The sequence below is a fragment of the Myxocyprinus asiaticus genome, chromosome 42 (assembly GCF_019703515.2).
Source record: "Myxocyprinus asiaticus isolate MX2 ecotype Aquarium Trade chromosome 42, UBuf_Myxa_2, whole genome shotgun sequence".
Classification (NCBI taxonomy): Eukaryota; Metazoa; Chordata; class Actinopteri; order Cypriniformes; family Catostomidae; genus Myxocyprinus; species Myxocyprinus asiaticus.
This window is the reverse complement of record NC_059385.1, coordinates 29494919-30638983: the sequence shown is the minus strand read 5'-3', so window position 1 is coordinate 30638983 and position 1144065 is coordinate 29494919. Positions and strand designations below refer to the sequence as shown.

Here is a 1144065-nt window from a genome sequence, read left to right as displayed (position 1 = left end):
CGATATAAAAAGGAAGCCCCGCCTTAGTTAAAAGAGATAATCATCTTTTAGATACAGACATCACCTGTCAATCAACTCTAGAACGCTCATGCACATTAGCTGTACAAGACCGTAAAATTTTGTTTTTTAGCGTAATATGGAGGTAAAGACACAATTTATGATACCAGCATTGTCAGATTTTATTGCTGATTTAAAATATGTTCTTTGATCGTAATCTTGACCAACCGTTTTTGAGATTTTGGTCTTTCTTCATTCAAGTAGATAAGAAGCTGCACTGGCTTGACTGGAAATAGCCTCCCAAGAGTGTTCCAAAGATGGCCAACAGTGGATTGACTTGCTAGAAAGACTTTGATATTATGGTCGTGTGTAGCAAGTTAGCACATTAACGTCATGAATTCATCAGGACAAATTAAACATTTTCTACTGCATATATATTACTTTAAATCATCATCAAGTGGTTAAAACAGCTTTTACTGACCTCATGTGAATTCTACTCATGTACAGTTGAAGTCAGAAGTTTACATACACTTAGGTTGAAGTCATTAAAACTAATTTAACCACTCCACAGATTTCATATTAGCAAATAGTTCTGGAAAGTTGTTTAGGACATCTACATTGTGCTTACACTAGTAATTTTCCCAACAATTGTTTACAGACATATTGCTTCACTTTTAATTGACTATATCACAATTCCAGTGGGTCAGAATTTTATATAAACTAAGTTAATGTGCCTTTAAGCAGCTTGGAAAATTCCAGAAAATTATGTCAAGCCTTTAGACAATTAGCTTCTGATAGGTGTACTGAATTGGAGGTGTACCTGTGGATGTATTTTTAAGGCCTACCTTCAAACTCAGTGCCGCTTTGCTTGACATCATGGGAAAATCAAAAGAAATCAGCCAAGACCTCAGAAAACAAATTGTGGACCTCCACAAGTCTGGTTCATCCTTGAGAGCAATTTCCAAATGCCTGAAGGTACCATGTTCATCTGTACAAACAATACATTCAACAATTCTGTAACAAACTTCACAGCAGAAGGGAAGGAGAACACAGGGAAGCAAGTTTTTCCAGGCTCAGGTAAGACTTTTAATCGGCCACTTCAGTGCTTTTCAACTGCACAAACTCATCAGCTTCACAGGCACGTAGTCACTTAGACACATTAGCTTTTACAGGCAGTTAGTTACTTAAACACATCAGCTTAACAAATACAACAGAATGAACGTGGCATGGAGCAGGCTCAGGGGTGGCTGTGACGTGGCATGGAGCAGGCTCAGGCGTGGCTGTGACGTGGCATGGAGCAGGCTCAGGCGTGGCTGTGACGTGGCATGGAGCAGGCTGAGATGGAGCAGGCTGAGGCATTGCTGTGACGTGGCATGGAGCAGGCTGAGGCGTTGGGGCAAAAGATGGCGTTAGCTCAGCGAACATGACGAGGAACTCTGGCTCGGCAGCCATGACGTGGAACGCTGGCTCGGCATCCGCCACCCCCACAGTGAACGTAGAACCAGTGATCTGCAGGGCAAGGTCGATATACTGAGCGAGGCTGAGGGAACTACAGATAAGCTCATTTAGTCCAAATCGGAAACAGTCTTTGAGGGCAACCTCATTAAAGTCCACCTGGCAGGCCAGAATGCAAAAGTCCTCAACGTAATCCTCCAGGGGACAATTCCCCTGACGTAGGCAGAGGAGCTGGATTGCTGGGTTCATTGTCAGTGAAGTATTTCTGTAACGATGGCTGGCACTGACAATGACGATGAATTAAGAACCCAAGTGCAATTTATTTGACAAAAGTTAAATCAAAAACCCTAACTGTAAACATGAAACATGAACTTAACTATAAACTTGATTAACATAAACTTGACTTGGCATGAACAGACATAACAACGTTACCAAACATACAATACTTCACAAAGGACAATGGAAAACATGAGGGATTATATACATGGACATGGGAGAACAAACCAATGAACAAACAGAACTCTAAACAAGATAATTAAACAATAAACCAATGAAAACAAGACACATGAACATGGAGGGAAAACAGGAATCACATGACTAGGAACACATGACATGAAACAGGAACTAAACTTTTCAAAATAAAAGACATGAAATACATGAACACACACATTAAACATTACAATATCAGGCAATTATTATTTTTTTTTTATTTACCACAAGGGTCTTCAACAGGGGTCTGCACCCAGGAATAATTACTTGCACATGAGCAATAGTGAGGGGTGTGTATTTTGTTTATTTAAAGTCCCTCACACCTGCATGTAAAATCTTCCTCATTTTTGCACAGCACGTTTGATCTAGTTTTGAACTAAAAGGAAAGCCAAACAACAATAAAGTGTAAAGAAATGAGTGCAGCGCGGACAAACCATTTGCGGTACCACTGTTCATCACAGGCCGCTGATTGCGCAATGCAGTGTACATCAATACTGATAATTTTGATGGCTTTAAAAATAGTATGGAAATACATTAATGTTATTACCATACATGTGTTATTATAGGGCAGGCATAAACGCAACACTCAATTTTATACTATATGTAAAGGGGCTCCCTGCTTCATCTTTCTGCACTGAAAAAAAATAAATAAATTGGTTTAATTTAATTGTGGACATTGGTTCCACCCAATGAAAATTTGTTTCGTTAATATGAAATTAAAATGTAGGCTCTATTCAAATACTTTGTGTAGCAAAAACATAAATGAATTGAGTTAGCTTAACTTAAATTTGATCTGTTTAAAAATAACTCCAGTGAACCTTGCATCTAGGTTACAATAAGCACATTAATATATTGACATGTTGTACTGTATGACAAGAATGGTGCTGCTGAGAGATTACAGACCACAAGTCAGTCAATATAATGATTGATTTGGGATGATCCCCCAGGAATTGCTTAGTCAGAAAAGCAAAAAATACTGACATCAGTCACAGTTTACCCATTCTCGACCTAAACATTAGCTCCACTATTCTTCACATGGTAAATATATGACAGAAACTCCTCTAATCCCAACATAACAGTATATTAATTACTATCAAGTCTGCTACTTGTCTCATTTTGTGTAAAAATACAATAAAATAACACTTAATTAAAAAATTTACTCTCCCATTTTAGTACCATGGAAAGCATGCTGGGAAATGTAAATCCCCTGCTCGGTTTCAGTAATACATTGATGTTACAAATATTATTCACATAGTCCCAACATAATTTGATTAAAGAAACGTAGATGGATTGTCCACAATTAAATTAAGTTGAGAGCAAATGCTGAAGAATTGTGTTGCATCAGCTCATTTTAATTAAGTTAATAAAGCAAACAGTTTAAATCACATTGAGTGAACACCATCCATTAAAAGTCTGAATCCATTTGAACATTTCACAGCAATGTAATCGAATCAATTTTTGATGACTGTGTTGAATTTCACTTGGACTTAACACAATATAATTACATTCTCATCTCAAATATACATATTAAGTTGATTTTAAGTGTACTGGTTTAGTATTTTTAATAGAGCTGCATTCCTTTTTTCAGTGTACCCCACCAAGCAGTCCTTGACTTGAAAAAGGTTGAAGACCCCTGATTTACCATGATTTTTCATGCTTGGAAATGAAGAAAAATAATGGAAATGGAAAAGTGAAGGTGATTCTAAGATTAGTTTTAAAACAATATTCTGAAGTGTGGCTTTAGTGTGCAGATACATTTAGAGTCACTGTGTATTGTAGCCCCAAATCAAACAATGTTCTGAAAGGGTAATTAAATAAATTTTTTTAAATGTTAACTATTATAAACACATTTCACATCATTAAAAACAACAAAAGCATTCATTATGTTTAATGCTGTATAGAAAGTGATCATTTTGTTTTTTTGAGCCATTTTGTTCTTCCGGTAATAGAAAACAAAAGATGAAGCAACGTCACAAAATGTGAGGTACAGTATATGTGTAAAATCTGAGATGTGATTGATAAGAGTATGGGGGAATGCACTAAGAATTAATTACGGCCGGTAAAAGCACCGGGTCTGTATAGCATCACTGAATTCTGTGATCCAGACACCTGATCATCTCTTTAACATGGCTAAAGATACTTGACTGCAACGCACATCTATATATTTGCCAGGTTATAACGCTCTTCTACATCATTTGATGGATTACTGCTGATTTGATTGCTAAAAAATTTACACAGAGAGGTCACGTGACGCCATGTGAGGAGCAGACGTGTAAACGGCGAGCTCTGTGCACTTTGCTGGTTTTTAAAATATTTACGTGCCTAACGTTGATGAACAGGGCTTTTTTACTGATCTTGAAGGGATGTTGCAAGCCGCTGGCACCCCTCATGATATAATATTGGGAGGAGACTTTAATCTTTTGATGGACTCAGTCCTTGATCATAGTGAAGCAAAAGTGTGTAAGCCCCCTAGAGCAACATCGACGCTTCACAGGATGTGTAAAAATCTTAGTCTTGCAGATATTTGGCGACTTTTGAACCCATCTGGTAGGGACTATACATTTTTTTCATCAGTCCATAAGATTTATTCTAGAATAGATTTTTTTATATATATCTAAGTCCCTCATTTCATCTGTTGTGGATTGCTCAGTTGGAAACATCTTAGTCTCAGATCATGCCCTGGTGAGTTTAGAGATGTTGCCACATACAGAGAAAAATAAATCATATAGTTGGCGCTTTAATGTATCCCTTTTGCAAAATCCTGATTTCCAACAAATGTTAAAGACTGAAATCAATGTTTATATGGAGACCAACCGGTCCTCAGCAGAAAGTGGAGTTTTGGTTTTTCAGGGCAAGACAGTCATACTTTGAGTCGGGGGACAAAGCAAGGAAGATTTTGGCTAGATCTATAAAGCAGAGAGAGTCTTTTTCTACCATTCCCTCAGTGAAATCTGCTGGTGGTGAAATTTTTACCTCGGCCATTGATATTAATAATGCCTTTAAAGAGTTCTATCTTGATCTTTATAGTTCCACGTCTTCGTCTACTGATGAAGATATTAGAAATTTTGTGGAACCATTAGAACTCCCTAAATTGATGACTGAGCAAAAAAATTCTCTTGATTCTGAGATAAACTTGGAGGAGCTTGACCAGGTAATTAAGGCCTTACCTACAGGCAAGGCTCGGGGCCAGATGATTTTGCAGCTGAATTTTTTAGATCTTATGCTACAGAATTGGCTCCACTTTTGTTAGAAGTTTATACGTAATCATTAAGAATGGAAAGCTTCCCCCAACCATGACACAAGCCCGGATCAGTCTGATTCTTAAAAAGGACAAAGATCCAAGTGAGTGTAAAAGTTACCGTCCAATTTCCCTGATCCATCTAGATGTAAAAATGTTGTCAAAAATTTTGGCTAACCGATTAAGTAAAGTTATGACATCTCTTATACATATAGATCAGGTGGGGTTTATTCGGGGCCGTAGCTCTTCTGATAACATTAGGCGTTTCATCAATATCATGTGGTCAGTGGCAAATGATCAGTCTCCGGTCGCTGCATTCTCACTTGATGCCGAAAAGGCGTTTGATATGGTAGAATGGGATTATCTTTTTAAGATTTTGGAAATGTATTGGTTCGGGAGTACATTTAATGGTTGGATTAATTTACTTTATAGACACACTGTAGCAGCAGTACAAACAAATGGATTAATTTCAGATTATTTTACTCTGAATAGGGGCACTCAGCAGGGTTGCCCTCTTTCCCCATTAATGTTCTGTCTTGCCCTGGAAGCATTAGCAGCCGCGATAAGAAAGGAGGAGGATTTTCCAGGGGTGATGGCGGGAGGTGTGGTGCTTTACATAGATGCTATTTTGTTATTTGTCTCTGACCCTACTAGATCTATGCCTTGCCTCCACAGAATTATTAATTTCTTTTCCAATTTCTCAGGATACAAAGTCAATTGGTCTAAATCCGAAGCTTTGACTCTGACAGCGTACTGTCCAGTAACAGCCTTCCAGCCGGGTGCCTTCCAGTGGCCCAAACAGGGCATTAAGTATTTGGGTATTTTGTTCCCAGCAAATTTGCCTGATTTAGTTAAGAGTTAATTTTGACCCTTTAATAAAAATGTTTTTGAGCGATGTGGACAGGTGGGTTTCATTACATTTATCGATGATTGGGAAGGTTAATGTTATTAAAATGAACTATATTCCAAAATTCAACCACCTGCTACAGTCACTCCCTATAGATGTCCCCCTCTCTTATTTCAAGCAATTCGATAGCATAGCGAAGTCCTTCATTTGGAATGGTAAACGTCCCAATCTACATTTCAACAAATTACATAGGCCGATTGACAAAGGTGGGCTAGGCCTACCAAAGATTTTGTTTTATTATTATGCGTTCGGTCTCAGGCATTTGGCTCATTGGTCGCTTCCACCTGAAAAAGCCCCTCCCTGGTTTTCTATTGATCAGGAAGTCCTTGCCCCTATTTCACCATTGCAAAGCCTTTCTATCAAATTAACCGGAGTCACACCCCGTTATCTCACATTTGCACGTGATTTGGACAAGAGTGGCCAGAGTATTTAATTCAGACATTTATTTAAATGTTGCCTCAAGCATATGGCTGAACCCCAAATTATGTATCAACAAGTCCCCTTTCTGTTGGTCAGAGTGAATTGTGAGGGGGGTTACTACACTCGGCGACCTGTATGAGAGTGGAGAGTTGAGATCTTTTGAGAATTTGGGTCATCATTTTGGGATTCCCAGATCTCAGTTTTATAGGTATTTACAGCTATGCCACATGCTCATGTACTGTTTTTGGGAGTAGCACACACCCCCCTAAAGCGGCAGATACTTTGGGAGAGGTGATTACTGCTTTTGGAAAAGGTCATGAGGCATTATTTTATTACTCCCTACTAATTCAGAGTCTGGGGGATAGAGCTTTAACTTCTATCAAGAGATTATGTGAGAAAGATTTGTACTTGGTATTGGAGGAAGGAGTGTGGACTAGGATTCTAAAAAATGTCAAGTCTGCATCTAGAGATGCAAGGGTTCACCTTATGCAATTTAAGAATTTACATAGATTTTATTGGACCCCCTCTAGATTATATAGGCTCGGTCTTAAAGACACACTCACCTGCGGGCGATGCCAATCAGAAGTTGGAAACACAACCCATGTCTTTTGGGGATGTGTTAAGATCCACGATTTTTGGTTAAAGGTTCAGAATTATTTGTGTGATGTTTTGGGCACTCAAATTTGACTTTGCCCCAGACTTTGTATTTTGGGCGATGGGGCAGTTATAAATTTGGGGGACAAAGATATAAAAAAATTGGGTTCTGACTAGCATGATGATTGGCAGACAAATTATTTTAAGGGGTTGGAAGTCGGACGGAGTGTCACCATTTCCGGAGTGGTGTGCCGAGATGGGGAGGGTGGCGGCTTTTGATGAGATGACAGGTAGAAGACTGGGGTTGGGGGACTTGTTTTTCAGGAAGTGGGGTAGGTATTTGGCAGTTTTGGGGGACTCTCGGTGAAGGGATGAGGAGAGAGAAGTTTAGTTTAATTATGCATGTTTATTATATATATATATATATATATATATATATATATATATATATATATATATATATATTTTTATTTATTTTTTTATTTATTTTTTTTGTGTGTGTATGTGTATTATTTTATGTGACCACAGGGGTGTTCTTTGGGGTTGGGTGGGGCTGGTGTTTGGGGAGGGATATCAGTGAGGGTTAAAAGTTAAATGTTGATTCGATGTGTATGTGTTGTGTTTTTCTCTGTTGTGTTATTTTCTTTGAATCAATAAAAAATGTTAATTACAAAAAAAATTTTTACACAAATGTCTCTTTTATATTAAATTAATTTTTACCACCTGCTTTCATTTAGCAATAGGCTAATAGCGCAATGTAAATTGCACCGGGCATTTTTTGTGAATAAAGCGCAATCTATAATAAGCCTAATTTGCATTGGAGCATGTTTGCCTGAAAAGGAATGACTTCATTAAAATACTTAAAATGCAGCACAATTTCAGAGCTGATTGAGCCTGCTTGTATATATAAACTCAGCAAAAAAGAAACGTCCCTTTTTCAGGACACTATAATTTAAAGATAATTTAGTAAGAACCCAAATAACTTTACAGATCTTTATTGTAAAGGATTTTTTCCATGTTTTCCATGCTTGTTCAATGAACCATAAACAATTAATGAACATGCACATGTGGAACGGTCGTTAAGACAATAACAGCTTACAGACGGTAGGCAATTAAGGTCACTTTTCTACTGACTCTGAAAACATCAAAAGAAAGATGCCCAGGGTCCCTGCTCATCTGCGTGAACGTGCCTTAGGCATGCTGCATGGAGGCATGAGGACTGCAGATGTGGCCAGGGCAATAAATTGCAATGTCCATACTGTGAAACTAAGACAGTGCTACAGGAAGACAGGAAGGACAGCTGATCATCCTTGCAGTGGCAGACCACGTGTAACAACACCTGCACAGGATCGGTACATCCAAATATCACACCTGTGGGACAGGTACAGGATGGAAACAACAACTGCCTGAGTTACACCAGGAAAGTACAATCCTTCCATCAGTGCTCAGACTGTCCGCAATAGGCTGAGAGAGGCTGGACTGAGGGCTTGTAGGCCTGTTTTATGGCAGGTCCTTACCAGACATCACCGGCAACAACATCGCCTATGGGCACAAACCCACCTTCGCTGGACCAGACAGGACTGGCAAAAAGTGCTTTTCACTGACGAGTCGTGGTTTTGTCTCACCAGGGGTGATGGTCAGACTCGCATTTATCATGGAAGGAATGAGCATTACACCGAGGGCTGTACTCTGGAACGGGATCGATTTGGAGGTGGAGGGCCCGTCATGGTCTGGGCTGGTGTGTCTCAGCATCATCGGACTGAGCTTGTTGTCATTGCAGGCAATCTCAATGCTGTGCATTACAGGGAAGACATCCTCCTCCCTCATGTGGTACCCTTCCTGCAGGCTCATCCTGACATGACCCTCCAGCATGACAATGCCATCAGCCATACTGCTTGTTCCGTGCGTGATTTCCTGCAAGACAGGAACGTCAGTGTTCTGCCATGGCCAGCGAAGAGCCCGCATCTCAATCCCATTGAGCACGTCTGGGACCTGTTGGATCAGAGGGTGAGGGCTAGGGTCATTCCCCACAGAAATGTCCAGGAACTTGCAAGTGCCTTGGTGGAAGAGCGGGTTAACAGCTCACAGCAAGAACTGGCAAATCTGGTGCAGTCCATGAGGAGGAGATGCACTGCAGTACTTAATGCAGCTGGTGGCCACACCAGATACTGACCGTTACTTTTGATTTTGACCCCCCCTTTGTTCAGGGACACATTATTCCATTTCTGTTAGTCACATGTCTGTGAAACTTGTTCAGTTTATGTCTTAGTTGTTGAATCTTTTTATGTTCATATTATGTCAAATATTTACACGTTAAGTTCGCTGAAAATAAAAGCAGTTGAAATTGAGAGGATGTTTCTTTTTTTGCTGAGTTTGTGTGTATATATACACTATATTGCCAAAAGTATTCGCTCATCTGCCTTTAGATGTATATGAACTTAAGTGACATCCCATTCTTAATCCATAGGGTTTAATATGACGTCGGCCCACCCTTTGCAGCTATAACAGCTTCAACTCTTCTGGGAAGGCTTTCCACAAGGTTTAGGAGTGTGTTTATGGGAATCATGTTGGAACAGGAAGGGGCCATCCCCAAACTGTTCCCACAAAGTTGGGAGCATGGAATTGTCCAAAATTTCTTGGTATGCTGAAGCATTCAGAGTTCCTTTCACTGGAACTAAGGGGCCAAGCCCAGCTCCTGAAAAACAACCCCACACCATAATCCCCCCTCCACCAAACTTCACAGTTGGCACAATGCAGTCAGACAAGTACCGTTCTCCTGGCAACCGCCAAACCCAGACTCGTCCATCAGATTGCCAGATGGAGAAGCGTGATTCGTCACTCCAGAGAACACGTCTCCACTGCTCTAGAGTCCAGTGGCGGCGTGCTTTACACCACTGCATCCGACACTTTGCATTGCACTTGGTGATGTATGGCTTGGATGCAGCTGCTCGGCCATGGAAACCCATTCCATGAAGCTCTCTACGCACTGTTCTTGAGCTAATCTGAAGGCCACATGAACTTTGGAGGTCTGTAGCGATTGACTCTGCAGAAAGTTGGCGACCTCTGCACACTATGCGCCTCAGCATCCGCTGACCCCGCTCTGTCATTTTACGTGGCCTACCACTTCGTGGCTGAGTTGCTGTCATTCCCAATCGCTTCCACTTTGTTATAATACCACTGACAGTTGACTGTGGAATATTTAGTAGTGAGGAAATTTCACGACTGGACTTGTTGCACAGGTGGCATCCTATCACAGTACCACGCTGGAATTCACTGAGCTCCTGAGAGCGGCCCATTCTTTCACAAATGTTTGTAGAAGCAGTCTGCATGCCTAGGTGCTTCATTTTATACACCTGTGGCCATGGAAGTGATTGGAACACCTGAATTAAATTATTTGGATGGGTGAGCGAATACTTTTGGCAATATAGTGTATATATGTATTCAAGTCAGAAGTTTACATATATCTTATCCAAATATATTTAAACTCAGTTTTTCATGGGGCCGGGGTAGCTCAGCGAGTAAAGCCAATTTGGTTGCTTAGGAGACCTGGCTAGAGTCACTCAGCACGCCCTGGGATTTGAGCATGCTGAGTAACTCCAGCCAGGTCTCCTAAGTAACCAAATTGGCTTGGGAGTGTAGAGTCACATGGTAACCTCTTCGTGGTCACTATAATGTGGCTCGCTCTTGGTGGGGCGCATGGTGAGTTGTGCGTGGATGCCGCGGTGGATGGCGTGAAGCCTCCACACACGCTATGTCTCCGCTGTAACGCGCTCAAAAAGCCATGTGATAAGATGTGCGGGTTGATGGTCTCAGACGCAGAGGCAACTGAGATTCGTCCTCCGCCACCCGGATTGAGGCGAGCCACCACAAGGACTTAGAGTGCATTGGGAATTGGGCATTCCAAATTGGGAAGAAAAAGGTGAGAAAAAAATAAATAAAAAAATGTCACAATTCCTAACATTAATCATAGAAAAATGTCCCTGTCTTAGGTCAGTTAGGATCACTACTTATAGAATGTGAAATGTCAGAATAATTGAAGAGAGAATGATTTATTTCAGCTTTTATTTCTTTAATTACATTCCCAGTGGGTCAGAAGTTTACATCCAATTTGTTAGTATTTGGTAGCATTGCCTTTAAATTGGTTAACTTGGGTCAAACTTTTTGGGTAGCCTTTCACAATAAGTTGATGGAATTTTGGCCCATTCCTTCAGACAGAATTGTGTGGTGGTGGCGTAGTGGGCTAAAGCACATAGGTGGTAATCAGGTTGCTGGTTTGATCCCCACAGCCACCACCATTGTGTCTTTGAGCAAGGCACTTAACTCCAGGTTGCTCCGGGGAGATTGTCCCTGTAATAAGTGCACTGTAAGTCGCTTTGGATAAAAGTGTCTGCTTAATGCATAAATGTAAAGGAGTCAGGTTTGTAGGCCTCCTTGCTCGCACACATTTTTTCAGTTCTGCCCACAAATTTTTTTATTGGATTGAGGTCAGGGCTTTGTGATGGCCACTCCAATACCTTGACTTTATTCCCCTTAAGCCATTTTGCCGCAACTTTGGAGGTATGCTTGGGGTCATTGTCCATTTGGAAGACCCATTTGCAACCAAGCTTTAACTTCCTGGCTGATGTCTTGAGGTGTTGCGTCAATATATCCACATAATTTTCCTTCCTCATGATGCCATCTATTTTGAGAAGTGCACCAGTCCCTCCTGCAGCAAAGCACCCCCACAACATGATGCTGCCACCCCCATGCTTCACATTTGGGATGGTGTTCTTCAGCTTGCAAGCTTCACCCTTTTTCCTCCAAACATAACAATGGTCATTATGGCCAAACAGTTCACATTTTTGTTTCATTAGACCAGAGGACATTTCTCCAAAAAGTAAGATCTTTGTCCCCATGTGCACTTGCAAGCTGTAGTCTGGCTTTTTTATGGCAGTTTTGGAGCAAAGGCTTCTTCCTTGCTGAGCAGCCTTTCAGGTTATGTCGATATAGGACTCGTTTTACTGTGGATATAGATACTTGTCTACCTCTTTCCTCCAGTATCTTCAAAAGGTCCTTTGCTGTTGTTCTGGGATTGATTTGCACTTTTTGCACCAAACTACGCTCATCTCTAGGAGACAGAATGCATCTCCTTCCTGAGTGGGATGATGGCTGCATAGTCCCATGGTGTTTATACATATGTACTATTGTTTGTACAGATGAATGTGGTACCTTCAAGCATTTGGAAATTGCTCCCAAGGATGAACCAGACTTGTGGAGGTCCACAATTTTTTTTTTTTTTTCTGAGGTCTTGGCTGATTTCTTTTGATTTGCCCATTATGTCAAGCAAAGAGGCACAGAGTTTGAAGGTAGGCCTTAAAATACATCCACAGTACACCTCCTATCAGTAGCTAATTGGCTAATTGTCTAAAGGCTTGACATCATTTTCTGGAATTTTCCAAGCTGCTTAAAGGCACTGTTAACTTAGTGTATGTAAACTAAGGCAAGTCGTTTAGGACGAGTAATTTTTCCAACAATTGTTTACAGACAGATTGTTTCACATTTAATTGACCATATGAAACAATCTGTCTGTAAACAATTGTTGGAAAAATTACTCATCCTAAATGACTTGCCAAAACTATAGTTAGCTAAGTGTGGTTAAAAAATGTTTTTCAATTACTTCAGCCTAAGTGTATGTAAACTTCTGACTTCAACTGTATGCAAATATGTGTGTGTATATATATATATATATACACACACACACACACACACACACACACATATACATACACTGCCGTTCAAAAGTTTGGGGTCACTTGACTGAAATGTTTTACATGATCTTAAAAACCAAGTCATCAAACAAAGCCGAGCTGCTTGAATTTTTGCACCAGGAGTGGCATAAAGTCACCCAACAGCAATGTGAAAGACTGGTAGAGAGCATGCCAAGACACATGAAAGCTGAAAATCAGGGTTATTCCACCAAATATTGATTTCTGAACTCTTCCTAAGTTAAAACATTAGTACTGTGTTGTTTAAAAATGAATATGAACTAGTTTTCTTTGCATTATTCAAGGTCTGAAAACACTTGATCTTTTTTGTTATTTTGACTAGTTGTCATTTTCTGCAAATAAATACTCTAAATGACAATATTTTTATTGGAATTTGGAGAAATGTTGTCAGTACTTTATAGAAGAAAACAAAAATGTAAATTTTACTCAAACACATACCTATAAATAGTAAATCCAGATAAACTGATATTTGCAGTGGTATCTTAATTTTTTCCAGAGCTGTATGTATGTATGTATATATATATATACACACACAAATATTAAATTCATCAATAAATGTCCTTTGTATGCCATTTTAGCATTAGTTTTTGCATTCATGTTCATTTTAGCAATATTTTGAGTTGATTTTTCATTTAACCATAAGCTTTGTGTCTTCTTATATTCAGGATGATGGCTATAGGCACGTTACTCAACAACAGTGGGATTCATCTAACAAAGTAGGAAGTTCTCTACCATAATGACCTTCTCTCACAGAATCAACACCTAACCCAATGTTAAATTACATTTACATAATTTATTTCAGCCAATATTTCCCTTACATTCTCTATATTAGGTCAAATTAAGTGAATGTCAATGTTTTGGTTGACAACTTAATCTGCAAATCTCAGCAACCTTATTCAGACCTTATTCACGCTAGCGCCATCTTTGATTTTTAATGAGAATGACAACGAGGCTGTGAGGGATAGACTTACAGTCTCTTCTATGGCACAAACTGTATAAAGCTTTATAAAGCTGCTAGATCACATCTGAGTTTTTTGTATACTGAATGTTCTTGGACAGATATTTTATCGACGTTTTGTCCGCGGAATGATCAAAAACTGCAGTACAGTCCATTGAAGAGACTGTGTATCTATCCCTCACTGCCTCGTTGTCATTCCCATTTAAGAAGGTGCTAGCATTAATAAGGTCTATATCGGTGTGAAAAAAAAAAAAAAAAAGCACACCTAAACTCAAAAACCAGAAAGTCCAAAGAAATAGATTTTGAAAGATGACACGCTGATAACTGTAACCCTAAAAATGAAAAGGCATTAAGTTTTAGTATGACATTTATTGATTTAGTGATTTAATGACAATGTATTGAATCTGTAGTTTTAACCATTTCATTCTGCATTTAATAGTTTATTTAAATATTTATTTAATGGTTTAATTTTGAGTAATTTGGCCCTCCATAGCTGTGATCTTTCAGTGGAAATGTAATATGCATGAATATTGGGCATTAACATGCTATTTATTCAATATTGGAGATCTTTGTGGAATATAAAATGACAAAGTTAAGCAAAATAAAGAGTGTCAGTGACTGTAAATCCTTCAGGTCATGTCTTTGTCCTGGGTGAATCACAGTAAGGTACATTTTCTAGCAGTAGACTCTTCCGGGGCCGCAACACTACCAATGAAAATATATGCAACAATTATAAAAGCAGAGACACTAATCAGCTTTCATACTACACTGTATAATTCATTACACACACATCACTTACAAATTTTATTTTCCTCCACATGCTCTGCCTGTATTACACTTTCACGAAGGATAGTCTCAACTGCTCGGGCCATTTTAAGCATCTGAGGAGAGATTGTGAATTTCACAGTAAATATTATGATCTAGAACTCAGAGGGTATCCAAAAGTGGAAATTGTATTTCTAGTTAAATAATACGTAGTCTGATGACATCACTCACCTCTTTAATATTTTCTTCTGAAGTTTCATTCTTGTTTCTTTTAAATTCATCATTTATTTTTAACCTGGCAGCTTCATGTCCAACAAAAGCAAAACAAATAAATCATATATCATTCAACACACCGCAGTAAACACAAGTGTTTTTTTTATTATTATTTTTTTATTGTACAACATGAAAGATTCACACAAATGTAGTGGTGTCCAATAGGGCTGGGCGATATGTAAAAAATATTTTAACGATAATATCCTTATAAAATATTGCAATATCCGATTACATTGTCAACCCCCCCCAAAAAAAATTATCATATATAACCACCTTCCCAAATCTAAACATTTACCGTCTCAAACGGCTCCATTTGACATCACGCAAGCATCCATCAACAACAACAGATGGAAAATTACTAATAGCCAACAGATTAATAACTAAAGACAATTATAAATGTAAAGACAATAATAATCAAAATAAATAAGCCTAATAAATTCCCTTGTGTTCCCAAAATAATGCTGCCAAATGTGTTCTTATCGATTTTGTGTGGCATTTTGGTAACAGCCTACAGTTAAAGCTGCTTAAAGAAAAGAAAACAGAACTCAATTTTAGGTTCAAGGTGAACGTGTCTTGTATTACTTCATGATTTAATCACTTTCGTCTTTGTTTCTTTAATACAAAGATATATATTACTGAACCTGCAGAGTTGTGTTCACAATGCATGCCAACCGTTTGGAAATAAAGAGATCTAAACTCACAGCACCTCCCGAGATGATCGGAGATAATTTGCAGCATTCTCATAGATGACATTATTCTTGCAAACAGTTTTCAGATGAAACAGAGAGAGAGAAAAAAAAAGAAAAAAGAATGAAAACTCTTTACATGCACTTGTTTCAGTAGACAGGCTTGCGCTGCACGCCTACCTGCGCGTGTTCACATGACAGGCTCGGGCTGCACGTCTCTGAACAAACAGCGAATCAGACATGAGCGTTAAAAATATAACAAAGTATGTTTCTTCAAGCGCATGTCTTTGTGACTAACAGCACTTCTTGTCATTGCCTGTTGTGGGCAGATGAGCAAAATTATCCGTGCATTAAATACATTTGGATGAGGATCTTGTGAACTGGATTCAGCCTCGTCGAGTTTGGCGGGTGCTAGTTTCACACCCTGGCCACTGTTTAATATATTTGGTGACTTAACAGATCCATGGTTTTGCCATTTCCCGATATTGTCGATCATCGTTTGTTCACAATCGGCATCGGGATCTTTGTAAGACATAGTCGATATCCGATTACATCGTTCTATCGCCCAGCCCTAGTGTCCAAAAGTCTGAGACCACTTGTAGAAAGTGCAAGATTTTATTTATTTCTTCATAATAGTAATAATTACATTAAAAAATTGAAAAAAATGTATACATATACAAACATTACAAATTATATCATCAGCATAAGTATTTAAATGAGAAGCTGTACTAAAATATATATATATATATATATATATATATATATATATAAATATTATATGAATTTCAGAGTTTCTTAGTATTTGGTATGTCAATACAATGAAAGTAATGTAAGAAGAGGAAGAGCTTTAAATATTCTATGGATTGCTTTTATATTTTGGTTGATGCTAAATATCAAGTGTTGCATAATGTAAATAAAATGCATCACTTGTGTTTTCATATTGGTTGATGTTGGTTTACATCAGTGATACCTGTCAGAGCTCTGCCATCATCTTTAAATACATCTCTTCGTGTTTTGTGGAGATCTTTGAACACTCGAAGCACCTTTTGAATAAGAATATTAAGAAACCGCAAAGATGAATTATAAATCAGTTTTTATAATAAAATGATTCTTTGCTCTCATAAATCCATCCTTTACCAATTTAATAATACAAACTGCATTTATGTGAACACTGAACTTGTAAATCAGCATGCCAAACAGTTGTTAGCTAAATAAAACATTTAATAATGTCACGTGTCAAAACATAAATACAGAAGATTCGAACTGTTTCTCACCTTCAAGCGCGTCCCCATCATGTACAAGTCTTATTCGTCCCTATCATATACAAAGTCTTGTTCGTCTGATAGTGTTTGTCATACGAATGATCCACAGCGGCACCCGCTGCACTGGAGGATGCAGTGCACTTTGCAAAATACACTATGGAGGCTTTTATCGTTCTCATTTTGTGAATACTAAAATAGTTCAGAAACTTCTGATAATTTATTGAATTTCAAGACATAGATATCAGTTATACATTGATTATGAAACTTGGATGTCATATTCAATTCAAAGTCTTTCCAAAAATAGCCTACAGTATATCTTCAAATGAATAAAAAAAAGGTGTTCCTCATCTTCACTGTAAACCTAACTGATGAAGTTTTTTACCCTCTTTTAAATACAATGGAAGCAGGACTAAGGGTCTTCAAAAATGAATTATGCCCTATATTTCAAGTCCTTTAAAGCCTTATAATAGCTTTGTGCGAGGAACATTTTCCTTTCCTTTAAGTAAAACCCACCAAATAAGCAATCTTGGTTGCTTTCAATATTATCTATATTTAAGTGGACATACTCATATAATTTTTATTTGGCAATTCTTCTTCATATATCTATATACACGTTTAATTTATCATGTTTTAATAATTACTTTAGGTATCAGTTAAAAAGGTCTTTTTTCCCTGTCAGTTTTCATTTACTATTTGACCAAGTATAACACTGAGTGATAAAAAGGTACATTATTTAACAAATCAATAACAAGAATCATAGTCTAATCATTCATATAATAGATGCTTTGCTCTAATTTAGTGTCTGGAAGGATTTCAAAAGGTGCTTTAGATTTTCTCAAGGAAATGTGTTTATAAGTCATTATATAACAACGTAATTGTTTTAAATGAATATATAGCGTTTATAAGATGCAATAGCACAAATACAAAACATTAAATGGAATGTAAAGAATTGAAGTTGTTTTTGATGCTCTATTGTAATTCATTGTCATCAAAAAAGATCAGAAAATGAGTTTCTTTGGCTTTTCCCAAGGAAACTCCTCTCGTCCGAAGTGTCCATAACAGGCTGTTTTCTGGTAGATCGGTTTCTTCAGATCAAGCTCCCTGTAAAATGAAAAGAAATATAGGCCTAATACTAGAAAGATGAAAATTATTGAAAACCGTACAATAATTAGCCTTATGTTTTTTCTCAAGCAATACATTTTAAAAGTTCTCTTCTAGGCTTTGGGACTATAAACGTTTCCATTAAGTACCTCTAAATGTAACTTCCTTGACAATGACGTCAGGTCAGAATTGTTCTTTACAATCTCTAAAAGCTCATCTTCATCTCTTGTTGATGTTCCGTAATGAAATATGGACACAGACAAAGGGTGACTAATACCAATAGCATACGAAACCTGTAACAAAATCAATAATAACAAAACAGTCACAAACAAAGCCAGCAAATTATAGTATCACTAAGTCTGATTAAAACACTTTCATCTCTCTTAAATGCCAAAAGGTAATTTAAGATCTGCGATACCACTGGCCTTACGAACACCGTTTGGCTTTGATGAGTGATTTGGCAACCAAGCGGGCAGCGTAAGCTCCAGAGCGATCCACTTTAGAGTAATCTTTACCAGAGAACACTCCTCCACCATGACCACCCCAACCACCATGTGTCCACAATGATCTTCCTGCCAGTTAAACCAGCATCTCCCTGAAGAAGACAGCAGCATTCACTCTATAAAACCACAGATAATGCAGTCACGCACAAATGTGATCATGAAAAGCTCATAAACACACTAATAATTACTTGTACGTATGATCCTAGATTATTTCTAAGGCTGTCGATTTAATGCTTTAATTTAGTGTGACCACTTCTATAAAAAAATAATGTGATTAATCATGCCCTCTGACCATACATACATTCTGTAATAAGGAATTGTCATCCCGCTGGAGAAATTTCATGTTTTTGCATGTTAAAGCCAGCAGGGTGCAGTCAGCGCACCTCCAAGCTGTATAGGAAACAAACTGAAAGTGGTTTAATCTAATGCAGGTGTCCAGTCATGTTTTTCAACATTTCGAACTACATTTAACTTGACACAACATCCTAAAAACGCACTGTTTGTGGCCCAAGAAGCTGACAAACAATCAAAAGCTAAAGTGAGAAATCTTTATTTGGGGACCTTTCTTAGCAAAAATATATATATGCCGTTAATTGTGATTTAATTAGATGAATGATTAATTAATCAGCATATAAATGTAATTTGATTACAAATTTTCCGGCGAGATTCTGGAGTGTGCATCCACCATAATATCCCATATATACACTGATCAGCCACAACATTAAAGCCACTGACAGGTGAAGTGAATAACATCGATTATCTCGTTAAAATGGCACCTGTCAAGGGGTGGGATATAGAATATTAGGCAGCAAGTGAATGGTCAGTCCTTTAATTTCATTAGTTGGAAGCAAGAAAAATGGGCAAGCATAAGGATCTGAGCGAATTTGACAAGGGCCAAATTGTGATAGCTAGACAACTGGGTCAGAGCATCTCCAAAACGGCAGGTCTCGTGGGGTGTTCCCGGTATGCAGTGGTTAGTACCTACCAAAAGTGGTCCAAGGAAGGACAATCAGTGAATCGGCGACAGGGACATGGGCACCCATGCCTCACTCATGCACGTGGGGAGCGAAGGCCAGCCTGTCTGGTCCGGTCCCACAGAAGAGCTACTGTGGCACAAATTGCTGAAAAACATAATGCTGACCATGATAGAAAGGTGCCAGAACACACAGTGCATTGCAGCTTGCTGCATATGGGGCTGTGTAGCCTCAGACCTGTCAGAGTACCCATGCTGACTCCTGTCCACTGCCAAAAGCACCTACAATGGGCATGTGAGCATCAGAACTGGACCATGGAGCAATGGAAGAAGATGGCTTAGCCTTCATGTCAAATGGTATTCCCTGATGGCAGTGGCCTTACACTTTAGCAGCATAATGCACCCTGCCACACTGCAAAAATTGTTCAGGAATGGTTTGAGGAAAATGACAAAGAGTTCAAGGTGTTGACTCGGCCTCCAAATTCCCCAGATCTCAATCCGACTGAGCATCTATGGGATGTGCTGGACCAACAAGTCCGATCCATGGAGACCCCACCTCACAACTTACAGGACTTAAACAATCTGCTGCTAACGTCTTGGTGCCAGATACCACAGTATACCTTCGGAGGTCTTATGGAGTCCATGCCTTGTCAGGTCAGAGCTGTTCTGGCGGCACGAGGGGGACCTACACGATATTAGGCAGGTGGTAAATAAAATGGCAAAGAACTGAGTCAGGTGGCTCTTTTCAACAATATATATAAGTTATATATTATATACTGTATACAAGGTGTTCTGGGTGGTTGCTAGAAGGTTGCTTACAGGCCCATGTCAAAAAGGCTCACCCCTAATTCTCTATGAAATTTTGGTTCCCAGATATGGCTTGAGTCCCTCCTTCAATAGCTGCTTTTCCACTATCGGGCCAGTGTGATCCAGGGCTATCAACTGGTCAGCCAGGGCCTATAGCCTCGGACCTCTAGCCCAAAATCGATCTGCATTCCCACCATTGGGCCAAAAGTCCCACAGCGTTGCACTAAATCCCGCCCTTTATCCGCCACCCTAGTGCAAAAGTCACACACCCCGCCCATTTCACAAGTCAAACCAAATACTGTAAATATTGTATGTAAACGTTAGCTAGCTAGCAAGATAAGTTACCGTTGAAAAAACATTGACAAATATTCACTTTTATTAAATTATATTGATCAATGAGTCAAAGTTCCTACATTACAAGATATTAAAGCTTGTTTAACAAACATTTGCAGAGACAGGTGTACAAAGCACGGTAAATTAAACTCTTCTGATGATCATACACCTGTAGCACAAATGCCAGCATTGTTTATTAATTGGGTTGCTAGGAAACGTCTCTGGAGACAGTCAAAGCCCAACGGGAGCATTGCAGTTTTGTTTGTTTAAACGTCATCTTCCGAGCATCTGGCAATGGAATGCCTTTAATGTCGAAGATCAGAGATATAAAGCAGGAATATCCCACATCCGATTTGAATGGAACACAGCATGAATCACTCGCTAGAATCCACTTTTGACATTGTCCCCGCCTCAATCCCCAGTTGGCCTTCTTTGTCCCGAGGGTTATCGGCAAGCCAAAGACACTTGGCCATTAGCCCCAAGGAGGCACAATGAAGTCCCGAGAGTGACAGTGTGAATGCAACTAGCTCTGGCACGCACTAGCATGCCCTCATTTGGCCTGACAGTGGAAACGTGGCAAAAGTAACTCTTTTGGATTTTTCTGCCTGTTTTATCATCAAGTGGCAACCAATAGTACCTAATAAACCAAATAAATAAGTTAAAAGAATTGGTCGAGCCAATCATTGTTAGAACAGCAATAATGACATGCTGCATTGTGTGGCAAGTGGCAGGATGCTCATTCCAGGTTTTGAGAATGAGCTTGTCTTTGCAATGGAAGTTGTCATTTCGGCCCACTTGTGTTCTCTTGCCAGCTCTGTGCGCTGATGAGCGAGGCTTTAAAATACGGCAATGTCTTAAACTTGGTCCTTTTTTGAACATGATCACACGGGAAGTCGGCATGTTGTTTCCGAGAGTTCCACTATCCTAGGATCGGCCACATTATGCCGTTTGTTTCTCACACAAACATGAAACATATGTCTAAAGAAAGCTTAAAATGTCTCCTTTTAAATAAAACAATTCAAATTTAAAACAAATATTCTCCTGCAATGTAATCTGTATGAAACAAAGCGATGTACAGTGTCCCCTGGCTCAGCTCATTATCCCTAATGAGATCACACCCACCAGCAGAGCGCACTATTCATACGGTAATGTGCTGAGGTGATCAATGCAAATGGTAAACGGCCCCAACAATGCCTTAAAAAACATCAAATTCATCTTCCGATTCATTCACTTTCCTGTGCGTTTGGAAAATGGCACGCTACACAGGTGAGGAAGTTCTACAGATGATCCTGGATAGTCACGAAGAGTTCACGTTTTCCTCAGAAGAACAGCGGGACTCTGACGAGGAACGTTTGCATTTTGAAGAGCGACTTGATCCAGCAGAGGATACAATTTCGGATGAGTAAGTCTTTACTTACATTAGTTGACATGCTATTTTATATAAACATGTACATATTTTACTAGTTGGACTATTTCCAGACTTGCCAGCCAGGAATCAGAGTATTGAAATTTGAAATATGTCCCAATAGGCAAGTTTTAGTTACATTTAAATGTTGTTTCGGCTAAAGCAGGTATTTAAATTGTATGCTGTATGATATCAATATGATATGTAATATGATATAAAAATAATATGAATGTTTAGATTATATTTTAACTAGTGTTTATGCTGCCTCATTATCATCAACGATCTGTTCGGGTGTAAAGGTGTAAAATGTGCTGTAAATATGCCCATATTAGAAAATCAGCATATTAGAATGATTTCTGAAGGATCATGTGACACTGAATGCAGCATTGGTGAGCAGAAGAGACTTCTTTTAAAAACATTAAAAAACCTTACTGATCTAAAACTATTAAACGGTAGTGTAGGTCTAAAGTTTTTAAGTAAAGTCTTTATGTAAAGAAAATGTATATTCAGATAATAGATTCAATCATTAGATCTCCTCACATTCATTCTCTCTCAGGGGAGGGGTCTTTGTCTCCTCAGGTGTGAATCACATCAATATTCATGATCATCCACGCCTCCTCGCATATGGCCTTTCTAACACTAAAAGTGTCTTACAAAAGTTAAATGACTATATTGTTTTGTATGAATGAGTGATCAGGATGGTTTTCACATTATTTTATAGCAAAAACTCTAGGCTACAAGATCCAGTCCTCAAAAGTCTTGTGAACAAACGTTTAGTATGTGTTATATGGCCTTATTTCAGTGACTTAATTTTTGTTTTTTCAAAAACCACGCATAAACGTTATTTTCTCAAAAATGCATGTTGCTCACATATTATTGTAGCCCAGTTTGTGCTACATAGTGATAGTGTTATCAGACTTTAGCCATTAATATGTTTTTAAGCAACTGAAAAAAGCACAAATGTCAAGGCATGTCAAAACTTCTCCAGGGCCCAAAACACCCTCAGACCCCAGAGGGTTAAGAAAATATGCATTCCTCCACTGTATTACAGCCTGTACAGCTGAAAACAACTCGCTTTTGGAGCCCCTTCATGGACATTACACCCAGAAAATGGAACTCACATGTGCCTATATGCCCAACAGCACTTACCACTTTGGCCACTGGGGGCAGTGTTTCGAATTTTGGTAAGCACAGGCTGATTTTAGCTAAAGAAAAATCATCCTACTGTTTCTGATTTCACTGTGAGATCAGTCTGCTCATTTCCGCAACTTCCAACTCAAAATCTGCAATGGAAACTCCAGGCATGAACATCAGTTCTTGTGCAACCACTGCACACTTGTGTGGATGGGTTATGAATTTGAAGAGGGCAGAACCAGCACAAAATTCTCAAACGCGATCTGAAGGACATCAGGAGATCTGACTTGAAGGCTGCCAGCTGCATAAGATCAAAATGCTGAAACGGGGTCTATCGCTAAACATTTCTCTCTAAATCCTAGCAGTGTTTCAAAGTGCAGAAGATAACCAGCTTCAATGTCTTTGAAGAGCTCCAGCTTTGATTCAAATGCAAGCAAAGCCTGTTGTAGGGACAAGTCTGTGTTTATTATACCTTGCTTTTTAGTCTGTTTCCAGTGCCTTGCATTTTAACAGAGCTCCTTCAGATGAACAGTAATGTCCACAAGATAATGAAACTTCAGCAGCAACAGAATACCAGTGAGCTCGAAATGCACAATGCCTTTCATATCAGCGGCATGTACAAGTGCATAACGACTGAAACATATCCTCTCCTTATGTTGAGCCTTTAATGGGCAAAACAGCAAGACTCTCTTCATGCAAGGTGTCAACTGTTATACACCGCGCAACAATGCTGAGCTGTGCTATATTGCTAACATTGGTACACTCTTACAAAGGCAAGAGAAAAGTTGCTCTCTACCTGCATTGATGTCCTTGATTTGTCTCTCCTCTAATTGGTTTCCCAATACGAGAGCATGATCATAAACCATTCTTGCTGACAGTGACATGTCTTGTATTTTTCTGATTATCTTGTCTTTGTTTGGGATGTATACATTGCTTTTGCCACGTTTAGCATAAATCCTTTGTAATCTTCATCTGTAAATGGTTTTACGTTCTTTACAATCGCCCTAGCACCAGCAAAGCTAAGACAGTTGAACCCATCACCCTGGTTGGCCCATGCTCTTAGCAGCTGCTGGCCGGTCTGCATTCTCCGCTGGAGCTCGGAAGATTATTTTTTGCTGCAGTCACCTGGTGGATATTTCAAGGAAAATGCAGCATGGACGTGGCTTGTTAAGGTGAGCCTTATGTTTTTGTGATTAAGCACACAAAATGTGTATTTATACCCAGATTTAGATTTATCAGCAAATATATCGGTTATCGGCCAACATATCCATATCAGTGCATCCCTACTCCATATTGTCCAATGAAAACTATGCTTGTGATACAACAATTTTCATTGTCCAATGAAAATAGGTAATTTCCATGTCAAAATCTGAAATCGTGCATCGACTGTGAATGGTTTTATATTTTAAAATATATGATATGTAGATTTTTAATTGCTTTGATTATTGATTAAAAAAACTTTATGGTTTAATTTTTTTTTCCATCGTTGAGCCATAAATAAGCAATGAAACATTCATATCTGGCTGGCAAGCCATAGGATCTCGAGCCCTGGTTTTAATGATTAATTTACGAATTGGACTATTCATGTTCAACTCACTTAATGATCGCCACAGTTAACAGCTCATCAGTAAAATAATAACTTTCAACAGCTGAAAAGTGAATTTCAGTCTTTTATTCTCAAAAGACTAATGTATAGCTTCTTTTTTCCCCAAGAAGACTTGGATTATAGCGCACAATTCCACTTTTATGATACATTTATGGTGCTTTTTTTTTCTCTTCATTTTGGAGCTAGATACACCCAGTCCCCATTCACTTTCATTATATGGAAAAAAAAGTGGCAAGGATATTCTTTAAAAATTTACCTTTTGCTTCAAGCAAAAGAAAGTCATACAATGTGAGGGTGCGTACATGATAATAGAATTTTCATTTTTGGATGAATTTAACCTTTTAAGGTGCACTCAGTAATTTTTTTCCTCATTAAAAATGTTTTCCTCATGAAATTAATTGTAATTTGGAAACATATGTACAAAATCATGAGCACTCACATGAGATGAAGACTCCAGTCATATCAGTAACCTTATAAAAGCTGTTTTATTCTACATGGAGAGGGTCCCCTCATGGGGACCGCCATGTTCAGATCACATGACCAGCCGAATACTACTCACTTAATCTCAGTAACCGACCTGTTATTGGACACTTTCATTCAAGGATTAAATCATGTGAATAGTGTAATTCTGCATTGGCATCAGTAACTGAAAAGTACTTATTTTGAATGATGCTGCATCCAGGAAACTAGGGGTCAGTGCAAGTCCAAAACGACATGAACGAAAACTTACTGAGTGCATCTTTAACTGTGAGACAATCTAGTATTTCAATGGAGTGTTCAGCTTTCTTACTTGTAGTCCTGCAAAGAGGAACTTCCCACTAGGAAGCAGGTGATAAACCGTCTTGTCATCTAGGTATTTGGCGGGTATAACTGCCTTCACAACTTTCTCCATCAGATTCTGACGGATGTCCTCTAGCGTGATATCAGATGTGTGCTGAACGATGATGACCACGGTATGGATGCGCAGAGGCTCCATAGCACCCATATCATCTCGATATTCCACAGTCATCGGTGCAGGTGCAGTACACATGCAGTTAATAATTAAAAACTGCAACATTATCTACCATTTCCTGCCATTAGTTTCCATAGATAACACTGCTTCGGAGAATCAGCTTGGGTGATTAGATTTTTACTTCCTTGAACACCTGTAGTTTGAAAGAGACCTTTCACCTGTGTTTTTGAATCTGGGAGAATCCAAGGACAAACTCCAGTCTTTGAAAGTTCCTTCATCTTGGCGTTAAGTTTGTGAGCTAGTAGGAGGGTGAGAGACATGCACTCTTCCGTTTCATCAGTGGCGTAACCAAACATTAAAACCTGTTGGGAAATTATTGTAATGATAAATCACAGTTTGAGCAGTTTGTGGATACAAATGCAGTGCTTTAATAAAAAGAAAACGCAAAAGCACACAAATACAAAAAACAAGGAAAGTGAAGAACGCAACCTAAACTCAAAAGACAGCCAAACATGGACAAGATCTCACAACAATTCTCACATGGCAAACGAGGGTTTATATGCACAGATACTAATGAGGTTAATAAGACTAATGAGAAGACACCTGCGAACAATCAAGGGAGACAAGAACAAAGACACAGACTCGTTTGAGATGAGCAAGTTCAGCGCAGAACCGATCACCGGTGATCAGCAACAGGTGCATGCCAGTTAGAAATCTGTCCGACTTGCTGTGATGTCTGACGTATGCCCAAAAAAGTCTCGTTAGAGCATAGGCGTGCACAGTCATAAGAGCCAGGTGGCACAGCTGGATTATTCTAGCTGCACAAACTGCAAGCATGATGGGAAACGACTTGCTGATGACAAAGTTTAATGCTCATTGGCTTAAACGACCGTGAGGTTTCGTTCTCATCTAAAATGTTAGTTTGTTTTAATATCACGTTTAATGTGTATAAAATATATGTGAATATTCCCAACACTCTGACAGTGCAATCTCTGTATAGGATATGTGATTATCATGTTTCTGAAATATCTAAAATACGTGCCTTTATTAACTGGAGTTTTATAAACAAGGTTCAGGGGGAGCAAGGTAATTTAATCCGACCAATCACATCGCTAGAGTAAGCATATATAAACAGCCGCTTACCTCTACATGGCGTTACCTCTTCCGGCATTTGGCCGCACCCATTGTCCATGAACAGACCCATGCAGTGACTTGGATCATCGGACACAACTTTACTGCAAAGCATTTGCCTTCATCAGAACAGCTCTTCCATCCAAACAACCTCGTTATTCAACAGAAGCTGCCGCAGCAGCTCATCTGTTTTCGCAGTATTGACCACTACCACGTTAAAGTGTTATATTTTTTCTCTGTCTTTCTTTCTATGCTCCATTCCGAAGCAGTTTATAGCATGAAGTTGCTTCCACAAACTGGCTGCTTCGGCTCTGTATACATGTCAAATAGCATAAGCCTGCCTCCGTGAACGGGCGCTGCTCCGGCTTCTTTCCACCTGCGCCCTATTACAGCTTCATTTGAACGCAAGGGAAACAAAGATTAACTATTTAATTCAATCACCATTCCAACACTCCCCAGCGTTTCAATCTGGTTCTCCTGCACAGGTGATTCCTGTCAGCCTCATTACCTCGCCGCGCAGCTCGTTTAGGGCGTGATCTATTCAGCTATTCTGTTTGTCAAATTCTAGCATGAATATCATGATTATTCTCCCTTCAAAGTGCCCTTCAGAGCGTGATTTATTCCATTCAGAACACAGGGGCAATCATGCAACAGCAAACTCCTTCCAATCGACAAATACTCTAATTACAACTTCTTCTCAAACCAATGCAGACATTTTAGTGTGAGCTCGCTGCCATTCTGACCATTCCATAGCGCACTGCAGTTATACACAGCCTCATTCCAAACAGACACGAGCTGAATTCGGCTCCGCAAGAGGCGGATCACACGCCTCGTCCCAACTCATTCATAATCATTCCGCAAACTCGTCTCGCCTCTCAGCATTCGAGCTCATCTCACCACGCAGCCTCAATAACATGAATCAAGCACTGCTACAAACTTCCACTCATCCCTACACTATAACATGACTTTCCCTCCTCCCGTCAGGACAAACGCTTCATGCAGTTAAATCAATGTATCATTTTATTTTACAGACAGTCTTCTCTACTTTTGCCCAAATCATTGGATTACAAACTTTTATTTACAGGCTTGACCATACAACTTAATTTCTGCATAATTTTAAAAGCGTTCAATAATCTGTCATAATTTTACGCTCCACACAAGTTTAAAGTAACAGGTTTAATTCGATGCCGAATGACTCGGCTTGACATGTTGCTTTATGCTCCAATATTTCAGCTTTTCTGTAGAATTTACTAAAAGTGATCAATATAAACAAATCATTTTTATTCACCACACTACTCTAAACTGGGCTCTTATAGTATCTATTAAATCCAACTTTCAGGCACAAACCCTTACGATTTTATATGTCCTCATCAAACGAGACGAGTCACCCCGTGCCAATAATACAGAGTTATGAAATGACTCGCATTACATTGGAAAACAGTCAACAAAGCACCAAACCATATGCTTAAGTTAACAAACATCTAACTACAGTATTCATCTGGGCACTCAGTTTCAGGTGCCTTCCAATTTCATGACAAACCAACTCTAAATAACGTTGTTCGTATGGACACACAAGCAAGTTTCCTGAATTAGTTTCACATATGTTCCCGACATTTAATCTAGCAAACAATTACGTTCAGGCATCCACAGACACTACGTTTTCCACGTTACCATGTTTTCCATCGGCTCAACATATCCCTAAGCAGCACAAATGTGCTGTCCAAGTGCCGCAACTGCAGCATCTTTCTGGCTGTGCAATCAAACCTCCCACTACACCACAAACAGTGCAATGCACTGTCCAAGCGCTGCAGCTGTGGCGTATTTAGGGCCATACAACAAATTTGCACTACACGGCAAATAGCGCAAATGCGCTGTCCAAGCGGCGCAACCGTTCACGTGCCACAACCGTGGCACGTCTTTCAGACCATGAGTCTCAGCCTCCATGGCTCCATAACCCATATTATGTCACTCATACCAAACAAACCATCACCCACCTAGCAACTGACAACTATTGGGCAGTTTCAGGTCTTCCCTAAACAGTTCACCATAAGCCTGCATCTCCGCATCAATAAATTTAATTCGAAAATAGCCTACCATATGCTCTCACGTCAAATGCCGTGCTCAACCCATTCGTACCGCAAAGTGAGTTCTTGCTTATTCGCAACGTAAACTTTTCACACTAAAACATGGGGTCTTCCTGTTAAACACTGCGTGAGTTCGTGCTCGAGCATTCATCCAGTTCATCCTACCATCATATGCCGTGCGGGCCCATGCCTTTGGATCCAGCCACTCGCAGCTTCGAGCGAGCTCAGTAAAATTCAGCATAAACATTCTCACATGAACTGTATGCTCTCCTATTGAGCGCTCTGCAGTCCCGGGCCCGAGGATTCAGCCCGTTCATATCTCAAATGCCCATGAAAGCACGTATCTTGACATTGCCTCACATATGTTCCAGACGCATTAGTTTTTCCATGCAACCTATTCTCTCTGCCAACATCCATCCCTCTATCCCTTCCTACCCATGGGCCACTAGAGCGGATTCCTACGTGAAGCTGCCTCCGCTGGAGAACCCCACTCCAGAACCATTGCCTCTTCACTTTATCCCCCTCCCTTCTACCATTTTAACCTCTACTACTCCGGAACCGTTCCCTGCACGAGGCTGCCTCCGCAAGCAAACTTCGTCCCAAATCCCTCCTCAACTAACCATAATTACAGCAGAACACATTCCAGGCTGAAAAACCATATTGCTGACTCTTTCTCATTTTTTCTTTCAGAGATCCAGAGCCTTGGCCCTAGAAGCGAACCCGACACTGTTGTAGCTTCTGCCAACTCTGTGAAGCATCACTCTTGAAGTCTTGGGGTTTTGATGCCAGAAGATAGACTTTATTATCAGAGATAAAAAAGCAGAGTTGCTCCCAGCACAGCTCCCGAAAAATGGGTTTGACCCCGCTTAAATACATATGATCTACCAAGGAGTGGCTAATACGTTCCATATGTGTCACTGGACACTGCTGTGGAGAGACTTCATTATATTTCCTTTAGTGTTAACACAGGAGAATCAGTTTACCATATGCGAGGGGCCCCACATTCCACAGACACAGCAAGTCTTATGCTTGACCACCAGAAACAATTGTAGAATAAAATGGCTATATTAACATTGATTATATTTGATTAATTTGTACTCAACTTTATAAACATATTCGACAACACCAACCCACCGCACCAGTTCCTCCCTGTTCAGAACTCAAATTCCTAGAAATCACCCTCTCAGACTCCTTCTCCACAGCCCCCAGGACTCCATTCTTCAAGCCATTTTCCCCCCTAACCCTACAAACATATCGGACAGCTTGGAAATGCTTCAAAGATTTCCACCTAAATTACAATCTGCCATTTCCAGATTTTTCTCCTCCTTCGCCTCACACCCCAACATAACCAAAAAAACTACTTACTATCGATCTACTAACTTGTTGCCTAACCACTCTCCGTCAGGGCTTCATTTCTCTAAACACCTCAAAAACATTAGACGCCATGTTCATCCTTCCTCCTTGCTCCGAATTCACCACCACGACAAAATTCGAGCCAAGAATCCATCCCACCATTTCGGACCTCCACATCCTAGAAAACGACACATCAGATACTTCATCAAACAAAGCAAATCAGACCAAACCAAAAAAAAGGCACCCAATTTTCATTTTCAACCTTCCTACTCCCATCCAGCCCTTCCAATCAATAGCCCACTATCAACATTACAGAGGATCCCAAACCAACCCCCCCCCCCCCCAAAAAAAATAATCAAGCAGTATCCCGATTCAGATTCCAAAAACACCTCAAATCCGTCTTACTCAATTCCGGCAACTCAGATAAACTGTACTCAAGCCATTCCTTTTGCATCGCTGTCGCTACCACAGCAGCCTACAAAGGCCTTCCCGAACACCAAATACGATTACTGGGCCACTGGTTATCCGACACATATCTTGGCTACATCCGCACCAACCGTCTTCATATCAGGAAAGCACATCAAGCCCTAATCAACTTACCACAACATTCACATTCGGGGTCAGGGGGATGCTAGCTTCATCCTCGACTTTCCAATAGGCCGGCCCCACCGTTCGGACGCAGCAGAGGTCCACTCTGGCCAGTCCGGTAGCCCCCTGTCCCACAACATAGGACGGGCCTGCCTAAAGCACTTAAGGGCTCTCCCATTTGAGCTGCAGTGGGGGGTTCTCCCACTCGAATGCAGTGTGCGCTAACTCACGTTTATTTGTATCGTGGGCTCCCCAGTTCGAAGTGCAGCAACTGAGGACTGCCCACCTCTCACAGGGCTCAGCAAGTGCCTCCCTATCCCTCAAATTCATTTTATTGTGTTATGCTCATTTTTGGGGGTACAAGAGGCACCGTTAAATACTTCATCTCGTCTCAAATACAAGGCTCCGTAGACAACAGCTCACTATCCCATTTTCTGGCATCTTTTGAGGGGTATTCATGCTCGGGTCAAGCCTCAAGCCCTTCGCCCAGGACAGCGAGCCACAAACGTTTTACACTATCCTATAAGCAGGATTACATTAACTTGTGAACTACTGTAATGGAGTTTTATAATCAAGGTAATTTAATCCGACCAATCACATTGCTAGAGTAATCATATATAAACAGCCGCTTGCCTCTACATGGCGTCGAGTCTTCCGGCATCCCTCCACCTCCCCTTTCTCCTCCTATCTATTTACTAATAACTAATATAAGTCTGGGGGGTACTTGTGCTGGGTCAAGCCTCGAGCCCTTCGCCCATGTCAGCGAGCCACAAACATTTGACACTATCCTCTAAACAGGATTACATTAACTTGCGAACTATTGAAACAAAAAATGGATAGAAAGACATCTTATTGGCGAAATTAAATAACATGTACATTGACTGCCGTTACTTTTGAAAAGTGAGTATTTTAATGTTCAAAAACTGGCTCCATTGACTTCCATTGAAAGTGTCTCACTGTAACCTCGAATTTTGCTTTTTTTAAAGAAAAGGAGGGGCAAGTCAAAATAATTTTTGTGGTAATCAGTAATATGCCTCAAATGCTGTCGACTAAGCTTAACTTGTATTGAACCAGGAATATTCCTTTAAAAACAACTAGGTCATCCGTTCATTAATCAGACTACACTGGTCACGCTATTTATTTTTGCATGTAACCAGTGAAGGTTATACAATAGAAAGATGTGTTGTCTATTAAGCAGCAGTCACACTACACTTCGCACACTATTAAATTCCATTCATCATCATCATGCATCAAAACACTGGAGACCGGAAACGCAAGCTCAAGTTGAACTCTGGGTTCAACTCACACAGGATGTGTGACCAATAAAAGATTGAAATGTCAAACAGTTCTCAGGCTCAATACAAAGAAAACATATTTCTAAGCTACATGTTTGTATTGTTGCAGGAAATTGAGCTGACGGTATATTTTAACATTTTGAAAATAATATTATTTGGGGTTTTGTTTTGTGATTTGTTATTTATTAAAACTAGAAGCCATTGAGAGTGACATCATATCCTGTCCATTGCGGTGTTCGAAATTATTTATATAAATATATATATATCATGTTCATATGTTGACAGGGAGCAGCAAGGTAATCAGTCAGTACATTTACATGCACTTTAAAAGAGCAATTTCAGTCAGACTTAAACACTGATTCGTCTTTTTAAAATGTCATCTATAGTGTTATTCTCCTCAAAAAAATTATTGACAAAAAGGTTCCTTGACAAATCGTTTTTTTTATTTGAATGATAACAAAGACAAAAAAGATGCTTCATGTCAATTATCATATGGTTTTAATTAAACCATACTTATTAAAGGAATTTATTTAAATAATCCATTCATAGTATGTATTCATAGTATTTGGGGCAGACCCGCCAGTTTGGGGCCACCAAGATTATTCTCACCTTCTCCACCTTCATCCTACGAAGAGGAGGTTGGAGAAGGCTGAATGGGGGGAAAGCATATAGCTGGCCCTGAGGCCACTGGTGTGCCAAGGCATCTATCCCGAGGGGGGTTGTCCCTCTTTATGGAGAAGAATAGTGGATAGTGCATCAACTCCCTGGAGGCAAACAAGTCCGCCACTGCTGTCCCGAATCGGCGCCAGATCTCTGCGACCACCTCAGGGTGAAGCCTCCATTCCTCTGGGTTCAGGCCTCCCCAAGATTGCTGATTAACCTCTACATTCATAGACCCTGGCACATGTACAGCCCTTAGGGACAGGAACTGCACTTGAGCCCATATCAATAGTTTGTGTGCTAACCGACACAAGAGAGGAAAACCAAGGCCTCCCTGCCTGTTGATATAAGGTGAGGCTACTGTGCTGTCTGTTTGGGCCAACACATGATAACCCTGAGGCCGTGGAAGGAAATGTTGAAGTGCAAGATGTACTGCTCTCAACTCCAGCGCATTAATGTGCTGACCTGCCCATCGGCTGGTTCAGTGTCCTTTGATGCCCCAGCTTGCATGGACGGCTCCCCAGCCGATCAGAGGCATCTGTTGATACCAATTGCTCGCACCTGAGTTGACAGAGCTGCCTGAGGATGTAACCCTAGACAGAGGAGACATCGCTGAATCGGTCTTATGTGTAAAAGGGCCAGCTGACACTTACCCCAACTCGAAAGTGAGAGAGGCATGCCTTGATGGCCTCCTGTCTCACTGAGGTCAAAGTCACTATAGCCCGGTAGGAGTGAGAGCCCTTGGCTCCTACCACTGTCCTTCTTACTCTGCCGCTAAGTCTTTCACATTGCTGTTGGGAAGCAAGGATCGGTGATGACCTGGGGGTGCTTCAGCAAGGCTGGAATCGGACAGATTCATCTTTGTGAAGGACGCATGAATCAAGCCACGTACAAGGTTATCCTGGAATAAAACTTGCTTCTTTCTGCTCTGACAATGTTCCCTAACTCTGAGGATTGTTTTTTCCAGCAGGACACTGCCACACAGCCAGGTCAATCAAGGTGTGGATGGAGAACCACTGGATAAAGACCCTGTCATGGCCAGCCAAATCTCCAGACCTGAACTCCATTGAAAACCTCTGGAATGTGATCAAGAGAAAGATGGATGTCCACAAGCCATCAAATAAAGCCGAGCTGCTTGAAGTTTGCACCAGGAGTGGCATAAAGTCACCCAACAGCAATGTGAGACTGGTAGAGAACATGCCAAGATGCATGAAAGCTGTGACTGAAAATCAGGGTTATTCCACCAAATATTTATTTCTGAACACTTCCAAAGTTAAAACATTAGTATTGTGTTGTTTAAAAATGAATATGAACTTGTTTTCTATGCATTATTAGAGGTCTGAAAACACTGCATCTTTTTTGTTATTTTGACCAGTTGTCATTTTCTGCAAATAAATTCTCTACATAACAATATGTTGATTTGGAATTTTGGAGAAATGTTGTCAGTACTTTATAGAATAAAACAAAAATGTTAATTTTACTCAAACACATACCTATCAATAGTAAATCCAGAGAAACTGATAATTTTGCAGTGGTCTCTTAATTTTTTTAGAGCTGTATATATATATATATATATATTCTTTTTTTCCTTTTTTTTTCTTACTGCATAAGTGGAATTAAACTCCGGTCATTAAAACTCAACCCAGAGGCGATGCGCGTATGCCACCATGGAGTTGTGAATTAGTCAACACTAGTCACCGTATCTGGCTGGATTAGCCACTTTGCAGCACACCAGAGACATGGGACAAGTCTATGAGATGAGAGAAGTTCGCCCGGCTCTCCCTGTTTGAACAGTAAGAGCGCGAGGCTGCTCCTAAGCGCGTTAGCTATGCCACCACATGCAACACGCCTTACGGGGTACTTCATTAACCCTTCTTTGGGTGTTTTATAAGGCACTGATTAGGGCGTGACCGGCACAACCAATGTGTCTTTTGTGATTAACATTTTTATTGATTCACACAACAAACAAAGAAAAGCAAAACATATATATATACAGAATCAACGTTTAACCCCTACCACCACCCCTCCCAATCCCCAACCCCACCATGACCCTCAACAAACTCCCCTGTGGTCACACATGAGCACATACACACACACACACACACACAAAAAAAAAAAATATATATATATATATATATATATATATATATATATATATATATATATATATAAATAATCACACACATCAATAACTACACCTCTCTCTTCACTGCCCCACCCGAGAGCCCCATTTCCCAACAAACAAATCCAAATTCCCCAGTCTTCTAGATGACCCTTCTTCGAAAGCCACCACCTTTCCCATCTCCAAGCACCACTCCTGAAATGGGGGCGCTCCAGCCGACTTCCATCCCCTTAAAACAACTTGTCTGGTGATCATGACACTGGTTAGGACCCAATTTTTTATGTGTTTATTCCCTATACTGATGACCGCCCCATCTCCTTAAATACAGAGTCTGGGGCAAAATGAAATTTGAGTGCCCAATACGTCACAAATACAACTCTGAACCTTCAACCAAAATTCTTGGATCTTACACTATCAAAAAACATGGGTTGTGTCTCCAACTTCTGATTGGCCTCGCCAGCAGGTGGGTGTGTCTTTAAGACCAAGTCTATACAATCTAGAAGGGGTCCAATAGAATCGATGTAAAATCTTGAACTGCATAAGGCACACCCTTGCATCTCTAGATGCAGACTTGATGTTTTTTAGAATCCTAGCCCACACTCCCTCCTCCAATACCAAGTTTAAATCTTTCTCCCATAATCTCTTGATAGAAGTTAAAGCTCCGTCCCCCAGACTCTGAATTAGCAGGGAGTAATACACTGATGCCTCATGACCTTTTCCAAAAGCAGTCATCACCACTCCCATAGTATCTGCTGCTTTAGCTTTAGGAGGGTGTATACTACTCCCAAAAATAGTACAGAGCAGGTGGCGCAGCTGTAAATACCTAAAGGACTGAGATCTGGGAATCCCAAAATGTTGAACCAAATGTAACTTACTGAACTTATTTATTCATTTTAATAACATTAACCTTCCCAATCATAAGTAAATGTAATGAAACCCACCTGCCCACATCGCACGAAAACCTTTTTATTAAAGGGTCAAAATTAACTCTAACTAAATCACACAAATTTGCTGGGAATAAAATACCCAAATACTTAATGCCCTGTCTGGGCCACTGGAAGGTGCCCGGCTGAAAAACTGTTATCGGGCAGTAAACTGTCAGTACACTAAAATAATCTGAAATTATTTGAAATGACACCTAATGTTATCAGAAGAACTATGGCCCAGAATAAACCTCACCTGATCTATATGTATAAGAGATGTCATAACTTTACTTAATTGGTTAGCCAAAATTTCTGACAATATTTTAACGTCTAGCTGGATCAGGGAAATTGGACGTTAACTCTTACACTCGCTTGGATCTTTGTCCTTTTTAAGAATCAGACTGATCCGGGCTTGCGACATGGTTGAAGGAAGCTTTCCATTCTTTAATGATTCTGTATAAACTTCTAGCAAGAGTAGAGCCAGTTCTGTAGCATAAGATCTAAAAAACTCAGCGGCAAAGCCATCTGGCCCCAGAGCCTTGCCTGTGGGCAAGGCCTTAATTACCTCGCCAAGCTCCTCCAAAGTTATCTTAGAATCAAGAGAATTTTTTTGCTCAGCCATCAGTTTAGGAAGTTCTAATGGTTCCAAAAAGTTTCTAATATCCTCATCAGTAGACGAAGACATGGAACTATAATAATATCAATGGCTGAGGTAAATATTTCACCACCAGCAGATTTTACTGAGGGAATGGTAGAAAAAAACTCTCTCTATTTTATATATCTGGCCAGAAGTCTTCCTGCCTTGTCCCCTGACTCAAAGTATGACTGTCTTGCCCTGAATAGCCAAAACTCCACCTTCCGTGACAAAATAGTATTATATCTGCATTTCAATCGGGTCAATTCTCTGAGGCCATCAGATGACACTCGTCGCTTCAGCTCTATCTCGCACTTTTAATATTTTCTTCCAACTCCACGAGTTCTCGTGCTTTGGATTTTTTGGTGAATGAGGCATATTTTATGATCCGGCTCCTAAAAACCGCTTTAAGTGCCTCCCAAGCCACACCCACAGAGGATACTGGGGACCACAGGGTGTGATCTGAGATTAAAATGTTTCCAACTGAGCAATCAACAACAGATTAAATGAGGGATTTAGATATTAAAAAAAAAAAAAAAATCTATTCTACAATAAATCTTATGGACCGATGAAAAAAAGTATAGTCCCTACCAGATGGGTTCAAAAGTCTCCAAATATCTGTAAAACCAAGATTTTTACACATCCTGTGAAGTGTCAATGTTGCTCTAGGGGGCTTACACACTGTTGCTTCACTCCTCCCAATATTATATCATGAGGGGTGCCAGCGGCTTGCAACATCCCTTCAAGATCTATAAAAAAGCCCTGATCATCAATGTTAGGTGCGTAGATATTAGCCAAAATAAGATTTTGCCCCTGAATTTCTGCTAAAACAATAATGACTCTTCCTAATTTATCTTTAGTCTGTTTGAGACATTTGAATTGTAGATGCTTGCTTATCAGTGTAATGACTCCCCTGCTCTTATTTGAGCCAGCACTAAAGAAAATATGTGTACCCCATATCTTCCCAAATTTTTCAGCTTCCTGCAGGGAAAGATGCGTTTCTTGAGAAAACAATATCATATTTCTTACACTTATGAAGAGAAATAACCTTCCTTCATTTTATGGGGTGCCCCAACCCATTCACATTCCACATGGAGAGACAATCTACTCATATTAACATTTGACATTTTGACTTATGAGAAAAAATAGATTGTGTGTCAAAAATAAAAAATGTTATTTTTAAAACCCTGCGCACGACAGCGCCAACTGGTGTCCATCCCTCTGAACTCAAACAGTCCATGTACGCCTACGAGAGCCCCCGCGAAAACTTTGCCATCGGATTGCTCAAGTCTGGTGTTTTTATTCAAATTTTGTGAGACAGAATTACACAGGATGATCTTAGAAATTTGGCCAGAACTGATCGGGGCCTGTCTCCCTCAGCGGATCGCCAAGCCAAAACCCTGTGAGCTCGCTCGATTTCCAGCTTATGGCCTGTTATGTTGAGCAGACTCGGAAAGAGCCCGCCCAGGAATTTCACCATATCTTAACCCTCTTCGGCCTTAGGAATTCCAACAATTCGGATGTTATTCCACCGACTATGGTTCTCCAAGTCCTCCAACTTCTCCCAGATGCGCTCCAAATCCACCTTGGTTGCTAGCGGATCAGCAGATAATTCCCTCTCCGATGACTCCATATAATCGATCCGTTTCTCGACATCCCCCACTCTTGTAACCACCTCAGAGAATTTAATCTCCATGGCAGTGATCAATCGACGTATTACAGCAAGATCCTCCAAGTCAGCAATGACCTTCAACAGCATTGCCGACAAGTTCAAAAATTCTGTCCGAATTTCCCTCACTTCTCCGGCCAAATCAGCTCCCTGGCTCGAGGCCTCCGGGGGGTGTCAGCTTGAGCACGTAAGTGTCTTTTAATGTCTCCAGAGCCCGAGGATTTTGAATTCTTTGACATATTGTCTTCCTAGAACAATTATGGAACAGAGTGTATCGAATCTCACTGGTTTATGACATTAATAGTGTTAAAACTAGCAAAGTGTGCAGAGCTCGCCGTTCACACGTCCGAACCTCGCATGGCACCACGCGACTCTCACAGCTGACGTGTAGATTTGCACAGACAATGAAGTGAATGAACAGGTGAAGAACTTAGTTACACACTAGTTAGAATGCGTAACTTGTGTTGTGAATCCGCTGTTTCCTTAAAAACATGCTACACATAACACAATATCCTAAACTGTCTAAATGTGAGGAAATCAGTGACAAAACGATTTTGACTCCTATTCCAAATCCCGTTCATTACCATGTTTTTGTACATGTAATAAAAACCTTGTTAGCAACACAGTCAAACAGTTTTATTATACTAAAATATTTTCCATTTAGGTATTTTTCAAATTTTCCACGACTTTTCCATGACTGGAAAACTGTATTGCAAAATTCCAGGTTTTTCAGGACGTGTGGGAACCCTGAATAATATAATAAAAAAAACGTATTTCCATTGTGGTCCTTAGTTTTACATAGCATTGATTACATTGATGGCAATCAATATGGGTTTTACAATGGCAGAATGGCAGTAAACAGCTATGAGGTCACAGAGGTCCGGATCTCTGTAAATTTTTCAAATTTAAAAATAAACTGTGATGCTATATTCAACTAAAAGAATAAATCAGTGGTTGAAAACGTCTAATTTGAGTGTCTGCATGCATGTATAATTCAGTTTAGACAGTTAGCTGAATCATTTAGTGTCCGCAAATACTCCAAAGTGTGATGAAATGGTGCTACCGGAAGCCGCGCAGCGCACAGCAGACCGGGACTGGTCTCGTGAAACTGCTGTGCGCTTGCTGCATGCTGTCCAGAGTTACACACAGCGCGAGTCATGCGACCTGAAGCTGAATTCTCTGTTATAAACTCATCCAATTTGAGAACCTTAAAGGCTTCGTGCTGAAGCTAGTTGAAACAAGATTAAACAGCCCCGACATATTGAACTACAGTTACGAGGTAAACAGGAAAACATTGTTCTATTCACAATGGTAATTACAGGCTTTTCAAACCACAAATCAGCACCCTTATAGAAATTTACCTTGCAGTTACTGTATTAACATTAACTGCAGTATTTAATCTGGTATTTTTCCAGAAATAATGTATATATTTATAATAAATACAAATATTAAATATTGTATATTAGGGGAATAAAAGTCACTTTTATAGAGGTTGCTTTTATTATTTCTACATGTGTTTAGGATATTGTTTTTCATTAAAAAAATTTAGAAATCATAATTACATATAACCATGGTAATGTGGAGCATGGTTTTACCTGTGATTATCATGATCTTACTAATATCATAGTTAAACTCTGGATACTATGCACGAATAATGGTAAATTGCCATAAAGGCAACTACAAAGCAGAATTTAACAAAAGAGCTTTAAAGCCTGGACACCCATGAATTAAGGATTTTGACTTTTTCTCCTCTTTAAATATGTTCAGTTCTAATGAACTTCAATTGAAAGAAAAATAGAATTAAATAATTAAGAGCCTGGCGAAAGGAAAACAACTGATATGTTAAGGATAATATAGTAATGGAGTTAACATAGCCCTAGATAAATTAATTGGTCATTCAATTTTTACAGATTTTATTGTAGCTAATATGAGTAAATGTTGCTACCCAACTCAAAATGAATGCTTTACTGTCAAATGTGCATTTCTGTGTGATAAAAATGCAACATTAATATTGTTTACTGCATTTGCAATTAAATAATTATATCACTATTATTATGGTTTTCTGTTCTTTCATTTTTATATTTAAATTTTATGCATATAATTAGGTTGGGTTTGTAGGTGTAATTTTGGTCAAATTCTTGACCCCACCATGGACCTCAATTATTTTCAAACCTGGTTATGGCCCTGAATGGCAGATTCTTACATTTTTACATTTGGGTCCCCCCAATCTTGAATGTCTTGTTAAATTCTTGTATGAACAAATTAAAACATGAAAAATAATTTTAATGTTGGGCAAATTTTCCAAGGGCAGTTTTCTCTGACCTGATCCCCTGCACCGATATCCTCCATATCTCTGCCTTCAAACACACAGTCACTGATCTCAGCACACTGAGGCTGCAGAGACACCAGCACATAACACGTCTTATAGTCAAAACCTGGAGAGATGACATGAGAGAAACAGACTTTCAACTAGACAGGCAGACAGACAGATAGACAGATAGATAGATAGACAGATACCCTTCGATGAGTCGTCATATCCAATACTCTTGACAGTGTCTCTGACCACTTTCTGAAGATCCACAACAGCTTTTGATCTCACTTCACCACACAGAAGGATCATACCAGTCTTTGACACACACTCTGTTTCAGACATTATTAAGACATTACATAAAGAAGATGTTATAAAAATGAACATTAATTTAATTCTCTGGCAGCGGGGGCATGGTCAAGCGTCCGCCCGGAGAGAGAGAAAGCGGTGAGGGTGCATACACCTGAGCCAGATTATGATTAACACCTGTTTCTAGTTGCAGTGAGCTTGGGGAGAGCGGTATAAAAGGACCACACCACCGACAAGAAGGGGAGAGAGAGCCAGAGATCTAGAGTCCCGCTGAGTAACTGATGTGTTAATGTGAAGCTAAAGAGTTAATGTGAAGATAATGAGTTATTGTGAAGATAATGAGTTATTGTGAAGATAATGAGTTATTGTGAAACTGTAAGCTCAGAAGAGTTGACAATTAAAAATCCTTACCTGAGATTGAAGAAACCCGGTTCCCTATGTCCTCCTTCCCTCCCTGTGTGAAGTTTTGCTACACATTCATTGACAAATGAGGTTGTCCAAGGTGATAAAAATGAGAAATCTTTTAAAATTCTAGTTTGGAACATGTGTGTCAAGATTGTAGAAATGTTATCTTAGAGTCCATGTTGGTTAAATGTTTTTGTGAAACAGTAATACAGTTTTCTACAGTATATATTTATAATTTACTTTAAAAATGTCATGTGGTGTAACCATCAAGGTTTTATTTTTTTTACGAATATCAAGGAGTTTACTCAAGGTTACACCAAATGACCAGGGGCCGGCTGCATAAACACAGACATTAACTTAAGACTTCGTCTAACAATTAGTCTGGCTAGCTAAAGACGCCATAGAAAGCTGGTTGCATAAAACAAGCTCACAGTTGTCTTTAGTAAGACAGTCTAATTCGCATTGTATTGTGGGAAAAGCAAGACACTGAACAGCTTAAAAAAATGGCCAACAGTTGACGCTCAATCAAAGAGTGAATTCCAATCAAAACTGATCATCCCTATGCCCTACTCACTATGCAAGACAGTGCTCTTTATGTGGGCACTCTGAAGGGAACATGCATTACAGTTTAAATGTAGCCTTAACTAAAAGTCTTTTGAAAGGGCCCTTTATGAAAACATTTACTTTCTCACTTTTGTTTGGAACGACCTTTCGAGTGGCGTCCCCTTCGCAAAATTTTCTTCAAGGGTGCAAAAATGCATTTTAGAAAATGCCCAAAGTCTTTCTAGCAAGTCAGTCCACTGTCGGCCATCTTTGGAATGCTCTCGGGAGACTATTTCCAGTCATGCAGGTGCAGCTCCTGTCTACTTGAATGGGAGAACACAGAAATCTCAAAAACGGTTGGTCAAGATTATGATCAAAGAACATATTTCAAACCAGCAATAATATCTGATAATACTGGAATCATAAATTGTGATTCTTTACCTCATATTACGCTAAAACACGCAATTTCTCCGTCTTGTATAGCTAATGCGCATGCACATTAGCGAGTTGATTGACAGGCGATGTCTGTATCTAAAAGGTGATTGGTTCTTTTACCTGATAAGGCGGTCGCACACCGGACGAGAAGCGGCACAGTAGAGATGGGAAGATCGGATAATTTTACTGACTTGGATCTTTTAATCTCGTTCAGCAAAATGAATGAATCTTTATTCAAGTCATTTCATTAATTTGAGCAGAATTAAATTAAAATACTACATTTTCAATAGCCAAATCCCCCCAGCACGTCTACTTACGCAAACTTCGTTTGTCCCAATAAGAAAAAAATGATAATGCAGCCAAGGACAAATTATGAGAATTATATTTCCTGTGTGAGCAATGTGTAGCGTATACGGCTGTCACGTGACAAAAGAACGAACGACTCAGACCAAAAGAGTTGAAAGGTGAACTAATAATTTCTGTTTCCTGTACAGCGCCTATGTGGTTTTCACGTAACAAACGAAAAGAGGCTGCGCAATGCGCATGCAAAATGAACAAATCACTCTCTGAGACTACTCGTTCTTCTGAGTTACATAAAAGATTTGTTCAAAATTAATGAATCGTTCATGAACGACCCATCACTATGGCACAGACATGGCACAGGTATCAAACACGGGGCACGTCGATGCGGTTCAGGTTGCAGACAGTAGACACAAAAGTTACCAAGGTTTTTCCCGTGTTCAAGAATGAAGAATGCTAAAGTAAATAATCTATGCCCTCTGATAATGATTTGGGTTGAATTTAACGGAAAATATGTGCATGGCGTGGCAGAAATTTGAGTAGCCTCCGGATTCATTGCTGGGCGCCGCTGACAGATGCCGAGTGGCGGCGGCGGTGTGCGTACCTTCATTGAAAACAGTTGTTTCGAATTTTAGAACGCGCCATATATCCGCGAGACGCGTCCGGTGTGCGACCCCTTTAAGGCAGGACTTCTTTTCTACATCCGTTGACCGTTGGGCACTAGAGTTTCTTGTTTGGGCGTTCCAGTTTCTCCCATTCATTTTAATAGAAGTAGCCTGTTTCTGCCAAATAATCGCTGCGCTCAATACAGTTTTAATTTGCTGAAAATATTTGGTTTTTGGAGGAATACAATACTTAAAAACTGATTCTAATGAACAAATTTAGTGATTTTAACCCAAATAATAAAAACAAGGAATTTTTTGTTACCATCATAGAAGTCAAAGTCTTTTACGTAGTCTCTACTGAAGCCCTTTCAGCCCTCAACTGATGCCCCCACTGACTCAGCTGACAGTTATTTCCCATGGCAACATTGAATGTAAACAAAAGTTAGACTAGGGGTGTGCTGGCTTACATTTCGGTCTTAAATTAGAGCGAATTTGTTATGCAACTGACTTAAAAAGTTACGGAAAAAAATTTGGACGACTATTTAGTAAGACTACTGTATAAAAGTTTAATGCAATCGGCCCATGAACAAAATGAGTCGTTTCACAAAAATGTCAAAATAATAATATTTTATGATATAACACATTATAAAAGTTTTTTGGGGTTCACATGATAACAAATGGCTACCTACATGTTGGTTACACCAACTGACTTTGATTTGGTGGACAAAAGCTTTTAAAATAAAACTGTTTTGCTGCTTATTTCTTTAAGAAATAAAACTAAAAGATTATTCTATGCTACGCAAACCATTGAGGCTAACTTTTTTATTTATTTTTTTTTATTTTTTTATTTCAGCTTTTAATGAGACTTTGATTTTATTTATTTATTTATTTTTTTTACAGTGTCCAGACAGCTACACCACATCATATTTTTTACTTTAAAGGGATAGTTCACCCAAAAATGAAAATTCTGTCGTTATTTACTCACCCTCATGATATCCCAGTGGGTATGACTTTCTTTCTTCACCAGAACACATTTGAAGAAAAATAGAAAAATATCTCAGCTCAGTAGGTCCTTAAAATCGAATGGAGATTTCTCTTTTGAAGCTCCAAAAATCACAGATAGTCAGCATAAATGTCATCGATACTGACTCCAGCTGTTAAATTAATGTCTTCTAAAGCGATAAGATCACTTTTGGTGCGATAAAGATAAATATTTATGTACTTTTTAAACTCTAAATCATCCTTCCGTTCTGCAGCAGTAGGAGCGTGTGACGTAATCGCATTGGCATTTGAAACATGCGAGAACTATCGCACGTGCAACACAGCCAGAAGAGCAGCGCTGTTTACAAGTGAGAAGGAGGATCGTTATACAGAAGCTTCGTTGGTTTTGGTTTAGATCTGTATTTATCTGTTTCTTTACTCACAATTATGGCTGAAACGATTAGTCGACGTTATCGACAATGTCGACAATAAAACATTGTCGGAAAAAATTTTTGTTGTCGAATAGTCGTTTGATCTCATTTAACGTAACATGAGATCACATTAAACTCTAATGATGCATGAGAGCAGCACTGCAGTTCGCGCCTGACTGAGGAGAGGAAGAAAACAGCTCACAGTTCAGATGCACTCCAAACTTTTTAAACAGCTTCAGGTGATGTAGATTGCAAAGTATGAGGGAATTATAATGCAAAAATACAAAATAAGTAAATACTGATGTACTCTCGTTGTGGAATAAGCAGAGCCGGAGCTCTTTAAAGGAAACACCCTGGCATTACATCTTAAATGCAGTTATATTTAATGCGTTTTAGCTTTATTAAAGTTCAAATAATATGGAAGCAGTTCATGTAAATACGAACTCAGAAACTGGCATTTCTTTGTGCGGTCAGCACCTCTTCTATGAGTTGCGCAAATGTCCCGATCTAAGGGGAAGAGATTGAAACTGCACCCGGCTGATGCACACTGTCGCGGGGACGCTCATCCTTCGAGCGTGCGCACTTGCTGCAGCTAGATTATAATGTGATGGCTTGCGACTTATTGAATCATAATATATGTCACTGTGTGTTTTCTTATCATGAAGAAAATTGGCAATACACAGCTTTATTAATAAGAGAGAGTTTGTTTTTTGTGAGTTAAAGATGGATTGAAGTGAACACAAAGATGAGAGAGGGTAGTCTTCGCCACATTATACACTGAAACAAAATAAGTTTTTGATTTGTTTTTGTTTTGGCTTGTTTTCCAATATAAATATCTAAAACCCCTTTAAAACAATGTACATTTTCTTTAGCAGCTATACTGCAGAAGAAAAAATAGTTATCTGAGAATGTTGAATATAATATTAAAAATACAAATATTTTAAAATATCTAAAAATCCTTTAAAAAAAGATGCATTCACATAGAAGATACTTAGAATTGCTTTTAGAGAATAGATCATGAATATAAGTATATTTTGTCTTTACTGCACTCGCAGAAGTATAACCAAGTGAAAAGATACACTTATATACAAAATAAACTTATATTTAAAATACATTCTCTTAAAGAAAGTCTAAATATCTTATATGGTGCTTCTCAAGTAAATGTATCTTGTTTTAAGGATTTTTAGACAATTTTAAATGGAAAACAAGACAAAAACACTTGATAACAGGATTTGTTTGCAGTGAATTTCTTTACTGAATTAAACTTAATAAAAAGTTTTTTTTTTCCCCCTTTAATTCAGTGAATGTCATTTAGAGGTATTTTTAAAAGATGATTTTGTCCTCTTTATTGTTAGTGAGCACGTTTAATACAACCTGTTAAGTCGGGGCACAAGCTGAATAATCAGTTAAAAGCTAATGATTAATTGTTGCAATAATCACCAAATAGTCGAATAATCGTTCTTATAATCGATTAGATTAATCGATTATCAAAATAATTGTTAGTTGCAGCCCTACTCACAATGCGTTTGTGTGGTCATCCTGGATGTCTCAACCAAGTGGAGAATGTGAGATTATATCTGTATCCGTGGCAACGTGAATATGTCACACGAGAGACCGCTTGGACTCCACCCTCTCCTGAAGTGTTGGAATATAGTTAAAAAGTACTTAAATATTGATTGTGATGCTTTAGATTAATTTAACAGCTGGAGTTGTATCGATGACGTTTATGCTGACTTTATGTGATATTTGGAGCTTCAAAAGAGAAATCTACATTCACTTGCATTTTAAGGACCTACTGAGCTGAGATATTTTTCAGTTTTTCTTCAAATGTGTTCTGGTGAAGAAAGAAAGTCATATCACACCTGGGTGAGTAAATAACGAGAGAATTTTCATTTTGGGGTGAACTATCACTTTAAGACCCTGAAACAAAATATCAAAATGACTTTGAACTCAGAAATTCATGTTCATCATAAAAGAGGTGTATTCAGGTCATTATTTTGTGTGAATTGCATTTGAAATGCATTTTTGAATAATTTAATGGATCTAGACCAAAAACAATTGTCATGTACATATGAAATATCATTAATTATCATGTTATATCATACCACAGGCCACTTTGGAGTCCGGGTCCCGTGCCAGGTAAGCATCCAGAACAGCATCACTGATCTGATCACACATTTTATCTGTCATGAATAGGGCTCCATTATACAACATATGATGGTGTGATTAACTGATCTCAAATAACAATGACTGCAGGGGCCCTTTACAGACATGTATGCCAACACTGAGGGTGTTTATCACTAGATTACATGCATTTGCATAAATATTCGCATTAAAGACATTACATTGACACTCTTCTGTACACAACTACTGTACATTGAATGTATTTACTGACAGTGTAGTCTGCTCATGTCAACATGTATTCAGTGAAACTGAATTAGTACTCACCTGAATGTCCTTCTCCTACAGATTCAGATGTGAAAAGGAAAGTCTTTCCTGTTTTGTTATATCCAGATGGATTCATGATGAATGCGGACTGCACAAAATGACAACTTTACACGACAAATTCGGCATCTAGTGTGAGTTTAACTGTATGCAGGAACTTTAATGGGCGTGTTGTCAGTGCGAGTTTTCGCTTCAGCCAATCAGAAGCGACTCTTCTGTCAACCAGAGACAAACCGAAGTGACCCGAAAACAGCACAACCACTGCCGTATAAAACGCTCTCATGCTAACTGACAGTGAAATAATTAACTGTTTGACTTTTTTTAACGGGACGTTCATGTTGGACTGTTGCAGTTCTTACGGTGGCCGCTAGAGGTAAACACAACACTGATATTCCATTCTTGTGCTATCTCTCACAACACAGGCAAGAAGATGCCCTAACCCCGCCCCCAACAATAATCCTAAACATATATCCTTCTGTCGTGCTCTTTTTCGTGCGGAAATGGTCACGTATGTTGCGGGTTTAAATAGTATTGTAAAACTTCACTGCGTATTTCAAATTAATGGCCTATAAAGTTTGTCATTGTTTTTATTCATGTGTGAATTATCGCCTAGACCGCTGCTGAAGCGGCATGTAGTGGTGACTGATGGTCTCTGCAGAACAAAAATGGGCGTTATTAAACGGGGATGGGCGTTTTTAAACCGCTTTACTCGCGTTGCCTACTACATAGAGGCTCCCTTTTATTTGATAGTTGAAAAACGCCCATCTCGGTCTGAAAACGCCCACTGGTTGGGAAACGCCCATTTTTGTTCTACAGACGGTGTAATGTAAATTACTTTTCTCAGCGCTGGACAGGATGGCCCAATCAGTCGTTTGTGATTACAGCACAAGTTTCCCTGGAGGAAATTACTGTCAGAAAAAAACATTAGCAAACAACTTTTGCTGACCAATGGAATAATCGCTGTCGCATAAAAAGGAGGAGATTCAGCTAAAGGCCGAGCTCCAAAAGGGTGGGAGCGCTAAACCGCCAGCAAACAGTCTCTTCATATTTCACTGCCCCAATGGTCCCTGCCCAAACCTAACTAACCCTTTGGCGCCTAATACTAACCCAGGGCCGGAGTGGGATTCATATTCAGCCCGGGATGTCATTTCCAAGTCAGCCCACACCCAAAAGGGGGGTTGGAGGTGAAGATGATAACAATAAAACAAGATCACAGCAAAAATATGCAACATATGTAATTACTTGAAAATTATTTAAGCTCTCCATGTCATTATACCACATACGGCATTCACTAAGATTTTCACTTTGTCATAAGACATCATTGTATGTGTTGTAAAAATAAGCGAATGTTAAAGGGATATTTGATCATTTCCTCACCCTCATGCCATCCCAGATGTGTATGACTTTCTTTTGCAGAACATGAATGAAGATGTTTAGAAGAACTGTTGGTCCATTCAATGCAAGTAAATGAGAAGCAGTGAGAAACAGATCAATAATTAAGTCATTTTTTACTATAAATCTCCACTTTCACTTTCATAAGCACTGTTCTCTCTTAAGAGTCCTTCTTCTGTTTTTGGTGATTTACATAAGCATATCGCCCCCTATTGGGCAGGGAGGAGAATTTATAGTAAAAAAAAAAAAAAAAACTTAAATATTGATCTGTTTCTCACCCACACCTATCATATGGCTTCTGAAGACATAGATTAAACCACTGGAGTTGTATGGATTACTTTTATGCTGCATTTATGTGATTTTTGTACCTTCTGAGTTCTGATCACCATTCACTTGCATTGAAAGGACCAACAGAACTGAGAAATTCTTCTAAAAAGCTTCATTTGTGTTCAGCAGAAGACAGAAAGTCATACACATCTGGGATGGCATGAGGGTGAGTAAATGATGAGAGGAATTTAATTTTTGGGTAAACTAAGTTTATTTTAAAGACTATCTAGGCACATAATAACACTATAGAACTGTAAATGTTTATAACTCTTTCAAGATGTACAGGCTCACACTTTAAATGGTCAGTGCCCAAAAATTACAGTGAAATATGAAAAGTATTATTAAAAGTAACACAAATAAAGCAGTAAATACATTTCTTTTGAATTTCTTTTGAATTTCGTTCCATTTTAATTCTACTTAAATTCATATTCAAATTCTGCATCCTGTTTATTACATCAAGTCAAATTCAGGAACTGGCATTCTCAATTTTTTTTTTTTTTTTGAATGGTGCACAACCCTGGTGCGCTCTCTACTAATTTGCCATTGTATGTCCTCCAGGAAAGCCATCAATTGATGCAATTTACAATCTATGATCAATTTTAAGAAGGGGCCGTTCTCAGATGGCTCCATAATGAAACTACTGACCTCAAACTCATGACCCAAACAATATTTACTCATGAATTCCACCAAACCCAGCCACCTGACCCCACTTGAACAAAAACAAGTGCTTAACCATTTTTATTAGGAGTTTTATTTTTCATTTCATGCTTGCTCTAAGTTTGTTAACAACCCTGATCAGAAACACTGCTCTTTGGCTTGCCAGGTCTAGTCTACATAAGCAGAGCTCAGCCTTGCCTCAGGGTCTTGCAAAACAGGCAGTGGGCTGGGCCAGTGTGACAGGCTCCTGAGCAGCCAATCGGAAGTCTTGTGATGTCAGCCTGTGGTCAATGTGCAATCTTACTGGGAGGGGAAGCTTTGTTTGCAAATGAGTTCTGTAATATTTCATCCTGTTCTCTTGAAGTAGAGTTAAAGCTCACAGGAATGAGAAGTTGCCTCTACAAATCAAACCTCTAGAAGAAATGGTAACAATCTTGGGCTGAACTTTTGAAAAACACCAGCAATTACATCTAACTTTTTTGGATTTTAGGAAGTTTCTACAAAGTACAAGAATGGTAAGTACACCAGAGAGTTTGAGCTGTTTGTTAGTGAAATGTTTATTTAAATGGATATTTGTTCAAGGGTTAGTCCAACCTGTTGAGTTGATGTGAGTGTTTAAAGGTGTTGTGTTCCATGTACTGCAATGTTATATGAAATAAAGGTGTTGTGTTCCATGTACTGCAATGTTATATGAAATATGACACAACTAACACATTCAGTTCATTTTAAGTGTTTTATAGTATCATGATATCATCTTTTTTTTAACGTGTTATGGCTTCATCTAGATCTTTGGACTGGTAGTCAGGAAGTCCGTGGCCTGCATTTGAAGACAAATGGTGGCAAAATAGCACAAAAAAAGAAAAAAAGTTTTTTTTGTGTGGTTATTCTGTCTAACCAAAAATATTATCCTACCTTCTGTGGTTTAGTTTGATGAAATGTATTTGTGCCTTTTACAAATATGGACTTTCTGTCTGAACACTTTCAAATTGAATGTTGATAAAGCATCGATCATCAGTAAACGGTATGAGTCATGGGTGCTAGATAAATATTAAATATCTGCCCTCTTAATTATTATAATTCACATTTATTCTGTTTTGTGTTGCCACCAAACCTTCGATGAATAGTTCACCCCAAAATTACAATTCTGTCATCATTTACTAACCCTTAGTTATGTCATTCAAAGGCCTTCATGTTATCTGTATGACTTTCTTTCTACTCTGAATCTGTGAAACACAAAACGAGATGTTAGGCAGGATGTAGACTAAGGCTGTGTCGATGCAATCAAATATTGATATATCGCAATTCTATTTCTCACGATATTGTGTCGATACTTTAGATCCCTGTATCGATATTAACATTCAGCTATTTGTGTATTCATTTCATATAAACACACAACAAATTCGGCACACTGTTAACCCCAAATCAATTTAATGAACTCACCAAGAGTAATAAATGTGATGCTTTGAGCTACATGCTCTTCATCAGACATCAGTATATAACTGAAATATACCCAAATGAATTGGAACTGAAAGCTTGTGGATCACAATCGAATCAAATCATGGTATTGTTATGCATCACAATATATAGAATCGTGACGTGTATTGCAAAACATACATATCATGAGGTGCCTGGCAATACCCAGCCCAAATGTTGACTCTGTTCTTTTCCATACAGTGAAAGTAAATGGTGACCAGGGGCTGTAAATCCAACCCCCCCCAAAAAAAGAAAGAAAGAAAGAAAAGAAAAATTACCATTACAGTAGTCCGTAAGACTTTGTAAGTCTTCTGGAGCAATTTGTGCAAGAAACGGACAGAAAACTGATGTCGTTATTCATCTTTTTGGCCGAGTATCAGTACAGATTTCCCCATTCGATTCCGATTCACAAGCTCTGATTCCGATTTTGATTGGAATTTTCTGTTCCAATTAATTTGGATTAATTAATTTATTTCAGGCCACGTCCACATTTAATCATTTTTGTTTGAGAACGCAGTGACTTTGCTATACGTTTACTCCTCTCATCAACACTGGAACTGTGTCTTCCAACACCGAGAATTGTATTTTTCGAAAACGCTTTCCATAACCGCATACTTTGGAAAACAATGAGTTTAGGAAGCTGAAAACAGAGGTTTCAAACTTAAACTGATTAGTCCATTGAGCTTACATACTATGAACGCAATTTGACGGACGATTCTCGACACCAATTTCGATGCTGCAACAAAATACTATCTAAATAGAGTAAATGTTCTTTCAAGTTCTCTTGTAATTATTCAAGGCAAGTTAAAAGTTAATAAAATAAGAACAAAGAAACAAATTACAAACAATAGAACAAATAAAAATAACAGAACAAAGATACAAATTAAGAAAACAGGGCATATCAAGTATTCAAGAAAGCATTCAGAAATTGAAAAAGTAATGAAATGTAACAGTATTGGGTAAAAAAATGTAATCCACTACAGTTTACGTCTCTAAAATTGTAGTTAGATTACTTTACTGATCACTTGTAAAAATAATCACATTACTAATTACTTTAGTTTTAAGTTCCTTTCTAAAACACTTTTTCACATAACGAATTCAAAATAATGTCAATATTTCTGACTTGTTCATTGTCGCACATGCTACAACTGTCACAGAAACACAAACAGATGTACATATGAACATAATCCAAATGTACATTACATAAATAATATTATTTTAGAAATATGTGTAGCCCAACATACTTAAAACTCATTAAATTAATCGGAAGTCAGTAACAGTAATCTGATTGCAATAATTTAAAATGTAATGCATTTTGAATATAAAAAAGTAATTAGATAACAGTAACTTATTACTTTGTAATCAGACTGTACCCAACTCTGAACATACAACTACTTAAATTACTGGTCTTTACTGTATGATTGTAATACATTAATGCTTTTTAAAGCTACTAAAGTTAGCCAGCCAAGAGCAGTGAGTGGTTTCCTTGTTATTGTTGTTTGTTTAATATGAACAACATACTGTATAGACAGCGGCAGGTCTATTAGGCTGCATTTACAATTCAGTCGTTATTTTGATTCTTTGTCCCGCTGTTTACATTAACTTTAGACATAAATCTCTGTTTACATTAATACCTCATCAAGACGGCCATTTTCACTGAATTTTTAAGCGTGTTGTACCGCTCAGGCATTTATTTATTTATTTTTTCAGAATTTTTTTTTTTTTACCAAGCCCTATTCGTCTTTTCTGCAAAAATTATGTTGTGCTTCAACACACAGCAATTGTTTGTGCAACCTAGTCTCATAGAATGAACGTTACTATAACTACATTTTTGCAAAATGACTTTTCCATGCTGTTTTCTACATTTCGCCGCAGTTTCCTGGTGAAATGAACACTAGAGGCACTACAGCAACTGTGCGTTTTATTCACTTTCATACAAATAACGACTACAACGGCTGATTATGACTTTATAAATGCTTATTTTTCACTCTATTACTCACACACTACTATGTTATGATATCGAAACACTTTTACTATAGTGCATCATTTGAAAAACAATACATTTTAATGCTTGTATTACAGACCCACCTACATTTACACATTTGTAACAACATGATTAGATTCCAAGGTAGCTCACTTTATAGAGGGTTGGACTTGGGACTCAGAAGACCATGGTTCGAAACCAGTCAAGCACGCAAGCTGACACGGGAGATGGAGTATCATAGAGCAACACAAAAAGACATGGTTGCTTCAGAAAATGTGCTTTTCATTTCTCATTTTATTTTATTTCACTATTGGTTAGGTTTAGGTTAAAGTTTTAGATTAGGGAGCTACGTTTTACTCATTTAAACCTCCATCTAATATTTACCTTAAAACCTCGTCTAATTATGACAAAATTACACTCGCTTTTGGCGCCCCCCGCTGGACATTTCACTGGGAAACTGCAGCCAAATGTGTAATGAAGCACATACGTAACTTCGTTTTTGCACAAATGTTGCACGGTCACATAATGTTCACCAGACCAGGGACCTCATGTATAAAACACTGCATAGATTTCACCCTTAAAGTGTATGTAAGAACAAATGTCGGATTTGGCATGGAATAAAGAAACATTATTTTATAAGATATGTATTTGTTTTGAGAGAATATATCATTGTACATTCGGATAATTAGTTTTCTCGTTTTTGTCTTCAAAATAAAATAACCAGTAAACCGTTCAGTTAATCACATTTCGGTTATCTCTTTTTATCACATCAAAACAATTTATGTTGTATCTCCTTGTTTTTCAATTTAAAAAAAAAAAGCCAAACACAAGAAAAAAAATGTTTCATCCATGCATATAAACCATGATTATAACTTGAATATTTGTTTTGCACATGTGGTCGGGCCTGACACTCTTGTTTCCACTGATTGGTCAATGCGCACCATCATCTGTTTACTCAACCCCGTCTATAGAGTAAGAGTTCACCAGAGATAAAGTTTGTCGATTGTTTTTGCCAATAGATTCTAATCATTTTAATGAAGAACATTAATATTTCTTAGAAAAACTTCTGACTGCTGCATGTTTATTGCAATCTCATCAAGCAATAGACACCTGGATACGACAACCAACTCACCAACTCGCTTTTGTCACCGTGGGATGGGGTGGCAGTGCTTTTTTATTTTTAAAAGGACAATTATGAATTGGGATGCTGTGCACAGACCTAGCTGTAAACAGACTTCGTTATTTGGTCATTATTGTTGTTGTTGTTGTTATTATTAATGATAATTAAATCAAACCAATAATTGCAGGAGAAACATAAGGGGAAATATAAATGTTCATTGAATGTGAATAAGCCTCACAGGACATCGTCATGGTTTTGAGGAGTATAAAGGACACAGAGGAGTATAAAGGACCCATGTTTTTTTTTAGGGTTGGGGCTCAGCCCTCATTGTACTGTATTATTATTTATTTTATTCTCTCTTTCTATTTTTTTTCATTAGTTGTTACACCTTTTTCTTTCCAATCTTTATTCAGCAAGTGTCAAGGTCATTGTCGGGGCGCGAGCCACACGCATTTCTTCACTTACCGCCTACCTGAAGCCGGCTCGCCATTCCATTGAATTTATGAAATTAAATGCAACCAAACGCAGGGTTGGGAGGGTTACTTTTGAAATGTATTCCACTACAGATTACAGAATACATGCTGTAAAATGTCATTTGTAACGTATTCCATTAGATTACTCAAGGTCAGTAATGTATTCTAAATACTTTGGATTACTTCTTCAGCACTGGTCGATTTTTTCACTTGTTTTGACTATAAAAACTCTGCCAGTACAGTAAGACAAAATACACATTTTAAAAATACATTCTCTGAAAAACCTAAATATCTTATGCAGCGTTGTTTCTAAAACAAGATCAATCAAATTGATCTTGTTTTAAGGATTTTTCAATATTTTTTACAGGAAAACAATACAAAAATTATTATCAAGAATACGATTTTTGCCTTAATATCAAAGGTCTTACTAGAAAAAAAGAAATTATGATCTAATTTGAATTTTCTTGATAAAAAATATGATCGTGCCTGGTAACGTGTGCATGTAAAATGGCTAGAAATAGCATTTTAGCTTAGCGTAAAGCTGACAATTTACACAAGGTTTATTTCTATTTCTTCTGCTCCAAACTTACTTCAAACTTACTTCTCTGTCTGCTCGTATGAATGTAACACTTCATAAGAAAGTGTTTCACTGCTGTTCAAATGCACTTTGGATCGCATCATTTATATGTATAAATGTTTTCCATCTGAAAGGACTAAATATTAAATGAAACAAATGACAGTAAAATGCAAAGTAATCTCTTCAGTAATCAAAATACTTTTAGAATGTAACTGTATTCTAAATACCAATGATTGAAATTGTAACTGTAATGGAATATGGTTACTTATATTTTGTATTTTAAATAAGTATTCCCGTTACATGTATTCCATTACTCCCCAACACTGACCAAACGCGCCCTGTTCCTGATTTACTTTCGCTGACATGCAGATGCATTTTTCTTGGTTTATTTAAAAATAAATAAATATATAAATGGATGGATAGATAGATAATTATTAAGTCAGATATTTTTACAGCATACACACAGAACGGACAGCTAGCAGACTGTGAAGAGATATTGTAAGTGTATTGGATTAAAATGACTTACTCCACCTTTAAGTTTTTTACACAATCTTCACACAGCTTTTTTCCAAAACACATGGAAGATCAGATCATTGTGACCACAGCTGTCAAGCTCCGAAATGGAGCATAAAATTCAAACATAAAAGTAGACCATGCAGCTCTATTCCAAGTCTTCTGAAGTCATACAATAGCAGCCTCATGTTGGGTCTCATGTTGAAACATTGCATAAGTACAAAACTGTTGCGTACCCCTCTTCTCACGCTCATGATGGGATTTATAAAAAGTAAACTTGGCATGAAAATGTTTGCACCGCTACACAAGCTCTACCCCTTGCGTACGCACATTTTTCTGCTGTGTGTGAATCGGTGACTCCAAAACTGCATCGATTTATAATTGCAACAATAAAAATATTGCCAAGGGATACGGATCCGTGTACCTTCGGATAATTCGTTTTCTCGTTTTTGTCTTCAAAACGGAAAAACCAATAAACCGACCTGTGACGAGGAGGAGGGCGGGGCTGGGCCGTGACTACGCATTTATGGACAGCAAATGTGTTTAGTTAGTTAGTTAGTTAGTTAGTTAGGTAGGTAGGTCGGTAGGTCGGTCAGTCGGCATTTTAACCTGAAAACATCCCCCTCACAATCAAAGCATGAATCCCTAGTGTAATTAATTTATTGATCATCTGTTTTATTAAACTTTTTTGTATCAAAAAGGTAAATGTAATACACCAAAAGTGTATTAAAAGTGTTGCCCATTCATCCACACTGGTCTTAGAGAATCGCATTGCCGGTAGGCTACATTAAGCCACAAATCCAAGGCAAAACTACATGGAGTATAGGCCTAATATTAATAAGATCGGCTGTTATAATGGGGTAATAATATTAAAAACCATAATCAAATTGTGGCTAAAAGAGCCTTAATCATGTACAACAATTATATTACTTAATTTCCATTAAGTTTTAAACACATTTGCTGTCCATGAATAATATTTTATTGCATAATGGTTGAACACATATGTGTTAAAGAGAGACAACTGCATAATAGATAAGGGTTTCATTTTATTCAATCAGTTCATGGTTAGTTGTTGTATCCTAAAAATAAAATGAAAACTATTTGTAGCCATTAAAAATGTAAGGTTAATTCTGTTCTTAACACGTAGCCTACTGTATATGGACACAAATTTACTCCCCACCAACATTTCACATTTAAAAAAGGTATACGGATAGACATGTCGGGCAAAATAAAATGGGTACAGTCCTTTCTGACTGTACCCATGGCAACCTGCGCACCTGAAACTGTAACACGAGCACCGCATTGACTGTAAAAAAAAAAGCTGTCTTCAATGTAGGCTACGTGATAAACTTGAGGTGATTTTACTCTCGCAATGTCCCGTGTGAAAATGTTTTTATTCTGAAAAACAAAAAAGGAATGAGGAAGGACAGATGACATTGCAGGTTTTACCAATCAGTAGAAATGGGCATGTCACACCCATCCACTTGTGCAAATCAAATAATAATATTGCACACTTATTTTAAGCGCTTGAATGAAAAAATGAGAAATCGAGCTGAATTCCTGTTTTTCTATTTCTTATATGAAATTTAAAAAAAATTAAAAATAAAGTGTTTTCTTAATTTTGCTTATTTCTTTCTAGATGAAAAACGAGTAAACGGTTGTGTAACAAGGTTAAAATGGGAAAGGAGGAGGTGGGAACCAGCTGAACGGTCAAAATAATATTTAATGAAACAAAAAGACATACAACACAAATGCACACACGGCAGCTGCGTGTGGCTCTCTCTCTCCCGAACTGCCGCATCCCGCTGCACTTATCCCTCTCCTCGGCTGATAAGCCCAATTGGGGGCCGGGCGTGCGTAGTCACGGCCCAACCCCGCCCTCCTCCTCATCACAGGTCGGTTTATTGGTTTTTCCGTTTTGAAGACAAAAACGAGAAAACTAATTATCAAAAGGTACACGGACCCATATCCCATGGCAATATTTTTATTGTTGCAATCATAAATCGATGCAATTTTGGAGTCGCCGATTCACACACAGCAGAAAAATGTGCGTACGCAAAGGGTAGAGCTTGCGTAGCGGTGCGAACATTTTCACGTCAAGTTTACTTTTTATAAATCCCATCATGAGTGTGAGAAGAGGGGTACGCAACAGTTTTGTACTTATGCAATGTTTCAACATGAGACCCCAGGCTGCTATTGTATGACTTCAGAAGACTTGGAATAGAGCTGCATGGTCTACTTTTATGTTTTACTTTAATGCTCCATTTCAGAGCTTGACAGCTGTGGTCACAATGAACTGATCTTCCATGTGTTATGGAAAAAAGCTGTGTGAAGATTGTGTAAAAAAAAAAAAAAATGTTCTTTTTGTTACATAACTAATAGGTGGAGTAAGTCATTTTAATCCAATACACTTACAATATCTCTTCACGGTCTGCTAGCTGTCCGTTCTGTGTGTACGCTGAAAAAATATCTGGTGTTTGTACACAGCCCTGGCTCTGTAAATGGGAAAATATCCACACGACACTGTTGCGCTTGCATGAATTTGGGGGGTGGAGCTTCTGAAGGAACACTGAAGGGAGGGGTGTGTTTGTTTGGCTGTTGAGTTCAAATATCAACAGTCTTTCTCAGGAATCACTTACTCCACCTTTAAAGGATTTTTTCACCCAAAAGTGAAAATTCTCTTATCATTTACTCACCCTCATGCCATCCCAGATGTGTATGACATTCTTTCTTCTGCTGAACACAAATTAAGATTTATAGAAGAATATTTCTTGGGTGACAAAAATTTCAGATCTGTATTTCACCCACACCCATCATATCACCTCTGAAGATATGGATTTAACCACTGGAGTGACTTTATGCTGACTTTGTGCTTTTTGGAGCTTAACATTTTTGGCACCCATTCACTTGCATTGTATGAACCAACAGAGCTGAAATATTCTTCTAAAAATCATAATTTGTGTTCTGCAGAAGAAAGAAAGTCACAGACATCTGGGATGGCATGAGGGTGAGTAAATGATGAGAGAATTCTCATTTTTGGGTGAATTATCCTTTTAAGGGTTTGGAACGACATAATTTAATAATTATAATTATAATAATAATTTATAATTATATTTATTTATCACACATTATACATTTGCACATATACAGTGAAATTCTTTTTTTCACATATCCCAGCTAAGCTGGGGTCAGAGTGCAGGGTCAGCCATGATACAGCACCCATGGAGCAGATAGGGTCAAGGGCCTTGCTCAAGGGCCCAACAGTGGCAACTTGGCAGTGCTGGGGCTTGAACCCCCAACCTTCTGATCAGTAACCCAGAGCCTTAGCTGCTAAGCCACCACTGCCCCTAGTTTTTGCATAGGGGCAGTGGTCAGAGCGCAGGGTCAGCCGTGATACGGCGCCCCTGGAGCAGATGGGGTCAAGGGCCTTGCTCAAGGGCCCAACGGTGGCATCGTGGCGGTGTTGGGGCTTGAACCCCTGACCATCTAGTCATTAACCCAGAGCCTTAACCGCCAAGCCACCACTGCCCCTAAAGGAGGGGAGAAGTGGTGCATCGGTGAAGTTTTGTGGTTTCGCCGCCGCATGATGCACGTGCTCGAATAATACACGCGACGCCTTCGCAACTGTTAACGATGGCATCGATTAACATGTAAATAAGCTTTCGATAGCCGTTTCGTAATTTTGAAATATTGAAACTGCATGTTAGTGTTACATGTGGGTGCACTCTAAAAAACTAATTTTAAGATTTACACATTTCAATTTGATAATAAAATTCCATCAAATTGAATTGAGTAATCTTTAACAAAATAAAATTAAACTAAATGTTTTTAATGTTTCATTAATATATTTTTGTAAAAAAACAACAACAACAAAAAAACAATACACAGTTCAATTTTATGGAATTTTGTTATGAAATTGAAATGCGTAAATCCTAAAAATAGGCTAAAATATATTTCTGAGTGTTAGTAAATAATGACAGAATTTTCATTTCTGGATGAAGTATTCCTTGGACACAAAAACTTTTATGACTTTTTTATAACAATTTCACAGCTTAAATCTCAAAGACTTTACAATGTTACTTGCTTAACTTACTCTTGATAAGAATGTTATTATATTGTCCCAGACTCTTAACTCATCTGCTTATAAACTCATGTAGGCTAACTACAACACAGAAGCACAGGCGCCTACTAAACTCAGTCAAGTTCAGGATCAAGTCAATGATGTTAAAGTGATTCTCAAAGACAACATCAACAAAGTACTGGAGAGAGGAGAGAGGTTAGATGACCTGATCGGCAAAACTGATGACCTTCAGGCCACGGTAAGCCTTTGACACCCAAGAAGAGCTGACTTTCTTAAAAGCAACACCAACATATTTTCTTGCTGATATTTTATAATACCTAGTGAATCTAACATGATAATCAGTTGATCATGCCAGTGAAATAAAAAATTTTTTTTTTTGACAATAACAGCTGATTATTCTGTAATTATGTGCCCTCACCCAGGCTGACTCATTTCAAAAGACGTCCACACGTGTTGCCAGAAAGATGTGGTGGAAAAACATTAAGATGATGATTATAATTGGAGTGGTAGTGCTTGCCGTTGTTTTGTTAATCATTCTGTTAGCAACAGGTGTGATTCCCTCATAATATGAAACAATGTTATTGTACAAATGATCCCATTCAATAATATGAATGGTTCATTACATCTACATCCTTGTAAATGATAACTGAATGGCTTTTTAACATATAAAATAACTTTTGGTCTGGATAAATATATGTGTATAGTGCTATTCATTGGTGTTCTATACATTTAATAGGATATAAAATATAAATCTGTGAAGAGTATGTCAATAGAGGTTTTGTACATATGCTTGATCTGATATTTCTTGTACTGATTGGGCTGAAAAAATAGCACAATTAATTGTAATTATACTCAAATAAATGTTTCAGAATGTATTTTTAGCTTTTAGTTTGAGACTAACCACTGTGACTTGACGCTTTCATCCCAGGGGAATCAGAACTATTTTAGTCATTGTATTTAATAAAAAATATACTGTCAAGGCAACATATAGGGAATTGTAACATAGTTGCATACCTCCAGTAGGCCTTTGAGTCTTCGGTACGGCTGGAAGTTTGTAAATTTGATGAAAATGTCTCATGTGACTCCTGCAATGCAATTTCAAGCTTTAAACTACTGTAAAATCACTTTGTACTCATGTCACTGAATATAAACCTGACAAAGTCCATGCTCTGGGTTTATTGTGGAATGTTTTTGTTGATATCTGCTTTTAAAGTTTAAATTCATGCTCTTGAATGTAGCAATGTGTAGCACTGTTTTTGTCAAGATGATGTTTAACCTAAATAAATAATATGTTCTATTGTGGAAATACTGATTGGCCTGTAATTATATTGTAAATCAGATTGTAAATGAAGCATTTAGAGGAATGTTCTGGGTTCAGTACAAGTTCAGCTGAATCGATAGCATTCATGGAATAAGATTACCACAAAAATATCTTCAACTCTTACTTTGTTTACTTTTATTGAAAAATAAAAACAAAAATCTGTGTTACACTTACAATGGAAGTGGGGCCAGTCCATACATTAAAATACAGTTACAAAAGTACAGCCACAAGACGAAAATAATATGTGAACACGATTTTAGTATGATAAATCGCTCACTACCCTTATCAGTGTACAGTTAGATTCGATATTACAACTTCATCGTCATAACAACACAACAATGTTAAACCCGCAATTTTATCATACTAAAAGCATGTCAGAGCTCCTGTTGAACATTAGAATCCACACTAGAATCATGTTAACATGTATGTTTACATCTTATGGCTATACTTTTGAAACAGTATTTTAATGGACTTGGTTATGTCTTTTGTTAACGAGAAACAAATAGATTTCGCTACAAATGCTGATGATTGAGCTGAACTTGGATTGAACCTGGACCATTCCTTTAAAAGGATAGTACACACATAAAGTTAAATTGTCATAATTCACTCTTACTCACCTTCATGTTGTTTCAAACCCATGACTTTATTTCTTCTGTGGAACCAAAGGGAGATGTTTTTAAGAATAGTCTTGCTGCTCCAAAAATTATAAAAAGGCAAAAGTAGTCCATACGACTCGTCATCATTTGAACTTTTAGTCGTTATTCACTTAAAATCTTCCGCTTCGTTGTAGCTCTCAAATCAAACATGCCATAATATGATTTGCATCAGTTTTGATGCTAGTGACTTATTGAGAAAAAAACCTGATACAACTCAATAAACGGCATTTACTACTTTCAGCCTGATCTCATGAACATTATGTGACCGTGGCAACATTTTTACAAAGTGAGTGGCGCCAAAAGTGAGTGAAATGGTGTAGTAAACTGATGAGGTTTTTCAGGTGAATATTAGATGGAGGTTTTAATGAGTAAAATGTACCTCCCTAACCTAAAACTTTAACCTAAACCTGACCAAAACGGTCCTTAACGCAAATGAGAGGTAATCAAAACAGACATCCTTCCCTAAGCCAACACCTAAACCTAACCAATAGTATCCTAAAAGCAAATGTGACATGAAAAACTAATGTTTTTGAAGCAATCTAATTTTTTCGTGTCACTTCTACTTAATCTCATGTGTCAGCCTGTGTGCTTAGATCAAGATTCGAACCTCACTCTTCAGAGTACAAAGTCCAACACTCAATGGCCACGTTCACACAACAGAAGAATACAGTTGTCAGACCTGTTTTGAGTGCTTAATACAGTTCTGTTTATATAGAAAATGGTTATTTACGGGTGAGACTACCGCATTCTATAACTGAACTGACACCAGCAAATATTCGGGTCTCACAACCGCATTCTCGGCAAACCTGTGCTGTGTGAATGGAACCGTACTGGACAACTAGTTGTTAGTTACGTAATGTAGAGTGAGAGACATGCTGCACTGTACACACGTGTCTCGTGTGTTTCATGTGGGGTTTCATTAACTCACGGAGATGGAGAAATGAGCTGCATGCCATCCGAAGATTTAGCCACTGTCTGCCACCGGCTGCTCAAGGGTGAGATGGTGTTGGTATTCCTGGTCAAATATGACCAGCCTATAAAAATTGCTTATAAATCTCATTATGCTATATTATCACCAAATATTGGATTAGAATCTTTTTGCCAACTTGTTTTCTTTCAATAAGCACAGGTTTTTTAGGTTATTTCTTTTTGGAACTTATTGATTGTAGGCCTCATTGACTTACGCTTATGCACCTCCGTTTTTGAGTGAAATAAAAGCATTATTTTTGGATATGAAAACATTCTGTACTGTTTATCACACTAGTTTGTGTACTTTAATAATTAACCAGAAAGTTTGTTTTGAAATGCTTTTATTTTGTACAAAATGGCACAATGTCACACTTGTGGTGTTCCCGGTCAAAAATGACCGGCCATTGAAAATGAATGGGGGAGATTAAAAATAAGAGAAACATTGAATGTTCAGGAGCATGTTCATCATGTTCATGTTCACATATGTGCACATGTGCTTGCAAACATAAAGGCCTCAGACGTGTGCACGCCCACATACACACACACATGCACTAACACACACACACATGCTCACGTACACGTGCAAACTCTTTTGAGTATTACTTGCTTTCTTTTTCACAGAGATTAACTTTATCCTACCCTGAACCAGTTTTGGGTAAGTTACTCTAAAAAAGTAATAAATTACTAACTACTAATTGCATCTTCTACAGTGTAATTAGATTACTGTACTAATTACTCTGTCTGAAATGTAATTGCACTACTTATTACTAATTACTTTCTAAAACCCTTATCAACTTCGACCAGATGAAAAATACAAGGATAGACATGAAATTGTTCTTTTAATTCTTTCAAATAAATCATATGAACATATTCATGAACTAGCCAAAGAATTTAAGGGGGCTGCATTAAATTAGAAAACATTTTACATTTAACATTTTAACATTAGACGTTAAATTACGATTTTAAATTCACTATTGTTTTATATAAAATTGTTCTATAGTCTATACAGTATATAACACAATTACATCAGAAGTAACTATAATAAAATTACTGGAAAATTATTGAAAAAATAAGAGTAATCCCTTACTTTACCTTTTTCACTGAAAAAGTAATTTAATTACAGTAATTATTTACTTAGTAATGCATTACACCCAACACTGCCCTGAACTGCATCCAACATCCATCCATGCATCCAGCATTACCACACACACACACACATGCACGCACACACACACACACATGCACGCACACACCCATTCTCACACACAAACTCTTTTGAGTATTGCATGCTTTCTTACATGTTGGTTTTCACATATGTGCATGTGTGCTTGCAAACATAAAGGCCTCGGATCTGTTCACACACACATGCACACTAACACACACACACACACACACACACACTCACGTACACGCACAAACTCTGAGTATTACATGCTTTCTTACATGTTCATGTTCTCATATGTGCATGTGTGCTTTCAAACATAAAGGCCTTGGATCTGTGCACGTGCACATACATACATGTGCACGCACACATAAACACACACATGCTCATGTACACGCACAAAGTTTTTGAGTATTACATGCTTTCTTACATGTTCGTGTTCACATACACTACCGTTCAAAAGTTTAGGGTCACTTACCCATTCTTTATTTTATTTTTTTCACATTTTAGAATAATAGTAAAGTCATCACAACTATGGAATAATAGAAATGGAAATATGGGAATTATGTTGTGATCCAATCAAAAATAAATCAAAACTGTGTTATATTTTAGCGTCTTCAAAGTGGCCACACTTTGCCTGGATTTTGCAGAAATGTACTCTTGACATTTTCTCAACCAACTTCTTGAGGTATCACACTGGGATGCTTTTTAAACAGTATTGAAGGAGTTCCCATTTATATGAGTATTACCTTCTTTCTTTTACACAGAGATTAACTTTATCCTACCCTGAACTGCATCCAACATTACCACACCCACACACACCAGAACTGTCTTTGCCCCACAGTGACCCCTCTCCAATAAAATCAATAGGATTGTGGTGTTTCCGGTCAAAGATGACCACCCATTGAAAATAAATGGGGAAGATCACAAAAAAAACAGGACTTTTATTTTGAAATGCTTTCATTTTCTGAAAAGGGGCACAAAGTAACACTTGTGGTGTTCCCTGTCAAATCTGACTATTGGCAAAGAAAACTGGCCTAAGCCTAATTACACATTAACACTGTCATATAAAGAACATTTCATGGAACAAAAATACCAACACTGTTCAAATTTTATATTTAAATAGTTATATTTTCTAATAAAAAACCAGCCAAATCAACCAATACCTGGTGGTTTTGTGCACATGACTTAAAATAGCTTTTTGCATGTGCCTTGCAAATGTGTGCTCTGCATTTGAAACACACAATGCTTGATGAAAGAAAGATCATCAAAGTATGATTCTATTGGAGAGGGGCAAAGACAGCTCTAGTGTGTGTGGTAATGTTGGATAGATGAATGGATGTTGGATGCTGTTCAGGATAGGATAAAGTTCATCTCTGTGAAAAAGAAAGCATGCAATACTCAAAAGAGTTTGTGCGTGTATGTGAGCATGTGTGTATGTGCACATGTCCGAGGCATTTATGTTTGCAAGCACACATGCACATATGTGAACATGAACATGCTCCTGAACACTAAATTTTTCTCTTATTTTTGACCTCCCTCATTCATTTTCAGAGGTCGGTCATTTTTGACCAGGAACACCACAATTGCGACTTTGTGCAATTTTGTACAAAATAAAAGCATTTCAAAACAAACTTCCTGGTTACACATTAAAGCACACTAGTGTGATAAATAGTACAGAATGTTTTCATATTTTAATACTGCCAAAATTATCCACAAATAATGCTTTTTTCACTCAAAAACGAAGGTGTATAAGCTCAGGTCAATGATGCCTATGATCAATAAGTTCCAAAAAGAAATACAAAACCTGTGCTAATTGAAGGAAAACAAGCTGGCAAAAAGATCTAATCCAATATTTGGCGATAATATAGAATAATGAGAGATTTATAAGCAATTTTTATAGGCCGGTCATTTTTGACCGGGAACACCACAAGTGTGACTTTGTGCCATTTTGTACAAAATAAAAGCATTTCAAAATAAACTTCCTGGTTAAACATTAAAGCACACTAGTGTGAGAAATAGTACAGAATGAGAGAGTGAGTAAATAATGACACAATCATCAATTATTGGTTCACTATTCCTTTAATCAATGAAGAAATGACAGACTTGAAGTCCATACACTTTAATGCATCCATTGTATTTTTCAATGGTTTACACGAGTGTAGCAAAATACTGCAATATGAAATTAATATGAAATGGCCTACACTCTGTGTGCACTGTAAGCTATAAATTAATAACTCTGTATACAAATGAATTCTAAATGATTTGGGGTTTCTACTAATCATTTTACTCAACGCAGAAATGTATGAGAGCTACTCATTAGTGAATTACACAACTACACAAGCTCTAGAAAACCAAAAGGCAAACAAATTCAAAACACACACAAAAATTATTTCAGGAAAAGTTCATCATCCAACACTTGAATTATTCTTTAGGGTGCACACTTCAATGACATTTCTGGTTTTGCATAAAATGGTGAATTCACTGGCGACCAGACACAGCCTACAGCTGATAACTGGAAATGTGGTAAAATGTGTAGTAAAGTCTTGATCAACTCCATATTTAACCTGTCTCACCCTCTTGGTTTCTTTTCTTAGCTTGACTTTCTCCGTCATTCCATCTGTAAAACAAAAAAGAGAATATTAATCATTTTATAGAAAGACAAAATCTCATTAAATGTAAAGGAATCCCAATTCTTTAAAATTTCAATAAACAAACAAGAAATGACTTTCAAATAGAATCATAGTATGCAATAATTAAATTCCGTTAGCTAAAAAAACTTGAAAGTGAAATAGACAAGTTTATAAATTCATAACTCATAACATTAATGCAAAACCTTCAACTGAATGAAAATTAAAGCATAAAAGAAAAACATTACAAGCAACGTTCCCCATAGACCATATGTTCTTTCCAAGATTCCGAAAGGTTAAAAAAAATAATAAAAAAGAGAATTTGTTAGATGAAATTAACAATGTTTACAGGTGAAGCTTTTTCCACCGCTGTCAGTAGAAAAAAAATCACACAATACAAATTTTAAAAAAGCACTTCTCCAGCGCAGCTGCATCCAAGTACAAAACGGCTTTTAACTCATGGACTACAGGAAATTACACAAGCTACAAATAAGAAAAAGCAAGCATTACAGGTAAGATTAAAAGTGCATATATTAACACTGGAGAAAGTCCAGAGAAAGCCGTATCCTTCAGAAAGTGACCAGTTAATTTTATTTTTCCGGCTCTCGTCATATTTTACCATTACTTGAAGGTGCCTGAAAAAAATGGCATAACATTATAATATATTATTACATTAAACCAATCCCAAGAAGATTTCAGAGAAACAACAAAAGAACAGTATTCACCCCAAAAATGACAATTATGTCATCATTTACCCACCATCATGTCATTCCATAGCCGTATGACTCACTGTCTTCAGTAGAACAGAAAGAGAGAAATTCTGAACACACTGCTGGTCACTTGTTTTCACGCAATTACAATAAATGGGGACTCAAGCATTCAAGTTACAAAAAAGATGCAAAAAGACCATAAAAGTAGTCCATAGGAATTGTGCACTTTGTGTGAGAAAAAGAACAAAATTTAAGTCATTATTCACTGATAATCTTCCCCTCCACTGAGCTGCTGGAGTCAGTGAGCTGAACTCGAAAACCAAATCGGTCCAAATCCTAAACGAATTATTTAGACTAGGGCTGCGATTTAACACGTTAATTAAGTGCGTTTAATTATATAATAATTAATGCATTCAAAAATAAATGCAATTAATCATGCCCCCTGATCTGTACATAAATTCCATAATAAAAAATTAACTATTTTCCTACTATAGGAGCAATTTGAGCAGTGTTCGGTAAGTTGCTAAAAAACAAAAATAAAAATTCCTACTGTAAAATTGTGATCACTTTTTGATGTAGTCGGTAATTCATTTTAAGTTATTTTCTTAAACACTTTTCACAGAAAAGCTTTAGTTTTTCCACTCAATCAACCCTTCAGCTGTCACAAAACGCAACTAGATACTTATTAATGTAATTCATGTTTTAAATTATTTCATTATTATATATATATATATATATTAGTTTTTTTTTTTAAAATGTGTAACCCCAGTAATTAAAAGTAATTAACTTATTTGAAAGTCAGTAAATGTAATCTAATTACAAGATTTTGAAATGTTATGCGCTACATATACATATGCCAATTCGATTACAGAAATGATTTACTTTTTTAAATAGATGACACCCAACACGTGTTTTTAAGAGCCGCGTCAGCAGGAGGCAATCAGTACGCTCAGCAGCCACAGAATAAGAGCCGGTCACACAGAACGCGTTCTTGACAGCTGGACGAAGCACAACAGAATGCAGGGATCTCGAGGAAAAGAAGTTTAAACTACTGTTTATTTGTCACGGCATACTAAAAACATTTTTTATTGACGTTGAAAACTGTCTGTCTTGTATGTACGTAAACTGTCAATTAAAATTTGCGCAGACGGAACGTAAAAATTGACAAACTCAATTGCAAAATTAATTGCTTTCAACTGTAGGCTTATGTTCAATGATATGGGAATAAAACTAATTATATATTGACTTTGTATTGTGTAATCAATGCTTTATATGTCAAAAGTACCAGTACTTCGGTACAAACTTAGTACTAAAAAAAGTCTGGTCACAATACCAGTGGTTCTGCAGTACCGGTAGTACCGAGCACCGACTCATTTTGATACCCGCACACTGTCTGACTGACACACGACTGCTTTCAAATGCTCACACACAAATCAAATTAAAATCGTGACTCGTCCTAGTGTGATTATTAAACCGCAAAAGACTGCAATCTTAGGACGTACTCACACTAGGCCCTGTTGCCTTGTACCGTACCCAAGCACGATTGTCCCCCCTCCCCTGCTGGCCTGCACTCACATTGCACTTAATGTTACGGGCCTGAGCACGCTTACGTCATTACGATGCGACTTTGTTTTGAAGAAAACAGGAAGAAAAGCGCTCTCACAGAGCACAATGGAGTCCATCATTGTAATGTTACTTACTTTGTGGCTTATTTTGAGTCGTTTGGGGCACGGTGACACATGGCCCTCTCACGTGCCTAACTGTCCACAGCATTGTACCAGTTTATCACGTCATTGCTCAATGGTTCTTTGAAATCCGCGAGCACGAAGATAATCGCGAATTTGACCAAATATCTTGTAGTTCTTGTGTGTTGTATCCAGTTGTTCCTGTATACTCTCGTCTGCCCAAATTTCCAGTAAACACTGCACCTATGCTGTAGACCAAAGTAATCCCTTTACCCAGTCGCATCACTGACGCCATGTTTCGAGTTCCGTGCTCAGTCACGGTTAGCGATCACACTAGATGCGTACTGTGCCCGAGTCAACTGAACCGTGCCCGAGCCCACCTCTTCAAGCGGGCCAAGGCACGGTTCAGCGACCACTGAACAGGCACCGATTCGAGCGATCACACTTGTCAAACGAACAGGACTTTGGGGGTCAAACGTGCTCGGGCACGGTACAGATTGCCTAGTGTGAGGTACACCCTTAGTCTGCATTAGCTGCATGCTTTTAAGTGAATGTGTGAAGCAGACCGCTCATAACTCCAAACTCCACAGAATCATGAGTGCTCTGTGTACGAGATGTCAGAGCAGAGCAGTTATCCACTGTGCAGCACATGCAAACTATATATTATATAATTAAATCACAGCATTTGCGCTTGATCACACTGGGCCATGTAGCGAACTGTTTATCCCAAGGGCTTATCTGGACAGCATCCATCAAAATAAAAGCTCACATCCAAATAAAAGCTGTACACTTTAAATGACTGTAGTTATAATAATAATAATAACTTTCTTAACAAATATTGATATGTTACTAATTACAATTAATTAATCGGGATGTCATGTAATTAATTTGATTAACATTTTTTTATTGATTGACACCCCTAATTCAGACCTGTTTTATGAACCAGATCAACAAATTCATTAGAAGGATCTGACTTAAAAGAACGATTCATTCACAAATCAGATATTGCTGCTACTGATTCGCTGATGAATACAACATCTTCAATGAAAAACAGAATACATTTTGGTCTGCTCCTCACACACCGCTACTGTATGGCTTCAGAATACTTGGAATACAGCGCACGAGTCGTATGGACCATGTAATATACTTTTACATCCTTTTTAAAGCTTGAAATTTTGGAATTTCTCTTTTTATGTACAATGGAAGAAAGTCATACGTACATGTTTGGAATGACGTGTGAATGATGACAGAATTAAAATTTTTAGGTAAACTACCCCTTTAAAAATAAAAAGATAAAAGCTTGAAGTGTCCTTTTTATGTTTTTTTTTGTTGCTGTAGTTGTTGTGGTACAATTCGTATACAGGATGTTGGAAGACCATACCAAATGGGAGCATTCGAGAGCGTACGCCTCTCGTACCCTGTCCGCATTGAGCGGGCGTGAGACAATCGGGAAGTCAGCTCACGGCCTGCAAGGAAGTCCCCGCTGGCAGGTACAAACAAGGTATATGTCAGAGTTAGGAGACAACATTCTTCGGTTTTCTTTCGTTGTAAATCCATATTTTCTGGTACCCATTTAGCAGTACTGTACCTGTTAATTTTTACAGTTACAAAATGGCAAGAAACCGCCAAAAGCCAGCTGTTACATTATTGCCAAAAGACCAAAGTCTCTATGTTACCACTACTGTAAAGCACTTCAGGGTGCTGTGAAACTTTAAAGAAAAACAAAAATTAAGCAACGTACATTACAAAAAGATCAAATGGTGCTTTATAAACTACAAATGGCTTGCAGTGAGCAATGCAATGACGTACCTGCATGTTTCTGGTAGCGTTTAAACGTTAGTAAGGCTTGTAACTGTTTTGATGGCCACCACGGCGTGGGGATTTGCCGTAACCGCTCTGTTGATCTAGAGATGGGAACACAAAACAGACACAATGCAGACGTCGACGGTTAAAAATGTTGGCGTACAGTTGCTTGAGAATATGTCTGAGAAAGACGAATAAAAAGAACCCATGTATGATTACAGAAAATGTAAGAATACACCCTCAGAATGGAATTAATGAGCCAATTTCAAAAGATAAATCTCGGAGTTTGACGTGATACTTGTGAGATACTTACGTTAATTGTATTCAAACATTTTGCAAAATACTGTATTCTGAAAATATGGTGAGAGACAAACATCTGTGGAGTGAATGTTTGAAAATTGTTTTATTCTTTTTTTTAAATGGGCCACCGGCCAGTGGTCATTTTTGCATGGCCTACACATTTACATGTTCAGTTACTGTCCAATGGATTCAAAGGCACTTTGACAAATGTGTTTTCCAGACATCCCTTTCTATTTAGCACCAACGTTATTATAATACATATGTACAATATAGCTCTGTGCAAACAAGCCTTCCCTGTAAGACATAAGCAATTGCAGCAATAATCTAGAGGTTGGTCTCAAAGCGCAAGGCATATATAATACAAGCATGTGCATTCTGCTCTCATAATTTAGTGCACAACTGTCATTGTCCGGGTACAGTACCAACAATCCATGACACAATATATCCTTAGTTTTTTCATCTGCGTTCACAAACAGTATTACATACTGCTGTAGTCACCATATCCGTAGTAGTTGTTGTAACCCGAGTAATCATAGCCCCCGTATCCACCATAGCCTTGATTGTTGTAGCCATAGTTTCCGTAATTTCCATAACCTTGATTCCAGTAATTTCCGTATCCCTGGTTCCAATTCTGATTGGGACCTGAAAATAGATACAACATTTATTTTACAAAACTCAACAGCTGAGGTGATCACAAGTGAATATATAAAAGGATGTTTTATTTGTTTTGAGGTGGAATTTGCTGAAAAGTGCTGTTTAAAAATACAAATGTATAAAATTTGCCACAAAAATCTTCAATTTTGGTAATTGTCACATGTCAAATTCAAATAAACAACATTTAGAATCAGATACTTTTGTCATTGTTTTAGCTCCATATGTGCTATATGGGTTGAAATTCATAGTAGTCAGAGTTGTGCGCTATTCAAAACTGATTTGAGAGTCTCTTTAAAATTCCAATTCAATTCCTAAATTTTAATTGATGTACCGATTGAGATTCAAATTTGATGAAAAGCAGAACAGAATTTCAATAATCCTCTCATTAAGATTATTGTAATTCTCTTTTTTCTGGTTTACCCACCAAAGTGCTTCATCGCCTACAACTTGTTCAAAACTTTGCTGCTCGTGTTCTTACACAGCAAGAAATCAGCTCACATCACTCAGATCCGTCACCAATTGCACTGGCTCTCTTTTGCCTATCGCACACAGTTCAAAATACTGGTTTTGTTTTCAAGGCCTTTGATGGATTAAATCCTTTACGTATGACAGAATGAAACAATCCTTATGCTCCTGTCCACACTGTTAGGTCCAGTACTGCAAACTTGCTTGCTGTACCTAAATTTAGACCGACTACCTTTGGTGGTAGAGCTTTAAGCATTGCTGCAACAAAACTTTGGAACAAACTGCCTCAAAATCTATGTGAAATTAAATATCTAAAAATCTTTAAGACCCAATTAAAAATGTATTTGCAATCTGTTTTTTCAAATGAATGATTCATGCAACGCTGTTGTCTCTGTATTACACTTTTCTTTATTACATTTATTTCTACTTTTGTCCATGTTTTGTGAAGCATCCTTGGGTACTTGAAAGGCACTATATAAAATACAATTATTATTATTATTAAAATGATTGATTAATTTTTGATTTATTGATTATTGGAAATGAATGATGTAATTATTCATGTTTATCACAAAACTTGCATTGGACTAATGAAGTTCCTCTGTTGTGTGACTGTGTTACATTTCTTTGAATTGTAATTCATTAAATTCATTCTAGTCATTCCAATTCAACATGAAACATTGTCAATTCAATTCAAATTCCTCCTCATGAAATGAAAGAAAGCCGATTCTTAAATTCTGAACTCTGGCCAACCCAGATAATAGGGAACGATGTGCTATTAACTACTAGGTTATACCAAATTTTATTTTAGATTTGGATTATATATTGGGCTATATTTTTATTGAAATCGAGTATAATCGTCAAGTGGTACCTCCTCTCCCTCTGGATCTGAAGGAGTATCCTCCTCTCCCGCCCCACTGCTGCTGTAGTTGGTACTGCTCCTTTGACATGGCCACCTTGATCTCACACTGCATACATAACAAATACCAGTTACAAACCCATTACATACAGAGAAGCATTTTAGAGTGAATCTCATGAACCTGTCAAGACTATGTCCAGGTCATATGAATATGAAGCTGGAAAATATTTACTTTCTATTTAAGTTGACAGACTTTTTAGGCTACTAGAGTTATGTTAGATGTATGAAGCTCACATTTTCAATTAATTCACGCTTATCTATATAACACTTTTCAAAAAAGATAGTTCCAAAAAAGTTTTACCAAGAATATTGCCTTGAAATAAGAGTAATATTCAATGAGCAAGCTAAAGGTAACATATGCAAGGAGAACCACCCTAAAATTATTCACACTGGAAACTATTCTGGAAAGTATGTATGTTGCAAGAAAGGAGAGATGAACTCTTAGAAATGATTAGAGAAATATTGATTTCACAAAACTGTGTGCAGATTTGTTTTTATTTTTTACTGTCAAAGGGATAGTTCACCCAAAAATAAAAATTCTCTCGTTCTTCTGCAGAACACAAATTATGATTTTTTAGAAGAATATTTCAGCTCTGTAGGTCCATACAATGCAAGTGAATGGGTGCCAAAATGTTGACACTCGAAAAGTCACATAAAGGTATCATAAAGTAATCCATATGACTTCAGTGTTCTAATCCATATTTTCAGAAGTGGTATGATAGGTATGGGTGAGAAACAGATACAAATTTAAGCACATTTTTTGCTTGAAATTCTTCTCCCTGCCCAGTAGGGGGCAACATGCATGAAGAATGTGAATCACCAAAAACACAAGACGAAGAATGTGGAGAAAGTTAAAGTGGAGATTGACTGAGGAAGGAGGAGAATTTATAGTAAAATATTGATCTGTTTTTCATCCATACCCATTTTATCGCTTCAGAAGACATTGATTTAACCACTGGAGTCTTATGGAATACTTTTATACTGATATGTGTGATTTTTGGGGCTTCAAATTTGTGGCACCCATTCACTTGCATTGTGAGGACCAACAGAGCTGAGAAATTCTTCTAAAAATCTTTAATTTGTGTTCTGCTGAAGAAAGAAAGTCATACACATCTGGGATATCATGAGGGTGAGTAAATGATGAGAGAATTTTCATTTTTGGGTGAACTATCCCTTTAATAAGTACAATAGCAAAATCAAGTAAAATATGAAAATTAATCATCTCATAATATGTGAGCGGTCTTAAACAGTAATGTCAAAATTGTTAAACATTAACTTCTTTTATTTTTTCCTCATTTATTATACTTTTTTCCCCATCTGGCATTTTCCGTGAATCCCCTTGTAGCCTTCTGTGGGTCTCCGCACCCCAGTTTGAAAACCCCTGCTATAAAAGACCCTTACTGTTTTATTTTGCATTTTAGGGCCATTTACACGACAGTTTTCAACTAAAAACGCTCAACTTTTTATGCGTTTTGGCTGTTCGTTTGCACGACAACGGCGTTTTGGGGCCTAAAAATGCAAACTTTTGAAAACGGGTTTCAAAGTGCACATTTTTTAAAACGATGCCGTTATCGTCTCCGTGTAAACATACAAAAACGCGAATTTGTGAAAACGATGACGTCATGCGCACGTGTATTACATGTTCAGTCTATAAGCATGCGCACAAGTACTTCAAAACAACACGTGAGACATTCAAAACTACAATGGCGGACTACAGGACTGTGTTTGTGCTGCTCAAGATTTTACTGACGCTTCTCCAGCAAAGTAACTGTAGTAATAAAGCAAACTCATCGTCCGTCCAGACAAAACTGCTCGATCCTTTCGCCATCTTCATTGTTTGTATTCACCACTCTGTGGAAGAATGCTTATGTGTGCAGGCGCGTAGTGTTTCTATACAAAGTGACATCGCCAACTACTGGCCTGGCATGCATAATACAGCGTTTTTAGTCGTTTTCACGGATCCGTGTGAACGGGGATTGTTTTGACATCATTGTCGTGTAAATGTACCCTTACATACTATTGAAAAAATATGCTTATCATAAAGTTCCACAATCAAGATTCAAAACCCTTTTTTCCATGTGTTTACTTGACAGTTCTATACAATTACATATTTATCATGCTTCTCATTTCAGTCTAACCAGCAAATGGATGTCCTGTTCCATTTTGCGCTACACGTGCTAGTCCTGCCAACAATACAAATAAATGGTTTAGAATGTTTGCTTTGACACGTCCAGTGTAGATGGCCTCAAGCCGTTGCGTCGCGTCAATGGACGCACCCGGTGTAGAATTAGTTAAGAAAACTTGGCAACCATGAAAAGCCTACAGTTGGGAATGAATGATATTACTTGGTGGAAGAATTGTCTATTCTGATATATTTTACTCCACCTTACGTCATGACTAAAAACACCCCTTCCCATGGTACAAACCTGCCTCTTGTGGCATATTGCTTAGTAAATCAGTCCTTTAGGGATCTGACCATCCTGCATTAAGACTATTCTACTAATGTTAGCAGTGTCTTTGTCATTATGAGGTATTTTAAGTCTATAAATAAAAAAACATGTTGGAAAAGTTCCAATCCATCTCCATTATTGAGATTTTGCATAAAGTTATTATCGTTTTAACCTAATGAAGCTTTAACATTTATCATTAAACACATCGTAATGTCAAATGACCAGGTATTCTGCGCAAGACCCTACCTTGCTCAGACCGATGTTATGGTACTTCTTCTCCATAATTTTCTTCACTGGTTCCTCCTCTTTAAACGTAATGAAACAGAACCCTCGTCTTTTATTTGTCTTATTCTCCATTGGCAGTTCAATGGATTCCACCTGGGCAAAATCCACAGATGACATGCAAATTAAAAAAAAATAATTGTGTTATTTTATTAGATGTATAAAAATTGATCGAATATACTCTCTCAATACCTCTCCAAAAGCATCAAAGTACTCTCTGATCTTCTCTTCTGGAGTATCTGGGGAAAGGCCTCCAACAAATACCTTCCTCACAGGCTCTTTGGACTTCATGGCTTTTGCTTTCTTAGGGTCAATTACTTTTCCGTTAAGTTTGTGCTCCTTTTGGACGATCACCTTTGACAGGGAAGAAATGTATCAAGATTGAATCAGTCAATGGCTTTTGCATCTCTGGAGCAAGTCTATGATCACTGAAAATGCTGCCTATGCAGGGTGCTCACTGGGTTTCAGATCAGAGCTGATGTGTTGTGATATTTTGCATTATTGCTCTTTGGACAGACTGCACAGATACCTTTTCCACACTTTCAGCATCTTTAAACAGAACAAAGCCAAACCCTCTGGACCGACCCGTCAAAGGATCCAGTTTTAAAGTGCAATCGACCACCTCGCCATATTTGGAGAAGTAATCCTTCAGGTCTTTCTTGGTTGTGTCCCAACTTAACCCTCCGACGAACATTTTCCTGTAAATGAAGAGATGGACGTGAGAACGGATGCTAGCGGGTGATGTCGGTGTGATCACAGAACATCTCGTGTGGGGCGGCTCTTATCACAGGCTGGTTTATTTCATTTGCATAAAGTTTTTTGATTGTAAACAGATGTTTATTTCGAGTAGCACAACATTTCAACATCAATACAGAGAAACAAACCTCATCATGATTTGAAGAATTAAATGTAAAAAAAGGGACCTTTCGTAACACCTTAAATTGAGGCTTTTTTTTTAATCAACTGTACTGTTTTAAAGAGACCCTCGAAATAACCCTAGATATTAAAATGTACTTGCTGATAGACAGATTTATTAATGTCTCGACCCTCAAGACGCCACCTTGCCATTCAGATTTGCACTTATAATATCTGATTTTGAGTAGTTGACATGAAATACTTTTTGGCATGTGACATGTTATACAGTTGTGACCACCTACAGGACCTAAAATACAAATGTTCAAATAAACTTGAACCTGAATTCTTGACTCTGGGAATGTTATGAGGCAACAACACTTTTATATCATCTGCATTTATGATAGAAACTGTACCGCATAATTAACACATACATTGGACAGATAAACCCTTTAACTATTTTAATCCACAGGGAGCTGTCACGGACGTTCATGACATTTGACATACTTGTATTTGACAGGCAAATGTGTTTGGCAACTACAGAGCATCTGAGGTTGCGTGAATATTCATAAATCACTCATGAATATTAATTAATCAAGCCCTTCAATGCACCTTTAAAGATACATTTGCACGATTTGCATACAGTTAGTTTCATACTTAGCTTTAATATTGATTTATAATTACAAATGGAGATTTTATACAATTATTTAAAACAATGTCCCAGGTTCCGTGCCAGTTAAGTGCAATTGATAGTATTTGTGGCATAATGCTGATTAGTACTAAAATATTTGGACACGTCCCTATTTTATAAATAATATATATATATATTTTAATCGGTTAAAGTTAGAAACTTACAAAGTAAATTGGGCCAGTCCAAAAACATAAAAATGCAAAAGTTTCACAAGTATAGCCACAAGACGTTAACAGTATACAAGTTAACATGATTTTAGGGTGTTAAAATCACTAACTAAACCTTCATTACTAAAGTTTGAATAAAACATGTCACGTTACGAAGACTCTAGAGATGCCAAATGGGTCAAACATATATGATCAATATCAAACTAAACTACCAGTATAATGTCTGAAACAAATGGTATGTTTTGCGGTCACCATGTAAACAATGGAAGTGAATGGAACCAGTCCGTAGACATTGGAATACAAACCTTTCACAAGTATAGTGAAAATATGTCAGCATTATACGTGTATAACATGATTTTAGTCTGTTAAAATCGCTTATCTTATCTGTGTAAATGTATATGCTAATATTTCAAATTCGTTGTTATGATGCTGTAACGGCAGGAAACAATGTGCCTAATTTATCACACGAAAATCGTGCAGAATATGGATTTTAACACTAAAACCATGTCAAGATGTATAACGATTATGTTTTGTGGTTATACGTTTGAAACCGTATTTTAACGTGTCTAAACTGGCCCCATTCGCTTCCATTGTAAGTGGCTTGAAGGAAGTCTTTACGCTTGAATGAACCATGTTACTTAAACTTGAACACTAGAGATGCCAAACTGAGCAAATATTAAACTAATGATCAAATTACTCTACTAGTGTAAATACATTTAGTCTAAATCGTTTTCTTTATTGCAGTCACCATGTAAACACAGACGTAACTCACCCCTCATCTTCCTCATTTTTACTGGCATCTATCTTTGAGCCCTCCGTCTCTCCCTGCCCCTTATCATCAGAGCCACCGACCCCCGGGATCTGCTCTTCGCCCAGAGCCTCTCCGTCATCTTCCTCCATCTTCCTCATCAGCATCATCGCATCTTCGCCCAGAGTCTGCTCTTCCGACATATTTGAACAACCGGCAAAAAAAACCCAGCGAATATAGATGACTTCTTGCGATGGAAAATTTGTTCTGATTCAATTAATATGAAATGGGAATTAAATCAAGTCAATTTGTAAGAATCGCGCTCCTTTTCTTTTATTTAAAGGCTGCCGATATAGTGAAGGATTCCATTCACAAAATGGCGGTGGGGGCGGAAGTTTGACGCGATGATGTCATTAAGCGTATTGACGCTACTCGTGCGCTCATTGGCTGCATTTCAAAATCTTCTGCGCTGGCAACCCAGACAGCATTTTGGCCGCTTTTTAACCAACATTAAAAACCGTTACATATGTATATTAAAAAGATATATTATGTACCTTTATGTAATCTGTACGAATCCAATGATAAACAAATATGTATGATTATTTTATTTACACCCAAGGTAATGACAAAAAACACCTAAACAAAAGGTTAAGTTAGCACTTACTATTTGAAAGCAGACTAGGCCTATAACCATATCTTGTAGAAGTGAAAGAAAAACATGACCAACAATTTTTTCCTCATTTTTTTTAATCCTGTTATCCAAAAAAAAAACTGCAGGAAAATAACTAAAAATACAAAATAAAGGACACTTTACTAAACAAGACTTAAGAACACGTCAGCACAAAACCTACAGGTTCAATCTGAAAAAAAAAAAAAAAGCACGGAATAAAACAAACTTGGAAACAAAACACCACGCTATTTACAAGGTTAGACACGGAGTGTCACCAGATGACCAAATAACATTTTTAATAGTTGTTTAAGGACAGGATTCCACAAGCTGCATCCAAGGAACAATGTCAAACGCTCAAGCCAGCCTGCCAACCTACAAGAGAAGATACACAAGATGAATTACTATTTTTTATAGACGTTAAATAAATAATAATAAAAACAGCACGTCCAAGTTTGTTTAACTTCTTGAGCTGTCGATTTTAAACTAAGAAAACCACCATTAAAGATTAAAGATCATATGTTAAACTTAAGAATCACACAACAGCTAATAAGCCAACAAAAGCTACAGCTCCACATGGTCAGATGACAATCTCACCATTAAGGAGTGAACCCAAATGTGTTTTGTCCTGAAAATTTGGATGTCATTTACCCAATGCCAATACTCACAACCTGTCTAATCCAGATTTTCAACAGCTTTTAATGGCTTCATAAACCCGCTATGCATATGATCTTTAAAACCTATGTTTAGGGGAAAGACTTGAGGTGAACCCATTTGAAGTTCTCTAGGGGCTCTAAAGAAAAAGCAAGCATTATGAGTTTATGCAATTTACAATGGAGATGACTGTTTTAAAGAAGAAACCAAAGAACAAAATTCACTGAAGCTCCACAACTGAAATTCAAGAGCACTAAAATTGAAAGAGAATACAACAAAGCAGTTATCAATCACTTTTAGGTTACATTAATTAATACCTGTAAAAAACACATTTTAAACTTTTAAAGAAAACCGACAACTTAAGGAAAATGCGGGAAATCTCCTTTAGTCTTTTGCTTTGTTTGTTTTACGCTGGTACAGGAAGTTGGAAGAGACCATACCACAGGAGAGCGCTTTCTTGTGCATGCCATGCTCTCTGCCCGCTATGTGCGACGCCCAGAGAATGTCGTGCTTGGGTGACACACGGCCTGCAATGAAGTCCTCGCTGGCAGGTACAAACAAGGTACAATAATCAGAATTAGGGAAAGAAAGGAAAAATAAGGAGAGGCGCCCTTACTCTGTACCCACTTAGCAGTACTTTACCTGTTAGCATTGCTATCAAGTCTCTATGTTATTCCATTATGATCACCTGTTAAACGCAAGAGGAAAAGAAAAACCTACAGAAACCTACAAAAACCTACAGAAAAACACTTACGTTTTTCTGCCGTGCTAAAAAAGGCAAAATGGCTACACAAATATTTGCCATTAAAGATCTATAGACATTTCTTCAATTGAGGTACATCGATATTGTTAGTGTCTATTGATCTTTAACATTACGGTGTCGAACCAAAGGGTAGAAAAGATGTAATCTTACCCATTAATATGGAAATGTTTTGTCACTTCATCAATACGGCTGGTAGCTGTTTTGATGGTTTCCGCTCTCCCGTGAGGCCTTGCCATAGCTGCTCTGTTGACCTAAAAAATAGCGCAATGATAATCTCAAAATCACATTTTACTCGAGTGTTAGACCTGAAACATACTATACATAACTACGCAACCCAAATTGAGTCAGATAGCTTAACATAATGCAATCTAAGTACGGATTGTATTCTCAGCATTGCCACAAGGGGCGCTATATCGGCTTTTAAGTGCCGAAAGATACACTACGCAAGTACGGGAACGCAGACGCATCTTGCAACTAGGGCTGAAACAATTAGTCGACATTATCGACAATAAAAAATTGCCTACAAAATTTTGTTGTTGTCGAATAGTCATTTGATTTCGTTTAACATGAGATCATATGAAACTAACGATGACGCGTGAGAGCAGCACTGCAGCTCGCGCCTGATTGAGAAGAGGAAGAAAGCAGCTCACAGTCCAGACGTACTCCAAACTTTCCAAACAGCTTCAGGAGATGTAGATCGCCAAGTATGAGGGAATAATACAAAATAAGTAAATACAGAAGCACTCTGAAGCAAAACTTGCGTGTCGAGCATCTTTAAAGTAAACACCCCAGCGTTACATCTTTAATGCAGTTATATTTAATGTGTTATTTATTAATGTTCAAATAATAAGGAATTAAGTAATGTAAATAACTACAAACTCCGAAACTGTAATTTCTCTGTGTGGTCAGCACCTCTTCTACGAGTTGCGAAGTGTCCTGATCTAAGGGGGAAGAGATTGAAACTGCACCCGGCTGAGGCACACTCTGTCGCAGAGACGCTCGTCCCCCTCACGCATTTAAAACTATGTACAACTTTAGCAGCTAATTGTTATCCGAGAATGTTGAATATAATATTACAAATAAAATATTTTAATATCTAAATATCCTTAAAAAAAAAAAAAAAAAGATTCATTCACCTGAGAAACAGCATATAAGATATTTAGACTTGCTTTTAGAGAATAGATCTTGAATATAAGTGTTTTGTCTTTACTGCACTCGCAGAAGTATAACAAAGTGACAAAGTACACTTAGTTTTAGGATACTTTCTCTTAAAGCAAGTCTAAATATATGTTGCTTCTCAAGTAAATATATCTTGTTTTAAGGACTTTTAGACAATTTTAAATGGAAAACAAGACAAAAACACTTGATGATAACAGGATTTCTTGCAGTGAATTTTTTACTGAATTAAACTTAAAAGTATTTTTTCCCCTTTAATTCAGTGAATGTCATTTAGAGGTATTTTTAAAAGATGATTTTTGTCCTCTATTGTTAGCAAGCACGTTTAATACAACCTTTAAAATCGGGGCACAAGCTGAATAATCGGTTAAGAACTAATGATTAATCGTTGCAATAATCACAGAATAATCGTTCTAATAATCGTTAGCTGCAGCCCTACTTGCAACGCACGCTCGATTTCACGTTAATGTGTTCTGAAATGTGTCAGACTGCAATTCATAACTCAACGCAACGATGCGTTGCTTTCAAGCTATAGCAAAATCAGTGTGAACTGTCTGCTCTTATGGGGAGTTTATCCTATCCATTCAACTACTGTCGTGGCAGAGCAACAGTTTGAAGAAAATACTGCTGAGCAAGTAAATTCAATATATTTAAAGTGACTTGCCTAAATAAAAACACATCCAGTTTAATGGCACAGATGTTTGAAGGTAACTATCACCCCCTTGAGAACTGAGGTTTGTTCCCGCCACTTTATCGCAAGGCTCAACCGAACCATGCGTTGGTCAAGCGCTCGCATCTGCATTCACGTACTTGCGTAAAGTATGATTCGGTCTTAAGTTGTCTACAGTAAAGTTTTGCTTCTGGGTTAACAACTGTCATGGTGGCGCAACTTAATAAAAGGGATTTTTACTTTTTATTTTTCCCCTTTTTCTCCCAATTTGGAATGCCCAATTCCCAATGTGCTTTTAAGCCCTCATGGTAGCGTAGTGATTCGCCTCAGTCCCGGTGGCGGAGGACGAATCCCAGTTGCCTCCGCGTCTGAGATCGTCAACCCGCACATCTTATCACGTGGCTTGTTGAGTGCGTTGCCACGGAGACATAGCGTGTGTGGAGGCTTCACGCTTTAGATATTTAAAAACAGAGCTCACCACGCGCCCCACCGAGAACGAACCACATTATGGCGATCACGAGGAGGTTACCCCATGTGACTCTACCCTCCCTAGCAACCAGGCCAATTTGGTTGCTTAGAAGACCTGGCTGGAGTCACTCAGCACGCCCTGGGATTCGAACTAGCGAACTCCAGGGGTGATAGCCAGCGTCTTTACCACTGAGCTACCCAGGCCCCCAATAAAGGGATTCTTGATGAGCAAGTTAATCTTTAGTGAACAACATCATCTGTTTTACTGGCACAGATATTTAGTGTAACCAACACTTTGTTACTGCCAGAGTAACGTAAGAATGTGTGTTACTTACTTACAATTGGACTATCTGCATTTGTGCGTATTATGTTTCTGGTCTTACTTTTGCTGTTTTTTTATTGCAAATGTGCAACCCCAATTTTGATAAAGTTGGGAGAGTATTGGCCCGGAGAACATGACATGTTTTTTTTTTCCAAATTTTTTTTTAAATGTGGACCACAAAACACAATTCCTCTTTTCTACTTTCCATCTCAGATGAGAATGAGCCCAGAGAAGTCTGCAGAGCTTTTGGACAGTGTTGATGTATGGCTTGCTTTGCATAGCAAAGCCTTAACTTGCATCTGTGGATTCAGCGGCGAATGGTGTTGACTGACAAAGGTTTACCAAAGTATTCCCAAGCAATATCATGAAATCAATTACAGACAAATGACGGTTTTTAAGACAGTGACATCTGAGGGATAGGAGATCACACGCATTCAGAAGTGGCTTTCCAGCAGGACAACGCCAAACCACATACTGCCTGGATTACAAGTGCATGGCTGCATAAGAGTGCAGGTCCTAAACTGACCTGCCTGCAGTCCTGATCTGTCTCCAATTGAGAATGCGTGGCACATTAAGCGCACAATACAGCAACGAAGATCCTGTACAATTGCGCAGGTGAAGACTGTATAAATGGATGAATGTGAGGAAAATTCCACTTGCTAAACTCAAACTTGTGTCTTTAATGTCCAAACGCTTGTGTTTTTTGAATGTCTTGTAGTGCTTTTAAAATACGACTGGGTGAATAGAATTTACAAATCACTTTTTTATTTTTTATTTTATTTTTAATTAGCATTTTCCATACTATTCCAACTTTTTTGTTATTTGGATTTGTACATGTAGGTCATGAAAGTGTATCTAGACTTACCATTGTAATCATCATAGCCTTGTCCATATCCATAATTTGGATAGTTGTATCCTGTATAGTCATAGCCAGAGTATCCATTATAGCCCTGGTTGTATCCATTGCCGTAGCCTCCATAGTTCTGGCCATAGTAGTTGTCGTAGCCTTGATTATAGCCCTGACTCTGTCCTGCTTGGAAAGAGTTAAAAAACCTTTATTAGTTTCACATCAACTGGATATAGTAGCTTTCCAGTGTAAACATTAATCTAAAATTACCTCCTCTTCCACGGCCTCTGAATCCTCCTCTTCCTCCTCCAAAGCCCCGGTCGCCTCTGTTCTGCTGCTGTCTGTAAACTTCTTTAGGCTGGGCAACTTTGATTTCACACTGAAAACAGAGGCAAACAGCATTGCTTACATGAAGGAACAGTCAATATATAGAATATTCACAATGATTTTGCTGGTGATAAAATTAAAGGAGTAGTTCACCCAAAAATGAAACTTGCTGATAGTTTACTCACCCTCAGGCCATCCAAAATATATCAAGAGTTTCTTTCTTCATCAAAACAGAATTTAAGACTTTTAGGATTTCATTTCAGGCCTCCTCCTTTAAACAATACAAGTGAATGTACTCCATTTTTTGACGGTCCAAAATGCATATTTAGGGACTCCAGTCGACAAATAAAGGTCTTCTGAACCCAAACGGTTGATTATTTTTTGAAACAAAACAATAGGGATGATGCGCCTCCTGACTCCTCCTCCACGTGATGCGTGACCTTACCAACGAGTTTACATCATCCCTTTCATGAGCACACGTCACAGAGATGTACGGAAGCGAACATTTGTAGTTAAAAAGTATATAAGTATTGTTTTGTTTCTAAAAATAATCAATTGTTTGCAATCAGAAGAACTTTATTTGTCGACTCGTGTGGATTATTTTGATGCACCCTAAATAAGCATTTTGGATGGTCAAAAAATGGAGGACATTCACTTGCATTGTTTAAAGGAGGAGGCCTGAAATGAAATCCTAAAAGTCTTAAATTCTGTTTTTATGAAGAAAGAAACTCAGCTATATCTTGGGTGGCCTGAGGGCGAGTAAATTATCAGCAAATTTTCATTTTTGGGTGAACTATTCCTTTAAGTAACATGTGTAGGGCTCGACGGTAAAGATGTTCTCTGCTGGCCCAGTTTTTACTTGCCCTGCAAACATTTGCACTTTCTTAGCAATATATTTCTGAAATAATAAAAATAATAATCTGTAAATAACAAAGTGAGCTACATTTGTCTGTCAAACTATACTTATTTTGGCTTGAGGAAGAAAAGGTATTGTTATTCTGCAGACTTTGTTTAGGGTTTTCCCCAAAATCTCTAAACAAAGACCAACACTATCAATAGTAACTCATCCTTCAGCTTTCAAAGCTACATCCACTGAACTTGGCACAGACCTTCAGACTTTTCTGACTGGCATTGCTATATCTTTTCTAACTGATTAGAATAACCTTTGTTTGCACAGTGAATGAACAAAAATCCAAAAAACCCTACAAACTTACACTGACAGAATGTTTAAACAGGCCACCGGAATGCTTGTTAATTCAAACTTCAACTGCCAAAAAATTATCATGTAAACAAACACACACAAGGCCTGCTATATCATGGCTTTAGGTTACAACACAAAATCTATCCATCTTTTTGAAGGTTTTATCTGAAGGTCTTCTTGACTATCTATCTTTATAAAACTTTCAGACAAAGGCTTTGTCTAGCCAATATCAAAGTTTGGCTTGACAAACTTTACCTATCTAGTTAGATATTATGATAATGTCAACATACCTTCCCGGATCCAATTTGATGGTATCTGCTCTCTAGGAGTTTCTGAACTGGCTCTTCTGCAACGTATGTTATAAAGCAGAATCCCCGCCTCTCATTGGTTTTGGTGTCAATGGGAAGTTCAATGTTTTCAATCTTTGGAAAGGACAAAGACAAGCACACCAATCAGTTTATGTTAACTGGTTAGATTAGATTAAATAATAAAAAAGGACTCAAAGGACTTCATACATATCCAAAGCTAGATAAATTATTATCCAAGTTACTCACATCTCCATAAGCCCCAAAGTATTCCCGGACCTGTTCCTCAGAAATGTCTGGACTCAGACCACCAACAAAAACCTTCTTAGAGGGTTCCTTGCCCTGCATGGCTTTGGCTCTTTTGGGATCAATCAGTTTGCCATCCAGCTTGTGTTCCTTCAGCTCCAACACCTAAACACACAAAGAACATGCTTTAAATGTGTGGTCAAAGAAATGACTGCACTTTAATATAACTGTCAGGTAACATTTACCCTATCAACACTCTCAGCATCTCTGAAGAGCACAAATCCAAAGCCTCTGGAGCGTCCGGTCATGGGGTCTGTTTTGATAGTGCAGTCCAGGACTTCTCCGAACTTGGACAGGTAGTCCGTAAGGTCTTTCTTGCTGGTGTCCCAACTGAGTCCACCAATGAACATTTTCCTACAAAAAAAATAATAAAATAAATGCATTTAAATCACTGAATAATCAATATAAATGGTGATAATACGCATCTGCTATTGGTACCTGCTAAGTACAGTGACCTACAATGAACTTCACGCCATTAGATGCCAAGATGCTAACTTACAAACACTATGCAGGCGGGATTTTAACTGTTTAAAACTGTGTACAAGCGCTTTAAACTGAGTTGATCGGTTCTGGAGACCATTTAGAATACAAAGAGAAATACACCATAGGCTAATTGAGAACATATATTCGGGCCACTTGAAAGCAGATTTACATTGCTAATACTTCTTTAGCGCACTACTAGTATGAAATACTTGTATGGCCATTTTGTTTTAGCTTTTTGAAGCTCAACAGCTTCTCCCCATTCACTTTAATTGTATTATTGAGCACAAAAGATACTCTGCCTATTAAGACCTTGTTTTGTGTTTCACGGAAGAGCGAAAATAATAACGGGTTGGAACGACATGAGGGCGAGTTCATGATAACAAAACAATTATGTTGTAATACTCCAAATCAACGAAGCCGTGTGTAATGCAAACGCTCCATTGACTGTAATGGAAGTCTGTGATGGCCTCTGAACACTCACCCGTCATCTTGCTGATTTTTACTGGCGTTTATTTTGGATCCCTCTGGAATCTCGTCGGTGCTGAAGTCAGTCTGCTCTTCAGTCTGCATGTTGGAGAATATGGGGTTTGATCCGACTGCAAAGGGTTGAGAGGCTGTACAACAGAGGGTTTAAGAGGTCGAAGATTTCCTCCAGATAAAGTGCCGCGTTGGGTAAAATGGCGGATGGTGAGATCTGTGACGCAAGTTGTCTAGATGGGGAAGAGGGGCAGGGCTTATTCAAACAAATTATTTAAAGCTGCCATTTAAATATAGTCAAAACAATATCAGGAAAATGTTTAAATTCCTAAAATATATATACTGATGACAAACAAAAAACTACAATAGCACATATATCAATCAAACTACAGGTGTGTGCAACATAGACAAAAAATAACATAGTGTGCCATATTATGGAGGACCAAATGTGACAATATTAAAAATAAAAAACAAATAAATATATTTGCAAAGATAAAATGTAAAAAATGAATAAAGTGTACATAAAAATAAATAAATAAAATTGAAAATAGGACATAAATGAGTAATTGTACTTTTATTTCCTTATTTATGCATTATTGTATGAATTTATTTCCACATTCATTTATTTCCACATGTATTTATTTATACATTTATTTATTTCAACATGTATTTATTTATGCATTTATATATTCTCACATTTATGTATTTCAAATTTATTGATTTCCACATTTATGTATTTCTACATTTCTGTGTCTGCATGGTAATGAGGGGGCGTGCTTTCTACTTCAGGCATAACAATGGAGCTCAGAGTGCTCTAGAGTGAAGCTTGGCCTCGTTTGGAAGGATGCATCCTTCGGAGGTCAGGTCCTTTGATGGCTGCAGTATACCGAGTGTCCTCCTTTAAACAAATCTCATTTAAACAAGACGGCCTTTGTAGGACGGAAACGTAACATGGTTGCTATGACAGCACGCCACCCTTTAACAAGCGGGAGCGCTTTGAGTGAGAAGGGAACAAAGTCCCTCTGGAAGGGAATGCATGAGGTACATTTTAGGAGAGTTATAATGATGTAAAGAGAAAAGAAAATAGATTTTACAGGTACAGTTTTAGTCTAATACTTTATTTTACTTATATATTAATATAATTATACATATTATATACTCTGCACCCATCTACTGAGGTACTTCAACTTGGGAATTAACATTCCTTGCGTTTGAACATCATATTTACGGGCAAATTGGAGTTATTTTTTTAGACATTTCCGTTGAAGCAAAGAATTGTGGGCTGTGAGTGCCCTCGAAGGATACACCTCAGGCATCCTCCGAATTCCCGTGAAAGAAGTTCGCATTCAAAGGCTGCATTCGAAGTGTCCTACTCGCTTTTCTGAAATGAGACAGCCACGATGACATATGCGGCTGAGAAATGCGACCTCCGGAGAACGCAGCCTTCCAAACGAGACACAGCCCTTGTTGTTGAAAAAATTAAATACTTGAAATATAGCCACAGGTGGGTCTGGGCGTGCATTGAGAAACTGTCAAATGTACCTGTGACTAGAGCAGTTCGAATAGGAAATTAATTATCTCTTACATTGAATGAATGACTTAGAGGTGGGCAAACTGACCAAAATGTTTTATCACTGTTTAAGTAATTTTATATGTCTGTAACTCTGTGTACATAAAGTGACCATACCTGTACAAACTATTTTCCAAAATTTCTGGGACTCTACGGAAAATCTTGGCAGACAATCTGAACAGAAAATGCAACTTCAACAGATCTAAAAACAGACACCTTGACAAAAATGATTCACTTGAAATGATCCAGTATCAATTAATGGAAACACGGAGATGTTGGCGATAGGAGCTTGATTTATTCAGGACCGGCGCGTATAAATAGCCAAACAAGGTAGCTCAGGGAGGGTGGAAAAAAGGGTCGAGAGAGAGAGAGAGATGCACGGCTATTAATTTGGAATTATTACTGCCAGATCAACACGTCATTAACCTATTTCTAAACAAACTATTCTCCTTTGGTCTACCCGCCATCTCTCTCCACTCTACTTTGATCCAGTTTGATCTGGGATTTTGCATGGCATGCAGTTACAGAGAGTTTCCAATTCATTTTTAATTGGAGTAAGCGACAGGAGGCAAAACGAAGTGTGACAATTTAAATGCCTAAAATATAACACGTATTTGCATTTTCCAAGATACTCCTTTTGGATACTGAAGGATAGGCTGATAGTTATGACCACAGGAAGGTGGCTATTCAAGGTCACGTAAGTGAACATTTTCAATATCGCGAGATGATCGACTTTCAGACCCCGGAGGCATCTGTTCAGCGTTTACACTGAAGGGCCACCCCAAACCCAGTGTTAAATTTTAATGTCTAAAAACATCAAAACATTGATGCACTTTGAAAACATCTAGTGGTCACTGGCGTTAAAATGCAATAAAACTTGTGGTGGAAAAATCTGGCGGAAATTTAAAGAAGCCCAAATCTCAAATAATCTGTAAGAAAACAGGGTGTTTCAACCCCACAAACAAAGACAGGGATGAGTGAGGACTGTTTGAATGAGAGGCGCTCTTTAATAATTAGTAGCCTATCCTTCAGTATCCAAGAGGAGTATCTTGGAAAATACAAATATGTGTGATATTTTAGGCATTTCAGTTGTCACACTACGTTTTGCCTCCTGTCCCTTACTCCAATCCAAAATTAATTGGGAACTCTCTTTAATTGCATGACATGGAAAATCCCGCATCAAACTGGCGGATCTGAGTGGGCGCATTGTGTTACACACCTTCTGTCGGATGGCAATGTCACAGTGAAGTTTGTCTATTTGACAGAAATAAAAAGACGAAGAAAGTTGTGTTGCTGTTCATCAGTGGAGCTGCTCTTGTAATGGTGTCCAGTCCAGCGGCTCATTTTTAACCCCAAAAGTCACTGAACAGCACACCGTCTCCCCCTACTGTCCACTGAGGGAATCAAGTATTTTCAGTCCATAAATGAAATATGCTTTAGTCGCAACGCTGCATAAGATATTTAGGTTTTTCAGAGAATGTAGTTTTAATGTGTATTTTGTCTTACTGACAGAGTTTTTATAGTCAAAACAAGTGAAAAAATCTACCAGTGCTGAAGAAGTAATCCAAAGTATTTAGAATACGTTACTGACCTTGAGTAATCTAACGGAATACGTTACAAATTACATTTTACAGCATGTATTCTGTAATCTGTAGAGGAATACATTTCAAAAGTAACCCTCCCAACCCTGCCTATTGCCAACATCTGCGCGTTTGCATTCATTGATACTGAATCATTTCAAGTGAGCACACTGCTTTTTGTCAAAGTGTCTGTTATTAGATCTGTCATTTTGCCCACCTCTAAGTCAATAGAGATAATACATTTCCTATTAAAACTGCTCTACTCACAGGTACATTTGACCTGTGGCACCCACCTGTGGCATATTTCAAGTATTTAATTTTTTCAACAACAAGATGTCACTGTGGCTTCCAAGTTTCACTCTAGAGCACTCCGAGCTCGATTGTTGTGCCTGAAGTAAAAAGCACACCCCCCTCATTACCATGCAGGCACAGAAATGTAGAAATACATAAATGCGGAAATAAATAAATGTTGAAATTAATAAATTTGGAAATATATAAATGTGGAAATAGAAAAACATGGAAATATAAACATATACAAATAAATACATGTTGAAATAAATAAATGTATAAATAAATAAATGAGGAAATAAATACAAGTTGAAATAAATTAATGTGGAAATAAATAAATACAATGATACATAAATAAGGAAATAAAAGTGCAAATACTAATTTATGTCAGATTTTAAAAATGATTTATTTATATGTACACTTTATTCATTTTTTTAAAATTATTTTTATTTTTTTACATTTCTTTGCAAATATATTTACTTGTATATTTATTTTTCATATTCTCACATTTGGTCCTCCATACTATATTGCCTGCCTATAATATTATATATAATCAACCCCAAAATGATCCACAATTGGGATGCTGCGTACGCCAATAATTACAAATACATTAATTTACATTTAAATAAAACAAAATACTGATCCCAAAACAAGAAACTACAATGGCAAATCAAACTACAGTAAACATGTTGCAATGCATATGGACATGTTACTTTAGAGGGTTTTTTTTTTTTTTCTTGTTTGTTTTGATAATTCCTATTTAGATTATCAAAAAAACTGTAAAACAAAGATTTAAATACAGGACAACACATACTTACACGAACAGAATAGATACTTTACATTTTAAATCAAACATTTTTCGTATTACACTAATTATTATTATTATTATTATTATTATTATTATTATTATTATTATTTTTGCATTAATGTAATATAGAATTAAAGGGAGAAATGTTCTTAATCGTTAAGTGTTACAATACTACAACATAACACTAAATAATAATAATAATGGTCCTATAAATGGCTTCATTATCTTATGTTCTTCAGAGATTTCATGAGATTACACAAATACACAAAAATAATCAACATCGTCAAATGTTGTGACACTAAAATTGGTATGAATTAATGGATTTTTATTTATTTATTTTATTATTATTTTTTGTAGTGAATTAAACATATTTGCATCTTATATTTTGTTTATGGATGCAGCCTCACATTTACTTCCTCTCTTAACAGCCCTTCCCAGCCAGTGTTGCCAGATGTGAAAAAAGAAATCCCTTTTTGCACACAACCTTTTCTGTATTAAAGCTGAATTTTGTAACTTTTTCTGTGTTAAAATACATTCTCTTACCCCAGATATATATTCAGAGACAACTATAAATTAATCCAAATGTGTCAACAATGCAATACACATTGAAATGTAGTATTAATGTAATACAAATACAATCCATACTCAAATTATGACTGAGAAGGAGGGGCATTTGTATGAGTAGGATCTGGCAACCCCTTAACTGCCCCATGTGTTAGCTCGCTGCTAGCTATTATGGATTCATTTGTCAAAATCTAAGCTGCTCATCTGACACAATTAAATAGAACAAAGGATTTCAACAGACACGTATATCGTTTGCCATTGATACAATGGCAGCGATTGCGATACCAGAAAATTCTAAAGTCTTTCTGCTGGACATTGAAGGAACCACGACGCCCATCACGTTTGTCAAGGTAAGAGCCCATCACTGACATTCAAAATCTCATTCATGATTTATATGTGAATGAAAAGCAGTAGTAGAGTTTGTTTTGCTCTTGCACGTAGGAGATTTTGTTTCCATACATCACTGAGAATTTGGAGGAGTATTTGTCAGCTCATTGGGAAGAGGATGAGTGTAAAGAAGATGTACATCTGCTCAAAAAACAGGTCAGCATCTATCAAAACATGACATAATGGGCCTTACTTGTTGGAGCTAACTTAATTTCACTTATGTTGACATAACTATCCATTAATATATTTAAATATTAAATAAATATTGGGTGTGAGTGTAACAATGTTTTGATTTACAATAATATTTATGGTATACAGCTTTATCTCAAGACAGCAAAGGAAAGAATCTCTTTTATTTGTGGTAAGACATGAACAAAAATTACCAGGGTGTATATATATATATATATATATATATATATATATATATATATATATATATATATATATTGTCATTATACCATGATATATAGACATGTTATCTGCTAGTACCATGCTATTTTTAAGTGCCTTGGTGTGCCATCTAAGTACCATGGTATATGAATAACCAAACAATGCAGGTGACATGAAATACTTTTGAAAAGTTGACATGTCCTGATGTGACAAGCTGTACTTCATCTAAAACTGTTTTAAGCAGCATTTAGCCAATTCTTTTGTAATTATTGTGCATGCAGTTTTAATGAAGTCATATAAACACTAAATTGAAGATTTGTACTTAGTCACTTATCACAACACCGGAACTTTCAAAATAGAGGTCGACCGTTGGTGGATTTTGTCAATACGATAACTTAGCTGGTGGGAAAAGCAGATAACCGATTAATCAGCTGATAGTTTTTAAAATCAATTTATTTCATGTAAAAAAAAAAAAAAGTCTTAGTCTTTCCTTGTTGAGACACGGAGGCTACAAGAATCCAAAATGAATAAAATCCCCAGATGCAGTTTATTTTGCAATCAAAATCCCAATAATAACCATAAAATAATAATAATAAGATTTGGTCCACAACGTAGGACTTTCAAACTTTAAACAAGCCTTGAATTACACACTCTTATTTTGAAAAAGTCCATGCTCCCAGCCAGAGACGATTTAGCAGAGACGGGCCACTTCTTTGAAAATGGATGGGAGAAATTGGAACGCCCAACCAAGGAGCTCTAAGCACCCAACGGTCAACGGATGTAGAAAGGAAGTCCCACCTTAAAGATAAAATGGCCAATCACCTTTTAGATACAGACATCGCCTGCCAATCAACTCGAGAACACACATGCGTATTAGCTATACAAACCGGGAAAATATAGTTTTTTAACGTAATATGAGGTAAAGAAGCACAATTTATGATACCAGTGTTGTCAGATTTTATTGCTGATTTGTAATATGTTCTTTGATCGTAATCTTGACCAACCGTTTTAAAGATTTCAGTGTACCCCCCATTCAAGTAGATAAGAGCTGCACTGGCATGACTGGAAATAGTCTCCCGGGAGCATTCCAAAGATGACCAACATTTGACATACTTGCTAGAAAGACATTGTCCCAGCTCACACAAACACATAAGGAAAACAGAAAATGCACTCTTACAATGAACTTATCTACAATGAATTACAATATTAATACTGTTAAGTAAACAGTGTCATAGGCTAATATATAATACAGATCATCAGTGATCCAATAATAAAAACAGATTTTTTCCCTATTCTTTAGTGACACTGTCATTCAAAATCAACAGGAACATTAATATGAACTTATGATTAACTTATAACAACAAAACCTCTTCAAGGCGCTCATCTGCAGCTGTTGCCTTTGATCTTTGCCGATAACTGATATTTCCAAAAAGCAACTATCGGTACCGATAGCAGGATATATTGGTCAACCTCTAATTCAAAATTAACTAGTGAAAGCAAAAAGGTGATAAAAAATATGAAAAACTTTGAAGGACCTTGGATTATCATGCAGATACGATGGAATATGACTATGATAATCATTCTGTAATAATGTACTGTGTGCATCAATATACTGACGGTATTACCAGGGTTAGAAATTTACTGGATTTGATTTTCAGGGGCAATTCATACCCCAGGGGCCTTTTCTTTTCTTTTTCAAAACGAATAAAAAATAGGTGTCATCATTCTATGTAGGGTAGTATGATTGTGACAAAAATTATAATTGCGATTAATAGAATATACTTTAAATACTTATTTTGTGTAGGACAGTTGCATGCCATATTCTTTATGTAGGCTATGCAAAACAACTTGAAAACTGTATTCCTAAATTGCTTTAATATTTTAATTGCATGGCAAGCAAAAAGTGTTATTCACATTTTGGATAAATTGTACACAGTATTATTTAGTTAGTGTGCATCACTGGTATGCCAGTAGATTAAATTAAATGCGTCAGATTAGCCTTTGAATTCATAGCACCCAACATAGCACACGTATATCACCCAAACTTCTATTCGATGTGTGTGTTTACATCTGGAAGACGCCTTTTTAGTTTTTGCTCATCTGTAATGCATCTTAAGACGTTTCCTCTCGGATGTCAATAAGACATTCAGCAGATGTCTTTAAAATGTTTATGATTTAATGTTTGTAAATCTGATCTTTTTAAGATGTTTAGCAGATGTTAATAAGAATCCGACCCTAATAGAACATATACATCAACCAGACGTCTATTTGTATTCGATGTGTTTTTACACCTGAAAGACGTATTTTTTAGGTTGTTTGCTCATCTGCAACACATCTATAAGATGTTTGCTCTCGGATGTCAATAAGACATTCAGCAGATGTCTTTGAGATGTTTATGAATTAAAATGTTTGTAAATCTGATCTTTTTAGGATGTTTAGCCAATGTTAATAAGAATGCGACCCTAATAACAGACGTACATCACCCAGATGTCTATTTGATGTGTTTGTCTACATCTGAAAGACGTATTTGTTTGGTTGTTTGCTCATCTGCAAAACGTCTGCTAGACATTTCCTCTCGGATGTCAATAAGACATTCAGCAGATGCCTTTGAGACGTTTATATTTGTAAAGCTGATCTTTTTAAGATGTTTAGCAGGTGTTAATTGGATTGTGATGCTTTCCAGATAAAAAAGATCCAAAGCAGACATTTCGGAGCTGTATGTGTGAAATCTGGGGAAAGGAAATACACCTGCAGTGACTATATATATATGGAATCTTTCTTAAATTGGATGTAGATCGAATCTTCTCACTGAAAGAAGTGTCTATTTTCAGTCTGAAGAAGATCTGAGGCAAAATAAAGCATGTCCAGTTCATGAAGTTGATCAGACAGTGCACACAGATGAGGAGAAGGCGATTCGTGAGGTTGTGGAGAATGTGCTCTGGCAGATGGCTGCAGACCGGAAAACCACCGCACTCAAACAGCTGCAGGGTCACATGTGGAGAGCCGCCTATCTGACAGGCAGAATTAAAGGAGAGTAAGTAACCTCAACTATTCTAGCGCATACAGCCAAGCCCACTTGAAATCTTGGCAGTGGATTTAGGCTTTATAATTGGAGAATGACTGCTGATATTATGTGGTGTTAAATCATGCGGTTTGAGCATTAGTCAGTGGTTAGGTTATGACTGTGGTGTTGCTTTGGGGTTTTTTTTTTTCTTTCTGAAAGGGTGTACCAGGATGTGGTTCCAGCCATCAGAAGGTGGAGACATCATGGTCTGAAGGTCTACATCTATTCCTCAGGAAGTGTGGAGGCACAAAAACTGCTGTTTGGCTATTCTGTTGAAGGCGATCTTTTAGATGTAAATATAGTGTTTGCTTGATACAGATTTATAGCATTTATATGGGCTGATGGGCAAGTGTTGAACTTCTGTTTAAATGTCTCTCTCAGCTGTTTGATGGTCACTTTGATACCAACATTGGTGCCAAAGTAGAAAGTAAAAGCTATGAGAACATCGCAGAGAGGATTGGCTGCCAACCTGATGAAATCATGTTCTTAACCGATGTCACACGAGGTGGGTACACACTAATGCCTTAAATATGACGACAATTCCATGCCAATAATCCGCGCGCATTATTGACGCTCGCATGTGCGATAGGTTAAAGCCACACGAGGAAACGGGAAGAACCTGCGTGCTCGTTTTGAACCCTCACGCGCACAAAATCCCCCGGGCATGCAAAACAACCTTTCGTGCGTGAGGTAACCTGCCGTGCGAGTAAGGTCATTCTTCTGCCTTTGCTCGGGCAAACACCTTTTAATTTTGTCAGTCGTGGGGCAGGCTCTTGCTGTTTTGTTTGTAAACTCAATTATCATTGATTATTATATTTTTCCAGAAGTCAGTTGTGTTTGGCTCCCTGTTACTTAAAGAACCATAAACTCTCCTGTGCTTTGTAAGAGACATGGCTTCATCAAGGGACCCTCTGCATGTTAGTCATTATTACTTTATTTGTTGCTAATAACAGGGCTGATTTAATGTATGCAAGTACTGTGTATCTTTGGAAGACACTTTAAAAACAGGTAGGTTATTAGCTAGCTGTTGCATTGTTGTGATGTTACTATATACAGTAGAACTTAAAGAACTGCCATGTATTTATATATAATATATAATCTGACTTTTGTCATTGCAGTTGTAAGACACTTTATAATTAATTGAAAAGTTGTGAGCCCAGGAAAATAAATCATAGCTTTATTAACAAGATGATGCAAAGTGTCTGCGTCTACACTGAGGACTTTAAACCACTGATTTCAAAGTTGCTATTAGGGGACTGTCTATAATTTGCATAATATATGTCACGTTAGATAAAAAAGTAAATTACTTGTACATATAAATAAGCATGCAATATACACATTTTAGAGAGTTTTTTGTTTGTTCGTTATCAGCCTAGATATTGCGATCTTGTCATTATGCGTGGTTGATTGTGTTTTATATGCTTTCCATCCCTTGTACAAGGGTTCCAACCTACATGTCACCCACAGCTATGCTTTTAGGCCTGAATTGTGCCTAAACTGTAATTAATAGCTGTAGTATAATGCACCAAAATATTCAGTTTCACATTTTTATAATAATGTTTTTATTTTTAATCTTACAGTTTCTCCCATGAAAATAACATATAAAATATATTATTCCAAGGTCTGTGGCCTTCTCACAGTATGCCACTATGCTAGATAAAGATGGTGAAGTAATGCCAGAGCTTTATTCCAAGACACTTGACCTGAGTAATTGCAGATCTCTTTTGAACATTTTTGGAAGATATTTGGCTCACTCAGTGTTTTATGACCGGATCAAGCAGATGATCACACAAAACTAATAATGTTAAAATAAAATGTTAAATAACCGGCAGCCTATGTTCTCTGCACACACCTCCCCGTTGATCAGCCATCCTGCTGAATCGACTGTCTCGATTTGCCACTTACTGGAGTCTTATTACTGGAGTACTACATTTTATAAAAGATAAATTGTTCTATGTAGTTCTACCTAACATCTCAAGAATGCAACAGCTAGCTAGTAAACTGTTAGTAATCTTACTGTTTTTAAAGTGTCTGGCAAAAAATATTTAGACTATATAAGACATTATATAGTTTGAAATCAGCCCTATTAAATAAAAAAAATTAAAAAATAGCAACAAAAAAAGTAATAATGACTCACATGCAGAGGGTCCCTTGATGAAGCCATGTCTCTCAGGAAGAACAGGTGAGTTTGTTACGGTTCTTCATAGTAAAAGGGAGCCAATCACAACTAATTTAGGGGAAAGGGGAATAACCAATGAAATTTGAGGTTACACACAAAACACTAAGTGCCCACCCCACGACTGACAAAATTAAAAGATGTTCGCACGAGCAAAGGCAGAAGAATGGTCTTGCTCGTGCGGCAGAGGTTTCCTAGCGTGCGAGAGGTTATATTGCATGCACGGGAGATTTTGTGCACGCAAGAGTGTAAAACGAGCGCACGGGTTCTACCCGTTTCCTCACGTGGCTTCAATTTATCACGCGTGCGAGCATCAAAAATGCGCACAGATTATTGCCACTGATTTGCCGCCATACTTAAATATGATTGAAATTATTTACGTAGTAATAATTGGTGATGTGTGGTATTAATATAGGTAATGTATCCATTACAGAGGCAAAGGCAGCAGAGGATGCTGGAGTGAATGTGGCTGTTGTAGTAAGACCTGGTAATATGGAGTTAACTGAAGAGGAGAGGAACCATTATACAATCATCACATCTTTCAGCCAATTAGAACTGAGTGGAAGTGTTTGACTGCAAAGAACTGGGCTTATGACATTGGATGCAAAAGCTTGTTTTATGTGGAAAAACCCAATGGTTATGTGTTTCCATTCTACTGGACTGAAACTCCAAGGTTCCCAGGTGCTTGTTTTTTACACTGAAACCCATCTATGAATTATAACTCATGTACATTCTCTTTGAATGTTTTATATTCAGCGATAATGTGTAGCATATGACATACTAATGTCTGGAAACTTTGTCTTTATGCCTCTTATTACAGAACCCCTTAGAGGACAGAGAGAGAATTTATTTTCCCTTGCGATAGCTTTATCCACGCCTAGATAAAATCAATCTTGGTTTTACTACAGTAAGCATAGTTGAACTATGGTATTTGTAGTAAAACCATAACCACAAAATTTACCATGGTTTTTACCACAGTAACATTATTTTAAACACGATATTTGTGCAATAATACAGGAAAACCAAGACTATGGAAAAAATCATGATAATTCTGAAGAAAAACATGGCTATTATGCAACCTGGTCTATAGTTACACTATGGTTAATTTGCGTTACCAAGGTACTTATGACAAAAAAATGGTTACATAGTTACTGCAGGTTTACTATAGTAAAACCATGGTTTTAAAAAACATAATGCCACTAATTAACAATGGTGTCACTATAGTAAAACTGTAGCTACCAATGTTTTTTTTTTTTTTTTTTTTGTGCAGAGTATTATTTTTATTACCATAGTTTTAGTTTTCCTGTAATATTACTATGATTTTAATATGAATATCATGGGTAAAATATGGTTACTGTAGTAGAACTATGGTAAATGTTGTGGTTATCATTTTACTATAAATACCTTAGTTAAAAACTCGCTAATGTAGTAAAACTATTGTAAATTTTGTTTATTATGGTTTTACTACACATACCATTGTTGAACTATAGTTACTGTAATAATAATATAGTAAAATTTGTGGTTATGGTTTTACTGCAAATACCATAGTTGAACTATAGTTACTGTAATAAAACATCATAATTTTTTTTTTAATGGTTTTACTACAAATACCATGGTTAAAGTTACGGTTGTAAAATGATTGTAAATTGTTTACTTTGGTTTTACCACAAGTACCATAGTTGAACTATAGTTACTGTATTAAAACCATGGTATTTATTGTGAAGGTTTAAGTGTAAATACCAAAGCAAAATATAGTTACTACAGTAACATTATTGTACATATTGTTTACTATGGTTTTACTACAAATACCATAGTTAAACTGAAGTTACTGTAGTAAAACCATGGTCAGTTTTGTGGTTATGGTTTTACTACAGATACCTTATTTAGAATATAGTTACTGTAGTAAAATAATTGTACATTTTGTTTACTATGGTTTAAACACAAATACCATAGATGAACTATGGTTACCGTAGTAGAACCATGGTACATTTTGTGGTTATGGTTTTACTACAAGTCAAGTGGCTTTTATTGTCATTTCAACCATATACAGCTAGTACAGTACACAGTAAAACAAAACAAGCTTCCTCCAGGACCATGGTGCTACATAAAACAACATAAACACAGAAGTATGTGAGACTACACAGAACTAAATAAGACCTACACATTACTACATAAAGTGCAGGTGTGCAAACAGTGCAAGACGGTACAGTAATTGCTAAATGTGCAAATTGCAAAGGAAGTTGGATGGTGTTCAGTTGTGTATGTGTGTCAGTCCAGTCTCTTGAGTATTGAGGAGTCTGATGGCTCGGGAGAAGAAACTGTTGCACAGTCTGGCCGTTAGGGCCCGAATGCTTCTGTACCTTTTGCCAGATGGTAGGAGGGTGCAGAGTTTGTGTGAGGGGTGCGTGGGGTCATCCACAGTGCTCGTAGATTTGCGGATGGAGTGTGTGGTGGAAATGTCCATGATGGAGGGAAGAGAGACCCTGGTGATCTTCTCAGCTGTCCTCACTATCCTCTGCAGGGTCTGGCAATCCGAAGCGGTGCAATTTCCAAACCAGGCAGTGATGCAGCTGCTCAGGATGCTCTCGATAGTCCCTCTGTAGAATTTGGTGAGGATGGGCGGTGGGGGATGGGCTTTTCTCAGCCTTTGCAGAAAGTAATTGCAGATCTCTTTTGAATATTTTTGGAAGATATTTGGCCCACTCAGTGTTTTATGACCAGATCAAGCAGATGATCACACAAAACTAATAATGTTAAAATAAAATGTTAAATAACCAGCAGCCTATGTTCTCTGCACACACCTCCCCTGTTGATCAGCCATCCTGCTGAATCGACTGTCTCGATTTGCCACTTACTGGAGTCTTATTACTGGAGTACTACATTTTATAAAAGATAAATTGTTCTATGTAGTTCTACCTAACATCTCAAGAATGCAACAGCTAGCTAGTAAACTGTTAGTAATCTTACTGTTTTTAAAGTGTATGGCAAAGATAAACATTATATAGTATGAAATCAGCCCTATTAAATAATTAAAAAAAAAAGAAATAAAAAAATGGCAACAAAAAATGTAATAATGACTCACATGCAGAGGGTCCCTTGATGAAGCCATGTCTCTCAGGAAGAACAGGTGTGTTTGTTATGGTCCTTCATAGTAAAAGGATTGGGAGCCAATCACAACTAAATTAGGGGAAAAGGGAATAACCAATGAAATTTGAGGTTGCACACAAAACACTAATTGCCTGCCCCACGACTGACAAAATTAAAAGATGTTCGCACGAGCAAAGGCAGAAGAATGGTCTTGCTTGCGCGGCAGAGGTTTCCTAGCTTGCGAGAGGTTGTATTGCATGCACGGGAGATTTTGTGCACACAAGGGTGTGAAACGAGTGCATGGTTCTACCTGTTTCCTCGTGTGGCTTCAATTTATTGCACGTGCAAGAAATTATATTTAATTATACTTAAATATAATTGAAATTATTTACGTAGTAAATAATACTACTTTAGGGGCAGTGGTAGCTCAGCGGTTAAGGCTCTGGGTTACTGATCAGAAGGTCAGGGGTTCAAGCCCCAGCACTGCCAAGATGCCACTGTTGGGCCCTTGAGCAAGGCCCTTGACCCTACCTGCTCCAGGGGCGCCGTATCATGGCTGACCCTGCACATTGACCCCAGCCTAGCTGGGATATGTGAAAAAAAAGAAGAATTTCACTGTATATGTGCAAATGTATAATGTGTGATGAATAAAGAAAATTATTTATTTTTTTTTTTTAGTAATAATTGGTGATGTGTGGTATTAATATAGGTAATGTATCCATTACAGAGGCAAAGGCAGCAGAGGATGCTGGAGTGAATGTGGCTGTTGTAGTAAGTCCTGGTAATATGAAGTTAACTGAAGAGGAGAGGAACCATTATACAATCATCACACCTTTCAGCCAATTAGAATTGAGTGGAAGTGTTTGACTGCAAAGGCTTTTCTCAGCCTTCGCAGAAAGTAGAGGCGCTGCTGGGCTTTCTTGGTTATGGAGCTGATGTTGAGGAACCAGGTGAGGTTCTCCGCCAGGTGAACACCAAGGAATTTGGTGCTCTTGACGATCTCCACAGCGGAGCCGTTGATGTTCAGCAGAGAGTGGTCACTCTGTGTTCTCCTGAAGTCAACAACCATCTCTCTTGTTTTGCCTACATTCAGAGACAGGTTGTTGGCTATGCACCTCCTCTCTGTATGCTGACTCGTCATTCTTGCTGATGAGTACCACCACGGTCGTGTCATCAGCGAACTTGATGATGTGATTCGAGCCGTGCATTGCTGCACAGTCGTGAGTCAGCAGAGTGAACAGCAGTGGACTGAGCACACAGCCCTGGGGGGCCCAAGTGCTCAGTGTGGTGGTGGTGGAGATGCTGCTCCCGATCCGGACTGACTGAGTTCTCCCAGTCAGGAAGTCCAGGATCCAGTTGCAGAGGGAAGTATTCAGGCCCAGCAGGTTCAGCTTTCCAATCAGGTTCTGAGGAACTTTTGGAGGTATTATAAGAGGGGCACGGAAGACTGACCTGTCCTCAAGACTCTATCACTTTCACACATTCAACAGAAATAGTGACAATACACACAAGAACCAATGTGCGCAATTTATTTTCCCCTGCCTTTTCCCTGCCGTGTTTAAACTTTCGCCTGGAACTGCAGTGCGTCCTGCGCGCGCAGCTCTCGACAGCTCAAAGTGTTCATGGTGTCAGGTGTGCTCGCAGCGATTATGTAAACAAAGATGTACTCGTGTGCGCCATTTTCAAATGGGTGAAGAGGAGAATTAACACTGAAGTTTCGGTCTGTTCCTCACACAACACTATCATATGGCTTCAGAAGAATTTAAATCTAAGCACGAGTGTTATGGACAACTTTTTAAGGTGCTTTGATGTGTGATTTTGGAGCTTGGACAGCCACAAACACAATCCTCTCATCCCTCAATCTTGTGTTTCACGGATAAAAAAAGTCATACTGGATTTGAATGACGAGGGTGAGTAAATGATGGCAGAAAGGTCAGTGTTTTTGTTTCAGTGGTTATTAAAGTTTGTCAGTATCATTAATTAGGTGAACCGAAAAAATTTAGAATGACTGGTTTAGAGGTAGTCCGATATATCGGTTTTACAGATTAATCGGTACCGATAGTTGCTTTTTGGAACTATCGGTTATCAGAAAAAATATATGCCGATAGTTGCCGATATTTTATTTTCCCCACTGTTTTTTATTCCTTATCAGTAAACCTCATCTGGTGAAGTATATACATAAAAAAAACTCTTCATCTGGTGAATCTATAGGCTATAAAAAGCTTAATTTGGTAAATACTTACATATAGAGCATTGTAACGGAGCCAAATCTCTGTATTTTCAAAATACGAGTCCCCGGTGTATTTCGGGCTTGTTTAAAGTAAAAAGTCCTGCGTTATACACCAAATCTTAATTTCTCTGGTTATTATTGGGATTTTGGTGCATAATAAACTGCTTTGGGATTTTATTCATTTTGCAGACTCAATTTATGTGCCCTTTATAGTAAGGAAAGAATAAGATGTTTTTTTATTATTATATAGATAGATTTAAAAAACTATCGGCCGTTTAATCGGTTGTCGGCCTTTACCACCATCTTAGTTATCGGATCGGCAAAATCCACTATCGGTCGACCTCTACTATAGTTGAACTATAGTTACTGTAGTAAAGTCATGGTTAATTTTCATATGGGAAGGATATACAGTTGAAGTCAGAAGTTTACATACACTTAGGTTGAAGTCATTAAAACTCATTTTTTAACCACTCCACAGATTTCATATTAGCAAACTATAGTTTTGGCAAGTCGTTTAGGACATCTATTTTGTGCATGACAAGTAATTTTTCCAACAATTGTTTACAGACAGATTGTTTCACTTTTAATTGACTTTATCACAATTCAAAGACAAACTGTGCCTTTAAACAGCATGGAAAATTCTAGAAAATGATGTCAAGCCTTTAGGCAATTAGACATTTAGATTCTGATAGGCTATTTGGAGTCAATTAGAGGTGTGCCTGAGGATGTATTTTAAGGCCTACCTTCAAACTCAGTGCCTCTTTGCTTGACATCATAGGACAATCAAAAAAAAAAATTTGTGGACCTCCACAAGTCTGGTTCATCCTTGGGAGCAATTTCCAAATGCCTGAAGGTACCACGTTCATCTGTACAAACAATAGTATGTAAGTATAAACACCATGGGACCACGCAGCCATAATACCGCTCAGGAAGGAGACGCATTCTGTCTCCTAGAGATGAACGTAGTTTGGTGTGAAAAGTGCAAATCAATTCCAGAACAACAGCAACATCTTAAGACATCAGCCAGGAAGTTAAAGCTCTGTCGCAAATGAGCCTTCCAAATGGACAATGAACCCAGGCATACCTCCAAAGTTGTGCAAGGCAAACTTCTGACCCACTGGGAATGTGAATAAATAAATAAAAGCTGAAATAAATAATTCTCTCTACTATTATTCTGACATTTCACATTCTTAAAATAAAGTTGTAAGGCTGGCACCAGAATGTCTACGCCCAAAAGTCAAAGAACTCTGCGAGAACCAATGTCATAAAACTCTCACACAGAAGAGCATCTCCACCTGAGACAACACACACTACTGAGCAAGGACCATAAAACACAAATCTCATTCACATCTGCCCCCTCTCTCACCTCAGGTCACTTTCGGGTCACCAAAAACTAAGTTATGACTTATCCTGTTCTGTAATGTAAAAGGTTTTCTGATCATACATGTTTGATATCATTCAAGAGGTCTCAGTGCAACTGGTAAAACGGTCTCATTCCCTTTCAGCAAAGTCAAATCACAAGTAAGATTTAAGAACTTAGTAAAATACTGCATTCTATCAGGGACCAGATGCTGTATGCAGATTAGGTGCGTTCTTTGTAAACATCAAAACCTCCTAAGTTGTAAACCAAATCCTGAATAACATTAAACATACACATCTGAAATAACAATAGAATTGTTTTGGCAGAGGAGCTCGGGGAGTCTGTAGTCAGTTTTCTCTACCAGGAATCTGTAGTCAGATATCCCATGCTTATCACTGCATGTCACTTTCTATTGCCAGGTATGTTACTTTGACTTGTCTTTTATTTTTAGGAATGTTTGTTTATTCTGATCATATGTGAAATTGGGTTTGATTGAATTCTTGAAACAATGTTTTATATCCTACATGTCAAATAAATTGGTATTATTTGATTTATTCTGAATTCTAACGAAATCATTTGAGACCGGTAGATTGTGTTAAGTTACTGTTTGTTACCGCATGTATGAGACCAGGATAAGACCATTACTGAAGCTTAATGATTGGAGAATCCATGTAAGACTTCAGTCACTGCTTATTGTCCATCATAACAAGTTGTAAGTGTCTAAGCGATGGTATCATCTGATTATGAGAGAAGCCAAATCAGATGATATTTAGATTACCCTGCAACTTCTGACTATGAACTGAGCTGGCTATCTTGTGACGTGAGTCCACGTAATTGAAATAACGGCCGGCGTGAGACTCTAAGCAACATTCAAGTATTGATCGAAAGGACAAATGAAAATTAAGACGATTCAGAGTAATCAATATCTTAAAAAGATCAAATTAAAAGAATGATCACAAATTAATTAGAGCTGTAATCTAAATTAGAGGTCAACTTAAATCGGAGTCAGATTAATATAAATTGGAGTCAGATAAAATGAATAACGGAGTCAATTGATAAAGTGCAAATTAATAAGTGTTTTTGTTTCAGCGCTCAGAAAAGACAGAACAATGCAGAAACCTTCAGGGACCATTCTATTGGAATCCAACATCGGACAAATAGTTTGACTATACCCCTTTCCTTTTTACAAAGTAGTGATCCTAACTGACCTAAGACAGGGAATGTTTTCTACGATTAAATGCCAGGAATTGTGAAAAACTGAGTTTAAATGTATTTGGCTAAGGTGTATGTCAAATTTTGACTTCAACTGTAGCTACTGCGAGGGAATGTAGAACTATTTCAGAAAATACATTTTCTGCCTGTCCTATATGAGGCTCAGTACTTTTTAGTGCAGTGTTGTATTGCACAAAAGTAATTTTACCCGACCACCTAGACACAGATTTGTTGTCACTGTACCGCTTGTCAAGCATTAATATGTCTTGTAAAACTCAATATTAAAAGTTGTTGTAAAATTTTATTCCAAATGGATACGTCTAACATATAACATTTAGATACACCTGCACCCAAAAACAGTAAAATCGCTCTCATGGGATGTCTGTTTAGTAATAGAATACAGAATTAAGACCAATGCCAGATATGTATTACAATATGTGAAATCAAGCTGTTTGATCCAAGTATAAAATGCACCATACGCTACTTAAGGTTCTCAATTTGCAATATCAATATGAAAAAAAAAAAAAAAGCATGTGTACATGAAAACAGATTCCATCTCACTTTTAAGTTCTTTTTGACATTAAAGGAATAGTTCACCCAAAAGTCATTTCTGGATGAACTGTTCCTTTAATTGCAAATTGTAAAGATTATTGTAGTCTTCACACTAATTAAAAAAAGGCATAGTTTAAATCTAAACTGTCAACGTCTTTGAAGGATTATCTTGCCAAAAGTGATTCTGTATCTTCTCACACTGAAAGTGTCCTTGTTGCTTCACTTATTTGACACACATAAAATAGAACACATCACAGTAAATGTTTGTGCATTTCATGTGTTTGTTTGAAAAAAATTTTTTTTTAAAAAATAGACCTTTAAAGTCTATCTACACATTCAGAAAAAGAAGAACACACTGATCCAGAGAGCTTTCTAGAGAGATTAATTTCAGTAATACATGCATAACTGATAAGTTGTGAACACTGGAAGCACTGTGCTGAACAGAGGACTATAGCTGGTCAGATTGGTACTCTGAGACCTCCGAGAAGCTTTCAGACAGACTAAGAGGAGGGTCCTGGTCGTCACTACACACAATCTCGAAATGGTAATGGCGGAACTCCATGGCAAAGGTGCCCAGGTAAGTCAGGAAAAACATGACCAGGGCCCACTGAGCGCGGGCAGCGTGCATGTGCAGCCGTTGTGCCATTAGAGCAAAATCTGAGATGGAAAGTCAAGGCTGCAATTTAGAAAACTGGTTAACTCCTGTGAATGAAGCATGTTGAGTAATCATTAAAGTGTAGGGCTGGGTAATATACTGTATATTGCATATTCAAGATATATACGCAATGATTTTGCTGGGAGTGTAAAATAGGGCAACATTGCAAATAGGGAATAGTTCACCCAAACAATTCTAATTCCTCATCATTTACTCACCCTCATGCCATCCCAGATGTGTATGACTGTCTTTCTTCTGCTGAACACAAACGAAGATTTTTAGAAGAATATTTTAGCTCTGTTGGTCCTCACAATGCAAGAGAATAGGTACCAAAATTTTTAAGCTCAAAAAAGCCCAGAAAAGCAGCATTAATGTAATCCATAAGCAGGGGCGGTTCCAGGATTTTTTTTTACAGTGGGGGCAGATGCAGGGTCTGATTCTTTGGTGGCAGTGTTATCATCAGGGGGTATAACACTGCCACCACAGAATCAGACCCTGCATCTGCCCCCACTGTAAAAAAAAAAATCTAGAACAGCCCCTGTCCATAAGACTCCAGTGGTTAAAATCCATATCTTCAGGAGCAATATGATTGGTGTGGGTGAGAAACAAAACATCTGAGTCCTTTTTTTTAACTATAAATTCTCCCTACCTAGAAGTTGGTGATATGTATGAAAAAAAGCAAATTGCCAAACACAAAAGAAGAATGTGAAAGTAAAAGTTGAGATTTATAGTAAAAAAGGACTTAAATATTGATCTGTTTTTCTCCCACACCTATCATATCGCTTCTGAAGACATGGATTTTACCACTGGAGTCATATGGATTACTTTTAGTCTGCCTTTATGTGCTTTCTTTAGGTTTTTTTTATTTTTTTAATTTATTTTATTGTATTTTCTTTTAGCATTTTTCAGCTGGTCATGCTTGGAGACCAACTAAACCAGCTAGGACCATCCTTAAGCAGGTTGTTTTTCAGCTGGATTTAAATTTTGCAGTGAAGTTTACTAAAGACTGTGTCATTAGACTATTTTTACAATCCTTTCTTGTTTCACTACTTACAAGTATGTGAGTGTTAACATGTTTTATTTGCATCTGTGATATTAACTTCAGAAGCAAAGATGACATTAGAGTTTGTAGGTCTTGAATCAATTCAAAACTCGTGGCATGCTCCTAAAAAAAAATCATTGAAGTTTCCATGTAGCATATTTTAGTAAAAAAAGAAGGAATTATTGCTGTTTATTTTTATGTACTGGTATTATTGGCGGATGCTTATTCAACTTCGGGCACTTGCATGTTCCAGGGTTTGATTTGTATTAAAACAAACAGATTTAAAATTGTATTTATTTATTTATTTTATGTTATTTTTGGCTATATGAAGGTCTCATTAAAACTGAATTAGAAACTTTTAACCAGGTCTTTATAATTAATTTTTGTTACTTTTCAAATGCCTTTTATGTATTGATTTTACTGTATTAGCCCTGTACCAGAACCAGACTTTCAATATTAAACTATAAAAATCCATTATAAAAAATAAAAAAACAATGAAAAAATTACATATTTAAAATCTACAAAGAGTGAAATACACCATTCTAATATTTATTGTGTGAACATGATGAAGATAATGCCTGAGATTAAATATGAGACAAGTAATGTTTGAGGAAAACAGGAAAACAAAATTCAAGGTAAATATCACTTGTGAGCAGTTTTGTTTTATTGGGCATCATTTCCAGTTAAGATAGCATTTTGCCAAATTATACAAAAAGTGCAAAAATATTATTTAAATATGTGTATTTGGTATAAATAAAATTATAGCTACGAACTTTCAGAAAAATTACATAAATATCCTGCTATGCATTAGACAATGTCAATACACATATTCATTCAAATAGTGTGAAAAATGTTTTAACCAGACTTTACTTTCTAGAAATCCACAGCGCTAAACGTGCCCAAAGTTGAAGAAACACCAATAAACACCCAGGAAATAAAAGTTATTTCTTGTGTGAATGTGAAAAACATAGAAAACATGCCATTATTATTTTAAAATAGATTTTTACTATTATTATTTATTATATATATATACACAGGTGCATCTCAATAAATTAGAATGTCGTGGAAAAGTTCATTTATTTCAGTAATTCAACTCAAATTGTGAAACTCGTGTATTAAATAAATTCAGTGCACACAGACTGAAGTAGTTTAAGTCTTTGGTTCTTTTAATTGTGATGATTTTGGCTCACATTTAACAAAAACCCACCAATTCACTATCTCAAAAAATTAGAATACATCATAAGACCAATAAAAAAAACATTTTTAGTGAATTGTTGGCCTTCTGGAAAGTATGTTCATTTACTGTATATGTACTCAATACTTGGTAGGGGCTCCTTTTGCTTTAATTACTGCCTCAATTCGGCGTGGCATGGAGGTGATCAGTTTGTGGCACTGCTGAGGTGGCATGGAAGCCCAGGTTTCTTTGACAGTGGCCTTCAGCTCATCTGCATTTTTTGGTCTCTTGTTTCTCATTTTCCTCTTGACAATACCCCATAGATTCTCTATGGGGTTCAGGTCTGGTGAGTTTGCTGGCCAGTCAAGCACACCAACACCATGGTCATTTAACCAACTTTTGGTGCTTTTGGCAGTGTGGGCAGGTGCCAAATCCTGCTGGAAAATGAAATCAGCATCTTTAAAAAGCTGGTCAGCAGAAGGAAGCATGAAGTGCTCCAAAATTTCTTGGTAAACGGGTGCAGTGACTTTGGTTTTCAAAAAACACAATGGACCAACACCAGCAGATGACATTGCACCCCAAATCATCACAGACTGTGGAAACTTAACACTGGACTTCAAGCAACTTGGGCTATGAGCTTCTCCACCCTTCCTCCAGACTCTAGGACCTTGGTTTCCAAATGAAATACAAAACTTGCTCTCATCTGAAAAGAGGACTTTGGACCACTGGGCAACAGTCCAGTTCTTCTTCTCCTTAGCCCAGGTAAGACGCCTCTGACGTTGTCTGTGGTTCAGGAGTGGCTTAACAAGAGGAATATGACAACTGTAGCCAAATTCCTTGACACGTCTGTGTGTGGTGGCTCTTGATGCCTTGACCCCAGCCTCAGTCCATTCCTTGTGAAGTTCACCCAAATTCTTGAATCGATTTTGCTTGACAATCCTCATAAGGCTGCGGTTCTCTCGGTTGGTTGTGCATCTTTTTCTTCCACACTTTTCCCTTCCACTCAACTTTCTGTTAACATGCTTGGATACAGCACTCTGTGAACAGCCAGCTTCTTTGGCAATGAATGTTTGTGGCTTACCCTCCTTGTGAAGGGTGTCAATGATAGTCTTCTGGACAACTGTCAGATCAGCAGTCTTCCCCATGATTGTGTAGCCTTGTGAACCAAACTGAGAGACCATTTTGAAGGCTCAGGAAACCTTTGCAGGTGTTTTGAGTTGATTAGCTAATTGGCATGTCACCATATTCTAATTTTTTGAGATACTGAATTGGTGGGTTTTTGTTAAATGTGAGCCAAAATCATCACAATTAAAAGAACCAAAGACTTAAACTACTTCAGTCTGTGTGCATTGAATTTATTTAATACACGAGTTTCACAATTTGAGTTGAATTACTGAAATAAATGAACTTTTCCACGACATTCTAATTTATTGAGATGCACCTGTATATATATATATACATACAGTTGTGCTCAAAAGTTTGCATACCCTGGCAGAAATTGTGAAATTTTGGCATTGATTTTGAAAATATGACTGATCATGCAAAAAAACTTTTTTTTAAAGTTTTATTTAAGGATAGTGATCATATGAAGCCATTTATTATCACATAGTTGTTTGGCTCCTTTTTAAATCATAATGATAACAGAAATCACCTAAATGGCCCTCAAAAGTTTACTTACCCTTGAATGTTTGGCCTTGTTACAGACACACAAGGTGACACACACAGGTTTAAATGGCAATTAAAGGTTAATTTCCCACACCTGTGGCTTTTTAAATTGTATTAGTGTCTGTGTATAAATAGTCAATGAGTTTGTTAGCTCTCATGTGGATGCACTGAGCAGGCTAGATACTGAGCCATGGGGAGCAGAAAAGAACTGTCAAAAGACCTGCGTAACAAGGTAATGGAACTTTATAAAGATGGAAAAGGATATAAAAAGATATCCAAAGCCTTGAAAATGCCAGTCAGTACTGTTCAATCACTTATTAAGAAGTAGAAAATTCGGGGATCTCTTGATACCAAGCCAAGGTCAGGTAGACCAAGAAAGATTTCAGCCACAACTGCCAGAAGAATTGTTCGGGATACAAAGAAAAACCCACAGGTAACCTCAGGAGAAGTACAGGCTGCTCTGGAAAAAGACGGTGTGGTTGTTTCAAGGAGCACAATACGACGATACTTGAACAAAAATGAGCTGCATGGTTGAGTTGCCAGAAAGAAGCCTTTACTGCACCAATGCCACAAAAAAGCCCGGTTACAATATGCCCGACAACACCTTGACATGCCTCACAGCTTCTGGCACACTGTAATTTGGAGTGACGAGACCAAAATAGAGCTTTATGGTCACAACCATAAGCGCTATGTTTGGAGAGGGGTCAACAAGGCCTATAGTGAAAAGAATACCATCCCCACAGTGAAGCATGGTGGTGGCTCACTGATGTGTTGGGGGTGTGTGAGCTCTAAAGGCACGGGGAATCTTGTGAAAATTGATGGCAAGATGAATGCGGCATGTTATCAGAAAATACTGGCAGACCATTTGCATTCTTCTGCACGAAAGCTGCGCATGGGACGCTCTTGGACTTTCCAGCATGACAATGACCCTAAGCACAAGGCCAAGTTGACCCTCCAGTGGTTACAGCAGAAAAACGTGAAGGTTCTGGAGTGGCCATCACAGTCTCCTGACCTTAATATCATCGAGCCACTCTGGGGAGATCTCAAACGTGCGGTTCATGCAAGACGACCAAAGACTTTGCATGACCTGGAGGAATTTTGCCAAGACGAATGGGCAGCTATACCACTTGCAAGAATTTGGGGCCTCATAGACAACTATTACAAAAGACTGCACGCTGTCATTGATGCTAAAGGGGGCAATACACAGTATTAAGAACTAAGGGTATGCAGACATTTGAACAGGGGTCATTTCATTTTTTTCTTTGTTGCCATGTTTTGTTTTATGATTGTGCCATTTTGTTATAACCTACAGTTGAATATGAATCCCATAAGAAATAAAAGAAATGTGTTTTCCCTGTCTGTTTTCTTTAAAAATGGTACATATATTACCAATTCTCCAAGGGTATGCAAACTTTTGAGCACAACTGTATATATATATATATATATATATATATATATATATATATATATATATATATATATATATATACACTACCGGTCAAGAGTTTTGAAACACTTACTCATTCTTTATTATTATTTTTTTTTTTACATTTTAGAATAATAGTAAAGTCATCAAAACTATGGAATAACACAAATCGAACTATGGGAATTATGTTGTGACTAAACAAAATCCAAAATAAATCAAAACTGTCGTTATATTTTAGAATATTCAAAGTAGTCACCCTTTGCCTAGAATTTGCAGACATGTACTCTTGACATTTTCTCAACCAACTTCTTGAGGTATCACCCTGGGATGCTTTTTAAACAGTATTGAAGGAGTTCCCATCTATGTTGGGCACTTATTGGCTGCTTTTCTTTATTATTTGGTCCAAGTCATCAATTTCAAAAACTTTTTTATTTTAAATTAAATATTAGTTTTATAATGAAATAAATTAATATGGTGGCACAATTATATTTTTGTCTACAAAACTAATTTCAAACATTTAAGCATACGCCTTCAGATCAAAAGATTTTTAAGATCATGTGAAACATTAAGTGTTTCAAAACTTTTGACTGGTAGTGTGTGTGTATATATATATATATATATATATATATATATATATATATATATATATATATATATATATATATATATAATTGTATTTAATTATTCTTTTTTTTTGCCCAGCCCTACAATAGACTATTATTTACTTGCATTTGACTAGTTTGGCAATATGGTATGAAATGCTCACCTGTGTTGCTGTAGTTAAGTAAGTTATACACTGGAAGGAAGAAGGATACAAAGCAGCATGCAGGAAGTGACTGCCCCGGACAACAGGAAGCGGGGGATGCCTGCTCGCTTTCCTTCATTATACAAGTTGACCTTTAGTGTCATGAAGGACTGGACCCAGCAGAAGAGCGTGCCTAGGCCAAAGGTCATGGATGTGCCAATATTATGCAGTTCCTCATAATTTGACAGCTGTTTCAAAAAGAAAAATATAAGAATGCATGGAACTGTTAAGCAAAATCTGGTGTATGTAGCACATGGAAATGATTCATACCTGGAAATTCCCAACTAAGGTCATTCCGAAGCAGGTGAGAGACAAAGCCACTAGACTGCCGATGTTGAGCCAGGGTTTTTGAACCCTCGGTTTCAGCTGCAGATATCGGAGCACTCCGAGAATAAATCCTACAGCCCATGAGACCATGAGAGAATTAATTTCATTTTGACTGTAGCACAAAGTAAAAACTAAAGGATGTTCATATTGCAATATGATGCTGGAAGAAGGATGGACTATTTGGACACTGCATCAACTGCATTAGTCTACAATTTTAGTGCATATTAAATCAGTCGTTCCTAACTGGTTTCGCTTCAGGACCCAGATTTTACACTGGACATCAAGTGGCGACCCACATACTGTACATCCATCCATCCATCCATGTTCTATAGCCGCTTGTCCTATGCAGGGTCACGGGTAGTGCTGGAGCCTATCCCAGCTGTCTCGGGCCGAAGGCAGGGAAACACCCTGGACAGGTGGCCAGTCCATCACAGGACAACACACACAGACATACACATTCACACTCTCACTCACACCTACAGGCAATTTAGGGTCTCCACTTAACTTAACCTGCATGTCTTTTTGACCCACATACAGTGGTGTCAAAATGATGTCCTGTACAAAAGATATGGGAAGCGTTTTCTCTTTTCTTTTAAAAGTTGATAAGCCTATGTATTTTGCTATCCTTGCTATGCACAATTTTTTAGTTACTCGCATGTAATTATTTTGCGTTTAGCATTGTTTTGCCCTGCTATCCATTATCTGAGCAAATCAGACCCGTAAGTCACCACCCACATGTTAAAAACCACTGTACTGCAGAAAAATGGTTTCTTCTAAGAAAAACGACTCCTTTGACAGAATTTAAGCAGCATTCATACCTACAAAAGCCGCCATGTTCATGACTTGACTGAACACACAGCTGGCAGGAGGTGCATTACCTGCAATACTAAACGGTAAGGAAAGTTGTTAAGAAAATCCATCAGGCCTCTAAAAATGCAAAAGATGTAAATAGAAATAAAGTTTATAAAGATTCACCTGATATATGGAGGAGATTTTGATTCTGACCTCCTATAAACAGAAAATCAATTTGTAGTTCAAAAATGGTGTTTCTTCAACTTTGGGCAATTTTGTGTCCCAAGGCTTGATTTCTATAAAAACGTGTTTTATTTTATTTTTTATTTTTTTATGAAGGTCACAAAACGGATGCTTTACCATGCCTTCATAATTTATTTTTGGTACTTCAAATGCCTTTTATGTGCTGATTTGATTGTTTTAGCCATGTCCCAGACCCAGACTTTCAATATTAAATTATGGAAATCAATTATAATATATATATAACTATGATGGTCTAAACAAAGAGTCCATTTAAATATTTATTATGTGAAAATTATTTCTATAATTTTTTTATTTTATTTTATTACAACTGTCCCACAGTTCATTTCCACCACACCAAACAATTTAGCCTCTAATAAAGTTTTTTCTGAAGTTAGTGTACTGGATAAGTGTCAGTGAAGAGGATGCTTGAGATGAAATATGAGTGATGAAAAAGTGATGTTTGAAGAAAACAAAAAAATGTAAGTTAAATATCACTTGAGTGGAATATTTTTCTTGGGCGCCATCTCCAATCAAGCTTTCATTTTGCAAAATTATGTAAAAAGTGTAAAAATATTGTTTAAATATGTGTATTTAGTATACAAAAAATGTTAGCTATCAAAATAGTCTCAGCAAGACATAAGAGTTGGCTATTTTATTTCAAAAACATTAAAATGGCATTTCCATCAGTGTCATTTCCAGCACAGAATTCTGTTTAACACAAAACAGAATTTGTGATGTGCTGGAAATTACACTGTGGTGGGAATTTTCATGAAAAATAGTGAGTGTGAAGAATGTTTTAACGAGACTTAACTTTCAAGAAATCCACAGTGCTAAAGGTTGAAGAACCACCCAATTATTAGTTTAACTTCACTTACTTGTACTCCAAACTGAGGGGGGTGATTTTCTTATCCTCCACAGCAATGAAATACCTGTTTTAAATGTTAAAATAAATTAATTGTTTTGGACACCAGCCCCTTTGGACACTTTATTTCCCCTTTTCTGTGTTTTATTACTTTAAATCAACGCCCCTTCGAGGCCTGACGGCACACCCACTGTGTCTGTTTCTTGCTCATCCCACCACAGTAGCATTTCACTAAAATAGTTTCATTTAAGTCATTTTGACATGCTATGTTTTGTCGGGTTCAACTGATTTGGTTCCCTGTACTTGAAGTATTTAAGTTGATAATACATGATAATTTTAATTTAAGAAAACTCAAACATGTGGAACCACTGTCCAAGATCAACAAAATAAATAAACAAATAAATAAATAAATATGCACCTGTAGATAATATAAATTGTTTTTGGATGAAAAAGATAAAAAAAAAAAAAAAAAAAAAGACAGCATGCATTAGAGCTGTTTGTTATGAACAATTATAACATAGTGTCCAATTTTTTTAAAAACATTGACACTAGCCATGTGCTTATTATGCTATGATATCTTGTGCATGGTTTACAGATACTTAAGCTGCCATCAAACCAGTGTTAAAAATTAAATTAAAATATTGAAATGGATTAGGTTCAAGCAGATCATGCACTCACACGACCCACAGGCCAGCAGCTGTGAAGAGAGAAAACATAACGGGCAGAAACATCCATGGACTGCACTTCCTCATGACTCCTTCTGAACTGCCCCCTGAAACACAACAAACACCCCATTCTGAGAAACACAGTTGCCCCAAAATTAATTTGGACACTAAATAAAATAACTGACCAGTCTCGAAACGTCATGGAGAATTTCTGGTATGCTGAGTGGGCCAGTGAAAAAATAAACAAACCAAAACATTTTACTCATATACACCCTTGTGTTGCTGGTACATGCAGCCACCCTTAAATGCATACCTCAGGTCTTAGTGACACAGAACCTCATTCTACACCCTGTGCCTCATCCATTTTTTGGGAGTTGTTCCCCCACCTCTTTAGTATTCCTCAGTCTATCTCTTATAATTAGTGTAACACAAAAAATTGGCAAAATTGCAAATATATATAAATTATACTTTTTTTTATTATTTCATATCTATATAAGTTTACTATCACAGAATATCTATTTCTTTCTTTATTACAAGAGAAATTAGTACTATGTTCATACAAATAATTACTATCGGATATCACGTTAATTTTTATGTGCAACAATGAATTATCAACAATGGTGAATTATCAGTATTCTATATGCATATACACATACATAATATACAGTACAAGCAATTTCTTACTCAAGGTTGCGCTGATGTTTCAGTGACTTGATTTACATTTGACATTGATATTTGATGAAGAAACAACATAAATGTAAACTACAGCAAGTACAACACACGAGCAGTGTGATATGACTATTGTCTTTTGGGTTTACAATTGAAATGATGTAAGTTGTGCAATGTTGTCTATTTAGACTCAATATTTGCCTGATAAAATACATATGTGTGACATAAGTGTATCTTATGTGTAGAATACTGTATGTGTTATGTGTAGCTCAATGTGCGTCTCATGAAATTTCAGTGTGAAAGTCATGAATCCTGTTCTAGATTTGTCCTGATTTGCATTGTCTTTTCCGGACTGTCCCAAGGAGATCTGCGAGTCGCTGACTATGCGATTGAGTTTCGCACCCTGGCTGCTTCCTGCGAGTGGAATGACCATGCCATATGGGACCTATTCTTGCGTGGGCTTTCCGACGATGTCCAGGATGAGATTTATCCTTTGGATCTCCCCATCTGTATTGATGACTTGGTGGACCTGGCTATCCGAGTCGATCAACGCCTGACTCTACGCCGTAATCACCGTTGACACCACTCTTCACCCTCTCGAGCGGCTGACCATTCCCTTCGACCCACTACTTCGACCAGGTCACCTGAATCTTGCCCCAACACTGAGCCCATGCAAGTCGGGAGAACCCCGATGTCACATAAGGAGAAGCAGCGATGCCTTGTTAATGGACTTTGCTTAACTTGTGCCTGGCCGGGCCATTTTTCTTCTGCCTGCCCATTAAAAGACACCGCTCGTCAGTAGGAATGGGATTAATGGCGAGCGCAACACCCTTGAACAAAGCCCCCGGACATCGTACTCTTCTCCCGGCCTGGCTGCAGTATGTCTCTGTCAGTCACACAGTCTAGGCTCTGGTGGATTCCGGAGCCAAAAGATACTTCATTGACATCAACTTGGCCTCCAAATGGCGGCTTCCCAGGGTCCAGTTGGACAAGCCCATCACCGCCTAGACCCTCAGTGGCATGCCCCTGTCAGTCATCATCCAGTCTACCAAGCCAGTCACCCTTGTCTCTGGTAATCAATCAGAACAACAGTCCTTTTATCTTATCTGATCCCCATCGACCCCGGTAGTGTTGGGGCATCCATGGTTGGTAATGCACAACCCATACATAGATTGGACAGCCAACAATGTTCTTGCTTGGAGCTCTTATTGTTCATCACACTGTTAGAATTCAGAATTCTGCTGTCTCCCCTGTCCAGTCTTTGGCTTTGGGCGAGTGGCATCATTGTTTAGAGGATTCAGGGATACCTTTCGTGGTCTGGATTGACCATAAGGACCTATAGTACATCCATAACGTAAAATGCCTCAACTCTAGACAGGCTCGCTGGGCATTATTTTTCACTCAGTTTAATTTCACCCGCATCTTGTTGAGGGCTCTCTGGCGTATACGGTCAGGAGACTGATCGACGTTAGGTGGAGGGGCAGAGGGTACCAATACCTGGTTTACTGCGAGGGCTATGGACCTGAGGAGAGGTGTTGGGACATCCTGGACTGTGCCCTAATTGATCAGTTTCACCTCCAGCAAGTTAATTCTGCTGGGGATGCCAGGAGGTGTCCCTATGGGAGGGGTTTCTGTCACAGCTGCGGTGAGTTTGCCGGTTTATTTTGCTGTTTTTTTTCTCTCTCCCTCATGTCTTGCAGGTGGAGCCGGCACACATGATCAGTGTTTCCATGGGAACAGTGATCGTTCCCGGGGAAGCGCTGATCATGCCCCTGATTAATGTGCTAGCTACATCTGTTCCACTCTGATTGCACTCCCTACTTAATCCTTGTGTGTCCTCAGTGTCTTCACTAGATTATTGCTTGTGCTGTCAAGCGGCTAACCTTGCTCTCTTTGTCTGGTTGGTGCGGTATCATGTGTCTGTTGGTTGCCTGTCTCTGCCCATGTGTCGGGAAGTGTGGTTGCCTTCCAGTTTGCTGTACGCCTGTCCTCGCCGCCCACGAATTGCCAGTGGAGGATTCCTCATCTCTGCCCGTGTGTCGGGAATACGACTGACCTACTTCGTCTGGGCTCTGTTCTCTGCACCACACCACGCAACAATGGACTCTTCCTACGGATCTGCTCCTGACTTCCACAATGCATACACCTTTCTACAAACACACTCCTCCTTTGTCCGCTGTGCACCCACTACGTGCACACAGACTTGTTCCTCGCCTCCTGCTACTGCAGCCACTGCTGGGATTCTGATACTTCACCAGCACAGTTTATGTTGACATTTGTCGTTAATGAATCCTTGAATGAAAAAACTGTTCTTCTGCTATTGGGTCTCTGTCTCGCTCTCGCTCTGACACTGCATTATCTCTTTGATTAATGAAAAATAAAACATCAAAATGTATCAAAATATAATTTATATTCGGTTCAAAACAAGATAAGCTCAATCAACTGAATTTGTGGCATAATGTTAATTACCACAAAAATGTATTACCTCAAAAATTAATTCCGACTCGCCCCTCTTTTACTTTTAAAAAGCAAAAATCTGGCTTAGAGTGCAGCACCTTCAATAGAAGTTAATGGGGCCAATCCATAAACGTTTACATACATACTGTTTCAAAAGTATAGCCACAAGATGAAAACAATATCCATGTTAAGAAGATTTTAGTGTGGTAAAATTGCTTACTAACCTTTTCTGTGTAAAGTAATATACAATTCTGCAACTTTGTTGCCATTATGATTTAACGCTGTCACTGTAAAACAACGATATAAACAACTTTACAACTCAAATAATATACAAGTTTTAACAGAATAATTAATGTAAATGCTGTTGTAAAATTATAAGCTTCACATTTCTGCCTTTAAACCCTCCAAAAATTGGCCCCATTCACTTCCATTGTAAGTGCCTCACTGTCACCTCGATTTTTGCTTTTGTTAAAGAAAAGGAGGAACGAGTCAAAATAAATTTTTGTGGTAATCAGTATTATGCCACAAATGCTGTCGATTGAGCTTAACTTGTATTCAACCTGGAACATTCCTTTAACTCCAGCACGCATAAAGCTAACTTTACAGCATTTAGGTTCTTTATTTTTGTGCTCTTGAAGTGGACAGTTCCTGGTGCTGAAACTGGGTTTACTCTGTTGTTGAAAATCCGGCTCAATACGGTTGCAGAGCCGTAATATATAAGATGGAGACAACAGACCAGGAAATATGTTAACTTATAGCAGCTAAATATGATCTTGGTGAGAGGTACTTATTATTTCAATATGAAATCAATTTAAACGGTTTATGATTAGAGTTCTGAAATGTGCATTAAAAATGTATCCCTAGAGATGTATCTATGTTCTCTCACAGAAGACAAAAGCGAAACCAAACATGGCTATGCTCATTATGAAGCATTCGGAATCGAAACACACAGCCTCAACTGTCTGAAATATCATCAGCATTTAGCAGTGAGGATGTCAAAAGGCAAAGTTTTATTATGTAATAAAAAGGAAGAAAGGCAATGAGCATTAAATCGTACCTTGTAAACGGTACAATCTTCTATCGCGGATTAAGCCCGTGTCTTCTTCATTTCACGAGGACTCTAAGACAGGCATCGTTTGCATTCGGTTGTATGTGAGATGTCTAGAGAAGATAACATGAGGGACTTGTGCAATGTGAAGTCTTTACAGCTAGTATCGGGCCCTGACGGACTCGGTCTGAACAGAGCTTAATGGTGTTCAAACATTGCATGTCCGATTTGCGAAAGAGTTGTTCCTTTTAATATGTTCTCAATGATTCGTTCGAATCGATTCGCTAAGCGTTTGCGCATCACTCGTCAGTAAGAGAGTAAACGGTGAGGTGGGTAACATGTTTGCGCCATAAACAACACGCAACAGAGGTTATAACCTACTTGAAAACATAATCATAAACAGTAATATTTGACTAGAATGCATTTTACTACAAATAAATAAATAAATAAAAAAATAAAAAAAGGAAAAAAGTACGCTAAAATTCTGTGCGAAATCAAAGGTACTGCAATGGTTCTTTCTGCGAATAAACCTCTTATGAAGAGCCATTTGGGCAACTCAGGGTTCTTGAGTTGGCTATATATATATATATATATTGAGATTATAAAAGCTTTTGATGTTTCATTATAGGTTTTTCAGATCAGTATTTGTTTCTAAATTCTTTAGAGTAGCTACGTAGAAGGTGATGACTCAAAAGAATTGGTGAATCGTTTTTAAATCGGTTCATTGCAACGAACCGTCCGAATGAACCGATTCGCTGAATGAATAGGATATCCAATTGATGCATAGTGAATTTAAAGGAAGATTCAGGGTTCAATTCAAGTTAAGATTAACTGACAGCATTTGTTGCATAATGTTGATTACCACAGGAAAAAAAAAATAAAAATAAAATAAAAAAAAATATTTATTTGTAATTTTTGGAGGGTTTAAAGGCATAAATGTGAAGCTTATAATTTTATAAAAGCACTTACTTTAATTCTTCTGTTAAAACTCATGTATTATTTGAGCTGTAAAGTTGTTTAAAGTGTAATTTTTACAGTCGTTTTAGGATTTTAGAGTTGTAAAATTGGCTATACTGTAACTTTACACAGAAAAAGTTAAGCAATTTTCACAAAAATCATGTTAACATGCATATTGTTTATGTCTTGTGGCTATACTTTTGAGGCGAAAAAGTAGGGTACAATGGGGCTAAAGCACACCATAAGGAAATGTAGCTTTTTTTCTGGTTACAAAGTGTCTCAAGATTCAAGAAATACATTTATTTTATTGAAAATTGATAGAGCAACATAATGTGTTAAAAGAAATAACAGCAGAAAGTTGTTTTGAATAAAAATGTTTTTACCTTTTTCTTTTCTTTTTTCTTTTTAAGTTGGCAAGGGGGCCTTTTACCCCACTCTGGGGTTACCTCACTTGGGGTAAAAGGCCCCCAGGGGGATTATATTGATATAGTGCACATACTGCATAGACACAAATTAGTGAACTTGCAAATACTTTTAAGACAGCAAGATGCATTTTTGAGTAACAAATTAAGATAATGCTTAAAAAAAAAGAAGAAAAAAAAAAGAATGTGAAAGTGAAAATGGAGTTTTATAGTAAAAAGGACTTAAATATTGATCTGTTTCTCACCCACACCTATCATATCATGTCTGAACACATGGATTTAACCACTGGAGTCATTCAGATTACTTTTATGCTCCCTTTATGTGGATTTTGGAGCTTAAACATTTTTGCATTGTGAGGACCTACAGAGCTAAAATATTCTTCTAAAAATCTTAATTTGCGTTCTGCAGAAGAAAGACAGTCATACACATCTGGGATACCATGAGGATGAGTAAATGATGAGGAAAATTTGGGTGAGCGTGCTTTAAACATGCATTTTTGGATATTTCTATGACGGGAACCACTTGAACTGTGAAAGTCCCACAAGATTAACACTAGCTACCTCCAGTACTTACTTTTCATAATTTTTCATTTTGTGCTATAAAAACTAAATTAGCAAATGTTTCAATTTATTTCCCCTAATAATATGTTGGATGATGCATCATGATCTCTTACATGCTAAACTCATCTCTAAATGTTACAATTTAGATGTAAACGCACACTGTTTTTAAGGGGGGCATCTTCCCCCATCTTCCCATACAAGTCTTATTTTTTCAAACTGATTAACTGACCAGGATTAAAATGCCTTATTAATGAATAGTTTTATTGCATAATTTTTTCTATACAAATGACAAGTTGACACAGGCTAACATTTGGCCTAACATCTCCTTTTGTGTTCCATGGAAGTCAGTTCATACGGGTTAGGAACAACATGAGGGTAAGAGGAAACAATGACAAAATGTAAATTTCTGTGTAAACTATTCCTTTTATTATAAATAAATACAATTGATTATATATTACTGTGTTGTGGGCACTTAAAATAGCCCAGTATGTTTTGTTTGTACATTGATTTATTGATTTATTTTTTGCTGTGCCACCCCAGAGTGATTGCTGGCCCCTGTCTGGCCACCCTTGTATAACATTCCTGGCTTCACCACTTTGTCCAAAGATACATGCTGGGTATCATATTACTTACTATTCTTTAAGTAAATGTATGCAATCAGGTCCCATCAAGTTAACACAGGTGTCCTTGCAGAGTAACCACAGGTGTAGTTCACGACATATGTTCTACTCATGTTTGACAACCACAAAGCTCTCTGAACTTTCACTTGAAATGTGTGCTTGTTCTATCTTAAAAAAAAAAAAACTGTAAATATATAAATGCCACTTGCTTTGATATTTTGTTGTCTAATGCAATGAACGATGCTCATCATACATTTTTAATTGTGACTTGAGTGTCCAAACACTTCTTGAGCATTACAAAATGTACATTAAGTCATGTCATTATTGATTGATTGACTGATACAAGATGGCGCAGCAGATGCCCACCTCGGTGTGGAGCTCTCCAATTCTTTTTTGTTTTGTTTTTTCTGTGTTTAGTAAGTTTTTTCCAATCAATTTTACCAGGGACGAACTGCTGAACATTTGGCACCACATACCAGACAGTCTTTTCCTGGTTTTGGACTATTCGGAAGCGCAGCTGTGTTGTGTAAGCGCGCTATGAAATGCAGGAGAGAGAAGAGAGCCGGCACACTGGTCATGCTCCGACAGCATGGCTTTTGAACAGCACTGCTGAATATTCATCTAGCGAATCTCTGCTCTCTCCCTAACAAAATGGACGAATTACATCTCCTCACCCATACAAACAAGGACTTTTCAAACTCTGCTGCCTTGTGCCTCAAAGAAACCTGGCTGAGTGAAGCCATTCCGGATAGTACATTACATCTGCCGGGCTTTCAGCTGTTCAGAGCGGATCGTATTTCTGAGTTAACGAGGAAAACGAGAGGCAGTGGAACATGCATTTACATCAATGAAAGTTGGTGTACAGATGTAACAACGTTAAAGAAGTTGTGCTGTCCTGATTTGGAAGCACTCTTTATCAACTGTAAGCCTTTCTACTCGCCGCGGGGGTTTTCCTTATCCTGGTGAGTGTTTATATTCCTCCACACGCATGTGTGAATGCAGTGCTGCAACAGCTGGCTGATCAGATCACAGACACGGAACAACAATACCCGGACTCACTTATTATTATTCTGGGAGATTTTAATAAAGCTAACCTCACCCATGAACTGCCAAAATACAGACAGCACTTTACATGCTCCACCAGAGACAGAAATACATTGGATTATTGCTACACAACAATAAAGGATGCATATCGCTCTGTCCCATGTGCAGCTTTGGGACTCTTTGATCACTGTCTGGTTCATCTTCTTCCAACCTACAGGCAGAAAGTAAAATCAGCTAAACTTGTAGTAAAGACTGTAAATAGATGGACCAATGAAGCAGAGCTGGAACTACAAGCCTGCTTTGACTGCATTGATTGGAGTGTATTTGAGGCTGCAGACACCAATCTGGACGAGCTCACAGATACTGTAACATCATAAATCAGTTTCTGTGAGGATATGTGCATTCCTACTAGGACTTATTTAACATAGAACAATGACAAACCATGGTTTACAGCAAAACTCATGCAGCTTCATCAGGCCAAAGAGGATGCTTACAGAAGTGGGGATAAAATATTGTACAATCAGGCAAGGAACACACTGAATAAGGAAATTAGAGTGTCTAAAAGAAGCTACTTTGATAAGCAAGGAAAACAAAGTTTTCAGCTAATGACCCTGCATCAGTGTGGAGAGGCCTGAAAGACTTTCATAACTTCAAGACACCATCCCCCAACACTGTAGGGAACCAACAACTGGCTGATGACTTGAATGTGTTTTACTGTAGATGTGAAAAGTCCAGACCCCACACCTGCTCTGACCTTCACTTCACACAAGCATCAACACCTCCTGCAACCCCCCTCCTCCCCTCTCCTGCTACTCAACCTGCACTTAAGGTCTGTGATGAGGAGGTATGCCGTGTTTTCTGGAAAAAAAAGACAAGGAAAGCACAGGGCCCAGATGGTGTTTCACCCACTTGTCTAAAATCCTGTACTGACCAGCTGGCCCCCATCTTCACACAGATCTTCAATAGATCACTGGAGCAGTGTAAAGTTCCCTGCTGCTTCAAATGCTCCACCATCATCCCAAAGAAATCCAAAATCACAGGACTTAATGACTACAGACCCGTCGCTCTGACGTCTGTGGTCATGAAGTCATTTGAGAGACTGGTGTTGGCCCACCTGAAAGACTTCACTGGACCCTTTCTAGATCCCCTTCAATTTGCTTATTGACAGGTCTGTGGATGATGCAGTCAACATGGGATTGCATCATATCCTGCAACATCTGGACAGACCAGGGACATATGCAAGGATCCTTTTTGTGGACTTCAGTTCGGCTTTCAACACTATCATCCCGGCTATTTTCTGGACTAAATTACACCAACTCTCTGTTCCCAAGTCTGTCTGTCAGTGGATCTCCAGCTTTCTGATGGACAGGCAGCAGTTAGTGAGACAGGGGAAATTCACTTCCAGCACATGCCCCCCAGGGATTTGTGTTCTCCCCACTACTCTTCTCCCTGTATAACAATGACTGCACTACCAAGGACCTCTCTGTCAAACTCCTGAAACTTGTAGCCAACACTACTGTCATTGGCCTCATCCAAGTTGACGATGAGTCTGTATACAGAAGGGAGGTTGTCTGGTGCAGTCAAAACAACCTGGAGCTGAACACGCTCAAAACAGTGGAGATGATATTGGACTTTAGGAGGAACACCCCAGCACTGACCCCGCTCACCATTCTAAACAGCACTGTGGCAGCAGTGGAGTCATTCAAGTTCCTGGGCACTTCCATCTCACAGGACCTGAAGTGGGAGACCCACATTGACTCCATTGTGAAAAAGGCCCAGCAGAGGTTGTACTTCCTTCACCAGCAGAGGAAGTTCAACCTGCCACAGGCGCTGCTTATACAGTTCTACTCATCGAGTCTGTCCTCTGCACTTTAATAACTGTGTGGTTTGATTCAGCTATGAAATCAGACATCAGAAGACTACAAAGGGCAGTTTGGACTGTTGAGGGGATTATTGGTTGCCCCCTAGAAGAACTGTACACTTCCAGAGTGAGGAAAAGGGCTGGAAAAAAAAAAAAAAAAACCTCACTCACTACCTTTTTGAACAGTTGTCTTCTGGACGGCGCTACAGAGCACTGAGCGCCAGAACCGTCAGGCACAGGAACAGTTTTTTTCCCTTCAGGATATCCATCTCATGAACAGTTAAAACTGCCCCATTGAGCAATAATTACGTGCAATACACAGCTTAGTCTATTTATATTTATCCAACGTACCCTACCTTTTCTGCCATACATTCCCTTGCATCTGTATATAATAGATTTGTACATACACACACACATACAGTGCATCTGGAAAGTATTCACAGCGCTTCACTTTTTCCACATTTTGTTGTTACAGCCTTACTCCAAAATTGATTAAATTCATTATTTTCCTCAAGTCTACAAACAATACCCCATAATGACAACGTGAAAGAAGTGCATTTGAAATCTTTGCAAATTTATTAAAAGAAAAAAAAAAAAAAACCATGTACATAAGTATTCACAGCCTTTGCTCAATACTTTGTTGAAGCACCTTTGGCACCAATTACAGCCTCAAGTCTTTTTGAGTATGATGCTACAAGCTTGGCACACCTATTTTTGGGCAATTTCTCCCATTCTTCTTTGCAGGACCTCTCAAGCGCCATCAGGTTGGATGGGGAGTGTCAGTGCACAGCCATTTTCAGATCTCTCCAGAGATGTTCAATCGGGTTCAAATCTGGGCTCTGGCTGGGCCACTCAAGGACATTCACAGAGTTGTCCCAGAGCCACTCCTTTGTTATCTTGGCTGTGTGCTTAGGGTTATTGTCCTGTTGGAAGATGAACCTTCGCCCCAGTCTGAGGTCCAGAGCACTCTGGAGCAGGTTTTCATCAAGGATGTCTCTGTACATTGCTGCATTCATCTTTCCCTTCTCGATCCTGACTAGTCACCACCATGCTTCACTGTAGGGATGGTATTGGCCAGGTGATGAGCAGTGCCTAGTTTCCTCCAGACATGACGCTTGCCATTCAAGCCAAATAGTTCAATCTTTGTTTCATCAGACCAGAGAATTGTTTCTCATGGTCTGAGAGTCCTTCAGGTGCCTTTTGGCAAACTCCAGGCGGGCTGTCATATGCCTTTTACTGAGGAGTGGCTTCCGTCTGGCCACTCTACCATACAGGCCTGATTGGTGGAGTGCTGCAGAGATGGTTGTTCTTCTGGAAGGTTCTCCTCTCTCCACAGAGAAATGCTGGAGCTCTGTCAGAGTGACCATCAGGTTCTTGGTCACCTCCCTGACTAAGGCCCTTCTCCCCCGATCGCTCAGTTTGGCCAGGCAGCCAGCTCTAGGAAGAGTCCTGGTGGTTCCAAACTTCTTCCATTTACGGATGATGGAGGCCACTATGCGCATTGGGACCTTCAATGCTGCAGAAATATTTCCGTACCCTTCCCCAGATCTGTGCCTCGATACAATCCTGTCTCAGAGGTCTACAGACAATTCCTTGGACTTCATGGCTTGGTTTGTGCTCTGACATGCACTGTTAACTGTGGGACCTTATATAGACAGGTGTGTGCCTTTCCAAATCATGTCCAATCAACTGAATTTACCACAGGTGGACTCCAATCAAGTTGTAGAAACATCTCAAGGATGATCAGTAGAAACAGGATGCACCTGAGCTCAGTTTTGAGTGTCATGGCAAAGGCTGTGAATACTTATGTACATGTGATTTTTTTCATTTTTTATTTTTAATTAATTTGCAAAGATTTCAAACACACTTCTTTCACGTTGTCATTATGGCGTATTGTCTGTAGAATTTTGAGGAAAATAATGAATTTAATCCATTTTGGAATAAGGCTGTAACATAAAATGTGGAAAAAGTGAAGCGCTGTGAATACTTTCCGGATGCACTGTATATATACATACACATATACACTGGCTGCCAAAAGTTTGGAATAATGTACAGATTTTGCTCTTATGGAAAGAAATTGGTACTTTTATTCACCAAAGTGGCATTCAAATGATCACAATGTTTAGTCAGGATGATAATGTGAAAAATTTCTATTACAAATTGAAAAAAAATGTGCAGAAATTAAACTACTTCAATCCTCCACGTGCTGTAACGTTGGGGTCTAGGAGTGGAAGACAGGAGATGCAGGAGTGGAATCTTTAAATCCTTTAATTATAAACATTGGAGTGAACAAGCGCTGGAGTGGAACACAAACTACAGGGCTAACAAGCAAACAATTCAAAAACCATGACACTTCACTAGGTAGCGCTTCAAGGACTGACAAAAGACTTAACAAAACTAGAGGGTATTTATACACTGGAAAACTAATGAGGGAATAGAATTCAGGTGCAGATGATGATGAACTGAAGGAAGTGATTAGGGCAGTGAATCCTGGGAAATGGAGTCTGGGGGAAAACTTCAAAATAAGAGTCCTTGAAGAGACTAAGGGAGACAGACTGTGACAAATGCAGCAATGACATCTTTGCAGATCCTTAGCATTCTAGCTGTCAGTTTGTCCAGATACTCAGGTGACATTTCACCCCACACTTCCTGTAGCACTTGCCATAGGGCTTGTACCCGAGTCTTCTCTTTATTGTTATACATGAAACTGGTGTTGAGCGGGAAGAATTCAATGAAGCTGTCAGCTGAGGACATTTGACATGTCTATTTCTCAAACTAGAGACTCTGATGTACTTATCTTCTTGTTTAGTTGTACATCTGGCCTTCCACATCTCTTTCTGTCCATCTTAGAGCCAGTTGTCCTTTGTCTTTGAAGACTGTTTTGTACACCTTTGTATGAAATCTTCAGTTTTTCTTTTTTTGGCATTTCAAGCATTGGACTTCATTCCTCAAAACAATGATTGACTGATGAGTTTTTAGAGAAACCGGTGCTTTTTTTTTTTCTTTCTTTTTTTTTTTTTTTAACCTAATATTGACCTTAAGACATGCCAGTCTATTGCATACAGTGGCAACTCAAAAACAAACACAAAGACAATGTTAAACCTCATTTAATGAACCAAATAGCTTTCAACTGTGTTTGATATAATAGACGTGATTTTCTAGTACCAAATTAGCAATTTTGCATGATTACTCAAGGATAAGGTGTTGGAGTGGTGGCTGCTGGAAATTGGGCCTGTCTAGATTTAATCGAAAATTACTTTTTTCAAATAGTGACTGTGCTGTTTTTTACATCAGTAATGTCCTGACTATACTTTGTGATCAGCTGAATGCCACTTTGGTGAATTAAAATACCAATTTCCTTCTGAAACAGCAAAATCTGTACATTATTCCAAACTTTTGGATGCCAGTGTATATATAACATTTTTTGTCTTATTGTGTATTTCTATATATACTTATATATTCTATTCACTTTTTTTTTTTTTTGTTGAAATTATTATTATCCCTATCTTGTTGTATTATTTGTGCACTGGAATCTTCTGTCACCAAGACAAATTCCTTGTATGTGTAAGCATACTTAGCAATAAATATCATTCTGTTTCTGATTAATTAAGTTAATAGCCTCTAGATGGGAGTGTTGCGTTACATAGAATTGTGAAACACACCTGTAGTCAGAGACTGCTGGTAGTCTAGAGTAGCCAGATGTGTGGCATGAAGAGCTCTTTATAATGGCAATTTTGATGTTATATCTGATGTTTGTCATCTGAGAAGAATTTATCCTTTTTTGAGATCACAAGAGAAGTGGATACAGGCCATGGCCGGGTCTAAGGGGGGTCTAGGTGTGCATTACCCCCCTAGATTTGCCTCGCGCCTCCCCCCTCCAGAAACTTCTGATGCCCCTGCCCTGACTGACAGCGAAACGATCAAGGTGCACTCTGCTCCCCAGACAGACGCAAAACAAGTTTCTAATGTTGGCAACACCTTAATAAATGCTTAATATGTGTCCACTTTACATTGAAGTAAATGTTCATAGGTAACTAATGTTGAATAAGTGATCTTAAGCATTTATAACATGGGAGATAAAATGGCTCACTATTTGGCAAGTATTGCATGAAAGTATCCATTTTTAGTCATGTTGTTATAACTGCAAAGCAACAATTTCTGTAATCCATTTGTAAATTGCCTATTAGTCATTAATGAACACCTTTATAAACCATTAACAAATGGAACATTAATGTAAAGTGTTTCCAGTCTTTTTGTGTGAAAGAGTTTAATGAATGACACCATCAAATCAATACTTTGAAGAAAATATACTCCATTCACTTTTTTTTTTATTAACAAGCAATTGCAATGTCCCATGCACACAGTCCCTACCTAAATAATCTCTAGTAATAATATAATATTTTTCTAACATATCATAGATAATTGTTAGTGATAGTTCTGCAGTCTTCATTAAGGTCCTGTTGATCTGAATAATGCTGATAACAATGATTCAGGCATACCTAAGAAAGACAGAGAGAGAGAGAGAGATCACATTGCTTTAGCGGTTATTGGGCTATAACAGCTCTGAAAAAATTTACAATACAGCTTCATCTTAAATTTAAAGGTGATATGAGTAATTTTGTCTGTATTTTGTCAACTATATAGTATGTAAGCTATTCATAGGCTGATTTCACCGAAAAGTGTAAACACTGCCATTTTCCAAATTTGAGCATTTTGACCAGCCAAAATAGCAACAAAATATTGTTTCCCCAAGTAATTATTTTATTCCTCAAGTTTCAGATCTATCACAGAGTGAGCCTTGCTACACTGCCTACTTAAGCAGTTGCCATCTTAAGCAGCATCCTAATTGAAATGGAACCTCATAAGAAACCAGTCTGGAGTGTTCTCTATACAGGGAGCATCTCTCCGTATCATACAAACAGCACTCCTCACGAGAAATGCACCAGAGACTCGACATTCAATTGATTTCAATATAATTTGGCGTTAGCATGTTGCTAAGCTAAAAGTACGATACCAGAGACAATTTAGCAGGGACGGGTCACGTCTATTAGAATTAATTGGAGACATTGGAATGGCCAACAGATGTGGAAAGGAAGTCCCGCCCTAAAGATAAAAGAGCAATCACCTTTTAGATACAGGCATTGCCAGACAATCAATTCGAAAACGTGCAAGCACATTAGCTATACAAACCGGGAAAATTTCGTTTTTTAGCGTTACATGAGATAAAGAAGCACAATTTATGATACCAGTGCTGTCAGATTTTACTGCTAATTTGAAATATGTACTTTGATCGTAATCTTGACCAACCGTTTTGGAGATTTCGGTCTTTCCCCATTCAAGAAGATAGGAGCTGCATTGTCATGCCACTTGTTTACATAGAAAATAGCACCCTAGGAGCATTCCAAAGATGTCCGCCGAGTGATCTGACTTGCTAAAAAGACTTTGCCGTTACTCTAATTAGCATAGAAAAAATACATAGCACGAACAAAAATTGGGTTAAAACACATCTATAATATAGAACTGGATTGCTCATGACGTCACAACAGTGAAGCTACTGTGCCGCCATCTTTGTATTCCCTAACATTCTATACTCCCAATGGGTCTTAATGGGAAATCATCTGTTTTTGGTGAGTCATTTTTACCCATCCAGTCACTTTAAATTTTTTTTTTTGAAGTCTACATAGACAGCATCACAATGTAATCTTCCTATACATGTAATGAGTTATTTATTTGGACTCTCATTTTTTTTTTCCTGCTTATTGAAAGTGTGAGCGTGTTATGTTACCCTTTATCGCAGCAGCATTACCTTTAGTGGCGCACGTGTTACCTCAGTAGAAACAAGTTTAAGAAACTGAGGTAAGATATCAGTAGACATTTTCAAACATATGTTTTGCAGACTTTAAAGTGTTTATTCAGGCCTGGGTAACTCGGCGAGTATTGATGCTGACTACCACCCCTGGAGTCGCGAGTTCGAATCCAGGTTGTGCTGAGTGACTCCAGCCAGGTCTCCTAAGCAACCAAATTGGCCTCGGTTGCTAGGGAGGGTAGAGTCACATGGGGTAAACTCCTCGTGGTCACGATTGGTGGTTCTCGCTCTCAATGGGGCATGTGGTAAGCTGTGCGTAGATTGCGGAGAGTGGCATGAGCCTCCCGTGCTGTGAGACTCTGCGGTGTCATGCACGGTGAGCCACATGATAAGATGCGTGGATTGACTGTCTCAGAAGTGTTTATTCTGAATACATAATTATGCGGTGTAACTTTTGTTAATGGTGAACATTCATTGTGGTTATTTTCTTAGGCTAAATGAATATTAGCTATGTAGATAATGTTAGCTTAGGAAAATAACCACAATGAATAACAGAATAGCTCACCAAGTTAGCTTTTTTGGTCAAGTTGGATATCTACTTACAGATCAACACTGGTGATACAACTGCTGAATATAATGTGGGCTTACATTAATTCTCCGTGTGTGATATATACTTCTTGCAGTGCAGGCCTGAACATGGCTCGTGGGCATCATTTCTAAAGTGGTCATTGGAATTCCTGAGGAGCACATGGATATTGTAAAATAAGTTAAAAAAGGTAAGTTTGCAATTTGGATTTCAATAATCATCCCATTGAATGTTAGATAAAACCGGAATTGGTATGCAACAGGTGGAAAAATCTGTATGAGGAGACAATTGTCAGCCTGGCTTCACTGAAGAGCTATTTTAACAGGTAAGAGAATAGACAACAATAGCTGAGCAAAAAATATTATACTATCTGTTTTTATTTGCAATGTAGATACTTTTGCAACATGCAGTATAACAATAGTCTTGTAAAATTACAGTGTTCCAGATAGTTATAACTTTTAATGTTAATAGAAAAGTTGTAGAAAATGTAAAATATGTCATCATATACTTCACCTCATGTCCTTCCAAATCCATGTGACTTTCTTTTGCAGAACCCAAAAGAAGGTATTTTGTATTCCATATAAGTAAATGGTGAGCAAAACAGCTTGATTTGGTCATCATTGACTTTCATTATATGGACAAAAACATTCTTAAAATATCTTAATTTGTGTTCCACAGAAAAGTCATCTGAGTTTGGAACGGCATGAGAGTTAGTAAATGATGACAGAATTTTCAGTTGTGGGTCAACTATTACTTTAAGTAATTCTGTCTGTCTGTCTACCTTTTGCAGATGTGGAGGGAAATTGAAAACTGTTGGCACAGCATCTGGGCGAAGCCTGACTATTTGTCCTGTCCTATCAAAACACTGCAGTAAAGTGATCAGAGCAGAGGCAGGAGTAGGCAGATGGCCTGAAGTTTTGCCTCCTGAGCTTCACAAGCCATTCTCTCTGCCTGACTGGGTCTTTTGGAAATCTAAAGAGTTGAACACAATAAATAAAAAGCTACATAAAGTTAGTTAGTTTGTTTATTTATACATAAACAACAATGAACATGATTTGACAAAAGTGTTGTTGTAAGATTAACAGCACTTCTTGGAATCTGTTAAAATTAAATGCATGGGATAATTCCATTAAGTAAAGGTAAATTCATGTATATACTACATACTGCATATTAACTTGTGTGTATGCAATATACTATACTACATTTTTATATTTGGCTCTTCTGGATTTATTCTGAAGAGGTACTGTCTAGTTACAATATCAACACAAAGCTAGTCATTTTTATTAACAATCACTGATCTCAGTGATTATAACTTTTTTTAAACTCTGTGAAGGCAGAGAAATGTTGCATCCTGTAATAATATGCAGATGTCGCTACTGGATACCTTTGCTTTTAAAAAAGGGTAATTTATACACTTTGATGTTGTATTTTTACTGTTGATTGTTAAAGACTACATGGGGATAACGACTCATTTGTGCTTAATAGGTACATAGTCTGTATAAATTACAACCTGTGGGCACTTTTGCCACATCCTTTAGTGAACGTTGTTTCGCAGTTAAACACAGCACATCGGGTCATCTTGAGAGTTTCGTCCACTGGCGGTCGTTGTCCTCTGTTGGTAGGGATGGCTGCCACAGCACTTCCGGTGGCTTCACCTACTGCTGGCTGTTTAGAATTCTTTGAGCAATCCGGTTATATATATAGATCAGTGTGTTAAACAGTTTTTAATTTGATTGCACTACTTTTAATTGCCACTTTTTGATACTGAATAAAATTGAAGTATAATCTACATTCTCTTGCTTCGTCTGCCATATATTTTTTCATTGTGCTCATCGCAGTGCATGCTTGGATTGTTATAACGTATCCATGCAATGCTGACTTACAATTTGGCCCAAATGTGGTATCTTCAGGCCGATTTATACTTCTGTGTGGAACCTACCTGGTAGGGTATATGCGTAACTAAGGCGGTTACAGCATACCCTATGCTGTAGCCTGATGTGCACCTCTCCAAAAATATAACAACATGTTGCGTCGGTGCAGACCACAACAGCTACAATTGGTCTGCTTTGTAACCAGAGACCGTCCCCCAGCAATAAAAAATAAAGTTATCTGAGGTAGCATCGCATTTTCTCCAAGATTATTTGAAGATCTATGCATCACAGCACATAGTATTTGGGCTCGTTTTAATCAGGAGCATCTGTTTTTATCTTTTTATGTTTCATGTAGTTACAAGCGAACATGTGACAAAAAGACACATCTGTTTACAACTTATAAACTCTAAAAGCTTTTCTCAGGGCTTTTGTTCAATTATATATTTTTGTTTATTTATGAATGCATAATTATTTCAGAAATGAAGGTATTTTCTCTCAATACAATAACATTTTGACTGTGTATTCACAGAAAGACGCAGACACAACAATGCAGAACTATAAATGCAAACCACTGACCGTTTAGGTTACTACGGCTTAGGTTCGATGCAGAAGTATAAACCGGCCTTTAGAAGACAGCTTTTGCATCAGGAGTGTGCCTATGATGCCTTAAAATGATGCCTATGTAGGATCTGGACCAGAGCCATGTTCTCAGCAGCTACGTGGCATGCATAGATAGCTTCTTTTCAGCTAAAAAATGCTGCAACTTATGGCAGGTGTACTTTACCAAGCCTAGTCCAAGGATGTCTTGTTCCCAGAGTTTGTGGCTGTGACTACACTCTACTTTCAATTTCCTGTAACATCTGCAGCCAAGCAGGCACCCAACACACACACACAAAGCCAGAGGCCAGGAACACTTGCTTAAACAAGCAACAGCAAACTCTCTTATTTTCTCTAGACGCGCAGAAGATCCACATGAAAACGTGTTCAGGGTCTTCAAACAAACTGTATATATATATATATAGTTAGATATAGATATAAATATTAAATGCCTTGACATTTGTTCTTAACACTTATAACCAACAAATTACATCAATGTAAGACTGACTTTTCTTGTTTTATCTGTCTTAGACAGCCATGGACGATTTTAAACCTTTGCAGATTTACCTCTTGTTGGCTATTAGTTGGACATGTCCAGATAACATCTGTCCTGTTTCGGCAAACAGGGGCGTTTGCGGAAGACATCGCACCTGATACCAATGAGTCAGAAGTTCATTAGGGGCAGTAGACAGCCATACTGTCATTCTGTAAAAAAGGAGAGCATGAGCTGAATAAAACAACCGAATAACTAGCTTTGCATTTTATTAAGGGAATAAAAATGCAGAATCAGAGCTGTTTTGACGTTTTGCACAAAAATTAATACATAAACAGGAATTGTTTAGAGGGTTAAATCGATGCAGGTAAGAACAGGGCAAAAACAATTCTGTATGCAAATAAATGCAAGAAGAAAGACCAGTAGCAAAAAACCCCACAACATTCTGATTCCAGAAGAAAAATACCATTAATTTTGTCCTTAAGGGATTTTATATTTAACTATAAGTTATAAACCTTTAAAGACTTTAACTGACTGAGAGATCTGTGGTTGTTAATCAATGGAAAAAGCTTCTTTTTATGATGTTAAGTACACAGTCTTGTATCTTGGTCTTTTTGTCTGATTTTCAAATACTTTTTTGCTTCAAATCAAAGCTTGTAATCTTGTGATTCACCTCAGAACTGGTTGGTTTAGTTCATGGGTTAGAACTCTTTATGAAGACTTTTAAGAAATACCTATAGATAAAAAAGAATGGTAAAAAACACTTCCGGAACCAAGATGAGTGAAAAAGTGGAAGTGTTGTGCCTGTGTTAACTGTTAACTGTGTTGACTGAGCTGGGCTCAGGCCAGGCTGTGTTATTTATGGACTGATAGGAATGGCCTCTTCATTCCTTCCTCATAGTCCTTGTGTTTTGCGGGGAGGATAAGCCTCATGGCTTAGGATTACAGTTTTTGCACCATCCCCTCGCGGGGTGTCTTACAGAGTCCCCTGTACATATAGAATATGTAATGGAGTGGAGAGATAGTCTCAATACGATAGAGAACGTATGGTTATGATGTAACCTTTGTTCTCTGAGTGAAGAGACTATCTCTCCACCTTGAAGCCGCTCTGGGACACGTTCCGATCAACAAATAGCAATGATTTCATGCCGCTATGGGTGTTTTATAGGGCACTAATTTGGGCGTGACTGGCAAAGCCGGAGTGTCTTAAAGGGTATCCACATCACATCCAGTGGGTCAATTCCCCGTACATATAGAATATGTAATGGAGTGAAGAGATAGTCTCTTCACTCAAAGAACAAAGGTTACATATTAACCAAATGTTCAGCTCTTCCAGCTCAAGCAGGGAAATTCCCAACATACTATGAATGGATTATTTAAATAAACTATTTGAATATTTTTCTTTCTTAAAAATAAAGAGTGTGCATTGTTAATATGTTGCATTATTATTTTTTTCTCGTCGTATTTTCGTCAAAGGTATGGTTGAATTAAAACTGTATGATTATTTTCATGATGTGTCTTTTTTGTCTATTCTTTGTTACTGTTTAAATAAAAAACTCTTTTTTGAACATTTTTGTCAGTAATTTTACTGAGGAGAATAACACTATAGATGACAATTTAAAAAGATGAATCAGTGTTTTAGTCCGACTGAAATCGATTTTTTAAAGTGCATGCAAATGTACTGACTGACTACAGCCCTGTCAAGATGATAGAACTGTAAAATAAAGAAACATATCAGATACAGTTTAGCAGAGATGGACCACTGCTATTAAAATGACTGGGAGAAATTGGAACGGCCAACAGATGTAGAAAAGGGAGTCCCACCTTACAGATAAAGGAGCCAATCACCTTTTAAATACAGATCATGGGTAGTGTAGTTGTTCACCAGAACTTCCACTATTAAACACGATTCTTAAACAATGAAGTTGAAATAATATGGACTGATGGCTTCAACAGAAGCATATACCATCGATGAACAAGACCGGATCTCACGGTAGGGCTGTCTTTAAAGGTTCATAATTCTCATTATTAATCAATTGGTCTATGGAAATCAATTATTAAATGGAAACAATTATTCACATTAACCCCCCCCCCCCAACACAAACTACAATGGTCACCAACAACTAGATCTTCAAAATAAAATAAAATACAAAAAATAAATAAAAATAAAAAACAAGATGTACATTCAAACAACATCAATAAAACACATATCCAACTAAACTACAAATCCCTCTCCACAGCCCCTCCCTAAGAACCCTCCAAAAAAGCCAAATACCCCCCCCCCCCAGTTCCTAACAAACAAATCCCATTTCCCCAGCCTTTTAAAAAACATCTCCTCAAATGCCGCCACCTCACCCATCTCCCTGCACCACTCCCTAAATTAGGGTTCCCCTAGCTGACTTCCATCCCCTGAGGATGATTTTCCTACCAGTCATGACTCCGACTAGGACCCAACTTTTTAAAAATCTGTCCCCAATATTAACATCTGTCCCATCACCCAGGATACCGAGTCTGGGGCTAAATGAAAATTCAGTGTCCAATACCTCAGACATAAAGTTTTGAACCCCCAACAAAAATTCTTGAATCTTTACACATCCCCAAAATACATGTGTTGTGTCCCTGTCTTCTGACTGGCACCACCAGCAGGTGGGTGTTTCTTTAAGACCCAACCTATACAATCTAGAGGGGGTCCAGTAGAATCTATGCAAAATCTTAAATTGCATCAGATGGACCCTTGCATCTCTAGATGTAAACTTGATGCTTTTTAGAATCCTAGCCTACACTCCCACCTCCAGTACCAAGTTTAAATCTCTCTCCCATAATGTCTTGAGAGAAGACAAAGCTCCGTCCCCCAGCCTCTGAATTAACAGGGAGTAATATACTGATGCCTCATGACCTTTTCCAAAAGCAGTAATCACCACTTCCAGAGTATCTGCCGCTTTAGGGGGGTGTATACTACTCCCAAAAGTAGTACAGAGCAGGTGGTGCAGCTGTAAATACCTAAAGAACTGGGATCTAGGAATCGTAAAATATTGAACCAAATTTAAAAAAAGATCTCAACACTCCACTCTCATATAGGTCACCGAGTGTAGTAACCCCCTTCCCAATCCACTCTGACCAACAGAAAGGGGACTTATTAATATGCAATTTAGGGTTCAGCTACACTATATTGCCAAAAGTATTCGCTCACCCATCCAAATAATTGAATTCAGGTGTTCCAATCACTTCCATGGCCACAGGTGTATAAAATGAAGCACCTAGGCATGCAGACTGCTTCTACAAACATTTGTGAAAGAATGGGCTGCTCTCAGGAGCTCAGTGAATTCCAGCGTGGTACCGTGATAGGATGCCACCTGTGCAACAAGTCCAGTCGTGAAATTTTCTCGCTACTAAATATTCCACAGTCAACTGTCAGTGGTATTATAACAAAGTGGAAGCGATTGGGAATGACAGCAACTCAGCCACGAAGTGGTAGGCCACGTAAAATGACAGAGCGGGGTCAGCGGATGCTGAGGCGCATAGTGCGCAGAGGTCACCAACTTTCTGCAGAGTCAATCGCTACAGACCTCCAAAGTTCATGTGGCCTTCAGATTAGCTCAAGAACAGTGCATAGAGAGCTTCATGGAATGGGTTTCCAAGGCCGAGCAGCTGCATCCAAGCCATACATCACCAAGTGCAATGCAAAGCGTCGGATGCAGTGGTGTAAAGCACGCCGCCACTGGACTCTAGAGCAGTGGAGACGCGTTCTCTGGAGTGACGAATCACGCTTCTCCATCTGGCAATCTGATGGACGAGTCTGGGTTTGGCGGTTGCCAGGAGAACGGTACTTGTCTGACTGCATTGTGCCAACTGTGAAGTTTGTTGGAGGGGGGATTATGGTGTGGGGTTGTTTTTCAGGAGCTGGGCTTGGCCCCTTAGTTCCAGTGAAAGGAACTCTGAATGCTTCAGCATACCAAGAGATTTTGGACAATTCCATGCTCCCAACATTGTGGGAAAAGTTTGGGGATGGCCCCTTCCTGTTCCAACATGACTGCACACCAGTGCACAAAGTAAGGTCCATAAAGACATGGATGAGTGAGTTTGGTGTGGAAGAACTTGACTGGCCTGCACAGAGTCCTGACCTCAACCCGATAGAGCACCTTTGGGATGAATTAGAGTGAAGACTGCTAGCCAGGCCTTCTCGTCCAACATCAGTGTCTGACCTCACAAATGCGCTTCTGGAAGAATGGTCAAAAATTCCCATAAAAACACTCCTAAACCTTGTGGAAAGCCTTCCCAGAAGAGTTGAAGCTGTTATAGCTGCAAAGGGTGGGCCGACATCATATTAAACCCTATGGATTAAGAATGGGATGTCACTTAAGTTCATATGCATCTAAAGGCAGATGAGCGAATACTTTTGGCAATATAGTGTATATGCTTGAGGCAACATTTAAATAAATGTCTGAATTAAACATTCTGGACACTTTTGTCCAAATCATGAGCAAATGCAAGATAACGGGGTGTGACTTACCTTCTCCAGTTAGTTTGATAGAAAGGCTTTGCAATGATGAAATAGGGGAAAGGACTTCCTGTTCAATACAAAACCAAGGAGGGGCTCTCTGAGGTGGAAGCAACCAATGAGCCAAATGTCTGAGACTGAATACATAATTATAAAACAAAATCTTGTTTGGGCCACTGGAAGGTGCCCGGCTGAAAAGCCGTTACTGGGCAGTACGCTGTCAAGGCCAAAGCTATGGATTTAGACCAATTGACTCTGTAACCTGAGAACTTAGAGAAGGAACTAATAATTATGTGGAGGCAAGGCATTGATCTAATATGTCTGAGACGAATAATAAAATATCATCTGCGTAAAGCAAAAGCTTATGCGCCACACCTCCCGCAATCAGCCCTGGAAAATCATCCTCCTTTCTTATCATGGCTGCTAATAGTTCCAGGGCAAGATAGAACAATAATGGGGAAACAGGGCAACCCTGCCAGGTGCCCCTATCCAGAGTAAAATAATCTGAAATTAATCCATTTGTTTGTACCGCCGCTACCAGGTGTCTGTAAAGTAACTTAATCCATTCATTAAAAGTATTCCGAACCTGTATATTTCCAAAATCTTAAAAAGATAATCCCATTCTACCATATCAAACACCTTTTCGGCATCAAGTGAGATGGCAGCGACCAGAATCTGATTATTCGCCACTGACCACATGATATTGATGAAACGCATATTGTTATCAGAAGAGCCATGGCCCCGAATAAAACCCACCTGATCTATATGTATAAGAGATGTCATAACTTTACTTAATCGGTTAGCCAAGATTTTTGACAATAGTTTAACGTCTAGCTGGATCAGGGAAATTGGACGGTAACTCTTACATTCGCTTGGATCTTTGTCCTTTTTAAGAATCAGACTGACCCGTGCTTGTGTCATGGTTTGTGGAAGAATTCCATTCTTTAATGATTCCTTATACACTTCTAACAAAAGTGAAGCCAGTTCTGTAGCATAAGATCTCAAAAATTCAGTGGCAAAGCCATCCAGCCCCGGAGACTTGCCTGTAGGCAGGGCCTTAATTACCTCGTCAAGCTCCTCCAAGGTTATCTCAGAATCAAGAGAATTTTTATCATCAGTCATCAATTTAGGGAGTTTTAATGGTTCCACAAAGTTTCTAATATCTTCATCAGTAGACGAAGATGTGGAACTATAGAGATCAAGATAGAATTCTTTAAAAGCATTATATCAATGGCCGAGGTATATATTTTACCACCAGCAGATTTCACTGAGGGTATGGTAGAAAAAGACTCTCTCTGTTTATATATTCCCCCGACTCCAAGTATGACTGTCTTGCCCTGAATAGCCAAAACTCCACCTTGTGCGACAAAATAGTATTATATCTGTATATCAATCAGGTCAATTGTCCGAGGCCATCAGCTGACATTCAGCGCTTCAGCTCTGCCTCTGCACTTTTAATATTCCCTTCCAACTCCACGAGTTCTCGTGCTTTGAATTTTTTGATGAATGAGGCATACTGTATAATCCGACCCTTAAGAACTGCCTTAAGTGCCTCCCAAACCACGCCCATAAACACTGATTTCAGCCTTTAACATTTGTTGGAATTCAGGATTTTGCAAATGGGATACATAAAAGCATCAACTATATGATTTCTTTTTCTCCGTGTGTGGCAACACTTCTAAACTCACCAGGGTGTGATCTGAGTCTAAGATGTTTCCAACTGAGCAATCAACAACTGATGAAATTAGGGACTTCATATATATATATATATATATATATATATATATATATATATATATATATATATATATATATATATATAAATCTATTCTAGAATAAATCTAATGGACTGATGAAAAAAATTTATAGTCACTACCAGATGGGTTCAAAAGTCTCCCGTTATCTGTAAGACCAAGATGTTTACACACCCTGTGAAGCATCAATGTCGCTTTAGGGGGCTTACACACTTTTGCTTCAGTAAGATCAAGGATTGAGTCCATCAATAGATTAAAGTCTCCTCCCAATATCATATCATGAGGGGTACCAGCGGCTTGCAACATCCCTTCAAGATCTATAAAAAAGCCCTGATCATCAGCGTGAGGTGTGTAAATATTAGCCAAAACTAACCTTTGTCCCTGAATTTCTACTAAAACAATAATGACTCTTCCTAATTTATCTTTAGTCTGTTTGAGACATTTGAATTGTAGATACTTGCTTATCAGTGTAATGACTCCCCTGCTCTTATTAATTAATTAATTAATTTTATTTATTTATCACACATTATACGTTTGCACATATACAGTGAAATTCTTTTTTTTTCACATATCCCTGACTTGAGCCAGCACTAAAGAAAACATGTCCACCCCATATCTTCCCAAATTTTCAGCTTCCTGCAGAGAAAGATGCATTTCTATGTCATATTTTTAAGAAAACATGATTCGACCCTCAGTGAATATTGGAGAGCCAGCAGAATTCCAAGGGGTCTGAGAATACAAAAGTCCCCCACGATCAGTGGAGAAGATCCAGAGTTTTGTAAGAGATGGTGGGAGATCATGAACAAGGCTTCTCTTGATCTCACTCTACTGTGGTTTAATTTACACAAAAGGAATTGCAGAAGGTGAGAGTTGAGATTGCGGAAACTAAAGCTTCTATAATGAATTCTCATAGTGAAGCCAATTTCAGCAAAGAAATTGAGTTCTTGAATTCATCATTGACAAAATTTAATGTAGACATACAACAGAAAAAGATCCATAAATTTTACAGAGACACATTGGATTACAAGGAGAATAGAGTCTATCTTTAGCTTAATCGTAACAGCACCTCCTTTAGACCACCACGCAAGGTACACTTTGAAGATGAGATGTTGCGCATCTCAGCATCAAGTGTGAGAGCAAAACTAATTTTTTATCAGATCTGACAAGCGACATGGACAATTACTCGAGAACTGTTTGCCTAATTTTGTTGATTTTGTTCTTAGACCTTTAGTTACATCTCTTCTCAGCTATCTGAGAGACAACAGATTTTCTACAGTATCTCTCCACTATTAATAATGTAGAACATGATATGATACTAGCCACGATGGATGTAACATCCTTATATACTAGTACTACTCATAGTGAGGGTATATTGGCCCTTAAATATTTTCTTGACCGACGGATAGATGAGGACTATCTTCCAACCAAGTTCATCATTGATATGGCCAAATTGGTACTCACCAAGAACTACTTTTTATTTGAGAACAAATATTATTTGCAGATTGAGGGTAGAGCCATGGGTGCTACCATGGCTCCAGATCATGCTATTCTATATTTGGATATTTGGAGGACCATTATATCTTTAAGAACAACCCTTTTGCTGAAAATATTATTTTGTTTACAGATGACAACATTGTCAAAACGATCCCCGTTCACACGGATCCATGAAAATGACTAAAAATGCTGTATTATGCATGCCAGGCCAGTAGTTGGCGATGTCACTTTATAAAGAAACACTACGCACCTGCGCACATAAGCATTCTTCCACAGAGCGGTGAATACAAACAATGAAGATGGTGAAAGCAGAGCAATTTTGTCTGGACGGATGATGAGGTTGCTTCATTGCTACAAGTAACCCTGGACTATAAAGCACGCCACCTTTTTAAGGACTCCAACTGGTGATCTCATGTTGGTCTGTTCACCCTGGAGGTAAGGACAAAGTTCTCGAAGTTCATGCCTATAGATTGAACACGTAATACCTGTGTGCATTACGTCATCGTTTTCACATATTCGCATTTTTGTATGTTTACACAGAGATGATAATGGCATCGTTTTCAAAAACTTGCGCTTTGAAACCCGTTTTCAAAAGTTTGCGTTTTCAGGCCCCAAAACGCTGTTGTCGTGTAAACGAACCCTTAGGTAAATTTTTTGTCTATTTAGGTTCTATCCTTGTTAACTCATTAGGCCCAGCTGGTTGCAATTTTCAATTAAGACTTGTTAAAATGGGTGAATGTCTTTTACAACATGAGCATTGAAGAAAGCAATGTGCTGAAACGTCTGTTCCCTTTATTGGTCTGGCTTTTAACTCACTTTGTAAATTTTTTTAGGATGCAAATTTAATAAAGTTATATCTTTTTGCTAGACCTTTTTCAGTCTGTTTTGCAATTCAGTGTGCGGTTAGCAACTTTTGATTTTTGATTTTTTACATTTAAGAAAATAAATAACCTTCCTTCTTTTTATGGAGTACCCCAACCTATTCACATTCTATGTGGAGAGAGACAATCCACTCATATTAACATTTGACATTTTGACATATTAGAAAAAATAGATTGTGTGTCAAAAACAAAATTATAAAGACCACATTCCAACATTAGTGCAACAATCAAACCCCAAACTTCCCCCCATCAGGTGAAATGCTCTTCCGGTGCCATTCTCGATGCATATGTAACACGGTTCAAAAGGACAAGGAGGAGGTGGGAACCGGCTGGACAGTCAAAGTAATATTTAATGAACTAAAAGACACAAAACACACAAACGGCAGCTGCGTGTGGCTCTCTCTCTCCCGATCTGCCGCAACCAGTTTGGCCTTATCCCTCTCCTCGGTTGATTAGCCTGATTGGGGGCCAGCTATGCAGACTCACGGCCCGGCCCTCCTCCTCGTCACACTCCTCCTTCCTTTGCCTCAGGCCGGGGAACCCCTGACATGACGTACATTCCCCCACCCTTCTGGGATGTACCTTTCGAGACCTGAGAGGTAGACAAGGGGAGGGAAAAGGGGAGAGGGAAAGAGCAAGGCGGAGCGATAGTGAGAGAGAGAGAGAGAGAGAGAGAGAGAGAGAGAGAGACCCACGCAGCTGCCGTGTGCGTGTTTGTGTTTTGTTCATTAAATATTACTTTGACTGTTCAGCCGGTTCCCGCCTCCTCTTTGCCCTTTTGAACCGTGTTACATTGGTGCCAAAACCCAGGACAAGGAGGAGGCGGGAACCGGCTGAACAGTAAAAGTAATATTTAATGAAGCAAAAAGACACAAAACACAAACACACACACGGCAGCTGCGTGTGGCTTTCTCTCTCCTGAACTGCCACATCGGGCTCGGCCTTATCCCTCTCCTCGGCTGTTTAGCCTGATTGGGAGCCGGCCGTGCAGACTCACGGCCCGGCCCCGCCCTCCTCCTCTTCACAGCATGTTATAAAGTGAACCGAACAATCGAGCATCTACATCTGAGATGTTGTTGGTGTGGAGCACTTTCATATTGCACACCGTTCTGAGAGCTGAAAACAGCAGTGCATCATGATAGCTAGCACCGCATGCACACTATATTTTCTTATTAAACGCAGCATTTTGTAATTTACAAAGCTATAGTTTGTTTTCAAGAGACTTTGAATAAAATGCACGAGTCATATGGACTCTTTTAATGGTGCTTTTACTGTTGTTTTATGTCATTTTTGGAGCTTGACAGTAACGACCATGTCTAACACACATTATCGGATTTGGATCGGGCTCATCTGATCGATACCCAATCTGGTTAAAAACATCAGTACTGGAGAAGTGCATCCCTATATTAAATATAAAACAAGCCTTATAATCGGCATAGAATGAAAAAAACACTTAACCATATCACTGTCTTCGTCAAAGCCAAACGAAAATCAATGGTGATTTGTGATGTAGTCCTGAACTGACCTGTGGGTTTTAACCAGTGTTTGGCATGTAAATAGATCTCTAACATCCTCTCGTTCAGAAGCATGTAGCCCATGGGCTCTGAGACGATCATATCCACTTTCTCTGGGCAGGAAACCTCCTCAATGTTCCCTGACAGAACTGTGATTCTATCCGACATGTTATTGCTTTTCACAAGAATCTAGACAAGAAAACAACCGAGATAAGAATGGCACTGGCTACACCTCATAATCATCAAACCCTCAAATACACAATGAATTCTGTGACAGGGGCTGTGTCTCATTTGGAAGGCTGCATCCTCCGGAAGTCGCATTTCTCGGCCGCATATGTCATCGTGGCTTTAAAAAAAGGGAGTAGGACACTTCGATTGCAGCCTTCGAACGCGAACTTCTTTCACGGGAATTAGGAGGATGCATGAGGTGTATCCTTCGTGGGCACTCACAACCCACAATTCTTTGCTTCAATGGAAATGTCTAAAAAAATTACACCAATTTGCCTGTAAAGTAATGTTAATTCCCAAGTACCTCAGTAGATGGGTGCAGAGTATATAATATGTATAATTATATTAATATATAATTAAATAAAGTATTAGACTAAAAGTACACCTGTAAAATCTATTTATTTTCTCTGTACATCTTTATAACTCTCCTAAAATTTACCTCATACATTCCCTTCTAAAGGGACTTTGTTCCCTTCTCACTCAAAGCGATTGCACTTGTTAAAGAGTTGCATGCTGTCATAGCAACCATGTTACGTTCCGTTTCCATTTGTCCTACGAAGGCCATCTCATTTAAATGAGATTTGTTTAAAGGAGGATGCTCGGTATACTGCAGCCTTCAAAGGAGGCGTCCTACCTTGCACGCAGCCTTTGAAATGAAACACAGCCATTCTGTTGATTACCACAGGCAATAATTTTAACCTGTCCTTCACTATGTAAAAACAAAGAAACAAAATGTATTTTTAAAAGCAAATATTGGAGTTCATGCAATTAGGAAAAGTGGAGAAAATGACAAAAATTGCCAAATTTCGGAAGAACAGTCCTGTCAGAGGCAAAGTAATTTAATTGCTAAATTTGTTAGCAGAGTTACAAGGATTAGCGAAACAACATATTTCTCAGATTTAATTTCCATCCACCATTTTGAGTTTTCCGAAAACCTTTTTCAAAATCCTACTAAACTGTTGGTCCGATTGACAAATTTTTTTACATGTATCAACTAGGGAACCTCATGACAGAAATTATCGAAAGAATATTGATTCGTCAGATTGTTTAGAAGATGTTAGCCAATAAATTTTTTGGCTGTGGCTCAAATTCACATCCTCTGAATGATTTGGAACTTTTGGTGCTTTTGGCAGTGTGGGCAGGTGCCAATTCCTGCTGGAAAATGAAATCAGCATCTTTAAAAAGCTGGTCAGCAGAAGGAAGCATGAAGTGCTCCAAAATTTCTTGGTAAACGGGTGCAGTGACTTTGGTTTTCAAAAACCACAATGGACCAACACCAGCAGATGACATTGCACCCCAAATCATCACAGACTGTGGAAACTTAACACTGGACTTCAAGCAACTTGGGCTATGAGCTTCTCCACCCTTCCTCCAGACTCTAGGACCTTGGTTTCCAAATGAAATACAAAACTTGCTCTCATCTGAAAAGAGGACTTTGGACCACTGGGCAACAGTCCAGTTCTTCTTCTCCTTAGCCCAGGTAAGACGCCTCTGGCATTGTCTGTGGTTCAGGAGTGGCTTAACAAGAGGAATACGACAACTGTAGCCAAATTCCTTGACACGTCTGTGTGTGGTGGCTCTTGATGCCTTGACCCCAGCCTCAGTCCATTCCTTGTGAAGTTCACCCAAATTCTTGAATCGATTTTGCTTGACAATCCTCATAAGGCTGCGGTTCTCTTGGTTGGTTGTGCATCTTTTTCTTCCACACTTTTTCCTTCCACTCAACTTTCTGTTAACATGCTTGGATACAGCCAGCTTCTTTGGCAATGAATGTTTGTGGCTTACCCTCCTTGTGAAGGGTGTCAATGATAGTCTTCTGGACAACTGTCAGATCAGCAGTCTTCCCCATGATTGTGTAGCCTAGTGAACCAAACTGAGAGACCATTTTGAAGGCTCAGGAAACCTTTGCAGGTGTTTTGAGTTGATTAGCTGATTGGCATGTCACCATATTCTAATTTTTTGAGATAGTGAATTGGTGGGTTTTTGTTAAATGTATGCCAAAATCATCACAATTAAAAGAACCAAAGACTTAAACTACTTCAGTCTGTGTGCATTGAATTTATTTAATACACGAGTTTCACAATTTGAGTTGAATTACCGGAATAAATGAACTTTTCCACGACATTCTAATTTATTGAGATGCACCTGTACATGGACCAAAATCCACTCCCAGAAATTACATTGGTTACAGATAGCTGCAAGTTCATCCGCCTAGAAAAGTAGTCCCACTAAAAGGACGATTTAGACAAAAACACAGGCTTCACATTTCAGCTTTAAACCCTCCAGTACACTTAGACGTCCATTGTAAGCGCATTTTTGTTTTGTTTTTTGTAAACGGAGACAAGTCAAAATTATTTTCTGTGGTTATCGACAGCATTAACATATTTAATCCAGAACATTCCTTCCTCTCATTTCATCAAACATTGGTGACTGAAGGGACACATGGGTCTGATATCTTTGCAAAATAACACAATAGCTCCTTTGTAATCTCTTTTCAAAAAACAAAGGGTTTATGGTTAGACTCTTTGCTTGGCACATTGGTCGCATAAATCAAGTGTAGTAGTAGAAACACAAACACATATGTCAGCAGTCTAAAAAGTACAGTAGTATTTGTAATTAAAATGAGAAAAATCAAGGTATAAATACTAAGGCTGTCTGTTAAGTAGACATTTGTGATTCATGAAAATAAGTATCTTTGCCCTCTACGCAAGTTTCCGGGCCAAATCTGTTTATCTTTTTTTATCTTGTCGGGCCAAGTCATTGAGCAGCCAGAATGTCATACATTCCAGTCATGCAGGAAACAACCTTTTGAAAGACCTCTTGAAGGTGTTGCCCTGTGAAAATGTTCCTGAAAACCTGGGTATTTTTCCACAAAACCAATAGCCAGGAGCTTTAGGGCCAAATGAGTGTGACAACACAGATGGTGATAAGTGATTTATCATGCTAGTCCATCCAACAGTTGGCCAAGAAACACATGTGACCCCACAATGCACTGAAAGCTCTTTGTAATAGATTTACTGGAAATTTGTGATTTGTTTTGACTGCCACAATTTTCTTTTTTCCAACGATTATGCTTAATGGATTAATTCACCCCAAAATGAAAATTCTGCCAACATTTACTCACCCTCATTTCATTCCAAACACATATACTGTTATTTATTCCGCAGAACACATAAGGAGATGTTCTGAAGAATGTGCATGCTACCACTGTACATATAATAAAAGTCAATCAGATGTGGCAGCTGAGCTCGAAAAGAAAAGAAAAGAAAAAAACACCATATAGCATCATAATAGTATGACTTTTGCATTATTTTCCAAGTCTTTTCAAGTCATACAATGGCTTTGTTTTAGAAACAGGACCAAATGTAAGTGTTATTCACTGAAAATCTTCCCCATCACCTCAGCTCTCAAATTTCATTTGTATCTGTATTTATATTAAAGCTGTCAATTGAACATGTTATTTCAGTGCAATTACTATGTTAAAAAATTATCGTAATGAATCATGCCCCTTGAAGAAATTTTCCTATCAACAAATCAATTCAAGCTTAAAGTACCACCTTCATGTTTTTGCAACTTGCAGTCAGCAGGGGGCAGGAATCACAACTCCAGTTGTGCAGGCAACTAACAGCTCTAGCAGTTAAGGCAGCTGGACAGAGCAGAGTGCAGTGGTCCTGAGACATGTTTTTAAAGGTTACAATTACATTTTACTTGATACAATGTCCTAAGAATGCAGCATTTATGCGCAGTATGCTGAAAACTAGTGTAATGTGACGCAACCACAGTGAGACAAGCATCCATCTGACATATGTAAATAGACCAACAAATGTGGTGCATGCGGAATGCAAGAACACATCCTGTGAGAACAGCCCTTAAGTCTACCTTGGACAGACTGATGAACTCAATTACAAAATGACTGTAGGCTAGTGAAAGGCTTATGTCCAATGAAATGGAAATAAAAACAATATATTGATTTCTAAAGCCACTTTTTGTGTTTTAATCTATACTTTTTTGTTTCTAATCAATGTTTTACTTGTCTGCCACAACAATGCAATATATTCAAATTATCTGAGTCATTTTATATTACATTTATAATTATTTTGATTATTATATATTGAATTATTTTTATTTGGGGGTCTTCTTTGATATATGTGATTAATTTGATTAATTAATAGGCATGTCATGCAATTAATTTGAATAAAAATAATATATATAGTTTGACAGCCCTAATTTATATTTAAATATTGCATATATAGACCCGTCACGCCAAGATTCACATCAATGATGGCAAACGGCCTTGGTTGTCTCATGCAAAATGAAGTTCTAAAGTTATAGCGAAGAGGAAGATTATCAGTAAATAATGAATTAATGGCTTGAGAAGACTGAATAGTGCACAAGTTATGTTGACTACTTTTATGATACTTTAAAGATGCACTCAACACTGATTTATAATATCAGTGGCACTCACAGATTTTTTAAGTATGTCGAAGTATGGCTTACACTGACACAGTGGCCTGGATGCTGCATCATTCAAACACAGTGGTTTTTAGTTATTGATGCCATTGTAGAAATTCATTATGCACAGTAGGCCAGGATTAATTTAATCCATGAATGAAATTGTCCAATAACAGGGCAGTTACTGAGATTAAGCGAATTGTATTCAGATGGTCATGTGATTCTAACATGGCTGCCCCCATGAGGCGCCCCTGCCCCATGTAGAAAAAACAGCTTTTATAAGGTTACTGATATGACTGAACTCTTCATCTCACATGAATGGTCATAATTTTATACTTATTTTTATAAATACATTTAAAAATTTCTTTACAAGAAAAACTTTTTAAATGAGGAAGTAAATTATTGAGTGCACCTTTTAGGTGCTTATATGTCCTTTTTGTTGGATATATCACCATCCACTATTGTTATTTGGACAACAGAAGCTCAGAATTCCTGCTAAACTTCTCATTTTGTGTTCCACAGAAGAAGAAAAAGTCATACAGGTTTAGAATGACATGAGGGTGAGTAAATATATGAAAGATTTTTTTATTTTTGAGTGAACAATTCCTTTAAAGACAGAAATTCAAAGGTAGAATTAGATGAGGAATAGATTGTTTGTACTTCTGCATATTTGGCCACAGAACTAGCCTCCACCGCATACACTTTCCTAGCTCCTGCCTGAATGCAGGCCCAGTTCTAGATCAAAATCACTGAGGGTGCTTCTGAAAATAGTGGGGGTGCTCTGTATAAAGTGGAGATGTATCATAATTACAAATTTTTTAATAGATTAAATCATGTAAAAGTTTTTTTTTTTTTTTTTTTTTTAATGTACAAAACATTTATTGCTTCAGGGGTTTTTTTCCCCCATGATCTGTCTCTGAAAATGACAGCAAAATGCTGCGCCTGCAGATTAGGACATACTGATTTGCAAAATCGTACACGTGAACACCGCTACCTCTCTCCCGGATGAGCTAAATACTTTTTATGCACGGTTTGAGGGCAATAACACAGCCCTCGCAGAGGGAGCTCTCGCGGCTGAAACTACAGAGGTTAGTTCACTCTATGTCTCTGTAGCAGATGTAATCCGATCCTTCCAACGGGTGAATATCCGTAAAGCCGTGGGTCCAGATAGCATCCCGGGCCGCGTCATCAGAGCGTGCACGAACCAACTGGCTGGTGTTTTTACGGACATTTTCAACCTTTCCTCTTTGTCTGTAGTCCCCACATGCTTTAAAATGTCCACCATGGTGCCTGTACCAAAGCAATCCAAAATCACTTGCTTAAATGACTGGCGTCCTGTTGCTCTGACCCCCATCATCAGCAAATGCTTTGAGAGACTAATCAGAGATTACATCTGCTCTGTGCTGCCTCCATCACCGGACCCATTGCAGTTTGCTTACCGCAACAACCGCTCCACTGATGATGCCATTGCATCCACAATACACACTGCTCTCTCCCACCTGGAAAAAAGGAACACTTATGTGAGAATGCTGTTTGTAGACCACAGCTCAGCATTCAACACCATAGTGCCCTCCAAGCTTGATGAGAAACTCCGGGCTCTGGGCTTAAACAGCTCGCTGTGCAGCTGGATCCTGGACTTCCTGTCAAGCAGACACCAGGTGGTTAGAATGGGCAGTAACATCTCCTCATCACTGACCCTCAACACTGGAGCCCCGCAGAGCTGTGTTCTTAGCCCACTCCTGTATTCCCTGTACACACATGACTGTGTGGCAACACATAGCTCCAATGCCATCATTAAGTTTGCTGATGACACGACGTTGGTAGGTCTGATCACTGACAATGATGAAACAGCCTACAGAGAGGAGGTGCACACTCTGACATGCTGGTGTCAGGAGCACAACCTCTCCCTCAACGTCAGTAAGACAAAGGAGCTTGTGGTGGACTTCAGAAGAAGAGAAAGAGAACACAGCCCCATCACCATCAATGGAGCACCAGTGGAGAGAGTCAGCAGCTTCAAGTTCCTGGGTGTCCACATCACTGAGGAACTCACATGGTCCGTCCACACTGAGGCCGTTGTGAAGAAGGCTCATCAGCGCCTCTTCTTCCTGAGACAGCTGAGGAAGTTTGGAATGAACCGCCACATCCTCACACGGTTCTACACCTGCACTGTAGAGAGCATTCTGACTGGCTGCATCTCCGCCTGGTACGGAATAGCACCGCCCACAACCGTAAAGCCCTGCAAAGGGTGGTGCGAACTGCCAGACATATCATTGGAGGTGAGCTTCCCTCCCTCCAGGACATATATACCAGGCGGTGTGTGAAAAAAGCTCGAAGGATCATCAGAGACTCCAGCCACCCGAGCCATGGGCTACTCTCACTGCTACCATCAGGCAGGTGATATCGCAGCATCAGGACCCACACCAGCCGACTTCTTGTCAGCTTCTTCCCCCAAGCAATCAGACTTTTGAACTCTTGATCTCTCATAATCAATATACATCAGCACTGCACTTTATTAATCTTATTATCTCACACTGGACTGTCATCAATTATATTCTCTTAACAACACACTGGCAACTGACTATCAACCGACAGCCTGAATGTCAATACAGTACAATACAACCTACTGTACATTTTATATATACTATATATACTATTTTTTTTATTGTATAATGTGTATTCTATATTGTGTGTATTGTATACTGTACATTGTATGTTATTATTTGTATATTGTGTTGTGTGTAATTATGTGTATATTAGATATGTAAATTGTGCTGTGTAAATTTGATGTTTATTGTAAATTGGTATATGTCTCATCACTGTCATGACTGCTATGTTGCTCGGAACTGCACCCAAGAATTTCACACACTATTGCACTTATGTGTATATGGTTGTGTGACAATAAAAGTGATTTGATTTGATTTAATGCAATGACTGCTGTCAGAGATTTCAAACATTGGTCCAGTCGTCCAGAACCAAAGCATAAAATTTTCCTTAATTTCAGTGTCAAATATGATCATACCTGCACAATTTCAGAAGCTTGTGTCACCTCTCTGTCTACACTGTTGACTTGGTCACTGATCTGTTTCTTTTTCTAAAATGGATATACCACAAACCTCAACATTACCATGAATCTAAATTAAATATAATGGCCAAACAAAAAACATGGAAAAGTCAAAGAACAATAGTATTGTTTAGAGTGTCTTTCCCCTTCGGTTTTTTGGCTGGTGGTTGTGCATGAGACATTATTGGTCATTCAGTGTTTCAGTGAAAAAGACTAACAATAAAGAGGTTCGAGATTAAAAACTCTCTAAAACTCTTACCAAATGTAAAATATTTTCATCTGTTTAACAACATTAATTATTAACATAACAAAGATGACTTGTCTTTTTGTGCACGTCTTGTCTCAGGTTGATTCAATATTGTCAACCGCTCGTTGTCCTGCTAATGCCTGGGAAGCTGTTGGGCTCATTGATATTAACCAAGTTTTTGGCGTTCGCCCGAACTGATTTGCTGAATCAAAACGTGGACGGTGACGTGAACGCTAGCCAATGGGATTACATCCTGTGTGTTAGTCCCGCCCACTGCCGACCAACCAGCTGGCAGAGGCTTCTGCTTGGTCTTAAAGGCTTAGCTTTATGCAAACGGGTACATTTTGCCCCCTTGCACTATGATTAAGCAAAGTAAACATCTTAAAATGTAATTAATATTTCTAAAAAGGTGGGTGGGATGAATTGAGTTATTTCTAAAAGTGAGGGGGTATAATGGTTGCTACATCCCTGGTCACAATCGATCACATGTCATGCGACTGATGCGAGAGCCAATGGCATTTGACATTGACATCAAAGCTATCATAATGCAATATTGGAATATTTAAATGAGGAGAGTGGTGTTTGAGTGTTATGGTGGATGGGTATGCTGATCGTTGCATAAAGCCTTAAAGGTGCAATGTGTAATATATTTACTGTACTAAAGCATAAATTTATCATAATATGTTATCAGAGATTTTAGGAAACATTCTTAGTTGAAATACTGGCTTCTCTGAAAACAATGCTACAGCCAGTATATTCTACTTTGAAATGTTGTCTGTTGTGTCTGCCTGTGTATTCCCGCCCACTGCACATTTCCTAATAGTATTTCGACTCCCCGGATTACCAGATTTTAAACAAGTTAGCGGGAAAACACAGTGCGCTGCAGCCATGGAAGCCAGCAATACATCTAGCTAACATTGACAGAGTTATAAAAAATCTACATGAGCTGGTTTATAATTTTCAAACAATAAAAACATTGCAAACATATACATTAGCTTATCAACTTACAGTGTAAGGCTCATCGCTTGCCATTGTCAGTTTACTCGTTCCTGTTGCGTACCCTCAACCTGTCAACCTGTAAGAGCTTCGAGTCTGGGGAGGAGGGGGCGAGGGAGACAACTCTCCAATATTTTGAATTTGGACTGCAGTACCCATATTAAACGCTTGATTTCAATGTTACATATTGCTCCTTTAAAGTTGAATCTGTTCCTTACACAAAGCAATCATTTTTATGTTGCTTTTGTCATTTTTTTATTTTAATTTTTTTAGCTGCAACTAAGACAATCTGAAAACTCCCCTTTTCTTCCACTGCAAACAAAACAATGAGCAAATAAGTAATAAATAAATACATAAAGCAATGAGTAAGTGATTATGTCATTTTCATTTAATTTTATTTCAAAATGTAGACTTGGGTAAAGTATTGAATTCCTCCAAAATGAGTTGAATATGGCATCAGAGTGACTTTTAAAATATGGACAAAGGGTGGTGTTTGGGTGATAAAGGCAACGGACCAAGGAGGACGTTTTGGTGGTGCAGACAAAAAGTCACAATAGGGACATTTCATAATGAGAGTGTGTTAGATAGAAAAAAAGAAAAATCCACTTTTAACTAAAGTTTTTTTTTTTTTTTTTTTTAGATAATATTGTAGCCTAATTATTTGTTTCACCTTTAGTACAATGACAAATAAAAGCCAATTATTGTGATTCGGAAACAACATGTTGCCATAATAATATCATGCGTGCTATTTTTCTAACACTTACTGTATATAGCTGCCTACATATTTTAGAAAGGAGGCCCCTTACATGAAGACCATCATATTTGGGGGTCCTTGATATAAAAATGTTTGAAAACACCTGATTTCAAGACCCAATGAAATGGCTTGATGAGCGCAGTTTTCTTGTCTGTGTTGATGCATTTTCTGTTGAAATAGGAAGTTTGGACAGGACATGTCCAAGGGCTTGTTCCTTTTGAAAAAAAAAAAAAATTAAAAAAAAAAAAATCCCACTACTCTTTATACATCACAGTCATGAACATGACTTGCTATTGCCATTAGGCGGAAGGACAGTCTCATTCAAGGGGGCATTCGATTGGACATTGAGTGAGTGCAGTAGGAGTCATCAATATTTTTGCTCTTTATTCCCAGAACACCTACAAAAGCATATGAATATACAAGACATATAATTAGTGTTGACATGTTACAGTTCTGTGCTTCTCAAATTGTGGTACTGCCAGGTGGTGCCTGACATGACTCTAATATACCCTAGTATTAAAAATATAGATATTTTAAATTGGTATTTTCATTTCTTAATGTTTAGCCTATTTGTAAATTCTGTTCTATATACAATTTTAATACAGCTTCATGTGCCATCAATACACTGAAAGGGTCCATCTGAAATGGCATATATCAAAGCTCCATCTAAAGTGACATTTATTCCATGAAAAGGTGGAGACATGAAAAGACAGCATAGAGGCAACATAAATGCAATGACACAAATATTTTGCTAAAATAATCTTATGAAATTAATGGTTTAAATATGAAATGATAAATATAGAAACAAAAAATGATGAATGACAATTTGAAATTCTAAAAAAGAAAAAAGAAATTCAAAATAAAATAATAAAATATTGTTGTATGTTGTTCCATCCAGATGCAGTAAGTGCCAAATTTTAAGTTATATATCCCTGAAAACAAATAGTCATATACAGATGTGCTTGAGGAATTGGAAAACTTAAAGTCACGAGTCAGGACGTTAAATGTTTTTTGCAAAACTCTTATTACGGCACAATGCCATAAACCTCACAATCTTTGGCAAATCTATCAACAATCTTTTTTCATCACAAGCACCTACTTTAGTTTATTTACAGCCTGCTATCTTCTAATTGACATAATACGTATCGACAGAGGTCTGGGCTAAGCCCTGAATATCCACTGACCCTAGAACCGCCCCTGATTGATTTCAAAATAAGCCATTATTCTGGTACTTGCATAGTCCTTATCATTTTTAGTCCTCATTTGGCATGGCAATAACACCCTGTTATCTTCATGCAATCATGCGCTAAGTCTAGGCAAAAGTGGATTTGGTGAAATTGCGTGTGCAAAGCGCTAATAGGTTGGGTCAAGTGCAATTTAATTCAGAGGTTCTTTTCCGGTCGTTGCATCTTCTGCATCTCAGAATCAGCTTTATTGCCAAGTATGCTTACACATACAAGGAATTTGTCTTGGTGACAGGAGCTTCCAGTGTACAACAATACAAAAACAATACAAAAACAGCAGCAAGACATAGATAATAATACAAAATAAAAAAATAAAAGCTAATTATACAAATACGTACAGACACACACATACATACATACATACACACATACACATAGGTAGTGCAAATCTAATACAATCTGTTATCTGTTATGTACAGTGCAAATGTTTTTTTGTTTTTTTTTTTGGGGGGGGGGGGGTTTCCAGAGGAATGAAATGGCAGAAGAAGTTGTATGTGTTGGATAAATATAAAAAATACATATACAAATTCTGTGAGTAACTTTTTACCATGAGGGTCTGTAGATGATGTAGATCAAATTTTTTGTGAATCTGAGAGACTGTCTAGGAGGAGTTCGAAAATGTTTTTTAAAGAAACTGTAAAATGCTGGAAAAAATTTTATAGACTGAAATTAAATCGGCAATATGTAGGGCTTGATTCAAGGAATCAGAGGAAAATTGATTATAGCCCTTACAGTTCTGGAGTTATGTGCAAAAATTTAAATAGCCTTATTATAGTGCCACGTAGGTTTGGATGGGGGTGTGTTTATGCAGTAGGGGGATTTGAGACCATCCTTCCAACGTTGGCATCTCTAGGACTTAAGGATTTTGCTGCCCACACACTTTTAAGGCAAAAAAAGGGGAAGAACAATAATAATATGAAAATCTTAACAAATACAATAGGTCAGAGGGAGTAGAGGGACAGAATATGGTGAAATTCCTGGATAGGGCTCTTTCCGAGTCTGCTCAACATAGCAGGCCATAAGCTGGAAATCGAGCGAGCTCACAGGGTTCTGGCTCGGTGATCCGCTGAAGGAGACAGGCCTCAATCAATTCTGCCCACATTTCTGAGATTATCCGAAAAAGATCTTGTGTTACATGAGGCGAGGAGTAAAAGAAGGCTTTCTTGGAAGAACCACAGCATTTTCTTGTTCCCAGATCGATTCAAGGAATGCAAGAAACGTTTACATCAACAGAAGGTCGCTTTTGCACTGATGCACTCATGTAACTGTCGAATGGGCCGGCTCACTGAACATTCGTTTGACTGCCTGAGGAAACTGAACGGCTTTTTTTTGGTTTGGTTTTTGTGCTGGTTCCGCTAGCGGCTGCAACTTGTTTTGTGGAGGAACACACCTTCGGGACAGGTATGTGGATGAATCTACACGTTCTTTGTGTTTATCCCGCCTATTAGCTGGAGTTTGTTTTACAGATTTTCTTCTGTTATGTAATTCTGTCTCATAAAATTTGTATAGAAACACCGGACTTGAGCAATCCGACTGCAAAGTTGTCACGGGGGCTTTTGTAGGCGTACATGAACTGTTTGAGTTTAGAGGGATGGACGCCGGTTGGTGCTGTTGTGCATGGGGTTAATGTGCACATTTTCTTTTTTCTGTTTGTTTGGTTCTGGGGGAAGTTTGGGGTTTGATTGTTGCACTAATGTTGGAATGTTGTCTTCATAATTTTGTTTTTGACACACAATCTATTTTTTCTAATGTCAAAATGTAAAATGTTAGTATGAGTGGATTGTCTCTCTCCACGTGGAATGTGAATGGGTTGGGGCACCCCATAAAAAGAAGGAAGGTTATTTCTTTTCTTAAATGTAAGAAATATGATATAGTGTTTCTTCAAGAAACGCATCTTTCCCTGCAGGATGCTGAAAAATTTGGGAAGATATGAGGTGGGCATGTTTTCTTAGTGCTGGCTCAAGTAAGAGCAGGGGAGTCATTACATTGATAAGTAAACATCTACAATTCAAATGTCTCAAACAGAGTAAAGATAAATTAGGAAGAGTCATTATTGTTTTAGCAGAAATTCAGGGGCAAAGGTTGATTTTGAGATGAATATTTACGCATTTAACGCTGATGATCAGGGCTTTTTTTTAGATCTTGAAAGGATTTGCAAGCCGCTGGCACCCCTCATGATGTAATATTGGGAGGAGACTTTAATCTATTGATGGACTCAATCCTTGATCATAATGAAGCAAAAGTGTGTAAGCCCCCTAGAGCAACATTGATGCTTCACAGGATGTGTAAAAATCTTGGTCTTACAGATATTTGGAGACTTTTGAACCCATCTGGTAGGGACTATACATTCTTTTCATCAGTCCATGAGATTTATTCTAGAATAGATTTTATTTTTATATCTAAGTCCCTCATTTCATCTGTTGTTGATTGCTCAATTGGAAACATCTTAGTCTCAGATCACGCCCTGGTAAGTTTAGAGATGTTGCCACATATGGAGAAAAATAAATATATAAAGTTGGTGCTTTAATGTATCCCTTTTGCAAAATCCTGAATTCCAACAAATGTTAAAGGCTGAAATCAATGTTTATATGGAGACCAACTGGTCCTCAGTATCCTCTGTGGGTGTGGCTTGGGAGGCACTTAAGGCTTGTTCTTAGGGGTCAGATCATACAGTATGCATCATTCATCAAAAAATCCAAAGCACAAGAACTCGTCGAGTTGGAAGGGAATATTAAAAGTGCTTAGGCAGAGCTGAAGCACCGAATGTCGTCTGATGGATGCAGAGAATTGACCCGATTGAAATACAGATATAATACTATTTTGTCGGGGGAGGTGGTGTTTTGGCTATTCAGGGCAAGGCAGTCATATTTTGAGTCAGGGGACAAAGCAGGGAAGCTTTTTGCTAGATATAGAAAGCAGAGAGACTCTTTCTATACCATTCCCTCAGTGAAATCTGCTGGTGGTGAAATCTTTACCTCGGCCATTGATATTAATAATGCTTTTAAAGAATTCTATCTTGATCATTATAGTTCCACATCTTCGTCTACTGATGAAGATATTAGAAACTTTGTGGAACCATTTGAACTCCCTAAACTGACGACTGAGCAAAAAAATTATCTTGATTCTGAGATAACCTTGGAAGAGCTTGGCGAGGTAATTAAGGCCTTGTCTACAGGCAAGGCTCCGAGGGCCAGATGGCTTTGGCGCTGAATTTTTTAGATCTTATGCTACAAAACTGGCTCCACATTTGGTAGAAGTTTATATGGAATTTTAATGAATGAAAAGCTTCCGCCAACCATGACACAAGCCCTGACCAGTCTGATTCTTAAAAAGGACAAAGATCCAAGCGAGTGTAAGAGTTACTGTCCAATTTCCCTGATCCAGCTAGAAGTAAAAATATTGTCAAAAATTCTGGCTAACCGATTAAGTAAAGTTATGACATCTCTTATACATATAGATCAGGTGGGGTTTATTCGGGGCCGTAGCTCTTCTGATAACATTATGCGTTTCATCAATATCATGTGTTCAGTGGCGAATGATCAGACTCCAGTCGCTGCCATCTCACTTGACGCCGAAAAGGCATTTGATATGGTTGAATGGGATTATCTTTTTAAGATTTTGGAAATGTACGGGTTCGGGAATACTTTTATTGGATGGATTAAGTTACTTTATAGACACCCGGTGGCGGCGGTACAAAGAAATTGATTAATTTCAGAATATTTTACTCTGGATAGGGGCACCCAGCAGAGTTGCCCTCTTTCCCTATTATTGTTCTGTCTTGCCCTGGAACCATTAGCAGCCATGATAAGAAGGGAAGATGATTTTCCAGGGGTGGTGGCGGGCGGTATGGCGCATAAGCTTTTGCTTTACGCAGATGAATTTTATTATTTGTCTCTGACCCCATTAGTTCTGTGCCTTGCCTCCACAGAATTATAAAAAATGTTTTATAAGTTCTCAGGATACAGAGTCAATTGGTCTAAATCCGAAGCTTTGGCTTTGACAGCATACTGCCCAGTAATGGCTTTCCAGCTGGGCACCTTCCAGTGGCCCAAACAGGGCAGTAAGTATTTTGGCATTTTATTCCCAGCAGATTTGTGTGATTTAGTTAGAGTTAATTTTGACCCCTTAATAAAAAGGTTTTCGAGCGATGTGGGCAGGTGGGCTTCATTACATTTATCTATGATTGGGAAGGTTAATGTTATTAAAATGAATTGTATTCCAAAATTTAACTATCTGCAACAATCTCTCCCTGTAGATTTCCCTCTCTTTTATTTCAAGCAATTTGATAGCATAGCGAAGTTGATTACATTTTAATAAGTTACACAGGCCGATTGACAAAGGTGGGCCAGGCCTACCCAAGATTTTGTTTTATTATTATGCATTCGGTCACAGACATTTGGCTCATTGGTCGCTTCCACCTGTGAGAGCCCCTCCCTCGTTCTGTATTGAACAGGAAGTTCTTGCCCCTATTTCGCCATTGCAAAGCCTTTCTATCAAACTAACTGGAGAAGTTAAGTTACACCCCATTATCTCGCATTTGCAGTCAGTATGGACAAAAGTATCCAGATTGTTTAATTCGGACATTTATTTAAATGTTGCCTCATGCATATGGCTGAACCATAAATTATGTATTTATAAGTCCCCTTTCTGCTGGTTAGAGTGGATTGTGAGGGGGGTTGCTACACTCGGTGACCTATATAAGAGTGGAGTGTTGAGATCCTTTGAAAATTTGATTCAACGTTTTGGGATTCCCAGATCTCAGTTTTTTAGGTATTTACAGTATGACTTGTCATGAGATCGGGTTGCTATGAACAGGTTTTTTTTTATTTTTTATTAATTGACATTAACCAAGACTGTAGAGTATTATGTTCACTTTAGACACAACTGACTGTGTTTACATTACCTTGCCAACACTGGCATTTTGGGGGCCTGGGTAGCTCAGCGAATATTGACGCTGACTACCGCCCCTGGAGTCACGAGTTCAAATCCAGTGTGTGCTGAGTGACTCCAGCTAGGTCTCCTAAGCAACCAAATTGGCCCGGTTGCTAGGGAGGGTAGAGTCACATGGGATAACCTCCTCGTGGTCATGATTAGTGGTTCTCACTCTTAGTGGGGCACGTGGTAAGTTGTGAATTTACTAATTTTAACAAATAGAACCTTATTGTAAAGTGTTACTGATGGTTCTGATTTGATCAAATGTGTTATTTTGCCTGAAATGTTTGAGAACAATCGCTCTAATATAATGTCTTTCTTTGTTCCTCTATTATTGAATTTGAAAAAAAATTCAGTTTTTGTGACTGTTACTGAGCCAGGTACAGCTTGCACATTTTTGTAATTAAACTATAACATATAGCATTAATATTGTGAGGGCCGTGGTTCAGCCAATAACTTGGCAGCAAAACAGACTGTATCCTGCTATGTGAGGTAGAACATTACAGCAGAACGGTGCAGCTATCTGATTTTGTGCAGCAGGAGGCAGAAGGTACTGGCAGCCAGGGCCAGTGTACCATGTCTGAGGAAACAGAGTCCAGTGTAGGCGATGTTAGAACTCAAGAGCAGAACAACTTCACCACTCACAGAGCTTGCACAGCAGTGCAGTAAATTCAAGCTACCTGTCAGTGCGGCCAGACCACACAGTGAGAGCAGAGTAAATATGTGGCACACCTGAATAAAGTGTCTCCATAAACAGGACACTGACATGCAAAAAGCAATGGAAGGAATTGTTTAGTTGGACAAAGCATATAAAGTGTAAACAGTTGCATGTGGTTCTTTTCTGTAAATGGGAAGCATTTAAACTTCTCTGTCGGCAACATTTTCAGTCAAGAGCAGAACATTAAATCTGTGTGGTCCTGCATGATCAGGGTTGGGGAGTAACGGAATACATGTAGCGTGATTACTTATTTAAAATACAAAATATAAGTAACTGTATTCCACTACAGTTACAGTTTAAATCATTGGTAATTACAATACAGTTACATTCAAAAAGTATTTGATTACTGAAGAGATTACTTTGCATTTTATTGTCATTTGTTTCATTTAATATTTAGTTCTTTCAGATGGAAAACATTTATACATATAAATGATGCAATCCAAAGTGCATTTGAACAGCAGTGAAACACTTTCTTATGAAGTGTTCATTCATACGAGCAGACAGAGAAGTACGTTTGAAGTAAGTTTGGAGCAGAAGAAATAGAAATAAACCTTGTGTAAATTGTCAGCTTTACACTAAGCTAAAATGCTATTTCTAGCCATTTTACATGCACACGTTACCAGGCACGATCATATTTTTTTATCAGGAAAATTCCTGAATTTTCAGAATTTTCTAGTAAGACCTTTGATATTAGGGCAAAAATCTTATTCTTGATAATAATTTTTGTATTGTTTTCCTGTAAAAATATCTAAAAATCCTTAAAACAAGATCCATGTGTTTTATATTGTTTTAGAAACAACACTGCATAAGATATTTAGCTTTTTCAGAGAATGTATTTTTAACATTTTTTATAGTCAAAACAAGTGAAAAAGTCTACCAGTGCTGAAGAAGTAATCCAAAGTATTTAGAATACGTTACTGACCTTGAGTAATCTAATGGAATACGTTACAAATTACATTTTACAGCATGTATTCTGTAATCTGTAGTGGAATACATTTCAAAATTAACCCTCCCAACCCTGTGTATGATTGACAATGAAAAATATCTATTAAACATCTCAAATGTTAGCAATGATATTAAATTGAGATCAACTGCAATATTTGATAAGTTTTTCCTTCTAAGATGTTTCCCCACAGTAATCTCACATACAGTATGTCCCCTCTAGACTTTCATAATATATCTGAGCAATGTCTCAAACTGTGCTCATATTTGCCAAGATACCAAAGTCTGCAATCAAACATTTCTCATCAAATTCTACAAAGACCAAATTATCTGAGCCATGCAATTAACATTGATTTTAGACCCCTGTACTCTAATTTTAGGAGAATCATCTGAGACAAAGATCATTCCTAAAACAAAACTGAGCATTTGAAAACATCTTTTTACATTTATTTATGTCTTGATACGTTAATGGTCTACAATTTATATATTACACAAAGATCAGGAGACACATGAGAATATGTGAAAACGATATAGAAAACTTCATGAGCTTCAACATAAAGATGTAAAGTTACTTGTTAGTTACCATCATTAATGGTGATAGAGATGTCCTCCAACTCTCTGTGGACATTAAGGTTAAGCTCTTGATGTTGACTTTGTGTAGAAATCAGATCTTTATCATTCTCGTTCAGAAACATCAGAGTGATGAAGAAGCTGGTCTGATTATCGCCCATGATTGAATCAAGCTGTCATTGTCGGGTGGTGGAGCTCTCAGTCGTTCTTGTATGAACGTTTTGACAGAGGTTGTGAACAAGTTCAAATGAGAGAAGGTTCTTTAACAGACACAAGAGGGTGGAGTTAAACTGAAAGAATGTTTCAGATTTCACCATAACTTTTAATGGTACTGAAGCCCCACACAGGTATAACATTGGGTGAAAACTGAATACTACAGGGGAGATTGGGGTAAAATGAGCCACATGGTAAGATAAGACACCTCTGGTTTCTAGGCAACCATATACAAAAGGTTTGTGACAGCATTTTCAGGAAGACTTCAGAAATTTTTTGAATATTTTTTTTTTTTTTTTAATGTTGCATGTTATTCTTCCCTTTCTTTTTTTTTTTCTCCTTTGCAATTAAATAATATTTATGATGATGATTAGAGGAATAATGAAGTATATGAATGTTCAGATTCATTCTTACTGTGGTGTTTAATTTTGTGCTCTCAAAAATTATGATATGATTGAACTTTTTGTGACGGTGACTGAACCAGATACAGCTGGCACATTTTGTAATTAAACTATAACATTGACATTAATTTAGCCAGGGCTGTGGTTAAAAAAAATAAAAAATAAAAAATAATAAAAATAGCAAAACAAAATTAGCTAAACATAAAAATGAGCAAAATCTGTTTTGTGAATGATTTTCCCCCAAAATGTTGGGGGTGGGGTAAGATGACCCACCCTGGTATGATGAGCTAATGTTGGTAAAGGAAAATAGCATTAATGAAAACTTTCACATTTTTTTTTATTCTACTCTAGTAAGTGTGTTCTTAATGACTTATTAACATTTTAATTATTTTTACAACTTCTAAATTGGTGAAGGTCTATTAATGCATAAAAATGTAATGTGAATCTTATTATTATTATTATTTATTTATTTTTTTGTGATATTATGCATGTTTAAATATTTTAAAAACCAAGGAAATTACTTAACCTGACAGATTGTTATCCCCTCATTGGGTCATCTTACCCCAAGCTTGGGGTAAGATGTCCAGAAGTCCAGAAGACAAAAACTAGTCCAAAATACAGAGACAAAACCCAGAAAGGCAGTCAAGTCCAAAACAGCAAGCGAAAAATTACAAAAACCCAGAGAGACTCAAAACACCAAACACATGGAACAAAGCAGCAGGGGGGTCACTAGACTTCAGTGTCATCCGGGGCTTAGCCCACAGGCCATATTATAATATAAAAATAAGAAGAATCCTTCCTTCCGTGACTTAAAAAATGACCACCTTACTGTCAAATAATAATTATATTAAGCGCACAACACTGACACCGGTTCAGAACTTTATATAAGCAAACGTCAGGTGCACAATAAACAGATCAAACACGTTTTAATTTAAATTGCAGAGGATCAAAGTGAGAATTACAACTTGTCGGCTCAGAAATTAACACTATCAATAAAATCAATGTAATTTAACAATTTAAATTTGCAATTTTCATTTATCATATTTTTAGAATAAAGTAAAAAATAACTAGAAGAAAGTCAAAGCATTATGAAATTAAAGTCATAATAGTTTGAGAATAAATCGAAAGAAAAGTAACATCAAAGTGATGTGGTGGACAACAGCAAAGTGGAGGGTCTGGGTCATTACATACAACATCACTAACCAGGGAGATAACTTGGTTATGCAACCAAGCTAAATTTGTGGTAAGTTTTTGCAATCTCTCTGTTCATAAATGAGGTGTGAATTAGTACATGAGTTTTCAACATATGGGCGCCTGTCAAGGGAGGCGCGAGATATAGGCTCACACTCAAGTGAAACAAAAAATAATTGGAACTGCTGTGAATTATATAAGTCCTCTGTTTCCCCTGTTTCTCCTCTCCTCGTGTCCCCGTCTGATGTTTGTGAGTGTGGCTCATTAAGGACTCTCACTTCCTATATAAATACAGACTATTATCAGTGTACTGCTCATCATTTACTGTTCAACATCTTCTGATGGATACTCACCTGTTTGCTTAAACTGTGTGTTTAATAAATACCTGCCTTCAGGTTCAAACATCATCTTCGAGTCTGGGTCTCAGTTACAATGATCTAATTCTGTTAATGAGATAAAATTAGTCTAAACGTTATAACTAATTTATTGCTGTCATTACTGTTGTTACTCAAAACTCAAATCTGAGAGAGATTTATGAACTAGAGACTGAATCAAACTAAATGATCCGCACTGTAAAAAAGCAAAATAATATATACTGTATATATACAATACTGGTCAAAAGTTTTGAAACACTTGACTGAAATGTTTCTCATGATCTTAAAAATCTTTTGATCTGAAGGCGTATGCTTAAATGTTTGAAATTAGTTTTGTAGACAAAAATATAATTGTGCCACCATATTAATTTAATTATAAAACTAAAATTTAATAAAAATAAAAAAAAGTTTTTGAAATTGATGACTTGGTCCAAATAATAAATAAAAGCAGCCAATAAGTGCCCAACATAGATGGGAACTCCTTCAATACTGTTTAAAAAGCATCCCAGGGTGATACCTCAAGAAATTGGTTGAGAAAATGTCAAGAGTACATGTCTGCAAATTCTAGGCAAAGGGTGACTACTTTGAAGATGCTAAAATATAACACAGTTTTGATTTATTTTGGATTTTGTTTAGTCACAACATAATTCCCATAGTTCCATTTATGTTATTCCATAGTTTTGATGACTTTACTATTATTCTAAAATGTGAAAAAAAAAAAAAAAAAATATATATATATATATATATATATATATATATATATATATATATATATATATATATATATAAAATAAAGAATGAGTGTTTCAAAACTTTTGAGTTATGAACGAACACACACACACACAGTGACATGTGAGTCTGCATCTATAGAAAAAATAGTCAAATGGAGTTCAGTGGCATCAGTTTTTGTTGTTTTGTTCTCAGACAGTCATGTGATGTTATTGATTATTCAGTAATTTTCCACTGCTGCCACATGTTCGAAACCTGCATTACAGTTGTATTTCAATTAATAATACATACAAATGTAAGGTATTCAAAGTCCATCCAGCAAAATTTTATATATATATTTAATTTATAAAACCTGGATAGATTTTTCTTTTCCCAAGTCACTCTGTGGTTTGACTGCTTGTGTGCTTGTGTGCTTTTTGAAATTTTTATCTTAATAAGATTCTCAACAATTTGCAGTTTTGTTCCCAGTTTTTAAGCACTTGTAAGCAGGGCTGGAAATGGGGGGATGGGGTACTAAGGTCCAGTGAGTTAATTTCAAGGGGGGATGGCTTTCTGGTTCAAACTGGTTACATTTTTTAAGGGGAATGAAGAGTAATTCTATACATTATCCACTAGCCTACGAAAGCTATGCGAGTTCTGCACATACAGTGGTGTGAAAAAGTGTTTGCCCCCTTCCTGATTTCTTATTTTTTTGCATGTTTGTCACACTTAAATGTTTCAGATCATCAAACAAGTTTAAATATTAGTCAAAGATAACACAAGTGAAAACAAAATCCAAACCTACATGGCCCTGTGTGAAAAAGTGATTGCCCCCTAAACCTAATAACTGGTTGGGCCACCCTTAGCAGCAATAACTGCAATCAAGCGTTTGCGATAACTTGCAATGAGTCTTTTACAGCGCTGTGGAGGAATTTTGGCTCACTCATCTTTGCAGAATTGTTGTAATTCAGCCACAATGGAGGGTTTTCGAGCATGAACTGCCTTTTTAAGGTCATGCCACAGCATCTCAATAGGATTCAGGTCAGGACTTTGACTAGGCCACTCCAAAGTCTTCATTTTGTTTTTCTTCAGCCATTCAGAGGTGGACTTGGTGTGTTTTGGATCATTGTCCTGCTGCAGAACCCAAGTTTGCTTCAGCTTGAGGTCACGAACAGATGGCCGGACATTCTTCTTCAGGATTTTTTGGTAGACAGCAGAATGTCATGGTTCCATTTATCACAGCAAGTCTTCCAGGTCCTGAAGCAGCAAAACAGCCCCAGACCATCACACTACCACCACCATATTTTACTGCTGGTATGATGTTCTTTTTCTGAAATGCAGTGTTACTTTTACGCCAGATGTAATGGGACACACACCTTCCAAAAAGTTCAACTTTTGTCTCGTCAGTCCATAGAGTATTTTCCCAAAAGTCTTGGGGATCATCAAGATGTTTTCTGGCAAAAATGAGATGAGCCTTAATGTTCTTTTTGCTCAGCAGTGGTTTTCATCTTGGAACTCTGCCATGCAGGCCATTTTTGCCCAGTCTCTTTCTTATGGTGGAGTCATGAACACTGACCTTAACTGAGGCAAGTGAGGCCTGCAGTTCTTTGGATGTTGTTGTGGGGTCTTTTGTGACCTCTTGGATGAGTCGTCGCTGCGCTCTTGGGGTAATTTTGGTCGGCCGGCCACTCCTGGGAAGGTTCACCACTGTTCCATGTTTTCGCCATTTGTGGATAATGGCTCTCACTGTGGTTCTCTGGAGTCCCAAAGCTTTAGAAATGGCTTTTCCAGACTGATAGATCTCAATTACTTTCTTTCTCATTTGTTCCTGAATTTCTTTGGATCTCGGCATGATGTCTAGCTTTTGAAGATCTTTTGGTCTACTTCACTTTGTCAGGCAGGCCCTATTTAAGTGATTTCTTGATTGAGAACAGGTGTGGCAGTAATCAGGCCTGGGTGTGGCTAGAGAAATTGAACTCAGGTGTGATAAACCACAGTTAAGTTATGTTTTAACAGGTGGGGCAAACACTTTTTCACAAAGGGCCATGTAGGTTTGGATTTTGTTGTCCCTTAATAATAACAACCTTCATTTAAAAACTGCATTTTGTGTTTACTTGTGTTATCTTTGACTAATATTTAAACTTGTTTGATGATCTGAAACATTTAAGTGTGACAAACATGCAAAAAAATAAGAAATCAGGAAGGGGGCAAACACTTTTTCACACCACTGTAAATGTTGTGGGATCTTCTGGGTCTGTGGCTGCAGAGTGTTGACTAATGAATGCTGGAATACATGCAGCCAGTGGGAATGCATCTCTACCAGTGCGTGTCCTCACAGCACCTTAGTTAACTTACCTGCAGTAACTTCTCGGTCTAGAGAGAGAAACAACACAAAATAACGGAAATCTTAAAGATGGACTTTTTGTTTATGTAGTGAACCTACATACTATAGTTTACGCTGTGTCAGAGAGTGATTTCAGTTGGGATGGTGCTTTGGAAGTATGGAGAGAGAAAACACAAGGGTTTCTGGTAATGAAGCTCCATCATGCGCCCAAAAGTTGAAAACATTTCAACTTTTGCTACAATGCACTCTGGTAACCAATGGGAATCTCTGAGAGGTGGTTAATTCAATTTTGTATCCTAAAATATCAATGGATATCATAATACAGAAAAGAGATAATTTTTTTTTAACATTGAAATAAGCCAATGTGTTTTTTTTTTTTTTTTTAAAGAAACTTACACCGATCTCCATAACCTGGTACAATAGCTAGATAATTGGATACGCCTTGCTTTTATTAGCAATGGTTCTAATCTAAGAGCTGGTGTAGCTATTCTGATATTGGCAGAACTCCAGGGATCAGCTGCTAACATGTTTTAAATGATTCCTGGTTGAATGTACCAGTAGATATTATTCTGCAAGGTCTTTCTTTTTCTTTTAATTTTGTTTATGCCTTGAATGTAGGCTCTGTCTGGCTTTTTTATTTATTTATTTATAAATTTTTTAGAAAATTACTAGAAGCTATTTTGGATATTCCCCATAACAGATTCATTTTTAATCAGATTTTATATTTTGATTTCAAATAATTTTGATTTTAATTGTACCCTTGACTATAAAGTGAATAAGATTCACAATGAACCTCATCTTAACTCAGCAGAAGCTCTTAAGAAAGTAATAACATATTTTACACTCACTGGTATGTGGATGGAATGCTTTCCTAGAAATAAACCATAAACGTGGCTGAAAATGAACTCCAACATAATATCTGGAGCAAGACTACATAGAATTTATGTACAAAAGAGAAAAAAGGACAATTCTTCCCTAGCAGTATTACTCCTACACTACAATTTATATATGTAAGTTAAAACACTGAGAACTTATAAATATATTGCCATTTCAGCAACAGATTATTGCAAGATCAGACTCTCAGGATCTCTGGCTGTTCTGGCAGTGAGTCTGATCTGTTGTGTTGTGTCATGTTCTCCTTGTGTTTCTCTGTGTTTGTTTACAGGTGCCACGCTCTCGTGTTTTCCTCGTTGGGTTGGCGGGCTCACTAACCTGATCAGCGGCACTTGTCCCTCATTTCCCTTCCCCTATTTAACATCCTTGTGTTTGCTGTCTTGTGTCAGATTGTCTTGTAATTTCAATGAAGCAGTCAGCCATATTGAGCCAGACTCCGCTCATCTGCCAGCTCTCTCCCGGGGATTGCTGCTCTCCACTGGGCTTGGAAGTTTTTTCATCAGCCCCTCTCTAGCTGCACTCGTTCCATCATCCTGAGCTCCTGTTGTTTCTCCATTGCCCTGCTGCTTGCCTGTGCTTCTGATTATTTCATTAAAACTTGTGAATATTACTTTCCTCTTTTGGGTCCTCTTTGACTGGTTCCTGACATTACAATCTGCCTAGTATGGACCCCTCTGAACGTCCGGATCTGATGATCACTGTATCACAGCAGGGTGCCTTTCTTGTCCACCATGAGGAAAATCTGTCTTCCACCAACCACATGCTTGAAGCCATGGCGTTACAGCAGATGCCGCAGCTATGGAGTGTGGCCGAATCCAATCCTCCTACTGCACCCCTGCCAGCCCTCCATCTCTGCGGATTTCTGAACCGTGTCTCAATCCTCCAGCTCCATATGATGGCAATCCAAATGCTTGTAGACCCTTCCTTTCCTAGTGCTTATTGATCTTTTCGCTCCAGCCCTCCATGTTTCCCACTAATACAGTGAAGATTGTTTCCATCATTACTCTGCTCACTAGAGAGGCTTATGAGTGGAAATCCGCTGTATGGGAGGCTAAGGCAGCTTGTTGCACCAGCTATATGTAGTTTTCTTCAGAAATTAAGAAGGTTTTTGACCAGTCTCTGCAGGGAAGGGAAGCCAATCGTCAGTTGTGTGAGATTCACCAGGGGGAGCGTTCAATAATGGATTGCGGCATCAAATTCTGTACCCTTGCTGCAGCTGGAGACTGGAACAAGGGGGCACAGTGGGACCATTTCCTGCATGGGTTCGCTGATCATATCCAGAATGAGATCTATGCTTAAGACTTACATTTACGCTTTGATGATCTGGTGAGCCTTGCTAACCAGTCTGACCCTTCATCAGCAATGCCGGTTGCCCTGCACCGCTGGGGCTTGGGGTGGGACTTCATTCTCCAGTCTTCCACCTCACTTGCTGGATTCTTCAGACACGGCTTTCTGCGGCAAGCTGGGTCATTTCTCCAACATCTGTCCGGTAAAAGGCACCACTTATAGATGGGGGCTAATTGATAAGCGCTATGTTTGTAGATGTTGCACCTGTTCGTCGCACTCTCCTCTTGGCCACATTTCTTTGGAGGAAGAGGCAACACTAGTGCTCCGTTTTTATTGACTTTGAAGCTGAGGGGAATTTTATCAATTCCGCCTTGTCCGTCCAATGGGGTCTACTCATTCACAACCTTGAGTCTCCATGGATGGTGAGCGATCTCAGGGGAAGAGCACTGGAGAGTGTTACTCGAGTTACAGCTCCGGTGAGTCTTATCATTTCTGGTAAACATAAGGAGGAGATTGTGCTTCAGGTCGCCCTTTGCACCCAACGTCTTGGGGCATCCCTAGTTAGTAAGGCACAATCCTCAGATTTATTGGGCTAAGGGCTCCATTTCTTCTTGGAATCCCTTTTGCATTGAGCATTGTCTGGGAGCCGCACCCTCTCCTGTCTTGTCTCCTCCTGTGTTTCAGGTCACACCGGCAGATTTGATGGGGGTCCTGGCTATTTATCATAACCTGGGGGGAGTGTTCAGCAGGTCCCGAGCTGCATCTCTCCCACTTCATCGCCCGTATGACTGTACTGTAGATCTGCTGCCAAGAACTTCTCCGCCATGGGGCCGACTGTATTCCTTGTTGGGCCCTGAGGGGGAAGCCATGGACAAATACATCAAGGAATCTCTGGCAGCGGGGCTCATCCATCCATCCTCATCGCCGGCGGGTTCAGGTTTTTTTTTTTTGTGGAGAAGAAAGACGGGTTGCTTCACCCCGGTATTGACTATTGGGAGCTGAGTGACATAACTATTCAGAACAGGTATCCTTTACCACTTATGTCTTCAGTCTTCAAGTTGTTGCAGGAGGCGACTGTCACCTAACATCTACCACCTTGTGCAGATGAGGGAGGGGGATGAATAGAGATGGCTTTTAATCCCCCATCGGGGAATTTTGAATATTTAGTCATACCCTTCGTGTTGACCAATGCCCTGGCCGTCTTTCAGACTTTGGTGGACAACGTGCTGCGCGATATGGTTAATCGGTTCATTTTTGTGTACCTGGATGACATAATGATCTTCTCCCAGTCTCTCCAGAATCACACTCAGCACGTCCACCAGATCCTCCAGAGACTTCTCGAGAACCAGCTTTTTGTCAAGGCAAAGAAGTGTCAGTTCCACCCACAGTCAGTTTGTAGTCTCCTCTGAGGGGATTTGTGTGGATCCTGGGGAGGCTGTTTCCAGTTGGCCAATCTCTGATTCCTGCAAGGCCCTGCAGAGGTTTCTGGGATTCTCCAACTTTTATAGATGATTTATTAAGAACTACAGCCAAGCTGCTGCACCCCTGAAAGATCTCAATTACACCAAAAACCAGTTTCTGTGGTCAGCCCTATCCCAGGCTGCCTTTGACAAACGTAAAGCTTTATTTACATCTGTGCCCATTCTTATTTTTCCCGAACCGACTTGCCGTTTTGTGGTGGAGGTAGATGTGTAAGAGGCAGGCATCAGAGCAGTCCCTTCCCAACAATCCCCTCATGATGGTTAAACTCACCCCTGTGCTTATTTTTCTCACTGTCTCTGTCAGGCTGAACGGAACAATGACACTGGTAACCAGGAGTTGTTGGCAGTCAAGCTGGCATTGGATGAGTGGCACAACTGTCATATGTGATTTGGACCGACCAGAAGAACTTGGAATATATTTGTTCTGCCAAGAAGTTAAATTCTCGACAGGCTCGCTGGGCACTCTTCTTTGGGCGGTTTGATTTTAAGATCTCCTACTGTCCAAAAATGCCAAACCTGATGCACTCAATTAATTAATGCACTCAGTGATATTAGATATGGAAATAAAAATAATCCTATAACACATGAGGGTGTGTGTGTGTGAGAGCGAGTGTGTGTATGTGTGTGTGTGTGTGTAAGGAGGAACGCGCACAAAATGGCGGACGTGACTCTCGTAGAGAGTATGTCACGCGAGACTTCCGGCCAGAGAATATAGCCGCGAATGTGGGCGGAGAGAAACCAGTCAATGGTAGCTTAGGGACAAAGCTGAGCTTTATCACGAAGCTATCTACTAGCCAAAAATGTGTGCGAGAATGTCTGTGAGGGGTCGCGTATGTGTGTGTGTGGTTAGTACGAGAGAGAATTAAGTGACGGCCCCAAAGCCGGTTTCGCAATCGTGGGAGAGAAAGCAGCTGTTAGTTTATCACTCAAGAGACATGGTGGACGGCTCATAAACCGTCCCGCGGTCTTCGATTCTTTAATGGATAAACTCAGTGTGCCGGTCTCACCCGCGATGGTGGAAATGCACAACAGTCTAATGTGGTTGGACTACAATACAGCAAATCTCATTCGTGATAATCAATACCCTGAGTGTTAGCCGCAATGAGCGGACTCGGTGGTCCGTAAACTGTACAAGCAATAACCTTGATAAACAAGAATAACACACTATAATATTCTATCTCTGCCCAGATGGAAACCTCTTACTTGAATCACATGAGGACACAGGTAGAATGTGTGTTCATCTGTCCTTTAACTCCGACTCGGTTCCTTGAGGCTCGGGTGATGACGGGAGGCCATTTCCTTGCTCTGTCGGCAGGCGGTACGGCTGCTGATTCTCGACGGGCTGGCGGAGAAATCAGCGACGTCGACTTGATTGAAGATGGAAGAGAAATCTTTTCTCTCTTCGCTTCTGCAGGCAAACGGATGAAGATGCGGATTGCTTGGCGGTCTCCTTTGGATCCGTTAGAGTGTTCGGTGAAACACAGAGTAATCTCAACTCGTCCAGCGAGATGGAGGTTGTATGGCCACAGTTTCAAGTCGGACATTACTTCCTTGTGCCACGAGGCTACACCTGAGTGCAGCGATGAGCTGCGTCTACACACGGCGAGCAAAGTTGCTGGAAGTAAATCCCGGAACCATTTCTACTCCTGACGATGTCATGGTTGAGGTGCGTTCTGTCGTGTGCCTCATCCAGTAGGAGTTGAGAGTTCGATCATTTAGTGAGCAAGGCTTCATGGGATTCGTAGTCTGTTTTGGACTCCCTTTGTTTGATTTTGGTGCGATTTTTATCAGTAAAATTTATGACTTGGTATGTGGGCCTTAGTTAGGTTTTACGACCGTGTTAGGCCTGCCTTTGTCTTCTATCTGAATACATGAGGCCCAACAACACCAATGCTAGGATTACCTGCTAGTTCCTAGCCATGCAGGTTTTGACTTAAAGGTACTTTATAAATTATACCAATAACCCTTAAATTTGTCTTATGTTGTTAATCTTCTTTTGATAGTCATTGTGTAGTATGTGGTGATGTTTAATGTGGTTGTTCTGGTATATTTTGTGGGAATTACCTGCCTGTTTAGTTCTGATTAGGCACTTCTGGACATGCCCTTTAGACTGAATGCCCCAGCTGTCTTCCAATCCCAAGGTCTTGTCAACGACGTGCTAAGAGACATGATTAACAAATTTGTTTTTGTGTACCTGGATGATATTCTGATTTTCTCACTCTTTCTCTCTCCAGGTGCACATCTAGCACATCAGGGGGGTGATGCAGCAGCTGCTGGAGAACCAGTTTTTTGTCAAAATGGAGAAGTGTGCATTTCATGTGAGGCTGGTTCCATTCCTGGGATTTATCATCTCGGCAGAAGGGATCCAGGTAGACCCAGCTAAGGTGAGGGCCATTACCAAATTGCCAACCCCTGATTTGTTAAATTTTATTGCTGTTTTATGCAAAATTATAGTCAGATCGCTGCACCCTTGATGGCGCTCTCAAATCTTGCTTTTATTCTACCCTTATGCAGTTTATTGTGGAAGTGGATGCCTCGGAGTTCAGGATACATAGTGGTCCCTGAGGGATGGTAAGGTGCACCCCTGCACCTACTTCTACTACCGCCTGTCCCCAACCGAGCGGAACTATGATGTTGGGAACAAGGAACTGTTAGTTGTAAAGCTTGCCTTGGAGGAGTGGTGTCACTGGTTGTAGGGGGTCGTGGAACCATTCTTGGTCAGGGTGGACCATGAGAATCTTGAATATGTCCATTTCAGATAAAAGACTGAATTCTCGGCAGGTCCACTGGGCACTTTTCTTCACTTTATTCCCCTCCCTAAGCTTCCCTCTGCCAAGGAGATGCACTGGTGGTGGTTAACCATGTCTTCCAGAGCCATGAGGTGCTTCTCACTTCCTAAATTGTGCATGCTCATTTCCTCGCTCCTCTGTCCTTGAGCCCGTGACCCGCAAACCGATCAAAGTCTGCCATAATGAAGAATGTATCAATCCCCTAAATGCACCGCGAGGAGGCGAGTATCAAGGACAGAGGCCAATCAAGATCTGGAGTGGATGATCCACTGTCTGGCCTCCCATAACCTCTCTTCCTGGTGCCAACAGCTCATGTGGGCTGAATATGTGTCGGACTCAAGCACGTAGATATGTCTGTGGACAGAAGGTATGGCTCTCCACCAAGGACCTGCCCCTTAAAGTGCCGGCCAAGAAGGTGGCACAGCAGTGCATTTCAAGCCCCCACTCTCCCTCTGTCGTGTCTGTCCGTTTCATGTGTCCCGTATCAAGCCAGTGTTTCACAGCCCTATTAACCCTCCAATCTCTTCCTTTTTGCCTTTCCTGCATGTGTCTGTTTTTGTTTCATGTGCCATGTGCTGTTGCAGCCACAGGGTTTCCCTGCAAGGGCTTGTTTGGTGCAACAGCTCGTTATCACGATCAGCAGCACCTATTCCTTGTTTCCCCAGTCCGATATATTCCCCTTGTGTGTGCTGTCTTGTGCCAGATTGCTGTTTTGCCTTTGTGTGTGCAGCATCCAGCCCTTAACCTGTCTATTTTCTGTCTGTTTGTTTTCATCTGCTTCCCTGTTGACTCCCAAATTCTCTGCCTGGTTGACCACTCACTTAGTCTGCCCCAGCCTGGTTCTGTCTATGCCTTCTCCAGCCCTTGTTGGTTTGATCCTGCCTACCTTGGACTCTGAGTAACCCCACCCCAGTCTGGATAAGTCTGCCTAGTCTGCCTAACTTGCCCTCGAATATCTAGTCAGTCTTCTCCCAGTCAGTCTGTCTACCCAGGCTCCAGCTCTGCCAGCTCCCCAACCTCGCTCCTGCCTGCTTGGTCTGTCTGGCTGTTGACCACTGTCCACCTCTGACTACAAGCTGCCTGACTCTCATTAATTTCATGTCCACTCTGCCTATGCAACCCGAAGCCATCTCAAGAACCTTTCAGATGATGTTGCCACCACTGTATTGAAAAGGCCAAAGAATCGGAACACCCTGTACTCCTTGTACCTCTGCTTCTGGCAGCAAAAGGGTGGCAGTACGAGAGAGGTGAAAGGGTGACAATACAAGAGAAGAAAAAGGGGGAACTCTGAGCACACAGAACAACATTTGCATAAACACAAACAGCATTACAAAAAACTAACATTGTCAAACACGACTTGGTGCTGGTGTCCCACTTGAGAGACTGCATTTCTCTTCCAATTATCTCTACTCTTAAATAGTTTACCATGTGAGTCCTCACTTAAAATCAAAATAAAAACCTTGAATTATATAGCTCTTGTAAATATTGAACTTTCAAGCTACCCCAAGGACCAAGGAAAGAGACGGACCAATGCCAGGCACCGCATTTTTCCGTAGCTGCAGTCCAGCCCACCCTCCTAAAACTAAAGCACGCAGAGTTCACCCACATACTGTTTAAATGTTGCGTGCCACCTAAATTGCGCTCACCAGGTCAGATGGCAACCTGTATATCTTGATATAGCCACACATAAATTCATCATATATTAATAATGGGCACAACAAAAATAGCCCAGCCTGGCATGCTATACATGGGAATGACTACAGCACTACATCAGTCCCCATCCTATTGAACTAGCGACTCTAATCTGTTCTGTCATCATATTGGCAAGAATAACATAACATGACAGCCGCATTAAAAGGGCTGAACAACGTAATTGGTGCCTCTCCATGCCCTCTGCATTGTATTGGTATAGTCCATCTACCTGCCATGCTCAGTCAACTGCACTTGTTGCTGAACAGTCTAATCAAGACACTTTGCGATAATAACATAGTTCACAACTTAAAAACAGTTAGAAATATATTACCATGTCAATAACTAATGTAGTTTAACATGAAAAAATTTAAATAATCCATTCAGTTCTGAACTCCAAATGTGGGAGGCAATAGCAGATCGAGGAGAAGAAAAAAAGAAGTAAAAACAAATTCAATTATAAAAATAACTAAGTGGCACATTCAGTCCTGAATTCGGTACTGAACGTAACCAAAACAACTAGGCCTCCTCATTAGACCTTTATTGACCGGGTGGCTGCTGGTTGCCTGCCCATCACAACTCTTATGGACCATGCTCTTTAAAACGAAATCCTTAGCTCACTTTGAACAACAGTTTGTCCGAAACCAACTTAATCACATAACCAGTGGCAGCATCTCTTCATCATCTAATTTAACCCAGGCTGCATAAATATAAAACTGGCATTAACGTTAAAGTCATGACATTATCTTGGCCTGTACCTAAAGGCTATTGTTGATGTTGACTAAAGTTTAGCCTCAAAAAATCATTTACGATATAACATAGCCTGACCTTGATCCTTGAACTTTCCAGATGATGTCCCGATAGCAAGCGTTAGCTCGGTAGCCACTGGCCGCTAACATAAACATGACCGTCATTTCTCATTACGTGCCAAATTTTTCTAAATGTAATCTTAAGCCTGAAATGGGTCCTTGAAGCTCATCTCCTGACCGTCTTGTGTTGTAATCCTCAACACTGCAGGGTATCTCAGCCCGATGCGGACTCCCTCACAATTTTGGAATAGGCCCTTCACTTCGTTGCTTGCTCACTGCCTGGGTGAAATCGGGGAGGATATATATCCGCTCGCCATGGGTTGTTGTCACAAGCTTCCTTTCTATGGCTTTCTTTAGAATCTCCTCTTTTTCGGAAAAGTACTGGCATCTCACTACAAAGGCTCGTGGTGGTTCTTTGTCAACTGTTGGTCTGCTGTGGAGGGTGCAGAGGGCTCGGTCCAAGAGTGGGGTCTTCTCAAGGTTCAGGGCATCTTTCAGGAGGCCGGCCACGAATTCCGCCACTCGTTTGCCATGTTCTCGCCCCTCTTTCACTCCCCTCTTTCACTCCCCTCTTTCACTCCCGTGATATGAGTGTTAGAGTGGCGTGACCGCGCCTCCAGGTCCTCGCTTCATTCTTTCAATGCAGCCAGCTCTTTTTTCAGGCCTGTAATTTCCTTTTCAAGGGAAGTAATGGGGTCTGAGTTGCCTCCCATTGCAGACTCCAGCCCGGTCACCCACTCCTCCGCTGCTTCCATTCTGGCATTAACATGTTCCACAACTTTCCGTAATTCTGTAGATTGGGCAACAGCCTTTTCTTACATTTTTGCTAGCAAATCCTCTTTGAGTGAACTGATAGCTTGAAGCACCACATGTTGGTTACTAGCTGAAGTCGTGTCTTTCTTTGATGTCCCTTGGGATTCAGAGCTAGCATTAGCACTGTGGCTAGTAGTACCCTATGCATCTTTGCGGCAACTCTTGTTCATCTTGCTTCAAAAGCGATTCCAAACTTCATTTCAAAACGACAGAATTTCGACTGTTCAGCACTTAGTAGTCCATGGAGACAGCTTTTAGAATGCTAATACACTATATAAGAGCAACAAATCTTTGACTTTACATGGTGCCGCTCCAACCGGAAGTCTGTGCATGTTAATATCTGATCTTCCCTTCGATATTTTACAGTATTTAGCCTCAGAAAACCATGAAGCCCTGCACATGACTTAATGTACTGTATATCATGGCCATGGATTAAGAAATCGTTCCCACAATTTATTAATATGTAAGCACGTTTTATTAATTTATTCCCTCATTTTGGGGAATCATGGCCACGTTTTATTAATTCGTTCCCTCATTTTAGTTAAATTGTTGCCACGTTTTATTATTTTGTGCCCTCGTTTTAATTAAATATGACCAGTTAGTTTGTTCATTTATTTTCTCTTGCTCCCCCCTTGTGAAACATTTCCCAAAAGCATCGTTATCTAAGTAGTTCATAAAAACATTCATAAATTAATGAGAGCTTTGAATTGCTCTTAAGTCCATTAAGTGCAACTTAAACTTATCTTTCTGGCATCTTTCACAGATTATCAAAGACAATGGGACATTTAATAAATTGTATTAATATATTTTGATCATTGGAAAGCCATTATAAACTATTTCAGAGGATTAAAAAGTGTTGAAAATGTCATGCAGTCTGCGCATGCAACATGATAGGTCTAAATTTACAAGACATGCAATAAAGTACAATGTTATATTAGCCTTCTTTGATAAGCATAATTGTAATGGCAATAAAAAGATGATATGCTCTTCTTAAACAGATTATTTAAGAAGACGTATGTGAGTAATGTGTCCGCACAGTTTAAAACTTAAATAAATATGCCTAAATGAATGATTAAAACATGGTTAACAAAGGAGATTAGAGTGAGAGTGTGCAATGAGAGATTTCCTCTCTCTCTTCCTCCTCCTCTTCTTCCTTCCTCCAATGGCTGGTTCAAATCGGCTTACCTATATATATATATATATATATATATATATATATATATATATATATATATATATTTTTTTTTTTTTTTTTTTTTTACAAAGCAGGTCTTTTTACAACTCTAACCAGACAGTCTATTCATATTTAGATAGGTCTATGAGTAGGCCTAGTTCAATACTGATGGTCATAAGTTTAATCCTGTTCTGTGTGCATTTGTTCAGTTTCCAGCCAAAGTAACAAAACTTTAGGTTACGTGAGAGGCCCTTATGATTCACATCATGGACATTCACATTACATGCATTTATTGCATCACTTTCATTAATCTCTATGACTGAGCATAAATACATCTGAAACTAAAGCCATCATTATTTCTTTAATTAAATTCTGTAATGGTTAATACATTTCGGCGCCTGGACAAAGTTACAAACAAATTCCATGTATTGACAGTATTTCCACATTATTTTCATTTTGAGAAGACAAACTCCTGGACATATATTGGTGACTATATACCAGCCAAAGTGATCAGCACCTTTGGACTGGACAGATCCGTAATGAAGCACTTAAGTACTACTTTATAATGAGCGGTCTACGTGATGGAGACAGGTGTTACTCCATCGTAAAATAATGAACAACGTTAAATAAGATGATCGTAAAAGCTTAAGTTGCATCGGGAAACCCAGCCTCTGTCCATAACAGCAGCTATAGATGTCTCTTCACTACACAGTAAAATGACGATGAATTAATCAAACTGCAGGCATGAATTAATAAAACGTGGCCATGATTTAACTAAAATGAGGGAATTAATTAATAAAACATGACCACGATTTAACAAAGCAAGGGAATGAATTAGTAAAATGTGCTCACGTATTAATAGGTCGTGGGAACGATTTCTTAATTCATGGCAACGATATACAATTTTTTACGGGGCTCCGTAGAAAACACCTGAAAACAACTGTGGTTCAAATGTGGTTTCTACAAAACCAGCTGAATTATTGATTTTAAAGTTTTAAAGAAAGATTTTAAAGAAATTAACTTGATTAAAATTGTTATAGAAATCAAATCACTTTATTAGTGCAGTTCCACCAACATTGCATCTCATAGTTACAAGATAATATACAAGATATACAGATAAACACAACACTCACTGAACAATATGCATACATACCTTATTACACAATATTCATATTACATAATACACATTGTACACAATATACAGACAACAAAACACAATATACAGTACATAATATACACATTGCTTTTTAATGCATTACACCATTTAACATTTACTTTCACGAGGACACACACACATTCTTTTCATTTATTCAGTGTTCCTATACTGAACATTTCGCTGTCAAGTACAATTTAATTAATCAGGGCAAACCATTTATCATTTGAAATGTCTTAACCTCAAGCATCAGTAATAGACCACTGTTTTACAACTGAAATCAAATAGCTAAAAAAAAGTGCAAAATCAAGCTAGAGAAATATCATTCATGTTCATTTTCAGTCATCAATAGACAATCATCATTTATCATCCAGAAAACTCACATGTGTCTGGTCTAGAGATTAAGTTCCATATTCTTTCTCTTAAAGCAGCTGACAGAAGAACAGATATTTACTTTTATTTTAAGCCAACAAATAGACTTTAATTATTTTTCTATATCTTCAAGTGGTCTCAAGTATTTTATAAGCATAAAGGAGGTTAATATAAGAAATGCCAAACAACTGTAGCCTAAATTTGAAATGGAATGTGCCTGATGCAAGGGTCCTTCCTAGTGATGTACTGTATCTGTAACAGAAGCAGTTTCCTTTCCAAGTATGCATTCTATAGTGTGTTACTGAGTGCAATATCAGGCATTAATATTTATTTGTCAGGATGCTAGTCAGAGACTTGCATATATAAAGATTCAGATATAGACTAATAAAGGGTAACTGCTTGTGTGCTTGTGTTTGTTTGAATCTAGAACTCAAAACAATTTTGTAGAACATAGTCTGCATTATATCACAGTATAACATTTTCTGGAGCTCCAGGGCTTTCAAACGTGATGTCAAGGGATTCATTAATCCATGCAGAATAGCAAGATTCTAGTCTGATAAGGGGCAATGGATCTCTGGTACCACCACTCCATCCTCTGGGTTATCCGAATTTTGTCTGTGAAAAACTGTTAAATAAATAGGGAAAGACATTATAGTTAAAAAAAACTACAAACAGCTTAGAACAATTTTCTAAAACAATTTTCTAGAATGTGGATGTGGCTACTTTCAAAAATGGTTTTTGTTTATCCCCCAAAAACTGAGAATTATGTTATTAATCATAGCCTCATTTTATTTCAAGCCCATATATTTGACCTTTTTTCTTTCATGGAACACATGAGTTACAGGAAATATTACTAAAGTCTACAATATTACTATAGTAAAAGAGCATGCAAAACTATTTCAGAAAAAATCCCTCTCTGTCATCTAACAATAACTTTAATTTATTAGCTTGTCCTAATTACACTGACTTACCTCAGGCTGCCTCGAGGGTCCTGCTGATGACGATTAAGGCATCTGTCCATGGTGCTCCTCAAATTATCTCGACAAAATAGTAGTAGGACAAAATACTGATAGAATACAAAGCCAAAAGCCTAAATATATCACTATACACGAATTAATTATGAAGCTGCTAACAGATTCTCGCACTTTTACTCGCAAAACCTGAACCATAGCCCCTTCTAGGTCATCTCTACTTCCAGGTCAAAGACCCTGTCACTCACAATCTCACAAGCCAATGAGAACTCCTCTTTGTTAGCCCCGCCCACACATTCGCAGTTCTTTGTGTCAGAACTGCGAATGAAACTCCGGGGCTGGGTTGCACCAGCTGTGCGTAAGTTCTCACGTAAGTTAGGATGTAAAGTTCACACTAAGGGCTTAGTAACTACTAGTTAGTTTGTAACTACTAGTTTGGACTCAAGATGGCGCCGAGTATGGCTGCTGCATTGCGAGCTCCGACACAACATTGTAGTTTTTTGTTTGTTTTGTTTACAATTCTTATGTTTGAAGCAACAGAGGTTAGTTCACTCTCCGTCTCTGTAGCGGATGTAACCCGATCCTTCCGACGGGTGAATATCCGCAAAGCCGCGGGTCCAGACGGCATTCCGGGCCGTGTCATCAGAGCATGTGCGAACCAACTGGCTGGTGTTTTTACGGACATTTTCAACCTTTCCCTCTCCTTGTCTGTGGTCCCCACATGTTTTAAAACATCCACCATTGTGCCTGTTCCAAAGCAATCTAAAATCACTTGCTTAAATGACTGGCGTCCTGTTGCTCTGACCCCCATCATCAGCAAATGCTTTGAGAGACTAATCAGAGATTACATCTGCTCTGTGCTGCCTCCATCACTGGAACCACTGCACAACCGCTCCACTGATGATGCCATTGCATCCGCAATACACACTGCTCTCTCCCACCTGGAAAAAAGGAACACTTATGTGAGAATGTTGTTTGTAGACTACAGCTCAGCATTCAACACCATAGTGCCCTCCAAGCTTGATGAGAAACTCCGGGCTCTGGGCTTAAACAGCTCGCTGTGCGGCTGGATCCTGGACTTCCTGTCAAGCAGATGCCAGGTGGTTAGAATGGGCAGCAACATCTCCTCATCACTGACCCTCAACACTGGAGCCCCACAGGGCTGTGTTCTCAGCCCACTCCTGTATTCTCTGTACACACATGACTGTGTGGCAACACATAGCTCCAGTGCCATCATTAAGTTTGCTGATGATACGACGGTGGTAGGTCTGATCATTGACAATGATGAAACAGCCTACAGAGAGGAGGTGCACACTCTGACACGCTGGTGTCAGGAGCACAACCTCTCCCTCAACGTCAGTAAGACAAAGGAGCTTGTGGTGGACTTCAGAAGAAGAGAAAGAGAACACAGCCCCATCACCATCAATGGAGCACCAGTGGAGAAAGTTAGCAGCTTCAAGTTCCTGGGTGTCCACATCACTGAGGAACTCACATGCTCCGTCCACACTGAGGCCGTTGTGAAGAAGGTTCATCAGCGCCTCTTCTTCCCGAGACAGCTGAGGAAGTTTGGAATGAACCACCACATCCTCACACGGTTCTACACCTGCACTGTAGAGAGCATCCTGACTGGCTGCATCTCCACCTGGTACGGCAATAGCACAGCCCACAACCGCAAAGCCCTGCAAAGGGTGGTGCGAACTGCCAGACACATCATTGGAGGTGAGCTTCCCTCCCACCAGGACATATATACCAGGCGGTGTGTGAAAAAAGCTCGGAGGATCATCAGAGACTCCAGCCACCCGAGCCATGGGCTGCTCTCACTGCTACCATCAGGCAGGCGGTATCGCAGCATCAGGACCCGCACCAGCCGACTTCATGACAGCTTCTTCCCCCAAGCAATCAGACTTTTGAACTCTTGATCTCCCACGATCAAATACATCAGCACTGCACTTTATTACTCTTAAATCTTACACCGGACTGTCATAAATTATATTCTCTCTTAACAACGCACTGGCAACTTACTATCAACCGACAGCCTGAATGTCAATACAGTACAATACAACCTACTGTACATTTTATATATACTATATATACTATTTTTATTGTATGTGTATTCTATATTGTGTGTATTGTATACTGTACAGTGTTATTATTTGTATATTGTGTTGTGTGTAATTATGTGTATATTAGATTTTAAATTGTGTTGTGTAAATCTGATGTTTATTGTAAAGTGGTATATGTCTCATCACTGTCATGACTGCTATGTTGCTTGGAACTGCAAGAGTTTCACACACTATTGCACTTGTGTATATGGTTGTGTGACAATAAAAGTGATTTGATTTGATTTGACTAAGTCAGTGCTTAATTTGGTTGCACCACCTGTTCTTAACGCAAGACTTAACTAGTAGGTCGTAAGCTCTCCGTAAAGTCATGCGTAGTCGCATAATATGACGTTTACCTGTATTGATCTAATACTAAATTAAAGGCTTTAGTACTAATATTAAAGCCTGGGCTTTAAGGTTGCGCGATTCAGTTTGGCAATCCCACCGCTCGATAGAGCTCATTGATGTCACTAAATGAGTCTGCTTTTTTATTCCACCCCTTACTCCTGGTCGGAGGCTGCCGTAAATATTTAGTTTATACGTAGGGTTACGTCCTAAGTTTAATGGTGCAATGCTCAAATATTTAGTAGTGCGTAAATTGTGACTTAGTGCCCATTAACGCCACAACTAAGTTTTAATTTACGTATAGCTGGTGCAGCCCTCATCAGTGAACACAAGCAGAGAATTTAATTAACAAAGTATGCAGTTTATTTGAATACTAAGTGTACATTTTGCCTTTTGAGTTTATTTATTTATTTATTTATTTCAGTTTCCGTTTGCTTTTATTCATTCTCTGTTTATATTTGTATTTGTTTTTAGAAAAGTTACGTTCAAAATAATTGGCACAAAATTAATCCCATACTACTGGACAAACCCAGCAGAACTCAACACGAGGATCATCAATGTGTGTTGTTTTGTGTTCAAACAGTCATGTGATGTTATTGATTCTGCTGTAATTCTGCTTGATTCTGCTCGTCCTTGATTCTGCTCGTCCTGCTCATGGTTATTTATGGAGTGAAATATGATCTGCACATATAAGATTCACCTTTCAGTACTTGGCTGCTTTCTGTATGACAATAGCTTAGTTTCCATCCACTTTTCGAGTCTTCTGCCTGTTTCCATTTGAATGACCTTTTATCGATAAAAATGGTGTGCGTGATGACGTCATGCCTAATAAAAAAAACACTTTGACGCATAAGTTTTGGTTTATCGCAAAAGAAATCTGCCCTTCAGCTGTTTCCATACAGAAATGTGTTTATCGCTAATTCGCCTCCCAGATGTCCCTTATTTGTTTTCCTCCTGAAGTTTTGGTAAAATGGGGAGAGTACTGAGACAATTCATTGAAATTAGCCAGCTTACTGTCATTTTAATTTCACAAATAAATGCAATCAGAAGATGGAATTGCAATCAAAAGGGAGCAGTTGCCCTTCTGATAGGACTGTAATATTGGTCCTGATGTTGCACCTGTCACAGGTTGACACCGGTTCCGACCCGAAAGTGAATCGTCATGGCCCTGTTCTGGCAACCTGCACCAAGTAGTGGGGAAACTTTCGGTCTTAGTATAAGGACCATCCATCAATGTGTATGTACTGTGTGCACAGCTATTAAAGAAAAACTGATGCTGTGTAATATCAGGGTTTACATATATGATACATTTCTGATATTCAATAGGTTATTTTGAACAATCATCTAAACTAAAGCATTGCCATCACAGCTGCATAATGTCCCGTATATTTGTCCAGCAACTTTTAACGACCAATTGAACTTGATTTTCATCTCAAATTAATTTTAGTGTGATAATGCAATTTACATTTTCTGAAGAAGCTCAGCAAATGTGATCCGAGGAAAAGAGGTTTAGATTTAAAATATTTAAAAGTTTTAAAAGGTTCAAAAGCTCGTTTTCTGAAAGTGAGCTCTGCATTGGACAAATAGTTCTGAAGTGTAGAAATGTCATTCAGCTGACTTTATTAGTCTGCAGAACAGGGTAAGGCTAATTTAAGTTTGTGTAAAGAAAAGGCATATATAGGTCTAAAAATATAATTTTTTTCGTTTGGTAATTTATTTTTATTTAATGCGTTTTTCATTTGGCAATTTATTTAATTTAATATAGGGAATTTTGCCAGCATTTTTTCAAAAAGTATAAACAATCATTTAATAAAATTGGGCTATATGTTAGTGTTCCAAAAAAAATCACACTAAAGCTTTTCTTCTAGTACTGTGCATATATTTTTAATATAAAACATATGTACACAGAAATGATATGTTTTTTGTATTGTGGGCTAATTCCGTGACTGCCGTCTATTATTTTGAATGGTGTGTAAAAGCAATTTTAATAAATAAATGGATGTCTACCGCGATTAAATTAATCACAAACAATGGTGATTCATTTGTTCTCTGTGCATTTGTCAATGTGCGTGTCTTGATACGAGATATTTGTATTGGCACTCCTGGAAGTGTCATGTTTGCAGTGATCGGATCTTTAACCCGTTCAGATCAATCCATAATCATGTACAATAAATTGGTTTTCAAGGATCCTATACCTTGTCCATGATTAACACAGGCTAACGATTGGGGTAAATTCTGTCATGTGACACTATATTTTTGCATTAATGCCAATTTTCTCGACAAAAAGTGTTTCCAACCAGTTTTTCGCAACATTTGATGTATCGACATAGAGTTTATGCGCTAGAGTTTTTTCTAGAGTTAGAAAACTATTATGTCGACACTTGTGAAATTTTAGCCATAAATTGCGTTTCCATCAGCTTAATTTTAATCCACCTAGTGGACTTGCGTTTTGCACACGTCTCTCAAACGAGGAACCAGACAACTCTGTTCAACTGAAACTTAAGTCGGGCTGTTGAATGTGTCTACCATTTGTGTGCCTGCAGTGTAATGGAAGAATCACATTTTTTTGAGGACCAGTTCAGCTGTCCAGTGTCTCTGGATCTACTTAAGGATCCAGTGACTATTCCCTGTGGACACAGTTACTGTATGAGCTGTTTTACAAACTGCTGGGATCAGGATGATCAGAAGGAAGTCTACAGCTGCCCTCATTGCAGACAGACCTTCACTCCTAGACGTGCTTTAAATAAAAGTATTATGCTTGCTGAAGTGGTGGAAAAACTTAAGACAAAACTGCAAACTGCTCGTCCTGCTCATGGTTATGCTGGAGTTGGAGATGTGGAATGTGACGTCTGTATTGGAAGAAAACACAAACCTGTCAAGTCCTGTCTTGAGTGTCTGAACTCTTACTGTCAAAATCACATTGAACAACATGAGAATTTCTTTAAAGGCAATAGAAACCATTTGATTAATGCCACTGGAGAACTCCAGAAGATGATCTGCCAAAAACATAACCAGCTGGAAATCTACTGTTGTACTGACCAGCAGTACATGTGTTATCTGTGTACGATGGATGAACAAAAACCATGATACTGTATCAGCTGCAACAGAAAGGACAGATTAACAGGTATGAATTGGAATTAGACATTGAGATGCTAGTGCTAAATGCAAATCATAAGGCAAATAAGTATTATGGATAGTACAGTTCAGTCAGGACAACTTTTAGAAAGATTTTGCATGTTAATGTGATAAAGTATTGATAGGATATTGGTCTTGGCTGACTACATCTGCTACGCTGCTGCTGCTGCAGAGCAAGTATGAACACTTGCTATTGCTATAACATACACAGATATTCTGAGTAAAGCATGTGTGGACAGGCTGCTGCTGCACAGTTAGAAAAACTTGCTATTGCTATAACATACACAGACATGCTGCAACAAGCATGTATGACATGCTGCTGCACAATTAGACACAAATACAGTCCCCCAACAAAGCAGGGAAGCTGCACAAACACATAACACAAAACACAACTCCCCAAACAAGAAGATCTACCTCCAAGACGTGTGTACTGCTCCGAAGAGCCATGTACACCAAGTGTATGCTAGCTAGGTGTGCTGTGGCCTGCTTGGCCACAAGAATTAAACGGCATGTGACCTGACTCATAATGCATATCTGGACCAGAAAAGCCCAGAGCTTATTTAACTAGTGACTTAGCCTAGATATGTGTGGATTTATTTAAACTAATGACCTACGATATCGATGTGTGCTAGTGCCTGACTTGGCTATGACTTACCTTGATAAAGATACGCTTCTTTGTGTCATGACCAAAAGCAGACCTTACCGTGCAAGCTCATAGAAGAAAAAGCCCCAGAAACCACCCGAGCAAACAGCATGTTCAGAGAATGCTCTTGAATCGCATTGCAGTAAAACCAGCGTACTTGCACACTGAGCAAATTTAAGTGTAAGGCAAAGAGAGGGTACACACGTTGATTGGCTACCTGACTGCAAGTCAAGGGACCTATCATTTTACACCATGTGAGCCGCTATCTCAAATAGCGAACATATTCACACAACATGGAGAGATGATTAAGTACTATTCTATTCACATTTGGAAGGTGCTTTCCTCACAGAAAGTTCATTCCAAAGCCATTACTTTCTTTCTTCTGATGAACACAAAATATATAGAGAGAGATGTTTTAAAGAATGCCACGATCGCTGATTTCCATACCATGGAAGTTGATTGTGACTCAGTGTAAAGCTTGAAAAAGCACTCAAAAGTGTCATAAAGTAGTCATGCGACTTGTTTGTCATAGTCCAATCCTCTGTAAGCATGCAATAGGTTTAAATGAGAAACAAACTGAAAATGTAAATTATTTTACAGTGAAAATCTTGACTTCCTCTTCTGCAGCTCTCCTTTGCGCATTCCTGAGTGCATGAAAGAAAAGAAACTTGTTCACCATTCTATGTACCTTTCGCTAACAACCTGGAGGAAGGGCTCATTTTTGTTTCAAACCTAAGAGCCTAAGAGCATCCTTTAAGTGTGTGTGTGTGTGTGTGCACGTGTGCATGTGTCTGTGAGTATGTGTTTGTATGTTTATGTGTGTATGACTGAACATATTCAGTATATTGGTTCTTTTAAATAAAAATGCTGCATCAGAGCTGCTTTGCTGTTGTCTCAGTGTGTTTCTGTTGGCTGCACACAAGTAGTCTCTGTGTAGTTTAAAGGCAGATATATCTGCTTAAATAAGAAGTGTGCAAGGATGACAAGACACAATTCAGTATGGAAATAGATTTATGAAAGAAGACTAATTGCAGTAGAACGCAACACTCGGTTCTGGAGGTAAAAATTCCATTTACATTCTCCATGTGGGAATTGATTTTTATCTATAACTTATAAACCTTTAAAGACAGACCTACCATGAGCTCAGTGGTTGTTAATCAATGGTTTATGCCTTTGTTGAAGCCATCAGTCCACATTATTTCAACTTCATTGTATAATAACAGAATTCCAGGTGAGGAACTTCACTACCCATGATCCAGCTGAGAAAGAACCACCAATTAGAGAATCACAGCCAGCATAGTGTACCAAAAGACCTCTGCAGTGACCACCAATTCGCATGACACACTGTGAATGATGCAATCATTTTGTCTGTCTTCCTAGTCTCTCAAACTACTTTTATATTTACATATATATAAAAATATAAATATAAACATTTAAGATATAATTATAATTTATATTTTATATTACTTTTATATACTGTATATATTTGCAAAAATCTGAATATTTTGCAATAAAAATAAATTAAAAGATAAAATATATTGTTTATCAAGTGTAGCGTCAGTTCAGGCAGGTCACGTGAGTCACACTTGCAATCAGCTGACGCTCATCTGATTATGACGTCTACCAATACATTTCAGACGCTCATCAGAGTGGTTCTATTTAAGTCCTTTATTATATTCAATGCCTTAGCTGCCTTTGCATTGCATGGACGTAAGCTGCACTCTAACACCCTCCTCCATCCCCAGCTCTACCTCTTGCATGGCAGCTTTGTGTTTAGTTTTCTCTACATCTGCTTTGTTGTTCTGTGCTCTAAGACTACAATTGATTGCCAGTTAAAATTCCGGTCTTCAGTGTATTATTATTACGCCTTGATCTTGATTTATCAACTTGATATACAGTATTTAAAGTTAAGTGTCCATTTAATCTATTGTGCAATAAAGGATTGTACAATGTTGCACTGCTAATGTATATAAAACATTGTACAATATTGTTATATTTCTGCTGGATCTGTTCTGTTACCCCTTTATATATATATTTCGTCATTCACAATGCTTCATGGGATTGTAGTTTGTGCACTCATTATAGATGTTAAGTAAACAGTCGTGTACCTTTGTCTTTTTGTTAGATTTTTAAATATTTTTTGCTTCAAATCAAAGTTTGAAATATTATGATTCACCTCAAAGCTGGTTGGTTTGGTTTATGGCTTATAATACTTTTATGAAGGATTTTATGAATCCCTATGGAACACATTAATGGAAAAAATACATTTGGAACCCAGACGGCTGAAAGTGGGCGTGCACTGTTGCGCTCTATTCAGTATGTAACTATTACGATGAAATCACCACTGTCAGTAACATTTTGAATGCTGTACTTTCAATCAATGTAAGTCAATGGAAGATTTTCAAACTTTAATCATACATTTCTTAAAACGTATAAAGTTCACAAAAATAGATACACCTAAGTCTGTAAGTTAAGCAATTTGAGCTGAATTAATTGCAGAAGTACTTCATAATTTGAACAAACCCTGACTATAATGTTTGAGGAATATCAAACCATTAAATAAACTGTTTTCTAATCTACAGTTATTGATGTATGACTTAAATTTTTATTTGTGTTAAAATTGTTAATTTAATTATTAATCAAGGAGTCTACAGATCAAAATGACTTAATAATACAGTATGCACATCCTGACAAACTATTCTAAATGAAATAAAATTATGCTGTGTTTTATCTCAATTAGATTCCTATCACTTCACACTGGATCCGAATACAGTAAATGAGGAACTCTGTCTGTCTGAGGGGAACAGAGCGGTTACACGCACTGGCACGGTCCAGCAGTATCCTGATCATCTAGACAGATTTGATAGTAATCCTCAGGTGTTGTGTATAGTGAGAGTGTGTGGACGCTGTTACTGGGAGCTTGAGTGGTGTTAATGGTTTGGGTATATCAGTGTCATATAAGAGCATGAGTTGGTGGGAGGGAAATCTCAGTGTAGATTTGGATGTAATGATCAGTCTTGGTGTTTGGACTTCTCCGTCTTCGGTTGTTTATTCTGGCACAATAACATTATTATGGTACTCCCTGTATCTAATTCCTGTAAAATAGGAGTGTGTGTGGATCACATTGCAGGACCTCCATCCTTCTACAGCATCTCTGACACAATGACTCTCTTCCACGGTCCGAGTCCAGATATCATTCACTCAGCCTCTCCATGAAGATAGTGGATCTGTGAAACTTTGGGATGTAAAAATATAGTGAAATATTCTATTAATAATTTTGTCAAATTATCGCATTTAGCTACATGATAGTGTCATATATATAGTAGTATCAACAGGGTTGTGAGGGTTACTTTTGAAATGTATTCCACTACAGATTACAGAATACATGCTGTAAAATGCAATTTGTAACGTATTCCATTAGATTACTCAAGGTCAGTAACGTATTCTAAATACTTTGGATTACTTCTTCAGCACTGGTAGATTTTTTTCACTTGTTTTGACTATAAAAACTCTGCCAGTACAGTAAGACAAAATACACGTGTTAAAAATACATTCTCTGAAAAACCTAAACATCTTATGCAGTGTTGATTCTAAAACAAGATTAATCAAATTGATCTTATTTTAAGGATTTTTAGATATTTTCACAGGAAAACAATACAAAATGTATTGTCAAGAATATGATTTTTGCCTTAATATCAAAGGTCTTAATTGAAAAGAAGAAATTATGATCTAACGTGAATTTTGAAAATATGATCGTGCCTGGTAACGTGCATGTAAAATGGCTAGAAATAGCATTTTAGCTTAGCATAAAGCTGACAATTTACACAAGGTTTATTTCTATTTCTTCTGCTCCAAGCTTACTTCTCTGTCTGCTCGTATGAATGTAACACATCATAAGAAAGTGTTTCACCACTGTTCAAATGCACTTTGGATCGCATCATTTATATGTATAAATGTTTTCCATTTGAAAGGACTAAATATTAAATGAAACAAATGACAATAAAACGCAAAGTAATCTCTTCAGTAATCTAAATACTATTTGAATGTAACTGTATTCTAAATACCAATGATTTAAGTTGTAACTGTAGTGGAATACAGTTACTTATGTTTTGTATTTTAAATACGTATTCCCATTACATGTATTTCATTCCTCCCAAACCCTAAGTATCAAACAGTAATAGTGAGATGTTGTGTATCATTTTAATCTACAGGTATTTATTACACAGCTCTCTAGAATACATAATTTTGATTGGTCAATCGTGGCATTCAGTGATTATTTCTGATTTCTTTTTTTTTTTTAAACTGTGTAACAGAGATTGCATTTTCCTGTTGTGAAGTCTATTTAAACTTAAAAAGTTCTTTTAAGCCATTTTCACCTCTTTAAAGTAATAATAATAGCATGCTTATACATATACTCTAAAAATAAATTACAGCTTTCTTTCCTGTCTGAGCTCAGCTTCTTGAGTTTAATGCAACTTATCCAGCTTGACAATATAAAAAATGCAACTTAGTAGAAAACCATCTGCGTTAGATAGTTTGTTATTTAGGCCAGCAGGGTGCGCTCACCCTATGGTCTGTGTGGATCCTAATGCCCCAGGATAGTGATAGTGACACTTTGCTGTAAAAAGGCACCAAAACTGTACCTTTAGGGGTACAACAGCTTTGTCCTAAATGTGGCCCTAAGCTCTTGCCATCCTCCTTTGAGTCCTCACTTTTGTGATGTAATGCTGCAGAGACTGTCAGGCATTAGTCCCACATCAGTAAGCTCCACAGCTAGGCAAAAGTGTGCATCAAAGAGGTTATTTTTATTTTACTTTATTTATTCATTTTAGGTGACTGTGGTAGTGGAGGCGTGGTCGAGCGCCGGCTTGTTAATGGAGAGTGAGATTGGGAAATGAGAATGGTAAGGATCATAACCTGTCCATGATTGTCTTTAACAACTGTTTTTCATTGCAGTGAGAGTGAAGACAGAGTTAAAAGCAAGCCAGATGCCAGTAGAAGGGAGAGAGAGAGACCCGCACACACACCCGCTGAGCCTGTGTGGCATGAGAGTGTTTAAGGAAGAGAGTGTTTAAAGAAGAGAGTGTTTAAAAGTTTTCTGTTAAAAATAAAATAACTTTTTGTGTTGGAACTATAGGCATAAGCCTCGCGGTGTCTTAGACATCATGAGGGAAAATTGGGAGGAGGGACCTTCAAACAACAAAAATAAATTCAATACGTTCTTGACCTGAGAGAAAAACTCCACACATTGGGACAGCTATCACAGGAGAATTTGCTACAGGCTCAAGAATGTCAAAGCCGGCTGTATAACAGGGAAGCTCGGCTACGGAATTTACACAGGGAGATAAAGTCTTTCTATTACTATCCATATCAAGCTCTAAATTACTCACAAAGTGGCAAGGACCCTTTGAGGTCAAGCTGCGAGTCAGGGAAGTCATTTATGAGGTTAAACGAATGGATGGGGTGGAGCACAGCAAATTTACCACCTCAACCTCTTAAAACCATGGAGGGAGGCGGTCCCTGTTTCTTTGGTGACGGTGGTTCCGGAGAGGGAGGAGCTCGTGCTGGAGGTGAACGTAAAAGCTTATCGAGGTGCCCAATCACTTGTGGAGACCACCTCTCACCGTCACAAGTCATGGACGTGGCCCGGTTGCAAAGAGAATTCTCCGGTGTGTTCTCACCCCTTCCCGGTCTTACGAACATTTGGCACCAACAATCATGCCATGCTCCAAATCACTTGAGATCAATTTTTTTCCCCCATTCTGATGGTTGATGTGAACATTAACTGAAGCTCCTGACCTGTATCTGCATGATTTTATGCATTGAACTGCTGCCACACGATTGGCTGATTAGATAATCGCATGGATGATTGTTGGTGCCAGACGGACTGGTTTGAGTATTTCTGCAATTGATGATCTCTTGGGATTTTCACACTCAACAGTCTCTAGAATTTACTCCGAATTGTGCCAAAAACAAAAAATATCCAGTGAGGGGCAGTTCTGTGGATGGAAATGCCTTTTTGATGAGAGAGGTCAGCGAAGAATGGCCAGACTGGTTCAAACTGACAGAGTCTACGGTAACAGATAACCGCTCTGTACAATTGTGATGAGAAGAATAGCATCTCAGAATGCTATTCTGTTTTCGGTTGGCACTGTTTTGGTGGCATGAGGGGGACTTGCACAATATTAGGAGGTGTTTTTAATGTTGTGGCTGATCGGTGTATATGAATGTATAATAAAAGTATATATTTTAGGTCCACTAACTGCTCATCATTTAAGTTTTTTAACAATTAATTTATCTTTTGCCTTCATTAGTAAATTTCCAATTAAATTTTTTTTTTATCGATTCATATTTACACAACAAAGAAAACCCAACACATATACAACGAATCAACATTTAACATTTAACCCTCACTAATATCCCTCCCCAATCACCAACCCCACCCTGATGCCCAACGAACACCCCTGTGGTCACATATAATAATACACACACACAACAACAACAAATATTATATATAATAGACCTACATAAATAGACTAAACATCTCTCCACATCCCCTCCCCAAGAGTCCCCCAAAAACGCTTAATAATTGCCCCATTTCTTATCAAACAAGTTCCAAAACCCCAGCCTTCTACTTGCCACCTCTTCAAAAGCTGCTAACCTCCCCATCTCTGCACACCACTCCGGAAATGAGGGTGCTCCATCTGACTTCCATCCCCTTAAAATAATTTGCCTGCCAATTATGAGACTGGTCAGAACCCAATTTTTATGTGTTTATCCCCCAAATTTATGACCGTCCCATCACCCAAAATACAGAGTCTGGGGCAAAGTAAAATTTGAGTGCCCAAAATGTCACACATACAACTCTGAACCTTCAACAAAAATTCTTGGATCTTAACACACCCCCAAAAAACTTGGGTTGTGTCTCCATCTTCTGATTGGCATCGCCAGCAGGTGGGTGTCTTTAAGACCAAGCCTATATAATCTAGAGGGGGTCCAATAGAATCTATGTAAAATCTTGAATTGCATAAGGCGCACCCTTGCATATCTAGATGCAGACTTTTTTTTAGATTTTTTAGAATTCTAGCCCACACTTTCTTCTCTGCTTTATATATCTAGCCAAAAGCTTCCCTGCTTTGTCCCCCGACTCTTGCCCTGAATGGCCAAAACTCCACCTTCTGTGACAAAATAGTATTATATCTGTATTTCAATCTGGTCAATTCCCTGAGGCCATCAGATGACATTCGGCGCTTCAGCTCTATCTCGGCATTTTCAATATTCCCTTCAAAACTCCATGAGTTCTCGTGCTTTGGATTTTTTGATGAATGCAGCATACTGTATGATCTGACCCCTAAGAACTGTCTTAAGTGCCTCCCAAGCCACGTCCACAGAGGATACTGAGGACCAGTTGGTCTCCATATAGACATTGATTTCAGCCTTTAGCATTTGTTGGAATTCAGGATTTTGCAAAAGGGATACATTAAAGCGCTAACTATATGATTTCTTTTTCTTCATATATGGCAACACCTCTAAACTCGCCAGGGCGTGATCTGAGACTAAAATGTTTCCAACTGAACAATCAACAACAGATTAAATTAGGGACTTTGAATTGTAGATGCTTACTTATCAATGTAATGACTCCCCTGCTCTTACTTGAGCCAGCACTAAAGAAAACATGTCCACCCCATATCTTCCCAAATTTTTCAGCTTCCTGCAGGGAAAGATGCGTTTCTTGAAGAAACACTATATCATATTTCTTAAGTTTAAGAAAAGATATAACCTTTCTTCTTTTTATGGGGTGCCCCACCCCATTCACATTCCACGTGGAGAGAGACAATCCACTCATATTAACATTTGACATTTTGACATATTAGAAAAAATAGATTGTGTGTCAAAAGTAAAATTATAACGACCACATTCCAACATTACTGCAACAATTAAACCTCAAACATCCCCCCGAAAAAAAAAAAAAAACAGAAAAAAGAAAAACATCCGCATTAACCACGCGCATGACGGTGCCAACTGGTGTCCATTCCTCTAAACGCAAACAGTCCATGTACGCATACGAGAGATTGCTCAAGTCCGGTGTTTCTATACACATTTTGTGAGACAGAATTACACAACGGAAAATAATCTATAAAACAAACTCCAGCCAATAGGAGGCATAAGCACAAAGAATGTGCAGATTCATCCACGAACTGTCCCAAAGGTGTGTTATTCCACAAAACGAACTCCAGCCACTAGGCAGAACCAGCACAAAAAGAAACAAAAAAGGCGCTCAGTTCCTCGGACAGTCAAATGAATGTTCAGTGAGTAAGGCCCACTCGGCTGTTACCAGAGTGCAACAACTGACCTAATCACTCCAATGTCCTGCAAGAAATGTTCCACAAAACAAACTCCAACCAATAGGAGGCATAAGCATAAAGAATGTGTAGATTCATCCACAAATTGTCCCAAAGGAGTGTTATTCCACAAAACAAATTCCAGTTGCTAGGCGGAACCAGCACAAAGAGAAACAAAAAAGGCGCTCAGTTCCTTGAACAGTCAAGTGAATGTTCAGTGAGTCAGGCACACTCGGCTGCAACATGAGAACCACAAATAACTTACTCAGTCATTGACTTTATGAATGACATTGCATGCTGTGGGCATGTAAATATTTTGCGGCCATCCTTAGCATCTATTCTCAATTTGGCCTGGAACATCAGTGCAAAAGCGACCTTCTGTTGATGTAAGAGTTTCTTGCATTCCTTGAATCGATCACATTTCTCTCTTGATGAATTCGCAAAATCTGGGAACTAGAAAATGCTGTGGTTCTTCCAAGAAAGCCTTCCTTTACTCCTCGCCTCATGTAGCACAAGATTTTTATCAGATGATCTTAGAAATTTGGCCAGAATTGATCGGGGCCTTTCTCCCTCCACGGATCTCTGAGCCGGAACACTGTGAGCTCGCTCGATTTCCAGCTTATGGACTGTTATGTTGAGCAGACTCTGGAAGAGCTCGTCTAGGAATTTCACCATATCTCGGACTTCTTTGTCCTCAGGAATTCCAACAATTCATACGTTGTTTTGCCAGTTACGATTCTCAAGGTCTTCCAACTTTTCCCAAACGCGTTCCAAGTCCGCCTTGGTCACTAGCGGATTAGCAGCTAACTCCCTCTCCGATGACTCCAGATAATCTATCCGTTTTTCAACATCCGCCATTCTTTTAACTATCTCAGTGAATTTTGTCTCCATGCAGTGATCAATCGACGTATTACAGCAAGATCCTCCAAGTCAGCAACGACCTTCGTCAGCATCACTGACAGCTGAATCTCTTTCACCTCACTGGCCAAATTGAGTCCTGGGCTTTCGGCCTGCATCTCAGGGGCTTCAGCTTGAGCACGTGTCTTTTAATGTCTCCAGAGCCCGAGGATTTTGAATTCTTTGACATATTGTCTACGTAGAACAGTTAAGAATCGGAGTGTATCGAATCTCACCGGTTTATGAAAAGTATTAAAACTAGCAAAGTGCGCAGAGCTCGCCATTCACACGTCCGACCCTCGCATGGCACCAACGTGACTTACAATGCTGTTATTAATCAAGCCAGTTTTTGGATTCACCATTTTCTACGGAACACCTTCATTAGTACATTTTAAATAGTCCTGTGGTGTGACGAATGAATAACAAATATTCCATGTATTCTCTCAATTGCTGCATGTACTGTATAATAAATATAAAAAGAATGATCAAAATTCTGTTTAAAATAATTTAAGGAGTATATAGCATGTCACAATGCAGGACAGGTCAAGTTAGTATATCAACTGCCCAAATTGTCAATTGCTGGCAAAAAAAAAAAAAAAAAGCCTGCGTATTCCTCTTTCTGAGTGACTGTTGACCCAATTCCCTTGCAAATGCATGGACTAATGTCATTTGTGATAATACGTGTGTGTGTGTGTCGGCACTGCTGGGTCAGTCTGTCATGTGTTTATTATTTAACCTCAGGCAGAATGCAGCAAATAAAAGCGCACAAACGACATGCAAGAGATTATTATACCCTCCCGCCCCTTCTAATTGCTCTCTAGAACAGTATATTGCATACAAATGAAGAGACGGGTAAAGATAAGCAGTATCAGTCAGTCAAGATGAAAATGATCGGTACTGCAATGATGATCAGATTAAAGTATCATGTGGCATTGATTCTTGAGATATGGGACAAAAACATGTCCACAATATTAAATGCATTAGATTTTAAAATAACATTTCCACTTTGAAATTAGCACTTTTTTTAACTTTGGGAAAATACATTTAAATATATATATATATTTAAAATAAACATTTCTGCTATGAAATTAATATACCTCTTTTATATTTGGTTTCACAGCTTAATCACTACTTACTGTCAACACCATCACATGTCTTCACCCATATTTTACCTGTTATGAGGCCAACAAGGTCACACTTAGCTGGAAATACAGCATGTCAAAAATATTTATTTCAACAGAACACATTTGGTAATCTACCAGCTGACATAAAATGTAAAATAATGGGCACCACAATTGAGTTTTCACATCTGAAATTAACACAGTTGAGCGTGTTTCCCTGATGCTGAAATCCATTCATGATAAAAGGCAGAGAGTACATTTATTTTCATGTATTGCATGTTGACTGAAAACACTTTGGCCACACTTTATATCATATTGCAATAAAACAGTAATTACCAATCTATCAAATTGTGCTTCTGAAATATCTTCATCATCATAACATCACAGATCCGCTCTGATTTCTGCCAAAAATACCAAAAGATCCATTTCAGTCCAGTGCATATCATGTGTCAAATAAAAAGTGCCAAAATGGCAGAAGGTGAAAGGTGCGCTCAAACTAAACTTCACACTCTATTCACTTTCATTTATATGCATGTGAATGCAGGAGAGCAGAAACACAAGCTCATGCAAAGAAGTTTTGTTTTCCTTAAACCAAAGTTCACATTTGGCGAATTCGTAAAAGTTCCAAAGTTCAAGCTGGCGAGTCTTAAAACCCAGGAGAGAATTTGCATTTTCGAGCTATGGGTTATCTTTGGAATTTCCATTGAGTTTTTAGCGGTTTTCAATTTGAGTAAAAACGGCTACATGGCTAACATTATTTGAAAAGACTATCATGTTTTATTCTGCAACATAAATTATAAACAAACGTGAATCTTGAAGCATTGTGTTTTTTATTTAATTTTTATTTTTAATTTTATTTTTTTTTACTTAAGTTGCAAACAAGTTGTGAAATAAAGACCATTTGACTAAATAATACAAAACTAAATGTTGCATTGCTTACATTGTTGCAGTAAAAGGTGATATCTTTCAACAATTAGAATTTATTGTTATTAGTCATTGTGATTTACTCGTTTTATTTTGTCTGTTAAAAACAGCACCCCTAGAGTGTGACATCATATGCGGATAATTGTTGTCCACAGGAATTTTGCACTTACAAAGCCTAATGTGAGCACACCTTTAGACAGAGACACTGGTTAAAACATACAACCAAACACAACAATTGCAAAACAGGGCAAATAATTTAAAGGGATAGTTCAACCAAAAATGAAAATTGTCTTATTTCACCCTCATGCCATCCCAGATGTGTATGACTTTCTTTCTTCTGCAGAACACAAACAAAGTTTTTTGAAGAATATCTCAGCTCTGTAGGTCCATACAATCCAAGTGAATGGTGACCAGAATTTTGTAGCTCCAAAAATCACATAAAGAAACATAGAAGTAATCCGTACAGCTCCAGTGGTTAAATCCATATCTTCAGAAGCATTATAATAGGTGTGGGTGAGAAACAGATCAAAATTGAAATCCTTTTTTACTCAAAATCTCCACTTTCACTTTTACATCTGAAAGTCACATGTGGTGCCTGTTTAGTTTCATTTTCACATCTGAAAGTAAATGTGAAAGTGGAGATTTAGAGTAAAAATGACTTGGGACTTAATTTAAACACTGGAGTCATATGGATTACTTTTATGTTTCCTTTATGTAATTTTTGGACCTTTTGAGTTCTGGTCACCATTCATTTGCTTTGCTTGTACCTACAGAGCTGAGATATTTTTCTAAAAATCTTCATTTGTGTTCTGCAGAAGAAAGAAAGTCATACACATCTGGGATGGCATCAGGGTGAGAAAATGATGAGAGTATGTTCATTTTTTGGTGAACTATCCCTTTAAGGGTAGGTCATGACAAACACAGTGCAAGTATATGCAAACATAAAGCACTTAAAAACAGACAAATGTTTAAATGGGCCTAAGCACAAATACATTTAGCATTCTATCTTAAATCCTACATGGTAATTTACTTGCAGTTATCTCAAATACAAAAGTCATTATTTGAAGATTTTACATTTCTACATTTTGTTCTGGCTATTATTCACAATGACATTGCAGGCTCTGAATAGCACAATATACAGAACAACTAAAATGCTATTGCACTTTATAAAACATTGATCGTTTTGCTGTCAGTCTGGGGGCGGAGTGCTCCTTGATGCTGTCAGACAAGACAGGGGCATCAGAAGTTTCCCCCTTAAAGCTGGCCATGCTTTCTGGGGGAATGAAGACATTCAAAAACAACCACTGAACAAAGCTACAATAACTGTAGACAAGAGTGAGTGGAATGGCCCCAGGTTTAAGTACAAGACATATAGGGGCCTTGAAATAAATAAGGTAACATGACTGCCTATTTTTCATTTTCGTTATATGATACTTAATCAACATCTTAACAAGTTTTCACGAGTCTAGCCATCTTGAAACTGGACATTGTGTCCAATAGGTGGTGCTGTCGTGTGGCCTTGAGAGGAAGCAGCGCTCTACCTAATCAGACATGGTGGGATATTTTGATTAAATAGGTAATTAGGTTACTTAAATAACATGCCTTGTTACCTTATTTATTGAATGCCCACGTAATTGAAGATACATCAATAAAGAGCTTTTAGAACAACTAAACTAAATTGTCTTTTTTACACATTATCTTTACAGTATCTATAGCTTGAGTCTCTTTACATCAAGTTACGTACGAACATTGACACAGCAGTCATCACCACAAGAACAGAAAAAAACAAGGATTGCAATTGGAACATTGTAAACAGCAAGGTAACAATCACATTTCCTTAATAAAAAAATGGCATTCGTTGTGTCCGCATTAAATCAGAAAGTACTTCTTGTCATTTCATTGCACTGAGCAGTTTGGCACCCCATGTGCGTAGCTAGCCACTTCTATACAAACACTGTTGTCAGCTCCACACTGATTATTAAACTAAAATTACAAAGCAGTCTTTTCATGGCAAAATGAGGAAACAAAACAGAACCAAACCAAAATAATTGTTCCTACTGGTTCCAGACCCACATTTTTTGCGCAATGAAAGAGCAACTGTTGATGGCAAACAACAGAGGATGCAGTGAAACACACTTTGCACATCTAGTCCGGTGGGTATTGAGGGGCATGCGAGCATCTGTTATGGAGCAGTGTCAGACACAACATTGAAGTGCTGTGGGGTCCTGCTGTCTGACAGTCAGGACAACCTCTTTACCATTTGCAACTGTCCTGTTTTTTGAGGTGTGAAGTCTCCACTGAGGGCACATGGAGAGATGCTGGAGGGGTACCGGTGACATCACAGAACCTGAGAAACAAAAAAGTATTTGGACAGTAAAGCCACAGTTCTTATATTCTCTACAAGTTAGTTCCGGTCTGAGCCACGTTCCAAGAGTGCTGATATACAGTACAACAGCACTGGGACTCTTCACTATTTGTATAACTCCGCTTCAGCATGATCACACGGGAAGTCGGTATGATGTTTCCGAGAGTTCCAGTACCCTATGATCGGCCACAGTATGCCGACTAACCAACAAGCAATCTCCTATCAGACATTTTTACCTTCCCCTGTGGCGTGACCGAAAGCACATTGCTTCGGCAGCGTTGGAGACCTTGTGCGGATCCCGCATTGCAACCAGGAAGTGATTGCGTCACTCGCTTCATAACTCACATTTGGCGCCCCTCTGTGGACATTTAACTCGCAAAATGGAGCTCACACATGTCCATATGCCCAACAACACTTACCGCTCTGGCCACTGGGGGCAGTGTTTCGAATTTCGGTAAGCACAGGGCAATTTTAGCTAAAGAAAAGTCAACCTACTGTGTCCAGTTTAATTGTGAGATCAGTCTGTCTGCTTCTCTGTGCAGCTTTTCCAAACAGTGGTGGGGATTTTGATTCGGAATTCATTTTGATTTGTTTCATGATTTGTTCAATGACCATTTCTGTAATTTCATCTTCAGCCAGTAGATGGCGACAAATGAACGTATTTTATGTTACGAGTGAATTGTTCACAAACAAAACAGTAGAAGTGAACAAGAATAATTGATTCACTCAAAAATTCGTTCAAAAACACTGGTTCATTGACAAACAAAACGCTAACATTATAAATGCAGTACAGAAAGAAGACTTGTGCTTGTTGCTTTGGCTTTTGGCTAAAAATGCACAAATTAACTGGCCAATTTTTGTCTAAAGCATAAGATATTAAATATAATTTACTTGTTTGTTGAACTATGGTATAAAAGCAACATCACCCATGCAATCATGCTGTTGCTCTGTATACTGTATCTGCACAGCTGTGATTACCTGCGGTCGACTCACAGCCGTGCTGATATCCGGCACAACAAAACTCTTGCTCGTGTGATATCACTATTTTAGTATATGTTACAAGACAAAATGTAAATAATATATGGTACTATTTATAATGGGGTGCAAGCTTCTGCATATTTTTTGGTAACACTTTACAGTAAGATTCTATTTTTTAACATTAGAAACATTAATACATTAGGTATCATTAACTAACAATGAACAATATATTTTGTACAGCATTTATTAATCTTTGTTAATGTTAATTTATGAAAATACAATTGTTCTTTGTTCATGTTAGTTTATAATGCATTAATGTTAACATATTAATTTTAATATAATGTATTTTTTTAAATGTATTAATATATGTTGAAATTAACATTAACCAAGATCAATAATAAGTGCTGTAAAAGTATTTTTTTTAATTAATTTTTTTATAAATTTTTTCTCCCCTTTTTCTCCCCAATTTGGAATGCCCAGTCCCCAGTGCGCTCTAAGTCCTCGTGATGGCGTAGTGACTTGCCTCAATCTGGGTGGCGGAGGATGAATCTCAGTTGCCTCCGCGTCTGAGGCCGTCAATCCGTGCATCTTATCACGTGGCTTGTTGAGCGCGTTGCCGCGGAGACATAGCGTGTGTGGAGGTTTCACGCTATTCTCTGTGGCATCCACGCACAACTCACCACACACCCCACCGAGAGCGAGAACCACACGTTATAGCGACTATGAGGAGGTTAACCCATGTGACTCTACCCTCCCTAGCAACCGGGTCAATTTGGTTGCTTAGGAGACCTGGCTGGAGTCACTCAGCACGCCCTGGATTCAAACTTGTGACTCCAGGGGTGGTAGTCAGCCTCTTTACTCGTTGAAATACCCTGGCCCCCTTTTGTAAAAGTATTGTTCATTGTTAGTTCATGTTAAAGGTGAAGTGTGTAATTTCTGCGCTACTAGTGGCACCAAACGGAATTACAAAAAAAAAGTATGTTTTCAAACAACCTTTGCCAACACCCCTCATTCTCATCATGCCCTTTCGCACTCTCTGATTCCTTATGAACAAATAGGCCATACTAAATAAAAGTTGATAAACGTTTAGTGTCGTAATGAACAAGACCACTATAACATAAGCACATCGGGCTGAAAGCGTTGCAAAGGAATCGGCTTGTCCTATAACATTGCCGGATTGAACGGCAGCTGGGTGTGCGGTGCGCGGGATAAAGCAAATGAGGTAGGATAGTTCTGGTAACTAGTAAGCATAACAAAAGTGCAGTTTCTGACCATTTTGGCACCCTAGGCGAGATCGCTGTTGTTGAAGGGGGAGGCGGCGGTGTATTAGCGAATTGCGCTGCAATCTCGTTATTATTGCCACTCCCGTTTGCCAGAGCGATCTCATCACTGGTGGTGTGCGTGTGTGTTTATGTGTCCTCCGCATTGTAAATGCGACGCCAAATGTTCACTCTTGTTTTACTCCGCTCTCTGTCTCTGTGTCTTTTAGCAAGTCTTCAAATTTAGGCGTTAACATCTCTAGACGAAGCTAAATTTCCTCTATACAAGTCTGCCATGGACATTTATATTCTCCCGGCTGAACAGCTAGTTCAAGTAGCCACGCCCCAAACTCATGCTATAGGCTGAGCTAGAGAGGGATGGCTGAAGCGGAGCAGGCTGCTCAAAATATAAACATCAATGTTTATACTTTTGGGGGAGGAAATCCCACAAATGGCTTACTTAAAGTTGTCAATGAACAATAAACTGGGAAAGTAGAACGTATTTTGACATAAATTTACACACTTCACTTTTAACTTATGTTGTTAACTAATGTTGACAAGTGAAACATTATTGTAAGGTGTTACCAATAAAGTCACACAAGTTTGAGACAGCATTAGGGTGAGTAAATGAGGAGAAAATTATCATTTTCTGCAGTCCTGAGACAGTTTATAGTAAATATCACTTAACTCACCCCTTCCAAGAACAAATTATCCTGCTTTTGTATCCACCAACTGCATTTGTACATTAACAGGCATGGCCTCTCCTCCGTACCCGCCCTTTGACTGCATTTGATTCTGAATTGAGTTCACCTGGACACAGTTCACAGGATTAAAACAAAATCAGATCGACTACATGATTAAAGCCACTTCACACAGCTTCACACTGAAAATGAAACAAAAAATACAAAGCAGGTTATTCATAGAAAAATTAAGCAAAACAGAACAAAATCCATAAATTCATAACAGGATTTTACATTGAATATTAATCATTTTGTCATTTTTGGTTTAAGATGCATACACAGGTCAAAAGATTAAAGACACAGATACAATTTCAGTATACAGAACCCTCAATCACTGATTCGAAAACGAACAAAATCAAGTGGTGCCTGAAGATTCCCACCCCTGGGAATGATCTGATTCTGGACAAAACAATTCAGCATCTGCTGTACTTACAGAGTTCATGCCACTGAAGAGATCTCCAGACCCTACGTGCGCTGTGTGGACAAAATTGGTGGGCTCGCCGATCATACTCCGATCTATACGTCTCCGCCTCTTCTGCAGAGAAACACACAATCATAACTGAATACATATTGGAACAAGCACGATTATTAAAAACCTTTTCAACAATTTTTCAAAATGTCCTTTTCCTTTCTTATTTTCTTTTCCTGTGTGCATTAAAGTCAACATGAACCCATTTTGAGTGATTCTCATTAAGCCTGTCAAGAAATGTCCTGGTCATATTTAACCCCAAATCAATACGAAAAAAAACCAAAAAAACATACAATTACATTTTGAGTAAAGAAAAAAGAAGCATACATTTAGGAACATAAAGACTTTTTGCATTGCAAGATTCTTTTCAGGACAGATATGCACATTTTACCCCCCAATTCTCATTACCGTAACACGTCCGGATGTTTTAGTTTTACTATTCCCATTGTTTTCAATGATGATTCTCATTACCATAACACAGTCATTTTTTCACTGTATTTCAGAAGAAAAAGATTCTGTTGTACAATGATGTCCTTAATTAAAATTAAAGAAAATTAAAGGCAGTACCAAGGGAGAACTGCTATGATGTATAAATATGTTTTAAATAAAATATATATATATATATTTTTTTTGCATTGCATTGCGGTAATGAGACCACATGATCACGCAGGAAGCTGGCATGTTGTTTCAGAGAGTTCCGGTACCCTATGATCTGACACTATATGCCGACTCACTGACAAGTGCCATCTCCTGCCAGACATCAAACATGTTTACCTTCGCCTGTGATGCATCCGAAGTGCATTGCATCAGCAGTGGGGGAAACCTGGGTTCAGATCCAACGTTGAAACCAGGAAGTAATAATGTTCACATAATCAGTGACGAACATAATTTGGAAGTTGCATGTTTCCCACATTACATTTTTGGTCCATTGATGGTTAGGTTTAGGTTGGGGGGTACAGTTTATAAAATATGTATTCCTCTTTACTGAATTACAGCCTGTACAGCTGAAAACAACTCGCTTCACAACTCGCTTTTGGAGCTCCTACATGGACATTACACCCGGAAAATGGAACTCACACGTGCCCATATGCCCAACAACACTTTCTGCTTTGGCCACTGGGGGCAGTGTTAGGATTTCTGTAAGCACAGACCATTTTTAGCCAAAGAAAAGTCAACCTACTGTTTCTGATTTCACTGTGGGATCAGTCTGTAAAATTCACAAGGTCAATTTTGATTTCATGTTGACTTTCAATGAAGCAGTTCATAATATTAACAACAAATAAGCTAGCCATTAGCTATTTGTTAAATATAAGAAACGCAGTCTGCAAGTCAACACCTTTGAAAATAAAACGAATATTTGCATTAGTTTCAGGGGCATTTACTCTGTCGAATCAGATGTATTACCTTCACTAATTAATTAGCTTTGCACAACCAAGCATTTAAGGATTTAACATGACTGTGCGACATTTAAACATAGTCAAATCATAGGCCTGGCAAAGGGTAAATACCTGCTTGGCTTTGGGTCATTTGCTAAACAGATTCAAAGTCAATCTCTGCTCTCAATGAAAACTTCCCCCTTCTGTTACTGTGTATCAAGTCAGACATTACATACGGCAGTTGCTATGACAACTGGGCAGTTACAAAGGAGGTGGAATTTCACAGATCACAGCATCTGCAATGATGAAACCTGAAGAGTTTTAGCTGTACAAAACACGGTTCAGAGCAACAGTCTGTTGGAGCAAAGCATCAAGATTGCCATATTTTTATAGCATTTTGCTCTCTCACGCAAAATCTCAGCCTACAGAATGTACAAAGCTGAAAAAGTAGCTGCCTGCGGGGGTTGCCAAGATGGACGCCAAATGAACCGAATTGCCTCATAAGGACTTAATGTAATGAACTGGTAAATATATTCTCTAGCAAAAGCTTCCAGTTTTCTTTTCTATAAAGGCTGCATGTTCTGTAACATCAGAGTATTGCTTGAATTTAAGTGATGTTGATTTAGCAACTGATAAATCAAAGTAATGACCTCAGGCAGACCGTTCCAAACCATTGCAAGCCATTTTCTCAACCTCAGATTTTGTCCCACATTCAGCACAGGGTCTGTCTCTCTGCCTCACACATTACCAAAGTAACAAGGATTTACTACACTGACAAATCCCTGTTTTAGTCCACTCCATGAGGACTTAATGTCCTGGGGCCAGATTCACAAAAATGTTCTTAAGAAAAAAAAATAAGAAAGTTCTTAGGATAAATTATAAGAAGTTCATGAGAACGTTCCAAAGTGCAATTCTTGACAAATTCTTAAGAAGTTCTCAAATATTTTCTTAAGAACATAACTTTTTTCTTAAGAATAAAAAGACAGGCTTTGACATGCCTGCTAATGGAGTTGCCTTGTCTAATAGCCTACAACAAATTAAATATTTCAACACTGGTAAATCGTAACAAATCATGTATCTTTTAACTATCAAGCACCTTGCAATAATTTTTTTGAATGTAAAGTGCATGAGATGTGTTAGTTTAATGATATTAACCATCATAGGAGAATTTACTTGCTGCTAACCATTTGATAAATTTTAATTTGACATGGAGGAAAAGAAATAAAAAACTTTAGTAGACGAGGTTCTTGTTGAGGAAATTACTTTTTGAGGAAAAAGTTCTCCTTGGGAAGCTTGATAATTATATCACGTCAGAAAGTAAGAGGCGGGTAAATGGGAAAGGGTGGCGGGGGCTGTCTCCGCCCAACTCCGATAGGGATGTGGATGGGGGGCTGAAAAAGAAAGTCTCAGCTTTATGCAGCGCATTCTTTTGAATTAGCATGATTGGTCACCACATTAAGAAGCTTCAAAACAACATTTTTTTGTTCGAATTTACCATTTACAAGGTTTGAAAGCTGAAAATAAAAATATCATTAATCACAAAACAGTCAGAAATATGTTTTGGTCTAAAATCACATTTCTACATAAACAGCCCATTGTGACTTCAGACTAAACACTATAGAACGTATCACATTTAAAACAACCCAGTTAATTCATTAAACATCTTACCTTTTAGAATTTAAGACAACTGTGAAGTTATCCTAACATTAAGATGTTATTTACGACGAAAATTGTAGTTAAGAAGAACTGTCTTCTTAAGAACGTTTTGTGAATCCGGCCCTTGGAGTCCGGCTGAGTTGTGCTTAAAATAAAGTACCCACCCTCAACAAACCAATCACACTCTGAGGAGACACACTACTGTTGTACAAGGGTCAAAGGTGAAGCTATGCTTCAAATCAACAGTAAAACAGGCTTTGCCTTCTTTGGGAAATGTGTACATGTGAAGTGTACAGTGAAACATTGTTATGGTGTAAATGTTTCACAGAGAAGAGAACTGAGCATTTGCCAACTCAAGAATACTCATGTTCTGAGGGGACAACGACACATTATAACACCTGAAAATGGGCAGGGTAATGGGTAAATTAAAAACGTATTATGGTGTTTGGACACTTTGTTGATTTATTAAAGAGGGCTACAATTTTTGTCAAATGGTCTGTGAAAAGAGGTGCTTAAAGTTCAGAAAATATTGTTCATCCACCTCAGGAGTAATATTACATGAGTTATTTTATGTTCTATTTATTTAGTATGAGATTTGCCATTTTTGCAACCCTGTTACCAATATCGGGATGTCTGAAATACAGTTGAAAACCCAGATTTGTATTATTTTCTAGTAATAAACATAAAATAAAAATAAAATCTATAAAATTAAAAAGGAGACATATTGGCAACTAGGGATGTGCCTGAAGCCAAATACCTTATTCGGAAAGGAACAAATAATGACTTCAAGAAGATAACAGATTCATCCGAATAATATAAAAAATATCTGTATGACTGATAATCCAAAAAGCACAAGGATAAAGCGACATTTTAAATAAACATATCCAGATTTACAACAAATTTATGAATCTGTGCAGCCAATATTTCTAAAGTGTAAACCTTATGAATTTTAGATCGAATAGGCGCAGTCTCAACTCCGTTTGCGGTTTCTGTTAATTGTGCACGTCTGGAGCTTGCCAAGTGTATCATTAACTAAGATACGACATAATATAAACTTTCTACTTCTTGAAATGTCTATGTTTATGTATCACACGATTCACACGTGATTCTCATGTATTTATTTATAGCCTAAACATGAGCGTGATGTTAAATTCCTGACCTGAAGTGATTTAATGTCGGAGCTCGTCTTTCTTAAAGTTGACCACATTTATATCCACATCAGCGATTAAGGTAATTAACTTAATTTTATTTTAATTTATTTTATTGTTTGAATTTGTATTTATTATTCACTGCAAAATGTGTGCTTGACATTTCACATTTTGCTTGACACTTCTTGCCTCCAGAATAATGTTGTTATACATGCACAGACAAATTAAAATTCTGTTTCATGCAGATATTAATATCTGAAATATCAGGAGAAACCACAACTATTCCACAGTTAATGTAGCCTACAAATTCAGCTTCATCTGGTAAGAAAAAAGAATAATAATATTTATTTAAATAATAATTGTATAATATTAATAATAATAATAATTATTATTATTGTTATTAGGCTATTGTTATGAAAAGGCATATACAGGCATATTTTATTAACGGAAACTATAAATGTAAGAGTAACACTTAAAAATGGGCATTTCATTTAGTTTTGATGCACTTCTGGGTTAAGCCCCGCCCACACCCAGTTCTATCTGAATACAGAGACAGCTACAGATAATTTTGTCATATGAACAGATACAGATACAAATACAGATAATGGCTTCGATGCACACCCCTATAAGCAACCCTACGGACTCTATTTTTGTGAATGCACAAAGCAAAATGCTACGCGCAACGATCGTGAGTGCGCTAATTCTAAATGCAATTTTTGTGCCAGCGCAAGGCGCAAGTGGGCGTGGGTGGGAGTGATTGCACTAACTTTGGGTGTATTCTATGTTAATGAAGTGCCGCAGAGCGGAATTTGCTATTTTCCTGAGAAATAGGCAATTGAACTAAGACGTTTCAAAAGCAGGTCTGCTTTCCAAACTCAGTTCCTACATTTGCAGTTTGGAGATACCACCAGCAGATGGTAATAAAGTTCATGTCCAAACTAAAATATAGAGAATATTCCAGAATGTTCCAGTACCCTGACAAACTGGAGCTCACACGTGCCCATACTTTCAACAACAGTTCCAACTTCAGCCACTGGGCCAGTGCTTTGAATCGAAATTAGCAACTAATTTCAGCTGAAGAAATTTCAACCTACTGTCTCCGTACTGACAGTGCGATCATTCTGTTCCAACATTCTCAATCGTGCACCAAGGTTTTTAGAATACATTCTTTGAAATAAATAGTGTATATATATATATATATATATATATATATATATATATATATATATATATATAGATGCTGAATAGAAACCAGTGTGAAAGCAATGTTGTGGATGGTGTGTTTAGTGCTAGAAAGCAATAGCTTGATTGTCCACAACAATTCAAAATTGATGTAATGATATTGTGGAAATATATTTAAATGGTTGATGGCTGGAGTTTTGTCCTGGAATGGGACATGTGGTAATGTGGTAAATCTACTGCTATACTCTTGAGAAGACCATGTATGGTAATTGGATTCTATGTGGTATTTCTGTAAAACAGTCGCTCAATTTATGAGCTTGACTTTACAGACAAAACAGTAGGGTTGGAAACGGAAACAACGTGGTCTCTCAGGAAATCGGCATGTTGGTTCCAAATTCTTTTCACCTAAATTCAGACTCAATGTGTTACATTTTGGACAGCCACCACAATGCCTTGACTTTTCATTAGGCTGTTTTGGTCTTGATACTGTCAGAGTATTTAAGTCTGTGTTCCTTCTGCATAGATGGAAGGATTCAGATGTTCATGAAACCATTAATGGAATCAAATGAAATTTACAGTATTTACAATTTGGTTACAGTGTTGTTTTTTATGGAACCGGTTCTCCGTCAGACTGAGGTGATGTTAGAAAATCAGCGACAGGAGGTTGAAGTTTCTGTCTGCTAAATCGGCCTCTACTTTCTGAATTTCCGAACTGCCTCTCCCAGTGGTCAAAGCTGGACCTACAGTTGAACGCATGCGCACATCTTTACGCCATGCACTGCGCAAGTGCAAGACAGGAGCAAACATCCACATGAATACGAAATAATAGTAATTAAATATAAAGGTAATTCATATACTCCTAACCCTAACCCTAAACATAACCCTAACAGTAGTCATGTTTCCATCCAAGTTACAAGAACAATTTGCAAATAAAGCAGCGTTTCCATCCAATGTGTTAAGGAGAACAAAATAGTCACTTCTGGGGTAATTAATGCAAAATAGAAATGAAAATTTTATATATTCTATTAGTTGAAGCCACTGTGGCTCTTTTATTAAATTGCCAGAGTAACATTTGAAATGCTAGAGTATGCAGTGATATTGACATGTCTTATTGACGCAAAGTCATAGGACTTTTTTGATGCACATCTATTTTCCTATATAAATTCTAAGGGTTAAATTGGGCCAGTATGGTCCGGAACGGCATTCTGGCACCTTCGATTCCCCCCCAAAAAAAGAAGTCAGTCCATTCCATTTCTTGTATTCTCCGATGCAGTTTTTGTTTGATCCATTTGACATATTCCGTCTCTATTTAGCGAGTGTACTTGTTCAAAAATATTTAAAGTACATTATGCTTCGCTCTAGTCAGTTGTGGTCGCTGGTAGAGGCAGCATATATGAGAGCAGCAAGAGACAATGTGTCCCCACATATTGGCGCTGTGGTCTGATCTCTGATTCATAGAAATCGCGTAATATGGAATCATCTGCTCACCCGTTTCTTAGATCCATTGATATGCAGTAGTGATTTTGCTTAGTTTTGTTAAAAAGCTGTACGCACAAAGGGGTTTTGAATCCAGAATCACTTGCATCCAAAGTGACATCAGCATAGGTCAATATATCATACAACTTGAGATCCAAAGACCACTCAACCAACACACTATAAAAGGTTTCATGTTATTTGTATATTTATGTGTGTACTAATTTTTTGCTGATTCAGCATTTATTTTAATTTATTTATATATTTAATTTTAATTATTTATTTTTTAATTGTTTTTATTCTAGCAAATATACAGAGGGATTCACTAGTAAATGCTTCTTCATGCCACACAATTTTAAACTCGTGTATAATTTAATACATATGTTTTCATTACAAGTTAAAGTGTAATATAATTAGATTTAAGTTTAGCATGATCTATAGGTTGACCCCCAACCTAGAGCAAGAAGGTAACTTTTAACCCCTATAAATTCTGTAATAAAATATTCATAAATGTTTTTCCATTGTAGTTTATTCCACTGCTCGAAGTGGAATGATATTGGTGCGCCTACTATTTTGACTTGTTCCCCCTGAGCGTTTCTCCATCTGGATGACAGTGCCGCCACCACAGAAGAGTTGCCGGTATGCAAGAGATGCTGCTGGTAATGTGACGTAATTTTGTCATCATTGCCGGTATTGTGTAGCGGTATGTACTGGCTCAAATCTTTAAATTGCGTTACCCTTGGTTGCACCCAACAACAAACATAGAGAGTGATCGGTATAGTCCAATTCACGAATGTCTCTTATGAATCAGTTCTTTTTAATAAATCAATCAAAATGACTTTTTGTCTAGGTAACAGACTGTGTATTAAAGGCTTGTGATACTTAAATCAGGGCTCTTTTTCAAGTACTAAAAGAGTAACGGACTCATTAAGAAACTGGATCAGAGTTGGAAACAGAATTGTTAAATTCTTTACAATTCCTATCCCTATAGACTAGACCTAAGAAACTCTTTGCTTAAGCAATAAACCTTGCGTTGTTGTAGTTACTGTTCTAATGTTTTGTGTCGATCATGTCGGTTGGTGTCAGACCAGTGTGTGGCCCTCAGGTTTTGTCAGCAGGAATCAATGGACCAGACACAACCCCATTACTGCAATTTCACAGCACAGTTTTAAACAGCCAGTCAGCTGTGAGGAACTGCATGACAGGGAAAGGTCAGACTTTTAACCACTGGAGTCTCACACCCCATTTTATTTACACCTTTTCAGCGCAGGAATAAAGTGAAGATGAAACAATCCATATGAACATTACCGCTCTTTTCCGAAGCCTATTGAGCTGCCTATATGGTCAGCAATTAAATGCATCGTAGGCTCATTCCCGACGTGAAGGCAGTTAGGTGCATATATGATACCATTCAAATGGCATGCAAAGCTTGAGAAATGTTGATATACTATAAATATACTTGTAATTCATTCAATACTCAAATGTATTGAAAAAATAGTTAAATCTAATTAAAAAAGACTATTTTATCCTATATTAGCGGGGGCTGTGTTTTCGTACTCTTATTGCAGTATAATGTCATTAACTTACCTAAACTAACTCAAACTCTAAAAGTTGCTGCAAAAACTGAATTCTGTAGGAACCACTGGTGTACAGTAGTGGCTCAAACTCTATCCAAGTGATGACGTCTAGATTGGTCAGCAGGGTATATTCAAGGACAATCGCTTGTCCAGTCTTCACTGCAGTAATGACAAAGGCACACTGGACAGCACGCTCACATAACTGCAGCATCAACTGCACTGCCACAATTACATACTGTACCTGAATATTCAACCTAACAAGATAGTTATTATTATTTTAGTCTAATGATAAAAGCTACAATGATTACGATGACCACTAGGCAACAAAATAAAGTAACATAGGTTTGGCAGGAGCTTGTCAAGTTAGTCCTGTCAATCATAATGCAAGCACATAATGCAAGCACAAAGAGAGATCGTTGCCAAAAAATATTTTTTTTGAATTCTGCAAAGTTACAGAGTCTAATAATAAAATCAATTCGACTGGATTATCTTTATGATCAAGAATTTGCGTATGGCAGCGAACTGACTTTTACTGATGATGTTAACAGTATTAATTAATTAAATAAAAGGTGCATATTTTATGATTTATTAAGTAAAGAAACATACATTGAATTTGATAATTGTGCAAAACAGTGGGGATCAGTGCTACATATTCCCGCCAGTGAATTAAATTTAAAATCAATACGGCGAAATGTGAGGTACCCGTTCAGAACTGTAAATAATAAGTTACTGCAATTTAAGAGTCTAAATCATCTTGATTGAACACCAGCTAAATTGTTGAAGATGGCAAGACATGATAACAGTTTATATAATAAATGTCAGAAGGAGGAAGGTAATCTGCTGCACTTACTGTCAGCAGTGTGAGTTGGTGCAACAGTTTTGGAACACAACCCAGACTATACTCAGTTATTTAGAAATAAATCTGCCCTTAACAGTATTTACAGTATACTTGGTGATCTTTCAAATTATACATTTCCAGCACATCGTAAGTATTTATTTTTAATTACCTGCATAATCACTAAAAAAAGTTACAATAAAAAAGTGGGTAGACAAGGTTACTATAATGAGGAGGAGGGTGGGGCCAGGCCGGGCCGGGCCGGGCCGGAAGGACACACGCCTGGCCCTGAATTGGGCTAATCAGCCAGGAGGAGGATAAAGAAAAGCTGGAGGTGCCAGTTCGAGAGAGAGAGAGACACATGCGGCCGCTGTGTGTGTCTATGTGTTTGTGTTTGATTTGAGTTCATTTCTGTTATTAAAACTTACATTGACTGTTCAGCCGGTTCCCACCTCTTCCATGCCCACCTTACCCCGTTACATTGGTGCCGAAACCCGGGAAGGAGGAGGGGTCACTGCCGGCCACCGAGAGTTGGAGGAACCACTGTCGTCCGCTGAGAAAGAGGAGGAGCCATTCTGTACACCAGGGGTTGGAGGACTCGCTGCCGTCCACCAGGGGAGGAGAGAGCTGTCGTCAGCTAGAGGTCAGAGGAGTGGCTGAGGACCAGGCAAAGGCATGTCCGGGGACCGGTGAGCCAGTTTTCTCTCTCTCCTCTCTCTCTCTCTATCGCTCTGCCTCGCTCTTTGCCTCTCCCCTTTCCCTCCCCTCGTCTCTCCAGGAAGAGAGGGGAGTACATCATGCCGGGGGTTTCTCTGGCCTGAGTCGGGTGATGGAGGAGTGTGATGAGGAGGAGGGCAGAATCGGGCTAATCAGCCGGGAGGGGGATAAAGACGAGCCGGAGGTGTCAGTTCAAGAGAGAGAGAAAGAGCCACATGCTGCCGCTGTGTGTGTGTGTGTGTGTGTGTGTGTGTGTGTGTGTGTGTGTGTGTTTATGTTTGTTTAAGTTCATTTATGTAATTAAAGTTTCGTTGACTGCTCAGCTGGTTCCCGCCTTCCCCTTGCCCATCCTTTACCCTGTTATAGATATGCCTTCTTTTAAAGAATGGGTTACGGAAGCTGTTGATCATGTTAAAATGGAGAAAGTTGTATATAGTTTAGAGGGTAGACTAAATGAATATGGGATAATGTGGGGACTCTTAGAGAAGTATCTTAGTAAGTTTGGGTAAGAATGGCTAATTGGGTTGTTTTGATGTGTGTTTTATTTTTATTGTTCACTGCTAGTTGAAAGGACTGATTGATTTATGTATATACTGCATGTATATTTGTTGACTTTTTAAAAGAAATGTTATATGAAATATGAATATAGGAACACAAATGTCTACATGCAAGAATATACTGTATGTGTAGCTATGCACTTGAGATTTTTTTGAGAATGTGTAATGTGGTTCTAGCTTTTTGAACTTATTTATCTAAATCAGGGACAATAACGGGTGGGATAGTTGCTGGGGTGTATTCACATGGGATAAAAAAATTGGCTTCTTTGCAATTTGTTATGAAAATGTTTTATGTAATTTATCAATGGAAGCAATAAAATGCAAGCACATATAGGCATCTGCTTACGTTACTCCCATAACGATTCTTCCCGCATCCCTCCACCCCACCTACTTCTCCATAATTAATCTTAACTAACTTCAATTAAGTGGTCCGGAAGGGGGGAACTTAGAGCTTGAGCTGAGCCGCATGCTCAAGCCTCTCCTTTACGGACAGCAAGCCAAATATGTTTACTCTTGTAAGACTGGCACAAAATTGTCTGCATCACTTCCGGTAAAAGTCAAAGAACTCTGCGAGAACCAACATCATAAAACTCTCACACAGAAGACATCTCCACCTGGGACAACACACCCCACTGATTAGGGACCATAAAACGCACATCACACTCACATCGGTTCTCTCTCTCTCACCTCAGGACACTTTAAGGACATCAAATAAACTAAGTTATGACTTATCCTGTTCTGTAATGTAAAAGGTTTTTGATCATGCATATTTGGTTTCATTTGAAAGATCTCATTGTGAGTGGTAACACCGTCTCATTCCCTTCCAGCAAAATCAAGTCACTAGTAAGGTTTCAAAGTTTAGTAGAATTCTGTAAGTATCAGTATGTCCCTCCCACAGGAACCATGTGGAATTCTTTGTAAACATAAATGCAAGCTTCAAAGAACTTGCTTGCAACCCTCTAAATTGTAAAACCAGATCCTAAATAACATCAAACACACACATCTGAAATAACAATAGAATCGTTTGGTACTTAAGGAAGGATGGCAGAGGAACTCAGGGTCTCTGTAGCCAGATGATCCACACAGTACTAAACAAAATACTTTTAGATAAAAAGGCAAGCATGAGCAGCAATCTAATTAGTATTTAGTCAATTGCTGTTTTAATGACCAATACTGGCATATTTGTGACTGTGAGATCCGCATACATGGCCGGCGCAAGACTGTCTAAGCGACAGGAATCCGAATGAACGTGTATAATATATCCTTGGAAACTTTTATAATTGGAGTCAGATCAAAATAAATGGGGATCATAAAACGAATAATAAAGTTATTTAATTGGAACAAAATAACTTTAACTGAATGCGCACGAAAAGACTGAACACGCAGGAGACCTTCAGCCACGCCATTGGATGCCGACATTGGACCAGTGGGTGGACCCTTACAAAGTGGTGACTGAGCGAGTGATGTCTTTTCAGCGCGACATTCCGTTCCATTCCACACAGGACATGAGGTATGAGCTTCTACTTCTCTGTCTCCAGCTGCTGTGGTAAGTCCATTCTTTTTGCCTATTAGAAGTGTTGAGGGAAAGCACAGACGCACCCCATATAGACACATTTTGGAGAACGGGTCGAAATACCCACTGTTAGACCGGAGACCGAAAAAATCCGGTGGGGCTACAAAACCACAAGTGTATCAGGGAAGTGGTAGCGGCAGTATACGAGAAACTAAATCTCTTGCTCTGCAAATTAATGATTTCTTTGTTCGCCCAAGCGACAAGAGATCAAACTTAAACTGGAGATAACATCATCCAAAATTTTATTCTGATATTCAAGGGAGGATTGCAGTTGGAACTTTAATTCTAAAATCAATGAACACCGTCGCTATTGTTCATTTACTTTACTGCAACGAACTCGCAACATTTCAAAAGAATGAGCGGGTAGCAACTGTAAACAACTAAAAAGTAGCGACTGAGATATAAACATTGCAAGTCAATGTGTTTGCATGTGAAAACAGAGTGATGTGATGAAAAAAAATAGTAACAAAAGAAATGTCACTAGTTTATAAATCAGTAAAGAGTACTATAACAACCTATTTTTAATTTTGCAACTGTGCTAAACACTGTTGTTATCATAGAACACACGTGATGATACTGCATGAACACATATTGCAGGCTAATGCAGTTTATTTCTGAAAACACTTGACTGTTTCTGCTGTAAGTGTTACAAGAAACACTTAGATTAGAGATTGTAAATGCTCGGGCATTCTAGACTTTTCGTCTTGTGTAAATCTGAAATAACTCTAATCATGTTTCTCTTGAAATTATTCACCAGTTTCAAGCTGAATGTGTGACTATGTCGGATATGTTTGTCTCTGATATGGCACACTGTGCTATTTACCAAATAGCTTCAGTTAAACCATACTGAGTACAAAATTCCATGTGGCTACCAGTAATTTCACACAATTACCAAACTCTCAGTAGTTTTACACAGTTAGCATTAACCTTCAGTAACTTTAAAAAGACTGAAGAACTTCAGCTTAAGCTTTTAAAATCCAAGAATACTCTTTGCGCCTTGCATTACCTCTGACTCTGCCCAGCCCCCTTTTCATATTCAAATAGATTCGCATGAGAATACACCCAGTGACATCTTAACTTTGTTATAATGGCATAATTGCATTCAATTTCATATTGTAATCACAAAAGCTCTGCAGCTTAAGCAGAAATTTGACCCATGTAAGTGGGTGTGAACAACAACATGTCCATCAAAGGCTTTCAGCCTGACCTGTTGTTGTTCACACATATCTGATATATTGCCAAATCAAAGGCATGTATTCTCAAAAGAGCAGTGAGTTGACAAATATCTCATTCCAGAAAACCTCCAGAGACCAGTAATAAAATTATTTTAATTGATACTATTTTTAATATAATATAATTGTATTATAATTACATTATAATATGCATTATATTATAATGGCCAAACATGGCCACAGATGGAGAAAGGTTATGCATGAATATACTATACATGTATATTTGTAATGACACTACCAAACGAACAACCTTACAGGCCCTGAAAAATTCTTGCGATTGAATTTCATTGGTTCGCTTATCAGTGCCAAGAGGGAGGGTATACGGTCGTTTTTTGCTGTGCATCAATGCTGTAAAGACAGAGGCACGTGATAACAAACCAAATCATCTCTCACTGAGAAGCACCAATTCAAATTATATCTGATCAGGGGAACCATTCTACTGTGTAGACAATGAAAAATGTGTGTGTAAAATGCTAAACATCAGGCAGAAATTTCACAACCCTGACAGACCACAGAGATCATAGATCATAGATGATCAAACGTGTGAATAGCACCCTTAAAAAAGCTAAGCAGACAACACATCACCAAAAGAGGTGAACTGATTCTTTGACCACAGAGCTGTGTTGAGGAAAAAAAAAAATAATTCCCCAGCAAACCTGGGGCCTATATTGCTCACAACAGCAGACTGTGCAGGCTCAACTGCAAGAACAGCTTAAGGTGCTACACACTTCAAACTGCACTAAAATATCAGCAGTAATTCAGATCTCACCAAAGATGCTCAGTCTAATTTGATCTCTGAAACTAAATATGCATTAGACATTGTAATGGTACATGTATTTGTAAAGCAAAATGCATCTTCCCCCTGATGGCATAAACCATACAGTATGAGACTAAAGCTGTCTGTAACAGTTTGGCTTTGACCATCAGAGGAAAATAAAGAAAGTACCACATGTCTAAATGCAAATTAATTAAGGGTTCAACATTTACTGTTTTCCCTCTGTGGTTGTTCCCATTTCAGGTTGCAATCTCGTGAGGGACAGATGCCAAAAGGTTTCTGATCCCCCTGCTTCAAGCCAGGACAACGGATTGACCATGCAGGAGATGGGTGCGAAGGCAGTCTAAAGGGGCCATTTACACCTCACAGCACTACACAAACAAAAAATAGATATATGGCCTCCCGGTTTAGCCCTGGAACCAAATTGTGCAACACCAATTGCTCTAGAACAGGTTCCAGAGGTTCCCATCTCCCAGACATGAACATACAGAGCACACACTTTCATCATTACACTTTCTTGACATCTTGACCTGGTACAGACAGTAAAACTAGCCAGGCTCCATCACTTCACATCATGGAACAAAATAATGGCCTAGATTCCGAAAGTACTAATCTACTGAAGATCTGGCCTGCCTCTCACATACACATAGCCTCTCACATATACGACATTACGAACCTGTTGCCATAAAACAGTCATAATTATGGCACACATGACATACACTATTTACAACTTTCCAACAACTTATTTGAAACACTGTAATGTACATGGGACATGTGCATGGCTACAGTCACACATCAATGATTTAATTACTAATTGCAAGCAGACTTGCCACCCAAATTTCAACATTTCCACCTACATATAAATCAAACCAATTGATTGTTGTTGGCATGGCTGCAGACCAGAGGGCCCCTGGTTTTCAACACATCGCTAATAACAATGCAAAGTAATAAGAAGTGGATGATATGAAGTGCAGATACTTCTATCGATCCACTACACATTTTGAAAATAGACATGTATCATCGATTGTGACTTAGCCAGCAAATCACACACATTGGATAATTCTGAATTAGCACTGTGATTATTATATATATGTAACCGTGATTCTACAATCATAGAATTATTATTATAACTATACGTTAATATTGTATACTGGTGATGAATGTTCTGATTGCCTTGGATTCTGTGCCAACTTTTCTTTAATCCATCCAGATCAAGCTTTTCCAAATTCCACTACTATACGCCCGATTGGCGTGGTAGTGAAAAATTCCAATAGTAAAATGGGATCACCTTACTGGATATGACCTTGAAGGGTACTGAGACCTTGTTTACCAGTCGCACATGTTGTCATGAAACTCATCACTATGTTGTTTGTACATGTAACACCTTACAACCTTTTTTTCGTAATGACACTAAACTCATAAATGTTCAGTCATTGCATGGCCATTCTGACACAGTCCAGGTGTCACATACTCAGTAGTGTGTCATCAGTGAGATGAATTCCTTCACTTATGGAGGACTGACCTGTCCTGCCAATCACTCCTTTGCTTGGAGGTAACAGAGGACTTTTCTATGGGTCAGATCAACATCCTAGGGAGGATACCACTGGACACTGAAGTTTCCCCATGGTGGGATGACACAATGGACTTGGCACAAAGAATGATCCTGCAGACGTAATACTACCTCAACCAGGCACAGATAGAAACAAATCTGGCCAAAAAGACAGCACAGATCCTCTCCAGTTCCTCTACACACTCAGTACTGTATGCTTACACATGGTGGGACTGGGTATTCTGGGGATATGCAATTGGCAGTGCCTTCATTTTCACCTTCACACTGTTCCAGTGTTGCTATTTCAGATGCCTCATCAGATCCTTACCAACATCAACCAATGCGGCACTGGCCCTCAGCCCACTGCATCTACACACGCTTCAACGACTAAGATAAAAAATAAAAAATTATAATAATAATTTTGACTAAGACCCAGCAGACACTTTACAATGACCCCACCTGGACGTTTCTGGAACTGCCCCCGGGGGGCCAAGCGGAGGAACTGTAAGACTGGCACAAAATTGTCTGCATCACTCCTGGTAAAAGTCAAAGAACTCTGCGAGAACCAACGTCATAAAACTCTCACACAGAAGACATCTCCACCTGGGACAACACACCCCACTGATTAGGGACCATAAAACGCAAATCACACTCACATCTGTTCTCTCTCTCTCACCTCAGGACACTTTAAGGACATCAAAAAACTAAGTTATGATCTATTTTGTTCTGTAATGTAATAGGTTTTTGATCATGAATATTTGGTATCATCTGAAAGATGTCATTGCGACTGGTAACACCGTCTCATTCCCTTCCAGCAAAATCAAGTCACTAGTAAGGTTTCAGAGTTTAGTAGAATTCTGTAAGTATCAGTATGTCCCTCCCACAGGAACCATATGGAATTCTTTGTAAACATAAATGCAAGCTTCAAAGAACTTGCTTGCAACCCCCTAAATTGTAAAACCAGATCCTAAATAACATCAAACGCACACATCTGAAATAACAATAGAATCGTTTGGTACTTAAGGATGGCAGAGGAGCTCAGGGTCTCTGTAGCCAGATGATCCACACAGTAAACACTGTGTGTAATTTTTCTCTACCAGGTAATTGCAAATTGAATTTCTTATGTTTTGATAAAATGTCTAAATTTGACTTATTGTCTAATTGGAATTGATGAATGTATTATTTTACCTGGTAAATAAATTGTTACATTTGAGTTTATTCTGATTTACTCAAAAACTATTGTCTTTAGAAGATTACGTTAAGTCCATGTTTCCGCAAATCTACGACCAGGTTAGTAGCGGACTAAAGCTCAGTTCTGAGTGGAGCATGGGGCACACCGTTATGGAATTTCCGTTTAGGACAACATGAAAGTTGTCGGCCAAGCCTAAATAGGGTGAAGTCTAAACCTCTGGTTATAATATTATTACATAGGATAATAAGTGTACATAGGAAACTATGGCATGATCATATAAAGCTATTTTAACTTGGGTAATGTTGGTCTACCTTTGTCAATTTAGTGGTCATGATCTCTGGGTAGAGATAATGTTACTATAATTAAGTGTTTACTATCTAAGGGGACTAAAAATACTTTTAGATAAAAAGGCAAGCATGAGCAGCCATCTAATTAGTATTTAGTCAATTGCTGTTTTAATGACCAATACTTGCATATTTGTGACCGTGAGATCCGCGTAGACGGCCGGCGAGAGACTCTCTAAGCGACAGGAATCCGAATGAACGAGTACAATATAAAATAGAGTTAAATATGATGATCAAATGTTAAACCAAATTTAATAATTAAGATTGGAACATTAATATATCCTTGGAAACTTTGATAAGTTTAATAATTAATAGGTAACATGTTGTAATATGGAATTGAGTACACATGTTTCTGCGGGTCTCCATAAAATTACTTCATTTTACAATTGTTCATGAAAAAGTTCACTTCCCTTTTGGGCTGGGCGATGTGTAAAAAATATTTTAACAATAATCGCCTTAAAAAAAAAATATCACGATATCCGATGGTCAATCCCCCTGCCGAGGGTCAGTGTAACGATGCTGGCAGTGCTAGCAATAACGAAGACGATGATGAAGATGAGAACCCAAGTGCAGTTTATTTACAAAAGTGAATCCAAAAACCTAACTATAAACGTGAAACATGAACTTGACTAGACTTAAAACTTGACATAAACATAACATGGCTTGACTAGAAAGAAACATATCCACATACATTCACATTCAATACTTGATAAAGACACAATGGAAAACATGAGGCTTAAATACATGGACATGGGGGAACAAGAACCAATGAACAGACAGAACTGATAACAAGCTAACAAGACAATTAACCAATAAGCCAATGAAAACATGACACATGAACATGGAGGAAACATGAAATCACATGACAAGGGAACAGGAACTAAACTTTTCAAAATAAAAGACATGAATCAACATAATACATATGACAGTCAGTGAATATTTTTGCTTTATTGATTTTGTTTTAAAAATGTAATTAATTTATTGAAACATGAAAAACTTAAATACAAAAGAAATACATTTCTAAATTCAAATTGCACTTTAAACGAAATTAAAAAGCAATAAAAATAATGAAGTGATCAAAAATGTTTATATATACCCACCTCCCCAAATCTAAACATTTACCATCTCCAACGGCCCCATTTGCCATCACTCAAGCATCCGTCAAAGAGAACAGGTGGAAAATTACTAATAGCCAACAGATTAAGACCTAAAGACAATTATAAATGTAAAGATAATAATAATCATAATTATAAAGCCTAATAAATTCCCTGGTGTTCCCAAAAAAATACTGCCAAATTTGTGTTCTTATCAAATGTGTTTGTATTGTGTTTTGGTAATACAGTTTATGCTGCCTAAAGAAAATATAATATAACACAATGTTAGGTTCAAGTTGTCTTATTTTATTATTTAATCACTATCATCTTTGTTTCTTTAATACAAATAAATATATATATATATATATATATATATATATATATATAACAGAGTTGCATTCACAATGCGTAAGAGCGAACTGCTCCGTGGAAATAAAGTGCAACTCACAGCACCTTCTGAGATGATCGGAGATAATTTGCAGCATTCTCATAGACAACATTATTCTTACAAAAAGTTTTCAGGCGAATGAAACAGAGAAAAAAGAGTGATAACTCTTTTGTGTTCCACGAGACAGGGTCCCGCTGCACTCCTCAGAACAAACAGCAAATCAGACATGTAATGCAATGACGACAAGCAATGTCGGCTTTTCTTTTGTCTGTTATTATATAATAAAAATATAATAAAGTTTCTTCAAGCGTGTGTCTTTGTGACTAACAGCATTTCTTGTCATGTGTCACTCCGAGACGTCTTACAGGTCACCCGCCTGTTGCGGGTAGATGAGCAAAATTGCTCGCGCATGAAATACTTGCATTTGGACGAGGAGCTCGCAAACTGGATTGAGCCTCGTCGCATTTGGTGGGTGCTATTTATTTCACACCCTGGGCGCACATCAAAAATAACGAACCTTTGTAAAATCGCTCGTAGAAAATGCTCTTAACCGCTAAGATCAGTAGTTATTGGGAAACAAGGTCCAGAACTCTATGCATGTGCGTGTCTTGGAGATGCGCTTTCATTGCACTCGTGAACAACAGAGGTCACTGCGCACACATCAAATCATACGCGCATCGGCGGCTTTTCTTTCATCTGTTCTTCAAAATATAATCACACATGTTTTGTCAAACACGTGTCTTTGTATCTAATTTCTTGTCATACAGTATATCACTCCAAGAAGTCTTTCAGGTCGCTCTCCACAGTGGCTGGTCCATCAGCAAAATTACCCGCCACTGTGCATGAAAAATCCACATTTGGCAGGTGTTAATTTCAAACCTTGTTCACCAGGAGTAGGCTGTACAACAAATTCGGGAGAAAGGAAATCAAAACAGTATCTATGACTTCAAGCTTTGTAATCACTCCCACACTTTCTGTAGGTAAATTATCTCTAGAATGTTTTAAACGATCATGTGTTGGTGAATGGTGAGAAATCTGGCGAGCCACTTTTAACAAAGAGCCACTTGTGGCTCGTGAGCCATAGGTTCCCGACCCCTGGGCTTGGTGGACAAGTGAACTCAATTTAAGCTCTATTAACAGTATTTGTGGCATAATGTTGATTACCACATAAAATAATTCGACCCTCAGTTTTTTTTTTGTTTTTTTGTAAAAGCAGAAATCACATTTATAGTAATGGACTTACAATGGAAGAAAACCAGGCCTGCATTCCAGAAAGTTTAAAAGCAGAAATGTGAAGCTTGTAATTTTCTTAAAGCACAAGATGAATTATACAGTAAAAACTTGTTTATTATTTGAGAAGTTTTCTAAATCGTCCTTTTTGAGGTTGGCATTACTTTTTAGGTGGATGAACATCTGGTTAGGCATTACTGGCAAAAGTCTTGTGCGTGCAGTTTGCTCCAACAGTCCCCTTCTCATATCTTCGCGAGTATAATGTAAAGGTTACCAGGTTTACCGGTGTCACATACGTTGAAGATGAAAAATTGCATATAACTTTGCACAGCAAGGTTAGTAAGTGATTCTGTCAGACTAATCTTGTGTGTGTTTTCATATTTATTGTTATTTTGTAACCACAATTTTTCTGTGAAAAATTCTGTGAATAAAAAGAAATTATGGAAATTATTTTCTGTGGTAATCAATATTATGCCACAAAACAGGTCGATACATCTTAACTTCTACTGAACCAGGAAAATTCTTTTAAATGGCTCTTTAAATAAAATGCACGTCTCACTCTTATATGGCTATAAAGGCACAATGAACACTCTACATATAAATAAAATAAGGTAAGTGGTTGCACAAAACTGATTTTTATTGTTTTTATTTTTTACATAGATATACAAGATATACAGTATACGAGTTGAAAATACTCATTATACAGTATGAGATGAAAATAATATTTATTTTTCAGTTAAAACAGCTCTTAATATTATATTAAGTAAATCCAATTAAATCTAATTAAGTGCATTCAACTTAAAATATGTATATGCCAGAATTCTTCAACTTCAGTACAGGGTCTAGCTGATCATGATGGGGAATTTAGTCGTCTCAATACCCTTCTTTCAGATACTATTAGTGCTTTAGTACCTGTTTCGCTATGCTGACTAAATGTTCAAATAACAAGCATTACATTGTTTACCACAACATGGAACAAGGTTTATCTTAGTTAAAAGGTACAAACAGCATGAGTAACACATTAGTCCCCCTACCTTACCCTGTCCAACAAGAGCCTATGGCCACTTTTCCAAACACAGCTCAGCTGAAACAACTCTTTTTTTTTTTCTAATTGACTAAATAATTTAAATACAATTTTGATTTGAAATATATATATTTTTTCTATAAAATTTTAATACATTTAAAAAAACGTATTATTATTGAGTAAAATGAAAAACAAAATTAAAATGAATAAAATTTAGCAAATAATTAGCTAAATTTAATACATACAAATTATTACAGGCCAAATTATTTTTTAAGAGCTTTTCGCTTAATCTAATTAATGGTTTAATCACAATGACAAGTTAAAAGAAATTCTGATTAAAAGAAAGTCATCAAATAATAATAATAATAATAATAATAATAATACATTTTTGTTAAAGGGATAGTTCACCCAAAAATTAAAATTCTCTCATTTTTCTCTCAACTTTCTTCTAAAGAACACAACATTTTTTTATTTTTATAAGAATATCTCAGCACTGTTGGTCCGTACAGTGCAAGTGAATGGTGGCCAGAACTCTAAAGGTCCAAATATCACATAAAGGCAATCATAAAAGTAAGACTCCAGTGGTTTAATCCATGTCTTCTGAAGCGATCAAATCGGTTTTGGGTGAGAACAGACCAAAATGTCCTTTTTCACTACAAATTTTGATAGTAGTCTCATTGGCGATCATGATTTCACACTCAATTATACTTCCTATAGTGCCATCTATCGCTCTGTGCATGCATCAAGCATGAGGAAGTGTAATCAAGCTTGAAATCATGATCGTGCATAGAGACTGCAATGGCGAGATGTACAGTGAAATAGGAGTTGTATTTGTATTTGTTCTCACCCAAAATTGATTGGATCTCTTCAGAAGACATTGATTAAACCTCTGGGGTAGTACGGATTACTTTAATGATGCCTTTATGTGATATTTGGACCTTTAGTGTTCTGGCCACCATTCATTTGCATTGAATGGACATGCAGAGCTGAGATATTCTTCTAAAAATTTTCATTTGTGTTCTGCAGTAAAAAGAAAGTCATACACGTCTGGGATGGCAAGAGGGTGAGAAAAATTATGAGAGAATTTACATTTTTGGGTGAACTATCCCTTTAAGGCTCAATTACAAAACTGAGCTGCTTACATAGGCAGCATTTTAAGACATCGTAGGTGCACTCTCGACACCTTGGAAAAATCTTAATATAAAAAAAAAAGAGTAATTAAATTCATCTCTTTACCCAATATTTACAGTAATTTTGAGACGAGTCTCCTGTGTGCTACATGTATGGAGCCAGGTCACTTATGAGTTTTATTTTAGTTAAGCTGCTGTCTTAGAATGCAGCTTTCTATGTAGACCTCAGACAGCAAGGCAGCTCACTAGGTTTTGTTCATCACACTTTTAGGCTTTAAGTCAAAGGTCTCAGTTTAGTCACGTGCTGGTATAGATTCTCTCCTCAGTCTGTAAGAGGGTTTTAGTGCTCATCACGGGACTGAAGACAGTGTGTAATTGGGACACACACTCTTTGCTCCAGGGAAAATGTGACCTAATTTAATAAACACCAATCTTCCTAAATTACACACTGAGAGAAAATCAGGAAACATCAATGTACAAAGGAGCAAGGCGTCAATTTGCATCAATAATTTAGCCACCCTTACTGTAATGTCCTAAGTTCAACAGAAACCAACTTTTTGCAGAAAGTACTGAAATGATACTACATTTTTCTGATTTTTCCGAATCTGATTCAAACCAAATCGGGAGGTGGTTTCAAATGCGATTGAAATCAGATTTTTTTCAGATGCGTCTCAGTCCAGACGCTCTGGCTGCTCAAATCGGATTTCAAATGGTCTTTTGCGTCACTCTTAACGTGACACACAACAATGACGTCAAAAATTGGTAACTGCAGCACGGAACATCACAATATTCAAAAGAGTTTTTCTTGTGCGACGGAGGAGTTCTGCACCGCGACTGGACAGGGCGCTTATTTGGAGAGCGAGATGATGCACCTCCATTTTTCCCGCATCTGTTTTGAAAGCATCGTCATGTGGGTACGCCTACGTCGGTACCAAAGCAACCCATGCAGATAGGTTGGTTATGTCTGAACGCACAAATCTGATTTGATCACTTGCAATTAATAGTGCGGACAGTCTGCCTGAAAAGATCTGATATGAGAAAAAATCCGATTTGCCTGCAGTCTGAACATAGCCTAAAAGTCATTGTTGTTGTAGCGCCTCTAGTGTTCGTTTCACCAGAAAACTGCTGTGATACATAAATTGAGCCATGAACAAATCATTTAGCAAAAATGTAAATATAGTCATGTGATTCTATGAGACCATGTTGGAACTCTTATATATCTGTAAATTTTTCTCTAATAGCCTACTAGGATATTCACTTGCATGTGTTGTTGGACTGTACAATCAACTAGAGGTTTTAAAGCCACTGCAGAAGGGTCTGTTTGTTAGGGATCTATTTCTGTTCTGAAACCCAATTTTTGAGCTTATTCAAATAGGATTATGGGGTTGCCTGAGGTAGCTTGCATCCTGTCTATTGTGAATATTTAATACAATTAATCCAGAATAAATGCAAAAAGTCATTAATCATATTAATAATTCAGGTCAGCCATACTTCAAAAACTCAAGAAGAAAAAGCCAATAACTGCTCCAAATTCCTTGCGTACTTCTATAAGGCTGAGTGTGGTAAATTGTTCAGCTGGTGCTAAATACACAAGCTCAGTCTGACAACACAAAACCAAACTCAACCCAACACACAAATACAACAACATATCAGCTGCTTCAGAGCAGAAACCAAAAACCTAACAGTAGTGCAACTCTGTATTCTCTTCATCCTGTTATATTTCCTTAGGTAGAACCTTACTGACTTTTATTTAATTAAACTTTCCTCCTTACTACATTTCCTGCTGGTCAGCAATTATTGGCTGTGCACCAACAAACACCTTTGAATAACAACATCCCCAAATTCTTTAAAACTAGCTTAGTATTTCATCAAAGAGCAACTCCAATGAATCATCATTGGCTTGGATTATGAATAAAGTAGGATATGTCACACAATGGTTCTGTTCCAAAACTTAGTGAGCTGTTTATATGTGCTATGTGTTTTTATGGTTATTGGATCCAGCCTGATCTCATGAACATTGCGTGACCGTGGCAACATTTTTGCAAAACTAAACTGCATGCTTCATTACACATTTTGCTGCAGTTTTCCAGCGAACTGTCCAGTGGGGAGCACAAAAAGCAGTTGAAATGGTGTCATAAGGATTTTAAGGTGAATGTTAGATGGAGGTTCCAATGATTAAAACGTACCTCCCTAACCTACAAATTTAACCTAAACAATAGTGTCTTAAAAGCAAATGCAACATGAAAAGCACATTTTCTCAAGCAACCACGTAATTTTGTGTTGCTTCTATGACACTTTCATCTCAAGTGTCAGCTTGCATGCTTTGCTGGGCTCAAACCTCAGTCTTCCAAGTCCAAAGTCCAACGCTATTATGTTGTAATAAGTGTGTAAATGTAGATGGGTCTGTAATACAAGCGTTAAAATGTGTCGTTTTAAAATGATGCGATATAGTAAAAGTGTTTCGATATCATAACATAGCAGTGTTTGTAATAGTGCAAAAAATAAGTGTGCACAGTTGTTGTAGCGCCTCTAGTATTAATTTCACCAGGAAACTGCTGCGAAACAACATAGAACGCAGCACGTAAAACTCAATTTGCAAACAAGTAGTTATAGTAACTTTCATTCTATGAGACTAGGTTGATTGCATCGCAGCAGTAGCTTAGCAACATGCTAACACTAACATGAAATCAGTTCATCTTAAACCGATTATGCTTGTCAAAACACCACAGAGAAAATTGAATAATTTCAAATTTCAGGTAAATATGGTTGTCTTGCATCAGGGTTTTTTTTTTTTTTATCGTTTTCAGTGTATGGTTATAAATATAAATGCACTTAATGTCTTGCTCAAGGACACAATGGTGATAGTTCATGCTTTGCAACTGTAACCCTTAGGTTACCAGACCAGTCTTTAACCACTGGACTGGAGAATAGCAAAGGATTCATAGACAATTGGAAGAGTTTTTGGGGAAGACCTTATCTGCTATAGAGAGACGGACTCCATCCCTCCAGGGAAGGTACCCCTCTCCTCTCTAGTAATATGGCTCATAGTCTTAATAGTGATAGTATTTGACTAACTGGGGCCCAGGTCAGGAAGCAGACAAACTGGCTAATACGAATGTCTGCTAGCTGCCTCGAGACATCACACAGGTCACATAAACTACAATACATAGAAAATGAATTACCTGTATATCATATAGAGACTGTGTCTGTTCCTCGAACTACCAAACCCTCATTAAGTTATTTAGAAAAAAAATTATTGATGTCAAACTTTTTGGATAAAAAAACTGAAGATAAACATTATATAAAAGGTAGGATTACTAAACATTAGATCGCTTTCATCCAAATCACTAATTGTAAATGAAATGATTACAGATCATAGTTTGGATTCGCTCTGACTGAAACCTGGATTAAAACAGATGAATATATTAGTTTAAATGAGTCTACTCCCTCAGGTTATTGTTATAAACATGAACCTCATCTGAAAGGTCGAGGAGGTGGTGTTGCTACAATTTACAGAGATATTTTCAGTGGTACTCAAAGGTCTGGATATATGTTAATTCTTTTGAACTGTAGGATCTGACTAACCAGGCAGAAGGAAATTAATAAGAATTATCAATTCAATTTCTATGCAAAATGACTTGAATCCAGGAGCTACACTAGGACACAGAGAGCCCCCCAAAATTCCTCAAAGTCATAAATTAAAGACTCTGCTCTGCTGGTGCCAAGAAGTCTGAGCTGACCTGCATCTGGCCAATAAAACTGTCAACGAATAAAGAAGACTTGTCCAGGATAGCACAGACCAGAAAAACCTCATGTTAATAATCATTCACATGACTTAAAGGCCATCTTCTGAAGAAACCCCCATGGTTGCCATGGAAATCGAAGACACTCCTTTTGTCTTTTGATATGAACAAGTTGCTACACTTAAATTAGACTAATTAGGGAGCATGAGACATTTCCTGTGGAACGTCTGACCGACCACGATCTCCAGAAATCCAAAAGAAGCTCCTTTGTTCCGTTCATCCAGTCAGAACAACATGAACACTTAATTATATACTGAATGACTATCCTCATTGTTCAAGACAAGAGAGATTGAACAGGCATGCACTGGAACTGAACCACTGAACTCTTTTTAGCAGGACATAAAACTGATGCTCTGATCATAACTTCAAATGTACAAATGAAATTTTCAACTCCAGGAAGGGAGGGGAGTACGTCAAGCCGGAGGTTTCCCCGGCCTGAATTGGGCAGTGGAGGAGTGAGGACTAATCAGCCGGGAGGGGGATAAAGACGAGCTGGAAGTGCCAGTTTGAGAGAGAGAGAGACCCATGCCTCTGCTGTGTGTGTGTGTCTGTGTGTTTATGTTTGTATAAGTTGACTTATGTCATTAAAGTTAAGTTGACTGTTCTGCAGGTTCCCACCTCTACCTTGCCCATCCTTGAACCCCATTACACATATGTTATTAACTATAACACTATAAAAAGTATTTGTATCATTGTATCATCATTCTACACTGCTGAATGCACATAACCTTATTTTAATATGCTAAGATGCATCACATGATGCCTAACTGTGGTTAGAATCATATAATTTATTATTCTGACCTTGTGCATTCATGATGCTCAATTATACAATGTATAATAATGTATATTCAAATGATAATGTGTAGTGAAGTAACCATAAAGAAAAAGTATGTCATGTTTCATATATAAATGCTTGAAAATAATATCACAAATATGTTGAAATATTGTTCGAGCTCGGAGCGCAGATCTTTTAAAAATTAATTGAAGAGAATATTTATCAAAATATACAACAGTCAAATTCTCTTTGAATACAAACAAGACTTTATTGCTAATCTACAACTTAAAACTAAACTAACACATAGACAAACATAAAACAGGTTGGTGAGTGAGCTGTAACAGAAGGTGAATAGAAATGATCTGTACAGAGAACATTTAACTTTATGGAGTTTATAGACCATGCCCTGGACAATCAATACTTAATTTAGTATACCTCGATTTGCAGTTGGGATACCCGAAGTATTTAAATAAAACACCAGTACTTTCTAGCTAGCAAAAGTCACTTTCTAGCAAAGGAGATGTACTTGCGCTTCATTGCATTGCCGCAAAAAATGCAGGTGTTATATTTGATAGCAATCAAACCTTTGAAAAACACATTTCCAATATTTGTAGAACTGCATTCTTCCACCTCAGAAATATTGCCAAGTTATGACACATGCTATCTGTTTCTGATGCTGAAAAATTAATTCATGCATTCATAACCTCAAGACTAGATAATTGTAATGCATTACTAGGTAGATGTCCAGCAGGTTTAATAAATAAACTTCAGTTTGCTCAAAATGCAACTAGAACCAAGAAATACGATCATATCAGCCCCATTTTATCGGCGTTACATTGGCTACCTGTTAAGTTTCGTATTAATTTTAAAATTCAGTTAATTACTTACAAAGCTTTGAATGGTCTAGCTCCAAAGTACTTAAGTGACCTTCTGTCATGCTTTAATCTATCATGCTCATTACGATCGCAAAACTCTGGCCTGTTAACAATACAGAGAATACCAAATTCCACAAAAGTAGGGAGATCATTTTCATATTTGGCTCCTAAACTATGAAGACTAATAGTCTTCCTAGCAGTGTTCGGAACTCAGACTCACTCGCTCAGTTTAAGTCTAGATTAAAGACTTATCTATTCAGCCAGGCATACACCTAATTTATCCCTCAATTCATAGCTATGCTGCTTAGGTTAGGTCAGCCAGAATCAAAAACACTTCTCTTATTCTTTAATCCTGCTTTAAACTGAATGGCATCTATGCTCATTTTATTCTATTTCTTTCCCTGTCTAAACCTCAGGATTATATCCAGAGCCTGCCAGATCCATCTCCAGTCCTGCCTGATGTCCGATTCCCACTGTGTCGCTGAGTGATGATGACCAACTGCAGCATGTGCCAGCCAGACTTTACTTCAGTCTACTAAGACAGACTTCACAGAGGATGAATTGATGCAAACTCAAAGACATGGGATTAATCACAAGCCACTCTCTGAAGCATGGGCTCAGGATGGTGTTCAAATAAATTTAGAATGAATTAATGAATGAATTAACCACTAAAAAAAGACTTCATCTGCCAAAATCAAAGGACAATGCATCTACTCTACGTGTATTTCCTCAGATAATTCGGGATGACTTCAAGACTTTTAACACTAAAACTTATAGTTTATATACAATCATTTTGTTTAATCATTGACCCACAACCACTAATAGTTCTAAACATAAATAACTAATATTGGCATTATATTCATTCATTTTCTGTTATAGCATAATTTCATGTACAGCTGCTTTGAAACAACGCCTGTTGTGAAAAGCGCTATACAAATAAATTTGACTTGACTACTCAATCATTGCTAATGAACTAACTTTAGAGGTAAATGACGTCTCACCCATTCTTTCTTCGATTTCGCTAGAAGTATATTGGCACCTTGAGGCAACATCACATGTATCCTTCTTTGAGAATGCTTGGTTTAAAAATAAATCCAACAAGTCAAATGAAGTGAGCTAAATTTAGATTATAAATATACTTGTAATTCATTCAAAACTGAAAGGCATTGATAAAACTATTTCAAAACAGAAAACTGACTATTTTCCCGAAATGTGTGTGTTTTGAAATCAATTATGAGTCGAGTCTTTTGGCAAACTGAGTTGCTGTCTATATGTAGAGCATTCCAAATTAGTCACTTATGAGGTTCCATGTCGGATAGGATCCTGCATCCATGCTAATATGTTTTCAGTTTTCTAATGTCATTGTTTTCCAAATTATGCGGTAATGGAGGGTGTTTTTGAAACTCTTCATTTTATGTGGAGGAAATCGCTGTTTTAAGGTGGATGAGAGCCATAAACGTAGCAAAATCAATGCGTTTTCAAAAGAAAACAGATTGGTGTGGATGAGGCCTTAGACAGCTACCTATCTAGACAGAAGGCAGCGCACTAGGTTTTGGAACAGAGGGTCAAATTTCTGCATGGTTCTTGTAGCTTTGACCCTGAAGGTCATCAACACAATCATTCTTCTTCTTACCGGTTGCGGCTGCTCGGCGATACAGCAGTTGAAGCACAACCAGAATTCACTCATGACTAGCAGCCAGTCCTACAGTGCGGCTGTGCCTGTGTGCCTAGAGGGGCTCTGGGGGGGCTGGATGGGGCACAAGTGCTCAATGGGTCTCAGTCCCCGTGGGATCTTGATCTGAGCTGGCTGGTCTCAAGAGTCAAATCTGTGATGATGGTGGAGTGCTGGACTGTGGCAGAGGAGAACTGGGGGGTGAAGGGTGGCAGAGATCCAGACAGGAAGCTTCTGTACGGCTCACTACACTGAACAAACTCTAACACCTGCAAGACACAGGAGGATGCTGTTAGATCATTTCAACATATATAGATCCTTTTTCAGATAATTTACCTCAAATTGCTTGTGAGACCCAAAAATGCACATATTAACTGGAAACAACACTCCATTCTCTAAAATTTGACATAAATAGCTTTACACCTTCTGGAAAATCAAGGGCAGGATGTCCTGTGAAAATGTACGTGGCTTGTTCTTGATGATGTGTTAAAGCTGATGCTAAAAGCTGCATGACGCTACAAATCCCAGAGGGCCATTTACTGTTTGACATTTAGAAGAGTAGTGCACATGGGGTCGGAAACTCTAATGGTGGTGTGTTGGAGTCATTAGTGTCCAGAGTCCACGTCTCCAGCCATTAATCCACCCCACAGCACTCACAAGCCAACAGGGTGGAATTTTACCACTAAACAACAGGTCACTTTCCTTAAGCTGAGCTGTTACTGCACAATTAACAATCCATTCATAAATTACAACACACTTGAAATACTTACTACAATCAAAAGCAGGTGCAGTGAACTCCTGACAGCTGAAACATTGTGGGAACACTGACTTATTCTCACAACATTGCAAACCTCTATTGAAGAGGTGCAATGGGTAACTAAAGTGGAACCTAGACAGAAAATGCAATTGTTTCTCACTCCCAAGGCTTCAAACATTACAACTTGTGCAAGACCCCAGGGCATCACAATATAGACACCAAAAGTGCCCCTCAGAGTCTGTTTATTTTACATCTGAAGCTCAGTTAATACAGGTACTCCAATAAAGTATTTTGCTTAGTATTTTGGTGAACTGACCCTTTAAACTTCATACCTTATTCTGTACACTTATTTCAATAGAACTCCAACACAAGGTGTTTTATTCTTTTGATTTTAAAATGTGTAATTCATATGACTGTAGGAAAGGTGCTCATGCACATCCTGTACTGAGAACAGATGATCAGTACTAAAATCCATGAGCCAAATGTGTATGGAAATGAGCATTAGAACAGAGCTGCTCTCTGTACGCTGTCTTCCGCTGCTAAAATTATCCGTGTATTTATAACTCCTTTGATTTCTTCATTGATGTGACAATGTCTGGTTTCAACACAGTACCTCTTCATGTTGGAATAATCTAGAGAAGATCTAAGAGTGGACACGATGTGAGATCATTGCGAGATGAACTGGATACGCCACGTGCTGTGTTAGACCCTAAATCACCATTAAAGGCACAAGCCTCAAGGACACATTAAGATTTTAAATGTGGCCAAACACAACCAATCACCAGAAGATGTTCAAAATGATAAAACTAACCAAAAATCAAGTCGTATTATCAATGGTTGTTCCATTGTACATTACATTTCCATATCAAAGTTAATTTCTTGCTTTTAAGAGGCTTCCAAAAAATTTAAATTGTCCATTTGTAAAACATCTACTATAATTACATTTTTTGCTGGCAAAATATTTTCTTTTTCTTTTTTCCTGTTTTATTTCCTGAAAGGGGCCCTTTTTTTAAATGGCCAATAGCCTTCAGTTTAAGACACAACCATGAACCATGATTGGATACTTAATGTTGCCAGTCAGTTGTAGGGGGCAGGACATTCTCATTCTAAAGAGCACTTCATTGAACAAAAACTTGTATACAAGGTGATGTCATAAATATTTTATCACGTAAATGCCCTCAAAGCTAACAGACATGATCTAAAAGCCACAAAATTCAATTATTGTTTTCAATTTGCCTTAAATGTACAGGGAAAAGAACACTAAAGGTCAACCGATATATTGGTTTTGCAGAATAATCGGTGACGATAGCTACTATTGGAACTATTGGTTAGCAGCAGAAATTAATACTGATAGTTCACAGATAGATTTGCCAATGGTTTATTTTAAAAACTATCCGTTGATTAATCAGTTATCGTCTTTTTCCAGATCCTTAGTTATCGGTATCGTCAAAATATAATATCGGTCGACTTCTAGAAAAGATGAACTGAGCACAACTAATCAGATACAACAAAACAAATACCTAGGACAATATGAACTGTCCCTTTAGATGCAAGTCTCAAAATTCGAATACGCAAACAACATCTCCATTTCATCCTGTAGGGAAGAGGGAAGATTTCAAGGGAAGTATTCCATTCTGCTGGGCAGGATGACAGAATGGGATCCAAATAGAAAACACTCCATTAATAGTGAGCCACAAAGAGCTGCAGATCCATTGAAAGAGATTTTCAGCAAGAGAGACCCCTCTGTGTGAAGGGGTCAGAGGAAGATCCTTCACAATGAACTCAAGACCTGATCCCAGCATCCCAGACCGGAGGGAGGAAGGGTGCGAGAATGCCACTGAATGCATTTTATATACTCAGGCAAAGTGCAATTTACATATTAGAACAGTGTATCAACTAGGATTGCTTCAGGACCCAGATTTTACACAGTACCAAATGTACTCCATATTTAATGTAGTCTGGGCAACCTAGTCTCACAGAATCATGTTTCTATACCTACATTTTTGCAAAATGGCTCGTTGTGGCTCATTGTACATACTGTGTTGAGGCAGTTTCCTTGTGAAATGAACACTGGAGGTGCTAAAACAACGACTTTTATTCACTTTCACACAAATCACGAGTAAAACGTCAGATCATAATTTTTATGACATCAGGGTGAGTCTGGGTTATATTTTCTTTAACCTTGTGTAATGGGAGCCAGCTGGTATGTGATAGCTGTGCAGTGTGTAAACCTCACTCTCCTGGCCTCAAGAGGTGCACTATTGACTGACACTAGAGGCTGTAGCCTTTAGCCTCCTCGTTATTGCATCCACCTCCCATGTCGGCTGATGCTGGTTCGAATCCCGTTCAGAGAGGGTCGAGCAGGATCGGTTACAGTGGTGCCGTGACCCGGATGGGAGTGAGGTTTAGGGGTGTGAGCGTAACGGGAGCCAGCTGGTACGTGATAGCTGTACAGTGTGTAAATCTCACTCCCCTGGCTTCAAGAAGCGCACTAGCGACTGACACTAGAGGCTGTAGCCTTTGGCCTCCTTGTTAGTGCATCCACCTCCCATGTCGGCTGACGCCGGTCTGAATCCCGCTCGGAGTGGGTCGAGCAGGACCGGTTACACTTGCACAGTTTTTTTCATGGTTTTCCAAAATGAGGGCACATCACACAATCTGTCCATGTTGGCTTCTGTCTAACTTGACTGGCTTCTACTAAGTGATGAATTTGTGTGAAAATAGAGTAGAGTTTTAATGTCACCAACAAAAGATGTGTTTTCTCCTTATTTTGCTATAACTATACACAATTACATAATTAATTACATGCTAATAAGAAAAAAGCCACGAGAGGCCATGAGTTACAATGATTTTGGCAACAGTATTATTATAAAAGACACAAATGTTCAGTTAACAGTTACATTTATAATTGATCATTTCTGAAATAAACAATTACTCTACCAAGTAAAATAATTCAACATCCTAATAATAGGTTGATTACAGTTCTTAAGCAATGTAGATGCTTGGTGCATTGACACAGAATGTGCAGTCACAAGTGTGCATTTCTTATCCAATACAATTTCTAGTCTGAACTATCTGTTTTATGATATTTACATTTAGCTTTGTTTTTCCCTGCAGTCCATGACCCTATCAGCACAGACCTGTGCCCCATTTTTGGGTCACGACCCACGAGTTGAAAAAACCATTAACAAGCCAGCATCAACTCACATAGATTGACTACCAACCTCATTATAATAACAATACTAAACCCTAAAATAATTCGGCATGTGACTCCAATAAAGACATAATTGACCTCATATAATTAAACACAACATACAATCATGTACAAATGCAAAAATGCCCAAAGACACCAACTAACTACAATTAAAAAAAAATAGTTCAAACCTATCTTTACTCACCGTCCCGGGCCGCTACAGTGATGAACTGGGCAGAGAGGCGAGATGCAGCCTCAGTGTATGTTCCCTCCCATTGTGAGCAGGACTAAGGTGCCTTGAGCTCCGACCGTGCTCTGCTCTCTAGGAGGCCTTTGTCCCTCCGTTATGGATCAGCGGGCAAGTGGCATTCATTCACTGCATCACTGACTCCTACCCCAACCCAGGGCTCGTGCATGCTCCTGAGCTAAGCTCTGCCCCCTGCCCACCCACCCCCCTTCCCCCAAAAAATGGCCCACCACACTGGAGGCTTTTATGTAAGCACCATACTCCCACTAAACAAGCATTTTCTACACTGGTGAGGATTACGTAAGCAACGCCGGGAAGGAAAAACGCCCCAACAAAATGTGCTTGCTTCCAAAGAAATCTAAGGGAGTATTTACACTTGGTCAATTAACAGCTATCCAATCATGAAAAGACCAAGTGCAAACACCCTCCAAGATGCATTCAAGACAGACAGCAATCCGATCACTCAAATGTACACAAAATGTGACTCTGCCAAATATAAATGCATCTGGTTGTTCAGACCACAATTGTAAACTTTAGTTCTCCCAAACGGAACTACATCAGCATACATTAGCACAAGATTGGGAGCCCCAAGATGACAAAGAAATTGTGGCTCATAACAGCTTTTGCCATACCATAATGTTAATGGCCTACTGTTTTTACTTTTTATGAGCTGCATCAATCACAGCAAAATTTCACTGCCTAGCATTAATATCATCATGGAAGTGAACTTCATGACTTTTGTGCGTATAGCGCAGGAATAGTAGACCGGATTTATTTTTTATATAAATAAATGTATGTGGTCAAGTGTAAATTGGAATGTGTATACCTAGTCAGATAGCAATCTGATCGATCAAGACACATGTGGCAACTAATGTGTAAAAAGACCCCTTGGTTCTCATCTGGTTCTTATTTGGGAACCTGATTTTACATTGGACATAAAGTTGCAACCCTAAACAGTACCAAAATTGTTTATTTGTTTTAGAGGATGTTAAGCAACCTGTACAATGTCGACAAGAACCTAATTTGGCAAGCTTCTACCATGTGACAGATAAATTTGTACCAAATTTGATTGGACAGACAGCCATTGACATTAACAACAAATGATATGGCAAGCGTACTGAGAGAAAGAACATTTTCTCATTATTCACTTACCCTGATGCCATCCCATATGTGTATGACTGTCTCTCTTCAGCAGAACACAAATTAAGATTTTTTGAAAAATGTTGAAGCTCTGTAGGTCCTTATAATATACAGTTGAAGTCAGAAGTTTACATACACCTTAGCCAAATACATTTAAACTCAATTTTTCACAATTCCTGACATTTAATCATTGAAAACATTCCCTGTCTTAGGTCAGTTAGGATCACTATTTTATTTTGAGAATGTGAAATGTAAGAATAATAGTAGAGAGAATGATTTATTTCAGCTTTCATTTCTTTCATCACATTCCCAGTGGGTCAGAAGTTTACATACACTTTGTTAGTATTTGGTAGCATTGCCTTTAAATTGTTTAACTTGGGTCAAACCTTTTGGGTAGCCTTCCACAAGCTTCTCAAAATAAGTTGCTGGAATTTTGGCCCATTCCTCCTGACAGAATTGGTGTAACTTAGTCAGGTTTGTTGTCCTTCACCACAACTTTGGAGGTATGCTTGGAGTCATTGTCCATTTGGAAGACCCATTTGCGACCGAGCTTTAACTTCCTGATGTCTTGAGATGTTGCTTCAATATATACACATAATTTTCCTTCCTCATGATGCCATCTATTTTGTGAAGTGCACCAGTCCCTCCTGCAGCAAAGCATCCCCACAACATGATGCTGCCACCCCCATGCTTCATGGTTGGGTTGGTGTTGTTCGGCTTGCAAGCCTCACCCCTTTTCCTCCAAACATAATGATGGTCATTATAGCCAAACTGTTCAATATTCATTTCATCAGACCAAAGGACATTTCTCCAAAAATTAAGATATTTGTCCCCATGTGCACTTGCAAACTGTAGTCTGGCTTTTTTATGGCAGTTTTGGAGCAGTGGCTTCTTCCTTGCTGAGCAACCTGTCAGGTTATGTCGATGTAGGACTCGTTTTACTGTGGATATAGATACTTGTCTACCTGTTTCCTCCAGCATATTCACAAGGTCCTTTGCTGTTGTTCTGGGATTGATTTGCACTTTTCGCACCAAACTACATTCATCTCTAGGAGACAGAATGCGTCTCCTTCCTGAGCGGTATGATGGCTGCGTGGTCCCATGGTGTTTATACTTGCATACTATTGTTTGTACAGATGAACGTGGTACCTTCAGGCATTTGGACAATTGCTCCCAAGGATGAACCAGACTTGTGGAGGTCCACAATTTTTTTTCTGAGTTCTTGGCTAATTTCTTTTGATTTTACCATGATGTCAAACAAAGAGGCACCGAGTTTGAAGGTAGGGCTTAAAATACATCCACAGGTACACCTCCAACTGACTCCAATTAGCCTTTCAGAAGCTAATTGGCAAATTACCTAAATGCTTGACAACATTTTCTGGAATTTTCCAAGCTGCTTAAAGGTACAGTTAACTTAGTGTAAGTAAACTTCTGACCCATTGGAATTGTGATATAGTCAATTAAAAGTGAAACAATCTGTCTGTAAACAATTGTTGGACAAACTACTTGTCATGCACAAAGTAGATGTCCTAAAAGCCTTGCCAACACTATAGTTTGCTAATATGAAATCTGTGGAGTGGTTAAAATGAGTTTTAATGACTTCAACCTAAGTGTATTTGATGGTCCAAAAGCCATATTTAGGCAGCATAAAAGTAATCCACACAACTCCAGTCAATCAATTAATGTCTTATGAAGCAAATCGATAGGTTGGTGTAAGAAACAAATAGACAAAAACTTTATTTAAAAAAAATAACGCTTCCTGCTAGCATCAGTGACGTAAGCGCTATAGTGCGTTCACGCGAGAAGTCGGAAGTGTGCGCTTTGTATACAACAGAGGAACGAACGTCATGTGAAAGTTAGCTTATTTCAAACAGCATTCCAACGCTGGCCAGAAGCAACGATTTAAAGTTTAAAACATTTTAATTTTCGATTTGTTTCTTACACCAACCTATTGGTATGCTTCAGAAGACATTAATTTTAATTATAAAGCCAAGTTATCTATCTTAATATACAGTATAATATTTTGTGTAAGCCTACTTGTTAAGTCCTATTAAAAGATTCATCGTAAATATGAATATTTTCATGTTTGTTTATTTGATTATCATTTAACCTACAGTACATTTGTCAGCAAAAACTAGGCAACAGCTACTGTATGGTATGACCAACAGGGAAATTTAGTTAACAGTGACAGTGTGCAGAAAGCTTACATATACTGTATAACCAGTTATTATGACAGAGCTCCTGATAAAAGGTTAAATGATCAGTATCGGCCGATTAGATGAAGAAAATCGATGACTGTATCGGCTGTAAAAATCCTCATCTAAGCATCCCTAATCTTCAAGTTGACTGTGTGGCAAAAAATACTGATGATGAATAGTAGTGTAGCGAAGACACCGGGGCAATAATTTTAAGATCCATTTGCAGTTTAATAAACGTATAAACAGTACAACAAAGTAGCAAATAAAAGCGTAAATGAAAAAGCAGGCAAGAGTTCGGTACACAGGAAGACAGTCCAAGAAAGGCAAACCAAGTAAATCCGAGAGACAGAGGGGTAATCCAGTAAACAGGCAATAGGTCCAAAAACACACAAGCAGGCTGGGAAATACGATGAACAGGTAGGAGTCAAAACACAGGGAAACCAGGAATGCTAATAACGCTCAGAATTGCAGACTAGGCAGAACAAGATTTCGCACTGATTGCGTGTAAACAGGGAACTTAAATAGACAGAGATAATGTGATAAAGGTGGGTGAGTATTCAGTCTGAGAGGAGGATTATGGGAAATGTAGTTTGTGAAGGAAGGGTTAGTACTCTGGAGATGGCAATCTCTGGTGGCGTTCAGGAGAGACAGCAGGCGCTGCAGGTGTAACAAGTGGGCTGAGACCCTAACACAAAGTGTATAAAAACAGGTACACAGTTGACATGTACAATTTGAACACTTTCACTGTTTTATTTATTTAGGCTATTAGTTTGTTTGTTTGTGGCTGAAGTGAAAAGGTCTGAGTTTGATTCTTTTTAAGAGGACTCATGTGTGAACCCTCAAAGAATAGCGAAAGTCTTTTTATTGGAAGAAGAACATGGTCAAAACATTATTAAATTTAGGTTAAAAGGAATCACTTACTTGTTTATTGTTTAAGTTTTGATAGATACCATAGAATTTACATGATAGTTAGCTAAAGTATCTCAGTACTCTGAGTGATTTTTCTATCGTCTAAGCACCTGGAACATTTTGAATGAAACATAATTTAATAAACACCTTATTAGGACTACTTATTTGGACTTATTAGGACTAGTTACTTATTATAGAACTAGTTATACCAGACTGCCTGTACCCGTGAGTAGACCACTTTACTGAGTTTGGATAGTGCTTGTGAATTTTTTTGTTTCCTACTCCATAACAGACATTGTTTTCCTTTCATCAGACTCTTAATGATTTAAGTAATTTTTAGGAATATCTGAAGGCAAACAATGCCTTTTTTTGTTTTTATCAAACATCATTAGAACAGAACATATGTTGCACAGGAGGAAAACTTTGTCAATAATTTATCCATAAGTCTTGGTGGTCCAAACTTAAAAGACCTTCATGTATTTGCCCATATATTTAGAGTGCAATGACATATAAGCACAGGTGAGACCATGGATGGCTCCTTATTACTGTGGTTAGGTCAATGTAGCTAGTCTTTCTAAAAAAAATTAAAAAATAACCCCCCCCAAATAATCCCCAAATAATAAATTATAGCATTTGTTATGAAAGAATTAGTAGCCTAAACACATTTACAAACTTTAACTACAACTCCCACTGTTGTAATAAAATTGAAGTCTAATAGATTCCACCTAATAGACTGCTTAAATTTAAAACTAAACATATTTATACATTTCATCTCAAAATACCACTGCTGTAAACTCATGATACATTTGAGCAAGGGTGATGAGTAATTTGAAAAACTTAAACTCTCTTTTCCTCCTCTGTGCTATATATAATGTTGGGGCTGTCTAGCTGTTCAAAAAGTTTGACTTCCTCTACAGTGCTTAAAACAAGAAAATTCTCTTATGGGTCGCATAAATTTTGTCATCTGCTGCGTGATATCAAGGAAAGCCCGGTGTCTCACTTGCATACGTATTCCAATTTGTGTTATCCTATAGGTTGATATGCTCACTTCAGGAATACAGTGGAATGAAGCAGAGCAGATCACTTCACGTGCACAAGTGATTATGTGATGGCTCACATGAAAACCACTCTTTAATCGTGCAGCACAAATGTGCCTTTCAGATGAGAAGCATAGCCTATTTTGAGCGTGTAAAGCCCCGAACGTGGGATGAATATCATTTCATCAACTCAACACCTGGGCAGTTGATCTGAAAGAGGCATTTGCACTGTATGGTTGAGCGTGGCAAGAGCCATCACAGTACCACTGGTGCACGTGAAGTGATCTGCTCTGGAGTTCGAACAGAACACATTAGGGGCTAGACCAAAATCATTTTGGCCTAGAGACGCCTCTGATATAGGACACGTGTGAACTTGAGGGGAACTGGCTTCATATATTCACCAAAAATCACCTAAAGTTGACACCTTGATTAAAGTTAGCCTAGTTCTACATCATCTGGTTGCAGATTCCACTTGGTTTGATACATTGTTATATAATGCATTAAAGTATATAACAGTGGTTTAGGTGACCAAAATTGTCCAAATACTTTTGAGGCTACTTTAAATATCAGCCATCATCAACATCAACACTGCTCTCTAGATATCAGTATCTCCAGTATCAGTATCTTAAAAATCCCATATACAGTTGTGCTCAAAATTTTGCATACCCTGGCAGAAATTGTGACATGTTATTCTTTTTTTTAAGGATAGTGATCATATGAAGCCATTTATTATCACATAGTTGTTTGGCTCCTTTTTAAATCATAATGATAACAGAAATCATCAAAATGGCCCTGATCAAAATTTTACATACCCTTGAATGTTTGGACATGTTACAGACACACAAGGTGACACACACAGGTTTAAATGGCAATTAAAGGTTAATTTCCCACACCTGTGGCTTTTTAAATTGCAATTAGTGCCTGTGTATTAATAGACAATGAGTTTGTTAGCGCTCACGTGGATGCACTGAGCAGGCTAGATACTGAGCCATGGGGAGCAGAAAATAACTGTCAAAAGACCTGCATAACAAGGTAATGGAACTTTATAAAGATGGAAAAGGATATAAAAAGATATACAAAGCCTTGAAAATGCCAGTCAGTACTGTTCAATCACTTATTAAGAAGTGGAAAATTCGGGGATCTCTTGATACCAAGCCAAGGTCAGTTAGACCAAGAAAGATTTCAGCCACAACTGCCAGAAGAATTGTTCGGGATACAAAGAAAACCCACAGGTAACCTCAGGAGAAATACAGGCAGCTCTGGAAAAAGACGGTGTGGTTGTTTCAAGGAGCACAGTATGATAATACTTGAACAAAAATGAGCTGCATGGTTGAGTTGCCAAAAAGAAGCCTTTACTGCACCAATGCCACAAAAAAGCCCGGTTACAATATGCCCGACAACACCTTGACATCCTTCTGGCACACTGTAATTTGGAGTGACGAGACCAAAATAGAGCTTTATGGTCACAACCATAAGCGCTATGTTTGGAGAGGGGTCAACAAGGCCTATAGTGAAAAGAATACCATCCCCACTGTGAAGCATGGTGGTGGCTCACTGATGTGTTGGGGGTGTGTGAGCTCTAAAGGCACGGACAATCTTGTGAAAATTGATGGCAAGATGAATTCAGCATGTTATCAGAAAATACTGGCAGACAATTTGCATTCTTCTGCACGAAAGCTGTGCATGGGATGCTCTTGGACTTTCCAGCACAACAATGACCCTAAGCACAAGGCCAAGTTGACCCTCCAGTGGTTACAGCAGAAAAAGGTGAAGGTCCTGGAGTGGCCATCACAGTCTCCTGACCTTAATATTATCTAGACACTCTGGGGAGATCTCAAATGTGCGGTTCATGCAAGACGACCAAAGACTCTGCATGACCTGGAGGCATTTTGCCAAGACAAATGGGCAGCTATACCACCTGCAAGAATTTGAGACCTCATAGACAGCTATTACAAAAGACTGCATGCTGGCATTGATGCTAATGGGGGCAATACACAGTATTAAGAACTAAGGGTATGCAGACTTTTGAACAGGGGTCATTTAATTTTTTTCTATGTTGCCATGTTTTGTTTTATGATTGTGCCATTCTGTTATAACCTACAGCTGAATATGACTCCCATAAGAAATAACAGAAATGTGTTTTTCCTGCTCACTCATGTTTTCTTTAAAAATGGAACATATATTACCAATTCTCCAAAGGTATGCAAACTTTTGAGCACAACTGTAAGTCGACCACTAGTGATGACATTGGCAGATGGTGAGCTAGGTCCAATTCTAAACTTGCTCATTTGGACAGTTCATGGGCACTATGACTGCAATCCATTCATTAATCATATGGGTGTAGTACTATCAATAAGACAGTGTATGTGCAAGTAAATGGGCTTTAGACAGGTCCACAGTAGGATGTCTGTAACAGTACAGTGCTGATTATAGGCCATCTGCACAGGCTTCATTCCTCTTTTGACAACTCTGCCAAGTGTGGACAGAGAAGTCGCTTTTTCCCATTTCTTCACTATCACTTCATTCAGCCACAATTCTTCCTTTTCGCTGTCCTGTTCTTTTAGCTCCTGCTATTTTACACCAAAATAAGCAATTCTGATTCTTTGTTCCATTTTGTTCAGCTCTTGGGATCTCATATTTGATTCAATGAAACCATCCCCACTGCGAATTTGAAATTCAGAAATCTGAAACGATCTGATCAGTTTTGGGTAAGAACAGACCAAAAAAGAACTCCTTTTTAGCACTAGATGGCGCTATAGGAAGTGCAATCGAGCTTGAAATCATTTGTCTACTTAAAATTAACATACTGCACTTTGGGACATGCTAGGAGGCAAGGTCACTGGGAAAATCAGTTGTACAGTTGTAACTAGGGCTGGGAAATTTAACGCATTTATTTCTGCAATTAATATTTTTGGTTTAACGCGGTAAATATTTTCTAACCCAATTAAGGCAGTGTCCCAGGCCCGGTTCTATGGGGGTGCTTGAGGGTGCTAAGCACCCTCAAACGAACCGTAGAGCACCCTCAATTGCAGACCAGGGCAAACTACTGCCCATGGGTCGATTTATCATGAAAGTTTTTATTAGATCTTACATTTACAGTGTGGCAGTGGGGGCATGGTCAAGCGTCCGTCCGGAGAGAGAAGGCGGTAAGGGCGCTTGCACCTGAGCTAGATTATGTTTAACACCTGTCTCTAATTCCAGTGAGCATGGGGAGAGCGGCATATAAGCAGCCATGCCACCAGCAGAGAAGAGAGAGAGTCTGGCACAAGGAAGGCCACGGTGCTCCTAGAGCTGTTACGTTTAATCTGTTATCTTTGTAAAGCTGATGTGTTTAAGTTTCTAAGTGCCTGTGAAGCTGATGTGTTTAAGTGACTATGTGCCTGTGAAGCTGATGAGTTTGTGAAGTTGTAAAGCATTGAAGTGGCCGATTAAAAGTCCTACCTGAGCCTGGAAAAAACCTGCTTCCCTGTGTTCTCCTTCCCTTCTGCTGTGAAGCTGTTCATCATACAGTATCTGGCTTTGGGACCTATCACGCATCCAAAAGCTTTTAGTATGCTCATGGTTGCCAGATAATAGATGCAACACCCCAATCAGAGATTTATACATGCACAAATAGGAAATATTTCACCTTATGTCATATTAATTTATGCAATTTGGCAACAATGTATGCATGATGCAGCCACTCCTTGTCCATTCTTGAGGCTGCGTGTGCTGTTTAGTACCAAGTCTGCGAGCAAACCTTTTCAGTGATGAACTTTAGTAAAATCCCACTAGATCTTCGCATTATTCGCACACGGAGGGGACACGCGAGTGAAAACCAAGTGAAAGAGGAAAATGTTTGTTCTTTGTGTTATTTGTAAAATGCTGAAGTCTAAAATGCTGAAATTTAAAAAGCCTTTATTGTCAATTGGCTAGACACATCAGGACATTAAAAATGGTAAATAAATAAATAACAGTGACTGCACACTGATGCATTTTGGCAAACAGCCTTCCTCAGAGTGTGTCAGGCATAAATGGGTCATAGGTGTAAATACAATCAACCAGTCAATGGGGCTGAGGAATTCCAAAATCTTAAAGGGGAAAGGCTTTATTAAATACCACAGCCTTACAAATAAAATACTGAGTATATAAGGCAATGAATTACATTTTTAAACTGTTGCATACATATCAACGACTGTATTCATGTATAAAACCCCATGTTCATGCAGGCCAGCACATACAAACTGTGTATAGAGGACCAACAATAATATATAATAAACTTATTACATCATTATCCCACACTCAAAATGCTCTGTAATGATTTGGATACTAATAAAGGGGAGAGGAATATTCTTACAGGAAAGGAGTCAAATCTAATTCTTCATTCAAGCCAGGGAAAGTAGTGGCTTTTAAATGAAAATTCCAAAAGGCCTCTCGTTGTAAAAGTCTCTGTAATCTATCTCCCTTACTGATAGTTTCCCTTACTGTTTCTAAACCAATCATTTTTAATGTGGAGGGGTTAGAGTTGTGTACAGATGCATAATGTACTGCCATAGGGTAATCTTTGTTTCCTACATGGATTGCATTTATATGATCCCATAGTCTATCTACGCTTAGTTCGGCCCACACAAAAAATAAATAAATAAATAAAAATGACAGGGGCATTCAAGCCTGTAAACAACATATGTACTCTTATAATTGATGAAGGATCTAACGGGAAAAGTTTTGTTAGTAAAGACATCCACAAAAAAGGTTGTCTGAGTAACATTCTTACAATGGTTACAATGTCCACATTTAAACGTTCCATGTATTTGTCTGTCCAACCATGTAGTTTTTTTAATTGCAGGTACATAACTTCTCACAAGTCTGTCTTTAATTGTTGGAGCTTTTTATAGCTCACAATTGGAAGCTCCTGGAACAATTCACGTAGGTTTGGATCACTTTGGATAATTCCCCAGTTCTTGTTGATTATCCGTTTAATTAGTTGTGAGGCAGTACTATATTCAGTAACAAAATACGGGCGAGTAGAGGTTTTTCTCCTGGGTTTCTTTTGAAGTAGATCATCTTGTGATAGGTATGTCACTTTATTTAAAGCCAAATCCACATCTTTTTTTTTTTTTTTTTTTTTTGGTAACCTCTGTTCCTAAAATGATCTGTCATATCTGTGGCCAGATGTTCGAAGACCTGATCTTGATCACATATGCGTCTTAGTCTTTGAAACTGCCCTAGAGGTATATTGTCCTTATGATGTTTTGGGTGAAAACTCTTTGCAAGTAAAATGATATTACGATCTTTGCTTTTTCTGAAGAGTGAGGTATGAAGGCATCCATCTTGGTCCTTATGAATGGTTAAATCTATTTGATATCGCTGTTTGTAGAATTCAAAAAAGCATGACAATGTTGTAATTCGGTTTCACTTCCTTCAAAAATCATGCAAATGTCATCAATATATCTAGTCCACCACTTAATCTTATTATGGAAAGTATTCACAACAGCATTGAAGACAAACTCCCCTTCCCAAAGGCCCAAAAACAGATTGGCATAATTAGGGGCAAAACAAGCTCCCATAGCAGTGCCTTTGATCTGCTGAAAGAAGCTATCTTCAAACAAAAAAAACATTATGTTTTTTTGTTTGAGACCCACATCATGACCCATGAGCGTATAAACAGGTTGATAATGTTTTGAGAATAAAACAATTTTGTCCACTTTGCGGCAAACATTAAAATAATCATTTCCGAATATTTTATTTTACTATTAAACCAGGCTCCTGATGTAGAGTGTTAAATCGAATACTAAATTACCACTGCATTGAGGTATGGTAAAATAAACAATTAATAATTATATTCAGCCTTTATTCTGTTTTACTAACAGATGATAGAAAAGTAGCAGCAAATCTTCAAGCAATCGTAGAATGGTCCCATCAGTCGGTATACACTTCAGAAAATTGTGCATCATTCATTAAGTGCATGAGTGCACTTCTACTTCTGGGCTAAAAAGATACAACTATGCAGAACTTTTTATCTTCTCTGTTCCATGTTCTACTTAACGGCTGATGCGGCCCCAGTACCAAAATAATTGCACACCCCTGCTCAACTGAATATGTAAGACTAATACTGTAAATTGGCAAGCAGATTTCCTTGAATCCCAGCAAACACACAAAAATCCCTGCAGTTTGTGAACACACAAAATGCTGCATCAAACTTATAAACGTGTATGATTTTGCAAATCAGTATGTCCTAATCTGTCATTTTCAGTGACCGATCATGTGAAAACAAATACAATAATAAAAACTAAATGTTTTGTACATAAAAAAACTTTTCTTTATGTTGTTTTAGTAGCATTTAAACATGATTCAATCAATTAAAAAATGTGCAATTACGATACATCTCCACTTTATACAGAGCACCCCCACTATTTTCAGAAGCACCCTCTGTGATTCTGATCTGGAACCGGACCTGCAGTGTCCATTTCTTTTTTACTTCCTGGGACTTCACGCGATAGGAGAAAGGTGTCCCGAGTTGTTCCTGGCAAACAAACCCAGGCACATTTGTACAATGAGCAAAACTTTACTAATGTTCCACTTTCTGTGGCTAAAATGAGCAAATATACATTTTCAGGAGGTACATGCTCGACTCAACTGCACATCCTAACACAGAAACTAATTGTGTGGAGCAGTGCATGCTTATTCATAACGCGCAACGCATGTTCCGGGGACAATAAAAACAGGAGCGGATTTACTGTACTGAGAATGAAGAATTAACCCGCAGGTGGTTAACCAGGCGTGCGAGAGATACGGCAAGCTTCGCATTACCCAGAACTCTCACTTACTGTCATCTGAACCAGTTTCAAAAGTGAAATTGCCCGAGTTAGACCCAGTGTGTACGCAAGAAGGACCTGGCCGTTCAGCAAGCTGCAGCCACGTATACTTGAAGAGACTGAATGACAGCCAGAGGAAATAATACTTTTGAGATTTTAAACCTCAACAAATTAAACTTCAGCATTCAGTTTGTTTTATATCTGTATGTATAGTGTCTAATAATGAATTGGCAATGAACACTTAAGTTTCTCTTGCCAATAAAGTTTGATATGAATTGAATCTGCCCATTTGATCTTGTTATAAAAAAAAAGGTCCACTGGAAAACGACAGAAGATTTTGCCCAAATTGTAATTACACCATGTTCACTGATTGTATGGCATGTATACATAAACTTGTAGCAAAGATTACTACCTGTAAAAATTTGTCTAATTAACTCTATCCGCAAAAAAAAAAAAACATTTTACTATGTACATTTTAGAATAATTAAAATAAATGATGACTAACCAATTTCTTGCAAGTTCTTTGAGACAAAGTATAAGGTAAATATATGTATGATGATTTTTTAATGTTTGTTGTAATGTATCATGTACCATAAGAAAACTGTGTGATTAATTTGTTTGAAATATTTAATCGATTCACAGCCCTAATTGTAACAAATGTGCTCTTCATCCACTAATTGTGGAAATGGGAACAATGTATGCAGGTTTTTGACATTTATTTTGTTGGTAGACAGATAAAGGCATCTCTAGGGCTGGAAATGGGGGGAACGCAGGGGAACGGCGTTCCTGGAGTGAATTTCATGGGTGAATGGCATTCCCATTCAAACTGGCTACATTTGTTAGGGGAATGAAGAGGATTTCTATCGTTTCTACACTCAATAGCCTACGAAAGCTATGCGGGTTCTGCACATAGATGCGTGGGATCTTCTGCATCTGTGGTTGCGCAATGTTGATTATCGTGAGTGGCCAGAACACATCAGATCGACAAATGCACACGGGAATCCATGGGTAACCAATGCACACATGCACGCAACAGATCCACACGCTCAATTCACAAATCCACGCACCAGAAAACTGCACAAATATACAGTTTTCTTTGCTCACAATACCATCCACAAGTACACAAGTCATGCAGTATGTGTAATTTAATGCACAAAAAAATGCTGTGCCGTTTGTATTGGTATTCCGCTTCGAGAAAATGTCAGTTCTGTAGTCTTGACATACACTCATGTGCAATGCTGGGGGCGTGGTTTAATGAATGGGCAGCAAATGCCCATTCATTAAAATGAAGGAAAATATCCAGTAGATTTGGCTATATATATATATATATATATATATATATAAAAGATGTGTTCAGAATGTTCAGTTTCGACCAAGATTACAGAGATATAATCTATATTATACCTCTATATTATACAACACCATTCAATTAAAGAAGACCTATTATGCCCCTTTTTACAAGATGTAATATGTCTCAGGTGTCCCCAGAATGTGTCTGTGAAGTTTCAGCTCAAAATACCCCACGGATCATTTATTATACCATGTTGTAAATGCCTCTTTTTGGGTGGAATCAAAAACACGCTGTTTTCGTGTGTGTCTCTTTAAATGCAAATGAGCTGCTGCTCCCCGCCCCCTTTCTGGAAAAGGGCTGTGCCTTTACAGCTGGTGCTTCAGATACTATAGCAACAACAAATCAGAACCAATATGACTGACACCGTAAATACCGGAGTTCAGCCATATATGTATGAGCAACCGTAAACGATGCAAAACATTGGCATTTTGAGTTTGTGATAGTGCTTCTTATGTAGAAAATCACTTCCTGCCCTCCATCTGCTTTTCACACCACAGCAACACAGTGACGTGACGTCATGTGCAAACAAGCTATAACGACATAGCTATGGTCTCCGTGAATACAATCAGAGACAATGGTAACTTTAGCTGCATTAGCCGTGGAATCAGCTAACAAGCACATTCGGAAAGGCGATTTACAAACATTCACAAAATATAAAGTGCGATACTTACATCTTCAGGATATAAAGCTGGAACACGAACAGTTGGTTCTGATCCATGCTTGAGAGTAAAAAATTTTGAAAATCCTGCTTTATATTGACCCTCATTCACAAAGCAGTCCGGTGTAAAATGATTTGCACAAACATACACACATTTTGGTATGTTTTGGGGCACATTTTCTTCAGAAACAAAATTTGTCCACTGCATCTTCTGTGGCTCTGATGCCGGGAGTACATGAATATGACGCTTACAATGTTGAGACATTATTCTTCTCACTGCAGCTGCTCCGGCGTGGAAAAAAATGGCGGACTGTGTGTTGATCACTCAGGGGAGGATCTATGATAATAGGGTGGAGTCCGTCACCAGTCGTGGGCGTGGCCTGCTCTAAAGTGACATCACTTTAGAGCGGATACGAAAACCAGTCATTTTGAGACACTGTTTTAGATTAATAGAAATATAAGAAAGAGGAGTGGGTGGACTTTTAACATTGTAGGGTGGTTGTGTACACACACTTCCGACTCACATTTATGTTCAAACGCCACGTAAAAGTGAATTTTGCATAATAGGTCCCCTTTAAATTGATGACATATACAAGCAAAAACATAGAAATGTTGCAATTTATTATTACTGTTTGAAGTTTTGTGTTTTTATTTATAATAAAACTAAATTTTTATTTATGATGGCAAAGCCAGATTTTCAGCTCTCATTCAGTCTACTAAGAAAATAATGTGTCACATATCCTTAAGAAATAATTTCATGTGTTACCTTAGTACAAAAGTAACATTTATTTTTGTTAGAACGGTTAAAATGGTTGTGCTACTTAAAGAAGTGTGGAAATCTCAATATAGTGTCTTTTTCCAGCTGAGGTATTGAGTACACTTGCAAGTTACTTATAAAATTTTGGTTTGAAAAATAACCAAAAAGAAACATATTTCTCCTCAAATTCATCAATCTATTATTCTTTTGAGAGATATTCCATGCACTTCTGTTTTGAAAGAATAAAACAAACTTGATCTAACCGGGACAGAGAGAGAAGTGGACAACACAGATGCACAACAACAAGAATACAAGTACAACACAGTCTCTAATTTGAGAAACAGACTCCTCACAGGTCTTAAAATAGCAGCTTTAATGAACAGTGTATGCTGAACGTTGCATTGCTGCATGTAGGATTCTTGGATGAACAGAAAGTCTGAAGAGTAGGCTACAGCATTTATTTGAAAAGAAATAGTCAATCGTAACATTATAAATGCCTTTACTCAATTATTTTCAATCAATTCAATGCATCCTCAATGAACAAAGCCAAACTAGAGTCCCTCCAGTGAATCTCGGTCATTTCCACCACGTGAAAAATTTGAAAAAATAGCATGTTTATTTTAGTCACTATTTGTGCAATATAGGAAAAAGAAAAAACTGTACTCGGTCTACCTTAAAGATACAATAACTAATCTTATGATAACAACATGCTGCAGATTTACAGTGATTAGGAATTGAGCCTCTTTTATTAACTGTGTACACACACGTATTCCTGCGTAAAATCTGCGAACAAATGTATTCATGCAGAAATAACCAAAAAGTTCCCTTTAAAACCAACTGAAACCACACATGTGCAAAAAATCACATACTCCCGGTGTCCCTTAAAACATTAAATAAACACAAAATTATGTGATTGAGTGCGATTTATTGTATCAGAAATAATGTGTTAAGACAATTAATGCAATTAATCGTGCCCCCTGATGTGTACGTAAATTCCATAATAAAAGTGCGTACTTTCCTACCATACAAACAATTAAAGCTTGAAGTACATCTGTTTTTACGAGCTGCGTCAATAGATGGCAGCACGCCTCAACGAACCCACAGAATGCATAACTGCCAACACTCCCGATTTTCCACCCCTCTTCCCGCTGACTGACCATTTCTCCTGATAAACTCACGATTTTCTGCATCCACACTTTGCTCACAAGAATGTATTAGACCTCCAGGCAGGGTTGCCACCCGTCCCGTAAAATAAGGGATCGTCCCGTATTTAAATATGAAATGATGCATCCAATGTCGAATCAATACGGGATGCGATTTGTCCTGTAATCTGGTCAGATGGCGTCACGGCGAAATCGTCCAGATCGTTAATAACATTGACATAAATTGGACATTTTTCATATGGTGGGTAAGGGGTCATCTGAAAAGTCCACACATTGTGCTGAAATGGGCTAATACTGCAGAGGGTGTAGTAAAGGGACTGTCTGAAAAGTCCACACATTGTACTAAAACTGTGGATTTTTTTAAATTGAAAAACAGAAGGTTTGATATAAATGTTCAATAAGATGTACCAAATTACACAGATCCAACAATGTATGAATACAATGAGTTGGGAGGGTTACTTTTGAAATGTATTCCACTACAGATTACAGAATACATGCTGTAAAATGTAATTTGTAACGTATTCCATTAGATTACTCAAGGTCAGTAATGTATTCTAAATACTTTGGATTACTTCTTCAGCACTGGTAGATTTTTTCACTTGTTTTGACTATAAAAACTCTGCCAGTACAGTAAGACAAAATACACGTTAAAAATATATTCTCTGAAAAAGCTAAATATCTTATGCAGTGTTGCTTCTAAAACAAGATGAATCAAACTGATCTTGTTTTAAGGATTTTTAGGTATTTTTACAGGAAAACAACAATTATTATCAAGAATACGATTTTTGCCTTAATATCAAAGGTCTTACTAGAAAAAAGAAATTATGATCTGATGTGAATTTTCTTAATAAAAAAATATGATCGTGCCTGGTAACATGTGCATGTAAAATGGCTAGAAATAGCATTTTAGCTTAGCGTAAAGCTGACAATTTACACAAGGTTTATTTCTATTTCTTCTGCTCCAAACTTACTTCAAACTTACTTCTCTGTCTGCTCGTATGAATGTAACACATCATAAGAAAGTGTTTCACCACTGTTCAAATTCACTTTGAAACGCATCATTTATATGTATAAATGTTTTCCATCTGAAAGGACTAAATATTAAATGAAACAAATGACAATAAAATGCAAAGTAATCTCTTCAGTAATCTAAATACTTTTTGAATGTAACTGTATTCTAAATACCAATGATTTAAATTGTAACTGTAGTGGAATACAGTTACTTTTGTATTTTAAATACATAATCCCGTTACATGTATTCTGTTACTCCCCAACCCAGACAATAACAGTCATAAAGTCATAAACATAAGAAGTACATGTGAAGGAAAAATAAATAAATAATTAATATAAAGTATATAAAAAAACGTAAAAATACATATGAACCATCACGGATGTTTACATAAATAAGATAAAGAAGATAAATAATTGAAGAAATAAAAATAATATTTTTTATAAGTCATGGGTCAGGTAAGTTCTCAGACTCATCATAAAAGAAAGGATATAGGCTACACTTTTTTATTATTAATAACTCAAAAGCATTTTTTTGCTAGAACTGTGAAGGATGTGGTAAGGGACCATCTGAATACATGGTTAATTTCTTGGTATTATTCATCTTTAATGTAGTATTACTGACCGGAACTGCCTGGAACTGGCACTCACTATACTCCCAGTCTGCGTAATTCACCCCATACAGGTGCATCTCAATAAATTAGAATGTCATGGAAAAGTTCATTTATTTCAGTAATTCAACTCAAATTGTGAAACTCGTGTATTAAATAAATTCAGTGCACACAGACTGAAGTAGTTTAAGACTTTGGTTCTTTTAATTGTGATGATTTTGGCTCACATTTAACAAAAACCCACCAATTCACTATCTCAAAAAATTAGAATACATCATAAGACCAATAAAACAAACATTTTTAGTGAATTGTTGGCCTTCTGGAAAGTATGTTCATTTACTGTATATGTACTCAATACTCAATAATTACTGCCTCAATTTGGCGTGGCATGGAGGAGATCAGTTTGTGACACTGCCGAGGTGGTATGGAAGCCCAGGTTTCTTTGACAGTGGCCTTCAGCTCATCTGCATTTTTTGGTCTCTTGTTTCTCATTTTCCTCTTGACAATACCCCATCGATTCTCTATGGGGTTCAGGTCTGGTGAGTTTGCTGGCCAGTCAAGCACACCAACACCATGGTCATTTAACCAACTTTTGGTGCTTTTGGCAGTGTGGGCAGGTGCCAAATCCTGCTGGAAAATGAAATCAGCATCTTTAAAAAGCTGGTCAGCAGAAGGAAGCATGAAGTGCTCCAAAATTTCTTGGTAAACGGGTGCAGTGACTTTGGTTTTCAAAAAACACAATGGACCAACACCAGCAGATGACATTGCACCCCAAATCATCACAGACTGTGGAAACTTAACACTGGACTTCAAGCAACTTGGGCTATGAACTTCTCCATCCTTCCTCCAGACTCTAGGACCTTGGTTTCCACATGAAATACAAAACTTGCTCTCATCTGAAAAGAGGACTTTGGAACACTGGGCAACAGTCCAGTTCTTCTTCTCCTTAGCCCAGGTAAGACACCTCTGACGTTGTCTGTGGTTCAGGAGTGGCTTAACAAGAGGAATACGACAACTGTAGCCAAATTCCTTGACACGTCTGTGTGTGGTGGCTCTTGATGCCTTGACCCCAGCCTCAGTCCATTCCTTGTGAAGTTCACCCAAATTCTTGAATCGATTTTGCTTGACAATCCTCATAAGGCTGCGGTTCTCTCGGTTGGTTGTGCATCTTTTTCTTCCACACTTTTTCCTTCCACTCAACTTTCTGTTAACATGCTTGGATACAGCACTCTGTGAACAGCCAGCTTCTTTGGCAATGAATGTTTGTGGCTTACCCTCCTTGTGAAGGGTGTCAATGATTGTCTTCTGGACAACTGTCAGATCAGCAGTCTTCCCCATGATTGTGTAGCCTAGTGAACCAAACTGAGAGACCATTTTGAAGGCTCAGGAAACCTTTGCAGGTGTTTTGAGTTGATTAGCTGATTGGCATGTCACCATATTCTAATTTTTTGAGAACCAAAGACTTAAACTACTTCAGTCTATGTGCAAATTGTTGGTGATATGGCATCTGGCCCAGAGTGGTTTGCAATGAAGCTTTCTCAACTCAATGCAAAGATATAGCATGAGGTATCTGATGCATCACACCATACAGCGTGCATGAAAGGATGTTCTTTGACCACAAATGTCACCAAGTCTGGCACGATTTGTTTGCATGGCTGCACCAATGGTAGATGGTTCATTTCCCTTTGCAAAGAAAGCTGTAACAAAGTCCTCCCTTATTCTGCCATTACAGACAACTGGCAACATCAATGTCTCATCTCTCCTTAAGGCAATGACCCAAATAATTTAACTACTGACCTGTTGCTTATAAAGCCATTACTGCCCACCCAAAGATCTAGGCAGCATGACAATGTGATTTCTCAAAGGAATTCTGAAACACTTGCATGTCTAAACACATCCATTTGTGCAGATTCATAAAGAATTGCGCTATTCTAGACATCTGAATATTTCTCATTTCTGGCTTGTAAAGAACTGAGATCACAATCTGCTTAAACATTGTGCCCTCAGGTCAGGAGGATTCTTCAAATACAGTACTGTACCTCTGCCAGCATATGCTCACAAGTAACTAACTATTTCTGCAGTTACACCTAAAAAAATAAAAGTGCAGAGAAAAGTGTCATTTTTAGTATGTCAGAATCTTGAGGAATCAATGTAAAAAAAATGGCAAGATTTGTGAAGTTATATTGTAAATTTAACATGAAATCAAAATGTAACCTATTTTCTGTCTCAACACGCATCCCTGTTCTTATTGAGCACGATTCATCAATGCACTTTATTCCAACTTAAAACAAATATTGTTTTTGGAATCTTTTACCAAAATCAAATAACTTGAACCGCCTCTGAAAAAGTTTTTTTTTCAGCTGATGTCACCAAGGCGGCAGGTAAGTAATTTAATGCCGCTTAATGTACATAGCCTATTAAGGCTTTTTTTATTATATATATTTTTTAGATGTATTATCTTTATAATTATTCTGATTATTATATATTTGTAATAAAATGAATGGGATATCAAGCTGATGTGATTTTGAATCTTGTCTTGAGTCATTACAATATTAAATCATCTTTATTACGTGGCAAGGAACATGCACCTCATTCTATTCACTGTGTTACACATTCTGTTGTAGAAATGGAGGAGGAAGGTGGAGCAGCTTCACGTGAGACTGGGAGAATTGAAGAAACAGGGTTTTTCACGTACTGACAATTTTTCAGCAGCCACCCAATCGAAATTTCGGGCCACCAAAGCAAATTCAATGATATTATTCTCGTATTCTAAATATGATTTTCATCTCACACTCGCAGCTGTGTTTCACATGATTGATCTCAGAAGCATGAATGTGTGTGCAAGTCCAGCAGGCTTCATGACTGTGCTCCACAGACAGGAGAACGCAGAGCGTGTGATCACCAGCGCTACTTATGCTGCCTTCATGTGCTATCAGAATTATCCTACTTCCCATTTCTGAAGTGGTAATTATGAGTACGTCACGTTCATTCATATATACTTCTTGATGGACTTTTATTTTGACACCATAAAATATATTACTCAGCTTGCTGACGATAATGGAATTTTGGTCAAATACAAGCCGTACAACATGCATCAAATGGTTGCTGATATACATAAACGAATATGACCAAAATGGTAAGCGCTAACAATTAACTGTATTTAGAAAAATTCATTAAACCTGTCATTCAATGCAGAAACCATAGTCTCCTCCGCCAAGTTGAAAGTTTACGGCTCCTCCCATCTCAGAAGCTTGGGTATCAAAATTATCTCAGAGACTCCCAGTTGTAATTACAACTTGAGGGGTCGTTCTTGTGCAACTTCCGAGTGGGAAACTCAAATTTGCAATAATTCCGATAACACGTGAAGGCAGCATTAATCCGGTTTCTGTCTATCGTGGCACAAACTTCAAAACTTGCATGAACCATTTGAATTCTAATGAGTTTTGAGTTTTTTACCTTAAAGCACTATGGAGGAAGTCAAACATCTCAAACGGCGAGAGAGCCTGACATTGACATTCTAACAACACTGACTAGGAAAACAGCTAGAACAATGTGTCGTTCGCCAACAATTATATGTCATCTGTCATGCGGGTTTTTTTAAACTACACCTCATCACCCTTAATAAAATTCAGTTTGAATGATGTATGATATTAGAAAACAAACTGGCTTTTCTTTCAGATATTCAAATATTGTCTACAGAAATGACTTATCAAGGATAGGAGGATATTTTTACTCGTGAATTATTTCTTTTGTTGCATTGCTTTCAGGAGATGTCAAGTTTCTTGAGGAAAGTTTTATAATAATAATAATACTAGTCAACAACATCAGACTGAAATGTGAAATTTAGCATTGTGGTATGGTTGATTACCACTTTTTGATTACCTCCAATTTATTTCTTTTTTTAACACTGACTTTGTTTGTCAAGTTCCAAATAAAGAGAAAACGATATAAGAGGAAGTAGTTTTCATTTTATAAAGTATTTAATTAAATAACTGTATTTTTCAAAAATAGGCATTACAATATGGTTATTTAAAATATAAACCAATTTGTATTTATTTTCTTGAAAAATGTAACTATATCGTGATATATATCGTTATCATGATGTAAAATTAATGATATCGTAAAATACGATTTTGGTCATATCGTCCCAATCTGGACTGCACCTATGATGCCTTAAAATGCTGCCTATATAGGTAGCTCAGTTTTTGGAACAGAGCTATAGTCTTCCATTTTATCTCTGAAATCACGATATGCTGCATATATTGTACATCAAGCAATTCAGACAATGTTTCCCTTAAGATCAGAAAGCATGACAGCACATAGACCAAATTGGTCTGACGTCTGGGTTATAGCTCATTTGATTGACAAAATGTGAATTCATAACTGTCAAAGTGTTTTTCAGTGTGGGCCTCCAGACGTGAGTGTCTGAAGTTAAAAACCACTTCCTCTTAACCCTGCTCCCAGATACTCTCACTGGAGCTGATTTAAAAACACACGTCACGCTGTGTTTGTAATGAACCGGCGAGGGAAATATCTGCACTTCATGAAAGTGATTGAAAGTGATTGAAATAACATCAGTGATATGCTTTTACAGAGTTTCTCAGCAGTGGAAGAGACATTATGTGGAAAAGAGCCTTAAGACCCCTGCAAACTTCCTAATGAAATCAAACAACGAATGGGTGTGACATAATTTAGAACAAAATCTGGCCCAAAAGAAGGTGTTTTTAAATTAGTTTCAGTGATTCGTAACAGCTCTCCAGAGTAAACTTTTGCAGTATAGGTCTCTGTGGAACAGAAATGGGCATTTTCAAACTGGGATGGGCGTTTTTCAACTATCCAATGAAATGTAGAAGCCAAATCGAGTAAAGTGGTTGAAAAAAGGCCATACCAGTTTGAAAGCGCTCACTGATTGGAAAACGCCCATTTTTGTTCTACAGAGACATCACTCTCGGACTTTTAATAAAACTTCTTACCGGCTGCTAAACACCCTATTACTACCATTGGTCCATGTCATCGGTGTGACCTGGTGCTCCACCTACTTTGAGGCCAACAACTAATTCCAGTTCAGTCAGTTAAGATCAGTCAACATGAGTCAATGAGTTATTAGCGAGCTGGTGCAAATGAACCTACATCTATGAGATTATTTGCATTGAGAAATTTTTCAAGAACATGTCATGCAATTTTTGGGGGGGGGTTTGTTTAATTAGTCAAAAGGAGTCAAATCTACCCATTCACTCATGTACCATCTGCAGCCAAAAGCCATTCACACATCTGCCCAAAGTAAGATATTCCTATCATCATATTTTGTGAGTATTATACCCATTAACACTTTTATACACCCATCTCTGCAGTAATATCAGTGTCATCATAAATTACAAAAACAGAGTGTAATCCTCACATCATGGCTGTGTATAGTGTGTTGGCACCATAAATGCACAAGGTAAACATTACATATTATGGTAATGTCGTGCAAGCATGCACTAAGTCTAGGCGCAAGTAGGCATGGCAAAATTGCTCACAAAAAACTCTAATGGGCTGGGTCAAGGGCAGTATAATTCAGAGGATCAGGCATATTAACTGTATATGACAGTGACCCGCTCCTTTTATACACATAGAAAATGTGGTTCTTGTCAGGATTTGGATGTACGCTATGTTAAATTATAGAGAATGTAAGTATTATTAATCATTTTCATCTGACACACAAATCATGGCTTATATTAACGCTGATTCCATCGGAACGCACTTCACTTCTACCGGTCGATTTTGATTTTGAAAAATGTAATTAATTTATTGAAACCAAAAATATTTCTCAATTCAAATTACACTTCAGACAAAATGAAAATATAATCAAAATAACAAAGTGGTCAAACAAATCATACCAAATTAGGGGTGGGTAAAAATATAGATTTTTCGAGGCATCTCGATATCGAATGTGAAATCCCAGGTCCGTCTTTTACTGCGCAACCCTCCACTACAATAGGAGGAAATCACTCGCATTTGCAACCAAATTTCACACTATGCAACTAATATGTATATACAGTATTTGGCAACTGGCTGGTAAATGTTCATATTTCATTCACCAGTAATTATGTAAGTATAGTGGTGGGATATTTAGCAGCAATTAAACAATAAAAATTGTACAAATAATAATATATGAAACATAATATCTTATTTATTGATTGAATACATGGATTTGTTCATTTTTTAAAAGCCAAAATGTGACCAAAATGATGAAAAACTAATACAATTAGTAAAATGTATATTTTCGTAATGTACCTAGTATAATTAACAGCATTAGCTGGGAGATAATTTCTTTAATAAGTAAGCAAAAGAGACATTATAACTGAAATATACCCATATAAATCTATATCGAATCAAATTCTTTTTAAAAATGAACAAATCCATGTATTTGTATGTAATCCAAGCATGAAGTTATTGATAATACATTTTAATGACATATTAGTTGATGTTTTGCATGTAGTCTTAAGCGTCCTCACATCTAAATGCCTCCACCAGCAGTGTGGCTGTTGTCTAAATGTTTGCAACAGTATGTCATTGCTCAGCTGTTTCAAATTTCTTTTTGCTCTGAGCGAAGAATGAAGAAGCACTTCGCCGTGAGTGTGCCGAGGCCTTTATGATTAGGCTCACATTCACTTAATTTACTTTTAACTTACATTTTTTATTTTGGAAACCATAAAGTTATGTGCCAAATTTTAATACCTAGGGTTAGGGGTTCCCTAACCGCAATGTAGTCACGTTTGCCTTAGCAAATACCACTAAATACTGTACATTGGTATTTATAAATCACATAAATTCAGGCTCAGATTGATACTGTATAATGTTATGAACTCAAGTATGTTCAGTTCTTCTGCAAAAGGCAAAACTGAATTAAAGCTGCAATGCCATAAACTCCCAGGTCCAAGGTACAATTACACAAGGAATTTCTGACCATCGCACAGAGGAGAGGTGTTCAGCAAGGGAGGATCTCTTAAAGAGAAACATATGGATTCTAGATTATATTAGGACACTACGGAGCATTTTGCAGTACTGACTACAAACACGCGCGGAAACATGCTCACAAGAAAATGTGATGGCTTGAGCGGAAAATGCGATATCACCGTCTAGGTTTTAAAACAATCCTTGAATACACTCGTTTTGTCTTGAATAACATATATATAATATATATATATATATATATATATATATATATATATACACACGGTATATATACAGTATATATAAATTTATATACTGTATATATATATATATATATATATATATATATAAACTACTTGATAAACTTTCAGCAAAAATAAATATATTTTCATATATACTATTACCGTGATAAGCCTATAAGATTTTGGTCATACCCCTCGTCCACAGCAAAGAATTCGATGGTTGTGGAAATTTGTTCTTTTCACTGTACATCTTACCTTTTGTCATGATTCACTGTTGTTCGCGTTGTGTTTCTCCCTTGTTATCTATTCCTCCCGGACTACACTTCCCATAATTCCCTGCCCTCATCACTGCCAGCTGTCCTTGATTGTCTTCACCTGTCTTTCATTTACTCATTATCCACTGTGTATATAATACCCTGTTGTTTGCTTGTTCTTTGTCAGTTGTTATGTGTTTTGACCTCCTGGTCATTGACCCGGTCCCATTGTAGATGTTTTCTCTGTTCCTGTGTTTTTTTTCCCTCACATCATGGATGTTTCTTTTGTTCCTGTGTTTACCCCTGTTAATCGGTACTTTGTTTACTTTATTAAATACTATTTTGCTGCACCTAGATCCAGCTCTCGTGACTTCCTTCCTTACATTACACTTTTGCAGTCTCTAGACATGATTATGACTTCAAGCTTGATTACACTTCCTGGTGCTTATAATCAAACTTGAGACAATGATCGCCAAAGAGACTGCTGATATCAAGATTTACACCAAAAAGGAGCTGCATTTTTGTCTGTTTTCACCCAAAACAAATTAAATCGCTTCAGAAGAAATGGATTACACCACTGGAGTCGTGTTGATTACTTTTATGCTGCCTTTTGAGGGTCAAAATTTGGGTCACCATTCACTTGCATTGTATGGGCTGAGATATTCTTCTAAAAATCTTCATTTATGTTCTGCAGAAGAAAGAAAGTCACAGACATCTGGGATGGCATGAGGGTGAGTAATTGAGAGTGTTCATTTTTGGGTGAACTATCCCTTTATGTTCCACTACTACTGTAAGTAGAAGAACAAGATGTTCATCTTCTGAACGATATAAGCAGTAAGGTGTTATCTTGCAACCATAACATGACCATAAAATACTGTTTTGAGTTTGGGTTGTTGATGAAAGTGTTTAGATGAAGGTCACTTCTTTCTTTACTTGGCCTTCATGGTGGTTTTGAATGACTGTGCATGCTGACTTAACTGCTTTCCCGACTGCACGTCTCGCATGTCACACCGCAGGGCAAACACGATCTCTGCTTCCCCTGCTGCATTGTTATGAGTGACAAAAGTACTGATTATAATAAGCAGCTATTTGCTTCATGGTGACTTCACATTCTGATCTGCTGGTCTGACTATAAGCACTTTAAGGGACAAGGAAATGCAGCAACAGTCAAATCTGCAAGAAAACTTTTATCTGATTGGCTGGCATATATGAAGTAGCTTATCACAGTCCAGACCAGGGGCTGTTTGTATAAAGCCACTTAAGAGTAAAATTTGAGTCTTAAGTGTGTCGAAATTCTAAGAATGATGTCATTTTGCTCTTATTTAGACTTGAGAATAAATGTGATTCATAAAGGTTCATAAGTGTTAAGACTTGGTGTCAGCTCAAATTATTTAAGAACACTGGAGAGGTATCCTAAACTAGATAGGAGTAGCACGATGACTGTTGTTGGAACCACGCATTCTCCAACAAAAACAGTGTGATACATGATAGTGAAATTTGGTCAAATGTGATTCGTACTAGTTAAGCCAGCAAGTGAAATCCATCAACATTAAATTTGTATAATTTTTTTTCATTTAACAAATGTATTCAAACTCATTATTGTGGATGTACAGCAACAAGCTTTTGACAAATTTGATGTGCTACATGCCTAGGGTTACAGAGGGCTGCAACAAAATCAATAATATCTAAAGATCACAAACTATATAAAAATCAATGATGAAAAATCAGTAATCAATTTCATTATGATTTGTTGGATATCTGCTCTCTACACAGAGAATCTCTGTCAGTGATGTCACTTTACAGTAGTGAAATGCATTTCTCTGGATAAAAAAATGCAACACAGCAATATACATCTGAAAAAAGCCCAATCCAAGCACTTTATAAAAAAGGAGTGACTATTTGCACTAGGTGTAAATAGCACCTACCACACAGCGAGGTTATTTGCACTCCAATAGTCAGGTGGAACCAGAGAATTTGAAGACAAACTGCACCCCTAGTGAAAGGACAGTGCGGATGACCCGGGTTCGATTCCGCCTTTTGTCGCACTTTTTTCCATGCTGTTTCCTGTCTCCACCCTTAATATTTCCTTTAATACTACTTATAATAATAATAAAGAAAAATGCATATAAAGATTGATGTCCTCACGGTGAAGGGTGGGGAGTTGAGCGAAATGTTTAAGGCGGGTAAAATTAACCGTGGTTAAAATATAGTAATATTGTGGCAACTATGTTTTTTGGTGGAAGCCATAGTTTTCATGCAATTAACCATGATGTTACTCCAGTAATGTGGTGGTTTATATAGTAACCATGTTTAATCTTGTGGTTACTATGATTTTACTACAAATATCATGGTGACACTATAGTTACTGTAGTAAAATCATGGTTAATGTCTGTAAGGGAAGGTTAGAACTAGCTTTAGGGGTAGAAGTTGGTGTAGGGTGTCTGTGGGACCCTAAATAAACATAATAAAAACACTGCAGTGATGTCCTTATACTATATGTTAGTATTTAATTAGCCGTGCAAATAGTAAATGCCACTAGCTGGGTTTGCATCCACGTATTTCTATGCATATTTTGGGATATTGCATAAAAACTGCTGGATGGAAACTCCAAGATGCGAATGTAATCTCCAAAATGCGCATAAAAAAAAAAAGTGCACATTTTTTATTCGATGGGAAGAAATGTGCATAAACTATGATGGAAACACAGGTACTGAATAAACTCCTATTGAATTTATTCGGAATACAAGATGTGCATCATGTGACTGAATAACTTGCTCATAACTAGACTAACCAGCAGAACAATCATCGCATCTGAAATGTTGCTCTGGTCATCCTGAAATAACGGTGTCTAGAAAACCCATTTATTTGCAGAGCAAATAATTAGAAAATCAAATTTAACTCTGCCGAAAACAAGTTTATTGACACCATTGAAAAATATATTATAGATCTGCACAGTAAAGTCATAAGGAAGGAGGAACGCACACACATAGTGCTCCCAGAACTGTGTGACGTGCTGTCGCTCCCAGACATGAGACAAAGTTCTTTACTGTGTTTTGTCTGCGTGCTCTAAACAGCAAGTGTTTTATTTATAAAGAGTCACAGTTTCTACAATTTCTCCAGAAGTGACGATTTTGTTCTTCTAAACACTTGGGATGGAAACACGACTTTATTCGCACATTGTTTTTGCAATATTATGGTTTTTTCGCATAAATTAGCAACTTTCTACTGACACTGGGTTGCCAACATAGTCTCACGAGAATTCATAAAAATACTAAAATATTACTACAATATAAATATAATATAACATAACTTTTTTTTTATATAAATATTACAAACATTGATTTTGATAAAATATTGTTGTGGGATAATGTTTTAAAATACAGGAAATAAAATTTGGCTTTCTCATTTGACTAATTAAAGAATCTAGATTGATGATAATAGCATTAATGTTTATATATGTATGTATATGTGGTATTAAATCTTAAATTAATGGTGTCATGCCGCTCTGACGTAGTACCCTTGCAGGCTTACTATTGGCTGATTCAGGGTTTGAGGGTAGACATTTTTGTAGACGTCACTGTAGTCCTTATTTCACAACACTTAAGTGTCTCCTTAGTCAGCACTTAAGAATAAATCTTAAACTTTGCTGAAAGTTACTTTTAGTGTCTTTATAAAAAGCTTTAACTCTTACATAAGTCCTAATTTTTGCTAAGAATTGTTTTACACTTAAATCAAAGCTAAAGTCTGTTTTTAAAGGGATAGTTCACCCAAAAATGAAAATTCTCTCATCTCCTTACCCTCATGCTATCCCAGATGTGTATGACTTACTTTCTTCTGCAGAACACAAATGAAGATTATTAGAAGAATATTTCAGCTCTGTTGGTCCATACAATACAAGTGAATGGGTGCCAAAACATTTACACTCCATAAATCGCATAAAAGCAGCATAAAAGTAATCCATATGACTCCAGTGGTTAAATCCATATCTTCAGAAGTGATATGATAGATGTGGGTGAGAAACAGATAAATATTTGTCAATTTTTGCTTGAATTTCTTCTCCCTGCTTAGTAAGGGGCATATGCATGAAGAATGTGAATCACCAAAAACACAAGAAGAATTTGTGTTCTGCTAAAGTTCCAGATGAGAGGATAGCTTTGACAAGTGAGCTTTTATGGATATAAAGCTGAAAATGAATGGAATAATTCAATCAAAATGGAAAATTCTGTAATTATTTAATCTCTGGAACCCTCATGTCATTCCAACCCTGTATGACTTTTTTCTTTTGTAGAACGTAAAAGAAAGTATAATGCAGAATGTTCAGAGCGCTCTTTTCCATATAATAAAAATAAATGGGGACTAGGCTTGTCAAGCTCCAAAAAGGGAAAAAAGCACAAGAAATATAGTCAATATTGACTTGTTTACTATATTCCAAGTCTTCTGAAGCAATTTTATAGCTTCGTATGAAGAACAGATTAAAATTTAAGTGATTATTCGCTGTATGTATTCCCATCTGCTTTGGTTTACAAATCTCATCTGCGAATGTTGTTCAATTTTAATAAAGCAGGTCAATAGGTATCGCGGCAGGTTTGACGTCATGATGTCAGTTGTCATTGATTCTTGCTGGTCTCTGTATTTATATTAAACCTGGCATGACGTGTCATGATGCGCAATATTTTAACTGAATAAAAATAATTGAGCTGTGTTGCAGAGGATGATTTTCAGCAAATTACGACTTATTTCAGTCTGGCCCTCACATCATTTGGTTCCTCACACAACGCTAAAAACTGTAGTTTCAAATGACATATAGTCAGCCAGTAGACTATGTCACTGATTGTTGTCTTTGTCAGCCTTTCACTGGAAAATAACACACTCAAACCACAAGTTTCACTTTCTCAAACAAGAGACCTCTCATGGGTTTTGAAAAGAATGTCTATTTGACTGCTTATATTTGACCTTATTTGAAGTTTTGGGAGGTTTATTCTCAAAGACAACCAAGAAAAACAAGTACAATTTAAGTATAACTCTCATACGTTTTTGCCATGTAAATATACTGTATAACATTTTAATAAAGATTCTAGATCTAAAAATAGCACTCTCAATATAGATTCTCAATGATGCCAATAAGAGTAAAATCTGAAACACAATTGGGCACAATATCAGCAGCACAGACTACTGCCTGAGTGTGCAGATGTTGGATGCTGTAATCTGAGTATGCATCAATACTGGAATCTGAGTTTGGATATACCAGAATCTGAGTGTGCATGTCACGGTCTTGTCACTCTGTCAGTCTGAGTTTTTGTCTGACAGGACTGTGGCATCATCGTCCCATGTATGTCTTGTGTTTCGTTGTCTGTCTTCAAGTGAGCGTACGGCTTCAGTTTTGCTGTGTGTTCTTCGGTCTGCCTTGTGTTTCATGTCCGGAGTATGGTGTCTGGATCTTGACTTCCCTGTCTGGTTCGGTTTCGGTCTGTGTCGGGATCCGGACACTCATGCTCCATGTTCTGTCTGTTATTGACATGAGTGCATCACGCTTATGTCATCTTGGAAGCATCAATAGTTTATATCCATCTCTCACGAACACGGGTGCGTCGCGCTCGCGTTGCTCTGCGCGCCCGGGTCACTAGCTGTCATGTGTTTCATGTCTGGAGCATGGTGTCTAGATCCTGACTTCCCTGTCTGGTTCAGTTTCGGCCTGTGTGGGATCCGGATACTCATGCTCCATGTTCTGTCTGTCTTTGTGTCTATCTCTCGCGACTGCGGACGTGCGTTGCACTCGCTTTGCACTGCGTGCCCGGGTCGCGAGCTGTCTTCACGTTGTGCTGAGGTTCGATCACTTCGGTCTGAGATTTCGGGTTTGTGTGTGGCTGAACTCTCGCACTGGTGTCCTGTCTTGTTTTTGTCGCCTGTTGCGTGCATCGCGTGGCGTTTGCCTCGTGATGTACGTTCAGGTTTTGTGTAGTGTGAGAATGTGTGGCATCGCTTTGTTTGGGGTTGCTAAGCATTCTCTCATCTTGTTTGTCAGTTGGCATGAGCGTTTATTGCCTTAATTTCTTGGCGATTTGCGCTCATGCTATTCGGGTGTTTTGTGTCTTGTGAGAGCACGTGGTTTTGTTTTGTTTCTGTATTGCTGAGTTTCTCTCTGTCTTACATCATACCCCACCTCCTTGTTTGCCCATTATTAGTTTATTAGTCACACCTGCCCTGTATTAACCTGTTTGATTTCCTTCCCTATTTTAGTCTCCTCAGGTGTGCTGTCCAGTGCCAGTTCATATTGTATCGGTCTTGTATGTTTGAGTCGGTCTTGTCTGTTGGTTGGTTCGTGTTTATGCTATTCCCCTGTTCCTGCTCGGTCTGGTTGGTCCTGGTTCCCTGTTACCCTCTGCCCCAGCCCTGGATTACCTTTTTCCCCTAAGGGGTAGTTTATGTTTGTTTTTTTCCCCCTTGTGGTAGTTTTTATTTGTTTTGGCCCTTTTTGTGTTATTAATAAATACTTTGTTTTTTTAAACTCTGCGCTTGGGTCCTGAGCCTCTCATTCTCTGCATCACTCTGACAGTGCATTCATACTGCAGTCTGATTGTGAATACATGCTATAACCTAAGTGTACATGCATACATCTGCAGAATCTGCGGTCTTTACCACAAGTCCCACAACTTTAAGTTGAGTGCCTAATAAAATCACTGTACAACATGATCAGAAGGGAAATCGACATGTTGCTTGGTAATGTTCATGTACTCTGAAATCGACCCCATTCTACCAAGTTACTGACAAGCGCCATCCTCCATCAGACATTTTTGCAATAATTAAAAAGTTTTACCTTTCTCTCTGGCTCTATTGATAGCATGTTGCACGAGCGTCCTCTGAGACACTGGTTCTAGTCTCATGGAAACCAGGATGTAATCACATTTACTTTTAAAAGTTGCATTATATGCTCTAAAATTTAAATTTTACTGACAGTTAGGATTAGGATCGCGGGTTAGGTCAGGGGATACAGTTGATTGAATATCCATTTCTGTTGACTGTATAACATCATATACAACTAAAAATACATCTTGCTTCTGTCCCCACTCTGTGGACATTTTACCGGGAAACCGGAGCTCACGCGTGTCCATACATTCAACAACGTTTTGGGAAGCATAGACCGATTTTAGGTGAAAAACTTTCAACCTTCTGTTGTCGAATTCACAGTGAGATCAGTCTATAATGTGTCCATTAACTTTTTTTTCATCAACATCAAGATTTCAGGTTTAAAGTAATACCTGTTTAAAGGAAAGTGTATATTTTAGATCCTGTAACTAGTAACAAATTATTTTTATTTTATATATATATATATATATATATATATATATATATATATATATATATATATATATATATATATATATATATACACATATCCAGAGGTGTAAAAAGTACTCTGAAATTATACTTAAGTGAAAGTATGGATACTGAGTGAACATTTTACTCAATAAAAAATCCAAGTATCTAGCCAAAAACATACCTGAGTAAAAGTAAAAAAAAAGAATTCACATTAAATTGTACTTAAGTATTAAAAAAGTATATCTTTTTTTCCTAGCTAGAATGAAATCGAGAGGATATTTTGTGAGATTCGATTGGTTTAAGTCACCATTTTACTGTCTCCGACTGACATATCCCCCAGTGGCATTCGAAACCTGGTCAAAGAATCATGTTACAATAACTACATTTTTGCTAAATTATTTTTATGTGGCCTGTTTTACGTAATGTGGCAATTTCCTGGTGAAATGAACACTAGAGGAGCAAAAAAAACAATTACTTTTATCCCCTTTCACTCAAATCACGAGTAAAACAGCAGAATATCAGTTCATAAACACTTTGTTTTCGCTCTTTTCCTCACACAATTGTGTCTTATGACATCTAAACACTTTTACTATAGCGCATGACTCATTTTAATGTTTGCATTACATAACCAACTACATTTACAAGCTTATTTTAGTGTGATCAAATTTTGTGGTAGCTCAACTGATAGAGTGTTGCATATGCAAAACAAAGGACCCGGGTACGAGTCCCGAAGAGCACATGAGCTGGAAGTGTCATAGAAGCACCACAAAATGATGTGGTTGCTTCAGAAATTGTGTTTTTATGTCACATTTGCTTTTCTGACACTATCGGTTGGGTTTAGGTTTGAGGTTTAGGGTAGGGATGTCGGTTTTGTTGATTTAAATCTCGATAGAACATTAACCTGAAAAACCTCATCTGTTCAGGAGAACATTTCACTCGTTTTTAGCGCCACACAGTGGACATCTCACTTCGGAACTGCCCTGAGACATGTTATATATATATATATATATATATATATATATATATATATATATATTACAAGTTAAGCTCTATCAACACCATTTGTGGTATAATATTGATTACCACAATTTATTTAGACATGTCCCTCCATTTTCTTAAAAATAGCAAAAATCCTGGTTACAGTGAGGCACTTACAATGGAAGTGAATGGGGCCAATCTGTACACTTTAAAATACTCACTGTTGATGTAAGATGTAAACAATATACATGTTAACATGGTTTTAGTGTAATAAATGTTTACTAACCTTTTTTTTTGTAAAGTTATATCTAATTTTACAACTTCATTGCCATGACGACATAATGTGTAAACCCCGTAATCCCTCAACAAATTAAGATTTAAACAACTTTATAGCTCAAGTAATACACAAGTTTTAACATAAGCATTAATGCAAGCACTTTTATAACATTTTAAGCTTCACATTTCTGCCTTTAAACACTCTGAAAATTGGCCCTATTGACTTCCATTGTAACTGCCTCACTGCAACCTAAATAATTATTTTTTGGTAATCAGTATTATACCACAAATTCTGTCGATTGAGCCTAATTTGTATTGAACCCAGAATATTCCTTTAATTAGACGCATTACATTTTTGACGACCGCATTCACATTTGCCACACTAAAATAACAATTTGGGCTGTCATCGGATTTTGCCTAACTAAAAAAGGTGAGTCAAAAAAATAACCCTCTAAACTGCCTCCTTATATCCATTGGTATTCAACAGTTTGTGTACAGCATTATTTTGCAGGGCTGCGTCTTGTATGTAGCACAGTGTACATTGTAGATCACAATGTTCCAGGGACACACATACGCCTGCGCTATAGCATGATACAGGTATAGACTACATCTTGCAGGGTGACACAGGCAACGTTAGACGCTGTCTACGATTTAAAAAATAAAAAATAAATTATGGAAAATGTGTTGCATTACCAGCTTGTGAAACCGGTTACCATTAGGCTATTGAAAAGCTGATTAAAATCCATGTTCGGGATAATGCGATTTTATCCCATGTGCTTAAATAAGAAATTGAGACGGATCAGATATGAAGTGCAAGAATGTGAACTGTTGTTAATTCATATGCATTATTTGTATGAGCAGTTGTCTCACCGATAATCAGTGATGCTGATGCTGATCTCCGCGGCTCAACTGATCAATGCGGTAAATGATCCGCCACCTGCGCTCGAGATCCGATGAGCTCCACAGACATACACACAATGAAGAGCAATACACATCCAGCAGTGGCATGCAGTGAGCGTTACACTTTTAAATGATCTTCCCGTCTTCTTTGTACCTTGATCTTCTTGTAAATGACAGCAGTGTTGGAGAAGAACACTCGGCTGAGATGGAACACTCCCACTGTGCGTTTAGTGGACATAATCATTGAAATAGCGCCGCCTGTGGGTCAATTTATAACAATACAACAGATCACCACTACTTGTTCACAAGCTCAAAGCATAAGAACCGGTCCGGTTATTTTCCCAAATACCACAATACTGTAGGTGTATTATTAATGGGTGAAATTTAACCTATTATTCCCCCGTCAAATTATTTAGTCAGTCTGACCTAATAACCCATTAGACATGTGAATGAAGCTTCCACCCTCTGTTGTCTCACAAAGTACACATGCACTTTTCCGAAATGTGACTTGTCCAATATAGTAACAATATCAAATGTTTTTAATATAAGTCCAGTATCAATTTGACACCAGCAAAAACACTCCGTAGAAACAATGTATGTCACATAACAATATGTCACATTTTTCATGCAGGAGGTTATGCATGTTGAAATTTGGCCTATAATCATTCAGTTCTTGTACATAAATCTTAACAATATTTTTTAAGACATTAAAATGGTCTCTCAGACCACACAGAACTTGAACCTTAATGAATGTTATTAGAATTCCATTAAAATAGATTTACTTTTGCTTAAAAATGAGCAATTGTGCTTTAGTGTTACCATAACATTTTAACCAAATGTGTGCTTTAGATCCATAATTCAGAATAAGTTTAAAAGACAGCACTATAACAAGTTTATATATATGTGTATATATATATATATATATATATATATATATATATATATATATATTAGGCACACTGGGGGCCAAAAGAATAATGTACAGATTTAGCTGTTTCTGAAAGAAATTGGTACTTTAATTCACCAAAGTGGCATTCAACTGATCACAAAGTATAGTCAGGACATTACTGATGTAAAAAAAACAGCACCATCACTATTTTAACAGTCATTTTTTATCAAATCTAGACAGGCCCCATTTCCAGCGGCCATCACTCCAACACCTTATCCTTGAGTAATCATGCTAAATTGCTAATCTGGCTCTAGAAAATGCATATACAGTGAGGCTATACAATGCTTGAAATTGCCAAAAAACTGAAGATTTCATACAAATTTGTACACTACAGTCTTCAAAGACAAAGGACAACTGGCTCTAACAAGGACAGAAAGAGATGTGGAAGGCCAGATGTACAACTAAACAAGAGGATAAGTACATCAGAGACTCAAGTTTGAGAAATAGACGTCTCACATGTCCTCAGCTGACAGCTTCATTGAATTCTACCTTCTCAACACCAGTTTCATGTACAACAGTAAAGAGAGGACTCAGGGGTGCAGGCCTTATGGGAAGAATTGCAAAGACAAAGCCACTTTTGAAACAGAAAAACAAAAAGAAAAGGTTAGAGTGGGCAAAGAAACACAGACATTGGACAACAGATAATTGGAAAAGAGTGTTATGGATCTTAACTCCATTGAGATTTTGTGGGATCAGCTAGACTGTAAGGAGCGTGAGAAGTGCCCGACAAGACAGCCACATCTATGGCAAGTGCTACAAGAAGTGTGGGGTGAAATGTCACCTGAGTATTTGGACAAACTGACAGCTGGAATGCCAAGGATCTGCAAAGCTGTCATTGCTGTCATAATGAGAACACTTTAAAGTAGTTTAATTTATTTCAAATTGTAATTTTTCACATTATCAATGTCCTGACTATACATTGTGATCAGTTGAATGCCACTTTGGTGAATAAAAGTACCAATTTCTTTCCATAAGAGCAAAATCTGTACATTATTCTACACTTTTGGCCCCCAGTGTGTGTATATATATATATATATATATATATGTACTTGTTAACATTAACTACAATTGTTAACAAGAACTAACAATGAACAGTACTTTTTCAGAAATTATTAATCTTAGTTAATGTTTATTTTGACATATACAAAATACATTTTTAAAATTAAAAGTTGTAAACAGTATGTTAACATTAGTTAATGCACTATGAACTAACATCAACTCTTGTAATTGTATTTTATACAGTATATTGCAATAGTATATACACTCATTGAGCACTTTATTAGGAACAATATGGTCCTACTAAACTGCCCGACGTGGTCTTCTGCTGTTGTAGCCCATCCGCCTCAAGTTTCGATGTGTTATGCATTCTGAGATGCTATTTTGCTCACTACAATTGTACAGAGCAGTTATCGGAGTTACCTTAAACTTTCTGTCAGTTTGAACCAGTCTGGCCATTCTCCGTTGATCTCTCTCATCAACAAGAACTGCCCCTCACTAGATGTTTTTTTTGTTTGTTTTTGGCACCATTCTGAGTAAACTCTAGAGACTGTCGTGTGTGAAAATCCCAGGAGATCAGTAGTTACAGAAATACGCAAACCAGCAAGTCTGGCACCAAAAATCATGCCACGGTCCAAATCACTGAGATCACATGTTTTCCCCATTCTGATGGTTGATGTGAATATAAACTGAAACTCCTGACCTGTATCTGCATGATTTTATGCACTGCACTCCTGTCACATGATTGGCTGATTAGATAAGCACATGAATAAGTAGGTGTACAGGTGTTTCTAATAAAGTGCTCGGTGAGTTAACTCACAAGTTAATAAAAAATAATGGCACAGCTGTATTGAAAAAGTGCTTGAATAAATAAGTTGGACACTTTACTTTCTCAAGTAAAAACATAAACAAAACTCCAAAAGAAAAAATAACTATGTATTACATAATTCCAAATCACTTTCAGTAAAAAATATCTCAAAACCAACAAGAAACGGTTTTAATAATCAACATTTTTTAATGTTTGTACTTGGCATAAACAACTGAGAAACTATTTATTTATTTTTCTGTTCACCATATAACATCAAGTAAGAAACAAGTCAGTATCTAACAGGTCTTGGTTTGAATCACAAATCTCAGCATTCTCATCCTCTAAAGTGTCATGAATCAAGATGGGTACATTATTCTCCTCTTTGATTTGTTTCTTGACTTCATTTTGGTTGACAAGACTGAAACTGATGACCTGGAAAATGAAACCAATATTTTAATAAATCTCCAAGTATGTTGTAAATGTGTTATAGTGTAATCCTTTTAATACAGGGTTCCCACACATTTTGACCAATTAAATGTCCATGATTTAAGTATTTCATAGAGATTACACTCACAAAGTGTAAGAGTTCGAGTCTGAAATGTTTTAGAGCTGAGCATCTAGAAGAAAAACTAGAAAAGGTTTATATTGATTATAGAAATTTCCAATACTTTCCATGACTCTTTAAGATTTGACTAATTTCCATGACACTTCTAGGTCTGCAAATCACAATATTAAAATTCCCAGATTTTTATAGGATTTCCATGACCGTGAGAAACCTGTCAATACTTAATTTTGTGAAATGTATAGTTCTGTCACCTGTCCATGACTTCCCAAAGATGTCGCTTCAGGTATATAGCAGTAGAGATTGTGGCGGGCTGCGAAACTGCTGAACCAGTCTCGACCTAAAAGATTATATAATTCTAATTAACAACACAAAAACAGGTTGGATGACTTGAATCAAGACGCAACCCACCTGCTAACCTTTGCTCTCCCCAGTTGTTGGGAACAGGAAGGTTTTTTCTTTGTGTCAATTCAAATGCCATTTCTCTGCATTTCTTTGGAGTAATGCCACTGCAGCGTTCTGCCAGCGTCCTGATGTTTTCCGCCAGCTCCTCCTCTAACTCCTCAGACAAGATCCTTTTGGCTTCTGCTGTTCCTCTGTACCCGACTGTCTTTTCTCTCTTTTCTTCTGCTTTTTTCATGTACCTCTGCAGGGTGGACCTGCCAATGTTTCTCTCTTTTGCCACTGTTCTGATGGATTTGCCACATTTGACATCAACGAATGCTTTTTCCAGCTCCTCATAGGTTGCTGAGCCCCAGTCAGTTTTTCGAATATAGTTTCGTGGCATGATAGTTTTCCTACAATATTTAAAAACAGTATCACATGGTTGTATAGTAAATAGAGCAGCAAGGTAAAGTATTTTAAATGACAGAGGTTAAAATAACATTAAAATAACCTTGGGGGTTATTTGAGTCAGTGGCTCAACTTACCCCATAACTACCATTTTGGAAAAAAGTGACTTGTTTGGAAACATATGTGATAAAGGCAAACAATTAACATGGTTTTATTAGTTGGTAAAGTGTGTATTATATATACACTGGTGGCCAAAAGTTTGGAATAATATACAGATTTTTCTGTTTCGGAAGGAAATTGGTACTTTAAATCACCAAAGTAGCATTCAACTGATCACAAAGTATAGTCAGGACATTACTGATGTAAAAAACAGAACCATCACTATTTGAAAAAAGTCATTTTTGTTCAAATCTAGACATGCCTCAATTCTAGCAGCCATCACTCCAACACCTTATCCATGAGTAATCATGCTAAATTGCTAATTTGGTACTAGAAAATCACTTGCCATTATATCAAATACAGTTGAAAGCTATTTGGTCCGTAAATGAAGCTTAACATTGTCTTTGTGTTTGTTTTTGAGTTGCCACAGTATGCAATAGACTGGCATGTCTTAAGGTCAATATTAGGTCAAAAATGGCAAAAAAGAAACATCTTTCTCTAGAAAGTCATCAGTCAATCATTGTTTTGAGGAATGAAGGCTATACAATGCTTGAAATTGCCAAAAAACTGAAGATTTCATACAAAGGTGTACACTACAGTCTTCAAAGACAAAGGACAACTGGCTCTAACAAGGACAGAAAGAGATGTGGAAGACCAGATGTACAACTAAACAAGAGGATAAGTACATCAGAGTCTCTAGTTTGAGAAATAGACGTCTCACATGTCCTCAGCTGACAGCTTCATTGAATTCTACCTGCTCAACACCAGTTTCATGTACAACAGTAAAGAGAAGACTCAGGGGTGCAGGCCTTATGGGAAGAATTGTAAAGAAAAAGCCACTTTTGAAAAAAAGAAAAGGTTAGAGTGGGCAAAGAAACAGACATTGGACAACAGATAATTGGAAAAGATTGTTATGGATCTTAACCCCATTGAGCTTCTGTGGGATCAGCTAGACTGTAAGGTGTGTGAGAAGTGCCCGACAAGACAGCCACATCTATGGCAAGTGCTACAGGAAGCGATCTGTGTATCTGGACAAACTGACAGCTAGAGTGCCAAGGATCTGCAAAGCTGTCATTGCTGCACGTGGAGGATTTTTTGATGAGAACTCTTTAGTAGTTTAAGAAGATCTGAAATTTTTTTTCAAATTGTAATAGTAATTTTTCATGTTATTAATGTCCTAACTATACATTGTGATCAGCTGAATGCCACTGTGGTGAATAAAAGTACCAATTTCTTTCCATAAGAACAAAATCTGTACATTATTCCACACTTTTGGCTGCCAGTGTATATTTTTAGATTATATATATTTTTTAGTTTTTGCAACCCTGAGGGTTAGGGTTTGTCAGTTCGAACCAGTCTGGCCAGTTTTTGGCACCATTCTGAGTAAATAGTATATTGCAATAGTATATACACTCACTGAGCACTTTATTAGGAACAATTTGGTCCTGCTAAAGTGCCCGACGTGGTCTTCTGCTGTTGTAGCCCATCCGCCTCAAGTTATGCTATTTTGCTCACTACAATTGTACAGAGCAGTTATCGGAGTTACCTTAAACTTTCTGTCAGTTTGAACCAGTCTGGCCATTCTCCGTTGATCTCTCTCATCAACAAGGCGTTTCTGTCCACAGAACAGCCCCTCACTAGATGTTTTTTGTTTTTGTTTTTGGCACCATTCTGAGTAAACTCTAGAGACTGTTGTGTGTGAAAATCCCAGGAGATCAGCAGTTACAGAAATACTGAAATCAGCCCATCTGGCACCAACAATTATCCATGCAATTATCTAATCGGCCAATCGTGTGGCAGAAGTGCAGTGCATAAAATCATGCAGATACTGGTCAGGAGCATCAATTAATGATCACATCAACCATCAGAATGGGGAAAAAATGTGATCTCAGTGATTTGGACCGTGGCATGATTGTTGGTGCCAGATGGGCTGGTTTGAGTATTTCTGTAACTGCTGATCTCTTAGGATTTTCACACAAAACAGTCTCTAGAATTATTCAGAATGGTGCCAAAAACCAAAAACATCCAGTGAGGGGCAGTTCTGTGGAAGGAAACGCCTTGTTGATGAGAGAGCTCAACAGAGAATGGCCAGACTGGTTTGAACTGACAAAGTCTACGGTACCTCAGGGGGCCTGGGTAGCTCAGCGAGTACTGACGCTGACTACCACTCCTGCAGTAGCGAGTTCGAACCCAGGGTGTGCTGAGTGACTCCAGCCAGGTCTCCTAAGCAACCAAATTGGCCTGGTTGCTAGGGAGGGTAGAGTCACATGGGATAACCTCCTCGTGGTCACAATTGGTGGTTCTCACTCTCAATGGGGCACGTGGTAAGTTGTGCATGGATCGCGGAGGGAAGCATGAGCCTCCACATGTTGAGTCTCTGCAGTGTCATGCACGACGAGCCACGTGATAAGATACGTGGATTGACGGTCTCAGAAGTGGAGGCAACTGAGACTTGTCCTCCGCTACCCGGACTGAGGTGGGTAACCGCGCCACCACGAGGACCTACTAAGTAGTGGGAATTGGGCATTCCAAATTGGGAGAAATGGGGATTAAAAAAAAAAAGTCTACGGTAACTCAGATAACTGCTCTGTACAATTGTGGTGAGAATAATAGCAGCGGGTTGGCGCTGTTTTGGCGGCACAAGGGGGACCTACACAATATTAGGCAGGTGGTTTTAATATATATATAGTAATAGGGCTGGACACAAAATGTGAGACAAAGCTAAATATTATGGTTTTGGTAATTCAAATGTATTAATTGTAGATATTTTTAATTAAATAATTATTATTATTTTTAATTTTAATTTCTCAATACAGTCGAGATGGTCAACACCTTTGAGGTGGGTCAAGGCAAAATCTAGATTTTAAGGGGAGCTACAGACATCTAATATGTTTAAAACTAGCTGCTTTTCATGCTATGTTAATCTTATGTTAGATGTTACTTATTTTACATATCTCAAAGTTCTCACAAATACAAAAACATGGGATATGTGCCGCTATAATGCTTTAAAAAAGTAATGGAACACCAAAGTGTACACTTTTCGTTGAAAGTGCCACCAAATAAAAAATGTTCCCAGGGTCCTAAGTTCCCCAGGTCAATATTCTATTAACACACATTAACACTCCTATTGTGTTCGGGTCAAATTTGACCCATTTCAAGTTAAAATATTTCATAAATATTATCCATATAATATTTATTTCATAAATATTAACCATAATCCTAACCCTATAAATCTGGGGAACATAGGACCCTGGGAACATAGGAATGACCCCAAAATACTCACCACTTTTCCTTTGTGCTTCTCTTACCAAAACAATGCATATTTGCCTTGATACAGGGGTGTCTCAACTTACCCACTTAGACTTACTAGCCTAAGTCTCTATCATATTCTGATCCTGAGATTTCTGTTGAGCACGTTATCTTTGTACCTCTTTAAGACTTTTTTTTATCATCCTCCAGGTGATTGCTTAGAGTAGCATGCAATAAGTAATAAAACAGTACAACCCTAATTATGAAAAAGCTGGGACAGTACGTGTGCTAGGGCACACGTGAACTCAACATGTTGCTACCCGTACCCAGACACCAACTCTATTCTGCAGAGTTACTGACAAGCACCATCTCCTATCATACATTTCTGCATCAATTTAAATGTGTTTTCCTTTTATTGTAATGTTACTTCAAACGCATAGTGCGAGCAGCCATAGAGACACGAGTTCTGGTCCCATGGAAACCAGGAAGTAATTGTGTTCACATTATCAATGATGAGTGGGATTCAGAGGTTGAATTTTCCCTCTAAGATTACATTTGTACTCAACTGATGGTTAGGTTCAGGGTTCAGGTTTGGCTTAGGGGTAGAGTTAATAAAATCTGCATTCCTGTTGACTGTATTACATCATTTACCACTCAAAGCAACTCACTTTACAACTCATTTTTGGTGCCACCGTGTAGACATTTCACACAGAAACTGGAGCTCACACATGCCCAACATGCTAAACAACACTTCCAGCTTCCACCACTGGGGGGAGTGCTTCAAATTTTGGTGAGCACAGACCCATTTTAGCTGAAGAACTGTCAGCCTACAGTTGCCAGTCAGTTCAGTCTGCCAGCATGACTTGAAGGTGGCATATGACAGAATTGCACTGAAAATATAAAATAAATATATCTGCATCGGGTTACAGAGTGTGAGTGAGAATTTCAAACAAACAAAACATTTTTTGTTTGCACTGTGGTTGGCGAACATGTGTGAATAATAACATAATAACATACCCAAATCATTTATTTTGCATAACAGGAAGAGGAAAGTTGTGGCTGTTTTCCTACAGAAGTTTTTACACCCTAAGGCAAGTTGTTATATGACCTGAAAATCAAACAGAAATACATGTCTTCATGTCACTTCCACAGGTAATGCTATATAGATGTCCGCTGTCATGCGACAGTTGCAACAAAGAAAAATATGAACATAAGAAAAACATAAAGAGGGTTCAGAATACACAAGGAAGCAAACAAACACAACAAACAAACAAAGATACTTCAATATTCATTTTTGACTTTCAATATGTCTTCCTTGGCTCCTGAACTGCTCATGGGTAAAATCTTATCTCTGGGCAAACCAAATCCAGGAATTTTACATTCACTCCAATGTCAAAGCCTTTGATACTGCAGTGTTGAATAAAATAGATAACGAAAGGATGGTGTGATCAAGAGAGATGGACAGCAACAGTGGTAACTTTTTGCAATAGCACAGACGTGCCCATGAACATCAGCTAATCTCAGATGGAAGGATACACAGTGTAAATTTGTACAGTAAATTTCCTGCCAACAGAAACAATATTGCTATCTCAACAGATAGAAACAAGATATAAGGAATGACAAAATCTTAAAAACGTATGAGTAAGGAATGTAACCCACAAGTTGCTACAGTGTTTCAGGGTGTCCAGTTGGTGTCTGTTAAGTAACCAAAAACATAAAAGTAAATTACCCACCATTTGTTTTCCAAACCCATATGACTTTCATTATTTTCTCATTCACAGTGGCTCTCATGGCACTAAAAGCAAAACAAATTCTCAACTGAACATGAGCCACTATTAACAAGCTACTCTCATAGCACTAAGGAACGCACTACAGAAGTCAAGAATTTAACTGAAAAATGACTTAAATTTTTAGTTGTTTCTCAACAAAAACTATTGTACACATTCAGAAGATTTTGAAATTCAGGAACTCCATGATACTTGTAGGAGCTTTTTTAACCATTGCTTTTTTTGGAGAAAATTACAAACAACCGTTTTTCTTGAGTCAAAATGAACCGGTAGAGTACAGGAGATACACTGGGTAAGACATTTACATACACTTTGTTAGTATTTGGTAGCATTGCCTTTAAATTGTTTAAATTGGGTCAAACATTTTGGGTAGCCTTCCACAAGCTTCTCAAAATAAGTTGCTGGAATTTTGGCCCATTCCTCCAGACATAACTGGTGGAACTGAATCAGGTTTGTAGACCCCCTTGCTCGCACACGCTTTCTGCTTCAGTTCTGCCCACAAATGTTCTATCGGATTGAGGTCAGGGCTTTGTGATGGCCACTCCAATACCTTGAATTTGTTGTCCTTAAGCCATTTTGCCGCAACTTTGGAGGTATGCTTGGGGTCATTGTCCATTTGGAAGACCCATTTGCGACCACGCTTTAACTTCCTGGCTGATGTCTTGAGATGTTGCTTCAATATATCCACATAATTTTCCTTCCTCATGATGCCATCTATTTTGTGAACTGCACCAGTCCCTCATGCTTCACGGTTGGGATGGTGTTCTTCGGCTTGCAAGCCTCAACCTTTTTCCTCCAAACCTAATGATGGTCATTATGGCCAAACAGATCAATTTTTGCTTCATTAGACCAGAGGACATTTCTCCAAAAGATCTTTGTCCCCAAGTTCACTTGCAAACTGTGGTCTGGCTTTTTTATGGCAGTTTTAGAGCAGTGGCTTCTTCCTTGCTGAGCAGCCTTCCAGGTTATGTCGATATAGGACTCATTTTACTGTGGATATAGATACTTGTCTACTTGTTTCCTCCAGCATCTACACAAGGTCCTTTGCTGTTGTTCTGGGATTGATTTGCACTTTTCGCACCAAACTACGTTCATCTCTAGGAGACAGAATGCGTCTCCTTCCTGAGTGGTATGATGGCTGCATGGTCCCATGGTGTTTATACTTGCATACTATTGTTTGTACAGATGAATGGGGTACCTTCAGATGTTTGGAAATGGCTTCCAATGATGAACCAGAATTGTGGAGGTCCACAATTTATTTTCTGAGGTCTTGGCTGATTTCTTTTAATTTTCCCATGATGTCAAGCAAAGAGGCACTGAGTTTGAAGACAGGAATTAAAATACATACACAGGTACACCTCCAATTGACTCCAATTAGCCAATTAGTCTATGTAAACTTCTGACCCACTGGAATTGTGATATAGTCAATTAAATGTGAAACAATCTGTCTGTAAACAAAAATTACTTGTGTCATGCACAAAGTAGATGTCCTAAACGGCTTGCCAAAACTACAGTTTGCTAATATTAAATCTGTGGAGTGGTTAAAAAATGAGTTTTAATGACTTCAACCTAAGTGTATGTAAACTTCTGACTTCAACTGTATATTACATTATTTTTTAACTTATTAATTTGTTCATTGTTGTGGAGAATCCAAAGGCATTTTAACCAAATACAACTTTAAGATTATTTGTTTTCCCTGTTTTTAACTCTTAAATTGCCCAAACAACAGGAGGATTAAGTTTAAAGTCAGTCACTGACTACCAGTTTATTGAAAAGGCAGACCTGGATACTCTCTTGTGTTCCGCATAAGAAAGATAACCATATGGGTTTGATATGACATTATGATGAATACTTGATGATGTTATTCCCATAAGTCAAAATTCACTAAAATCTTACCTTATGCACAGCTCTAAAATCTAATTTGCAAATCCACATTCAAACTTGTCTCATCACGTATGGGAACAAAGCATGCAAATACCAATGGAGTGTTCCCTTCAAAGCTTCAAGAAAAACCCTCTGTCCCCTTGTGCTCATCCTGTTTTATTAGACTAATGTGAAGTAACTTGTCTGCTGATTTTATCATACTCATTTTCATTCTATAGATTCAATCAATGTTAAATTAAAGGCAATTATATGCTCTTCACTTTAATATTTAATTTAAGACATTATACTCATTTAAATTCAATACAAGCTCCACTATCCAGTATTATTTCTTCAAACTGGTTTAACTGTGACCATTGACCAAATGTCATTATCACTGTCAAACAGATGTAAAAAAAAAAAAAAAAAAAGAAGAAGAATAGCAACAAGGCTAAACTTCTTAAAAGCCATTTTACAGCCCCTTTTTATGAGAAACCCTCAGAGGACAATTCTTTAAATTGTGTAAGCCTGTGAAATTTCTATTCTGAAAACACTACAACACATTATTTGATGTTTTACCTTTTGAATTATAATTATTTATTTATTTTTAAATATACACTCATTTCAAATCAGATTATGCAAATGTTGGGACAGTCGAGTGTTTCCCACTTTGTAACATCACCATTTCTTCTAATAACACTTGTTAAGCATTTGGGTACTAAAGACATAAATTTGTTGAGTTTAGCAAGCAAAATTTTCCCCCATTCATCCATTATGCAGGTCTTCAGTAGGCCTTCAGTCTAGCACTTTCACTCTCTGCTTATACGCAGCCATGCACTTGTAATCTGTGCAGTATGTGGTTTGCCATCGTCCTGCTGGAATACCACTTCTGAATGCACGTGATCTCCAATCCCTCAGATGTCAGTGTCTTAAAAACTGTATGGATTCCATGACATGGGCTCGGGAATGCGTTGGTAAACCTTTGTTAGTCAACACCACTCGCTGCTGCAAGTTATGGCTTTACTATGCAAAGCAGAAGCCATACATCAACACTGTCCAGAAGCGCCGCAGACTTCTCTGGGCTCGTTCTCATCTGAGATGGAAAGTAGAACAGTGCAATAGTGTTTTGGGGTCCAATGAGTCCACATTTCAAATAATTTTGGGAAAAAACAGTGTCGTGTTCTCCGAGCCAAAGTGGAAATGGACCATCCAAACTGTTATCAGCGTCAGGTCCAAAAGCCAGTGTTTGTCATTTTATGGGGTGTATCAGTGCTCATGGCATGGGTAACTTTCACATCTGTGAGGGCACCATTAATACAGAAAGATTTTTATGTATTTTTTAAGCAACATATGCTGCCATCCAGACGCCGTCTTTTCCAGCAGGACAACATCAAACCAAATACTGCCCAGATTACAAGTGCATGGGTGCGTAAGCAAAGAGTTCGGGTGCTAGATTAGCCTGCCTGCAGTCCTGACGTGTCTCAAATTGAGAATGTGTGGTGCATTATGAAGCGCAAAATACAGTAGTGAAGGCCCCATACAACTGTGCACATGAAGACCTGCATAATGGATGAATGGTGGAAAATTCTGCTTTCTAAACGTATAGTCTGCATGTAATGGAAGTTGCAAACGATTTTACTTCAGTATCGTGACATATTTCCTAGTGAAACGGAATATTGAATGAGAAAAAATAGAGGGTGGGGCTTGATTTTATCCACTGGGAATTGATTGGATCTAGAAAAGTAGGTGTTCCATACAGAAATGGAGGCAGATCTGAATGCAAGTTTACAATCAGTTGTGGAGGACTACTCGCCGCCTGACACACTGCCAGCAATCACTTTCGATAGGGAAGAAGTTTGTTTGCAGCAAGCAGAGGAGGACAAGGAGCAGGAGCACACAGAGGATCATTTTATCGTGGGAATGAGGCCTTATATGTTTGAGCCATTACCTGCTGAGATTACTAATGGTGACCTGGACGTGGAGGCTCAGGAGCAAGTTCACCCTCGAGAGCATTTTGATGTCTCCCAATGGTAACGCTAATTTTTCAAAACTACTTGTTATTAGATATTACTGCTGCAACCTTTTTTAAATTAACCAGTGTTTAATTACTTTGTTTTGGCAAGGTTTTAAATAGGGTGCATTGCTTAGAACAGTAGCCTAAAACTATGTCTAAATATATAGCTGGCAGATAACGCAGCTAGCGACAAAAAACGTTTCTGATGAGCTTGCTAGCTAGTCTCACTTACCAACAAACTTTGTGAGTTACCAACAGTGCACACTGACAGAACAGGCGTATCTGTTAAGGACAGATATTTCACAAACCCCATTTCGTGTTTTGTCCAATTTTTTAAGCATTCACGGGTGAAATGCTTCGAACACAACCGCGACCTCTCTGATATCCCTCCTTCTTCGAAATGCAAAAGATCAAGCCATTGGGCCTGCAACCAGGGTATTTGGGAGAGCCACAACCTAAAACGCACCTCCTCGCCATCTCTGTTTGTTATTTGTCTTTTTTTACTCACTGTCAAAGCTCAAAGCATACTGGCGGTTGGAGGGGATTGGTTAAATTGTGTTCTGCCAAAGCCGTCAAACTGACGTCATCAGAGAAGGAATGTCATTCCAAAGGCGAAGCTAAATTTCAGATTTTGATTGAAGATTTCGAAACAAACTATTTTTTTCTGTGGATTAACTTGCACGGATGAATTGTTCACTACAAGACTAGTAATGTGCGCTAACAAAGTAAATAGGGTCCATTTTGATTACATGCAGACTTTAACAAACTTGTGTCTTCAGTGCACAAATGCTTAATAAGTGTTATTGAAGAAATGTTGATGTTACACAACTCAACTTTTTTGGAGCATGTTGCAATCATCTGATTTGAAATTAGTGTAAAAATACAAAATAAAAAAATTCATTCACAAGGTAAAACATCAAGTAATGTGTTGTTGTAGTGCTTTTAATATAGCACAGGGTGAACTGAATTTACAAATCACTCTATTTTGTTTTTATTAGTGTTTCCCATACTGTCCCAACTTTTTCGGAAGTGGGGTTGTAATAGCACCCCCTCGTCAATAAACCACACCATTTGATATATCATTCATGTCAATAGCAAAAACAGTGTAAAATGTTAACATACTGTGTGGGTTGAGTCATCATAAAGACTGTACTTTTTAAACTTAACAGTTAAAAGCTTATCTTTCATTATTCAATAACAAAAACCTAATCTGAAATATTGGATGAGAAACTTTCTGAGCTACAAAGAACCATTATGAGATGCCACAAATGCTTTTAAATCACCAGAAACAAGCCATGCGTTCCACTAAATCTTCACATTCCAACAGCACACTGAAGGGTGTGACTTTCTAAGCCTGTTATGCATCCTATATAAAAGACTTCTCTTATTCGATATAATGTAGTATTAATTTTGTCCTGCCACTTATTTTCAGTTTGTTGAGATATCTCTTACTTGCCACCTGCCATCACACTGTCAATTAATGTTAGTGAATGTGAGTGAGAGGTTGACATATTTATGGAATTATATGAAATGCTTAATAAATATTTCTAATTAAATCTAAATCTTAAATAAATGGCACCACACTCTTTGATCATGCACCGGTAATACCATGTTTTTGGGGATTTACCATGGTAATAACATGGTATTTTATTAGGTAACCTTATGTACCATGTAAATACCATGTAACTACTATGGGATATGAATATGGTAATGATTCAGTTAATAATTTACCATACTATTCGCAAAGTATCATGGTATTACCATCTGATACCACCACTGTACGATGCTTTATATATATATATATATATATATATATATATATATATATATATATATATATATATATATATATGAGTGAATATGTCCACATGTATTAAAAAAAAAAAAAAAAAAAACAATTTCATAACGTAAATCGAACGTACATATAAAAATAGTATTTCAACCCGCAAATAAACATTTTGAAGCTGCTCTTAGCATCATTAATTGTCATTTGTACAGCACAAACACAAACACAGACACGCACAAACGCCATAGCAACTAAACACTTACACAACAAAGAGCTCTTCCGCCGGAATTCGTCGCCTGAGGGGGAGGGAGTTGTTGCCGGATGTCGTCAATGTGGTGGGCGGGGTTTACTGTGCCACGTTGATGGACAGCGGTGGAGACGTGGAATTCAGTCCATCTGCAGCCGGGACAAACCTCACTCACATCACACAAACACACGGATTTTATAAAGTTATACCGTTAGTTAACTTCAACACACGGGTTTATGCGTGGATGAGACTGTGCATGACTGGCGGAAGCACGAAAAGTGAAGGTAAACACTTTGACAACTATGCAAATCCCTTTGTGGATAGCTGCATTAGCCTCTCTGTTACAGTATTAGCTGTTTTAAATGGAAAGTAAGTGTATAGATAGCACAAGTGCGCATTTAATTCACTACATATTTGATCACATTCTGTTTGGTAGGGAAATCCTGCTGCTTCTAATACATAGAAGTGCATTATAGTAAGAGTTTTTCTTAATTGTCTGTTAAGAAACTGCACAACAGCCTGAAATTGTATTGTGATTGTGTTACATGCCTTAAATTGTTTATCGCGAGGATATTGTTAGATTTAATGGCATTCCAAGCTCGAAGTTTCTTGATTAATTTCTGTATGTCAGAGACACTGTTGCTTTGCTGCTATATTATAAAATAACATTTTTGATTAGTGTCACATGAGTTATTAATGCATTATGTTCAGCAGGAGGTTCTCTCAGTTAATCTTTATATAACAGTGTATTGTCCTGTTTGGTTAATGAAAAAAAAAAAAAGCCTCAATTGTTTACAAGCCAAGTTCCAAACATGTTTGAATGAAACATTTTTGAATGAAGTATCATGAAGCGTCAATAAGATCTTTGTATTGAGTGATATAGACCAAAAAGAAGAAACCTTAAAAGCAGACCATTGGCATGTATACAGTATATTACTTTTAATTGCTTTACCTTCAACATTGCCTATCGTTTTAGAAAAAATAAATGTTTACAGCTGTCAAAGTAATTCTACAGGGTTTCTGCAGGTCTGAAAAAAGTCTTACATTGCCTTTTTGCAAATTAAGGCCTTAAAAAAGGTTTAAGTCGGAGCAACAAGTTTTAAATTCATAAGGTCTTGGTATTAATTGTTGCACGAGGGATTGGTTCTCATTGTGTTGTTTTAAAGTAAAGAGTTATTTCTAGGCATGAATAGCTCCCATACCAAATTTTGGGTCTCTAGGGTACACCTCCAGTTCAAAAATTAACTTTTCTTTTGCGTGTATCTTTTGAAGCTTTTGAACCATTTGTCCTAGAAACAAAATTATTTTTGCATCTTTTTGCCCATAACAGTGACCGCCATCTTGGATTATGACGTTTATTTGCTACTATTCCTTCAAACTTTGCCAGATTTGCCTAAACAATGTCTTGAAATAATCTCCAGACTGATCAGCACAGAATGAATAATACTGAATTTTGATTCTGTTGAAAAGTTACGTTAACACAAACAGGAAGTGAGGCTATATCTTGGCAACGGTTTGTTGAAACAAAACTTGATATGCTTCATCAGGACCATGATCTGAGGGTACATGCAAAGTGTAGTGACAGCGCCACCTACGGGTTAAGAAATGTGAAAAATTGCTGTAAACATTTTTTGCCTGTAACTTTTGAACCATATGTCTTTAAATCATGATTCCTTGGGTCATGAGGATTTCAAGGATACCCATATCAGCCATATGTAAGTTTTCCCATATTAACCATACTGCATCTGCAGCATATTTATTTTTTAATTTTTTCTCCCCTTTTCTCCCCAATTTGGAATGCCCAATTCCCAATGCGCTCTAAGTCCTCATGGTGGCGTAGTGACTCGCCTCAATCCGTGTGGCAGAGGACGAATCTCAGTTGCCTTCGCGTCTGAGACTGTCAATCCGCGCATCTTATCACGTGGCTTGTTGAGTGCGTTACCACGGAGTCGTAGCGCGTGAAGAGGCTTCACGTTATTCTCCGCGGCATCCACGGACAACTCGCCACATGCCCCACCGAGAGCGAGAACCACATTATAGCAAACCCGAGGAGTTTAACCCAACGTGACTCTACCCACCCTAGCAACCAGGCCAATTAGTTGCTTAGGAAACCTGACCAGAGTCACTCAGCACGCCCTGGATTCAAACTTGCAACTCCAGGTGTGGTAGTCAGCATCTTGACTTGCTTAGCTACCCAGGCCCCTCATCTGCGGCATATTAATTGTTATCAAAAAGTTAAATATCTTTTGAATGCATTGTCAGAGTTATAAGGAAGTTTTGTATGCATCATTGACATCACCTCCTGAACGTACCCGAGTAGTCTGGAAACAGCGCAACCTATAGTTGAAAAGATAATCCAAACTTTTGTGCTGACTCCAACCTTGGTATGTCTCTTTGCCATTCGTGAATCATGTCAACTGAGTGGTACAGTGTGTAAATTGATGTATTAATGGCTAATCTAGGACAAAGGATTTATATTGCAGAATCATATGGAGGTTCTTATAACAAATGAAAAGAAAATCATATATGCTCCTTTTATATAGCTTCTAGATTTATTGATCAAAATGTATTTGAATTAAATCTTGTTTTTACATGTTTGGTGGTGATCACTTATATTTTATTCCAGAGCTTTGAGGTATCATTTTGGGTGTTGTTAGAGCAGTGTTGTAGAGAAATATAGCTGATACAGTGGGTCTGACCAGAAGGTAAAAGTTATTTCCATATTCTGGTGGTTAGTGGCAGATGTATTCAAGCCTTATAGTGTTACTTTTTGTAAAATGAATTCAAGAGTAATGGAGGTCTGTTAAGCTGTTTTTTTTTTTTAATTTATTTTAAAGTGTTACTACTTTATACAGTACAGTATATATGACTGTTCTTGTGCTCTCTAGGCATTAACATGTAGAGAACGATGTGTTGACATATTGAGTTCCTTTGAATTTATTACTTAAAGAGCACCTGTTATTGTTTTTCAAATATTACCTTTCATGTAGTGTGTTATATAGCTGTTTGTGATTGTTAAAAAATCTGCAAAGTTTCAAACATCAAAGTGCATGACAGATGCACTCCCACTTATTGACTCCCAAAAGAAAGAACCGATTCTGAACACCTGAAACGATTTGTTAGTAATTCCAGACTTACTTCCTGTACTAACCTACGTAATTTGGTAACAAAAAACCCGCCTCTGATCTTCATTGGCTGCTCACGAACAACTTTGACCCTCCCTCAAACACTACTCTAAGCGGTAGACCAATCACAACAGACTGGGACATCTGACCAATCAGAGCAGGGTAGGCTCTCTGAAAGGAGGAGTTCAGAATGGATCATTGAACGAGTCATTTTTGATACTGGGTTAAAAAAGGTAATGCTGCAATTTAAATTATGAGCAAATTAAAGTGTTTTTTTTTTGTTGTTTTTTTTACCTTGGATGCATGTAAATCTATTGTATGAGACTTTAAAAAAAAAATTAGACATGTTTAAAAACCATAATAGGTGCTCTTTAAATTTATTTTAGTTGGTCTTAAAAAGGTCTTAAATTTAGCTTCACAAAACATGCAGAAACCCTGATCATAGCACAAAACACTTATATTGAGTCAGTAATAACTCTGTGGTGTTTTTGTGTTATAGGATGAAGTTAAAAGAAATTAACCGAACAGCCATCCAGGCGTGGAGTCCAGTGCAGCAACACCCCGTATATCTGGCAGCAGGTAACTAATTGCGATCATTCGCTGCTTTCAGAATCCAGACATTGCACAACTATTCCAATCATATGGTACAGTGGACTCAACCCAGCAAGTTAAGAGACAAACACAAGTATTTGTTTCTGTGTTTTATTATAATATTAAGAAATGTAGGTAATAACTCCCATTAATAAGTCATTTATAAACATAGCTAATGCTTAAAGGAATGTTTCATGTTCAGTGCAAGTTAAGCTGCGTGTGTGTTTATTTCATTGTTTTACTTTGTTGTAGAGTAGTTTTCATTGCTAGACTTTTTACTGTGTTGCTCTTTAATCTGTCTTGAATACTACTATTCTGATGCTAGTGAAACTTTGTAATACAGCACTTTTCGTACCACTGTCTCCTTAAGAGGATTAGCTTAATGTATTCCTCTTTTGTAAGTCGCTTTGGATAAAAGCATCTGTCAAATGAATAAATGTAAATTAACAGCTTTTGTGGCATAATGTAGATTTCCACACAAAATAAATAAATACTCGTCCCTTATTTGTGAAAAAAAAAAAAAAAAAGACAACAATTGTGATTACAGTAAGGGACTTACAATGGAAGTGAATGGGGTCCATAAACATTAAAGGGATAGTTCACCCAAAAATGAAAATTCTCTCATTATTTACACCCTCATGCTATCCCAGATGTGTATGACTTTCTTCTGCAGAACACAAATAAAGATTTTTATAGAACATTTCAGGTCTGTAGGTCCATACAAGGCAAGTGAATGGTGATTAGACCTTTGAATTTTTAAAAATCACATAAAGCCATCTTAATGGTAATCCAAAGACTCCAGTGGTTAAATCCATACCTTCTGATACCTTTGACCAACCCCAACTAGAGGTGTAACGGTATGACATTTTCACAGTATGATAATTGTCACAAAAATTACCACAGTATTATGGTATCACTCTATAGAGGAGCACTGATAATATTATTAGCAGTTCAATATTTGGTTATGAAATATGTTGATAAACACACAGAGAAATATTTAAATTTAAAAACAATTCTTGAACTTTATTTTGGATTTCTTCAATTTTAATCCTTTAACTTTTGATCTTGAACATCAGGACACTCTCTTAATCCAACAAGGTTAAAAAAAAAAAAAGACAAACAGGTAAAACAGTAATCACAAAAATTGCAACATGCACAATAGTCAGATGATTATAACAAAACAAAAACAAAAAAATTATTGTTATTTTATGGATTATGAAATTGAATTGTAATAATTATAGCCCAGATTAACACTTCAGATATGCATTTGTATGCATTCAGTAATTTGTTGCATTTGTGAAATTGTGATTTAGTTTAATTCTAAACAATACCTACTGAAAATATCATTCATTTGCAGTTCATTTATTGGCATTTTGTCCAATACTGTCTATTTCCTGCATGCATATTGTCAATGTCAGTTTCCTGTACACCAAAAGCCATGCACTTTGTAAACCCTATTTAATATTATATTTTACAATTAAAACATTATTAGTGGTATCAAACACATTGTTGGCCTACTGTTGCGCTGCACTTATATACAAATAAACAAAGAGTTGGCGCTTCTTAAAGTTGAACGTGTGCTTAAATCCATTTGCTGCATTTGTGAATATGACTTAAAGCATATTCTGAAACATAAGTTTAGCCTACCTAGTCATTACAAATCATGTAAAACTACTTTGAATCTGGTGTTTTTGTGAAACATGGGCTAAAATGTATTATCCTGTATACTATATTTCCATGCTGCACTCTGCTTGTGCTGCACTTCTGATGCGCTTGTGATGCGCTGCGCACGCGACACCTGCATGCCACCTTTAAAATTGAGTGACAGTCGAATTTAACATGAGGAAGGCACAATTTAAAGATTTATTTTATATCGCCAAGTTTATATGATTCTGTAAATGTCGACGATTCGATCTTAATTAAACTGATTTGCATTTTAGAAAAGTTCTGAAAAATTCTTTTTATTCATGCAATACCGTCAATGATAAGATTTCAACTGTATGATAACAGTCCGTTTTAAAACAGAGGTATATTGTGAAACCTTGAAACCATTACATCCCTAGCCCCAACCAGTAGGTGGTGATATGCACGAAGAATGTGAATTTCCAAAAAACAAAAGAAGAAGAATGTGGAAGTAGAGCTTTATAGTAAAAATTGCATTTTTTTTTTGTTGTTGTGGAAAATTGATCTGTTTCTGACTCACACCTATCATATCGCTTTTGAAGATATGGATTAAAACACTGGAGTCTTATGGATTACTTTTATGCTGACTTTATGTGTGTTTTGGAGATTCAAAGTTCTGGTCACCATTCACTTGCATTGTTTGGACCTACAGAGCTGAAATATTCTTCTAAAAATCTTTGTGTTCTGCAGAAGAGAGAAAGTCATACACATCTGGGATGGCATGAGGGTGAGTAAAAGATGAGTTCATTTTTGGGTGAACTTTTCCTTTAAAATACTTACTCTTTCAAAATGTAGCCACAATATCTAAACATTTTACATGTTTACATGATTTTAGTGTGATAAACTCGCTTACTAACCTTCTCTGTGTAAAGTTGTATCCCATAATACAAATTTGTTGTCATGACAAGGAAATCTTCTAATTCCGATATTGGATATAACTTTACACTGAAAAGATTAGAAAGTAATCATGTTAACTTGTGCTGTACTTCTGAAACGTTGTGTATTTCAATTTGAATGCATTGACCCCATTCACTTCCATTGCATTTTTCTAGTTATACTCTGCTCTGAAATATGTTTAGAGTTAAACTGGCTTGCAAATCATAGTGATGTCCAATTTGTGATTTGAGATAATCGTTCATTTGAATCGGTTCTTTTTAATGAATTGATCAAACAGGTTCATTAGCAAATTGTTCCGTATCAAAATGATTTAAAGAAATCCTTATACAGAAATCACAAATGTCTGGAAAGCTCATGAAAAAGTTGGAAAACCTGATTTCAAATCTTTGTCTTATTCATCTGATTGATGGATATTTCTGCGTTCAGGTACCTCGGCTCAACAACTCGATGCGACTTTCAGCACCAATGCATCACTTGAGATCTTTGAATTGGATCTGGCTGAGCCTACTTTGGCCATGAAGTCATGCGGCTCATTCTCCTCTCCACACAGGTACTGTCATCAGATCTCACTGTATGCTGATGATTTACACTGGCATCCCTTATATAGAGGTTTGTATTTAAGCAAATGTGTGCACAGACAACTTGAAGCATGGTGACTTTAAACAGTTTATTATTATTATTTTTATTTATACGTTCTTAGAATTTAGTTATTGATTTATTTATATTTTTGGAGCTTTGAGTGTGACTTATGGCAACTTAGATTGCATGTTAAGTTTATCATCACTATGGAAACATTGATTTATTTGTAATTCATTCATCACTTTTGTCACTTTACAGTTGCGAATGCGATCTTTACTGAAATAAAGGTAAACAGAATGATAGTTCTCTCTTTGAAGAACTAGTTCCCCCAAAAATTAGAATTCTGTCATTATTTACTCACCCTTATGCCATTCCAAAACATGTATGCTTTTATTTTTGTATGTGAAACACCAAAAAATGTTTTGAACAGTCTTTATGCAGTGTTAAGACCAGGTCTTTCAAGTGTCAAAAAGGACAAAATGCTATAAAAGTTCATAAAAGTACCATAGTCTGTTTGACTATTGTATGTTATATTGTAATCTAAAGCCATACTATAGCTTTGTGTGAGGAACAGGCTGATATTTAAGTTGTTATTCGTTGCTTATCTTTCCCTCTGCTGCAGCTCTCAAATCTCATTCTTTATTCTACAAATTCTAACTAATTCGTCTCATTCAGTTATGACACAAGTGAGAACCAATGGCCCGGTGGCCATAATGATGTCTAACCTAGCGTTTATTTTATTTGAGCCCCAATTAGATTTGTGTGCGGCAGTGGTGGTCAACATTTTTGGAAAATTAAAACTTTAATTTTGGTCTGTTCCTCATATAGAGTTATCATAGAGCTTCAGATGACTTGGCATATAGCACATGTGTCGTGCAAAACTTAGTGTGCGTTTTTGGAGCTTGATTGTGTCAGTCGCCTTTCACTTTCATTATACGGAAAAGAGCAGCTCTGAGAATCTTCAAAACTTCTTTTGTGTTCCACGGAAAAAGTCCTACTGCCTAGGCTTGGACAGACATGAGGATAAGTAAATGATGACAGAAATAGGGTGAACTATTCCTAAGCTAATAATAAGCTAATGCAGTAACTCTTCTCTTCTGTTGGCAGATACCACAAGCTTGTGTGGGGTGCTCATGGCATTGAAGCCGAGGGATTGCCGTCAGGAGTTCTCATTGCTGGAGGGGAGAATGGAAACCTGCTCCTGTACGATGCTTCTAAAATCATTGCTGGTGACAGTGAAGTGATCATTTCACAGAGCGAGAAACACACAGGGCCAGTCAGAGCTCTCGACGTCAACTCATTTCAGGTAGTCACACAAATCCAGCTGTCATCCTTGACTTCTGTCACTGTGCACAATTATAATACATTTTTTCATCACAGTCAGTAGTTATTAGAAATGTAAATGACCAGACTTTTTTTTCTTTTTAGACAAACCTTGTGGCCTCTGGAGGAAATGAGTCGGAAATTTACATTTGGGATTTGAACAACTTCAGCTCGCCGATGACACCAGGACCAAAAACACAGGTACAGATCTTATACACCACTCAGAGGAAAGTGTACGTTTGTTCTTCCTTTCATTTTGATACAGACTGTGCATATGCATGGGCCTTATGTTTTAAAGAGCCCATATTATGCTCATTTACAGGTTCATAATTTTATTTTGGGGGTCTACTAGAATAGGTTTACATGCTTTAATGTTTAAAAAAAAAAAAAACATTTTTCTGTTACTGTACATTGCTGCAGCACCTCTTTTCACCCTTTGTCTGAAACGCTTGTTGTAGCGCTTGTCTCTTTAAAGATCCCCTTTCCGAAAAGCCCAGTCTGCTCTGTTTGGTCAGCTGGCCCAGTCTGTTGTGATTGGTCAACTGCGTAGAGCGTGTGTCAGAAATGTAACGCCATTTACCATGAGTTTCAGCTCCTGGGCATTAGGCGGGCATTATGCAAATGTGTTACATAGTGACATAGCTAAGTCACGGAAGTAATGGCTGGACTGCAAACCAGGCATTTCAGGCAGTTCAGGAGCAGTGTTTTCTGTGGGAGAGAGTAACTCCCTTTGGTATGGACTTTGTGCTTTGTAACTTTGCAGACCTTTTACATGCCCAGACTGCTATATTACACACTAAAGGAAAGGTAAAATCCCAAAAAGCATAATAGGACCTCTTTAATGTGTTTTTCTGAATGTCATTTGATTTAAACAAAAAACTTAAAAAATTCAAAGTTTGTCTGGATGAACTTTCAGTTTCTAGTGTTGACTGTAGTTGTTGTTGTTTTAGCCTCTAGAGGACATCAGCTGTGTTGCGTGGAACAGACAGGTGCAGCACATCCTGGCCTCGGCCAGTCCCAGCGGAAAAGCCTCAGTGTGGGATCTAAGAAAAAACGACCTGATCATCAAAGTCAGCGATCACAGCAACAGGGTTTGTGGAAGAATTCGGCTTTTGAATTGCCTTGATTAAACTTTGAATAATAACCAATTGCTTGGAGTAGTTATAAGTAATAACTTGGTCTACTTATTCACTAACAAAAAAGTATTATTATTTTTTTCACCTGCACAAAGGCATTCAAGTATCATGCATCGGCTTCCCTGCTGTATGGATATCGGCCATTTAAAGGGGTCATGAAATGCAATTTTTAAAATTATTTTATTATCTTCCCTGAGGTCCACTGATAATGTCAGTAAAGTTTTTAACAAGAAATCTGTCATAGTTTTGTAAAAAAAAATTATAATTTTCCATCCTGTCTCTGGTCCTCTGACTGAAACGCTCGGTTTTGGCCTCTGCGTCTTCAAACTTCATTGTAAACGCACACTGTCCTGAATGGCTAACATCGTGCAGCCCCTCAAATACACAGTCATACTTGAAACTCAGCTGGAAGAGAATAAACAAGCTCTCCACAACATTATAAAACTACATTTCAAGGTTTTCACACAACGCACATCCATCACATTGCATCCAAATATTTTGGACTGTTCACTCAAGCACATCAGCACTATAACTATCAAACAGTAATGACATTTGAAATATTCATGAATTAAATGGTTTACTCATGATTTTGCTGTCAAGTCCAAGTGTTTTTTAACAGCCCCATTCTTCAATAACAGTTCCTTTGCAAAGCTTGAATCATATTATGACTGGTTCACAAGCAGTCCACGATGAAATGAGCCGCACATACACAGTCCATAGCACGGTGAAACGTGACGTTCACACATGGGTGCACTGAGGTGCAGATCACCAAACGGTCAAAGACATCCAGCTAGTGCTTGTTTATATACACCAACGATAAAAAATAGGGCAGATAGGTGCAAGAACAGCAAGACACCGAGCAGCTGAATGAAGCCCAACGGAGTCTGCTTTTCTGAGTTGTAACAGACACAGCGTCTTTTAAAAGCGGCACGATAAACATGACAACGGTCAAAGATGTCCGCGTGATGCAGGTTATATGCACAAAAAACCCTTTTGGTGTTCAGGAACAGTTGGTCACATTAGGCCTGTCTCTCTCCCTCTCTATTTACAATACAAACTGAGCACCAGTTGGTGGGGCCAAGGGTGCGATGACACATTTTGTGGGGTGTGTAAATACAACTGAGCAATGTCTCGTGACGTCACGAACACAGTTTTCAAAACGAGACTTTTCAAACGTAGGGAAATATACATGCTCTTTTTAGACTGGGGAGGAAATTTTGAGTTCTGAAATTTATAGTATGTTTTTATAATACAGTTACCTCTTATATGTCTAAATATCAAGGAAAATTAGATTTTCCATTTTACTATATCACTATATTCACAACATACTGTATTTTTAATATTACAGCTTACCTCAGACAATGAAGCGAATGAACAGGTGAACTTGAATTTACCTGCTAGTCAGAATATGTGTTACTTGCGTTGCGTATCTTGAATATACTGCTTCCGTAAGAAACACACCACACACAATGTAATATCCTTACATGGAAAATCAATAAGTCTCCAAAGCATGAAGAATCCAGAACAATGTAGAAATACTTCAGTATATTCATAATGTTATTATTTCAGGAGCTCACATTTCATGCACGTTATTCTGTGCATGAGATGAAATTCGTGGAGCGAGCACAGACAGAACCACCTCACTTGTGCTCAGAACAGAGCGTGTTGCTCGTGTAGATTTGATTAAATCATCTTGAATTAAGGTCATATTTTGATTTTAAATCGATGGAGCGTTCAGCCCTACACAATGCAAAAGATAGACTTGTTGCTCTTGTGTTATTTCACGGCACACGCTCATTTATATCACATTCAATTTAGACTGCAAGATCACAACACGGGTATCATTCTTTTGCTGTGGTGCTGGAGATTCCGAAGCGGTGGAGCACTGCTGCAGAAAAGCAGTGCAGGAAACACTGCAAAGTACTATATTACCATCTGATACCATCCAGACCGATCTCATAAAAAATGTCCTTGGTCTTGGCGGACTAGATCTGTTTTGCTGCTGCAGAACAAGTACGGAGACTTGCAACTGCTAGAACATACACAGGCATACTGAATTAAGCATATGACATGCTGCTGCACAATTAGACAAATGCAATCCCCCAACGAAGCTGGGAAGCTGCACAAATGCATAACACAAAACAACACCCCAACCAAGCAGATCTACCGCCAAGACTTGTGTACTGCTGCTGCTCCAAAGAGCCATGTGCTACAAGTGTATGCTAGCTAAGTGTACCTTGGCCTGCTTGGTCGAATGGTATAATGCTAATGAACAAAATTTCTGTGTTCCTGGGCCTGCTTGGCCAAATGGCTTAAACGGCTACTACCCTGACTCATAATGTGTATCTGGACCAGAAAAGCCTAGAACTTATTTAACAAGTGACTTAGCCTGGCTATGTGTGTATTTATTTATACGATTAAACTAGGATAGCTATGTGTGCAAGTGACTGATATGCCTATGGCTTACCTTGATAAAGACGTGCTTCTATGTGTCAGAGCCAAAAGCAGACTTTCCCTTGCAAGCTAATAGAAGAAAAAGCCCCAGCAACCACCTGAGCAAACAGTGTTTTTAGAGAAAACTCTCGAAGCATGCTACAGAGAAACTGGATTTATTGCAAACTGCCAATTTAAATCCTGCAAAAAGAGAGAGTAAGTTGATTGGCTACCTGATAACATGACAAAGGACCTGTCAGCTTACACCATGTGAGCCTGGCTCACATGGCTTAGCATGTACATGTGAGCAACCTGATTGGCCAACAAATAACAAGTTCAAGAACCTAAAAAAGTTGTGCCATGTAGAGTTCCATGCCTGAACTTAGTTATTAATTACGTTAATATACTATTAACCCTAACCATAACAATACTGAGACCAAAATAGTTTACTTTCACTTCTATGCCTACAAAAGTATCTGGGATGTGACATCAAAGACACAGCGCATTTGATCTTCAGGCCATGGGCACCACATGGCCTGTGGTGCTTGTCTGGATTTCAGCACATTGGGTCGGAAAATGAATGGGAAAACATTCAGAACTAGCACAACCATTTTCTTTGTGATTATGTTGCACCATCTCTGTACGATGTTACCACCCCACTAGTTTTGCAATGGTTAACCACTAACTGATTCATTTAACTCAGATTTCACATGTTCACAATGACATTTGTGATGTTTAAAGAGAGTGTTTGTGTTGTGCTTTAGATGCATTGTTCTGGTCTGGCCTGGAACCCAGAAGTGGCCACTCAGTTGGTTCTGGCTTCTGAAGATGACCGAATGCCTGTCATCCAAATGTGGGACCTGCGCTTTGCCACCTCTCCTCTCAAAGTGCTGGAGAACCACACGAGGTAGACAGACATTTCATGAGAGTATCAGTAGTTCCCCTCACTCTCCATAAGTCTTTCTTTATGTTTATATCTGTGTATGTGTGTTATCAGAGGTGTGCTGTCCATAGCGTGGAGTGTAGCAGATCCAGAGCTGCTCCTGAGCTGTGGAAAAGATAACAGAATACTGTGCTGGAACCCAAACACAGCAGAGGTGAGAGTTTAAAAAAGTTTTTAAAAGTTCAACTGTTTTTAACTTGACTCGAGTGTGAGACCCTGAAACAGACAGCAAGACACATTGTGTCTTGTGTGAACAGCCACTTTAGAGCTTTGCAGAGATCGGCCTCTGTCCACTTTGTCCTTCCTTAAAAGGAACTGAATGCATTAGCCCATGAACAACAAAAAAATGTGATATATTACAATAAATATTTTAATAATCAACAGCCCTAAAAAACAATTTGCTTCTCGTATTTCAATCCCGTTACCTTTTAGGTCCTGTATGAGCTGCCTACCAGTGCTCAGTGGTGCTTTGATATCCAGTGGTGCCCAAGAAACCCAGCTGTGCTGTCTGCTGCGGCCTTTGATGGACACATCAGTATCTATTCTATCATGGGAGGAAGCAACGATAGCGCCATTAATGCCCAAGCTGATCAGGTACAACTGAGCACTGAACACAAGCACAAACATTGACTTGTCAGCCTGGTCCTCTCACAGTTACTCATGATGTTCTTTGGGTCTGTAGTTAAGTAGCTCATTTGGAAATATGGATCCCTTTGGCACAGGGAAGACACTACCTCCATTACAACTGCCTCAACCAACTACCACCCAAAGTGCCATCGCACCTCTGAAGAAACCCCCCAAATGGATACGTAGACCAGTCGGAGCATCTTTTGCTGTACGTGCCAAGTTTGCAGTACATGTCTGTCACAGCATATTGACATTTTATACACAGTAAACGCATGTGCTTGTTCCAAATCAATTTTTTTATTTATTTTTTTACCAAACAGTTTGGTGGAAAACTAGTCTCTTTGGACAACATCAAGCCAATGGGACAGAACCCCCAGCAAACCGCTGCCCATGTTGTTCACATCAGTCAGGTTGTGACAGAAACGGATTTCCTGGATCGTTCAAACCAACTTCAGGCTACCCTCACTGCAGGAAACTTTCTGGAGTACTGCCAGACAAAGATTGAAGCTGCTCAGAATGAGTCTGAGAAAACTGTATGGTCTTTTCTGAAGGTAAAAAAATTGAATACTTCTTGAATTGTCTGCTGTTCTTGTAACACCTGGATATTCATCAACTTGCAAGTTCCAATAGATATTTCTATCCTAGGTCAACTTTGAAGTAGATGCACGAGGGAAGTATTTAGAACTTCTGGGATACAAGAAGGATGAACTAGCCCTAAAGGTGTGTTATAAATATTTCTCCCTAGGTGTACTGTAAATCTCTATTATTTTTGTACTGTCTCAGATTGTTGATCTTAATCATTTCTGTTTGTGGTTTTCAGATTGCATCGGCATTGGAAGGAAACTGCAAATCTGATGATGCCAATGTGGTAAGTGCACTGGCCATGATATAAATGCTGAAGTTGTCAACCGTACTGGATTTAATTTTAGTATGTTTGACTTTGTATTGGTTTTTGAGAACCAAAGAAGATGATGAGTTATTTTTAACTTCTGTTATGTTTAACTTCTGTTAACATGCAGTCAGTGGACAAGACAACACAGAAACAGGACCAAAAATGTTTGGTTTCCTTTAATTTGTTTCTTGGCAAAGGGAAGTGAAATGATTTTGGAGTGCATACTGCCTCGCCAAAAACCTTTAAGTGGCTCATTTCATTTTTTTAACCAATAAGCCAAACACACTGCTGAATATATATTTAAGCTTGGATATCCTGTTTACTCTGGACCGACTACCTGAAACAAAGTACTTGAATATTTTACATTTACATTTATGCATTTGACAGACACTTTTATCGTAAGTGACCCACAGTGCATTCAAAAACAATGCATTTTCAGTATGTGCATTCCCTGGGAATTTAACCATGACATTGGCATTGCTAGTTGAGCTACAGCAACACTAGAGGAACACAAATCTTTCAACTAATCAATGACATGACTAGTGAAATTTTAGCAAATTCACTGAATAGTTTGTTTCTGTCGAAAAAACACACTGTAGCAGCATGGTAACTTGTAGAACCACTTTGTTTCCTAGCATACTCATACAAACCTGTGCACCCTGACCCTTGGCAGTTGCTTACCATCTAGCCAGTCAGAGGGGAACTGACCATTTTTAGCAAACTCTTGCCATTTCTATTTGCAGTGTACATGAGAAGGTCCTTGAACTGTTTGTGGATATGCCTTTTGAGACTAATTGTTAAAAGACCAGGTTTGGGTCGTTATTGATAACCCACAAAAAATGGCACCTGTGTTATCTAATACAACATTTACTTGCTGTGCACAACAAAGACAGCAGAGGTGGCTCATTATTTGCTAACCTGTTTGTACCCAATTGACTGTTATTGGAGAAACTGGATCTTTTACATAAAATCTGCTGAAAAATCTAGGTTTCATTGGCTTTTCATATCATCACCATTTCTGCTATGTAATCATTTTATTTGCTTATTTGGTGTGTGAAGCATTTCCCAACCCCTGCTCTGTACCCGACCATCACCTTACACCTGCCCCTGACCTTGGGTCAGATGCTGATTCTTTTTAAGCCTGAACCAGGACCTGAGGCTCAAACAGAACATGAACCTATTGCTGTGGTGGCTGCCCCTCAGTCTCAACTTGCAAGTCCTCCAACCCTCGAGCTAAACCTTCAATCTGTGAACTAATCTTTGCTTGAGCTCACTCTTGTCCCCAGTGCAGAACCTAAGCTTGACCTGAAACCTGAGTCAGAACCCTCAGTGGACTTCACCCCACCAATTGACCCCACCACCTCCTTTGACCAGACACCTCTAGTTGATCTCGCCTCCTCCTTGGACCAGACACCTCCAGTTGACCCTATCACCTCCTTTGATCAGACACCTCTAGTTGATCTCATGTCCTCCTTGGACCAGACATCTCTGGTTGATCTCAACTCCTCATTGGATCAGACACCTCCAGTTGATCCCACAACCTCCTTGGACCAGTCAACACCAGTTGATTTCACCTCCTCCTTAGACCAGTCATCTCAGGTTGATCTCACCTCCTCATTGAATCAGACACCTCCAGTTGATCTCAGCACCTCCTTGGATCAGTCACCTCAAATTAACTTTGCTTCCTCTTCTAACATGATGCCAAAGATTGATCTGCCTTCTAGCCTCCAACTGATCACCAACAGTCACAGTTTGATCTATGAAATTGAAATCTACAATTACCACCTGCTGCAATGGTGCCACAACAGTCTTTCCTATCATTTGCACCACCATTTGACTTTAAAAACTCTGTGCTAACCGATCATCAACCATCTGGAACAGCGTTGGCTCCACAGTTTGATCCTCATCAGTCCGGGCATGTTTTAGCTCCTCTACTTGAAATGGAAAAATCAGTGCCAGTTCTGTATTTACCAGCTGATCTGCAATATCCTGTGTCATTGTCTGTTTTTGATCTACAACAACCAGCACCTGATGCAGTTCCACCATTTGACCCTCAGCTAGTGTCTGGAGCTGTTCTTGCTCTTTCATCAGATGTTGTACATCAAGAAGCCATGTCTATGCAAGCTTTCCCAATTGACCCCCAACCACTTGCACAGAAATCTGACCTGATGGTACCACACCTTGTTTCTGACACTGATCTTGTGAATTCCAGTGATTGTCACCCAAAACTACAGGATGTTTGAAAAGGCATGCAGCAAACTGTGAAAGTATAAAATTAACCAGGTATCACATGAGGAAGCCATGCTGTTAATCACTGTCAGTAACACATTTTTCTTATCCAGGTTGAGGACAATAGCCTTGTAGAGGAGCAAGCAGAAACCCCTGAGGCAGAGACGTCTGACCTAGACGAGATTCCTGTTGATGAGGAAGAACCTGTTGTTGAGGATATGTCCATCATTGAAGATGCTTCAGCTCCTGCCTCAGACACTGTTACAGCCCCAGCTTTAGATGCTGTTAACCTCAAAGTTAGCCAGGGCAAGTTTCTCTTTACATTTTTTTTAATGTTCTTCATAAACATTATAGCTACTTTTGGCAGGCATTCACACTTTGATATACCTTAATATGATTTATTAAGTAAATCAGTTCTAAATATTTAGAGTAATTTGACCAATTCTGGTAATTCTAGTTATTTAGCATTTGACCTGTTATACTAAGAATAAGAATTGCATTTGATATTCATAATTTATTTTATGATTTCTTTTGTATCAGATATTGATGGACTGATCACTCAAGCACTGCTCACTGGGGATTATGAATCTGCTGTCAATCTCTGTCTCCATGACAACCGAATGGCGGACGGCATCATTCTGGCTATTGCTGGTGGTCCAGAACTTCTGGCGAAGACTCAGAAGAAATACTTCAACAAAACTCAGAGTAAAATCTCCAAGGTGAGGTCACACAAAACCACTGACATATACTGCTAATATGTTACCACCACTGTATATTCAGTACATTGTCATAGGAGTGATTATAAGTGAGACTTGTCCTCGCCATTGTTTTTTATTTTGCCCTAGATTACAAAGATTACTAACCCTAAACCAGCAAGTTTTTTTAATTTATTATTATTGATTATTTGTTGTTGTATATTTTCTTCCAATACATATACAGTAGAACCTAATGTGTATTAAATGTAAAGTTTATTTTCCTGTCAATTTCTCAGATGTGCTCAAAAATTAACTGCTGAATGAAATGTGTACGATGAAGATTGTTTCATTCCTTTTTTTTTTTTTTAGTTTTTATATATATATTTTTCTTTATTTTTCATCACAATGATGACATGGTGTATTTAATACATGGCCGTGTTCTCTACCAAAGTAACGTAGGATCAATATGTATTTTAGCTCATTAGTGCAGTTGTAATGAAAGACTGGTTGGACATTCTGGAAACGTGTGACCTTCAGAACTGGAAGGAAGCTTTAGCTGCAGTCATGACCTACGCCAAACCAGAGGAGTTCTCCTCTCTCTGCGGTGAGTTTAGTATATTTTTCAGTGTCTCTTTTGGACAGAAAGGTCACATTTACGCCTTTATTACACTACAATAAATGTCCCTATTGAAAGAAACAAAACACACTTAAATATGGCAAAAATTTCTAAAACATTTAGCAAAAAAGTCTGCCAGTGGGATATGGTCAACTTCGTATAAATTCTTAAAACTAACATAAATGCCCAGACGGTAAAACTATTAATGTATCTTAAAACTAGATAGAAACTAAGCAAGTTTAACTTTTCTTAAGTATTGAATATTAAGCAATTTTTGGTATTTTAGTTTTTTAGTATTTTTTTTAGATTGTATTAAAGGGATAGTTCACCCAAAAAAAAATCATTTACTCACCCTCATGATGTCCCAGATGTATATGACGTCCTTTCATTTGCAGAACAGAAATTAAGATCCACTCTGTTAGTCCTCACAATGTGAGTGAATTGTGACCAGAACTCCTTTATTCCACTTCATTTTGCTTCTGAAGTGAATGTGTCATGTTTTAGGACATTTAGATATTTTTACTGAAAAACAAGACAAGGCAGTGTACTCCATCCAATGAAATTTTCACCTGAAATTTGAAATCTACAATTCTGTGCATTTGATTTCACAACTTTAAGCATAAATGTGTGATTCATTCTCATGCAGGTCTGCTGGGCACCAGGCTGGAATCTGCTGATGACACTGAACTGCAAGCGCAGGCATGTCTCTGCTATGTCTGTGCTGGCACAGTAGAGCAGCTGGTTGCATACTGGGCCAAAGCTCAGGACTGTAACAAACCGCTGTCACTGCAGGTGAGATGAGACTACATGAAACCACTCATTCAAGACTGCAGTTCATCACGTTTCACAGCAAAACCTGCAGTGTGGGCTGCAGTCAGTGCTGAATTGACTAATTATGGCCAAGTCAACATGAAATGCGGTTCACATTTCACTTCCATAATGTTATTTTACAAAATTAAAATAAAAAAAATAGATGTGGTGTGGGACTTGATTTTATCCATTGTTATGAATTGATTGGATCATGAAGTGGCCATTATATACCAAAATGGGGGCAGGTGGTTGGAGGGTAGGGGTTGAAAAAGTAAGAGGATTTATGATGTTGGTTGAAAAGGAAAGTAATTTCAGAGGCAGAGCAAGTATTTTAGAGCTCCAACTTTCATGGCAAACCTAGAAATATCAGGAAATTGTATATGATTTTTTTTTCCAGGCCTCAAAGTACTTTGCCAATTGTTTTATCTGTATTGTTGTCGTTTGTGTGTATGTGTAGGAGCTGGTGGAGAAGGTGGTGGTCCTGCAGAGAGCTGTACAGAAGGCTCAGGGTGGTGTTTCTCCTGATGTGGGAGCACTCCTGGCAGAGAAGATGAATCAGTATGCCAGTCTGCTGGCATCACAGGGCAGCTTACAGACCGCCATATCATACCTGCCCACCAACACTGAACATGTAAGAGTCTATGGTCTTTGTCTATCGATATTCGTTCCATAGAGTCATACAAGAGGAACGTTTTTCCTAGATATTGAACTATTATTTCCAATAAAACCAAAATAAGGTGCCTATTAGGTTAAACCTCATTTTTCTTTATTTTAATATTTGTTGTAGGCTGCTGTGCAGCAGTTGCGAGATCGCCTGCGCAGAGCTTTGGGTCAGCAGCAGTCTGCAGCTGTGATGCAAAACACTCGGCCTGCAGCTCCAATGCAGACATGCACACCGGTCCAACCTCAGCCTCCACAGGTCCCCACACAGCCCACTGCTCCTGCTGTACCCCCTCAGTATTACCAACAGGTACAACACACGCATACAGCTGAACAAACTCTCAGTCTTACAGGGTGTTCACACGTACAGAGATCTGCAGCATCAAAGCGGCCAGAATCATTCATTTTCAATGGGAGTTGCCGATTTCCAGCAACATTTTATGACGTGTTGCATCGTTTACATTAAGATTTTCTCAGCATGCAACAAAAGTTTACCTTTGTTCCCTACAACCAAAGTTACACCTGCTCGGCAAACTCAAGCATTGAAATTGCCGTATGTCTGAATGCCCCATTAGCCTTAAAAGAATGTTCCAAGTTAAGCTTTGTCAACAGAATTAGTGGCATGCTCTCGATTACTACAGAAAATCATTTTAAATGATCCCTCATTTAAAAAAATAAAAAAATAATTTGTGGTTACAGAAAGGAACTTTGCATGGAAGTACACAGAGCTAGGCCAGTAAATATTAAAATGTACACAGTTTTAAAATCTTTTAATTTAAAACCCAGTAACTTTCACACAATAATACATTTTACACCAGACTGATCTCACAGTGAAATCAGAAACAGTAGGTGGACTTTTCTTTAGCAAAAATCGGTCTGTGCTTACCGAAAATTGAAACACTGCCCCCAGTGGCCAAAGCAAGTGTTGTTGGGTGTATGGACACGTGTGAGCTCCATTCTGTGGGTGAAATGTCCACAGAGGGGCGCCAAAAACGAGTTGTTTTCAACTGAACAGGCTGTAATACAGTGAAGAGGAATGTATATTTTATAAACTGTAACCCCAAACCTAAATCTAACCATCAGTGGAGTAAATATGTAATGTTATAGGGAAAAATGCAACCTCTGATTGCTCCGAATTGTGGTTGGCACTGATTATATTTTATATGAACCTATGTCTCCTATGTCTTAGCAAATTTGAAGAACATTTACAGAAATAGTTTCGCGCAGGTGGGGTTTGCTTACATCAGTTATTTTTTTACAGCTTTCTTTAAAAGCCAGTATGAGCTCCATGGACAGGTGTTACATGTCCCCATTCCTTTCAATCTAAGACCCCCCATCCAGTGGCCACTTCCAGCGTGTGTGTGTTTTTGTGTTTGTTGTGTTCAGGGTAGATCTGCCACTACTGTCACGTCTTGGAGTAACCAAACCCCAACAGCTCTGCCCAGTGTCCCTTGCCCGCTCGTGCCCGCCGCTGACCCACAGGTACAGACTGTCAAAGCTGTGCCCACGCCGCTCACACTTACAGATACAAACATAGCACACGAGCAACACTGCACCGCTTCTGAACGTCTGAACCTCTCATATTCTTACATTTCCTTTTTGCTTTACATCTTTTGTGATCCTCTTTGAAAACATGGCACCTCTATGGAGAATTTCCTTTGAAGCACTGCAGCATGAAAAATATTCTGGGTTCAGTTAAGCTTACCACAGAAATTCCTCAGTTTGTAAAAACAAGTAAAAATTAATTTTACTGTAATGCACTCATAATGGATATCTAAGTTTAATGCAAAAATGTGCAGCTTATATGAATTCTTCCATACAAAAATGTGTGTTATTGGACCTGTAAAGTTGTCTACATAGGCATTTTAATGGTGGGGCTATTTTTCTAGGTGGGTGAAACATAATTCCGAGTAACTATTTGTGCTGGGTGTAAATAGCACCTGCCACACAGCGAGGCTATTTGCAAATAGTCTGGTAGAAACACAGAAATTGAACACAGACTGCACTCCTAGTGTCACTGCAGTGGTGTGTAACGATGATGTAGATGTGCTTTATCCGTGTGAATGACCCGGGTTCAAATCTGCCTTTTATCCCACTTTTTCCCCCATCCAGTTTTCTGTCTGCACTAATAATATTTCCTTTAATACTACTTATAATAATAAATAAAAATGAATATAAAGGTTGATTTCATCACAGGTATTTTGTCATGGTAAAGGCCTGGGAGTTGAGAGAAAGGTTTGATCCAGGTAAAATTAACCATGGTTTTACTATAGTAATATTGTAAGTACCATGTTTTTTGTTGGACGCCATAGTTTTCATGCAATTAATCATGGTGTTACTACAGTAATATGGTGGTAATACAGTAACCATGTTTAATTTTTGTGGTTTCTATGATTTCACTACAAAATACCATGGTGCACTATCATTGACGTGCACAGAACGTTGGCTACAAGGGCACAAGCCCCTGCCAATTTTGTTCATAAATCTAAAGGTGCCCTTAAGAGCGTGGAGGTGCCCTTAAGAGCGTGGAGGTGCCCTTAAGAGCGTGGAGGTGCCCTTAAGAGCGTGGAGGTGCCTTTAAGAGTGCGGAGATTTAAGCAGTGTCTTTACTACAGCACAACCCGCCACCCCACCCCCGCTCAACAGCTGTTGACAGCAGATTTCTCTTCACACTCTATCCATGTCCTTTCACCCCTGCCACTGCTAAGGTCTGAGCACGTCACTGTGCACTATGGTTACTGTAGTAAAAACATGGTTAATGTTTGTAAGGGAAGGTCAGGGTTAGGTTTAGGGGTATGGGGTTGGTGTTGTGTGTCTGGGGAATATAAATAAACACAATAAACACACTGCAGGGATGCCCTTATACTGTATGTTAATATTTAATAAGGGTTGTAAATAGTAAATGACTCTTTTTGCACTTAGTGCAAAGAAGATGCTTTTTGTTGCTATTTACACTAGTGCAAATAGCCTCTGCCAACATAATTACTGTGGATGAAGTTTAGAGAGAGACCACTTATCAGTTTGACAGCTGTTATTTACAGAAATTCACACTTTTCTTCTTGAATGGTTATCTACTTGGTGAATGTCTAAAGTATAACACCTAACAACACCATAACATCATTGTGTGTTCAACAGGAAACAATACTGTTCACAGCTAAAGCAACTTACTTAATGTATAGTTTTCAGAAATTATTTTTGCGTACGTTTTTACATAATAGCCATTTATTGCCAAAATTAACAAGGTAAACACATGCACCATTAAGCCACAACATTAAAACCACCTGCCTAATATCGTGTAGGTCCCCCTTGTGCTGCCAAAACAGCTCTAACCCATTGAGGCATGGACTCCACCAGACCTCTGAAGGTGTACTGTGGTATCTGGCACCAAGACGTTAGCAGCAGATCCTTTAAGTCCTGTAAGTTGGGAGGTGGTGCCTCCATGGATTGGACTTGTTGGTCCAGCTTGAGATCTGGGGAATTTGGAGGCCAAGTCAACACCTTGAACTCTTTGTCATGTTCCTCAAACCATTCCTGAACAATTTTTGCAGTGTGGCAGGGTGCATTATCCTGCTAAAAGAGGCCACTGCCATCAGGTAATACTGTTGCCATGAAGGGGTGTACGTGGTCTGTAACAACATTTAGGTAGATGGTACATGTCAAAGTAGCATCTACATGAATGCCAGGACCCAAGGTTTCCCAGCAGAACATTGCCCAGAGCATCACACTGCCTCCGACGGAATGCCTTCTTCCCATGGTGCATCCTGCTGCCATCTCTTCCGCAGGTAAATGATGCACACACACCCAGCTGTCCACATGATCTAAAAGAAAATGTGATTCTTCAGATCAGGCCACCTTCTTCCATTGCTCCATGGTCTAGTTCTGATGCTCACATGCCTATTGTAGATGCTTTTGGCAGTTGATACCAGTTTTGGTAGGTACTAACCACTGCATACCGGGAACACCCCACAAGGTAATCTGCCGTTTTGGAGATGCTCTGACCCAGTCGTCTAGCCATCACAATTTGGCGCTTGTCGAAGTTGCTCAGATCCTTACACTTGCCCATTTTTCCTGCTTCCAACACATGAAATTCAAGAACTGACTGTTCACTTGCTGCCTAATATATCCCACCCCTTAACTGGTGCAGTTGTAACGAGATAATAAATGTTATTCACTTCACCTGTCAGTGGTTTTGATGTTGTGGCTGATCAGTGTATGTCCGACCATTTATACCATTCATATTATATTCGCAATGGTTATCATTGTCAAAAAGCTAAAATAAATCAATTAAAAATTGGTTCTGCATATCATATGCAGAAAAATAATCATTATCGGTCGAAAAATAAAAAAAGACAAATATTGGTCAGTCTCTACTGGAGTTTGCTCCATGTAAACTGCACTTTGCGGATTGTTACGTCATGTCCCATTATTTGTATTTATTTCTTTCTTTCTTTACATTTAATGTCACTTTTCTATTTTAACATTTTGCCCAGTGGAAGGCCTTGCCCTATAGACCACTGTTAATGCATTACTATACATTACTATTTTTTAACAAACTTGAGAGAAGAAACAAAATTGTTTTCTGTGGTAATAGATGGAATATCACAGATGCTGTTTATAGACCTAATTGTATTGAACCCAGAATCTTATTTTTATTGTACAAAAAAATATTCCTTTCATATGCTCTCTTTTTCTGTTAACATCTAATATGTTGTTTCACTACCATTTAACATCCTTCACTATTAACCTTGTACAAATAATCTCGCGTGTCTCTTGCTACTGTGGTATGATGTTACTCGAGTGTTTTATATTTGTAACAAGTTCCTGTAATATGTCACCAATAATGAAATCTCTTCCATTGACCTAATGAAGTCCAGTCTTGCAAGGATTACATCATAAAGCACACCCCACCCAACCTTTGCATTGCTGATTGTGTGCTGCATGTTTGTCTTTTGTCCTGAACTTTACAGTGCAGTTCAGCTGTAGCTGCAGAACTCCCCAGTTGTTGGGTTTTGTTTTTTCAAAGAAGAATAATTTTGGATTCAAATGATCTATTTTCAGTCTTGTCAGAGGTATGTTTCTTCTAAGGCAGCATCCAAACCATCATGAAACCTCAAGGCTGATTTGGAGTGATCTACATAGGCAGCAACTCACAAGCAGCATCATACAAACAGCACTAGTCACTCTGTATAGTTTCTTAGGGATAGCATGCTGACCTGATCAAGATGGCTCAAGATTGTCTAGTAGTTGATGAGTAATGAGTCATCTACTTTATAAAAAAAAAAAAATATATATATATATATCTTTTTTTCAAGCTTCTATATTTTTATTGCCGGGGCTTTAAAGAGGATTTGTTTTAACGTGTATTATTACTGTTTGTTTAGTTTTGAAGAAACTATCATTCAATCAAACAGACATTGTTAACTGTTTTTGTAGGTTTTGTTTTGTTTTGTTTTGCTGTTAGTTTTGTTTAATGTTTTGGTTTTTTGTTTTGTTTCGTGTTTTTTTTTTTTTTTTTTGGTTTGTTTTTTGTTTTGGAGGAACTATGATTTCAGTTACTCAAGCTGAATTTATTTTTTTCAAGCTACAATATTTTAGTGGCAGAGCTAAAATCAAGGGGGATGAATTTGTTTCATGCAGTTTATTTATTGTGTGTGTGTGTCACAACTATAATAGTTTATTAAAACATAATTATTTAGGCAATTTATTTGTTATATTATATTTGTTATTATATCTGTCAGTTACCCTGTTGAGGGCTGTGCTCAGAGTCCATATATCCCTAAGGGGCTGTTCACACCGAACATGTTTTTGCATTCGTTTTTGCATTTTTCAATAGTTTTCTAAGTAAACATGCACGGGACGGACATCTTTTGCCCAGTGTGCCATGTCTTGCTGGTTTTTTTTTTTTTTCAGCATCTCGCTGAGGAGCGTCACATTTTTTTAGATGCTGTATCAGCTTATAAAGAACTTAATAAACATGTCTTGAGACACCTGCACTTTTGTTCTGTTTGTAGCGGCAAGTCTAGCTTTTTTATGTTTCACTAAGGACACGTTAATGGCTGCGTCTGATTAATGTGCGATGGGAGATGACCCCTAACAAACCGAATTATTCAGGACTTCCCAACTAGTTGTTTAAATAACACCCCCACTAGCAAATAATGTACTTTTGCATGTCCTTTGTGTTGGTGGCAGCCTGGATCATTGGATCAAGCTGTCTTCCCCTCAAAACAAAGTGTGACTGAAGGCACTCTCAATGAATTTCTCTTATGTCATTCTTCTGTTCTCAGACTGAGCCCACATCTCCAGCCTTTGGTCTTCAGTCAGCAGTGAATGCAAGTGTACCTTCCTCCACTCCATTCATGTACTCCCAGCAGTACCAGAGTAAGTATACAAATACCCTCACAGAGACTGTAGTTTTTCTTGTTTTTACACTTTTATCTCACTAAAAGACCTTAAAGGTGAGGTGTGTCATTTTATTGGATGTTTAAATACTTTCTTTGCCATACACACTTTGCCATTAAGGATCATAAAAAATAAAAACGTAAGCAATGCATGAATTCTTTATATGGACGCTGGTTGCTGTAAAACCTTTGCATGAACCTTTTGCAACATCTCAAGTTTGTACGGAAATGTATGTAAACTTTGTTAAAGATAGTTTTACTGTAGCTGTGTTAAATTAATATTTACACTCATAACTTGCTACAGTAATGTAAAATAACTCTATACGTGACTAACTGCATATGCCTGTTCTGTGTTCAAATGAACTGTAGACTACCCTCCTGTTCAGCAGTTCACACCAGCCGTCTATCAACCTGCCCAGTACTCTCCCTCTGCGGCTTCTCCTCTTCCTCATCCACCTTCCTCCTCCTCCTCTGCTGCTTCCATCTATCATCCACAGTTCATGCACCCTGCTATCTCTCAGCCTCCTCCCCAGGGAGGTCAGCATTTCTCTCCTCCTCCTCTCTCCTCTGGACTGTCTTTCCAGCATGGTGGGCCGGGCTCGCCCACAACCTATCTTCCTCCTGCGGTGCGCAGAGCTTCAGGTACAGAGACTGACCCCGCACTGATCCCAGCCTCACAGAGAACAGGTCTGCACCACAGTACCAGCTCATTAACATACAAGCTATGACTGCTGAAACCCATTGAATAATCCAGAGCAAGAGCAAAAAAAAAAAAGCTTTAGTTTAAAAAATGTTGTGTCTGTAAACTTGCAGATAAAACAATATGTGTCGTTTACACTTAAGACAGGGCAATAAAGAAAAATAAATAAAATGGAATGATATGCAATATATTTCTCAATATTTGTATACAGTAATTGCCCTGAAATGGCGTAAAAGGTTGTTTTTTCAGAGGAACTATTATTTTAACCAACAAGCCTTTTTTTTTTTTTCTTTTTTTCTGAGGAACTGTCTTTTTAACCAAAAAGCCTTTCTTTTTTTTTTTTTTTGTGCTCATTTTATTTAACATTTTAATACATGGAAAATGACACACAGAGACTTCTGTAAACATTTTTGTGGGTTCAATCAGAGACACTATCAAAGCATATCTTTGTTTATGCGTGTAATTGGCCTAATGGCCCAGTTTTTAGGAAACTTGCTGACCAAATAAAAATTTATTTTACATCTGCTAAAATAATTTTAATGCAGTTGAGTATATTGTGAACACTGCTTAACCCGGTCAACTAAAAAATTTTTGTTTCAATGAACAAAAAGAATAAAGGGCGCTTAAAATAATATTTTTGAAATTATATATATATATATTTTTTATTTTTATTTATTTATTTATTTTTTATTATTATTTCATTTATATATTTATTTATTTATATATTTATTTCTCCCAATTTGGCATGCCTAATTCCCAATGTGCTTTTAAGTCCTTGTGGTCGCGTAGTGTTTCGCCTCAATCGAATCGCAGTTGACCGTCAACCCGCGCATCTTATCACGTGGCTCGTTGAGCGCATTGCCACGGAGACATAGCGCGTGTGGAGGCTTCGCCCCATCCACCGCGGCATCCACGCACAACTCGCCACGCGCCCCACTGAGAATGAACCACATTATAGCAACGACGAGGAGGTTATCCCATGTGACTCTTCTCCCTAGCAACCGGGCCAATTTGGTTGCTTAGGAGACCTGGCTGGAGTCACTCAGCACACCCTGGGATTCGAACTAGCGAACTCCAGGGGTGGTAGCCAGTGTCTACCACTGAGCTACCCAGGCCTCCTAGTTTTGAAATTATTTAGTTTTGATAAATTTGTTTCATTGCAATTCACATTTTCTTAAATGTGTGTACATTGTTGTATACTGTATATCGTAATGAACCAAAAAAAAAAAAAATGTATGTTAGATTTTACTTGTATAGCACACTCCGAGTTAACACATAGAGTTGTTTTACTGGCAAGAACAAGCATCTTTGCCATACAAATGGAGACTTCTTGATATTTAGAGTGTATATAATAGTCTATTGTTCAGTCTGATTACGTAGACATTATGCATACTTTAAATTGTCTAGAATTTGCTATTATTTATTCACAGGAGGATTAAACCAAAACACAGCCTGGTCTTTGGAAGGTGAATTCATAAATAGAGCTACAACAATTTAATATTGTGGGCCATAATTGTCCACCTCCAATTATAACAAAATCAAATACGTGCGAAAATCAATCAGGCACCATTTTTTACTGGCTATAATTTACTGGAAGTGATTTTGCTCAATGGTTAACACATTTGATACATTTTCATAAAAAAAATCTGTAATAAAAACGTACTCTAGGTTGAAAATAATTATAAGCATCACAGCTTGTCTTTGATTCACATAGTGCTGCTATCATTAGATGTGTAATTGGGTCTATGCTTCCATTGTCACAACTCTTTGACTCAAGTAGCTTCTTTTACATTTTTCTTAAAATCTATTTTGTTTAGCTGATCAAGTTAGCTCTAGTTTTGTGTTTATAGTTATAATAAAAAAAAGCAAACTGATGGATTACAAGCATTGCACATTTGTAGAATTGCTCATTTAAAACCAAGCCTTATCCAATCTTAACTTTATCTAAAGCATCATTACAAATCCCAGCAGAGCATGCCATTATTGATGCACTCTTCTATTACCTGCTCTTGAATTCACAATAGCTGTGATTATGAACTTCGAATCAGTATGATGTAATGTACAGTAACAAGTGTATTCCATTTATTAAAAGGTAGGTTTGGCCATGCAGGGCCCCTATAGAGATAAATAATAAGAAGATTTGTTCTCTGTTCTTCTTCAGGACCCCAAAATGGATGGAACGACCCCCCCAACCTCATCAGAGCACCCAAGAAGAAGAAGGTGAGCTTTATTTAAAGTCATCTCGCTTATTGTGTACAGAGTTATGCTGATTTCTAGAAAACGTCCTCTGTTTTGGTTTCCAGATTCCAGAAAACTACACTCCACCAGCCCCCATCACAGCACCCATAATGACCCCTCTAGGGGACCCTAAGGCACAGGTGGCCCCTGGTACACTGACCAGTCAACCTCAACAGCAAGTTCCAGATCAGCCTGCGGTCCCGGCCCCCTTTAACCCCACACAACAACAGTCAATGGGGCCCCCAACCCAAAATCCCCACCTGCCTCAGGAGCACATGGAAGGTGCGCCTGGAGCACCAATTGGAGATCTCATAAAGGTATCAATTTACATAACAGATTGATAGCTCTTTTTTTTTTAAAGATGGGTTTTTAAACCTTTTTTTGAAACAAGGGTTTCTTGGTTACAGTCAAATTAATTAACATTATTATATTCTGTAAGTGTTAGATCATTAAAGGTATAGTTCACCCAAAAATGAAAATTCTCTCATCTACTCACCCTCATGCCATCCCAGATGTGTATGACATTCTTTCTACAGTACAACACAAACGAAGATTTTTAGAAGAATATCTCAGCTCTGTAGGTCCATACAATGCAAGTGAATGGTGATCAGACATTTGTAGCTCCAAAAATCACAAAGGAAACATAAAAGTAATCCATACGACTCCAGTGGTTAAATCCATATCTTCTGGGTGAGAAACAGAACAATATTTAAGTCCTTTTTACTCTAAATCTTCATTTGAAACTAAACAGGCACTACATGTGTCTTTCAGATGTAAAAGTGAAAGTAAAAGTGGAGATTTAGAGTAGAAAAAAAAAAAAGATGACTTAAATATTGTTCTGTTTTTCACCCAGAAGATATGGATTTTAACCACTGGAGTCTTATGGATTACTTTTATGTTTCCTTTATGTGATATTTGGAGCTACTAAGGTCTGATCACTATTTACTTGCATTGTATGGACCTACAGAGCTGAGATATTCTACTAAAAATCTTAATTTGTGTTGTGCTGAAGAAAGAAAGTCTTACACATCTGGGATGGCATGAGGGTGAGTAAATGATGAGAGAATTACAATTTTGGGGTGAACTGTCCCTTTCATGTACATTCTCAATTTGAATTGTCATAAGATTTTGATTAATGTATTTTCATAAATATTAATATCTTAATGTTCTTGTTCCACTGATCCAATACACATTATATAAGGTGATATTTATTAATGACTTAAATAAATGTTATTATAAAGTTTTATCTATTTTCTCAGTTAGCTAAAAGTTGCAAAGTGTGCAAAGTTCTTAGAAAAAGTAATCTTTTTACTCATGTTTGTTTCATGCATTTTTTAACCATTTCCATTTTGTTTTAATGTAACCATCACTACTTACAATTCAATCAGAACTTAGCCTAAGTTGAAAATTGTTCAAAAATGCAATAAAAATGCAATAAATATATTATCTATTAATATAATTTATTATGTATATATAAAACATATTTCACACATTTTTGAAGCATTAGTATCAATACGTTTTCTTGGGGGTAAATATATACTATTTAACCTATCAATGGTCTTGTGTTTTACCTACACTAAACTATTTTGTGGTCTTTCTCAGCCACTTCAGACCATACCCACTGAGAAGATCATTAAGAAGCCAATCCCTGGAGAGCACATGGTTCTGAAGACCACATTTGAGGGTCTGATCCAGAAGTGCTTGGCTGCAGCCTCAGACCCGGTGTGTTCACAGCCAATGAAATGCTACTTGTAGTCTTTTCTATATGATAATGATAATTCTAGATTTAAACTTTGTGTGGAAAGCATATAGTTTTGGCCATTATTGTATATCAGTTAATGTTATTGCTATTCGCTATTGACAAATTTCTATATCCGTGCGTTCCTAGTTTAAATTTTTGTACTTGAGACTAAACGTGACTAATGCATTATTTGTTTGTTTGCAGATTTAGCATTTACAAATTCAGTCTATTTCTAATCAGTTATCAAGTTCACCGGCATTCCAAATAACCGCATTGATTTATTTTTCCCATCGTCCTAACAGCAAACAAAGAGGAAGTTGGATGATGCTCATAAGAGGCTGGAGTTCCTCTATGACAAGCTTAGAGAACAAACTGTGAGTATTTTACTGTTAACTAACACATATTTTCATTTTACCTAGTGTATACTATTTCAAAACCATGTGGCATCAAAGCTTGACTATGAAATAATAGGCATAAAATGCAAAATAAGTTAAAAATTAAATGGAGCTGTTTTCTGAACCTATAAACTTTTTTTTTAATTATTTTTATTATTATTATTATATTTGATACATCAGGCTTTAAAGGTCATTATCATCCTGTTACTCAGCAATTCATATTTGTATAGGGCTTTTGTTGTACAAGTTTCTCTCAGTGGTAAAGCATGGGGTATTATCAGAGGACTCCCTGGGCTTTTCAGAGATACCAAATTTTGGGGAGTTTGGCCATGACAACTTCCTTCCCTTGGTCTTAAAAATGTATAGAAATGTATGACATTACAATTCAGCACATCAAATACAATGTGAATACAATATTTTTCTTTAAAACAAAAACAAAAAAAAACAATTATCTTATGTATTTTATGCACCAAACACTATACTGACATTCAGAGAGGTAAAACTGTAAAACTTCCTTTGCTGGGTCTCAGGACATTATAGTGATAACATCATAATAGCTGTTAATGTAAAACAAGATCTTTAAATTGACATACACTGGCGGCCAAAAGTTTGGAATAATATACAGATTTTGCTGTTTCGGAAGGATATTGGTACTTTAATTCACCAAAGTTGTATTCAGCTGATCACAAAGTGTAGTCAGGACATTACTGATGTAAAAAAACAGCACCATCACTATTTGAAAAAAGTCATTTTTTATCAAATCTAGACAGGCCTCATTTCCAGCAGCCATCACTCCAACACCTTATCCTTGAATAATCATGCTAAATTGCTAATTTGGTACTAGAAAATCACTTGTCATTATCTCAAACACCACTGAAAGCAATTTGGTTTGTTAAATGAAGCTTAACATTGTCTTTGTGTTTGTTTTTGAGTTGCCACAGTATGCAATAGACTGGCATGTCTTAAGGTCAATATTAGGTCAAAAATGGCAAAAAAGAAACAGCTTTCACTAGAAACTCGTCAGTCAATCCTTGTTTTGAGGAATGAAGGCTATACAATGCTTGAAATTGCCAAAAGAAAAACTGAAGATTTCATACAAAGGTGTACACTACAGTCTTCAAAGTCAAAGGACAACTGGCTCTAACAAGGACAGAAAGAGATGTGGAAGGCCAGATATACAACTAAACAAGATGATAAGTACATCAGAGACTCTAGTTTGAGAAATAGATGCCTCACATGTCCTCAGCTGACAGCTTCATTGAATTCTACCCGCACAACACCAGTTTCATGTACAACAGTAAAGAGAAGACTCAGGGGTGCAGGCCTTATGGGAAGAATTACAAAGAAACACAGACATTGGACAATAGATAATTGGAAAAGAGTGTTATGGATCTTAACCCCATTGAGATTTTGTGGGATCAGCTAGACTGTAAGGTGCGTGAGAAGTGCCCGACTGTACAACATGTGGCAAGTGCTACGGGAAGCATGGGGTGAAATGTCACTTGAGTATCTGCACAAACTGACAGCTGGAATGCCAAGGATCTCTTTGAAGTAGTTTAAGAAGTTCTGAAAGTTTTTTTCAAATTGTAATAGTAATTTTTCATGTTATTAATGTCCTGACTATACATTGTGATCAGTTGAATGCCACTTTGGTTAAAGTACCAATTTCTTTCCATAAGAGCAAAATCTGTACATTATTCCAAATTTTGGCCGCCAGTGTGTATATAAATACACATAAACAATCAGTTTGCACTTTAAATATATATAAATAAATTATATGTCAGAGTTTTCAAAGCTCTATTTTTATTTATTTATTTACTTACTTTTATGGTGGGCATTAAATAAATATTCTGGCTTTAAAACAAGTTAAGCTCAGTCGACAGCATTTGTGGCATAATATTTTACCACACAAAAAAATAAAAAATAATAATAATAATTTACTTGCCCCTCAAAAAATCTGTGTTACAATGAGGCACTTACAATGGAAGTGAATGGGGTCAATCCATAAATGATAAAATACTCAGTTTCAAAAGTATAGCCTCAAGACATAAACAATATGCATGTAAACATGATTTTAATGTGATAAAATCACTTACCAACCTTTTCTGTGTAACAATTTTTCAGCTTTGTTGCCATGACAATGTAATGTCAACAAACCCTAAAACTGTCAAATTACGATTGAAACAACTTTACAGCTCAAATAATACATACGTTTTAACAGTAAAATTAATTCGTGCTTTTATAAAATTATAAGCTTCACATTTCTACCTTTTAAACCCTCCAAAAATTGGCCCCATTCACTTCCATTGTAAGTGGCTTACTGTAACCTCCATTTTTGCTTTTATTTATTTTTTTTAAGAAAAGGAGAAACGAGTCAAAATAAATTGTTGCGGTAATCAACATTATGCCGATGTTGTCGATTGAGCTTAACTTGCGCTGAACCCGGAATATTCCTTTAATGGAATGGAATGATGATTGAGAGAGAAAGCCGGATGTATCATATTTGATACGAGCAATTCAACGTGATTTTTATATAAAATAGAGTACAGAATTTTAACTAAGCACAGGTTGCTTATATTCAGCAAATACTATATTTTAAATGATCAGTAACGATATAATTATTGTCATTTATACTTCATCAAAATCAAAAAAGATTTCACATAAAAAAGACGAGTGCTTCTCAATACGAAGACGAACATATCTGAAATTATTTAAAAGGTCTTAGACTTCCAGAAGAGCACGGAAACATCCACCAAGTGGCAGTAGACATCTAGTACATTGCATATGACAGGATTTTCAAAAGTTTTGATCTTGCTGATGATGTAGAGGCTTTAGAAAATCATGTATCATATGTGATACCCACTGTGTTACAGGGTTAAGCAATGCCACTTCTGACTGTCCAAAACCTAGTGAACTGCCTGTGTAGGTCGCATTTTGCAGTTTACCTTTGCATTTATCTCTTTTGTAAAAATGTACCCATAGTCACAGTTTTGTAATGAGACTACTTTAGCCTATTTTAGTTCAGATGTTTCTTGAGAAGCCAACTGACTTGGTAGGCAGTAGACAGCAAGGCAATTCACTAGGGTTTGGAAAAGAGCCATACAATCTATTTTGCACAGTGATTTTTAGTGGTGAGTTTCAGACACGGACTTAGACTTAGTGTGTCTTCTCCAGCTTTCTCCAGCTATTGTAGGTGGTCTACACAATATGGCCCGCAGCATCGAGTGCCGCTCCTACACGGACGGACTCAACATCCACACACACATCGTGAGCAACAGCAACTTCAGCGAGACCTCCGCCTTCATGCCAGTCCTGAAGGTGGTGCTAACTCAGGCCAACAAACTGGGAGTTTGACATCCTGAAAAGTCTCAAACGCACACATATGCACACACACAAACCAGTATTCTCTCAAATCTTCAAGCCATCATTATAGAAGGGCCAGTTGTGCATATATTTTGCCTGTCTTAACAGGTCTTGGATACGTCTCGAGTTCAAGGGCCATTTTTTTAAAGTTTTTAATTTTGTCTTCAGTTTCTTCTTGTATTTTAATGTTGTTATTATATATGTGTAATCATGACAGAGCAGAGTGCAATAGGACTTTCCCCATTTTATATCTGCCATTTTAATTGGAAATGAACTTCGTAAAATGAAATGCATGTTTTGAAGACTAGTCTGATGAGCGAGATCATAGTTGCATTAAGTACACCGTGCATTATGCTGCAGAAGTCTCAGTCATGTTTGATTTTTGTGTCTTTCATGTTTGATTTTTAGGATATCTGGTGTTTACAGAAATCATGTAATTTCAATTGTTTAATGTCTGGAATTATTTGCTGATTATTGTATGACAGTGTCAAATGACAACATGGTGACAAGCAAACATATTTTCAATACATTATATTTATTTGAACAGTTTGATTCAGTATTTGGCACTCATACAATTGGACATTTGGAGATAAATCTTGACTCATGTTTGTGTCATAATGCTGCCTTTCTTTATTGTATGACTCTAAATGTCCATTTTAGAGTCTTGAAAAAGACATGCACCATCTTTTCCTTAGTCTGATAATGGTAACAATATCCTACTTCTAAATTTAAGTGGCTAAAGAAACTAGATCTGATGCCCAGAATTATTATTATTATTTACAGGATAAATCTTAAGCCATGCTACAAAAAATGGAATATGATATTTTTCATAATCGGTAGTTTCATTACACAATCACAACCAGCCATTCCTTCTGTCATTAAGTCTGTTTTGAGCGAGATGTTTCGCATATGGCTGCACAAAAGTTTAGAGGCTTTCTCTCTCTGTACTGTCTCAATAATTGAGCTTGTACTGTATATCTAATGACTGTTTTGCAGTTTGATCTGTTTTATTAAAAACAATTTGAGGGTTACATGTGTCTTTGTATAGATTTGTTGTGTTCTGGGTAGATCTGGGTTGTGTTGGTGTTGGATGTTCAAATTAATGAGTGACAGCTAATCCATTATTATACTCCTGCCACCAAGAATTCTTGTAACACTTTATAACTTTCACTAATAATTCATTTACAAACGAGCAATGCTTAAGAAACCACTGGTTGATTTTCCACTTAATTATTACGATTTTTGGACTGGTTTTTATGGTGGAGTCAAAATGTGGGGCTTATCTGGAATTTGGACTGCTTCTTTTATTTACTTTTGTTACATCAAAATAAAATGTAGTATATGATAATATATAAATTAAAGTTTTATGGCATTTCTAACTGAATGTACACAAGCTAATTATCTGTTATATAATCTAATTGTGTGCCCAAGCTTTTAGCTGGTAAAGATTTGTAATACCAAATATTTATATTATAACTATAAATAAAAAATATTACATATATAATATGCACAATACATTATTATACTTGTAGTAATTGTATTATATTATAACAACAAAATATAGTAAAATGCAACATATATTTAATAGCTACAAATCAATATAGGGTTCAGTAAAAAAGTGAGAATTAAGTTTCTTGATTGATTGCCTTTTTAATATCAGAAGGCAAATAACTGATAAGTATTTGAAAGATTTTTTGCAGTTCTTAAATTACAGAAAATATGGACTTAACCCTCTATGGGACATCTTCATTTATAAATGACGCTATAATTTACTTTTAATAAACAAAAATAATTTTCAACCAATATTTTTTTAATATTTTTTTTAGAAGACATCCAAAGGTGTTTTCTAAATATTTTTGTCATTTTTAAAGAACATTTTACAAAAACAAGACCTCAAACAACATAAATTGTCTCTGTCATGTATGAATGACAAAGTCCTATAATGGGATAGATTTTTCTTTGAATAGCACTATTGTGGTACAGTAGTAGGCTGTATAAGAGGAAGTCTTCATGTCTCTTTTATGTTGATGCTGGTAAGTTTCATGGAAAAGACTATTCCATAGTCTAGAGAGGTCCGTGACAGCAGCGCATCAAAATATGAGGCCAGTAAGAGAGGGACATGTTCAGTATTAGGAGGATAGCAGCAGTGAGAGCAAAGACAGTGAGGAAGAGAATGAGGAGAATGATCAGGAGCGGCCGCCAACAAGTTGCAGGTCAAATTGGGAAGTTGCGGCAAACTCGTCATAAGCTTTCTTGTTTTGGGGGGGTTGTCCTGGGACTGTCTGTGAATTTATTTTGAACACCTTAGGTGACCACCTAGTTCACCTTTGCCTGGAAACAGCCCTGAACTCAACTCCGAACTGTACAGAGAAAGAAATGGAACCGTTAATTGGGACTTTTTTTTTTCCAAATGTCTGTCTATGGGGTTTCTACAACACACTTGTGCTGGCAGACCAACACACATATTGACAAGATAGCTGACACAATGCCAATGAAAAGATGGGAACAAATCAAGAGCAACAGTGAAGTTCTTAAAGATTTAAATAGAACACCAATAAAGCTCTTAAAGTTTTAAAAGGAATGTCCATAAAGGTTTTGAAACACTAAGACATGTTTTTCATTTCAGACACAGAAAATGCATTTGAATGTGTCACGTTTCAGACAATTTGCCAAAAAACATTTACCCTAAAAATAGCACCCCCCAAAAAAGGTCAAAGGTCATAAGGAGAAAAAAAAAAAACATTGGAAAATTATTTTAGACTTAGTTATACTTAAAGAAAACTTTTCTAGCTGTGATTTCATAATTAGTCCCATAGAGGGTTAAGATCACTGTCCCACTTTTGTTGGAGAAAATAAAAATCAGTTGACTGTGACAACTGCCAATGTCGTCCATGCCTAAATCCGCCACTGATTTGTAGCCTATATATTACATAATAGACCTTATTCACGCTAGCGCCATCTTTGATTTTTAATGGGAATGATAACGAGGCTGTGAGGGATAGACTTGGGCTGTCTCTTCAATGGGCTGTAATGCAGTTTATCATTAGTTTGATCATTCCGCGGGCAAAACATTGATAAAATATCTGTCCAAGAACATTCAGTATACAAAGAACTCCAGACAACATGAGTTGTGGAAAATCAGATAGGAGATTTATACAGCTGTATACCGTTCATGCCACTGAAGAGATGGTAAGTCTATCCCTCACAGCCTCGTTGCCATTCTCATTAAAAATCAAAGATGGCGCTAGCGTGAATAAGGACTATATAGTAAGAATGAATTATACTTTTAAAAAAGTATTAATTCTTACGCACATATCATTATGATTTGGGTCAAAATCACCATAAAGTGCCTTTGAGACTTCACAATTTCCAAAAGAAAAAGCTGAGATTTTCCACTTAACTTCAGATTCATTGTATTAAGTAGACTTTAGGCTGTTAGAAATGCATGTTGGTCAAGCTCCAGCTTCTTTTTATAAATTAACTGCAAGCTAGCAGACAATGTACGAGCAAACCGCAAAATATGTCCACCCTGTCATGGATAAATTCAAAGTAGAGTAAATACGTTTTCATTGCGTAGTGATTATAAAATTTTGATTTTCAGAAACATATTTAGTGCCTTTCTCAACAATATATTTTAGTTAATGGGAAAAGACTTTTGATGATAATGAAATTACTGCAAAATATTTGTTTCCCTATCAAATCTGTGATAGTTGCACCTTCTTTTCAGATATCTGGTCAAACTTTCAAACAATACTATTTGGCCCTCATTTGTTTATAAAGAAATCACACAAAAGGTTTTGTTAACTTGTGAAAATAATTTGTTTATTCTCATAAAACATGAAGATGACAGGGTGGACAACAGCATGACAGGGTGGACAAAGGCTTTAATGAGCGAACTAGAAGAGAACACATCATTTATTAAACAACAGAAAACCCTTAAGCAATATAAAAAATGATTTCAGGAATACATTTTCCACATACTTCCAAACAGATGGCTCAATCTCTAGAGAGCGCCTGTTCAGAGCTTGTGGTTCTGGAATTAAGCAAAGTATCTGCCCATCATGGTACCAACTGATGTCCTCCCGGGGACCTCGCCAAAAGAACTTGTTTGTGCCATTGTGGTGCAAACACTTAAATTCACACTGTGCCCTTCCACATCCATGATGACACCTGGGTAGCCTTCATTGTCTTAATTAACAACGCACTACTCTCCAATGAAGTATGCTGACTTGAGGGTGTCTTTCTCTCACTAACTTTAGAATTGGATCAAGGTGGGCCCAGATGGACACAGGGACGTGTCTTCTGGAGGTGATATGGAGCAGAAGGTGTGCGGCACCTGTTCACCTGCAGTGTAGAGCACTCCAGTGTGCAGACTGGCCTGCTGGTGTGAGCCTCCAAAATGCACTGACTGGATTTCTTCACTGAATTTTAATTTTCACTAAAATCCACATGCAAGAGGCACTCGTTGCACTTCAGGTTCCTCCTGAGCTCCCTGTAGACGTCAAACTGCCATTTAATGATTGAAAACATGGCATCTAAAATGGAAAAGCCTCTCCTGGAATGGTGTGTTTAGGTCTTCCTTTGTTGTAGTTATTTCCTTTTTTTACTGTGATTGTTGACATTTTCTCATCCTTCATGATCTACTTTGTCATCCACTGAGATGTTCTCGAATGTTCTCTTACCCAGAAGTTTTCAGCATCAGGTGCCAAGTGTGGAGGCATTCCCTGCACTCACCATAAGCACAGACCTTGGCTTTGGGGTCGCACATGGTTGCTTCAGACATTTCCTCAATATTTCCTGAAGACAGAAACCCATGGTTCTGCAAGGCATTGGCCATAAATTATAAGTTGTCATGTTTTTTGCATAGACATGTGTCATGGTCAGAGGAAAAGGGGGTTACCACCCAAAAGGGTTTGAGATGGCAGAACGAGGTGTGTGACATGTGGCCAAGGTGGTTAGAGAGAAACTTCCTATGCAAGTTCCTCATTGTATCGGTAAGCATCCTCTTCTGCATCTTTGTTTTCAACTGAGTGACTGTTTGTTTGCGGTCTGTCGTCATTCGACTGACATAATCTTGAAGAAAAAAGGATGTAACTTTCTTTTTAATCTCAGTTCGACTGATGCAATTCCTCCCACAGTAGGTAAGATCCACAGGATACTTTGCTCTCTTCTTAGAGTAGCCAAAAACAGTCAGGGCATACTTTTGGAGCTTGTCTTCTTCACTATATTTCCAGTGAAATCACTACACATTTTAAAAGGTACATCGGCTATAATCATTAATTTGTCAGTTATAAAAGTAGTCACAGGTCAAAGTAATTTTCAGAATTATCTAGCAAGGCTAGGTATTGTGTACATTGTAGCTTAAATGCATTCTGTACATTTAAGAGGGTTAACTCAGTGAAGGTACGACGTTCATGGATTCCTTCACGAGTCTCCGTTTCCTGATATGGCTGCGGATTTATACATTTAAGGTCACAAGGTCTTACTTGGCCATTTGGTCTTACAGAGGGTTTACGTTTGTGGAACAAAGAAGGGTTGTCCATATGGGTTAGCTCTGTCATTACAAACCCTAGTTTGAAATTAAGCAGGAATGGTAGAGACGGTCTCCTTCAGCAATTTAGGTGCCATGGATTCGTTTTTATGACTCTCTAATGGCTTGGTGGGTGCTCTCTCTGATCTGTTGAATTTGGTGTTGTGTTCATTTGATGGCTTCGTTCGTGGATAATCCTACAATTGGCACCTTTTGCAGTGACTTAAAAATCACTCTATGACAACATGTGGAAAAATACCAATACAAATAAGATCATAAATATAATTCAACTGCTTCTCTTTGTTTGTTTTTGCATTTTTGTATTTTCTAATATCTTCATTCAGGGATGTATGGAAAAGAAGAGCTCTTTTGATGGGTGAATTCACATTTTGATGACCCAACAAAGCATTGACTGTTGCACGTGGCAATTTGGATGCACTTTCTTTCTTGGCCCTATGGAACTTCTTATATTTCTCACTTTTAGTTTTCTCTTTTGCCAGCTGTTTCTCAAATTTTTTGATGTTTTTTCAGTTTGCTCTTCAAACTCCTTTGAGAGCTTTCCCCTTGACGCCGTTGCCTGAAACACAAAATATTTGTTAGGATTTTTAGTAAGATTTTAGGGAGTTAGTTATCAATATGTCATTTTATGGGGAAATAAACAGTTGATAATTGTCCTTCAAATAAAGCTAAACTTTCTGATAAATCCTATAGCTAAACTTCCATGTTCTAACCTGGAGGGCCCTGGCTCAGGCTGATTTTCAGGAATTTTAGGAGAGTTGGGGGGTGTCTCTGACTGTAGCAAAGCACTGGCCCTGGCTCTGGCTCTGGCTCGCCATTTTGCCTCCTTCCATTTCTTTCTTTTTGCCCTCTTCTCTCTCTCACTGAGCTCATTAACCCACTTCTTCTTTCCAGTCTCTCTGTCTTTATTCCATTTGTCCCTATCTTTCTCAAGGTTCTGTCTGGGTCAGCATCACAATGTTCCCTATATCTCCTTGCTATCTCAGCTCTACTTGGACTCATTCCTGGAAAAAGACAATTCAAAACGTTCCCATACAAACCACTGACTCCCCCTTTAATTAGTGGTCCCGGTAAACCAGGCTTGCCTAGTCTTGTTCATTTACATCTGCACAGCTGTATTTTTTCAAACAGTCAATGAAATCCTTTATTTGGACTTTGTTTTGATCACAGTTTTTATTACATAGAAAAAAAAAAAAACGTTTGTAAAATATTGTCAAATTATCATCATCATCAAAAGGCCTGCTGATACCGATATCGCCAAAAAAGTCCATATCGCCCACTCCTACTATGTATAGCATCTACTGTTATAATATGTGTGTAATAACTGTTGTAATATGTGTAACATTATCAGAATGTGGCAAAAACTATGCACATGTCCTTCCTGTCATGAACCATGTCCTGGAAGGCTTGGTGACAGGGTGGACATTTTTGGATAAAGTTAGCAATTAATGAACACATGGTGGACCTTAAGTTAGCAAAGTGATTCATTGTTGAAGGTGACTGTGTACTGTTTAAAAATATATATTCTGAATTTCTGAAATGTTTTTATTTTAATTAATATTTCACTATGACAGGGCGGACATGTAAAGCTTGACAACATCCAACTACAAACACAATATGATGAAAATTAGGAAATATAAGTGTAGATACTTATTTTATTAAAGCAGTTGTTTTAACCTCCATTGAAGAAAGACAAAATGGTAGTGGTGATGTCACTGATTACATCTGACGGTTTCTTAAAGGGGCAGTTACCCCATAATGACAGGGTGGACAGCAATTTCAGGGACACGTGCAAAATGTTTAATATTATTATGAAAATTGAATACAAATGATCAAAATGACTTGTTTTATCAAATAACTTTTTGAGGACAATAAGAACATTTAAAAAGTATTTACATTTTGTGTCATTTAACCACTTATTACACTCACTGAATTTAGCAGAGCAGTGTGTGGGACATGCCAAAATCAGGAACACCCAATCAAAGAAAATGGTATAAAATGAGGGAAACACATTTCAAGAGACTTATCATTGTATTGGAAATGCGTGTAGGTGTTTGGCCATTTATAATAAAGCCTCAGAAATTAATTATTTTGCAAATATGTTCATGATGACTGAGTGATTCTGATGATGACACCAAAGACACTTTATAGTGATATTGACCCATTTGTTACAATCAATGAAAATGTAAATAATAGCTAAAGAATAATAAATTCTCTGACCAGGTGTCATGAGGTCAGAGCTTCACTATCAGGTGTTCTCAGAATCACGTTTAGCACGCCCGCTGCTGCTGCACACTCACTCATGAACGCGCACTGATCTGCATCCAGTGGCTTAACGGAGAAAATAACCTGCATTTATTCATCAGACACTCGGAGACAGATCATATCATCAGACGCGATGAAGAGCACTGATGTTCGAGGGAAGCAGGTGATCGTGTGGAGAAATGTGTTGCTGATGCTGATGCTGATGACGCTCTACTCCATCCATTCACCTGGATCTGGGGTAAGATATATACATATATATATATATATATAATTTTAAGATTTATTACAATTTCAGAGAAAAATTTCATTAAATTGATCTGAAAAATCTTTAATAAAATAAAATAAATATTTAAGTGTTTTTTTATTATTATATGAAATCGAAATGCCTCAATCTAAAAAAGTGTATATATGCACTACCGGTCAAAAGTTTTTAAACACTTGAGAAATGTTTCTCATGATCTTATAAATCTTTTGATCTGAAGGTGTATGCTTAAATGTTTGAAATTAGTTTTGTAGACAAAAATATAACTGTGCCAACATATTAATTTATTTCATTACAAAACTAAAATGTAATAAAAAAATTTTTTTTTAAATTGATGACTTGGACCAAATAATAAATAAAAGCAGCCAATAAGTGCCCAACATAGATGGGAACTCCTACTAGTAAGATATTTTGTCAGCAAAAATAATAAATAACATAAATATTATTATATACTGTTATTACAAGATTTTGGTCAATGCTGTTGATTAATTAATTTTTCACAAATAACAATGGGATATTTTAATGATATTATTATTATTATTATTATTATTATTATTATTATGCAAAAATAAAAACTGTCCACCTTGACAACAGGATTTTACAAAAATGTGCATGTTTAAATGCAAAATGCATCTTGTCCTTTTTAGAGCATGAACCATCATGCAGTAAAGACACATGCATTAATGCAGTTGTGATGTTCTGCATGACAGACTTTTAGTGGCTTTATACTTTTAGACACTAAAATACTTAAAGATGTGGCAGATTTATAATTATACTAATAATTTTTAATAATATCAATTATAATATGATAATATGTTTTTAATTTAATTATGAATTTAAAATAATCAATAGCATAATGATAAATACATATTCATATTTTGATCAATTAAATATAAAATTGTAAAAAATAAAATTCAAAATATAAAAAAATTAAAGAGAGACAGACAGAGACAGACAGATAGACAAACAGACAGACAGAATGACAGACATACAGATAGATAGATAGATGGATACAGCTGGTGGTGCATGTCAGAAACATCAGGTGTGAAAACAATGAATTTTTAAATTAGGAAACTTCCAGAGTCTAGTTGCTATGGAGATGTAGAGCACTAAAACCCTCAGTGTTCTAGACGTGCACAAACATCTTTCCCCTTGTGAAGTGTGTACAAACTTTTGTATGCAAACATGTTTATACAGGTGCATCTCAATAAATTAGAATGTCGTGGAAAAGTTCATTTATTTCAGTAATTCAACTCAAATTGTGAAACTCGTGTATTAAATAAATTCAATGCACACAGACTGAAGTAGTTTAAGTCTTTGGTTCTTTTAATTGTGACGATGTTGGCTCACATTTAACAAAAACCCACCAATTCACTATCTCAAAAAATTAGAATACATCATAAGACCAATAAAAAAAAACATTTTTAGTGAATTGTTGGCCTTCTGGAAAGTATGTTCATTTACTGTATATGTACTCAATACTTGGTAGGGGCTCCTTTTGCTTTAATTACTGCCTCAATTCGGCGTGGCATGGAGGTGATCAGTTTGTGGCACTGCTGAGGTGGTATGGAAGCCCAGGTTTCTTTGACAGTGGCCTTCAGCTCATCTGCATTTTTTGGTCTCTTGTTTCTCATTTTCCTCTTGACAATACCCCATCGATTCTCTATGGGGTTCAGGTCTGGTGAGTTTGCTGGCCAGTCAAGCACACCAACACCATGGTCATTTAACCAACTTTTGGTGCTTTTGGCAGTGTGGGCAGGTGCCAAATCCTGCTGGAAAATGAAATCAGCATCTTTAAAAAGCTGGTCAGCAGAAGGAAGCATGAAGTGCTCCAAAATTTCTTGGTAAACGGGTGCAGTGACTTTGGTTTTCAAAAAACACAATGGACCAACACCAGCAGATGACATTGCACCCCAAATCATCACAGACTGTGGAAACTTAACACTGGACTTCAAGCAACTTGGGCTATGAGCTTCTCCACCCTTCCTCCAGACTCTAGGACCTTGGTTTCCAAATGAAATACAAAACTTGCTCTCATCTGAAAAGAGGACTTTGGAACACTGGGCAACAGTCCAGTTCTTCTTCTCCTTAGCCCAGGTAAGATGCCTCTGACATTGTCTGTGGTTCAGGAGTGGCTTAACAAGAGGAATACGACAACTGTAGCCAAATTCCTTGACATGTCTGTGTGTGGTGGCTCTTGATGCCTTGACCCCAGCCTCAGTCCATTCCTTGTGAAGTTCACCCAAATTCTTGAATCGATTTTGCTTGACAATCATAAGGCTGCGGTTCTCTTGGTTGGTTGTGCATCTTTTTCTTCCACACTTTTTCCTTCCACTCAACTTCCTGTTAACATGCTTGGATACAGCACTCTGTGAACAGCCAGCTTCTTTGGCAATGAATGTTTGTGGCTTACCCTCCTTGTGAAGGGTGTCAATGATTGTCTTCTGGACAACTGTCAGATCAGCAGTCTTCCCCATGATTGTGTAGCCTAGTGAACCAAACTGAGAGACCATTTTGAAGGCTCAGGAAAACTTTGCAGGTGTTTTGAGTTGATTATCTGATTGGCATGTCACCATATTCTAATTTTTTGAGATAGTGAATTGGTGGGTTTTTGTTAAATGTGAGCCAAAATCATCACAATTAAAAGAACCAAAGACTTAAACTACTTCAGTCTGTGTGCATTGAATTTATTTAATACACGAGTTTCACAATTTGAGTTGAATTACTGAAATAAATGAACTTTTCCACAACATTCTAATTTATTGAGATGCACCTGTACATGCATCACTATGCCTGCACTGGGTCACCAGTACATGTGTGCAGTATGAGTCAATCTTGTATTATCACTATACAGTTGGGTTTAGTGAGTCAGTTTGATGCCCCAGGCACTTAGTTTTATTAATGCACTCTAGGCTGCCTATTTAAAGCTACTGTAAACCAGCTGTACCCAGCATGCTCCTTCTCATAACAGGATTGTGCAGCAAGTGCATGCTGACTACACTGTTGTGTACTGTGTTTTTGCAGCATACGTGTGTTTCGTAGTCACATCACTGGGCATTACTGCAGGAGCCTATCGGTTATGGAGCCACAGGTCTTATAAAGCCAAACTGCCTCTCAGAATCTTTCTGGCTGCTGCAAACTCAATGGCCTTTCAGGTGAGGACAAGACAAAAACACATGTGGAGCTCCAGTTCACCTAAAAATAAAAATTCTGTCATTGTTTACTTGCTCTCATGTCATTCCAACCCCAACAACTGCATTTAAATATCCTTAATATAATGCTCATTCTGTGACTTTTCCACCTGTTGCCACTCCAGACAAATAATAGTGCAAGACTTTACATAGCTGTCATATCTTGTCCAACAGAATGACATCTTTGAATGGTCATGGGATCATCGAGTGCACCATAAGTACTCAGAGACAGACGCAGACCCGCACAACGCAAAGCGAGGATTCTTCTTTGCGCATATCGGCTGGCTATTTGTGCAGAAGCACAGGGATGTTGTTGAGAGAGGCTGCAGGCTGGACTTCAGTGACCTGTTGGCTGATGCTGATGTTGTATTTCAGAGAAAGTAAGTCCACCATGAGTATGTAATGTCACCAACCATTTTGAATGTTACTGACCCACTTTTAAACTCAAAATTATGTATAATTGTTTAGAATGGCAAAATATTATTTATTATTAAATAAGTAATGTCCATTGAGCAGGGGAAAAATATTGCAAAATATATCAAGAGAGGGTGGTCAGGACCCCAACCCTGAGTACACTCAGTGTATATTATCCAGCTTATTACATGGCTACTTACCAAATAAATAAGTAAATGACATTAAATATTGATTTGAGTTGAAATTGCGTTATTGTGCACATAGAAACAGGCCGCACAGTCTCTAGAAACACCGAATTCAATTGACTTTTGAACTCAGAACTCAGAAACTGTTATGTTAATATTGAGAAAATAAGTGTCTAACTGATCATTGTCCTGTTCATTACCATATTACTTGCCAAATAAATGGACATGAAATATTGATTTGAGTTGAAATGATATTATTAGCTTACTTGTAGAGATTGCAGAGGGATAAGAAGATGACTCAATACCCAGATGACCAGTGAAATATCACTTTTTCCCTAGATTGTGGGCATTTACATGTATGTTCTTACACCGATTATGCTTAACCCTCTTATGGTATTGAAAAATGGCACCTCCCTTTGGTATTCGTGGTAATTTTTGATCAAAAGGGTCAGATGCCATTTCTTCTTCCCTGAAGTAAGAACAATAAAATTATGCATTTCTTTTGGGGTTTAATGCTATTTTGATCTTATTTATATGTGAATTTCAGAAATGTACCATTCATTTTCATATAAAAATAAGCACATTTTGGAAAAATTTAATTAAATTCAGAACCTACACTTCTATAAGTTGAAACATGAAGAAAATATGAGAGTGTGACATACATTTGAGGCAGATTGCTGCCAGCTGGTGAACAAAATATAAATAACAAAAACCATATCATGCTAGTAACTGCCAGTAGATGGCTGTTGCCACTTACTGTGTAGTCTGATGGCTTGTTGTATTCTAATTTTATATTTTATCACAAGATATGCATTTGGATATATTTTTATACATTATCAAACTATTATCTGTCAAAGTTTAGAATTTTAAAATTGATTTGAAGTGTCAGTTTTTGCAGTTAACGTCATTATGCTTGCAATTAAACCTGACCATGGTGTTACAAAGAGAAGACACCGAATAAGCATTTATCTACCAATAATTGATTTCAAACAAAAATATTTAATAACTCAAAGAAAATGCATAATAATGTCAAGAGAATGAACATCAATAAACAGAAATGATCTGGAAAATTAAATTAGAGTATAAAACAGAAGAATCAGAGTAAACATTTTGCAATTTCAAACTTTCTATAGTAAAAATGTATTTTGTAAATGTGTGTGTGTGTGTGTGTGTGTGTGTGTGTGTGTGTGTGTGTGTGTGTGGGTGGGTGGGTGAGTGAGTGAGTGTGTCAGATTGCTGTCATCAGCTGGAAAACTGTTGAGCTTTTGATGCCCTGGTTCTCTCTCTCTCTCTCTCTCTCTCTCTGTGTGTGTGTGTGTGTGTGTGTGTGTATGTGTGTGTGGGTGTTTGTGTTCTGCACTGTGAGTGTGTTATCGTCCCATCTCTTTATTTTTGTGTGTGTGTGTTTAGCATTGTGAGTTATTTTTTAAATTTTTTAAAAAAAATTTTTTTTTAAATTTATTATGTACAAAAAGCTCTGTGTTATAGTCTCAGCAGTTCATCTGTGTGTGTGTGTTTGTGTGTGTAAGTGTGTTTGAGTGGGTGTGTATGTTTTGGACTGAGGAGGTTTTGTCTTTTTTTTTTTTTTTCTCTCTCTCTCTCCTGCATTGTGGCTGATTTACTGATTGTATTTAACAGATAAAAAACAAAAAAATTGCTCTGTTTTTTGTTTTTTCCCCTTCATTTTCAATGGTCGGTCAATTTTGACCGCGAATAATTTTTTTTTTTTTTTTTTATAAAACCACTTAGACTTATCTAATCAAGCCCAATTTATTACTATTATTTTTTGTATGTTAAGATGGCAAATGGAGGAAAAGTCACCAAGTCTTGTACTTCTCAGAGAATGGAAACCCTTTTTATGAAATTAGGAAAAAAATATTCAGTAAAAAATGACTGAATACTATAGGAGGGTTAATAAGCCTACAACGTATGTAGTCATGTAAATGCATTAAACTGGTGCCACACTATCAGACTCCAAACAATTCGATCTCGCTCTCTTCAGTCGTAAGTATGACACACTTGATGATAAAAAATGGTGGAGGGCTGACAAACATCTCTCTCTCTCACATAGAGTTTGCCAAAATAACAACAGGAGTGCCGTGTGAGCATAAAAAATTGTAAAAGAGTAAATTTTAGGGCGTTTTCAGACCTATAGCTTGCTTGATTTGTTCCGAAATGGGATAAAATAGTTACAATGTTGCATTTTCTTAATTTAGATGATTTAGCTCATAAATCGATGTACCAGTTAAAATTATATACTTGTAAACATGTGTCAAAGGGTACAAATATCTGAATAATGTTTGTCACGGTTATGCAAAACACCACCGCATGGTACAGAATGCACATTCCAGTCAGAGGTTGTTCAACAGATAAACATTATCCAACACATGGATGAGTATGAGTTGTAAAATTTCCATTGTGGTTATTTTTATCCATCATTTCTTGCTTTTGCTTTATTTCTGCATTGAAAAGTACCTGTTCTCTTGGTCACGGAGCTCTTTCTCTCCCTCTCACGCGCACACACACACATATGTTATACACACTAAATGAGTGAAGCCATGTTTATTTCTGTCATAAATTTGCTGTCGCCATCTAACCTGTGTCTGTTTATTGTCGCCAAAAGACTATATCCGCATTTTGATGATGAATTTACATGACGAGCTGACCTAGAGATTTCTTCTCTGCAGATCCATCGGGTATGTTACTGGTTTTTTCAGGGATATATCCATAAGCGAACTGTTCCAAAGCTAACTTGAAATCGGACTGATTGTTTTGGTGCGAATCCGAGTGCAATTGCCATGTTCATAAATCTCTAAACAACCCAGGTGTGCGATTAATGGAGTAACATAACTTGTGAATGTGTATTAGTTGTGGGGAATTTGATTCATTTCAGTGACTCGATTCTTTTGATTCTGTTCACCAAAAAGATTTGTACAGATTTGTTCATTGACTCTTTCATTGACCATTTCTTCAAGTTAAGCCTTTGCGCCTGTAGATGGTGCCAAATTACCTTCTTTTAAGTAATTGTATTGAACCGAAAGCAGAAATTCTCTGCTAAGAAGTGTCTGGTCAAACCAATGATATGCTCCTTCACAGCCCGCTCTCCAATGCTATTGGCTCATGCTATAGTTAGTCTTTAAAAGCAATGCAAATGGAATTTGCATCTCTGCAAATATACGAAGACACTTAAAAATAGAGTTCAAACACAATAACCATTTTCACCACAAATAGTAGATCTTATTTTCCCTATTTTTTGTCAAATGCTGGGCTCAATTTTTGCCAAGTTCAAGAAAAGCCTGAATATCTTACACTGTGCATGAAAGCACAACATTTCCATCTGTAGTTCATGTCATATTGACTGTATGGTCTTCAGTCATTTTTACACATTCATAAATTGGGGATTGTTTTGTATATGCAGTCCCTGTAACCTTTTCCTAAGTGCATTTCACCCCTTTCTCTGAACACGATTGACTCACATGCCAAACTGAATGAACGACATGCCTCCTCTCATACAGTCGTTCAGCAGATCCTCATTCACGAATGAGATGACTGAGTTGTTCATTTCGTTCATGAATGAGTTTACCAGTACATTCAGTTTGTTCATGAATGACACCTCTCATCTCGTTCAGACTCAAATGACCACTCGACTGGTTCAGTGAAGGGACGTATTCGTTCAGCGAGTCAAACCAGTGATATGCTGCCTTACAGCCTGCACTCGAATGCTATTGGCTCATGCTATAGTCAGTTTTAACAGACATGAAAAGCCACCAAAGTAGATTAGTGCTTCAAAATAGAGCTCAAAATAGAGCAAAAAGAGAGAAACATCAGTGAACGAGAAATATGAGTCAGTGTATGGAGGTGAACGAGAACAATTCATTCACTTAAAAGATTTGTTCAAAAAGACCCATTCGTTCATGAACCAAACATCACTATTGTGTATTTATCCCCTCGGGGCTTGCCGTAGAATGTGTACATCCATATGCAGCTTTCAGTGAGTAAAGAAATAACGTTCAGTAAAAACAGACTGTTGTGGCTCCGCTTTCTGATGTCATTCCAGTGTAGGAAAAATGGCAGGAAAAACGTTTGGTAACAGAATCACTGTGGATTACAATCAGCGTTTGTGATGATATGCAGCTGAGTGCAATGAAAACATTCAGATCAATTCTTCAGTAAAAGAAGAAGCTTGTTGGTCACTTGATGAGAACACAAGACAGAATGATTTTTTCTAACAGTTTTGATGTGTTTCTTTGTTTCTGGAACCAGCTCAGCAGGGAGTCCCAACAGTCAAGTGATTAACAATCCCCTGCTGAGAGACGCTAAAGGCGCTTACACACTAGGAAAGCTCAAACGGAGTGTCTGGCGCATGGGAGTGCAAAAGGTCAGTTTGGAAGGCTTGTACCACAGAGGGAAGAGGCGGTCACAGACAGAGATGGCTAATTAAAATATACATTAATGAAAATGTACCAGTAAAAATTGAAACTCTTCTCCAGGCACTCTTTCCACAATTACTATCTTTTTAGTCTGACAGAGAAAGATAATAGAGGACAGGGAATGAATACACCGCATGTTTGAGTTTGTCTGCCATGTTTTTTTCAATTTTACAGCACGTTTAGTCCCGCCTCTCCAGATTTCCACTGGTCAACGGATGCTTACACCAGAGTTTGTTGCAGGAAAAGTTTAAATGTTTTCAAGTTTTGATGGAGCTTCACTATTGGAAACCTTTGCGTTTTCCCTCTCCATCCTTCCAACGCACCATACTCTTTGAAAGCAACGCGTTCATAGCGTTCTCTGACGCAGCGTTAACTCTAGTGTGTAGGCACCCTAATGCGTGCTTCGTCTGACTCCGCCTTATATTAGTGAAGCTCACACCTGAAAATCATTGGTTTTAAACGGCTTTCCTTTATTGGTGGAAGGTCATTAACTGATCGACACTTTATCCCATTTATGGCCTTTACCCCGATTTCATGATGCATGTAAACACCTAAACCACCATTCATGTTCATGTAAATGCAGATTTCGTGCTATGTCTGATTTTTTAAATAAGCTGATTTTTGGGAGTAAACAGTGTATATGTGTGCATGTAAATAGGCTCTGATTTAACATTTTATTCCTTTGACCTATTATTTGACAACTGGATGGCACAACTGATCAATCAGAAAGTATTCCAGAGAGCTGTTTGAAATGTTTTCCATTTTCTTCAGGTCTGAAATATGTTTTAGCTTCAGATAGGGTTGATTTACTGTGAGTTAATAATTGCTTCATAAGAGTTCTATAATAAACAGGTTCAGTCATTTGTAATAAAAACTGTAAAATTGCATTCCTTTCACACATTAAAGCATCTTACATTTGATTCAGGTACTATAAGACATCCGTTGTGGTGATGTGTTTCCTGTTGCCCACACTGGTACCATGGTACTTCTGGGGAGAGAGCTTGTGGAACTCATATTTCCTGGACTCTGTCCTGTGCTACACCATTTTCCTCAACGTGACGTAGTTAGTCAGCAGTGCTGCTCACATGTATGGAAACCACCCCTACGACAAGCACATCAGCCCTCAGGAAAATCGCTTTGTCACTTTTGGAGCCATGGGTATGTCATTCAATTTTGTTTGGCCTTTTTGAACATTTTGTGATCAAATCACTGAAACCACATTTGATTTGTAGCATTAGAGCTAATATATCCTGATGCATTCTGGACAACATCAAAGGGCCACATACTTACCTTACACATAATAATTTGCTGAATCAAGTTGTTAATGTACAAACTTTTTTATTTCGAGGTGCACTTGAGAGAGATGCATGTAAATCTCAGGCATTAAAGTCAAAATTAATGTAAAAATTGCCCTATATTCCTTCTTAATGCATGTTCTTGGTTATATCAATAACAATATCGTATTGTTCCCAATTCATCAAAATTATGATTCCAACTTTAAAGAAAATACAAATAAAAAATTTGCCTTCAGAATCTTTTATCAAAATGCAGTACAATACTCCACCTCTGAAACAACCTTTATTTAGGTTGACATTACAAACCACCTTGCTCCATCTGGCATGTAAACCCACTTTACACAATCCAGTTAATTCCCAGTGCATAGTAAGACCTAGTCTACATTTCTTCTAGTTGAATACGTGGTTTCACTCAGAAATATGTCATATAATAGAAGTAAAATGGATTGCAAACACTGTTCCTCTATGATTCAGTACACTTGATATTGCGTCACTTAAGCTGACGCTGCTGGGGAGTGTCCTTCTACATGACCTAGTTGAAACCTTTCTACAATAACTACTTTTTCCAGCGAACATTAACTTCACCTCGCCACTTGACGCTTCGCTGGTGAACTGGCCACTTCAGCATCCTGATTCTCCGCAGTGCTTCGGCAGGAGTTTTGTATCCTTATAAGCTATTGCTGATATTGTGTATATATAGAACCTGAAAAATCGCATTTCTTGCAGTCCAGACAACGTCAAGTGACCGCATTCTGCAGATCTGCCCCGTTCTTCCCAGAAGTTCATAACGAACTGACAAAATCCTGGTGCGCGCCCTATTCAGCTCGTTTGCACAGCGATTCCACACTCCTCACTAAAGTGGACCATGAGGAAGACAAAGGATATGCCCAACTACCCCCTGTGGACAGGGTTGGGAGGATTACTTTTGAAATGTATTCCACTACAGATTACAGAATACATGCTGAAAATGTAATTTGTAACTTATTCCATTAGATTACTCAAGGTCAGTAACATATTGGATTACTTCTTCAGCACTGGTAAATTTTTTTCACTTGTTTTGACTATAAAAACTCTGCCAGTACAGTAAGACAAAATACACATGTTAAAAATACATTCTCTGAAAAAGCTAAATATCTTATGCAGTGTTGATTCTAAAACAAGATCAATCAAATTGATCTTGTTTTAAGGATTTTTAGATATTTTTACAGGAAAACAATACAAAGATTATTATCAAGAATACAATATTTGCCCTTATATCAAAGGTCTTACTAGAAAAAAGACATTATGATCCAACGTGAATTTTCTTGATAAAAAAATATGATCGTGCCTGGTAACATGTGCATGTAAAATGGCTAGAAATAGCATTTTAGCTTAGCGTAAAGCTGACAATTTACACAAGGTTTATTTCTATTTCTTCTGCTCCAAACTTACTTCAAACTTACTTCTCTGTCTGCTCGTATGAATATACCACATTATAAGAAAGTGTTTCACTGCTGTTCAAATGCACTTTGGATCGCATCATTTATATGTATACATTTTTCCATCTGAAAGGACTAAATATTAAATGAAACAAATGACAATAAAATGCAAAGTAATCTCTTCAGTAATCAAAATACATTTTGAATGTAACTGTATTCTAAATATCAATGATTTAAATTGTAACTGTAGTGGAATACAGTTACTTATATTTTGTATTTTAAATACATATTCCATTTACTTGTATTTCGTTTCTCCCCAACCTTGCCTGTGGAAGAGGCAGTAGCGGCACATCTCTTCCCTGCGAGTAGCGACTGATGTCCACACTGGCTGGAAAAGCATACTCAGCGGCGGGCCAAGCTGGTTCAGCACTCCACGCAATGGCGGTGTTCCAAGTTTTCCAAGATAAGCTCCTCAAGCAAATGGACGAGCAAGGCTACGATCCAGAGACATTCAAAGAGCACCGCACCACTACGGACTTAGCGCTGCGAGCCACAAATATCACTGCACAGGCCATTGGCAAGTCAATGGGCAACCTGGTGATTTTTGATTGTCACATCTAGCTGACCCTCACGGAAATGCGTGGAGCAGAAAAAGCCACTCTATTTGATGCTCTGGTGTCTCCAGCCATCCTTTTCGGTGGCTCTGTGGATAGATTTGCTAAACACTATGTCACGACTCAGCATCACTCACAGGCTATGAGACATTTTATCCCAAAACGGAGCAGTACTTCATCACAACCGACACACTCACGCTCTGTCTTGGGCCAGTGCCCGGCTAAAAACCTCACGCCTGCTGCCTCAGTGCCAGCAAATGTCTCCGCCAAGCCGCTGGTAAAGCGACACAAGCCAAATGAAGGCAGCCGCCTCAGTGCAAGCCCTGCACAGAGGGGAACCCCCCTGCGCAGTAAAAGCGCTCCTGACGGCACAGCCCTATGAAGCGGAATGCAGAGCTCGCTGTTTCCGAAGAAGGCTCGATTGGAGACACACAATGCCGTTCCCCTATTCCCCACTGCTGTTTGATGGGAAAGGAATATTGTTGTTCAAAATGTTGTTCAATATGTTGTTTCTGTGTCTCACATTCAATCACATGCAATAAAGAATGCAAAAAAGTCTACAGCGCTAGTTGCACATGCATGAGGTGCTCACACTTTTTCAATAAAGAGCTCTTTCCCACTTCAAAGCCCACACATTATGCACAACTGCTACCCAATGGTGAGCGGCGCATTATATCATACAATGAATAAACCAAATTGCCCTCTGTCCCATTACGCGGACGCGTGGCGAGCCCTTATGGGCATTTCCGAATGGGTACTAAAAACAATCAACAGGGGAGGGGCAGGGGGCAACAAATAATCCTCTCAGCAGTCCGAACTGTCCTTTGTAGTCTTCTGATGTCTGATTTCATAGCTGAACTGAACCAGACAGTTATTGAAGTGCAGAGGACAGACTCAATGACTGCTGAGTAAAACTGTATCAGCAGCACCTGTGGCAGGCTGAATTTCCTCAGCTGGAGAAGGAAGTACAAACTCTACTGGGCCTTTTTCCACAATGGAATCAATGTGGGTCTCCCACTTAAGGTCCTGTGAGATGGTAGTGCCCAGGAACCTGAATGACTCCACTGCTGCCACAGTGCTGTTTAGAATGGTGAGGGGGATCGGTGTTGGGGTGTTCCTCCTAAAGTCCACAATCATCTCCACCGTTTTGTGCGTGTTTAGCTCAACGTTGTTTTGACTGCACCAGACAGCCAGCTGTTCAACCTCCTTTCTGTATACAGACTCATCATCATCTCGGATGAGGCTGATGACAGTGGTGTCGTCTGCAAACTTCAGGAGCTTGACAGAGGGATCCTTGGCGGTGCAGTCATTGGTGTAGAGGGAGAAGAGTAGTGGGAGAGCACACATCCCTGAGGGGCACCAGTGCTGATTGTACAGGTGCTAGAAGTGAGTTTCCCCTGTCTCACAAGCTGCTGCCTGTCCGTCAGAAAGCTGGTAATCCACTGACAGATAGACATGGGAACAGAGAGTTGGTGTCATTTATTCTGGAGTATAGCTGGGATGATGGTGTTGAAAGCCGAACTGAAGTCCACAAAAAGGATCCTTGCATATGTCCCAGGTCTGTCCAGATGTTGCAGGATATGATGCAATCCCATGTTGACTGCATCATCCACAGACCTCTTTGCTCAATAAGCAAATTGAAGGGGATCTAGATAGGGTCCAGTGATGTTCTTCAAGTGGGCCAACACCAGTCTCTCAAATGATTTCATGACCACAAACGTCAGGGTGACAGGTCTGTAGTCATTAAGTCCAGTGATTTTTGGTTTCTTTGGGACAGGAATAATGATTGAGTATTTGAAGCAGCATGGGACTTCACACTGCTCCAGTGATCTATTGAAGATCTGTGTGAAGATGGGGGCCAGCTGGTTAGCACAGGATCAAAGACACGCTGGTGAGATGCCATCTGGGCCTGAAGCTTTCCTCATCTTTTGTTTCCGAAAGACGCGGCTCACATCATCTTCACAGAATTTAAGTGCAGGTTGAGTAGCAGGAGGGGGGAGGAGGGGGGTTGCAGGAGGTGTTGGTGTTTGTGTGAAGTGAAGGTCAGAGTGGGTGTGGGGTGTGAGATTGGGCCTTTCAAATATGCAGTAGAACACATTCAGGTCGTCAGCCAGTTGTTGGTTCCCTACAATGTTGGGGTAGGAGTCCTGTAATTTGTGAGTTGTTTCATGCCACTCCACACTGATGCAGGGTCGTTAGCTGAAAACTTGTTTTTCAGCTTCTCAGAGTATCTTCTTTTAGCCACTCTGATTTCCTTGTTCAGTGTGTTCCTGACCTGATTGTACAAGACTTTATCCCCACCCCTGTAAGCATCCTCTTTGGCCTGATGAAGCTGCCTGAGCTCTGCTGTAAACCACGGTTTGTCATTGTTGAACTTTAAATAAGTCCTAGTAGGAATGCACATATCCTCACAGAAACGGATATATGACGTAACAGTATCTGTGAGCTCATCCAGGTCTGTGGCTGCAGCCTCAAAAACACCCCAATCCATACAATCGAAGCAGGCTTGTAGTTCCTGCTCTGCTTCATTGGTCCATCTCTTTACAGTCCTTACTACTGGCTTGGTTGATTTTAATTTCTACCTGTAGGTTGGAAGAAGATGAACCAGACAGTGATCAGAGAGTCCCAAAGCTGCTCTAGGGACAGAGCGATATGCATCCTTTATTGTTGTGTAGCAATGATCCAGTATGTTCCTGTCTCTGGTGGGGCATGTAATGTGCTGTTTGTATTTGGGCAGTTCACGTGTGAGATTTACTTTGTTAAAATCCCCAAGAATAATAATAACTGACTCCGGGAATTGTTGTTCCGTGTCTGTGATTTGATTAGCCAACTGTTGCAGCGCCGCATTCAAACACGCGTTTGGCATGATATACACACTCACCAGAATAAACGAGGTAAACTCCTGTGGAGAGTAAAATGGCTTACAGTTAATAAAGAACGCTTCCAAATTAGGACAGCACATCCTCTTTAACGTTGTTACATCTGTACACCAATTTTCATTGATGTAAAAGCATGTTCCACCGCCTCTCATTTTCCCCGTTAACTCCGCGATGCGATCCGCTCTGAACAGCTTGAAGCCCAGCAAATGTAATGCGCTGTCCGGAATGGCTTCACTCAGCCAGGTTTCTGTGAAGCACAGGGCAGCAGAGGTTGAAAAGTCTTTGTTTGTGCAGGTGAGGAGATGTAGTTCGTCCAATTTGTTAGGAAGAGAGCGGAGATTCGCAAAGTGAATACTCAGCAGCGCTGTTCGAAATCCGCGCCGACAGAGTTTGACAAGCGCACCGGCTCGTCTCCCTCGCCTGTGTCTCTTGAACAGCAGAGCTGCGCCTCCAACTAAAATGTCCAGCAAAACGTCTGAATATTCGAAAACCGGGAAAAGATTGTCTGGTATATACTGTTGAATGTTCAGCAGTTCGTCTCTGGTCAAACTGACTGGAAAAAGATTACTAAACACAGGACAAACAAACAAAAACAACAAAAGAACTGAGGAGCTCCACACCGAGGCAGCCATCCGCGGCGCCATCATATTGAGGTTCTTGTCACTTATAGATTTAAATAAAACAGCATTGAATAGAAGATATTCACTTGCTTTAGCATCTGCCACCCTGTTTGTTTTGTTTGACTTTTTTAGCACATAGCTTTTGTTTGGTTTTACCATTTTCCCCATGTACAGTTCTCCTTACCTGTTGCCCTCGTTTGCCCTTTCGTTCCGGTTAATTATTTCTACTTGTCTTCCTCAAAAATAAAAGTCAAGTCATTTTTATTTGTATAACTTTGTATAATAAAAATAGTTTGTATTATGCTGTCCTCATTGAGCAGTTTAATTGAAAATCATGCTATAAAAATTATTTGTCTTTAGGCCCAAAACTCCAAAGATGCCTCTAATGTCTCACAATACTGAAAAAGATATTGTTATTTTATGTAAAAGTGCATGTGACTGGTTATATTTAAGCTTTTATATCTATCTGATTTGATTTGATACATATATCAGATGTGTATGATTTTCTTTCTTCTGCTGAACACAAACAAAGATTTTTAGTAGAATATTTCAGCTCTGTAGGTCCTTAAAATGCAAGTGAATAGTAACCAAAATTTCCAAAAAGGTAAAAAAAAAAAAAAAAAAGGCAGCATAAGAGTAATCAATAAGACTCCAGTAGTTAAATCCATTTCTTCTGAAGTGATTTGATAAGTGTGGGTGAGAAACAGAAAAATATTTAAGTCCTTTTTACTGTAACTCTCCACTTTCACATTCTTCTTGTGTTTTTGGTGATTTGCATTCTTCGTGCATATTGCCACCTACTGGTCAGGACTGGTCAAAGGTGAAGATTTATAGTAAAAAAGGACTTGAATATTTATCTGTTTCTCACCCACACCTATCATATTGCTTCTGAATATATGGATTAAACCACTGGAGTGTTATGGACAGTGTTGGGGAGTAACGAAATACATGTAACAGGAATACATATTTAAAATACAAAATTCCACTACAGTTACAATTTAAATCATTGGTAATTAGAATACAGTTACATTCAAAAAGTATTTTGATTACTGAAGAGATTACTTTGCATTTTATTGTAATTTATTTCATTTAATATTTAGTCCTTTCAGATGGAAAACATTTATACATATAAATGATGCGATCCAAAGTGCATTTGAACAGCAGTGAAACACTTTCTTATGATGTGTTACATTCATACGAGCAGACAGAGAAGTAAGCCTGAAGCAAGTTTGGAGCACAAGAAATAGAAATAAACCTTGTGTAAATTGTCAGCTTTACGCTAAGCTAGAATGCTATTTCTAGCCATTTTACATGCACATGTTACCAGACACTGTAACGTTTTTCCCAGAGATAAATGGTTTAGTCTGACAAATCACGGAGCCAAATAGCAAAAGTCTGTATTCCACACATTTAATGGCAGATACACAGGCTGCATGCTCTTCTCATACATGAGAAAATTAACAAAACATTAGCGTCACAAAACATAAAATTATAATACGCATATGCACATGAGATGGTCAGCATCTTAAAGGTATCCTGCATACTAATAGAATGCATGTAAATACATTGTCTTAATTGTTACAGATCATTCATATTTTTTTATCAAGAAAATTCATGTTGGATCATAATTTCTTTTTTTCTAGTAAGACATCATCATATTCTTGATAAAATCATATTCTTGATAATATTTATTTTTTTTTTTTTTATTGTTTTCCTGTAAAAATATCAAAAAATACTTAAAACAAGATAAATTTGATTTATCTTGTTTTAGAAACAACACTGCATAAGATATTTAGGTTTTTCAGAGAATGTAGTTTTAACATGTATTTTGTCTTACTGTACTGGCAGAGTTTTTATAGTCAAAACAAGTGAAAAAATCTACCAGTGCTGAAGAAGTAATCCAAAGTATTTAGAATACATTACTGACCTTGAGTAATCTAATGGAATACATTACAAATGACATTTTACAGCATGTATTCTGTAATCTGTAGTGGAATACATTTCAAAAGTAACCCTCCCAACCCTGGTTATGGATTACTTTTATGCTGCCTTTATGTGTTGTATGGACTTTCAAAGTTTTGGCCACCATTCACTTGCATTGTATGGACCTACAGAGCTGAGATATTCTTCTAAAAATCTTAATTTGTGTTCTGCAGACGTAAAAAGTCATATATATCTGGGATGGCACGAGGGAGAGTAAATGATGAGAGAATTTTCATGTTTGGGTGAGCTATCCCTTTAAAACCAAAGCTAGTATTTTATGTTTATAATTTTAGACTTTAGGAGACTATGGGCTCTGTTTTTGTACCTGCTTTAGGTGCAGCGCTATGCAGTACGTCTTAACCAATATTCTTGAGTGCCCTAAATCCAGTTGCAGTTTTTATGTGACCAAGATGACCATTGGATTTTACTGATGCCTGACATCCTTAGGAATTTATTGAGGAATTTAACAGTTCTTTCCAAAACACCACTATGTTGAACATTATCCTCAGATGATTTTTTTTTTTTTTTTTTTTTTTTTTTTTTGGGGCCTTAAGTGGAGCAGTGGACCATGAGATTTGAGACATAGCTTTTTTTTAAAAAATTTTTATTGCTTGTGAAAGGAATTGTTTCAGGAACATTGCACTCACGCTGCATGGAAGCCAAAACATCAGCAAACGATTGCTTTTCTATCCATTCCTTATGCTTTAAGAAGTCCACATTAGAAGTTACTAATGTCTCCACACTTACTGTGGATGTCTTGAACAAGGAAGTAGTGACAGGTCTTAAGCAGAAATACCCAGGGATTAATGAGGTTCATCTTGCTAAAAATGTAACTAGCAATGGGATCAAAAATAGAACTGGTATGCTAGTTTCATTCGGGTCAACTGGTGGCCTTCCAGAGTTCACTGAAATTCTGTAAATATGCATTGTTGAAAACAGTTTGAATTTTGTTGTGAAGGAACTGTGTGAATGGTATAGAAAACATTTTAGAGCCTTTGAGTTGACCTGGTAAAGAGATTGCCCTGAAAAGCTGACTGATAAATATCCAAGTTATTACTATGTGGTTGGAGCCAGATGAATTGTAACCCTGAAAAGGCACATCCTTAAACAGTATAAGGTTTAAATATTGTATTAGGCATTTACAGTGTTTAAAATAATTTTCACACATTTCTCAATACTGGGAATTTTCTCTTCACACAGTTTTCTTATCCAACATGCAGCTTGACACAATCTCTCTTCTAAACTACTACAACCACCAAAACACTTATCACACATCAGAATGATCTCCTACAGTGCATAACACAGCAAGCATTCACAGCCATTATAACAATGACCCTACAAACACTTAAAACCTGTAACATTACAAGACTATTACAAGTATATTTATTTTTAAATCTTTTTTTATTTTATTTTTATTTTTTTACAAAAACTGCAAATGAAGCTGCAGTATGGATAGCTTAGCTGAATTTAGTTGTATTAATGAATATCTTTCTATTATCTAGAATAAATCAACTGAAAATGTCCAGTCCAGTCATTCTGAGAATTGTTTTTGGCAGGGATGATAATGCAAGAAAAGTTACCCTCAAGACAGGAATTCTCAAGTCTGTGGATGACCTCGGTCTTGAGATAATGACTGTTTTTGGACTGAAACAACAGTTCAGGTGTTACACCGGCAGCGCCTGCTATCTCTCCTGAACGCCGCCAGAGGTCGCCATCTCCAGAGTATGAACCCTTCACGAACTACATTTCCCATAACCCTCCGCTCAGACTGATTACTCACCCACCTGTTTCACATTATCTCTGTCTATTTAAGTTCCCTGTTTACACCATTCATTGTGAAGTCTTATTCTGCCTAGTCTGCAATTCTGAGCGTTATTTACCATTACTGGTTTCCCTGTGTTTTGACTCCTGCCTGTTCATCATATTTCCCAGCCTGCTTGTGTGTTTTTGGACCTATTGCCTGTTTACTGGATTACCCCGCTGTCTCTCGGATTTACTTGGTTTGCCTTTCTTGGACTGTCTTCCTGTGTACCGAACCCTTGCCTGCTTTTTGTTTACCCTTTTATTTGCTACTTTGTTGTACTGTTTATACTTTTATTAAACTGCATATGGATCTTAACATTACTGCCCCGGCGTCTTCACTACATCAGGCTCCAGAAAAATGAAGTGGACTTTGGAAATGAATACTGTTGTCACAGTAACAACATTTTAGTTGTCAGTACCAATACCAGTACAATTTCACAGTTCTCGATACCAATTTTGATACCAAAGCAAAACACAAAAACAAGCTTTTGAACAACACACTCTTTTATTAATAAAGTGAAATATCAATGTAAATATTTTAAACAAAACAATGGCATTATTCAAGTTATTCTTCAAGTAATTAAAGTATAAAAATAAAAAACAAATAACTTACAAGTATGCAAAACAGATATGTCATTGAACAACACACATTTATAAAATTAAATACAAAGGCATATATACTTCAAGTATTTTGGAACACTTGGGAAGTTTTTACTTCAATGTTTTTTTTTTTTTTTCAAGTAATAAAATAATAAAAACAACTAAATAAATTACAAGCATGCAATAGATTAGAAAAAATTAAAAATCAATAAGAACTAAATAGAAATTATGTAAACAAAGTGCTTATACTTTCACTCAAACATAATCAATTCACAATAAACTATTATCTGTTACCTGTTGATCAAACTATTTAAAAGTACTCAGAACAAACTTTCAGTAGACATTTTCCTTACATATTACTTTATTTTATTTTGTTTGCCATTTCCAGATTTTCTGAAAGGAATACTAGCATATACATTTTTTCCTGGGTCAGTCTTGAGCATCTTGGGCTTACATTATTGAACAGCTTGATGCAGCAATTGACAGACCTTAGCAGGGACAGGGAAGGAAGGATGAAATAGGGCACTGATTTTTTATTTTTTTGAATGAGTAGTAATTAGAAATACTTAAGAAATTTCTTTGCTTTTTGAGTATTTAAACATTTTCTTGTATCTACAGTATATACTGTACATAATTCTTTCCATTTTACCTTTATCACAAATAATAGCCTATTCTATTATAGTTATCACAAAAAGCACCATGGTAATACACTTGTTTATTTATTTATTTTCAGACATGGTCTGTGATAACCCCATGTTTATGACGTGTGTCATAGTAAAACCATGGTATTTTTTTTTAAAGTTCCTTGGAGTATCATGACAGTATCATGAAATATGAACATGATCAGTCATTCAGTACCATGGAATTACCCTGGTAACATGGTGCACGGTGCGAAGGCGCGATGAGAAGGTGTGAGCGCGAGGAGATCGAATGTGTTCCACGAATGCTAGCAGGTCCTTGAATAACGTATAACATGTGAGTAAGGGCAGCCGGTGGAGTTTCTGGTGCCCCCCAAGGGTATGTTAGTGCCCCCTCTAGGGTGTTGGTGCCCTACGTAGTCTGCATAATATGCGTATAGGGAGCTGGGGTACTGTGGTAACCTAATGGTATTTTTCTGAAAGTGATTAGTCTAATGGCTTATTAGTTTCAACAAAACCAAACTGGCTTTGGCTGAACCTTACGCTCCTTCAGTTTATGTCAATATTCTATAAAAGACAAATGTAATTTATATCAATGAAAGCGACGCAACCGCTCCCATTTTCATTAATAAATCTGTCTACACTAGTGGTGCGTGATCCAAAGTGCATTTGCTTGACTTCATCCTTAAGTGAAACAAAGCTGTCCATAAACCTTGGATCAAGGTAAGTTGCAGTGTTCAAAAGAAGCTTCAGCTGCCTATCATCTTATCTGTCATCTCATGGGCTAAAGCAGAGTCATTCTGTTCATGACTGAGACATTCAAATTTCTTCCAAATTAATGGCAAAACTGAGGACAGGGTGGTATGTTTCTTACCACTAAGTGCACCATTGCAAGGACTGAGAGGCTTAAGAACTGCTTTCACAGATTCTTAAACTGTAATGTCAGAGTCTTTTGGCATCAGATGCAATTTCTTCCGGTCTTCAGTGAGGACAGTACATACAGCCTGCTGCTGCTCCAAAAAATTTTCCACCATATCATAAGATGAATTCCAATGAGTGGGTTCGTCATGCATCTGTTTATGGTCTGGGAAGGACAGGTCTTTCTGCTTTTTGTCCTGCTGGTGTGAAAGATTTGGTGATCTGGTGAAGGCAGATATTGTTTTTCGAAGCCCTGACAGCGCTGGGGACACCATGTTTATTTCAATTGCTTTGTTCACAGCAAAGTGGAGATTGTGCCCAAAACAAGGAATCCACATGTAGTCCTGAAAGGCTTTCTTGTTATTTGTGGCATTATCTGTCATGATGTCTGCCATCCTTGTAATGTCCAACTTCCATTCTACAATTTTCTTCTCAAAGGCATCCTTTAAACTCTCAGCTGTGTGGAAAATTAATATTCATTATGCTTGGTTTCTTTTTCATCATTTCTTATATTTTCAATAAACTGTAAATTGCTTTCTTTAACTGAACCAAACATGTTCAAATGTCACAAGGTTGAACTGATAGAGACTAGCATACTTAAAAAAACAATCTTTCATTGTGTAGCTATGTTGGCCAAGGTCAACATGTTCCAGAGAGAAAAGGAAGGCAGAGAAATGTGTCTTATCAGAAGGCACAGCCAAAGGGTGAAAAACATCTTATTATGGGATGTACTGAGGAAGACTAGTGTGGATGAAGATGTGTATTTCCTAAGGAACATGTCCATGTAAGGTGAAGGAAGATAGAAGGCTCTATGGTAATCACTTTTTGTATTTAGCCAATTAGTAGGTTGATTCTTTGTCTTCTGAAAAATGAATATGTATGATTGTGTTGAATAAGTATTCTGTATTTTAGAACTGACCCTTGTAGCTCTCTTAGGTATGCTTTGGTGGTACCGTAGGAGATAGGGATGGGCGGATCGATACTAAAGTATTGATACTTCTGTTACTGATGTGGCATCAAGAATATCGATCCTCACAAAAAAATATAGATTCTGATGTTGTTTTTTCAACAAGTGATCTTATTATTTAGATTACATGAATATTAATGCATCTCATAAGCTTCGAAGAGGAAGAAAAAAATTATATAAGCGAATAGTTGCATGGCACCGGAACTATTTTGTCTTCTGCTCATCTTGACACACAGAAATGCTAAAATACACTAGCAGTGAGACAGCACTCACCCTTTCAGTCATAGCGCTCGTTCAAAGAGGGAGCAGTGCTTCCAGAGATAATGACAGAAAAACAGAATCTGGAGTTATTCACACTAAGTAATGACAAACCTAGACGTGACATGTATTATAATGGGCTTGTTTGACCATTTTTACAGCTTTATTTAAATAAATATTTAAGTTGTTAAAACATTGATAATGATCTTTAATCCTCGTTAATAAATTACGCCCTTATGAAAACACCAAGAATTTACTGTAGTAATATTGTATTAACCACGACTAGTAACCCCGACTTTAGTAACCATGTTTTTTTTTCTTTTGGCAGTAACCAAGGTTTTGATACAATTAACCATGTTTTTACTACAGCATTACTGTAGTACCCATATCGTAACTTGGTTTTAATAATAGTAACCATATAATAATCTCTATGGTTAATTTTGAGGTTTTATATCTGGCTTATACTAACTAATTTTTAAAGGGTAAACAAAGCAGCCTAATAATTTTCTGTTTAGGCCCATAAATATATACACAATTTAAGTAATAATAAAGTTACTCATTTTATCCAAAGAATTCGTAAAAATTCAATTTAATAGTCATGCTGGTATCGTGATACTTGGTATCGGATCGAAAAGAAAATAAGTGGTATCGCCCATCCCTAGTAGGAGGCGCTACCCAGGCTCATGAATAAAGATTTTCTTTGCTTAAGCTTTACCATTTGAGTGGCCTGATTCAATTTACAGGTGAATTTCCACCACAATCTTGGTGTCCCTGTGTAGGCTCCAACATGTCAGAGGATTGACTGACTGACAACAACTAGACCAATTTTGAAGAGTGCTTTGAAAATTGGTCTAGTGGATTTCTCAGAAAACGAGACACTCACCTAGCTACAGCAGTCACTCACACTGAGTGACGGAGCTGACAACCCGGTGAGTTGATTTTATATAATTGGACATTTTGGTAAATTAAGCACAAGAAAGGAGTCCTGGGGACTCTTAGTGAACTGGGTTCACTGTTGCATAAAGCTTTAAAGTCTGGGACTGTACTGGGAAAATTTTTAGTATTTAGCTTGCAACCTTCTAAGTAGACGTACTAAGTCATAAGATCATACCTGATCAGAAAGGAGTCCTGGGGACTCTTAGTGAACTGGGTTCACTGTTGCATAAAGCTTTAAAGTTTGGGACTGTTCTAGGATAATTTCTAGTATTTAGCTTGCAACCTTCTTAGTAGACATACTAAGTTGCAAGAAACAGAGAGGAGGCGCTGAGAAGCGCTCTAGAAATAAAGAGAAAAAGAAGGGAAAAAAATGGGTTCATCAAAGAGCAAAGAAGGCACAGGGCCTTTGAGAGAAATGGAAAAGGTTTATGGAGAAATAGATAAAAAAAAAACAAGTAAAACTGTGGCATAAATGTACAAAGGGCAAGTTTCCAAAAAATGGCACTTTAAGTGTTACTAAGTTGGAAGAATGTAGGTCTTTATTGCAGAACAGGAATACGATAGGTGGAATGGATTGGAATGAATTTGCAAAGTGGGAAAATGAGGCTAAGAAAAAACTCTTAGGTGAAAACAGAGAGAAAAAAACATGGCCAATATTACAAAAGGCATAAAAAAGATGACTGATGCTGTTGTGAGTTTGTCTTTGTTTACAGACGCAGCTGCTGCTTCTCCTCTTCCTCCTCCCCATCGACCGCAGTCGCCAACTGCGCCTGAACCATTGGTCACATTTGCAGAAGGTGCTGTAGCTGGAACCTCCGCCTCCTCATCATCAGTGAAAGCCGAAAGCACGCCACAAGAGACACCTCAACAAGAGAAACCATCGACCAGACCCAGATACGATACAAGGTACCAGAAAAGACAGCAAAAGTGTTCTGAAGTAAATGATGAGTATGGTACCCCCGACTGGTATGGAGTAATAAATTTGCCATTGATCCAGTTTCTGAATCCACGAGTGAGACAAGAAGGACAACCGGCGACGACATATGTGTATCGTCCACTCGAGTTTGCCGAACTGGACTATATGGTGAAAGATATTATGAGCCCAAAGATTAATGCCGAACAATGTATCAAGTATTTAGAGACTTTGGACGATATGGTTTAATTGACCAATCCAGAAAGGACTAAGATGATTGCATCAACATGCAACACATCCATGGGATCCACAAGCTGAAAGACATCCAGACTATCGTCCAACTAACTGGACACAACTTATGGACCGTATACTGCTGGAGTTCCCTGTCACAAAGGATTGGGACAAAAGCAAAAACTGCAAACAAAAGCCTGATGAATCAGCTGACGACTATGTGGAATGCGTACTCCAGGCAGTAAAGGATTATTCTGGGTTAAATGATGAAGGAGATATATCACAATATGCCAGACAAGTGATAGCACAAGGACTAGACAAAAAGATTGCTGATATGGCCAAGTGCAGTTGCATCGGATGGCAAAAACAACACGCTCGAACACGCTAAGCATGCTGAATGCATCCTACATGATAAACAATCCAAGACACAAAACTCACTTCAAATGGCGCAGTTGAACTATTATCAAGGAGGACACAACAATGGCCGAGGAGGGCATGGTGGACGCGGAGGATGGGGGACGGGGCAGAGGCTCAGTTAAAGGTAGGGGTGCCTCAGGCGCCTGCTATATCTGTAACCAGTATGGCCATTTTGCTAGGGATTGCTCACAAAACACTGAATTAGACGGCAATAAGGGAGCTCAGGGGTATACAGCCACAACATTCTCTGTGAACAGTCCACAGCAAAAATAGGTTAAGGAGGGGGAATGGGCTGGTGAACAATGTGAAATTGAAAGTCAATGTGTACTTCAAGCACTAAAATTGCCCCTTGATTTGAAGAAAGACCCATACATTGGCCTGACAGAGATCATTGATTCTCTTTTAGAGAAAGGCACCATTTCCATATGTCCACACTCCCCAGTCTCTAGTCCTCTTTAGGCATTAAAGAAAAAGAATGTCAAGTAAAGAATGGTCCAGGATTTATGTTTGGTAAACGAAGCCGTGTTCCCCTCAGCACCGATTGTGCCCAATCCTGTGACCATTCTTTTGTTACGTCCCTATGTGCCGTTAATGTGTTGTTTCTTTTGGAGTGCTTTTTTTTCCTCGCTCTGTTTTCCTCTCGGTTTCTGTCTTTCACTTTTACTTTCGCAGGTTTAATGTTCTGGTTGGTTTTCTCCACTGCCAATCATCCAAAGAAGTCCAACATGATGACATCACCGTGAGGTCTACGGTACTAAGGGAAGGAAGTCCAACAGGGTGTATCTGAACAGCCTAAAGTGCACTTTGTGGATGCTGTGTGACACCCCCTAGATGATTTTTCCCAAAGCGCTGGACAGCTCTGGGGCCTTCAGGGCGGCCCCCTGACCTGGCCTGAGGAGCCGCCCGGCCTCTGGGGCCCCCGGGGGCGGGGATAAAAATCGCCAAAGTTTGCCTTTCTAAACCCTATTTCCTACTTGAAAATTCAGCTCAAAAAAACTCAAAGGGACCCCTTTGAGTTTTTTTGGTCAAAATTTTTGACTTTCTCTAATCTTCTTCATATTTGCACCATGAATAGTGGACACTGAAACAAGCATAGAAATACAAGTTTCAGCCTCCTATGTTATTCTGTAGCTGAGGTTTGGACATCCCATGTACAATCTATCCTATTAAAAGAATTAGGCTGTTCATGGACAGAGGAATTTTGAGGTTTTGATTGATGAACATGCAGCAAGATGAAGTACAGAGCCACCTAAATAGTTTTATAAATAGTTTTATTATATTAAATGAATATGGAGCTTAAAAAACATCTGTCCACAGATAGCCTATTTGGAGCCTGTCAAATAAGTTGCAGGTGGGATGCTGTTTTGGACAGAGTTGTTTAGCTATGGTCTTCCAAGTACAACTTATTTGATGGGCCTCAAATAGGTGGCCTCTGGACAATCCATTTTCAAGACATATTTATTATTTAGGTGCATATTTTTAAATAAAACCATTTGTATAATACTCTGGACATACCATTTAACATATGCAATTTAAAACTCATAAAAATGCATATTATTGCATAAAAACGTCTGTCCACAGACAGCCTACGTGGAGCCTGTCAAATAAGTTGCAGATGGGCACTTACTGTATGACTAAGCAATAACATAGGAAGTGCCCACCTGTAACTTATTCAATGGGCCCCAGTTAGGTATTACATGGACAATGCATTAACAAGTGACATTTCATTCATTTATTCATATTTATTGACACAACCACATTTATAATGCTCAGGACACACCATTTAACATATGTATGCAATTTAAAACTCATAGAAATGCATATTATTGCATAAAAACATTTGCCTACGTGGAGCCTGTCAAATAAGTTGCAGGTGGGCACTTCCTGTATGAACTGGTGAAAATAACCTTAAATTTGATGCTAAGACCTAGGGGCTTCGAATACTTCATCTTTGGGCCCTCATAAACAAGATATAAAAAATTTGTGTCTCTCACCTATTGGGAAGTACTTAAAAAAATCAAGAAAAATATTCTGGAAAAATAACTGTCATTTTAGGTGCACAAGTCAGCCAATTAAGCACTTAACAAACTCATTCAGACTTCAAACTTTGCACACTGTCGAAGGGGCCCCTGAGAAGCTATAGATTTCAAACTGGAGTCATTTGGAGCTTTCTGAGGGGTGTCCACGAATTACCTATAAAAATGAATGGAATAAGTTGCTCGTGGGATGGGCCCTGGCAGAGTGCCCAGAGGTCCCACGGACCCCAAATTTTACATGCTGACACGTCGAGTGCCCCTTATCGACATATCGAGAGCATGAGGCTCTAGAAAAGAGGAAAAGTCTTTTTTAGAGTTTACGCAAGATTCTCTCACATAGGCCTCTTGCACTCACAGCTTAACAGAGCCTCTTGAATTATATTAGAGACAACTAGGACTGGGATGCGCTCTGGCAGAGTGCCCGAGGTCCCACGGACCCCAAATTTCACATGCTGACACATTGAGTGCCCCTTATCAACATACTAAGAGGACTAAAGCCTAGGAGGCATAAAAGTATTTTTCATTATTTTCAATAGATCTCTCTGCCTGTCATAGAAGTCTATGAGAGGCCTAAATTCACCAGTACATTCATCAGATAATTTATAGTTATTTGGATGAGTTTTGGGACTACACCACATGCAAGGCGCTCAGGGCTTCCCATTGAACACATTTATGCAATTTACAATTCATAAACATTTATATTTTGTATAAAAACATCTGTTCATGGACAGCCTATGTGGAGCTTGTCAATTAAGTTGCAGGTGGGCACTTATGGCGAAAACACAGGAATTGCCCTCTTCTGCGCTAACTAGCTGACTTTTCGCAACTAAACCACTTGTTTTACACCCAGAACAGTCAAATAGTGGTATTTATCAAACTTGCAGTTCAATAAAGTGCATAATTTGCAAACAAAACCACTCTGTACACAGAAAGCCTATTTGAATTAAAAATAGATTGCATGTGGGATGTACCCTGGGATCGCATCCGGGGGGTCATACAGACCCCAAATTTGACATGGTGACACCTCAAGAGCCCCTCAACAACATACTAAGGATGGGGGGGGTGGCTTTTCGGTGCCGTTTTGGTTGAAAGTCAATGAAATGGGTTTAAAGGGCACTGAGCAGGCACAGCAGGCTCCCACTGTGTGGTCTGGGGCAAAACCTAGTGAAAACCAGCCAAAAAATAATAAGTGCCATAAACGACCAGGCACCACCTGTCATGAACTGTGATGACGATGGGCATCGGTGGGCATCCCAGGAGCTCTGGCATGCAAAAGTATTATTTAGTAGGTAAGGGGACAAGTAGGCATTCTGTGGACATGAGGAAGACTGTGGTGAAGTTTAGGTGGCAAGGGGGCACCGTAGACACTTCATGGATGTGATGAAGACCATTGGGAAGACTAGTAGGTAAGGGGACAAAATTACACTCTGTGGACACTTATAATGGAGCTTATGGGGAGTGGACACTAGGAGACTGGGGGACAACCCCCCCATTTGCCCGTTCTAACCCCAGTGCAACTCTATTGGTGTCCATACAGTGCCTTTGACCTCTTGGCCCTGCCTTCCAAGAGTAAGGGGGAAGATGCCAACTCATATATTATATAGCATGTATGGGGGATCCGAATTCAACCTACAATCCATCGCACCTACTATTCGACCAATGGCAGCTTAAACGAATGGGAAAATTTCCATAAACCTCCTAGGTTCCCTTACGGCCATAACCGGAAGCCCGCGAAGATATAAAAGGGGACATCAACGCCAACACCGGAAGCTTGCTCCACATTCAGATTTTTTCATATGCTTAGATGCTCACTTTGAGATTTTGTTTGGTTGTTAGTTTAACTGTGATTTTGACTTTGTAAACTCTTCATTCCTTCACATCTCTGAATTATTGGACTATTTCTGTCATGAAAATGTTGTTGTTCCTCCCGCTCACCACCAGAGGGCTCCATCACCTGGGGATTGACTTTAACTCTCTGGACTCCATTTCCCATAATCCCCGTACCTGTCACTTTACCTGCTCAACTGTTTCTCATTTACACAGCTTTTTAAGTCTCACTCTCACTCTCTATCATTGCGAAGTCTTGTTTTGCCCTGGCTGACATTTCTAAGTGTTCTCTGAGTTTTTGCATTATCTGTGTATGATCCTGGACTGTTTACCCTGTTTTGACCCGTTGCTGCCTGCCTACTACTACTCCCTTGTTTAACTGGAAATAGCCTGTGATTGTCTGCCACCTGCCCTGACCTCTTGCCTGTTTATTTTCTACCACTCTGGATTGCCTTTGTTATTACTGTTGCTGGTGATTGACTCTGTCTGTCTGTATTACTATGTTTATCATTATTAAAGCTGCACATGGATCTCAACTCTGATGACTCATTACAGAAGACTTCGCCACAAACTGATCCAGCTGCTTTTTTCAACTAACCACCGAGGTCTCAACTCCTTCATCGAACCCAGCGGCACACCCGACCTCATAGAACAATTCACCACACCATGGATCTAGCGGCATTCTTTGTTCAACTAAGCCAGGCGAACTTATCAATAAGGGAGTACTCCCATTTCTTTTCCACTGTTGCTGCCAACATTGGTTTTGATGATGCTGCTCTGAAATCCATATATCGGATTGGACTCACAGCACAGCAGTGGATGGAACTGCCAGACTCCGGAGACTACATGTGGGAGGTATATGTGAGGCTAGTACTCGACACACTCGCCTCAGAGGATCCTCCTCTCACAATTCCGGTTCCAGCTTCCGAGTCAGCCACATCTGAAACTGCTCCACACCATGTCACAGCCACACCTTAGCCTGCTCCATATCATGTCACAGTTAAACCTCAGCCTGCTCCATGCCATATCACAGCCAAACCTCAGCCTGCTCCAAGTCATGTCACAGCAACGCCTCCACCTGCTCCATACCATGTTACAGTCAAACCTCAGCCTGCTCCATGCCATGTCACAGCCACGTCTGAGTCTGCTCCATGCCATGTCATTGCCATGCCTCAACCTGCTCCATGCCATGTCACAGCCATGTCTGAGCCTGCTCCATGCCATGTCAAAGCCAGACCTCAGCCTGCTCCATGCCATGTCACAGCCATGCCTCAGTCTGCTCCATGCCATGTCACAGCCAAACCTCAGCCTGCTCCAAGTCATGTCACAGCAACGCTTCTGCCTGCTCCATACCGTGTCACAGTCAAACCTCAGCCTGCTCCATGCCACATCACAGCCACATCTGAATCTGCTCCATGCCATGTCACAGCCAGGCCTAAACCTGCTCCATGCCATGTCACAGCCACGCCTCAGTCTGTTCCATGCCATGTCACAGCCACATCTGAGTCTGCTACATGCCATGTCACAGCCATGCCTCAGCCTGCTCCATGCCATGTCACAGCCAGGCCTCAGCCTGCTCCATGCCATGTCAGAGCCATGCCCCAGTCTGTTCCATGCCATGTCACAGCCACATCTGAGTCTGCTCCATGCCATGTCACAGCCATGCCTCAGCCTGCTCCATGCCATGTCACAGTCAAATTTGAGTCGGCTCCACACCATGCCACAGTCCAGCCTTCCACGACTCATTGCTCGAAGACCTTCATGGCCCTTGTCATGAATTATCTGCCACTGATAATGGTGCGTAGGGATACAAAGACCCTTTCCCACAAATTGTCAATGCCCTTGTCTGCCATGGCCAATGAGCCAACACTCACACCTGTCACGGCCAACGAGCCAACAGCCATGCCTGCCATGGCCAACGATTCAATGTCCATGCCCGCCACGGCCAACGAGTCAATGCCCATGCCCACCACGGCCAACGAGCTGGAAGCATTATCCGTCCCAGAGCCTGCATTGCCAGCCTCGCCTGTCCCAGAGCCTGCACCACCAACTTTGGCCTCCTGGAGGAGGAGGAAAAAAGCTTTCGTTTCCAAGTCTCTGCCAATGTTCACGACCATAGAGATTGTCTCTGAGTCTCAGCCTATGTTCACGACCACAGAAGTCATTTCCAAGTCTCTGCCCATGTTCACAACCACAGAGGTCGTCTCTGAGTCTCTGCCCATGTACACGACCACAGAGGTCATCTCCGAGTCTCTGCCCATGTACACGACCACAGAGGTCGTTTCCAAGTCTCTGCCCATGTACACGACCACAGAGGTCATCTCCGAGTCTTTGCCCATGTACACAACCACAGAGGTCGTTTCCAAGTCTCTGCCCATGTTCACGACCATGGAGGTTGTTTCCAAGTCTCTGCCAGTGTTCACAACCACAGAGGTCGTTCCCAAGTCTCAGTCCATGACCTCGACCACAGAGGTTGTACCCGAGTCTCTGTCTACGCCCACTACCACAGAGGTTTTTCCCGAGTGTCAGTTCATGCCCATGACCACAGAGGTCGCTCCCGAGACTCTGTCCATGCCCACGACCATAGAGGTCGTTCCCGAGACTATGTCCATGCCTACAACCACAGAGGTCATTCCTGAGACTATGCCCATGTTCATGACCATAGAGGTTGTCTCCGAGTCTCTGTCTATTCCCACGACTATAGAGGTCGTTCCCAAGTCTCTGTCTGCACCCATGACCACAGAGGTCGTTCCCGAGTCTCAGTCAATTCCCACGACCACAGAGGTTGCTCCCGAGACTCTGTCCATGCCCACAACCACAGAGGTCGCTCCCAAGACTCTGTTCATGCCCACGACCACAGAGGTCACTCCAGAGACTCTGTTCACGTTCACGACAACTGAGGTCATTTCCCAGTCATCCTGGATTCTTAGCCTCGAGCCTCCCATGGCTCCGCCTTCCACGGCTTCACCCTTCCAGTCTGCCACAGCTCCACATTCTACAATTTTGCCCCTCGAGCCTGCCACGGCTCAGCCTTCCATGGCTTCGCCTCTCGAGCCTCCTACAGCTCCACCTACCACGGCTCCACCCTCAGAGTCCTCCATGGCTCCAGTCTCCAATCTGGGGTCACCACCCAAGCCTCCTGACCCTGTTTCAGCTCTGTGGTCATCAACTAGGTCTTCTGATCCAGTCCCTACCCTGAGATGGCCTCCTGGGTCTCCTGGCCAGCTGCCTGATCTGCTCTGGTCTTCTGGATCTCCTGGTCATCCACTTGATCTGCTCTGGTCTTCTGGGTCTCCTGGCCATCTGCCTGATCTGCTCTTGTCCCCTTGGTTTCATGGCCGTCCGCCTGATCCGCTCTGGTCTTGTGGGTTTCCTGGTCATCCACCTGATCTGCTTTGGTCTTCTGGGTCTCCTGACTGTTTGCCTGATCTGCTCTGGTCTCCTGGGACTCCTGGCCGTCCACCTGACCTGCTCTGGTATTCCTGGTCTCATGGCCATCCGCCAGGTCTGCTCTGGCTCCCTTGGTCTCCTGACCATACACCTGACCTGCTCTGGTATCCCTGGTATCATGGCCGTCTGCCTGGTCTGCTCTGGCTCCCTTGGTCTTTTGGTCGTCTACCTAATCTGCCCTGGTTTCTTTGGACCTCTGCGTCACCTGCCTCCTCGCTTCGGGAGCTGCTCGCGGGGGAATGCTCTGTCATGAATCCCGCCTTTTTTGTTCCTCACGCTCACCACCAGAGGGCTCCAACTCTCTGGACTCTATTTCCCATAATCCCCGTTCCTGTCATTGATTACCTGCTAAGCTGTTTCTCATTTACTCAGCTATTTAAGTCTGACTCTCACTCTCTATCATTGCAAAGTCTTATTTTGCCCTGGCTGACATTTCTAAGCATTCTCTGAGTGTTTGCATTAGCTGTGTATGATCCTGGACTGTTTACCCTGTTTTGACCCGTTGCTGCCTGCCTACTACTACTGCCTTGTTTACCTGGAAATAACCTGTGATTGTCTACCCTCTGCCCTGACCTCTTACCTGTTTATTTTCTACCACTCTGGATTGCCTTTTTTATTACTGCTGCTGGTGATTTACACTGCCTGTCTGTATTACTATGTTTATCATTATTAAAGCTGCACATGGATCTCAACTCTGATGACTCATCATTGCAATTTCATTGTGCTTGTGCTGGCTGGAGGAAAAGGGATAGGTAATTTATGTCACGTGATACACGTTATGCACAAGTGCCACCCGCTGTATTTTTTTGTTTGGTTAGTTAGAATAGTTTAGATACGACATCACGGACGTTGAAGATTTTTGTATCTACATTTTCTTTTTGCTTTAGGTAGGTTTATTAGACCAAAAAGATTAGGAAGATTGGACGTTTTGGTTTTATTCATTTCTTTGATTTGGCACTGTCCAATTCCTTTCCCTCCTCATCTTCAGTGTGGATGTACATAGTGTAAATATTTATATAATATTGTAAATATTGGATGTACATAGTGTAAATATTTTCTTGTAATTAATACTTACCTTTGGATTGTTTGGAAACTTTTGGGTCACAGTTGCGAATTGTAAATGAACCTGTGTATATATTTCACTACACTGTTTCCATCTGCCTCATTTCCCTCTCCCAGATGTGTTTTGTGCTTCGGGTGGGCTAATGTCGCCCTCCCCACTCCCTAGACAAAAATAAACAGGGGAGGGTCATAACACTTTCTATAATCCTGCCAGACTCCACAAATTTTTCTGTAATTGATTTGGCAAATGCATTTTTCTTGATTCCAGCACATCCAGACAGCCATTACTGGTTCTTGTTCTGCTTCAAAAATAAAAGATATCAGTGGAAAATCATGCCACAAGGGTATACCGACTCCCCAAATGTTTTTAAGTCTCAAGTATTGTGCAATCTTGAAACATTTAAACCTCCAACTGGAAGTACACTTTTGATTTATTCTGATTATCTGCTTTTAGCAAGCCCAAGTGAGGAAACCTGCTTGCAGGACACTAAGACTTTGATAATGTTTCTAGAAGAAAACGTGACAAATTTCAATTGGTACAAACATCAGTACATTATCTGGGTCATATTATTTCTCATGACGGCCGTCAGATCGATCCATCCCATGTTCGTGCTATCACCTCATTACCTAAATCGAGAACAAAGAAACAAGTCATGTCCTTTTAGGCATGATACATTTCTGTCAAGCTTGGATACCTGATTATGCTGAATTGTAACAACTGCTTTCTGATTTGGCCCATATGCATTCGCTACAAATGCATGATTTAGTTTCCTGGACACCAGAAGCTGATTCTGCCTTTGAAAGGCTCAAAACTGCTTTACTAACACCACCCTGTTTGGCAAATCCTGATTATAGTAAACCTTTCAGATTGTATGTACACGAGGACAATGGGTTTATGTCCGCTGTGTTAACACAATCGCATGGTGGAAAATGGAAGCCTATGGCTTACTTTTCTAGATGCTTAGATCCGGTTATTCATGGCCACCCACAGTGCGTTCGTTCGCTAGCAGCCACCACAGAGGCCGTATTAGCCTCCTCAGATTTGGTTGCCATGCACCCGTTGGCAGTTTACGTCCCACATGATATACACAAAATTATTAATTTGGCATGCACTATGCATTTGTCTAATGCTAGACTCTTAACATTTCAGAGCATTCTTTTCTCTTTGCAAAATGTCACTATACATCATTGCAACACTCTAAATCCGGCTACACTTTTACCATCTGCAGATGACGGCATTCCCCATGATTGCCACAGGGTAATTTTTTGAAACCGAGGCCTGACCTGACTGACGTGCCTGACCTCAATGCTGACTGTATTTTCTTTGTAGACGGATCTAGTTTGAGGCTGTCCAATGGGTCTCCCTCATCTGCTTATGCTGTATGTGACTCATATATGGTTGTGGAAAGTTTTAGATTACCACCATCTCTTTCCGCCCAAATGGCTGAACTGTTCGCACTCACATGTGCGTGCATTTTGGCTGAGGGATAATACCTTACTGTTTTCACAGACAGTAATTATGCTTTCCACACTTTGCATGACACTGGCATACTATACAAACATCGTGGTTTTGTGACTTCCTCTGGAAAGCTGATAGCACACAAAACACTTACAATTAACCTTTTGGATTCTGTTCTCCTCCCACAGTCTTTGTCAGTATGCAAATGCAGAGCACATACTCATGATTCTGATTGGATTTCAGAAGGCAATAATCGTGCCAACATAGCTGCAAAAGCAGCAGCAAAATCTACAGATTTACCACAGTTACAGATGACAGACCTGTCAAATGTCTTGTTAACTGTAACGATGCTGCTGGCACTGCCAATGATGAAGACGAAGATGATGAATTGAAGAACCCAAGTGCAATTTTATTAACTAAAGTGTGAACCAATAAACCCTAACTATAAATGTGAAAGAAACATAAAACATGAACTTGACTAGACTTGGCTTGACATAAACTTAGCTTGACATAGCATGAAATGTTACCAAACACACACACAGTTACATTCAACAATACCTGACAATGGACAAAGGAAAACATGAGGCTTAAATATGTGAACATGGGAGAACACATGACAAAGATAACCAATAAACACTGAGAACTCTAAACAAGATAACGAGACAATAAACCAATGAAAACAAGACACATGAACATGGAGGAAAAACATGAAGTACATCAACATACACATTAAACATTACATATCCCCCCACTAGGGGCGGCTCCCAACACCCCAAAACATGAACAAACACATAACATGACTGTGGCAGCGGGGGCGTGGTCAAGCATCTCTCCAGAGAGAGAGAAAGCGGTAAGGGCGCTTACACCTGAGCTAAATTATGTCTAACACCTGTCTCTAATTTCAGTGATCACAGGGAGAGTGGCATAAATAGGGCCACGCAGCACTCAGACGAGAGAGAGAGCCTGGGCACTAGAGACCTCATTGTGAAGCCAAGAGCTTATTATTGCAAAGCTGAGAGTTTATTTTTCTGAAGTAGTTGTTTATTTTTAGAATGAATTATTGAACACGGTGAAAGCCCTGAAAGAGTGCATTTGCTGCAGTGGGGAGAATAAAACGCTTATCTGAACCAGAAAATCTGCTTCCCGCCTCCTCCTTTAACTGAGAAGTGTTACAATGACATAGTTCCAAAGTTCTGTAGGGAGCTGGGGGGGGTCTTGAGGCATGGGGCGTGGCCTGGCGAGACAGGACGTGGGGTATGGGACCAGGGCAGAGTCAATGGAATGTGGGGCCCTGAGAGGCTCGAGAGGTGGAGCCATGGAAAGCGGAGCCGTGAGAGACTCGAAGGGTGATGCAATGGAACTTGGTGCCCGGAGAGTAGCCAAAGACTCGAAGGACCAGGGTGGAGCCGATGGCAGGGAGGACCAAGGCGGCGCTGGAGGCTTGGAGGAGCAAGGCGGAGCTGAGGGATCGGAAGACTGAGGCGGAGCCGGTGGGACTGAGGACTAAGGCGGAGCCGTAGGGAAGGAGCTCCCCAGTGGAGCTGATGGATCGGAGGGACGAGGTGCAGCCAGAGGATCGGAGAGCCAAGGCAGAGCTAGGTGACTGACAGACCAAGGAGGAGCCGGAGGGACGAGGGACCCCAGCAAAGCCAACAGGCTGAAGGACCACAGTGGAGCCGAGGGAACGCAGAGCCGAGGCGATGTCAAGGGATCGACAGGCCAAGGAGGAGTCCAGGGCTCAGAATGTCCAGGCGGGGTTGGAGGGTTGAAAGTTCCCCTTGCCTGCTCAGGAGAACTAAGGGTGGGTACAAGGGCGGGAACCATCTCCAGGTCCAACTGCTCAGATGTGGCCATGACATGGCGTGGAACAGACTCAGGCATGGCTGTGACGTGGCATGAAGCAGGCTCAGGCGTAGCTGTGATGTGGCATGGAGCAGGCTCAGATGTGGCTGTGATGTGGCATGGAGCAGGCTCAGGTGTGGCTGTGACGTGGCATGGAGCAGGCTCAGGTGTGGCTGTGACGTGGCATGGAGCAGGCTCAGGCGTGGCTGTGTTGTGGCATGGAGTAGGCTCAGGCATGGCTGTGACATGGCATGGAGCAGGCTGAGGCCTTGCTGTGACGTGCCATGGAGCAGGCTCAGGCGTGGCTGTGACGTGGCATGAAGCAGGCTCAGGCGTGGCTGTGACGTGGCATGGAGCAGGTTGAGGCATTGCTGTGACATGGCATGAAGCAGGCTCAGGCGTTGCTGTGACATGGCATGGGGCAGGCTGAGGCATTGCTGTGGCATGGCATGGAGCAGGCAGAGGCATTGCTGTGACATGGCATAGAGCAGGCTGAGGCACTGCTGTGACATGGAGCAGGCTGAGGCATTGCTGTGACATGGCATGAAGCTGGCTGAAGATCCAGTGCAAAAGATGGCACTAGCTCAGGGACCATGACGAGGAACTCTGGCTTGGCGGCCATGACGTGAAACACTGGCTGGGCGGCCATGATGTGGGACGCTGGCTCGTCGACCATGTCGTGGGACGCTGGCTCGTCGACCATGACGTGGGATGTTGGCTCGTCGACCGTGATGTGGGACTCCGGCTCGGCATCCGCCTCCCCCACAGTGAACTTAGAACCGGTAATCTACAGGGCAAGGTCGATATACTGAACCAGGCTGTAGATACTCTGACCGTCAGACATCAGGAAGGAAGCTGGCTCACTCAGACCTGCCCGGAAAATATCCTTGAGGGCTACCTCATTAAAATCCACCCGGCAGGCCAGATTGCATATGTCCTCCACATAGTCCTCCAGGGGACGATTCCCCTGACGTAGGCAAAGCAGCTGGATTGCTGGGTTCATTGTAGGTCAGGTTTTTCTGTAACAATGCTGCTGGCACTGGCAATGACAAAGATGAAGACGATGAACTGAAGAACCCAAGTGCAATTTTATTAACTAAAGTGAGAACCAATAAACCCTAACTATAAACGTGAAAGAAACATAAAACATGAACTTGACTAGACTTGGCTTGACATAAACTTAGCTTGACATAGCATGACAATGTTACCAAACACACACAAAGTTACATTCAACAATACCTGACAATGGACAAAGGAAAATATAAGGCTTAAATAAATGAACATGGGAGAACACTTGACAAAGATAACCAATAAACACTGAGAACTCTAAACAAGATAATGTGACAATAAACCAGTGAAAACAAGACACATGAAAACATGAAATCATATGACAAGGGAACACATGACATGAAACAGGAACTAAACTTTTCAAAATAAAAGTCATGAAGTACATGAACATACACATTAAACATTACATAATTAACCTTTCTGATTTACCTCTCTTACAGCAAAATGCTACCGAGGAAGGACTAATCCTCTGGCGGGCAAACTGCAGGATGGATTCTGCCACAGGCACTTGGGTTGATTCTGAAAATAATCCAACCTTACCTAAATCTGTTTTTCCATTTATCGCTAAATTGACGCATGGACCACGTATCTAAGAGATGTGTGGTTGATTTGATTAAAAGATACTGGTATGCACCAGGCTTTTCACATTTTGCAGCTCAATTTTGCAAAAAATGCATGATTTGCATGCAGATGAATATTAAAAAGTTGCCAGCCATCTTGCAGAGTGCACATCCGACACCAGAGATGCCGTTTGAAAATCTGATGATGGATTTTATTGAAATAACACCAGCTCAAGATTATTGATTTTGCTTGGTTGTGATTGACATGTTTTCAAAATATCCTGAATGCTTTCCATTCAGGAGACAAGATGCACTGACAGTGGCTAAACACCTGATTATAGAAGTGATTCCTAGAAAATTGTGCTCAGACAATGGTTCTCACTTTGTGAACACAGTGCTAAAAAATTTATCAGAAAGGGGGCCTGGGTAGCTCAGTGGTAAAATACGCTGGCTACCACCCCTGGAGTTCGCTAGTTTGCTATTTTGAATCCCAGGCCATGCTGAGTGACTCCAGCCAGATCTCTTCTCCGTGGGGCACGTGGTGAGTTGAGTGTGGTTGCCATGGTGGTTGCCACAGTGGATGGCGTGAAGCTCAACAAGCCACATGATAAGATGTGCGGGTTTACGGTCTCAGACGCAGAGGCAACCGGGATTCGTACTCTGCCACCCAGACTGAGGCGAATCACTACGCAACCACGAGGACTTAGAGCACATTGGGAATTGGGCATTCCAAATTGGGAGAAAAAGAAAAAAATAAATAAATAAATAAAATAAAAAATACAAATTATCAGAAAAGCTCAATTTTGATTTGAGACAACATTGTGCATATCACCCACAATCAGCAGGTACTGCTGAACATCTGAATCAGACAATAAAACACAAATTATGCTTTCAGTCCTCATGAACATACGTGGGTGTCAGAATAAACATACAGGCCTAAGCCCACTGGAAGCTCACTGCCAGTCTTCCTTACAGGTCCCCACAGCACGAAGGCACCCTGCAACAAACAGATGATCAGATTGTGAAATATATATCTGAACTATACACAACCAGGGTTGGGAGGGTTACTTTTGAAATGCTTGCCACTACAGATTACAGAATACATGCTGTAAAATGTAATTTGTAACGTATTCCGTTAGATTACTCAAGGTCAATAACGTATTCTAAATAATTTGGATTACTTCTTCAGCACTGGTAGATTTTTTCACTTGTTTTTAAAAGACTATAAAAACTCTGCTAATAAGACAAAATACACGTTAAAACTACATTCTCTGAAAAACCCAAATATCTTATGCAGTGTTGATTCTAAAAAAAGATAAATCAAACTGATCTTGTTTTAAGGATTTTTAGATATTTTTTACAGGAAAACAATAAAACTGTCTAGTCAAGGACAGGTCAAGGAAACTCTCCCATCTCCAATAGAGGGCGCCATCCATAAATTGCAGGATCGGGGACTGGGTCCTGGTGAAGGATTTCAGATTAAAGGCCAGACACCGCCCATGCTGTTTGGGACCATGGAGAATTCTCCTGACTACGGTCTCACTGTCCAGGTTTTGAGTGATCAATCAAAATGAGCACTTAGGAGGAGGATAACAGACTGGTGATATTTTCTTTAAAAAAAAGAAAACAAAAAGAAAAAAGAAACAGACTCACAATTAGTTTAAGATTCTCTTTCTACCGAATCCTCTGAATAACTCAGTATAGAATTAACCATGTACTTGTTCAAATTTATCTGCCTCTGTATATTAACATCTTTTCTGGTTCAAGCTAAAGTGCCTACAGATGTTCCCGAACAAGGAACCCATCCACATTACAGCAATTACTGGCACCTGCTGTGATGAAGACTACCCTGATCTATTTCCATATCCTGATGACTACGATTTTAATGGTGATGTGTATTAAAATGGCCATTTGGTTAATTTATCTGTTTTTAACTTTCATAATTCTGTTAACCTATTCGAATTTGAACATATAGGTTCAAGGGGAGGGAACATGGAAAAATAATTTTTATTATGCTCCGTTTCTTTTTCATAATTTCTTATGTTTTCAGTAAACTGTAAATTGCTTTCTTTAACTGAACCAAACATGTTCACATGTCACAAGGTTGAACTGATAGAGACTAGCATACTTAAAAAACAATCTTTCATTGTGTAGCTATGTTGGCCAAGGTCAACATGTTCCAGAGAGAAAAGAGAGGTAAAGAACTGTGTCTTATCAGAAGGCACAGCTGAAGGGTGAAAAACATCTTATTATGGGATGTACTGAGGAAGACTAGTGTGATGAAGATGTGTATTTCCTAAGGAACATGTCCATGTAAGGTGAAGGAAGATAGAAGGCTCTATGGTAATCACTTTTTGTATTTAGCTAATCAGTAGGTTGATTCTTTGTCTTCTGAAAAATAAATATGTATGATTGTGTTGAATAAGTATTCTGTATTTTGGAACTGACCCTTGTATCTCTCCGAGGTATGCTTTGGTGGTAGGAAACGCTACCCGGGCTCGTGAATCAATTTTTTTCTTTGCTTAAGCTTTACCATTTGAGTGGCCTGATTCAATTTACAGGTGAATTTCCATCACTGCTGTGTGATCTGTATTTAGACCACAACAGCCGAGACACCAGGACTGCGACTCCCATGATAGTTATGTACAGTAGAGTTACAAACATGAAAGTGTCTGCAGCTCTACTTGTCCACAGATCGGTTGTGCAGCTGTAAAATAGTTTCTCTCCGAGATACTGGATTATGAGGTCTCTCTGGTTTCATTATAGATGTGAGGAAAATCAGTGTACATGAAATAATTTTGACTTGGAAACTGGTACTTGGGGTTGAACTGTTGAATCATTTGCTGGAATCCACGTTATTTGACTGTGTAGACAGGAACTTGGAATCCATACATATAAATTCAGCAATGGCACAGCTCATTTTTCTTGCTTCAGCTGAATTTTTGTCAAGTCAGATATTTTTTGTATTTGTATAGCACTTTTCACAACACACATCTTTTCAAAGCAGCTTTACAGAAAATCATGCATTAACAAAAAATTAAACTGTAATATGTATAAAGTCTTAGGGTCATCATTGTGTAGTTTGATTAAATATCCTAAATCACTCTTTTACAATTGTTTATGCTCACACGGTACTCCTATTGTTATTTCAGTAAGCTCCACATGACAGGGAATCAGAGAGAGAGAGAGAGTTCTTCATCATCAGGTGTGGCATTCCTCCAAATGAAATGAGGAAAATTTGAGCAAAACAGTCTGCATGTGTGACACCCTTGGCCAAAATCAAATTGTTTGGAGTCTGCTAGTGTGGCGCCAGCTTTAGTCAGCTTGAGGAGGCTGCTGAAGCAATGGTGGAAGCCTGCCCATACTTGAGGGAAAAAGGAACTGGCACTGGCATGAGGGATGGAAATGCTACCTAAAGATTAAGATGGCAAGTTTTTGCTCAAAACTCTAAACTAGAATTGGTCACCCTGAAATCAGTGTGAACTCTCTAAAGAACAAGCATAAAGGTAATGAAAAAGCTGCTGCAAACATTAAAAAGCACTGAAAAGCAGAAATCAGTTTCCTCCCTTGCCTTCCAAAAGGAGAGGCAAAAGAAAGCATGGAAAAAAAAAGAATTGCTCTCTTAACTGAAGTGAAAAAGAAACATTGTGAGGATGTGATAAAGGAAAAAATGCATCTGATCTTCTCCTAGAGGTGACAAAATTTGATCCAGGAATCACCATTGGTTACTGAATTTCAAAACAGGTGGCCTGCCTTGTTTACAGTGAATGAAGTAAGTTTTGTTTATATTTAAGAACACTTAGCATAACTGTATTGCATCTACATCTCTAAAGCCTTATTTTCATGTTTTCTTTTTTCTGAAATAATCGCAGAATTCATGCGGATAACGACTTTGCACCTAACGACTTTGCACCTAACGACTTTGCACCTACAGTCTAAGTTCCTGGCACAGCTGGACAAATACACTGAAAATCGAATTAAAGTTTCCAGCAACAAAGGAGGTGCTTCTGAACAGAAGATACCATGCATTATGGCACTTGATGACAAAGTGTGCTAATTCTTTAGTACTCATTCTAACCTTTAACATAGTCTACGTGCTATAATCTAATAATGGCTCATAAATTTCAATGTGACAACATACGCATCAAGTGAGACTGTGTCATACAAAGTCACTTACCTCAATGAGGATATTACATCTTTCTTCAAAGAGTACCTGGTTAGTAGACATTATTTTAGTACTGACCTAAATATGTAAACCTTTATGTTTCCCCATATTTCAATGAAACTTGACATGGGGTCAGTTTTTTGTGTCTTGGCCTTAGAACTGCAACCTGTAGAAGCTGAGCAGGAGATTGCACAGACCACCTTGGGGCTTTACAGTACGTGATCTTTGAGGAAGCTGCTGATGTATACTGAATGAAGAACCAGAGTACATTGGAGTGGTGATTGAGGAAATGGAGCTACTAAAAAATCTGAGGAGCATTTCCTTTGGACTTGCTGTACTGTTCCGACTGATTTATGCTCTCAACTTAACCTACCCTCAGAGTCTCAAGTTCACCTTCAAGTTCTTTTTCCATGAAGGTACTGATGAACTTGGATGGCAACAAGCTTTCCCCAAATGTTCATGCACTTAAAATTAAAATTCTTAAGTGAGCAAGACATTCATTACATGGTTCTTTGTTGGCTGCTACTCACTGAATCTGCTGAACATGTGAAGCTCCTTAGCAAAAGCCTCTTTGAAACCTTATTCAAACACATCACCAAAGATGGACCAAGAGAATTGTGATGTTTCATGTTGGATTTTGTTCTTTGTTAACTTATTGTTGTCCAGCAGCATTTTGTCTCAAGCACACAGTTGAGTTTTATTTGTGCTATCATTTGTACTGTACTTGAAGTTCTGTTTTTGAAGGATGCACAACAATGAAATGCAGAGATTGCTGAACAGTCCCTTAAGAGGTGATTGGTGAAAATTCACAACTAAAGGAGGCACAAAACTGATAATATCCTGTGTTTGGTGAATAGTACTTTCAGTGCAGACTTATTGTTGTAAGATTTGAAATATGTTTCACATGTTTTTTTTATTTTTTATTATTCCTTGTTTACTTTGTGAAAAAATATTTCTGCAAATGGAGGATAAACAAATTAGGACAGGTGCACAATCAAAAAAAGATCACAATTCATTGTAAAAGAAGAGATCAGCACACTGCTGAGAAACAAGTCATTGCGCTGACAATAGTCATGATTCTCAGACGTCTAAAGTGCAAAGTCTAAATTCAGTTCTTGCATTTGCAGTTTAAGGATTCCACCAGCAAATGATATTAAAGACCTATCAATTACTGTTAATACTAGCAATGATTTGAGTATCAGTAGATCAATGATTAATTGTGTTTATTGTGTTTATTCTGATTTTCTTCTTCTTTATTTTTATGCCCTAAAAGTGTATGGGCGTCAGAGACAGAAAATCGTAGAGACTCCAAATTTGGCAGGATGGTCACAAACATGCACCATACTCAAGTGCACATACACACACTCGTCTGACCCTAGGTGGCGCTATAATAATCACTTTTAAGTTTTTGCTCATATCTCCTCAACCGTATGGGCTAGAATCAAAATTATTTTACCCTTCAGTCAAGCCCTACATATCCATAATTTCATTTCCGTCTATAAACATTTTCTGCCATTGTAAATAAAAAAAATAAAAAATAAATAAAAGACTCCTAGGCCGTTTGCCTGATTTGCACGAAAATTGCTATACATCATCTACAGACCCTCCTGACAAAAATGTATCAAAAGAATTTCGATATGTCAAATCATTCAGAAGATTTTAGCTATAAAATTCCTTCGGTTGAATTTACTTTGATTCACTGATCAATATCTACTCAACGCAAAGTCCAAACGTTATTAAACCTGGTACACCTAGTCAACATGTTGAGGATGCAAGCAAATTGTCATACAATTGTACCAATAGGGGGCGCTACAGTTAAACAACTGTAATAGCTCTGCAATCATTTGATCGACAAAGTTAAAATTAAATATGCACCTTCTTTGGTTCAAGTGCTAACATATCCTTAACATATACATTTGAAAAATAAAAACAAAATGGGCAAGAAACTTATTATTCACAAGAAGATTCTCTATAATATAATATATATATATATATTTATTTATTTTGAGAATTGGCCACATGGTGGTGCTATAATAAGCTAATTCATGTTTTTGCTAATAACTCCGGAACTCTGTAGGTTTTTGGATGTGGCCTGTAATTACTAATTGGCCTGTATCTTGTGAGCAAAAATTTCAAACACAAAACTTAAAATACATGGACAAGAGAACATTCTGAGGTCACTTGCAAAATGTAATACATTTTTGATGCTGGGGGCACTATAATTTAATAAATTCATATTTGTGCTACTGTGATTAAGGCAGTTAGGGTTAGGGTTTGATTTAGGGTTTGAGTTAGTCACATGCATAATCTCATAAATTTGTGATGCTAGGTGGTTCTATATCTTAAGAAAATCCTATTTGTGCTACTGTGATTACGACAATTAGGATTAGGGTTAGGGTTCCACAGGATATTTCCTGTCAAATCTGATTATATAATTAATCATTTTTCCATACGTACTTGGACCACGATAATTGCCGCTTGCGGCTATATTTATACTTGCATTTTGTATCTTTTAATGGAGCCAACGACGAGGACTACATTTTCCATGCATATATGAGCAGTGTGTCACTGTCACGAAGACATAATTAATGCGCTAAAGAAGGTAAGATACAAAGGGTCAGAATTTATATCCTTCTAATGCAATGGTTCTCAATTTTATTTGGTCTGGGAAGTCTTCCTGCACCCTGCTTAAAGCCCATTCACATGAAGGACTATAGCGAAGATCTGAATTTAAGCCTAAACGCGTTTCCAAATGTGTTAAACATTAAACGTTTATCACCTTTTATTTAGTATTGCCTATTTGTTGATAGGGAATCAGAGAGTGTGAAAGGGCGTGATGAGTCTAAGGGGTGTTTGCAAAGATTGTTTGAAATTCCATTTGGTTCCACTAGTAGTGAAGAAATTACATACTTCACCTTTAAGTATGGAAACCATGCATTTTTCCACCGCTGGACATGAGCGACAGCAATCGTTAGCGATATGATGTGGGCGTGTCAAGAGACAGAAAAGTTGAGAAAAGTTTAACTTTATGCAAATGTAGAGCAATATCTTGCAGCGACTGTCCCCTGTGACAGTCCCCGTCCCCTGTGACAGTCCCCCTCCCCTGTGACAGTCCCCGTCCCCTGTGACAGTCCCCCTCCCCTGTGCGTGGTAAAAACTGTGTCAGAAATTGTCGACATTCGGAGTGAATTAATTTATACATTGAAAGACTGTTCATTGTGTTAATGATATGATGCATTGAACACTGCTGCAGTTTTTATAAAAACACTTTCTCATCCAGAATGTACATTTTTAGTGGCAAGTATATAGTTTTCTTATCAAATGACTGTAACAGGGTTTAAAATGGGCAAGGAGGAGGCAGGGACTGTCAGAACGGTCAAAATAATGTTTAATGAAAATGTAAAAAGACATAAACATAAACACACACGGCAGCTGCGTGTGGCTCTCTCTCTCTCGAACTGCCATATCCTGCTCGGCTTTATCCCTCTCCTCGGCTGATTAGCCCGATTGGGGGCCGGCCATGCGCACTCATGGCCCGGCCCCGCCCTCCTCCTCATCACACTCCTCCCTCCTTTGCCTCAAGCCAGGGAACCCCCGTGTACATCACCCCCCCCCCCCCCCATTTTTCGAGACAAGGGGAAGGAGAAGGGGAGAGGGAAAGAACGAGGCGGAGCGACAGTGAGATCAGTGATCAGATTTTCTAAAGCTATGGCCAGCTGTGTAGCCAACTTTTAATGTTAAAGTGACAGCATTAGGTACACCCACTAGCGACACAGAGTAGAGACTAATGATATCCAGTGACTCTTCACACGCCAGCGACTTACAGAGACAAAGAGATACAATCTCATTCATTTTCACTGAGAGCAGAGGGACTTCCAGCAACACAAGGGACAGTGACCATTGGCAACAAGTTAAAGTGACATGACAAAGTAAAAAAAAAAGTGTATTTGATAAAGAGTGACATTTGGGAGTGACTTCCAATGAGAGTGAAGTGAGTGAAGCTCACCACATCCATCTCCTATGAGATACTGGTACGAGTGCAGGCAAGACAGAGGAGAAGTTATAATGTTGTGAGGGATTTCACTGTTCAGTATTATTTGTCTATAACCACATGCATGGATATTATAAAACAATGATGTGTGGAATACTAATGTCAAAAATTGCTGGCATTCTGAGTGAGTTTGATTCATATATAGATAGATAGTTAATCTTGAACATGATATTATGCCTTGAGCACAGCTGCAGTTTACATAAAAATACTCTCCCTTGCAGAATGTTCATTTTCAGATGCAAAAGAACTGATTAATTATCAAATAAGGATGATGTGTCAGAAATTGTCTGCATTTTGTGTGTTTAATTCATACATAACATGTAATTTTTTTAGAGGCAAGAAAACTGATTCCTTGTCAATTGAGAATGATATCTTAGTTTTACCAGCAATACATCTCCTCAGTGATTAGATTTTCTAAAGCTATGGCTGGTTGTGCAGTTCACCAATAATTTTGGAGCAACAGTAAAAGGAACACCCACTAGCAACATGCAATTCAAAGGCTAGCGACATCAAGTTACAATTGTGCTGGCGGTGTGAACGGGGCATCAGTCAAGTCAAGTCATTTTTATTTGTATAACGCTTTTTACAACACATAATTTCAAAACAGAAAATTATGCTAGAAGCACTAAGATCTAAAAGCACTAGAATAGAGATGCAGACACAATCAGATGATAAAGTAATTTGTAACCCTTATACTGTAAGTGCAGTCTCTGTACTATGATGAGGCCTAAATCCTGACTGGATTTCTTCACTGATACCATTTCTCTGAAAAAAAAAAGGAACATAGCGAAGTGTTAATAATACTGAGAAGAGGTTCTGAGATTATAGGAAACACCTCTTTCAGTAGCTTTGTAGGCATGGGATCTAGCATACATGTTGTTGCTTTTGATGCTTTAATAAATTTGTTAGTTCTTCCTGACCTACAGTGAAGGACTAAAGTTGCTTGTAGGGGATACTGTAAGACACTGTCTTCTGAGGCGTTGTTCAGGTGGTTGCGTAATTCCAATTTTGTTTCTGAGGATCTCAATTTTATTATAAAAAATATCAAAGTCATTACTACTGTGCTGCGAGGTAATATTCAGTCGAAGCTTTGTTTTTTGTCAATTTAGCCACAGTACTGAATAAAATCATAGGATTGTTGTGGTTATTTTCTATGAGCTCAAATATGCAGACCTGGCATCTTTTAGAGCCTGTTTGTAGCTAGAGACACTATCCTTCCATGCACTGCGGAACACTTCTAATTTTGTACTCTTCCACTTGCATTCCATTTTCTGAGCTGCTTTCTAAAGAGCATGAGTATGATCATTATCATACATCATTGACCACAGAGAGGAACTTTTCTCTTTAACTTTCTTTAATTGAAGGGGGTGACACTATTTAGAGTGCTAAAGAAGACTGTATCCATATTTTCTGTGACTACATCAAATTCTCTTGAACTTTTTGACTTAGTAAGTGTTTGAGACAGATCTGGAAGGTTAAAAGTGAAGCTGTCTTAAGTGGTTGAAAGAATAGTTCTACCCGATATAATGGTGTAGACTGAGTGACCTTAGCTAAGCGCAACATACAAGAGACAAGGTAATTATTTGAGAAAAATTAGTGGGCCGGTACACAGTCAAATCAGCTCTCACGACAAGATTATGAATATTAGGGGGATGTTTATACAGATCTAGGTGACTCTCTAATAACATCACAAAGAATGGGATCTGAATTTAAAATGTAGCAGTGTTTGTTGACAATCTTCTTTTAAGGAATAGTTCACCAAAAAATGAAAATTTGCTGATAATTTACTCACCCTCAGGCAATCCAAGATGTATCTGAGTTTCTTTCTTCATCAAAACAGAATTTAAGATTTTTAGGATTTCATTTCAGGCCACCTCCTTTAAATAATGCAAGTGAATGTACTCCATTTTTTGACAGTTCAAAATGCATATTTAGGGTGCATCAAAATAATCCACATGACTCCAGTCGACAAATAAAGTTCTTCTGAACCCAAACGATTGATTATTTTTAGAAACAAAACAATACTTATATACTTTTTAACTACAAATGTTCGCTTCTGTACATCTTTGTGATGCGTGCTCATGAGAGGGATGACGTAAGCTCGTTGGTAAGGTCACACGTCACGTGGAGGAGGAGGAGGCAGGAAGATGACAATACATCTCATGTGAGGCATTTCTATTCTTAGGAGGAACAAAGGATGATTTACCTCGAAAGTTTGTAGTTAGAGTTGGTCCTGTCACATTTTATCTACCCCAACAGAGTTGAGAATAACGATAAATGCTAATTATCCCAATTAATCATTTTCATTATCTATGTGAATGTTGAAGTCACCAACAATTAAAGCTCTATCCACAGTTGGGGTGTAACGGTTCTCGGTAAAAAACAAACCATATGGCTTGCCACCCATGGTTTGGTAAGTATTTGTACCGCGATTCATCTCAAGTTTAATAACGCATCTGGAGCATAAAGTTTGGTGAAGAAAGCAAAGTGTCAAATAGACAGGCACAGTTTCAACCTCTGCTAATGCACATGTATCGCTCTATAGATGAATAAGTTCCACCTGTGGAGCGCTCCTCTGGGCCGTAGACTTCCCAGTCCACCAGATACTGCACAGCACCTTGGACCCTTCAGAAATCCAGACGCTGACAGACTGTGTATGCTGGTTGGCCTCCGATGATTCAAGGAGGAGGAGGGGTTCTACCTGCCGGAGTGAGGAGACAAGAAATAACAGGTCTTAGTAGAGACACATGAAAGGTGATGTTTATTCTCATTGACTGGGGTAAGTAAAGTTGATAGGTAAGTGGGTTTACGTTCCTTGCCACCTTGAAGGGTCAGATGAACCAGTGAGCCAGCTTGCGGGACTTAACACACAGAGGAAGATTCCGGGTGGACAGCCACACCCTCCGCCACAAAGGTCTTAACGTCCTCCCTCATGGATGGCCACCAAAAGCGTCTCTAGAAAAACTCAAGGGTGCGATTGGTACCATGATGGCAGGTGAGCTGGGAAGAATGACCCCACTGTAAAACCTGGAAACAAAAAGATCTGGGCACAAACAGATGGTTAGCAGTTTAGCAGGGATCCTTCTGGATGTTGCCTTGGTCAGTGATGAACCCTGTGAAGTGGACCTGATTGACTTGGAACTCACATTTTTCAGGTTTGATGTACAGGTGTACACCTTCTGTCACTCACTTGACGTTGTGTCGATGTAGTGACACTAGGGGTCGCCCTTGGGAGCCCCAAACACCTCTGATCTTTGAGAAAAGGCCAATGGGAATTGGTGAGTGGAATTTGCATGCCACTCCCCCGGACATACGGGTATAAAAGGAGCTGGCTTGCAACCACTCATTCAGATTTTTTCTTCGGAGCCGAGCGGTTGTGTTCAGCGAGCTGAATTACTCTGCCGATCCATTCACCTCTATCCAGTCAAAGCTGTTGGATTTACGGTGCATTACAGCAGTTTCTCCCCCTCTTGCAACAGCGTTGTGCAGAGAACGCCTCTGGGCATTTCAGCAGCTAAAAGAGTATATTATTTCCTCATAAAGAGTATATTTTCTACTAAAAGAGTGACACTTACGAAAGCACCTTTTTCAAGATGCCCTTTCGTTTGTGTATTATTCCTGGTTGTGGTCGCTATCTCTCCGCTTCTGATGGGCACGATTGCTGTCTCACGTGTTTGGGTGCTTCCCACACGGAGACATCTTTCATGGATGGTTCGTGTCCTCATTGCGAGAACATGACCATGGCAACGTTGCGGTCACGGCTTTCTTTCGTCAGAGGGAAAGCCATCCCAGCAGCTCCCCACCTCGGTCCTTCTACCTACGGGTATGAGGCAGAGATGGTTAGCACTGGGGGTGATTTGGGGACCTCAGTGGGAGCTTCTCTGCCGGGAAACCCCCCAAGGATTTCCCATTCCCCAGCACGCTCGTGTGCGCCGGTCAGATTCTGGGATGAGACCGCGGGCTCATCTCAAGAGGATGAGTTATCGATAGCAGCATCAGAGAGCGGGTTCACCCAGTCTGGCTCGGAGGACTCAGCTGGGCTCCCACCCTCGGGTGCGGTAGCCCAGTCGTAGGCTGACACAGAACTGGTGGCCATGCTTGCGCAGGCGGTTGTGAGCGTCGGGCTGGAGTGGAATCCTCCACTCCCCCCTGAACCCTCACGGCTCGACGATTGGTTCCTGGGCCCAGAGCGCCGCTCACAGCCACACCCTGCCCCGGTACCTTTCTTCCTGGAGTTGCATGATGAGCTCACACGATCGTGGCGGGCACCTATTACTGCCCGGACCCGGTCTGCGGGCACCTCTGCTTTCACTACCCTCGACGGTGGGGTGGCCAAGGGATATTCGCTGATTCCCCAGGTGGATTAGGCCGTTACGGTGCACTTGTGCCCACAGAGCCGAGGCTTCCGTCCAGGGCCTGTAGACTCACGTTGTCACGGGCGGCTAAGGCCTACAGTGCTGCTGGACAGGCCGCCTCCACTCCTGCAGGAGCACCAAGCCAAGGCACTCAAAGAACTGCACGAGGGTAGTCCTGACCCGGGATTGATGCAGGAGCTGCGCTTGGTGACGGATCTCGCCCTCTGGGCGACGATGTCCACCCTGGTGGTCCAGGAGTGCCACCTTTGGCTCAACCTGGTCGAGTCAAGGGAGGCTGACAAGGTGCGATTCCTTGACACCCCTATCTCCCAGGTTGGGCTATTCGGCGACACCGTCTGAGACTTTGCCTGGCAGTTTTCGACGGAAAGGAAGCAGACGGAGTCCATCCACCATATCCTGCCCTGGCGCAGCTCAAGATCCCGCACCCTGTCTGCTCGTCGCCAAGGGTGTCCCCCTGCGATTCCTCTCCTCCCCTATCCCAGACCACTGCTACGGTGGGTATAAGGAGCAAGGGTAAGCCCAGCAAGCAGGCGAACGGGGGAGAATGAGAACGAGAGTTGGCTCGTGCTGCGTTCAAAAGGGAGGGCTCACAGTGCGATTCAAACAGGAGACTGCTCTATAGGGAGAGAGCTCATGGCATTCGAATGGGTAAGCCCAGCATGCATTCGAACAGAGGCCACTCTGTGTCTGAAACGGAAAGCCCATCGATTGCCTCAGAGGGAAATGGTCGTGATACGAGGATGAGCTTACGTGGCATTTGGTTGAGAGGGCTATGCTGCGATTCAAACAGGAGGACTTCTGATTTAAATATATATATGCACATGTACACACGCCCACGTATGCACATTCACGCACACCCACGCTTATACGTACGTGTACACGTATGCGCGTGTGCATGTAGGATGTGTCAAGATGGCAGCGGGTGGTGACGTGAGTGATGGTGACAGTTGGTACTGATATGGGATTAGCTAATTAGTGATTGATGAGATTTCCTGATGTGGAATGGATTGGATCTGGTGTAGCTGTGATATGCGTTGTGACCAATGACCAAGAGATTGAATTTGTTGTTCTGATAAACCTTTTTGGGCAGCTGTGGTTGCTGCACCGATACAGAATGAATGACTGGAGTAAAATTTTGCCGAGATGCCGGAATGGAGGAGGACTGATTTAAAGTGCTTTTGGAAACAGAATCTTGAAACTACATGGCTATTATTGTCAGTGAATAGCAGATCAAAAGGGTACTTGATGTGGGAATGTCTGTAAGAAGGAGTGGGGGTGGAGCAAATGCTGAAGGCAGAGGCATCCTCACGCCTGGGGCGGCTCCGTAGGCAGTATAGAGTGAGTGGGGAGGAGCTGGAAAAGGTAAACATTGGGCTGGAGCTTTTGTCATTAGTGGAGGCAGCCTCGTTAGGGTAGGACGGGGGGAGAGAGCTGGGAAGGCTGGTTGTTGAGAAGGATTTAGAGCCTCTGAAGTTGGTGATATTCCGAGCGGTGGCAGTGGGCAGACTCCTGCATCAGGGTGGCCAGTGTTTGGGTGCGAAGTAAGCAGAGACTGGAATGGGAGAGAAAGGAGAGGTGGTGGCTTGCTAGGCGCTTGGCCTGACGCTGACACCGCGCTGGCTGAAGGCCTTTTACGGGATGGAATTTTGGTGAGGCAGAAATGGACTGTGCCTGAAAAACCAGAGGGGTTTGAGCAGTCGGAGTGTTTGCGAGCTGGCCCGTCATGTCTAGAGGAATGGGTAGAAGGTAAGGATTCGGCTATAACATTTTTAGGTGTTTTAGAGGTAGAGGGAATGTCATGTTGGTCGGGGCACTACTGTGGCAGTATCAAAAGCGAAAGGGGTACTGCTGTGGCGGTATCGAGCATAGGCGGGAGCTGCTGCGGCGGTATCGAGTGTGGTCGGGTGCTGCGGCAAAGTATCAAGTGGGGCACTTTTGTGGCAGTACCAAGTGGGGTGCTGCTGTGGCAGAATCAAGTGGGGCGCACATGGCTTTTTTACGTTTACACACGCCTGTAAGGAAAGCACAAGGTTATTTTGGAGGTTATATCATGCTCTATTTATTATATGTTGCACTCATTTTAACCATGAGCAAAAGAAATGCCAATACGAAGGCTAACGGGAAATAGCTAAAGGCTCTTAAGATTACTGCACCACCACTGCACTCAAACAGGAGAGCTCATACTGCGTTTCGGACTGGAGAGCCAACGGAATGAATGACGTGAAATTTCACACTGCATTCGAACAGGGGAGCCTGCATTGTGGTCAAACGGGAGGGCCCACACTATGATTCGGATGGGAGAGCCCACACTGCAATTCGACGGGAAAGCCTGTATAGCGTTCAAACGAGAGGGCCCGCACTGCGATTCAAACAGGAGAACCTGTGGCCAAATTGCACTGGCTCACATTGCGTCTGAACACAAGAGCCCACACTGCATTCGAATGGCGGGTGGCGCAGAGTAAAGATCCTTGCCGAATTGTGGTTTCTGATGGGTATATAATTATGAGCTATGACTTTTAATAAGAGGAAACATAAGAGGGAACAGGAAACATGATTGCGGTGTTGTGGGAGATTTAGTGGCACGGACTCAAAGTTTCCGCAGTTGTGGCACCTGGACAACACATTTGCACTGCTTTGCGGTGTGGTGGGAGTTTGTCGCATGGTCCAAAGGACACCGCAGTTGTGGCACCTGTACAGTACGTTTGCGCTGCTTTGTGGTGTCGTGTGAGTTTGTTGCATGACCTGAAAGATGCCACAGTTGTGGAACGTGGACAGTTATTTGTGCTGCTTAGGGATGTTTTGAGCCAAAGCTCACTTGATATAGTTGCCATCTTTGGCTCCTTGGTAGGTAAAGGTGAAGTCTTGGAAAGACACCTAGATAGAGAAAGCAAGAGGTAAAACTGCATACAATCCAGTGACAGGAATTTAAATGGGTTCTTGCAGAGACCTGCTGGAAGTAATATTGGTGAAACCCCTGTGGAAGGTGCAATTTCAGGCATTGCTGTAGAATAGACAAAATAATCATATTTAGGTGAAACTTATACTAGGAAGATTTCATGACCCTGTGAAATAAGAAATAATCTGTGAAAAGTTAGCTCCTTGACCACTGGATAGTGGGCTGCATTTCCAGAGAAGAGAAAATAAATATTAATAACATTTAGAAGAAAAAAATAATGTGCTGGGGAATACATTACATCTTAATAATGTGAAAAACAGCATAAAATGATCTAAGAAATAAGTGCTTTGGCTCTGTACTGCATATAGATATGCATGGACTTGCAATCATCATTGAAGGATTCACTTGAGGCCATTCGCTCCTTAAAAGTATAACTGTCACTTGTAGTACAGTATACATATTGCATAGGAAATGCATCACATAGCAATAGGTGTGAATTATCCAGGAATGCTTTGAGTTGCAGCTCTGCACTGCATACAGAAATGCAGGAGAAATGTGCTGGGGAATACAGTATGTCTTAATAAACAATGTGAAAAAAAAGTATAAAATGATCTGAAAAATAAGAGCTTTGGCTCTGTACTGCATGCAGATATGCAGGAGAAATGGACTTGCAATCAATACTGAAGGATTCACTTGAGGCCATTCGCTCCTTAGGAGTATGACTGCCCCCTGCTGTAAAATATACCTCAATAATACTGAGAGCAAGCGAGACGCGTTGCAGGATGTTTATGAATGAGTTGGGGCGCGGCACATGTACGCCTCTTGCGGAGCCGAATTCAGCTTGTGTCTGTTAAGAGAGAGGCCATGTATAACTGCAGTGTGCTGTGGAATAGTTAGAGCGAGTGCTGCGTGGCAGCGAGCTTGCGTTAAAATGTCTGCATGGTTTGAAAAGAAGTTGTCATTAGATTATTGGTCGATTGAAAGGAGTTCTGTGTTGCATGATGCCCCTGTGTTCAGAATTAAATAAATCATGCTCCGAAGGGCACTTTGGAGGGAGAAACAATTGTTATATTCATGTTAGAAGATGACAAACAATTGCTGGATAGAGCACATCCTGAACAAGCTGAACAAGCTGACAGGAATCAACAGTGCGGCAGAAACTGATTAAAAATGCTGGGGGCCCTAGACTGAGAGATCATGTCCACCACCACGGGTGGTAGACCGCTTAGGTCTTCCGCGTCCCGTCCAGGGGCCAGACATGAAGATTCCAGAGGTCTGGGCGCGGGTGCCAGAGGGTGCCCTGTCCCTGAGAGAGAAGGTCCTTCCTCAGGGGAATTCGCCAGGGGAGAGCTGTCGCGAGGAGCGTGAGGTCCGAGAACCATGTCTGGGTGGGCCAGTAGGGTGCTACCAGGATGACCTGCTCCTCATCCTCCCTGACCTTGCACAGGGTCTGTGCAAGCAGGCTCACTGGGGGAAACGCATATTTGTGTAGGCCAGGGGGCCAGCTGTGTGTCAGCGCGTCTATGCTGAGGGGTGCCTCGGTGATGGCATACCAGAGCGGGCAATGGGAGGATTCTTGGGAGGCGAACAGGTCCACCTGTGCCCGTCCGAATTGACTCCAAATCAGCTGGACCACCTGAGGGTGGAGTCTCCACTCTCCCCTGAGGGTAACCTGCCGTGAGAGCGTGTCCGCTGTAGTGTTGAGGTTGCCCGGGATGTGAGTGGCTCGCAGCGACTTAAAGTGCTGCTGACTCCAGAGGAGGAGACTGTGGGCGAGTTGTGACACACAACGAGAGCGCAGACTGCCTTGGCGGTTGACATATGCTACCGTTGCTGTGCTGTCTGTCCGAACTAACATGTGCTTGCCCTAGATCAACGGCCGGAACCTCCGCAGGACGAGCAGAATTGTCAACAACTCGAGGCAGTTGATGTGCCAATGCAGTCACAGGCCCGTCCAGAGGCCGGCGGCTGCGTGCCCATTGCAAACAGCACCCCAGCCCGTTTTGGAGGTATCTGTCATGACCACAACGTGCCTGGAGACCAGTTCTAAAGGAACACCTGCTCGTAGAAACGAGAGGTCGGTCCAAGGGCTGAAAAGACGGTGACAGACCAGCGTGATGGCCACGCAATGTGTCCTATGGCGCATGCCCATCTTAGGACTCGAGTCTGGAACCAGTGCTAAAGCGGCCTCATATGCATCAACCCGAGTGGGGTGGCCACCGTTGAGGAGGCCATATGCCCCAGGAGCCTCTGAAAAAGTTTCAGTGGAACCACTGTTTTCTGTTTGAACACCTTCAAACAGGCCAGCACTGACTGGGCGTGCTTGTTCGTAAGGCGTGCCGTCAAGGAGACTGAGTCCAACTCCAATCCAAGAAAAGAGATGCTCTGAACTGGGAGGAGCTTGCTCTTTTCCCAGTTGACCTGAAGCCCTACTCGGCTGAGGTGTGAGAGCACCAAGTCCCTGTGTGCTCACAACATGTCTCGAGAGTGAGCTAGGATTAGCCAGTCGTCGAGATAGTTGAGAATGAGAAAGCCCACCTCCCTTAACGGGGCAAGGGCAGCCTCTGCGATCTTCGAAAAGATGCGAGGAGACAGGGACAGGCCGAAAGGGAGGACTTTGTACTGATACGCCTGACCCTCGAACGCGAACCGCAGTTATCACCACCCATTGAAGGACAACAAACAAAATACTTTTTGCCTACACCCAGTGACGTAGCCAAGGGTGGGCTGGGGTGGGCCCAAATTAGACCCAGGCCCACTCAGAATATTAGAGATTATTCTTTGACTTCAAATATATATTTATAAAATAGTTTTAAAAAAGTGTGTGAAAGTGTGAAAGAACTGTTTGAATGTGGTGTTTCTCTGTTGTTAAGGAAAATTTGATCTAAATAAATTTGGACAAAAACTTGGCCCGTTTTTATTGAGGCCCACCCAAAAGTAATTTCCTGGCTACACCCTTGCCTACACCACCAAAATGTAAGCCTTTGTCCATAGTTTAAATGTCACTCTGATGCCATATTCAACTAATTTAGCAGGATTTCAATACTTTACCAAAGTCTACATTTTGAAATAAAATAGTTTGAAAATTCTCTCAACATTTTCTCATTGCTTTATTTTGTTCATTGTTTTGCTTGCCTTGTGACACAAAGGGATATCTGAGATGTGGCTCAAGAAAATGAGAAAAGCAATGTAAAAATGATCGTAAAAATGATCGTAAAAATAATCCATGCAGTTTGTGTGCTGTATTCTGGATGTCAAGTGATTGCTTTGTGTGAGAAACAGATGCAAATTGTTTGAATGCAACATTCTATTGTTTGGAACAGAAGTGGAAAGTAACGAATTACAACTACTTTTGTTACAGTACTTGAGTACATTTTTAAAAAAATCTACTTTTTTTAGTATAATTATAGTACTTTTACTTGAGTTGATTGAAAATGAAGTAATCATCTTCGCAGCATTTATTTTTCGACACGAAGTACAGAAAAAAATGACATAACATCTTTGTATGTTCCTGAAAGTATAAGCACTAAATATGCTTCCAAACTGAAACGTGCATCTTCGCAGCATGACGGACGTACACACTGCATAACAGCATGCTCCAGAGAAAGGATATCACGAGTCATCTCTTGCATCAGCCAGGCATCACTCCAATGCGACGCCGACCACAAAACGTATGCAATCCGTTTGAATTCTACAGAGAATAGTGTACTTTAAAGCATTATGGAGGAAGACAATTATCTGAAATGGCATGACAACCTGGACATTATAAACAGCGCCAACGGAGAAAAGAGGAGACAACACTGTACAGTGCACCAACAAGAAATACAAGGCTTTTACACAACATCCCCTTTACTAAAATGTGTGACGTTTTTACCGTGGAAACCAGTTCTTGATGTGGGCCGCTACTTACCGGAATGCCAGACCAACAGCTACACGCAATGCTTTTCAGAGTAACGGGGACACTCTTATAAACTGCCAGTGCTCTTCTCTCGCTTCTCTACAAGACAATCTGCCTTGTCAGCTAGACAAGAGTAATACTGTAATCTTCTGCATATTTCATCATTTTATTCAGGAAAGGAACCGTTCATTCAGATATGAAGGAACCAACTGACTGATGTGATAAACCACCAATCATACTGAACTTGGTTTCAAAGATGGACTCCGTAATTATGTTGAATATGGCTTACACTGACACCTATTGGCCTGGATGCTGCATCATTCAAACACAGTAGTTTTCAGTTAATGCCATTGTAGATATTCACTATGCACAGTAAACCAGGATTAATTTAATCCATGAATGAAAGTGTCTAATAACAGGGCAGTTTTTCAGGATCCTGTCATTGTCTAGTCTTGGTTGTTCACTTGACAGGACCTGACACTCTGGTTGTTTTGTTGAGTTTTGTCTCTCATGTGTTTCTCTGCTTTTTCTGTTCTCTGTCTTGTTACCTGACCCTGTCCCCTCATTCCCTGCTCTTTTGTTTATTCGCTTCACCTGCCCTCCTTGTTTATCTCTCGATTTCTCCCTCTTTATATTTCCATCGTGTTCTTTGTCCAGTGTTGGATTATTCCTTGTGGTTTCTGTATGATCATGGTTTCTTGTCAGTCTGGTCTGTTCCTGGTTCTTGTATTTTGTTTTATGCCTGTTTTTTGCATTTTGATTGGTGTTCCCTCTCATGGGTTGTTTTGTTTCATGTCCTGTTTTGCCTGGACCGTTGTATTTTTTGTTTTGTTTTTATGTAATAAAACCCATTTTGTGTTTATTACCATCTGCGCTTGGGTTCTTCTGTTTCAACCCCTGACACAGTTACTGAGCTTAAGCCAGTAGTATTCAGCTGGTCATGTGATTCTAACGTGGTTGCCCCCATGAGGCACCCCTGCTCCATTTAGAATAAAAGAGCTTTTATAAGGTTACTGATATGACTGAATTCTTCATCTCACTTGAGTGGTCATGATTTTATACATATGTTTTAAAATGACTATTCATTTCTTTAGAAGTAATTCTTTTTAAATGAGGAAAAATGACTGAGTGCACCTTTAAAAGTATGCATTAACTGTACATATTAAACATGTTAACAGTGTAGTTTGACAAACACACAGTGATATCTTGTTTACTTGCAACTATCTGTCTCAAACACAGTTTGGATACCTTTCAAAAGATAGGATGCCACAAACCTTTCAGGATCTTTATAATCATGTTTTTTAGAGTTCATTTTAATTTCTGAATTTGCCAAAATGCTTATCAATATCGATTATAGTTATTTCATTTAAAAATGTAATGCATTCAGTCTTAATTCATCTAGACCCTTTCTTGAAATCAGAACAGGAAAAACTGTTTTAATATCAAATTAAAAATGTAACCTTTGGCTTGCTCATTTAGGTCTAAAGACAAATATATATTTTTAAGGCATAATCTACAATCATGCTATTCATTTAACTGCACAATGATGACTTAACAGAAATTACAGACATCCCAGCATAATTTTCTGTAAAACCTTTTTGAAACAATGTGTTGTGAATAGAACTATGCAAATAAAAATGACCACTTAAATGCATTAACACAGTTTTTTTTAATAATCTTTTTAATATATATTTTAAATATAACATTTAATATAACATTTAACAACTTTTAATAATCAAATGCATTTTCTTTAGCAGTCCTAATACAGGCTATATGCAAAACTGAAATCCACTTCTATGATAAGAAATCTTTCAATATCTTCTTTATTGTCACAGAATAAAAGAATAGGCCTACTTGACAGTATGATACAGCACACCATGGTAAGAAATACTGTAGCTTTACAGCTCTCAGAAAAAATATAAATAGGGAGCCCAGAGTGTAAAGTTGTCAGGGGGGCCAAGAATTCTTATGCCGCCCCTGTTTACACTAAGGCTATTGTAAACCGCTTCTGCCTTCTTTAAAATATACCCTTTTGTGTTCCCCACACACCCTGGAGAGAGGAAGATGTATGGGTTTGAAACGACGAACGACATGCATAAATAATGATGGAATTTTCATTTTGGGGTGAAGAACTTGACCTGTATGAGCCACATCAGCTTTTCCTCTTTCTTTCTTTCTTTCTTTCTTTCTTTCTTTCTTTCTTTTTTTTTTTTTTTTGGCCCTCTACTGGTGGAGTTATAGCACTGTTTTGGTTCAGTTCTGGCTAAAAAAATATATTGATTTGGGCAGTCATTCACTTTCTAATCTGGACATAGTTTATTTGGACGAATGATTTGCCTACCTGCGGTCAAACCAGCCGCGGTTCAGAATTGCACGGTCAAGCCATCCGTGATTTAAATCCGAGTGCGCGCATATTGCAGTAATAACGGTACATTGCGGAAAGAACAGAAAGACGTGCTTCCTGACTCCTGTTGAGTGCAGAAGATAGCGAGTCTTACTTTATTGACGAAAAAGCGTTTATTAAGTGTTTGTGACGTGCTGGTGTTTATTAATATGTTTGATTTAGCCTATGTGAAAGGTGACTGGTTTAGAAGACTTTTGGATAGGGCAGGTAAATAATTTATAAACAAAGTTTACCGAATTAACATAACGTTACATTTACATAATACATATAATACATTTTACTTTTCTGCCAAGGATCTCTCATTGTCATTCATATGTACCTTGTAATAAACTTTGATTTGTAAATCCTGTAGGTCAATTAAAACTGCACAGTTTTTGAGAAAATTAAAGGCAAATCCACCCCAAAATTCAAAGTGCATCCTAGCACTTACATCATGTCCCATGTTCAAACACTCATAAAAAACTTTCCTTTATAGGTTTGCTTACGTTTTCAAAGGATTATATATTAGAGTGACACTGACTGTTACTGTTTACGTTTTCAAGTCATTTTACTGTACAGTTTTTGAGAACATTAAAGGCAAAATCACCATTTTACATTTTGTAACACAGCTCTACTGCTTTCCATGACATGATTGTCTTTGTTTTATTTTAATTTTAACAAAATGCTACCATTTTTTTTTTTTTTTTTTTACTTTTTCTTTCTACCAGACAATGATGATTCTGAGAAAACGCGTTCAGCAGTTTATTGTTGTTATAGTAACGAATGCAACTTTCATGCACGTCTAATTGACAGATAAAACGCGCGCTCTTATTTCAGTGTTGATGTTAATTTTGTGGTAATTATTTTGTGGTTATTGCTTCGTATTCAGTTCAACAGCATTAAGTTAAAGAGGATAAACTTTATATTCAACTGAACTGTGCACATTTATTGTATATAGGTGAATTTGCCTTTAATATTCTCAAAAACTGTACAGTAAAATGACTTGAAAATTGATATAGTAACAGTCAGTGTCACTCTAATATATAATCCTTTGAAATAGTGAGCAAACCTATAAAGGAAAGCTTTTTATGAGTGTTTGAATATGGGACATGATGTAAGTGCTAGGATGCACTTTGGATTTTGGGGTGAATTTGCCTTTAATTTTCTCAAAAAACTGTGCAGTTTTAATTGACCTACAGGATTTACAATTCAAAGTTTATTATAAGATTTATATGAATGACAATGAGAAATCCTTGGCAGAAAAGTAAAATGTATTATATGTATTATGTAAATGTAACGTTATGTTAATTCAGTAAGACTCGCTATCTTCTGCACTCAACAGGAGTCAGGAAGCACGTCTTTCTGTTCTTTCCGCAAAGTACCGTTATTACTGCAATATCCGCGCACTCGGATTTAAATTGCGGCTGGTTTGACCGTGCAATTCTGAACCGCGGCTGGTTTGACCGCAGTAAACTGCTGACAGGCTCTTTCTAAATGACATGAATACATAATACGCTGCGAACGATTGTGCGTGACGTCGTTCGATCTCGTGTTCTTGCTATATCTGTTAGATTCGCGACTTGGTTCAAAGGAACCGATTCATTGATTCGCGAATCAAGCTTCACCAGGGAATAAACAGCCCATCTCTCTGACCCGCGAGGAGTATGAAATGAGGTGAGGAAATTACATGTATTGTTATATATCGCTGTATGTTGTTGTTGTGTTTTTTTTTATCAGCACAGTACCGTGTATCGTTTTAGTTTTCTTCTTGAATGTTATGTTGACAAATACATGTCGTAATTTACCTTAAGCAGTGGATTAGTTGATGAGCTAGTTAGCAGCAAAGCTAAATGCTAATTTGATAAGATATTAGCCTTCCCTTCAAATATATACGATGAACATACTGACGTGTTTAATAATCGTTATCATATTGAACAAGACGTGCGTTGTACTGCGCATTAAAACAAGAAATGAGTAGTCTCGATTACCTGCATGATATTATCCTGTAATGCAATTATTGTTAGAATAAATATCTTCATTTTGAGATACATTTTGTTTTGTCACCGTTAACTATATAAATGTTAAAATAATAAAGAATGCGTCATGATGTTTCTCACAATGTCTTTGTCAGTGTAGTACATAAACACTAATATTCTTATAAATGTTCATGCCTTTATTGAAGAATCGTAAAAACAATCATTGCAGTCCCACTGCAGAAACAGTAAGAGTAGTATTGGTAATGTGCTGTTCTGAGTCATGCACACTTTATTATGTATGATACTAGAGCAGATCAAGGTTTTGGAGGCAAAGTGACAATTTGTGGATGTATGTTTTTGTTCTAGCAGATCAGGTTGCTGACCCCTTCATGGAAGAGGCCAGTGATGAAGGGCTTTTACTCAAAGCTGGATTCCTCATCTGTGGGCATGGCTATGCCCTTGAATCTGGCGGTGGAGACAGAGAAAGCTCAGGCCCTTCTCCAGACCTTCAGCACTGCCTCTCTGTTAGCTAGCGCAGGCCTGGGAGCTTTTTGTTTCCTTGCTGACCACTTTCTGACATTGCCCTTTGTCCAGCACCATCTGTGGCTCAGGGCTGTGCTGGATAACACGGCCCACGGCGTCATTGGACTCTGGTCCTGGGCCATTGTGATTGGGTTGAGGAAGAAAACTGACTTCTATGAAGTCGTCCTGGCTGGGATCCTGGCCTCTATCATTGACCTGGATCACTTCTACTTGGCCGGATCATTGTCGCTCAAAGTAAGAACTCTTTGTTCTCATCTCTTAAAGGCATAGTTCACCCAAAAATGAAAATTCTGTTATTCACTCTCATGTCATTCTAAACCCATATGACTTTATTTCTTCCCTGGAGCACGAGGGAGGGGGAATGCCACATTTTAGCAATCCACACATTGATATTTTTAATACAATCATATACATCAATATGAAAAGGAGGCAAATATCACTTTGGAGATAGTTCACCCAAAAATGAAAATTCTCACATAATTTTCTCACCCTCATGCCATCCCAGGTGTGTATGACTTTCTTTCTTCAGCAGAACACAAAAGAAGAAAAATATCTCCGCTCAGAAGGTCCTTCAAATACAAGTGGATGGTGATCTGACCTTTTGAAGCTCTAAAAAGAACAGACAGTCAGCATAAACGTCATCCATATGACTCCAGCTGTTAAATTAATGTCTTCTAAAGTGATATGACTACTTTTGGTGTGAAAAAGGTTGTGAGTTCACGTTGTCTCTCGTGTGATGTAGTCGTGTTGGCATGTTCCGGATGTAATCTCACGTTTATCTCTCGGTTGAGACATCCAGTTTAAGAACTCAAACGCACCATTGTGAGTAAAGAAACAGATAAATACAGTTCTCGCGTAAACATGCCAACGCGATTGCGTTACCTGTGCGTACCGCTGCTGACTGGAAGCGATGCTTTATAGTTAAAAGTACTTAAATATTGATCATTTTTACACCAAAAGCGATCTTATCACTTCAGAAAACATTCATTTAATCACTGGAGTCATATGGATGACGTTTCTGCTGAATGTCTGTTCTTTTTGGAGCTTCAAAATCTCAGGGGTATTCGAGAAAGCAAGGTTAATTTACCTTGACATAAACCGTGAACTCCCGGTTGATTAACACAAGCATTGCTTACTCATGGTAATTGGTTCCAGAATACCAGTTCTGGGTTAGTTCACTCAATCATGGGTTTAACATTCAGAGTTTGGGTGCGATCATGGTGAACTCAGAAAGGCATTCTCAGCAGAGCGCCAAATCCATGAGTCACTATGGAAAAGAAATGGCAAGAAGAAATGCGTGTCATATTTCAATGACGCAGAACATGAAGTTACAGACGAGCATTATTTCGTCTTCACACTCTGCATGAGAGGACTGAGAGTTTGCTTGAAGGAAAGTATACTGAAATTGTTTTTTTTTGTTTTTTTTATTAATAAATCTAGGCTATAAGGTTTTACCATACTTGTACACAGCAAAATCGGCAGTGTTAATCCAACACCTATAGAGTTAAAACTACACTTTTGAAAGTGTTAAATACTTTACACTATGACAGAGTTGCAGCAGACTCTCTCAATAGTTGAAATTTTACACTAGTCAAAACAGGCTGGTGTTGAGTTTACACAACACTAGTGTGTAGGGTCAGAAGTTAACACCACCACTGTATTTCTGTAAGTTGCTTCCATATTAACACTATAGAGGGTGTAACATTTTTATTTAAAATATTTGTATTTTAAAAACACTGTAGGGAGTCAATTTATAATCGCCAATCCCACACACAGTACAACATTAATAATCGCCAATCCCACACACAGTACAACATTATTCCACAATAAAAAAAAGACACCAATACAAATAAGTTTGTAGTTCAAGTGAAATTGTATTGTGAACAACAAGCACACCACATATAACTAAGTATTGGCTTCACAATAGCATGTTGTCCTAACAGTGGGCAGCCAGTCCTCAAAAGCACAGGTGACACAGTATGGCAATGTGGCACTAAGTATGTTTTCTCATCCGTCTCATTAGAAAACTGTTTGTCATAGGGTCTGTAATAAATCATCTCATCAATAGAAAATGAATCCGATCTCTCCTCGACACAGTATGCATTAAAGTGGTCATCAAAATAAAAAGTATCAACTCTGCAAGTCAAAATGAAAGCTTGATCTTCATTTATAATGATATTTTTTAAATAAAGTTGAACCTGTAGAGCATGTTTTTGCTGGGAAAACAAATCATTACTTTTGAAGTATGACCCATCACATATATCTTTATAAGTACCTTGGCCTGCAGGAAACTTTCGCATAATTTACTGTTCTTGAACATAGACTTCAGGGTTCCCAAGATGGGTACATACACATTTATCTGTTACAGGGATCTGATTGTAAACTCCTGTTGTTCGATCTCTGCGTACATCAGATCGCACCCCAAGAACGTACTCTACAGGTTCAGCTATTTCCCACTTTTCTGTCGTTTGGCTCCTGTATTTAAGACTGAGAAAGGATTTTCTAGTTGATCAAAACAATTTTCCACCTTTTCCAAATCTGTACCTTGAATCTCTGAAGAAGTACAGTTGAGAACCGCCTCTCTCGCTTGTCTATGAATAAAATTTATAAGCTCTTCCATTGACCCTACCATTGCTTGGACAGCACTCTCAGCAACACCTGATGCTGAGACAGAACCACACATGTTTAACACATGATGCGTGTCAACAGATACCTGTGTGGTTACTGGAGTGTCTGTACAGACTGCCTGAGAACTTGAAGGCTCATCACTTTCTTCTTGAGTGTCCTCATTTTCAGTAGTATTTGTCAAAACATTGTCCCTGTGCAAACGAATAAGGTGTTACCTGAACCCTGAATATGTGCAAAATAATAAATACATCCTGGCTCTCCACATTTCAAACGTAATTTCTTTCCCGGTTATAAACCATAGCGAAATTTCAAATGCTGACAAAGCAATGCAGAACATTTGTGGTGTACCTTACAGATAGAACAAATCAATATATTTGTGTCCAAGGATGTGTATCAACTCAAGAATCACTGTGCAACAGCCTTGCTCTGAGCTCCTTGACTCAGGGACTTTTCTTGGCACTTCCCATGTCGATGTTGAATACCGTGCATTGGATGAATGTGTAGAAGCTGTTGAGGGATTCATCGTAGTTAACACTGAAGATGAAGTGTGCCTTGAAGAGTTCATCGAAAGCTGCCAGTGATGTCTGCGCCTTGCAAGGGATGACCTTGTGGTCAACAATGACATAGAACCATAGAACATTGTTCTTCCATTCACCGACACAGGAGGAAGGGCTGTCCTGGTTCCAGACTCCCAAGGAAGGTCTCAACACTGACTCCAATCTGCAACATAACGGAGAGGAACCATGAGAAAACATTAAAATATGTGGTGCAATGTGAATAGTGATGGGTGAATATCCGTAAAGCCGTGGGTCCAGACGGCATTCCGGGCCTTGTCATCAGAGCATGCGTGACATTTACGGACATTTTCAACCTTTCCCTCTCCTTGTCTGTGGTCCCCACATGCTTTAAAACGTCCACCATTGTGCCTGTACCAAAGCAATCCAAAATCACTTGCTTAAATGACTGGCGTCCTGTTGCTCTGAACTCCATCATCAGCAAATGCTTTGAGAGACTAATCAGAGATTACATCTGCTCTGTGCTGCCTCCCTCACTGGACTCACTGCAGTTTGCATACTGCAACAACCACTCCACTGATGATGCCATTGCATCTACACTACACACTGCTTTCTCTCACCTGGAAAAAAGGAACACATATGTGAGAATGCTGTTTGTAGACTACAGCTCAGCATTCAACACCATAGTGCTCTCCAAGCTTGATGAGAAGCTCTGGGCTTAAACAGCTCACTGTGCAGCTGGATCCTGGACTTCCTGTCAAGCAGACACCAGGTGGTTCGAATGGGCAGCAACATCTCCTCATCACTGACCCTCAACACTGGAGCCCCACAGGGCTGTGTTCTCAGCCCACTCCTGTATTCCCTGTACACGCATGACTGTGTGGCAACACACAGCTCCAATGCCATCATTAAGTTTGCTGATGATATGGTGGTGGTAGGTCTGATCACTGACAATGATGAATCAGCCTACAGAGAGGAAGTGCACACTCTGACATGCTGGTGTCAGGAGCACAACCTCTCCCTCAATGTCTGTAAGACCAAGGAGCTTGTGGTGGACTTAAGGATAAAAGAACACAGCCCCATCACCATCAATGGAGCACCAGTGGAGAGAGTCAGCAGCTTCAAGTTCCTCGGTGTCCACATCACAGAGGAACTCACATGGTCCATCCACACTGAGGCCGTTGTGAAGAAGGCTCAACAGCGCCTCTTCTTCCTGAGATGGCTGAGGAAGTTTGGAATGAACCAACACATCCTCACACGGTTCTACACCAGCACTGTAGAGAGCATCCTGACTGGCTGCATCACTGCCTGATATGGCAACAGCACCACTGCCAGAACTGCCAGACACATCATCGGAGGTGAGCTTCCCTCCCTCCAGGACATATATATACTAGGAGGTGTATGAAAAAAGCTCGTCAGCGACTCCAGCCACCCGAGCCATGGGCTGCTCTCACTGCTACCATCAGGTAGGCAGTATCGCAGCATCAGGACCCGCACCAGCTGACTTCATGACCGCTTCTTCCCCCAAGCAATTAGACTTTTGAACTCTTGATCTCTCACGATCAAGCTACATCAGCACTGCACTTTATTAATCTTATAATCTTATATCTCACACTGGACTGTTATAAATATATTCTCTCTTAAAAACACACTGGCAACTGACTATCAACTGTCAGCCTGAATGTCAATACAGCACAATACAACATACTGTATATTTTATATATTCTATTTTTATTGTATACTGTGTATGCAATATTGTGTGTATTGTATACTGTACATTGTATATTATTATTTGTATATTGTGTTGTGTAATTATGTGTATATTAGATATGTAAATTGTGCTGTGTAAATCTGATGTTTATTGTAAATTGTTTGTCTCATCACTGTCATGACTGCTATGTTGCTCGGAACTGCACCCAAGACTTTCACCCACTGTTGCACTTGTGTATATGGTTTTGTGACAAAGTGATTTGATTTGATTTGCAACCACTTACATTTTAATGGCTGACTAAGCTACTAAAAACAAATGTGCCTCAACACAAGAACAGTGTCACAAAACAGGGTAAATAAAAAGCACACTAAAACATGGCATACCCTCAGATAGCTCACAACATGGTTGACAGCTTGATAAGAGCTAATTTTAGCAATCTTCTTGTGGCCTTTTGAGGTAGGAAGTAGGTGAACCAACAGTAGAATGCGTGACAGCCTAGGGGCAAATTTCACATTTACACCTGAAACTAGCCTTAAAAAAAAAAAATCCAGAATATGCCATAGACAAGATTGAAAGGTCTCAGAAGCTTGTAAGTTAATGAAATGTTTAAAAGAGATAATGAGCCATGCTTACCAGACTCATCTGAGGTCTTTAACATGCTCATTAACATGCTCATTAGAAATCAGGATCCTAGGTTTAAAGCTTGTGGGCCATTTCCCCAAAAATCTGCCAGAAACCTCCTCTCCAAACATCATGTTGAAGTCTTGGTCAATCTACAGAAGAAAAACCTTAAGTCCTTGCAACCCCTCCCAAACATAAGACCATCCACAAGTGAACTTCCAATCTTTTCATGCTTGTGCAACTGAAAGTGTATACCTTGAGTAATCATTTTTCACAAATAAGTGAATCAAACAAAGGTATGTCTTTCTTACCAAGCCAGGGATGTCGAGGAAACGCGGGAACACATCCAAGACTGTTGAGGAGTCTTGCTGGTCTCGAACCAGGCCCCCTCAAGGCCCCCTAACTACCTCTTTTTGGTTTGACAACCAAACTGTCTATTACAGAAAGGCACAACAGGCTAGCCCCCACTGACAGTGAACTTTGTGAAAAACATACCTTCAGTCATCCCAAAAATATTACACTTAATAAAAACCTTGTTAGTATTACAGTACTTCTGGTGGTGGATCCACATTTTCCCTAGCGAGGCTAAGTCTTACCTGTAGACTGTTCTGTGGACACCTTGACGGTAAGGTTCCCGGCTGGTAAAAGCTCCTCAAACACATCTGCATCCAGTTCTGTCACCTGTCAAGTGCAGCTTGGTCTGTAGTGGAAGACCTAACTTTTCTGTGACTGAGAGAATATTAGATTTAGAAAAATAAAGAAAAACTCTGCACAGTTCTTAGTATGCTCCCATTATTATTATGCCATATATTGATCAGTTTACTCAAACAATCAGGGCTGTGTTAAAAAAAAAAAAAAAAAAAAAAGAAGAAATGTATTGTAGTCTTCATAGCCTTCTTCAGTCTTGGCCACTTTAACATACTTCTGGGTTTCACCAAATCTCACCTTGACCAACATAATGTACTATAAAGAAAACAAAGTACATCAGCAAAAAATATTTATGAAAATGTATGATGACAAGGCCTGGTGCTACAGCAAATTTTCATTACACTAGCTAGTGTCAATGTAAAAAAACTAGTGCTGCAAACACAAAGGAATAGTTCACCCAAAAATTAAAATTTGCTGATAATTTCTGATTTTTAGGATTTCATTTCAGGCCGCCTCCTTTTAACAATGCAAGAGAATGTACTCCATTTTTTGATGGTCCACAATGCATATTTAGGGTGCATCAAAATAATCCACATGACTCCAGTTGACAAATAAAGTTCTTCTGAATCCAAATGATTGATTATTTTTAGAATCAAAATGATACTTATATACATTTTAACTACAGATGTTCGCTTCCGTACATCTGTAACACGCGCTCATGAGAGGGATGACGTAAGCTCGTTGGTAAGGTCACGCGTCATGTGGAGGAGGCAGGAAGTGTGTCATTGTTTACAAGAGAAACTTGCACTGACCACAGACCAAGCACCGTTCACAAACCAAAACAGTCCAAAACAATTTCAAAACAATATAAAATAAAATAAAAAATAATTTCCAAATAATAATAATTAAAAAAAACATTAGAATCAGAATCAGAATGAGCTTTATTGCCAAGTATGCTTACACATACAAGGAATTTGTCTTGGTGACAGGAGCTTCCAGTACACAATACAAAAATAGCAACAAGACTTTTAAAAAATAATTAAAATTGAATAAAAAATTGATAAATATTGAAAAATAAAAAAGTATATATAGAGATTTTATTTTATAATTATTGCTCAAAGGGGCAGTTTTAACTGTTCATGAGATGGATTGCCTGGGGGGAAAAACCTGTTCCTGTGCCTGACGGTTCTGGTGCTCAGAGCTCTGAAGCGTCTGCCAGAAGGCAACAGTTCAAAAAGGTAGTGGGCAGGGTGAGTGGGGTCCAGAGTGATTGTTCCAGCCTTTTTCCTCACTCTGGAAGTGTATAGTTCTTGAAGGGAGGGCAGGGGGGAACCAATAATCCTCTCAAGCAGTCCGAACTGTCCTTTGTAGTCTTCTGATATCCGATTTCATAGCTGAACCAAACCAGACAGTTATAGAAGTGCTGAGGACAGACTCAATGACTGCCGAGTAGAACTGTATCAGCAGCGCCTGTGGCAGGTTGAACTTCCTCAACTGGCGAAGGAAGTACAACCTCTACTGGGCCTTTTTCGCAATGGAGTCAATGTGGGTCTCCCTCTTTAGTCCTGTGAGATGGTAGTACCCAGGAACCTGAATGACTTCACTGCTGCCACAGTGATGTTTAGAATGGTGAGGGGGTACAGTGTTGGAGGGTTCCTCCTAAAGTCCACAATCATCTCCACCGTTTTGAGCATGTTCAGCTCAAGGTTGTTTTGACTGCACCAGACAGCCAGCTGTTTAACCTTCCTTCTGTATGCAGACTCATCGTCATCTCGGATGAGGCCGATGACAGTGGTGTCGTCTGCAAACTTCATGAGCTTGACAGAGGGGTCCTTGGCGATGCAGTCGTTGGTGTAGAGGGAGAAGAGTAGTGGGGAGAGCACACATCCCTGGGGGGCACCAGTGCTGATTGTACAGGTGCTGGAAGTGAATTTCCCCTGTCTAACAAGCTGCTGCCTGTCTGTCAGAAAGCTGGTAATCCACTGACAGATAGACATGGGAACAGAGAGTTGGTGTAATTTAGTCTGGAGAATAGCTGGGATGATGGTGTTGAAAGTCGAACTGAAGTCCACAAAAAGGATCCTTGCATATGTCCCTGGTCCGTCCAGATGTTGCAGGATATGATGCAATCCCGTGTTGACTGCATCATCCACAGACCTGTTTGCTCGATAAGCAAATTGAAGGGGATCTAGAAAGGGTCCAGTGATGTCCTTCAGGTGGGCCAACACCAGTCTCTCAAATGACTTCATGACCACAGACGACAGGTCTGTTGTCATTAAGTCCTGTGATTTTTGGTTTCTTTGGGATGGGGATGATATTGGAATGTTTGAAACAGCATGGGACTTCACACTGCTCCAGTGATCTATTGAAGATCTGTGTGAAGATGGGGGCCAGCTGGTTAGCACAGGATCTAAGACATGCAGGTGAAATACCATCTGGGCCCTGTGCTTTTCTTATCCTTTGTTTTTGAAAGACGCGGCTCACATCATCTTCACAGATCTTAAGTGCAGGTTGAGTAGCAGGAGGGGGGTTGCAGAAGGTGTTTGTGTGAAGTGAAGGTCAGAGTGGGTGTGGGGTGTGAGATTGGGCCTTTCAAATCTACAGTAGAACACATTCAGGTCGTCAGCCTGTTGTTGGTCCACCACAGGGTTGGGGGTAGGAGTCCTGTAATTCGTAAGTTGTTTCATGCCACTCCACACTGATGCAGAGTCGTTAGCTGAAAACTTGTTTTTCAGCTTCTCAGAGGATCTTCTTTTAGCCACTCTCATCTGCAGTAACTGCAGTATGCAAGTTATTTACTGCAGTAAATAACCATCCTTTATTTCGTAGCAATACCGTTGCGTTATCTACTTGTGCTTTTTCTTTAGCAGAAATATATAGGCTATTTGACTGTCAGGAATTCAAGCCACACAAGTTGTAGTTAGTGAAACCAAGTGCGAGAACGTTTATTGAGATTCACAGGGTTTACACAGTGAGATCAATGGTACAGGTGATATCACACAGAAGAGAAGCTTCACAAATTGAAGAAGAGGTAACAGGCAACAGCAGAGTAAGCTCTAAACAGATATTGGCGAAGATAAAGAGCAGATACAGACAGGTAAATAAACACTGCGAGTCCTTTGTGTGAGACTTGACAGTGAAGTTGCATGAAGGTGAGTTATTTATGCAGGCAGTGATGAGTGAATTGAGTGCAGGTGCAGTGAATTAGAAATCGGGTGATGAGGTGCAGAGCGCTGAGGGAGGTGCAGAGCCCGAGGGACAATGACAAAGTTTTCACACATACCTGAGTTCACTGGAAAAACAACAGGGGCACAGCCGATGAATTCAGATATTGATCCTTTGTTTCTTTCGATGGTCTGAAATCCTCAGGGGTAATATGTTCACTGCACACCCTCCAGTATTTGAGAGAATGTAGGGGTGTACTCATATCCAGGTTCAGCGTGATAAGCCAGAGCTTCAATCGCTCATGATCATTTATAGGCAATCGATGAAAAGTTAATATTTTTCCCGGTGTGCATTTTCTTTGGAGTTTCTGAAGGTTGAAGCATCCAAGATACACAAGCCAAATGACCATTCTGAACAATACACTTATACAAAAACAAATCTACAGCAAAGACAAATAAACTTTTGTTCAGCTCTCCTTCTCTTATAAACATTGACGCACTTCCTGTCTCCTCCTCCACGTGACCTTACCAATGAGCTTACGTCATCCCTCTCATGAGTGCGCGTCACAGAGATGTACGGAAGAGAACGTTTGTAGTTAAAAAATATATAAGTATTGTTTTGTTTCTAAAAATTATCAATCGTTTGGGTTCAGAAGAACTTTATTTGTCGACTGGAGTCATGTGGATTATTTTGATGCACCCTAAATATGCATTTTGGACCGTCAAAAAATGGAGTACATTCACTTGCATTGTTTAAAGGAGGAGGCCTGAAATGAAATCCTAAAAATTTTAAATTCTGTTTTGATGAAGAAAGAAACTCAGATACATCTTGGATGGCCTGAGTGTGAGTAAATTATCAGCTAATGAAAATTTTTGGGTGAACTATTCCTTTAAAAGAAAAAGTGGTCCGAGGCAACGGACCAAGCGAGTGAACCTCCGTGAACAATCTAAAAAACATCCATTACATGGGCTATTATATTGACGTATAAACGACCAATATTAGAAAATATACATACTGAGCAATCAATGTTCGATATTTCTGTACAGAAACGACATAAAAATACAGTGCATCCGGAAAGTATTCACAGCGCTTCACTTTTTCCACATTTTGTTATGTTACAGCCTTATTCCAAAATGGATTAAATTCATCATTTTCCTCAAAATCCTACAAACAATACCCCATAATGACAACGTGAAAAGAGTTTGTTTGAAATCTTTGCAAATTTATAAAAAATAAATAAAGAAAAAAAAAAAATCACATGTACATAAGTATTCACAGCCTTTGCCATGACACCTCAAAATTGAGCTCAGGTGCATCCTGTTTCCACTGATCATCCTTGAGATGTTTCTACAACTTGATTGGAGTCCACCTGTGGTAAATTCAGTTGACTGGACATGATTTGGAAAGGCACACACCTGTCTATATAAGGTCCCACAGTTAACAGTGCATGTCAGAGCACAAACCAAGCCATGAAGTCCAAGGAATTGTATGTAGACCTCCGAGACAGGATTGTATCGAGGCACAGATTTGGGCACCTGAAGGACTCCCAGACCATGAGAAACAAAATTCTCTGGTCTGATGAAACAAAAATTGAACTCTTTGGCCTGAATGGCAAGCGTCATGTCTGGAGAAAACCAGGCACCGCTCAACACCTGTCCAATACCATCCCTACAGTGAAGCATGATGGTGGCAGCATCATGCTGTGGGGATGTTTTTCAGCAGCAGGAACTGGGAGACTAGTCAGGATCGAGGGAAAGATGAATGCAGCAATGTACAGAGACATCCTTGATGAAAACCTGCTCCAGAGCGCTCTGGACCTCAGACTGGGGTGAAGGTTCATCTTCCAACAATGACAATGACCCTAAGCACACAGCCAAGATAACAAAGGAGTGGCTACAGGACAACTCTGTGAATGTCCTTGAGTGGTCCAGCCAGAGCCCAGACTTGAACCCGATTGAACATCTCTGGAGAGATCTAATATTGCATATTGTCTAGTTAGTGAAGAAGAATAATGGGCGATTAATTGTTTAAGCTTCAAATTGGCAGAAATTACCTGCATATTGATACTGTTGAATACAATTATATAAATAACACTGAAGGAACTGTAAAAAAGAATGTGGGTGCTATAATATTTTTATTCTATGTTATAGATATGTTAATAATTAATATCATGAAATAAAATTATTTATTAGAAGGGCTAAATATAATTAAATAAAGCCCTCTCATTACAGTGAAGACAGTGGTGGCCTACATTAAAATATTACAGTATTAAAAGCTTCCCATTAAAAGATAAAGCACTATGTACACAATTTGTTCAGTTTTTGAATGCAAATCTGCAGTGTGTGAGACTGGAAATACAGGAGTAAAGAAGATTTGTGAGGTAAAGATTGCAGTTTACCTTAATATTGCTTTAAATGTATAATAGTGTGCATAATCTGAGTTTCCACGCCCACTGTGTTGCTATTAAAAGGGCACGCATGTGCTGACAGCTTCTGAAACTTACTGACATCTGCTTGAAATAAGCTAACTCTGGAACATAACCTGCTCTGGTTAGCTTTTTTGAACCAAAAGTTGAGGTTATCCACTTAATGAGTAAACTTACCCTGGTAAGTCACTTAACCTGCTTTCTGGAAAACCCCCCTGATCAACATAAACTTGCGTTTTAAGGACCTACTGAGCTGAGATATTTTCAAATGTGTTCTGCTGAAGAAAGAAAGTCATACACACCTGGGATGGCATGAGTGTGAGTAATATGGGTGAACTAACCCTTTAGCTTTAATTTTCTGACAAATACATTCGAAACGGTATCAAAGTCTGACCTAATTTGAAAGTCCCAGTGAAGGAAACTACTGACGTGGAAATCAAACAAGTGAACTGCTATGGATGCATTTCACAGACCTGTGATGAGTTGCTTTTGCCTTAATTAGCAGCGCAATTATTTTATTTTATTTTATTATTAGTGCAAATGTATAACATTGTACTTTGTATTATAGTACTCTGAAAGTAGATTTTAAAAAATGAGTTACCACAGCTGTTGTGAGGCTTCTAAAACAGCTGCTGAGAGACAGAATGTTTGCCATCATCTTTCTTCTGATGGTTGTAATCCACTGCTCTTTTTTTTTTTTCATTTAAAAAGTTGTGGAAATGTAGTAGTGCTGTTTTTCTTTTGATGTTGGAGCAAATGGATAAGCAAAAATGATATTTGGCTTGGTCTCCCATTCACCGCTATCGAGGTTTACCCTGCAGTCTTTTACTTCGTTCCAAAAACTGGAAGCGTGAAAAGGGTCCATTCCTAGATAAACTTGAAAGCATATGTTGCAGTGCCACTGAGTGGTTGCGGGAAACACTGTCAGAGTGTTGCGTCCGCATCGGTGGTAGAATACACATTCGAAAGCCATTATCCGAATCGAGAGTCATGAAAATAATGTGGTTTCTGGATTTTTTTTTACCTTACTTGAGTGGCTTATAGCATTATTCTCACCTTTCTTTGAACATCAAATTTGTACACAGCTATGTTTTGCCACTATACATAATCTTTTAAACATTGACGTCTTACGTTTCTTCTAAATATGTGTACTTCAACTCCCTCAGGCTGCTGTAAATCTGCCCCATCGGCCTCCACTGCACTGCTCCACCCTGATCCCAGCACTGTGCTTCTCCCTGCGCCTCCTCATGTGGGCGTGCCGGCTCAAAGACTCCTGGTGCTCCCTGCCCTGGATGCTCTTCATCTCGCTGGCCTCACACCACATCCGCGATGGGGTTCGTCACGGTCTCTGGGTCTGTCCATTCGGCAACACAACGCCCATCTCCTACTGGCTATACGTCACCATCACAGCCACTCTCCCTCACCTGTGCTCTGTGCTCATGTATCTGACTGGCACTAGAGACATGATCTCCACCAAACATGGAGTCGCCATAGACGTCTGATACTCTTTTTCGGAAGTCGTTGGAAACATTTTGACTCAACCCTTCCCCATCTAACATACTATGTAAACTAGCTTGTCAGATATTAGTCTGAAATCAGGTTGTATTGACTCTTGATTGTGAATATACTGTATTTTAAAGGTATGGTGTATATTAGGGCTGGGCGATATAGCTATAAACAGCTAAATACTGTAGCTATATGGGCGATTCTCACAGAACCTTTCAAGAAAATGCCACATTTAACTTTTAAATCAATAATAGTAAAAAAAATAACAAATTACATTTTGCATAAATAAAGTGAAGCCTACATTATTTTCAGAACAATTCTAAATACTGTAATGTGTCTGTACGTTTTACTATTCCCATGTATTTTTTTAATGATTATTCTCATTACCGTAATGCATAGTCGTCTTTTAACGTATTGCAGTAAAAAAAAAAAAAAATGAAAGGGAGTACCAAGGGAGTACAACAGTGATGTATAGATACTTAAAAAAAAAAAAAAAAAAAAAAATGATAGCAAGAAAATAATAATAGCAAAATATTAATCATTTAAAAATAATTTTAAGGTAAAGAGAGTATCATAATTGCTATCTTTTCTCACACTGCAGTAATGTGAATAACTGTCATGAAAATAATGTCACAATGGACTAAATCTTAATGGCCGTAAAAATAGGCTTCATTTTCTATATGCAAAATATAATCTCTTATTTGTTTCTGTTGATTTTGTAGTAAAATAGGACCAGGATATTTTCTTGTCCTGCTAAAAAATAGCTCTTTTGACAATAATCAATATGTCTCAGTGTTTTTCTCAATATTTGCTATATGTATATATAGATATATATGAGCAAATATTGAGCAAAATACTGAAGACATATTGATTTTATATATATATATATATATATATATATATATATATATATATATATATATATATATATATATATATATACATACATGTATGTATGTATGTATGTATGTATAAAATCAATATGTCTCCAGTATTTTGCTCATATATATATACATATAGACACACACACACTCACTACCGGTCAGAAGTTTTGAAACACTTACTCATTCTTTATTATCATTTTTTTTTCACATTTTAGAATAATAGTAAAGTCATCAAAACTATGGAATAACATAAATGGAACTATAGGAATTATGTTGTGACTAAACAAAATCCAAAATAAATCAAAACTGTTGTTATATTTTAGCATCTTCAAAGTACTCACCCTTTGCCTCAAATTTGCAGACATTTTCTCATCCAATTTCTTGAGGTATCACCCTGGGATGCTTTTTAAACAGTATTGAAGGAGGTCCCATCTATGTTGGGCACTTATTGGCTGCTTTTCTTTATTATTTGGTCCAAGTCATCAATTTCAAAAACTTTAAAATGTAATAAAAAAAAAGTTTTATAATTAAATAAATTAATATGTTGGCACAGTTATATTTTTGTCTACAAAACTCATTTCAAACATTTAAACATAGGCCTTCAGATCAAAATATTTTTAAGATCATGAGAAACATTTCATTCAAGTGTTTCAAACTTTTGACCGGTAGTGTTATATATATACATACAGTACTGTGCAAAAGTTTTAGGCACTTTAGGTGTTTCACAAAAACATTTGTCTTTAGATGGTTATTTATATCTTGTGTGTCAATTAGTAAAATACATTTTAGACTCACAAACTTTACTTTTGCAAATAGAAAAGATTAGAATAGAAGAACAGGGCGCTCTGCAAGAGATGGCATTGGCCCCACAGAGCCCCCCTCTGAACATTGAGTCAGTCTGGGATTACATGAAGAGACAGAAGCAATTGAGACAGCCTAAATAGATAGAAGAACTGTGGTGAATTCTCCAAGAAGCTTGGTACATCCTATCTGCCAACAAGCAAGAAAAACTGTGTCCAGGTGTACCTAGGAGAATTGGGGCTGTTTTAAAGGCAAAGGTGGCCACACCAAATATTGATTTAGATTTTTTATGTTTACTGGACTTTGTATGATGGTAATTGATAAATGAAAACTATTTATGGCATTATTTATGAAGACATCCTCACTATGCAACTTTTTTCACAAGTGCCTAAAACTTTTGCACAGTACTGAGATTATATATATATATATATATATACACGCCGATCAGCCACAACATTAAAACCACCTGCCTAATATTGTGTAGGTCCCCCTTGTGCCACCAAAACAGCACCAACCCGCATCTCAGAATAGCATGAGATGCTAATCTTCTCACCACAATTGTTCAGAGCGTTTATCTGAGTTACCGTAGACTTTGTCAGTTCGAACCAGTCTGGCCATTCTCTGTTGACCTCTCTCATCAACAGAACTGCCCCTCGCTGGATGTTTTTTGTTTTTGGCACTATTCTGTGTAAACTCTAGTGTGTGAAAATCCCAGGAGATCAGCAGTTACAGAAATATTCAAACCAGCCCATCTGGCACTAATTATGTCACGGTCCAAATCACTGAGATTACATTTTTTCCAGATTCTGATGGTTGATGTGAACATTAACTGATGCTCCTGACCCGTATCCACATGATTTTATGCATTGCTAAAATCGAGGGGGACCTATACGATATTAGGCAGGTGGTTTTAATGTTGTGGCTAAATGTTGTATGCATGTGTGTGTGTATATATATATATATATATATATATATATATATATATATATATATATATATATATATATATATATATATATATATATATATATATATATATATAGTTGTGGCTAAAAACATTGGCACCCTTGGTAAATATGAGAAAAGTATGCTGTGAAAAATATATCCTTATTGTTTATCCTTTTGGTTTTTCATTCAAAATATTCACAAAAATCTATCCTCAAATAGATATTAAACAATTCCAAACACAACACAAGTTTTATCAAAAAACTAATATTTTTGTCAAATGTATGTGTGACAAATTATTGGCACCCTTGTATTCAATACTTTGTGCAACCTCCCTTTGCCAAGATAACAGCTCTGAGTCTTCTCCTATAATGCATAATGACATTGGAGAATACATGACAAGAGATCTGAGACCATTCCTCCATAAAGAAGCTCTCCAGATCCTTCAAATTCAGAGGTCCATGCTGGTGGACTCTCCTCTTCATTTAACCCCACAGGTGATTTTGTGGTCAGTGAACCATTGTTGTGTTGATTTTGATGTGTGTTTTGGATTATTGTCCTGCTGGAGTATCCAACCACAGGCCATTTTAAGCTTTCTGGCAGAGGCAATCAGGTTTTGATTTTTTTATCTGTTGGTATTTGATAGAGTCCATGATGCCATGTATCTGAACAAGATGTCCAGGACCTCTGGCATAAAAACAGCCCCACAACAATTAAAGATCCACCACCATATTTAACTGTGGGCATAAGGTACTTTTCCATATGGCTTCCTCTCTGTGTGCGCCAAACTCATCTCTGGTGTTTACTGCCAAAAAGCTCTGTTTTTGTTTTATTTGACCATAGAACCCTGTCCCATTTGTAGTTCCAGTAGTGTCTAGCAAACTGAAGATGCTTGAGTTTGTTGTTTGATGAGAGCAGAGGCTTTTTTCTTGAAACCCTCCCAAACAACTTGTGATTTAGGTGAAGCCTGATTGCAGTTTTGGAGACTTTCAGACCCCAAGACCAAACTAATTGCTATTCTCCAGCTGTGATCCTTGGAGAATTTTTGGCCACTCGAACCATCCTCCTCACTGTGCATGGAGACAATATTGACACGTCCTCTTCCAGGCTGATTTGCAACATCTCCAGTTGATTGGCACTTCTTAATTATTGCCCTGATGGTGGGAATATTTTCTACGATTAAATATCAGGAAGTGTGAAAAACAGTTTAAATGTATTTGGCTTAGGTGTATGTAAACTTCTGACTTCAAATGTATTTACCAAAGGTGCCAATACTTTTGGCCACAACTGTGTGTGTGTATGTGTGTGTGTGTATATATATATATATATATAGCTTAAATCAGTTGATTGAAAATGGCAATTGTTGCCAATAAGATTGAAAATATTGACTTATTAATATTTATTTATTTATTTATATTATTAATATTGATTGTAATAAGTGTAAAAAAATCAGGAAAGTTTTCAATGTGTTTTTCATAAAAAAAAAAAAAAAATGAACAAGGAAGAATGGAGTTTAATATTTTTCATTCACATGCACCAATGTAACAAATTGTTTTACAAAAAAACATTTTACTATATGAAAAATACCATGCAGAGACACTGGTGATCATTGAGTTGATGCAAATAAATAGTTAAATCAGAGTTTTAAATTGATTCATTGAAGTGGACGGGTTGAAGTGATTCATGGAAATGAATCTTGCCAACTTGAACAGCTCGTTTGTTTTTTTTTATATACTGAAGCTAGTAAATCATGTTAACACTCTCATACTCCCATGTTGTGAAACAAAGAAAGGGTTGTGAAAGTCTAATCAATGATAGACTTTAGGAAACTTAATGGTCAAATTAAAAGTGCTTAGAAATCATTGTGGCTTAATTTTACATCGCCAACCAAGTCGCCCAGCCCTAGTGAAGATGTTCGGGAATCATCCTTCTTATTCACCACTGTGTTGTCATATTTAGCTTAGTAGTATACACTTGTCCACTCAAATAGTGGCATTTTATTACATAGAAAAAATGTGTCATGATGTCCACAAATAGAAATGCAGAATGGATGGATATTGATGGCTTTTGTGCTTGTGAGAGGTGATGCTGTATTGTATATTTGCAGTGTGAAATCACCATGTACTTGAATGATGCTGTCTTCACATTGGTGTCTTGAAAAGTTTTATGCAGCAGAAGAAAGCTGCTTGTTCACCATAGAACATTTTACAACACAATGCTACTTTCTAATGTCACATTACTAAAGATTTCTGACTTTCTTAGCTGCAGGATTTGAAATAGCTGTACAAATGAATTAACCATTTATCTTTTATTTATAAGCCACTTATTAGAACTTTAAAATGGACAAAAGTAATCTCTACATTTAACTGTCTTTGAATACACACAGAAGTTTAACGATCATACTTTTTGCTCTTGCCACCAATATAAAGCATCCAAGGCTTATTATTTTTCCATTTTGTTTTATTCTGTGCAATCACAATTATTTTAACCCTTTTTGTTATATTAATTATACTATTTACTAGCCGTGTTCCTTGAAACCAGCCCAAAAAACAAAAACTGTTGTTATAGACTGCTGTTGGGCTCCAGTTCTTGGACTAAATGTTCATCCCGCTGTTTTTTTTATTTTATTTTTTAGGTTGAATCAAATCTGACATTGTTAAATATTAGTGTTTACAGTACATGCATAGTTGCAGTGAGCATTGTTTGTGTATATTCAACAGTTGTTATTGGCCCTGTAGTTTTGGAAAAGCTTAATTTATTGAACAGGATAAGGAAGCATATTTAATAGGACTGTGAAATGTGCACTATAGGCTGTGGAGACTTATCTGTATTGCTGTAGATTCACAAAATGTGCTTATGTTGATAAGTATGCATTTATTCACCTTATGATATTTTGGGTTCCATTAAGGAATAGTTTACCTGTCTACTTGGTCTGAAATTTAAAGGGATAGTTCACCCAAAAATGAGTCATTTACTTACCCTCATCCTGAAAGTATGTGTAGATTTATAGTACAAAAGGACTAGATTATTGATCTGTTTCTCACCCACACTTATATCGCTTCTGAAGACATGGATTTAACCACTGGTGTCTTATGGATTACTTTTATGCTGCCTTTGTGTGATTTTTGGAGCTTCAAAGGTCTGGTCACCATTCACTTTCATTGTGAGGACCAACAGAGCTGAAATATTCTTCTAAAAAGTCATACACATGTGAAATGGCATAAGGGTGAGTAAATCATTAGGGGGGGACTATCCCTTTAAATGCTTCAATTAATTGTCATTTCCTTTTCAGACCTGCAGGGGGAACAGTAAACCACAGTTGATGTTTTATTTTTCTTAATCTTCACACGTTTATTTTTGTTTTTTTGTTTTTTACTATGTAATTTGTGTACATATTTATTTATTATGCTTTTTGCACATTCTAATTTAAAATTTACATTCAATGTTGCATTACGTTATTTATTTCTGAAAATTGTGAATAATTACACTAAGTGCATATGGACCCTCAAAACCTTTTTGTGTTTTTCTTGTTGGTTCTTCATCATTTGACTTCCTCCATTTATACAGTATGTTAGAACAAATTTAATTGATACACTTGCATTACAGGTCCAAACCTTTCAGATTTAATGACCAGTGCATGTCAAACACCAGTTTCATCTGCAACAGTCAAGAGAAAACTATGAGATGGTGACATTTTATGCTGAATTTTAAAGAAAAGCCACATCTGAAACTGGAAATTAAGAAGAAAAGGATAGAATGTGCAAATGATTAGAAATTAGTATGGATGGATGAATCCAAGTTTGAGGTGCTGAGCTGTTAGATAAACTTGGTTGGAAAATCTATGGGAAGTGCCCTACAAGCTAATTAGATCTTTGAGAAATATTGCAGAAAGCGTGAGATGAAACTTGACCTGAAGATCTGGAATAAACAGCTATAATGCCTGAGGTGTCATTGCTGGAAGTGGAGGATTCTTGGATAAAGTTTGAAGAATACAGCATTTATTTAAATAAAGTATTTTTATTTAAAAAAATAGTAATTTTAACATAAATGTTTTTACTATAATTTTTTTTATCAAAGCATCCTCAATGAATAACATGATAATTTTATAATGTATTTTATAAAACATCAAGATTTCAAAGTGTTTCCAAACTTTTGAATGGGAATACACACTCACCAGCCACTTCTATTAGGTACACCTGTATCTCTACTTATTAATGCGATTATCTAATCAGCCAATCGTGTGGCAGCAGTGTAATGTATAAAATCATGCAGATACGGGTCAGGAGCTTCAGTTAATGTTCACATTAACCATCAGAATGGGGAACAATTGTGATCTCAGTGATTTAGACCGTGGCATGATTGTTGGTGCCAGATGGGCTGGTTTGGGTATTTCTGTAACTGCTGATCTCCTGGGATTTTAACACACAACAGTCTCTAGTGTAAAGAGAATGGTGCAAAAAAAAAGAAAGAAAAAAAAAACATCCAGGGAGCGGCAGTTCTGTGGGCGAAAATGGCTTGTTAATGACATAGGTCAGAGAAGAATGGCCAGACTGGTCCAAGCTGACAGGAAGGTGACAGTAACCCAAATAGCCACACGTTACAACAGTTCTATGCAGAAAAGCATTTCTGAACATACAACATGTCGAACATTGAGGCAGATGGGCTACAGCAGCAGAAGACCCCTCCGGGTACCACTACTCTCAGCTAAGAAAAGGAAACTGAGGCTGCAAAAACTGGATAGTAGACAGTTGGAAAAACATCGCCTGGTCTGACAAATCTGGATTTCCGCTGAGGTACACAAATGGTAGGCCCACTGCAGCCACTGCTGTTCTTGGCTGATAGAAGTGGAACCCAACGTGGTCTTCTGCTGTTGTAGCCCATTCACCTCAAGGTTCGATGTATTTTGCATTCTGAGATGCTATTCTGCTCACTACAATTGTACAGAGGGGTTATCTGAGTTACTGTAGCCTTTCTGTCAGCTCGAACCAGTCTGGCCATTCTCCATTGATCTCTCTCACCAACAAGGCATTTTCATCCACAGAACTGCGGCTCATTGGTTGTTTTTTCGCACCATTCTCTATACACTCTAGAGACTGTTGCATGTGAAAATCCCAGAAGATCAGCAGTTACCAAAATACTCAAACCAGCCTGTCTGGCACCAACAATCATGCCATGGTCTAAATCACTGAGATCAAATTTTTTCCCCATTCTGAAGCTCCTGACAGTGAGTTTACAGTATACAGGTTAAGCAACTTTTACCATTTTAACATTCATCTCTTAACATTAAGACAGTCAGTACATGCTGAGCCAAGGTAGGGGGAAACCGGGGCTAGTTGTCAAATTAAAATATTATATATATTTTTTTTACCATTTATAAGGCCAGGTTTATTTTTGAAAGTTCCTTTCTGCATATGCATATACGTCTTGGCTACCAAAAAAAAAAAAAAAAAAAAAAAAAAAAGCTATTGAATTGTATTGTGTTTAACAAACATTAACAATTTGCAATGGGGTATATTCTCACATTGGTAACCTCCATTTAAATACCCTACACAGCATAATCCCGGTGTTAAATTAACACTCCTTGGTGTCTCCACGAGTCCACTCTACAGTGTTAAAAACTAACACTGAGCAGTGTTGAATCTACTCTGTGTTGTGTTGAATTGGCCAAGCAGTTAATGAGATCAAGTGGATAGACTCTCTGAGTGATGATTGTTCATTAGTGATGACACCTGCTGTTAACAAGCAGAGTCTACTGAAGGAAAGAGCAACAACAAGAACAGGAAAACAAGAGAAAAAACCAGCAGACACCACAACAACTGAATCTTTCTTACTGAGATATACATCAACTGCAAATAAAATAGACTGTTGGACAACAATCTCTTAATATGTCATGAAAGGTTGTTTAAGAAATGCAGGTTATTTTGTTTTTCATATGTGTACAAAAGTTATTTTTAAGAGAAGTTTGTCTCTATTTAGTGTTGATGTCATTTTGTTTAATTTGAAGTCACGATTATGGTGATTATTGTTCACTTTGGTTAGACAGTTGAACTTTGTATAATCATAAAATGATTTTCTTCCAACCAGAGCAGTATTGTTCAAGAGAACAACAATAATGCATCGTGATAGAAAAAAAAAAAATATTTGGATAAGTTCAAGCATCTCTTACTAAGACATAAAATAAATTACAATTTGGCATTCTAATATGATTTGGGAAAAAATAATTTTAAAACTCAGGGGCCGTTTACACGACAACGTTTTCAACTAAAAACAGAAAACGTTTTATGCGTTTTGGCTGTTCGTTTACACGACAACGACGTTTTGGGGCCTGAAACGCAAACATTTGAAAACGGGTTTTCAAAGTGCAAGTTTTTGAAAACGATGCCATTATCGTCTCCATGTAAACATCCAAAAATGCAAATTTGTGAAAACGATGATGTCATGCGCACGCGTATTACATTTTGTCTATAGGCATGCGCGCGAGACATTGAAAACTACAATGGCGGACTACAGGACTGTGTTTGCGCTGCTCAAGATTTTGTATTCACCGCTCTGTGGAAGAATGCTTATGTGCGCAGGCGCGTAGTGTTTCTTTACAAAGTGACATAGCCAATTACTGGCATAATACAGCGTTTTTAGTCATTTTCGTAGATCCGTGTAAACGGGGATTGTTTTGACAACGTTGTCGTCTGTACGCCAAACTTTTCAAAAACACAAAAGAAAACTTTTCCTTTCATCGTTGTCGTGTAAACGTACCCTCAGACTGAATATGGTAATAAAGATGGGTCAATATGATACTGTTGTGACAAGTTGAGCAGTTACTGTCTTTAGAGTTTATTATCATTTGAGCTGCTAATAAGATGCATACACATCAACATTTCACATACAAAATGCAATAACGGTGACAATCAACAAACTAATTTTCAGGCTCATGCCACAATGCATGCTGGGTGCCAGTACTGTGTTCTGTACTATATGGACACCCACTATGCATTGCGGCATGAATCTGAAAATGAGTTTGTTGATTGTCACCGTTGTTGAGTTTTGTATGCTGAGTCTTGATGTCTGTGTGTATCATTGACAGCTCAAGAATTGCATCCCTAAGAGGAAGTATATGCTCACTTTGTTAAAACATAATTGCATTTACCCATCTTTATTATTTACAAGTTATATTTCCATAGTAAATGAAAACTTTATATTAAGCTATGACTTCTATTCTTTACAATTTGAATGATGTCTCAATGAGGTACTTGAACTCATCAAAAAGTATTCTCTCCATAGTGCATCACAACTGTTCTCTTGAACAATACTGCACTGGTTGGAAGAAAATCATTTTACAATAGTGATGGGTCATTCAGGTCATTGACAAATAAGTTTGTCCGAAGTGAAAAAACAAAACAAAAACACATCAAGTTTGTACAAAATTATTACATTTCCTTTTCATTAAATTGTCTGTGTTGTTTTCATAAATCTTCTAATTTTCAAGGTAAAAAAATAAATAAATAAATTATATATATATATATATATATATAAGTAATATCACACGAGCAAGAGTATGATATGGCCCTACATCAACACTGCTGTGATTCGACCGTAGGTAATCACAGCATTGCTGATTTAGGGCCATATCGCACTCTTGCTCGTGTGATATTGCTTAAATACAACAGTTCAATTAACAAGTAAATTTTCAACAATTAGGAAAAACTGAATACGGTCATAAAAAACACATTTGTGCATGGAACTACATTCTTACGTGCGGATCAGAATCTGCCGTTGCTGGTTCAAACCAAATGATGCGTCCAAGCCTTTGTTAGTATTTCGAAAATGTCACTTCAGAAATAGTATCACAGCTTGTGCTGTTTCTACCAAGTTATTGGATAAATAAGGATGGATGTGTGTGTGTGTGTGTGTTTGTGTGTGAGAAAGAGCGAGATGGTGCGTGTGCCATCACTTGTTGCCATTCCCAAGCAGAGTTGCTGTCAGCTTTCTGAAGATCAGCATTCTCAGTGGAAAAATAGCCGTCCAAGCGGGGGTATTTCTCCCTATTTCGGTGTGCAAGAGTCGTTCACTATAGAAACCGTAATCTTCTCCTGCATTTTAAACAGTATGTCCTTTCCAATGTGGAAAGTCCGGTAAGAGGTAAGCACCTTGAGTTTGTGTAATTAATCAGTCTGTTGTGCATCTCAGCTACGATGAACCGTAATGCTGAAGTTGTTCGTTTAAAGCTATTTCCTGGCTTTAGTAGTGTAGTAGTTATTCAAGCAATCACGTAGTGCTGTTGAATGTAAACACTGACTGATGCTGGCTTACTTCAAGCCACCTAACTGGCTCATATTACACACAAAAATTTTCTTTTGCCACCACCTGCTGGCTAACATAAACTCAGCAAAATAAGTAACATCCCTTTTTCAGGACAATGTATTTTAAAGATAATTTTGTACAAATCCAAATAACTTTACAGATCTTTATTGTAAAATGTTTTAACAGTGTTTTCCATGCTTGTTCAATGAACCATAAACAATGAACGAACATGCACCTGTGGAACGGTCGTTAAGACACTAACAGCTTACAGATGGTAGGCAATTAAGGTCACAGTTATAAAAACTTAGGACACTAAAGAGACCTTTCTACTGACTCTGAAAAACACCAAAAGAAAGATGCCCAGGGTCCCTACTCATCTGCATGAACGTGCCTTAAGCATGCTGCATGGAGGCATGAAGACTACAGATGTGGCCAGGGCAATAAATTGCAATGTCCGTACTGTGAGAGGACTGATGAGACAGGAAGGACAGCTGATCAAAAAGTGCTCTTCACTGACAAGTTGCAGTTTTGTCTCACCAGGGGTGATGGTTGGATTCGCATTTATCGTTGAAGGAATGGGCGTTACACCGAGGCCTGTACTCTGAAGCGGGATCGAGGTGAAGGTGAAGGGTCCGTCATGGTCCGGGGCGGTGTGTCACAGCATCATCGGACTGAGCTTGTTGTCATTGCAGGCAATCTCAATGCTGTGCGTTACAGGAAAGACATCCTCCTCCCTCATGTGGTACCCTTCCTGCAGGCTCATCCTGACATGACCCTCCAGCATGACAATGCCACCAGCCATACTGCTCATTCTGTGCATGATTTCCTGCAAGACCGGAATGTCAGTGTTCTGCCATGGCCAACGAAGAGCCCGGATCTCAATCCCATTGAGCACGTCTGGGACCTGTTGGATCGGAGGGTGAGGGCTAGGGCCATTCCCCCCAGAAATGCAAGTGCCTTGGTGGAAGAGTGGGTTAATATCTCACAGCAAGAACTGGCAAATCTGGTGCAGTCCATGAGGAGGAGATGCATTGTAGTACTTAATCCAGCTGGTGGCCACACCAGATACTGACTGTTACATTTGATTTTGATACAAATATTTACACGTTAAGTTTGCTGAAAATAAAAGCAGTTGCAATCTGCACTGTTCTTACACTTTAGTTTAGAACTGCACGAACACAAGCAGAGTGATACACACAGTGAAGCGTCCGAGTGATGATTGTGTAAGACCATCAGTACTCATGGAACATCTCTTGTCCAATCAGATTCAAGGACCGGAACTAACTGTTGTGTGTGTGTGTGTGTGTGTATACTGTATATACGTATATATTTGACAAATATCATAAATTGTTTTTTAGCAAGAACTTTTCTCTGGGTTACTGTGCCCTGAACAAATATATAAAACACTAGTATGCCTATTTTTAAAAAAAAAAAAAAACTTAACACATATTGTTTTTTTTATTTTTATTGTTTTTATTGTATTATTTTTGTCACGACAACAACACGGCAACCTGTTTGAAATCAACATACAAAACCACTGCTAGAGAATTTGTGCAACTGAAATTTTGTTTAGTCTACATAAAGCTACAAACAGACATTTAATTTAAATTTATATTCTCAATTTAAACAAAGTACCAAATTTGGGAGATTGAATTTGAATAATCTGAAATGTATTCATGAAATCACTACATGGCATGGTCTTCTGATAAAATTACTTTTATTTAACAAAAATATGAACAGAAAAATAATAAAACATCTTATGTTGTACAGAAAAAAAAGAAAAAAAAAATACTATGTACATACTGGACATCTTTGTGCTCAACTTTCCCTATTTAACATGCAACAGTAGTCCAATGTTTTTTTATCTCCGCAATTAGATTTGAATTTTATATCATGCATGCAAGATTGAAGAAATGTTAAAGAGCAAATGGGAAATAAAAAGATATATATACACACCGATCAGCCACAACAGTAAAACCATCTGCCTAATATTGTGTAGGTCCCCCTCGTGCCACCAAAACAGCGCCAACCCGCATTTCAGAATAGCATTTCTTCTCACCACAATTGTACAGAGCGGTTATCTGAGTTACCGTACACTTTGTCAGTTCGAACCAGTCTGGCCATTCTCTGCTGATGTCTCTCATCAACAAGGCATTTCCATCCACAGAACTGCCCCTCATTGGATGTTTTTTGTTTTTGGCACCATTCTGAGTAAATTCTAGAGACGGTTGTGCTTGAAAATCCCAGGAGATCAGCAGTTACCAAAATACTCAAACCAGCCCATATGGCACCAACAATCATGCCATGGTCCAAATCACTGAGATCACATTTTTTCTCAATTCTGTTGCTTGACGTGAACATTAACTGATGCTCCTGACCCGTATCTGGATGATTTTACGCACTGCACTGCTGCCACACAATTGGGTAGTTAGATAATTGTATGGATGATTGTTGGTGCCAGACGGGCTGGTTTATTCAAATGCAAGAACTGACTGTTCACTTGCTGCCTGATATATCCCACGCCTTGACTGGTGCCATTGTAATGAGATAATAAATAATGTTGTAGCTGATATATAGATGCTAATAATAGATGGATAGCTTGTTTCCATTGGCTTTGTGTTCTGGAATCTTGCATCTTTCATCAGTGTGAGATTAAATTTATCTGATGCAAGACTTGTTGGTCAGAGTGGAGGAATTAGAACTGCACTGCAGGCCAACACATCTTTAGTGAGTCAGTTACAGATGGCATTGTTCAACACAGGTCTAAAAATAAACAAATCAATGAAAGTAACAATTGTGAGAAGATATTTTGTTAACAATTTACAATAATGCTTTGTACATTAACATTAGTAAATGCATAAGGTATCATTTCCTAATGAACAATACAGCATTTCTTAATCTTGGTCTATTTATAGAAATACTATTATTCCTTGTTAGTTCATAATGCAATAAATAATGTTAGAGTTTAAAAACCATTCAATGCTGAAAATGTGTATGTCGAAATGAACATTAACCAAGATTAATAAATACTGTAATAGTAATGTTCATTGATAGTTCATGTAATGTTATTGCATTAACTAAAGATAACATATACAACCTAATTGTAAAGTTTTACCAATTTCTTGAAAAAGCACGTTACAATTTTCAGATGCTTTACTAAATGTTCATGATCGTGATAACATTTGAGTACTACAGAAAAATAATATTTTAATCAAACAGTCTTAATTGCATCTCGTCTATGACATCAGTACTATACATAGTTGGGACATGCAATATACAGTATAGTATCATGTTCCAAAACTGGACCAGAAGTCTTCTACTTCTCCACAAGCAGAAACACATTTCTACCTCTTAAACCTTCAACCACAGCACCAACCATTAACCAACCCATAACTTTACAAAGTGTTAAACTCCAACAGAATGTTATTATTGCCCACATGCACAACTTTAACAAAAGCAGGGCACAAGTACATCTGCTAAACTAATATCACCAAACTGGCCACTGGAAAAGCTGACAAAACCTTTTTTTTTATTTTTATTTTTTTTATCAAAATCTAATTTAAAGGGGGATATCATAAGAGCACCAATCTCAGGCAAGTTTCAGTATAAATATTGCAGTCCATAAATGCACTACTACAGGTGGAACAGAAACAGTACAAAAAGGCACAAAAATAGCAGAGGTTATGAGTCAATGGTGCAAATATGCATGAAGAAACAAAAGTCTTCAGTCAATTTTCCCTTGAATTATCACAGTGAATCTTTAATAAAAAAAGAAGTGAGATATTTTAGATGTTCTTTTGGTGTTTGTGCACGTTTGCTGACATCACCAGAAAATATCACTGACTTTGAATGATCAGGATGACTTCCAAAGACATTCGGCAAAAATCCCGTGTCTTAGCAAGCACTAAGAAAAGAAAAAAGAAAAGAAAAAAGACCTTTCCCTATCCTTAGCTTTACTCAGTTCTCCCATGTTCATATTACTCAAAAATGTATGTAAATGGGGACTTAAATTAACTAAGCTGATTCAACTATAAAAAGTGTCTTGTCAGCTGTACTTAATCCATTTGCATTGGGACAACATATTGGGAAAAATATTTTTTGTTTGGTTAACTGAAACAGGCTTTGTATGGGACTCGACAGAGAGAGTAAATGTTAAAATAAAGTGTTATTTTATGTGTCTTTGTGCAAGATGAATATAAAGGGGGAGATTTGTTAGTGTTTAAATTAATATTCCGGGTTTAGTACAAGTTAAACTTGTGGCATAATGCTGATTACCACAAATTAATTTCGAATCATCCCTCCTTTTCATTAACAAAAGCAAAAATCAAGGCTACAGTGAGGCACTTACAATGGAAGTGAATGGGGGCCAATTTTTAGAGGGTTTAAAGGCAGAAATGTGAAACTTATAGTTTTACAGAAGCACTTACATTAATTCTTCTGTTAAAACTCATGTATTATTTGAGCTGTAAAGTTGTTTAAATTATCATTTTTACAGTAGTTTTAGGATTATAAGGTTTGTTGACATAACATCATCATGGCAACGAAGATGTAAAATTGGCTATAACTTTACACAGAAAAGGTTAGTAAGTGATTTTATCAAACTAAAATCATGTTTACACGCATGCTGTTTATGTCTTGTGGCTAAACTTTTGAAACAGTGGGCATTTTAACAAAAAAACTGGCCCCATTCACTTCTATTGTAAGTGGCTCCCTGTAACCAGATTTTTGAATTTTTTAAAGAAAAGGAGGAACGAGTCGAAATTTATTTTTAATCAGTATTATGCTACAAATGCTGTCGATTGAGCTTAACTTGTATTGAACCTGGAATATTCCTTTAATGTTTTGTGATGTTGAGATTTAAAAGAATTTCAGTAGTTTTGGGGGTTACCCCATGTTATATATGTGAAAAGTGGAGATTGACATTTTGAGTACTCTACATATTGCTTTATTGGTTGCACTTTATTTTACAGTACATGTACTTTCAGTATACTTATAGTGTTCTTACCCAAGAAAGTACTGAGTAATATTAGGTAACTACATGTACTTAATATGGGTTAAGGTAGGGTTGAGGTTAGGTTTAGGGTTAGTACCTAATATTTACTGTAGTTGTTGTAATATATAGTAAATGTAGACCAGTACTGTAAAATAAAGTACTACTGCTTCATCCATTGAGCAATTGCTGTTAACTACAGCATAATTACCAAGCTGCTCTCACTAGTGCTTCCCACCAGCATATATTTAGCATGCTAACATTCCTGTCACTAGCTGGCCTTTCACTAAAAGAGTTTCATTTAAATTATTTTGACATGTTACATTTTGTTGGGTTTACTTGATTCAATTAGGTTTCCGCTACTTGAAGTATTTAAGTTGATATTACATGGTGCTTTTCATTTAAAGAAACTCATTTCAAACATGTGCAACCACTGTCCATGATTGAATCAAGTTCAGCCAAAGAGTTATTTCTTTTTTTGAGTGAGGAGCACAAAGAACTTGCATTTTAAAACATCAAAAACCTAATCAATACCTAATGTTGTACAAAAGACTGATTAGAAATGTAAGTTTTAAGAATTTGATAAGCAGCACCATCAAAGACGCAACGATACAGGAGGGCGAGATAACATTTGATGGTTATGGATACATCTCATTTCAGATACAAAGACTTTATAATGTCAACATAACACACTTATGTCTTTGTATAGACAATGTTAATTTTTTTGTTTATACCTAGAAAGGACAAGTATGATGATTTAGCATGTATAAAAGGAAAACAAAACGCATGCACTTGAGCTTTATATCACTGGGGAATCAATGTACAACAGAACAATCCGCTGTATAGAAATTATATACAATATAACTGCATAAATGTATAACAATATAACTTTGTAGATGAGCTTCAATAGAATTCTAATATCATGAATATGCATTAGCTTCAACATAGAAACAAATCAGCTTTAAGATATAAACACATCACCTTACAAATGCGTGACATTGTAAGATTGATTTACATTCATGTCTCGATTCAATGCACTGAGGATGAACATTTTCTTTAGTTGAAAAATAAGTCTATTCCAAGGAGGGAAAACAGAAATGAAATGCATTCATTGCATTGAAGGTCCAATTTCTGTTAAACACCAGCTTGCCGAAGTTTGTGTCACTCATTGTAGGCAGTCAATGAGGCTTGTGTGTCACAGTACTGATAATCGTTACTGGGGTATACTGTACTTTCAAGACATTACCTCCAAGGTTCGTGTCAAGATGAACATCACAAAAAAATAAATAAAATAAAAAATCATTTTTGTCTTGTTTTCCAGTAAAAATATCTAAACAGCCTTACAACAAGATACATTTACTTGAGAAGCAATAAGACAATAGGACTTCTTGATTATGTCTAAATTAACAGAATTTTGTGACATATATACTTAAACAAGATAAAAATGACAGTGGGGTGGGACTTAATTCAAGGTATACTCTCTAAAAGCAAGTCTTGTTCTCTTACACAATACTGCTTATAGTAAATGTGTCTTGTTTTAAGGATGCTTAGGGGTGTTTATTTACTTTTACTAGAAAACAATTAAAAAACTGATTAAGATTTATTGATTTATTTTTGCAGTTAAATGCAATTTATGGGAGTTTACTGCAGAGAACTAGATGCTTAAGATCTGGTTGAAAACTAACCAGTTACAAAAATCAGTTGCAGACGTGTCCACCTGTCATGAAATTCGATCTTAGACATTTTCACGAAACAGTGTTGTGGAAAAAAATCTGTATCCATCAGTGGAGTGCCAAGACAATGGCAAATATTATGTACTCCACAGATAGCAGCTGTTTAAGGTTATCGAGTCCCGTTTTTGCCAGACGAGTGAGTTTTTGTGTACTGAAACGTAGACAACAGCAGTTTTTCCATAATGCCCCATGCGCTGCACACATCCAGCTGACTGCTCAACTTTTTCACAGCATTCCAAGAGTCACAGATGGAGTATAGTGGAGTATGGGGAGTATAGGAAACTTTTGATAGTTTTTGATTGTCCAAGCCTTTTGAAAGAAAGAAAAAGAAAGAAAAAGAAAGAAAGAAAGAAAGAAAGGAAGAAAGAAAAAGAAAGAAATCTTTGTGTTTTTCCATTGCATTGTGCTACATTGTAGACCTGTACATGTTCACAGTTCACGGGACTCAGAACTCAGCCAAAAGGAGCCCATCCCCTGAGCAGCGAGAGGAGAGGTGGATTGTGGGTTATGTAGTCTGTCAGCGCCGCAGTGGCATTGGTGGTGATTCCCTATCCTGATGCCCTATGAGGGCCGAACTGGAGACTGAGAACTTCTTAAATCTTGAGAGAGAAAAAAAAAAAAAAAAAAAAAAGAGAAAAAAAAAAAATGAATTTAAAAGCCCAAATTTTAAATTCCTTTATTTACTCACAATTATAATTACTATAATAACACCCAGTGTGCTACAGAGGCCATGCAGATTACACGCGCACTCTTGCAATAGATGCAGGGTGCGTGAATGAGGAACCAAACATGCAATTTAAATTCATTCATTCATTCATTCATTTATTTATAAAGCACTTTCCAACTACATGGTAGCTCAAAGTGCTGTACATTCATAAAAGCCAGAAAACATAAAAATACAAATTACAGACCACATTAAAACATCAAACAATACACCAATGCCTCTACTCAAAGGCCAAGGAATACAAATACATTTTAACATGAGCTTTAAAAGTAGAAACGCTAGGAGCAGCTCTAATTCTAATCTAGTGGCAGACCGTTCCATAATCTAGGCCCTGCAACTGAAAAGGCACGATCACCTTTTGATTTAAAATTAGATCGAGGCACCAAGAGTAATAATTTGTAAGCTGATCTTAGTGTTCTCCAAGGCTGCTGTAAAGAAATTAGGCCAGACACATAAGCGGGAGCCATTCCATGGACTGCTTTAAACACATACAGTAATACCTTATATTTTATCCTAAATTCAACCAGCAGCCAGCAAAGCGAAGCCAGAATTGGCGAGATGTGATCCCCCTTCTTTGCCCCAACAAGCAGCCTTGCTGCTGAGTTTTGAATTAGCTGCAGTCTCTAACTCGAGGCCTGACAGGATCCGATATAAAGTACATTGCAGTAATCTAAATGCGATGAAATACAGGCATGAATCACTTTCTACAAATCATTGGCTGAAACAATGCGCTTAAGCTTAGCAATTGCTCTGATTTGGAAAAAGCAGCTCTTAACCACAGCATTTATCTGCTTATCTAGTTTAAGATCCAGATCAAGGACAACCCCCAAGTTTCTAATTTGACTCTGAAGATGGGCTGACCATGGACCCAGATTTGGAGAAATGTTCAATGCTCCATCGGCTGGCCCATAAATCATTATCTCTGTCTTCCCTGTATTTAATTGGAGTAGATTGTGAGCCAACCAACTTTTAAGCTCTTCCAAGCATGCCAATAAAGAATTAAAAACACTGTTGCTGGATTTCAAGGGCAGATAAATTTGAGTAACGTCAGCATTAACATGATATCATATTTCTAAAAATCATGCCCAAAGGAAGCATATACAAAGAAAACAACATAGGCCCCAAAACAGACCCCTGAGGAACCCCACAAGTAACAGGCGCAAGGGACGATGAGAAGTCGCCAATCTTTACTAAGAACACTCTATTTGCAGGATTAGAGAAGAACCACTGAAGAGCAATCCCACTGATCCCCACCATTTTAGATAACTGCTCAATGAGACACGCATGATCTATAGTACCAGATGCTGCATTCAGATCAAGTAAAATTAAAGCAGCATAATTGCCTGAATCCCTAATTATAAGCAGGTCAACTCTTAAAAGAGCAGACTCTGTGCTATAACCCGTCCTAAAACCTGACTGAAATTTTTCCAAGATATTATTCTTCTCCAAAAATGGGGTTAACTGCAATAGAACTACTTTCTCAAGAATTTTTGACAGCCAAGGTAGGAGAAAGTTTAGTTTGGATTTCTGCCTCATTGTTCATAATTGCGTTTGTCTACAGTATATAAGCAAAATAAGTTAAAAGATTTTTTTAAGGCATAATCTTGCCATAATCTTAAGGCACTGAACTGGTAAGCGGAAGGTTGTTGGTTCAATCCCCACAGCCACCACCATTGTGTCCTTGAGCAAGGCACTTAACTCCAGGTTGCTCCAGGGGGATTGTCCCTGTAATCAGGGCACTGTAAGTCGCTTTGGATAAAAGCGTCTGCCAAATGCATAAATGTAAATGTAAATAATCTACAATCACATTATTCATTTAAATCACACAATGATTAATTGAATGAAGGCATTACAGACATCACAGCTTCAATTTTTGTTACAGCATGATTTTCTGTAAAGCTGCATTAATAGTTGTTCTTTCTGGGTAGCTCAGTGAGTAAAGACGCTGACTACTACCCCTGGAGTCGTGAGTTCGAATCCAGGGCGTGCTGAGTGACTCCAGCCAGGTCTCCTAAGCAACCAAATTGGCCCGGTTGCTAGGGAGGGTAGAGTCACATGGGATAACCTCCTCGTGGTCGCTATAATGTGGTTCTCACTCTCGGTGGGGCGCGTGGTGAGTTGTGCGTGGATGCCGCAGGGAATAGCGTGAAACCTCCACACGTGCTATGTCTCTGCGGTAACGCGCTCAACAAGCCACGTAATATTGATGGTCTCAGATGAAGAGACAACTGAGATTTGTCCTCCGCCACCTGGATTGAGGTGAGTCACTACGCCACCATGAGGACTTAGAGCGCATTGTCAATTGGGCATTCTAAATTGGGGAGAAAAGTGGAGGAAAAAAAAAAAGTTGTTCTTTTCTTCCCCAATTGCAATATATTATGCATATTGTGAAAAATTTGGAGAATACACTTGGAAAGGTAGGTGATACTGTACTGCACCTTTACTTAATCATTATTTGTCATTTATTTGTTTAATTCTGTGAGCCTGCTTGGTTTAGATATCAGACTTATCTGCCTGTATAGACGACAGATTTCATTTATATTTCAATTACTGGTTCAGTAAATGATCCTGCGATGATATGCAAATCTATTATGCATAATCAGCAGTCTACCTTGTCTATTTCTGTTAGTTTGCATAAATTCAGACATGATATTATCCTTTATTCATACTGGCATAATAATTAGCGTAACAACAGTATTATTTCTCTATTTTTTTACTTTTTTTTTTTGCATGAACCAAACTCCCTGTACTCCATAAATACATTGAATGCTCGGAAAAGATTTTGAATCTTTTTACAGTTGTGCATTCTTCTGTTCAACACAATGCATTATGCATTTTTCACTTAACCACTATGAAAAATTAATTTTATAGTTAAAATTATCCCACTATTTATATTTTCATCTTCAATATTATAAATACAAAATAATTTAATAAAAATGTATGAATAATTATTAAGCCTAAATTTTAATACATTAACAGGTCTACCTACTCCATTGAAAGCATTAAAATGTAACACAGTAATAAATAAATTATAAACACAGTAAAAAATAAATTGAGGTTGCGCACGAGCACCCATGGACTGAAATGACATTCCTTTAATTATTACACCATGTGAAAGACTTTGGAAGATTACAGGCTAATACAGAACAGGCACATAATTGTATAAATCATCAAGCTTACATCTAGATATTTTCCATATGAGTCACAAATTTAGATCTAAAGATGATGATCAAGGAATGTCACATCACAAAGTTCGAAGTAAACACATGCCATTTGTGTCTTTGTACTCAGCTTTAGTTTTAGCTTTTAGAATTACAATGGATGTCCTTAGCTCATAATAAACTGTCTATAAACTATGGTGCTGTATGATTGTAATAAGCACAGGTTTTGTTCTATTCACTGATAGTAAATGGAGATTTGTTTGAAAGTGACTCCAATATTCTGTACACACATTGAATGAAATTTGAGGATTCATTCCAGCATTTAAATGCATATTTTTACTTTGAAAGACTTTGCAGTGTGTACGTGGACAATGTAAGGTTCACAAGATAGACCCCTGAAATGTAAGAATAGAGACTCACTTCAGATCGGTATGGACTTCATCTTCACCATGGAGGTCAGTTCCTGTTTCATCACATTGTCTCGTTTCTTTTGTCTCACCCTATTAAGAAATAATAAGATAAGATCACTGAGATTCATATATGCATTTTGTAATGAAATGCAGATACATATAAAGCACAAAGTTTACCATAGAAGGGCTATGATTGTTAACATCATGGCCACCATGACTGCAGCAAACAGCCCCAGTAAAACCAACAGGCCAAGGCTTCCATTTAAGCCTAACGATGAATCTAAAACAAAAGAAAAAACAAACCAAACCACAAAAACAAAGCAAAAACAAAACAAAAACAAAAATTAAAATGAGACATACTGTTTATTGATTGTATTTTTTTCCCCCCATTACTATTGAAATATTATTGTTTTACATAGTGATTGTGAGGGTAGCACAAAAAAAAAAAAAAAAAAAAAATTAAAATGGTACAGTCATTAATAAAAATGCTTTCCCCCCTCTTTTTTTCTAATTCTCTATCCTGAAAAATACTGTAAAATGGACCAGTTTGGAATATATTTTTGGTTTGTCTCAAGATTGTTGCATTCATTATCCTTGTGTTTTGCTCTCCTCAACACAGCGCTCAAGCAATGAAGACATTCCTTTGCACGTATGTTCATACCTACAATATGTTCCAGTTATCTAACTTCTGAAAAATGTTAATTATTCTTCTGGCAATCTGCTTCTTGGAAGTTCACATGACTATTAAAATCAGCATAAAACCAGCGTAACAGACCGTTGTTCAACTTTTGACAGATGCTGATTTTAGTGTTGGTATTTCTTTTTTTGCTAAATACTGTAAAAACTGTGAATCCATTTTACATTTTATTTTCTTAAAACAAACTTATTTACAATATATTATATATATATATATACACACACACACACATAGTTGCAGCCAAAAACATTGGCACCCTTGGTAAATATGAGAAAAGAATGCTGTGAAAAATATACCCTTATTTTTTATCCTTTTGGTTTTTCATTCAAAATATTCACAAAAATCTATCCTCAAATAGATATTAAACAATTCCAAACACAACACAAAGTTTTATCAAAAAACAAATATTTTTGTCAAATATATGTATGACACAATTATTGGCACCCTTGTTTTCAATACTTTGTGCAACCTGCTTTTGCCAAGATAACAGCTCTGAGTCTTCTCCTATAATGCATAATGAAGGTTGGAGAACACATGACAAGAGATCTGAGACCATTCCTCCACACAGAATCTCTCCAGATCCTTCAAATTCAGAGGTCCACGCTGGTGGACTCTCCTCTTCAGTTCACCCCACAGGTTTTCTATGGGGTTCAGGTCAGGAGGCTGGGATAGCCATGGCAGAACCTTGATTTTGTGGTCAGTGAACCATTTTTGTGTCTGGTTTTGTGTCATCTGGCACCAACAATCATGCCATGGTCCAAATCACTGCGATCACATTTTCCCCCCATTCTGATGGTTGATGTGAACATTAACTGATGCTCTTGACCCATATCTGCATGATTTTATGCACTGCTGCCACACGAATGGCTGATTAGTTAATTGCATGGATGATTGCTGGTGCCAGATGGGCTGGTTTGAGTACTTCTGTAACTGCTGATCTCCTGGGATTTTCACGCATAGCAGTCTCTAGAATTTACTCAGAATGGTGCCAAAAACAAAAAACATCCAGTGACCGGCAATTCTATGGATGGAAATGCCTTGTTGATGAGAGAAGTCAACAGAGAATGGCCAGACAGTTTCAAACTGACAAAGTCTATGGTAACTCAGATAACTGCTCTGTACAATTGTGGTGAGAAGAATATCATCTCAGAATGCTATTCAGAGATGCAGGTTGGCGCTGTTTTGGAGGCACAAGGGGGACCTACACAATATTAGGCAGATGGTCTTAATGTTGTGGCTGATCGGTGTGTGTGTGTGTGTGTGTGTGTGTATATATATATATATATATATATATATATAAACACACACAGTTGTGCTCAAAAGTTTGCATACCCTGGCAGAAATTGTGAAATTTTGGCATTGATTTTGAAAATATGACTGATTATGCCAAAAAAAAAAAAAAAAAAAAAAAAAAAACTTTTATTTAAGGATAGTGATCATATAAAGCTATTTATTATCACATAGTTGTTTGGCTCCTTTTTAAATCATAATGATAACAGAAATCACCTAAATGGCCCTGATCAAAAGTTTACATACCCTTGAATGTTTGGCCTTGTTACAGACACACAAGGTGACACACACAGGTTTAAATGGCAATTAAAGGTTAATTTCCCACACCTGTGGCTTTTTAAATTGCAATTAGTGTCTGTGTATAAATAGTCAATGAGTTTGTTAGCTCTCACGTGGATGCACTGAGCAGGCTAGATACTGAGCCATGGGGAGCAGAAAAGAACTGTCAAAAGACCTGTGTAACAAGGTAATGGAAATTTATAGAGATGGAAAAGGATATAAAAAGATATCCAAAGCCTTGAAAATGCCAGTCAATACTGTTCAATCACTTATTAAGAAGTGGAAAATTCGGGGATCTCTTGATACCAAGCCAATGTCAGGTAGACCAAGAAAGATTTCAGCCACAACTGCCAGAAGAATTGTTCGGGATAGAAAGAAAAACCCACAGGTAACCTCAGGAGAAATACAGGCTGCTCTGCAAAAAGACGGTGTTGTTGTTTCAAGGAGCACAATACGACGATACTTGAACAAAAATGAGCTGCATGGTCAAGTTGCCAGAAAGAAGCCTTTACTGCGGCAATGCCACAAAAAGCCCGGTTACAATATGCCTGACAACACCTTGACATGCCTCACAGCTTCTGGCACACTGTAATTTGGAGTGACGAGACCAAAATAGAGCTTTATGGTCACAGCCATAAGCGCTATGTTTGGAAAGGGCTCAACAAGGCCTGTAATGAAAAGAATACCATCCCCACTGTGAAGCATGGTGGTGGCTCACTGATGTGTTGGGGGTGTGTGAGCTCTAAAGGCACGGGGAATCTTGTGAAAATTGATGGCAAGATGAATGCAGCATGTTATCAGAAAATACTGGCAGACAATTTGCATTCTTCTGCACGAAAGCTGCGCATGGGATGCTCTTGGACTTTCCAGCATGACAATGACCCTAAGCACAAGGCCAAGTTGACCCTCCAGTGGTTACAGTAGAAAAAGGTGAAGGTTCTGGAGCGGCCATCACAGTCTCCTGACCTTAATATCATCGAGCCACTCTGGGGAGATCTCAAACGTGCGGTTCATGCAAGACGACCAAAGACTTTGCATGACCTGGAGGCATTTTGCCAAGACGAATGGGCAGCTATACCACCTGCAAGAATTTGGGGCCTCATAGACAACTATTACAAAAGACTGCACGCTGTCATTGATGCTAAAGGGGGCAATACACAGTATTAAGAACTAAGGGTATGCAGACTAATGAACAGGGGTCATTTCATTTTTTTCTTTGTTGCCATGTTTTGTTTTATGATTGTGCCATTCTGTTATAACCAACAGTTGAATATGAATCCCATAAGAAATAATAGAAATGTGTTTTGCCTGCTCACTCATGTTTTCTTTTAAAATGGCACATATATTACCAATTCTCCAAGGGTAAGCAAACTTTTGAGCAAACTTATATATATATATTTCCAGGTTTAAAGGGTAAAAAAAAATCCCAGATTTTTGATGTAGTCTCAGACTTTTGGACCCCATTGTACTGTATGTAAAAATTACACCATTTTAAATGTTATAAAAAATGATACAAACCCTTATTGTGGTACAAACCCACATTTATCATAAAAATACTCTTTATTAAAGTACTTTATGACTCAAATACAATTCCATCATCCAGGTCTTGAGCTGATAATTATGACAGTTGCACTCTGTACAGTGAGGACACATGCTAGAAAAGTACAGTTCTAAATAAAAGGGACTGGAAACAGTTAGCTAATTAACAGCAGAATGAGTCATGTTGGTGTCTGCCACATGACAGCATTAGGCAGGGCTGTTATTCTCCGATTGGTCAAAGCAATACAATGAGCAAAGCTCCGCCCACCACACACAATTCCAAACCATCTGGATAACGTTTAACGGGGGCGATAAAAAAAAGAATCTGGATAACATCTCAAACGCATCTAATACTACATGTTCAATCTGTGAATGTGTGTAATGTTCCCTTCCGAGATCTCTCAGTTGTTATGGGAAGGAAAGATAAATTGTCAAACAGAAAAGAAAAGCAACCCCTTGTATGTTTACTTTTAGAATTTTCTTTGAATTACTTCAATTTATAGAGTATGACATTTTGAAAGAATACCTAGAGACTTGTCTGTTGCCCGAACTGGAAATGACAAGTTGAAAAATGAATAGCTAAAATCCAGTGGTTCCTCTGTTGGCTCTTCCCAAGGGTCTAAAATTGTAAAACAAATATAATTAAATATATTTATATTGCATATGAATTATTCATGACCAGCTCCACTCTCAAATCATGTCAACATAACAGCAACAGAATACACATTTTAAAACACTGACAACCCAAAGGGCAACACTAATGGTGCAGTTTCTCTCAAGTCAAAGGAAAGCATGGTTCCTTCCAGGAGAACCATAGGAAATTTTCTACCTCTACTTTGTCAAATTATGTTGTTTTGACTTCATTTACTGCAATTAAATGTATACATTTTTAAGTGTCTTACTATAAGTGTCAAAAATGTTTGAGGCCATTGTATCAGTAAACAGAAAGTGATTCTGGTTTTGAGTAATGCATTTGTTAATGAGTGTAAGGCCATAAACATACTCAACGCCAATGCACTGCAAGCTCCCAGCCCTGTTATACATACTGTACTTAAAGGTACAGTTCACCTAAAAACAAAAATTCTGCAATTTACCTACTCTCATGGCATTCCAAACCTGCGTGATGTTCTTTCTTCCATGGGACTTAAAAGGAGAAAATTCGATGATATTCAGTGCAGTCCAAACTTTCAAGTTTAAAAAAAGGAGGCAAAAGCAGCAAATATTCCAAGTGTTCTGAAGACATATGATATTTTTGTGTAATACACAGACTCAAATTTAAGCCATTATTCACTGAAAACCTTTACATATGCCCTAGCTTTGACGTATTCATGCGAGTTCATGAGTGTGGCGATATCTGATTCGTGAACAAATTTGTGAATTGGTCTAGTTGTTTCATTCACAAACTCACTGATTTGGCTGCAGCAGTTAACAGCTCATTGGAGAGGAAGAATAGCCATAAATGAGCCATAAATTTTGGTTTGTTGCTCAAAGAAATGTTATCGTATGGCTTCAGAAGACTTTAAATATAGTGCACAAGTGTTATGGACAACTTTTATGACACTTTTATTGTGCTTTGCTTCGTTTTTGAAGTTTGAAAGCTTTTGTCCCTCCCTGTCCATTGTAATTGTGTGGAAAACAGTCTTTAAATTCCCTCCTTTTGTGTTCTGCCGAAGAGAGAAAGTCACTGAGGTTTGAAACAACATGAGGGTGAGTAAATGATGACAGTTTTCATTTTTGGATGAACTATTCCTTCAATGTTATTTATTTTTTTTATTTTTTTTTATGTGTGGATCCTATTACATTATTCAAAAATACATTCAAAATACAATTCATACAAAGATGACTTCAACTTATCTATGAAAAACATGTTCAATTTCTAAATGAAATTTTATTTTGATATTTTTAGGGGGTCTAAAATTGTATTTATTTATTTATTTTTTGTGGTGTAAATGTCCAGAAAACGTAAAATAATAATAATAATAATAAAAGACTCATTAAAAGGCTGAAATTCTTAAAAAAAAAAAGAAATAAAAAAAAAAAAGAAAGAAATTTGGCATAAGTACTTTGACATAATTTTAAATGTAAAAAAAAATGTACTATAAAAAAACTGAGTAAACCTATGACAAATGGATAGTACTGGTCAAATGGAGTTGATGTTCACGACATAAAAAAAATAAAATAAATCACAACAATTTAAAATAATTCTAAATTGTGTACAATCATGTGTTCAAGATGCAAGAAAAGCATTTTAAAACTACTTGACATTTTTAGTCTATAAACTATTTTATAGTAGAAAATGTTTTAAAAAAAAATTATGAAACCAACATGAATAAAAACATTACATATCTAAGAATTTGGGATGTGTTTTGAATTAAATTTTTAAAACTTTTAAATCTCTCTTCTTTTTTTTTATCTCAGAGATCTCAGTGAGGATCTGTTTGTGTGTGTTGGGTCACTCACTGATCCAAGGTCGGGCCTCTACCACATGACTCCATTCACTCCACTGGCTGTGATTGATCAGGGCGTCCTTAGCTCTGATCTGGATCTGATGTAGATGACCCACCAGAGCATCCATGATCCTCAGACTGGTGTTGTCCTCTGTCTCCAGCTGAAGAAACATCAATACATACATCCACTTAACAAAGGACATCACTGTCAAAACCGCTTCAGACTGCTGCAAGTATTGATACTGGCAAATCCTCCACCCATGCTGGAATTGATCCCTACTTCAGGGGTTTTACTGCATAATAAAGTGTGAAACATTTAAATTATTTATTCATAACCACCACATTTAAACAACAGCATCCTGTTCTCAAGCTTTCACATACAGTGGGGTCCAAAAGTCTGAGACCACATTGAAAAGCTGAGATTTTTTATTATTTATTTATTTTCATTTAAACCTGGGAATAAACTTGATTGAAATTTTTAAAACAAAGGTATGACATAAAATAAAGAATACGTAAGATTCTGCACCATTTCTATATTCGATTGTAACAAAGTTCTTTAACTCTCTGAAGGAGAAGGGAGCTGGGCAAACATCCAACGTAAGACACTTTATTGTCTTATTGCACTTTTCAGTGTAACAAAACATTCAACGCCACTGCTTTTCAGCAGCACCAACACACATTAACGGGGTGCTTTTCAGCTCCACACCGACACACACAGCTTCCTTGCGTCTCTCTCTCTCTGTGTCTCTCCCGACTGCAGCTCTGGTTGCGGCTTTATCTCTCGCCCGCCAACACCACAATCACCAACAACTGGGCAAGATAATTTGCTCCAGGTGTCCATCCCAGTCTCACTCCGCACCGTCGTTGCTCGGCCCCGCCCACCACATACCCCCATCGCCCGACTCAGGCTGGGAAGCTCTCTGGCCTGTGCCTTACTCCCCACATTTCTGGAGAGGAGCCGCTGCCCTTTCAGCCGACCCAGCGCCTGATGGTTTTCCCCACCTCCGGGAAACAGGAACAGCTCTAGGGGAAGGAGAGGGGGAGGGAGGAGCAAGAGAAGGAGAGAGAGAGAGATAGAGAGAGAGAGAGAAGAAAAAAACTTGTCGGCTCCCAAACACGCTGCCCACCCGGTCCTCAGTCAGCTAGAACACCTCTGTCAGCGATGCTGGCGATGGCACTGGGCTCGCTCAGCCGTCCTTTTTGGTTGCCTGCTGACGAACCGCTTCAGTACCACCAGATCGTGTATCCTCAGCGCTGCGTTCTTGAGCCAGCAGCGAGGACTCCGGGAGAGCATGGTCTTCCTCCAAAGTCCCGGGTTTCGTTCTTTAACTATCTGAAGGAGGCGGGAGCCGGGCAAACATCCAACATAAAACACTTTATTGTCAGCACTTTTCAGTGTAACAAAACTTTCAACACCACTGCTTTTCAGCAGCATGAACACACATTAACGGGGTGCTTTTCAGCTTCACACAGACAGACACAGCGTCCTTGTGTCTCTCCCGACTGCAGCTCTGGTTGTGGCTTTATCCAGATAATTCACTCCAGGTGTCCATCCCAGTCTCGCTCCGCACCGTCGTTGTACAGTATGCACTAGAATATAAAGCAATCCAAATCATACCAAATACTATAAAAAAAAATTATTTAAAAAAATCTTAAATTCAATTTTAAGTTCACTCATACTGTTACTCTGATTTAAAAAAAAAAAAAAAAAAAAAAAAAAAAAACTTTTTGTATTAAGAAAATGTAAAACAGAACCATTTTCACTTGTATCTCAGTCTCAGATTTTTTGGACCCCACTGTACCTAATTGATAAAAAAAAAAAATACAACGCAAAAGTAGTTTTATACTTTTGTATATTTGAACTCATGAACCAATAAAAAAATGGATGTTTCCAACAGCTTGCTTGTTCACTGGTCGGCTAAAGCATAAACAATGCCCGGCACACAAGGGGCTACAAACACACATATAAAAAAAAAAAAACTCCAAGCACACACACCCACAAACACAAACACACACACACACACACACACAAACACACCTGGAGACAAACAGCCAAAATCTGGTTGTTTGATGAAAGGCCAAGCAGCCTGGCGAAAATAGATACGAACAACTAGAGCTCTGAGATAGGATAGCAGTGTGTGTGTGTATACATAACTGTTTACTGAAGACTCATAAAGAGAGGCTATATGAGTCTTTATATCTCACAGAGATAAGAGGAAGGAGGAAGAGTTTCTTATGGTGACTTTATGACTTTATTATGTGCTGGAAACAATTAATTTGGATGCTAAATGTAAATGATTTTGGAATATTGAAGATATCACATCAGGGAAAACAAATTCTTTCTTGTTCTTTTCAAATAAAAGAGTTGGATGTAGCCTACTACATATAGACATATAACAGATGATTTCGGATGTCATTATTTAATTCAGTAATATCACCTGATAGTTTAAATGGCCACGTTCACACAGCAGCAGAATATGGTTGTCAGTCCTATATTTGAGTGCTTAATACGAATACGTTCACACACAGGTTTGTCATGTACAAGAGTGACAACCTCATTCTATAACCAAACTGACACCCATACATTTTTAGGACTCACAACCAAAAAAGTCAAATGTCCTGACATTTAGAAGTAAGTAAACGTAAAATATTTTAAAAGTAAATTCCTTTCAAAAGTAATCCATACGACTCCAGTGGATTAATTAATGTCTTCTCAAGCAAAACGCTAAGCGTGTATAAGAAATAGATCAATATTTGAAACTTTTTATTAGTTGGATTACTTTTATGATGGCTATATGTGCTTTTTGGAGCTTAAAAAATCTGGCACCCATTCACTTGCATATAACTGTCCTACAGAGTTGAAATATTCTTCCAAAAATCTTCTTTTGCGTTCTACTGTAGAAAGAAAGTCATACACACTTGCGATGGAATGAGGGTGAGTAAATAATGAGAGAATTTTAACTAAACTATTATGAACTATTTTTTTATGTGCAGCGCTATGCGATATGTAAGACAGGCAAAGTCAGTGGGCGTGGCCATGAAGTTTTGATATTTTCTTGAAAGCATGCGCTAATTCTAGGCACAAGCGGGTTGGCGAAAGTGCATGAGCAAAGCGCTAATGTGCTGGGTCAAGTACAATTTAATTTGGATGTTTTTCTCTGGTTTCTATTTTACATTCCATTCCCTGTCAAGCAACGGCGATATAAATGAAAACAGCCTGTTCATAAGAATTTGGTAGTGTAAATGGCCTGTATATTTAATAATCAGTGTTGAGCAATCTACTCAAAAATTTAGCTAGGTAAGCTACCAACTACTCAACAGAAAAATTTGTAATGCTAAGCTGAAAGCTACACTTCAGAAAAAGACAAGCCCAGAACCAACTCTAAACAAGAGTCGATGACCGGCAAGGGCTGAAGGTCCCCAGTGTGTTTTACCGAAGCCGAAGCGAGAAGCAGCACAATCTTCAGAGAAAGTATGTGTAAGCTTACCAGGGCTCGACATTAACGCTTGTCCGGGACAAGTGGAAATTTTGAACGGGCAAGTTAAGAGAATTTTACTTGCCCGACCGGACAAGTAGACTGATTAAAATCTCAGTAATGAATGTTAGCTCAATAGCGCGGGATTGCAGGGACCGAGCACAATTTTAATAATTCCCACGTTTCACTTTCAAAATGCGGGGAATTCCCTCTATTGCATCGCCCTCTCTCCCTCTCACCTTCACTTGTGGTGCAGCATTCAGCAACTTGTGAGTGCGAGCAGTGGGGAAGCGCATATTTACTGAACTTTAGATATATAAACGGGTATAAACCTGTTAATTGGACTTGCGAAATAAAACTATTGCTCCCGTTTATAATCAACAAAGCTGTCTTCATTGCAAGCGCGCAACGTTGGAGAGATCTCATTTTGTCTCGTCACATCTTGGCGCTCCCTCATAAAACAGCAAGAAAGGCAGAAACTGCAAAAATCCTGTGTAATAATACCATCTATAGAGTGATGAGAAATGCTTACAACAGACCCCATTACATCTCTCATCTTTCTAGAGCTCCATCTAATGTATGTATCTGAGGTAATTTCTCTGCCATGTGAATCAGTCAATTTTAATCAGTATATAACAATATACATTATAATAATATTAACACTGTAACATTAATACATTACACACAATGAAAACATAATATTCCGTGGAACTAAAAAGGAGGTGTTAGGGTGAATGTTAATTTCAGTCTCAATCCACTTTTATTTTATGGGGGGAAAAAAAGATGCAGTGACAATGAATAGTGACTGTGACTATCATTCTGCCAAAAATCAAATTTTGTGTTCCTCAGAAGAGAGAAATTCATACAGGTTTGAGGGTTAGTAATGATTTACCATCTTTCTGCACTGTGTTCTTAATGGTTCTTAGGTGTAAATGATGACGATGGAGGCTTTTCTTTTTTCTTTCTTACATCCTTGTTTTTGTCTCCGGACAAGTAACTTTTTTACTCTGACAAGTGAATGATCAATTTACCAATCCGAAGGACAAGTATATGACAATGCTTAATGTCAAGCCCTGCTTACTGTATCAAGTGGCTTGAACAGGGGTAACCCGTAAGTGCATTTAGTTCCAGCTGATGTAACAGGGCGAGAGGGCCTCAGTCACCATGCACCTCACAGAACTTTTACAACCAAGGGGTGTTTGACCACTGAGAAACAGTCCAGGGGGTCATGGTGACATACACCTTGAGCATGGATGGAGGGAGTCCTGCATCCAAATGCTCTTGCAGGAAGTGAAATATTGGCTGTACAGGGCAATGTACTGTAGGCATCCAAAAGTTCCCCCAGGTCTGGAAAGTTGTGGTTGGGCCACTTTTGCATAACCAACAACATGGTTCCTTGTCTTCCCGGACTTTCCCCAACACTTGGTGAAGCAAATGAATGGGAGGGAATGCATGTTTGCATTTCACTGTCCACTTGTGAGCTATGGCATCCAAGCCCAGTGGAGCATGAGTCATGGGGTACCAGAGGGGAGTATTTGTGGTCACCGGGGAGGCAAACAGGTCCACCGTAGCTCCCCCAAACAGTTTCCAAATAATCAAAACTGTCTGAGGATAAAGTCTGCATTCCCCATGTTTCACACCCTGATGTGAAAGCAGGTCTGCGCTGCAGTTCAGGTGACCAGGGACACATGTTGCACGTATTGACGGAGATGTTTCTCGCATCAGAGAAGCTGGCTTGCCAGGTTTAACATTGATCGCAACTGGAAGTCGTCAAGCACTGGAGGATAGACTGAGCGTAATCGTTGGTCAGATACGCCGACATGGTCACTTAGTCGAGTTTCATTCCTAAGAAGAAAACCTGGTGGCTGGGCACCAACACACTCTTTGTCCAACTGACTCAGAGGCCCAAACACTTAAAATGTTTTAAACACTTAAAACACAAGCAACAGTTCCTTGTGTTTGCAAACTTGTTCCTGTGACAGCGCTAAAAGCAACCAGTCGTCGAGGCAGTTCAAGACGCGAACTCTCCTTGCTCTTTATTTCAACCGCAAAAGGATTATGGTGGGAGGAGAGGGGATTGGCTTCAGCTTTCAGAACAAAAGCGATATGAGAGCAAAGCATTTAGAGTTTTCTTGAAAGCAAGGAAAAAATTCTGGTCAGATCAGCACTGTGCTCCATCCTATATAGGTGCCATGACGCGTTTGGGGGCGGAGTGTTAAGCGTTATCTGCTAATTAAATTGAGGTGATTGACACACAAATCAAGGTTTTAAAAGCGATTGATTTTATCTTTAATATCATCTGCTGGTGAAATCCCAAAACTGCAAATGCAGAAAGTGATTTTAGACGTTGAGCAGAGATCAGATGTGCTTCTCAAACTTCTTAGCGCAATGACCTATTTCTCAGGAAAATAGCAAATTGTGCTTTGCGCCACTTCATTCACATGCAATACATCCACAGTATGCATGTATACACCCACAGACAGCACAAACACACCCACCCACACCACTCACGCTTTGCTCTGGCACAAAAACTGAGCTCAGAATCAACCAAAATTTGATAAGCGCGCTGCGCCTAGCACTGAGACATGGAGACTGACTTGACTGCGTCATTCGCAGTACGTCATAGGAGAGGGTGGTCACAGCAGAGCTCTTTTAGTGTCCTTTGTTGGCCACAATTTAATGATTGGTGGATCTTTCTCTGCTGTATTTCATGTAGTGTAGTTCTTCACCAGGAATTTCACTATTTAACATGATTTTTAAACAATGAAGTTGAAATAACGCAGAATGATGTCTTCAGCGGAAGCATATACCATAGATGAACAACCTCAGAGCTCATGGTAGGTCTGTCTTTAAAGGTTTATAAGTTATCCTTAAAATCAATTCACCTATGCAGAAAATGAATGGGATTTTTACTTTCGGAACCAGACTGTTGCGCCCTATAACCAGTCATTGATGTCCATTGTTTGTAGAATGTTCTTACCATTGACCAGTAGCTGGAGCCGATTGGCCGGTATCGCAATGAGAATATTAAAGGAAAGGCTCCATTAAATTCATCAGGCCAAGATGCAGGAATTCTCCACTGGACCAATAACTGTGTGGGCTGACCCTCCACCTGCAGAACTGTAATGCCATCTGGAGGATCTGGTTTCACTAAAATTCATTAGGGATACGCAAGTTCATTATATAAAGAAAAACAAAAGAAAAAATCATTATGAAACCAAGTGCTAAGAAAACTTCTCAAAAAAAAAATGAATGCTCTAGGCATGTTAACGTACAGAGTTTATGAAAATCTACTTGTATAATAGTGGAGTTCGATCCCAGTGGGTTAATCTCTGTGATGTTCACCAGGAGCTTTGAGTTCCAGATCGGAGGGTTGGTAATGGTACATTCATTCACCCCAATATTCTCCTGCTCACAAGGTTCAGCTCCTTTGCCTTTAACACTGAACACAACAGCAGAAGAAAACATTAAAGATTGCAATGATATGTAAACATGATGCCACATATAGTAATTTCAGGCAATGACTGGGGCAAAGGCGCTTTAAAGTTCTTAAAATGTAATAGATGTCTCAGTCGCAATAGCACATCAGTGCAATGGCGTTTATTTTGACAGAGCAAATTGTTCCCAAAGTGCAAAAACAATTCAAAAATAGTGCAAAAATATATACAAGATACAAGAAAATTCAAGAAAAATAGTAGAAAAAATAAAAATGACAAAGTCACGGTATTATATCAGCAAGTGACTGAGCTCCTTCCACCACAAGGTTCAGAACAATGACTCTCGGACAAAAGACACTAGGTGTGTTCGACTTCATGCAGCGCACAACACTTTCAAATGAATAATGTCTCTGGTTATGTAAAATTCAAACCTCTGACTATAAAAATTCCACTTTGCCTGCAATAAAGGAAGCAAAAATCATGTGATCTGCCATGACTGATGTAGATTCAGCAAATGACAGGAAGCGCAAAGTACATGCCACTTCACATAAAATTATTACACACAATGATTCACCACATTAGAATCTATAAACACTCAATTTTAATGTCAGGAAATATACATGAAATAAGTATATAAACATTCTACAATTTATAAAATATCTATTACACATCTACAGTAGATAACACAGAAACACAAATATTAATTTCATTCCTGTCAACACACACAGAACTTTCCTGACTCCGGGGCTCTGCACATGCACAATGCAGGAAATGCGCTACTTAAGCGCTCTGCGAACAGACCCTTTTGATACCCGCGCATGCCATACCCAGAAGTCAAGAGAGACGAGATGAGATGCAGAAGACAAAGTCCAAACTCCAGTGCACTCCACAAGCAATACACAGACAACAGATAAATTAAATAAAACACTTAAAACTGTTTTAATTGTGTGTGTTTTTCTGGGGGTGATTAACATGGGCAAAGCTTCTGTACGTTACAAGAATAAAGAATAAAGTCATAGAATTGCAAGATTGAAGTTGTAATATGAGAAAAAAGTCGTAAGGAAAGTGACAAAAAAGTGAAGTGGAGCACTGGTTGCCATTTCAAATTGCACAAAAGTGGCAATTTCCTGAATGTCTGCCTGGTTGTCGTGAATAAAATTACATTTTCTACATAACCGCAGCAGATACTAATGATAACTTGGTGCTGATGCACCAAAACACCAAGCATTTCTAAATCTTATCCTTAAGTGTGACTGAACTAAATCATGATTTCTTAAACTATTATTTCTAGTAACTAACTCATTTCATTTATTGCACTGATAAAGCTGCAGCCTCGGCAGCCTATTCCTATTGTGATAACCATCGTCTTTTCTCGAAATATTTCTACTTTATTTCAAAAAATATAACAACTTTAATATCGTAGTGCTATGACTTTATTCACGTGACATTACAACTTCATTCTCTAAACATTACTACTGTAATCTCATAATTCTATGACTTTATTCACGTAATTTTGACTTTTTTTTTTTTTTCTCAAAATATTATTTTAAAGGAATATTCCGGGTTCAATACAAGTTAAGCTCAATTGACAGCATTTGTGGCATAATGTTGATTACCACAAAAAAAAAAAAAAAAAAAAAACTGACTCGTCCCTCCTTTTCTTTAAAAAAAGCACAAATTAAGTTTACAGTGAGGCACTTACAATGGAAGTGAATGGGGCCAATTTTTGGAGGGTTTAAAGGCAGAAAAGTGAAGCTAATAATTTTATATAAGCATTTTATAAAAGCACTTAAATTAATAATCCTGTTAAAACTCATGTATTATTTGAGGTGTAAAGTTGTTTAAATTAGGGTTTTAGGGTTTGTTGACATTACATCATCATGGCAACAAAGTTGTAAAATTGGATATAACTTTACACAGAAAAGGTTAGTAAGTGATTTTATCACACTAAAATCATGTTAACACACATATTGTTTATGTCTTGTGGCTATTCTTTTGAAAAAATGAGTATTTTAACATTCAAAAACTGGCCCCCATTCACTTCCATTGTAAGTGCCTCACTTTAACCCAGATTTTTGCTTTTTTAAAAGAAATGGAGGAACAGGTCGAAATAAATTTTTGTGGTAATCAATATCATGCTGCAAATGCTGTCGATTGAGCTATACATGTATTGAACCTGGAATAATCCTTCAATCTCAATGTCACTACTTTATTCTTTATTCTCGTGAAAACCCTATTATGACTTTATTCTCAACACATTACAGACTCTCAACACAACTTTATTCTTGTAATGTTACGACTTTATACTTAAAATCTTAGATTTTGTTTTTATTTTAATGCAATACTAAAACACTGTGCAGAATCTAAAATATTTCTTTTTCAAAAGTTGAAAAAAATCCCAAAGCTTTGTTTATTTTGGTGTATAAATTCGATTTTAAATCTAATTTCACCTTTGAACCCCTCATCTCTAGACTAGAATAACATTTTGTAGGCCTATAAAGAAATTAACCGGTAAGAAAGTATAAAATAACTTTTAAAATAAAAAATTATTTAAATAAAAAATAAAGTATATATTTTTTTCGTATTAAAGTTATTATATTTTACTAAATATTACTATTACATTAAAACAAATCAATGGAACTGTACCTGTAAGAGGAGATGAACAATGTTGGCAGGTGTGTTGTCTTAGTTTGCACCCAGGAGCAGTAGATTGTATTATGACTTGGCACACGGCAAGAAACATTGACATAATGAGGCAGGTCTGAAGAAGAACAACAATAATATGACATTAGATAACCTCAGACACAATATACTACATCTACTCACACAACCTAAACGGACAGTGGAACACACTTGAATCAGTAATTTCACCCTTCCTATCAGGAAACTGAGGAGCTGGGATGTGTTGACTTCCTGTTAGAGGAAGTGCCTGGAGTTAAACAGAAAGGGCATACAACTGTACACTTACACTCTTTTGGTGCTCCCAGGGCACAGTGATCAAGTACTTCCTTTTTACTAGCAAGTTTTCTTCTTTCCACCAATCTGTCCTGGTAGAACCACCATTTAAGAGGTCTTAAGCAATTATGAGACGTTTTCACTTAGAGATGTGTGCTATGAGACAGTGGATCTCAACTGGTGTTTCACGACTCAATAATGGGTTAAAAGACTGTTCTGATAGATTCATGGACAGCAAGAAAAAACAATGTTAAATGCATACAATAAAATCCAACAAAACTTATGATGGTGCATAGTTAGAATAGCAAAATAAAAAGGCTGATCAACTTTCAAAAGGGAGGAGAAAATGATTCCCATTTCTTTTGTTGTTGACGTCAAAGGACGTGGGTGCAGTCAAACTTTGTGGTGTTTTGGCTCAAATTCATCTGTCATTTTGAAGAAGCTAGGCAAATTGGGCAAATTCCAACATAGACTACGTTTCCATTCAAGGATTTTTTGCGAATATTATTTTAGTGCATCAAAATAAAGCTGATGGAAACGCAAATTATCGCTAACATTTCACGAGTGTCGACATAATATTTTTCAGTTTAACTCTAGCGCATAAACTATATGTAAACACTTAAAATGTGGAGAAAACTGGCATTAATTCAAAAATGTAGTGTCACATGACAGAATTTACCCCAATCGTTAGCCTGTTAATCTGACGACAGTATACATCCTTGAAAGGCAATTTATCATATGCGATTATGGACTGATCTTAACGGCATACTTGCACAGATCCGATGCTGCAAACATGACACTTCCAGGAGTGCCAACACAAATATCTCGTATCATGCACATCGACAAGTGCACAGAGAACAAATGAATGGACACTGTTTGTGATTAATTTAATTGCGATAGCCATATCCGTTTATTTATTAAAGTTGCTTTTCCACACTATTCAAAATAATAGACTGCAGTCATGGAATTAGCCCAAAATACAAAAAAACATAATTTCTGTGCACAAATATGTTTTAAATTAAAAAAAATATAAATACAATTCTAGGAGAAAAGCATCAGTGTGCTTTTTGGAACAATATATAGCCTAATTCTATAAAATTATTGTTTAGCTTACTTTTGAAACAATGACGGCAAAATTCCCTGTATTAAATTAAATAAATTATTATAATTATTGTTAGGCCTATATAATTGCCTTTTATTTACACAAACTTAAATTAGCCTTACCCTGTTCTGTAGACAAAAAAAAGTCAGCTGAATGACATTCTCAGAATGTTCTACACTTTTTTCAAGACTATAAACTATCAGATCTACTGTATTTGTCCAATGCAGAGCTCACTTTCAGAAAATGAGCTTTTGAAAATTGTGAAACTTTTAAATATTTCAAATCTAACCCTCTTTACCTCTGATGGCGTTTGCTGAGCTGCTTCAGAAAATGTAAATTGCATTATGACGTTAAAATTAATTTTAGATGACAATCAAGTTCAGTTGGTCATTAAAAGTTGCTGAAAACTATGTGGGACATAATGCAGTTGTGATGGCAATGTGTTAGATTAGATGATTGTTCAAAATAACCTATTGAATATCAGGAATGTATCATATGTAAACCCTGATATTACACAGCATCAATGTTTCTTTAATTGCTGTGCACACAGTATATACACATCTGTGGATGGTCCTTATACTAAGACCGAAAATTTCCCCCACTACTTGGTGCAGGTTGCCAGCTTGAACAGGGCCATGACGATTCACTTTCAGGTCGGAACCGGTGGCAACCTGCAACAGGTGCAACATCAGGACCAATATGACAGTCCTATCAGAAGGGCAACTGCTCCCTTTTGATTGCAATTCCTCCTCTTCTGATTGCATTTATTTGTGAAATTGAAATGCCAGTAAGCTAGCTAATTTCTGTTGGGCCTCATGTATTCAGATAGAAGACAAAGGCAGGCCTAACACAGTCATAAAACCCCACATAAGTCATAAATCTTACTGATAAAAACCTCGCCAAAATCAAACAAAGGGAGTCCAAAACAGACTACAAATCCCATGAAGCCTTGCTCACTAAAGGATCGAACTCTCAGCTCCTACTGGATCAGGCACACGACAGAACGCACCTCAACCATGACATCATCAGGAGTAGAAATACCTCTGAAATGCTTCCGGGATTTGCTTCCAGCAACTTTGCTCGCCGTGTGTAGACGCAGCTCATCGCTGCTCTCAGGTGCAGCCTCATGGCACAAGGAAGTAACGTCTGACTTGAAACTGTGGCCATACAATCTCCATCTCGCTGGATGTGTTGAGATTACTCTGTGTTCCACCGAACACTCTAACGGATCCGAAGGAGACTGCCGAGCAATCCGCATCTTCATCCGTTTGCCTGCAGAAGTGAAGAGAAAAGATTTCTCTTCCCTCTTCAATCAAGTCAACGTCGCTGATTTCTCCGCTAGCCTGCCGAGAATCAGCAGCCATACCGAACGCCGACAGAGCGAGGAAACGGCCTCCCGTCATCACCCGAGCCTCAAGGAACCAAGTCTGAGTTAAAGGACGGATGAACACACATGCTGCATCCTCATATGATTCAAGTAAGAGGTTTACATCTGGGCAGAGATAGAATATTATAGTGTGTTATTCTTGTGTATCAAGGTTATTGCTTGTACAGTTTACGGACCGCCATGTCCGCTCATTATTAATACTCAGGGTATTAATTATCACAAATTTGATTTGCTGTATTGTAGTCCAACCACACTGGGCTGTTGTGCATTTCCGCCATCGCGGGTGAGACCGGCAAACTGAGTTTATCCATTAAAGAATCAGAGACCGCGGGACTGTTTACGAGCCGTCCACCGCGTCTCTGAGTGATAAACTAACAGCTGCTTTCTCTCCCACGATCACGAAATCGGCTTTGGGGCCATCACTTAATTCTCTCTGTCTCTCACGTTCTAACCACACACACACACACACACACACACACACACACACACACACACACGCGATCCCTCACAACAAAATTCTGGCACACATTTTTGGCTAGTAGATAGCTTCGTGATAAAGCTCAGCTTTGTCCCTAAGCTACCATTGAGTGGTTTCTCTCTGCCCACGTTCGCGGCCATATTCCCTGGCCGGAAATCTCGCGTGACATACTCTCCACGAGAGTCACGTCTGCCATTTTGTGCGCGTCCCTCCTTACACACACACACTCTCACAACACACTCTCACAACACACTCTCTCACACACACCTTATGTGTTATAGGATTATTTTAGTTTCCATATCTAATCATATCACTGTTTAGTTTGTAGTTGTAAGTCGGAAGTTTATTGACTGCATTGTATTAATTATTAATTGATATTACTGCATAAATAAACTTTGTTATATTACAAAGAGAAGTGTTTTGGTTTGTTTTGCATACACCTGTATCATGCTGACGGGATGTCAGTGCTCGGATTCAAGCCTTCATTCATTGTTTTTTTTCCGAAAATCGATATTCTTCGGATGTCGATTTTCCTAAGAAAACAATCTAATATTGAGACTGTTATACTATCTGGTTATTAGTCCCTGATTCCAGGGTGGTGCCCCGCCAAAATTAATCCTTATTAATATTCTATTGATTTTTGATAATTGATAATTATCTTTGATGATTGTTGAATTTGAATGATCAATATGCTAGTGTTAATTTTAATTAATGTTTCATCGATGTTAACAATTAACAATTATCTTTGATAATTGTTGATTTAAAGGATTAGAAAAGCTAACATTGATTCTCATCAATGTTCTATTGATTTTAATAATTAATAATTATCTTTGATAATTATTAATTATTGCTAATAACCAAACCCGCTTACAGGCACTTACTGGAGCCCCATATGAGGTTTTAATGAGTTAGATTCAATTAATTAATTTAAATATTAATTAATAACTAAAGAAATAATTAATTATTTCTGATAGTAACACTGATCTAAACAACCAGTAAAGCCCTACATTTCAATGAATTGTCTCAATACTCTCCCCATTTTACCAAAACTTTGGAGGAAAAATATTTGGGACATCTGGGAGGCAAAAAGTACACAATTAGCGATAAACACACATTTCTTTATGGAAACGGCTTAAGGGCAGATTTATTTTGCGATAAACCAAAACTTATGCGACAAAGTGTTTTTTTAGGCATGACATCATCACGCACACCATTTTTATTGATAAAAGGCCATTTAAATGGAAACAGGCAGAAGACGGCAAATTTCCCAAACGTTTTTTTTTAACACATTTTCACTTTGTCGATAACAAAATAGCGCGAAAAGTGGATGGAAACTACGTTATAGACAGGTTGCATGACATGCCCTCCTTCTCATAAATCATGACCAAAAGCTTGTAGAGTTAAATAAAAATAAAAATAATAAAATCAACCCTGACTACATTAAACATGGGTGCACTCGCTACTAGGTGAAATACTAGCTGCCAAAAGTATGAAAACATCAAACTTCAAGAGGTGTTAAGAAAACAAAATTGTCAATTTTCCGATTCAGTCTATTTCATGTTTACAGTTGTGCATGTTGTTGAGCCTATGCAGTCTGTGGTAATACTTATATATTTCAATGCTTAATAACACACCTTCCCCAATGTTTTGTTGAATATCTCGGCCTCTGAGTGGACTAGAAACTTGATCTACTGTATACGTTGTTGGAAAGCTGAGACCGTAGCTTTGCAATTATATATACTATTTCATCGATTGTCGAAACCATATCTTGTCCATGATTTGATTATCATACATTTTCTGCTGTACTGCATATGTTATTCTGGATATCTGAGGCATAACATTGAAGTATTTACCCAAGCAAGCTCACAGACGAGTAGAATATGGTTCATTTGGAAGAAAAGAGCTTAAGGTAAGGGCTGACATAGAGTTTGTGGCTACTAGGGGCTTACAGAAGCAATAATCAGAGTAGACATGAGACGTTTGTCTTTGTTTCCTTACAAAGATCATACAGTATTGTAACAGTTTCTGTGTGCAGTTTGCATTTACTGTTTTCATTCACTGTGCAGTCTTGTTGTACTCATCCCAGGGGCACTCGAGAGTATTGTGAGTAGGTGTCACTCCAATATAAGGAAGTTGAGAAGCAGTCACAAAGTATGAAGTTTGAGAAGCTTTTGGTTTGAAGCTTTCCTCATCTACTTAATTTGCCCTATTTTGAGGAATGTGAGTGTTCTAAAGCTCAATGCAAGTACTTTGTATTTTCTTTTAGTCTATATTCTTTATTTTCTGTATAGTTTTGTGTTTATGCACAAAGGGTTTTTTTGGCCTTTGTACCACTCTTCATTGAGTGTAATGTGGGTGGCCTGGATCTATAGACCACATGGACCTTTAAGCAAAGCTTGTGATTCACTTGGACACTTAGGAGATACTGTTTGGACTGAATCATTTATTATTATTATTATTATTATTGCAAAAGACTGGGGCAACTGCTCATTGGCCATTTAAGGCCTTGGTATCAAGAGACTTGTCTATTCTGGGACTTTGGGTTTTATGGGGAATGGGTTACTCTTGTGTGGTACAAACTTGTTTGATATTCTGGGGGATAATACAAGTGACTGATTGAAACATGGATGTTGTTCTCCCTCATTTCTTATGTTCACTTGCTCAATTTCAGTTTTAGTAAGTGTTACAGTATTGCAGTTTGTAAGTCAAAATAAAGTGCATTCACAAGATAGAGTTTTCCTTTGATATATTGTCTATTTTTGTACCATTTTAAAATCTTTTATATATTTCTAAATCATCTCAGCTCATTTGTGCAGAGTTTAAGGGGCATTTTGATTACTACAGAACGATAAATAACTTTGGTACTGTATAAGGTCAAAACTTGATGTCCAATGTAAAATCTGGGCTCTAAAGCAAAATCAGTTGAGTATCACTGCTCTGAGATGAAATTTGTAAAGAGTCAAGATACCAGTTAAACGTGTATCATAGACCTGTTATGATTATATTGCTGTGATACTTATTTGTGTGAGCCAGTAACACTCTAAAGATGACATCTTCAATCAAGACGAATTATCTTAAATGTTCATGTAATACATCTAGCAGGTTTTCCTCATACATATTTTAGGGGTGGCATAACTGTCTGGAAATTGTAACAAAGTAGATAAAGCTTAATTAAAAAGGCTGAAACTCGTCTGGCTTTGAGTCAAAAACAAAACAAGAGACTGCTGTATCACTGAAGTTTACTTACGGCCCAGGCGTAGTTTGATGGTCTGCAGTAAAGTCCCTCTTTCATCGTGGCAGCTATAGTTGCCCTCCATATAGTGTCTGGTGTTTAGGAGCGCAAGCAAATCCTCAGAGATCTGTGTTGGCCACGGCAGTACTGAGCTTCCATTGAGCCGCCATTCCACCGGAGACCTGCCGACCCCATCCAAAACTCACAATCAACATTTTAGTCAAGAACATTCATCTACATTCAGTACAAACCAGCTAAAAATCAAAGCAACACTGGATAGACTACAAGGTCAAAAGTATGTGAACAACCCCTTCTAATCATCAGATTTGTCTATTCAAGTAAATCTAGTGAAGACAAATATTAGTTCTACAGCATACAATGACATTCTAGAAAACTGTGTGCTTCAAACTTTATTGCAACAGTTTGGGGAGGGCCCTTTTCAATTCCAGCATGACAATGCCCTTGTGCACAAAGTGAGGTCCATAAAGAATTGATTTACAGAGGCTGGTGTGGAAGAACTTGACTGGCCTGCACTAAGACCAAACATGAACCTCAATGAACCCCTTTGGGATTTTTGTACATAAGACCATCTAGTTTATACCTGCAACAAAATAACCCCTACCAACGGCAACTTGACTGAGTGAACTTGTGGATCGATTTACTCATTTGTGTGTCATGCTAATCTTATTTTTGGCAGCCAGATTCTCTTGGATAGCATATTTATTGGCAAGAGATATGGACGATTCAACAAGTACCCTTACACAAAATCAGGCTTGCCAAAATCTGAGGCTGGGGAATCAAACCCCTAAACCCACAGTAAATAGCCTCAATGTGTCCAAACCCAGTAAGGACTGGACTTGTGCCCCTACTGAGTCCAGTTAAGCATACTATGATCACCTTTTACTGGAAAGCTTAGCCCTGGAGTCTAATGGTGTTCTAGAAGAGACTAATATAGACTGGAGTACGTACCCACTGTAAGAGCCTCCGCATGTGAGGGTGACCCTGGAGCCCAGTCTACCAAACTGAACATCTGAAACTGAAGGCAAGAGACATGTGAGCCATTCTATTTCAGTGCTCTCATGAGGCAATTATCAAGTGATTATGTTATCAACAAGCCAGTAGAGTTGGAATTTCGCTATCAGAGGTGTCACTTTTTTTGTTTTGACAACTGTACAGCTGTTTTTGCAAGCAAACACAGCCCAATTTTTCTTGAACTTTATTTAATTCTTGTGATTTCACCAACAAAGTACATTAAATAGTGGAAAAAACACTTCAAAATGCAAGCTAAAAATATCTCAACAGTGTTGGGGAGTAAGTAACTAAACACAGCCATGTTACTGACACATTAAACGTTACTTATGTAACAACTTGCAGCATTTTTTAAAAGCATGACAGTGGTTCAGCTGTTTTTTTTTTGTTAAATAGTGCAGCGTTTCTAGTGACACACTACATTTTTAAACAAGTGGCAGTGTAGTGCAATAAACGCTAAATTGTCTTGTCACATTATCTACAAATGCAAGTTTACAAGCAATGACCTAGAATATCCTCTAGGTCCACTAACACTGGGAAATCTGATTTTAGTGAATCAGTTCTTTCGGACATACTGATTCAAAGAACCAGTAAAACAAAAAAACAATTCAATGATTTGTTTGTACCATTGGGAAATCTGATAGACTTGAGCAAATCAGTTTGCTCGAACATTCTGATTCAATGAACGTATTCAAAAATTATTCACTGATTTGTTTGTACCATTAAAATTTAGCGAATTACTTTGTTCAGACATATTGATTAAACTGGTCCAAAAAATAAATAAATAAATAAAATACAATGATTTGTTTGTAGTGTTGACAAAATGCTTGACTTTAGTGAATCAGTTCTTTCAGATATTAACTCAATGAACGGGTTAAAACAAAATCACTGATTTGTTTGTAGCACTGGGAAATCTTACTGATTTTAGCGAATCTGTTTGTTCGGACATTTTGATTCAATTAACTGGTTCAAAAAATCGATTTACAAATTTTTTAATGTTAGGAAATCAGATTGATTTCAGCAAATCTGTTTGTATTGATGTATTGATTCAAGGAATGTGTTCAAAAACAATTAACCGATTTGTTTGAAGCATTGGGAAATCTGATTGATTTTTGCAAATCAGAATTCTGACATATTGATTCAAGGAACCGGTTAAAAAAAGATTTTCTGATTTATTCGAGTCATCCCAAAAGTCCCTGCACAGCATTTTACATATTTTTGGTGCAAAATAAATATATAAATTCTGCTATTCAGCACTATGTTTCGATTTAGTTATATACATTTTATTTCTGAGAGCTAGCTGGAATCGCCAGCTCCATTCTGATTGGCTGACTTCATTAACTATTTCAGAGAAGCTTGCCCCTGTATGATATGTAAAAAAAATTAATAAATAAATAAAATAAACTTGTCAGTCAGACAGTTTTAGTGGAAGGTTCTTGGCCAGATTGAACTGCAAAATGGACCAGACTTTATGCCAATAGTCAAAAGTCTGGCAAAGCGAGTGTAGCTAACCATTTTTAAAAAGGTTAACTTTACTGTAGCTTTACTAATTTAAATTATGAGTATCTCGTAGCTTGGTATACTACAGTTTCAGAGAAGCATCCCCAAAACTGCTTGTCACCGTAAAAACAGAGATAAATATTATAACCATTCATCATTATAATAGGCCCACCAGGAATCTATGGCAGAGTTGCAGAATCAAGGTGTTTAAGTTACTGTGCTTTTCTGACTTGTAACAGATTTCAGTATTTATATCAGGATAGAATAACAGGCGCTTACTGCCAAGTGTTAAACGAAAAGGGGCGCACACACACACAAAGTCATTTAGACTGGGAGTGGCATTCCTCCAGTGCCCAGGGTCTAACTACACTCCAGAAATGGTCATGCTCAATGTCTGCTTTCAGGAAATATTGGCAAAAGCATATTATTTGAAAACCCACCAGATTTCTCAAATTTCTCCTTCTCCGCCCAACAAAATTGCAGCCATAACACACACACCACGCTGTACTTGCTTGCATTAATTGTGCAATCCATATGCAGGACAATGGAGACTGGGCTCAATTTGAATTCTAAACAGAGATGTTTACTGTTCTACAAAACAAAACCATGGCTATGTTCCTGGTTTGGATTAAAACAGCATTTTCAGCACAAATCGTTTGGCTTTTTGGGGTAGTCTTTCAGTGTGACAGAAATTTGACAAGAAATGTAACCGGTTAATTTAATCATGCTTTGTCTAAACCAAGACATGCTACAGAGACTTTTGAAGAGTTCCATATGCTTGTCCGAGAACAACAAAATCTAAAGACTGGCAACAGCAATATCATTGATGCGAATATCTTGTGTCCTCAGGTGGTACAGCTCAAATAAATGCGGACTGAATAATAATAATTAAAAAAAAATAATAATACATAAATTATCAAATACAAATGACTTTGAATCATGACCAAATTCTATTTTTATATACAACTATATTTAGCGCTGACCATTTGCGATCGCATCATCTGAAACGTGTCTTAATACTAGCTGTAAACAGGGTCTAAAATGACTGCAGCCGGAGCTAGCGAATGCTATAGACTGACTTCCAGCGGAAGTCACACCCACATTCGTTTCTCCAGTAAGATCCCCAAGAAAAAAGTGGATATTTGTCACATTGTATTTCAAACTCAGTGATGGAGCAGCGGGAGTAATTAAACACACTCACCTAAACACTCTCTCAAGTAGCACTGAGAACAACAAATCATTTTTGTGACTCAGTTCTTTTGGGCAGTTCATGTAAATGAACCGTTTAAAATATTATGCCCATATATTTAGCATTGGGAACTCTGATTCATTTTAGTGAGTCGGTTCTTTCAGACAATTCATATAAATGAACTGGTTCACAAATGATTCACTTGATTACATTTCGACTCGGCTATATAAAATAGGGTGTAAAGATATAAAACCATAGGTAACACTCCAATAAAGTTCCATTCATTAACATTAATTAAAGGATTAGATATTATGAACAAACAATTAACTTTTTACAACATTACTTAATCTTTGTTAATGTTAGTTCATAAAAATACAATTGTTCATTATTAGTTCATGTCAGTTCATAGTACATTAACTAATGCTAACTAATACAACTTTTGATTTAAAAAATGTATTAATATATGTTGAAATTAAGATTAATAAATGCTGCAAAATTATTGATCATTGTTAGTTCATGTTAACTAATGTTGTTAACAAATGGAACCTTATTATAAAGTGTTACCAAACCATATAAAACCAAAAGAAAGAATGAAAATGTCTTGCGTTGCCTATTGATAATTTTCCAAACAAGAAATTTGGGGTTGCATTCACAAGAATATAACTTTCTTAACATTTCCTTTTTGACAGTTTACCTTCATTGGTCCATATCTCTGACTTGATGTGGACAGAGGAGAGGACGATGATTCCAAAGACTAGTTGACTGGCAGGGCATGAAACAAAACCTGGCATCTGTAAGGTACAATGAAAAAAAAATAAAAAAGTTTAGATAAGTGGTTCTCAACAGGTGGGTCATGACCAAAAATGCATTACAAATCTATTCTAAAAGGGTCACAGATAGCAATGAAAAATTTGCAAATGCAAATAATAAAATGCGACTGAACTGACTATAAAATAATGCATAGTTAAAATAAAATAAATAAATAGGCTTATCAACTTTTAAAAGTGAGGAGAGAACACGTCACATATCGTTTGTTGTTGACATAAAAGTTCTGAGCATCCAATCAATCTCTATGGCACAAATGTTTCAGTCATGCTCTGTGTTCGAATATCCATATTTCCCTACTATATAGTATGCCTAAAACAGTATGCCAATGGAGTAGTATGTCCGAATCCACAGTAATCATGAAGCAGTAAACGAGAACCTACCCTGATGACCTATTATTTCTGGCGAGATTTTGAAGTGCGGATCGACTGGACACTTAACAATCCCATAATCCCTTGCAAGCTGAGGCGATGTTACGTTCAAAACACTCTACTTAAAGGAAAGGCGGTGAAGTCTCTTTTCAACTGTAAGTGCTATGATTACCAAGACAATTGGTGCTTGTTTAACAAAACCAGAGCAGATAATTTTCTTGGCTGTTGTTTTTACGACATATATTCGAGTCACAGGTCAGTGCCCACATCCTCAGATGAAGTATATCCAAAATCTGTTCTCGCATGCATACCTAAAAGTACATACTGTTTTACTGGCTGAGAAGTGCATCCTTTGTCAAATACAGTGCATACTGTGTTAGTACACGGTTTCGGATGCAGTAGAAACTAGGCAGACTGGGTAACTGCATTAAATATAGGTTCACTTGCAATGAAGATAAACATGGTTTGTGCCAACCACAATATGTTTTGTTTGGATTATTTGCTGCCAAGAGACATAGGCCCATGTCATGTCAATAATTTTGCATATTTTGTTGGGCATAGGCAGTTCATTGTAATATAAATACATTTTGATCTTTGATTTTAAGTTTACTTACTGATACTGTTTTGGGTGTCTGGGTCTTAAAGCAATAGCATAGGTTTAAATTGTTAGGGTTGCTCAAGAGACAACCTGGTCTCGAATCATGTTACTATACCTAATAATTACAGTAAGATGTCGCTGCGGATGGCTGCTTCAGTGTGGAGCTCTCTAGCATTTTTGTTACTTTTGTTTGTCATGTTTCTTGTCAATCTTTCCCGATCAGTTTCACCAGGGATGAACTGCTGAATATTCTGACATTTTACTAGACATCCAAGATGGAGGCGCAGCAGTATTCTACAAGTGCTCTAAGAGACGCAAGCGAGGGCAGTGAGCCGGCGTTCTTGTGAAGCTTCGTCAACATGGCTTTAGGACTCCACTGCAGAGTATTCATCTGGCAAATATCCAGTCCCTCACCAGCAAAACGGACAAACTGCTTCTGCTCACTCAAACAAATAAGGACATTTCTAACTCCGCTGCTCTGTGTTTCACGGAAACTTGGCTGAATGAAGCCTTCCTACTTGCTGCGTTTTCCTCGTTTATTCTGGTGAGTGTTTACATCCCGCCACAAGCATGCGTGAACGCAGTGTTGCAACAGCTGGATGATCACATCACAGACAGGGAGCAACAACATTATCAACATATCATTATTCTGGGAGATTTTAATAAAGCTAACCTCACCCGTGAACTAACAAAATACAAACATCACATGCCCCACTAGAGACAGAAATATACTGGACCACTGCTACACCACTGTAAAGGATGCATATCGCTCTGTCCCTTGAGCAGCTTTGGGACTCTCTGATCACTGTCTGGTTCATCTTCTCCTGATCTACAAGCAGAAACTAAAATCAGCTAAGCCTGTAGTAAGGACTGTAAGGAGATGGACAAATGAAGTACCTTGCACATACATTACCACTTGCACATGTACATACACCATTCTATGTTATAATGTCCTGTTATTTGTATGTCTATTTATACTCTTACCTTGTTTTATATTCTGTGTGCACTTATTTCTCTTATGACCACAAAATAAAATAAATAAAAATCCTTGTGTACATGAGAACACTTGGCAATAAAGCTCACTATGATTCTGATTCTTCTACATTCCTGCAAAAAAAATTAAATAATTATGCAGCTTGTTGTACGTATTGCAGCATTCATTCCTGGTGAAATTTACACTAAAAGCACTAAACAACAATGACTTGTGTTCCTTTTCACACAAATCACACACAAAACAGCAGATAATCAGTTCATAAAGTTACTTTTATATTAGCACATGACTTGTAAGGCCATTAATTTTAACGTTTGCATTACAACTACATTTACAAGCTTGTTTGTTGACGATCAACACAGTAGTTGCAGTAGCTCAACTGACAGAGCGTTGCACTTGCAATGCAAAGGACTGGGGTACGAGCCCTGAAGAGCACACGAGTCAACATGTAATAAAACACCACAAATTAAGTAGTTGCTTCAGCAATTGCGTTTTTGAACATACATTTGTTTTCATGACACTTTGGGTTACATTTAGGTTTAAGGTGTAGGGTAGGGAGTAGTGTTGTCAAAAATACCGGTACTTCGGTACCAAGTTGATACTAAAATAAAAAAAGATGTAACAATACCAGTGTTTCTGCAGTACGAGTAGTACCGATCACTGACTCTGTCCGGTACCAGTGTGCAATATGACAGACACACGACTGCTTTAAAATGCTCACAGTCTTATTTTGAACATGTGCTCTGTTACTCCTTTAACACTGAAGTGGACAATTAATCAAATTAAAATTGTGACATGTTCTAGTGTGTTTTTATTAAACTGCTGAAGGCTACAATCTTAGTGTGGATGAGCTGCCTACTTTAAATTAATGTATACATCTGACCACTCATACACTAGAAATGCCACAGACATTGAGAATCATTCACGTTGTATCAGATGACAGAGCAGAGCACCAATCCACTGCAAAGTATTACATTTAGACTATATATTTATATAATCACAGCATTTGTGCTTTAATTCCAACTAAACTTTATTTGTATAGCATTTAAAACAACAAAGTTGTTTGACCAAAGTGCTTCAAAGTAATACCATTTTAAACATATTTCAAAATGATCACATACACAAACACCAGTAATCTAAAATTCAAACACTTCAAAACTGTGACCAACATTTCATTTGTCAGACTCAAAGGCCAGTGTAAAGAGATGAGATTTCAGATGTGACTTAAGTCTTCAATAATCACACTGCGCCGTGACGCAAACTGTTTATCGGACAAGTGGAGCTTCCGGGAAAAACACACATCATAATAAAAGCACGATTCATAATAAAAGTTAGATGCCTGAATTTGAATATAGTAAAATGTAATATTCACAGTAGTAGTAGTAGTAGTAGTAATAATTAAGCAATATATCACAAGCAAGACTGCTATTAAATAAAAGTTTGGCAAAAAAATGCAATGACATGTTGAAAAGTTCTACTTTCACTTGTTAAAAATTTTAAGAATGAATTGATTAGACACCATTTTGATGATCAAATTAAATGAAACTTTAAAACAATGAATTCTGGAAAATAATAATTATTAAAATAATAATTAAATTAATAAAAATAACTAAACTGGTCTGTTCAATAGCTCATTATTATATAAGCATATTTTTGCTGTGATATCGAAATTGGTATTGGTACCGACTACTGAAATTTGGTACCGTGACAACACTAGTAGAGAGGCCAGTTTTGTTTAATTAAATCTTAATAAAGCACTAATCTCAAATACCTTGTCTTTATGGAAGCTAATTTAACTAGCTTTTTAGTGCCACATAGTGGACATTTCACTTTGGAACTGTCGCAATACGTGTAAGGAGCCACGTAATATCATCATACAAAACTGTCGCCACAGTCACGCAGTAATTTTCAAGAGATCAGGTGATCAAGCGAAGTTCCATTTTAAGTCTGCCAGGGTTAAGCCAACATAAGTTAATGAGTATCATCCTGTCTACAATGCTCACCTGCCTAGCAACCAATCAGCCATCAGAGGACATAACAAATTAACCTTTCTAATTACGTGTGTAACTGTCCAGATCTTCCATTTAAACAGCACAGAGAATCAACATCATTGTTTCCATGCATCATGGGCAATTTAAAACATCTTCACAGCATTCTAGGAAGCTTTTTATTTGCTTTTTCGCTAAAGTACATTCACCTTAATTGACATTTGTACATTCTGAGCTATGTGCTACCAAAAAAAACATTACTGACGTCAAATGAACAGGGCCTGCTATCTGAAGTACAGTCCTGAGGAGCCTTGTTTAAACACACTGTAAACATTTAAAACAAATAACTGACAGGAGACATCTGTTATGTGTGCGACTGGGATCAGCCTGCGGGATACATTATCCTTTTATGATAAACTGACGCTTCTGTAGCCTGAGGCACAGTGAGGTAAATGCAGGAAATATCTTTACATTCCAACAGCTGAAGTCAACAAACTTAACAAGTCTCAAGAGGGTTTCGTTAATTAATTCATCAACGACAAGGAAGTATTCCCAAACTAAAGTGAAAGTTTGGTCCATCGGTAAACAACTGAGTCACAAAGCATCAGAGGAAACTGAGGGAATTAGGCTTAGTTCCAGGCTTAGCTTTATTTGATGAATGGTTTTTCATAGTTACAGCACACATTGTTGGTAAAATCACTATATATGATACACTTCACAGAAAACACAACCTGATTGTTTTGACTTAGGACATCATGTTCACAAATGTGAAGGTCTTATTTGAATAGGGCTTCAAAACGAACAAACTTTTGTTAATAAAATGATAAATAAAAACCTAAAACACATTGAGCTGATGACTCACATTTGATGTGTTGAAACCACAGTGTACCAGCACACCACCACACACAGGTGATATCCAGAGAAGCAAAAAAAACAAAAACAAACGGCAACTTTTAACCACTGGGGTTCCAAGTGTTAACCAGGGATCAAAAATACCCTTTTTTTTTTTTTTTTTTTTTTTTGTCTAGTAATTTCACTGACATTTTTATAAGTTGCTAATAGTACAGTTCAGGAGTAACTAGGGTTCAGACAACACAAAATGGTGTTCACAGTCTATATGACTTCCATAGATGCAATTCTAAGTGAAATGGGATATTCAACAATGAAAACAAAGTAGGCATCTTTAAAGCACATAGAAAATAACAATAGTTTGTATCAGTGGTTCTCAATTGGTGGGTAGTGAACTAAAAATAAGTTGCAGGTCTGTTCTGATAGTGTCACAGATTGCTGTGAAGGAAAAAAATAAAATAAAATAAACGGGTCATTGACAAATAATGTTGTCCGATGTGTTAAAAATAAGAAATTATTTTACCTTAGAGTAGTGTCTAAATTCCCCTGCAGGGCCCCCCAGAGTGAGGTTTCTCTGCATGTGACACTGCACAGACGGGAGAGAATTTTAATTTTGATTTCTTGTCATTTAAAAAAATTAATTAAAAAATACTGTATATATCAGGGGTCGAGAACCTTTTTTCCCTAAGGAGCCAATTTGTTTATTTTTGGTTGATGCAATTTTTCGAAAGAGCCATAGCACAAACGAATAATTTACTATTTTCAAAAACAACGTTTTTCAATAAAATAAAATGTTTATATTGCCCAGAGACTACTCAAAAACACAAAAACTAAATAATAGGTAAAATGTTACAATATGGAACTGAGTACACGTGTTTGTGCGGGTCTCCATAGAATTACTTTGTTTTACAATTGTTCATGTAAAATTTTACTTCCCTTTTGGGCTGGGCGATATGTAAAAAAATATTTTAACATTAATCGCCTTTAAAATATCGCGATATACGATTATATGGTCAACGCCCCTGCCAAGGGTCGGTGAATATTTTTGCTTTATTGATTTTGCTTTAAAAATGTTATTTCATTTTTTTTTAAACATGAAAAACTTAGACATTTCTAAATTCAAATTGCACTTTAAATGAAACAAAAAAAGCAATTAAAATAACAGTGATTAAAAAATCTTATATATAACCACCTCCCCAAATCCAAACATTTACTGTCTCCAACCATCATTTGCCATCAAGCAAGGATCCGTCAACGACACCAGGTGAAAAATTACTAATAGCTCAAATTAAGAACTAAAGACAATTATAAATGTAAAGATAATAATAATCTTCATAATAAATAAGCCTAATAAATTCCATTGTGTTCCCAAAAAATGCTGCCAAATGTGTGTTCTTATCAAATGTGTTTGTATTGTGTTTTGGTAATACAGTTAATGCTGGCTAAAGAAAATAAAATAGAACTACATTTTAGGTTCAAGGTGAACGTGTCTTGTATTACTTTGATTTAATCACTTTCGTCTTTGTTTCTTTAATACAAAGATACCTGTATATATTATTGAACCTGCAGAGTTGCGTTTACAATGTGTAAGAGTGAACTGCGCCGTGGAAATAAAGCAAACTAAACTTACAGCACCTCATGAGATGATTGGAGATCATTTGCAACATTCTCATAGACCACATTATTCTTGCAAACAGTTTTCAGTTGAATGAAACAGAGAAAAGGGAGTGATAACTCTTTACATGTGCTTGCTCCACGAGACAGGGTCCCGTTGCACAGCTAAGATCAATAGTTATTGGGAAACGAGGACCAGAATTCTATGCATGTGCATGTTATGGAGAAGCGCTTTTATTGCACCCGTGAATAGCAGAGCTCACTGCGCACACATCAAATCAGATGCACATCGGCTGCTTTTCTTACGTCTGTTCTTCAAAATATAATCACGTTTCGTCAAACGCGCCATGTTTGTGTCTAATTTCTTGTAATATATCACTCCGAGAAGTCTTACAGGTCACCCTCCACAGTGGCTAGTACATCAGCAAAATACTCTGCATGAAAAATCCACATTTGGCAGGTGTTCATTTCAAACCTTGTTCACCAGAAGTAGGCTGTATGACAAATTCGGGAGAAAGGAAATCAAAACAGTGTCACTGACTTCAAGCTTCGCAATCACACACACACTTTCTGCTGGAAAATTATCTCAAGAAAGTTTTAAACGATCATGTGTTGGTGAATGGTGAGACACCCAGCGAGCCACTTGATTTTTAACAAAGAGCCACTTGTGGCTCGCGAGCCATAGGTTCCCGACCTCTGGTGTATACAATAGTAAACATATGAACAAATGGGTTATGTCTGCTATGCTGTCTTTGATTTATTTATTTTGTTTATATATGGCTATAAAATATAAATTAACAAATATCAGCAGTACGGTTTGCCTGTGCACTGTTTGACATCTCAGACATTGTGTGTTTGTGTGTGTGTGAGACAAGTGCTAATGTAAACAGACGTGGCTGCGTGCATCGGATAATCGCGCTCAGCATGTGTTCACTGTGAGTAAACTGTTGTCATGGCACTTTCTGTTTCAGAAAACAAATGTATTACATGCTTGAAAAGACCGAGTTGCTGTTTGTGAATGAAAACTGCATCTGCACCTAATAAGCTGACGTGGCTGCGAGTATGGGAAGATCGCGTATGATGGCTGTGCATATACAAGCTGTGAACTGTTATCGTGGTACTTTGGTGACAATTTGGCTGTTTGTTACATGAAAAAAACATTATGTGCTTGAAAAGACTCTTTGAATAGCTGTTTGTGTGACGAATGACAACCGCTACTAAAGTAAACACATATGGTAGCACGCATCAGAAGAAGATCGCATTTGATGCACTGACAGAGTATAAGAGCTGTAAACTTGTTATCGTGGTACTTTGAAAAGTTGGATGTGTATAAACTTATCCTGTGCTTCAAAAGACTGTATGAGTAACTGTTTGAGCAAATATAAGCTACAGGTGCTTGACCAGTGCAGCCTCTGTTGGTGCGAAAACTGATTTTAATCTGGGAGCTTGTAATGTAACTGGCTGTTGCAGAAACACATATGTGTGACACTACTCTGCAGGGGCCAGTTGATAACCATCACATATGTGTGACGTAATGTATGAAAGGGTTACAAATCTAGTTTAAAAAACTTTCAGTTCTAAGAAATGTAATCTTTGTGTCCAAATTGGTTTCATAAATTTTTGAAAAACTTTTATAGCATTGTCTAAAAAAAATAAAAAAATAAAAATAAAAATAAAATAAAATAATAATTTATATATATATATATATATATATATATAGATAGATAGATAGGTAGATAGATAGATATAGAGGCAGCCAAAAGTTTTGAATAATGTACAGATTTTGCTGTTTCGGAAGGAAATTAGAACTATAATTCAACTATAATATTGTGGCATTCAACTGATCACAAAATATAGTCAGGACATTACTGATGTACAAAAACAGCAGCAAAGGTTTTTGATAATTTTTGATCAAATCTAGACAGGCCCCATTTCCAGCAGCCATCACTCCAACACCTTATCCTTAAGTAATCATATTAAATTGCTAATTTGGTACTAGAAAATCACTTGCCATTATATTAAACACTGCTGAAAGCTATTTGGTTCATTAAATGAAGCTTAGCATTGTCTTTGTGTTTGTTTTTGAGTTGCCACAATATGCAATAGACTGGCATGTCTTTAGGTCAATATTAGGTCAAAAATGGCAAAAAAGAAATGGCTTTCTCGTAGAAACTCATCAGTCAATCGTTGTTTTGAGGAATGAAGGCTATTAGGGCTGCCCCCTGATAGTCGACCAAACGTTAGTCGATGAGAAGAGTCTTGGTCGACCAAGTTTTGGTTGGTCGCAGAAAACATCTCCACAGGAAACTGACGAACAACGGTATTAGCACTGCTTGGATGCTAGGTGGTACTATGGGGTAATTTTCATTAAGCAGGGTTAGGGTTAAACCTACACAATAAAGTAAGACACCTTGATTTCAAACTTTGAACTTTTTATTTATTTTAACTAAAAATTAAAATGAAACTGGAAAAAAATAAGTGCAATTAAAATGTGTGTTGTTCAACTTTTTGAAAGATGGCTTTACAACAGTTGTCAACATCTCTCTGGCAAAGAACCTACTTCATCTGTGCATTCTCTACCGGTCTGGTATTTTGTCTGGGAAAATACATTGTGTGTGAAAAAATTCGTTTTGTTCCCTCCTTCACGATATACAGTTGTGCTCAAAAGTTTGCATACCCTGGCAGAAATTGTAAAATTTTGGCATTGATTTTGAAAATATGACTGATCATGCAAAAAAAAAAAAAAACTTTTATTTAAGGATAGTGATCATATGAAGCCATTTATCATCACATAGTTGTTTGGCTCCTTTTAAAATCATATTGATAACAGAAATCACCCAAATGGCCCTGATCAAAAGTTTACATACCCTTGAATGCTTGGCCTTGTTGCAGACACACAAGGTGACACACACAGGTTTAAATGGCAATTAAAGGTTAATTTCCCACACCTGTGGCTTTTTAAATTGCAATTAGTGTCTGTGTATAAATAGTCAATGAGTTTGTTAGCTCTCACATGGATGCACTGAGCAGGCTAGATACTGAGCCATGGGGAGCAGAAAATAACTGTCAAAAGATCTGCGTAACAAGGTAATGGAACTTTATAAAGATGGAAAAGGATATAAAAAGATACCCAAAGCCTTGAAAATGCCAGTCAATACTGTTCAATCACTTATTAAGAAGTAGAAAATTCGGGGATCTCTAGATACCAAGCCAAGGTCAGGTAGACCAAGAAAGAGTTCAGCTACAACTGCCAGAAGAATTGTTTGGGATACAATGAAAAACCCACAGGTAACCTCAGGAGAAATACAGGCTGCTCTGCAAAAAGACGGTGTTGTTGTTTCAAGGAGCACAATACGACAATACTTGAACAAAAAATGAGCTGCATGGTCAAGTTGCCAGAAAGAAGCCTTTACTGCGCCAATACCACAAACAAGCCCGGTTACAATATGACTGACAACACCTTGACATGCCTCACAGCTTCTGGCACACTGTAATTTGGAGTGACGAGACCAAAATAGAGCTTTATGGTCACAGCCATAAGCGCTATGTTTGGAGAGGGCTCAACAAGGCCTGTAATGAAAAGAATACCATCCCCACTGTGAAGCATGGTGGTGGCTCACTGATGTTTTGGGGGTGTGTGAGCTCTAAAGGCATGGGGAATCTTGTGAAAATTGATGGCAAGATGAATGCAGCATGTTATCAGAAAATACTGGCAGACAATTTGCATTCTTTTGCACGAAAGCTGCGCATGGGATGCTCTTGGACTTTCCAGCACGACAGTGACCCTAAGCACAAGGCCAAATTGACCCTCCAGTGGTTTCAGCAGAAAAAGGTGAAGGTTCTGGAGTGGCCATCACAGTCTCCTGACCTTAATATCATCGAGCCACTCTGGGGAGATCTCAAACGTGCGCTTCATGCAAGACGACCAAAGACTTTGCATGACCTGGAGGCATTTTGCCAAGACGAATGGGCAGCTATACCACCTGCAAGAATTTGGGGCCTCATAGACAACTATTACAAAAGACTGCACGCTGTCATTGATGCTAAAGGGGGCAATACACAGTATTAAGAACTAAGGGTATGCAGACTTCTGAACAGGGGTCATTTCATTTTTTTCTTTGTTACCATGTTTTATTTTATGATTGTGCCATTCTGTTTTAACCTACAGTTGAATATGAATCCCATAAGAAATAACAGAAATGTGTTTTGTCTGCTCACTCGTGTTTTCTTTAAAAATGGTACATATATTACCAATTCTCCAAAGGTATGCAAACTTTTGAGCACAACTGTGTAAAATATACATATATATATATATATATATATAAATACATATACATACATATATACATATATATATATATATATATATATATATATATATATATATATATATATATATATATATATATATATATATATATATATATCAATATCCAATTACATCTGCAACCCCTGGGCTGAGGGATCGGTGAAAATTCTTGCTTTAGCGATTTTACATTGAACATTTTATTAATTTATTAAAAAACGAAAAACTTAAATGCAATTTCTAAATTCAAATTACACTCCAAAAGAAATGAAAACGCAAATAAAATAATGAAGTGATAAAAGAATTATATATATATATACACACACACACATACACACTACCGGTCAAAAGTTTTGAAATACTTATTCTTTATTATATATATATATATATATATATATATTTTATTTATTTTTATTTTTTTTATTTTCACATTTTAGAATAATAGTAAAGTCATCAAAACTATGGAATAACATAAATGGAACAATGGGAATTATGTTGTGACTAAACAAAATCCAAAATAAATCAAAACTGTGTTATATTTTAGCATCTTCAAAGTACTCACCCTTTGCCTAGAATTTGCAGACATGTACTCTTGACATTTTCTCAACCAACTTCTTGAGGTATCACCCTGGGATGCTTTTTAAACAGTATTGAAGGAGTTCCCATCTATGTTGGGCACTTATTGGCTGCTTTTATTTATTATTTGGTCCAAGTCATCAATTTCAAAACCTTTTTTTTTATTTTATTTGTTTTATTACATTTTAGTTTTATAATGAAATAAATTAATATGGTGGCACAATTATATTTTTGTCTAGAAAACTAATTTCAAACATTTAAGCATACGCCTTCAGATCAAAAGATTTTTAAGATCATGTGAAACATTTCAGTCAAGTGTTTCAAAAGTTTTGACCGGTAGTATGTATATATATATATAAGTCTCTGTCTAAACATGCAGCCGGAAAATTACTTACACAAATGAAGACATAAAAACAATTATATTATTAATTAAATGTAAAAATAAAACTTATAATGATGATAATAATCACTGAAATATAAACCATGGTTCGAGGTGAACGTGTTTTTGTATTATTTTATGTTTTAATTACAGATTAAAGAGTTTACAGTTGGTCACAATAAACTGCTCAGTGGAAATAAAGCGAATGGACTCAAAGCACCTCCTGAGCTGAGATGTCTGAGGTCATTTGCAGCACTCATATACGATACTGTTCTTGCACAAAAAAATTCAGAAGACAGAAACAAAGAGAGTGAGAACCTTTTACATGTGTGTATTCCACGAGACTGCACGCCTCCGTACAAACAGCGTGTCATACATGCGCATAGACGCTTTTCTGTCATCTGTTCTTAATAATATAATAGTGTGTTTCTTCAAGCGCGTGTCTTTGTGTCTACGGGCAAATTATTTGTAATATTAATTTGATAATAATAATAATAATAGCTTATTAATAACAATTTAATACATGGGAAAACGGGCCAAATATCATCTTGACATCGTCAAAGGCATCAGTTATTGACGATCACTCTGACCATCGTCGATCCCCGAGATCATCATCTGTCAGCACAACCCTAAAGTGCATTTCTCTATAAATGAAAAAAATGTTCAGACAGTCTCCTTGCTGGTTTTTCCGATACATTCAGAATCATTACCGCTTTTGCTGGTGTCACTGCGGCTCGCTTCATGCGTGCGCTTGTAAAATTGATATTTAAAGGCTCATTATTATGGTTTAGTATTTCTCTGTAATGTAGAACAGTGTTAGCAATGTTACTTATAACATTCTTTCTCAGCCCTGGAACTCAAACCATTTTCTGATGCCCCTCAAAAAATACATTCAAGTAATTAAATTAATATCATAAATGTGCGACTAGTCGACTAATGGCTTAAATTAACGCCTACTAGTTGACTAGGAAAATCTTTGGTCGGGGGCAGCCCTAAAGGCTATACAGTGCTTGAAATTGCCAAAAAATGGAAGATTTCATACAAAGGTGCACACTACAGTCTTCAAAGACAAAGGACAAAGAAAGAGATGTGGAAGGCCAGATGTACAACTAAACAAGAGGATAAGTACATCAGAGTCTCTAGTTTGAGAAATAGATGCCTTACATGTCCTCAGCTGACAACTTCATTGAATTCTACCCGCTCAACACCAGTTTCATGTACAACAGTAAAGAGAAGACTCAGGGGTGCAGGCCTTATGTGAAGAATTGCAAAGAAAAAAACACTTTTGAAACAGAAAAACAAAAAGAAAAGGTTAGAGTGGGCAAAGAAACACAGACATTGGACAACAGATAATTGGAAAAGATTGTTATGAATCTTAACCCCATTGAGCTTTTGTGGGATCAGCTAGACTGTAAGGTGCGTGAGAAGTGCCCGACAAGACAGCCACATCTATGGCAAGTGCTACAGGAAGTGTGGGGTGAAATGTCACTTGAGCATCTGGACAAACTGACAGCTGGAATGCCAAGGATCTGCAAAGCTGTCATTGCTGCACATGGAGGATTTTTTGATGAGAACTCTTTAAAGTAGTTTAAGAAGTTCTGATATTTTTTTTTCAAATTGTAATAGTAATTTTTCACGTTATTAATGTCCTGACTATACATTGTGATCAGTTGAATGCCACTTCGGTGAATAAAAGTAAAATAAGTTTTCTCAGGGTTACACCATGACCAGAACAAAATATGCCTTTTCATAATAATGTAAACATATCATATATGAGGGTCTAAAGGGCTCCACACTTATGTTTTTTTTGTCAACATAAACAACAAAATGACTACCTACATGTTGGTTACACCACATGACTTGTTTTGCTGGACAAGTGTTTTAAATATTATTAATATTTTAAAACAATTGTTTCACCGCTTATTTAAGAAAAAATAATAAAATATTATTCTGCACTACTCACGCCAATATTTTTTCTTCCCAGAAATTTTGGCTTTTAATGAGAATTAGATTTATTTTTAATTAATTTTATTTACTGTCTCTGGTTACACCAAATGACATGTTATTTTTCTACATATAGCCCCAGAAAAAATATATCAAAATGACTTTAAACTCAGAAATATAAAATATGTTCATTATAGAAGATGTGTATTCAAGTAATTGTTTTGTGTGACTATTATTTATGTACTTTTGAATAATTTAATCCTTTCATACAGTTAATAACTGGGCCCCACAGAGTAGCATCACACATGTGTTTCTGCAACAGCCACTTACGTTACAAGCTGCCAGATTAAAATCGGCTTTCGCACCGACACAGTCTGCGCTGGTCATGCGTCAGTGATTTATATTTGCTCAAACAGTCACAGTCACAGAATAAGTTCATTTTATATACATACATCCAACTAGTCACCAAAGTACCATGATAAAAAGTTTACAGCTCTTATATGCATTAGTCAATACATCAAACGCAGAATTTAGACCCTGCTCATGAAAAGGTTAATTGTTTCGGACAAATAAAAAAGAGCATGTCATTAACCCTAAAGCTAAATGCAAGTGCTAAAATGAAACCAACTATATAAACATGCATAGTTAGGATGGTGAAATAAATAGATTTATCAACTTTAAAAGGGAGGAGGAGGACATGCTTTTGACATTGGGTGACATGGACAGATTGCATGACTACATTAAATACAAATTAAAACTTATACACTTGCTGACCACATGTTTTGTTGGCTGCCAAAAGAAGTAGGCCTATGTCATTTCAAGAATTAAGAATTATGTTGGGCCTATGCAGTTCGTGGTAATATTAATAGGTTTCAATGTTTGATTTTAAGGACATTTTTGTCTACTTCTATATGAAATTACTTGATTTTATCCATCACAAATTGACTGGCGAATAGTAATCTCTATATGAGTGGTGGTTCGAGGGATTGAGAAATTAGAGGGCTTGGTGACGATTGCCAAATATGAAAGTAATTTCTGAGAAGGAACAAGTCTTTACATTTTAATGAATCATTACGAAGACAACCCCTTTTTTTTTTTATTACTTAGAACAATGTGCACCAATTAATTGTGCACTGTAAGAACTGTATTAATAGTGAACTGTGCAATTTTTGCACCACTAGAGACATCAGTTAGCATCATAGTCTTTTAGGGGAGATCAACCTACAAATGGTTCACTTCAAGTTGTCTTTGCATATTAAGCTGGGATAGGATAAGTATTTAACATCAGACAAATTAAACATCTCACCACTACGAAAATACATTTTGATTTCATGCTAACTTACAGGAATTATAGTTTACTCACATTACTTACCCATGTACAGTAGTTCCAAACCTTTATGACAATAAAATGGCAGTGGATAGTGCCTCACTTTAAAACTTAAAAAAGGGACTCAATCATGCCACTTGTGCGTCAGATTAAGTTTTGCAAATGCATACTAAATTTCAGTAATTTTTAGGTGAATATCTTGATGCAACGTGCATTGTTTTTAGCACTAAGCAAGTCCAGTTCTCATGTGAATATGCAAGCCACTATAAATGAGCCTGTCTCATGAACATGCAACTGGTTTGGAACAACATGAGGGAGAGTAAATTATGACAGAATTTTAATTTTTGGGTGAACTATTCCTCTACCGGTCCTGATCAAGTAAATAATGGCAATAAATCAACACATGGAGTTTAAACCATTTGGTTACAAGCCCACTGGTTAAACCACACCAGTTGTGTGGCATTATGTTAATGCCAAGTTTCAAAACAATGATAAAGAGACTATTTATTTTCCCAAACCTTCTCCTTATATTAATCTCAATGATACTCTATAGAGAAACTCCTAAAGCATACGCGTTTCTCAAATCACAGTTGCGCTATTCCAATGAAGAGCATGGAACACTCGGCTGTCGGTCAACATTTTTGGGAACTCCAACCAGTAACTGACTAATTACAAAAGACAATGTATAGTACCATTGGGAGATGCATATTTAAGTCAAAACGACGGAAAATAGGTCTAAAACTGACAGAATGGTGAAAAACACTATGTTATTTCCATGCGGTTTAGACATTATTATTATTATCTTTTGGGAACTGGGAATGAGAATTTTCCTCACTCCATCAGAATATGTCTAAAGAGTTTGACTTCTCAAAACCACAGGCTGGAGTTGTAATCCGATTTTATTCATCAGTTTGACTGCAAAGCTATAGAGCCTTACTATTAGTCTGAAAACAGCTAATAGTCCCTTAAAAGACACACAATGCAACTCTAAATTTTACAGACACACTATACACAAATCATGCAATGTGTGTATCCCCATTCAGCAGTGGCCAGCTCTTATTTGATGTAGTTTGTTATCTGGATGACCTCCATGTTCTCCACTCTCAAGAGACTGTTAAATTCATCAGAGAGGTGCAGCCCCTGTCACGTCACAAAGACATTCTGCATGTTATCAACCAGCATCTGCAAAAGTAACGCATCATTTTGCTGGTCTCATTTTTATTAGTTTGAAAGTCATATTTATCAGTGTATAAGGGCCAGTGCACTTAAAACCACTTAAAGCTATTAGATTATAATTACAGTATTTGAATGTAAAGTCCCAGAGACATCATGTACAATGTATTTTGTTTCACTGAGAGGTTTTGGCCAATACAGACATCTGATGATAAAGCAATATTACACAAATAAAGTTGTGACTGGGCAACACGATCACACGGGAAGTCTGCATGTTGTTTCTGAGAGTTCCTCTACACTAGGATTGGCCACATTATGCCAACTCTCCAACAAGCGGCATCTCCTACCATACATTTTTGCATCGGCTCCAGTGTGTTTACCTTCCCTTCCCGACCGGAAGAGCATTGCGTCAGCAGCGTGGGAGACCCGGGTTTGGATCTCGTGGTAAAACCAAAAAGTAATAGTGTTTGCGTAATCAGTGGTGAGCGGGATTCAGAGGTTGCATTTTGCCCTCTAACATTACATTTTTACTCCACTGATTGTTAGGTTTGGGGTTTGGGGGTACAGTTTATAAAATGTGCATCCCTCTTCATTGTATTACAGCTGAAAACAACTTGCATTTGACACCCCTCTGTTGACAATGCCCATCCGCTTAACAACACTTACCACTTTGGCCACTGGGGGCAGTGTTTTGTCATATGGAATTAATGTTGATAGTATAGAAATTCTGCCACAGAGCGATGATATCTCAGATCATTACCTCGTCTCTTGTATGCTGCGCTTAGCAAAGGTCACTCAATCTACTCAACGTTATCATTTAGTTAGAACTATTCTTTCAAGTACTAAAGACAGCTTCACTAATAATCTTCCAGATTTGTCTCAATTACTTAGTATGCCAAAAAGTTCAGAAGAACTTCATGTTGTCACCGTATACATGGATTCAGTCTTCTTTAGCACTCTAGATAGTGTCATCACCTCTTCAATTAAAGAAAGTTAAAGAGAAAAATCCTGCACCATGGTACAATGATCACACTCATGCTCTCAAGAGAGCAGCTTGGAAAATGGAGCATAAGTGGAAGAATACAAAATTAGAGGTATTTTGGGGTGCATGGAAGGGTAGTACAGACAGACTTTAAAAACTGCCAGGTCTTTATATTTGAGCAAATGCATAGAAAATAACCACAACAATCCTAGGTGTTTATTCAGTACTGTGGCTAAATTGGTTAGGAATAAATATTTGATTTAACCAGATATTCCATCGCAGCATAGTAGTAATGAATGTATGAATTTCTGTATGAAAAACAAAAAGGGAATTACACATCCGTATGCCACAGCACGTAAGAAGACTAAGATTATTCCCTACAAGCAACTTCAATCCTTCACTGTTATAGGTCAGGAAGAGCTAACAAAAATGATAAAAATGCATGTTAAACCCAATACTGACTAAACTCCTAAAAGAGGTGTTTCCTGTAATCTCAGAACATCTTAATATTATTAACTCCTCACTATCCTTAGGGCATGTCCCAAGAAACTTTAAACTGGCAGTTATCAAACCGCTCATCAAGAAACCACAGCTTGATCTCCCATTTATGTCGGAAATACTAGACCATGTAGTGTCCTACCAACTATATTCATTTTTACAGAGAAATTGTATATATTAATAATTTCAGTCAGGATTTAGGCCCTATCATAGTACAGAGACTGCACTTATCAGAGTTACAAATGACTTGTTCTAATTATCTGATTGCAGCTGCATTTCTTTTCTACTGCTCTTAGATCTTAGTGCTGCCCTCGACACCACAATAGATCATGACATTCTCTTGGATAGGCTTGAGACTGATGTTGGCATTTGAGGACAGGCATTAGCTTGGTTTAGGTCCTATCTCTTTGACCGCTTCCACTTTGTCTGTGTAAATGAGGAACTGTCAGATCAAAGTAAAGTATGGAGTGCCACAGGGATCAGTTTTAGGGCCTCTGCTTTTCTCCCTATATATGCTCCCCCTGGGAGACATTATCAGGAACCATGGAATTCGTTTTCACTGTTATGCAGATGATACCCAACTTTATATTTTTTCGATACCCAATGAAATTTCACCATTTTTCAAATGGATGGCTAGAAATTTCCTTCAACTCAATTCTGATCAAACAGAAGTACTAATTATTGGAACAAAAACCTAAAAAAATAAGGCACTAAAATATAATCTGACTCTGGATGGATGTACTGTAACGTCAACTTCTACAAAAAATTTAGGTGTAATATTTGATAGCAATCAAACCTTTGAAAAACAAATTTCCAATATTTGTAGAACTGCATTCTTCCATCTCAGAAATATTGCTAAGTTTTGACACATGCTATCTGACGCCGAAAAAAATAATTAATGTGTTTATGACCTCAACACTATATAATTGTAATGCATTACTAGGTGGATGTCCTGCAGGTTTAATAAATAAACTTCAGTTGGTTCAAATTCAGCTGCTAGAGTGCTAACTAGAACAAAGAAATATGATCATACCAGCGTTACACTGGCTACCTTTTAAGTTTCATATTAATTTTTAAATTCTGTTAATTACTTAAAGCTTTGAATGGTCTAGCTCCAAAGTACTTAAGTGACCTATCACGCTATAATCCATCACGCTCATTATGATCACAAAACTCCGGCCTTTTAACAATACCAAAAAATATAGCTGCAATCATCGATGATGGGCCCAAGCAGCATGGGTCTTTTTCTACCTGGTGGCTTTTGGAAAACAGTGCAAGGTAGGCATATGCATTTGGCATTATTCTAAACAATTTTGAAGCAATTTGGGTAAATATAAGAGGACTATTTTAAAGTCTGTTGTATGAGCCACACTTCCTGCTGCCAGGTGGTGACGCTATGACCGTGTCCCAAAATATTCACATCCATGTGATTAGCCCCCAAGTCTAAACATACATCTAAATTTTTATCTTAATCACTCAATGCACACAGAAGATATAAAACACTTCCTGTTTCCCATTTGTCGCTATTTAATGCCTCGCCATGGCAACACCGTTCGATATATCAAAAATCTATTCACAATTTAGCATCTTCAATGTCTTGGCATAATGTTGTCTAAATGTGGTGACAGTCTCATAAATCCCCTAAGAAGTATTTAAAAGTTCAGACACTGCAATATAAAAAAAACAAATCCAAAATGGTCGACTTCTTATTGGGCAGACCAAATGACTATAATTATGAAAGTTGTCCAGCTTGATGAGAACTATATATGTACCAATTTTGGTGACTGTAAGTGAAAATAGGGGTGCTACAGAGGCCGTCCTACATGCCCATTTTAAACCTGTTAACTGTCTCTGGCCAACAGGTGGGCCGTTTTTGTGTGGCTAAAAAAACAAATGCTTTGTTTTATATCAAAAACATCATCAATGTTCACATACTGGTATCACATTAAAGCTTAAACTCAACATTCATCTTCGGCAGTCTATTTCGCAATTAGAACATTACAGTGAAAAACATATTTTAAAACTTGCAACATGTGAGCGACAGTTGGCTACTTATGTTTCATGTTCTCTGCTTATGATCCAATCCATTGTTTGAAGCAAAAACAGTATGCATTTCATTAGGCTCATTTGAGATGAGCAAGTTCTGCACAGAACCGTTTGATTTTTTTCTCTCTAATATCATGTTTTTATATGTATAAATTATATATAAATATTCCCAACATTCTGACAATCTCTGTATGGGATATGTGATTGGTATCATATTTCTGAAATATCTAAATATTTATCTTTATTAAACTAAAAATTAATAGAAAGACTCATCTTATGGGGGGAATTAAATAACAGGTACATTGAGTGTTTTGTTGATCATATTTATTTTCATTTAAAAGCAACAGAATTTAAATTGTATCCACTTTATTAACAACAAAGCACTTGAACGTGAATCACGCAATATCTGCCTTTGATCTCATAGTGGCTGATCCACTACGAGAAGTGAGAACTATCCGACTTGACCGCTATTATTTCACTCCTCCCCAGACTGCACCAGCCTGCTCTCATCTACTTTCAAGGACAGGCATTTGGCATCTCAAACGAGCCTAACATGAGGGTTCACCGATGAAAATGGACTCAACCATTTCATCCAAAACATCGAAAATAGGGGGTAAATGGGGAAAAAAACAACAACAACTGAGCCTCTATTTTTATGTTATCATGTATTTAAAAATGCATTTTTATGCTATCAAAATTGATCGCTGTGCCTGAAATCATTCACTCATTCACTATTTCCTATATAGTGAATGGCAGTGAGTGCGCTATCTCAGCAGTGAGTGAACGAAAAGAGTGAGTGACTTCGGACGCTGACATATACACCGATCGTCGGAGCTCTTGGGCTGTTGCAGAAACAATGTCACATATTAACTTTTAAAATACTTGGGGCCAGTTGCATAAAGCACCTTAAGTGTAATTTTCCCTTGAGAAAACCTTAAAGTTTCCCTTAAAATTAAAGGAGTTGCAGAAAATAACCATTAAGTGTTATTTAAGGGGTTTATAAGTAAAACGTTATAATCCCTTTTGGTTTCCATGTATTTATTTTTTTACTTAAGAACATCCTTAAAACACTTTAAGTGTTGCATAAAGCCACTTAAGTGCCATTTTTCTAAGTAAACCTTAAGGTTGGAAAGCTGGAGGGCGATCTAATAGGAACACACACACAGAAATGTGCCTAGTATTTTCTACTCTCTGCATCTTCATAAACTGCATAAATGGATGCATTAAAATCATGACGCAAGTTCATTTGCGATATATCGCAAATATATACACTACCATTCAAAAGTTTTCGCTTACTCGTTTTTTGTTTTGTTTTTGTTTTTTCACATTTTAGAATAATAGTAAAGTCATTACAACTATGGAATATCATAAATGGAAATATGGGAATTATGTTGTGACTAAAAAAATCCAAAATAAATCAAAACTATGTTATATTTTAGCATCTTCAAAGTGGCCACACTTTGCCTAGATTTTGCAGAAATGTACTCTTTGCATTTTTGCAACCAACTTCTTGAGGTATCACCCTGGGATGCTTTTTAAACAGTATTGAAGGGGTTTCCATCTATATGCTGGGCACTTAGTGGCTGCTTTTCTTAATTATTCGGTCCAAGTCATCCATTTCATAAACTTTTTTTTTTTAAATAAAATTTTAGTTTTGTAATTAAATTAATATGTTGGCACATATATTTTTGTCTACAAAACTAATTTCAAACATTTAAGCATACGCCTTCAGATCAAAAGGTTTTTAAGATCATGAGAAACATTTCAGGCAAGTCACCCCAAACTTTTGAACAGTAGTGTATATAGGCTATATATATATATATATATATCTTACAGTCTTACCAACCACCACTAATATTCTTAATTTAGGATGGCAATCAGTTCTTTGCACAGTTAAACAAGCATCTTAAAACCTTGCACCACCATCCACCCCTTACCTGACAGAGTCATTACTGGCTGTAAAAGCAGAATCTTTCATTAATTGGTCCGCATGCAAAACTCAAGATTTTTTTTACTTAAACGGGAAAAATCTATTATTTTCCAGGATTGTACATCATACAAATGGAAATCCGCCCGTGTTTCCTCCAGAAATTAGTTTGAAAAAAATCTTTACACAGTAATCACAAACAACTGTGATTGGTGCAGCCTGAAAATTGCTGAGAAAAGGAATAGTTGTCATGTGACAATGCTCCCCTTGTGCATTTATTCACCGCTTCAGAAGAGGTCTGACAATAATTTACATATTAATAATGATAGTGAGAAAGTTTAATGGTCATTTAAATGAAAATAAAAACATAGTATAAAGTATTTAATATGTGGTAAAATTGCTCAAATGTTGTTCGGGACATTTCCGATCTTCTGAAAGTAGGTAGCGACATGTTGTATCCATGGTAACAGTAGAATTTTATTTAAGTAAAAACTTGCTCACTGTAGTAAATCCCTTAACGGTTTCCCTTAGCTAAGAGAAGTGTCTAAGGGATTATATGCAACCCTCATGTCATTTCGGCAGGTAAGGGAAAAATCACACTTTAAGTGTTATACTTAAGGGAAACACTTAAGGTGTTTTATGCAACCGTGCATTGGGCCTTACTTGTTATTATTAAATAATATATTAATACAATACATTTTCATCCTGTTTAGGCAATAGTGTGAGGTTTCCATGATTACTTGGGCTGGCCTTTCTCAGTTTAGAAAGCGACATCAACCACGTGATCATTGAGCGTTCCATAGGAATTATCTTGTATAATTTATAGCAGAAAATATAGAATATGTTTGTTGAAAATGAAAATAGTTGCTGGCTCCAACTGCTAACAGCAGTACCATTGTAACCAGTTATTTTAAGTTATCATAATATTTCTAATCTTTTTGTGCAATAAAATGTTGTCACTTCACATGTGGTTTGAGAGGTGTGTCTAACATTAGTTTTGTTTAGATCCCAAACTTTATATCTTACTGTCCCACCTTTATGGCATTTTATTAGGGCTGCCCCCGACCAAAGATTTTCCTAGAAGGCATTAATTTAAGCCATAAGTCGACTAATCGCACATTTATGATATTAATTTAATTACTTATATATTTTGTGGGGCATCAGAAAATGGTTTGAGTTCCAGGGCTGAGAAAGAATGTTATAAGTAACATTGCTAACACAGAAATACTAAACCATAATAATGAGCCTTGTACACGCATGAAGCGAGCCGCAGTGACACCGACAAAAGCGGTAATGATTCTGAATGTGTCAGAAAAACCAGCAAGGAGACTGTCTGAACATTTTGTTAATTTATAGAGAGAAATGCACATTAGGGTTGTGCCGAAAGACGATGATCTCTGGGATCGACAATGGTCAGAGTGATCGCCAATAGCTGATGCCTTTGACGATGTCAAGACGATATTCGGCTCGTTTTCTCATTAATATATTAAATTATTATTATTATTATTAGGCTATTATTATTATTATCAAATTAATATTACAAATCATTTGCCCGTAGAGACACAGACACGCGCTTGAAGAAACAGACTTTATTATATTTTTAAGAACAGATGATGACAGAAAAGCCGTCTATGTGCATGTATGACACGCTGTTTGTACGGAGGCATGCAGTCTCGTGGAACACCAGCATGTAAAAGGTTCTCACTCTTTCTTTGTTTCTGTCTTCTGAATTTTTTTGTTTTGTTGCAAGAACAATATCGTCTATGAGTGCTGCAAATGACCTCAGACATCTCAGCTCAGGAGGTGCTTTGATTTCAGTTTGCTTTATTTCCACAGAGCAGTTCATTGTGATCACAACTCTGCAGCCTATACATCTGTGTTAAAACATAAAATAATAATACAAAAACACGTTCACCTCAAACCATATTTCAGTGATTATTATCATCATTATAATTATTTTTACATTTATAATAGTTTTTATCTTTATTTGTGCAAGAAATTTTCCGCCTGCATGTTTAGACGGATACTTGACTGACGGTAAATGGAAAGGTGGTTACTTATTATTTTTTATCACTTCATTATTTTAATTGCTTTTTCGTTTCGTTTGGAGTGCAATTTGAATTTAGAAATGTATTTAAGTTTTTAGTTTTTTAAATAAATGTAATTTTCAATGCAAAATCACTAAAGCAAGAATATTCACCGATACCTCAGCCCGGGAGTTGCCAATGTAATTGAGTATTGCGTTTTTTTTTTTAAATTATATATATATATATATATATTTATTGTGAAGGAGGGAACAAAACGAATTTAATCACACACATGATATATTTTTACGGACAACGAAATACCCAACCGGTAGAGAATGCAAAGATGAAGTAGGTTCTTTGCTAGAGAGATGTTGACAACTGTTGTAAAGCCATCTTTCAAAAAGACACACATTTTAATTGCACTTAATTTTTTTTCCAGTTTCATTTGAATTTTTTGTTAAAATAAATAAAAAAATTAAGTTCTGAGTTTGAAATCAAGGTGTCTTGCTTTTATTGTGTAGGCTTAACCCTAACCCTGCTTAACGAAAATTACCCCATAGTACCACCTAGCGTTCAACCAGCGGTTATACCGGTGTTCGTCGGTTTCTTGTGTTTTTTTTTTTTCTGCGACTAACCGACCAATCAAAACTTGGTCGACTATCAAGGGGCAGCCCTACATTTTATGAAAAAAAGTCCTGTCCTTCATATAACTGATCTTTTTGTACTATTGTTCTCAAATTCATATCGTGTTTTTATGCCAATTCCTGCCGAGTTTACTCAGATAATTGTGCAGATGTGGTCTTTTGGGAATCATTCACCAATGGAGCTTAGCTGTCCTCTATTGGACATTTCTGGTACTGCATCTGAATAAAAACTGCCACCAAAATCAGATCTGGGCTAGACATGTGGCTTCGATTTTCTAATATTTTTACATTTCAGTTTATAGTTTTAGTATATTTTATTTACATAAAAACTAAAAAGTTTGCGCAGTACATTTTCATTACAATGAACTTAAACTTCTTTTTATTTCTTAACTTTTATTAAAAAAATCACTTTAAAATCTGATTTCACTTGCACAATAAACTGCCAGTTGTCTTATTTAAAAAGAGACCAGGCTTAGGCCTGTACTCCCTAGCATTCATGAGATACAACCGTTTAAGTTTACAACCAAATATAGGAAAAAAGGAATAATAAAAATTAATGTGTTGCAATGGTAACACTGTTTAAGATATCAAATATCCCTTTACAATTTTACACCAGCAGTGTCTTGGCATTATTCTAAAGAATTTTGAAGCAATTCATGTAAACACAAGAGGGCTATTTCAAAGTCTGTTAAAATTGCAATGCTTTCTGCTGCCAGTTGGTAGTGCTATGACCATGACCCATAATAGCCACATAAATGTGATCAGCCCCCATTACCAAACATACAGCTGAATTTTCATCAAACTCATACAATGTACACAGAAGATATAAGGAACTTCCTGTTTCACATTTTTGCCTTGCCATGGCAACACTGTTCGATATATCAAATCTGTTTACAATTTAGCATCTTCACTGTCTTGAGTATTGGCTAAATTTGGTGACAATCACATGAACCCCCTAGGAGTATTCAAAAGTTCAGGGCCTGCAATTTTCAAAAAATGCACATTCAATCCAAAACAACTGACCTCCTGTTGGGTGGAGCTAATGACTGTAAATTTGAAAGTTGTCCGGCTTGATGAGAACAATATATGTAGCAAGTTTGGTGACCATAGAAGAAACTGACCCCACCACTTTTATCAAAAGATGGCACTACAGAGCTACAGGTGGCACTACCATGTGTTAACCTTTGCCCAAGAAAAATTGCTGACAACTATGATGTTTGCGCAAAATATAAGCATGCCAAGTACCTCAAAAACATGTGAATATACATAAAAAGGAATAATTACATTTAATGCATTGCCATGGCAACACTATTTAAGATATTAAGAATCCCTTCAGAATTTTAAATCTGCACTCTTCACATTATTCTAAAAAAAATCTAAGCAATTCAGGTAAACATAATATGGATATTTTAAAGTCTGTTAAAAGTGCAACACTTCCTTCCGCCAGTTGATGGCACTACGACCGTGACCCATATTAGCCATATCAATGTTATCAGCCCACAAGGCCAAACATACATCTAAAATTTGATGTAAATCACACAATGCATGCAGAAGATATGAGACACTTCTTGTTTCCCATTTTTGAAGTTATCACGTCGCCATGGCAACACCATTCGATATATCAAAAATCTGTTAGCAATTTAGCATCGTGGATGTCTTGGCATGATGTCGCCCACATTTGGTACCTGTAACATGAAATCCCTAGGAGTATTATTTCAAATTCCAGAGCATGCATTTTTCAAACAATCCAAAATGGCCAACTTCCTGTTGGGCGGAGCTTATGACTATCAGCACAAAAGTTGTCCGGCTTGATGAGATCTATATGTGTACAAACTTTGGTGATGGTAACTCAAAAGGGATGTGCTACAGAGCCACCCGAACATGCCCATCTTCTAGGTGGCGCTACAGAGCCCCCTGCAACTTTGTCAAGCCCTAATGGCCGATGACTCTGATGTGTGTGCAAACTTTTCACACATGTTATGTACCCCAAAAGTACAGAAAACCTTGAAAATAATAATAATGAGGGGTCCCCCTGTCACAGGGGGACACAAGGCCCTCGCAAAATGTAGCCAGGGCAAACTGGCAAACGTGTGATATGTGGCCTGAGCAGGAGTCAGAGCACTTGGAATGTCAACAAGAAATTAGAGATTCATCAAAGAACTTGATGAGCATGTTGATATAATTCCTGATCTATCCATTGAAAATGAAAGAAACAATCGATTTGAATCTAGTTTGAATGTCTTGTGTAGATCAGATGCTCTCAATCTACTTATGTCTCTGAACTCCAAGCAAAAATATATTTTCTATCAAGTAAGACAGTGGTGCTTAGAGAAAGTTAGAGGTAAAAAGCCAGAACCTTTCCATGTATTTGGTACTGGAGGTGCAGGAACAGGAAAGTCACATTTAATCAGAGCTATTCATTATGAAGCAACCAGATTATTATCCCAAATTGCAACTGCACCAGACAAAAGTTTCTTTTCTATTGACAGCACCTACTGGAATTGCAGCTTTCAACTTGGGTGCCAAGACATCCATAGTACATTTTCAATCGTGACAGATGTAAAACTGCCTTACACACCTTTAGGAGAAGAAAAAGTCAATCCAATGTGTGTGGTATTTAATGACTTACATATACTGATTATAGATGATATTTCTATGGTAAACCACAGCCTACTAGCCAATGTCCATGGTCGGCATAGACAAATAAAGCAGACAGGTGACAACTCTCCATTTGGTAAAGTTAGTATAATTGCTGTGGAATATTTTTTCCACTTGCCACCTGAGAGGAAAACCACTGTATTTGCAAAATGCTCCATTGGATTTGTGGAACAGCACATTTGCACTGTCAGAATTAACAATAATTGTTAGACAAAAAGACTCAGCTTTTGTGGAAATATTGAATAGATTGCGTACACGTAGCAAGAGTTCCCCATTATCACTTACTGACTTAAATATGCACAAAAGTAGGGAAACATAACCGTGTTTCTATAACATATAAAATTGTGTAACTGAATACAGTGTCTGCCTCGTAATTGTCATGTTGGTGTAATCAGGAATGGCCCATTGGCAACCATGCAAAATTTGAAGCTGATCAGACCAAGCATGACCAAGTTATACCCACTTCTGGCCGACTTTCTATTTGGCAGAACTTAAGACTGTCAGCATGAAGTTGTCCGGCTTGATGAGATCTATATACGTACAGAGTTTATAGACTGTAGGTGAGCTACAGAGCATCCCAAAAATGCATATTTTAAAGGGGGCAAAGCAGAGCAAATCCCCCCTCCAAAACCCCCATGTGCACTTTTTCCCAGCCCTAATGGTTAACAACTCTGATGTGTGTGCCAAATGTCATGTAAATTTAAGCATTCCAAGTGCCTAAACACACACCTAATATATAAAGAAAGGAATAATAACAGTCAATGTGTTAAAAGATATCAATAAATCCTTATCATTTTCACATCAGCATTTTCCTGACATTATTTTAAACAAGTTTGAAGCAATTCAGGTAAAAATGAGTGTGCTATTCCAAAGTCTGTAAAAAGTGCCACATATCTTGCTGCCAGTTGGTGGCACTATGACCATGCTCCACAATAGTCACATCCATGTGATCAGCCCCAATACCAAATATAAATCTCAAAAATGTTTTTTTTTTTTTCACCCAATTCGGAATGCCCAATTCCCTTTGGCTTTTTAAGTCCTCGTGGTCGTGTAGTGATTTGCCTCAATCCGGGTGGCGGAGGACGAATCCCAGTTGCCTCCGCGTCTGAGACCATCAGCCCGCGCATCTTATGTGGCTTGAGCGCGTTGCCACGGAGACATAGCGCATGTGGAGGCTTCACGCCATCCACCGCGTGCCCCACTGGGAACGAACCATATTATAGCGACCACGAGGAGGTTACCCCATGTGACTCTACCCTCCCTAGCAACCGGGCCAGTTTGCTTGCTTAGAAGACCTGGCTGGAGTCACTCAGCACGCCCTGGGATTCGAACTAGCGAACTCCAGGGGTGGTAGCGTCTTTTACCACTGAGCTACCCAGGCCCCCCATAAATCTCAATTTTGATCTAAGTCACACAATGCACGCCGAAGATATGAGCACTTCCTGTTTCGAATTTTTTACCATAAATTTATCGCCTTTAACACCGTTCAATATATAAAAAATCAGTTTGCAATTTTGCATCTTCAATGTCTTCACATGATGTTGGCCATGTTTTGTGCCTGTCACATAAATCCCCTAGGAGGAGTATTTAAAATTCTAGAGCATGCATTTTTTCGTCAAACTAAAATCGCCGACTTCCTGTTGGGCGGAGTTAATACAAGCCAATAGGACATATGTCTGTCATGGTGAGAACAATGTCCTCACCAAAACCTGTGAATATCAGACAAACTCTGTGGCAACCACAGCAATAAACTCATTTGAAATGTTAGTTGGTGCTATGGAGTCCACTGGCCACACCCAAGACAAATGACAAAAGAATTATAAAATCTTGCCAAACATGAAATATGCATTTACGAACTAGGGGGCGCTGTGGAACCGATGAGGCACGTCTATGCTGAATTGCAATATCAAATCAAAAGATGAAAAATCTATGTGTAAACTTTCATAAGTTTTCAGTCATCATAAGCCCCTCAAAACACCACGGGAAAATTTGAAAATCCCACATTCCATCCAACATGGCTAACTTCCTGTGGGGCGGATTCAAATACAACCAAGTGAACTTTGTCTAACATGATGAATGCAGTAACCATACCAAATTTTGTGCAGATCTGAGCAACTTCATCCCAACCATTGCCTGCATTTGGAGGCGCTGTAGAGCTCCTCGACCACACCCAAGCCTAAACACTACATAACTTTTTGATTTTACGCAGGTCTGATGTTTGTGTTAAGTTTGAGTTTTCAAGTATGATGAATGCCTTATAAACGGGTGAATGCGTTAAAAATAAAAATTAACAATAATAATAAATATCGCATCGCGATTCATACTCAAACGATTCTGAATCGATTCTCAAAAGAATCAGAATGGATTCTGAGTTCAGTTTAAATCACAGTAGAGCAGTGGCGTGCGCCAAAGACAGATGTAGAAACAAAGGCACGAGTTAAGTGCATACACTAAAGTCAAGTGCACAAACACAACGGTTTGCAGACCAGCTGTATCAAACACATGATCATTTGTGCCCAAATGAAACTACGATCCCTAAATTCTTTCACAAACCCAAGCACATAACAATGGGAGAGTTTATTCATGACAACAAGCCAACAAACAACATGAAAGACGAGCTCGCACGCATTATTGCACTGATTTGCACACAACGGGGGAAAACACAGAAGGAAATAATGACGAGGCAGCGGTTCGGGAGATGTTGGTGATGTTTTCATTGAATTCTTTTTTTTTCCCTCGATGCCTTTCTCTACTCTTGCACGCTCTCCATATCATTGGCTTTTGCTTTATTGCCGGTCACTCACTTGTCAGGACAGTGACCTGATGATAAAGGTTTGAAATCCATCGTAACTTTTGCGACAGGGTCGTGCGATCTTCTACTCAGAGCAAACAGATGGAACAGTGCATATGAGACGCTTGATAAATTTCTGAAGCAACAACTGCGCTATTTAAACTGCTTTACTATCACCTGTGCAGGTGAGGAGAGGAGAAGCTGACAGGTGCTCTCTCATAGAAGCAGATATATCTCTCATCCTGGACCAGCAACTTCCAGTTGTGGTTAAAAATTAAAATCAATAGCATGGCATAGATTAATTTTAAATAATAATTAAATACTATTAAATGATTTACAATGCTTAAACAAAAATAAAAAAAAATATATAATCAGTTGAAGTAATAGCATTCAGTGTGTTCTGATGGAGAACCAATATTTTCTTCTTAAGCTTTTAAGAGATTTTTTTTATAAGGTTCTAAAGAAAGAAACTGAAAAACTGAGATACTCATTTAAACTATAGAACCATTTATTTAATCTTGTGGATGTTCCATGTTTTGTTCACAGCTCATACTGAATGTAAAAGGCCAGTTTATGTAATGTGACTCGTTCTGATTTTTTTAAAACAGCTGTTAAATAAAAAGCTGAAAGGGAAAAAATAGAGAGTAAAAAATAAATTTTGAAGAAACTGAAAAATTAAAGAAATTGAAGGACAAGATGCATCGTGATGCATCGAGAATCGTTTTATAATTGAATCGTTACCCTTTGAATCTTAATTGATTCAAATCGTGAGGCCAGTGAAGATTCACACCTGTAACAGTGTTTCTTTTAACAGCACAAATCAGCACAAACGAACAACACGCCGGTTCGGAGCGATTTGGACCACATGGGGTGGAGAGTGATGTCATTGCTCCCGAATACAAGCTTTTATTTCAATGATACATTGATACGTTGTTATTTTGCTAGCCATCTTAAACAGATCTTTAACTTTATCTGTCGTTCTTTTGATAAACTTAGTTAACTGAAGAACGTAGTTACACATACTTAGAACTATTGTTCCTCAATGTTGCCACAATGTCATAATGACGGACTGGCACCGGTCCAAAGTTACGTTGTGGCTACCAATATAGGAAATTCACTTTTCCGATTGTCACAACGTAATCAAATACATTGCCACAACGAAAGTTTGGTCATCAAATTACAGTGCAGTTAGGTAATGCAAGAAAACGTATCTAAGGTTAAAATAGATGTACAATAAATCTGTAAACTAAAAAGACAAATGAGGATTCAATAATTAGGACTGTTTCAATGTTTACATTTTCTGATAATTAAATGTGGTATATGGCCATACACGAACAAATACAATTAGAGTTCATATATTTGTACTATGTACTATATACTATGAGGGGTGGCAACACCAGAGCAAGCGCCCATGCATGCATCTTATGGATTAAGATACCAAGCTTCATTGCAACAATACTAGTTCATTAATTGGAGTCGCAATCAAATTATAAATATCCATGAATTTGCGATACAACTGCATTTCCACAGGAACCACACAGTAACAATTTTGCTACTGATTTGCTAACATGAAAAGAAAAAAAAAATCTCCAGAGTACCAATACATTGTCTATTAAACACATCAATTAATTCTAAATGTTCCTTAGCTTGACATAAATCTGGCAATCTGGAATAAACTTCACATTATGCAGGACAATGTTTTTTTAAGTGTATGCATGGATGGAGAGTGCATGCATATCCAGTGTTATTATGCTAATAAAATCCTGTAGGCCTATCAACTTTGTAACAGCTGGAATAAGCCATTTGAAAGGGAACATTAACACAAAATTAGTTCTAAATAAAAATAAACTCTAGGAAAACTGTACTTTGGGTGGCAGTGCTGCAAAACTCATGAATTTTAATTATTTTATGCACAATAAGAGATTATTTTAAATCACCTATTTTGATAAACAGTCATTCTTAATGACCTATTCAATCACTCAAATAGATATTTCACATTATATGGTAATTTAATCTCTACGTCTGCCACTATCAGTCTTGGGATTTTGTTAGTCAGTAGATGAACACATAGATCAGCAATTTAATTAAGAACATGACTGATTGGTCTAGTGGTTACTTTTTGCGTCTAGTTTTTAGATGTTCTGGTTTCTAATTCACCCAAATATAAAGTGTTTTTGTAATAAACCAAGATTGCATCTCTATGTCAGTGGATGGGTGTTACATTTTAAAAATAAAATGCAATAAAAGATGCGGGGAGACGAGAGTAGCAGAAACACAAACACATTTATTGACTGTTCTATATTTGAACAAAATAAAAAATAAAAAACCCAGCAAACTCTGAAGATCAGACAGCGACGAACACAAACGCTCTGATCTAGCAGCGGGAATTTGCTCAAGAGCATCAGTGACCAAGATGGCACAGCTCACGAACAACCATCGCACAACCCAGCCATGAAACACTCAGTTTATATAGGAAGGAAATTATATAGGATACATAACATACGAAAGAGGGATCCCTTCTGACAGGACATGAAAAATCTTCTCAGTGTTATTTTGGGAATCATTCAGCAATGGAGCTTGGCTGACCTCTGTTTGACATTTCTTGTAATTGTCACTCAGAACTGGGTTAGACATATGGCTTTGATTTTCTAGTATTTTTACATTTCAGTTGATATTTTTATTATATTTTATATAAAAATAAGAAATGTTTATTAGCAATAAACTTGAAAATGCAAGCATGCCAAATACCTCAAAACATGTGAATATACACAAAAAGGAATGATGACATTTAATGCATTGCCATGGCAACTGTATTTAAGATATCAAGAATCCCTTCAGAATTTTAAATCTGCACTGTCTTGACATTATTCTAATTTTTTTAAGCAGTTCAGGTTAACATAATAGGGATATTTCAAAGTCTGTTAAAAGTGACACACTTCCTTCTGCCAGTTGGTGGCGCTATGACCGTGACCCACAATAGCCACATCAATGTGATCAGCCTGCAAGGACAAACATTTGGCTCAATTTTGATGTAAATCACACCATGCATGCAGAAGATATGAGACATTTCCTTATTTTTTACGTTATTTTATCACGTCGACATGGCAACACCGTTCGATATATAAAAAATCCTTTCACAATTTAGCATTGTCAATGTCTTGTGCATGATGTCGCCCACATTTGGTACCTGTAACATAAAATCCCTTGGAGTATTTCAAATTCCAGAGCATGCATTTTTCAAACAATCCAAAATAGCCAATTTCCTGTTGGGCAAAGCTTATGACTGTCAGCATGAAAGTTGTTCGGCTTGATAAGATCTATAAGTGTACAAAGTTTGGTAACTGTAGCTCAAAAGAGATGTGCTACAGAGTCCCCCGAACATGCCCATCTTCGAGGTGGTGCTACAGAGCCCACCTCGAACCATTGACCCACAATACTTAGTTTACTAATTTTAACCACTAATAATTCTAAACATAAATAATATTGGCATTATATTCATTCATTTTCTGTTATAGCATAATTTCATGTACAGCTGCTTTGAAGCGCTATACAAATAAATTTGACTTGACAGTGTTTTGCATTTCGGAAAGTACAGACCGATTTCAGCTAAATGAAAGTCAACCTACTGTTTCCGAATTCACTGTGAGATCAGTCTGGACTGGGCAGTAAACACAAGGTCGCAGGTAATCACAGCCGGTTAATGTTATTGTAATAAATGTTACAGTAATGATAGTAAACAACAATATATTTGAAAAAGAAGCATTACCAATAGAATACATCACTATGCCTGTATATCCAGGTCATAATGCCACAATTCACTGCTAACTCACATTCAGGTCTGACTCCATTCTTGTATGCAATATCCAATTTCCCGATTCCTGACTAGTCCCACTAGTGTTGTCAAAAGTACCGGTACTTCGGTACCAAGTTGATACTAAACTAAAAAAAATTTAATGATACCAGTGTTTCTGCAGTACCGGTAGTACCGAGCACAGACTCAATCCGGTACCAGGGCACAGTATGACTGACACATGACAGCTTTAAAATGTTCACAGGCTTATTTTGAACGTGTGCTCTGTTGCTCCTTTTACACTGAAATGGAAAATTAATCAAATTAAAATCGTGACAAGTCCTAGTGTGATTTATTAAACCGCAAATGGCTCAAACACTGGAAACGCATTAGACATTGAGAAACATTCGTGTTGTATCAGATGACAGAGCAGAGCACTAATCCACTATGAACCACACAGCACATGTAAACTACATATCTATATAATTAAATCACAGTATTTGCATTTTAATCTCAACTCAAACTTTATTTATATAGCATTTAAAACAACAAAGCTGACCAAAGTGCTTCACAGTAATACAATTAAAACATAATATTTCAAAATAACCACATACACAAACACCAGTAATCTAAAACCCAAACACTCCAAAACTGTGTCCTATATTTCATTTGTCAGACTCAAAAGGCCATTGTAAAGAGATGAGATTTCAGACGTGACTTAAAAGTTTTCAATGATCACACTGAGCCGTGTTGTGAACTGTTTATCCGGTAAAGTGAAGCATATGCATGCCAATACTTTGAAACATGTAAAAAAAAAAAAAAAAAAAAAAAAATCATTAAAAAAGGCAAATATAAGTAAATATATTTTTTTCCATGCTTGTTCTATGAACCATTAACAATTAATGAACATGCACCTGTGGAACGGTCGTTTAGACACTAATAGCTTACAGACAGTAGGCAAATAAGGTCACAGTTATAAAAACTTAGGACACTAAAGAGATTGCAATGTCCATACTGTGAGATGCCTAAGACAGCGCTAAAGGGAGACAGGAAGGACAGCTGATCATCCTCGCAGTGGCAGACCATGTGTAACAACACCTGCACAGGATCGGTACATCCGAATATCACACCTGCAGGACATGTACAGGATGGCAACAACAACTGCCGAATTACACTAGGAAGGCAAAATCCCTCCATCAGTGCTCAGACTGTCCGCAATAGGCTGAGAGAGGCTGGACTGAGGGCTTGTAGGCCTGTTGTATGGCAGGTCCTTACCAGACATCACCGGCAACAAAGTCGCCTATGGGCACAAACCCACCTTCGCTGGACCAGGCAGGACTGGCAAAAAGTGCTCTTCACTGACGAGTCATGGTTTTGTCTCAACAGGGGTGATGGTCGGACTCATGTTTATCGTCTAAGGAATGAACATTACATCGAGGCCTGTACTCTGGAGCAGGATCGATTTGGAGGTAGAGGGTCCATCATGGTCTGGGGCGGTGTGTCACAGTATCATCGGACTGAGCTTGTTGTCATTGCAGGCACTCTCAATGCTGTGCATTACAGAGAAGACATCCTCCTCCCTCATGTAGTACCCTTCCTGCAGGCTCATCCTGACATGACCCTCCAGCATGACAATGCCACCAGCCATACTGATCGTTCTATGCGTGATTTCCTGCAAGACAGGAATGTCAGTGTTCTACCACAGCCAGCGAAGAGCCCGGATCTCAGTCCCATTGAGCACATCTGGGACCTGTTGGATCGGAGGGTGAGGGCTAGGGCCATTCCCCACAGAAATGTCTGGGAAATTGCAAGTGCCTTGGTGGAAGAGTGGGGTAACATCTCACAGCAAGAACTGGCAAATCTGGTGCAGTCCATGAGGAGGAGATGCACTGCAGTACTTAAAGGAATAGTTCACCCAAAAATGAAAATTAGCTGATAATTAATTTCATTATAAAACTAAAATGTAATTAAAAAAAAACATTTTTGAAATTAAAAGAAAAAGCATAGAAAAGCAGCCAATAAGTGCCCAACATAGATGGGAACTCCTTCAATACTGTTTAAAAAGCATCCCAGGGTGATACATCAAGAAGCTTGTTGAGAAAATGTCAAGAGTACATGTCTACAAAATCTAGACAAAGGGTGACTACTTTGAAGATGCTAAAATATAACACAGTTTTGCTTTATTTTGGATTTTGTTTAGTCACAACATTATTCCCATAGTTCCATTTGTTATTCCATAGTTTTGATGACTTTACTATTATTCTAAAATGTGAAAATAAAAAAAAATAAAAAAAAATTAATAATAAAGAATAAGTGTTTCAAAACTTTTGACCGGTAGTGTGTGTATGTGTATATGTGTGTGTGTATAAATATATATATACATATATATATATATACACACACACACACACACACACACACACACACACACACACACAGGTTTGGGAAGTAACGGAATACATGTAACGGGAATACGTATTGAAAATACAAAATTTAAGTAACTGTATTCCACTACAGTTACAATTTAAATCATTGGTATTTAGAATACAGTTACATTCAAAAAGTATTTAGATTACTGAAGAGATTACATTTTACTGTCATTTGTTTCATTTAATATTTAGTCCTTTCAAATGGAAAACATTTATACATATAAATGATGCGATCCAAAGTGCATTTGAACAGTGGTGAAACACTTTCTTATGATGTGTTACATTCATACGAGCAGACAGAGAAGTAAGTTTGAAGTAAGTTTGGAGCACAAGAAATAGAAATAAACCTTGTGTAAATTGTCAGCTTTATGCTAAGCTAAAATGCTATTTCTAGCCATTTTACATGCACATGTTACCAGGCACGATCATATTTTTTTATCTAGAAAATTCACATTGGATCATAATTTATTTTTTTCTAATAAGACCTTTGACATTAGAGCAAAAATCGTATTCTTGATAATAATTTTTTTATTGTTTTTAGGGCTGCCCCATGATAGTCGACCAAAGGTTAGTCGATGAGAAGAGTCTTGGTCGACCAAGTTTTGATTGGTCGCAGAAAACACTCCACATAAAAACGACGAACACTGGTATTACCGCTGGTTGGACGCTAGGTGGTACTATGGGGTCATTTTCATTAAGCAGGGTTAGTGTTAAGCCTACACAATAAAAGCAAGACACCTTGATTTCAAACTCAGAACTTTATTTTTTATTTATTTTAACCAAAATTTAAATGAAACTGGAAAAAAATAAATAAGTGTAATTAAAATGTGTGTTGTTTTACAACAGTTGTCAACATCTCTCTGGTAAAGAACCTGCTTCATCTTTGCATTCTCTACTGGTCGGGTATTTCGTTGTCTGTAAAAATACATAATGTGTGTGATTAAATTTGTTTTGTTCCCTCCTTCACGATATATATATATATATATATCGCAATATCCAATTACATCTGCAAACCCTGGACTGAGGGATCAAGAATATTCTTGATTTAGTGATTTTGCATTGATAATTAAATTATTTAAAAAACGAAAAACTTAAATATACATTTCTAAATTCAAATTGCAGTCCAAACGAAACGAAAAAGCAATTAAAATAATTAAGTGATAAAATAATATATATATATATATATATACACACACACACACCTTTCCATTTACCGTCAGGCAAGTATCTGTCTTAACATCATGGTGGAAAATTACTTACACAAATGAAGACATAAAAACAATTATAAATGTAAAAATAATGATGATAATAATCTCTGAAAAATAAATCATGGGTCGAGGTGAACGTGTTTTTGTATTATTTTATGTTTTAATCACAGATGTATAGGCTGCAGAGTTGTGATCACAATGAACTGCTCTGTGGAAATAAAGTGAACTGAACTCAAAGCACCTCCTGAGCTGAGATGTCTGAGGTCCTTAGCAGCACTCATAGACGATACTGTTCTTGCAAAAAAAAAAAAAAAAAAAATCGGAAGACAGAAACAAAGAAAGAGTGAGAAACTTTACATGTGCGTGTTCCACGAGATTGCACGCCTCCGTATCAGCACGTCATACATGCGCATAGACGGCTTTTCTGTCATCTGTGCTTAATAATATAATAAAGTGTTTCTTCAAGCATGTGTCTGTGTGTCTAAAGGGCAAATGATTTGTAATATTAATTTGATAATAATAATAATAGCCTAATATTAATTAAATACATAGGAAAATGAGCCAAATATCGTCAAAGGCATCAGTTATTGACGATCACTCTGACCATCGTCGATCCCTGAGATCATCATCTGTCAGCACAACCCTAATGTGCATTTCTCTATAAATTAACAAAATGTTCAGACAGTCTCCTTGCTGGTTTTTCTGACACATTCAGAATCATTACCGCTTTTGCCGGTGTCACTGCGGCTCGCTGCGTGCGTGCGCTTGTAAAATGTATATTTTTAAAGGCTCATTATTATGGTTTAGTATTTCTCTGTAATGTAGAACAGTGTTAGCAGTGTTACTTATAACATTCTTTCTCAGCCCCCCCCCCAAAAAAATATTCAAGTAATTAAATTAATATCATAAATGTCCGACTAGTCGAGTAATGGCTTAAATTAACGCCTACTAATCGACTAGGAAATTCTTTGGTCAGGGGCAGCCCTAATTGTTTTCCTGTAAAAATATCAAAAAATCCTTAAAACAAGATCACTTTGATTTATCTTGTTTTAGAAACAACACTGCATAAGATATTTATGTTTTTCAGAGAATGTATTTTTAACATGTATTTCGTCTTACTGTACTGGCAGATTTTTTTATAGTCAAAACAAGTGAAAAAATCGACCAGTGCTGAAGAAGTAATCCAAAGTATTTAGAATACATTACTGACCTTGAGTAATCTAATGGAATACGTTACAAATTACATTTTACAGCATGTATTCTGTCATCTGTAGTGGAATACATTTCAAAAGTAACACTCCCAACCCTGTATATATATATATATATATATATATATATATATATATATATATATATATATATATATATCACACACACACACACACACACACACACACACACACACTGTATATTCTGGGACTAAAAGTAAAAATTGTCATGTGGTCTAACTGTCTGGAGACAAAATATGAAATGAATGATTAATTTGTGTACACTGACATGTATTCAAGGTGCAAGGAAAGTATTTTATTACAAGATAGTTACACCACATAAAATACACTTTTTTTGAAGAAAATTCTATAAATGTTTTTCAAAAATGTATGAAACCAAACTGGGCACAAAGATTACATTTCTAAGACGTGTTTTGAACTAGATTTTTAAAACTTTTCTGACAACATTGTCAGTGACCAATAGAATTTAGATGTATAAAATGGGTTTATGCAACTAGACACTGCATGACTTTCTTCTCCAAAAATTATTATTATTATTATTATTTTTCTTGCCTTTTGAACCTCTTACAAAGTGGATGCACCTGCGGTTCCTTGCGAAAAAGCCAAGAGGGGCAGAGTTATAACTCCGGCTTCATCAACCCCCACTCAACGGAATGCTCTGACTTTTCCTTAACCGCAAAAATGCCTCACCACACAAGCTCTTCTACCTTCAACATGAGAAACCCACAGTGTGAAAAACCAGGGCTAAATGTTGACCACAGTCCAGTTGTAAATTATATATCAGGGGCATATATCTTTAATTTAGTTTTATTTTTCATTTTATTTAGTCTGTTGTCTATAGCTGTTCGGCTAGTTTTAACACACCAGAACGACGGAGCATCGGGTGAAGATAAACATAGAACTGTTAATCTGTGTTAAAAACAGCCTCTCTGTACATAACACCCTCGAATGTTTCCCAACAATACAATATAGAGATCACAAACATTTAATTGTCTTTAAATGAAAATATAAAAAATATGAATAAAATATGATTATATTAATGAGAATTTAATAATTATATTAAATTAATTACATAAATATATATACAGTATATGCACAATATTAATATTTTAATACTATTGACAAATATACAGTGAGTGACATGTTTAGCACTTGACATTGCAATATTAACTGTTTTCAAAATATATTTGCGCTACTATAATGATAGTATCTACAAGCTATAAATATACTGCAAATATACTTTTGTTATGCAAAACAATCACTTGTTTAACATTTTTGTTTATATTACAAGACAAGACACATTGCATGGTGTTACCAAATGTTCCTAAGATTAGCATATATGAAAACTGTGTGGCTTTGAAGGATGTTTAAAACCACAAGTTTTCATATTTGTATATTCAATGCCAAAACACATAACTGTAGCACATATGCCAACCAGATGTGGAGTTTGCATATTCGAAAATAAAAATTAACATTTATGACCGTAATGCATGGGCAAACCTCAGGATTAATGGCAACTATCACGTTCTGTAACACTCACATTCATGCACGCATATGCATGGATAACCTTCCAAAGCACCGACACATCATCACAGAACCCACATGTACAACTCTAAGGCTACTCATCCATCGCAGATCAACCTCACATTATAAGAGCAATCAAACTATGATTCTTCAATGAAACTACAGCTTTGTTCCAAAACCTAATGAGCTGCAGCAACTGAAAACTGGGTCATTCACCATCTAAACAATGAAAGTGAACAAGAATGATTCATTTACAAATGAAACACTACTAGTTCAAAACAGTATTGAGAGCAGTGCAGGACTGGAGTTGTGCTTTTGGGACTATTTTCGTTGGTGGAGAAGAAATGCACAAACTAACTGGCCAATGTTTGTCTGAAAAGTTATTCAATGTTTACTTGTTTGTTGAACTGTTGTATAAAAGCAATATCACACTTGCGCTGTTAACAGCACTTTTGCTCGTGTGATATTGCTTAATAGTGATTGACCGATATGGGTTTTTTAATGGCCAATGCCGATATCCAGAGAGCAGGTTGGCCGATAGGCCGATACAATGCCGATATATCACACAATTTAATATAGTCAATAACAAACATAAAATTGCTAAAAAATTAATAAACTCTTATTTAGCACTATATTTACTCAATTACACACTAAACTTTAACTTTATAAAAAAGAATCTAAAAATAATATTGTTTATTAAATGGTAGATAGCAGCTTCTTCTGATTTCTGTTTAGTCATCAAATTTTAGTAATTTCTTTGCACATGAAGAAATTGTTAATATATTAGTATGAAGGAAATAACAGTACAGACAGTAGTCCAGCAACCATGGATAGCATGTCCATGTTAGCAATCACATTTTCTCAAATACTGAATCAATCCAACTGCACATATAGTGCACAGTGAATAAGACATTTACTCATATGAGGCGCTTTTACTTTGAAGTTGCACTCACACGCTCGTGAGGATCCAGTGCAAACATCAATCTACTGACAGTTTAAACGGCCTGGATCGCCTGCTTGGATTGTTATGGACTGACCATCATGATTTGTGAATCAGAGGAATTTTAGTTTTTTATTCTGGCTGATAGAATTCGCACTTCAGGGGAATATATTAGATGAGTGCTCGACAGGAAGAAAACGCTGGATTTTCGTGGGGTTTGTGAATTACATCTTTTTAAATGAGATATCTGCATATTTGCAAATGGTATATAATAGAAGTGTTATTGATATTTGCCTTTTATCATTAGAAAAGTTACAGGGAACTGTTGAGGAGAGAGAGGGAGAATGAAACAGGCGAGTACTTTAACATTATGAGCTCAAAAGCGTCTGCCGCGGCTTTGATATGCAGACTGTTTAAATGACACTGTGTTGCACACCGGTCTATTACATTAGTAACATGATGGCACGTAACATCAAGACAAACTGTGCTTGGTCATTTACATGTCTCAGTCATTTCACATGCAAGCAGGAGATTCTCAAAATCCTCAAGAAACAAATCGGCCAAAGGGGAAAATTTAACGGCCGATGTGATAATTAACAAATACCGAATATCAGGCAATTTATCAGCCTCTGCGATATATCGGTCGACCACTAATTATTATTATTCTAACTAATAAATTCATTCATAATACACAAACTGTTTAGCATTGTAGCTAATATGAGTGTAGTAATGTTCATGCTGACAGGTTATCTTGTATTACCATATACTGTATAGCCTACATTAAAATTTATGGTTATTTGTTTTATTTGTGTACTATTATGTGCTTTTCTGTGGATAGTAAAATTGTTCTCCTTCTTAGAAATATACAATGAAATTTGATATGAGAAAAAAGCACCACTGGCAGCAGTAAAAGAAAAGAAAAAAGAGCATCAAAAACTAGCATGGGTGCAATAACATGCAGTATGTTTAAGCTTAATTGCATATGTTAAATTGAAATGTGTATAAATAAATAATATATATATATATATATATATATATTAATTCCTTTAAAATCTTGCAGCAATTTTTGCAACAAAAAAAACCCCACTGACGGTTTTTTAAAAATAAGTGTTTAATTGCATATTTGCTTACAGTGCAACACTAGGTTAACATAGAACTGTTAATGAAGCTTTTTCTGCTCATTTTGCATTTTACTTAGCATGTGAGAAAAGTTATGCACTTTTAACAGTGCTTTTTGTTTTGTTGTTTTTATGCAATAGTAACAAGGTGCTGTTCGGTGGCTCAGTGGTTAGTACTCTGTCACCTCACAGCAAGAAGGTCCCGGCTTTAAGTCCTGGCTCAACTGGCCCTTTCTGTGTGGAGTTTGCATGTTCTCCCTGTGTTCGGATGGGCTTCCTCCAGGTGCTCCGGTTTCCCCCACAAGTCCAAAAACATGCAGGTTAAGTGAATTGTAACTCTAAAATTGCCCCATAGGTGTGAGTGAGAGTCCCCCAGCCACTGGGGGCTGCATCAGTAAGAGCATCCGGCATAAAACCTGTGCCAAGTCAAATATGCTGATCACGGATGGTCCGCTCTGGCGACCCCTAACGGGAGCAGCCGAAACAAGAAGAACAAGGTGCTGTTTGGTTTATAATGTGTTAGTTATGCCCTCTTGTGGACTAAGGACATTTTAAATTAATGTATTTGTTTTACAACGTTATTGCATTTTTGCATAGATTGAAGTAAAGAACATTTTGTCAGAACCTCTAGTAAATTGCACGTTACTTTGTTTAGTACTCTTATATCCAGGTTTTGTAAATCGCTGAAATAAGCATTTTCTTCTTCAGAATCGTGAGAGAATCATGATTTATTCTAAGCAAAAAAAGTGATTCTCAATTTATCCAGAATTGTGCAGCTCTAACTTCAACCTAAGTGTATGTTAACTTCTGACTTCAACTGTATATATATATATATATATATATATATATATATAAATATTAGCAGGGGAATAAATTTACAGTGCATATTATGGTTACTCCAGGAAGTTTTAGGCACTTGTGAAAAATGTTGCATAGTGAGGATGTCTTCAAAAATAATGCCAAACTCAGCACACCGTATTTTAAAGATAATTTTGTAAAAATCCAAATAACTTTACAGAAGTGTTTAAACAATGTTTTCCATGCTTGTTCAATGAACTATAAACAATTAATGAACATGCACCTGTGGAACGGTCGTTAAGACACTGATAGCTCACAGATGGTACGCAATTAAGGTCACAGTTATAAAAACTTAGGACACTAAAGAGACCTTTCTACTGACTCTGAAAAACACCAAAAGCAAGCTGCCCAGGGTCCCTGCTCATCTGCGTGAACGTGCCTTAGGCATGCTGCATGGAGGCATGTGGACTGCAGATGTGGCAAGGGCAATAAATTGCAATGTCCGTACTGTGAGACGCCTAAGACAGTGCTACAGGGAGACAGGAAGGACAGCTGATCATCCTCGCAGTGGCAGACCATGTGTCAACACCTGCACTGGATCGGTACATCCGAATATCACACCTGCGGAACAGGAAAAGGATGTAAACAACAAATGCTCGAGTTACACCAGGAATGCAAAATCCCTCCATCAGTGCTCAGACTGTCTGTATTAGGCTGAGAGAGGCTGGACTGAGGGCTTGTAGGCCTGTTGTAAGGCAGGTCCTTACCAGACATCAACGGCAACAATGCTGACCTATGGGCACAAACCCACCTTCGCTGGACCAGACAGGACTGGCAAAAAGTGCTCTTCACTGACGAGTCCTGGTTTTGTCTCAACAGGGGTGATGGTCGGACTCGTGTTTATCGTCTAAGGAATGAACATTACATCGAGGCCTGTACTCTGAAGCAGGATCAATTTGGAGGTAGAGGGTCCATCATGGTCTGGGGCGGTGTGTCACAGCATCATCGGACTGGGCTTGTTGTCATTGCAGGCAATCTCAATGCTGTGCGTTACAGGAAAGACATCCTCCTCCCTCATGTGGTACCCTTCCTGCAGGCTCATCCTGACATGACCCTCCAGCATGACAATGCCACCAGCCATACTGATCGTTCTATGCGTGATTTCCTGCAAGACAGGAATGTCAGTGTTCTGCCATGGCCAGCGAAGAGCCCGGATCTCAATCCCATTGAGCATGTCTGAGACCTGTTGGATAGGAGGGTGAGGGCTAGGCCCATTCCCCTCAGAAATGTCCGGGAACTTGCAAGTGCCTTGGTGGAAGAGTGGGGTAACATCTCAAAGCAAGAACTGGCAAATCTGGTGCAGTCCATGAGGAGGAGATGCACTGCAGTACTTAATGCAGCTGGTGGCCACACCAGATACTGACTGTTACTTTTGATTTTGACCCACCCCCCCCCCCCCCTTTGTTCAGGGACACATTATTCCATTTCTGTTAGTCACATGTCTGTGAGACTTGTTCAGTTTATGTCTTAGTTGTTGAATATTTTTATGTTCATACAAATATTTACATGTGAAGTTTGCTGAAAATAAAAGCAGTTGAAAGTGAGAGGACGTTTCTTTTTTTGCTGAGTTTAGTTTTCATTTATCACTTAATGTCATACAAAGTCCAGTTAACATAAAAAAAGCTACATCAATATTCGGTGTGACCACCTTTGCCTTTAAAACAGCACCAATTCTCCTGGGTACTCCTGGACACAGATTTTCTTGGTTGTTGGCAGATAGGATGTTCCAAGCTTCTTTGAGAATTCGCCACAGTTCTTCTATCTATTTAGGCTGTCTCAACTGCTTCTGTCTCTATATGTAATCTCAGACTGACATAATGTTCAGTGGAGGGCTTTGTGGGAGCCATGACATCTGTTGCAGGGCTCCCTGTTCTTCTATTCTAATCTTTTCTATTTGCAAAAGTAATGTTTGGGAGTCTAACATTTATATTTCCTATTGACACACTACAGCTGAAGATATAAATAACCATCTTAAGACAAATGCTTTTGTGAAACATCTTATTTGCCTAAGACTTTTACACAGTACTGTGTGTGTGTGTGTGTATAATATATATATATATATATATATATATATATATACTTGAGGCAATGGCTTGTTGAGCGCATTACCGCGGAGACGTAGCTCATGGAGGCTTCACGCTATTCTCCGCAGCATCCACGCACAACTCACCACACGCCCCACCGAGAGCCTTTAGACAATATATATATATATAAATGTTAGAGCCTGACCGATATGGGATTTTTGAGACCGATACCAATTTTAGAGAGGGAAAATTCACTGATTACCGATATGGTGGCCGATGTAGTTAATTTTTGAGCTGGAATGAAAACAGACATTTTCTATGCGGATTTTTCACAGATTTTGCACTGATATGACTATGCAAAGGTACTCAGAAGGCTGCTTTCTTAATCAAATATTTTTATCAAAGAATATTTGACATTATTATTATACATTGTCAACAAATTCTAGAAATGAACACTGAGAAAATAAATACAATAAATAGCTAAATAAACATCAGTACTGCTTAGTATCAGTCAAATGCTGACCATTAAAATAAAGAATAAATAAAAATAAAACAAATAGCTAAATAAACATCAGTAGTCAAATGCTGACCATTTAAATAAAGAATAAATAAAAATAAAAGAAATAGCTAAACAAACATCAGTATTACTGTTTAGTTTCAGTCAAATGCTGACTATATTAATACAACTGCACCGTTGTCTGCTGAACTGCAAAAAGATGCTCTGATGCTTACCTTTCAATCTGTTACATTACCGACAAACTATAGCTGGCTAACATAGCAAACAATAGCAAAGATAAACATGAGTGACACTGTTGTCAGGGACAGGGTTAACATTATATTAGTAATATTGAAAAGTGAAAATGATGGGGTCATTGTTTATTAACTTTCCAGAATGTATTTCACAAACTAGTTAGCAACTTACTGTGAAGACACAGCTTAACTCCACCCTGTCTGCAGAGCCACCGTCAGCTCAGAGTCAGCTCTGTAAACAATGGAGTCGGAGCGTGCTCTGCTGGACAAACTACGCTATGACACCAATTCTAAAGCATTGTTTTCTGCATTATATGTTCTGAAAAAGTTTTCATATCGGCGCATATCGGTAAACATATACGCCGATATATCGGTGAAAGGCTAATATCGGCCGACTGATATTTAGGTCGGGCATTATATATCTATATCTAATATATATATATATATATATACACATATATACACACACACACACACACACACACACACACACACACACACACACACAATTCACTCAAAGGTGCTGCTGCATCACTTTAGTAGATTGAAAAATTTCCAGGTCAAAAGCCTACTTGTTGTTCTGGTTGTTCTCATCAGTTATTTCAGGTGGGCATACGCAAAATCCTAGACTACCTTACTGTCCAGAAGCTGTTTCTCTGATTTTCTATCATTACCTCTACAAGGTAATGATAGAAATGATAGATCCCTCTTGTTTGAACGAGCCTTGTGACGGTGCAAGCACTTATCTGCTCTTGTCTTTCAGCATGGAAGGTTTTTTTTTCTTTTTTTTTTCTTTTTCTTTTCCTTTTTCACCCAATTTGGAATGCCCAATTGCCAATGCGCTTTTAAGTCCTTGTGGTTGCGTAGTGATTCGCCTCAATCCGGGTGGCAGAGGATGAATCCCAGCTGCCTCCGCGTCTGAGACCGCCAACCCGCGCATCTTATCACGTAGCTTGTTGAGTGCATTGTCACGGAGACATAGCGCGTGTGGAGGCTTCACGCCATCCACCGCGGCATCCACGCTCAACTCACCACGCGCCCCACCGAGAACGAACCACATTATAGCGACCACGAGGAGGTTACCCCATGTGACTCTACCCTCCCTAGCAACCGGGCCAATTTGGTTGCTTGGGAGACCTGGATGCAGTCATTCAGCACGCCCTGGAATTCGAACTAGCGAACTCCAGGTGTGGTAGCCAGCTTCTTTTACCACTGAGCTACCCAGGCCCCCTATTATCCCTTTTCAATATAACTAATATAATGTTAACCCTGTCCCTGACAACCATGTCACTCATGCCTGTTTGCTATGTTAGCCAGCTATAGTTTGTCAGTGCAGTCAGTAATGTAGCAGATTGAAAGGTAAACATCAGAGCATCTTTTTTGCAGCTCAGCAGACAACGGTGCAGTGGTGGATTGTGTCTGTTGAGTGTTGATTTCACACTATGTTATTACCTAGTTGGTGAGACACAATGCTGGAAAATAAAATAAACAATGTCCGTCTTTTACTCTCCGTGACAACGAGCTTATAGCTAACTAGCTAATCACGTAGCTCCTTTCATTGTTGTCAGCTGAGTGGAAGTTAATGAGTAATCATGTATTCACCCAACTGTTTTGTTCAGGATTCACAGTTTGGTATCCCCTTCAACTGAACAATTCCAGTTGTTGCATTTATAAAATGTAATATTTAAAAGTATGGTTCTCCACCGTTGAAAGTTTCCTCTGGACTTGCATAGCAGAATACGGTGTAACACCGCTGCCACTGTTTATCTTGACCCGGCAGTATTAATATAGTCAGCATTTGACTGATACTAAACAGTAATACTGATGTTTATTTAGCTATTTATTTTATTTTTATTTATTTTTTATTTTAATGGTCAGCATTTGACTGATACTAAACATTACTGATGTTTATTAAGCTATTTATTGTATTTTTATTTATTTTCTCAGTGTTCATTTCTAGAATTTGTTGACAATGTATAATAATAATGTCAAATATTCTTTGATAAAAATATTTGATTAAGAAAGCAGCCTTCTGAGTACCTTTGCAAAGTCATATCGGTGCAAAATCAGTGAAAAATCCACATAGAAAAGGTCTGTTTTCATTCCAGCTCAAAAATTAACTATATCGGCCACAATATCGGTAATCGGTGAATTTTTCCCTCTCTAAAATCAGTCTCAAAAATCCCATAATGGTCGGGCTCTAATATATATATAGATATATATATATATATATACATACATATACATACATACACACACACACACACACACACTCACCAACCACTTTATTAGAAACAGTCCCTATATATCCTATTTTTACAGCCTGTTTTCTTAAACGGCTTTCGTATGAGTCTAATAAAGACCTTATTTAGCGTAGCTAACATTAATCATAGTAGTTCAGATACTTAACTAATTGCATTGCCAAAAGGACAGTCGACAAAAAAAAAAGAGAGAGAGAAAAATAGGGAGTTGCACAGCCAGCCAAGGAGATTGTGAGGAATGCGTAAGTCTCGCCAACATTTTGTTTCTTTCCACTAAATTCCAGCGCGTGCTCTGTGGGGTAGCTACGCCTACCAATAAAGAGGCCAACTCTCAAAAGTGCTGTGATAACATGAGATAAGACCTTCATAAAAAGCCTTTTCTAATATAATCTCATTTTCAAACTTTAGCTGAGCTGCAACAATTATATCTCTATACACTTTGCAAGCTTATCGCACATTGCCAATGTCTGTATATGGAAAATTGAAAGACATTGTTGATAAAAAGCAGTACAAATCAACATATCCTGTGGCCTTGTAAGAGGTATTTTGCTAAAGTGAACAATGGCTTCTCCAAAAATGCCTTCAATGACTCCAAGTAGATGTTTTGGTATGCAAACATAATTTCCAGCAGCAGCTTTTTGTAGACTTTTTTGACTTTAGGAATCAAGTTTGCCCATTTCAGAGGTTGTCTGACATTTTTTCCAGAACCAATTATTAGAACCCTTTCCGAGCCAGGCAAGTCTAAGCACAGATCACAGAGATGACTCATGAAGTAGTTTGCAGCCTTTTTTACAAGGGAAAATGCAGAGAACATGGCTAAAAAAAGACAGTGTTCCCTCTTTGGCACATTCCAGCTCATCCTACACGCATCAGTGGAAAAGGGCTAACTGACAAATGGAAATGCTCACGTGAGGAATGTGATGCATATTTGCCCGCGTTTTGACTAAACTTTTAGTGACTTCATTTCCTATCCCTCACACATACAACACCAATCAAAAGTCTGGACATAATTTTAATTATGTTTATAATGATCTGGAAATTCTTTTATCTAAAGGCTTATGCATAAATGCTTGAAAAGTTTTGCAGACAAAGCTAAAATATAGTTTCTGTTTTTTGAACGTTTGATCATTACGTATATAATTCCCATCCTTCTATTTGTGTTATTTCATTGTTTTGATGACTATAATTGAAAAAATGTGGAAAATAGTAATAATAAAGAATGAGCACAGTAGGAATGTGCAAAGTTTTGACTGGTAGTGTACACACATGAACAAACATTCCACCAATAATGTTTTCGACAATACAAATCAGCATTAGTGATATTTCCAGCTAGATTATTACCTTCGTAAAGGGCAGCAGGAGAGAATATTAAAATGAGGGAGTTGATGGTGCATCGGACAAAACTGACATTTACCTTAATCTCTTGTGGTTAATAAGTCCCATCAACCGGAAAATTGAATGTGTTTGAACTTTAACACTTCAGGCAGAGCATCTAATTTTGGCGACAGTTGGTTGGCAGAAGCTAACAACAGCATAACATAAACATAGTAAAGCTTAGTTTACTATATACACTATATGGCCAAAAGTTTGTGGACACCATATGTGCTTGATGAACATTTGATTTTAAAACCGTAGGCATCAATTTCCCCCTTTGCTGTAATAACAGCTTCCACTCTTTTGGGAAGGCTTTCCACTATACTGTATGTAGTAACATGGCTGCAGGGATTTGCTCTCATTCAGACACAAGGCTATCAGTGAGGTCAGGAACTGATGTTGGTTGATGGAGCCTGACTGACAGTTGCTGTTCCAGTTCACCCCAAAAGTGATCAGTGGGGTTCAGGTCTGGGCTTTGTGCAGGCCAGTCAATTTCTTCCACGCCAGACACAGTAAACCATTTCTTTATGGACCTCACTTTGTTCACAGGGGCACTGTCATGCTGGAACAGAAAAGGGCTATCCCCAAACAGTTGCCACAGATTTGTAAGCACACAAAGCCCAAGCCATTACATAAAGAAACATTAAGATTTTTCTTTACTGGATTTAATGGAGTAACCAAATTCGTTAATTAGAAGGGGGTGTCCACAAACTAGTTAATCTTTAACTTAAACCTTAATGATAGAACACAACTAGATCTATGTTTAGCAATGATTAGCATCAAAAATGTAGAAGAACTGTAGAAGAACATTTAATATCATACAGGAATATTCTGGGTTAAATGCAAGTTAAGTTCTAATATAATGTTGTAATCTTGTTTTTTTTGTTGTTTTTTTTTTCACCCAATTTGGAATGCCCAATTCCCAATGCGCTTTTAAGTCCTCATGGTCGTGTAGTGATTCGCCTCAATCCAGGTGGCGGAGGACGAATCCCAGCTGCCTCTGCGTCCGAGACTGCCAACCCGCACATCTTATCACGTGGCTTGTTGAGCACGTTGCCACAGAGACAGCGCGTGTGGAGGCTTCACGCACTATGTCTCCGCGGCATCCACGCTTAACTCACCACGCGCCCCACCGAGAACGAACCACATTATATCGACCATGAGGAGGTTACCCCATGTGACTTTACCCTCCCTAGCAATTTGGTTGCTTAGGAGACCTGGCTGGAGTCACTCAGCACGCCCTGGGATTCGAACTAGCGAACTCCAAGGGTGGTAGCCAGCGTCTTTTACCACTGAGCTACCCAGGCCCACGTAATGTTGATTACTACAGAGACAAAACATTTCATTTGTCCCTCAGGTTTGTTTTAAATTTTATTCTTCTTTTACATAGAGCACAACAGTCTGGTTTCGGAAGAAAAAATCCCATTCATTATTCCAAAAGGCGAGTTAATTTTTAGTGATAACTTATAAACCTTTAAAGACCAATGGTATATGCTTTTGTTGAAACCATCAGTCCGCCTTTTTTCAAAAATGTTTTGTGTTTGATAGCGGAAAGCCCGGTGAAGAACTACACTACCTGAAGAGAAAGAGCCACCAGTCAGATATTTGCAGCACACAAAGCATGCAAAAAGAACTCTGCAGCAACCACACACTGCCATGATGTACTGTGAATGACGCACTAGAGTCAGTCTCCCTACACTGCCAAACTACTTATATTTGCAAACAGCACAATATTTCTGCAATTGTGTCTATAAAATATTGTGTATTTTTTAAGCGTTGCACATTGCCTTTTTATCCAATTTTCAAATATTTTTTTTCTTCAAATCAATTTGTTATGGCATGATTCACCTCAGAGGTGGTTAATTTGGTTCATACCTTAGAACTTAGAAGGATTTTATAAAATTCCTATGGAAAATAATGAATAAATAAATAAATGTAAAAATACTTCCAGATCCAAGATGGCTGAAAACGTGGGCGGGGATTGTTGTGCTCTATTTTGGTTATGGTAAGGCACTTACAATGGAACTAAAGGCCTGAGTATAATTCTGTTATCCGCATTGCTGGTGGCTCCGTGCACAGTATGGGTGACGTAAATTTAGTCATAAGCCAGTCCACGTGGCCTGACCGCTTGCCGCTCAGATTTTCTCGACCAGCGTACGCGGCCGAATTTAGGAGCATTTTGTTCAAATTTAGGCGTATGTGCCAGCCATTGACTCTACTAAAAGAATATCACAAAGCAGTTGTAGTACACGTGTGTCAAACGCATCTATCTGCACTCAGGGTCAATGGAGTATAATCATGAAAGCGATGCAGTCAACCCAACCCTAACCTAACCCTAACCCTTGAAACCATTCATTAAAAATTGTGTATTATCTGAGCTGTAAAGTTGTCTAAATCAATTTTTTTGTGATCGGACTACTGTTCAGGTGGATGAATGTCTTGTTGTTTATCACCAATCTAATTCCTGTGTTAGATTTTTTTTTTTATTATTATTATTTAATTAGAAACCAGTTGAAATTCACTGGTAACTGACATTAAAGCACAAATACTGTTAATAAAGCTTAAATTGTAATTAACCAAGAACATACATTTATTACATGTGTTGTTCTCTTGTGAACACCACTGGCGAAAGCTGAAGCATTTTTATCCATATTGTCAATACATTGTGTACAATTTGTATATTTTGTGTTGGTTAAGATAAGCTACTTAAAACATAACTGATGAGGTAAGAAACTAAAAGCCAAAGCAAATAAATAAATGAAACAAATGAAAGCAAACTATTTAATGTTCATATGGTATCCACACCCTTCTTGGAAAGCCATTTAACTGAATTCAGAAAAAAAAAATATCAGATTTCCTACTTGTGTCCTTGTAAGTCTGAGATGATAAGATGCGTCTTTCCCAGAGCTTCCTGCGGTGCAGGGCCACTGCAGGTCTTCGGAAAAAGAAAGCGAGTGGCTCAGCACATCTTCACAACGAGAGACAGGAATTTCAAGTGATTCCAAGAAAATAAAGCTGTAAGTAATCTTGCCTGTTGTTTGGATGGGCAGAGCTGGCTAAACAGTCCAGGATGTGAATACACAGGGGACTGTGGCTTGTGTTCTCTCTTCGTAACTTGAACAAAGACCACCCAGGGACCTTCAGATAAAGGTTTGGTGGATTGATAATTGACAGGCAGAGCTTGCAGAACCTGAGCCCAAATACACAATGTAGAAGAGTAGAGAGGGTTCGGAGGCCTATTGGGAGAGAGTAGGATGCCAGTTCAGGAAGAATAGGTTGGAAAGATTTTGATCTCATTTGTCAAGAAATGAATGCTGGATAATACAAAGACAAGTTGGGCAATGCCTAGTGGTTTGAAATTTTTCCAAGACACACTGGAATTTGCATTACCATGGGGATGACACTCAAATTATGTGGTGCACATTACCAGCTTGCCTAAGGCAGAAATTAAATGGTTTCAACTTAAAGGTTCTGGAACAAAAGCTGATTTAGCTTTGAATATACACTCACCGAGCACTTTATTAGGAACACTATGGTGCTAATAAAGTGCCCGACATGGTCTTCTGCTGTAGTAGCCCATCCGCCTCAAGGTTCAATGTGTTGTGCATTCTGAGATCCTATTCTACTCACTACAATTGTACAAAGGGTTTATCTGAGTTACTGTAGACTTTCTGGCAGCTCAAACCAGTCTGGCCATTCTCTGTTGAACTCTCTCATCAACAAGATGTTTCCATCCACAGAACAACTCACTGGATGTTTTTTGTTTTTGGCACCATTCTGAGTAAACTCTAGAGACTGAGCATGAAAATCCCAGGAGATCAGCAGTTACAGAAATACTCAAACCAGCCCTTTTGGCACCAACAAACATGCCACGGTCTAAATCACTGAGATCACGTTTTTCCCATTCTGATGGTTGATGTGAATATTAACTGAAGCTCCTGTCCCATATCTGCATGATTTTATGCACTGCACTCCTGCCACACGATTGGCTGATTAGATATTCGCATGAATAAGTATACAGGTGTTCCTAATAAAATGCTTGGTGAGTGTATGCTATCAGCGAATCAATCTCCTCTTAATTTATTGTACACACATGTTAGGTTATTAAAAACTTGTGGAGTGTCCAGGTTGGACTGTTGTCAGAAAAGTCATGAAACACCACTCCAAATCAACCCACTGAAGATTATGGTAGATTAAACCACAATTTTAAAATCGTTGCCAATCTAAAATGCATCATCCACTTGCTCAAAAACTTCAACCTTTTTGCAAGGCTCCAATGTCTTTAAAGAAGTGCAGAAGTAAATTTAGCTTGGGTAACGACACAGCAAAGCAAATATACAAGCGAGCCAATGCAAAATCATTTGGAGTTACCCACCCAATGCCTCTGAAATTCACTTCCAAAAGAGGCAAGTTGATGACCCAATAATCAAAGAAAGAAGCATCTGTCTTTGATTTTCTTGCATGCAACTTTTGCACAGTTTGACAGATAGAGTAAAAAGACTTTGCAAAAGGACAAATTATGAGTGCTTTGGAGATCACTTTGAATGCAAACATAAGTTTAACATGAAATTGGGATAAGGCTATGGAGCAGTGCTTTATGCAAGAGCTATCATGGCCACTCAAGGCTGGAATTCCCTCAGGCAGTGGCCAGAAAAGATGGCTACCAGATGCCAGCTATTCAATGAGCGTTTGGCTGGTTTCCCGGTAGAGTTGCAGCCCCAGCCAGTTCTCCTTGAAGGTAGACTACGAACGAAAACTTACCCTCACTTTACTCAACACAGGATTAAACGGAAAGGACAAAAGCATCCCTACCTGACTGATCGCCTTGTTCTGTGGTTTCAAACGTGGTATAGCTCAATCTTGCTTTTGGAAGCAGCACCTTTCATGGAAGTTGCATTCAACTGGAGCATGCTCAGTACCTTACAAAGAGCAGCAGTCATTAACTTGAAACAAGGATTCAATATGCCATAGGGGTGGTATGTCATTCTTACAACCAAACTTGGAAACTTTTATTGACCCAACAACATCTCCACCATGTGATAACTGCAACCTGCTCTAAGAAAGCAGACAATCACGGCGCTCAAGGAATTATAGGATCTCTCAACAGTGAGGCCTCATGGACAATGACAGCTCTGCTTGCTCCAGTCAACACCAGCCTCAGCTGCTTGGCATTTAAAATGGCACCATGATCCTGCTGCATGTAATTACAGAGATTGTACAGGCCAAAGCTTCGACAAGCTACCACATCATGAACTGCACCAAAGTCCACAATGCCAACATGTCATTTCAACAAACGAGTGACTGCAAATCAATATCAGACAACACTAGTCCACCTGGCAAAGCTCAGACCAGCAGAATAAGCTTGAAAAGCATTACTTGAGTCCTGTTTTTGGCTTGAGGGAATATAGCTGGCACTGCATGGTTTCTCGATGTCCGATCGGCCTGCAAAGCTCAGATCTGTGGAAAAGAATGTTGCTTGAGACATTAAATTGACATATGAAACAGAGTCACGATGGTCAACCAACAAGTTAATTAATGAGCTTGACTAGTTTATCTAAATGTTGTTTAGATATTTTCGAGACGGAGATGCTGACAACATGCTGTTCATTAGCTGTTAGACAGTATGCATGGTAAAAACCATCTTTGAAAATGTCTGGGATGCACTCATGAGATGTGAAAAAGGTGAGAAAGACATAGCATGTGTTCCAGATGTATATTTTCAATTGATTTGTTTGTTGTATTTAAAGCTTTTTGTTGTATTTAAAGCTTTTTTTTTTTTTTTTTTTAAGTGTTTAAGCTTAAAGTAACCCTTTCAAGTGATTATAATAAGGAAAATGTTACCAAACAATTTGGACAAATTAGCTTCAGAAAAGATGACTTTAGCTGAAAGGTGGGTAGTTTGCATCCCTGAAAGTTGTGCTTCAATTTCCTTTAAAGTACTGTTGCTACTAGGGCTGACAACATATAAGCCGGGACGTCCCATATTTTTGCCGAAATGAAGACCTCCTGTATGGGAATGTCCCATTTTGTCCTGTATTTTAGCGGCAAACCGCTAGAGAGGGACTGCCCCCCCACCCCCCAGATCTGACTGTGAAACGTCCTGTATTGAAGGATCAAAATGCTCAAGCATCCCGTATTCACGTGGCAAAAAGTTGGCAATCCCAGTTGCTACAGCCATTCACAACAAGACGGACATCTCTGGCTGTTGCATTGCATCTCGCACTGTTTTTTTGAGCATCCTGTCGTAAGCAGTACAAGTTAAAAGTCAAGTTCAAAATAATCCAGCTTTTAAAAATAATTCTCGAGATCCCTGCATTCCGTTTGATTCCGCTGTGCTTCCGTCTAGCTGTTTTTGAACACAAAATAACATCTAATGTAAATGACCCTTAGAAAGGCGTCCGCTGAGCCCAAAATCAGCCAAAATCAGCCACCGATCAGCTGATAGTCCCGTATATGCGTGGCAAAAAGTTGGCAATCCCAGTTGCTACAGCCATTCACAACAAGACAGACATCTTTGGCTGTTGCATTGCATCTCGCACTGTTTTTTGAGCATCCCGCCGTAAGCAGTGCAAGTTAAAAGTCAGGTTAAAAAAAGTCCAGCTTTTAAAATCTCTGCTTTCCATTCAGTTTCACTGCACTTCTGTCAAGCTGTTTTTGAATGCAAAAGGCATCTACTGAACCTGAAATAAGCCTAATTATACAGGGCTTCCTTAAGACTAGGGATGCATCGATCGATCCATCGGCCACCGATCGGCTGATCTTCCTGTTAAATCTGTGATTGGCCATTGGCCGATTGTGCCCATATTCCGGGCTGATCTATTTTTAATTGCAGCACGCACAAAATCACACTGTTACTCTAATAAATGAGAGTATGACTTGCCCCAACATGTGCACTCTCCAGGTGCTTTCAATCTCTCATCAGTCACTCATCCCAGAGCTATTTTGTGAGGAACCTGATTTAAATCAGAAGTATGTTTGTCACAATACCCCTAGTACTTGCTAATAATACTTTAACAGTGTCGCATCTTCATGCGGTTGCTTAATAATGTGATCTGTGTTACAACAAAATGCCAAAGATGGTAAACAAATCACAGATACCAATGATTTCTCACTGGAGCAATTTTAGAGCTTATTATACATATATCTCTCTTATTTTTGAGCGTCTCACAATGATCTTTGATAGTGACAACAGAACTATTCATAACGGTTTTCAATTCAAATAAATGTTAGCATTTCACAATTTATGGAAATTGAGTATAATTTTACTGTTTGGGGTCAAGAACATGTAACTGCAAAAGTATTGCAAGGGGCATTTTAAAAACAAATATTGGTGATCAGGTCAGTATTGGCCAATCACAGTGTTAAAATATCAGTGACTGGTATCAGCCTCAAATTTCCTAATCGGTGCACCACTACTATAATCAGAGCGTCCCTGCCCAAAGTGCCCTGAACAGCTTGTTGAATGCTCTCCTGTGTTGTTTATCAAGCGGGTGACAGTCCCAAAGCTGGTTGAAGGTTGACACAACTCCCTGTGGAGCTGAGTACTCAGCATTTGACCTGCTTTAAACGACATGTCTCCAAAGTGAGAAAAGGTCATGCAAACAACTAAAGATGATCCACCAGTCAAAGGTTTTCAAAGCATCAAACAGCATGACAGCTAGAGTATCAGATTTTGCCTGCAGGCATATATATTTTTTATTCGGTTCCCAAACAGAAGGGAGCTCTCTCCAGAAGATAAAGCACTTTGTACCTATGACTCACACCTGCTGGGAAACAGCACACATATTCTGTTACACTGTTCCAACATGCTTGGCTCATAGAGTGCTGGTGGCCAGCATGAAAAAAGCAGCATACAGAAACAAATTCAGGAGCACAATTGAATTCTTAGCAAACAGAACTTTGTTTGAGTGTTCTTACTGATAGCAGTCCTACATCTGCCAAAGATTTACTCTGGTGATGTGTACATAGTGAGGACATTCCTTTGACGGACTACAACCATTTGAAACTCCTTATTAATTCAGAGTGGCAGCGAGATATCCTTTAGAGATAAAAGACTTAGCTGAAAATAAAAGCGAGTTGCCATGACAGGCCTGAGCAAACAGAATTCTTACCACCTAAAATCAAACCGCCAAAACTTAAGAAAAGGTCCCAGGGGAAGAAAAATAACAAGTGTGCGTATTTAGAACATTCTGGGTATTTTATTTCCTTTTGAATGTGAGAGTGTATTGGTTAGTTTGCTAAATCTGAGACCTGAAAATGTTCACCCCATAATGAAAATACTGTCAGCATGTGATGACAAAGTTGTTATTTTGGGGTGAATTATTGCTTTAAGAAAGCATTACGTTAGCTGAGTGCCTCCAGATGTCATTTTTGGAGAAAAAATTAAATAAATCTGCCTCTCATTAAAAACCATTTAGGCTTATAAAATGGAAAATAATGAATTCTATAAAAGTGTGGCTAATGAACATCATTAACTAAATGGAGCGGGATGGGTCTATTTCAGCCACAAAATGTTTTTCACATTTGATGTCCCTAAGCAAATTAACGATTTTTATTTATAAATCTTATCCAAAGATGAACCAAAGATCTGCATTAATAAACCAATTTTCAAGTATAAAAAAAACGTTATTGTCCATTTAGTCAAATCCAGAGAATCCAAGGATTGTTGTCTACCCAAGTAAAATCAGATTTTCAATACTGTAATGCAGTCACAGAATCAACATCTGTGATGTGTTTTCCATTATCCCAGTTCAAAAAAGCATTTAATCAGCAGACACATTTCTAACCACAGTGTGCTTTATCAAACCTCCTAAGGCCTCTTAAGTGTATCTTTCCAACTCCCTGTTATGGTGGAAATGCAACAGATGAGTCCAAGGATGGTTGAAACCACTTTGACTATCACCGATTTACCACAAATATACAGTCCAATGTTAGAAAATGTCCCATCGCAGATCATGTTTTTAGGCAGGTTTATTAGATTTAGATTTAGATTACTGTTGAAGAAAGAAATATTACAAAGAAATGGAATCTATGTACCTGTGAATGCTCTGGGAGGCTAGACAACATTTAAAATTTTCATAGCATGAAACAGCCAAGCTAAACTAAAGCTTAACCATGTTCTTTTTTAGTTTGTGATAAAGCAGAAGGCATTTGGACACTTTAGCGGCACTTATAAATATCAATTTCATTGCATTTGATAACAAAATATCAAACCAAGTGGCATCTGCAAACAAATAATACCGATGCTTTTCTCAGAACTACAGTGACTTTGCATTTCTGAGCCATTTTTATAATAATTTGGCATGTGGTAGATTTTTTAGTTGACAAGTATCCTAGCAGAGTAATGGTGCATTCAGGTCCTCCGAGGAAGTTCTGACTTACTAAGGGTGTGTTCACACTTGGCAGGTTTGGTTCAATTAAAACGAACTCTGGTGCGATTGCTCTGTTAGTGCAGTTCATTTGAACAAGTGTGAACGCTGCCACCTGAAACTTGGTGCGCACCAAACAAGCGGACCGAGACCGTCTGAATAGGGGGTCTTGGTCCGCATCCAAATGAACTCTGGTGCGGTTCAATTGATATATGAATGGAACATGGACCAAAGACGTCTAAACGGATCAATAACAGGAAGTAATTTGCCTAATACTGACCTCAAGCATACCTGGTTCTTCTCATCATAGGAGCTATGTTGCCCATTACAGTTCGTTACAGGCGTCGGAACTGCCGTCATCCGTCCTTGCAGCATACAGGTGCATCTCAATAAATTAGAATGTCGTGGAAAAGTTAATTTATTTCAGTAATTCAACTCAAATTGTGAAACTCGTGTATTAAATAAATTCAATGCACACAGACTGAAGTAGTTTAAGTCTTTGGTTCTTTTAATTGTGATGATTTTGGCTCACATTTAACAAAAACCCACCAATTCACTATCTCAAAAAATTAGAATATTTTGACATGCCAATCAGCTAATCTACTCAAAACACCTGCAAAGGTTTCCTGAGCCTTCAAAATGGTCTCTCAGTTTGGTTCACTAGGCTACACAATCATGGGGAAGACTGCTGATCTGACAGTTGTCCAGAAGACAATCATTGACACCCTTCACAAGGAGGGTAAGCCACAAACATTGATTGCCAAAGAAGCTGGCTGTTCACAGAGTGCTGTATCCAAGCATGTTAACAGAAAGTTGAGTGGAAGGAAAAAGTGTGGAAGAAAAAGATGCACAACCAACCGAGAGAACCGCAGCCTTATGATTGTCAAGCAAAATCGATTCAAGAATTTGGGTGAACTTCACAAGGAATGGACTGAGGCTGGGGTCAAGGCATCAAGAGCCACCACACAAAGACATGTCAAGGAATTTGGCTACAGTTGTCGTATTCCTCTTGTTAAGCCACTCCTGAACCACAGACAACGTCAGAGGGCTAAGGAGAAGAAGAACTGGACTGTTGCCCAGTGTTCCAAAGTCCTCTTTTCAGATGAGAGCAAGTTTTGTATTTCATTTGGAAACCAAGGTCCTAGAGTCTGGAGGAAGGGTGGAGAAGCTCATAGCCCAAGTTGCTTGAAGTCCAGTGTTAAGTTTCCACAGTCTGTGATGATTTGGGGTGCAATGTCATCTGCTGGTGTTGGTCCATTGTGTTTTTTGAAAACCAAAGTCACTGCACCCCTTTACCAAGAAATTTTGGAGCACTTCATGCTTCCTTCTGCTGACCAGCTTTTTAAAGATGCTGATTTCATTTTCCAGCAGAATTTGGCACCTGCCCACACTGCCAAAAGCACCAAAAGGTGGTTAAATGACCAAGGTGTTGGTGTGCTTGACTGGCCAGCAAACTCACCAGACCTGAACCCCATAGAGAATCTATGGGGTATTGTCAAGAGGAAAATGAGAAACAAGAGACCAAAAAATGCAGATGAGCTGAAGGCCACTGTCAAAGAAACCTGGGCTTCCATACCACCTCAGCAGTGCCACAAACTGATCACCTCCATGCCATGCCGAATTGAGGCAGTAATTAAAGCAAAAGGAGCCCCTACCAAGTATTGAGTACATATACAGTAAATGAACATACTTTCCAGAAGGCCAACAATTCACTAAAAATGTTTTTTTTATTGGTCTTATGATGTATTCTAATTTTTTGAGATAGTGAATTGGTGGGTTTTTGTTAAATGTGAGCCAAAATCATCACAATTAAAAGAACCAAAGACTTAAACTACTTCAGTCTGTGTGCACTGAATTTATTTAATACACGAGTTTCACAATTTGAGTTGAATTACTGAAATAAATGAACTTTTCCACGACATTCTAATTTATTGAGATGCACCTGTATATTCATTTGTGTGTGCAACGGAGGAATTCCTGGCGCTGTTTTGACTCCTTTACACATTTTATTAGCTCTTCGTTTGTTCTCAGCTGGTAAAAATACCACCTACATAAATCCCACGAACGCATCAGCAGCCCAGCAGCCAGCATTGTTTTGGATGTTTGGCAAGTTCCGTCACAAAATATATGTCATAAAAGCTGTATTTTTGTTTTGTATCTTTAGGTTCAGTGTTAAAAATGCCAGTGTGAACGCTAAGCGAACCAGGACTAAATGTATCATTTTCATTTTTGGTCCGGACCAAGAGAACCAAAAGAACCGAACTATAAGTGTCAACACACCCTAAGTCAGAGATCGTAAATATGATATTATGTGTGTTCAAGGGTCTTTAGTCGGAAATAATGGACCACTTTTACAATTTCATTTTTTTCTCTCTTTTTAATGCAAAGACAGTAAGCTTTTTTGTTTTGTTTTTTGTTACCACCAGTGAAAAAAAAAGCCATGCCATGCAAAAGGTATGTAATTGTCATGCTTTATCTATCTATTATATTATTCTCATGTGGCCAGATAAAATGATGGGAAATGGTAGTTGTTACACAAGAACCTAAGAGCCTTATTTTCTGGCAAGCTTTAAAAAAAAATGCATAGAAACTAAACTGCACAGTCAAAATCCACAATTTAAACTGAATTGTTTCCAATAACAATTAGCTTCTGCCACGATTCTTACTGAATATAGACATGTCATCAACTCAGAGAGCCGCTCTCACAAAAGAGTTCTGTCAAACTCGCCGCTCATTATTTTTACAAGCAAATGACCTTGCTATTCACCGCAAATGTTTGCCAGAAGTTTACAGCTCTTCACCAGTAGTGGTGAACCTGCAGCAAACCTTTAGCGACAAAGAAGAATTTGCTGCAAAGCTCATTTGCATGTGAAAATCAGGAGTGGTGAATTTGCGGCAAGTTTGCGGACACTACATTTTTCTAAGGACAGGGCTCAAAGAAAATGTCTCAATATGTAATTACGACAATGTGGTGTCATTCATGTGTGCTCAACTCGTAAATATGATCATTTGGTCTTGACCTGAACGCACAATAACCACAGGTGTAGTTCATCACATTAACTATGTTCCACAACGTTTGAGAGGTCAAAATGTGTGTACTGAGAGAACATTTAACCCTTTCACACATATGATCAAACCGGTGTGATTACACTAGGCTGGCAAACTTAAATGCTCAACTTAAACACACTACACTTATCAATGTCACACATAACATAACGACACGCACATGCACACACCTCCGTGCGTCTCTCTCTCCCCGTCTGCCGTGATATGTCTTAAATTGTATCTCTATATTTTTCAGCCTATTGACAATATTCGATATATATCTCAATAATTATGTATTTGCTCTGAAATGGCTTGTTTTTTTGTTTTTTGTTTTTTTAATCAGAGGAACCATCATTTCATCCAAACAGCCACTGTAGCCAAGTAGATTAAATAATTTAAAGACATTAAATAAAAATCTAATAATTCGTTTTTCATTCAAGGGAGAATGAAATTGGTTTTTTCATTGATATGCACTTTATATTTATATTTCATACACAATGATACATAGTAGCTTAATAAAAAGCATTATTTAACTTCAAATGTTTTTACTGCGCAAAGCTACTTCACTGACTTATTTTTGAAACCCCAGCTGAACATTGCATAATACTAAATTATTACTGTGGGACATGTCATGTTGATTATTATAATATAAAGCAGAATTATCATTATTATTCTGATTATTAGATTTGTGTTATACAAAAGTCATATATTTCTGTCCTGTTTACTTCATCTTCACCTGGGGGCTTTTAGTTTGACACCGAAAGTGCTGTCGTATTTACTTCAACTTCACAAGGAGCTTTAATTGTGACACAAAGTCAATGTGTATTTGACATTTTACAATGTTCTGCATTTCCTGAAATGCTGTAATCTCCTCCTTTTCTGTTATTCTGTGCCATGTTTGCAGATCTGTATAATAACTTGTAACTGTCAGTAATGTTTGGAATTGCATGAATGCTTGAACCTGCATTACTTTGATTTCACAATGCACGTGAACTGATCTGAGAGCGTCGCCATGCGCATGCACACAGATCAGCGCATCACTGGTTTGTTATGAATCACACACAGACCATGTTTATCTGTCTTTAAATCACAGCCTTTTGTGGATTAATAGTCACATATGATTAACTTGCCATTTTTATGTTATTTTGTTTAATTGTGCAGCCCTTAAGGATCGTAAAATTAGTCTACTGATGTGCTCTTTATGAAACATCATGGCTAAATGAAAGCACATTAAAATCATTGCGATATTCATGATATTGGTCAATTTTACATCATCAGCAAAATGATCTTGATTATATCGTTAATATTTGATATATCACCCAGCCCAAACAGGAACGTGACACCGGTGTGGCGCACAGGTGGAACTCATTCACCACTTATCTTCCCGGCTTCGCTCTGCTCACCACATACCCCCATCGCCAAACTTGTGACCCCCCCCCCCATTTCTAAGGAGAAGTGCTGAGCCTCAGCCACCGTGCTGCAGGATGGTCTCTGGGTCCGACCTGCGCGTGCCTGGGAGTAGGAACAGGGGGAGGGAAAGGAGAGGGGGAGGGAGTATTTAAGGAGAGGAAACAGCGGCAGACAGGGAAAGAGAGGAGAGAGAGATGGGCTCGCCGGCCCCCGAACATACTGTCAAATGGTCCTCAGCCAGCTGCACTGCCTCCTGGCGAGGATTCCATGACAGCACATCCTTCCTCCTTCCCTGGTTTTGGCACGAATGTAACAAGGTTCGTGGTTGGGGAGAAAGGAGAACACGGGGACCGGGTGAACTCTCCTACGAACTATAATGCTCAACTTAAACACCCTACACTTCTCAATGTCACACACAACATAACACACGCACACAGCTCCGTGCATCTCTCTCTCCCCATCTGCCGCTGTCTCCCCTCCTTAAATACTCACGCCACTCCTCACTGGAACGCGAGACCGGTGTGGCGCACAGGTGGAACTTGTTCACCACTTACCTTCCCGGCCTCGCTCTGCCCAGACATCACTCGGCTACGCCCTGCTCGCCGCAATCACAATATCTTTATTTGTTACAAACTTTCAAACAATCACTAAATAAAAGTATAAAGCCGTTACCATCGGAGCACACTGTTTTGATGCAGCGCTTCGGCCATGTTTTCTGACATCAAACAAAGAATATAAAAACTAGTCAGTCCATTCTAGCTTTCTCCCATTCTGTATGTCACAACCATTTCTGGGGCAGGGAAAGTGGAAGGGCTAGTTTTTTAGAACCTTCTATGCTGCTCCTTTTGTATGCTTCTATGATGAGACGAACTCCGAATCCCATCTTGCACTGCAACGAAAATACGGCGGTGCACATAGCCGGCAAGCGTGTTCGCAATTGCGTTAACATCTCAAAATCACAGTTCAGTTTATGCACGGCTGTCAAGCTCCAAAAGTAATAACACCAAAAAAGTACCATTAACATATCATAAAAGTCTTCTTAGACCAAACAAATCTAATTTTGTTGTTCACAGAAAGCTATCACATGTCTTTAAAAGACATGGGGTGTAGCGCTCAAGTTGTATGGACTACTTTTATGGTGTTTTTATGTCTATTTGAACCTTGACAGCCAAGGTCAATATTAACTAGGGATGGACTCGAGTACCCAAGTACTCGGAAGTGACAGCAATCATCGATCATGAAAACGATTACTGAAAATGAAAAAGCCTGATGTGATTTTTCACTGAATTCGCAGTTCAGTGACAGCTACCTGACGACTATACACAAAGAGGGGCCTTATTTTTAATTTTGAGATTGATTGCGTAGTGATTCTCAGCGGTACCTTGATTGCAACAGAGATGTCTCATAGCAACCAAATTGATAAACGATGCTGCAATGCTAACGTTTGTTCTACAGGTTTATTATAATAAAAAAAAAATTCATCCACCGTGTTTTGAAAATCTGTCTCTGCAAAAGTTTGCTAAACATGTTTTATTGTCATATAATGTACAAACTTTGACTCAATGTATATTATTTAATAAAAGTGAAGGTTTATCATCGACTGTAAATCTCCCTTGGTGCCGACATGTGTCACACACCTGCATCTCAGCGAAATCAGAGCTGAAGATTTACACACGAGTTGTAAGTACAACATAAAGTGGCGTTCCATTTCAGTTTTCCCAGTATGAAGTTTAAAATTCCAAGTTAAATGGGAGGAAGCCTGAACCATTACTCCAGAGCGCAGAGTGAATTTCTGTCCGGGGCAGAGACTGCGCTCTACAGTCTAGAGAAGTGCGTGCACACACACACAAGGTGAAATCTTTCTTACAAACATCTAGATGGAGCACAGCTGAATGTAACAGGACGCAGGGTCTTCAAAACTATTTTCAACTTAACACTGCGTTTTAAAAACGCAATGATTATGGCATCACGGAAACCACGGTTTGTAGATACACAGTTCAGAAACAGAGTTGCACACTTACTAAGCTTATTACGGTAAAATGAATGTTAGAACAGAGACACAAGTTCTGAGCATTATTTCTTTGAAATGACCACCGAGTCTTCACATAATGACAATATTATGCAATATATTTTTATATTATGGCCTCTTTTGTACTTATTGTAACAGACTACATTATAACAACCTATGTTAATGAATAGACAATGGAACAACGAGACACGATGCCAAAGAATTATGACATCCAGTATATGTACATACTGTATTTGTACATGTCTATGTCCCCCCGAGTAATTACTTACTCCAGTAAACAAAACTTTTGGAAAAAAAAAAAAAAAACAGCATGTCGGTTTATAATGATAAGAGGGAGAGTAAATAATGACAGAATTGTCATTTTTCAACTCTTTCTTTTTAGCATATGTATTTAAAAGTGATCTTTTTAGCAGTTTGAGTGCAAAGAATCTCTTGTAAAATTCCCATCTAAGGCCTCATGCAGTCTCGGAGCTGCAGCCCACCACCAGCTTGCCAGACAGTCGACCGCGTCCCCTTCACTGGGGCCCTTTTCTCCTGACAGAGCATTTAATTTGAAATTGATTGCAGTCACTAGCATGCTGAAATATGAGCTGGAAACGAGAGTGCTGAGAACTTAGCAATTCCAAAAACCAGAGAGGATTCAGTTATACAGAGGAGAGAGCCATGGATTCCAACCACCAGAGAAACTTCAAAATTGTGATGATGTTGTTTGTTTGTTTTTGTTTTGTTTTTTGCTTTGCAGGCATATAGCTTTCCTCCATTTCAAGTTTTCTGAAACACCTGAACATGTTTTCATGTTTGCATTCCTCTTTTTTATTTATTTTTTATTCCAGACAGGTGGAATTCACATCTGGGCAGATGTTCCCTATGTAGGGTTCACTGAATGCTGCTATTGAACATAATGTTCTCAATGCCAGTATAAAGCAAGGGCTGATATGGAAACCAAGACCATAACCTTCAAGATTTACAGAGGTCTTTCAAAGTTAAGGTTACTATAGACAGTTTGGATTGTGCAACCAACATACAAAAGATTCAAGATTAAAATACACAAAGTTAAGGATTCAGCAGAAATTATGGGAGACTCTTTTTTTCCCCAAAACATCTCAAAATCATAACTTTTCCAAAGATTTAAGAATCCCAGTCTGTCGTGTCTCATTGCGCAAAACGATTTCCTTCAAACTTAAAAACTAAAAGGTAATTTAACTGCAAGTCTAGATATGTAATCCTTAAAACCACACCATAGTATAGAAAAGTAGGCTATGATGTAGCAGGGATTTGTAACCTGTGATAATGACTGGCACAGTTTACTCTTGGACACAACAGACCCCACAAGAGCCCAAGATCCTGTTTACAGCCTACTATTATATAATGCTATATTAAGCTATATAATACAGTTAGTTCTATACTAAATACCCAAACAGAACAATAAAGTTTATAGTTTTACTTTAACCAGAAAAAAAGCATGGTGATGATTACTTACAAATCTCAGTGTGCACTATGGCAAAACTTTAGAATAAGGTTCTATTAGTTAACATTAGTTAACTAAATTAGTTATCATGCTTCAGCAAGGCTGGAATCAGGCAGATTCGTCTTTGTGAAGGACGCATGAATTAAGCCACATACAATGTTATCCTGGAAGAAAACTTGCTTCCTTCTGCTCTGACAATGTTCCCCAACTCTGAGGATTGGTTTTTCCAGCAGGACAATGCTCCATACCACACAGCCAGGTCAATCAAGGTGTGGATGGAGGACCACCGGATCAAGACCCTGACATGGCCAGCCCAATCTCAAGACCTGAACCCCATTGAAAACCTCTGGAATGTGATCAAGAGGAAGATGGATGGCCACAAGCCACCAAACAAAGCCGAGCTACTTGAATTTTTGCGCCAGGAGTGGCATAAAGTCACCCAACAGCAATGTGGTAGAGAACATGCCAAGATGTATGAAAGCTGTGATTGAAAATCAGGGTTATTCCACCAAATATTGATTTCTGAACTCTTCCCAAGTTAAAACATTAGTATTGTGTCGTTTACAAATGAATATGAACTTGTTATCTTTGCATTATTCAAGGTCTGAAAACACTGCATCTTTTTTGTTATTTTAACCAGTTGTCATTTTCTGCAAATAAATACTCTAAATAACAATATTTTTATTTGGAATTAGGGAGAAATGTTGTCAGTACTTTATAGAATAAAATAACAATGTTCATTTTACTCAAACACATTATAAATAGTAAATCCAGAGAAACTGATAATTTTGCAGTGGTCTCTTATTTTTTTCCAGAGCTATTGTATATAGCCTAGCCTTTATATTTAGTTGACTAGAATATACCATTATTATAAATGCTATAGATGAACACATAAATAACATAGGTGTATTTTAAAAGACTATTTTAAGCATTACTCCAATGCTTCAGTATTTCTTTATTATTATTATTATTATTATTATTATTTGATTATTATTTTACAAGGAGCAGTAAGCATATGCATAAATAAGACTATAAAAGGTACTACATGGATTCATTACTTCTAGATATAAACAACATGGTAATAATGGTACTAGAGTGCAAATAACGGAGATGTTCGTCTAGTCCACAATACATAAAACCATCAGAAGACCAAAACATCCTCATCAAGTAGCCCACCTAAGCTGCTCGTCGCATGCAAAGTTATTTCAGCACCTTAAAATTAACTAATTAAATTTAAGTTCTAACATGCAAAACAGCTTATTGACTTCAGCGGACAATTTCCCAAGCACAGCTCCATGAATTAGGCAATATGACCTCGGTTGAGTCGCAAAGACTTCTCTCTTACTTTCATTTGTTGTGCACTAGATCGATTCCCGAAGTTTAGTTCGTAATATCTTTATTCTTAAATCTTACCTTACTTTTCTTCAAACATTAAGTGAGCTTTTGATGCGTTTCCTCTCCATTGCTTTGGCTTCGCTTTACCTTCGTAGTAAAGTCGGAGGACACAGTGTTGCGACTTCCCCTCCGGTGTTCCCATTGGAGAAGTGCTCTGTCAGTACGCGCACACGCGCTTCAGGATTTCCTGTCACCGATCAAGTCCTGGGCGGTGTTTCAAATGGAATAGGCTACTAATATTGCTCGTAATTTTTTTTTTCTTCTTTTTTTTTTAAGTACGCAGTATGAGTACTATGTGCACAGATGGGGCAAGTTGTTACAATGGGAACCTGACAATATTCTTTATCTTCGGCCCACAGTTAAGTTCCACGTGTTCGCTAGTTTTCCTGGGTTTCATACAAAAATACACGATAAAAAAAAATAGTAATACATACAAAGACAAAAATAAGAAAACTTCTGCTGTCAAATCACCAAACATATATGGTGAACATTATATTAGGCTGCACATGAAACATGGAACAAAATGTCAAAAAAACATATATATATATATATATATATATATATATATATATATATATATATATATATATATATATATATATATATATATTAAATACCAAGCATTAAAACAAAAATAACAACAGTAACGAAAAAGCATAAAAGCATAAATGCATGAATGAACTTTTGCATTTGTTAGCATATCTTTATTTATTTTTATTGTATTTATATATATATATATATATATAATTTTTTTAAACAAATATGTACATTTACTTTGTCTTATCTTGATATGAAGCATATTCCAGGCATCCATGAACCATGATCTCTTCATTGAGTTTGTTGTTTGACATGGTAAAAGAAGAAGAGCCATGCTCACTTGAAATGGACAATGAAGTTCTAATCTAGCTGCTCTATTCTGTACAATCTGACATTTTAAAAAAATATATTTCTCAGATGCATTTGACCATTTGACATGTGATAAAACTAGTGACTGCACCACATCCTTTAAAACAGAAGATGAAACAAGCGCACAACACTCCCTAGAGACAGCAATGCATTTCCCCATCATGCTTGAAATACGATCTATGTTATCAAACCAAGACAATAAATTATCAAGTTTCACGCCAAGTCGTTTAAACTTTATAACCTGTTCCACTGGAATCCCATTAATGGACAAATTCAAATCAGCAGTCTTGGTGAGGATATTCCTGCCACCAGAGATAATAGCCCACATTTTGTTTCGCTATATTCAGTGTTAATTTATTAGTTCTAACCCATTTAGTTATTGTTTGCAACTGAACACTTTTTTTTTTTTTGAAGCTCGGCTGATGTTGGTGCTGCAGAAAACATTGTTGAGTCATCTGGATACATACAGTATATTAGCGTTTTCAACAACACATGGTAAATCTTTTATGAAAATAGAAAATAAAAGTGGACCTAAGCAACTGCCTTGTGTCGACACCACAATAAGTATGTTTGCATCCACACATGTTAACCATGCATCTGTCATATGTATAAGAGCAGTACTTGTAGAGTGTCCTGGCCTGTAGGCATGATGTGCATTAGTAAGTAGTTCATTTAGACAAAATAATGAAAACATTATTAAAGATAATCTTCTCCAGAATTTTTGTTGTAAGTTATAAATAGCACATAGACCTTTCAGCAAAATTTGAACAGTAAAACATTTTTGAAGCACAACAAGATAAACCTTCTCAACCGTAAAGTAAACCTTTGTTTGGGTGTAAAAAAATACATAAACAAATATTAATTTGGGGGGACAAAGAGCAGTCTCCCCACCCTCTCATCTGTTGGCATAGGTGTATTACGGACTGGGCCAATGGGGCCAGTGCCCAGGGGCCCTTGACTAACTTTGAAAACAAATGTTTATATACACTTGAATATGTGGCCCCCACAGCTGTCAGCTTATACAAGGTCCCCTCAATAGGGCCCTGTGACTATAGGGGCCCCTAGCCCGCTTATAGGACCCTTTTGCCTTCCTGTTTCTAATTAAAACATATTTTAGTCACTCTTTAAAAATTTGAAATTTGAATTTTCTGACTATTATTTCATACTTTAGGCTTTATAGTGTTAAGCTTTATGTTTTGTATGAAAAATGCTCTCGAACAAAAACATTTATTATACTATTCATTGCTATAACAGCATTTCTTCCCAGTATTACAAAAAAATAACTGGGCTTAGGTCATTGGGAAAAATAAGATATTGATATTTTATTTTGTGTGGTACAAAAGTAAAAGAAACTTGGTCCTGGGGCCCTTGCTAGTCATAATCCACCCCTGTCTGTTGGCATGGATGGATGGGCCCTGTCAATGCTGTAGTAACAGCAGCAGTTCACAAACAGAAGAAGGGTGCTGATCATCCACCAAAGAGTAAGGTAAAAAAAAAAAAAAAAAGTTAGTAGGGATCAAACCATAATGTTGCTCTATATAGGGTAGATGTTAAACTTTAGAATATGATAAAAAATATATATATATATATATGAAAAATACAAACATGTATGCCAGAATTTCATGCGTGACCGTACAGTTGATAAGAATGTAAAGGGCAGAAACAACCTAAAGGTAACACAGGATAAAAGTAGTTGAGAGGGGCATCTGTGAGTGGTATATGTGGACAGATATGGTGATATTAATTTTTTTTCCTTAGACGTACTGAAAAATAAATAGTAATTTTAATTGTAAAAAACAAATATATATATATATATATATATTTTTTTTTTTTTTTTTTTTTTTTTTTTTTCAAATATACCTACTCCTCTATTCAAGTTTGAAAAATATTATAGATATAATAAGATGGAAAGTGTAGGGCATTGAGGTCTGGTGTTTTGGTTTTTGTAGTGAAAAGGAAAGATTGGCACTACACTGTGCAATGGCAAAGAAAAGAGCAAAGCTGTGTTTATATGGACCGCCATATACTAATATATGGAAGGTATATGTAACAATTCAAAAGACCCTTTGAGGTAGATTTCATTTCACGAGGAGCCTACTAAATTATAAAATGCTTCCAAGACCTGCTAATAAAGTTAAAAGCTGTTTATTAAACAGCTTTTAACTTACAAAAGAAATTGCAATGCCCATTTAAAGCAAGATGTAACATAAATGGACATCTCAACCGTAGAGTTTTATATCTTCAAGAGAAAAAAAAACATCAACATAAACAAAAAAAAAAAAAAGAATTTAGTCATTTAGATGTCTATTAATAAGAATTTGTAATACCCCCCCCCCCAACAACCAACCAACCTATCTACCTACCTATCTATCTATTTATCTATCTAATCATCTATACTGAAAAAAATGGAAAGCAGCTCTATTGAATATACATTTACGTTTGAGATGAGAACATAATTATATTGTGTAAAGTCCATATAAAATTCAACACAGTCAAAAAGTGATATTATTACATTGATATGAAATGATCAAATTGATTCAAGCTTCTAACAGATAGTGTTCACTCAACAAGATTTTTACTGCTTTCTCAATTTAATTGAGTTAATCCAACACAATTATTTAGTATTTGGTCTCAGCTTAACTTCACTGTGTACAATCCAACTTTGTTTACTTAATCCAATTGTGTTAGGACTATGTGAAAATGATTTGTTACTTCAAAGTATTTCTGAAACGGGACAGGGGATTTACATTTCCCAGCATGCTTTGCATGAGACTGGATTGGGAGAGTACATTTTGAAATTAAGTGTTATTTTATTGTATTTCTATACAAAATGAAAGAAGTAGGAGACTTGTAAATGTTTAATGTTCTGTTATGTTGGGAGTTAGAGAAGATTCTCTCATGGTGAACATTTTTCAGATTTTACCATTGTGGAGAAGAATGAAGCTAATGGTTAGGTCGAAGATGGATGAGTTTCTACAGTGTACTTTGCTTAACAATATGTATATATTGCTTTTGTCATGAAGCAAAGACTGAAGAATCATCAACATTCAGACTGACTGAGAAACAATGTACTCTCAACAGCACCATCCTTGACATACTGAACAAAAAGATATCTATAATAGTCAAGTAATTTTTATTTGTATAGCACCTTTCACAACACACATTGTTTCAAAGCGGCTTTACAGAAAATCATGCATTAACAGAAAATGAAACTGTAATATCTATAATGTCTTAGAGTCATCATTGTGTAGTTTGATAAAATAAGATTGTGAATTGTGTTTAAAAATAAGTAATTAAATAATAATTGTATTTATAACCCCAGTGAGCAAGCCGAAGGCGACTGTGGCAAGAAACACAAAACTCCATAAGATGTTGGTTAATGGAGAAAAATAACTTTGGGAGAAACCAGGCTCACTGTGGAGGCCAGTTCCCCTCTGGCTAACATCATGAATATAATGCCAATATTACTTATGTATAGTGCAAGTCATGGTTTAAAATTATTAAACTAAGTAAGTGTTAAGTGTCAGTGTTTATACAAAGATTTTGTATGAACTGTAAGATTAATGACTAATGTCTTTGAAGTTCATCCTGGATTAACTGCAGAAGTTCATTCAGTAACAGTACATTCATCGAGAGTCAAATTATATTTTAGCAGCTTGTTTTTAGAGGTTTTTGGTCCAATAATAAGGACCTCTGTTTTGTCAGAACTGAGTAGAAGGAAATTTCTGGCCATCCAATCTTTGATTTCATTGATACACTCTGCTAATTTGGAGAATTGTGAAATCTCATCAGATTTTGAAGACATATAAAGTTGGGTATCGTTGGCATAACAGTGGAAACTTATTCCACGATTTCTCCCAGGGGAAGCATATACAAGGAGAAAAGCAGAGGCCCTAAAACTGATCCCTGTGGCACTCCATACTTTACTTTTGTTTGGTTTGACAATTCCTCATTTACATAGACAAAGTAGTAGCAGTCTGTTAAATAGGACCTAAACCATGCTAATGCAACTCCACAAATGCCAACATAATTCTCTAGCCTATTCAAGAGAATGTCGTTATCTATCGTGTCGAATGTAGCACTAAGATCTAAAAGCACTAGAAGTGAAATGCAGCCACGATCAGATGATAAGAGCAAGTCATTTGTAACTCTGATAAGTGCAGTCTCTGTACTGTGATGGGCCTAAATCCTGACTGAAATTGTTCATATATACTATTTCTCTGTAGAAATGAACATATTTGGGAGAATACTACCTTTTCTAGTATTTTGACATAAATGGGAGATTTGAAATCGATCTATAATTTGCCAGTTCTCCAGGATCAAGCTGTGGCTTCTTAATAAGCGGTTTGATAACTGCCATTTTAAAGTACAAGAGACAAGGTAATGATCCGAGATGTCATCGCTCTGCGGCAAAATTTCTATAGTATCAACATCAACTCCATATGACAGAATTAAATCTAGCGTATGATTATGGCGATGAGTTGGTCCTGTTACATTTTGTCTGACTCCAAGCGAGTTGAGAATATCGATAAATGCTAATCCCAATGTGTCATTTTCATTATCTATGTGAATGTTGAAGTCACCAACAATTAAAGCTCTATCTACAGCAACTACAAGATCTGATAAAAAAAAAATAGCAAATTCACCAAGGAAATCAGAATAAGGCCTGGGTGATCTATACACTGTAGCAACGGTAAAAGACGACAGAGTTTTTTATTTATTTATATCTGACAGTGTCACATTAAGCATTATTTGTTCAAAAGACTTAAGTTTATATCCTGTCCTCTGAGTAACACCACAAACCTCACTGTAAATTATAACAACACCTCCTCCTCGACCCTTCAGATGAGGCTCATGTTTATAACAATAACCTGGGGGAGTAGATTCATTTAAACTAATATATTCATCCGGTTTAAGCCAGGTTTCAGTCAAACAGAGAGCATCCAAACTATGATCTGTAATAATTTAATTTACAATTAGTGCTTTGGTAGAAAGAGATCTAATGTTTAGTAGCCCTCCCTTCATGTGATGTTTATCTTTAATGTTTTTGTTTTCTTCAAGTTTGATCAAATTTTTTCTAAATTATTTAGTGAGAGTTTTGTGTTTGGTAGTTCAGGGAACAGACACAGTCTGATATCTAGGTGATACAGTCTCTAAGTGTTGTAGTTTGTGACCTGTGTGATGTCTCAAGGCAGCTAGCAGACGTTCGTATTAACCAGTTTGTCTGCTTCCTGACCTGGGCCCCAGTTAGTCAAATACTATCATTATTAAGACTATGAGCCAAATTACTAGAGAGGAGAGCGGCACCATCCCTGGAGGGATGAAGTCCGTCTCTCTTTAGCAGGTCAGGTCTACACAAAAAACTCTTCCAATTGTCTATAAATCCTATTCTATTCTCTAGACACCACTCAGACATCCAGCCATTCAGTGACACTAATCTACTATAAACCTCGTCACCATGACATGCAGGGAGGGGGCCAGAGCATATTACAGTGTCCAACATCGTTTTTGCAAATTCACACACCCCTTTAACATTATCTCTAGTGATTTCCGACTGGTGAAGCCGGACATCATTAGTGCCGACATGAATAACAATTTTAGAAAATCTACGTTAAGCATTAGCCAGCACTTGTAAATTTGATCTGACGTCAGACGCTCTACTCGAAATGCATTTAACAATGGTGGCTGGAGTCTCTATTTCCACGTTCCTTACAATAGAATCACCAATTATTTGGGCTCTTTCAACATGATTCTCAGTGGGTGCATCACTGAGTGGGGAGAATCTATTGGAAACCCTAACAGGAACAGGAGAGTGGTGTCGATTTGCTGAGCGAATATGCCGCCGAGATGTCACCCAATCGCCTTGCTGTGGGGGCTTTACAGCCAGAACCAAAGTGTGTGTGTTGCTCTCTGTACTGCCCGCATATGAAACAGTATCTACCGGCTTCTCTTTCTCACTGACCTCCACTAGCGTTCGGATGCGTGTCTCTAACTCGTTAACTTTCTCCGTCAGCCTGACTAATTCTTTACATTTATCTCATGTGAATCCCTCACTGCTGACGGAAAAAGCTATTGTAAACGTGACATGCAATGCAGGAAGAAATAACATGAGCAGATGCCATGACTTACCTCAATTGATTGTTTTTGTTGTTGTTTTCCTGAGCGGTGAGGGTTTGAATCCCGAGCGATGTGAATCCCTCGCGCAATTGTTTGTTGTTATGGTTGTTCTTGATAAGCGGTGCTTTGAGATCGATGCAATAATCCGTGTAACACAGAGGAGAAAAACTGGTGCGCGCTGTAAAATGCACGCAGTTTAATCGCAATAAAAATAGAAAGCCATATGCTACTGTTGCTATCTAAAAGGAAGCTGTTAAATTGAGTGGAGTATTTTGGACAGATCTAATTTAAGATTAACTTAATTCCATTGGGTATATGCAACACAAAACATTTAAGTAGAGCCTACATGTCCATAATTGAACTATGTAAAACCAACTAAATGTTTTTTTCTATCTATCTATCTATCTATCTATCTATCTATCTATCTATCTATCTATCTATCTATCTTATCCCTATATATAATATATCAGTCTTTCTGGCTTTCTATTAATTCATTTATTTGTCTTGCTTACTTATCTAAGCTTTTGGAGTGAATTGAGTGAAAAGCTAACAAAACTCTAAAAGGAGCATTTGCTATCATGTGTTACATCTATCCCCCACTGATCAAGTGAAGTGCCTCACTGTAACCCAGACATTTGCTTTTTTAAAGAAAAAGAGGGGTAAGTCAAAATGTTTTTTTTTTTTTAATCAACATTATGCCACAAATGCTGTCGATTGAGTTTAACTTGTATTGAACCCGGAATATTCCTTTAAGGCATCACAGACCTATTTTATGTTTTTATAGAGTTCAGAAAAAAATAGATCAAAAGTCATTGTATTTTTTGTTTTAACTTTCAGTTAGGCACCCCGGCTCATAAATAAACTTGATCTTCATCTTAAGACTATACATAAATAGAATTTTCAAACCAGAATTTTGGTTAGTAGATATACCATCAATAACCTAATCTCCACCCTCCATGAAAATCAGAGTTATGATTTGGAGATTCTGTACTTATCCCAGAACTGTTCCTGAGCCTTCCACATGCCCAACTCCACAGAACAAACTAATGTTTATAAGATCAAGCTGAACAAAATAATTCATAATACATAATTCATTTTCTATTTCTGGAAGAGCTGAATTAACTTGTCTTAAGTTGTTTAAACCAGTTCTGTTTTCAATAGGGTTATTATACATGAATAAGAATCAAGTAAAATTATAAACAAATTTTAATCACTTTGGTACTATATTCACAAGTAAGTGGTTCATTTTCAAAACTTGTAGTACAAAACACTGAACTGATCACATTTGTAACAAAGCTAGTCGATCTTTCAAAACCTCCTAAGTGCTTTCATCAGAACTGTACATGTTTCCTTTCATATAATCACTGTTTCAGAACACCAGATTATTGTGACATGTAATGAGAACATTTGGTTTCATTAACCAAACACAACAGAATGATTTCAATTTAGTCATTTTATCTATCTGTTCATTCTGGAGCAAACAATGCAAGATACATGTTTCAAGATGTTAAATATATATATTTGTATATTTGTATATATTTGAGATGTACTCTTACAGTGCAGTATGAATGAATTGACGGTTTACATTTTCAGATTGGGGTGAGTAATTACATTTACTTTTAGTAATTTAGCAGATGCTTTTATAGTAACCAAAATGACTTACAAATGAGAGAGACTCAGAAATTTGTCACAGTCCTATAATTTGCTTTACAGTAGTTAGGGCTTTGTTTACTGAATCACATAGTGAACATTAATGGCCCAGATGTCATTGGGCTCACCAGTTCCTGCCCTCTTCCTCCCTCTGTTGCCCACCATTGTGACCTCTGTGACCTCTCTGACTGACCTCCAGTATACAAATTCATTGTTTGGTTCCTCTTACCTGCAGTCTATCCTGCTCTATGTTGATACTGTAAACACATTCTGACCACCATAGTAACATTTGTCCATTTTCATTGGCTATCCTGGGTTGGTTCATGATGGAAGAGTGCTTAGGAGGAACAGCCCGATCTAATTAAAAGGACTATAACCACAAGAGGGATAACACGCCAAAGGGAATTGTGGTTTCCCCTGCTGAAACCCTAAGTGGTGTCATTCATTCAGAGAGCCACAAGGAAATCCAATTAAACGTTGCTTTAATTACCATAAATCAAATTTTCAGTCCATCATTGAAAGGTCGACAAACTGCAGTATGAAGAACATGTATGTGGATGGTGAAAAAGGAATTGCTGTATGAGTAAAACAAAACAAACAAAAATAATAAATCAAGGTAACATAATGCATAAAGATTTTTTAGTTCTCTTAATAATTGTCTGCAGTGGCATTGCGTTGTTTAGGCAAAACATTTTTTTTTTTTACATTTTTTTATTCACTAAATGTAAAATGTCCCATTCAGCCTTTCTTGTCAAGAGAACTACAAATTACTTATTCAGTAAAATGATTTGTCACATTTCAAGCTTACATATGGAAACATTCTTCAGAATGATATAGTTTGTTCAGAAATTCTGTTTGGCTAAGGGCACATTTTTTGTCTAACGTGTTTTTGACATTTTTTCCAAGTGCATGTGTTAAATGTACTTAACATGTGGTATTGTGTTGCTATAGTGGTAACAAAGTACTCTAAGGGGCAATAGAGTTACCTTCAAATGTCTGTGACATTGAAGCGAAAGTAGTAGCTAGCTGTACACATATTGACAGTTTTAATAACTTTGACTGGCTCAAGACACTCTTCAAACTTTTACTCCATGATGACAGTAGTTTTCTTGAAAGATAAAACTGGCCATAAAAGACGTTGTATTATAAAGTAAGGTAAAGCACCCCTTGCGGCGAATGAAATGCGTACTTGCGTTGTTTTGTGAAATTGAGTCAGAGGCATTTTGGAATAAAACAATGCATACAACTGAACTTGCATGGCTAGAAACGTTTGCTTACGGTAACTTTTGTAAAGTATGATTCGTGCATACATATTTTTAATAAACAGATAGCAGTCCTTGTATAAACAGAAGTCTAATACTTCATATTAATATTTCAAATTTTCCCTCCATCCAGATGTAATAATCACAGAATATTTCAGAGACCTATCTGTACAGTGGCACAATATGTTAGCAAGACATGAGCTAGGACATTTGAAGGTTTTTAAAAAAATTTTTTTTTATATATATGTTCTTTTGTTAAGGCACATTGGCATGAATCTTGTCAAGTTTGTCAAATCCAGCAACTATATTTTCTATTAGAATCACTTTTTGTAGTAGCCTGCTAACTTCTTTACAAACTCAAAAACTCAAGGCGAGCCAATGACATAAAACGGTGCACAGTGTGTATTAGACTATGGAATGCAGACAGGTTCAAAATTCATGAGTGTTTTAAACTATAGTGTTTTAAAATATATACGGCAATAAAAACAAGACTTCTGATATTTTGGCATGTCTGAGGGAGAGATTAAGGTTAGTTCCAGAGTCGTAATTACGAATTGAGGGGGCGTTCATGTACAATGTAAAAGTCGGCAACTCATCTTGAAGTCATAGCACATGAAGGCAGCTTAACAACCAAATCACTATGACCAAATCACCACACTTGCTTGTGTGATATTGCTAAACTAGATAGTTTTATTAGTACAGCATTTATTTCTGTATTGCATGTAAAAAAAAAATAAATAAATAAATAAAAAAAGGCACAGAAATGTATGAGGATAAATACAAAATTGTTAGTTTATTGAGTGAGATGGGCAAAATCGCTAACAGGTATCCATTATCCACAGAAAAATGTAAGCAAGTTTCAACTATAACCACAATGCATACAGAGAATGAGGACAATATTGTTTGCTGACAAATTGTTCACTAAAGCAGGGCAAGCTCAGATAATAGGTTAATTTGTTAAAGCCAGTAATTGTAATTCCTTTCAATTTAGGGTTATATAGCATATTAGTAAGGTTTTGACTCCTTTATTAGTTTCAATGAGCCCACTTCCCTCAAGGAAATATATGGAAGGAAGGAAAATTTTATACTTTTATTCCAATATTAAATGCTTCAAGAACATGTTCCATCTTGACAATTCAAGCAGTCACAGAAGCTCAGGTGTAGATAAATAGATCTGCAACAGCAACAGCAATTATAACAACACAAATGTGTGTGCAAATATTCAGATTGTGCTATCTGTTGTATACATTTTTTTTTTGTCTTATTCTTTTGTATAAGAAACATTTGTAGTCTGTAATTTGCACCAGAGAGTTCACCACATCAACATCACCACAAATACTGTATGTTCTCAATTTATATTAATCATCAGATGGTGACGCCGCTTCCGAATTGAAAACACAGAAGACATCAGATAAGTAGCCAACTAGTCATACATTGCAATTCAACATCTTCGTTCGCCTTCACAGGACACAGAAACATATTTTAGTTTAATTACAGTACAGCTTCATCACAGATGTGGAGTGAGTGTTTAATCCTGCCTTCATAATAAGGTTTGATTTTTCTTTCCTTTAAATGTTGGCATTTAGTGAATATTAAACCTCCCGAGCAATTTTTATAATGCAGGCTTTCTATTCAACCAATTATTAAAGTATTGTTTAGATTATTATGTTTGCTTTAGAAAGCATACATAGTATATAAATGGCCTGGACTCAGTTTGGGCTTGTCTAAATGGTCACCACATCTTTTATAGGATTAATCTACATCTTTACAATTTTGTCGAAGAAAATGATTTGAGAAAAATAATAAATAATAAATAAACTTGGATTACTCCAAAATTTCAGTTAAAGCTTTCAATATAGTTTCAATTTTCTGAATCAGAGAAGCTCTGGTGAAGCCCTTTAAAAGAGTTCTAGGAAACCTTATAGCGACATCTTCTGGAAATATCTTTAAGAACAATAAAACAACATTTTAGCAGAACTCTACTGCATATTGTGCATGAGAATCTGATGGATAAAACTTTCCATGAAAACAAAGAGTACTTCAAACTTGAAGCAATTTATATATTTTTTAATGGAGGTGCATAATCCTGGAGGTGCATAACCTTCAGGAAATTTGTTTGTCCAACTCAGGTCGCATTTTTATGTGAGGTACACAATTTTGGCAACCGTTTTAAGCTTTTACCAAAATTTTGGAAAATTGAATCTAGTTCAAAACACGAATTTACGTGATTACATTATATTAATAGTTGTAAACATCATGTATAGCCTACTGTATATTAAGGTGCACCTTAAAGTACAGCCACTGTACCCTTTACATGTCAGTTGGAACGGATCTGTATACCTTCCCAAAGGGTAACCCAAAGGGTACACATTAGTACCTAAAGGTGTAAGGAGAGTATGTACCTGTTATGGTAGTAGTAGTAGTAATATATACAGTTGAAGTCAGAAGTTAACATACACCTTAGCCAAATACATTTAAACTCAGTTTTTCCACAATTCCTGACATGTAATCGTAGAAAACATTCCCTGTCTTAGGTCAGTTAGGATCACAACTTTATTTTAAGAATGTGAAATGTCAGAATAATAGTAGAGAGAATAATTTATTTCAGCTTTTATTTCTTTCATCACATTCCCAGTGGGTCAGAAGTTTACATACACTTTGTTAGTATTTGGTAGCATTGCCTTTAAATTGTTCAACTTGGGTCAAACGTTTTGGGTAGCATTCCACAAGATTCACACAATAAGTTGCTGGAATTTTGGCCCATTCCACCAGACAGAACTGGTGTAACTGAGTCAGGTTTGTAGGCCTCCTTGCTCGCACATGCTTTTTCAGTTCTGCCCACAAATTTTCTATTGGATTGAGGTCAGGGCTTTGTGATGACCACTCCAATACCTTGACTTTGATTTTGTAAAGTGCACCAATACTTCCCACAGCAAAGCACCCCCACAACATGATGCTGCCACCCCCTTGCTTCACGGTTGGTATGGTGTTCTTCGGCTTGCAAGCCTCACCCTTTTTCCTCCAAACATAATTATGGTCATTATGGCCAAACAGTTAAATGTTTGTTTCATCAGACCAGAAGACATTTCTCCAAAATTAAGATCTTTGTCCCCACGTGCACTTGCAAACTGTAGTATGGCTTTTTTATGGCAGTTTTGGAGCAGTGGCATCTTTCTTGCTGAGCAGCCTTTCAGGCTATGTTGATATAGGACCCATTTTACTGTGGATATAGATACTTGTCTACCTGTTTCCTCCAACATCTTCACAAGGTCCTTTGCTGTTGTTCTGGGAATGATTTGCACTTTTCGCACCAAACTACATTCATCTCTAGGAGATAGAATGCGTCTCCTCTCTGAGCAGTATGATAGCTGCGTGGTCCCATGGTGTTTATACTTGTGTACTGTTGTTTGTACAGATGAACATAGTACCTTCAGGCATTTGGAAATTGCTCCCAAGGATGAACCAGACTTGTAGAGGTCCACAATTTTTTTTTTCTGAGGACTTGGCTGATTTCTTTTGATTTTCCCATGAAAAGGCACCGAGTTAGAAGATAGGCCTTAAAATGCATCAACAGGTACACCTCCAATTCAGTACACCTCCTATCAGAAGCTAATTGGCTAACTGTCTAAACGCTTGGCATCATTTTCTGGAATTTTCCAAGCTACTTAAAGGCACAGTTAACTTGTATGTAAACTTCTGACCCACTGGAATTGTGATATAGTCAATTAAAAGTGAAACAATCTGTCTGTAAACAATTTCTGGAAAATTACTCATGTCATGCAAAAAGTAGATGTCCTAAACGACTTGCCAAAACTATAGTTTGCTAATATTAAATCTGTGGAGTGGTTAAAAAATGAGTTTTAATGACTTCAACCTAAGTGTAAGTAAACTTCTGACTTCAACTGATATACAGTGCATCCGGAAAGTATTCACAGCACTTCACTTTTTCCACATTTTGTTATGTTACAGCCTTATTCCAAAATGGATTAAATTCATTATTTTCCTCAAAATTCTGCAAACAATACCCCATAATGACAATGTGAAAGAAGTTTGTTTGAAATCTTTGAAAATGTATTTAAAAAAAAAAAAAAAAAAAAAAAAAACAAAACACATGTACATAAGTATTCACAGCCTTTGCTCAATACTTTGTTGAAACACCTTTGGCACCAATTACAGCCTCAAGTCTTTTTGAGTATAATGCTACAAGCTTGGCACACCTATTTTTGGGCAGTTTCTCCCATTCTTCTTTGCAGGACCTCTCAAGCTCCATCAGGTTGGATGGGGAGCGTCGGTGCACAGCCATTTTCATATCTCTCCAGAGATGTTCAATCGGGTTCAAGTCTGGGCTCTGGCTGGGCCACTCAAGGACATTCACAGAGTTGTCTCGGAGCCACTCCTTTGTTATCTTGGCTGTGTGCTTAGGGTCGTTGTCCTGTTGGAAGATGAACCTTCACCCCAGTCTGAGGTCCAGAGCGCTCTGGAGCAGGTTTTCATCAAGGATGTCTCTGTACATTGCTGCATTCATCTTTCCCTTCTCGATCCTGACTAGTCTCCCAGTTCCTGCCGCTGAAAAACATCCCCACAGCATGATGCTGCCACCACCATGCTTCACTGTAGGGATGGTATTGGCCAGGTGATGAGCGGTGCCCGGTTTCCTTCAGACATGATGCTTGCCATTCAGGCCAAAGAGTTCAATCTTTGTTTCTCATGGTCTGAGAGTCCTTCAGGTGTCTTTTGGCAAACTCCAGGTGGGCTGTCATGTGCCTTTTACTGAGGAGTGGCTTCCGTCTGGGCACTCTACCATACAGGCCTGATTGGTGGAGTGCTGCAGAGATGGTTGTTCTTCTGGAAGGTTCTCCTCTCTCCACAGAGAAATGCTGGAGCTCTGTCAGAGTGACCATTGGTTCTTGGTCACCTCACTGACTAAGGCCCTTCTCCCCCGATCACTCAGTTTGGCCTGGCAGCCAGCTCAAAGAAGAGTCCTGGTGGTTCCAAACTTCTTCCATTTATGGATGATGGAGGCCACTGTGCTCATTGGGACCTTCAATGCTGCAGAAATGTTTCTGTACCCTTCCCCAAATCTGTACCTCGATACAATCCTGTCTCAACGGTCTAAAGACAATTCCTTGAACTTCATGGCTTGGTTTGTGCTCTGACATGCACTGTTAACTGTGGGACCTTATATAGACAGGTGTGTGCCTTTCCAAATCATGTCCAATCAACTGAATTTACCACAGGTGGACTCCAATCAAGTAGTAGAAACATCTCAAGGATGATCAGTGGAAACAGGACGCAACTGAGCTCAATTTTGAGTGTCATGGCAAAGGCTGTGAATACTTATGTACATGTGATTTTTTTTCATTTTTTATTTTTAATACATTTGCAAAGATTTCAAACAAACTTCTTTCACGTTGTCATTATGGGGTATTGCTTGTAGAATTTTGAGGAAAATAATGAATTTAATCCATTGTGGAATAAGGCTGTAACATAACAAAATGTGGAAAAAGTGAAGTGCTGTGAATACTTTCCGGATGCACTGTATATATATATATATATATATATACTGTATATATAATGCCAGAGTGGGTAATAAGGCTGCAGATGTAAATTAAATGAAGCTAGTTAGTAGGTTAGTAGGGGCTGGCTAGTTTTGTACCAAATGTTGGTTTGTAGTTATTGATAAACTTGAAGCATGAAAAAAGAAAAGTGAAAACATTGTTAAACAGGGCTGAATGGTTGAGCTTTGAGAAAAATGAAAAATATTATTTACAGTACTGGTCTTCCTGCCATGAAGAAATCTACTAAATGATGTTAATTGCTGGGCTTCATGGTGTAAAGAGGTGGAAAATCACGTGGAAACAGGGTTGTGCACAAAATCTGGAATACAACTACATTTTTAAAGTTAATTGAATATCAGTTCAACAGATTAATGTGAAAATTCTGACATTGCTGTATTTGACTTGTTGGATGTTCTTAAAACTAAATACTGTTCATACTATGTTAATAGTTTATCTAATATAATGGTATAATAGTTCCCTATTAAAACATGGGATTTGTGCCTTTATTGCTTTAAATGAGACATCAATTCATAGTATGTATACCCTGCTAGACAGCAACAAAATCACATTTAAAAGTGCATATATATGAACTATACACAGTATACAGTATATACAGTATTCCTCTTGGTTGGGAAAATGAGAGGACATGTACATCTGAAGGGGGAAGAGACCTTGTACTGTCTGATGGCAACAGGGTGAAAAGGTTCCCACAGAATGGAAAGCGCTCTAACGTGAAGCTTTAGAAAGAGGGAATGCTTTACCGTTTTACCTGTACCATTTACTTAAAGTTGCCTGTGTCTCTAAATTTGAAGACCCCACTTTTTTTTTCTTTTATGAGAACCTTATACTAAGTTTATTTTATTTATTTATTTATTTATTTATTTATTTTATTATCTAACAAGGTCATATCATCAGCTTTGCAAGTCCATTTCCATAATTTCTCTGATCGTTATTTTTTATTTTTATTTCATTTCAAAAGATAAAGGTAAAGGTGATTTCTCATTGACCCCTTTATTTTATTTTATTTTATTTTATTTTTCTTAAGGTGTCTAGATTGATCCAGTGAAATCTAATGGATTTATGCAGTTCTGCTGCATGTGAACAATCGCATCTTACAGGAGAAAGACATTCCAGTGGACTTTTGTGATGAGGACACATTCAGTGAGTGTCCAGCAGGTGTCAGACTCTGCTTAGAGAATGTTACAGAGAATTTACTGGATACTAACTCAGACGTGTTTGAATAGAGGAGACAGTCTAACTGTGACAGTAAAATTGATTGGTATAAATAAAATTGGTAAAATTGAAGTGAACGACACACTTTTATATGGCTGCAGACAAGCAGAGAAAGACATACAACTAATAATGTGTAATTAGCCATGTCTGAACACCACATAGAAAATAAAAAGCAAACAAGTGCCTTCTGTATGAAGATCATTAATAAATTAGACATTTATTTAGTTACAGTATATCACAGCAACTTTCACAGAACGATCAATTTAAGGTGACTTGACTGATGTCACATTTGAAATACATTGTGGTGCAAAAGTCTGTGACCACATTGGGATTAAAAGTCTAATTTATACTTGCACATAAATGGAAAGATTTAGGATTTGTTACATATTTAAAACAAAGAAATGTTCTTACATAAAATAAGAGACACTTTATATTATGTGCCATTTAGAAGGTCACTAATCAAATAAGCAAATTTGAGACATTGAGACCTTATACAAAAGGTCAGATTTCCTTGCTTTAATAATTGAAGCACCGGGATGCACATTGTAACATTCTCAAATCAAAAATGTTCCATTTCCACTTTTCACTTGTGAACTGAAAGATTTTGCATTAAATTACAGAAAAGCAAACCACTGTTCACATTATATTCACACCGTGTCATGTTACACCACTAATGCACTAAGCCAAACAAAATAAAAATAAATAAATGTTTACATGTGTTGAGCAGTAAATATGTGGTGTCTAATAAATGTGATTTAAATGTCTAAAAATAAAAGGTGAAGAGCTGTGTCTCACCAGCTTCACTAATGGCCACATCAGCTGTTATTTTCTAGATAATGGGCCAGCAATCAAAGTTAATGAAGCACAGTGCCTCGTCTGTATGTAATTGCAGAGTGTATTATCCATTTTTAAGGCATCGTCTGATATTCCTAACCAACTGGGTGAACATCTGTCTCCTTTAGCACTGACTCCTTTCTTAGAACTATCCTCCATCCACTTAAAGGAATAGTTCACTCAAAAGTTAATATTTTGTCATTATTTACTTACATGAGAACACAATGATGCTCAAAATTCGTATGATTTTCTTTCTTCTGTGGAACACAAAAAGGGATATGATGAAGAATGTTTATGCAGCTCTTTTCCATACAATGATAGTTTATAGTGACCATGTCTGCCAAGCTGCAAAAAGGATAAAAAAATAAAAACAGCATACAACAGCCATAAAAGTATCCATATGACTTGTGTGCTATATTCCAAGCCTTCTGAAGCCATACAATAGCTTTGTGTGAGGAATAGACAGATATTTAAGTAACTATTTACTGAAAATCTTCCCCTCTGCTGCAGCTCTCAAATTTCATTATGCATTTTGCATTTTCAAACTGTTGCATTACATCAATGTTGTTGTTGTGTCAAGGAATTCAACACCATTTTTTAATCTGAATTTATGCATAGAATTATGTTACTATACATTCATTTTTGTAAAATTATTTTAACGTGGCTCGTTTCCTGGCTACAGCAATGACTTTTATTCCCTTTTACACAAAACACGAATAAAATGGCAAACTATCACCCTGTTCCTCACAATCTTATGACATCTTAACAACAACAACAACAACAACAATAATAATAATAATAATAACAATAATAATAATAATAAACTATTTACTATAGTGCATGACTTGTAAGGTGATAAGTTGAACATTTGCATTACATAACCAACTACATTTACTAGCCTATTTGAGCATTATCAAGTCGCACGGTAGCTCAACTGATAGATTGTTGATATAAAGGACTGGGGCACGAGTCCAGTAGAGCACGTGAGTTGACACATGAGACAAAAGTTAAATAGAAGCACCTAAAATTACGTGGTTTCTTCAGCAAGAGCGTTTTTTTTCTCACATTTGCTTTTCACTACTCTAGTTAGGTGTAACTGGATAGAGCATTATCCTCATCTGTTGGGGAGAACATTTAACACACTTTTAGCGCCACACAGTGGACATTTCACAACAACAACAAAAAAAATAAAATAAAACCATGCAGCTTTGAACTGACATAAGAGTGAATAAATAATGACAAAACTTTTCCTTTAAAATCCAAGACATTTCCTCAAGATTGGCTGAGGCTGAGGTATTTCCATAAGAACAAAATGGTAGTTGTAAACCTGTTATATAGAATCTGCTAACATTGGTATAACGTGGTAGCGATATGTTTTCTTTTAGACTGGGTTGTATATGCCAACACATACGGTTTTGGGGTTCGAGTGTGGCTACTAGTATTTGTGTCTTGGCCCTGACAGTGACCATGAATCAGGCGCACCTTAAACTTTACACATGAGTGCTATATCCTCTCTTGACAACGGCTCTTTTTTTTGCCAAGTCATAAAAATGCCAGTCACGGCGCGCCTGGCCGGGTCGAGTCTTTGAAACCTGTCATGGGACACCACAGGGGCCCTCCCTGCCTGCGAGGTGTTGGGCTTCACCATGGCCCCTGAGCTCCGTCTGCACTCCCGCACCAGATACAGACATCACAGGCCGCAAGCTAGGCCATTCTGGCAGGGCTGGGAATGCCAGACGCGTTCATGCTGATGGAGTGAACTGTAAATCAGTAATGCCAACTACAAACTCTAAGACTTAAGTTTGTCGCCCTGCTCACATTTAAAGAGACGTGCTGTCTGTCCTGTTTTTATGCACTTTACACAAGATCATTCTCATTCTCCACTATATTAGTCATGACATTGTGTCAGACAGTACAATTTAACAGAATGAATTTGTGAATTCTTATGATACACATCGTAGTTAAGGATATCGACAAAAGTATCAGTTAAGAGCATGCTTGAGAATAAATGAGATGATATGACTGATGTGTAAAGAAAACAAAGAAATAAAGCTGTCATTTTATAAAATAAAATATTTTTATATTATTTGTATTATTCTGTAATTATTAGTACTACTATGTATTTTGTAAAATTTTATAAATGATAACAATGTAACTTTGCCAGTTTTATACAAATGTTTATGTTAAAAATGTAATTTCCATCAGTTATGAATTTTACAAAAAAATGGCAAAAATGGCAAAAATATCTTGTGATGCATGCACATACATCAGAAATTGTTTGTTGACAAAAAAAAACAAAACAAAAAAAAAACTATTGAGATATATATATATATATATATATATATATATATATATATATATATATATATATATATATATATATTTTAACAATAACACTACATACACCCATATGTATTTCTTTCCACATCAAGCATTGGCCTTGCCCATTTCCCTCCAACTAAACACCTGACCCTGGAGTGCTTGCTGTTACACACCTCGCCCCTCCTACCGTATGCCTCTGGCTTGGCAAAGCAGAAATCCAAATGGTCACCTGGCCAAGACTGAAATTAATTAGCACCTTCCAACCTTAACCCCCCTCCATCTTCCTATGCCCAGACTTGGCGCTTAAAACCGACCATGAAAGGGTGCCGGCTGTATCTGCATTTGGAAAGAACCAATTCATCAAGCTGTACTTCTGCTGCTGCCGATTGGAGGTGCGGGAGTGCAAAGGAAGATGAACAGGGCCCTCCTCAGATGTCCTGGGATGTCTGGGGGGGGGCTGGGATCATCTGTCACCTGTGCTACTGAGTCACACATGATGTGCAAGAGATGTGCTTTATACAGACACTCGGGTGAGCTCGACCAACACAGAACATGCTTTGTAAAAATCCTCTGATAAATAAGACACATATCCTAAGCTAAATCTTCAGGGACATAATGTGTCTGCAGTGTAGTTTACACACACACCCCCCAACACACACACGCATATACATATATATATATATATATATATATATATATATATATATATATATATATATATATATATATATATATTAGTCCTGGCAGCACATTTATGCTTGAACATCCTTTTATTTATTTTTCTGCATTTTCAGTCACACTTAAAACTTAAGGCCTATGAATGTAATTGCAGTAGATTGCAAAATATTAAACCAAGTAGTTATCTTAAAGGAATATTTTGGGTTCAATACAGGTTTATCTTAATCAACAGCATTTATGGCATAGTGTTGATTACAACAAAATATTATTTCGACTCATCCCTCCTTTTCTTAAAAAAAAAAAAATAAGAAGCAAAACTCAAGGTTTCAGTGAGGCACAAACAATGTAAGCGAATGGGGCCAATATTTGGAAATATGAAGCTTACAATTTTATAAAAGCACGTTGATGAATTCTTCTGTTAAAACTTGTGTATTACTTGAGCTGTAAAGTTCAGACTACTAAAGATGCAGACTACTAAATTACCAGGATTACAGGGTTTACAGCATAAAATCATTTTGTCAGCGAAGTTATAAAATTGGCTTTAACTTTACATAGAAAAGCTTAGTAAGCACACACAATGTTTATGTTTTAAGACATTTTTTACATTTATGGATTGACCCCATTCTTTTCCATTGTAAGTGTTTCATTGTAACCCAGAAATTTGGAACACCCTAGCAACCGTGCAGCAACACTCATATCTTAGCAGGAGAATACCATAGAGATGTGGGAGTGGGTTCTTTTGACTCAGGCTGGCAGGCAGCTATTCCATAAAATCCTAACAACTGACTTTCCATGACCTTGCAATAAGATGGAACACCCTAGCAACAGCATAGAGACACTTAAATCTCAGAACCAGCATGTTGTAGAGACATGGGGGTGGGTTCTTTTGACTTGATTTTTATACAGAAAAGGAGGAACAAGTAATTTTTTAAAATTATTATTATTTTTGTGGCAATCAACATTATGACACAAATGATGCAGTTTATTATGTATTTGTTTATTAATTTGAATAAATAAAGTGTTACCCATTTTACTTGTAATAAAAAGAACATTTAAGTAAGCCTATTCATTTAAATAGATACATCAAGCAACAATATTTTATGTCATATTTTAGTTGTATAATGTACACCATGACAGCAATACACTTTCTTATTGTTTGCTCATAAAGGACTATGATTACAACAGACTATTTTTTAATAATACATTTGTAATGAATAATGTACTGTCAGCCGGTTGTTATTGCAAAATAAACCAAGACAGGGTGATCAGGGTATCACCCTGAAGGGGTTTATTTTGCAATAACAACAGGCTGACTGTACATTATCCCACTTATTATACTGCTAATTACCAAATTAATAAATTAATGGACATAAATATTGATATGCGTTGAAATTACATAATTAGGCCTATGTGAAAATAAAGAAATCGCTAAAAAGGTAAATTCCACCTCCGGTTTGTGTCAGAGTTCTGTTGGTTTTTATTTTGTAAATAATGAATGTCTTACTGCTCAGTATCCAGCATGTTACAAGATAACTTGCCAAATAAAAAAACATGAAACACTGATTTGAGTTTAAATTATTTGTTTAGCTTACTTGCAGAGATTGCAAAGTGATCCGAGAAGAAGGAAAGATGACTCGCAATACCCTGATGACTGGTCTGATATGTCTTAAAAGAGTGACAGATAAATTCACAGTATGCCCACCTCTTCAGTCATCACTACACCACTGTCTTCAACTTAACTCTGTGCTTATTGAAATTCAAAGCTCTGACCCTACTATAAGTGTTTTTGAATGTATGAGCACATGTACCGCCGCTCCCTATACACATATGCAGTCTGCATAGGGCACCAACTCCCTAGGGGGGCACAAGAAACTCCACCGGCTGCCCTTACTCACATGTTATACGTTATTCAAGGACCCGGTAGCAGTCGCGGAACACAGTCGCTCACCTCGAGCTTGCACTTTCTCGACGCACCTTCGCACCTAGTGAAAAAGGAGTTATACATTTTGGTCTGTTTCTCACCCAGAACAGATCATATCCCTTTTTATGTACTTTTTGGAGAAAGTTTTGGACCCCATTTACTTGCATAGTATGGATGTAAACACATTATATATCCTTGAAAAATATCTTTGTTTGTGTTCCACAGAAGAAACAAAGTCTATATGAGTTTGAGATGGAAAAAGGGTGACTAAATGGTGAGAGAATCAATTTTTGAGGGAACTATTCTTTTAAGTGTCCAAATACTTTTGAGGCCACTTTATATTGATTTACAAAACGGTGCACATTAGTTATTATTACCCTTGTTTATTCATCTAAATTGAAACTTTTGTTGAGTAAATATTCCTGAGCCCATCCAAAAAACTTAATATGGAGATTTATTTTGCATGTACTCTAAGTAAATATAATATCTATTGCACTAGTAGATATGCCACGCTGTGCTGAGCAGTAAATATTAAAGATCAGCCAAAAGATTATTCCTGGAGATTGTATCTCCCTCTGGATTACCAAACCTATTGGAAGTGCAGGGAGGGGTGAAAATGAATTTGCCCTGCAGTTATTAGGTGTAATTCACATAGTTAGCACCACTGAAAGGTCAAGGTTGTCATTAGACAGGCGTGCAATGGTCTATTGATTTTTCTGAATGCACTGTCGGGAGCTTAAACTTTATGTCTGACAAAGGATATCAAAATATCTGACTGGTTTAGATTTCAGAATTTGACAGTAGAGAAACAGATTTAAAAGTGTGATACAAGAGATACTGTTGAGAGCTGTCATCAAGTTTCTCTCGGCTCAACTCTCAGACAGCAAGAAAGCACTGGTAACACTTTTTATGAAACCTGTATATAAAATGTATATTGTAATATACATTTTATATATACATATATTATCTAAACTTGTGCTCAATGGACAGGAGCTTTCTCTTCATTTTCAAATCTTCTTCTTTGCTTATGACTTCTGGAGTAATTGATACTGCACATCCATTACAAAATTCTAAAATGTTCTCCCTTTTGGGGTAGATTAGTGGGAGACTTGGGTGCTTTGGAAATGCAATAGAGATTTTTGACAGGAGAACAGACAGAGGCAGGGCGATTTTGAAAGCCTTAAGACCTCAATATACTTCCTACGAAATCAAAGAACAAACAGGTGTGACATAATTTAGAACAAATTCTGGCCAAAAAGAAGGTGTTTTTGCATTCGTTTCGGTGGTTCGTAACAGCTCGCTGGGGCAAACATTTAGGAAAAATTTGTATCGGCTGGTAAACATTTTCTTACTGCCATTGGTCCATGTCATTGGTAGGTGTGACCTGGAGCTCCACCTACCTTGAGGCCAATGGCTAATTTTGTTTACGTTGTTCAGTGAGTCAAAATCAGTCAACATGTGCAGAGTTATTAGCGAGCTGGTGCAAACGTACCTACATCTGTACGATCGTTGGCTTAGAGACATTTCCCAAGACCAAGTCATGTGATTTTTTTTTTTTTTAGTCTTCTAAAGGAATCAAATCTTCTCAAATACTCTCAAGTGCCCATTCACTCATGTGCCATCAGCAGCAAAAGCCATTCACACATCTGTCCAAAGTAAGATATGCCCCTATCATCATTGTTTTATCTTTGCTCTGCACATTAACACTTTTATAAACTCATCTTTTCAATGGTATCAGTGTCATAATTAATTACAATAACAGAGTTTAACAGGCGCATATTATGGCCGCGTATAGCATGTTAGTGCATTAGCAGCATGAATTCATAATGTAAACAAAACAAATTAAAAATTTTCTTCACATATATATTATTTAAAATAATCATAGAGTGGTTAAAACAGCTTCTTTTTCTGATCTCATGTGTATTCTTCTCAGAATGAGGCATAAAGTCATTGAAGGTTCTACATGCAGTGTCCTCGTGTACTTCTAAATGCCTCCCACATCGGTGTGGTGGGTGTTTGACTGTTCAGAAACAGTATACCATTGCTCGGCTGTTTAGAACTTCTTTTTACCCCTGAATGAAGAATGAAGAAGAACTTCTACGGAAGTATATTGAGGCCTTTAGTCATGCTCCCCTGACTCTTGTAGGCATTACTTTAAATGGCGTACCACATCCGTAACTGTAAAGTGATTAATACATGGTGATATTGTGTAATTCTAATATAATTATGAATCCATTACAAGTATTCAGCCATATACTAGTGAGTTAATTTAAACTTAAGCATAGCTTGTTAAGGTATGTGGTTATACATGAAGTACACTATGTACTTACACTTTAAGTACAGTCTAGATACAGTATATTTTACTGTGTTATATTAATACTATGTTATATTGTGTAATTGTAATGTAATTATGAAGCTATTACAAGTGTACAGCTGTGTACTGGTGAGTTAATTTAAACTAGTGATCTACCTGTTACACAAATAGGTATGTAACAAGACTGGCCTGTTACACATATGTAATAATACTTGTCTATTGCACATACATAATTACAATGTGCAAGTACATGCTGTTCCATAACTTAATTACGCATTAAGTACATGTTCAAAAATCAAAAATTAAATCACTTTTATTGTCACACAACCATATACACAAGTGCAATAGTGTGTGAAATTCTTGGGTGCAGTTCCGAGCAACATAGCAGTCATGACAGTGATGAGACATATACCAATTAACAATAAACATCAGATTTACACAACGCAATTTACATATCTAATATACACATAATTACACACAACACAATATACAAATAATAACATACAATGTACAGTATACAATACACACAATATAGAATACACATTATTCAATAAAAAATAGTATATATAGTATATATAAAATGTACAGTAGGTTGTATTGTACTGTATTGACATTCAGGCTGTCGGTTGATAGTCAGTTGCCAGTGTGTTGTTAAGAGAGAATATAATTTATGACAGTCCAGTGTGAGATAATAAGATTAATAAAGTGCAGTGCAGATGTAAATTGATCGTGAGAGATCAAGAGTTCAAAAGTCTGATTGCTTGGGGGAAGAAGCTGTCATGAAGTCGGCTGGTGTGGGTCCTGATGCTGCGATACCGCCTGCCTGATGGTAGCAGTGAGAGCAGCCCTTGGCTCGGGTGGCTGGAGTCTCTGATGATCCTCCGAGATTTTTTCACACACTGCCTGGTATAGATATCCTGGAGGGAGGGAAGCTCACCTCCGATGATGTGTCTGGCAGGTCACACCACCCTTTGCAGGGCTTTGCGGTTGTGGGTGGTGCTATTGCCGTACCAGGCGGAGATGCAGCCAGTCAGGATGCTCTCTACAGTGCTGGTGTAGAACCGTGTGAGGATGTGGCGGTTCATTCCAAACTTCCTCAGCCGTCTCAGGAAGAAGAGGCACTGATGAGCCTTCTTCACAACAGCCTCAGTGTGGTCAGACCATGTGAGTTCCTCAGTGATGTGGACACTGAGGAACTTGAAGCTGCTGACTCTCTCCACTGGTGCTCCATTGATGGTGATGGGGCTTCAATTTCTCTTCTCCTGAAGTCCACCACAAGCTCCTTTGTCTTGCTGATGTTGAGGGAGAGGTTGTGCTCCTGACACCAGCGTGTCAGAGTGTGCACCTCCTCTTTGTAGGCTGTTTCATCATTGTCAGTGATCAGATCTACCACCATCATATCATCAGCAATCTTAATGATGGCACTGGAGCTACGTGTTGCCACACAGTCATGTGTGTACAGAGAATACAGGAGTGGGCCGAGAACACAGCCCTGTGGGGTTCCAGTGTTGAGGGTCAGTGATGAGGAGATGTTACTTCCCATTCTAAACACCTGGCGTCTGCTTGACAGGAAGTCCAGGATCCAGCTGCACAGCGAGCTGTTTAAACGCAGAGCCTGGAGTTTCACATCAAGCTTGGAGAGCACTATGGTGTTGAATGCTGAGCTGTAGTTTACAAACAGCATTCTCACATAAATGTTCCTTTTTTCCAGGTGGGAGAGAGCAGTGTGTAGTGTAGATGCAATGGCATCATCAGTGGAGCGGTTGTTGCGGTAAGCAAACTGCAATGGGTCCAGTGAGGGAGGCAGCACAGAGCAGATGTAATCTCTGATTTGCCAAATGGTGGGTGGGGGAGGGATTTGTTGCCATCCCAGAAGGGAGAGTAGCAATGGTCCAAAAACCGGTCCCCTCGTGTGTTGAAACTGATGTGTTGGTAGTATTTTGGTGCTATTGACTTGAAGTCGGCTTTGTTTAAGTCCCCGGTCACAATGAAAGCAGCCTCAGGGTGCAAGGTTTCCTGCTTTCTTATAATCCCATACAGTTCCTTGAGTGCCCAGTCTGTGTCGGCTTGTGGCTGGATGTACACAGCTGTGATAATGACCGCTGTGAATTTCCTCGGTAGCCAGAATGGTCGACACTGAAGCATGAGAAATTCCAGATCAGGAGAGCAGAAAGACTTGATAGAATGTATGTTCCTCTGATTACACCAGGATTTGTTGATCATAAAACATACACCACCACCACTGCTTTTACCTGAGAGGTCTTTTGCTCTGTCCGCTCGGTGCATGGAGAATCCCGTGGTTTCGATGACTAAGTCTTGAATCTCCGCAGACATCCAAGTTTCTGTAAGGCAGATAATGCAGCAGTCCCTCATCTCTCATTGGAAAGAGATCCGCGATCTCAGCTCGCAGAGCTTGTTGTCCAGAGACTGAACATTTGCCAGTAGAATACTGGGTAGCGGGGGTCGATTTGCACAATGTCTTACTCTGATGAGAACGCCGGCTCTATTTCCCCTTTTCCTTCTGTGTTTCCGTGGCCGGGCTGCCCAGACAAAGGGCTCCGCTGTCGTGTTTGTAAACAGCGGGTCGGCATTGAGGAATTTGAAGTCCAGTTTACGGTGTGCAATTGCAGAACCAATGTCCAAAAGTGTTTGTCTGTCGTAGACAATAATGCAGACAACATCCAAGACAAAAAACATAAGAATTGTAAACAAAACAAACAAAAAAACTACAATGTTGTGTCGGAGCTCGCAACGCAGCAGCCATACTCGGCACCATCTTGAGTCGACATCCCCCTACCTGTCAACACATTTGTTGATTCATGTTATTACATTATTTAAACTTTAACAAGGACACTAAAATAAAGTGTTACCCAAGATTTTCTTTGTTTACGTAAGAACTTGCATTGTTTTTAGCAATAAACAATGCAAATTGTTGTGTAAATAGCAAGCCGCTGTGAAAGAGGATCTCTGCAGTGTTGGGGAGTTACAAACTGAAACAAGCGTCACTTTTAACTTTACTACATTTTTCAGTGGAGTGGCAGTAGTTCAGCTATTTTTTAAATAGTGTAGCTTTTCATCAGATTCCGGTCACTGCCATCTCACTTGACGCTGAAAAGGCATTTGATATGGTAGAATGGGATTACCTTTTTAAGATTTTGGAAATATACGGGTTTGGGAATACTTTTATTAATCTTATTAACTTAAGATTAAGTTACTTTATAGACACCCGGTAGCGGCGGTACAAACAAATGGATTAAATTCAGATTATTTTACTTTGAATAGGGGCACTCGGCAGGGTTGCCCTCTTTCCCCATTATTGTTCTGTTTTGCCCTGGAACCATTAGCAGCCACGATAAGAAGGGAAGATGATTTTCCAGGGGTGGTGGCGGGAGGTGTGGCAGATAAGCTTTTGCTTTACACAGATGATATTTTATTATTTGTCTCCGACCCCATTAGATCTATGCCTTGCCTCCATAGAATTATTAATTCCTTTTCTAAGTTCACAAGATACAGAGTCAATTGGTCTAAATCCGAAGCATTGGCTCTGATAGCATACTGCCCAGTAATGGCTTTCCAGCCGGGTGCCTTCCAGTAGCCCAAACAGGGCGTTAAGTATTTGGGCATTTTATTCCGAGCAAATTTGTCTGATTTAGTTAGAGTTAATTTTGACCCCTTAATAAAATGGTTTTCGAGTGATGTGGGCAGGTGGGCTTCATTACATTTATCTATGATTGGGAAGGTTAATGTTATTAAAATGAACTGTATTCCAAAATTTAACTACCTGTTACAATCTCTCCCTGTAGATGTCCCCCTCTCTTATTTCAACCAATTGAACTAAGTACTTCATTTGGAATGGTAAGCATCCTTGATTACATTTTAATAAGTTACATAGGCCAATTGACAAAGGTGGGCTAGGCCTACCCAAGGTTTTTTTATTATGTAGTCGGTCTCAGACATTTGGCTCATTGGTCGCTTCACCTCAGAGAGCCCCTCGCTGGTTTTGTATTGAACAAGAAGTTCTTGCCCCTATTTTTCCATTGCAAAGCCTTTCTATCAAACTAACCGGAGAAGTTAAGTTACACCCCGTTATCTCGCATTTGCACTCAGTATGGACAAAAGTGTCCAGAGTGTTTAATTCTTACATTTATTTAAATGTTGCCTCAGGCATATGGCTGAACCCTAAATTATGTATTAATAAGTCCCCTTTCTGCTGGTCAGAGTGGATTGGGAGGGGGGTTACTACACTCGGTGACCTATATGAGAGTGGAGATCTTTTGAAAATTTGGTTCAACATTTTGGGATTCCCAGATCTCAGTTCTATAGGTATTTACAGCTGTGCCACCTGCTCTGTATTGTTTTTGGGAGTAGCACACACCCCCCTAAAGCGGCAGATACTCTGAGAGAGGTGATTACTGCTTTTGGAAAAGGTTATGAGGCATCAGTGTATCACTCCCTGCTAATTCAGAGTCTGGGGGTTGGAGCTTTAACTTCATGTCCATGTAAATGTTGGGCCTCATGTATTCAGATAGAAGACAAAGGCAGGCCTAACACAGTCATAAAACCTAACTCAGGCCCCCACATACACTATATTGCCAAAAGTATTCGCTCATCTGCCTTTAGACGCATATGAACTTAAGTGACATCCCATTCTTAATCCATAGGGTTTAATATGACGTCGGCCCACCTTTTGCAGCTATAACAGCTTCAACTTTTCTGGGAAGGCTTTTCACAAGGTTTAGGAGTGTGTTTATGGGAATTTTTGACCATTCTTCCAGAAGTGCATTTGTGAGGTCAGACACTGATGTTGGACGAGAAGGCCTGGCTCGCAGTCTTCACTCTAATTCATCCCAAAGGTGCTCTATCGAGTTGAGGTCAGGACTCTGTGCAGGCCAGTCAAGTTCTTCCACACCAAACTCGCTCATCCATGTCTTTATGGACCTTGCTTTGTGCACTGGTGCGCAGTCATGTTGGAACAGGAAGGGGCCATCCCCAAACTGTTCCCACAAAGTTGGGAGCATGGAATTGTCCAAAATCTCTTGGTATGCTGAAGCATTCAGAGTTCCTTTCACTGGAACTAAGGGGCCAAGCCCAGCTCCTGAAAAACAACCCCACACCATAATCCCCCCTCCACCAAACTTCACAGTTGGCACAATGCAGTCAGACAAGTACCGTTCTCCTGGCAACCGCCAAACCCAGACTCGTCCATCAGATTGCCAGATGGAGAAGCGTGATTCGTCACTCCAGAGAACGCGTCTCCACTGCTCTAGAGTCCAGTGGCGGCGTGCTTTACACCACTGCATCGGATGCTTTGCATTGCACTTGGTGATGTATGGCTTGGATGCAGCTGCTCGGCCATGGAAACCCATTCCATGAAGCTCTCTACGCACTGTTCTTGAGCTAATCTGAAGGCCACATGAACTTTGGAGGTCTGTAGCGATTGACTCTGCAGAAAGTTGGCGACCCCTGCGCACTATGCGCCTCAGCATCCGCTGACCCCGCTCCGTCATTTTACGTGGCCTACCACTTCGTGGCTGAGTTGCTGTCATTCCCAATCGCTTCCAATTTGTTATAATACCACTGACAGTTGACTGTGGAATATTTAGTAGCGAGGAAATTTCACGACTGGACTTGTTGCACAGGTGGCATCCTATCACAGTACCACGCTGGAATTCACTGAGCTCCTGAGAGCGGCCCATTCTTTCACAAATGTTTGTAGAAGCAGTCTGCGTGCCTAGGTGCTTCATTTTATACACCTGTGGCCATGGAAGTGATTGGAACACCTGAATTCAATTATTTGGATGGGTGAGCGAATACTTTTGGCAATATAGTGTACCAGGTCATAAATCTTACTGATAAAAACTGCGCCAAAATCAAACAAAGGGAGTCCAAAACAGACTACAAATCCCATGAAGCCTTGCTCACTAAAGGATCGAACTCTCAACTCCTATTGGATGAGGCACACAACAGAACACACCTCAACCATGACATCATCAGGAGTAGAAATACCTCTGAAATGCTACCGGGATTTGCTTCCAGCAACTTTACTCACCGTGTGTAAACGCAGCTCATCGCTGCTCTCAGGTGCAGCCTCGTGGCACAAGGAAGTAACGTCCGACTTGAAACCGTGGCCATACAATCTCCATCTCGCTGGATGAGTTGAGATTACTCTGTGTTCCACCAAACACTCTAACGGATCTGAAGGAGACCACCGAGCAATCCGCATCTTCATCCGTTTGCCTGCAGAAGTGAAGAGATAAAAGATTTCTCTTCCATCTTCAATCAAGTCGACATCACTAATTTCTCCGCCAGCCCGCTGAGAATCAGCAGCCGTGCCACCCGCTGACAGAGCGAGGAAACGGCCTCCCGTCATCACCCAAGCCTTGAGGAACTGAGTCTGAGTTAAAGGACGGATGAACACACATTCTGCATCCTCGTGTGTTTCAAGTAAGAGGTTTACATCTGGGCAGAGATAGAATATTATAGTGTGTTATTCTTGTGTATCAAGGTTATTGCTTGTACAGTTTACGGACTGCCATGTCCACTCATTATTAATACTCAGGGTATTAATTATCACGAATTTGATTTGCTGTATTGTAGTCCAACCACATTGGGCTGTTGTGCATTTGAATCTCAGTAACTGAGTTTATCCATTAAAGAATCAAAGACCGCGGGACGGTTTATGAGCCGTCCACCGCGTCTCTGAGTGATAAACTAACAGCTGCTTTCTCTCCCACGATCGCGAAATCGGCTTTGGGGCCGTCACTTAATTCTCTCTCTCTCTCTCGTACTAACCACACACACACACACACAAGCGACCCCTCTCAAACATCCTAGCACACATTTCTGGCTAGTAGATAGCTTCGTGATAAGGCTCAGCTTTGTCCCTAAGCTACCATTGACTGGTTTCTCTCCGCCCACATTCGCGGCCATATTCCCTGGCCGGAAGTCTCACGTGACATACTCTCCACGAGAGTCACGTCCGCCATTTTGTGTGTGTCCCTCCTTACACACACACACACACACACACTCACACACACACCTTATGTGTTATAGGATTATTTTAGTAGTCAATGTTAATCCTTATTAATATTCTATTGATTTTTGATAATTGATAATTATCTTTGATGATTGTTGAATCTGAATGATCAATAAGCTAGTGTTAATTTTAATTAATGTTTCATCGATGTTAACAATTAACAATTATCTTTGATAATTGTTGATTTAAAGGATTAGAAAAGCTAACATTGATTCTCATCAATGTTCTATTGATTTTAATAATTAATAATTATCTTTGATAATTATTAATTATTGCTAATAACCAAACCCGCTCCTAAACGTAGCGCACTACATTTACTGGAGCCCCATATGAGGTTTTAATGAGTTATATTCAATTAATTAATTTAAATATTAATTAATAACTAAAGAAATAACTATTGATTATTTCTGATAGTAACACTGATCTAAACAACCAGTAAAGCCCTACATAAATGAACCAGTTAAATAAACAATTCTCTTATATTTAGCATCATTAGGACTGTTCATGGTAACACAGTTAAATAAGTCCCAGTCAGAAAGTCTCTTTAAAAAGGGGTGCTAGCTAATGTTTCACAATGTTTCCTTTAAAACATGCTACACATAGCGCAATGTCCTAAAATGTATAAACTTGAAGAATTCACAACAGAGTAACTTCTAAAATGTAGCTCCTACTACAGTATATTAATGTATTATGTGCTATTAATTCAGGAGATCAGGTTTTCAGGAGAGTTTTCTCATGTTGTTTCATTTTTAAATATAATACAAATTAATCTTTACTATCTTTGATACATGTTTAAATAATTCTAAGTAGTTTATAATATTTATTATTATTTTTAAATATTTGAATATTTGGTGAAAGGTCTATTACATTCTGATACATGTTTTTGCCATTTTGCACATCATCGTCAACTAACATATTCCATTTTTGTTGACTAAAATTACAAAATTACAAAGTAACTGTTGTGGAGCCGTTGCAAATGTGTCCGATGGGAGACAGGGCATGTCAGTGAGTCGGCATACTGTTGCCGATCCTAGGGTACCTGAACTTTCGGAAACAGCATGCCGACTTCCCGTGTGATCAGGTTTGGGCCTCGAAAGAAAAGGGCCTCATCTTGCTCTTAAATAGCCCTGCCCCTGGCACACACACACTCACAAATTTGACTAACCCTGCGCTCCCATTGGCATAACTGATAGCTTCGGAGAGCACTTCGAAGGGAGAATAATTATGATAGTCATACTGTAAGATTGTTTCAAACAGAATTTCCAATATAAAAAAGTGAGTTCCTTAAAAAGTGAGTTCCGAATGACACATCTTTCAGCGCTGCAAAGCCACAGTGGTTAATAATGATAAAGTCTTCAAAGAGAATAGGGAAGCACATGGATAATCACTTCTGAATGGAACGCACCCCTGTCACTGTTTCTTTGAATGAATCACGTCACGTCACTTGTCTGCTAATTCTATAATGACCATCCTTCTGCCTCCGGGGAAAGAAAAATGGCAAAATTGTCTAGAAAGCCTTACTAAGTTAACAGCTTATTTTATGTTGCACACTCTGCACACTCTTAAATGCTGGGTTTCATGATAACATCGCAAGCTTTTATGATCATCTTTACTAACATTGCTCTTTAATTATGCCTGCTTCCCAAACCAGAAAGTAGATCGCTTGAAATAAAATAGAACTTAAATGCTTTGTTACGGAAGCTATCCAGTCCAAAGGTGCTGAAACTTGGCTAATATGTCCAGGAGTTTGTCTTCTTAGTGTGAAAATAATACGGAAATACTGACAAGAATGGAAATTGTATGTAGCATTGTCGAGGCACCGAACGTTATTAACTATTACTGAATTTGATTAAAAAAAAAATTATGGCTTTGGACAAACGGGGTTTCAGATATATTGATGCAAGAAATGCATGTATCTGAACGCACACATTGTGAGGGGCTCTTACGTAGCCTAAAGTGTTGTTTCTTTGGCTGGAAACTGAAAAGATGCACACAGAACAGGGTGAAAACGACAGGCATCAGTATTGAACTTTTCATAGACCTATTCAAATATTAACAGATCATCATCATCTGGTTGAGTTCCAGTCACTGTGCACTGGTAGCCTTACTGCCATTATGCAACATGTAATTTGTGACTGCAGAAAGACTGTAAACAGATTTTAGGCTACTATTTGAGCCTATTTGAACCAGCCATTAGAGGAAGGAAGAGGAGGATGAGGAAGAAGAATAGAGAGAGGGAGAGAGGGAATCGATCATTGCACACTCTTCCTCTTATCTCCTTTGTTAACCATATTTTAGTTTATTTATGCCTATTTATTTCAGTTTTAAACTTCATGGTCACATTAGCCTACTCACATATCTATGTGTACAGACATATACTCTGTATGTCTTGTAAAAAAATCGTAACAGAGGCCTATATTTCTTTTGCCAACATAGTTATGCTTTATGAAGAAGGTCAGCTATTCTGTATAATGTGCCAGGTAAATATAGACGTCAGAGACTGCCAACTGATTTCAAGGTGATTTAAAAAAAAAAATGTTTTATCCTCCGAAATAGTGTATAATGGCTTTCCAGTAATCAAAATATATTGATACAATTTATTAAAAGTCCCTTAGTAGCCTATCTGATAAACTGTGAAAGATGCAAGAAATTTAAGTAGTTGAAAGTTCTCATTAATTTATGAATGTTTTTACGTAACAATGCTTTTGGAAAACATGCGATTGAGATTAAGTGGAATTTTAAGTACTTATGTTATGCTACTAAAGTTTTACTTAATGCTTCAGCACCCAGCCTATGCAGGTCACACTTTATTCCAGAGAAGAGAGCCATAATAGACAAACCCCACTTCACTGCAGATTACAATTACAATAAAATAAACTTTATGCTGCCTGGTATGCATAATTGGTATTATTTAACATTAAAAAGTTACATTTTAGTAGACAGCTTGCTTCATGTATTTTTCCACATTTTCAGCAGCTCTCAGTTCATGAGACATTACTTCTAACAGTGATACTGCGATACGAGAAAAGGTTTCACATTTAGAGATTTATGTTATATGCTGTGACTGTCACCATGTTTAGATCTTTATGAATAAATGCATGTTTTCTACACATAGAGCAATAGGAGGTATCCTTCAGGGGTTTAAGGCTAGGCAGCTCAAATTTTACTGTGTCAGATTCTCATTTAAAACAGTCATCCACTGTGTTGTAAAAAAAAAAAAAAGAAAAGAAAAAGAATAAATTAAAAATCCGGCGAGACGGAGTGCAACAACCGAAGACTTTCGACTTTTGGGGGGGTGAGGAGGGGCCTCCAAATGGCAAAGTCCACTGCTGTGTAGTAGATGACAGAAGAGAGCATACATTTACTGTAAAGCATGCAGCGCCTGCAGACTATGTATTTATATAATTAAATCACAGCATTTTGCACTTTAAAAATCGCACTGGAGTAGTGAAGTCCAGAGTTGTGAAAATACAGTCAAAAACACAGAACAAAAAAGCCTTCATATCAAAATAAAAGTTTGATTCAAAATAAAATCTTGATGGGAAAATTGAAGAAATTGTGAAAGAAATGTATTACTACTGTATAGAACAATATAGTGTTTACTGCAATAATAATAATAATAATAATAATAATAATAATAATAATAATAATAAATATAGCTGCAAGCAGCGATGACGGGCCTAAGCATCATGGGTCTATTTCCACCTGGTGGCTTTCAGAAAACAATGGACACATACATTTGGCATTTGACATTCTTCTAAACAATTTTGAAGCACTCTGGGTAAATATAAGAGGACTATTTTAAAGTCTGTTTTAAGAGCCACGCTTCCAGTTTCCAGGTGTTGGCACTATGACCGTGACCCAAAATAGTCACATCCAAGTGATTATCCCCCAAGATTAAACATACATCTCAATTTTGATCTAAATCACATATTGCATACAGAAGATAATGAGACACTTCCTGTTTCCCATTTGTCGCCATTAATTTAATGCCTCGCCATGGCAACACCGATTGATATATCAAAAATCTGTTCACAGTTTAGTATCTTCAATGTCCCCTCCACTAGGAGGAGTATTTAAAAGTTCAGATCCTGCGATTTTCAGAAAATCCAAAATGGCTGACTTCATGTTAGGTGGAGCTAATGACTTTAAGTATGAAAGTGGTTCAGCTTGATGAGAACAATATATGTACCTAGTTTGGTGACTCTAGGTGAAAGTGAGGGTGCTACAGAGACCCCATTACATGTCCATTTTGAAGGCCCTCTCCCCCCCCCTACCCCACATGCCCATGTGTGAAATTTTGTCCAGTCCTAATGGCCAATGACTCTAATGTGTGTGCAAAATTTCATGACATTTTAAGCATGCCATGTGCCTCAAAAACAACCAAATATAGGAAGGAATAATAACAATTAATGCATTGCCATGGCAACAGTATTTAAGACATCAAATATTCCTTTACAATTTTACATCAGCAGTCTCTTGACATTATTCTAAAGAATTTTGAAGCAATTAATGTTAACACAAGAGCTATTTCAAAGTTTGTTAAAAGTGCCATACGTTCCTCTGCCAGTTGGTGGCACTATGGCCATGAACCATAATAGCCACATTAATGTGATCAGCCCCCATGACCAAACGTATGGCTGAAATTTTATCAAAATCATACAATGCACACAAAAGATACTTAAAAGTTCAGAGCCTGCGATTTTCAGAAAAACCAAAATGGCCAACTTTCTGTTGGGCAGAGCTAATGACTGTGAGTATGAAAGTTGTTCGACTTGATGAGAACTATATATGTACCAATTTTGGTGACTGTAGTTAAAAATGGGGGTGCTATAGAGCCCCCCATACATGGCTATTTTCAAGGGGGCGCTACAGAGCCCCCCCTACAGTTAAAGTTTTATCAATTCATTTATTAGACAATATTTTCATAAAGAAATTGATTAAACTCTAAAACATGGAATGGACAACACATAATTTTGGCAAAAAACAGAATAAATAATAATAATAATTAAAACTGATTTCTTAGGGTCCTACTTTAAAAAAAAAATGAAGCAATGAAACTCTTCAATGAAACATGCAATTGTTTTAATTCATTATTTACATTGATACATTTAACTTTGTTAAATAGGCTAAAGAATTGTGTTCAATAGCATATTACCATTTTTTAAAATTCTTTTTTGCGGTATCCAGAATCATGATATTTTACTGGTATTGTACCAACTACTGAGATTTTGGTATCACGACGACCCTTGTCAAGAGTAAAACTGACTTGAATGAATTGCATATTGATAAAACATATGATGAAATATTTATTAAATGCAAAGGACATTTTTGTCATAAGACTAATATATATATATATATATATATATATATATATATATATATATATATATATAAACACTGGTACCATAATAAAAAGTTTATGTGTTATATCATGTGTTATCATAAAATGTTATCATAAAATATCATTCACAATACAATGTGTTTTATAATGCATTTATACATTTTTATAGAAATGTATTTGCTTAGGTTGTTTCAAAACTTATGAAAACATGAAACATGTTCCTATAGTATGTAAAACTTGCTCAAATGTTAAATTAAAACTTCAACAGGCAGGTTTATAATGATAAAATCTTTGTTGAGAGTAAAAACATTGGCAGTTCAAACATTGCACAGTTTTACTCACAGCCTCTGTCTAACTTCTCTCTAATCTCTAAATAATTTCTGTTCACCCCACAGACATCTTGATCCAACTCTTTTACAACAAAGCAGTGCTATTTCATCTGTCAATCAGATGCCAGGCTGAGAACTGCAGCCCCATGTGTACCGGCCGTGTCAAAAACGTGCTTCTGAGCAAACAACCCGACACAGTTAAAAAAGCCAAAAAAACTTCTATACATCACAGCCTGGCAGCTGTCCATCACAAAACTCAAATCTAGCCCCAATAAATAACAAAGCTGCTCCCACTTCCCCTGAATGTTACAAACCTGGCATAACCAATCAGTCATCGTAATGCTCGGCTAGACAGCCATTTGAGACCACAAGACTGTGAGCCATTGATTTTCCTGCAAGCTTCTCTTCTCTCGCAAACTAATAAGGGGTCTGGTGTCTGGACGTTAGAAGACTGTAAGTAAAGGGTAGGTCAACAGAGCACCAACGTGAGGACAGACAGAGAGAGATTGATACTTGAAGGAGGGTTAAGATTCTCCCAGAGATACTAACTTGGTTCAGCAGTTCACGGAAGAACTTGGAAGAACAAAAGAATCAAGGCTGCTTCAGTAACTTAAAGGCATATATCACAGAAAATGTTTAATTCTTGCTTTTCCAAATTTGAAAAACGTCTTTTCTTCCATGGAACACAACAAATGCAACAGTGTTGGTGAGTTGTTCACTAAAATTATTTACACTGCACACTGAACTAAATTTTTCAGTAGTGTGACAGTAGTTTAGCTATTTTCACAATAGTGCAGTTTTGTCACCAATGTACCATGATAATGAGCTACATTTTCCAACGATTTACATTGTAGCTTTAAAAAAGTAGCTTTATATTTGTCACATCGTACACCTAAACTGTCCCCTCTCTCTCATGTAATGCTGTAAAAAACAAATTATTTAAGTTAATCGGATCTTTTGGACAGTTTATGTAAATGAACAGGTTAAAATAATTTATTCACTTATATTTAGTGACTTCAACTTCTTTTTTTAAAGTGAAGTATATAGTTATTTGCTGCTATTTATCACTATATTTCTATTTAGTTACATAAAATAGGGTGTTTTCTAGTTTATTAGTGTATATTAAGTATACATTCATGTTCAGTTTAATCTTGTCACCCTATTTCTTTAATCCTTGTGAAAATTAACCATGGCGTTACTTTAGTACTATTGTAAAGTGAGTTCTGCATCTGCATCTAATCAGCAGACGTGGCTGCGTGCATGCGAAGATCACGTTTAGATATGATGGCTGTGCAGATACAAGCTGTGAACTGTTATCGTGGTACTTTGGTGACAATTTGGCTGTTTGTTACATTCAATAAACATTTTATGTGCTTGAAAAGACTCTTTGAGTAGCTGTTTGTTTGATGAACGCTACTAATGTAAACAAATGCAACATGCATCGGAGGAAAATAGCGTTTGATGTATTGACTGTGCATATAAAAGCTGTAAACTTTTTATCATGGTACTTTGGTGACGAGTTGGATGTATGTATATAAAATAAATGTATTCTGTGGTTTAAAAGACTGTATGAGTAACTGTTTGAGCGAATTAAATCACAGACACTTGACCAGCGCAGCCTGTGTTGGCACGAAAGCCGATTTGAAATTGGCAGCTTGTAACGTAACTGGCTGTTGCAGAAACACATATGTGTGACGCTGCTCTGCAGGGCCCAGTTATTAACTGTCACATATGTGTTACGGTACGAATGAAAGGGTTAATACAGTAATACTGCAGTGTCCATATAGTAACCATGATTTTACCATAGTAATATTGTAGACAGTAGTAACCATGGTTAATGTTGTGGTTACTGTGGTTTTACTAGCAATGCCATGGTTAAACTATGGTTGCTGTAGTAAAACCATGGTTAATTTTCAAAAAGGAATGTCACCCTAATTAAATGTATAACTATCAAGTTATATAAAGAAATATCACGAGCAAGAGTGCTGTGTGTCCATCTATTAGCATGGCTGTGAATCAGCCATAGACACAAGGCCGCAGCTTATATAACAGGCCTTTTATACTACAGTTCAACGAACAAGTGAATAAATATGTAGGGAAAAACGAAGGACTGTCCCAAAGAAATGCTCTTGTGTGTGAAACTACCTTCTTATGCCACGGATCAGGATCTGCCTTTGCTAGTTCAAAAGATGTGCCCAAGCCTCCATTACTAATTTAAAAACATTTCTTTAGAACTAGTAATGACAGCTTGGAATGTTTCTAAAAAGTTATTGGAGTAATAACTGGAGTTTTTGGAGAGAGAGAGAGAGAGAGAGAGAGAGAGAGAGAGAGAGAGAGAGAGAGCTACTGAGTGTGTTCAACAATGATCAACAATAAAGCTGTTAGTTTAACTCTATTCCTCAGCTATAGTGTGGTAGTAATCTGCTGTGATGGTGGAGTGATGCCATATGTGCTATCGGAATTATCTTAGATGTATTTCACTCACGTTCAAGTGTTTTGTTGTTGGAGAGAAATCAGGGAGGACGCCAGTTTCATTCTTGTATATTTCTTAGGGAACTTGTTTTGACACAGACACAAAAAGCACTTTCTCCTCCACCATGTTGAAAGTTTACATCTTCTCCCAACTTGGAAACTCGGGTATCAGGTAGGTGCCCTGAGCATGTGTGATTACCCCATCTGTCCTGTCTCTCAGCTGTGATGTAATGCTGAAGCTGTTAGTTGAACTCTATTTCTCAACTATTTCTGAGCGATCATTGAGTGAGAGAATGCCGGATGACGTCACTGAAACTTGCAAACTGACTGACAGCACAGTCTCTCTCAACTTCATCTCAACTCGCTCATAACACACTCAAGATGTTTTTTTTGTTGCCACATTCTGGCTCAAATCTTTAGTATCACAGGAATGAATGAAAATTTACAAATAGCTGCTCTTAGACTTTAGTTTGGATCACCACAAGTGGAGTGGTACAAACAATAAAACGTACCAGTGCCGATGGTCTGAGCTATCAGCACTCTTGAAACACTTCTCGTCCAATCATATTTGAGGACTGGAACTAACTGTTTTATAATATTGAATTCTGCAATCAGAACTGATTGCGGAATTAATTAACGTTATCTAATTCTTATATATTTAAAAATGTTTTCTTCTTTAAATAGCTTTAATGTAGTTAGCTACCTTTTGTTAGTAGCTTGTAGTGTAGCTAACTACTTAGAGTAGACTGTAGTTTAACTACTTAAAATTATCAGATGCTTGTAGCTTGGGATGCTATAGTTTCAAAGTAGCCTACACAACACTGGAATGCAATTACAATAAATGAGGACTGGCGCTGAAGCATCTAAAACAAAGCACCATAAAAATATGATAAAAGTATGATTAAAATAGTCAGAGCCTGAATGTGTAAAGTATTTAAAATATATATTTCTTAATTGTTTCTGAATAATTCTGAAAATATATTTCTTATTATATTATGTCTTCTGTATTTACATGATAGTGTTGTGTGAACGAATAGACAGAAATTTAAGTTGTTATTCTTGTTTAAGTTGTTAATCTTTTTTTTTGCCATTGATGTGAATTGATCACAAGACACATGAGAACAAATCAAGTCGCTGTTTCATTTTATGGACTTTCATAATATGAAAGAGTGGCCACTACATTCTTCAACATTTCTCCTTTTGTGTTCCACGGGAGAAAGTCATATGGGTTTGGAACGACGTGAGGGTAAGTAAATGATGAAAGAAATATAATTTTTTTGGTGAACTATGCCTGTAACAGGACAATATTTGCAAGTGTGAACAAACACAAATTATGGCCTGAAAAAAGGTAACCAAGAAAAAAGCAGCATAAGCATTCTATATAAATTACTGCACTATGTTTTATGGTCTTTGTAGTGCTTTGGATCAAACTGGGACAGTTCAATTGAATGTTCCAGATGCAATCTTCTGTAATCTTCTACAACCTCTTCTTCCAATGTTAGCTCACATGTGCATTTAAGTCATATATGAAAACATCTATTAAAAGTTGTAAGTGTGTCTTACATAAAATCAGCGGTTCTCAAATGTTGGATTGTGACCCCAAAATGGGTTCCAGGTCTGCAGGGGCAACTCTAGGGGCAGTTGACATCCGGAGCTTAGCCCAGAGACATCCATGTATGCATCATTATACACAGGATACACCTTAAAATATGTTTAAAAGTTACATCGACAAATAGTCCATTTTTAAATGAAGAAAATCGTTCTAAATTTTTTGTTCATGATAAAACAATGGATTACATAAAACAATGTAATCTGAAATCTATAGTTGTCGCTTAATAGTTACAGGGCTGTTAAGCGACAAATAGTTAGTGTCATTTGACAATAAGTTATATAGTAGTTACACATACCCGAAGTGCTGATGCCTGCTGAGGCTGTTTTACTTCTTTCTTTCTTTTTTTTTTTTTTTTTAAATGTCCATTTCAATATTCTAATAAATCTCCTCACCAAGACAAGTGCACACCTACGGACTGTCTGTCTAAAGCAATCGAGGTAGTTACATCCAAAAGTTCCAATCTAATTGGCTGGATCATATGTAACTTCTTCGAATGGCCAGTTTACATGTCAGTCACTACTTCTTGTCTGAGTGGGCGGTTCTTATCACGACAGAATGATCATAAAAGGAGACACTGTTTGATGTGCTGCAAGCAAAATAGCGGTTCTAAAGGATTTTTTTGACTGCACGCATGAAAACTCAGTGATTAGTACAAGGTCATAAAAACATTTGCAACTTTTCCTGAAACATCTGGGGCATAAATGTAATGGGAGCCAGCTAGTACGTGATAGATGTACGGTATGTGTAAACCTCACTGCCCTGTCCTCAAGAGGTGCACTAGCAACTGACGTTAGAGGCTGTCGCCTTTAGCCTCCTCGTTAGCGTGCCCCCCTCCCATGTGGTATGTGTAAATCTCACTGCTCTGGCCTTAAGAGACGCACTAGCGACCGAGGCTAGAGCCACGAGTCGAGCAGGACCGGTTACAGTGGTGCCTTGACCCGGATGGGAGGGAGGTTTAGGGGGACGAGTGAAACGGTAGCCAAGTGGTATGTGATAGCTGTGCAGTTTGTAAACCTCACTCTCCTGGCCTTAAGAGATGCACTAGCGACCGAGGCTAGAGCCAAGGCTTTTACAGCCTCCTTGCTAGCGTGTCAGACACCCATAGCTGGGGAACACCGGTTTGAATCCCTCTCAGGGTGGGTTGAATAGGATCGGTGACATAAGTCCACCTCTAGTGCCATGCCTGCAAGTCTGTACGGATAGCATTGCAAACAGCAAGGAGTAAGCAATGCTAAACTACAAAGCAATCATGCTTTCCCTATCATTTGTTGTATTGTATTTTGACAAATTCAATCATTTGGTGAAAATGTTTCAGATGCCAACATGGACAGGTTTTGTAACATGTCCTTATCCTCGATAACCACAAACAAAATATGACCCTGACTATGCTAAACACAGGTGCTTTTGCAGTGTGGATAAACATGGTTTGTGCCGACCACTTTGCTTTGTACAGTTAATTATTGGCTGTCGAGGGCATAAAACTAACAAAATTCAACAGACAATTTGCATACTAACTTAACTGTCATGTTAATTATTTTGTGTATTGGAGGAGCACTATAGTTCATGATAAATTCAATGTTTGATTTTAAGGAAAAACAATTTCGGTACTGTGTTGGGTCACCTGAAGTTGGGAACTACTACATTATTATTAATATACTAACAAAATGACTGGCAGGTTCTACTCATTGTGAAATGGTCACATTTAATGAACAACTTCTCATTTTATATACATCTATAAAAAGAACCCAGATACAGGTTACAAGAATCTAAAGCTAATACATACATTATTAAATAATAAACTTTTTCTCATGTTAAAGATACATATCATAGTTTACAAAATATGATCAAGGAGAATTAAGCAATAATGAAGGTTTGAAAAAACAAAGCAAAAGAAAAAACAAACAAACAAATAAAAATCTAAAGTTCTAAAATTATATTTTATTCAATGATAACCAAAAAAGTGAAACAATAGTCCTCGGATAAGGTAGTATTAAATTGTGATATTGACTTGAAAAGTCAAACAGGTGGCGAAAGGCAAATAGTCATAGAGCAAAAGCATGGTTGAGTGCGGTGTTTAATCTTTATAGATGGTCTGACAACAACACGTTGTTCTTGTTCTATACAAAAGGCGGTCCAGAACAGCCCAAACCAATTTGTTATTTACAGTTTCAACTTCTCTGTGTTCAGGGGCCAGAAATGATAAAGCAAAAGTGTGAACAAACAAAAGAAATAAAACGGATATTAAATGATGGCCTTCAAACTAAATTTGTTACTCCTCAGTCTTTGAAGTTTTTGAACATTTTGTTCTGCCAGTTCAAATTCATTACAGACACAGGTTTGGGGAAGCTGGGCAAACTGAGAAAGAGAAAAAGAGGCCAAAACAACAACAACAGTCCATGTCTTTGGCATGATGAATTAGCTGTATGTTGTGGAAATTGATGTTGCAAAAAGTAGTTTTGTTTGTCCCCGGAACAGTTTAAAGAATCAAAATGGGATGAGAAATCTTGCATGATTAAAAAAAAGAAAAAAAAAAAAAAAAAAAAAAGGATTAATACATTTTGTTTCTTTGTTGTTTCGTTGGTTGCAAGTAGGTGAGCCTCATGTCCCCAAATCTTTTGTTCCCCTGGGGTTCAGTTCCTGTGTCTGTGTCCATTCTTATTCCGTTTGCTCTCATCGTCATGGATGATGAAATATTTTATTGTTTTTTTGTGTTCCTTTTGTAAATGTCATCGTTTATTAATCTTTCTAGGTCTTTTCTTTTGTGAGGAAAAAGAACTTGAATTAAATTATCAATGCACGATATCTATTAACATGTGCAAAATAGAAATAGAAGACTCCTCTTTTTTTTCTCCACAGGAATGAAGCTCACACATCTGAAAAAGAGAGAGAAAAAATATATTAGCTCTGTGTGAAAGTATTTGTGGAATTTGTGTAAAACAGCCTTTTGGCATCCCATTCAAAACTTTGTCATGGGCAAACATATATATATATATATTTTTTTTTGCATTTTCTTTTTAAACTGTATTTAAATACAGAAATTGTTACTACAGTAAAACTGCGGTAACATAGTTTTAGATACCATTGTCAATAAAAAGGGAAATTAAACAAAATTTAAGATTCTGAAAGCTTTTTGTAAATTGGTTAACATGTTTGATCTGTTCAAAGGGAACAGAGACTGACCTCCAGTTTTGGGTAAGTTACTCAAAAAAGAAATTCCCTAAAATTGTAATAAGATTAATTTGTGGATTACTTTGTGAAAAAAGTAATAACTAAAAAGAAGTAACTGTTTGGGAGAAGAGAAGAGTTTGTTTTCATTCTAGGTGAAATCTCACAGAAACCTGGTCACATTTCACTACAAAAGAAAAAGAAAAAAAATATTTATGTAAAAAAAAAAAAAAAAAAAAAAAAAATATATATATATATATATATATATATATATATATATATATATATATACACACACACTACCAGTCAAAAGTTTTGAAACACTTACTCATTCTTTATTATCTTTTAATAAATTATCTTTTCACATTTTAGAATAATAGTAAAGTCATCAATACTATGGAATAACATAAATGGAACTATAGGAATTATGTTGTGACTAAACAAAATCCAGAATAAATCAAAACTGTGTTCAGCAGTCTTCAAAGTAGTCACACTTTGCCTAGAATTTGCAGACATGTACTCTTGACAATTTCTCAACCAATTTCTTGAGGTATCACCCTGGGATGCTTTTTAAACAGTATTGAAGGAGTTCCCATCTATGTTGGGCACTTATTGGCTGCTTTTATTTATTATTTGGTCCAAGTCATCAATTTCAAAAACTTTTTTTTATTTTATTAAATTTTAGTTTTATAATAAAATAAATTAATATGGTGGCACAATTATATTTTTTGTCTACAAAACTAATTTCAGACATTTAAGCATACTCCTTCAGATCAAAAGATTTTTAAGATCATGAGAAATCTTGATTGAATGAGAACTTGATTTCAATCAAGTGTTTCAAAACTTTTGACTGTTAGTGTATATAATATATATATTACATAAATATTTGTGTAAATACTTTACAACTTAATTAATATAAAATATTTTTTATATATGTATATATATATATATATATATTTTTTTTTTGGTGCTACAGTAATGAGAATGAGAATTGTTGTATTTTGCATTACAGTATTGAGAATGAGATGTTTTAGCATTATGCTAATGAGAATGGGATTGTTTTGCATTATAGTAGCGACAATGATGTGTTGTTTTTGCATTACGGGAATGAGAATGACATTCTTGGCATTACGGTAATAAGAATGGGATTGTTTTTCATTACGGTAAAGAGAATGAGATTTATTTTTTTTACATTATAGTAATGAGAATGAGTTTTTTTATATTATGGTAATGAGAATAAAACATTTTTTTTACATTATAGTAATGAGAATGACATTTTTGAATGATTTTGTCACAATTGTTTAACATTACAGTAATAAAAAGGAGGTTTTTTTTACAGTACAACATTGAGAATGATAATCTTTTTGAGATATGGAAATTAGAATGGGAGGGGTAGTTAATTACCATTAACATAAAAATATACATCAGTTTCTTTAGTAAATATAGTAAATATAATTTCTTATTTATTCCTTTTGATATTGCTGTGAAATATGACCCAGACATGGTCTTGACAGGTTTTATGATGTTCACCGTTATTTTGTATAACTAATAAAATCCTGAAATTAACTTTTAAAATTAAATAAATCATATAGTAAACAGTAGATGATCTCTTAACTCAATTTCCTTTAAAAAACATTCCCCACCAGCACTTCTATTAAGGTGGTTAACCTAAATATAGCATAACTTACTGTTGCAGTATTACAAATTAGAACAAACAGAGGTCAATGAGACCAATTTCCACATGGCTCCCACTTCATGCCAGTGGGAAGGCAATTGGTGAGCAGCCACCCATGATGTTGTCTTTAATTTTGTCTTGTCCTATTACACAGACCAATTAAATCTCTCTTACAATGGCTTGGAGCAGAGGTATAAGGCAAAATTATTTCTGCATGTGCGTGGCCATCTCGGGAAGGAGAACACATCCTACCCCTGAGGTGCTATCATACCCATCCTCCTGCCTTGCAGCTCCATGCATGAGCTTGCTTTAATTAGAGATAGGCTCGTTATACTGTGTTGCTGAGTTGGAGATAGCAGGCAAGCTGTAAACATCTGGCTTCGGCTCTAATGAATCTGCTGCTTGTTACACAGCTATCTCTCCCTGCTTCCTGACTCCTGTGGGGAATCAATGAGGTTTATGTGGCTGTAAGCACCAGTGATCAGACTCATCCCCCAGTTTCTCAGGGGTTCTGAGCGGATGTAGTACTATTGAGCCGATGGTCTCTTCTTAGGTATCCCTTATTCTAACCTTACTGTCAACTATCTCTACAGTTTCTCTGGATATAAGAGTGTTGAAGTAGCACACTGCAATTGTGTCCATAAGTGTCTATTTCACATATTTCTAAGAAGACCCAATGATTTGTTGTTGTTTTGAGCGTGGAACTATTTCAGCTGTTCTCTAATATCATAGCCCAGTTTTACAAGGGTAACCTGTGTCCACACACAACCTAAGGAGCTTTTGGAGTAGAACAGTGTCCATTTAATGTCAGAGTTTTGTTTGTTTGTTGATGCAAACAGGTAAAAGGGAAAGGTCTGCGGTGTGGTTCATTTGAAACTGTGGTACGGTTCGCAGTTGGCATGAAAGTAATCTGTCCGGACCAGTGGAAATGAAGTGCTGGTGTTGACATAAAATTTGCATCTTTGCATGCTCCCGGTCACACTCAAAATATAATGCATTTCTCATAGTTGCTTGTCCCAAAATGAATTGTCTTTGGAGAGCTTGGATTCGGACAAAGCAAACAAACTTGGGTTTGGACCAGTCAATAAAACACACGTTTGACCAAGCAATCAAAATTTGGGTTCGGACCAAACAATTAAACTCTGGTTTGGACCAGGAAATCAAACTAGGATTTGGACCTGTCAATAAAGCTCAGGTTTGACCAAGCAATCAAAATTTGTGTTTGGACCAAGCAATTAAATTTGGGTTCATACCAGATAATCAAAATCGGGTACGGACCAAGCAGTAAAACACATGTTCGGACCAAGCAATTAAACTTTGGTTTGGACCAGGAAATCAAACTAGGGTTTGGACCAGTCAGTAAAACTCGGGTTTGACCAAGCAATCAAAATTTCGGTTCGGACCAAGCAATTAAACTCGGTTTTGGACCAGGAAATCAAACTCGGGTTCTTACCACACAGAAAAACTTGGGCTCAGACCAGAAAATCGAACTCAGATTCAGACCAGGAAATCAAACTCTGGTTCGAAACAGTCAATAAAACTTGAGTTCGGACCAGTCAATAAAACTTGGGTTTGGACCCATGAATAAAACTCAAGTTTGACTTAGCAATCAAAATTTAGGTTTGGACCAAGTAATTTAACTGAGGTTCAGACCAGGAAGTAAAACTAGGGTTCTAAACAAGCAGTAAAACAGGGTTCAGACCAGTCAATAAAACTTGCATTCAGACCAGTCAATAAAACTCAGGTTCGGACCAGTCAATATAACTCGGGTTCGGACCAGTCAATATAACTCCAGTTCTGACCAGTCAATAAAACTTGGGTTTGGACCAGTCAATAAAATTCAGGTTTGACCAAGCAATCCAAATTTGGGTACAGACCAAGCAATTAAACTTGTGTTTGGAACAGGTAATCAAACTTGGGTACGGACCAAGCAGTAAAACTAGGGCTCTGACCAGTCAATAAAACAGGTTCTGACCAAGCAGTAAAACCAGGAAATCAAACTTGGTTTTGGACCAGGAAATCAAACTCAGGTTCCCTATCTGTCACTCACTCGACGTTGTGTCGATGTAGTGACACTAGGGGTCACTCTTGGATGTATTTGCATGCCACTCCCCCGGACATACGGGTATAAAAGGAGCTGGTATGCAACCACTCATTCAGATTTTCTCTTCGGAGCCGAACAGTCATGCTCATTGAGCTGAATTCTGCTGTTCATTCACCTCTGCTGGATCTGACGGCGCATTTCAGCGGCTTCTCCCTCCTCTGCACTGGTGCACTGCAGAGAACGCCCCTGGGCGCTTCAGCAGAAAACAAGAGAGTATATTTTCTGAAAGAGTATATATTTCTCTAAAAGAACGGCACACACGGAACGTCTTTTTAAAGATGTGTCTTTTTAAAGATGCCTTTCCGATTGTGTGTTATTCCTGGTTGTGGTCGTTATCTCTCAACTTCGGATGGTCATGATCGCTGTCTTTCGTGTCTGGGCGCGACCCACACGGAGGCAGCATTTGTGGATGGTTCATGTTCTCATTGCGAAAACATGACCATGGCAACATTGCCACCCCAGTGGCTCCCCGCCTCGGCCCTTCTACCTACGGGTATGAGGCCAGCGCGGCTAGCACTGGGGGCGATTTGGGGACCCCAATGGGATCGTCTCCGCCGGGTATCCCCCCGCAGACCTCCCATTCCCCAGCACGCTCATCTGCCCCAATCGGGCTTCCGGATGAGTTCGCCGGCTCGTCTCACGGTGAGTCTGGCTTCTTGTTCGGAGCCCACGAAGATGATGAGCTCTCGAGCGCAGCATCAGAGAGCGGGCTTGTCCAGTCGGACGCAGAAGCCTCAGCTGGGCTTCCCCCTTCAGGGATGATTGCCCAGTCACAGGCCGATGCAGAAATGACGGACATGCTTTCCCGGGCGGCCGTGAGCGTCAGGTTAGAGTGGAACCCTCTTCTCTCCCCTGAACCCTCGCGGCTTGATGATTGGTTCCTGGGCTCGCGGCGCCGCTCAAAGCAGCCACGCCCCGCTCCAGTGCCATTCTTCCCGGAAGTGCACGAGGAGCTGATGAAATCGTGGGAGGCACCTATGCCTGCAGAGCGCCGCCATCTGGCGCGGACGCCCTAAGCTCCCATCCAAGCCCTATAGGCTCACGTCATCCCTGATGGCTAAAGTCACACTAGTGGTCCAGGAGCGCCACCTTTGGCTCAACCTGGTCGAGATGGGCGAGGCCGACAAGACACGGTTCCTTGCTGCCCCCATTTCCCAGGCTGGCCTATTCGGCGACACCGTCGAGGACTTTGCCCAGCAGTTCTCGGCATTGAAGCAGCAGACGGATGCAATCCGGCATATCCTGTGTGCCTCAAGATCCCGCACCCTGTCTGCTTGTCGCCAAGGGCGTCACCCTGCGGTGACTGCACAGGCTCCACCGCAGCCCGCCCCTTCGGCCCGGCCCCGGCGTGGAGCCCACCACAGGAAGCAGACGCCACCCGTCTCACAGCCGCCGCCTAAGAACCCACGGAGGACTTCAAAGCGCCCCTGAGACGGGCGACCCAGAGATGAGGGAACCCACTCACCTGGAGCTGGTAAAAAGACCACTCCATCTCCCGGTGGAGGGCCGGGCAGAAAATCTTTTGTTGCCTTATTGTTTGATTTCGCCACATGCCCAAGTGGCTGCGGTACCCAACAGTTCAGCAAAAGAGTGGCTTCCTTCCTCCCTGGGTCACAAACCCGGTGTGTCACCACGACTGCCGTCCATGGGTTTTTTCTTGCAGGATTGGCGCTCCAGCGGTGGCCTTTCCGCCCCTGAGCGCCCAGCTGTGGCACACAGCCACCCCGATGTGGCAGTCTCCACGGGTTACGAGGACAGGCCTCTTCCTCCCCCATCCCAGGCTGTTCCGGGGGTGGTCACAAGGAGCCAGGTAAGTGCTTCGATGTCCCTAGACTCAGCACGGCCATGACGTGGTGTGGCACCTCGAGCTCTGCCCAGCCACGAGGCCCCACCTGCTGGTACGTCCAACGATGTTGTCCCCTTTGTCCCCCTTGCGCGGAACTTGGACGTGTGGCTTGCACTTTCCAATCCGTCGCGATGGCTGATCCGGACCGTCCGACTCAGCTACGCGATTCAGTTCGCCAGGTGCCTGCCCAGGTTCAGCGGTATTCACTTCACCTTGGTCAAGAGCGAAAACGCTGCTACCTTGCGCGCGGAGATCGCTAACCTCCTACAGAAGGGCGTGATAGAACCTGTCCCTCCAGCTGAGATGAAGAAGGGGTTTTACAGCCCCTACTTCATCGTACCGAAAAAAGGCGGTGGGTTGCTGTCAATCTTGGACCTGCGAGTACTGAACCGGGCTTTACACAGACTCCCGTTTAAGATGCTGATGCAAAAACGCATTCTGGCGAGCCTCCGGCATCAAGATTGGTTCGCGGCGGTAGACCTGAAGGATGCGTAATTCCATGTCTCAATCCTTCCTCGACACAGACCCTTCCTGCAGTTTGCATTTGAGGGTCAGGCGTATCAGTGCAAAGTCCTCCCTTTCGGCCTGTTCCTGTCTCCTCGCGTCTTCATGAAGGTCGCAGAGGCTGCCCTTGCCCTGTTAAGGGAGGTGGGCATTCGCATTCTCAACTATCTCGACGACTGGCTAATCCTAGCTCACTCTCGAGACATGTTGTGCGCACACAGGAACCTGGTGCTCTCACACCTCAGCGACTAGGGCTTTGGGTCAACTGGGAAAAGAGCAAGTTCCTCCTGGTTCAGAGCATCTCTTTTCTCGGTTTGGAGTTGGACTCAGTCTACTTACGAACGAGCGTGCCCAGTCGGTGCTGGCCTGTTTGAAGGCGTTCAAACAGAGAACAGCAGTTCCACTGAAACTTTTACAGAGGCTCCTGGGGCATATGGCATCCTTGGCGGTGGCCACCCCGCTCGGGTTGATGCATATGAGGCCGCTTCAGCACTGGCTCCAGACTCGAGTCCCGAGATGGGCATCACGCCGGTCTGTCACCGTCTTTTCAGCCCTTGGACCGACCTCTCGTTTCTATGGGCAGGTGTTCCTCTAGAACTGGTCTCCAGGCGCGTCGTGGTCACGACAGATGCCTCTAAATCGGGCTGGGGTGCTATTTGCAATGGGCACGCAGTCGCCGGCCTCTGGACGAGTCCGCGACTGCATTGGCACATCAATTGCCTCGAGTTGTTGGCAATTCTGCTCGCCCTGCTGAGGTTCCGGTAGTTGATCCAGGGCAAGCACATGTTAGTTCGGACAGACAACACGGCAACGGTAGCATATGTCAACCGCCAAGGCGGTCTGCGCTCTCGTTGTATGTCACAAATCGCCCACCGTCTCCTCCTCTGGAGTCAGCAGCACTTCAAGTCTCTGCGAGCCACTCACATCCCGGGCAACCTCAACACTACAGCGGACACGCTGTCACGGCAGGTTACCCTCAGGGGAGAGCGGAGACTCCACCCTCAGGTGGTCCAGCTGATTTGGAGTCAGTTTGGACGGGCACAGGTGGACCTGTTCGCCTTCCAAGAATCCTCCCACTCGGCATTGATGCGCTGGCACACAGCTGGCCCCCTGGCCTACGCAAATATGTGTTTCCCCCAGTGAGCCTATTTGCACAGACCCTGTGCAAGGTCAGGGAGGATGAGGAGCAGGTCATCCTGGTAGCACCCTACTGGCCCACCCAGACATGGTTCTCGGACCTCACGCTCCTCGTGACAGCTCCCCACTGGCGAATTCCCTCTGGCACCCACGACCAGACCTCTGGACTCTCCATGTCTGGCCCCTGGATGGGACGCGGAAGACCTGCGGTTGTAGACATGATCACTCAGGCTAGGGCCCCCTCTACGAGGCACCTGTATGCCTTTAAGTGTCGTCTGTTCTTCCCGATGGGAAGACCCCCAGAGATGCGCAGTCGGATCAGTGCTTTCCTTCCTGCAGGTGAGGTTGGAAGGGAGGCTGTCCCCTTCCACCTTGAAGGTGTACGTTGCCGCCATAGCAGCACACCATGACGCAGTCGACGGTAAGTCCTTAGGGAAGCACGACCTGATCATCAGGTTCCTAAGAGGTGCCAGGAGGCTGAATCCCTCCAGACCACGCCTCGTTCCCTCATGGGACCTCTCTGTAGTTCTTCAGGGTCTACAGAGAGCCCCCTTTGAGCCTTTGCAGTCAGCCAAGCTTAAGGCACTCTCCTTGAAGACTGCCCTCCTGACTGCACTCACTTCCATCAAGAGGGTAGGAGACCTGCAAGTGTTCTCTGTCAGCGAAACGTGGCTGGAGTTCGGTCCGGGTTACTCTCACGTGATCCTGAGGCCCGACCGGGCTATGTGCCCAAGGTTCCCACCACCCCTTTTAGGGACCAGGTGGTGAACCTGCAAGTGCTGCCCCAGGAGGAGGCAGACCCAGCCCTGTCATTGCTGTGTCCGGTGAGCGCTTTATGCATCTATTTTGATCGCATGCAGAGCTTTAGAATCTCTGAGCAACTCTTTGTCTGCTTTGGTGCACAGCAGAAAGGAAGCATTGTCTCCATGCAGAGGATCGCCCATTGGCTCACTGATGCCATAACCATGGCATATCATGTCCAGGACATGCCACCCCCAGTAGGGCTATGAGCACCTTCTACCAGGGGTGTAGTGGCTTCCTGGGCCCTGGCCAGGGGTGCCTCTCTAACAGACATTTGCAGAGCAGTGGGCTGGGCAACACCCAACACCTTTGCAAGGTTCTACAACCTCTGGGTGGAACCGGTTTCATCCCAGGTAGTGGCATGCAACACAAGCGGATAAGCCCGGGATAGTCGGCCAGGTGTATCACTTGCACATAGCGCCTTCCACCTCCTTTTGAGCTAAAGACGTGCGGCATTAATTCCCAATAGTGTTCAAAAGTTTGTTCCCTGGTTGACTTCCTCCAAGCCCTGTGGCAGTCGAGTTTTCTGAGAGATTCGCTGCTGGCCCAGTACACGTGCTAACTAAGAGTCCTGTTCTGGGGTAGGTGCTCCGCATGTGGCGGTTCCCTGTAAGGCTAACCCCATGCGATATATATCTTCCGCTAATTCGTTTCCCTGTTGGCAAACTGCGTCTTCCTTGGGTAGAGCCCCTCTGCCCCAGTCTCCATGTTTGTAGTAACTCCTCCCCCATTGGGCAGGATCTACCTTGAAGAATCTCCACATGGTTGGAAAGACCATGTGACGTATCCTTCCACTTAAATATCCCCCCCTCTCTTTGGGTGAGGTGTGGTCTCCACTGTTTCTTCCCCTTGGGAGGGACACCCCCCGACTAGACCTGGCGGCCCAGTCGGGTAATCCCCCTTCTTTTTTAGGGAGTGGAAAAAAGAGAAGGGTTAAAGAGGCAATGACTCTTGGGTAGTTGACTTGTCCCCAAAAAGGGCCATTCGACACTCATAACTATGTTGGGGGAGGTTACGTGTCGGCCTGGTGTGCTGGCTATGAGGCACACAGTAGTCTGCCCACCACACACCGCCAGTTCACATAACACAGTTCAGCCAATTGTGGCATTTCGTATAGGGACCCCTAGTGTCACTACATCGACACAACGTCGAGTGAGTGACAGATTGGGAACGTCATGGTTACTTGTGTAACCTCCATTCCCTGATGGAGGGAACGAGACGTTGTGTCCCTGCTACCACAACGCTGAACTACCCGCTGAAATGGCCAGACCTTATATCGGCTCCTCAGCATAAAACCTGAATGAGTGGTTGCATACCAGCTCCTTTTATACCCATATGTCCGGGGGAGTGGCATGCAAATACCACTCGCCAATTTTCATTAGTCTTTTATCAAAGACCAGAGGTGTCTCGGGCTCCCAAGAGTGACCCCTAGTGTCACTACATCGACACAATGTCTCGTTCCCTCCATCAGGGAACAGAGGTTACACAAGTAACCATGACGTTCAGACCAGTCAGTGAAACTCCAGTTCAGACCAGTCAATAAAACTCAGGTTTGACCAAGCAATCATAATTTGGGTTCGGACCAAGCAATTAAACTTGGGTTCGGATCAGGAAGTCAAACTCGGGTACGGACCAAGCAGTAAAACTTTGGTTTGGACCAGTCATTAAAACTCAGGTTCTGACCAAACAGTAAATCTTGGGTTCGGACCTCTCAATAAAAGTCAGGTTCGGACCAGTCAATTTAACTCGTGTTTGAAGACGCAATCAAAATTTGGATTCGGACTGGAGTTCGGACCAGGAAACCGCATGTTGGAATATAGCTGGCAAGCAGACATAATGCACATGTGCGAAAGGAAAACCAACACATATCATTCCATTCAACAAAAGTCATATGCATGTATATATTAAACAGATCAAATTTTAAAGTAACTTTATATTTCTAAAGAAAAATATAGCTAAATCACATAAAATACTGTATATAATCATTATCATTTGAATATAACCAAAATTTGATCAAATTTTTGAAAAATTCCCCAAAATGCAAGAGCAACCTTTTTTTTTTTTTTTTTTTTTTTTTTGGTGAGTGTATAAATATCGGCCTATAATAGTGACATTGGGTGATCCGGCCTAATAGTGACATTTCTTTCTGAATGTTTACTCATAGTCAATTACAAACTGTAGCACGATAATCAAGTGTATCACCATCTTCCTGTTGTTCCTGTTTACTTTAAGATGGGCAAGAAGTTTCAAATAAGTAGAAAAATCATATTGTGCAAGCCAGGTGGGAAATTGAAAGATGCAAAAGTCTATATACTAAGGCGAACAAACATGACACAGATGTACTGTAAGTAAGCAAACCCTTTAATAAACCATGCATGCAGGTTCTGCAACCTAACTTTGAGTGGAGCATTTACTGGTGTCTCAAGTGTATTGTCATCTAGTATGGAACATAATTAATAAATGTAGCCAAGCAGCATGAATAATGTGGTAAACCTCTTCTGACACTCATAAATGCCATTTCTGACTACATTAATACCTCATGCATTGTACAGACATTGAAAGCATGTACACCACATCCTTTTATGCATTAGAATTGGGACTGAGATGTTTAGTTTGGGAAAATAGTATTTTGATGATTTCACGTACCACATGATGGACAGCAGGACGCAGGCCATGAGCAGGTGGGTGGACCAGAGGAGGGTGGAGCAAGCTGCTGTGGGTTCACCTACTCGTGGAGCAGCTGAGGGTGGACCAGGGGTGGTTTCTGCCATGAAAATGAGAAATTTCTAACCATTTCTAGCAGAAAAGTGTTTTACATCCAAGGTTCAACCACACTACCTGTAATGCACAAGTTCAACAACTCTGCTACTTATGCACAATTATGTCAATCTGGCAATCGATACAAAGGTAATTTTCCTTAAATTAGATTAGACACAACATTGAAACTGGGCTTATGATATCTAAAAAATTGTATTATAGTGCACAACTTGGAAGGCGATACATTTTAACGTTTGCATTACATAGCCAACTACAATACATTTACAAGCTTTTTCATGCGCAATCAAACTGAGCAGTAGTTCAACTGATGGAGCGTTGCACTTGCAATGCAAAGGACAAGGGTACGAGTTCTGAATAGCACACAAGTCGATGCATGAACTGAAAGTGTTATGGAAGCACCACAAAATGAAGTGATTGCTTCAGCAATTGCATTTTTCATCTTGCATTTGTTTTTTATGGTTCAGTTTAGGTTTAATGTTTAGGGTAGGGAGCTCGGTTTTGTTCATTTAAAATTTGATAGAGCAATAACCTTAAAAAACTCATATGTTTGGAAGAACATTTAACTCACTTTTAATACATTAAATTTCACATTCAATTTTGCCACAAACTGCCATGACACATGTCAGGAACCACTTAATATCATTTTGCAAAAATATCACCACAGTTGTGTAATTTTTATCAGATCAGGCTGCAAAAATAGTTGGCTAAAAATCACCAGGTCCACTCTGATTGGCTGGGTCCAACACAACTTCCTGGAGTCAGAGGTATACATTTTTTTTTTTATCCGTCTGCCAGGAAACAAAGTCATGATTACAAGGTACCAGGCTGCTATAATGAGCTCTTTTGAGAAATAACTAGCCACTGTATTTGCCAGTGTTTGCGAGATCCATGCCATCACATTTTTTAAAACATTTTCAGAGGTTTTTTTGAATAACTTAGTTGAAAGTAAAGTACACAGTACATCCACTAGCAGAACTTCCGTTCACAATCCCAACAAATTTTGCCATAATTTCATAAGTGTTTTCTGTACAACCGTTTGCCACAGCTATTATTTGATATTTTATTTCATGCCAGTGTACTATTCTGCCCTACAAAATCACAATGCAGTAACTACGCTAACACTGAAACTGAGAACAATGATTTCAAGGTTGTGTGATTGTCCAGCCAAATGTTGATTACAAAATAGTCTCACTCTTTTTTCTCTGAATCTAGGCATTGTTAAGCCAAAACCTTCTGTCACGGGACAGATCATGATCTAAGAGACTCAATTTCGGTCATAACACAGATCTGACTAAATCTGCAGTAACTGTGTTTTGTCCTTGCAGGGCAGTGTTGTGGCAGCATCAACATAATATTTCTGCACCCCTAAACTGCACATAAAATACTAAATTAATTGTGGTTTGATTGTTTTCAATGTTGGTCAGATGGTCTCTTTAAGTCTAAGTGGGTGGTTTTTGCACAGAATAAGCTGCAAAGTGGTCCAGACTTTATGCCCTTGGTGAAGAGACTGCATATGAGATAGACTGTAATACAGTAGAATTTATATGATTATCTTAATGATACAGAGTTTTAGAATAATATTAGAGTTATAAAACAAAATGCAATGGAGCACGTTCAAAGCAGTACAGTTATTGCTTCAAGGTTAGTTGAGCTTGTTCGTGTTGTGCAGTTGTACATTTGATTGAACTTCACAAGTATAAGTAGATATTACTTATTGTTTCAATATTGCTTGATTATTGTATTATTTGTGCTGTGTGACGATGTGTGAAATTACTCTGTAGAAAACAGCTCAGATAAAGTAGACAGAGCTGTTTTGCGGTACGACTCTCATCTCAAATTAACCAAATAAAAAAGCTGAAATAACACTATGAGGTAAAAGGTGAAATGATTGCAGGACACTTGCTTGTTTTGCCCAGGAGAGAAGGGAAAAAAGCTTTTAGAGGGTGTTTTAACATGCCACTCACAAAGCTACAGGCATGGAAAGCATGTGATTCTGCTGACTTACATTTTGTCCTCCATTCCAATTATAGTGTGGATTAAATATACTGAGTGCATGGGGGTGGGGGGATGGAAACTCAATACTGTCTACTGGATCAAATAATACAGGGCAGCCATCACCAGATATTACTTCAAATAACAGTCGTCAAGTTGCCAGTGCTATTTATAAAACAACATTTACTTGTGGTATCACGAGGGTTTTCAAATCCTGATTCTCTTTGTCCGCCCCAAAAGGACCACTCCACAAGTACACTGGGCTTTTGTCACTGGGAGAGTTGACTATATTTCTAAAGTATATAGACCTTAGTCAGAGTAGATATGTAACAGATGTTCATATTTGGGTCAAAAGGAGGAAGTGGGACACGGAATCCAACTCAGGAATGTCACTGTTTATTAACAGAAAATAAACATGTTAGTTTAAAGCGCAATGGTGAAGCTTCAATTCAAACACTAAGACGCTGAAACATGGCAGCGGCCAACACACAAACAGCTTCTCAACCGGGCTCTCTCTCTCTTTCGGTGGACAGGGTCGTCTTTCATCTCCCCCGACTCTCATTGTGAACATGGAAATGGTAATTAGTCACAATTCATCTCAGGTGGAGGTCCTTACCGCATTCTCTCTCCCCAAAGGGGCGCTTGACCACGCCCTCATCTCCACATATCCATACGCACTACCTCATAATCTACTTCTCCAACTCGCCGTGTGACCTCAAAGGGCTCTTGCCACTTTGTAAGTAATTTAGAGCTCGATGTGGGTAGTAATACAAGTACTTTATCTCCCTGTGCAAACTCCTGTAGCCAAGCTCCCCTGTTATACAGCCGGATTGATCTTCTTGCACCTGTAGCAAATTCTCCAGTGATAGTTGCCCCAGTGTATGGAGTTTTGCTCTCAGGTCAAGAATGTATTGAATTTCATTTTTGCTCTGTGAAGGTCCCTCCTCCCAATTTTCCTTCATGACGTCTAAGACGCCACAGGGCTTATGCTCATACTGTATAACAATTAAAATGGAGAAAACCCCATGGAGGCTTGCGGGACCTCTTGCACTGCAAATAACAGCATGTTTGTGTACGAACTATCGAATCATATTTTTTAAGGTCTTATTAAATCATTCAACTAAGCCGTCCAGTACACGTTTGTCTGAATCGAGATCATTGAATCGATATCTCATAATCAAGAATTTTTTTTTTGCTCATTAGTCAATTTAGGGAGTTCTAATGGTTCCACAAAGTTTCTTATATCTTCATCGGTAGACAAAGATGTGGAACTGTAAAGATCAATTTAGAATTCTTTAAAAGCATTATTAATATCAACGGCTGAGGTAAATATTTTACCACCAGCAGATTTCACTGAGGGTATGGTAGAAAAAGACTCTCTCTGCTTTATGTATCTAGCCAAAAGCTTCCCTGCTTTGTCCCCCGACTCCAAATATGACTATCTTACCCTGAATAGCCAAAACTCCACCTTCCGTGACAAAATAGTATTATCTGTATTTCAATTGGGTCAATTCTCTGAGGTCATCAGATGACATTCAGCGCTTCAGCTCTGCCTCTGCGCTTTTAATATTCCATTCCAACTCCACGAGTTCTCGTGCTTTGGAGTTTTGATGAATGAGGCATACTGTATCCGGCCCCTAAGAACCGCTTTAAGTGCCTCCCAAGCCACGCCCACAGAAGATACTGAGGACCAGTTGGTCTCCATATAAACAATGATTTCAGCCTTTAACATTTGTTGGAATTCAGGATTTTGCAAAAGAGATACATTAATGCGCCAACTATATGATTTCTTATTCTCCATATGTGGCAACACCTCTAAACTCACCAGGGCGTGATCTGAGACTAAAATGTTTCCAATTGAGCAACCAACAACTGATGAAATGAGGGACTTAGATATATATATATAAAAATATATTCTAGAATAAATCTTATGTACTGATGAAAAAAATGAATAGTCCCTGCCAGATGGGTTCAAAAGTCTCCAAATATCTGTAAGACCAAGAATTTTACACATCCTATGAAGCATCAATGTTGCTCTAGGGGGCTTACACACATTTGCTTCACTATTATCAAGGACTGAGTCCATCAATAGATTAAAGGCTCCTCCCAAAATTATATCATGAGGGGTGCCAGCACCTTGCAACATCCCTTCAAGATCTATAAAAAAGCCCTGATCATCAGCATTGGATGTGCAAATATTAGCCAAAATCAACCTTTGCCCTCTGCTAAAACAATAATGACTCTTCCTAATTTATCTTTTATCTGTTTGAGACATTTGAATTGTAGATGCTTACTTATCAGTGTTATGACTCCCCTGCTCTTACTCGAGCCAGCACTAAAGAAAACATGCCACCCCATATCTTCCCAAATTTTTCAGCTTCCTATGGGGAAAGATGCATTTCTTGAAGAAACACTATATCATATTTCTTATGTTTAAAGGTGCAGTATGTAAGATTCAGAAACTCTTGTTATTAATGACACCTGTGGCCATTAAGTGAACTGCAGCCAGCTATCTGTTGCTCGTGCTCGCGCTCATGCACACACTCCATAGGGATGCGAGCGAATGAGCATCAGCCAAAACAATGACGTAACGTACAAAGAGACTGAACGTGATCCACCGGCATCATGCTGACAGATGAGGTAGCATAATTAAAATTACACAGTTCTGATTGTTTTACTACAAACTTTGAGACTAATCTAAAACTACTTATCAGCTAACATAGCATACTGATACACAAATTCAGCTACATACTACTGAACTATTCCTGACAGTTTACTGTTGCACTGCACTGTTATGTTGCACTATTTTATGTTTTGTTTGTCATATGTTGTACTACGATCAAGAAACCAGCGTATTTGCTTAAATTTATCCTGTATACCTGACTTTTAGTATAAAGAGAAGATCGTTGAAATTATTTGAAAGTTACGAAGCAAGGTAGCTTGCAATTCATCAGCGTTAGCAGGCAAGATCAAGTTAGCTAAAATTATACAGATCAATGCTTATGGCACTATTTTTCACACGCTTTGCAGTTAAGTAAGCTTACCTGTCCAATAAGAACAACACCAATTCAGAGTCGGTTTTGATCCCCAAAACCGAACGAAGGTCCATCTAGGAATCAAATGCCCTGCCAATGTTCACTCTAGTTTTCACCTGACCACGATTACGTTCCCGCTTAGCCAGACGGGATTCAGTAGATAAATGTTTTTTTTTTTTTTTTTTTTGGCTTACTCTGAGTTTGTGTAGGAGTTGGTGTTGTGCTGGGAGCTGGATGTTTGCTGGATTCCATCTCTAAGATAATGTTACCTAGTGTTGCAGTTTGTTGTCGCTGCTGAATAGTGGAAGAGAAGCTATTTCTGTCTGAGGCAAGGCTCTCGGGAGCGTGCATAAACGTCACATCCTTTGTATTTTCCCAGCAAAAGCGACCCGCTCCCTTCGGATGAAAATCAATCTACAGGCTTTAATAGGCAACCTCGGAAGTCTGGGAAGGGCTTGTTTTTTAAGATTAACTGAAACAGTCCATGTACACCTATGAGAGCCCCCGCGACAACTTTGCCATCGGATTGCTCAAGTCCGGTGCTTCTATACAGATTTTGAAAGACAGAATTACACAGCAAAAACATTTCTATCAAAAAAAAATCCAGCCCATAAGCGTAATAAACACACACACACAAAAAAGTGTAGATTCATCCACTTAATTGTCTCGAAGGTGTGTTCCTCCACAAAACAACTCCAGCCTCTAGCAGAACCAACACACACACACACACACACACAAAAAATGGGCCGTTCAGTTCAGGAGTAGCCAATATGGGCTTTCAGGCAGTCAAACTCACTCAAATGTCCTGCAAGAAGTATTGCACAGAACCAACTCCAGCCAACAGGAGGTATAAACACCCAAAATGAGCAGATTCATCCACAAGCTGTCCCGAAGAAATGATATTACACAAAACAAACTCCAGCCACTAGGCGGAACCAGCACAAAGCGAAATGAAAAGGCGCCTAGTTTCCTCGGACAGTCGAGTGTATGTTCAGCGAGACAGGTCCACTAGGTGGCAACATGAAAATCACCAAATGGCTTACTCTCTCCAATGTTTTTACGTATGACAATGCTTGCTGTGGGCATGTAAATTCTACTTAGTATCTATTCTCAATTTGGCTGGATACATCAGTGCAAAAGCGATCTTCCATTGATGTAAGATTTTCTTGCACTCCCTGAATCGTTCATGTTTCTCTCTTGTCGAATTCGCAAAGTCTGGGAACAAGAAAATGCTGTGGTTCTTCCAAGAAAGCTTTCCTTTAATCCTCGCCTCGCGTAACACGAGATCTTTATTGGATGATCTCAGAAATTTGGCCAGGATTGATCAGGGCCTGTCTCCCTCCGTGGATCTCTGAGCCGGGACTCTGTGAGCTCGCTCGATTTCCAGCTTATAGCCTGTTATGTCGAGCAGACTCGGGAAGAGCTCATCTAGGAATTTCACCATATCTCGGCCTTCCTCATGCTCAGGAATTCCAACAATTCGATTACGATTCTCCAAATCCTTCAGTTTTTCCCAAACGCATTCCAAATCTATCTTGATCGCTAGCAGATTAGCAGCTAATTCCCTCTCTGATGACTCTGATGACTCTAGATAATAATATTTTAAATAAATCTGCTCCTCAACTGTATGTAACAGCAAAACAAACTGGTTGATCGCTTTATTTGTCACACAAACTACGTTTCCATCCAAGGAAAAAAGTTTTAGCGCATCAAAATAAAGCTGATGGAAACGCAAATTATTGCCAGAATTTCACGTGTCGACATAATATTTTTCCATTTAACTCTAGCGCATAAACTCTATGTCGTTACATCAAATGTTGCGAAAAACTGGTTGGAAACACTTTTTGTCGAGAAAATTGGCATTAACGCAAAAATATAGTGTCACATGACAGAATTTACCCCAATCGTTAGCCTGTGTTAATCATGATGACAAGGTATACATCTTTGAAAGCCAATTTATTGTACATGATTATGGACTGATCTGAATGGATTAAAGATCCGATCACTGCAAACATGACACTTCCAGGAGTACCAATACAAATATCTCGTATCAAGACACGCACATTGACAAATGCACAGAGAACAAATGAATCACCATTGTTTGTGATTAATTTAATCGCGGTAGACATCCGTTTATTTATTAAAATTGCTTTTACACACCATTCAAAATAATAGACGGCAGTCACGGAATTAGCCCACAATACAAAAAACATATCATTTCTGTGCACAAGGAGGTTTTAAATTAAAAATAAATACACAATACTAGAAGAAACGCTTCAGTGTGCTTTTTTGAAACACTAACAGTTATGTTAAATTATTGTTTAGCTTACTTTTGAAAAAATGCTGGCAAAATTCCCTGTATTAAATTAAATAAATTAACCAACGAAAAACGCATTAAATAATTTAAAAAAATACATTACCAAATGAAAAAAATTATATTTTTAGACCTATATATGCCTTTTCTTTACACAAACTTAAATTAGCCTTACCCTGTTCTGCAGACTAATAAAGTCAGCTGAATGACATTTCTACACTTCAGAACTATTTGTCCAATGCAGAGCTCACTTTCAGAAAACGAGCTTTTGAACCTTTTAAAACTTTTAAATATTTTAAATCTAACCCTCTTTTCCTCGGATCACATTTGCTGAGCTTCTTCAGAAAATGTAAATTGCATTATGACGATAAAATTAATTTTAGATGAAAATCAAGTTCAATTGGTCGTTAAAAGTTGCTGGACAAATATACGGGACATTATGCAGCTGTGATGGCGATGCATTAGATTAGATGATTGTTCAAAATAACCTATTGAATATCAGGAATGTATCATATATGTAAACCCTGATATTACACAGCATCAGTTTTTCTTTAATAGCTGTGCACACAGTACATACACATTGATGGATGGTCCTTATACTAAGACCGAAAGTTTCCCCACTACTTGGTGCAGGTTGCCAGAACAGGGCCATGACGATTCACTTTCTGGTCGGAACTGGTGTTAACCTGTGACAGGTGCAACATCAGGACCAATATGACAGTCCTATCAGAAGGGCAACTGCTCCCTTTTGATTGCAATTCCATCTTCTGATTGCATTTATTTGTGAAATTAAAATGACAGTAAGCTGGCTAATTTCAATGAATTGTCTCAGTACTCTCCCCATTTTACCAAAACTTTGGAGGAAAAAAATTAGGGACATCTGGGAGGTGAATTAGCGATAAACACACATTTCTGTATGGAAACAGCTGAAGGGCAGATTTCTTTTGCAATAAACCAAAACTTATGCATCAAAGTGGTTTTTTTTTTCAGGCATGATGTCATCACGCACACCATTTTTTCAATAAAAGGCCATTTGAATGGAAACAGGCAGAAGACGGCCAATTTCGCAAAACAATTTTTACGCATTTTCACTTTGTCGAAAACAAAATAGGTGGTTGGAAACTAGGCTTGTCAGTCTCTTTCTGTCTAAGTGAGCGGTTCTTCACAAGAATAACAAAGTAGGTCAGATTGTATGTAGTTAGTCAAAAGTCTGGCTCAATAGACTAGTAGAATGTTATATTATGAATTGATGTTATGAGTTATGACTAGACTAATATCTCTATATTATCTTAAAACACTGGATGCTCACATTATATATTTTCTTTTGCACTGGCACAACTGTTTCGGGATGCCCTCTTTTTCACTCTGCATCTTAAACGTTGCTATTTTTCTAACAATCTGTGTTTTTCTTGTTTGTTTGTTTGTTTGTTTGTTTTGGGGGGGGGGGGGTGGTATACATGAGAATCTATAATCCACTTTGCACACATACTACATTGTTTCTCACAACTGATTCCAGTTTAATTATATTTATTCTGCCTCTGTGCATTACAAAGTGTGCGTAAATATATAGTTTTTGGATATATGCCAGTTCCCTTGTGTCTTCTGTGCCTGTGTAAGCACAAAAGGAAACTTTTCACTTTTGGATGAACTATCCCTTTAACAGTTCATCACTGACCTCACATTACATCAACTATTCATGTGTTATTAACCCTCTTTGACAGTAGAGGGCAGAGTGACTTTTAGGTTAATCCCCTTAGACACTTTTTCTTCATTAACAGCTGCTATTACAGTTTGATGAGAACAGAGATCACTGGGGGCACACAAAACCGTCATTATGGTGAAAAGGAGAGCGTGTGTACAATTGACACCCCATGCATACCTGGGATAACGTCATTTTCAGTGGTGGAGGTTATGGGTTTTGGTTCCTCCATCCAAGGAGTGGCGTGGACTGCCACACTCCAGTCACTCCAAGTGCCGATCTCCATGTCCTTGGCCGCCAGTTGGATGATGTACTCTTTCCCAGCGTAGGCGTCGGTAATGGTGTGGGCAGTGCTGTCGGAGAGCTCCACCTGTCAATCAATAACAGGAGCGTCAAATCAATCAGGGATATGGAACTTATGAGAATGATGTGTGCTGTTGACATGATTAGGGATGATGTATATGTGACGAAGAACGTTTTATTAGAGTAATTCACAGTGGAAGAGTTGCTTGGTCAATCAGTTTATTTATTATAGGGGAGAACAGGGCTAGTTGTCTTTTTACTCAAGTGAATATTTTTCTTGTCAGGTTTACAGTATATTTGAAAGTCAATTTACAATTGCCAAATAATAATTTGAAAGCCAAATACTGAAAAGCCTAATGTATTTGGTACAAATACATTTAGACAAGCTATTAAACCATGAAAAAAATAAATAAATAAATACACATTTACCTGACAACAACCCCAATTATAAAGCTGGACAGGAAAATGACACAAAACTGAAAGAATTTTAAATCCTTTCAACTTTACTCAGCATTTACATTTGTTGTAAGTGAATTATTTTTTTCATGGAAAACTACTCCCTTACAGGTATTAATGACATAAGTGTCCTGAGATGGCTCACAGCTGTGAGCTATCTCAGGTAACAGCTGTAGACTTTGTAAACAGCAAACAAAAATGTGTTTGCGGACTGCGAACATTGACGCTTTTCACCTGTCAATCATTTTGCTCGTTCTCATTTGAAGCGGATCATTGAGGCTATGATTCGTAATGTTTGTCAGTTGAGGGCACTATTGTGCCACTATTGAATTTGACAGCCACAGGAACAAACAATGCTGTTCTTTTGCTCGGTTTTGGTCTCAAAATTGTCTTTGGAGGGCGGGGTTTTGGGATGAGGGGGCGTGGCTGTCACGTGATAACTTCAGAACGCTAAAATCACATACAGCACCTTTAAACTCCACAGCTCGATGTGTCTCATGCACATGAGCAAATGCAAATTACAGCTCCAAAACTAATTTAATTAACTAGCAATCAACATAGAGTATTCCAATTGTGAAAATGAAAAAGCACATTAGAACTTCATTTTGGAGTTGGAGTTTTGATTTAATTTTTTGAGTTTTGATTGTCCACTACAGAAAAATAAAATAAAATAAAATAAAATAAAAATGCGAGTCAGAACAGTAGGAAGGTCTGTACCAAGTTTGGTGGATGTTGCATGAAAGCTCTTTTGAGGATTTACAGTTGATAATTTTGGTCTTGGTTTAGGAAAAAAATCAAAAATAAATAAACCAAATATGTTGAAGTACAGTATGTTGGCTTTGACAAGCCAACATAACTCTTTCCAAACATCTTTCCCAAACACTCCCCTCGTCTTACATGTGTCCCGCCCCAAAGTCACACCATTGGTTGAGCCACCTCCAAGTGTCCTTATTGACTAACACATGCAGTGTTTTTGCTGTTTAAGAGCATCGAGCTCTCATATACACAATGTCACAAGCTGAATTCGGGTTGCCCACTCTTACAAAAATCTAGAGTTGCCACATACTTGCTGCAAATTCACCAATTATTAAGTTTCACATGCAAATGCGCTTTAAAGCAAACTCTTCATTGTCACCAATGGTTTGCTGCAGGTTCACCACTACCGGTGAAGAGCTGCAAACTTCTAGCAAACATTTGCTGCGAATAACAAGCTATTTGCGGCAACTTTGTGGCAACTCTAGATGTGCACTACCCTCCAAGCAATGTCTCAATACAACTAATTTGCATTTTGTTGTAGCTGTGTCTGGCTCCACTAGACTACTGGGTGCACATAGCTGCGTAGTGTGGCCAGTTGCACACGTGGAACACTCATTCCAAAAAGGCATATGCTGTTTGCACCCTGGTGCAAATAATAGTGCAAATAGTGGCAGATATTATTTGCATCCCAATCCCAGTGCAAATAATTGTAGATACTAATTGCACCCTGGTGCACATATTGTCAGATGCTATTTGCATCCTGGTGGAAATAATGATATATACTATTTACACTCAGTACAAATAGTGGCAAATATTATTTGCACCCCAACCCTGGTGCAAATAATGGTAGATACTATTAGCACCCTGGTGCAAGTAGTTTCAGACACTATTTGCACCCATAAAATATTAACATACAGTAAATGGACATCACTGCAGTGTGTTTATTGTGTTTATTTAGAGTCCCATAGACAAACTACATTTACCCCTACACCTAAACCTAATATGACCAAAAAAGACTCCCCAGTCGTTAAGGTTGTTTGTAGTTCACTTCCTGTTTGTGCGGTGCATTGTCGTTCCTTACACCTGATGGCCACCTGTGGGCTCCTCGGTGCCTGTGTGTAATGAGGTTCAGATGGTCACTTCACCACAAAAGAGGAGGGGCCACAAAGAGGCCGGGAAATCCCGTGCATGAGGAGGGGATAATGCACTGCAGCTGAGTCCTATGCATGAAGGGATATGAGTGATGTCGTCTATGAGTCATCTCGCAAGCGCATCCATCACTGGACTGTCCTGCACCACCGTAGCTCAAGCCTGCATCTCAAACCAGCGCGCTTACATGTGCTGCATACAGTCACAGTTGCGCACTCTGTGGCTTTCTCTCTTTTAATCTCTCGCACATTATGGGGTGGGCCAAATTCCTAATTAAGAAGTGACCAATGTACCTTTAAGGTAAGTCAGGTCAATCTGCGACCATGTTTCTAACACTTCCACGCAGCTGTCTCTTCTGTCTCTTTACTGGATACAAGCAGGATACAAGTACAGCTCCTATCAGCTTTAATGGAGAAAGACCAAAATCTCGAAAACAGTTGGTCAAAATTACAATAACTTATTTTAACTCGGCAATAAAACCTGACAACAATGGTGTCATAAACTGTCCTTATTTAATTCAGAAAAAACCCAAACACTTTTACTCTTCATAAAAAAATTACGGTCAGTGCATTTTATGCAAATTATAGTCATGCAATATTATAGTGCATTATTATGCAAAGTACAGTTGTGCACTTTTTTACCCACATATGCATTTTAGGGTTAAACAGTAGCTTTTTGTACTGAGAGTGTAGAAGAAAGAAAGTCATATAGGTTTTGAACAACACAAAGGTGAATCAATAACGATAGAATTTTAATTTTAAGGTGGACTATGCTTTTAAATTCAAATTACAATACTGCATCATGTTTACTACCTAAATGCTAATTCAGGAATTGCATTGGAATTTACAAAAGGTACTGTCAATTCTGTTCCCAATGGTGCACAACCCTGTCGCACACATGTACGGTAGAGATGAAACAGTGGAAGGGGAGAAATACTGCGCCCACGAAGATAGATTCTTGAGCAGTTTACAAAGCACGAAGCATATTTTCTGAAGAATTCACTATTAATTTATTGCCTTCCAGGTCCCCTAAGCACTGCTGTAGAACATACAGAAAAAGCAAGCAAAAAAAATGCAGTCTGTATGCTTGGAGACACAAAGAACACCTCATATGCACCTGAACTCCCCAGAACAAAGACTAAAAGAGATTTTTTTCTTCTTTGAATTTCCACTAACGCTGTCTGCATGTACTTCCATTGAGTGTGCACAGAGGAACGTTGACAAACGCAGCGTGAGTGGCGGTTAGTCTCTGCATTTACATTTTAATTGAACATTTTCTTTCATAATTGGAAAAAAGAGTATTGCTCATTTCCCTAGTGCTTCCTCAAAAACCCACAAAACAATAGCGGCATCCTTTTAATTTCAGATTAAACCACGTTCTCTGCACTTTCCCTCACGGTGGCCACTGAGCACCTGAGCTGCCCAGTGTTTGATTCGATTGTTATCGAATTGCAGCCCTTTACCCATCTACAGCACTATATTTGAAACTGAAACAAAAAACAAAAAACAAAAAAATCCTTACATTCTAAACTTGGGATTTTGTGGGCCACCTTAAAGGGTTTGGCTCACCCAAGAATGAAAATTCAGTCATCATTTACTAACAATCACACAGTGGCGAATTCTCAGGGCCAGCAAAGCCTTCTCTGCTGGCTTAACATGCCAAATAAATAAATATTTTTCATCCTTTCATTCCCAGTCACCTTTTTGCCTATGTATTTTTATTCGCTTTCCACTCTTAATTAATCTACATACAAATAGAGAAAAATGAAAAGTTTATCCAGTCAGAATTTATTCCTTGATGCTCACAAGCGAAGTGTGACAACTGTTTCACAAATCGCATGCCCGAAGCAGCGCGTGAGTTTGAGCTCCATCCCGTCAGGCCTTCAGAATTTCCACAGAATCCCTCAACAATGCAAATGAATGGGCAACTAAGGTCAGTTTGTCAGATTCATCAGCCAATCAGATTGATTTATTTGCTCTTGGTGGGTGTGATCTTTAGGATATGTCCCAGTCAAAGCCTTCTTGCTGGCCTTGAGTGACGCAATCATGCTTTAAGTGACGTACTTTGAATGTGAAGAGCGTGAGATCTATAGCTGACGAGTTGATTGTCATTACTGCCACTGTCGCCATTGAGAAAGGGATCCTTATGGATTTAAAAACACAAGATGTTCTGCATGACCATGTGATTGCTTAATTTATTAATCAGGAAAGGAGGACTGATTTTCACTTCAAGCAAATTGGTAAGTGCTTTTTGCATTGTTATAGCAACATCAGGATTTTACTAAGTGTAAATTAGGCTGCTTGAGCATTCAGTGTCGGATCAAGTTTTGAAAAGTAGTGCTGCATTCCATTCAACTCGGAAAGTCGGATTTTACAACTTCCTACTAGGAAAAGCGCAATGGGATGCATCCTGAAGTCAGAATTACAACTTGTAGGCTCGTGCAGAAATTCTCAACTCCGATTTCACCGAGATGCAGGTGCATGATGTCACACAAACATGTTGACACTCAGGGAGATATACAAAATAAGTGATAAACATTCACATTATTAAGTAATATCGATAAATGAGTTCGTTTCCACATTACATGATATTAAAGCTTGTTTAACAAACGCCTGCAGAAACAGGTGTATAAAACATTATAATCTCTAGGAGACATCTCTAATGAGAGTCAAACCCCTGCTAAGCTAACGGGAGCTTTGCAGTTTTGTTTCCTTAAACGTCATCTTTCGAATATCGGGAAATGGAATACATTTATGGTCGGAGATATCAAGTAGGAATATCCCACATCCAACTCGAATGGAACGCAGCATAACCGTGTACCCTGACGAAACGAAATTTATTGCAAGCAACATTTAAATCGCAAATATTATTAGATAGATTTTTCCAGGTATTATAGACCTCCTTGGTAGATTTGTATGAAAAATTATGATTTTTGAATGTCTGTTCGGGAGATGTTCATTTCACAAAACAGTCATGCTGCAGTTAAAATTAGGCTTGCTTGAGCGTTAAGTGATGTTTTAAGTTCTGGCTTTCATGTGTAGACGTGTTTATAAATGTCAATTGTTATTATTAGTTAGCTGTGACATAATGTATGATACCCAAAGGCATAGGGTGTCTTATTCATTGTGAAACTGTGTTTTCTTAATGGCATGAATCACACTGAAGGCCTAGACTTTTAATGCATGGCCCGCCACTGCAATCACATCATACCAAACCTACAGGAAAAATGTTCAAGAATGTTCACACTGCTCTTTCCCATTGTATACAGTGACTTGGCACTGACAGTCTCCAAAAACTATTAAAAAAAAAGCACCATCAAAGTACCAAAAACAAATGAAAGAAAAAAAAAAAGAAAGAAAAAAAGGTCCATTTGACTCTTGTTCAATATTTCAAGCCATCTATACAGCTTTGTACAGGGAACACACTAAGGGTGGTTTCACATATAGTACGTTTTAACTGAACCAAACCCAGTTCAGTTAAAGTGAACCAAAGGGAACCAGCCGCAATGACTTCAGTGCTTTTGGTGTTCACGATGTAAGTTGACTTAAAAGAGGACCCAGTTTCTTTTTTGGTCATCTTCACATTAATGTGGTCTCAGACCCCTTGTTGTTCACAGCACAGCTCCTTAAGAACTCAGACCCCATTGCAGCTAGGGCTGTCACGATTATGAAATTTGTCTGACAATAATTTTTCATAAATAATTGCATTTATTATGATAAGCAACTGTCATTCAAATTGTCATACTTCTTAAGGTTCACGTATGCTTATTACAGATAGGCCTACACCTTAAGTAGTAATTTATTGATATTTAACTTGAAATCATATAATAAAATGGGGCTATATGATTACTTTTAATGATTTAAAGAATATTAAATTTGTCATTAAAATTATTGCACAGGGATAGAATTACAAAAAAAGTCATATTTTATATATCATTTATGAAACTCAGAAAACACCAGCAATTATATAACATTATGCAATAGTAATAATGTATACTGTATTTCTGTCCTAAATTCTTCACTCTCTCATGTTATGTTAAGGCTCTAGGATAAAACCTACAAGCCCTTATTTCGCATGAAGGAAAACATTTGAAACTCTATGTGCATTTGAAAATATGTTTCTTTATCTCTCATCTCTAGAGTAATGGAGCAAGCAAGTGTCTCCTCCTAAATGTCATTTACATTGTCTGTATGAGCCAAGAACATTGCCATTGCACAAATAAAATGAAAGTGAAACTATACAAATCCTCACTTGTCTTTTTGTGGGAGTTTGGCGCGAACCTCTGTAGACGGTACGCCCATCAGAGCACTTTAAAGCTGTTCATCTTAATGCGCTGCTTTGCTCTAAATGTAGCCGGTCCGTTCATGTTTGGTGCTCAAATAACACAACAAGAATGGAATATGAGACACAAAAACATGTCATGGTAATCATGGTATATCTACAGGATATTCACTTAAAATTCCCATATATGGACAGTAAATTGTGACTGGAATATGAAGTATGTGATGCAGCTATGTATGGCAAGCCGCAAGGTACTTACTGTATGTCATAAAATGCAAAGAGGACTGGTACCTCTTCACTTTCACATCGCACAAATCAATCGAACCACAAACGGACCCACAAACGAACCGTACTCAGACCACCTCAGGTTCGCTTTTGGGTCCTTTTAGGGGGTCTGAGACCACTTGGGTTGTTCATATATACACGTTATACCGCTCTGAGGAATGAACCAGTGTGAAAACGCCCTAAAACTCATTCACAAATGCATACATTCAATCTTGGCATGGCAAGATGTGATGTGCCAGATTTGAAGACATTGACACCAAACTTCAATGGTTCTTGCTTGTGGTTCAATGGTTTACCAATGTGATGTGCCAACTTTACGAGATTTGAGAGCTATTGAGGAGGTTTTCAGTGAATAATGACTTAAACTTCTTATCTTTATGTATCTTATGGCTTTAAAAGACTTTAAATATAGTGCACAAATCATATAAACTACTTTTATGGTACTCTGATGGAGCTTTAATGTCATATTTAGTGCTTGACAGACTTGGTCATTGTATACTTTCATTATATACATCTTTTTTCCACAGAAGTACACTGTAAAAAGTGGTAACCTGCAATTGTTAACTTAAAGGGTTAGTTCACCCAAAAATGTAAATCCTCTCATGATTTACTCACCTTTAAGCCATCCCAGATGTGTATGACTTTCCTTCTTCAGCAGAACCAAAATGAAGAATTTTATAAATCCATTTCAGCTCTGTTTGTCCATACAATGCATGTAAACAGGTGCCATCAGTCTGCTGGCTGTTTGGCAGTCCAAAAGGCAAATTTAGGCAGTGTAAGTAATCCACATGACTACTGTTGATCAATTAATGTCTACTGAAGCAAAGTGATAGATTTGTGTAAGAAACAAAAAGATAATTAAAACATTTTTAATTTAAATTGCTGCTTCCGGCCAGCACTGTAATTTTGTTTGAAATGAACTAACTCACACGTGACGTTCGTTCCTCTGTTGTAAACAAAGCGCACTTTCAACTTTGCGCCTACGTCACGCGACGGTAATGTGATGCATCGACTGCTGGCAGTTTTTAAAAGTTCATAAAGTTTTAATTAACAATTAGCTTTTTACTCTATATCAATTTGCTTCAGAAGACATTAATTGATCGACTGGAGTCATGTTACTTTTATACTGCCTAAATATGCTTTTTGGACCGTCAAACAGCCAGCAGCCTGATGGCACCTGTTTACATGCACTGTATGGACAAACAGAGCTGAAATGGGCTTCATTTCGGTTCTGCTGAAGAAGGAAAGTCATACACATCTGGGATAGCTTAAAGGTGAGTAAATCATGAGAGAATTTTTGTTTAGTTGGTGTGACCTAATGTATTCAGGTCGATTCAGTGAGGTTAAATAATATTTTTGACTTGAATCAAACCAGTTAATTTAGATGTAACTACACAAAGCGCATTTTTTAGGTTAGTATTGTTTTCAGTGTAAGTCAGAAAGAGATGGAATGGCATGAGGGTGAGTAAATGATGGCTTCTGAGTGAACTAACCTTTAAATGTTAATTCGATTTTATTTGAAAGTTTGCTTTAAAGCAATGTGGAGATGGTGAACTTTGCCGAACCAAATCAAGGAAGGTTAATGCAACTTTAATTTTTGGTTCCACCTGTTAAAAAATCTTCCATTTGCTGCCCTCTTGTAAAAGCTGTTAGCATCAAAACTGGCAGTGGCCGTCAAAAGGACCTCTGTAATTTTAGGATACATAAACCCACATAAAACACTATCACCACTACAGGAGCCGGACACATAAAAGAAACAGAAGTTGGTAGATATTGGAAACCCCTTGCCCAAAGTCAACTGTCAAAGACTGGAAAATTGATCAACAGTCAAAATGAGACAATACAGACTCCTTCCTGTTTGTCTGCTTCGGGTCAGGGTACATTGGATGTATTGCTGAGAGAGAGAGACAGCGTGCATCTAATTTGTGAAATATGCTATTAGAGAGAGCTATTTATAGAGCAGTATCATTATGTTACACTAGATTAGGTGTAAGTAGCATCATTGGTGCAGTAGGGAGAGAGAATATACGAATAAAATATGTCATGCATTGCAATCAGTGAAACGAATTAAGCACACAATATGATGTGTCCTAACCAGGTGCAACACGATAAGGCAACAAGCAATAAAAGCTATATCTTAGGAGTTAGAAGTTTTTGTCCTTAACAGCATTATCGCCACAATGAATTTGTATTGGTCTAAAATCCTGCTCCACAATACTGTATAATATACGTCAATATGAAATCAAAATCAGCCTTATTTACTTTTTTTAAAACATTTTCCTGGTCATATTGTGATTCATTAGTGCAAGTTCCAAAGAAAAAAAATTTGTCTTCATAATCCTTTATCTAAATATATAACTCGCTTTGCCTCTGAAACAACTTTCCTTTTCGGATGATGTCACTAAGCCCTCTTTTTTCAGTCCCAGCCCTCCAACCAACTGTCATATGGAGACCACTTTTTACGATCCAATCAATTCTCAATGGCTAAAATCAAGTACCGTCCTACATACTTTTTTCTTTTTTTTTTTTGTAATTGACTATCTTGCTTTATCCAGTATTATGTCACATTTTATAAGTAAAATGGGTTGTGAACTCCATTTCATGTTGACCTGAGTGGCACATGTGTTCTAAATGGCACTAACTGTGTCGCATCACACATCATTTCTGCTTTCAGACAAATTAAAATAAATTACTTGCCACTGGAAATTTGTTTTAATGCATCGTACTTACTATACTGTATTATAACTGTGGTTAAAATAATTTACTGATTATAAGACATTATGCATAATTTACAATGCATTAATAATACCTTTATAAAGGATTAAATATAGTTGGGCTGTCAAATGATAAAAATGTATTAATCAAATTAATTACATGATATTCAGATAAATTAATCACGATTAATCACTTATATCAACATTTGCAGAGGCAGCATTTTAAGGCATCATAGGCACACTTCCGACATAAAGGCTGTTCCAAAAGGTAGGTATCTTTTTTTATTTTTATCCCCTTTTCTCCCAATTTGGAATGCCCAATTCCCACTACTTAGTAGGTCCTCGTGGTGGCATGGTTACTCACCTCAATCCGGGTGGCGGAGGACAAGTCTCAGTTGCCTCCACTTCTGAGACTGTCAATCTGCGCATCTTATCATGTGGCTCGCTGTGCATGACACCGCAGAGACTCACAGCACGGGAGGCTCATGCTACTGACCACGATCCACGCACAACTTACCACACGCTCCATTGAGAGTGAGAACCCCTAATCGCGACCACGAGGAAATTACTTCATGTGACTCTACCCTCCCTAGCAACCAGGTCAATTTGGTTGCTTAGGAGACCTGGCTGGAGTCTCTCAGCACGCCCTGGATTTGAACTCGCGACTCCAGGGGTGGTAGTCAGCATCAATACTCGCTGAGCTACCCAGCCCCCCCAAAAGGTAAGTATATTAATTATGCTGCCTCCTAAGATATCTAGTTTTGGCAAAATTCTAAAGTAGCATCGTATGTATCCTTCAAAATGGCAGACTAAGCAAGATACATTTTGATTACAAATACACTTTTAATTCATTCAGTTCTGAAAAGACTCAATAAAAATAGTTTAAAATGATAGAAAATTGAGATTTTACCCAAAAATGTATGTTTGCTATGTACATTTATGTACAGTATGCTCATTAGCTTATAACTTGGTTCCCCTCACGTCACGTGTAATGAAAATAGTTGTGAGTCAAGTCTCCCGTGTGCCACACGTGAGAAGTGCTATTTGAATGACGCATGAAGTTGCCACTTTTGTAGTGCTTTCCAAATTGGTCTCTTGTGAGGCTCCATTTCAGTTAGGATGCTGGCAGAGAAGACAGCTGCCTTTGTGGTCAGGAGACAGCTAGGCAGCTCACTATGTTTTGGAACAGACCCAGCATTGATGGGACGCTATGTCAGGTTAAACATAGTTTGAAACTTAGAAAAGCACAATCTTGCGACACATGCATTCAGATTTGTGCTCCGTCCAGCTTTGATTAAATGTAAGAATACATCCTCATCTTGTGCTGTGTGGTTTGTTGACTGTACAGCCGCGTGTTTCCTATACAGCTGCAGTTGGACTTACTGTCCCCTGCTGACTGGGACTCAGGCTTGAATTGCACTGAAGGTAAGACTATTCCTGATTATGGTCCTGAGGGAATGATTAATTGAACATTTTTCAACATGTTATTTTTTTTATATAATTAATCATGCTGAATTAACACATTAAATCAACGGCCCTAATTTAAGGGATGTAAAGTAACAAATTAAAAATATTCTCGTTACTGTAATTGAGTAGTTTTTCTCAGGAATTGTACTTTAAGTAGTTTAAAAGTTATATAATGTTACTTGAGTACATTTATGTTTTATATTTACATTTATGCATTTGGCAGACGCTTTTATCCAAAGCAACTTACAGTGCACTTATTACAGGGACAATCCCCCTGGAGCAACCTGGAGTTAAGTGCCTTGCTCAAGGACACAATGGTGGTGGCTGTGGGGATTGAACCAGCAACCTTCTGATTACCGGTTATGTGCTTTAGCCCACTACGCCACCACCACTCCTTATGTGTGTGTGTGTGTGTGTGTGTGTGCTTTTGGTTTTACACGCATGTGCTGTGAGAGCGCTCGCGCTAATGCGGATACACACCTAAACGGTCAAATAGCCTACACTTAAAAATTATGCCAAAATGCCCATCTTGGCAAGGTTCAGAGGTGGAAAGTAACGAATTACAGCTACTCTTGTTACAGTACTTGAGTACATTTTTCACATTTTTCTACTTTTTTAAGTATAAATAAATAATAGTACTTTTGCCTGAGTTGATTAAAATTAAGTACTCAACTTCACTACAGTTATTTTTCACCACAATTACATAGTACAAAAAAAAACACAAAAAAAACCAAAACATAATATTTCTGAATTTTTGGAAGTTTTTTGGAAAGAAGAAATCTGCACATTATAAGCACTAAATCTGTTTATAAACTAAAACATGCTGTACGCGGCATGATGGAAGCCCACAGGGCACAGCATCATGAGCATAGCAGCTTGCATAAACTGCCATCGGTGTCCTCTCTTCTCTAGCTTCTCCAAGACTTTCTGCCCTGTCTCTATACAAGAACTGTAATACTGTGATTTTAAGGTAGGCAATGATTTAACTGTGCACATTAAACATTAACACAATGTAATTTGACATATATGTGGGGATATCTTGTTTACTTGCTTCTATAGGTCTAAAACAAACTTTTTAAATACCTTAGAAAGATACAATGCCAATAGTGTCGGAAATTAACGGGGACTCGGGGCAAAAATGCCACAGAAATTGACAAAAAATATCCCCGAAATTCAAAATATGGGGGCAAAAAAATGCCCACACAACGAGTTCCCGTGTTTTATTAATAACATCTGATATAGTTACAATTACATACATTGCCATCTTCTTTTGACTTTTCACTGAACATAATTTTTTTTCCCGCTGTCTGGTTCTTCGCATCATCGTGCGCACAGACGGGCTCTCCGCTTCTATCAATCCGCATCAGTTTGGAATTGTACTCCCGAGTTGAATTCCATAACCATTCGCCCCTCTTGTTCAAAATAAACTGTCCTAGCGGGTTACACTCTTGCTTACGGTGCTGTACTGTACTTCCCTGCCACATGGCGGAGGATGAATGAACTGCAGGGTGCTTCTATTGTTCTGTGGTCCAATCTCTAATTCATAGAAATCGCGAAAATACTGCTCACCCATTTCTGAGATCAATATGCAGAAGCAATTTTGCTTAGTTTATTTCAAAGCTGTATTACCCCTTAAGAATGTGCATTTAGCCTACTTTTAAATTGTGGAATAAGTGGATAGTTGAGCATGTTCAAAGGTAAGATGACGCCTTACCTCGGGCAAGAAGAAGATAAACTTGTTCCAGCTGTCATCTGATTTTTATAAAATGCATAAAATACAACTGACATCATTATTAAAAAAAAATACAGATTTTTTTGTCTTTTAATGTGAATACTAAATCAAATAACTATGTTAAGAATTAAGTTATATAATGACAGACATAATATTTATTGCATTTGGCAGATGCTTTTATCCAAAGTGACTTACAGTGCACTTATTACAGGGACAATCCCCCTGGAGCAACCTGGAGTTAAGTGCCTTGCTCAAGGACACAATGGTGATAACTGTGGGAATTGAACCAGCATCCTTCTGATTACCAGTTATGTGCTTTAGCCCACTACCACTCGTGGTGGTGGTGGCGTAGTGGGCTAAAGCACGTAACTGGTAATCAGAAGGATGCTGGTTCAATTCCGAAGGAAGGGGATATATATATATATATATATATATATATATATATATATATATATATATATATCTTGATATATCAGAAGGATATATATATATATACACTGGTGGCAAAAAGTTTGGAATAATGTACAGATTTTGCTTTTATGGAAAGAAATTGGTACTTTTATTCACCAAAGTGACATTCAACTGATCACAATTTATAGTCAGGACATTAATAACATGAAAAATTACTATTACAATTTGAATTTTTTTTTTTTTTTTTTCAGAACTTGTTTAGTTGTACATCTGAGCATTCCACATCTCTTTCTGTCCTTGTTAGAGCCAGTTGTTCTTTGTCTTTGAAGACTGTAGTGAACACCTTTGTATGAAATCTTCAGTTTTTTTTTGTTTTTTTTTTGGCAATTTCAAGCATTGTATAGCCTTCATTCCTCAAAACAATGATTGACTGATGAGTTTCTGAAGAAAGCTATTTCTTTTTTGCCATTTTTTACCTAATATTGACCTTAAGACATGCCAGTCTATTGCATGCAGTGGCAACTCTTTTTCAAGCACAAACACAAAGACAATGTTAAGCTTCATTTAACAAACCAAATAGCTTTCAGCTGTGTTTGATATAATGGCAAGTGATTTTCTAGTACCAAATTAACAATTTGGCCTGATTATTCAAGGACAAGGTGTTGGAGTGATGGCTGTTGGAAATGGGGCCTGTCTAGGTTTTTATCAAAAATGTCTTTTTTCAAATAGTGATGGTGCTGGTTTTTTTTTTACATCAGAATGTCCTGACTACACTTTGTGATCACTTGAATGCCACTTTGGTGAATTAAAGTACCAATTTCCTTCTAAAACAGCTAAATCTGTACATTATTCCAAACATATTTTACATATTTTTTAATTGAATGGATGTTATAACAGCAATCACACGATTTTAATGTTCCCCACTTCTGAAATCTCAATTTAACCCCTGCATTCAAGACAAAATATTTTATTAAATGGTATCTAATACCAACTGTATATGTTCACACTCCATGCAAAACCTTCCAGATGAACAAATGGTTATTATTGTTGTTTACACGGATGCCAGTAAGCTACTCATATTAATAATATTATTAAAAATTATTTTAGCGACTCAATATTAGGCTACAGCAAGCAAATATGCACGATTTATTTTATCGGCATAACAGCAAATTTAATAATATGTTGTAAGCACTCTTTGCTAATGCAGCAAAATAAAAATAATTTTTTTAAAAAATATGGAACCGTTTGGACCTGCATACGCCGTTGAAAGTGGTCACGCCCCTACAGGCTTATGTCATGCAGTTGATTTAAGGTTTTGGAAATTAAAATACAATCCAGTGGAGAGTCTACTTCACAAGTTCAAGGAACGATAATGATTTAATTTTCAGTCATCTTCATGCTGGATCGTTTCGAGTTTGATTGGATGCTTAGGCTATTGATTTAAATGTGAATGGATGCAAGGAATGGAATGTTACAAATGTGGATACACTCGTTTCAGTGCAACTATAATATAATTAGAAAGCCTTCATCGGCCAACTAACAAAGGACAAAACATCAATGTGAACTTCTGCAATTAATCCAGGCTGAATTTCAAAGACATTAGACATTAATCTTATAGTTCATACAAAATCTTTGATTAAACATTGGCCCTTAACACTTACTTAGTTTATTAATTTTAAACCATGACTTGCACTGCACATAAATAACTAATATTGGCATTATATTCATGCTGTTTAGCCAGAGGGGAACTGGCCCCTACACTGAGCCTGGTTTCTCCCAAGGTTATTTTTCTCCATTAACCAACATCTTATGGAGTTTTGTGTTCTTTGCCACAGTCGCCTTCGGCTTGCTCACTGGGGTTCTGAATACAATTATTATTTAATTATTTATTTTTATAGACAATTTACAATCATATTTAATCAAACTACACAATGATGACTCTAAGACTTTATAGATATTACAGTTTTATTTTCTGTTAATGCATGATTTTCTGTAATGCTGCTTTGAAACAGTGTGTGTTGTGAAAAGCACTATGCAAATAAAATGACAACTATAATCTAATAAATATGTATTAATTAATTAACTGCACAATGTTATTTTATATTTGTTTTAAAATGCTTAATTCTTTCAGAAATAAAGACAACCCATGCAGTGTCTTAAGTGATTTTATGTTTGAAGATGAATTTGACCATGGCCACTGATCTAGAGTCAGTTTTCCCTTCCTGCTAGTAATTAAAATTTGTAGGCTATATGAGGTGGGGGAACTGAGATATTTTACTGGCCAGTGGAAGGCTAAGCCTCACCCAGCCTTACACATGCTCCGCCTAAGTTCCCTGCCCTGTGCTGCTGTTTATCTGTCTGAAAAGCCTCACCTGCTAGAGGCCAAAAGTGCGCAAGGGCTGGATGTTATATAAAGAAGGTATGAGAAATCACAAAACATATTGTAACAAAATGCTACAATTTACTTAATAATAATATAACAATATGTTAACCCTTTCGCACGTACGATCAAACCGGTGTGATTACACTAGGCTGGGCTCAGATGTGTACGATCAAACCGGTTTGATTTGCATTGATGCTGCTGTTTACAAGCAAAATCGGTTGTCATAATGACTGAAGCAGTTGTCATAATGAACCATCTGCTCAAATAGTCTTTTCAACGTCACAATATTTAATTTTTATTTTTATATGTTACTAACTTTAAAACAATCTCTAAATAAAAGTATAAAGCCGCTACCGTTGGAGCGCACTGATGCAGCGCTCTGGCCATGTTTTCTGATGTAAAAGAATATAAAAACTAGTCAGTCCACACAAGCTTTCTCCCATTCCGTCCATCACAACCACTTCTGGGGCTGAGAGAGTGGAAGGGCTAGGTTTTTAGAACCTTCTATTCTCCTCCTTTTGTATGCTTCTATGGCAATACAAACTCAGAATCCCATCTTGCATTACAACGAAAATATGACGGCGAGCATAGCCGGCAAGTGCATTTTCGATCGCATCTTATCTATCATAATCAATCACATTTGATAATATATAATCTGGCCTTCAGTGCACCTGCTGTGATATAATCTGTCCTCCAGTGCATCTGCTGTGTAGTGTGAGATAAGATGTATTTTAATTATTGTGTGCATTAAAGAACTCATGCTGGGAGATCCGTTAGAACAGGAGAAACTCATGGGCGAAAAGGTTAAATAACCATAATGTTAATTAAGACTTTATTATTACAACTGTAATACAAAAATACAAATACAGAACAACCACTTTTAGTGTTTGAATCAATGATATCTCTCACTAAACACTGTCCCAGATAGCACATGTACATCTTTGAGATGTCTGTTTTAGATCTTTTCATCTGGAAAGCATCATAATCAAATTAAGATACATTCAAAGACATCTGCTGAATGTCTTATTGACATCTGAGAGGAAACATCTTTTAGACATATTGCAGACGAGCAAACAACCTAAAAAATATGTCTTCCAGATATAAACACACACATCAAACAGACATCTGGGAGATGTTCCTGTGCTATCAGGGGTGTGAAATGTTTATTTTTGCCTTATTCTGTTCAGTTGGCATGCAGAAGTTGATAACAGTTTGTTTAACAATCTCATTCCATATCTGGATAATTGCTGCAATATCATAGAGGATACATTTCCTCTGTATGATATTGCATTATATTAGTTTTGTACAGTATGTTAACTTAATAGCCAAAATACTTGGACATCCATATATGAGAATAAACCTGAAATAGGAATGTGTTTCAGTCACAATGCACATTATGTAGTTTAGAGATGATTTAGAGATATTTAGAATGTTACAAATGGCTATTTCTATTTTAATAAATGTTGTATTCTTAAAATGTTCTGTTTGTCCAAGAATCCTCTTGCAGCAGTGCAGGTCTTTGGCATTTAGAAGCTGCTAGTTTAGGACCTGTGAGGAGTCTGTTTCTCAAACTAGAGACTGTGATTTACTTGTCTTTTTGTTGTGCATCTGGCTGTCCACTTCCCTCTCCTGGTTAGATATAATTTTTTTAAAACAGTAATGCATGGAATAACCTTCATCTCTCTAAAACAATAGACTTTAACAGAAAATAGAATTTCAGGAGAATTGTGTTTTTTTTGCCTATTTTTAAAACCAAAATTTGACTTGCAAGTGTAAAGCAACTTGTAAGAACCTCAGCAAATGGGGAAGAAAACCCACTGTATATTGAACATAATTATTAAATAATTATAAATAATGTAAAAGCATTATTGTGGCAGACGGGTAAAGCATTTATTAGACAACACAAAAAGTGGCTTTAGAAGTCAAAATATTGTTTATTTTCATATCATAGGTTAGTATTATAAGCCCTTATAATAAATCTGTCTCGGACAGATTGACAAATTAAATTCCAAAACCCAATTCTGTATGGTAGCGCAACCATTTTCAATTGTTCTAATAATAAGAAAATTTTCTTGAGTACCAAATTAGCACTTTAGAATGCTTTTGTAGGGAATAGGTGACAGTATATGTTTGCCATCACAGGAAAAGAAAAAATGGAATTAAGCATCAATTTCTTTCAAGAACACAAATGTCTTTGTGTTCTAAAAATGGAAGTATATATACTATATATAATATAATTTTCATAAAGTAACTTGTAGGGCTGCCCCCTAATAGTCGACCAAACGTTTGTCGATGAAAAGAGTCTTGGTTGACCAAGTTTTGATTGGTCAGTTGGTCACAGAAAAAAAAAAAACTTAAACTAGCCTACACAATAAAGCAAGACACCTTGATTTCAAACTTTTAACTTAATCTTTTAGTTATTTTAACAAAAAATGTAAATGAAACTGGAAAAAAATTGTGCAATTAAAATGTGTGTTGTTCAACTTTTTGAAAGATGGCTTTACAATATCTCTTTGGAAACTAACCTACTTCATCTGTGCATTCTCTACCGGTTGAGTACTGATACATCTTGGGAAGATACATCTTGTGTGTGAATAAATTCATTTTGTTCCCTCCTTCCCTATATATATATATATATATATATATATATATATATATATATATATATATATATATATATATATATAATATCCAATACAATATCCAATTACATTGGCAACCCCTGGGTTGAGGGATCGGTGAATATTCTTGCTTTAGTTATTTTGCATTGAAAATTAATTTAATTTATTTAAAAAACTAAAAACTTAAATCAAATACATTTCTAAATTCAAATTGCACTCCAAACGAAATGAAAAAGCAACTAAAATAATGAAGTGATATATATATATATAAGTAACCACCTTTCCATTTACTGTCAGGGAAGTATCCGTCTAAACATGCAGGTGGAAAATTTCTTACAAATGAAGACATAACAACATTATAATGTTCATTATAAAAATTATAATGATGATAATAATCACTGAAATATAAATCATGGTTTGAGGTGAACGTGTTTTTGTATTATTTTATGTTTTAATCACTGATGTATAGGCTGCAGAGTTGGTCACAATGAACTGCTCTGTGGAAATAAAGTGAACTGAACTCAAAGCACCTCCTAAGCTGAGATGTCTGAGGTCATTTGCAGCACTCATAGACGATACTGTTCTTGCAAAAAAATAAAAAAAATAAAAAAATAATCAGAAGACAGAAACAATGAAAGAGTAAAATCCTTTTACATGCACGTGTTCCACGAGATTGCACACCTCTGTATCAGCGCATCATATATGCGCATAGACGGCTTTTCTGTCATCTGTTCTTAATAATATAATAAAGTGTGTTTCTTCTAGCGCATGTCTGTGTGTCTACGGGCAAATTATTTGTAATATTAATTTGATAATAATAATAATAGCCTAATAATAATAATTTAATATATGGGAAAACGAGCCAAATATCATCTTGACATGATCAAAAGCATCAGCTATTGGCGATCACTCTGACCATCGTCGATCCCCGAGATCATCGTCTGTCGACACAACCCTAATGTGCATTTCTCTCTATAAATTAACAAAATGTTCAGACAGTCTCCTTGCTGATTTTTCCAACACATTAAGAAACATTACCGCTTTTGCCAGTGTCACTGCGGCTCGCTGCGTGCATGCGCTTGTAAAATTTATATTTAAAATTTATAATTATTATGGTCTAATATTTTGACTAGTCGACTAATGGTTTAAACTAACGCCTACTAGTCGACTAGGAAAATCTTTGGTTGGGGGCAGCCCTAGTAACGTACCGTAATTACTTGAGTAGTTTTTTGAATGACTTATTTACTCTTACTTGAGTCATAATATTTATCAGTACTTCTACTTGTACTCAAGTGAATTATTTCTTCAGTAGCAGTACTTTAACTTAAGTAAAAAATAAATAAATAAATACAAAATCAGTACTCTTTCCACCACTGGAGAGGTTTTCATGTAAACACAGTCAGTTATGTTTAAAGTGAACATAAACAATGGTAAAAAAGCAGATTTGTATCAGAATATCAGACTTGATTTGTAAATGTAACCTAATAGACCTGCTGTTGTCTAGAATGTAATTAATAGGCTATTAATCAAACAACAATAACAAGAAAACCACTCACTGCTCTGGGCTGGATAACTTTAGTAGCATTAAAAGGTATTCATGTATTATATTCAAACAGTGAAGACCAGTAGCTTGTAGTTTTATTTTTACATTTCATTTTTATTCGGACTTATTATTATGACTTTTAGGCAACTGCAATTACGTCATGTAAAGGTTAAACTTTCGCCAAAACCGCGAGAAACATTGCTGGAAATTTAACGTTACTGTAGGGCCTATTTTTATGCTATCAGCTATATCAAACCAGATTGAAAAGAAAACACTTTCATCCCCTCAGTCAAAACAAAGTGTTAAGCAACTCATTACTTCACTGTTTAATTCTGCTCTTTATCTTCAAAGGCTGGCTCCCCTCTCGGAAAGAAAATGTATGGCTGTATCTGGACACTTGAGCATTGCATCTGCAGGACTAATTCCATTAGCACTAAGCTGTAACAGCCCCCCACATTTTGTCAACTAGCTTTCCTTCATTCTTGAAGTGCCCATTCCTATCACTACAGGAAGTCTAGCAGAACAGGAAGTGCTCAAAGTTAGCATCACAGACCACTGATGAATAATTCCAGCTGATGGCTTACATTTCCCATGTTCCTCTTCTCCAAATGATGTCTCACATGACTGAGCATGCAAACAAACAGCATTAATTCTCAAAGTAACAGATTTAGAAGTTGTGGTTTGCCAAGTATGTGCATTAACTTAAATTGCATGGAATGCTGTGGAATACACACTGACAAAAGTGTCCGTGCCAAGAATAAATGCAGGTGCATCCTTTATTTTGGCAGAACAGATGGAATAAAACTAACAAACTGATTCAAGTCGTTCCATGGACTTTTTTTATCTGAAAGAAAAGACTATACCATTTTCTATATAGGGTGTAAGAACTACAGCAACAAAAACAAAAACAAAAAACTAAATAGGGGATGTCAAACCAACTGACAAAACTGAAAGATAACTGTTAAGACTAACTTAATAATAGGGGTGCAAATGAGCACAGGTTGCAATTCATTTTAACCCCCGAGTAAATACAAGCTTTTCTCAGAGATTCCAAGAAGCAAAATACAGGCTTACTACCAAAGTCTCATATTTGTCTTTATCTGTTCATGCAACATGAGTGCTTATGAAATATGCACGAGATCTGAATAGCATCTCAGTAAATAAATTATTTATATTATCCTCTGAATGGGCAGAACAAAAGAGACAAAAAGCAATGGCTTCATTTAATAGATTTTAATGTCTGTTTACTTTGTGCCTGGTTTCATTATGCTGTCCCATTTTTTCTTATTTTCCCTTTAAAAGATATTCATTATAAGCTCAATTAAACTTGTTTTATCTGAATATAAATTAATGCACTTAAAGCTTCTTGTTTTAGTACTGGCCCTTGGAAAACCAAGTGATGGCATGATAAAGTTTGTACACATTAGGGGAAATATGTATATATATATATATATATATATATTTATATATTTAGTTTTTTCACCCATTTTGGAATGCCCAATTCCCAGTGCACTTTTAAGTCCTCGTGGTCATGTAGTGATTCGCCTCAATCCGGGTGGCGAAGGATGAATCCCAGTTGCCTCCGCATCTGAGACCATCAACCCGCACATCTTATCACGTGGCTTGTTGAGCGCATTGCCACGGAGACATAGCGCGTGTGGAGGCTTCACGCCATCCACCGCGGCATCCGTGCTCAACACACCACGCACTCCACCGAGAACGAACCACATTATAGTGACCACGAGGAGGTTACCCCATGTGACTCTACCCTCCCTAGCAACCGGGCCAATTTGGTTGCTTAGAAGACCTGGCTGGAGTCACCAGGCCCCCCCACATTAGGGAAAATCTTATAATCTGTACCCAGTAGTGATAAAGGCCTCTATATCCATGCTATGGTATTATAATAAGCCCAACTGAAGTTATTCTATCTTAAAGCTACACTATGTAACTTTTTTTTTGTTAAAAAAATAACAAAATGTTATTAATGAGAGAGTGCAACAAAAATCCATCTTCCAAACCATGTCTTTACCCAAATACACTTTGATAAACCTATAATAATAATAATATTATATTATAAATATTTTAGAGCTGTCGGGATGGATTTCGTGGGAAATTGTATACATACCTCAATCGCCCGTGTGTGTTGATGTCATATCCATACACAGAGAAAATAAGATCCGGCCACTGTAGCGCGTGTATAGTGTGGGAGTAGCGTGAACCTGAATGTCTGATGTCACAACGAATGAGAAAAATTTACCATGGATCATTCAAAATGGCAAACCTCCAGGGAATCAACGGTTGGGAAAAGAGCAGAGTCTACAAGCAAAAAGGGAAAGCGACAGAGTCCGTAATAAAACCAGAATCAACATTGGCTTGGCTTTTCAGAGGTGGCGACAACTGAAAGGATTTAAAAGCGACCCAGAGATGGCCTTTTTTCCTTACTCAACAGATAAGATATTTTATTGATATGGTTTATGTATAGTTGTGTAATCTCACACACACACACCTATGTGTTTGTTTGTAGTGAAATACAATAATTATACTGTAATTAGTGCAGAACTTTTCACTTGCTAGCACATGTGTGTATTTTTCTTTATAACAGCAATAATTTATATAAATATATCCTTTAATCCTAGGCTTGCCAAGGACATGTGAGTCTTGAAATGATGTTGACCACTGGTTGGTAACAGTGACATTCTATAAATTTGTTACTACCGTGGTCTATTTGGCCAGAATATCCTGCAGTTATAAAAACTGTACAACGTTTGACCTCATCAGACTAGCAATCATTGTGTCTAATGTTAACAAACGTTGCCTAACTTTTATAAAGTCATTTGTTTAAAAAAATATATCTTTACAACTTGTCAAAACAACAGCATAAGATATGGCTCTTATCTGCTCAGATGACATGTTTTCGGATATCCGTCTTTTCTTTTCTTTCATTATTTATTTGTCCACATAAGATGTCCTGTATCCATGTGTACACTGGTGCCTAGAACCACATTCATCCGCGCAGAGGAGCAGAGCCGAAGCACGACTTACGTCATTACCAAAACAATGTTATGCAGTTTTATTTTTTAACCGCTAGAGGACCAAAAGTTACATAGTGTAGCTTTAATATAATGAATGCACTTAGAGTCTTGTTTTAATGCTGGCCATTGGGGACCCTGAAAGATGGTGCGATAAATCACATTTGAACTCACTAGAGTGAAGTCTTATAATCTGTATTCAGAAGAGATATAGGCCTCCAATCCACACAATGCTTAGCTAAAAGTATAAGCTTGATTTGACTGTGATAATTCTTAGAGTATAACATCATCTCTTGATCTATTAATTGCATTTGATGGCTCCAGCTTTTGAGATCACCACGGTATTGAAAGCTGCACAATAGCACCTTCATCATCTGTTCAACTATATCAGCGGGGACATTATAAATTCATCCCATTTCTCAAAGGTGTGAAAAGATGCTCGAAGCAGACAGCACTTAGATCTGCCACTCGTTGTGTATTATCTACGGGCTGTATTTTAATCTTTGTCTCAGAGCTGTTGAAAACATCTTAGCCTAGACAGTGAGGAAAGGGGGAAGCCCAAAGGAATAGGAGATTTGTACATTCCTGAGAGATTACATAAGGGAGGGCATGGTGACCCCTTTCTCTCTTCAGTATCCTGTCCCATTTAACTACAACACCCTGTCCTGACTTCAGGATTTTGTTATGGAAATTGTGGCTTTAAAGGATGCAGATTATTTTACAAGGGGCTGAAATTCTTGTGCTTTTTTCTTGCTGTTGTGTATCCAAGGAAAATTAAATATATGTCTCCAAGTAAATGATGTGAACAAGTTTAGAAAGGTTACTTTTAATGTTTTTCATCTTTTAGACAAACCCAACATTGGTTTCTCCCAGAAAACATGGCTTATTGAGGCCAAGTAAATGCATAAGCGGTGTTCTGATGGGTGTTTAAAGAGTGTGTGTGCATGGAACAGACCGGGATAACAAATGTCATAGGATGGAGCTCAACAACATGTCAGCACAGTGGAAAGAATTCAACATTTCTGGGAGTACAGTGGCAAAAATCACACAAACTGTAAACTATACCCATTTATACACACCGATGTAAAATATCGACTGTCCCTCAGGTTTGCATATATGCGCTTGTACATTGGGGAAATTCCTGAGTTTTACATAAGAGGGAAACCCCACTACTTCACTGCAATTCCGCTGCAGGTAGCAACAGAAAGTTAAGGAAACAAACACAGCAAAAACTCTGGAATATCTGGAAATAAAGTGAAGCAACAGAGATTTAAAAAAAGTCCTCCTCAGATCCCATATTTGTTATTCAATTACATTGCTATAGACCAAGCCGCATGTATATGGGAGTAAAGAGTACACCGCTTATACAGTGCATGTAAACCAGAAAGCTGTATTCTCTCAATAACCCACTTTCTCGCAAAAAGCCACTTTCTGGTGTCCATATCAATGTAATCACAGATTCATATGAAAATACCACGTCTTTCACAAACGAAACAAGACTTATTATTCTTTAATACATTTTTCAAGTCAACAAATCTACAAATTTACAGATTAGGCGGCAAAAGAGGGATATATGAGGGGCATTCCATGAAGGGCATGGAAGTGTTTTTGAGTCATTGAGTCATTCAAATCCAAAACACCACAGGACCATTTAACAGAGTTAAGGCAAGCTAAAAAAACTCTCGTTTGAGTGCAGCGTTTAAGTGTGTGTAGCAGCGTACCCCTCCTCGCCCTCACATCATAGAATATAAATATGCCAGCCAGCCAAGCCAGAGAGCGTGTCTACTGTTGTGGAGAGAAAAAGCAATTATGTGCCACTTCCAAAATTCATGTCTAACTTTCGACTGATGGGATAAAAGAGGCTGGACAGCACAGGTTCTGTCACTCAAGCTAATGAGAGTTTTTCCCTCAGCCCCCCTTCAACAGGATCGCTAGTGCCCACTAACAGGTTTAATAGATAATTGTCTGAGGTGCTAAACCCCTTTTGATGCCCAGCCACCAGCAGTGCAATTTATATGAAAGGTACTGGAAACACCTTAGCTGTTATCACAAAGAAATGACTATGTGAAAGTCAAGGAATTCCTTCAGCACTACACTGTGTTGATTGTGTGAACTGTTATATGCTATTTATAGGGATATCATGCAATGTAGCCACTAATGAGATATTTCTCATTAATGGGTTAAATGTCAACAAAGGAGGTGAGCCAGACTGTCTTAGAAACACACACACAATTTGTCAGGTAAATTTAGCCAGATTAAATAACAATTTAAATATATACATGTTGCCAATGAAGCACATTTACCTAAAAAATTATTATTTTTTTTTTTGCCCACACGCACACACACACGCACACACACAGACACGCATGCACGCGCGCATGCACACGCACCCACACACGCACAAATAAACATAAGAGGGGCTTTTTTTTTCAAGGAGGCAAGGGAGGCACTGCATAGTAAAAAAAAAAAAAAAAAAAAAGAAAAGATAGGTAATCAACTGTAAAAAAACTAATGGTAACACTTTATTTTAGGGATCAGAAATCAGACAGTAATTAATGACTGGACTTGTAAGGGACTAGTTATGGACATTTTGGGAATTATAAGGTATTTATTAGGCCTTTGTTCATTGATTTCTTATTCTTGCCTTATAGCCACTACATTTGTTTTTTGTTTTTTCCCTAACAATTAACTTATTAGTAAACAGGGTTGGGGAGTAACGAAATACAAGTAACGGGAATACGTATTTAAAATACCAAATATAAGTAACTGTATTCCACTACAGTTTCAATTTAAATCATTGGTATTTAGAATACAGTTACATTCAAAAAGTATTTTGATTACTGAAGAGATTACTTTGCGTTTTATTGTCATTTGTTTCATTTAATATTTAGTCCTTTCAGATGGAAAAAAACATTTATACATATAAATGATGCGATCCAAAGTGCATTTGAACAGTGGTGAAACACTTTCTTATGATGTGTTACATTCATACGAGCAGACAGAGACGTAAGTTTGAAGTAAGTTTGGAGCACAAGAAATAGAAATAAACCTTGTGTAAATTGTCAGCTTTACGCTAAGCTAAAATGCTATTTCTAGCCATTTTACATGCACGTTACCAGGCACGATCATATTTTTTATCAAGAAATCATCATTTCTTTTTTCTAGTAAGACCTTTGATATTAGGGCAAAAATATTCTTGATAATAACTGTTGTATTGTTTTCCTGTAAATATATCTAAAAATCCTTAAAACAAGATAAATTTGATTTATCTTGTTTTAGAAACAACACTGCATAAGATATTTAGCTTTTTCAGAGAATGTATTTTTAACATGTGTATATTGTCTTACTGTACTGGCAGAGTTTTTATAGTCAAAACAAGTGAAAAATATCTACCAGTGCTGAAGAAGTAATCCAAGGTATTTAGAATACGTTACTAACCTTGAGTAATCTAATGGAATACGTTACAAATTACATTTTACAGCATGTATTCTGTAATCTGTAGTGGAATACATTTCAAAAGTAACCCTCCCAACCCTGTTAGTAAAAACAAAAGATACCAATAGCTCTGTGAATGTGCAACTTACACTGTAAGTATAAAATAAATATTGAAGGCAGAGACATTTGATGCTTAGTGTAAACAGCAACAAAAAGCATAATCTTTGCACTAAGGGCAAATAGTGTTAGATTTTATTTGCACCCCTAATTGAATACTACCATACAGTATAGAGGCATTACTGCAGCGTGTTTATTCTTTATTTAGAGTTCTGCAAACACCCTAGACCAACCCCTACCCCTAAACCTAACCCTAACCTTCCCTGCTTTGTTGAAATACTACATTTATTCTACATGTATTTCATACTTATAAGCTGCACATTCACACAGAGTACTGAGAATCTATTAAGGATGTATTTTGCATCACATAGCTATTGATATGTTTTGTTTTTAGCTAAAAAAAATATTGTTATGACAAAAGCAAATATAAAGGGGCTATAAAGCAAGACTAGGAAATCAGCCAACAAAGGCATAATACAGTTCATATGTTATAATGCCAAACAAGTCCATAACTAGTAGCTTACTAGTCACTGTAATTATTAGTCATGAATTACTGTCTAAATTCTGATCTCTAAACTAAAGTGTTACCAAATAAATATATAAAAAAATTAACACAACAGCAATACCAGCAAATAAAGTTTCAGAAAGCAGCATATCTTTTACCTGATGTGTTGGATGTATCTTAAAAAATTTCTAGAAGGAATTATAGTCAGAAATTTTCAATAGAAGGGGTTTTTGGGATATTTATCACCCGCCTGGAAAGTCAGGATCCTGGAAGTCGGATCAGTTAGAAAAGAAATAACAACTCAAGTCAGAACAGTCTGAAGGTCTGTGCCAGCTTTGGTCAATATGATCACACAGGATATCGACATGTAGCTTCCAAAAGTTAATGTATCCTGATATCAACCCTATGCTGCCGAATTACTAACAAGCACCATCCCCCAATTTTTGCATCAATTCAACCATAATAACCTTTTCCTGTGGAGCTACTGATAGCATGTTGCACAGGCAGTCTCCGAAACTCAGATTCTGGAGACATGGGAGCCAAGAAGTTTTCGTGTTCACATAAAACATGGAGATTGTGATTTGGAGGTCACATTTTTGCTGTAAAATTACATTTTTACTCCACTTATGGTTAGGCTTAACGTTTGGGTTTGGGCGTGTAGATAACAAAAAATGCATTCCTATTGACTGTATAAGCCTACATAATCTACAATTAAATACTGAATTCAATTTTAGCATCACTTTGTGGACATTTCACATGAAACTGAACCTACCATGTGCCCATACGTCCACCAACACTCCAAGCTTTGGCCACTTGCGGGCAGTGGTTTGAATTTAGGTAAGCGCAGACCGATTTCAGTGGCAGAACTTTCGATCCACTGGCAGAAAATTCACAGTGTTTTGTAGTAGGAATATGTAAAATTGTGAGGAGTTTTGGGTTTATTACTGTCAGATTGGTTGACTGTATGACAAAATATATCTAAACGTGAGCTTTGCCCAAATGATGCACTATGCAGAGTGCACTTACATTATACACTATGCGCTCATCCAGTGTATGAGTTTTTTATATGCACAAAATGTCCCAAATGGAACACTAAAATTATATTTATTTATTTATTTTTACTGAATGGAAGCATTTGCTGTTTATCATCAGATGGAAGTGACGTTTCAAAACGTACATGCAGTGTTGCTGCTAGCTTTAGCACATTAGCCAACCTCAGTCCAACACTTATATATCAAATAACGTTCATATTCACACAACGTTGGGTGAAGGTAAAGCATTCAACTCACATCTACAAGGTGCTGAGTTCACAGAAGTTTTTCTAGTTGCCACATTCACCATTAATTACAATTGTTTTGTCAGACCAGCATCACAGCCAGGCAACTCCACCCCTTCCACAACTTACGGCAAGCCGCGAGCACACAGCATTACATCATACCCCTGATGTATACTCCCTGTGCTGAGCAGTCTCAGATCATAAGACACTAGTCCTTAGGGTGTTGTGACACTGAATAAGGAGTGTGCATACACAAACCTTTATCTATCGACATCTCAAGGATGCCCTGTTGATCCAACAATCAATATGGGTGGCAGAGACAGAGCCAAGGTGCATTTTTCAATTTCCACGCTCTAAGCATCAAGAAACAGCTTACGGAGCCCCAAGGAAAAATAACCTTAGAGCTGAACAAACTACTTAATCATAGTGTTCAAGCTGTCAGAGGTGCATTTGAATGTCTAATGCATTATAATGCAACAGGAGAAACATGCAAGGGATGACTAAAGAGCTACAGTATAATTCTGCCATTTGCTCATACAGCCGTTAAACGTGTGAACACGCTTAACTCATTTCATGAATCTATAATAACTAGAAACAGGCTTATGGATTTTTCTGGGATTTCATTTACTATACGTTTATGACCAAAATGATTGCTTATCTCCAGGGTTAGGAGGGTTACTTTTTAAATGTATTCCACTACAGATTACAGAATACATGCTGTAAAATGTAATTTGTAACGTATTCCGTTAGATTACTCAAGGTCAGTAATGTATTCTAAATACTTTGGATTACTTCTTCAGCACTGGTAGATTTTTTAACTTCTTTTGAATATAAAAACTCTGCCAGTACAGTAAGACAAAATACACATGTTAAAAATACATTCTCTGAAAAAGCTAAATATCTTATGCAGTGTTGATTCTAAAACAAGATTAATCAAATTGATCTTGTTTTAATTATTTTTAGATATTTTTACAGGAAAACAATACAAAAATTATTATTAAGAATACGATTTTTTGCCCTAATATCAAAGGTCTTACTAGAGAAAAAGAAATGATGATCTAACGTGAATTTTCTTGATAAAAAAATATGATCGTGCCTGGTAACGTGCATGTAAAATGGCTAGAAATAGCTCTTTAGCTTAGCGTAAAGCTGAAAATTTACACAAGGTTTATTTCTGTTTCTTCTGCTCCAAACTTACTTCAAACTTACTTCTCTGTCTGCTCGTATGAATATACCACATTATAAGAAAGTGTTTCACCACTGTTCAAATGCACTTTGTGGATTGTATCATTTATATGTATAAATGTTTTTTTTCCATTTGAAAGGACTAAATATTAAATGAAACAAATGACAATAAAATGCAAAGTATTCTCTTCAGTAATCTAAATACTATTTGAATGTAACTGTATTATAAATACCAATTATTTAAATTGTAACTGTAGTGGAATACAGTTACTTATATTTGGTATTTTAAATACGTATTCCTGTTACATGTATTTCATTACTCCCCAACCCTGCTTACCTCTAGGATTACAAGGAATAAGAAGAAAAATAAAAAATGAGACCTCTTTAATATCTCTCTCTCTCTCTTTTTTTCTCAGAGCAAATGAAGGCTTCTTTGTAGACATTTAAATGAGGACATGTAAAGTCGAAGTGTCTAATTTCTTTTTATGTTAAATTAGCTTAGCCAATGCTGTGAGTTTGAGGTGGGACTATCTGTTTGGTTGACCAATGGCAGAAGGGTTAGTGTTTGAGGAACCTGTTTGTCATTATTTTTAAATAATGAAATAATAATAATAATAATAATAATAATAATAAACTATATAAATGGTAACATTTAAATAACTTTATCCAACCTGGTCTAATAGAATGAACATTACTCTATATACTTTTTTGCATATTACTTGTATGTGCCACTTTCTATGTTTAGCTGCATTTTCCTGGTGAAATGAACACTAGAGGATGTACAACAACTGTTTGGTTTAATCATTGTCACACTAATCATGAGTACAATTGCCAATTTTGATGTCATAAAAACTTATTTTTCACTCTATTACTCATCCCCCGCAATGTTATGGTATCAGAACCTTTTACTTTAATGCATGATTTGAAAAACAAAACATGTTAACACTTGTATTACAGACCCACATACATAAAGTTGTGCTCAAAAGTTTGCATACCCTGGCAGAAATTGTGACATTTTGGCATTGATTTTGAAAATATGACTGATCATGCAAAAAAAAAAAAAAAAAAAAAAAAAAAAACTTTTATTTAAGGATAGTGATCATATGAAGCCATTTGTTATCACATAGTTGTTTGGCTCCTTTTTAAATCATAATGATAACAGAAATCACCCAAATGGCCCTGATCAAAAGTTTACATACCCTTGAATGTTTGGCCTTGTTACAGACACACAAGGTGACACATACAGGTTTAAATGGCAATTAAAGGTTAATTTCCCACACCTGTGGCTTTTTAAATTGCAATTAGTGTCTGTGTATAAATAGTCAATGAGTTTGTTAGCTCTCACATGGATGCACTGATCAGGCTAGATACTGAGCCATGGGGAGCAGAAAAGAACTGTCAAAAGACCTGCGTAACAAGGTAATGGAACTTTATAATGATGGAAAAGGATATAAAAAGATACCCAAAGCCTTGAAAACGCCAGTCAGTACTGTTCAATCACTTATTAAGAAGTAGAAAATTCGGGGATCTCTAGATACCAAGCCAAGGTCAGGTAGACCAAGAAAAATGTCAGCCACAACTGCCAAAAGAATTGTTCGGGATGTAAAGAAAAACAGGTAACCTCAGGGGAAATACAGGCTGCTCTGGAAAAAGACGGTGTGGTTGTTTCAAGGAGCACAATATGACGATACTTGAACAAAAATGAGTTGCATGGTCGAGTTACCAGAAAGAAGCCTTTTCTGTGCCAATGCCACAAACAAGCCCGGTTACAATATGCCCGACAACACCTTGACATGCCTCACAGCTTCTGGCACACTGTAATTTGGCGTGATGAGACCAAAATAGAACTTTATGGTCACAACCATAAGTGCTATGTTTGGAAAGGGGTCAACAAGGCCTAAAGAGTAAAGAATACCATCCCCACTGTCAAGCATGGTGCTGGTGATGTTTTGGGGGTGTGTGAGCTCTAAAGGCACGGGGAATCTTGTGAAAATTGATGGCAAGATGAATGCAGCATGTTATCAGAAAATACTGGCAGACAATTTGCATTCTTCTGCATGAAAGCTGCACATGGGATGCTCTTGGACATTCCAGCATGACAATGACCCTAAGCACAAGGCCAAGTTGACCTCCAGTGATTACAGCAGAAAAAGGTGAAGGTTCTGGAGTGGCCATCACAGTCTCCTGACCTTAATATCATCGAGCCACTCTGGGGAGATCTCAAACGTGCGGTTTATGCAAAACGACCAAGGATTTTGCATGACCTGGAGGCATTTTGCCAAGACGAATGGGCAGCTATACCACCTGCAAGAATGTGGGGCCTCATAGACAACTATTACAAAAGACTGCACGCTGTCATTGATGCTAAAAGGGGCAATACACAGTATTAAGAACTAAGGGTATGCAGACTTTTGAATAGGGGTCATTTATTTTTTTTTTTTAGTTTTGTTTTATGATTGTGCCATTTTGTTATAACCTACAGTTGAATATGAATCCCATAAGAAATAAAAGAAATGTGAATATGAATCCCATAATAAAAAAAAAAGCCACCCCAGCGGCTCCCTGCTTCGGTCCTTCTACCTACGGGTATGAGGCCAACACGGCTAGCACTGGGGGCGATTTGGGGACCCCAATGTGACCACCTCCACCGGGTATCCCCCCATGGACCTCCCATTCCCCAGCACACTCGTCTGCCCCGATCGGGCTTCCGGATGAGTCCACCAGCCTGTCTTACGGCGAGTTTGACCTCTTGTTCAGAGCCCGTGAAGCTGATGAGCTCTCGAGCGCAGCAACGGAGAGCGGGCTCATCCAGTCATCCAGTCTGCTCAAAGCAGCCACGCCCCGCTCCAGTCCCTTTCTTCCCAGAAGTGTACGAGGAGCTGACAAAATCACGGGGGGCACCTTTTACTGCCCGGTCCTGATCTTTCAGGTCCCCCACCCTCACTACCCTCGATGGCGGGGCGGCAAGGGGCTATTCGGTGATTCCCCGGTGGATAAGGCACTCGCGGTGCACCTATGCCCGCAGAGCGCCACCACCTGGCATGGACGCCCAAAGCCCCCGTCCAAGGCCTGTAGGTTCACGTCGTCCCTGATGGCCAAAGCCTAAAGTGCCGCTGGACAAGCCGCCTCCGCCCTGCACGCCATGGCTCTCCTGCAGGTCCACCAAGCCAAGGCGCTAAAAGAACTGCACGAGGGTAGTTCCGCCACAGATTTGATGCAGGAGCTGCGCTCGGCGGCCGACCTCGCTCTCCGGGCGACGAAGGTCACGGCGCGGTCTCTCGGGCGGGCAATGTCCACCTTAGTGGTCCAGGAGCGCCACCTTTGGCTCAACCTGGTCGAGATGAGTGAGGCCGACAAGGCACGGTTCCTTGCTGCCCCTATATCCCAGGTTGGCCTATTTGGTGACACTGTCGAGGACTTTGCCCAGCAGTTCTCGATGGTGAAGCAGCAGACAGAGGCTATCCGGCGCATCCTGCCCCGGCCCGGCTCAAGATCCCACACCGTTGATCCAGGGCAAGCACATGTTAGTTCGGACAGACAACATGGCAACAGTAGCATATGTCAACCATCAAGGCGGTCTGTGCTCCTGTTGTATGTCACAACTCGCCCGCCATCTCCTCCTCTGGTGTCAGCAGCACTTCAAGTCGCTGCAAACCACCACATCCCGGGCAACCTCAACACTGCAGCGGACGCGCTGTCACGGCAGGTTACCCTTAGGGGAGAGTGGAGACTCCACCCTCAGGTGGTCCAGCTGATCTGGAGTCAATTCAGACAGGCACAGGTAGACCTGTTCACCTCCCAAGAATCATCCCACTGCCCGCTCTTGTACGCCTTGACCGAGGCAACTCTCAGTATAGATGCGCTTGCACACAGCTGGCCCCCTGGACTGCACAAATATGCATTTCCCCCAGTGAGCCTACTTGCACAGACCCTGTGCAAGGTCAGGGAGGACGAGGAACAGGTCATCCTGGAAGCACCCAGACGTGGTTCTCGGACCTCATGCTCCATGCGACAGCACCCCTCCTGGCGAATTCTCCTGAGGAAGGACCTTCTTTCTCAGGGACGGGGCACCATCTGGCACCCGCGACCAGACCTCTGGAATCTCCATGTCTGGCCCCTGGACGGAACACGGAAGACCTAAGCGATCTACCACCCGCGGTGAAGACACGATCACTCAGGTTAGGACCCCCTCTACGAGGCCCCTATATGCCTTTAAGTGGCATCTGTTTGCTAAGTGGTGTTCTTCCCGACGGGAAGACCCCCAGAGAAGTGCAGTCGGATTGGTGCTTTCCTCCCTGCAGGAGAGGTTGGAAGGACGGCTGTCCCCTTCCACCTTGAAGGTGTATGTAGCCGCTATAGCGGCACACCACGACACAGTGGACGGTAAGTCCTTAGGGAAGCACAACCTGATCATCAGGTTCCTGAGAGGCACCAGGAGGCTGAATCCCTTCAAACCGCGCCTCGTTCCCTCATGGGACCTCTCTGTAGTTCTTCAGGGTCTACAGAGAGCCCCCTTTTGAGCCTTTGCAGTCAGCTGAGCTTAAGGCACTCTCCTTGAAGACTACCCTCCTGACTGTGCTCACTTCCATCAAGAGGGTAGGAGACCTACAAGCATTCTCTGTCAGTGAAACATGCCTGGAGTTTGGTCCGGGCTACTCTCATGTGATCCTGAGACCCCGACCGGGCTATGTGCCCAAGGTTCCCACAACCCCTTTTAGGACCAGAAGGTGAACCTGCAAGCGCTGCCGCAGGAGGAGTCAGACCCAGCCCTGACATTGCTGTGTCTGGTGCATGCTTTACGCATCTATTTGGATCACACGCAGAGCTTGAGAGTCTCTGAGCAGCTCTTTGACTGCTTTGGTGGACAGAGTAAAGGAAGCGCTGTCTCCAAGCAGAGGATCGCCCACTGGCTCATTGATGCCATAACTATGGCATATCATGCATAGGACGTGCTGCCCCCAGTGGGGCTACGAGCCCATTCTATCAGGGGTGTAGCGGCCTCCTGGGCCTTGACCAGGGGCGCCTCTCTAACAGACATTTGCAGAGCAGCAGGCTGGGCAACACCCAACACATTTGCGAGGTTCTACAACCTCCGGGTGGAACTGGTTTCGTCCCGTGTAGTGGCACTTACAAGCAGGTAAGTCTGGGATAGCCGGCCGGGTGTATCGCTTGCTCATAGTGCCTTTCACCTCCCCTGAGCTGAAGACGTGTGCCATTAACTCCCAGTAGTGTTCACAAACTGTGTTCCCTGGTTGATTTCCTCTGAGCCCTGTGGCAGACGAGGTTTGGAGAGACATGCTGCCGGCCCAGTACATGTGCTAACTAAAGCCCTGTACTGGGGTAGGTGCTCCACATGTGGCTGTTCCCCGTAGGTAACCCCATGCGACGTATATCTTCTGCTAATTTGTTTCCCTGTTGGGCCCTCTGCCCCAGTTTCCACGCTTGTAGTAACTCCTCCCCCGTAGGGTAGGACCTACCATGGGACTTATCCACATTGCATACTTCTGACATAGCTTGGCAAGACCATGTGATGTATTTCCACTTAAATATCCCTCCCCTCTCTCTGGGCGGGGTGTGGTCTCCGCAGTGTCCTCCCCTTGGGAGGGACACCTCCCCCCCAACTAGACCTGGTCGGCCCAGTTGGTTAATTCCCCTTTTTTTGGGGGAGTGGAAAAAAAAGTGGGATAAGAGGCCACGACTGGGCTAGCCCGTCTCTATCTTTTGGGTAGTCGACTTGTCCCAGAGGGCTGTTTGACACTCATAACAGTGTTGGGGGAGGTTACGTGTTGGCCTGGTGCGCTGGCTACAATGTACACAGTGGTCTGCCCATCACACACAGCCAGTTCACGTAACACAGTTCAGCCAGTTGCGGCATTTTGTATAGGGACCCCTAGTGTCACTACATCGACACAACGTCCTGGTTACTTGCGTAACCTCCGTTCCCTGATGGAGGGAATGAGACATCGTGTCCCTCCTGCCACAACACTGAACTACCCGCTGAAATGGCCAGGACCTTGTCTCGGCTCCTCAGCACAAAACCTGAATGAGTGGTTGCATATCAGCTCCTTTTATACCCGTATGTCCGGGGAAGTGGTATGCAAATACCACTCGCCAATTTTCATTGGCCTTTTATCAAAGACCAGAGGTGTCTCGGGCTCCCAAGAGTGACCCCTAGTGTCACTACATTGACACAACGTCTCGTTCCCTCCATCAGGGAACGGAGGCTACGCAAGTAACCAGGATGTTTTCTTTAAAAATGGTACATATATTACCAATTCTCCAAGGGTATGCAAACTTTTGAGCACAACTGTATACACACTTATTTCTATGTCATTAGCTTGCTTGGTAGCTCACCAAGAGCATAGGACTTTGAGCTCAATGGCCGTAGTTCGAATCCAGTGAAAGATGCATAAAAGTGTAAGTGGCATAGAAGCCACACAAAATGACATGTTTGCTTCAGTAAATGTGTTTGTTTTTTTTGCTTTTTGCATTTTAAAACACTAGTGGTTAGGTGTTGGTTAAGGGTATGGTCTGTTTTGTTAAACTCTCATTTATTCTTTTCGGACAATATTGGTTAGGTTTAGGGTAAAGTTTTAGGTTAGGGAGGTACATATGACTTATTAAAACCCCCATCTAAAATTCACCTTAAAAACCTCATCTGATTACACCTCCTCCCCGCCCCATTGCAATGCTCATGGAGACCAGGCTGACTTAGTCATACCACGAGGAACAGAAACAGACTATAGTGATAAATTCCCAAATCCAGTTCCATCAGATATTTTAAATTAAATATGTTACTTGAATGTTTAAGTTAGAAGGGGTCATAAAAGCACTGGAGGTGATCCAAAAATTAAATTGAAATTATTTTAACATGTCCCATAAAAAAGTGACATATATCCTTATACTGTAATCATGAAATTTAAAAAGTTATAACTGTGAAGTCTAGAGAGGTATATAAAACAGCAAACAGCAAGAATAATAATAAAAAAATAATGTTGCCTGCTTTTCTCTTTATTAGACAAATAAAAAGGAAAGGTACGAGTGGAGAATGTTTGTGAAGTGTGAAATAATAGTTTTGGTGCAAATGTATTAACCCCAGCAATGAAGAGGAAAACTTGAGAGATATAGTGGACCCATCAGCACATACTCGTGTGTATATAAATGTGTCCATTTGCACGTATCCTGATGAAGGATAATGATTGTAATATCACTTGTTTCAGAAACAATCAGAAGTCCAGCATCTCTGATGACAGGGCAATTACTGCGTTATGATAACGCGCTCGGCAGAGCCTGGCATGTTACATTTATGCATGCTTTTTATGCGTATGGGTGAGACAGTATAATACTAGTATAGTATATAGACAGTATATGCTCTTGTTATAATTATCAAAGCTTTCTACACTTGCTCGCTTGAAGTGAAGTTAAATACACATGGTATTGATTTAACAGAGCGAGCGTTCCTACTCCACTACTCTTTCTGACATGATGCAGCTCCACTCTCTTCAAATGTATTGTAGTGCTGTTCATTTGCATAAACAGTCACTGTTTGCCTTACATCAAGTGGCGTTCACTCTTACAGCACTTTGCAGGCACAAAGCAACCAGATGCCATTCTTTTTTAATGAGCTGCAAATTTCCAGTGATAGTATTGGCAATGAACTTCACCAGTGCGAGGTGGGTGTGTCCAGTGATGCCAAAAACTTGGAAAAAGTTTAACTTTATGCAAATAAGCAGCAATGTGATCCAGTAACTACCAATGGGAATGCAGACAGTGGTGCTGACATTGTTCATCTCATGTGAAGTGTAGGCAAATGGAAGAGATGTTAAAGTGCAAACTGTTTTAGAATTTGTGCATTTCAAGTGAGTCTGATTCATGCACTGATAATCGTTCATCTTGTCCTTGTTGTGATGCATTAAAGACTGCTGCAATTTACTGTACATACAAACACTTTCTCCCCCAAAATGCAAATTTTTAGGTGCAAGAAAACTGGTTTGCTTCACTGGCAAAACATTGCATTTGTGGTCAGATCAATGCTTATCTCAATTTCAAAGATTCACATATTCAGTAGTTATGGATAGTTGGCACTTTCCATGAATAGTGTACAATTTGGTGTGCCATTCCTTTTTTTTCTTTTTTTAAAATATTATTTTATATTAAGCAATAGTGGAACAAATCCCATGATTTCTGTGCGAGAACTAATAGCTGTGTTAAATAAACTATTATCTAACATAAAATTAACCCAAACTGGTCTCATAGAATCATGTAACTATACCTACATTTTTGCATCATGGTTTTTACATGGCTCATTGTATATATCACACCACTTTCCATTAGGTTAGGTTTACATTTAAGGTTTAGGGTAGGATTATTTTTTAATTATTATTATTTATTTTTTTACATTTAAAACTCAGAGCATTAACATTAAATGCCACACTGTGGCTTTCACCATGGAACCGCTGCAGTATTTTAACCTTTAAATGAATGGGCGTTTTGCCAAACATTATTGCATATTTCTGGTCTTTAGCAACTTGGCACATATATCTATCACAACGTAGTGTAGATAGTGTCAAATATTCAAAGCATTTTTAAGACAATTAGAAAAGCAACACATGGCACATAAGATATATATATATAAGTGACACATATGTATTTTCTCAGGCAATTACTAAATAGTCTAAATAGATATAAATCATATAATTTCAGTAGTACACCCAAATGACAAAAGCCATGTCATACATTTCATGTGTTGTACTCAGGCTGGTCTCATACAATTTACATGAACATTGCAATGTTTTTTGCAAAACTGGAATTACGTGCTTCATTACACATTTGGCTGCAATCTTCAAGTGAAATGTCCAGTGGAGGCCGCCAAAAGTCTATGCCACTTTCACTTTCATGCGTCTTTGGCTGGATTTGTATCGTGGCCATCGAGCTCTTAGTCCAACGCTCTATCAGGTGAGCTACCAAGCAAGCTGATGACATAGGAATACGTGTGTATATGTAGGTGGGTCTGTAATACAAGTGTTAAAAGTAAAAGTGTTTTGATACCATATCATAGCGGGGGGTGAGTAATAGAGTGAAAAATATGTTTTTATAAAATCAAAATCAGCAACTGTACTCGTGATTTGTGTGACAATGATTAAACCACACAGTTGTTGTAGTGCCTCTAGTGTTCATTTCACCAGGAAACTGCAGCGAAATGTAGAAAGCGGCACATTCAAGTCAGTTTGCAAAAATGTATATAGAGTAATGTTCATTCTATGAGACCAGGTTGGTTGTGTTTGCTACAGCTTACTTCCATGTTGCCTCTTCGTCAAATAGCAATGTCAAATGTAAATCTGAAACATCACCTTCAGTACTTATCAGATTATCAGATACTGATAATTCACCACCATTGCGCAGAAAATTGACAAGATATAGTAGTAATTTGAATGAATATGGCACTAATTTGTCTTGTAAAAAACAGAAATACATATCATATGAAACAAAATTAAATGGATATAAAATAATAATAAAAATATGATTCATATAAGCGGAACTATTTTGCTGTATTACAAAAAACAAAACAAAACAAAAAATACATATTTGGGTAACTAAAGACCCTATACACTTTTGGTAAAAAAAAAAAAAAAAAAAAATAATAAATAAATAAATAAATAAAAAAAGGTTTTGCAATTTTGCCATTTTTTTTATTATCGTTACACGATTCATAAGAGAAAGCTTGAGCAATATTAAAGAAGCGGCGGCATAATTTACAAAAAAAAAGCAACGCAACGCATCAAAACTAGACAAAAAGTAATAGTTTAAACTTCATTAGCTTGATTATAAAGTAAGTATTTTAGTTTTGTTGTGTCACTTGCTTGCAATGTAGACACAAAATGTTTAGAGTGCAAACATTTTTTATAAAATACAAAATAAGAGCAATAGAAACTGCAAGGCATATAAATGTTTCATTTGTGTGCATTTGCCCGCCAATTGGAGAGGTAAAAATGGGTGCTGGGTGGTGTGGAGCACAAGATGCCTGAATACCCCTTTTCTCCATCTAATTTCCCTTACCATGCTAATGGTACTGCAATGGCGGGGCTATTGATTAATCTAAGTGTGGCCTGGAGGATAAGAGACCCTTTTGGCAGATGCACAAAAGGCCATTAAACGCGGGGCGGCTGGGGTGGGGGGTGCAGCGTGTCAGGGGAGCGGAGGGAGAAATCAGAGAATGAATAAAAGGAGGGAATTGAGGGGAAATAAGCACATGGAAAGTGAGACAAGCCTGGGCAAATTGAAGTCAAGATGATGGCGCTACTTTCTGCGTGCAAAAGATTGAAAAATGAATATGATAATCATGGATTTTGGAGTGTGTGAAAAACATTTATAATTTAATCAAGAAAATGCAGCCTATTTTTAGGACTATTAAAGGGATAGCTCACCCCAAAATGAAAATTCTCTCATCATTTACTCACCCTCATACCATCCCAGATATGTATGACTTTCTTTCTTCAGCAGAACAAAAACAAAGATTTTTAGAAGAATATCTCAGCTCTGTAGGTCCATACAATGCAAGTGAATGGTGATCAGACCTTTGTAGCTTCAAAAATCACATAAAGAAAACATAAAAGTTATCCATAAGACTCCAGTGGTTAAATCCAAATCTTCAGAAGTGATATAATGAGTGTGGGTGAGAAAAAGAACAATATTTAAGTCCTTTTTTACTCTAAATTTCCACTTTAACTTTCAGATGTAAAATGATATCCAAGACATTTGTTTGATTCAGCTAGTAAACAAGACTTTCAAGCACAACTGTATATTCTGCTTTGTTTTCAGATTATTAGTTATTTGTTATAATAATTTTGGATGAACAAAAATTTGACCACGAAGTCAGCACACATTTTTGGCTCATTTATATTCATTCATTTATTTATTTATTATGCTGTTTGTACAGCCTTTTTACTGGGGTAATATTTGAACTACTGATTCGTTCCATGATATCAGTTATTATATTATAATTAATTGTGGATTCTGCCCCTAAGCTTAAAGGGGCACACAGTAATTGTTTCTTAATTTTAAAAGTTTTACACTTGAATAGCACTTAAACACATTTTCCCTTTCAATGAAACATCAATGTTGCGTAATGACGCAATTGGGACTACATAAGTGGTCTCACATGGTCTGAAGCCTGTATACAGTCATGGCAATTTATTGGCAGATGGCGTTTAAGCAATGTCCATAGGGAGCCACATCACAGGCTCTATATCGGCGAGTGCCTTGCGCCATCTTGCCAGAATGTCTTACTTCAGAGCACGAATTTGTCTAAGCCCATGTTGGTTACTAGTGAGTCACGCCAAAGCGAGGACTATGTTCTCCCTTTTGAGTGAAAACACGTGAGGACGTTGTTAGGAATAAGCAGATCATGTGCGGATTCAACCGCATTGTTAAACAGGCCCGATGGTGTTTCATTGATGCTCTGTCAAACCGTGTGGTCTCTGAAAGGAGCCATATGAACCTTGAGGGTCCGGCTCTTGTCATAAGAAAAAGGATTGAGGACGGGCACCGGACTTTTCCTTGTGTTTCTCTCTCTCCCTCTGGATGGATGCACCATTCTTGCCGTCGAGACATGCTCCTTTATCTGGCACGTGGCCTAGTTCGGCGCCGTTATGCATCACGCAGGCCATTTTCCATTGAGGAAACGCTGGTTTGAAGGTGTTTTATCGCGGGAACGATGGAAAAGGTAGGCACTTGTTTAAAAATACCTAATTTCTTCTATTTTCTCATACTAGAGTGTGCGCAAAACATGAATGAGGCAGTTCAGGGCGCGGCCCTGGCCTCTCTTTCTTTCTCTCCTGTTTTTGGAGCGCTGTTGTGCGGCGGGCGAGCTCCCGCGTGACTGGTGCTCAGGCCCAGGGACTTAAGAGGCTCAAAAAAAGAGATGTTTTTTCCTCCAATACAGTGATAGTGAACCGACGCACTGGGTACTTCATCAGCATTACTGTTCTCCCTGGGTCCCATCAGGAGATGGCGAGGCTGTGAAACTCAAATGGTTGCATGGCTGTCTTTTCTTTGGCAGGAGAAGAGACACAAATGCTATCTCTGTCCCTGTTCAATGGTGGCAAGAACTTCAGGTCCCATGGTCCTTTTAATTTGTATTAGGTCTGCACTCGCTGATTTTGCAGTCTCTCTGTTGTTAAGGAGTTGTGTTTTGGGTTCTTCATTGGTCACACTCTTCTCCTCGTATGAGTCTGCCATTTGGTATGTATCGGACACATGAGATTTAGCATGTATGGGTGATCGAGTAGGTCATGATTTGTGTATGGAGGACCAAACATGTCATAATTTATTTATGAATGGATTATAGTTTCTGCTTAAGAAACCATTGAGTCATAAATTGTATATGGAGACCAAATGGTATCAAAATTAAAGAAAATCCAGCCTCTGTTAATTTTCTTCCCCATGTTCACACAATCTTCCCCATTCTAATGCTAGGCAAGATGGGCTATCTGGTGTTCTCTGCTGTAAATACATTCAGAGTGACCCATTCTTTACATTTGCCTAATCGAATTCGTCCACTGTCCCCATGGCCAAGGGTCTCAGGACAGGCATAATGGAATTCTATGTATAATAAGCACAAGTGTTCATGAATCACACTCTCATTAATGTCACTCGTTGTTCCCCCCATAATAAATGCTGGGGCCTTTGTGGCAAACCTGCTTGCTCTCAATTCCTCCCATGTTCACAAATTTTTCCCCTTTCTAATGCTAGGGAAGATGGTTTATCTGGCATCCTCTGCTCTTGATACATTCAGAGTGACCCCTTGTTATACTTACTCGATTGAATTCGGGCTCTGTCCCCATAACCAAGATTCTTGGGACAGGCATAATGGAATTTGATGTATAAAAAGCTGAAGTGTTCACAAATCACACTGTCATAAACGTCACACGCTGTTCCCCCCCATAATAAGGCTGGGGCCATTGTGGCTAACCTGCTTGCTCTCAATTCCTTCCATGTTCACCCATTCTTCCCAGTTTTATGTAGGGAAGATGGTTTATCTGGTGTCCTCTGCCGTAAATCCATTCAGTTACCTCTTTTTATAACTGCCTGATCGAATTCGGCCTCTGTCCCCATGGCCAAGGGTTTTGGGACAGGCATAACAGAATCCGATGTACAATAAGCACAAGTGCTCTTCCCCAATGTTCATACACACTTTCCCTTTCAAAACACCAGGAAAGATAATTTTTTCTGTAAACGTTCCTGCTGTAAGCACACTTCAGGATGACAGTCTTTATGCCTAAATATAAGGCAAACATTGTTAAACCACATTCAATCAGTCACAAAGATGTAGGCATAAGGGCTTCCCTCCACTGTGCCGCTGACTGCAAGGCGGCCACCAATGGTAAGCCAAGAGTCGTTGCCCTGCAATAGAGAATCATGCATTAATTCCTTTGTCTGCCCATGTGATGGCTTGCAGCAGTTACAAGGCATTCCGAATTGAGTAATCTGAACGAGAGAGAATGCATTTTTGTTTTATAGAATAATGTCAACAGTGCAGCCGGGGGACTGGTTTGTGACAGTAGATTTGAAGGATGCTTATTTCACATTCAAATTACGCCAAGGCACAGGCATTTTCTTATGTTCACAAGGGTGCATGAATGCAGTACTGATGCCCTTTTGGCTTCAGAGCATCCACATATTGAATTATATTGACAATTGGTTGGTGTTAGCTCACTCAGAGAGTTTGGCTGCCCAACACCGAGATGTTGTTCTCAGTCACTTGAACAATCTAGGGCAGTGAGTCAACCTAGACAAGAGCATTTTGTTGCCAAGGCAACAGATGCTGTTTCTTGGGGTGGAGCTAGACTTACGGACAAGGCAGGTGTGCCTGTCTCCAACTTGCGTTCTGTCATTCAGCCAGTGTCTAGTGATGTTCAAAGTGGGACACATTCTCCCTGTGAGAATGTTTCACAGGCTTTTGATCATGGCATCCGCTGTCATTCCCCTGGGCATGTTGCATGTGAGACCTTTTCAGTGTTGGATGAATTCTGTAAAGGGACTTCAACCACTGACACATGCGTTTCATCCCATTAGAGTGATGTGTGGGTGCCACCAAGCTCTGTTACAATAGAAACGGAACCACATTCTGTGGATGGATGATCTGTTGGACTGGTGTGTCGCCGCAAGGTGATGACGACAGATGCCTCCTCTATGGGTTGGGGCGCTGTGTACGAGAACCATCCTGCTAAAGAAGTATGGACAGGTCAGCGGCTGAACTGGCACATAAACTGTCTGGAGATGCTAACAGTGCTGTTGGCTTTGAGGTTTTTCCTTCCATAAATTCGGGGCAGTCATGTCCTCATCCGATCGGATAACAGGTCAGTGGTGGCTACATCAACCGCCAGGGAGGGGTGCGCACTCGTGCCATGCTAAGGCTGGCATGTTGCATTCTTCTTTGGCCACAGGACAATGTGCTGTCTCTGGTCTCTCTCCTGGAGAGAATGCCTTGGTAGATTCCAGTCAGAATGGACATATTGTCTTAAGCAGGGGGCAATATTGGGCACCCCCGGCCCGAGATATGGAAATTGTGGGTTTGGCCTCTCACCGGGGTCCTCTTTTGAATGATGGTTTATCACCAGCTGTGGTTGATACCATCTTAAATGCTAGAACTCCGTCAACGAGAAGGTTATAAACGTTTAAATGCCGTATTTTTGCCTCTTTGTGCACAGCACGGAGTAAGGATCCAGTCCACTCCCCAGTTGGGTTAGTGCTGGATTTTTCTGAAAAAGCGTTTTGGGGCCAGGGTTACCCCAGCAACGCTTAAAGTTTATGTGGCCGCTATAGCGGCTGAGCATGCGCTGGTGAATGGAGTTTCTATTGGAAGACATACTCTTGTCTCTCATTTTATGCATGGAGCACGCGTCCTTGTATGGGATTTATCTATGGTGTTAGAGTCGCTCTCGGCTGCTCTGTTCGAGCCTTTAACATCAGTATCTGATACATTTCTGACTCTTCAAACGACACTGTTATTAGCATTGACATCATACTTGTGCATGGATTTTGCACCAGGGTTATCTAAGGTTGTATTGAGACCATGTTTGGACTGTTTGCCTAAAGTCATCTCTACGTCCTTTTGCTCGCAGATTATTAATTTGCCGTTCTTTTCTCCTCCACCATTTGAGTTGAAGGAGCATAAGAGGCTACATATGCTCTGCCCAGTACGGGCTCTGTGGGTTTATGTTGACCGTACAGTCAGAGCAGTTGTTTGTTGGCTTTGGTGGCCGCAACATGGGTGTTTCGTGTCCAAGCAGAGACTGTATCATTGGATTGTGGATGCAATATTGAGTGCTTACGAGGCGTATGGTTTGTCTTCGCCTCTGGGTATTCGAGCCCATTCCACAAGGAGCATGGCATCATCATGGGCATTGGTTAGAGGTGCATCCTTGGAAGACATCTGTATGGTGGCAGGATGGTCCTCTCTGCATACTTTTGTTAGATTTTATAATTTGGACAAGAGTTTGTCTCCTGCATCCCAAGTTCTCTCTGTTGTATCAGGAGCGAGTTTTTGAGATTTCTATTTCTTTAGCTCACTTGTGCACTGCTGTAAGCTTGCCACATGGGCTTAGAGAGTTGGCAGCTACTGTTTGCATGGCGTGATGGTATCTCGTCCCAGTTGCGTCATTACGCAACATCGATGTTTCCTTGGAAGGGAACGTCTTGGTTACGAACGTAACCTTGGTTCCCTGAGAGGGAACGAGACATTGCGTAGCTGGCCATACTCTCTAATTGCTGCATAGGCTCATGCCTTTTACAGAAGATCTGGCAAGACTGCGCCAAGCGCTCATCTATATAGAGCCCGTGACATGGCTCCATATGGGCATCTTGGCGTGATTGTATACAAGCTTCAGACCATGCGAGACCACTGACATAGTCCCAATTGCGTCATTACACAACGTCTTGTTCCCTCTCAGGGAACCAAGGTTACGTTCGTAACCGAGACATTTTAAATGATGTACACTCACATGAGTTGAATAATCCAATCATATAAACCTAATAAGCTGTTTTATTTTACAGGCCGACATAAGATCTTATGACTGTCCAAATACCTAACTTTATCTCAGTAACCTCAGTAAGTAATAATTAAATGTTAATTGACACTTCCGTTCATAAATTAATAATAGCTGACTGTGAGCAGGGCATTTCTATACTGACATCAGACAAAACATATATTTTGCATCAGTAACTGAAAATGTTTTATTTAACGTGATGGTGCATCCACACTGACAGATGTCAGTATAAAGTATAATAATCAATAAATAAATTAATTAATAATAATAGTAATAATAATAATAATACACCTTTAAAGTGTATTTGCCCCTTTAAATGAAAACAAACAAACAAACAAACACAAAAACAAACCAACTGCATTTGTTAGTCTCTTCATTTGTAAGTGGGCAGAGAATAATTTATAAATTGGGTTTCCATCCACATATATTTATGAAAATTTGGGATATTGCATAAAACATTCTGGATTGAAACAACAAGATGCAAACAATGTTTCAATAATGTGGACAAAAAACATATACTGTATGCTTGCTTGAGGAAGATAAAAGTTTTATTCAGTTAGCAAACAAGCAAAAAAACTACGATTGAAACCAGAGGCCTGTACCATGAAGTCGGTTTCAGTGGCTAGCCAGGGAAGTTTTAGTTTAGTTTGCCTCAACCCCAGGTTTTAGGTACCATGAAAATTGGTCAGCTTTTAGCGGTGTTCATCGCCATAGCAACTTACACTACACGGTTAACCTGCTCCGAAGCAGTTTCGTTCTGGATTACAGATCGCTAACAGATGCTGAACCAATCAGCTGTGAGTAAAATGACATCTCTGATGCAATCAAGTCACTCCCCCGTGTCTCTTAAAGCACACTTTACAAATAAAATCTTATAAATCCACAAAATCGACTCTTCATGATAAATTATTTATTTTAGAATCTAAATGTAGATTTTCAGCAGATAGATTGCTTTAAATTTACCCTCTTTAGCCATAGCAAAAAATATCTTTGAAAATATAAACATAATATATTAGGTTATCTATAAAACAGCCAGTAGGATGGATTAATATGATACCTGCAAACAATAATTGTTTTTTAAATATTAAAAGCTCAAGATTGCTATGGAAAGGGGTGAATGCCACCCAAATCCCGTCTTTCCTGGACTCGAGATGAACATACGTACAGTATTTTACTTGAAGTTATAATAATATAAGCAATAAGCATTATAAGCAGCACACAAAATTTGTTCTTTTTATAAAAAGAACAAATACGTCTTATTATTGCATACCAATATTTTGCATACAGTATTCCAAGTGCTCACTTTTTAATTAACCAATTAACCTTTTTTATGCTTTTTATAAAAAAAAAAAAAACAATGTTTCCTTTTTTTTTTTTTTTTTTACTAAAGACAATGTACAAATTGTACATCAAGAAAGTAATAAAGTGGAAATAAAGTTAAGGCATCCCCTCCTTTTTATTTTGAAATATTAAATGAGATAGGACATCATACCTCATATTTTAACTAATTTTGTTAAAAAAATCTAGAATCTGAAGGAAACAATCTATCTAAATTAATTTATAATATTTTTAAGCAAATCCCATTTATGTTCACATTCCAGACTTTTATTATTAATTTTAAATGTTACTTTCTCCATTTGGTATATTTCCGAAATCATTTCTCTCCATCTTTGAAATTGTGGGGGTTCTGGTTTAAGCCTATTTTTTGTAATCTGTTTCAAAGCTGCTATTCTGATTACCCTAAATATTTCTGGATGTATTTTTGTTGTGCAGTTAAATATTAAATTAACCTGTCTAATCACTTAATTCTAATAAGTTGTCAGTTTAGAGCATTCATATAGAATTTGACTGTAATGAGCCTTTTTGCTCCACAATTTCTCCAACAATCCCTTTTTACCATGCTATTGTATTTACTTTGAATAGAAGGTGTTATAAAAATATGGAATGTATTATGATATTTCTTCCCAGTCTTGCTGACTTATTTTTATTTTTATTTCATTCTCCCACCTACATATAATTGTATTCAGAGTGTCCTGTAGTATATCTCTTTCAAGTGCACTCTTTAAAATTCCTAAAAGTTGTATTGGATTAGTTGTATGTATCGATTATTTAAATTTATTAATGGATGCATTTCCTTTTTTATTTATTTTACTTTAACTTCTGTTAATAAATAACTTCTTACCTGTAAATAATTAAAAAATTGTGAATTTGGAAGCTCTACTTTATTGCTAGGTTTGAAAAGGTATCCATTCCTATATCAGTGAACTGTTGGTGTTATTTTTTCAGACCTCTATCTGCCCAAAACTTAAATGTATTATCTATTTGGCATGAAATCAGGATCTTTAGCAATTTCTTGTAAATGAACTATATCTTTCTTAATTTTAAAATGTTTCTTTTTTTCTAACTAAATTTAAAAAGCACTATTAATACAAATATATCTATTGATTTAAATTTGTTGCTTTGTTTGGGTAGAAACAGGGATATATTATTTGGTTCCCCCATTTGATAAATTTCCATCTTCCTCCATTTCACTTTAGATTCTCCGTTCATCTAAATCAATACAGGTTTAATTCGGGCAGCTTAATTAATTCAATAATTTTGAAAGTATGCATATATGAAAAGCATTTTTGAAAGTCTGGATCCATCCAGTGTGGATTAGAGCCATAAATATGGCAAAATTAATGCGTTTTCAAACAAAAAAGTATTAGTGTGTAAGTGGCCTTAATGTTGTCCATCACTGTGATGCCCAAAGGTACAATAACCCAAGTGCCATTCGATCTGCAGTCACATTTCAGTCACCTGCATGGTGCTCTATGAAGCTTGGCCTCTAAACGAGAAAATTAATCTGCTCTCTGGCTCCCAATGGTCAAGAGCAGATTTTTTCTCATTTGGCTGAGTGGCACCAGAGTGGCTTGTTAAAGTCCGAGTTTAAATACATCATTTCTGGGAATGAAAGGAGCGAAGAAGTAAAATGGCCCACCACACCGTTTTTTACTCCGCCACCCTTCCCTTTTTTCTCTCTCTATCCTGCTGCTTTCCTGGGCAAAAGACAGAGCGTAAATCATATGCAGTCATTCCACAGCTGTCTCATGTCTTTTCTCTGCTCCCATCTTTTTCAATTCATCATTCAGGTCTCTCTCCAGAATGACTCACGATTAACATGATTTCACCTGTTCTGCAAATGCACACACTAATTAAATGCATACATAACCGTATTATTGCAACCATTTTATTTTAGCTTGATCCATAACACCAGAACATTTGCTTTCATATGCAATTCTATCTATCTTTGATATTCTAATGCAATGGTGGTCATACATTTTTACATCAGGCATAACTGTCCATTCTGCCACCTTGTACAGAATGAAAAAAAAAAAAATCCTCACTCAGTCGGTGTAAAAGTATGCATATCTCTCTAATAATTATTCTACACTTTCGTTGCTCTTTGAGTAGACTTTTAAATGTCATTGCTTTTTAAAGCTTCACAGTACCATATGTCTCTTCATCTGAGTCAGTTACAACTGAGCAGAAATATTGATCCATTGAATTTCTCTGTCCATTCATCTGAGTCATCCAAATTATTTCTACTCTCTAATTATGAGCATGTCAATGTTAGGCCACGCATTGCTGTGAGTTTTACCAAGTGATTGCTCTTGTTATTGTTTCATTTGAGATTTAATAGATGGATCAAGAACAAACTACTAAGTACAATTTTGATGTTTTATAAATGGATATGATTTCATGGAATGCAGCAAAGTGTGTATTGATCTCTTAAAATGGCTTCCACTAAGCTCTTATGAAAGATGGCTTTGTGTTGAAGCACTGAATTCACGAAAAAATGAATCCACACACACACACACACACACACACACACACACACACACACACACACACACAATATATACATACCGTATAGTGATGCTTGCCTTATATACTGTACACTATATATATATATATATATATATATATATATATATGCATATACACTGTATAATATTTAATTTTTGTATTTATTAGTGGTGTTCGCTATTATTATTAATCATACTTAGCAATCCAGAAAATAACCCTAACAACTTCATAGCAACATCTTAACAACCACCCAAAAACACCCTATCAATCACATAGCAATGCCCTAGCAATGACCCAAAATACCCTAGCAACCACAAAGCAATGCCTAGAACACCCTAGCAACTACACAACAACATGCTGACAACCACCCAGAACATCCCTGCAACTGCATACCAATGCCCTGGCAACAATTTAGGACACCCAAGCAACTGCACAGCAAGCTTCTAACAGCCTAGCAACCACATTGAAACTGCAAAGCAACCACCAAGAACACCCTAGCAATTCCCAGGCAACCACCTGGAAAACCCAAACCTCTGCATGGCAACATGCTAACAACCACCAAGAACACCCTAGGAACTGCATAGTAAAGCCCCCAAAACCTCCTTTCAACCAGATACCAATGCCCTGGCAACTATATAGGACACCCAAGCAACTGCATAGCAAACTGCTAACAACCACCCAAAACACCTAGCAACTGCAGAGCAATGCTATGGCATAGAAAACACCTAGAATCTGCATTGAAAAATGCTAACAACTACTTACAACACCCAAGCAACATGCTAACAACCACCCAGAACACCATAGCTTGGACAAGCATTGGCCTCTGATCTAAGAAACAGCTCATTAAGTGTACTATTAACCGAATTTTGTTTCTAAACCTGCAACTGAATCCAACTGGAAGATACTTTATTCATTTTAAATATTAATGATTATTTATCCACTAACTAAAAGCACATAATTGTTTCCATGCCACATTTTGGCATCAGATCGCAGGCAGCTCTGAGTCATCCATTGCTCAACGAGGTCTGTTCCACCTGCCATCTCCTCATTCCTCAGCAGAATGAATGACTTCTTACTCCGTGCTCCCCGCGCCGAGCTGGCTCTTTCATCTCTCTGAAGCCCTCTCACTGTGATACACTACGTGAGTGCACATATGAGGTGCAGCTGAAATGTGGCCCTTCACAAGACGGATGAGCTTTCCACCTCGATGTGATGGACTTCAATATGGTCTTTGCTGCAAACTGATATGAGCTTGTTTTTGGGATGAAATGGTTTGTTTCAGAGGAGTAGAGGTCTCAGAGAAGTAAAATAAGATCTGTACAGCACTGAGTAATAGTTGTTTTGGAAATTTAGTAGTTGGGTTTTGTTTAGGGTGGAATAAGATGTGTTTCATGGTTTTTGAGGATGAAGGCATTTCATGCAACCTATCCATGTTGGCCTCTGTCTAATTTGCCTTTCTTTAAGTCTTTGATATGCAAGAGGGATATATTCAAGAATACCAAGACAAATAAATGTGAGAAATGTTCTTTGACTTGTAGACATACAGGGGTCTCATTTCAGCAGGAAGGCAGCATATATGAGCTGAGACTGTGGGATATAAATCATCTAGTTTTCAACTGTCTCCAAAACACTGAATGACTTCTTAGTGAGCAAATCAGTTTCCAAAGGGCATGTCTAGTTTCATTTTGAGGAGTAGGAGGGACACAATTGGATTCTTGCAGAGACATGACAATGGTACAAAATCACATTGGCACACTTTGACACCAAAGTATGCTGTATTCTTGTAGAAAATATGACATGGTTGCAAGAATATTCTAAACCCTGCTAAAAAGACCAACATAGCTGCTGACCAGCTTTCGTTTTGTTTTGTGCATTGGCTGATTGTTCCCAACCAGGGGTCTATTTCCTAAAAGCATCGTTAGTCAACTATGGTCGCAAGTTCCATCATTACCAACATAGTTGAACAATTTGGTGTTTCCCGAAACTGTGGTTACAGCATCACACAGTTGTGTGGTTGGAACTACAGCTGTGGTTAGAAGCATAGTTCCTTGTTAGTTTGATGTGTGGACAGCATTTGACTTTGTTTAGGCTTCTGAAACTTCCATTCCATATGTATCTTTCTTTCTGTCAACAATTTGACCACGTTTACATGCATTTAAGAAAAAGGCTTATTCCAGGGTTTTGCAGAAACTGGCGTTCTGAAACATTACGTAAATACAAATGCAGTGATGCATGGGATTAAAGGCTGTTAAGAGAAAGCACTTTATCACACGGTTTCTGTCGGAGAACAAGGCTTTCATATGTTTAAGTTTCCCAAAAACATCGTAAACCTTAGTAAATGGTAGAAACCATTGGTGGCAATAGTCTCTACAATCAACTTAAGCTTGCAATGCTTTTGGGAAATGCAGCCCTGTTCAAATGTCTAAACTTGTAAGAATGCATTAGTTGACCAGCTTAACCAGTAGACTGATCACACTGTGAATTCGGCAACAGGAGGTCGAAAGTTCTGCTGTTTAAATTAGTCTGTGTTCACTAAAATTTGATACACTGCCCCCAATGTATGAAGATGAAAGTTTTGACCAATTTTCAGGTAAAATTACCACTGGGTGGCACCAAAAGTGAGTTGTATATTTAGTTGTAAATTATGTAATACAGTCATTAGGAATGCATTTTTTTTTAACTCTACCCCTAACTCAAACCCTAAACCTAACTGTCAGTGGAGTAAAAATGTAATTTTAGAGTGATAATTCAAATCACGCTGAACATTGTTTGTGAATGCAAATGATTTCTGGTTTCCATCTCTCAGAGACTGCTCATGCAATGCATTACCAGAAGCGCTACAGGTAAATGTTAACACATCTAAATTTATGCAAAAATGTATGCAGCATTTCTTTTCAACAGAATGGGGACAATTTGAGGGTATATGAACATTCAGAATGAGCATTTTTCTAAGCTAAATTTTACAGTGTAACAGTATAACTAAGCTAGTACACCAGCTAGACCAGCATCAAACCAGCACTAACTCGCATAAACCAGCTTCAAATATTATGCTGGTCTAAGACGGACTTTTCACAAGGGAAGGATGACCTACAAGGAAAGGAAGCTACAGAAGCAGTTAATCCACACTTACATGCTGCCACTGGTCACGGATGAGTGGCCGGTAGCGCAGGAAGTACTTCAGTGGGAAGCTCTCCACATCGGGCCATGTAGAGGGGCTGTTCCAGGTCACCTCCAGTCTTCGTGCATTGTTGGCTACGGGTTTGGCCACCACCTTCTCAGGAGGGTCTGGTTTCACTGTTGGACCAAAGGGATGTCAATGTAAGCCCATGACTAATAAAAAGTATCTTAAAGAATAGCATCCATCCATCCATCCATTCATCCTATGTAGAGTTGACCGGAGCACCTGGAGGAAACCCCCGCCAACACAAGGAGAACATGCAAACTCCATGCAGAAAAGCCCAGGGTCGGCTGTGACTCTAACAAAGGACCTTTTGTTTGCTTTAATATGTCTTAGAAGGCTGAGCCAGAGAAAATACCACTAATGTTGACTGCTAGTGGTATATCAGTTATGACAAGTCACATATATTGACAGACAAATGCATTCATACCTACGGTGAATTTAGTGTTTCTAATTCAACTGACCTGCATGTTTTTGGATTGTGTGGGGAAACCGAATCACCAGGAGGAAACCCCCGACAACACAAGGAGAACAGAGCAAACTCCACACAGAAAGCTTTAATACTTCTTAGAAGGGGTTAAAATATGGCCAGAGAAAATAACCCTAATGTTAACTGCTAATGTTATATGAGTTATGACAAGTAATAGTACAACAAGGACAGTTTTAAGAGTGGTTAACAGACAGAACTACTCTTGACAAATGCCACTAGCAAAAGCTGTAATCGAAAAAAGACATGAATGATGTACAGTGTTGAGCTTTGCTCTTTATGATCTTCTGATCATCCCTCTGACCAGAAAATCGGTTTGACATAATACATATATCTCCTCAAAAAGCAACACTGTATAATTTCTCCAGATGTCCTTTGAGCATATGTGTCCCCTGAATATCAGGAAAGCGTTTTTGGAGCTAAAGTTTATGGGTAAAAAGTGCCTTTAAACAGCCTTTAAACAGCTGGGCCTTTAAACAGTTGGACTTGCATTTATGTGACATTTCAGAACGCCGCTTTCTGCAAAACCCTGGAATAAATTTTTCTTAAATGCATGTAAATGTGGTCAAAGTCTTGACATGAATGAAAGAAACAGAAGCCTCAGTGATGTCAAATGAGATCCACACAGTAAACTAATAAGGAACTATGCTTCTAACTACAGGTAAAGAGCTTTAGTTTCAACCACACAACTTTGCGATGCTGTTTGCGAATGTTTGTTGGAACTACAGTTTCGGGAAACACCAAATCGTTGAACTATGTTGGCAGTGATGGAACTTTTGACCACAGTAGTCTAACGATGCTTTTGGGAAACGCTCCCCTGATCGGGCTTGACAGTTTTGATGGTTTTAGAGGAGTCTTGGACACTTGTTTAAATCAATTAAGAACAGCAAACCAGCATGCTTACGTACTGTAGATGTAGAGGACAAGGACAGAGAGAGAGAGAAAAAAAAAAAACATGTTAATTGTAATATATTACATTTAGTTCTCATTGCACCAAAACTTAATAGTATTCATGCTCCAGTTCCTTATCAAGGCAATTTATTTGATGTAGTTTAATCAACATGTTGCCTACTTGCTAGTGAAATGTATGCTAATAATAAGTTGCTTTTCAAATGAAATCAAATAGCTGTTACATGCCAAATGCATTTTTAAGCACCGGAAAGGAAATATTTTTGTTGTCAACCCAGTGATCCAGATGGCATTAGCATTTTTATTACTATCAAGCACACATGTAGTCATGCATGTAAGCACTTCATTTAACTGCCAGCAGCCACCGTAAAACCACCAACACCAACTAGCCAATATATACAGTATAAGATATTTATTCCGAATGGGGGATGAATGTGGTGTCTCAGTGTGGCTGGCAAACATGAGCTAGTTTATGGCAGGCTCATTTGGACTTTCGCAGTACATTTCAATATAGCCTCACACAATTCTAAATACTTTTAGGTTCAGTATACTTTTCACAAACTTAGTTTAATTTTGATGTGTTTCCATTAAGATTATTTGAAAAACAAGCTAACATCTGGTGGTTAAACTACAACAGGGTTTCCCAAACAGGGGTTCACAGTGAGAACACCAGGGGGTTTGTGAGAGAGTGTAAAGTTTGCGTTCAAAAATATTTCCGTCATTTACCGATTTTAAAAAACATTGACGGATAATTCAAAATGTTGTTTGTCATTTAAGAAATAATAATAATAATAATATTGTTTATGCTGTAGTCCAGAAAATCAGTAGGTGATGGCTGAACCTCGTTGGCCTGTACTATTAACCGCTTGTGTTGGTTATGTTCACTGCCGAACCGACTGGATGACAAAAGCTTCTGATGGGTCTTAATTGTATCATTTAGTCAGCTCTTCCTTGCATGGCTGCCGAAACGTAAAATATAGGCTAATGTGTAGTTTCCATAAAAATAAAAATATAATGTATGTTTTCCAAAAAATATTTCTAGAAGTAAGCTTTTAATTATTGAATATATATATATATATATATATATATATATATATATATATATATATATATATATATATATGTATGGGTCAATGACGTGATGCTCATTTTTGTCTGCTTTTAATAAATTATTTAAAAAATACATTACAAATGCAATTCATACAAAACAGTTACTTGAATACACCTCTTTTATGATGAACATGGTGCTATACAAATAAAATTTATTATTATTATTAATATTTCAAAACAATTTGTCCAGCAAACCAAAATCATGTGGCGCAACCAACATGTAGGTAGAAATGTTGTTGTCATGTGACAAAAATCATAAAACAGAGATCTCTTTAGACCCACAAGACTATGTGTGAAGATTTAAAAACAAATAATAATTTTGTCATATCATTAAATATCAATATTTTGACATTTGAATCAAAAAGGCACATTTGGTTCAGGTCATTTTGTGCAACCATGAGAAAACTTCTTGATATTCTTGACTTAAAAATTAATTGTATTTGTAAAAAAAAAAAAAAACATTCTCACCCTGAAACATATGTTTGAAAACTGTTTTGAAATTAATGATGAAGTTGTGCACACTCATGTATTCAAGGTGCAAGGAAACTATTTTAATAACTTTTACTTGATGGTTGCACCGCATGATAATTAGACCACTTGACTTTTTTGTTGTTGTTGATGTTATTAGAAAAGAACAATAAATGGCAGTAAAGGTTAATTAAAATGTAACAATAATAAGAAAGGTAAACATTACTTCAAGCAGTTCATTTAGGTTAAATGGGTTCGGCTGACAAAGCATTTGGGAAACCCTTAACTACACAAAACATTTCCTGTGTCCACAATGAAGACACTTGCACATTTAATTCATTGCAGACCATCTTGTCATTGACACTTCCTGCTGTCGGGCTAAAAACTCATAAAAAGTAGTATCATAAACCGTACCTATAGAGGACTCTTCAAAGCTGATGGCGGTGGACGCTCGACCTAGCGAGTTTATCGCTGTGACGTTGACTCGGTACGGAAAGCTGGAGAACAATTCTGGAAACTTCATGTGACATCTGTTCTTATGAACCTCATCTCTCTTCACCTCCAAGGGCTTTTGGTTGTGTCTGAAAACAACAGAATAGAATTGAGAAAAAAGATCTAGAAACTTCTGAATCAGTTTTGTACCATAACATTGTTACATAAATGTTCACCCAAAAATTTTAATTCTGACATCATACTTTGTGTCCTACAGTAAAAAAGAAAGTCATACAGGCTTGAAAAGACATGAAGGTGAGTAAATGATTACATAATTTTAATTGTTGATGGGACCTAACCCTTTAACTGCAACACTGTGAGGAATTAAATATCCTTTTCCCATGACCTTTAAATTCTTTGATATCAGCTCTGTGCTCGCATATCAAAACTCATGTATTGGGCCTTGATGAAGCATATTTTCATAAAGTAATCATTCACTGTCATGTAATTAAGGTCTAGCGCATATCTTTAAAGACATAAAATGACAATTTTCAAGACTTAACAACTGATTAATTCCTCTTGTTCATAATAAGAGTTAAAAAGTCAATGTTATCTAATTAAAGGCACTGTTATAGTGATTTTAGTCATTTTCCAACTTTTGCAAGACTCAGCCACTGAAATAGAGCGCCCCTAATCTTTCAACCACACACCCTCTTAACAAAACCCTACCCTCCGAAGAGAAGTCAGCCATCTGGAAGATAGCAAACCTGAACCTGCAAAATGACACATAGGTGGAAAACATTTCTGATTGGCAAGTCCAGTGCTTTCACAGTGACAGGTGTATTTTCCCAGGACTCCTTTTTTAAATGACATGTGTCAGATACTTTGTGTGGTATTCCTAAATAAAAGCCACTTACAGCACCTTTAAAGTACATTTTGCAATGTATTTTTAGTCAACCTTTCAGTTCCAGGGCAGAAGCATTTTTTGTAACAATTCAAATGTAGCTCATGTGCCATTAAAAATTAATTAAGAGCCACATGGTGTGATATTGCCTCAGATTTTGTTTGAAATCTTTTGGGGTTGGCTTAAAAACTTCGACACTGTAGATCACAGTACACTGTTTAACAGACTTGAGAACCTCATAGGACTCTTGTCTTAAATTGACAATGAATCCCTTCCTAAAATAAAAAGGCAGCTATATATTTTTGTTGGCTGTTGATTTAACACCTTATATCAATACGATAAATTATATAAAAAATAAGGCATTAAAAAAATAATTATTCATCCCTCTTGACTGTACATACATTTCTTAATTAAGAATTTTCTTACTAACGGAACAATTTAATCTTGAAGTCCTACCTTCATTTTCTGTGAGTCTCAGTCAGCAAACCAACAGATGTTCAAAGATAATTGAACAGAGCAGAGCGCAGGGGTCTCAAGACCCATTTTTTAAAGTTTCAAACTACATTTAAGTGAATGTGACATTTATGGCTGGAGATGCTGCAAACAACTAAAACGTAATGCAACCACAGTGAGGCACTCCAAAAGTGTCCATCTAACACATGTGCACAGACGGGACACATGAACGGGTCCTATGAGAACAGTAGGGTGACCAGATTCCTGCTTGTGGAAAACGGGACAGCCCCCTCCCAGCAAAAATTTATTGACATATCCTTATGTAGGCGCAGATCAATGCGAAGTAAGGGGTGCATCCACATCTGTAACTGTTGTCACCTTGCACTTTTCGCTGGCAGCAATTTTTCTCAGTGTGCGCTTGTCTTTCAAGAGTTTATCGTAAAATGCAGAGCAGTACAGTCCAAAGTTAAGATGTACAAAAAGCATTGCCTTCATGACTGTTACACTGAGTTGAGATTTATTCAGTGTCCATGCTGCGTTCATTAATGAGAACACACGCTCCACAGATACAGATGTCCCAGGCAGGCATAAAACAAACTCCACGACTTTGGCTAAGACTCGGAAGTTAATAGTCTTGCTCTACAGCTCACGAAAAACGTCTGTCCATCTCTCAGACACGGCCGTCTTGTTCATGTTCCACTCAGTGATGCGACGAGTGAACTCATCAAAGAGCATGTTTATGTCAATCAAACTGAGAGCAGGGATTCTGGAGTAGAAGAGTTTAAGTCTTTCCACTCTGGGATGTCTCTCAGTAGGGCCCACTCAAGTTTTTCTGTGTTCTCCAATGAGCGGCTCCAATTTTGGTGGTAATCCACCGATGCTGAATAAAAGTTTCTCACTGCACAAAAGAAATCATCCGCTCGCATGTCACCAACTTCAACCAGGACATCCAACTGCTTTTTAATGTCAGAGAGTATGAATGATTCCTCCAGCCTGGCCTGCATGGACTTGACTATAATTTGACTTGACATAACATGACTTGACTATAAACATGACTTGATTATAAACTTGGTATAAACATGACTTGAATTGAACCAACATTACACATTACAAACAATACCTGACCATGTACAATGGCAAACATGAGGCTTAAATACATGGACATGGGTAACAAGACAAACAAGTTAACCAATGACAAGACATAACTGATAACAAAGTAACTAAACAATAAACCAATGAAAACAAGACACACGAACATGGAGGGAAACATGAAATCATATGACAAGGGGACCACATGACATGAAACACATGAACAAACACATTAAACATTACATATCCACCCCACTAGGGGCGGCTCCCGACACCCCAAAACATGAACAAACACATGAAACATGACATAATCCCAAAGTTCTGTAGGGAGCTGGTGGGAGGGGGGGTTCTTGAGGCGTGGCTTGGCAAGATAGGGCATGGCTCGAGGAGCAGAGTCTTGAGAGACTTGAAGGGCGGAGCCATGGAAGGTGGCGCCGTGAGAGACTTGATGGGTGAAACCAGGGAACTTGGTACCCAGAGAGTAGCCGGCAGCTCGAAGGGACATGGTGGAGCTGGAGGTTCAGAGGACCGAGGTAGCACCATAGGCTCGGAGGACCGAAGTGGAGCTGGGGGATCGGAAGACAGAGGCAGAGCTGGTGGGACTGAGGACCAAGGTGAAGACGTAGGGAAGGAGGTCCTTGAGGAAGCCACTGGCTCGGAGTGACGAAGCAAAGCTGGAGGATAGGAGAGGCCAGGCAGGGTCAGGTGACCAACTGACCAAGGCGGAGCCGGAGGGACAAGGGACCCCAGAGAAGCCGATTGGCTGAAGGACCACGATGGAGCTGAAGGGACATAGGGCCAAGGTGGGACTGAGGGATCGAAGGACCAAGGCAGAGTCCAGGGCTTGGAGTGTTGAAATTTCCCCTTGCCTGATCAGGAGAACTAAGGGTGGGCACAAGGGCGGGAACAATTCCAGCTCAAATAGCCCAGTGAGAGATGGCTCTGGAATTAATGAGGCCTGCAATGCTGGTTCGTTGGCCAGAGGTGAGCCTGAGACATTGCATGGAGCTGATTGAAGCTTGGCTGTGACATGGCACGGAGAACACTGTGGCGTGGCTGTGAAGTGGCACGGAGCAGACTCAGGTGTGGCTGTGAAGTGGCATGGAGCAGAATCAGGTGTGGCTGTGACGTGGCATGGAGCAGACTCAGGCGTGGCTGTGACGTGGCATGGAGCAGACTCAGGCGTGGCTGTGACGTGGCAAGGAGCAGGCTGAGGCGTTGCTGTGACATGGCATGGAGCAGGCTGAGACGTTGCTGTGACGTGGCATGGAGCAGGCTGAGGCATTGCTGTGACGTGGCATGGAGCAGGCTGAGGCATTGCTGTGACATGGCATGGAGCAGGCTGAGGCGTTGCTGTGACATGGCATGAAGCAGACTCAGGATCCGGGGCAAAAGATGGCGCTAGCTCAGCGGCCATGACGTGGGACTCTGGTTTGGCGGCCATGACGTGGGACTCCGGCTCGGCATCCGCCTCCCCCACAGTGAACGTAGAACCAATTATCTGCAGGGCAAGGTCGATATACTGAGCCAGATCGAGGGGACTGTGACCGCCAGGCATCAGGGAAGAGATTGGCTCATTCAATCCCACCCGGAAAATGTCCTTGAGGGCGACTTCATTAAAGACCACCTGGCAGGCCAGAGCGCAGAAGTCCTCCACATAATTTTCCAGGGATCGATTCCCCTGGTGAAAATGAAGAAGCTGGATTGCTGGGTTCATTTTGGTCAGTCAGGTATTCTGTAACGATGGCTGGCAACAGGTAGATGAAGAGACGATGATGTGTGATGAACCCATGTGCAGTTTTATTTCCAAACATGAAATCCAAAAACCCTAACTACAAACGTGAACAAATACAAAATGTGGACATGACTATAACTTGACTTGACATAACATGACTTGACTATAAACTTGGCATAAACATGACTTGACTTAAACCAACATTACACAAACAAAAAATACCTGACCATGGACAATGGCAAACATGAGGCTTAAATACAAGGACAAGGGTAACAAGACAAACAAGTTAACCAATGACAAGACAGAACTGATAAGAAGGTAACTAGACAATAAACCAATGAAAAGAAGACACATGAACATGGAGGGAAACATGAAATCACATGACCAGGGGACCACATGACATGAAACACATGAGCAAACACATTAAACATTTCAATAAGCGAAAGGACAAGTACGGGACAAAACAAGTTTTTTTCAGAATAAATCAGGACACTAGAAAAAGTGCTTAAATACGGGACATTTGGCCACCCTAGAGAACCACCCTTAAAGGAATGTTCTGGGTTCAATACAAGTTAACCTCAATTGACAGCATTTTTGGAATAATAACCACAAAAACTGATTTTGACTCGTCCCTCCTTTTCTTTAAAAAAAGCACAAATCTGAGTTACAGTGAGGCACTTACAATGGAAGTGAATGGGGGCCAATTTTTTTACCTTAAAGTACTCACTTTTTCAAAAGTATAGCCACAAGACGTAAACAACATTCATGTAAACATGATTTTAGTGTGATAACATAACTTACTAACCTTTTTTGTGTAAAGTTATAGCCAATTTTACAACTTTGTTGCCATGATGATGTAATGTCAACAAACCCTAAAACGACTGTAAAAATGACCATACAATGCCCTCATTTGTATGTATAAAGACCCAGCAAAACAATAATTGTGATTATATTACACAGACAATTCGAGGAATCACAAATTCCATGGAATCAGGGTTTTTGTTGAATTTCTAACATAAAGAAAACAAAGCTAGTCCTTAATTACATGCCAGTGAATGATTACTTTATGAAAATACGCTTCATCGAGGCCCAATACATGAGTTTTGATTTGCGAGCACAGAGCTGATATCAAAGAGTTTAAAGGTCATGGGAAAAGGATGTTTAATTCCGCACAGTGTTACAGTTAAAGTGTTGAGTTCAGTAATTTTTGTGGATGACACTCAAAGTGTGACAAGAAAATATCTTACTGGACATCAACTTCGAAGTCTGTTGGGATGTCTGTGGGATGCTGAAGGTGCCAACTGCAGTAAAAGCCTTTGGGATAGGTGTTTGATCGACATGTCACCTGCGGTTCTTTCGGAGGAACTGCAGAGAAAGAAGAAGGATGGAAATGTAAGTACTTTGCAGCAATGCTACAACACCTTCAAAAATCCATCAACAGCCCAAAATACCCGTCCCAGGAGGCTTTTACGATATCCTCTGCTTCTTTGGCTGCGTAACCCTTTGAACCAACCCAGCCCAAGCTTTAAGTGCTAAAGGAAAAAAGGGGAAATTTAATAACCACCCCTGCCCTCCTTCCAGATTAGGACCCTTTCTTACAGCACCATTGGACCATGCCGACCACTGTCAGAATTGAAACTGATGACTTGGACCGGTTGCCACGGTGATGCCACGGAGATCTTCTTCATCTACATCGGCTCCCAGGGGCATGACAAACTAGCACCCTTAAGAAGGAAAAAAAGCTTCTAAAGCCTGTCTTTGAGCTTTGATTGCGCTAAACATTGCACTAAGCTGTCAGCTTACACATCACTCTCGCCTTACATGATTGCGATTAAGCTGGCTTTGAGATTTCTGACAGGGAAGGAATGTTTAGGATACTTTAACTCGACTGTGGCTCCTTGTAATGTGCCTTTCGCACCGGTGGGAACTTGCAATGTTCAAGGCCTAATGTAAAAGACACAAATTGAAGAACATAGAAAATTGATTTTAAACCTTTTCCAAGGCATCTCATTGGTGCTTAATAATGCAAGCTTCACTATTACTATGATCATATTACAGAAATTTGAACAAACCAATGGGTTATTACTTTTCACAGTAATCCGACTTACAATTTTTTGCTGGTGGAACATAAAACGGGTGAAAAAGTCACACAAACTTACACTGAAGGAGGGATCTGAGCCTTGTCTAGAGACCAGAATACCATAAAAACTATGGGCTCTTTTGATTTGGGCCAGTAAGCAGACACCTTGCAACAACCCAAGCAACTGCAATGGCAATTCTATCACCACATTTTGTTACAAGCATAAAACGTAGAAGTGAAGGAAAATAAAATATTGTCAATACAAATAGAGGGAGACAAATTACACTTGTCATAATAAGAATTATGAAGACAGGTGCATTATACATTTAGCAATTTAGCCTTAGAAAAAAAAAGTAATGAAATTTAATTTAATCTTGTTTAAAGAATGTTTAGGTATTTTTACAGGAAAACAAGACACACATACATTATACTAATATATATATATATATTGCCTTTGGTATTCATTATTGTATTGTATACACAGTACAAACTCACAGGTACTGTTACAGGATAAAAATGTGGAACAAGGACAGCTCTGAAAACTTTTTATTTTGCCTTTTAAATAACTCTGCTGTTATTTGTGTGAAACAGATTATTCAATTCATTAGTCACAACTTGAGAATCAAATGCCAATTGAGTTTTGCCCTTTCGTTGAAAAAACAGCAAGAATACTGATCAAAACCAGGGTGACCACAGGCCACACAATAGACTGATTTGACAGCGTTCTTGTATTGCTGGACTAAAATCTCAATTGTATGATGCCAAATAAAGGACTGATTCTCGAGTACTGGTACAAAATAGTTGACAAAAAATAAAAATACAAAATACAAATACAAAAAAATAAATCAATAAAAAATAACATGTTTCAATGTATGCACATTTTTGATGCAACCTACTAATTCTCACAAAATGTGTTTTTCCTTGCCTAAAAAATATCACCATCAGATGCAAACATAATCTCAAATGTCATTTCAAATATATAGCATAATTATTAACAAATCTAGCATAACATAGATTTCAAAATATCTATATCTCTATCTATCTATCTATCTATCTATCTATATATATATATATCTATAATTCTTGTAAAAGAGTTAAATTTTTAAGATTAAACTCTACCTTCATTTAGATAAAATAAAGCATTTGTGTCAAGAACATTGTGCATTGTGAACACAAAATACACTGTGAGGGAACTCATGGATAGAAAACAATTGATAGTAAAGATAGTAGTACACTTGTTCGAGAAGAAGAGGGGTTCAGGAGCATGATGTGTTTGACCTGACATTCCTCCCATGAGCTTCTAGGCAGCTTCTCCTCATGAGGTGCATTCCTCCATAGAGTTTGGACCGCAGGAGGTCTTCCTCACCCTCAGGCCAAACTGGCACACTGACAGCTCACAGACCCTTGTCCCAGGCTGCTAAAAACACTGGAACCCCCTTCTTTCTCTTCCCCACCCTTCCCAAAAGAGTGCATGGCTGTCCACTCAGAAGAACATCTCAAAAACTCTCTATCTCTATCTATCTATCTATCTATCTATCTATATATATATAATTTAAATAATAAAATTTTTCCACATATCTTAATCATCATGTTGCAATAACAAAAGTCTTACTAGTCTTTAAATAAGTATAATTTTTTAATGTGTAATACAAGTAATGTTATATCCAGTGCATTGATGACTTTTCTGGATTGATTGATTGATTTGAGTGTGCAGGGCTGTAGGAGTGTGTGTGAATGGGACTATTGTATTTTTGTATTACACAGGCCTCTCCTTTGCTCTCATTTGAATGCAAGAATGTGCTGAAATCAGTGAAAAATGAAAAACGTCTCGCTCTCATCCACTCTGATCACAGTACGGTCATCAAGACTTCAGGTTTTGCAGCTATAACCATTCAGAGTGCTGTCATTTCATATGCAGGGCTGCTAAATGATACCCTCCAAACTCCTGGTACAAAAAGTAAAAGTTAAGTACTATTTGTAATAAAAGCTGATAATTACAGAAATCAATGAAGAGGGGCAATTTAGCTGTCAGATGGAGTACTTTTACTGGTGGAAAAACTACTTCGCCGCCTCCTGGAGTCCTGTTTTTTAATATTGATGCAATTTAAATCAAACAAAAGAAAACATTTGCCATTGACCTTGGCTGCTTATTCTTTAACCTCACTTTACATTTGAATCCTACCTGTCACTCAGGGTGCTGACAGCATAATTTGCCATTTTTACCAAGTCTGCGACCCCAGTCGCATCAGGTAAACTCTTTCACAACTTTGTCATGGTTATTCCACCTGGTCATGTTAGGCCATGCCCTCACTACACCACTGTCAGACTACCAAATGTATATGCATAAAACAGAATCCTGAAATAGAAGATTTTAAAAAAGTTTAAAATTTCTGGGGCATTTTGTCCTGAATACCCCTTAATTTTCAACCATAGTTCCAATAGATTTTTTACTCTATTTTGCACAAAAATAAATAAAAATAAATAAATAAATAAATAAATAAATACAAATAATACAATTAAATGAGGAAGAGGTGCAAAGAGGTGAACCTCTCATCCTAAAAAAAAAAAAAAACAATTTCTTAATCAGTATTTTGGTATTGATTTACAGTAAAAAAAACAATTATATATATATATATATATATATATATATATATATATATATATATATATATATATATATATATATAAACACTGTATATATTAACATCCTTAAAACAAGATATATGTCACTTGAGAAGCAAAACTGTACAACTTATTAAAACTTGAATGTATCTAAAATTAGGTAAAATATGTAAAAACATTTAAAACACAATTTCTTTTATTTTTAAATGATAGGTCTAACAAATGTAGTGAGGTTAAAAAAACAATATCAATTAGGCAAAAAAAATATATATATATATATATATATATATATAAATACATTCTCAGAAAACAAGACTTATCTTACACAAATGTATCTTGTTATGAAGATGCTTCAATAATTCTTCTGGCAAACAAGACAAAAATACAGATGAGGAAAATAATTTTTGCAGTTTGCTTGTTTATTTATTTTTTATAGCAGACCTCAAAAATGTATGTGCAAACATTAAAATCTGAGCAAAAAACGTGTAGTGAGGGTATGGCAGCACTTTTGGCCCCCTGCATTGCTGGCTGTCTGTGTCCTAATCAGAGGCCATTAAAAAGCCAACGTAATGAAAGAAGTGGTTTCAGGGGTCAATTGACAAATGTCAAGCTGCTAGCCCACATGAAAGGCGAGCGAGTGAATCCCAGGCGACTACCTCTATCATCACTAACTGCTGATCTGTCAAAGCCAGGCCTGAGCCCCTACCCCCCACCATGACACGTCTGGAATGTGAGCTATGCATTTGCCAATTGGAAGCAGAGGCGAGAGCAGCCCAGGGAGGGGGGTCAGGTTGCATCGCAGTGCCTCTACCTGTAGAGAAGTGGAGGTCATCCGCCGGAAATGCCTAATGTCATCTTGGACAGCACCTAATGATCCGTCAGATAGTGGAGAGCTGATAAACAATGCCAAATTAGATGGCATGCTGTGGGTGTTTTGCTTGAAAGGTTGCACAGTTGTATTGACTTCATTTAAATGCAAACCTCAAACATAGACCTGTCTTCCTGCAACTGCTTTTGCAGCAATGCATGCAACATTTTAATTTTTTTGTGCTGATTTGTAATGCACCCCTTAACTCTTAAAGTCAAAATCAAGCATGTTTTCTAGTGCTGCTGGTTTTGCATTGACACATGCAACAGTTTTAAATATTTGCTTTACAGGACAGTTCTAGGATCAAAGCAAGTATAATGGTAGCCAGCTGGTAGGTGATAGCTGTGCGGTATGTGTAAAACCTCACTCCCCTGGCCTCAAGAGACACACTAGAGAGTGATGCTAGAGGCTGTAGCATTTAGCCTACTCGCTAGCATGCCCACCTCCCATGCAGGGGCTGTGGTTCGAATCCCACTCGAAGCGGGCCAAGCAGGACCAGTTACACAAGTTAAGCTTAATTGACATTTGACTCAATTGACTGAGTTGGCACTTATGGCTTAAAGGATAAAGTTCACACAAAAATGACAATTCAGTGACAATTCTCTCATCATTTACTCACTCTCATGCCTTCCCAGATGTGTATGACTTTCTTTCTTCAGTAGAACACAAACAAAGATTTTTAGAAGAATATTTCAGCTCTTTATGTCCTCAAAATGTGAATGGTGATCAGACCTTTGTAGCTCCAAAATTCACATAAAGAAAACATAGAAGTAATCCATAAGACTTCAGTGGTTAAATACAAATCATACAGTGTGAAGAATTTACATGTTTCCATTGATCACTGTATAAATATTGGAGGTGTACACTATGTGCACCAGGGTAAAATTAGTATCTACAATTATTTGCACTAGAGTTGGGGTGCAAATAATATCTGCCACTATTTGTACTGGGGTGTAAATAGCATATACAGTACCATTATTTGCACCAGGGTGCAAAAAGCACCTGCCTTTATTTTAACGCATTAAGCAGTCATCTCTTAATTGCGTAAATTAACGTTACATATATATAATTAAAATATACACTGTTTCAAAAGTATAGCCACAAGAAAACATTATACATGTTAACATGATTTTTGTGTGATAAAACTGTTTACTAACTTTATCAGTGTAAAGTTATATAAAATGTCATTGTCATGACAATGTAACACCTGTATGCCCTGTAATCTGGTAAATAATATAATCCTATTATAAATTCCTGATTTTATCACACTAAATTCATGTTAACATGTATAATATTTATGTAGTGTGGCTATAATTAAAATGTCTTTATTTTAATGTTGGGACCAGTCCCATGCACTACCATTGTACGTTTCTAACTGTCACCACTTTTTTTATTTATTTATTTATTTATTTATTTTTTTATAAACGTGGGACATGTCAAATAAAAATTTTGTGGTACTCAACATCACACAACAAATGCTGTCGATTGAGTTTAATTTGCATTGAAGCTGGAACATTCCTTTAACACACTTGTTCACCATGCAGCACTTCACTTTTAAAGTTAAAATCGAGCATGTTATTTGTACATCTTACTGTTTCATAAATACCTTATCTTTGTATATATTCACTGAACATTTAGATATCCTTATTCATTTTGACTTTTTTATTTATTTGATGTTTTAAGGAAGTATTTGCCTTGTCCCTACTAACCTTTTACCACAATAACTAAATCTGATTCCCTCCCTCAATTTCTGTAAAAAAAAAATGCTTGTATTGTGTGTCTTGTCTAAAGGTCCAGGGTTTAAGGGGTGGGGTCTTTGAACAGCCAAAACCATCATAATAAATTAGTCACAGTGCATGTCCTGCACCGAAAGTGCCTGGCTGGCTTCTTTTCAAGAAACAGCTTTGCTCTGTCTGTGCATGCATGCAAATTCATTGCATGCCTTGGATCCTAATCGAAAGTCCAATACAAAAAGAGCCCTATAAATCCCAGACTGAGATGCTTGAATCGGAGGCGCATACAATATTTTTCCCATGCTGTGTTTTATCAGTGAAACATTTCTCCCTCATTGCCATATGTTTCAGCACACGGTAGAGACTGACAGAGCTGAGCAGATGGGACAGGAAAAAGCAAGTCAGCAGTCCTTAGCCGAACAATTTCAAAGTTTAACGAGTCCGAAATCCACTGTGTTAAGGTGACAATAAATCTAAGAGTAATACACTCTTCGGTGTTAACGATCCGTAACAGTCCGTTTAACGGTGAAAGCTATAGAAAAACACAGGAAATACTATGTTTTAAAAAAAATCCCATTTCAATAGCTTTGAAAAGGTAGGCGCTGTTGTTTTCACTCAACATGTCTTTGGTTGGGGTGGCCTGTTAAAGTAGACCAGCTCTCAGCAGCTTCAGATCACTGGGATTAGGCAATTTTCTTTGCCATAAAAAGACTACTTTAGCATGGGTTAATTGTGTGACAACAAGCAATTATATAAAAGTAAACATTCCCCTCAGGGTTTCCCTGCTGAAAAAACAAAAAACAGCTTAAACCAGTGTAAGATGTTTTTTTTTTTTTTTTTTTTTTTTTTTTCTGGTCTTAGATAATCTCCCATCCTGCTAAATCTGGCCTATTTGGTCATTTTAGAGTGGTTTGTGGCACTTGTCAGCTGATCAGGCTGAAAGACCAGCTGGTCGACCAGCTAAGCCAGTTGAGCACCAGCTTAGCTAGACTGGGAGACCAGCTAGAGACCAGTTGAAGACCAGCTTGGCCAGGCTGGGAGACATGCTAGGCTAGTTTAAACCAACTAAGACCAGCAAACCAGCTTATGTTGGTTGAATAAGTTTTTCTTCAGCAGAGATTTTTAACTTAGCCTTACGCTAAGTGTGTTATTGACAGTGCTGAGACCAACAGACAAACCTGTCCAGACCAATCAAAGCATTCCAAGCAACCCGCATCACATCTGGGTTCACATTATCACCTGTCAACATTTCCCTTAGGTCCTCTGTGACCAAAACAACCAGACCAAGATTATATCCACTTCAGTGATATCACTCACACACAAAAAAAACCTTCAAACTCTCTGAGGGGAATTTCAAAGGTAGTGAACACAAGATATACACATGCAGTGACTAGAGAGAAGACCATCTGTACAGAACGGAATACATGAATAATACTCAGAGACTGTAAACCTCAAGGCTGTAAATAGGGGTCCAAGCACCGAAGGTGCTAGAACCCTATAGTATTTATTAAGATTTTCTTCTTCTTCTTTTTCTGCCCTAAAAGCACATGGGCAGCAAAAATCGTAAGACCTAGAGACACCAAACTTTCCAGGGTGGTCTCAAATCCCCCCACTCCTCAGGCGCATACACACACACCCTTCCGACCCGAGGTGGCGCTATAATAAGCACCTTTACGTGTTCGCTCATAACTCCTCAACCATATGGGCTAGAATCAAATTTCTTTTTTCTTATGATTCTGTGAGTCAAGCTCTACCAATTTCATTTCTGTCTATAAAAATTTTCCGCCATTTTGAATATTATGCGAAACATACTTTTTTGAGCTCCTCCTTGACCATTTGTCCGATTTGCACGAAAATTTGGTGTACATCATCTGCAGACCCCCCTGACAAAAAAATTATCTAAAGAATTTAGATACGTGAAATAGTACAGAAGATATTAGTGATACAATTCCTTCAGTAGAACGCATTTTTATCATTTATCAATATCTATTCATCGCAAAGTCCAAACGTAACGAAACCCGGTACACATAGTACGGTTTGCCACCCACGGTTCGGGAAGCATTGGCACCACGGTCGGTTCACCTCAGTTTAATGACGCATCTGGAGCATAAGTTTTGGTAAAGAAAACAAAGTGTCAAATAGAAAGGCACAGTTAAAACCTCCGCTAATGCACCTGAATGTATCTGTATATGGATACGTTCTACCTGTGTTTCACGTGGGTCAACTTGATGACCTCACTGTTCTGCAAGCGTTATGTGTAGTTGAAAATGGCAAGTGGAGAAAACAAGCCACTGATAGAGAAGCCCCCTGCATTTCTCCTTTCTGGGAACATTTTCTTTTTGCAGTCAATTACAGCAGCGATGGTCAAAAGACATTTACAAAACAGGCACTGTTTGCTCGACACGAGTTATTATGTCAATAATGAGCGTGAGGGTTTATTTAAAATGCGCATGCATGTTTTTCCTGTTTCCTCGTGTGGCTGTAATCTATCGCGAACGTCAATAATGCGCTTTGATTAATGGCATTAAAATGCCGTTATAGTAATACACTGATACATGATTAATAATTTACGCCGACATCACCCAAGGAAAGAGCCGCAGGTGAGCTGAAACTGCACACACTCCCTTCCATTTTTAAGCAGGCACTCAGTGCTAATGGGACAGACATGACACAATAACTAAAGTGCTTGTGTTCATGTGGGATTTCCACGTATTATTAAAATATTCGAGCAGCATTATCACAACATCCCTTCTTGTATGCATTTTAATAGCAAGGTTATTCCTTCTATAGTGATATAGCTTCCAAATATTAAATATATGTTGAGATGAGTTTGAAGTGCACTTTATGTTGATGCATACAGCGTATTAGTGCAGGTATTAAGTTAAAATGTTGATTTAGTTAAGGACCCTGATGAAAATTAACCATGGTTTTACTATAGTAATACTTTAGTAACCATGACTGCTGTCACCATGGTTTTCTGAGCAGAAATCATGATTTTGATACAATTAACCATGGATTTACAACAGTAATACTGTAGTTCCCTATCTGTCACTCACTCGACGTTGGTGTCGATGTAGTGACACTAGGGGTCACTCTTGGGAGCCCGAGACACCTCTGGTCTTTGATAAAAGGCCAATGAAAATTGGCGAGTGGTATTTGCATGCCACTCCCCCGAACATACGGGTATAAAAGGAGCTGGTATGCAACCACTCATTCAGATTTTCTCTTCGGAGCCGAACGGTCATGCTCATCGAGCTAAATAGCACTGTTCATTCACCTCTGCTGGATCTGACGGCGCATTTCAGCGGCTTCTCCCTCCTCTGCACTGGTGCACTGCAGAGAACGCCCCTGGGCGCTTCGGCAGAAAAACTAGAGAGTATATTTTCTGAAAGAGCATTTTTCCCCTCTAAAAGAGTATATATTTCTCTAAAAGAGCGCACACACGGAACGTCTTTTTAAAGACGCGTCTTTTTAAAGATGCCTTTCCGTTCGTGTGTTATTCCTGGTTGCGGTCGATTTCTCTCAACTTCGGATGGTCATGATCGCTGTCTTTCGTGTCTGGGCGCGACCCACACGGAGGCAGCGTTTATGAATGGCTCATGTTCTCACTGCGAGAACATGACCATGGCAACGTTGCGGTCACGGCTTGCTTTTGTAAGAAAGCAAGCCACCCCAGCGGCTCCCCGCCTTGGTCCTCCTACCTACGGGTTTGAGGTCAGCGCGGCTGGCGCTGGGGGCGATTTGGGGACCTCAATGGGATCGCCGCCGCCGGGTTCCCCCCCGCGGACCTCCCATTCCCCAGCACGCTCGTCTGCCCCAATCGGGCTTCCGGATGAGTTCGCCGGCTCGTCGCACGGCGAGTCTGGCTTCTCGTTCGAGGCCCGCAAAGATGATGAGCTTTCGAGCGCAGCGTCGGAGAGCGGGCTTGTCCAGTCGGACGCAGAAGCCTCAGCTGGGCTTCCCCCTTCGGGGACGGTCGCCCAGTTACAGGCCGACGCCGAAATGACGGACATGCTTTCCCGGGCGGCCGCGAGCGTCGGGCTAGAGTGGAACCCTCCGCTCTCCCCTGAACCCTCGCGGCTTGATGATTGGTTTCTGGGCTCGCGGCGCCGCTCAGACCGGCCGCGCCCCGCTCCAGTGCCATTCTTCCCGGAGGTGCATGAGGAGCTGACGAAGTCGTGGGAGGCACCTTTTACTGCCCAAACCCGGCTCCGCAGTTCCCCCGCTCTCACTACCCTCGATGGCGGGGCGGCCAGGGGCTATACGGCGATTCCCCCGGTGGATAAGGCGCTCGCAGTGCACTTATGCCCGCAGAGCGCCGCCACCTGGCGTGGACGCCCTAAGCTCCCCTCCAAGCCCTGTAGGCTCACGTCGTCCCTGACGGCCAAGGCCTACAGCGCTGCTGGACAAGCCGCCTCTGCCCTGCACGCCATGGCTCTCCTGCAGGTCCACCAAGCCAAGGCACTGAAAGAACTGCACGAGGGTAGTTCCGCCCCAGATTTGATGCAGGAACTGCGCTCGGCGACCGACCTCGCCCTCCGGGCGACGAAGGTCACAGCGCGGTCTCTTGGGCGGACGATGGCCACACTAGTGGTCCAGGAGCGCCACCTGTGGCTCAACCTGGTCGAGATGGGCGAGGCCGACAAGACACGGTTCATTGCTGCCTCCATTTCCCAGGCGGGCCTATTTGGCGACATCGTTGAGGACTTTGCCCAGCAGTTCTCGACGGTAAAGCAGCAGACGGAGGCAATCCGGCACATCCTGCCCCGGCGCGGCTCAAGACCCCGCACCCCGTCTGCTCGTCGCCAAGGGCGTCCCCCTGCGGTGACTGCACCGGCTCCGCCGCAGCCCGCCCCTCCGGCCCGGCCCCGGCGTGGAGCCCACCGCAGGAAGCCGACGCCACCCGTCTCTCAGCCGACACCGAAGAACCCACGGAGGTCTTCGAGGCGCCCCTGAGACGGACAACCCAGGGACGAGGGAACCCACTCACCTGGAGCTGGTAGAAAGACCACTCCATCCCCCGGTGGAGGGCCGGGTGGAAAATCTTTTGTTGCCTTTTCGTTTGATTTCGCCGTACGCCCAAGTGGCTGCGGTACCCAACAGTTCAACAAAAGAGCGGCTTCCTTCCTCCCTGGGTCACATACCCATTGTGTACGGTCGACACCACGACTACCGTCCACGGGCTTTATCTTGCAGGATTGGCGCTCCAGCGGTGCCCTTTTCGCCCCTGAGCGCCCAGCTGTGGCACAAATCCACCCCCGATGTGACAGCCTCCACGGGTCGCGAGGACAGGCCTCTTCCTCCCCCGTCCCAGGCTGTTCCGGGGGTGGTCACAAGGAGCCAGGTAAGTGCTTCGATGTCCCTAGACTCAGCACGGCCACGATGTGCTGTGGCACCTCGCGCTCCGCCCCGCCGCGAGGCCCCACCTGCCGGTACGTCCGACGACGTTGTCCCCTTGGTTCCCCTCGCACGGAATTTGGATGCATGGCTTGCACTTCCCAATCCGTCGCGGTGGTTGATCCGGACCGTCCGACTCGGCTAAGCGATTCAGTTCGCCAGGCGCCCGCCCAGGTTCAGCGGTACTCACTTCACCTTCGTCAAGGGCGAAAACGCTGTTACTCTGCGCGCGGAAATCGCTACCCTCCTACGAAAGGGCGCGATAGAACCTGTCCCTCCAGCCGAGGTGAAGAAAGGGTTTTACAGCCCCTACTTCATCGTACCGAAGAAAGGCAGTGGGTTGCGGCCAATCTTGGACCTGCGAGTACTGAACCGGGCTTTACACAGACTCCCGTTCAAGATGCTGACGCAAAGACGCATTTTAGCGAGCGTCCGGCATCAGGATTGGTTCGCGGCGGTAGACCTGAAGGACGCGTACTTTCACGTCTCGATCCTTCCTCGACACAGACCCTTCCTGCGGTTCGCGTTCGAGGGTCGGGCGTATCAGTACAAAGTCCTCCCTTTCGTCCTGTCCCTGTCTCCTCGCGTCTTTACGAAGATCGCAGAGGCTGCCCTTGCCCCGTTAAGGGAGGTAGGCATTCGCATTCTCAATTATCTCGACGACTGGCTAATCTTAGCTCACTCTCGAGACGTGTTATGCGCACACAGGGACCTGGTGCTCTCGCACCTCAGCCGACTAGGGCTTCGGGTCAACTGGGAAAAGAGCAAGCTCCTCCCAGTTCAGAGCATCTCTTTTCTCGGTTTGGAGTTGGACTCAGTCTCTCTGACGGCGCGCCTTACGAACGAGCGCGCCCAGTCGGTGCTGGCCTGTTTGAAGGCGTTCAAACAGAAAACAGCGGTTCCACTGAAACTTTTTCAGAGGCTCCTGGGGCATATGGCATCCTCGGCGGTGGCCACCCCGCTCGGGTTGATGCATATGAGGCCGCTTCAGCACTGGCTCCAGACTCGAGTCCCGAGACGGGCATGGCGCCACGGGACACACCGCGTGGCCATTACACCGGTCTGTCACCGTCTTTTCAGCCCTTGGACCGACCTCTCGTTTCTACGAGCAGGTGTTCCTCTAGAACTGGTCTCCAGGCGCATCGTGGTCACGACAGACGCCTCCAAGACGGGCTGGGGCGCTGTTTGCAACGGGCACGCAGCCACCGGCCTCTGGACGGGTCCGCGGCTGCGTTGGCACATCAACTGCCTCGAGTTACTGGCAATTCTGCTCGCCCTGCGGAGGTTCCGGCCGTTGATCCAGGGCAAGCACGTGCTAGTTCGGACAGACAGCACGGCAGCGGTAGCATATGTCAACCGCCAAGGCGGTCTGCGCTCCCGCTGTATGTCACAACTCGCCCGCCGTCTCCTCCTCCGGAGTCAGCAGCACCTCAAGTCGCTGCGAGCCACTCATATCCCGGGCAACCTCAACGTTACAGCGGACGCGCTGTCACGGCAGGTTCCCCGCAGGGGAGAGTGGAGACTCCACCCCCAGGTGGTCCAGCTGATTTGGAGTCGATTCGGTCGGGCTCAGGTGGACCTGTTCGCCTCCCAAGAATCCTCCCACTGCCCGCTCTGGTACGCCCTCACCGAGGCTCCTCTCGGCATAGACGCATTGGCACACAGCTGGCCCCCTGGCATTCGCAAATACGCATTTCCCCCAGTGAGCCTACTTGCACAGACACTGTGCAAGGTCAGGGAGGACGAAGAGCAGGTCATCCTGGTAGCGCCCTACTGGCCCACCCAGACATGGTTCTCGGACCTCACGCTCCTCGCGACAGCTCCCCCTGGCAAATTCCCCTGAGGAAGGACCTTCTTTCTCAGGGACGGGGCACCCTCTGGCACCCGCGCCCAGACCTCTGGAATCTCCATGTCTGGCCCCTGGACGGGACGCGGAAGACCTAGGTGGCCTACCACCCGCGGTGGTAGACACGATCACTCAGGCTAGGGCCCCCTCTACGAGGCGCCTGTATGCCTTGAAGTGGTCTCTGTTCGCTAAGTGGTGTTCTTCTCGACACGAAGACCCCCAGAGATGCGCAGTCGGATCAGTGCTTTCCTTCCTGCAGGAGAGGTTGGAAGGGAGGCTGTCCCCTTCCACCTTGAAGGTGTACGTTGCTGCCATAGCAGCACACCACGACGCAGTTGAGGGTAAGTCCTTAGGGAAGCACGATCTGATCATCAGGTTCCTAAGAGGCGCTAAGAGGCTGAATCCCTCCAGACCGCTCTTCGTTCCCTCATGGGACCTCTCCATAGTTCTTCAGGGCCTACAGAGAGCCCCCTTTGAGCCTTTGCAGTCAGTCGAGCTGAAGGCACTCTCCCTGAAGACTGCCCTCCTGACTGCGCTCACTTCCATCAAGAGGGTAGGTGACCTGCAAGCGTTCTCTATCAGCGAAACGTGCCTAGAGTTCGGTCCGGGTTATTCTCACGTGATCCTGAGACCCCGACCGGGCTATGTGCCCAAGGTTCCCACCACTCCTTTTAGGGACCAGGTGGTGAACCTGCAAGCGCTGCCCCAGGAGGAGGCAGACCCAGCCCTGGCGTTGCTGTGTCCGGTGCGTGCTTTGCGCATCTATTTGGATCGCACGCAGAGCTTTAGACTCTCTGAGCAGCTCTTTGTCTGCTTCGGTGCACAACAGAAAGGAAGCGCTGTCTCCAAGCAGAGGATCGCCCACTGGCTTGTTGATGCCATATCTATGGCATATCTCGCCCAAGACATGCCGCCCCCGGTAGGGCTACGGGCCCATTCTACCAGGGGTGTAGCGGCTTCTGGGCTCTGGCCAGAGGTGCCTCTCTAACAGACATTTGTAGAGCAGCGGGCTGGGCAACACCCAACACCTTTGCAAGGTTCTACAACCTCCGGGTGGAACCGGTTTCGTCCCAGGTAGTGGCACGCAACACAAGCGGATAAGCCCGGGATAGCCGGCCGGGTGTATCACTTGCACATAGCGCCTCCCACCTCCTTTTGAGCTGAAGACGTGCGCTGTTAATTCCCAGTAGTGTTCACAAAAGTTGTTCCCTGGTTGATTTCCTCCGAGCCCTGTGGCAGTCGAGTCTTCGGAGAGACTCACTGCCGGCCCAGTACACGTGCTATCTAAGAGCCCGGTGCTGGGGTAGGTGCTCTGCATGTGGCGGTTCCCTGTAAGGCTAACCCCATGCGATCTATATCTTCCGCTAGCTCGTTTCCCTGCTGGCAAACGGCGTCTTCCTTGGGCAGAGCCCCTCTGCCCCAGTCTCTATGTTGTAGTACCTCCTCCCCCATTGGGCAGGATCTACCTTGAAGGCTCTCCACATGGTTGGAAAGACCATGTGATGTATTCTTCCACTTAAATATCCCCCCCTCTTGGGACGAGGTGTGGTCTCCGCAGTGTCCTCCCCTTGGGAGGGACACCCCCCGACTAGACCTGGCGGCCCAGTCGGATAATCCCCCTTCTTTTTTAGGGAGTGGAAAAAGAGAAGGGGAAAAGAGGCCACGACTGGGTTAAGCCCGTCTCTATCTTTGGGTAGTCGACTTGTCCCCAAGTAGGGCCGTTCGACACTCATAACTGTGTTGGGGGAGGTTACGTGTCGACCTGGTGCACTGGCTATGAGGCACACAGCAAGTCTGCCCACCACACACCGCCAGTTCACGTAACACAGTTCAGCCTTGTGGCGTTTTGTATAGGGACCCCTAGTGTCACTACATCGACACCAACGTCGAGTGAGTGACAGATAGGGAACGTCATGGTTACTGGTGTAACCTCCGTTCCCTGATGGAGGGAACGAGACGTTGGTCCCTCCTGCCACAACGCTGAACTACCCGCTGAAATGGCCGGACCTTATATCGGCTCCTCAGCGTAAAACCTGAATGAGTGGTTGCATACCAGCTCCTTTTATACCCGTATGTTCGGGGGAGTGGCATGCAAATACCACTCGCCAATTTTCATTGGCCTTTTATCAAAGACCAGAGGTGTCTCGGGCTCCCAAGAGTGACCCCTAGTGTCACTACATCGACACCAACGTCTCGTTCCCTCCATCAGGGAACGGAGGTTACACCAGTAACCATGACGTTTCTATATAGTAACCATGATTTTACTATATATTGTAACCATGACAGTAATCATGTTTATATTGTGGTTACTATGATTTTACTACAAATGCCATGGTTAAACTATGGTTACTGTTGTAAAACAATGATTGTTTTTTAAGGGCAAACCTGTTGAAGTGTTCACCAAATAGATTAATCTTTGAATTTGCCATAAAAAAAAAAAAAAAACATCGGAACAAAGCAAATACCGTACCGAAACCGTGACCCTTAAACCATCATACAAACTGAACCGTGAGAAATTTTAACTGTTACACCCCTAACACATAGTCAGCCGGCCATGTTAAGGGATGCACGCAAATTTTCATACAATTATATCCATAGGGGGTGCTACAACTAAAAAACTATTGTAACTCTGCAGCCGTTTGATCGACAAAGCTCAAATTAAATATGCACCTTCTTTGGTACAAGTGCTAACATATACTTAACATATCGATTAGACAAATCAACAAAAATGGCCGCCAGCATCCAATGAGACTTCAGCACCTAGTAACTTGAATTGTGAATGGTTGATGGTCCTGAAACTTATACACAGGAAGGGTCTCTACACCAAGCTGCATATCACATTTTGTGAGAATCGGCCACATGGTGGTGCTATAATAAGCTCATTTGCGTTTTTGCTAATAACTCCGGAACTAGAATATATTTTTTTAGTTTCTCCAATTGCATCAGTTTTGTTTCCACATGAAAACTTCTCTACCATTTACATTTTTTTGAAAAACCTACTTTTCTGAACTCGTCCTAGGCCGTTTGTTCGATTTGCACTCCAGACAAAAAGTTATCAAAAGAATTCTGATATGTCAAATCATTCTGAAAATATAAGCAAATATGATTTGGGCTGTGGCCCATAATGACTAATTGGCCTGTATCTTGTGAGCACAATTTTCAAACTTAACAAAACTTAGTATACATGCACAAAAGAAAATTCTGAGGTAACATGCAAAATTTCATCAATTTGGCAGTGCTATAACATAAGAAATAGCTATGTTTACAAGTGTAATTAATGCTGTTAGAAATAGGGACATAAATAGGTTGTTGTACTTTTTGTCCACCAGAGAGAGCCACACGACAAGAAATGTCTTCAAAGAGTAATAACCATTCATATTAAAATATTTAGCCATTCAGTCATTCCTTGTAAATCAGATAAATAAATTAATAAATGAACAGATTTTTTTTCTTACTTTCTCCTTTGGAAGAATAGCTTCTGTTTAATGAAGAAAGGTAATAAGCATACATAAGCCACAGATCTTCTTGATTTTTTGATGGGAATGAAAACAAAGGCTGAGGGATATATTTAAACCCTATTCGAACAGGATTAGTTTTATATGTGGATTTGGGGGAATTTAATAATTACCAGAACTTAAGTCATTTTAATTCCTTATATGTCATTAATTTTATTCAGACTTTTTACGGTGAGTGCGTTCCCACACTGGTTAATAACACTGTGTGTTTTATCTACTATAAAATGCCCTGTAATAATAACCCTTGGTGATAGTAATAGACTGCGAATTGATACGTTGATTAAAAGCCTGTAAATCAACACTTTCCAGTGATGTTGGTCAACAAGATGCCAGAAAATGTAAGACGCACTTTACAACTTCAGATAATGCTGACTGTTATGGGTGTTTTATGCTGCCGATTTCACTCCATGAACATATTCGGCTCTCTGCATCATTATTCAAAACTGTTTGCATCTATATGACCAAAGTAAGTTCATAGCTGTTGCTTTTTCCAAATACAATTTTATATGTTAATACTGCCTTTATACACTCATAAAATTTGTTATTTCTCCATAAAACAGTTTAACCACAAACAGAACTAAGCTTAAATAAATGTGATTGGTGGGCAGACGATGGCTGTCAACAAAAACACTCACTCACTCGTTCATTCATTCTTTTTTCAATGAATGCTACAAAATATAGGGAGCGATTTCTGACTGTTCTGAAGGAAACTAACCAGTTGATTACAGTCACCTGTGTTTTTTTTTTTTTTTTTACTTTCTCAGTGTGACACAAACTGCAAGGGCGTAGAAGCCATGGGGGACTTAAAAAGGTGATTTTGTCCCCCACACTTTTTTCAAGCTAAACCCATATCGAGTCCAAATGGAGGATTTTTATACAGTATTCTTTGCATTTTGTTACTTTGGGCTGATTGAAATTATTATTAATTAAATTATTATAATTATAATTATAATATATATAAGACTATTGATGTAGTCTCTTGATATAAGTCATGCTCAGCAGCTCACATACTGTAGGGAAATGATAGATTTGCTTTGTTCTTATAATGCTTAAAACCTCTTCTAAAGTCTCTTTGTAGGTCTGTAGACAAACAAATTTTAAGGATTAAAATTTGCTTTTGATTGTTGATTCATTGGCTAACTCATTTCACACAAGACACTCATTTGTCAGCACCTTCTGGTATCACCAGAAATGGTCACTGAATCATTAAATGATCTGAACGAATTTTGGTGAATGTAGTCAAAACACTCGAGCCACTTGGATACATATAAATCACACAATGCACAAGCACAGAGTAAAAAATAAAATTGTGCACATGCACAACTGCCATTATTGTAATTGATTAAATCATTTATTCAAGGACCATAATAAATGTGCTTAGAATTTTATTGTCATGTGTGAAACAGAAGCAAGTGCTCCATCACAATTATTTTGCAATACTTGAATCTTTAAAATACTACAAATATTAAATGTATATAATACGTATATATTAATATAATACGTATATCATACTTATATATTAATATATACTGTAATATAGTGTTGGGTCTGTGCGAGCCACCTACTGACAGCTGTGTCCCCCCACTTTTAAAATGACTGCTATGCCCCTGGCAAACAGTCCTGCATGAAAATGCAATAGATGCATTAAAATTCTTGTGAACGAGCAAGACTAAAAGAGGTGTCTCAGAATACGACATCCCATGTATAATCGCCTTTACATGCTAATAAAAGATTGTTTTTTGTTTTATGACCCTGCTCGATTTAAACATGGATGCTATTTGCCAGCACATGACATTTCATCTAATTATTTGTGTAATAAATATTAACTTTTTATAATATGCTAATCTATTACCCTTATTTATTTGAGCACTTGGATTTGTCATCAAGCATGACTATTTATCAAAACAGGCTATTTAATTTTCTTTTTTTACTGTGCGACTTGCTGAAAGGCAAGTGCAGAATTGATGCACCGTTTTTTTCACCACGCTTTCATTTTGTTATTATACTGTTTTGGCTTGCACTTTAAGCAACACATTAATCATGCAGTAACACAGTAACATAATGATTGATGTATACCAGCTCGTGAACACAGATATAGGTGGGGCAGATCTTGCTGTGAGTGCTATAGTTTTTTGTTTTCCCTCTTTTTTTTTTTTTTTTTTTTTACATTATTCAACTCGTTCATCTCATTCTTCAAACACAAACCCGATGACACAATATGTGGTGTCCTTGCATTTTCCACCAAAAGGCAGCACTCTTAGAACATAACGTTGATTCTATAATTTTAAATAAGAACACTTTACCTTGGAATGTTGATTTGTTGAAGATCAAAATCTAAATCAAATGTTGTTTTATAATGTTTAGCTCACGAGACGATACACGATACTGGGTTCACGAGAACGAGACGAGATGATATTTTAACACTATATACACTACCGGTCAAAAGTTTTGAAACACTTACTCATTCTTTATTATAATTTTTTTTCTTCACATTTAGAATAATAGTAGTCATCAAAACTATGGAATAACATAAATGGAACTATGGGAATTATGTTGTGACTAAACAAAATCCAAAATAAATCAAAACTGTGTTATATTTTAGCATCTTCAAAGTAGTCACCCTTTGCCTAGATTTTGTAGACATGTACTTTTGTAGACATTTTCTCAACCAACTTCTTGAGGTATCACCCTGGGATGCTTTTTAAACAGTATTGAAGGAGTTCCCATCTATGTTGGGCACTTATTGGATGCTTTTCTTTATTATTTGGTCAAAGTCAACAATTTCAAAAACGATTTTTTTTTTTTTTTTTTGTATACATTTTAGTTTTATAATGAAAAAAATTAATATGGTGGCACAATTATATTTTTGTCTACAAAACTAATTTCAAACATTTAAGCATACGCCTTCAGATCAAAAGATTTTTAAGATCATGAGAAACATTCATTACACAAGAAAGGTCATGGCTAAAAGAACATTTCCAAGGCACTTCAATTTCCAATAGACAAAGTTGGCAGCTCCATTCATATATTTTTTAAATATGGTACAACAGCAACCTTCTTGGGGTGTGGAAGAGTACAAAACTTCACCTAGGGAAATGTTGACTTGAATATTCAAGAAGTATTTAGGAAAGACCTGTGGAGTCCTGGAAGAAGGTTTTATAGATGTATGACACTAAACTGAAAATGAGTTTAGACCCATGGGTCAGCAGTACGTCTGGAGTAAGATGACAAGGTGATGACAAGAACGACACCATCCCCACACACAAGCATGGCAGTGTTTTGAGGCTGCAGGAAACGGCTATCCTGACTATGTGACTGACACCATGGATTCTTTCAGGTATCAGCTATTTTGGCATGAAAAATGTGATGCCTTCAGTGTGTAAATTGAAGCTCGTGATCACTGGACTTTCCAGCAAGACAATAACACCAAGGATACATCCAAGTTGTCCAAAATCTGGTTCAGGGATAGGTCGTGGAATGTCCTTAAATGGCCCTTTCAGTCCATCATTAAAATCCCATTGCAAACCTTTGTTTGGATTTCAAGGAAGCAGTGGCAGTACAGAAACTAAAGAATGTCAATGTGCTGGAAGCTTTTGCTCATGAGAAATGTGTACAAATTCTAATAGAGAGGTGTCCGAAGCCTGAGAACACTTACCTGAAACATTTATTTGCTGTTATTGGGGTTGAATATTTTTTACATGACATTTGTGGAGATAATTAGTTATTTTTTATTTTAAAATTTGGGTAAACTGAACTCCTTGTTCTCAAAATCACTCAAATGTGTATTAAAAACTTACTTTGACTGAGGTTTTAGTTGATGTGTTTTAATTCACATCACCAGAATGTATTGCTGGCCAGGGGGGGTTGAATAATTTTGATTGCAACTCTATATGCCATTTACATGTTTTCATAGAACTGAAAATAAATAATAATAATAATAATAATAATAATAATAATAATAATAATACATTTTATTTATAATGCGCTTTTCTAGTACCCAAAGCGCTACAAACAGATGCAAATAAGACAAATAAAATACAAAAGTTCTGTAATACAGTACAAAACAATAAATCATTCTTAACAATACAGTAGAACCAATCAATACAATAAAATACTAGTGATCTCAATCTATATAAGCAATTTTAAAAAGATGGGTTTTTAACAACTTCTTAAAACTGTCTAATGTGGGAGCATCTCTAACAGCAAGAGGAAGTGCATTCCATAATCTAGGTGCAGCAACTGAAAAAGCTCTCTCACCCATAGATTTTAGTCTACAAAGAGGCTGCTGAAGAGTAAAAGAATCAGCAGAACGAAGAGAACGAGAAGGCATGTAAAGGGTAACTAAGTCACAGATATAAGAAGGGGCCGTTCCATGCACAGCATTGTAAGTTAGAGTGAGAGTTTTAAAAACAATACGCGACTGAAAGCCAATGCAAACTATAAAGCATGCCTGTGATGTGCTGATGTGATGGAGTAGAAGTGAGAACACATGCTGCTGAATTCTGAATATACTGTAACCATTTGATAGATTTAGCAGGTAGACAAATAGTGCGTTACAATAATCAATCCTGGAAGTAACAAATGCGTGAATAAGCCTTTCAGCATCAGGCAATGTAAGGAAAGGCCTAATTCTAGCAATGTTTCTAGGGTGATGGAATGCAGATTTTCTGATACACTTAATGTGTGAATCTAATGTCAAATGAGCATACAAAATTACACCAAGGTTACGAGCATGAGTAGATGGAACTACGATACTATCATCCATAATCAAACTGAAATTGCTACCTTTGTGAATAGCTGCTGGTGTGCCAATGAGAAGAACCTCTGTCTTTGAACAATTCAATTTTAAAAAATTATGGTGCACCCACATTTTTATTTCCTGCACACACTCATAATTTTTTTTAGAGGTAACATTAATATCGGACTTAGAGCTGATATAGATCTGAGTATCATCAGCATAAAAGTGGTACCCAAAGCCATAATTCCTATTAATTTGCCCCAGAGGAAGCATATAAATGCTAAACAATATAGGACCCAAGACAGATCCCTGAGGAACACCATGACAGACCTGTCCAATATCAGATTTGTTGTTTCCCAAAACAACAAACTGGGAACGATCAGTAAGGTAAGATTTAAACCATTTAAGCACAGTACCAGAGATACCAAGCCAAATCTCAAGTCTATTAAGCAGAATGGAGTGGCACACTGTGTCAAATGCTGCACTCAGATCTAACAACACCAAGATGGTAGAGGCTCCAGAGTCAGCTGATACAAGCAGGTCATTCATGACTCGAACCAAGGCAGTCTCTGTACTGTGTCCCTTTCTAAACCCAGATTGGAAAGGCTCAAAAAGATTGTTGCGTGACAAGTGCAAGTATAGTTGTGTCGCAACGACACGTTCCAAAACCATAGCAAGAAAGGGAAGATTTGAGATAGGCCTGTAATTTGATAGATCAGACTTATCACATCCAGGCTTTTAAAGGACTGGTGTAATAGCTGCAACCTTAAGAGCTTCTGGAACAATACCAGTAGTAAGCGAGGTGTTCACAATGTTCAAAATGAGGGGACTTATTGATGGCAGACATTCCTTAAGAACAACTGTTGGGATAGGGTCAAGAGTACATGTAGTTGTATTCATTGCTATCACTAATTTCAGAATACAATCAATAGTAACTATTTTAAAATTAAAGAATGTAATTTCAGAGGAACTAGGTGGATAAGTCACAGGAATTGCAGAACAGGGTGTCGAACTAATAGACTTATGAATGTTCTCAATTTTTTTCCATGAAGAAATTGAGAAACTTGTTACACTCATGCACAGATCTAAAAATTGGTGACTTAATAGGTGTACGAATTTTGTTAATTGTTTTAAAAATCATGTTGGGGTTTGTAGCACCATCACTAATAATGGCCGTATAGTGCTTTATTTTCACCGTTTTAAGTGCTTCAGTGTATTGACTCAAATGTTCATCATAGACGAGCTTATGGACAGTCAAGCCTGATTTCTTGTACTGGCGTTCAAGCTGCCTACTTTAAACCTTAAGTGCTCTGAGCTCAGTAGTGTACCAAGGGCATGATTTAATAAATGAAACAATACGTTCTCTCCTAGGGGCGAACACATCCAAAGCAGATGATAAAACAGAATTATAGTGATCAACAGTTCCAACTGTTGGGTGCTCTGAGATCCAGCATGAAAAACTATCAAAATTAATATTTTTGACATTTCTAAAACTAATGTCCCTATTTTGAGCACATCTTGGAGAAGGAACAAGTAGCTTAAAAGTGAGAAGCTTATGATCACTAATGCGTAAGTCACTGCTGTCTAGCTGGTCAATATCCACCCCAACAGAACACACCAAGTCAAGTGTATGGCCTTTGTTATGAGTTGGAAAATGTACATGTTGGATCAAATTAAAATAATCTAATGTTTCCATAAGATCAACTTTTTGGTTACTATTAGAATTATCCACATGAATATTAATATCTCCAGTGAGAATCATTGATGGACAAACAGAACTAACAAATGCAAGTAGTTCTGTGATTTCAGCAAAAAACAGAGGATTAGGTTGGAGGACGATAGATGAATAAAACAAGAACAGGGGAGGTACCATTCATTTTGAAAGCTACACACTCAAATGATGATACACAGGGAATGGAAATTTCAGTGATCGATATATCAGCTCGGTAGATAACGGCAAGACCGCCACCTTTACCGCTTAAATGTGGCCTATCAATGTATGTATAACCCGGTGGAATACTCATATTTAGATTTATGAAGTAATTCAGCTGATGCCAAGTTCACAGATACAGAAAAAAATCGAGTGTATTGTTCAATATAATATCATAGAGTAAAGCAGTCTAATTGTTCAGTGAGCGAACATTTAGATGTGCAAATCTCGCAGATTCGAGTCACACTATCTTAGAAGTCACTTGTGGATAACGTAAGTTCAGAAGGCAAATGCCACGTAAAGAACAATTGTGTGTTTCTGATTCCATAGAGCGAGAACATAAATCTTTTATGCCAATCCCAGTAGTTTGAAAGTTGCGCCGCGATCATCTGTGTAAATATTTTGGCCGACGTAAAAGCCGAAACGAACATAAGGTTCTTTGAACACAAATGTCAGGGGGTAGATGATGTCCCAATGATAGAAGTTCAAAAAAAAGAGTACCTTACCATGATGAAATCAAAATGTTGAAGGACCCACTCTCTGCGAAGCCCAGTCAAAGTTAAAATGACAATGGATAGCAAGGAAATCTGCACGGTAGGAATGGTAATATCCAAAATGAGTTACATGGAGTAAAATCCAGACACGTTGTTATCACACAGCAGTACAAGTTGCCTATTTCACACAGGGCACGGCATCTAGTCCCAATCACACAGCAGGATCACCGATCACACGGCGTTGAACCACACGTACTGAAAGACTTCACAATTTTATCCAGGTAGCAGTCAATGTAATTCCTGGGATTGGATAGGTCTCTCTCCTTTTTGTGTTTGTTGATTTCCTCATGCATGAAGGGATGAAGTTTAGAGATGCAGGATCACCGCTGGCGTTGAACCACACGTACAGAAAGACTCCTCGTGTTCAGACAAGAATCATTAAAAGAAGTGCAAAAACAACTAATAAAATCAATTAAATAATAAATCAAATTAAAACAAGGAGGATAGAACAATTTTAAAAACGAAACGAATGGAGAAGTGGCAGCCAACGCGCACCAGCGTTCTCTCCACCGGAAATATACATGTATAAATAAATATACATGTATTTTACATAAATAAAATACATGCTTAATAATAATAACAATATTTTAAATCACTTTAAGTTTCAAGTTGTAAATAGGTTTGCAGTAGAAATTTTTACAAAAAACATATACTGTATACACGCTACTGTATACATCCCCCATAAAATAAATACGTCTTATCACCTACCCTTGTCTTTTGTGTTCCAAACTATTTTTTATGTCTGGCTTGTCAGTACCAAGTTGCTTGATGGCCAATTAGTCTGAATTTGCTATAGAAACGACACATTGTTACACACAAGTTTATCAATGGCCAATGTTTGCAACCTGTAAGACTGCTGTTGCACACTAATACTAAAGTTACCTTTGGTTTGATACTTCGTTATGGGTAGTGTAATGAACTGGCCATGGAGATGGTGTTAGGATCCATGTGCTGGAAGTTTATTATGAACACGAGCAAACAATCCAAATTGGCAGGCAAATAGAGGTAGTCATAAAGCAAGTGGTATAATCCAATAAACCAAAAAGACAGTCCAACAAGGCAAACAAAACAAAGGGGTATCCAAAAGGCAGTAAATCCAGGAAAACAGGCAATGGCCATAACATGAAAACAATCAGCAAAGGGAATGGAAAAACGCTTGGTAAGGCAGGGTAAGCTGGCAATACTTTGCAAAGTCAAAATGGAACAGCATGGTATTTATATAGTTTAAACAGGAAGTCACCAAAGAAACGGTACAGAGTTAGTATTCGGGAGAGGGCTCCTTCTGGTTGTTGGTAGGAGGGGTAACAACCTCGGATGTTACAGGTAGACTCATTTCTGCACCAATGGCTCTCAATGAGGGCTTGTTGCAGTACCACATTTGACCACAGATTTTCATTGGAAAAATTAGGGGTGCTGTGGAGTTTGGGAGGGCAGAAGATTCTCTGCCCCATCATACAAAGTGTAAGTTCAGCTAAATTACGCCTTAAAACTTATTCTAGGCCTACATTTAAATACATATGTCAGCATTTTGAACACATTATGGGTTAACAAATTACATTATTGGAAATTTATATTATGGATCTATGTTTTCAAATGGATGAATATTTAGATGGGGCTCTGCCCTACCATAACATATGGAAGAGCAATAACATCAGAGAGAAATGTCGATTCTCATTCATTGTGCATACTGCCAGAGAATTTATAGTAAAAAAAGGACTTAAACATTGATCTATTTCTCATTCACATCTATCATTTTGCTTCTAAAGACATGGATTTAACCACTGGAGTTGTATAGTTTACTTTTATGCTGCCTTTATGTGCTTTTTGTAGCTTCAATGATTTTTGAACATACATCATGGCCGCCTCAGTGTCGAGCGCTTCTATTGTTTTGACGAGCAGGCGTGCTGGTCAAGCTCCGTCGGCGGGGCTTTTGAACAACGCTGCCGAGCATTCATCTTGCGAATCTCCGCTCTCTTCCTAACAAAACGGACGAACTACAGCTCCTCACCCGCACAAACAAGGACTTTTCAACCTCTGCTGCCTTGTGCTTCACAGAAACCTGGCTGAGTGAAGCCATTCCGGACAGTGCGTTACATCTGCCGGGCTCCCAGCTGTTCAGAGTGGATCGCATCACGGAGTTAACGGGGAAAATGAGATGTGGTGGAACATGCTTTTACATCAATGAAAGTTGGTGTACAGATGCAACAATGTTAAAGAGAATGTGCTGTCCTAATTTGTAAGTGCTCTTTATTAACTGTAAGCCTTTCTACTCGCCCCGGGAGTTTTCCTCGTTTATTCTGGTGTGTATATTGCGCCAAACATGTGAACACAGCGCAGCAACAGCTGAATGATCAAATCACAGACACAGAACAACAATACCCAAACTCAGTTATTATTATTCTTGGGGATTTTAACAAAGCAAACCTCACATGTGAACTGCCCAAATACAAACAGCACATTACATGCCCAACCAGAGACAGAAATATACTGGATCACTGCAACACAACAATAAAGGATGCATATCGCTCTGTTCCTAGAGCAGCTTTGGGACTTATCTGATCACTGTCTGGTTTATCTTCTTCCAACCTACAGACAGAAATTAAAATCTGCTAAGCCTGTATTAAGGACTGTAAAGAGATGGACCAATGAAGCAGAGCTGGAACTACAAGCATGCTTTGACTGCACTGATTGGAGTGTTTTTGAGGCTGCAGCCACAGACCTGGACGAGCTCACCTATACTGTTACATCATATATCAGTTTCTGTGAGGATATGTACAATCCTACTAGGACTTATTTAACATTTAACAATGACAAATCATGGTTTACAGTGGAACTCAGGCAGCTTCATCAGGCCAAAGAGGATGCTTACAGAGTTGGGGGATAAAGTCTTGTACAATCAGGCCAGGAACACACTGAATAAGGGAATCAGAGTGGCTAAAAGAAGATACTCTGAGAAGCTGAAAAACAAGTTTTCAGCTAACGACCCTACATCAGTGTGGAGTGGCATGAAACATCTTATAAATTACAGGACTCCTACCACCAACCCTGTGGTGGACCAACAACTGGCTGACGACCTGAATGTGTTCTACTGTAGATTTGAAAGGCCCAATCTCACACCCCACTCTGACCTTCACTTCACACAAACATCAACACCTCCTGCAACCCCCCTCCTCCCCCCTCCTGCGACTCAACCTGCACTTAAGATCTGTGAAGATGATGTGAGCCGCATCTTTCAAAAACAAAGGATAAGGAAAGCACAGGGCCCAGTTGGCGTTTCACCTGCATGTCTTAAATCCTATGCTAACCAGCTGTCCCCCATCATCAGAAGACTACAAAGGACAGTTCGGACTGCTGAGAGGATTATTGGTTGCCCCCTGCCCCCCCTTCAAGAACTATACACTTAAAGAATGAGGAAAAAGGCTGGAAAAATCACTCTGGACCCCACTCACCCTGCCCACTACCTTTTGGAACTGTTGCCTTCTGGCAGACGCTTCAGAGCTCTGAGCACCAGAACCGTCAGGCACAGGAACAGTTTTTCCCCCAGGCTATCCATCTCATGAACAGTTAAAACTGCCCCTTTGAGCAATAATTAACGTGCAATACACAGCTTAGTCTTTTTATATTATCCAACACATCCTACCTCTTCTGCCATTACATTCCCTTGCACTGTACATAACCGATTTGTATTTAGATTTGCACTACGTATGTGTGTGTGTATGTATGTATGTATATGTATGTATGTGTGTATATGTATGTATATGTATGTATGTGTGTGTATATATATATATATATTTTTCTATTGTGTTTTCTATGTATACTTTTTTCTTTTCAATATTTATCTATTTTTTATTCAATTTTAATTATTTTTTAAAAGTCTTGTTGCTGTTTTTGTAATGTTGTGTACTGGAAGCTCCTGTCACCAAGACAAATTCCTTGTATGTGTAAGCATACTTGGCAATAAAGCTCATTCTGACTCTGATTCTGATTCAAAATCGTGGTACCCTTATTACATTTTCAACATTTTAGTTTAGGCAGGATCTATTCTGTCAATTTGTATTACTTGTCATCCACTGGATCTTTTCTGTCAATTCTGATTATTTTGGTCATTTCTCCATATGTGCTTGAACCCCGATAATTGCCACTTGTGGCTATATTTTTAAATTGTAGCCATTAGCGTGCGGTGGGAAAGTATATTCAGTTCCATTTCCACAGGCCTTCTCCTGCACTGTCCCTTAACCATAATGATTATCATAGAGACTAAATCAAATGTGGTCATGTTTAAGAAATTCTGAAGATGTGTACTGTTTGTGTCAGTCCAGACAAAAATCCTTGGATAGGGTTTGGTGCTGTGACCTAGCTCTAGAGTGAATCCCGACTTGGGATTCAGGAATACTTTCAAAACATTGTTTTTGGAAAATAAACAAAAGTTGGAGTTGACAAAGTAGACACAATGTTTTTGACAATGTAGACTCCATCACCAAATGGTCTCCATCTTGTGATTTGTCTTTGGATTTGTAAATCTTGTAGACAATATTTTTTAGCCACTGAATTTTACCAGTCACCATTATGGAGCTAAAAGTAGACAGTTGTAACCACTTTGTAACAGCATTCTTTTCAGTAACTTTTACTTGAAATGCGTTCTAGGATCCAACATCTTGACCTGCTTCCAAGAAAGTGTCCTTCCTTAAGGAAGACTGCCACGACAAACTGGCCAGTTTGGAAGCTTGAGACCAAATTTACACCAACCCTGGAAGGGGCATTGTATTGCTAAGATGTTCTTTGATACAGTAGCTGAGGAGATTTAATAGAGCTCTCAGTTATGTTTCATTTAAGTATCAATTTTTTCTCAGATGTTTTGCCAGCAATTAGTTAGAAATAAAGATAGACTAAAATAAGACAACTGTTGACATACTGTACATGGCACTTTTGAGATCTCTTCTGAAACTTTACACTCTACACAGAGAATCAGGAGAATTCAACAAAAGTCTACATTTAATCTTATTGATGTCTATGAGAAGGGTACATCTTTTGTGATTGTCTATTCCAACATTTACCAAATTTTGCAACTCATTTTTGTCCATTGTCTCTCCTGATATCCAAAGAACTAGACAGAGAATTATTTTTGTGACCTCAACACATTCAGTCACAAAGTTAAAGAAGCAGATAGATATCTGACGGGGAGGGGAGGAGGGGGAAGTCATGAGGGGCAGTTAGCCTCTGAAGTGGGCCATCATGAGGGGCTAATTTGACAGATATGCAGGGAGGAAGACTGATGATTGCTGGGCATGTGGTGGAAAAACAAAAAGGGAAGGACTGATGGATGAAGGAGAGGTGGGAGAAGTCAATGGACTGTCCTAGAAGACAACAGCAAGAACGAAGTAATGCCTGAACTGAGTAGTGTTTGGGTGGTCTTTCAGCCACTGTGACTTTCATGAGAAGAATGTATCTCTCTGGGATATTTTCTTTGCCCTACCTTAACAATAGTCTCAATTGTAAGAAAACTGTCTCATATTGTAGCTCTGTGTGGATGTCTGTTAGTCTATATTTAAAAGATTTGAAGAGTTCAATCATTAAAATGCATGCCTTGCTGGGAAACAAGAGTGTTGGTGTTTGAAATAGATCTGTCTTGACATGAGTGTCATTAATCATGAACATTGGGCAATGTGTTTGCACTTATTCTCATTTGCATTTATTAGCAAGTCAAATGCCAAACTTTGATATCTCTGTTTTAAAAATTTTTTTTATCGTGTATCATTCAAAAGCATGAAAGATAACACTAATGAGAACCTCTAACATTCTCTATTTGTTTTAGGGGCCTCTTGAAAACTTGTATGAAAGGTCCAGTTATGAACATTTGGCATACTGTATACATCTAACAAACTCCCATTAGCTGAAAAAAAAAACAAAACAAAAAAACAGCCTAAGGTACTTTGATGGTCTTAACTATTCCCTGAGCCTGGCCAAGTTGGATTTCAGCTGGACTAGCTGGTCAGCCAGCTGGCAAGTGCCCAAAACCCCTCTAAATCCAGCTTGGTCAGGTTGGGAGACCGGCTAAACACCCTAGATTTATGCTGTTTAGGCTAGATTTCAGCTTGTTTAGCTGGCCTCCCAACCTGACCAGCTGAAAAGTGCCCAAAACCCCTAAAAAAAAAAAACACACACAACAGACCAGTCTAACCAGCACGGTCAGGCTGGAAGACCAACTAACCACCTTAGTTTAAGATTTTTTTTATTTTTGTATTTTTTACATAAAGGAAGCAAGGTAAGCATCAGGGTTTTATTCACAGACAATATTGGTCATGTCTACCAGAGAATTTTCGGGCTGGGAAAATATTGTGAGAGTCACATTTGCTGTTGCTAAAGTTGGGGTTAGGTTTTGGGGTAGGTTTAATGTTAGGGGTATGGTTAAGGTTAGGTTTAGAGAAGGAGTAGGTGTAGGGTTTTTGTGGGACTACGAATAAACACAGTCAACATAGCATGAGCATTGCATGCAACTCTCACAAATATTTCCCTTAGCCCTACGGTTCCCTTCTCTAGACATGACTGACCATATAATCTCTGATGTCTCACAGCTTTCCAATAAATCTAGGATTATCCAGCAGTGAGGACGGACAAGCCTCATTGGAATATCAAGTTGTTCATCAGTCTACTATTCCTTTTAAATCCACCCACTGCATACCCAAAGCTAATTCCAGAACTGTTCTTTGATGGAATGTTTTATGTAAAGAGTCTGGTAAGTTTGGGTCCAGTCTACAGTAGGGTTGCAGCAGTATACCAGTTTCACGGTATACCATGGTATCAAAATTGATGGTTTTCATACCATGTACATTTGCTTATCTACGGTATTGAGAGAAAAATGCAATTGGACAGAGAATCTCACCTTCACGTGCGCATCTCCTTTCCTCCTCGACCGCCTGTCAGACTCGTCAACTTGTCCCACACACACACACGCAGCAGAGAAAATGTCAGAGAGAAGCGAGGCGAGGGGGTCTGACATAAGTGAGTGTGTGTGTGAGTTAAAGCAGTGTTTCTCAACTGGTGGGTCACAGGTCTATCCGGACTGGGTCACAGACAGCAGGGAAAGAATAATGCCATGGTTCACCCATTGAAGATATTTCGATGGCCGTTCAAGAGATAGCCTATTTAGGACTACCGAGGCAGATTTAGTGACAATCTCGCAATCAACTAAAGGCTTCTCATCTGCACTTTCGCATGAGTGTAACGGAACCAGCTCGCGATCATGATCTACAACCGGGCCTCCCTCGATATTGTGGAGTGCAGACCTCAAAATTGATGTAACCAATTTCAATTCTAGTGAGACTTTTCTAGTTTAAAGCATTACGGAGGAAGTCAAGTCAAACCTCTCAAACAGTAGGCAGCCCCGACATGCCAAACATCACTGAGGAGGAAAAGAGCAACACTGTGCTATGCGCAAATTATATTTTTTTTCCTTTACAAAATTGTTTCACGATTTTACATGAGTAAAAGTAACTGTTATATTCTGACAAAAATTGTATAGTTTCATATGAAATATTCTAAAGGTAGAATCTATTAGACCTCATTTTATATCAGCAGTGGCAGTTGTAGTTAAAGTTTCAAGATGTGTTTCAGCTAGTATTTATTTTTTCATAAATACTATAATTTGTTATTATTATTATTACTATTATTTAAGACTAGCTACACTGACCTAACCATGGTAATGAGGAGCCTTTTCTCCTGTGTAATATGTATGTTCTGTTTGAATTATGTTTGAAATTAGGAAACAAACGGGATAATAATGGGCTCATATAAGTAAATATGCTCTTCAATTTTTAAAAGGGGGGAGAGAAAACTTCCTGTCACTTTTGTTGTTGACTTGAAAACCATGAACAAAACTATGCAACATGAAAGGAAATGCGACCCAGGATACATTAAATATAGGTTATGTTTTTACTATGGTGGGTCGCCACTTGATTTCCAATGTAAAATCTGGGTCCTGAAGCAAAACCAGCTGAGAACCCCTGAGTTAAACATACAGACAGGAGCAGTTTGGCTGCACTGTTGCGCTCCTACAGTATATGTTAATTGTTAATAATCATAGGACATTACTTTAAAAGCTCACACAGCTGATGTTATTTTTCATTTAGTAGTTAATTTAACATGCTATGCTAACATGTAAACTAACATACTTTAGTTATATAACATGTTATAGTTACGTGCTATTTTTTTTATCATGTTTATAATTCGGTTTATTATTATAATTCTGTTAGCTTTCTTGTTTATTCTATTTATTTTCAAAAGGGAGACTTTTTTTACACATACTTCCATTAAAAAAAAATGGTTTCAAGTTTCAATTATAATAAAGCATTTGTTCACCCCCCCACACCTTCTGTTTTCACTCCTTTAAGGGTCATTGTAACTGATAATACCGTATACCATGATACCATGAAACCGTGATATTTTCTGAGACGGTTATCGTACCATGAAAATCTCATACCGTTGCAACCCTAGTCTACAGTAGGGTGCTGCTGGTGGACAGATGCTCTAATATTCCACAGAGGCAAAGGATAAATGGCAGTCATTGTGTGGACGGAGTTCCCTGTCATTCCACAGTCAGGCTAATGTCTTTAATCTGACAGTGGGCTCTGGCAGTCAGCTCTTCGCTCCCTGGCTTTTCCCGTAGACCCCCTCCCCCGAACTTTCCCCAAAACCCTTCACATTCCTGTATCCCCTGTCATCCGCAAGGAATGGGCGGTATTACATGCCTGTTTGTTCCCTTTGTAATACAGCCTTCCCAGCTATTAGGGTCCGAGTTAGACGGGGGAAGTAGTTTCTAGGGTTAAGGACTGAGAAAAGAGAGTGTTGTTAGGGGAGGGTGGTGAGTTTCTACCCGAGACAACTAAGCTCAAATGCTGGCTTACATTCACTCTACCCCTGCTGATCACTAGCCATTGTTTCTGATCAGTCAGGAATCTGCTCAAGCAAAGCCCTCTTTGACTAAAAAAATAGGAACAAAGTTCAGTAATGCACTATAGGCCAGTGGTTGAAGGCAGGGCAAACCGCAGACCATTGGGTTTGGTCCATAGAAAATGACAGCAAAGATTTTTCTTAGACTCACTCTGGTTGTAGAGTGATGAACCTACAGGTTTTCAGCCACCTAGTTCCACTGCAGCCACCCACATATGTATACAGTGTGGCAGCAGCCTCCTTATTATGCGAGCAGCCGGAGCAATTGAGCTGAAAATTGGTATGCCAAGACAGTCTAAAGCCATGTGGGTCGAGCAGGGATGAAAGTGAATCAGCTTAAAATACCAAGGTAATCCACTCCGACAGCCCCAAACGCTATTAGAATTTAACGGCACATGGGTGCTTCAGGAGCCCATGGCTATGCAGGATTGTTTTCATCCTGCTTTGGCCCATCAGTCTGCTAGATAATGGAGAAGGCTGGTGGAGAGTTCAGGATGTATCTGTACTGAGGCGAGAGTGTAGTAATGGGCTCTAAAATGCATGTCAGTGAAGCCATTTGGCGAAAAATATCACAACGACATGATGGTATTTGTGGATGAATCTGTTTCTGCCTGGCAAATTTAATGCAGACATAAGGTTGGTCTTGGGACTTACCACTCCGTGTTGAATTAGTGACTGTTAAAGTTTAAACATTAACCCAAGGATCAGACATCCCAGTGAGAGGATTAGTCCAAAATACCAGTCTGGGTTTTGGGAATAGATTTAAGGATTTAAAAACATGGCAGAATTCTCTAGATGTGGAAAAGGAGCCCAGAAATGTATTATTTCAGGCAGTCAGTTATGGGTGGGCGGTTCCTATGGATTGTGATTGGATTGCAAATCTCATGGTTGCCATTGAAAGGCATTCGGCGGGCAGATTTCTGACACAAGAATGGCTGATAGCTTCATTTATCAGTCTGTTAGATGGACACTGCTCCCCAAAGATGGAATGCCTCGATTTCAACTAGAATTTTAATCTATGACTGCTTCAATCTATGACTGTTTGGGTAAGACCTTGTTAATATCTGAATTGTTTCTTCAAGACAGTACACAACTAAACAGAGAGCTAGCTGAGAATTGTATTGAAGTCTCCTGCTTCTCAGATTTTTTTTGCAGAGAAAAAGACCCCATTAATCTCCTGTCTATTGTAGAATTTCAGAAGGGATTTCCACAATATCTCATATTGTGCTAATATTTGCCAAGATACCCAAGTCTTCAATCAAAAGATAGAAATTTAAATCTGAACTCAAACATTTCTCATCAATTTACAAGATCAAATTATTACCAGCTATTTGATCAATGTTATTTTTTTATAGCTATAAGCACTTAATACATGTCAACAATTGGCTTCTTTGTTTCTACTTTTATTTCTAACCCTATACCATTGGGGGCAAATTTGATCCTTATACAGGATCAACATATGAACACTCTTTTAAGTCTCCAGAGTTATGAAAGAACAACATCTGACCAATTTTATTCTGGCTAAGCTGGTCCATCAGCTAGTCCAGCACTAACTTGCCTAATCAATTTTGTACCCACATGAAATTTTTTTGCTGGCCTGGCAGTCTTTTAAGCAAGAAAATGTAAGTGCTCTCTAATTTCAGTCTAATTTTCTTTGAGAGGAAAATTACAGGTTAAGTTGAACGGTTCTCCTTTAATGATTTAATATTTCTCCTGACATTTTCCTCTGCGGTGTTTTTGTGAAACTCTCAGGCAGATTAACATTTCTGATGGGTAAGCCAAGAAACCCTGCAGGAGTCACATTGGGGACTTAATTTCTCCACCGCAATGGTGGCATAAACGATCCCTCTGCTTATAATTAGATATTGCAACTGTGTTGCAACTTTGGAAGGTGCTCAGGCCAAGTGAAAATTAGTCACAGTTCAACATGTCTGTAATTTCTGTAAAAAGGATATGAAGTTAAGTAAAGGTTTGCAAGCCAGCTTCCACCCCAACGTAAACATTCCATTCCGCAAAAGCCAAGAAGTGGAGGATGTGATGCAAAGCCTACAGCTTTCCGGGGTTCATCCCAAATGACAAATCACATACTTATTTGGGAGACAGTGGCCATTTGGAAATGTGTTCAGGGTTGCTCTGGGTGCACCAAATGTAAGAATGAATGAATTGATCCACTGGACCATGAATAGACTTCAGAGATTTATTCTCCCACTATAGCCGCCATTCCCCCAAACTTCCCTTTGAGCTGAGCACCCATTCTTCTGTGCACCATTAGTCCAGTGTGTTGCAGTTTTGCAGGGATTTTATTTTTATTAACCACCAAAATGTCACCATTTGGTATGACTAATGCATATGGAAATGCTGTATGGGCATTATACATAATATGACAGCACAAACATGAAAAGACACAACCTCTGTGAACCTTGCACTGTTTATATGCACACTGCTACTGCATGGGTCATTATTAATACTTAACATGGTACATTACTAGGGGTCTAAGCATGAAGTGCTATAACCCTTTTCTAATTATTGAAGGTCAAGGTATGACGTTCACATTTTTGCTAATAAGTCTGGAACCATAAGGTTTGGAATAAAATTTGTTACTACTTTCTACTAAATTCAACTTTTTGGAATGCGTCCTTGGCCATTTGTCTGAACTGTATGTGTTATAACTTGTATCATCTAGAAATTTTCATGAAAAAAACTTGTTCAAAGTATTTTGAACATTAAGTTAACATTCACTCACCGAGCACTTTATTAAGAACACGGTTTAATAAAGTGCCCAATGGGTCTTCTGCTGTTGTAACCCATTCGCCTCAAGGTTCAACATGTTGTGCATTCTGAGATGCTATTCTGCTCACTACAATTGTACAGAGGGGTTATCTGAGTTACCGTAGCCTTTCTATCAGCTCAAAGCAGTCTGGCCATTCTCCGTTGACCTCTCTCATCAACAAGGTGTTTCCGTCCACAGAACTGCCGCTCACTGGATGTTTTTTGTTTTTTGCACCATTCTGAGTAAACAGTAAAGACTGTTGTGTGTGAAAATCCCAGGAGATCAGCAGTTACAGAAATACTCAAACTGGCACCAACAATCATGCCACAGTCGAAATCCCTGAGATATATTTTTTTTACCCCATTCAGATGGTTGATGTGACTTTTATTTTTAGGTGTGGCAAAAATGACTAATTGGCCTGTATATTGTGAGTGCAATGTTCAAACTTCACAAAACTTGATACACATGGACAACAGGACAATCTCAAAAATGGCTGTATAAATAAGGAAAACCTCTATACTGTTAAACTCAATGCTGCCATTTACAACTAATAAAACTGGTTGCACAGCATCACCAAGATCTCTGTTCAAATTTCGCAATCTTGGCCATTTCCAAACTGCTTGGACCCAGACGACTGCCACTTATATATTTATTATTATGATTATTATTATTACTGGTAGTAGTAGTAGTAGTAGTAGTAGTAATATATTCGCCACTGGCCACCATAATCTCTAGAAATTGGTACTGGCCAGAATGGACTGCATAAAACTAGAGCACCACTAAAATTTCCAATCAACTTCCAATTTAAAGTAACAATTGTAAATCTACATCACTTAAAATGTGTAGTACACTCTAGAAACCATCATGGTCTTCAGTGTAGGAAAAAATTTAATTTAACTGTTACATTCAAGAATTAAGATTAAAACACTTCCCACGTCATTTACTACATTATTTATATATAGACTGCTCTTATATGCATGACCATACATGACATACAACTAGATGCATGTCCAATGCTTTCATCCAGAGTGACTTACTGTGCATTAAAGATATACATTTTTATCAGTTCTCTAGGAATCAAACTTACAACCTTAGTTTCTAGCCCAACGCTCAGCCAGTTCAGCTACAGAAAACAAAACTTTAATGGTACAGAATTACATACAGTAGATTTGGAATAAACTGTTTGTTCTACTCAAATTCTAAAGCTAACTTTACTACACTGCATCGTGTAATTATAAATTGCTATGCACTGTGCAGCATAGTGCATTTTAGTGTCAGTTTTCATTGTACTTTGAAAGCCAGAGATTTTAAAGCCAGAACTCTGTTGTATCAGTTACATATGGCTGTAAGGTACATTGAAAATTTAACCCTAAATCTGAGGGCAACCAAGTCAAACAGACATACACAAGCACAGCCATTGGCACACGCCTCCAAACAACAGCTCATTCTCTGCGTACATCCTGTAAAAATTTTCACCAAAGACATTGCAGCCTGCCTCACACAACACAGTGCTCAGAACTGGCCTGTTTGGATCAGAAAAGCAGCTTGTGATTCGTGCAAAATATGCAATTCTCATTAGGCTTTGGCATTATGGCTAAGTCAGACCCCAAGTTCTCTGTCTCAATTAATGGCAGCAACGTCTGCAATGAGAACAAATCACCTGCTCTCTACAGACAGACAGCTTCCATCTCCAGAGAGTCGGACAGATTCACTTGCAGACATCTGGTCCATTTACAAATTGGAAAATGCAATTTAAGGGACAAAAAAAGAAACATCAAGAGAGAACTCTGTGCAGAGCGAGGATTCTGCTGAAATCAAACCAGATTCTCCTCTGCACTTCTGTGGGTCTGGCCCATAATTAATATTGTTTACCAGAAGAGAGAGAGAGAGAGAGAGAGAGAGAGAGAGAGAGAGAGAGAGAGAGAGAGTAACGTTTATGAAAGAAAAGCCTATTATTTTGTACTGAGCTAAATTTCTCTTTTTTTATTGTTAAATGTTGCCTTGCTATTTCAATTACTCATCCCCATGTAACAAAGCTCTTTTCAAAGAGATGCCTTTAATCCTACAGTAAATAAAAACAGCCATGCACATAAAACTTGGCCATTAAGTTTTAAATTAATCTGGCTCTGGAGAGAAGATGAGACCATTTGTAACATCATAATTTAATGTTTATATACTAATACACTATTAGCCAATATGCTTTTTGTATCTGCAAATTTTTTGAACATTCATATTTTATATGCAGAGTTTTGTAGTATTTATTTGTTTATTTATTTATTTTTATATACTGTAATGAAATGCAAATTATTATATATTTTTTTAGTATCCAGAAGTTTAGTATCCAGAAGTGAATTTTTTTTTGAGGTCACTGTATTTGTAATATGCACTACCTAGGACTGTGAATGGATAAAAACAACAACAACAACAACAACAAAATAAATAAATAAATTAATAATAATAATAATTAATCACACAGTTTCTGTGATTCATTGCGATTAATCACGATTAAATTATGGTGCATGATACATTACAACGAACATTAAAAAATCATCATAAATATATTTACTTCATACTTTGTCTGCAAGAAACTGGTTAGTCATCATTTATTTTAATTATTTAAATATGCACTTGTTAAATGTCTTTTTTTTTTTTTTTTACAGATAGATTTGATTAGACAAATTTTTACAGGTTTTAATCTTTGATAAAAGTATATTTTTACATGCCATAAAATCAGTGGATGTGTTGTAATTACAATTTGGACAAAATCTTCAGGTGTTTTCCAGTGGACTTTTTTATTATTTAATAATAGGATCAAATGGGCAGATTCAATTAATTTCAAATTGTATTGGCCCAATAAACTTAAGTGTGCATTGCGAATACATTATTAGACACTATACATAAAGATATAAAACAATACATTTTAAAGTTTAATTTCCTGAAGTTTAAATCTCAAAAATCTTATTTTCTCTGGCTTCTTTTCTGTCTCTACAAGTATACCTGGCTGCAGCTTGCTGAATGGCCAGGTCTTTCTCAGTCTCTACCGCGCACATGCTGGGTCTCACTCTAATTTTGCTTTTGACACTGCTTCAGAAGAAAGTATAAGTAAGAATTTCCAGGCGATGCGAAGAGATATGGCAGAATGGTTCACATGCCTGCTTCACCGCTTGCGGGTGAAGTATTCATTTTCCCAACAGTAAATCTGCTCCCGTGTTTATTATGCTGTGTTTATATAATCCGAGCCTGTAAGGCTGAGTAGCCTATCAGGAATAACTCAGAACACCTTTCTCCTATTGCGTAAATTTTCAGGAAATAAAACAAACAAACAAACAAAAATGGATGCTGCATTAATTGCGTTAATTCTATTTAACGCGTTAAACAAAAAAATATTAATCACAAAAATTTACATGTTAAATTTCCTAGCCATAGTACTAGCAAAACATTTACTTAAACCTTATTTACTTAATAAATATATATATATATATATATATATATATATATATATATATATATATATACACACACACTCACCGGCCACTTTATTAGGTACACCTGCTTATTCATGCGATTATCTAATCAGCCAATTGTGTGGCAGCAGTGCAGTGCCTGAAATCAAGCAGATACAGGTCATGAGCTTCAGTTAATGTTCACATCAACCATCAGAATGGGGAAAAAATGTGATCTCAGTGATCTGGACCATGGCATGATTGTTGGTGCCAAACGGGCTAGTTTGAGTATTTCTGTAACTGCTGATCTCCTGGGATTTTCACGAACAACAGTCTCTAGAATTTACTCAGAATGGTGCCAAAAACAACAACAAAAACATCCAGTGAGCAGCAGTTCTGTGGACGGAAATGCCTTGTTGATGAGAGAGGTCAACAGAGAATGGCCAGGGCCTCGTTTCCCAAAAGCATCATAAGCCTAAGTAGATCGTAGAGTCCATCTTACGATTCATCTTAGTTTTGCGGCCCATTTCCCAAAAGCATTGTAACTTAAGTAGTACTTGAAAATGCTCGTAGATTAATGAGTGCTCTGGGGTACTCGTACAATGCTAAGAACTTCGTAAGGACACAGACTTATACAGATACCTGGAGGATGAAATTACACCTAATACAATTTAAATACAGTACATATAGCTACACTTTATGCTAATTTAATATCAGTATACATACGTTTTATTTTATTATTATCATTATCTGACATTGATAATAATAATAATAATAATAATAATAATAATAATAACAATAATAAATGCAGAAAATAGTTAGCCAATATTGGGTGAACAGATAAATTAATAAGTAAACAAATGAAGTTATTTGTGGACTAGTTGGTAACAACAAAGTGGTGGCATGATTGTTTCAGAGAACTGTAAAAATTACAATTAGAGAGAGAAGGAAAGGTCAATAACTTGCTGCCGTGCATGAAAATCGTCCGTACAGTATATTGGCTCCTCATCATCATCTCTTCTTCCTCTCTGACACCTAAGGGCGCTCTTGCCCGCACCACGTCATACATGTCGTGTAGCATTGCTGTTGTCGTTATCACTTTTGGGAGTAAAGAGCAGATCACCCTTTGATTGGCGAATCTCCCTTTGATTGGTGAATGTCCCTAAAGCGCAGCTTCCACGCGTCTCCTTATTTTGCACTCCGCAATAACACGGTGAACCTCGTTATATTCAATGTATGCTTGTCATTAGCAGGACCATACACAGGGTCTCCGCTGTCTTCACTGATCCTGGAAGCTTTAATCACAACCCACAGAGCAAATTTTGAAAACGAAATATTAAAATGCATATCTGATGAACGAAGTAGTGATTGTGTAAAAGAAATATATCGTTTTGCACAGAACGATTGCAAAACAAAATGCAATTATGTGGTGAATTAAGTTATACATTTAAGAAAATATTTTTTAATATTTCCAGCGAGCTAAATTACAAAAAATTTTAAACTTATGCACAAATATAATGAAGTTGCAATGACAAATTGCACATAGAAAACACTCTTAACCACTAAGATCAATCGTTATTGGGAAACGATGCCCAGACTAGTTCGAACTGACAAAGTCTACGGTAACTCAGATAACCATTGTGGTGAGAAGAATAGCATCTCAGAATGCACAACATGTCGAACCTTGAGGCGAATAGGTTACAACAGCAGAAGACCCATTGGGCACTTTATTAAACCATGTTCTTAATAAAGTGCTCGGTGAGTGAATGTTAACTTAATGTTCAAAATACTTTGAACAAGTTTTTGTCATGACATGCGGGATGCGGGTTGGCACGGTTTTGGCGGCACGAGTGGGACCTACACAATATTAGGCTGGTGATTTTAATGTTGAGGCAGATCGGTATATATATATATATATCAGGGCTGTCAATCGATTAAAATTTTTAATCAAATTAATTACACGGTGTCCCAATTAATTAATGGCAAATACAAATATTTGCCGAGAAAGCACCTAAAATAACAATGATTCAATATATAATGATGAAATAATTATATATAGTTATCTTTAAATATTAAAAAATTTTAACCCGTCAATGTACACCTGCGTCAGACAGATGCTTGTGTAGCATCTCGGGTGCATTGAGTCATAAACATACAATTTTTAGGTCGCTGTGTCAAGTTAATTATAGTTTAATACTTAGAAGAACACACTTTGAGATCCCTTAGTTCGGATTTGCGCTCCATCAAATCTTTTGAAAGCAAGAATGTAACGCATGTTCGTGTTGTGCTGTCTGCTGAAGGGTTGTTTTGTTCACTGTATAAACTGCACGTTGCCCATACAGCTGAAGTTTCGCTTACTGCCCACTGGAGTAAACAGGTGGTACTACAAGCTTGCATTTCTCAGGAATCTTACTTATTGAATGAATTTTTTAACGCATTATTTTTAATCAAATGAATCGCACTGAATTAATGCGTTAAATCAACAGCCCTAATATATATATACATATATATATATATATATATATATATATATATATATATATATATATATGTACAGTATGTATTACAGAAAAGATACAGTAGCTTTATGATGTGGTGCATCATAGGTTTTTTTTTTGTTTTTTTGTTTTTTGGCTTCATCACAAAAAGAAAAATAACGAATGCACTTCCTATTTCCATTCCAGCACTGTCCTCTCTTTGAAAGGATTGAGTCTCGCAGGAGGATTACATCCCCATCCATAATGACTGTGTGTAATAATTAATGGGATTAGGAGATTACACAGCGGCTCTTCCAATCTGCGCAGAGGGCCAATCTCTTCCAATCTCTGCACTTATCTGATGGCATGATCTTGTGCTTGAGGAATGTCTTATTGTGAGCAACAGGCACCAGTCTTGAGATACGAGCAACTCAGTGCTAACAGACGGGAATATGTATGTTGATAACATGTAACTGTGATTGAGTGGTTGAGTAGAAATAATTACTATTACTGACATGACCTTAGCTTTGTCTTTCCATGACCTCTTCCTGGGTATACACATAGAGACTAGTGATGATCAGTAATTACATGTAAGATCATTGCAAATCACTGATATTGGGCCCATTTGTGTTTTACCAAGTGTTTCCTCAACACAGTAGTGAATCATCGATCAGAGGTCAGCGATCATTGCAAAATGACAAAGTTCTTGTGAAATGTAAGAAAACACACACCAACCCATAAACAGTCACACAGACTATTTTCTTTAATTAAAATGTTTTGAGTGTCAAATAAAAAGTCATTTAAGTGTAATAATTGCACAAATTTGATAACATCTGACACATCTGAAACATCTTTAAAACACCAAAGTGACATACATTCTAAATCATAAATGTTGCAGAAACATCTGCTTGTCATTCAAACATCCAACACAGTGTATTCTAAAAACAACATTTTTACATTTTTTACTTGCCCATACAATCTTGCTGCCATGATGCTATGGCTGTTCTGGGTGGTTGCTGGGTGGTTGCTTACTGGCTTGTGCACATTTTGGGTAGATTACTTCTTACAAATTACACAATTCAAACTGTAATAATTTACAGAATGTTTTAGATTAGACTTTTATGTAATCTAATCTTTTGGATTACTTACTGCATGTTTTGATGAAAATCTAATAATTATTGCTGATGTTTTTTTTAAAGGATTATTCTAGGTTCAATACAAGTTAAGATCAATTGACAGCATTTGTGGCATAAAAAATAAAAATAAAACTGCAAAAATCTGGGTTACAGCGAGGCATGTACAATGGAAGTGAATGGGGCCAATCTGCAAATGTTAAAACTAGGGCTGCAACTAATGATTATTTTGATAATTGATTAAACTTCTATTATTTCTTAGATTAATCAGATTATATATATATATATATATATATATATATATATATATATATATATATATATATATATATATATCCTGTATCTTATTAAAATGTGATTTTTAGAAAACAGAAATGACAAAAGGTGTAAGGATTGTGTTAGATTTACGATACGGTAATAATTCGTATTCGATACTCTCACAAAACTGTAAACAAAGCATGAATCATGAAAAGGTACATTTGATTTTTATTTATTATTATTACTTTTATACTGTATGCAAAAGAGTTCCTTTCCTTTACTTGTAAAACTTAACTAAAAGTACTGTTCATTGAAGTGCAAAATGAACCATCGGGGATGGAGTGGGACTAAAAATGGCGACACCAGAAAATAAATATTAATAATTCGGATCAGCTGAAAGTACATAATTACATTAGATACATAGGATTATCAAATATCTGAACTCTTAGCATTATCATACATTATATTAAACATTATAAACAGTTTATATAGTACAATCATCTGTAAATGCAGTGCAAATTCACCCTCTCACTGAAAAGTTGCATCGTTGCTCGTTGTATTACATGTGCTAACATGATAAGGGGAAACAATCTAAAACACTTAAAACCTGTACACTTACGCAGTACGATGTTTTACAATTACTAAACAGCAAAGCAGAGTTTAATCAAAAAGATGGTGCTCCCTTTCTCTGCAATCTGTTTGACTGACTCGGATCTACATGCTTGCTTGCTTATTGAAGTTTAACGGAGACTCACTTGTGGTAAAGACAAACAGTTCTGCGAAATGGAAATATGTGCCTGATTTTGAATTCATAACATATAATAGCAGTACAATCTAAATTATGTGCTCGAGAGAAACAACTCTAGCACATCAAATAGCACAAGCAGTCTGTCAAAGCACCTGATGCAGCAACCGGTCCATATTAAACTGTATTCTTATTATGATCTTCTCTGAAGTGGTTATAAAGTGTTCTCATGTACTGGACAACTTGGGTCATGTTTTTTCCGCTTCAACTCATCTCTGTCATTTTGCAAATTAGTTGTCATGCAAACACATTCTTCACAAGACTGTAAAGTGACGTCACTGACGGAGCTTCTCCGTGCTCTCCGTAAATATCCAAGTAAACGATAATGTAATTTGTTGTGATTGATTTTCTTCATTGATTATTATCGATTTTATTGATTAGTTGTTGCAGCTCTAGTTAAAACACTCACTGTTTCAAAGGTACAGCCAAAAGACAAACAATATACTTGTTAACATAATTTTAGTGTGATAAAATCACTTTCTAACCTTTTCAGTGTGAAGTTATATAAAAGTTTAGAAATTTGTTGCCATGACAACGTAATGCCGTGAACCCTGTAACCCCAGAAAAACGATGATTTAAACAACTTTACAGCTCAAATAATACAGAAGAATTAATGTGTAAAGTGTTTTTTTTTTTTTTTTTTTAAATAAAATTTTCTTTTCTTTTCTTTTCTTTTTTTAGGTTTTGTTACTGTTACTGCTAAATCACTGTTGAGGTTTGGGAACATTCCTATGGTGCTGGTAGCAATGGCCCAAAATGAATAAAATAATGAACTATTTATTTCCCACACTAACATAGTTTGACACATTGAACTAAACACTTCTGCAATTACTGATTGATTTTAATGAATGCAGAGAACTTTCAAACGTAAACCACTGAGAATATTTTCAAAGAGAATAAGAATAAAAAAAATATGGCAGCTTGTGGCTATGTTACGTGCTAGCATGCTAATAAGCAGAGAAAGGGAGGAACAGTCTGTTAGAAAGCACAAAATGTAGCCGGACATCTCCAAAATGAATGAGGCGCAAAGGGGATTACCTCACCACATTTCTTCTGTTACTTTTCCTCACACATAAAAGCGACTTTCAGTGTGCGTTACTGTTCTAATTTCAGGCAGGGAATGGAGGGGGAGGAATCAAAAGATGCCGCACTGGTCTGTGGTTGGGGATGGAATGTGACAGTGCTAATTATTGCGTGCAGAGCTACATAAACCACAATTCCACCTGATAATGGAACTCTTTCCACTTTCAAAAACTCATGCCACAGCCGCTAGTGTGAAAATCAGATACAGCAGATACTTTAGCAGCCTTATTCCCATGTTTTAGCAGAAAAAAAAAAGTTGGGAATGCCAAATATATATATATATATATATATATATATATATATATATATATATATATATATATATATATATATAAGATATATAAGAGCCTTAAATGTGGCTATTTGAATGTTTCTCAGATAATATAGCACATCTAAAAACAAGTACAAAACAGTTCAATGTTTATCTTTTTTATCAAAACTGCAGTTGAAGGCTGAGGTTTTCACTCTAAGGATGCAATTTCTTGTCATGCTTTCTCAAATGTTTGGACACATTTGAGCGAAATGTTTCTCATATCTTAAAAATCTTTTGTAAATTTTTCTGCTTAAAAGATTTAAAGGAATAGTTCACCCAAAAAAGAAAATTATCTCATAATTTACTCATCCTAATGCCAGCCCAGATGTGTATGACTTTTTCTCTTCTGCTGAACACAAATTAAGATTTTTAGGAGTATTTCTCAGCTCTTTAGGTCCATACAAATTTTGAAGCTCCAAAAATCACATAAGTCAACATCAAAGTAATCCATAAGACTCCAGTGGAGTGATATGGTAGGTGTGGATGAGAAACAGTTCACTTTCAATTCTTCTACTTGTGTTTTTGGTGTTTCACATTCTTCATGCATAACACTTCCTACTGGGCAGGGAGAAGAATTTAAAGCAAAAAAGTTTGAAAAATGTATCTGTTTCTCACTCACATCTATCATATCACTTCTAAAAAATATGGATTAAAACACTGGAGTTGTATGGATTACTTTTATGATGCCTTTATGTGCTTTTTGGAGCGGCAACATTTTGGCACCCATTCACTTGCATTGTATGGACCTACAGAGATGAAATATTCTTCTAAAATTTTTAATTTGTGTTCTGCAGAATAAAGAAAGTCATGCACATCTGGGATGGCATGAGGGTGAGTAAATGATGAGAATTTTAATTTTTGGGTGAACTATCCCTTTAAGTTAGTTCTGTAGACAAATATAAACTGTGCTTAGGTATGAGTTTCTTTGCAAAACTAAAATTTTAAGTACTTTTTTTTCCTTTCAAAACTGTTTAACAAGCATCTCAGGATGCACTTCATGAAGTTTTGATTTGTTTAACTTAATAAAAAAAAATATATATAACTGCTGATATATATATATATATATATATATATATATATATATATATATATATATATATATTAGTCCACATTTATGTTCCCTATCTATCACTCACTCGACGTTGGTGTCGATGTACTGACACTAGGGGTCACTCTTGGGAGCCCGAGACACCTCTGGTCTTTGATAAAAGGCCAATGAAAATTGGCGAGTGGTATTTGCATGCCACTCCCCCGAACATACGGGTATAAAAGGAGCTGGTATGCAACCACTCATTCAGATTTTCTCTTCGGAGCCGAACGGTCATGCTCATTGAGCTGAATACTACTGTTCATTCACCTCTGCTGGATCTGACGGCGCATTTCAGTGGCTTCTCCCTCCTCTGCACTGGTGCACTGCAGAGAACGCCCCTGGGTGCTTCGGCAGAAAAACTAGAGAGTATATTTTCTGAAAGAGCATTTTTCCCCTCTAAAAGAGTATATATTTCTCTAAAAGAGCGCACACACGGAACATCTTTTTAAAGACGCGTCTTTTTAAAGATGCTTTTCCGATTGTGTGTTATTCCTGGTTGTGCTCGTTATCTCTCGCCTTCTAACAGTCACGATCACTGTCTTTCGTGTCTGGGCACTGCTCACGCGGAGACAGCGTTCGTGGATGGTCACATTCTCATTGCGAGAATGTGTCCATGGCAACGTTGCGGTTGCGGCTCGCCTTCGTAAGGAAGCGAGCCACCCCAGAGGCTCCCGCCTCGGTCCTTTTACCCACGGGTTTGAGGCCAGCGCGGCTAGCACTGGGGGCGATTTGGGGACCCCAATGGGACCGCCTCCTCCGGGTATCCCCCCGCGGACCTCCCATTCCCCAGCACGCTCGTCTGCCCCGATCGGGCTTCCGGGTGAGTCCGCCGGCTCGTCTCACGGCGAGTTCGACCTCTTATTCGGAGCCCGCGAAAGTGATGAGCTCTCGAGCGCAGCATCGGAGAGCGGGCTCGTCCAGTCGGAAGCCTCAGTTGGGCTCCTCCCTTCGGGGTCGATCGCCCAGTCACAGGCTGATGCGGAGATGACGACATGCTTTCCCAGACAGCCGCGAGCGTCGGCTAGAGTGGATTTCACCGCTCTTCCCTGAACCCTCGCGGCTCTGTGATTGGTTCCTGGGCTCGCGGCGCCGCTCAAAGCCACGCCCCGCCCCGTTCCTTTCTTCCCGGAAGTGCATGAAGAGCTGACAAGGTCGCGGGAGGCACCTTTTACTGCCCGGTCCCGATCTTTTCAGCTTCCCCGCTCTCACTACCCTCGATGGTGGGGCGGCCAAGGGTTATTCGGCAATCCCCCGGTGGATAAAGGCGCTCGCGGTGCACCTATGCCCGCAGAGCGCCGCCACCTGGCACGGGTGCCCAAAGCCCTTGTCCAAGGCCTGTAGGTTTACGTTGTCTCTGACGGTCAAAGCCTACGGCGCTGCTGGACAAGCCGCCTCCGCCCTGCATGCCATGGCTGTCTTGCAAGTCTGCCAAGGCACTAAAGGAACTGCACGAGGGTAGTTCCGCCCCGGGATTGATGCAGGAACTGCGCTCGGCGACCGACCTCGCTCTCTGAGCGACGGAGGTCACGGCGCGGTCTCTCGGGCGGACGATGGCCACACTAGTGGTCCAGGAGCGCCACCTTTGGCTCAACCTGGTTGAGATGGGTGAGGCCGACAGGACAAGATTCCTTGCTGCCCCCATTTCCCAGGCGGGCCTATTCGGCGACACCGTCGAGGACTTTGCCCAGCAGTTCTCGATGGTAGAGCAGTAGATGGATGCTAGCCGGCTTGTCCTGCCCCGACGTGGCTCAAGATCCCGCACCCCATCTACTCATCGCCGAGGGCGTCCCCCTGCGGTGACAGCACTGGCTCCACCGCAGCCCGCCCCTCCGGCCCGGCCCCGGCGTGGAGCCCACCGCAGGAAGCCGACGCCACCCGTCTCACAGCCGGCACCGAAGAACCCACGGAGGTCTTCGAAGCGACCCAGGGACAACGAAACCCACTGCTCTGGAGCTGGTAAGCAGATCTTCATCTTTTTGTTACCTTTTGCATTTAATTGCGCTGCATGCCCAAGTGGCTGCAGTACTCAAGAGCTCCGCAAGAGTGGTTTCCTTGTTCCCTGGGTCACATATTCGGTGTGTACGGCTGGCATCACGACCACCGTCCACCACTCCATTTGGCAGGTTGGCGCTCCAGCGGCGGTCTCCCGCCCTGAGCGCCCAGCTGTGGCACAAATCCGCCCCCGATGTGACAGTCTCCACGGGTCATGAGGACAGGCCTCTTCCTCCCCCGTCCCAGGCTGTTCCGGGGGTGGTCACAAGGAGCCAGGTAAGTGCTTCGATGTCCTCGGACTCAGCACGGCCACGATGTGGTGTGGCACCTCAAGCTCCGCCCCGCCGCGAGGCCCCACCCGCCAGTACATCCGATGACGTTGTCCCTTTGGTCCCCCTTGCGCGGAACTCGGACGCATGGCTTGCGCTTTCCAGTCCTTCACGAGGGCTGGTCCGGACCGTCCGACTCGGCTGCACGATTCACTTCGCTGGACATCCGCCCAGGTCCAGCGGTGTCCACTTCACCTTAGTGAAAGATGGAAACGCTGCTACCTTGCGCGGAGATTGCTACCCTCCTACGGAAGGACGCGATAGAACCTGTCCCTCCAGCCGAGATGAAGAAGGGGTTTTACAGCCCCTACTTCATTGTACCGAAAAAAGGCGGTGGGTTGCGGCCAATCTTGGACCTGCGAGTACTGAACCGGGCCTTACACAGACTCCTGTTCAAGATGCTGACGCAAAGACGCATTCTAGCGAGCGTCCGGCATCAAGATTGGTTCGCAGCGGTAGACCCGAAGGATGCGTACTTTCACGTCTCGATCCTTCCTCGACACAGACCCTTCCTGCGGTTCGCGTTCGAGGGTCAGGCGTATCGGTACAAGTCCTCCCTTTCGGCCTGTCCCTGTCTCCTCGCATCTTTACGAAGATCGCAGAGGCTGCCCTTACCCCGTTAAGGGAGGTGGGCATTTGCATTCTCAACTATCTCGACGACTGGCTAATCCTAGCTCACTCTCGAGATGGGTTATGCGCACACAGGGACCTGGTGCTCTCACACCTCAGCCAACTAGGGCTTCGGGTCAGCTGGGAAAAGAGCAAGCTCCTCCCGGTTCAGAGCATCTCTTTTCTCGGTTTGGAGTTGGACTCAGTCTCCTTGACGGCGCACCTTACGAACGAGCATGCCCAGTCGGTGCTGGCCTGTTTGAAGGCGTTCAAACAGAAAACAGCGGTTCCACTGAAACATTTTCAGAGGCTCCTGGGGCATATGGCATCCTCGGCGGTGGCCACCCTGCTCGGGTTGATGCATATGAGGCCGCTTCAGCACTGGCTCCAGACTCGAGTCCCGAGACGGGCATGGTGCCACGGGACACACCGCATGGCCATTACGTCGGTCTGTCACCGTCTTTTCAGCCCTTGGACCGACCTCTCGTTTCCACGAGCAGGTGTTCCACTAGAACTGGTCTCCAGGCACGTCGTGGTCACGACAGACGCCTCCAAAATGGGCTGGGGCGCTATTGGCAATGGGCACGCAGCCGCCGGCCTCTAGACGGGTCCGCGGCTGCGTTGGCACATCAACTGCCTCGAGTTACTGGCAATTCTGCTCGCCCTGCGGAGGTTCCGGCCGTTGATCCAGGGCAAGCACGTTCTAGTTCGGACAGACAGCACGGCAGCGGTAGCATATGTCAACTGCCAAGGCGGTCTGCGCTCCCGCTGTATGTCATAACTCGCCCGCCGTCTCCTCCAACGGAGTTAGCAGCACCAAGTCGCTGCAAGCCACTCACATCCCGGGCAACCTCAACACTCCGGCGGACGCGCCGTAACAACAGGTTACCCTCAAGGGAGAGTGGAGACTCCACCTTCAGGTGGTCCAGCTGATTTGGACTCGATTCAGTCAGGCACAGGTGCACCTGTTCGCCTCCCAAGAATCCTCCCACTGCCCGCTCTGGTACGCCCTCACCGAGGCCTTCCTCGGCATAGACGCGCTGGCACACAGCTGGTCCCCTGGCATTCGCAAATATGCGTTTTCCCCAGTGAGCCTGCTTGCACAGACCCTGTGCAAGGTCAGGGAGGACAAGGAGAAGGTCGTCCTGGTAAGCACCCTACTGGCCCACCCAGACGTGGTGCTTGGACCTCACGCTCCTCGTGACAGCTCCCCCCGGGCAAATTCCCCTGAGGAAGGCCCTTCTTTCTCAGGGAAGGGGCACCATCCGGCACCCGCGCCCAGACCTCTGGAATCTCCATGTCTGGCCCCTGGATGGGACACGGAAGACCTAAGCTGTCTCCCACCTGCGGTGGTAGACATGTTCACTCAGGCTAGGGCTCCCTCTACGAGGCGCCTGTATGCCTTTAAGTGGTGTCTGTTCGCTAAGTGGTGTTCTTCCCATCAGGAAGACCCCCAGAGGTGCTCAGTCAGATCAGTGCTTTCCTTCCTGCAAGAGAGGTTGGAAGGGAGGCTGTCCCCTTCCACCTTGAAGGTGTACGTTGCTGCCATAGCAGCACACCATGACGCAGTCGACGGTAAGTCCTTAGGGAAGCATGATCTGATCATCAGGTTCCTAAGAGGCGCCAGGAGGCTGAATCCCTCCAGGCCACACCTTGTTCCCTCATCGGACCTCTGTAGTTTTTCAGGGTCTACAGAGAGCCCCCTTTGAGTTTTGCAGTCAGCCGGGCTTAAGGCACTCTCCTTGAAGACTGCCCTCCTGACTGCGCTCACTTCCATCAAGAGGGTAGGTGACCTGCAAGCGTTCTCTGTCAGCGAAACGTGCCTGGAGTTCGGTCCGGGCTATTTTCACGTGATCCTGAGACCCCCGACCGGGCTATGTGCCCAAGGTTCCCACCACTCCTTTTAGGGACCAGGTGGTGAACCTGCAAGCGCTGCCCCAGGAGGAGGCAGACCCAGCCCTGGCGTTGCTGTGTCCGGTGCGCGCTTTACGCATCTATTTGGATCGCACGCAGAGCTTTAGAATCTCTGAGCAGCTCTTTGTCTGCTTTGGTGCACAGCAGAAAGGAAGCGCTGTCTCCAAGCAGAGGATCGCCCACTGGCTCATTGACGCCATAACTATGGCATGTCTCACCCAAAACATGCCGCCCCCGGTAGGGCTACGAGCCCCTTCTACCCGTGGTGTAGCGGCTTCTTGGGCCCTGGCCAGAGGTGCCTCTCTAACAGACATTGCAGAGCAGCGGGCTGGGCAACACCCAACACCTTTGCAAGGTTCTACAACCTCCGGGTGGAACCGGTTTCGTCCCAGGTAGTGGCACGCAACACAAGCGGATAAGCCCGGGATAGCCAGCCGGGTGTATCGCTTGCACATAGCGCCTTCCACCTTCTTTAGAGCTGAAGACGTGCGCTGTTAATTCCCAGTAGTGTTCACAAAAGTTGTTCCCTGGTTGACTTCCTCCGAGCCCTGTGGCAGTCGAGTCTTCGGAGAGACTCGCTGCTGGCCCAGTACACGCGCTAACTAAGAGCCCGGTGTAGGTGCTCCGCATGTGGTGGTTCCCTGTAAGGCTAACCCCATGCGATCTATATCTTCCGCTAGTTCGTTTCCCTACTGGCAAACTGCGTCTTCCTTGGGCAGAGCCCCTCAGTCTCCATGTTGTAGTAACTCCTCCCCCATTGGGAAGGATCTACCTTGAAGGCTCTCCACATGGTTGGAAAGACCATGTGATGTATTCTTCCACTTAAATATCCCCCCCTCTCTTGGGGCGAGGTGTGGTCTCCGCAGTGTCCTCCCCTTGGGAGGGACACCCCCCGACTAGACCTGGCGGCCCAGTCAGATAATCCCCCTTCTTTTTTAGGGAGTGGAAAAAGAGAAGGGGAAAGAGGCCACGACTGCGTTAAGCCTGTCTCTATCTCTGGGTAGTCGACTTGTCCCCAAAAAGGGCCGTTTGACACTCATAACTGTGTTGGGGGAGGTTACGTGTCGACCTGGTGCGCTGGCTATGAGGCACACAGCAAGTCTGCCCACCACACACCGCCAGTTCACGTAACACAGTTCAGCCTTGTGGAGTTTTGTATAGGGACCCCTAGTGTCACTACATCGACACCAACGTCGAGTGAGTGACAGATAGGGAACGTCATGGTTACTGGTGTAACCTCCGTTCCCTGATGGAGGGAACGAGACGTTGGTCCCTCCTGCCACAACGCTGAACTACCCGCTGAAATGGCCGGACCTTATATCGGCTCCTCAGCGTAAAACCTGAATGAGTGGTTGCATACCAGCTCCTTTTATACCCATATGTTCAGGGGAGTGGCATGCAAATACCACTCGCCAATTTTCATTGGCCTTTTATCAAAGACCAGAGGTGTCTCGGGCTCCCAAGGAGGTTACACCAGTAACCATGACGTTATTCCTCATCAAAAAAATGGCACCTGGTAAAAAATAAATAAATAAATATAACACACATATACAAAACTCTTCATCTTGGTGAATATATATACTATAAAAACCATAATTTGGTAAATATTTATACAAAGAGAATTTTAAAAGAGCCAAGTCTCTTCCATTTCAAAATAAGTGTCCCCAGTTTATGTTTGGCTTGTTTGTTGTTAAACATCCCGTGTTATGCATCAAATCTTAATTTTGGTTGCACGATAAATTGCTTTTGTGATTTTATTCATTTTGAAGCCTCGATGTCTGTGCCTTTAATAGTTCGGAAAAACGACTAAATTTTATTTCATTCCATAAATAGATTTTAAAAAACTATTGGTCTTTTCCACCGCCTTCGGTAAAATCCACTATCAATCGACCTCTACTTAACTGATTGTTGAAGAAAAGGCCCATTTTATGGCATTATGATATTTTGATATGAGCATTGTGCAATATATTTTCACCATTGGAAAATTTGCATTTAAAGGTAATTTTGAATATAAGGAGTTTACATAACTTTAGGCACGCAAAAGGGTGACATCACCTGAGAAGTAGTGAGAAAAAAAAAGAAAAATCCTAGCGAAATGACCAAATGAAAAGCAAAAACACCCATTTGAAAGAAAACAAACATTTTTTTTTTTTTTTTTTTTTAAGGCTTCTCAGAAGGAACATACAGAAAGATACAGTGACCACAGAAAGAGCCACATCAATGGCACCATATACTCAAAGCTCTTCAAACAGAAAGAAACTGAGATACAAAACCAGAGGGAGATGATTGTCAACATGTAGGAGAAAGCTCTACATGGAGTGCACTGATCTGTTGGGCTGGAGTCATGAATGCTGTCCTGCAGTTCTGGGTTTATTTACTCACCGCTCCTCCATGCTGTGGCTCCTCTGGTTTCTCTTCTCTCTCTGACACTGAAAGACAGCCACTGACTGAAGCCTTTCAGCACACATCACCATGCTTTTGTGGAGCGTAATCAAATGACATGAATGTGCGCTGCAGCCAGCGATTGCCATGATTTGTTTAAGCATGGAATCTGAAGGGACACGTTTCGCCAGATATCAGGTTACAATGGTCACAGCCGTTTGGAAAGATGTTGGATTTAAATGATGAAAATGAAAGATGTCCATGTGGTCTAACATGAAATTAGTTATGTAAGGTTAATGGCCTTTACCCAAGAATGAAAATTAAAGCAGACCATATGACTCATGCACTTTATTGTGAGTCTTCATACTGAAACAACTGAAATTTAGGTTTTTATTTCATTGAAATAACCTCAAATGTCCTTTATTCCACATATTCAATCTGGTGTGCCACTTTCAGTTATGTCACACACAAGAACCAATGGCATTTTGGCATCAATGGCATCAAACCGTGTCTGAATGCACAATACTTGAGATTTAAGAACTGGCGGTGACGATTTTCAGTGAATAATGATTCAAATTTAGGTCTGTTCCTCACAAATTGTTAACATCCCTTGCAAAAAATCTAGAGATCTGGCAAACTAGCCAGAAACTTGCCACTCATTATTTTCACATACAAATTCACTTGTGATTCGGCGCAAATGTCAGAAGTTGGCAGCTCTTCACTGGCAGTAGTGAACCTGTGGCAAACATTTGGCAACAATGGACAATTTGCTGCAAGTTTGGCACAAAGCTCATTTGCATGTGAAAATGATCCGTGGCAAACTTATGGCAAGTTTGAGGCAAATTTGCCATGAACTCTTGATTTTTGTAAGGAATATGGCTTATAACGCTTCAGAAGACTTGGAATGTGACAGTCGTATGGAAGACTATTAAGGGATTTTCACACCAAATGTGTTTTAGCACCCGTCCAGGCTGTTTTGTCAAATGTAAATATGCACTAAACGAACATATTTGACCGTTGCGCTGCATCTTGCAGTTTTGTAGCATCTCGAACAGGAGTGATGCATTTTTAAGATGCTGAAAAATGTCTCTCAAGACACCTGCGTTCTGTTCATTGTGCTGCAGCTTGCTTATTTACCTCAGGAATGTGTTCAGTCTGAACACCCCCTTATGCCTTTACAAAAAATCTAAATTATCCACAAACTTGCAGCAAATTATCCATTGTTGCCAAAGGTTTGCCGGAGGTTCACCACTACCAGTGAGGAGCTGCAAACTTCTGGCAAACATTTGCGGCAAATCATAAGCTCATTTGCATGTGAAAATAATAAGCTGCAAATTTGCTGCAAGTTTGTGGCTAGTTTAGATTTTTTGTAAGGGTGGTGTTGTATATGAACTGTCATTAGCTGAATTTACATGGAACTTTTTTCTATCGGAATGAAATCAATCCGATCGGTGATTCCGAACGTACTGTTTACATGAACGCTAAATAAAGTTATTGGGTTGATGTGCGCATTTATATGTCAAAAGCATAAAATCCTAATTGATTTTGTGACATGCGTACACTGCACAATTATACAGCGTTCCCTCGCCATTTAACAATGCATGAATGAACACGGACATTCACCATTACACAGTCGTTAAATTAAAGTCAGACCTGAGCGCTTTGTGTTCACTATTAAAGTTTATATTTGATAAATTTATACCTCATTTATATTTTTGCAGGTGTTTGGCACGAGACTCTGTAGACGGCACTCACATCAGAGTGCTTAAGTTCATCTTCACGCGCTCTCAAGAGAGCTGAAGGGGTGATCACACTAGACTATATGCATGTGAGATTATTTCGGACAACGCAACAAACGAGGACATGATGTTGCATGAGGGCTTCTGGTTTTACTAAACAATACATCACAAATAAAAAATAAACATTCAAAATGTTCAAAAAATACCACCTACTTACTATCCAGCAACAATAAAAAAACATCTAGCTTTGAAATATTAGAGGTCAATTGTGTGACGTTTCGATGTTCTACTGGTCATACGTTTTCTCAGAGTTCAGCATTCCCTCGTCGTCATGCACACAACATCCCAGTTTCAGAAAGAAATCCAATCAAGTGTTTAACATGGCATATATTTTCTTCTCAAACAGATTATAAAAGATTTACAAAACCCCTTACAATCCAAATGAAGTTTACATCGGATTTGGCCAATTCATTCTGATTGACGTGGTTGCATGAGACTATATTTATTCGGACTGCTCTACTAGTCCGATCACAAACTGATTACTATGGTCCATGTAAACACACCTATTGTATGGCAAAGAGTGAGAACATTCTTCAAAATTTCTCCTTTTGTTTTCCATTGTAAAAAAATAAAATAATAATAATAACAGGATACGGGGTTGGAATGACCTGAGGGTGATAGAAGTGTTGTAATAGAATTGATAGAATGACAGAATAGTTTATGTGGTAACACTTTACAATAAAGTGCCATTTGTTAACATTAGTTAACAACAATAGTTAACATGAACTAACAATAAACAACACTTTTACAGCATTTATTAATGTTAATCATGACATAAACTAATACATTTTTAAAATCGAAAGTTGTATTTGTTAACATCAGTGTGATGAGAAGGAGGGCGTGGCAGGGCTGTGATGGTGCACGGCTGGCGCTGAATCAGCTGATCAGCGGGAGAGCGAGATAAAGGGGAGCCGGAGGCACCAGTTTGAGAGAGAGAGAGATGCACACGGCCGGACTGCATGTGTGTCTGTATTCTTATGTTTTATGTTGTTTTAAGTTCATTTATATCATTAAAGTTTATGTTGACTGTTCAGCCGGATCCCGCCTCTCCTTGCTCACCCTTATATTAAACAATTGTAATTTGATTAGCTAACAGTAACAAAGCTTAATAAATTCTGTAATAAATATATTGTTCATTGCTAGTTAATAATACCTAATGCATTAACTAATGTTAACAAATGGCACTTTATTGCAGAGTGTTACCGTTTTTTTGCGTAAACTATTTCTTCAATGTTTTCTATAGCCACTAAAGGCTAATTTAGCCTTTAACTTATGTAGAGTTGTTAAATAAAATAAAATAAAATAGTTCCCTTGTCATTTTACTAATTAAGTCATCCCAACGTTACATCAAAGCCTAAATTAAGAACTTAGATTCATTGCTGATAAGATGCAGAATAAACCTTTGGGACGTCTTCTTCACGAGCCATCTTTCATGCTTGTGTGTCTATCTATGACAAACTTATATCTCAAAAACACAGCTAGTCTGAGCTGTTCCTGTGAGTGGGCTTACACAGCCATTTCTAAAAGAAAAGCCCATCTTATGAAATATTCAAAGTCGTTCCTGTGCCTGATGACAGATACATTATGTCGTTGTTGCGTATGTAAATTTCTTGCTAAATAACACATTAAACCCTTTGAAGACTCAGATCTGTGTGTGTATGCAGAATCTAATAAAGATATTCCAAGGGAATATATGTATGTTAATGTTTCATATGATTTTGTTAAAACCTTTCTATACTACCGAACAAAGCTCATAGGGAGGTTAGAGACTAACAGACTTGGATCCGCATTGTTAACGCGAAGATTTCAAGATTAGCAACAATTAGGGTGATTCAACTATGAAGAATTATTGCGATCACAATTCTGTTCTACTACCGCAGAACAACACACTTAACCCTGAGTTCATCCAAGGGAACATGTTAATACATTACACTTTCAATTCAGCTAAACTGCATTTGCTAACAAGCAAGTACCAAGGTCACTGACCAGTGCTGCTTTAAACGCACATCTGTGTGTGTATGTGCGGTTTGCATTTTGCATGATGTCATCAATGTGATCAATACTCCAGTGACTTCCTGCTTCCCCCATTGTCAAGGCTGAACTGCCAGTTCCATAATCACAAACATTATGAGCATGCTGAACAATTTCCCCATTAAGGAACCATCAAGGACCTATTGAGAAAACAATCTGACCATATATTCATCACTCCCCTGCCAGATCACTGCCAAACCCTAATGAGAAACAGAATATACAGAATAGCGAGGGGTTACATCTGAATAAACATTAGTCTGAGCAATATGATTTATAATTAGGTTAAACTGGGAAATATTTGCTTATTTAATAGGCATATGTTTTTTAATTAGATATAATTATAATGGCAGTGCTTACCAGACAGTGAATTTATTTACACATCAAAAGTATTTTAACCATTTGTTTTTAGTGGTAGAATTAGACACCTGACCTCAATTTACCCAAAAAGTGGGAAGCTTCAATGGTAACCACATCTAAGTTGATGCGCATATAATGCAACACATACTGTATAAAATGTGTGAATTTTGGCATATACGCATGAGTCACATGGATTATTTTTATGATAATTTAATGGTGCTCTTTTGTCCTTTTCGGAGCTTGATGGTGGATAAATCATCATTCACTGTCGTTGCATGCAAAAGAGCAGCTCAGATATTAATGCCTAAGATCAATGTTTGTGTTTCACAGAAGAAAGAAAATGAATATGGGGTTTAAATGAGGTTAGGGTGAGTAAATGATTTTAATTTTTGGGTGAGCTCTTCCTTTAAATAAGCCACCAGAGACCTGAAATCAACACAAAACTTCATCTGGTATGATATCAATTAAATGCACACTTTTATTGCCATTTAAACTTTTTCAGCACCTAGCAACTACATTTTTACAGCCTGAGAAATTGAGTCACAAGCTATATTATTTCTAAACTTGTCATTTACTTAAATGTCAAACCTCTTTTTTAGCCCACTGCAATCTGTAAAATGAAACAAATTTTATTTAAAGACTTCAGTTAATATAGAACTCCTTGAAATCTCATTGCTAAATAATGTTCAGACAGGGTGTGTTCAAAGCGATTTTCAATAAAATCTTAGTGAACACAGCATTAACTGTTCAGTTGCACCAATTACGATGTCGGTCAATATCAAAATGTGCAGCATGGGGTAGGTCATGTGACGCCATGCAAGAAGCAGACGTGTGAGCGACGAGCTCTCTGCACTTTGCTAAAGTTTTGATTATTTTCATGTTATAATCTGGTGAAATTTGATACACCCAGTTACACATTTGCTGTTTGAGGCAAAACATGGCAAAGAAGTCAAAATCCTCGGGCTCTGGAGGCATTAAAAGACACTTACGTGTTCAGGATGAAAGCCCCGACAGGGGACTCGATTTGGATGGCGTGGCGGGAGAGGTGATCCAGCGTCAGTTGTCCAGCATGTCGGTGATGTTGACGAAGGTTCTTGCTGACTTGGAGGATCTTGTTGAAATACGTCGATCGATTACGGCGATGGAAATAAAATTATCTGAGATAGTTACAAGAGTGTCGGATGCTGAGAAACGAATCGATTTTCTGGAATCTTCAGAGAGGGAATTAACCGCTAATCCGCCCACGACCAAAGTTGATTTGGAAAGTGTTCTTGAAAAGCTTGATGATCTTGAGAATAGAAGCCGCAGGAATAATGTTCGAATTGTTGGAATTCCTGAGCATGAGGAGGGCAGAGATATGGTGAAATTTCTAGACGAGCTTTTCCCGAGTCTGCTCGACATAACAGGCCACAAGCTGGAAATCAAGCGAGCTCACAGAGTCCCAGCTCACAGATCTGCTGAGGGAGACAGGCCCCGATCGATTCTGGCCAGATTTCTGAGATCATCCGATAAAGATCTTGTGTTGCGCCAGGTGAGGAGCAAAGGGAAGCTTTCTTGGAAGAACCATAATATTTTCTTGTTCCCGGACTTTGCGAACTCGACAAGAGAGAAACGCAATCGGTTCAAGGAATGGAAGAAACTCTTACATCAGAAAAAGTTCTTGTTTGCTCTGATGTTCCTGGCCAAACTGAGAATAGAAATGAAGGTCAGTCGCAAAGTATTTATATATCCCAATCAGGCAATGTCTTTTATTGAATCAATGGATGAGTAAACTGCATTGGCTCCGCCGAGTGGCTGGAGCTTGTTTTGTGAGTAACACTTTCCTTGAAGAGACTTTTGCATTGATGAAGGATTACTTTTGCATTGAAGTTCCAGGCTGGTTTGCGGGTGGACACTGCGGATGACTGCAGAATATCTACATGTTCACACAAAGGATGTCTTTTATAAAGTTGACGGATTGTGTAAGTCATGATATATACAGTGCATCCGGAAAGTATTCACAGCACTTCACTTTTTCCACATTTTGTTATGTTACAGCCTCATTCCAAAATGGATTAAATTCATTATTTTCCTCAACATTCTACAAACAATACCCCATAATGACAATGTGAAAGAAGTTTGTTTGAAATCTTTGCAAATGTATTAAAAATAAAAAAATAAAAAAAATCACATGTACATCAGTATTCACAGCCTTTGCCATGTCACTCAAAATTGAGCTCAGGTGCATCCTGTTTCCACTGATCATCCTTGAGATGTTTCTACTACTTGATTGGAGTCCACCTGTGGTAAATTCAGTTGATTGGACATGATTTGGAAAGGCACACACCTGTCTATATAAGGTCCCACAGTTAACAGTGCATGTCAGAGCACAAACCAAGCCATGAAGTCCAAGGAATTGTCTTTAGACCGCCGAGACAGGATTGTATCGAGGCACAGATTTGGGGAAGGGTACAGAAACATTTTTGCAGCATTGAAGGTCCCAATGAGCACAGTGGCCTTCATCATCCATAAATGGAAGAAGTTTGGAACCACCAGGACTCTTCTTTGAGCTGGCCGCCAGGCCAAACTGAGTGATCGGGGGAGAAGGGCCTTAGTCAGTGAGGTGACCAAGAACCGATGGTCACTCTGACAGAGCTCCAGCATTTCTCTGTGGAGAGAGGATAACCTTCCAGAAGAACAACCATCTCTGCAGCACTCCACCAATCAGGCCTGTATGGTAGAGTGGCCAGACGGAAGCCACTCCTCAGTAAAAGGCATATGACAGCCCGCCTGGAGTTTGCCAAAAGGCACCTGAAGGACTCTCAGACCATGAGAAACAAAGATTGAACTCTTTGGCCTGAATGGCAAGCATCATGTCTGAAGGAAACCAGGCACCGCTCATCACCTGTCCAATACCATCCCTACAGTGAAGCATGGTGGTGGCAGCATCATGCTGTGGGGATGTTTTTCAGTGGCAGGAACTGGGAGACTAGTCAGGATCGAGGGAAAGATGAATGCAGCAATGTACAGAGACATCCTTGATGAAAACCTGCTCCAGAGCGCTCTGGACCTCAGACTGGGGTGAAGGTTCATCTTACAACAGGACAATGACCCTAAGCACACAGCCAAGATAACAAAGGAGTGGCTACAGGACAACTCTGTGAATGTCCTTGAGTGGCCCAGCCAGAGCCCAGACTTGAACCCGATTGAACATCTCTGGAGAGATCTGAAAATGGCTGTGCACTGACGCTCCCCATCCAACCTGATGGAGCTTGAGAGGTCCTGCAAAGAAGAATGGGAGAAACTGCCCAAAAATAGGTGTGCCAAGCTTGTAGCATCATACTCAAAAAGACTTGAGGCTGTAATTGGTGCCAAAGGTGCTTCAACAAAGTATTGAGCAAAGGCTGTGAATACTTATGTACATGTGATTTTTTTTTTTTGTTTTTTTTTTTTTTCAATAAATTTGCAAAGATTTCAAACAAACTTTCACGTTATCATTATGGGGTATTGTTTGTAGAATTTTGAGGAAAATAATGAATTTAATCCATTTTGGAATAAGGCTGTAACAACAAAATGTGGAAAAAGTGAAGCACTGTGAATACTTTCCGGATACACTGTACGTTTATGTGGCCGCTGAGTGAATTGACTTGACCATCCGGGGAACTGGGATGCCGGTTATGTTTCTTTTTGTATTGGTTCCACCTAGCGGCTGGAGCTTGTTCTATTGAATAACATTCCTTTGGAACAGCTGTGGATTAATCTGTTCGTTCTTCCTGCTTATTCCTCCTGCTGGCTGTGGCTTATTTTGTTAAGTATTTTTATGGGACATTGGAATGATTATGTCATCCATTGAACTCATAAAAACCAGCTCACTGATCATTTGTTTGTCTGACCGAGGAAACTGAATGGTTTTATATCAGCTGTAATTTGTTCTGTGGAAGATCACACCTTTTGAGACAGTTCTGTGAATGAATCTACATGTCCTTTGTGTTCATTCTTCCTATTGACTGGGCTATTTTACAAAGAATTTTCTGTTATTTAATTTTGCCTCACAAATTTGTGAGGCAAAATTGAGCAATCCGATGGCAAAGTTGTCGTGGGGGCTCGTGGGCATTCATGGACCTTTTGAGTTTAGAGGGATTGTCGCCGGTTGGCGCTCTCGTGCACGGGGTTAATGTGCACGTTTTTCTTTTTTCTGTTTGGTTTGTTCGGGGGGATGTTTGTGATTTGATTGTTTCACTAATGGGGAATGTGGTCTGTATAATTTTGTTTTTGACATACAATTTATTTTTTCTACTATATAAAAATGTCAAATGTTAATATGAGTATACTATCTCTCTCCACATGGAATGTGAATGGGTTGGGGCACCCCATAAAAAAAAGTAAGGTTATTACTTTTCATAAACGTAAGAAATATGATATAGTGTTTCCTCAAGAAACACATCTCTCCCTGCAGGAAGCTGAAAAAATTGGGAAGATATGGGGTGGACATGTTTTTTTAGTGCTGGCTCAAATAAGAGCAAAAGAGTCATTACATTGATAAGTAAACATTTACAATTCAAATTTCTCAAACAGATTAAAGATAAATTAGGAAGAGTCATTATTGTTTTAGCTGAAATTCAAGGGCAAAGGTTGATTTTGGCTAATATTTACGCACCTAACGCTGATGATCAGGGCTTTTTTTATAGATCTTGAAGGGATGTTGCAAGCAGCTGGCACCCCTCATGATATAATATTGGGAGGAGACTTTAATCTTTTGATGGACTCAATCCTTGATCATAGTGAAACAAAAGTGTGTAAGCCCCCTAGAACAACACTGATGCTTCACAGGATGTGTAAAAATCTTGGTCTTACAGATATTTGGAGACTTTTGAACGCATTCGGTAGGGACTATAAATTTTTTTCATCAGTCCATAAGATTTATTCTAGAATAGATTTTTTTTTATATCCTAATCCCTCATTTCATCTGTTGTTGATTGCTCAATTGGAAATATCTTAGTCTCAGATCACACTCTGGTGAGTTTAGAGGTGTTGCCATATACAAAGAAAAAGAAATCATATAGTTGGCGCCTTAATGTGTCTCTTTTGCAAAATCCTGATTTCCAACAAATGTTAAAGTCTGAAATCAATGTTTATATGGAGACCAACTGGTCCTCAGTATCCTCTGTGGGTGTTGCTTGGGAGGCACTTAAGGCGGTTCTTAGGGGTCGGATCATACAGTATGCCTCATTCATTAAAAAATCCAAAGCACAAGAACTTGTGGAGTTGGAAGGAAATATTAAAAGTGCCGAGGCAGAGCTGAAGTGCCGTATGTCATCTGATGGCCTCAGAAAATTGACCCAATTGAAATATAGATATAATACTATTTTGTCACGGAAAGTGGAGTTTTGGTTATTCAGGGCAAGACAGTCATACTTTGAGTTGGGTGACAAAGCAGGAAAACTTTTGGCTAGATATATAAAGCAGAGAGAGTCTTTTTCTACCATTCTACCATTGAAATTTGCTGGTGGTGAAATATTTACCTTGGCCATTACAGGCAAGGCTCCGGGGCCTGATGGCTTTTCCTCTGAGTTTTTCAAATCTTATGCTACAGAACTGGCTCCAATTTTGTTAGAAGTTTATACGAACAAATGGGTTAATTTCAGTTAATTTTACTCTGGATAGGGGCACCTGGCAGGGTTGCCCTCTTTCCCCATTATTGTTCTGTCTTGCCCTGGAACCATTAGCAGCCGCAATAAGAAAGGAGGATGATTTTCCAGGGGTGACGGCGGGAGATGTGCGCATAAGCTTCTGCTTTACACAGATTATATTTTATTATTCATCTCCGACCCTACTAGATCTGTGCCTTGCCTACACAGAATTATTAACTCCTTTTCCAAATTCTCAGGATACAAAGTCAATTGGTCTAAATCCGAAGCTTTGGATTTGACAGCGTACTGTCCAGTAATGGCCTTCCAGCCGGGTGCCTTCCAGTGGCCCAAACAGGGAATTAAGTATTTGGGAATTTTATTCCCAGCAAATTTGTCTGATTTAGTCAGAGTTAATTATGATCCCTTAATAAAAAGGTTTTTGAATGATGTGGAGAGGTGGGCTTCATTACACTTATCGATGATTGGGAAGGTTAATGTTATTAAAATGAATTGTATTCCAAAATTTAACTACCTGCTACAATTTCTCCCTGTAGATGTCCCCCTCTCTTATTTCAAGCAATTTGATAGCATAGCGAAGTCCTTCATTTGGAACGGTAAACGTCTCAGGTTAAATTTCAATAAATTACATAGGCCGATTGACAAAGGTGGGTTAGGCCTACCCAAAATTTTGTTTTATTATTATGCATTCAGTCTTAGGCATTTGGCTCATTGGTCGCTTCCACCTGAGAGAGCTCCTCCCTGGTTTTGTATTGAAAAGGAAGTTCTTGCAACTATCTCGCCACTGCAAAGCCTTTCGATTATACTAGCTGGAGAGGTTAAGTCGCACCCCGTTATTTTGCATTTGCACTCGATATGGACAAAAGTGTCCAGAGTGTTTAATTCTGATGTTTATTAAAAAGTAGCCTCGAGCATATGGCTGAACCCTAAACTATGTATTAATAAGTCCCCTTTCTGTTGGTCAGATTGGATTGTGAGGGGGGTTAATACACTTGGTGACCTATATGAGAGTGGAGTATTGAGATCTTTTGGAAATTTGATTCCCAGATCTCAATTTTATAAGTATTTACAGCTGCACCACCTGCTCTGCTCTGTTTTTGGGAGTAGCATACACCCCCCTAGAGCGGCAGATACTCTGGAAGTGGTGATTGCTGCTTTTGGGAAGGGTCATGAGGCATCAGTGTATTACTCCCTGTTAATTCAGAGTCTAGGGGACGGAGCTTTAAATTCTCTCAAAAGATTATGGGAGGAAGGTTTAAATTTGTTATTGGAGGAGGAAGTGTGGGCAAGGATTCTAAAAAACATAAAGTCTGCATCTAGAGATGCAAGGGTTCGCCTTATGCAATTTAAGATTTTACATAGATTTTATTGGACCCCCTCTAGATTGTATAGGCTTGGTCTTAAGGACACACACATCTGCTGGCAATGCCATTCTGAAGATGGAGACACCATCCATGTTTTTTGGGGGTGCCGTAAGAGCCAAGAATTTTGGCTGAAGGTGCAAAGTTTTGTGTGTGATGTGTTGGGCACTCAGGTCTCGTTCTGCCCCAGACTCTGTATTTTGGGAGATAGGGAGGTCATGGATTTGGAGGATAAGTACATGAAGGACTGGGTTTTGACCAGTGTGATGATTGGTAGGCAGGTTATTTTGAGGAGTTGGAAGTCGGATGGAGCACCCTCGTTCCCGGAGTGGTGCGTGGAGATGGGGAGGGTGACTGCCTTCGAGGAGGGGTCAAGCATAAGGATGGGGGTTAGGGAATCTTACAATAAGAAATGGGGCAATTATTTAGCATTTTTGAGGGAATCTTGAGGAGGGGCGGTGGAGGGAGTAATTTAGAGTTTCGTTTTTTTTTATTTTTTTTATTTTATGTTGTTGTTTTAGTTTTGTGTTTTTTTTTTCTGTGTGTGTGTCTATATTCTATTGACCACAGTGGTGTTCATTGGGGGGGGGGGGGGGTGGTTAGGGTGGGTTGAGAGTTTGGTAGGGTGAGGGGATATAGTGGGGGTTTAATGTTTAAAGTGTTTGATTCATTATATGTATATATATATATATATATATATATATATATATATATATATATATATATATATATATATATATATGTTGTTGTATTTTTTTGTGTTAATTTATGAATCAATAAAAATGTTAAGAACAAAAAAATGTGCAGCATGATGTTAAGGTCTGATGTCTGTAATATGTAACAATCTGTAAAATGAACCAAATTTTATTTAAAGACTTCAGTTAATATAGAACTCCTTGAAATCTCAGTGCTAAATAATGTTCAAACAGGGTGTGTTCAAAGCGATTTGCGATAAATTCTTAGTGAACACAGCATTAACTGTTCAGTTGCACCAATTACGATGTCCGTCAATATCAAAATGTGCAGCATGATGTTAAGGTCTGATGTAACTAATTTTGTTAACTTCCACCATTTTGCTAATTTAAAACGCAAAATATAAGAACAAGTTCATATATATATACACTGTAAAAATGCTACAGTAAAAAAATGAAAAATGGTTAACGAGTAGTTACCGTAAAATATACATTAACATTTTTTAATATTTCTAAAATGACAATACTGTAGTTTTATGGTAAAATGTTGTAAAAATTTTAATTTTCAGATGTAAAAAGTATTATTTTGTGAAGTACATACAGGCCAGTGAGTGTTCAGTGTTATTTGGTAAAATGGTAAAAAAATTATATTATGTTTAACAAGAGAGTACAAGTAATAAACAGTAATCGGGCATTCCCAGAATTCCCTGCGTGACCCATTACATTTCATTATATTTTATGGGAATTCTTTTGTTTCTTCAGTTATGTACTTTGGGGTGTTCTGTGTTATGTTTGATGTAGTTTAGTTAATGTTTATTGCATAATTTTAATTTCACATGTGTTACCCTGATGGTGTTAAGTGTTTGTGTGAGTGACACTGAGCACTGTCTCTACATGTTTATTGCTCATTGCTCCTGGAAGAGCCACTATTGATGAACTTCATGTCATCATGTGCTTGTCTCAGTCACAGTCACCATGTTTCCTAAGACTCTTATTTTGAAATGGTTTTCGTCCTCTATCTCCTGTTTCCCACGGACTTCGTTTCCGACCATTCACTTCCCTCATCACTGCCATCTGTTCCCCATCATTGTCACTTGTCACCTGTTCTCAATTCTGTCATCAGCTCTCCTGTGTATAAATACCCACTAGTTTAGTCTCATGTTGTCAGCTCTTGTTCGCTGTTAGAAGTTACATGTTTTTATGTTAATCCCAATGACTGTCATGTTTTATAGTAAAAGTCATCATCTTCAGTGTATCCTGGTCACCTGAGTCATTGTCTTCACTGTATCCTTGTAGCCTAAGTCATCGTCTTTTGTGTATCTGCAGCTTCTTGTCATTGTCATTAAAGTCTTTCTTCACTGGGATCCCGCTCTCTCGCCTCATCCTTACAACACTACCTGTGACAGAAGAACTGACCCACAAACAATATGGATATACCTGCTGTTTGGATTATCCTCCTCGAGCAAGGGGACCGTTCAGTTGAGTATCATGTCCATGAGTTTTTCCACCTGGCGAATTCGGTGCACTATGAAGACCACTCTCTGATGGCTTTCTTCAGAGCTGGTCTGAATAGTGCCCTAAAAGAGCTGATGCCTCTGGTGGATCTTCACTGGATGCTGGCTGACTACGTGGAGTTGGCTCTGCAACTCTGTGGCTCACCCTACACTGTGGGAAGGGAGGATGAGGACCTCTGCTCCAAGCCTTCCACGGCTCCCCACTCCAAGCCTTCCACGGCTCCCCGCTCCAAGCCTTCCACGGCCCCTGTCTCCATGGTAACTCCTCTCCATACATTCCGGGGGCTCACCGTCTCCAGGCTATAGTGGTCGATTCCTGGACGCAGTCTGCAGTAGCGACCACGGAGTTGACATTTCCCCTGTACGCTGGTATTTATGGCGGGAACCCTGGGCCACAACAAACACCCATGCCTGCCACGGTTAACGAGCCAGTGGCCATGCCTGCCACGGTTAGTGAGCCAGTGGCCATGCCTGCCATGGTGAACGAGCCAGCACCAATGCCTGTAGCCTCGACCGTCCCAGAGCCAATGCCTGTAGCCTTATCTAGCGATACAGTATATTATGGTAAAGAAAAGATTAGAATTCTTTTTTATGATCAAATTTAGCATGTCCATGAAAACTGTATTTGAAGAACTCGTTTTTTTTCAAAACAACCAACGTCATGATTTACACAAAATCCACAACAATTGCTGTGCCATGATACTTTGCACTACATGAATGAAGACGTAGATGCCTTACCGTTACCGATGATTACTCTAGTTTTTTGCCTTTGCTGATCTTTCTGTCTTCTTGCTTGAAGCAAGTTGCTTCAGACCTTTTTTTGCTTCTTTGTCAGTACAGCTACTGGATCTCCCATTGTCTCTGCTGCTAAAGCACAATAAATAAGTATGTTCCATTGTGTTCTGTCACCATGACAAATTCCTTTTGTGTGTAAGCATACTTGGCAATAAAGCTCATTCTGATTCTTTTCGCTCTTCGCGTCACCAAACAACAATGTTCTAAGCATAACCACGCGTATCTATCTACACAGGCGGCAGCCAATTAGCGTGAGGATTATCATCTTCAACGTTTAGTGAATCACCGTGGGTCATGTGATTTAAACATGGCAAAACACATTGAAGGGGGTGACCTGCATCATGTTGAATAAAACACTTTTTATAGAAAACTACAATGAGTACAGTCTTCATCTCATGTGAGTGTACACCATTCGGATCAAACTTCACAAAAACACAATTCATTCATTAATGTGTAAAACTTTTTAAATTGGCTCCAAACAACTGAATGAACCTTTAAACTTGCTGAAAAATGCTGAAAAAAGTGAGTTGTGGCACAACGATCAAAGACGTCCGTCCAGTCCATGTTTACATAGCCTCGAAAAACAATTTAAAAACAGCACAGATGCACGTGTGAACAGCCCGTAACTCGCCCTATAGCCTACTTGAAAAATGGACCCAAACCTGGTCCAAAACCTGTAGGTTTGTCAGGTACCGTCGAACTCAGATGGGGTTGAAGACCTCTAAACATGTGCAGAATAACTGAATAGTGATTTTGGTATTTGAATACCATGCACATCCCTATTAATTATGCATGATTTTGGAACGGTTCATAATTAAAAAAGTTGGCTACATATAATTGGCTGTGTCAGACATTGCTCCAAACCTTTCTTCCGTCAATTTGAAAAATCCAACCAAATCTGCCAAGTGTCCTGCACCACATAAAAGTGAACGTAGTCATGTCATGGGGGCCTCCATGGTGTACCGGCCCATGGACCTATCAGTTCTTAATCCGTCCTTATATGTATACAGTATACACTGATCAGCCACAACATTAAAACCACCTGCCTAATATTGTGTAGGTCCCCCTTGTGCCATCAAAACAGCACCAACTCGCATCACAGAATAGCATTCTGAGATGCTATGCTTCTCACCACAATTTTACAGAGCGGTTATCTGAGTTACCGTAGACTTTGTCAGTTCGAACCAGTCTGGCCATTCTCTGTTGACCTCTCTCATCAACAAGGCATTTCCGTCCACAGAACTGACACTCACTTGATGTTTTTTTGTTTTTGGCACCATTCGGAGTAAATTCTAGAGACTGTTGTGCATGAAAATCCCAGGAGATCAGCAGTTACAGAAATACTCAAACCAGCCCATCTGGCACCAACAATCATGCCTTGGTCTAAATCACTGAGATAATTTTTTCCCCCCATTATGATGGTTGATGAAGCTCCTGACCCATATCTGAATGATTTTATGCACTGCACTGCTGCCACATGACTGGCTGATTAGATAATCGCATGGATGATTGTTGGTGTCAGACGGGTTGGTTTGAGTATTTCTGCAACTGCGGATCTCCTGGGATTTTCACACGCTGTTTTGGCAGCACGAAGGGGACCTACACAATATTAGACAGGTGATTTTAATGTTGTGGCTGATCAGTGTATATATATACATATATGCAATGTAAACATTGTGCAGTAAGCACAAAGGGTTAAAAGTAAATGTTACAGTGTTTTGAGATGAAAGACAAACAAAGAAAAAATTTTTGCTATTGATTTTATGATCATTAATTTTTGTTCATTTCATGTTGATTTTATATTTATTAATGTTCATAATGTTGCAATTGTTTTATGTACTTAAAAAGAACTTGATGTCTCAGTGTGATGTTTAATGCACTTTTAAACAATGTCATAAGCAGCTGTTTTTGTGAGGCTCTTTTTGTTAGAAATAAAGAATGGAATATGTGTTCCCTCCTCTTTGTATTTTTATGTTAAAATGGTACAAGATTATCCCATGCAAGTGACATCAAATAAAAAAGTTAGGTTGGAAGTAATCCAAAAATAATCCAAGAGTAACATGCAATTTTCCCGGCTTGTATAGCTAATGCGCATGTGCGTTAGCAAGCTGATTGACAGGTGATGTCTGTATCTAAAAAAACCTGGAAGAAACCTATTTCAGCTATTTTTGTCAGGTAGTCAGGACATTTTATGCATGGTATTAAAGGTCCCATTTTGTGACAGGTGTCTTTAGCTACTATATACACTAACATAAAAATACATACAATACACTGTTTATTTATTTTATTTTATTTTTTTGTGTTACTAAATGTTGTTCTGCAAAATGTTCACAAGATTCACTTTTGCTGCTACTGAGTTTGAGGTAAAGGTAAGGGTTAGGGGTAAGGATATCAGTGTAACTACAGATGTAATTAAAAGCAGGTACTTTAAATGTAAGAACAATGCAACAACACATATATACATAATAAGTAAATTGTATCAAATGAAGGGTACATAGTAGTTAAAGACACCTAACATAAAGTGTGTCCAAAAAATGTATTAAAGCATAAATACAAAATTTTAAGTTGTATAATAAATAAACTTGACTTAGTCATCCAACATGATTTTTTTTTCTTTTTTTTGTTTTTTTTTTTTTTTTTGATAGTTCAGGTAAACAAAGACTCCATTTCAGGGTCCCCGCTTCATAATTGTATTCGTAATGAACTTTCACATAATGAATATTCATCGACTGTTCCACACTCCAGGATTATCTTCTAGCTACAAGGCCAATAATTAAATTGCTCGTGTGCAGAGGGCAGCCAATTGCTCTTCGCTTTTCTCCTTCACATAATTATATTCTCCACTGTCAATCAAACTGCCGGCACTGTTTGTTTGGACTGAGCCAATTTGTATCTCTTGTAACCTCATAGATCCAATTTACAGTCAGCTGTATGAATACAGGCAGTTTAGAGTAATTATAACACACACACACACACACACACACATGGAGACACACATTTGCAAATAACACTGAACACTCACTGGCCTGTATGTACTTCACTTGCATACTGAACTTTAGCACGTAGGCAAGCATTGATGGATTTATTGACGGCCATTAAACAAATCTCCTGCTAAGTCTCTTAGCTGTGAATACCATGGAACAGAGAAAAAGAAGGATGGGGGGTAAAGTCAATACACAACTCACATAAGAGACACACACACGAGAATATCAACCTTTCAGTTTTCTGAAGCCTTTTTACCGTAAAAAAATTCAGCAGAGAACTGTTCTAAAACTGGCATTTTGTGTGGCGAATTATTGGCTGCCAAGAGCATGAAACCAAATTCAGTTGACATTTAGAAATGTATTATTAATAATAATTATTAATGAATTTCAATGTTTGATTTTAAGCACAATTTTTGGGTAACACTTCACAATGAGGCTGTATATTTTAGCATTAGTAAATGCGCTGAGTATCATGAAATAACAATGAACAATATTTTTAACAGCAATTATTAATCTTGGTTAATGTTATTTATGAAATTACAATTGCACATTGTTTGTTCATGTTAGTTCATAATGTATTAACGTCATGGTTACTGGTGTAACCTCCGTTCCCTGATGGAGGGAACGAGACGTTGGTGTCGATGTAGTAACACTAGGTGTCACTCTTGGGAGCCCGAGACACCTCTGGTCTTTGATAAAAGGCCAATGAAAATTGGCGAGTGGTATTTGCATGCCACTCCCCTGGACATACGGGTATAAAAGGAGTTGGTATGCAACCACTCATTCAGGTTTTATGCTGAGGAGCCGATATAAGGTCCGGCCATTTCAGCGGGTAGTTCAGCGTTGTGGCAGGAGGGACCAACATCTCGTTCCCTCCATCAGGGAATGGAGGTTACACCAGTAACCATGACGTTCCCTATCTGTCACTCACTCGACGTTGGTGTTGATGTAGTGACACTAGGGGTCCCTATACAAAACGCCACAAGGCTGAATGGTGTTACGTGAACTGGCGGTGTGTTGTGGGCAGACTTGCTGTGTGCCTCATAGCCAGCACACCAGGTCGACACGTAACCTCCCCCAACACAGTTATGAGTGTTGAACGGCCCTTTTTGGGGACAAGTCGACTACCCAAAGATAGAGACAGGCTTAACCCAGTCGTGGCCTCTTTTCCCCTTCTCTTTTTCCACTCCCTAAAAAAGAAGGGGGATTATCCGACTGGGCCGCCAGGTCAGGGGGTGCCCCTCCCAAGGGGAGGACACCGCGGAGACCACACCTCGCCCCAAGAGAGGGGGGGATATTTTTAAGTGGAAAAATACATCACACGGTCTTTCCAACCAAGTGGAGAGCCTTCAAGGTAGATCCTGCCCAATGGGGGAGGAGTTACTACAAACATGGAGACTGGGGCAGAGGGGCTCTGCCCAAGGAAGACGCAGTTTGCCAACAGGGAAACGAATTAGCGGAAGATATACATCGCATGGGGTTACCTACAGGGAACTGCCACATGCGGAGCACCTACCCCAGTACAGGGCTTTAATTAGCATGTGTACTGGGCCGGCAGCGAGTCTCTCTGAAAAGTCGACTGTCACAGGGCTCGGAGGAAGTCAACCAGGGAACACAGTTTGTGAACACTACTGGGAGTTAACGGCACACTTCTTCAGCTCAGGGGAGGTAAAAGTTGCTATGTGCAAGCGATACACCCGGCCGGCTGTCCCGGACTTATCTGCTTGTGCATGCCACTACACGGGACGAAACCGGCTCCACCCGGAGGTTGTAGAACCTCACAAAGGTGTTGGGTGTTGCCCAGCCCGCTGCTCTGCAAATGTCTGTTAGAGAGGCACCCCTGGTCAAGGCCCAGGAGGCCGCTACACCCCTGGTAGAATGGGCTCATAGCCCTACCGGGGGTAGCACGTCCTGGGCGTGATATGCCATAGTTATGGCGTCAATGAGCCAATGGGCGATCCTCTGCTTGGAAACAGCACTTCCTTTCCGCTGTCCACCAAAGCAGACAAAGAGCTGCTCAGAGACTCTAAAGCTCTGCGTGCGATCCAAATAGATGCGTAAAGCGCGCACCAGACACAGCAACGTCAGGGCTGGGTCTGCCTCCTCCTGGGGCAGTGCTTGCCGGTTCACCACCTGATCCCTAAAAGGGGTTGTGGGAACCATGGGCACATAGCCTGGTCGGGGTCTCAGGATCACGTGAGAGTAGCCCGGACCGAACTCCAGGCACGTTTCGCTGACAGAGAACGCTTGCAGGTCTCCTACCCTCTTGATGGAAGTGAGCACAGTCAGGAGGGCAGTCTTCAAAGAGAGTGCCTTAAGCTCAGCTGACTGCAAAGGCTCAAAGGGGGCTCTCTGTAGACCCTGAAGAACTACAGAGAGGTCCCATGAGGGAACGAGGCATGGTCTGGAGGGGTTCAGCCTCCTGGCGCCTCTCAGGAACCTGATGATCAGGTCATGCTTCCCTAAGGACTTACTGTCCACTGTGTCATGGTGTGCTGCTACAGCAGCAACGTACATCTTCAAGGTGGAAGGGGACAGCCACCCTTCCAACCTCTCCTGCAGGAAGGAAAGCACCAATCCGACTGCGCATCACCGCTGAGAACTGCTGGGCAAAGTCCTCTGTGTCAACGGACTGGCCAACTTGGGAAATGGGGGCATCAAGGAACCGTGCCTTGTCGGCCTCTCCCATCTCAACCAGGTTGGAACAAAGGTGGCGCACCTGGACCACCAAGGTGGACATTGCCCGCCCAAGAGTCCACGCCATGACCTTCGTCACCCAGAGAGCGAGGTCGGTTGCTGAGCACAGCTCCTGCATCAATCCCAGGGCGGAACTACCCTCGTGTAGTTCCTTTAGCGCCTTGGCAGACTTGCAGGAGAGCCATGGCGTGCAGGGCGGAGGCGGCTTGTCCAGCAGCATTGTAGGCCTTGGCCGTCAGAGACGACGTAAACCTACAGGCCTTGGATGGGAGCTTTGGGCGCCCGCGCCAGGTGGCGGCTCTCTGCGGGCATAGGTGCACCGTGAGCGCCTTTATCCACAGGGGGGATTTCCGAATAGCCCTTGGCCGCCCCACCATCAAGGGTAGTGAGGGCGGGGAAGCTGAAAGATCGGGACCAGGCAGTAAAAAGTTCCTCCCACAACCCTGTCAGCTCCTCATGCACTTCCGGGAAGAAAGGAACAGGGGCAGGATGTGGCTTTGAGCGGCACCGTGAGCCCTGGAACCAATCATCGAGCCACGAGGGTTCAGGGGAGATCAGAGGGTTCCACTCTAGCCCGACGCTTGCGGCTGCCTGGGAAAGCATGTCGTCATTTCCGCGTCAGCCTGTGACTGGGCGACCACACCCGAAGGGAGGAACCCAGCTGAGGCTTCTGCGTCTGACTGGACGAGCCCACTCTCCGATGCTGTGTTCAAGAGCTCATCACTTTCGCGGGCTCCGAATAAAAGGTCGAACTCGCCATGAGATGAGCCAGCGGACTCATCTGGAAGCCCGATCGGGGCAGATGAGCGTGCTGGGGAATGGGAGGTCCACGGGGGGATACCTGGCTGAGGCGGTCCCATTGGGGTCCCCAAATCGCCCCCCAGTGCTAGCCGCGCTGGCCTCATACCCGTGGGTAGAAGGACCGAGGCGGGGAGCCTCTGGGGTGGCTTGCTTTCTTACGAAGGTAAGCCACGACCACATCGTTGCCATGGACATGTTCTCGCAATGAGTACATGATTCATGCACGAACGCTGTCTCCGCGTGAGCAGTGCCCAGACACGAAAGACAGTGATCATGACCGTCAAAAGGCAAGAGATAACGAGCACAACCAGGAATAACACACAAAGGAAAGGCATCTTTAAAAAGACGTTCTGTGTGTGCCACTCTTTTAGAGATATATACTCTTTTAAGAGAAATATACTCTTTTAGTGAAATATACTCTTTTAGAGAAATATACTCTTTTTATTTCTGCCGAAGCGCCCAGGGGCATGCTCTGCAGTGCACCAGTGCAGAGGATGGAGAAGCCGCTGAAATACGCCATCAGATCCAGCAGAGGTGAATGAACAGTCGTGGGAATTCAGCTCAGTGAGCATGACCATTCAGCTCCGAAGAGAAAATCTAAATGAGTGGTTGCATACCAACTCCTTTTATACCTGTATGTCTGGGGGATTGGCATGCAAATACCACTCGCAATTTTCATTGGCCTTTTATCAAAGACCAGAGGTGTCTCGGGTTCCCAAGAGGGACCCCTAGTGTCACTACATCAACACAATGTCGAGTGAGTGACAGATAGGGAACAGGAAATGAGTGCTGGCATTTATTTCTTGCTCAGAGTCAGATGTTTCCTCAATAGAAGTCTTATTCTGTTGTCAATTTAGAGAGATGCACACTGGTGGCTTCTGCTCAGGCTCTTTATTGAATGCTTAATTAATCAGAGCAACAATGTCAGCAAGAGGCAGACTCGCAGAACATATAATGGAGGTGGAGGTGGCTGATTAATGAATGGGAGTTTAAGCTATGTTTGTCAGGAATTTATCGTTTGAATGTGAGAAAGAATGTCCTGTACCCATTTGACATGTTTGAATAAGCTGCAATTCTGGGCAAATGCACAACTGTCTTCCCCATTTGTGAAAGAATGCATGACCACAAATCTTATTCTGATTACTGAATTTATTGAAGTGAAGTTAGGGATGTAGGTTAAGTAGGTTGGTAGGTAGATGTGTGACTGGGTGAGCTAGGAAGTTAATTTGATGGTTCGGAAGGTGGGTGGGTAAGCAGGTTAGAGAAATGGGTGGGTGGGTAGGATAGATAAGTATGTGGGTTGGTGGTTTGGCTAGGTAAGTTAGATATGAAGGTAGGGGGTTGGGTAGTTTAGGTAGGTAGGTGGGTGGGTTGCTAGGTTAAGGCTAGGTTGGTGGATGGTTAAGTTTAGGTAGGTAGGTAGGAGGGTAGGTGAAGTATGTAGGTAGGCGAGTAGGAAGATGGATTGGACAGGTAGTTGAGGGGGTTTGCGTGATTAGTTCAGGTAGGTAGGTCATTTGGTGTTTCAGGTAGGTGAGTGGTAGGTTAAGGTAGACAGGTGGCTGGGTAGAGTTAAGTAGGGTGATTGGGTAGGATTTGTTGAAAAGTCAGAGATTAGGGTAAGTAGGTGCGTGGGATAGTTAGGTATGTGAGTTGGTGGTTTGGCTAGGTGGGAAGATGAGTGGGTAGGTTAGGTAGGTTGTTGGTTTTGTAGGTTGGGTGGGTGGGTAGATTTAGTGTAGGTAGATTGGTGGGTAAGTACGTTTAGATGAGTGGGTTGGTGGGTTATTTTTAGAATTGGCAGAAATGTCAGAGGTTAGGGTAAGTGGAGAGATGGGCAGGTTAGAAAGGTATTTGGGTTGGTGGTTTGGTGGTTTGGCTTGCTAGGTTAGGTAGGTGGTTGGTTGGGTAGGCTTTGTAGGTTAGTGAGTGGTTTAGGTTATAGGTTAGGTAGGTGGGCGAGGGTGTAGGCTTAGGCCAGTTAGGTGGGTGGGTGAGTAAGTTTAGGTAAGTACGTAGCAGGGTGATTGGGTAGGGTTGGTAGAAATGTCAGCCGTTAGGGAAAGTGGGTGGGTGGGTTGGTGGTTTGTAGGTAGGTGGGTGGTTTAGTAGGCTAGGTAGGTTGGTGGGGGATTGGGTGGGTGGGTGGGTGGGTTAGGCTTAGGGTAGGTAGATATGTGGCTGGCTGTGTGAGTTCAGGTAGGTCGATGGGTAGGCAGTAACTATGTAAATATAGTTCAGTCCTGTGCTGATGGCCTGTTGGAAACTGAAATATTTTTGAGTCAAGCCAGAATGTATAAAAGTAGTCTTAGAAATGCCATTATTTTGAAATAACTCAAAAGATATTCAAAATAGCATCATCATCAAATATGTAGTTGCTATTCACTGACACAGATGAGCTGTAGTATGTTTATTTGTTCTTCCTGGATGTTCAGCTGTGACAGGTGCCAGCCCTATCATAGCTTCCACTACAAAAACACACTCATATAACCCCACCCTAGAGGAGCTGGGAAGGGTGTGTGAGTGTGTGTGTGTGCATGTGTGTGGGCTGTCTTATGAAGTTAAGCCTTAACAGATAAACAGCTTCACCAGGTTTTCAGTGTGATGAGCTAACTCAATGTGGGATACAATCCATGTTGATGGCATATGGAAAAAAGCGAGAGCCCACAACTTCAAATTCCAATCGAGCCAAGATCAATACCGTCGTGTTATTCCGCAATAAAACCGGCTCATCTGAAAGGAGCCACTCTCGTATTTTGTCATGTTTTGATTTGTTTCATCTTGCCAAATACTTGTGCGTGGGTTCTGAGGGGCCAAGTCCAGCATTACTTCTTGTTTGTTTGGAGAATAAATGTGAGGGTATCAGTCCAACAATTTCTATTGTTGCTGTGTAAAGATTACGCAGACCCTCTAAAAGCAGTGGCTAATCCGACATGGTTCATATTGAAAGCATACAGAGTGTGTGTTATGCAATGTTTAAAGCTTAGCTACTGTTTTTGAGCCCATCCTGAAAATGTTCAGATCAATTGAGTGGATGCAGATGTTTGGGGTGGACACATTTTGTGTCACATTTGAAATGTCTTTTTCATTACATCATGTATACTGTAAAACACATTTAGCTTCTCAATAAAGTTTTTTTCTTGTTTAAAGGAGTTTTATATATTTTTACAGGGGAAATAATATAATAATAATAAAAAAAAATGTTTGCAATGTAACACATTATTCAATTCATTTCCTTCAAAGTACTTCCACATTTCCCCAGCAAAATGAAAACTGATTCAAAACAAAGATTCTCCAGATTCCACAACCATGTTCGGTGTGTATTGACATAGTCTACTTCAGCTATAAATAAAAACATCAGTATGTAACTAGGGAATAAGGTTATGCCTGAGGAAATGAAGCACAAAAATGTAAATTACTTATTGATTTTCTTGCTTTTCAGAACCACATCCATCTTGCATTTGAAAATATGTTTGACAGTAAGCATAATCACACGGAATAACATGTAAATGCTTTGCTAGAACACACCGATAGCCTGCAATGGGTTTGTAAAAATGTAGCCATTTGTTCTCTTTATTTTCCTCTTCTCTTTTAGCATCTCTATTAAGCTAGAGGAAAGGCAGACGTTATGGAAAGAATGGGGAAAATTTGATTAGATAGAAAATCCTGGAGAAAGATGCTTGTAAATTACAGCTAAAGTTCCGCAATCCTTCCTCCAAAAGAATGTGACGGGCTGCAAATGGCATAAATCTGCAGCAGAAAAGTTCAGTATGTCATGCATCTCTATAACTCTGTTTCCTTTCACTCCTGTTCTGTGTAAAGCCATGGGAATTGATCAGCAAGAAAATTTCACCTGCAAATTTGAGAATGAAATATTCTCCATTCATCCAGATGGATAAAAAATTATTTATTTATTTATTTGTATTACATAAATTGCAACTGCGATGTTCATAAAATGGAAAACTTATGTACAGAATTTTGCTGCCTGTATTAAACATAATATGAACACGCTTTGAAAAAGTCTCCTGTCTGCCATGTTATTTCATAAATTAATGTCTCAGAGCAGTCTGGGAAAAAAGTGTCTCTACATACTAAAGCTTAGCCCACAATAAAAGTCAGAAACTTGTCACCCTGTAAACACTGTAAGACTCAATAATTCAGTTCTATGATGTTGCTGATGACAGCTAAATACTCAGTCATTACATTAAGTCACCTCTACATTCTACTGCAAAATCGTGAAAAACAAAAAAGGACACCAGGTAACACTGGCTACATTAACCTTAAAAAATATGGGTGTTTAACCAAAAATGATCACGTACCTCAGGTCTTTAGCAACCTGGCATGCATATCTATCACAAATGGATCTACAAAATGCCCAGATAGTATAACATTTTCAAAGAGTTTTCAAGACAAATGATAGAATGGGAATCATTACTGCCACACTGGAATTTTATGAGATGCAACTGGCATAAGATACATGTAAGCAACACAGATTCATTTTCTTAGGCACATATTGACTCTAAATAGACACACAACTTACAGAATTCCAGTAGTGCACCCAAATGACAATAGCCATATCATACTGTTCATGTGTTTGTACTTGCTATAGTTTACTTCCATGTTGCTTCTTCTTCAAATAGCAGTGTAACAATAAATCAAATCAGTCGCTGAAACAACAGTGTCACCTCGAGAAACAAATAACATATATAATATGCATGTGCACATGCATATGGGATACACCATTGTTACACAGAAAATCAGCATTCAATAGTCAATTATGGAAGTGCAAATATACTGTATATTGCAACACTCTCTCGGGTCACTAATGACCCTATACACATTTGATAATTATTATTAATGTTAAATGTTTTTGTTTTTCTTAACCACTCTGTACAATTGTGGTGAGAAGAATATCATCTCAGAATGCTATTCTGAGATGCAGCATGGTGCTATTTTGGCAGCATGAGGGTGACCTACACAATATTAGGCAGGTGGTTTTAATGTTGTGGCTTATCGGTGTATGTGTGTGTTTGTATATATATAATGTTTATACTGTATATATTTTGCAATTTTGCCTTTTTTTTCTTCACTGTTCATAAGAGAAAGGTTAAGGAATACTAGGAATACTATAAGAGGTGAGGTCATAACTCCAAAAAATAGATTAGGTAAAGAGGGTGGAATGAGATCCCGGGTCACTAAAGACCCGAGGTTTGCATTTAAGGGTTAGAATGACAGAAGTGTGTGTAAATAGAGGCACTGTCATTTAATTTTTTTTACATAATGTCACAATGATCAAATGGGAGAAGTTGGAATTACAAGATTGACAAATGTGAATGTTTTTTTTTTTTTTTACTAGTCAGAAACTGTCAGGGTTGTATGTGTTTTTGTTCCATGCCATGTTAGTTCCTGTTTCCTTGTCATGTGATCTTGTCATGTGTTTCCCATGTTCTTGTGTCTTGCCCTCATTGGTTCATTGTTTCATAAGGTTGTTAGCAGTCTTGTTTTATAGTTTAGAGTTCTAAGTGTTCATTGGTTTTCATTGTCATGTGTTCTCCCTTGTCCAAGTATTTAACCCTCTTGTTTGCCATTGCCCATTGTCAGGTATTGTAAGTGTAACATTGTTGGATTGGTCAAGTTTATGGTTTGTTTCATGTTTGGATTTATGGTTGTTGGATTTCACTTATGTAAATAAACAGCACCTGGGTTCTAACTTCATCATCGTCTTTGTCAGCCTGTCTTTGCCAGCAACGTTACAGAAACTCATAAGTAAACATTAATTCTGAAATTAATTCAAAACACCATTTGATTGACAAACACCATTTGAGTTGATTCTTGATGGGTTAACAAACAACAGAGCTAGAGCTTTTGGTGGGTTTTGCACTGATTTGTTCTGAATAAAAAAACAAAGTCTGAAAATATGGATGATACGGTTGTTGGTGAGATGTGGACAGCAAGGCTTATCTGTTACGAATATTGAGTTAGAGGTAAGCAAAGCATTCATACCCTCCTCTTGTGCTCTTTCCTCTCGCAGTTTCATTGGCTGTTGCCCATTGCTAGTTATCGACACACCTACAGACAGGTCAGCTAGATTTCAAACAACTTGTATTTGTAATCTGTCATCAAAATGTATTAACTTGCTCCACATCTGAAATTACTTAGACATCACCAATCCCTCTTACGTTTTCAACCTCTCCCCTCCAACCACCTGCCTACATTCTGGTATGTAACACCCACTTTTCACTGTCCAATCAATTCTCAATGGATAAAGTAAAGTCCTGCCCACATACAAACAAATAAAAATAAATTACAAAAGAAAAATGGGTCACAAACAGCTGAATGCTATTCTTGCGCTACACAGACAATAGTGATAGCCTTATATATACATATAATAAAAAAAAAAAAAAAAATGTCTCCTGTGATTTCAGATGTCTGATCAATTCCAAGATGCCTGTTTTCAAATAACTAAAAAGTAATGCCAGAGGGCATGCAGACATTTTTGTTTCCTTAAATTTAAAAGAAATTTACTAATGGAAAAGCAACAGTGAATCTGGACCTCTCGTGCTGGGTGAGCAACTTTTCTAGTTTTGTCTCACAGAGTTTTTCTCTCCAGCTCTGATGTAATTACTGTACACTACATTTGGCCGACCCATTCTCCACAATCCCAAAGGATCCCAACAGTAAACAAAATATCAATCACTTGCAATAAAAAAAAAAAATATGGTTGGCAGGAAAAGAGAGCTCGGCCTTAACAAAAAAAAGAAGAAGAAGAAAAAAAAAAAAAAAAAACTGGGCCCATCTCACAAAGAAATGAACCAAAAAATGTTCTGGGCAAAGATGTGATCTGAACTGGTCAGCACATTATAATTCAGACTCATTAGTGGGGGTGTGCGGTTGAATGCAATTTTCATTTTATGTCCCTTAAGGGGTAGAAGGAAGTGATGTTTTGTTATTTTGCCTTAATGGCAGATTCTGCTTCATAATCAAAATTTCAGTGGAGTACACATACGCAATTATGTGAAAAATATGACCATGAAACTTGAACTTTGGTTGAAATTAATATTAGGTTAGGCAAACATTAAATTTCACTTTGTTGTTTATGAATTGTGGCACAATAGTTTAGCAATGTGATAAGTGTGTGGTGTGTGTGTGTGTGTGTGTGTGTGTGTGTGGTTCTGTAAAATCTATTAAAATGTGGCTGTCAAATCCATATCAATTTAAATCAATTACATTTGGAATCAAATTAATTACATGATGTGCTAATTAATTAATTAATCAAAATATTCACTGAGAAAGGCCCCCAAATAAAGAATATACATAATATCATAATAATTATTATGATTCAGATAATTCAGATACATTACATTATATAGTCTCATAGAATGAAAGTTACTATAACTACATTTTTGCAAACTGACTTTTACGTGCCAAATTCTACAGTATTTCGGTGCAGTTTCTTGGTGCAATGTACACTAGAGGCACTACAACAACTGTGCGTTTTATTCACTTTCACACATATCATGACTACAACAGCTGATTATGACTTAATAAACCATCCTGGTTACTTGCGTAACCCTGATGGAGGGAACGAGATGTTGTGTCGATGTAGTGACACTAGGGGTCACTCTTGGGAGCCCGAAACACCTCTGGTCTTTGCAAAAAGGCCAATGAAAATTGGCAAGTGGTATTTGCATACCACTCCCCCGAACATATGGGTATAAAAGGAGCTGGTATGCAACCACTCATTCAGGTTTTGTGCTGAGGAGCCGAGACAAGGTCCCGGCCATTTCAGCGGGTAGTCCAGCATTGTGGCAGGAGGGACACAAGGTCTCATTGCCTCCATCAGGGAACGGAGGTTACGCAAGTAACCAGGATATTCCCTATCTGTCACTCACTCGACATTGTGTCGATGTAGTGACACTAGGGGTCCCTACACAAAATGCTGCAACTGGCTGAACTGTGTTTCGTGAACTGGCGGTTTGTGACTGGTAGACCACTGTGTGCCTCGTAGCCAGCGCACCAGGCTGACACGTAACCTCCCCCAACGTTGTTATGAGTGTCGAGCGGCCCTTCGGGGACAAGTCAACTGCCCAAAAGATAGAGACAGGCTAGCCCAGTCATGGCCTCTTATCCTCTTTTTTACCTCTCCCCAAAAAAAGAGTTATCACCAAGTCTACGTCGGGGGGGTGTCCCTCCCAAGGGGAAGACACCGCGGAGACCACACCCTGCCCGGGGGGGTATTTGAGTGGAAATACGTCACATGGTCTTGCCGAGTTTTGTCGGAAGTATGTCATGTGGAGAAGTCCCATGGTAGGTCCTACCCTACGGGGGAGGAGTTTCTACAAACATGGTGACTGGAGCAGAGGGGCCTCTGCCCTAGGAAGATGCAGTTTACCAACAGGGAAACTAATTAGCGGAAGATATATGTTGCATGGGGTTACCTATGGGGAACCGACACCTACCCCAGTACAGGGCTTAGTTAGCACATGTACTGAGCTGGCAGCAAGTTTCTCCGCAAACTCGTCTGCCACAGGGCTCGGAGGAAATTATCCAGGGAACACAGTTTGTGAACACTACTGGGATTCAACAGCGCATATCTTCAGCTCAGGGGAGGTGAAAGGCACTATGCGCAAGCGATACACCCGGCCAGCTGTCCCGGACTTACCTGCTTGTGACTGCCACTACCCGGGATGAAACCGGTTCCACCCAGAGATTGTAGAACCTTGCAAAGGTGTTGGGTGTTGCCCAGCTCGCTGCTCTGCAAATGTCTGTTAGGGAGGCGCCACTGGTCAAGGCCCAGGAGGCCACCATACTCCTAGTAGAATGGGCTCGTAGCCCTGCCGGGGGCGGCACGTCCTGGGCGTGATATGCCATTGTTATGGCATCAATGACCCAGTGGGTGATCCTTTGCTTGGAGACAGCACTTCCTTTTCGCTGTCCACCAAAGCAGACAAAGAGTTTCTCAGAGACTCTAAAGCTCTGCGTCCGATTCAAATAGATGCATAAAGCGCGCACCGGACACAGCAACATCAGGGCTGGGTCTGCCTCCTCCTGGGGCAGCACTTGCAGGTTCACCAACTGATCCTTAAAAGGGGTTGTGGGAACCTTGGGCACATAGCCCGGTCGGGGTCTCAGGATCACATGAGAGTAGCCCGGACCGAACTCCAGGCACGTTTCGCTGATAGAGAACGCTTGCAGGTCTCCTACCCTCTTGATCGAAGTGAGCGCAGTCAGGAGGGCAGTCTTCAAAGAGAGTGCCTTAAGCTCATTTGACTGCAGGGGCTCAAAGGGGGCTCTCCGTAGACCCTGAAGAACTACAGAGAGGTCCCATGAGGGAACGAGGCGCGGTCTGAAGGGATTCAGCCTCCTGGCACCTCTCAGGAACCTGATGATCAGGTCATGCTTCCCTAAGGACTTACCGTCCACTGTATCGTGGTGTAAGCGGTGCCACGAGCCCAGGAACCAATCATCGAGCTGCAAGGGTTCAGGGGAGAGCGGAGGGTTCCACTCTAGCCCGACGTTCGCGGCTGCCCGGGAAAGCATGTCCATCATCTCTGCGTCAGCCTGTGACTGGGCGACCGTGACCGCATTGTTGCCATGGACATGTTCTCGCAATAAGAACATGACCCATCCACGAACGCTGTCTCCGTGTGGGCAGCGCCCAGACACGAAAGACAGAGATCGTGACCGTCAGAAGGCAAGAGATAACGAGCGCAGCCAGGAATAACACACAAACAGAAAGGCATCTTTAAAAAGACGCGTCTTTAAAAAGATGTTCCGTGTGTGCCGCTCTTATAGAGAAATATACTCTTTTTTAGAATATACTCTTTTATTTCTGCCGAAGCGCCCAGGGGCGTTCTCTGCAGTGCACTAGTGCAGAGGGGGGAGAAGCCGTTGAAATGCGCCGTCAGATCCAGCAGAAGTGAATGAACAGCCGTGGGAATTCAGCTCAGTAAGCATCGACCGTTCGGCTTCGAAGAGAAAATCTGAATGAGTGGTTGCATACCAGCTCCTTTTATACCCGTATGTTCGGGGGAGTGGTATGCAAATACCACTCGCCAATTTTCATTGGACTTTTTTCAAAGACCAGAGGTGTTTCGGGTTCCCAAGAGTGACCCCTAGTGTCACTATGTCGACACAACGTCGAGTGAGTGACAGATATGGAAACTTAATTTTTCACACTTTTAACTCACACAATGCTGTTATGTTATGTTGCTATAATATCGAAACACTTTAATTATAATGCATCATTTGAAAAACGATACATTTTAACGCTTGTATTACAGACCCACCAACATTTACACACTTATTCCAACATGAACTTCCACGGTTTCTCAACTGATAGAGCAGGAGTCAGCAACATTTTTGACATGGAGTGCCATTTTTTATTTTCCTGGTCAATGGCTGTCCTTTTGTACAAAATGAGTTAACACAGTTAATGTCACAAATTTGCTTATTTGATTACCGATCATGAAATTGTGTGGAATCTTAAATATTTCTTATATAATGTCATACATTTTTCAAAATCACGCAGAGGGGTTTAGATGAAAGTTTTAGGTTAAGGAGGTACGTTTTACACATTAAAACCTCCATCTAATATTTACCTTAAAATCATGCCTGATCCTACACCATTTCACTCGATTTTGGCACCCCCTGGAGACTGCAGCCAAATGTGTAATAAGGCACATAGTTTAGTTTTGAAAGAATGCTGTCACGGTTATGTTGTGTTCATGAGACCAGGTTATACATACAGTACTGTGCAAAAGTTTAAGGCTCAAAAATTTGTATAGTGAGGATTTCTTAAAAAATAATGCCATAAATAGTTTTCATTTATGAATTAACATCATACAAAGTCCAGTAAACAAACAAAAATAAATAAATAATAATAATAAAAAAGGTAAATCAATATTTGATGTAACAACCTTTGCCTTCAAAACAGCATCAATTCTCCAAGGTACACCTTGGCACAGTTTTTCTTGGTTGTTGGCAGATAAGATGTTCCAAGCTTCTTGGAATTCTTATCGATTTAGGTTGTCTCAGTTGCTTGTCTCTTCATTTTATCCCATATTGACTCAATGATGTTGAGATCTGGGCTCTGTGGGGGTCATGCCATCTCTTGTAGGGCTCCTTGTTCTTCTTCTATTCAATTGTATTTGCAAAGGGAATCTTGAAATCTAAAATTGATATTTCCTACTGATATATTAAAGCAGAATATATAAAATAACCGTTTTAAGTCAAATGTTTCTGTGAAAAATATAATGTGCACAATACTGTATACTGTGGAAGCACGAAAAAAAAAAGCATTTTTGCAAAACAAAAAGTGGTTTTAAAAGTCAAAATATAATAAAAAAAAATTTATTAATATTTTCAAATTGTTAAACATAACCCTTTTAATTGTTGGTTCATGTACTCACACGTCAGACAGATGCTTTTGGATGTACTTATGCGTCAGATGGATGCTAAGCCACTGTGTAAAGTTAAGCATAGTTTGAAAGATGGTAGGAACATTCCTTATTGCTGAATTTACATACAGGTCGGGGGTCATGACTAATTGTGTTTTATTTATTTATTTATTTAATACAAGCAACATTGTTGTCATGTTGACTTGATATTAGGTTAACCAGACATTTGACTTTTTCTATGCAGAGCATGAATTATTCTACAATTTCTTGAATGACATTTACTGAAGTTGGTGCAACTGGTTGGAGCCACGGCACAGCTGTTAGCGCACATACTATGACCTTTGGAAAGGTGTTATAAATTAAACGCATTGTTTTTATTATTACTCCTGATGGGTTGAGCCTTGGTGCTCATGTGGGAAATACAGGTTCGAATGTGGTCTTCAATATTTCCATTTCACCCCTCTTTAGCCAATAATTTACTGTTGCCCTCTGCTTTACATTTCTAACACTGCGTCCTAACCAACCTCAAAGCATCAAGTAAATAAAAGCCACAATAACAGCCAATTAATACATATATTTTATGCTTAATATAAAGCTATGTTGAGTGGTATTTTGAACCAATGAGATATCACAGTGGGTGAGGCTTCTCAGTGCAACACCACAGAAAAAGAAACCAAAACGGCTTATAAAAATGTCCTTTTGCTCATCTTTTGTTGTGGTCATGACTGATTGGGGCAAATCCTCAGATGTATGTGGAAGAGCAATGTCTGGTTACAAAAATTGGATCCATCAGTAGCTATCTTCCACCATCCATGGTAAAAAAATAAAAAAAAAAAAAAAAAAAAAACAACATCAAAAAGCACCATAATTATCAGGGAAAATTTAACTTCTCTCTGTGGTTTCTAATAAAAGTTGACCTACAAGCTGTTAGGCAAGCCACTGAAGAGTCTGTTTTGAGGAGCTACAATGTTCCTCGTAAATGGCCAGCAAGATTCCTGTGACAGACATGCAGAGTGTTTGACGTACTTGTGGAGGGACCACTCCCTGACTGTGGAATTGGGACAAAGCCATTATCATTCAGGCCCTTAGTTGCAGAACTTATCTTGTTAGCTGAGCCGGCTTGCCCGTGAGCCAGAGTGTCCATACAGCACAACAGCTCACCAGACATGAGCTCAAAATATGTTTCTGTGCAAAATATCCTTGCAGAGTGAGATTCTTTTCTCCCCTTTGCACGTTTATAGAGTTTTAAAATGGGATTAAAAAGCCCATTCCAAAGGCTATTTTTTTTTCTCAAAGGTTGCTCTTTTTTAGCTCATAAGCCTTAATGAACCCATGAAATTCTTTAACAAGTGCAGTTTTCTTTTTTTGTGTTGACATATTTCCAATCTGCTCTCATAGAATCACGTTACTATACCTAGATTTTTGCTAAATTATTTTTACGTAGCTTATATCGCGGCACAAAAACAATAACATTTATTCACTTTAACATAAATCACAAGTAAAACGGCAGATTATCAGTTCATAAACACTTTTCACCCTGTCCCTCACACAATGTTATCTTATGACATCAAAAAAAATGTACTATAGTGCTTGACTTGAAAGATGATACATTTTAATGTTTGCATTACATAACCAACTACATTTACAAGATTGTTTGAGAGCATTCAAATTGCACGAAACCTCAACTGATAGAGCACTGCACTTATGATGCAAAGGACCAGGGTATGAGTCCTGAAGAGCACGTAAATCGACACATGAGCGAAAGTGACATAGAAGCACCACAAAATGCTTCAGCAATTATGTTTTTCATTTCACATTTCCTTTTTATGTCACTATCAGTTAGGTTTAGGTTTAAAGTTCAGGGTAGGGAGGTAGGTTTTGTTGATAAAGCATTAACCTTCACCTCATCGATTTGGAAGAAAATATACCTCCTCTTAAGCAGTGTTGGGTAACGTTACTTTTAAAAGTAACGCATTAGAATATTGCATTACTCCTTAAAAAAGTAACTTAATTAATTAAAAAGTTATTTTTTTATGGAAAGTAAAGCGTTACGTTACATTTGCGTTACTTTTGCATAACTTTTTTTCTTACAGCCACAGTCTCTTCTGCTATAATATGCATTCCATACAAATAAGCCATGCATTGCATACAAGAGACATTACAGGTCATGCTAGCTACTGTAAGTACTAGAAAGTAGGTCTTCACATCATATTTATAATAAAGAATCAATAACATGAATATGCATGATTTGTTTTTCCATCAACATGGCATCCAATATGAATAATGAAGAATAACCACTGTCTTACATAAAGCAGCAAAGTACATCATTTGAACCTAGATAATATATGTCATCATGTGCTGTGCCCATTGACAATGCCAGAGTCAACTTAAGATGTTTTTCTAAAGTCAGGATAAGATTCAGTGGGGAATGCCTGCCTAACATGTTCAAGAAATTAGTGTGATGAATAAATGAATATTTTTGACTTAAGTCATCTCAGTGTATGCTTGTTTTGAGTTGATCCACAGTGCGTACAGACGCCAAAACTTCAAAGGTGCATGTTGATACAACTTGAATGGAATCATTTTTATTGCTACCAAAATGTCATAAAAAACTGTTTGTTTCATGAATCAAACTACTTGTTTATTCTAAAACAAAAATGTAGAATATTTTTTAGAAATAAGACATTTTCTCTGCGTGCACAATCAATGTAGAAAGTTGCTCGGAGCCACAGATCCAGAGTATTTTCTCATCCCATTCTCCTTATGGGGATCTGTAACACGGAGAAGTTTGGCTGCATAAGTCAGTGAATTGAGCGAATATTTCACCCTGTGTATCATGTTGTGGCCAGTGGAAGACTAGTCTTATCCCTCTGCCTAAACGCATTTACTGATTTTAGAATACAGTGTTTATGAACACATGAATCAACTGCGTTTCACTCAACCGAATGTTGACCTCATATTATGCTAAAACACGAAATGCGCATGTGCGTTAGCAAGTTGATTGACAGGCAATGTCTGTATCTATAAGTTGATTGGCTCTTTTACCTGCAAGGTGGGACTTCCTTTCTACATCCATTGACTGTTGGGTGCTAGAGCTTCTTGGTTGGGCATTCCAATTTCTCCCATTCATTTAAATAGAAGTGACTCGTCTCTATCTGCTAAATAGTCTCTGGCCTCACACTCTATAGAACTACAATGCCCATCATGCACTATGTCTCCTCCCCGAAGTTTGCACACTTTTAATCCTGATTTCTCGCAAGACAGGGACAGTAGATGTGTGCAAAAGCAATGTGTTACCTTATTTAAAAAGTAACTCACATATTATGGTCTAAAATAAAAAAAATACTAGTGTTACTCGTTGGCTACCATGCCAGAGTTCCACGTCATGGCCTCTTTTACTCGTTACTCGAAAAAAGTAATCTGATTACGTAAAACACGTTACTTTTATTGCGTTACCCTCAAACTGCTCTTAAGCACCACACAGTGGACATTTCACCTTGGAACTTCCGTGACGCATACAATGAACCACGTATTATTATTTTGCAAAAATGTTTCAACATGCATGTCATTTTCATGAGATCAGGCTGCATGTGTTATATTGAAATATGAAGTTGGGGTGCACACATTGAAGGGCTCATCCCTTCTTTTAAAAAGCCAATAGCCTTCAGTTTAAACCAATAGCCTTCAGTTTAAACCACAGTCATACAAAACAATTTGTGTTCATTGTTCATTATTTTCACATGCAAATGAGCTTGGTATTCACCGCAAATGTTTGTCAGGAGTTTGCAGCTCTTCACCGGTAGTGGTGAACCTACAGCAAGCCTTTGGCGACAATGAAGAGTTTTCCGCAAAACTCATTTGCATGTGAAAATCATAAATGGTGAATTTGCGGCAAGTTTGCAGCAGTTATAGATTTTTTTGTAAAATTGTATTGGACAAAAATGTGAGCGCAACTTCACGTCATCAATATTTAATTTTTTTTTTTTTTTCTGGAAGAGAAAGACTGGATGTTTAAATGTGTGTATCTGCTAAAAGATGTATCAATGTTTATGAGTACACTAGCGTATAGATTACTAAAAGACACAAAAAACACTTTTGGAGAGTCTCAAAAAATCCCCTTAGAAAAATAGACATAAATGCGACAACTGTTAACATACAGTAAGAATCAGAACACTAGCCAATGAGAAAGCCTCTTTGCCTGCTAATCTTTTTGTATGTTCAGATTTGCTGACATAGGGCTGACTGATCTGAAGTCTTTGCAAGGTGGTTTTTTTTTTTTATTTATTTTTTTTGGAAAGAGTGTGTGTTTTTAGCAAATTAGTGGAAGTTAGCAAGTTAGCAAAATGGCTGAAGTATCATCGTTGTCTTAGATAAGGTAGGTCTATCTCCTAAAATCATATTAGGAGAAATATACAAAAATTAGAGATCTAAAGAGATCTCGTTTGCTACAGGACATACTGCAGAGACGGACAGAACGAAAATATATGAGGTGTTCAAAGCAACAATCTGCTGTGAGAAATAAACAGTAATCCATGCTCTTTGCAGTGTGATGTTATTAAAGGAAGTCTAAAATTAAATTCCTTCAGAGGAATTAGACTATTTTTTATTAATGATGTGACCAACATGTCGTTCTGTCTCTCTCAGGAGCCCCGGAAATACACAGCAAATAAGCACATTTCTCATCATGTTCTCATAAGAGGACTCATCTCCAGTTTTCTCCTCTCCATTCCTCTAATTTGATTAGTCAATGAAATTGCTGTCAGGCAGCATTACGGCAGCATCTTGTCACTGATACTGATTACAGCGCTTTGCACATTTGCTACAGTGTAGCAGATCATAATTTAGCTCCAAAGTTTTTTAGAGTGGCAAAACCGATTCAAAATATTCTCTAAAGTCACACAAAACTGCCATTGTTCCCCTGTGTTTTTCATGTTTGGAAAATGATGCGTAATGCAACACAATATGTTTTGTTTAATACAGTAAATCTTAACTGGTTTTACTTCAGAATCAATCAAGTGGTGGCCCAACACAGTACAAAAATCAGTACAACATTTATCAGAAGTGCCTAAAACTATCCAATATCAAATAACGTCATATAAAGTCCAGTAAACATATAAAAAAAAGCTAAATCAATATTTGATGTGACAACCTTTGCCTAAAATTTTTTCAATTGAATTCGTCAATCTGTCCGAGAAAGATTTATTATGAGGGCTTTTAGGACGCGTCAATGCTCACATGCATCAGACGGATGCTTTTTGACACTTTGGTTGCATTGTGTAATAAACACAGCGTTTTTAGGCCACTGTGTCAAGTTAAACGTATTGTGATACTTAGGAAAACACATCTCGAGATCCTTGCATTTGTAATTGTGCTCTGTCCAGCTGTTTGTACGCAAAAACGCATCCTCATCTTGTACCATCGCTAATGCTGAGCAAGCCTGAGTGTGGTTTGTTTTCTGTACCATGGGGCCTGTACAGCTGCGCATTACCTATACAGCTGGAGTTCGCTTACTGCCCCCTGCTGAAAACAGGTAGTAGTTCAAACTTGAATTACTCCTGTGGTGGTAATATTGCTTATTATGGTCCAGGTACATGATGAACTGCATTGTTATTTTTTATATAATTAATCAAACTGAATAACATATTAAATCAACAGCCCTAATACTGTATATACATATATAAATATATATGTCACGTTTATGTGTTTTGGTTCATTTTTCATGTCTTTTATTTTCAAGTTTAGTTCCTGTTCATTTCATGTGATTTCCTGTTCCCTCATGTGATCTTGCCATGTGTTTCCCCTGTTCATGTGTCTTGTTTTCATTGGTTCTTTGTCTGATTACTTTGTTATTAGTCTTGTCTTTTCATTGGTTTAAGTTCATTTAGTCATGTTATCTTGTTTATTAGTTTAGTCTTGTGACTGGTTGTTTTGTTTACTTGTTACCCATGTCCTTGTATTTAAGCCCTCATGTTTGCTATTGTCTGGTGTGAGGTATTGTGAATGTAACTTTGTTGTTTTAGTCAAGTCAGGTCAAGTCAAGTCAAGTCAAGTCAGGTCTAGTTTCATGTCAAGTCTAGTTTCATGTCAAGTCAAATAGTTTATGTTCATGTTTAGTTCACGTTTATAGTTAGGTTTTTTTTGGATTCCACGTTTGTAAATAAAACTGCACATGGGTTCATCACGTCATCGTCATCGTCTCTTCATCTGCCTGTTGACAACATCGTTACAGAATACCTCACCGCCAACCATGAACCCAGCGGTCCGACTACTGCACCTACGTCAGGGGAATCGATCCCTGGAGGAATATGTGGGGGACTTCTGCTCTCTGGCCAGCGAGGTGGACTTTAACGAGGTTGCCCTCAAAGACTGTTTCCATTTCTTCTTAACTGATCCAATTTCCTCCCTGATGCCTGGTGGTTGCAGTTCCCTCAGCCTCGCTCAGTATATCGACCTTGCCCTGCAGATCAGTGGTTCTACGTTCACTATGGAGGAGGCGGATGCCGAGCGGGAGTCCCACGTCATGGCTGCCGAGCTGGAATCCCATGTCATGGTCAATGAACCAATGCCCACGCCTGCCACGGCCAATGAGCCAACGGCCATGCCTGCCACGGCCAACGAGCCAACGGCCACGCCTGCCACGGCCAACGAGCCAACGCCCACGTCTGTCACAGACAACGAGTCAATGCCCATGCATGCCACGGCCAACGAGCTGGAAGCCTCGTCCAATCCAGAGCCTGCGTTGCCAGACTCGTCCGTCCCAGAGCCTGCGTTGCCAGCCTCATCCATCCCAGAGCCTGCGTTGCCAACTTTGGCCTCCCGGAGGAGGAGGAGGAGCAGGAGGAAGGCTTCCGTTTCCAAGTCTCTGCCCATGTACATGACCACAGATGTCGTTTGCAAGTCTCTGCCCATGTACACGACCACGGAGGTCATTCCTAGTCTCTGCCCATGTACACGACCACAGAGGTCGTTTCCGAGTCTCTGCCCATGTACACGACCACGGAGGTCGTTTCCTAGTTTCTGCCCACGTACATGACCACAGAGGTCGTTTCCAAGTCTCTGCCCATGTACACGACCACAGAGGTTGTTTCCCAGTCTCTGCCCATGTTCACGACCACGGAGGTCGTTCCCGAGTCTCTGTCTACGCCCACGACCACAGAGGTCGTTCCCGAGACTCAGTCCATGCCCACGACCACAGAGGTCGCTCCCAAGACTCTGCTCATGTTCACAACCACTGAGGTCTTTTCCCAATAATCCAGGACTCTTAATCTCGAGCCTACCACGGCTCAGCCTTCCATGAATTTGCCCCACATCATGGCCGTCAAGCCAGAGTTCCATGTCATGGCTGCCATGCCAGAGTTCCACGTCATGGCCGCCATGCCAGAGGCAGCTACAGGCCATGTCACAGCCATGCCAGAATCAGCTCAGGTCCATGTCACAGCCACGCCAGAGTCAGCTCCATGCCATGTCACAGCCACGCCAGAGTCAGCTCCAGGCCATGTCACAGCCACGCCAGAGTCAGCTCCAGGCCATGTCACAGCCACACCAGAGTCAGCTCTAGGCCATGTCACAGCCATGCCAGAGTCAGCTCCAGGCCATGTCACAGCCATGCCAGAGTCAGCTCCAGGCCATGTCACAGCCACGCCAGAGTCAGCTTCAGGCCATGTCACAGCCACTCCAGAGTCAGCTCCAGGCCATGTCACAGCCACGCCTCAGCCTGCTCCAGGCCATATCACAGCCACGCCTTAGCCTGCTCCATGCCATGTCACAGCCACGCCTCAGCCTGCTCCATGCCATATCACAGCCACGCCTCAGCCTGCTCCATGCCATGTCACAGCCATGCCTCAGCCTGCTCCATGCCATGTCACAACCAAGCCTCAGCTCCACGGTCCAGGCCCGCCTCTGCTCCACGGTCCAGGCCCGCCTCTGCTCCATGGTCCAGGCCCACCTCTGCTCCACCGGGGACCTCCATCCCTGCGGCTCTGCCTTGGTCCTCATCCCCATCAGCTCTGCCCCTCGAGCCTCTCAGGGCCCAAACTTTCCATTGATTTTGCCCTGTTCCCATGCTCCACGCCCTGTCTTTCCAAGGCCACGCCCCATGCCCTGTCTCGTCACGCCCCACGCCTTGTCTCACCAGGCCACGCCCCACGCCATGTCTCGCCAGGCCACGTTTCAAGGACCCCCCCCCCCCAGCTCCCTATTAACTTTTCTATTATGTTTCGGGAGCTGCCCCCGGATGTGTCACATTTGTGTGTTTTGGTTCATGTTTTTCATGTCTTTTATTTTCAAGTTTAGTTCCTGTTCATGTCATGTGATTTCCTGTTCCCTCATGTGATCTTGTCATGTGTTTCCCCTGTTCATGTGTCTTGTTTTCATTGGTTCATTGTTTGATTACTTTGTTATTAGTCTTGTCTTTTCATTGGTTTAAATTCATTTAGTCTTGTTATCTTGTTTATTAATTTAGTCTTGTGATTGGTTGTCTTGTTTACTTGTTACCCATGTCCTTGTATTTAAGCCCTCATGTTTGCCATTGTCTGGTGTGAGGTATTGTGAATGTAACTTTGTTGTTTTAGTCAAGTCAGGTCAAGTCAAGTCAAGTCAAGTCAAGTCAAGTCAAGTCAAGTCAAGTCAGGTCTAGTTTCATGTCAAGTAGTTTATGTTCATGTTTAGTTCATGTTTATGGTTAGGGTTTTTTAGGAATCCACGTTTGTAAATAAAACTGCACTTGGTTTCATCACATCATCGTCATCGTCTCTTCGTCTGCCTGTTGACAACATCATTACTATATGTGTGTGGGTGTGGGTGTGGGCGGGCGGGTTTGGGTGGTTTACAAGGAAAAAATTTTAGGTTACAAACTAGTAATTGCAAGGGTATTATGCTATAAATGTGGTTTATGAGGACATTTCTAGTGTCCCCATAATTCAAATCGCTTAAACATACTAAACTATGTTTTTTTGAAAATGTAAAAATGCAGAAAGTTTTTTGTGAAGGTTAGGTTTAGGGGTAGGGTTAGAGGATAGAATCTATAGTTCGTACAGTATAAAAATCATTATGTCTATGGAGAGTCCTCATAAGGATAGCCACACCAACGTGTGTGTGTGTGTGTGTGTGTGTGTGTGTGTGCACTTGGTTTGATATTTTTCTGTATAATGCAAGGAAATTCTAATATTTTAACAATGGCATACAATTCCAAGTACTTTTGTGGTCACTCTAGATTTCACCACATTTCAGCCAATAAAATCCTGCTAAGTTCAGCATGGTCTCACTTCTAAGAAACCTAAAGTCCAACTAATGACCCTGTTATATCACTCATCAGAACTATGTTGCAGAAAGAGCACATTTGGCCTGCCAACAATTTCAATGACATCATACTGCGTAGCCCCTTAAAATTATCCAGCATGACCCATAAATCCACTCGCAAAATAGATAAGACACAAAACTCGCACCCCAGTGGCTCCCACACAGATAGAAGCAGCAGCTTGATGGAGAAGACGAGTGGAGAGGAAGATTTGGGATCAGGGGCCAGAGAAGAACCAAGGGCCGATGGGGCCAATGGGTGTCAAACAATGACGATTGTAAATAATTTGACTCTTCAAATACACAGTGGGAACATCCAAACAAGTGGTTTCTGTCCTCTCTGAGAGGAACGGGTAGCGGAAACAAGCACACAGTTTGTTTAGGAGAAAAAGTGTTGGTGTAAACACTGCACAGATTCTGAGGTCTAGCAAGGATATTGGGAATGAAAGGAAAAAAGCAATATATGATAAAGCAATATAAGATCAAGGTAAAGCAATATAAAGTAAAAAAAGATGAAGATTTGAGAAGGACTGACTAAGATGGTTCTTCAGAGGAAGTAGTAAAGCAGTCATGTCATGAGGAATCACATTTTTATTAATCTTTTGAGATAAAAGAGCTGAACACCTACTGTGAGTTTCAGAACTCAAAACATCTTTGCTGCTCCAAAAAGAGCATTTATTGAAACTAAGCTACAAAAACAACTTTTAATGTCGCACAAATTAATAAATCAACACATGAAAATCCATGTTTCAACATTATCACATGGGAAGCTGGCATGTCTTTTTCTAAGAGTTTCAGTACCCTAGGATCAGCAAAATTATGCTGACTCACTGACAAGCACCTTCTCTTATCAAACATTTTTGCATTGGCTCCAGCGTGTGTAACTTCCCCTGTGGCATGACCGGAAACATGTCGCATCAGCAGAATAGGAGACTTGGGTTCGGATCCTGCGTTAAAACCAGAAAGTATTCTTGTTTGCATAATCAGTGACAAGATCGAATCAGAGGTTGCATTTTTCCCTCAAACATTACATTTTAATTCCACTGATGGTTAGGTGTAGATTTGGAGGTTGGGTTGGGTGTACAGTTAAGAAAATATGCATTCCTCTTCACTCTATTACAGCCTGTACACATGAAAACAACTCACTTTTGGTGCCCTCCATAGATATTACACCAGGGAAATGGAGCTCAAACATGAAAAAAACATTTACTGCTTTGGCCACAGGGGGCAGTGTTTAAAATTTTGGTAAACTCAGACCGATTTTAACAAAAGAAAAGTCAACCAACTATTTAGATTTTACTGTGAGATCAGTCTGTATTTTTACACATCAACGACATCTATTGGATGTTCAGAAACTTGGCCCACCCTGTTCAGCCAGACAGACTAACAATGTTAGAGTAAAAACAGGGAAAGCTCATCAAACCTTGTGCATTTTTGGCTGTGTGTAGCACCTGCAACTCTGCATATCCTTGCAATGGATCCCAGCATTCATAGCGGGCAGCTGAAATTTAATTTTAACAATATTCCTGAACTGATTAATAGTTTGTTCTGAGCATTTCAGCACAGATTGTTTTGAGCCACTATTCCACAGAGGGAGAAAACTGGAACTACACAATGGATCCAGCAAGAAAGGCAAGTGAAGTGTGGAAAAATGGACGTGACTTACGCCCTACACGGAGGTTGATCTGGTCTCTGCGCTGGCCGTCAGGGTTCTGGAAGCAGCTGTACAGGCCATTGTTACTCATGTCCACCTCCATCAGGATGAGCTGAGGTCCTTCTTCCCACCGGCGAGCTTTCACATCTGTACCATTCACCTTCCACGTTACAGAGGCATCGCTGTCCAGTGAGCCACACTGCATAGTGACATCACTTCCTATCCTCTCATACTGAATCCTGGCACCTGAAGAAGCAGAACAGAGCAAAGTCAACACCATCAGCGTACAGAGTAACTCCCACGTATAACAAAACCCATATGACTTTCATTATTTTCTCATTCACAGTGGCTCTCATAGCACTAAAAGCAAAACAAAATCTCAAATGAACATGAGCCACTGTTAACGAGCTACTCTCATAGCACTAATGAACGCACTACAGACGTCAAGAATTTAACCGAAAAATGACTTACATTTTGAGTTGTTTCTCACCAAAAACTATTGTATGCCTTCAGAAGATCTGATTCCGGAGTTATTAGCAATTAGCTTATTATAGCGCCATCGTGTGGCCAATTCTCTAAAAATTTGATATACAGCTTCATGTCCACAGCCTGCTTGTACATAAGTTTCATGACCATTGAGTAAATCACAAACAACCATTTTGCTTGGGTCAAAATGACCCAGTAGAATACAGGAGATACTGTCATAGGTGAATTAAGGACCAGGCCAATGGGGCCAGTGCCGAGGGACCATTGACTACCAGCCCTGGACCGCAAGGTCTCGCGGCCCATCAACTTTGAAAACAAGTGTTTATATATGCTTAAATATGTGGGCTCCACAGTTTATACAAGGCCCCCTCAACAGGGCCCTGTGACTATGAGGGCCCCCAGACCTCTTATAGGACCCTTTTGCCTTCCTGTTTCTAATTAAATCTTTTGAGCCACTATTTAATCTTATAACGCTGCCTGGTGAAAGTTTCCATGCTCTTCTGGAAGTAGAAGACCTTGTAAAATAATTTCCAAAATAGCTACCTTTATATTTTGATGCACTCATCTTATGATAATGTAATAGCGTTCATATTGTTACAGATATTTCAAAATGAGTATTTATTGAATTCAATCAACGTGTTTTAAATTGAATTATTTTATAGAAAATAGGTTTAAACACTTTAAAAAATATAATTTTCTGACTATTATTTCATGCGTTAGGCTCTATAGGGTTAAGCTTTATTCTTTGTATAAAAGGGCTGTCGAACAAAAATGTTTATTATACTATTCATTGCTACAACTGCAAGTTTGCCCTACATTACAAAAAATAACTTAGGTGGTTGGGAAAAAGAAAACATTGACATTTTACTTTGTGTGGTTCAAAAGTACTGATTAAACTATATGATAAGTTTGTTGCGACAAACTATAATGTTGGTCTGACAAAACCATGTCTGAAAGTTTTAAATAGTTTTAAATGCTTGAAGCTTTTTTTTAAATTTTTAAAAAAAATTTTTATATAGATTTACAAGAAATAAATAAAGAAATAAAGAAAGAAAGAAAGAAAGAAAGAAGAGAGCATATTAAAGGAGCTGTAAGCAATTTTTTGTCATGGAAAAATATGCCAAAAATGTTCCTACTCCCTTAAAGTTATTAATGAAATAAGTGTCCTGAGATATCTCTGTGACAGCTGTAGACAAACAAAAATGTGTCCGCGCAACACAGACCTTGACACTTTTCACCTGTCAATCATTTTGCTCGTTCTCATAGTGTTGTATTCGAAGCAGATCATTGAGGCTATGATTCATAATGTTTGTCAGTTGAGGACGCTATTGTGCCACTGTTGAATTTGACAGCCACTGGAACAAACAATGCTGCTCTTTTGCTCAGTTCCCTTTCTGTCACTCACTCGATGTTGTGTCGATGTAGTGACACTAGGTGTCACTCTTGGGAGCCCCAAACACCTCTGCTTTTTTGAAAAAAGGCCAATGAGAATTGGCGAGTGGAATTTGCATGCCACTCCCCCGGACATACGGGTATAAAAGGAGCTGGTATGCAACCACTCGTTCAGATTTTCTCTTTGGAGCCGAGCAGTTGTATTCAGTGCACTGAATTCAATTCCCTCCAAAGACGCACCTCAAAACTGCTGGATTTATGGCACATTTCAGCGGCTTCTCCCCCTCTGCACCCGTGGAGTGTAGAGAACGCCCCTGGGTGCTTCGGCAGAGTGAAAATAAGAGAGTATATTCTAAAAGAGTAAATTTTCATTCACAAAAAGAGTGGCACACACAGAACGTCTGTTTAAAGATGCCTTTCCGTTTGTGTGTTATTCCTGTTTGTGGTCGTTATCTCTCCGCTTCTGACTGCCACGATCACTGTCTTACGTGTCTGGGCACTGCCCATGCGGAGACATCATTCACGGATGAGTCATGTCCTCATTGCGATAACATGACCATGGCAACGTTGCGGTCACGGCTTGCTTTCGTAAGAAAAGAGCTCAGGAAGACGATGAGTTATTGAGCACAGCATCGGAGAGCAGGCTCGTCCAGTCTGACACAGAGGCTTAGGCTGGGCTTCCTCCTTCGGGAATGGTTGTCCAGTCTCAGACCGATGTGGAAATTATGGACATGCTTTCCCGGGCGGCCGCGAGCGTTGGGCTTGAATGGAGCCCTCCACTCTCCCCTGAACCCTCGCGGCTCGATGACTGGTTCCTAGGCTCAGGGCGCCACCCATGGCATGAGGAGCTGACAAGATCGTGGGAGGAACCTTTTACTGCCCGGTCCCGGTCTTTCAGCTCCCCTGCTCTCACTACCCTCGATGGTGGAGTGGCCAGGGGGTATTCGGTGATCCCCCAGGTGGATAAGGCGCTCGTGGTGTACTTGTGTCCACAGAGCGCCGCCACCTGGCATGGGCGCCCGAAGCTCCCGTCCAGAGCCTGTAGGTTTACGTCGTCCCTGACGACTGTGGCCTGAGGTGCCACTGGACAAGCCACCTCCGCCCTGCACGCCATGGCTCTCCTGCAAGTACACCAAGCCAAGGCGCTAAAAGCACTGCACGAGGGTAGTTCTGACCCGGGATTGATGCAGGAACTGTGCTCGGCAACCGACCTCGCTCTCCGGGCGACGAAGGTCACGGCGCAGTCTCTTGGGCAGGCGATGTCCACCCTGGTGGTCCAGAAACACCACCTTTGGCTCAACTTGTTTGAGATGGGAGAGGCGGACAAGGCACGGTTCCTTGCTGCCCCCATTTCCCAGGTTGGACTGTTTGGCGACGGCCAGCAGTTCTCGGCGGTGAAAAAGCAGACGGAGGCCTTACAACAAATCCTGCCCCGGCGCGGCTTAAGACCCTGCACCCTGTATTCTCGTCACCAAGGGCGTCTTCTTGCAGCAACAACATTGGCTCCGCCACAGCCCGCCCCCATGGCCCAGCTCCGGCGTGGAGCCCTCCGCAGGAAGCAGACACCACCTGTCTCGCGGCCAGCCGCTAAGAACTGGATATGTAAAAGAATATGTGTTTCCCCCAGTGAGCCTACTTGCACAGACCCTGTGCAAGGTCAGGGAGGACGAGGAGCAGGTCGGCCTTGTAGCAACCTACTGGCCCACCCAGACGTGGTTCTCGGATCTAACGCTCCTCGCGACACTGTTCACAGACTGTGATCCCTGGATGACTTTCCTCCTTAGCCCTCTGGCAGTTGAGTTTGCGGAGAAACTCGCTGCCGGCCCAGTACGTGCGCTAATGAGAACCTGTACTGAGGTAGGTGCTCCACATGTGCTGGTTCCCCGAAGGTGACCCCATGTGATATCTTCCGCAAAATCTTTCCCTGTTGGTAAACTGCATCTTCCTTGGGCAGAGGCCCCTCTGACCCCGGTCGCCATGGTCTTTAGAAACTCCTCCCCCTTCGGGTTGGACCTACCATCGGACATCTCCACATGACATATTTCTGACAAGACTCGGTAAGACCATGTGACGTATTCCACTCAAAATACCCACCCCCCCTCTTTTTGGCAGGGTGTGGTCTCCGCGGTGTCTTCCCCTTGGGATGGACACCCCCCAACGCAGACACTTATGGCTCCCAGTCGGTTAACAAATTCCACTCTTTTTGGGGAGAAAAGAGAGGAAAAGAGGCCTCGGCTGGACTAGCCTGTCCCTATTGTTGGGCAGTCGACTTATTCCTGAAGGACTGTTCGACGCTCATAAGAGTGTTGGGGGAGGTTATGTGACAGCCTGGTGTGCTTACTACGAGGCACACAGCGGTCTGCCTGTCACACACCGCCAGTTCACGTAACATAGTTCAGATAGTTGTGGCATTTTGTATAGCGACCCCTAGTGTCACTACATCGACACAACGTTGAGTGAGTGACAGATAAGGAATGTCATGGTTACTTTCATAACCTCCATTCCCTGATGGAGGGAACGAGACTTTGTGTCCCTCTTGCCACAGCGCTGAACTACCCGCTGAAATGGCCGGGACCTGGTCTCGGCTCCTCAGCACAAAACCTGAACGAGTGGTTGAAAACCAGCTCCTTTTATACCCGTATGTCCAGGGGAGTGGCATGCAAATTCTACTCGCCAATTCTCATTGGCCTTTTTTCAAAAAAGCAGAGGTGTTTGGGGCTCCCAAGAGTGACCACTAGTGTCACTACATCGACACAATGTCTTGTTCCCTCCATCAGGGTTATGAAAGTAACCAGGACGTTTTGGTCTCAAAATTATTTTTGGAGGGTGGGGTTTTGTAATGATGGGGCATGGCTAATTCATTGGCCCAGTCACGTGAAAGCATCAGGATGCTAAAATCACTTACAGCACCTTTAAAGGGCTTGTGTGATAGTTTTGACAACTGAAGTTTGAAATTCCAAACATTCAAAAACAGACTCGTAGCTCATTTAAATATTCTGTTTGATATTTAATATTTCATTTTGGACACTTTGAAAAGGCTTAAATGATGCCTTAGCAGGTTTTTTTTTTTTTTTTTTTTTTTTTTTTTTATTGTTTTTTTGATGGAAGAATAATAATTGTAGGTAAGCTGTAGGGACATTCCAAACAGAATTTCCCAAAACATGACCAAATGACCACTATTTTTGAGCCCCACACCGTTCAGCCCTTAAAAGCTCTCACAATGAAGGGTTAAGTCTTTGAAGGAAAGAGGGTGTAGGGATGGAACACACCTCATCATTCAGATGTGTTAGAAAATATATCACAGCACGAGCCAGATCTGCCTGAACTCTTTGCCGAATTTCACCAAACCCTTGCATAGATACTGTAGGAGCCTACTGTATTTAAAGTGTTTGATGAAGTTAAAATATTTCATAATTTATTTCATAATTTATTATATCCCCTTTAAATATATGCATAATTTGTAGTGAGTTTACATTATATATAACAAACATCAAAATGGTCTCTTTAAGAACAGTGGCTGTCCAGCAAACGTGTTTCAGTTGAGTGGTTTCTTTACCACATCCGTGCTGTTTTAATTAATCTGACTGTAAATAACATAACAGGTATTAAAAAAAATTTAAATCAATGAAAATAGATTGCGTACATCTCAACTTTAAAAGAAAATTGGAAATGAGCAAAAGATCCCATAGATTTGCATTGAAGAGGTCCCATTCATATCCAGGGAACCGGATGTTACAGAGACTTGGTTATAGTCTCTTTTGACTTTGACCAGTAAGCAAACATCTTGGAACCATTTAGTAATACCCTAGCAACCACCTAGCAACACTCTAGCAAGGCTTTGGTTATCACCCCAAACAAACTAACATTAAATCAGAGAAATATTACAATATATACACTGGCAGCCAAAAGTTTGGAATAATGTACAGATTTTGCTGCTTCGGAAGGAAATTGGTAAATTAATTCACCAAAGTGGCATTCAACTGATCACAAAGTATAGTCAGGACATTACTGATGTAAAAAACAGCACCATCACTATTTGAAAAAAGTAATTTTTGATCAAATCTAGACAGGCCCCATTTCCAGCAGCCATCACTCCAACACCTTATCCTTGAATAATCATGCTAAATTGCTAATTTGGTACTAGAAAATCACTTGCCATTATATCAAACACTGCTGAAAGCTATTTGGTTCGTTAAATGAAGCTTAACATTGTCTTTGTGTTTGTTTTTGAGTTGTTACATTATGCAATAGACTGGCATGTCTTAAGGTCAATATTAGGTCAGAAATGGCAAAAAAGAAACAGCTTTCTCTAGAAACTCGTTAGTCAATCATTGTTTTGAGGAATGAAGGAAATGGGCAATGCATGAAATTGCCAACAAACTTAAGATTTCATACAAAGGTGTACACTACAGTCTTCAAAAGCAAAGGACAACTGGCTCTAACAAGGACAGAAAGAGATGTGGAAGGCCAGATGTACAACTAAACAAGAAGATAAGTACATCAGAGTCTCTAGTTTGAGAAATAGATGACTCACATGTCCTCAGCTGGCAGCTTCATTGAATTCTACCTGCTCAACACCAGTTTCATGTACAACAGTAAAGAGAAGGCTCAGGGGTACAGGCCTGACGGGAAGAATTGCATAGAAATAGCCACTTTTGAAACAGAAAAATCAAAAAGAAAAGGTTAGAGTGGGCAAAGAAACACAGACATTGGACAACAGATAATTGGAAAAGAGTGTTATGGATCTTAACCCCATTGAGCTTTTGTGGGATCAGCTAGACTGTAAGATGCGTGAGTAGTGCCCGACAAGACAGCCACATCTATGGCAAGTGCTACAGGAAGCGTGGGGTGAAATGTCACCTAAGTATCTGGACAAACTGACAGCTGGAATGCCAATGATCTGCAAAGCTGTCATTGGTGCACATGGAGGATTATTTGATGAGAACTCTTTGAAGTAGTTTAAGAAGTTCTGAACATTTTTTTTTTTTTTTTTTTTTTTCAAAAAAAAAAAAACAAACAAAATTCTTTACTTATTTATTCATTCATTGTTGTGGAGAATCCAAAGGCATTTTGAACAAACACAAGATTACAATTATTTATATTCCCTGATTTTAACTCTTAAATGACCCAAATAACAGGAGGGTTAAACTTTAAAGTCTGTTGCTATTGACTACCAGCGTACTGAAAAGCCAGACCTGGACATTTTTTTCCCCTTGTGTGTTCCGTATAAAAAAGGTAGCCAAATCGGTTTGGAATGACATTAGGGTGAATACTTGATGACTTTATTCCCATAGGTTATTATTCACAAAAAATTTTGTCCTATGCACAACTCTAAAATCTAATTTCCACATCAACATTCAAATTTGTCTCATCGCGTATGGGAACAAAGCATGCAAAAACCAATGGAGTGTTCCGTCATAGCTTCAAGAAAAACCCTCTGTCCCCTTGTGCTCGTCCTGTTTTATTAGACTAATGTGAAGTAACTTGAATGTCTGCTGATTTCATACTCATTTTCATTCTATAGATTCCTTCAACGTTAAATTAAGGGCAATTATATGCTCTTCACTTTAATATTTAATTTAAGACATTATACTCATTTAAATTCAATACAAGCTCCACTATCCAGTATTATTTCTTCAAACCGGTTTAATTGTGACCATTGACCAAATGTCATTATCATTGTCAAACAGATGATAAAAACAAACAAACAAAAGAATATAGAAACAAGGCTAAACTTCTTAAAAGCCATTTTACAGGCCCGTTTTATGAGAAAGCCTCAGAATAAAATTTGTTCAGTTGCGTAAGCCTGTGAAATTTCTCTTCTCCGAACATCTTTCGAATGGGAGTCACTGCTTTGCCCTCCTTCTTGTTCCTTTTAAGGATTCTCATTAAAGAGTTGTCTTTCACTTGTCAGTCCACTTTTGCTGGACCTTGATGTTAAGGAGCCTAAAATAAATCAATTTCTTGTTTCCTGTCTACTTATCTGTGGGCACTGCAGGCAGGCAGTTATAGGACACATAATGTCCACCTATTGGCATGACACAACAAAGCCCAAGAGCAATTACTCGTATCTGCTACCTTTCGATAGCTCAGACTGCCTAGTTCTAGTTATGTAATTAGCAGGTGCTTTTTTCAGGGCACTGTCGGATCTGAGGTTTGCCCAAAATGGGCATTTCTATATTATCTCCAGTGAGCAGCATATTAGCTCTCCTTGATCCAAGCCATAAGCATAAGCAGTGAGATCAATATCAGCAGGAAAAAAAAAAAAAAAACATAAAACATGACCATTTACAATATTAGAGAACTCCAAAAAATCGGTCACTGCCGAACCATCCAATAATGATATCTGTCCCATGTTGCTTGCCAAAAATATTTCAATACAATGCATGGCTGCTTTTCAATGCTTTTCAAATGAGACACATGCTTTTTGTTCGCATAATGGTGTTGTTATTGCATCTACCAGCAGGGGCTAACTGCCCATGCTAACCAACCAAATCCCGACCCCCTGGGGTTATTGCATATTACCTCTAAACAAACAACAATATGAGCCAAATAACTTCCAACCCATGCAAAATTACTTTGAATGTGGAATGCATAAAGCTTTCAAGGGCAAAGAGTTTGAAGGTCCCATTAGGAATAAGATGGAACAGAAAAACAAGGTTTAAAGTTTAAAGAAGCAGTCAAACTGACACTTGATAATGTAGATGTAAACTGGCTAGGTTAGCAGAGACTTCATGTAGAAATGAGAGAAGAGGGACTCTACACCCACATGGAAGTGCTAAAGCTTTTATGAGCAGGACATATGCAGCGTTGCTTGTGCAGGGAATTCTAGAGCAGCCAATAGAGGACTGGACTGTCAGATAGATATACTGGCTAGATGAGGAACAGCTGTCTTTTTGAAACATGCAGCATATTCACAAAGCAGTTAATTCGCTAGACAAACAGGAATAAGAGGTCCTATCATTTTCTCAGAGCTAAAATCTGAAAGTACATTACTTCTTTACTTGCTAATATTCCTTAACATAGATAATACAATGTACACTGGATTCCCATTGGCATTGGCAACTGTCTCAGAATATTGTTTTGTGAAAGAGCATGGTGCAACCAAATGTTTGATGCAGGGCTATAACTACCAAAATTGAAGTGAACACATACAGTCAATTTTTTGCCAAAGTGGCTAGAGCCTTGAATATTTGGTTACATCCTTGGATTCATGGTATTATCATCTGTTCAGAGCTGTAATAGTGCACAACGGTTCATCGCGCAGTTACCATAACTCCAGGGGGTGGGCTGGATAAAACCATGACATATGGAAGTTTTCCCTCCCTGACTGATATTGTATTGTAACATGGAGGGATTTTCACACAAACAAAGGTCTTGAAATGGTACATACTCTGAAAAGGTCAATGGGATTAGAAAGTATCAGATTGATACAACACGGATCAGATAGCTTCATCCTTCTCCTCTGGGCTTTTGGGCTTAACACTATACGATGGGAATGTGGGCTCGACTACTTGGTTTATTTTCTTACACTTGTCGGGGGTTGGGGGGAGGGTGGTGCCAGCTAACTCCTAGCCACTGGCGCTGTTCCTCATTTTCGCAGTCCTCCCAGACCTCCCGTGATGCACCACATGGTTATTTGGAAAGATCTAGCCGAAGACCAGTATTAGTTCTTCTACAATCTTCTTTTTGCTTACAGGATGACCCAGAAAAACAACCAAATGCAGTGTATACTAACCATAATTTTAAAGCAGATAGTTCTGGCACTAAAATCAGATTGAACAATCAGACACAAAACTAAGGCTTGATCCTTGTTCAAATTTGTGGTAAAATAGCCAATATAGGCCCTCTATGCTATAATCTATGCTTCTCAATTTAATGTTATATGCTCCAAGTCATTGAATGATCTTTAATCTTTGCATTGTTGTCTACCACAAACATATAACATTTAGGTTAATGAATTATATTACTTGGAGGAAGAATGTTTGATTATTTGTTTAAAAATGTATTTATTATCATGTAATCAGATTTTCAGAGCTGGAACTATCGGTCAAGCCACGTTCAAAGACATTGTAAAATTGCTTATCTACAACTACAATTAACACACACCAATTGAATTCTATACAATTTGCCAAGTCATGAAATGTTCTTTGATTCTTTTGTTTCTTTTGATCTTTGCTCAGCAATTGTAAACAGATTACAATTTATCTAGGATAGTGAACTTTGTAATATGGTAGAAGAATTATGTTTTGTGATTGTTTAATGAAAAACATATTGGTGTATTTTACATCACATTATACATATTACACCAATCAGCCACAACATTAAACCACCTGCCTAAAATTATGTAGGTCCCCCTCGTGCTGCCAAAACTGCGCCAACCTAGTATCTATTCTTCTCATCACAATTGTACAGAGTGGTTATCTGAGTTACCGTAGAATTTGTCAGTTCGAACAAGTCTGTCCATTCTCTGTTGACCTCTCTCATCAACAAGGTGTTTTCGTCCACAGAACTGCCCCTCACTGGATATTTTTTTGTTTGTTTTTGGCACCATTCTCTGTACACTCTAGAGACTGTTGTGCATGAAAATCCCAGGAGATCAGCAATTACAGAAATACTCAAACCAGCCCATCTGGCACTAACAATCACGCCACGCTCCAAATCACTGAGATCAATTTTTTTCCCTATTCTGATGGTTGATGTGAACATTAACTGAAGCTCCTGACCCATATCTGAATGATTTTATGCACTGCACTGCTGCCACACGATTGGCTGATTAGATAATCGCATGGATGATTGTTCCAGACAGGCTGGTTTGAGTATTTCTGTAACTGCTGATCTCCTGGGATTTTCACTCACAACAGTCTCTAGAGTTTACACAGAATGGTGCCAAAAACAACAAACATCCAGTGAGGGGCAGTTTTGCGGACGGAAATGCCTTGTTAATGAGAGGGGTCAACAGAGCATTGCCAGACTGGTTCGAACTGACAAATTCTATGGTAACTCAGATAACGGCTCTGTATAATTGTGGTGAGAAGAATAGTATCTCATAATGCTATTCTGAGATGCAGGTTGGCACTGTTTTGGCGGTACGAGGGGGACCTACACAATATTAGGCAGGTGGTTTTAATGTTGTGGCTGATCGATTTATACCATAACCATAGTAAAATGACCTTTCAGGGTTTATTGTGATAGCATGCCAACCCAGACAGTACCACCTTTGTTTGTTCCAGAATGTTTGGAATATACATTGTAGACATTGGATTTGGACACCAGACATTTTTATTTATTTATTTATTTTATAGATGAGAACTTACATAATATCACTTTATTTAACATTTATACCTGTATAGTAACTATGTTAGTCAGACTGACACATGAGCAGGATATAATGATGTGGTCAATGTACTGCCCTGTGCAGGTGTGCATTTAAAAAAAAAAACTATTCCCTAACGTCATAAAAGTCACATATTACTATCCGATATCTTGCATCATTCCATGATTTAAAAATAAATAAAACATTTTTAACAGGTTTGTTATTTTCCTAATTCAATGCTCAGTGGAACTTCTGATGAAAACTCAGGCCCACTTTTGTTTCCGCAGACACATGAGCAGCCTGCCAGAGGAGATGAAACAGGATGTACAACTCAACAGGCGCTTGTGATGGAGAGCAGCATGAGGCAACACTCCAATGCAAATCGGAAGCAGAGGAGATTAAAGCACCCTAGCCCGCTCATACCCAAAGCCCTAATACACAAAGGCAACTCTGATTTAATTGGATCCTAATTTTGTAAATGCACTCCGTGACAACAGCACCCCCTATCTTAATTTGCTAATACACAGCAACATACATCCTTAGCATTCTATGTGTAGAGCTGAAGTCTGACTGCTGTTGACAGGCTATGCTGATATATGGGGCTGCTCGAGGTATGGTGGTGTCATTGGATTGGTGCAAGATCAGGAATTTCAGGACCATGGTCTCGCGAGGCCCCTGTGCACACGTCTTTGGGCAGAAAATTCTCATTGATAATCTGAAAATGCTTAAAACTGTGGTGTATACACTAAGGGGACAAGGGACCCTGGTGTTCAGCTCTTTTTGGCAGTCCTAGGCCATGTGGCCTAAGGCTTTGGAGGGCCCAGGCAGTCTGAGACACTGGGCCTACAGGCCTGGTCTATAATCCAACCCAGTTCGGGACTCACGTTAGCTCTATAACACATCCCATCCCAGGTGAAGGAATAGTGTATCAAAGCATCTGAGCCAGAAGCGCATTCATTCACCTGTTACAGCATTAAAGAAATCACATTAAACTGATTTCCATGATGGTTCTGGCAACAACAGTCTGTTGCAGTGATTGGACCATATGCCATGGTGGTTGTGATGCTATGCTCTAATTATTGTGATTGTGAGATATGCAGAGAGCTAGTCTAGTCTTACACTGTGTCCTAATCAGCCGTGTGTTTCCAATGTAAAAAAAATGAGGTATGCAGAGGGAGCTAACCATTAGCATACACATTCATCTTAATAGTAGTTGCTCAGCTAGCACAAAGAATCCTGACCTTCACCCATCTTTGCTCATGGGCACGATAGGACCTTTTTGAGCCAAACATCTTGCAGAACATTTTTATTTCAACAGAAAAAGAGCAGGGGCTAACTGGACAATGCTAATCAGCCAAATCCTAACCCCATTGTCATCAAGTAATTTTTTTTGTCCTCATTGTAAGTAAATTTTTTTTGCGAAGACATGAAATCACAGCCAATCAGAATATATTTGAAGTTTAATGCTACATTCATTCATAGTCAGATGTGGGATATTCATACTTTAAATCTCCTACTTTGGACTGTAAAGCCATTCCATTGCCCAACACTTGGAAAATTATGTATACGGTAACAAAACAGCAATGCAACTGTAAGCTTTGTGTTTTATTATCAAGAAAAAAATTCAGAACAAAGAACCAGGAAAACTCCTAGCGACCCAACTGCAGCGTATAAGTGATGCTAGCAATGCTAAGTGATATAGCCCCTAAAATATGCTCTGGTGGAACAAAAATAATTCTCAAACATAGCTTAGGATGCACTTTGCTGTCTTGGGACTCAGCAATTATTTTCAAATAGCTTATTCTTTTTTAGTTTTAAGTTTATGGCATGTACCTGCCATAGTGGCACCAGGCCCTTGGAGAAAAATATGCCATTATACCCAGATTACATGCACATTTATTCCGCCACTCTACTTCAGCTCTGCTTTGAATGAGGGAATTGCGTAGCCTTGTCGGTGGAATGTAAACATCACATGGCAAGCCTGTGTCTGCGGCCCCCCTATCCTCCTCATCGGGGGGAAACCTGCCTGCTGTACGCATCCCTCCCTCTCTTCCTCTACCTCCACCGGCACACATGTCCCCCAGCACTGATCACTGATGAGCCATGCAAAATGAAGAGCAAACATACCTGGATGTCATTACAAAGCACTCCCATAGTTTACAGAGATTACACCAAGGCCTAAAACCAACAATCAGCCCTACCTCATTCCCATTCCCCTCACAGGGTGGCAGCATGTAAGGGCTGGGAAGGAATGCGCTCTGGTAGGGGTCAGAAAAAAGGCTGATGCTTGTTTTTTACATCTGTTTTTACAGACACTGTAAGCACCAACAACGTTGGCCGTAATGTGTCTCCATTTTCTCAGCCATTGTAATCGTTTCCCCCAATCAATCCTGATGCTAAGGGTCTTTTTGTAAGATTGATGTGTTGATGTGTTTATGTCAAATGGGGAAATTCTTGAGAGTGGAATTTTATGACTATGCTAAGGCAACGCAAAGTATTTTTGATACAATACCAGAGTTTAGAGCCAAAGTAGTGCTCTTAGATCATTTATCATGTCAGGCCTGGGTATGTCTCAGAAATAAAGAAAGAGAAATATTTTTTTTCTGATGAGAAAAATCATTTGACCAGGGTCCCTGTTGAAATGCAGTCACAAATATCTCTATGCCTCATACAACAGGAACAAGTACATTTGTACATTTGCTGAAGAAAATGTGCGTGGTGCTTGCTTATGATGACTAAATGATGATGGGTGTTCTGGGTGGTTGCCTCTGTGGTAAGCTCGTGATCCTCTTTCAGTGTAATTCTATTTAGAATTGTTCTAAGAAAATAATTTTTTATTTCATGTTTACTTGAACAAATTATGTATTTTCTCTGTATTCGTGTTCTCACTTTTGAGAATGGCCGACTGTTGATTGTGGATTTTTAACTCGTATCTTCTAAGCAATTAAATTTTAAATGTGAGTTTGATCTCGATGAAGACCTTATCTTATCTTCACCACATCATCTATATTGAGTGCAGCTGAGGTAATAGGACTTGTGGAGTGATGGCAGACAGGAGGGCAGAGAGACGGTGACTGCAGCTGTTTGCTCCGGGATGCTCTCGTTTGTGAAGGGTACATGCTCTGGCAGGCCAACAGGCAGCCCTCTGACAAGCCTGCTTTGTATTCCACACTGTTTCTCCCCATGAGAAAACCCTTCATTAAACAGCATTATGCTCTTGAGTTCCCTTGTTCTTCCATCTTCTTATCTATACCACCTCCTTTCATATCTACTTTCCCACTGTTGTGTCCATCTCTTTCATTCTTTTCACCAGCCCTCCCTAAAGCGACAGCCTGAGATGGCTCCCTCATTGCAGGAGCTGTCGTGACTCCATCCAAATTCTCCTGTTACCTTGGGGTAATCCTGACATGATTGCCCTGCTTTAGTGACCCTTCAACACACTCTCACAGGTGGCACGCTACTCACCAGACACTGCCACTTGCAAGAAAACAACATGAAGGTCTTGTTTGGATAACACTCAATGCTAATCTGACCTCATTCTGTAAAAGGGAGGACCTGTTCATGAGTGTCGCTTGAATATCAGGTCGATTTGAAGAAAAGAATCAAAGATGTGGGTGGTTCCTCCACCCAGTAGTGCAACTCAAATGCCAGGGAATGTTTCGAGCAATAAAGGGTATTTGTAGAGAAGGCTAACATGTGATGGATTGCACTGACCTGCCATTGGATAAAAGATGTTACCTTGCAGGATCTTTCAGCCACCTATGCAGTCTGGGCGTTTGGTGCAAACCAAGCCGTCATCAGTAACACATGACTGCTCCCTGAGCTTTGAGCTCCTCACATATTTCGGCTCTCTGATTTAGCTGTGTTCTGCATGAGGGGGCATTGCAATCTACCCCTTTTCTTTTCTGTGTGTTAGGAGCAGGGGAATGTAAAGACAATCAGATACAACACATTGGAAACACAAGATGAGCACCACGGGTGTAGCACCCCCATTATGATCATTCTATTTTAAGTTTTGCTTTCCTTGGACACGATTCCAAAATTTGGCACATAACACAATGACAAGCAGAAGCCTCTGTCAACAGGTTACATTCGGCAGTGGACTAAATTAGCATACACACAATAAATGGTAATTATTCTATCAAAAGGCTCCTATACCCCTGATTAGCCAGGTCATCATTTGTTCAGCAAGCCTTTAGTATGCGTAAAGCTACTGCAACACATTGAACACTTGCTTTGTTCCTTTTTACCCTGATAGAGTTCTCTGTTGATGCACCAATACCACAAGGTGACTGCTAAGAGGATGATGTATTGCTGTTGTTGTCAGTGAAGAAGTGGGTTTAACTCATAGGCTGATGGAGAGGCTTGGACAAAATGTCCCTAATGATCTGCAAACAATGCCCTTGTGTTGTCTAGTTCCAAATACATGCTGTCTTAACTACTGCTGTCTATGAGGGATGTGTGCATTGGAAAAGTAATCTTGTCTAATGGCTGACCAACTGTAACATTGTTGCTGGCACTGGCAATGACGAAGATGATGAAGACGTGATAAAGATGAACCCAGGTGCAATGTATTTACATAAGTGATATCCAAAACCCTAACTATAAACATGAACTAAACAAAACATAAACATGAATAACTAACATGAACATAAACTTGACTTGACTTGAAATTAGCATGACACTTTACCAAACACACAAACAATACTTGACTAGTAGGGAGCCACCCCACTAGGGGCGGCTCCCGATGCCCCAAAATATGAACACACACATTAAACATGACAGTTCCAATGTTCTGTAGGGTAGTGGGGGGGGGGTGTCTTGAGGCGTGGGGCATGGCCTGGTGAGACAGGGCATGGGGCATGGGACCAGGGCAGAGTCAATGGTAGGTGGGGCCCTGAGAGGCTCGAGAGGTGGAGCTGTGGAAGGTGGCGTTGTGAAAGACTTGAGGGGCAGAGCCATGGAAAGCAGAGCTGTGAGAGACTCGAAGGGAACTTGGTGCCCGGAGAGTAGCCGAAGACTCGAAGGGCCAGGGTGGAGCTGATGGCAGGGAGGACCAAGGCGGTGCTGGAGGCTCAGAGGAGCAAGGTGGAGCTGGGGGATCGGAAGACTGAGGCGGAGCCGGTGGGACTGAGGACCAAGGCGGAGCCGTAGGGAAGGAGGTCCCCGGTGAAGCTGACGGATCAGAGGGACGAGGCACAGCCAGAGGATCAGAGCCAGGTGACTGACAGACCAAGGAGGAGCCGGAGGGACCCAGGCAAAGCCAACAGGCTGAAGGACCGCAGTGGAGCCGAGGGAACACAGAGCTGAGGCAATGTCGTGGGACCGACAGGCCAAGGCGGAGTTCAGGGCTCGAAGGTTCCAGGCGGGGTCGGAGGGCTGAAAGTTCCCCTTGCCTGCTCAAGAGAACTAAGGGTGGGTACAAAGGCGGGAACCATCTCCAGGTCCAACTGCTCAGATGTGGCCATGACATGGCGTGGAACAGACTCAGGTGTGGCTGTGACGTGGCATGGAGCAGGCTCAGGCGTGGCTGTGTCATGGCATGGAGCAGGCTCAGGCGTGGCTGTGACGTGGCATGGAGCAGGCTCAGGCGTGGCTGTGACGTGGCATGGAGCAGGCTCAGACGTGGCTGTGACGTGGCATGGAGCAGGCTCAGGCGTGGCTGTGACGTGGCATGGGGCAGGCTCAGGCGTGGCTGTGACATGGCATGGAGCAGGCTCAGGCGTAGCTGTGACGTAGCATGGAGCAGGCTCAGGCATGGCTGTGACGTGGCATGGAGCAGGCTGAGGATCTGGGGCAAATGACGATGCTAGCTCAGCGAATATGACGAGGAACTCTGGGTCGGTGGCCATGACGTGAAACTCTGACTCGGTGGCCATGACGTGAAACTCTGGCTCGGCTGCCATATCGTGGAACACTGGCTCGGCATCCGCCTCCCCCACAGTGAACGTGGAACCAATAATCTGCAGGGCGAGGTCGATAAACTGAGCCATGCTGAGGGAACAGCGACCGCCAGGCATTAAAGAGGAGATTGGCTCACTCAGTCCAAAACAGAAACAGACTTTGAGGGCGACCTCACTGAAGTCCACCCAGCAGGCCAGAGTGCAGAACTCCTCCACATAGTCCTCCAGGGGATGATTCCCCTGACGTTGGCGGAGGAGCTGAATTGCTGGGTTCATTTGGTCGGTCAAGTATTCTGTAACATTGTTGCTGGCACTGGCAATGTCGAAGATGATGAAGACGTGATAAAGATGAACCCAAGTGCAATTTATTTACATAAATGATATCCAAAACCTTAATTATAAACGTGAAATAAACAAAACATAAACATGAACAACTAACATGAACATAAACTTGATTTGACTTGAACTTGGCATGACACGTTACCAAAGTCACAAACAATAGGGTTTAAGTACATGGACATGGGAGAACACATGACAAAGATAACCAATAAACAGACAGAACTGATAACAAGATAATAAACCAATAAACCAATGAAAACAAGACACATGAACATGGAGGGGAAACAGTACATCACATGACCAGGAAACAGGAACTAAACTTTACAAAAAAAAGACATGAAATACATGAACACACACATTAAACATTACAACAACCACCTGAACAACAGTTATATCTCTGGTCAGCTCTGTTAGCGAGCCAGATCACCCTTATCTCTCAAAAAGAATATGCTCTGAAATTCACACCATCAATTATTAGGGTTATCCGGTAGTGACACCAATGTTTGATCATGAAAACACAATAATTGCCTGACGACTTTTTTTCAACTTTTATTGCACATTTATTTATTTTTTATTATTATTTATGGTGCCATTTTTGGCGTTAACTTGCCATCAGATTAGCTAGAAATTGTTTTGGACAGCAACTGTATGCTATATGCTAAATGGCGAGTCGCAGTCAAGTAACTGCAACAGCGCTCAACACTTCACAATGTCCAAAGACATCCGTCTGACACACATAGATAGACCAACAATTGAAACATAATGCAAACAAGACTTGCACATTCCTAGCACTTTTTAAGATCTATGGAACAGCCAAATTAGTCAAAGTTCTCATGGTCTTTGCATGTCTTCTCTTCTAAATCCCCCAGCTAGCACAAAATTCAAAAGTATTTTTTAATGCTTGCAGATCCTGTCTTTCTATTCCTTCTTTTCATGACAGTAAAACATAAGCTGAAAATCTACTAGCCTAATTGCAAAACAGAGTGACAAACCGTCCGGCTTCTGTTTTGAGAGCTAGCAGACAGCTGCTAACCCGCAAAGGAAATTAAAACTAAGTGCAGGCTTTATTTTTTATTTTTATTTATTTTTTTTAAAAACAACCTTTCAGTTCAATGTTTGCTACTTTGCGCACAGCCCAAGCATATACATAGAACCTTGCAATCCAAGAGGGTCATCTATCAGTAGATTTACCGCCACTGCCACACATACAAACAGATATTAAATCATGTACATTAATTGCACTAATATTATGACTGTATATACATTCATGGCATTTATGGTGATATTAAAACGTAATTATCTTTGCACAGTTTATCTGAAAGAATACTTTATTTCCATACTAAATTGCAGTTCAAGTAGCCAGGGCTCAGAAGTAAGTTTAAACACGAAGCGGTCATTCTTTATGCACGGTATATCTCCTGATGAGCATAATTCAAGCAATATTCATTCGTTTTGATGACATTTATAAATACAGCATACAATATATTGATAAACCCTTGACATGGAATGTGACCTTCAAAAGCTCATTTAGAACCTGATAATTGTGTATACTTAGTGAAATCCGTGTCATCTGTCAGCCTGGAGGGTAGTTGTTGACCTCTAAAGTGGTGGGTTTTTTTTCTTCTCTCTCTATTAAAATGTTGGGTCACTCCTGTAAGGCTCAACAACGAGGATGGCATGACATGTATTACTGTCATGAAAAGAAGAAATAGAAAGATAAGATTTGCCAGTGTGAGCGAGTTTCGTGTTAGTAGATGAAACTGTCACTTGCCCTATTCAATCAGTGCTGCTTTCTCGCAACATCTTACATTCCTTGACATACTTGCGTGCTTTTATGCTTTGCAAATTAAGCTTAGATTTTCTGTGATGCAGTTAACATTGTTTTGAAATGTTGCTAATTTAAATGTCACCAAAGTATTGCTCTGTAGCTGGCTAACATAGATGGGGATTTGTTAAAATTGCAAGAATGACTTGTGATAGTTTTGGAAGCATCAGTCTGAGTGGGCTGAAATTTATAAAAAAAACTGTATGTCGTTAATGTTCAGCAAAAATGTGTTAATGAATCTATAGCTATTACGGTGATAATTAACATGAACTAACAATGAACAATACTTTTACAGAGCTTTTTAATCTTGGTTAATGTTAATTTCAACATGTACTAACTATTTTTTTTTTTTTTTCATTAAAGTTGTTTGCATTAACATTAGCTTATGAAATATGAACTTAATAAGAACAAACAATATCCAAAAGTATTTTTTATAAATTAACATTAACCAGGATTAATTAATGCTATTAAAAATATTGATAATTGTTAGTCTTTTCCTAATGCATTTACTAATGATACAAATTTTCAACCTTTTTGTACTGTTACCAATAGGGCCATAACCACAATATACGTACTTTGAGGGGGACAAGCCCCCCCCCCCCCCAAAAAAAAATCAGATATGGCCAGATTTTATATCCCAGTAATTGATATCCTTATTGCTGTTCTTCTGCAATCCATTATGCACTGCTGTCTAATTGTCATTAAGTTGTTGCAGGAATAACATAATGGTTTAAAAAAGTCGAATTTTTACAGCGCTCAGTAGTCTAACACCGCTCGTCAATCAAATCAAATCAATGAAGGCGGGACTCAAGTTTAAGATGCTAAGCGGGAACCTCGTGGATTATCCCAACACTGCACATCAGCAAGCAATTAAGGTTAAGAGTTTTTGTGTCATATGAGATGTAAGTATCTAACTAAACATGCAAAATTTGACCACTGTTTTATGATTGAAATGTTGTACCGACCGACAGTAATTTTCAAGGGTGTAAACTATTCACCATTTGGCAAAATTTGGCCATGTACAGTACGTGATTTGTATGTCATTCACAACTGTAAATGTGAAAACATTAACTGAGAATTTTTCAGCGAATCAGGCTTAAGACAGAGCGAATGTGTGTATATTGTAAAGGAATTGAATGAATGTGATAATCTGGTAGGCTTTTGAAGTAGCTTTTTAGAAAATTCTCTTGACATTGTCTAAGAAAATTATCTATTTAAAAAAACAAAAAGTAGAGCATTATTATCACCCTCAGATTAGATCTAGAACAGTGAACAGTGAACTAGACAGTGTCATATATTTTTAATGCAAATATTATTAGGTAATCATTTTAAATAAATTTAAGATTTAATTAATTCTGAATTTTTTACAGCATCTCCTAAGAGTCTACTTTTAAAGAGCACTTGTTATTGTTTTTCAAATATTACCTTTCATGTTGTGTGTTACATAGCTGTTTGTGAATGTAAAAAAAGTCTGCAAAGTTTCAAACATCAAAGTGCACGACAAATGGAGTTATTGACTCCCAAAAGAAAGAACCAATTCTGAACACCTGAAATGAGTCGTTAGTAATTCCAGACTTACTTCCTGTACTAACCTACGTAATTTGGTAACAAAAACCTGCCTCTGGTCTTCGTTGGCTGCTCTCGAACAGCTTTGACCCGCCCTCAAACACTACACTAAGCAGTAGACCAATCACAACAGACTGAGACATCTGACTAATCAGAGCAGAGTAGGCTTTCAGAAAGGAATTCAGAATGAATCCTTTAGAATGGATCATTGAACGAGTCGTTTTTGCCACTGGGAAAAAAAAAAGCTAATGCTGCAATTTAAATTATGAGCAAATTAAAGTGTTTTTTTTTTTTTTTTTTTACCTTGGATGCATGTAAATCTATTGTATGAGACCTTTAAAACAAAATTAGGCATGTTTAAAAACCATAATAGGTGCTCTTTAAAAGAGACCATTTTATTTTGAGTATGTCCTTGTCGGTCTGTGCTCAAAAAATGAGCCACCAGTTAAAGGAGTAGTTCACCAAAAAATGGAAAATGTACTTTTACTCACTCATTTACACATCCTTATGTTGTTCAAAACCACATGCTGTTTTTTTTTTTGTTTTTTTTCTTGGAACATAAAAATAGATATTTTAAGCAGCTCTATTCCATTGAATAACAGTTTATAGTGAGCTGTCAACTTTCAAAAAGGACAAATTCTATAAACATATATTAAATGTTCAGTATAAAGACATCATAACAGTAGTCCATATGACAAGTGCACTATATTACAAGCTTTCTGAGGCCACACAACAGCTATGTGTTGTATGGACTACTTTTATGGTATTTTTATAATGGTTTTGTTCCCTATCTGTCACTCACTCGACGTTGTGTCGATGTAGTGACACTAGCGGTCACTCTTGGGAGCCCCAAACACCTCTGATATTTTTTTTAAAAGGCCAATGAGAATTGGCGAGTGGAATTTGCATGCCACTCCCCTGGACATACGGGTATAAAAGGAGCTGGTATGCAACCACTCATTCAGATTTTCTCTTCAGAGCCGAGCGGTTCTATTCATTGAGCTGAATTCATCCGCCGAGTTCATTCACCTCTCTCTGCTGGATCTTACGGCGCATTTTAGCGGCTTCTTCGCCTCTGCATATGTGGTTTGCAGAGAACGCCCCTGGGCGCTTCGGCAGAACATTTAAAACAGTATATTCTAATAGAGTATATTTTCTTTCTTAAAGAGCGGCACATACGGAATGTCTTTTTAAAGATGCGTCTTTTTAAAGATGCCTTTCCGTTTGTGTGTTATTCCTGGTTGCAGTAGTTATCTCTCTGCTTCCGATGGCCACGATCGCTGTCTTACGTGTCTGGGTGCCTCCCACGCGGAGACATCATTCGTGGATGGATCGTGTCCTCATTGCGAGAACATGACCATGGCAACGTTGCGGTCACGGCTCGCCTTCGTAAGAAAGCAAGCCACCCCAGCGGCTCCCTGCCTCAGTCCTTCTACCTACGGGTATGAGGACGTGCTGGTTAGCACTGGGGGCGATTTGGGGACCTCAATGGGACCACCTCCGCCGGGTATCCCGCTACGGACCTCCCATTCCCCAGCACGCTTGCTTGCCCCAGTCGCACGCTCAGACGAGATCACCGGCTCGTCTCAGGGTGAGTTCGACCCCTCGTTCAGAGCCCGGGAAGAGGATGAGTTATCAAGCGCAGCATCAAAGAGCGGGCTCGTCCAGTCAGACGCAGAGGCTTCGACTGGGCTTCCTCCTTCGGGAATGGTCACCCAGTCCCAGGCTGACTCAGAAATGACGGACATGCTTTCCCGGGCAGCCGCGGGTGTCGGGCTAGAGTGGAACCCTCCATTTTCCCCGGAAACCTCACGGCTTGATGATTGGTTTCTGGGCTCAGGGCGCAGCCATTCCTTTCTTCCCGAAAGTGCATGAGGAGCTGACAAGATCATGGGAGGCACCTTTTACTGCCCGGTCCAGATCTTTCAGCTCCCCCGCTCTCGCTACCTTCCTTATGGCCAATCTTATGGTGGGCGGCAGGAGCCAGGTAAGTGCTTCGATGTCCCTGGACTCAGCACGGCTCCTCGACGTGGCACCTCGAGCTCCGCCCCGCCACGAGGCCCCACCCGCCGGCACGTCTGACATGATCATTCCCTTGGTCCCCCTCACCCGGAGTTTGGGCGTGTGGCTTGCGCTTTCCAACCCGTCGCGATGGCTGGTCCGGATTGTCCGACTCGGCTACGCGATTCAGTTCGCCAGGCGCCCGCCCAGGTTCAGCGGCGTCCGCTTCACCTCAGTGAAGGACGAGAACACTGCTACCTTGCTTGTAGAGATCGCTACCCTTCTACACAAGGGCGCGATAGAGCCTGTCCCTTCAGCCGAGATGAAGAAAGGATTCTACAGCCCTTACTTCATCGTACCAAAGAAAGGCGGTGGGTTGCAACCAATCCTGGACCTGCGAGTACTGAACCGGGCTTTGCACAGACTCTCATTCAAGATGCTAACACAAAAGCGCATTCTAGCAAGTGTCCGGCATCAAGATTGGTTCGCGGCAGTAGACCTGAAGGATGCGTACTTCTACGTCTCGGTCTTACCTCGACACAGACCTTTCCTGCGGTTTGCCTTCGAAGGCCAGGCATACCAGTACAAGGTCCTCCCCGTCCCCTCACGTCTTCACAAAGGTCGCAGAGGCAGCCCTTGCCCCGCTAAGGGAAGTGGGCATCCGCACCCTCAACTATCTCAATGACTGGCTGATCCTAGCTCACTCTCGAGAGTTACTGTGTGCACACAGGGACTGCGTGCTTTGACACCTCAGCCAACTGGGGCTTCAGGTCAACTGGGAAAAGAGCAAGCTCTCCCCGGTTCAGAGCATCTCTTTTCTCGGTCTCGATGACAGCGCGCCTCACGAACAAGCGTGCAGTCGGTGCTGAACTGTCTGAAGGCGTTCAGACGGAGAACAGCGGTTCCACTGAAACACTTTCAGAGGCTCCTGGGGCATATGGCATCCTTAGTGGCGGCCACACTGCTCGGGTTGATGCATATGAGACTGCTTCAGTGCTGGCTTCGGACTCGAGTCCCGAGATGGGCATGTGGCTATGGGACACATCGCGTGACCATCATGCCGGTCTGCCACCGCCTCTTCAGCCCTTGGACTGACCTGACATTTCTACAGGCAGGGGTTCCCCTAGAGCAGGTCTCCAGGTGCATTGTGGTAACAACAGACACCTCCAAGACGGGCTGGGGCACCGTAGGCAATGGGCACACAGCCGCCAGCTCCTGGACTAGCCCGTGGCTGCGTTGGCACATCAACTGCCTACAGTTTTTGGCAGTACTGCTCGCCCTGCGGTGGTTTCGGCTGTTGATCCAGGGCAAGCACGTGTTGGTCCGGACGGACAACATAGCGATGGTAGCATACATCAACCGCCAAGGCGGTCTACGCTCCCATTGCATGTCACAACTCGCCCGCCGTCTCCTCCTCTGGAGTCAGCAGTGCCTCAAGTCACTACGAGCCACTCACATCCCGGGCGACCTCAACACCGCAGCGGATGCGCTGTCACGTCAGGTTATCCTCTGGGGAGAGTGAAGACTCCACCCTCAGGTGGTCCAGCTGATTTGGAGTTGATTCGGTCGCGCACAGGTAGACCTGTTTGCTTCCCGGGAATCCTCCCACCTATCGGTATAGACACGTTGGCACACAGCTGGCCCCCTGGACTAGACAAGTATGCATTTCCCCCAGTGAGCCTACTTGCACAGACCCTGTGCAAGGTTAGGGAGGACGGGGAGCAAGTCATCCTAGTAGCACCCTACTGGCCCACCCAGACATGGTTCTCGGATCTCACGCTCCTTGCGACAGCACCCCTGGCGAATTCCCCAGGGACGTGGCACCATCTGGCACCCGCGACCAGACCTCTGGAATCTCCACGTCTGGCCCTTGGATGGGACGCGGAGGACTTAAGTGGCCTACCGCCTGCGGTGATAGACACGATCACTCAGGCTAGGGCTCCCTCTACGAGGCACCTGTATGCTTGAAGTGTCATCTGTTCACTAAGTGGTGTTCTTCCCGACGCGAAGAGCCCCAGAGATGCACAATTGGATCGGTGCTTTCCTTCCTGCAGGAGAGGTTGGAGGAGCGGCTGTCCCCCTCCACCTTGAAGGTGTATGTAGCCGCTATTTGGCTTATCATGATGCAGTAGATGGTAAGTACTTGGGGAAGCACGACTTGATCATCAGGTTCCTAAGAGGCGCTAGGAGGTTGAACCCCTCTAGACCACGCCTCGTCCCCCCTTGGGACCTCTCTATAGTCCTTCAGGGTCTACAGGGAGCTCCCTTTGAGCCCTTGGAGTCAGCTGAGCTTAAAGCACTCTCTTTGAAGACTGCCCTCCTGACTGTGCTCACTTCCATCAAGATGGTAGGGGACCTGCAGGCATTCTTTGTCAGTGAATCGTGCCTGGAATTCGGTCTGGGTTACTCTCACGTGATCCTGAGACCCCAACCGGGCTATATGCCCAAGGTTCCTACGACCCCTTTTAGGGATCAGGTGGTGAACCTGCAAGCGCTGCCCCAGGAGGAGGTAGACCCAGCCTTGGCGTTGCTGTGTCCGATGCGAGCTTTACACGTCTATTTGGATTGCACACAGAGCTTTAGAAGCTCCGAGCAGCTCTTTGTCTGCTTTGGTGGCCAGCGGAAAGGAAGCACTGTCTCCAAACAGAGGATCGCCCACTGGGTCATTGACGCCATCACGATGGCATATCAGGCTCAGGACGTGCCACCCCCTGCGGGGTTATGAGCCCACTCTACCAGGAGTGTGGCGGCCTCCTGGGCCCTGGCCAGTGGCCCCTCTTTGGCAGACATCTGCAGAGCAGCGGGCTGGGCAACACCCAACACCTTTGCAAGGTTCTACAATCTCCAGTTTGAGCCGTTCTCATCCCGAGTAGTGGCAGACACAAGCAGGTAAGTTCCAGGACAACTGGCCGGGTGTACTGCTTGTGCATAGCACCTTTCCCCTCCCTTGAGGGGAAGACGTGCACTCTTGACTCCTAGTAGTGTTCACAGACTGTGATCCCTGAATGACTTTCCTCCTTAGCCCTGTGGCAGTTCAGTTTGCGGAGAAACTCACTGCTGGCTCAGTAAGTGCACTAATGAGGCCCTGTACTGAGGTAGGTTCTCCACATGTGCTGGTTCCCCCGAAGGCAACCCCATGTGATATTTTCCACAAAATCGTTTCCCTGTCGGTAAACTGCGTCTTCCTTGGGCAGGGGCCATGCTTTGTAGAAACTCCTCCCCATTTGGGTAGGACCTACCATGGGACCTCTCCACATGACATACTTCCGACAAGGCTCAGTAAAGACCATGTGACATATTTCCACTCAAAATACCCCCCCCCCCCCCTTTTGGGCGGGGTGTGGTCTCCGCGGTGTCTTCCCCTTGGGAGTGACACCCCTCCGACGTAAACACTTAGGGCTCCCAGTCAGTTAACAAATTCCACTCTTTTTGGGGAAAAAAGAGAAGGAAAAGAAGCCTTGGCTGGGCTAGCCTGTCCACCTTTTCGTTGAGCAATCGACTTGCTCCTGAAGGACTGTTTAACACTCATAAAGAACATTGGAGGAGGTTACGTGATGGCCTGGTGCACTGCTACAAGGCACACAACAGTCTGCCCATCACACATCGCCACTTCACGTAACACAGTTCAGTTAGTTGTGGCATTTTGTATAGGGACCCCGACCCACTAAATGGTTTGGTCCTCCCCAATGTTTAAGACATAGTTATGCCCTTGATGTACAGTATATACTGTATATACAGTAAAATGAATAGAAAAAGTAAAATACATATATAAAAAAATAATAATTCTGACACATTAAAACATATGTTACTTATTTTAAAATATGTTAAAACCTACTTTATCATTTTTATGATTTAGCCAGTGAAAATATTGACAGGGCAAGTACAATTTTGAAATACTGGCTTGACCAGGCCAGCCAGGCAAAAAAAAAAAAAAATGTGTTAAACCCAACTATTGTGTGTAACAAGTTTTTCATTGGCATCATTGCACTGCAAAAAATAAAAATAAAAAAGCAATTAGTTATATAGGCTATGTGTAAGTCAGCGAGAGCTGATAAAAAAGGTTAATGCTAACAACGCTGGATTTCCTGGCCCAGTTGCTCTATCACACACCTCTCTGAGTTCCTGTGCAAATGGAGGTGTGAAGATTAATGCCCAGACATTGCCATCTGACATCTGTGGGCTCTCAGTTGCTTTGCACATGACAATATTCTCTCTTCAAGCTAGGCCTCACACAAACACATTGCTAGCTTCACTTTGATGAATTAGCATGGCTAGGTGGGAATGAAAAACATAGAATCCATCACGGTGAGGTAAGGGACCACTCTTCAGTGTCTTTAGATGAGAATGTATCTGTAACTGCTAGAGATGAGAAAAAGTGAGTTAGAAAGACCGAGAGGGTGTATTATACTATCAACTATCGACACCAGCTCTAAAAAGCTCAGAGATGCTATGCTTGTAGGCGTAGTGAATGGGGCATGGAACATCAAATGTAGTCTAAAACAGATGGCATGCATACTTTTGTTGTCAAAGTTTGGGTCACTTGACTCATTTTGAATGCCTTAGTGACTGTTATGGGGCATCTAATGCTGACCAAGCAGATGCACTCAACTGAATGGTAAAATAATGCTCTGGATGTATGTACAGGCCTGCCATGCTAAAAGGACCATTTCAAACCTTAGGCCTGAGGTTGTTTGCTGGTCTTAGCTGGTCTAGTTGTTCCTGGTTAAGCTGGTGTTCAGCTGTTTTAGCCGTTTGGCCAGCTGATCCCCAAAAAAATCCTCCTAAACCATCAAATTAGATCTGTTTGACCTGTGGAAACAAGCCTGGTGGTCGGCTAAGACCAGCAGAACACCTTAGGCTTAGGACTGTTTGTATTTGCTGGTTTAGCTGGTCTCCTAGCCTGGTCAAACTGCTTTTAAGTTGGTTTAGTTGGTTGGCTACCTGGTCTCCCAAAACCCCTCCTAAACTATCAAACTAGACCAGCTTAATGTATGTAAATGAGCCTGGTGGTCAGCTAAGACCAGCAGAACACCTTAGGCTAAGATGGTTTGTTGGTCTTGGCTGGTTTAGCTGGTCTTCCAACCTGGTCACACTGGGGTTCAGCTGGTTCAGTTGCTTGGCCAGCTGGTTTCCCAAAACCCTTTCCAAACCCTCCTAAACCATCAAATTACAGCCTGACCTGTAGAAACAAGTCTTGTGATCATTTAAAGCTGGTTTAAGCTGGTTTTAATGGTTCATCACGGCTCTATCATGAAGTATACACACAGTATATTAACATACCTGCAAATGCTTCCAGAATCAAGTGCATTAAAGAGCAGCCCACACTCACGTTTACCCCACATGCAAAATTTGCAAGCTGCAACCCACATTTATTCTCCAATAAATCCACATATCAGGAGCTTTTATCCTTAACAGACCACAAATATATATATATATATATATATATATATATATATATATATATATATATATATATATATATATATATATATATATTTTACCTCAATAATGCATTGTGAGACAATTAAAGTCCAGCACTTTCATTAAAGCATCAAGTTACGCCTTTCTCGCATAACTAATTCGATGATTTTCTTGGGAACAGAGCGTGAAGCTCAAAGTTGTTATGGGAATTTTTTTGTCACCATCAACATGTTTTGCAGGATTAATGAAGGACAGAAATAGAAAGTATCACCAGACGGCTCACAAATGCTTCATTTAATGTGTTCAGCTTACTGAGCACATACAGAGTTAACAACAGAGACGGAAAGATTGAGAAAGTGTGAAAACCAAAGTAACATGAAGAGTGACTCTCAGGATCTCGTACACATGCCATAACCAGGAGCGATGCAATGATGTGACAAAGGAAGTTATCTCTCTAATCTAAATCAGAATTTTTGTCCTAACCTACCACGACAAATAGCAAGTGCTGGGTAAATTACTCAAAAAAGTAATCCACTACAACTCAGTAATTACTTTCTCTGCAATTGCAACCAGATTACTTTCCTGATAACTCCATTGTAAATTCAATCACATTACTAATTACTTTACTTTAAAAAACACATTTCACAGAATTTATTTTAGCTTAAATTAAAAAAAAAATGTCTAAATTTCCTCCTTTTTTATTGTCACACACAAGTCATGCACTCAGCACTACAATGCCTTTCTCCTTTACAATGACTCATTAGTGACTCTTTAGCTGTCAAAAAACACAAATAGACTCAAACGTAAGTCATGAATGCAATTGTTTTAGAAATATGTGTAATCCAAGTAATGTACTTAAAAGTAATTAACTCAAAAGACAGTAACTGTAATCTGATTACAACAATTTAAAATGTAATGTTACATCACTTTTTTTACTTTACAAAGTAATAAGATTACATTGACCATTTACTTTGTAATCAGATTACACTCAACAGTGCAAGCAACATATCTTCATTAGCGATATTTTGACAATTGGTTGCTATTTCTGCAGAGTTGAGCAGGGTAACTCCACCCACTGTGAAATCTCATTGGTCCATAATCCCACTCCACATAACAGTTAAATGTTACACTTCAAATGTCTTCAGATTGACACAGTCTGTGTCACGTTGTGCAGCTTTTTTTGCTTTCAGTGTGGACAGTAGAGATCAACCGATATTGGATTTTTTATGACCGAACCCATACTGATTATTTTTGTGTTAAGTGTCTGATAACTAATATGCATTACTGTGTTTTGATTTTGGTTTTAATTCTGCTTTTAATAACTAAATCGTTCATCACTACTGTAACCTCTGATGTTCAATACTCTGATTTACGAGACTAATATTGCCAACGTACTGTGGTCAACAAATAATTTGTTCAGTCCATTTTATTGGCACTTGTTCAAGTCTCCTAACTTAATATGACTTACAATTTTAAGTAACTGGATTTCTTTATCAGTCAATCAAATTGTAAATATTGTAAAAAACATAAAACAAACTCTATATCTCTAGATGACACACAAAATGTCAAACGAAACTTGTCACATCGTGCCTGCTCAGATTGCTGTGCTAACTGTTTTGGCATAGTTTGATTGCTTGGTCTGCACCAGAATTCGTAATTAATGTCAGTAATGGTTAACTTCCGCAAGTTAGTCTAGATTGTTTTCACAATAATAATAAACTGTACTTGAGTGCATTTGAACTGTATCCCAGACCACCATTTCAACTGGATTCTAGAGTTTGGCAAACAGCTTCCAAACCAACCAAATGAATCGAACTTTACCATCAAACAGACTCTGGACTGCAACAATAGCTATAGCGAGAAAGCACCCTTAATCTATTATGCCCACAGCAATGGCTGGTAGGCTACTGTGTTACATTTAATAATGAATTTTGAACATAACACAAAGATGTTGTTATATTGTTTCCAAGTGACACCACAGCAGGAATGAGTCAGCTGACGTGTAGAAGCAGATCATTGTCAAGCAAGAACATTAAAATTTTAGAAGCTGTTTTTTTGGGGAAATTGCAAGCATATCTTGATGCACAGCTAGAGGCATTGCTGAGTAAATTGTGAAGTCATTATTGTCAGGGGCTATTGACTGAATATAGCCTCTTTTAAATGGGACATATAATAGAAAACATGAACTACGTCTCATTTCACATGAGAATAGGTTTGTAAGTTGTAACAGAATTCATTTACAGTAGAGGTCTTAAATGTACAGTAGCAAAAATAGCTTGTTCAATTAAAAAGACCAGAGAAAGGGTGGAAAATGGTTATGGGAAACTAAATTATGACTTTTTTGATCCAAGAAATAATGTTTTCCACTTTTACTTAAAGAAATCAACAAGTCATTCTGTTTTGTTGATATTCAGTATCTAGCTCGATAGTATTTGACTGTTTATGTTTAATCTATCTTTGTATTGTCTGTCTGTTATCTAGAAAAATATTATATCAACCCAACTGGGGATGTAATCCAAGAATGAGCTTGCAACGAGATAAACAAAATTCACACCAGGGCCTTTTTAAGAGGGGATTCATTTATTTTAAATAAGAAAAAATCTGCCAAGTATGATGTAGTTAGCTATCTAACTAGTCAAATTTCCATGTGTTTTTGCCATAAGTTACAATTAAAGAGCAAGGCATGCATTAATAAGGGTGAGAGGTTTATCCAGAAGAGTTGTTATGCCCTTCCTAGATGCTTGTAGGCATGAGGCCCCTATTGAAACAATTATTTATACTACCATGTAAATTAGTCGGAAAACCTAAACCGACTCTTGGAAGTTAGAGAGAGAGATTTTTTTTAAGCATAGGCATATATTTGGGTATGATTTGCACATGTCCATACCAAAGTTAGAAACTACTGAATATTTCCAGTGATGTCACGGTCTCGGTGAGTCCGCTGGTTTGTTTTCTTTTGTCATTAAATTCTCTGTTGGGTTCAGGTGTCGCTGACTTGTGTAATCAGCGTTGCCATGGAAGCCTTGATCGTTTCCATGGTAACGCTGATCATGCCAGCTTGCTGCGAACGAGCGGCACCTGATCGCCATTAGTTCCCAGGCTATTTCTACCTCCCTCTGTTTTGTGTTCGTTGCTTGATTGTTTGTTTGAGTCCTGTATCTGACAGCTCTCTCCCTCTGCCCTAGTATAGCCTGTATCCTGTCTGTATATTGGTTACCAGTATGCGCTGTGTGCGCCGGGATTGTGGTTACCATCCTGCCTGTTTGCCTTGCCTCCTTGAAGCTTCTTCTGAGTTTCTCCTCAGCGATACTTCTCTGCACATGACCACTACACACACACAAGCTTACGAACATATTACTGTCTCTGGATTCCTAGAGGATCTACTCTATACGACCACTATGCACACAAGCCTATGAACACACCATCCTTCTCCATGCTGCAGTCGGTGCCGGGTTCCTCTCTGGAAGCTCTACCAGCCTTGCTGTGTTTATATAAATAAACTGATCATTGTACTCTGCACTTGGATCTTTTGTCTCATCCACCCTGACAAGTGATTGCAGACAGTTGTGACTGAATGTTACCCTAATATTAAATGTAATATGAGTATTGTATGTTTCTGAGTCATGTTTTCATTCACAAAATGCAAGTATTTTATTTCCCCTTGTAAACCAAATTTACATTTTATTAGGGATACTGTTTAGCATGAGACTGTGTGCAAAGATTGGATTTGACTCTGTGTCTTTTGTGCACAGATCATTACAGTCCAAATAATTTCCAATAAGTATGTTTCTTTAATTTCCTGTTTTTTGTCTGAAACTTAAAGCAAAAACATTAGTTACATTAAAAACATTTAAGAGGTACAAATGATTTATAAATTATTGGTATATGCAGTTATAAAAACACTAATAAAAAAGGGTGACTTTCGTAAAATATTTGCCAAAAAATCATGCATTTTTACTTGCATGATAATACATATTCATACTTATTAATCAAAAACATAAAATTCCCTTTTTCATGTTTTGTCACAATACAGAAAAAATTTTATCATTATAGTGTGATGAAAAGGAGGAATTATGTAATTTTGCTACAGTCCACTTTGTTTATATTCATTACTGTATTGTCTTGACTCACATACTGTATATCATAAAGACTGATGATAATAAAATCATTCTGAACTTTACGCTAAATGTTACATAAAGTTTTCTAATGTTGGCAAACACCTTAATAAATTCCTCATGAGTTCACCTTACCTTAAGGTACATTTCTATAGGCTACCTATGTTGAATAAATGTTAAGCATTTATAATTTGTGAGGTAAAATTGATCACTGGCAAGCATCACATATACATGATAGTTACTCTTTATAACTGTATAACAATGATTTATAATGCATTTGTAAATAACTTATTTGTCATTAATGGACCCCTTTATAAACCCTTAACAAAGGAAACATGAATGTAGAGGGTCACACAGTTAAAAAACAAAATCAATAAAAAAATTCCAGTGTATTCCTTGGACGTTTTTATTCAGTGTTCAGAATGTAGTGGACAAATTGTTGCATACTGGAACAACTGATCAGCTTCAACAGGCAATTTCACTGTGTACATGAAAACAGTGTGTGCAAAATTTGACTGATTTTGAAATGTCCCTACTGATGTTACAACCAAACCCAAAAACTTGCTTTGAAGGATTGCAATTAGGTTATGCATTACATTTGAAGACTTGCTTTTTAATGTTCCATTGTGACAGTAAGTGCTGTCACAATGATAGTTTCCACAGTCGATGCTGGTAACAAGCGCTCAAGAATGAAGGAAGAAAGCACACAGGCAGAATGCACAGAGCTAGAGAAACAGAGAGCGCGAGCGAGACAGTCTAAAGGCATTAGTAAGAATAGAATGGTCTAGCTGTCCCAGAGAGCTTACTGGATCGATATATCCCTGAGGATAAGCAGCCGACCTGCACTGTTTCAAATAACAAGTCCCCATCTCCTGAAATCAAACACTGAAACACCAAACATGAGATTCACTTAGGACTTCAGGAGACTCCACACCGAACTCGTCCTGGGCTTGTATTATGTCAGGTGGAGCGGGATCAGTATGTTAGGACTCTTAAACTTTTGTGTGCTGTAGTGTGTGGTTTGCTTGCACCTTAGTTTTTCTCAGGGAATGCTTTGTTCGTCTTTGTGTCTAAGAAATTGTGAAGAAAAGTATGATGAAAGAACAAAATATTTTTATACAGTATTTACTATTCTTGGTTAATATTATTTTATGAAAATACAATTGTTTGTTGTTAGTTAACAATGCATTACATAATTGTAATGTATACAACTTTTAGTAAAAAAAAAAAGTTGAAATTAACATTAAACAAGATTAATAAGTATTGTGAAAGTATTAGTTATTGTTAGTTTATGTTAACTAATTTGAACAAATATAATTTTATTGCAAAGTGTTACCAAGATATCAATATTAACTCAAACATTTCACATAAAATTATTCCAAGTCAAAGTTTTCTGAGCTCTGCTATCCATATTAATTGTATTGTCTGATACTCTTACTGTATGTCTACAATTGTCTCATGTCTATTTTATTTATTTATTTATTTATTTATTTCCAGAAAAGTTTGCGGAAAAACATAACTGAGAGCAGTGATGAGCATAGATCTCAAGGATAACAAAAAAAACGCTAAACATGTCTGTACTAACACATAACTAATATGTTTGCTTTTAACAGTATTGAAGCAGTTATTTTTTCTACATATCTCATTTATTCAGTTCTTTCCTTTGTCACCTAAAACATCCTACTCTGTTATATATTTCAACAATAATAATAACCAATGGTATGACATTTTGTTTAGACATGGTCCATAGCAATACCATGTTTTGTTCTTAGAGCACCATAAATATATGGCACATGAATATGTTAATCCTCCAGTACCATGGTATTACTATTGTAATGCCACAGTATGTTTTGTTAGGGCTCTTATCTTTTCTTGTCTCATCACCTCTTGTACTTTCTCTCATCTCTGCTCCTCACTGCATTTTCTGTCATCTATGCTGCTTCCACTCTGACCTCATCATCCTGAACTGACACTTGTCACGAATGCTAGCAGGAAGGAGGGCCCAATCGTAGGAATGAGTGAACACAAAAACTTTATTAAAACAAAGGAAACAAAGATGAACATAAAACTTTTGAGAGAGAAAACAGATTAATGTAAACAAGAACAAAAATAACAACAAAGACTGACTGAAAACATGAACAGGATATAAACAGGAACTCACAGACCAACCGACAGACTTAACAAACAAAACCAACTTCACAAAACGATTCGACAAACACAAGAGGGAAGAAGGAACAATATATAGAGGGAGACACGAGGGACAGGTGCAGACAATCAACCTGACAAGGACTATAGGAGGAGGCGTGGCAAGGGGAAACAAGCTGGCAGGGTCAGAAGAGTGCATGGCAGACAAAAGCACAAACAGAGCCATGCGCTCAAACGGGAAACGGAGACAAACACACTGACAGATAACAGAAAGGACAGGGTTGTCAGACCGAGGTTGTGACAACAATTTCCTTAGAAGACTACTTTCTATACATTTATTTTCATATTAATATAATGTTATTTTACTATTCTGTCATTTATAGGAGTTTAATATCCCATGTAAGAATACTGTGGTGGAATCATGGTATCAGATGATGATGGTATCCTGTAGTAATACCATGTTACTGACTCATTACCACGTTCATATACCATAGTATTTTGCTCCAAGATAGTTGTGATGCTATAAAATCTCACCATGGTACACTGCAAAATAAATAAATAAATAAAATGTGCTTCATATGGTAACATCTAAATTAATTGGCTTTATTCAAATCAAAAGTGTTATCTGCAAAAAAGCGCAGGTGTTCACATGAAACTAACGCCACTGAAGGTAACGCAAATTTTCCTCAGTTTTGTGCACCCTCAAAAACATCCAAGAGAAGTGTTCACGGAAATATTTTGACTTTATTTAAAAAGAAGAGAACAGAAGGTAATATGTTGCTTTGACTAGTGCACAGTTACAACATGTACGTGTTTAAATAAATAAAAAATCTGATTTTCTTCTCCAAAACCCTTTTGTGTGTAGAACTTCTTACATCACTGTTTAAGCATCCTTCATGGAAATAGCCCAAACTTCCGTTACTAATTATTGGAGTAGGAAGTGAGTGAGCAATAGAGAGAAAACCTTTTTTCATGGTCTTAACATGAATTAGTTTCACAAAATTCATCATAAAATACAATAACAGAGGGTATAAGGTACATTTTATGGCCACATATAAGCATTAGTGGCATGAATCTTTATCATTAATGCAGAATGTAAACATTACAAATTACACAAAATCTACGGCATACAAATATAAACTTTCAATCATCATTTAGTGATTACAACAGCTTCTTTTATTGATCTCATGTGGATTCTATTTATAGAATGAGGCTAAAAGCAGATTATTTATAGAATATTTAGTGTGGACAAAATTACAGCAGCAGCAGCTTTTTCTTTTCTCTGTAATAAACAAAAAATTACTGCTTGAGAAATATAGATGAACCATATATTGCCATAATCATTTATTGATTTATGACATGTTCCATCAGTCAATATATTTTAATGCTTTACGTGGAAGTTAAATGGATTATACTGCATGTCATGTTAAAGTAACTGTAACATTTACATAGTAAAATGTTAGCAAAATATTGAAGCTTGGGTGCATTTTTCTAATGATGAATATGTTATACATTATAGGTTCTATGGCAATACAATTATCTAATAGAATAAAGCACAGAATATTGAAATTAAATGATATTTTATATTACATAAAATATTTAAATGAATATACGTATTTCTATCATTTTTATTTTTCTTTTTTTTTAATGGACTGATCTTTGATGCAGTACAGCTTAACAGTAGAGGTGAACAGACATAATGTTTTTCCTTACAAAAACATGTTTGCTTGTTTTCTTTTTTTTTGTTTTTTTTTTAGTTCAATTCAACTTATAACACAGTATTATCACAAAGATGTTTTCCAGTAAGCCTGGAGCTTACACCTTTAAGGGCAAGTCAAGGGCAACAGGAACATGGCAAACCTGTTATAGGAAACCAGAAAATCCTTGGTAACACCAAAAATGCCCTCAAAGGATGAAACCACAAGCCAAACTCGCTGAAGAAAAGGGGCCTCTGTTCTGGCAGGAAGACAGACAAGTCATTAACCTTCAAGTCATTAAGGTCTTGGAAAACCAACAATCCCAAATAGACTAAGACGGCAAAGCACAGCTGGAGTTGTGTGCTGAAATTAAGGGGTTCTTGTTCCATTAAGCATGGATGGAGAACTTGAGGAGCCAGGTGACAGGTTGAAGACAAGTCAAGCCATCTACAAGTGAGCTGAAATGGGTCATGTGGTCAGAAGATTCCAGAAGTAAATTGTGTCCTAAGGGGGGTGATTGAGAGTATGGTCTTGTGATTGAATGAGCCACCTTAGCAGCCCCATGAGACATGAGTTAATTAGTATAAAATACTATTAGTATGCTTTAAATGTAATGGAGAGGTGTGCAATAAAGAAGACTTCATAGACTAAGCTATGACAGCAGATCTACTGGTTTAGACACATAGGACAAATGTCATTATTAGGGCAGGCCAGAGGCAGTCCCATTCGATTGAGGCAAGAAAGCGTAAACATGGTGTGCCTAACAATGTGCTAAGAACACCTGAGACTGCACAGTGTACCAGAGTTGCTATCATTCAACTGGTACATACCCCCTGTTGCTAAAACATTTTGTGAGTTCTGGTTGACTGTGTTGCCTTTCAAAGTATACTCTTTTGACCGTGAGTTAATACGAACGCGTTCGATGAATGCCCACTACAACTGCTTTGTGATACTCGTTTAGCACAGTCAACAGTAGGTGTATGAGATGACGATACACACAGATGAGAAATGTCCATGCATTGAGAAAATCAGGGCCAGGCGCAGACTATACAGATGACAAAATCTGCATCATGCATTCTGTGCCCAGAACGATCAGCAACGCGGACAACCGATGTATACTTTGGCCTTTAGGCATACAGTTAAAGGAATATTCCGGGTTCAATACAAGTTAAGATTATTCAGCAGCATTTGTGGCATAATGTTGATTTCCACAAAAATTTATTTTGACTTGCCCCTCCTTTGCTTTAAAAAAAGAAAAAAAAGAATCAAAAATCTGAGTTACAGTGAGGCACTTTCAATGGAAGTGAATGTGGCCATTCCGTAAACATTAAATTACTCACTGTTTTCAAAAGTATAGCAATCAGACATAAACAATATTTGTACAAATAAAATAGTTAGTAAAACTTACTAACCTTTTCTGTGTAAAGTTATATCAAACTATACAACTTCGTTGCCATGACGATTTAAAGGAATATTTCACCCAAAAATGAAAATTCTCTCATTATTCACTTACCCTTCAAATCAATGTCCTATTGATTTTAATAATTAATAATTATCAATTATTAAAATCAATAGAACATTGATTTGAATCTATGTTAGCTTTTTAATCCTTTAAATCAACAATTATCAAAGATAATCACTAATCATTAACATCGATGAAACATTAATTAAAAAGAACACTAGCTTATTGATCCTTCAAATTCAACAATCATCAAATATAATGATCAATTATCAAAGATCAATAGAATAATAATAAGGATTAATATTGCCAGGGCACCACCCTGGAATCAGGGACTAATAACCAGATAGTATAATTGTCTCAATATTAGATTGTTTTCTTAGGAAAATCGACATCCGAAGAATATACATTTTCGGGGAAAAAAAAACAATGAATGAAGGGTTGAATCCGAGCACTGACATCCCGTCAGCATGTGACACAAGTGTATGCAAAACAAACCAAAACACTTCTCTTTGAAGTATAACAAAGTTTATTTATGCAGTAATATCAACTAATAATTAATACAATGCAGTCAATAAACTTCCGACTTACAACTACAAACTAAACAGTGATATGATTAGATATGGAAATCAAAATAATCCTATAACACATGAGGGTGTGTGTGTGTGTGTGTGAGAGTGTGTGTGTGTGTGTGTGTGTGTGTAAGGAGGGATGCGCACAAAATGGCGGACGTGACTCTCGTGGAGAGTATGTAATGCGAGACTTCCGGCCAGAGAATATGGCTGCGAATGTGGGCGGAGAGAAAACAGTCAATGGCGTCTACCAGTTACAGCGTGTATCCGCTTGTACGATAACTTAGGGACAAAGCTGAGCTTTATCACGAAGCTATCTACTAGCCAAAAATGTGTGCGAGAATGTTTGTGAGGGGTCGCGTGTCTGTGTGTGTGTGTGGTTAGTACGAGAGAGAGAGAGAATAAAGTGACGGCCCCAAAGCCGATTTCGCGATCGTGGGAGAGAAAGCAGCTGTTAGTTTATCATTCAGAGACTCTGTGGACGGCTCGTAAACCGTCCCGCAGTCTTTGATTCTTTAATGGATAAACTCAGTGTGCCGGTCTCACCCGCGATGTCAGAAATGCAAAACAGTCCAATGTGGTTGGACTACAACACAGCAAATCTCATTCGTGATAATTAATACCTTTAGTATTATTATTAGCAATGAGCGGACTCGGCGGTCCGTAAACTGTACAAGCAATAACCTTGATACACAAGAATAACACACTATAATATTCTATCTCTGCCCAGACATAAACCTCTTACTTGAATCGCATGAGGACACAGGTAGAATGTGTGTTCATCTGTCCTTTAACTCCGACTTGGTTCCTTGAGGCTCGGGTGATGACGGGAGGCCGTTTCCTTGCTCTGTCGGCAGGCGGTACGGCTGCTGATTCTCGGCGGGCTGACGGAGAAATCAGCGATGTCGACTTGGTTGAAGATGGAAGTGAAATCTTTTATCTCTTCACTTCTGCAGGCAAACGGATGAAGATGCGGATTGCTCGGCGGTCTCCTTCGGATCCGTTAGAGTGTTTGGTGGAACACAGAGTAATCTCAACTCGTCCAGCGAGATGGAGATTGTATGGCCACAGTTTCAAGTCGTACATTACTTCCTTGTGCCACGAGGCTACACCTGAGAGCAGCGATGAGCTGCGTCTATGCACGGCGAGCAAAGTTGCTGGAAGCAAATCCCGGAAGCATTTCAGAGGTATTTCTACTCCTTATGATGTCATGGTTGAAGTGCGTTCTGTCGTGTGCCTCATCCAATAGGAGTTGAGAGTTCGATCCTTTAGTGAGCAAGGCTTCATGGGATTTGTAGTCTGTTTTGGACTCCCTTTGTTTGATTTCTGCGCGGTTTTTATCAGTAAGATTTATGACTTGTTATGTGGGCCTGAGTTAGTTTTTACGACTGTGTTAGGCCTGCCTTTGTCTTCTATCTGAATACATGAGGCCCAACAGTATGTTGCCTGGGACATGAACCCTCTGTCAGTGCCATGCTCTAACAGTTAAAGGATTGATCTCAAGGGATCTGGTAAAATTAATGTTAAATAATAATAATAATTATAATAATAAACAAAAGTCTACTATAGACAAGCATGAATTTCTAGGTCCATGCTGGTTAGTGCCGGTTTGGTGCAGATCTAGCTGGTAGACCAACAAAGCCAAGCTATGTTGGTCTTTTTCAGCACAGATTATGAATATCTAGAGTTTAGGCATGCTAATAATTTAGCAGAATTTTGCCTTATTGCCAAAATGCTTAGTGCCTGAACTGGCTTCTTTCTCCTGCTCGAGGTCTTGCCTAAGTATCTCAGAAATCTCTTTAGCCCAACAAGCATGTTTAAGGCAGCAGAATCCATCCAGGGCACTGTGGTTTGGAAACCCAATTCCACCTTGCCTTATAAAAAGAGCACAAGGGTGTTTTTCTTACTCTGATATCTAACATTCAGGAGAGAATATCATAGCAAATCAATTGTAGCAAAGCAGAGAAGAGCTCCACTCTTTGTGCAAGATAACCCTGAGCTTTGAGGTGTTTCTGTTCGTGTATTTCTGGAGTTAGAGTTCTATTCTGAATCCTCTCATCCACATAATGCACAACATTTTTTTTTTTAAGCAGAATTGTATATTATCTTACTGTAAATGTGAACCTGTGTTGGGTTGTGTGTGTGTGTGTGTGTGTGTATATATATATATATATATATATATATATATATATATATATATATATATTTTTTTTTTTTTTTTTCTTTTTTTTAAATCCTGCAATACCACTCGACACCAGGCAGTTAATTTATCTGCATATTTTTAAGTGGTGCTCTAAACACAGCACAAGGGGAAAAAAAACACTTATATTTGAGCAGGGAAGAGGAAATTTAATCATGCAATTACCACAAAAAAAAAAAAAAAAAAAAAAAACATTTCTGCACTGCCAGAGGATTAAAAATACCTGGTACACTTTTCCAGACACCAGGGATTAAATAATAATAATAATAAAAAAATCCTCTTTGAGACTCAGTTTTTTGGCATGTGGGGATCTGCTTATTTTGTTTTGTTCAGTTTTTTTTTTTTTGGGGGGGGGGGGGGGGGGGTGTATGTGTGTGTGTGGTGAGGCAGTAATACCGTTCAACAGTATGGGATCAAAAGGTTTAGGCAGATTTGCCCCTTAAAGTTAAAGTGCTTAATTATGTGTTAAAATATCCAATCCCTGCTTAATGTGCAGAGAACTATAGGTAAGCCATTCAAATGTTTATTTTCCAAACCAATATATCTCTCTGGAGCTTTCAAAAAATGGTTTAGTTTGTTTGAGCGGTCCGACATGTCGACTTCTGATTCTGTCATTTTGGTGCTAGACTACCTGTTTGTCCAAACAATGAAAGATGCTTTGGAAAACAATAGCTACTTGCAATAGCTGCAAATCTGCTAGATGGTACTTATGGCACAGCATTTGCATGTAATATAGATCCTTTTACTTGATTTCTATTTCACTGCAGTTGGGAAAATCGAAGCCAAGAGGCACTGCTGCCATATGCTTTTGTGTAAGAGTAATTGTCTTAATATGATGAATGGAAACAATTTCATTAACAATAAAAGCATACGCACATTCACACACCTTTTCTGTGTTCCAATACAGATTCCAGATATTTTTTCCTTATTTGTATCTTTTATATAGACAATTTATTTCCCATTAAAGGCGCATGCATGCACACACACACACACACACACACACAGTTAACAGGTAAAAGGGAAATAACAGAGGAAGCATATCTATCCACACCAGAAGTGTACTGCTCATGTCCTCCACAAGACTTTGATCCAACATTCGGTTTCTATTTACAAACAAAAGCATCTGTGTGTGAAAATGTGTCATCAAACAGTTGTCTGTGGATGCCTGGATTCTGATGTACTGCATAATGTTTTATGGAAAGGGGAAAATTATACAGATACCCTCTTAAAATTTGATAAAGATTAAAAGTTAGAGTCACAAATATCTCATGACCATTGCATGATTGGTGTGAAGATTATTCAGCTAAGTTCAGTCTGTTAAGAGGAGTCTAAGATCTTTCTCTGGGTTGAATGTTTTCATTAGAAGGAAGGCATCTCAAGCTTGTAAAATGAATTTGATTTACTCAGTCTGTTAACTGTTAAGGATTCAACCAACTTTAAATGGTCAGGCTTTATTAGCGTTTTGAAAGTGATTACATTTATTTGTATGTTTTTTTTTTTGTTTGTTTTTTTTTTTTTTGCTTTTGTTTTTTGTAAATCTTTAATTTAATTTCATTATTTCTCAACTGCCAGACACAGTATCTCCCTAAGAAGTCTAAAGGAAATGTCAGAGACAGAGAGATCCTCCACGTGGTAGTCTAATGTTTAGACAGAAAACTGGAGAGGCCTTCATGCCACAGTGTCTCGGACCCACTGTGAAATTTGGTGGTAGATCGGTGATGATCTGGGGGTGCTTCTGCAAGGCTGGAATCGGGCAGATTTTTCTTTGTGAAGGAAGCATGAATCAAGCCACGTACAAGGTTATCCTGGAAGAAAATGTCCTGGTTACTTTCGTAACCTCCGTTCCCTGATGGAGGGAACAAGACGTTGTGTCGATGTAGTGACACTAGGGGTCACTCTTGGGAGCCCCAAATACCTCTGCTTTTTTGAAAAAAGGTCAATGAGAATTGTCGAGAGCTATTTGCATGCCACTTCCCCGGACATATGGGTATAAAAGGAGCTGGTATGCAACCACTCATTCAGGTTTTGTGCTGAGGACCCAAGACCAGGTCCCGGCCATTTCAGCGGGTAGTTCATCGTTGTGGCAAGAGGGACACGTCTCGTTCCCTCCATCATGGAACTGAGGTTACAAAAGTAACCAGGATGTTCCCTATCTGTCACTCACTCGATGTTGTGTCGATGTAGTGACACTAGGGGTCCCTATACAAAATGCCACAATTAGCTGAACTGTGTTACGTGAACTGGCGGTGTGTGACGGGCAGACTGCTGTGTGCCTTGTAGCCAGCGCACCAGGCCGTCACATAACCTCCCCCAATGCTCTTATGAGCGTCGAACGGTCCATCAGGAACAAGTCGACTGCCCAACTATAGGGACAGGCTAGCCCAGCCGAGGCCTCTTTTCCCTCTTTTTTCTCCCCAAAAATAGTGGAATATTGTTAACGGACTGTATCAGCGAGTGTCCACGTCGGGGGGAGGTGGCACTCCCAAGGGGAAGACACCGTGGAGACCACACCCCACCCAGGGGGGGGGGACTTCAAGTGGAAATACATCATATGGTCTTAGCAAGTCTTGTCAGAAGTATGTCATGTGGAGAGTCGCATGGTAGGTCCTACCCAAGGGGGGAGGAGTTTCTACAGGTATGGCGACCGGAGCAGAGAGCCCTCTGCTCAAGGAACACGTAGTTTACCAAGAGGGAAACAATTTTACGGAAGCTATAACACATGGGGACACCTATGGGGAACCACCGCATGCGGAGCACCTACCTCAGTACAGGGCCTTACAGTGCACTTACTGAGCCAGCAGCGAGTTCCTCCGCAAACTCGACTGCCACAGGGCTAAGGAGGAAGTCATCCAGGGATCACAGTCTGTGAACACTACTGGGAGTCAAGAGCACCCGTCTTCCCCTCAAGGGAGGGGAAAGGCGCTGTGCGCAAGCAGTACACCTGGCTAGCTGTCCCAGAACTTACCTGCTTGTGCCTGCCACTACTCCGGATGAAACCGTCTCAACCCGGAGATTGTAGAACCTCGCAAAGGTGTTGGGTGTTGCCCAGCCCTCTGCTCTGCAGATGTCTGCCAAAGAAGTGCCACTGGCCAGGGCCCAGGAGGCTGCCACACTCCTGGTAGAGTGGGCTCGTAACCCCGCAGGGGGTGGCACGTTCTGAGCTTGATATACCATAGCGATTGTGTCAATGACCCAGTGGGCGATCCTCTGTTTGGCTTCCTTTCTGCTGTCCACCAAAGCAGACAAAGAGCTGCTCGGAGCTTCTATAGCTCTGTGTGCAATCCAAATAGATGCGTAAAGCACGCACCGGACATAGCAACGCCAAGGCTGGGTCTGCCTCCTCCTGGGGGAGCGCTTGCTGGTTCACCTCCTGATCCCTAAAAGGGGTCATGGGAACCTTGGACACATAGCCCGGTTGGAGTCTCAGGATCACGTGAGATTAACCCGGACCGAATTCCAGGCACGATTCGCTGACAGAGAACGCTTGCATGTCCCCTACCCTCTTGATGGAAGTGAGCGCAGTCAGGAGGGCAGTCTTGAAAGAGAGTGCCTTAAGCTCAGCTGACTCCAAGGGCTCAAAGGGAGCTCCTAGTAGACCCTGAAGGACTACAGAGAGGTCTAGAGGGGTTCAACCTCCTAGCGCCTCTCAGGAACCTGATGATCAAGTCGTGTTTCCCCAAGTACTTACCATCTACTGCATCGTGATGAGCCGAAATAGCGGCTACATCCACCTTCAAGGTGGAGGGGGACAGCCGCCCCTCCAACCTCTCCTGCAGGAAGGAAAGCACCGATCTGACTGCGCATCTCTGGGGGTCTTCCCATCGGGAAAAACACCACTTAGCGAACAGACGCCACTTCAAGGCATACAGGCGCCTCATAGAGGGAGCCCTAGCCTGAGTGATTGTGTCTACCACTGCGGGCGGTAGGCCACTTAAGTCCTCCGCATTCCGTCCAAGGGCCAGACGTGGATTCCAGAGGTCTGGTCATGGGTGCCAGATGGTGCCCCGTCCCTGAGAAAGAAGGTCCTTCCTCAGGGGAATTCGCCGGGGGGGGGGGGGGCTGTTGCGAGGAGCGTGAGATCTGAGAATCATGTCTGGGTGGGCCATTAGGGTGCTACTAGGATGACTTGCTCCCCATCCTCCCTGACCTTGCACAGGCTCTGTGCAAGTAGGCTCATTGAGGGAAATGCATACTTGCATAGTCCAGGGGGCCAGCTGTGTGCCAACACGTCTATACCGAGCGGTGCCTCGGTCAGGGTGTACAAAAGCAGTGGGAGGATTCTCGGGAAGCAAACAGGTCTACCTGTGCTCGACCGAATCATCTCCAAATCAGCTGGACCACCTGAGGGCAGAGTCTCCTCTCTCCCCTGAGGTTAACCTGGTGTGACAGCGTGTCTGCTGCGGTGTTGAGGTCGCCCGGGATGTGAGTGGCTCGTAGCGACTTGAGGCGCTGCTGACTCCAGAGGAGGAGACAGTGGGCGAGTTGTGACATGCAATGGGAGCATAGACTGCCTTGGCAGTTGATGTAAGCTACCATCGCTGTGTTGTCCGTATGGACCAACACGTGGTTGCCCTGGATCAACGGCTGAAACCTCCGCAAGGTGAGCAGTACAGCCAACAACTCTAGGCAGTTGATGTGCCAATGCAGCCGTGGGCCAGTCCAAGAGCTGGCAGCTGTGTACCCATTGCATACGGCGCCCCAGCCCATCTTGGAGGCATCTGTTGTAACCACGACGCGCCTGGAGACCTGCGCTAGGGGAACTCCTGCACGTAGAAATGCCAGGTCGGTGCAAGGGCTGAAGAGGCGGCGACAGACCAGCGTGATGGTCAAGCAATGTGTCCCGCAGCGCCATGCCCATCTTGGGACTCGAGTCCGAAGCCAGTGCTGAAGCGGTCTCATATGCATCAACCCGAGAGGTGTGGCCGCTGCTGAGGATGCCATATGCCCCAGGAGCCTCTGAAAGTGTTTCAGTGGAACCGCTGTTTAGCACCGACTGTGCGCGCTCGTTCGTGAGGCGTGCTGTCATCGAGACTGAATCCAACTCCAGACCAAGAAAAGAGATGCTCTGAACCGGGGAGAGCTTGCTCTTTTCCCAGTTGACCCGAAGCCCCAGTCAGCTGAGGTGCCGGAGCACGAGGTCCTGTGTGTGCATAGCACTCTCGAGAGTGAGCTAAGATCAGCCAGTCGTCGAGATAATTGAGAATGCGGATGCCCACTTCCCTTAGAGGGGCAATGGCTGCCTCCGCGACCTTCATGAAGACACGAGGGGACAAGGACAAGGACAGGCCAAAGGATAGGACCTTGTACTGGTACGCCTGGCCCTCGAAGGCAAACTGCAGGAAGGATCTGTGTCGAGGTAGGACCGAGACATGGAAGTATGCGTCCTTCAGGTCTACCGCTGCAAACCAATCTAGATGTCAGACGCTCACTAGAATGTGTTTTTGCATCAGCATCTTGAACGGGAGTCTGTGCAAGGCCCGGTTCAGTACTTGCAGGTCCAGGATTGGTCGCAACCCACCGCCTTTCTTTGGTACAATGAAGTAAGGGCTGTAGAACCCTTTCCCCATCTCGGCTTGAGGGACAGGCTCTATCGCGCCCTTGCGCAGGAGGGTCGTGATCTCTGCACACAAGGTAGCAGCTTTCTCGCCCTTCACCGAGGTGAAGCGGAAGCCGCTGAACCTGGGCGGGCGCCTGGTGAACTGAATCGCGTAGCCGAGTCGGACGGTCCAGGTCAGCCATCGCGACAGGTTGGAAAGCGCGAGCCATGCTCCCAAACTCCGGGCAAGGGGGACCAAGGGAATGATTATGTCGGACATACCGGCGGCTGGTGGCTCGCGGCAGGGCGGAGCTCGAGGTGCCACTTCGAGGGGACTTGAGCCCCGTGGCCATGCTGAGTCAAGGGACATCGAAGCACTTACCTGGCTCCTGCCACCCACCATAATATTGGTCGAGGAGGGGGAGGAGGAATCTCGTCACCATAGTCCACTGGAACCAATCCCGTGTGGGCGTGTTTGTGCCGTCGCTGGACCGCCATATCTGCCAAAATTGGGCAGTGGATGTGACGACGGCCGTGCGCACCGGATATGTGACCCAGGGGACAAGGGAACCATTCTTTTGTCAGGCTTTTGGGTGCCGCAGCCTCCTGGGCATGCTTCGACAAAAGATTCTCCTCCCGACCCTCCACCGGGGGATGGAGTGCTTTGTTGACCAGCCCCAGAGAAGTGGATCTCCTCGCCCCTGGGTCACCCATCTCGGGGGCGCTTCGAAGCCTTCCTCGGGTTCTTAGGGGCCGGCCGCGAGATGGGTGGCGTCTGCTTCCTGCGGAGGGCTCCACTCCGGAGCTGGGCCATGGGGGCGGGCTACAGTGGAGCCGGTGCTGCAGGAGGATGCCCTTGGCGACACGCAGACAGGGTGCAGTGTATTAAGCAGCGCCGGGGCAGGATATGTTGTAAAGCCTCCATCTGCTTCTTCACCGCCAAGAACTGCTGGGCAAAGTCCTCGACTGTGTCGCCAAACAGGCCAACCTGGGAAATGGGGGCGTCCAGGAACCGTGCCTTGTCCGCTTCTCCCATCTCGACCAAGTTGAGCCAAAGGTGGTGCTCCTGGACCACCAGGGTGGACATCGCCTACCCAAGAGACCGCTCTGTGACCTTCATCACCCAGAGAGCGAGGTCGGTCGCCGAGCGCAGTTCCTGCATCAATCCCAGGTCAGAACTACCCTCATGCAGTTCTTTTAGCGCCTTGGTTTGGTGTACTTGCAGGAGAGCCATGGCGTGTAGGGCGGAGGCGGCTTGTCCAGTGGCACTGTAGGCTCTAGGTTGCAGCGCTCTGCGGACACAAGTGCACTTGTCCACCTGGGGGATCACCAAATACCCCTGGCTGCTCCGCCATCAAGGGTGGCGAGAGCGGGGGAGCTGAAAGACCGGGACCGGGCAGTAAAAGGTGGGCGGGGCGTGGCTGGCGCCCTGTGCCCAGAAACCGATCGTTGAGCCACGAGGGTTCAGGGGAGAGTGGAGGGTTCCACTCTACCCCAATACTTGCGGCCTCCCGGGAAAGCACATCCGTCATTTCCGCGTCGGCGTGAGACTGTTCCCAAAGGAGGAAGCCGAGCCAGAGCCTCTGTGTCAGACTGGACGAGCCCGCTCTCCAATGCTGCGCTCGATAACTCTTTGTCTTCCGGAGCTGTGAACGAGAAGTCGAACTCGTGCTGAGAAGAGCTGCAGGTCTCGTGTGAGAGCCCGATCGGGGCAAGCGAGCATGCTGGGGAATGGGAGGTCCGTGGGGGGTTCCCAGCGGAGGTGGTCCCATTGATGTCCCCAAATCGCCCCCAGTTTTGGGGACATTTCTTTCGAAAACAAGCCAAGACCGCAACGTTGCCATGGTCATGTTCTCGCAATGAGGACATGACTCATCCATGAACGATGTCTCCACATGGGAAGTGCCCAGACATATAAGACAGTGATTGTGGCCATCGGAAGTGGAGAGATAATGAACGCAACCAGGAATAACACACAAACGGAAAGGAATCTTTAAAAAGACGCGTCTTTAAAAAGACGTTCCGTGTGTGCCGCTCTTTCAGAAAGAAAATATACTCTTTTAGAATATACTCTTTTAAATGTTCTGCCGAAGCGCCCAGGGGTGTTCTCTGCAAACCACATATGCAGAGGGGGAGAAGCCGCTGAAATGCGCTGTAAAATCCAACAGAGAGAGGTGAATGAACTCAGTGGATGAAATCAGCTCAATGAATAGAACCGCTCAGCTCCGAAGAGAAAATCTGAATGAGTGGTTGCATACAAGCTCCTTTTATACCCGTATGTCCGGGGGAGTGGCATGCAAATTCCACTCGCCAATTCTCATTGGCCTGTTTTAAAAAAAACAGAGGTGTTTGGGGCTCCCAAGAGTGACCCCTAGTGTCACTACATCGACACAACGTTGAGTGAATGACAGATAGGGAACTTGCTTACTTCTGCTCTGACAATGTTATCCAACTCTGAGGATTGTTTATTTTCCAGCAAAACAATGCTCCATACCACACAGCCAGGTCAATCAAGGTGTGGATGTAGGACCACCAGATCAAGACCCTGTCATGGCCAGCCCAATCTCCAGACTTGAACCCCATTCAAAACCTCTGGAATGTGATCAAGAGGAATATGGATGGTCACAAGCCATCAAACAAAGCCGAGCTGCTTGAATTTTTACACCAGGAGTGGCATAATGTCACCCAACAGCAATGTGAAAGAGCATGCCAAGACGCATGAAAGTGGTGATTGAAAATCATGGTTATTCCACCAAATATTGATTTCTGAACTCTTCCCAAATTAAATCATTAGTACTGTGTGGTTTAAAAATGAATATGAACTTGTTTTCTTTGCATTATTTGAGGTCTGAAAACACTGCATCTCTGTTATTTTGACCAGTTGTCAGAATAAAACAAATGCTCATTTTACATTACAACAAACAACAATCTAGCAAGGAAAATGAGAACACGAAGGATTTAAGTAGGGAGTGAATTAGAGGAGAACCAGGTGTTACTAGCATGCTAATTAGTGGCATGATCAGCGTTCCCCTGGGAACAATCAATATTCCCATGGAAACACTGATCATGCATGCTGGCTTTGCTTGCGAGACATGAGGGAGAAAAAAATAACAAAACACACAGAATTAACAGACAAACTCACTGAAGCCATGACCAAAATCACTTACTAACCTTTACTGTGTAAAGTTATAGCCAATTTTATAACTTCGTTGCCATGACGATGTAATGTCAACAACCCCTAAAACCCTAAAATAACTGTAAAAATGACGATTTAAACAACTTTACAGCTCAAATTTTTGTTTTAACAGAAGAATTGTATTTATTCAATTATAAGCTTGAGATTTCTGCCTTTAAACCCTTCAAAAATTGGCCACAATCACTTTCCATTGGAAGTGCTTCACTGTAACCAAAATTTTGGCTTTAAAAAAAAAAGAGAAAAAAAAAGGAGGGACGAGAATTAAATTATTTTTGTGGTAATCAATATTATGCCACAAATGCTGTCGATTGAGCTTAACTTGTATTGAACATGGAATATTCCTTTAATCATGAAATCTGTCTCAATACCCAGATTAACTAACACTATTCTTTTTCTGTCTTTCAAGCATTGCTATTTTCTTCAGCAAATGCATATCTAGTATAATTACATACCCCTAAATGCATTATTTTGCATTAAAAAAAAAAAAAAAAAATATTCAAATAAATAAATATGTACTAGAAGCTCCCTTAAATTGTCGTTCAGTGAGTAGTATTACTAATGAGCAGGAAACTCTTACTGTCTTCCCAAGACCTTTTGAGAAAAATTGCAAGAGAAAACATCTCCTGGAAACAATCCTGAACTCCTTTATAAGGTGAAGTAATACTAAGACTCTCTTGTCAAGTACCCGCTGTAGTGTTCACTGCAGCGAACAGAAACCCCACTCTTGAACAGACACAAATCCAGCAGCCTGATCCTGAGTTCAGCTCTGCCTTGCCAATTAGATAAATTTAGGCACAGTCGAATGCTGCAACAGCAATGCATCTTAACTTCATTAAGACTTGCTTGAACGTGCTCACATTAATAACTGACCTCCAAGAGTAAACATTCCCTATTAGGAAGCTCGCAAGATCCTCTGCCATGTTATTTATCCTCTAACCAAGGGGGGATGGATATTAAAGCTTTGCTCTAAAACCTAGTTAGATGCCTACCTAGACAGGATTATAAGCCTTCAGCATGCTCCTGTCAAAACCCCCCAAAAAACAAGATGATTATCCTACCTCATTTTGGCCAAATTCCAAGCCAGCTTTGCATGAATCCTTCCCAGATAAAGTACTCCCAAAAGCATTGCAACAAGCTCAAAATAATTTCAAAAGATGGTGAAAAATAGCTTGAAATGAAATTCAAATTGATTATTTCACTAAATATTTGAGTATGCTAGAGGTTTTTATGCTAATTAGGGTATTGTGCCATTACCTTTACCAACATGCTAATAAGAGTTGTAGTACTCGAGTTCAGACACGAGTCACGAGTCCAATTTTAATGGACTTGGACTTGTCATGGACTCGGATGCATTTTTACTCGGAATTCACTCGGACTCGAGCCTTTGGGACTCAATGAAAAAAGAATAAAAAAAAGAACGAAACAGAAATAAATCCACACGTCTCTGTCTGCATGTAGCTGTAGTACCCACTGATGTTGTAGATGTAGCAAGAGTTTGTTTCACCGTGTTTAAGCAAGCACACAAACATAAGCATGCGCACAGTCACACTCATCAGTCAACTAATACGCTTGAATGTTCCTATAGAGATTACTGTATAACATCATTTACCAAGGTGGCTGGCACTTCTAAAACATAAAGACATGTATTAGAAACTAAACAAGGCAGTTTCACACGGCACAGAAACCGACAACTAGTAAAATTGCACGCGGCATTTGTGCAGCCAACACGGTGCTTGCATCGCGGTTTCATCGTGGTTAAGAACATTAAATCAAGAACTTCACTGAGTCAAGTCTCCCACATTATGTCTTTCACAGTTTACTAAAGACAACATATCGAAATAAAAAAATCTGAAAAATAGTATTAATATTGGGCTATTAAATCTTTTTAGGCGTAATGTATCCACACATGTAGGCTTCTGTCGTCTCTTGTGGTCCACTCAGTCTTGTCAGCTTGAACTGTTCCATAATAGCTTGATGAATTGCCTGTGTAACTTTTTAAGCAGTCGAAAAAAATTGTTATTGCTAAAGCAGACAGCAACTCTAAACAGATAAACAGCACCTATTTATTATTGATTTACTATTTCCAAAGCATTGACGAGCTGCTTAAAATATGTTCTTTTACAGCATTTGTCCACCATTCTCATTATACAACTATGCACAATAGAATATTATGATATTAGGAAATTTTTTGTTTATAATTTAATTATAGACTATAAAATCTATTATTCAATGACAGAGTTTGTGAATGAAGCTAAACTTCATGTAACAAGTTGAAACAAGTTGGTTATGACGTTTTTATTGTCAAGTTTTGTATTTTTATTGTAAACCACCTGGTAACATATGCACATATTTTAGCCTATATCTCTGACACATTTGAAGGACAATTCTGTTAAACTTATAACTCAAAGTTATGATTATCCATGTTTTTGAGGTTAAAGAAGAGCTCAGTGAAATTTTTTTTGGTATTTAAAGATTTCATAATGATTGCAGATCAGTGCGGCTGCCGCTCAAGCAAATATCAAATCTTTTTTATAGTCGGTGTCAGCTGCTGCGAGACACACAAGAACGCATCATGCCAGATTCACATATCCTCCGTGAGTGGCGCGTGAGCAAGAGATGAGCAACGCATTGCGTTTGGGCTTTCACATTGGCCGCGTCTCTTTTCAAGTTTCACACAGCAATGGCAGGCAGTCACTTGCACTTGTTTATCAGCGTACTTAGTAGTTGTGTTTGGTTAATATATCAAAGCCCCTTTCAAGGCAAGTCAGTCCACTCCTCGGTCACCTTTGGAACGCTCTCTGGCAGGCTGGGCAGTAATTTTTTTTTGTAAACAAGAAGCATAAAAGTACAGCTCCTATCTAATTGAATGTGGAAAGACTGAAATTTCCAAAATGGTTGTTCAATATTACGATCCAAGAACATATTTAAAATCAGCAGTAAAATCTGACAACAATAGTATCATAAATAGTGCTGCTTTACCTCAGATTATGCTAAAAAGCGCTTTTTTCAGTCTCCTCTATGCAGCCTGAACTTGTTCAGATTGTTGAATCTTTGTGACAACTGTGCTAAAAACAATCTTGACACAACGCAAAGAATGAAACAGAGAGCAGGTGTCTCAACATGCGTTTTTGAAAATTTGACATACTTTTTAACTTCACATGGTGTTTAAAAAAATGAAGAAAAAGCAAGTTGTGGTGCAAATGTCAAAGACATTCGTCCAGCATGTGTTTACATAGGAAAACAATGGGAAAACAGAACAGATGTGCACAAAAACACATTTGGTGTGAACGGCTCCTTTCTCATCCGTTTGCGAGTGTATGTGAGTGAGAGCGCGTGTGCAAAACAAGTTCGGTATGCCTGTTTATTTTTTTCATTCATACCAACCCGAACCCAACCCAAAGTTCTACTTGAAAAACTGACCCGAACCCGGCCCGAAACCCATCGGGTTCTCGGGTCCCGTCGGATTGCAGACCCCTACAATACGGGCAAAATTCCTGCAGTCAAGTCATTTTTATTTGTATAGCACTTTTCACAACACACATTGTTTCAAAGCAGCTTAACAGAAAATAATGCATTAACAGAAAATTATACTGTAATATCTATAAAGTCTCAGCGTCATCATTGTGTAGTTTGATTAAATATGATTGTAAATTATGTATGAAAATAAATAATTAAATAATTAAATAATGATTGTATTTAGAACCCCAGTGAGCAAGCTGAAGGCGAGGCAAGGAACATAAAACTCCATATGATGTTGGTTACTGGAGAAAAATAACCTTGGGAGAAACCAGGCTCACTGTGGGGGCCAGTTCCCCTCTGGCTAACCAGCATGAATATAAAGCCAATATTAGTTATTTGTGTGCAGTGAAAGTCATGGTTTAAAATGAGTAAACTGTTAAGGGCCAGTGTTTAAACAAAGATTTTGTATGAACTGTAAGATTAATGACTAAAGTCTTTGAAGTCCATCCTGGATTAACTGCAGAAGTTTAAATAAATGCATTGTCCTTTGTTAGTTGGCTGATAAAGGCTTTTGTTGGCAATTAATTGATAGTCTATGTATTCCATTTTAAGAGTGTAGTCCATCATTAGACCAAGGTGATGAGGTTTATTTATTTATTCTTTCCTTTATTTAGTTATTTTGTGTTTGTTTGTATGCAGACCAATAAATTGTATACTACGTTGGATTTAAATATTATTTATTTGTTTTTGCATCTTTTCTAAAATGTCCTGATTATTTTAGTTTTCTACTGCACAAAGAGTCACTGAGTTCATCGGGAGCCGCATGGCAAAAATAGCTTCGGCGCCGAAACGTCCTGGTTACTTGCATAACCTCCGTTCCCTGATGGAGGGAACGAGACGTGGTGTCGATGTAGTGATACTAGGGGTCACTCTTGGAAGCCCGAAACACCTCTGGTCTTTGATAAAAGGCCAATGAAAATTGGCGCGTGGTATTTGCATGCTACTCCCCCAGACATATGGGTATAAAAGGAGCTGGTATGCAACCACTAATTCAGGTTTTATGCTGAGGAGCCGAGACAAGGTCCGGCCATTTCAGTGGGTAGTTCAGCATTGTGGCAAGGGCGACACATGTCTTGTTCCCTCCATCAGGGAACGAAGGTTACGCAAGTAACCAGGATGTTCCCTATCTGTCACTCACTCAGATGTTGTGTCGATGTAGTGACACTAGGGGTCCCTATACAAAACGCAACTGGCAAAACTGTATTACGTGAACTGGCAGTGTGTGATGGGCAGACCACTGCGTGCCTCGTAGCCAGCACACCAGGCCGACACTTAACCTCACCCAACATAGTTATGAGTGTCGAATGGCCCTTTGGAGACAAGTCGACTACTCAAAAGATAGAGACAGGCTAACCCAGTCGTGGCCTCTTTTCCCATTCTTTTTTTCCACTCCCTAAAAAAGAAGGGGAATTATCTGACTGGGCTGCCAGGTCTAGTCGGGGGGTGTCCCACCCAAGGGGAGACCACATGTCGCCCAAAGAGAGGGGGGGATATTTAAGTGGAAAAATACATCACATAGTCTTGCTGACCATGTGGAGAGTCTCATGGTAAATCCTACCCAGTGGGGGAGGAGTTGCTACAAACATGGAGACTGTGGCAGAGGGGCTCTGCCCAAGGAAGACACAGTTTACCAACAGGGAAACGAATCAGCGGAAGATATACATTGCATGGGGTTACCTTACAGGGAACTGCCACATGCGGAGCACCTACCCCAGAACAGGGCTCTTAGTTAGCATGTGTACTGGGCCGGCAGTGAGTCTCTCCAAAAACTCGACTGCCACAGGGCTCAGAGGAAGCCAACCAGGGAACATAGTTTGTGAACACTACAGGAATTAATGGCGCATGTCTTCAGCTCAGAGGAGGTGAAAGGCGCTATGTGCAAGCGATACACCTGGCCGGCTATCCCGGGCTTACCCGCTTGTATTGCGTGCCACTACCTGGGACGAAACCGGTTCCACCCGGAGGTTGTAGAACCTTGCAAAGTTGTTGGGTGTTGCCCAGCCTGCTGCTCTGCAAATTTCTGTTAGAGAGGCACCCCTGGCCAGGGCCCAGGAGGCCGCTACAACCCTGGTAGAATGGGCTCGTAGCCCTACAGGGGGCGGCTTGTCCTGGGCGTGATATGCCATAGCTATGGCATCAATGAGCCAGTGGGCGATCCTCTGCTTGGAGACAGTGCTTCCTTTCCGCTGTGCGCCAAAACTGACAAAGAGCTGCTCAGAGATCCTAAAGCTCTGCGTGCAATCCAAATAGATGCGTAAAGCGTGCACCGGACACAGCAACGACAGGGCTGGGTCTGCCTCCTCCTGGGGCAGCGCTTGCAGGTTCACCACCTGGTCCCTAAAAGGGGTCGTGGGAACCTTGGGCACATAGCCCGGTCGGGGTCTCAGGATCACGTGAGAGTAGCCCGGATCGAACTCCAGGCACGTTTTGCTGACAGAGAACACTTGCAGTTCTCCTACCCTCTTGATGGAAGTGAGCGCAATCAGGAGGGCAGTCTTCAAAGAGAGTTCCTTAAGCTCAGCTGACTGCAAAGGCTCAAAGGGGGCTCTCTGTAGACCCTGAAGAACTACAGAGATGTCCCACGAGGGAACGAGGTGCGGTCTGAAGGGATTCAGCCTCCTGGCGCCTCTCAGTAACCTGATGATCAGGTCGTGCTTCCCTAAGGACTTACCGTCCACTGTGTCATGGTGTGCTGCTATAGCAGCAACGTACACCTTCAAGGTGGAAGGGGACAGCTGCCCTTCCAACCTCTCCTGCAGGAAGGAAAGCACTGATCTGACTGCGCATCTCTGGGGGTCTTCCCGTCGGAAAGAACACCACTTAAAGGCATACAGGTGCCTCGTAGAGGGGGCCCTAGCCTGAGTGATTGTGTCTGCCACCGCGGGTGGTAGACCGCTTAGGTCTTCCGCATTCCATCCAGGGGCCAGACATGGAGATTCCAGAGGTCTGGTTGCGGGTGCCAGATGGTGCCCCGTCCCTGAGAAAGAAGCTCCTTCCTCAGGGGAATTCACCTGGGGGGGCTGTCGTGAGGAGCGTGAGGTCCGAGAACCACGTTTGGGTGGGCCAATAGGGTGCTACCAGGACAACCTGCTCCTCGTCCTCCCTGACCTTGCATATTTGCGTAGGCCAGGTGGCCAGCTGTGTGCCAGCGCATCTATGCTGAGGGGTGCCTCGGTCAGGGCGTACCAGAGCGGGCAGTGGGAGGATTCTTGGGAGGCGAACAGGTCCAACTGTGCCTGTCTGAATCGACTCCAAATCAGCTGGACCACCTGAGGGTGGAGTCTCCATTCTCTCCTGAGGGTAACCTGCCATGACAGTGCGTCCACTGTAGTGTTGAGGTCGCCGGGGATGTGAGTAGCTTGCAGTGACTTGAAGTGCTGCTGACTCCAGAGGAGGAGATGGTGAGCGAGTTGTGACATACAACGAGAGCGCAGACCGCCTTGGCGGTTGACATATGCTACTGTTGCTGTGTTGTCTGTCCGAACTAACACGTGCTTTCCCTGGACCAACGGCCGAAACCTCCGCAGGGTGAGCAGAATTGCCAACAACTCGAGGCAGTTGATGTGCTAATGCAGTCGCGGGCCCATACACAAGCCGGCGGCTGCATGCCAGTTGAAAACAGTGCCCCAGCCCATTTTGGAGGCGTCTGTCGTGAACACAACTCGCCTAGAGACCTGCTCTAGGGGAACACCTGCCCGTAGAAACGAGAGGTCGGTCCAAGGGCTGAAAAGAAGGTGACAGACCGGCGTGAAGACCACGCGATGTGTCCCGCAGCGCCATGCCCATCTCGGGACTCGAGTCTGAAGCCAGTGCTGAAATGGTCTCATATGCATCAACCCGAGTGGAGTGGCCACCGCTGAGGATGCCATATGCCCCAGGAGCCTCTGAAAGAGTTTCAGTGGAACCGCTGTTTTCTGTTTGAATGCCTTCAAACAGGCCAGCACCGACTGTGCACGCTCGTTCATGAGGCACACTGTCAAAGAGACTGAGTCCAACTCCAAACTGAGGAAAGAGATGCTCTGAACCGGTAGGAGCTTGCTCTTTCCCCAGTTGACCCGAAGCCCTAGTCGGCTGAGGTGTGAGAGCACCAAGTCCCTGTGTGCACACAACATGTCCCGAGAGTGAGCTAGGATTAGCCAATCGTTGAGAATGCGAATGCCCACTTCCCTTAATGGGGCAAGGGCTGCCTCTGCGACTTTCGTGAAGACACGAGGGGACAAGGACAGGCTGAAAGGGACGACCTTGTACTGATATGCCTGACCCTCGAATGCAAACCACAGGAAGGGTCTGTGTCGAAATAGAATCGAGACATGGAAGTACGCGTCCTTCAGGTCTACCGCCGCGAACCAATCTTGATGCCGGACGCTCGCCAGAATGCGTTTTTGCGTCAGCATCTTGAACGGGAGTCTGCGTAAAGCCCGGTTCAGTACTCGCAGGTCCAAGATTGGCCGCAACCCACCGCCTTTTTTCAGTACGAAGAAGTAGGGGCTGTAAAACCCCTTCTTCATCTCGGCCGGAGGGACAGGGTCTATCGCACCCTTCCGTAGGAGGGTAGCGATCTCCGCTTGCAAGGTAGCAGCGTTTTCACCCTTCACCAAGGTGAAGTGGATACCGCTGATCCTGGGCGGACGCCTGGTGAACTGAATCGCGTAGCCAAGTCGGACGGTCCGGACCAGCCATCGCGACTGATTGGAAAGCGCAAGCCACTCATCCAAGTTCCACGCAAGGGGGATCAAAGGGACAATGTCATCGGACATACTAGCAGGTGGGGCCTCGCGGCGGGGTGGAGCTCAAGGTGCCACACCATGTCGTGGCCGTGCTGAGTCTAGGGACATCGAAGCACTTACCTGGCTCCTTGCGACCACTCCCAGAACAGCATGGGACGGGGGAGGAAGAGGCCTGTCCTCGCAACCCATGGAGACTGTCACATCGAGGGCAGATACGTACCACAGCTGAGCACACAGGGGTGGGGAGACCGCCGCTGGAGCGCCAATCCTGCAAGGAAAAACCCATGGACGGTGGTCGTGATGACGATGGTGCACACTGGGTATGTGACCCAGGGAAGGAGGAAACCGCTCTTTTGCTGAACTGTTGGGTACCGCAGCCACTTGGGCATGCGGTGAAATTAAACAAAAAGGCAACAAAAGATTCTCCACCTGGCCCTCCAACGGGGGATGGAGTGGTCTTCCTACCAGCTCCAGTTGAGTGGGTTTCGTCGACCCTGGGTCGCCCGTCTCAGGGGTGCTTTGATGACCTTCATGGGTTCTCAGCGGCTGACTGTGAGACGGATGACGTCTGCTTCCTGCATTGGGCTCCACGCCGGGGCCGGGCCGAAGGGGCGAGCTGCAGTGGAGCCAGTACAGTCACTGCAGGGGGATGCCCTTGGCAACGAGCAGACGGGGTGTGGGATCTTGAGCCGCGCCAGGGCAGGATATGCCAGATAGCCTCCATCTGCTGCTTCACCGTCGAGAACTGCTGGGCAAAGTCCTCGATGGTGTCGCCGAATAGGCCAGCTTGGGAGATGGGGCAGCAAGGAACCGTGTCTTGTCGGCCTCACCCATCTCGACCAGGTTGAGCCAAAAGTGGGTGGCCACGGCCGCCCAGGAAAGCATGTCCGTCATCTCTGCATCAGCCTGTGACTGGGCAATCGTCACCGAAGTGGGGAGCCCAGCTGAGGCTTCTGCGTCCAACTGGACAAGCCCGTTCTCCGATGCTGCACTCAAGAGCTCATCAGCTTCGCGGGCTCCGAACAAGAGGCCAAACTCACCATGAGATGAGCCGGTGGACTCATCCGGAAGCCCGATCGGGGCAGACGAGCATGCTGGGGAATGGGAGGTCCGCGGGGGATACCCGGCGGAGGCAATCCCATTGGAGTCCCCAAATCTCCCCCAGTGCTAGCCGCGCTGGCCTCAAACCCGTGGGTAGAAGGACCGAGGCGGGGAGCCGAAAGCAAGACGCGACCGCAACGTGGCCATGGTCATGTTCTCGCAGTGAGAACATGAACCATCCATGAACGCTGCCTCCATGTGGGTCACGCCCAGACATGAAAGACAGCGATCATGACCATCTGAAGTTGAGAGGTAACGACCGCAACCAGGAATAACACACAATCGGAAAGGGATCTTTAAAAAGACGCGTCTTTAAAGAAGTTCCGTGTGTGCCGCTCTTTTAGAGAAATATACTCTTTTAGAGAAATATACTCTTTCAGAAAATATACTCTCTTTTTTCTGTCGAAGCGCCCAGGGGCGTTCTCTGCAGTGCACCAGTGCTGAGGAGGGAGAAGCTGCTGAAATGCTCCGTCAGATCCAGCAGAGGTGAATGAACAGTGAGAATTCAGCTCAATGAGCATGACCGTTCGGCTCCGAAGAGAAAATCTGAATGAGTGGTTACATATCAGCTCCTTTTATACCCGTATGTCCAGTGGAGTGGCTTGCAAATACCACTTGCCAATTTTCATTGGCCTTTTATCAAAGACCAGAGGTGTTTCGGGCTCCCAAGTGTGACCCCTATTGTCACTACATCGACACAATGTCGAGTGAGTGACAGATAGGGAACTATCCCCTCACTGCCACATCTGGGACGCTTCTGGGATGCTTTACCTCACGACTGACTGGGAGTGAGAGATGCTTATCTGAAGCAACGGCGCAAAACACAATGTTAGAGATATTTTATGTTATTATGAGAAGTGTAAAAATATTTTCGGTTCATTATGAAACTGTGGCGGGACAAATTAGACTGTGGTGGCCCACCACAGTGGAGGAAATTAATGAGTAACACTGTACTGACATATAGTTTTTCTTAGTTGTGAAGGTTAAATTAGGTTAAAATATTGATGTTGAGTTTACGGTTACAAATTTTATTAAGACTCATGAGTTAATTCGGACTCAGCTTGTTATGGACTCAGTCTTGAGTCCGACTCTATGGATGGAGAACGACACTTTTGATTTGATCTTGTTGGAGACTAAGATATGTGCAGAAGAGTCCACCAGGGTGGAGAGATGCTATCAAACGGAAAGTGAAGATATACAAGTTTCAAGATATTACCTTGAAACTGGAGCTTCCCAAGCTACAAACTACTCATAACTTAAATAGTTAAACTACAGTACAGCCACTCTTTCTAAAAAGTACTTCTAGTAGTTCAAGTTACTATACATTTTGTTTTTATTTAAATAAGAACACATTTTTTAAATATAAAACAATCAAATTATATTATTTAAATCTGTAATCAGAAGTTTTAATTGCTGAATTAAATATCCCGTTAGTTACAGGATATATTTAATTAAGATGACACTACACATTAAGGCTGACAACATTTAATTTAATATAAAATACTTTATATACATTTTTACAAATGTAAAAAATAGCATCAATTAGCAAAATATTTTGCTTAAAAAAAGGAGCAAGTGTATTCTGGCAAATCCCCTTTATGGCTGTGCAGGGGCTTAAGTTAATTAATTGTAATGAAAATAATTTCACAATGTTTATATATATATATATATATATATATATATATATATATATATATATATATATATATATATAATTTTAATGGTCTTAAAAATAATTTCTTTTAATTTCTTATTTCTTTCTTTTGATTTTGATTAAAAGAACATGTCCAATTGAAATATCAATTGGGCATGTTCTTGACAAGATTCTCCCATATTGTTTCATTGCCAGTTTAATTAAAGAGGGATAACACTGCAACTATAGAAAGGGAAGTATTCAGACTACATCTGTAGCTTCACACAAAACAGCTGTTTCCTCAGTGCTATGTGCAGCCACGGCAAAATTATGTTTTCAGCGTTGGGATTTCCGAGGAGAACATCTTAAGCTTTGATTGATGCCGGGAACTTTATCGACAGAGGCGAGTCTGAATTATTTACAGTTGTGAGTGGTTTATTTTTGCACATTTTAGAGGTAAACAGTTCTTTCGGCTAGTTTTCTTGAATACACCTTTATCATCTGACATTGAATGCAAGCAGTATTTAGTGTAAATCTTTGAAGTGGTGCTACAACACATTGAAAGCAGGACTGAAAGAGATCACTGTGTTTTGATGGGTGCTGACAGTGTTAACATTTCATACACCTGGCTTCTTTCACAAGCTTTTTTTTAGCAGCAGCCAAGCTGTAAATGAGGACATGCTTGATGATCACCAATACGCTCGATTTCATTCTCTTTTCACCCACTTTCGATTCAAGGTACAAGGATGTGAGTCAATTCACACTTTCTCGCTTTAACCATGACACTCTTGAGGTAAACACTGAATGCGCAATTGCGCCATGAAATTCACACAAATGGAGCGAAAGCATTCTCTGGGAGGCAAGACACACATTTTCACACTTCGAACACAACCAAGTTGAAGTTGTTGATAAAATTCACACTCCCTTCCCAATAAGACTTATGATATCCACTGACTTTCTTTATGTAGGGAACACGTCCATTAGACAATTTAACAATAAATAATCTATTAAAGATAAATTGTGTATCTTTTCTCTTAAAATAATTTCTCCAATCCTAAATCCTATTATTTTTTTTTATTATTTTTTTTTATTATTATTTTGGTGGTGCTTTAGTGGAACAGAAATAACACGCCACTTTTTTAAAAAAGTGCCAACAGATAAATGACTGGTTCTTAATCACAGATTACCACCTAAAGCCAAATATTAGTTTTAATCCTGGTTTCTAAAATCAAGATCTGAAAACTGTCCATTTGCCTTTGATATGTGTGCCAGCAGGATAATCCAGCAAGTCCTAACAAGAGATCTGCAGTCATCATAATTATTAATTCTACATTGCTGTCCTCAATCAAGATGCCATCACCCTATAGGCCACAAGAGACAAACAAGTGATAGATTGAATTCAGTCGCTTCTTCACACTAAGTCGGATTGGAAGTGACCAGGGCAATGGTTGTTCAGAAATATATTCGCTCTCATTCTCACTTAGGGTCTCATGAATAATTAAGTTGTTAGAAATGGGCTTGTCTGGACTCAGTCTCTCTGACGTATGACATGAAACAAGGCTTTGTCTGTCTTTTCTTGATGAAAGGAGGGGGTACTACATTTAGTTCCAGGTTTAAAATATCCCTAGAGTTGGCCTAGATAACTTAAAGGCATAGAGCTGCCATATACAGTATATCATTTATTTCCAATTCTGTCTTGCGTTTAATGTTTAATGGAAAATAAAAAAAAAATAATGTTAGGAATATAATTTAAGCAGACCTATGGCTTCCTTTTTCTTAAAACCAGCTTGTTAAGAGGAGCAGGTTTTGGTTCTTTCACCAATTAAATTAAGAGGAAAAATTATTTTCAAGATGTCCGAAAAAAAAGAAAAAAAAAAACTTGTTTCACAAGTGTGCCAGTTCATGATAGAAAATGGAGCAACAAAACTTCTTTCATATGGAAATGTAAAAATCAATTTTCAGGAACACATTACACTTAAAACAAATTTTACCACAAAACAACACCAAAAGTGTTCATTGGAACAGTGTACAGTGTTTGGGATAATAGTATATATACAGATGCATTGGTATTTATCCATTTCATCAGTTTATATGTTCATAAAATGTACAAAAGTAATGTGGAAAGGGTACACAACTCCAAAAGTCAAATTTCTACTTTTAAAAAATTATATAGAATTTGGTAACACTTTACAGTAAGGTTCCATTTGTTAACATTAGTTAATGCATTAGGTATCATGAACAAACAATTAACAGTATTTTAACATCATTTATTCATCTTTGTTAATGTTAGTTAATAGAAATACTGTTGTTCATTTTAGTTCATAGTGCATTAACTAATGTTAACAAGTAACACTTTGATTTTAAACATGTATTACTATATGTTGTAATTAACATTAACTAAGATTAATAAATGCTTAATAAGTATTGTTCATTGTTAGTTAATGTTAACTAATGTTGTTGACTAATGTTAATAAATGGAACCTTATTGTTAAGTGTTACCTAGATTCCACTTCAGCCACTTCTGCACTACGTTTTTGTTTGAAAACTCAGTTTTCAGTTTCCTAATGCCATCATTTTCCAAAGTATGCAAAAATGGAGAGCATTTTATAAATGCTTTGCTTTTGGTGACGGAAGAGCCATTCTAATGTGGATCAGAGGCGTTAACATTGCAAAATTCATACATTTTCAAATGAAAATGTATTCTTGTGGACAGGGCCTTCAAGTTCGACTTCCAACTTGGAAACTCAGAATTCCCCTTCTCCGATTTCACCGGAATGTGGCTTTTTGAGATCATGCAAACATGGTGCAATTCAGAAAGATGTACATAATTAATAAGCATTCACATTTAAGCAAATAATATCATCAATGAATCAAAGTTCTCACATTAGCCGACAGTAAAACCTGTTTAGCAAATGTTTGCCTGAGACAGGTGTGTAAAACACAGTAAATTATCTGATAATTGTACACCTGCAGAACAAATGCTAGCATTACCTTGCAATGTTGATCCTCTGTAATTCTGTTGCTAGGAGACTTGACAATCAAACACCTGCAAAGCTAAAAGTAGCACTGATATTTTTATTTTCTTTCATGTCATCTTCCAAGCATTGTGCAATTGAACACCTTTATTGTCAGAAATTAGAAGTATCAAGTAGAAATATCAGACATCTAATTTTGGGGCTTAAACAACTTTCTTATCAACCTATCACTTCCTTTGGATTTTAGAAGTTTACGGTTAGGGTTAAGCTTAGGGATAAGGTTAGGATGATATTTGTTTTACAGTAAAGTTGTTCCAGGACAGACAAATAATGTTGAACCACAAACCTGACTTGGAAAAATCAGTCAGTGTTGTTTCAACACTCTTATCCTTGTGACTGTCAGGATAATATGAACATGCTCCTTCAAAACATTACAAACTTCTTTTGATTCACAACTAGAAGTCAACTGATATTGGATTAAGGCAGGGGGGAAATTTTATCTGCAAAGTGTTGAGTTAATATCTGTCAATAACCGATATTTCCAAAAGTAGTTGTGTTGGCGCAGATTAATAAGCAAAACCAAAATATTGCTTGACCTCTATCTATAACCACATAAAAGCACTGCTAATCACCATCATATGTTGTGTTTTGAATACTGGTATGCATTCTAGTGTCCCCACCTGGCTTCTTAACTAGCTAAACCAGCAACTTCTTTGGTCAACCAGCTTAACCAGAAAGACCATGCTGGTTGACAAGCATTCTAGCTAGACCAAAGTTACAGTATGTTATGCAACGGAGCCCATTTTACTCAAAACCAAACCTGAAAACTTCACATCTCTCTAATGTAATAACCTCATGAGAAGAAAACCAACTAGTCAGTACTTGAATCTGAATTTGAATGCTTTGATAGTTGGATTGGTTTGATAGTTTGTCGCTGGCACAGATGTAGGCTGCAGTATCAAGCTTTTTTGGAAGAACAAACACCCGGCAAATCTTCCCAGAGCTGTCAAGGATTCTATATTGTCATGAAATTCAAAGTATTATTATTTATTAAACTAACGGGCATAACTGAATCTGAATAAAGACTTCCCAAGTTGTCAAATAGAGTAACATTTAGTCGACAAGAAACATTGAACATAACAGTATGAATGAATTTGTTTTGAATAATTTTGAAAGGTATTTGACAAATTGACTACCAAATCAGAGCTTAATTACGCATTAAACACAAATTTGAGTGAATAAGAAGTAAATTATCACATTTACACACACATTTCCCTGTAAACTGTTGTATCTCTCAGTGTCTTCTTGTATATTAATTGAACTGTTCTTAAAGCTGATGTAATTTCTACGACACTAGTGCCACCGAACGGAATTGCAAAAATAAACAATGTTACCACTCATCTGCTGTTGTTCGAACCATCAGATAGTTCCGCCCCCAACTCACACCATAGGTTGAGTAACGTTGATGGCGCGGTTCTAAGCGGGTCGCTCTAAACAAACACGGAAATTTTATAGTGCCACAGAGACAAAGCGTTTACAGTTTTCAAGAATATGAGCCTTTGAATTACTTACTGTACTTGTAGTTGTCTCTGCAAATTAAGTTGGGATAGAAGGAAGTATTTTAACACTGACAAAGTTACATACTTCAGCATTAATTCTGCATCTCTGTGTTTGTTAGTATGTCCATTTGTATTTCAGTCTGTGTGTGTATTGGCATATGTTGAAGCTATTTTAATCTGTGTGTGTGTGTGTGTGTGTGTATGTGCAGCTTAACTAGCATTGCATGTGGTATGTGCTTGTGATTGACTGCTGCATAGATTAAACATGATCAGCTGACCAATCAAAATACAGCATGGAAGCAGATAAGCAGCACTGCTGATAGATGAGCTGATGTCATCCTGCTGTGACATCAGTGTATCAACGCAACTGCACTGACAAAGAAACACACACCAATGACTAGGCATTATAGCGATGTAATCAGCTTTAGAAAAAGCATAACTTCAACAAAACATGGACCAATGCAGCATTGTGGGGGATGACAAGAGCATGAGAGCTCTAAAAAAAGTATTATCACTCTCAAACAATGTTCTGAACACAACTTATGTTCCATCTGCATTTTTTATTGGTCTAGCATCAGCAATCCTTCTCTAGGAGGAAGTCATTTGGCAGACACTTTTATCCAAAGTGACCAGTTATCCAGGTTCAGTCCTACTGGAGTAAGGTTGAGTCTTGAACAAGGGCAAAATGGTGATATTTCATGGATCAGGGATCAGAGTTGTAGCTAGTGGGGTGAAAGGCAGTAATGATTCGAGGGGTCCAAAGGTCCAGGGGGGCCCACAAATAATTTGAAACTGTATTTTTTTTAAATAGGTATGAGGCCCAGAGCAATATACAGTCAGGGGACCCAGAATTCCTTGTCAGGAATTGGACCCACAACCTTTCAGTTAGCAGCCCAGATATTTAACAACTACATTGCTCCCCATTCTTTGGAAAATACCACATAAAGTAGAGTTGATAGTAACTCATCAACATTTGCAAGAAGAACAACCTCATGGTGAAAATCAAAGTTTTAAACTAAACACTTGTCCTAACCATGTGCAATGCAATAAGTCAAGTCAAGTCAAGTCATTTTTATTTGTATAGTGCTTTTCACAACACACATCACAGCTTTACAGAAAATCATGCATTAACAGAAAATGAAAATGTAATATCTATAAAGTCTTAAGAGACGTCATTGTGTAGTTTGATTAAATATGATTGTACATTTTGTATAAAAATAAATAATTAAATAATAATTGTATTTAGAACCCCAGTGAGCAAGCCCAAGACGACTATGGCAAGGAACACAAAACTTCATAAGATTAATCAAGTTTATAAGGTTAATCGAGAAAAATAACCTTGGGAGAAACCAGGCTCATTGTGGGGACCAGTTCCCCTCTGGCAAAACAACATGAATATAATGCCAATATTAGTTATTTATGTGCAGTGCAAGTCATGGTTTAAAATGAGTAAACTAATTAAGTGTTAAGGGCCAATGTTTAAACAAAGATGTTGTATGAACTGTAAGATTAATGAATCATGTCTTTGAAGTCCATCCTGGACTAACTGCAGAAGTTTACATAGATGCATTGTCCATTGTTAGGACATGATGAAGGCTTTTGTTGGCAATTAATTGATATCTATGCATTTCATTTCGGAGTGTAGTCCATCATTAAACCAAGGTGATGCAGGCAGAGATGAGTGAGGTGCAATGCAGTTCAACCAGCCAGTAATTTCAGTGAGGTCTATCCTAAATCCAACATTCAGGCAGTGGCATATGAAGTATCCCTGTAAAGCTACAAGAAGGCATGAACCAGTACAAAATGACTGTGTCGATACGATGTCCGATCACACAGAACAATATCTGCTAATAATAATATCGTTTGAAAATTCAGCTGTTTTATGCTACTTTGTTTCAGATCACCAATAATTACACAACTTCGAAAGAAACTTAAATAATAACTTTATTCTTTTTGTCTCTAGACATCTTACATGTTTCAGAGTAACTGGTCTGAGTTATAAACAAAAAGCTGAACCAAAAAGCACATTATGGCCACGTTCACACAGCAGCAGAATACGGTTGTCAGACCTGTTTTGAGTGCTTAATATGGCTACGTTCACAAATAGTTTGGTTATTTACGAGAATGACAACTGCATTCTATAACTGAACTGACACCCGTAAATTTTCAGGTCTCAAAACTGCATTTTCAGCAAACCTGTGCTGTGTGAATGGAACCATATTGGAAAACTAGTTGTTAGTTACGTAATGTACAGTGAGAGCCACATGTGATACATTTTATCATTTTGCTGTGACATGGCATGGAGTAGGCTCAGGATCCAGGGCAAAAGATGGCGCTAGCTCAGCAACCATGATGAGTAACTCCGGCTCGGCGGCCATGACGAGGAACTCCAGCTCAGCGGCCATGACGCGGGACGCCGGCTCGTCGAACATGACGCGGGATGCCGGCTCGGCATCCGCTTCCCCCACAGTGAACGTAGAACCAGTAATCTGCAGCGCAAGGTCAATATACTGAACCTGATTGAGGGAACTGTGACCACCAGACATCAAAGTGGAAATTGGCTCACTTAATCCAAAACGAAAACAGTCTTTGAGGGCGACCTCATTAAAGTCCACCCGGCAGGCCAGAACGCAGAAATCCTCCACATAATCCTCCAGGGGACGATTCCCCTGATGTAGGCGTAGGAGTTGGATTGCTGGGTTCATGGATAAGTCAGGTGTTTCTGTAACAATGCTGCTGGTGCTGGCAATGACAAAGACGATGATGATGGAGTGAAGAACCCAAATGCAATTTTATTAACAAAAGTGAGATCCAATATCCCTAACTATAAACATGAACTAAACAAAATATAAACATGAACTTAACTTAACTTTGACTTGACTTGACTTTGACTTGACTTTGACTTGACAACGTTACCAACCATAATACCTGACAAAGGACAATGGAAAACATGAGGGCTTAAATACATGGACATGGGGTAAAACAATGATGAGGGAATCAATGAACAGACAGAACTGATAACAAGACAATAACCCAATGAAAACAAGACACAAGAACATGGAGGGAAACAGGAATCACATGACTAGGGAACACATGACATGAAACAGGAACTAGATTTTCAAAATAAAAGACATGAAAAACATGAACAAACACATCAAATATTTCATACATAACCAATAATGTGTACAAGCTTGACCAAACACGTAAAAATTCTATGGTAGGTCTGTTGCACTTGCAATGCAAAGGACTGGGGTTGGAGTCCTAAAGAGCACGCAAGTCAACATGTGAGCCGAAAATGTTATAGAAGCATTAATCTTAAAAACCTAATCTGTTAAGCAAAAGATTTAACTCACTTTACACAGTGGACATTTTACCTCAGAACTGCTGTGATTCAAGTAATGAACCACGTACTGCAATTTTGCAAAAATGTCTCCACAGTCATGTAATTTTAATTAGATCAGGCTATACATCGGCATCTGTTGACCAATGAGAATTTCCGAGAAGCGGATCTTGTTTTGCTTTCAGAAATATAATTAGCTGCATTCCCATTTGATTTCAAACTGTCCTTATTTTTTCCATACCCTCAAAATGCATCTTGAACATTCCAATGGGCTAATTAAATTTAATCTAGTGTGTGTCAGTGGTCTTAAAAATAAAATATGTTCCTGGTGACTGTTATTGTGTGGCATTTTAACTTTTCACACAATATTTTCGCTTTCAGTGAGGACTGACAAATTACTTGTCGCTGGAAACTCGTGTTACGCCTGGTTAAGACACAGCATAATATCCTATTGCATCAAGCTTATATAATAACTTAAGAAACGATAATAGCTTTTAAAGTAGCAGATTTTGAAGAAAAAAGATGTCTTGCTAGCACATTTACCCAGCTGTCTCACAAAATGACACTGAATTGGAATGCAGAGACAACATGGCTGCTTATTCACCCAAGCATGAGTGAACCCATCACAGACAGCAAGATAACGCATCGGCTCCAAACTTAGACACACACACACAAACACACTCCGAGGACTACTTTGTTCTGGAGCTCTAGTTCTTGACTCAGTGACAGACTAGTCTCTGTGTCTCCGGGCAGCCAGGCCATGCGTTAAACATCCGTCACACACTCACAAACACACACCCCTCCCCAAAGTCAGGTGATCCTGACCCTCCGCCAACACTGTGACTTTTCTGTTCCACCCAGACAGAAGTGAGAGAGGGAAGCAAAGAAAATAACAAGAACAAATAAAGAAGACAGAAAACCTGACCAGAAGCAAACAAAACGATTCCTAATTTAGGAAAGACCCCCGTGATCTCATTAAGAAATTGTTTTGTCTCTGCACCAAAGGCAAAGAAACAACTGAGACCCGCAACAGATGGAGGAAGTATCTGAAATGTGGACTTACCTTGCTGGCTGCGCCTCTGGGCATAAACCACCACCACGGCTGCAAGTACCACACAGCAGAAAGATGTCACAATGTTGGCCATCTGTAGAAACACACACAGAGGTAGAATGTGAGGCTTCTGGCCTGCCCGAGAGAAACCAGCAGCACTGATGCCAAGACAGCATGAAGCCTGTGTCCTCCCTCTCTCTTCCTCACTCAGTTTCTCTCTCCTTCCAATGTCTCTGCCTCCCGATTTCCCGCCCTACTCCCCCCCCCCCTCCTTCTTTATAGCGTCTCATCAATAGAATCAATGTCCTCTAGGACTGATATTCCCTCTCCCTCACTGGCCTTGGGAAAGAGAGGCGGAGATGAGAAAAAGGAAGGGAAAAAGATAATGCCAGACTGTTTGAACCATTGTAAAGTCATTGAAGCTCTATCTTCTTACCCCATTTCATTCAAAACTCTCTTGCAATCCAGAGGAAATGTTCTTTGCTCAATGGTTACTCTGGAGCTCAGGAGACTTAAAGGTGGAGAAAGCATTCCTTTTGGAATTTCATACATCAAATCCCCTTATTACCTAACAGATATCTCTGAAATAGGTATCTTGAGATATCACACCTGTCTCTGCGACAGCTCTAGACTCTGTAAACAGCAAAAAGGAGCTTGGGGAGCACTTGTTTAGTCAATCAGAAAAGTAGCCAATCAGAAACACTCTCTGTCTGTCAGTCACGTTACGCAGTGGGTTTTTCTTACATTGGGTTGGTCGATGTGTCTATAGAGGAGAGGGTTTTGGAGTAACACTATCACACAGGAGGTTGGCATGTTGTTTTCGATATTTACGGTACCCTAGGATCAGCCACACTATGCCAACTCACAGACAAGCACCATCTCCTATCAGACATGTTTGCATCGGCTCCAGCATGTTTACCTTCCCCTGTGATGTGACCAGAAGCATGTTGGGAGACAGCATGGAAGACCCAGGTTCGGATGTTGTGTTGAATCCAGGAGGAATTTATGTTTGAATAATCAGTGACAAGCAGGATTCGGAGGTTGCATTTTTGTTAGGATTATGTTTTGCATTTGGTTTGGGGAGTACAGTTAATAAAACATACATTCCTTTTCACTGTATCACCGCCTGTACAGCTAAATAAAAAAAGGTTTACAACTTCCTTTTGGTGCCCCTCCGTGGACATTTCACCTGGAAAATGGAGCTCACACGTGCCTGTACACACAAAAACTCTTACCACTTTGGCCACTAGGGGTAGTGTGTCGAAATTTGGTGTGCACAGATTAATTTTAGCTAAAGAAAAGTCAACCTACTGTTTATGATTTCACTAAGAGATCAGTATGTTTGGAGAGAGGGCATGAGGTTTTGCGTGACATTCCAAAAAATTTCTTACAGCACCTATTATAGAGTTTTTAGTTTCATTTAAAGGTACAGTATAATTTCTGCACTACTTGCGGCACCAAACAAAATTGCAAAAATAAGTCCCTCCCGAAACTGACACCATTGGATGAGCCAATGTTTTTATGTCCGGGCCACAGATTTCCAAAACATAAGTTGTTAGGGGAAGACTCTTTCATATTTATATGAGTAAAGTGCTACCTGATTTGTTAAGTGTTACAGTAGGTTTAGGATTTGGGATAGGCTTGGGTTGTAGGTTATCCTGCCTATTAGGTACCGCTTTCCTAATGAATATTTCTGAAAATCCATCTAAAATATTTTAAGATGTGTAGAGTGCAATTTATGGCTGTTTCATGATTAATTTAGCAAGTATGTCCAAATTAATGGTATGGTCAAAAAGCATTTGAAGTGGACTTTTTTCATTTTCAATTACCTTCTGCTTATAAAACCGTGGCTTTCCTCTCCACTCTGTTGAAATCATTGAGCAAAGTAGAGAAATAATTCAGTCTGTTGACTGACACTTCATATTTATTCCAGCACTCGAGAAATAAAAATGGACTGGATCCTTCTGTCAGTTCTTCAGAATTTCTCCCATTTCTGGCGGCCATATGTAGCACTTAGCTCATCAAACTGAAGAACAAAATGTTTGATATCTGACAGCTCAGGTTCCATTTCTTAATGACACCTCTTGGCAATGCAAATAAAAAAAAAATAATGCTGCTTGATTGAGAACCATTTTGCTCGCCTTTATCTCCTGTCTTATTTATTTATTAATTTCTTATTTATGGCCTTATCCACTGAATAGACACATTTCTCTTGCTGGTTAATTAAAATATATAATTCATCACTGGTGCTGAATGGTATATTTATAATTATTATTATTATTATTATTATTATTATTATTATTATTATTTTGCAGCTGTCTCAAGTTTCTTGTGATGTCCTGTGAAATTTGCATTTAAATTGGAAAGCTTGAACTGAATACTCACAAAGACTGTATGAAGTATCACAAAATAGTAGCAGCTATGAAAATCACACCACACCTTTGACTGACTGATGGACTGAAATCGCAAAAAAAAAAAGAAAAAAATAATAATAATAATAATTTATTATCTGTTTTTTCCCCTCTCTCTTCCCTTCAGAAAAATCCCTCAACTTGCCAAAGCGTTCTCCATTATGAATCTTTGTGGCCTAAAGGATATGGAGATTGGTCTACATATTGAATACAAATAGCACAGCCAGTGGCGGTAACCTTTGAAAATCTGCTGTTGCATATCAGCGCTTTCTTATAGCGTTTACTGAGAGTGAACAGTATCTCCCTAAAGTTGCAAGAAAGATACATTATATATCTTAAATAGTTCACTATTTCAAAGAGTAAAGGAAGTTTTGTGGTTTGTAGACTATATCAGAGCTTTAAAGAGTTTCACATTAAATACATTTATGTGTTTAAACCAGACAACAGTAAATGGATGTTTCAGTGACCTCATCATATATATGTATCATTGCATGCAATTGCATGTATAGATATCATGAATTTTGACAAATAGTTTTGGTTACTAGGACTGGGCGCTATAGCAAAAAAAAAAAAAAAAAATGTGTATATATATATATATATATATATATATATATATATATATATATATATATATATATATATAAATCTTCATATTTTGCAGTCTTTTGGTAATATATGTGTATTTTGTCTGAAATAGCTTAAGGGGTGATTTTCTTCTTTCTTTTTTTTTATTATTATCGGAAGAACCATCATTTCCACTAAACAGCCATTGTTGCCAAGTATTTTAAAATGTTTAAAGGTGCAGTATGTAACAATTTTCATGTAATATCCAGCTTTTTTTTTTTTTTTTTTTGTCGATGTGTGAACGGCTTGTAACACAACTTAAAAAATGAGCCATTCCCGGACTTCCTAGGTTGCCTATTAAAGCCTGTAGACTGATTTTCATGTGAAGGGAGTGGGTCGGTTTTGCCAGGAAAATCCAAAGGATGTGACGTTTATGCACGATCCCAAAAGCCTACTACTGAATCCCGTCTGGCTAAGCGGGAACGTGATCGTGGACGAGCGAAAACTAGAGTGAACATCGGCAGGGCATTTGATTCCTGGAGGGAACTTCGTTCGGTTTTGGGGATCAAAACCGACCCTGAATTGGCGTTCTTCTTATTGGACAGGATTGAGAGAGTTTAGTCTCAAAGTTTGTATTAGTACAAAAATAACTGTGTAATTTTAATTATGCTACCTCATCTGTCAGCATGATGCCGGTGGATCACATTCAGTCTCTTTGTACATTACGTCATTGTTTTGGCCGATGCTCGCTCGCATCCCTATGGAGTGTGTGCACGAGCGCGAGCACGAGCAACAGGTAGCTTGCTGCAGTTCACTTAACGGCCACAGGTGTCATTAATAACAAGGGTTACTGAATCTTACATACTGCACCTTTAATGTAAGAATTAAAACTCAGGAAAAAAAGCTAAAAATAATGAAGGTATGTTTTCCACACTGTTTTTCACTAAATGAAAATAATAATATTTAGTCATTTTCAAATGCACATATTTAACAATAAATAATAAATTATATAATTTATATAAATACATTTATATAAATATATTTACTTAACAATACATCTAGTTTAGTGTTAGTATTTACCTGCAGATATTGTACAGTGTTCCCACGCTTTTTGACCAATGAAACATAATTAAGAGCTAACTCTTAAAAGAATGCTTAACCCACAAATCAGATATCCTTACAGTTTGCAAGAAAGTTTTACTCTATACAAAAGCATAATCTAGCTGATGAGAAATGTGTACAGTAGAGCAGAGTAAAACTAGAAAAATTTATATTCACTATAAACATTTCCATTACTTTTAAGGTGTTATCAACTTCTACACCTTTTCCAGGCCTGGAAATCACAAGTTCTTCCAGTTTTTCCATGACCATGGGAACCCTGTTTGTTAAAATCGCTTAATATATGATAAATGCCATGCTGAGAATTCTTTGGATATTTAAGAGAAATGACGTGAACAAATATTTAAATCAGATTTTGTAATCAATTAAATTGTTTGAACTGATTCATGGAAATCCAACTCATCAATTCTAACACCATTTTTCCTTAATGAAGTTTAAATCAGAGATCCCATTATAACATAGTTAACATTGGCGAAAAGTCTACTATAAGAGAGTTTTAACTCTCTTGTACTTGCGAGGTAAGGTGGAATTACACATCTAATCTAATGACATGGTCCTCAGGAAACTTAATGCCCTAATACAAATGAACATATGCAATGTTGCCTAATTTTATATCACCAGCATTATCGTGGCAAATATATTGTGAATGTTCAATATCGCCCTGTCCTAACTGTGAAAACATCCACAGATACGTATAATCTTAATCAAATTGCCACAAAGGCTCCAGTCTTCTCCACAACACACTTACAAACACTGAGGTCATATCCGATAATTAAAGTCTTGTTTCCAAGACCCCTCCTGACACTAATTCCATTCATCAATCCCGTCGTATCAGAGATCTCTCAGATTAGAACCCATGCTGCAGCATTCATGGCACACGGCCATACACACATGCAGCCAATAGCCCTGACATTTAAACCTGTCGCATCGCCCCTAATCACATGCAAAATACAATGTCAATCCTGTCAAAGCCTGCGGGCCTGTGATCTTCAAGTTGCTGTGCTGGTGTTATTCTAAAATCAGATCCACGATCAATACTGGATCAGCACTTTAAAAAAAATATGCCGTTTAATGGGATGGCAATATATGCACGGGGAAGTGTGTTTAGGTACAGATCGACAGCTCTCAACTCAATTTTCTGTTCCTGTAGCTCAGTTGTTAGAGCATGATGCTAACAATGCCAATGCCATGGGATTGATTCACAGGAAACTCACAAACTTTTAAAATGTATACTTTGAATGCAGTGTAAATTGTTTTGGATTAAAGCATCTACTAAATACTTAAATGCAAACTTTGGGTCATTGAAACGTCAATGCATTCACAATGTTCAACAGCTTAATACATACAATCTTTTTGCAATCTAATTAATATGAACACATTTAGTTTCCAATTGCTAGTTAGCACAGCTGTATTTTAAAGCACATGACATAAAGACTTTATCATGCATATGGTACCTCTAACAATTTTATGACAAAATAGTGCAGTTGGACAGGTGCAATGAACATTCATCTGTCCATGCCATAAAATAAGTGCTTTATGGCTGTGTTACGCAATCTGAATACGCAGGCCATCAACAGAATTGGTTTATAGGTTGTGATACAGATTGTTAGGTACAATTTTATGCCATTCTCCCAGGTCATTATTCATCTGCACAAGGATAAGTATCAGATCTTGTGCATGCGCGAGTATAAAGCCCCACTGCAAACATCGTGCTGCTGGTATTTACCCAAAATCCAGATCTTTACTAAATATGTAGTGTCTAGTCCAAATGAGTTATTGAAGAGAGACTCGACTAGCTATAAACAAGGCTCTATGTGGGACTTAAAAAAGCACTCTATTTAGTTTGTTTCCAAAAGGACCTTAAAATGCAGCACCCATGAATAGACCCTTCCTGCTTTGGGCCTCGGTTTTAACCCTGGCCACCCTGTGTGCAAACCACACTGAGCAGATTAGGCCATTACGGGGAGGCTAAATAAGCAGATACCCCACAGCGGAATGCACACAGTATGCTTAGCCTATTTAAGAGGTTTGTGTGTGTTGTGTTTGTGTGGATCTGGATAAAGATAGCGTTGTTTACACCATTGGTAGCTATGAACGTATAAAAGAGTTGGTAGAAGAGAACTGTTAAGAGTGTCATATAGAGCTTCAGAGGTTTTGTATGGGCAAATCATGTGTTTTGTTGATAGGGATCTACTCATAGTAATGGCTTTCTGTATCTCTGGACTTTGACCAAGATCTTTTGCAAAAGACATGTCAGTTATGTCTAGATGGTAAACCATGTTCTACAAAAATCTCTCAAGATTCAGATTTTTTGCTACCAAGGTTAGGATAAGGGGTAGGTTTAACGAACACAATGTGTGAGTGTCATGTGTGAATCTCACAAGACTAGTTGACACTAGCAAATATAAATCATATGTTCCGAATCTGTAGGAAAGGAAGTCCCACCTTTCAATTGAAAAAGCAAATAAACTTGCTGGCATTTTCTGAGCTGAGTTCGATATTTACGACAGATGTTGCTCTCAAACATACATGCACATTAGCTAGTCCAATATGAAAATACAGTTTTTAGCCTGATTTTAGTTGAAGAAGCAAAATTCATGATATAACTTGTGCCTGATTTTATTGGTGATTTGACAGATGTTATTGAAAAGTAAGATTGGCTAATAGTCTTTCCACTTTCAAGTAGATATGATCTTTACTTTACATGGCAAGTGAAGTCATACATAAAGTCTTATCTCATCTTTAGGAATTATGAAGTTATGTTGGCATTCCTCTTGCTATGTCTATGGACCCCTTTCTCTTTAGAAAGTCTATGCTAAGCAATAGTGGTAAGGGGCCCCTTGACAGTGACTCAGTGATCTGTGACTCATGATGTAATTATCCCTTTTCCATCAGTTTACTGGCCTAAGGATGACATCTGTCTTGTAGAGCCGGGGCTGATGGTCTGGAACACTCTTTGCTTCCCTCTTTCTCTCCTAAGAATCAGAGATAAAGGCACCACCTTCAAGCTTCAAAGACTTCTGAAGGATCAGTGGAAGGAGTTCTAAATATTCCTAGAAAAAGCAATCCATAAGCATTCCCAGGCATCTCAAAAGCAATTGCTCGGCTTGCACATTCAGAAGCATGCAACCTGGATGCTGCCATTTCTGCTTCACGTGCACTCAGTTCTGATTTTTTTTTTTTTTTTTTTTTTTTTTTCAGCAAAATGAGCAGTAAAAGCCATTTGACAAATCATTTTGGAACCATTGTAAAATGGTGCCCTGACAAAGCTAATTGGTTGATGAACAACATGATCACATGGGAAGTTGACATGTAGCTTCCGAAAGCACATGTACCCTGAAATCAACCTCATACTGCCAAATTACTCACCAGCACCATCCCCCATCAGATATTTTGCCATCAATTCAACCATGATCACCTTTCCCTCTAGCACTATTGATATTGCATTGCATGAGCAACCTCTGCGACATGGGTTCTGCTCCCTTGCAAACCAGGAAGAAATCACGTTCACATGATCAATGATGAGTGCAATTCAGAGGTTGCATTTTAACTCTAAAATAAAAATTTTACTCCACTGACAGTCAGGTCTAGTGTTAGGGTTTAGGTTAGTGTGCAGATTTAATAAATTATGCATTCCTGTTGACTGTATTTTATCATTTACTAAACTAAAAATACAACTCGCTGTTGGCCCCACTGTTGTCGCTGTTGGTGGATATTTCACCTGGATACTGTAGGTCACACATGCCCATCCGTTCAACAACACTTCCAGCTTCTGCTATTGGGGGGCAGTGATTTGAATGTCATAAGAATGTGTACGAGAAAATTCAAGACAACGTGGACAGTCCAAAGCCCTTTACTAGTGCATGTGTAGTCGAAGATAACAGACACGAAAAAACACAAGACAGTTTTACGCTGATAAAACCATCCAGAATTGGGTCACTGGCAAAAAGTCTACTATAATATATTGAAATCTTTGCAACTTATATGTTGCTTGAAAAAAATACTCAGAATACACAACTGATTTTGAATGGCAACTGTTGGAATGGCGATAATCACTTCTAAAGCTAGCCAGCCAAACCCTGACCACTTGGACCCATGAAGCACAATTTGTTAAAACTGAACCAACTGTCCAATGTAAGATCAGAATACCTTTCAAATCTCCACCAATTCATGGTAACTCCATGGTGTTTTGATTGGGTCATAGCTAGTATTTATGCTTAACCATTATCATCCATGCCCACACCCTGAAGGAAAAGGTTAATTTGTCAATGTAGTAACATCTATAAATAAAAATAACTGTGCTAGTGAAGGAAACAGATGTTTGAAAGAGTCAGCCATTCAGATAGTTTGGGTTCAAAGGTTCCAGCTGGCAACTGGTGGGCGGAATGGCCTGTGGTGGTACGGGGGGTCTGCCACTGCCAACTCAATGCAAAAGCAACATCTGTTCCTGAGACAAACTAGCAGAACCGCGGCCAAAAGTTTACTATGCTCTATTGATGCGCACACCAAGCAGGCAAAGTGGAAAAGTCACAGTGTGAGGACCTCATGAGCTTGAGTGAGAAGATGAGAAAGATAGGAATGAAATGCAGAGAAAGTACAGAGAGATTGACAGCTGGTTAGCCCTGAAGCCAAAAGCATTTTACTTGCAAAGGAATGATTTGCCTCTGAGAGTCAAACCCAAAATAGCACATTGGCTCTGTCCCTATTAGATTTACTCTTTCCGTGAGCCCGGTGGATATCAACCGTGAAACCTCACCACTTGTTCAGTTCTCAGTCAGTGTGCTACTCTTTCTCAGAGATGATCATAGTGGCCTAAGCCTTAAGAGATTCTGTGTGTATGCTTCTAGTGAGTGAACCTTATGGTGTGTGTACATTTTGCAGAATCACAATGGTGATGAAAGTGTTAAGCAGTTCAAAATAAACAGCTTCTGCTGGAATGGCAGCCTAGTAGTTAAAGAGCTTGGCTGGTAACTTAAAAGCTGAAGTCTCAAACCCCAGGGACCATGGTTGATTCATGAACTAACAATATTGTGTCCTTGATTAAGACACTTAACTTTAGGTTGTTCCAGGGGGACTGAACATGTAATAAGCTGATTTGCAACTGATATCAACATGGCTGTCCTCTTCATTTTTGGTAAACATAGCTGTCAAGATTAGCTAAGTATGCTGATTGTTGGATTTAACAAACATACCACAATATCATTTGTACAGAAGTCTCATTGTGGCACGTGTTTTATGGACTAGTACTCGAGGATGGACTTGGACTTGAACTCGGAGAGCATTTGGACTTGGTCTTGTCACAGAATCTAACAAGTGTAGTATCTTACTTGTTACCGAGATTACTCTACCACCTGTGAAACAACTTTCTTGTATTTTTTAAAGGTGCACTAAGCTTTCGCTTATTAAAAAATGTTTTACACAAAGACATGTACAGCATTATTTTAAAAATATGTTGAAAATTATGTACATTCACAATAGATGAAGTCTCCAGTCATCAGAAAACCAATAAAAGCTGTTTAACTTTACGTGGAGCGGGTCACCCCCATAATGTTTACTGCCATGTTGACAGCACATGACACTGTGTCATGCAACTGTCCTAGTTACTACCACTAATAATGACAATAATAATGACAAAAGAATTTCATATAGCATTTTCAGCCAATGCTCAAACATAAAAGTACATGCAAATAGAACAATATATTTACAGTCCAAACAGAATGAGTGCAAGTTAAAAGATATAATTGTCAAAGAAGAGGTCCCTGCTGTAGTCATGAAACAAACCGCTAGTACCTGCAGCTCTCACAGATAAGCAGCACGACATCGAAAGCCAAGGATGAGCACAAGGTGGTTTTCAGTTGGTGCAGAGAGCTAGCATCTAGCACACAACAATGCGCAAAAATTCATTTGGACTGGATATAAGAATGGGCATTATAGGGATGTGTGTATTATGAGACGGATAAAAACACAGACCAAAAGATAGCAAAGCAGAAGAAATAGTTTGGTGTAAAGCGGCAGCATTTGGTAAACAAAGTTCCAGTATCTGGGATGATAGGTGTCAGTACAGAGTCCAAAACCACAAGTACTACTGGAGCTGTTGGGATGAGTATAAGCCAGCTAAAATCTTACTTAGTGCACTTTTAAAGACCTTTTCTGTCACTACATTTTTAGTGATGTTTTTGAGCACAGACAATTCAAAGATTTTATTTTCAAAATTTCCACCCCTTGGAAAAAACATATTGATCCTATACATGAGGTACATGAAATCCATGTAAATGATTAGAGAGAAATAGAGAGAGTGAGCTCAGTTTGTCAGGGTAGTGCCCTCAAAGTATGGCTTGCTGGGTGGACACTCTATTGTCTACAATGCTAGTCGGTGAACTTTCTGTTCACTACACACCACCTTGTATGCACCCCAGAGGCTGGTGTTCTACAGCTAGCTGAATTTTTTGGACTTTTGCCCAGGGGCCTTGTGTGCTGTAAGGCAGGACCCTGGCGAGGTGCTGCTCTCATTATGGCCTGACAGAGTCATTAGGATTCCATTGCCAGCTTCCTTCACCTCTCAGTGCTCATTAGCCATACAATCAATTAAAGCCAGTCCACGCTCACACCCTCTTTCCCTACAAGATACCTAAATTACACATGTGGCAGAATATTCCACAGAGGTGGTCAGTCATTCTCTTTCACTCCAAAAAAAGTTAGTCTGCCTTACAAGATAGAAGAAAGTTGAAAGATGCAGTAAGTAAGCAATAGTACATGAGTAGGAGTGCTGCAACAGCAGGCTTGCAAGTGTGATATTGCTTTCTAACAACAGTTCTCTAAACAAGAAGTTAATACAGAGTAGCATACATTTTAGACACAATAAGGCTAGTTGTTTTTTCTGTTTTTGCTCCACTGTTAAAAATGGCTTGTAACAAATCCAGTGCATGATCAGTCATTGTGTGTCGTCAAGCAACAAACTGACTGACAGACTGTCTGGAATCCAAGCGGAGTGATACAAATAGTGAGGTATCCAGTGCTGTTATACTAATTATAAGCTCTCTTGGAACACTACTTGTCAAACATGGCTCAAGGGAAATCATCATGTTGCTAACAAATGTCCCGGTTAGGCCTGTCACGATTATAAAATAATAGTCAGATTATGGTTGTTTGATCTAATGGTGATAAGTAGAGATAACCGTGATTATTGTGCACTTCAAATTCAAGTCACATTTTACTCTGCAAATAAGGGAATTTTTAGAGAATATATAAATGCCAGGAATGTTTGTGCCTGTCTCTCATTTTGCAGTTTTATTGCTTTATGTGAGCACTCCAAATGAGCTCAGTGACTCGCACCATGGACCGCACTCAGAGCAGCTCCTGTAGAGCATGCAAAGTTTAACTACCTCTGAGGCTCAAGGATTTTGACATATTCTACGCGCTCTGGTTTCACTTTAATTTAACGAATATTTAATGGAAATGTTCTTGGTCATTGCAGGATCATACATGCAGTGACACAGAGGAGGAGACAACTTCATACTCTGGGGAAGTGAAGAAACATAAAAAAATAAAAATAAATAAAATAAAATAAGGGCTCATGAGTTTAATCATAGTAAAGATCTTAGGACAGATATATTTTACTATTGCATACTATAATGTATGTAATGTAATATACTCTAGCTCTTTAGGTTGGATGGGTTCCAAAAGCAACAGTATAAATGTAAAGTGGACCATGTTAAAAGCCCTAAAACAGACAATTAATAATTATAATCACAATTATTTGTCTGACAATTAATCATCAGTCAGTTTTCATAATCGTGACAGCCCTAGTTCCAATACCTTGACTCTGACTCCAGTCTGCCAAAATACTGACAAGCAAAGCAACATCTCCCATTAGACATTTTTGCATCAATTAAAATGTGTTTACATTTTCTTGCAACATTACTGATAGCGCATTATGCAAGCAACATCAGAGACACAGGTTCTGTTCCAATAATATTACTGGAACAATAATAATGTTTACATAATCAGTGATGATCACAATTCGGAGGTTGCACTTTAACTCTAAAATCAGATTTCTTTTCTTTTTTTTTTTTTTTTTTTGTCCACTTATTGTTATGCATAAGTTTGGGATTTGGGTTAAGGGGTAGTGTTAATAATATATGCATTCCTCTTGACTGTATTACATCATTTGCAACTAAAAACAACTCAGTTTACATCTAGCTTTTGGTGCCACTCTGTAGGCATTTTACCTGGACATTGAACCTCACACATGCCCATACATTCAAAAACACTTCCAGCTTTGGCCACTGGGGGAAATGGTTTGAAATTCAGTAAGCACAACTTTCAACCTACTGTTGCCAGTTTCACAATAAGATCAGTCTGGCTTGTCCAGTCAGATTCAAGACTGGAACTACAGTAACTGTGGCATAATTATAAATAACAAGAATATATATATACTGATGTTGAGATGAAAGGTCTTTCTTGTGGTTTCTTGTATTGTTTCAACTTATGAGGGATTTTAAAAGAAATATATGATGCACATATTACATTTTTACTAAATACAGAAATACAATTTCCAAAGTAAAGACATAACACCATATTTTTATTAATGCACTGTGAATAAACTGGTTATATGTTGCCTAAGTTACAGGTTCCATCCAAAATGACACACTTGATGTGGACTTGCGCCTGTCCGTGAAGTCCACAAGATCTTAGTTCAAGAGGGTGCTCAATTTGCCTCCTTGATTTGCCAGGGATTTACCCTTTTGCAAAGCCCATGCTGGTCCAAACTTTAGTCTTCTACCCAACAGCCTATGTGATATTATGTCACCCCAGTGTAAACATTTGGATTAAGGCCAAAGCCTGCTGAAAATGAATACAATTGTTTTCCAACCCATTGTCTGAGCAAAAACTTATTTAACAATGCCTTCTTCCAGAGGTGCTATTTTGAGTTTTGTTTCAAATTTAATTTCACACAGCCCGGAGATCACAAACACCCTCCTAATTCAACACAATTACACCACAAGCCTGGAAATCGGCAAGTGAGTGCTTTTCACACTAACAGAGTGCATTGATTTGTGCTGACAGAGATAGACAACTCTCTTGTATTACCAAGTGCAACTGCTGTTGGTCTATTCACCTTGTTGGATAACTCCTGACTCAGCATCACAAAGATATACATCAGCAACCTCCTTGCTGTGGTGGACGGTATAGCCTAGTGAACTAAGGACTCAGACTGCCATTAATGAAACCACTTTTGTAGTTAACAATAGGTCTGAAACTTGCTATAAATTATTTGAGCAGTCATGCTCCTGGAAGACAAGACACATTACAGGCATATTCTTAAAAAAAGTTGAGGGCACTTCGGCACAGAGGAACCTTAAATGCAGTCACCTGGCACATATTACAAGTTGATGCGATAGAAATGGACAGTTCTTCCTCTGAGAAACGGAGCCTGAAATCCTGTCTCGCAGTTGTCCTGTCCCTTTGACTCAGTCAAGCTGCAGAATAACCTCCCTCTTTTGAGCATGAAGCCTTCCCAAGTGACAGGTGTTTGACTTAAAATGCCCACTGCAGCTGAGCTCCAGCCCACCGGAGCGCAATTGACAAATAAATTTCACACATATTCGAGAAGGCCTGTCTCAAAAATGTAGAATTAGGTTATTGATTTGCTGACTATATTGTCATTGTTCTCAAAGTCAAGGCAGTGGCATAGTCGACAATCTAATATGACTAGTTCACCGATTGGAGGATTATGAGCATGATGAGACTCTGGCCATTCTGTGGATCCAAATTTGCAATTATAAAAGTGTTAGTGCTTTGCAGACTCATTGTGTACTGCAAAATTACAACATGCATTGGTAAATAAGCAAAATCATTAATATTGATGTTTTCACAACAAAGTTCTGTTGACTATGGAGGTTTCAGGCCACTTTGGTGATCAAGTTCGGCCACACACATTTTGACTGAACTCAGAAAAGGTGCCTGGCATGTTTGTCTTCACCCTGGAGGGATGAAAATCAGCAAAATCTATAATTGCTAATAGCATGCTAATAGGGAGAGAGTTTATTTCTGTGGCCGCTTTTGTGCATCTATTGACAGCGTTCGACAGGGTTACTCACACTAGCTAATCCGTACACGACCTCACCTTGACTGCCTTCAGTTGGTTGGCTAATAAATAATGAGTTTCAGTGAGTTATCGATCCTTCTCTCGCTTTCTTATTTTACAGAGAATGTTTTTTTTTTTAACCATAGGAAAATTAGAGAGATGGAAAGCGCCTAGGATTTTAAACAGAAAGGATACTAAAATTTTGATGCTTTGAGGTGGGGATTAATCGATCTTTAAGAAAAATCCAAGAAGCATAGATTTGGTTTTGCTAATATGACTCTCATAAAAAGACATATAATGCATAAGGTGCAAAAAGTGCCAACATGCATCACGATATTGGAGTACTAATCATTCAATAGCATGATATATATTGAAGTACCATGATATTACCATTTGACCATATTTACGCCCCAATACTGTACCCCCAGTATGGAAGGGGTGGTGGTTGCTAAAGATTGCCCCCCCCCCCCCCAATGGCCCCCCTGTGGAACCGGGTCTGATTCATGGACCAGTTTCTTGCAGGATAATTTGTTTCAAATGTTTCTAAAATCTTTAATTAACAGTCATGCAAAAATGAAAGAACAAAAAATTTACATTGATTAAGAGGTATGTAAATAGAACAGAACAGCTCTGTTATATTTGTTTATTCCCATTGTCTAACACTTCAGCCGTTACTGACAGAAGGCCAAGAATATATGAATAAGCCATTCCCCATCTCTCTTCCCCGGTTTGGTGAGTAATAAACACCCTACACTGGCAGAGCTGCTGCTGTCATGTCGAGCAGAATCAGCTCACAGTGCATTAGCTGCTCTATCGGAGAGCATATCGATCCCTCTGAACATGGTTTACAGCTACAGAGAGAGGAAGAGAAGAGGGAGGGATGGATTTTGCACTTCATATACTGGCTTAAATACTGTATGGTGACACTTGGCTGTGTTGCATAACTATAAGCAATTCTTTACGAAAAGTATTTTAATTTCTGTGAGCGCAGAGATAGGAAGCAGACGGTGTGAGTGCTTTCGATTTGATTGTGTTTTTCTTCTTTCTCTCTTTGTTGTTTTTATGATGTCCATACAGTAAATCATGTGTTGTCAGGTAACCCAAAACTTATATGTAAATATCTAAATTAACTTTAATTAATAAATATTATTTATAAGTATATTTGTAACAGTTTACAGTAATGTTCCCTTTGTCAGGGTTTATATAGGGGTTCATTACTGACTAATAATTCATTTTCAAATGCATTGTAAATCATTGATAAGCGATTATAACAACATGTATACATATATGGACAAATATGAAGACCTTATTGCCAATATAGGAAGTATTTAATATATTTTAAAAAATTACATAATTCACCTTTAATAATCAATCTTTGGTGAAGATGCCAAAAAATAACTAAAAATCTTTACAGTTAAAATCTGATTTAAATTAAGCAACGTTTGAATTAATAAAATCTGTTACTTTTTTACAATGTGCAATGTGTAAAAATACCCAAATCATGAATGTCTTTCAAACATATACTGTGAAGCACACTAAGAGGTACTGAATGCTGAGAAACAGTAAATGTACTAAACCAGGCAGCTCTCACATCCAACCAGACATTACTCCTTAAATCATTATTGACACAGTCTTAACTAGTTTAATTTCACTGTGCAAATCCAGGTCAAAACTGCTCACTGCTGGAGGTAGCAAACAAGATGAAGTCTTGAAAATTGGGCCCATTCCAAATCTACTATAACATTTTTGAAAGTGCAATTATTTGTAGATTTTCCTAAGGCAAGTATCACTATTACTATTGCTCATACTTATTTTAAGGGGTTTTTAACAAGCTGTAACCCTGCGTAGGAACTCTGCACCATTTGAGTAATGAGCAACCATATGTCGAATCATACGCCTTAAGAAGGTGTGAGCTATTACTTTTCTATGCAATCAGACGTAACATTTTTGCCTGATGGACAATAAAATGGGTGAAAATTCCCATATATGTTATAGAGTTATAACTGAGTTATAACAGATTTGAAAGAAGTAAGGAAACCTGCTTTCTTTTTTTTTATCAGAGAGCATGTGTTTTATCAAGGCTTGGGTTGTAAGATGTGCTCACTGAACTCAATGACGGATCTAAACTCCTGTCAGGGCTGTTCCAGAAGTGTGAACTATGGGAATAGAGAGAGAGAGAGAGACATGCGGACAGAGGTCTCTCACTCTTGCCCTTCAGTGTCTCTCAGCCTGTTGAGACACACTGAATTCAGTCAGGGTTGAAATGTGAGCATTTTGAGCCCCTGTGTGACTTTGATTGATGGTTTAATTGTAGGGAAATAATCATTCATAGATTCAACAAAGAAAATCTGCTGTTTTTTACTCATCATCAAGACATTCTGAACCCAGATTATTATGTTTCTTCAGTGAAACAAAAGGAGATGTTGGGCAGAATGCCTGAGCAGCTCTTTACAAACACCAAAAGTGGGTGGTGATTTATACTGCTCAAAGTATAAAAATAAAAATAAAATAATAATAATAATAAAAAATAAAAAAAACACTATGTATTATAAAAGTAGTCCATGTGACTTGTGCACTGAATTCTAATTTTTTGAAGCTATGCGATAACTTTGTATGAGAAACCCTAAATAAAAAAATAAAAATATTTTTTTTTCTTTTGTTTTTTTTTTTTTTTTATCACAGAATGCCAACAGCAAACAACATTAGTTGTCCATTAGTTTCATAGGACCAATATGGACATGTATGAAAAAATAAAAATACAATTGATTTGCGAGCTACAGCATAACAAAGATTAAGACTTATTTTTGATTATTACTCACACAAATCTATCAAATGTCTTCATAAGACTTGGAATATACTGTGGGATTCATATGGACTACTTTATTATTATTTTTATGGAGCTTAGAAAGATAAATCTCAGTTGTATGAAAAAGAGCAGCATGGACATTGAGTAAATTATAATTTTTTGGGTGAACTGTTCTTTTAAGAATCTTAAAGATCCATTAATCCAGTGTACAGCTTCTTAAAGGAAATTTTAGTGGAAAAAAATAAAAAATAAATACTGAACACTTCTTTGTTATAGCCCGTCTAAAGAGACCTTACATATCACTGAGTGAACACAACAAAACAAATTTGAAAAAGTCAGTCTATTACATTTATTTCTGTGAAGGGACTATGTAATTACTCAGGGTGCATGCAAAGATTGTCAAAGCACTGCATATGGTAATGTCACCCTAGAGCTGATTCATTCTGGAAATAAATAAATAAATAGTTGTGGGGAAATTGAGAACATTGCTATGAATAATAAATTGATTCATTGTAGCAATTGTGGCAAAGGTTTTGTTTATCATAAAAGCATGTTTGTTGTATTTTTTTTTATTTTTATTTTTTTTTAAATATCTTTAAATATCTAAACATCTGGTAATAATAAAATATAAATCAGATACAGATCATATATCATGCCACACAAACAACAGAAGGCATGAGAGAAACAGAACAAGATTCTTTAAGAGGGATTTGTGGGTAATTCAGTCCTTAATTACTCTCTTTCGGAGAGATCCTGAGGGACTTTAGCAAAGTACTACATCCCTAAGAATAATGTCAATACAGGTGGACACTATCAACAACATTACGTTTTAAACATCTATCACACAATGTTGATTAAACTTGGCTCAGATGTAAGCTTTAATGATTTTTAATCAACTCATAAATCTGTCCATCCGTCCATCCATCCATCCATCGAGTGACAGCATTTAAACAGAACAATTAACACTAAATACATATATAAAACAACACTAAATACCATATATAAACAAGAAAACAGCATAAGTTATATAACTGAATTGAAAGCATAGTTATGAACAGCCACATCTGACTAAGTATTATCTTACTTTGTAAAATTATACTTAAGACTTAGTAAGTATAATAATCAGAAAAATATACAATGTTGCACAGTTCTGCATAAAGACACAAAAACGAAATTGAAATCAGACTTCTGAATGGTTAATATAAGAGAGAATGGACATTTTACGCAAGCTATGATGATTACGTCAGCTGGCTCGACTGTAAAGCAACACGTGCAATTCAATGAGATAAAAAAAAAAAAAAAAGACAAAAAAAAGAAAAGAAAAAGTGTGCAATTTTTTTTCATTCTCATTGTTGGGTGTAGTACAAGTAATTACTGTAATCTGATTACTGTTCAAAAAGTAGTATAACAGTACATTTTAAATTATTATAATCTGATTGAGTTAATTTTAAGTACATAACTTAGGTTATATGTAGAATGCATTTAAAACATGAATTAGGCTCATGCATAAGTCCATTTTCATTGCTGTGAGAGCTGAAAGGCGTGTGCCCTATTACGAGTCATTGAAAATGAAGAAACGTGGTTCTGAGTGTTTGATTTAGGCACATCAGTGCATGAGGTGGACAGACAATAGACATTATTTAGAATATTTTTAGCAGAAAGAAATCTGTTTAAAATGTTCTAAAGTAACTTAAAAGTAATTCAGAATGTGATTACTTTTACTATGAAGTAATCAGTAAAGTTAAATCTGATTACTATTATTCAGAAGCTATTAACAATAGTGGAATAATGCTTTTTAAGTAACTTACCCTATACTGGGTAAGCTATACTGGTTTTAAAAAAACAGCTGAGCTAACGTCACACTACTTCAAGATGGGTTGTTAAGTTAGTAGCACAACTACTTTTAGTTACAGTCATTACTCCCCTAGTTATGCAAACCACCAATAAGCTATACATTTTTTTGCTAAAAAAAAAATACATTAATAAATATTTAAGGAATGACAAGTGAAATTCTCATTTGTAGATTTAAAAGGTGGAACTGTCAACTTTCCTCCATGCATTTACAATAAAGGCTGGTGAAGCCAGTCGAGATCCAGATTTCATGGAAGCTTTTTAAGGATTAGACAGCAAGCCTCTGCCTTTTGCATCCCTGCCTTTCAGACAAACGAATCCCTTTGCAAAGTCTCAACATGCAAAGCTTCTTTTGTTAAATGGAAAATTATATTGGAGCAGACACAATAATGGTGTTTACTATGTACACTAAATTAAGACCTTGTTGAAAATACCCATAAATCAACAAAATAAATGATTTTCTGTTATTGGTACTAGTCATTATTTAATTTTAGACAAATTAGTTAAATGTTCTTCAACAGTAAACAGCTCTGCGAGAATGATAGATGCCTCAAAATAGCTTAATTGTTAAAGTATGGCTTTTAATTAAAGTCAACATAAAATGCTGTTCCCAATCATTTTACTTCCAAATGAATGAATAAATAAATAAAAATGATATTAAAGAAAAAATAAGAGTGGGACTTGATTTTACTCATTATAAATTGATTGGATTTTGAAAAGTAGATATTACACAATAGAATAGAGTGAGGTGGTTGAAGGGGAGCATTTTATACAGAGAATAAATCTTGAATTATGTTTATTTTTCATATCCCATTTGTTTTACTTTTTAAAATAAATAAATAATACAAAATTGTAATAAAAGTGAACTTAATTCAAAATATGTTCTCTCAAATTAAGTCTTCAGTATGATATTTTGTTCCTCAAGTAAGTGCATCTTGTTTTAAGTATGTTTTGTTATTTATCAGCGATATCTTTGAAACACATCTTTGCAATTTGATTAAATATTACAAGAAAAACTTTATTTTAATCTAGAAAAATTTCTGATGAATTGTACCTGAACGGGAACAATAATGCAGGAACGTGAATTAGGAAAATAATACACAATAGAGTCATTTTTCCATGTTAACTTACAAGTTGACTTATAAGTTGAATAAAAAAAAATATTATAAAATCATAATAATAATAATAAATTAAAACACGGCTCCGTGCTGAATGTGCAAATCATAATCACATATACTCACATACACACACGTGTACTGTATTTTCACATCAAAGAAATATTGCAGAATGTGACCCAGTCGCACTCCTTACAGCTGCACTTTGGTAAAATGCATATGGCCCTTTGTTGTATTGTTAAATAACCCCTGAAGTTATGACCTTTACTCGCACAGGGGGCTTGGTTTACACTCAGGCATATTACAGGACAGCCCATGGGTGAAGTGAGACCAGTGATACATAGAGAGCATCATTAATAAAAACAGTGAGGGAGGCAGCATGCTGCCAAGACAGCACTCAGAGACTAAGGCTAAATCCGGTTTCATATTATCATTACACATCCTAGGCACGGATGAAAGGGAACCCTCCTTTAAATGGGAGTGAGATTGATCCTTCAGCATAAAGGACCACTTGGGACCAGAGACAAGCAAAGCAATTACAGGTTTAGGGCGCCGATATTCTGCAAGTCATTGTAAGTTAATTCTGAGGTGGAGTAGAGCTGACCTGAGAAGTAGGGAAGCATGTGATGGGGAGAGAGGCGAACGGCAAAAAAAATAATGAAAATAAATAAATAAAATAAAAACGTGTTTACAGCCATATTCGGTCTATATAAATAATAAGCCATTTACAAATGCATTATAAATCATTTATATGCAGCTATAGCAAAATGCATACAAAGGGTAACTTTGATTCAAAACTTGCCCAATAGTGAGCATTTTAACTTGTAATAAAAGCTTAATAAATACACGTATTAATTCATACTTATATTAACCAAAAACATGCCCTAATTCATATTTTATGCCACAGTGTTGCAAAAACTGATTATTAGGGTGAGATTAAAAAGAAGGGATTATGTCATTTTGCTACAATCTGTTTTGTTTTATTTTCAATACTATAATGTCTTGACTCACTTGTGTCATCACTTTCTTTGTCATGTTGATGTCAAAAGAATAGTGCTTCTCTGAGTGCTGTCCCAACTTACAAAGTCCTAGTTACCAAAGGCCCTATACAAAAACACCTTTGAGGTCTTCATGCTCATTTACAGCATTCAAATAATAATAATTGATGATAATTAAACCATAATGAACTTTTATATACATAGGGTTTTAATGTTGGAAACTCCTTAATAAATGCTTCACAGGTCTCCAATTTATGTTAAGTTACATTTTTAAAGTCACCCTTTTTATGGATTTTGTTATAACCTCACATCAATGAGTTGTAATACATTTGTAAATTAATTATTAGTCATTAATGAACCCCCTTATAATCACTTAACAAAGAGAACATTAATATAAAGTCCTTAAAACACAACATATTTATTTGATAAGTAAAATGACAATTAGATATTCATTTTTGTTTTTAAATCTGGCAAAATGTTGTGAGGTTTATGCTTAAAAATAAATAAATATTTGCCATAAATATATAGAGAAAACTAAACTTGTCTCCCCCATTGAATTAAGTTCTTAACTTTATATATCTGAATAAAGGCAAATGTTTTTTTTTTCTTTTTAATGTTTTTTTTTTTTTCTTGTTTTAAAGGTGCACTCAGCGATTCCTGAGAAACACTGTTGATAATCAAACTCAACTTCCAAAACAAACACACCCCTCCCTTCAGTGCTCCTTTGGAAGCTCCGCCCCCAAATTCATCCAGCTACAGACACTCACAACTCTCCTGCTACTAAAACTAACATCACAACAACAGCATATATGGGTTTTGTGAAACAGCATAAGTTATGTTACCCACCTATCGAGAAGAAAAAGAGCAACTTCTGCATCCGTTTTCAAGCCTTTTACTTCTCGGAGGTCTCTCCACTGCTGAAAAGCCTTGCCTACACTGACGCGGCTCCTAGCCGTCGACTGATCATAATCCTTCTTTTTTAGTTTATATTCGTCTGACCTTTTTCTCTTGGTCTGTTTCTCAGCCAGTTGTCCTCCTTGGAGTTTAGAAAGTTTGCATCAGCCAGATTTGCCATCGCTCTTCTAATGCATTTCCCTCTCACTCTGCCAAGAACCACCCTCTGTTGCTGATTGGCTGGAGTAGTGTTGTGTGGATCGATCCGATCCACTTTGTTTTTGTCCCATTTACAGAGCCAGGGCTCTGTACAAATACTAGATTTTTTTTCAGCTCACCCACAGAACGGACAGCTAGCAGACTGAAGAGATATTTGCAGAATTTGACAAAAAAGTGTATTGGACTAGAATTACTGAGTGCACCTTTAAGCATGAACTTAACAAAAAAAATAAAAATAAAAATAAAAAATAAAAAAAATCTTAAGAAGTCTTTTTTAGCAAATATTTTGTTATTTTTATTATTTATTTATTTATTTATTTTGCTATTTCACTTTTTAAGTCAATATTTTATAGGTTAAGATATTTTTACTGGAAAATAAAACTAAATGTTGAGTAAGAAAGTATTATTTATTTATTTATTTATTCTTGTATTTATTAATTTATATATTTATTTTTGCAGTGCAGATTTACAAAACAACTTAAGAGTAATGTGTCTTTGTCCATGATCCAGTGCACTTCTTGGTTATAATGCCCATTTTGGTGATGTATTAATGTAAAGTTGGTTTGTTTTAAGTGAATGTAAATGAAAAATTAAAAACAAATCTGATTTGTACCAAACTATTGGACATGTGCGTTAGTCCCTGCAGTGCAAATGCAGCCTAGGCATACTTCTATCTAGAATGTTGTTAATATTAAACAATACTAATTTTACTATTAATATTTATTTCATAAATACAATGTGTTCATTAGCATATAAGATTTGTATTGGTATCAAAATTGGTACTGAGAATCATTCAGTTTCACTGGTATTTGTATAGAATACTGAAATTTTGTATCCTGACAACCCCACCAAAAAGCAACTGAGAGTCACTGTGGTGAGACCACTCTCTTTCATTCATTTTTTAAATACATGTATGCAGCAAAGTAGCATGGGAAATGGTGGATTAAAGTTTCAAGTTTCAAGTTTCATGTTTATTTTATTTATAAAGCACATTTAAAACAGTGGTCATTGGCCAAAGTGCTGTATATTAAAATATATAGAAACAAAAACACACACAAGGAAGACATGGGGGACCTAATTTAAAAAGTGAACAGCCCACAAACCTCGGCTGGGATTTGCAGTCTGGAACAATAATTGCAGTGGATTAACTACGAGAAAAAAAAAATATTTTTCATGGAGTGCTCTTGAAAAGCAAGATGATGTGCCTGGAAAAAATAAATAAATAAATAAAATGCTTTAAAAATATCAAGATTGTGTTTGAGCATTCTAAAGAGAGAGTGTACGCTGATATGTCATGCTAATGCCAACCAACCGATCACATCGGTGATGAGTAATAGAATAAAAAATAGACAAACAAGCTTGTGTGAAAGACAAACCGCACTGGCTCTCCTATATTTATAATGTCTACTTTCCATTCCAACTGTCCAAATAATGATGGGAAGTCCAACATTAGCATCTTTCATAGGGACATAACAATCTTTAAAAACACAATAATGAAGATATATGATTGTTATTACATAGAAGCATTTTGCTGTCGTAAAACAAAATGTATAAGAATAATAGAGGAATACAATATCATTAAAACTACTGTAGATGTTACTGGTGTTCTGACTCAAAACCTTAAATTTGCTGAGATAACTCCTTGCGTGACAACTAGCCCTGGTGCCCTCTACTAGTTTTCCCTCATTATACTGTAACATAAAGTTGAACTGATAAAACACACTATTTGCTCACACATTGAGCTTAGTTTCTTTTCAAAATTAGAATGATACTTTTTATGGATTAGTTGTTCCATTATTCACAGTCCCCATGCAGATATCAATAGCCTACTGTTATTATGACTTTCATAAAACAGTCACTTGTACAATAGCATTAGCTGATGTGCTATAGTTAGCTTTCCATGCCTCTGAAAGCTTGTTACATGTAACTGAGGTCACCATAGAATTTCAAGTATTGGCAAATTAATTTCTTTATCCATTGAAACAAAATATTCTCACTTTATATTAGTGTTTTTGTTCAGTTATCTTCTCTATATTCTATGGGAAACTGTGTCGAAACCACAACACACATTCTGAGCCCAGATGTCTCTTTATGTACTAGGTCTGGCTACCGGAGGCTAATGTTCTGTAGCTGAATCTTGGGTCATTTGAGATATCACTGTACAAGAGGAATTAAATGCTCCCAGCTTTGTCAAATTAGAGTTAGTGTCAGGCAGCAAAATGTATTTTCCTTAAGCATTGTCATCACGCTCTCTCAGAGAGGCAGATGAAGTCTGCTCATGTGAGTATTCTGATGGCTATTTGAGCTCTGTTTGGATAATTAGTAAACTTAAACATGCATTAGCAACCATCACCATATAATTACTAAACATACACTTATTTAAATATTTCAAAATCTCTGTTTATCTTCTAAAAACTTTACTTTTCCTGTATTCTGTTGCTAAGATACCTTCAAATACCATCTATATAAGTGGTTCTCTACTGGTTTAGCTTCAGGGCCCAAATTTTACATTGGAAATCATGATGTCCCAACACAGTAACAAAACAGACTGATCTCACAGTGACTTCAGAAACAGTAGGTTGAATTTTCTTTAGCTAAAATTGGTCTTTGCTTACCAAAATGTGAAACACTGCCCCAGTGGCCAAAGTGGTAAGTGTTGTTGGGTGTATGGGCACGTTTGAGCTCCATTATCTGGGTGAAATGTCCACGGAGGGGTGCCAGAAATAAGCTGTAAAATTAGTTGTTTTTAACTATACAGGCTGTAATACAGTAAGAAAGGAATGGATATTTTTGTAAACTTCACCCCCCAACTCAAACACCAAACCTAAACCTAACTATCAGTGTAGCAAAAATGCTAGAGGGAAAAATGCAACCTCCAAATCATGCTCGTTACTGGTTTGTCGAACACGATTACTTATTGGCTAATGCAATGCACAGGGGAAGGTAAATACAATGGAGCTGATGCAAAAATATCTGATAGGAGATGGCACTTGTCGGTAAGTCGGCATAATGTGGCCGATCCTAGAGTACCGGAACTCTCAGAAACAACATGCATTCTTCCTGTATGATCATGTTGAACAAAATAGTTAATCGTGCATAAACAGAAAATCAAACATTGACATGCATTGCCAGAGCTCACTGTGAATTTGGCGACAGTAGATAAAAAGTTCTACAACTAAACTAGGTCTGTGCTTACAGAAATTCTAACCACTGCCCCCAGTGGTCGAAGCGAGAATTTGTTTTGAATGTATGGGCACGTGTAAGCTTCAGATTCCTAGTGAAAAGCTAGTTGTAAAGTGAGATGTTTTTAGTTATAAATGATGCAATATAGTGAACAGTCATGTTTATTTTAATAGCTCTACCTCCAAACCCCAAGCCTAAACCTATCCATCAGTGGAGTAAAAAATTAATTTTAGAGGGAAAATGCAACCTCTAAATCGTGCTCGTCACTGATTATGTGATGCAAAAATGTCTGATGGGAAATGCCGCCTGTCAGTAACTTGGCAGAATGGGGTAGATGTCAGGCTACTGCAATAGTTCCCAAAGTGTGAGGCGTGCCTCCCAAGGGGCACTGCAGGGGAGGCACAGGGAGATGGTGGGATTGGAGGAGAAGTTCATTAAAAAAAAAACTAGCTATATAATTATTACTATTATTATTAAGTGTAAACTTTTGAAGCATGCTTCCAATCCATCTGAGTCTCAACTGTGCAATTGACTGATATATTTCAGCTGGACTGTTGAGTCTGTAGAGGACAGAGAATCTCAGAGAAGAGAGATGGCTGCCATGCCAGTTTGTTTTCATGTTGTACATTTTAAAGTATTAAATCCACTGTTAAATCCTCTGCTTTTGTGAGAACAAGGTTTTCTTGCTTTGAAGCAAATTGTATGATATTCAAATTCATCTTGCTTTTGCCGTTTTATAAGCGCTAAATATGCTTCTATGAAATGTGGATGAGCGCGGGGCGCTTAAAGACTAGTTTCACGTGAGTGTTGTGTGATCCACCGAGAATCATACACAAGACACGCTCTGCTCTATCTTATCTTGGGAGCATGCACAACACACGTCAAACAGGCTTCCCACAATATGTAAGCTCCATTAACAAGATAGCGCAGAGTGGGTCACATGGTTGTCTCATTAAACTGGGCTTCTCTCAATATCGTGGTGCAGATGACAAAACGTATACGACACATTAGAATTTTTCACGAGGATTTTCTATTTTAAAGCGCTATGGAGCAATTCAACCATTTCAAATAGCTATAGCACTGACATTCTGAACAGCTCTGACAAGGGAAAAGGAAAACACCTGCTCTTCACCAGTATCAATTACAAGACTTTTCACATCTACACATCAACAACACCCTTACTAACATTTATCACAGTAAACTGTAACAGAATTTTTCATTACAACTGTGGAAGTTGGATTAAAAAAGTGGTGTTAAATGTGTTTAGGCTATTATTTTTAACCAATAAACTGTTTATTTTTTTAAGAAAGACTAACTACCTAACTAACCACTGTAATGAGGAGCCATCCATGGTCTTTCTTGTTATTATGGCATTACAAATGCAACTGTTAAACAATGAAAGAACTATGGTAAACAAAAGGGCATGTACAATGTAGAATAAACGTCTGGACCTTTATAAATTATTAACAAACTCATGTGTACTATTTTGATACATTTCCTGTTCAGATGATGTTTGAGATTAGGAAACAAACTGGCCTGGTTGGCGTCAGATATTCTTATAATCAAAATGATTCCCAAATCATTAAGAGACTGGAAAAAAAGGAAAACAAAATCTGTCTACATTTCCTCTATTGAAGCACAGTTCCCAAATCAGTAAAGTGGTTTATTCATTCATATTATAACTAGGCCCATAGAAATAAGGTTTTAAGTTCATTTGACTTCCCACAGCACCTTGAAGTACAACAACCTCTGTTGAATTCAGAGGTTTCTAGATGCTCAGATGATCAAATAAATCATATTCATAACAAACATGAAATGCAACTACATAGCTTAAATGTTAATTGCAATTACGTAAAAAAAAAAAAAAAAAATCAGCATCACGTATGTGATGATCGTGTATGTTAGCCACCATTTTGACCCAGGAAATGCCCTGGAGAAGTGTTTTTAATGTGCAGCACATTTTTAACTATTTCAAAATTAGTTATTAGTAATTAGTTACAATTACATTTGAAAAAAATTACATCAACCTGATCTATTATCTGGAACATACTAACACTAATATTGTGTTAGTATTAATCATATTACACAGTAAAAATTTGATTTGATTGGCTCCATAGCCTTTGACGTCATCCAAAAAAAAAAAAAAAAAAAAAACATAAATTCATAAGCTTGTTTATTTTATTTTTCATCATAACTACACGTGATTACATGGTTAGTTGCATTTAATATTTGATTTTAGCATCAGCATACACCTGCAACCAATTGAGAACCACTAGTGTATGTTACAAAACATCACAAAAATCTGGCCTGACAACCAAACATTAAAGGTTCAAACACCAGAAAGGTTGATCAATGAACAAACAGCATTCTCTCCTTGATTAAAACACTTAACCTCATGTAACTCCTGTGGAAGTGTCCCTGTATAAGTGAAACATGTTTATTTGGCATCAGCTAAATGGCTAATTAGCAAATTTATTTCTCTTAGCCGACAGTGACGATGCTACACTTTCCACAAAACATTCACTGGGATGAAAACATCGTACAGACTTGGCAACTCTCATCTCCTGTACTTTGCTCCGTGAGCCCATGCATCTGGACTGCCATTGTATCAATACACAGGCCTGACCAAACAACAACCATCTGGAGTTCTCGCCTAAGTCTAACTGACATGCTCATTAGGAAGTAATATCACAGAGAAAATTCTGGAAAGAGAAGCCGCAGAACCAATGGCAATGTCGTATTTGGCAGGAAACAGGCAGCTGTCCATGCGTCCTTCATGCCAGAGGAAGCTATGTGCAACCCATTTGGAATAAACTATTCCCCCGTGCAATGATAGCCTTCACAATGACATTCGAGGCAGTTTCAATGTGTGGGATATATTTTAACCATCCTAATTTGCTAGCTTGTTGAAATGTGTTGGGCTATTTTGTGGTGTGGTGATAATGCAGGATATCTTACAATAACTGCCTGAGATGATTTGCAAATTGGCAAGTCGCATCTGGCATGTGTGACATGGCAATTGACGCATTAACCCTGAATTATGCAATGGGATGCACAGAATATTTGCAGATGTAAACAGCCACACGCATGCAGCTGGCATGAATTATTAAAATAAATAATATATGCAGAGAATAAGAACTAGGAAGAACTGCACACTAGTATTGTATACAGCAAAACGACCTTGCAGGTGCACTTGCAACAAACTTCAAATTAAGACTGATGATATACATGCTAAAACAAGACCCTGCGATCGTCAAAAAGAGAGTCTAAGATAAACATTTCTGATCAAATTTAGCATCTTGTGTATTGTCTGGATACACATCTTCTCCCAGATGCATTAGACTGACTGATGGCACTTTCTTCTTTGGACATGCTTTCCTTTAAACTTAATGGCACAAAACTACTCCATTTGTGTGCAAAACTGAATAAAATCCTCTTTCATGCAGCTGTCTCACTTTACAGTAGCTTTGAAGATAGACTCCGTCAATGAATGAAACAACAGAACAACAGAAGATATGAAGCATATCCAATTTCCAATTGGCAAATAAACTTTTCACCCACACCTTTGACATTTTCTTCAAAGTACAAAAAACTATGACTGTCAATAGTAGAGCATGTTATTAAGGGTCTCTTACAACAATTAAAGTTTTGACTTTTAAATCATTCTGATCCTGATTCGAGGCTACCAGTGTTCACAGCCAGCCGGATTCCAGATGTTTTGTTCATGATAATGTGATTTTAATAACCGTCCCTGACGTGCAATGGCTTAAACTGGCCATCATACTCTCATACTTTTTTCCCAATTTTACAGTTGAGTGGGCAAGTTGTACATCTCACACTAAGTAGCCTGTCACGTATTAAGCCCATCATGGACACCAAAACAAAATGCTGCTTTTCCCTCCACTGAACCCTTGCTGATCTTTATACAAGACAGAACAATATCATCAGCTCTTTCCTCTGGTTTCAGTCGAGAACAAGAGTTGATCACGATGCAATGCACCTGATCTTATCTTTGTGCCTTTTCTTGCCTTTTGATATTGAACATTTTTCTTAGCAAGACAGATGCTTGATCTGATAACTCTGATCCTTGAACCCGGTGCAGTCTGATGTGAACAGAACTGAGATAAATGAATGTCCAGTGTTTTAAACAATAAAACCTATATCTCTGAAAGCTGTGACCACTAGGATTCGTCATTCGTCCAGCCATTTGTCTCAGGGATAGATTATGATCTCAAAAGGCCCCTGGGCACTCACATTCATGCTGTGTGCACCAAGAAGCCCAGGGGTCTGGCAATCCTAGCGGTCAGCATTTACTAGATGTGCAGGGGCCCGGACACCCTAGTGGTCAGCTCGCAATGAACCTAGGGGCTTAGGAGCCAAGGGGCCTTAGTGGGCAACTTGCTCTATATATTTGCAGAGGAACCTGGTTTTCAGCTTTCTTTGCAGTCTCAGGCCACCTGGCAGGCTGAACCCCTCTGGCCTGGTCAATAATCATGCCCTGTCACCATATGTGAATTCTGCCTGTTGTCTGAAACTTAATTCTATTTTGAATGTGACCTTTAAACAGAGTATCTATGATAATCTCAAGTGTACACAATTAGAATTAGCCTTATGATTCTTGCTTCTTAGTCAACAGCTAAAAATAGCATGGTACATATTTACAGGACAAATATTCCTAAGCCGTATTAAGTATGATCTCTCACACAGGTTGAGTTCATGTCCTCATAATCAATGCTTTTTGATACACCCTTCCAAATATGGTTCTGCATCTGAAGGAATACGGCTGAGGATATGTCATTCCACTTTTGGCTGCCTTTGTGCTAACCTTATCCCTTGGATTTCCTCCACCGTGTTTGGCCCTAACCGAGACCTTTTCCAAAAATGAATTAAGTTGAAGGGCCCGATGACCTTTTACAATAGAGTGAGCTGAAAGACATTACAGCCAGGTGGCTGCAGAAAGTGTACAATTTTTGTGCATTCTGTGCTCTCCTGATTACGCAGATATACCACATATTACGACAGCGCTGAGAAGTGACATTTCTGGTTGGATGTGATACCAAGTCGCAAGACATAGCAAACTGAACCATACAATGTCAAGACAAGGGTTACTTTTCAATTTGATAAGAAATAGAACATTTTCTCCATGCTTTACTACAAAAAACAACTGGTTTATTCTCACATTGCGTATTGTGATTTGAAACTAGCTTTTGCAGATTCTGAAGGACGATTCACCTTGAGTGTTTCTGGCACAGTTAATTAGGGGCAACAAAATTATTCCAAAGGCTGTTTAATTTATTTCACATTATGGTATTTGGTTTTGACAGACAGGGATTTAATCATTTGAAAAAGGGTTGGATAAAGCACAATAATTATTGCATATTTAAACCACCAGAGACGTAATGTAACTATCTCTGTGTTGGATTGTCATGTCATTCTTATGTTTTCCCCTAAAGGCTCTTATTTTGAAGTTTTATATCTTCCTCTGTTATGTCTGTCTTCCTGTCCATTGCCCTAATTGTATCCTAGGTGTTCCATGTCTTCTTGTTAGCCCATGTGTACATACAGTATACCCTCTTGTTCTTTTTTCCTATGTCAGTTCTTGTTTGTATGTGGTGCATTGTTAGCCAGCATACTGCTGTAGAGTTTGTGTTACTTTCTTTTTCATATGTTTACCATCATCATTGTATCCTCTTCTTTTGTTTACAATTAAAGTTCTGCGTTTGGATCCTCACTCTCTTGTCTCTTCCCTGCACAAACCCTGACATGGATGAGTATCAAAGCAAATTTAACATATTAGACACTGCTGAGAAGAACCTTGGACCCTGTGAACACTAGTTAAACCCTGTCCCTGTTATCAACTGTTCTCAAATAATTCATACCAACTTCAATCTACATTAAGATGACTTAACTTTTTTATCTTAGTGCATAGGCTGTTGTACTTTGTCTGGGATTGGGCAAGATTGGTAGGATGTCTTATTAAACTTTGTGTATCTACTTAGTAGTTCTTTATCTCGAAGTCAGATACAAAACTAGCAGAATGAAAGATGTGTATTTTTCCAAAACGATAAAACATGCATATTTTCAGAACCATGGCAATTAGCACATTTTCCATGGCTCTGTTTGGTTTTGTAAACAACACAAAGCTAAGATACCTATTACCTTCATATCAAAGACACAATGCAACAACCACACTTTCTTGCACCTTTTTCCACACCAACTCATGTATACAGCAGATCCTATCATGTCAGCAGTGTGAGATGGTTGTATAGTGGCTCAGAATCCATTATTGAATGTGTCAGTTGTGTGTTTTATTTTATTTAAGAGGGTTTGTAAGGAAAGGTGGCCACTCGGGCATGTATGGAAACAGATCCAGTGATGCGAAGTTTGGACAGTCAAGGTTTGTTGGATTTGGAAGTATATCTGGTAGAGGGCAAAGCTACGATTGGAACAAACACAGGTGCCACCGAGGGGGGAGCCAGTCATGTTGTGGGTCACGAAAAAAGAAAAAGAAGATGGAAAGAGACTTGGGATAGAGAGATGAATGGATAATGACTTCAGGGGAGTTCACTACCAATGCAGTTGTGGGGTTAACCCTCTGGGGTCTGAGGGTGTTTTGGGCCCTGGAGTGGTTTTGACATGCCTTGACATTTGTGCTTTTTTCTGTTTCTTAAAAACATATTAATGGCTAAAGTCTGATAACATTGTATTCAGCATAAACTGGGCTACAATAATATGTGATCAATGTGTATGTAGATGTTTGGATTTTTGAGAAAATAACGTTTATGTGTGGTTTTTGAAAAAACAAAAAATTTAAGTCACTGAAATAAGGCCATATAACGTCATGCTTACTTGTGTAAACTCCGTTCCCTGATGGAGGGAACAAGACATTGTATCAATGTAGTGACACTAGGGGTCACTCTTGGGAGCCCGAGACACCTCTGGTCTTTGATAAAAGGCCAATGAAAACTGGCGAGTGGTATTTGCATGCCACTCCCCCGGACATACGGGTATAAAAGGAGCTGGTATGCAACCACTCATTCAGGTTTTATGCTGAGGAGCCAAGACAAGGTCTGGCCATTTCAGCGGGTAGTTCAGTGTTGTGGCAGGAGGGACACAACGTCTCATTCCCTCTATCAGATATCGGAGGTTACACAAGTAACCATGATGTTCCCTGTCTATCACTCACTCGATGTTGTGTCGATTTAGTGACATTAGGGGTCCCTATATGAAACGCCACAACTGGCTGAACTGTGTTACGTGAACTGGCGGTGTGTGGTGGGCAGACCACTGTCTGCCTCATAGCCAGCACACCAGGTTGACACGTAACCTCCCCCAACATAGTTATGAGTGTCGAACGGCCCTTTGGGGACAAGTTGTCTACCCAAAAGATAGAGACAGGCTAACCCAGTTGTGGCCTCTTTTCCCCTTCTTTTTTCCACTCCATAAAAAAGAAGGGGGATTATCCGACTGGGCCGCCAGGTTCACCACCTGGTCCCTAAAAGGGGACGTGGGAACCTTATGCACATAGCCCGGTCGGGGTCTCAGGATCACGTGAGAGTAGCCCGGACCAAACTCCAGGCACGTTTTGCTGACAGAGAATGCTTGCAGGTCTCCTACCCTCTTGATGGAAGTGAGCGCAGTCAGGAGGGCAGTCTTCAAGGAGAGTGCCTTAAGCTCGGCTGACTGCAAAGGCTCAAAGGGGGCTCTCTGTAGACCCTGAAGATGCCAGATGGTGCCCTGTCCCTGAGAAAGAAGGTCCTTCCTCAGGGGAATTCGCCGGGGGGGGTTGGGGCTGTCGTGAGGAGCGTGAGGTCTGAGAACCACATCTGGGTGGGCCAGTAGGGTGCTACCAGAACGACCTGCTCCTCGTCCTCCCTGACCTTGCACAGGGTCTGTGCAAGTAGGCTCACTGGGGGAAACGATTATTTGCGCATGCCAGGGGTCCAGCTGTGTGCCAGCACGTTTATGCAAAGGGGTGCCTCGGTCAGGGCGTACCAGAGTGGGCAGTGGGGAGGATTCTTGGGAAGTGAACAGGTGCACCTGTGCCTGTCCGAATCGACTCCAAATCAGCTGGACCACCTGAGGGTGGAGTCTCCACTCTCCCCTGAAGGTAACCTGTTGACGTGCCTGGAGACCAGTTCTAGGGGAACACCTGCCCGTAGAAGCAAGAGGTCGGTCCAAGGGCTGAAAAGACGGTGACAGACCAGCGTGATGACCACGCAGTGTGTCCCGCAGCGCCATGCCCATCTCGGGACTCAAGTCTGAAGCCAGTGCTGACGTGGTCTCATATGCATCAACCCAAGCGGGGTGGCCACCGCTGAGGATGCCATATGCCCCATGAGCCTCTGAAAAAGTTTCAGTGGATCCGCTGTTTTCTGTTTGAACGCCTTCAAACAGGCCAACACCGACTGGGCGCACTTGTTTGTGAGGCGCGTTGTCAAAGAGACTGAGTCCAACTCCAAACCGAGAAAAAAGATGCTCTGAACTGGGAGGAGCTTGCTCTTTTCCCAGTTGACCCGAAGCCCTAGTCAGCCGAGGTGTGAGAGTACCAAGTCCCTGTGTGTGCACAACATGTCCCGAGAGTGAGCTAAGATTAGCCAGTCATCGAGATAGTTGAAAATGTGAATGCCCACCTCCTTTAGCGGGGCAAGGGCTGCCTCTGTGACCTTCGTGAAGATGCGAGGAGACAGGGACAGGCCGAAAGGGAGGACCTTGTACTGATATGCATGACCCTCAAATGCAAACCGCAGGAAGGGTCTGTGTCGAGGAAGGATCGAGACGTGGAAGTACGCGTCCTTCAGGTCTACTGTCGCAAACCAATCTTGATGCCGGACGCTTGCCAGAATGCGTTTTTGTATCAGCATCTTGAACGGGATTCTGTGTAAAGCCCGGTTCAGTACTCGCAGGTCCAAGATTGGCCGCAACCCACCGCCTTTTTTCGGTACGATGAAGTAGAGGCTGTAAAACCCCTTCTTCATCTTGGCCAGAGGGACAGGTTCTATCGCGCCCTTCCGTAGGAGGGTAGCGATCTCCACGCACAAGGTAGCAGAGTTTTCATCCTTCACCAAGGTGAAGTGGATACCGCTGAACCTGGCAAACTGAATCACGTAGCTGAGTCGGAGGGTCCGGACCAGCCATCGCAACGGATTGGAAAGTGCAAGCCACGCTTCCAAGTTCCGCACAAGGGGGACCAAAGGGACAACGTCGTCGGATGTACCGGCAGTTGGGGCCTCACGGCAGGGCGGATCTCGAGGTGCCACACCATGTCGTGGCTGTGCTGAGTCTAGGGACATCGAAGCACTTTCCTGGCTCCTTGTGACCACCCCCGGAACAGCCTGAGATGGGGGAGGAAGAGGCCTGTCCTCGTGACCTGTGGAGACTGTCACATCGGGGGCGAATTTGTGCCACAGCTGGGCTCTCAGGGGCGGGAGACTGCTACTGGAGCGCCAAACCTGCCAAATAGAGTGGTGGACAGTGGTCGTGATGACGGCTGTGCACACCAGATACATGACCCAGGGAACAAGGAAACCACTCTTGCTGAACTCTTGAGTACTGCAGCCACTTGGGAATGCAGCGCAATTAAATGCAAAGGTAACAAAAAGATTCTCCTCCCAGCCTTCGGCCGGGGGATGGAGAGGTCTGCTTACCAGCTCCAGAGCAGCGGGTTTAGTCGTCCCTGGGTCACCCATATCAAGGGCGCTTTGAAGCCTTTCACGGAGATGGGTGGAATCTGCTTCCTGCGGTGGGCTCCACGCCGGGGCCGGGCCGAAGGGGCAGGCTGCGGCGGAGCCGGTGCAGTCACCGCAGGGGAACGCCCTTGGCGACGAGCAGACGGGGTGCGGGATCTTGATCCACGCCAGGGCAGGATATACCGGATAGCCTCCGTCTACTGCTCCACCATCAAGAACTGCTGTGCAAAGTCCTTGACGGTGTCACCGAATAGGCCAGCCTGGGAGATGGGGGCAGCAAGGAACCATGTCCTGTTGGCCTCACCCATCTCTACCAGGTTGAGCCAAAGGTGGCGCTCCTGGACTACTAATGTGGACATCGTCCACCCGAGAGACCGTGCCGTGACCTCCGTCGCTCGGAGAGTGAGGTCGGTCGCCGAGCGCAGTTCCTGCATCAATCCCGTGGCGGAACTAACATCGGTCAGTTCCTTTAGCGCCTTGGTGGATTTGCAGGAGAGCCATGGCGTGCAGGGTGGAGGCGGCTTGTCCAGCGGCAGCGTAGGCCTTGGCCGTCAGAGACGAAGTAAACCTACAGGCCTTGGACGGGGGCTTTGGGCACCCGCGCCAGGTGGCGGCGCTCTGTGAACATAGGTGCATCGCAAGCGCCTTTATCCACCGGGGGATTGCCGTATAGCCCTTGGCCACCCCACCATCGAGGGTAGTGAGGGCGGGGAAGCTGAAAAGATCGGGACCAGGCAGTAAAAAAGTGCCTCCCACGATCTTGTCAGTTCTTTTTGCACTTCCGGGAAGAAAGGAACAGGGGCGGGGTGTGGCTGTGAGTGGCACCATGAGCCCTGGAACCAATCATCGAGCCACGAGGGTTCAGGAAGAGCGGAGGATTCCACTCTAGCCGATGCTCGCGGCTGCCCGGGAAAGCATGTCGTCATCTCCGTGTCAGTCTGTGACTGGGCAATCATCCCCGAAGGGAGGAGCCCAGCTGAGGCTTCCGCATCCGACTGGATGAGCCCGCTCTCCAATGCTGCGCTCGAGAGCTCATCACTTTCGCGGGCTCCAAATAAGAAGTCGAACTCGCCGTGAGACGAGCCGGCGGACTCATCCGGAAGCCCGATTGGGGCAGATGAGCGTGCTGGGGAATGGGAGGTCCGCGGGGGGATACCCGGCAGAGGCGGTCCCATTGTGGTCCCCAAATCGCATACCCATGGGTAAAAGGACCGAGGCGGGGAGCCTCTGGGGTGGCTTGCTTTCTTATGAAGGCGAGCCACGACTGCATTGTTGCCATGGACATGTCCTCGCAATGAGTACATGACCATCCACGAACGCTGTCTCTGCGTGAGCAGTGCCCAGACACGAAAGACAGTGATCGTGACCATCAGAAGGCGAGAAATAATGAGCACAACCAGGAATAACACACAATCAGAAAGGCATCTTTAAAAAGACGAGTCTTTAAAAAGATGTTCTGTGTGTGCCGCTCTTTTAGAGAAATATACTCTTTTAGAGAAATATACTCTTATTTCTGCCAAATCGCCTAGGGGCATTCTCTGCAGTGCACCAGTGGAGAAGCCGCTGAAATGCGCTGTCAGATCCAGCAGAGGTGAATGAGAATCGTGGAGAATTCAGCTCAATGAATAGAACCGCTCGGCTCCGAAGAGAATAGCTGAATGAGTGGTTGCATACCAGTTCCTTTTATACCCGTATGTCCGGAGGAGTGGCATACAAATACCACTCGCCAAATTTCATTGGCCTTTTATCAAAGACCAGAGGTGTCTCGGGCTCCCAAGAGTGACCCCTAGTGTCACTACATTGACACAACGTCGAGTGAGTGACAGATAGAGAACACATACTAAACATTTGTTCACAAGACTTTTGAGAACTGGATCTTGTAGCCTAGAGTTTTTGCTACAAAATGATGTGAAAACCATCCTGATCACTCATTCACACAAAATAATATAGTCATTTAACTTTTGTAAGACACTTTAAGTGTTAGAAAGGCCATATGCAAGGAGGCGTGAATGATCATGAATATTGATGTGATTCACACCTGAGGAGACAAAGACCCCTCCCCTGGGAACAGAATAAAATGTAATATCTGATACAGGACATATACACAATATATAAAAATAATTCAGGATCCTTTGATGAATAGAAAGTTCAAAATAACAGCATTTATCTTAAATAGAAAGCTTTTGTAACATTATAAATGTCTTTACTGTCACTTTTGATCATTAAAATGCATCCTTGCTGAATAAAAGTATTTATTTCTTTACAAAAAAAATAAATAAAAAAATCTTACTGACCCCAAACTTTTGAATGGTAGTGTATAATGTTACAAAAGCTTTCTATTTCAGATAAATGCAGTTATTTTGAACTTTCTATTCATCAAAGGATCCTGAAGAAAATTGTACACAACTGTTTTCAACATTGATAATAATAATAAATGTTTCTTGAGCAAATCAGCATATTAGAATGATTTCTGAAGGACCATGTGACACTGAAGACTGGAGTAATGATGCTGAAAATTCAGTTTTACAATTGCATTTAATATATATATATATATATATATATATATATATATATATATATATATATATATATATAAAACTTGCCTCGGGGGCGTTTACCATTTGCATTGATCGCCTCAGCACATTACCGTATGAATAGTGCCCTCTGCGCGTGGGTGGGATCACATTAGGGAGAATTAGCTGAGCCAGGAGAAACTGTACATCGCTTTGTTTCATACAGATTACATTGCAGGAGAATATTTGTTTTAAATTTGAATTGTTTTATTTAAAAGTAGACATTTTAAGCTTTCTTTAGACATATGTTTCATGTTTGTGTGATAAGAATTCGCTAAGTTTCAGTTAATTTTTGTGACGTGTTTCAGAAAGATGCTCACGGAGACAGAGACAGCTGTAAGCGCACCCTTTTTATTTTCTTTTTTTACATAACACAAGGTTTTGTTGTTATTGTGAGTGTACACAAATAAAAGTAGACCCTTTATAGTTTCTAATGATGTCTTACACTTATCTGTATGCCCAAAAATGCTGGAGTATTTTAAGTTGTTTCCGCTGTTATGAGGAAAAAATCCAGCAGGACGCACCGGCACGTCCATCGACCCCTGAGGGTTAAGTAAACAAAGACTTGGAAAATGTATGGAATACTCTGGCCCAACCAGAATCTCACAGAACCTTTTCTGAATGCAGCCCAAAGTTGTGTAATTTGCATGCTACAAACACTGCAAGCTATGCAAGTAGTGTGGGAACTAGTTAAACTGGTGTTAATTCTTGCAATCACAAGTTTGCAAAATACTGGAGGGACTGGATGCATGTAAAGTTAATGTGAACATCAATGAAAGGAAAGTATACTGTGCCAAGATCCCAGAAACCCAATTTCATTTCATATTCAAAGTTCTCAATCAACCATTTCAATATTTGCAAGTCTGTCCATCTTGGTGACAACCTCAGGCAACCATTTCCAATCATGTATGCAGCTCCTATTTCCAAAGACGGAAATCTGCGTAACTTTATTTTCTAATATATAAATCATCATTAAAATTCAGCAAATGTATTATAAATGTTGTTTCTTTGCCCTAAAATCAGGCCAAAAACAGTTTTTTCAAGATGCTAATGCTAATACATGCTAGCACAAGGAGTATTGTAAAAGCCAGGGGCCTCATGTACAAAGCTTGGGGTAGACTGTATCCTAATAGTATGTGTATGCACAAAAGGCAGATTTAATGTACACACAAAAGCTGTCAGATAAAAAAATAATAAAAAAGATTGTCTGCATAACTTCATTTGCATATAATGCATCTTGCCAGTTTTGTGGTTCCCTGGCAATTTAACCCATGACTTTGCATTATTAGAGCCACGCTCTTCCAGTTAAGCTACCAAGACTTTGAACTGAAAGGCAGGACTTCCTTTTCTACAGTGACCAGTGTGATTTCTCCCATGCTTTTTTCATTGAGCGGCCTGTCTCCACCTTATAGTATCTCAGGCTCACGTCTAGTTACTGTATCAGAATGCTAATGCTACTGTCTGCATAAAGATGTGTTTTTAGCCATTTTTTAAAGACAGAAAGTGAGTCAGCTTCACGGATGGAGTTGGGAAGGTCATTCTACCAACATGGTATGATGAAGCCGAAAGTCCGGGAAAGTGTTTTGGTGCCTCTTTGTGTTGGTACAACAAGGCGATGTTCTAGTGGGCGCGTAGCTCTGCAGAAATTATTTTAGGTATGCTGGAGCAGACCCAGTGACTGTTCTGTATGCCAGCATCAGAGACTTGAATTTGATACATGCATCAACCCGCAGCTAGTGAAGAGAGACAAGGAGTGGTGTAATATGTGCTCTCTTTGGTTCATTAAAGACCAGATGTGCTGCTGCATCCTGGATCATTTGCAGGGGTCTAATTGCACATGCAGGGAGGCCTGCAATGAGAGCATTACAGTAGTCCAGTCTAGTTATGACAAGTGACTGCATTCGCATCAAATATATACACGATGCTAACGAGCCGTTCAGTGAAAAAAGCAGGACACGCCTTCATGCTACTTAGCACAACAAAGCTAGTCATGTGGGCAACCGAAACTAAGGGTTGTACGAGGTGACAAGCGCAGGAACAAACGCGACTTCTGTACACCGCAAATAAATTATGCTACACTTTAGCAATAAATAATAATCTAAAACAAGTGAAGCACTGTTTATAGACACTAAAAACAATGCTAGTTTTACACATACTGGACAAACAACTCTAAATCTAGCAGTGAATACCCTGGGACAAGTCAAAACAATGTAGCACATACACCAACACACGTTTAAGCGACGTGAGTTCAAGACAATAGCACTCGAGGCTGTACTGTATTGTGAACATAGACCTGGCTAAAGGAGTAATAGGCACTCTTTGGCACGTTGTGCCTAACAAAAACAACCTTTAGACATGAACATATTCACGACATAACATGGCCTCTTGGATCTTTAAATAACATCTAATCCGCATGTTTATAAATATCATGAAAGAGAGAGAAATGGCCACCGCTTTTATCACCTTCTCTCGTTCTCTCTTTCCGTCTCTCTCCTCCCTCCATGTGGTTTATGTGAGTGTGACTGATACTGGCTCTCTTGGGAGTCTCTGTGCTGAACTTGAGCAATTTCAAGCATTAATTACTTAAGTGCTGCTCCCTGGGGGCTAAAGTCTCACACCGCTATTTGTTTTCCTTCCCAATGCACTCCCTCTTTCTCTTTCCCTCCTTCTCCCTCTCTGTCTCTGTCAGTCTCCTCTTATTCTGTTTCTCACTCTTAGTCCTTCTGTACAACTTCAAATTCTCCACTCCAAACACACACACACACACACACACACACACACACACACACACACACACACACACACAGAGCAAGTTTCAGAAGCATGACAGATCTTTCCATGTGTGCACTTCACTTTAAACACAAAACAATAAGAGCATTGTGAATGTATAACAGCTTTAGTCATCACTCACTTTCAGATGTTCTGCTTGTAATTAGGCAATCACTCTGAACATGGCAAAATTAAACAAATGCTGGCTAAGACTCTCATAATATTACCAGCCATGAAAGGCACCAAATGAAGATCGTTTGACTGAGTGAAAAGAATAAGAGGAAATTATATTTCATCTGTCGCATTAATAGCCAAAAATTAGGTTATTTTGACAAGCCAGTGGGTGAGAATAGTTGGATATGGATGGCTTTGATTTAAGTAATGTGGTCATTCTTATTTATTCAGTGATTCAATTCATTAGTGTTTTGTGAAAATGGGATAGATTGATAGACAGACAGACAGACAGACAGATAGATAGACAGATAGATATAACTCAATATATAGAACTAGTTACACACCAGAAATAGCGTAGAATGGGTGTCTTTGAGGGTATGTGAGGTCAAAGATAAGCTTGTGGAGAGAGGGGGTTTCTGTGATGTTCTTTGTCTAGAAGTCTCTGATCCTCCGGCGATGTGTCTGGATATTAGTGCCGTGACCTCCCTCATCCTCTCTCGGCCCTGTTGCTATGCACCATTAAACTTGAGAGGCCGCTTGTGAACTCTGCTGCAAATCTGAATGCGCGTGGAAGAGATGATGTAGGTGGTCATTAGGGCAGTTGTTTGTGTATGAGTGTGTGAGAATACGTGACTGTGTGCATGTAGTTTTCATGAGCACTTAACCAGTCTCTAAAATAAATAAAAATAATTCTTGTTGCACTTTAATCTGCTTTGAATGCTACTATTCTGATGCTACTGAAACTTTGTAATATGGCACTTTTCGTACCACTGTCTCCTTAAGATGATTCGTTTATGTTTTCCTCTTTTTTTAAGTCGCTTTGGATAAAAGTGTCTGCCAAATGAATAAATGTAAATGTAAATAAATGTTTATTGCATTTATAAAGTGGTTACAAGATAATATAAATACTTTTCATTAAAACGTATTTTATCAAGCACATTGGAAAAAGATTTCGATATTTGGTCATCATAGGTGCTGCCAAGTGATACAATACATAGTAGCTAGGTGAGCAGGTGTTTCAGGTCGTAGCTGTTACTATGTGTTTGTATTTTAGCATGACTGTTACAATCTATTGACTGGTCAGAATCCAGGAACAGGACCAATCATTATCTAGAACATTACTGTTTATAACTGATCATTTCAATTTTTGTTAAAACATTTCAAGTCAACATACATTCAAATGGTTAAAAATGTCATGAAACTTTGATTCATATTGAAACATTATGAGACATATTTTCAAACATATTTATATTTGAATTAACTACTGATTTTTAAGCATTATGGTATGTTTATTAATGTATCATTAATAGATTATTATACAGTTATTACATACTGTTATCGTTTTTATATAAATTATGATTAAAAATGCAAGGAGAGATCAGAATATATTAACGCAGAATTTTTTTTTTTTTTTTTTTTCAGGACCAGGACCAATATGAATCCAGAACATTATTGTTTATAACTGATCATTTACATTTTTGATATTATTTTATAAGAGATTTCATTAAAAATTATACTAATTATATAAACACAACTATAATATACAGACTATAATGTATAACAAATCATGTTTATGATACACATTCAACTAGTTAACTTCAGTTTTAAACTTTGAGTCATACTGTCATATATATTAATATCTGAATTACGTACAGATTTTATAAGCATTATGGTATGTTTATTAATGTATTATTAATGATTTATTATAGAGTTATTACACATTGTTATTGCTATTTTTTAAAATGGTTATTGATTTTATATATAACTACTGATAATTTAACTATCAAAAAGTCAGTATGCCGTTAACATGCATTGTTATAAATTTTTATATTAATCATGATAATGAGATAAAAAAAATGCAAAGAGAGCTATTTAGGACATATTTGCAAAGAAAAAAAGAGATCAAATAAGTTCGTCATGGAAAACAAAAATGTGATCCTCTAAATTATGTTGTCAGTTAGTCACCACTGAATGGCTCCTGTTACAGATTTAATCAAAACACTCTAAACTCTTGTCTGTATCATCAAGAGGTTTAGTGAAAGCCCTGGCTGCAGGCTTTGAATCCTCTCAGACATTAGACAATCTCCTCAAGCTGTCAGCCATAATGCCATGCGTCTTACTGTTTCTAAACCTTGCTGTAATGGATTTCTTTAACATTTTCAGCTCAAGTACTTCACACCAAGGCCAGACTATAGGCAGCTACCAGCCAAACATACATGAAACCTGATCTTTCTTTCACCTTCCCTTTCTATAAAGGATAAATTGAGGTGGAACATCCATTGGCACAATGTCAGTTTAGACTGTCAGCTCATTTTTCAGTGCAACTGAGGATCAGAAACGACAGAATATTAGGAGCACAAATAAACTCAGTCCCTTGGGACAACAGAGCCATCCACTGTCCTGAGGAACATGGGTGTCTAAATATGGATTTATTAATAGGCCTGTTTGGTATGTCATTCATAGAATGTTTTCTTTCAGATGAATCGATTTGACTGGGATTCTGTTTTAATGATTTGTCTATCATTATTTATTGATGTAATTATTCAACTTAATTGTGCAAATACATAATTATAGCGGTGTGCAGAAAACAATATCTGTATTTGTATCTGTATCTTTTCATATGACAAAATTATCTGTATCTGTCTCTGTATTTGGATAGAACCGGGTGTGGGCGGGGCTTAAACAGGAAGTATGTCAAAACTGAATGAAACACCAATTTTTAAGTGTTACATTTATAGTTTCTGTTAATAAAATATGCGTTGTATATGCCTTTTCATAATAATAGCCTAATAATAATAATAATTATTATTATTATTATAAAATTATTATTAAAATATATTATTTTATTCTTTTTTTTTCTTACCAGATGAAGCTGAATTTGTAGGCTACATTAACTGTGGAATATGTTGTGGTTTCTCCTGGTATTTCATATATTAATATCTGCATGAAACAGAATTTTAGTTTGTCTGTGCATGTATAACGGCATTATTCTGGAGGCAAGAAGTGTCAAGCAATATGTGAAATGTTAAGCACACACTGTAAAAAAAAAAAAAAAAAAAAACTGGCAGCTGTGGTTGCCAGAATAATTATGTAAAAAATACAGTAAAAATGTAAACAACTTTACTGAACAACCTGTAAATTTTACAGTTTAAAACTGTTTAATTTACATGACCACGATGGCACTGTGAAAAAAAAAAAAAAAAAAAATATACAATCTGTTAAATTTACAGTAAAAAAAAACATCATAAACTTGATGTTAACCTTCTGAGACTGTAAAAATATTTTTTATTTTATAAGGTATTGTTCATCACTGTAGTAACTACAGAAGGGCACATGATGACATGAAGTTCACCAATAGTGGCTCTTCCAGGAGCAATGACAAATAAACATGTAAAAACAGTGCTCAGTGTCACTCACACAAACACTAAACACCATCAGGGTAACACATGTGAAATTTAAATAATGCAGTAAACATTAACTAAACTACATCAAATATAGCACAGAACATCCCAATGTACGTAACTGATATTAAAAATAAGAAGAAACATAACTATTCCCATAAAATACATTTTATTGTAAAAACTACTGTATTGTCTTAAAATATATTAAAAAAATGTTATTGTATATTTTACAGTTAATACTCATTATTCAGTTAATGTTTTATTTCTGTAGCATTTTTACAGTCTTTTACTGTTAAAATTATAGAAATTTTAACAGTGCACATTTTGCAGTGAATAATAAATACAAATTCATACATTAAAATAAATTAAAATAAAATCAATATAGCCTACAAACAGGAGAATGTCCCATAAATATATCAGGAATTTTTACGATAGGACACCGTTATTTAGTTAAATAATAATAATAATAATAATAATAATAATAATAATGTGAACCAGAGTTCAAGAACACTTAACATTTTCAAATTTAGCACAGTTTAAAGAAGAAGAAGAAAAAAAAAAAAAGAGTTTCAGTTTCTTTGTTTTACAAAAGGAGGAATATTCCAATAAATGAATACTCAATGGAGCATTTAAACCTTTATGGAGCAATTTAACTTTTTTATTATTATTATTCTTATTATATTTTTTGGAATAAAGTCTTAACCAGTTAATTACCTTAATCACTTCAGGTCAGGAATTTAACATTGCGCTCAGGTTTAGGCTATAAATAAATACATGAGAATCATGTGTGAATCGTGTGATACATTAACATAGACATTTCATAAGGTTTACACTTTAGAAATATTGGCTGCACAGATTCATAATTTTGGATATGTTTATTTAAAATGTCGCTTTATCCTTGTGCTTTTTGGATAATCAGTCATAAAAATATTTTTTATATTATTTGGGTGAATCCATTATTCATTTTGAAGTCATTATTCGTGCCTTTCCGAATAAGGTATTCGGCTTTGGGTACATCCCTATATAATTACATGGAAAATTTGGTTTAGTAGATGACAAAAAAAAAAAAAAAAAAAAAAAAAAAAATCAAAAAAATAAATTAAGAATGATATCACATGTATTTTATACTTTTTATAAAAATCAGATGACAGCTGGGACAAGTTACCTTCTTGCCCGTTGGGAGTCATCTTATAAAACCAGCTAAATTTATATCTAATGTTACAATTTAAAAGTAAATGCACATTGTTCTTAACAGGGGAAACAAACACCTTCTGTACGACTACATTTTACTCAAATTGTTATTCTGATACTATAACTGGTAATGAAAACATTTGAATTAAATTATAAGAGTTTAAAATTCTTCACTGCCGCGTGAAGAAGCATTTTCACTATAGTGAATCACACTGTATATTTGCAAGAAAAAAAATTTCAAAAGAAAAAAAACCACAAAATAAATATGAATGCCGAATCAACAAACATGGAGTACACATCAATATACAAATAACCTGTGAATAAAGTGAAACCTTTTACAGTGTGTTGGTCGAGTGGTCTTTTGTTCTCAAGTTGTAGGCCTATGATATTTTTATCTGATGGCGCTTTGGATGTTATTGATTCCTGATTCAAAACCCCTTTGTGTGTACAACTTTTTAACAAAACCAATCAAATTGCTACTGCATATCAGTGGATCTAAGAAACGGATGAGCAGTTGATTCCATATTACGCAATTTCTATGAATCAGAGATCGGACCATGGGGCGGTACAGAAGCGGAATCCGCGTCAATGCGGGGGCGCACGGTCTGGTGCCGCTCTCGTATATATGCTGCCTCTACCAGCGTCCACAACTGAATAGAGTGAAGCATAATGAACTTTAAATATTTTTGAACAAGTACACTCACTAAATAGAGATCGACGGTGGCAAAGGGATCAAACAAAATCGTAAGTTATGAATATAACTATGGATCTGTGAGACCAAAGGATGACCGTCACTATGGTCTAAATAGAATTTAGAATTTAAATAGAATAGAAAACCTTCATTCCGCCTTCTCTCAAGACCTTATGTAAACAAAGTCATGCCCATGAGAATGAGAACTTCCTCAAAGTCTGAGTAAAATTTACATAGGTGCATAATGCCCTTACTGGATATAGGGTGAGCAGTTCTGCTGTTCTGCCTGTGAAGAAGAAGGAGGTTGAAATTGAACAACCTCCAGAACTTGATTTCTAAACTGAGGATTAAGTACATTTGGTAAAATCAGAGGAAAGGGGGAAAAGCGTATAATAAGCCTGTCGGCCACTCTTGTGACAGAGCATCCAGGCCTAAGCTGCCCTCTTGTACCATGAGGGAGTACCATCCCAGGCAATGGGTCGTCTCCCTGAAGGCAAAAAGATCTACCTGAGCTGTCCTGTCTCGGGCCCAAATTTGGGCTACTACCTCCGTGTGTAACCACCACTCTCCTGGGAGAGGCCCTGTTCTGGACAAAATGTTGGCTGCTCTGTTTGTCACACCTGGGATGTGGATTGCCCTCAGTGAGGACAGCCGTGGCCATGTCAGCAGATCCGTTGCCACCTGGAGACAGCATAGTGATTTAGTCCCACCTTGGTGATTTATTGAAAGTTGGGAGGAACAGTCGACGGCCGGCCCCTGACCCCTATGCAGGATCACCGTCACGTCCTGCACCCCTCCGAGAGCTTCTCTATTGGACTCCCCCACGGGACTGAGATCTCCTCTGGAGATGTGTGGCAGGATTTTGTCTATGGACATGAAAGCTCTGCCCCTGAACACCAACAGGATCGCCACTCGTGTGTCTAGGCCAAGCAGGTTGCTGCGGCCTTTGAGTTTCTCGACATCTTTGTCTGAAGACTGGAGCTGGTTTGTGACAAGCCCGCTGGACAGCTTCTCTTGTTGTAATGGAGCACTCAGCCCTATCCAGCACCTCCTGAGAATCTGAATGAAAGACGTGATGGGCATTACTGGCAAATTCATTAGTTAGCTTCTTATGGCCTCTGGCAAAGTGGTCTGTGCCAGCCATATCTGTCTATGACATAAAACATTCGAAGACATAGCCTCCCCCACATCACGTGTCAATTGTGAGTGGGCTGCTAGAGCAGAATCAACAAGGTTCTTAGAATCCTGGTCATCCACACTTACTGTTTTCCTTAGGGTTGCTAAGAGGATAGCCAAAGCATTGCCTGTACGAGCTGCATGTGCAGCAGCATTAAAAGACTGTGAGATCAGATGGTCAGTTTTCGCACACTCCTTCCTGGGACAGAGAGGGTTAGCAGATGCATGGTCTGGTCCCAGAGCAGTCCATGATACTATCACTTGTTCTACTGGTGGCATGTCCCCCAGTCCATTTTCCGTTGGGTAACGGGCATTGGCCAACCGTCTACAGCTTGCATTGAATTGAGGCTTCTGAGATGGTTTCTTCCATGCTGTCCTCATCATTGAGGTATAATCATCTGCCACTGGAATGCAAGGTGGAGAATTAGTCTGAGATATGCCTTCCCAGACACCCCTGACAGGAGCTGGATCAGACAAAGAAGGCTGCAAACCAACAATCTTTGCTGCACTAAATACCCTAGTAACAAGAGTATTCACTGGAAATTCCTCCTTCACTGCCAATTCCTCATCCACTTCGGCAGAATCCGAATGGGGTTCCTCCCATGCTCCCTCCTTCCCACTGCTGTGTATTATCGAACAGCGAGTGGGGAGCAAGAAGAGATAATACATCAGCATCCTCTGCGTCTTTGTCAAGATGACACTGTTGCCCAGGAGGAGGAACGCATTCCTGACCAGGAAGTAGTGATGGTGAGAATGAGTGACAAGCTTCAACTCTGTCCATCCTCTTTCATAAACTCTGAATAGCTGCCAGGATCTGTAGTTGAGTGTCTGTGTTGCCACCTTCTGCTGGCAGAGCAGGAGTTGTGCATTTAGTTACTTCAACCACCCTCTCACGGCTTGATCTGTGTGCGGCGTCATAATGATCATGTGAGTGCTTGCGAGAACACTTATCACTAGGCCTGTCTGATGAGCGTTCCCTCTCCCTACCACACTCAGGTACAGAACCGCATACCCTATTAGCGGAGTGAAATCATCCCTCTCTGGACAGGTCACAAACTGCCCTGCAGGGATTATCCACATCCTCCCTCAAATGAGCCATTCCCAGGCATGAAGGGCATTCCCTATGTCCATCAATAGGGTCCATAGCTGATCGACAAAATGGGCAGCACTGAGAGGCCATGATACCCCTGCCACAGCAGGTAAGGCCCCACACAATCCCACTGACTGCGAACAGCAGTGAAGGGTAAATCAAGCCCATGCAAAGCAAAAGGCCTGCACCAGTATGCAAACGTACCTAGCAGGTTTATATCAAACCCCAACGACTGCGAACAGTGATATAGGGCACAAAAAGGGCAACAATACTCACCAAATATATTCACTAGGTTTAACTGATGGATACTCTGAAAGAAAACAGAAATAATCCATAATATTGAATGGCTAGTATGTTAGAAACTAGCCTCAGAATATCAGAATAATGCAATAAAACTCATCACAATTCACAGGCACGTACAGCATGAATTGAGTGATGGTACTGAATAATAAAAAAATATGCTAGAATACACCACAATTCACAGGGACACAAGGCACCTGCACCACCTTGGTGATGAATTGAATGGTGAATAAACAAATATTAATTAAGTTCCAACCTGTACCATGTCTCTGAGGCGAGAAAGGAAAAGAGAATGAGCCGGAAGTTTAGCCCGCTTTTATAAGTGCGTGACGTTCCGCTTCTGGGGTCATGGGCATGACTTTGTTTACATAAGGTCTCGAGAGAAGGCAGAATGAAGGTTATCATTCTATTTAGACTGTAGTGACGGTCAGAGTGAGGTCGAAACAGATACGCATTGGAGAATACAATATGTGGGATGAATTGACAAACAAGCATTTTTTTTTTTTTTTTTTTTTTTGGAATAGAAGGTGCTGGAACGCTGTTCTAGATCATAAGGGCCCAATTTAACCTCTGTAGACACCTCATTTATCTGTTTTTCTCTGTATTTCTCTTATCTGTAGACACAATGACAAGCATTGTAGACAAGCACAAGCCTTACATTGTGAGTTTTCAGGCACTTGTTGATGTAAATCACAGCATATGAGAAGGAGGTTTCAGTTTTGTACAGCTGTTCTCATGTATGGATGTGTCAGAGCTCACACATGGCAAGAATCAAACGAAATGGAGACAGAGCGAGAGAAAGAATGAGATTGAAAGAGGAGGAGAGAAATCAGAGAAAGTGAATCACTCGAGGGGTCCAGTGAGTCCGGCTCAGACCCAGAGAGTAAATGACTTCCTTGTGCGCCTTTCCCTCTGGTATGTATTTTTAAGAAATGATATGTAGGATCACATTGCCACTGCTTGTGGTGCTTGTGATGTGCCGAGCAAGATGGAAGGGACAGAGCAGAGGCTATCCGTCCTCTTAGGAGATCCCGGAGAGGAGCTGATCACTTGGCATTTCCTTTACAATGAGTTTTTCTCACAGGGATGGAGAGGGAGCAGGAAACAGTTTGTTGATGGAGATAAAGTCAGCTGTCATTAATTGTAAGTGATTCTATTTTCCATATAACATCACAATATATATATATATATATATATAAATCAGCATTGCTGATTTAGGGCCATATAGCACGATTGCGAGTGTGATACAGTTTTAATATATATTTAAATATATATTTAAGACATTGCAATAGATACCAAAACATCTATGCAAGTGTCTGAATCTGAATAGAACAGAACAGAATCCTAAAAGAGTAACCACAAGTGTAGTGTATCACATTAATTACATTAACTATGGAAATGTTCTATTAATATGACAAACAGAATGTGTATAAAATACATTCTGTCTGAACAGTATCTAGTCAATTTTGTTATTTAGTAGGTCCTCGTGGTGGCGCGGTTACTCACCTCAATCCAGGTAGCAGATGACAAGTTTCAGTTGCCTCCACTTCTGAGACAGTCAATCCATGCATCTTATCACGTGGCTCATTGTGCATGACACCGCGGAGACTACCAGCATGTGGAGGCTCATGCTACTCTCCGTGATCCATGCACAACTTAACACGTGCCCCACTGAGAGCGAGAACCACAAATCATGACCACGAGGAGGTTACCCCATGTGACTCTACCCTCCCTAGCAACCATGCTAATTTGATTGCTTAGGAGATCTGGCTGGAGTCACTCAGCACACCCTGGATTCGAACTCACGACTCGCTGAGCTACCCAGATCACCCAAGGTTTTGTTTTTACATTTCTATTAGAAACTGTGCTTGTTAAGATCTTGCTATAGCAAATTGACTGAAGATATTTACTAAAAAAAAGTTTTTATTTTAATTTTTATTTGATTAAAAGGAAGTCATTAAGTCATTAATGCTGTTTTCTTTTCTTTTTTTCTTTTTTTTTTATATATATATAATTATGAAAAATATTTAAATCATGCATTTCAAAACAATAACTTGTTTACCATACTTGTTTACTGTACTTATCATGAACCTTTTTTGATCAATGCATAAATCATAAACATCTGACCTTTGATAACAATGTTAAAAAAGCAAGAAATAACTAATAATAATAATACAAAACAGATATATTTCCCAAACATATATCCAATTTTCTTCCAGCTAGGTGTGTTAGCGTTGTAATTATTAATGTTATGGAAGATCTGGTAAAGCACTGGGGATCTTACACTTGCCAAGACATCCCTTGGGAACTGGCAACATCCATTATCAAGAGAGAGGAATCATCATGCCAGAGTACTGGAGCAGACTGAGATAATGGAAATGGTAGTGTGCTTTTCTCTCTTTCTCTCTCTCTCTCTCTCTCTCTCTCAATATCTCTTTCTCTCTATCTGGTGTCTAGTTCCATTTCTCATCGGATGAGCAGACCTACTGACGTCGGCCGCATTGATCGCAGAGCACTGGTGACAAAATAAAAGAACCCTTAGGGTGGGGGTGAGGGGGGTTAAAAGAGTGGACTCCATTCCAATCGCTTTTTGATGCAATCTATCTGTACTAACATATGAACATGGAAAACAAATTAGAATCAAGTGCATTCAAATCTATCAGCTGTCTGATTAATAAGGCTGAACCTCTGAAATGGCCATTTTTCCCCTTTGTATCTATCTGAGTAAAGGAACAGTTCACCCCAAAATGAATACTCTATCATTCCTTACTTACTCTAAATGTGGTTTTACACAGGACGTGGTCACCGTGCTTTCCTAATTCATTTACAATGAGAGAGAGGTGGCAGGCGGCAAAATGGAGGTGGCAGTCGAGGCGAAACCTGCTGCTTTGTTGTGCACGACTGCTTGCGGCACACACCGCGCAAGATAAAAATATTTTTAATTTTCTGTGGCTGCCACTTGTCACTGACCAATCAAAGCTGAAATTATTCACAACCAATCAAATCCGAGACCGTCCGAGGAAACTGGGCGCCTTTTTTGTTTCTTTTGGTGCTGGTTCCGCCTAGTGGCGGGAGTTTGTTTTGTGTAGTAACACTCCTTCGGGACAGTGTTGTGGATGAATCCAGATGTTCTTTGTGCTTATGCCTCCTATTGGCTGGAGTTTGCTTTGTGGAGTATTTTTTTGCAGGACATGGGAGTGATTAGGTCATTTGTTGCTCTTATGTAACAGCTGGCTCACTGAACCTTCGTTTGACTGCCTGAGGAAACTGTGGCACATAAGCTTCTACTTTACGCAGATGATACTTTATTATTCGTCTCCAACCATTCTAGATCTATGGCTTGTCGCCACAGAATTATTAATTCCTTTTCTAAGTTCTCGGGATACAGAGTTAATTGGTCTAAATCCGAAGCTTTGGCTCTGATAGCGTACTGCCCGATAACGGCTTTTCAGCCGAGGGCCTTTCAGTGGCCCAAACAGGGCATTAAGTATTTGGGTATTTTATTCCCAACAAATTTGTGTGATTTAGTTAGAGTTAATTTTGACCCTTTAATAAAAAGTTTTCCGAGCGATGTGGGCAGGTGGGCTTCATTACATTTATCGATGATTGGGAAGGTTAATGTTATTAAAATTAATTGTATTCCAAAATTCAACTACCTGCTACAGTCTCTCCCTATATACACTATATTGCCAAAAGTATTCGCTCATCTGCCTTTAGAGGCATATGAACTTAAGTGACATCCCATTCTTAATCCATAGGGTTTAATATGACGTCGGCCCACCCTTTGCAGCTATAACAGCTTCAACTCTTCTGGGAAGGCTTTCCACAAAGTTTAGGAGTGCGTTTATGGGAATTTTTGACCATTCTTCCAAAAGCACATTTGTGAGGTCAGACACTGATGTTGGACGAGAAGGCCTGGCTCGTAGTCTTCGCTCTAATTCATCCCAAAGGTGCTCTATCGGGTTGAGGTCAGGACTCTGTGCAGGCCAGTCAAGTTCTTCCACACCAAACTCGCTCATCCATGTCTTTATGGCCCTTGCTTTGTGCACTGGTGCGCAGTCATGTTGGAACAGGAAGGGGCCATCCCCAAACTGTTCCCACAAAGTTGGGAGCATGGAATTGTCCAAATCTCTTGGTATGCTGAAGCATTCAGAGTTCCTTTCACTGGAACTAAGGGGCCAAGCCCAGCTCCTGAAAAACAACCCCACACCATAATCCCCCCTCCACCAAACTTCACAGTTGGCACAATGCAGTCAGACAAGTACCGTTCTTCTGGCAACCGCCAAACCCAGACTCATCCATCAGATTGCCAGATGGAGAAGCGTGATTCGTCACTCCAGAGAACGCATCTCCACTGCTCTAGAGTCCAGTGGCGGCGTGCTTTACACCACTGTATCCGACGCTTTGCATTGCACTTGGTGATGTATGGCTTGGATGCAGCTGCTCGGCCATGGAAACCCATTCCATGAAGCTCTCTACTCATTGTTCTTGAGCTAATCTGAAGGCCACATGAACTTTGGAGGTCTGTAGCGATTGACTCTGCAGAAAGTTGGCGATCTCTGCGCACTATGCGCCTCAGCATCCGCTGACCCCGCTCTGTCATTTTACGTGGCCTACCACTTCGTGGCTGAGTTGCTGTCATTCCCAATCGCTTCCACTTTGTTGTAATACCACTGACAGTTGACTGGAATATTTAGTAGTGAGGACATTTCACGACTGGACTTGTTGCACAGGTGGCATCCTATCACATTACCATGCTGGAATTCACTGAGCTCCTGAGAGCGGCCCATTCTTTCACAAATGTTTGTAGAAGCAGTCTACATGCCTAGGTGCTTCATTTTATACACCTGTGGCCATGGAAGTGATTGGAACACCTGAATTCAATTATTTGGATAGGTGAGCGAATACTTTTGGCAATATAGTGTATGTCCCCCTCTCTTATTTCAAGCAATTTTATAGCATAGCGAAGTCCTTCATTTGGAATGGGAAACATCCCAGATTACATTTCAGTAAGCTGCATAGGCCGATTGACAAAGGTGGGCTAGGCCTACCCAAGATTTTGTTTTATTATTATGCTTTCGGTCTCAGACATTTGGCTCATTGGTCACTTCCACCTGAGAGAGCCCCTCCCTGGAGGGGAAGTTCTTGAACAGGAAGTTCTTGCTCCTATTTTGCCATTACAAAGCCTTTCTATCAAACTAACCGAAGTTAAATTACACCCCTTTATCTCGCATTTGCACTCGGTATGGACAAAAGTGTCCAGAATGTTAAATTCGGACATATATTTAAATGTTGCCTCCAGCATATGGCTGAACCCAAAACTATGTATTAATAAGTCCCCTTTCTGCTGGTCAGAGTGGATTGTGAGCGGGGTTACTACACTCGGTGACCTATATGAGAGCGGGGTGTTGAGATCCTTTGAAAATTTGGTTCAACATTTTGGGATTCCCAGATCTCAGTTCTTTAGGTATTTACAGCTGCGCCACCTGCTCTGTACTATTTTTGGGAGTAGCATACACTAGCGGCAGACACTCTGGGAGGGGTGATTACTGCTTTTGGAAAAGGTCATGAGGCATCAGTGTATTACTCCCTGCTAATTTATAGTCTGGGGACGGAGCTTTAACTTCTGTCAAGAGATTATGGGAGAAAGATTTAAACTTGGTATTGGAGGAAGGAAAGTGGGCTAGGATTCTAAAAAATGTCAAGTCTGCATCTAGAAACACAAGGGTGCACCTTATGCAATTCAAGATTTTACATAGATTTTATTGGACCCCTCTAGATTGTATAGGCTTGGTCTTAAAGACACACCCACCTGCTGGCGGGTTTTTTTTATTTTTTTTTAAGTAAATGTAAATATTAAAATTTCACAGTAGGAGCTGTTTAGATCAAATGAATTATTGCACTAAAAAAGCCTGAAAACTGAATGCAGGTGTCTAAAACACAGAGTCTAAAAAAAACACACCACAGCTGTGCGAGGAACACACTACAACACTCAAAGACGGATGGAAAAATGCTTTAGATGTGAACGGCCCCTTACTGTTTTATTCTGATTTCAAAAGACAACAAATACATTTCACTTTAATAGAAAATGTTTATTTTCAGGTTTTAAAATCTAACATTGCATTAATCTATTAGTGGGTAGAAAAAAAAAAGATGTAAACTTAATACAAAATAAAAATGTTACAGAAAATATCTATTTCTAATTTCTTATGGCTTCAGCACACTGTATATTTTAGAAAGAGTCAAACCTTTGTGTTATGTTTTTGAAAACCTTTGTGTAAGAAACAGTTGGAAATTTTAGATATTTACTGATAATCTTTCACTTCACAAAGATTTGACATGAACTAAAATGCCTTTGGTTCTTGTCTGTGCCATGACCAAAAACACTGGACTAGTTTGAATTTGCTGAATAGAGATTGAGATTTGAAAAGGGAATATTTATTTATTTATTTATTTATTTTGGCTGAACTATTTCTTATTATGTAAATATATTCCCTTACACATAACATTAAATGTCTGCATTTGATGTTAGTCAAGTTTCCATCACCATAAACAGTTGTAATTTATTAAACACCCTTTCTCTTACAGGCTGTCTTTGCTACTGTACCTTTAAGACTTGAATTTGTAAATGACCTCTGTTATGATTGGCTAACCTCCTTGCATTTGAAATGAGGTGTTGTTTACACCATTATTGAGCAGAATGAGCCAAGTTGCTGAACACTGAATAGGCTTTAGTATGTGGGCACTTATAAATATGTCGATGTTTGAACAGACCGTTTTTGCAGCTCAGTTTTCATAAATGGTCTGGGTTGACTGGAGAGGGAGCTTTGAGTTGTAGAGTATGTTTACATAGTGCACCCAACTCTTTTATTTCAAAAGAATAAGGAAAATCCAGTTTCTTGTGATACATACCCTTTAAGTCAGAAGATTGAGAAAAATCTCTCTTCTCCACCTTGAAACAAGTCACAAGTGCTCAAGACACAAGAGCACCATCCCGCTTGTTCTAATTGCAATCAATTAAAAAACTTTCGAAGCATGAAGTACAAACCCTGACACAGGATGTTCTGAGGCAGGCCGAGATGACGAGCCGAGGCGCTTTGATTAAAATCAGTATGAAACAGGAGGATCCTGCTTACAAACAGACCTGACCTTGCGCCTGTAATATTAACCCAACAAAAGAATAAAAACAGGATGGCTAAGGCTATCGGGGAGATAGATGGACATAGAAAGGAGGGGAGACAGAGAGGAAGGGAAAAAGAATGACAAACTCAAACCAATATCCCGATAGATGCTTCATAATTTAAATTCTCTTGTCATCCCGACAGCACGGTAATCAGTGTTTAAAAATAGTTACCATTTTCCTGACAATTGTCATTGTGACTGTGGTTGCTGTTAATACAGGTCATGGAAATATAAACAGCCTGAATAGACTGGCATGTCTGACTAGCAGCTGGTTTTTCAGTTTATCTACTATGAACTAGCTTTTTCTGAAGGATAGAGTTTATTTATATTATCATTTATTGTGGTGCAATAGACGTGCTCACATGACAAAGGTTTAAAAAAAAAAAAAGAAAAAAAAATGCACATGTGCAGTGTATAAATGTTTCTAGCTAGATTTAAGCACTCTTATTAAAATAGGTTAGTGGCACATGTCCCAGAGTAATAAGAAATGATTCCAAATAGGTCAACTTACAGAAGTGGTAATATGGTAAACAGAAACTTGTACCCAAAACAGGTTCTGTTCTTGTGGTTGCCTCATTCACTAGGAAACTAGGAGGTCTGATTAAATATTTTAGACCTGCATATTTAAAATGATAATGCATAATAATGAATGTTTACAAGCTCTGTAAACAATGTATTTGAAGTCAAAATTAAATAAAAATGTATCCTTTAATTAATAAAGTATTAAATAACTAAATAATTATATATATATATATATATATATATATACACTATAAACAATTAAATATAAAACAAGCAAAAATCCTTGGTCGTATTTTGGTCATTCTAAAAACGGTACAGTAATAATAATTATCTGAATGTACAGTAAGGCTAATTTACAACATTAAACATTATTTTTGTGTAGAAAGTAATTCTCAATTTCAGAGATCCATCATACATCAAGTTTACCAAACAATATTAATTCAGTAATTAAGGCTAATTAGTACTGGCTTTACAAATCTGTAAGTAATACATGACTAAAGTCTTCTATTCTACACAACTTGACCCCCTGTTCTAAGTGAAATTTTTACCTACTTAAGTTATTGGAATGTTTTTGCACTTATTAGATGGTATTTTAAGTTTATAGAAACATATTAAGACAGTAATTAGTATTGGTAATTGTTTTTTTTTTTTTTTTTTTATGAAATTTGTTAATTAACCACTAATTAACTAATTTCATTCAATTAAATTAATCCTAAAATAAAGACATTTCGATTAAGTTGCTAATAATTTGTTTGACATATATGTTTACAGTATTTGCAGTAAACTAAAAAAGTTTATTTAATTGTTCAATTAGTTAAAATAAACTGTGGCTCAGATAGCCTTACTCTGCATTCAGTTAATTATTAATTACTGTCTTTTTCATGCTTGTGCATTATTTATTATTATTATTATTATTATTATTATTTCATTTGTATTTTATTTATTTTTTGAAAAATATTCTTGTATTAAAGCTAAAACACTTTGGGCTAAAATATCATATGCACTTTTTCATTGCAATACACATGCAAGTGTTTTTTTTTGTTGTTGTTTTTTTGTTTTTTGTTTGTTTTTTTTTAGATCAAAATGGCAGTTCTGTTATCACACATGCTGTAGTGTGGCATTAGGGACTCTTAGTGCAGTGAAGAGCCTGAGCAGACTATGGCCTTGGAAAGATTAGTGACCACTTTTAAACATGATATCAATGACAATGCATTACTGTAGCAGGCTCTTGTACAACACCAGCCTTACAACTGTAAGCATGCTGTAGAGCAGATGGTAGGAGAGACAACTCAAATGGTCAGCGCTGCATAACCACAAAAGAATGATGATTGTGTTTAGATAAATCCAGTCATACAGTATTTGCATTATCTCCAGGAGGTATATTTAGCACTTTATTTAGTGTGATGGATGATTACGTAGACCGTTCTATCTTTGTAACAGTGACTAAATTATGCACTTCTACACACGTTGGACATTTTCATTACAGATGCTCATGCATTATTAATGTATGTTCCTAAACTCTCTCAGGTCTGACTAGATTCAGCTCACTTTGAATATAGCACTAACCCACTTGTGGTTGTGCATTACAAATTATTTTACCATGATAGAGGTGTTATGCCTGGCACAAAGCTACCAAAAGACAACAATGTTCAATAAACAATTAAATGTATTAATAATAATAATCACAAAACCTTATCACATAGACCTTATTCGTGCTAGCGCCATCTTTGATTTTTTTATGGGAATGACAACGAAGCTGTGAGAGATATGAACAAAATAAAGCTGTATAAAGCTCCAAGATCACATCTGATTTTCCACAACTCTTGTTGTGTGGAGTTCTTTGTATACTGAATGTTCTTGAACAGATATTTTATCAATGTTTTGTCCGCGGAACAATCCAAAAACTTTAAACTGCAGAACAGCCCATTGAAGAGACTGTAAGTCTATCCTCACAGCCTAGTTGTCATTCCCATTAAAAATCAAAGATGACGCTTGCGTGAATAAGGTCTATTAGCCTAACTCTTGGCTGTTTGCATGAGCCTAACATCAGACTAGTCATGCTTGAAGTCAACATGAAGTTACATTCACAACACTTTTTAACTGATAGTAAGAAAATAAATAGGGTCAAATTTGATTGCATTTTGATGTTAAAGTAACTTGATTTATTGGTTATAAGAGGCATAAAAGCAAACAATAGGAACAAACAAGCTTGGATCAGTGGTGCAGTGTAAGTCTGAAGGGCCTATGGGACACAGTGTGTCTCTTTTTCCTCAATTTCAAAATCCCCTGACGGACTTCACCAACATGATCAAACAGGAAGTCAGTATGTTGTTTCCAAGAGTTCTGGTACCCTAGGATCGGTCACATTACGGCAACCCACAGAGAAGCAGCACCTCCTATTAGAAGTTTCTGCATTGGCTCAAGCATGTTTACCTTCCCCTGTGTCACGATAAAAAGCACATTGCGTCAGCAGCTTAGAAGACCCAGGTTCATATCCCGCTTTGAAACTAGGAAGTAATCGTGTTTGCATAATCTGTGATGAGCGCGTTTCATACGTTGCATTTTTCACTTTGCAGTTAATAAAATATGCATTCCTCATCAATGCATTACAACCTGTACAGCTGAAAACAACTCACTTTTGGTGCCCCTCCATGGACATTGCACCTGAAAAGCTCACACGTGCCCATACATACAACAACACTTTGACCACTGTGGGCAGTATTTCAAATTTCTGTAAGCACAGACCAATTTTTCACTATGATTTTCACTATGATTTCACTATGAGATCAGTCTGACTTTGCTGAGCCACTCTGAGCAATTAGTCATACCGTTGGGGAGAGTGCTTTAAGTGAGTTTTGCTAAAGCAACCGAGACAAGGGCAGGAGGATGGATTACACCATTTATCACTCCTCAAGACAGGGCAGCTATCTGGCCCGGGATGTTGTAGATTACATGCTAGCAAACCATGAACCAACAGAGCCAGATGCAATTAAAGACATGCATTACACAGACTAACATGGAACCTGTTTTGTCCAATTGTCAGACACAACTAATGTTTTTGTGAGCAACATTTGAATATTTGAAAACTATGATGTCACAAAAGGAGATCAGGATTTGTTGACTACATTGTTCTTAAATCAGCCTATGGTGGTTTGCTGGTTTCAGCTGGTTTAGCTCATTGACCAGCTGGACTTCCAGCCTGAACAGTTGAGAAGAGCCTAAAACCCTTCTGAAACCCCTCTAAAACCAGAACCTTACAAGCCTGACAGTTACCCTGCTGAAAAAAAAGTTGGTTTTGTAGTCTTTGCGGGTTTAAGATGGTCTAGTTGGTCTCCCAGTCTAGTCAAGCGGGTGTTTAGTTGGTTGAACAGTTGATCTTCTAGCCTGACCAACTGACAAGTGCCTAAAACCCCTCTGAAACCATCAAAAAGACCTGCCTTATCAACTTGGCAGTGATTGCAGACCAGCAACCCTGTTGAAAGGTTTAAACCAGCCTAAGATGGTTTGGTGGTCTAAGATGGTTTAAGATGGTCTAGCTGGTCACCCAGTCTAATCAAGCTGGGGTTAGCTGGTCGATCAGCTAGTCTTTGAGTCTTACTAACTGACAAGTGACCAACACCCCTGTAAAACCTTCAAAACAGACCAGATTTATCAGCTTGGCCAGGCTGCAAGACCAGCTAAACACATTAGGCTGATTTAAGTATTTTTTTTTTTTTTTTCCAGCAGGCTAATCTAACAATCTACGACATTGAATCTAACACAATCAACTTAAAAAATGTGTACAAATAACACCAGGCCTTACTCATCCCAGAAAAATGAATTTTTAATATCTGCAGTGTGCATTCAACTCACATTTATAAGGTGTTGTATCCACTGAAGTTTTGCTTGCTGCTACATTCTTCATTATTTACAACTGTTTTGTCAGACCAGCAGCGCAGCCAGGTAACTCCGCCCCTTCCGCAATGTGTGGCAAGCCACGTGCACTGAGTGCATGAAGTGTCCAACATTCCACACTCCATTTTGACGGTTGAAAAAGTGCATTATCCCGGTACTTAAAGTACACTTCTTTTTGCTGCATTTTCAGTGTAAACATATTACTCACACTACATACACTACAAAATGACATAGAATAGTGCAGAAGTGTGCGGTTTGGGATGCACCATGTCATAAAAAATAAAGGTCTTATTAACAGTGCAATTCACTAATGCCAAAAAAGAATCCAAACAGTAAAACTAACTTAAATGTATATTTCCAACTCATTCTGATTTGGGTGAGTCATGTTTGACACTGATTTAATGTGTTAATCAGTGTGATTGTTAATATAAAAATAATATGTTATTTTATAATAATCACTTCCTTGGATTTTAATAGGGAATTTTTCTACCATCGGAGCAATTCAAGCTTGAAGTAATTATAAAATTATTATTATTTTTAGTAAGTATTTTGATCTTATTTATAATTACATTTCTAAAGTTTACCATTAATTTGCCCAATGAACAAATAAGCACATTTTTGAAGAAAAAATAAATAATAATAATAATAATTATAATAATTATAATCCAGAACCTACACTTCTATAAATTGAAACATGAAGCAAAGATGAGAATGTGACATAAATTGGAGGCAGATTGCTGCCATCTGGTGAACTTCCTGGTTACTTTTGTAACCTCCGTTCCCTGATGGAGGGAACGAGACGTTGTGTCGATGTAGTGACACTAGGGGTCACTCTTGGGAGCCCCAAACACCTCTGCTTTTTTGAAAAAAGGCCAATGAGAATTGGTGAGTGGAATTTGCATGCCACTTCCCCAGACATACGGGTATAAAAGGAGCTGGTATGCAACCACTCATACAGGTTTTGTGCTGAGGAGCCGAGACCAGGTCCCGGCCATTTCAGCGGGTAGTTCAGTGTTGTGGCAAGAGGGACACAACTTCTCGTTCCCTCCATCAGGGAACGGAGGTTACGAAAGTAACCAGAACGTTCCCTATCTGTCACTCCCTCGACGTTGTGTCGATGCAGTGACACTAGTGGTCCCTATACAAAATGCCACAACTATCTGAACTGTGTTATGTGAACTGGTGGTGTGTGACGGGCAGACCGCTGTGTGCCTTGTAGCCAACACACCAGGCCTTAACGTAACCTCCCCCAACACTCTTATGAGTGTCAAATGGCCCATCAGGAACAAGTCGACTGCCCAACTATAGGGGCAGGCTAGCCCAGCCGAGGCCTCTTTCCCTCTCTTTTCTCCCCAAAAAGAGTGGAATTTGTTAACTGACTGGGAGCCAAAAGTGTCTGCATCGGGGGTGTCCCTCCTAAGAGGAAGACACCGCGGAGACCACAACCCACCCAAAGGGGGGGGGGGTATTTTGAGTGGAATACATCACATGGTCTTAATGAGTCTTGTTGGAAGTATGTCATGTGGAGAGGTCCCATGGTAGGTCCTACCCGAAGGGGGGAGGAGTTTCTACAGAGCATGGCGACTGGGGGCAGAGGGGCCTCTGCCCAAGGAAGAAGTAGTTTTCCGACAGGGAAACGATTTTGCGGAAAATATCACATGGGGTCGCCTTTGGGGAACCAGCACATGTGGAGCACCTACCACAGTACAGGGGCTCATTAGCACTCGTACTGGGCTGGTCAGCGAGTTTCTCCGCAAACTCAACTGCCAGAGGGCTAAGGAGGAAAGTCATCCAGGGATCACAGTCTGTGAACATGACTGGGAGTCAAGAGCGCACATCTTCACCCCAAGGGAGGGGAAAGGCGCTATGCGCAAGTGGTACACCTGTCCAGCTGTCACAGAACATACCTGCTCGTGCCTGCCAATACACGGGATGAGACCGGCTCAACCTGGAGATTGTAGAACCTCGCAAATGTGTTGGGAGCTGCGCAGCCCGCTGCTCTGCAGATGTCTGCCAAAGAGGTGCCACTGGCCAGGGCCCAGGAGGCCACCACACTCGTGGTAGAGTGGGCTCGTAACCCCGCAAGGGGTGGTATGTCCTGAGCCTGATATGCCATCGCAATGGCGTCAATGACCCAGTGGGCGATCCTTTGTTTGGAGACAGCGCTTCCTTTCCGCTGTCCACCAAATCAGACAAAGAGCTGCTTGGAGCTTCTAAGGCTCTGTGTGCGATCCAAGTAGATGCGTAAAGCTCGCACCGGACACAGCAATGCCAAGGCTGGGTCTGCCTCCTCCTGGGGCAGCGCTCGCAGGTTCACCACCTGATCCCTAAAAGGGGTCGTGGGAACCTTGGGCACATAGCCCGGTCGGGGTCTCAGGATCACGTGAGAGTAACCTGGACCGAACTCTAGGCATGATTCGCTGACAGAGAACGCCTGCAGTTCCCCTACCCTTTTGATGGAGTGAGCGCAGTCAGGAGGGCAGTCTTTAAAGAGAGTGCCTTAAGCTCAGCTGACTCCAAGGACTCAAAGGGAGCTCCTTGTAGACCCTGAAGGACTACAGAGAGGTCCCACGAGGGGACGAGGCGTGGTCTGGGGGGATTCAACCTTCTAGTGCCTCTCAGGAACCTGAAGATCAAGTCGTGCTTCCACAAGTTCTTACCATCTACTGCATCGTGATGAGCCAAAATAGCGGCTAAATACACCTTCAAGGTGGGGGACAGCCGCCCCTCCAGCCTCTCCTGCACGAAGGAAAGCACCGATCCAACTGCGCATCTCTGGGGGTCTTCGCATTGGGAAGAACACCACTTAGTGAACAGATGCCACTTCAAGGCATACAGGCACCTCGTAGAGGGAGCCTTGGCCTGAGTGATCGTATCTACCACCACGGGTGGTAGGCCACTTAGGTTTTCCGCGTCCCATCCAAGGGCCAGACATAGAGATTCCAGAGGCCTGGTCGCGGGTGCCAGATGGTGCCCCGTCCCTGAGAAAGAAGGTCCTTCCTCAGGTGAATTCGCCAGGGGGGACTGACGCGAGGAGCGTGAGGTCCGAGAACCACGTCTGGGTGGGCCAGTAGGTTGCTACTAAGACGACCTGCTCCTCATCCTCCCTGACCTTGCACAGGGTCTGTGCAAGTAGGCTCACTGGGGGAAACGCATATTTGCATAGTCCAGGGGGCCAGCTGTGTGCCAGCGCATCTATACTGAGGGGTGCCTCGGTCAGGTGTACCAAAGTGGGCAGTAGGAGGATTCACGGAAAGCAAACAGGTCTACCTGTGCTCGACCGAATCGACTGGTCCACCTGAGGGTGGAGTCTCCACTCTCCCCTGAGGGTAACCTGACGTGACAGCGTGTCCACTGCGGAATGTGAGTGGCTCGTAGCGACTTGAGGCGCTGCTGACTCCAGAGGAGACGGTGGGCAAGTTGTAACATGCAATATGAGCGTAGACTGCCTTGACGGTTGATGTACACTACCATCGCTGTGTTGTCCATCCGGACCAACAAGTGCTTGCCCTGGATCAATGGTCAGATCCTCCGCAGGGCGAGCAGTACTGCCAACAACTTTAGGCAGTTGATGTGCCAATACAGCCACGGGCCAGTCCAGGAGCTGGCGGCTGTGTGCCCATTGCATCCGGCGGCTCAGCCCATCTTGGAGGTGTCTGTTGTAACCATGACACACCTGGAGACCTGCTCTAGGGGAACCCCTGCCCATAGAAATGCAAGGTCGGTCCAAGGGCTGAAGAGGCGGTGACAGATCGGCGTGATGGTCACGCGATGTGTCCCGCGGCGCCATGCCCATCTCGGGACTCGAGTCTGAAGCCAGTGCTGAAGCAGTCTCATGTGCATCAACCCGAGCGGTGTGGCCACCGCTGTGGATGCCATATGCCCCAGGAGCCTCTGAAAAAGTTTCAGTGGTACCGCTGTACTCTGTCTGAAGGCGTTCAGACAGTTCAGCACCGACTGTGTGCTCTTGTTCGCGAGGCGCACTGTCATTGAGACTGAGTCCAACTCCAAACCGAGAAAAGAGACACTCTTTTCATAGTTGACCCGAAGCCCCAGTCAGCTGAGGTGCCGGAGCACGAGCTCCCTGTGTGCGCACAGCAACTCTCGAGAGTGAGCTAGGATTAGCCAGTCATCAAGATAGTTGAGGATGCGGATGTCCACTTCCCTTAGCGGGGCAAGGGCTGCCTCTGCGACCTTCGTGAAGACGCGAGGGAACAAGGACAGGCCGAAGGGGAGGACCTTGTACTGGTACGCTTGGCCTTCGAAGGCAAACCGCAGGAAGGGTCTGTGTCGAGGTAAGACCAAGACGTGGCAGTACGCGTCCTTCAGGTCTATGGTCGCGAACCAATCTTGATGCCAGACGCTCGTTGGAGTGTGTTTTTGCATCAGCATCTTGGACGGGAGTCTGTGCAAAGCCCGGTTCAGTACTCGCAGGTCCAGGATATGTCGCAACCCACCGCCTTTCTTTGGTACGATGAAGTAAGGGCCGCAGAACCCTTTCTTCATCTCGGCTGGAGGGACAGGCTCTTGCGCAGAAGGGTAGCGATTTCCGCATGCAAGGTAGCGGCATTGAGGTGAAGCGGACGCCGCTGAACCTGGGCAGGTGCCTCGTGAACTGAATCATGTAGCCAGGTTGGACGGTCCAGGTCAGCCATTGCAATGGGTTGGAAAGCGCGAGCCATGCGCACAAACTCCGAGCAAGGGGGACCAAGGGAATGATCTTCTTGGACGTACCAGCGGGTGGGACCTTGCGGTGGGGCGGAGCTCGAGGTGCCACGTCGAGGGGACTCGAGCCCCGTGGCTGTGCTGAGTCCAGGGACATTGAAGCACTTACCTGGCTCTTGCCGCCCACCATAAGATTGGCCGAGGAGGGGGCTTGGTGACGAGCAGACAGGGTGCAGTGTCTTAAGCCGTGCTGTGGCAGGATATGATGTAAGGCCTCCGTCTGCTTCTTCACCGCCGAGAACTGCTGGGAAAAGTCCTCGATGGTGTCGCCTAACAGGCCAACCTGGGAAATGGGGGCGTCAAGGAACCGTGCCTTGTCCGCCTCTCCCATCTCAACCAAGTTGAGACAAAGGTGGTGCTCCTGGACCACCAAGGTGGACATCGCCTGCCCAAGAGACCGCGCCGTGACCTTAATCGCCCGGAGAGCGAGGTCGGTCACCGAGCACAGTTCCTGCATCAATCCCGGGTCAGAACTACCCTCGTGCAGTTCTTTTAGCGCCTTGGCTTGGTGTACTTGCAGGAGAGCCATGGCGTGCAGGGCGGAGGTGGCTTGTCCAGCGGCACCGCAGGCCACAGTCATCAGGGACCACATAAACCTACAGGCCCTGGATGGGAGCTTCGGGTGCCCGCGCCAGGTGACGGCACCTTATCCACCTGGGGATCACCAAATACCCCCTGGCCGCTCCACCATCGAGGGTAGTGAGAGTGGGGGAGCTGAAAGACCGGGACCGGGCAATAAAAGGTGCCTCCCACAATCTTGTCAGCTCCTCATGCACTTCCGGGAAGAAAGGAACGGGGGCGGGGCGTGGCTGTGGGCGCCGCCCCGAGCCCAGGAACCAATCATCGAGCTGCGAGGGTTCAGGGGAGAGTGGAGGGTTCCACTCTAGCCTGACGCTTGCGGCCGCCCGGGAAAGCATGTCCATCATTTCCGCATCGGCATGAGACTGGGCGACTGTTCCCGAAGGAGGAAGCGCAGCCAAAGCCTCTGCGTCAGATTGGACGAGCCCACTCTCCGATGCTGCGCTCAATAACTCATCGTATTCCCGAGCTCCGAACGAGAAGCTGAACTCGCGCTGAGACGAGCCGGCGGTCTCATACAAGAGCCCGATCAGGGGCAAGCGAGCGTGCTGGGGAATGGGAGGTCTGTGGGTGGATACCCAGCGGAGGTGGTCCCATTGATGTCCCCAAATCGCCCCCAGTGCTAACCGACGCGGCCTCATACCCGTAGGTAGAAGGACCGTTGCGGGGAGCCGCTGGGGTGGCTTACGAAAGCAAGCCGCGACCGCAACGTTGCCATGGACATGTTCTCGCAATGAGGACATGACTCATCCACGAATGATGTATCCATGTGGGCAGTGCCCAGACACGTAAGACAGCGATCGTGGCCATCAGAAGCGGTGAGATAACGACCGCAACCAGGAATAACACACAAACGGAAAGGCATCTTTAAAAAGACATTCCGTGTGTGTGCCGCTCTTTTTGTGAATGAAAATATACTCTTTTAGAATATACTCTCTTATTTTCGCTCTGCCGAAGCGCCCAGGGGCGTTTTCTGCACTCCACGGGTGCAGAGGGGGAGAAGCCGCTGAAATGCGCCGTAAATCCAGCAGTGTCTTTGGAGGGAATTGAATTCAGTACACTGAATACAACCTCTCGGCTCCGAAGAGAAAATCTGAATGAGTGGTTGCATACCAGCTCCTTTTATACCCGTATGTCTGGGGGAGTGGCATGCAAATTCCACTTGCCAATTCTCATTGGCCTTTTTAAAAAAAAGCAGAGGTGTTTGGGGCTCCCTATTGTCACTACATCGACACAACATCGAGTGAGTGACAGATAGGGAACAAAATATAAATAATATGCATTGAAAACCATGCCATGCCAGTAACAGCCAGTAGATGGCTGTAGCCACCTACTATGTAGTCTGATGGCTTGTTGTAATTTTATATTTTATCACAAGGTATGCATTTGGATATATATCTTGACATTTTTAATCAATTATTTTTTAAAGTTTAGCATTTTAAAATTTGATTTGAAGTGTCAGTTTTTGCAGTTAATGTCATTGTGCTAGCAATCAAACCTGACCATGATATTACAAAGACACAGAATAAGCATTGTCTATCAATAATCTGGAATCTAGACTGATTGAATCAAGCCCAGTTTTTTGGTATGTTCAGATGGTGAATGGAGGAAAAGTCACCAAGTCTTGTACTGCTCAGATTAAGGAAACCATTTTTATGAAATGAAGAAAATGTATTTCTGTCAAAAATGACAGTGAGTTTAGTATCGTGAACTGAACCAAATCGTGAGATGAGTGAATCTTTACACCCCTATTGTGCCGTATTCTGCCTATCAAGTGACTTACCATTAAACAGATTTACGGACTATAAATTCTGATTGAATGAGCAAAATTCAACAGCCACTGCAAAATAATTGAAGATGTACTAAACATTCAGAATTAATGAGCAATTTTGCTACATTTGCTCGGCAACTGTGAAAGCTTACAATTAGGACAGTGAACTATTGTAAATTACTTGACATAATTGATTATTACAATTATCATTAACATTAAATTCAACTGTTTACTGGTGTCTTTTATCATATTTTTGTTACCACTTCATTCTGTGCTTAGGAGCACACCTTAATTGTGGTAAAATCATTGCAGCACACTTAATGATTACTATAACTGCTATATTGCTTGAATCTTCAACCATCAAATGATTCTTGCTATATTTGATCATGATAATGTATATCTTATGTACATACATGTAGAAAGTTTGTCTGGTATTATTAACTAACTAAAGATAATCTAGATGTTTCATAGATCTCATTTATTTATTTCATCAGCTGCAGTCATTCAGTATGCGCTGAGCATCGGGCATGAAATGTATTTGTCCCTGCTCGTGTTTGGCAAGCAAGAGGCACAGACACAGCTCAGAGTGCATTTTTTCCCAGGGGATATTACATTTTTTGTTTGACATTGAAGCAAACACATTTTAATGGATGTTGGGTCGCACATATCACTGTGAGGCTGATAGAACTGTAACGCAGGTGAAAGTGCTTATTGCAGAAAGACCGATGGGGATGCGCTGATATGTGCAGCTTTCTGGAATACTCAGCTCTGCAAAGATGCAACCAGGCACTCACCTTGCTGGTGTCACCAGCTGCGATTTTCCACCTGAACGCTTCTGCAAACATTTCAAAATTCATTTTCTTTTTCTTTTTTGGATAAAGATGCCAATGTACAAATAAAAAACACAACAGAAAAGGAAGAGCTTGCACCTGATGTAGACAGATGGAGAGTCTGGAAAACACTTATGCTGCCTTTTGACAGCTCAACGTCAGTGTGACTGGCATTCTTTTGTGCTAAATGCCAAATTGGCAACAGTAGACTCTCAGTGTTTTCTTGTTATGTCAAGGAATTAGACAAGAAATAAAAGAACACAATCTACTGAACCAAACAAAACAGGAAGTGATTCATTGAACAATTATACCATGGTCTATTCTAATATTAAATTCTGATTGGCTGGAATGTGTGCAGTTCAAACCATTGAATGCACAGGTAGTTCCGGCCAGTTTTATTCACCGTTCTATATTAATGCACTGTTTGTAACCATAGCAACATAAAATGACAGTACAAGCAAAGTGAGCTATAGCAATTGAAAACATTTCCTACCCACATTCATCAGCATAGCTAATATTATGGAATTCAGCTTGTTTTGCCTGGAAGATGAGAGAAGGAAATTAGGACCTATTAAATGCATCTTTCGCTGTCCAGCAAGGTGAGGCAAGACAATTTAAACTGTAATGTATTGTGTTTGTTATGTTATGTTTCCCACACATCTCTGACACAAACGCCAAAGGAGAAGACCTGTTTGTTCACCAAATGCAGCCAGCATTTTACGGGTGAAGCCTAACCATGCAAAGACAAATTGCGATTTCATTCTTAATTCAGTCAATCGTTCAGTGTTAATGGATATCATACAAATGCCTCAGACTGCAGGTTCCAGTGTTTTGAGTGGTTTCCGCTGATCATACAGTAAGTGCTACTTTTATTATCACTGTCACGTTAGCCATTATTTTTAATTCTTCCATTTAAAATTTGCAGTGCAAAATATCAATGACAGCTGTAACTTATCAAATTTAAATGCAATTCTTGTCGGGTGGTTCTTCGCCTCCATGTCGTGCATTTCAATTTGTTTAACACACACCTAGCCGTGGATTATCCTGTACTTAACCAGTCCAAATTTCCCACCAGATTTGAATTTTACTTTCTACTTACTAGGCCAAGTCAAAAGAGCCCAAGTCTTGGTCTCCAATAAGATCACATGGGAAGTCGGCATGTTGTTTCTGAGAGTTCTGGTACAATAGGATCGATCACATTATGCCGGCTCACCAACAAGTGGCATCTCTTATCAGACGTTTTTGCACTGGGGGACCCAGGTTCAGGTATCTAGTTGGAACCATGAAGTAATCACGTTCACATAATCAGTGACGATCGCGACTCTGACGTTAATTTTTTTCTATCTAACATTACAATTTTACTTCAGAAATGGTTAGGTTTAGTTTTGGGGTTTGGGTTGGGAGGTACAGTTAATGAAATATGCTTTAAGTGACACTATTGGTTAGGTCTAGGTTTATGGTTTACAGAATAGGGAGGTTGGTTTTGTAAACCCTGACTATGAGCAATTGTAAAAGTAATGCTTGCTCTAGCAAACACTACTTGGAGAGAGGATGGGAAATGACAAGAGCCAGACCAGAGACAATTTAGCAGAGACAGCCCACTTCTATTAAAATGAATGGGAGAAATTAGAACGCCCAACCAAGGAGCTCTAAGTGCCCAACGGTCAATGGATGTAGAAAGGAAGTCCCACATTACAAGTAAGGGACCCAATCATCTTTTAGATACAGACATCACCTGTCAATCAACTCGAGAACGCACATTTGCTATACAAGCCAGGGAAATTGCTCTTTTTTCTGTGTAATATGAGGTAAAGAAGCACAATTTATGATTCCAGTATTGTCCAATTTTATTGCTGATTTGAAATATGTTCGTTGATCGTAATCTTGACCAACCGTTTTGGAGATTTCTGTCTTTCCCCATTCAATTAGATAGGAGCTGCACTCTTAAGACTGGAAATAGCCTTCCAAGAGCATTCCAAATATGGCCCACAGTGGACTGATTTGCTAGAAAGACTTTGGCCAGACTGAAACTCAGCTTCACATATGGAGCACATGCGCTAACCGTAACACCATCCAAGACAACATGATTAATAATGGGCAACCTGGTCTCATAGAATCACGTTACTATAACAACATTTTTGCAAAATGAGTTTTACATGCCTCATTCTAAGTATTGCTGCAGTTTTCTGATAAAATGTACACTAGATGCACAACAACAACAAGTAAATCACTTTCACTCAAACCTCGGTTATAGGTTTAGGGTAGAGAGGTTGGTTTTGTTCATTTAAAACTCCATAAATCATTAACCTTAAAACTTCATCTTTTTGGGAAGACATTTTCTTTTAGCACCACGCACTAACATTTCACCTCGAAACTTCAGTGGCACGTGTGATGAACCACGTAATTTCATTTTGCTAAAATGTTGCCACAGTCATGGCATTTTAATGAGATCAGGCTGATAATGCCTTGTCTTCATGACCTGTATTAGACTAATTTTGGGTATATTATTTAATTAATTCTGTTAAACAGTGAAAACACAGCAAAAAGATTGCTCTAATCCAGACACTTGTAAGTGACCGTCTGGTTAACAGTCGCTCTGCCGTAAGGCCACAGAAGGTCATCTGGACACATAACTGATAGCCTACACTGACCATCCCCGCTCAAGCCTTCTCTGCTCTGCAAGTTTACGAGTTCCCCTGATTTAATAGGACCATTTACAGGGCAATGCAATGTCAGTTAGGTCACGCCTGCAGAGGGGAACTGGTGGGAATCAATTAATGAATGTAAAGGTAGATGCCATGTCTATGATCAGCAGATATTATTCAGCAGCGGTGGGTAAAAAATGCTGTCTCGCTAAACATATGTGCACTGAGAGATGCTGACAGTTTTTGACCTTTTCTGTGCTGTCTGCTGAAACATTGACGTTTTTGACTCAAATAAAAATTAGGATATTTCAACAAACAGTTTGAGGATGGGAAAATTACTGCTAGCTGTGCTGGGTTTAATCCTAAGAGCTTGAAATGGTCTGGTTTTGATGGTAAATAATATAACGTGTCATGTTTGATATTAGTTGCTTTGATGATTCGCCTCTAAGATAAATCTTTGTGTACAGTGATTTATTTTGACAGGCATTGGAAATCACAACATTAAAGTTGTAAAGTTTTCAAATGCTATTTATAATTAGTCAAATCACGTTGGGCACGTGTCTTGTGTAGTAAAAGGAATAGTTCACCTATACCTGTATATAAAAATTCAACATCATTTAATCACCTTTGGAGTTCTTATTTAAATTTAGGAGACATAGTCTAATGAACTGCCATTGTATGGAACGAGCTTCATAAAAATCCTTAAAAAAATTTGCTTCACAGAAAAACAATAAAATGAATCCATATGGGTTGGAGTTTGGAATTTTCCATTTTTGGGAAATTTTCTGTTCCTTTAATTGTGGTTTGAACTCATCTGATATTTGGCAACATATTTTTCCTGTTCCGCTCAATTCTGTGCACAGGCATCGGTAGTAAATCTCATAAGCTAACTGGACTGGAATGGCTTGTTCGGTGAAATTATCTGACACCTTTTCAGACCAAACTATTTAGCCACTCAACTCTGTTTTGTCTTATTCTCTTCTTCATTAACTTCCCTGTCGTTCTTTGTGCAAGCTAACCATTCTCTTTACCTCATTCTTCTGCGAAGCTTCAACTCAACGTTTAATTGCTCTCTGTGAAATAGAGGTAAAATGTGAGTGTCAAAGAACGAATTGGATGGAGATGGGGAAAATGGCCAAATTGGCCCCAACTTGCACTGGTAGCCACATTATTTTGCCAATGAAACTAATTTTGATCTTATTTAAAATGGTAACGAGACAACTGATATTTATTTACAATTCTATCCAGGCGCTGGCACATAAATTACGTTGGAGGCGTGTCAGAGCTTCTGATTGGTTCTCTTTTAATTTGGCCATTTTGCCTCAATGCCTTTAGAGACTTTATGGGAAATATGTGCATTGTCATTATATGCCACCATAATGGTACTTGGGGTAATTTTTCAGTCATTTTCTGTAGACGCAGCACCAGTTTGATAAAGGTGTCATGCTCTGTTGTTTTTGGATTGGTCAGTGTTTACAAGGACAGCAATGTCCTTCATCCAGACAAAGTGTTCCCAACCCACCGTTGGGCAGCGCACAAAATGAAGACTCAGACAGCGGAGTACTTACCCAGTAAGGGGATTTTAAGGGCAAAGGAGACGTAGGAACAGGAGGTGCCCATACAAGATCATTACAAAGTGCATTAAAATGCTCTTTAACCCTGAATTCTCTAAAGTGGTATTCATCACCCAAGTCCAAATCTTTAGTTGCACCTCTTGGACTGACTTTCAAAATGAAATTCAAAATGCTGCAAACAAACAATGACTTCCTTTTGGGAATATTTCAAAAATGTCCAACTTTCCCCCAATGGAAATATTTGGAATACTACAAAACAGGTACTTTACTTTATGCATCTTTCAGTATTTGCAACTTGTTTGTCATTAGTAAGTAAAGGTGTAAATTAAAAGAAATAATAAATATATGGTACTAACTTTGACCCTATTATAAGGCAAAGTGCCATATATTAACTCGTTAAACTCAGATCTACTTTTGGGTTCCTGCCTGCAATTTCTCACACTCAAATGTAAACGCTCACCATTCACACACTGTGGACTAATTGAAAAAAAAAAAAAAAAAAAAAAAAAATGGGTCTATTTTTTTTTTTTTCTGAAAACCCATCAAATAAACTAAGAAAACTACAATTAATCATAAATAATATTGTATGTGTTTGTAATCTTATGATAAACAAAGTTTTTTTTTTTTTTTTTTTTTTTAAGCATGCAGTTCTAGTTCTGTTCACACTATCTCACTTTGAAAAGTCTTATTTCATTCCACTAGATGGCAGCAAGCACAAGAAAAAAAATCTCTATCACATTCCATCACAATATGCAGATCTGAAATGCAGGTGGGGCTCTGAAGCATTTTAGCCCTCACAGATTTGCTCATCCATAGATATTCAGTCTAATTTTCAGTTTATGCACCACCCTCGTTGTTTCATTGAATATCTTGGCCTCTGAGTGGACTAGAAGCTCAGTCTAGGTGTCATTAGAAAGCTGAGATATTTCTGTTCATATAAAACATTTTATCATCAATAGTCAAAAACATATTTTGATGATTTGTTTAGCATGATTTTCCTGCTGGATGGCATATTTTGTTCTGAATATCTAAGAAATAATATTGGAATATTCAGCTAAGCAAGCTCACAGACAAGTAAAAACAGCTCCTCTGCTTCCTGGCAGATGGCAGCAGTTCCTCCGGCTCCTGGCGGATGGCAGCAGCTCATCCGCTTCCCGGCGGATGGCAGCGGCGAGGACTCCATGACAGTGCATCCCTCCTCCTTCCCGGGTTTCAGCACCAGTGTAACGAGGTTCTTAGGATGGGCAAGGAGAAGGCAGAAACCAGCTGAACAGTCAACATAAAACTTTAATAATAAACTTAAACATAACATAAACTGCAAAACAAACAAAGACGCACACACACAGCTTCGTGCAACTCTCTCTCTCGAACTGGTGTCTCCGACCCCCTTATCTCTCTCCCACTGATTAGTCAACTCAGCGCCAGGCGTGGGTCATCACGGCCAGGCCACGCCCCCCTCCTCATCACAGAGAGCTTTCATTTTATATATGATTTGTCCATGTAAGTGCCATTTGAAAGACTTTTACAGTATATTCATATTAATATTTCTACCCCATTACCTCTAGGGGGCGCTAATTTTTGACTCAAATGTTTTCAGGCCTTATTTTGTTATTTTGTGTAACAGAAATGCAAAAGTGGTGGTATTCTCTGAAAAGTTTAGATTCTAAGCTTTCAAACGATACCTCACATGCCTGACCTATGTATAAGGGGACTTACTGTTAACTTTTTTTGCGATATAGCACCCCCCTGTGGACCCGCCGGTGGGTCCATAGAGTTTAAGATCTCACATTATTAACACATTATTTATCTGATAAAAAGTTTAAAATCTTACAATAACTATAAAAATCACCTTTTCAAACTACAAAAAGCACCGATTTCATAGAATGACTCATGATTTTTTTTTTTTTTTTTTTTTTTATGTGATAGAGAAGGGCTATATTCATGATTTTAAAGCAATCCATTTTTAAAACAATAAAACCATAACTTGGTCACACATGAGGGCTTCATCTTCCATATTCCAATTTATGGTGTGATCTAATCATCTTACTGCTTGTCCTCTTTTGACTTCCTCTTATCAATGTACTGTGAGCAGTGTATCTCCATGGCTTCCTTCCTTCTCATTAACACACATCTCCCCCTTAACCAGCATCCTCAGCCAGCATAAAATGTCAGTAAACAACTAATTTATCATAGTTTGTCAGAGCGCTGCCTCCTGCTCTGCAGAGAACATCTAACCCTCCTTCCACAGTCCACATGTGATGTGGAAAAAATAAAGAGCTTTGGCTTGCTGTCAGTGAAGGAGTGTTTGTGCATTACATGTGACTGAAGTTCAAAGTTCCCTCCTTGAACATACAAGAGCAAACAGGGAGTGGGGGTTCACAGAAGAATTGTCAGATGCTTGGTGGATTGTCAAGGTGAGCTAAAGTAAGCATCACTTTAAATAAGCTTAACATTGTTGGGCCTATGCAATTAATAATAATATTAATACATTTCAATGTTTAATTTTAAAGACATTTTTGGTTACTTTTTTGTGTTAATCAATCTTGGCACTGCGTTGGGTTGCCACTTGACTTCCAATGTAAAATCTGGGCCCTGAAGCAAAACCACTTGAGATCTGCACCGTGTAGCCTACCACCTGCAATGTACTGATGACACCAGAATTGGCTATCAAACAAATCTCGGAGGGCTCTGATGTCACAGGCTAACAAAATCCCTCAATCCTATGTTCAAAACCTAACTGATGTCTCGCCAGGTTTCCCGAGGTGAAGAACTATAGCTTCGGTGCTCAGTACACTTTCTGCACCTCTTCTAACTCCCTAATTTTTCATGCTAAGAGCATCCCGTTGTGTCGTAGGTTGCTGAAATAGTGTTAACTAGGCCAAACAAGACATTTACATGCTCTAAACTTTGTTATAAGAGTAGGCTTTCTTTGGGGGGACTATTGGTTCTTAAGCTTTGATACTTTAAAATAATGCATCTGACAGCCGTATTGCTTGTTGATGACAAAAAATTTGACAATCTTAGTGTGAAAAGTGAGCATTAACATGATAGCTTGGCTAAAATTGAATGTAAGGTTCTGTTTCAAAACTTAGTGCTGCCTTGCTGCCTGCATAAGTGGAAACTCAAAGTGACATTGTTTGGAAACAAATTACATAGTTAGCAAGTTTGTGCGACATATAATTAGTGCTTCCTATGCAGAGCACATGGGGCACTCGACTCACAATTGATTTCAATAGATGTTAGCATGTTGAACACTGTGATACTCTAATAAGAAAAAAAAAAAAGAAAAAAAAACACAGTAAAATAGCACATTTATAATTAGATAAAAAAATAATCGACATTAAATGAATGATATTAATAAGTGGCATTTCTCTCCTCGTCCGGCATCTTGAATGCATTTTTTTTTTTTCTTAAATACATTATAATGTTATCTTCTCCATTAAGGATACGTACGATGCTGCCTTAGAATTTGGCCAAAAGAAGGTATCGTAAGGAAGAAACAGACACTTCTAGCTATGAAAGCTTGAATTTATGCATAGTTGTGTTCCAAAATGTGTCAGATTGCAGTTCATAACACAACTCAAACTTTGCCACAAGGGGCACTATAGTGGACATAAGTGTTAACGGTCTGCGTCTACACTGAGTTTTCCTTTTCAAGTCAAGTACTGTCATGGTGGAGCAACAATTTGAAGAGAATATTGCTGTGCAAGTAAGTTAAATTCAATTTATTTATAGCAACTTATCTGAATAAAAACATATCCAGTTTAATGGAACACACTTTTGAAGGTTGCTCTATCAACCCCCTTGGAGGTTTGTTACCGCCATAGTAATGCAAGAAGGCATGCTATATACAGTATGTCAGAGACTATTTAGCAGAAACGGGCCACTTCTATTAAAATTAAGGGGAGAAATTAGAACGCCCAACCAGAGGCTCTAGTGCCCAACTGATGTAGAAAGGAAGTCCCTCCTTACAGGTAAAAGAGCCAATTACCTTTTAGATACAGACATCGCCTGTCAATCATCTCAGGAACGTGCATGTGCATTAGCTATACAAGCCGGGAAAATTTAGTTTTTTGGCGTAATCTGAGGTAAAGAAGCAAAATGTATGATATCAGCGTTGTCAGATTTTACTGCTGATTTGAAATATGTTCTTTGATCGTAATTTTGACCAACTGTTTTTGAGATTTCAGTGTTCCCTCATTCAAGTAGATAGGAGCTGCACTGGCATGATTGGAAATAGTCTCCCAGGAGCGTTCCAAAGATGGCTACCAGTGGACTAATTTGCTAGAAAGACTTTGAGTATGTTCAGCCGGACTGCACATTGGCAATGCATTGGCCAAGTGCTCGCATCTGCATATGCATACTTTCGTGAAGAATGTTTCTGGCCTTAGAACAGCCTTTTGGAACAGTTGTGCCATCAGTAGCGCCAATGATGCCTTAAAATGCTGCATAGTACTGTAGGAAGACACTAGATTTTGGAACCCACAAATCCCTTCACATATCCGCTACCATTAGAATCAGCTCAGGGACTGCAGACAAAAAAAAAAAACAAACAAAAAAAAGTTGTTAGTCTCAATTATTCCAATCAGTTTTTGAATTATAACTTGTATGTGTTGAATATGTGCTCGATTACCTGAGAGCCCAAGGAAATGAGTGGGAGAAAGTCAAGCTCATGCCAATTAAGTTGCTGAAGATTTTTTCAAATGTAGCTTACTAACAAACTGTTTCCTTAACATCAGTTTGATGTCTTGTTTATACGTATATGTATATTTTTGTGCCAGTTGCTTGGCAAGGTTCATTGTGCACAAGCTTTGAATGGCCGTACACTGGGTATTGTCAAGTGTCATTTCAGAATGATTGTATTTACAAGATGAGTGCTCATGAACAGCACCAAAATGTTGAAATTACCAAAGGGAAACTCCAAAGGGATTTTCTTTGGGCCTCGACAATTTGAGACAGGGCTATCAATTAAAGAATCATAACTGACAAAAATTGTTATTGGTTTTAAAGGTGAAATGCAAAATATTTGATAGTAACTACAGAAAGCACTACTCATTGAACCAGTTTTGAGGCGATAGAAAGCAAAATGCTAAAATATGTATATGAAGTAACAAAAACTATGTTACAAATTTAATGTATGCATTAAATAAAAGTTTTGTAAAAAATAAATAAATAAAAATTATTGCGAATAAAGCCACATTTACATCCCGTGTGTTTAAGAGAACAAAATCGTCACTTCTGGAGAAACTGGCGTAAAATGGATATGGAAGTTGAAGCCGAGATTAAATTAATACATTAATAAATGTAATAATATAACGAAAGTACATAAAAAAAGTTCTGGGAGGTAATAGCCAATCATTTTTGTGGCTTTGGAAATTCAGACCTAACGAGAGCAAAGTTTTAAACGCTATTGACATTGGTGATTATTTTGATGGTTTATTGTGTATTCACATGGCTTTTTATGCACATCAATATACCTGTATAAATGCTATAGGTAAATGTGTTTACATCGTATTTTTTGTGTATGTCTTCATACTGAATAAAAAAAAAATACACATATATCCACCTCAAGCGAGCATGTAAATTTTCAACTTGGTGTTTTCATCCAGCGTTTTTATGCAACATCCCAAAATACACATAAAAAAAAAAAAAAAAAAAAAAAGAAAAAAAGAGGAATATGAAATTGGAAATCTATTTATTGTCTGACTAAAATCTCTTGAAGGCACATCAGATCATCATTGTGACTTCCGAGCTCGCACATGCTTCCCAGTGGGACTTTAAAGGAATAGTTCAACCAAAAATGAAAATTATCTCATCATATACTCACCCTCATGCCATCCCAGATAGTATGTATGACTTTGTTTCTTCTGCAGAACTCAAATGAAGGTATTTAGAAGAATAGTTCAGCTCTGTTGGTCCATACAATGTAAGTGAATGGATGCCAAAATGTTGATGCTCCAAAAAGCTCATAAAGGCATCATAAAAGTAATCCATATGACTCCAGTGTTTTAGTCCATATTTTCAGAAGTGATATGATAGGTGTGGGTGAGAAACAGATCAATATTGAAGTCCTTTGCTTCAAATTCTTCTCCCTGCCCAGTAGGGGGTGATATGCATGAAGAATGTGAATCACCAAAAACATAAGAAGAAGGATGTGAAAGTGATCTGTTTCTCACCCACACCTATCATATCACTTCTGAAGATATATATTTAACCACTGGAGTCTTATAGATTACTATTATGCTGACTTATGTAATTTTTGGTGCTTCAAAATGTTGGCACCCATTCACTTGCATTGTATGGACCAAAAGAGCCGAGATATTCTTCTAAAAATCTTAATTTGAGTTCAGCAGATGAAAGAAAGTCTTACATATCTGGGATGGCATCAGGGTGAGTAAATGTTGAGAGAATTTTCATTTTTGGGTGAACTATTCCTTTAAGGCAGCAACTGTCAAGCTTGCATTTTTATCTGATGACAAAGACTAATGCATTTCATTAAAATCCTCTTCTAACTGTTTCCTTAAATTTTAAATCTTGGATGGGTGCTTTCACCCTCTGCCAGGTAAATTAGACAACACTATATTTTCCAGAACACTACACCTAAACTGTCAAAGCTCACATCCAGTTTTATGCAGTCTTATTTTATTGTCAGCGACCATTAGCACATTTGTTCACCGGCATCTTTTTGCATGCACTACATTGCCAGATAATCAGAATGTCTCATTATTTTGGGAGAGATAAAACAGGACAAGTGCAAATTTTGCAAGATATCTTTAAATTTACCCCAGATTTGGTTTGCCACCTGTGTTGAACGTTTGTCAAAATCTGCTCAGTTTAGAAATGGGAAATCAGCATGAATACAGAGGGACACTATTTACGACATAAGAGCTATGGTTTGTGTCGTAAATGAATGAAGGTCTTAGGGAAACTGCTTCCCTATGGAGTGAGCAAGCAATAATTACGAGTGTAGAGACAAAGATAGAGAGGAGGCCATTCTCACTAGACTAACTACTTCCAAGCATCTGACTTACTTCATTATGGTGATTAAGATTAGATGAAACAGTAAATAATCATTTGTTTTGTTCTGTGCGAAGTTTAAAGAGGCTTCTAAAATTCACCACACTACTAAGTGATTGATACAAGAACATTTTTTATAAGGTGATGGTAGACAATATTCAACTACGCTCTCAAAACAGAGCCAGACAAGATGAGAGCGCAATAATGTTTGCTTGCAGGATCATGGACTTGGATCTATTTTCAGGATATTCATATTTAGTGGAGTCTAAAACGTGTCGTTCTGCTTTTCATTTTAACTGTTGATTGGTATGAGCTCTGCTTTGTAAGAGACATTTTAAAGGTGGACACATTTATTAAAATCCTCTTTTAGCATTCTGTTTTATTTTATAACAAACAGTTTTGACGGTACACTGTAAATAATTCTTGTTGTTTTGACAGTATTATTGCTGTATTTCCAACTGCAACTTACTGTAGATACTGTTTACAGAAATTTGCTGTCAATTTTGTTGTTTTTACAGTATTATTGTTGTATTTTCCACCATGCCTTACAGTAGAAACTGTTTACAGTATGTTACCGTCAATTGAGCTGTATTCTTTAGGAAAAAATTAGTAATTTACTGTTACAGTAAGTTGCATGAGAACTGGCCCAATCTCAAACCTGTATACACAATATAGAGGGAAGATACAATCGCATAAAAAGTAGAACTGTATGGGAATGCACCTGGAAACTATGAACATTGAGCCTGCACTCGACGACTCATCACTTCAGCCTTGAGAGGAGCAGAAGCAAAGCAACCTCTTTTCGACTCTACCAGGTGAGCACCAAAAATCGCACAAAACATCTTTTCGCAGTTTATATTAATTTTTTCAATCATTCATCATTTGACAATGAAGACCTGCACATAATTTTTGACAAGTAGCTTTGTAACGATAAAGTTTTCATTCTCAAACAGATACTAGCCATTCTATTTAGTACTGAAATAAGCATTTACACATTTTGAAGTACTAAGTCACCAAATTACCTTGTCTGTGAGCAAATGTTGTTTTTACACTGGTCGAACGAAGATTGATTTGTTGAATTATTGTTTAATTATTGATCATATAATTTCTTAAATAAATCTGTGCATTTGGAATGAGATTTACAAGTAATTTACATGTACAAAATGCATTTTCTGTTGAAATCTCTCTTAAAGAGTGAAGCCATGCCAGTCAAATAAGACCCCTAATGAGTAAACAGCGGGGGTCCTCATTCTGAAAATATCGTCAGGCTGATGATGTCAGCAAGCTCAGCACGACATTTCACTGTAATCAGAGTCCAATTATTTTTAAAATGCCGCAAAGACAGATTCAAACAAATTAGTTTTCTTTTAAAATGTGCCATCATTTGATGAGATACAGTCATTTTGGTGCTCATTAAGTGGGCAGTTAGGCCACCTGGACACCCAGCTCACTAAGACACAAGGTTTGACAGACTTTACCACATTTTATATAATCATAAGTTCTTCAGGTGTTTAGGAATTTTAGTATCTAACCTTTCCTCCATATTACCTCATTGTGACTGGGTGGGCAAAGTTCTGAATACTGAATAGGTGATGTTGATGTGTAAATATTAGTGATGGAAATTCTGATTCATTTCCACAAACGGTACGTTTTAATGAGCATTGATGTCACCATAATACGTAATTCTAACATCATGTATACATGCTCAAACACATTCAAATAAAGCCATTAATAAGCATGTATTGCAAATTATTACCTTTTTTAATGAGGTTATATTAATAAGGGTGTTTATAGTCATCAGTGTTTCATTCAGTGATCCTGCACGTTGAGAATAGATTAGGTCTTAATGACTTTCCTGCATTACAGTTTGCACCTAAAGCTGATGCCACACTAGCAGACTCCAAAAAAAAAAAGATTTTAGACAACGGTGTCACACGTTTTGCTGAGAACTCACTCTTATCGCTTCAGTTGGAGGTATGACACTTTTGCAGACAGAAAATGGTGGAGGGGTGACAAACATACCAACTCACTGCAACTCTCTCTCTCTGATTTCCTGTCACGTGGAGCTCACCAAAATAACAACAGAAGTACCACATGAGCATAAACAATGGTAATACAGTGATTTAGGAAGCATTCAACTTTACCTTGTGAAAGTGTGTGATTGTGTATTTATCCCCTCAAGGTTTGCCGTAGAACACGTATGTCCATATGCAGCTTTCAGTGAGTAAAGAGATTATGTTCAATAAAAACAGACTGTAGAGGCTCCGCTTTCAATTTTGTAGGAGAAAAACGCAGGAAAAATGCTTGTTGACAGAATCACTTTGGCTTATAAACAATGTTTGAGATGATATGCAGCTGAATGCGATGAAAACATTCAGATCAGCTTGATGTCAGTTTTTCAGAAACAGAAGAAGTGCATTGGTCACTAGAAGAGAACACAAGAGCCCACCTCGGCAACAGAACGATTTTTTCAAGCAAGCCGGATGTGTTTTATCAGTTTTTGAAGCCATTAACTCAGCAGGGTGTCCTGACGGTCAAGGGATAAACCATCTCCCACTGGCAGATGCTAATGCATGCTCCGTTTCTCCCCTACTAGCCGGAGATTATGTAAATGAAGTTCACACCTGAAAATGACTGGAAAAATCAGCTAGTGTGGTGCCGGCTTAAAGCAACCAATACAGACAGTGATGCATAAACATGGAGATATTATATGTGTTTAAAGCATGGAAAAAGATAACACTAGTCTTCATAAACTTTAATTTGTTTTTCATTTCCAGCATGTTATATTTGTTATTAAAGAAACATACATTTCGCCCTCTCATTCAAATCCTCAGTAAACACATTGTTATAGTATCAGCAGCTCACTCATTGGTTCTTCGGACATGCTCCAATCAAGTCATCCATGATATCAGAAGCTCTCTCATCAATTCTCAGCATTTTGGATGAGTCTGAAAGAGGTGGAACTCAGATCAGTGTACTGTTTACTCGAGAACCTTTGTGTCCGGATCATTCAGTGGTGCGTTTCCCAAAAGCATCGTTAGCGAACTATGGTCCCAAGTTTCATCGTTACCAACAAAGTTCAACGATTTGGCATTTCCCGAAACCGTAGTTCAAACGAACATTCGGAAACAGCGTCGCAAAGTTATGTAGTTGGAACTACAGCTCTACACCTGTGGTTAGAAGCATAGTTCCTTGCTATTTTGCATTGTCGACGTCATTGATTTCGCTGCAGCCGGGGTGTGTTCTATTCAAAGTTATCAACTCTATGCCCTAATGCTTTCAAAGACTTCACCATCCACTCTGAGAGCTTTGAAAGGATTGAAGTTGTGGAAATTCAGTTTGAAATGATCTTCCAGCATGATCTCCCTTCGAAGTGCCCTCCGAAGGCATTATTTATGACATTTGGAACACACGATTGGCTTCGTTTCACGTAGAAATGGTGAGTTATTTTATTATTTACAAGCAAATATCTTTGTTACAACATTTTAATTATGGCTATATATGTAAAACACAATATACATGTTAATGGTTTTCAATGATATAAAAAGTTATCTGTACTGTACATACAGTATATGCAACATATCTGCAGTACTGTCAGAAAAGCGCTATGTAAGTGTAAAATTAATTCATTTACATATTTCAAAATATTACACTTTCATATATGTAAAACATACAGTTGAAGTCAGAAGTTTACATACACATAGGTTGAAGTCATTAAAACTCATTTTTTTTTTAACCACTCCACAGATTTAATATTAGCAAACTAGAATTTTGGCAAGTTGTTTAGGACATCTACTTTGTGCATGACACAAGTCATTTTTCCAACAATTGTTTACAGACAGATTGTTTCACTTTTAATTGACTATATCACAATTCCAGTGGGTCAAAAGTTTACATATACTAAGTTAACTATGCCTTTAAGCAGCTTGGAAAATTCCAGAAAATTATGTCAAGCCTTTAGACAATTAGCTAATTAGCTTCTGATAGGAGGTGTACTGAATTGGAGGTGTACCTGTGGATGTATTTTAAGGCCTACCTTCAAACTCAGTACCTTTTTGCATGACATTCATGGGAAAATAAAATAAAATCAGCCAAGACCTCAGAAAACATATTGTGGACCTCCACAAGTCTGGTTCATCCTTGGGAGCAATTTCCAAATGCCTGAAGGTACCACGTTCATCTGTACAAACAATAATACGAAAGTATAAACATCATGGGACCATGCAGCCATCATACCGCTCAGGAAGGAGATGCATTCTGTCTCCTAGAGATGAACGTAATTTGGTGCAAAAAGTGCAAATCAATCCCAGAACAACAGCAAAGGACCTTGTGAAGATGCTGGAGGAAACAAGTAGACAAGAATATATATATATATATATATATATATATATATATCCACAGTAAAACGAGTCCTATATCAACATAACCTAAAAGGCTGCTCAGCAAGGAAGAAGCCAATGCTCCAAAACCACCATAAAAAAGCCTGCCTACAGTTTGCAAGTACACATGGGGACAAAGATCTTTCTTTTTGGAGAAATTTCCTCTGGTCTGATTAAACAAAAATGGAACTTTTTGACCATAATGACCATCATGTTTGGAGGAAAAAGGGTGAAGCTTGCAAGCTGAAGAACACCATCCCAACCATGAAGCATGGGTGTGGCAGCATCATGTTATGGGGTGCTTTGCTGCAGGAGGGTCTGGTGCACTTCACAAAATAAATGTCATCATGATGAAGGAAAATTATGTGGATATATTGAAGCAACATCTCAAGAAATCAGCCATGAAGTTAAAGCTCAGTCGCAAATTGGTTTTCCAAATGAACAATTACGTCAAGCATACCTCCAAAGTTGTGGCAAAATGGCTTAAGGACAACAAAGGCAAGATATTGGAGTGGCCATCACAAAGCCCTGACCTCAATCTGATAGAAAGTTTGTGGGTAGAACTGTAAAAGCATGTGCGAGCAAGGAGGCCTACAAACGTGACTCAGATACACCAGTTCTGTCTGGAGGAATGGGCCAAAATTCCAGCAACTTATTGTGAGAAGCTTGTGGAAGGCTACCCAAAACGTTTGACCCAAGTTAAACAATTTAAAAGCAATGCTACCACATACTAACAAATTGTATTTAAACTTCTGACCCACTGGGAATGTGATGAAAGAAATAAAAGCTGAAATAAATCATTCTCTCTACTATTATTATGACATTTCACATTCTTAAAATAGTGATCCTAACTGACTTGAGACAGGGAATGTTTTCTACGATTAAATGTCAGGAATTCGAAAAAAACTGAGTTCAAATGTATTTGGCAAAGGTGTTATGTAAACTTCTGACTTCAACTGTAATTTCCCAAATCACAGTGTAATTTTATATAGCTAATATGCCCAAATAAATGAACAATAATTGTATAAATATTAGAGCCCGACCGATATGGGATTTTTTTTCTATGTGGTTTTTTCACCGATTTTGCAAATTGCGATTATGACTATACAAAGGTACTCAGAAGGCTGCTTTCTTAAACAAATATTTTTATCAAAGAATATTTGACATTATTATTATACATTGTCAACAAATTCTAGAAATGAACACTGAGAAAATAAAGAATAAATAAAAATACAATAAATAGCTTAATAAACATCAGTACTGTATGTTCAGTATAAGTCAATTGCTGACCATTAAAATAAAGAATATATACAAATAAAATAAATAGCTAAATAAACATCAGTATTACTGTTTAGTATCAGTCGAATGCTGACTATATTAATACTGCCGAGACAAGAGATAAACGGCAGCAGCGGTGTTATACCGTATTCTGCTATACAAGTTCAGGGGAAACTTTCAACGGTGGAAAACCAGACTTTTAAATATTACATTTTGTAAATGCAACGACTGGAATTGTTTGGTTGAAGGGGGTACCAAACTGTGAATCCTGAACAAAACAATTTGGTGAATACATGTTTACTCATTAGCTCAGCTGACAACAATGAAAGTAGCTACGTGATTAGCTAGTTAGCTATAAGCCCGTTGTCACGGAGAGTAAAAGATGGACATTGTTTCTTTTACTTTCCAGCATTGTGTCTCACCATCTAGGTAATAACATTGCGTGAAATCAACACTCAACAGACACAATCCACCACTGCACCGTTGTCTGCTGAGCTGCAAAAAAGATGCTCAGATGTTTACCTTTCAATCTGCTACATTACTGACTGCACTGACAAATTATAGCTGGCTAACATAGCAAACAATAACAAAGATAAACATGACTGACATGGTTGTCAGGGACAGGGTTAATGTTATATTAGTAATATTGAAAAAGGAAAATGATGGGGTCATTGTTTATTAACTTTCCAGTGTGTATTTCACAAACTAGTTAGCAACTTACCATGAAGACACACAGCTGAACTCCGCCCTGTCTGCAGAGCCACCGTCAGCTCAGAGTCAGCTCTGTAAACAATGGAGTCGGATATATCGGTCGGGCACTAATAAATATACATGTATGGCCATATATCTGATTTCTGTTTGTGATAACGTCTGTGTAAGTGGTTTTGTGTTTACTGTGAGGTGTTCACAAAAGTAGAATATAATAGAATATGGAATATTCTCAATAGGCTTTGTTATAGAAAACAAATGTATACTTTTTGTTTGCAGTAGTCATTCAATTAATGTTTGCAGGTGGAAAAAACATAGACCAAGGTAGGAAATTACACAAAATGTTTATTAACACAAGTTATATCAGTCAGATGAAATAATAGAAAATAAAGTAACCAAACTGTATTTAAAAATGAAAAAATTTAAATTAATTAATTTTCTGAATTAAATGTTCTCTGACTTCTGCTCCTGCAGAATACATTCTGCCTTGATGTGGGTTCAGTGGATCATCATCATCAGCACCAGCATGACCCCCTTTTCCTCCTAAGGGAGTTGAATACATTTCCGTGACCACAATGTTGTGACTGGATTTTTTTAGGAGTTTTGGGGAAAGTCAGCGTGGTGTTTATAAGCTGTAACAGCAAAGGTGTTACAGCTTTCACAGTCATGCTGACCTGACACCAACCACCTCCTTAAAACTTCCCACAACACAATAATGCAGTGCTAAGAACTGCACTGCTGGACTTAAGGTGTAGTTTCTTCATGTGGCCCTCTGAAGGTGTGGTTTCACATCCTGCAACAATTCAAGGATCTTGGTCCTTGGAATCCGGAATTTCTTATGATGTCATCATCAGATAGAAGGTAAAGTGGGGAGAAATTTGTCCTTATGTAGACATTTATATACACTACCTGACTTATGCATCGCCTTCTGTGCTCAAGCTGTAGGATTCTTTGTAAAGCTGCCTTTGTTGAGCATTTGATACACACATAGATACTATATTTATTAGGAGAGCCATTAATACACCTGCTACTGATGCACCTGAGGAATGGATAGAAACACCTTGGTGGCTAATAATCATCTAAATTACCTAGCTAAATGTGAATGTTTCATCAATGATTTGTGACAATAATAGGGCACAGCTTAATTTGATTATCATATTATTGTATTCATCTGCTAATGGGTTTTTGGTTTTAAAATAGGCTGCTTTCATGCTGTTTTTTTTTTATTTTTATTTTTTTAATAGTGATCATGTTGTGGCTTGGGAAAAATGAGAAGGCCTCTCTTTAGAATTGTCTGAGGATTTAAATAAAGCATGTGTTTTGTGCCATGCTTGGCTTACATTATCATGGCTATTATCATGTGTATTGAGGAAATCTTTTCATAGCCAGCTTTAGTTATTTGACTGTTGTAGTGTATGTGATGGTGGGTCATCACCACTGCAAAACAATAAAGATTTGTATTTCATTCCATACATAGGATTCTTAATCACACAATTTATTAATGACATTATTCTGGTAGTTGATAATGAAGTAATGACATTGCATGACACGATTCACAAAATAATTGCTTACATTTGATCTGGCATTCTAATGCTACTGTGATGCACCAAGTCACAAGTATCACATATTATGTGCTCATTTCTACATGTTAAACTACTGGATGAATTCCCAGTGTATCATAAAAGCACTAACTCAAATCACATGTTAAAAAATGACAGAGTATTTTTGGTCATCAAATTGGATTATATTTTGTATTTAAATTCAGACTGTGAAGGGTTTTTACTTCTCTGTCACTGAAAAGCAACTTGAAAATCATATGTTTGTTGCCATGCAGCACCACAAAGTTTCACCAGAGCCTTATTTGCCAGACCCAGTCTGTATCTTTCACTCCAAATATATCTTTCATTGTATCAAGAACAAAAGTGGCATTCTTATTAGTTTTTGAAAAGTGTGCATATGTATGTGCTCAAGTGTGGTAAAATGAGGTAAGAGGGAAACCCCACTATTGCAGCTCAATGCTGCAACAGATCGTGATGAAAACAAACACACCAGCAACAGAGGGGCATGTGAAAATAAAGCGAAACAACAGCTGCGGAGCTGCTTACTGACCGAACTGCTTGTATACTGTAGTAAAGAGTACGCCACTTACAAAGTGTATATAAATGTAAATGTCTATTTCATGTCTTAAGCAGTTTTTTCACAATATATGGCTTTCTGCCCATGTAAATGAGCTGTTATAATATGATTTCAATTCGATCTCTGCAGAAATTATTACTCCACCCCCTGAGTAACGTCATTAACGACAGCTCTACATTGTGAACCAACGTGGTTCAAAAGATGGATGTGCGACATAGTTACTAGGGTTTCGGGAAGCAGTCGTGACTAGCTAGTTAGTTTCTCTAACGATGCATCGTACTATGGTGGTTAAGCAGTGAGTTACGTCATTGTATGGGAAATGCACCCCAGTTCGATTCTCGAACTAGTCCGAGTGGTTCATTGCAAAGAAGAGTTAGCAAAAGCAAACATTACAAGTTCTAGGATCATATTGCTCCCAGTTTTTGGCTCATTTCAATTCTGAGTTTGGGGATTGTCCAAGAGACATCCCCAAACCAGATGGAGGTTATGAATGAGAAACTTGTGGATCAGTGTTAACTGTAGATGCGAACTGGTCCAACCAGTTCAGTCCGATTTGGTGAACTGGTTAAGCCAGTTCAATTAAAAGAACCAGTTCAGAAGAATGATTCAGTCATGAACCGGACATCACTAGTAAATGTATCCCTTCATGTGTTCAAATGTATCCATTTGTCTGACGTCAGAAAGTTGCAAAGGTTCAAACTGAACTTTTTGTTTTCAGCTTAGTTTCAATAAATTATATTTTTAATGCTAAGAAGTTTTGAGTTCCAAGTTAGCCTACATTATGTTTTCATAATTATGAATAAACTCAAAAGAAGGAAAATTTGATTCCTCATGATATGACGCCTATAACAGGTTGTAAAAGGAATACATGCACATTCCAAAGCAGCCGCAAACATTAAGCCATATTAATGGGATGAAAGCATTTCTCTTGAAAGAAGCAGCTTCTAGATGGAGACAATAACAGCTGTAGGCAGCAGGGAGCACGGCTAATTCAGTATGCTTAGTGAAAACAATCGTATCACACCCAGCCTGCTTGGATTACAGGCCAGATTGGATCCACCTGCAGGGCTACACAGCACTGTTAATAAAAGTCACCATTTTCAATTAAAAGCCTTTAAACACTCTAAATCGAATCATGCCTGCATGTGACAATGCAAGTTATCATGACACTTTAAGAATAAGAAGAGATTATTTTAAATGGGTTTCACAATATCTTGCAGCCTGGGTTTGCAGATTAATAGTTGCAGAGAGAAAGAGAAGGATTTATGCTATATTAAACAGTCTTTTCTTGCCATTAAGACAACTTAATAGTGATGTTCATTGTTAAGACAAATGGTGCCACTTCAACTGCATTTCAAAACCACAATTTGCAGCATAGTTGTTGAGGAAAGTGTGTAATGTTCAGTAGTATGTAGGGATAGGCAGTATGACCAAAATCGTAAAAAGGTATGAGTAATTTTATATGACAGAAACGGTATATTGAATGTAATTATAACCATGTGATAATGCCTATTTTTGGATGCTTCAGTAAATTAAGTACTACAAATGAAATATTCTTCATCTCATTTAATCATTTTCTTTTTTATGTCGGGATTTGATGGACACAAACCAAGTTAAAAGCTAAAGACTCAACGCAGTACAACTAACACTTTAAAAATGTATATTTTCAACGTTTTTTTTTTTTTTTTTTTGGACCAATTTCTGGTTGCATGATTCACTTTTTGAAGCATTGTAGTTGTAAACAGCCAATATACACACTTGCTACCGGATATCAATCTAATTATGTGTAAATGCACCAAGTAACAACGTTGCTCAGAAATCGCAAACAATAAACTCAAGCTAGACTGGTCACACTGTGAATTCAGTGACAGAGGATCAAAAGTTCAGCAGCTGAAATTAGTCTGTGCTTACCGAAATTTGAACCACTGCACCAAGAGGCTGAAGCTGAAGTGTTGTTGAACGCATTAGCATGTGTGAGCTCCAGTTTCCGGTTGAAATGTCCACAGAATGGTGCCAAAAGTGGGTATTTTAGTTGAAAATGATGTAATACAGTCAACAGGAAAGCATATTTTATTAAGTCCACCCCCTAACCCAAACCCCAAGCCTAAACCTAACTATCAGATGAATGAAAATTACATTTTAGAGCAAAAAATGCAACCTCCGAATCGCACTTACCATTGTTTAGTGAACGCAGTTATGCCCTGGTTTCTGTGGCACCGGAGCACCTGAGAATCTTCAGGATCTCTGTTGGTTGTCACATTTCTATTACCGCACGGTATATGTTGTCATACTGTCCAGCCCTTGGAGTATGATATAGTCCTAGTTGTATCCCCTGATGGCAGGGTAGGCCTATTTACTTCATAGACAAATATCATACATGAGGTTATACAAGATGTTGCACTTACAAGATTGACCAGGCGGCCTGTGTAGGATGTTTCTAACCAAGGCATCTCAAATGTGCCATGTCCAGGGGCCCTCAACCTTGAATATGTAACCGGGTTCATAGTAGCCCATGCAGGAGCGTAAACAGAGAAATGTACCCTGGCATTTCCCCCAGTCCACTTAGTCAGAGGCCAAATGGTGAATGCTAATGCAATTAATGTTTCCCAGTCAACTAAACGCTTCCCACCTCTTCCAAATTCTCCAGCCCCCTTCCCTTAATAACAGAGTGTGCGCACTATCAAAAGCAGTGACACTGATAATATAGACACACCATAAAAACAAAGCAATGGGGATGCAGGGAAATTGGGCAAATAACTCTGCCTCAGAGTGTTAACATGATTTGCAATGCACACTCTGAAGTAGAAAAGTTATGTCTGTGATGGTTCTCCAAGAGTCGGAGGCCAGCCACTTTGACGGCATGATTTATTTATTAATTTCCCTTTCTTGTTTAATGAAAATATAAAAGACTGCATTGATTAGAGTTTAAGGATCAGCAGTTAATAGATATAAAGCTCTGTATCGTAACCAGAGAAAAGCTCCAACGTTTTGCTTGGTTGGTCTTTCCTTGGAGGTATTTGTGTGAATCTGACGAAAACAGGTCCAGGTCACATTTCAAATATAACTAAGTAATGTAAGTAACTAAACACTTTGCATTTTAGGGCCTTTTTTTATTTTTATTATTTTATTACATTTTGACATTATTTGGTGACACTTTACAATAAGGTTCCATTTGTTAACATGAATTAGCAATGGACAGCATTTAATAATCTTGGATAATGTTAATTTCAGCATTTACTTATACATTTTTAAAATCAAAAGTTGTATCAGTTAACAATAGTTAATGAACTATGAACTAACAAAGAAAAAAATATTTTTTATAAACTAACATTAACACAGATAATAGTGTAAAAATATAAACTGTTCACTGGTTTTTAGTGAGAACTAATGCATTAACTAATGTTAATGAATGGAACCTGATTGTAAAGTGTTGCCCATTATTTGTATGGGGACAGTTGTGCACATTTTCACCCCAGATTTGCATTACGGTAATGCATCTTGATTGTTTACTCACTTTTTATTTTTTATTTTGTATTTTTTTGCATTTAAGTCCTGAAAATTTAATTTTTTATTTATTTATTTTGCATTACGGTAATCAGAAATGGGGAAAATGTGCACAATTGTCTGGAAAATAATGTCACAATGAAAATGTGGGTATTTAATTGTTTTTATTATTGTTAAAAAAAAAAAACATTCTCCTACCCCATCTTAATATGCAGTGATAACTATATATATATATATATATATATATATATATATATATATATATATATATTTTTTTTTTCTGTTTCCCATTATTCTCTTTAGATTCTCATTACTATACTACAGTACCTTTTTTGTACCATGGTAAAAAAGCTGTATTTGATTTATTTATTTATTTATTATAAATTAAAGGCATTAAAATACTGTTTAAATAATACTGTACATCAGTTTTTGTTTTCACATTAAAGTCCAGATATTTTTATTTATTTATTTTTTGTCAGAATTGTGTGATTTGTGCGTAATTGTCTTGAAAATAATGTCACAATGAAATGTGAGTAATTTGTTCATTGTTAAAATACTTTCTCCTTCCCCAGCTTTATCTGCAGAGATAACTACACATTGTTATTGGAATTCCCATTATTATCAATGGTGATTCACTTTAGATTGTCATTACTGTACTATAGTCATTTTTTCTAAGGCAGCAATGCTGCAATTGAATGTTTGTTTTTTGTTTTTTTTTCAGCTGTACACTGAAGTCATACAAATTCTAATAAAATAACATTTTTTACATCAAATTCTTGAGAATTTTTATTTTTATTTTTTGTACTTTTTATTTTTTTGCATTAAGGTAATCATAATTGGGGCAAATGTGCATAATTGAAAATAAAAATTTGCCTAATTCAAAGTGAAATAAATGACACGATGAAAGTGAAATATTTCTCCTTGTTGAATTGATTTCTTCTAGTCCATCTTAATGCCCAGAGACAACTTTAAATAAGCTTTCTGAGGTATTCAAGCTCATTCTTGACAGGTTTCTGTGAGATTACCTTTTCTGTTATTTACTGTAGGTTACTATGTTCTGGTTGTCCTGAATTCTGTCCTTGAGGAACCGACTACCCTTGTGACCTATTGTAGTTTCCTGGTTTAAAACTTCTACCAGGTACAACAGTGTTCATCTTGGTCAGTAAATGTTAACTCATCATCTTTAAACAACCTGTCCTAAGTGGGTCCAAGTTACAGCTCCCAAGCATTGGCAGAGACATCAACTTGCTGACCTTTCAAAGATATTTGACCACCCTTTTGGCATTCAGCCTGTAAATATCTTCACACTGCCACCTACTTAGGATATATCCACTATAGTCCATAGAAGGCAGGACTCAAGATGTCTACATAATGATGAGTTAAATGTTCACCTCCCCATTAGAGTGAGTTATGGATCAAGTATCTGGAATTTATGTCATAATACTCTATGCCAATCTCCTTATTGTCAACAAACAGGAAAGGTGCCATTAAAGGGAGGACCAAGGCTAAGTCACATGCTTCAGCTAAACTGGTTAGTTATGATTCAGGTAGTAACGTGGCCTGGTTTAGGTAATAGAAGATGCTTTGTGGTCGGGGTTAAAAGGCAGAATAATGGATTTCATGCAGCTCAAGGGTTAATTAGTTTCAAGTGGAGGCAAATCTGGAGAAGTCGTGTTGGGGGGGAAGAGCATTGGGGTGAGGGTGGAGTCAGTGCCTTTAAATATAAAACCATGCTGCCTTTGAGATAAATCATCAGTTTACTTGGAGACCCAAAGGTGTTAATGAACAAAAGCATGAATGGATGTGCAATCCTCACACTTACTCAGCACACCTACAGGCTTGAAAATGAGTTTCAACATAAAAGTATTCATGCGATATTTACAGTAGATAAATGCATCTACAGCATATATCATTTCCATATCCAAGCAAGAACACTAGATCTAAGAGTGAGCAGCAAGATACAAAGCCACATTTACAATTAAAATAATTATAGTGCTTGCAAGGTAGCACTGTATTGAAATTGCTTAACCCTTATGAGTCAATAAAAAAGGTACTCAGAGGTCCTTAAAGGACAAAAATGTCAGCGTCAAAAAACTGCCATAATAATATTATATGTTAATATTATTTCCACTTTCAATGACTTAATTTTTTTAACCAACATCTGTCCTGATCATAACTACCAAATATTCATTCATTTTCAGGATTTTAACCCTTTAAATGCCACTTTGTTTATATAATGCCACTGTTGTTTTTTACACATATACACACACAATGTCTCAATACACGCATACAAAACACACTATGTCATCCATACCAACAAGCCCACACAATTTTAGCTGCATCATTTATTCAATTGGCCTGCAGTGCTCTATAATACAGCAAACAGAAAATAGGAAAAATGCATGTATTTGCTCCATAGGCTAAACATGACAAAAATGGCTCCATCTGGTGGAAAATATTAAAAATGTCAATTTTGAAGCCAGAGCTCCGGAATGAAAGCATAATATCATAGAATTCATGATGTTATGCTTTAATGGCACTGGGATCAAATTTTGCAGATTTAATGGGTTTCAATGGGGACATTTTTGTCCTTAAGGTCCTGAGTGTAACTATTTGGTGTACATAGTGTATTATTGATGTATTATAGGAACTGAGGTTGAAATATCAAAATTACCCCCAAAAATACACACATTTGGCAAAATTTATGCCATTGGCATTAACAGCCAAAATGATCGAAAAAACAAAAATGAAAGACAAAAATGTCCCGAAGGTTGCACAAGGGTTAAATACTCTGTTTAGCTTTACACCTCTAAAATGTATTCAGCCTGAACTGCTTCATGTACAGACTCCATTCAAACTTGGTTCTCACTATGACCCAGACATTTTTTTTTACCTCTCTCAGGCTATATAAAAGCAAATTTACTCAAGAACAATAGGTGACACTTAACAAAAATAAATTAATTCCAGTACACTAGGTGGCGCAATGCACCTTTATGCTGGTGCGACATCCTTCTATCACAGAAGAGATGGAGAAGAAGAAAGCCAAAACAAAGAGTTTGCCAGAATTCAAAAATTCAAAAGACGATCAAGTTTTTTGTGAACAATTCTTCAAAGAAAAACAAATGGAGGTTTTTATCCTCATCAAGAACAACAGCAGAATCAAGGACAAGTTTGTCATGGTTCTGCACAACTTATACAAGTGTAAGTTCCACAAACGTATACAAGAGTTAAAGTTTTACAACAACTTTTTTGTTGTTGTTTTCAGTATGTCCAGTTTGCTAAGTAACATTTGGTGCATTGGCAACACCAAAACAATGGATTGTGTAGCTGCAGCTTAATACATTGGTCAGTCAGTTAGAACATTTATTAATGATCCCTCTGAAAACTTGGCCCTGAAATAACCATCTCCACAGCATCTCAATCACAAAGGCTCAAAATAGACACTAAAGCTTTTTTTAAAAAAAAAAAAAAAAAAAAAAAAGACATAAATCCACAGTTTATTAAAAGAGATCCTTTAATTGCTCAAACACAACTTTAGCATGTTCCATCCTATTAAGCTTTATAAGCAGATTCTTCTCATTATTGCCAATAAAAATAACTGTATAATTCAGTTTCACCAGTAGACCTGCTATAAAAATTTCATTAAATTTAATCCGATTCCAGAAGGAAAGTCCAAGAATTTCACTGCAGTCTCTGTGCGTGCAATCTGGAAACAGGCAGCACGTCACCATGGTCACATGACAGAAAAAAAAAAAAAAAAAAAAAAAACAGAAATAGGAAAGAGCATATAACTATATATTATGGACTTTAAATTTTGCCAATTCAGTGCCTATTAAACTTCATCAGTGAAAGTTTCCTTACTATGCTGCTGAAGTGTACAAGGGACGTTGTCACGCCTTACATGTTACTTTTCTCAGCGCTGGGCCAGATGGAACAATAATAGTAGTTTGTGGTTACTGAATAGGGCATTTATGTAATAATTTGCAGGGGCGGATTTGTATCTCATGTACCAGTCCTTGAAGTAAAAAGATACAAGTATTTAAATGTACAAATGTCTGCAGTATGACAAAAACATCTTAAGATTTGAATTCTGATCATCAAAGAATTCAGCTTTCAGGATTCAGGCCAGGAGGTGCCCCCTTCAGGAAGACACATCAGAATCAGAATGAGCTTTATTGCCAAGTATACTTACACATTCAAGGAATTTGTCTTGGTGACAGAAGCTTCCATAGCACAAACAAAACAACAAGACAGAGATAATAAAAAAATAGAATAAAAATAAAAAGCGAATAGAAAATATAAATATATATAGAAATACACAATAAGACAATATATTTTATATATATATATATATATATATATATATATATATATATATATATATACATACATACATACATACATATATACACCGATCAGCCACAACATTAAAACCACCACCTGCCTAATATTGTGTAGGTCCCCCTTGTGCCGCCAAAACAGCACCAACCCGCATCTCAGAATAGCATTCTGAGATGCTATTCTTCTCACCACAATTGTACAGAGTGGTTATCTGAGTTACCGTAGCCTTTCTGTCAGCTCGAACCAGTCTGGCCATTCTCCGTTTACCTCTCTCATCAACAAGGCAGTTCCATTCGCAGAACTGCTGCTCACTGGAAGTTTAGTTGTTTTTGGCACCATTCGGAGTAAATTCTAGACACTGCTGTTTGTGAAAATCCCAGGAGATCAGCAGTTACAGAAATACTCAAACCAGCCTGTGTGGCACCAACAATCATGCCACTTTTGAAATCACTGAGATCACATTTTCCCCCATTCTGATGGTCAATGTGAACTTTAACCGAAGCTCCTGACCCGTATCTGAATGATTTAATGCATTGCACTGCTGCCACATGATTGGCTGATTAGATAATCATATTAATAAGTAGGTGTACAGGTGTAAGTAATAAAGCGGTCGGTGTGTGTAGATTCTTCCTGGAAAGTGTTACCACATAGTTCATAAAGATTTTGGACTATTTCAACTAAGTGCAGTCTTGGCTCTGAATATGAGACCAGTAGCATTCAGTGGGATCCATTATGTTAGCGGATTCCTCAAGCACCAGCTTCTAAATTGTAGAATTTGTGTATGTTAGGGTGGAGAGCATCGCCAGCTCCCTTGTCTGTGATCACACTGCGCTGTTTAAGGATGTTTATCCAAGGGGTAAGTATGTTAAGATAAATATTATGCTGGTGTTATTTTACGTTTCTTGTGTTTGAATCATAAACACAGCTCTGAGGCAGGACGGAGAGATTAGAGCGAGGAACGTGAGCATGGGGTCTTGCTCACAACCCACGAGAAGAATCCCTACCGCAGTTCCAGACCAAAAGAAGTTCTGCAGGCAGACCATTCCCTATATGCTGTTCTACAACACTTTTATGGGCCAGTAGGAGAGTGTTAATTTAATTAAGCCTAACGGAGCTCGTGCACCACACGTTACCTCTTTCTTTGAGCCTGCAATGTTTTATTTACGTCCAAAAGAGCTCCCGGACCAGCGTGCATTGCTTTTTTCCCCATTTGTGGACAAAGTCAAACCAAAACCAGGTGCCAAGATACAAGCTACTCATTTCACAGCAAAAGTCCCTTTAGTGAGGGGTTTACAAACTGAAATGCAACACAGAGAAAAGAAAAGTCAGTGTCCGGCAGCCATTCAGTCACCGCTCTCAATAAGGCATGAAACAGGGCATCATTAAGGCTGTGTCAGCCCTGCCAGAGTTAAGCTGACCCCCATGTGGGCTAATGTGAGCAGGGCAGAGTCTTTAAAACCAAAGAGAGAGGGTGTTACCACCGCAGCATGTCCCTCTTTTACAGATGAAGAGTTTTATCCCACCAATAAACAGATGTCACACCCCAATAAGTCAAAAGGTCCAGCACAACAAAGGTTGAATCTTATAAAACCGGTTGCAAGAACATGTGTGGGTCACATTTCACCCCATGATTAAAATAAAGAAATAAGACATCACATTTTGAATAAAGTCTATTTTCTGATTTTTTTTTTTTTTCTTCCATGGTATTGCAACACAATTTTTAGGCCAATTAATAATTCCAAAATACCAAACCAACTTCTTATTACCATAACACAAAAACATCAAGGTAGTAATTGTAGTACTGCCATTAATATGTGCTGATACAAAATCATTTTTTAATGAGAACACCTTACAATAATGTTAATTTTGTTAATTGGTTTATAAAGAGGTTCATTAATGAATTTTCACATTTATAAATGCATAATAAATCAGTGATATGCAGTTATAACAACATGGATAAAAAGCATGCAGCACTTACCAAATACAGTACTTAAGTATTTTAACTTACATGTTATAAAAGCTTAATAGACAACTTATTCATACCTATATTAATCAAAAACGTAAAATGCCCTAATTCATGATTTATGTCACAATGCTGCAAAAACAGACTATTATAGTGAGTTTATAAGGAGCGATAGCAACAGTCCGCTTTGTTTATACAATGTAATGTCTTGATTCGCTTGCTGAACAACAAAAGTCACTTTCCTTGTCACAATGATGTCAAAAGTTTACCTAGTCCTAGTTACCCAAATTCCTCTGCAAAAACACTTTCCAGGTCTTCATGCTCATTTTCACCATCTATCATATAATAAAGCCTGTTGACCATTAAACCATACTGAACTTTATGTACATAGTTTTCTAATGTTGACAACTCCTTCATACATGTCTATTTACATTAGGTACTTGTTGAATAAGTGTTATTAAGCATTTATGACATGCATGGTAAAATGGCTCATTATTTCGCAGGTATTGCATGAAAGACACTCTTTTTATGCATGTCCACATATAAATCACTGGATTTACAATGCATTTGTAACAGGTTCCCTGTCAATGTAAAGTGTTACCATTTTATTAATATATGTAAAAAAATAAATAAAAAACAATATAAATAAAAACCAAACTATTATTTAATAATTAAATAGTAACAATCAAGTTAATTCTGATTAAAAATAGAATGATATTGCAATTAGTAAGTACTACTGTAAAACGGTAAAAAAGTATTACAGTAGGGCTGAAACGATTAGATTACAATAAAAAATTGTAGATCGAATAGTCGTTTGATCTCATTTAACATAACATGAGATCACATTAAACTCTAATGACGTGTGAGAGCACCACTGCAGTTCGTGCCTGACTGAGGAGAGGAAGAAAACAGCTCACAGTCCAGATGCACTCTAAACTTTCCAAACAGCTTCAGGTGATGTAGATCGCAAAGTATGAGGGAATTATACAAAAATACCAAATAAACACCCCGGCATTACATCTTAAATGCAGTTGTATTTAATATGTTATAGCTTTATTAAAGTTCAAATAATACGGAAGCAGATCATGTACATAACTACAAACTCCTAAACAGGCATTTCTCTGTGCGGTCAGTGCCTCTTCTATGAGTTGCGCAAATGTCCCGATCTAAGGGGAAGAGACTGAAACTGCAACTGGCTAATGCACACTTTGTCGTGGGGACGCTCATCCCTCAAGCGTGCACGCTTAATGCAGCTAGATTATAATGTGATGCTCGCGACTTATTGAATCATAATGTGTCACTGTGCATTTCTTATCATGAAGAAAATTGGAAATGCGCAGCTTTATTGATGTGTTTTTCTTTGGGGGTTTTTTGGTTTTTTTGTAAGTTAAAGATGGATTGAAGTGAACAAAAAGGTGAGAGAGGTAGTCTTCACCCCATTATACACTGTAACAAAATACGTTTTTGATTTGTTTTTGTTTTGGCTTGTTTTCCAATATAAATATCTAAAACTCCCTTAAAACAATGTACATTTTCTTAAGCAGCTATACTGCAGAAGAACATTTTTTTTTATTTATTTTTTTTTATCTGAGAATGTTGAATATAATATTAAAAATACAAATGTTTTAAAATATCTAAAAATTATGCATTCACCTGAGAAGCAGCATGTAAGATATTTAGACTTGCTTTTAGAGAATAGACCTTGAATATAAGTATATTTTGTCTTTACTGCACTCGCAGAAGTATAATCAAGTGATAAAATACACTTATATACAAAATACACTTATATTTAAGTCTAAATATATTAGATGTTGCTTCTCAAGTAAATGTATCTTGCTTTAAGGATATTTAGACTTTTTAAATGGAAAACGAGACAAAAACACTTTAACAATAGGATTATTTGCAGTTAATTTCTTTACTGAATTAAACTTAATAAAAAGTTGTGTTTTTCCCTTTAATTCAGTGAATGTCATTTAGAGGTATTTTGACCTCTTTATTGTTAGTGAGCACGTTTAATACAACCTTTTAAGTTGGGGCACAAGCTGAATAATTGGTTAAGAGCTAATGATTAATCATTCCAATAATCACAGAAGTCAAATAGTTGTTCTAATAATTGTTAGATTAATCGATTATCAAAATAATTGTTAGTTGCAGCCTTATATTAAAGTAATGAGAATTTCTATTGAATCTTCAAAAGTGCAATGTCCAGATGCATCAATGTGAAAGTGTTACGAAAATAACATCACAATGTAAAAAATAAATAAAAATAAAATCTTAAATGATCCTAAAATACGCGTCACGTTATTTATGCAAAACATTTATTCTGTTGATTTTAGGGTGAAATGTAACCCGGACATGTTTTTGTGAGATTCACCCAAAGAAAGTCTAATCAGACAGATGAAGAAAGCAAAGACAAGGAATCCAGGCAGATACGACCCCAGCCAAAAGAACAAAAAGCATCAACCCAAACAAGAGGAGGAGGAGATGAGGAGATTTCCGCTCAAACTAATCAATCAGCTCTTGATAATGGCTTCCATGCAGGAGTGTTGACACTGGGTCATCTTGTCTCCTGACCCATGCCTTTAGGGCAGTGGCTACAGAAAAGGCACAGATAAGAGAATTCATGGCTAATTGTCTGCCTAGTGTCAGGGCTTTGAAAAAGCCCCACCACTTTCACTCTTCCATTCCTGTTTACTCTGATCCTCACCCCCATTTCCCTCTCCTGCAAGCTGGCCACTTTGTTTGAGTGAGGCTGTACAAATCACATTTCTTGCATAGTGTGTGCTGTCTAACACACTCGCATCCACTAGCACGTGCATTACATGCAGCGGAGAGTGAGGGACACTTCTGGCTACTTCAACACTGTGACACCAGCTTAAACCAGGACATAATCCATTAGGTGATATTTGCCAATAATTTGTTGATCCCAACAGTCTCCAAAAGCTCCCAAATTAGATCCCCCCCCAAAAATCTCAAACAAATCTGTCAATCTTGTGATGCCCTCTTTGTCTCTCAAAGCACAAATCAAATTGCAATGCATGCAAAGGAATCCAGCAAAATGAAATTAGCCCATTAAAATATGAGTGACAGTTTAAAAAAGGGTACTCACTTAAAACGTGTTGGCTTCCTTCTCTTGCTTTATCTTCCTTTCCTGCTTAATATCTCTGTCTTGTCCTCAATAGATGCACACAGATGTAAGAGTGTCTATACACGTGTGTATGTCAGAGAAGCTCCGATACAGAAAGTTGCTGTGCTGTAGGCAAAGGCGTCTTGTGTGTATGTGTGACTCAAGCAAAGGCTCACACTGCACTGGCTGAAGGGAAACCAAAGCACTTTTAAACTCGCACTGGCTCCCCATGTGACCAGCTCCCAGCAGCCAGTGAGGAATATATTAGTGCTGCTTCCTCTGTCCACAGTGCACCCCCTAGCCACTGCTACAGGAAGTGTGCACTGCCAGAAAGAGAGACAAGGATTTTATTGCTCAGATGTTACTCTTTTATAGCTTAGAAGACTTTAATTGAGATGTAAGTTGCATTCCATTTAAGTGTAAGCTTTGTCTCAGATGCTTCTCCTTAATTTATTTAAAAGAAATACATATAGAGACAAATAAGACAATTGTGGACATGTGGTAATACTATAAACCTATATAATTAACATGGGCAGCATGGCTCATATCGTTTGGTTTTGAAGAGTATTTGAAGAGAAATGTTTGAGTTCTTTTTATATGACTTTTGATTGCAGAATTTTGTGTCTTGGAAAATCTGGGCACAGTCTGAGACAGACACAAACATTACACACACAAAATGTAGCATACAACACAGTTCAAATGAAACAAACAACATAAACAAAATGTAACAGACAACACACACACACACCAAACATAACAAGCAGCATTTACCAAACAAAACAAACTACACACCAAACGTTACAGACAACACATACCAAACATAATAAACAACATACATTAAACAAACAAAAAATGTGCACCAGATGTAACACGCAACACACACACCAAACATAACAAACAGCGTTCACCAAACACAACAATGCACAGATACCACCAAACAAAACACTCACCAAACAAAACAAACAACACATACCAAGCGTAACAGACAACTTACAGCAAACAAAACAAACAATGCACACAAATATACAACACACACCAAACATAACAAGGCACACACCAAATGTAGCCTTCAACACAGACCAAAAATAACAATGTACCAAAAACTTAAAACAACACACACCACACAAAACAAACAATGCACACCAAACACAACAGACAACACACACAAAGCATAACAAACAACATACACCACACAAAACAAACACACACCAAACATAATAAACATACATTAAACAAACAATAAATGTGTACCAAACATAGCACACAACATACACCAAACGTATCAAACAATGCATGATACCCGTATGTCCGGTGGAGTGGTATGCAAATACCACTCGCCAATTTTCATTGGCCATTTATCAAAGACCAGAGGTGTCTCGGGCTCCCAAGAGTGACCCCTAGTGTCACTACATCGACACAATGTCTCATTCCCTCCATCAGGGAATGGAGGTTACGCAAGTAACCAGGACGTTTCCATACATACCAACCAATCAACAAAGAGCAAAGCCCCTTATCCAACACTTAAATTTAACCACATGAGACCCAAGTGTGACTGCTTTGTGCATTTTCCATTTCCCTTTTTGATTTAGTATCCCCAAATAAATATGCCAATAAATAAATAAATAAATAAATAAATAAATAAATAATAATCTTCAGCAGTTTTCCTAAAAAAAAAAAAATGATGTCCACATATGTGGACAGTGGGACTAAGTGGAACATCTCAATGTTCTCTCATTGCACTGTCAAACAAACAAGTGATAGACAGTGCTGAAGCATGTTACCAATCAGAAATTAGCATAAATAATTCTGACTAAAAGTAACAGTCAGCAGCCAATACAATTCTGAATCTATGTACTGAGTATCATTGTATTTTGTCTGCCAACCATGTTGAGTTATCCAAACACACTATAAACCCTAAAGTTGTCATTACTGCAATCGATCAATTTGTCTTAATTAAGTATTACTTGAAATGTCAAGTTTTGGAGTACAAAATTGAGGCTATGGGGAATACCCACAATCCCTTGCTGCTTGAATTATGTTTCTTTGGTCAGAGGGAACAGATTGGGGAATTTAAATAATTGTTATTAAGAATTCATAGATGTTTGAGCTTTTTTGTTGTTGTCACAGTCTGTCTCCCTCAAGAGACAAGGACTCTTATTTTGAAGTTTTCCACTGCACTACGTTTCCCATAGTTCACTGCCCTAATCACTTCCATTTGTTCATCATCACTGGCACCTGCCTTCCATTCCCTCATTAGTTTCTTGTGTATAAATACCCTCTAGTTTTCTTCATCATTTGTCAGTCCTTGAAGTGTTACGTTGAGTTAAGATTTATTGTTGTGTTACGGTAGCATGTTGAGCTTGAGCGTTTGTTTCCACTCCAGGGATTATTATTGAAGGATTGAAAGAATCTACTCCTGCATCTTCTCTCTTCCACTCCTGACACCAACATTACAGTTGTATTATTTATGCTTTGTTGCAAATAGTTGTTTGGTGTAATGTCACCATTAGGGTGATCTGTGTCTCTTTGGTCAAGTTGAACCCTGGTCAGTCACACTATCTCAGTTCATCATTATCTGCATTGAAAACCCTAATAAGTTCATTGCACTCAATTGAGTAAACTCATTCCCTCAATTCCATTGAGTAATGGGGTCTCCCAAAATTTGAGTATTTAAGTTAAATTAACTTAGTTTTCAAGTAGAGTGAACTTAACTATTTAAGTCGAGTTAACTACATGCAAGTAGACTTAACTCAGATTTGAATATTGTTGTTTCTACTGTTGTACATTTTAATTGAATTGATTCAATTTTAGATCAAACAACAGCACAGCTCAAATAAAGATAACTGATTCTAGGTCAGTTATTAAATAATTCTTCACAGAAATGCATATATGCACTTCAGCTGCACATGCACAAAGAGAACTGATATAGTGTGACCAGGGTCCAACTTGACCAAAGAGATACAGATCACCCTAATGGTGACATTACACCAAACATCTATTTGCAACAAAGCATAAATAATACAACAAAAGAGCTAAAACATCTATGAATTCTTAATAACAATTATTTAAATCCCTCAGTCTGTTCCCTCTGACCAAGGAAACATAATTCAAGCAGCAAGGGATTGTGGGTATTCCCCGCCTCAATTTTGTACTCAATAGTTTTAGTTATTAACACTTCAAATCTTAAGTCTATGGAATTTTAAGAAAAATAAGTTCAATAAACTTAAATATTTGAATTATGAGTCTAAAACTTGACATTTCAAGTAATAATTAAGACAACTTGATTTTTACAGTAATGACAACTTTTGGTCAGATGTTAGGAGTGAATGCACTTATCTGTATAGGAAATCTAAAGGATGATCCCTTGCTCCCCACTTAGTGAATGACTTAACCTCAGCTGTTTGTCTGCACTGGTCTCAGTTCAAAATGCACCTTATTTCCATCCAAACTCCATATAAAGCCTCTGAAAGCAACATTTTAAGCTTTTGGATGAACACATTGATTCTCAGTATGATAATGCACAGTAAATATAGGATTTCTAAGGAAAAATAGTGCTAAAGAATGCAACAGTATACACTGTGTTTAGCAATGTAGGATACATTGCTCACATTTTAAAAATGGCATATCAGATGAAACTAGAGATTCTAATTTTTTTGACTCAAACAGGTTTCAATGTAAAAAAAAAATAAATAAATAAATAAATAAAAAAAAACATCTCTGCTGTGTTTGATGCCATGTTGTTTTGTCACATGATGCTGTACATTGAAAGTTTAACCCTTTACTGACAGCCCAGTCCTCTGAACTTAGATCAGTCAGTTTAAATACATTTAAATTATGCGTTGCGTATAGTGAAGCCAAAATACAATGTCCACAAATGTGTACGCGGGGTCGCACAAGGTTAAGAAAGGAAACATCAGTGAGCAAATTGTATTTCTCTTTCCATTGTTATTTATGCTAAATAAATCATTGATGAATGTCAGTAACCTGTAATACGCTTTGCTTGTCTTATTTCAAATCCGATGTTTTTCTTTCTTCTTTTCTTTTCCTTTCCTGTTTTTATTTTTCCTTTGAGCTACATCTAAACAACAGCTCATCACTGGTTTATGCCCCCCTCCTCCTCCTTTTCTCTCTTTCTATACTGGGATCTTGCTTTTATGCAAATGCACCATATGAAACAATGGTAAGAATTTAAGCCGGATAACACACATGGCCTGCATTTACAAATCAATACTCGGTGCTCAGTGGGGCTGTGCATTAAACATGAGCTGCTTCACTGAAGGGCAGATTCACCACTGGCTCTTCTGTCATTCTGTTTAGCCAGTGGGGGAGACTACTCCCAACCTATGAGCTATAACAATAGTGCTGCTCGCCTCAAATTTATATCATTATCTTTACAAAAAGTAACATGCAAATACTATGGTATTTTAATATTGCAATCATAGAGGACCTTTGTACAGTATTTATGAAAGCTCAATTGCATGTGAAAATAATGAGTAGTGAAATTTTGTAGCAAGTTTGCTAGAACTATTTTTTTGTAAGGATGGTAACACCACAGTCCTTTTATGTAAAGGTAAGGAAAGTTATCGTAAAGGTTTAACAGTACAATCTATGTATTTTTATTTTTTTCTAGCATTCCTTCTGTCTACAAAGCCTTTTAATAGTATAAAGTTCTCGCTGATTGTCTCAAATCCTTGTGTTCATTTAGAATGTTTAAAACTGTGTCTGTGCCAAAGCTGCACTGCATCTGGTCTATTGAGAATGAATGATTCATGTACTTGTTCTTTTTTACACCCAGCATCAGATCTTTAGTTTCAGGATATGCTAATTCTGCTAAGTTTGGCAAGAAATGACAAAAAAGTGAGACACTATAATTGAATTTCATTTTTGTCCATTTGATAATGGATCTTGGTAAACTTCCCTGGATGTAATTATAGTGCTTGCAAGACAGTACTGATATTCCTCAAACATTACGCTTAGGATTTGTTCTAAACCCCTAACCCTACATATTGAACTACTACAATTAGTTCAGCCTGAACTACTTAATGTACAGAACTCCGACCATCTCACTGACCCACACCATGGACTGCACTCCTGAAGAGTGAGTGAAGATGAATGGCTTCTGTAGCGCTGTGATGCACGTGGTGTCTGCGGAGGTTGGCACCAAACTCCCACGAAAATATAAGTTTTTATTTTGATAGCAAATGCACTCCGGCAACACTTTAATGCTCGCGTAACTGCAAATGTTCTTGGTCATTGTGGGTTCATAATGAGTGTTAATGACTCAATATTTCAGCTCTGTTGGTCATCACAAAGCAAGTGAATGGTGGCCAGAACGTTCAAGACCCAAAATACAGTATAAAAATAATCTATAAGACTCCAGTGGTTAAATCCATCTCTCCAGAAGCAATATGATAGGTGTGGGTGAGAAACAGATCAATATTTATGTCCCTTTTTTACTGTAAATCAACACTTTCTCTTTCATGTCCACATTCTGTTGAGGAAGTGGCTTTCACATTCAGCAACCTACAGGTTAGTAGTAGTAAAAATTACTTAAATACTGAAATTTCAAAAGTGAGGGGGAGATAATGTTTAGCGCAAGATGATTGTTACGGGACTGGAAAGGATGAGACGAGAGAGTGGGTATCCAACTGCAGAACTATTTAAGGAACTCAAAAGATGAAGGAGAAGAAAACAAAGGTGAAACTAAACACTGGAGCAAAAGGGAAATCAAACATAACAGTAGTTTGCTGGTTAACTAGGTAAATAACATCATACACTAATGTGCTGACAGGAACTGACAAAGACTAAGGGAAACATGAGGGCTAAATATACACACATGGGTAATGACAAAAAAAAAAATAGAACACCTGGGAAAAGATGGGGAACAGATGTGTGATCAAAAAGGTGCATCATGGGAAGTGTAGTCTAAAATTCCAAACATAAAGGGAAGGTGATGAGATAAAAGGCAGTTCGTGACAGTAACCCCCCTCAAAGGGGCGACTCCTGGCACCCAAAGACGGATGGGAAGGAAGGTAAGGACAAGCAGACATGGAAGGATCCGGAGGATGATTAAGAGGCCAGGGAGGAGCCTGCGGATGATCAGGAGGCGGCCACAAGGCAGGGACTGGGTCAGGAGGCCTGGGAAGCAGCCACAGGGCAGGGACTGGGTCAGGAAGAGGAGCCACAGTTAGTCCGGGGAGTTGAGTCTCAGGAGGTGGAGCGGGCAGAGCTGCAGGAAGAGCAGAGAATTGAGGCCCTGGAGGAGTCTCTGAGGGAGCGGACGGAGCCGCTGGAGGAGGAGTCTGAGGGCAGAGCCACCATGGTCAGGGCTGCTGGCAGAGACTGGAAAACGACCTCCGTGACCGAGAGTGCTGGCAGTGCCTGGAAAATGGCCTCCATGGTCATGGACACTGGCAGTGACGGGGGAACGACCTTCGTGGTCGTGAGCACTGGCAGTGACTGGGGAACGACCTTCGTGGTCGTGAGCACTGGCAGTGACTGGGGAACGACCTCCGTGGTCGTGAGCACTGGCAGTGACTGGGGAACGACCTCCGTGGTCGTGAGCACTGGCAGTGACTGGGGAACGACCTCCGTGGTCGTGAGCACTGGCAGTGACTGGGGAACGACCTCCGTGGTCGTGAGCACTGGCAGTGACTGGGGAACGACCTCCGTGGTCGTGAGCACTGGCAGTGACTGGGGAACGACCTCCGTGGTCGTGAGCACTGGCAGTGACTGGGGAACGACCTCCGTGGTCGTGAGCACTGGCAGTGACTGGGGAACGACCTCCGTGGTCGTGAGCACTGGCAGTGACTGGGGAATAGGAGCCTTTCTCTTCCGCTTCCGGACGGCCGTGAGCAGAGCTGTGGGAGACTCGAAGGGTGGAGTTGTGGGAGGCTCGAGGGGTGGAGCCTTGGGAGGCTCGAGGGTCAGATCCAGGATCACAGAGGCTGGGGAGAAAGTGGTCTCCGCTGAAGGGAGCTTGGAGACCACTGGAGCCATTGTGCCCCCCCAAAAAATATTCCTCTTGGGCTGGATAGGGCATGAAAGCTGGCTCTGGGATGGGCGAGGCTAGCAATGCTGGCTCTGGGACTGGCGAGGCTTCAAGAACTAGCTCGTTGGCCGTGGCAGGCGTGGGCTCGTTGGCCATGGCAGGTGTGGAGGGCGAGGCTGTGGAAGGCCTGGAGGAAGGAGCCGTGGAAGCCACTGCAAGAGGGTAGAGAGCTGGAGTAGAATGCAGAAGACCAGCCATTACGATATTAGTAATAAAGTCACCAAGGGGCAGGCCATCGCAGTCCAAAGGAACCATCTCCTTCACTGGTTCATTCAGTCCTAACCAGAACATGGTCCTGAGGATTCTCTCATCCCAGTTCACCTGAAAGGTGAACAATAAGCCTCCACTGAATACGACCCTTGGGTGAATCGCCCGAGTTGTTCTGCTGGATCCATCTTTTGAGGCCTGTTCTTCTGTTACGGGACTGGGAAGGACGAGACGAGAGAGTGGGAATCCAGCTGCAGAACTATTCATTAAGAAACTCAAAAGATGGAGAAGAAAACAAAGGTGAAACTAAAACACTGGAGCAAAAGGAAAATCAAACATAACAGCAGTTTGCTGGCTAACTAGGCAAATAACATCATACACTAATGTGCTAACAAACCAACAAGAACCAACAAAGACTAAGGGAAACATGAGGGCTAAATATACATACATGGGTAATGACAAAACTTAGAACACCTGGGAACAAAGACGGTAACTGATGAGTGTGATCAAAAAGGTGCATCATGGGAAGTGTAGTCTAAAAGTCCAAACATAAATGGAAGGTGATGGGATAAACACAAGGCAGTTCATGACAATTATAAGTTAATAAGATATATTTTTAAAGTAGTTAAGTCCAGAATAAACTTTATTGTGCTGCAGTAACTGATATTAGTCAAATTACATGTATTATTTAACATAACTGAATTAACTGAACTACATTTGGTTGAAGGAATATTCTGGGTTCAATACAAGTTAAGCTCAATCGACAGCATTTGTGGCATAATATTGATTACCTCAAAATATTTTTTGACTTGACCCTCCTTTTCTATAAACTGTATATAAGTACATACATATTTTAAACAAAACAAAACATTTTTATACATATCTGTGTTGCTTTTCCATCATGCTTCTCATCCAGAGTTTTTTTTTTTTTTTTTTTTTTTTTTTAAAGGGAATCTTGCAAAACCTCCCAGTGGAATGCTGAACACAGGTAGTAACTGACACGAATGTTCTCATCTTCCTTTTATATGTTTTCTCAGTATGTGTGTGCTAGTTTGATTAGTTTTATTTTTATGTGTGTCTCATCATGGCATATTGTATTGACGGTATGAAAATGCTAATATGAGTGAGGAACCATGCTGACACTCGCCTCAGGTTCATGGATGGTGAGTGAACTGAAAAAAAAAAAAGGCTGTTTGTTCCACACGAGAACTTCTGAGATAAGATCAAAAACAGCCGTTTTCCCAGAGGAATATTTCAGATGCAGAGTGGTCAGTGTGCGACTACTTTTACTCACAACATGAGTGTTTTTCTAAGCCTAAGATACTTTTCTAAGCACAGGCATATCTAAGCATTCCTAAGGCATATTTCACCTGGTGGGCAATAAAAAAACAAAAAACAAAAACATAGATTTACATTGAAGTGTGGACCAAATACATATAGGGACCAAGGGCAACGCTGTAAAGAGTGGTAACCTACAATTGTTACCTAAAGGAGCTATTTCTACTTGAGCTAACCCTTCAAAAAACTTAATGTATTCAAGCTGATAAATAATAGCATTATAATATATTGACCTGAATATAGCTAGTTAATTTAGATTTTTCCCTTAAAATGATAACTATATGACTTTCTTAATTCAAGGGGTTTGTTGAAACTGGAAGAAATGGAAAAAAAAAGTATTTATTATTATTATTATTATTTTTATTATTATCTCATAGTCTTTTACTAGCAAATTGTACAGATGGACATGTGATTTATTAAGCTATTTATTATGCAGAAACTGAACCATCCTAACACACTTTGGATGAGTTTTACATTCTTAGAAGATACAGTAATTATGTAGATTTTGATCATATTCTCTCTATTAAATGGCTTCAGCACCCAGGCTTATTTACTGTAATTAGATTGGAATTTGTTGTGATCACTTAGTTAATAGCCAGACATTACTGAGGCATCACCAGATGGTGCAGAATATCTAGGTGGAGTAGACACGTGCCCAGACATATCCAGACAAGTCTGTTCCTGCCTTGGGTCATTGTATGGCTAATATAAAGGTCCAGTTGAGTAAAGTCCTGTCCATGGGTGGAATCTAATACATGACTAAATAGCCCTGCCATTGGTAACTGGATGTTTCATTAAATAATTGTATACCCCAGGGTTTGATTTTTATTTACAATAACATATTTTATGTTATTTTATTTTAAGGGAGAAATAACTTTCACTTTTTGACCATTGTCCAACACCCAAACTTTGTAAGACTTTCAAATGTAAAATATAAAAATGTTAATCTTGGAAATAATATTCATTCAACAGAGTAAAATAAACAAGTGCTCAAATACTAAATACATATTTATGTGAGTAAATGATTTATATCAATTTGTTTACAAAATACAAATTATAATAACCGTCACAACCAACAATTTTGCCACTAATAGTTTGTGTGTGTGTGCGTGTGCGCACGCAAAGTTATTAAGGAGACAGTGTTAGAGAAGAGCATGCTTGTATTGAAATATGAGATGTAATGTCAGTTCAAGTCAAGTCATTTTTATTTGTATAGCACTTTTTACAACACACATCGTTTCAAAGCAGCTTTACAGAAAATTATACTTTAACAGAAAATGAAACTGTAATATTTATAAAGTCTTATAGTCATCATTGTGTAATTTTATTATATATGATTATAAATTGTGTATGAAAACAAATAATTAAATAATAATTGTATTTAGAACCCCAGTGAGCAAGCCAAAGGTGACTGTGGCAAGGAACACAAAACTCTATAAGATGTTGGTTAAAGGAGAAAAATAACTGTTGGACCAGATCCCCTCTGGCTAAACAGCATGAATATAATGCCAATATTAGTTGATTATATGCAGTGCAAGTCATGGTTTAAAATGTGTAAACTAAGTAAGTGTTAAGGTCCAGTGTTTAAACTAGTAATTAATCTTACAGTTCATACAAAATCTTAATGTCTTTGAAGTCCACCCTGGATTAACTGCAGAAGTGCACATAGATGCATTGTCCTTTGTTAGTTGGCTGAATAAGGCTTTTGTTGGCAATTCACTGATAGTCTATGTATTCCATTTCAAGAGTGTAGTCCATCAATAGGCAAAGGTGATGCAGGCAGAGATCAATGAGGTGCATCACAGTTCAACCAGCAGGTCATTTCGGTGAGGTTCCGTGGGGTCCATCCTAAATCCAAGTTTCAGGCAGTGGCATATGAAGTATCCGATGTTTTACAGTTGGAGTTGGCATCAGTTCATCCTCTGAAGTCCATCGTAAAAGACCAAAGCGATGTCTGGCTAGCACCAGCTGTTGTTTGTTGTCATCACTCAGCGACACGTAACAGTGGAGTCTGACACCAAGCAGGAACGGAGCTTGATCTGGCTGGATCTGGTAACCTCTGGATATTAATCCCGGGGTTGAGACAGGGAAACAAATAGAATAATATTAGCATAGATGCCATTCAGTTTATTGTAGAGTTATTGATTATGAGAAATGTTTCTGAGAAATGTTTCTAGTTCCGGCAGACCTACTTTAATTAAAGCAGCCTAATTGTGAGTTTATGGATAAATTAGGTATATGCCTGGCTAAATAGAAGAGTCTTTAGTCTAGACTCAAACTGAGTGTGTCTGTGTCCCGAACAGTGTTAGGGAGACTATTCCACAGTTTATGAGCCAAATAGGAAAAGGATCTACCTCCTTTTGTGGATTTTGATATTCTAGGAACTATTAACAGGCCAGAATTTTGTGATCGTAGTGAACGATCATATTTCTTGGTTCTATTCAGCACTTAAGCTGCTTCATTTTGAACCAATTGAAGTTTATTTATTGAACCTGCAGGATATCCTCCCAGTAATGTATAACAATAATTTAGTCTTGAGGTCATGAACATATTAATTAGTTTTTCGACATCAGAAACAGAGAGCATGTGTCTTAACTTAGCAATATTTCTGAGGTGGAAGAATGCTGTTCTACAAAAATTGGAAATTTGATTTTCAAAGGACAGATTGGTATAAATATAACACCAAAGTTCTTTGCTGAAGAAGACGATGTAACGATGTCAAATTATATTTTAGTGGCTTATTTTCAGAGGTTATTGGTTCAATAATTATTACCTCTGTTTTGTCAGAATTGAGTAAGGAAATTTCTGGCCATCCAATCTTTGATTTCATTGATACACTCTGCTAATTTGGAGAATTGTGAAATTTCGTCTGGTTTAGAAGAAATATAAAGTTGGGTATTGTCGGTGGAAACTTATATAACAGTGGAAACTTATTCCACTATTCCTGATAATATCTCCCAAGGGAAGCATATATAAGAAGAAAAGCAGAGGCCCTAAAACTGATCCCTGTGGCACTCCATACTTAACTTTTGTTTGATTTGACAATTCCTTATTTAGACATACAAAGTGGTAGCGGTCTGATAAATATGACCTAAACCATGCTAATGCAAGTCCACTAATGGCACTTTTCCACTGCACGTTACGGTTCGACTCGACTCGACTCGATTCTGCTCGCTTTACTTTTCTGAGCTTGCTCTTCCACTGCAGTTTAGAGCAGCCTCAACGTGGGTGGGATTATAGGCTGATTATCATAGTTGCGCTGCCTCAACTGCCGTGACATCATCTTAAACACGACAAACACACAACAAAGGAGCAATGGAGGATATTGAAGGAATGGTGTTCTTGATTCTCGGCATGTGGCTGTTTTTCACAACAAGACGACAAACTTTGTTTCAAAAGAGGCTGATGGCAGCAAGACAAAATACAGCTAAAAAAACAGGAGAGTTTGGGAAATCATACACCAAAGTGCAGACGAGGACATCACAGTGTTAGCTCAAAGACGACGCATGAGGGTATGCTAACCTGCCATTTAGCTTATAGCAATAATGCTGGTAGTGATGATTTTCTCTGACCAATCAGTGATCTGCAGGGTTTTGACATTTAGTATCGGCTCAGCTCGCTTGGAACCTCGACCGAGGTGGTACTAAAAAAAGTACCAGGTACAAGGTACTATCCACAGTGGAAAACCCCCAAAAAGTGAGCAGAGTCGAGTCGAGCCGTACCGTGCAGTGGAAAAGCCCCATAAGGCCAACATAATTCTCCAGTCTATTCAAGAGATTGTCGTGATCAGTCTAGACTAGGTGTGCGCAGTGAAGCCATTATCTGTATTTGTATCTATATCTGATCATATGACAGAATTATCTGTAACTGTCTCTGTATTCGGATAGAAATGGGTGTGGGCGGGGCTTAAACCGTAAGTGCGTAAAAACTAAATTAAACGCCCATTTTCAAGTGTTACACTTACATTTATTTTATATTAATAAAATATGCCTTGTATATGCCTTTTCATAATAATAGTCTAATAATAATAATAGTAATAATAATAATAATAATAATAACAATAATAATAATAATAATAATTAGATGGCATAAGCGTGATGCATCCACGTCAATAACAGACAGACATGGAGCATTAGTGTCTGGATCTCGACACAGACTGAAACTGAACCAGACAGGAAGTCAGGACCCAGTCACCATACTCCAGACATGAAACAAGACAGACCGAAGAGCCCACGGCAGGAAATACAACCGAAACCATGCGCCCACACAAAGACAGACACGAGACAGACATGGGACGATAATGCCACGGTCCTGTCAGACAAAAACCCAGACTGACAGAGTGACAGACCATGACATAAAATTGCAGGTTTATACAAAGTGACAGTTGAATTTGTAATACTGGAAGCATATTTTTATCCCCTTTAAAAGTGAAAAATCCCATTTATTTATAACTTTGCACAATTATTCTTTAGTTTTTATATTTTATTTTAGTTGCGCTGTACATTTGACAGATGCTGCTCTTCATTTCAAGGAGAATTGAGAAACTACAATAAATAACAACAAAACCAGACTTATACAATGTCAGATAGAAATTATGATGTTTTACACAGAGGAAATCGTTCAAAATTATGTTTATACACCATGTCCTTGGATGATGAGAGAGAAATTATGCAAAAATGATATCAAAATTATGCAAAGTAGAATGTCAGTGACTAAACTATTATTAATAACATTGTCATAACTGTTGTACTACATGAACAACATTTTAAGTGTTACATTTACAATGATTTCACATTCAGTGAAAAGGCAAACATTTGTGTGTGTTGTTCAGCCAAAATTCAATAATATACTGTAACGAATGCTGGCAATGACAGGCAGACAAAGACGATGGTGATGTGAAGAACCCAAGTGCAGTTTATTCATAAACGTGAAATCCAAAAACCGTGAACAGAAACATAAACATGGACTTGACATCCAAACAATGTTACATAAACAATACCTAACAAGAGACATGGGTAACAAGTAAACAAGACAACCAATCACAAGACTGAACTAATAAACAAGATAACAAGACAATGAACATGAACCAGTGACATAACAGAACTAATAACAAGACTATAACCAATGGGAACAGGACACATGAACATGAGGGAAACAGGATAATCACATAACTTGACATGGAAACAGGGAATCACATGACATGGCAAGGCAACAGGAAATAACATGACATGGAAACACCTTTCAAAATAAAAGACATTAGCACAAAACATGAACAAAAACACATCTAGACGTGACATATACATAGTTATGTATATTTAAGTAATAATGTATGAGAGGCAGTTCATAATTGTGAATATAGTCATGGATAAAAGGCATGTTACGGACAACTTAGGTATACTGTATACAAATTCTAAAGCGTAATCTTTCTGGTAAACAGAATACAGTCTTTGAAGTTTGAATTTAAATGCATTGTAGAACATTTAAAGGACACAAAGTGTGGCCCTACATATGCTTAGGCGAAACATCTGCTTTGCATATGTGCTACACATATACTTTTATAATCTGTAAATCTTTTATGTGAATGTTCGGACATATTGAAACTTCACACCACTTTTGACCTGACAGATTAGTCCGACAGCTTTGAAGAAAATTTTAGAGAATTTCTCATGGGTGATTTGACTGAATGTGGCGATATCTTTCCTATGATCTGCTCTAGTGATCTTATTTTACAGATAATACTCTGTGGCTGTGAAAGGAAATAATCAAGTTTTGATGAGTACTTTTAATAGCAGTAAGCCCACCTCGAGAAGCTGTAAAAGATTAAATTCTTGTTAACACAGAATATGAAATATATCTTTGTGAGAGGCTGCCATGGAACAGAACTTTTTTTCTCTTGGCTAATCCTTTGTCAATTAAATTTCCAATTAAAATAAGAGAGAAACTGTTTTAAAACTTTTAGGCATTGTTTAATGTATTTGGTAATTACACAGGCAATTTTAAGCACATTATTTAAACAGAAGGTCTTCCAGCACAATATCTTGTGATAGAATTTCAATAAAAATCTTGGTAATAGCAATTATAATTAAACAAGATTTCTGGATGATTCAACAAAATGTTTTGGTGTTCACACATGTAAAACTAGGATGGGTCAGGAATGAGGACCCAATTGCAGGAATGAGGAAAAAAATAAAGAATTTATTAAATAAAAGAATAAAAACAGGGAAAACAAACTCTCACAGGGGAGAAAAACTGATAAAACTGAAAAGCAAAAAACAATAACAAACTCTTGATGAACAACAAACTGAAAGACAAGATTACAAACCGGACTGGGAGACAGAGCAAATGAACCCCAGATAGCAAACCGACATAGAATCAAGGTAGAATCGATCTCTCGTGGCATCGAAACAACGTCGATCTCCGACATTGAAATCGATCTTCTTGGTTTGCTTACCTGACATTGACACAATGTTGATTTCAGTTGGGTGAAACAACATTATACAATAAACATATTTTCTACTTTTGTTTTTTAAATCCCAAATACTTAAAAATGTATAAATCAGCCTATATATGAACTCTTTATTAAACACACAGCACATTTAATTACTCAGTGTGTTATTTATAGAAAACATCCATTTGCAAATACATAATTCTTTGGGGTTAACCTTTTCTGCAGTATATAAATCTTAATACTTAACAGCCAATTATCGAAAAAATGCCTTCACACTTAGATTTACCACTAAAGTCATGTTTGCTACAATTTTTCTAAAGTAAAACCATTGTTAATTTATTGTGAGGGAGCAATAATAAAGGGTTAGTTCAACTAAAAATTAAAATTATCTCATTATTTAATCACGCTCATTCCATCGAAGATGTGTATGATATTCTTTCTTCTGCAGAACACTTTTAAGAAAAACAGTAAAATGTTTTAGGTGATCAGACTTTTGAACCTCCAAAAAGAACAGACAGTCTGCATAAACGTCATCCATAGGCCTCCAGCAATTAAATTAATATCTTTTAAAGCGAAATGATCACTTTTTGTGTGAAAAAGATCAATATTTAAATACTTTAACTTATTTAACTTTTTAAGCATCACTTCCGGTCAGAGTATGTGAGCGGAGTGGAGTGGAAGCAGAGTGAAGAGTGGAGCGGCATGATTTTGCCTGGAGCGAGGAGCAGGTTTTAAAACATCGGAGCATTGTTTTCTCTTGCTTCAAGAGCGCTCCACTAATACTCCATCACGAGCACAACACCTGTTAAAGGCCCTTAATGCAATAATTCACCATGTGTAAAGCAGTGCTAAACACTATTGGCATGAAAGAAAGATGGAATTTCTGCTATAACCATAAAGAATGTGATAAAAAAAGAAAAAAGGAAAAAAAATCTAGCGGCACTTAGTAATATTCGACCTCCTGCGCGAAGGTTACTTTTACTTTTACTCTCTGTATTCTGTTCACGCTCCCTATTATTGAGGTAAGCTTGGGGTAAAGCTTGAGTTAACTACATACTCATGTCTCATCTCTTTATTCCTACATCAGCTGGCATATATTGAAAATTAATGACGGTACAGCAAAGGAGAACACGAGTGGGGAGGTCATTGCCACGATCAAAGGTTTGTTGTGAAATCTTAAAAGAAGTATCCAGAAAACATGATGATAATCTGTTCACATGGGGAAAGAAAATCTAAAAGGTCAGTGATACATATATAGGCCTATATCTCTCTATCCTATTATATTTTGAATAATCATATCATCATTCTAATTTAATGCATCACAATCCTAACTGTTGTCTATTATGTCCCGCATTAAATAGAATTGAACTTTTAACGATCTAACACACCAACTGAACTAATCAATGTTAATATTGTGTAGTTTGATTTTGATCAATTGTCATCTAAATTTATTTTAGTGCCATAGGCTAATTTATGCATTAAATATTGGCAGATGAAAAGCTCAGCAAACGAGAACAGAGAGATGTACTGTAGATTTAAAATCTTTAAAAAAAAAAAATCAAAAGCTAGTATTTCTAAAAGTGAACTCTGCATTAGATATATAGTTTTGATCGTTTTAACTAGTTTTGATAAAAAAATTAAAAATAAATAAATAAATAAAAAACAGAATTATAGGGCAAGGTTAATTAAAATAAATGCAATAATAGAAAATAATAGGCAATAATAAATAGGCCTAATAATGTTTTTTTTTTTTTTTCATTTGGTAATTTATATTTTTAATTTAATTTATTTTTTTGTCTAGTAAATTATTTAATTGATTAAATCCAGAGAATGTTGCAGACATGTTTCAAAAGTAAGCTATAAAAATAATTTAATTTAGTTTTGGGCTAATGTTAGCATTCCAGTAAAACACATTGTAGCTTTTCTCCTAGTATTGTGTATTCATTTTCATTTAATACATCTTCTGCATGGAGGGTTGTGATATTTAAAAGCACAGGCTTACTGAAATAACTTTACAGTGGAGAGGTAGTTAGGCGCTAATTTGGCCTTGGAGCTGGGTTTCTCTAATCCAGGAGTGCTGAGCGAGCGAGGAGAGGGAAATGGACAACCCGGAGTGGAGCTGGAGTGAAGTGATTTAAGAATGTTTTGAGTGTGGAGGGGAACTTTTAGCTGCTCCTCTCCACTCACAATCTCTGCTTCCAGTCAACAGCAGTAAGCGCATGTGAAGTAATCGCTTTGGCATGTTCATGCGAGAACTGAGGCACGTGCATCACAGCCGGAAGAGCAGCGCTGTTTACAGCTGAGTAGGAGGAATGCTGAACAGAAGCTTCATTGGTTTTGGTTTAGATCTGTATATGTATCTGTTTGTTTACTCACAATGGTGCATTTGTGTGCTTCTCCTGGATGTCTCAACTGAGAGAAAAATTTGAGATTACATCTGTAACATGCCAGTGAGAATTTGTCACATGAGAGATGTGCACACAGCGATCTCGTGAATGCATATACTGCTGCTGACCGGAAGTACTTAAATATTGATATTTTTCACAACAACAGCGATCATATAACTTTAGAAGACATTAATTTAACTGCTGGAGTTGTATGAATAACATTTATGCTGACTGTCTGTGACTTTTAGAGCTTCAGAAGTCATATCACCATCTACTTGCATTATCTAAAGGTTTTCTTGTAGGGTTAGTTCACCCCAAAACAATTAAAATTATCTCATTATTTACTCACCCTAATGCCATCCCAGATGTGTATGACTTAATATTTCAGCTCTGTAGGTCCATACAATGCAAGTGAATGGTAACCAAAATTTTGAAGCTCCAAAAAGCACATAAAATCAGCATAAAATTAATCCATAAAACTAGAGTGATTTAATCCATGTCTTCTGAAGAAATCCAATCAGCTTTTGGTGAGAACAAACTCCTTTTTCATTATAAATTATCACATCGTCAGCCTTGGTGATCATGATTTCAAGTTCGATTACACTTCCTAGCACCATCTAACACTCTGTGCATGCATCAAGCACTAGGAAGTGTAATCAAGCTAGAAATCATTATTGTGCCTAATGACTGCAATGGCAAAACGTACAGTGAAAAGGAGTTACATTTTGGTCTGTTCCCACCCAAAACTGACGGGATCACTTCAGAAGACATTGATTAAACTACTTGAGTCGAATGGGTTACTGTTATGCGTCTTTATCTGCTTTTTGGAGCTTCAAAGGTCTGGCCACCATTCACTTGCATTGTATGGACCTACAGAACTGATATATTCTTCTAAAAAATGTGTTTGTGTTCTGCAAAAGAAAAAAGTCATCTCGGATGGAATGAGGGTGAGAAAATTATGAGAGAATTTCAATTTTTGAAAGAAATATCCCTTCAACTTAAGGGATTCTCTGCAACTGGATCAAGTTCTCTCTCGAGGGATTCAAGCTGCGTAATCACTATGGGGACATGCCCAGAGTGTCACGTGGTCTGAAACCCTTATACAATTCCGCCAATATATTGGCTGATGGCACTTAGCGACACCATCAGGGAGCTGTATCACACAATTTTGTCTAAGCCCGTGTTTGTTCTAACAACTCATGTCGAAGCGAGGTTTCTTTGTCCTCCCTTTTGAGTGGAGAACACGGTAAGAAGGTTGTTTATACAGCATAGATTTCAGAACAATTTAATGTAGAACCTTTTTACTAAATGTTACACGGGTCGGACGGGGACAGCTGCGTTTTTCAAGGCTCACAATTTCTCACCACAAGACGTTATCCCCACCTGTTCCAGTTCCATGGCCTCCAAATTTGGAGCTCCGTGTGTGGGAGCTGTTTGGGTTTTTTCGGCTCAGTGTCTGAGAAGTTGGAGTGCAAACGGACAGCGGTTTCTTCTTTGTGTTTGTCGCATTCTTCCTGAGCGAAAGAGTGAGTCTCGTCGGACATGCTCTGAGGCCTAGCTCAGTGGCCATCAAAGCATGCGAAAGAGTTACCATGCACATCTTGAGCCGTCACTATTAAAAGAAGCTGTATGGAGAATTCGTCATCGGAAGGTAAGGAATAAATTTGCCCCTTGTCCTTATTGTATTTTTCTGTGTCATGCTGGGAGAATGCACATGAATAAGGCAATGGAGGAGCAGTCTCAGCCTTTCTCTCCCCTCCCCGTTTGAAGCACACTGGTCGTGGCGGAGGGGATCATGCAGGGACCAGTGAACCCGGCCGCAGAACGAGAGGGCTGGAATAAGATAATATTCCCCAGCGGAGTGATAGCAAATCAACATGCAGAGTGCTTCGTCAGTGCAATAATTCTTTCAGGATTCTATCAGGAGGTGCAAGGTATTTTAACTCATTTTCTTTATCTTTCGCATGTTCAAGAGATGCACACTGCTATCTCTGCTTGATTTTTCAGTGGTGGCATGACATTTCAGTCAGCTGTTGGATCTACACACGATGTTTTTAGTCAAACCAAGCGCATCGCATAAAGGAATACTTTGAGCTAATATTGGCTCCATTTGGAATTTCTCGCTTCCCAAATTCAGCCTCTGTCTCCATGACCAAGGGTCTCGAGATATGCATAACATAATTTGATGTTCTGGGTTTGAGACTTCATGACAGCTTCTTCCCCCAAGCAATCAGACTTTTGAACTCTTGATCTCTCACGATCAATATACATCAGCACTGCACTTTATTAATCTTATTATCTCACACTGGACTGTCATAAATTATATTCTCTCTTAACAACACACTGGCAACTGACTATCAACCGACAGCCTGAATGTCAATACAGTACAATACAGGGGAATCTGGCATCCTCGCGGTGAACGGGGCTCCGTGAAAGGGGCGGGGTAGTCTGCCCTACAAAGGCAAAAAACCTTAACTCGCTAGAGTGTGGAACTGAGAAAAATGACTTTAAAGTTGTTTAGTTGTCCAGCCAAATGTACTATAGATAGGACACTGGAAATCTGGCAATTAGATGTTTTAGTAATGAAATTGATCTACATTAAAAAATCTTGAGCTCAAACTTTACTTTTGACCCCAATTTTGAAGTTACTGTACTCTGCCCTTTGTATTGTCTACAAAAAGTGAGAATTCACGCCAAGGCAAAAGGCAGTAACTTCCACATTATCAATATTTTGTTGCTGATCACCATTTACAAAATCATTATAGTAACACCTGTATAAAATCTAGTGATCATGGCATTTATTTTGGATGATTTACAATTACTTATAGCCATATACTTATTGCTATCCTGTGCTTTGGTTGTATTTTGATGGCATTTTTAATACATTAGACATGACACATACCTCCATAGTGGTAAAGAATATCTTCAATTGGTGTGCAGCAAAACTAACAGGTTGACTGAAGATAGGTGATATTTAATTATATGAATAAATACAAGATAAGCATATTTCTAAGGAGTAAACATAATAATTTAATTAATAATGGAATACAAAGATATAACAAATCATGTACAAATTTAAAATGCATGGGATTGGAAAAAGAGATAATAAATACAGCCACAGGCCTACAAGGTAGTGCCACAGCTGGTTAATCAAGGGTTAAGTTTGGCTACCATGCTCCAATGCACAGCTCTCTGACTGGTGGATGGATTGGCCAATCTCAAAGGCTATAATATAGAGTAATGTGACTATATTAATTGTTTTTTCTGAATCTGACCATAACTGACAGCCAGACAAAAAGTTATGCATGTGGTTGGATACCGTTTTGAAACAATTTATTTATTGCAGTGTTCACTAACGTAAAAGGATACAAGACATAAGTTAGCCTAAGTGCTTTTACATCGAATTGAATGAAAGTAGCCTAGCCTAAAAGATCGACTTGTGGATTGATGTTAACACCAGCAAGTAGGAATAATGCTCAGAAATCAGAATGTTTGTGGATTGTTGTGGATTAAACATCTGCGATGATGTTCATTGACATGGATTTTATCGGGTTACTAGAAAAGGTAGGACAGATTTTATTGCGAACTGTTACTACTGATTTTATGTGTGATCATGCTACATGCTACACTGTCATGGCATTCGAGTCCACACTCGTGCAACTAGTGGGCAGCCCCAGACTGTCACTGACACTGATGTTGACAGCTGTCACTGACAGAATAATCTGCATTATGAAAAAAAAAAAAAAAAAAAAAAAAACTTTGAGAATATTTACGATTATTTATTGCTGGCAAGTTATCTAGTCTTTGCTTGTTTACAGTGCTTTGTTCTATGGAGCAGTTTGGTAGCCTATTCATTGGATAGCTGAGTAGCCTATTTAAGCTATAGGCTGCTAGCTAGCTAAATGAAGTAGATTGCGATCTATCTAATTAGTTTGTCTAATGCATCTTATGTGTTACACACTTTCTTACCTTGACCTTGATGTTGGCGTTTCAAAGCCATCTCAACCATCATTTTCCCTCGAGAGGCCATCCTTAAACGCTATAGAAAAACACTCAACAATATTTGTTTACTACACTTTTATTCAGGTATCGTGTGTGTCAGATTGCTTCAAAGACAGATGTATGACAGTACACAGGCTTCACCGTAATTTAAACACTGTAAACTTTAATGTAAAAACAAAGGCAGAGTACAGTAACTCAATTTGAGCATTCCAAAACAAAGTCAAAGAGCGGTAATTGGAGTTACGGAGTTCTGCCTTGGTTTCTCCTGGGCTTTTGGAAGTTACTGTTAAGACAACCCATTATTTTCTCAAAAAAACAACGAAATTGACTCAAGCTACTTATCCACATGATAAAGGCGGACTCGAAAGTCTCAAAAATATCAATATACGGCCTTTTGCCTTTGCATGGCAGTAGTGTTCATAGGAAAGCCCCTCAGTTGGCCGCTCACGCTCCCCTCCAAAGTCCACGGTGCGTAGGGCGGCGGCATCACTGGCAGCCTGTCTTCCCAGGCCCGCGGCAAGCATGAGGGGAAGGTGGCCCGGCATCTAGCCCGTCGGCGGCAACGTGAGCAGTTCACCCCCGGCGACTCATTACAGCGTCCGGGTGTCCGAAGAACGGGTCTGGCAGCGCGTCCACTCATCCGAACACTCCCAGCTCTGGTCCTGGGCATGCAAGGATGCCAGTGTGTGCACACATGGAGATTTGAAGCCGGCTCCCTGAGAACAGGTGTGCACTGCATTTAAAGACAGCGGTGATGAAGCATTATCCCCATCAGTGTGCTTCATTCACCCCTGACCAAACGAGGCTTATTAATTATGCACCTCTTCTCGCTCTCCCACCCAACTCCCATCGTGAGCCTGGCTGAAGGGCGGCCCTAAGAGGCGGGGCGATGCTGATGAGCCAGAGGGGCGGATCATTCCGCCACATCTTCCCCCCACAAGCGTCACCCCGTCGGCACCTCCTCCCATGCTCACATCCAATCATGGAATCCAGAGCTGGAGCTGCACACTCTTTAGCTGCCCACACGGGAATGCTACTTCCTCAACCAGGCCCTACTGTCGAAGTGGACATAAGGTGAATACCTCTCCGGGCCAACTCCTCATCTCACTCGCATCCAGGTGGGAACAGAGAAAAAAAAAATTAATTAATATGACAGCCTCAGCCAGCTACAGGGTAAATGCTTATTAAGTGCCACTTACCCTTTGCTGCAGCTGGGAGGCAGTCCTCGTGTTTTCTCCATCCCACTCCAGGCTTTCCAACAAACCGGCGAATGAGAGGAAGAGTGACGTAACTGTTGGTGCCCACAAAAGTGCCCGCATTCTCCACCACTGTGGCAGGGTGAGCAAGAGACAGACACAGTGGGTGTGGTGTCAAGCCTCAGAGAGGCATTTATTGGAAACGATAATAAACATAAAAATTTACAAAAGGGGTAATAAAGTGTTCAAGGGGGAATAGTGTTCATAATCAAATGGGGAATCTGGCATCCTCGCGGTGAATGGGGCTCCATGAAAGGGGCAGGGTAGTGTTCATAGGAAAGCCCAGGCAGGGGCTGGGTCAGTTGGCCGCTCACACTCCCCTCCGAAGTCCACGGCGCGTGGGGCGGCAGCGTCACTGGCGGCCTGTCTTCCCAGGCCCATGGCAAGCATGAGGGGAAGGCGGCCCGGCATCTAACCCATCGGCAGCAACATAAGCAGTTCACCCCCGGCGACTCATTACGGCGTCCGGGGGTCCGAAGAATGGGTCCGGCAGCACGTCCACTCATCCGATCCCTCCCAGCTCTGGTCCTGGGCATGCGAGGATGCCAGTGTGTGCACACATGGAGATTTAAAGCCGGCTCCCTGAGAAGAGGTGCGCACTGTGTTTTAAAGACAGTGGTGATGAAGCATTATCCCCATCAGGTGTGCTTCATTCACCGCTGACCAAACGAGGCTTATTAATTATGCACCTCTTCATAGGCTGAAGGGCGGCCCTAAGAGGCGGGGCGACGATGACGAGCCAGAGGGGTGGATCATTCCACCACAGTATATTTGATTTCAAATTGTGTTGTGTAAATCTGATGTTTATTGTAAATTGGTATATGTCTCATCACTGTCATGACTGCTATGTTGCTCGGAACTGCACCCAAGAATTTCACACACTATTGCACTTGTGTATATGGTTGTGTGACAATAAAAGTGATCTGATTTGATATTAAGGCAAAAGTGTATGCAAAGGCACACAGTGAACATAAGCACCACATGTTGTCCCCCCATAAGAATGCAGGGGCCAGTTGTGTGAGCCTGCTTGTTTCTCAATTCCCCTCACATTTGCATTCTTCCCCGTTTCTATGCTAGGGAAGATGTTTTATCTGGTGTCCTCTACTGTAAATACATTCAGAGTGGCCGGCCTTTATAATTGTCTGATCTAATTTGGCCTCTGTTTCCATGACCAAGGGTTTTGAGACATGCTTAACAGAATCTGATGTGCACAAAACAAACCTTTCCCCAATGTGCATAATTTTTTCCCCATTCAAAATACTAGGGAAAGGTTTATTCTATCCGCATCCCTGCTGCAAAAGGCATACATTTTTCATGCCTTAATACAATAAAGGCAAAACATTATGAATCCTCCTCAACCAGCCTTGGTATTAAGAAGCAAAGATCCCCTTCGCTGTGTCGCTGGTTCAGGGGCACCCACCAAAAATAAGTCAAGCGCGCCATCTAGTGATTACAAGTTGCGCTGCAGACGAAGGCCATGCATTAATCACTCTGTCTGCCCATCTGTCGGCTTGGCAGCAACTGAAGGGCATTTCAAACTGGGTACTTTGAACGATAAAGCACGTGGCTTGCGTCCCATTCTGGGTTTCAGATGCTTGAATTCCAAGCTAATGAAATGTAAATTCAGAATGATAATGCAAAAGCAAATAATGTCACAAGTGCACATCACACTGTCCCCTCTGGTTTTTCCCCCTTGCCCCCGACACTGCTGGCATCGGTGCGTTGGCACATCAGAGGCCGACAACGAGTCTTTACGCATTTCTATGGACCAGTCTGCTGTGCGCAGTTCCACAGAGAGTTTGGGAGGATTGGATTTGGCTTCTGTTAGTGGCGCCGTATTGGCCAGTGCGCTCTTTTAAGTATTCAGTTATTCGGCTGGGGCCATTTTAATGCTCAATATATGTGCCAGGGAAGGTGTTCTTTTCCTATCCTATTCTTTCAGGGGGAAAAGACCCCGCGGAGACCACATCCTGCCCGGAAGGGAGGTAAAATGTGGCAAGCACATCATGTGGGCTCAGAGCCACATAGAAGAGGCGTGGTGGTAGGTCCTGCCTGAAAGGGGAGGAGCTCTACAAACATGGTGACCAGGACAGAGAGGGCTCTGTCGAAGGGAGACTCAGGTCTGCTGAAGGAGACCGTACTGTGGAAAATATATTACAGGGGGTTACCGGAGTAACCGGCACCTGTGGAGCACTTACAGGGTCTGTGCAAGTAGGCTTACTGGAGGGAACTCATACTTGCGCAGCCCCCAGGGCCAGCTGTGTGCCAGCGCATCTGGGCCGAGGGGGGCCCCGTCGGAGAATACCAGAGTGGGCAGTGGGAGGTTTCTCAGGAGGCAAATAGGTCTAATTGTGCTTTGTCAAACCGACTCCAAATCAGCTGAACCACCTAGGGGTGGAGTCTCCACTCTCTCCTGAGCATCACCTGCCACGATAGCGCATCCGCTGTGGCATTGAGGTTGCCTGGGATGTGAGTGGCCCGCAGCGACCTCAGTTGCCGCTGACTCCATAGGAGTCTTTTCCCAGTTGGCCCGAAGCCGGCTGAGGTGCCTGAGCACGAGGTCCCTGTATGCACACAGCAACTCTCGAGAGTGAGATAGAATCAGCCAGTCGTCGAGGTAGTTGAGTGTGCAGATACCCACTTCCCTTAACGGGGCAAGAGCTGCCTCTGAGACTTTCATGAAGACACGAGGGGACAGGGACAGGCCGAAGGAGAGGACCTTGTACTGATATGCCTGCTAGCCATGCGTCCAAGCCCCGGGCGAGGGGCACAAAGGGGACGATCGCATTTAACGTACCTGTGGGTGGGGCCTCACGGTGGAAGGGAGCAGGGGATGCCATGTCGAGGAGCCTCGCTTCATCTCGAACTCGTGGCTGTGCTGAGGGGATCCTCGAAGCACTTACATGACTTCATGTACCCGGCGTCGGGGGGGGTCGGCGACGGGGGAGGAGGGACTTTGTGACCGTCCCCGTAGTCCATCACAACCACCTGGCTGTGGGTGTGAGTGTGGTGTGACTGTACGCACGAAGGCGGGGGGCCTGCGTTTGCGGCGTCTAAGTCGCAGGTGCTCAGTGCCTGGTTTCCGTGATAATGGCGGTCGTAAACACTGGCTATGTGACCCAGGGAGTGAGGAAACTGCTCTTTTATTGAGAATGTGGGTACCGCAGCCGTTCGGGGTGCGGCGAACATAAAAGAAAAGGAAACCAAGGATTTATCTTCCGGCCCTCCACCAGGGGATGGAGTGGTCTGGATACCAGCTCTGGGTTTGCAGCAGACATCTTGCTCCCTGGGTCGTCAATCTCAGGGGCGTTAAGGAGCCTTTCGGGTCCTCGTGCCGGCCCATGAGGCGGGGGGTGTCGGCTTCCTGTGGGGAGCTCTACACTGGGGCCGAGAACTGGGCTCGGGCTGAGGCGGAGCCACCTGGGCTTTCACCACCGCAGGGGAATGCCCTCAGCGAGGAGATGGGATATGGGATCTTGAGCCGCACTGGGGCAGGATGTGTTGAATAGCCTCCATCTGCTTCGTCACCGCCGAGAACTGCTGGGCGAAGTCCTCGACGGTGTCACCGAATAGGCTGATCTGGGAGATGGGGGCGTTGAGAAAGCGAACCTTGTCCGCATCCCTCATCTCGACAAGATTCAGCCACAGGTGGCGTTCCTGGACCACGAGGCTGGACATCGCCTGCCTGAGTGCTCGCGCTGTTACCTTCATCGCCTGGAGGGCGAGGTCGGTCGCCAAGTGCAGCTCCTGCATCACATCAGGATCAGGACTACCCACGTGCAGTTCCTTTAGTGCCTTGGCCTGGTGTACTTGCACTCATCGAGCACTCATCAAGCTCTGGAGCACCGAAAGGGACACTAAGCTGGCCCTGGGGTGAGCTGGTCTCCTCTTGGAACTCACCGGGGGCAGACAAGCGTGCTGGGGAATGGGAGGTCCACGGGGATTTACCCGGCGGAGCCGTGCCCATTGAAGCCCCCAGCCGGTCCGGCCTCATACCCGGAGGTAGAAGGCACAGCGCGGGGGGTGGCTAGAGTGGCTTTCCTCCGGAAGAAGGAAAGCTGCGACCGCAACGTTGCCATGGTCATATTCTCGCAATACATGAACCATCCACGAACACTGCCTCAGTGTGATTACGACCCAGACACGTGAGGCAGCGCCTGGGGCCGTCAGAAGCGGAGAGATAGCGACCACATCCAGGAATCACACAAAGACGGAAAGGCATCTTGAAAAAGACGTTCACATCAATGTGTTTGCTCTAATAGAGAAAATATACTCTTTTTTTTTTCTGCAGGAATATAAACTCTCTTAGCGCTATCGAAGCGCCCAGGGGCGTAATCTGCACAGATCTGTGCAGAAGGAGAGAAAAGCCACTGGAATGCGCCATGTATCCAACAGCAAATGCTTCTTGGGAGGTGAATGGACCAGTAGTGGAAGACAGCTTGCTGACACACAACCGCTCGGCTCCGAAGAAAAAATGTGAATATTTGGTTGCGAGCCAGCTCCTTTTATACCCGTATGTCCGGGGGAGTGGCATGCAAATTCCACTTGCCAATTCTCATTGGCCTTTTCTCAAAGATCTGAGGTGTTTGGGGCTCCCAGGGGCGACCCCTAGTGTCACTACATTGACACAACATCGAGTGAGTGACAGAAGGGGAACGAATACCACTCTCTTCTGTATTTGAGCCTCTTTTGGGTAGATTTTCTGCCAAGGCAATCCCTCAAAAATAAATAAATAAATAAATAATGCAGCTGAAAAGTAACAATGTAAAAACTATTACCTTCTGAAGCACGAAGTAAATGAAACAGGAGTAAGGCACTGGACATCCCTCTGAAATAGAAAAATATGTACAAGTGACATTATTAAGCAGTACTACTACTAATCATCATAAAATCATATTTAATGCTTTTAAAACACAAGACACCAACTGTTTCCCAGCACAATTTATAGGTACAGCAGATGACAATGTATTTAAATGTATGTTTTATTGTTGTGAGACATACAATTGTAATATTATAACGATAACTTGAGACTTCCACCTTTGCTATGATCAGTTGGACCTCTGTGGTGAACATTAGTGCAGAAAATGCCACAGCGTTTGTCCCTAAAATTAAAACACTGTGTTTGAGAAAGTAATGACAGTTTTAACATTTATTCACCTTGTGTATTATTGACTCAGTATGGCATGCAGCACCACTGGAGGCTTGCACGTGCTTTATAGGACATTTACAAAAAGACTGAATTAAAGTTAAAGTTTAGAAAATATGAGTGAAATTGATCATGGTGAAGTTGACCATCTACAACAACTGAAAGTAGTCCAACATGGTGAATTATCTAAATTTACCCCAGTTACCGGCAGCCTCTGGGAAGTGGGCAGTGCGCAAATAGGGTAATTAAATAATTACCAAGCTGGTATGTTTTTAAAACACTAAAGGATAAACAATTCAAATCTAAAGTGATATTCAATAGATTGACAAACCATTGTGTAAAATTATGAATAAAAGTGCATTTATGCGTACCTTTTTTTTAGCGACTCATACACCGATGGTTTGCCCGTTGTGGATTCAAATACGCACATGCACAGATCTCCGATTTCTCTAACCAAGTTTCAACATAGAACAAACATTATGATTTCAAATCGGTCGTCAGTATATGTTGATGAGTCAACCTCATTTTGTCATTGAATATATGTTCTATTTTTGACCTAACAATGTTCTGATGTACCGACCAAATAGTGAATGTTGATTCAACATAAAAAAATTGATCCACGACTGATCCCAACCCTTACAATTAAAAATAGATGTTGAATCGATGTTACCTTGCTATCTGGGACACCAACTGAACAACATGAGAAACAAAATGATCCAACAATCACAAGAGGAAAAGGAGCACAATATATACAGGTAGGGCACATGAGAAACACGTGAAGACATTTAACATAACAAGGACTAAATGAGGAAAAGTGATGAGGGTAACGAGTAGGCGGGGTCAGAGAAGCACATGGCAGACAAACACAAAGCCATGTGCTAACACACCAGACTAAAACAGAAGGGGTGGGGGGGCATGTTGATGAAGGACCAAACACAGCCATGTGCACTCACACAACATACAAGACTGAGAGAAGAGAGCATGGCAAGAGGACTGAACCCAAAGCCTTGAGGTGAGTTTAAATGAAAGAACTGAAGACATGGCTCGGAAACAATAAGGTAATTATTAATGAATAAAATGAACCACCCATCTTGCTGGTTTAGATTAGCCCAATGTGTGTTCTGTCCCATATTCAAACAGTGCCTTGGCTAAAAACAAACAAATTTGTGTTGTTTTTTTTTTTTTGTGTATTTTTTTTTTTTTTTTTGAGTGCAGTGATTTACCATTCTTAGTTCCATCATGGAGCTGTTCCAATGGCATTAACATAATTATACAGGTACCACCAAGCTTTCAGTGAAGAGTGTTTGAAAAAACATCAGCACACCCTGAACATTTCTCAGTACCGTTCCTGTGCCATACAAATGTTAAGGTCAACACACCCTGCAAGCTCGCTGCTCACTGATTGGCTTTCTCCAATTGTTTTAATTGCATGTCTCCATCACAGAATGCCCAAAAGGAAGAATTCAAAGACCTATTTGCTATCATTGTGATAAAAGCTCCCAACTTCACGCTTGGCTGTTTGAAATAAATGGAATACATTAGATGGAATTGTTTTTCTATTCAAGACACAATATTTTTTTTTTCTTCAACTAGGCACTTTTATGTCCCAAAGATTTATTTTTTATTAAAACTAACAAACAGATTTCAACTTTGAAAATAATAAATAAAATAAAAAAATTATTAAAATATTTTATTTTTACAATCATAATGTTATTTTATTTTTAAATTGATGATTATCTAAAGAAAGGAAGATAAACACAAATATTTAAATGTTTATAGTCTAAGAAAGATTTATAGAATAATAGAATAAAAACTTTATTTATCCCCATAGGCGAACAGTTCAAGTAATAAGTGAAGTAAATGAAAGTTCAAATAATAACTGAAATTATTAACAAATTAATAATGAATTTGTTAATAAAAGTGTTCACAAATTACAACTTAATTTCCACCACAACCAAAAATGTTAACTCTAATAAAGCTGTTTCAAAGTTAGGGTACTTACAGTATTTACCAAGGAGAAAACAGTGTCGGTGAAAAGCATGTTTGAGATGAAATATGCGATGTGATATTTGAAAAAATGCAAAGGAAAATCAAGGTAAGTATCACTTAATATTTACTATGAAATTAGCCTTAGCAAGACAAAGTAGTCACTTTAAAAATATGTAAAATGTACCAAAAATATTTATATACAATATATATATATATATATATATATAAACTCAGCAAAAAAAGAAATGTCCTCTCACTTTCAACTGCTTTTATTTTCAGCAAACTTAACATGTGTAAATATTTGTATGAACATAAAAAGATTAAACAACTAAGACATAAACTGAACAAGCTTCATAGACATGTGACTAACAGAAATGGAATAATATGTCCCTGAACAAAGGGGGGTCAAAATCAAAAGTAATAGTCAGTATCTGGCGTGGCCACCAGTTGCATTAAGTGCTGCAGTGCATCTCCTCCTCATGGACTGCACCAGATTTGCCCGTTCTTGCTGTGAGATGTTACCCCACTCTTCCACCAAGGCACTTGCAAGTTCCTGGACATTTCTGGGGGGAATGGCCCTAGCCCTCACCCTCCGATCCAACAGGTCCCAGACGTGCTCAATGGGATTGAGATCCGGGCTCTTCGCTGGCCATGGCAGAACACTGACATTCCTGTCCTGCAGGAAATCATGCACAGAACGAGCAGTATGGCTGGTGGCATTGTCATGCTGGAGGGTCATGTCAGGATGAGCCTGCAGGAAGGGTACAACATGAGGGAGGAGGATGTCTTCCCTGTAATGCACAGCGTTGAGATTGCCTGCAGTGACAACAAGCTCAGTCCAATGATGCTGTGACACACCGCCCCAGACCATGATGGACCCTCCACCTCCAAACTGATCCCGCTCCAGAGTACAGGCCTCGGTGTAACGCTCATTCCTTCGACGATATATGCGAGTCCGACCATCACCCCTGGTGAGACAAAAACCATGACTCGTCAGTGAAGAGCACTTTTGCCAGTCCTGTCTGGTCCAGCGAAGGTGGGTTTGTGCCCATAGGCGACATTGTTGCCTGTGATGTCTGGAAAGGACCTGCCTTACAACAGGCCTACAAGCCCTCAGTCTAGCCTCTCTCAGCCTATTGCGGACAGTCTGAGCACTGATGGAGGGATTGTGCATTCCTGGTGTAACTCAGGCAGTTGTTGTTGTCATCCTGTACCTGTCCCACAGGTGTGATATTCGGATGTACCGATCCTGTGCAGGTGTTGTTACACGTGGTCTGCCACAGCAAGGACGTTCAGCTGTCATTCCTGTCTCCCTGTAGCAATGTCTTAGGCGTCTCACAGTACAGGCATTGCAATTTATTGCCCTGGCCACATCTGCAGTCCTCATGCCTCCATGCAGCATGCCAAAGGCACATTTACGCAGATGAGCAGGGACCCTGGGCATCTTTCTTTTGGTGTTTTTCAGAGTCAGTAGAAAGGTCTCTTTAGTGTCCTAAGTTTTTATAACTGTGACCTTAATTGCCTACCGTCTGTAAGCTGTTAGTGTCTAAATGACCGTTCCACAGGTGCATGTTCATTACTTGTTTATGGTTCATTGAACAAGCATGGAAAACATTGTTTAAACCCTTTACAATAAAGATCTGTAAAGTTATTTGGATTTTTACAAAATTATCTTTAAAATACAGTGTCCTGAAAAAGGGACGTTTCTTTTTTGCTGAGTTTATATCATGTTGCCGGCTGCTTTCCAACACTCAAGCCTGGTTCATGGCATATGTGTGCATGCAAGAAGAGCACTCGCTGTTGCAGGTGTGTGTGAATGGTCAAAATACCTGTCTTGGTGAGAGATTGGAAACTGTGTCAAGTTGGTTCCTCCAAATTCAGTAAGTAGCAAATATTTAGATTTATAACACTGACATAAAGAGTAACCTGATGAATCAGTATTAGTCTATAAAACTGTCAATTGTACACAAAGGGCATTGAACTACTGACAGCCAAAATGGACATCATGTTTTAGAGTACAGTCTTAAAGGGATATCAAAATTTTGGTACTCATTCACTTGCATTGTGAGGACTACAGAGATGAGATATTCTTTTAAATATCATAATTTGTGTTCTGCAGAAGAAAGAAAGTCATACACATCTGGAATGGAATGAGGGTGAGTAAATCATGAGAGAATTTTCATTTTTGGGTGAACTATCCCTTTAAATCCTTTTCATATTTGAGCGTATCTGAGGCTTATCTTAATTATCTTTTTAGTTTTAGTAATATTTAAAGATTTACTATATAAAGGACACCTATCAGATGGACCATTTCAACTTTTATCAAAAAAAGTGTTTTATATTCCAATATTTTATCAATGGCCCCATACGTATTCACAGATGTCTGGGCTAAGCCCCGGATATCCACTGACCCTAGAACAGCCCCTGCTAGAGAGTGTGAAAAGTGTTTGAAAGTTTATTGTCTAAAAGTCCACTGGGCCAAAAGCACTCATGTTGAAGAAACACCCAATAACTGAACTACGGAGCTCTTTCCTGAGACTAACCAGGAAGGGTCACATGCAAACTATGAAGTAACATCAGAAGGGGATGTGGATGGAAGTCCTCTTTGAAGAGGCTTAATGGAACAAATATCTATACACCAGAAGTCTGCAACTGTTGAGCTTCACACATTCTGTGGCATACATCCACTGAAAGGAAGATGAGTGTGGAAAAGAGTTGCGTCTGAAAATATTTAAAGCTTGGTCCAAGATAAAACACTCACAGAAGAGCCTAACCTCAACAGAAGAGCAGGGGGTGGAAGGGAGGGTAGGAGAGAATGACAGATGCATACAAACTGCTCTTGAAAATCAGATCTACAAAAGACATGAGCTACATTTTTCATTTGCAGATTGCCTTCACTTCCTACAGCTCGCAAAGCATATGAATCCAATTTTGATTTTCTTTGACATGAATTTGTCTCATGAATGTCAATATTTGGGTTGCTATGACTTCACAGAAGAAAGAGGCATCTGGGTGGAAGTCAGGAATGTGCGTCATTCAGAACTGAATTGAGAATGCCTTTTAAATTCCAATTCAATTTCTGAATGTGAATTGAGATAGCAAACACGATGTAAAATTGATTGCAATTTCAATTTTAAGAAGTAGAATTAGGAAGGAATGAAATTCATGCAAAAATTTAATTCTGTCTATTTATCTGGTTTATTTCAGATATCCTCAGATATCAGATATTTTTATATAACAGGCTATTTGTATTATTAATTATATTTAAAATGTGTAACATTAACATGACAGTAATTTAAACGCAGCCTTCCAGTGTCGACTAGCAGAATCAGAACCGTATATTTGACTAGTTGACTAGTCTTGCACATCCCTAGTCTCAAAACAGTCAATATTTTCAGTTACAAATAATACAGTAAGCATGAGTCTGATGAAGCAGGTGTTCTATTCGCACAGCACACACAGAGAGCGAGCGAGCGAGAGAGAGAATAATCACATAAGGACATGTAAACACGTGAAAACTGATGTGTACAGTATGAAATATGCAGAATATATAATAGTAATAACTGTAGAAAGCTCATCGATATGAAGACAAAGACAAATCTTACACATTTCAAACCAGTTTTGAAATCCCGGCCGGAGGCTTTTTTTGGGGTCTGAAAAAGACATGTCTGTGAAAAAGAGGACGTTTGGTCAAACATAATTTCACCATGAAATATTATTTATTTTGCTGTGGACTGACGCAGAGGCAGAGCATGCCAGTGTACAGCGCTCAATTAATAGTTTTTAGTTATTGGCGTAGTTATAGCTAACAGTTATTGATGCGTGGTGGACAGACGTTTTCGGAGTTGAGTGACTCATCTCTCCCTCACAGCTACCTAGCAAAGTGATCTGCATGTTTAGTGGAATAATGAAACCTGATATTTTATTTCATGAGAATGACAGACACATTGGAAGTAGCAGTCCCATTTAAAGACGAGAGTCGAGAAACATCACTAGCTTTGTTGTAACGGTGAGACGTTACTTAAAAATAGGCCTATAAGGACATAACTTACAAAGCAATGAGTTTACACATATTTGAAAATGAAATCATTCTAGTTCAGTTGGACGGGCAAAATAAGTGAATGGAGTAGCTATATAGCGAATCAAAAATAGAAATGGAGCAGAAAGTAAACATTTATTTGTGGGTCGGGTTTGAGGATAAACTGTTAACACTCATGCGGGCCGTATGAAACTTTCCAGTGAAACTTATTCCAATGTGATAAGATTCTGCAGTAGATGAGAGTGTCATAGAAGCGACACAAGATGACATGGTTGCTTCAGGAAACGTGCATTTCGTTTGTAATTTTGTTTTAGGACAATTTCGGTTAGGTTTAGGTGTTGGTAAGAATGTCTGTTTTGTGTCTAACTCATATTTGAATTTAGATCACTATTGGTTAGGTTTAGGTTAAAGTTTTAGTTAGGGAGATACGTTTTACTCATTAAAACCTCCATCTAACATTCACCTTAAAAACTTTGTCTGATTACAAAACCATTCCACTCGCCTTTGGTGCCCCTTACTGGCCATTTCACTGGGAAATTGGAATTATCCAAATTTAATAGATCTCATTGGGTGCAATGATACTTTGATTGTGGTAGTCAGGGACAGGGGTCGGGATCCTACATGTGCAATCTTAAACATCACACCAAACACTCAATAAGAGTCATGTGTTATCCTGTACAACTGATGATTTATGAGTCCAGCCATGTGTTTAGCAGTAGTCATATAAAGGGAACTTGTGGGAAGGGTACACTGGAACATTATTTGAATGTATTTGAAAATAAGGACTCTCTCATTGTTCAATTAGACTGAATGTGGGTTAGAGGCCGTTATGAGCATTTTTGGCTGGGAATGTAAGTCAGGGCTCCTGCCAGGTTTCGCTGTGGCCACTTCTACTCTATGGGCTCTGGAATTAATTGAACTTTAAAGTTTTGTGGGTTTTGGCACCCCAAAACATGAGGATTTACAGTGCAAATTTGTCTTAATACATAGTATTTTAGTTAACTAATCATACAATGTGGAAGTAATCAAAAGCAAAGCCACTCATTCAAAGTTGAGTTGCTTTTCAATTTCACATCAATGGATATTGGGGTCAGAGATTCATAAGCCCCATTTTGTGAAGGAAGAAAACACATCCCATCTGGATGCTACTTATTTCCAAAGAATGGGGGAGCATTCAATTGAGCTAAAGTGAAATTTGGGTCCATATTCAGGCTAAGTGTAGACAGTTGGCACCTCAAATCTTTTTAAACACCATTCTGTGGCCTAGAAATAACTCTGTGGTGTCTGCCATGGATTCATTTTACTTTAATTCAGGGAAACCGCTTCAAGAGATAAGAGGATGCAGAAATATAAGAAGATTGATTAAATTTGAAAGCAGTCATATATCTTCTGTTTCTGTGGGCCCATAATAAACAATGCCCTTGGGTTTAAACTTTTATCTGTTTTCAGTAACTTTAAGGACATAGACATCTGTTATCAAAGTGAAGCAGATTCTGACATATTATTAAATGTCTTAAATAAGAAAGAAATTAACAATGGTTATGTTCTCACACTAGAACAGATTTTTCATATGGTTCAACCGGGGATATTGCCTTGCATAAACACCTATCACAGTACTATAAGGACTTATCCTATAAGCTGTATTTATGGGGATTTTTGTCACATTGCACACACATATTTTTATGTCACAAACAATCATGCAACCTAGACAGGGTGGTAGAGAGTAAATGACTAATTAATTCTTGGAATGGTCTAATTAATCTGTGCTCTGACTTGAGTGAATTATGGGGTCTCCCATGGGCTATCATTCTTAATACTTATACAAGGTCATTTGCATTCTAGTGATTTGTATTTATTAATAGAATATTGTAACAGGGGTTAAAATGGGCAAGGAGGAGGCTTGAACCGGATTAAGCATCAAAGTAATATTTTAATGAAAACTTAAACACACACACACACATGGTTGCTGCGTGTAGCTCTCTCTCTCCCGAACTAACGCATCCGGCTCGGCCTTATCCCTCTCCTCGGCTGATTAGCCCGATTGGGGGCCGGCCAACCCATTTTGCTGAATTACTGATAAGCGGTATTCGCCATTAGACATTTTTTGATTATTTCAAATGTGTTTACCTTATCTTGTGGTGCTACAGAGCCAGACTGATCTCGCTGTGAACTTGAAACAGTAGGTCAAATGTTCTGCAGCTGAAATCGGTCTGTACTTACCGAATTTCAAATACCTGCCTCCAGTGGCCGAAGCTGGTGTGCTGCGAAGCTGAGAAGTGTTTTTGAATGTATGGGTATGTGTGAGCTCCTGTTTCCAGGTGGAATATGCACAGAGTGGTGCCAAAATCAATTTGTAAAGCTAGTAATTTATAGTTTTAAATGATGCAATACAGTCAACAGGAATGCATATTTTATTAACTCTACCCCCAAACCCCAACCCTAAACCTAACCGTCAGTAGAGTAAAAATGCAATCTTGGAAATATAGAACCTCAGAAATTGCACTTGTCATTGATTATGTGACCACAATTACTTCCTGATTTCAATGCAGGACAAGGACTCAAGTCTCTGAGGCTGCTGATGCAACGCTCTATCAACAGCATCACAGAAAAAGAAAATAATTGACATGAACGATGGGCGATGGAACATTCGGTAGCAACATGTCGAGTTCCCTTGTGATCTTGTTGACTGAGCAGCCTCAGAGACAAAGGTTCTAGTCCCATGGAAACCAGGAAGTAATCAGGTTCAAATAAACAATGGTGAAAGCAATTCTGAGGTTTAATTTTCACTCTAATTTTTATTTTTCACTCCACTGATGGTTAGGTTTAGGTTTGGGTTAGGGGGTAGTGTTAATTAAATATGCATTCCTGTTTACTGTATTTCATCATTTGCAATTAAAAATCCAACTCGCTTTTGGCGCCACTCTGTGGACATTTCTTTCATTAACTGGACCTTACATGTGCCCTTACGCTTTCAGCTTTGGACACTGGGGGCAGTGATTCGATTTTCGGTAATCACAGATTGATTTTAGAAGCAAACTTTCAGTCTACTATTTATGAATTTACAGTAAGATTACTCTGCAAGCACTTACTCTTGTGTATATGGTGTAGTGACATCAAACGTGATTTGATTTCTTTAACTCAAATTGCTTGAAGATTATTTGTCAATCAGTACCGCTTCAATAAGTATCGCTTGAACAGTTTTCCCACTTCATTTGAGTTCATTTGAGAGAACATTTGGAGTTCTTAAAGTACAATGTTATTTTAGTTGTGTAGTTACCATTGGGAAAAATAAATAAATAATAATAATAATAATAATAATAATAATAATACAAAATAATAATAATAATAATAATAATAATAATAATAATAATAAATCTTTTATCAGTTTAGCTTTTGTACCAGTTTGCAAATATTTATATGGAATCCTTCATTGAATAATTTCCCCCAGTATTAAAGAATCCTTCTCCACGCTTCATACAATTTTCCATTTCTCCTACTCATACAGTTGTCATATTTCTCTGAGATTCCCCACTCCTAAAGTACAGCAAGAGAAGAACACACATTGTCACAGCACAGAAGGAAAAGATCTCTAGAGGTGCTGAAGGCACATACTGACCATCTCAAGTGCAATACACTGATGGATGAAGGCATCTTGGACCCTTTGGCCTTTACAGAGTTCTTTAGCAACTCCAAACTCCAGATGAGATGTTGTTTCTCTCAGCAGGTTGAATGGCACTTAGAAAAGTTTCTAGGGGTTTGAGTTTCATCTTTTAGCTGAAATACTCAGAAATGATGCATAACTTTTAGACCTGTGTTCGAAGAAAGTTCGAACTCGGTTTACAGTGTAAGATTTTTGCGTTTTATTTGCCAGAAATATAATATTTCATGTTGGTGTACATAACAGATTTAGAAATATGGGTAACACTTTAAATTAGTTTTCCCATTATTAAGGATTTATAGGGGTTCACAAATGACTTATAAATCATTGCCATGTGGTTATAAAATAATGTGCATAAAAAGAGTGATTTTCCTGAAATGCCTGCCAAATAATGAGCCATTATGTCACAAATGTTATAAATGCTGAATAACATTTATTCAAAATGATTATGTGGTTTTTTAAATATAAATGTGTTTCAATTATTTATAATGGATTTGTAAATTAATTATTAGTCATTAATGAACCCCTTTATAAACCATTAACAAAGGGAACAATAATGTATTGTTTTAGGAATATGCAATTGTAAAAGACCTTCACAGCAGGAGGACACAGGAGAGCGGTTTCCTCACAAGTAAGGCTTTAATTAATACACTCCAGTGCTTTACAGCTTCACAATGACTTAGCATCTTCACAATAATAACTCTTCAGCTTCATAATAATAATTCATCAGTTTCACAACAATAGCTCATCAGCTGCACAATAAGGTTTCTTGCCCGACTCTCTCTCCGTCTGCTGGTGGCATGGCTGCTTATATGCCGCTCTCCCCATGCTCACTGGAATTAGAGACAGGTGTTAGACATAATTTAGCTCAGGTGTCAGCACCCTTACCGCTTTCTCTCTCCCCGGATGGACGTTCAACCACACCCCCACTGCCACATATCCCCACCGCCCGACTTAGGCCGGGGAGCCATCCGGCCTGTCTACCACTCCCCCCATTTCTGGAAAGGAAGTCGGCGATAGCCATCTGCACCCCTGGTCTGTGGACCACCTTGAATTTAAAGGGCTTGAGAGCCAGATACCACCGGGTGATCCGCATGTTGGTATCCTTCATGCGGTTGAGCCATTGGAGTGGGGTGTGATCTGAGCAGAGGGTGAAGGCCCACCCCAGCAGGTAGTAACGGAGAGTGAGGACCACCCACTTGATGGCCAGACATTCCTTTTCCAAGGTACTGTACTTTGTTTCCCTCAAGGAGAACTTGTGGCTGATGTACAGCAATGGGCACTCTTCCTTTTCTATAATCCACACAGAACCGTACAGACCCATCGCTCTTAGGCACCAGAACAACTGGGCTGGACAAGTCGCTGTGGGATTCCTCTATTACTCCCATATTGAGCATTGCATCCAATTCTTACTGGACTGTTTTATTTTTTTTATGTTCGGGCAATCGGTAGGGACAGGTACGTTCCAGCACCCCCAGCTCGGTCTCAATGTGGTGCTGGATGAGGTTCGTGCGACCTGGTAGAGGGGAAAACACGTCTGCGAATTCTTGTTGTAGTTTGGCAACCTCTGCGAGTTGGTACGGTGAGAGGTGGTCTCCACAAGTGACCGGGGTGACGTGATTGGGTTTTGTGTTTACCTCTGGCCCGACATCCGCCCTCTCCGGAACTACCATAGACAACGTCACAGGGTCCACCTCCCTCCACAATTTCAGGAGGTTGAGGTGATAAATTTGATGTGCACTTTGGTTCGCTTTACCTCATAATTGAGTTCCCCCACTCGTCGTGTGACATCAAGCACGCCGCGTGGGCACCGCCCATATAGCAGCTCGAATGGGGAAAACTCAGTGGAGGCTTGTGGGACCTCTCATAGTGCGAATAACAGGAGATCAAGCCATTTGTCCCAATTACTGGCGTCCTCATGCATGAACTTACGAATCATATTTCTAAGGGTTTTATTAAATTGCTCCACCAGGCCATCTGTCTGTGGATGGTAAACGCTGGTGCGAATTTACTTAATGCCCAAAAATTCGTAAAGCTCGTGTAGTGTCCGTGACATAAAGGTTGTGCCCTGATTGGTGAGGATTTCTTTTGGAATCCCCACCCAGGAGATTATTTTGAAGAATGCCTCCGCAACACTGTATGATGAGATGTTGCGCAGGGGCACTGCTTCCGGATATCGCGTTGCATAATCCACTAGGACCAATACAAAGCAATGTTCACGTGCTGACCGCTCTAATGGCCCGACTAGGTCCATGCCAATTCTCTTGAAGGGGACCTCGATCAGCGGAAGGGGGCGCAAAGGTGCTTTTGGGGTGGCCGATGGGTTCACCAGCTGACATTCACAGCAAGCCGCACACCACCTGTGAACATCGCCACCAATGCCTGGCCAATAAAAATGGGCTATTAGTCGGTTCAGTGTTTTTCTTTCCTCTAGATGCCCTGTCATGGGATTATAATGAGCCGCCTGGAACACAATTTCCCAGCGGCTCCGCAGTATTAAGAGCTGGGTTGTATCTTCCTTAGTTTGAGCGTCTTACGTCACTCTATACAACCGCTTGTTTATAATTGCAAAATAGGGATATGAAAGTGTGACATTCGGCTGGAGTTGCTGACCATCGATCACTCTCACTTGGTCGAAGGCATGCTTGAGGGTGTCGTCTCACGACTGCTCCAAAGGGAAATCCCCTTCGGAAAATCCCCAGAGGATGGGAGGGGCTGCAGCCTCTCCCCCCTCATGTCATCCTGATGTGGAGCTGACAAAGACAGCCCCGGCTCCGCCTCCCCTGCCAGAGCATCACACATTTCACATCTTGTCGCTTTTGTGCAGGACCCATCCATGCATATTCCCTTTAATACGTTTCTGAACTCAGGCCAATTAGTCCCCAAAATCAGCGGATGTGTGAGGCGCGAACTAACCACGGTCTCCACTCTATGCTTTGTTCCCCGAAATTTAATAATGAAGGTCACCACAGGGTAGCTGTGAATATCCCCATGTACACATTTCACCCTCACCCTTTTAGTTGTGCCTCGTGTTGAACCAAGCATTGGTGGATAGTGGTCTGGTTACAACCCGTGTCCACCAAGGCTTGGTGTGTACTCCCCTTGACTCTTGCCGGTATCCTGTACCCTCCAGCCCGATAGGTGCAGCCTATGGTGCATCGGGGATCCGGACTATAGTTCCCAGTTCCATCACAGGACACTGATCCTAAAATTGTTCCAGATCCCCACAAAACCAACAGGCCAGCCCAGGTGCTACACTCACACTTGAAGGGGTGGGTACATCCACCTGAGGGGGAGAGTGGGAAGGCACTGAAGTCACCAGGAAAGGGATAAACCGGCACAAGCGAGGAGCCGGCTTCAGCGGCAGGTTTCCACGCCTCCTGGGTGCAGGAACAGGGCCTGGAGAGAGGACAGAGAGAGAGGGGAGGGGGGAGTGGGAAGAGATGGGAGGAAACACAGGGGGAGGAGGGAGAGAGGGAGAGGGCTCTTCCGCCCTTGGGCACGCCGCCATATGGTCCTCCACCAGCTGGACCACTTCCTCCAGCGACGCCAGGCGATGGCACTGGAGCCATTCCACCATCCCTTCTGAAAGCCGATGGATCAGCTGTTCTAGCACCACTTGGTTAACCACTCCCTCGACGTCATGATCCCCTGCCAGCAGCCATTTCCGGTAGGCATCACGGAGCCACTGAGAGAAGGCAAACGGGCAGCTGGCTCCTTCCAGCTTCATCATGCAGAACAGTTGTCGGTATTGCTCTGGGCTCCGGCCGACCCACTGCATGATGGTCTTCTTCGGGTCACTGTAGACCAGGATATTTGCCGCCGGCAGTTGTTGTGCTGCAAGCTGGGCTTCCCCGGACAACAAAGGGATGAGTCAGGCCACCCAATGAGCAGATTCCAGATTCCAGCGGTGCGCTCAAACAAGTCGAGGAAGGCTTCCGTGCTGGTCCTCTGCCTGAGCTCTAAGGACCTCATGGAAGCACCATTCCTGATCTTGGCAGAGCTCAAGCAGAGACCTGTTGGTGGGTCTGATGTAGGTTAGCAAGGGACTTGATGATGTCGGACAGCAGGAAGGACTCCATGGGGCGTGCGGTCTTTAAACCAATTCCCGGGTTGCGGCACCAGTGTAAAAGACCTTTACAGCAGGAGGACACAGGACACAGTTTCCTAGTAAGTAAGGCTTTAATTAATATACTCCAGCGCTTTACAGCTTCTCAATGACTCAGCAGCTTCACAATAATAATTCATCAGTTTCACAACAATAGCTCATCAGCTCCACAATAAGGTTTCTAGCCCCTGACTCTCTCTCCGTCTGCTGGTGGCGTGGCCGCTTATATGCTGCTCTCCCCATGCTCACTGGAATTAGAGACAGGTGTTAGACATAATTTAGTTCAGGTGTCAGCGCCCTTACCGCTTTCTCTCTCCCCGGACGGACGCTCAACCATGCCCCCGCTGCCACAGCAATGCTTTTGGTATAACAAATGAAAACTATTTTCTATAAAATCATTGTTGTTGGTATGTTGGTTTTGTAACATTTACAGCAAACAGTTTATATAAAAAGACAATTTTTAACAGTTAACACTGTACAAGATAAAAGCGACCAATCGCTCTTCGTATTTCCTGCCAATTTCAAGACAAGGACATCAATTAATGAACAAACCTAGATATTTACATTTTCTAAAGAAAATGTGAGTGGTACTTGCTTGTGCAAAAGTCACCTCCACGATGCTAACACCTTGTCTTAACCAGACGCAACGTGATAAGATTCCAGCGACAAGAAATCTGTCTGTCCACACCAGACGTGACGCGACACCGTGATATTCATACACTATGAGGATAATTGACAATAAAATTTAGAAAACAGAGCAATCACAGACGGAACAGTATGTTTATTGAACGCAACTCATTTTCTCACATAAACACCGCTTTCTAAGGCAAGCCCAGAGGGGATAAATACACAATCACACACATACACAGGGAATCGCACCCTTATTCAGTCTGTTACGATTGTTTATGTTCACACGGTACTCCTCAGAATCAGAATCAGCTTCATTGCTAAGTATACACATACACATACAAGGAATTTGTCTTGGTGACAGGAGCTTCCAGTGCACAGCAATACAATACAACAACAAGACATAGATAATAATAAAAAATATAAAACATTTAATAATTTTTTTTTTTTTTTAAATTGAACAGAAAATAAAGTATATACAGAATACACAATAAGACAACATATATATATATATATATATATATATATATATATATATATATATATATATATATATACACACTATATTGCCAAAAGTATTTGCTCATCTGCCTTTAGACGCATATGAACTTAAGTGACATCCCATTCTTAATCCATAGGGTTTAATATGACGTCAGCCCACCCTTTGCAGCTATAACAGCTTCAACTCTTCTGGGAAGGCTTTCCACAAGGTTTAGGAGTTTTTGACCTTTCTTCCAGAAGCGCATTTGTGAGGTCAGACACTGATGTTGGACGAGAAGGCCTGGCTCGCAGTCTTCGCTCTAATTCATCCCAAAGGTGCTCTATCGGGTTGAGGTCAGGACTCTGTGCAGGCCAGTCAAGTTCTTCCACACCAAACTTGCTCATCCATGTCTTTATGGACCTTGCTTTGTGCACTGGTGCGCAGTCATGTTGGAACAGGAAGGGGCCATCCCCAAACTGTTCCCACAAAGTTGGGAGCATGGAATTGTCCAAAATTTCTTGGTATGCTGAAGCATTCAGAGTTCCTTTCACTGGAACTAAGGGGCCAAGCCCAGCTCCTGAAAAACAACCCCACACCATAATCCCCCCTCCACCAAACTTCACAGTTGGCACAATGCAGTCAGACAAGTACCGTTCTTTTGGCAACCGCCAAACCCAGACTCGTCCACCAGATTGCCAGATGGAGAAGTGTGATTCGTCACTCCAGAGAACGCATCTCCACTGCTCTAGAGTCCAGTGGCGGTGTGCTTTACACCACTGCATCTGACGCTTTGCATTGCACTTGGTGATGTATGGCTTGGATGCAGCTGCTCGGCCATGGAAACCCATTCCATGAAGCTCTCTGCTTGCAAATATCTGTTCGGGTGTTAATGTGTAAAATGTGCTGTAAATATGCCCATATTAGAAAATCAGCATATTAGAATGATTTCTGAAGGATCATTTGACACTGAAGACTGCAGTAATGATGCTGAAAATTCAGCTTTGATCACAGGAATAAATTGCATTTGACAATATATTCAAACAGAAAACAGTTATTTTAAATTGTAAAAATATTTCACAATATCACTTTTTTTGCTGTATTTTGGATCAAATAAATGCAGCCTTGGTGAGCAGAAGAAACTTCTTTTAAAAACATTAAAAAATCTTACAGATCTATAAACTTTTAAACGGTAGTGTAGGTCTAAAGTTTTTAAGTAAAGTCTTTATGTAAAGAAAATGTATAGTCAGATAATAGATTCAATCATTAGATCTCCTCACATTCATTCTCTCTCAGGGGAGGGGTCTTTGTCTCCTCAGGTGTGAATCACATCAATATTCATGATCATTCACGCCTCCTCGCATATGGCCTTTCTAACACTAAAAGTGTCTTACAAAAGTTAAATGACTATATTGTTTTGTATGAATGAGTGATCAGGATGGTTTCACATCATTTTTGTAGCAAAAACTCTAGGCTACAAGATCTAGTTCTCAAAAGTCTTGTGAACAAATGTTTAGTATGTGATATATGGCCTTATTTCAGTGACTTACAAGTTTTTGTTTTTTTTTCAAAAACCATGCATAAACATTATTTTCTCAAAAATACAAAAATGTACATACATGTTGTTCACATATTATTGTAGCCCAGTTTGTGCTGAATATAGTGTTATCAGACTTTAGCCATTAATATGTTTTTAAGCAACTGAAAAAAGCGCAAATGTCAAGGCATGTCAAAACTTCTCCAGGGCCCAAAACACCCTCAGACCCCAGAGGGTTAAGGCCTATTTTCAACCTTCCATCAATATATGAGGCAGAAGAGATCTGATGATTAGAGGCAAAGAGGGCACTTAAATTTTTTTCTGGTTGCATAGTGGAGTTAAAACCAATGATGATATATATATATATATATATATATATATATATATATATATATATATATATATATATATATAAGGGTAAATATAATACAGTATAAACTGACAATAGGAAAAATAATAAAAATGGTGAGACAACACAGCTGTAAAACAAAATGTGCATGAAAGCAAAAAGTTTAACTCTAAGCTTTCTGGACTAAATTTAGTCTTGGGATTTTCTATTCATGACATGAAGGAAGTAAAATTAACTAAACTTAGAAAGAGCAGCTGTTGTTGGACATGTGCCAGATCATAACTCCTAAACTAGACTGTAGCATAGAAATTTACTTGACAGATTATATAAATATGTATAAATTATCTGTATAATATAAATTATACAGATAATTTATACATAAAAGTTGTATAACAGTGCTTTGAGTTAAAGTTCATATCACAGTGACAAAGAAGAATATTAAAATGATAAAGAACTATAAAGTGATTGAATTCCATTTGGGAAATCACATTATCTGGACAAACAATAAAGCTTTGAGTCCAGTGTATTGCATTAAACTAAAGTCAACTAAGTAATTGGATTTTAAACAAAGGTTGTATTTAAGATGTGTTGTTAGATTGCATAAGGTATAATTATGGCAAACACTCCAGTGAAAATACTAAAATCTAGAAATCCACTGTGTAAATAATTGATTGATAAAATCTCAAAGAAACGAGAAAGCGAAATAAATAAATAATAAAGGGACTTGTATGAACATTGTGTATTAAAAAAAGTGAAAGTGAAAGAAATTAGAAAAATTGTTTCAAGATATTGGCTTTGCAGATTATTGTAGTAGGAAATAAATTAAAAATAATAAGATATACATTTATCCTCTAAATTTAATGATTAATCTAAATGAATGGTGATAAAATATTTTTTCATTCTTTATATGCCAAGTAAAAATAACAGTGAAAGAAATAAAGACTCAGCTTATCTAAGAAAAAAACAGCTGTTATTGTTGTTTGGCACTATTTGGATGCAGAGTGATCCTAAAAGTAAATTGACAACATATAGGAAAATTTGTACATGTACAGGTGCATCTCAATAAATTAGAATGTTGTGGAAAAGTTCATTTATTTCAGTAATTCAACTCAAATTGTGAAACTCGTGTATTAAATAAATTAAATGCACACAGACTGAAGTAGTTTAAGTCTTTGGTTCTTTTAATTGTGATGATTTTGGCTCACATTTAACAAAAACCCACCAATTCGCTATCTCAAAAAATTAGAATATGGTGACATGCCAATCAGCTAATCAGCTCAAAACACCTGCAAAAGTTTCCTGAGCCTTCAAAATGGTCTCTCAGTTTGGTTCACTAGGCTACACAATCATGGGGAAGACTGCTGATCTGACAGTTGTCCAGAAGACAATCATTGACACCCTTCACAAGGAGGGTAAGCCACAAACATTCATTGCCAAAGAAGCTGGCTGTTCACAGAGTGCTGTATCCAAGCATGTTAACAGAAAAAATGCACAACCAACCGAGAGAACCGCAGCCTTTTGAGGATTGTCAAGCAAAATCAATTCAAGAATTTGGATGAACTTCACAAGGAATGGACTGAGGCTGAGGTCAAGGCATCAAGAGCCACCACACACAGACGTGTCAAGGAATTTGGCTACAGTTGTCGTATTCCTCTTGTTAAGCCACTCCTGAACCACAGACAACGTCAGAGGCGTCTTACCTGGGCTAAGGAGAAGAAGAACTGGACTGTTGCCCAGTGGTCCAAAGTCCTCTTTTCAGATGAGAGCAAGTTTTGTATTTCATTTGGAAACCAAGGTCCTAGAGTCTGGAGGAAGGGTGGAGAAGCTCATAGCCCAAGTTGTTTGAAGTCCAGTGTTAAGTTTCCACAGTCTGTGATGATTTGGGGTGCAATGTCATCTACTGGTGTTGGTCCATTGTGTTTTTTGAAAACCAAAGTCACTGCACCCGTTTACCAAGAAATTTTGGAGCACTTCATGTTTCCTTCTGCTGACCAGCTTTTTAAAGATGCTGATTTCATTTTCCAGCAGGATTTGGCACCTGCCCACACTGCCAAAAGCACCAAAAGTTGGTTAAATGACCATGGTGTTGGTGTGCTTGACTGGCCAGCAAACTCACCAGACCTGAACCCCATAGAGAATCTGTGGGGTATTGTCAAGAGGAAAATGAGAAACAAGAGACCAAAAAATGCAGATGAGCTGAAGGCCACTGTCAAAGAAACCTGGGCTTCCATACCACCTCAGCAGTGCCACAAACTGATCACCTCCATGCCACGCCGAATTGAGGCAGTAATTAAAGCAAAAGGAGCCACTACCAAGTATTGAGTACATATACAGTAAATGAACATACTTTCCAGAAGGCCAACAATTCACTAAAAATGTTTTTTTTTATTGGTCTTATGATGTATTCTAATTTTTTGAGATAGTGAATTGGTGGGTTTTTGTTAAATGTGAGCAGAAATCATCACAATTAAAAGAACCAAAGACTTAAACTACTTCAGTCTGTTTGCACTGAATTTATTTAATACACGAGTTTCACAATTTGAGTTGAATTACTGAAATAAATGAACTTTTCCACGACATTCTAATTTATTGAGATGCACCTGTACGTGGCATAATAATTATTAAAGTGCATGTTATAGGAGAAGATATGGGAAATTGGTTTATAAATAAATAAAAATAATTGAATTTCTTTTGGAAGATCATGTTATTCGAACAAATACATTATTTTTCAAAAATGTATACATTGATACATTTTTCCTAATTAGGATTAAAATATCCATTGTGTAGAGAACTTACAGATAAGCTCTAAAGTAAATGGCAAAAGAGAACCAAGGTATGATGAAAAATGGCCTAAAGGGGGACGTTTGATGTAGCGTTGTGCAAGGAAATGTAAACTTTGATAAAAATTATAAAACTAAAGATAAAAGTAAAAATAAAAAGAGAGAAACAAAAAGGGAAAAAGAGAGAGAAATGCTAGCACTGTTCAAAAAGGAGAAAATCCTCTGAAAAATATAAGAATGTGGGCACAGGGAAGAGAAAAAGGCTACATACTAAAACAAATGTGCAACCATACAAATCAGACTCCTGTTAATTTGTTAGGGAGAGATGCGTTATGTAAATTGGGAATGTTTTTGGGAATTGCAATAATGCTAGGAGGGCTATTGTTTTGTTGTGTGCTTCCTTTATTGAGGTCACTAGTTATCAAAGCCACGGTTAAGCAAATAGAAATGTAAGATGTCAAGAAAATGGGAAAGAGAACTTAAAAAGAAAGGTGAAACCGACTAATAAGAAAATTATACTTTGTAACTATGAAAAGTAAACCTTAAATGTGAAAACTTCACATTCATGTGTTTGTTTTATGTTCTGTCTGGTCCAGTTTATGAGAGAATAAAATTTTTAACAATATTAAATTAAACACTATAAAGTCTTGATATCTAAATGTAAGAACCCATGATTATTTGTTTTGTTTTTGATTTTCTATGTGTTTAAATATGTCTGAAGAACAAATTTACATGTGAGTTGCAACTTTATCGGTTGAAATTTATAGGTAGAGTTTATTATTTTTGTTAGGGACTGTCTGATGGAGAGACTGAGACAGATGTTGGTAGTGCCCGGAATAAACAAAGACCTATGACCTCTTACTCTGTAACAATGTCGCCAAGAATAGTCTACAGAACTGGTGTCTCCACTCAGACAGGGGCACCCCGAATTTAGAAAAGATAGATAGCACATTCTTTTAGTTAAGATTAGATATTTTTTATTTATTTTCTTGTTTTAAACACACAGTGTAGCATTGGTTGATCATGGGTACACTGAGAAGATGCCATTGAGACTAAAATAAAGGAAAGAAAATTAAGAATGATTTGGATCATTTCATGTTCTCTGCAGTTCCAATTTGTTGAAGTTGTGCTCTTAATACCTGTTTTCTGATCTTTATGTGTGGCACCCTTGCCAATATTGTGATGCTTTTTCCTTGGGTTTGTTCTATGACCAATCATGCCAGATAAAATGGAAAATAAAGTCTCAACCTCCAATAAGGAGGAGGAACTAAGCAAACATTTTAAACAGTTTTGCTCAGATGCTCTGATGCTCTGATAGTGTCTTTGTTACTAACTATGTTTTACCCTTTCTGTTGTCATCATTATGTGTATGTTGTTTCATTAACTCATTCTGGAACCAGTCTCTCACCATTGCAGATGTCTGGGCCAGATGATTTATTGAAGTTGTTAATACTGCAGGAGGAAGTCCAAAGGAAAAAAGACTGAAAATGATGTGGGCTATTATCTGATTGGGCCTCCCACTCTCATGTTTGCTAGTAATCAATACTGATTTGACATTTCAAATGTGGATTCAAATTTCTCTGGATAAGTTGATTTCAGTCTTATATGACTAACCAGAATGCCATCAATGGGTTCAATACCCATGTCTAAATTGTTCTGAGTGTCTAAATTGAAATCCAGCATCTAACCGCTGATTTATTGAGTTAAAAGAGTAAATATTAAAACTTGATGGCAAAGTTAGAGTTACCTATTGGATTGGTTACTCCCCAAATTTGCCAGTGAGAACCCTCACTTTAAAGAAAGAGGTTAGTGGGTGCTACAAAGAGTTGATTCAGTGTCTTTTTCTAGTAAACTATTTTCTATTTTGAGATTAATCCATGAAAGTATCACTTTAGAAGCATACAGTTTTTGCACTGAGAATTTAAATTTAGCTATTTAACTGAATTATTTGTCAATAAATGCTGAGAAGTATAAAAGAATAATAATAATTGTTAAATGATGCTGAAACAGTAGAATATAAAAAAGAGACATGAAAAATTAAAAGGACGTAGTTTATAATATTGTTCAAATATTTCAAAACACAAGAGATTTGTCTGAATTTCCATTGTGCCTCTTTACTACTTTATTTTGTTATTTTATTACTTTTCTGTTTGTTTAAAAAGGTGATTTGTGTTGCTTCATTAGATAGAATGAAAGTTCCTTCTCCTGAGGTAGAGTAAGAAAAGGGAGAAAGTAATCATAAGAGAGATAATTGACTTAAAGCAAAAAAAAAAAAAACGAAAAAAAAAACGAAAAAGAAAATGACAGGACTACAAGATAGGTGTTGTATAATTATCGGTATTTTCACTGTTGAAGAATAACTTAAATTATTATGAGATTCTAAAATGAAAAAGAAGGAATAGCTGTAATGAGAATAGAAACAGTGTGAAGGAGTGGAATGTCCCCCTCCAAATTCCTCCCCCACCCTCTCTCTCACTCTCAGTTTAAGTTTTTGAAGTGTGCTAAAGGTACATCTCTAAATTGTTTTATTTTCTTTTGATTGATTTTATTGTATATGAAAAATGATGTGATTTGACAATAATGTTAGATACAGTAATATGAAGGAGAGTTTCAAACAGATTTCCTCATCATGATTAATGATTTTATATATTCAGAGAGCAATCTAAAGTTAAGGGTTTATACTAAAGACAAGAGATTCAGTTGAAAGATCATATGAAAGAATATATGTAGGTTCAAAACAATCTAGAGACTATTATTGAATTAAGGTGATGTTTTTAAATTAAGCTTCCTAGAAGTTTGACAGAGGCTACCTTTATTTTGTTTTGTTCTGATGTTAGTCCACACCATGATACATGGTCTTTTGTGATGTTTGCAAAAGGAGCAGAACTACAACTTGAATGGAAATTAATGATCTGTAAATGAGTTCATTTTTTTTTTTACTTTTAATTTGGACAATTTTAATAGATTGTTAGATTTTGAATAATGCTTTTGAACTGTCTCCATATTTAAGCAGTTGTAGATGGTTTCATTGGCTGTGACAGTTCTCAGGTGATACTCCCTGAAACAAAGGAAAATATCTGTTTACTGATACCAAATTATTAAGGATTGGCTAATAGGACTGAGCGGTATCGAGACCAGTGGCATGAGGTGATGACCCAATGACGAGTAAGACTCTCCAATGGCAAAAAGGGGGGGCAACCTAAGGCAGGGCATCACCGCCCTTGTTAGCCTGCCCAAGAATGGGTGAGATGGGTTTAAGGAAGTGGATGGATGCTTTTAGGTCGGAAGCATCAAAAGGGAGGTCTAGAAGAAACCTGCCCGAAAATTGTGAGTTCCATTCAACCCGGCTGTATTTTAATAACCGCTTTACTAAAACAACTTATCGCAGTGTTAAATACCAAGCAGTCTGTCACTGTGCCTTCAGGGGATCATACCCTGTGTAGAATATTATTTATAGATTGGTTTTAGGTGTAAAGTTTTGAGAACCGTTGCAGACAAAGGAGTGCCTGACTTGTTTAAGTAATATTAAACAAACCTGGGAATGTTTGTATGATGAAGAATTAAGATTGAAAAAGGATTTATTACTTTTACTTATGCTTTTATTGAACTCATGTACATTTTAATATTAATGAAGAATGGAAATAGAAAACACGGTGGGGATTAAAGATTAACATTTCTTGTGTTGTTTGTTTAAAACAATTTAATATAATTCTTTAAGAAATGGGGTGCACGATTGGCTAAAATTAATATAATGATTAGAATAACAATCCTTGTGGAAGGAATAATATTCTGTTGAGTGATACCATTAGTAAAATCATTCTTGATCCGTGCAACAGTGAAGCAGATGTCATTGATCAATGTGAACAGTCCAATGCAATGACACCTACTCTGGATGGACAGAAATACCAGATTGGGAGGAAATTGATTCCTCCAATGAAGATATGTATGAGGAGATGAATAATGAGCCATACCCTGCGTGTAAGTGTTAGCCTGACCTCTCCCCAAAGGGTGACCCTCTATGATGCACAAAGTATCTGGGTTGAAGAGATCTACACTACAAGAAAGAACTCTTAATATTATGATGAATATTTTGTTTTTTATATACTCTACATAACTGTGACAACCAAAGACAAGGCTGAACCAATTGCACGCTCATGCTTACAGTATAACATGCATATAGGTTTCATTTATTGAATGAAGGAATAATGAGACAGAAACATTTACTACATTCTTAATCAAACTTGGATGGAGACGTTTGATTCGGAAATCTCCACAGGAGTGCAGTTGCATAATCTGGTCATTGGTGGTGAAGCTGTGTGAATTATCTAAGTCACTAGAAAGCATAACTGAGGAGACTGAATTATGAAACTGCACTCTGAATAAAGACAGGTGAAGGTGGGACTTATGTAAGTCCCAGAGATATGTAGAATATTTTTTGTTTTGTAAGTTGAGTATAAATTAATCAAGTATAATCAATGTTAATATAGCCATTTTATTCTACAATTATTTCTGATGGTCAAGCATGAATCTGTGTGTGTGTGGAGAAGCCTGTGTAGGAAAGGAATGTGCTCACATATAGTAAACTGCTCTCATGACTGCACAGGTGTCTCCTGTCCACTTCTTAAAATAAACAGACTGGAGTCAAAGAATAGGGTGATGGATGATGGTGACATGTATGGAATGTATTGGCCACTCCTTGGTAGATGATATGTATTTAAGGGGGTGCAAACCATTTTGCTGGAGTTGTTGCAACTGCAGAGCAACTCGGCTTTTTTATCTCTGATAATAAAGTCTATCTTCTGGCATCAAAACCCCAAGACGTCGAGAGTGATCTTTCACAGACATGGCAGAAGCCACACACAACAATATTAGGGCAAAAATTGTATTCTTAATTATAATATTTGTATTGTTTTCCTGTAAAAATATCTAAAAATCCTTAAAACAAGATCAATTTGATTAATCTTGTTTTAGAAACAACACTGCATAAGATAGGTTTTTCAGAGAAAGTATTTTTAACGTGTATTTTGTCTTACTGTACTGGCAGAGTTTTTATAGTCAAAACAAGTGAAAAAATCTACCAGTGCTGAAGAAGTAATCCAAAGTATTTAGAATATGTTACTGACCTTGAGTAATCTAACGGAATATGTTACAAATTACATTTTACAGCATGTATTCTGTAATCTGTAGTGGAATACATTTTAAAAGTAATCCTCCCAACCCTGCATACACATATATATATATATATATATATATATATATATATATATATATATATATATATATATATATACACACACATACATACATATATATGCACACATATACATACATACACACATACACATACATACATACACATATGCACATATGTAGTGCAAATCTAAATACAAATCTGTTATATACAGTGCAAGGGAATGCAATGGCAGAAGAGGTTGGATGTGTTGGATAAATATAAAAAGACTAGACTGTAAATTGCACATAATTATTGCTCAATGGGCAGTTTTAACTGTTCATGAGATGGATAGCCTAAGAGAAAAAACTGTTCCTGTGCCTGACGGTTCTGGTGCTCAGAGCTCTGAAGCATCAGCCAGAAGGCAACAGTTCAAAAATGTAGTGGGCAGGGTGAGTTGGGTCCAGAGTGATTTTTCCAGCCTTTTTCCTCACTCTGAAAGTGTATAGTTCTTGAAGGGAGGGCAGGGGGCAACCAATAATCCTCTCAGCAGTCTAAACTGTCCTTTGTAGTCTTCTGATTTCTGATTTCATAGCTGAACCAAACCAGACAGTTATTGAAGTGCAGAGGACAGACTCTGTAACTGCTAGAACTGAGTAGAACTGTATCAGTCAGTGTGGGTCTCCCACTTCAGGTCCTGTGAGATGGTAGTGCCTAGGAACCTGAATGACTCCACTGCTGCCACAGTGCTGTTTAGAATGGTGAGGGGGATCGGTGTTGGGGTGTTCCTCCTAAAGTCCACAATCATCTCCACCATTTTGAGCGTGTTCAGCTCAAGGTTGTTTTGACTGCACCAGAGAGCCAGCTGTTTAAACTCCCTTCTGTATGCAGATTCATCGTCATCACAGATGAGGCCGATGACAGTGGTGTCATCTGCAAACTTCAGGAGCTTGACAGAGAAGATTAATGGGGAGAGCACACATCCCTGGGGGCACCAGTGCCGATTGTGCCGACGGAGCTTGACCAGCGCGCCTGCTCGTCTCCCTCGCCTGCGTCTCTTGAACAACACAGCTGCGCCTCTGAATAAAATGACCAGCAAAGCGTTAGAATATTCAAAAACTGGGAAAAGATTGTCTGGTATATGCTCCCGAATGTTCAGCAGTTCGTCCCTGGTAAAACTGATTGGAAAAAGATTACTAAACACAGGACAAACAAACAAAATCAACAAAAGAACAGGAGCACTCCACACCGAGGCGGCCATCCACGGCGCCATCATGATGTAACTCCTGTTGTTAATTCGCCGATCTCCACATGACAGGGAAGCAGAGAGAAAGTCAGAATGATCCGTACTGTCATCCCTCTGCCATTCTGAACCAGTGTGTGTGTGACAGAGCTCCGACTGAAGAGAGCGACACCTCAAGCACAACATTTGGTAGGTGTGTGACACCCGTGGCCAAAATCAAGTTGTTGTAAACTGACTAGTGAGATGCCAGCTTTAATATACTGTTGTTTTAGACCCAATTGTTAACTGTGCTGCCTGGCACGACGTCTTAGAAATAGAAACCATTAAAAAAAATAGAAAGCCCTGTCACTGTCGCTCGTCATGTGTGTCTGATTTGGACAAAAACTCTGATTAACATGGAAAAAATACCTTTATTGCGTGTCGCGGCATCACGTCGCATCTGGTTAGGAAACGGTGTAAGGAGTTGTGAGCGAGTGTGGTTTGATTGATGTTCTGGGTGGTTGCTAGGGCATTAGTAGGGTTTTGTTACATACTTGTCCAAGTCAAAAGAGCCCATCTCTAATTTGAGGCATCATTCATGTTGGTAGCACTAATGGTGCACAACAAATTACACACTGAAGTATAATTTTTACAGTTGGGGGTTTAAAAAAAGCAATAGTATGAGTAACAGTAAAAACGATTCCTATCTTAAAAACATCACTAATGATTGATTGCCTAGGACAAACAAACATGGTTTTAGACATAGAAATAACAAATAAAAAAACAAAGAAAAAAATGTGGTCTTAGGTACCCATTTTTCCCCAAACCCTAATATCAGAAAAAAGTTGGGTTTATTCCTAGAAGTAAAGCAAATTCTGCATTTTAGAAAATATTTAATATAATAAATAGCCTTAAAATAACATCTTCAGTTAATCTTAAATCCGTACAAGTTAATGGCAATGCCTGCATATTTAAATAGAACAGCATTATGAAAAATAAATGTCAAGTTGTAGCTGTAGATATTTCAGTGTAAATATCATTAGCTTAGTGAGGATCTCCAGCAACCACTGGAGATAAAATAAATAAATTAATTTTGTCTCTCAAAAGCCTGTCTACATTCGCTGGCAGAAAGCTACAATTTGCCACAGGCATACACACATGTGCATAATTGCCTTCAAGAGCAACACACATTTCTGTGTGTATGTTGAGGATTAGACAGTCATGTGAGGTGCCTTTTTGTAGTGCCCCTTTACAATGCTGGCCTCTTTTGGTCTTTGGAAAACATAGCCCACTCTTTTTAAAATGCCATTTTTTATTTTAACATTCAATTTAGCTGCTGTGGAGAAGCGGACCCAACAAGAGAGCAGCATAACATGGTTATGTAAATGGTTCTTTTTGAAATACAATTAACAGTAGATTGTGTGTTATCTAAAAACATAATGCCGCTGTTTACTTGTTCCAGTGCCTATCTATCATTAAATTATTAAGCCCTGAGGGTTTGTGCGGTCCAGTGTTAGCATAAACAAATTACAGAAGTAGGGATTCAAAAATAAGAATCCTATTAATTTTCTCCATATTTCTAACAAATACATAACTAATAATAACAAATATGCCTTTCAAGACAGACTTACCATGAGTTCGGTGATTGTTTAAAAGATGATATGTGCTTCTGTAAAAAGGGGGAAAACACCTCCAAAAACGTCATGGTTACTGGTGTAACCTCCGTTCCCTGATGGAGGGAACGAGATGTTGGTGTCGATGTAGTGACACTAGGGGTCACTCTTGGGAGCCCGAGACACCTCTGGTCTTTGATAAAAGGCCAATGAAAATTGGCGAGTGGTATTTGCATGCCACTCCCCCGAACATACGGGTATAAAAGGAGCTGGTATGCAACCACTCATTCAGGTTTTACGCTGAGGAGCCGATATAAGGTCCGGCCATTTCAGCGGGTAGTTCAGCGTTGTGGCAGGAGGGACCAACGTCTCGTTCCCTCCATCAGGGAACGGAGGTTACACCAGTAACCATGACGTTCCCTATCTGTCACTCACTCGACGTTGGTGTCGATGTAGTGACACTAGGGGTCCCTATACAAAACGCCACAAGGCTGAACTGTGTTACGTGAACTGGCAGTGTGTGGTGGGCAGACTTGCTGTGTGCCTCATAGCCAGCGCACCAGGTCGACATGTAACCTCCCCCAACATAGTTATGAGTGTCGAACGGCCCTTTTGGGGACAAGTCGACTACCCAGAGATAGAGACAGGCTTAACCCAGTCGTGGCCTCTTTCCCCTTCTCTTTTTCCACTCCCTAAAAAAGAAGGGGGATTATCTGACTGGGCTGCCAGGTCTAGTCGGGGGGTGTCCCTCCCAAGGGGAGGACACCGCGGAGACCACACCTCGCCCCAAGAGAGGGGGGGATATTTAAGTGGAAGAATAAATCACATGGTCTTTCCAACCATGTGGAGAGCCTTCAAGGTAGATCCTGCCCAATGGGGGAGGAGTTACTACAACATGGAGACTGGGGCAGAGGAGCTCTGCCCAAGGAAGACACAGTTTGCCAGTAGGGAAACGAACTAGCGGAAGATATAGATCGCATAGGGTTAGCCTTACAGGGAACCGCCACATGCGGAGCACCTACCCCAGAACCGGGCTCTTAGTTAGCGTGTGTACTGGGCCGGCAGCGAATCTCTCCGAAAACTCGACTGCCACAGGGCTCGGAGGAAGTCAACCAGGGAACAACTTTTGTGAACACTACTGGGAATTAACAGCGCACGTCTTCAGCTCAAAAGGAGGTGGAAGGCGCTATGTGCAAGCGATACACCCAGCCAGCTATCCCGGGCTTATCCGCTTGTGTTGCGTGCCACTACCTGGGACGAAACCGGTTCCACCCGGAGGTTGTAGAACCTTGCAAAGGTGTTGGGTGTTGCCCAGCCCGCTGCTCTGCAAATGTCTGTTAGAGAGGCACCTCTGGCCAGGGCCCAAGAAGCCGCTACACCACGGGTAGAATGGGCTCATAGCCCTACCGGGGGCAGCATGTTTTGGGTGAGATATGCCATAGTTATGGCGTCAATGAGCCAGTGGGCGATCCTCTGCTTGGAGACAGTGCTTCCTTTCCGCTGTGCACCAAAGCAGACAAAGAGCTGCTCAGAGATTCTAAAGCTCTGCGTGCGATCCAAATAGATGCGTAAAGCGTGCACCGGACACAGCAACAACAGGGCTGGGTCTGCCTCCTCCTGGGGCAGCGCTTGCTGGTTCACCACCTGGTCCCTAAAAGGAGTGGTGGGAACCTTGGGCACATAGCCCGGTCGGGGTCTCAGGATCACATGAGAATAGCCCGGACCGAACTCCAGGCACGTTTCGCTGACAGAGAACGCTTGCAGGTCACCTACCCTCTTGATGGAAGTGAGCGCAGTCAGGAGGGCAGTCTTCCTGGCGCCTCTTAGGAACCTGATGATCAGATCATGCTTCCCTAAGGACTTACTGTCGACTGCGTCGTGGTGTGCTGCTATGGCAGCAACGTACACCTTCAAGGTGGAAGGGGACAGCCTCCCTTCCAACCTCTCTTGCAGGAAGGAAAGCACTGATCTGACTGCACACCTCTGGGGGTCTTCCTGACAGGAAGAACACCACTTAGCGAACAGACGCCACTTCAAGGCATACAGGCGCCTCATAGAGGGAGCCTTAGCCTGAGTGAACGCATCCCGTCCAGGGGCCAGACATGGAGATTCCAGAGGTCTGGGCGCGGGTGCCGGATGGTGCCCCTTTCCTGAGAAAGAAGGGCCTTCCTCAGGGGAATTTGCCTGGGGGGGGGCTGTCACGAGGAGCATGAGGTCCGAGCACCACATCTGGGCGGGCCAGTAGGGTGCTTACCAGGACGACCTTCTCCTCGTCCTCCCTGACCTTGCACAGGGTCTGTGCGAGCAGGCTCACTGGGGGAAAATGCATATTTGCGAATGCCAGGGGACCAGCTGTGTGCCAGTGTGTCTATGCCGAGGAAGGCCTCGGTGAGGGCGTACCAAAGTGGGCAGTGGGAGGATTCTTGGGAGGCGAACAGGTGCACCTGTGCCTGACCGAATCGACTCCAAATCAGCTGGACCACCTGAAGGTGGAGTCTCCACTCTCCCTTGAGGGTAACCTGTTGTTACGGCGCGTCCGCCGAAGTGTTGAGGTTGCCTGGGATGTGAGTGGCTTGCAGCGACTTGGTGCTGCTAACTCCGTTGGAGAAGACGGTGGGTGAGTTATGACATACAGCGGGAGCGCAGACCGCCTTGGCGGTTGACATATGCTACCGCTGCCGTGCTGTCTGTCCGAACTAGCACGTGCTTGCCCTGGATTAACGGCTGGAACCTCCGCAGGGCGAGCAGAATTGCCAGTAACTCGAGGCAGTTGATGTGCCAACGCAGCCGCGGACCCGTCTAGAGGCTGTCGGCTGTGTGCCCATTGCCAACAGCGCCCCAGCCCATTTTGGAGGCGTCTGTCGTGACCATGACGCGCCTGGAGACCAGTTCTAGCGGAACACCTGCTCGTGGAAATGAGAGGTTGGTCCAAGGGCTAAAAAGACGGTGACAGACCGACGTAATGGCCACACGGTGTGTCCCGTGGTGCCATGCCCGTCTCGGGACTCGAGTCTGGAGCCAGTGCTGAAGCGGCCTCATATGCATCAACCCGAGCAGGGTGGCCACCGCCGAGGATGCCATATGCCCCAGGAGCCTCTGAAAAAGTTTCAGTGGAACCGCTGTTTGAATGCCTGTTTGGGTGCGCTCGTTAGTAAGGTGCGCCATCAAGGAGACTGAGTCCAACTCCAAACCGAGAAAAGAGATGCTCTGAACCGGGAGGAGCTTGCTCTTTTCCCAGCTGACCCGAAGCCCTAGTCGGCTGAGGTGTGAGAGCACCAGGTCCCTGTGTGCGCATAACCCGTCTTGAGAGTGAGCTAAGATTAGCCAGTCATCGAGATAGTTGAGAATGTGAATGCCCACCTCCCTTAACGGGGCAAGGGCAGCCTCTGCGATCTTCGTAAAGACGCAAGGAGACAAGGACAGGCCGAAAGGGAGGACTTTGTACTGATACGCCTGACCCTCGAACGCGAATCGCAGGAAGGGTCTGTGTCGAGGAAGGATCGAGACGTGAAAGTACGCATCCTTCGGGTCTACCGCCGCGAACCAATCTTGATGCGTGACACTCGCTAGAATGCGTCTTTGTGTCAGCATCTTGAACGGGAGTCTGTGTAAGGCCCGGTTCAGTACTCGCAGGTCCAAGATTGGCCGCAACCCTCCGCCTTTTTTCGGTACAATGAAGTAGGGGCTGTAAAACCCCTTCTTCATCTCGGCTGGAGGGACAGGTTCTATCGCGTCCTTCCTTAGGAGGGTAGCGATTTCCGCACAAGGTCACAGCGTTTCCATCTTTCACCAAGGTGAAGTGGACACCGCTGGACCTGGGCGGATGCCCGGTGAAGTGAATTGTGCAGCCGAGTCGGACGGTCCGGACCAGCCCTCGTGACTGACTGGAAAGCGCAAGCCATGCGTCCAAGTTCCGCACAAGGGGGACCAAAGGGACAACGTCATCGGATGTACCGGCAGGTGGGGCCTCGCGGCGGGGCGGAGCTCGAGGTGCCACACTACATCGTGGCCGTGCTGAGTCCGAGCATATCGAAGCACTTACCTGGCTCCTTGTGACCACCCCCGGAACAGCCTGGGACGGGGGAGGAAGAGACCTGTCCTCATGACCCGTGGAGACCGTCACATCGGGGGCGGATTTGTGCCACAGCTGGGCGCTCAGGGCGGGAGACCGCTGCTGGAGTGCCAACCTGCCAAATGGAGTGGTGGACGGTGGTCGTGATGCCAGCCATACACACCGGATATGTGACCCAGGGAACAAGGAAACCACTCTTGCTGAGCTCTTGAGTACTGCAGCCGCTTGGGCATGCAGCGCAATTAAATGCAAAAGGTAACAAAAAGACGAAGATCTGCGTACCAGCTCCAGAGCAGCGGGTTTCGTTGTCCCTGGGTCGCCCGTCTCAGGGGCGCTTCGAAGACCTCCGTGGGTTCTTCGGTGCCGGCTGTGAGACGGGTGGCATCGGCTTCTTGCGGTGGGCTCCACGCCGGGGCCGGGCCGGAGGTGCGGGCTGCGGCGGAGCCGGTGCAGTCACCGCAGGGGGACGCCCTCGGCGATGAGTAGATGGGGTGCGGGATCTTGAGCCGCGCCGGGGCAGGATAAGCCGGCTAGCATCCATCTACTGCTCTACCATCGAGAACTGCTGGGCAAAGTCCTCGACAGTGTCGCCGGATTGGCCCGCCTGGGAAATGGGGGCAGCAAGGAATCGTGTCCTGTCGGCCTCACCCATCTCAACCAGGTTGAGCCAAAGGTGGCGCTCCTGGACCACTAGTGTGGCCATCGTCCACCCGAGAGACCGCGCCGTGACCTCCATCGCTCGGAGAGCGAGGTCGGTCGCCGAGCGCAGTTCCTGCATCAATCCCACGGCGGAACTACCCTCGTGCAGTTCCTTTAGCGCCTTGGCGGACTTGCAGGAGAGCCATGGCGTGCAGGGCGGAGACGGCTTGTCCAGCGGCACCGTAGGCTTCGACCGTCAGAGATGACGTAAACCTACAGGCCTTGGACGGGGCTTTGGGCACCCACGCCAGGTGGCAGCGCTCTGCATGCATAGGTGCACCGCGAGTGCCTTTATCCACCGGGGGATTGCCGAATAACCCTTGGCCGCCCCACCATCGGAAGCTGAAAAGATCGGGACCGGGCAGTAAAAAGTGCCTCCCACGACCTTGTCAGCTCTTCATGCACTTCCGGGAAGAAAGGAACAGGGCGGGGCGTGGCTTTGAGCGGCGCCGCGAGCCCAGGAACCAATCACAGAGCCGCGAGGGTTCAGGGAAGAGCGGTGAAATCCACTCTAACCGATGCTCGCGGCTGTCCGGGACAGCATGTCGTCATCTCCGCGTCAGCCTGTGACTGGGCGATCAACCCCGAAGTGAGGATCCCAGCTGAGGCTTCCGACTGGACGAGCCCACTCTCCGATGCTGCGTTCGAGAGCTCATCACTTTCGCGGGCTCCGAATAAGAGGTCGAACTCGCCGTGAGACGAGCCGGCGGACTCACCCGGAAGCCCGCTCGGGGCAGACGAGTGTGCTGGGGAATGGGAGGTCCGCGGGGGGATACCCGGTGGAGGCGGTCCCATTGGGGTCCCCAAATCGCCCCCAGTGCTAGCCGCGCTGGCCTCAAACCCGTGGGAAAAAGGACCGAGGCGGGAGCCTCTGGGGTGGCTTGCTTTCTTACGAAGGCGAGCCGCGATCCGCAACGTTGCCATGGACATATTCTCGCAATGAGAACGTGACCATCCACGAACGCTGTCTTCGCGTGAGCAGTGCCCAGACACGAAAGACAGTGATCGTGACCGTTAGAAGGCGAGAGATAACGAGCACAACCAGGAATAACACACAATCGGAAAAGCATCTTTAAAAAGACGCGTCTTTAAAAAGACGTTCCGTGTGTGCGCTCTTTTAGAGAAATATATACTCTTTTAGAGGGGAAAAATGCTCTTTCAGAAAATATACTCTCTAGTTTTTCTGCCAAAGCGCCCAAGGGCGTTCTCTGCAGTGCACCAGTGCAGAGGAGGGAGAAGCCGCTGAAATGCGCCATCAGATCCAGCAGGTGAATGAACAGTAGTATTCAGCTCAGTGAGCATGACCGTTCGGCTCCGAAGAGAAAATCTGAATGAGTGGTTGCATACCAGCTCCTTTTATACCCGTATGTTTGGGGGAGTGGCATGCAAATACCACTCGCCAATTTTCATTGGCCTTTTATCAAAGACCAGAGGTGTCTCGGGCTCCCAAGAGTGACCCCTAGTGTCACTACATCGACACCAATGTCGAGTGAGTGACAGATAGGGAACATGGCCAGTTAAAATAAATAAATAAATATTTAAATAAATAAATTGCAGTTCTGCGCACTGCTTGTGCACCTAAAACCCTGATGCGTCCGTGTGTTATCGTTTTAAAAAAATAAGAGGGATCATATTTTTTTTTTTAGTACTACCTCGAAGAAGCTATTTGACAACAGATATTCACATACTGTATATTCCACAAGACAAATAGTAACTGAATTTAAACAAATGATCCTGTTCAAAAGTTTACATTACCTTGGTTCTAAAAGGATTATTTCACCCAAAAATGAAAATTCAGTCATTGTTTACTCACCCCTGTGTTGTTATAATGCCATATGATTGCGAAAAACATAAAAAATATAAAATGTGCTCAGTGATGGCATATAATGGGAGTTTATGGTGATCACATCTTCAAGCTTCAAAAGGACACAAATGTATAATTCTGTCACGAACTCAAGGACCTGTTCACCACCAAAGGTCTCCCTCGCTCGAATTCTGAGAACATCAGGAACTACACTTCCCTGCATGCCTACCTTGACTGATTACTATTTACTGTTCCCAATCTCATGGCATATTTAAGTGCTGTTCTTGTTATAATTAATTATAATAATATTTATTATTTATCACACATTTGCACATATACAGTGAAATTATTTTTTTTTCACATATCCCAGTTAAGCTGGGGTCAGAGCACAGGGTCAGCTATGATACAGCACCCCTGGAGCAGATGGGGTCAAAGGCATTGCTCAAGGGCCCAACAGTGACATCTTGGCAGTACTGGGGCTTGAACCACCAACCTTCTGGTCAGTAACCCAGAGCCTTAACCGCTGAGCCACCACTGTTCCTTGCTAACATTTCTGAGCATTTTCGCTCTTTATATTTCCTACCTGTGTTTGACTCCTGCCTGTTTACCCACCGTATGATTCTCTACTGCCTGCCTTGTTTACCTCTTGATCACCTGGTTTTGTACTTTAATTGTTTGCTGCCTGCCCTGACCATTGCCTGTTTATGACTACATCCCTCATCTGCCTATGCTGTACTATTGCTGGAGATTTACCCTGCCTGTCTGTTTAAGATTTGCACAGATACTAATAAACCGCACATGGATCTTAATCCCTGCTCTCCGGAGTCTGTGTTACAAATTCAGAAGTCTAACAAATTATTGTATGCGACTCATGTCTTGTTCTGAAGGAATATGATAAGGTTTGGTGAGAAACAAACCAAAATCGGATGTATTATTAAGTGAAACTCTTGGCCGACCATTGATCTCCTGTGCGCGTTCATGAGACAGACTGCATGAGAGCAAACACTTTTATATGGTGTGTTGCTTTCTCAATGATTAATGACTGTTTGCATAATAATTGTTCATGAGCCCCTGCTTTGTCCTGAGCTGTGAAGCTGCCCACCAAATACTGTACATTCTTTGGTTTCCCAGCATCTTCTGAATATTTTGGTTCTTCCCAACAGTGGCTAAATGATATAGACATCCAGCTTTTGACACTTAGGATAGTTGACTCATACACAACTATTACAAAAAGTGCAAACATTCAATGATGCTCAAGAAGGTGACCTAAGAACCAAGGGGATGCAAGCTTTTGAACAGGATGATTTCTGTAAATGACAGTAAATTTTGTGTAATGTAGCTTTTGAAGGGCAGTACTACATAAAATATATAATCTTTGATTTCTTTATTTGCATACATTCTGAAAGGGGTGTGAAAACTTACAGGCCTAAAACAAAAGAGGTATGCAAACTTCTGCAATATATAGTTTGTGAAAATGTATATTTTACATTATATTTAGTTTTTTCACTATTTAACCACATTTTAGCTTTATATGTATATTCTATATATAGCTTATATATAGCTTTATAGGGGAATTCGCCGGGGGCGCTGTCACGAGAAGCATGAGGTCCAAGAACCACGTCTGGGTGGGCCAGTAGGGTGCTACCAGGATGACCTGCTCCTTGTCCTCCCTGACCTTGCACAGAGTCTGTGCAAGTAGGCTCACTGGGGGAAACGCATATTTGCGCAGGCCAGGGGGCCAGCTGTGTGCCAGCACGTCTATACCGAGAGGTGCCTCGGTCAGGGCATACCAGAGTGGGCAGTGGGAGGATTCTTGGGAGGCAAACAGGTCTACCTGTGCCTGTCCGAATCGACTCCAGATAGCTGGACCACCTGAGGGTGGAGTCTCCACTCTCCCCTGAGGGTAACCTGCTGTGACAGCACGTCTGCTGCAGTGTTGAGGTAGCCCAGGATGTGAGTGGCTCGCAGTAACTTGAGGTGCTGCTGACTCCAAAGGAAGAGACGGCGGGCGAATTGTGACATACAACGAGAGCGCAGACTGCCTCAGCGGTTGACATATGCTACCGTTGCCGTGTTGTCTGTCCGAACTAACACGTGCTTGCCCTGGATCAATGGCCGGAACCTCCGCAGGGCGAGCAGAAATGCCAGCAACTCGAGGCAGTTTATGTGCCAACGCAGCCGCGGGCCCGTCCATAAGCCGGCGGCTGCATACCCATTGCAAACAGCATCCCAGCCCGTTATGGAGGCATCTGTTGTGACCACGACGGGCCTGGAGACTTGCTCTAGGGGAACGCCTGCCCGTAGAAATGTGAGGTCGGTCTAAGGGCTGAAGAGGCGGTGACAGACCGACGTGATGACCACATGATGTGTCCCATGCCCATCTCGGGACTCGAGTCTGAAGCCAGTGCTGAAGCGGTCTCATATGCATCAACCCGAGCAGGGTGGCCACCGCTGAGGATGCCATATGCCCCAGGAGCCTCTGAAAGAGTTTCAGTGGAACCGCTGTTTTCTGTTTGAATGCCTTCAAACAGGCCAACACTGACTGTGTGCGTTCATTTGTGAGATGCACTGTCAACGAGACTGAGTCCAACTCCAAACCGAGAAAAGAGATGCTCTGAACCGGGAGGAGCTTGCTCTTTTCCCAGTTGACCCGAAGCCCATATCGGCTGAGGTGCGAGAGCACAAAGTCCTTGTGTGCACACAACATGTCCCGAGAGTGAGCTAGGATTTGCCAATAGTCGAGATAGTTGAGAATGCGAATGCCCACCTCCCTTAACGGGGCAAGAGCTGCCTCTGCAACCTTCGTGAAGACGCGAGAGGACAAGGACAGACCGAAAGGGAGGACCTTGTACTGATACGCCCGACCCTCGAATGCAAACCGCAGGAAGGCTGCTTCACCATCGAGAACTGCTGGGCAAAGTCCTCGACGGTGTCACCGAATAAGCCAGCCTGGTACATAGGGGCAGCAAGGAACTGTGTCTTGTCAGCCTCACCCATCTCGACCAGGTTGAGCCAAAGGTGGCGCTCCTGGACCACTAATGTGGACATCACCTGCCCGAGAGACCGCGGCGTGACCTTCGTCACCCGGAGAGCGAGGTCAGTCGCAGAGCACAGTTCCTGCATCAGATCTGGGGCGGAACTACCCTCGTGCAGTTCTTTTAGCGCCTTGGCTTGGAGGCTTGTCCAGCAGCACTGTAGGCTTTGGCCGTCAGGGACGACGTGAACCTACAGGGCTTGGACGGGAGCTTTAGGCGTCTGCGCCAGGTGGCAGCGCTCTGCGGGCATAGGTGCACCGCGAGCGCCTTATCCACCGGGGGAATCGCCGTATAGCCCCTGGCCACCTGCCATCGAGGGTAGTGAGGGCGGGGGAACTGAGAAATCGGGACCGGGCAGTAAAAGGTGCCTCCCATGATTTTGTCAGCTCCTCATGCACTTCAGGGAAGAAAGGCACTGGAGTGGGGCATGGCTGCTTTGAGCGGCACCGTGAGCCCAGGAACCAATCATCGAGCCGCGAGGGTTCGGGGGAGAGCGGAGGGTTCCACTCTAGCCCAACGCTCGCGGCTGCCCAGGAAAGCATGTCCGTCATTTCTGCATCAGCCTGTGACTGGGCAATCGTCCCCAAAAGGAGGAGCCCAGCTGAGGCTTCTGCGTCTGACTGGACAAGCCCGCTCTCCGATGCTGCGCTTGAGAGCTCATCAGCTTCGCGGGCTCCGAACAAGAGGTCGAACTCACCATGAGATGAGCCGGCGGACTCATCCGGAAGCCCGATCGGGGCAGACGAGCGTGCTGGGGAATGGGAGGTCCACAGGGGGATACCTGGCAGAGGCAGTCCCATTGGGGTCCCCAAACCACCCCCAGTGCACTGGCCTCATATCCGTAGGTAGAAGGACCGAGGCAGGGAGCCGCTGGACCACAACATTGCCATGGTCATGTTCTCACAGTGAGTACATGAACCATCAACGAACGCTGTCTCCTCATGGGTCGCGCCCAGACACGAAAGACAGCGATCGTGACTGTCTGAAGTTGAGAGGTAACGACCGCAACCAGGAATAACACACAAACGGAAAGGCATCTTTAAAAAATTCATCTTTAAAAAGACGTTCCGTGTGTGCCGCTCTTTTAGAGAAATATACTCTTTTAGGAAAATATACTCTCTTTTTTCTGCCAAAGCACCCAGGGGCGTTCTCTGCAATGCACCAGTGTAGAGGAGGGAGAAGCCGCTGAAATGCGCCATCAGATCCAGCAGAGTTGAATGAACAGGCAGCTCAGTAAACATCGACCGTTCGGCTCCGAAGAGAAAATCTGAATGAGTGGTTGCACGCCAGCTCCTTTTATACCCATATGTCCGGGGGAGTGGCATGCAAATACCACTTGCCAATTGTCTTTGGCATTTGATCAAAGACCAGAGGTGTCTCGGGCTCCCAAGAGTGACCCCTAGTGTCACTACATCGACACAACATTGAGTGAGTGACAGATAGGGAACTATGAATTCACAACACTGGAACCTCAAATTCAAAATACAATCCCCACATCTCAACATTTAAGTGCTTGCACTTTGTAAAAAAGTGCAGTGTAGCTCTCACGGTCCTGTCACTCTGTCAGTCTGGGTTTTGGTGTGACAGGACCATGGCATTATCTGCCCATGTCTGTCTTTGTGTGAGCGTGCGGTCTCTATTTTATTCCCTGCCGTGCGCTCTTGTTTGTTATTGCTCAGAATTATGACATATCTGTCTCTAGAGCATTACTTAAAAGAGATTTAAAGGCATGTTTGCTGGCTGGTCTTGTCGATAAAGGGTTGTTACCGGCCGCTGAGGATGAGATTACGGAGCCGGTGGAGTCATCAGCCGCCGTTGTGGTGCAAGAGTTTTTGCAGTCTCCTACAGTTCCTGTTACTCCATTTGATGATCGTGAGGTAGGACCACCACTGTCTATGCCAAAGTTTGAACCTATGTCATTATCCACTGATGCATCACGATGTCTCAGGTAGGTGCTCATTTGAAAGTACGGTTAGCTCGATTGCAGTTGGAGGCTCAGGATAAAGTTCAAGCACGTAAAGATGAGCTGCATCATTAGTTGGTAAAGTATCGTATTGAGGCAGATACTAAAATTCGGCTGAGACAGTTGGTATTGCAGGACAAAAGATATAGGTTTGGTTGATAGGCCGCACGATAATGTAACCTCTGTAGCAGTTACAACTGATTCAGTTAATCCTATACCTGTGTTTTCATCTGTATTGAGTGATTCTGCATCAGCAGGTCTGTTTAATGTGGCAAAGAAAATCGCCCTAGTGCCGCCTTTTCGAGAAAAAGAGGTTGAAGCATACTTTCAGGCTTTTGAGTGCATAGCTACAGCTCTGAAATGGCCAAGCGAGGTTTGGTCTTTAATGCTGCAGTGTGAGCTCACTGGAAAAGCGCAGGAGGTGTGCGCATCGCTCGCTTTGGATGAGAGTGTTCAGTACGAAGTAGTAAAGAATGCCATTCTCTGTTCATATAAGCTAGTGCCGGAACACTATAGACGCATTTTCGAACGACTAAGAAGTCTGCTTCTCAAACGTATGTTGAATTTGCTCGAGAGAAGAGTATATTATTTGATTGATGGATTAAAGCATGTAAAGCTACAGAGTATATTTCTTTGCGCGAACTCTTACTTATTGAGGAGTTTAAGAACTGCGTTTCAGAACATACAGCTCTCTATTTGAATGAACAAAAAGTGACTACTGTGCAGCAGGCAGCTCTTTTGGCAGATGAATATGTATTGATGCATAAAACTACGTTTGGCATACATCAATCGGTGTCAGGATTCGTTTCTCAAAAAGAAAACGAAGTTGGCCAATTTTATCCTAAAGTAAAATCTTATTCAGGTTTGAAATTCAGGAGCGAATGTGCTTATTGTCATAAGGTAGGGCATACTATCGCTGACTGTCATAATCTAAAAAGGAAACAAATGCGACATGATGTGGTAGGCCAGTCTCGGGGAGTGGTTTTACTTAAAACTGTCTCTTCTCAATTTTTTTCTGTTCTGGTTGAAGGTGATGAGGATTTTTTCAAACCTTTTGTGTTTGAAGGTTCTGTGTCTTTGACAGGGAAGGCTAAGGATCAGCGAACTGTAAAAATATTACGCGACACAGGAGGATGGAAGACTTTTGTATTAGCAGATGCGTTACCTTTTTGTGTAGAGTCGGCATGTGAGACTAGTACCATTGTCCAAGGCATTGAAATTGGTTTTGTGCCTGTTCCCCTCCATCGAGTATGGCTTACAACTGATCTAGTGTCAGGATGTTATAATGTGGCAGTTCGATCTTCATTTCCTATAAAAGGCATTGAGTTTATTATGGTAAATGATATTGCCGGTGGCAAGGTTATGCTAGTGTTACATGTTACTAGAACAAAACAGGTCGAGACGTACCCTGACCAACTTGCACAGAATTTTCCTGATGTGTTTTCCATTAGCGTAGTGACTACAAGAGCACAGGTAAAAGCAGCATGTCAGCAGGAAGCGGTTGATTTGAGCGATACTTTGTTGTCTGGTGTATTTGAAAAGGAAAAGTTTCCTAGTGAACAAGCAGGTGAGTCTAAAATGGACCTTGAAACTATGGTTGCACTAGAAATGGTGGCATTTTTGCCTGTCTCACGTAAATTACTTGTTGAAGCACAAATAATGATCCCACTCTAGAGAAATGTCACACCAGTGTGAATGCTTCGACACAGCAGTCAGGCAAGCATCAATTTTATTGGGATAACGAAGTCCTAATGCGTAAATGGAATGCACGCTCGTTGAATGATGAAGATGTTAATGATTGGGGTACTGTTAATCAAATTATAGTCCCTTCTAAATTTCAGCAACACATTTTGGCTGTGGCACATAATCATCCCTGGGCGGGACACCTCGGTGTGACTAAAATCTATGACCGGATTCTTCAGCATTTCTTTTGGCCGGGCTTAAAAATGGAGGTATCCCAATATTGTAAAACATGTCACACGTGAGGATCACATGACGCCATGCAAGAAGCAGTCGTGTGAATCACGAGCTCTGTGCACTTTTCAGTTTTTTTATTATTTTCATGTTATAATCCTGTGAGATTCGATACACCCAGTACATATTTGTTCTTTGAGGTAACCATGGCAAAGAAGTCAAAATCCTTGGGCTCTGGAGACATTAAAAGACACTTACATGCTCAAGATGAAACCTCTGGGCCTGCAGACCGGGGACTCGATTTGGACAGCATGTTGGGAGAAGTAATCCAGTGTCAACTGTCCAACATCTCGGTGATGATGACAAAGGTTGTTGCTGACTTGGAGGATCTCGCTGTAATACGTCGATCGATTACGGCGATGGAAACAAAATTCTCTGAGTTAGTCACAAGAGTGACAGAAGTTGAGAAATGAATCGATTATCTGGAGTCTTCGGAAAGGGAATTATCTGCTAATTCACCCGCGTCCAAAATTGTCGTGGAAAATTTTGGGGAAAAACTTGAAGATTTGGAAAATAGGAGCCAAAGGAATAACATACAAATTGTTAGAATTCCTGAGCATGAAGAAGGCAGAGATATGGTGAAATTCCTGGACGAGCTCTTCCCGAGTCTGCTCGATATAACAGGCCATAAACTGGAAATCGAGCGAGCTCACAGAGTCCTGGCTTGCAGATCTGCTGAGGGAGACTGGCCCTGATCAATTCTGGCCAAATTTCTGAGATCATCCGATAACGATCTCATGTTGCGCCAGGCGAGGAGCAAAGGAAAGCTTTCTTGGAAGAACAGTAAGAACACAATATTTTCTTGTTCCCGGACTTTGCGAATGCGACGCGAGAAACGCGATCGTTTCAAGGAATATAAGAAACTCTTACATCAATGGAAGATTGCTTTTGCACTGATGTTTCCGGCCAAACTGAGAATAGAAAAGAAGGATGGTCGCAGGGTATTTACGTGTCCAAAGCAAGCACTGTCTTTTATTAAAACAATGGGTAAGTAAACCATTTGGGATTTTTCATGTAGCTCCAGAGTGGATTAACTTGCTGTACTTACTCTGGCTGTTTGAGGAAGATGGGTGCCATTTTTGTTTCTTTTTGCGCTGGCTCCGTCTAGCGGCTGAAGTTCGTTTTGTGGAATGACTCCTTCAAGAAACTTTTGCATGGACGGATGGTCGCTTTTACACTGAAGTTCCTGGCCAGATTGTGAATGGACACTAAGAATGACTGCGAAATATCTTCATGCCTACACAAAGGATGTCTTTTATAGCTGACGGACTGAGTAAGTCATCGTGTATTTTTTTTTTCTTTTTTTTATGCAGCCTCTGAGTGAATTTGACTCAATACACACTTGACCATTCGAGAAACCGGGGTGTCTGTTTTGTTTTTTGTGGGTTTTTTTTGTGTTGGTTCCACCTGCTGGTTGGAGCTTGTTTTGTGGAATAACACTGCTTCGGGACAGTTGTGGATGAGTCTGTTCGTTCTTTGTGCTTATACCTCCTGTTGGCTGGAGTTTATTTTTGTGGAGTATTTTTAAGGGACATTAGAATGATTATGTCATCTGCTGCACTCATAACAGCTGGCTCACTGAACAATTGTTTATTTGTCCGAGAAAACTGAACGGCATTTTATCAGCTGGAATTTGTTTTGTGGGGGAACACACCTTTGAGACAGTTCTGTGAATTAATCTACATGTTCTTTGTGCTTATTCTGCCTGTTGGCTGGAGTCTGTTTTACAAAGTATATTCAGTTATGTAATTTTGCCTCACAAAACCTTTGCAGAAGCACCGTACATGAGCAATTTGATGGCAAAGTTGTCGCGGGGGTTCTCGCATGCGTACATGGACTCTTTGAGTTTAGAGGGATCGACGCCAGTTGGCGCTGTTGTGTGCGGGGTTAATGTGCACGTTTTCCTTTTTTCTGTTTGTTTTGTTCGGGGGGAAGTTCAGAGTTTGATTGTTGTAATAATGTTGGAATGTGGTCTGTATAATCTTGTTTTTGACACACAATTAATTTTTTCTATTATATCAAAATGTCAAATGTTAATATAAGTGGATTGTCTCTCTCCACATGGAATGTGAATGGGTTGGGTCACCCCATAAAAAAGTTATTTCTTTTCTTAAACGTAAGAAATATGATATATTGTTTCTTCAAGAAATGCATCTTTCCCTGCAGGAAGCTGAAAAATTTGGGAAGATATGGGGTGGACATGTTTTCTTTAGTGCTGGCTCAAGTAAGAGCAGGGGGGTCATTATATTGAAAATAAACATCTACAATTCAAATTTCTCAAACAGATTAAAGATAAATTAGTATTTATTACTCATTATTGTTTTAGCAGAAATTCAGGGGTAAAATTTGATTTTGGCTAATATTTACGCACCTAACGCTGATGATCAGGGCTTTTTTATAGATCTTGAAGGGATGTTGCAAGCCGCTGACACCCCTCATTATATAATACTGGGAGGATATTTTAATCTATTGATGGACTCAGTCCTTGATCATAGTGAAGCAAAAGCGTGTAAGCCCCCTAGAGCAACATTGACACTTCACAGAATACAGATATTTGGAGACTTTTGAACCCATCTGGGAGGGACTATACATTTTTTTCATCAGTCCATAAGATTTATTCTAGAATAGATTTATATATATATATATATATATATATAAATAAATACCTAATTTCATCTGTTGTTGATTGCTCAATTGGAAATATCTTAGTCTCAGATCACGCCCTGGTGAATTTAGAGGTGTTGCCACATACGGAGAAAAAGAAATCATATAGTTGGTGCTTTAATGTATCCCTTTTGCAAAATCCTGATTTTCAACAAATGTTAAAGGCTGAAATCAGTGTTTATATGGAGACCAACTGGTCCTCAGTATCCTCTGTGGGCATGGCTTGGGAGGCACTTAAGGTGGTTCTTAGGGGTCGGATCATACAGTATGCCTCATTCATCAAAAAATCCAAAGCACGAGAACTCGTGGAATTGAAAGAGAATATGAAAAGGGTCGAGGCAGAGCTGACGTACTGAATGTCATCTAATGGCCTCAGAGAACTGACCCATTTGAAGTAAAGATATAATACTATTTTGTTGTGGAAAATGGAGTTTTGGTTATTCAGGGCTAGACAGTCATATTTTGAGTCTAGGGACAAAGCAGGAAAACTTTTGGCTAGATATATAAAGCAGAGAGAGTATTTTTCTACCATTTTTCCCTCAGTGAAATCTGCAGGTGGTGAAATATTTACCTCGGCCACTGATATTAATAATGCTTTTAAAGAATTCTATCTTGATCTCTATAGTTCCACGTCTTCATCCACTGATGAAGATATTAGGAACTTTGTGGAACCATTAGAACTCCCTAAATTGACGACTGAGCAAAAAAATTCTCTTGATTCTGAAATAAACTTGGAGGAGATTGACGAGGTAATTAAGGCCTTACCTGCAGGCAAGGCTCCAGGGCCAGATGGCTTTGCCGCTGAATTTTTTAGATCTTATGCTACAGAATTGGCTCCACTTATGCTAGAAGTTTATACGGAATCATTAAAGAATGGAAAGCTTCCCCCAACCATGACACAAGCCCGGATCAGTCTGATTCTTATAAAGGACAATTATCCAAGTGAGTGTAAGAGTTACAGTCCAATTTCCCTGATCCAGCTAGATGTAAAAATTTTGTCAAAAATCCTGGCTAAATGATTATGACATCTCTTATACATATAGATCAGGTGGCGTTTATTCAGGGCTGCAGCTTTTCTGATAACATCAGGCGTCTAATAAATATCATGTGGTCAGTAGCGAATGATCAAACTCCGGTCGCTGACATCTCACTTGACGCCGAAAAGGCATTTGATATGGTAGAATGGGATTATTTTTTAAGATTTTGGAAATATACGGGTTCGGGAATACTTTTATTGGATGGTTTAAGTTACTTTATAGACACCCTGTAGCAGCGGTACAAACAAATTGATTAATTTCAGATTATTTTACTCTGGATAGGGGCACCCAGCAGGGTTGCCCTCTTTCCCCATTATTGTTCTGTCTTGCCCTGGAACCATTAGCAGCTGCGATAAGAAAGGATGGTGATTTTCCAGGGGTGGTGGCAGGAGGTGTGGCACATAAGCTTCTGCTTTATGCAGATGATATTTTATTATTCGTCTGCGACCCTACTAGATCTATGCCTTGCTTCCACAAAATTATTAATTCCTTTTCAAAAATTTTCAGGATACAGAGTTAATTGGTCTAAATCCGAAGCTTTGGCGCTGACAGCGTACTGCCCAGTAATGGCTTTTCAACCGGGCACCTTTCATTGGCCCATACAGTGTATTAAGTATTTGGGCATTTTATTCCCAGCAAATTTATGTGATTTAGTTAGAGTTAATTTTGACCCTTTAATTTAAAGGTTTTTGAGCGATGTGGGCAGGTGGGCTTCATTACATTTATCTATGATTGGGAAGGTTAATGTTATTAAAATGAATTGTATTCCAAAATTCAACTACCTGCTACAGTCTCTCCCTGTAGATGTCCCCCTCTCTTATTTCAAACAATTTGATAGCATAGCGAAGTCCTTTATTTGGAATGGAAAACGTCCAAGGTTACATTTCAATAAGTTGCATAGGCCGATTGACAAGGGTGGGCTAGGCCTACCCAAGATTTTGTTTTATTATTATATGTTCGGTCTTAGACATTTGGCTCATTGGTCACTTCCACCTGAGAGAGCCCCTCCCTGGTTTCTTGTTGAACAGGAAGTCCTTGCCCCTATTTCGCCATTGCAAAGCCTTTCGATCAAACTAACCGGAGAAGTTAAGTCACACCCCATTATTTCACATTTGCATGTGATTTGGACAAGAATGGCCACAGTATTTAATTCAGACATTTATTTACATGTTGCCTCAAGTATATGGCTGAACCCCAAATTATGTATCAATATGTCCCCTTTCTGTTGGTCAGAGTGGATTGTGAGGGGGTTACTACACTCAGTGACCTGTATGAGAGTGGAGTGTTGAGATCTTTTGAGAATTTGGGTCATCATTTTGGGATTCCCAGATCTCAGTTTTATAGGTATTTACAGCTATGCCACATGGTCTGTACGGATTTTGGGAGTAGCACACACCCCCCTAAGGTGGCAGATGCTTTGGGAGAGGTGATTACTGCTTTTGGAAAAAGTCATGAGGCATCAGTGTATTACTCCCTGCTAATTCAGAGTCTGGGGATGTAGCTTTAAGTTCTATCAAGAGATTATGGGAGAAAGATTTGAATTTGGTATTGGAGGAAGGAGTATGGACTAGGATTCTAACAAATGTCAAGTCTGCATGTAGAGATGCAAGGGTTCGCCTTATGCAATTTAAGATTTTACATAGATTTTACCGGACCCCCTCTAGATTATACAGGCTTGGTCTTAAAGACACAATCACCTGCTGGTGTTGCCAATCAGAAGTTGGAGACACAACTCAAGTCTTTGGGGGTGTGTTAAGATTCAAGATTTTTGGTTGAGGGTTCAGAGTTATTTGTGTGACATTTTGGGCACTCGTGTTTTACTTTGCCCCAGACTTTGTGTTTTGGGCGATGGGGCGGTCATAAATTTGGGGGACAAATTTATAGAAAATTGGGTTCTGAAATGTGTTATGATTGGCAGACAAGTAATTTTAAGGGGTTGGAAGTTGGAGGGAGTGCCATCATTTCCAGAGTGGTTTGCGGAGATGGGAAGGGTGGCAGCTTTTGAAGAAGGGATATCTAGAAGATATCTAGAGGGTAATTTGGACTTGTTTATGGGAAAGTGGGGCAAATATCTGGCATTTGTGGAGGGCCCTCGGGGAGGAACAGTGGAGAGAGAGGTGTAGATGTTGTGTGTGATTTTCATACTTTATTTTATTATATTATTTTATTTTTTAATATTTGTTTCTATAATCATGTGGGACCACTGGGGTGTTATTGTGGGTGGGGTTGGGGATTTGGGGGGGTGGGGGTAGTAATAGAGGGGGTTAAATATTGATTCTGTTTGTAAATGTTCTTGCTTTTATTTGTTAATATATGAATCAATATTAAAAAAAAAAAATGTTAATCTGAAAAACATGTCATACGTGTCAAATGGCTGGTAAGCCAAATTAAGTGGTTCCGCTTTATCCAATTCCAGTGGTTGGCTAACCATTTGAACGGGTAATTGTTGACTGTGTCAGTCCACTTCTGCGTACTAAAACGGGGTATCAGTATCTCTTGACTGTAATGTACGTGGCCACACGATTTCCAGAGGCAATCCCATTGCGTAAGGTCATGGCAGCTTCGGTTACGAAGGCGCTCGTGAAATTCTTTACTACTTTTTGACTTCCAAAGATAGTTCAAACTGATCAAGGGTCCAATTTTTTGCCAAATGTTGCTAGCTTTAGGCATTTCCCATGTGGTATCCAGTGCATACCATCCTGAATCACAAGGTGCTTTGGAGCGTTGGCATCAGACTTTAAAGTCTATGTTGCGTAAATATTGCCTTGAAACCGAGAATGATTGGTATGATGGAGTTCCGCTGGTGTTGTTTGCCGCTCGTGAAGCAAGACAGGAGTCTCTTGGATTTAGCCCAGCTGAATTAGTTTTTGGCCACAGTGTGCGGGGACCTTTACAGGTTTTAAAAAATCAATTTCTCTCAGTGGGTCAAGATCCAAAACAAATGTGCTTGATTTCGTCACGTGATGTCGTGAGCGGTTACATAGAGGGTGTGCTGCTGCAAAAGATGCACTCTCTCTTTCGCAAGAGAAAATGAAATGGTAATATGACAAGCATGCAACTGTGCGAAGTTTATGCCAGGGGAAAAGGTTTTGGTATTGCTTCCTGTGCCTGGTGCTGCTCTTGCAGCACGTTTCTCAGGACCTTATGTTGTAAAGAGTAAATTGAACGATACCGATTATGTCATTCATACACCGGACTGTCGTAGGAACACACGTTCATGCCATGTGAACATGTTGAAATCGTATTCCGAACGATCAAGTAAAATTGAGGAGACGACTAACGTTTCTGAAATAAGTTAATCTAAGGCAAACATAGGACCAGTGTTGTCTGTTTTTAATGCTCAGATTAGCGATGATTGTTTGGAAGTACATAGTGAGATGTTCACTGTAGGTTGTTTGAATAACTCTGAGTTTCTGAATTCTTTACATGATCAATTGTCTTATCTGGAGGCTGATCAAAAGCAGGATATTATTAGAGTTGATTAAAAGTTATCCTGCTCTGTTTAATGAAGTCCCTTCATGTACTTCAGATCTTCAGCATGACACTGATGTGGGTGCTGCTTCACCTATTAAACAGCATGCTTATTGCAGATAAGAGAGAGGTAATGAAAGCAGAAGTGGAATACCTGTTACAGAATAATTTTGCAAAGCCAAGTCAGAGCCCGTAGAGTTCTCCTTACGTTTTAGTTCCGAAACAAGATGGATCAGTTAGATTCTGTACCGAATTTTGAAAAGTGAATGCGGTGACTGTGCCTGACTCTTTTCCACTGCCACGAGTTGAAGATTGTATTGACAATATTGAAACTGCTCAGTGTATTACAAAATTAGACCTTTGAAAGGATACTGGCAAGTCCCGTTGACTCAAAATGCTTATGACATTGCTGCTTTTGTTATGCCAGATCATTTTGCGCAATATACAAGGATGGCTTTCGGGTTGCGTAATGCGCCTGCGACCTTCCAGCGTCTAATGGAGTTAGTCTTGAGAGATGTGAGACAGTGTAACATGTATCTGGATGATGTGGTGATTTATTTGTCCACCTGGGTTGAGCATATGTAAACATTATGCACTGGTTTTAGTCGACTCTCTACTGCTTCTCTCACGCTTAATTTGAAAAAGTGTGAGTTTGCGAAAGCAACTGTTATTTACTTAGGCAAGCAAGTTGGCCAGGGAAAAATACGACCACTAGACGCTAAAGTAACTGCTATTCTGTCTTATCCTGTTCCCACTACCCGGTGGGAACTATGGCAATTTTTGGGAATGGCTGGGTACTGCAAAAACAGCTTTATGCAGTCCTAAAATGCCTTTCTATAGGTCTGATGAATGTCAACATGCTTTTATTTGTGCCAAGTCTCTTCTTTGTAGTGCTCCAGTGTTGTCGTCCCCTGATCTGTCAAAGCCATTCAAACTAGAGGTGGATGCGAGCACGACAGGAGCGGGAGCTGTCCTCTTGCAAGATGGTGCTGACGGACATTCTCATCCTCTGTCTTACTTCTCCACTAAGTTCAATCGGCACCAATTGAACTATTCAACCATCGAGAAGGAGACACTGGCAGTGTTATTTTCTCTGCAGCACTTTGATGTATATCTGGGGTCTGCATCTGTACCTGTTGTGGTTTTTACTGACCACAATCCATTGGTTTTCTTGTCACGTATGTATAATCATAACCAGCGCTTAATGCGTTGGGCATTGATGGCCCAGAGATATAATCTATAGATTAAGCATAAGAAGGGGAGTAATAATATTGTTGCAGATGCTCTCTCTCGAGGGTAATGTTAATGTGTGTTATGTAATTGTTTAACTGTTCTGGCTTTTATGTGCACTCTACTCAGAACTCAGTTTCTTTAGGTGGGGGAGTGTTACGGTCGGTGGTTTTGTCTGTGTCTTATGCTCATCTTTTTTGTTGTCCCTCCCTTGTTTACTTTGGCGTTGCTCTATCTCTATGAGTGCGCATGCTCTCTTTCTCTTAGGTTGACGCACCTGTTCATTATTTGAGAGTTAGCTGATTGGTACGTCATTTGATTTTGTTTATACATTGTTTTGAGTGAATTAATAAACTAGTTCTGAGCAGTGGCGTTGTTCACTCATTTTTGTTTATGTTACATTACCTTCCCTTTTAAAGTAGTTTTCTAGAACAGGGGGCCTCTGTCGGAGACAATGTCTTCAGGAATCCCATAATTTCAGAACACGTGGTTAAAGAGGGAAGTCCCTTGAGGGGAATCAGCATGCAGGCTTTGGAGAAACAATCCATGGCCATCAAAATGAAGGTGAATCCCTCAGAGGATGGCAGATCCATGATAAAATCGATCCCTAGGTGTGACCAGGGTCGACGCGGGATGGGCAGCGGAAGGAGTTTGCCAGCCGGTAGTTGTCATGGGGTTCGAGCTATAGCATTTTCCGGACATCCCTGGACGAACCTTCTGACATCTCTGTCCATGCGTGGCCACCAGAACCGGTCCTGGATGAGCCAGAGGGTCCTATTGGTCCCAGGGTGGCCAGCGCCCAAGGAGGAGTGCACGGAGTCAATGAGTGTCAGACGTTGGGAAGAGGGTACGTAATCTTTTTTGGTGGGGTAGCCCGGCAGAACAGGTTCAGTGGCGGCGGCTTCCGCGATGCTATCATCCAGGGACCATTGGATGAGGCTTACAATGACATGAGGAGGAAGTATGTTGTCAGGTACCTTTGGGAGCATAGAGACAGGAAAGGGCATCCACCTTGATGTTCTTGTCATCTGGACGATAGGAGATGGTGAAGCTGAAGTGCGTGAAGAAGAGGGCCCATCGTGTCTGGCGAAGATTGAGACGATGAGCTTCCCGAAGATACTCAAGATTTTTGTGGTCTGTCAGCACCAGGAAGGGATGTTGGGCCCCCTCTAGCCAATGCCGCCACTCTTCCAGGGCCAACTTTATAGCCAAAAGCTCCCGGTTTCCGATGTCATAATTTTGCTCCGCCACGGAGAGCTTTCTGGAGAAGAAGGCACATGGATGGAGTCTAGATGGTTTCGCCTGCTGCTGAGAAAGGATGGCTCCTATGCCGTTAGTGGAGGCATCTACCTCCACCATAAAAGGTCTGCTTGGGTCAGGGTGGACGAGGAGTGGAGCAGTGATGAAGGCATCCTTGAGATGTTGGAAGGTGTAGGAGGCCTCGGGGGTCCAGGAAAGAGAGGTTAACGGCGCAGTGAGGGAGCTGTAGTTCCTGATGAACCGGTGGTAGAAGTTGGCGAATCCCAAGAAGCGTTGGAGTTCCTTGATGGTAGTAGGAGTGGGCCAGGATCTCACAGCTTCTAGCTTCCCCTCGTCCATCTGAATGCTTTTAGGACTGATGTTGTAACCCAGGAACTGGAGGGACGTCTGATAAAAAGAACATTTCTCAGTCTTGAGGTACAGGTGGTATTCCCTCAGCCTTTCCAACACAAGCGTGACATGCTGACGATGGTCGGTCTCGTTCTGGGAGTATACCAGAATGTCATCGATGTAGACGAGGACGAATCGATGGAGGTACTCACGGTACATCTCATTCATGAAGCCCTGGAACACGGAGGGGGCGTTGACCAGGCCATATGTCATGGTCTTCCATTTGTCTCTCCTCCGGATCTGAACGAGGTTGTACGCATTGCGAAGGTCCAGCTTGGTGTAAATTGTAGCTTCTCTCAACAGTTACAAGGCAGCAGGGACGAGGGGAAGCAGATATCAGAACTTGACTGTGATCTTGTTGAGGGAGTGGTAATCGATGCAGGGCTGCAGGCCTCCGTCCTTCTTCGCCACGAAGAAAAACTCGAAACAGCAGGGGATGTGGATTGCCGGATGTAGCCCTGGCTAAGGTCCTCCTCGATATATTCCTCCATGCCTTTTGCTCTGGGATGGAGAAAGGGTAAATCTTGCCACGTGGCACTGGCTCACTGGGGAGAAGGTCTATTGCACTGTCCCATGGTTGATGAGGAGGTAGTTGTGAGACGCGTAGAGGGCAGAAGACGTCCTAAAAGCGGGAGTAGCAGGATGGGATCTCCACAGTGGTGGAACTAGCATGGATCTCAATGGTGGTAGTGTTGAGATGGAGAGGAGGAGATTTCTTGACAGAAGCCGAGGGTTTTGGAGTGGGACGATTGGGGAAACAGGAAGGAAAGTACTGGGGTCCCCACCTCAGGACGTCACCGGTAGACCAGAAGATGACGGGGGAATGTTGTATGAGCCATGGACGTCCCAATACAATTTCAGTGGTGGAGCTCTCCAGAACCAGTAGGGTGATGTCTTCGCTGTGTAAACATCCAACTTGAAGTTTCACTGGGTCCACACAGTGACGAATAATACCTCTGCCAAGGGGCTTGCCGATTATGGAGCGTATCTTGAGGTTGTGGTCACATGGTTGCCTTTGGAGCTGGAGCTGGCGGCAGAGGACAACCGAAAAGCATCCATCTGCATGGGCTCACTGTTTGGTTCTGGAGAGTGGACAGAGGATTGCTGCTGAGGAACAGGTGGAGACTGCCAGGCAGGCAACACATCGAGGCAAGTCTTCATTCGGTTGTCGATGTGGATGGAAAGTTGGGTGAAGCGCTCTAGCCCCATGGTGTCATCGAAGGATGAGAGATGCAGCCGCAGCCTCGGTTTGAACCCCAGATGGTGGTAAGGAGAGCAGACTCATTCCACCCACTGGAGGCAGCTAGAGTACGGAACTTGAGGGTGTAATCATTGATGGAACTTTTGCCTTGACGAAGATTATAGAGCTGTTCACAAATGGAAGAATCTCCCACTGGGCGTCCAAATACTTCCCTGAAGTGTTGGGTGAAGCTCTCGAGTGACTGAGTTACAGGGCTGTTTTGCTCCCAGAGTGAGCAAGGTAGCAAGGAGTTGATATAAGCTATTTTCACCTGCTCTGTGGGGAATCGATGCGGCTGCATCTCTAGGGCGAGCGAACATTGGAGCAAGAAGCCGCCGCAGTTCTCCGTCGATCCAGAGTATGATGCTGGATTGACCACGGGACTGGAAGAATAGACCGGTGAAGAAGTAGTGCTGGTCGAGATCGGAAGTGCGGAGGGGTTAGCCGATGGGGTAAGTGCTCGACAGAGAGCGTCAACCAGCTCCTGGAAGGGGTCCGGACCTGCTGGGTTCATGGTCTTGGTAGGTCTGATCTTTTGTCACAGAAACCCAGACTCGATGATGGTGTTGAACCCGAAGGCAGGTATTTATTGACTCAAAACACAAACAGTGAAAAACAGGTTAGTAAATAACAGATCTGTGCAGATGTGAAGAACTGAAACCTGAGGATGGTTCGTGTTGATGCAGGAAGTGATAATCCTTGGGGTGACAAACACACAATGGGAAGTAGACGTAGGAGTGGAGGCTTGGAGAGATCGTTGAAGTTGCGGTGGAGAGGAATCGAGGAGAGTTCGCAGGAATGACGTTTGAAGAGCCAGGTAAGAGCTGATTGATGTGGTGATGAGAGGCAGGTGCAGGTGATCAGTAATCAGGAGAGAGGGAGGGTTATGTGTATGTGGCAAGAGGGTCAGGTGGATCCGTGACATCTTCTCTCCAATAAATTAAGCTTCATCACTGGGGTCAATAATCCATTTCCCCTCAATGTACGCAAACAGACCGTGGAATGATGCTCTTTTTCCTTTCTCTCTTGCCTTCTCCACCCTTGGCCACATCTTTTCTCTTTCAAATTTATCTTCTGGTGATAGCAATTCAGAGGTACGAAGAGCATTGTCAAGCAAAAACTTGGAGTTTTTGGCTGCCCTCCAAACTATGTCACGGTAAAAACGCATGGAGAAGATAATTACAATGGACCTCTGAGAAGTCGCATTCGACTGAGTAGATTTCTGACCAAGACGATGAACCACATCCACCACCTGATCAAGCTTGTCTTGAATGTTTGGAACAATTTTGGTGACAGTATTGATAGCCATCCTTCTAACCTCTTCTTCGTCAACCTTTTTCCAAGCCATGTAATTTGAGAGCCCATCACCAACTGTAATGCTGTGACTCAGCTATATTAGCTTTCAGAGTCTTGTTTTCTGCTTTAAGAGTTTGGATTTCTATCTCCAGCACAGATACCCGTTCACCTTGTGCATTGACTTCAATGATGAGCTGTTGCACAGAAGTCGCCAAACTTTCCAGCTTGGAGGAAGTAAGCTCCATTACCTTCTCAATGGTTGTAATCTTGACATATGTTTGGTCATGTTTCAAGCTAAGTGCTTGAATTGCCTCAAGCATCTCAGCCACATGCCCTGGATTTGTGCAGCTTGCATTTGTTGCCATATTTTCTGAATTGGGTTTTGTACCAGCTTTAATTCTTTTAGACAGAGGGGATCTCCCAGGGGTCTCAGGCAGAGGGGGATAATCAGCCACAATGCAAGCCTCAGAGTCAGACTCACTGATTAAATCCATCTTGGTCGAGTGTGAGTCAATGTTTCGAAGTGGGGAATTTACTTTCCTGTTTCTTTTCTTGCCCTTCCAAAATTTTGTTTCAGCTGTTTAATTAAATAATAAGAGGTATCTTCGTATTAAATATATACAAAAAAAAAAACAAACAAAAAAAAAATGCTAGATTATGGTTGCTTCCAGCAAAAACTCCAAACTAGTGAAGAGCGTACAAAACATGACCGACTAGACTGACGGCATCTTGGCCCCCCTGAATTAGTAGTTTAACCCTTTACAGCCGGAGCGTTCAAATTTGGTAACAATTATTCCCATGGTTCCTGTCTCAATATCTTCGTCGTCCAATCACCGATTTTATTTCTGAAAACTGCCAGATACTCATGACAATATAAGCTAAAAGCACATATGATTAAATAAGGGGTTACTGGGCATGAATAATAAATGTATCGTCATCATCGTCATCCTCCATTTGCCTCCAGTGTTGGACTTACTGCTTCAAACTGAAAACTAAGGCGATCTTTCGAGGTAAGACAAGTTATTTAACATGTGTCGTCAATATTGTCTATTGAAAGTCAAAACGCTTTAGTTATGAAGTATAAGTAACGCTAGTTATTTCTGGAAAAAATGACATGACCGTCAGTGTTCATTGGACAGGCAGCTAGCCTCTATTTTTAAGCAAATTTCTGTGAAACTTGCTAAATAAACATTAGCTAGCAATACTATGTACATTTTTAGCTAAATATCAATAACTTTTTTGGCCAATTTTGTTGCTTGTGAATAATCCACCTGAAGTAATGTGAGGCAGAGAGCAGACGCTGTTCAGACCTTTTTTTTTTTTTTTTTTTTTTTTTTTTGGACGCTGTTCAGACCTGCCTGGAAACTGGCCTGCTAATTAGATAAGTTATCTAGCTTGTTGATTTTCCCATGTAATAAAAAAAAAAAAATATGGTAGATATCAATCTATAATTTAGCAGATAGCCTTACCAGTTTATCACATGATTTTAGATTGTGTGTAGCTTGCTGTTCACAAGGAAAGTGTGAGAGGGCTGTCTGCAGTTGGACATTCTGGTTAGTCTGCAAGCCTTTGGTGACTATTCAGTGTATGGATATGTGAAGAACACACTGCTGGCTACCAGTTGTGTAATTTGTTTCTGTTGCAGAGATGGAAAGACTATGGCTCCCTGCTTTTGAGGGCATGAGCACACAGGAGGAAGATCTGCTGGACCAGGAACTACTGCAGGAAGACCCGGTCCATGAGGAGATGGAGGATGAGATGGAACCTGATCCCAAGCCAAGACCATCAACTGGGTATGTTTGAATGTGTATGTATTGTTTTTTTCCCATTTCTCATATGACTGATACTCACAGTAAAACTAACACTGTTACTCTTATTATTTTGGGTATAGCTAGCCAATCTCGCACAGGTCCCAAGTCTGCTAGAAAGCGTAAATGCTTCCCTGACTCTGTTTCTTATCCCTCGTACTCTAACATCGATTCACAAGCACCAAAACCTCTCCCATTTAAGCCTAGCCGTCCATTCGGTATTGACTTAGGTAGCATGCATCAGGCTGTGCGGTCAACCTCCAATATGATGTTGCGAGAAATTGACTTTCTCATGCTGTTTTTTAGTTGCTGAGATATGCAGCTTTATAAACCATCAGGGGTGGGAGCTCGTCCTAAACTATCCGTCATATTCCAGCTACTAAGGAGCTTGGATGGAGGTGACCCCCAATGAATTTTACAAATTTCTTGGGTTGCTCGTTTACATGAGGTTTTCAATTCTCCCTGATTCCCATTGTCATTGGGGAACCAAGTCACTTCAGGGATCGTGGGCGAGGGGATTTATGTTGCGTGACTGCTACAAGGCTCTTTTAGCAGCTCTACATGTTGTAGACCCTACCACAGAGGATAATCAGGATCGCCTTAGGAAGTTGCGTTATCTTATGGACCACCTCAAACAAAAATGCCAGCAGCTCTTTCAGTCTAACCAAAATCTTGCAATAGATGAATGTATGGTCAAGTCTAAAGCTCAGTCAGAATTTAAACAATACATGAAGGGCAAGCCTACTCGGTGGGGTTTTAAATTATGGGTAATTGCAACATCAGACTGGGGGTATACTCTTGACTTGAATGTTTACACAGGTAGTCATGATGGGCGTGTCACTGACTTGGCCACCAAAGTAATTGAATCGTTACTGCAGCCATTCAAAGACCAGGGCCACAATGTTTGGTTTGACAACTTTTACACGTCCCCAGTTCTTATGGTTAAATTGTTAGAAATGGGAACTAATGCCTGTGGGACATGCAGGGTGAATCGTAAACTGTTTCCTGCAGAATTTAAAGACATCAAAAGATGGGAACGCAAGACAGCGCGTGGGAATATGAGGTGGTGTAGGATTGAGGGGAATATACTTGTAATTCAGTGGAAGGACATGCGTGCAGTTACATGCCTCTCCAATTTCCACAATGCAAATGGCTCAACCGAAATTACTAGGTTTGTAAAAAATGATGGCGACTGGACAAAAGAAGTAGCCCTCCAGCCCACTGTCATCAGCGATTATAACAAAAACATGGGTGGTGTTGACAGGTCAGACCAAATGATAAAATCTTACGACGTCCTACACAAAACTCAGAAGTGGTGGAAGACTCTTTTTTTTCCACTTCACAGACATTGCCGTCGTCAATAGTTTCAAATTGTGTAAGGAATGGCAACACATTCATGCGGCACCAGGGGATGAGCATAGACCGGTGAACTTAACCCAGATAGATTTCAGAGAAAACCTGGCTCGTCAGCTGGGAGGTATTGATATTCACGCAAATTTCCCTTTGCATACACTAAAGCCTGTAGTCCCTCCTTCATCATCACTCCATACAGCCCATGTCCTTAAATTTGAAGAGTACTCTAAGAGATGTTGGCTATGCTATTGGAAAAGTAGGACTGAAAATAAAACCAAAGTAGCTTGTTGCACAGTAGTCTAATGGCAAAAGACTTTGCCTGGTTTGCGATAGGAACTGTTTTCAGTCTTGGCACTTAGCTGAGTGTGACCAGTTTCGCGAAGAGGCCTAGGTTGGGCTGTGTTTACTGGTGTTGTCCTCCCCCTCCCCTCTTTTCTCCCTCTCTTCTCTCCACAGGTATTGCAGTTGTTGAGTATTTATGAATTTATATATATTCTGTTCCTGCACTCTTTATTAAAAATGTATTTACTGTAGATAGTTCGAAAGTTTGATTTTGTATGTTTTGCTGTGTAATTCGTGTATAATTCTAATGTTCAAATTAAATAAAGTGTGTGTTTTATTGAACACATAAAATGTATATTTCAGTGTTTGTGCCCTTCAATTTCAGATGCAATCTCAATTTATTATTACAGGTGCTCAAAGGGAGTATTTGAGGTGTGGTCATGTGAAATGTATCTTAACATTCTAAATGTTTGTTTTATTCCGTTTTCCCACTAATCACTAGAATGGTCATATGTCTGCTATTCTACATTGCCCACACAATTATGTATATTTCATACACTCTAAGTTTCGCTCTAGCTTGGAGGGAAAAATGGTGGCCGGAGAAGATTTTTGTAAACATTGCTGTGTGAAATCTTATTGATAAGGATGATTAGCCTTAAATAATCATACATATATTTATATCATTTGAAAGCCCTAGTTCTTCTCTTCAATATGGTATATACAGTTCAGGAGTGTGATGTTATATAATTATGAATGTAATATGAAAATGGATATGAATATCATATTCTGGCACAGAATGGAATTTTCGGAATGTTGGGCTCAGGCTTTAAAGGGTTAAGGGTGAAGGGACACCGACTCCATTACGTCATTCACAATGCATCATGGGAGCATGTGTCACATATTCCCTGTTGTTTGTTTTGACTTTTATGTTGAAATTCTGGTTTGGTTCCCTGTTCCTTTTTCCTGTTAGTTTTGTAGTCCTTTGTAGTCCTTTGTAGTTTCTTTTCATGATTGGTTTTCCCCTGATTGTTTCCCCAGGAGTTCCTCATTCCCTTGTTTTCCCCTGGTTTTTTGTTAGTCTTCATCTGTATTATGCTGTGCTTTGTTCCCTGTGTTTATGTTCTGAGTTACCTGGTTTACATTTGTTTTATTAAAAAGGGCTGCATTTAGATCCTCATTCCTCTCCTTCTTTCACAGCATGTGGTCGCTCTGAACCATGTTTCGTTGGATGTGGTTCTCTGATTGGTCGATCTTTCTCTGCTGTACCATGGGTAATGTAGTTGTTTACCATGAATTCTACTATCAAACATGATTTTTTAAACAATGAAGATGAGAACGCAGACGGATGGCTTCAACGGAAGCATATATCATTGATGAACAACCTCAGAGCTCATGGTAGGTCTGTTTTTAAAGGTTTATAAGTTATCATTGAAAATCAATTCGTCTATGGGATAAATAAATGGGATTTTTACTTCCGGAAACAGTATGTTGTGCTCTATAGTGAGAAGGACAATGAGTAGATTTAATTTAAGAAGAAGAAAAATCAGTGACCCAACTAAAAACCGCTACTGTCTTGTGTAAACCGGCATCCAATCTATAATTAAATCATAAACGAAACATTTCACTGCCCAAAATAACTTCATATTTCATTGTGCATTTTATTGTGGAAAAAACTGTAAAAGAACATATTTTAAGCAGCTCGTCAATGCTTTTAAAATAGAAAAACAATAAATAGGTGCTGTTTATCTGTTTTTCAGAGCTGCTGTCTGCTTTAGCCAGAGGTGTATAAACAAATGGCAATTACTTCATTACTGTACTTAAAGGAATAGTTCACCCAAAAATGAGAATTTGCTGATAATTTACTCACCCTCAGGCCATCCAAGATCCAAGAGTTTCTTTCTTCATCAAAACAGAATTTAAGATTTTTAGGATTTCATTTCAGGCCTAACCTAACCTTGTTTTGGTTTGTGAACGGCACTTGGTCTGTGCAAGTTTCTCTTGTAAATAATGACGCACTTCCTGCCTCCTCCTCCAAGTGACGCATGACCTTACCAATGAGCTTACGTCATCCCTCTCATGAGCGTGCATCACAGAGATGTACGGAAGCAAACATTTGTAATTAAGTATATAAGTATTGTTTTGTTTTCTAAAAATAATCAGTTGTTTGCGTTCAGAAGAACTTTATTTGTCGACTGGAGTCGTGTGGATTATTTTGATGCACCCTAAATATGCATTTTGGACATCAAAAAATGGAGTACATTCACTTGCATTGTTTAAAGGAGGAGTCCTGAAATGAAATCCTAAAAATCTTAAATTCTGTTTTGATGAAGAAAGAAACTCAGATACATCTTGGATGGCCTGAGGGTGAGTAAATTATCAGCAAATTTTCATTTTTGGGTGAACTGTTCCTTTAAGTACAGTTTTTAAATTTTTCTAGTTTACTTGAGTACAAATATTTCTTTGGACTTTTACTTTCACTTCACTACTTTTTGAAGAGAAAATTGATTCTTTTACTCCGATTAATTTCTCCAGACCCTTTCGTTACTTTTTGCGGCCGAACACAACAAAAAAATAAATATAAGAAAAATAGCAGCTGTACGTGTAAAAATGCATGCAGGTCGGCGATAGTGATGTGTGATTCGTTAAAAGAATCAAGAGTCGATTCTTTTAAATTTGATTCCTTTGAACTGAACAAAAAGATTCAAAGCGGTCTGAATGATTAATTTTGCGAATCATGAATCTCAATCAAATAAGTCTCTGTCAAAGTCTCTGTTCCGAATATGACTCAACTCCCTCCTTCAATGTTCCAAATTTTATGGACTGTGATGTTCATTCACACTCATCCCATATATATTATCATTCTGATTTGACTTGAATGCGCCATTAAAGGTATAGTTCGTTTAATTTTCTCACCCTCATTCGATCCAAGATGTGTATGACTTTCATTTTGTTTCTGCAGAACACGAACAAAAAAGATTTTCAGAAGAATATTGCTGTTATGTAGGTCAATTCAATGTAAGTGAATGGTGGCCAGAACTTTGAAGCTCAAAAAAGCACATAAATGCAGCATAAGAGTAATCCATAAGACTCTAATAGATCCAGTTGGTTTTGGGTGAGAACAGACCAAAATATAACTCCTTTTTTGACTATAAATCTTGACATTAGCAGTCTTCTTGGCGATCAGGATTTCAAGCATGATTACACCTCCTATAGTGCCATCTAAGACTCTGTGCATGCGTGAAGCTCTAGAAAATGAAATCATGATCATGCCAAGAGATTGCAATGGCAAGATATTCAGTGAAAATGAGTTACAATTTGGTTTGTTCTCACCCAAAACCAACTGAATTGCTTCAGAGGACATGGATTTAACCACTGTAGTAGTATGGATAACATTATGCTCCCTTAATGTGCTTTTTGTAGCTAGAAATGTCTGGCCACCAGTCACTTGCATTGCATTGACCTATAGAGCTGAAATATTCTTCTAAAAATCTTTGTATGTGTTCTGCAGATGAAAGAAAGTCAAACACATTTGGGATGGCATGAGGGTGAGTAAATGATGAGCACCACCAATCATAAGTTGCCATGGGTTTAATGAACTGTTCCGTAATTTATGCAACTTACATGTACTTTTGATACTTAAGTAAATTTTAATATCAGTTACTTTAATACTTTTACTTTAGTCATTTTCTCATGAGCTGCTTTTACTTGAGTCAATTTCCATGAAGGTAACTTTACTTTTACTTAAGTGTGACAAATGGATACTTTTATACAACACTGGCATTGGCAATAACGTGTTTTTTTTTTTTTTTTTTTTTTTTTTTTTCATCTACTATTTAAAAAGTTACAGTTAATTCATCAAGGACCAGTTCAAGCTGACAACACTGCGTGGACCACAAGAGACTACAGAAGCCTACATGTGTGGCTACATTATAACTTAAAAAGACTTAATAGCCCAGTATTTTAAAAAAAATATTTTGATATGTTGTTTTAGTAAACCATGAGAGACATGATGTGGGTGACTTGACTTAATGAAGTTCTTAACCATGATGGAACTGTGATGCGAGCACCATCTTGGCTGCACAAACGCAGCATGTGATTTTACTAGTTGTCAGGTCCCATGCTGTGCAAAACTGCCTTGTTTAGTTTCTAGTACTTTGGCTGCATACGTCGTGCCAGCCACCTTGGTATTATTAGTGTTATACAGTAATCTCTGTGGTAACATTCAAGCATTGCTTGACTGATGAGTGTGCCACTCTGCGTGTGTGTGCGCGTGTTCACTCAACACAGTAAAACAAACTCTGGCTATGTCTACGACATTAGGGGGTGCTACAGCTGCTTGCAGACAAACTGTTCATTTATTTAATTATTTTTATTTATTTTTGTTCATTGCATCACAAATGCCATAGTCTCGGCTGGAATCTGAAACAAATCCCACAGGTTCGAGTCCAAGTCAAGTCTGAGTAAAAATGCATCCGAGTCCGTGACAAGTCCAAGTCCATTAAAATTGGACTTTTGACTCGAACTCAAGTCTGAACTCGAGTACCCCAACTCTAAAACACACACACACACACACACACACACACAAAAATTATGTCATATGAGTTTTGTTAGTTCAAGGCAGTGATTGGAGTCATTGCCATGTTTCATTGACCTTGTGAACCTGTTGGTTGAAATTTGGTGATGTGGAGGGTATGAGTTTAAGGCAAAACAGCAGATGTGCAAACACATCCTTGACATCACCCTACTTTAGAGGCACTCGTGCCATATAAACAGAGCAGGACACAGTCTCCATTGCTTTAACACAGCCGATGTTAAGCTACGGATGTCACAAACAGAGGTCAAGTCTAATAACTGTCCTTTTGGTTGCAGACTCTGTTGCCTTTACAACTACTACTGCCAACATGATGGACAGTTTTAGATCATAATTACTTTGCTAGTTAGCAATTTGTTGCTTACAATGGGACAAAACTTAAAGGATTAACCAAAAATGTAAATTATATAATTGAGTGCGTTTACATCCCTTACAAAACATCTAGAGATCTGGCAAACTAGCCACAAACATGACGCAAATTTGCAACTCATTATTTTCACATGCAAATGAGATTGTGATTCACTGCAAATGTTTTCCAGAAGTTTCCAGCTCTTCACCCGGTAGTGGCAAACCTGCAGCAAACCTTTGGCAACAATAGACAATTTTCCGCTAATTTGCATGTGAAAATGATCAGTGGTGAATTTGCGGCAAGTTTGAAATTAACTCTTGATTTTTGTAAGGGCTGCATACAAATTATTTTATTAAAAAATACAACATCTCAAGAAAGCGGCGTTTATATTACATTAAGTAATCGGGTTATTCTCTGAAGTTATGATGTCAAAATGTAAACTGTCTTGTGCACAACACTGGCAGACACTGGATAAGCCAGTAATAACACTGGTAAAGGTGTTTACATACAACACAAAATCTGTGAGTGCAGACCAATGTATTCTTAAGCTGTATATGACCTGATAAAGGAAAATTGTTTAAGGCATTTACATGACTTTACATGTTGTTGGTGTATTAAGCAAAATCGTGCAAGTTTAAGAGTAAGATTGTGCATGTAAAAGTGCTCAGTATTTATTGTCCAAACCTGTATGACTTTCTTCTGTGGAACACATTTATTGAATTTTCGTACCTTTCTTGGTTCTTCAAGGGTTTAGAGTGGCAGAGGTGTTCAATATCTCCTCCCTTTAGTTACACATGATAGACTCTGGACACTAAGACCTACCCCTGGACAGCAAAGGAGCATCCAGATCATCTCTACACAATGAGGCAACATGGACCCAAGAACCTCCTTTACCATTACTCTGCTGCTTATTATTATTATTAATATTATTATTATTATTATTTTATTTTTTTTACTTTAGTAACCAGGAGAAATGCCTTGCAGATGTGTTTGAAACCATGCCAGAAAATGTGGACTTAACTGGTCAGAAACCTTGTAAATTCCTGGATGCCTCACTAAATAGCGGCATATTTTTAAAATGTGATCCATATCTATACGTGCTGGGTTTCCATCCACATATTTGTATGTGCATTTTGGGATATTGCATACAAACTGCTGAATGAAAACACCAAGATGCGAATAAAATGTAAAAAATGTGCATGAAATACTTGACCAACTCGTTCCCTATTTTTTTTTTTTTTTTTTTATAATTTGATTAGAAGTAATGCACAAACTATGATGGAAACAGATTTACCGAAGAAAAAAAAAAAAGAAAAAAAACTCTTGAAGGTATTAGGAATACAAGATGTGCTTCAGAAAAATTAATGTGACTGAATAATTCATTAACTGGAGTTAGTCATAACTGTACTAACATGCGGACCAGTCATCACATCTGAAATGTTGACCTGGTCATCCTAAAATAATGGTGTATTGAAAATCAGAAGCCACTGACAAATAAGACTCATACAGACTTGAACTGTGCTAAACAGCAGGTTTATTGACACTTTTGAATCCAAACACATTGTGCTCCTAGAACTGTGTGTGCTATCGCTTGCAGACAAGAAACAAATTATTTACAGTGTTTTGTTCGTGTTCTCTAAATCGTGAGTATTTTATTAATGAAAGAGTCATAGTGGCTACAATTTCTCTGGAAGTGACAATTTTGTTCTTTTGAACACTTGGGATGGAAATGCGGTTTACTGGCACATTGTTTTTGCGATATTATGGTTTTTAGAATAAATTAAATTTTACAACTTCGATGGAAACATAGCTTGTGTTATTTAATCAGCATCTTTTTTTTTTTCAGTATACGCAGGATCTACCTAACTCTTGATTAAAGGTGACTGCCCATATTCACAATAAAATCTTAAGGGTAAAAGTAGCTCCTAAACCCACGACAGCTTAGAAGTCATCCTGAGGACTTCTAAATCTCCAAGAGTGACTCAAAATGATCCGAAGCATGGCTGCTGTCGTCAATTCACATTAAAAACAATGTATTATTATATTATTATGACATTGACATTTAAAAAATAAATAAAAAAAAGGATCACCTGATTTGCAAGTGAGTCAATGTATTTTAATAGTATAACTTTATAATATTGACCTTTTTAAAAAAGGTATGAATCGCAAGGGTGTTTTCATGATTGTAAACTTATTTAGAGATGCAATTACCTCTCGCACAAATCGAAACAACCTAATTACATGGAGAAAAAGGCTTTGCGCTCTCTGGCCACAGGCAAAATGAAACTGTGTAGTGTGGATGAGTTGGGAATTTCTGTCATCTGTCAGCAGAATCATCCATCAAACCATATACACTTTGCCCTCTTCAGACTGCACATCATAAGATAATTCATAGTTTATGTTTTTCTGTGGATCCAGCAGAGAAAAAAGTTGGCATTCACAACCAAAGCGGGGTTACCCGGTGTATTGATGCTGTGTAGGTGGGAAGCTTGTAACATTGCACCAACACAGGATGAAGAAGTGTTCGTCAACTGAAAAATATCTATCTTTCTATCTCACCCGAAAGTTGTCTTTGAGGAATTTGCTGACAAATTTTGTTAGTTAGAGTGCGCTCATAAAATGTGACGTCATCCATAGCAATGAGGTCAACTCCGCCTTACTCTTACATGAAGACTTCCTTAGTAAAACTTTCTCTTAGCAGTTTTGTGAATTGGTATTAAGCAAAAACTCTTACCTAGAAACTCTTTGGAGAACTCCTAATGGTAAGATAAAAATCTTTGTGAATGCTACTTTATTTAAACAACCAGACTGAGCTCACGAAATATCAGCAAGAGGCAGTCAAATTTTGGCTTGCTAAAACTGGTGTATGCTTTCCGAATGTTTAAACTGCCCCTCCCATTGGCCGAAGCTGGAACTACAGATGTGATGCACCGCACAAGCGCAATAACTTACTTCTTTGAATGGATGTGACGTGAAAGGCATAGTGTTTTTTTTTCAAACATTTATGTAATTACATTAATTAACTCCTAAACCTAACCATAACAGTACTGAGACCAAATAGCATTCATTCAAGTATTTTTTTGTAAAATGATGTGACATAAAAGACACAGCATGCCCAATTTTCTGAAACATTTGAGTAGTAATTACATTAATATACTTCTTACCCAAACCCTAAACTTAACCATAAACATAAGAGTACTGAGACCAAAAAGCGTTTTTTCAAGTATTTTTATTTATTTATTTTTATGGATATGATGTGAAAGCCAAAGCACGTCCAATTTTCTGAAACATTTGAGTAGTAATTACATTAATATTATCCTTACCCAAATCCTAAAACTAACCATAAACATAACATAACAGTACTGAGACCAAAATAACATTCTTTTAAATACTTATTGGAATTAATGTGACATGAAAGTCACAGGGCATCCAATTTTCAAAGACATTTGACTGGTAATTATAAACAGTAGTCCCCCTTTTTTTTTTTTTTTTTTTTTTTTCTACAAACAAGGTACAAACATACCATTGGTGGCAGGTAGTCACATGTTCACAAATTGAATAGAGAGAGAGAAAAAATGCAATCCTTTATATACCTTACAGAGTCAAAATCAAAATATGTAGTTCTAAATGACTCTGTTGAGTCCCATCCAAGATTTCATCATGAATATGCTGGCGTAATTCAGTTTTGCAGTAGTTTCTTCCACCCACGTGAATATTTAATAAGGATTCCAAGCCAGAAGGTTTCTAGTTTGATATTTGATTTGGAACCAAAGTTGGATAATAGTTGTGTTTGCAGCCGTGAAGCCAGCAAATACCAAATGTTTGTTACATAATGAAAGATTGAGTGAAGAATTATTTAATAAAGACAGGGAACTTTCTTAAGATCAATACTTATAAAATTGGATAACAGAAAGTGTTTAGCAACAAGGCCCATAAAGTGATAACACTGGGACAGTCCCAGAATATGTGGAGAAATGTTCCTGTAGAGTTATTGCATAGACTGCAGTGCAGGATATGGTATGTTTTCATTTTATGCCACTTGTTTGGAGTCATATACGCCTGATGGATAGTCTAATAATGTATCAGTTGATTATTATTTACATACATTAATATAAACATAAACCTAATCGTAACCAAAACAGTACTGAAACCAAAACAACTATCGGTAACACTTACTATGTAGCCTGTATTTATAATGCATTATAAGGGTGTTCTTAATGCATTATAATGCATGCATAATGCCTTTTATGTTGTATTGTCTCATAAATAACTGTAACACCAGTTATGGTATGATATAATACCTATTTGTGGTTTTAACTTTTAGGATTACAATGCATTTTAACACATGATGAAACCTGTATTTATAATGCATTATAAGGGTATTCTAAACATATTATAATGTATGTATAATGCCTTATAATAAACGTTCTTGTGACTTCGTACATTATCAGAATGCCAATTCATAATTAACAGTGCCAGTGCTTAGCCTTTAGTAGAGCTGTTACTTTGTTCATTTTTGAGTGTTTCCTTTGAGGACAGTTCTTCATTTTAATGTAAGCGAGTTTAAACTGATAACTCTTTTACATCAGAAATAATGTGATGCGTCTTTTTTATTTATTTATTATTATTATTAAAACAAAGTATATCAATAAAAATTTGCATTGAACCTGTGTCTTTTATAACCACTTCATAATATCTTATGGCTGTTTAAAAGAGGACCTACTGTAGCTAGTATTTCTTTATTTTAAGCATACAAAGACCACTTACACATGATTCTAACCAGTGATGGGCAGTAGCTTCGCTAGAAACAGCTTAACTACATTTCTGAATAGCGAGACGGTAGCTTTGCTAGTTTTTAAATCAAGTGAACTTCCTGCAGGGTAGCCACAACTTGAGATCACGTGTAGATAACCAGACCCTCTGACCAGGCTGGTAGTCGGGATGGGGACACCTCCGTCGATCAGCTTGGATTTGTTGGGCCCGGATGGCCCGCTGCAATCTGAAGTGCGCACTGTCCCACACCTGCTCGCTCCACCTGATCCAATCATCCACCGCTGGCACCATAGAGGGTTCACCTGACCAAGGGAATATAGGAGGTTGGTAGCCCAGCACACATTGGAAGGGAGTGAGGGAGTTCTGAGCATATTCCGCCCATGGAAGGAAGTCGCTCCACTTCTGTTGTTTACGATTGCAGTATGACCTGAGATATCTGCCTATCTCCTGGTTCAGCCTCTCCACATGTCTGTTTGCTTGAGGATGATAACCAGACGTGATGCTGACATTGATGTCTAGCTGCTTGCAGAAGGTCTGCCAGACTCTGGAGATAAACTGTGGTACCTGTACTTGATTGTTAATGTGTTCAGCCCTCAGTAGTCAATACATGGACGGAGCCCTCCATTTTTTTCTCATAAAAAAAACTGCTGCAGCTGGTGAGGTGGAAGGACGAATGAAACCTGAAGCTAAAGCCTTCTCGACATAGGTTTCCGTGGCCATGGTTTCAGGTCTTGATAATGGATAGGCTTTGCTTCTGGGAGGTGCCATGTTGGACAGTAACTTTTTAGCACACTCCCATGGACGATGAGGGGGTAGTTGTTTTGCCATGATCTTGCTGAAAACCTCAGAAAACATCATGGTTACTTGCGTAACCTCCGTTCCCTGATGGAGGGAACGAGACATTGTGTCGATGTAGTGACACTAGGGTTCACTCTTGGGAGCCCGAGACACCTCTGGTCTTTGATAAATGGCCAATGAAAATTGGCGAGTGGTGTTTGCATGCCACTCCCCCGGACATACGGGTATAAAAGGAGCTGGTATGCAACCACTCATTCAGGTTTTATGCTGAGGAGCTGAGACAAGGTCTGGCCATTTCAGCGGGTAGTTCAGCATTGTGGCAGGAGGGACACAACGTCTCGTTCCCTCCATCAGAGAACAGAGGTTACGCAAGTAACCATGACATTCCCTATCTGTCACTCACTCAACGTTGTGTCGATGTAGTGACACTAGGGGTCCCTATACAAAACGCCGCAACTGGCTGGACTGTGTTACATGAACTGGCAGTGTGTGATGGGCAGACAACTGTGTGCCTCGTAGCCAGCGCACCAGGCTGACACGTAACCTCACCCAACATATTTATGAGTGTCGAACGGCCCTTTGGGGACAAGTCGACTACCCAAAAGATAGAGACAGCTTAGCCCAGTCGTGGCCTCTTTTCCCCTTCTTTTTTTTTCACTCCCTAAAAAAAAGGGGATTATCCAACTGGGCCGACCAGGTCTAGTCAGGGGGTGTCCCTCCCAAGGGGAGGACACCGCTGAGACCACACCTCGCCCAGAGAGAGGGGGGCATATTTAAGTGGAAAATACGTCACATGGTCTTGTCGATCATGTGGAGAAGTCTCATGGTAGATCCTACCCAACGGGAGAGGAGTTACAACAAACATGGAGACTGTGGCAGAGGGGGCTCTGCCCAAGGAAGACGCAGTTTGCCAACAGGGAAACGAATTAGTGGAAGATATACATTGCATGGGGTTACCTTACAGGGACTTAGAGAAATATACTCTTTTAGAGAAATATACTCTTTTATTTCTGCCGAAGCGCCTAGGGGCATTCTCTGCAGTGCAACAGTGCAGAGGAGGGAGAAGCTGCTGAAATGCGCCGTCAGATCCAGCAGAGGTGAATGAACAGTCGTGGGAATTCAGCTCAGTGAGCATGACTGTTTGGCTCCAAAGAGAAAATCTGAATGAGTGGTTGCATACCAGCTTCTTTTATACCCGTATGTCCGGGGGAGTGGCATGCAAATACCACTCGCCAATTTTCATTGGCCTTTTATCAAAGACCAGAGGTGTCTCGGGCTCCCAGGAGTGACCCCTAGTGTCACTACATCAACACAACGTCGAGTGAGTGACAGATAGGGAACTCAGAATATTCCTTGGGAATATTGACTTGAGCTTGAATCTCAGGACTCTCGATGCTAGTGGTTAAACATGGCATGATGACAGTGACATGCAGACAGTTCAAATGGCAATAGTCTGACCAATGTTTTAACTCACCCTGGTTCCAGGAGATGATGGGATCATGGACAGCCAGCCATGGATGACCCAGGATGAGAATATGCTTAGGTGAGTTGATGACATAAAGAGATATGGTTTCTGTGTGAAATAATCCAATTCGTAGTGTCACTGGAACAGTTTGGTGAGTGATGCCTGTGCCTATGGGTGCATTATCCACAGCAGTGATGTTAATGGTGGGTATGCAAGGTACTGTTGGGATATGGAGTTCTTGTACTAGATCTTGGTGAATAAAATTGACAGCAGCCCCTGAGTCGACAAGTGCAGAAACACATTTACATTTATCATCAAAGGAGAGTTTGACGGGAGGAGAAAAACTGTGTATGGGAGAGGAAAAATTCTTGGTACTCACTTTTGCTCTTGATTTTTTATATTTCTTGCCTTTGTGAGGGCATGCAGAGTTTTGATGACTCCTTTCACCACAGAAGTAACACAGTCCCTCCTTATGACGACAATCGCGTTCTTCAACAGAAACTCTTGTGTAGGCGATCTGCATAGGTTCAGGAGCTTCGGGCATGCCTGGACTTGACTATGGACTAATAGTTGTAACTTGGGGCTAATCTTAGAATGTGATGAGTTACGCAGTAAATTATCAATCTTTACAGCCAATGAAATGAATTCAGTGAGCGTTGAATCCTCACCCTTGCATGCAAGTTCGGCCTGCAGATTGTGGTTCAGTCCCTCTCTGAACACAGTCTTGAGTGCGATATCATTCCATGCACTTTGGGCTGCTAGTGTCCTGAAGTGTATGGCAAAGTCAGCTGCTGAACGTGAACCCTGGCGTAAATGAAGCAGCTGAACAGATACATATTTACCTCCCTCTGGGTATTCAAACACTTCATGGATCTGGGAAGTGAAGTAATCAAATGAAGTTTGGAGTTGTCTATCAGTCCCCCAAACAGCAGAAACCCAATCTAACGCTTTACCGGTAAGAAATGTCATCATAAATGCGCATTTCTTCGAATCCTGGCTGAATCATTCTTGTTGGTTGGAGAAATATATTCTACACTGACGTAGAAACCCCTTACATTTCTCAGGTGAACCATCAAACTTATCAGGAAGAGTGAATCTTACCCGTGTAGCTTGTGGGGATGGAAGAGAGCGGATGTAGTGGGTGAGGCTCTCATTTGCAGCTCTTAGGTTGCTCAGTTGCTCTTGGTAATTTGTGAGAAGTTCGCTCTGGTAAGCGAATGCAGCCTGGAGCTGAGAAACTTCCACTGGATTCATTGGTGGTGAAGTATTCTGTGAGGGACTCGACATGGAGGCGAAGGTAGAATCCATAAGCAGGAAGTTTATTAAATGCAGCAAACAAATCCAAAACACAGGGAAGAGATGTAATCGTTGAAGCAGGAAAAGTAGTCGTTATCAAATAAGCAGTCCAACCAGGCAAACAGAGCAAAACAGTAATCCAAAAATCAGTAATCTAATAAAGCAGGCACAATAGTCATAACAATAAGGCAATGGAACAGGCAATGGGAAAAATGCTTGATAAGCCAGTGAAACTGGCAATACTTCGCAAAGTAACAATGGAAGGCATGGCTCTTTATGTAGTGCAAACAGGAAGTCGCCATAGAAGAAACAGTTCAATGTTAGTATTTGGGAGAGGGCTCCCTCTGGCGGTCGGCTGAATGAATACCAGCCTCATTCGTTACAATACTTAATTTCTTATTGTGTGTGATTGATCAGTGCATGTTTTTCCAAAGATCTTTAATCAAAATGTGATATGCTTTGCCTTAAAAACAACTTTCCCTTTCCGCTAACCTCTTCACATCACAGTCTATTGGTTAACCAGGCACTGTTTTAAGCCAACTGATCACACTGTGAAATCAGCAACAAGAGGTTGAAAGTGTTGTTGAGGAAATCGGTTGGTGCTTACTGAAATTATAACCACTCCCCCACTGGCTGAAGCTGGAAGTGTTGTCGAGGTTGAAATGTCAACAGGTTGGCGCCAAAAGAAAGTTGTATTTTTAGATGTAAATTATGTAATATAGTCAACAAGAATGCATGTTTTATTAACCCTACTCCCTAACTCTAACCCCAACCATTATCTAGACATAAGTAGAGTGAAATGTCATTTTACAGTGAAAATGCCCCTGTAAATCATGCTTACCATTGTTGATGTGAACTCAATTACTTCCTGGTTTTCATAGGACCAATACCCATGTCTCGGAGTGAACCCATATAGCACACATACGTCACTGAGATGTCTGTTTTAGAACTTTTAATCTGCAAAGTATCTCAATCTAATGAACATCTGCTAAACAACTTAAAAAGGTCAAATTTATAAACAATGTAAATAAATGTCTCAAAGACTTCTGCTGAATGTCTTATTAACATCTGAGAGGACATATCTCATAGACGTATTGCAGATGAGCAAACAATGTAAAAAAAATACATCTTCCAGATGTAAACACACATCAAATAGACGTCTGTTTGATGTACATGTGTTTTCACAGAATGTGATTACATCCTGTTTTCCAGAACACGTGTCTTGTAGTGAACGCAAATATTTCCAGGTTTCCATAGGACCAGAACCCGAGTCTCGGAGTGAACATGATAGCTTCCTGGTTTCCATTGGACCAGAACCCGTGTCTCGGAGTGAATGCAATTACTTCCTGTTTTCCATGGGACCAGAATTCATGTCTCGGAGATTAGAAGTGCCACAGGGAATTGACACATTTTATCTGACTAATTTCTGATGGGGGATGGCGCTTGTCAATAATTCGGGAGATGGGGGATGACAAATGGGGTAAAATTCAAGGTGCATGAACCTTCAGAAGCAGCATGTCGATTTCCCATTTGGTCATGTTTTTTAGACTAAATTTGTAGGTAATGCAGCCTTTCTAAAATGTTGCCAATACATAACCAATAGATAATTTAACCAAGATTAATGTAAAGTTTCCAACAACAGTATCAAATAATGATAAATTTGAAACCGAAGCAGTACTTTTGGGCAAATGCATAATATTATTTTTAGTGGCTATGTCTTGATAAATCTCAATCTTAAATAAATCTTTCATATGTCAATTACACCTACTTAGCTATTCAAATATTGCATCTCTAACTAGGCAACATTTTTCAAGCATGCACCCACTAAATGCTTGCAGAATACTAAAAAGACTGAAAAACGCAAATAAAAAAATAAATGATGTTCAAATAATCTCAGAAAGTGACCCTTAACGAACATGTCCAAATGATGCTGCTAATAATTGGCTGGTGAAATGTCCATGTGTTTATTATGTTAATTACTGATTAATGAAGCATGGCAATGAGAATGAAGCACTACTTGAGGTTTGCAGCATGAATTGACTTTGATGGAGTGTCATCGTCTCAGAATATCAACCATTAGCATTAATTTTGGTGCTCATCAGTGGCTCTTCTGGGACAACTGTTTGAGCTGTGACTTAACTCCAGATATTAATGCTAGTTGTTTTATAGATGTGGGCAATTTATTTACTCTCAGAGGAATGCAGGTCCTATATTTAGAATCAGAATCATAGAATCAATAGAGCCTAGTTTGCCTATATGACTGTAAATTTTAAGCAACTTTTAAAGGTAAACACTTTTTTTTGGATGTGTCACCGTTCTTTCTGTTAGTTTACCCAATTGTTTGCTGTTGACATGCTGAAAAACAGTAGAATTGGGATGCAATAAACTTTCTGTAATGGCAAATGTTCCCCTCACTGGAAACTCACCAGACATCACAAACAGGCTTTGCAGACAATTTAGGTTTTTTTAAAATTTGACAGATTTCATTCTTGTTCAAACTCTTTAAATTGTTGTATGCAGGGTACTCATAATGGAATGGTACTGTAGCATTCTCACCTCAGTTTGAAGGGAGTTTTCAAAGCTTTGGCAATAGAAATCTTCAGTTTGTTCCTCACACAAAGCTATCATGTGACTTGTAGTGCATAAGTCAGGATTATAGTGCACAAGTCATAAGGACTACTTTTATGTTACGTTTATGACTTTTTTTATGACTACTTTTAAGGTTCTTTTATCGGTTTTGGATTGAAAACTGAAACATCCTTGTACAAAATGTCCATTTTAACCCTAAAAGTTTAGCTTAAGGTAAAGTAATAGAATTATCAAAAATGAGCTGAATATGGCACACAAGAGTGATGTTTTGGTGGTGCTGGATAAAACTTGAGTGACGTTTCTTCGTGAGAGTGATTTATGTATTAAATCTTCACACAAGTGAGCTAAGTTACCACTTAGCCAATCAAAAGATTTGCTACATTTGCAAGAGACTAGACCATTAAATATTAATTTTTCAATAACATTCATGCATGGAGACACAAACTGCACATACAGTAATTGCTTCCTCCCTTCAGTGGGGTTTTGTTTTTTGAAATTCTGCAAGAAATATTGAACCAAACATGTATTTCTCTGCAATGGGTGTTGAAAAAGCTTGTTTAAAAGCTGTTTAACTTTGGTTGGCCTCATATTGGCAGAGTAACACAGGCTGGAACAGGAATAAATCTCTCCTAAAAGTACCTAGGACATTATTAAAATGGTCATTCAGAATTGTAAGCAATTTCATATTTGTTTTTTGTGGGGTGGAGGTTTGTTTGCTGTATAATGTGACCTGGATTGCAATGCATAAAGTGCTATTCGTTGTTCTTTTATGTTCATTTATGTGCCAGCTCTTTGCAGTCAGGGAGGCAAAATTAATTTGCCAGACTTGTGTTACTTCAGTTAATTAGTCCATCCCTGCAGAAGAATCCATCCGTAAGATCTGTTTTCATTTTGGCGAAGTTGCTTACGTTGAGCAAACAGTGGGGCACATTCACCTTTTTGATTATCATATTAATTAATCTTGCTTACTTAAACGTGTAATTTAAACATTTGACACTTCCACCGAGAAAGGAAGTGATCAGATTTAATTAAGTTGGTAGCCAGACGTAGAAAGCTTATCTGGTGGATGGTTTAGCGTGGGAGAACATCTAGGTTGATTATTGCGGTTTCTTTAGCTTTATTTGCACAAAGAGATTGCTAATAACGCTTCATAGAATCACGACAAAAAGAAAACCACTATGATCATAATTTGAAACAGACTGATATGAAATGTCATATAATTGCAGCTGTTTCGTACAGATGGCAAAGAAAACTAAAAGTTTACCAAGTCAAAATCTAGCTAGTTCTTAATCGGCTAATCAAGGGCTAATCCAGTTTTGACATTATTATTTATAATAATCACATCAATGCATGATGGAGATTTCTTTCCAATGACATAAGGGTGAACAAACTCATTTTAGGATGAACTGTTCCTTAAACTTGAAGTGTCTCAGGGTTGTGCTGTCAAAATAAGAACCACTAAATATAATGTTAAACTCTCTGTAGATGAGTCCCTCCCTGGTTTTGTATTGAACAGGAAGTCCTTGCCCCTATTTCGCCATTGCAAAGCCTTTCTATTAACCTATCCGTAGAGTTAAGTCACACCCCATTATCTCTTATTGCACGCGGTATGGACAAAAGTGTCCAGAGTGTTTAATTCGGACATTTATTTAAATGTTGCTTTGCGCATATGGCAGAACCCAAAATTACATATTAATAAGTCCCCTTTCTGTTGGTCAGAGTGGATTGTGAGGGGGGGTTACTGCACTCGGTGACCTATTTGAGAGTGGAGTGTTGAGATCTTGAGAAAATTTGGTTCAACATTTTAAGATTCCTAGATCTCAGTTCTTTAGGTATTTACAGCTGCACCACCTGCTCTGTACTATTTTTGGGAGTAGCATACACCCCCCTAAAGTGGCAGATACTCTGGAAGTGGTGATTACTGCTATTGGAAAAGGTCATGAGGCATCTTTGTATTATTCCCTGTTAATTCAGAGTCTGGGGGACAGCGCTTCAACTTCTCTCAAGAGATTATGGGAGAAAGATTTAAACTTGGTATTGGAGGAGGGAGTGGGGGGTAGGATTCTAAAAGAAACATCAAATCTACATCTAGAGATGCAAGGGTCCATCTGATGCAATTTAAGATTTTGCATCGATTCTATTGGACCCCCTCTAGATTGTATAGGATTGGTCTTAAAGACACACCCACCTGCTGGCGGTGCCAATCAGAAGACGGGGACACAACACATGTTTTTTGGGGATGTGTTAAGATCCAAGAATTTTGGTTGATGGTTCAGAGCTTTATGTGTGAGGTATTAGACACTCAATTTTCATTTTGCCCCAGACTATGTATTCTGCACGATGGGACAGTAATAAACATTGGGGATGGATATTTAAAAAGTTGGATCCTAGCCGGAGTCATGATTGGCAGATGAATTATCCTCAGGGGATGGAAGTCGGCCGGGGCACCCTTATTTGGGGAGTGGTGCGGGGAGATGGGCAGGGTGGCGGTGCTCGAGGAGGTGATTTTTAGAGGGCTGGGAAAATGGGATTTGTTTGTCTGGAAGTGGGGTGGATATTTGGCTATTTTGGAGGGTTCTCGGGGAGGGGCAGTGGAGAGGGATTTGTAGTTTAGTTGGGTATGTCTATTCTTGATGTTGTTTGAAAGTATATCTTTTTTTAATTTTTTTATGTTTTTTTAATTTTATGTATTATTATTATTATGTTCCAATTGTTGATGACTACTGTAGTGCATGTTTGTGTCGGGTGGGGGGGTGGGGGGAATGTTCGGGGGGAGGGGTTTAATGTATATAATTGATTCTGTATTTTATGATTTATGTATGGAATCAATAAAAACTGCTAATAAAATAATAATAATAATAAAAAAAAAATTAATAAAACTCTGTCGAAATTAGCAACTTCACATTTACATTCACCAAGAGACTTGCTACACGGCAGCAGAGCTTCTAACCTCACAAACGTGCAGTGTGAGCTACAACTCTCTCTGGATGTGGCAGAAGGCCAACACAGAACCAGTATTCTTTGACATGTAAATTCTGGTTCCCATGTCATCAGATCATCTTTGCAGTGTGAGACACATAGAGTCAGTGCACTGAATTATGCATTATCTTGTATGATTAGCTCCCAGCTGCTCTCCCGCTATTTGAAAAAATGCACCCTTTTGTTTGTGGGAGTAACATTTATAAATTTTTTTGGTTTGACAATATGGCAGAGTAGCAAGTTCAAGTGCATTCAAGTTTGAGGCCTTTACTAAAGTTATTAGGAGCGTTGCGTGGAAAGGGATACTAAATCCTTTAAAAATAAATAATATTTATGTCTGAATACAGTTTAAAGCCCAGATTTGTATGATTTCATTATTAAATATCAACAAGCATTAAATACACATAAAAATGAAAGATTAAATGTATAAGTATAAAATATAAGAATGATAATAATTCCTGTTATTGTTCCTTGCACCCTGGTGTAAATAGCATCTGCCACACAGTGCAACTATTTGCACTCCAATAGTCTGGTGGAACCACAGAAATATATGACAAACTAAACATTAGGTGTCACTTGGGTTGTAAAGACAGTATGCGAATGTGTGGTATTGTCTTGACTAGGGTTCGAATCCGTGTTTTAGCCCACTCTTTTTCCCATCCAATTTTGTGTTTACACACTTAATATTTCCTTTAATACTGCTCAAAATAATAGCTAAAATTGCATGTAAATGTTGATTTCATTGCAGTGATTTGGTCATGGAGAATGTCGAGGTGTGCAGAGAAGGGTTTGATCCGGAGGCGTGGTCTGTTGATCGCACTCGTTCCCGATGCTCAGCATCGCTTGTGTGTAGATTGCATCATTGTATTACTAATATTGTAGTAACCATGCTTTTTTTTTTTTTTGGCAGAAACCATAGTTTTAATGCAATTAACCATGGTGTTAGTACAGTAATATGGTGGTAATAAAGTAACCATTGTTAATTTTGTGGTTACTGTAAATTTACAAAATATACCATGGTGAAACAATGTACTGTGTTTACTGTAGTAATTTAGTTATTTTTTCTAAGGTAAGGTTAAGGTTAGGTTTAGGGGTAGGGGTTAATGTAGTGTGTCTGTGGGACTCTAAATAAACACAATAAACACACTGTAGTGATGCCCATACTATAATTTAAATATTGGTAAATATACTGTTCATTAATAGGTAACTATGCAGGATTAATGCAGGACAAATGAGTAGTACTACATTAACAATTAAGTCACTACAATTAACTAATATGGAAACACGATTAAATAATTAGTAAGTAATTACAAACTGGTGACTGTGGTAGGTTACAATTAGCTAATCAATAATTACTGAATGTGATTTGCCTCCCTGAAAACAAATAACTAACTATGGCTAAATTAAAATAACTACTAACTAATTAATCATCACCACATACAAAATACAGTTTCTAAAATGTGAAGAATTATATGTTTACTGTCAAAATGAAAATACATCTTCAGAGAAGCATGATTGTGCCTCTCTTTTCTTCTGGAAAGAACTGGACCAACTTATGAATGTAACATAAGTGTCTGGTATCTGTATATGGGTCAGTGACAAATAAGGATTTCAGAGATGTTATATAGAAACGTCTTCTAAAAATCTAGTTTAAAAGTTTCAAATATATATTTTTTTTAAGGAAAGAATATTTTTACAATTAATTTTTGAGTCATAGAATATGTTTGAATATGTTTATCAAAGAGTAGGTGTATTCCAGTAATTTTTTTATATTGAGCAGTTTTATGTATTTTTGAATAACAATAAATCTAGTTGTATAGAATAGTCAAAATCGTAAAACTACACACCTATCAAGCCTCTAATCCAATCAGCATTCACAATACTGGATGCTGGAGCTGAGGAGGTGGGTGGGGCTGAAATGTTTAGTTCTGTTCAGATCAAAAATAGGAAAAGGACATGGAAGATATAGTTTAGAAGCATTTTAGCAGAAGTACACAGACAGGTGGAATCGGCATCGGAGAAGTGCCATTATCCAGTGACTTTTTGGAGATCAGCGCACTTTCTGTAGACACTTTATTTTTATATTCATCTTGTTTTTTTATTTTATGTTGAAAGGTAATGCTTTGAAATTGCCGTGTATTAAACTTGTGGAAGGCCTCCAGCTCTCATTCACAGCACAGGCCGTATGCCCACCTATCTTTCTTAGGATTTTGCGTATGCCCACTTAAAATAAGTGATGATATGTATGGCCGCCAGAACAACGAGTATGCTTTTGAACCGGAACTTTGTCAATCTACTAACGCGATGCCACAGCACCATTGAGTGTATTGTGATATTGAAATTTTATTTATTTATTTATTTTATCCTCTTTTCTCCCCAATTTGGAATGCCCAATTCCCAATACTTAGTAGGTCCTCGTGGTAGCGCGGTTACTCACCTCAATTTGGGTGGCAGAGGAGAAGTCTCAGTTGCCTCCGATTCTAAGACTGTCAATCCGCACATTTTATCACGTGGCTCGCTGTGCATGACACCGCGGAGACTCCGCACGTGTAGGCTTATGCTATTCTCTGTGATCCATGCGCAATTTACCACTCGCCCCATTGAGAGCGAGAACCACTTATCGCAACCACGATGAGGTTACCCCATGTGACTCTACCCTCCCTAGCAACTGGGCCAATTTGATTGCTTAGGAGACCTGGCTGGAGTCACTCAGCATCCCCTGGATTCGAACTCGTGACTCCAGGGGTGGTAGTCAGTGTCAATACTCGCTGAACTACCCAGGCCCACATGATATTGAATTTATTTTAAAAAGTGTACAGAGATTATCTCAAAACGCGCACATAGCTGCGGGTGGCAGGAGCGCAGCTGATGGCACAGGCAAGCCAGACAGTCCAACTAAGCTGATCCACCAATAAGAACGTTCATTTCAGACGTGATTGGATATTTGCTTACCAATCACATTTTCCATTTCAGTAAGGGGCGGGACATTTTCAGCATCTAATGCTGATGCACAAGCATCCCTGGAGTAACCATAATTTGTGCTGTAAATTTATCTCCCTGCTAAATGTAAATATAATACATTATATATATATATATATATATATATATATATATATATATATATATATATATATATATATATATATATATAAAATGTATTATATTTACGTATTATAATGTGTATATATATTATAGTACATTATAGCACATTATAGTACACAAATAAAACAAATAACCATTGATTCCTATGTAAGCTCTAGAGTAATACTAGATAACGTGTTAAAGTGAACATTACTACACTCATATTAGCTGTACAATGCTTAACAGTTTATTGCGTGTTATGTATGTATTAGTTTATTAATTATAAAGTATTAATAATTTTCATAGAAACTTAATGAAAGGAACATTAATGACACCTATTAATTTAAATTCATATTTACCATGCCATGGTTCTTAGTAGTGTACTGTACACCATACTAGCAAGAAACTTGCTAAGCCTGATATACATTTTCATGTTCATGTGGGACTATAATTACAACAGCCAATATTACAGTAATATTAAAGGGGGAAATACAGTACTGTGCAAAATGTTTGGCACATAAGATGTTTCACAAAAATATTTGTCTTAAGATGGTTATTTATATCTTCAGCTTTAGTGTGTCAATAGGAAATATACATTTTAGACTCCCAAACATTCTTTTTGCAAATATAAAAGAACAGAAAAAAAAAGAACAGGGAACCCTGCAACAGATGGCATGACCCCAACTAGAGCCCCCCACTGAACATTGAATCAGTCTGGGATTACATGAAGAGATGGAAGAAATGGAGACAGCCTAAACAGATGTTAATTGATTATATGAAAACTATTTATGGCATTATATTTGAAGACATCCACACTATGCAACAGTTTTCACAGGTGCCTAAAACTTTTGCGCAGCACTGTATATTTCTTACACATTTTACATATGTACTGTATAAACATATGATGGTCCTTCATAAATTCACAAGATGTTCAGACACTACTACACCACTGGACAAAATATATCATAAAGCAGTAAAGTGTTTATTATGCATTTTATGTTCAATGAATTTAATGTCAAAGAAAAATGTTTTTTAATGTTTTTACATGTTTATGTAACTGATTTATGTATCTGATTAAATTAATAAATTGTAGGACCAAATTCTTGAGTATTCAATATTAACTGACAAGCAAAACCTCAGTTACTTTTAATGTTTTATAATACTGTAACACAACTTCACAGCAAAAGGGAAGGAGAACACAGGGAAGTGGGTTTTCCAGGCTCAGGTAAGACTTTTAATCGGCCACTTCAGTGCTTTACAACTTCACAAACTCATCAGCTTCACAGGCACGTAGTCACTTAAACACATCAGCTTCACAGGCACGTAGTTAGTTAGACACACCAGCTTCACAAACACAACAGATTAAACGCAACAGCTTCAGGAGCAGACTCTCTCTCTCTCCTCTGGTGGTGGCGTGGCTGCTTATATGCCGCTCTCCCCATGCTCACTGGAATTAGAGACAGGTGTTAAACATAATCTAGCTCAGGTGCAAGTGCCCTTACCGCTTTCTCTCTCTCTGGACGGACGCTTGACCACGCCCCTGCGGTCACAAATACATTTTCACTTTAGATCATTAGTAAATCCTTCAGAAGGATGTGGTAACACTTCAGTCATTACTAGTTGGTTACAATGATTTTCACTTTAGAGTACTGTTCCAAATGATTAGTGATTCCTTTAGAAGTATGTAGTAACACTTTAGTCATTACTAGCAAGTTACCATGATCTTCACTTTAGAATACTGTTCCAAATGGTTAGTAATTCCATCAGAAGGTTGTGGGAGCACTTTAGTCATTACTAAGGGGTTACTAATTTGTTCCTGTGTAGTTACCCATTAATGAAGGAACAGTATTCTAAAGTGTTACCCACTATATGCACAAGGGTAAAAATAGTATCTGCCATCATTTGCACCAGGGTTAGGGTGCAAATTATATATATATATATATATATATATATACACAAAACATGAGAGGCAGATAAATGTACAGTGATTTTAGTTACTATATCCTGTACTCATAATACAGTTACTACAGCTGTCAAAATTAACGTGTTAACACATACGATTAATTAAAAATGTTCAACACATTAATGTTTCTTTAACATGATTAACAAATTTTTTACATTTTCACATTAGATACTTACATTTTATTCAACTCGGTATGAGTGCTGAATACCAGTTGGAATAGGGCTGAACCTTTGTAATGTGTTCAGGGTCATTATGCTGACGCACACATAAACACACATAACAACGATTCTGTGTCAATGATCAAGTGATGGAGAAAGGACCTCTTTTGACCCTTGTTCAAAACAAACCAAGACTGGACCTGTGAAAAGCTGCAGTCACATGTCTCGCTGAAGTGAAACAGAAGAGTTTCGCCGGAGTTGCATGGTGCTTCTGTCCTACCGAATGAAGTATCAGTACATGGACAGTGCCAGCACTAAAAGCAAAACAAGATGTTCTCTGCAAGCAGTTTTAATGTGGAGTTCAAAGTAGCACATCCTGTAAATGTGGCTTCACAATTGCTGTAGCAAAGTGGATAGCCATGATTAATATTGTGGTGGATGAGGGTTTAAGAGATTAAGTGCCCATTGCAATGAAAATTCAAACTACAGGAAGATATTTCCATTAGTAATCCTCCCACTTAGACTTTGGGAAACATTTCATGTTACTTAAATTGGTGCTTTTTAGTGCATTTCAATATTTATACTGTTGAATGCTTTGTTTGTAAAATGTTAGTAAAGCATTAGTGTAACACTGTTTTCTTTTCTAAGAAGAAACTACATGCATTTTGACAAGAAAAGAAAGTATTATAGTCAAATTTCAGCACTTTCAAAATGACAAACTATGAAAAATTGTGCAATTAATCACATTTAAATATTTTAATTGATTGACAGCACTAATAATTACAATGAACATAAAACAAACAGTTACATTTTAGATGCTGTAACGCATTGGCAGAGCAGAAGCAGATGAAGACGAAATGAGATGACGAAGATGATGTGAGAACCCACGTGCAGTTTTATTTTTAGAAAGTGCATTAAATCCGAAAAATGTGAATCCAAAGTGAAAACAAAACAGAATATAAACCAGAACATAAACTAAACTTAACTCGAATAAACTTGTCTATAAACAATGTCTTGACTTAATTATAATTTATCAATTTTCAAAGACAAATTTCAACCACAGTTGACAAAAAAGTTGTATTGTATTGTATTAGACTAGATTTGACTAATAGCATGAACTACAACGGTGTTAAACTAACAATACTTGACAAAAGGACTAGAGAACATAAGGGCTATAAATACAAACCAAAAGGTAACAATATAACAAGTCATCCAATGACTAGACAGAACTAATAACAAGACATCCAATGACAAGACAGAACTAATAACAAGGCGACAAGACTAATAAACCAAGAACCAATGATAAACTAAAACTGAAAACAAAATAACAAGACCAAACCGATAAACACATGAACAAAAGTGTCACATGACAAGGAAACCACATGACATGAAACAGGAACAGGAAGCATGTCAACTAAATTTCAAAATAAAATACATGATAAAATAAAGAACATGAATCAAAACATGAACAAAAACACACATAAACATGACAGATCCCCCCCCTCTACAGGATGCTCCCGACGTCCAACAATAAACAACAACAACAAAACAAGAGTTCAATTGGGAGCTGGGAGGGGGGCTTTGGGAACCAGATGGTGCTGTAGACCATGGGGGACCAGATGGGGCCGGAGACCAGGGCGGTCCAGGCGACCAGGGTGGAGCTGGCGGAGGACCCGGAGATCAGGGTGGACCAGGCAACCTTGGTCGATCCGGCGGACATCTGGATGCATGGTCTGGCAAGGCAGAGCATGGAGCGTGGCCTGGCGAGACAGATGTGGGCTGTGGAGCAAGGCCTGATGAGGCAGTGTGGAATGGCGAGGCTGAAGAGGCAGCATGGCATGCTGGACTCTTAGGGGGTGGAGCCGCTGGGGACTCAGGGAGCAGAGCCGCTGGAGAATGAGGGGGAAGAGCTGCTGCAGACTCAAGGGGAAGAATCACTAGAGACTCAGGGGGTGAGGCCGCAGGAGGCAGTTACTCAGGGTGCGAGGATGCAGGACATTGAGACTCGGGGGGCGAGGCCGTAGGAGGTAGAGATTTAGGGGTGAGGCCGCATGAGTTGGAGTCTCAGAGGGCAGAGCTGCTGGATACAGAGGCTCTGAGTTCAGGGCAGCTGGGGGCAGTGAGGTCAAGGTGGCCGGGGACTTTGGCAGTTGAGGTCAAGGTGGCCGGGATTCTGGCAGTGAGGTCAAGGTGGCCGGGTATGGCAGATCAGACATGCTGACTTGGCTTGGTGGGTTAGACGTGGCGATTTGGCATGGTGGGTCAGACGTGGTGATTTGGCATGGCAAGACCGACATGGCGTGACATGATGAGGCAGACGTGACAGCTTGACACGGAAAGACAACATGGCTTGGCATGGCAGGTGTGACAACATGGCTTGACAAGGCAGGAGTGACAACATGGCTTGGCATGGCAGGCGTGACAACATGGCTTGGCATGGCAGGCATGACAACATGGCTTGATGGGGTTTCAGGTGCTATTTCTGGGATGGTATAGGCTTCAGGCACTGGCTTTGGGATGGCAGAGGCTTCAGGCGCTAGCTCTGGGATGGCAGAGGCTTCAGGCGCTAGCTCTGGGATGGCAGAGGCTTCAAGCACAAGCTCTGGGATGGACAAGGCTCCAAGCGTTGACTCATGGACTGTGGCAGGTGTGGGCACTGGCTTGTGGACCATGGAGGGCTTGGGCACTGGCTCATTGACAATGGCAGGCGTGGCGGCCATGACGGAGAACTCAGGCATGGCGGCCATAATGAGGAAATTTCAGCATTTTCAAAATCTGCAATTAATTGTGATTAACTATGAAAAATCATTTGATTAATCACAATGAAATATTTTAATTGAATGACAGCACTAATTATTATGTATAAAAAAAATAGTTATATTTTAGATGCTGTAACACATTGGCAGAGCAGGAGCAGATGAAGACGAGACGAGATGATGTGAGAAACCACGTGCAGTTTTATTTTATAAAGTGCAATAAATCCCTCCAGCCCCCCCCCCGAAGATAAACCAGAACATAAAATAAACATAACTCGAATAAACTTGACTCTAAACAATGACTTGACTTAATTAGAGCAGACTTGACTTATAGCATGAACAATGATGATGGTGATGATGTTACACCAACAATACTCGACAAAGGACCAGAGAACTTGAGGGCTATAAATACAAACCAAAAGGTAATAACATAAGACATCCAAATTCAAAACAGAACTAATAACAAGACATCCAATGACATGACAGAACTAATAACAAGATGACAAGACTAATAAACCAAAAACCAATTATGACAAACTAGAACTGATAACAAAACAATGAACCAAATCAGCCAACGGACCCAGTCCATGCCTGGGCCATTCCATGGACACAACCCCACCCTTCACGGAGCCCCGTCTCACCGTGAGGATGCCAGATTCCCCCTTTGTTATGAACACTATTTCCCCCTGGACACTTTATTATCCCCCTTTATGGACATGTTACTTTTATTATTATTTCCAATAAACGCCTCTCTGAGGCTTGACGCCACACCCACTGTCTCTGTCTCTTGCTCACCCCGCCACAGTCAATATTGTAAATTTCAGTGTCTATACAAACGTAAGGAAATGTATGTGTGCTAGAACCACTCTTTACATAAAAATACATAAAAATACTCAATAGATCACCATACAGTAACAGGATTGTGCACAAAATTTTGGACACTGGTTATTTTACCTTTTTTTTTTTTTTTAAAGGGTTTTGTTATTAAATAATTAATTTTATTTTTTTAACAATGAATTTAGTTTAATATTCCTTGTTTATCAAAATATATACTTGCTGAAATAGATAAACTCATTCATAATAATACAGTTATACAAGAAAAGGAGCAAAACTGATGAACCTCAAAGTTAATCATTACAATATTTACTGTGTGATAAAAATACATATTTATGTATTGCATAAAGGGCCTTGGTAATTTGATTCTAGTGACCTGTGCTTATTTTCAGTCAATTACAAGTGTTGTTTACTCCAGTAGTAAAACAATGAATAGTCAGGGCAGTTAGCTGAACTTTCCATGTGTTTGACTGAAGGTTATATTCATCAATCATGCCACTCATCTTACACATCACAGATCGCATTGACTCTCTCATGTCATTTTATCTCAGCATGCCCTAATCAAAACTGTGATTACAGTTAAGTTCTAAGTGAGGTGATTTAGACAGTGTTTACAGCCACTGGTCAATGAAGACTCAGAGCAGCTCATTCTCATGAGGGGAACGTTGCTGTAGTGTTTATCCGTTTATCTGCTATAGTGTTTAATGTTTTAATTAGGAACAAAAATCCTATATAAAATGAATCATAGTTTACAGTTACTTTACATAAAGGGATTGTTCAACCAAAAATGAAAAGTCTGTTATTAATTATACTAATTTTCATGTCGTTCCAAACCCCTGTAACATTCTTTCTACCGTTAAATGACAATAGGATAATTCTGATGAAGCTCTTTTTGATACAATTGCTGTTCACAGCTCTCAAGCTCTAAAAACAGAATAAAAGCACCATAGAAGTCATCCGCTGCAGCCCTCAATCAAATTTTCCACCCAGCATATTCAAACTGGTGTGTTGTGTTACAACACATAGTGTTTTTGTGTCTTTTTTTAATCTGAAAATGATTGCAAATCATATTCAAGATCTTTGGTGGAAGGAAAGATTTTTGGTAAATAATTACCTACATTTTGGCCTTCAAGACTTAAAATATAGCACAGTCGTATGGACTACTTTTATAATACTTTGGTAACACTACAACAAGATTGTATTTGTTAACATTAACAAATGCTTTTGGTATGACCACATATTATGCTGTCAAAAAGTAGCCCAGATGCATTGTCTGAACACTAACTAAAGCAGCTTTCAAACCAGACAGGTCTCATTGGAGCAATGTCATTTCCACAAGGTTAATAAGCATTATTAATAACAACTTTGATAATAACTTTCAAAGTGATGCCTTTGGATAGAGGTTCATATCTGGTTACAGTATTTAATTAGCCCCCTAGACTCAATTGCTTATGTTTTTGTTGAAAATGCATCCTCATTCAGGTGTTTGTTTACACTGAAGGGCACAATTGCTAAATAATTGCATGCAGTATTTCATAGTGTAAGCATGTGTCTTATTTACTAAGCACCCACAATCGAAGGCGGTAAATGTGCTGAAATAGTTAAATACTTGTTAAACTGATTGGTGTCCATTTAAATTGAGTCACTGTCATTCTTATATACAGATATGGTGTTGAAGTATGTAGTTTCATGTTGGAATCCAATAGTACTAACAGTATAGGTATGGGATCTAGTGTACGAGTACTCCCTTTGCAAATATTCTTGGCATTAAGTACTGATACTGTACAGTATATAATTTCATTATATTACTTGGGGTTGTAGCTCTCTTGCATTGCTATTTTTAGCTCATATAAATTAAGTCCTCCCGTGCACTATACAGTGGTCCAGTCAAGGTGCCTTTGTTTGCAGGCCAGTCTGGTTCGCATTTACCCCTAAAACGGCCCCGCCGCTGCGCAAGATTATTTTGATTTATGATGTTCCAGACATATATTACTATGGAAAGTCTGACATTTATTTTTGCTGGGGAAACTCACACCACGTTGCCTAAACTCTTTCCAGAGTTTCACTTACACTTGACTTATTTAAAGTTGATGAAATTGGAAAAAGGGAATAATCTTTTTTGAATGTTTATTATTTCTTTTGTAATAAGTTTCATTACCCTACAATTTTGTGATGAATACAAATATGAAAAAAGAAATGAAGAAGGCTGTAGGCTTAATGTTGCACTTAGTGAGTTGCCTTTAACTAGACAGTATTTTTGTGCTTTATGGGCGTTTTTGAAACATTTGACCAAATGATATCTATATTTTGAGATTAAAAATTACTGAAATTATTGAACTGTTAAATTGTTTCAGGGACATTTCTTACACAATAGTTTTAAGTATCATACAGTTTTCTGAGATGTTCTACTAGGTGCATTGTTCTTTGTCATTTACATATACGGTTACATTTAAAACCTTTATCGGAAGTGTTCTTTTAGAGCATTATTGCATTCCTGTATACACATTTTAGATGTTGTCAATATATCCATATTGTATGTCTCTCCAAATGTACAAAACATGTTCATATATATGTTACATACAGATACATATGAATGATAGTCTTTACCATTTGTATATATAAATGGTTACCTCATAATAAATTGCAATCCAAAGCGTATATCATAATATACTTTTTTTTTTTTTTTTTGCCTTTTTGAATATACATATATACACACAGTGGCGGGCCATGCATTTTAAGTCTAAGACTTCAGTGTGATTCATGCCATTAAGAAAACACAGTTTCACAATGAATAAGACACACTATGCCTTTGGGCATCATGCATTGTGTCACAGCTAACTAATAATACCAACTGACATTTTAAAAACACGTCCACACACGAAAGCCAAAACTTGCAACGATAGTTAATGCTCAAGCAAGCCTAATTTTAACTGCAGCATGACTGTTTTGTGAAATAAACTTCTCCCGAACAGACATTCAAAAATCATAATTTTTCATATGAATCTACTAAGGAGGTCTATAATACCTGGAAAAATCTATCTAATAATATTTGCGATTTAAATGTCGCTTGCAATACATTTCGTTTCGTCAGGGTACACGGTTATGCTGCGTTACATTCAAGTTGGATGTGGGATATTCCTACTTGATATCTCCAACCTTAAATGCATTCCATTCCCTGATATTCGGAACTGCAACTCTCCCATTAGCTTAGCAGGGGTTTGAGATGTTTCCTAGCAACCCAACTGATAAACAATGCTGCAGCGCTAGCATTTGTGCTTCAGATGTATGATTATCAAAAGAGATTATAATGTTTTAAACACCTGTTTCTGCAGGCATCTGTTAAACAAGCTTTAATATCATGTAATGTGGAAACAAACTAATTTATCGATATTACTTGATAAAGTGAATGTTTATCACTTACTTTGTATATCTCCCTGAGTGTCGACATGTTTGTGTGACATCATGCCCCTGCATCTCGGCGAAATCGGAGTTGAGAATTTCTGCACGAGCCTACAAGTTGTAATTCTAACTTAAAGATGCATTCCATTGCACTTTTCCTAGTAGGAAGTTGTAAAATCCGACTTTCCGAGTTGAATGGAACACAGCACTACTTTTCAAAACTTGATCTGACACCGAATGCTCAAGCAGCCTAATTTACACTTAGAAAACTCCTGATGTTGCTATAACAATGTAAAAAGCACTTACCAGTTTTCTTGAAGAGAAAATCAGTCCTCCTTTCCTGTTTAATAAATTAAACAATCGCACGATCATGCAGAACATCTCGTGTTTGTAAATCCATAAGGGTCTCTTTCTCAACGGCAATACCGGCAGTGGTGACAGCCGACTCTCAGACAGGTCTCGCGCTCTTCGCTTTCAAATTACGTATATCACTTAAAGCGTGATTGCGTCACTCAAGGCCAGCTAGAAGGCCTCGACCGGGACATATCCTAAAGACCACACCCACCAAGAACAAATAAATCAATCTGATTGGCTGATGAATCTGAAAATCTGACTTTAGTTGCCCATTCATTTGCACTGTTGAGGGATTCTGAAGAAATTCTGAAGGCCTGACGGGGTGGAGCTCAAACTCACGTGCTGCTTCAGGCATACGATTTGTGAAACAGTTATCACACTTTTCTTGGAAGCATCAAGGAATAAATTCTGACTGGATAAACATTTTGTTTTTCTCTATATGTTTGTAGATTAATTAAGAGTGGAAAGTGATTAAAAATACACAGGCAAAAAGGTGTTTGAGAATGAAAGGATGAAAAAATATTTATTTATTTAGCATGTTAGGCCAGCAGAGAAGGATTTGCTGGCCCTGAGAAATCGCCACTGTATGTATATATATATATATATATACACACACACACACACACACACACACACACTACTGGTCAAAAGTTTTGAAACACTTAACCGAAATGTTTCTCATGATCTTAAAAATCTTTTGATCTGAAGGCATATGCTTAAATGTTTGAAATTAGTTTTGTAGTCAAAAATATAATTGTGCCACCATATTAATTTATTTCATTATAAAACTAAAATTTAATAAAATAATAAAAAAAAATTTAAGTGCCCAACATAGATGGGAACACCTTCAATACTGTCTAAAAAGCAACCCAGGGTGATACCTCAAGAAGTTGGTTGAGAAAATGTCAAGAGTACATGTCTGCAAAATCTAGGCAAAGGGTGACTACTTTGAAGATGCTAAAATATAACACAGTTTTGATTTATTTTGGATTTTGTTTAGTCACAACATAATTCCCATAGTTCCATTTATGTTATTCCATAGTTTTGATGACTTTATATATTTTTTTTCTTCACATTTTAGAATAATAGTATATATATCTATATCTATATCTATATCTATATATATATATATATATATAAATATATATGTATATATATCTATATAATCTCAGTATGTAACGTTTGGAAGGAAGTCACAAGAGCAGGATCTAGGTGCAGATCAGGTGGACGGCCAGGAGACCAAGGAGACCAGGATAGATCAGGCAGACGGCCATGAGACCAAGGGGACCAGAGCAGATCAGGCGGATGGCCAGGAGACCCAGAAGACCAGAGCAGATCAGGCAGACGGCCAGGAGACCCAGGAGACCACCTCAGGGTAGGGACTGGATCAGGAGGCCTGGTTGGTGGCCACAGGTCTGAAACAGGGTCAGGAGGCCTGAGTGGCGACCACAGGGTCGAGATAGTGTCAGGAGACCTGGGAGGCGGCCACACGGGGGAAGCCATAGAAGGCAGAGCTGTGGCAGGCTCGAGACAAAGAGTTCTGGATGACTGGGAAACGACTACCGTGGTCACAAACATGGGAAGAGACTCGGGAATGAACTCTGTGGTTGTGAACACTGGCAATCATATATATATATGTTTAAGGAATAATTGACGACAGACCGTTGAACTATTGAAAAATAATGCACACTTGAGGTTGTAATGCGGTTACACCGTTACACATCGGGTGTGCATTATTTTTCAATAATTCAACAGGCCAGTCAATTATTCTGCTCATACCACGGTTACCACACCTTAAGACATCATTCAGAGTTTTATAAAATTTTCTGGTTTTCATCCCTAGCACCTTGCTTTAATACAGTCCGAGCCTTTGTTGCTAGTTCGAAAACGTCACTTTAGAATCAGAATCAGAATCAGCTTTATTGCCAAATATACTTACACATACAAGGAATTTGTCTTGGTGACAGGAGCTTCCAGTTTACAACAATACAAAAACAGCAGCAAGACATAGATAGTAATAAAAAAATAAATAGTTATACACATACGTACATACACACACATACATACATACACACATACACATATGTAGTGCAATCTAATACAAATCTGTTATCTGTTATGTACAGTGCAAATACAAATCTGTTATGTACAGTGCAAATGTTTTTTTTTTTTTTTTTTCAGAAGAATGAAATGGCAGAAGAGGTTGGATGTGTTGGATAAATATAAAAAAGTCTAAACTGTGCATTGCACATAGTTATTGCTCAATGGGGCAATTTAACTGTTCATGAGATGGATAGCCTGAGGGAAAAAACTGTTTCTGTGCCTGACAGTTCTGGTGCTCAGAGCTCTGAAGAGTCGGCCAGAAGGCAACCGTTCAAAAAGGTAATGGGCAGGGTGAGTGGGGTCCAGAGTGATTTTTCCAGCCTTTTTCCTCACTCTAGAAGTGTATAGTTCTTGAAGGGGGGCAGGGGGCATCAGTAATAATAATAATAAATTAATAATTCTCTCAGCAGTCTGAACTGTCCTTCTGATGTCTGATTTCGTAGCTGAACCAAACCAGACTGTTATTGAAGTGTAGAGGACAGACTCAGTGACTGCTGAGTAGAACTGTATCAGCAGCACCTGTGGCAGGTTGAATTTCCTCAACTGGCAAAGGAAGTACAACCTCTGCTGGGCCTTTTTCACAATGGAGTCAATGTGTCTCCCACTTCAGGTCCTGTGAGATGGTAGTGCCCAGGAACCTGAATGACTCCACTGCTGCCACAGTGCTGTTTAGAATGGTGAGGGGGGTCAGTGTTGGGGTGTTCCTCATAAAGTCCACAATCATCTCCACCGTTTTGAGCCTGTTCAGCTCAAGGTTGTTTTGTCTCGGATGAGGCCGATGACAGTGGTGTCATCTGCAAACTTCAGGAGCTTGACAAAGGGGTCCTTGGCGATGCAGTCATTGGTGTAGAGGGAGAAGAGTAGTGGGGAGAGCACACATCCCTGGGGGGCACCAGTGCTGATTGTACAGGTGCTGGAAGTGAATTTCCCCTGTCTCACAAGCTGCTGCCTGTCCATCAGAAAGCTGGTAATCCACTGACAGATAGACATGGGAACAGAGAGTTGGTGTAGTTTAGTCTGAAGAATAGCTGGGATGATGGTGTTGAAAGCCGAACTGAATTCCACAAAAATGATACATGCATATGTACCTGGTCTGTCCAGATGTTGCAGTATATGATGCAATCCCATGTTGACTGCATCATCCACAGACCTGTTTGCTTGATAAGCAAATTGAAGGGGATCTAGAAAGGGTCCAGTGATGTTCTGCAGGTGGGCCAACACCAGTCTCTCAAATGATTTCATGACTACAGACGTCAGGGCGACAGCTCTGTAGTCATTAAGTCCTGTGATTTTTGGTTTCTTTGGGATAGGAATAATGATTAAGCATTTGAAGCTGCATGGGACTTCACACTGCTCCAGTGATCTATTGAAGATCTGTGTGAAGATGGGGGCCAGCTGGTTAGCACAGGATCGAAGACACACTGGTGAAACGCCATCTGGGCCTGAAGCTTTCCTCGTCTTTTGTTTCCGAAAGATGCGGCTCACATCATCTTCACAGATCTTAAGTGCAGGTTGAGTAGCAGGAGGGGGGTTGCAGGAGGTGTTGGTGTTGGTGTGAAATGAAGGTCAGAGTGGGTGTGGGGTGTAAGATTGGGCCTTTCAAATCTGCAGTAGAACACATTCAGGTCATCGGCCAGTTGTTGGTCCACCACAGGGTTGGGGGTAGGAGTCCTGCAATTTGTGAGTTGTTTCATGCCACTCCACACTGATGCAGGGTCGTTAGCTGAAAACTTGTTTATCTTCTTTTAGCCACTCTGATTTCCTTGTTCAGTGTGTTCCTGGCCTGATTGTACAAGACTTTATCCCCACCCCTGTAAGCATCATCTTTGGCCTGATGAAGCTGCCTGAGTTCTGCTGTAAACCTCGGTTTGTTGTTATTAAACTTTAAATAAAGTCCTAGTAGGAATGCACATATCCTCACAGAAACTGATATATGATGTAACAGTATCTGTGAGCTCGTCCAGGTCTGTGGCTGCAGCCTCAAAAACACTCCAATCCGTGTAATCGAAGCAGGCTTGTAGTTCCTGCTCTGCTTCATTGGTCCATCTCTTTACAGTCCTTACTACTGGCTTGGTTGATTTTAATTTCTGCCTGTAGTTTGGAAGAAGATGAACCAGACAATGATCAGAGAGTCCCAAAGCTGCTCTAGGGACAGAGCGATACGCATCCTTTATTGTTGTGTAGCAATGATCCAGTATGTTCCTGTCTCTGGTGGGGCATGTAATGTGCTGTTTGTATTTCGGCAGTTCACGTGTGAGATTTGCTTTGTTAAAATCCCCAAGAATAATAATAACTGAGTCCGGGTATTGTTGTTCCATGTCTGTGATTTGATCAGCCAGCTGTTGCAGCGCCACATTCAAACACGCGTTTGGCACGATATACACACTCACCAGAATAAACGAGGCAAACTCCTGCGGCGAGTAGAAAGGCTTAAAATTAATAAAAAGTGCTTCCAAATTAGGACAGCACATCCTCTTTAACGTTGTTACATCTGTATACTAACTTTCACTGAAGTAAAGCATGTTCCACCGCCTCTCGTTTTCCCCATTAGCTCCGCGATGCGATCCTCTCTGAACAGCTGAAAGTCTGGCAGATGTAACGCACTGTCCAGAATGGCTTCACTCAGCCAGGTTTCTGTGAAGCACAAGGCAGCAGAGGTTGAAAAGTCCTTGTTTGTGTGGGTGAGGAGATGTAGTTCGTCCGTTTTGTTAGGAAGAGAGCAGAGATTCACAAGATGAATGCTCAGCAGCGCTGTTCGAAAGACGCGCCGACGGAGTTTGACCAACGCACTGGCTCGCCTCCATCGCCTGCGTCTCATAGAGTGTTTAAACAACACAGCTGCGCCTCTGACTAAAATATCCAGCAAAACATCTGAATATTAAAAAACCGGGAAAAGACTGTCTGGTATAAGCTGTCGAATGTTCAGCAGTTCGTCTCTGGTAAAACTGACTGGAAAAAGATTACTAAACACAGGACAAACAAACAAAAACAACAAAACAATAGGAGTGCTCCACACCGAGGTGGCCATCCGCGGTGCCATCATGATGTGATGGAACTAGCAACAGAAGATAGTGAGGCTTGCGCTGCTCTACTGGAGCACTTACTGGAGTAATGAGGTAATGTGTTTGTGCGTAAGTTGGTGTGAATTTGTTTTTGAGGGATCGAAAGAGAGAAGCTCAGAAACTGAGAGCAACTCTCTTGTTGCAACTCTCGTTAGTAGTAACATCACTTCAAAATTGCCAAGATGTAAGTTTAAGCACACTTCTCAGCAGCAGCGAGTGTCGCCATATTTCCGCTGTTAACATTAACAAGCAGCAAGTGTTGCCATATTTCCATTGTAAACCTTATGTCAGGTGTATTTTGTTGATTCATGTCTTTTATTTTGAAAAGTTTAGTTCCTGTTCCCTTGTCATGTGATTTCTGTTTTCCCTCCATGTTCATGTGTCATGTTTTCATTGGTTTATTGTTTAATTAGCTTGTTACGAGTTCTGTTTGTTCCTTGGTTTATGTTCTCCCATGTCTTGTATTTAAGCCCTCATGTTTTCATTGTCTAGTTGTCAAGTATTGGATGTGATCATAGATGTTTAAGTCAAGCCAGGTTTATGTCTAGCCATGTTTAAATCAAGTCAAGCCATGTTCATGTTTATGTTTAGTTTAGTTCACGTGTAGTCAGGATTATCGGTTCTCACTTTGTAAATAAACTGCACTTGGGTTCTTCATCTCATCATCGTCTTCGTCTGCCTGCCATTGCCTGCCAATAACGTTACAGAATACTTGACCCAACCATGAACCCAGCAGTTCGGCTTCTGCGCCTACGTCAGGGGAATCGTCCCCTGGAGGACTATGTGGAGGACTTTTGCGATCTGGCTTTCCAGGTGGACTTTAATGAGGTTGCCCTCAAAGACTGTTTTAGATTTGGACTGAATGAGTCCATTTCTTTTTTGATGCCTGGCGGTCGCAGTTCCCTCAGCCTGGCTCAATATATCGACCTCTCCCTATGGTTCATTGGTTCCCCGTTCACTATGGGGGAGGCGGATGCCGAGCCAGAGTTCCACGTCATGGCCGCCGCCGAGCCAGAGTTCCACGACATGGCCGCCGCCGAGCCAGAGGTCCATGACATGCCCGCCGCCGAGCCAGAGTTTCACGTCATGGCCACCAATCCAGAGTTTCTAGTCATGGTCGCTGAGCTAGCGCCATCTTTTGCTCCATGCCACGTCACAGCAACGCCTCAGCCTGCTCCATGCCACGTCACAGCCACACCTGAGCAGTGGGACCTGGAGATGGTTCCCACCCTTATACCCACCCTTAGTTCTCCTGAGCAGGCAAGGGGAACTTTCATCCCTCCGACCCACCTGGACCCTCCGAGCCCTGGACTTCGCCTTGGCCTGTCAGTCCCTCAACATTGCCTCAGCTCTGCGTTCCCTCGGCTCCACTGCGGTCCTTCAGCCTATCTGCTTTGCCGGGGTCCCTCGTCCCTCCGGCTCCTCCTTGGTCTGTCGGTCACCTGGCTCCGCTTTGGCTCTCTGATCCTCTGGCTGCGCCTCGTCCCTCCGATCTGTCAGCTTCACCAGGGACCTCCTTCCCTACAGCTCCACCTTGGTCCTCAGTCCCACCGGCTCCACCTCAGTCTTCCGATCCCTCAGCTCCGCCTTGCTCCTCCGAGCCTCCAGCACCGCCTTGGTCCTCCCTGCCATCGGCTCCACCCTGGCCCTTCGAGTCTTCGGCTACTCTCTGGGCACCACGTTCCATGGCTCCGCCCCTCAAGCCTCTCACGGCTCCACCTTCCATGGCTCCACCCCTTGAGCCTCTCATGGCTTCACCCCCCATGAACATTGTCCTGGTCCCATGCCCCTCGCCCTTTCTCGCCACGCCACGCCCCATGCCTCAAGACACCCCCCCCCAGCTCCCTACAGAACTTTGAATTTATGTCATGTTTTACGTGTTTTGTTTATGTGTTGGGGTGTCAGGAGCCACCCCTTAGTGGGGGGGATATGTCAGGTGTATTTTGTTGATTCATGTCTTTTATTTTGAAAAGTTTAGTTCCTGTTCCCCTGTCATGTGATTTCTGTTTTCCCTCCATGTTCATGTGTCATGTTTTCATTGGTTTATTGTTTAATTAGCTTGTTATGAGTTCTGTTTGTTCATTGGTTTATGTTCTCCCATGTCTTGTATTTAAGCCCTCATGTTTTCATTGTCTAGTTGTCAAGTATTGGATGTGATCGTAGATGTTTAAGTCAAGCCACGTTTATGTCTAGCCATGTTTAAATCAAGTCAAGCCATGTTCATGTTTATGTTTAGTTTAGTTCACGTGTAGTCAGGGTTATCGGTTCTCACTTTGTAAATAAACTGCACTTGGGTTCTTCATCTCATCATCGTCTTCGTCTGCCTGCCATTGCCTGCCAACAACGTTACACCTTAACAACTGTTTTCAACCCACCTGAGATGCAGGTGTGCGCTGACTCTGTTTTTCACTCACGACTAAGTGTGTGCGACATGAGTATAATGTATGTGTGTCCACCTGTGTTTGGAGTGTGTTTGTGAGAGGAGAGGTGGGTGGAGGGAGGTCAAACAGTTGTATTGATCAAGTGTATCTAGCTTTGATACAGCTCAAGCCCTCATTGCTAGTTCGAAAACATCACTTTAGAACTAGCAATCAAATCAAAATCAAATCACTTTATTGTCACTCAACCATATACGCAAGTGCAACAGTGGGTCAAAATCTTGGGTGCAGTTCCGAGCAACATAGCAGTCATGACAGTGATGAGACATATACCAATCTACAATAAACATCAGATTTACACAATACAATTTACAAAACTAATATACACATAATTAATCAACACAATTTATAAATAAAAATATACAGTGTACAGTATACAATACACACAATATAGAATACACATACAATATAGAATACACAGTATACAATAAAAATAGTATATATAAAATATACAGTAGGTTGTATCGTGCTGTATTGACATTCATGCTGTCGGTTGATAGTCAGTTGTCAGTGTGTTGTTAAGAGAGAATATAATTTATGACAGTCCAGTGTGAGATTAATAAAGTGCAGTGCTGATGTATATTGATTGTGAGAGATCAAGTGTTCAAAAGTCTGATTGCTTGGGGGAAGAAGCTGTCATGGAGTCAGCTGGTGCGAGTCCTGATGCTGTGATACCGCCTGCCTGATGGTAGCAGTGAGAGCAGCCCATGGCTCGGGTGGCTAGAGTCTCTGATGATCCTCTGAACTTTTTTCACATACCGCCTGGTATAGATGTCCTGGGGGGAGGGAAGCTCACCTCCAATGATGTTTCTGGCAGTTCGCACCACCCTTTGCAGTGCTTTGCGGTTGAGGGCGGTGCTGTTGCTGTACCAGGCAGTGATGCAGCCAGTCAGGATGCTCTCTACAGTGCTGGTGTAGAACCGTGTGAGAATGTGGTGGTTCATTCCAAACTTCCTCAGCTGTCTCAGGAAGAAGAGGCACTTGTGAGCCTTCTTCGCAATGGCTTCAGTGTGGTCGGACCATGTGAGTTCCTCAGTGATGTGGACACCGAGGAACTTGAAGCTGCTGACTCTTTCCACCGGTGCTCCATTGATGGTGATGGGGCTGTGTTCTCTGTCTTTTCTCCTGAAGTCCACCACCAAGCTCCTTGGTCTTACTGACGTTGAGGTAGAGGTTGTGCTCCTGACACCAGCATGTCAGAGTGTGCACCTCCTTTCTGTAGGCTGTTTCATCATTGTCAGTAATCAGACCTACCACCGTCGTATCATCAGCAAACTTGATGGCATTGGAGCGGTGTGTTGCCACACAGTCATGTGTGTACAGGGAATACAGGAGTGGGCTGAGAACACAGCCCTGTGGGGCTCCAGTGTTGAGGATCAGTGATGAGGAGATGTTGCTGTCCATTCTAACCACCTGGCATCTACCTGACAGGAAGTCCAGGATCCAGCTGCACAGCGAGCTTGGAGGGCATTATGGTGTTGAATGCTGAGCTGTAGTCTACAAACAGCATTCTCACATATGTGTTCCTTTTTTCCAGGTGGGAGAGAGCAGTGTGTAGTGTAGATGCAATGGCATCATCAGTGGAGTGGTTGTTGCGGTAAGCAAACTGCAGTGAGGCAGGCCACACAGAGCAGATGTAATCTCTGATTAGTCTCTCAAAGCATTTGCTGATGATGGGGGTCAGAGCAACAGGACACCAGTCATTTAAGCAAGTGATTTTAGATTGCCTTGGTACAGGCACAATGGTGGACGTTTTAAAGCATGTGGGGACCACAGACAAGAAGAGGGAAAGGTTGAAAATGTCTGTAAAAACACCAGCCAGTTGATTCGCACACGCTCTGATGACGAAGCCCGGAATGCCATATGGACCCGTGGTTTTATGGATATTCACCTGTCGGAAAGATCGGGTTACATCTGCTACAGAGATGGAGAGTGAACTAACCTCTGTTGCTTTGGCCGCAGGAGCTCTCTCCACGAGGGCGGTGTTATTTCCCTCGAAACGAGCAGAAGTATTAAGCTTATCCAAAGTATTAAGCTTTTCGGCACTGGAGTAGCAAGGTAGTGCTTGCGGGTGTGTGTGTGTGTGTGTGTGTGAGTGCGAGAGAAAGAGAGAAACAGAGAGATTCCATTTGGAATTATCTGAGTTTAATGTGGCTCTCCTAAGGAATAACATTGCTTCAAATTGGTTAAGTGTAAGTTTAAGGATATTTCTCAGAGGCAGCAAGTGTCGCCATTCTTGTACAGCTTTTGCATTGCTAATGTAGGTGCTACTGGTTGTTTAAATCAGTTTTATTATCAGAAATAATCAATAATTAATTGTTATTAATTATGGAATAATCAAATAACAATTAAATAATTAAATAGTAATTAAACAGAATTTAACTCATTAAATTCTATTCTCGGGGCACCACTCTTTGAAAAGAGAAAAATGATAGCAAGTTACTGATTGAGTCTCATAAAACAAAATCTACTCTGTAGGTTGAGTATCTTAATTGTTAATCAAAATAATCAAAAAGGGGAAAAACTAGTTAAATTATTGGTATACAAATCTAATAGTAATCTAGTTACAGTTAGTTTCCAACACCAATAAAATAATAGTACTCTGAGGTAACTTGGGAGTTCTTCACGTGGCAGAGGTTGGCTTCAACACAATATTCAAACAAAAACAAACAGGAGTACTTATTATAATATAACAAGATTTATTATAATCAAGCAGTAGTGAACACAGCCAATACTATCCAAATATAATCCAAAAATAAAATCAAGGAAATCCTAAACTAACAGTGGAGCTATATGCTAGTGTGTGTGTGTGTGTGTGTGTGTGTTTGTGTCCAGATGCGGTAACAAAGGAATCAAAATGGAGGATCAGGTTCAAAATGGAGGGTTAGATCCAAATTGGAGCTGATACCACGTGAGGGTGGAAATGAGCGGACACACAAAGGAACTGACGAAACAGGCGGGAGAATTTGGTTCACCAGCCAGTGAACACAGCCAATACTATCCGAATATAATCCAAAAATAAATCAAGGAAATCCTAAACTAACAGGGGAGCTATATGCTAGCGTGTGTGTGTGTTTGTGTGTGTGTTCAGTGCTGTAACAAAGGAATCAAAATGGAGGATCAGGTTCAAAATAGAGGGTTAGATCCAAATTGGAGCCGATACCACGTGAGGGTGGAAATGAGCGGACACACAAAGGAACTGATGAAACAGGCGGGAGAATTTGGTTCACCAGCCTGAGTCGAACACAAACCGCGGCGCCGCTCACTCAATGAATATCAGTGAGAGAGAGAGAATGAGAGCGAGAGAGAGAGGAATTAAGGGTAGTTTAATTAAGGGTAACCGTTTGTAACAGCAGGACTGAATTACTAGTTCAAATCACTCAACAAAACAAACGTAACCCCAAAAGAAACTAAAACAAATCTCCCAACTCGAAGCAGCGAGCAGAGTTTAACATACAAATATACTCAAAACATCAGCATTTAGAATCAAAAATATGATTTAGTTTCACAAAAAAAAAAAAACAGTTTCTAAACTAAATCTGCCCAGATATCAAGCCTTACTTAGGAAATCCTGTGTGATTTCAGTAGGGTTGTCCGTTGGAATTCCTGTTGCATTGAGCGGTCAGGAGAAACTGTCTGGATGGTCCCTTGTCTTATGCTCGTCAGCGAAAAGACGCATCTCTGCTTTATTCTTCGGATCCAGCGATGGAGAAGAATGCAGAAAGTAGTCAACGTTGAATGAAAAAGAGGGAGAAGGGAAACTGGTCGCCTTTCCGTTTTTCAAAATAAATTCACTGTTGCTTTACAGTGAAACTGAACCGGTTGATATAAGTATACTATAAGACTTGAACAAAGCTAAGTTAATCTTACTCTACCGTGGCCAAATGGTGAGGTTAGAAAAACATGGTCTCTTTGTTCTCAGTCCAAAACGGAGGGAAAACTCCTTCAGTACGTGCACAGTACAGATGTCCCTTAACAGCCAGGCAGAGCTTAGCACAGAGAGGCCGAACTTCATCTGTCCGCTGGTTTTATTGACAAGATGATGTCATCGGTCGTAGGCCGCTTTCGACCAATGGCGTTTGAGACTGGGTCCATGGGCGGGACTTCGCATTCAGTTGTGAATTTGTGAAGGATCCTGGGAAACTGAGTTCAATGTCTCTCCTTTGATCATAGAACAAAGGGCCATGCGGTCTCTGCTGCCATTTTAAGTGGGCCAAGGCCCTACACTAAACAACTGTTTACAATCCCACTGAGTCGCGGGTGTGCACTGACTTAGCTCCTGAGAGAGTGTGTGTGAGAGCGAAAGAGAGGGGGAGAGCAACTGTGCTTTCCACTATAGCTATGTGAGGCTGATAAGGGCGAAATACATTGACACATTAAAAATTGCACATATTAAAAGTTATTTCGGAAAATAGAAACTGCTGTATTGATCAAGTCGTGGGAGCTCTGTTTGTTGGTCGCTACTCGAGACTCTCTGTGTGTGTGTGTGTAAGTGTGGGTGAGACAAGGGAGAGCGAGGGCTCTTTTTTTACCAAAATTGAAATAAATGTAGGATATTTTAGACATTGTTTGTCGTTCATAACCGATTTACTTTAAACAATGTCTTTGTTTTAATTGCTTATTTTGTTGTGGTAGCCTGTACGGCTCTTTGAAATAACTGCAATAATTTGTGATATGGAACCATTATGCGGTCAATAACTGGAACTACTTCATTGCCATGCGTTTACTGGAAAATAATTGCACACCTTAGAACGTCCATGAACCAATCAGAATCAAGTATTTAACTATATATCTAACCTTTCAGTGGTAGAACAGTACTATACTGTACTAGACAAATGCAAATAGCTGCATGCTAGTATTTGCACTATGTAAAAAATAATAATAATTATATATATGTGTGTGTGTGTGTGTGTGTGTGTGTGTGTGTGTGTTTTAATATTTTTTTTTTTTTTACTTTGAAGCATCTAAATCACTCACAAATTCAGCTGCAAAATTAGTCATTTGCCCAACTGCAGTATGTGTCAGCTAAAATGGAGGTCTGACCATTAACACTTTGATATGTGAGTTTTGAAAAACAATGAGCCAACTAAAAGACTTCCAAAAGACCAAAGAGTCAGTGCTTGAGCTGTAGGTGCCAAACCCAAATCTGGAAAATGGATTTATGTGTTAAGGACAGCAGTCTCGATAAATAATGACAGCACCAAATGCCGAATAAGAACAAAATACCAAAACCCTTGGCATGATTGTCGTAAACTGCCAAAAATTACAACCTCAGAAATGACCACAAAATGTAATGTGCACTCAACAGAAATTGAATAACAAAGATGCACAACATGAGGTAGGAGCACAAAACCTGAATCTCTGATCCATGCAGAAAAGTCATTGATATGATTCAGTGTCATCTTTCCATTTTCTTTGATGCCATTTCCAGCATCCAGATTGGCTTACGATTTGAGAATTTGTGCCATGATGTCTGTAGTTAGTTTTTAATCATGGCACATTCATATTCACAAACATTCCATGCACATTTTTAAAATACTCACTGTTTTTAAACCGTCTATAATCCATTTTATAAAGGTGTTTCTTTTTGTTCGTCACAGGGATTGATTATGATGAAAAACAACATATTTCAACATTTTAATTTTCGTTATTTGAAGGTCACAGTATAACTGTCTTGGAAATATTTTACCACATCTCATCATTTATTTAGCTGCTTTTCGAATGTCTTTAGTGTATAATTTTTTTTTTCTTTTTTTCTTCCCTTGTAAGAGATCAAGACTTTCAGTCTGAAAATATGAATAACATTTAATCATTACATTTTTAAAACTATGATTATTTAAACAAATAAGAAAATAAATAAACATAATTCAGTTCATTATTTATTATGTGAAAGTGATAAATATCAGCTTCTTTTTCTCACAAATTAGTAATGTCCCTCAGTTGTGGTGTGATTTCTGCCACAAAAAATAAAAATAAAAATAAAAACAATTTTCTATTAAAATATATTTGTATGAAATTTAGGTTGTTATTCATATTGATAGGTCTGTCATGATTATGAATTTTGGCTGATAATTAATTGTAATACAAATAATTGTGATTATGACAGGACTTTGGAAATATATAACAAAATAGGGACATATGATTTCCTTTTAGGCTTTAAAACCTTGGAAAATCTTGGACAGGGGTGGAATGACATGACATTTTTTTTTTTTTTTTTTTTTTTTTTTTTTAAATACATAAAATATGTCTCTCTTTTTGGACATCTTTAGTCTTGGTCCATTTTAAATTTACTCTGTTGTTTTCAGAACCCAGCGAACCTGAATATATTCTATTCTATTCTATTATATGATATTATATTGTATTTGTGTTATTAACACTGTGTGCATAAATCTGCAACAACCAAGAACATTTGACATTACAGGATCGTTAAATAAAGTGAAACCGGAGCAGAGTTTGGCGCAAACCTCCACAGACATCACATATGTCAGAGCGCTTCAGAAATGGAAGTGGTAGTTTTGACAGAAAGACTCGCAGCAGCACTATGCCTTTCATTCAGTTCAGGTATCTCATCCAATTATAATCCAGCCTCTGCCTCATAAATTCTGCAGCGGTTGTTTAACGCTTGTTACGCCGCTGTTTGTTTTCTCCCCCCTCCACCCTTTTGCCACCAGTTTAGGTCCCGTCTGTTGTAGGGGTAAGTTCATCACCCCGCCATCATCCTCTTCCGGCAGGATCTAACAGTTCGAGCGAGAATCTGAGCACTAAACCACAGGACAAGGCTCATGACAAGGAATTATTCTGTCTTTTTATTCTTGATTAATTCTCAATTATTGTGAGTATTTCTGGTATGACTGGTTAATCGTACTGCTTTGAGTGTGGTCTGCGGTGCGGGTCTGTAAGACTGAGTTCATTTTAATTGCTTATATATAATCAACATGTTCTCACTCCCAAGGCTTCAAAGACTGACGCTTGCACTGAAAAACAATTTAGTTGGTTTTACGTAATTAAATTATGGAAATTGGTTCCACATAATGAAAATGAGTTTCCTTAATACGAAATTAAAGTGTAGGCTCTACTTAAATGTTTTGTGTTGCATAAACCCAAAGGAATTAAGTTAATCTCACTTAAATTAGATCTGTCCAAATTACTTCATTCAATTTAACAGCTTGCAGCTAGCTAGCAACAATACACATTAGCATATTATAGATATATTTTTGTTCAATATGACATGGATGGTGCTGTTGAGAGTCAACTGATCCTCAATCAGTCTGAATGCTGATGATCCTTCAGTCTTTGCTCCATGATTAAAGCACTATACACATATTGTTCAGCAAATACAGTGTTGTATATCACCCATCCTCGACCTAACCATTAGCTTAACTCTTCTCCACAATGGTAACCTCTGAAAAATATCCACCATGACAGAAACTTTTCTAAATCCCAACATAACAGAACAGTAAACTCTAACAAGTCTCCTAGTTCTTTCATTTTCAAAATGGACTCTCCCAATCCAGTCTCATGCAAAGCATGCTGGGAAATGTAAATCCCCTGTCCCGTTTCATAAATACTTTGATGCAACAAATCTTTTTCACATAGTCCCAACACAACTGGATTAAGTAAACATAGTTGGATTGTACACAATGAAATTAAATAATTGTATTGGATTAACTCAATTTCTGACTGTGTTGAATTTTATTTGGACTTTACACAATATAATTATGATCTCATCTCAAACATAAAGGTATTAGGTTGATTTTAGTGTACTGGTTTAGTGTATTGAATGGGGCTGCTTTCCATTTTTTCAGTATGTGCAAGAGCCCAGTGCATCAATCTACAGACGCCAAAGGCGCCCTCTGGCATCAGTTTGCAACGCATTCGGCAAGTGCGTTCTTTTCAACGAGAAACCTTTGACATCAACTGATGTGATTGGCATTAGAATTTAAGTATTGCTTAATTATCTGTTGGGGTACAATTTTGTCATCGTGACATATGTTGGGTGGATGATTTTGTTTATCATTCTATTTAATCTGCCTGTACACATCCTGCACTGCTGAAGTGACCCTTTTCATTCTGGGTGTATTCCGATTCTTACAATCATTTTATGTGAAGAACAAACCTATATATATACGTTTTTAGTCACCGATTACACCTGGCATCCACTGTAACACATCCTGCATAAGTTTCAGTATAACATATTCAAAATGTGCCGCCTCAAGTGTAATTACACAGGTTTGACATCAGAGACTCAGTAATTATGTCATTGGCTCTAGCCAATGTCTTAATTGTCATCTTGTGACCAATTACAATGACCTCAATTTCAGATGGACTTGTATTTTTTTAATGAGACATGCCAGTAGAATCAGGATGACACAGGATCAGGATCCCTTCAAGAAGAGGGAAAATCTTTACCAATTAAAACTACTATAGCAGCTACTCACACAATGCCATCGTATGGTTTGGAATATTATTGTAGTGCATTTTGTTAAATAAATTATCAATGACTGTACTTTATCTACTTGTTACGTCTTTTCTGTTGTTGAGAACTGATTATGTTTAGGCATAAATGTGCGGTTGGGTACTTAAAAAATATCTATAAATAGTGTAATGTACACTACCGGTCAAAAGTTTTGAAACGCTTGACCGAAATGTTTCTCATGATCTTAAAAATCTTTTGATCTGAAGGCGTATGCTTAAATGTTTGAAATTGGTTTTGTAGACAAAAATATAATTGTGCCACCATACTAATTTATTTCATTTTAAATCTAAAATGTAATTTAAAAAAAAAAAAGTTTTTGAAATTGATGATAAAGAAAAGCAGCCAATAAGTGCCCAGCATATAGATGGGAACTCCTTCAATACTGTTTAAAAAGTATCCCAGTGTGATACCTCAAGAAGTTGGTTGAGAAAATGTCAAGAGTACATGTCTGCAAATTCTAGGCAAAGGGTGAGTGCTTTGAAGATGCTAAAATATAACACAGTTCCCTATCTGTCACTCACTCGACGTTGGTGTCGATGTAGTGACACTAGGGGTCACTCTTGGGAGCCCGAGACACCTCTGGTCTTTGATAAAAGGCCAATGAAAATTGGCGAGTGGTATTTGCATGCCACTCCCCCGAACATACGGGTATAAAAGGAGCTGGTATGCAACCACTCATTCAGATTTTCTCTTCGGAGCCGAACGGTCATGCTCATCGAGCTGAATAGCACTGTTCATTCACCTCTGCTGGATCTGACGGCGCATTTCAGCGGCTTCTCCCTCCTCTGCACTGGTGCACTGCAGAGAACGCCCCTGGGCGCTTCGGCAGAAAAACTAGAGAGTATATTTTCTGAAAGAGCATTTTTCCCCTCTAAAAGAGTATATATTTCTCTAAAAGAGCGCACACACGGAACGTCTTTTTAAAGACGCGTCTTTTTAAAGATGCCTTTCCGTTCGTGTGTTATTCCTGGTTGCGGTCGATTTCTCTCAACTTCGGATGGTCATGATCGCTGTCTTTCGTGTCTGGGCGCGACCCACACGGAGGCAGCGTTTATGAATGGCTCATGTTCTCACTGCGAGAACATGACCATGGCAACGTTGTGGTCGCGGCTTGCTTTTGTAAGAAAGCAAGCCACCCCAGCGGCTCCCCGCCTTGGTCCTCCTACCTACGGGTTTGAGGTCAGCGCGGCTGGCGCTGGGGGCGATTTGGGGACCTCAATGGGATCGCCTCCGCCGGGTTCCCCCCCGCGGACCTCCCATTCCCCAGCACGCTCGTCTGCCCCAATCGGGCTTCCGGATGAGTTCGCCGGCTCGTCGCACGGCGAGTCTGGCTTCTCGTTCGAGGCCCGCGAAGATGATGAGCTTTCGAGCGCAGCGTCGGAGAGCGGGCTTGTCCAGTCGGACGCAGAAGCCTCAGCTGGGCTTCCCCCTTCGGGGACGGTCGCCCAGTTACAGGCCGACGCGGAAATGACGGACATGCTTTCCCGGGCGGCCGCGAGCGTCGGGCTAGAGTGGAACCCTCCGCTCTCCCCTGAACCCTCGCGGCTTGATGATTGGTTTCTGGGCTCGCGGCGCCGCTCAGACCGGCCGCGCCCCGCTCCAGTGCCATTCTTCCCGGAGGTGCATGAGGAGCTGACGAAGTCGTGGGAGGCACCTTTTACTGCCCGAACCCGGCTCCGCAGATCCCCCGCTCTCACTACCCTCGATGGCGGGGCGGCCAGGGGCTATACGGCGATTCCCCCGGTGGATAAGGCGCTCGCAGTGCACTTATGCCCGCAGAGCACCGCCACCTGGCGTGGACGCCCTAAGCTCCCCTCCAAGCCCTGTAGGCTCACGTCGTCCCTGACGGCCAAGGCCTACAGCGCTGCTGGACAAGCCGCCTCTGCCCTGCACGCCATGGCTCTCCTGCAGGTCCACCAAGCCAAGGCACTAAAAGAAATGCACGAGGGTAGTTCCGCCCCAGATTTGATGCAGGAACTGCGCTCGGCGACCGACCTCGCCCTCCGGGCGACGAAGGTCACAGCGCGGTCTCTTGGGCGGACGATGGCCACACTAGTGGTCCAGGTGCGCCACCTGTGGCTCAACCTGGTCGAGATGGGCGAGGCCGACAAGACACGGTTCATTGCTGCCCCCATTTCCCAGGCGGGCCTATTTGGCGACATCGTTGAGGACTTTGCCCAGCAGTTCTCGACGGTAAAGCAGCAGACGGAGGCAATCCGGCACATCCTGCCCCGGCGCGGCTCAGGACCCCGCACCCCGTCTGCTCGTCGCCAAGGGCGTCCCCCTGCGGTGACTGCACCGGCTCCGCCGCAGCCCGCCCCTCCGGCCCGGCCCCGGCGTGGAGCCCACCGCAGGAAGCCGACGCCACCCGTCTCTCAGCCGGCACCGAAAAACCCACGGAGGTCTTCGAGGCGCCCCTGAGACGGACAACCCAGGGACGAGGGAACCCACTCACCTGGAGCTGGTAGAAAGACCACTCCATCCCCCGGTGGAGGGCCGGGTGGAAAATCTTTTGTTGCCTTTTCGTTTGATTTCGCCGTACGCCCAAGTGGCTGCGGTACCCAACAGTTCAACAAAAGAGCGGCTTCCTTCCTCCCTGGGTCACATACCCGCTGTGTACGGTCGTCACCACGACTACCGTCCACGGGCTTTATCTTGCAGGATTGGCGCTCCAGCGGTGCCCTTTTCGCCCCTGAGCGCCCAGCTGTGGCACAAATCCACCCCCGATGTGACAGCCTCCACGGGTCGCGAGGACAGGCCTCTTCCTCCCCCGTCCCAGGCTGTTCCGGGGGTGGTCACAAGGAGCCAGGTAAGTGCTTCGATGTCCCTAGACTCAGCACGGCCACGACGTGCTGTGGCACCTCGCGCTCCGCCCCGCCGCGAGGCCCCACCTGCCGGTACGTCCGACGACGTTGTCCCCTTGGTTCCCCTCGCACGGAATTTGGACGCATGGCTTGCACTTCCCAATCCGTCGCGGTGGTTGATCCGGACCGTCCGACTCGGCTACGCGATTCAGTTCGCCAGGCGCCCGCCCAGGTTCAGCGGTACTCACTTCACCTTCGTCAAGGGCGAAAACGCTGTTACTCTGCGCGCGGAAATCGCTACCCTCCTACGAAAGGGCGCGATAGAACCTGTCCCTCCAGCCGAGGTGAAGAAAGGGTTTTACAGCCCCTACTTCATCGTACCGAAGAAAGGCGGTGGGTTGCGGCCAATCTTGGACCTGCGAGTACTGAACCGGGCTTTACACAGACTCCCGTTCAAGATGCTGACGCAAAGACGCATTTTAGCGAGCGTCCGGCATCAGGATTGGTTCGCGGCGGTAGACCTGAAGGACGCGTACTTTCACGTCTCGATCCTTCCTCGACACAGACCCTTCCTGCGGTTCGCGTTCGAGGGTCGGGCGTATCAGTACAAAGTCCTCCCTTTCGGCCTGTCCCTGTCTCCTCGCGTCTTTACGAAGATCGCAGAGGCTGCCCTTGCCCCGTTAAGGGAGGTAGGCATTCGCATTCTCAATTATCTCGACGACTGGCTAATCTTAGCTCACTCTCGAGACGTGTTATGCGCACACAGGGACCTGGTGCTCTCGCACCTCAGCCGACTAGGGCTTCGGGTCAACTGGGAAAAGAGCAAGCTCCTCCCGGTTCAGAGCATCTCTTTTCTCGGTTTGGAGTTGGACTCAGTCTCTCTGACGGCGCGCCTTACGAACGAGCGCGCCCAGTCGGTGCTGGCCTGTTTGAAGGCGTTCAAACAGAAAACAGCGGTTCCACTGAAACTTTTTCAGAGGCTCCTGGGGCATATGGCATCCTCGGCGGTGGCCACCCCGCTCGGGTTGATGCATATGAGGCCGCTTCAGCACTGGCTCCAGACTCGAGTCCCGAGACGGGCATGGCGCCACGGGACACACCGCGTGGCCATTACACCGGTCTGTCACCGTCTTTTCAGTCCTTGGACCGACCTCTCGTTTCTACGAGCAGGTGTTCCTCTAGAACTGGTCTCCAGGCGCATCGTGGTCACGACAGACACCTCCAAGACAGGCTGGGGCGCTGTTTGCAACGGGCACGCAGCCACCGGCCTCTGGAGGGGTCCGCGGCTGCGTTGGCACATCAACTGCCTCGAGTTACTGGCAGTTCTGCTCGCCCTGCGGAGGTTCCGGCCGTTGATCCAGGGCAAGCACGTGCTAGTTCGGACAGACAGCACGGCAGCGGTAGCATATGTCAACCGCCAAGGCGGTCTGCGCTCCCGCTGTATGTCACAACTCGCCCGCCGTCTCCTCCTCCGGAGTCAGCAGCACCTCAAGTCGCTGCGAGCCACTCATATCCCGGGCAACCTCAACGTTACAGCGGACGCGCTGTCACGGCAGGTTCCCCGCAGGGGAGAGTGGAGACTCCACCCCCAGGTGGTCCAGCTGATTTGGAGTCGATTCGGTCGGGCTCAGGTGGACCTGTTCGCCTCCCAAGAATCCTCCCACTGCCCGCTCTGGTACGCCCTCACCGAGGCTCCTCTCGGCATAGACGCATTGGCACACAGCTGGCCCCCTGGCATTCGCAAATACGCATTTCCCCCAGTGAGCCTACTTGCACAGACACTGTGCAAGGTCAGGGAGGACGAAGAGCAGGTCATCCTGGTAGCGCCCTACTGGCCCACCCAGACATGGTTCTCGGACCTCACGCTCCTCGCGACAGCTCCCCCTGGCAAATTCCCCTGAGGAAGGACCTTCTTTCTCAGGGACGGGGCACCCTCTGGCACCCGCGCCCAGACCTCTGGAATCTCCATGTCTGGCCCCTGGACGGGACGCGGAAGACCTAGGTGGCCTACCACCCGCGGTGGTAGACACGATCACTCAGGCTAGGGCCCCCTCTACGAGGCGCCTGTATGCCTTGAAGTGGTCTCTGTTCGCTAAGTGGTGTTCTTCTCGACACGAAGACCCCCAGAGATGCGCAGTCGGATCAGTGCTTTCCTTCCTGCAGGAGAGGTTGGAAGGGAGGCTGTCCCCTTCCACCTTGAAGGTGTACGTTGCTGCCATAGCAGCACACCACGACGCAGTTGAGGGTAAGTCCTTAGGGAAGCACGATCTGATCATCAGGTTCCTAAGAGGCGCTAGGAGGCTGAATCCCTCCAGACCGCTCTTCGTTCCCTCATGGGACCTCTCCGTAGTTCTTCAGGGCCTACAGAGAGCCCCCTTTGAGCCTTTGCAGTCAGTCGAGCTGAAGGCACTCTCCCTGAAGACTGCCCTCCTGACTGCGCTCACTTCCATCAAGAGGGTAGGTGACCTGCAAGCGTTCTCTATCAGCGAAACGTGCCTAGAGTTCGGTCCGGGTTATTCTCACGTGATCCTGAGACCCCGACCGGGCTATGTGCCCAAGGTTCCCACCACTCCTTTTAGGGACCAGGTGGTGAACCTGCAAGCGCTGCCCCAGGAGGAGGCAGACCCAGCCCTGGCGTTGCTGTGTCCGGTGCGTGCTTTGCGCATCTATTTGGATCGCACGCAGAGCTTTAGACTCTCTGAGCAGCTCTTTGTCTGCTTCGGTGCACAGCGGAAAGGAAGCGCTGTCTCCAAGCAGAGGATCGCCCACTGGCTTGTTGATGCCATATCTATGGCATATCTCGCCCAAGACATGCCGCCCCCGGTAGGGCTACGGGCCCATTCTACCAGGGGTGTAGCGGCTTCTTGGGCTCTGGCCAGAGGTGCCTCTCTAACAGACATTTGTAGAGCAGCGGGCTGGGCAACACCCAACACCTTTGCAAGGTTCTACAACCTCCGGGTGGAACCGGTTTCGTCCCAGGTAGTGGCACGCAACACAAGCGGATAAGCCCGGGATAGCCGGCCGGGTGTATCGCTTGCACATAGCGCCTCCCACCTCCTTTTGAGCTGAAGACGTGCGCTGTTAATTCCCAGTAGTGTTCACAAAAGTTGTTTCCTGGTTGATTTCCTCTGAGCCCTGTGGCAGTCGAGTCTTCGGAGAGACTCACTGCTGGCCCAGTACACGTGCTATCTAAGAGCCCGGTGCTGGGGTAGGTGCTCTGCATGTGGCGGTTCCCTGTAAGGCTAACCCCATGCGATCTATATCTTCCGCTAGCTCATTTCCCTGCTGGCAAACGGCGTCTTCCTTGGGCAGAGCCCCTCTGCCCCAGTCTCCATGTTGTAGTACCTCCTCCCCCATTGGGCAGGATCTACCTTGAAGGCTCTCCACATGGTTGGAAAGACCATGTGATGTATTCTTCCACTTAAATATCCCCCCCTCTTGGGGCGAGGTGTGGTCTCCGCAGTGTCCTCCCCTTGGGAGGGACACCCCCCGACTAGACCTGGCGGCCCAGTCGGATAATCCCCCTTCTTTTTTAGGGAGTGGAAAAAGAGAAGGGGAAAAGAGGCCACGACTGGGTTAAGCCCGTCTCTATCTTTGGGTAGTCGACTTGTCCCCAAGTAGGGCCGTTCGACACTCATAACTGTGTTGGGGGAGGTTACGTGTCGACCTGGTGCGCTGGCTATGAGGCACACAGCAAGTCTGCCCACCACACACCGCCAGTTCACGTAACACAGTTCAGCCTTGTGGCGTTTTGTATAGGGACCCCTAGTGTCACTACATCGACACCAACGTCGAGTGAGTGACAGATAGGGAACGTCATGGTTACTGGTGTAACCTCCGTTCCCTGATGGAGGGAACGAGACGTTGGTCCCTCCTGCCACAATGCTGAACTACCCGCTGAAATGGCCGGACCTTATATCGGCTCCTCAGCGTAAAACCTGAATGAGTGGTTGCATACCAGCTCCTTTTATACCCGTATGTTCGGGGGAGTGGCATGCAAATACCACTCGCCAATTTTCATTGGCCTTTTATCAAAGACCAGAGGTGTCTCGGGCTCCCAAGAGTGACCCCTAGTGTCACTACATCGACACCAACGTCTCGTTCCCTCCATCAGGGAACGGAGGTTACACCAGTAACCATGACGTTTTGATTTATTTTGGATTTTGTTTAGTCACAACATAATTCCCATAGTTCCATTTATGTTATTCCATAGTTTTAATGACTTTACTATTATTCTAGAATGAGAAAAAAAAACAATTATAATAAAGAATGAGTAAGTGTTTCAAAACTTTTGACCGGTAGTGTATATCAAATTATGTATATCAAAGTGTCTCATTCATGTTTTACATTGTTGATTATCAGTTAGGTTTAGAAATGGGGTTGGTTAGGGGATCTAAAATATTATATATGATTGTATAATGTAATATCACACTAATATATTTATAAGTATAATAAAACATTCAGGTCAAACACATAAAATAGTATTCAAATATTGATAACTGACGACAACATTTTCTCGTTGAAAACAATGGGATTTCTCACCGTGTCAATGAGAGGACGCCAGGGGGCACCTTTGGCATCATCATGCAGACATGGACGGCATTTGCACGTGTCAAAACTGGATGCTTAGGGAATGAGAACAGGTTAATATAATGCAACATCACTGGAAAATGATATACAAAAATGCATCATGGCATTTCTATTTGCTTAAAATTCCCTTATTTTGTTAGTAAAATGGGATTGGACTTTGAAGTGCACAATAATCACGGTTATCTCAAATAATTGTGGTTACATCAAATAATTTGGATCAGGTGATTATTGAATAATTGCTTCAGGACTTTTCACTGATAATCTACCCCTTCTGCTGTAACTCCCAAATCTCATTCTCCATTCTCCATACTCCAAGTTTTGGTCTGTTCCTTAGATAAAGTCATCAAATAGCTAAAGAGTCAAATGTACTAATTTTATTATACTTTATAGTTTTTTTTTTTTTTTGTTTGTTTGTTTTTTGAAAAATATCCAAGGCCAATGTACAAAGATGCACAACATGAAGGTGAGGACGATCACTAAACATGAACCTTTGAACCATGGTGCAAAGTAATGTGGTTTGATGTGTCATCTTTCATGCTATTTCCAGCATCCAGATGGTTTACATTTGGAGAAAGACACAGAATTCCTTCAGCAACTGATGTCTGTTGTAGTTTTTAATCATGATGGAGAATCCATAATGGGACTGGCAGCCACCTCATGGGACTCATTAGATCTGACGTTTGCTCTGCACGGTTGCTAGATGGCCAGGGAATATAAGGCCATGATGCAGGACCAGTGCTGCAAACATTGTTTTCCCTTGATGTTCCCTTTTTTCACATTCACTACTAAACAAATATCAGAACTTCTGTATGTAGAACTTCAGACATCAACACAGAGTGCAAAACCTTCCATTGCCAATCACATCATGTATATATATGGAAAAAAGAGACCACTGCAAAATTATCAGTTTCTCTGGATTTACTATTTAAAGGTATGTGTTTGAGTAAAATTTTTGTTTTATTTTATAAAGTATTGACAACATTTCAAGTTAAAAACTTAATATTGTGTTGTTTAAAAATGAATATGAAACATTATTCGAGATCTGAAAACACTGCATATTTTTTGTTATTTTGACCAGTTATCATATTCTGCAAATAAATGCTCTAAATTACAATATTTGTATTTGGAATTTGGGAGAAATATTGTCAGTACTTTATAGAATAAAACAAAAATGTTAATTTTACTCAAACACATACCTATAAAAAGTTAATCCAGAGAATGAGGCACAGAATGAGAACTCACTTACTGAGGAGAAGGCACAACAGGTGGGCAAAGCACAACAGAATACAGAAATCTTGAGATGCGATTTTCAAAGTTTCCACCACTTTTAACTTGACACATCATCATAAAAATGTGCTGTTTATGACTCTAAATACCAGTGAGATGCTCCAAATGCGTCCGTCTGAAGCACGCACATGTACATAAAGCGACAATTAAAATAGCACTGATGGAACGCAAGATCGCGTATGCAAGAACTGGACACATTGACAAACACAATGCAAAACAGATTGTTGTCAATTTTAGGTTTGTTCAATGATACGAGAATAAAACAAAAAATATACACTGGCAGCCAGATGTATGGAATGATGTACAGATTTTGCTTTTATGGAAAGAAATTGGTACTTTTATTCACCAAAGTGACATTCAGCTGATCACAATGTAGAGTCAGGACATTAATAACGTGAAAAATTACCATTACAATTTGAAAAACTTCTTAAACTACTTAAGAGTTCTCATCAAAAACGTGCAGCAATGACAGCTTTGCAGATCCTTGGCATTCTAGCTGTCAGTTTGTCCAGATACTCAGATGACATTTCACCTCGCACTTCCTGTAGCATTCGCCATAGATGTGGCTGTCTTGTCTGGCACTTCTCAGGCACCTAACAGTCTAGCTGATCCCACAAAAGCTCAATGGGGTTAAGATCCAAAACACTCTTTTCCAATTATCTGTTGTCCAATGTCTGTGTTTCTTTGCCCACTCTAACCTTTTCTTTTTGTTTTCTTTTTCAAAAGTGGCTTTTTCTTTGCAATTCTTCCCATAAGGCCTGCACCCCTGAGTCTTCTCTTTACTGTTGAACATGAAGCTGGTGTTGAGCAGGTGGAATTCAATGAAGTTGTCAGCTGAGGACATGTGAGGCATCTATTTTTCTAACTAGAGACTCTGATGTACTTATCTTCTTGTTTAATTGAATCTGGGCCTTCCACATCTCTTTCTGTCCTTGTTAGAGCCAGTTGCCCTTTGTCTTTGAAAACTGTAGTGTACACCTTTGTCTGAAATCTTTGGCAATTTCAAGCATTGTATAGCCTTCATTCCTCAAAACAATGATTGACTGACGAGTTTCTAGAGAAAGCTGTTTCTTTTTGCCATTTTTGACCTAATATTGACCTTAAGACATGCCAGTCTATTGCTAACTGTGGCAACTTAAAAAAAAAAAAAAAACAAAACACAAAGTTAAGCTTCATTTAACGAACCAAATAGCATTCAGCAGTGTTTGATATAATAGCAAGTTATTTTCTAGTACCAAATTAGCAATTTAGTATGATTACTCAAGGATAAGGTGTTGGAGTAATGGCTGCTGGAAATGGGGCCTGTCTAGATTTGATCAAAAATGGCTTTTTTCAAATAGTGATGGTACTGTTTTTTACATCAGTGATATCCTGACTATATTTTGTGATCAGATGAATTCCACTTTGGTGAATTAAACATCCTGGTTACTTGCGTAACCTCCTTTCCCTGATGGAGGGAACGAGACGTTGTGTCGATGTAGTGACACTAGGGGTCACTCTTGGGAGCCCAAGACACCTCTGGTCTTTGATAAAAGGCCAATGAAAATTGGCAAGTGGTATTTGCATGCCATTCCCCCAGACATACGAGTATAAAAGGAGCTGGTATGCAAACACTCATTCAGGTTTTATGCTGAGGAGCCGAGACAAGATCCAGCCATTTCAGCGGGTAGTTCAGCATTGTGGCAGGAGGGACACAACATCTCGTTCCCTCCTTCAGGGAACGGAGGTTATGCAAGTAACCAGGACATTCCCTATCTGTCACTCACTCGACGTTGTGTCGATGTAGTGACACTAGGGGTCCCTATACAAAACGCCGCAACTGGCTGAACTGTGTTACATGAACTGGCGGTGTGTGACGGGCAGACAACTGTGTGCCTCATAGCCAGCGCACCAGGCCGACACGTAACCTCCCCCAACATGGTTATGAGTGTCGAACGGCCCTTTGGGGACAAGTCGACTACCCAAAAGATTGAGACAGGCTAACCCAGTCATGGCCTCTTTTCACTTTCTTTTTTCCACTCCCAAAAAAACAAGGGGGATTTTCCGACTGGGCCGCCAGGTCAGGGGGTGTCACTCCCAAGGGGAGGACACCATGGAGACCACACCTCACCCGGGGGGGGGGGATATTTAAGTGGAAAATACATCACGTGGTCTTGCCGACCATGTGGAGAAGTCTCATGGTAGATCCTATCCAACAGGGGAGGAGTTACTACAAACATGGAGACTGTGGCAGAAGGGGCTCTGCCCAAGGAAGACGCAGTTTGCCAACAGGGAAGCGAATTAGTGGAAGATATACAATCGCATGGGGTTACCTTACAGGGAACCGCCACATGCGGAGCACCTACCCCAGAACAGGGCTCTTAGTTAGCATGTGTACTGGGCTGGTAGCGAGTCTCTCCAAAAACTCGACTACCACAGGGCTTGGAGGAAGTCAACCAGGGAACATAGTTTGTGAACACTACTGGGAAATAATGGCACACGTCTTCAGATCAGAAGAGGTGAAAGGTGCTATGTGCAAGCGATACACCTGGCCGGCTATCCTGGGCTTATCCGCTTGTATTGCATGCCACTACCTGGGATGAAACCGGTTCCACCCGGAGGTTGTAGAACCTTGCAAAGGTGTTGGGTGTTGCCCAGCCCGCTGCTTTGCAAATGTCTGTTAGAGAGGCACCCCTGGCCAGGGCCCAGAAGGCCGTTACACCACTGGTAGAATGGGCTTCTAGCCCTACCGGGGGCGGCAGGTCCTGGGCGTGATATGTCATAGCTATGGCGTCAATGATCCAGTGGGCTATCCTCTGCTTGGAGACAGCGCTTCCTTTCCGCTGTGCACCAAAGCAGACAAAGAGCTGCTCAGAGATCCTAAAGCTCTGCATGTGATCCAAATAGATGCGTAAAGCGCGCACCGGACATAGCAACGACAGGGCTGGGTCTGCCTCCTCCTGAGGCAGCGCTCGCAGGTTCACCACCTAGTCCCTAAAAGGGGTCGTGGGAACCTTGGGCCCATAGCCCGGTCAGGGTCTCAAGATCACGTGAGAGTAGCCCAGACTGCACTCCAGGCACGTTTCGCTGACAGAGAATGCTTGCAGGTCTCCTACCCTGTAAGTGTGTTTTTAACATATTTAGAGACAAACACACTCACACACACAGTCTGCTTAACAAAGCTTCTCTATAGTGAATTTATTTGTGCATGCATGTGTATGTTTGTGTGTAGTTAAGGTCACAAGTGGGAGATGGAAGTGAGCGCAGTCAGGAGGGCAGTCTTCAAGGAGAGTGCCTTAAGCTCAGCTGACTGCAAAGGCTCAAAGGGGGCTCTCTGTAGACCCTGAAGAACTATAGAGAGGTCCCATGAGGGAACAAGGCACTGTCTGGAGCGGTTCAGCCTCCTGGCGCCTCTCAAGAACCTGATGATCAAGTCGTGCTTCCCTAAGGACTTACCGTCCACTGTGTCGTGGTGTGCTGCTATAGCAGCAACGTACACCTTCAAGGTGGAAGGGGACAGCCGCCCTTCCAACCTCTCCAGCAGGAAGGAAAGCACTGATCCGACTGCGCATCTCTGTGGGTCTTCCTGTCGGGAAGAACACCACTTAGCGAACAGACGCCACTGGAACCGCTGTTTTCTGTTTGAACGCCTTCAAACAGGTTAACACCGACTGTGCTCGCTCGTTCGTGAGGCACGCTGTCAGTGAGACTGAGTCCAACTCCAAACCAAGAGAAGAGATGCTCTGAACCGGGAGGAGCTTGCTCTTTTCCCAGTTGACCCGAAGCCCCAATCGGCTGAGGTGCAAGAGCACCAAGTCCCTGTGTGCACACAACATGTCCCGAGAGTGAGCTAGGATTAGCCAGTCATCGAGATAGTTGAGAATGCGAATGCCCACTTCCCTTAACGGGGCAAGAGCTGCCTCTGCGACCTTCATGAAGATGCGAGGGGACAAGGACAGGCCGAAAGGGAGGACCTTGTACTGATACACCTGACCCTCGAATGCAAACCGCAGGAAGGGTCTGTGTCAAGGTAGAATTGAGACGTGAAAGTACACGTCCTTCAGGTCTACCGCCGCGAACCAATCTTGATGCCGGACACTCGCCAGAATGAGTTTTTGCATCAGCATCTTCAACGGGAGTCTGTGTAAAGCCCGGTTCAGTACTTACAGGTCCAAGATTGGCCGCAACCCACCGCCTTTTTTTGGTATGATGAAGTAGGGGCTGTAAAATCCCTTCATCATCTCAGCCAGAAGGACAGGTGCTATCACACCCTTCCACACGCAAGGTAGCAGCGTTTTCGTCCTTCACCAAGGTGAAGTGGATACCGCTGAACCTGGGTGGATGCTTGGTGAACTGAATCGCGTAGCTGAGTCGGACGTTCCGGACCATTCATCGCGACGGATTGAAAAGTGCAAGCCACGCATCCAAGTTCCGTGCGAGGGGGACCAAAGGAACAATGTTGGGGGGAAGTTCGAGGTGCCACACCATGTCGTGGCCATGCTGAATCTAGGAACATCGAAGCACTTACCTGGCTCCTTGTGACCACCCTCCAGAACAGCCTGGGATGGGGGAGGAAGAGGCCTGTCCTCGCAAACCGTGGAGACTGTCACATCGGGTGGTCGGTCGCCGAGCGCAGTTCCTGCATTAGATCTGGGGCGGAACTACCCTCGTGCAGTTCTTTTAGCGCCTTGGCTTGGTGGACCTGCAGGAGAGCCATAGTGTGCAGGGCAGAGGCGGCTTGTCCAGCAGCGCTCTAAGCTTTGGCCGTCAGGGACGACATGAACCTACAGGGCTTGGATGGGAGCTTTGGGCGTCTGCGCCAGGTGGCGGTGCTCTGCAGGCATAGGTGCACCGTGAGCGCCTTATCCACCGGGGGAATCGCCGTATAGCCCCTGGCCGCCCCGCCATCGAAGGTAGTGAGGGCGGGGGAACTGAGAAATCGGGACCGGGCAGTAAAAGATGCCTCCCACGATTTTGTCAGCTCCTCGTGCACTTCCAGGAAGAAAGGCACTGGAACGGGGCGCGGCTGCTTTGAGCGGCACCGTGAGCCCAGGAACCAATCATCAAGCCGTGAGGGTTCAGGGGAGAGCGGAGGATTCCACTCTAGCCCGACCCTCGTGGCCGCCCAGGAAAGCATGTTCGTCATTTCTGCATCAGCCCGTGACTGGGCAATCATCCCCAAGGGGGGGAGCCCAGCTGAGGCTTCTGCGTCCGACTGGACGTCATCAGCTTCGCGGGCTCCGAACAAGAGTTTGAACTCGCCGTGAGACGAGCTGGCGGACTCATCCAGAAGCCCGATCGGGGCAGATGAGCGTGCTGGGGAATGGGAGGTCCGCGGGGGGATACCCGGAGGAGGCGGTCCCATTGGGGTCCCCAAATCGCCCCCAGTGCTAGCCATGCTGGCCTCCAACCCGTAGGTAGAAGGACCGAGGCGGGGAGCTACTGGGGTGGCGTTACCATGGTCATGTTCTCACAGTGAGAACATGAACCATCCATGAACGCTGCCTCCGTGTGGGTCACACCCAGACACAAAAGACAGTGATCGTGACCATCTGAAGTTGAGAGGTAACGACCACAACCAGGAATAACACACAATCGGAAAGGCATCTTTAAAAAGACACGTCTTTAAAAAGACGTTCCATGTGTGCGCTCTTTTAGAGAAATGTACTCTTTCAGGAAAATATACTCTCTTTTTTCTGCCAAAGCGCCCAGGGGCGTTCTCTGCAGTGCACCAGTGCAGTGGAGGGAGAAGCCGCTGAAATGCGCTGTCAGATCCAGCAGAGGTGAATGAACAGTCGTGGGAATTCAGCTCAGTGAGCATGACCATTCGGCTCCAAAGAGAATATCTGAATGAGTGGTTGCATACCAGCTCCTTCTATACCCGTATGTCCAGGGGAGTGGCATGCAAATACCACTCGCCAATTTTCATTGGCCTTTTATCAAAGACCAGAGGTGTCTCGGGCTCCCAAGAGTGACCCCTAGTGTCACTACATCGACACAACTTCAAGTGAGTGACAGAAAGGGATTTACCAATTTCAGGAGCTTTGGGCATCCACGCCGGGTGGTGGCGCTCTGCGGGCATAGGTGCACCGTGAGCACCTTATCCACTGGGGGAATCACCGTATAGCCCCTGGCCACTCCGCCATCGAGGGTAGTGAGGGCGGGGAAACTGAGAAATCGGGACCGGGCAGTAAAAGGTGCCTCCCACGATTTTGTCAGCTCCTCATGCACTTCCGGGAAGAAAGATCAAAGACCAGAGGTGTCTCGGGCTCCCAAGAGTGACCCCTAGTGTCACTACATCGACACAACGTCAAGTGAGTGACAGAAAGGGAATTACCAATTTCCTTCTGAAACAGCAAAATCTGTACATTATTCCAAATTTTGGTTGCCGGTGTATATATACAAAAACTTTTTGCATTGTGTTATCAATGTTTTATTCATCTGCCACAACAATGCAATTTATTTCAAACTGAATTTTAATCCGTCATCAATAATTACACATTATGCATGTCCTGGGCATAATAAAAACACACACAGATTTGCTGTATGGAGAATGGAGACTTCGCCCACAAGCAGTGAGCCAGCTGTGGGAGAGATACGGGCAAGCTGTCATACCTCTTCGAATCGCTCGAAAACACTCACTCTGATCTGAATCAGTTTCAAAAATGAAACCACATGAGAGAGACCCAGAGTGTGCACGATAGAGACTGAGAAGGACCTGGGGTGTGTTTTTCAAAAGCATCATTAGCCAACTATGGTCGCATGTTCCATCGGTGCCAGCATAGTTGAATGATTTTATGTTTTCTGAAACCGCAGTTCCAATGAACATTCTCAAACTGCATCGCAAAGATGTATGGTTGGAACTACAGCTATTCACCTGTGGTTAGAAGCATAGTTCCTTGTCAGTATATCTTTCATTCTGTCAACACTTTGACCACGTTTACATGCATTTAAAAAAACTATTTATTCTGGGGTTTCACAGAAAGCAGCTTTCTAAAATGCCATGTAAAAGACCAATAGGTGAAGAAACCCCCATAATGCTAATGTGTATATTTTATATTGTAATACATACAGCATACATCTCACTTTATTTATTGTCATTTAAGCCTGGGGCTGTTAAGTTAGTTCCCCTGGGGCATCCAGGGAAGTGTCTTGCTTAAGAGTGTAACTGTGACAGCCCCAACATTGAACCAGCAAGCTTTCAGCAACCATCATAGATCTTTAACCAAGACACCGCCGCTTTATACAGTTGCAATGTTAGAATTACAGCTATACTAATGTATTATGTGTGTCGTTAAATATTATTGACTTTAAAAACTATGTAAAATAATTTTTCAGTGAATTTAGTTACACATTCCTTTCACTGATCAAATCACCAGATTTGCAAATGCAGATGTCATGCAAACAAGTTTGAATAATAGCTCATTTCTGGATAGGTTTTGTGCTTGACTGCACAAAAATACCAGATGCCAGAGATGATGGACATTCAGAAAGCAAATTTCCAGATCATCTGCAATGGGTTTAGATAACCACAGCTGCTAGCCAGTTTATTTTTGCCTCTTGAATATTTAACAACTGATTATATTTGACACTAATTAACAAAACAGCTAAACACTAACAGTTAGTGCATGAATGGATTTTTAAAGCAATATAATGTAACCTCTAATAGAACCACAGAAGTGGATGGATGGATGGATGGATGGATGGATGGATGGATTCTGAATTCACTTTTAGCACCATAGAATGGACATTTCACCACAGAACTGCCGTGATGCACGTAAAAATGTTGCTACAGTCACATTTATTTAATATTTTTAGCCTTAGTAAACTCAGGACATTATGTCACTGTATCTTATCTACACACATAATTTACTGTTACAATATGTTTAACTTTAAACATACTATTGAACAACACACGTAATTAACAGGAATGGCGACCCTCCCTGTATTTCCACAGTCGTTTATCTGTGCCTTTGTTTGTGTCTAAATAACAGAGGAAAATGTCACAGACCCCATTATTACAGACTGAAAAAGCCTTCAGCTGTAAACTGCTGCTCAGCCTGGATTATACATTATTGTGTTAATGCAATTTGAGCAGATATCAGGGCCACAGGAAGAGATTGTGCTCTAATGCTTTGATAGCAAAGCAAAATCAGCCATGGAAGTCTGAGACAAGAAATAAATGTAGTTAAAGTCATAAAAATAAGAATAAATCTTAACTTTATCTGTTAAGCTGTCACAACAAATGAATAAGCATTAACAAATAGTTCACTTCATAAATAGTTCAAGACTATATGATTTTCTTTTTTGTGGGTGTGGGATTTTTGGGTGAACTATCTCTATAACTATATCAATAGTTCAATCAAGGCTATAGATATGAACATTTTGTCCAACCAGTTTTATTACTGCTTATCTTGAATGAGAAACTCCATTTGATTTATAGATGTAGTATTCATATCTGCTGTCCATGGTTCTGAAATATGAAAACTAATAATTGAATATCTGTCTGAATGTCTGTGACTAGATCTCAGATACATATACATCAGCATTTTGACATGTCACAGGCATAGATAAAACTACATAGGGCATTTTCCCACCAGCTAAAGGGAAGTGAACAAGCAAATAAACAATATTGGGTATTCACACAATCTGGGTATTCTTCTATTCAAAGACTTCTTGAAACAATCCAGTTGTGAAAATAGCTATCATACAACTGGTAGATTCCCTGCAGCTCAGCTCTTTGTGAAATAAGTAGTTATTCTTAATATGGCAAGTATCAGTATTATTGCTCACAGTTGGGGTAAGGGATCTGAACTCTTAAGTATTAAACTTCAGTATGTAACTCATTACACACTGTTTGTTCTATAGACATTAATGATACATCAAATTGTGCTGCTTTTTGAGGAGAGGTTTGCTATTACTTGTGTTTTAAATCTGATCACCAGAAATTCACATTAAGGAAATATATCACCCAAAAAATTATAATTTTCTCACCATTTACCCACCCTTGTGTTGTCTTAAACTCATAAGATTTTATTTATTCTGTGAAACACAAACAAATATGTTTCAAAGGATGTATAAGGTGTTTTGTTTTTGTTTTCTCCCATATAATGCAAGTCTTTGGGGATCAATACTTTCAAGCGTAAAAGCAGGACAAAAGTAATCCATACAATTTAAAGGTGGTTTAATCCACATCTTCTGAAGCAACACGATAGCTTTGGGTGAGTAACAGATCACAATTTAAGTATAAATATAAATCTTGATATCCGGCCCAACTGGAACACAGTGCAGGCTTCAAAATGGTGATGCTTTGATGCTGCATGTGGTTGTCTGGTACCCCATTATTAGTATGATTATTTGTCAATAAGATGTTGCATTTTCATTTTCTAGTGTTTACAATCAACCTTTTGATGACCTTTTGGCTGATTTTATGTAGTTTTTGGAGCTTGAAAGTTTTGGACCCCATTGATTTACATTGTCTGGACTAAAACACATAATACATTCAAAATATTTTTAAGTAATGCAAGTTTGTAAAGGCTTTGATTGGCTTACTATGACGGAACGCCACGACCCTCCTGTAGATCATCATCGCCACGCCTCTTCAGAAGGCAGTTCTTCAGCCAAGCCCACAACTGGAGTGGGCAGAGGAGAGAGAGGAGGGACTTTTTCCCATTTGGTGGCATGTGATGGGGTTCACCTGAACATAATGAATCACTGCTGCCTTTAAAACCTGAGTGTGCCTCTTCTCGAGAGACTGGCCTCTACCTGATGTTTGTATGTCCAGGAACGGAACGGGGAGGGTCCGGAGTGAATTAGATACATTGAATCACGCGTTCCAGCCAACGGGCAGAATGTTGGGCTGCTATTCCCCTCAAGCACCGAGGCCCAGGGAAGCCGGGCCGCTCAAGAACAGCTGTCACCCCACGCTCATCAGAACCTATGAGGGGAACGCGTGCGGCTGTCGGACCCCGCCCACTAGCACCTGCATCTTACTCCCTCTGCACTTCCTTTCCTGCACATAGCCCCATGCACTGCGAGGATGCCAGATTCCCCTTTGTTTTGGCCACTTTCCCCTTTGGACATTTATTCCCCTTTTTATGTTGTTAATATTTTAAATAAACGCCTCTCCGAGGCCTGATGCCACACCAGCTGTGTCTGTCTCTTGCTCACCCAGCCACACTTACTTATCTACTTTACTGTAATCAGGGATAGGAAAACATATTTTAGCATTAAAATACTTGCAGTAATACCATTAAAGTACAGGAACATATTGACCAAATTTAACACAATCCATTTGGTCTTAATCAACATTGGAAGGTATAAGGTTGCCTTTGAAAGTGAACAGAGGCACCCTAAACTAATTTACCATTAGCTGTTGATAATTAGCTGGCACGCTAAAGTGGTGTGTTTGCTGTGCCATTTACATAAGCCACCTCTCGCCTCTTGTCAGTGTCATTTAGCAGGTCAGCTAAGCACTTAATGGTTTGCAAATATTGATAGAAATGTCCCAGTTTCTCACTGCAGGGAGTCAAAGTGGATTAATCTGAACATGGCATATTTCACGCATGGAGCAGTTCAATCAACAAGCCTGAGTTTCAACACTATCATGATAATTTCCATGCACCAGTCAATGTTAAATGGAACTCACCAACCATTTTACTACAAATTTGTAAAGTTTTCCTAAACTCTAGAAATAAATTCCTTCAAATGATTGATTTCACAGAATCCATATGATCAATGCTTTGAAGCTCCAAAAAGCACATAAAGGCAGCATAAAAGTAATCCATAAGACTCCAGTGGTTTAATCCATGTTATCATAAGTATTGCATGCAGTTTTGGATGAGAAAAGACCAAAACGTAACTCCTTTTTCACTATAAATCTTACATCAGCAGTCTCCTTGGCGACCATGATTTCAAGCTCGACTACACTTTTTAGTGCCATCTAGCACTCTGCACATGTGTCAAGCACTAGGTAGTGTAATCGATCTTGAAATCATGATCACCAAGGAGACTGCTGATTTCTAGATTTAGAGTGAAAAGGGAGTTTTATTTTGGTATGTTCTCATCCAAAACCACTTGGATCGCTTCAGAAAACATGGATTAAACCCTTAGAGATGTATGGATTACTTTTATGCTTCCTTTATGTGCTTTTTGGGACTTCAAAATTTTGGTCACCATTCATTTGTATCGTATCCTCTTGCAACATCATGTCCTTCTGTGTGGACTGTGTGTTTTGTCTTCACTATAAGCAATGTATAATTTACAGTAATTTTGTTTAAACTGACTGATCTCAGTTCAGGACACCCTGAGCTGTCAGTAAAGGGTTAAACTTTTGACTCACTGAGTCATGTTACAAAACAAAATGGCACCGATCTCAGCAGAGATTGTCTTTGGGAGAAAAGCCAACAAAACTAAATCTGCTAAGAAACCTCCTTAAGTTTTACATTGAAACCTGTTTGAGTCAAAAGATTAGAATCTCTAGTTTCTTCCGATGTGCCATTTTGAAAACGATAAATTGCTATCACTGTTAAACACAATGACTACGAGTGCCCGACCGATATTTCAGTCGGCCAATATTATCAGCCGATATTAGCCTTTCACCTATATATCGGTATCGGCATATATGTTTCACTGATATGCGCAGATATGAAAACTTTTTTCAGAACATATAATGCGAAAAACAGTGCTTTAGAATTGGTGTCATTTCAAAGTTTGTCCAGCAGAGCACGCTCCAACTCCACTGATTATAGAGCTGAACTGATGGTGGCTCTGCAGACAGGGTGGAGTTAAGCGGTGCGGAGTTCAGTGGTGTGTTCTCGGTAAATTGCTAACTAGTTTGTGAAATACATACTGGAACATTAATAAACAATGACCCCATCATTTTATATAACTAATATAACGTTAACCCTGTCCCTGACAACCATGTCACTCATGTCTGTTTGCTATGTTAGCCAGCTATAGTTTGTCAGTGCAGTCAGTAATGTAGCAGATTGAAAGCTAAGCATCAGAGCATCTTTTTGCAGCTCAGCAGACAACGGTGCGGTGGTGGATTGTGTCTGTTGAGTGTTGATTTCATGCTACGTTGTTACCTAGTTGGTGAGACACAATGATGGAAAGTAAATAAAGTCCATCTTTTATTCTCCATGGCAACGATCTTATACAGCTAACTAGCTAACCATGTAGCTGCTTTCATACCATGTCAGCTGATTGGAAGCTAATGTGTAAACATGTATTCACCAAACTGTTTTGTTCAGGATTCACAGTTTGGTACCCCCTTCAACCGAACAATTCCAGTCGTTGCATTTATAAAATTTAAAATTTAAAAGTCTGGTTTTCCAGACATTAAAATAGGATACATAATAAAAGTAGATTTAATAAATAGTATATTTGCCCTGTGTAAATAATAATACATAGGAACTGTATCTAAAATAAATAAGGGGTGATAAATAAATACTAATACAGCAGGCTGGAAAAATAGACATTTATTCATTTTAATATCCTATATATATTTTGAATGTGTTGAAACTTGATGCCGGGCGACACACCCTAAAAACTGCACCGTTAGATCAGTTTCATACTGAAGAGACGCTTAAAAGTACATTTTTTCTCTTCTCTCTCTCATAAATGTAAATGAGTGTAAATGCCAACACCATCATATATGTCGAAAGGACTGAAGCCTGTCTACCAAAACATGAGCTCATTGATGTCATTAAGTGAGTCTGCTTTTTCATTCCATCAGTTACTCCTGGTCGGAGGCTTCCGTAAATATTTAGTTTATACGTAGGGTTACGTCCTACGTAAATGTAATGGTGCAAGTTGTAATGTACATATAGCTGGTACAACCGGCCCCTGATGTTTATTTAGCTATTTATTTTATTTTTATTTATTCTTTATTTAAATTGTCAGCATTTGACTGATACTAAATATACAGTACTGATGTTTATTTAGCTATTTATTTTATTTGAATATATTCTTTATTTGAATGGTCAGCATTTGACTGATACTAAACTTTACTACTGATGTTTATTTAGCTAGTTATTTTATTTGAATTTATTCTTTATTTTAATGGTCAGCAATTGACTGATACTAAACATACAATACTGATTTTTATTTTATTTATTCTTTATGTAAATGGTCAGCAACTGACGTACTAAACATACAGTACTGATGTTTATTAAGCTATTTATTGTATTTGTATTTATTCTTTATTTTCTCAGTGTTCACTTCTAGAATTTGTTGACAGTGTTTTATAATAATGTCAAATATTCTTTGATAAAAATATTTGTTTAAGAAAGCAGCCTTCTGAGCACCTTTGCATAGTCATATCAGCGCAAAATCGGTCAACAATCCACATAGACAAGGTCTGTTTTCGTTCCAGCTCAAAAATTAGCTATCGGCCACCATATCGGTAATCGGTGAATTTTCCCCCTCTAAATTCGGTATCGTATCGGTCTCAAAAATCCCATATCGGTCGGGCTCTAATGACTATTGACGTAGACTATAGGACTTTTGTTCCTTAGAAATCCTATATTCACTGTGCATTCTAATCACTTTAAGGATCAATGGGTTCATCCAAAAGCTGGAAAACGTTGCTTTCAGAGGCTTTATATGGAGTTAGGATGAAAATATGATGCATTTTGAACTGTTCTGAGTGTTCTGATTTTCTATAGCTTGAAAATTTCATAACTTAGTCCTGCATTTTTACATTTTTTAGGAACACTATTTGCTCTAAAAAAAAATAACATTTAACAGTGTTCGGTTGTCAGGAGGATAAAGAACTACAGAGCTGAGATATTCTTCTAAATATTTTTGTTTGTGTTCTGCTTAAGAAAGAAAGTCATACACATCTGGATGGCATGAGGGTGAGTAAATGATGAGAGAATTTCCATTTTTGGGTGAACTATTCCTTTAAGAAAACAAAACAAAAAGGTTAATTTTGATTTCATGTTGGCTTTACAACTCCGTTTTCTAGTGTCACAGCAAATCAAATTAATCTTATCATATTAGCCTTTAATACATTTAATTACAATAAGACTAAATATATCAGCAACTTGAAGCCTTTTACCCTCTTTTCAAACGAGGTGAATTAACGTCTTATGAATTGTTTGATTAATAGGCATGCAGGTGAGATTTCACAGACAGGAGGCATGTTCAACACTACCTCCCCTCTGACAGCTAAATCATAGTTAATTAAATTTTCCTAAAGGTACCTGAATCTTGTTAACTTCAAAGAATTCTCATTTCAAAGTAACCAAGTTCTAAGCACTAAGACTTGATGTTTTAAATTGGAAAATCTTGGAATGCTTACGGGCCTTTCACATGATTAGCATCAGGCTTCAATGCACCTCTCAGTCAGACTACATGCGCACAAGCTATCCACATGTAACCAGGTTTGGGAAGTAACAGAATACATGTAGCGGGATTACGTATTTAAAATACAAAATATTAGTAATTGTATTCCACTACAGTTGCAATTTAAGTAACTGGTAATCAGAATACAGTCACATTCAAAAAGTATTTTAATTACTGAAGAGATAACTTTGCATTTTATTGTCATTTGTTTCATTTAATATTTATCCATATAAATGATGCGATACAAAGAGTAGACAGAGAAGTTTGAATTATATTTGGAGCTGTAGAAATAGAAATAAACCTTGTGTAATTATCATGTGAACATGTATCTTTATGCTAATCTAAAATGCTCTTTCTAGACATTTTACATGCACTTATCATATTATTTTTTTTATCAATAAAATAAATGTGTCACAGTTATTCACCGTTCTGTTCCATGGACTCTTATTTTGAAATGGTTTTGTGTCGTCCGTCCTTAGTTTCCCACAAACTACATTCCCCATAATGCACTGCCCTCATGACAGCCATCTGTTCCCAATCCTCCTCACCTGTTCTCCATTCCTTCATCAGCACCTTTGTGTATAAATACCCTCTAGTTTGTTCCTTCCTTTGTCAGTTTTTGAATTGTTATGTTGTATTGTTAAAGTGTTACTTAGTTGGTTATGAATTGTGATATTTGTTCCACTCCAGCGTCTCCTTATTTAAAACTTGAAAGTTACTCCTGCGTCTCCTCTCTTCCACTCCACTAACCAATGTGACAAAATGTTAGATTATGTGTGTTTTTTTTTTTCTTTTTTTCTCTCTAGTAAGACCTTTCACATTAGGACACAAATCTTATTCTTGATGAGAATCCTTAAAACAAGATTAGTTTGCTTTATCTTGTTTTAGAAGCAACACTGCATAAGATATTTAGGTTTTTCAGAGAATGTATTTTTAACATGTGTATTTTGTCTTACTGTACTGGCAGAGTTTTTATAGTCAAAACAAGTGGGAAAAATCTGCCAGTGCTGAAGTAATCCAAAGTATTTAGATTACTGACCTTGAGTAATCTTACAAAACACAGTACAAATTACATTTTACAGCATGAAATCTGTAGTGGAATACATTTTAAAAGTAAACCTCCCAACCCTGCATGTAACACGTTTAGGATGTTGCTAGGGAGTAAGAAAACAGGAAGTGTACTAATAGTGGGAATCATGTGATTCTGAGAATAATCTGAAAATAATTTTAGATCTCGATGTTTCAGCAAAAATGTAGGGGTGAAAATCTTGGTATTGAGTTAAGGAGTTGTGGCCAAATTTTGCATGTAGATTCTACATAAAAGCAGTACTAAAACTTTACTGTCTCAGAAAGCTTGGGATGTCGTGTCATACAAATTGGTGTATTTAGATAAGAACAGTGTCAGTCTCTGTTCCATTTTCTATTCATTTTCATGCTGGTATTCCCTGTGTCATGATACGCAAATCATGTGAATTGTCTGTTAATCACTAGCTGCACTTTGAAAAGTTAGTGACAAATGGGTCTTGCGTCAAGGGTATCAGTACACCTTGCTGGTTCTTTTCAAAGAGAAATTAATGCATTGAGAATTGTTAGGCCTTTAAAAAAGAAAGAGTTAATCTGTTAAAATAGTATTCATAAGTGTCTATACAAGCACACAGCACTTTAAGCTAAGGACTTTAATAAAGCTCATTTGGAAGATCATAAGTTAATTTGAAACTAAGCAGCATGCACACACATGGTTTGTTTGTTAGAAACTTCTCAACCTTAAAATTCAACAAGAATATTGTGTTACATCATCTCTTTCCCTCCCTCTCTATCTCCTTGCATATTTCCTGTCTGATTAAAAAGATACATTTGCAGAAAACAGGGCAACAGTGGTTTTTGGACGATTTTGAAAACAAAATTCACACTTAAAATGTCTGAATGCCATTGATGACAAAATATCAAACTAAGTGGCATCGGCAAACAAATGATGAACTAACTTAACTGAGCCATACAATGACAACGAAGCAGCTGGTATCAAGGTATTTCTTTATTTATGTTTTTAAGTCCTAGTTCCTAGCAGAGTAGCCACAGGTGTTGTTCATCACATTAACTATGGACATGTTCCATTAATGCTGACAACCAGAAAATGCCCAAATATGTTTGTCTTATGACTCAAAACCTAAAAAACGTATTTTTGTGAAATGCTTTACTTGACGACTTTGTTTGTGTTATCTCTCTTGAAAATGTTTAAAGGAATATTCCCATTCAATAGATGTTAAGCTCAATTAACAGTATTTGAGGCATTATGGTGATTACCACAATATATATATATTTCAACTCATTTCTCATTTATAAAAAAAAAAAAAAAAGGCAGAAATGGCAGTTACGGTAAGGCACTTACAATGGAAGTGAATGGGGCAAGTCCATAAAAGCTAAAATACACAGTGTTTCAAAAGTAGTCACAAGACATAAACATTATACATGTTAACGTGATTTTAGTTTAATAAAAATAACTTAATAGCCTTATCTGTGTAAAGATATATTTAGTTGTCATGACAACAAAGCCATGTAATCCTAGAATTGGATATAACTTTACACAGAATAAGCAATTTTATCACACTAAAATCATATAAACATGTGTAATGTTTACATCTTGTGGCTATACTTTTGAAACAGTGAGTATTTTAGTGTTTATGGACTGGCCCCATTCACTTCCATTGTAAGTGCCTTACTATAACCACCATTTTTTCTCTTTTTTTTTTTTTTTTTAAATGTAGATGGACAAGTCTATTTATTTATTTACTTATTTATTTTGTGGTATTTATGCCACAAATAGTGTTGTTTGAGCTGAACTTGTATTGAACCTGGAACATTATCTAGACAGTTGGTATGGTATTTGAATTTAATTATCCAAAGATATTCACACATTTATTACATGTGGCTTAAAGCTGACATGTGCCAGAAGCACCAAAACGGAATTGCAAAAATAAACATTGTTTTCAAAACAAAAGCTTTCTGAAAATTATAAAACTGATCAATAGCAGATAGGCCCACCCCCAACTCACAATCTCCATCCACACTGCCATTTTCAAACATTATCAAAAAGTTGCTCGTCCACACTTAAACATATGAAAACATTTAAATCCCCTTACCATGCAAGCGAAAAACCACTGTTCCATGTATGGTCTGAAACACAAATATCCTGGTGTTCTGCTGCCAGACAACAATTCTGAGCAGAGGCGGATCTACAGGGGTGGCATGGGGTGGCAAAAGCCACCTTAAGAAAAAGCATTGCTACCCCATCTGCCACCTCAGCATAAGTATCCAAAAGTATTTAATATAGAATGTAAGTATATTATCATTGACTTTGACATTGTGTAGGGGTTTATTCATGTCAAACTGCCTAAACTCTCACGAATGCACAACTGACTACAGACCCATAGATTGATTGCAGCAGCAACTAATCCCATGATAGATTACAGCAGCTGTAGTGGCCAATCACAGCATCGACCAATTGCCTACCTACTATTGCAGTGCGTGTACAGTGTTTGGGCTCTTGCGGTTTGATGAGCTTATTTCCTCAACAACAGTGACCACATGGAAAATACGTGGAAAAAAAGAGCTAAGAGATTAATTTCTCAGTTGTTTCCAAGTATTCACTGAATGATTATTAGATACATTGCTGTCAGTTATGAGCTGAGATAGATGAGACGTGTCCTCACCACTTTTTGAAATAGCTTTCGTCAGGTATGTTTAAAATCCAGATGAAACATCTCCTGTTCTTGAGTTGGAGTTTCTATTTAATCTGTGTGTGTTTTGTCTGGCGATCCGGCTCTGGAATGTGTTATTTTGAATGTTATGATAAGTGATTGTTGCGGCTGTAATCAGTGTTGTTTAGTGTCAGCAGTTTTGCCGAAGCTCACGCTCTTTTCTGTGTGAACTGAATGGTTCATGGCTGGGTTGTGTGACTGGTGACGGTTGTTCGTGAACTGTGTCATTTCATTCACGGGCGTTCAGGCACATTCTGGATTTCCGCTGCTGGAGCGGAGAGTTTGTGGTTGTTGCTGTCTGAATTTCGGAGTTTGCTGTTTTTTTTTTCAAATACAGAACTATCAATAAATGTGTCTGTGTTTCCACTACTCTCGTCTCCCCGCATCTTTTATTGCATTTTATTTTTAAAGTGTACCCATCCACCGACGTCCAGATGCAGTCTTGTTTTATTAAAATAAAAAGTTATATTTGGGCGAATTAGAATCCAAAACCTCTAAAAACTAAAGGCAAAAAGTTACCACTAGATCATTCAGTCATGTTCTTAATCAAAGTGCTGATCTATGTATTCATCTACTGACTAACAAAATCCCAAGACTGATAGCAGCAGATGTAGAAATTAAATTACCATATTATGTGATATATTTATCTGGGTGCTTAAATTGGTCATTAAGTATGACTGTTGATCAAAACAGTTTTTTTACTGTGCATAACATAATTAATATTCATAAGTTTTGCAGCACTGCTCCCCGCAGTACAATTTTCTATACAATTGTATATTTTTATTTAGACATTTTGTGTTAATCTTCGCTTTCATATTGATTATTCCAGCTGTTACAAAGGTGATAGGCCTACAGGACTTTATTAGCAGAATAACATGGGGATATGCATGCATTTTCCAACCATGGGTACACTTGACAAAGGTGGTGACAGGGGCCTTGGTAGCTCAGCAAGTATTGACGCTGACTACCACCCCTGGAGTCACAAGTTCGAATCCAGGGCGTGCTGCGTGACTAAAGCCAGGACTCCTAAGCAACCAAATTGGCCCGGTTGCTAGGGAGGGTAGAGTCACATGGGGTAACCTCCTCGTGGTCACTATAATGTGGTTTGCTCTCGGTGGGGCTTGTAGTAAGTTGTGCGTGGACCTAGAGCACATTGGGAATTGGGCATTCCAAATTGGGCATTCCAAATTCCAAAAACAAAGGTGGTGACATTTAGTCCAAATTGGCGGTTCTATATATGGAGCATAAGAACATTTAGAATTTGTTGATGTTTTTAATATATAATGTCTTGGTGCTCTGGAGATAGAAATGTTACTTATTTTTTATTATGCAAAAATATATTTTTTTGAGGTTCCTGTGGAAATGCAGTTGTATCACAAACTCATGGATATTTATAATTTGATTGTGACTCCAATTAATGAACTAGTACTTGTTGCAATGAAGCTTGGTATCTTAATCCATGAGAACTACACATAGGTGCTTGCTTTAGTGTTGCCACCCCTCGTAGTCTGCATGCCACCCCCTTTCCATCCCATACATTTTTTTTACATCCACCCCTGATTCCCTAGAACATCCTGTCATCTTTGAAGGAGTGCACTGTTAAAGATGTACAAAGTAACATTTATCTTTAACAACACTATCAAAGTGGATAGCCGGTACAACAACGCCGCTACAACATGGTGCTGCTATCTTGATTGTTTTGGGTTGAATGGATCACATGATTATGTCACATGACAACAAATATGTCATCGTTTTCCAATGTCTCAGTTGATCCAGTCCACACTACAACGCAAAGATGGTGTTTTCAAATGTATCCACTTGTTCCGTAGACAAAAATGCCATCTCAGTGTGAAAGGAAGGCCAAAACAGAGAAAAAGATCCATTTTCAAATGAAAACGTACTAGTGTGGACATTGCCATAGTCCCACAGACACACAATGTTTACAGTTTTCAAGAAAAATAACCTATGAATGGCTTATACAGTAGTTGTCTCGCATATTAAGCTGGGATGGGATAAAGTATTTTACACTGAAAAAGTTACATCAGTGTTCAAATACTTTTTGGGGCCTATCTCATGAAGTGCTTGATACTGTCTTATTATTTTTATATTTGCTATATTGTGCAGTTTCATAGTGTCTTCTAGGTAACAAAACTCACCCATTTATTATGTTATTTTTACATGTAACTTATATAAATGGATGTGCTAATCCTCTCACTTGAATAAAGAAAGTTTAATGAGATATTTGCTCCTGTATATAAGTGTCCGATATTTATTCACATAAATACAGAAAACTAGAAGTTTAATCATTTGAAAGTGTGTTAGCCTTGAGAGCCAATTAAAACTTCCTCATGTTTGTGATTCTGCATGCTCAAAAAACCCTTTCCTGTTGACAGAATGAGGAATCTACACAGAATTAGAATGATCTGAGAAAGCACCCAGCTGTATTTGCCATGCCCAGACACTCACACACTCATGCACACACATACACATACACTGTACTCAAACAACACGTCTGAACTCCGTATGTGGTCCAGCACTGAGCCTACAAATCACTCCAAACCTCTAAATGTGGTCTAAACCACTTTCTGCAGCCTTTGCTAAACCCAAAGGCATTCTAAAGATGTCACAAACCAAATCAGCACAAGTGCCCGTCTGTGTTTATGCCAAAGTACCACCACAGTAATTATGGTTCTGAATTGTTTATAAATACGTCACCTCCATCCCATAATTCTTCTTATTCACTCAGACTATGTATGCAATTCAAGGGCTGTTCTTCATAATAACATCCCATTGCTCCTGAAGTGAAAAACTCAGCCACATATTAGATCTTTTTTTTTTTTACTTTTTTTAAAAATAATTTTTAGTACCTTAGTAGGTCCTCGTGGTGGTGCAGTTATTCACCTCAATCCGGGTGGCAGAGGACAAGTCTCAGTTGCGTCCACTTCTGAGACAGTCAATCCGTGCATCTTATCATGTGGCTCGCTGTGCGTGACTCTCCGCGATCCACGCACAATTTACCACGTGCCCCATTGAGAACGAGAACCACTAATCGCGACCACGAGGAGGTTACCCCATGTGACTCTACCCTCCCTAGCAACTGGGCCAATTTGGTTGCTTAGGAGACCTGGCTGGAGTCACTCAGCACACCCTGGATTTGAACTCGCAACTCCAGGGGTAATATTCAGCGTCAATACTCGCTGAGCTACACAGGCCCCCTACATATTAGATCTTTATTTAATTTATTAACTCAGTTTTTATAGAAATGAACTATTAATTGTAAAATATCACACTTTCATCATACTCCATCCATACTAAAGAAATAAGGTACCAGAGGTCTTGCCATAAAGTGAATATAGTCATTGCTAATGGTTAGGCACAATGTCTAACATGTGTGACAATATAAGCAACAAGGCACAGCCTCAAGTGCCGCCTTCTGAAATTTTATAACTGCTTTTATAAGCAGTTGCATACAAATATTTTTAAACATTGCTGGAATGTTTTAATAGCTTTTATAAGGGGTTGCATAATAATCATTTTAAATGTTACCAGAACTATCCATTTTATAGTATTGCTGGAAGAACTTTTGCTGAATATTAGGACTGTACAAAATAATGTTTTAACAAAAATACACAATTATAGGAATATTCCAGGTAAATTCAATTAACAACATTTGTGGCATAATGTTGATTACCACAATAATTATTTAAAGTCATCCATCATTTTCTTAAATGTACAATCAACGAGGCACTTACAATGGAGGTGAATGGGGCCAATTTTCAGAGGGTTTAAAGGTAGAAATGTAAAGCTTATAATTTTAACTCTTTCTGAAATTCTTCTGTTAAAATGTATGCATTTTTTTTTAGCTCTAAAGTTGTTTAAATTGTTGTTTTTATTGTTGGATTTAAGGGGTTTAAGTTGTCATAGCAACAAAGTTGTAAAATTGGATAAAAGTTCACACATGAAAGGTTAGTAAGAGTATATTGTTTGTGTCTTTTGGATAAACCTTTTAAACACTGAGGGCCGTATTTTAAGAGTGCTAGCGTTAAGCTCAATGTTATGTCATAATTCATAGGTGCAAAGTCAGTGGGCATGGCCATGAAGTTTAAGTATTTTCATGCAAACATGCACTAAGTCTAGGCGCAAGTAGGTTTGGTGAAATCGCCCGTGCAACGTGCAAATGGGCTGGATAAAGTGCAATTTAATTCTGAGGTTTCCTCCGCTTATTCCAACATCTGCATTATATAGTCCATTCCATCAAGCACCAGCAGTATAAACAAAAACAGCATATTCATAAGTTGGTAGTGCAAATTGGCTGTATGAAATGAGAATTAACTGCATCTTTGATTGTTGGGCATATTACTATGACAGTGACACGCTCCTTTTATATGAGTGGAAAAAAAATTATTCTCGTCAGAATTTGGATGTAGGCTCCGTTAAATTAGACCGGCTAGTGTGAAACAGTAGACGGCTACAACTCTGATCGTCAGGTACATAATTTGATGTTCCACTATATTTTTGGAAATGACTTTGGACATGAACTTTATTACCACCTGCTGGTGGAATCTCCAAACTGCAAATGCAGGAACTGAGTTTAAACTTTGCGCTGGTTTTCAAACATCTTAGCATAATGACATATTTTTCAGGAAAATAGCAAATTGCATGTTGTGCCACTTCATTACCATACAATACATGCACAGTTTGCGCGCATACACTCCCAAGAGCACAAACACTCCCTTCCACGGCCACTTGCGCTTTGTACTGGCATGAAAATTCCGTTTAGAATTAGCGTTCTCACTAAAATTGGAAAAGACGTTGCACACAGTAATCAACTTTCTACTGCACATGTTGTCGATTGAGCTTAACTCATATTGAGCTTGGAATATTCCTTTAATCATACCCCTGACACGTACATAAATTCTGTAATAAAAGTATGTATTTTCCTTCTAAAGCTAATTCGTCCTGGGTTCCCTCAAGAAATTTCTAAGGGTTTTTAGAATAGGGATTCTTGAAGTACGATTAAAATAAGATCTGCTGTGTAAATTACTTAAAGAGACTTTCACATTTTGTTCTAGATCATAAATCACCCACAGTCATACCCTTAATTGTGTATGTTGAAGACCTTGCATGAAGCCCACCAGTTTTTAATAAAGCACATAGCTCCCATACTTATTGTACACTCTTAAGACAAAATGGTTCTAAATAGTACCAAATAAGGCTTCTTCGGCTTGTAACAATAGCAGAACTCTTTTTGGTGCTAAATAAAACCCTTTTTTAAAGGTTCCATACAGGACCTTCCTTTGAAAGTGCTATTTAGAACCTCAATAGTACTATAAAGAAGCTTTTTGATGCAAGGAGTGTTTTTTTTTTTTTTTTTTGTACCCCTCTATATATCTGCTCCTATAAAATATTATAGCATAAATTATGGTTTTACATTTTACAAAATGCATAAATCACATTAATAAATACATCAACAAATACATAATGAGAAAGAGTCAATAAATGCATAAGCAAATGAAATAGCAGACCCCTACATTGCTCCACACATTAAGGCTGGGATAAACATTCTTTTATCTTTAATATAGAGAGTATTTTTCTTTCATACTGACAACCAATCCTTCAAGGAAGAACAATGCCCCATGGAAACACAACATAGATGTAATGAAGGCTAAACTAAACTGAAGGCTTCACTAAAATATCTGCACAATCCTCTATGATGTCTTCACCATCCATTACTGTGTATTTTGATGTATTTGAGAGGCAGCCCCTCTCTGCAGGTAATGAGGTTGTGGGGTCCAACAGCATCTGTCTGAATAGAAATACACAATTAGGTTCAGAGTTAGTTATTCAGTATATGTGGACAATGTAAGTGAGCCCTTCACAATGTGAAAAAGAAAAAGTGAAATAAGGTGTGATAGTTTATTTTATTTATTTATTTATTTTGTGACTGGGCAAAATGTTTATGCATAAACCCAAGTAAATAAATGAAACATTCCAAAATTCTATATGGATCACAAATTCAGTCTTTATCACTCACTTGGAGAAGCAGAGAGAAGTGTCTTCACCAAACACAGCTGGAAGAAATATAATGTAGCCGCTTTTAAACTGTAAACCTATGACACAAATAAATTACAATGTATTAATTAATTACAGTGTATAAATAGGCCATCCTCTTAAAAATGTTTTGCTCTAAAGCAACACATTTACGATAAACTGTAAACTTTAAATTCGCCACAGTTTCACTTTCAAAAACTGTTAGTGAAGCGAAAGAAAAATAAGCAAATGCTAAATCAAGTTTAACTGTGGTGACACAGTCTGTGTAGCTGTCGGTTGAGCTGCTAGGAGTCCAGTGATGTGAGTCAACCAATAACACGGTGGCACTGAAAGAATTTATTGACCGTTATATTCAAAAACCAAAAGGGCGGGAATAAAGAACCCCTAATGCCCAACGCAAAGATCTATTTAATCACAAAAGGGTTCTTCAGGAAGATATGGTTCTAAATGCAACTATTAAGGTCAGTAAAGAACCTTTGTAGAACCATCTTTTTTTGGGGTGTAGTCATAGTCCTTAATTAGCGTGGTGATGGGGGCGTGGTCGTGTGTCTGCCTGCGGGAGAAAGAGAGAGCGGCAAGACTCGTCACCTGGGTTATCATTACCTCTAACACCTGTTTCTTGTTGCATTGATGGCAGAGTGAGACATAAATAGGGCACGAGGCGTCAGAGTGGGAGAGAGAGACCAGAGAGAGACTGTTCCTGTGTGTGTGCATGACAAGAATTGTTGACCTGTTGGCACTGCGTGACCTTTTTGTTTAAGTTTTGTGAACGATGCTGAAGAGAAATAAAAGATAATCACATTGACAGTTCGCTGCCTCCTGACTCCTTCCTTGCCCAGATTGCGAGTCTGCTACAGTGGTGCTGAAACCCGAAAATGTTTTAGGAAATTATGCTGTCATGGAGTCTTCACGAAGATTCAAGTCTGATGAAGTCATCAAGTCCCTCGCCGGCATCCAGCAAAGTCAACATCAGGCCCTCCTGGTGTTGCGCCTGGAGCAGGAACAGTGTTTCCAACTCCTGCACCAGATTCAAGCGGAGGACCGGCAGGTATTCCGGAGCCTGATCAACAGAGAGGGGGCTGCCACTGTGACCCCGGAGGCCCCATCACTAGTGACCTCATCAAAATGGGGCTGGGTGATGATGCCACCTCAACCTCCTAAAATCGTGGAGGGAGGCAGTTCCTGTGGCCTTGGTGACAGTAGTCCCGGAGAGGGCGAAGCTCAGGCCAGAGGTGACTCTCAAACCTAATTCATTCACCCCGGTCCCATGTGGAGACTACCTCTCACCATCGCAGCTGACGGACATGGCCAATTTGCAAGCGGAATTCGCAGATGTGTTCTTGCCTCTCCCCGGTCACAAGAACCTCATAGAACACAATATCGAGACCACTCCAGGGGTGGTGGTTCGAAGCTACCCCTATCGCCTTCCTGAACACAAGAAAGAGGATGTTCAGGAAGATTTGAAGGCAATGCTCGAGATTGGCATAATAGAAGAGTCACACAGTGATTGGGCCAGTCCGGTGGTTCTGGTACCTAAGAGTGACGGGACGGTCCAGTTCTGTGTAGACTATCGCAATGTGAATGCAGTGTTCATGGGTACCCAATGCCTCGGATTAACGAGTTGCTCGAATGGTTGGGCGTGGCTCAATTTTATTAGACACTGGACTTAACAAAGGGTTATTGGCAGATCCCTTTGTCATTCTCCCGAGAAAAACTGCTTTTTCCACACCGTTCAGCTTACACTAATTTGTGACCCTTCCGTTTGGTTTGTTCAGGGCCCCCGCCACGTTCCAGCATTTCATGGATAAAGTTCTCAGACCACATACAGCATATGCTGCTGCACATTTAGACAATATTATTGTTTATATTAATGACTGGAGGCGGCACATGCAACATCTGAGAGCTGTCCTGAGGTCGTTACGATGGGCGGGGCTCATGGCCAACCCGAAGAAGTGCGCAATTGGGCGAGTGGAAGTTCGGTATCTGGGGTTCCACTTGGGCCATGGAGGGTGCGTCCTGAGGTTAACAAAACTGCAGCAATCTCGGCTTGTCCGAAGCTCAAGACCAAAAAGGAGGTGAGACAGTTTCTGGGGCTGGCTGACTACTACCGAAGGTTTGTGCCTAGTTACTCTGACATCACCAACCCGCTGACTGATCTAACTAGAAAGGGGGCCCCCTATCTGATCCAGTGGACAGAGTCGTGCCAACAGGCTTTCCTAAAAATTAAATCTGCATTTTGTGGGGGGCCGCTTTTACATGCTCAGAATTTCTCTCTCCTCTTTATTTTGCAGACGGATGCATCTGACAGAGGGCTGGGGGAGGTGCTCTCACAGGAGGTGGAGGGGGAGGAGCGACCGGTGCTGTACATTAGACGTAAGCTCTCGCTGAGAGAGACTAAGTACAGCACCGTGGAGAAGGAGTGTCTAGCGATCAAGTGGGCCATCCTCACTCTCCGTTACTACCTGCTGTGGCGGGCCTTCACCCTCTTTTCAGATCACGCCCCACTCCAGTGGCTTCACCACATGAACGATACCAATGCGTGGATCCCACGTTGGTACCTGGCACTTCAGCTGTTCAAATTTGACTAGGGGCACAGATGGTTGTGGCTGACTTTCTCTCCAGAAATGGGGGGGTCTGACAGAGTCGGACGGTGGGGGTATGTGGTGATGGGGGCGTGGTCGTGTATCTGTCTGCGGGGGAGAGAGAGAGAGCGGTAAGGCTCATCACCTGGGTTATCATTATCTCTAACACCTGTTTCTTGTTGTAGTGATGGTGGAGGGAGACAAAAAAGGGCATGAGGTGTCAGAGTGGGAGAGAGAGAGACCAGAGAGAGACTGTTCCTGTGTGTGTGCACGACAAGAATTGTTGACTCATTTGTGTGTGATTACTTGGCCACTGAGTGCCATTTTTGTTTAAGTTTTGTGAACGACGCTGAAGCGAAATAAAAGATACTCACGTTGACAGTTTGCTGCCTCCTGACTCATTCCTTGCCCGGATTGCGAACCTGCTACAATGTGTTTAAAAAAAAACACAGTAGCTTCAAAAGTCATTTGAGGTATGACTGTGTGTAATTCATGTTCTAGAACAAAATGTGAACGTTTCATTGAGTAATTTTCACCACAGGCCTTATTTTTTCTCATATCTAAAATTACCATTGTAAAACCTATAGGAAATTCCAGAGAGAATCCAAATGCTGTCTTCTGGGTTGTTGGACTACAACTTGAGTAGCTATATTTAAGCTTGAAGTACATGCCTTCATGTTTTTCTAAGCTATGTCAGCAGAGGGGTGTCAGCGCGCCTCAACAAACCTCACAAGTAGCGTAGCCACAGAATAAGAGCCTGTAATGTTAAGGGAATAAAAACAAACAATAGGCTAAACTGACTGCTATTGCCACTTTTGTATTGTCTAATCAATGCATTGCTTGTCTGCCCCAATAATAATATATATTTTAATCTGAAAATCTTAATAATTGTATTTATTATAGGCCCTGCATATTATATTCTAAATGTTTTAATTATGATGTATTTTATACACAGTATATTGAAGTATTTTCATTTGGGGGCCTTTCTTAGAAAATAATGATATGTGATTAATTGAAATTAATAATAATAATAATATGTACAGTGTGTGTATATATATATATATATATATATATATATATATATATATATATATATATATATATATATATATAATGGCTATAAGGAACATGGAAACCTTTACATTAAGGACAGACTCAAGTTTCCATCTTTTACTTGAGATATATTGGCAGGAGAGTGTTTAATGAAGCAGAGCCAGAATGGACTGTGTCAATTAGCTTCACGGTCTAATTCAGATGTATTTTTTTATTATTATGTTTTTTTTTTAGAATTAGCCCACCTAACCCTGTGTCTAATTGGTAAAGTGTGAGAAACCATTAGGGTTATAATAAAGGTTACGTTAACTTATTAATGATGACAACTTTAAGAATTCTTCTATCAAGCAATTACACTGTCTGTATACCTACTAAAAATATTTCTTCTTTTTTCATCTTTTGCTTTCATCTTTCTTTTTTTTTTTTCTTTTTCTTTTTTTTTTTTTTTTTTTGGCCACATGAAATTAAAGTGTTGTGCAAAATCATGAGCAATGCACCTAAAGGTATTTGGACACTTTAGCCACACTAACATTGTATGAATTGTATTGCAAAGATAGATCAATAAATAAATATCAGAGAAATGTTTTTCTTGAAAAGTATGCTTGCAATAATTTTTTTCACATAAATGCCACTTTCTTTTAGATTTTGTAATCTAATGCAGATATATTCTGACACTCTGGAATGACACATCTTGGGGAAATTGTATATTACCATAAACATGGCAATAAGTATCAATTTATGTGTTTGTTTGTTTGTTTGTTTGTTTGTTTTTTATTTTTATTTTTTTATGTACATGTGTGAGCTGATGATGGAAGAAAGTAGAGTTGTAAATGACACGTCAAATTGTATTATGTTAAAATTGTTTGTTTTCGCCAAGACAGGAAATATGGAGGAGAAACATTGGGAACAGGCTGGCCCGGAGGCTACACCACACGTGTCCTGACGTCTACTGATGGTATGAGTTACCCTGAGTTTACAGTTTGGGTTGTGTTACCTTTCTCAGAAATAAACAACATGTCTAACTTTTCATACACATATGCATCAGTGATGTTTCTCTCATCAGGCTGGAAAACACATGTCTGCATGCAAGAAAAATATAATTTCTATTTATTTGCCTGATTTAAAGGTGAAGTGTGTAATTTATTCAGTGTTTGAATATTTTCTCTTATCCAATTTAATATGCAGAGACAGCTATAAGTAAACCATTTATAAGTTGATTCGCCCTAAAAGTGTAAACACTGACACATTCATAACACTGAAAATACGCAAAAGTGCCAGGCTGGCTCTTTTAAGGAAGAACTAACCACTGGATTTTCTAACGAATGCCAAGTCAATTACATAACATTTTAAACAGATACTCAGTGTTTTATTTGAGGTACTAGTTGCAAGTACACTAGATATTTATGGGCAGAACTATGTATTGTGTTATGTTTTCCTAGTTGTGTCTTTGAAATAATCAGTATTTATTACTTTCGGATGGACAAAAAATCTAATTGCAAAGTATATAGTTTTTATTATTATTATTATTACTATTATTATTATTATAATTATTATTATTATTATTATTCTGTTTTCTTTACAGCAAGTCGAGTTTTTTAAGGTATCAGCTATCTTAGAAAAATCCTGTCCACAAATGATAAAAACAAAATGAAATGTGGTTGGTTGCTTAAAGGGATAGTTCACCCAAAAATTTTAATTCTCTTATCATTTACTCACCCTCATGCCATCCCAGATGTGTATGACTTTCTGTCTTCAGCAGTACAAAACTGAAGATTCTTCTAAAAATATTTCAACTCTGTAGGCCCATACAATGCAAGTGAATGGTGATCAGACCTTATGTAGCTCCTATAATCACATAAAGGAAACAAAAGTAATCCATATGACTCCAGTGTTTAAATCAATATCTTCAGAAGCAGTATAATAGGTGTGGGTGAGAAACAGAACCTTATTTACTCTGAAAAAGACTTTAAAATGATAGTTCAAATTCATAGGGCTCTATTTTTGTACCTGAGTTAGGTGTAACGTTAGCTATGCACTATGATGCTGTGCCACCTTTTTTTCCAATTTCATGAGAGCGCTAAATCTAAGTGCAATTTTCAGTACTGGGCAACGTGCAACCAGTGCTGGGTAGTAACTGATTACATTTAACCTGGAATACGTAATCAAATTAGTGTAAATGTATTTGTAATTAGAGTAAATTGCATTTTAAAATACTCATATTCAGATTACAGTTACTTTGGTATGGATTATGTGATTACATGTCATTCAGAAAACAGCAGTAAATAGTTAATAATTTATTGATTCCCCTAATTCTTCTTAAAAAATAAATAAATAAATAAATAAATAAATAATTCTAAATCAGCATACTGCTGATATACATCCGGTAAGTCTTTGAGTGTTACTAGATACTAGCCACTGGCCAGGTAACTATAACACTGAAGATGGAGCATCTCACTCAGCATTTGACCACTGGATTTACAAAATATAATTTTAATTTTAAGGAGATGCAGGGCAAAAATTTTCCTGTGCATTGTAAACTCTGCCTTACAAAATTTTATATTCTGCCCACTTCTTTGTCAGATCTGCTGAAGCATTTGAAGGTGTGCTTGCATGTTTTCTTAACTTTACATTGCATATGTAATCAAATCCTGATGAACACATTTTAACTGTAATTTGAATTATGTGTCATAGAACCATGTCACAATGTACATTATTTTGAAATGTTTTGTCCATCGAACTTATGAAAATGCCCAAATACACGTAATTTTGTATTCACAATCTAATCCACACATAAATGCCAAATCGATTGCATTTGCTTATAAAGTTAGTTTTAGTTTCACAAATTGCTTTTGGACTCGGGTTAAAAAATGTACGTGAATGTGAAATAATCAAAGGTGAATTTGTAGCAAGTTTGCAGCAAAATTGCCATGAACTCTCGATTTTTGTAAGGGCTGTTCCCTCACATGGATGCCATTTGTTATGACAAAATTGCTGGAGTAACTTTTGCCCCAGTTAACCTGTCCATAATTCTAGAAACTTTCCCATAAGAAATGCATGTTTTTCTTCTTCTAAATATGTATGTTGATTAATTATTCTTATCAGTTAAATTGTTTTTGTATTTCATGACCTTTTAAGTACCTTTTTATTTCACTCATTAACATACAAATAGTGAGTGCAACACAAAATATCATTTCAATTCTCATATTTTGAATCATTGAGTTCTATTAAATGCATTTAAGCAACATTTTGTGAAAATAGTACCATGTTATCCTACTCAAATGCATGTGACACCAAATTAACAAAAGTCAGGTCAGACATAATCCAAAAGTAATCAGATTTGATTACCAAAAAACAGTAATCCAAGATATTATTTTACTCGTGATTTGTAATCAGTACTTTATAACAATTACGAAATAATCTACACAGCACTGTGCACAACTAGGTGTCGTTGGGAGTGTTCTGTTGGCATATGTAACAGCATGTTATAATCCGATGTGCTATATCCAAACATTGTGTGTAAGTCCCAGAAAGGTATAGTAAGTACTTCTTTAGTGTTACTCCGCAATCCAAAGACTAAGCGACAATTATTTACTAACAACAGGAGTCCCTTGTGTGCCATGCTTCTTCCTTTTATACAAGAGCTGGTATCAAACACTTCCTACTTCCTGTCATGTGACCTTGTCTGACAGGATGTCTGACAGTTCTCATAGTCATCACATACGCTTTTAAAAGGGGATAAAACAGACAAAAGCGGAAACAAGTAAAACAATATACAAAACACTAGTATAATAATTGTTTTATACATAGTGTTAAATGTTAAACATGTCCCATATGTGGCTTTGCTACAGAGCGTTGTGTCAGCAGCATGGGAGTCCCAGGTTAGCATCCTGCGTTGAAACCAGGAGGTAATCGCTTTCGCATAATCAGTAACAAGCGTGATTTGGAGGTTGCATTTTTCCCCTTAACATTACATTTTTACTCCAGTGATGGTTAGGTTTAGGTTTGGGGTTTGGGTTGGAGTGTACAGTATATAAAATATGCATTCCTCATCTCTGTATTACTAAACGCATTTGGCGCCCCTCTGTGGACATTTCACCTAGAAAATGGAGCTCACACGTGCTCATACGCCCAACAACACTTACCACTTTGGCCACTGGGGGCAGTGTTTTGGATTTCGGTAAGCACAGACCTACGGTATTTTACCTTAAGAAAAGTCAACCTATCGTTTCTGATTTCACCGTGAGATCAGCCTGTATAGAGAGCAAAGTCATAGAAGCAAACCTAACATTTAAGCAGGACACGTAACTTAATGTAATGAATTTCTTGTTTACATGATGGTACCTTCTCTAGAGCAGGCCAGTTTTCCCCAGGCAATTTAGCATTTTGCCATTCTTGTTTCTGATGTTTATTCAGTCATCTTTCTGTCCTTTGTAGGGCATCATCTTCTGCAGTATTTCCATTGTTGTGAGCTTTTCTCTGACATACCTGCATACATTGAGTTCTTGGTGTCCCTTTGATCTTCCATATTCTTGAATATTCTTCTGAAGAGCAGAAACTGGCTAAATGTGAAATAAATTGTCTTTCCCATTCTCACCCCTCTTTATTCTTTCTCTGTCTCTCTCCTTTCATCAGTGTCAGTCTGACAGGATGTTCCAGCTTTAATGCATCAATCCATTGCAGAGGACCAAATAAAATATTTAAAGTTATTGTCCCAGTTTCAGGCACATATAAGGCATCCTATTAGGGCCAAAACGTAGGCAAGGTTGTTTGATCACGGCCCATTTGTGGTCACAGAACTCGATCCTGACGGGTGGGAATATAAATTGAGCCTGACGGATGGTGTGTTGGCTTCAGTTAGTCAGGGCCTATTACAATCAGTCAATTGGATCAGCACTTCCAAAAAGGCTGATGAGCTAACATCATTACCGGCTTTAAAAACTTTAGCTGCTGCCACTGCAGATTGGTGTTATGGTGTCAGCAACTGCCAATTTTATTCCTTATCTCTTAAACAAATAGGCAGCAAACACACAGGCAGAACACGATTCCATTAGATGAACTACCAGGACCTGAAATAAAATATCTGTATGGGACATATTAGCCATTTATGCTGCACTTTATTAACATTAAACACTGTACTATCCTGATATTAAGGACATTTTGTGTTTTGTGGGTCTTTGAGAAGATTTACGTTTCACAGCAGGGTGTTTTGTAGTCGTCATGTTTTGATGGAGCATGACCAATCCAGTGACAGCTGATGGATAAAAATGAACACACAGATACCCTATGTTGTCTGTGCTTTGCTGTGCTCTCTATTAGCCCTTCAGCAAATTGGATTCTTTATAGCCTTAGTAACAGACTGAGAGAGCTGGATCTGAATCCCGGCTGTATAAAATAGTTTCCAATTCATTCTTATTACTGCCTGTGAGAATGTATACTAGCAAGCAACTAGAAAGGAATATTGCCTCTATGTGTGAAATTAATTCTTCAAGCCAGCCAAGAATGTCTGTGGATTTAGTGAATTTTTGTACCACAAATAATTGCCTGTCTATATAATTTGAATATAAAAATAAAGACATAATTTCAAGCCTGGGGTCACAAATGAAAAGATGGCTCCTCGCTAATTTAATTATATGGAGCAACTTTAAAATAATTATTAGACTTGGGGGAATAGGAATTCACATGATGGAAAAAAATAAACAAATTCTTAAATAAGCCTAAAATGGATTGCTGGTCGCGGGTTTAAACTCGACTTAGCAGATCTCACAATCTTGCCAAGCTGGTCTAGCTTGGTTAGATGGTCTTCAAGCCTGACCAGCTAAAAGGTGCCCAAACCCCCTCTAAAACCAGCCAACAAACCCATTTAGACCAGCACACCATGTTAAGCTGTATTATTATTATGATTTATTTTATTTGTAATTCTTTTCAGCAGGGTCATGAAGTTACTACACATGCACCAATTCATCATCCTATACACTGAGCTGCAAGGAAGATATAAATCCAAGTTATGTTTTGTTGATTGTACCTCCTCTAATGCATGATATGATCAGACATGAGAAGAGTTTGATCAAAGTTGATCAGAGTACTAGAAATGACAAATCGACCACAAACAATTGTGTAAAATGTCCAGTTTCATGTTTTCAAACAGATAAAATGTTGGGTAATAACATATTTTGTTTCATATTTTTTGATGTTCATCAAAGGGTGTTTGATATAAAATCTGAGAATCCTAGAAAAAAAGTGTTAATAACTTTATTGATTAGTGCTTATATTTGGGGATTTTTTCAAAATATCTAGGGACTAGAATATCATCCAATATGATCACATGGGAGGTCGGCATGTTGTTTCCGATAGTTCTGTTGCACTAGGATCGGCAACATTATGCCAACTCACAGACTGCTGTCATCTCCAATCATATATGTTTACGTCAGTTCAAGTTCAATTGCTTACCCCTGTGGCGCACCCGGAAGCGTGTCACATCCAGAAGCACATTTTCTTCAGCAGCAGGGGAGACCAGGGCTGCATCCGAAACCAGGAAAATTCTGCCTCTGGAGGCTGTATAAGGAGGTAGGAAGGGATCAAGGCACGTCTGAATCCAATGTTTGTGTCACATCCTGTCAACTGAGATACCTTTATCTGATCGATTTTTGAAGTCAGCATAGATGTATCCTTTGCTGCCTATGAAATCCCACAATACTGTGCATGCGGATTCACGGCAGTTGAGCTGAAAAAAATACTAAAAAATCGGCTGAAGAGATGGTTCATAGCCAGTTTATGAATAACTGTATGTTTTTTTTCCAACTTTTGATTCCATTTTTATTGAGAAATTAGTATTGTAATTATGAAATATACACTTGGGTTTCGCCAAAACTCACTTGATTTTGTTATAGATTATTAGACCATTGTGATTCGTTTGGATGAATAAAGTAGACACGTTACCTTTAGTGGACACCAGATGACGATAATCAGTTGCTGGTATCCTAGCAATGATGTGACCTTATGCTGCCTCAGTAGTAGGGATGTGCCCGAAGCCGAATACCTTATTCAGAAAGGCATGCATATGACTTAAAAATGAATAACGGATTCATGCGAATAATATAAAAAATATTTGAATGACTGATTTTCCAAAAAGCACAAGGATGAAACGACATTTTAAATAAACATATCCAAAATTACAACAAATTTATGAATCTATGCAGCCAATATTTCTAAAGTTTAAACCTTATGAAAGAAAATCCACACGCTGTGATTTCAGATCGGATGGACGTGGTCTTAACTGTTTGCGGTTTCTCTTAAATGTGCGCGTCTGGAGCTTGTCAAGTGTAACATTAACTAAGATACAACATCATATACACTTTCTACTTCTTGAAATGTCTATGCTAATGTATCACATGATTCACACGTGATTCTCATGTATTTATTTATAGCCTAAATCTGAGCGCGATGTTAAATTCCTGACCTGAAGTGATTTAAAGTCAGACCTCGTCTACCCATCTCTTAAAGTTGACCACATTTATATTCACATCATCATTTAAGGTAATTAAATGGTTAAGACTTTATTCTGAAAAAAAAAAAAAAAAAAAAAAAAAGTTAAAATGCTCCATAAAGGTTTAAATGCTCCATATAGTATTAGTCTATTAGGAATATTCCTCCTTATGTAAAATGAAGAAACTGAAACATGCTCCGTCTTTTATTTTCTTCCTCTTCTTTAAACTGTGCTAAATTTGAAAATGTAAGTGTTCTTGAATTCTGGTAAGGCACTATATAAATTTTACATTATTATTATTATTATTATTATTATTATTAAACTAAATAATGGTGTCCTATCGTAAAAATTCCTGATAGACTTACAGGACTTTCAACTCTTTGTAGGCTATATTGATTTTATTTTAATTTATATTAATGCTTGACATTTCACATTTTGCTTGACACTTCTTGCCTCCAGAATAATGTTGCTATACATGCACAGACAAACAAAAATTCTGTTTCATGCAGATATTAACATCAGAAATACCAGGAGAAACCACAACATATTCCACAGTTAAAGTAGCCTACAAATTCAGCTTCATCTGGTAAAAATAAATAAATAAATACATAAATAATAATATTTATTTAAATGATAATTGTATAATAATAATAATAATAATAATAATAATAATTATTATTATTATTATTATTATTATTATTATTATTATTATTATCATCATTAGGCTATTATTATGAAAAGGCATATACAAGGCATATTTTATTAATAGAAACTATAAATGTAAGAGTAACACTTAAAATGGGCGTTTCATTTAGCATTGAAGCACTTCCGGTTTAAGCCCCACCCACACCAGGTTGTATCCAAATACAGAGACAGATACAGATAATTTTGCCATATGAACAGATACAGATACTGCACAAATACAGATAATGGCTTCGTTGCACACCCCTACTCGGTAGCCTATCCAAAACCAGTTTCTGGAGGTACCTTCGTACGCAAACGCTGTCTGTTGAGTCATTGACTGATAGGGCAGCGAGGCAACAAGTTTAGAATAACATTCATGATTATTAAAATAAAAATAAACATATAGTCTTGCTCGTGTCCATTTTATTTTCTCATCTGTTTTAAATGATTCAATCTGGTTATTTCCTGCAACATTTGTTTATAAGCTGTATCATAGTAACCCATATATATATATATATATATATATATATATATATATAAATATTGTGTTTTTTGTGAAGTATTTTTGTCCTCATATTGTGCATTATTTGTTGTTATTTTATAATATACAGGTGCATCTCAATAAATTAGAATGTCGTGGAAAAGTTCATTTATTTCAGTAATTCAACTCAAATTGTGAAACTCGTGTATTAAATAAATTCAATGCACACAGACTGAAGTAGTTTAAGTCTTTGGTTCTTTTAATTGTGATGATTTTGGCTCACATTTAACAAAAACCCACCAATTCACTATCTCAAAAAATTAGAATACATCATAAGACCAATAAAAAAAACATTTTTAGTGAATTGTTGGCCTTCTGGAAAGTATGTTCATTTACTGTATATGTACTCAATACTTGGTAGGGGCTCCTTTTGCTTTAATTACTGCCTCAATTCGGCGTGGCATGGAGGTGATCAGTTTGTGGCACTGCTGAGGTGGTATGGAAGCCCAGGTTTCTTTGACAGTGGCCTTCAGCTCATCTGCATTTTTTGGTCTCTTGTTTCTCATTTTCCTCTTGACAATACCCCATAGATTCTCTATGGGGTTCAGGTCTGATGAGTTTGCTGGCCAGTCAAGCACACCAACACCATGGTCATTTAACCAACTTTTGGTGCTTTTGGCAGTGTGGGCAGGTGCCAAATCCTGCTGGAAAATGAAATCAGCATCTTTAAAAAGCTGGTCAGCAGAAGGAAGCATGAAGTGCTCCAGAATTTCTTGGTAAACGGGTGCAGTGACTTTGGTTTTCAAAAAACACAATGGACCAACACCAGCAGATGACATTGCACCCCAAATCATCACAGACTGTGGAAACTTAACACTGGACTTCAAGCAACTTGGGCTATGAGCTTCTCCACCCTTCCTCCAGACTCTAGGACCTTGGTTTCCAAATGAAATACAAAACTTGCTCTCATCTAAAAAGAAGACTTTTGGAACACTGGGCAACAGTCCAGTTCTTCTTCTCCTTAGCCCAGGTAAGACGCCTCTGATGTTGTCTGTGGTTCAGGAGTGGCTTAACAAGAGGAATACGACAACTGTAGCCTAATTCCTTGACATGTCTGTGTGTGGTGGCTCTTGATGCCTTGACCCCAGCCTCAGTCCATTCCTTGTGAAGTTCACCCAAATTCTTGAATCGATTTTGCTGGACAATCATAAGGCTGCGGCTCTCTCGGTTGGTTGTGCATCTTTTTCTTCAACACTTTTTCCTTCCACTCAACTTTCTGTTAACATGCTTGGATACAGCACTCTGTGAACAGCCAGCTTCTTTGGCAATGAATGTTTGTGGCTTACCCTCCTTGTGAAGGGTGTCAATGATTGTCTTCTGGACAACTGTCAGATCAGCAGTCTTCCCCATGATTGTGTAGCCTAGTGAACCAAACTGAGAGACCATTTTGAAGGCTCAGGAAACCTTTGCAGGTGTTTTGAGTTGATTAGCTGATTGGCATGTCACAATATTCTAATTTTTTGAGATAGTGAATTGGTGGGTTTTTGTTAAATGTGAGCCAAAATCATCACAATTAAAAGAACCAAAGACTTAAACTACTTCAGTCTGTGTGCATTGAATTTATTTAATACACGAGTTTCACAATTTGAGTTGAATTACTGAAATAAATGAACTTTTCCACGACATTCTAATTTATTGAGATGCACCTGTATTTCATATTTTTTACCACTACTTACATGTCTAATTGTTATGCTTAGAAGTAAAATTATTTGTATTAATTAAATAAATTTGATTAATGAATTTAATCAATACATAATTTTCTAATGATTTACATATTTATATTTCAATTACTACATTTTATACTATATTTTATTATATTTGTTATTCTTCTGTTCCTTTTTGTTCTCTTTGATAATAACTACAACCAAGTAAACACACCTTAGATTCATAGGTGCAAGTTATGGAAAAAAAAAATAGAAATAGAAAAAGAAAGTCTAACTGCACAACTCAAAATATAGGCTCTTTTTATTTTTCTTACCAACATTTCGGCAATCAGCCTTTTTCAAGGTATAATCAATTAGCCTTAGAAAAATAAAAGAGCCTAAATTTTGAGTTGTGCAGTTTTACTTCCTCTTTGTTCTCTGTCACTAATAATGTGATACCATGAACCCTTAATTACATACTGTCTTTAGTGAACCGGGACCTCATTCCACCCCCTTTATCTCATTTAGTGTTTGGAGTTATGCCCCCACCTCTTTAGTATTGCTCAACCTTTCTCTCACAAATAGTGTAATGTATTTTGTACCTGCTTAATTACCAACATATTGGGTCTTTAGTGAGCCAAGATATACAATACTGTCGCAATACATATTTGCACTCCTTTAAACCATATTTTTAGGACAATTTCATATCAATATGTTTACTTTCACATAATTTACTATTTGGGTGTACTACTGAAATTCTGTTTTAAGAATTCTGAAATTCTTATTTAGACTCAATTAGTACCTAAGAAAATGCATGTATGTAGCATATGTGTTATATGTAGCTCAAAGTGTATTTGACAGTCAGTTGCTTCTCATAAAATTCCAGCACGGAAGTAATAATCCAATGCTATCATTTGCTGCATCATCTCTTTGATATATGAAAAATAAAGCATCTTAAAATAAAAGAATATGTTATTTTCAAACTATTCAAATTGTCTTGAAAAAGCTCTGAAAATGTTTCACTATCCGTTTGTGATAGATACAGGTGCATCTCAATAAATTAGAATGTCGTGGAAAAGTTCATTTATTTCAGTAATTCAACTCAAATTGTGAAACTCGTGTATTAAATAAATTCAGCGCACACAGACTGAAGTAGTTTAAGTCTTTGGTTCTTTTAATTGTGTGGCATGGAGGTGATCAGTTTGTGGCACTGCTGAGGTGGTATGGAAGCCCAGGTTTCTTTGACAGTGGCCTTCAGCTCATCTGCATTTTTTGGTCTCTTGTTTCTCATTTTCCTCTTGACAGTACCCCATAGATTCTCTATGGAGTTCAGGTCTGGTGAGTTTGCTGGCCAGTCAAGCACACCAACACCATGGTCATTTAACCAACTTTTGGTGCTTTTGGCAGTGTGGGCAGGTGCCAAATCCTGCTGGAAAATGAAATCAGCATCTTTAAAAAGCTGGTCAGCAGAAGGAAGCATGAAGTGCTCCAAAATGTCTTGGTAAACGGTGCAGTGACTTTGGTTTTCAAAAAACACAATGGACCAACACCAGCAGATGACATTGCACCCCAAATCATCACAGACTGTGGAAACTTAACACTGAACTTCAAGCAACTTGGGCTATGAGCTTCTCCACCCTTCCTCCAGACTCTAGGACCTTGGTTTCCAAATGAAATACAAAACTTGCTCTCATCTGAAAAGAGGACTTTGGACCACTGGGCAACAGTCCAGTTCTTCTTCTCCTTAGCCCAGGTAAGACGCCTCTGATGTTGTCTGTGACAAGAGGAATACGACAACTGTAGCCAAATTCCTTGACATGTCTGTGTGTGGTGGCTCTTGATGCCTTGACCCCAGCCTCAGTCCATTCCTTGTGAAGTTCACCCAAATTCTTGAATCGATTTTGCTTGACAATCATAAGGCTGCGGTTCTCTCGGTTGGTTGTGCATCTTTTTCTTCCACACTTTTTCCTTCCACTCAACTTTCTGTTAACATGCTTGGATACAGCACTCTGTGAACAGCCAGTGAATTGGTGGGTTTTTGTTAAATGTGAGCCAAAATCATCACAATTAAAAGAACCAAAGACTTAAACTACTTCAGTCTGTGTGCATTTAATTTATTTAATACACGAGTTTCACAATTTGAGTTGAATTACTGAAATAAATGAACTTTTCCACAACATTCTAATTTATTGAGATGCACCTGTATATTCGTGTTGGGTAGATAAAGAGCTGGTATGGAAGTCTAGGTGGTGAAACACTCGTGCATTTAAGGGTTAACGTTAGGCAGCTAACAAGCATGAATCTAGCAAGGTATTTATTTATTTTTTTCCCCTGACAGTCTTACACTTTATGTTACTTTTAAAGATACTGTATTTAAGGTGTCGGTTAGGGTTCAAGCAATAAAAATATATTACATATGGCACTTCCCTGATATGTTCATCATGATCTTTTGCACTGGCTCACTCCATGAATGAACAATTTCATATTTATCCTTGCTATCCCTTATGATTTTCTGCACATAAAGTTCATTCACATAAATACAAAAATGGAACAGGCTGTTTCCTCAGATGGGGCTATAAAATGAAATGCTATCAACTGTATCATCAGCTATGTAATTATATTTGTGGATAATTCATTTTCAAGGTGACAGTATTCTACTATGTGCAATTAAAATTAGGGACAAGTTGCATGCAGAGCGAGAATAGCTCATTAGCAGTATATCAAAGAACCGTTAATTATGGAGGCATCAAACATTTCGGTTTAATAAGGAAACCAGACTGAACTCACAATAGTATAAGAGGTCAGTGCTCAGCCTAAAGCATTGCAATAAAAAATAAAAATAAAACATTATTAAAACTTATTTAAAAAAAAAAAAAAAAAACTTTTACCAGGGAATATTATTAAGAAATACCATTTATTTAGACTATGATCGGTACCCTTGTCTTACCCTCTTCAAGACAGTTTCAGATTCCTAACATATAGGGCATACATACTACAACTATATACAGTTTTTCGCTTCTCTTTCAATGTGACTCATATGTAAGTGATCTCAGAAGTAGACGTAATGGGAGGTCCATTGAGAGTGGTGGTACCTTTTTTTTTTTTTTTTTAAACAATAAAGCTTCCTTAAATCCTATAATTTGTTACCAATGAAATTTAGTGATTTCTGCCACAGGGGTGGCTTTCCTTTTTTCATGCTGTCCTTAAAGAGACCACTGCTTTTTTGTGTCATGGCATGATCCGTTTCCTTGTCTTCATACGGCATATTCTCCAAACCATGGAACACTTCAGCTCTGACTGTAGCAAACACTGCCAAAACCAAGGTCCCTTGTTTCCCACCTCTAATACAAAACATGTCTGAATGTGACAATCAGAGCTGACACATCAAGTCTCTTGTGACATTTAGAGTCTTTTGTTTATTCTTAACATGAACCCAATTGATTCAGTGAGTTCATTTCAAACTCATGAAGATAAAATGGTTTACTTTTAATTAACCGAGCAAATTGCAAACATATTTCACTGCAGACCCTCTTTGACTAAATTCCCTGTCTTTTAGAAAATCATCAAGAACTGTGCCAGCTAAAGGAACATTTAAGTGTTTTCCTAGATTGAGTAAGATCATTGCTCAAAAAGAATTAAAACTACTTCAAATGTCACTTTTCATGTCAAAAAGCTTTATTTATTATTATTATTATTTTATTTTTTTAAACCAATTAAACAACACAAAGCAACAGCATGCCTGAGATTACAATTAGTGGAGTCAAAGAAAATAAAAATAAAAGTGTACTTTTATTTGAAGAGTTGCTTCAGTAAACACTCTTTAACACACACACACACATACACACACGCACACACACACACACATACATATATATATATATATATATATATATATATATACAGCATTCCTAAGGCAATATTCAGAGTTCAAAACAAGTTAAACTAAATCAGAATCAGCTTTATTGCCAAGTATTATGACACTTACAAGGAATTTGTCTTGGTGACAGGAGCTTCCTGTTTGCACATACGTACATACACACACAGACACACACATACATACATACACACATACACATACGTAGTGCAATCTAATACAAATCTGTTATCTGTTATGTACAGTGCAATTTTTTTTTTTTTTTTTTTTTTTTAGAGGAATGAACCAATAATCCTCTCAGCAGTCCAAATTGTCCTTTGTAGTCTTCTGATGTCTGATTTCGTAGCTGAACCAAACCAGACAGTTATTGAAGTGCAGAGGACAGACTCAATGACCGCTGAGTAGAACTGTATCAGCAGCGCCTGTGGCAGGTTGAACTTCCTCAGCTGGTGAAGGAAGTACAACCTCTGCTGGGCCTTTTTCACAATGGAGTCAATGTGTGTCTCCCACTTCAGGTCCTGTGAGATGGTAGTGCCCAGGAACCTGAATGACTCCACTGCTGCCACAGTGCTGTTTAGAATGGTGAGGGGGGTCAGTGTTGGGGTGTTCCTCCTAAAGTCCACGATCATCTCCACCGTTTTTAGTGTGTTCAGCTCAAGGTTGTTTTGACTGCACCAGACAGCCAGCTGTTCAACCTCCCTTCTGTATGCAGACAGTGGTGTCTCGGATGTGGCCGATGACAGTGCTGTCGTCTGCAACTTCATGAGCTTGACAGAGGGGTCCTTGGCGATGCAGTCATTGGTGTAGAGGGAGAAGAGTAGTGGGGAGAGCACACATCCCTGGGGGGCACCAGTGCTGATTATACAGGTGCTGGAAGTGAGTTTCCCCTGTCTCACAAGCTGCTGCCTGTCTGTCAGAAAGCTGGTAATCCACTGACAGATAGACATGGGAACAGAGAGTTGGTGTAATTTATTCTGGAGTATAGCTGGGATGATTGTGTTGAAAGCCGAACTGAAGTCCACAAAAAGGATCCTTGCATATGTCTCTGGTCTGTCCAGATTTTGCAGGATATGATGCAGTCCCATGTTGACTGCATCATCCACAGACCTGTTTGCTCGATAAGCAAATTGAAGGGAATCTAGAAAGGGTCCAGTGATGTTCTTCAGGTGGGCCAACACCAGTCTCTCAAAAATGATTTCATGACCACAGACGGAAGCATTTGTGACATAATGTTGATTACGACAAAACGTAATTTCGACCTGTCCCTTCTTTTCATAAAAAAAATAATCCAAAGTAAATAAAATAAAAAATAAAATAATAAAGTAAAAGTTGTTTTAAAAAAGGTAAAGTTGTTTTAATTTCCGTTTTTGCAAGATTGCAGGGTTTATGGTGTAACGTCGTCATGACAACAAAGTTGTAAAATTGGATATAACTTTGCACAGAAAAGGTAAGAAAGCAATTATATTTCACCAAATGTTTTAATCTTTTGGCTTTACTTTTGAAACATTGAGCATTTTAACATAATTGGCTCCCTCCAATTTTATTGTAGGTTACTGTAACCCAGATTTTTGCTTTTTTTAAAGAAATGGAGTCAACATAATTTTTTGTGGTAATTAACATTATGCCACAATTGCTGTCGTTTGAGCAAGTGTTATTATAGTTAACAAAAATGAAATTATTGGAAAAAAAAAAAAAAAAAAAAACTTTCTTTTATAATATATATTTTTTTATTATTATTTTTTTCATAACTCCAAAAACTAACTAAAATAAAATAAAAATGATCTCAAATTAATTTTAGTTTTAGTTATACTATGGTGGATATGGGCAAAGTGGGACACTTTTGGAAATTTTACTTTTCTTGACACTTTGAATTATGATCTAAACAACACATAACCTAAAATTATACCTTTAAAGAATGCTTAGGATGTCTTCTACCTGTGTCAAAAGCAAAAATAAAGAAATATTCAGTACTAGGATGTAGAAACTTTGAAGACCTTCTTTTGACCAAATCCCAGATTTTTTTTAAGCAGTACTGGTAAAGTGGGACAGAGGAAAAAATATTCTCTAGACAATATCTACATCTACTGTATTTGAATGTGACGGTGAATGTGAATTTGAAGCAGCACCTTTGACTCTACCCAATTTTTGACCATAAAAGTAAAAAAAAAAACGACAACCTTGTGGGTATAAATGGGTACATTTAAGCTAACCTATGAAACCAAGAAATATGTCTGAATAAATTTGTCCAAAATCTTTAAGAATGGCACAATTGGGGGGCCTGGGTAACTCCGCAAGTAAAGACGCTGACTACCACACCTGAAGTTGCAAATTCGAATCCAGGGCGTGCTGAGTGACTCCAGTCAGGCTTCCTAAGCAACAAATTTGCCCGGTTGCTAGGGTGGGTAGAGTCACGTTGGGTTAACCTCCTCATGGTCGTTATAATGTTGTTCTCACTCTCGGTGGGGCACATGGTGAGATGTGCGTGGATGCCACGGAGAATAGCATGAGCCTCCACACGCGCTACGTCTCCGTGTTAACACGCTCAACAAGCCACACGATAAGATGCGTGGATTGACGGTCTCAAATGCAGAGGTAGCTGAGATTCGTCCTCCGTCACCTGGATTGAGGCGAGTCACTACGCCACCATGAGGATTTAGAGCGCATTGGGAATTGGGCATTCCAAATTGGTGAGAAAAGGAAAAAAAAAAAAAAAAAAAATCAATGGCATAATTGTGGAGCAAGAACATGTTAGCTCTGGATTTTGTATGCAATAGGGCTGTTGATTTAATGTGTTAATTAGTGTAATTCCATATATTAATATTATTTTATATATGTACATATATACATATATATATATATATATATATATATATATATATATATATATATATATACTACTGGTCAAAAGTTTTGAAACACTTATTCTTTATTATAATTTTTTTTAATAATAATAGTAAAGTCATCAAAACTATGGAATAACATAAATGGAACAATGGGAATTATGTTGTGACTAAACAAAATCCAAAATAAATCAAAATTGTGTTATATTTTAGCATCTTCAAAGTAGTCACCCTTCGCCTAGAATTTGCAGACATGTTCTCTTGACATTTTCTCAACCAACTTCTTGAGGTATCACCCTGGGATGCTATTTAAACAGTACTGAAGGAGTTCCCGTCTATGGTGGGCATTTATTGGCTGCTTTTCTTTATTATTTGGTCAAAGTCATCAATTTCAAAAACTTTTTTTTTAATTTAATTTTAGTTTTATAATGAAATAAATTCATATGTGGCACAATTATATTTTTGTCTACAAAACTAATTTCAAACATTTAAGCATACGCCTTCAGATCAAAAGATTTTTAAGATCATGAGAAACATTTCAGTCAAGTGTTTCAAAACTTTTGACCGGTAGTGTAAATGTGACATAATTAATAATAATTACATTTATTTATCACACATTTGCACATATACAGTGAAATTCTTTTTTTTCACATATCCCAGCTAAGCTGGGGTCAGAGTGCAGGGTCAGCCATGATACAGTGCCCCTGGAGCAGATAGGGTCAAGGGCCTTGCTCAAGGGCCCAACAGTGGCATCTTGGCAGTGCTGGGGCTTGAACACCCAACCTTCTGATCAGTAACCCAGAGCCTAACCGCTGAGCCACCACTGCCCCAACCATATCCCCCCCTCAACGGTCATCTTACATGAACCGCACGTTTGAGATCTCCCCAGAGTGGCTCGATGATATTAAGGTCAGCAGACTGTGATGGCCACTCCAGAACCGTCACCTTTTTCTGCTGTAACCACTGGAGTGTCAACTTGGCCTTGTGCTTAGGGTCATTGTCATGCTGGAAAGTCCAAGAGCGTCCCATGCACAGCTTTCGTGCAGAAGAATGCAAATTGTCTGCCAGTATTTTCTGATAACATGCTGCATTCATCTTGCCATCAATTTTCACAAGATTCCCCGTGCCTTTAGAGCTCACACACCCCCAAAACATCAGTGAGCCACCACCATGCTTCACAGTGGGGATGATATTCTTTTCACTATAGGCCTTGTTGACCCCTCTCCAAACATAGCGCTTATGGTTGTGACCATAAAGCTCTATTTTGGTCTCGTCACTCCAAATTATAATGTGCCAGAAGCTCTGAGGTGTGTCAAAGTGTTTGTAACCAGGCTTTTTTGTGGCATTGGCATAGTAAAGGCTTCTTTCTGGCAACTCGACCATGCAGCTAATTTTTGTTCAAGTATCGTCGTATTGTGCTCCTTGAAACAACCACACCGTCTTTTTCCAGAGCAGCCTGTATTTCTCCTGAGGTTACCTGTGGGTTTTTCTTTGTATCCCGAACAATTCTTATGGCAGTTGTGGCTGAAATCTTTCTTGGTCTACCTGACCTTGGCTTGGTATCAAGAGATCCCCGAATTTTCCACTTCTTAATAAGTGATTGAACAGTACTGACTTTATATCCTTTTCCATCTTTATAAAGTTCCATTACCTTCTTTTCTGCTCCCCATGGCTCAGTATCTAGCCTGCTCAGTGCATCCACTTGAGAGCTAACAAACTCATTGACTATTTATACACAGACACTAATTGCAATTTAAAAAGCCACAGGTGTGGGAAATTAACCTTTAATTGCCATTTAAACCTGTGTGTGTCACCTTGTGTGTCTGTAACAAGGCCAACCATTCAAGGGTATATAAAATTTTGATCAGGGCCATTTGGGTGATTTCTGTCATCATTATGATTTAAAAAGGAGCCAAACAACTATGTGATAATAAATGGCTTCATATGATCACTATCCTTAAAAGACACTATCCAATTTTTGCCAGGGTATGCAAACTTCTGAGCACAACTGTATATGTGTGTGTGTGTGTTAAAGAAATGAACGCTATTACAGAAATCATGTCTCCTGACACGTACGTGAATTCAGTAATAAAAGTATTTTCCTACCATCGGTCCCACCAGACTTTTGAAAATGCTATCTATAAACACATACTTTGGAAAACAGAGTTCCCTTTTGATTTTGGTCACTTACATTGCATCGCTGACGCTTATGGGAAAAACTCCTTTTCTCTGATTTCTGAACTCCTATTGGATCACGGCAATTCAGATGCAACTGAATTGAGACAATGGTGTTCGTGCCCACTCAGCCAATGACATTGTATGCAAGGTGCTCAGCTCTCTATTTAAGCGGGCTACATAATGCCATCAGTCAGAATTTATCACTTCACTCCTGGATTTCACTGTTGAATCGCACTTACCTGCAGTGGACGACACTTAACTTCCTGAAGACGACCGCTCCCCTGCCGTGCTCTGGTGATCTAAATGAGTTAAATCATTTCCACACTTGCGCTGACTGGACCGTCTTTTTCAAGATGCCATCACGTAACTGCAGATGTGGGACAATTATTCCCACGTCTGATGGCTACAATAACTGTGTGTTCTGTCTGGGCTGCACCCATGCAGAAGCAGTGCTGGTCGAGGCTGAATGCCCACACTGCGAAGCAATGTGCCTCAAAATGCTCCGCACTCAGATAGCTCTGCTTAAGCGCAATGACCCGACCGCTCTCGCTCCGTTGCCTCCCCCGTCCCTCGAGGACCTGGGGAACAAGGATACTCAAGGCGAGGATATGGAGCAAACAGATTGTGAGGCTGTACCGCTGGCTCAGGTCCTGCTCATCTTCCCCCGTCCTGTTCACTAAAAGTCTTCGCCCACCCGATGGTGCTTCCGCCCCCGTGCAGTTCGGCAGCGGTCAACATGGAGAAGAAGAGGAGAATGATGATGCCATATCTCTCACGGCTTCAGACACTGTCACCTCGTCCACATCAATGGAGGACGTTTCTTAAGAGGTGGAGACTGTTCTTCGATGGTGGATGCGGAGCTTGTCTGCATTCTCACTAAGGCTATAGATGAGCTGGAGCTCGAATGGTTACATCCGCTAGAGCCAACTCATTCTCGGCTGGATAAGTGGTTTTTGCCGGGCCGCCAAAATTAAGACCGCCCTGCACAGACCTGGCCCATTTTTCCCAGAGGTCCAAGCTGAACTCTCCAAATCGTGGAGTGCACTATACTCAGTGAGGCTGCACCTCTCCAATACAGCAGCCTTTACTTCCGTCGACCATGGAGACCAAATGGGATATGACTCACTTCCCCCCGTTGAACAGGCAGTAGCAGCCCACTTATGTCCCTCGATTCAAACTGGCCTAAGATCCTGACTACTGCTCCCATCTAAGCCATGCTGGCTTACTTCGACACTAGCGGGATGCGCCAATAATACCGCTGGCAAAGCTGGTGCCACCTTGCACACGAAGGCAGTGCTTCAGGTCTACTAGGCCAAAATGTAAAAAAAAAAATTATAAATCTGGTCCCGACCCGACCATGTTTAAAGAACTTTGCGTCACGAGCGATTTGGTGCTAAGAGCAACAAAGGCCACCGCTGGAGCGATTGAGCGCTCCATGGGAAATCTGGTCATCCTAGACTGTCACCTTTGTCTGACGCTGACCGACATGCACGATGGGGAAGTCGGCCCTCCTTGATGCACCAGAATCCCCCGCTGGTCTCTTCGGCAACGCAGTGGAAGCCCTATCGGAGCATTTCCAGACAGCCCAAAAACAGCAGCAGGCTATTAAGCATTTCATGCCTAAACGAGGCAGTACCGCCACTCAGCCCAGCCACTCACACTCCACTTCAGCGCAGCGCCCCACGAAATGGCAGCACTCTACTCCCCAGGCCCCTCAGGGTCTATCTGAACCGGCCGTTTGCCCGAAAAACATGGGCAGTTGTCAGCTTTCTAAGAGGCGCGAGGTGATTGAATCCTCCCCGCCCAGCTACAATCCCTACATGGGACCAGGCCTTGGTGCTGAATGCGCTGATATGGACAGCATTAATTCATTGTGTTCTAAGGTCCCTCTTTGAACCGATCAAGACTATCGATCTGCGCTCTCTTACTCGCCCTGGCGTCCGTTAAGAGGGTGAGTGATCTGCAGGCATTCTCAATGCACAGCTTCTGTCTGAAATCTAGAGCCACGCTGAGACCAAAAAAAGTTTATATACCCAAAGTGCTCTCTACCCCCTTTAAGGCACAGGTAGTCACTTTACAAGCCTTTACCCCCCTCCCTTCCAGTCGGAAGAGCAACGCACCCTTCATACGCTCTGTCCAGACAGAGCGCTACACACCTACTGTATGTGTCCCACATAAGCCAATTCAGACAAACGGACCAGCTTTTTGTCTGTTTCGGAGGTCGCTCGAAAGGCATGCCAGTCTCAAAACAGAGACTTTCACATTAGATTGTCGATGCTATAACACTGGTGTACAAATATCAGGGAACCCAATGCCCTATTGGCATTCAGGCCCACTCAATGAGAGGTATGGCCGCCTCTTGGGCATGGGAAAATGGTGTGTCCATACAAGAAATATGCCTGGCGGCGGGTTGGGCTTTGCCCAGCACCTTTGCACGATTTTAGAACCTTGACATGCATTCAGTGCCTTCACAGATATTGTCTGTGCAGCAGCATTAATTCATTGTGTTCTAAGGTCCGCTTTGAGGACTCTATGAATTCACTTCGCTACCGGACCGCACGTGCCTGTGCTCTCCTATTTCCGCCTAGCATTTTCTATTCAACAATGCAATACTCGGCCCTTCATGTTAAGCACCGTCATACTTCGTTTATACTGCCTAATTACACTACATGCAATATCTCTTATGTCTCGTCTGTGCTTTAGACATTCAAATGTAAAGCATTGCCACACTCGGGCCATACTGCTTGAATATATATTTACTGTGTTTCCCACACAAATATATTAATATACTTGTGTCTTGGTCACACCTAAGACACTCATTCTCTGGTTAAAAGATAGATATGCGCTGTTTCCCTTAGCGAAACTCAGCTAACTGTTTTACTGCTGGACTGTGCACCTGGCTGTGCTCTACTAGGTCCGCTTGGAGCCCTCTTAAAGGCAAATTTAAACATTGATTTCTTATACGCTTCCTATAAGCTAAGCATTGTATCTGTACGACACAATTTCATGTCCTGCCCCTTCTATACACTCAGGGTAGTTACAACGAGATTCTCTCTTAAGTGTTATGTGTTACGTGTCCAGTACTGTGGCTTGATTGTACACGTTCCCATGAGCAATAAATGCTTATTAAACACTTATTTGCCATTATCTGTGCATAATCTAATTTAAACCTCCCAATTTGGCAGAAGTTCTCAAGATTCACATATTTCAGTGGTTATTGTCAAACTAGCTTCGTATGGTAAAATGTAAGTTAATTTTCCTTATAAAAACTCCATATAAAATATTTTACATTATTACGTTTTATGGTCCATCTGTTATACTTTATGCAGACTAAATAAGCAATGCATTCCATATCATCTCTGGGAAAAAATTAAAAAAAATAATTGTAAAGTTGTGTAATTTTTCCCCACCTAGAAGTTTAGCGACTTCTTCTAAGAGTTTCTATGATGAAATACATCAATCAACATTGTTATTTTATCTACACTCCCACAGAACATTAACACACACAAATCTGAAGTATTTAGTTAGACAAGTCATAGAAAAGGCTTTGATGCAGAGAGACGTCTTTGATATGCACAATCCTTGAAAGTTACCTTGTATAGGATGCTTACATTTTCTGCTGTGAACACAAATCTCTTGACATTGGCTCTCAACAAACATCGCCTTTGTATGTTCTGCCTCCCATTTATATGAGGCGAGACAACAAAAAGCTTCTCCTGTCTTCAAACTTTCATCTGTGGGACTTCAAAAGAGCCTAGTACCTGAAATACGACAGAGGTAGACTGATCATCAAAGTGTAGAGTACATCACTTGTAGTGTTTGTACCTGGATTTCTGACCTGAAGAACTGCTGTTACTGCCATGAGGATCTGTCTTCAATAGAAAAAAGAGGGATGCTTGATGTCACTAATCAAAGAGGCCTGATCAGTTTTTGATTGCTGATTATTAAACCCCAGATATGTAACTTCAAAGAATTCTTACAGTGCTCAAGATATGGTGCATGAATCATGTGGGCAAAGATGTATTTGATGAACTCTAGTTTCCAGGTGAAATGTCCACAGGGTGCTGCCAGAGGGGAACTGGCCCCACAGTGAGTCTGGTTTCTCGCAAGGTTATTTTTCTCCATTAACCAAACATCTTATGGAGTTTTTGTTCCTTGCCACAGTCGCCTTCGGCTTGCTCACTGGGGTTCTAAATACAATTATTATTTAATTATTTAATTTTATACACAATTTACAATCATATTTAATCAAACTACACAATGGTGATTCTAAGACTTTATGGATATTACAGTTTCATTTTCTGTTAATGTATGATTTTCTGTAAAGCTGCTTTGAAATTATGTGTGTTGTGAAAAGCGCTTGATTTGACTTGACTTGCTGCAGAAAGCGAGTTATTTATTATTATTATTATTATTATTTAGTAAATTATGTAATACTGTCAGTAGAATTGCATGTTTTATTGACTCTAAACCTAAACCTAAATATCAGTGAAATACAAATGTAATTTTAGAGCAAAAATGCAACCTCTGAGTCCTGCTCACCATTGTTTATGTGAATGCGATTACTTCCTACTTACCACTAGACCAGGGCCCCTATCTCAGAGGTTGCTCACTAAATGTGACATCAGTAGTGCCAAAGGAAAATGTAATGAAGTTTGAATTGATGCAACAATGTCTGATGGGGATGGTGCTTGTTGGTAGAATGGGGTCGGTTTATGATTATGCTGGTTAAAAGTAAAAATGTGCAATTGTTATCTTCAGGTCCACATTAAACGGTATTAGAAACCCATTTTACTTCTGTAATGAGACATATTTTCAAGGTGGTTGGAGGGGACGGGTTTGTGATGTGATGAAATATGAGGGCTTGATAATGTTAGCTTAAAAGGAAAGTCTAAGGCTGAAAGTTTCAAATCTTTAAATTTCTATATTTTGTAAATGTATACGTTATTTTAATCTAATGAAATCAGGTTGATTTAGTCAAATATTGAATATAAACAAATATTGAAAATAATACATTTTTCCTTGAATAAAACCAGTCAATGTAGATGTTACCACATAGTCTATTTATTTATTTTTTTATTTTATTTTATTTATCGACAAACCATTTTTTACAATGTAAGAATTTGTGTTAGGAGGACACCGACCATTTGATGAAAAAAATAAAACAAAATGGGAGAAAATGCAATGCTGGCTCTATATGGCCGTATACTGTATGGATATTTTGAGACCAAAAGACACTGGTTATTAGTACTCATCACTTACAACTAGGCCCACTTGGCTGTAGACCTGTAAAATCACTAAGAACATTAAAGCAGCCTTTCTGCATGCATTAGGCTGGATATTTCTGTTTGAGAGCACAGCGACCTTTGCTACAGAAACACAGATAGCTGCATTCCATATGTTGAGATCATTAATCAAGTGCTGAATGATGCTCTATGAACACTGTGATCCATACCATGAAGATGAAATTATGCATATCTCATTAAATGTCATCTAAATGCATATTTTTCTGCTGGCTCTTAGGCTCTTAGGCACAGGTCATTAATCAGATGACTATTGCAGGTCACTTCAGTAATCAGACTGCAAATTTAACAAGGGGTCCTGTTTTTGCTGAAAATCACAGTTTTCTCAGCAGAGTTTATTCTGCATTCTTATTACTATTTGACATAAGGCTTTGTGTTTCAGTTTTAGCCTAGTCTAGAAGAAAAAAGAACAAACGCAACTTTAATCTTTTCTCACAGTGTAATTTGAGCATAATTCTTTGGTGAAGGGGTGAATAGAATTACAAAGGCATTTGTTACACATCTTGTTAAGTATTATAAAAATACCATACAATTTTAATATCACTTCAAGTAATGCAAAATCAGAGCATCTCATTCTGTCAGACATTCACCATAATATATTTGGACGCTTAAAAACGTATGATTTACATAAAAACCAATTTGTTTATTAATAAAAAAGAGTAGAACAAATATTCCATAAAAAAAGTTTTTTTTTTTTTTTTTTTTTAAAGGTAAGGTCAGTGGTGGTTCTGTCTTACTTGGTGCCCTAGGCGAGATCTGACATGGGGGACCCCTTACAATGAATTATAATAGAAAATAAAGTAACTATATATTTTAAATGGCAAATTAAATGAACATTTACTTAACATTTACATTATATATACATAACTTAAAGTGCAAATAACTTAAACCTAACAACTTAAAGAGTCAATAAAGAAAGAAAATGGCAGAGAATGTGAAAAAAGAACTTCCAAAATAAAAACAGATTGCTGCTACTCTGTTCTTCTACACCTAATCCCTAATAAAATGGAACCCTCCCCTCCTGTAGTTCCCTATCTGTCACTCACTCGACGTTGTGTCGATGTAGTGACACTAGGGGTCACTCTTGGGAGCCCGAGACACCTCTGATCTTTGATAAAAGGCCAATGAAAATTGGCGAGTGGTATTTGCATGCCACTCCCCCGGATATATGGGCATAAAAGGAGCTGGTATGCAACCACTCATTCAGATTTTCTCTTCGGAGCCGAACGGTCATGCTCACTGAGCTGAATACCCACGACTGTTCATTCACCTCTGCTGGATCTGACGGTGCATTTCAGCGGCTTCTCCCTCCTCTGCATTGGTACACTGCAGAGAATGCCCCTGGGTGCTTCGGCAGAAATAAGAGTATATTTCTCTAAAAGAGTATATTTCTCTAAAAGAGCGGCTCACACGGAACATCTTTTTAAAGACGTGTCTTTTTAAAGATGCCTTTCCTTTGTGTGTTATTCCTGGTTGTGCTCGTTATCTCTTGCCTTCTGACGGTCACGATCACTGTCTTTTGTGTCTGGGCACTGCTCACACAGAGACAGCGTTCGTGGATGGGTCATGTACTCATTGCGAGAACATGTCCATGCAAACGATGCGGTCGCGGCTTAACTTCGTAAGAAAGCAAGCCACCCTAGAAGCTCCCAGGGTACCCCAATGGGACCGCCTCCACTGGGATTCCCATTACCCAGCACGCTCATCTGCCCCGATCGGGCTTCCGGATGAGTCCGCCGGCTCGTCTCACGGCGAATTCAACCTCTTATTCGGAGCCCGTGAAAGTGATGAGCTCTCGAACGCAGCATTGGAGAGTGGGCTCATCCAGTCGGACACGGAAGCCTCAGCTGTGCTCCTCCCTTCGGGTGCAGTTGCCCAGTCACAGGCTGACGTGGAGTTGAGGACATGCTTTCCCGGGCAGTCGCGAGCATCGGGCTAGAGCGGAACCCTCTGTTCTCCCCTGAACCCTCGCGGCTCGATGATTGGTTCCTGGGCTTGTGGCACTGCTCAAAGCCATGCCCTGCCACCGTTCCTTTCTTCCCGGAAGTGCATGAAGAGCTGACAAGGTCGTGGGAGGCAATTTTTACTGCCCGGTCCCAATCTTTCAGCTTCCCCCGCCCTCACTACCCTCAATGGTGTGGCGGCCAAGGGCTATTCGGCAATCCCCCCGGTGGATAAAGGCACTCGCGGTGAACCTATGCCCACAGAGTGGCGCCACCTGGCGCGGGCGCCCAAAGCTCCCATCCAAGGCCTGTAGGTTTACGTCGTCTCTGACGGCCAAGGCCTATGGTACTGCTGGACAAGCCGCCTCCGCCTTGCACACCATGGCTCTCCTGCAAGTCTGCCAAGGTGCTAAAGGAACTGCACAAGGGTAGTTCCGCCCCTGGATTGATGTAGGAGCTGCGCTCGGTGACTGACCTCGCTCTCCGGGTGACGAAGGTCACGGCGGATGGGCGATGTCCACCTTGGTGGTCCAGGAGCGCCGCCTTTGGCTCAAACTGGTAGAAATGGGAGAGGCAGAGAAGGCACGGTTCCTTGCTGCCCCCATTTCTCAAGTTGGCCAGTCCGGCGACACCGAGGACTTTGCCCAGCAGTTCTCAGCGGTGAAGCAGTAGACTGAGGTTATACGGCTCAAGATCCCGCACCCCGTCTGCTCATCACCAAGGGCGTCCCCCTGCGGTGACTGCACTGGCTCTGCCACAGCCCACCCCTGGAGCCCACCGCAGGAAGCAGATGCCACCCGTCTTGCTGCCGCCAAGAACCCACGAAAGGCTTCGAAGTGCCCCTGAGACGGGCGACCCAGGGATGACAAAACCCACTGCTCTGGAGCTGGTAAGCAGACCACTCCATCCCCTGGTCGAGGGCCAGGAGGAGAATCTTTTGTTACATTTGCATTTAATTGCACTGCATGCCAAGTGACTGCAGTACCCAAGAGTTCAGCAAGAGCAGTTTCCTTGAAGACTGCTCTCCTGACTGCGCTCACTTCCATCAAGAGGGTAGGAGACCTGCAAGCGTTCTCTGTCAGCGAAATGTTCCTGGAGTTTGGTCCGGGCTACTCTCACGTGATCTTGACACCCTGACCGGGCTAAGTGCCCAAGGTTCCCACGACCCCTTTTAGGGACCAGGTGGTGCATCTGCGAGCGCTGCCCCAGGAGGAGGCAAACCCAGCCCTGTCGTTGCTGTGTCCGGTGCACTCTTTACGCATCTATTTGGATCGCACGCACATCATGGTTACTTGCGTAAACTCCGTTCCCTGATGGAGAGAATGAGATATTGTGTCCCTCCTGCCACAACGCTGAACTACCCGCTGAAATGGCAGGACCTTGTCTCGGCTCCTCAGCATAAAACCTGAATGAGTGGTTGCATACCAGCTCCTTTTATACCCGTATGTCCGGGGGAGTGGCATGCAAATACCACTCGCCAATTTTCATTGGCCTTTTATCAAAGACCAGAGGTGTCTCGGGCTCCCAAGAGTGAACCCTAGTGTCACTACATCGACACAACGTCTCGTTCCCTCCATCAGGGAATGGAGGTTATGCAAGTAACCATGAAATTTTCATTGATGCAAAATCATCAATGAATCACATGGTTGATACTAATTATTTCAAGACCACTGAGGCGATGTTTCATGGTTGTCTTACATTCTAACTATATAGAGCCTTTAAGGCTGAGTAGCCTGTCAAAAAAAAATCTGGGCACATTTCTCCCATCACGATCTTGTGAGCAATGTGTGGGGGCATAGCGGTACGATTCAGGAGAGGGGCCCCATCTCCCATCACGATCTTACGAGCTGCATAATTCGGGGCACCTTTCTCCCATTGCAATATTGCGAGATATGTGGCTGTGCAGGGGTAGCGGGGCAGGCACCCTGTCGTGCCGCCCAAGAAAACATTTCCGCTCTAGGTGACTGCCTATATCGCCTATGCCAGGATCCGCCACTGGGTAAGATAAAATGAATTTGTACAATACGACAGAGGTAGACTGATCATCAAAGTGTAGAGTACATCACTTGTAGTGTTTGTACCTGGATTTCTGACCTGAAGAACTGCTGTTACTGCCATGAGGATCTGTCTTCAATAGAAAAAAGAGGGATGCTTGATGTCACTAATCAAAGAGGCCTGATCAGTTTTTGATTGCTGATTATTAAACCCCAGATATGTAACTTCAAAGAATTCTTACAGTGCTCAAGATATGGTGCATGAATCATGTGGGCAAAGATGTATTTGATGAACTCTAGTTTCCAGGTGAAATGTCCACAGGGTGCTGCCAGAGGGGAACTGGCCCCACAGTGAGTCTGGTTTCTCGCAAGGTTATTTTTCTCCATTAACCAAACATCTTATGGAGTTTTTGTTCCTTGCCACAGTCGCCTTCGGCTTGCTCACTGGGGTTCTAAATACAATTATTATTTAATTATTTAATTTTATACACAATTTACAATCATATTTAATCAAACTACACAATGGTGATTCTAAGACTTTATGGATATTACAGTTTCATTTTCTGTTAATGTATGATTTTCTGTAAAGCTGCTTTGAAATTATGTGTGTTGTGAAAAGCGCTTGATTTGACTTGACTTGCTGCAGAAAGCGAGTTATTTATTATTATTATTATTATTATTTAGTAAATTATGTAATACTGTCAGTAGAATTGCATGTTTTATTGACTCTAAACCTAAACCTAAATATCAGTGAAATACAAATGTAATTTTAGAGCAAAAATGCAACCTCTGAGTCCTGCTCACCATTGTTTATGTGAATGCGATTACTTCCTACTTACCACTAGACCAGGGCCCCTATCTCAGAGGTTGCTCACTAAATGTGACATCAGTAGTGCCAAAGGAAAATGTAATGAAGTTTGAATTGATGCAACAATGTCTGATGGGGATGGTGCTTGTTGGTAGAATGGGGTCGGTTTATGATTATGCTGGTTAAAAGTAAAAATGTGCAATTGTTATCTTCAGGTCCACATTAAACGGTATTAGAAACCCATTTTACTTCTGTAATGAGACATATTTTCAAGGTGGTTGGAGGGGACGGGTTTGTGATGTGATGAAATATGAGGGCTTGATAATGTTAGCTTAAAAGGAAAGTCTAAGGCTGAAAGTTTCAAATCTTTAAATTTCTATATTTTGTAAATGTATACGTTATTTTAATCTAATGAAATCAGGTTGATTTAGTCAAATATTGAATATAAACAAATATTGAAAATAATACATTTTTCCTTGAATAAAACCAGTCAATGTAGATGTTACCACATAGTCTATTTATTTATTTTTTTATTTTATTTTATTTATCGACAAACCATTTTTTACAATGTAAGAATTTGTGTTAGGAGGACACCGACCATTTGATGAAAAAAATAAAACAAAATGGGAGAAAATGCAATGCTGGCTCTATATGGCCGTATACTGTATGGATATTTTGAGACCAAAAGACACTGGTTATTAGTACTCATCACTTACAACTAGGCCCACTTGGCTGTAGACCTGTAAAATCACTAAGAACATTAAAGCAGCCTTTCTGCATGCATTAACGCATTAGGCGAGATCTGACATGGGGGACCCCTTACAATGAATTATAATAGAAAATAAAGTAACTATATATTTTAAATGGCAAATTAAATGAACATTTACTTAACATTTACATTATATATACATAACTTAAAGTGCAAATAACTTAAACCTAACAACTTAAAGAGTCAATAAAGAAAGAAAATGGCAGAGAATGTGAAAAAAGAACTTCCAAAATAAAAACAGATTGCTGCTACTCTGTTCTTCTACACCTAATCCCTAATAAAATGGAACCCTCCCCTCCTGTAGTTCCCTATCTGTCACTCACTCGACGTTGTGTCGATGTAGTGACACTAGGGAGTCACTCTTGGGAGCCCGAGACACCTCTGATCTTTGATAAAAGGCCAATGAAAATTGGCGAGTGGTATTTGCATGCCACTCCCCCGGATATATGGGTATAAAAGGAGCTGGTATGCAACCACTCATTCAGATTTTCTCTTCGGAGCCGAACGGTCATGCTCACTGAGCTGAATACCCACGACTGTTCATTCACCTCTGCTGGATCTGACGGTGCATTTCAGCGGCTTCTCCCTCCTCTGCATTGGTACACTGCAGAGAATGCCCCTGGGTGCTTCGGCAGAAATAAGAGTATATTTCTCTAAAAGAGTATATTTCTCTAAAAGAGCGGCTCACACGGAACATCTTTTTAAAGACGTGTCTTTTTAAAGATGCCTTTCCTTTGTGTGTTATTCCTGGTTGTGCTCGTTATCTCTTGCCTTCTGACGGTCACGATCACTGTCTTTTGTGTCTGGGCACTGCTCACACAGAGACAGCGTTCGTGGATGGGTCATGTACTCATTGCGAGAACATGTCCATGCAAACGATGCGGTCGCGGCTTAACTTCGTAAGAAAGCAAGCCACCCTAGAAGCTCCCAGGGTACCCCAATGGGACCGCCTCCACTGGGATTCCCATTACCCAGCACGCTCATCTGCCCCGATCGGGCTTCCGGATGAGTCCGCCGGCTCGTCTCACGGCGAATTCAACCTCTTATTCGGAGCCCGTGAAAGTGATGAGCTCTCGAACGCAGCATTGGAGAGTGGGCTCATCCAGTCGGACACGGAAGCCTCAGCTGTGCTCCTCCCTTCGGGTGCAGTTGCCCAGTCACAGGCTGACGTGGAGTTGAGGACATGCTTTCCCGGGCAGTCGCGAGCATCGGGCTAGAGCGGAACCCTCTGTTCTCCCCTGAACCCTCGCGGCTCGATGATTGGTTCCTGGGCTTGTGGCACTGCTCAAAGCCATGCCCTGCCACCGTTCCTTTCTTCCCGGAAGTGCATGAAGAGCTGACAAGGTCGTGGGAGGCAATTTTTACTGCCCGGTCCCAATCTTTCAGCTTCCCCCGCCCTCACTACCCTCAATGGTGTGGCGGCCAAGGGCTATTCGGCAATCCCCCGGTGGATAAAGGCACTCGCGGTGAACCTATGCCCACAGAGTGGCGCCACCTGGCGCGGGCGCCCAAAGCTCCCATCCAAGGCCTGTAGGTTTACGTCGTCTCTGACGGCCAAGGCCTATGGTACTGCTGGACAAGCCGCCTCCGCCTTGCACACCATGGCTCTCCTGCAAGTCTGCCAAGGTGCTAAAGGAACTGCACAAGGGTAGTTCCGCCCCTGGATTGATGTAGGAGCTGCGCTCGGTGACTGACCTCGCTCTCCGGGTGACGAAGGTCACGGCGGATGGGCGATGTCCACCTTGGTGGTCCAGGAGCGCCGCCTTTGGCTCAAACTGGTAGAAATGGGAGAGGCAGAGAAGGCACGGTTCCTTGCTGCCCCCATTTCTCAAGTTGGCCAGTCCGGCGACACCGAGGACTTTGCCCAGCAGTTCTCAGCGGTGAAGCAGTAGACTGAGGTTATACGGCTCAAGATCCCGCACCCCGTCTGCTCATCACCAAGGGCGTCCCCCTGCGGTGACTGCACTGGCTCTGCCACAGCCCACCCCTGGAGCCCACCGCAGGAAGCAGATGCCACCCGTCTTGCTGCCGCCAAGAACCCACGAAAGGCTTCGAAGTGCCCCTGAGACGGGCGACCCAGGGATGACAAAACCCACTGCTCTGGAGCTGGTAAGCAGACCACTCCATCCCCTGGTCGAGGGCCAGGAGGAGAATCTTTTGTTACATTTGCATTTAATTGCACTGCATGCCAAGTGACTGCAGTACCCAAGAGTTCAGCAAGAGCAGTTTCCTTGAAGACTGCTCTCCTGACTGCGCTCACTTCCATCAAGAGGGTAGGAGACCTGCAAGCGTTCTCTGTCAGCGAAATGTTCCTGGAGTTTGGTCCGGGCTACTCTCACGTGATCTTGACACCCTGACCGGGCTAAGTGCCCAAGGTTCCCACGACCCCTTTTAGGGACCAGGTGGTGCATCTGCGAGCGCTGCCCCAGGAGGAGGCAAACCCAGCCCTGTCGTTGCTGTGTCCGGTGCACTCTTTACGCATCTATTTGGATCGCACGCACATCATGGTTACTTGCGTAAACTCCGTTCCCTGATGGAGAGAATGAGATATTGTGTCCCTCCTGCCACAACGCTGAACTACCCGCTGAAATGGCAGGACCTTGTCTCGGCTCCTCAGCATAAAACCTGAATGAGTGGTTGCATACCAGCTCCTTTTATACCCGTATGTCCGGGGGAGTGGCATGCAAATACCACTCGCCAATTTTCATTGGCCTTTTATCAAAGACCAGAGGTGTCTCGGGCTCCCAAGAGTGAACCCTAGTGTCACTACATCGACACAACGTCTCGTTCCCTCCATCAGGGAATGGAGGTTATGCAAGTAACCATGAAATTTTCATTGATGCAAAATCATCAATGAATCACATGGTTGATACTAATTATTTCAAGACCACTGAGGCGATGTTTCATGGTTGTCTTACATTCTAACTATATAGAGCCTTTAAGGCTGAGTAGCCTGTCAAAAAAAAATCTGGGCACATTTCTCCCATCACGATCTTGTGAGCAATGTGTGGGGGCATAGCGGTACGATTCAGGAGAGGGGCCCCATCTCCCATCACGATCTTACGAGCTGCATAATTCGGGGCACCTTTCTCCCATTGCAATATTGCGAGATATGTGGCTGTGCAGGGGTAGCGGGGCAGGCACCCTGTCGTGCCGCCCAAGAAAACATTTCCGCTCTAGGTGACTGCCTATATCGCCTATGCCAGGATCCGCCACTGGGTAAGATAAAATGAATTTGTACATGTTCTTAAATGTTATTGGAACACGTTCACAGTTGTTCGCAGAGCAGGAGCAGACAAAGATGAGACGAGACTATGAAGATGATGTAGAACCCAAATGCAGTTTATTTACAAGGTGCAATCCAAGATGTGAAACATGAACATTACAAATAAAACATGAACTTGACTATGAAATAAATCAGTGTAACAGATCTTCATGTTCGGGTATGGAAAAAGGAGGAAATGGGGAGCAGTGACATGCTTTAGGTAAGGCTTTTATTTTCGTGTCTTCATGTGCAGCAGATGCACTCTTTTCAGGTTTTTCACTCAGTTCAATAATTCACTCATTAAAAACAGAAACTTCTGCACAAACACTCAATAGCTTCAACACGTAATACACACAGTTGGCAACGCCGCACACTCCTTCTCCCTTTCCCTCTTCTGGCATGTTCAGCTGTTTTAAGGTGTCTCTCCGCTATCACTGTAATGAGAAACAGCTGTTAGAGATCATGTCATCCAGCTTGACGAGCCACACCACTCCCTCTCTCCCGCAGACAGACACACGACCACGCCCCCCATCACCACAATCATGAACTAGAAAAATAATAAACCATGCAACACAATGTTACCAAACACACTACTTGACAAAGGACAATGGCAAACATGATGGCTTAAATACACAGACATGGGTAACAAGTAAACAAGACAACCAATCACAAGGCTGAACTAATAACAAGATAACAAGAAAATAAACACATGAACCAGTGACATAACAGAACTGATAACAGGATAACAATACTCATGAACATAAACCAATAAAAACAAAACACATGGAACAAGAGAGGATAACATGAGGGAACAGGAGATCACAGGACATGACAATGAAACAGGAAATAAACAATGAAACTTCAAAATAAAAGACATGAAAACACATCCACTACCGGTCAAAAGTTTTGAAACACTTATTCTTTATTATATATATATATATATATATATATATATATATATATATATATATATATATATAATTTATTTTATTTTTTTTCACATTTTAGAATAACAGTAAAGTCATCACAATTATGGAATAACATAAATGGAACTATGGGAATTATGTTGTGACTAAACAAAATCCAAAATAAATCAAAACTGTGTTATATTTTAGCATCTTCAAAGTAGTCACCCTTTGCCTAGAATTTGCAGACATGCACTCTTGACATTTTCTCAACCAACTTCTTGATGTGTCACCCTGGGATGCTTTTTAAACAGTATTGAAGGAGTTCCCATCTATGTTGGGCACTTATTGGCTGCTTTTCTTTATTATTTGGTCAAAGTCATCAATTTCATAAACTTTTTTTTTTTTAATTCAATTTTAGTTTTAAAATGAAATAAATTCATATGGTGGCACAATTATATTTTTGTCTGCAAAACTAATTTCAAACATTTAAGCATACGATCAAAAGCCTTCAGATCAAAAGATTTTTAAGATCATGAGAAACATTTCAGTCAAGTGTTTCAAAACTTTTGACCGGTAGTGTAAATGTGACATATCCCTCCTCAAAGGGTGGCTCTTTACGCCCAAACATCAACAAAAACAACAATAAAGTTCAATTGGGAGCTGGGTGGGTGGGGGTGTTGGCTCCTTGAGGCAATGGCGGACCTGGACCTTGGGGCAGGGGCTGACATGGGCTGTGAGACAGCGGAACCAGGGGACCAGATGGTGCAAGAGAACACAGGGGACCAGACGGGGCTGGAGACTATGGAGGGCCAGGCATGGCAACAGAAGACCAGGGTGGAGCGGGTGGAGGGCCCGGAGACTGGCGTAGAGGATCTGGGCTGTGGAGCGTGGCCTGACGAGACAGACATGAGCTGTGGAGCAGGGTCTGACAAGGCAGGGTGGCATGCTGTACTTTCAGGGGGCAGAGCCACTGGAGGCAGAGGCCCAGGGGGCGGAGCAGCTGAAGGCGGAGGCCCAGGGGTTAAGGCAGCCTGGCATAGTGGGTCAGACGTGGCCGTTTTGTGATGGCAGGTCAGATGTGGCGGCTGAAATATGTAATAAATAATGAACTAGAAAATAAAACAACCAATCAGAACACTGATCTAATAACAAGACAACAAGACAATAAATACATGAACCAATGATATAACAGAACTGGTAACAAGATAACAAGACTCATGAACATAAACCAATAAGCACAAAACACAAGAGAGGATCACATGATGTAACAGGAGATCACATGACATGACATGACAATGAAACAGGAAATAAACCACAAAACTTCAAAATAAAAGACATGAAAACACATAAACATGACAATAGTTAATGTGATGAACTACACATGTGGTTACTCTAAATCAACTGAATTCAAGGTAATTCAGATTCACTCAGGTAGTTTTACAAAGTAATTGCAAAAATCAGAAAAGTGAAGTTAGTTTTGAGAAGGGGGGGTATCAGGAAAATCGAGGGGGTCAATTTTGTCATACAACTGCAATGTGTCAGTTTAATTTATTAAAGACTAATATTGTTGAGTATGTTTACCTTACATATAATTATACTGAATTTAAACATGATACTGTATATTATATATATATATATATATATATATATATATATATGAAATCTTTTTTTTTTTTTTTTTTATGCTATGCTCACCATGGGTCTAACATGAATGGATTTATTTTGAACAAAGAACAAACTCGTATGGAGTACCACAAGTACCAGTATTGGGTCCGATTACAATTGTCTTTGAATATCAGAAATCCCTGCTGGTTGGATTCAGTCAAGGTCTGCCTTAAATCTAGATCCCAGATTACTTCTTTTAATCTACCGCATTCTGCATCCACTGTGATGTTTTTAATGGCCCTCTGTACAGTTTGTCTTTGTTTCAGGTAAACAATCAGCATTGTCCCACAGACCGTCTACTGTACACATAAATGGCAAAAGCTGGCTGAAATCTTACTGTCTTATCCAAATTCCAGTAGTCAACATACCTGTGCACAAGGCATGGTTTTCAACAATGAGTGCTTTTTAAAGACAACAGAATCACTGGATTTGCCAAAATTAACAAGATTCCAAGCATCAAATTTAGTGTGAGCCACTTAGTCAGAAATAAACAAGATATCCACAAGCAGAACTTTATCTTCTGAACAGAATGAGATCAGAAACAGTACATAGCCCTTTTTAATCTGGTTTCCACATGGGATCTGAACCCTGGGCTCCCATGCTGCTGATGCAACATGCTTCCAGTCGTGCCAAAGGGCAGGTAAACATGCTGGAGCCGATGCAAAAATGTTGGTGAGTCGGCGTAATGTGGCTGATTCTAGGGTACCAGAACTCTCAGAAACAACATTCCGACTTCCCATGCGATCATGTTGCTCCTGAAATATACTGAATCTGTATGAAATTATCGGTACTGATTACTTTTGGACAGATTTTTTTCTTTACAATTGTTTGCAGACAACATTGCTCTGCAAGTTTTCTGTCATACTATTAATCTGGTAGCCTATCATCTTTTTCAGATAAAACCGCCCCTAAACAGCTCATAGAAACAAAACAAACTTTTTACATGTCAGTCAGACAATCTCTTTCTAAGTGGGTGGTTCTTGGCCTGCATTAGCTGCAGTATGGACCAGACTTAATGCCAACAGTTAAAAGTCTGACCTCTGTACAAAACTTAAGTTAGCTTTGGAAGTTTCTATACAAATGTATTATAACAATAAGCACTGCATTCATGTGATAAAAGAACAAAGTGTCTAGACAGTTGGTAAATGTATTATATGTATTGCAAAAGTGTACTTTATAAAAAGCTGTTATAAGATTGTTAGGTCATTTGAGCTCAAGTTGTTTAGGTTGTTTGAGCTCAAGTTTGTGTCACAAGCTTTTATGTCAGTTGATTGTAAGTACAAATTTACATCATTGTCCTTCCTAATACTTGTTTATCCCATTGTTGAATTGATGGCACAGATGTTTCACCTGACATTTGTGATGTAATGAGTTAAATATTATGTTTTAGAGACATATTGCAATAGTCTGGCAGTGGTAGGCTGCTATATTACCTGACCTTCTACAGCAGGGGGGATAATGAGGCAGGTCAAAAGAGCACTTTGATACAGTGAATATAAATGATCCCTCATGTAGGTCAGAGTAATTATGGCAATATTACCATTTCATAAAGTTGGGAAAGGGCGCTGTGTCCTTGCACAGACAGATTATATGGGTATTACATTCCACACAGGGTTGTGACCTGAATTTACTTGACTAATTTATAGTAGAACCTCAAATACTTTAGTGTTATGTACTGTAAGTGACTCTAACATTTGATTCAATCCAAAGATACTGCAGTACATACATTACATGGAAAAACCTTGGAGAGAAGTTACGCAAAGCCTCAATAGTGATAATTCATCTCAAATAATCATCTTTTAAAATATTTTTCTCTAAAAGTTACATTTCACCCACAGATCTTTCAATCACAAATACAGCTGAAATCCAGTCATAATACCAGCAGGGTTACAGCCTCACAAGACCGATGAGATCAGTCGAGTTGAGCCAGCTGTACTCTTGGAGTCTGTCTAGTCTGCCTCGTCTGGCATCCAATGATTTCTGCTCCAGCCTGCGGATCTGTCTGTAAGGTCTTTCTGATGGTTTGAGTCTAACTGATAGCCTCCCATCTCACATTTCAGTAATTATGCAGTCCTGTCTGATTGAGCCAGCACTCAGCAAGAACACATTCACATGAGTTAAAGAGAACATCTTTGTGCTCCTTCTGCTCAAATCAAGCTAAATAACTGTGTTTTTAAGGCTGGTTAATATGCATGCATGTTCTAGAATTTACAAACAGGCGATTGGTTCTTTTGACTGAAAGGTCAAACATGTCTGTTTTTTCCATTCATTATTTCTATGAGTGTTTCACCTCTTCCCTCTTAAATACTGTCTCACACCCACGATATATTTAGGGATCAGAATATCACAGAGGCTTGAAAGTGGCCGGACTTGGGCCAGAAAGCAACCACCTATCACTGTCCGAGCAACCACGAGAAAACCCTAGCAACTGCATAGCAACACGCTTCAAAACAGCATTTGTACAATGCCCTGGCAAATCCCAACAAAACCCTTGATCTTTAAAGCCTGACATATGAAATAATAGCCAGAAAATTATTTTTATTTTATTTTATTTTATTTTATTTAAATGGAGCTGTTTTGTTGAAAAGAGAAAAAAAAAAAAAGGAAAAAAAAAATCATATTTGATACATCACACCTTAAAGGTTAATAGGTCAAATTGTTGTATTATATTAGATACATCAGGCATTAAAGGTCATTGTCCTGGGCTTTTAGAGTTTGGCCATAATAATTTCCTCCCCTTGGTCTATAGAAATGGCATTACAACACACCAAATAACTTTATTTATAAAAAACAAAAAACAAAACAAAAACAGTATTATCATATTATGTTTTTTATGCACAAAACATTATATTGAAATTTTAAAAAAGTTAAATAGTAAAAAAAAAAAAATAATAATTCAGGAGGCTGAGAAGATGACTTTGTGATAGCTTGTAATTAGATTTTTATAATGACAGAGCAGGCTGCATACATAAAAACACATACAAATATCAGTTTCCACTTTAAATACATCTAATAAAAATCATATTTCAGTATTTTCAAAGTATTTATTTTTTTTTTTTTACTGTGATGGGCATGAATGGAATGGAATAATGATCGACAGATACACCAACACAATCTTATGGCACTCCATAAGAATAGTACATATACTTGTGATAACATATATGACTTATACACCAACCAATCACCAGAGGTGGAAAGTAACGAATTAGAACTATTCTCATTACAGTACTTGAGTAAATATTTCATATCTTTCAACTTTTTTAAAGTATAAATAAATATTAGTACTTTTACTTGAGTTGATTAGAAATTAAGTATTCAACTTTGCTACAATTATTTTTCACCAATATTACAAAGTACAAAAATACATAATATTTCTGAATTTTTGGGAAGAAGAAAGTTATAAGCACTAAATCTTTTTATAAACTAAAACGCGCTGTGTGCGGCACGATGGAAGCCTGCAGGGCACAGCATCATGAGCACAGCAGCTTGCATAAACTGCCACCGGTGTCCTCTCTTCTCTAGGTTCTCCATGACTTTCTGCCCTGTTACTATACAAAAACTGAAATACTGTGATTTTCTGCATATTTCATTTTATTCTGGAAAGGAGCCATTCATTCAGGTATGAGTGAACCGTCTGAACACGTTTAACTGTGTCAAACATTAACACAATGTAGTTGGGCATATATTTGAGGATATCTTGTTAAAAACTACCATATGTCTAAAACAAACTTTTTATATACCTTAGAAAGATACAATGCCAATATTGTCAGAATTAACGGGGAAATTCAAAATATGGGGGCAAAAAAATGCCCACGCAACGAGTTCCAGTGTTTTATTAATAATATCTGATATAGTTACATTTACATACATTGCAATCTTCTTTTGACTTTTCACTGAATATTTGTGTTCAGGCTCTCCCTTCTATCAATCCATTCAGTTCGGTATTACAGCGCATCTGGAAAGTATTCGCAGCACTTCACTTTTTCCACATTTTGTTATGTTACAGCCTTATTCCAAAATGGATTAAATTCATTATTTTCCTCAAAATTCTACAAACAATACCCCATAATGACAACGTGAAAGTAGTTTGTTTAAAATCTTTGCAAATTTATTATAAACAAAAAACGAAAAAAATCACATGTACATAAGTATTCACAGCCTTTGCTCAATACTTTGTTGAAGCACCTTATGTGACACTTTATCCCGAAGCAGAAATCGTAAGCAACTGGCGGTCGATTAAGAGAGATTATTCCGCTATGAAATTCTCTATGCAAGAGCGGAAATCTTTACCAATCAAATGATCAAATGTACAATAGAGGCATGAAAGCAGAATGCTCCGCCTGCAAATTAGGGCACACTGATCTGCAAGATCATACATGTTTATTGGTTTTGATGCAGGGATTTTTTGTGTGTGTTCGCCGGGATTCAAGGAAAAATGCTTTGCCAATATATAGTATTATTAAGTTTACATATTCAATTGAGGGTGCTCTAACATTCGCAACCCTGCAGAACCGGTCCTGCATCTAGCTGGCAGCTGCACTGATATGATGGCAAAACAACAATATACCTTACTTATCTATTAATTTATTATTGAATAGTAGTGTAGCCTACTAGCTCACCTTTGCTGCACTACCATGTTCGCGTAGCACATCCTCGTGCTTTCTGGCAATGTGACGAGTACGATTCCAAAAGGAATATTTGCTAATTCTCACAGTATCTCCACACTCCCTTTCAATTTCCTTGTTCTTAACTTTGATTTATACTTTGCATTTATTTAGGCTATAAAGCTTGCAACTTCACTAAAACAGTGTTTGAGCTCTATAACCTCAGGACTATTGCTTATTTCGCAGATTCCCAAACCAGTATATCACGAAGCGCATTCTGGGTTGAGCGAGCGGCACTGAGTGGCCTGAGAGAGCGGAGTGGAATCTTCAAAAATGTTCTCTCTGCTCAGGTAGAATTATCACCACTCCACTCAACACTCTGCTCACATGCTCTGCTTAGTGCCAATTCAAGCAGTGGAGATCTGCCTTATGTGACTCACGAAGTTACCTTTGACTTCACCTTGGTCAAACAGTTCCTCTTCCCTTACAAAATCTGGTGTTCTGGCAAACTAGCTGCAAACTGGCCACAAATTTGCCACTTATTATTTTATATGCAAATGAGCTTGTGATTTGCCGCAAATGTTTGCCAGAAGTTTGCAGCTCTTCAACGGTAGTGGTGGAACTCCCGATTTTTGCAAGGGGAGACCTGAATCAATACATGAACCCAAGGCAACTGCCTAGTTCACCTATGCCTAGAAACAGTCCTGGCTTGCAACCAACCAGATCACTTAAACAACCATATAGCAACATGCTATGCACACTCAGAACTTTGTAGTAACCACCTAGCAACATGCTGGCAACCATCCACAAAGCCTACCAACCACAAAGCAACACTGGCATTATGGCAGCGAGTTTTGCACAGCCTAGCAGTACCCTTTTTCAGTTAGTTAGTTAGTTAGTTACTTAGTTACTTAGTTAGTTTCAACTCAATAGTGTTGTACTTTGGAAATGTCTGAACCAAACATTTTATTTTTCAAAATGTTTATTTTAAGCTGTATCTAAGGCAGTGTTTCACAAACAATTTTCTGCCACGGCACACTTTTTACAATGAAAAAATTCTACGGCACACCACTATCCCACATAGGCTAACCATCGTCAATATTTTTCCTTTTCAAGAACTTGTCCATGTTTTCTGTCCATCTTAGTAGCATGTTTACTTGTAATGTTTGAAATTTGGCAGTGCAAAAAAACAAAAAACAAAAACAAAAAAAACAAGTCACATAGGTAGGCTATGTTGTGTGAGGTCACATGTGGCAAGAGCACTAAATGGGCAATGAAAAACAACAAATTTGATTCTTTTCTAATTTGTAGATTTGTTCTTGCAATGCCACAACAAATTACAGGGATGCAAACTCATGAGGGGCGAAAAAGGTTAGACAATCACTGGTCCACGAACATTTTTTCTGGGGATATTTCTTTTTAAAGAATAAGCTAAAAGCACCAATTCCAGCTATTTTAGTGATTCAAGTTTATTCAAGTTTACAATTGTGCAGAATTAGCTGCAAAATAAAGAGTATTTTGGTGTGGCTTGCTTCTGTTTCACAAATTTGTTCAGTTTTATTAACTGATTAGTTCAGTGACCCCTTCTGGAAATGTCACTAGGTGGCAACAAATGAGCATCTTATGTGCTATGAGTGAGTCAGTGAATCATTTTGAGATGTTCATGACCGAAATCTACCAAGAGACTTTATAGTATTTAAGCATTAAAAGAACAAAGCAGATTTATAGTCTTCCTTCAGTCTGAGCATTATTTTTCATCCAAAAAGACAACAATAATTGTCTAATAATAGTGAGTTTCAATAATGTCCTTACCTTCTCCTTTATTAAAACTTGCATGGCTACAAATCTACTGACTTCAGTATAAGAATTACAAACACAAAGCAGATCTATGGTATCATTTTCCTACAGTAGCCTATTTAAACTGCTGAGCATGGCTTTTATCAGGAAAGACCACAATAATAGGCAAATAATAATAATTTTGAGTTTCAATAATGTTCTTTTGTCATTGTAAAGCGCATTTCACATGATTTGAGTCGAGGTGTCAACACTCCGTTCAACGCCAGCATCAAGCGCCGCATTGATAAGTGTCACAAATCAATCATTTACATGTGTTGAATGTGTCTGTACGGGCTTACGGTCAGTTGAGTATACTCCGTTGTACTGTTAAAGGCTAAAACACTCGATCGTCTGAAAGGTGTCATAGCAGGCGAGAAAACGAAGCATATCTAACATGACCACACAGGAAATCAAAATGTTGCATCCGAAAGTTTGTGTACCAATCAATCCCATAGTGTCGAATTACTTTGAAGCTCCATCCCCCATCAGGCATTTTTGCATAATTTCAACTGTTTTCTCTGACAAAAAAATCTAGAGTTCTGCCAAACTAGCTACAAACTTGCCACACATTTGCAGCAAATTTCCAACTCATTATTTTTGTGCTTGTGATTCGCTGCAAATATTTGCCGGAAATTTGCAACTCTTCACAGTGGTGAACCTGCAGGAAATTTTGGACAACAATGGACAATTTGCTGCAAGTTTGCCATTAACTCTTCTCTCTATTTTTGTATGGGGACACCTTCCCTCTAGCGCAACTGATATAGTGTTGTGCAAGGCACCTCAGAGACATGGTTTCTTGTCCTGTGGGAACCAGGAAGTAATCATGTTCACATGGTAAGCTTGATTTAGAGGTTATATTTTTGTTCTACTATTATTTTTTTACTCCACTGTTGGTTAGGTTTAGGGTTGGGGTTAGGGTCTAGGGTTAATAAAATATGCATTCCTGTTGACCGTTTTACATAATTTACAACTAAAAATACAACACACTTTTGACACCACTCCGTGGACGTTTCACCCAGAAACTGGAGCTCACACGTCCCCTTAGGCTCAAGAACATTTCCAGCTTTGGCCACTGGGGGCAGTGGTTTAAATTTCGGTAAACACAGACTGATTTTAGCTGAAGAACATTTGACCTAATGTAACCAAATTCACAGTGTGATCAGTCTGGCATACCCTAGACTTAAGATACCTTGTTTTAGCCTAATTTACAAGCAGCATTGCATGTCTTCATATGCAATGTATGCAATGTGCCAAGGTCATTACCAACACGAGACGGCAAATGAGGCAAGAGAAACATCAATTATAAATCAACTTATATTCCATGTAATATTGAAAAGAAACCTATTGTGAAATAAATTCAGTGAAATAACAATGTATTATATTTGCCAATATAGGTGTGCTATTGTAACGATTCGAAGGAAGTCACAAGAGCAGGATCTAGGTGCGGTTAAAGAAGTTTATAAAAATAACATGGAAAACTCGGGAACAAGGCTGAACTAAGAACTAGGAAATAAAACAAATAAAACATCCACAATGGGAACTGGTACATAAGAACAGGAGAGAAAAACACAACAACTCACAAAGACTGGGTAGAAATCAAGGCATTATAACACAGGGGTAAATGAGGAAATGAAACACAGGTGAGAACAATAGGGAACAGCTGGCAGTGATGAGGGCAGGAAATTATGGGAAGTGTAGTCCAGGGGAAACAGAGGACGGTGCAAAACATAAGTGCGAAACAACAATGAATCATGACAGCTACTTTAATGCCAATTTGAGTATCATCATTAGATTGTTGTCCCTATGTGCCACATGCTTTTGTTCATGTATTATGTCATGTCTTTTATTTTGAAGTTTAGTTTCCAAATTCACTGTTTCCTGTTGTGTCATGCAATTTTCCTGTTTGTCATGTGACCCTCGTATTCCAACACCCTTACAAAAATCAAGAGTTCTCTGCAAATTTAGCACAAACAAAGGTTTGCTTGCAGTCGGGGGAGGAGTTGAAAAGGGAGCCGTCAAGACACTTTGCACTTCCCATCACGTGCTGAACCTAAACCAGTCAGGGAAGATTGCACAATGTTTGCTTTCTTTATTGCAGACGGAGTGGAATTCAGATAGACAGATATTTTACATAAAACAACCAGAAACATTGTTAATTTGAAAAGGTTATGTACTGCTTAATACAGTGCCTGCTGTGTGTACAAGAAGAAAGTCCAATAAATGTCTGTATTATTTTAATACCAATAAAGGAGTCACTATTTTTAATCATCTTGATTTTGTTTTTAATGAATATACACATTACTGACAAACATAATATAACATGATATAAACATGATGTACTGTTACAAAAACATGGATTTGTGTGAGTTTTCAGAATAAACACCATGGTAATGACATACTACCAAACGTCATGGTTACTGGTGTAACCTCCGTTCCCTGATGGAGGGAACGAGACGTTGGTGTCGATGTAGTGACACTAGGGGTCACTCTTGGGAGCCCGAGACACCTCTGGTCTTTGATAAAAGGCCAATGAAAATTGGCGAGTGGTATTTGCATGCCACTCCCCCGAACATACGGGTATAAAAGGAGCTGGTATGCAACCACTCATTCAGGTTTTACACTGAGGAGCCGATATAAGGTCCGGCCATTTCAGCGGGTAGTTCAGCGTTGTGGCAGGAGGGACCAACATCTCGTTCCCTCCATCAGGGAACGGAGGTTACACCAGTAACCATGACGTTCCCTATCTGTCACTCACTCGACGTTGGTGTCGATGTAGTGACACTAGGGGTCCCTATACAAAACACCACAAGGCTGAACTGTGTTACGTGAACTGGCGGTGTTTGGTGGGCAGACTTGCTGTGTGCCTCATAGCCAGCACACCAGGTCGACAAGTAACCTCCCCAACACAGTTATGAGTGTCGAACGGCCCTTTTTGGGGACAAGTCGACTACCCAGAGATATAGACAGGCTTAACCCAGTCGTGGCCTCTTTCCCCTTCTCTTTTTCCACTCCCTAAAAAAGAAGGGGGATTATCCGACTGGGCCGCCAGGTCTAGTGGGGGGTGTCCCTCCCAAGGGGAGGACACCGCGGAGACCACACCTCGCCCCAAGAGAGGGGGTGGTATTTAAGTGGAAGAATACATCACATGGTCTTTCCAACCATGTGGAGAGCCTTCAAGGTAGATCCTGCCCAATGGGGGAGGAGTTACTACAACATGGAGACTGGGGCAGAGGGGCTCTGCCCAAGGAAGACGCAGTTTGCCAGCAGGGAAATGAATTAGTGGAAGATATAGATCGCATGGGGTTAGCCTTACAGGGAACTGCCACATGCGGAGCACCTACCCCAGAACCGGGCTCTTAGTTAGTGCGTGTACTGGGCCGGCAGCGAGTCTTTCCGAAAACTCGACTGCCACAGGGCTCGGAGGAAGTCAACTAGGGAACAACTTTTGTGAACACTACTGGGAATTAACAGCGCACGTCTTCAGCTCAAAAGGAGGTGGAAGGCGCTATGTGCAAGCGATACACCCGGCCGGCTATCCCGGGCTTATCCGCTTGTGTTGCGTGCCACTACCTGGGACGAAACCGGTTCCAACCAGAGGTTGTAGAACCTTGCAAAGGTGCTGGGTGTTGCCCAGCCCGCTGCTCTGAAAATGTCTGTTAGAGAGGCACCTCTGGCCAGGGCCCAAGAAGCCGCTACACCATGGGTAGAATGGGCTCGTAGCCCTACCGGGGCGGCCTGTTTTGGGCGAGATATGCCATAGTTATGGCATCAATGAGCCAGTGGGCGATCCTCTGTTTGAGACAGCGCTTCCTTTCCGCTGTGCACCAAAACAGACAAAGAGCTGCTCAGAGACTCTAAAGCTCTGCGTGCGATCCAAATAGATGCGTAAACAGCAACCGGACACAGCAACGACAGGGCTGAGTCTGCCTCATCCTGGGGCAGCTCTTGCAGGTTCACCACCTGGTCCCTAAAAGGAGTGGTGGGAACCTTGGGCACATAGCCCGGTCGGGGTCTCAGGATCACATGAGAATAGCCCGGACCAAACTCCAGGCACGTTTTGCTGACAGAGAACGCTTGCAGGTCACCTACCTTCTTGATGGAAGTGAGCGCAGTCAGGAGGGCAGTCTTCAAGGAGAGTGCCTTAAGCTCGGCTGACTGTAAAGCTCAAAGGGGGCTCTCTGTAGACCCTGAAAAACTACAGAGGACCGATGAGGGAATGAGGCGCAGCCTGGAGGGATTCAGCCTCCTGGCGCCTCTTAGGAACCTGATGATCAGATCATGCTTCCCTAAGGACTTACCGTCGACTGCGTTGTGGTGTGCTGCTATGGCAGCAATGTACACCTTCAAGGTGGAAGGGGACAGCCTCCCTTCCAACCTCTCTTGCAGGAAGGAAAGCACTGATCTGACTGCGCATCTCTGGGGGTCTTCCCGATGGGAAGAACACCACTTAGCGAACAGACGCCACTTAAAGGCATCCAGGCGCCTCGTAGAGGGAGCCCTAGCCTGAGTGAACGTGTCTACCATTGCAGGTGGGAGACAGCTTAGGTCTTCCATGTCCCATCCAGGGGCCAGACATGGAGATTCCAGAGGTCTGGGCGTGGGTGCCGGATGGTGCCCCTTCCCTGAGAAAGAAGGTCCTTCCTCAGGGGAATTTGCCCGGGGGGAGCTGTCGCGAGGAGCGTGAGGTCCGAGCACCACGTCTGGGCAGACCAGTAGGGTGCTTACCAGGATGACCTTCTCCTCGTCCTCCCTGACCTTGCACAGGGTCTGTGCAAGCAGGCTCACTGGGGGAAAACGCATATTTGCAAATGCCAGGGGACCAGCTGTGTGCCAGCGCGTCTATGCCGAGGAAGGCCTCGGTCAAGGCGTACCAGATCGGGCAGTGGGGAGGATTCTTGGGAGGCGAACAGGTGCACCTGTGCCTGTCGAATCAACTCCAAATCAGCTGGACCACCTGAAGGTGGAGTCTCCAGTCTCCCTTGAGGGTAACCTGCTGTAACGGCGCATCCGCCGAAGTGTTGAGGTTACCCGGGGTGTGAGTGGCTTGCAGCGACTTTAGGTGCTGCTGACTCCATTGGAGGAGACGGCGGGCGAGTTGTGACATACAGCGGGAGTGCAGACTGCCTTGGCAGTTGACATATGCTACCGCTGCCATGCTGTCTATCCGAACTAGTGCGTGCTTGCCCTGGATCAACGGCTGGAACCTCCGCAGGGCGAGCAGAATTGCCAGTAACTCGAGGCAGTTGATGTGCCAACGCAGCTGCGGACCCATCCAGAGGCCAGCGGCTGCGTGCCCATTGCCAACAGTGCCCCAACCCATTTTGGAGGAGTCTGTCGTGACCACGACGCGCCTGGAGACCAGTTCTAGGGGAACACCTGCTCGTAGAAACGAGAGGTCAGTCCAAGGACTGAAAAGACGGTCACAGACCGACGTAATGGCCACGCAGTGTGTCCCGTGGTGCCATGCCCATCTCGGGACTCGAGTCTGGAGCCAGTGCTGAAGCGGCCTCATATGCATCAACCCGAGCGGGGTGGCCACCGCCGAGGATGCCATATGCCCCAGGAGCCTCTGAAAAAGTTTCAGTGGAACCGCTGTTTTCTGTTTGAACACATTCAAACAGGCCAGCACTGACTGGGCACGCTCGTTTGTAAGGTGCGCCGTCAAGGAGACTGAGTCCAAATCCAAACCGAGAAAAGAGATGCTCTGAACCGGGAGGAGCTTGCTCTTTTCCCAGTTGACCCGAAGCCCTAGTTGGCTGAGGTGTGAGAGCACCAGGTCCCTGCGTGCGCATAACACGTCTCGAGAGTGAGCTAAGATTAGCCAGTCGTCAAGATAGTTGCCCCTTAACGGGGCAAGGGCAGCCTCTGCGATCTTCGTAAAGACGCAAGGAGACAGGGACAGGCCGAAAGGGAGGACTTTGTACTGATACGCCTGACCCTCGAACGCGAACCGCAGGAAGGGTCTGTGTCGAGGAAGGATCGAGACGTGAAAGTACGCATCCTTTGGGTCTACCGTCGCGAACCAATCTTGATGCCGGACGCTCGCTAGAATGCATCTTTGCATCAGCATCTTGAACGGGAGTCTGTGTAAAGCCCGGTTCAGTACTCGCAGGTCCAAGATTGGCCACAACCCACCACCTTTTTTCGGTACAATGAAGTAGGGGCTGTAAAACCCTTTCTTCATCTCGGCTGGAGGGACAGGTTCTATTGCGTCCTTCCGTAGGAGGGTAGCGATCTCCTCGCAAGGTAGCAGCGTTTTCATCTTTCGCCAAGGTGAAGTGGACACCGCTGAACCTGGGCGGATGCCCGGCGAAGTGAATCGCGCAGCCGAGTCGGACGGTCCGGACCAGCCCTCATGACGGACTGGAAGTCGCAAGCCAATGCGTCCAAGTTCCGCGCAAGGGGGACCAAAGGGACAACGTCATCGGATATACTGGCAGGTGGGGCCTCGCGGCGGGGCGGAACTCGAGGTGCCACACCACGTCATGGCCGTGCTGAGTCCGAGGACATCGAAGCACTTATCTGGCTCCTTGTGACCACCCCCGGAACAGCCTGGGACGGGGGAGGAAGAGGCCTGTCCTCGTTACCCATGGAGACTGTCACATCAGGGGCGGATTTGTGCCACAGCTGGGCGCTCAGGGCGGGAGACTGCCGCTGGAGCGCCAACCTGCCAAATGGAGTGGTGGACGGTGGTCGTGATGCCAACCGTACACACCGGATACATGACCCAGGGAACAAGGAAACCACTCTTGCTGAGCTCTTGAGTACTGCAGCCACTTGGGCATGCAGCGCAATTAAATGCAAAAGCTAACAAAAAGATGAAGATCTGCTTACCAGCTCCAGAGCAGCGGGTTTCGTTGTCCCTGGGTCGCCCGTCTCAAGGGCGCTTTGAAGCCTTTCACGGGTTCTGGGCGGCCGCGAGACGGGTGGCATCTGCTTCCTGCGGTGGGCTCCACGCCCGGGCCAGGCCGAAGGGGCGGGCTGCGGCAGAGCCGGTGCAGTCACCACAGAGGGACGCCCTTGGCGATGAGTAGATGGGGTGCGGGATCTTGAGCCGCGCCGGGGCAGGATATGCCGGTTAGCATCCATCTACTGGTCTACCATCAAGAACTGCTGGGCAACCTCGACGGTGTCGCCGAATAGGCCCGCCTGGGAAATGGAGGCAGCAAGGAATTGTGTCTTGTCGGCCTCACCCATCTCGACCGGGTTGAGCCAAAGGTGGCACTCCTGGACCACTAGTGTGGCCATCATCCACCCGAGAGACCGCGCCGTGACCTCCGGCAGACTTGCAGGAGAGCCATGGCGTGCAGGGCGGAGGCGGCTTGTCCAGCGGCACCGTAGGCCTTGGCCGTCAGAGACGACGTAAACCTACAGGCCTTGGACGGGAGCTTTGGGCACCCGCACCAGGTGGCGGCGCTCTGCAGGCATAGGTGCACCGCGATCGCCTTTATCCACCGGGGGATTGCCAAATAACCCTTGGCTGCCCCACCATCGAGGGTAGTGAGAGCGGGGAAGCTGAAAAGATCGGGACCGGGCAGTAAAAAGTGCCTCCCGCAACCTTGTCAACTCTTCATGCACTTCCGGGAAGAAATGAACGGGGCGGGGCGTGGCTTTGAGTGGCGGCGCAAGCCCAGGAACCAATCACCGAGCCGCGAGGGTTCAGGGAAGAGCGGTGAAATCCACTCTAACCGATGCTCGCGGCTGCCCGGGAAAGCATGTCGTTATCTCCGCGTCAGCCTGTGACTGGGCGATCGACCCCGAAGGGAGGAGCCCAGCTGAGGCTTCCGACTGGATGATCCCACTCTCAGATGCTGCCCTCGAGAGCTCATCACTTTCGCGGGCTCCGAATAAGAGGTCGAACTCTCCTTGAGACGAGCCGGCGGACTCACCCGGAAGCCCGATCGGGGCAGACGAGCGTGCTGGGGAATGGGAGGTCCGCGAGGGGATACCCGGCGGAGGCGGTCCCGTTGGGGTCCCCAAATCGCCCCCAGTGCTAGCTGCGCTGGCCTCAAACCAGTGGGTAAAAGACCGTGGCGGGAGCCTCTGGGGTGGCTCGCTTTCTTACGAAGGCGAGCCGCGACCGCAACGTTGCCACGGACATATTCTCGCAGTGAGAACATGACCATCCACGAACGCTGTCTCCGCATGAGCAGTGCCCAGACACGAAAGACAGTGATCGTGACCGTTAGAAGGTGAGAGATAACGAGCACAACCAGGAATAACACACAATCGGAAAAGCATCTTTAAAAAGACGCGTCTTTAAAAAGACGTTCCGTGTGTGCGCTCTTTTAGAGAAATATATACTCTTTTAGAGGGGAAAAACTCTCTTTCAGAAATAAACTCTCTAGTTTTTCTGCCGAAGCGCCCAGGGGCATTCTCTGCAGTGCACCAGTGCAGAGGAGGAAGAAGCCGCTGAAATGCGCCGTCAGATCCAGCAGAGGTGAATGAACAGTAGTGTTCAGCTCAGTGAGCATGACCGTTCGGCTCCAAAGAGAAAATCTGAATGAGTGGTTGCATACCAGCTCCTTTTATACCCGTATGTTCAGGGGAGTGGCATGCAAAAACCACTCGCCAATTTTCATTGGCCTTTTATCAAAGACCAGAGGTGTCTCGGACTCCCAAGAGTGATCCCTAGTGTCACTAAATCGACACCAACGTTGAGTGAGTGACAGATAGGGAACTACTTTTATTTCTGCCATAGACTGATATAGAAGATGTAGTAAGAGTAGTATGTGAAGTATGCCATTGCGAACACAGCCCATGAAAAACACGTCATCGTCACATTGTGAGTCTGGCCAATCATGAATAAGCTCCTCTGGAGCAACTGCAGTGGCTGTGCCAGCTGGCTGTTCTCGAATCACTCTCGCTGTACTTTGATGGTATATGTCACGATGATGTGGCAGTGGTGCTGTTTCAAGTCAGACAAAAAATTTTACCGACATGCACTGCTTTAAGTCGATCCTGCATTAAGTCAAACACACCTATTGTCTTCTCAATGGTTCTTGTTTCATCATCTTGTCATCTCATTATCAGTTCTAGTTTATCATTGGTTATCTGTTCTGTCATTGGATGTCTTTTCCAATGACATTGTTATCCCATGTCTGTGTATTTAAGCCCTGATGTTTGCCATTTTCATCTTCATGGATGGTTCTTGTTTTCATAGTCATATTCAGTTAAGTCAGATTCAGTATAGTTAAGTTCATGTTTGTATTCTGTTTTGTTTTATTGATAGTTTCATGTTGGAGGTACATTGTAAATAAATTGCACTTGGGTTCAAATCATTGTCATCGTCTGTTCTCATCCTGCTTTTGTGTGTGCTTCAACGTTATACTATTGAAATCAATTGCAAGTCAAGTCTCCTGTGCTGAGTGTTATTTTTGTGGTGTTGCAGCATTCCAAAACATTCATTTATGGAGGTTCCATGATGAATGAATGTTACATTTTTATATAGTGCTTTTCTGACACTACACTCAGTGTGCTTTACATAATGAACAGGGGTGGCCCTTGTAGATGGAAATTGTGACTGACAGGATTCCTCTTTCTGGTTACAGGTCTTTATTTCTGACTGATATTAAACTTGAACATGTCTGAATTGACACACCATAAAACCCCTAATGCTCTCTCCGCAGGAAGCGTATCTTAACTCAAGTCCAAGTTTCTTACATCTTTAGCTCTTTGTGAGATGAAATCCTCCACTAGCACAAAGTTTTGTGAGATCATTGTATAAGGCAATTTGCTTGAGCATCACTTGAGACAGATTTTAAACAGGCATCTACATAAAAATTCTTGAGAACATTGTTAACTGCTTCAACAGATGACTTACTATGGTTTTCCTCTGCTGTTTTCCTAAGTGTGAATTTAGCAACACTTGGAGATGACTTTGCACCAACAAGATGGACAACCATTTTGTACTCAGCTAAGTCCTGATTTACATCTCCTTCTGGCCACCATAGGAAGCGCAACAGGTCAGTGTCTTTTTCAGGAACTCTTACTTGATAATACATCGCTTCAACATCTGATTGCTTCATCATCATCGCTTCACATCGCATTCAACATTTCACTTCACTGAGGTAAGGCCATTTGACAATGTCGTGTTGTTGTGGAATGTTTTCCATTGAAACTGGGATACTCTCTTGTGTAAACACTTTGGAAAGTTCAACAAAGTTGTTTTCTTCCAGTCCACTAATCTCAAAGTCAGTGAGCACATAACTTTCTACTTGTTTCTTTGAGTTCATGGTGCTTAACATCACATCAATCTTTCTACCCTAGACATTCAACTGTCTTGATAATGCCTAAGTACAAAAAGTGGCTGAACTGTCTGGGTCTATAAATGCATACACTTCCACAGTCTTATCACTTTTTTTGGACTTTATTTTTAACAGGTAATATGGCAAGAACACAACTGTCTCCGGCCCCAGTACAGGCACTTGTTTCATGACTCACTATAGCAGGTAACGTGGTAGCTGTTTCAGTTTCATCAACTTTTACCATTTATTTCTCATGAACTTTGTCTTGTGTGGTTATGTGTAGCATGCTTGGATGTTTCTTTGAACAAAATTTACATGTGTATCTTCTTTTACAATCTTTGCTTAAGTGGCCTTTCACTAAGCATCCAAAGCAAAATCTGTTATTCCTCAAAAAGTCCAATTTGGCTTAACACTGAACTGATAACATTCTTCCAACATATGACCATTCTCACAGAATGCACAAGGTTTAGTGAAAGCACAAGTAGCTGATGCATCATTCTTTCTTGTAGCCTTTTGACCATCATTAACCTGTCTTATGCTAATTACAAAGCTACTACCTCCTTTTCCAGCTTAGGTCCTTGAGCAGACATTTTAGTGTACATAAACAAAACACAGGGAACAAAGCACAGCATAATACAGATAAAGACTGACAAAGAATCAGGGGAAAACAAGGGCTTAAATACACAAGGGAAAACAAGGGAACAAGGAACACCTGGGGAAACAATCAGGGGAAAACCAATCATGAAAAGAAACTACAAAGGACTACAAAACTAATAGGAAACAGGAACAGGGAACTAAACCAGAATTTCAACATAAGTCAAGACAAAAAACAGGGAATATGTGACAGAGCCCCCCTTTAAGGAGCGGATTCCAGACGCTCCAAAAAACAAAACAAAAACAAATTGTCCATGGGATGTGGGGGAAAACAGGTAGTTCAAGGGGGCACAAGGGGCAAGGAGAGCAGAGGAACATGGCAAAGTCATGGAGGCTTGAAACCAAGGCGGAGCTGGAAGTATGGAGAGCCAGGGCGACACTGCAGGCTCGGAGGACCAAGTAGACCAGAGTAGATCAGGCTGGTGGCCAGGAGAACAGGGAGACCAGAGCAGATCAGGCAGATGGCCAGGAGACCAAGGAGACCAGAGCAGATCGGGCAGATGACCAGGAGACCAGGGAGACCAGAGCACATCAGGCGGACGGCCAGGAGACCAGGGAGATCAGACCATCTGGGGCGGAGCCGCTGGGGAAATAGTCTCTGGGGGCAGAGCCATGGGAGGCTCGAGGGGCCAAGCCGTGGAAGGTGGAGCCGTGGGAGGCTCGAGACAAAGAGTCCTGGATGAATGGGAAATGACCTCCATGGTCGCGAACATGGGAAGAGACTTGGGAACGACCTCTGTGTTCGTGAGCATGGGATGAGACTCGGAAACTACCTCCGTAGTCGTGGGCATGGACAGAGACTTGGAAACGGCCTCCATGGTCTTGTACATGGACAGAGACTTGGGAATGACCTCTGTGGTCGTGAACATGGGCAGAGACACAGGAACGACCTCCGTTGTTGTGGGCATGGGCAGAGACTCGGAAATTACCTCCATGGTCATGTACATGGGATGAGACTTGGGAACGGAATCTTTTCTTCTCTTCCTCCTCCTCTGGATGGCCGAAGTTGGCAACGCTGGCTCTGGGACGGACGAGGCTGGAAACTCGTTGGCCATGGCAGGCATGGGTGCTGGCTCGTTGACCGTGGCAGGCGTGGGCGCAGACAATTTTTGAGGTAGGGTCTTCAAGGACCTACGCACTGACATCAGTGGCAGATCATACAACTTGGAGACAGGGGCCGTGGAAGGCTTTGAGACAGGGGCTGTGGAAGACTTCGAGACAGGGGCCGTGGATGCAGGTTTTGGCCTGGGGTTCCCGCCATAATCCACTGTATAAGGGGAACCACTAAGTTCCAGAGCCTTCTCCACATAATCGCCGAGTGTCCATTGAGGATCATCTGGAGGCATGAGTTCCCTCAGTGCACTATTCAGACCGGCCTGGAAGAAAACCACCAGAGAGTGGTCTGGATAGTGCACTACATTTGCCAACTCTAAAAACTCACGGGTGTGATCCTCAACTGGACGGTCCCCTTGCTGAAGGAGCAGAATCCTGATGGCTGCTAGATCCGTTTCTGGGTCAGTCTTTCTGTGACGAGACATGAGAGGAATGAGGATCTAAATGCAATGCAGCCTTTTTAAAAAAAACAAAAGTAAACCAGGTAACTCAGAACATAATGAAACAAAACACAGGGAACAAAGAACAGCATAATACAGATGAAGACTGACAAAGAAATAGGGGAAAACAAGGACTTAAATACACAAGGGAAAACAAGGGAACAAGTAAACACCTGGGGAAACAATCAGAGGAAAACCAATCATGTAAAGAAACTACAAAGGACTACAAAACTAACAGGAAACAGGAACAGGGAACTAAACCAGAATTTCAATATAAAAGTCAAGGCAAAAAACAGGGAATATGTGACAGCTTTAGGCAACAAAGCTGATCTGTTAGCTTCTTCTTTAAGACGAGCAGAGATTGCTGAGGATATTCTTCCAGACTTATTAGAAATACGTGTCTTGGATGCCACCATTGACACACTGTCCATTGGTGACACTTCTTTGTCACAAATGTGAAACATCTCAATGCTGTTCTTAGTCTCCTCAATCCACAGCTTCACTTTTTCCATGAATTGTTTGCAGCACAACAATTTAGGCTGAAACCAGAAATCCTGATCAGCATCATGCTCTTCAACTTTTAAATACAACAACACTGCTGCATTACTTTCAATAAATTCTCCCAACAGCCGATTGTAGATCTTAAATTGGTTATTTTCAACCTCATCCAAATTGCAAATATTTTCCATAAGCAATTCAATTTCGTTTGATTTTGCAGTCAATTGCCTCACATTGCCTCTTCTAGCGTTTATCTTGCTATGAAGCTTCTGTTGGGCCTCATGTATTCAGAAAGAAGACAAAGGCAGGCCTAACACAGTCGTAAAAACCTAACTCAGGCCCCCACATTCCAAGTCGTAAATCTTACTGATAAAAATCACGCCAAAATCAAACAAAGGGAGTCCAAAACAGACTGCAAATCCCATGAAGCCTTGCTCACTAAAGGATCGAACTCTCAGCTCCTATTGAATGAGGCACACAACAGAACGTCCCTCAAACATGACATCATCAGGAGTTGAAATACCTCTGAAATGCTTTCAGGATTTGCCTCCAGCGACTTTCTTCACCGAATATAGACGTAGTTTACCGCTGCTCTCAGGTGCAACCTCGTGGCACAAAGAAGTAACGTCCAACTTGAAACTGTAGCCATACAATCTCCATCTCGCTGGATGAGTTGAGATTACTCTGTGTTCAACCGAACACTCTAACAGTCCGAAGGAGACTGCCGAGCAATTCGCATCTGCATCCGTTTGCCTGCAGAAGTGAAGAGATTAAAGATTTCTCTTCCATCTTAAATCAAGTCGACATTTCTGAGTTCTCCGCCAGCCCGCCGAGAATCAACAGCCGTACCGCCCGCCGACAGAGCGAGGAAACGGCCTCCCGTCATCACCCGAGCCTCAAGGAACCGGGTCAGAGTTAAAGGACGGAGGAAAACACATTCTACCTGTGTCCTCACACGATTCAAGTAAGAGGTTTACGTCTTATATTATAGTGTGATAGAGATAGAATATTATAGTGTGTTATTCTTGTGTTTCAAGGTTTTTGCTTGTACAGTTTACGGACCGCCATGTCCGCTCATTATTAATACTCAGGGTATTAATTATCACAAATTTGTTTTGCTGTACTGTGGTCCAACCAAATTGGATTGTTGTGCAATTTCACCATCGCGGGTGAGACAGCAACTGAGTTCATCCATTAAAGAGTCAAATAATGTGGGAATTTTACGAGCCGTCCACTGCGTCTCTGAGTGATAAACTGACAGCTGCTTTCTCTCCCACTATCACAAAATCGGCTTTAGGGCTGTCACTTAATTAATCTCTCTCTCTCTCTCTCTCTCTCTCTCTCGTACTAACCACACACCCACACACACCTTATGTGTTATAGGGTTATTTTTATTTCCATATCTAATCATATCACTGTTTAGTTTGTAGTTGGAAGTTGGAAGTTTATTGACTGCATTGTATTAATTATTAATTGATATTACTGCATAAATAAACTTTTGTTTATATTACAAAGAGAAGTGTTTTGGTTTGTTTTGCATACGCCTGTGTCATGCTGACGGGATGTCAGTGCTCAGATTCAAACCTTTTTTTTCCCACAAAAATCGATGTTCTTCAGATGCAATCTAATATTGAGACTGTTTTACTATTTGGTTATTAGTCCCTGATTCCAGAGTGGTGCCCCGTCAATGTTAATCCTTATTAATATTCTATTGATTTTTGATAATTGATAATTTTCTTTGATGTTTGTTGAATTTGAATGATCAATAAGCTAGTGTTAATTTGAATTAATGTTTCATTGATGTTAACAATTAACGATTATCTTTGATAATTGTTGATTTTAAAGGATTAAAAAAAGCTAACATTGATTCTCATCAATGTTCTATTGATTTTAATAATTAATAATTATCTTTGATAATTATTAATTATTGCTAATAACCAGACTTGCTCCTAAACGTAGCACACTACATTTACTGGAGCCCCATATGAGGTTTTAATGAGTTAGATTCAACTGATTAATTCAAATATTTATTAATAACTACAGAAATAATTATTAATTATTTCTGATAGTAACACTGATCTAAACAACCAGTAAAGCCCTATACTTCTCTTCCCAACCCTTGTCGGTAAGCACCCTCTTGCGCTCAGACTGGGTAACAGCATCGTCGTGTTCTTCATTTAAACTTGGAAACGTGCAAATTCACTTTAGATTAGAGTTACTTATAAACCCTTCTTACAAACGATCAAAGATGAGCAATCTTCTTTCATTCAAATCTCCATTATACACAAAACTGCATGAAGTATTGTTTTGTCAACAACAAGCGATCCATTCTGTCTTACATGAACAATCTTCTGTTGATGTTAATGTGCAGGCATGTGCATTAATTGCGCATTTGTAATCACTCAACTTCAACTGAACGATGGAATATAAGCTTTTGACTTACATGTAATGCCATGTGATAGACTTCCATTTATTCCAAGTTTTGACTCGTATCCTTAGTTCTTACCGTCTTGATTAAGTACTCACACTCGGGAGTCCATGAAATCTTTATCCTTGTTTATTACTTAACAGATTCACATTTCTTCCATCTTTACAGTATCCACTTATTCGTTTACTTTGACAACTTTCTACTTTACTTTGTTGAGGATTATGGTCAAAAGCTTGTAGTATTCCAGATTTGTCTCTTTACTATGTAAACCAGCACCTATGCTCTGCACGTCCTACTAGCTGACCTTAATGAACATGCACAGAATAACCAAAAAACATTATCCAATAAGCAAACAAAATATGTACAGTTGTATAGAATAAAGAAATAAACAACATTAAATGTCTAAAGAACACACAAAAAATTATAATAATACATTTAAATAATACTAATCAGAAATATGGCTCCTTCAAGGGGGTTCTCCTCAACCACCACCAGTGTGCAGCATACACCTGGATGATGCGACAACAGCCATAGTGCACCAGTACTTTCACCACACACCAGCTGTTGGTGGAGAGGAGAGAGTAGAGTGATACAGCCAATTAATGGATAGAGATTATTAGGAGGCCATGATTGATAAGGGCCAATGGGGGAATTTGGTCAGGACACCTGGGTTACACTCCTACTCTTTGAAGAGAAGTGCCTTGGGATTTTTAATGACCACAGAAAGTCAGAACCTTGGTTTATCATCTCATCTGAAGGATGGCATCTTTTTACAGTGTAGTGTCCCCATCACTATACTGAGGCATTAGGACCCACACAGACCACAGGGTTAGCACCCCCTGCTGGCCTCACTAACACCTCTTCTAGCAACAACCTTAGTTTTACCCAGGAGGTCTCCCATCCAGGTACTGACCAGGTGCGACATTGCTTAGGTTCAGTGGGCAACCAGTCTACAGCTACAGGGTTATATGTCTACTAGTTGGAATGGTAATGATGTTTGGCATCAGGGGTGTAGAAACAATCTGAAAAGTGGGGAGATGTATAATAAATCTTATCTTTTTGGATCATGAATATCAATTAGATGACATTATGTTCATATTTATCCACTGTCATGTAAATACAGTATTACTGTGTACTGTAAATTTATTATTTGTTATTTAATAACAAATTAAATCAAATCCCTTTATTGTCACTCAACCATATGCACAAGTGCAGCAGTGGGTGAAAGTCTTGGGTGCAGTTCCAAGCAACATAGCAGTATGACAATAGAATAAACATCTGATTTACACATAACACAGTTTACACATCTTGTTACACAACACAATATACAATTAGGGTTGCCACCCATCCCGTATTTAAAGATAAAATGATGCGTCCCGTATTGATGGTGATTTGTCCCATATTTAAACTGGTCGGTCATTGTAAAATCATTCCAGATCGGCAATTTAACATTGATATAAGTTGGAAAATTTGCCAACTGTGGTTAAGGGACCATCTGAAAAGTTCACACATTGTGCTAAAACATACTAATACTGTGGAGGGTGTGGTTAGGGACCGTCTGAAAAGTCCACAAATGGTGGTAAAACAGTGGAGTTTTTTCTATATAAATGTTCAATAAGATCAAACTATGTATGAATACAATCATAAAGACAAGTACAGGTGAACGAAAAAAATAAACAAATAAAATAAATATAAATTATTTAAAAAAAATTAAAATATGTATAAACCATCCAAAATGTATACATAAAAAAAGATAAAGAAGACAAATAATCAAAAAATGTAAATAAATATATTTAAAAAATATAAATTATGTATTTTTAATTTTTTTTTTAATTTAAAAGTCATGGGTCAGGAAAGTTCTCATTTTAGCATATAAGTAAGGATATAAATTTTGTATTAATAATGCATATTAACTCAACGCATTTATTGCTAAAACTGTGGATGTGGTTAGGGTCCCTTATTTTAAAACTTCAAAAGTGGTAACCCTATATACAATATACACCTAATAATATACAATATACAGTATACACAAAATAAGAAGACTGTATACAACACCCCCCCGGAAATAAATATGAAGTGTTCTGTTGACATTCAGCTGTCGGTTGATAGTCAGTTGCCAGTGTGTTATTAAGAAAAATATAAAATGAGTCCAGTCTGAGGCTAATAAAGTGCAGTGCTGATATGTGTATCGTGAGCGATCAAGAGTTCAAAAGTCTGATTGTTTGGGGGAAGAATCTGTCATGAAGTCGGCTGGTGTGGGTCCTGATGCTGCGATACCGCCTGCCTGATGGAAGCAGTGAGAGTAGCCCATGGCTCGGGTGGCTGGAGTCTCTGATGATCCTCCGAGCTTTTTTCACACAACGCCTGGTATAGATGTCCTGGAGGGAGGGAAGTTCACACCACCCTTTGCAGGGTTTTGCGGTTGACGGTGGTGCTGTTGCCATACCAGGCAGTAATGCAGCCAGTCAGGATACTCTCTACAGTGCTGGTGTAGAACTGTGTGAGGATGTGGTGGTTCATTCCAATCTTCCTCAGCCATCTCTGGAAGAAGAGGTGCTGGTGAGCCTTCTTCACAATGGCCTCAGTGTGGACGGACCATGTGAGTTCCTCAGTGATGTGGACACAGAGGAACTTGAAGCTGCTGACTCTCTCCACCGGTGCTCCATTGATGGTGATGGGGCTGTGTTCTCTGTCTTTTCTCCTGAAGTCCACCACAAGCTACTTGGTCTTCCTGACGTTGAGGGAGAGGTTGTGCTCCTGACACCAGCGTGTTTCATCATTGTCAGTGATCAGACCTACCACCGTCGTATCATCAGCAAACTTAATGATGGCACTGGAGCTATGTGTTGCTACACAGTCATGTGTGTA

The 1144065-nt window shown here is 39.5% G+C and overlaps 13 protein-coding genes and 1 pseudogene across 34 annotated transcripts; 5 read left to right on the top strand and 9 right to left on the bottom strand.

Moving 5' to 3' along the window:
• Positions 1–14160: 14160 nt before the first annotated feature.
• Positions 14161–16882, bottom strand: LOC127432672 (complex III assembly factor LYRM7). The gene is made up of 5 exons (XM_051684028.1): positions 16822–16882; positions 16518–16590; positions 14820–14890; positions 14623–14704; positions 14161–14528 (listed from the first exon to the last, which is right to left on the bottom strand). The coding sequence occupies exons 1-5, from the start codon at positions 16840–16842 to the stop codon at positions 14458–14460; spliced, it is 318 nt and encodes a 105-aa protein (XP_051539988.1). The 5' UTR covers positions 16843–16882; the 3' UTR covers positions 14161–14457.
• A 1203-nt stretch (positions 16883–18085) lies between these two features.
• Positions 18086–41939, bottom strand: LOC127432669 (S-adenosylmethionine synthase-like). The gene is made up of 6 exons (XM_051684024.1): positions 41797–41939; positions 41111–41168; positions 40405–40517; positions 25842–25985; positions 18329–18803; positions 18086–18203 (listed from the first exon to the last, which is right to left on the bottom strand). The coding sequence occupies exons 1-5, from the start codon at positions 41863–41865 to the stop codon at positions 18768–18770; spliced, it is 420 nt and encodes a 139-aa protein (XP_051539984.1). The 5' UTR covers positions 41866–41939; the 3' UTR covers positions 18086–18203; positions 18329–18767.
• A 7595-nt stretch (positions 41940–49534) lies between these two features.
• Positions 49535–60747, top strand: si:ch73-234b20.5 (uncharacterized protein LOC449923 homolog). The gene is made up of 3 exons (XM_051684029.1): positions 49535–49735; positions 59518–59679; positions 59864–60747. The coding sequence occupies exons 1-3, from the start codon at positions 49733–49735 to the stop codon at positions 60005–60007; spliced, it is 309 nt and encodes a 102-aa protein (XP_051539989.1). The 5' UTR covers positions 49535–49732; the 3' UTR covers positions 60008–60747.
• Positions 60748–65618: 4871 nt separating this feature from the next.
• On the bottom strand, positions 65619–78291 carry LOC127432647 (heterogeneous nuclear ribonucleoprotein D0-like). Of its 4 annotated transcripts, none has more exons than XR_007895774.1 (9): positions 77927–78291; positions 75974–76142; positions 75637–75798; positions 75409–75540; positions 72665–72761; positions 71164–71319; positions 70384–70478; positions 69956–70057; positions 65619–66169 (listed from the first exon to the last, which is right to left on the bottom strand). XR_007895774.1 is itself a non-coding variant. In XM_051683968.1 (8 exons), exons 1-7 carry the CDS (start codon positions 78103–78105, stop codon positions 70411–70413), a joined length of 963 nt encoding a protein of 320 aa, XP_051539928.1. In that variant the 5' UTR covers positions 78106–78291; the 3' UTR covers positions 65619–66169; positions 70384–70410. The 4 variants fall into 4 exon arrangements, 2 of the variants coding, with proteins under 2 accessions (XP_051539928.1, XP_051539929.1); XR_007895775.1 differs by having other exon boundaries at positions 71176–71319; XM_051683968.1 differs by lacking the exon at positions 69956–70057.
• A 504-nt stretch (positions 78292–78795) lies between these two features.
• hnrnpdl (heterogeneous nuclear ribonucleoprotein D-like) lies at positions 78796–86793 on the bottom strand. Of its 5 annotated transcripts, none has more exons than XM_051683976.1 (8): positions 86573–86767; positions 85794–85962; positions 85552–85713; positions 85288–85419; positions 83740–83848; positions 83488–83655; positions 80137–80237; positions 78796–78944 (listed from the first exon to the last, which is right to left on the bottom strand). In XM_051683976.1, exons 1-7 carry the CDS (start codon positions 86659–86661, stop codon positions 80167–80169), a joined length of 900 nt encoding a protein of 299 aa, XP_051539936.1. In that variant the 5' UTR covers positions 86662–86767; the 3' UTR covers positions 78796–78944; positions 80137–80166. The 5 variants fall into 5 exon arrangements, with proteins under 5 accessions (XP_051539936.1, XP_051539938.1, XP_051539935.1 ...); XM_051683975.1 differs by lacking the exon at positions 78796–78944 and adding an exon at positions 79548–79767 and having other exon boundaries at positions 86573–86793; XM_051683978.1 differs by lacking the exon at positions 80137–80237 and having other exon boundaries at positions 86573–86768.
• Positions 79687–104625, top strand: LOC127432657 (enolase-phosphatase E1). Of its 3 annotated transcripts, none has more exons than XM_051683996.1 (6): positions 79687–79785; positions 91820–91921; positions 94987–95189; positions 95379–95511; positions 95601–95724; positions 97829–101198. In XM_051683996.1, the coding sequence occupies exons 1-6, from the start codon at positions 79687–79689 to the stop codon at positions 97966–97968; spliced, it is 801 nt and encodes a 266-aa protein (XP_051539956.1). In that variant the 3' UTR covers positions 97969–101198. The 3 variants fall into 3 exon arrangements, with proteins under 3 accessions (XP_051539956.1, XP_051539955.1, XP_051539954.1); XM_051683995.1 differs by lacking the exons at positions 79687–79785; positions 97829–101198 and adding exons at positions 91240–91728; positions 101210–104625; XM_051683994.1 differs by lacking the exon at positions 79687–79785 and adding an exon at positions 91255–91728.
• Positions 104626–104766: 141 nt separating this feature from the next.
• tmem150c (transmembrane protein 150C) lies at positions 104767–119895 on the bottom strand. The gene is made up of 8 exons (XM_051684003.1): positions 119676–119895; positions 115506–115599; positions 114841–114894; positions 113906–113938; positions 113749–113816; positions 112874–113001; positions 112614–112791; positions 104767–106493 (listed from the first exon to the last, which is right to left on the bottom strand). Exons 2-8 carry the CDS (start codon positions 115577–115579, stop codon positions 106285–106287), a joined length of 744 nt encoding a protein of 247 aa, XP_051539963.1. The 5' UTR covers positions 115580–115599; positions 119676–119895; the 3' UTR covers positions 104767–106284.
• Positions 119896–199292: 79397 nt separating this feature from the next.
• On the bottom strand, positions 199293–272861 carry LOC127432674 (CDC42 small effector protein 2). Of its 2 annotated transcripts, none has more exons than XM_051684030.1 (5): positions 272626–272861; positions 233891–234198; positions 204717–204818; positions 204236–204353; positions 199293–201288 (listed from the first exon to the last, which is right to left on the bottom strand). In XM_051684030.1, the coding sequence occupies exons 2-4, from the start codon at positions 233942–233944 to the stop codon at positions 204252–204254; spliced, it is 258 nt and encodes an 85-aa protein (XP_051539990.1). In that variant the 5' UTR covers positions 233945–234198; positions 272626–272861; the 3' UTR covers positions 199293–201288; positions 204236–204251. The 2 variants fall into 2 exon arrangements, with proteins under 2 accessions (XP_051539990.1, XP_051539991.1); XM_051684031.1 differs by lacking the exon at positions 272626–272861 and adding an exon at positions 238085–238192.
• Positions 272862–274857: 1996 nt separating this feature from the next.
• Positions 274858–287924, bottom strand: zgc:113274 (uncharacterized protein LOC552925 homolog). 3 transcript variants are annotated; one of them, XM_051684021.1, is made up of 5 exons: positions 281840–281865; positions 281188–281278; positions 276382–276767; positions 276225–276310; positions 274858–275840 (listed from the first exon to the last, which is right to left on the bottom strand). In XM_051684021.1, exons 3-5 carry the CDS (start codon positions 276755–276757, stop codon positions 275682–275684), a joined length of 621 nt encoding a protein of 206 aa, XP_051539981.1. In that variant the 5' UTR covers positions 276758–276767; positions 281188–281278; positions 281840–281865; the 3' UTR covers positions 274858–275681. The 3 variants fall into 3 exon arrangements, with proteins under 3 accessions (XP_051539981.1, XP_051539978.1, XP_051539980.1); XM_051684018.1 differs by lacking the exons at positions 281188–281278; positions 281840–281865 and adding an exon at positions 287881–287924; XM_051684020.1 differs by lacking the exon at positions 281840–281865 and having other exon boundaries at positions 281188–281787.
• Positions 287925–287980: 56 nt separating this feature from the next.
• Positions 287981–322969, top strand: LOC127432328 (protein transport protein Sec31A-like). 7 transcript variants are annotated; one of them, XM_051683233.1, is made up of 28 exons: positions 287981–288148; positions 291489–291568; positions 294587–294710; positions 295847–296045; positions 296168–296263; positions 297013–297153; positions 300396–300538; positions 300629–300728; positions 301007–301168; positions 301257–301409; positions 301522–301752; positions 301847–301921; positions 302022–302069; positions 304436–304628; positions 304863–305041; positions 305495–305621; positions 306280–306425; positions 306901–307074; positions 307231–307413; positions 308490–308585; positions 313388–313481; positions 313871–314188; positions 315632–315667; positions 316363–316421; positions 316505–316756; positions 318042–318161; positions 318483–318554; positions 321750–322969. In XM_051683233.1, exons 2-28 carry the CDS (start codon positions 291490–291492, stop codon positions 321927–321929), a joined length of 3780 nt encoding a protein of 1259 aa, XP_051539193.1. In that variant the 5' UTR covers positions 287981–288148; position 291489; the 3' UTR covers positions 321930–322969. The 7 variants fall into 7 exon arrangements, with proteins under 7 accessions (XP_051539193.1, XP_051539197.1, XP_051539196.1 ...); XM_051683237.1 differs by lacking the exon at positions 308490–308585; XM_051683236.1 differs by lacking the exon at positions 315632–315667 and having other exon boundaries at positions 313871–314143.
• Positions 322970–331381: 8412 nt separating this feature from the next.
• Positions 331382–348672, top strand: LOC127432693 (stearoyl-CoA desaturase 5-like; annotated as a pseudogene).
• Positions 348673–391314: 42642 nt separating this feature from the next.
• Positions 391315–406123, top strand: LOC127432662 (transmembrane protein 267). 2 transcript variants are annotated; one of them, XM_051684005.1, is made up of 3 exons: positions 391315–391470; positions 392142–392549; positions 405195–406123. In XM_051684005.1, exons 2-3 carry the CDS (start codon positions 392178–392180, stop codon positions 405528–405530), a joined length of 708 nt encoding a protein of 235 aa, XP_051539965.1. In that variant the 5' UTR covers positions 391315–391470; positions 392142–392177; the 3' UTR covers positions 405531–406123. The 2 variants fall into 2 exon arrangements, with proteins under 2 accessions (XP_051539965.1, XP_051539966.1); XM_051684006.1 differs by having other exon boundaries at positions 391321–391470; positions 392139–392549.
• Positions 406124–418160: 12037 nt separating this feature from the next.
• LOC127432359 (ciliary neurotrophic factor receptor subunit alpha-like) lies at positions 418161–522390 on the bottom strand. Of its 2 annotated transcripts, none has more exons than XM_051683333.1 (12): positions 522270–522390; positions 454212–454308; positions 450769–450835; positions 449815–449981; positions 443292–443406; positions 440484–440650; positions 440189–440358; positions 433746–433893; positions 431812–431904; positions 427658–427760; positions 427491–427570; positions 418161–423784 (listed from the first exon to the last, which is right to left on the bottom strand). In XM_051683333.1, exons 2-11 carry the CDS (start codon positions 454306–454308, stop codon positions 427492–427494), a joined length of 1206 nt encoding a protein of 401 aa, XP_051539293.1. In that variant the 5' UTR covers positions 522270–522390; the 3' UTR covers positions 418161–423784; position 427491. The 2 variants fall into 2 exon arrangements, with proteins under 2 accessions (XP_051539293.1, XP_051539294.1); XM_051683334.1 differs by having other exon boundaries at positions 522275–522390.
• A 43142-nt stretch (positions 522391–565532) lies between these two features.
• On the bottom strand, positions 565533–914743 carry LOC127432365 (ciliary neurotrophic factor receptor subunit alpha-like). 2 transcript variants are annotated; one of them, XM_051683348.1, is made up of 9 exons: positions 914562–914743; positions 814116–814197; positions 745042–745275; positions 648445–648562; positions 642999–643165; positions 639563–639726; positions 587070–587259; positions 577718–577835; positions 565533–566712 (listed from the first exon to the last, which is right to left on the bottom strand). In XM_051683348.1, coding segments are annotated over exons 2-9 (1074 nt in total). In that variant the 5' UTR covers positions 914562–914743; the 3' UTR covers positions 565533–566711. The 2 variants fall into 2 exon arrangements, with proteins under 2 accessions (XP_051539308.1, XP_051539309.1); XM_051683349.1 differs by lacking the exon at positions 914562–914743 and having other exon boundaries at positions 814116–814296.
• Positions 914744–1144065: the final 229322 nt, after the last annotated feature.

What these genes read in the sequence shown, in the direction of transcription:
- si:ch73-234b20.5 (XM_051684029.1), top strand. An exon ending in CTGATGACCTTCAGGCCACG is followed by an intron (nt 59,680 to 59,863) that starts GTAAGCCTTTGA and finishes GCCCTCACCCAG; the next exon opens with GCTGACTCATTTCAAAAGAC.
- LOC127432328 (XM_051683233.1), top strand. Translation starts at nt 291,490, where the DNA reads ATGAAGTTAAAAGAAATTAACCGAACAGCCATCCAGGCGTGGAGTCCA. An exon ending in AGGATGAACTAGCCCTAAAG is followed by an intron (nt 301,922 to 302,021) that starts GTGTGTTATAAA and finishes TGTGGTTTTCAG; the next exon opens with ATTGCATCGGCATTGGAAGG. An exon ending in TGGCTGCAGCCTCAGACCCG is followed by an intron (nt 318,162 to 318,482) that starts GTGTGTTCACAG and finishes TCGTCCTAACAG; the next exon opens with CAAACAAAGAGGAAGTTGGA.
- LOC127432662 (XM_051684005.1), top strand. Translation starts at nt 392,178, where the DNA reads ATGAAGGGCTTTTACTCAAAGCTGGATTCCTCATCTGTGGGCATGGCT. An exon ending in CCGGATCATTGTCGCTCAAA is followed by an intron (nt 392,550 to 405,194) that starts GTAAGAACTCTT and finishes CAACTCCCTCAG; the next exon opens with GCTGCTGTAAATCTGCCCCA.
- LOC127432657 (XM_051683996.1), top strand. Translation starts at nt 79,687, where the DNA reads ATGCCATGCTCTCTGCCCGCTATGTGCGACGCCCAGAGAATGTCGTGC. An exon ending in TACATCTGCTCAAAAAACAG is followed by an intron (nt 91,922 to 94,986) that starts GTCAGCATCTAT and finishes GTCTATTTTCAG; the next exon opens with TCTGAAGAAGATCTGAGGCA. An exon ending in CTTAACCGATGTCACACGAG is followed by an intron (nt 95,725 to 97,828) that starts GTGGGTACACAC and finishes TATCCATTACAG; the next exon opens with AGGCAAAGGCAGCAGAGGAT.
- LOC127432647 (XM_051683968.1), bottom strand. Translation starts at nt 78,105, where the DNA reads ATGTCGGAAGAGCAGACTCTGGGCGAAGATGCGATGATGCTGATGAGG. An exon ending in AAAAATGAGGAAGATGAGGG is followed by an intron (nt 76,143 to 77,926) that starts GTGAGTTACGTC and finishes CTTCATTTACAG; the next exon opens with GAAAATGTTCGTCGGAGGGT. An exon ending in ATGCTGAAAGTGTGGAAAAG is followed by an intron (nt 75,799 to 75,973) that starts GTATCTGTGCAG and finishes TCCCTGTCAAAG; the next exon opens with GTGATCGTCCAAAAGGAGCA.
- hnrnpdl (XM_051683974.1), bottom strand. Translation starts at nt 86,661, where the DNA reads ATGCAGACTGAAGAGCAGACTGACTTCAGCACCGACGAGATTCCAGAG. An exon ending in AAAAATCAGCAAGATGACGG is followed by an intron (nt 85,963 to 86,572) that starts GTGAGTGTTCAG and finishes TTTTTTTTGTAG; the next exon opens with GAAAATGTTCATTGGTGGAC. An exon ending in AGGCTATGATGATTACAATG is followed by an intron (nt 80,238 to 83,487) that starts GTAAGTCTAGAT and finishes GCTATTTTTTAG; the next exon opens with GTCAACAGAGCAGCTATGGC.
- LOC127432674 (XM_051684030.1), bottom strand. Translation starts at nt 233,944, where the DNA reads ATGAGTGAATTCTGGTTGTGCTTCAACTGCTGTATCGCCGAGCAGCCG. An exon ending in TCGCCGAGCAGCCGCAACCG is followed by an intron (nt 204,819 to 233,890) that starts GTAAGAAGAAGA and finishes GTTTCTCTGCAG; the next exon opens with AAGAGGCGGAGACGTATAGA. An exon ending in TCTTCAGTGGCATGAACTCT is followed by an intron (nt 204,354 to 204,716) that starts GTAAGTACAGCA and finishes AACTGTGTCCAG; the next exon opens with GTGAACTCAATTCAGAATCA.
- LOC127432359 (XM_051683333.1), bottom strand. Translation starts at nt 454,308, where the DNA reads ATGCCAGGTTTTGTTTCATGCCCTGCCAGTCAACTAGTCTTTGGAATC. An exon ending in AGAGATATGGACCAATGAAG is followed by an intron (nt 450,836 to 454,211) that starts GTAAACTGTCAA and finishes TCTTGCCTTCAG; the next exon opens with TTTCAGATGTTCAGTTTGGT. An exon ending in AGAGGCCCGACCTTGGATCA is followed by an intron (nt 431,905 to 433,745) that starts GTGAGTGACCCA and finishes TTACAATTTTAG; the next exon opens with ACCCTTGGGAAGAGCCAACA.
- tmem150c (XM_051684003.1), bottom strand. Translation starts at nt 115,579, where the DNA reads ATGAGGAAGTGCAGTCCATGGATGTTTCTGCCCGTTATGTTTTCTCTC. An exon ending in CCCCTCAGTTTGGAGTACAA is followed by an intron (nt 113,939 to 114,840) that starts GTAAGTGAAGTT and finishes TTCTGTTTATAG; the next exon opens with GAGGTCAGAATCAAAATCTC. An exon ending in GAACATGGCGGCTTTTGTAG is followed by an intron (nt 113,002 to 113,748) that starts GTATGAATGCTG and finishes CATGGGCTGTAG; the next exon opens with GATTTATTCTCGGAGTGCTC.
- zgc:113274 (XM_051684018.1), bottom strand. Translation starts at nt 276,757, where the DNA reads ATGCCACGAAACTATATTCGAAAAACTGACTGGGGCTCAGCAACCTAT. An exon ending in GGGAGAGCAAAGGTTAGCAG is followed by an intron (nt 276,311 to 276,381) that starts GTGGGTTGCGTC and finishes ATAATCTTTTAG; the next exon opens with GTCGAGACTGGTTCAGCAGT. An exon ending in CTTTGGGAAGTCATGGACAG is followed by an intron (nt 275,841 to 276,224) that starts GTGACAGAACTA and finishes TTCATTTTCCAG; the next exon opens with GTCATCAGTTTCAGTCTTGT.
- LOC127432669 (XM_051684024.1), bottom strand. Translation starts at nt 41,865, where the DNA reads ATGCATTTTTGCACCCTTGAAGAAAATTTTGCGAAGGGGACGCCACTC. An exon ending in CCGGGTTTCTTCAATCTCAG is followed by an intron (nt 40,518 to 41,110) that starts GTAAGGATTTTT and finishes TCATCTCTCCAG; the next exon opens with GTTTTGACTATAAGACGTGT. An exon ending in ATATCGGTGCAGGGGATCAG is followed by an intron (nt 25,986 to 40,404) that starts GTCAGAGAAAAC and finishes ATTTCCCAACAG; the next exon opens with GTTTTAATGTTTGGTTACGC.
- LOC127432365 (XM_051683348.1), bottom strand. Translation starts at nt 814,197, where the DNA reads ATGGCCAACATTGTGACATCTTTCTGCTGTGTGGTACTTGCAGCCGTG. An exon ending in GATCAACCTCCGTGTAGGGC is followed by an intron (nt 648,563 to 745,041) that starts GTAAGTCACGTC and finishes CTTTCTCTGCAG; the next exon opens with TTCCTCCGAAAGAACCGCAG. An exon ending in CTTTGAAGAGTCCTCTATAG is followed by an intron (nt 639,727 to 642,998) that starts GTACGGTTTATG and finishes TTGGTCCAACAG; the next exon opens with TGAAACCAGACCCTCCTGAG.
- LOC127432672 (XM_051684028.1), bottom strand. Translation starts at nt 16,842, where the DNA reads ATGATGGGGACGCGCTTGAAG. An exon ending in TGATGGGGACGCGCTTGAAG is followed by an intron (nt 16,591 to 16,821) that starts GTGAGAAACAGT and finishes CTTATTCAAAAG; the next exon opens with GTGCTTCGAGTGTTCAAAGA. An exon ending in TGTGGAGGAAAATAAAATTT is followed by an intron (nt 14,529 to 14,622) that starts GTAAGTGATGTG and finishes TTTCATTGGTAG; the next exon opens with TGTTGCGGCCCCGGAAGAGT.